General features: G+C 39.9%; 6 protein-coding genes, 4 long non-coding RNA genes, 1 other non-coding gene and 1 pseudogene across 23 annotated transcripts; 5 read left to right on the top strand and 7 right to left on the bottom strand.

Annotated features, from left to right (window-relative positions):
- Positions 1 to 77,475: 77,475 nt before the first annotated feature.
- Positions 77,476 to 106,261, bottom strand: NREP (neuronal regeneration related protein). 2 transcript variants are annotated; one of them, XM_032335560.1, is made up of 5 exons: positions 106,164 to 106,261; positions 105,712 to 105,753; positions 104,335 to 104,397; positions 83,506 to 83,583; positions 77,476 to 79,240 (listed from the first exon to the last, which is right to left on the bottom strand). In XM_032335560.1, the coding sequence occupies exons 3-5, from the start codon at positions 104,335 to 104,337 to the stop codon at positions 79,115 to 79,117; spliced, it is 207 nt and encodes a 68-aa protein (XP_032191451.1). In that variant the 5' UTR covers positions 104,338 to 104,397; positions 105,712 to 105,753; positions 106,164 to 106,261; the 3' UTR covers positions 77,476 to 79,114. The 2 variants fall into 2 exon arrangements, with proteins under 2 accessions (XP_032191451.1, XP_032191449.1); XM_032335558.1 differs by lacking the exon at positions 106,164 to 106,261 and adding an exon at positions 105,907 to 106,117.
- A 140,294-nt stretch (positions 106,262 to 246,555) lies between these two features.
- On the bottom strand, positions 246,556 to 320,238 carry LOC116586046. Its single transcript, XR_004283870.1, has 3 exons — positions 320,144 to 320,238; positions 304,993 to 305,233; positions 246,556 to 246,698 (listed from the first exon to the last, which is right to left on the bottom strand). It is a non-coding gene; the product is annotated as an uncharacterized LOC116586046 (long non-coding RNA).
- Positions 320,239 to 322,435: 2,197 nt separating this feature from the next.
- LOC116585570 lies at positions 322,436 to 351,557 on the bottom strand. Its single transcript, XR_004283695.1, has 4 exons — positions 351,515 to 351,557; positions 337,218 to 337,294; positions 333,057 to 333,152; positions 322,436 to 322,484 (listed from the first exon to the last, which is right to left on the bottom strand). It is a non-coding gene; the product is annotated as an uncharacterized LOC116585570 (long non-coding RNA).
- Positions 351,558 to 434,986: 83,429 nt separating this feature from the next.
- LOC116586045 lies at positions 434,987 to 459,420 on the bottom strand. Its single transcript, XR_004283869.1, has 3 exons — positions 458,719 to 459,420; positions 438,601 to 438,690; positions 434,987 to 435,331 (listed from the first exon to the last, which is right to left on the bottom strand). It is a non-coding gene; the product is annotated as an uncharacterized LOC116586045 (long non-coding RNA).
- A 180-nt stretch (positions 459,421 to 459,600) lies between these two features.
- On the top strand, positions 459,601 to 461,211 carry LOC116586044. Its single transcript, XR_004283868.1, has 3 exons — positions 459,601 to 460,138; positions 460,585 to 460,652; positions 461,040 to 461,211. It is a non-coding gene; the product is annotated as an uncharacterized LOC116586044 (long non-coding RNA).
- LOC116587438 lies at positions 460,362 to 460,495 on the top strand. Its single transcript, XR_004284446.1, has one exon. It is a non-coding gene; the product is annotated as a small nucleolar RNA SNORA13 (small nucleolar RNA).
- A 207-nt stretch (positions 461,212 to 461,418) lies between the features above and the next one.
- On the bottom strand, positions 461,419 to 716,580 carry EPB41L4A (erythrocyte membrane protein band 4.1 like 4A). Its single transcript, XM_032335554.1, has 23 exons — positions 716,463 to 716,580; positions 610,475 to 610,579; positions 586,055 to 586,106; positions 577,788 to 577,866; positions 568,622 to 568,719; positions 567,424 to 567,544; positions 564,381 to 564,468; positions 561,499 to 561,587; positions 560,826 to 560,889; positions 542,190 to 542,281; positions 540,817 to 540,894; positions 535,197 to 535,318; positions 510,348 to 510,438; positions 507,590 to 507,673; positions 506,487 to 506,597; positions 497,730 to 497,777; positions 496,676 to 496,753; positions 484,069 to 484,188; positions 469,656 to 469,703; positions 468,999 to 469,067; positions 467,860 to 467,970; positions 466,534 to 466,615; positions 461,419 to 463,501 (listed from the first exon to the last, which is right to left on the bottom strand). The coding sequence occupies exons 1-23, from the start codon at positions 716,559 to 716,561 to the stop codon at positions 463,373 to 463,375; spliced, it is 2,058 nt and encodes a 685-aa protein (XP_032191445.1). The 5' UTR covers positions 716,562 to 716,580; the 3' UTR covers positions 461,419 to 463,372.
- Positions 716,581 to 716,661: 81 nt separating this feature from the next.
- APC (APC regulator of WNT signaling pathway) lies at positions 716,662 to 1,055,635 on the top strand. Of its 12 annotated transcripts, XM_032335545.1 has the most exons (19): positions 716,662 to 716,736; positions 774,996 to 775,089; positions 877,290 to 877,473; positions 973,425 to 973,577; positions 983,552 to 983,636; positions 984,693 to 984,894; positions 994,746 to 994,854; positions 997,386 to 997,499; positions 1,009,045 to 1,009,128; positions 1,018,167 to 1,018,271; positions 1,029,391 to 1,029,489; positions 1,031,955 to 1,032,333; positions 1,034,255 to 1,034,350; positions 1,035,647 to 1,035,700; positions 1,039,331 to 1,039,470; positions 1,040,449 to 1,040,526; positions 1,040,815 to 1,040,931; positions 1,045,730 to 1,045,944; positions 1,048,410 to 1,055,635. In XM_032335545.1, the coding sequence occupies exons 4-19, from the start codon at positions 973,443 to 973,445 to the stop codon at positions 1,054,984 to 1,054,986; spliced, it is 8,589 nt and encodes a 2,862-aa protein (XP_032191436.1). In that variant the 5' UTR covers positions 716,662 to 716,736; positions 774,996 to 775,089; positions 877,290 to 877,473; positions 973,425 to 973,442; the 3' UTR covers positions 1,054,987 to 1,055,635. The 12 variants fall into 12 exon arrangements, with proteins under 12 accessions (XP_032191436.1, XP_032191437.1, XP_032191431.1 ...); XM_032335546.1 differs by lacking the exon at positions 774,996 to 775,089 and having other exon boundaries at positions 716,671 to 716,736; XM_032335543.1 differs by lacking the exons at positions 716,662 to 716,736; positions 774,996 to 775,089; positions 877,290 to 877,473 and adding an exon at positions 919,208 to 919,322.
- LOC116586042 lies at positions 717,515 to 718,296 on the top strand (annotated as a pseudogene).
- A 10,616-nt stretch (positions 1,055,636 to 1,066,251) lies between the features above and the next one.
- SRP19 (signal recognition particle 19) lies at positions 1,066,252 to 1,072,951 on the top strand. The gene is made up of 5 exons (XM_032335555.1): positions 1,066,252 to 1,066,355; positions 1,067,179 to 1,067,254; positions 1,069,816 to 1,069,887; positions 1,069,986 to 1,070,097; positions 1,072,456 to 1,072,951. Exons 1-5 carry the CDS (start codon positions 1,066,315 to 1,066,317, stop codon positions 1,072,587 to 1,072,589), a joined length of 435 nt encoding a protein of 144 aa, XP_032191446.1. The 5' UTR covers positions 1,066,252 to 1,066,314; the 3' UTR covers positions 1,072,590 to 1,072,951.
- Positions 1,072,952 to 1,079,927: 6,976 nt separating this feature from the next.
- REEP5 (receptor accessory protein 5) lies at positions 1,079,928 to 1,116,319 on the bottom strand. The gene is made up of 5 exons (XM_032335538.1): positions 1,116,092 to 1,116,319; positions 1,115,301 to 1,115,394; positions 1,097,429 to 1,097,567; positions 1,087,924 to 1,088,092; positions 1,079,928 to 1,082,306 (listed from the first exon to the last, which is right to left on the bottom strand). Exons 1-5 carry the CDS (start codon positions 1,116,207 to 1,116,209, stop codon positions 1,082,257 to 1,082,259), a joined length of 570 nt encoding a protein of 189 aa, XP_032191429.1. The 5' UTR covers positions 1,116,210 to 1,116,319; the 3' UTR covers positions 1,079,928 to 1,082,256.
- LOC116586039 (translation initiation factor IF-2-like) lies at positions 1,116,216 to 1,117,178 on the bottom strand. The gene is made up of 2 exons (XM_032335539.1): positions 1,116,986 to 1,117,178; positions 1,116,216 to 1,116,565 (listed from the first exon to the last, which is right to left on the bottom strand). Exons 1-2 carry the CDS (start codon positions 1,117,033 to 1,117,035, stop codon positions 1,116,244 to 1,116,246), a joined length of 372 nt encoding a protein of 123 aa, XP_032191430.1. The 5' UTR covers positions 1,117,036 to 1,117,178; the 3' UTR covers positions 1,116,216 to 1,116,243.
- Between the last annotated feature and the right edge of the window lie 36,255 nt (positions 1,117,179 to 1,153,433).

Below are 1,153,433 nucleotides of genomic sequence, written 5' to 3'. Positions count from 1 at the left end.
AAACATGTTCTGTAGAGGATGACACTCGTAAATGGTAACAGTAATAATAATGTGTAAATCTGCATCATAACTTGGAATTTGCACATCCAGCAAGTATCCACAAATGAGAAATAGACCATGCTTCTTGACAGTCTTCCCATTAGGGTTCTCTTACCCTATGTCTTTGTCTTCATCATCTCTCTATATAAGAAATCATCCTTTTAGAATCTCCTGATTCTGGTGGTACCAAACTGAACTCCATTTTGAGAAGGCAGAGGGTAGATATTAACTTTTATGGTGGTCAGTGTGCTTGCAAGTCATGCCATGGCCCACATTAGTTTCCAAAGACTTAGAAATGAAGATTTTTGTATCCATACAAATATCTTCCAAAGTAAAATTAACTGCATCTGGCATTCAATCCATTGTTACCAGACACATTCAGAGGCAGGAAAATACATCCAATAATGAGGGGGAAAGTAAGTTCATTGAAACTAACTCAGAAATGATACAGATGATAGAATTGGTAGTCAAGGACATTAATAGAGTTTCTGTACATTATCCTGTATGTTCAACAGGCTAGAGAAAGGATTGAACATGCTAGGAGAGACATCGTAGATTAAACATAAATTCTAGAGGTGAAAACTATAATCTCAGATGGGACTGATTACATTTATCATTGTGGAAGAAAAGACTAATGATCTTAAACACATGGCAATATAAATTATGTAAAATGAAACAGATTGAAAAAGGACTTTTTTAAAAATAAGCAGAATATCTGTGAACTGAGGGACAAGTTGAAGTAGCCAAAGATAAGAATAATTAGAATCTCTGAAGGAAAAAATGAGGAAAGGGGCAGAAAAAATATTTGAAGTAAGAATGGTTTCTAAATTTGATCAATACTATAACCCACAGATCTGAGAATCCCAAAAAAGCTCAAGTACAAGAAACACAAAGAAAATGACGCCATGGCAAATCATATTCAAGCTTGTTAAAACTAGTGATAAAGAAATGCAGTCTGAGAAAAAAGGTACATTACATATATACTGAGCAAAAATGGTAAGGATGAGAGTAGATTTCTTGTTTGAAACAATACAAGCTAGAAGACAAGGGAGCAACATTTTCAAAGTACTTAAAGAAGAACAGCCTAGGGTGCCTGGGTGGCTCAGTGGGTTAAGCCGCTGCCTTTGGCTTGGGTTGTGATCCCGGGGTCCTGGGATTTGAGTTCCGCTTCGGCGGGGAGCCTGCTTCCCCCTCTCTCTCTCTACCTACTAGTGCTGTCAAATAAATAAATAAAATCTTGCAAAAAAACAAACAAACAAACAAAACAAAAACCAGCCTAGAATTTATCCTACTAAGATATCTTATAAAGGCAAAGGAAGAATAAGACTTTCCATGTATGCAAAATCTGAAGTAATTCATCACCAATATATTTTCCCTATTAGAAATATACAAATAAGTGTTTGATGCAGAAATAAAATTATACCAGATAAAAACATAGATATAAAACAAAACAAAACAAAACAAAAACATAGTCTACATAAAGGAATAAAAAGCATCAGAAAATTTTACAGGAAATAAAGGGGATATAGGGACAAGTTCAACTACACCATGAAAAAACAATCAGTGAAATCCAGAGTAGAGGATATTTTTCAGATCTCAATTTCTTTTTCTTTCTTTCTTTTTTTTAAAAAAGCTGTTATTTGAGAGAAAAAGAGAGAGAAAGCACAAGCAGGGGGAGTAGTAGAAGAAGAGGGAGAAGTAGGCTCCCAGCTGAGCAGGGAGCCCCACGTGGGGCTCTATTTCAGAAGCCTGGGATCGTGACCTGAGCTGAAGGCAGACACTTAACTGAGCCATCCAGGCACCCTCGCTTAATTTCTTTTAGTAACAAAACAAACAAATTAAAAAAAAAAGACTAGAATGTGAGTTGATATAAATTAAGAGAGAGACAATCTCTGTACTACCACTAGAGTGAGACAATCTCTGTACTACCACTAGAGTGGCTAAAATTAAAAGCACTGAAAATGCAAAATGTCAGCAGGGATGTGATTCAACCTAAAATCTCATATGTTGGTGATGGGAGTGTAAGAGTTATAACCACTTGGGAAAATTCCTTAGTAGTTTCATATAATGTAAGTTTATGTACATTTTACTATATTATGAACCAACAATTTCAATCCCAGATATTTGCCCTAGAAAAATAAAATCTGGGAGGAGTCAAGATGGCGGAGAAGTAGCAGGCTGAGACTACTTGAGCTAGCCGGAGATCAGCTAGATAGCTTATCTAAAGATTGCAAACACCTGAAAATCCATCGGCAGATCGAAGAGAAGAACAGCAATTCTGGAAACAGAAAAACAACCACTTTCTGAAAGGTAGGACTGGCGGAGAAGGGAATCCAAAGCGACGGGAAGATAGACCCCGGGGGGAGGGGCCGGCTCCCGGCAAGCGGCGGAGCAACGGCGCACAAAATCAGGACTTTTAAAAGTCTGTTCCGCTGAGGGACATCGCTCCAGAGGCTAAACCGGGGCGAAGCCCACACGGGGTCAGCGTGGCCTCAGGTCCCGCAGAGTCACAGAAGGATCGGGGGTATCTGAGTGTCGCAGAGCTTGCAGGTATTGGAACGGGAAAGCCGGCTACAGAGACAGAGCCGACAGTAAGCTCGCAGCTCAGTGTTACCTTGAACCTGTCGCAGGCTCGGTGAGCTCGGAGCGCGGCCGGAGGTCAGGCAGACGGGAGTAACTGGGCGCTGTTCTCTGAGGGTGCACTGAGGAGTGGGGCCCTGGGCTCTCGGCTCCTCCGGGCTGGAGACCAGGAGGCCGCCATTTGTATTCCCCGTCCTCCGGAACTCTACGGAAAGCGCTCAGGGAACAAAAGCTCCTGAAAGCAAACCCCAGCGGATTACTCACCCCGGCCCCTGATAAGGGTGGTGTAATTCCGCCTGGGGCAAAGACACTTGAGAATCACTACAACAGGCCCCTCCCCCAGAAGATCAACAAGAAATCCAGCTGATACCAAGTGCACCTGCCAAGGAGTGCGGTTTCAATACCAAGGAGAGCAGCAGAATTCCAGAGGAGAAAGCAAAGCACGGAACTCATGGCTTTTTCCCTGTGATTATTTTTAGTCTTGCAGTTAATTTAATTTTTTTCTTTTTCATTTTTTGTTTTTTTTCTCGCCTGCTGGTTAAATTTTTTTTTTAACTTTTACCTTTTTCTTTTTTAACGTTTTTTAACTAGTTTATCTAATATATATATTTTTTCTTTTTTTATATTTTTCTTATTTGTTTTCTTTTTTTAATTCTTTTCTTTTCTTTCTTTTTTCTTTTTTTTCATTCTTCCTTTTTGAACCTCTTTTTATCCCCTTTCTCCCCCCTCACAATTAGGGATCTCTTCTAATTTGGTTAAAGCATATTTTTCTGGGGTTGTTGCCACCCTTTTAGTATTTTCCTTGCTCCTTCATATACTCTTATCTGGACAAAATGACAAGAAGGAAAAATTCAACACAAAAAAAAGAACAAGAGGCAGTACCAAAGGCTAGGGACCTAATCAATACAGACATTGGTAATATGTCAGATCTAGAGTTCAGAATGACAATTCTCAAGGTTCTAGCCGGGCTCGAAAAAGGCATGGAAGATATTAGAGAAACCCTCTCGAGAGATATAAAAGCCCTTTCTGGAGAAATAAAAGAACTAAAATCTAACCAAGTTGAAATCAAAAAAGCTATTAATGAGGTGCAATCAAAAATGGAGGCTCTCACTGCTAGGATAAGTGAGGCAGAAGAAAGAATTAGTGATAGAGAAGACCAAATGACAGAGAATAAAGAAGCTGAGCAAAAGAGGGACAAACAGCTACGGGACCACGAGGGGAGAATTCGAGAGATAAGTGACACCATAAGACGAAACAACATTAGAATAATTGGGATTCCAGAAGAAGAAGAAAGAGAGAGGGTAGCAGAAGGTATACTGGAGAGAATTATTGGGGAGAATTTCCCCAATATGGCAAAGGGAACAAGCATCAAAATTCAGGAGGTTCAGAGAACGCCCCTCAAAATCAATAAGAATAGGCCCACACCCCGTCACCTAACAGTAAAATTTACAAGTCTCAGTGACAAAGAGAAAATCCTGAAAGCAGCCTGGGAAAAGAAGTCTGTAACATACAATGGTAAAAATATTAGATTGGCAGCTTACTTATCCACAGAGACCTGGCAGGCCAGAAAGAGCTGACATGATATTTTCAGAGCACTAAACGAGAAAAACAGGCAGCCAAGAATACTATATCCATCCAGGCTATCATTGAAAATAGAAGGAGAGATTAAAAGCTTCCAGGACAAACAAAAACTGAAAGAATTTGCAAACACCAAACCAGCTCTACAGGAAATATTGAAAGGGGTCCTCTAAGCAAAGAGAGAGCCTACAAGTGGTAGATCAGAAAGGAACAGACCATATACAGTAACAGTCACCTTACAGGCAATACAATGGCACTAAATTCATATCTCTCAATAGTTACCCTGAATGTTAATGGGCTAAATGCCCCTGTCAAAAGACACAGGGTATCAGAATGGATAAAAAAACAAAACCCATCTATATGTTGCCTCCAAGAAACTCATTTTAAGCCCAAAGACGCCTCCAGATTTAAAGTGAGGGGGTGGAAAAGAATTTACCATGCTAATGGACATCAGAAGAAAGCAGGAGTGGCAATCCTTATATCAGATCAATTAGATTTTAAACCAAAGACTATAATAAGAGATGAGGAAGGACACTATATCATACTCAAAGGGTCTGTCCAACAAGAAGATTTAACAATTTTAAATATCTATGCCCCCAACGTGGGAGCAGCCAACTATATAAACCAATTAATAACAAAATCAAAGAAACACATCAACAATAATACAATAATAGTAGGGGACTTTAACACTCCCCTCACTGAAATGGACAGATCATCCAAGCAAAAGATCAGCAAGGAAATAAAGGCCTTAAACGACACACTGGACCAGATGGACATCACAGATATATTCAGAACATTTCATCCCAAAGCAACAGAATACACATTCTTCTCTAGTGCACATGGAACATTCTCCAGAATAGATCACATCCTCGATCCTAAATCAGGACTCAACCGGTATCAAAAGATTGGGATCATTCCCTGTATTATTTCAGACCACAATGCTCTAAAGCTAGAACTCAACCACAAAAGGACTTTTGGAAAGAACCCAAATACATGGAGACTAAACAGCATCCTTCTAAAAAATGAATGGGTCAACCGGGAAATTAAAGAAGAATTGAAAAAAATCGTGGAAACAAATGATAATGAAAATACAACGGTTCAAAATCTGTGGGACACAACAAAGGCAGTCCTGAGAGGAAAATATATAGTGGTACAAGCCTTTCTCAAGAAACAAGAAAGGTCTCAGGTACACAACCAAACCCTACACTTAAAGGAGCTGGAGAAAGAACAAGAAAGAAATCCTAAACCCAGCAGGAGAAGAGAAATCATAAAGATCAGAGCAGAAATCAATGAAATAGAAACCAAAAAAACAATAGAACAAATCAACGAAACTAGGAGCTGGTTCTTTGAAAGAATTAATAAATTGATAAACCCCTGGCCCGACTTATCAAAAAGAAAAGAGGAAGGACCCAAATAAATAAAATCATGAATGAAAGAGGAGAGATCACAACTAACACCAAAGAAATACAAACTATTATAAGAACATACTATGAGCAACTCTACGCCAACAAATTTGACAATCTGGAAGAAATGGATGCATTCCTAGAAACATATAAACTACCACAACTGAACCAGGAAGAAATAGAAAGCCTGAACAGACCCATCACCAGTAAGGAGATTGAAACAGTCATTAAAAATCTCCAAACAAACAAAAGCCCAGGGCCAGACGGCTTCCTGGGGGAATTCTACCAAACATTTAAAGAAGAACTAATTCCTATTCTCCTGAAACTGTTCCAAAAAATAGAAATGGAAGGAAAACTTCCAAACTCATTTTATGAGGCCAGCATCACCTTGATCCCAAAACCAGACAAGGATCCCATCAAAAAAGAGAGCTATAGACCAATATCCTTGATGAACACAGATGCGAAAATACTCAACAAAATACTAGCCAATAGGTTTCAACAGTACATTAAAAGGACTATTCACCACGACCAAGTGGGATTTATTCCAGGACTGCAAGGTTGGTTCAACATCCGCAAATCAGTCAATGTGATACAACACATCAATAAAAGAAAGAACAAGAACCATATGATACTCTCAATAGATGCTGAAAAAGCATTTGACAAAGTACAGCATCCCTTCCTGATCAAAACTCCTCAAAGTGTAGGGATAGAGGGCACATACCTCAATATCATCAAAGCCATCTATGAAAAACCCACCGCAAATATCATTCTCAATGGAGAAAAACTGAAAGCTTTTCCGCTAAGGTCAGGAACACGGCAGGGATGTCCATTATCATCACTGCTATTCAACATAGTACTAGAGGTCCTAGCCTCAGCAATCAGACAACAAAAGGAAATTAAAGGCATCCAAATCGGCAAAGAAGAAGTCAAATTATCACTCTTCGCAGATGATATGATACTATATGTGGAAAACCCAAAAGACTCCACTCCAAAACTGCTAGAACTTGTACAGGAATTCAGTAAAGTGTCAAGATATAAAATCAATGCACAGAAATCAGTTGCATTTCTCTACACCAACAGCAAGACAGAAGAAAGAGAAATTAAGGAGTCAATCCCATTTACAATTGCACCCAAAACCATAAGATACCTAGGAATAAATCTAACCAAAGAGGCACAGAATCTATACTCAGAAAACTATGAAGTACTCATGAAAGAAATTGAGGAAGACACAAAGAAATGGAAAAATGTTCCATGCTCCCGGATTGGAAGAATAAATATTGTGAAAATGTCTATGCTACCTAAAGCAATCTACACATTTAATGCAATTCCTATCAAAGTACCATCCATCTTTTTCAAAGAAATGGAACAAACATTCTAAAATTTATATGGAACCAGAAAAGACCTCGAATATCCAAAGGGATATTGAAAAAGAAAGCCAACGTTGGTGGCATCACAATTCTGGACTTCAAGCTCTATTACAAAGCTGTCATCATCAAGACAGCATGGTACTGGCACAAAAACAGACACATAGATCAATGGAACAGAATAGAGAGCCCAGAAATAGACCCTCAACTCTACAGTCAACTAATCTTCGACAAAGCAGGAAAGACTGTCCAATGGAAAAAAGACAGCCTCTTCAATAAATGGTGCTGGGAAAATTGGACAGCCACATGCAGAAAAATGAAATTGGACCATTTCCTTACACCACACACAAAAACAGACTCAAAATGGATGAAGGACCTCAATGTGCAAAAGGAATCCATCAAAATCCTTACGGAGAACACAGGCAGCAACCTCTTCGACCTCAGCCGCAGCAACATCTTCCTAGGAACAATGCCAAAGGCAAGGGAAGCAAGGGCAAAAATGAACTATTGGGATTTCATCAAGATCAAAAGCTTTTGCACAGCAAAGGAAACAGTTAACAAAATCAAAAGACAACTGACAGAATGGGAGAAGATATTTGCAAACGACATATCAGATAAAGGACTAGTGTCCAGAATCTATAAAGAACTTAGCAAACTCAACACCCACAGAACAAATAATCCAATCAAGAAATGGGCAGAGGACATGAACAGACATTTCTGCAAAGAAGACATCCAGATGGCCAACAGACCCATGAAAAAGTGCTCCATATCACTCGGCATCAGGGAAATACAAATCAAAACCACAATGAGATATCACCTCACACCAGTCAGAATGGCTAAAATCAACAAGTCAGGAAATGACAGATGCTGGCGAGGATGCGGAGAAAGGGGAACCCTCCTACACTGTTGGTGGGAATGCAAGCTGGTACAGCCACTCTGGAAAACAGCATGGAGGTTCCTCAAAATGTTGAAAATAGAACTGCCCTATGACCCAGCAATTGCACTATTGAGTATTTTCCCTAAAGATACAAACGTAGTGATCCAAAGGGACACGTGCACCCGAATGTTTATAGCAGCAATGTCCACAATAGCCAAACTATGGAAAGAACCTAGATGTCCATCAACAGATGAATGGATCAAGAAGATGTGGTATATATACACTATGGAATACTATGCAGCCATCAAAAGAAATGAAATCTTGCCATTTGCGACAACATGGATGGAACTAGAGTGTATCATGCTTAGCGAAATAAGTCAAGCAGAGAAAGACAACTATCATATGATCTCCCTGATATGAGGAAGTGGAGATGCAACATGGGGGCTTAAGTGGGTAGGAGAAGAATAAATGAAACAAGATGGGATTGGGAGGGTGACAAACCATAAGTGACTCTTAATCTCACAAAACAAACTGAGGTTGCTGGGGGGAGGGGGTTTGGGAGAAGGGGGTGGGATTATGGACATTGGGGAGGGTATGTGCTTTGGTGAGTGCTGTGAAGTGTGTAAACCTGGTGATTCACAGACCTGTACCCCTGGGGATAAAAATATATGTTTATAAAAAATAAAAAATTAAAAAAATAAAAGAAAAAAGAAAAATAAAATCTTAATCCACAGAAATACTTGAGCAAGTGTTTATAGCATCTTTATTCATAATAACCTCAAACTAGAAACAACCTGATCAGTAGGTAAATAGATAAATCATGTACACGTATATAGTGGGGTAAACGTAGTGGAAAGAAACAATATGTAAGTAATGGAAGCAAAAACATGGATAAATCTGAGAAATATTAAACTGAACAACAACAACAACAACAACAACAAAAAACAAAAAAAGCCAGACACAATAGGGCTATGTACCTTGTAGTAGTATTCTAGAAAGTTGTAGAATAATCAAAACCAATCTGTGAAGAGTAACTGCCTCTGGGGTAGAAAGTAGGAACTGACTATCAAAGGACTTAAGAAAGCTATGGAGTGATTAAAATTTTCTCTGTCTTGGTAAAGGTATGGGTCCACACAGTGTATATATTTGTCAAAAATAAATTGAATTGTATACTTAAGATTTGTGCCTTTATTATATATAGATTCTACTTCAGTTTAAAAGAGGGAAGATTGAAAGTAAAATATGTTATTGATAAATGGGATATAAAAATAAAACCTGACTGTAAAACAATATTTTTTAGAGAAATAAAAAAATGCATAAACAGATGATATCAAAAAATTGTTGATAATTTCATTCTGTGTGTCAAAACCGTCCTGATTCTGTAAAAAAAAGTCTATATATTTTTTACCTATTTGGAAAGTAATTGAGCAGGATAACATGATGTCAGGTATTTCCTTTAAAATGCACGCATTAGGGGCGCCTCAGTGGCTCAGTGGGTTAAAGCCTCTGTCTTCGGCTCAGGTCATGATCCCAGGGTCCTGGGATGGAGCCCCGTGTGACTCTCTGCTCAGCGGGGAGCCTGCTTCCCTTTTTCTTTCTCTCTGCCTGCCTCTCTGCCTACCTGTGATCTCTGTCTGTCAAAAAAAAAAACAAAAAAAAACAAGCAATTAAAAAAAGCAAAGGGGAAAAGAGGTGCTAGATGAAGCAAGTATCAAGCAAAATGTTGACGTTTGTTGAATCTAGATAATGCATAAATAGGTATTTGAGTAAACTCTATTATGAGATAAATATGTAGTATATGCATTATGAAAAATGCAAAAGGTTCTACAAGAATGTTAAAAGTGAAAAGCATGTTTTTAAAATTATTTATATTAAATGGAAACTGCCTTTTCTCCCACCAGAGATCTTCAAATTGGATACTTGAGTCCCAGGCTAGGACAAAGATGGACTTGTATTTCTTTGGCCCTGTATGGCTGATAGTGAGGACTCGTTTCAGCCTATGAGCTCCTCATGAAGAACATGTCTGTCCCTCCGTGGGGGGTATCACCCAGCTCTTTTCTTTTTAGTAGCATGACTCACCTTCCCCTGTCATCTGTGTTTTAGTTAGTACTTTTATTCTGGGTGTGAACTGAACTCAGGGATAATTTCACATTAGCTGTCTCCAGACTTCATACATGCTTAGGATTTAAAAAAAAAATACCCTTCCAATATATGTATACTTACTTATTTATAAATTTTATACACACATGCACACCAATATTCTTATATGGTTTGTACATGATAAAATATCATAAAATTGAAACAAAGATATGGGAAAAAGATAAATACTATTTTAAATGTCTTATTCTTAATAGCTTCATAGTATCATTTGTCTCAAAATGATATTGTGAAGATAAATCAAAATAAAGTATACACTTAAAGCAAGGACTTTCTTTAATGTTAGTACATATGATTTGCCTTCGAGTAAGGCAGTTACTTCAGACCTGTGATTTGAGGAAAGCAATGACCCTGTGGAGCCAGCTGTGGTCCAAAGGTAGAACGAGGTGCACCTCCCCCCACCCGCAAGCACTGTGCATAATCAGAATCCTTCTCTGTGTAGAGCCCTTCACAAGACAGGGCTTGCTCCTTGTGTTCCACCACCCCTGCATCAGGCTATCCAGTTAGACTTAATTTCCTTCTTTCCCACTTGTTCTGGTCTAGAATGTGACAGGCTGTGGTTGATATATTTCTTTTGAGGTGGCTCCCTCTGTTCCTCTGTACCTTCTTTCACCTTCGCAAGCATCCTTGCTGTTCTCTCTGCTGCCCCTCTTGAATCTTACTGCCGTGTATGGTCACATCAAACTTGCCAAGATTCTGTGTTACCCACAGAAAAAGTCGTGTGCATCTCTGTGGCAGACCCTTGCAAACCCCATTTGATTTCCTATGGCTTCTTCCTACAATCACCAACTCACCTGGTCCCTTTACTGTTCTCAGACATCCGAGTCGCATGCCTGCATCCTAGTTCTGTGCCTGCTTTTTTCTCTGTCTGAAATGCCCTTTCCTGCCTACCTTCTCATTAATCCTTAGTTTTAAGTTCCAGTTTGGGTACCACCTCCCTACAAGGCATTTTTGGACCATTTGGGGCTCTTAGAATTCCTTCCTCTCCTAAATGCCTACAGTAGTTTCTAGTATTCTGTCTCTTCAACTTCAGTTTATGTTCCTTTTAGATTTTCTGTCTAATCTGGCATAGTGTAAATGCTGAATGAACAAATGAGTAAGTAAGTGAATGAATGACTGACTCTGTGTTCTCCTGTCCTCTCGAGTGCTATTTTATCTTGATAGCTTTTTTCACATAGCAGCTAGCCTGTAGGGATTAGGAAAATCTGCAAGGGCCATCATGCTGCTAGAACTATGAATATGACAGTCCGGACTGCCACGGTAACTGATTTCTAACCTCTCCCTGACCTCATTTCTCCTGCAAGGCTGTCTTGTATCGTCTGCACTCCTAGTAACACAGCTGGTTTTGTCTTTCACCTTGTCTCTCTAGTCTGCTTTCGGGTGCCAGGTAGAGGAAGCAGGTCCCCTTGGAGATGGTGATTGTTCGTCCCTTAGAGATGAATCCAGTGCCCATACCCTCTGAAAAGGGGACAGGACTAGAGGAGATTGAAGTGTTGACTCTACACAGTCAAGATCTGGTTACTGAGGTTAGGGGCAGAATTACAGAAAAGAGACGCCAGTGTGAGAGGGATGGCTGGAAAAGTTGTGCTTTGGACATTATGTGGAGAAGGAATCATGAGAGCCTAGATGTTCACTTGCTGTCTTTCCACTTCCTTCTATGCACTGAAAGGTGGATGATTTACTTCTAGATATTTTTCCTACAAACTGGACAGTGGTCAGAGTGGGTATGGTGGGGCTGAGTACCTGAGTAGGATTTTCCTAGGCAAGGGAGGAGTAACAAAGACAATAGACTGTCTTTCCAATTATTTAAATGTTTCCATTAAAAATAAGCTATTTAAAAATAAGAACATTCATACTAAACACTAATTACCACTGAATTTATTAGGCAGACCAATTTAGTGATCCTAGGTTCTAATTGATGTTGTCCCTCGCTGTTTGAACACTAACTGGCTTTAAATGCTTAATCTAATGCTGAATTTCCTAAATTTTTATTTTAAGTGTTTGTTAAGCATATGCTGTGTGTTTAAATTTGATAATATAAAGAACTATTCTTTTGCCCATTTTTCTATGAATTCTATTATGATCTTCCTGAATGTAGACCTAATAGGTACTCTGGTAATTAGGTAAATATGGATTTTAGATCTGTTGTTATTTATTTATTTATTTAAAGATTTATTTATTAGAGAGAAAGGTAGGGAGAGGAAATAAGGAGATTTAGCCAACTCCATGCTCAAAGTAGGGCCGGATGCCGGGCTCGATTTCACGACCCTGCATTTACAACCCTGAGATCAGGACCCTGAGATCATGATGGGAGCAGAAACTAAGAGTTGGACACTTAACTGACGACACCAGCCAGGTGCCCCTTGATCTGCAATTTTTAAATGGATAGGCCTGTGGAGATAAGATAAGACCACAAGATGAGAACTTAGTCCCTAGATCAGTGCTTTGGCCTGGTGACCTACAATGGTCAAATTTGAAGAAAGAGGAGAAAGTACTATGAGAGAGACTATCAGAAAACAAAGGGTAGTTAGGAATTTATCCGCTAACCAAAAGGTGAAACTTGGCTAGAAAGACTTAAAGCAGGGAAGAAGTAGTGATTTAGGGGAAATAGTGCTAGCAGGAAAGTCCTGAGGACTATAGCATGATAGATTGGGAAGAATGTGGGCATAGTTAGCTGAAGGAATTAAAAAAAAAAAAGAAAGAAAAAAAAGTTCGAGAGAGAAAGTGCTAAGATTTTTGTGCGCCTGACTCATGTCCAGCCACGAACCGTGTCACACATCGTCACTGTGTATTTATGATTTTCCTATCTCTGCTGCCATGTAGATAAAATATTCGTGTCTTGCTTTATTTTAAAATTTATTATCTTAAGTTTCTTTTTACCATTTAAAATAGTGTTTGTCCTCTAAGTGGGCTGACCATGGATATGCTTACTGCAAAGGCACTTTTGAAACGGTAGTGTAGAGCATGCGCAAGTAAAGAGTGAGCGTACGTTGAAAAGAGTGCAGAAAGTGGTTATGTACAGCTGAAGGGAAAGTGTAGAGTGTGCATCCATACAGCTATCTCCTGGGTCTAGGCCTTGAACTTTCCAGCACCCAAAAGTTTCTCCATGTTCTTTTGTATCATGACCACACTCCCTCTCCTGAGTTCAGGAAGGTATCATCTTGAGTCTTCTGAAAGTTTTATAATTTTGCTCTTTACATTTAGGTTAATAATCAACCCCAAACAAATTTGTGTGTGTGAAATGAGGTGTAGGTTCAACTCTTTCTTTGCCTTATTTGGATACTCCATTGTCCCAGTACCATTTATTAAAAAGCCTGTCTCCATTGCACTGCGTAATCAATTATCTGTCTCTAGGCCCTGAATTTATTTATCCTACTATAAAGAGACATTTTTAAAGTTCATTAATTTAAGCCGCTGATTATTCTAGCATCACTTTCTTGAGCCTTTCCTGTGTGTGTCTCACTCTCTGTATTTAATGGACAATCTTCATTTAGTCCTTCTTACAGCCCCGTGGCAGTGCTCCTGTTGTTATCCCTGGGTGGTTCAGAGGTTAAGTAACTTGCCCAAGGGTACGCAGTGAGTTAGCAACAAAGCCAATATTCCAATGTCTGTCCCGCCTTCTACTCTGAGGCCCAAACACCTTCCACAGAGCTGACCAGTAATCCTGTCTCTGAGCATTTCAGTCACAGCCTTTTAGGTATTTTGTCTAAAACCTGCCTCAAACCACCCTGCCCTCCTAGACACGGAACTTGTTCTCCCTGTCTGTCTGGAGACGTCTGCCGATTGCATTTGAATTCTTTGTCTATTTAAAGAATCAAATATCAGTCAGCAGTTCAGGCAGTCCAAGCCTCAGGCTCTCTGCTGCTTTCTCTTGCCAAGGGATCTTGGCTAGGTTTGGGGTTTTCCCAAAAGGGTTTGCTACTTGATACTCACTCTTCAGCCTAGTTTTTAACCTGTGATGCTTTCCTGAGCCTGCACAGGTAGTTGATTGTGCAGCTTTTCCTTTGTGTGCAAAGAATGTTCCGTCATCAGCCCAGATTTACTTTCTGAAATGTATCACTGGGAGATGGCAGCCTGTGGCAAGGGAGAGCTGATTGGAGGGCTGAAATGGGTCCTCGAATTGACGTGCATTGCTTGGGTTGCCAAGCAGGGCTACATTTTCAAAAGGGATAATTATCCAAGGTCTGTTGCAGAGCTGAAATCCAGTTTATAAAAGAGAAGAGGTTAGGGGCAATGCCATTCACACTGAGTGTGCCAAATCCTTAATCGTGAAATATTCTCAGAATGCTGGCAGTCACTTCTGGGTAACCCCACTTACACAATAGTTCCTAAAGCTGCCAGACACACTGGTATGAAATGCTTAAGTAAGGTCAATAAACAATGTGGGAATTCATTGCCTTTCTCTGAAATATCTTACTGACTCTGAATATGAAGAATCTGAATTCTTTCATCTTTTCTGCCACAAAAACATGACAGAGCATGGATGTTACTACCTTGTCCCATCTATGTGACGTTGCCGCATATTGACACCGCCCCCTAGAGGTTGCAGGAGGGATGGATACAGCATATGACTGGTTATACAACTCTTTTTTTCCTAAAGCTCCTCACATTATTGGTGGCTAAAGGCCAGCAACGGTTTTGAAAGCATAGTTTAGATTTTACGCTAGAGTCCATCGCATGCCTGGTAGTCCCTCAGTACACGTCCTTAAATTTCCTGACAACCTGTCAATAAGATGATGTTAGCTCTTGGCACAGGTGGCATATTCTGCCGGAGATGTGGTAGACAGTGTGAGCCACTGCTTGGGTGTGCAGGGACTTTACCCTTCTGTTCTGAGACTCAGAAAGCTCCTGGTTTTCTTGAGGCATGGAATGTCCCTGTATTTATTGACCTTTCATTCTACCAGATTCTTCACTCCCAGTCTGTAACATGAGGATGCTTTTGATACATCTCTTACCTTCTCACACCTTCCTTTTTAAAACCTTTTTCATCAGCAGTTGTCACACTATCTGTATGGGCTCCAAGAATGACCTCAGATGATTAGGTAACTATTGGATTTATTTATAAGAAGGAATGGTATAGATTTCCTCATGGTAACACCCTGAATTGCAGTGATGCCTCTTCTTCAAAATCAGCTGCAGGCTCAGTGTTTATTTCAGGATCTTCTGGCACTAGAGAAAGCTGGGAGAATGAGGAAAGTCTACTCAGTTGATTGAATATATCCTGGACTTTACATATAACTGGTTTCATGCAAAGATGTTTCTTGAAGTCTGATTCATTGCTGTGAGTCCCCCAAATTGCTGACACAGATTGCTTCACTGTAAATGGGGCTCAGGAAAATCAGAGAAAACCTATAATATTATTATATTTTGGGAGTAATCTTCAACATACAGTATCTAAATTTATAGAGACTGTGTTGGCAGCAAGGAAATGGGCATTGATTAGAAAATCTAGGAGAATGCAACTTATAGACCGACAGCTGCTAAGTTGCTTGTCTCTCTTGTTTGCTGGTTTAGAATGTGAGAGATGAAAGTCCTGCTCTTATGCTCATAGTTCTAAATAAAAATCTTTCTGAAAGCATCAGGAATTGAGAGAAAGAGAGGGACTCTGGAGCATTCTAAGATAAACCAATACAAGAAAAAGGCAATGTCTGGAAAACAGATCGAGGTAGTTAGGATGGCTGACACCACTTCCCTCCATCCTGGATCTGTGCTAGCTGAAACATGAAGCAGGGTGGGATCCAAAGAACAGCATGTGAAGCCAAGGATAAGCTGGTTGAGATAAGAAGCCAGATGGTGCCCTCCATCTCCACCTCAACCCACCCTGCCCATTACCATTTACAAGTACTTTTGAGAAAGTGCTTGGACTACTCTGTGTGGACTTAGGTTTGGTACCCTCCTGGCAGGTTCTCTTCTTTGGTGTGACTACATCTTCATTCCTCTGGCCAAATATGTCCTGGGGCTCTGTGGTACGCGGTGAGTGCTTGGGTCAAGTTTTCTTGATACCTGGGGTGGTAATCAATAGGATTGACAGGGCAAGAAAATTCCAAGAGGTAGAATTTATATAGAATAGTAATGGTATGGTGCTTTTCAGCTGGCAAACTGTTTTCAAATCTGAGGTGGCAGTGGCTCTGTCTGGTCATGTTCAGTTTCACTCAGCCACAACCACATCCTGACACAGGATAGGTGCCAGTAGTTGTTGAATTTGTGATTAACAAAGAAATCTATCATTTCATTTGACATCACAGTTATCCACTGAAGTAACTAGGGCTGTTATCACCCATTCGCATTTCATAGATGAGAATATTGAGTCTCAACAGAAGTAAACAAATGTTTTTCCTCTAGAACTCAGGCTGCTATATAGCTGCATTAGAACCACAGCCCAGTTATTTATTATTATTTATTATTGATTTATTTATTTATTTTAAGAGGGAAAGAGAGCCCAAGGTGGGGCTTGATCTCATGACCCTAAGATCACAACCTGAGCCAGAATCAAGAGTTGGACGCTTAACTGACTGAGCTGTCTAGGTGCCACTGATCCATTTATTTTTAACCCAAATCCAGTGTTTCTTCTACTATATCAAGAAAGAGAAATGGAGGTGAAGGAGGCTATCAGTTATTTGAACCAGACTTCTAGGGAAATTGAATGGATTTAAATTTTTTTTTTTATTGTTACGTAGGCTGGGGTTTCATTTATAGCCTGAAGCCAGGAAGGGTCTAGAGAGGTCAGCTGGAGGATGTCAGGGACTATAAAGAAAGGGGGTTGGGATGCCTGGGTGGCTCAGTTGGTTGAATATCTAACTCTTGATTTCAGCTTAGGCTGTGATCTTGGGTTTGTGGGATCAAGCCATGGGTCCAGCTCTGCACTCAGCGCAGTCTGCTTGTCCTTCTCCCTCTGCTCTTACACCTGCATGGCACATGCTCTCTCTTTTTCTCTCAAATAAATAAATAAATAAATAAAACCTTTAAAAAAATTAAAAAGGGCTTCTTAGGGCTTGACCAGAGAGCTAACTATTGGATTAGTAGAAGGGATGATGTTGTCAAGTAGAATAGCTGTAAAAATTGAAAATACTTTGGGAGAAAAGGACTTCCGCAGCAAGGGGAGGTGGAGCTGAAAGGTTGCAATATGCAAGGTTAAGGAGTATGGGCCCAGGGACTTAGAGGAATTCTAAAGGCCAGAAGCTAGGGTGCTTTTAGAGCTATAGTTGAGTTAGAACAAAACCAAAAAGTAAAATAATTGAGACTAACAGAGAAAAGGTGACCTCTTTACTCAATGGTGGAGCAATCGTGCATAATAACATATGCTGTATTTCCCCCATTTATCCTCAGTAATCTAGAAAATGTAGAACCTACAGCTGCTTTTGGAAGTATGATAGTAAATGTCTGTCTTAGCTCCTGAAAGTTGGGTTAAGATCCCTGACCAGAGCATGTGGTATTTTCCTATTTTCTATTTCACACTAAACACCACTTACATATTTTAAAAGAGGCCTTCTCTGTGTCTCTAAACCAATCCAGACAAATAGTGTATTGAAATGGCAAGATCATCCAAAGAAAGCTAGGAAACATAAGTTGAGTACTGGCTTTGCCAGTAACATTGTGACCCTAGACAAGGCAGTCATAATTCCTGGGTTTCACTATCCCCCATTGGAAATGAGAAGATTAACAAAGATTCTATGTCATAGAAGTTTCCTGAGTCTAACAATCTATGAAGCAAGGGAGAGAATAAGATGCAACATTTATAAAGTATTTTGCTTCTTCATAAATAAGATTTTCAAAGGCTGTGTTGACCTGTGTTGACACTCAGGTCAGGCTGGTTTTCAGGTTCCAATTCATTATGCTGGTAATTTATCAGGCTTATCTAATTATTATTTTATAAAAACAAATGAGCCAAATTTGTTAATTTAGCTTACCTAGATAACAAGTCAGATTTTAACAATTTATAAATATATCAAAATAAGAAAGAATCAGAGGCAAAGACTTTTTTTCTTTTCCATTGGGAAAGATGATAGAATATTTCCTTGAATTTTTAGTGTACAGTATATGGGGAACACATTTGGCATGTCCATATAATGACACTTGGAGTGGATGGGAGCATTTTCAGAGAATAATAAATACTAACATTCCTTCAAAAGGCTGAACTTGGGTCAGAAGGGGGACCGAGAGAGTTACTTCTAAATGCATGCCTCATATTTGCTTTCTTTGTTCCTGGGTGGACTATATTGCCAAAAAGGTTGTTAGTACGCCTTTGGAAATCATCAACTGAGGGCACTGGTTAATGAGATACTGACACCTCTGCAGGTTGAGAAGAGATAGTCTCCATGCAGTATAAAAAGGAACGTTCTCCAACATGCTTTCCTTGTTATATTGCTTTACTTGAGAAACAGTGTGTACATTGGTTAAGATCATGGGCTCTAAAGTCAGATTACCTGTGGTATATCATTTAGTAGCTGTGATGTGTCATTAGTAGCTGGGTGACCTTGACCAGCCTATTTAATCTTACCTCTGTTAATGTATCTCTAAAACAGAATTATAATAGGAACTCGGAGAATTGTTGCAAGGGACTAATGAGCAGATACACATATATAGCTTGAAAGGATGCCTATTGAGTGCTACTGAGTAGCACTGTTTCACTTAGGGTAATCATCGCTGTTGCTGCATTATATTGGTGTGGAATAACTTGTGTGCCCAGTTAAGGTTAGGAATAGGTATCTGATTAGGGGTCATGACTGGGCACTGGATGATAAGTGATGGTTGTTAACATTGACTAGATTGAGAACACCAAAGCTTGAGCAGAAAAGTCCTGCTACTCCTTACTTATAGTTAAGTCACCTCACATGATCAGTAGTTGACTACACCTTGGTATTCGTTCTAATTGGGAATGATCTTTGTCCCTACTTTTCTCCATAATGAGAAAGGAGGGTTGAATGAGTACACCTTTATAGGGATCATTTAAGTATCCTGGGATGTGAAGGTGACTTGTGTTCTGCCAGTTTTTTCAGAGGTATTGGAAATTGGATTAGAAGTGAACGATCATGAAACTAGCAGCTATATAGTTCACAGATGCAGTTCACTCTAGAAAAAGGGTAGTCCAAACTCCTTCTGTACTTGTTGAGTTCATTATATATTTTTGACTCTAAGAAGATAATCTTTGCCAATCATATGGCATTATCATATGCTAGCAATGTGAGAAGCACCACTAAGGGACAAATGGATGCAAGAGAATTAACAATGTATTTTAATGCCTGTCAGAATTACCAGGAGGGAATCAGAGTGCCTTCTCTTTAATACTTTTTAGTTTAAATAGATCCCAGTGGATCTATGGAATTTTTCTCATTTCACCTCTGTGTAATAGTAAAGGAAAACCAAGTTGGGCATGTTAAAGTAGCAGAACACACTTCTAGAACACGTGTCTCTTTCTATACTCACTACTTTCTGAAAAGGTGACACAACCTCCGTTCTCTGCCTTTTCCTTTATGACATCCTGGTGATTTTAGTATCCATAATTCAAAAGCCACCTCTAAGAGCATAGTTTAATATTTGTTGTGTCTGGTTGAAAACAATGAAGGACTCTGATGTCATGACTAAAATAAGCATCACTTTTGGCATTTTTGTTTCCTGAATTGATTTCTTTTTTGAACACATACTCTTTTCTAGAACCCGGTAATTATGCAGACAAATCTGAATTCATTTATTTATTTCATGCTGAGGAGCCAAACTTTGTAGAAGTGCTCCACTCTTGCCTGAGTAGCAGACAATTTCATTTCATGTGTATTGAGAAGTGGGAGGGTGCAGGGATGGAAATGAGGGGTGTGGAACTACAGGCTCCATGTAGCAGTGGACATTTTTCTAGGATAATGACTTTAATAATCCTACACTTGAAAGAAAGAGCAAGAAAAGAAATAAAGTTGATGGTTTTCAACTCTATTTCCCCCCCTGAATTTTAGCAATTACTTTGCTCTTGAAATTGGAATAGTCACATTCACTTTTGCCATTTTATCCATAAAGCCAGAGATTTATTTATTTATTTGTTTTTTAAAGCCAGAGATTTAAAACTCTTACTGTACTAAGCCGTCTGTATCTGAATCTCTGGTATTAAGTGGATGGTAGGTGGTTCTGTGAATTAAGATTAGGATCAGCAACATATAGTAGAAAAATTCAGAGTGGCAGTGGCTTAATCTAGATGGATGTGTCTTACTTCTTGCTCACACAAAACAAATACAAAGGGAGGTAGGCCAGAGCTCATGAGATGTCATCAGGGAGTCGTCAGGAACCCAGGAACCTTTGGGTTCTCTGTATCATCATCCCTAGACTGTGATCCTTGCTCTTGAAAGCGCCAAAAGATCTTCTAATTATATCTGTGGACAAGAGAGCAAATGGAGAGATACTCTTTTAAGGGATTTCTCTTCCAAAACCCCATTTAACTGTTAAATTTACATCTCTTTGATTGAAACTTAATGATATAGCCAAAATTGGATATAGGAAAGGCTGAGAATTGTGTCTTTAGCTAGGCAGTTATGTATCCAGCTGAAACTTTGGTTTCCAATGAACAAGAAGCAGAACATAGATAATGGGAAACAGCTAGCATTCTGTGAAGAATATTGCAGTAGATTCATTCTGGAGGCCAATACTAGAGAGAAATAGATCATAGAAAAGATTCTATGAGGGGTTGCTGGGCAGAGTCATGAGTTGGAGCCTCACATTGGGTGTACAGATTACTAAAGAAAATAAACTTAAAAAGAATAAATCTGCTCTTGTGAAGATCTTCAAGCAGAAGAAGACAGTTCTGATCAAGGGCTCAGTCCCAAGACCCTGAGATCGTGACCTGAGGTGAAACCGAGTCAGACACTCAATTAACTGAGCCACCCAGATGCCCACATACTATTTTTTTTTAAACTGGAATTTAAATAAAAACTTAAAATGGGCGTCAGTTGGTTAAACAACTGCCTTCGACTCAGGTCATGATCCTGGAGTCCTGGGATTGAGTCCCACATTGGGGAAAAAAAAAACCAACCCTGCTCAGCAGGGGGTCTGCTTCGCCCTTTGACCTTCTCCTTGGGTCATGCTTGCTGTCTCTCATTCTCTCTCTTGCTCTCAAATAAATAAAATCTGAAAACAAAAAACAAAACACAAAAAACAGGGGTTCCTCTGTGGCTCAGTGGGTTAAAGCCTCTGCGTTCAACTGGGGTCATGATCCCAGAGTCCTGGGATTGAGCCCCACATTGGGCTCTCTGCTTGGCAGGGAGCCTGCATTCCACCCCCACCCCACCCCACCCCCGCCTCTCTGCCTGCCTCTCTGCCTACTTGTGATCTCTGTCTGTCAAATAAATGAATAAAACCTTTAAAAAAAATAAAAAATAAAAACTTAAAATGGAAAAGAAAAGATTCTGTGAAATAATACCTAGACTTTGAGGAACCTATGTTTGTATTCTTTAAGTTTTCTAGTTCTATGGGTAATGTATGTCATCTAGGCAGGTTATCAGGTTATATATCAAATTCATGTTTAATAATGAGGGACTTGCAAAAACTGATTATGGGAAGAAATTGATTATACATAAGAGAATTAAGTTAGGATGATATACTTCCTGCACTTCCCAGATTGCCCATCTGGGCAATGTAACATGCCATGCCATGATGTTTGAGCATTATACACATGTAGCCAGTCTCAGTTTCCTCAGTTAACAAAAGACAAGTGTAAATGCAAGGAAAAGGTCATTCTAGGTGTAGGGGAGACCCATCCACCTTATCACAACCAAATAGATGGCTCTAGAACTGTGGCTCAGTTCATGAAAAAACCCTACTTCCTAGATGGTCTGAGAGAACATTTATACTTGGAAAAACACATCTGTGAAAAGCACTTGTGCAGACCAGTATGATAAAAGTGAGCCAGTGAGTGCTGAAAAGGTGTAGGACAAAAGCAAAGATGAAGGTCAGACTCAGGAGGAAAGGCCTGTGGAATGTGTGTTGACGGTCTGGTGGAGTGGAGGTCCTAGCCAGAAAGGCAAGCTGAAGATTCCCACTGAATGAGGAGGCTGCTAGTTCCTTCTCTCCTCACAAGTTTAGTTTCAAACACCTCTCAGGGCAAAAAGATGTGCAACTAATTCACCTGTTGCTTAAGAAATAGTTAAAGCGAGGATCATATGTCAGTCCTTAAGAGCCAAATAATGAAATTTTAAACAGAAGACAGAATTTTAAACAAGGGACAGAAACACAGATTCCCACTTGCAGATCACAGAAAGGACACCTCTCTTGGAGTCTTCTGGTCTCTTCTCCTGCTGTAAGGAATCCCACATCAGGTCTACACCACATGTAGTAAATATGGTCCAGTGGCCCTGGATGACCTGAGTCTTCTGAGGGATCCCTGTGAAAAATGCAACCCTGTTGACTTTACAGTTTTATTTAGTCTTACTCTGGGGATGGACCAGTCTCTCTCACTGACCTGAGACAACCTCTTTGCAGCTGGAGCCTTGAGAAAATCCTCCATAAGAGCTCTGGCAGGGGCAGAGATGGAATCATAGAAGAATGAGAAATGTTCCTTTGTTTGAGGTCCCGGAGTCTCCGCAGATGGTTGTTGATTGGAAGCCAGGGGAGGAGAATGAGTGATCAGTGCTTATCCTCAGACCCAAGACACCCTGAAGCCCAACCCAACAGCATTACTCCCCGTATCACAAATAGAACATTTTTGAGATTTAGACTAGATGTATTATTAACAGTATCATAGGAGGCATACACCCCCAAGTCTAGCTCTAGATCTCAAGACTTTCCAATACAGTTTCTGGCTTCCCAGGCTTTGTTTTACTCTGATGACATGTGCAGGTCCAATAAAGAAGCTTGATGTACCATATCTCTTAAACCACCTCCATGTGACTGGCCAGTACCTGCCCATCTTCTTGTTTTCCCTTGCAGAGTCTCCTATGCTATATTTAGAACACTTACAAGTACATGGAAGCCACCAGTAAGCCCCAGCAGAGAGAGATTAACGAATTGGGATCTTCTTAGCTATCAAGGTGTATTCTTCTGGCCCTCAGTGAAAAACCATAGAGCTCCATAAAAGGGAGAGAGGCAAGGTTCTTCAAACTATTTGTGAATAATTTTAATATTCATTTATTCTGTTACCATCTATTGAAGCTTATCTTAACCAAGGCACTAAGCTCGAAACTAGGAATATAATAGTAAATAAAACAGATGGCCTCTCCTGTCACAGAATGTATCTTCTCACAGGGGAAACTAATTTTAAAAACTCAAACTCATAAGTAATTATTTAATTAAAGCTGTACAAAGTTGATGCAAGGAAGTTTCCAGTTTTACAAAGTATATTTTAAGGGTACTGATCTAGCCTATGGCTCAGGAAAAGCTTCTTTGAGGTTGTGTGGTTGTGTAACAAGGTTTAATTTGGTATCTGAAGGTTGAATAAGAATTAACGAAGATGGTGCTTTGAGCAGAGGGAAGAGCATGGGGAAGGCCAAGGAAGTAGAAGAAACAGTAATATGAAAGAAAAATGTGATACCTATATACAATGGAATATTATTCAAACATGAAAAAGAAGGAAATCCTGCCATTTATGACAGCATGGATGGACTTTGAGGGCATGGTGTTAAGTGAAATAGGTCAGAGAAAGACAAATGACCTCACTTACATGTGGACTCAAACCAACAACAACAACAACTCTGTAAATGAATTCATAGATCCAGAGAACAAATCAGTGGCTGCCACAGGCAGGAGGTGTGGGTGAGTGGTTGTAATTGCTAAAGGGGGTTAAAAAGTACAAATTTCCAGTTATAAGATAAATAAGTCCAGGGATGTGGTGCTCAGCATGGTGATTATAGTTAATAATACTGTATTGTATATTTGAATGTTGCTAAGAAAGTAGATCTTAAAAATTCTCACCACAAGGAAAGCCATCATAACTCCATGTGGTAATAGATGTGAACTAAACTTAATGTGGCAGTATACACATATATCAAATCATTATATCATACACCTGAAACTGATACGTGTTCTCTATCCATTGTATTTCAATTGAAAGAATTCAGAATTCAGGAAGGACGGTGGGGGAGGGAGGGGGGGTGATTTTGTAGGACAGTGAGCAGTGAGCCTCCTTACATGAGACCAAGGGGACTAGCAGTCTGTCTTAGGATTTCCATAGGTACCATGGATAAAGATAATCTCCCAAAAGCTTCCAGATAGAGAAAAGAAAACTAAATAAATACTCTCTCTTCTTGTTTCTTGCTCCTTAGCTTCTGTTTTGACAGCTTCAGCCAATGAACTTAAAATTTTAGGGCAAACTAAGAATAAATCAAACCAAGCTTAAAGCTTTGTGCAAAACTAAACTCTTAATGTGAAGTGAGTACTAAACGCACAGAAATATAAAAATTAAATTAATGTTTTCATTTTATTGAAAATATCTGTAATTCAGTAGATTTGGCCTTGGCACTTGAACTCATTTATCTCTAAAAACATGTGCAGATATTTTAACCTTCTGATTTATATGCATTCATAGCTTTCTACAGAAAGCAGAAAACACATGCCAATTTTGAGTAGTGAAGGGAAAACATATTTTCCTGTATCCTGAAATAATCTTATTAGACCTATAAGAATACATTAATGGAGGAGAAAAGCATCCTTCTTTGCTGTAAAATTGAATATTGTGCTTTCTCACTGACAAAAGAGAAATATGGAGACATGGAATCCATCTACAGACATGAGAGTAAGGTATAGACATGTACCACAAGGGAAGACTATTAATTTACTTAAAAGTTCCTTAACCTACTCTTTCTGAATATGTAAGTACTTGAGATGTAAAAAGTTTCAACTACTTTCTCCAACTCCCTTTTATCCAGAATATTTAGAAGGTACGGCTGTTTTGCTTACTGTTGTGGACTTCTGCTCTCCACACACAGTCCCTCCTCCTCCTGGCACAGCTAGACCACACTCCCGGCTGCTTTCAGGTGTGTTCAAGGGAATATTGGTGGAAGTCATGTAGGCTATTTCTAGGCCTAGCCCACAAAAGTTTCCAACAGGCCATTCTTTTATTCTTTTATCACCTTGGAAATTACACAATGAAGATGGTAAAGCCATAAGACAGAGAAGGCCTGGATGCCTCAAGGCTTATAGAATAGCAGCTGCTCAGAGCTCTGACTTTTGGTTCACTTTTCATTTCTGGAACGTGACTATATTTCTTCTCTGAGCTCTGATATGATTTAAATTTTTGTGCTCTACTTTGCTCACTATGTAATTGTATTAGGAGAACATTATACATTAGTTAGCTCACTCTATCATGTCACTGGAACCAGAACTATATTAATAACATGCGCAGTACTCTATCCTGAAGTAGCAGAACAGATAATTTAGGAGGTAGTTTTGGCTCTCACAGTGCCTCTTGTCATAATTATAACCTATCATGTTTCATGTATTTATTACAATTGAACTCTCTGGTTGATTGTTGGATGACTTGGGTTTCTTACTCTCACAAATATTGTGGATTGGCCTGATCATAGGAAAGAACTGATACTTTATGTGTCCCAGCCCTGGGGGGGAGGGGCATCTCTACTTGTAGTACAATTATTCCAGTGACATGTCTGATTTTCCTGAGTGGGCTATAATGTCCAAAGATTATATTATTACTTGTTAATTTGCAATGGAGGGAAAACTACTCAAGAGATAGTGTAGGCACATAGGGAAAAGGAAAGTTCGGAGAGTGATGAGCGAGAGAGAAACTGCTCTAGTTAGGGGCAGTTGGTATAGCACAGCAACCTGGAGATTTACCATCCACTAGCAGTGTAACCTTTGGCAGCTTACTAAACCTCCCTGAACATCCATTTTTGTATCCATAAAGATAGAATGGTAATATTAGCTATCTCATAAGTTGTTATTTAGGTAAGTGGGATAATATATGTGAATCACTTAAAAAGGAGCCTGGAACAAAGCAAACACTGAATATATGCTTGACATTATTCTTTGAAATTATTCTAGAGGTAGAGAGTGGGGAAAATGGGAAAAAGGCAAATATGTATGAGAAGGACCAAAAAAGGTACATTGCCAGCTCTCCTTGGAGCACAAGCCTATTATTATCCAGTTGTTCCCTGCCTTTCTAGCTGACTCTGGACTACCAAATCCAGCCCCCTGTGGAATTAAGGGCTATGAAAATCCACAAGTTCATGGTGGCAGAACTCGGCCAACTCTTCTTCTCTCAGCCCTTCACACCACTTTTTGGCATCAGTCACCATGGCTCACTGTCAACTAGCCACCCACTATCACTTTTTGAAAGACTCAAAACCTCTGTGATTCCATCTCTGGTGTGAGGGACAGGGCTCACAAAACATGCTTCTGAGTTTCTTAGATACCTTATATACCTTATATCTATACCATATATATAGGAATAGCTACCTATGCCACTCTGAAAAGACTCATCCTTTTGCTTTGAAGAATAAATATCTTTTATATTTTAAGAGACGGTGATTTTTTAAAAAAGATTTTACTTATTTTAGAGACAACATGTGAGCAGGAGAAGAAGGAGAGAGTGGTGGGGAGGGAGGGAGGAGGGGAAAGAATCTCAAGCAGACCTGTCAACAGAGCCCCAAGCCTGACTCCGGGCACAGTTTCACAACCTAAGATCCCGACCTGAGCCAAAACCAAAAGTCAGACGCTTAACCTACTGAACCACCCAGCTGCCCCTGTTTTAATGGGACTTGGTCAATGGTGCCATTAAATTCATACTAGGTACTCAATAATTATGACAGCTGTGACTATGTCTAATTTCTTTAGCTACTATATTACCTATTTAAAGTCTCACCTTCATGTTCAAAGCATTTCAAACATCCTGACACTGGTAGTTTTGTATTTTGCCCAAATTCCTTGAGGTTTTAAATTTTTAATACTAATGAGATTTATGAGTCACTCCCTGGAAGAATCTACAGCTTTTAACATCTCTAGTGTTAGAAAAATGACCCATAGCAAGATATAAAATTAGAGAAGAAACAAGTGATCAGTTTCAGAAGAAGCTACAGAAGTAGAACAAATGAAGGGGAAAAGAGTTTCTGGTTATATAAGAGAATATTTAGAGACATGAGATACTGGGAGTAGCATTTCTTATGTCTAAGTAGATACTCTTTTGAATACTTATCCTATGGCCCTGCCTGGCCTCTCTGTCCTCCATTAGTGCACTGAGTGGTCTTGGCTTGATTGAGACATGATCTCCCATACAAGTTTCTTTGTACTCTTCTCTCTTGGGCAGGCCCATTACATTAGAGAATGTAAAAAAGCTGAGTTGGAAACTGATCTCTGAACTGACGAGAGGAACCTGAACCTTCTCTTCATTTTTTTATTCTTGTTAAATCAATCATACAAAAAACATTTGCCGATATTCTTTGGAAATCAAAGACAAGGAGTAAAGCCAGAAGGAAATGAAGACATTTCCTTAGGAAATGGTGTGTGTGTGTATGTGTGTGTGTGTGTGTGTGTGTGTGTTTTCTTATTTCTCTTCTCTGGTCTCTGAGTTTTGAGCTATAAAGACAGTGATGGTTAATCCCTGAAGGAAGAACAGTGGATAGGAAGGGACAGGTACAGCATTAGTTAGTACTGTAAGGGACTTTTTCAATAAAACAAGCTGGAGAAATTCTTGTGGAGATAAACTTCAGGGTTTATAGCCAGCTTCATCCCACCCCCTTGATGTGATAAGTCAGTCACACAAGCTCCAGTTAGAATGGCTTGCCCTAGTTGCGACTAAACACGAAGATTTAGTTCTGACTGACAGAAGTGAGGAATTATTGTTCCTAAACATGTCACACTGACTTCTCGATATGCCATGATTGACATCATGCTATGTCTTGACATGACTTGATAGTGTGTATTAGCCTTATATCCATCTTGCTGCTTGTGAAACAGAACCTTTCAAATGAAAAGATCCTGGAGATAAAATCTTCCTGCTTAATAAAGCTGAACTAGGACTGACCTTTTCAGGTTGGCTTCCATTCTAGTCTCTGTTGCTACAATGGAGACAAAGGATAACTGGAATAAAACCCATTCTAGCTGAATGCAAAAGGCTTTAGACCACATCTGTAGTTCCAGTGCTTTGGCCAAACATATGAAGAAGACCTTGGGACCCCACTTGGTACCACCAGCCCTGAACATGGTTTAAAACAAGTTCTACGAGGGCTTTCCTCTGTTATTGAAAAGGCAATTAATCATATTTCCACTAGGGACCATAAAGGATATTGATTCTGAAACTACTCGGGCTTTCTTCTCCAGCATCCACACTTGGACAATGAATGACTAATTAAGATTAATTTCTAGCTTACACAATGTCCCTTGCACAAGAATATGTTTGCACTAGAGAGTATTGACACTGGCAAATGGGGCCAGACTTTTGGCAGGTTTTTCAGATAAACAATGCCAAGCTGGCTAGCTTCCTATATTTCTCTACTCTTTTTTGGAAAATACCTAGAACACTTTCCAAGAAATTAGTTTAGATCAGCCAGAGTTTATTCTGGATAATACTGTGTTTGTTGTTGCCTAAGATTCTAAGTCAGGATCAGCTACCCTTCCAGACCCAGTCAGTTAATGCTGACATAACACTTGGGCTTTTTTACCCAAGGCCTGAAGGCTACGAGAGGTTCTAAGAAGAAATACAAATTCTATTTCTGGGTGACTGAAATTGGCCATAAACTCACTACTAATTCTGAGGCTTTGAGGGGACTCTGACTGGTAGTAAGAGAAACAGTACTATCCAAATAATTTGGAAAGCTAAGGATTTCTCTGTATCCATCTCTTTCCTGACTGGCAGAAGCAAGTATATTAGGGAGAGAAGAGCCCAAAGCTGGAAGCCAGTGATGGGTGTTGAACCTGGTTTTCACAGTTACTAACTGGTTGTATTAAATCCTTCAGTGGGACACAAAGTGCTCAGTGGACAAGGGTTGATACCAAATTTTAACAAAGCCAAGGCTGATCTAAGTTTCAGTTAATCTTGGAGTGAATTCCAGTCCAACAACAATGTAATTACTATGATAATTTACTGTTAACGTTTTTAGTTGACGGAGTTTTAAAATTTTGACATTATGTTACAGGAATAATAATTGCTCAGTACTATCAGTGACTAGATTGCTTCTATGGTCAGTACACTATAAATTTACAATACCAAATAGTCACTCACTTTCCATTTAGGTTAATTGAGGAGCAACATGTTTTTGGACAGCTCTGGCAGTCTCAGATACTGCTATTAGTGATGTTGCCACCCAGATACTAAATGTTCTTTTTCTCTCGAGTAGTAATTTACTAAAGTAAAGACTTATCACCTACCAGAAGATAAAATTTTACTGAAACAGTGCCACAAACCGATGCTTTGTGCACCACTTTAAAAAAATGTTTTCTGAGCATTTTTAGAAATCAACTTAAAATTATTCTACCTAAAAATAACAGTTTTTAGAGTCATCGTGAGTTATTGCAGGATTTTCTGCTAGAATTTCATCATGTAAAGCACATAAGTAGATTTTTAATTTATGTCTGGAATGCTCCCCTGTATTTGAGAGTGAAATTCAGTTATTAACAATAGACTCAAGTAGTATGGCCTCTTTGCCTTACTGTCATTATGCTGATTAGATTTTATTGTACCGTGGTGGTTCCTATTATCATTGATCATAAGTATTGTTTGAAATGCCAGAAACCATGAAGGTTTTCCAAAGGCTGAGACTGAAGTCCGAATCAAAGAGCAGATTTTGGTCAAATCTTTAGGTTGACATTAAACTATATAAGGTTGGCATGTGCTCTTAACCTTTTGAAACTTTATCTTCTTCATCTGAGAATGAGGACATCACCTCTTCTTTCTACCTTTTAGTAGATTATCGTAAAGACAAAAGCTAGACAATAAATAAGTCCTGATAAATGGCAAAGGTTTATATATACTTTCACCATTTAATAAATGGTGAAGGTTTATATATACACACAATGTACTATTTATAGTTATTCAGAAATGTTAGCACATCTTTTATTGAGCCAATAAAAGGACAAGTGCAGTGTGGTGGTGTCAGTGGTGTTTGTAGAAAGCTGTATTCCTCAAAATCCCCATGCCAGGAATTCCACCATTAAGGCATACTCAGTGTGTCCCTTTCTTCCCCTGACACAATCCGCTTCTGGCCCTTACTGTCTCGTGCCTGGTCTATATAATTAACCTCAGTAATGTTCTCCCTGTCTCCAAGCCCCTCTTCTCCATTCTGTCCAGAATGCCAAGACCATATTCCTCTTCCAGCAGATTTTTATCATGCCATCTTAAACTCAAATGGTGTTCCCCCCAACCAATGGCTTACTAGATGAAGTCTGAACCATCCGTGAAATCCTTAACAATCTCGGTGCAGCCTACATTTAGACTCTAACTACTCTCTTCCCATTCCCTATGAGCCAGTTAGATCAGGCCTCTTGTTTTCCCTCCCTGCGACTGTTCACTTTTTGGAGTCAGCATCACTCTGTATATGGTGTCTCCCCCCCCCCCCCAAAAGTGTTATTTATTTGACAGAGAGAGAGCGAGCGAGTGAGCTCACACAAGCAGGGGGAACAGGAGAGGGAGAAGCAGGCTGCCAGCTCTGCGGGACCCTGGGATCAGGACCTGAGCCGAAGATACATGCTTAACCGACTGAGCCGCCCAGGCACCCCATATGATGTCTTTTACATAAATTGCCCTCTTCCTCCTCTCTTGTTTATAGAAGTCTCATCTACCATTTCAGACTCATTTTATAGTCATAGTTTGTAATAGATTATAGAAGCACATTATATATGTAACAGTCATGTGTGAAACATATTTCTAACTCTATTTAATTCTAATTATACTAATAATACAGACATTAAAAAATAAGTCAATATATAAAACTACAAGAAGGAGAAGAGAAATTACTTGGACTCTCAGTCGTGACACAATTACTATGAACATTTTGGTGACTCTTTCTTGTACTACTTTATGTATGAAAATATATGTATATTTATCCTGTTACAAAAATGGGATAAAATTATACCTGCTTTTTAGAATCATTTTCAGTTTTATGTATAAATGAAAGTTTGGCTTTTGTTTTGTGTTTTACATAGCTCCCTCCTCATCTTCTCCTTCTACCATTCTAACAAACTCACCTCAGCTAATCAGTGTTAGAAACTTGTTGCATATTTTCCCATTAACTTCTTTTTTTGCATGTTCATTGATTTTCAAAGTAGACTCATAAATATATGATAGAAATTTCTCCAAGACACTTAATACAGAGTTAACCCATTAAACATTATTTTCTTTGTTCACATAGCTATAAATATAATTTTATGTAAGTGCATGCTTGTTCTCATAGTTATATATATATTTTTAGAGATTTATTTATTTCAGAGAGAGAAAGAAAGATGATGAGTGGGAGAGGCAGGGGGAGAAAACTCAACAGACTCCATGCTGAGGGTGGAGCCTGACAAAGGCTCAGTCTTAACAGCCATGAGACTGCGACCTGAGCTGAAACCAAGAGTCAGAGGCTTAGCCAACTGTGCCACCCAGGTGTCCCCATCATTACACGTTTTTTTGTCATCTTTATTCGCCTTTTTTTCCTCTTTCTTTATTCCTTTTCTTGATGTGGGTGGTGTGCATTCTCTGGCTCTAGTTCATTCTTTTTAATGGTCACATAGTAGTATACATGTGCATACCACGGTTTACTATTTCCATACTGATGGCTATCCATTGTTCACAGTTTTTTTGCAGAGACAATTCTATAGTAAGAATGTGTATGTATGTGAATTCTTGATTTTAATTTGACATATTAGATTCTAAGTCAAAGGAAGCATGAATTTCAAATTTCAAATAACAAATTGCTTCCTAAAAAGGCTGTAGAATTCATATTTCTGTTAACAATGAATGCTTGAGAGTGATGTCTCTCTCTTATAATCTTTAGATTATAAGTGATGTCTGTCTCTTATAATCTTTATAAATTAATCCAAGTCTTATCTGAGAGTGAGTGTGATCCTCTCTTTGCCACTTTGAATTTGCATTTCCATGACTACTCTAGGGATGAGGATCTCTTCAAATATAAAGAGATCATTTGGATTGCTCTCATGTGAATTGCTTATCTTTGGTTTTTGCTCACATTTATATTTGGTTTATTTTTTTCTGACCAATTCGTAAAAGTAATATGTATATTATTGTAGTAGGCAGCCTCTTATGTGATTCCCAGGGGACTCGTGTCCTGGTGTTCATGCCCTGGTATAATCCCCTCCTCTGACTGTGGACTGGATCCTAGTAACTTTCTTCTAAAGATTAGTATACAACAAAAGTGATGGGATATCACTTATGTGATTAGGTTGTAAAAGACCATGACTTCTGTTTTGCTAGTATTCTCTCTGTGGTTTTCTCATGTGTTTGCTCTGATGGAGAGGGTTACCTGGCAAGGAACTAAAGTGGTCCCTAGCCAGCAGCCCATAGGAAATTGAGGCCCTTATTCCAATGTCCTCAGGAGATAAATCTTGCAAACGTCGTAAGGTTGGAAGCAGATCCTTCTCCATTCAAGCCTTCAGATGAACCTATAGCCTGATTGTCATCTCAGTTGCAGAGTTGTGCTTGTATTCCTTTCCCACAGAAACTGAAGAATAATTGTGTATTCTTGCAAGATGCCAAGTTTTGGGGTTATGTTGCAGAATAAGGTAACTAATATGTTTACACATACCAAATTTTCATCTGGATCATATATTGCAAGTATTTTTTTCCTGATTTTTAACATTTTTTTACTTTGTTTTTGATATCTTTCTCCAGTAATGATTTAACATTTATATATAATCAAATATGTCTGTGTTTTCTTAGATATCTTTTAGATTTTATGAAGTGTATATAAGTGTCTCTCCAATACCTATGAGTATCTAGAATATCTTAAACAATTTTCTATTATTTTTAATATTTTTTTAAAATTTAATTTTTCCATCATAATTCCAGCATAGTTAACATACAGTGTTATATTAGGTTCAGGTGTACAACATAGTGATTCAACAGTTTCATATATTATTCACTGTTCATCATGATGAATTACACTCTTAATCTCCATCACCTGTTCACCCATCCTCCACTGCCTCCCCTCTGGCAGCCATCAGTTTGTTCTCTGTAGTTAAGAGCCTGTTTCTTTGGTTTGTCCCTTTTTTTCCCTTTGCTTGTTTGTTTTGTTTCTTAAATTCCACACATGAGTGAAATAATGTGGCATTTATATTTTTTATTCTAACTTATTTCACACAGCATTATACCCTCTAGATCCATCCATGTTGTTGCAAATGTCAAGATTCCATTCTTTTTTATGGCTGAGTAATATTTGTCTGCATGTGTGTTTGTGTGTATGAGAGAGAGAGAGACACACACACACACACACACACACACATCTTTATCCATTCATCTATCATTGGACACTTTAGGATGCTTCCATATCTTGGCTATTATAAATAATGCTGCAGTAAACATAGGTGTACGTGATTATTTTAAATTAGTATTTTTGTATTCTTTGGGTAAATACCCAGTAGTGTGATTACTGAATCATATGGTAGTTCTATTTTTAATTTTTTGAGGAACCTCCATACTGTTAATATTCACTTTTGAGTTAAAATTTCAAAACATAAGAAGGTCAACCTTAAGATCTTCTCTTCCTGTATTTCCATTTTTAAAATTAGGAATAACACTGATTTTGCTGCTGACTGACTACTGAATATGTTCCCCATTCATGGCAAAATCTGAGTCTATTAAACAAATTCCACATTCTAAGACTGCAAAACATTTTCCTTCTAGAAAGATAAAACCAACTGAAATAATCCTGGAAGAAAAGAGTGAGCAGGAATTTGAAATGTTTATAAGATTCCAAAGGGGAACTCTTATATTCTTAGATCATAACATTACCTCTTATCTCACAAATATTTTTAAGTGCATTCCACCTGCCAGGCACTGTACTCAGTTCTGGAGATAAAGGAGTGAAGAAGACAGGCAAACATGTCTACACCTTCATGGAATTTAGGCACATGCATTAAACAAGTTATTACAAATGTGGTGAGTGTTATGAGAGGGATATGCAGTGACAGCCTAGGCAGGGAACTCCAACAAAGACCATGATGGAGAAGAGACATTTAGGCTGAGAGATGAAGGGTGAGTGACTTAGTCACTTTCAAGGTAAGACCAAGCATGGCACAACTGAGGAATTGAGCAGGAAAGATTAATGGGCTAGAGCCCCAACTATAAGTGAGCAGTGAGGGTTGAGAGTGGTCAGGAGAGTGAGCCCCAAGTGGTGGAGAACCTCACACACCATATCATGAATTAAGATGTTATCCTAGAGAAATAGAGAGCAATAGAAAGATTTTAAGACTGAGACTCTTGTGATAAGATCTATATTTTAGGGGGTGCCTGGGTGGCTCAGTGGGTTAAGCCACTGCCTTCGGCTCGTCTCATGATCTCAGGGTCCTGGATCGAGCCCCACATTGGGCTCTTTGCTCAGCGGGCAGCCTGCTTCTCTCTCTCTCTCTCTCTCTCTCTCTGCCTGCCTCGCTGCCTACTTCTGATCTTTCTCTGTCAAATAAATAAATAAAATCTTTAAAAAAATCTATATTTTAGGAAAGTTACTCATGGTTTGGTGAATGCACTGGAACAGGAATTAAATCAAGGAAATCATTTAAAAGGCAGAATAAGTCAAGTTTCAGAATTTTAACAACTTTAGCTAATTAAAGAAATTTGGCTAGGAAAGTGAGATATGACACTGGGCAGAGAAAATGTGGGGTCAGAGGAGGATTTTTTTTTTTTCTTAAAGATTGTATTTATTTATTTGACAGAGAGAGATCACAAGTAGGCAGAGAGGCAGGCAGGGTGTTGGGCAGGAAGCAGGCTCCCCGCTGAGCAGAGAGCCCAATGTGGGGCTCCATCCCAGGACCCTGGGATCCTGACTTGAGCTGAAGGCAGAGGCTTTAACCCACTGAGCCACCCAGGTGCCCCGAGGTTTTTTATTTATTTTTCAGTTTTGTTTGTTTTTGCCACAAGAAAGACTTAACTGTGATGGAGACAGCTAATTGAGAGTAAATGCTGGAAGATGCATAAAAGAAGGAGGCAAACCCAAATTGACATAGGCTAATAATCTGAATTCACAAGATGATATTCTTTAAATATGTGGCTAAGATTAATTTAATGGGGAGAGGGAAAAACTGACCTTTAATGTAAAATAAATGGTATACCTTATTTCTAGAAAATTCCAATTCAAAGTAAGGGGCTCTATTTGAGGCACTAAACATAACATTTAAGTTACTTAGAACTGTCTTACAGTTCAGAGTTTTTAATACTCAAAACTGATCATTTGGTAATTCTAACTAAGAATGGAAATATGTTAGCTATAGGTTTTTTGTTTTGTTTATAACATAAAATGTATTATTTGTTTCAGGGGTACAGGTCTGTGAATCATCAGTCTTCCACAGTTCACAGAATTCACCATAGCACATACCCTCCCCAGTGTCCATCACCCAGCATCTTATCCTTCCCTTCCCACTCCCCTTCAGCAACCCTCAGTTTGTTTCCTGAGATTGAGTCTCTTATGGTTTGTCTCCTTCTCTGGTTTTGTCTTGTTTCATTTTTCTCTCCCTTCCCCTATGAGTCTCTGCTTGCTTCTCAAATTCTTCATATCAGTGAGATCATATGATAAATTGTCTTTCTGTGATTGACTTATTTTGCTTAACATAGTAGCTTCTAGTTCCATCCATGTAGTTGCAAATGGCAAGAGTTTGGGTTTTTTGATGGCTGCATAATATTCCTTTGTATATACATACCACATCTTCTTTATCCATTCATCTGTTGACGGACATCTAAGCTTTTACCACAGTTTGGCTATTGTGGACATTGCTGCTATAAATATTGGGGTCATGTGCCCGTTTGGATCAATACATTTGTATCTTTAGGGTAAATACCCAGAAGTACGATTGCTGGGTTGTAGGGTAGCTCTATTTTCAACTTTTTGAGGAAATTCCATACTGTTTACCAGAGTGGCTATACCCGCAAACAGTGTAGGAGGGTTTCCCTTTCCTCCGCATCCTTGCCAACCTCTGTCATTCCCTGACTTGTTAATTTTAGCCCTTCTGACTGGTGTGAGGTGGTATCTCACTGTGGGTTTGATTTGTATTTCCCTGATGCTGAGTGATGTGGAGGACTTTTTCATGGATCTGTTGGCCATTTGGATGTCTTCTTTGCAAAAATGTCTGTTCATGTCATTTCTTGATTGGATTATTTGTTCTGTGGGTGTTGAGTTTGATAAGTTCTTCACAGATTTTGGATACTAGCCCGTTATCTGATATGTCATTTGCAAACATCTTCTCCCATTCTTTTAATTGTCTTTGGTTTTGTTGACTGTTTCCTTTGCTGTGCTAAAGCTTTTGATCTTGATGATGTACCAGTAGTTCATTTTTGCCCTTGCTTCTCTTGCCTTTGGTGATGTTTCTAGGAAGAAGTTGCTCTGGCTGAGGTCGAAGAGGTTGCCATCTGTGTTCTTCTCAAAGATTTTATTGGATTCCTATCTCACATTTTCCTATCACATTCCTATCACACAGAGGTCTTTCATCCATTTTGAGTCTGTTTTTGTGTGTGGTGTTAGGAAATGGTCCAGTTTCATTCTTATGTATGTGGCTGTCCAATTTTCCCAACACTGTTTGTTGAAGAGACTGTCTTTTTTCCATTGGACATTCTTTCCTGCTTTGTTGAAGATTAGTTGACCATGGAGTTGAGGGTCCATGTCTGGGACCTCTATTCTGTTCCATTGATCTGTCTGTTTTTGTGCCAGTACCATACTGTCTTGATGATTACAGCTTCGTAATAGAATTTGAAGTCTGGAATTGTGATGCCACCAACTTTGGCTTTCTTTTTCAACAGTCCTCTGGCTATTCTGGGTCATTTCTGGTTCCGTGTAAATTTTAGAATTATTTGTTTCATTTCTTTGAAAAAAATGGATGATATTTTGATAGGGATGGCATTAAATGTATGGATTGTTCTAGATAGCATAGACATTTTCACAATAATTGTTCTTCCAATCTATGAGCATGGAATGTTTTTCCATTTCTTTGTGTCTTCCTCAATTTCTTTCATGACTACTTTGTAGTTTGCTGAGTACAGACTCTTCACCTCTTTGGTTAGGTTTATTTCTAGGTATCTTATGGTTTTGGGTGCAATTGTAAATGGGATCAACTCCTTAATATCTCTTTCTTCTGTGTTGTTGGTGTATAGAAATACAACTGATTTCTGTGCATTGATTTTATATCCTGATACTTCGCTGAATTCCTGTATGAATCCAGCAGTTTTGGAGTGGAGTCTTTCGGGTTTTCCACAGAAGGTATCATATCATCTGCAAAGAGTGAGAGTTTGACGACTTCTTTGCAGATTCGGATGCCTTTTATTATTATTATTATTTTTTTTTGTCTCTTGCTTATGCTAAGACTTCTAGTATGTTGAATAGCAGTGGCGATAGTGGACAGCCCTGCAGTGTTCCTGACCTTAGGGGAAAAGTTCTCAGTTTTTCCCCATTGAGAATGTACTTGCTGTGGGTTTTTCGTAGATGGCTTTTATGATATTGAGGTATGTACCCTCTATCCCTTTACTGAAGAGTTTTGATCAAGAAAGGATGCTGACTTTATCAGGTTTTTTTCGAAATATGTTTTAAAGTCCTTTTTCCTGATTTCATGTTGGCAGAAAGCTTCCCAGTTATTCTCTAGTTCTTGTTTTCTATTGTGATTTTTTAAATGAGATAACATCTTTAGATGCATTTATTGGGTGATAAGTCACTCTCTCCTAAAAAGCAGCATTACTCTTTATATTATAGTTAATTGTGGTTTATGTAGGCATTGGGTTACAAAGTCCCAAGAGCAAAGTGATGATCACATTTACTCAAGATAATTCTTGAGAACCCTTTGCATCAAATGTAGAGTGTTATGTGTGTTGGTATATATGCTTCTCTATTGCAATATGTAAATACACATGTGTAAAATATATAGTAACATAGAGGACATAATAAGTATAAACATGAAAAATATAACTACCTCTTTTAATTATAGAATAGCAAAATGAGAACAGAAGAATTAAAAAAAGGGAGAACAATGATACTAAATACTCATCATGTGTCCTGGATATTTTTGCCTAGCTCTGATCATAATGTGACTCGCCATGATGACTGTTGCTGACAATGATGATGAGTTCAGTGTCTATGTAATGAGGAATGAGATAATGAAGATGGGTATTGTACACTAACTCTAGGGATTTGTTTTCCTCCTTTCTGACAAAACTACTGTATGTCACTTGGGACTGTGGAGACTGGCAGGCAGAATAGATGATATTATTTAAATTCTTACTTGCTCAGATTTTACTTTTGTTCTTGCTCTCCTTTTGGTGGCTCATAAGTCATTGATTTCATAAAAGGCAAATATACATTTATACCTCTCCACTGTATTGGGCTGGAAGATTTCAGCTGACTCCAAAAAAAAATTGTCCACTGGCTGATATCAGTGTTGGTGGCAACACTAGGATTGTATCCTGCAATGGGAAAGATCACAAAAACTCACTTGTGATAAATCAGAGTTGGAGAGGAATTTGCATATTTCCCCAGGTTGTTCTTGTTGGAAAGGTTAGTGCTGAATTTTATGACTCCAAATAGTGGTTTCTCATCTATTTTTTAAACACAAGGAAGGCTAGGTCGTAACAGGTTTCTTGGGAAGGAACAATCCCATTTCCTTATCAGAGCAGAAGAACCTCTAATGAGTGGTCCATTTCCACTTTCCACAGACCTTTTAAGAGTTAGTCAAGCCTCGAGGAAGTTTCCAGGGAACAGAACTATAGCTCTGTGACTCACCTAGCAAAGAACTGATGCCTGAACAGAAGTCTTACCCCACAGCCAATGATCAGTTTATTTTCAGTCAAAACTCAGAAAAGACTTGCAAAGAAGTCCCACTTCTTTCCTTAGTCACAGAACACAGAGGTCAATAAAAATGACTTTTGGGGCACCTGAGTGGCTCAGTGGGTTAAGGCCTCTGCCTTCGGCTCAGGTTATGATTCCAGGGTCCTGGAATCGAGCCCCGCATCGGGCTCTCTGCTCAGCAGGGAGCCTGCCCCCACCACCTGCCTCTCTACCTACTTGTGATCTCTGTTTGTCAAATAAGTAAATAAGTAAAATCTTAAAAAAAAAAAAAAATCTTGACTTTTACTAAATGGCATGGGAGACCAGAAAACCAGGCCATAGCCTTAGTTCTGACACTTATTTTCTATAGTTTCTACAGAAAATTCTTTCACTTAGAGGCTGAATGGTGCAATGGTTTTGTTTTCATTTCTTCAGTCCCACTTCCTGAGCCCAATGCCATCTTCTCCATTTATCCTAAAGCTATGTGACTATGAGAAAGTTATTTAAGCTCTGTGTCCTGATGTACTCATCTATAAGAAAAACACAGATAATAGTATTTGTTGTGGGCACTAAATGAAATATTTGCTAAGGCACAGTACTTGGCACATAATAAGCATTCAGTAACAGTTGGCTCTTGTACGGGCCTGTTCTCTCTTCTGTAAAATGAAGTTCTACAACTAATCTTCTTCTTAGTTCTGAAACTCCAAGATTTGTTGATAGAAAGGATTTGAGGTTATTGTTACTGTTTCACAGCTAAGATCAAACATTTTCTGTGATGATCTGGGTAGTGATATTTCAGGCTTTATGTGTCATACAGTCTTCATCATGACTGGTCAGCATGGACATTGTACTATGAAAGCAGCCAGAGAAAACACGTAAAAGAATGGGCATAGCAGTGTTCCAACAAAACATTATTTACGAAACAAAGTGTAGCCTAGATTTAGCCCATGGGAAGTAGTGTGCTGACCTCTGTTCTGTAGGATAAAAATATGTGAAAAGAAGTGGAATGCAATTTGGGATGGAAAAAGGACACGGGAAGTCATGTACTGCCAACTTTTATAAGCTTCAGCATATTTGTTTAGCTCAAAAACTTTTTTTTGTATTGAGCATATGAAAGCAGATGTTCTACAACAAAGGTAGATAATAGAAATATAATAAACAGCTTTCACAAGCTTAAATATTTATAAATATTGAAGAGGCATAAATATGTAAAGTAAGTGAAATGGAAAACAGTGAGTGGTCCAGAGATTCACATTGGCTACAATTTGAAAGCAGGTAAGAAGATGGCAGTCATGCAGAAAGCATGAGAAGCCCAGGTTGTAGCAGAAAGCCAGCTTTTGACTCCTTAATTAGGAAGACAGTTATGCATTAAACTGGCTCCAGCACTTGCAGGGTGATTGCTCAACCTTCAAATCACATTCGATCTGATCTGGTTATCTGAATGTTACCATGACTGGATTGCGGGCTGTTTTCTTTATTCAGTTGATCTGTGACTAACGACTCAGCATCAGGCCTTTGCGGTATTGGAGTGCCCTGACAAAGTGGACAAGACTCAGTGATATCATGTAGTATCTGGGAACACAACCCGAAGTTATGTGGAGGAGAGAAAAAGAAGAATGCAGAAGAATAGAGAGACATGACACGAAAGGTGCAAATGAAGAAATGCAGGTGGAGCGACATAGAATTAGAGGCCACGTGCCCCCTGCCCAGGGCATTTGCTATGGGAAAATATAGGGAGCTCACATGCAGGGGCAGCAACTACCGCGCCCCCTCCCCGCCACACCCCTAATACCCCGGGCACCTCTATAGGAATCTGTGTGTCACAGCGGCCTTTCTCCTTCCTACCAGATCTCCCCCTGATGGTTCTCTTAACTACAGTTTACTCATTTAAAAAAGAGCAAACAGGATGATAGTATGTGAGGAAAAAATTTACTATTGTTATTTTTCCGTCCTCTCCTTTCAAGCATTCTGACACTTGGCTTGCATCAGGGATTTTGCACAACAGAAGACTTGATGTCAGTAGACTTTCTTGTCTTTTGTGAAAGCTTAAACACTCTGCAGAAATTATACCAGGTGTTCTAGAGAGGAAAGAGAAAAGAGGTGACTTTCAAAGTGGGGTGAGATTTCCTGAGATGGTGAAGGAAGGTGAAGGTCAGAGAGTTCTGCTACAGTTAGGGATCACACATGGCTCCTTGACAGAAGCCTGAGGGAGGGATGAGATTGCCAGGACAGCTATAGAGGGCCTCCAGGAGAGCTGCCTCTGGATTCAGGGGCCCCAGCCTCACCTAAGCTTTCAGCACCCTGAGGATGGCTGCTGGGGCTGGTGGCCCCTTTTGGACCATGACAATAGGCATCTTAGCCACAGCCGTGGCCCAAGACCAGAGGGGCCACCCTGTTAATGGATAATACGTTAAAAGTCCCTTCGCACAGGCCTTGAAGGTGGGGAGTCCCAGTAATGTCTGGAGTTAATTTCCCTACAGCTTTGAGGGAAGGGGACCCAGGGCAGATTTAAACTGATCGAAAGGTAGAAAGAAACGTAGCAATTCTTACAAAATAGCCTCTGTGGGGTGATACTCATGTACCAACAAATGTTTGGGGGTCCGGGGTGGGAAGGATGAGGTACTCTCACATTGTTCTTGGCACAGTCTCTTGTTCAGAACCAGCAAGCTTCCTGGGGAGCAGATTAGGTGGGTGTGGAGGCAGGGTGACCGCAGCGGCTGAGAAAGAGCAGAGGGTTGCCTTGTAAATCCTTCAGTGGGTAAATGAGTGCCCAGAAAAACAGAGAGTGGGAGGAGTAACATAATTGAAAACAGCTGATCTGCGAAGTAGGACTAATTTTTTCTGAACTAAGAATGAGTAAAATGTCTTTTCAAGAACTGGGTATAAAAATGGAACCAGGAGATAAAGAAAACCCACTATATTTAGTTGTTCACACACACATACACGCACAGCTAATATAGTAGCCATGGATGCATTAAGAAAATCTTCTCTTCCTGTACTTTTCGTAACTTGTCTGGTTGTTTGACGACCCAGTATTGGGAAGCTGGGGAACATGAAGACTTCCTGACCCACAGATAGACTTTCAAGAGCCTGTGAGCCCAATCTCATTGGGAAGCATAACCCACTCCCGGGGTTCAGGGTACACTTCTGACTGCAAAAGCTGTGTTTTTTTGAGAAAAGCACAAGAGGGTGGAGAGAAGAATGGGGACACCACCCCATCAGGCCAGGGTACCTGGGTCAGCCCTGACCATCTGGGCGGACAGTGCCCCGCACTAACCTAACTTCACATCCACTTTCTCCCCCAGGTCTTGGAGATCAAAGGGATCCAGGTCGTGGTTGCTTGCTTAATCAGTTGATTTAGTGTAACCATCAATGTTATTATAAAATATTCCAGTCATATGCTGAGTAGTAAATAATTCCATCAGAGCAAGTTGCAGAGCAGTAATTCAAACCAGATTCTCTGGACCCAGAACTCACCTACTCACCTCCTCTTTGTCATGCTGCTTCCATGAGCCCAGCAATAATTGCTCTCACCTGCATCCCGCAGATGTGGCACCATCTGTGGGCACCCATCAGTAAGCCACTGAAGTCTGTTAGTAGCCACACAAGGTCATTAGTTGATTGTGAAATGTCACATAAAGGAGAGCAGAAATCATATAAAAGAGAAGGAGTCCTTTTATAAACAAACAATTCAGAAGGTCTAACATTAGCACCTGGTTTTACTTTTTTTGTTATGTAGGTAATCCATTATTAATTAAGGCCCAGTTCTGGGAGTGGGGAGTCCAATAAGCTGGATGGACTTTGAAAAGAAAGACCCAGATAAAACCACTCATTTATTTTTCTAAAATTCCATTAATTAAATGATAATGAGAGAAAACATCCATAAAGGTGAGAAGACAATAAACATATCTTTTCTATTTGAAGAATTACATATCCCCAGTACACAGGAATTAGCCACTATCTGCAAGTATGTTATTGAATTTCCCCTTTTCTTTATACACACATCCTGTTTTTTCCCCTACAAAATTGATCACCACAGATGTGGTCTTGAAATCCCTGTGGTTTCTGAAATCCTGTTCAAAAGGAGCAATATATTTTCTTATTCCTGCAGTTTGAGCTATGCAAAAGCAGAGGAACTAAGTCAAATTAATCAGTTTCTTTAAAAAAAAAAATAGCATACTGGTAGATTAGCAGAATGCCATTGACATGGTCTTTGTTCATTGGCTTAATCATCAATCAATAAGCACTTAGTGACCATCCACTATGTCCCAAGCACTGGGAAAAAAGATGTTAACTGTGGATCCCTGCCCACACGGAGCTGAATTTTGTAGGGTAGGTGGACAGATCAACACAGAATCAGGATAATATTTTGAAACATTTTGAAAAGTCTTTTTCTTTCTCAGAAAATCTTGTTTTACTGTGTGGTTCTTCTACCAGTTAACCAGACCAAGAGACTAAGTAAGGCTGACTACCCCAAAGAAGAAAAGACACAAAAGAATCCAGCCAGAATAGAGTCTAATTTCTGGCTGAGAATACAAAAAGAAAGCCTTTTTTAAAAGCTTTCATTTCTAAGAGCCTCGTAATTGGGGGGGAAGGGGAGTTGGGGGTTTGCTTTTGTTTTATCTATCCATCTATCTGTCATCATCTATCTATCTACCTATTTATGAATTCTAAAACCTTGGCTCTGACTCAGTAGAGCAAAGGCTGAAAGACTAGCCAGTTTCTACCACGGACTGGGGCAGAATGCATGGTGATACAAGCAGCACCTTCCCAGCCTTGGAGGGAACTGAGGCCTTTCCTGAGTTGGGGAAGGAGTTTTGAGATGAGAAAAGAGAGCTAGAGTGTTGACATGCAAATGTAGGGTTTGCCCAAAATGTGGGGTGGGTTGGAGGGTGTGGGAGGTGCCACCTAGAAACATTAGGGTCCAAAGTTCCCTGTTCCCTTTGGAGTAGCTCTTTTGACTTTCTGTTTGGCCATTACCCATAGTCAGCTACTTTTTAGATATTTTTAATATCACTCTTACTTTGGAGAGTTTGGGTAGGTTTTATTAAATGGTGTGCTATGATATGACCTGCCTTCTGAAAGAACTTCAGTGAGGATAGAGAGCAGAAACAGAAGGAGGAAGTTCCAGAGCAGCTTAGAGGCATTTGCCCAGGCCTAAAGGGGAAGAGTACAGTTCAATTTGGGCAATACTTCATTGCTTTACCCTAGTCTAACTTTTATACCAGTTTGCTTCTGAGGAGGGCTCCCAGTATTCCAACATAGTGGGCTGGATGGTGGTGTCATCAACCAGTAGACTACTGAGTGGTAGGAGTGGAAGGGAGCAGATAATGAGTTCAGTCTTCATCCAGGCATGTTACAAAGTCTTAAGAAATCCTTGAGAAATTAGAGAAATGTGAACTGGTTGATACTATGGTAAGGAGGATCTGAAGCTAGTGGAACAAATGAACCCACTGTGTTTATTAATGAATCATGGTATCTCTCAAGGGAGGTCCTCTGGTGTTCTACCGGAGAGTTCTGCCCTTGGCATCTTTTTTTTTCAAGAACTTGGATGCGGACACAGAGGATGTACTCATCAAATTGGTGTAGGAGGCAAATTCTGAAGAAATAGCTATTACAATACATGACAGAATAAAAAATTCAGGAGGCTGAAGCAAGTGTCTGAAAATAACAGGATGACACTTAACAGAATAAATATAAAGTCCTGCATTTAGGTTTAAAGCAAAGTGAACAACACAATTAGAGGATGTGAAGGCCTGGCTTGGCAGCAGTTCCTCTGAGCAGTTATGTGAGGGTTTTAGTTGGCTTTAGGTTCTTCTGAAACAACAGTGGGATGCGGCCATTTAAAGGCCACCCTCTCTCTAGACGTGATGACATAGAGCTCCAAAGACCTCCTTGCTAACAAGGTGCCTCAGTTTTCCCAAGCTAAAATAATTTTTTGAGAAGAAAAAGGAATAGTTTAAAGAAACCACAGATTGAAAACCTCAGCTTTTGCTGACCCACTCCAAACATGCCAGACAGGTTCCTCGCTTGGTGACTTTATGTCTTTGTTGGCATTGTTGCTTCACCCAGAGACAGCGAGGTGCTCCTGGAATATCCACATGCTCTCTTACATTTCTTAAGGTCCTTTTGAGTGGGTCAGGTCCATGTGACTGAGTTCTAGCAGGTATAGGAATGCAAGCAGAAGTCACACGGCACCTCTGGTTCTTAACCATTAGCGTGCCTTTTCTATCTGTCTCTATCATCCCTTGAAGTATAAAGTTGGAGTCTTGCATTGAGATACTGGCAGTACAGCCTGGACCTCTGGGTCACCAAAAGGCAGAGAACTGTGCTGATGCACATGATGACAAATAAAGAAATAAATAAGACAAATAAGACAAATAAGAAACTCTCATGGTTATTGAGCCCCTGAGATTTAGAGGTCTACCTGCCACTGCTACTGCCATAATCTACTTGTATTTATCAACCTAACCCTACTAGTATTATCCTTCAGCATCCCTGGTGTCTGCTGATGTATGTCAGTGATCTAGCCATTCTACTCTTCTTCAGGGAAACCCAGTCTGTGGCTCCAGGTCAGAGTCCTTTCATGGATTAATGCTATAGTCACACCCAAAAGGGATAGGTGATGTCTTTTTTTGGTAACATAGCTGGGAGAAACCACTGTTTTGATCTAAATAATTTATATTTCAAGGAAATTACCAGTTTATATCAAAGTATAAAAGGATTCATTCATAAAATCCAATACATTTCTTGGGTTGTCTCATAGAATACTCTTACATTCAATGGGGGTTTTGACTAGATGGCAGCTAAGGTTCCCTTCAGTTCTGAGAAAAAAAGCAGAAATCATAAGTACTGGAGGAAATCTTAGAGGCCAGCAAATTGCCAGACTCTATGGATGAGGAAACTGGGCCCAAAAGAGATGATCATGTTTGTCCACAGTCTCGGGTCTCCTGAATTCTATTTTCAGTGCTTTTTCCAGTTTATGGCTTTAAAAATATAGGATTTTAAAACAAACAAACCAACAATAATGAAAAATCCTCTAGATTTTTTTTTTTTAACCTTGCAGGTGAGCTAATTCTCTTCTCTAGGACCAATTCAATCTTTATGACTCTATGAAAGAGGGAGGGAAATGTTCCAAAGAGGGGGAACAAAGAGTGTCGCAGACTGGAAGAAGGGGAAATTTGTGCAAGCATAACACCTACCTTCCCCTCACAACTCTCTATACCTTTCTTGGCCCCAAAACCCTGACCTTTTTTTCTTTAAGCCCTCCTAACCACACATAGACACACATTGCAAAAGCTGCCTGGAAGAGATTCCTTATCTTTATCTCATTCCACTTTTGACTTAGTCCATTATAGTGATATTTTTTAGTTCAAGTCAGTTATAAAAATTCTGGTTTATAATTTCAACCCCAAAATATTCTCATCTCAAGGATCTTTCCCTGTTCTTTACCACCTAGTTTTAGTCCTTTGTTACAGAGCTAGGGAAGAAAGGGAATTTGCTAGCTGATTCAAGTGATAACTCCTTGGTAGAACCAGGGCAGTCAGCAACTCATGTCAAAACTTGTCATGCTACATCCATGATAGCCACTAACCAGCTCCATCATGGGCCTGACTGGTCCTTTGTTGAGGTTCCCACTCATCACTGCCATTTTCTCCCTCTTACCTTCTGACCCAACTATTTGTTACTTCAGTTGGAAATCTCACAGAGTAACCAGCAGGTCCCTATGTCCCCTTCTTCTGCAGTCCACCCAGATTTATGGAAAACCTAAGAATTTCTTGATTCACCCTTTACTTGATTCCATCGGAAACCAGGGGAGTGATCCTTGCCCTTTCACCATTCATGACCCTTCTCTAAGCCTCATCCAAGACCTTTTCCCATGGTGCAGGAACCACCTGCCACCATCCATAACCAGGGATGCTAGTGTCTGCTTTATGCACCTTTCCACACTTCACTAGGGAAGTCTTGGAAGAGCTCTGCTTTTGGGAAAGCAGATGTGAGTTGAGATGGGAGGTGAGATCAAGAGGGATACTTACTGCTTCAGTAATAATACATCCGCATACCACCTATTATAGGACAACTATATTTCAAATACTCTACATATTCCCTTATCAGTCCCTCACAAGGATTCCAAACACAGTGAGGTGGGAATTCTACAGAAGGTGACTTTTGTTGTTTTATGGACACTGAGGTGGGAATGTGGTAAAGGCTGCTTTGCTGAAATGCCTGGTCTTTAGGTCTCTGGTGTGGAGGGTGTCTAGCTCCTTTTGTTTTCATGTTAGAGCTGTCTCCTAAAGTACCTATTCCTGCTAGCCAGGAATCTTAAAGGAGCAAGAAAAGATTTTGTTCTGTATGCCACACTCTTAATGCTACAATGACCTTGATGCCTTCAGTAGGAGGGTATATGACTGCATGTGTGTTCTGCATGTTCTGTTCACATCTTTTCATTGTATTTTTTAACTCTAAATGTAATATATAACAACAAATTCAAACAATTTAGAAATACAACAAATAAAAACCAATTTTCTATTAGCTAATTGCCTTAGCCCCCTCACATTTAACCACTTTTATCAGTTTAGAGGGTGTGTATGTATTGTGTGTGTGTGTGTGTGTGTGTGTGTGTGTGTGTATAATTTTTTTAGTATATGTACAAATATAGCTATGCAGATATTTGCTTTCATTTTTATAGAAGTGAGATCATACAATATACATCTGTCTATCTATCTATATATATGTATATGCACACATATACTATATTTGTGTGTGTGTTTTTCTGAGTCTTATTTTCATTTCATGTTACTATGTCAGGACATTTAGATCTACCACATCATTTTAGTGGTTCCATGATATTCACTGGTATGAATGTTCTAGGATTTGTCAATTTTCAGTTGATGGTGTTTGTATTGTCTATAATTTGTTGCTGTTCAGTAACATCACAGTGTGTATGTATACACACACACACACACACCTTTCCCTCTAGAGTGAGAACTTTTCTGAAGGAGAATCTTGTAAGTGGGAGTGCTTGGTTGGAAAATGTGTTTATTTTAAATTTGCTAAATTCTACCAAATTGTCTTTCAAAAATGTCATACCAATTAACATACCCATTAGCAGAATATAAAGGGGTTTATCTTCTTATCATCTTATAAACACTATATGTCATCAAAATATTTTTAAATTTTGCCAACTTAACAAAAAACTTTTGTGTCCATTTAAATCAGTGTAACTGTTAGTTTGAGCATTTTTCAAATGCCATTGACCATTTGTAATGTTCTGCTCTAAAATGCTTTTCTTATCATTTGCCCATCACCCCCACCCCCAAATCTGGTCTTTTATATTGTTTTGTAGGAACATTTTAATTATGTTGGACGTTAACTCTTCGTCTTTTATATGTGTTGCAAATATTTTCCCACAGTTCTCATTTGACTTTTAAATTTGTTCATGTGAGCAGATTTTGCCAAGTAGAGGTTTTGACTTCTTAATCATTCCAATCTGTCAGCCTTTTCCTTTATGGTTTTTGGGACTCCTGTTAGCCTTAGACAGTTCTCCCCACTCCAGGTTTGTGAAAATACAGTGTGTGTGCTTACTTAGAGCATGAGATGATTAAATTCAAAGAGGCAACAGTAACATAATTGATGGGATGCCAAGGAAAATCGCCCTGAGCCCTGTGAGGAATTTGCCTGGCCCACATTTCCCCTCCACTGTACTTTTCCAGCCTGTGGTTATTTGTTATGCCTTCAGGCAGCCCTGACTTTCCACTAAATTTGCCTCCTTCCCCTCTCATTCCTGTGTAGAGAGCTGCTGGTTTTCTGTTTTTTGCTTTTGTTTTCCCAGTCCATTTGTGGCAGTAAAGGGCGGGGGGGGGGGGGGGGGGTGGGGGGGTGGGGGGGGTGGGGGTGGGGGGAGAAGGCTCCATTTACCTGTAGTTCTCCCATCCTGAGGCTGCGTGCAAAATTAGTGCTTATATTTTCATCTTCCTGCCCCTCCCCCGACTTGATACCTCCCCACCCCCCAGCCCCCAAACCCCCCCCCCACCCCGGCTTCCTGGAGTAAGCTAGCAAGGCAGACAAAAGCAGCCATTTGACACATCTCCCCTGGGTTGGCTCAATTCCAATGGGAAAGTTTGATGTTGCAATCTTTTAAAAGTCACTCACATTTCCCTGATTTACAATCATACAGGCTTCCTTGACTTCCTTCTAATTCAATAAGGACAAAGAAAGCAAACTGAGTTTGCTGCTGCTTGGGTCCTGGGGGAACTAGCCCCAGGCAAGGAGATGACATAAGAGTCATTGTCTTGAGCCCCTTTCCTTCCTGCAAGGCTGCCCTTTTTCTCTTGGCTCTCTGGGCACAATCAGCAGTAAAGTTTCTTTCCCTAGTGAGGTCAACCACAAGCCAATGAAAAGCATTAGCTTAGAAGGATTTTTGCCCCACCATAGTCCTGACATCAGTTCTGTACGTTCCTTAAACATACTCTCAGAGGAAAAGCAGTGTGCCTGCTGGGCAGATGTGGCTTCAAGACACTCCCCAACAATCCACCATAGCCAGCCTCCTTTTCCATTGAAAGCCTCCTCTGTAGACATCTTGGACCTCACCCCGTCTCGCCAAGTTTTCCAGGTAGTTGTGGAGGCAGGAAAAGAGCAGGCGATGGAGGATTCAGCCCAAGGGCTAGGAATTCAGGTTTCAGTGAGCAAGCCTGAGAAGCATCCCACAGGCACATCTGGACTCCCCACTGCAAGGCTGGCAACTCCTCCTAACTTCTGCCTCAGAGGAATGCTACTCCTCATTGGGCCTCTGACTGTGAACAGTATAGAGCAAGAGATAATGCGTGCTTCCGGCATCTCATTTTGTCTAGGTTTTCCATGTTTTCTGATTTTTCTTTCCTCCTGTAATCCTAAGCATTGTTTTTAATCATAAGACAAGATTTAGTCTAAAATTTTAAAAATGCTATCCCCAGGGAAGCTCTCAAAACTCCCAGGAAGAGTTTAAAAGAAGATTCATGGGTATTTGAATGAATGAGTAAGTTCCTAGCACTTAGGAAGTTGTGGCTAGATGTCAGCTGTTATTATTACCATTATTATGATTGCTATTACCATGCAAAAAGAACCCATAAGCAGGTAGAATTAGCCCTGAGGGAGGGGCACACAGTTGGTTCTACAGTCCTTTCCTCATCTGCTCCGATTAGCCACATTTATGTTTGGGGTCTGCTGAAATTAGCCATATTTACCTTAAGGAACTGTATGAGAGGTTTTCAGCTAGTGAGGTTCCCAGCAGCATGAAAGATGCTGATAGCTTGATGTTTCTCCCTGTGACTTGGATGGTGGTCCAATAAAAAAGAACTTTTATCAACATGAAATACGGAAGAGAGACTAGAAAAATTGGAAGAGTAGAAGGGAAGGGCTGGAAGGGCTGCCTTTCTACATGATCCTGAGGCAAAGAAAGGTCATCGGTCTAGTAACAACTGAGGGTTGTGCTAATCATATATACGTAGGCTTTTCTGAGGTAGTTCTGATGTTAGATACTCTGTCCCCTCAACACATACAGGCAGGGGTTCTGATATTTAAATCAGAAAGCACGACCACCATATGTCTCCTTAAGCACAGAAAAATTTCTAGATGGTGCATGACTACTCCCTCTGTTTGGCATGCATTGTAAATCTCACATGCCCAAAATATTTTGAAGTTTCCCTTCACCAAGAGGAGTAGAGGAGCAGCAGCTCAGTGGTGCACAAGTTGTTGAGAACGCATTTCGACCAGAGGGTGCCGGGGCTTCCGTGGCTTCACGCCTCCCGCTCACACACAGGGCTTCCGCTGTTTGGGGTGCCAGGAGCCCTGCTGGGGATCCAAGTTCTCAGGGCTAATGAAGATGATTTAGATGTGACGTCTGAAAGGGCTGTGTGGCATAAAGCCTTCCCTGTATGAAATCCTGGCACAGCTGTGTGGAGAAATGTGAGTGGGCGGGGTTGGCGGGGACGTGAGAAGGCACAGTGCCATCTGCAGTGGGGCTGGCCATAAAGACGAATTAGAGAGCACAACTCCTTTTTTTTTTTCCTTGCTTTAGCTCTATCAATTTAATCTTCTTCTTCTTCTTCTTCTTTTTTTAAGCTTCACTTGAAATAGTTGGCACTTCATCCACTCAAGCATGCCTCTGTGCCTAAGTAGTGAGATTTACTTTTTAAAATACAGGATTTATGATTACAGGGTGAATAAGAGACAACACAATTATTGGAACAAATGGCCACTGACCACACAGTGAATCAAAAAAACTTGAACCTTAGGAGAACAACAGGTGGACTCTCTTCTAATCACTCGTGAAGCATCACAAAAACCTGCATAATCCCAGAGGGAACACTCTGGAGTGTATATTGACTGGCCACGCCCTTAATATAAATACTCATCAGATACCGAGAAACCTAGAACCTTCCAACACAGTAAGAGCAACACAACAGCCTGTTCTCATCCAGTGGGGGTGGGAGGGAGGATGTATAGCCTTTCCCCTCTTCTCTTTGCTCTCAAGCCTGACCTTTAGCCCCTTTTAGAGATGGTCAAGCCCAGTACAGTCCCCAATGCCCAGTGAGCTCAGCCTGTGGGTCTGAGAGCCTGACTTAGTTAGTTTAGTTAACTTAGTTAAGTTAAACTTCTATGCTAACTGGTCTCCTTAGGTTTCTTCGTGTAGAAGGAGCATAGGAAAAGCTCTGTAGTAATAAGGAACATGGCTGCATAGCCACTGTTACTGCCTCACCAGGCTGATTTGTAAGATGAAAGTAAGCAATTTTAAACCTTGCTGTATTTTTCCTGAAGATGGTATTAATGCTTTTTCCATAGTTAAAACCAGAATGATCTGAGCTGATTTAAACCTACCAAGACAAGTTGCCTTTACAGGAAAGCCTTTAATGACATGTTCAGAGTACAAAGAGAGTCACCAGTCTTGGTGTTTAGGAAGAGGTCCCGCAGGAAAGGCCTTGCTCATGTGTCTGTCCATTCCTTTAGCACCATGGCGTGGCACCTGATGGCATGGGACCAGAATGTTCCCTATTTTAAAGAACACTCACAGGACTTTCCTACTTCTTGGAGTTAGGCCCTTAATTATCTACTACCATACATTAGTGACTTTCTAGAAAGGGACACTTTCTTGATTTTTAATAAATGAGGACATTTATGAAGTGCTTTGTTAGACATTAAGCACAGTATATAGATTTTCTCTTTTATGCTCACAAAAATCCTATGGGGTCACTTTTATTCTCATCCCCATAATATGGATGAGAAAATGAGGTATTGAGGCATTAAGTAGCTTTTCCAAGGGCACAGAGCAATCTTTGGCAACACTGGGACTCTTCTGAAGATCTAGCCAACAACACAGTCCCCTGCGACTCTTTTTTTGGGGTCTGTTTACAGAGAACTTTGTCACATGTACTTCAAAACAGCCTTGTACACAAAACATTATTATTCTCATCTTATAGATGAAACCTAAGGTCAAAACATATACTTAGGTCCATTAGCTTTTTAAGTAAATAATTTTAAATGCCAATCATATGAACCATTAAAAATTCTTAAATATGGTATTTTTCACAGGATATATTTTAAATATTCATCCCCTAAGAAAATGTTAATGTTTAATTTTAACATAAAATTTTGCCAGTTCCCTTTCTGGATAGGGATGCCAGGTTTAACAAATAAAAATACAGAACTCCTAGTTAAATTTGAATTTGAGATAAACAGCAAATGATTTTCATGGGGCACTTATACTAAAAAAGCATTCATTGTTTATCTGAAATTCAAATTTAACTGGGAACCCTGAATTTAATCTGGCAACCCTATTTCAAGAGACCTTTTAGTATGCAAAAAATGAGGAAACTTGAAGCCAGTTGGAAAAGATGAGAAAACTATTCCTTTATCATCAGCTATGTTTGTACTATGCACAGAGTTGTAGAAGGCGGCTGCCCTAGCAGCCACACAACTCTGTGGTCTGGTGTCTGCCCTCCAGGAGTTTATGGTGTCAGGCAATCATTATCAATGTAAAACACAGTGATAAAGGATGATTCTTTTGTATGCTTTCCTTTCTTGCTACTAGAAATTAATCATAGGGATTGCTACTTATATAGCATTTGATGATTTGTGCTAGTTTAAGCTTTATAAAATTGTAGGAAAGGTTTTCCCATTTCACAGATGGAGAAAAGATGGAAAGGTGACTCGTCTAAGGAAGCAGAGCTCATAAGAAGCAGAACTGGGTACAAGTCTCCTGATTGTGCACTCAGTCAGCCTTCCTCTACACTCTACAATACCATGCTTCTCAGAACAGAGGGCTGGTCACAGAGGAGGACCACAGGGAGGGTGCTGCTGGTTAGAAATAAATGCTCTGCCTTCCTGGGCACTGTTATGATGATGCCAGATGGAGCCCCAGGTGACAGTACAGGGTGATGATTCTCCAGAGAAGTGTCTTTAGGTTGGCCTTGGGCCCCTCAGACTGTCAATGGAGCAGTCAGGATGGACTCAGGTAAACAACATGGAAGGCAAGTTTGTTGGGAGGAAAATGTATCCCAGGAAAAGCTCAGGTCCTCTAGGGGTGGTCTGGCCTCCATCCAGGTCACATTTCTCTACGTGGATATGATGGTTAATTTCATGATTTACCTTGACCAGGCAGCAAGTTTCCAGATAGTCAAACATTATCTGTAGTGTTTCTGTGAAGGTAAACTATCTTTGGATGAGTTTAATATTTAAATCAATAGACTGGTAAAGCAGATTGACTTCTCTAATGTGGGTGAACCTCATTCAATCAGACGAAGGCCTGAAGAGAACCCAGAACCAAACCACTGGCACTACTCCAAATAAGAGGAAATTCATCCTGCCTAATGGTCTTTGAGCTAGAAATCCTTTTTTTCCCTCTTGCTTTTGGACTTGAAGTATAGCATCTTCTCTTCCTGGGCCTCTTTCAAGCCTGTTGGCTTTGCACTGGAGCTATACCATTAGCAATTCTGGGGCTCCAGCTTGCCTACTGCCAATCTTGGGACTCATTAGCCCCCATAATCACACGGGCTAGTGAGCCAATTCCTCATAATCCCTTTCTTTCTCCCTATGTGGTGGGGTGGGGAGGGAGAGAGAGAGAGAGAGAGAGAGTATATGTATGTGTGTGTGTGTGTGTGTGTGTGTGTGTGTGCACGTGCACGTGTTTACACATCCTATTAGTTCTGTTTCTCTAGAGGATTCTAAAAAAATACAGTGGATGTCCCCATCACCACTTCTAGATCTGACAAGGAAAGCAAATGGGTCTTACCTCTTAAAAACCCAGCATGGCTTTATTCCCCAGTAACTCATGTTGTCCTGTCCTTACTGCATTTATCCAAGGCAAAGTTTTTCAAACATTATTTTTATCAAGTCTATTTTTTGCTAAGCTTACAAAGAATCTCAATATAGAAAGTAGATAAAAAGGGGATCAACTCTGATGAAATTGGAGACCCTGGTGCAGGGTGGGGTGGCATGGAGGTCCCCTCTTGTGCTGGTAAATCCTTGCTCAGGGCCTGTAGGTTTTGTTTTCATCATGTGGTGCAGAACTTTATTTTTTAACATTTTTTTCCTTCTTGAAAAAGATTTTTATTATACAGGTGACATATACTTACTGTAGAAAATATAGGTGTGCTCAAATACAAGCAAGAATAACCTATTATCTCAAATTCTCCCACCCAGAAGAAATTAACAGTTTCCTGTTTCTGAACTGTTAACACGCATGGACAAATAAACAATGCCTATTCATATTTATATTTGCATAATATACATAAACCAAAGCCCTTCTGAACTAATTCCTTTCAGAAAGGGATAGCCATAGAATTAGAATTCATCCTTTCATCACGAAGTGGTAGAGTAGAATTTAAATTGAGTAAGAACAGTTTCATCTATTTAAGCTGACTTCTGATTACACATACCAGAGTCTTTATATACAGACTTTATATATATATCCTTTTCCTAACAGGTACCTAAATTCCAGTAATGCTGAAAAAGTTGTTTTTTTTTTTTTTTTTTTTAAGATTTTGTTTATGTGATAGAACACAAGCAGGGGGAGTGGCTCGGAGAGAGAGAAGCAAGCTTCCTACTGAACAGGACCCTGGAATCATGACCTGAGCCAAGGCAAACGCTTAACAAACTGAGCCACTCAGGTGCCCCTGAAAAAGTTTTTTCTAGAATGTCTAGAGTCCTCAGTAAATTTCTCTTGAGTATTTCTATATTCTTCAAATCTATATTCTTTAGACGTGACTCAAATGTCTGAAGTTACGATAGACAAACGGTCTTTGAGGGCAAACATTTTGCAAGAGTGCATCATGATGGCCTTCAATTCGGTGTCCAGAGTACCCCTCCAGTCTTTACTCCTGCTTCTTGCCTACAGGTGCCTTACACTCTTGTTGCTTGGGTTCCCTAATATCTGTGAGTTTTCCCGAATCTGTGCTCTTGACCTACCATTCTATGTCATCTGTGGAAAGCATACTCATGTTTTGAGCCAGTAGTTCTCCAATATCTGTGTGCATCAGAATCACCCAGGTTCTGGTTTGTAAAGTCACAGCTGGCAGGGCTGCACTCCTGGACTTTCTGATTTGGTAGGTCCAGAGTGGGGATGAAAAATTTGCATTTCTACCACGTTCCCAGGAGACACTGATGGAGATCATAGGTTTAGAAGCTCTACTCTGCAGGGATTCTCAAATGTTGTTGTGTCTGTAATCATTGGAGCATCTTGTTAAATGCAGGGTCTTACTCAGGAGGTGGGGGGTGGAGCCCGAGTTTTAGCATTTCTAACATGCTCCCAGGGACCCCACTTTGAACATTTTGATGACAAGGCTCAGCTCAGAATACCTCTAGTTTTTGTTTTGTTTTGTTTTGGAGGAAGAGGGCTCCCCTTCCCTCTTCTATGTTCGTAGTTCCTCAACTTGTCTGCACACTGAAATCATCTGGAGCAGCTTCAGTACCTACTGGTGCCTGTGTCCCATCCCAGAGATCATGATGGATCTGATTTATGGCCTGTACTTTGGGCTTTTTAAAGATCCCCAGGTGACTCTAACATATAAGTTGAGAAACTGCTACTCTAAACACTCAAAGTACCTCGCATGCCTCCATGATATTTTCTTTCCACCTAGTGCCCATTTGCTTATTTTGTCTTTGTTTTTGTCTAAGCTGTCCCACCAGCTCATTAACCCCCTGAAAGGAGGGATGGAGTCTTTGTTTCCCTCACCCTGTTTTATGCACACTAGTGATTAGTGTTGGTTGAATAAGTAAGTGACAAAAATGAAAATCAAAATGAATATGAATAAGACATTACCCAAGCCACCAGCCCTCAGTAGAGTAGAATTTTCTGAAAAACACTTTATCTACAGTAATGTCTGACATTCTCAGAATAGACTTTTGGGAACTGCTGCTCTTTACATGTCCAACTTTCTCACCTTTTGCCTTATGAATTCCATCAAGAAACTTCTCTGATACAGGCTTTATTTCACACGGTTGATTTTTTTCCCTTGCTCCTGTGGGCAGGGAACTCAGCACCACCCCAGATCCGGGACCCCCAACAGCCAGCTCCCGGGGTTCCAGAAGTGCAGGTGCACAGACCCTCTGCCACAGGGAGGCTCTGTTCCTCATCTGCATGGGACCTGGAACATCAGGGCTTGGCCTCCCCCCTCTTCCCACGAAGGGGGCCCTCCCAGGGGCCAAATACCTGGGAGAAGATGCGCTCAGTTTTGTCTGCTGTCACTCTCCCCCCTTCTGGACCTCTCAGCGACTGCAGATACAGCTAGGTCAGCTGAGTGTAGGCAGCTGAAGCCCGGGGCTCAAAGTCCTCTGTCTTGTGATGAAGTGACCACTTCACTAGATTTGTGATGACAAGCATGGTTTCCTATAGTCCTGTGGCTCCATCGTCCCATCTGGAGAGGGCAAAGTTTTTCACCCAGCGTTTATTCTCTGAGGACTAGGAAGTCTTACACTCACCCTCTGTGTTCCTGTCTACTGCATTCACTTCCAGGTCCTCAGGCTGCTTCCTGAGGTTCTGAGTAGATTGGACCCAGTCCCACTACTGTGCCTCACCCGGGAGCAGCGCTGAGGCCCTGTAGCAGAAGAGAGCTGCTCAGAACAGAAAACCAAATCCCCACTTAAGCAAGTAGGACGTAATTTGTTTTTCCTCATCGAACAAGGCTTTTTGGTTGATGTTGCAACTCAAAATACCATTTGGAGTAAGGACCCTTCTATTTTCTTCTCTACTATCTTCTCTACTATCTCTACTTCTCTTCTATTGAGAAGACATAATGGTTCCATGGTTGCAAAATGCGTGCTGCCTCTGTGTGTTTCACGTGCTTCCTCCTAGACAGAAAGAATAAGGCAGAGGCAGGAGCAATCCTTCCTGAAATTTCCAAGAAACTGAGCTCATGTCACAAGGCTACCCGAGGCTGCAAGAGAGTCTGGTGGAGAGGAGTTTCGATTGGGCACAGGGCCAACGAATCCATTAAGCATAGCACCTTGAGCCCACCATAGTTTCAAGAACCTCAAAAATGTCTTAATTTTTTTTTCCTTTTAAAATCAGAAGTAAAAAAGAATGTAGTAAACATGAGTATCAAATAATGAATCCATCCTGGATTGTATTTGTCTTTCTACCAAAGCAATTGTAAAATACAGTTTTAGTTTTGGTTTTTAAAGTAGAGAAGGGGCCACAAAGGCAGAAGCCCCTAAGGACTTTCAGAGTTCTAATACAGCCCTGGTTGGGATGACCCCATTGCATTCCACGCTGGAGTGATGCCAGCCCAACACTGTAGTGTCTTTGTTCCCACATCTCGAAACCAGGTCTCATAAGATTATGAGCATTAACAAACCAATACAGGTAAATAATAACAACAGTTACGTTGTGTACACTAGAAGTATTCTCTAGTGTTCTAGTATTCTCTAGTGTTAGTGTTTCTGAATGGTATACAAGGCATTTTTTTTTTTTCTTGAAATAAGATGCTCTTGTGCAATGCTAGCTAATTCTCTTGACATCATTTTCCAACCCAAGAATCTCAGTACCTTCAACCTTTGGCAACTCATTATTTATCATTGCCCACTCTGCCAATTCTTTTTCTTGCTGTTTTGTCAGTAAATTGAGTATGACTTAGACCAGTGACTGCCACAGGGTATGTACTTTCTAATTACCTGTGTACCTGCACAGCTCGCCACCTTGGCCCTTTCCCGAAAGACCATTTAAGGAGGAGTCAGGCTAGTAATGATGGTATTTTCATTTGTGGTTAGAAAAGAATGGGTTTCTCTGCTCCACAAACCAACTGCCAGAAGTACCACTTATGAGCCATTTGGAAGAGCTGCTGGTCCTTAATTGTTTCCAGATGACATTTAAAATGAATCATGTGGTTGAATTTGATTCCTGTTCTAGAGTGCAGAGGATAAGCTTAGCACCTCAAAGCCTCAGACCTGAAACATTCTACAGAGAGCACGTACCATGTAACCTGTTCCTGAAGAGGAGACTTCAGCTAACAATACTAATGCAGAATCCTCAAACCAAGGACATTCACTTGTTCAACTTGGTATCCCATGGCACAGTGTACAAAGTGGTCTTTCCAGCTTCTCACTGAATCTTGGTGAATTAAATTACCAAGCTAAAAGAAGTTGACCTTAAAACCATTTTATGCTTCCCAGACCAATTCAGGATATTAGGTTTTCCTGGGAAAAACAAACTGTCCTTACTTACAGTCTTGGCTAGGAGGAATGCCAGTATCCAATTAAATAAAGTATCATTAGCATCATGTTCTCCTAGACAAAAGGATATCCCTAGAATCAGCTTAAAATGAAAAAAGCAAAGATAGTGAAGGTTAAAAAAAAAGCTTTCTGAGAGGTGACATTAATGGGGGAAATGCTTCCCTTTCTAAACTGTTGGGATTATATTACCAACTTGAGAGCAGGTTGTGATGAAGAGCCTCAGGAGAATGTAAAGTAAGATCACAGCGCACCTCACAATTTGAGACCCTCTCTGGGGGTCTATATTGTTACTGTTGCTGTTTTCACAGGGCAGTGCAGTTGCCAGTCTGGCTCAGGAAATCATAGTCGGGGTGTTGGAAGCTCAGAGCTAGGAAAGAAGAGTATGAGAAAAGCATGGACTCCTGAGTGCTAGCTCTCCTTATCCCTAAATGTTCTTTCATGTGGAAAGGTTTTCTTCTTCCTAGTTCACAACTGTCAACCACCATGAAGAAAATCTTTAAAGTTGTAACCAGAGGCACAATTCTTTTGCTGTCTACCAAATCAAGGAATGGAGTCTCGTGCCGATCAAAGACATTTTTTTTTTTTTTAAATTAATTTTTAGTTAATTAACTTAGTGAACATCTCCTGTGTAACTTACTTCCTTGAGTTACACAACAGTGTGCCAGATTTTGAAAAATGAAACATAGGACTGTGGGATTGCCCTATTGTGGATGAAACCATGCCCTGTTGGTAGATGCAGGAATGTCCTCTGGAGGGTGGAGATGTTCCTCTGCCAACCATCCAGGACAGATTATGCCTTGATCCTCGCTTCAGAACAGTTCCCTTTTTTAAGGAATGAGATGATTTGGGAGGCCTCCGATCTGGCTAAAGGAGAGCAAGTTCAGTGCTCTTGTGTATAGAGGTAAGATGGTTCCTTTGTGGCACCTCAGGACCAAGATAGCCTAAGAAGGACCCAGTGGAAGCTCCTAGGAGGAGATTTTAGTAGACTCCTATCTAGAAACTAGTTTTTAATCTTGGTGGGGTTTTTTGTTTTTTTCTTTTTTCTTTCTTTTCTCTCTCTCTCTCTCTCTCTCTCTCTCTCTTTTTTTTTTTTTTTTGGCATGATTATTGCCTAACAGTCTATACTTTAATAACCCTTTCTTAAACATTGCTACGTGGCCTCAGCTGGTACACTTGGAGGAATTACCAGTGTCTATGTGGGAGAATCCAGCGTTCCTACTTAGAGAGGAAACAGGTTATAAGATGGTAAAAGGTGGATGGCTAGTTAGCAAGGAATGTCATTCAGAGCAGGAAGGCTGGCTGAGTGGTATAGGTTCATCAAGTCATTTAATGGGACATGAAAACATTCCTAAGTGAATTCTCTAACAGGTAGTAGGGGCAATAGGGTAGGTAAGAATCTGGTAGCACCAGACCTCCATCTCTCCATCACTCGGAATGGGATTCCAGACTATTGGTGTGTTTGTTTGTTTGTTGTCATTGTTTTCTGAATTGAAAGGATTACCCAAAAAACTGGAGAGTTTGCTAATACTGGGGTTATATTAGTTTGCCGGAGCTGCCATAAAAAGAATGGCTTAAAGAATAGAAACTTATTTTCTCACAGTTCTGGGGGCTGGAAGTTGGGATCAAGGTGTAGGCAGGACTGGATTCTTGTGAGGCCTCTCTTCACTTGCAGATGTCTGCCTTCCCCTTGTGTCCTCATGTGGTCTTTTAGTCTGGGCACCAGCGTCGCTGGGGTCTCCTGCCCTTATAAGTACTCCAGTCCTGTGCAGCGAGGGCCCACCCCCATGGCTTCATAATCCCTCTTTAAGACCTTATCACCACACGCACTCATGTTCTGCTCGAGTGCCAGCATGCTAAGGCTTCCACATATGAATTTGGGAGGTTAGGAACAATTGAGGGGTTCATACAAATGTCAAAATGTAATATCATCCAGGCCCCTAAAAATAAAATGAGGAGATGCAGGAGACATCAGTGTTGGGGTAACGGTCTTCCTTCTCTTCATTCTGATCTTCTCTCTTGTAGGCAAAGCGTGCATCATTTTTAACTGATTGTCTTTCTGGAAACCCTAGGCTGTCTTAAATGCTAACATTCTAGAGTTTTGGGGAGGTCTTCCTCAGGAATGAGTGAAATTGTATGATGGACAGGACTGCAGGGTTAAACTCAGGAAACAAATGGAGCTCCCTATCCTGGGCCCAGCAGGAGGGCCTTGGCCAAGACTGGAGCAGTGCCGCTTAAATCTGCTTTCTGCGCTCCAATTCCCAGGTACCCCTGGGCCATCCAGGACTTCATTCAAACACACTCAAGGCAGGGCCTCCAACACTTGTGGAACATTTCTCTGGCAGGTTTCCACTGCTTCATTCTTCTTGTTAATGGTGGCAGAGGAAATTACACAAAGTGTCCAGGATGTTGATTTGCTACTTGCCTCACAGATTACTTCAAAGTCTCCTCAGAGTTTTTCGAATTTTACTTTCTAGAACAAATATTACTGGCATAAACTTCAAGTATGCCTGTGCAATTATTCTTAATGATTGTGGTAAGCAAGCTCTGGATTTTCAGGTCAGAAGCAGTCTGCCTTTTAGCAGTTAGCAGTTCATGGCCATGTCGTAATACGTTTAGTTGGCACAGCCTCAGGTCTCCAGTTGACTGAATCAACAATGACAACAGCAACCACAGAGTGTGAAGATGAGCAGGTTTCCATTGAGTTCTCTCCTTTAGCTCTTGTCTTTACACTGTAACACTGCGTGGCATTGCCCAGGTTCTCTTCTGGTTGCCTTGACTGAAGATGGTATCAAAGGAGATCAGTTTGATTAATCAAGCCATAAAATTAGACAGGGGCACAAGAAATTGTTCCATTAAATCTTGTAGGAAAACTCCAATGCAACCAAACCATTGAAGTTTTCCAGGGCAGAAAGGCAGTATTTCCTATATATTTCACTGTCAGTTTTCTTGGGTCAAAGTCACTCCCCTGCCAGTGTCTGAACTTGAATTAACTCTACATATTACCATATCTCCTGACTGACAGCCAGTCTCAGGAAAAGGCCTGGTATTCCAACATTTTGGAAGAAAATACACTAACTGAACTCTGAACAGTGACCCTGGGTTACCCTTGAAATCTTGATTCACAGCATTAGTCATGGCTATGATAGAAGGCACTTAGCCTATGGGTGATCTAAAAAGTCTTGCTTAATCAGTGACTCATATGGTCAATCCCTTGAAATCTGGTCATAAATATGAAATTCCAGGGAAACCCTCTGTAACATTTTTGAAAGCCAGTTGTTTTTCTTTTATGTCAGAAATTTGGCTCTTTGCTTATTTTAGGCTATTTGCTTATCACTTTTCTGTGCCTTTGCATCAATGATCAAAGCTTATTTTGTTGGGTTCCCTTCTTTCTGTGGTCTCCCATTCTCCTTTATTTACGTCTTTGACAAAGACCGGTGTTTTTAAGAATACCACCTGCTCAACTGGCAATGAGATCTGTCAGTTCCGGCTCTAGATCTCAGCCTGTGCTACTGGACAAGTAAGAGGTGAGATTTGCTCCGTGATCTGCTCTTTGCAAAAATGTAACCAAGGCTTAGTGACAAGTGGCCAGGGAAGGATTTGGACTGTACAATATTGAATGTTAAAATCCGAGATTTCTGGGCATAGAATCAAAGTGGGAATGCTTGGGAGCTGTCAGCAGAGTTGAACGGCAACCTTCACAACTGCCACACCTCTCCCAGCTCAGATCCTGATTGTGTAGGTGAGGAAATTGAGTCTCAGGGACATATATGATCATTTGCCCAAGTTCATATAGTTCACTGCTGCAAAGTTGTGTCTGTAACTTGGGTCTCCTGACTTCCAGCTCAGCATTTACGACATCATACTCTCGGTGGCTCTCAAGGTCTTCATCATCCTCCCCATCTCACAACGCCACCCTAACCATAGAACTGTCCAGGTCAGTTCGCTGGAGGTCAAACAAAATAACAAATCTGAGTACATGAGCTGTGCAGCCAAGAAAAACCCGAGTGTAATCTCCTTTCCACACCTCAGGAATTGTCTGCCTCCTCACTAACCAACAGTGGTGGCTTTACATACCTGTTCTATGGAGAACAAAGGGATTAAAGAAAACAAACAAACAAACAAACAATTTCAAACGCCTTGCCTCAGTATTAGAGGCATCTTTTAGCCTGCCCTAAGCCTCCCTCCTTCCTTTCTTTTCAGCTGCTTCTTACCCTGTTCGTCTTTATCTTGCTGTGTTCTTGCGCCCCTGTTATCCCATTCACCTTGCCCACAGTGCCCCTCCTAAGCTATTCTTCATCTAATTCTAGCTGAACCTCTAGACCCAAATTCTTTTTCTCAGGTTTCGCTCAAGAGGGATCCCGTCCACGTCCTCTCCGAAGTCATCTAAGCACCCCCTGATCCCTGATTATATAATGTCTGATATTGTCTTCTGTAGGCACGTCAACCAGGTTTCTCCTTTCCTGAAGGACCCATGCTTTTCCATACCTGTAGGGCACACACTTTATTCTTCTCACCTCTGTGCCGTTGCCCATGCTGTTCTCTTCCTTGCCATTCTATTTCTCATTTCTGCCTACTAGAATCCTACCTGTATATCAAAGTTCAGCTGAAATAAACCCTCCATTAAACTATCTCTAATTTTCTGTATTCAAATGCTGCTGTGACATGACCACAAACGTAGTAGCAACACAGATTTGTTTTTTTATAATCCTAGAGGTCAGAAGTCTGAAATGGCTTGCACAATTGAAGTGACAGGACTGTTTCTTTTCCAGAGGCTCTAGAGGAGAATCCGTTTCTTTGCCTTTTTCATCTTCTAGAAGCCACTGGCTTTCCTTAGCTTGTGGCCCCCTCTTCCATCTTCAAAGCCAGCAGGGTAGCATCTAGAAATCTCTCTTTGTTTCTGTCATCACATTGCATTCTTTGTCTGAACTTCCTGTCTCCCTCTTATAAATACCCTTGTGATTATATTAGACCCACCTGGATATTCCAAGAAGCCTCTGCACCTCAGTATCCTTTACTTAATCACATCTTCTGAGTCCCTTTTACCTTATAAGTGACATATTCACAGGTTCTGGGAATTCCCCTGACAAACATTTGATATTTTTTATTTCTTTTACCTTATAACATTGTGTTCGAATATCTGTAATTCAGGGTTCCTCGGAGACTGTCTTGAACTAGAACAGTATAAATTCTTAGAGTGTCTTATCTTTATATTCTTTTTTTTTTTTTTTTTTAAAGATTTTATTTATTTATTTGACAGAGAGAGATCACAAGTAGGCAGAGAGGCAGGCAGAGAGAGAGAGAGGGAAGCAGGCTCTCTGCTGAGCAGGGAGCCCGATGCGGGACTCGATCCCAGGACCCTGAGATCATGACCTGAGCCGAAGGCAGCGGCTTAACCCACTGAGCCACCCAGGCGCCCTTATCTTTATATTCTTAGTCAGAGCCCCAAGCTCAGCCAGTAAAGCTCTGCTACTGAGAAGTGCCTTGTTGGTTTGAAAGCCAGGCCATAGAGAGATTTGCCTTCTTTGCAGCTGACTGACTTGTGTTCCAGAACTAGAGGCCCCAGAAATTCAGGGGGGACAAGGCTTCCCGCTCCACTATACCCATGACACATGTAGAATGTAAGCATATACACTGGTTTAGCATGATGTATCTACACATAGAAATCCCAATAAAATATATCTGACCCCTAATATTTTTCTGTTGGTAGTTGTATAAATTAGTGCAGTTTTTCTAATGAATAGTTTGGCAACAGATTTGAACATTTTAATCATGCATAAACTTTTTCCTTATGATTTCATTTCTGGGAACAGTCCTTACTTTCTCTCTGCTGTGATCCCCAGACATGGACATAAAGATAATTTACACAAGTTTTGTTCATTGTAGAAGTGTCTATAGTAATGGATAATTGGAAACAAGGTAAAAATCTGTCAGTATGGTTCTAGTTATTGAGTTATGGTATAGTAAAAAAAATAGAATAGTAAGCAGCCATTCAAAACAAGAGAGAGATACAAAAACTAGGAAGGAAAATGTTCACAGTATGTTATTTAAAAGAAAAAAAAACAAGTTGTATACACTACATCTAACACAGTTTGGCCTTTGCAAACAAAACCATATGTATAATATACACAACAGAAAGATCGAGAAGATAAAGATTATTTCTTGAGTCTATGATTTTGGAACATGTTCACCTTCTGTGAATATTTGAACTTGATTTTACAGTTATGGCTTGCTTTTATAGTTGGTAAAAGGGAAAGAAACTTATTTCTGAAAAAACAGAGCAACAGATGCTATGTGAATTCTGGAAATGAGAGAGGTCAGTAACGGGCATTTGGTTAGAGACCAAAACACAAGGCATTTTTTCAGAGGAAATTAAAGCCAAGAAGGAGGTGGCACCCCTTTAAACTTACAGAATCAGCTGCTTTACATTTCCTTTCTTTCCCACATTGTGACGGCAGTCACATAAAAAAAAAAAAATGTTTCCCAGTGGTACTGGGATGTCAAGATTCCACTACTCTCTACATCTGACACTTTTCAGTTCTTCTGCAGCTTGACCAGAAGCTTAAGGAGATCTTCCAGAATTCCCAGGGTAAGGAGGAAGAAGAAATTCCTTTTTGTTATTGAATTGTTAACTGTCCTACACCAGTTTGATTATTCACCACATTGGAGGTTTTTCTTAGTATGTTTTCTTTGTTTGCTTTGTGGATAATGATAGCTGTTTTTGGTAGGTGATATTTAGAAGTGGGTGAGATTAGTTACTTCCCCACAAAGTCCCCATCAGTGGTTCATAGAGTCTGAAGTGCCAGCTCTTTGTCCTTGTAGGTAATCTGACCAGATTTTTCATAGAGAAGTCTCTGGAGGCAGATGTGACAATATGTTGGTGGCAGAAATGTGTAACTCTGAAGGAAGAGCTGGCTTTCTAGACTTACAGACTCTCCCAAAGGTGCAGACTTTTGGGGCAGCTTAGCAGAACCTAACACAATACTTAAGAGAGAAAAGCCAGACACAGACAGACCTGAATTCACACATTGGCTGTCGCCATACACTAACTTGGGGATGTTACATAATCACGTTTGTTTCCATTTCTTTATCTGTAAGGTAAGGGTGATAAAAAAGGTGTTGTCAGAACTAAAGAAAATGATGCACATGCTGTACACAGAATCCAGTAGTCAGCATGTATTAAATATCCACTATTGTTGTGTTATTTCACTTAGCACAAACACAATTATCATACAGTTTCACTCATATGCGGAACACGAGGAATAGCATGGGGGAATACAGGGGAGGAGAGGGAAAACTGAATGTGAAGAAATCGGGGAGGAAGAGAAACCATGAGAGGCTCTGGACTCCAGGAACCAGACTGAGGTTATAGAAGGGAGGCAGGTGGGGGGATGGTGTAGCTGGGTGATGGGCATTGAGGAGGGCACCTGTGGTGAGGAGCACTGTGTGTTCTATGCAGAACACTACATCAGAAACTAATGATGTACTTAATGTTGGCTGACTGAGCATTAAAAAAAAAAAAAAAAAACTATTGGGGTACCTGGGTAGCTCAATTCTTATGTGTCTGCCTTCAGCTTAGGTAATGATCTCAGGGTCCTGGGACTGAGCCCCACATCTGGCTCCCTGCTCAGCAGGAAGCCTGATTCTCTCTCTCCCATCCCCCTGCTTGTGTTCCCTCTTTTGCTGTCTCTTTCCCTGTCAAATAAATAAACAAAATCTTAATAAATTAATTAACTGTTGTGGTCACTGTTTTGTGTGGCTCCAGGGGGGAGAACTAGAATTTATGGATGAGAATCAAAAATAGGAAAATAGTGAGTTAATTCAAACAAAGAATCTTCTGATAATTTTAGTATCATAAAAATAGATTAAACTATTTTTACTGAAATAAATTCCTATCAAGGACAGTATCCAAGAAGAAACTAAGTTCTTTTTGAGCACAAGTAGGGGGAGCAGCTGGCCGAGGGAGAAGCGAGCTCCCCACTGAGCAGGGAGCCTGATGTGGGACTCAGTCCCAGGACCCTGGGATCCTGATCTGAGCTGAAGGCACTTAACCAACTAAACCACCCAGGCATCCTGAACTGTTTAAGTTCTTATCAGAGGTTTATCCAAGGCGTCCAGAGAAATTCTTGCTAAAGGTAGAAGATCGGATATAGAAAGTTCTCTTCACTTCTCTGCAACACAGATTTTGTAATGTTGGCCCATTTTCTTTCCTTGTAGGTATGATTTAGATGTGATTATCCATGTGTAGACACAGGAAGGTCTTTTGTTTTGTAGTTTTACAGATTGAGAAGTTAGTTGGTGTGTGCCCTTTTTCTGGGAACCAGTCAGGAGACCTTCCACTGCATCTCTAGTCCCATTATAAGCAGTATAAATCATTTTCGGCTTCTACATTTATTCAGGTACATACACATTCACCAGCCCGACATTTCCCATTCCTTTATTTACACCTATAGTCGTGCACATCTTCAAATAACCTTAGCCCCACATTTGTTTTAAAAGATCCGTCTCTACTGGAACAATAGGATCTTGTTTCTGGGATTAAATCTGTGCCCTGGGCTTGCTCTCTAGCTTTCTGTCATTTGTACTTCTATGCCATTTGATTCTTACATAATTTTTGTGTATTTACCAACCTTCCTGCTCCCCCTTCCCCAAGGAAAGGCTCTACGCAGCTCTTTACTCTTGACCCCCATCCCCTGCCTCATACTGTTGCTATCTGTACCAATTACTTGCTGACTTCACCTGGACTTGAATCATCTGGGCCCTACTTCTGACCTCGCTCTAGCTGTGTCTGCTCCTCCTCCTCACTTCTTGGTTGTATTTCAGCTCAGGATTCCCCTAACACCTGTTGGTCGCTTTTGCTATAACCTTTAAAAGGTTACAATCAGTTTTTAACCAGCTCATAATGTTTCCTGTGCCCATTGCTTCATGCATGAAGGGTCAGAGGAATCCCTTGGTCTTGATGAATAGACTAATCATAAAACGATATAAATGGTTTAAAACATTAAAAATGTTCACCCTCACTAATATGAAAGAGAAAATAGATGCAATGGGGTACTATTTTTCACCTGTGAAATTAGCAGAGGTTTGCATCCAGGTATGCACTGCAAGGCTGATGGGGTTTCTAGGGCAGATATACTACCATATTGATAAACCTGTAACTTGGTACAGACTTTTGCGAAAGCACTTTGGCAAAATATAAAAGGAAACACAAAAGATACCCGAAGAGGTTTTGGAGCATAAAGGTTCATCATGGCATTATTTAGAGTGTGAAAGATAAGAAACAACATAAATGTCCAGTGTAGGTAATAGCTAAGTTTTGCTATAATGGAATATCTTGCAGATATTCAATGTTTTTCTCTTCCTCTTTTTTAAATTAAACTTCCTAATTTGAGATAATTGTAGATTCACATGCCATCATCGGAAATAATACAGAGGGATCCCATTTATGCTTTCCCCAGTTTTTCCAATGATATCTTGTAAAGCTGTAGCACAATGTCATAGGATATTGGCACTGATATCATCAAGATGCAGAACATGTCCGTCACTACAAGGATCCTTCATGTTGAACTTTTTCTTTTTTAAAATTTATTTATTTGACAGAGATCACAAGTAGGCAGAGAGGCACGCAGAGATGGGGAGGAAGCAGGCTCCCTGCTGAGCAGAGAGCCTGATGCAGGGCTTGATCCCAGGACCCTGAGATCATGACCTGAGCCAAAGCCACCCGGGCACCCCTCATGTCGAACTTTTATACCTTCCCTCCTGCCCACCACACCCCCTCTTTAGACCCCAGCAACCACTAATCTGCTTTTTGTATACGTTTGTCACTTCAGAAAAGTTATATAAATGAAATTACATGTAAGATTTTGGGATTAGCATGTTTTCACTGACCGTAACTCTCTGAAAATTCCTCCAGGTTGTTGCATACATAAGTGATGCTTGTCTTTTTATTGCTGAGTGGTATTCTGTGATATGGTGCACACAGTCTGTTTAAACAACCCATTGAAAGACATCTGGGTTGTTTGGGGCTGTCATGAATCAGGCTGCTATAAACATTCACACATAGGCTTCTAAAGAACATAATTTTGTATTTCTCTGGGAGAAATACCCAGGAATGTAATTGTTGGGTCATATGTCAGTAGTATGTTTAGTTTTTTAATAAACTGCCAAATTGCTTCCTGAAGGGGCTATACATACCTTTTCACATTCCCACCAGTGTAGTATGAGTGACCCAGCTTTTCCTCCTCTTCATAAGCAGTTGTCTCAAATATCTCTGATCGTTGTCTAGTGATGCTGCATTGTGGTTTTCACGTACATTTCCCTGGTGGCTAATGATGTTGGGCATCTGTGTACTCAGCTGCCACCTGTATATTTTCTGCACTGAAACATCTCTTCATGCCTTGTGCCATTTTCCAATGGTTTATTGTTGAATTTTTAAAAACAGATATAATTAACATATGAAGCTCATCCTTTTAAGGTATAAAATCCAGCAGTTTGCAGTGTGTTCAGAAGACTGTGTAACCCTCACAGTTCTTACAATTCCAGAACATGTTAATCATCCCCAAAAGAAAGACCATTATCTGTTAGGAATCAATCCCCATTCTCTCCTTCCTCAGCCCCTGACCGCTTCTAATCTACTTTCTATTTCTATAAAAGACTTGCCTATTCTGGACATTAAATACAAAGGAAATCCTACAATATGTGGCCTTTCGTGCCTGGCTTCTCTTAACTCACGTAATGTTTTCAAGGTTCAACCTAAATAGCCCATATCAATGCTTCATTCCTTTCTATAGCTGCATAATATGGCATTGTGTGGATAAACCACATTTTGCTTAGTTCTTTATCAGCTGACGAACATTTCAGTTGTTCTCACTTTTTAGCTGATCTGAATAATGCCGCTCCTTATGTTCATAGACAAGTCTTTATGTGCCCCTATTTTCAATTCTTTTGTTCTATACCTAGGAGTGGAATTGCTGAGTCAATGCTAAATCTATGTTTAATTTTTAAAGAAACTGACAAACTGTTTGCCAAAGCTGCTGCCCCACTTTACTTTCCCACCAGCAATGTTATGCGTGTGTAGGACATGTAAAGATTTAAGGAAAAGGCTCTGTGGACTTAGACAAGGTCATTCTTTCCAGGCAGTGAATTACCCTTCAGCTGAGCTGCTGATTCTGCCCTCACAGTTGGGTCCATATGTGAAGAGATGGAACAGCCCCTCAAGTATCCCGCACAGTGGCAGTGAGCAAGGGCTATCCTATCACACCCTTCCCAGGGGCTGCTACCACAGTTTTTCAATGTCCCTGTGAGCTAACCCTCCTCCACAAGAACTCACATCAATACTCCTTCATTATCACATCTGACAAAGGAAGTCCTAGCTGTTAATGACAAATTAGAGAGTTACCCCTCTCTCCTAGAAAGCAGTGTCCCTCAGCTCTGCAGGGAACATCTGCTTTTCAGAAACTAGTTTTGAGATTTGAAGGCATGAGCCAGCAGGGCAGTCACCCCTGTGGAGGCCTGGGGAGGCACTGCTCCTTGCTCCCCTCTCCCATCCAGCTGGTCCCTTTGGCACATACAGCTCAAGGATGTTAGGGGGTGTTCTAGGGCTTCTGAAAAAGAAGGGACTGTGTGTCCCCTTCTCAGGGGCCATGAGGGCAGCAGTGCAGGGAAGCGCATACTGGGGGCTTGGCTCAGTACTGGGGTTGCCCCATGTGTTGTGTTGGGGGAGCAGAGCACAAGTATCCTGAGGGCAGCCATTAGGCAGTAACCAGGACTCCCACTTTCTTTTTTCTTTTTTTTAAGATTTTATTTATTTATTTGACAGAGAGAAAATCACAAACAGGCAGAGAGGCAGGGAGAGTGAGAAAGGGGGAAGCAGGCTCCCTGTTGAACAGAGAGCCCACTGCAGGGCTAGATCCCAGGACCCTGAGATCATGACCAGAGCCAAAGGCAAAGGCTTAACACTGAGCCACCCAGGCGCCCCTTTCACAAGTTAGCTATATCACCGGGCACCCTGATGGCTGGGGCCTCATTTACTGTGTGTTTTTTGTGGAAGGTTCTGCCATCAATCCTATCATTGCTAAAAAGAAGCTGGGTCAGCTGCGAACAAAGGTTCTTGCAAGAGGGCAATAGGGGTGGTGAGAGTTCCAGAAAATGGGTCACAGGGACACTGGCTAAAGGAACTGAGGCAGGTTTGGTCTAGAGGAGATAAGGCAAGGGGAGCAGGATGCAGAAGGCTGCTGTGTGGAAGAAGGAGCCAGCCTAGTCTGTGCAGCTCAGAATGCAGCTAGGACCAAGGGCTGGGTGGAAAGTAATAGAAGGCACTGGGCTCAGAAAAGTTTCAGCTAATAATTAAAGCTGCCCAACTTGAAAGAATCAGCAAATGAATGCATTCTTAAAATTCTCAATTCTGTGAGGCTTTCATTTAGCCACATGGGTCTCGGTGAAATAGCCAAGTCGTGCATTAATGGTACTGTGTATTGTGTGAAGGAAGAGATTAATTTCGTGTTTGCTTTCAGTAGTGATGCTTGGGAGTAAGACTAATAGACACATGCAATGAAAGAAAAGGTGACCCGCCTTTTCCGTCCTCATTCCCGAGCTGCCTGCTGCTCTACAGGCTTTTCCCCAGAAGTGCTGGGGTCTCAAGGACTATGGAGTTGAACGCCTGATGTGCAATCCCTCTTCTCTCACCGCCCAGCCCCTTTCTCTCGTGACCATTAACCCGCCCTTTTGGATATGCTGGGCAGGGGTATAATGCCATGCTTGAAAGAATCTGGAGAAGAAGGATTTTAGCACTAAAGGGATTGGACTTTGTAAGGGAATGAAGTAAAGGCTCTAAAAAAAATTGCCAGTCTTCTACAGACTCATCAAATATGCAGCTCAGGAGGGTTGTTGTCTAGGATCTTCCCCATTACCCCCATGTGATTAAGTTGGTGCCTTAGTAGACCATCGACTGACAGGCAGTCTCAATCTTTCTTTTACTTGTCCCATAAAATGTATTGGTGCTTTGTTTCCTCAAGGTCTTATACCTTGCAGTGCCATAAGTTCATGGTCAGCAACTTTGAAGGCTTCCATCAGAAAAATGGGGAAACTTAGGAATTGTGGCTGGTTGGGAAGTATTTCTGCCCAAGAGTGAGTTCCTCAAAACACAGGTGCATAGATGTTTGTCTAGCTCAGAGATTTCCAGACTTTTTGGTTCTTACACTCTCCGAAAGAATCTTAATAGAATATGAATTATCATGCAATTTTTAAGTTAATAAAGTTTTTCACTATAAGTTTGAATACTTTCAAAGGATGTAACTTGGAGCATATTATAAATGTTAACATTTTAAAATGAAAGTTGAATTTCTTTTGTAAATGTATACAATCAAATCTAAACACTATGGCAATTGATAATACATCATTCCACTTTAAAAAAAAAAAGATTTTATTTATTTAAGAGGGAGAGAATGGGGACAGGGGCAGAGAAAAAGGGACAAGCAAACTCCCTAGTGAGCAGGGAGCCCAACACAGGGCTTGATCCCAGGACCCTGAGATCATGACCTGAGCCAAAGTCAGATGCTTAATTGACTGAGCCACCTGGATACCCTATCATTCTATTTTTTAAAACCACATATTTAACTTGGAGAAATTTGACTTTTTTTTTCTCCTTCAACCCAAATTTTCTTTCCATTGCCCCCAAATTTTACCTTAATATAATTTTTGTTTAAAAGACTATTAATTACCCTGTTACATTACTTTACTAAAATGTATTCAAATTAAAAATTTTAACTTTTATTTTCTGTGACCATAAAACTCTAAGCATTAAAAAAGTGTGATTGAATTGTCATTATTAGCCATGTATTGATTAAAATAACAAATACATTATACTAATTATTAAATACAAAACGTGAAATTATATTGTAAGTGCATCTCTTAATGAGATGAAGGACTTTTGTCAGTTCATGTTTCTGTAGAGGAATATTACTTTTCGCTAGAATGAGATGGGTTGGCTTCAATTCTATTTCTGTTTTTTGTTTTTTATTGATGTAAGCTGCAGGAATTGAAAGTATTTTATTATAGCAATATAATTCAATTATTTGAACTTCTTCTATGTTATATGCCAAAATTCATATAATGAGCTATTATCAAAAAATACTTTTAATCCTCTGTCACCTGAAAACTTGATTAGGTTCTTCTTCATTTTTCTTACAATCAGTGAATTGGAAAACATGTGACTTGCAAAGAGCTTTTGTTCTTGTCATTAGCATAATTCACTTTCTCGTTTTATGGGAAGTATACCAAAAGAGCTCTGCTAAGATTCCTCATTGTTTTTATGCCATAACACTTTCACATAGACTCACCTTTTAAAATTCTGTGTCTTCAGAAATGTATTCTTTTAATTTCATTACAGTTTTGCCAAAACAATGCCTTTTGATAAAATACTTTGACCTTGTTTTTGCTTTAAATGTGTTACTATTACTTTAGAGTTGCAGATTCAACTCATTTATAGAAAATGTCTGTCACAAACCACATTGGCAGAGCCAGGGTTCACTGCCAAACCAAGTAGCCAAATCAGGTAGCCTTTCTGTCAGAAAAAAACTTTGACTTCATTTTTCAGTTCACTTAACTGTTTTGAAGACTATAATAATCAATGAAGATTAAAAACATATCTTGTGAAGCTGATCACTAACACAATAAAAATTAAAATGATATAGTTAATTCCATGTTTAAATTATAAAAACAAGATAATCAATAGACTCTTTTTCATATAAAATAAGAATGGAAACAATCTGAGAGTTTTGGAGGGGAGGGGAGTAGGAGGTAGGGAGAGCCTGGTGGTGGGTATTATGGAGGGCATGTATTGCATGGAGCACTGGGTGTGGTGCATAAACAGTGAATTCTGGAACACTGAAAAGAAATAAAAAAAAAAAATAAAAAAAATAATGATAAAAGGCAATATGTCTCTGGTAAAAATGGTATATATGGCTGACTGGCTTTGGAGAATAAGAACTAGTATAAAAAGGGCACCTGGGTGGCTCAGTGGGTTAAGCCTCTGCCTTTGGCTCAGGTCATAATTTCAGGTTCCTGGGATGAGGCCCGCATCGGGCTCTCTGCTCAGAAGGGAGCCTGCTTCATCTCTCTCTCTGTCTGCCTCTCTGCCTACTTGTGACCTCTCTATCAAATAAATTAAAAATCTAAAAAAAAAAAAACAAAAAAAAACACCTAGTGTAAAAATAGTAGTAGAAATACTACTAATAATATGGAAAGGTCCTATGCTGCTAATCAGTCTGGCAGCACATAATTTTTTATTATTATGAAAAAGATACTAAACAAGAGAATATGATGAAAACTATATGACTATAACTGAAATAATTATTTCAGTCTCTGGTTTGATACAACAGGTTTTGACAACTGTATTAACTAATGTGCATTGACTATGAAAATGCACAGAAAAGTTTATCCTTGGGTTTTATCCATCTTATCTTGTAAAAGTTAGTATTGCCTGAAGGCATTCTAATTACATTGATAGTAGTCACCATTGCAAACCTATATATTGCTGCAGCTGCTCTAAGTTGCATTTCTTCCCAGTTCAGATATATCCTAGGGATGAGTATGGAAAATTGTGGAAAATAATTGTGTACAAGTGCGCAAAGAGGCCATTTTTGGTATTCAGTTTCTCTGATTTTCTCTGTGCTTCATTCTCTCAGGTCTCTCCCCCTCAAGAGCAAGGCGTTCTTTGAAAAGAGTGAAGAGATGGAAGAGGAAAAGGTATTAAATAAAAATTGTCTATCATTCCACTTTACCATATATATCTGAATTCTGAAAAACCATATATGAGTCCAAACACCTTATTTCTGTGTTTTCTAACATAGCAGTTTTAACATGTGTTTAAGAAAGGAGAGCCCAGAGTTGTATGGATTTCTGATTAAAGGAACCTTCAAAGGACCATAAAGGTTCCATTAAAGGGAATTTTCCCTTTGTTTGCCACATCTGGGAGTTTGGGTTCATATTAAGGGCCTTGTGTCATATTAAGATTTGGGATAGGTGAGACTAACATCTTTGTTCTTATAATGTGGGGCAGGGACTAATATGAATACAGATTTGTTCTCCAGTAGATCCATTTTGGGAAAGAGTAGGATATGTGTAGGGGATCTGGAAATTAGTTCCCTTAAAACTACCCAGGAGCATGTGCTCCTTGGAAAGACTTCACATGCCCTGAGGCACACACTCTAGTTTAAAAATCAGGAGTTTATCAGACCCCTATCTAGCCTAACCTGACCCAGTGCAAGATTTTTTTTAACCATAGGGATCTCAGTCCCGAAGAGTTTAAAAGAGACTCTGGGGATGCAGATGAAACAGCAGAAGCCCCTATTTGGGGAGCGGTATGAGAAGTCTATTCCCTGTCTGGTGTTCACAGACCCACATGCGCTCCAGTTGCCAAACAAAAAGATCTGAGACGGTCTCCTGGTCCTTTGTGGGTGAATAAGCAGGTCACTGTTGTCTGAAACCGGCCATGGGTGCTGCGACCCACAAGCCAATGGTGGCAGGCAGGGTACAAGAAAATAAGAGGTTATGAACTCTGGATTGTTGGGGAGGGGGGTCATGCCTCACCAAAGGGGGAGGCCCTACGTGGCTCTAACCCTTCTATCGCCAGATTTTTCAGTTTTCCAGGGAAGACAAAAACCTGCATTTTCACATGAAATCTTCCCATTTGTAAACATTGGCAATCAAATTGAGATTTTTTTATAAAACACTTAGCAGGCAAAACAAGTCTACACATCCTATCTGATCCGTGGTTGTTGGTTAGCAATCTCTGCCCAAAGGCCACAGGGTGTTATTTTTGCCTCCTGAGAGAACAAAGCAGCTCCTAATCAGAGTTTGTGTCTCCCACATGGACTCCAGCTAGCACTCCAAGTTCTTACCTCTGCCTCAGCAGTTATTAACCCCTGAAGTGCATGGCTCAGCAAGTCAGAGCTGGCTCCCACAAGTTTAAAATGCAGCAAATATTTCAGACTTCATGGAGGCTGAGGGAATTGCCATCGGCAAACCCGACTCCACGGCGCTGAGTAGAACTTTAGACAGTATTTATTCTAGCTTTCCTGTTTTTACAGTTCCTGATACATTCTCTAAGTTTTCCTTTCGGGGCTGGCAGCACTTGTCTTAATAAATGGAGGGTGTGCGTCCCCAGGATTGCAGTTCCTGGATGCTCTCCCTTACACACGTTCAATCTGGAAAGCTGGACCTTCACTCTGGAGCTATAAAGACTGTGAAAACCTCTTCAGTGAAAGAAGTAGCTATGATTCTATTTCAGCCCTTCTCACTTTCAGCCCTTGGCTTACGATTACCCTCAGTGCTTTAACTTCAGATGGTGTGCTGGTTTTAAAATGTGGCCATAAATTCTTCAGTATTCTTCCCTTTAGGAGGTAGAGCTTAATTCCCTCCCCGTGAGTGTGGGCTATATTTAGTGACTTGATTCTAATGAATAGAATATGACGGATGATAGTGACTTCTGAGAATAGGTCACAGGCATTATGGCTCGCTCCCAGCTCTCTAATTACTTGCTCTGAGGGAAGCCAGAGGTCATGAGGACACTTAAGTAGCCTTGTAGAGAGGCCCATGAGTGCAGGAACGGAGTTCTCCTGCCAATAGCAGATTCTCCAGCCCTGGTCAAGCCTTCAGGAGACCGCAGCTTGCTGACTTGACAGCAAGCTAATGAGATCCTGAGCCAGAAGCACCAGTTAATCTGCTCCTGAATAGAACAGAATCTGTGAGCTAAGAAAAGTGTTGTTTTAGGGTGCATGGTGTGGCGGTAATGTGTTTTGTGGCAACAGATTACTGACACAGATGGGTGTAAAGCCACCTAGGCCATACCGCCTCTGTGGCACGGCCTCATTGCTTCTTGGGTTTCCCATTTAGCAATGGCAGGAAGACAAGATGCATCCCTTCCGAGCTGTGAAAACATACAGGGGATGGGAAGCTGCTGCGTGAGGAATATGGCAGTTGTTTGTAAGGTGAAAGGCAATTTAGTTTAAGGACGACTTATCTTATATTCGGAAATGTTAACCTCTGGATGAGATTACCAAAAAAGGTAGCGGTAGCTCCATTTAAAGAATTTTCTTTTGGATTGAACAAATTCTGAGCATGTGGTAGGCAGTTGGGATTTAGTTCTGCTCTAACGTTCCTTTCTCTTAATAAAAGTTGAAGGTAAATAGGAAAATTAACCAAAATCTGCAATGCATGTGAATTTCAAAAATAACTCCCCAGCATAAATGTCCCTCCTGACACACGGGTGTCAAGTGGGCGTCTGATCCCCAGTTTCTAGAAGCTGAGCACCCAGTTGGGAGCCGTGCCCCCTTTGGTTCCTCTCCCTCCTCTCTGGCCTTTATCTCAGAGGCCTGGGCCTTAGCCTCTGTTCAGGTGAAATTGAAGTATCTGGACACAACCAGCCACTTCAGCAACTTGTGGTAAACCAGGTGAAGTTACGTCCTCATGGAGGAGGGAGCAGCTGCATTTCTCATGCGCAGGGAGAGGATGAACCGCCTGAATTTCTGGTTGTGGGGGTCACAGGAGACCTCTGGTGATGCCATCTCATCACGTGCTAGATCCCAGGTAGCTGGGTACATATGAACTAATGACTTAAAATCCCGCCTCAAATTCTCATCTTCCTCCAAGCGGAAGCCTTTTGTCTATGTATAAGTGCAAATATTCCCTGAGGAAGGGAGGTCTCGTATCTTTTGGATAGAGTGCCATAGCCTCGCCCGTAATCCCATAGAACCTTCGGAAGGGAACACACGTGAAAGGCAGAGCTGATTCTCTCCCTTTTGACCTTTGCCCTTTGGTCTCCTCTGGGAGCTCTGAGAACACACGAACTAGCACAAACCAGTGAAATCAATCATTCAGAAGTAGGCCTCTCCAATGACGAGCCAAGCCAGTTACCTTACAGCTTGCATATTTATTGAACAAATACTACTAAAATAGCTAAAATACACTGGGTACCTGTTGTGAGTGCATCAGTAAAGATCACATTGTTACAAAAGCCTGCATTTCCAGCAGTGCACAACTGCAACTCTACATAAATGCCACAGATGCAGAATACTGTTTTCTTGCTCTATTTACACGGCTGATATACCTATTCTAACAAAGGAGGGGGCAGGAAGATGCACAAGAAACTCAGGCGAATGGGGGAGCGAGAAGAGAACGAAGAAGTGCGCTGCATGCAGCATGGGCGGTAACAGTCAGACGCGGAACAGGGCGGAACACAGCCTGCCCTGTCCGAGGAAGAGCTGAAAGACAGTTATATAAAAATTAAGGTGGGCTTTCAGACTGGCTAACACAACAACAATCCGTGAGTAGATGGTATTGTCTGGTTTTATTTTTGTTTATCCATTTCATTGGGAGCAAGGACAAAAATGTAAAATCTATACCTTGCTTATCAAAATTGCTGAAGAAAAGTGCTCTGCCTTTTTTCAGGTTTTTAAAAATTTTATAAAGACCTTTTTTCCAACTTCATTTTGGGGAAAGGTGTAATTTTCAGATTCTGACTCAGATGGCAGGGTTTTTTGTTTTGTTTTGTTTTGGATTATTTTTCAGAGGGCATTTGTTTGAAACGTTTGCCCTTTCTTCCCCCCAAATATCCTTCAAACAAAAAGAACCAAAAGAGACATCTAAAAACGCCTGTCAAATTATTGCTTTTCTTTCTCTAAGCTAGGCAGGCGAGGCTACCGGAAAGAAGAGATTTGGTAAGTAAATTACAGTTTTGTGATTGCTCCCGCTACTGGGACTGCTTGTCCGTGAGTGCCATCCTGCGAGACGTGAGTCTCTCACTCTCTCTGGTAGCGTTCACTCAACCTACAACGCTGAAGAAGAAAGCCACACTGAAGACACGAGGAAAACAAGTCAATCCAGTCTAGAGAACAACATTCAGGGAAACAGAGTACCAACACCTTCTTAGAACATGGAAATAAAATATAACTCCATCAGAGCTACCTCGCCAAGGAGCATGTTGAAAGTCCAAAATAGCACCATTCATCAGTGTCTCAGGTCCTGTGGCAGCATCTCGGTCACTTACCACAAGGAAACAATGAGTTTCAAACTACTTCTATACATCAAAAGAGTACATGGATAAAATATAGATATACAGACAATCGATGAACATAAACTACTAGGCTTATTACATCTAAATGGAAAAAAAAAATGGGGACTCTCAGCCTCTGCGAGAAGCCGTCGGGAGCTATGTGAGTGAAAAGGCAGGAGTGGACCGGTTGTGTGAGAGCAGAGGGAGTTTGAGTTGTGGAAGACACCGTTGTTGAGAACCAGGCCTGAAGGCCCACCTGTAAGGGTTGTAAACGTGGATTCACAGTGTGAAATTCTGAGCGGTTTCACTTGAGTCAGAATGATTAAAAACTGGTTTGATGATACCTATTTGTCCACTGTAAATTCTCTAAAGCAAGGCTCAGAGTCCCATAGTTTCTTCTTATACTTGATGATTTACACAGAAAAAAATCCCATATATGATACCATGACCTCATCAATACCCATACACCATATGTAATACAAATGGAGGTGTGACAATTAAAAAGAGTGGAGGTAACCGATGCCTGGGGAGTGGAGTTCACTGCTGCCAGGTGGAGTCAGGGAGGCGGCCTCAATCTGCTCATCCTTCTTGCGGTTCACTTCCTTTGGGACAGGAAGTCTTCCCTGAAAACCAGGTGGGGACACACACACACAAACACACACACACAAAGACACGTAGTCATGTTTCTGAAACCATTTGAAATTTTTTCTTCTCCCTCCTGCCTTTTATCCTTGAACTCCAGATGTTTTGCAAACAGAGTTTACATATTAAACACAGTTCACCTGAATGTAAATATTAGGTCTGTGGGGGCATGAAGTAATTAAACACTCGCTGCCTTGGCTTCAGGAGAATCAAGTGCTTCTCTAATGGCTGTGCCCAGCCATGTGGGAGGCAGCATTCCCCAGAGTCAGGTTTCTGAGGACAGTTTCTAGTGTGAGACAGGGCCCAACATGAGTCTGGGTAAGAGGTGCTCATTTCTCTTCAAAGCATTCAGTGACTGTGGAGAGGGTAATTGCCTGTTTTCCAATATATAATAAAAAAATATTTAAAGGAGATGACAGCCTATACAAAGGTAACTTATGTATGGTTTATTCTCTGGACAACTGGCCCAGTCCATGTGGGCCTGATAATCAGAACCACAAGCAGGTAACAAAGGTGGGAGTGTTTGCAGGAAAGAGGACAGTGTGACACCCAGGACAGAATTTAGTGAGATCCACCTTGTTTGGCCTGGGGCTATTCTAAGTCTGTCCTCACAAATGTGAGTAAGGTGTCTCTGTTTCTGTCTAGAATAATCCAACCACAGTGTGACTGATGCTCCACCAGGCACCCAAGGGGAGCAGCTCTTCATCATAACCAGAGAGCAAGAGGACAGGAAGCCCATTTGCTCAAGGGATGATAGGTCTTAACTTTTAACTTTACCACAAATACCCTGTATATCCCAGTCAGATAGGAAAATAGTGATTTGACAATAGTCTTATCTTTTAGCCATATCATTAATTGCTGGAGTTTTCTCAGACACATTATCCAATATGGTTTTAAAAGATTTTTTTTTTCCTTTTTGCTCAGATCATATGTTCCAATTAGACATTTATTAATCTATTTTGGCTGGGTATGAATACTTGAATTAAAATAATAATCTTGCTTTGAGATCTGTAAATTATCACATCTGAATCTCTTTTTAAGAATTTAGAAGTCAGGAACTTTCAAACAACTTGAAACTGAGTAAATGTTTTCAGCAGCCACAGGATGAACTAAATGTAACAGATAATTCAGCTTTAGTAAGTCTTATTTCCTATAAATATATTTTTTAAATGTTAAACACCTGGTATGCCTAAATTTTGAGTTTAAAAGTCTCAGACTTTGGGAACATACATTTTCAGGATATATAGAAAATCCACTCAGTGTGTACTTCCATGTTCTAAGATTGTGATTTTTAAGTTGTTTTGGTATCACTAAATAGCAATAGGACTAAATCAGAAAACTGAATTAAAATGTAATTCATTACTCACACACACTTAAGGACCTAGGTAAACCTTTAGAATCATTATACTGGGCAGTCTTTTTCAGTTGTGCAAAAAATTTTAATCTTGAAATTTTGACCTATAATCCCAAGATATATATAAAAAAAAAATCCACTCTGATCCTGGTGGTTTTAAACTGTTTTTCTCCTCTCCCTCAACCAGTTAGCCTAGTTCAAGATGTGACAAACTTGGGTTTTGGACGAATAAAGAATTCAGTGGCTGCTACTTATCACAGGCCAGGAAGGAAAATCAAAACTTCGTAAGTGTGATTTCACTCAGCTACACTCTGTCCATGGCTGCCCTTAAAGCGGCTTACTTCAGTTCCTACATGACTAACTAGCCAGTCTCTAAAGTCTCCATCTTACTAACCCCATTACCTTCATGGAAAATACAAAACAAAACCAAATGCAGATTGGGTGGGATTCTGGGTAATTTGGGAAGAGATATTTCTAGGGAAAAAAAAATGTGAAGGATATTATTTCAGATGTGAATTTACCATTTTTACTACTTTTTCTGTTTTGAGACCACCCCCCCCAAAAAAGTTCATGTCTTCATTTATTATTCACGTTCTGAATACCTACTGTGGCTTGAATACTCAGATTTTAAAGCTACAGCGATTAAAACAGAGACAAAAATAGTCCCTGTCCATCCTGCCCTTTATTTTCTGTATGGGAGATGCTCAAGTTAACTGGACAATGGCAAGGCAACAGTGGTAAGCCATGCGGACAGGCATGCTGCTAAAGTGCCCTGAGGGGTCAAACCTGACCAGCCAGAAAGAGCTTTGCGCATCTTCCCTTTGGTGGCTGGAATTTACTAGATTTCAGTCCTTACTTCCTGTCCCTCATTTTTTGAAAAGAATAAAGTCTGCTCCCTCACTGAAAGAACTATAGGCTTCTATAACAAGGGGAGAAGGTTTTTGAAGAGGAGATATAATGTAGTCGTACTTCTTCAGAAGTTAGGCCTTATAAGAATTCGGGCAAAAATAATCCTATCTTCCTCCATCATCCAGCTCCTCATGGCTCCCAGACAACTGAAGATCAATCTAGAAGGCTGGAGCAGCAGCAACAGATGTGTCCGGTGGTTCCCCAGACTGGTTCTCCCGGATGCTTCTATAACTAAGCTACCTCAGGTTGGCCGGCCCTCTCTGCTGAGAACTGTTCCGAGTCTGAATCCCCCAGTTTCTCAATAATGTACCTCGGACAACATAAGATTATTTTTGTCGATTATACAAAGATGTGCTTTTCCACAAGAAAACTTCTGGGAAGGACAAATATATTATGCTTAAAGGATTATTCACATATGGAGAGAGAAAAGAAATTAACAGAAGACCTGAATCTCAGGGTCCATTGTGCCAACCATGTGAAGCGTGACTCAGTGGAGGCACGGTCTAGGTCCTGGGTTGGCCTTCTAAGAAAAAGGGAGGGGCTGTTGACCTCACTGAAGAACTTGCCTAGTCTTGCCACTCTGGTTGATGTCACCAGTATCAAAGCAAGGACTTCTGGATGGCTGAATGGGGCAGAAATAATGAAAACACTGTACTCTTCCTTTCCCCTCCATTATCATGTCTTGCCCTCAGCTGCTCAGACGAATGATGCCCTGAGCTTCCCAGTAAAGAATGCCTAGAGTTATACTACTGCTGCTGCTGGGGTGGGGGTGGGGGAGCTTCTGGAGTGCTGGCGTGGAGGTGTAGGAGTGTGTGGTGGTAAAGTGGTGGTGAGGTGAGGTGGGGGGGTATGGTGGGCGGTGGTGTTGTGAGGTGGCAGTGAGGTGGTGTTGGGGTGATGGAGGTGTGCGTGTGTTTTAAGTAAAGCTCCAGGACACCAGCTCACTTCCACCCCAGCTCTACAAGATGGCACAAGTGTAGCTCAGGCAGGTCCAGAATCCTTTTGTTCACCTAATTTCCTAACACTGGTTTCAACCTGGACCTTCAGAAATTCTCTGGAAGATTTAAAGTGATTTAGAATTGTTTTCTCTTAGTGCTAACTACCAGTTGACACAATCTCTCCAAATGCTCCCTGTCAGTAAAAGATAGGGCACTGCTGAAGCCATTTAGTGTAAGTAAGAGTTTCTCAAACATTAAAATGTCAGTAAGAGCTGGGAAATGTGTCACCATGTGTCAGTTACACTTATGAAACTTCTGAATGGAAATTTTATTTTCAGTGCACATTTTCTTTCTTAATTGCAAAATCAACAGGTCAGTGGTAAAAAGTACAGTCCTCTTCCTTAAGGTCAAATTGATATTTACCTTAACAAGCAAGTCCAAAGGAATCTATCCTAAAAACTGCTAAGTGTTGCTGTTGTTAGAAATGGTGCTAAAATCCAAAATGTAAATCTGACAAATTTTCTTAATGCAGAGAATTATCACACCTAAGATGTCAGAACGAAGAAAAGATGTTTGTAGAAAATACTTTTAAGCTTGAAAATTAGAAGAAAGAAAAATAATAGTTCATGTTCTGTTTTGTTTCTTGGGTGATTTCATCAGACATTTAGGCACTATTACCAGACAAAAGTGTCATCATTTTGTACTTTTAAGATATCTTTTAGTTTAATCATACCTGAATGGAACAAAGTAAAAACCTGTAAAATGTGCTTTTTTAAATTGATTTCGTGATTCTTAAATGAAAATCTGCTTTGAACTTGTCAAAAAGAAAGATAATGTGAACCTTAAGAATCATAGGACTTTTGGATATATATGTATCTGTAGTACATATGTACTATATATTATTTGTAAGATCATTACAGTATCATGTTATTAGATTCTTATTGTAGACTAAATGGATATTAAAATAAAAAAGAAATAACTGACTTTTGTAGTTGGCTTTAAACTGAAAAAACATTTTTAACAAAATGGTAGCTAGGGATCTTACCTTAGGAAGCCTTCCCTCCATTTCCTTATTTGGAAATGGTTCTTGACTGACCCAGACAGAGAGCTCTGGGTAATAAACCTACAGAGACATAAAAGCACACATATTCAGATTAAAAACAACATCCACTCTGAAACCACATGGGATCAACTTCATGAGCTCAATCCTCAGTGTCACTTCTTTCCTGATTATAACTTAGAGCAGTGGGAAAGCCCTTCACCTCTTTCAGACAGTGTGCATCCAGATGTATAGCACTCAGGGGACTTCTGGCTCAGGGTCTTCTAAGACTAAGTCCATCAGAGCAAAGATGTCAATCAGTGTTACCTTCAGCACTCTAAGTGGCAGCCTCCTGAAGTGACTGGCTGAGCAAACTAAGGCACTGGGGAGGACTAACTTTAATAGCAACCTATGGTAAGTATACCTACAAACCTCCATGTTTATAAGATAAACGTGCCACACACCCATACCACTCTGTGAGGGGTTATCCCAATAATCAATTAAAAGGCCCAACATTATGCGCAAAGCATAAGGAGGACAGGAACAAGCAGCTTGCATTCTCCCCAGGTCCACATGGCCACTGGCGACGCTCTGCCCCATGCCTGAATGTAGCCAAGTGTCAGAGAGAAGCAGGGAGATGATGGGCGGCATTGCCATGAACTCTCAGAGAATACCAGCTGATGAACCTGGGGGTGGGGCCGAGCCCAGAGTGGAACTGAGTAATTCTTCCTTAAGTGTATACAAAGGGTTATTAGCGTAAGAAAGTTGCAGACCAGCTGTTCTCCATCTCCAGGAAAGACAAGAGTAGAGGGTTAGGAATTAAATTACAACATGGATTTAGGTCAGCTATAAGGAAGGACTTGGCATAAGAATTGCTAAATTGCTGAAAGAATTTAGAGAGGAAAACTGTGAAATCTCCTTTAAGAAATTTAGAAACAGAATCTAACAACCATCTGCCAGAGTTAATTCACATTTGATACAGCCCTGCTTGAAGGGAGGGGAGGAAATTAGATAAGATTCCCTCCAGATCTAATTCACTAAATGCTCTAAATAAGTCTCACATTCAACAAATAATATGAAGAATCACATCTCATTAATAGGTTAACAAACAGGCTTGGACGACGTTTTTGTTTTTGGAAGCCACAGATGTGGGAGCCTAGTCATGAGGCAACTGCAATGTCTTCACTGTCCTGGTCAGGAGGCCTGAGCTAGGAAATGTGGATGGTTGTGTGGATTCTTCAGGATAGTCGAACAGCAACTATCCTTGCTTTACCCCAGTAACGTTACAGCACATCCCAGGTTAGCAAGCAGCTCTGCATACACTAATTACATCCTGATAATAAACTTAAGTCTTACCATTTCAGAGAGAAGAAAACAGAAACTCAGAAAGGTCACCAACTTGTCCAAAGCCACACAGTGAGAACAGGATAGGACTTGAACTGAAACCAGATTTCCAGAGTCTCAACTTCCCACTATCCTGATGCCCTCAAATCACCCCAGAATGCAAATTGCCTACCACCTCCCTCAAAATTACACAAGTCCACAGACACCACACACATTTCTATCTTACATATTTGAGAGCTCATTCTGTAAGAATGGAAGTCTGACTTCAGACTGGGTCTGCTTTCTGGGTCATGTGGTTTCCCCAACCTGAACCTCCTTCAGCTTTCCCCTCCGAATTCCACCATCTGCCTTGTTTGGGACAAACAAGTCACCCCTAACGTACCTTTGAACTGGCAATGGGTGAAGAAAAAGAAATTGCCATCTAAAATATACAGCTTTTTTTAAGGCTTAAAACAAAGTTAAAGCATACTGAATTCCACTTTGTGCTTGATTTAAGGAGATCCCAACTGGGATCAACTATAGATTCACTTAATATAAATAGATATAAAATTCACTTAATATAAATAAATTTCTACATTACTACTTTTAAAAGTGCAAATTTTAAATGTTATACATATTAGCAAGAAATAAAGCTCTATTGTAAATAAATGATAAAAATACATGTAAAAACTTAGGTGCATGGACACAGTGAAAAACATCAAGTAAATGTTTTATCTTTGTTCTTGAGCTATTCTGTGATAGTCTATTTTAACAAAATGTCACTGCTTTAGCATTTAACTTTCAGGTTCAAAGCATCACTACAAAAGCCACTCAAGTCCAATCTGCAGGGAAAAATAGCCTCAGAAATCATTATACTTATTATTGTTAGAATTTGTTTTCCCAAAAACTAACTTTTTTTCTTTTCCTTTTTTTTCCTTAAGAAAAACAGTGATTTATCTATTTATTTATTTATTTATTGCCAAAGAACTCAGGAACATGGGTATCTGATAGCAAAACCCACAACTAAAGAAACTTCTCACCCTATCCCAATTTGTTCTTTTGAAACATAAATTTAGACACAGATTGACCAAGGGCACTTCTAATTAGGTACTTTTTAGTGTTTGAATCATCAAGTAGTCATGGTATACTTTAGGAAAAATAAATGTCCCTTTAGCCGTGTGGTAAATTCTTCCATTCTCCTTCAGGATCAGAATTTGAAGTCAAAAAATGGCAGGGATAGAGGCATCTGTTACATCCTTAAATCTTGCTTGGTTGGTCTCTAAGAACTCAGCATATCCCTGGATATAGCATCTGAAGGGGATGTTTAAACTTTTTTTTTGGATTTGGAAAAAGTTGGTTGATTATTGGAAATATATACTACCTCCATTACAGCTTTGTTCGTTCTTTTACCTGTGGTGTTTTGAGACTCTAAAGTGAAGGACTTAAGAGAAAAAAATCTATGACAAACATTACCCTTGCTTTCAGATACCTCAGAATACCCTTGCATGCATTTGCCACAAGTTTTCAGGGCAACTGCAGTGTGCTCTACACTGCTAGGTTCTAGGGATTACGAGAAATACAGTCCCTGCCTTCTCGGAGCACAAACGATCATTTTATAAAAGTGTGTTCTGTGGGCTAAATTGTACATTCCCCACATACAAAATTCATATGTCAGAATCTTAATCCCCAGTTAGATTGTGCATATATTTGGAGATAGGGTCTTTAAAGAGGTTATTAAGTTAAAATGAGGTCATGAGTGGAGACCCTAATCCAGTACGACTGGTGTCTTTATAAGGAGGAAAGGACACACATAGAGGAAAGGCCACATGAGGACACGGGGAGAAGACGACCAACTACAAGCCAAGAAAAGAGCCTCAGAGAAAACCAACCCTGCTGATACCTTGACTTCAGAGTACCAGACTCCAGAATTGTGGGAAAACAAAGTTCTGTTGTTTAAAAGCCACCTAATCAGTGGTACTTTGTTGTGACAGCCCTGGCAAATTAATTATGTGCTTTAAATGAAATTAAAAAAAAAAAAAAAGGAATGTATAGGTTATGTCAAATAGAGTAGCTGTTGGAAAATGTATCAACAGACTAAAAAAAGAAAAGAAAAAAACATTCAGCAAGCCATCCAGCAGTGCTGTCAAGAGAAGAAATGGGGGATGGCAGTGAGCCGATCTGGGAGGGCATGTGATGGCTAGCAGATGTAAGCCAAGGAAGACAGTGGGTTGAGGGTCAGGGCGTCATGAGCGCCATGTGTGAAAGCACCCTACGGCCAGGAGGTCACGCTGCAGCTCTCGGTGGCCATCCAAGCAGCAGCACAAATGCAGCCCCACAGCTGCTCTACCCCATCTTTTGGCTCCGTTCAGAATATCAGGAGCTACCAGTGGCCCTAGGATTAGGGTTTTTGAGTACTGATCAAAAATGGGTCAGAAAACGGAGAAGTCCATCTGTCTTCCTGAAGTCCACCTGTTCTTGCTTGGACCCTAAACTTGTTCATTCATATTGGTACTAGTCAACTGATGGCTACGTGATGACACGTGGCTTAAACTTACTCCAGTTCATTCCATTTTCTGGATTCAAGACTGTGTTCCCCATGAAGACCAACTTAATTAACTGTTTCTTTTTTAAACTTACTGAGTTCTCTATTGGTTTGATGACGTGCATCTCAGCTATGCAAGCATTCCAGATAATATGAATGGCACTACCTCAAAACTACTGCTCTGTTACACAAGCAAACCAAAGTACGGCTTAATCCTAACAACAGAAGATTGTGTCCTGTTAACAAGAAGATACATATTCTGTTAAAACTGTCTTCCATATAGACAATAATTGTTTGCTCTTGCTCAGGTAAAATCCTCAGAACCCCCTGGAATACTGTTCTTCTTGAAGTTAGGAATCACAGAAACAAGCTACATCCTCAACAACGAACACAGGAGTGTTTGAGAAAATACACTGGGAAGGGAACTATTTTAAATTGAAGAACATGCAAAGGTTTTGCTTGAATCCTGGGAAAGGCTAAGGGTTTATGCTTGTCACTGAATATATTAGTTAATGCATCTTCTTTTACAGTGCTGCATTATCTCGCTGACAGCTAAATTTAAAAACAACAGAACTGACAAAATGAACCACACTGGCTTAAGCACACTAATAATGATAGATATGTATACAGATATCCATGAACAACTCTTAGGTAAAACCAATTTCCTGCTTTTATTAAATATATTTAAACCCACTATATATTTCAAAACAGTTTTATGGTGAAAATGTGCTCTTTCTTACGGATTCTTTTCCATGGATGTGATGTTTGGGTATTTAAGTTGCAATGGTCTATCCTATAAGTTGAGAAGTGAAATGCTCATAGTTTCACCTTTGTAAATCTTTCTTTATTTCTTGGCTTTACTCTCTGGATAATGCATTATGAAAAATAATTTCATTTTTTTAAGTCCATAAGGTAATAAGCTTGCCAGTAATTACTACTTGATAGCCAAATTAGAAAAATAAAATGGGGAACTCAGAGGTCACTCCTGCAAAGTCCTAAAACCATGCAAACTGGGTTATCACTTAACTTCTTTTTGAAACCTGTCCTAAGCTTTTCATTTAAAAACTTGACTAATGTTTCCTAGTATGGTCCATACACCGAACCTAACAAATTGACATGTCTTCTGTCACTTTGATGCAGCATGTAAAATTCTAATTGTAGCTGCTTATAACCTGTTTCCACCTGTATTTTTCTCTGGAAAGCAGAGTAATTGTCAGTTGATGCCCAAGTTGGCAAACACTCAGGTTTGGGAAATAAATGAATTTGTATTTTTTCTTTGTTCACTTACTGTCTTTCTCAATCATCTTTGGTGATCTCCTTTGTTAAAGGAGAACAATCCCCAAATCAGGGCCGTGGGTTTCTTCAGAGCCCAGACATATGTGTATGCTGCTTTCTTAACTGGGTAACATACCTTCTTAGAAACCTGCCATGAAGATGCTGCATGGCTTGGTTGTTAGTGACCACAATTATAATATTATTTTCTATCCTTGGTGGAGTTCTGTGTGCTTGAGGAATGCACACACATGGCCCTTTTATGACTTAACAAGGACAGGTGTCCGCCCCCTGCAATTAGGAAAACAGAGCAGGGCAGCAGGTGTCCAACCTGCATAATTAATTCTTCTAACAGCAAAGGAGCATATTTCATAATCTCTCTGCCAATTAAACTGTGTGTATGTGTGTGTGCATGTGTACATGTTCTATTCCACGTAATTGGCTGGGAGGTCATGAAAGCTGGTACTGTATTACAAAGAGAACTTATATGCATATACCTGTACTTCGTTTCTGCAAATACCCTTTGAAGTTGTGCTATTAAGAATCTCCGTCTAAAACGACTCTGCTCCCAGGTGTTGCTGGCCATGTGAGAGAGCAGAATGTAAACTGAAACCATAAATGAGTTACAAGGATCATTTTCTCTGAACAGCATTACATCAAAGATTAGATGGTGCCAAAAGATGATGCACTGAGCTCTCTCTCTAGAGACCTAGTCTTAGCAATCTGCCTAACCCTGCAAGTGCTCTCTGGAGCTGGAGCACACCGCTGAGGAAATGCACTGCTCCTAGAAGACAAAAAAGATAACAGTACAGAACCCCAGGCCATTCAGATAATGTATGTAACCTCTGCCCATTCGGGAAAGCAGAGTGTCACTTGGTGCCTGAATTGGCAAACATTCTGGTTTGGGAACTAAATGAAACATTTAGTTTGGGAACTAAATGAAACTAAATACATCCACCCTCACACACGCACGCATGCACGAGCTGGACGCTTACGGACCCCGCCCTTACGCACCTGACCATCACACGCAGCTGTAAATGCCCTCCCACTGGAAAGGAGACCGTGGCCTTTTAGGGTGCTCGATTACAACACCTGCTGACACACTCAGCTTTTCCAAGGCCTGACAAGTTCTTAACCCAAAGAAATGGGGGAAGGGGAGACAACTGTGGTTCAAGGAGGAAGATGATGGTATCTCACCAACTGCTTAAGCCCACTGGCATTTGCTTTGCTTCGGGTGCACGGGTCCACTATGGGCACAGAAAATGTCCACCTTTTATAGACACACAGCATAAGGTGTTCCTGCCAACATTACCTGTTATGCAGGCCAAAGATTGGTAATTCTTTGTTTTGTGAGTTGGGGTGTCTGAAACAAACTGTGTCGACTTTAATAGTAGAATCCTTTAAATTCACTCTGCTTGCGGTGAAGCCATCTTGAGAGGCCGCTGATGAATATGTGGGAACCTGACAGCTGTGGAATTTTATTTCTAGATTTCAAGGAGGCAGAGAAAGGAAAAGGAAATCTCGCTGGCAACAAAACGAAAGTGTTTACATGTGAAATTAATCGTCAGCACAAAGAGCTTTCCCAGTCACTCTGCTCCACAGTATAATATGCTGCTGGTTTGGCTGCTGAGTCTTTAAAAATTTGATTTCTAAGAATAATAGCAAAGACTTTCAGGAGGAACAACAAATCAAGTCAGGAGCAAGCCACAGGAGGTTAACATCATTATCCAGCCTTGCGTTTTCGCCACTCTGAGACTGTTGGGTGACCTGTCAGGGCTTTGGCAGTGCCTGGTTCAAGGCAGGGTGCAGTGGCAGCTGGCGGACATGGTCGGTTGCGGACACGTGCATGGTACAAATTCCTCCTCCCACCCCAGCCTCATTCCTTTCCAAAAGGAACCTGCTCAGCACAAAACAATCCACCTAAAGACTCCATAAATCCAAAAAAGGGAGTTACTGATCGAGGAATTCTCAGATTTCTGCCAAGGCACCCTCCCCTGGGCTGGAGGTCAGCCTGGTACAATAATCAGAGCCAAACTGTGGACCGGACTCTAGGAATGAAGTTGAACACTTCAAATCTGGACTTTTAGTGGACAATTTTCCTTTTCGGTGATGAAGACAAAACAAAGTACAAACAGCTGATAACAGCTCAAAGTAAACCAGAGGAAAAAGTAAAAGAACAAAGCTTGGAAACAAAATTCATAAGAGATATCTAAGAAGAGATTTTCCAGACAAAGGGAAAAAACAAAGCAGCTTTTTAAAGCTCTGGTTTGAGATAAAGCAGTTTGTGAATGAACAATAAGAAAGTAAAGGCCACAAAAGATATTTGCTCTTTTCAGCAGGAAAAAACAAAAAACAAAAAACAAAAAACAGGCTTTTGTTAACTAGCAGCAGGGAAAAAAAAAAAAGCCCCTCAGGCATTTAAGCATGGCATAAGCTTTTCCTTGGCCCTATGACCTCAACAAATATGTTAATAAAATCTTTTACCTCCCTGGAGTGGAACCAGAGTAAATATTTACTTAACACATTGAGTTTCTAAGTCTGGACCACCTTATTCCCTAATAGAACTTGATTTTCACTTGTAATTAAGAAATTACAAACACTACATTTTGCAATGTTTCTCCTACTTTTAAGGTGAAAGGAGAGAAGGGAAGTTGTGGGGGGCGGGGAGGGGAGAGCTAAAGAAAGAAGAAAACTATATTGTGCCCTGTACAACAAACTGTGCTCGTGAATTTCCAAACAAGAGTCTCTGCCACAAATGTGGGTTATGCTGCCGACATGCTTTCCAGTACCAGACATCAGAGTTAGCAGGACTTCTTCTGAGCACATTCCAAGGTTAATAGGAAACATCTAGACTTGCTTTTATTAGCTGGTTTAAATAATTTTAGGTATGCTAGGTTTTACCTTCAAATAACTAAGATAGAAGTCTGATTTCTACTAAGAATGCCATTTTATCCTTCTTCTTGTCCTCAAGTATGTGCTACTCATTAAAATCTTAGGAAAATTTCCACCAACATAGAAGAAAAAGTCCTCAAATATCAGTTTATTTTGTTAAAGTCGTCAATCAAAAGGTAGTAAGGTTTTTTTGTTTTGTTTTTATCTAGACATAATGATTTGGTATTCTTCTTGGTCTGGGTGGAGGATGAGATAGCCAGTTGCTTTTGAGGAGTTTGTGGACATCTCAAAGCATTCCTGTGGCTGACAAGTTCAAGACTGAACTTTCCAAAAAGTGCATTTTGTCCCAAAGCACACATTCCCAAAGAAACTGTCCACTCTCTCCATCAGCGTGCCCTCTCCTACTGGCTCCTGCAGACCGCCCCCACCGCCCCCACCCAGCACTGAGCAGAAGTCATTTACGGCTCCATGCGGGCCCAACCCTGCCTTGGTCATTTAAACATGGCTATCTCTTCAACAACAAACAGCTTCATAACACATCACCAGATTTGGAGGGAAAGTCATTTCTATTGCAAGAGGATGTAATTAAAATTGGTTTAAATCAGATGCTGATTACCTCATTAAAAGTTTGGCTTTAAAAAAAAGGAAAAATCAAGCCAGATCTGTATCCGCATGCTGTTAAGTGCTCAGGCCGCATAGAGGCTATGAGGGGATTCCCTGTGAAAACAGGCAAAAACCTAAAAGGAAGAGTGTAAGATTGGGATGGATGTGCCCGCTTTGCACCATCTGGATTTTCAACCCCACTGGAGGGTCTTGGAGGGGTGGTCGGAGGAGGGGGAGTGGACATGGTCTGATTCAGGAGGCTTCTCTCTGATGAGGGCTCAGTCAGGCAGTACTGTGGGAAGTAAAGACCCAAAGGGGCAGCCACCAGCCCACGGCTGGGAGTCACCAAAGAATCAAGAATCGACAGAGTATGAAGATAAATGCAGAAGGAAGGCCAAGTTAGAGGACGCTGGGCTGTGTTCCCTCACTTACATTCTCATTGACACAAAAAGGGTAGTACTGGAAACTCAGGCCTTCCTTCCAAGTGCCAGCAACATTCTCCAACAACAGAATATTTAGACCTCATGTTCTTGTTTTTCTTCCCCAGTCTTTCTTCTATTGTAAACCAGTCGTCAAAACTCTACTTCTCTAAAGGAAGAGGACTATAAGCAGTACACGGGAGTTGTTGGAACCCGCACATGCAGAGCATGTAAATTTGGAGACCTGCGGTTTTTGGTGGAAATGCACACACGGGTTCTTTATAATGTTTTTAGGCATGTTTCCCACGTGAACTTACTGAAGCCTCACAAGTGTGGCCCCAAAGATGAAATGCATCAATCTAGTGCCGGAACAGCATCGGGCACATACGGGGATCTGGGCCGGGTGTCCTTTCCATCATCCTCTCCGTTTTACAGATGAGAATACTGAGGGAGAGCAGTCGAGGAGGCTGCCCACGGTCACATAACCCTGCCTCTCCTCTCACGGAATACTATCTGTCAACGTGGCCCTTCTCCCCACTTCCCCAGAGCCACCTGGAGCACTGCCAGGAACTCCCCTGAGAGCCAGGGCCTGTTTTCCATCCCCCAAGAACCAGGCGTGTTGAGCATCTCTGCCTTCCTGCCCTAGTGATGAATTTCTGACACCTACGATCAAGAGGAGTTTTCTTCAAAAATATTTGCGGCTCTGCTGCCTGTGTTTTCTGATAACTGGCTGCCCTTCAAAAATAACTTTCCCTACAAACCAGTTAGCACAGTTTGAGGGCAGACAGGGTTTGCTCTCAGTAACCACGTGTCACTAGAGTCCTCGAAGGACTGTTAGAGCAGCAGCTCTGGCTGGGTCACATTAAGACTTTGGATCTGGTTAAACCCAAGCTACACTGGTCATCACAGTTTTGTCTTTTTTCAGTTTTCCCTGGAAGGAAATATTTAGAACAAAATTAGTATCTAGCCATCACTGCAGCTAATTACAAAGGGCATTTGCTGAGAAACCAAATTGTTTTAATATGACCCCCAAATGAACTCTCAGACAACTTCTCAGATGGCCTAGCAATGCACAGTTGAATTCAGAATAGCTTTCCCTCATCAGATGTATTTGGACCGGTGTTCATTAGAAGTTTGCTTTTCAACATTTCCATTTAAAAACAAGCTGCTTAAAGGAGAATAAAAATTTTATCTTTATCAATGATCTTCAAATATAGAAACCATATATAGTTGACCCTTTAACATGGGGTTAGAGGTCCCGAGGCCCTGCACAGTTGAAGATCTGTGTATAACTTCTGACTCCCCCCAAACTTAACTATTAATAATGTAGTGTTGACCGGAAGCCTTACCAGTAAGAGAGTCAATTAACACGTCTTTCATACATCATATATATTATATACTGTATTCTCACAATAATGTCAGCCAGAGAAAAGTAAACGTTACTAAAAAATCACAAAACAAAAATACACTGACAGTACTGTACTGTATTTATAAAAAAAAAAAAATCTGCATTTAAGGAGACCAGAGTAGTTCAAACCTGTGCTGCTCAAGAGTCAGTTCTACCACATAAAAATATAAAGTGGTCCCTATTGAGGAAGAAAATAAACACATATTAGCCCAGAGAGACAATATATCAACTACCAAGAATAGTAATTCAGAAAGAAAAACAAATTTAACCTCATTCCATTGGAAAACTTCTAATTAATGTAAAAATGCAAATAGTTCTAAGACAAAAAATGAAGAAACTAGAGATGGAGTAACAAGCCAATCACTAGTTATTACCATCATGAAGGTATGAAATAATAATTAACAAGGTACATAGCATTTGATCCTCCGATTATGTGTGGAGTACTGCATTCAATCACACTGAAAGATAGGGCGCCCCTCTGGCTTTCTCCGAGGGATGTAAGGGCAGCTGATCAGTTTAGGAAAAATTCACATTAATAATCAGATGAATTGTTTCTATGAGGCCAAAGAACAAGTTTAATTGAATTTCTGATTGAATTGATTGTGACAGTGTAGACAGTTAAGCTTCATATAATAAAATTAACGTTTAAAAAACATTTAAAAAAAAAAAGGAAAAAGAATATGCTTAATAAAGATGAAAAGAGGTAGAGACTTGGCTTCCAGACCTTGATAACAAGATCAGAACAATTTAAGATTCTATTATCAAGAAGTGAGCAAAATATCCAAGGGCCGGGGGCATTTCCTGATGTATAATTAGACCCAAGTGTCCACAGGGCAGCATGAAATGGAGACTCAGTTATGGTCCACAGCATCTAGGCTTCAGAAACAGTCAAATCCAGGTAATTAAGGATCACAATTATGTACAAGAGAAGGACTCAGAGATGATGTGGACAGAATTTCTGATGCTGGAGTAACTGAATTGGGTTGAGCATATAATCTCAATTATCCAGCCAATTAATCAGAAAATATGTACTACCTACCTACTTTCCATGAGGTCTTGAATATGTGGTAGGTAGCTTTCAATCCTATAGAATGAACATCTTATCAAGAGTACATCCCATTAATTCAGGCTGCAAGTGCCAGGGTAGCAAACACATTTTTTCCAAAAACTTTTTTTTTTTTTTTTTTAGATCAAAGCCACCAAATCCTGGGATGTCTATCTGGGAAAGGAGTGGGCTTATAATTACATCATCTTTTTAAGTCTGAATTCTCTGAAACATACAACTGGAAGTCCCTGATCGTGCATGTTTCAAAGAGTGGCTCCATTCCCTGCACACTCCTCATCCTTCCTGCCCGTGTTCAGAGAGTCCCCAGAACGCAGGAGGCACTAGGCTAAGTATTCAACCATGTGCTGCCGCCAAACCCACACAGCACACTGAAACACTAAGATTTAGCAACTGCCTGGCCAAACAAGAACAGACTTCCACATCGTGGTCCCAATAAGCCTTCTGGGAAACTTTCACTACGATCACTTGATGAAGGGCATGAAACAGTACTTCTTGGAAAAGCACTTAATAACAATCCCTTACTTGGGTCATGTTTATTAATATCTTTGTAAGTTTTATCCAGCTAACTACTGACTCTAGCTTTTCCTTGACAGTTCTGAATGTTGGCTGCCAAAGATGCAGTATCTTCTCCTAATTTCCCCTCTTTCCTGTCCAAGGACGGGCTCTATATCCGACACAGACTTTGTCCAACAAAAGCGTCCTCAAAATGCCTGGACCCGCTTTAAACACGACGACTTGTGTAGATTTTTCTCTGTTCAGCCACTGGACTGCAGTACTTTTCCCTGCTGGAAGTGTATCAAACACAGTTCAGACAGGAAGGCTGTTACCTGCCCCAGTAATCAAAGGACAGTGGTGTGTGATGGTGATCTGAGTACCGGTTGGAGTGGAGAAGGGAAAGGAGCTAGAACTGGACGACCCCACCAAACGTCTGTGCGCATTACGAATCTCCCTCTTGTTTTAATCACTTATTGCTACGGGGCTTTGGCTTGTATTATTACTGGCAATGACTACTCAGCTATTCTCCCTTTCTTTCCACTCAGGGGCTCTGTTTCCCAATTTTGGCTTCAACAGGGCGAACAGACCTTCCTTTCACTGGCCACGTTCTCTCATGTGTCTTCTCTTTCTCCTTTTCAGACAGTCACATTTGTTCACATTTGTATTTTAGTCTACAAAAGTAAGGATGGATGTTGAACAAGCATGGTCTCAAATTGGGGGTTTCAGAACATCTCCAGCTAGATAATCCTAACACTTTTTAAGGCACAATGCTTAAAATGGAAAGCACTTTCAGGTACTAACAGGCAGTGATTTTTTTTTTTTTTTTTTAATGAAGATATGGTCCCCTTGGTCACCAGAGCTGGTGACGCTCTGCTGTCACAAACGGCCTCAGTCAGGCTGCTAACACACCATGTGTGGAACCTCTAGGGACACAGAGTTACTCCTGCACAGAGCAGCGCCACACGGTCCATGTTTTGGAGGAGACATGTGACTCTACCCCAGAATGAGATTTCTCTTTGAGCACACCATTCCAAGTGAACTTTTTGGACTCTCTTAGGACCTCCTCTGTTGAAGGACATGTACAAGAAAGGAACTGTTTCTGTAGTGTGTTTACATGTCATATCACTATACCCCTACCTCCTTTCATACCACTATACCCCTAGCCTCCTTTAATGATCGGGGAAGGGGGCTTTTCAGTAGTCAATTCAGAATCCGTCCATGCTCATCTCATTTCCTGGGCCATACGTTTTATAACCTGAGCTGTCACAATTCTACAAAGCACTGGGCAGTTACTAGCTATAAATCTCAAGGTGAGTCTCCTGGTTCTGCCCAGAAATAACAGATCTCCATGTATCCATGACTACTGACTCATTCATTTATTCCACAGACATTTATTGATCGCTAAGGATACACCAATTCCTGGATAGGTACTGAAGCAGCGATCAGACTGATTGAGAGACGTCAAGGGGTCTGTTTCAAGGTCCCATTAGAACATGTCAATGAAGGTTAGGACTTCCTTCCACTTTGTGGAAAGAGAATGCTAATCAACTTCACTAGCTGTTTGAGAGTTCCCTCTCAGTGATAAAACCTTCCCACATCTGAATTCACCATCCTAACCGTAGAGGAAAAGAAAAAAAAAAAAAAAACAACAACAACCAAGGCATTAGAGCCTCAGCTGCTACCAAAAAGAAGGTTGATGCTCATTTACCAGGGGTCAGTGTTCTTGTTTTGAGTTTCCAGTCTTGGAGGGTAGAAGAACAGATTGGCAGAAATAAGCCAGCCAACGAGTAGAATGTTGTAAGGGTGACGCCTGTACAGAGGAGCATGAGATCATTCCTGCTGGACGTGCGGGGTTGAGTTCCACAAAGGAGCTGTCATTGACACTCAGTCTCGAAGAATACATTTATTTTGTCAGAAGGAACCTTCTTCCCCAGGACTGAGCAAGCAAAGACACAGGAAGGACCCATGGGGTATGTTTAGAGTAACAAGTGGCTGGTCCCTCTAGGAAAATACATTCCACTGTGGTTAGAAATAGAAGATAAGTTTATATAATTCTTGGCATGGCTGCCCAGTCACAGAAATTAAACTTCTGAAGGTCTAAACACTGAAATTAAAAATAAATTATTTGGAAGTATGAGGTGAGAGTAGGCATAAAGAATTCAAGGAACCATGCTTACCTACGTTACTTTTATCAAGAGAATTGGGTAAGTCCAGCCACATCTGAAAGGACTAAAAGAGCTAGTGGAATCACTTCACATTGAAAATCTCGAGGCTGATGTATTCTAAGCTAGGAGTCTGGGCTGTATCGAGAAGAAATTCCAGAAAAGTCCTTCTCAGTCTTGGCTTTCCCCAACTTCTGTTTATCCTGTGATGAGATTCCCTTCTCACTAGACTATTGACTAACTTAGTAACAGCCTGCAGGACCTCAAACTACAAACAATTTTATGATGATGATGTCAGTGTTGGCTTGAATTTTGAGTAAGTATGTCTGGCCAATCAGGAAGAAGTGGAGAGAGAGAACCAACTGGGTCCATGTGGTTGCAACTGATTAGCACATGGCTACACCCAGTTAGCCTCACAGAAGGGAAGTGTGGTGCTGGCACAGCAGCAACACCCCCTCTGGCCACATGGGCACTGACGGAGCAGCTGGGCGTGGCCAGCAGAAGTGCTGCCACCTTCTCGAGAGAAAGGTTAGCTGTGCTCTCTTCTTCCTTTGCAATTCCTTGTAGCAAGGGGGTCTTCCTTCTCTCCACCACTCCACCCTAGCCAAGGACAGTGAGGGGCACCACGACAATAAGCTGACATCTAACCAGAAGTATGTGTAAGTCTGCGATCTTTTCTGTTGGGCACAATCCAAAGGCAAAGAACCTGACAGGTTGGAACCTGAGTGACAGCCCTAGGCCACCTTTAAGATGCCGGCTTGGTGGTGGCTCCCGCTGACTTAGCACATCAAATCCTGACTTCTAGGTCTAGTTTGTGAGGTCTGTCCTTGACAGCATAGAGGCCCTAAACAGGAAGGAGGACAGTCCCCACTGTATAAAAATGCACCATGCTTACTCTTGCGAGTAAGTGTATCTTTCTAACGCAATCCCTTCATCTGGAATTCACTTCTCTCTCATCTAAATCTCTCCAAATATTTCTAATTCTTCATTCACTTAATAATTATTAAGGACTAGTGTTAAGCCCTAAGGGTAAAAAGCTCAAGAAGGCATGGTACCTGCTCTCAAGGAGCAAAGAGTCCACTTCTAGGTTTCAAATTTAATGCCAACTCCAATCACTTATTACTGAGCTCTCTACTCAGGCTGAATAATGAGAATGAGAATGAGGCTTGATTGGCCTATCTGCCACCAGGTTAGTAGGAGTTAGTGGAGGTGTGCATATTTGCTGTCTCTGGTCTAGCTTAATTTCTACCTCCTTAAAAAAAATGTTTCCTCTACCATTCCCATTCCCCAGTGTTCAATAACATCATTCTTCTGCTTCTTACAATTTAGAACCAGATTATACCATCTGACATTAAATTCGTCACACACGTTAGTCTTCCTTCCACAACTAAAATACAAGTCGACTGAAGGCAGGGGCCAAAGTGTGCGTCTTACGGGAGAACGAAGCACCAATAAAATGCTCAGAAAGTACTTGTACAGTTGGCATGGGAACAGACACACAATCCTACAACTAACTCTTCTCATTCTCTTCAGTACTTTCAGTCATGGCACCTTTGTGTTCTCAGGGTCATTTTCATAATATCACAGAATCAGATTATATTAGAAATAAGTGAGGGCTTTCACGTTCCAGTACTAGGGGGTCAGAGCTCCCTCCGGATCTCAGAGGGGATTCTTAGGGCTATGGGAAAAGTTGCTGTAAGCTTTGAGCGCCACAGCTGGATTGAGTCCAGCATATCACCAGGTTGATCAGAGTGTGGCTCTAACAGCTGGTCAGTGGGAACAATTGCAAGCCACTCTCTTTTGGCAAGTGGCTTTATGGCCTAACCACAAATTTTGTCTCTTATTAATAAATCATGGAAAATAATTTACTGTGAAAACTAAAATTACATTCACTTCAACTTCCTAGCTCGTAGAAAAAGGTAAGGATACAAATTACTTCCAGATCACTAAATCTAAACATGATTCGTCATTTAGGATGAACTTTTACAAGTCCAACCCAATATTTATTGAGCTTCTAACATGTATTTAAAACTTTATTAAGCACTGCATATGAAGTTTATGAACCCTCTGGGATCCTATAAGTTATTTGGTCAACAGAAGAAATGAATATGACTCAACCAACAAATAATGCAGGACAGTATAATCTAGTGTTACACCCAGGTTAATACCAAGTCATTGCTACTAATAACTGAATTGATATTTAGAATTTAGTTGAGAGCCATGTTAATGCTTAAATCCCAAGCCATTAGAGCTGCTAATACTTGTCATGCACTAGCAGATCAATTTCAGGGTCACTGCTATTTTTTTTAAACCACCGAGACAGAAATCCTTGGAAGCTGTCCCTACCTGCAAAATATGTCTAGAAATATGTATTTCAGATAAATTTAGACCCAATAAATGGTATTTTTAGCAACCATAATTTCTACAGATGTGGGCTAATATTTATGGTTAATCTGTTTTCCAATTCAAAGCAAACGAGCAGTTTAAAATTGGAATCTTTTAGTAGATCTTGATCAACCAAGATGACCTAGCCCAAGTACATTCAATACATTTTCCTCTGATGTATTCAAACTGGATTTGCTGATAAGATTTCCTTATCCCTAGTCTTTTCCTGTATCACAAAGAAATTACACAGATCATTTAGGCAAGTCCTTCCCACTCCTCTATCACTCTAGCAACATTTTGAATAACCAAGACTAATCAGGAAATCAAGTTTTTTTTTTGTTTTGTTTTAGGCACAATTATTCCAATAAGTGATCAATGCTCCATTTCACTTTGGCTGTGTGGATAAGACCTTAAAAGACTTTTTAGCCAAAAATACCACTAAGAAAAAAAAAATATGCCAGACCAAGGAAGCCAGTAGTTCACCCCAAGCCTCCCCACTCAGTCCAAGGTGGATGAATGCTTCATGTATAAATCTCATCATTTAGAGGTCCCTCATCTAATTTAGTGAAGTATTCGTATTTTATTGCATTGTTCTGAAGTAGTCGCATTTCAGAAGTGTGTTTTTCTACTTTAGAAGTATTAATTTTAAGATTTAAAATAAAGCGAATTCCTTTAATGTACTTATGATGATCTGCTTTACATACCAATTTTTAAGAATTCTATCAGGTTAAAATAGAGTGACACTCTGAGTAGCTTCTAAGATTTCTGCTCAAATGTCTTCTCCTGCCTGAATTATCTATATAACTCCAAAGGAAGCTAGACTGGGTTTGTTAAAGCTGGATAGAAAATCCCTACTGTCCTAATTCCCCAAACAATTCCCAATTTCCCCCTCATAGTGTGCTGGAAGGCCTTGTGTAAGATAGCACCATATAAAATTACCCTCCTAGGTACTCTCCAGCATCTCCACAATCAACTGAGCAACCTGTAAATTTACATTCCAAAGCCCAAGGGCACAGCTACCAATAGGACCTCATCCCTCCTCAATCTTTGTCTTTCTCTTTAAACAAGAAAACCTTATGTTAATGGAGAGATTATTGAAAGAGTCTCCTTGTAAACCCATGAATGCCACTTCACAGACTGTACAAAAAGCAGAGCTCTATGAACAGTACAATAGAGTCAACTCATCTTTTTGAAAAGCTCAGCATCAGCCTTAGAGAGAACTTAAATTGTTCCAATTCCTAGATCTCCATTAAACATCATGAGTCCATGTGTAGGTCACTGTGAATCCGTGCACACACGTAAGCAAGGGCAAGCTTACTGCACAGAGGGTGGTCCTGTTCAAAATCGGGACTTAACCTGGACACTGGATTAAATAATTCATTTTTTTCAAACTATCCAATAAGATCATCTGCTCATTCTTTAGTATTTTCTTACCATTGATGTACCTGAAGCAAGTACCTTGAAAATAAAACACCTAAATACCAAAGCCCATATAAAATATATCTCAGGAATTCAAATTTAACAAAAAGCCAAATATAAATTAAAGAAATATGGATGCTCTCTGCAGACTCACAATATCTTGTTAATTGCAAAAAATAAATAAAAATTAAAAAGGGCAACTGGAAAAATGCACGTTTACTAGATAACCTAAAAAGTTTGGGAATGGGTTACTGAACTAACACTCTGGTCAACTAAGACACAGCAAACTATACTCAAAATTACACCTTTTAACAGTACTGAGTTGTACAACACAATACATTTTATCTATATACATGATGTGCTCCCCCCACTCCCCACCCACAATTGTGCTCAGAGAATCCCCTACAGAGAATACAATGTGATTAGTGCCTGGGAGAATTAACAAATTGTTTGTTTGTTTGTTTAATAAAGGCACTCTAGGATTCTTGAGTTTCTTCAAATTATTGCTGTGGAACATCATCATTTTAGGGTTTATAAAATGTCTAGATACTGAATCTCTCTGTTTAAAACTCTGAGGTCTACCAGTAATTTCTTACCCTGGAATGAGCTGATTATAAATTTGTATTTGGCATAAGCTCTTAACTAAACCAGCTAAGTACACTGAAATTAGATCCTCTTTAGTGTTTCAAATTATGTAAATGGAAATACACATTTAACAGAAAAGGCATGTTCGTCCATTTTCCAGAGGCGGCCAGGTGTTAGAGCTACTGCCTCCCCAGCCAAGGTTTCCATTGTATACAGGCTACATCTTTCCGCTAAGTAAGCCAGTCACAGAGATCAGCAAAGTAATTCCAGTTTTAATAGAGGAAGGAAAATAACTTCATTTTGCCAAAAAGGAGAAAAGGAGGGCCACTAATAACGGTTTTTTTAAAGAATAAAACAGAAACTTTTTTTAAACATTAACATATGCAAAGCCTTCTAAGAGCTCAGGCCTCCCGGAATAAGCGAATTGCTAGAAAGTTACTTGGAATCACCCACAGACAATAACTGTCGGTGGTTTCATTTCAGGCAATGGGCTTGTGCCAAAAGGGACTGACATCTTGATGAAAGGATCACCAAAAAGTTGTGAGAATTTTTCCATGAGTAAAAATCCTTCCAAGAGCAACAAACTGTGATTTCTCATCCTGCCACCATACATAAAGGACAACTGTAAGAAATTAACAACATGCAATAATAATTCAGATTTACTCTTGTGCATTCAAATCGTTCCAACTTTCATTCTCGGCTTTGGCATACACGCTGGCCTTTCACGAAGCTCACTGCACTCACTAACACAGAAACATGATATTTACTCCCAGAGCGTGACCTATAGGGCTAGTTCTGACAAGGAAAGCGGTCGGATTTATGTCTAACCAAACTGGTCACTGGACATATTACAACATACAGGAACCTTCGTGGTCTAACTACGGAGACACAAGGGGTAAGATTCTAGATAAAGAGCTACCAGACAAGCAGATGGGGCCAGTCTCAGTAAAAAGAAAAAGAAAAATACTTTGCGGCAGTGCATTTTATTACCATCCTAGCACTCTGAGACAATGACTGATTAGGAGTTTAACAGGAAGTTAGGAATGTTCGTGCAAAACCCCCTGACCAGTTTAATTTTCTGCTCATCCGTTTTGCCCTTCCACCTCACGTTCCTTAATTTGGCCTCTACGCTCTGAGTCGGAGCAAGAGCTATTTTACTTGAGGCTTTGACACCCACCTGTTGAACTGACCGTGAGGCATACACAAAAAATAAAGAGCTTACTTGCTAATAGGATTCAAACTGAACTCATTTAATTGCTCTGATTCATTCTTCTCCTTGGAAGCTTATACTTGGGTTGTTCTCAAAGAAAACATCCAGTATATCAGATTCGATTTTGATTCATTAAATTCCACCCTCGTTTAAAAAAACAAAACAAAACCCTAAAACTAAATTTGGAAATCACACATTCTAAGTGGCAAAGAGGTGTTTTAGAAAGTATAAACATCTGCAGTGTGACATGTTGTACTTAACTGAAAAGTTGGACATTTCTGTTATGTTTTTGCAGTCCAACCTTATTTCCAAGGAGGACATTTTTTCATACGAGGCCAATGTACTTACTCAACGGCTTCTGATATGTATTTCATCTCTTTTGCTCTTTAATCAGTCACCAAACACAAAACTGCCCTCTCTGAGGATCTTGTCTGAAATAGTCACACTTTCCTTTAGAGGTAGCATGCTTGACTTCTGAAACTGAGTAATGCCCCTCAGAAGTGAAGTTACAAGTCCATAAAAAGTATCAATACCATTTGAGATACAAGAGACAGAGTGTAGTAATATCAAAGTCCATGCTCTTCATCTACACTGCTCTTAAGGGGAGCAGATACTCTGGCTGTTTGGTTAGCAGGACACGGACTCCTATTCTGCGGGTAAGTTCTAGCTATCTCTAAACTAGGACCCACTGCTTTGTCTGAGATCTACTGTTGCCCCCTCTTCTCTGCGTGTCACAACACATCACTCTTCTTAAAGAACAGAACAGTTTCCGTTGTTCAAGTTAAATAAATCTTCGCTTCTGAAAGAGGAATTTCAGTCTTCTATTCAAAATGAATGCAAATCAAAAGATCTAATTCACCCCATCCAGCTCATATAAATTGCTGTACTGCAAAGTTCCCACACGCGGGAGAGAGAGAGAGACACCCTTTTAAAGGTCAAATGGGGGTAGGAGCAATAAGGGGTTGAGGCAGGATGAAGGCGGGTGGTTGATATTTACATGAAATAAAGCCTGACAAGAATCTCCTGAGAATCCCCTCTGACGACCCATTCTTACCATTTTGAGAATCGCTAAGTCTTGGCCTCGCACCCTCCCTCTCTTCAGTCCAGGGAGACCAACCTGCAAAATATGTTTAAACACAATAGACAAATCGCTTCTCCGCAGGTCAGCAAATGAAAAATGTCTGTTGAAAGGCTACCGACAAATAGTCATTTGCCATGGTTAAGATAAGTTACATGCAAATTATTGTAACCACTGGGGCTTTGGAGAGAGCTTTCCAAGGGTCTATAGGCTTAAATAGGGGACAAAGGAATCCCTGGTACCCGCTTTGCAGAGTCCTGGGCTATTCTTAGTGTTTGGTTCATCTTTAAATTGAAGGAGTTCAAAAGGTTTAGCAACTTAAAAGTAGAACCAAGTGATAAAGATAGATTGTTTTCTGGCTGCTCTTTGTTCCCAGACATACTACTGGCAGTATATTTGCAATCAAGACAGCAGAATAGGAATCAGCCTTCCACCGTGTAGTGTAATGCCTCAGAGTGGATATTTTTGGAAATGGCACTGCATTACATAACCTTCCGTGTTTAAAAAAAAAAAAAAAAACACAACACTACACTGGGTGGGGGGGAGTCAGGAATATACACCATTATGCCCTTCTCTCTATACCAAACAAACACTAATGTATATGCTGCAGTGATTTTCCTCTCAGCCTTCATGTCAGCAGAACACGGTTCTTTTGTTAACATAAGTTATGACAAAAATGAAGATGAATGGAGAAACTAAAAGTTCTCCAAGAGGGTATCATAAGCTCTTAGAGTTTTCCTATAATGTTATCATAGATACACATAAATGCAAATCAGATTATTATCATCATCAAGCAGAAAGCAGTCATTTCTTTTTAAGCCTTCCCTCCCCCAAAGTTCAAGTGCTTTATAAGAAAATGCAGAAAAAGTGTTGCAAGATCGAATGCCTGAGAAGACCCTTGGCGGCGGCAGCAGCGCGGAGAAAGTAATAAAGTGTACGGATGGAGGGACACGAATTCATTTAATCAAGGGGGTGGGGGGGTTCATGCACCAAAGTGCACCTAATGCAAAGAAACAAAAACAGTTCCTAACAATGCTTTATGAGCAAGAAGAACAAAAATTAACCACACCATCAAGCAAAAAACCCCACCCCTTCCCAAAAGAATTCTCCCTCTTAACTTGTGCATTTAAAAAAAAAAAAAAGAAGAAGAAGCCCAAGTTAAATTCCAGCCTTAATGCAGCAGGACCAAAATACCAGTATTTCTTCAAGGTACACGCTTCGGCTCTTTAAAATTGAGAGGGAAGAAGCATGAACTCTGCAGGGCTGAAGGGTCCAGCTAAGAGCAATGGCAAGAAATCGACACAAAAGAGAAAGCAGCGCTCCCGGCCGGGGATGGGAATAGCATATACTTACAGACAAAAGCCCCGCTCCCTGTTCACTCTCTCCTCTCTACACCTGAAACACAAATGTGGATGAAAAAGGGCATCATGCTAGAAAGACAGCTGGGGGGTGGGGGGTGGGGGGGGAGAAGGGGAGGGGGAGTGGAGGGGGAGGGGAAAGGGGTGGAGGAAGAGGAGAGAGGAGGGGGAAGGGAAACAAAACCCAAACCGGCTTCACTTCCAAGAAGTGCAGCCGTGGAAAAAGGAGGAGGGGAAGGTCTCCCTGCCTCCCGCTCTCTCCAAGAGTGTGTGTGTCTCTTTCTCTAAGAGTCTCAGTCTCTCTCTCTCTCTCTCTCTCCTCTCTCTCTCCCTCTCTCTGCTGCCAGTGTGCTAGTGAACAATGAGCTAATTCTGATGGGGCTGGCGCAGCGCCAGCGCCCCAGCCTTGCTGCCACTGTGCGGCCGCGGCGGAGCCAGACTGCTTACTCGGCAGGAATCGGCGACTCGGGGCCCCATCGGCGAGCGGCCAGCGCGCGCGCGCGCCCAGGCACCCCGCACCCCGGGCGCCCCGCGCGCCGCGCCGCCCCCACTGCGCCCGCCGGGTAGGGGGGGAGCGGGGGACAAAGGGGCCCCTGCAGACCCGCGCGCCGCCCCGGCCCCGCCCCAGAGCGCGGCGCGCGCACACCCCGGCCCGGTCTCTCCCGCCCCGGGCGGGCTTCTACGCCTCGACGTGCGGTTGCTTTTCAGACAAATAAGGAGGCGGAGGAGGCGGTTTGGGGGCGCGCCAGGCGTGAAGGCGGCCAGAGCGCTGCACAGCCCGGCAGGCCGCCAGGCCGCGGGGAGAGGCGGCGCGGCCCGTACTGTAATAATAAACCTGCAGCAGAGGGCATCTGAGGGAAAGAGGACGGCGACGGGCGGCAGCCGCCTTCCCTTTTATGTGCCTGTCCCGAGCGAAGCAGAAAATGGTGCCCGCCGGCGGCGCGGAGCCGCACACCGACACACAAAGAGCCGCGAGGCACGCGTTTGCGCACGGCCCGGCCGGCCCGCAGCCCCGCCGGCTCCGCGCGCCCGCCCCAGTCCGCAGGAAGCCCGGGCTGGGGAGCACCCCGAAGGCCCGGCCCCGAGGCCCCGTGGCTGCGCGCGCACACTGGGGCACACAATTGTGCACAGGCAGCACGCACGCGTGCACACTGCTGCACGCGCCCGAACAGGCAAGAGCGGCGACCTGGTGTGATCAGTCCGAGACACACTCCCCTCTTGCTCCTTTTCCCTTTAAGGATTTAGCCGGTTACCCCTGCTCTTTGCCCTACTAAAATCATACTTTTTAAATTCGCAGATTGCATTTTTAAAAAGTGCTTTACATTTCGGATTTTTTAAAAAAAAATTGTTCTTATTTAAAATCTGACTATCTTCATAGTAGTGTAACAGCTCAAAATTTTGCTACAACTTGGTTTTGTTGCCAACAAAACAGAATTACCATATTACGGTAAATGTCAGATGTTAGAGGAGAAGATTATTTCCTAATTATAATGCTTTGCCAAGAAAAAAGATATAAAAGATCATAACCTCTTCTAAATTTACATTCACATTTTAGTTCTAATGACTGAAAGCAGTGTTTTCCCACCATAACAGAGAAGACGGACAAGAGGGTGCTGGGGAGGAAGAATTTACAAAAACATGTTTATGGATGGTCTTATTTTTTAGATTTAAGGTTTTTAGGGGTATAGATTGAGCACACCTTAAATAGCAGTATTTTACACTCTTAATTCTGAAGAATAAATTATAAAGTTGTTGCCAGGCCCATAGATCTTTCATACTACAAAAGCCACTGCCGATGCAAATCCTTATTAAGCTGCTGGTGAATGTGACACATAAGGGACCAGCTAGGAGTTTACCTGAATTAATCTAAAACATCACATTTTTCCTGAAAAAAACTTACCTTGGAGCCATTACTAGGAGCAAATCGAAGACACAAAACTCATCAAACCTCCTAAATGCCTTCAGAGCCAATGTTCACCTCCCAGGTAGATGGTCTGGGGAGTGAGTCAGAAGGTGGGACAGGAAGAAACTCAGGCTGCTTCGGTAGGTCTAAATCCCCAGAAGGCTGGTTCAAAGGCACCTCAACATTGAAATCTTTGGCCTCAAAAGTAATCCAAGAAGGCACTGTACTTCCACATCAATCAAAAATCTATCCCAGGAAGATACATTCAAAAATTACTTGTGCAAGAAAACATACACACAACACACGGACTTTAGTATTTATGCAAAACTTACTAAGATGCCCTTTAAAGACACAGAGAAATTTGGGATCTATTATATGTTATTTTTTCTTTGCTATAGCCACAAACATACGGGTGACACCGTTTTTCTTTGTTTTGTTTTTTTAAGAAACAAGAACACTGGGTCAGAATCATAGTCTATTTACTGTGTTCCAGAAAATGGTTACAATCTGACTATCGAAGAAACATTCTTGAGCCCTTCTGGGTAAAGGAGACTGTACTAGACACTACGGACATGAAGGAACTTGCACCACGCCACCTCAGGAGATGTGAGGATAGCCGGCTCCTGCAATCCTGGCTAGCACACTCCAGCCCCTCCCATCTGTCCTGCAGGTTGTTCGGCACACCCACTCTCCTAAAATACCTTTCTAATCACAGCACCCCCTGCTTCATTACAGGTTAAAAACCCCACTTTAGCCTTCCACTCAGATCTCACCACAGTGTGACCTCAATCCAACTTTCTAGCTTCATCATCCAGTTCTTTCCCAGTCGTAGAATAGCAGCCCTCCAATTCAGTCTCCTTGATTGCTTAGGGCATACATTTATCCCTAGACCATTGGGGAAGCAAAGTCACACCAACACTGACTTCCAACAGGATGCCTCAACGTCAGTGCTGTTGACGTATGGGGCTCAATGATTATTTATTTATTTATTTATTTATTTTTAATTTATTATTTGACAAATAGAGATCACAAGTAGGCAGAGAGACAGGCAGAGAGAGAGAGAGAGAGAGAGTGAGAAGGAAGCAAGCTCCCCTCTGAGCAGAGAGCCTGACGTGGGGCTCGATCCGGGGTCCCTGGGATCATGACCCAAGCCAAAGGCAGAGGCTTTAACCCCCTGAGTCACCCAGGCACCCCTGAATGATTTTTTGATGGGGCCAAGGTGTGGGGTGGAGGAAGGGAGAGGTCCTATTTCCTGTAGAATGTTTAGCGGCATCTCTGGCATCTACCAACTGGATGCCAGTAGCAAACCCTGGTGGTGACAACCGAATGTATGTCCAGAGATTGTCACATGTTCCTTGAAGGGGCAAAGTTGCCCTTGGTTGAGAACCATTGTCTTAAACAATCAGATCCATTTGTTGAGGTGGGAGAGGGGGCCTTGCCTGAGTCATGTGGATTGTGTGCAGGAGGGACAGAGACCTGAACAAAAGCAAGGTGTTCTTAGGAAAGATGGCAAAGAAGTGGGCAATATTCTTATCTTCATGGAATCTGCAGTCTGGGGCGAGAGGGTGGAGAAGCAACCTAAGCCAAAGCTGCAGCACAGAGTGATAAGGACAACTGTAGACAGCTCGGCACAGGGTGCCCTGTGAGGTCGGAGGTTCCTTTCTCAATCACACCAGGGGGCTCAAAGACAGTTTTCTAAAGGAGGCAATGCTTAAGCTGAATTTGTAAAGAGTGAAGAAAAGCCAGCAAACTGAAGAAGGAGGAAAGTGACATTTGGGGTAGAGGCAGGGGTAAATCATGGGCTAAGGAATTTGCTTGGTGACTAGGGATAGCCAGGTGATTCCAGAACGCAAGAATCCTAGGTCAGAAGCTGACCCTTGTGTTCTGTCCTTTGCATGGTTGCCAAAGAACATTCCATCCATGGTTTGGTCAAAAAGAGGATACGCTTGGGGCACCTGCGTGGCTTAGTGGGTTAAGCCTCTACCTTCGGCTCAGGTCATGATCCCAGAGTCCTGGGATGGAGCCCTGCATCGGGCTCTCTGCTCAGTGGGGAGCCTGCTTCCCCTCTCTCTCTGCCTGCCTCACTGCCTACTTGTGATCTCTGCCTGTCAAATAAATAAATAAATAAAATCTTTAAAAAAAAAAAAAAGATTCATCTTAAAAAAAAAAAATGAGAATAGGCTTTAGATGCAGACTTTTCCTTCAACCTCCCTTAGGTATTTCATTCTCAAATGTATCTTTATATACTCAAATGCATCTCAAATATATAGTCTTGCAATTGTGTTTATCTTCTGTGTCATTCATCGTTTCGGGTAACAAGTTCCATGAGTTTGGGCTCTGGGCAAAAGGCTGGATGTAAAGTGGTCAGAGTCAGTGCTCTGTGATCCCTGAGAACTGATTTAACCTTCTTTACTGTTCGACTGGGGTTTACACCAGAGGACCAGAGTGCTGTGTTATGGTGAAACTACAGACTATGTTTGGCCTTTAGTTGAAGTTACAGAGGCTCAAACAATAGGTATTATAAGTAACTTTATACAACCAAACTTATACAATGTATCTTCTCTGAGCCTCATCTCCTATCCCCTCTGCTCAGTCTCAGTGCTGCACAGTTTCTGAGTGAGTGACTCTGTGGCATGACTCTTGGACCTTTTCACTTGCTGTACCTGCTGCCAGAATGGCCCTTTCCCTTTCCCCAGTGTGTTTCTTGCTTCATAAATTTAGGTTATATACCACTTCTTTTAGGAAATGTGCTTTGAACCTCTGGCCGGATTTAGAAAGGAGTCTTTGTGCTCAGGCGTTGCCACTGCCCTTATCACACTGCTGTAACCTTGGCTTTATTTGTCTGTCTTTACCACTAGACTGTAAATTCCATGAAGGAACAGACTATAGTAGACATTTCTGGTAACTTGCCTAACACCCATTGTTTCTTTCCTCCTCCTCTTTCTTAATGAAACCCTGATTTGTCACAGTCTTCCTCCTTCCCAACCCCCCCCACCCCCCCACCCCCCTGCCATATAGTCCCTAAGTTCCAGGGAACGTGATTCTGAAGAACACACGCTGGTGGTTTTAGCCCATCAGTGTATTAAATTGTTTGGAGCTGATAATGGGCTATAGAAAAGCATGTGACCTAAATTCAACCATCAAACTGAAAGGAAAGAATTTTATTGCATGCTTGAGCTAAGAAATTCAAATTCTATGCTTAAAGCAATATACAACAATGGATGATATTTAATCTGAAAGTGACATGAACAGATTTTTCCCCCCTAGAGAGATTATTCTTTGCACAATTCAGAGGATGCATTTGAGTAGAGAGAAGGGGAAGAATTGAGGAAGTGAGATCAATTAGGAGACTATTTATAGTAATCCAGGTGAGTAATCCTGAATGACCCATGGGAAAGGAGAAGAGGGAAGGAGGCAGAATTGTAGGGTTCCTTGGGGGCTTGATAGAGTACTAGAGATTAGCTGGAGAAAAGAGTCTAGGATGATCCCAGATTACTGGCTTTGTGACTGCTCATGTTCCTTCCTAAAATGGAAAATATGGAAAGAAGAATGGATTTGGGAGGGAGGAGTGACAATGAGTTCAGTTTTATATCTACTGAGAGTAGAACCCGCATAGTCTATGTTCCAACAACAAGCCGTGAATAAGTGCCTTCTCACCATCTCCCTCTTCCTCGTGCCTCCTTCCTAAGATGGGTTGACTGGTGTCCCCTCCAAAATTTGTATGTTGAAGTGATAACCCCCAGTACCTCAGAATGTGACTGTATTTGGAGATAGGGCCTTTAAATAATTAAGGTAAATGAGGTCTTGAGGGTGGGTCCTAATCCATTGCGACTTGTGTCTCTGTAAGAAGAGGAGATTTGGGTACAGTCACACACAGGAAAGCCCATGGGAAGACATAGGGAGAAGATAGCCATCTGCCAGTTTCTTTCTCTCTCAGTCTCTAGAGCTGTGATAAAATAAATCCCCCTGGTTTAAGCCACCAAGTCTGTAGTACTTTACTATGGCAGCCTTAGCAAATTTATGCACCTTCCTTGCACCAAACATCTGGAAGGGTAGAAGATCTGTAATATTTCTGTTTGTTACGAGTTTGGGGATACTATAAAAATGGAAGGTCCAAGAAAGATCTGGAAGCTAAAGAAGTAATGTGTTCTCCAAGGACAAGGCTTTGTCCCAATCTAGAAAGTCCCATTAAATATGTATATGAAAGTTGGAGTTGTGGAGGCTCATCTGAAATTCAGGGTCCGTGGTTCTCAACAGCATTCCGAAACGCATAAGGAAACCTATTTATGATCTCGCCCCTGTCTACTTGGAAGTTTCCAGCTGTATTTACACAGCTGGTAAAGACAGCACAGATGAGGATTCTCCCTTCACCACTTAGAAACCCACACTGAGAATAAGTTCAGAAAATGCCTCCGTATTTGAAAATTCAGTAAGCCTCAGGAAGGAACACAAAACATCAAGAACCAAGTCACTGACACTGGGGACACTGGCAACGAAAGGAGGAAAAATAGGTGTAAACTGAGCAAAATATGAAATATGAATGTGGAAGCAAATTCAGGATGACTCATAACCCATGCCACTCTAGAAAACATAGTGATGCGCATAGCATTTAAAAGATCAAGGACAAATGTAAGAGGTGAGGAACTTTTGAAAATCATGGTACCCACAGGCCTATATTTTGTCCAACATCTGGAAATAATTGGAAATCCCTGGAAAAGTCAAGTTAACCTTTCTAGAGGTGAAGAACAAGCTAGCTATTGCAGAAACAAAGAGATAAATGGAAGGAATGTCTCAGAGGAAGATTTATCCAGATTATCCTACTCTACAAAACAGACCATATGAAACACATTTAAAAATTTGCCTTCTGCTTGTCTTAAAAGTTATCTGAATGGTGGTGCAAAACTTTAAAAATAATACTGGTGGTTAATGCTGTTCCAAAACAAGTAAAAGGAAATTATTTTAAAATTCCAGTGGGTGTGCCCCCTGTATGTGTGTATGTGTGTGTTAGTTAATTACACCTAACAAAGAATGTTTTTTTTACTATGGGAAATTCTGAATTTGAAAAGTGATTAACGTATCAATGTTTATTCTTCATAATGCTAGAGATATGCAGAATTAATACCCTAAAAGACTCACAAAGTATATATCATTACATGATGTGAAGGTAGTGCTTGTCTTATCATTCAAGAGGTGGAGTAAGAAAAAAATGTCCTTAGATTTAAACATCCCCGATACTGTGCTGTGTTTATAGTGTTCCATACATACTAACTCTAATTCTGAAACTAACTTGAGCAGCTTGAGAGCTGAGCGAAGTTCTGTCCCCATTACTGCCATCCTCAGACCCTAGGATTCCAGAGAGCCTGAGATGCCCAGAGATCTCATTTGGGGCACCTTCCCCACCTGACCACTCAGTGGAGAGGGAAGGAGGGGCTGATACCGAAGAAAGAAATAGCTGATTGGAAGACAAGGCTCTTTGTCTTCAGAATGAGTTTTTTCTTCTTCTCAGATGTTGGGGTAACTTACCTCTTCTCCTTGTGGAGATACACAAGAAGACCTAGCCAGAAGCTTCAGATATCAGATTTCCCCGGAATTCATAGAAATACAGATGTAAAGAATAACAAAAGTATTTGGGTTTAACTAATAATTTCATACATGTTTGTTGTACTTTTTACACACGCATACACACATGCATATATTTATGATGAGGGAAAAGGGAGAAAAACAAAGGGAGCCCTTTAGGATCACAGCTGAGTTAGTGAACACGGATTAGACTAAGTCATGACTGCACTGCATTACTTTTTGCCAAAGGGCCTCCATTGCCCCAAGACTAGCATTTGCAACAAGCACTGGCCATGTGCAGGCAGTTACCTCATGGACTCCTTGTACCGATTCTGTGACATCCTCACCTCACAGATGAATAACTGAGGCAGAGGGAGGTTACGCCCTCCAAGCGCTCAGCATGACGTCAGTAGTAGAGCTGGGACTTGAACCCAGAAGTCTGACTCCAGAACCCATTCTCTTCTCCACCATGTTCTCAGCCCCCCTGCTGTGCACTGAAGTCTACAAAATATATACGGATCTGGTGGCCACTGGTTAGCCTGTCCCTCTCTGACTTCCCCTAATTCTTGGCTATACTCTCTGGCTTCTCTGACTTTCTCACAGACTCATCTTCCTTCTATACCATCCATTCTGACAGTTTACAGAAATGAGATGGTCCTTCAGGCAGAAGAGTTTATTAAAAAAAAAATAAAATCACCCAAACTGTCCCTAAAACAGCTTGTGATCCTCTGAGGTGATCAATTTCTTTTATAAGTGGTTTTGAGTGACACTATATACCAGTTATGCCACCAAATACTGGTCAGGATATACCGTCTGAAAACACGGAAAAACCAGATTCTCTTCTCCCGCTCCACACGTACTCACTTACACACGCAACTGTGCTTACAGTTCCTTTTGAAAGCATACAGATTTCATAACTTCAGGTTTACCTCGGCTTTGGCCTTGTATGTAACCCTTTGGTTCTAAATTAAACACCTTGCTGGAGTTGGAAAATGTGTCCTAATTGTTTCTTCAAAATAGTGTCGAGTTTTATTTTTGTTGATCCTCAAAGGCATCATGATAAAGTAGTGAGAATTTGACTCCGTGATTAGGAAGGCCCACGAGACTTCCCTGAGAATTCTGAGAATGTGTACTTGAAGAAGCTGAAATCAGGACAGTTCCAAGAAAAATGGCCAGGTTTTCATCTTCATGGACTTGCCTTCGTTTTGTGCCAAAAGGTCCATGACTTAAAGCATCCAGCTATAATCCCTCAGCTGTGCTCTGATGAGCTGACAGGGTAAAACACGTCAGCTCCTCACTAGAGAGAGAACCCTTCAGGCAGATAATCAAGACCACAGGTGTAGAGGGGGCCGTGCAAGGCAGTGCCATGTTATCCTCCCACATACTGACTCCGCCCAGGAGATACCTGGAAACCTCTCCTCTTGGGTCTTCCTCCACCATCATCTGCTAGGCCTTCTCCCTCTCTTCTCCCTCTGCCTCACCCTCTCTTCCTCCTTTCATCCCCCCGGAGTTCTGTTGGTTCCTCCTCACAAACTCAAGTTCAAATGACTAGTCCCTTGATTTCTCTCCCACGGAATTAGGTGCCCTTTCAGCTCAGGTGGGAGACAGGGGCCAAAGGTCCAGGAAAAGCAGTGGGAAAGTGCTTGTTCCTGGAACAGTATGACAAGGGGAGAACATTTCTTTCTGACAAAATCCTCTGGGTGGTAACTCTTCACTGGTTGCTAAGTTCAGAAAATTTTTCATTCCTTCTGCCAACAAATGTACAGTTTTACAGTCTTACATGTCCTGAATTCGTTTTGTCCACTTTTCATAAATTGCGATTTACTTCAGCATCTCTCCTATCCTAGGGAGTTAAGGATACAGATGAACAAAGCCTCCACTGGCGATATATAAATACATCCTTGGGAATCCAAACAGTCAAGAATTTGGATGTTTCAACTCGAGTTAGGCTGACCTGAGAGGAGATGAGGGAGCAGGAGGCTGCTGAGGACAAAGCAAAAGCTGGCGCCTTGCACCGCACCCCCCTTCCCCCGCTCCCCTCCATATGTGTAGCATTCCTCAGGCACCCCTGACTGCCATAAAACGATAAATAGTTAACTTGCAGAGATCACAGTCCTGCAAGGTAGGAGTCTCCCTTGGTTTGCAAATGTCCTTGAGATTTACAACAAAGAAGTGACCTTATCAATAGCCCTAATGTCACCCTCCCCTCCAAGAAAAACGGAAGGAGGCAGGCGGAGGTAAAAGGAAAAGTAAATAAAGTTAAATTTCTTCTAAACCTAAATCTCATTAACAAGGATGCTTGATAGCAGGAATGTAACATTCCACCAGGAGACTCCCAATTGTCTTTACTTGATAAGTAACCAGGCCTTCAATATCCTGGTAGTGCTTTTTTCGCATGCGTGGGCTAACCGGCCAGTTCTGCTTCTGTAAGATTGCTTTGTCTGCTTTCGAGCGGGGGTCCCCTGACCCAATCCACTGACGCCAAGTATGCCTGTTCAAACTATCAATCAATCAGCTCAGCCCCACCCGAAACTTGTTTGTCTATAAAAATCCTGCACCAACCCAGCTCTGGACCTCTCGGCGTTATCAGCAACGAGCTCCGCAGAGGTCCAGGTTCGAACCTGCAATAAACGACCCTTGCTGATTGGCTTTGACTCACGTCTCTGGTGGTCTTTTAAGGTGGGGGTAATATTCAATTGGCATTTCAGAGACAGAACTGTATTTCTGCAACATATATGAAAAGGAAGATTTTACAGGATAAATTAATGAGATAAACACGGTTCAAGCTTTTAAAACTCTAGCTTTATGTTTTAGAGTCGAGCTTCAGCACCTTTTCAGTAATTTTCACAAAATGTGCTGTAAATTACAAAAAAAAAAAAAACCCCAAAACAAAACAAAACAGAACTTACTTATTAAAGTAATCCTAAAAGACCCATGCTTTGGAGTAGTTCAATGGCAACTCTGCTAGTGGCTTTGCAAGGTAAAAAGTAGCAGAAATCTCTGTCTTCAACACAGACGTGTTAGTCTCCCTTGACTTAGTGTCCCTGGCACTTTGATATCTGTGTGTCCTGCAGGCATCAGAAACTCATGTTACCCCAAACTGAAGTTACTTTCTTGGAAGTCTGGGAATATCTTCTGTTCTCTGTTTTCACAAATGGTCATGCTTCCATGTGCTCACTCACATCAGGTGGAAACCTCCCTCAACTCACTCTTCTGATCATCTCTGGTTGGTGTTAAGCCTATACTTTAAACAGCATCCTTCAGCCTCAAGTCAAACACTACCGCTTTTGTGAAGCTTCCCTGATGACCCACTATGCCTAGTGACACCATTCATTTGATTCATTAAGTCTTTGTTGAGCATCTGCTTATTATGCACAGAGGAAAAAGATTAGCACTGGAAATAGAACAGTGAACAAGACAGACACTGGCACTGTCCTAATGGAATTTAATTCTACAGTCACAATTCATAATACAAATAAGTTAGCAAGCAAGGCATTTTAAGATTAAAAAAAACAATGTCTTAAACGATGTGGCAAAGAATGGCTTGGGGGTAAGGTGGGAGAAAGGGTATTGGGGGTGGGCTTTTTGAGCTGATACTTGAGATAAGACCTGCAAAATGAGCCAGAGCCAGCAGCTGAAAGATGTGGGGGGTAAGCGTTCTATCAGAGGGGAGGAAAGCAAGGGCAAAGGTACTGTGGCATGAATCTATGGAGTATTGAAGGCATAAGAAGACACATTTCTGGGGGCAAGGAAAACTAAAGCAAAGATTAACTTTTTTTTTTTTTTAAGATTTTATATATTTATTTGACAGACAGAGATCACAAACAGGCAGAGAGGCAGGCAGAGAGAGAGGGGGAAGCAGGCTCCCCACCGAGCAGAGAGCCCAATACAGTGCTTGATCTCATGACCCTGAGATCATGACCTGAGCTGAAGGCAGAGGCTTTAACCCACTGACCCACCCAGCTGCCCCCAAAAGATGAACTTTTGGGACTTTATCAAAATAAAAAGCTTCTGCGCAGTGAAGGAAACAATCAACAAAACTAAAAGGCATAGGAGAAACAAGGAATAGAAGTTATTTGCAAATGACATATATGATAAAAGGTTACTATCCAAAATCTATAAAGAGCTTATCAAGCTCAGCATCCAAAAAACAAAAAATCCAGTTAAGAAATGGGCACAAGACATGAATAGACATTTTTCCAAAGAAGACATAGAGATGGCTAGCAGACACATGAAAAGATGCTCCCCATCACTTATCATCAGGGAAATGCAAATCAAACTACAACAAGGTATCACCTCACAGCTGTCAGTATGGCTAAAATTAACAACACAGGAAATGACAGATGTTAGTGAGAATGTGGAGAAAGGAGAACCCTCTTACAGTGTTGGTGGGAATGCAAGCTGGTGCAGCCACTCTGGAAAACAGTGTGGAGGTTCCTCAAGAAGTTAAAAATAGAGCTACCCTACGACCCAGCAATTGTACTTTTAAGTATTTATCCTTAGGATACAAAAATACTGATTTGAAGGGACACATTCACCCCAATGTTTATAGAAGCATTTTCTACAATAGCCAAATTATGGAAAGAGCCCAGATGTCCATTGACTGATGAATGGATCAAGAAGATGTGGTATGTACATACATACATACATACATACAGGCACAGGAATATTACTCAGCCATCAGAAAGAATGGAATCTTGCCATTTGCAACAATGTGGATGGAAATAGAGGGTATTATGCTAAGTGAAGTAAGTCAGAAAAAGACAAATCCCATATGATTTCACGCATAGGTGGAAATTAAGAAACAAAACAGATGAACATGGAGGAAGGGGTAAAAAAAAAAAAAAGGAGTGGGAGGCAAACCATAAGAGACTCTTAACTCTAGAGAACAAACTGAGGGCTGCTGGAGGAGGGGGGGTGGTGGGGTGATGGGCTAAATGAGTGATGGGCATTAAGGAAGGCACTGTTGTGAGGAGCGCTAGGTGTTATATGAACTGATGAATCACTCAACTCTACTCTTGAAACCAGTATCACACTATGTTAACTAACTAGAATTTAAATAAAAACTTGAACAAAGAGAAAAAAAAGGCATAGAAAGAGTGTGATTGAGATAATATGGCTGGAGAGTAATGAACAACAGAAAAGAGTAATGAAGATGAGATCACAAAGGCAGGAATTCTGGTTTATCACATGTCCCTTTGCATGTTAAGCCTTTCATTGTATCACCAGACTTCGGGGACCATTACTTTTGATTTTCAGACCCCTGATGTTTGACACAGTGGGTAGAACATCTGTTTAGTGTATAAATATGAAAGAATATGTGTTTTCCTTTAAAATAGAGTTTAAAGTGGCTAGTCAGTTCAAGATAGTGAAGTTTTACTAAAGTGTTTAATAAATCATCAATAGGTAATTTCCAAGACGCACAGAATTTGCAGAGAGTTATCTAAACAAACTGTAGTTTCTCTCTTCAGTTTATAAAGACAGCTCTTCAGAATTTATTTGAGGCATTAAAATGATTTTTTTTGAATCCTTAACCACACCAAAACTCAAGTTTGATTTGAGTTAATGAATTTGAGATAATGAATGAATGAGATAATGAATTATGAATGAGATAATGAATGAATGAGATAATGAGTTATTCCCGATGCCCCGATGGGCAAGCAAGGGAAACAAGCCCTAGAGCTTGACTTGAATGAGTTCTTTCAAAGTATTCTCCAACTCTCACACACAAAACCATTTTTTCTCCTAGGAAAGGAACTTTAAGCATAGAAGATTTGGGTTTCACCTGAAGAAGAAAAAGTGCTCAAACTTCTATCTCTCATCTTTGTTAATATCCTTTTTTTTTTCTTTTCCTACAGCTGTTAGGAGAACAGCACCGATAGTTCACTTAGAAACAATGAAATGATGCGGACTGCATTTAAGTGGTAGGTAAAGGTATAGGAGGAGTAGACCCAAGTCCCAAGAGGAGCAGCTGTGTGTTCTCAGGGGCGCCGTGTTAAGCACATTCACCTGTGCTTCCCTTAAACTTCACCAAATTCTTCAAGTTAAACATTCTTTAACTCATTTGAACAGATTTTAATACAGTTTAACAGATATGGGATTACTGAGTAAATAATTTGCCTGAGCCCACCCACACTCACACACAGTTAGTAAAGGACAGAGACAGGATTTCAAAGCAGGACTGACTGACCAGAAGCTTCTTACTCTTTTACACATATATGTTTTACACACACACACACAATTGAATATTTATGTTCTTTGTATATCTCTATCTGCCAATGGAAAATTTAGAGGCGGGGTTTTATTGTGTCATCAAAATTTAGTATTTCCCTATCCTCCTAACATAAACCAAAAATTACACCAAAGTCCCTAAGAACCTGCGGCATGACTTCAGTTTTGGCTAAATAATTGAAGCAAAAGCACTATGATTTTAGAATGATTTAAAAATATCTATCTGCTGTTACAATAGCTTAGCTATGAATGCCACTGTAAAATGCCACCATCAGGAAAAGTTTCAGAGTAAATGGAATTATGAGGTATTCCAAGATCTGTGAGACAAGGAGGTTGGACTAGAATGTTCTCCAAATCCCTTCTGGTTCTAACGTTGTAAAAATTCCCATGACTTGAAAGCTTGGAATGGAATTTTTGTGTGAAAATTGACAAATGGCGTCTCCTACTTAAACGCATTCCTCTAGTTACCCTCAAACTGTGATGACTTGGAAAATTATCATCTCAATCACACTCTATTTGGTCAAGGGTCTCTCTCTTTGCACTCCTGATAAACGATCAGAGGTGCTGGATGGAGGTGAACCTACTTAGTCCAGCCCCACATCAAGGAAAAGGTGAAAAGCCTCAGTATTACACAATCAAGTCATCTCTTCCAGCTTCTCACCAAACACGAGACCACAGGCGTCTCTGGTTCTTTACGGGAACTGTAATCTCCGCCTTTGACCGGGGGGCTGGATGTTTCCCCTAGAGAACAACATAAGGCTGAATCGCCTTAGATTCAGCCTCTGAAAGATGTCATTTTCCTGAAATGTTCCTTTTCATGAATTTTCCTTATTACATGTTATTAATCAAGAGACCTAACATAAATGATGCTGCATTTCAGAGCATGGCAGTTTAGGTAATGTTACCTTGTTACTAATGGTTACTGCTGCTTGGTTTTTCTTAAATAGCAGAACGATGATATTCAGATGATCTATTTTAGGTTCCCTGTTCATCTGTATTCAACTAAAGTCAACATAGTATTGATAATTCCAGAATTTTACTATATATAAACACACTTTTAACTGTTATGTTCATACATCATCTATATGTCCTCAGTTGAGGTTACAACAGACAGTAAGGCGGGCAAGTTACAGTGCACATAACTTTCCTTCTATTCTCTGAGCCTTTATTTGTTTGAAAAACAATTTAGAGAGCTACCATAGGTCCAGCACTGTACTATGTTCCTGGATTAAACACGAAATCTTTGTTTAAGGAAGGAGCAGCTTAGTAGAGGAGACAGAATTATAAACATACAAAAAAACTCTAATAACTATGTAACTCTCTAAAACAAATGTAATAAATTGTATTTAGAGGTCGTTCATTAGTCCTTGACTGATGCAAAAAAATAGGAATGACGCCTTATTTTTATTTCATTGAAATCAAGAAGTGGGAACTGAAATACTAGTCAAAAGTTCTTTGCTCAAGAAATTTGGAAATGACTGGTTCTTTCACTGAGAATATTTAACAGTGAGAATGTCTTCAGTGAGATTCTGCTGCTTGGGAAAGGGTGAGAACCCATCTTTTTCCATTGTCCAACCAACATCACTAAGAATTTGCCTCCGGGTAGAAGGTGATCAATACCTTCACCGAGTAGAAGGTGATCAACAAAAGAGACATGCCAAGATGTCTCTTTTCTCTCTACCAAGAGGACCCAGAACCAAAGCTAAGGGTTTAAATGATCTAAAGTTCTTCCTTGGGATAGTTCTTTGTTCAAAATATGTTGCTTTCTACAGAGTCCTTAATATTCTTAATATTCTTAATGGTCACAGAGCCCTGAATGGCATAGCAACCTCTAAGCACTTAGGGCAATCCTGAAGGTGAGCTTAGACCCTAAGACACAAGACCACACTCCCGTACCAGGCAGGCCCTTCAACTCCAGTTGTAGGGAAAAGGTCACGAAAAGCCCCTTGTGGTTTTTTCTACTCTGTTCTTCCAGGAGTTGATAAGCACCTGACAAATTTTGATTCAATACATATTCCCAGAATTTAGACTGAAGCCTCAAGATGAAGAGCTCTGGAAACACCATTCAACTACCCAGTATTCCCTTAGTTCTCCTTATGTTACATGCCCAGCACTGTGCTAGAGCTTTGGATAAGAGAGAGATGGGGCGGTGGAGGGGGGGAGGGAGGGAGGAAAAGAATAAACCAATGGACAGATTAGTGGTTCCCCAAAGATGTCTCTGTCCTATCCTCACCACCTCTGAATAGAAAACCTTACATGGTAAAAGGGACTTGGCAGATGGAATTAAAGTTATAGACCCTAAAAGAGGAAGATTACCCTGGATTTTTCAGCTGTGTCCACCTAATCACATGGGTCTGTAAAAGCAGAGAACCTCTTCCAGCTGCAGCAAAAAGAGAGTCCAAAGAAGGGGCACTCTGAGAGATTCAAAATGTGACGAGTCAATGCACTATGATGGGCTTGAAGCTGGAGGGGCAATTAGACAGGAGTGCAGGTGTCTCAAGGAGCTGAGAGAGCACCTGGCTAGCAGCCAGCAAGGAAACGGGGGCCTCAACTCTGTGATCTCAAAGAAGCGAATCCGCCAACCTCCAGAACAGCTGGGAGATGGATTCACCCCCAGAGCTTCTAGAAAGGATCCCACACTGCTCACACCCCGATTTCTGTTGTACATGACTCTAAGCAGAGGATTTAGCCGAGCGGTGATACCTGGACTTCTAGCCTGCAGAAATTTGAGATTAAAAAAAAAAAACATTGTTGTTTTAACTGCTAAATTTATGATAATTTGTTATGGCATCAATGGAAAACAGATACAAACAATAAATGGTCCCCGGCTGCAGAGAATCTGATAGAGGAGATAATGCGTAAGTGTCAAACTATAACATGATGATTTTTTTTTAATCTTTTTTTTTAAATTTTTTATTTTTTATAAACATATATTTTTATCCCCAGGGGTACAGGTCTGTGAATCGCCAGGTTTACACACTTCACAGCACTCACCAAAGCACATACCCTCCCCAATGTCCATAACCCCACCCCCCTTCTCCCAACCCCCCTCCCCCCAGCAACCCTCAGTTTGTTTTGTGAGATTAGGAGTCACTTATGGTTTGTCTCCCTCCCAATCCCATCTTGTTTCATTGATTCTTCTCCTACCCACTTAACATGATGATTTTTAAAAATTATTTTCCTCCAAAGTTTTATTTAAATTCTACTTCGTTAACATACTGGGCAGATCGGTTTCAGGAGTAGAATCCAGTGGTTCATCGTTTACATACAATACCCAGGGCTCATCATAAGAAGTGCCCTCCTCAATGGCCATCACCATCTAGCCCATGCCCACCCACCTCCCTCCGTCAACCCTCAGTTTGCTCTCTATCATTAAGAGGGTTTTTATAAGGGGTCAGTGGGTGAGGAGAAATCTTCCTGAAGAATGAGATCAATAAAGACCAATAGCTTTAAGCATCGCAATGATTGCACCTTAAGTCTCTCTCTATACCAGTCCTCATCTGGGAGGCATTTGACGTGGCAGTCTAAGTTGGGAGCAGTGTGAAGCACCTTTCCATCCCTCTGTGACTTGTTGGCCTCCCTAGGGTAGCGTGAGCCCTCTAGTTACCACACATAAAACTTTTCAAAACTAAACAAATGACTCTAACACAGAATATTACTAAGAGTGCAATTTGCCTTTTGTGTTCTTGAAAAAACTAAGATAGCAGCCACACTTAGGTTCTGTGTGTCTGTCAATCACTTTCTTTATATGGAGGCTTTCTTTTAATTCTCTGGAGCGTGCCTTAGGGCAAGATTATTTTTAATAATCCAGAGAATGAATTTATGGCATAAATTTTTTTATTGATGAATAATGATCAAGACCCATCCTGTGGGTGGTGGAAGAAAGAGAAGACAAGAGCTTTGTAAAATACGCTTTGGAAACCTGATGGAAAGGAAATATCCCAAATCACTCTGTCAGTTATTAACCGTGAGAGAAAACAAGCAACTGTCTGAGGGAAAATATTCTCACAAAGGTCTAACTTCTTTATTATCAAAAGAGCTCCCCTAAATCAATAAAGGACCAACAACTCAATAGAATAATGGATTAGGTAGGGGCGCCCGGGTGGCTCAGTGGGTTAAGTCTCTGCCTTCAGCTCAGGCCATGATTTCAGGGTCCTGGTTTCGAGCCCAGCATTGAGATCTCTGCTCAGCGGGGAGCCTGCTTCTCCCTCTCTCTCTGCCTGCTTCTCTGCTTACTTGTGATCTCTCTCTCTGTCAAATAAATAAATAAAATCTTTTTTAAAAAAAAGAATAATGGATTAGGTAATATTAAAAGAGAAATCCCAGAAAAGGAAATAAGAATGCTTTTAAATTTTGGAAAGATACTCACTTGTAGTAAGAGACTTTCAGATTAAAATTACAAGGAAACATGATTTAAGCCTATTGGACAGACAAGTTCAAAACATGTGCTGATTTACTGTGGTCATGAACATGACGTGAGACAGTGTTAAATACTGCCAGGAGGGGCCCATGCTAGTTGAAACGTTTTGGAGACCATTTATTCATATGTACTAAAGTTAAAAATGCACATATCTCTCGGTCCAGCACCTTTACTTCTTAAACTTTTTCTTAAAGATAAACCTGTATATCTACAAAGTGATCTCTGTAAAAGGATACTATGTGGGACATATTTTGTGATAACAAGTGTTTGGAAACAACTTACATGTATGTCTATTATTAGTGGGCTAGTTAAACAAATCATGGAAAAATCCACTTAATACTATGCAGCTGTTAAAAAGAATGAGCAAAATTGGAATAACCATTTGGGAAAACTGTTTGGCAGTGTTTCCCAACGCAAAACAAAAGCCGACCTCATGACCCAGTCGGCACACAGATAGAGACCCAAGAGAAATGAATACCTATATCCACTAAAAGATATGCCCAAGTCTGTCCATAGCAGCTTTAATCAAAACGACCCCCAAATAAAAACAATCCAGATGTCCATCAACAGGAGAATGAGTCAACAGTGATCTACTCATACAATAGTATAATACTCAGCAATAAAAATAAATGGAAATGCAACAACACGGAAAATCTCTCTGACTTGTTGAAGGAAAGAAGGGAGATACAGATATGGTTTCATGTATATGAAGTTTCAAAACAGGCAAAACTAAGTGCAATGACAGAAGTTAGACTAGAGATTTGTTTCTGATGGCATGGGGGAGCATTCTGAAGTGATGGAATGTTCTATACATTGATCTGAATGGTGGTTACAGGAACATATACATATATAAAATTTTTCCCCCTGTACACTTAAGATTGATGCACTCCACACACTTTCTGACTTAACTTCGATAAAAAAAAGTAAAGAGGAAGAATAAGGAAAAAGATGAGGATGAGTAGTAGGAGGAGAGTGGATCTATTTGTACCCCTGTGGAGAACCTGTAGTCTAGAGTATTAAGTGAAGGCATATCCCAACTTGAGTTTCTCATCTGAATGAGATTATTTATAACTATTTCCTCAATTCTCCCAAGTATAGTACCTAACACTCCCTGATGCCTAGGAGAAATATTACTTTATTACATGGCATGGATACCTTCAGGTACTAGAGCTTAACTTTCTCAAGGAATCCTAGATGAGAATGTTTACATATGCTACATGTTGTTTTTTTTAGAAATATATATTTATCACAAAAAACAAATAGTGATTGGAGAGGGATCTGGTAGCTCACTTCTAACGGTATGACCAATTGTACAACTTGAATTGTATACTATGTGTATGGGAACACAGAAATTTCTAGACGGAGCAGCGAGAGTATGGAGAGCTGGGACACTTCGGAATAAATGCAGGGATGCTTCAGTATGGTTATATGTTAACTAAGAAATGAGGCACCTGGGTGGCTCAGTTGATTAAGCCTCTGCCTTCAGCTCAGGTCATGATCCCAGGGTCCTGGGACCCCCTGCTCTGTGGAGAGCCTGCTTCTCCCCTCCCTCTGCCTGCCACTCCCCCTGCTTATGCTCTGTCACTCTCTCTCTCTCTCTTTCTCTCTCTCAGTCAAATAAATAAATACACTCATATTACTTTGAGTTTCTCTAAGAAAGAAAAAATAAAAACTTTGATGGCAAAGTATGTGATTTAAGACTGTCAAAGTTCCAGATGTTGTACATGTGGAGGAAGAAAACGGAATTTGTCAAGAGCATGATTTCAATATGGCAACGTTCCGATAATATTCTTTCAGAGGGTTGGGTCACTTTTTCCCATCTAAGCCCAGTTGTCTTGTGAAGGAGCTGATGATTGCGATAAAGAGGGGAGGAAGGGGAGGTTCTGGGAATCTGTCTGGCTGGTAACTTTAAAGGTTAAACAGTAAAACATCAAAATAGCTTCTCTGTTTTGCTGGTGAATCAAGGTAACTAAAGCCAAAGAAAGCCAAAGAAACTGAAGCCTGATGGCGGAAACCACAGGATTTAGTACAGACCAGTTTCACACGCATGCGCACGTGGACACACACACACACACACACACACACACATGGCCCAGAAATTAGAGTGGTCTTGGTGAGGAGAATCAAGTTGGGTTCCAATCTCCAACCAGCACATCAGGCTCTTCACATACCAGGAAAATTGCACCAGAATTTCCAGATACGTGTGTAACCATGAAGAGAACAGTAAGTACTATGGAACGAGAAGCAGGAGGCTTAGTGAACACATCAGTGCGCGTGCACGAGGGCTTCAGGTACACTCTGTCGTTAAATCCTCACAGCATCCTGCTGCAGCAATGATGCTGCTATCCTCCTCCTACAAATGAGGAAACAGGCTCAATGAGTATAAGCAGCTTGCTCAATAGTTGAGTGTGGCCCACACTTCCTTTCCTCCAAACCCTACCCTGTTTGTGCAGTACGTGGCTTGCCACCAGTCAGAATTCTGATGAACTCCTCCTGTAAAGAATTACGCATGCAGAGTCCAACTCCTTACTTATTTCATCGTGATTTAGGCTTTTTCCACAATCCGTTACATATCTTAATTTGCTGATGCGTTTGACCCCATTTCTTGAAACGGGCACATATTGCATAGAAATGCCTTACGAGTTTGTTTTTGTTTGCCAGTTTCTTTTGCTGTGACACTCATCCTAGGGAGCAGATAGAGATCTCTTGGGAAGGAAAAAAAAAAAAAACAAAACCAACCCTGACAAGTAGCATATTCGTTGGCATTTTGCAAAGCCCTGTGATGAAGCCCCCTCAAAGTTCACTACTCAAGTGTTAAAAAATGCAAAGATACTTCAATGGCATATTATTTCTCGAGACAGCTCTTTGATTATCTCAGGTAAGTTCACGATGGCAACATCTCATTCAGTATTAAAGTATGTTTTATCCTTTTAATGGTCCTAGAGTATCAAGGAGGAACATCAGTTACACTGTAGAGAAACTCCTTGATTTAAAATTCTTCATTGCTTACAGCATAGATGCCCAGAAAATGGTAGGTAGATAAATTAATGAAAATAGAAATAGCTTGCCATTTTCCTTCTCACGTTTGGTATGTAGAATCATCTCTGTTTGTTTGGTTGTGGAGTAGTTGAAGAAATGGAGTCAGCTTGTTGTTTCATTGTTGGGAATCTCTCCGCCAGCCCTGGGGGCGAGAGGAGTAACCAGATCTCAAGGACCTGGAAGCAAGAACTAGTTGGCTTTGGCGAACTAGATTTCATTCTCCAATTCTGGAAGCCAAATCAATTGCATATTTGTCAAATCTCTCAGCATCTACTTTGTGCTTCTGCCTCAGCTGACAGGTGTGCGCTGCTTTGTTCAGGCTCTTCTAGCTCCCGTCTTTCAGTCCTGTCCCACCATGGGACTGGATTACTCTGAGCCAGTGGGCACCATAGTCCATTCAGCTGTGGTCAGGTGTGTGGGATCCCAGGGTGCCCTCCCCTTGGCGGGGCCATGGGAGTGGAGAGGAGCGAGCCCGGGGTACACTTGCTGAGAAGAGGACTGGGGGAGCAGTGGAGACATGACTGTGGCAAAAATAGTTACAATTTGTATTATAGCTGCCATGTGGGAAGCAATATTCTTCCCGACTCTGCCTATTTAGGGACTAGGCAGACAGCCTCTCCGTCATATTTACATGTTTCCATAAAGGCGTCTCCAGAGTCAATCTAGTTCTGAAAATTCACAGGATTTAGGGATGGGCTTTGGAATGGGGCTACAGGAGAGAAGACAACGGTGGGGTTTACCTACTTGATTTAGATTTTAATGGAGACTCGGAGGCTCTCTCCATTGAATGGTGATTTTTGCCTCGGAAGCTCTGTTCTTAAGGCATATTTATAACATCTGAGGCTGAAGCTTTCCCTGAATGTTTTGGAAATCAGAGATGGAAAACTTCAGTGGATAGTGCTGGCTGCCGTTCAAGGCATGCTAGTGCAATGCTGGGGGTGGGGGTGGGGGGGATGTTATTTAAAACCACAACCGAATGTGGCAACTTCTGCCTTTTCCATGGAGAAGACAGGGGTGGGGAGAGGGGGTAATTCATCCCGCCAGGACTGACTCTCTTCACTGCTCCTTCCTCCTTGTAGCAAGAAGGGGAGGAGGGAGCTGGGGTGAGGCGGAAGTTTAGGCGGCCTGTGTGGTGTAGCAGGTTACATGGTTTAGCAGGTTACATTCTCGGGGCTTTGCTCAGACAAAGAAAGCCCATCTGCTGAGTGTGGGGTATGGAGATTCAGTGCAGCCAAGAAGAATTACTTTTTATAAAAAAATGGAAGGTATTTAAAGTTTTTACTCCCGAGAGAGAGAGAAGAGGCAGACAAGGAAACAGGGCAACCGGGAGAGAGGAAAGCCCCTGGACACAGGAAAGGGTCCATAGAGCTTTTCAAATTAAGGGTTTCCGATATTCTATTTTTAAGTGATTTCTTTGGCCACCGTGTAAATCCCATCCATTGCTGCAAACCTCAGTCAAGTCAGCTACACAGAAAAAACTTTAATGAGTGCTTTTCTTTGTGAGTGTTTGTTTGGTAGGGAGGGTCCTTCTTTGTGTGTGTAAATCATGGAAGGAGGCCGGACTTGGAGTCTTCTAAGTGATAGAGAATAGGGAGATAGCACATAAAACAGAGAGTTCATTCATGGAACTCACTCAGGAAAAGCAGGAGCTAAGGGGTATCAGTGATAGAAAACTTTTCACTTCCTCACTATCATTTCCTGTAGGAACCTTTCCTTTGCCAAGAAGGCCACACCAGGATATTCCCCAACCCCTGCGATTTTTTTGTTTTTGTTTTTGTTTTTTTAACAATGTGACACTGATGCATCTCCATCACGGAGAGAGTCTATGATCCTTCTCCCTGAACCCGGGGGTGCCTCATAAGTGCCTCAACCAATAAACAGAGTGGAAGGCATGCTATAGGACTTCGGAGGCTAGGGTCCAAGATGAGAATGTGGCTTCCACCTGCTCTTGCTTTCCCTCGGGATGCCTGCTCTTGGAACCACACCTCCATATGTGAGGAAGCCCAGGCATATAATTATGGAAAGGCCATGTGTATATATTCTAACCAACCACCTCAGCTTCATCTCCTAAAAATATGGGCAAACAAGCCTCCAGTGATTCCCATTCTCATTCTTCAAGTTTTCTAGCTTAAAGCCCAGACGTTGTGTGGCAGAAGCCAGCCATCTCTGCTGCATCCTGACTCAAAGAAGCCATAAGAAATAAGTGTTATTATTTTAAGCCCCTAAGTTTTAGGGAAATTTGTTACACTATAATAGATAAGTAATAGATCCTCACTCCCAGAATCCCCAGAAAGAATTGAGAACTTTGTGAGGAAATTTGGACTAATTCTACTTAAAGCTTAAAGAATGGCATCATATCTGTTTTCATGGCCCTTGTTAGATCTCAAGTACTAGTCTCTGTGCTTCAAGAGTTTTGTAGCCTGGGGCACCTGGGTGGCTCCGTTGGTTAAGAGTCTGATCTTAAGGTCCTGAGATCAAGTCCCACAACAGGCTCCCTGCTCAGCAGGGAGTCTGCTTCTCTCTCTCTCACTCTGCCCCTCCCCCCAGGTCCCCCTGCTCCTGCCTGTGTGCACGTGTGTTCTCTCTCTCTCTTAAATAAATAAAATCTTAGAAGAAGAAAAAGACGATGATGACGATGACAAAGAAGAAGAAGAAGGAGGAGAAGGAGAAGCAGGAGGAGGAGGAGGAGAAAGAGAAGAAGAAGAAGAAGAAGAAGAAGAAGAAGAAGAAGAAGAGGAAGAGGAAGAGGAAGAGGAAGAGGAAGAGGAAGAGGAAGAAGAAGAAGAAAAAGAAGAAGACAACGACGACGAAGGGAAGGAGGAGGAGGGGTAGAGGAAGAGGAAGAATTCTGTAGTCTAAAGATAAAGGTGATCAGGGCATAAAAGGGATGGTCTGAACACCCAACTCTCCACGAAATTAGTGTATTGAAATCCTAACCCCTAAGGGTAATGGTATGAGGAGGTGGGGACTTTGGGAGGTGCTTAAGTCACGAGGGTGGAACCATCATGAGTGGGGTTGGTACCTCACACATCAGGCTCCAGAGAGATGCATGGCCCTTTCCACCACATGGCAACAAGAAGTTTGAGAGCCACAAGAGAGCCTTCACCCAACCATGCTGGCACCTTGATTTCAGACTTCCAGTCCCCAGGACTCTGAAAGAAGTTCGTGTTGTGTAAATGCCTGTGGTATTCTGTTACAGCAGCTGGAACATACTAAGACAAGAAGGGAGCAGTTTCATCTTTCAGGAATAAAAAGCACACTCCAGAGATAGTCAAGGAGAAAACAAGTGGCTTGACACACTAAAGAATTAATTCCTGCAGTTTCCAGTATTTACTAACCACGTTACTGGAAGATTACTTTTTTTTTTTTTCCTCAGTTTCTTCACCTGCAAATTCAGCTAATCCATGTTTATATTGTAAGGATTAATAGAGAAAATGCCTGCAAACTGTTTGGCATAGTGTCTGGTCCAGAATAATCCATTTATAAATACTAGCTAGTTATTAATAATATGCCTAGCATAGCACCTAACACTAGGTAATGGCTAAATAAATGGTGGCTGAAATTACTGTAGTGCTCCAAGTATTTATTCTAACATGCTAATCTGTATCACTAAATTCTGCCTTCCTAGTCCATGGCCATGTCCCTCTAGTTTGCATACGAAGAGGACAGAAAGTTCTGTAGTATATTGAATGTACCAATACCAGTACAATGAGTAAGCTCATGATAAAATTGAACTCATTCAAAATGTCCTAACCTAAAGCCATTTGTTAGCTACCAGCCTAAAAAGGCATTGAGTCATCTCTACATGTGTTGGAGTATAAATGGCAATCCTTAGAGATGTGATCATATGTTGTGCCAACCTTGGAACATATTCATAACTTGGAGGATCTGTGTTTCAAATTAGACTCTTACATTTTGAGTAGTTAATTCCATTTACACTTAACTACATGAAACTTCTGACTCTTCTGTAAAATAGAGCTGAAAATAGCTTCTCTGGGCATCTGATAGTTCTAAATTAACTCTATAAATAACATTTTGATGAGTAAAGCAGAGAAAACCCAGAAATTTTCCATAATACACACAATAATTGGGAAATTCAACTAAGTGGGTGTAGGAAAACAAAGAACCACATGCTATTTTTTAAATAGAGACCCTTTTCAGGCTTTGGGTGAACTCGCAGTAGGAAGGCCTCATTGTTCTACAGTAGCAGTAGGAAACAACCCCCAAACTATAGGTGACACTTCAAGAGACTTACTAACTACATAATTGGTCATAATATCTCCACTAAAATCGTCATCCCTATTGTTCCTCTAAGAGATGGAGCAGAGAAAGTGTGCTGACTCCTGGAGGCAACTCAGTTGTACTGTGTAAATTTCTATTTTATTGTTTCATAATTTGAAATTTCAATTTCCCGAAAGAGTTAAAAAAAAACTTCCCAAGCTTACTTCAGATATTCTTCAAGTTGGGGAAAATATACAATAGGAGATTGTTTGGCTCAGATATGCAAATCAGTTTGTCATTTTTCACTTTAACTTTACCAGCCATGTAGACACAACACAAAAGAGGAATTAGTTAAGATGTCTGTTGGAGGTAAAATCAATTTTGCTCAAAAGATGTCTCAGCGTGTACAGATTCCAACAGATTTTTCACAAAGCCTAACAAATCAATTTTGAAATGCATGACATTGAATAAGGTGGAAAACTGTCAAGCCAATCTATTTCATTTTTAAAATTTTTTCAGTTCACCTTGGGATAACTGAGGTACATTAAAGTGTACATATTTAAAGTGTACAATTCGATCAACTTTGACATATGCATATACCCACAAAATCATCACCAGAATCTGGATAACAATTATTTACATCATCCCTACAAGTTAACTTGTGACCTTTTCTAAGGCTTCTCTCCTTCGGTCCCTATCCATGGACAACCTCAGATCTCCTCTCTGTCACTATGGATTATTTGGCACTTTTTAGAATTATATTTAAATGGATTCCTCGAGTACATGCTCTTTTCAGGCTCCTTCTTTCACTCAGCATGATTTTGAGATTAATCGCATTGTTAGATACATCAATAGTTCCTTCCTTTTTATTACCGAGTAATGAATATGCCATTATGTAGAGAAAACACAATTAGATCATTTATTTACCTGTTGATAGACACTAGGGTTGCTTCCAGTTTGGGGAAATTACAAGTAGAGCTGCTATGAATACCTGTATACAAGTCCTTGTGTGGACATAGGTTTTGTTTTTCTTGGGTAAATACCAAGGATTAGAAGTGCTGGGTCATATGGTAGATGTAAGTTCAACTCTTTAAAAAACTGCCATGGCATGTTGGAAAGTTCAGGTGCTCCACATCCTTGTCAACACTTGGTACTATCAGATTTTTAAAAATTTTACCCATTCTAATGGATGTGTAGTGGTATCCCATTGTATTTGCATTTCACTGGTGACTAATAATGTTCAGCATCTTCTTGGCTATTCCTATATCTTCTTTTGTGAAGTGTCTGTTCAAATCTGTTCATCCATTTTTTTACTAGGTTGTTTGTTTTCTTATTTTGAGGTTGTTAATATTCTTTAGAGGTGGAGAGCAAGTCCCTTGTCTAATGCATCTGTTGAAAACATTTTCTCCCAGTATTTCTTTTTCAACTCATGAAGATGAAAAATGTTTTTATTTTGGTGAAGTCCAATTTTTATTTATGGTTTATAATTTTTGGATGCAATCTAAGGAAACCTTACCTACTCCAATTTCACAAAGGTGTTCTCCTATGTTTTCTTCTAGAAGTTTTATAGTTTGAGGTTTTACATTTAGGTCTACGATAGAGTTTGATTTAATTTTTGTGTATAGAATAAGGTAAAGATCAATGTTCATTTTCTTCCCCCATAGGAGGTTACCAAACACAGTTTGTTGAATGGACATTTGTTTCTCCATCAAATTGTCTTGGTTTGTCAAATATGAGTGACAACATATACGTAGGTCTGTTCTGATCTCTATGTTAATACTTTGATATAAAGATGTCTTTAATACTACAGCTTTATAGCAAGTCCTTAAATCTGGCAGGGTAAGTCTTCTAACTCTATCTTCAAAAAAAATTCCTTTTGTAATTCTTGTCTTTTGCATTTTCATATGAACTTTAGAATCAGTTTGTCTATTTCTACAAAATTAAGCTGCTGAAATTTTGACTTGGCTACATTAAAGCCATAGATCAATTTGGTTAGAATTGCAAACTGTGCTTGAACATGGTATACTTTTCCACACATTTAGGTCATCTTTAATTTTTCTCAGTGATGTTTTCTAGTTTTCAGTACTTAAATATAAGACTTTTTTGTTCAATTTCTAAAAGAAATTTCTGCTGTAAAGTTTGTTTTTCTAATTGTTGGCAGATCGTATGTAATTGATTTTTTGTGTATTAGCCTTGTATCCTGGGATCTTGATGAATTAATTAGTTCTAATTCTAGCCAGTTTTCAGTTTCCCTAGTATTTTCTTTAACAATCATATCTACAAATTAGGATAGTTTTAAATCTTCCTGTCTTTTATGCATTTTATGTATTTTTCTTGCCTTAATTCATTGGATAAGACATCCTGAATTACACTTCATAGAAATGATGAAAGTGGGCACCCTTGCATTGTTTCTGATCTCAAGGGGGAAACAATCAGTCTTTCAACATTCAAATATAACATTAGCTGTAATCTGTTTGCTTTTTTCAGGGATGTTGTTTATTCATTTGAGGAAATTCCTTACTATTTCTAGTCTGCTGAACATTTTTTATATTGACTGGGTATTGAATTTTGTCAAGCATACAAACTTCTATTAAATTGATATATGGCCTTTCTCCTTTATTCTATGAATACAACCATTTGAGGAATGTCCAAATTTTGTGACTTCATTTGTATAAATATCCATGTTTAAGATTTATTTATTTATTTGACAGAGAGAGAGAGATCACAAGTAGGCAGAGAGGCAGGCAGAGAAAGAGGGGGAAGCAGGCTCCCTGCTGAGCAGAGAGCTGGATGCAGGGCTCAATCCCAGGACCCTGAGATCATGACCTGAGCTGAAGGCAGAGGCTTTAACCCACTGAGCCACTCAGGTGCCCCTAAATATCCATGTTTAGATGGAGACTCAAATGTATTCATCCTTATATTCTTAAACGTAGAACGCTGTGCATGACCAATAAATGTTTGTTGAATGATTGAATAAATGAACTCCGGACACCAGACATATCAAGTATGTGTTGGCTTCTATTTCTGTTTAGTAATGATAAAATCTTCCTATATAAGTAGTGGTGATCTCAGTAATCTGCATGGCAAACAAATTTGGGATAAGGTATTATTTTTATTTCTCCTATAAAATCCAATTGATATATACATACAGTGTGGGGAGGGGTAGATGACAGAAGAGAGGGCTCTGCTCCACAAATAAGCTAGAAACAAGAGGGTTTTCCTTCTTAACATACAGCTCTCAATGCTATCTTAAGAAATATAGCCAGCCAATGGGCTAGGGGAAAATAGTAGATGTTGTCACATGGTCTTTTTTTAAAAGCCTAGGCCTAAAAGTGCTATGTTTAATTTCTATTCATATTTCACTGGCCAGAGCTTTATACATGAACCCACGTAGATGCAGGGGAGGTTGGCAATGTAGTCTGTTTCCCTGTAGCTGTTTCCTTATCAAATTACTGTAAAGCGTGGAGCATGAATTTTTGGTGAACTGCTAATTATCTCTGCCTTGAGAAGCCAAAAATGAAGATGTACTTATTAAGCATCCTTTGAAGGTCAGGTACTAGGCGACATACTGTATGCTACGCTACCTTTGGTTTGTTAAAATGTAGCATTTCTCAGACTATGTCCGGCAGAACAATGAAGTCCTGCACCACGGATGGTCTTTGACAAAAAGGTTTTGTGTGGTCAAATGAGGAAATGTTAGGTCTAAACATATTTTAAAAAGTGTCTTTCCTGCAAGTCTTCTCAGGACCTTTAATATATTGATATGCATTTTGACTCTCCCAAAATGCATAGAATGCGAAGCCTTTCCATACCTTAGTTTATTGTAAAATGCCTATGAAGACAATAGGACTTAGCTTGAGAATTATTAATGCAATGGATATTCAATGATAGCAATTAAATAGAAAGTTATATTTTCAGCGTTCCTAACCATCACTCATTCCACTTATTTTTATAAAGGAAATACAATGATATCTGGAACAGAATTCACTTTCCACAAAGTCAGGCTGGGTGTGCCTGGGAAAGGGAGAAACTGTTCCAGCCAAGAGAAGGCTTGTATTCCCAGGGCTCCTCTGCTGCCATCATCGGGTCTGGAGTTAGAGAGTCACGGATTATCTTGCCTAAAAAGAACATTGGGTATGTGTCTGAACTACAACCAGAATCTGTATCCCATCGTCCTGGAGAGAAAGGGGAGGAAGTGTTCTCAGTAACAATCCATCACTGGGATCTTGTTCCATTTCTTCCTTTAATATAGATTGTTTGGACCACAAAATATCCATCATGATTTTCTTCATTAATGGGAAGCATGGCTTTGTTAAACATAGGGACGCTGATCTCAGACACGACTCATTTCTTTCTCAAAGTGACTAATCATTACTCCCAAGTTTTGGAAGCTACTGTTGGTAAAAATAGGTACATGCCATGGTGACTTCAGAATTTACATCTAAGAAGTGGCTTGGGGTGGTGAGTTGGTGGAAGGGAGAAGAAAGAGGTCTTGAAGATGTGTCTGCCTTGCACATCTTATTAGGGGAAGCCAGGAATTATCAATAGCAATGAATGGGGGTTGAGGGGGATAAGAGAGGCACCCCTGGGGCAGGCATGAGGCCTGAGGCACTCCTGTGTCTTCCCGAGTCCTCATAGTTCATATATAAACTGTAAGAAGGAGGTAGATCTGTAGAGGGAAGGAGATGCAGAGGGAAGAGGAGGGCAAGATCTGGAGAGAAAAATGAAGAGAGTCCACCATTCTTCACTGAGTTGTCCAGGAGCCATAAAAGGCCTTACAGTCCACCCTGTCTAATTGCCTCTATCAGAGACTCTATCTTCCACTAATGTTCATTCAACTTCTGACCATTTGCTTCTAATGACAGAGTGCTTAGGGTGTTCCTAAAGCAGCTCATTTGATTTCCAACAATTCTAAGTGCTCTAGAGGATCCTCTCTTATTTGTCAAAATATCCATCCTCTGTGCTTATTTCCATTTATTGGTTCTAGTTCTGCTCCTCTCCTGGCCTCCTAACCGACAGAGAAAAGTCTTTCACATGACTGTCTTAAATTTTAAAGATCCTTGGTATGGCCCTTCTAAGTGTTTTCTTGTCCTCCAAATATCACCAAGTCTGTCGCGGGGTCCTCAGGTACAATGACTTGAGAAAACTTCATTCTTGTCACTGTCCTCTGGATACATGTCACGTATTCGATGCCTTTCTTAAAAATTCATTATGAAGTATATATAATCAATGTACAATACATACCTAATGCTGCTGTGTTGAACAGTAGCACTTTTAGGGAACTAGGATCTTTGAAGATTTGACAGTGTTAATCTCCCTAGCAGGGGGAAATGATCAGAATTTTGCATATTGGAGTAGACCACACAGAACCAGCAGCAGCCATTAGGTCTGGCCGCTTAGGAAATATCTCGGTCTTACATTCTCGGCCCTGTGGGATACGTCCTCATCGTGCTTCTTCCCAAGTCCCAACCAGTAGTATTCTCTACTCAAGGCCCTCACCACCACTCCTCGCCTGGCACTGATATTCCTCATTGGTCTTAATAGAAAACATTCTGAAACTACACATACACACCAGCTCCAATGCCCAATAGTGTGAGTGTGTGTGTAGCGGGGGGGGGGGGGGATTTTTATTATTACCTAAATAATTTGCTTTAGACCAAGATCTGAAGAAACTTCTTGTTTCTCTGGACAATATATTAATTTGGAATTAACAATAAGAAATTCACATTTAATTGATTACTTAGAGCCTGTTCTAGGGTCCAGGTTTGATAACCCTGTAAGTTCTTATGGCCTGCATGAATGCAGACCTAGGCTCATTCTTCTAGTTAAATTTTTTGTTTTTAATTTCTATTGCCTTGTTTAGAGTCTGATATACTTCCCTAGATGTCCTGTTAGAACAAGACAGACCATAGTTAACTAATCAACTAACCCAACCGTATAATATTGTCAGAAAAGGTTTAACATGTATGTCGTTCCCAACACCCTAAAATTAGAAGAAAAATATTATAAAGATTGTATAAATTAAACTTGGGTGGACAATACAAAATACATGGCTTGATTTCCCACAAAAAGGTATAGCCTTCATAAGCCACGTAAAAATGGGGTTCTACTCTTACAGGGCAAAGGAAAAGGGCAAAGCACAATTCTCTCTGAGATAGTTCACTTATATAAATAATATCTATCGTGTTCTGAAAAGAGAGATGGCTAGATGTCAAAGAACCAGTAGGAAAAAACATTTTAGCAATCTTCCATCATGTGAAAATAACAGAAAGAAGAGAGGAGAGAAGACAAAAGGGAGAGGAGAAAATAGGAAGAAATTATTCAAATGTAATGAATATACAAAATTCAGTTCTACTGATGATTCAACCATAACTTAGTTTTCTGTGTGTCATTTGTTATGCGGTTGGCAACTGGCTAAATTGGCCCATATTAAAGCCACATCAGAATGTGAAAATTCTTTTGTGATAATGTTCCTTCTTATATCTAGTTTTTCCAGCTCTTCCAAGTTGAACATCACCATACAAAGAATACAAATGGATCTTTGGAAAGGAAAGAGGACATGTTGTATTGATTAACAATTATAACCAGGAATGTGAAATGACAGCGCTCTCCCCAAGCCATGCAGTCAAGTGAGTGCTATGAATTCAAATAAAATATGGGAGTTTCCCAAGTGAACTCTTTTTTTCTTCATTTTTAGAAGTGCTAGGTTTTAGGAGCCCTCCTCATTCTCTTGAATAATGCTTTATACTCAATGAATGCTAAGGAAAGTTGATGAGTCAATGTCTGTTGTAAAAAATTTCTGAGATCTAAGTGCAATCTATAGCCTCTTTAGTAAACATAAAAGAATTACTTTGGTGTTTCTGGTGATTCACAGACCTGTACCCCTGGGGATAAAAATATATGTTTACAAAAAATAAAAAATAAATAAATAAATAAATAAATAAATAAATAAAGAGAAATCAATATAAAAATTCAGTGCAACAAATGGCTTTGTCCTAAAATGGTTAACCAGTTCAAGTATCTTCAATTCAAGGAGTATTAGAATGACTAATATGAGGAGACATTGATGTTCTCCTATACTGTGTCTCTACTTTGCTCTTTTTAAATCTTTCTACTTTATATAAATAAATGGGGAATCACAGATGGATCATTGTTAAATGAACACACAAGAATAAATAAAAGGAAGATGTCAGCAGGCCAGGGAGTGGACTGGCTATCTCATGGCTGTGTTCTACTCAAGACTGCTGATTCCTGTAGGAAACTTCAAGGTGATTTTCCTGACATGGCTTCACAAGAAAGCCCCACACCGTGGAATGTAGTGGAAACTTGGCTTTCATTTGGCAAATTCAAGCTGTGTGGACAATCAATCTGAATTATTCTGAACCATTTCCCTCGACATCATAATTTTTCCACAGTTGCTTGACTCATCCTTGTGATTAGACTTCACCTCCTTTTTATAGTCTATGAATTAAAAAAATTTTTTTAATCTGTCTCAATCTTGTCTGAAGTAAAATTTCTGTCGCTATTCATACTCACATCAGAGAATTTATATCTCTTAACCTAAATCTAGTCACTTACATGTTTGTTTAAGAAACTATTCAGTTATTAAAACATACTAAGTACTTTGAGAATACATTGTTTTGGTAAAATTTGGCTAACTTGTCCAGGAATAGCTAGTTAAATAAGTAAATAATACATAAATAACAGTTATAGTAGGTATTTTTAAATCAACTGAAAACCTATAGAATACATGGTGCCAATTGGTATTTATCAACATTCAGGCGTAACAAACATCTTATGAGGAATGTGCTTTCATTATACCTGTTTCGGAGCTTGAAGAAGAGAGGCAAAGCCAGGTGTTTAAATAGAAAAGCCTGAATTAACCACCATATTAGTTTTTTATTGCTGTAACAAATTACCACAAACTTAAACCATACAAATGTATTATCTCACAGTTCTGGAGGTCAGAAACCCAAAACGGCTTTCACTGGGCTAAGACCAAGGCTTGTATTCCTTTTGGAGGCTCCAAGTGAGAAACTGTTTTCTTGACTCTTCTCCCTTCTAGAAACCCTTGGTTCATAGCCTCTTCCTTGATTTTCAGAGCTGCTGCATAGGACCTTCCATTGTTTTTTCCTCTCTCTCTCTCTCTCCCTCCTTCCTTCTCCCTGACTCATGTTCCATCACCTCTAGCTTTGGCTTCCTACCTCTTTTCTTGGATTCTTTTACCTCCTTCCTTCACCTTGTAAGGACACATGTAATTATACTGAGTTCACCCGATAACCCAGAATAATCTCTGTAACTTCAAGTCCTTAAACCCTTTGCCATGTAAGGCAACATATTCGCAGATTCTGGGGATTAGGACAGGGACCTCTTTGAGGGACATTTTTCCATCCATCCAAACCCCCCTGTTGAATGGCAACCCAAAGTCATTGAACCAAGCAGACAGAGCCAAAGTCAAGACTTGGAGTCTTCCTCTTCTTTATATAATTCTTATTTTCTTTAAAAATCATATTATGAAACAGACAGTATGAGAACATTCAAGACAAAGGGAATCTATTTTAAAAGACCTGCCTCCTTGAAGCCTACAGTGGTATCACAGTGTGGCTCAGGAAAGAGTGAATGAATATGTAGCTGCTAAGAGATGGCTCGCCTGACTTAGTTCAACATTCAGGATACAATGACCACTTATTAACTGCCTAGTACTTTTACACAACCTGTCAGTAAAACCAAGGGGCTCGCGGTATTTTTCCTGCTCTCAAGAAGCTTAAAGTCGCATTGCAAAGACAGTTCTACCTTGGCACAAAACCACTAGACAACTATCAAACTGGTAAACAAGAACTAAATTGTATTTAGGGTTTGCTGTTCCTGCTGGAGAAATCGATACTAGAAGGAAAATTCGAAGAATTAATAGCACGCAGACTGCTAAGAGGAACAGTGGAGCCTTGGGGATGACAATATCCAGCCGAGAGACGAGAAAACACAAGTGCGGTGTGCACAGACACAAACAAATGAAAGTAAACAACTTGCTAGTGGAAAATACACATGGACTGTGGGATCAATTAGAGAAGAAAACCAAGATTCAACAATTCGTCTATTCAACAAATTTTTATTTCTTGAGTACCTATTATGCGTCAGGCGCTATCCAAGTGTTGGAGAAAATACTGAAAACTCACAGCTTGGACTTAAACTGTGACATTTCCTTTTCTTGCAATTGCTTTTTTTTTTTTTTTTTTTTTTGCTTATAGCTTAAAATTATGTGGAGGAATACTGGCCCAACCACCATCCTACAAGAAGTATTAACACTTTTAGGATCAGACTTAGACAGACTAGAATTGAGAGAAGAAAAGACAATTTGAACAATAAGCCGGACCTTAGAGGTCTCATGTTCTGCGTGGGCTGTCTTCCCTCGAATTTATGAAATCTGTCACTTAAATATGCACTTTCTGATACTAAATATAAAGATGATAATCTTGCTGGAGCTCTCCAGGGCTCTGAAGCTAAACTGGGAAGGCCAGCAGACAGGGATGCTAGGTTGCAGGGTCTCAGATGTCAGATGAGTTCAAAGCGTGCCAGTTTGATCCTCAAATGGAGTGAGTCCACTAAATAAGCGAATGGAAATGAGAGCGCTGGTAGCAACCTCAGAGTCAGAACAGCCTTGCAATTGCAAGGGCCGTGATGAAGATGGGCTTTTTATCCTCTTTAGAAAACCTGGTTTTCCTAGAAAGCTGAATGTAACAGCATGAGGCAAGTTATTAGACAAGTCAACAGAACACATTTATGGGAGAAAGAAAGTAGAGTTTAGGTAAAAGCAACACAAAGAAATGTGCAGAAAGTGCACAAGGTAAAAACCGAGAGGAAAACCCACCAGGTGTGCAAGAAACCAGACCTCAATCATCTGCAGCTCTCACACACTGCTCTTATTTGGGACTTTCACTAAGCACTGACTACTGGGTATTAATTAGATAATGATAGAGTTCCCCCCTTAAATGTAGTGACCTCCCCTGGATATTTTGACCTAAAGATTATAATTATAGTGATTATTGGAAAAGGATATTATGCCTCCTTTGGTAGAGCTGGATTTTGAGAGACAGGTCAAATTTAATTTTAACAAACATGATTAAAGTAAATTCCTGTTTATAGAAGGCCACAGAGAAATAGAGAATTAAATTATTTAAGCCACAGGCTTTCTAAGAATGAAATATAAAAATCTTTTGACAGTGGATTATATAATTCCATACCTTGGTCAATAGAAAATTCTAGAGCTATTTTAACATTTCCTGGGAGATTTGGCATTATCCCTGTTACGTTCCATGTGGGATGGATGGATGCTGAAGAAGAACTTTTGCCCTGAGATGGTTGATTCTATAATTCAACCCCTTTAAAATCTTTCTCCTTTGTTTCCTCCCTTTGTTGTATTCTTGCTGTTTATACTGCCTCCATTTCCAATATGCTTCTAATCTACTCCTGTCATGTATATACAAATGTTTGCTTCAAAGCCTGAGATAGGCTCTGTGCCCCTCACTAAGGAATAAAAATAGTTGGGCTTGATACTGGTTATTTCTGACTTAAGTTTATCAAGAGACTACAGTCCCTTACTTCTGGTTATAGAAACTCTGAACCAGGTAAAGGATGAGGTTATTTACTTGGAAAATTACTTGGAAGTAAGGTGTTTCTGAGACTTGGGAAATAATCCACTTCTCTGGAGTAAAGGTAGATATAATAAAATTCAGTGGAGGGATGCTGTCATTTTCTTCGAACCTGTTGGTAATGGAATTTTATATTATATGAAATAGAATTTAAAAAATAATAAGCATGCAGAAAAAGTACTGGCATTCTCATTGTTTAAGGTCTTTTAGTGGAGCTGAGGGGCAACGGCTTGGACAGTATTTGCTGGAAGCCAGTGACTGTTAATCCAGGGTCCATATTAGAATCACTAGAGCAGGCTTCGTGGGCATACAGCCTTTCGAGATGCACAGGCCCTGCATTTAGAAGCCCCCCGCCTTGGTTTAATGCTCTGCTGATGCCATCTTGAAATTCTTAATAATTTCATCTTTAAACCTGTGTTTTGTAAATGAAGTCCTATGGAGCAAGAGAGTGTTGGCATGGCCGCTGTCATCCCTTACCTCCCCTTTTACTTATGGTGCTCATGGTGCCCCCAGAGCACAGAATTCTGGAGTTCATGGGAGTTCAGAAGACTCAACATGGATATTACTGGGGTTATGTATTTAAACAACCCAACAAACCTTTCCACAAAAGTAGATGAGGAGAAAACCATTTTCATTATTGACTAGGCTTCAACCCAAATGTGATCTGCATCACAGGCATCGACTGAAGAGACAGTGAAGACAGAAAGAAATTTTACTCTTTTACGCAGCGAAGCAGAGATAACCCATCACCACACATATTCTCAAGAGAAACAATAACTAGTCCTCAAGTAAGAGGACTTGACAGTACCATTCGTCACACATAGGTCATCTCAAATGCACCTGGAAATTGGGCTGACCATCTGTGCTAGCTAAATGGCTCTATCCAAAGGAAAAATAAACTCTTCATACCTTTCCACAGGAGGTAGTTTTTGAGCAAACTTGGCTCCTACCCTCCCACAGAGGTTGGAGATATGGGTACTACCTTCCTTGACCGCATTTCAAATGATGGTTCCCAGGTCTTTGAGAAAGACATTCCTGGGTCCTCAAGCTAGCAAAAGACTTACTTAGTTTTTCAAGATTTACATACACTTCAAAGAGTCAGAAAGAACTTGCAATTACAAGATTTCTAAAGTAAATTCTCTAAGAAAAGGGTGGAGGAGGGAGCTTTCCGTATTTTATACAGGAGGAGTTAAGCCTCCTATTTTTTTTTCTTAAATTCACAGAAAGATTTTATTTGTAAGTCTGAAGGATTTTCTTGGTAGATGCTTTAATAGTTATTTTTTAAATTTATTTTTTTTAATTTCTTTTCAGTGTACCAGAATTCATTGTTTATGCGCCATGACACCCAGTGCTCCATGCAATATGTGCCCTCCATAATACCCACCACCTGGTTCACCCAACTTCCCATCCCCCACCTGTTCAAAACCCTCAGATTGTTTTTCAGAGTCCAAAGTCCCCCAATGGTTCATCTCCTTCCAATTTCCCCCAACTCCCTTCTCCTCTCCATCTCCCCATGTCCTCCATGTTATTTGTTATGCTCCACAAATAAGTGAAACCATATGATAATTGACTCTCTCTGCTTGACTTATTTCACTCAGCATAATCTCTTCCACTCCCATCCATGTTGATAAAAAATTGGGGTATTCATCCTTTCTGATGGAGGCATAATACTCCATAGTGTATATGGGCTTTTTTTTTTAATTTATTTCCAGCATAACAGTATTCATTATTTTTTCACCACACCCAGTGCTCCATGCAATCCATGCCCTCTATAATACCCACCACCTAGTACCCCAACCTCCCACCCCCCGCCCCTTCAAAACCCTCAGATTGTTTTTCAGAGTCCATAGTCTCTCATGGTTCACCTCCCCTTCCAATTTCCCCCAACTCCCTTCTCCTCTCTAACTCCCCATGTCCTCCATGCTATTTGTTATGCTCCACAAATAAGTGAAGCCATATGGTAATTGACTCTCTCTGCTTGACTTATTTCACTCAGCTTAATCTCTTCCAGTCCCGTCCATGTTGCTACAAAAGTTGGGTATTCATCCTTTCTGATGGAGGCATAATACTCCATAGTGTATATGGACCACATCTTCCTTATCCATTCATCCGTTGAAGGGCATCCTGGTTCTTTCCACAGTTTGGCAACCGTGGCCATTGCTATTTTTAAGTTTGCATTTGCCCTTACACCATGACTGAGGTGGGAGTGGTGGGTGTGCTGACAGCCCCAAGAGACCATGCTTCTGTTTATCCCCACACTCCCCTTCAGTGCAGAAGGAAGGTCATGGAGACCAAGGAATCATAACCTTTCCTCTCTTACTTGTGTTACTTCCCTGCATTCACCAAACACTTTATTCTAAAAATAATGACAGAAAAGGAAAAAGGAAGGGAAAGCTGCTCATAGGTGTGTTTCCTTCAGTCTTTCTTTGCTCCTCAGTAAGTGGCAGGTGGAGAGCGTCGGTAGACTGTGAGTGTTATCAGGAATGGAAACAAAAACAGTACAATTTGTGAGGTTCTCCACTGCTCTGATAAGAAATGACCCATGTGCATGCATGAACTATGGTGTATGACTTGTGTAATCTCACTGATCTCACAGGTCACTTAAATACTCTTACATTTGCCTTTAAAGCCGGCACTGTACAATATAAAGATGAACACTAAAATGCATTCTAACAACTCAAAATATTACTCCCTTTAAAATAACAACATTATACTGCAGGTAAAAAATATCAGGACAAGTTCTGAGATCATGGAAGGAAAGGAAAAAGATTTTTCTCCTCTGCTTTTTGAGAAAGAGGCCCTGCGTTTGTTTTGCATGGGACCCCACAAGTTATGCGGCCAGCTCTTGAGTCCTGGTGGAGCTTTAAAAAATGAGGTTCCCAGATTACGCACCTCAGACCTATGGAATCAAAATCTCCAGGCAGAGGGCCCAGGCATTTGTACTTTTAACAATTTTAATGCAAACTGGAGGATTCTGGTGAGTATCTCTGATTAAGAATCACCACTACAGGCTTCAGGAGAAGACGGTGCTGCCTGGAGTGGTCAGAAAAGGCTCACTGAAGAATAATATGAATAGAGCCTTGAAGGAAAAATAAGATTGAGTTGCGTGTAGTTTTAAGTGGGATGGTATTAAGGCTAAGTACACAATGAACAAAAACATTTAAAGATGTGTCAGATAAAGGGTTAGAGGAGACAGGGAGACAATTTGCCTTGGGCAAAAGAAACAGGTGAAGGATCAAGCCGATGACCCCTTAACTGGATAAAACCTTTCTGTTGGAAACACTGGGGAGCACAGAATATTTCTACGGAATGGACTCCGTGCCTTATGCAGGAGAGAGTATCAAATGGAGAGATGGGAGGCAGGGAAGAGAGTGAGTATGACACTGCGGAGCTCTAGGCAAGCGATGACAGGGCCTAGATCAGCATACAGTATTTTTAAAAATACAATTTAACAAATGTAAAATATAACAGATTCGTGATATGAAAAATGTCAACTTGAATGTGTCCCATTACATGATCATTAAATTGGCATACTCAAATTGGCAAGTCCTTCAGCATATGTAAAAGGACGAAATTATTTTTTTATGTATTTTTTTAAATTAGAATTTTCCATTCAATATGTACTTAATGTGCATGAAAAGATAGTTTCACAGCTCTTTTCCCTGAAAACACAAAACATCCTGCGGAGTCCTGAGTGGATTGCAAGGGACAGTGGGCTCTGTTGGTGGCCCTTTCAGCAGACTGTGGCAATGACTGTAAGAATGAACTTGACATAACAGAAGCGAGAAATAGTCTAAGGGAAAAGTCACAGAACTTGTTGACCAATTGTAAATGACTAAGGAACAGTGGAATAAAAAACAGGGAGTGTAATGTTGCCAAAGACAGAAACTGGGATTTCATTTGGTTCTGGTTTTGGATAAGGTGAGTTTAATATGGCTGTGGAGCAAATCAGTGGAAATGAGCAAGCGCCATTGAAACCGACCACAAAATCAAGTGCAGAGGAAAAAATTATTACTTGGGTAAGGTCTAATGATGGGGTTTTATTTTATCTGGATAAGAAATTAAGTTACGATAGTAAATGAACCCTCGAAGAAGCAGCTTTGGATAGGGCAGGTCTTGATTAAGAACTGACAGAGGTGATTAACGAAGGTAGAGAAAACTAATTCAGGGAGGTTTCAAAAAATCTAGATTGATATAGAGTTACAGAAACCAATGGGAATATTTTGTCTAAAATGCACATTTGCTACACAGTAAACCACTATGTCTGCATTGGGCACACATCTTTGCAATGATCTTCTTTCCTGAACTTCTTATCTGCTTCCTTTTAATTACATGCTTGCTTTGATAATGTTCTAATGTTTGGGGTTCTCCCTATGTAAGAGATATTAAGTTTATCTTTTGTTGCTCAAAGCACTTATGTTGATACAAGTGCAAAGGCAAGGTTGCATTTTAAATGCCTATTAATATTTACTATTGTCACAAAGAATATCTAGCATTATTAATAGACCTATCATCTAAAAATCTGATCTCTAGTTATATTTCCTGATAGAATTTTTCAGTGTCATTTTATGTTGTGTCCCTCATAGAGATTAGTGTTAAAATTTGAAAGGGGGAAAACACAAAATCATGCATAGACGCGAAAGATAAAATATATAGGAATAAACTTAAGATGTGCAAGTCCTCCTCGGTGACACAAAAATATACTTGAACAAATGGAAAGATATTCCCTTTTCTTGAAAGAGGTGAATAAATATCATAAAACTATGACTTCTCCATGGATTAATGTATAATGTAATGACACCCCCATACAACTAGTAATCCATGCTCCCCTACCTCCCCTGGAACTAACAAGCTGATTCCGAATTTGGTTTCTGGAGTAATCAGGACAGGCCTAAGGAAGAATGTGAGATAAGATAAGAGAAAGAGAAGAGAAAGGAAGGAGGGACTGGTCCCTTAGAAATTTTAACAGAAATCTCCAGAATTAAAACAGCATGGTACCTGCTGCTGAATGCTTAGTGAGAACCACAGATCAAAAAAGAAAATCCAGAAAGACATGGCAAATGGAAATGTAGAATATGATGAAGGTGGCATCTTCAAATACAGGGAAACAGACTTCCGAACAAATGACTTGGAACAACTGGACAGCCAGCTGGAAAAAGACACCACACCTCACCTACACAAGAATAAACTGCAAATTAAACATCAAAATAAAGTGAAACCACACAAGGACTAGAAGAAAACACAGGTAAATTCCTTTATGACCTGAGTGGAGGGAAAACTTTCTAACTATGAATTCAAATGCAAATTCAGTAAGAGAAAAAATTGATACTTACGGACTACATTAAAAATCCTTTCCCATGACACGAAAATGCCACAAACAATATCAAGGATAAATGCGAGCTGGTAGATAATATCTGCATCATATAGTTTAGATAAAAACCTACTTCCCTTAATATGGAATAGAATTCTAAAAAGTGGAGGAGAGGGGTGTCTGGGTGGCTCCGTCAGTTAAGCATCTGCCTTCGGCTCAGGTCATGATCTCAGGGTCTTGGGATGGAGTTCCAAGCTGGGGTCCCTGCTCAGCCAGGAGTCTACTTCTCCCTCTCCTTCTGCCCCTCCCCCTGCTAGTGTTCTCCTGCTCTTTCATTGTCCAATAAATAAATAAAATCTTTAAAAAATTTTTTTTTAAGTGAAGGAGTATAAGAACAAAATATATAGATATAGAATTCAATAAATCAATATATCCTTACATGTAAGGATATAGCGGTGCATATTTATATATACTAGAAAAATGGGCATGCGACATGAGCAGATATGAACCATATATGTAAAGAGCTCACAAACATAAGAAAAATGTTCAACTTCACTTATAATAAGATAAATACAATTTATTTTTTTTTAATTAATTAATTTATTTTCAGCATAACAGTATTCATTATTTTTTTACCACACCCAGCGCTCCATGCAATCCGTGCCCTCTATAATACTCACCACCTGGTACCCCAACCTCCCACCCCGCCCCTGCCATTTCAAACCCCTCAGATTGTTTTTCAGAGTCCATAGTCTCTCATGATTCACCTCCACTTCCAATTTCCCCCAACTCCCTTCTCCTCTCTAACTCCCCATGTCCTCCATGCTATTTGTTATGCTCCACAAATAAGTGAAACCATATGATAATTGACTCTCTCTGCTTGACTTATTTCACTCAGCTTAATCTCTTCCAGTCCCATCCATGTTGATACAAAAGTTGGGTATTCATCCTTTCTGATGGAGGCATAATACTTCATAGTGTATATGGACCACATTTTCCTTATCCATTTGTCCGTTGAAGGGCATCTTGATTCTTTCCATAGTTTGGCAACCGTGGCCATTGCTGCTATAAACATTGGGGTACAGATGGCCCTTCTTTTCACGACATCTGTATCTTTGGGGTAAATACCCAGGAGTGTAATTGCAGGGTCATAGGGAAGTTCTATTTTTAATTTCTTGAGGAATCTCCACACTGTTCTCCAAAGAGGCTGCACCAACTTGCATTCCCACCAACAGTGTAAGAGGGTTCCCCTTTCTCCACATCCTCTCCAACACATGTTGTTTCCTGTCTTGTTAATTTTGGCCATTCTAACTGGTATAAGGTGGTATCTCAATGTGGTTTTAATTTGAATCTTCCTGAGGGCCATTTTTCACCTCTCAAGTTGACAAGCTTAACAATGCAGAGACAATGGCCCTCACTCATGGCTGGTGGGAATGCAAAATTGCATGACTCTGGAGGGGAGAAAAGCCTTACACAAACTTATTTTTCAAACAAGCAATCCTACATCTAGCATTTTCCCGTACAGGTATACCTACAACAAAACAGGAAAAATATGCACAAGATTAGTCATTGTGTGTTTATAGTAGCTAAATATTAAAAACAACCAGAATGCCCATGCACTGGAGATAATCGGATAGACTAGGATACAGGCACATAGTGGACTATTATGTTGTGGTTAAAACAGGGATGATGGTCTACTTTAACTTCTATGGAGTGAGTTTTGGAACACATTGTTTACTGAATAAAGAAAGGCATGGGGGCGCCTGGGTGGCTCAGTGGGTTAAGCCTCTGCCTTCGGCTCAGGTCATGATCTCAGGGTCCTGGGATCGAGCCCCGCATCAGGCTCTCTGCTCAGCAGGGAGCCTGCTTCCCTCTTTCTCTCTCTGTCTGCCTCTCTGCCTACTTGTAATCTCTCTGTCAAATAAATAAATAAAATCTTAAAAAAAAAGGAAGGCACAAAATAGAATATGTAATATACACGCATGAGTGTGTGTGTGTGCTTGTGCAAGAAGAATAATGAAATCTGTTTTGTATCAAAAGAAATCTATTATATATAGGAAATCTGTAAGGAAAAGAGTGGAAGCTATAGAAAATGGAGTAGGACTGCACTAATCATAACATCTTCCAGTTTTCGTTTTGGGGCCATGTTAATGTTTTATACATTAAGTAATAAGGTTAAGTAAAGGATGGGGCTTCAAAATTTAATGCAAACACAATCAAATGAACCCAACTACACATCCAAACAGTGACATAAGCACACAGAAGAAGGAAAGAAGCCAGTGACTTCGGAAGTATGAGCTCCCTGAGGGACACGCTGACAAGGACGCGGCGTCGCAGGGGCAGTATCCCGGCCAGACGTGTGTGCCCTGAAAGTGACACGAGGAAACCATCTGACAAATCAAAACGGAAGAGCAATTGCAGAACAACTGGTCTGCGATCTTCGAAAACTGTACAAGGCTGGGGAGCTGCTCTAGATAAAAAGGAGACTGAGACGGCACAACAATGAAACGCAAGGCAGGCTCTTAACTGGATGCCAGGCTGTACAAAGGGGAAAAAAAAAAACCAAAAAAACCTTGCAAAGTTCCTTAGGGGGAGCAGTTGGTGCAATCAAAGTTAGAACTGTGCACTAGATAGTTGTATGGTATGAACATCAAATTTCCTAATTGTGATAATCGTATTATGTTTACATGGGATTTGTCCTTTTGTGTGTGTGTATGTGTGTGTTTTATAGATATACATGCAACTGTTGGGGGCTCAAATGTTACAAGGCCTATGATTAGCTCTCAGATGCTTTAGCAAATACATGAATTAATAATTGAATGGAAAATGTATGTTTATTATAGAAAGAGAAGAGAGAGATCGAGCAAATGTGACAAAAATGTTAACAATTGGTGAATCTAGGAAAAGGTCTAGGAGTGTTACTGTATTATGCTTTTTTCATTCTGTAAGTTTGAAACTTTCCAAAATAAGCAGGGGATGGGGGAGGAAGAGCAGAAGCCTGTACGTACGTGAGAGACAGGGACAGCTGTGGGCATCCACGCCCATGCCACCCCTTGCCACCTTGGGTCAAAGAACACACATACCCAGCTGTCCCTATGGATGGGTACTGGTACGTCTGCTGACACAGCCTTGACCATATTCTGGGCTGTCCAGAGTGTTTCCGCACAGGGCCGGTGGGAGGGGAATTCAAGCGGCTCTAAAAATGTGTGCTATTCATCAGGAAGGATGATGAGCCCACCGCAGAGATGGCACAGACTCCAGGGCTCCTCAATGAGGGGTCACAGATCTCCAGTCGTATGTCCCTATTCATCAGCAGCCTTGACAAGGGATATGGAGGAGAGAAAGGAAGGAAAAAATATTCTCTCACCAAGTGTTATTGGTGGAAGAGGAATTACTCAGAGTATTTGTTACAACCACCAGCCTTGGAGACCCATTTAGCCTTGAATTCTTGGTCCAACTTGGGGAGGATACTAAGCATCTAATTCAGGACTCCTAGCCCTGACTATTTGGATTCTGGTAGCAATCCAAAAGTTTGTTCTTTTTATTTTTTTTTATTTTCTGAAGGGAATTACCAGCTCTTCCCTTTTGTAAGTTTGAACAGGTCCTTTCGATCCTGCCCCCAGGAATGGACCAGACTATGGACTGTGTCACAAGCCTGACATAAACTTAAGTGCGTGAGTAAGCTGATGTATTTTAGTAATGTGTTTCTGGTGTGGGAAAAAGACCCTCACAGATCAAGCTTCCTGAAGCAGAGACCTGCCTGCCTCCATCCTCCCTGGACCTCCAGGGAGAGCCAGATTTGATGTGGCTTTTGGCTAGAGAAGAGGGAACAGACTGTGCTGGGGAATTGGCTATTTGAAAAGTCTGCTTAAAAAAAAAAGATGTGGGCTGGCAAATTTTGATGTCTTTACAAGGCTGCATGTAAGACAATTAAACCTAATTTATCTTAAAAAATTACTTCATGTATCTGACTATAGATGTCAGCTTCAATAAAGTCATAAAATCCTAACTAACACCTTATACCTTTTAGTTGTTGACTCAATGTTAACAACCGGAAAGTCACAGATTCTTTATTCCACACCCAATTTTAGGGCAGACTCTCTTATAAGATGGAAAAAAATCACTAACTTTATTACACCCCATCAGGTTATTCAATTATTGGGGAATAACAATCCTAACCTTTCTCTCAGATGACTCTGAGGGGTGACTAATAAACATGAAGGAATCTTGCCTGAAAGTTACCAAATATTATGTAAATGTGTGTGGATTAAAATAATTCAACCAATTTTGTCCTATTATTAGGGTTTAAACTTTATGCAATATATTTTAAAAATCTCCTTGCTAATTTTTTAAACAAAGAAATTGTCACTTTTAAAATAGCAATTTTTAAAGACGATTTTTAGAAAAATAATAGAAGATAAAAGTAGATTTTATTAGATGGGATTGAAATAATCAAGTGATAGTTATTTGTATGACTAGAAGCCCCAAAGAAAATGAAAGAGCTCTATAAATACATAGATAGATTGATCGATCAATCTAAGGACAATTTGGAAACATGTATGACATCCTTCACTATGCACATTTTATAAGTTGAAAAAAATTTCCACAGAAATTGACTCAATAGTCCATGACTGAAGTTAATCTAGCAAGATAATGCTTAAAAGAGGAAAATCTCATGTTGATAACAAAACAAAGCTCTTTATTCTCAAGTATCCAAGTATCCAATTAAGTAGGGTATAAATGTGGTTTTCCTTCTTGGGGGAGCATGGAGAGAGGCCTTTTTTCCCTCCTTTACAACTTCTCAATAGTTTTGTAGACACTCTTGCCCCTGGACACACACAACTGGTCTTCCTGATGCCTGGAACAAAAATCTTTTCTCTGTTCTTTCCTTGGCTGACCTCTAGTTATAAGTAAGAATGCCACTAAAGTTCTACTGCCATGACAGTCAACACTGTTAGTGTCCCCTCCAGTGAGCCGTCAACATCTCAGGTCCTCTCTCATCAGAGTATTTCCTGTACTTACTATCACTGCTCTGCTGCTCTCCTGCACTGTGCTGTCATTCTCCACAAGGGTGGGCCATGTCTTTCAGTCAGAGTCCTATCTCCAGCTCCCAGCATAGTGCTCAACACTGGATGTTTAAAACAAAACCAAGGGGCGCCTGGGTGGCACACTCGGTTAAACATCTGACTCTTGGTTTCAGATCAGGTCCTGAGCTCAGCATCTTAAGATCAAGCCCTGTGTGGGGCTCCATGCTCAGTCTGCTTGGGATTCTCTCTCTTTCTCTGTCCCTCTTGCTCATGCTCTCTCTCTATATATAAAATAAGTAAATAAGCCTGTAAAAGCAGAACTGCTTCATAGTGTTCTTTTTTTGTTTGGCAATTATTCTTTCTGCTGGAACTGAATGTCCCACCCTTCCCCCCTCAAACTCATTCTTTCCTGGGATCATTTCTATTTAGCTCACAGGTCTCAATTTTGATAACATTCCCCTTTAGGACATCTTCCTTGACCTTCTGGGCAGGGTTTCATACTCCTCTTATGTGCTACCCTAGCATGCTACTCTTTTCCTGTGATAGCCTTTACTGTTCCCACTGTAACTGCCTTGTTGCCTTTCTGTGTTTTCCACCAGAATGTAAGCCCCATGATGGCAGGGACCATCCCACATTATCAACCTTTCTATTTTCAGAATATGGTATGTGTTGGCATGTAGTATGCACTCAAGAAATAGGTACTAAGTAGTATTATATTGTTATGATTATTTTGTGATTATAATCACAAATAAAATAGCAATTTTTAAAGACGATTTTTAGAAAAATAAAAAGCTTCTCTTTCTCTTCTCCATCCTTTGTACCACTGTCCAGATGGCCTCTCTTAAATTCTGCCTCTATCAACTTACTGCCCAACATCTTTTAATGTCAGTTAGTGTACTTCACAATCAAACTTCAACTTGTATGTCTAGATGTTAAGGTGCTGAAAACATTTTTCCAATTTTAATTCTGGTAAGTTAACATAATGAGGTATCACCTGACACCTCTCAGAATGGCTAACATCAAAAACCCAAGAAACAACAAGTGTTGGCAAGAATGTTGGCAAGAAGAAAAAAGGAACTTCGTGCACTGCTGTGGGAATGCAGACTGGGATAGCCCTTCTGGAAGACAGTGTGGAGCTTCCTCAAGAAGGGAAGACACTTTTTCATATGGCCCCTTTCCTAGTCTTCCTTTAGTTCCCTCGACTTCTCTTTGCTTCCACTGGAGTTGGGCCAATTGCCTTGGTCCAGAGTTATAAGACTCTGGACAAAACTGTACATTCCTTGTGATTCTGTGATCTACCTTTAGTACCAACCCTAAAAACACCGGCTACATCCATAGCTCCCACTCTGTGTGGAGTTTGAGTTTCACCACAGCCCCTCCTCCAAAGAATCTTATTTATAAGAGCCATGAAGGCAATACGCATAAACTTTGCCACCCTGCTTATTGGCCCTGGTACGCGTCTGTGTGCATGTTCATGGGGGGGGGGTGTGTTCATGTGTTCATGCATGTGTGCTCACGATGGATACAACAATGGCCAACCTCTAGATGGGCTAGAATCTCAAAGGAGCCTGTGGGGCAAGTTCTGACTAATATGGACAGCAGTGATCTAGGAACCAATCAGACCCATCTCTTGGCAAAATCTGAATGAGGTATCAGACAGAGATATAAGTCGACTGAGAAACAAAGAGTTAGAGTGCGAGTTAGAGAGGAAGTAGCAGATACATAGGAGAAAAGCAGGCAATATGCCCTGTGGGCAGAGCCCGGGAGGCAATCGAAGCTGTGAACAAAAAGCAGAAAACTACACAGAACAGGGTGTGAGGCGGTTGGAGGCAGTTGAAAATCGGGAGCTAATGGCCCTCCGCTGGTGTGGTGCAAGAGCATCACCGGGTCACGCGTGTCATGATGACGACCGATCACCTTTCTGCTCCTGCCCCATAAGCCAGTCCCCACAGAGTCAAACTCCACAACTCATTTCTGTAATGCCCAATACCTAGAGAGCCTGTACTGTTATAACAATCATGCATTTGATTTAAGGCATCCTGAGTGAATCTCTGTCCCTGAAAAACTCTGAAAAACTGCACACTTTCATTTTGCCTTTATGAAACAGTAGGATACGATTTCTTTGGGAGGAATCCCATAAAATAGAAATAACTTTCAACATGGAGACCACGATAGAGCCTCTGTGTCGCATTACTGCTGGTGCTGAAATTTTGTAAGCTGCTCCATCACTGCAAAGAATGAATGAGCATCTTGCTCTGCTAAAAATGGTTTCCCTCTTAACAAGTTTCATGCATATTGAGTCTTTTATTTATTTTTTGTACAAAATTGTTACTGAATTGTGTGAGCACTATAATTATGTTTCAACGTTGACAGGTAAGATTGAATGTTAACTGAAGTAATTCTTTCAAGTGCATTACAAGTACTGCATACTTATTGAAAATTACTTGGCTTATCTGGTCAATACTCTGTAAATTAATTGAGGGAATTGATTCTTGGTGTTCGCTGGGGAGAGAGAGCCAAGCCGCCTTACATGAAATAATTGTAGAGCAGAATGCTCTACACACATTGTTGAGAAAAACTGTACAAAAGTGTGGGATGCACTCTGGACCTGTGCCCCTTAATCTTTTCTTCTTTTTTCTCCCCAAACTTCAGATACCTCTAAATATTATTACCCTCTCTAAGCAGTATACATTCAAGATGCCTCACTTCAACCCCTCTCCTGCCATCAGCCTTAATCTCTCTGTTCCCCTGCCCTTTGGCCTACTACTCTGCAAGACCCAGACTCGAAATAACCTTTCTGATTTTATCCTATTACTATTTCTGGAATTTTGAGCACTATACTGAGAAAATGAAACCACTGTGAAGATGTGTGCATTACACATGTATTGTTTACAACCTCCCCTTAGTGATATCTTTATGTGCTCGCTCAATGGTCACTCTTACTCGGCTAATGGAGAAAACAAGATGGCGGTGCTCTTTTTGAGTCTTCCAACTCAGACCCCATCTCTTTCAACAAAGACATTATTTTCCCTTTCATACACATAGGAACAAAATAGGAACCTTCAAGCATGCAATTCTTACTCCAAGTTACCTGCATCTGAACCTGTCTTAGCCTTCTGTCCAATCTCAGAGGCTTGGAAGTATCAAACTTCGATCTCATCTAGAGGAAAACGCTTCCAAATAAAAGGGTTTTAAGAGTTTTCTAGAGTAGGACAATGATCTACAGGGATATTTATTCTTCTCTTGACGTTAGTGAGGCCTCTGTTCAGAGATACTGCTGCTACTCTGAAGCTCAGAACTGCTTGTGATTTTTGTTAGTTACAAGTACTGGGAGCAATATAAAGGGTTTTATTTTTCTATATAATGATGAATAACTAGGATGAGAATCAGTAATCTGATCCTTTTTCAGTCTTATCCTCCCTGATGCCTGGTCTCAGAGGAGCAATGATCAGTTCACAAAAGGTAAGTGTAACTTTAGAAAAATTAGAGACTAATGTTCTTCAATTAGATTAAGTTGGGTTCAGCTTATTTCATCTCAGTTTGATCCCTGAAAAATTTCTGCAAAATCCCACCTTAAAGTAAGATACTGTGGCCTAGTTGTTTTTAATATTTGCTTCGATCTAAGCAAAGGCCATGCAAAATTATGCATTAATTTCTTCATTTAATATAGTTAAAAAGGGAGAATGGAGTAAAATTTCTTTGGTATTACTCTTAACACAGACCAAGATCCAATTCTACATTATAATCAACATATTTAATTCATTTAAACCAATGGCTTAAAAATGATAGATAAAAAGTGATAAAATTTTGTAAAATAAATCTCTTATCTTTACTTCCCTCCTCTAATAAGTCATAGCCATGCCAAACCCTTTGGATATTTAACATTCTCCAGGGCCTTATTCCCAGATTGTATAACTCAAAGCTACCATTTTTATATAATGCAAGTGGTAGTTTTAATATAGTAATGATGGTCACTGCATTGCCGTCAGTATTATATGCATATTATGCTTACATGGACTATATGCTGCATTAGAATCATGCTTGTATAATATTAGTAATAAGATATCTTGCCTAGAATTTCACATGTGAGATAATCTTTTAAGAGTTGGGAATTACTCATTTTCATTTTGTAGGTAAGAAACTGAAGATTTCACTAATTAAGTGACTTGGCAGTGGTTAATAGCTACTACAGATTTTAACCTGGGTCAGCCTAACCCCAAATATTCACTTTTAGTTACCACCCTGTGTTTTGTCTTACAGGGATTTTAACTGTGGGGGTTCACATGTAGTATGTACATCTTTGACCTTGAGAGTCAACCTTTGAAGTAGGCCTTATAATCTTCATTTCAAAAATTGAAATTCTGAGGCTCAGGGACGTTAAGGGATTTCCCAGAGTTATTTAGCTGGTGAGTGGCAGGACTGGCCTCCTGATGGCAATTCCACCAAACAACTTTTCTGTCAAATATTCTTGAAGGCACATAGCACATATTGTTAGAGGCATAAAGGAGTCTCTTTTCTTGTTAGTTTCAATAAAAACTCTTAATAACATTTAAAAATATTTTTTCCAAAATTAGCCGTCATCATAGTTTTGTTTGAGGATAAACTATGTACCAAACCCTGATGGTTATGAATAACAGGTTCAAAATTAGAACTGGCCGTTTATGTTCTAATGTGTCATCTCCATTTGACTTTTTAGAAACACCTATATATTTTTCGTCTTTTATTTTAACCTCCAATTTTAGAAATTTCTACAGCCTTAAACCAATTTCTGTAAAAAATGAACACTGTCCAAAGTATACTTTATAGATGATCATATTATGTGATGTATGGATCATACTGTTTTTAGTAATTGACCTCTCTGAAAGGACCTGGTTGTTATGGTTACCACAGAAAGAAAGTAAGAGAGAAGGAGAGAGAGAGGAAAAGAGAGAGGGAGAGAGGTCACTTTGAAACAGTTGTGTTTGGAATGGTCATAATAACAATTTCCTGCCTGACTTACCTCACCATCCTCTGAGGAAACTGAGGACTAATAGTCATAAGCGTGGGAAACTGGAAATACTATTTCTTAATTCTCTTGGTATCTGACATATTCCAGATTCCACTGATGTGGAGTCGGCCTTTCCTATGCTTTTGTGTGTATCGTCTTAAATAATTTTGATAAGCGCTCTGAACACACAATAACAGTTATAATACTAAACTGTGTAAATGTTGGATAAAGAAGGGAGTCTTAACACCTTCAGCCAGTTTTTCTTTGTTGCAGGCATACCTGACTGGCTGGGAATTCTGTGGAATGCTGATAGTCATATGCAAATCAAAAAGCATGAGTTTCAGTTATGCAAATATAATGTTCTTGCACTATTTGATATGTTTACTTGGAACACGGAACACCTGCAGATATGATCAGCAAAAGAAAAAAAATTATTCAAAAGAAGTTAAGTCTCTGACTTACCTATTTATACAAATTTTCAAATGTTTAATCAAGACACAAGGAACAGGCAAACATTCAAACACAATTTTATATTCATTCTTGTATCAGGATATATTATGGGATATAATAAAGTGAAAATAATTACCATTCCAAGAGCTTAATACTCAAGAAAAGGCAAAGACAGAAATTTTTTTCCCTCTCCACTGTCTTCCATAACATTCTTTTTGATTGATTTCTGCTCATCTTTGAGAAATATTGGAATTAAATTGTTCCCCAGGCCTAGAAACTTTCACTGTCTGCCATTCATCGACTTGTGCAAAGAACAGATATTTGTTGAGAAACTACTACATATCAGACAGTGCTAGCTACTTCGTAGGACTTTGTGGGGTACTGATGCTAAACAACCCCCTCATTATCTGCTGAGAAAGACTGGGATTTAAAGAAATGGCCAAAGAGACTTGGAAAGATTGAAGGAAATGGGGCTATGTGTAAAGAATTGGAAGGGCAAATTCATCTAGGGGTTAATGAGAGAAAATGGGTTGGTCTGTGGGCACTGGGATGCTAGTTAACTAGGCAGTAGGAACTGGGGAACATTGAGTAGGAAAGGAGTAATAGAGAGGCTCTGAATTCAGTACAGGAGTATGGAGGTTATTGAAAGGAATGAAGAGAATGTGGTAGGCTAGGGAGAAGAAAAATGGCATGTGGACTACTAAAGGAACTAAGGCTGCGGGAAGGGATCTACATCTATCAAGGGACCGTAGAAAAGTCAATCCAGTCACCAGGTGAGTTTTGCTCTTGAGCATTTGCCAAATACGAAACTGTGTGAGGGCAAAATTGGAAAGAAACCAAGCAGAAACCTGCTATGGCATAGATTTCAAAGTCTGATAGGCTAGAGGGACAAGAATTTCAGTCAGGGATCTACCACGGAAGATATGGCTGATTAAACCCAGGCTTTCAGTTGACAATTGAGAACCCAGTAAGCCTCTCATCCAGTAATAAAAGCAAATTGGAAATTGACAAGCCTAAAATTCAGGTCATCTCCATATTTTATTGGATTGAGATAATATTCTAATTTCTCTCCAGAAGAAAAGTGAATCTTCTCTATAGAGACAGAAAACTATCCACAACCTATCTAACTTTACCAAAAGACTTGATTATCACTCAAAGAAAATTTCCATGCATGAGAGAATTATTGTACAAAGATTTTTAAAGCAATTGTAAATATCTTGAAGGAAATGGAAAAGAAAATTAAGTTTTCACCAGAGAAAGTATGAAAAATCAAATGGAAATTCTAAAACTGAAAAATACTATCACTGAAATAAGGAAAGCAAAGACTGGGTTTTGACGTTTAGACAGAACACAGTAACATAGAAAATGGATCAGTTTAAAAAGACCCAAACTGAAGCATACACAGAAAAACAAATAGAAAATACATATCAGGCCACAGATCCAAGCAACATAAGGTCAAGAGAAACCATATTTAGTCACAATGGAGTGAAACTGCTGAAAATCAAAGACAAAGAAAATTTTGAAAAGCGGTTAGATGAAAAAAAGTGTGACCTCAGACAAACAATATTATTTACAATAGCCAAGACACAGAAACAACCAATGACAAATAAATGGATGAGGAAATTATGGAAATTATGGAATAAAGAAATATGGAATAAGAAATAAAATTTCATATATATATATAAAATTTAGCAGCAAAAAAGGAAGGAAATCCTGCCATACTAAACAACATGGAAGGACCTTGATGATATTATGCTAAGTGAAATAAACCAGAGAAAGACAAATATTGTAAGACTCTCACTAATATGTGAAATCTAAAAACAAGAGAGATCGTATTTTTGCTTTCCAGAAGAAAAGGAGAGAGGGTAGGGGAGGAATTGGATAAAGTGGTCAAAAGGAATGAATTGCAATTCTGAGACAAGTAAGTACCAGGGATATATCGTACAACATGATAACTATAGTTAAAATCGTCATAGGATATATTTGAAAATTTCTTTTTTTTAAAACATTTTATTTGAGAGAGAGAGAGAGAGTGAGAAAGAGAGAGACCCCAAGCAGGCGGAGGGGCAGAGGGAGAAGGAGAAGCAGACTCCCCTCTGAGCAGGGAGCCTGATGTGGGACTTGATCCCAGGACTCTGGGATCATGACTTGAGCTGAAGGCAGACACTTAACCAACTGAGCCACCCAGGCACTCCTATTAGAAATTTTCTAAAAGAGTAAGTCCTAAAAGTTCTTATCACAAGGTAAAAAACCTTTTTAAAATATTTGTATGAGGTAATGGATGTCACTTATTGGATAATTATTTCACAGTGCAAGTTGTCATTATGCTGTATACCTTAAATGTATACAGTTCTCTATGTCAATGACACCTCACTCAACCTGAAAGAAAAAAAAGAATCCAGTAATCAGTAAAAAGATTTGCCCTGAGGATTATTTTTTAAATCTCTTAAAAACATTTCTTTCAAAAAGAATTCTAGAATGAAAAGTACAGACTTCTCAAATAAATATAAACTGAAAGGCTTCATTGCCAACAGGTCCGCATAGAAATAACCAAAAAGTTTCTTTAAGCAACAGGAAAACAAGCCTGCATGGACACACAGTACTGCATGAAAGAATGAAGAACTCCAGAAAGATAAGAAGATTGATCTAAATGAATATAGATGTTTAAACCACTGACAGCAATGTCCGTGACATTAAAATTATATAACGTGAAAATACATAGCAATAATAGTGAAAAGGTAAAAGGTTGGTAAATGGATTTAAAGTATTAATAGGTTCTTTTACTGTCTGTGAGATGTTAGAAGATTACTGAGGACAGACACTAATAAGTCAAAGTGCCTTTCATCGTATCTACAGTACAGTAAAGTAGTAACAAAAATGTACAGTCAGTAAACTAAGAAAAAAAAAACCAGAATGATAAAAGACAATTGATTAACCCAAAAGAAAAGGAGAAAGAACAAAAAAATCGTAATACCCAAGAATAGTAAGGTAATAGATTTAAATTGAATATATCATAGTTCCATTATGTGTAAGTGGTCTACATATTTCCATTTAAACATCTAGGATTCTCAGACTCTATAAAAATATTAACCCAAAAATCTGAAACTAAAAGGATGGCAGAGGATATACCATGAAAATACTAGCTAAAAAAAAGTTGAAGCCGCTATACTAATAATAACAAGTGCAGATTTAAGATAGGAAGTATTACTCAAAAAAGACAAAATTTTCTTTAGAAAGGTCAATTCAGTATGAAGATATTATATTTCTAGATTCTTACATAACTAAAAACCTACCCACAAACTATAAAAAAAAAGAAAAACATGGCCAGAAATAAAAGAATAGATAAATATACAATAGTGGATGGAAATTTTATACACATGTAATGTTGCACATACTTAAAATATTTTATACTTAAAAATAAGAAATTATAGAGGTATGATCTATCTTCCTTCATCGTTTTATTAAAAGACTTAAAAAAAACTGAATGTTATTGGATAAGCAATAAAAATTTTTTGTGATAAAACTCGTCAAGAATTAAAATGGATTATTGAGATAAGATGAAAAAGGCCATTAATTGAAGGTGATGTCTGAGAACAACAAAGTTTAAATCTGTAACAGCATTTTAGAAACAAAGATGGGAATGAATTCGACCAGAAGTTTCCAAACGTGGCTCTGCTGCAAAAACACCAGCGTAACTTTTAAAAATACAGATATTTGGGTCCCAATCTCTCAGATTCCAATTATTAGGTCTGGAGTCAATTTTTTTGACAGGCTTACTAGAGGATTCTAACAGACAGGACTGAGAACCAACCAACTAGATGTTAACCTTAGACACAGGGCTTCTGCCCTATAATACTTAAGAAAACGTCACACACACAGCCCATGCTTGGTGCCTCCTGGAGCTGTGCAGTGTGTCTGTCCTGTTAGACTCATGTGCTTTTTCTGTATATTATTTTTGTATTCCTGATTAGAACACTGATCTAATGACTCATTCAAGACTGTGAAACATGAAACGTAGCTTCTGATACATATATTTTTAGTTACATTTTGTCATACGCCTTCTTTTAAAAAAGAGTCAACTCCTTTCTTTGGCTTAAATAAGTTGCTTAAATCCTGCATGCATATATGAAAAAGGAAAAACTTACAAATGTGTTCTAAAATAGATTTAATGTAATCCTAAAGTCAGCAATGTAATCATATTTAGGGATACACATACTTCTAAATCTGAATCCAAATATGTGAAACAAATCAAGAAGAAGTATTTACGAATGGAAAACACCAAAGAAGTTTCTTGACAAAAACAATTGCCAACAGTTACTCTACTTAAATGTCTGTTATTGGTATTTCTTAGCTGAGTTTTTGGCCTTTTTTTTTTCGAACATATCAAAACAGGAGGAAACAAGTAGGGCAGAGATGTAACTCTAGTTTCATGTGTCCTTTCGTCCCTTTCTCTCTTCCCCTAATTCATTTAGCATCTTAGTCCTAGCTCTGGTATTGGAAACTCCTTCTTTAGCTCCCTCTTGCCTTCACTATTTGCCTGGCTATCGCTTAGGATTCAGAAGAGGCTGTTTACAGGAGAAAGAATATTTAGATATTTTTTTTGAAGGTAGAGAATGATACCGTGTTACAACAATATTATGTAGGTTATGCTGTTTTCTAAATGGCACCAACAACCTCTTCTACTATGAAAACACTTGAATTATTTTTAAATTATTATTTTTATGTTTTTATTATTATTATATTTTTAAATGTACTTTTCATTTTTTTTTAAAAGATTTTATTTATTTATTTGACAGACAGAGATCACAAGTAGGCAGAGAGGCAGGCAGAGAGAGAGGAGGAAGCAGGCTCCCTGCTGAGCAGAGAGCCCGATGTGGGGCTCCATCCCAGGACCCTGGGATCATGACCTGAGCCAAAGGCAGAGGCTTTAGCCCACTAGGCCACCCAGGTGTCCCTACTTTTTCACTATTTTTAAACCACAATTAATTTGAAAATCGGTTCCTCAAACTCTGTATTAGCAAGCGTTGCCTATATTTCCATAAATACACACAGAAGCATAGGAACCTTCCAGTTGGGATGGATTAGCTTGCTTCAGACCAACTTTCCCACTGAAAACAACTAGAAAATCTGGAAAAAATGGACGTGAGTTCTTTGAAGGCATCAGAGAACTAGCCACGTAGCCAGATTTGAGAATCCAAGATCCTGGAGAGAAGGAATGTGTAGGATAAGGAGCCCAGCATTTGGTGCGACCTTGCTCTCTAAGGTATTCACCGATTTAGGGTAGATACCTGAGAAGCAGGGAAGCAAGGCAGGGTGGCAGAGACGGAGAGAGGAGTTGAGACGAGCCGTTGAACAGAGCTTTTAGAGTTTCACAAAAGTGGGGAGACAGAAAGTAGAGTTCAGGGCTATCAGCCGAGATTCCTGAGAGGCTACATGGCTAGAAGTAAGGCTGAACGCCAATCGCAAATCTACGGTCCTTACAAAGATTGAAACACGGCTTGCTATCAGTTTCCCATCAGCCTGGATTAAGCTGCCCTCTTGCTCTGCCGGCCTGCCGTAATCTAAAGTAAATGCTCTCTGCGCGAACACAAAGTCATTCAGAGCCTGAAATTCTCTCTACAACTTTCACAGACGTTGTCCACCACGTAACAATGATGATAATAAAAAAAACCACGCCAGCCATACCAGTTGACAATATCAAACAGTCAAAATCAATAGGAAAAAAGTGATGATAGAAACCGATCCACAGGACATCCAGATATTATAGTTATGAGAGAGACTTTAAAATACTTGCCATTAGGATGCACAAAGAACAAATGACAAGATGGAGGTCACCAGCAGAGAACGGGAATCTAAAAAGAAAAAAAGGATTAAGTAAAAATGATAAAACTGAAAACCGTGTATGTTCACATCGACCCCCGTCTTTCTATCTACTACTCCATCTGGCTCTGTCCCCTAATGACTGGGACTAATCTAAATTACAACACTCATGTATATTCTTTTATTTTTCTCTAATACACTTTTTCTCTAAGGAAAGAGAATGTCTAATTGTTAAAATAGAATGCTAGAAACAGTTCAATAAAAGCATTACATATGTCATATACGTCCAAATGTGTCATGTTGTTAAACTGATAATCAGACATATATAAAAGTATTTATTAATCAGGATTATTTAAAATTCCATTATTAATGAAAAATGTCTATTTATTTGAGCTGAGCTCTCTTTACAAGATTATATTATAATTTGTCTGTTAATCACAGATAAAGTTTTTGAGTTTCAAAATAGCACTTAATTCTTACGGTTTTACATTTCCTAAACAGAGTCTAGAGTAATTCAATATGGTCTCTGAGTAAAAAATTTCAGGTTCTTACTTAACTTAATAAAGTCAGTACTCTGTAAAGTCAGATGACAAGCAGGAGCAAAATCATTAATGTTCTTAGTAGATGTTTCCTAGTTATGAATGTTCTTAGTAGATGTTTCCTAGTTACAAATGTATATTTAAGTATTTTATGAGTTTATTTTTAGGGTGTCGTGTATCTATACATATAAATAAACATATGCATGCATATAAATGTTTACTTTTTAAAATTGGTTAATAGATGAATGAAATGAGTGTTTTCTAGAAAGTCTGAGGGGCCAGAGGTGGAGGTAGCATTTAGGGAAAAAGGGAAAAGAAATATTATTAACATCTAAACTCTGTAAAGTAGGTATTACTTCTTCTGTTATGCAATGATGTGCAGGGAAATTAAGTAACATGATCACTGGCACAGAGCTAGTAAACGGCAGCAGTGGAATGCAAACATGGTTCTATTTGATTTCAAAGCCCATGTTCTTTGCAGCACACTGTGCTTTCTATGTAGAGACAGATAGATGGACGTGCAGATTTGTTAAAATTTGAGAACATATAATCCTTTTAAGGGAATTTAATAGAATTTTTATATGAAGGTTATTACACTCCATACTTGAGTGTGGTCAGATAGTTCATCAAAGCCAGATCTCATATTTTTCATATTTCTATGGCATATAGAATTCTACACATAAATTTTGCAGCTACTATTTATAGTCTTCTCCAGGTCAGTTTAGCACCCTATGTTCCAGTTATATAGCCTGGAATGCCTAGGGTATACATTAATTAAAATAAATGAATTCCATGAAATAGGAAAGGAATAAGGTGAGTCTTTATGTAAAGTGCTATGAACAATTCAACACAGGCATTACATATATTATTTATCTTCCCATGTATGTTGTCCTTGAGCTAATTCTTAATCAGAGAAGAGCTGTACGTCTCCTCATTAACTGCTTCCTGTCTGAGTCAGAGTTGAGGACATGATGTTGTATTACAGTTACCAAGTGTGTATATTACATAGTTATCATGCAGAATCTAATTTCCTTTTGCATGAAATGGCTCTATTGTTCTATTATACATGCTCATGAATATTAATGTTAGATCCTTTGACACTTAATGGATAAAAAATAAAGCTCAGAGCTCCTCTCTATTTTCAGAAGAGACCCAGCCAGTGATACTGACAGTGAAGCAAGTTGCTCATTTGTTTCTCCCTCTTGTTCTCAGTTACAAATAGTTTGATGAGTATTTGGGATAGGAGATCAGGGCAGGGCCATAGCTCCAAACTTTGACCCCATTATTTCCCATATCTCCCTACGTTTTTTCGATTTTAATTAGAAAATTTCAAGGACATGTTTGTTTTTTTTTCTTTTTGTATTTACTCTATATCTCTGTTTCTACAATAGATCAAAGAACAGGGAGAGAATATGTATGTGATTGGTTCACAAAAACACATGCAGAATTCTTGGTTATAAACAGTAGAGAACACTCTGATTTGTTGAAATAGAAGGGATTTTCGGTAGTTCACAAATCTCTGGGAGGGCTAGAGATACAGGCTTGGCTGTTACTTAGCCAGAAACGATGAGGGTACAAAAAATGCCCAGTTCATGCCATAGACTATTCAAATAAACTAATGCAACTGCAGCCCCAAACTTAGCACTGAGCATGCTTACATACGAACATCACAACTTCCACCACAGCAAATCCAGAAGAATCAGCTTCTAACTCAACTGGGCACATCAGAACAATTTTCTTTTAGGGGCACCTGGTTGGTTCAATCAGTTGACTGTCTGAATCTTAATTTTGGCTCAGTCATGATCTCAGGGTCATGGGTTGAACCCCAGGTTGGGCTCCTCACTCAGCAGGGAGTCTGCTGGAGATCTGAAGACTCTCTTTCTCTTCCTCTCCCTCTGCCCACCCCCCCCATTAAAATAAGTAAATTTTAAAAAACAAAAACAAAAACAAAAACCTGTTGTCTTTTGGAGGCCACAGCCTCAAGTTTCTCATTTTAATATTCAAGTCTCCTCCAGGGCCAACCTAGGACACCTAGGTTGCAACTCCAGGGCACCTAGATCACATGGCTACATTCTAATTGCAAGGTAGTATGGAATTATAACTTTTAGCTTTCCAGACTATTTAGTGGAAGACAACAAGCTAAAAGAGGGTTGAAATGGACATTGAATGAGTCCATGTTCAAAATACATTCCAATACTCAATTAGTATTTGTTGGATTTCCTTCACAGTAATTAGGATTTCTTTCTTTTTTTAAAAGATTTATTTATTTATTTGACAGACAGAGATCACAAGTAGGCAGAGAGGCAGGCAGGGAGATGCAGGGTGGAGAGCACGCTCTCTGTTGAGCAGAGAGCCCAGTGCAGGGCTCCATCCCAAGACCCTGAGATCATGACCTGAGCCAAAGGCATAGGATTAGCCTACTGAGCCACCCAGGCGCCCCAGGATTTATTTTCATATTTGAAAATGTATTCATACGCACCAGAATAAAAATAAAAAATGAATACTTTATACTTTCTCAAAAGCCAATTCTGGTTGCTTGTTAATATCTGTCTTTCCCATGCTCAATGGGAAAATGTCATGACTGATTGGTAATGTCTTCCATATATACTAAAGGATCATTTCCTGTCTAAATATGTAAGTGTAATAAAGCTTCACTAGTGGAAGAATGGGCACTACTGCATCATATTTATCAATGTAAGAGATGAGCACTTTTGGTCTGCTTCCTACATATACTTGTGGTTTAGTATTAGGGTACCTTGAAGGTCAATGTGTTACCACCAGAAGGGGTGTTATGGGATGCCAAAATGTTCTTCATTCCACTTCCATAACACAAAATGGCCACCTGATGCCCAAGATACTGAGAAACCAAGATACTTCTCCAAAGTGACAAGATTTTCTATTTACTATCCTTTTCTTGAGTGTGGCCATGTCAGTTGCCCTTCAGACTGAAGAGCACCCTCTAGAGATTCAATATGGTACCAAGTTCATAAGCAGATGTTTGTGAAGGGTTTCAGAAAACATTTCAAATAGTGCTCATATAAGTATCTTTTGTATTATGGGTGACTCGACACAAAAATCTCTATTTCCTTTGGATAGTCATTTTGTAGACAATAGGTGAAGAGAAAGGTTGGCATGTATATGTGTGTGGGAGGTTCAGGAGAGATGTGCTGTATTTGGGAACATAGTAAGAGTATCATAGAAAAAAAAATGCAGTTAATATACTACGACCTATGTCTCTCTTTAAAAAAACCATACACAAATATTCATTTCCTAAAACAATGTTCACCTGCTGTCCCTTGGATGACTTCAGCTTAATTTCACACTTAATAACCTTAAAGATTAGAGTGCTTAATTATAGCAGTTACTGCTGATTGCTTTGGAAATGAAAAATGGCTATCTAATATAAAGTCATTAATATTATACTTGATGAATTGGTGCTATTATTCACAATAATCCAGAGTCTTGGGCCCTCATCTAATTTTTCACATGATAAAATGAAATATTTATTGCTTTAAGGAAACAATTTGGTGCATGATAATGATATTAATGCATTCAACAAATATTGAATAAGTGCCTACTATATGCTAAGGACTGTAGCAGGCAGTGGGGCTACCATAATCAATAAGACAAGTTGCCTGAAGAAGGTCACAGTCTGGTGGACAGCAAAGGCATAGACACTGTAATAGAAGGGCATCATAATCAATGTGCATATGATACCATGGGAACATAGCCTGCTAATTAGAGAGCTGTATAGAGGGGAAGACTGCTGAGCTTGAACCTAGTAGTTTTCCAGGCAAAGACAAGGTCATTCAAGGTAAGAAAATTAAGGCAAACTGGCATGAAAGAGGATGGTGTATTTGGGGAAAAACATATAATTCTGTGTGGCTAGATCATTGGGTACATGTTGCAGAGACACAGGGATGAGGTTGCAAAGCAGACTGTGTTCTGCTTGTGAAGGATGTTAAATGTCATGCAGAAGAGTTTAGACTTTCCTTTTGCAGAGGGAGCCAAAGAAGGGTTTTCAAGCAGTGTATTGACATAATCAGATTTGTATTTCATAAATGGAACTCTGGCAGCTACATGTGGAAGGAATTGGCAGAGGAAGAGCCTTGGAGTCAGGGAAACTAGCTGAGACTATTTCAGAAGACCAAAGGAGAGGCGATGATCTTGAACCTGTTCCTCAAAGATAGTTTGACACCCATTGGGCCATAAAGACAGTATTTCTTGATACTTCTGGCTTTTTCCCTATCTGTACTCACACATACCAACTTCCCTTTGGGTTTTTGACCTTTGATTCCAAATTCTGCCCCTTTATGTCCACTCTTTTCGCTTCCTTTGCTTAGTTCTCCCATCACAATTCTTTCCTCACAATGACTGAACAGAGCAAATACGTAGTAAATACCTGGTATCTGACCTGGTGAGTCCAGACCTTACCTTAACACAGCTCCTCACTTGACCACCCCATTCATCCTCTTTGTTAGATGAGAAAGGACCTGGATGTCAAATAGCTACTGAATTAGTCCAACCCATTCTTGTCCCTCTAAACTCAGCTACCTCACACAAATACAGTGCCACAGGCTAGAGAAACTCCCATAAGAAATCATAGATGAGTTATTGACAACTACCTATATTGGCTCTTACTGCCCTGGACTGTTTTACAACGCTGATGAAGGTAACTCATTACAGGATGAGAAACTTACCCAAACGAATCTAGATCAATTCTTATGATTAGCCTTAGGAAACTCTCCTAGACCTTACATCAAATCAGGTGGAAACTTAAGAGATGTCATTATGACAAGGAAGCTGCAAATGCCCCAGATTAAGGTGGACTCCTTAAAAAAAAAAAAAAAAAAAAAAAGCTCCACTCAAAGAATCAAGTTCCACTCAGGCCAAGAGTGGGCATTTCACACCCCATGTCAAAAAAACAATCTGATTATCACTTCTGAGTCAAGAGGTATCCAAAGTTGAAATTGATGGTGTCAGATGTGGATCTCATCTTCTGATCTAGAGCTTTAGGCCCCAAACATCAGAAGTTCATTTGAGTGATCCATGAACCACTACCACAATACTCTAACCTGAGAGTAAATGGAAAAGGTATATTTACTGGCGCAGAGTCATTGTTTCCCTCCATGCTTCTGAGCTCTCCTTTTCCCTCTAGTCTAAGCTACTTTAAGAGAAAGTGTGATTAGGGATGTGGCCAAGGTCACTTTGTTTCCAGTGGTTACATACAACCATTTGAGTATGCTGGGGAGTTTTAGGGAGGAGAAGGACTCAAACTTTTACAGTTCTGTTGGATAAAGGAACACAATCTACCATCCTACCAATCCCAGAGGGGTGGGGGCATCAGGATTCTACTAATAAGGATTGGTGGGGCCTACAGCGGGTAGGGAAGGTAATGTGATTTTACGGTGGTGCCCTTGGGACCAATTCAATGTACTGCTGCTGCAGCTTCCACATCTGAGACTACAAGAAGAGCTGACATTACAGGCTTATATTCTCCAGTTTAAGTGCCAGAAGGAATTTTCCTAATTAGGAAGAGCTGCAAGTAAAATGGTGTAAGTGAAACAAATAAATTACTATCCAACCCTCTCTTGAGCCCATGTGGGGCCAACTGACCTTAATGGCCCCTCGGAGCTGTAAGTCTCTGTGACTGATGATTTTGCCTACTAGAAGCATCTACCCAGAAACACCCCTGTGATTCTGGACTCATCATTTCTCTGATAAGGCTACTGGTTATATCCCATTTGAAAAGAAGCTATTAGCTTGCCACTGGGATCTTGTTGACACTGAACACCTGACCTATGAAGGCCTTATAACTCTCCAGACTGATAATCCCATGCTGGGGTGGGCTGACTCAGACTCAACACCTAACAAAGTATGAAGGGCACAACATGCGCTCACTTGTCAAAGGGAAATATTCAAGAATGCAACCAGTCTGGCCCAGGCAGGATTTGGCTTCACATGAAGAAATGGCACTGTCTTCCTGGGGGAAATTTTATTGCCCATTATCCTGCCTAAAGCAAAGCCACTAGATCAATGCAATCTTCAATGCTCAGAGGCTCTCCTAAATGACTGGGCCTGGTTCACTGATGGCCCAGCTAAGCTAAAACCCAAACGGTATTCCCTCTGCTGCTATGATACTTGAATCTCAATGCCATCGATGCAGAGCCAGAAGTGGGCATGGTCACTATCCTCAGTGGACAGGACTCAAGGCTGTTCTTACACTTTTGACCGCTATTCCCTTTGCTGAACCTGTTTTATTTTTGTTCACTCTTAGGTTTGTAGGTTTAGTATTAGGGTACCTTGAAGGTCTAGCTTAGCTATTGGTCAACCATCTGGGTCATTCATGTAGAAACTCACAGTGAGGGCTTCTTCTTTAATGAGACTAACTAGAATCAAGCTGCTGGTGGAATCTGTGCCGCTCAGACTGCTACTACTTCTGTTGAGATCCATGTTCCTACTAGCTATGGCAGTACATCCACATCATAGACTGAACAAAAAGAACACCTTTTCCAAAGCCAAGACTACTACTACTACATGCTAGAGTGGTGACTTTTGTCAAGGGTTGACCTGTTTGTCAAGGTGAAGGAGGCCACACCATACACACATGGACTCTATCTGTTCCTTGCAGACTGACTACATTGTACCTTTTATTCTGTCTTGAGGCTCTTGGTGATTCCTCTCCCCCACTGACACTTTTATAGATTCCTGTGTTACTATTCAGTCCCATCAGCCGACTCTGGTCCCACTATTGTGACCCTTCAAATGAATCTGTGTCAGGTTTTCTGCTGTTTGTTTATTTTAAATATTTTATTTATTTTTCAGAGAGAGTGTGAGAATAAGCAGGGGGAGCACTAGGCAGAGGGAGAATCAGACTCCCCACAGAGCAAGGAGCCTGATGCAGAACTCAATCCCAGGACCCTGGGATCATAACCTGAGCTGAAGGCAGCTGTTTAACCAACTGAGCCATCTAGGTGTCCCATGTTTTCAGTTTTTCAGAGTCTGAAAGTACATGACTTTTATTGCAAAAAACACTGAACATGGACTAGTTGTCAAGGTATTTGATGGGCCTTTCATTCTCTCTACCACCCACAAACATCCTGTATAGTGAAGTGTTGAAATGGCCTTCTCAAAAAACAACCCCAAAACATTAATGACTACCTGTCTCATCTCCTGGTCCATATACTTTAGCAAAGGAATTTGTTCACTAAATGTAGATGTCCCCAGAAAGGAATCATCTTTTCTCAGACATTTCCTGGGTAATAATTAGGAAGAAAGGGGCAGAGTGTTATGTAGATCTATTTTGAAAACTTGGATTCCACTCCAGACTATTCCTAGACATTGACAACCAGACTTTCTTTCTTTCTCTTAATGGCTATCTCAGGTCAACCTGGTTGGTACACCCTCTTGGTGGTAACCCAACAAAAGGGGCCCGACAAATTTAAACTTAATTCTGGTGCCAACATATGACTTTCTTGTGGATTTGATATGGTTCTAGATCATAAGGATAATGGCCATTTGGTAGAGTACATGGCTTGCCAAGTAGCCCATGCAAGCCAAAGGGATGGATATAAAGCATCTACATAGTTTTGCAACTCTTTAACTTCTTGCATTGAAACCCTCTAGATGAAAGTTCTAACGGTGAGCAAAGAATGACTTGAAATAAAGTAACTTTCTGGAATTGTTTCTACTGGAATGAGGCATACTGATTTTTTGGCATTGGAAGGATAACCACAACCCTCGCCCCAGGGAAAGGAACACATTAGACCTTGGTAGATAAAGGAGAAGGAGGAACATTAATGATCTTTGTCTTTCAGAACCACCCTGGAGCCTTCTTAGGAAGAAAATGCCCTAGTGCAGATCACCCTGACTGTTGTAAGCATTTTAAATTTAGCTAGCTTCTGGGTCCACCATTCCCCACCAGATGGTTCTGACCTTGCTTTAGGTACAGTTCCTTTCACCTCACTAAGAAATCTCAGAATGTACAGAGTATGGCCTCAGCTTCTGCACTTCCTATGCAAAATACCTTCCCATACTTTCATATCACTTTTATCACTCCCACTGCCATAGCCAAGACTCAATAATTTGAGGAGTTGGACAAATGCCACGTAGGTGGTACCATGGACAAAAAGGCCAGGTTGGACTCCCTCAGGCAGTTCCTCTAAAAGCAAGGATTATACTCAATTACTGTAAGTATACTTGGAACTTGAACTGGCCAGGAAGCCACACAGAACACCCTGTCAACCTGCGCCTCTGACTGAAGTCAGATCCACTTGATGGGCCCCAGCGAGTGTAAAGAACGGTTACTTCCCCAGGACTCGGCTTCTTTGTGGAAGCCAGGCAAAAACCTCCCTTCCTTCCTATAGCACAATGTTTTGTACCTCAGAGATGGTCAAGAGAGACCTGAAAGTGTTTAAAGAAACACTATGTCTAGATTGTGTAGCCCTTAGACAACTGTCAAGGTCTCTCCAAAATAAGGCTACTTTGAGTTTCTCAGGGAACATTCTCAGAGGGAGAACTGACTTGCTATTTATGGGCACCCTCAGAACAGTTTGCCCTACAATGGAGATCTTTGAATTATAAAAAAAACAATACAAAAATGTTCCCCCAACTTTAGCCGAACTGATCAATGATACCACCTTAGCACTGGAAGGCATTTGGGTCAGTCTGAATTTGTAGGCCAGAGTTGGCGTGAATGACAGAATTGTCTTAGTCTTCCTTCTTCCTTGCAGACCAAAATGGAATCTATCCAATCACTAATACATTCTGTTGTACCTGGACAAATGCCTCAGGCCAAAAAATTTAATGAGAAACCACCTGACTTTCTCCAGCAGACAGGAGTGGTTTATAGGATTTGTAAATCCAGGTGGGTCTGAGACCTTGGGGGTACAACTCTTTAGTGCAACAGGATGTCTTCATTCCAGCGCTTGAAGTCCTGATGATAGTAGCCTTAAGGAAATGCTTTATACAACTACTTGACAAACTTGATCCCAGCCTGTGTAGCTCAGATCAGAGTAGTTGATGGAGAGGCACACTTATAGGAAAATTCACCAGAAGCCAAGGCAGTATAGAGTTGAAGGGGAGTTAGTGGGAGACTATTCTGTGGGTTCTTTTTGTTCCAGAATGTCTTATGAGCAGAGTACTGTCTTTGCTTCAGATTATCTTTTTTTTTTTTTTTAAAGATTTTATTTATTTATTTGACAGACAGAGATCACAAGTAGGCAGAGAGTCAGGCAGAGAGAGAGGGAAGAGGAAGCAGGCTCCCTGCAGAGCAGACAGCCCGATGTGGGGCTCGATCCCAGGACACTGGGATCATGACCTGAGCCGAACGCAGAGGCTTTAACCCACTGAGCCACCCAGGCGCCTCTTCAGATTATCTTTTGAAAGATATCTGTGTATGTTTGTATAGCAGGCAGCCTTAGAAGATAGAGAGAGCATCTCTCTCTAGAGAAAGAGCAGGCAGCCCTGCTGGCTTTTAAAAAAGATTTAAACTCTTTAGGCTTCAGGTTCCTCCTCTATCACACCAACCCACTCCACTGTGAGGGCAGAGGTCCCCTGGTCTTCTCTGTGGCCTTCCCCCTATGGGAACTGGGGTTGAGGAAACCAGTGCCCATGCTGATACTCTGGCCACTGCTATTCTCATGAGTGATCAAGTCCTTTTGATAAGGGAGCAGAAGGCTAGCTGAGGACAAAGCAGAAGCTGGCACCTTACACCCCCCACTCTCCACCCTGTGATATATGTGACATTCCTCAGGCACTCCTGACTTCCCTAAAAGAAAAACAAATGGTTAACTGATAGAGATCCCAGTCCTGCAGGACAGGAGTCTCCCTCAGTTTACAAATGTCCTAGTGATTTATAAGGAAGAAGCTTTCTTATCAATAGCCTAACTTCCAGAGACCCATACTCAGTTTCCTGAAACCCTAACATCACTGTCCCCTCCATAAAGTTGAGGGAGGCTGATATATATATATAATTGTATTTCTTCTACCTGAAGCCCATTGATAAGGATGTGTGATAGGAGTAATGTAACTTTCCTCCAGGAAACTCCCAATTGTCTTCATGTTAGTGCCTCATTAGAGGGAAAAACAGCCTTGGCTCAACAAGAACCAGGTCTCCATTATTCCGAGAGTCTTCTTTAGCATTTGACAGTCCTTCAGGACACCCCTTTGCCTTCACCTCCACAGCTCACAAACTCAAAGCCGCTCTTTCTGCCCATGGGTCCTGTTCCTGTGCTTTAATAAAATCACTTTTTTTGCACTAGAAGCATCTCTGCATCTTAAGAATTCTTTCTTGGTCTTTGGCTCCAGATCTCACACCACCGAACCTCACCCATATTCTAAAACTTCGTCACTTTGATCCCTGACCCATGAGTTTCATGTCTTCTGTCACCAACCATTGAGTTAACGTGTGAGACCACAAGTATGGTAAAATTTCAAACTCGTCACAGTTCTTAACAGCTACATGATGGCAATGCAGATTCATTACTAAACATTGTGACTCTCATTAGTTCTGTCACTGATCTGCATGATCCTTCCCAAAGTGCAACCATGCATTTTATAGCTAAAGGACCAAGACATGAAACAGTTCTTTTTTCAACTAAAATACTTCCAATGCCAGGAAAGAGTGACACTAGGTCATAGATCAATGTAAGGAAATGACAAATGCAGTAATATCTGGAAACAGATTCAAGCCATTAAACTATTTTACAGTACCATAATATATTCCAGGGGTGCAATCATCCCTTTCTCTCTTCATGTACTTCTTCTGTGTATGCATATTCTTAGCATAATGAAGTTGAAAGGTATTGGGTAAAATATCAGGAAACCGAGCTCAGGTCCTGGTTTTTCCGAATACTGGCTGTGGGTCCTTTGACAGGTTACCTCTCACTCCTCTGTACTTCGATTCTTCATCTTTAAAACTGAATCTGGGTGGGCAAAATGAATGGGTTTTGCTAGATAATTTTAAGTATTTTTTTCCCTAGGTCTTATTTTCAAAGAATTGTAGAAAGAATTTAAAGCTAAGATGGGTAATCATGAGAAGTTTTCTTTTACCTGTTTGTTTTAGCAAAAGGTTCTGACACTGGAATAAAGATTTTCACAACCCTGTACTCATCTCTGCCCTTGTAAGATCTGTTTTAACCCTCCTTGAATTAGGGTTTACATTCCAAGGAGGTACCTCCTGTGAAATGAAATATAAAAGCAGAGCATTCCTTGCACAGAAGGTCTTTTCATTTGCTGCTTTCACCACACACAGCCATCTTTCCTTTGGCCAGCACACTACATAAACAGGAAAGGTAGTTGATTTCCTACTCAATACATGACACAGCCTTGCCAAGGTCATGCTGTCCCCGCCAGGGCTGCTACTGAAGGAACACACCCACTGGCGCAGACTATCATAGGGTTTTTCCTGGGCATAGTGCAGGAGCTATAGATAATGAGATGGTCAGTCTCATGTGTTCATTCATTCGTCTATTCAATTAAAGCTTTTAGGACCTCCTATAGCCAGCCACTGGGGATACACGTATTATTAACAGGATCTTGAACCTGCCCACAAGGACCCCACAATCACTTGGGGGAGGCAGATCTGCCAAGAGATAATTACATCCGATACTAGATGAAATGTTAGAAGCGAAGAATGACCAGCTCTTCTGTAGGAGTCTCAGAAGTCTTCCCAAAGGAAACGCTCTAGCTGAGACTTGAAAGCAAAGAATGAGAGGATCATATACAAGCTGGAAAAAGAAGTGAACCAAGAGAGGGTCAGATATTTCAATACAGCTGGAACAGAGCTTTAGGGATACAAGTAATAGGAAGTAAAGATGGAGAGGCAGGTAAGAGCACATAGGCAAGAAGGGAAGGGAGTTTTAAAGATTGGAAACACTGATCCTGTTGATAAGCTGAGTAGAAGGAGCCAATAGAATGGGCAAAGACAGAAGCAGGGAGATTATTGCTTAATTAAGATTAAAAGGTAGTTTCTAGAAGATAAGTGGATAAGCCTCATCTGAGATCAAAAATGGGTCTCTTCCCATTAGAAAGACAAGCAAAGAGAACATAAGCAAAGATGACAGTAAGTTTGAAAGAGAAGTGCAAAAAGCCGAACTAAGCATCTTGGCCCCAGCCCTGGGAAGGAGAGAAGGAGAGAAGGTTCCTGCAATTCTGGTGGTCAGCAGTTCATACACTTACTCATTCAGTCCTTCCTTCCTTCCTTCATGTTTACTGAATATGGAAATACAGTGATGAACGGATTCTCCTGCCAAAGAATTTACAATCTAGTTCAGATAAAAGAACACAAACATTGGTAGGCAGTAGCTTCTTAGTGTATGTCTACAGAATGAATAACGAATAAAGCAATAAATCCCACAAAGAAGGTGAGATGAAATATAATTAGAATAGAAGAAGAAAGGAATATTTTTAGGTTTGTTTAGGCCTTAGGGAATGGGTGGATCTGAATATACATAGACTGTTAGAGGGTGGGTTAGGTCACTTAGGCACAAAGAATACATGAGCAAAATGTTGGAGGTAGAAAAAAGTAGGAGCGAACACAGAGAACAGCAAATGTGTCCCAAGGAATGTACAGCGAAATAAAATTTGGAAACAGTAACACAAGACTTTCATTCCTTACGTTGCCTTTTGTACTCTACATCAATATTAGCCATATTTATTGCCTCGGGTAGGACACAAAGCACTTCATAGAGAAGACAGCATTAAAGTAGAAATGTGTGGTGAGGAATAAGACAATGCCTTGAATCTTTCGGAGCCCCAGAGTTGAGGAAGAGAACATCCTAATTTTTTTTTTTTTTAATATCCCAGGAGGTGTTGGCATTCATTGTGAATGCATCATTAGACCTAAAAATTCCAAGCATTTGGGAGACAGAGGACACAGAGTGGTCTACAAAGACATGGTGACCAAGAACACAGAGTGGTCTACAAAGACATGGTGACCAAGAAACAGAGAGAACCTGAGCGTTTTAGTTGTGGGGGCGGTGGACACTGAAAAAAGCATCCTATGTGTTGCAAAAATCTGGCATCCCATAAGTGAATAAGATACCACTTTGGGGCCCTAGGACAGAACAAAACATTCCTTCCACCCGAAACCCCAAGTCTGCACCATCTTTGCAGAAAGAAAAGGATTGAGAGGAAGGAGACAGGCCTAAATTTGATTGAATTTTAACCCAATTGAAGCTAAGAAGAATCCAGAAGGGACTAAGTTTATTTTGATTGGCAAGCTTCGGTTTTCTGACATCAGTGGAAATTCAGGTTGCTTATAGGAAAATGAAATTCCATTTCTTTTTTTTTTAACCCCAGGTTTCTGACTATGAAATTCAGAATTACAAGAAAATAAAGTCATGACTCTAAGCATAAAACCTTGCTTTCTAAGTTCATTTCCTAATACAAAGAGTCAGAGCTTCTTGGAGCAATGACTGATTTAAGATCTGAGCAGAAAGGTACAAGGTGAGGCCGGGATATATTACTGTGCCAGAAAGTAAGAAATCTTTCCGGGATTGATGAGATTGTGTCAAAAGGACACTGGAACCATATTGAAGGGGCTCCTATAGTCCAAGCTATGAAAATTCAAGCATCAAAAAGAATAATGGTTCAAGTTGATTGAAAGATATTCAACAAGCTCATGAGTTTATAATGATATTACTTTGAAAATCAGTTATTAAAGGAAATAGCAAATCTATCCTACCTTTCCAATGAGCATTCATAGCCACCAGTGGCCCTGAGGTGAACAGGAAAACTTTATAGAATAATGACCATTAATTACGTATAAGGAATGAAACAGATGGATGTCAGCTTTTTGCAATCTCTGATGAAATGATTTATTCAAGGAAGGATTATTAGTTGTTATTGAAACCATTTGGAGAATTGTTGGTGAGAAACTGGACATTTTTACCGTGGCAAAGTAACAGCATGAAGATTACTTTCTGGTCACAAGGAGAAAAAAACATAATCTTACCATGGAAAAATCAGAGGGTCATCCAGTGGCCAGACTCTTAATCACTAGTATACAAGATACTTTCTCCTGCCTTATGAAGTAACCCTACGATGTCATCTTGCTGGGAAGGTTCAACTTTAATCTAATAAAATCTTTACAGTCTAATTTTTCAATTACAGAAAATACAGAGGCTGGAGCAGAGCTACTCAAAAGAAATTATTGTTGTCACATCCATTGTTTAAGTTTTTCTAGTAAGCATACTTCAAAAAAATGAAACAGTAAAATTAGTTTTAGTAATACATTCTATGTACATTTTATCTAACCCAATGTATGCAGAATACTATTTCAACATGCAATTGATAATAAAAATAATGAACAATAATCAATAATACAAATTAATGCAATAACATATTCTTTTTATTTGTACCCTGTCTTCTGAATTTGGTGTGGATTTTCCACTACAGCACACCTCAATTCAGACTAACTACATTTCAAGGGTTCAAGAGCTAGTGGCTGCTGTACGGGCCAGCAAAGGGCTAAAGGAATAAGCTAAACAATACTGTGGTGGTTAGTTTCATGTGTCAGTTTGGTTAGGCTCTGTAGTACCTAGTTTTCAACCAAACACTGATCTGGGTGTTGCTGTGGAGGTATTTTATGGATGTGGTTAATATCCACATCACTTGACTTTATGGAAAGGAGATTGTCCTTGAGAGTGTGGATAGGCCTCATCCACTCCGCTGAAAGAGCAAACCTGAAGTTTCTTGAGGAGGAAGCTCCTGCCTAAGAGTTTCTAGCCTACCAGCTTGTCCTTTAGATTTCATACTTCCAGTCCCCACATTTCCGTAAACCAATCCCATGAATTGCATCACACGTATACACATGCACACATACATAACACACACAGAGATATATAGGTATCTGTAAATTATCTATCTATATATGATCTCTATTTATATCTGTATATATTACAAGCCAACTCTAAGGGACTCATTGGAGACAATTAGAAAATTTTAAATATGGGCTTCAATAATTAAGGAGGCACTGTCATTTTTGATAGGTGGCATAACGTAAATTTATCAATGGAGGGAAATGTCCATATTTTTTAGAGATGCCTTCTCAAGTATTAGGCATTTAGTATTTAGATGACGACTCTGAATTACGCTCTTCTGACTAAATTTACATGAAATCATAACCTTTAGTAAAATGAAGGAAATAAATCTAGCTCTCATTCTCACTGGCATTTACTACACCATCTCTAGCATAACAAGTATTTGTTAACAAAGTTGTAGCTTAATATTTAACAGACTTTTACTGCATGATCAATTGATTTAAAAGACAAAAGTAAAGGACAGGGAATCTAAAGTGTGATGTAGTCAACTCACTAGCTGGGGGACCAGGAGGCACTCTACTTCCAGAGTGTGCAGGCCAGTGACCAGAGTCCTAGGACACGATGTGGGTGATTCAAAATATGAGTTTTTCCTACTTTGCCCACATCTCCACATGACACCCAGGGACAAGCACCATGCCTCAGAATGACTCTTTCAAGTCAGCTGTCAAACCAATATTTTGGCTTTCTGTATTGTTTTCGTTAAGAGTGCAGATGTCCTGGCCAAGCTACAGTATGTTCTTAGGAAAATTCTCCCATACAACTAAAATGATGAGATAGTTTTCCTTCCTTTCCTGTCATTAAATTGTAAGGCAGTGTTGATGGCCTTGCTGTTATGGTTACCATCATTACTATGGCGACAGTCTATACATTTCGGAAGAAGAAAACACCACCAGTCCATGCATAATGCTTTATAAAGGTCCTCTGTCAGAAGTAGAAGGCAAATTTGTTTTATCAATACGAATTGTAAATGAATGTTTGTGCAGCTACTATGTAGTTTAGTGTAGGACAGAACAGGAATTTTCCTGTTATGGGCATCATTTCACCTACTTAGTAGTTTGCATGGCGTTCTGCAAAGCACTTTTACAAACATGGTCCTCTTTGAGTCTCATGCAACTCTGGAGAGTTGGAAGGGTAGGTATTCAATCCATTTTGTGGAGTGAGATGGTGGCAGACACTTCTGCGTGCCTACCTGACATCCATTCTTCCCACCACCCCACCTTCCTTGCTAACAAGATCCTGATTGTGTTTGAGAAAGAGAGACTGTTCTGCCATAGTCTAGGTATTTGTTTCCCCCAGCCCCGCTGCTAGGGGTATGTGCTACAGTTCAGACTCATGACTCATAAACAAGAAATCTGCTGGGCTTTTCTGGGACATCTTTGTTTGTATGTTTGCTGCGTTTTGCTTAAAGGAAAGGACACAGCTATCTCTGTCCTCCACTCTCCTTCCTGCCTTGTATGTGAATGGGAGGGCGGGAGCTGCCATAGCCATTATGCGACCAGGAAGGAAAGGTCAAAAAAAAAAAAAAAAGAACAAAACAACCCAAAAATATTTGTTCAGCAGCTTATTTCTGGACTTTACGGTTTAAAAATCTAGGCCCTTATATGATTAAAAGACAAGCAGCTGGGTTTTCCAAATGGATTCCCAACTGAGGCAGAGACTCGATGTTTAAAATGGACATTTCCAAGTTCACACAATCTATAAGGGCAGAGATGAGACCGACTTAAGGCAGTTACTCTTTCACTTTCCAAAAAATGTCTTGTTTATTCAACAGATGACAACACATTATCTAATGCTTACAAATGGCCACTCCATGGAAATTACATGAAAGAACAGGACACAATGCTTCTACTTGACATAAGCCAAGTCTCAAACAAACATGTACCCAAGTATAGCGAGTAGACGTGTTACAGGAAAAACTATGTGGGCCAGACCATGCCAAATGCAGCTTGTGACCTCTGATGTAGAGGAGACTTGAGCAAGACTTTGAATATAGCGATTTGTCAAATATAAAGGAAAAAAAGGCAGTTCTGGCTTAAAATACAACGGAAGACAAGGTAGAGTTAGAAACTGTTTTGTGTAGTTTCTCCTGAAGATCAGAGTCAGAGACCACAGCTTGCACACATGTAATTTATTTGGGGACATAATCCAGGGAAGAGGTGTAAAAGTCAGGGAAAAGTGAAGCAAGGACAGGGGAAGAGCCAAAACAAGGGGGAATTATCAAGTGAGACCCTACTTTGCTGGGACTCTGCAAGGATACACAGAATTACCTACTCAAGGGCTAGAAAATGGGAGTGTGAACCCGTAGGCTCTTATCCTCCACAAGTCCCATGGATTGTTAACGACTATGCATGTTCAGGTTGCACGTGTGCTAATGTCACGAAAGTTCTCAACAGCATCTTTGCCTTCCTTCCAGAAAAGTCCCAGGCAGAAAGAAAGAAAAGGAACAGCTGAAGCACAATATTGTTAAGTTACATGGACAGGAAGCTGGTCTCTGCAGCAATAGCTGGAATAAAATGTTCACCAGTAGGATCTGAGGCCTGGCATAAAAGGTAGTCTGACACACTATGGTCTGGGCACAGTGGAAGAGATAATATTTAGAGAAGAGACTAGAAAAGTAGGCAGGAGCTTGAATTCTCTCTCTCTCTTTTTTTTAAAGATTTTATTTTAACACATGTCTACACTCAGCATGGGGCTCGAACTCACAGCCCTGAAATGAAGAGCTGCATGCTCTACCCACTGCGCCAGCCAGGCACCTCAAACCCTTGAATTCTTATAGAAGGTTCTTAATCCTGGGATTCCCCATCTCCATCCCCCCCCGCCCCGAGGGCACACCTCTGAATTGTATGTGGAGGTTTGTTTATGTGAGTGTAGCTATGCATTTAAAAAGTTTTTTTAATTTTTTTATAGACATATAATGTATTATTAGCCCCAGGGGTACAGGTCTGTGAATCGCCAGGTTTACACACTTCACAGCACTCACCATAGCACATACCCTCCCCAATGTCCATAACCCCATCCCCCTCCTCCCCACCCTCCTCCCCCCAGCAATCCTCAGTTTGTTTTGTGAGATTAAGAGTCTGTTATGGTTTGTCTCCCTCCTGATCCCATCTTGTTTCATTTATTCTTTTCCTAACCCCAAACCTCCCACGTTGCATCTCCACTTCCTCATATCAGGGAGATCATATGATAGTTGTCTTTCTCTTATTGACTTATTTCACCAAGCATGATACCCTCTAGTTCTATCCACACCATCGCAAATGGCAAGATTTCATTTCTTTTAATGGCTGCATACTATTCCAGTGTATATATATACCACATCTTCTTTATCCATTCATCTGTTGATGAACATCTAGGTTCTTTCCATAGTTTGGCTATTGTGGACATTGCTGCTATAAATGTTCGGGTGCACATGCCCCTTTGGATCACTACATTTGTATCTTTAGGGTAAATACCCAGTAGTGCAATTGCTGGATCATAAGGTAGCTCTATTTTCAACTTTTTTTTTTAAAGATTTTATTTATTTATTTGACAGACAGAGATCACAGGTAGGCAGAGAAGCAGGCAGAGAGAGAGAGAGAGAGAGGAGGAAGTAGGCTCCCTGCTGAGCAGAGAGCCTGATGCGGGGCTTGATCCCAGGATCCTGGGATCATGACCCGAGCTGAAGGTAGAGACCTTAACCCACTGAGCCACCCAGGTAGCTCTATTTTCAACTTTTTGAGGAACCTCCATGCCATTTTCCAGAGTGGTTGCACCAGCTTGCATTCCCACCAACAGTGTAGGAGGGTTCCCCTTTCTCCACATGCTCTTATAAATTTTTTTCTTAAGGGGACGTCTTAGAGTTTCAGAGGACTCAGGGATCCAGAATAGGTTAGGAGCTCTAGTGCTGAGAAATAATCAAAGTAGAGATAAAAAAATACTAGGTTGAAGGTCACATTTCAATTTTTTCTAATTGTTCATGTTTCATGCGTTTTGAAGGTATAGATGAGAAGCCCGACGTCAAAGACATGCGTAAGTGACAAACCTCAATCAGCACTCCACGCTGCTGCCCTGAAACACACAGGGGGCTCTGGATGGAAAACTGCAGTGTCATGGTATTTTTGCTCCTAAACATCACTGTTGAGGTCTGGTGGTACGCACACTTCTGTATATCCCTTCACTTTGTTTTTACATGCTTCCTCTGATAGTTAAGGCTAGCGTCAACACTAGTTCCTGTTTCACTGAACTAATGCTCTCATGTTCTTGAAATGCCTTTGCATTTTCCTTTTTCTAGAAGAAAATATATCCATGCCCCGAATTTATGGTCAAAATGGAGGCCCTAGAAGGTTGGCTGGGGGAGATATCATAGATATCAGTCTTTCGCAGGCAAGAATTGTTGCAAGATATACTGTTAGGTGTGCCGAGGAGCTTTACCTAAGTGCAGGGGTAAGCTGCAAGTTCAGCTGGGAAGAGCCAAAGGCACTTGCACTCTCCTCGGAAGAAGGACTGAACTCTGAGCATCTCCCAGTTGGTACAACGAAATCAGGCTCCACCCTTACTGAAGGCTTGCTCTCTTTTTCGCTAAGTGCATTTTCTTTTTCAACTGAAAAGAGCAAATTAGCTTGCATGAGGGTGACACTGTTGTCCAAATACCACAGATATTAAAACTCTAGAATCACACCGAGGGCTACAAGATGTTTACACAAAGAAGGGCAGAAGCTCGAGAACAAGGGAACGGAGATCAGCTGAGGGACAATGAGTCACACCTTCCCTTGCCTTGCCCCCGCCCCCCACCCCATGTCAGCATGCGCTGAGTAGAACAGTGAGAGAAAATGTTCTCATTTTTTATGTTGATGTCACTCTTTGCTGAGTTTGCCTAAGTGGACGTATGACTGGTTCCTTAGATTTAGTAAGTACTAACAGCTAACACTTCCTGAACAACCAAAGCACGCTACACATTTTAATGAATTTCAGCCATACAACCACTCTAAGAGGGAGGTACTATTATTATCCTCATTCCACAGATGGGGGAGCTGAGGTGCCGGGAGGGGAGGTTCCTTGCACACAGGCGCCTACCTAGTAAGTGGACACTGCATGCTAGGCTAGGCAGATTGGTTATAGAAGCCATGCTTTTAGCCAGACTCGGGTGTGTACATGTGTGTGTTTGTGTGTGTGTGTGTTGTGTGGGTATGCTGGGGGCGGGGCGGCAGTAGAAAGAGAGCGAGCCTTGGTTTTTCTTACTATAAAAATTTTGAGGGACGCCTGGGTGGCTCAGTTGGTTAAGCAGCTGCCTTCGGCTCAGGTCATGATCCCAGCGTCCTGGGATCGAGTCCCCCATCGGGCTCCTTGCCCAGCAGGGAGCCTGCTTCTCCCTCTGCCTCTGCCTGCCATTCTGTCTGCCTGTGCTCACTCTCTCTCCCTCTCTCTCTCTCTGATAAATAAATAAAATCTTTAAAAAAAAAAAAAAATTTTGAAAAAGAGGTTGGGAACAACGACTGTCATACAATTTGACTGCACAGACAAGGAAACCCAGACAAGCACGGATGGGATAAAAAGGTGAGGCAAACTGCTAGGTGGCCCAAAAGATAGCCACATCCTAATCCCCGAAACCTGGGAATGTTGCCCCATGTCATAAAATAGGATTCGCAGATGTGATTCTACTTAGAAATCTTGTAAAAGGGATATTATCCTGCACTATCCACAAGAGCCCTAAATGTAATCACAAGGGTCCTTAGGAGAGGGAGGCGAGAAGGTCAAAGGAAGAAGTAGGAGATGAGAGCCTGAGAGCGGAAGATGGAGTGATGGGAGCCGAGGGAGGCGGGCAGCCTCCAGGAGATCGAAAAGGCGAAGAAACCGATTCTCCCTTAAAGCCTCCAGAAAGAACCAGCCCTCGCCTTCGTCCCGCGGAGTGGATTTTGTACCTCCAATCTCTAGAACTGTAAGAGAATAAATTGAGTGTTGTTTTAAGCCAGTAAATTGGTGGTAACTTATTACCGCGGCCAGAGGCAACTTAATACAGAGGGTTTCTTGCAGTCACTGTTTTGGTTAAACGGTTAACCTGACCTCTGTGAGATCAGTCTCTTCTGAGTGACATTAACTTGAGAAGAATGAAACTTTACTTCTTTTAAAAGATACACCGCAGTGCACTTGCCCCTAAGTCAAGTTCACCTTCTGCCTGATTTTTCCCAGTCACTGATATTTTAGTGTTCCTCCCTGTGACTCTCAGTTCCATGAGAGGATACCAAAATCACCTGGGTTTATTCCTTGGATGTCACATTGCTTTCGTTAGTTAACCTTGCCCAAGGCCTATTTAAAGCTGTTTGTATATAATTTAAAGAACCTGATTAGAAACCAAAATGTGTTTATTCATATTCATGGTTCATTCATTCATGCGTTAATTAAACGAATGTTTTATTAAGCATCCACCAAATGTCATAAAGTCAAGCAAAAAGACTTAGAGGACCAAATGCTAATACCAAATGCTGCCTGATCCCAGAGGCTTCCCTTCCCAGCGGTGAGAGAAACGTGGTCTCTTTGGTTTCATGAGGCTAGTGATAGGTTTCATGAGGCTAGTGATAGGTTTCTAAAAACGAGCTAGTGATAGGTTTCTAAAAAATGAGATTTGTTTTCCACGTTAAATATTTACATGCAACAAAGCAATGCTCTTTATACACAAAAATCAACGTGACATAATTATGCTCTCCATGCAAAAATGATGAGATTTATAAACTATACCATCTCCAAGTGCTCTGCAAAGCACTGTGGTCTGGTGATAGACCCAGGTTTAAAGTTATATGAAGAATGCCATCTGGTTCCAATGCTGTCGCTATGTCTCGGACTCCTTCTATACGCAGTTTGTAGACAAGGTCAATTTCTCAATTTGCTGCCCTTTGTGAATGGGAGGCATGGGCCAAATATCCCTCCTGACCCCAGTTATTTACTATTGAATTAGAATAAATTGCACACACAGTCACCAGTCACATAGCTAACTGTATGCAGATACAATTTAAAGTTTCTGTTCATAACCATAAGCTAGTCAAAAACACTGATTGCATCAACACAGGGAAATAAACATTTGTCCTTGCTAGGTCCTCCATTCCAAGACATTCCTAGAGGACATTTGCTGATGGACCTTCTAGCACTGTCAAAGATTTAAGACCCAGCAAGTCTTAGGAAGGGCTCTGTCTGCAGAAGGCCCTGACCCTGGGATTCAGCAAGCCTCAAGAGACTGGGTCCCAAGGGTTTGTGCTTGCCCAAATTCTTCCCTTGAAGAGAATATTACAAATATTCTAAGCTGATAAATGTTTGGTTTATGGTGTTGGCTATCTGTGTCCAAATACTGACGACAAGGAGAAAAACATAATTAAGACATTTTAAATCCTTAGTTTTCCATAAATGTAAAAGTCAGTGAGCTCTTTGTTTCACATAAACTATTTTTAGATTCAGTTGGCAGGCCATATGGATGTATTTCTAGTTCTTTATTTCTAGTACGGTTTTATTAAAAAAGAAAAACACAGATTAACGCAAGAGCTTTCAAATTAGTGCAGATTTCAGTGCTAGCCATTTAGGAGCTCCTGGGATGCTTTCAACACTCTCATTTGCCCACATGGAGAGAAAAATCTTTTCTCTCCCAGTAGCACCTTGGATCCACACCTGCCTGTTTAAAATCAGGCACACAAAAGAGGAAGTGCTGATAAATTTGGTGCTGTCTAGACAAGTACACTAATGTGCCATGTTGGGCTGGTGGTTGCCATGGTAATAAGCAAATAAGCTCTCGCAGCTCTGCTAAATAGTGGGTTGTGGATGCATCCCTTACAATAGGCAATTTCCCCTCCCTTGAAATGGGGATTGCCGACTAACTCCAAGACATGGAATCATGACATCCAACAATGTTTCAGGTTATAATATGAATGCTGCACTCTAATGTTCCTTGTCAAAGCAATTCATTTTCTTTGCCATTTGTCAGCACATTAACACGTTCCTCATTATGTAGCAGAGGGGACTGAGCCTAAGGAACAACAGTAAGTGGGCAGGAAATTCAAAGTGTGTTCCCTTGCATCAGTAAATAATAGCTTTGGAGTCTTCTACTCATCAGAGTTGGGCATTTCGCTCATTCAGCCAATAATTCTAGATTTCCCACTCTGTACCAGGCTGTGCACTGGCCTCTGTGTGCACAGATTTGGAGAAGGCGCTGCTTTTTTCCTCAAGTTGCTGATGGCTTCGTGGTTAACACAGAGGAGCCAAACATTCCCAAGCAGATTCAAATCAATGGTATGTGTGACCTGCAGGGTGTTTCTGGAACATATGGATAGGGCACAGAAGTCTGTCCTGAGAAGTCCATGACAGCACCCTGGTGGACATGGTATTTAGTCTGAAGGAAGACGGGAGGAATCCAGGCAAAATGGGGAACAGCATACCATGAAGAGGAAATGGGAGACTCACGTCTCAGAGGGACAGGACAGGAGATTAGTAATGCATTCCTATCAAAGCTAGAAACTGAGTGAGGAATATGGGTTGCAATGGGCTGTGGAAGGGAGGGGTGTAGGGAGAGGTGAATCTTCACAGGTAGGTAAGGTTCTAATCATGAAAGCCTCGCTATGTTAAGAGGTTTGGACTGTCTTCTGAAAGTACAGAGGAGATAGTGAAGTGTTGGAGCACTGATGACGAACGAACAGTTAAATTAGCTTTTGTAGTAGCCAGCTGCTTGTCAAATTCAAGGGTCTTTTCTTTTTTTTGTTGTTCGTTTGTTTGAAGATTTTATTTATTTATTTGACAGGCAGAGATCACAAGCAGGCAGAGAGGCAGGCAGAGAGAGAGAGGGAAGCAGGCTCCCTGCTGAGCAGAGCGCCCGATGTGGGCTCGATCCCAGTACCGGGGGATCATGACCTGAGCCGAAGGCAGAGGCTTTAACCCACTGAGCCACCCAGGTGCCCCTCCAGGGTCTTTTCTGAATTATTATTATCCTTGACCATTCATGGTGAAGACTGCTGGTGGCCCCCAATACTGTACTTCTTCCCTTTTTATACGGTCAGTAGTTAAAATTCAGTGGGGCCCAAGGCTGTGCAGCTGCAGATTCGCCTTTCCCAGATGCCCTGGTAGCCGGGTGTGGCCATGTACTCGCAACTGAGGTGTAGCTTCCAAAGCAGGCCTTTCCCGTTCCCCCTTTACTCCTTCCTGCAGGCTTGAACACGGGTGTGAGGGCAGGAAGTGCAGGAACTCACTTAGACTGTGCGAAGGAAGCGCGGTGTCTTGGCGGAGGCTGTTACCAGACTACTGCCGACTAGATGGCTTACGCACAACAGGAACGTGTCTCTCACAGCTCTGGAGGCTGCGAGCCTGGGATCAGGGCGCCAGCGCCACCAGCTTCTGGTGACAACCCTCTTCAGGTTACAGCCTCACGCAGTGGAAAGGGGCAAAAGAGCTATCTGGGGCCCCGTAACAAGGGCTCTAATCCCAAATTATCTATCACCTTATCACTTCCCAAAGTCTCCACCTCCTAATACTATCATAGTGTGGGTTAGGATTTCATCCTGTCGCTTTAGGGGGAGGGGAGGTTTGCAAATGTTCAGTCCATGGTGCCCAGTGTTGGGGGCAGATCAGTGAAACAAACAGAGCTTGGGACTGGAACCTCCAGACCAGCCCTGAACCATTTAATGGTGTCATTCTGACTTACCGGTTACAGAATCTCAGCCTAACTAATAAAGAGGTCTTTCCGTCATCTGACAGCGTTGGGAGCTAACCATTTCTCCTCTAAACTGTTCACTGTCTCTTCTTCATGACAGGTCCCTTTCTGTTTATCTAATCTATCATCTCCGCCCTCCTGCCACTTCTCTGACTACTGCTTGTGTAGCCGCTTTCTGGATTCTGTCTTTCTCTCTGCTATTGTGGGTTCTACACTTCTCCACCAAGGGACTCATGATTTTATTCAGCGCAAAAGACTTCCAGTTTTATATTTTAGCCTGATCTTTGGCTAGGCTAATATTTTCAGGAACCTGTAGCATATTTCCATTTATGTCTCCAGATACCATGTGCAAATCAACATGTCCCTCACCCACATGATTCTATTTCCCAGGCCAGTCATTGCTTTCCAAAGCAGTATCACTTTTTTTTTTTTTATTTCCTATTCTGTCAGCCCTCAAATCTTATGATTAACTTGAACTTCTCCTCTCCTTCATCCTTCCTCTCTAACTTGTCCCTAAACCTTGCTGCATCGGTCTGTCTCTGCCACTATTCAATGTGGTCTTTTTGGCCAGGCCCTCAACTTCCCATTCTCAACCTTTACTACCCTGTCCTGAATAGGAAGCATTGTGAACAATTTCCTAAATCACTGTTTTTCCCTTTCCTTCTTCAAGAACTGAGAATAGAGGGTGTCTAGGCTTTACCACACCATTCCCAAGCTTGTGCCCTGAAAAAGAGCGTAATGCAGGAGAAAGAATAGGGTGTGAATCAGTAATCTATTGATCAGTAGGTGTGTGACCTTCACCCTGACAAAATCTCCCCAAGACCCAGACAACCCAGACCACCCAGACCTAGGTCTGACTCAGGCCTGCACAGATGGACCATAGAGTGACTTATGGAATCACCTACCATCACCTTCACCTCATTATAAGGAAAGTCTCTGCCCAAGCAGAATCCTCAGCCTCATTTACCCAACAGACACTGTAGGTACAGGCATGGTTCCCTAAGGTGCATGTGCCACCTTATGCTTGCCTCTACATCGGATGACAAGGCCTCCCTATCTGCTCATCCTAACCCTAAACCAAAGGAACCCATTCAACCCCTCTTGGGAAGTCATGGCTTTGAAAGCCATTCTCTGTGATCTCCTTACTTCTTGCAAATAAAAGTTTTCATTGTGGGACAACTCAACCTGGTGCAGTTTCTGACATACCGAGGAGCAAACGTTGGTTCAGTTATAGTGTCTGGCACATGGAAGTTGCCATTAAATGTCATTTCCCTTCAGGGCCACTACAGCCTAGTGCTACTCTATCTATCACATCTAAGTTCACTTTCTTTAGCCTCCTTCAGGCTGAGTGTGCTCATGGTGCCCATACTGTTCTATCCATGAGAGATATAGTTTCCTTCTTTCTTTTTTGTTCAACAAGTATTTATGGGTAATGTTCCATGAACCAGGTATCATTTTAGCCACTTGCTTAAATCCTACCCAGCCTCTATGGTGTGGTCAAGCTCCAGGAAGCCTCTGCAGATACTCTAGTGACCCGCTACAGAATGTTCTTCTCTCTGTACTGCTGTTGTGCTAACTGTGCTGCACCTGGTTGTTCTCTAGTTGTTTTCTGGCTGGAGAATTTATCAGTCACACTTCCTTTCCATTTCCGCTTGCTATTTCTTCCCTGATAGTAATTAATTGACAAATACTATTTCTTATTACTTTTACTCTAATGTCTTTGGCTTAGAAAGGAAACCTCTGACTACTTCACCTCAGACTTAAGAAAAAAAAAGTTACAGCCATCCTGCCAGGTTAGACAACAAGTTACCATATTTGCCTACATAAATATGTCAGAGACTACAGAACCATCTTTTTAGCCTCTTCCCCCCAACACGGAATATTTGTGATAAAGGCTTAGTGTCCTGCAAGACACGAATCCATTTCCCAAGGATTTCTTCCTCCAGAGAAGTGAGGCAATAGCTAATGAGCTTTCAGTCAGGAGACGGGAGCTCTAGAGGCCACCTGGGGGATGGGCTGTCAACAGTTAGCTTTTTTCTCCAAGTTGTGGCTGGAAGGTGAGAGAGGGAGAGAGAAGCGATGTTGTATAATTTCTCTACCTTCTCATGTATAATCTATTTTCCTGTATCTCCTGCTGCCAAGTCAAACCCCCCAAGGGCACTTTATCATCCAGTTATGCTGATGCCCTTCAGCTCCTCAGGCCTCCTGCTACCCTCAGGCCTTCCACACAACACTCTGACCAGGGTAACGGTTCTAAATATTGGCATGTCCTCGAAGGCTGGACATGGGTAGGTAGCTTCTTAGAGTTTATCAGACTCATAGTCACTCTGGCTTATCATCACTTCCCTTAGGAATTTGAATGTACTTCAATTCAAATAAAGATATATTAATGAAGTGCCTATTATAAGCATAGCATGCTCTTGAAACTGGTTAAAGTCTGGAGTCCTGGGTTCTAGTTCTAGCCTACTGCTTAATTTGGGACCTTGAGAGCCCTTTCCATTTTGGTGGAGGGGGGCATATATACTTTACTAGTAAATTAGGAGGCTCTTCTTTCTTTTCTTTCTTTGAGAGAGAGAGAGAGGGAGAGCATGTGTGAGCAGGGATGGGGAGGGGGCAAAGGGAGAGGGAGAGAGAGAATCTCGGGGGGCTCCACACCCAACATGGAGCCCAACTTGGGGCTCAGTCTCACAATCATGAGATCATGACCTTAGCCAAAATCAAGAGTCAGAGGCTTAACTGACTGAGACACCCAGACACCCCAGGAAATTTTCCTAAAAAATCCCATGTTCTAAAAAAATAAAACCAAACCCTATGTTCTTTGATGCAGTGAGTACCTAAGTACCATTATTTCTGCAGTGCACAAGTAGGGCATTAAGAAATCATAACCAGACACCAAGAACATGAGCTCTGGGTTCAGATCACCATGCTTCAGATATTGGTTCCACCTTTTTAGTCACTGTGTGACCCTGAGCAAATCACTAAACCTCTCTGTGCTAGATCCCTCAGAGATTTTTTAGAGCAATGAAACTATGCTTTAGGATACTGTGCCAGCAGATACGTGTCATTATACAGGTCTCAAAACCCATAGAAAGTACAACACAAAGAGCAAGCCCTAATGTCAACTGTGGACTTTAGGTAATAAATAATAATGGATCAATGGATCAATAAAATAAAAATGGATCAATTCTTGGTCATCAGTTTTAATGTACTATCCAAACATAAGATATTAGTGATAGGGGAATGTGAGACACCTCTTTAATTTCTGCTCATACTCTCTGTACACCTGAAACTATCCTAATAAATAAAATCTATTAATCTTTTTCAAAAGAGGTCTTTAACAGAAATAAGCACGAAGTTAGTTACTATTCCTCCCTTAAAACATAATAACAAAGTGGTTCCCCCCTACCCTTAGAAACATGTCAAGGTACCTAGGCCTGGACTATACATCTTGTAGGGAGCAGAGCACATACATGGGCAACACAGAGTGGCCCATCCCAATCTGGACTACTTAAATATTCATTTTTTTTTCAAGGTGAATATAACCTCCTAAATATCTCCTCTCTGAGCTTCTAAGGTCTGAACTGCATGGAAGCTGCTCTTTTCCCTGAACTGCTCATGTTCTCCATGATTCAGCCACAGATGCTCTTTCTCATTTTATGATTGTGTCTGCTATTTTACCGAGGCACTGAAGACATGGAACAGCCAATTAAATATCATCACATTTTTAGTGCCCTTGGGAAAACCATACAGGAAACAGACTGTGTTTATATCTCACACCTCTGGGGAAGCTGCATAAGCTGAAAGCAATGTAGGATTTTTCCTTCTCTTTATTCTCAAAGAAGAATTAAAAACAAAAATCCAAGCCACACAGCCACTGAAAACAAACAAAAAAATAGTTTCAAATATAGAAACACTCTCCATGATGAATATGCATGTGGAAGAATTGTCCTAAAGTCTGGGAAAAATCTTACCAAAGGCTGTTCATCGGAGGGGCCCAGCAGCTTTCACCGCTCAGGGCTTCTGGAGCACATACACCAAGTTCATGGAGCACAAGACCAACCCTCTTCTGCTCTGCTGGGCGGCACCTTGGACGGTCACCTGCCAATGGGGAGCACTGGTTGATGAGCTCACAGTGAGTGCCATAAGCACTTCCTATGAGTCAGAGGCTTTTATCCCAAGCTCTCTGTGGTGAGCACTCTCTGGGGGACCATATTTAGGCTACATAACCTCCCTGAGGTTCACTTGCTTCATTGGTGAACCACGTGGGTTAGACCAGAAAATCTCTAGGGTCCCTTCCAACCCCATCATCTTTGGATTCCAAATCCCTACTAGGGGTTTCTCCTGAGCTGGAACACTGCACTAAAAATACTTCTAATTATTAATTCATGTATCTATCCATCTATCAATTTCTATTTATTTTTTTATCGTATGAGTAAAACATGAAAATGGAAAAATAAAAATGAGTGACAGGGAGCACCTGGGTGGCTCAGTCAGCTAAGCATCTGCCTTCAGCTCAGGTCATGATCCTAGAGTCTGGGGATCAAGCCCCAATGTTAGGCTCCCTGCTCAGTGGGGAGCCTGCTTGTGCCTCTCCCTCTGCTTGTGCTCTCTCACTCTGTCAAATAAATAAATAAAATCTTAAAAAAAAAAAAAAAAAAAAAGAAAACATGGGGGGAAAAGAAACCCCACTTTACAGATAAGGCCAGAATCCTCCTGATTATCATCTCCATAACCTTTCCTTCCACGCCTTCCCAGAAATAAGCACTCTACTTGCAACCTTCCAGAACTTTTCACACCCAAATAGATGCAGAGAAAATAGGCAGTATTGTTTTTGTTTTTGTTTTACATGAATTGTATCATACTACTTGTTTCATTCTGCAACTCTATCACATAGGTCTTAAAGATCGCTCCAGAATATGCCTCATTCTGTTTTTTAAATTTTTAAATTTAAATTCAGTTTAATTAACACACAGTGTATTATCAGTTTCAGTGGTAGAATTTAGTGATTCATCAGTTACATTCAATACCCAGTGCTCATTACAACAAGTGCCCTCCTTAATGCCCATCACCCTTACCCCAACCGCCCACCCAACCACCTTGACTCCTTTTTTTTTCTTTTAAAGATTTATTTATCTAAAAAAAAAAAAAAGATTTATTTATCTATTTGACAGAGAGATCACAAATAGGCAGAGCGGCAGGCAGAGAGAGAGGAGGAAGCAGACTCCCTACCAAGCAGATAGTCCGATGTGGGGCTCGATCCCAGGACCCTGGGACCATGACCTGAGCCGAAGGCAGAGGCTTAACACACTGAGCCACCCAGGCGCCCCTTGACTCCTTTTTTAATAGCTAGGTGTCGTTCCATAGTATGAGAACTGTTGTTTATTCATCCATACCCTTACTGATGGTTATCTAGGTCACTGCATTTTTTTTCACCAACACAAACAAAAACGTACAACCAATGTCTCGCGGTAAATGAGTGAGTACATTTCTTTAAGATGGACATTAGTAAGTGGAATTGCTGAGTTAGTTCATGAGTGTTTGTTTTAACATATACCACTAATTTGTTTCAGAAAGTATCTTTACCAAATTACATACCTATAGGGCATACATTTTCACAGTGCCGTGTGGGATTATGGTTAAAAGCACATGATCAGAAGACAGACGGCAAGCATTCAACCCTGTACCACCACGTATCGTGCTTGGACCTTGGTCAAGACATTTCTCTGCAGCTCAGTTTTCACGGGTGTAAACTAAGAATAAAACCTCTCTAACACAACAAATGGCTTTGAGGATTACCAGCACAGTGGCTGGCACAGAGTGACAATCCTATGGTAGCTGTGACCATCATCATTTGTTCTAGCCTTGGTTTGGGATGCTTCAAGCTTCTTCACCAAATGGGGCTGCCTTCCCACCTCCCAGATCACTCCATGAGTCAGGATTTTTCCAGACCCAGAGGTTAAATGCCTGCTGGGCTCATTTAACTCACACTTCTGATTCCTTCTCTGAAGTGAAGCCAGGCGAGCCCTGACTGACAGGCCTGTTTGTACAACAGTTTTTGCTAATGTAAATAGCGAAATGCAAACTGCAACATCTAAGAACCTTCAGGGGATTTGAGGACATTCTTGGAGGAGGCTGACTTCATTAATATTGCAGAAGCAAAACACCTTGGACACAGGCCACCCTGACCCCACATGCAAGGCCATCCATTCCTAGTGGTACAGGATGAGGACAAATCGTACTCCTCCCCAGGGGTGCTTTTATGCAGGTAAACTCAGGCTAAAATGACCACCAAAGGCAGCTTGGAGGGGAGAAGAAAGGTGAAAGAAACTATTTGCAGCTGTAAAGATGTTTTTAAAGATACAAAAAAAGCCTTGTTTCGTCTACCCTGTGTTTTGAAGAAGACCTAAATGAGAACAGATGATAGCTGGACAAGTTTGGTGGATTTGCTGGGCTCCAGCTGGAAAGGTGTCTCTTGGTCTCATCCCTCTCTCTCCCTTGCTAGGGGTAGGCCAGTCCACCTGCCAATGAAGTGGGAAGGAAGCAAGGTAGAGGGTCTGGGATGTTTCCACTTAGGATGCTGCCTGTCCACAAAAATGATCCCTCCAGCGGTCTAATAAATCTAGCAATGCTGTCCCTGTTTTCAAGGGGATAGAAAATCTGAACATAGTTTTTTTTTTTTTTTTAAACAAAATCTTTACAGAAAAAAATACAAAGACGCTCAACGTGTTGCAGTCACACCAAGTCACAATAGGCCCTAAGTATCTTGTTTTGCAGCCCAAAGGAAAGAGCTTGATATGGTATATGGATGTTTGACTGCTGACTATTCATACCTTCAACATACAGCTCTTGTCTGTGTGTTAGATTGTTTTTATAAGCTTGATACCAACTTTGATTTCTCTTAATTTTGTTGCTTTCATTTCTGTAGGTTTCAGTGTAGTCTTTTTCATTTTACTTCCAGTTTGTCTATTTATAGAAACATCCTAGTCGAATATTACTGCATGATGATAAAACACAGATGTAATGGGAAATTTCCACAGAATTCAAAAAGCACGTGCTGGATTTCCAAATGGGAGCTGGCCTTTACATTTTCCTGGAAAGCAGGGTTGGGATTACCAAGAGCAGGCTTGGGAGGCTTTAGCTGGAAACAACTGTCTGTCATCCCCACATTGTGGGTCATAGAGGTCACTACATCCCGAAGTTTCTCTGCACAGGAACTTGGCTGGGCACTGAGGTCACAGACTACAAAGCCGCATGATACTGGCTTTGCCATAAGCTCAAGTAGCCAACATTACAGACAAGAGAGCAGAACCTTCGTTGATAGCACAATGGACAGTCCTTTGGCGTGCATTATGGCTCTCCCTCTTGGAACTTTGACCTTAAAATTAGTATCACCTAATTTAGCAGTTGGGAAAAATTAAAGATATACTCAATTCTCACCCAATCAAACTCTAGTAACTTCCTATGATTTGGTCTTACCAACTCAATAAGCTTTAAGTCAAATGTGTGGATCATTGGTTATTCTACTAGCCTGAGCTGTGTGTTAGGCTGCTGGGTATAGGGCAGGGAAGCAATAAAAATAGCTGATCACTAAGTTGTCTTTCTTGGGACAAAAGGAATTCCTTGAGTTGAGCTCTCTTCATAATACTTGGAAATATAAACTCCGTGATAGATGGATTTTTGACTGTCCCATTCATCATTAGATCCCCAGCTTCTAGAAGAGTGAGTGGAACATAGTAAGAACTCAACAAAATACATGTTGAATAGAAAAACAAAGGAATGCATGTGCTGTTTTTTGTTGTCCCCTGGAAGGCAGCAGAGAACATTAGTAGCTGTCCACCTTCCTGTGGCACTGAAAAAGCAATAGGAAGTGACCACAGCCACTGCCCCAAGTACAGCACCCTCTAATACCAAGTCTGGAACCAGCAGTGGAGGACATGAAAAAAATGACCCATGTGATCCTCTACTATGTCAATCTACTTTGGAGCATTTAAAAAACACTTTTCAGGCTACAACACCGAAAAATGAGAAAACAACTTAGAGCAATAGCTCTCAAGAGAGGTCCCCAGAAACAACAGCATTAGCATCATTGAATATTTGTTTGAAATCAGATTTTTAGGCATTATACCAGACCTATTCAATGGAAACTCTGGAGGTGGGGCCAGGAAGCTGTGTTTTGATAGGTCTTCCAGGTGATTCTGATCATGCTAAAGTTTGAGAATCACTGACCTAGAGGTCCACCACAGTCCTTGTTCCTGTACTACAGCACCCCCACCCATCCCTACAGAGTGAGGTTCCTCTTAATTTTATTCCATTTTACCTCTCTCCACCTATACAATCTGGGTTTTTCACAGCCCAGGTCTTTCCAAAAAAGTCTCGATTGCCTGGTCTAGCCTCGCTCTATATGTCCTGAGAGTACCTGGTCCAGTTTTTTGTCTGCAAGGAACAGGGTAGCACTCATGAAGGGGCTCTAGATAAAAACAAAAACAAAAACAAAAACAGAAACTTTAGCAAAGTTCATAAGACTTTGGGAGCTAATAGGTGCTTTGGAAATCCTACATTCTGCATCATTCATTTTATACATGAGGAAAATGAACTCAAAGTCACTAAATAACTTAGCCAAGATCAAAAACAATTAGAAGACTAGAATTCAATCTGGTCACATAGACAGCTTCCCGCACCACTACTGCAAAATGCCTCATAAACCCTCGTACTTACACTTATGATCTATCTTTCTAGAACATCCAACACCAACAAGAGTACACGGAACCCTTTTATGTCATAATGATTCTCACAAACACCCTCAGCCTCATTCCCATTTCCCACTGAGAAACCTTCAATGAAGTAAAAGGCCACGTATGGATGGCCAGCCAAAGAACTAGTCTTGAAAAATAAATGACCGAGTCAGGAAAAAACTAAGTTCTACCTCCTACTCTGCAGCTCTAGGGGGTCAATCCTGCTGACCACATGCTTCTGATAAGATGGGCTGACAAAGAATGTGAATTCTTAGGGTTGAACAAAGGTGGTCAAAGAGATCATTTCGAATATTTTGAATTACAGCTTACATGGCATGCTCCCTTCTCTCTCACCCAAAAAAAATCCCTTCTCTGAAGAGTCATTTTGAGCAAAGATTTTACTCTTTCATTGTTGGATACCAAAAACAAGGGACTCCATAGTAGTAGGTGACACTAGTCCTGGCTAGCCAAAGAAAATTTTGGGCACAATTTCAATGGTACAGCTTAAGATCTATCCATAGAAAGGGAAATGATAACAAGCTTAGACAGGAGAAATTGCTTTCCGAATGAAAATTTTTGCCAAGGGAAAAAAAAGGCATATTTAAGTCAGAGATGAGAATATCCCAGGCAGCTGTGTCCCACAGCATCTCCTCTTGCTGTTTAGTATAAATTAGGAAACTGGAGCTCCTTGGAGGCCAGGGGAATGAAGCGAAGGGGACAAAGCTTAAAAGGGCAATGCTAATGGGCTCACAGATCTGCTAAGGATTCAGGGCCAGGCACAACCTTTCCCCCTGCTGGCTCACACCTCTCCCACCCTACCATACCTGTTGGTATTTATTTTTCCAAGGACTGCAAGGGGAGGTCAAGCCCGGCCATGCTGAAAACAGAATGGTTCCAGGAATCTTGCTGAGAAGTCCAAAAATATCTACCATCCCACAGGCAACTTTATCTGCCCAGTATTTTTTAATCAGGTCATCCGACTACTAACAGTGCCTGGTAATGTTTCTTGGGGCAGTGAATATAAACCTAAACTAATTTGGGATCATGTTGAACTTTTTATTGGTATTCTTATTCCTCATCAATTTGGCTTTATTGGCTCACCAAAATTTCTTTCAGATTTCAGGCCTTTGGACTAATTTACAGGGCCGGCCAATACTCTGGAGCCTTACTGTTGACTCTCCTATTACATGCGAGTTGCATAATCATGTTGTAAGTGAAAAATGATGTTGTAATGAAATCCTTCTAGGACTTCCAGGAATAAACTTTCTTGGATGGGGTTGAAGATGAAATCACCTTATACTAAATTCAAGGCTTAAAGCAACTATTTCAAGGCACCAGTGTGAGTGTGTGTACACTTGGGAAGTAGGAGATGCTCCCTTTGAGTGCTCTGTCTCCCCAAATGATGCCACTGCCTTCTTCAGATTCTGCTGAAAAGCTTGACCTCCCTTTGACTGCCTTTTCTCATCACTTATATCTAACTTTTCACCAGCACCTATCATGTGTTCCTTAAAATATTTCTTTCATTTATACCTTCTTGTCCATTCTATTTGCACATTAATCCTGGGTCTTATCACATAGTGCTTCGCTCACTGCATAAATTTCCCAGCTAGCCGCACAGATTCCAACCTCTCCCTCCTTCAATCTGTCCTAAATTCAGCTTCCAATCTGTACACCAAAGAAAAACCATTTTGCCTATTTCCCAGGGCAATATCCAAAAGGGTGATACTCTTTATTTTAAACTCTAGTTCTTATTCATCATCCAACATACAAGAGACATCATTTTAAAAAAGCAAAGTGAAAAACTGTTGTGTTAGGAAGGAGTAGGATAATTCAAATGAAAGGCCTTATGTATTCAGAAGCATTATACCAATGTAAGCAATTAAAGAAAAAAACCTTTCAGAAACATTTGAGAAACATTTGTAACATGCTTATGCATAATTTTATGGTTCACTGCATATAAAAAATGTCAACAATGAATGCTCCAGATATTGGATCAAGATGGTGCTCTGAGGGGGCGCCTGGGTGGCTCAGTGGGTTAAGCCACTGCCTTCGGCTCAGGTCATGATCTCAGAGTCCTGGGATCGAGTCCCGCATCGGGTTCTCTGCTCGGCGGAGAGCCTGCTTCCCTCTCTCTCTCTCTCTGCCTGCCTCTCCATCTACTTGTGATTTCTCTCTGTCAAATAAATAAATAAAATCTTTAAAAAAAAAAAAAAAAAAAAGATGGTGCTCTGAGAACACACTTCTGCCCTAAATCCCTAAATGTGGCAGAAAAGATTCTTAAAATCACAAAAAGAAAGAAAAAACACAAAGTGAAGAGGAATCCCTGAAGAAAACAGATGAGAAAGGAATAATGGAGAAAACTACAACCTAGACTGCATTTAGAAGGGAACCTCTCAGAGAGTAGGAAATGTCAAAGGCAACTAAAGATTCCAAGGCTTCAGGTACAAAGATTGGGAAGTGCTCCTGTGACAACGGCCATGGTGGTGACTTTGGGTTCTGTTTTTGGAATACCCAAATGGGCAATCTGACTTCTGCATGTGCTTAACTGGTGGCCACAAAGGTTTTCACCCTCAGGCTAATGCATGGGATGTTTTAGATGTGGCAGTGCCTCTGGTGGGCATTTGATACACGAGGGGGAATGAAGGGAGTGCTAATCACAAGGAGAAACTGATGCCACATACCTAGAATTCTCAAGGTGAAGTCTTTGATTTCCCAGAGTTAGTTAGGCTCCATTTTTTTCTGTGCCCATGGTGTCGTCTACAGATCTCCCTTCTATCAGTCATTATATTGCATTGTATTTGATAACAGAAAGAGCCATCACAAACATAAATGTCATTTTCATGATTAGATTTCAGACCTATGAGAGTACAGCACCTGCTACATTGCTACAGAGTACAACTTGAAATGCTTTTCATTAGGTTTTCTTAGACTCTAGTCTAACTTAAGAGACAGGGCTTACAACCTAATTAAGGAGACAGATTTAAAATTCCCCATTGCATAATTATTTGTTTATAATTGTGACAAGTAAACAAGGAAGAAAGTAAAAATCTAGAGCCCACCAGTATAATTCATCTCATCTAACAAAAAGAAAGGTGAGACCAGAGTAGACTCCATTAGGTAAACAGGAAATTCATTATGTGGGGCATTAGACAACAGACTACATATCTTGATATCGATTCTAAGAGGATGACCCTTGAAAGTTTTTAGTCAGGGGATGATATATCTCATTTGCAATTACAAAAGATTGCATTGGCTTCTGGGTGGAAACAGAGTCAAGAGAGGGAAGAATGGACCCCAGCAGATCAGTTAAAAAGCTGTGGTACTATTCAGGTCAAGGTGGTGGTAGTTAGGTACAGAATGATGGTAGTAGAAATAGATAAGGTTGAAAAACATAAAAAAGATTCAAAGTTAAAATCAAGCCAATTTGGTGATGGATTAGATGTAGAAAATGAATGAGAGAGAATGATCTCCTGGTCTCTCTTTGGTGGTAGTGCCATTCACTGATGTAAACTACAATAGAACAAAAAAAAGATGGAGTTCAGTTTTTTATGTGCCAAATGTGAGATACCCATAAAACATTCAAGTAGAAAGGTGGGGGCACCTGGGTGGCTCAGTGGGTTAAGCCTCTGCCTTCAGCTCAGCTCATGATCTCAGGGTCCTGGGATCGAGGTCCACATCAGGCTCTCTGCTCAGTGGGGAGCCTGCATCCCCCTCTCTCTCTGCCTGCCTCTCTGCCTACTTGTGATCTCTCTTTCCATCAAATAAATAAATAAATAAATAAATCTTTAAAAAAAAAAAAAAAAGAAAAGAAAAGAAAAAGAAAGAAAGAAAGAAAGGTGGAATTGGGCAGGTAGGTGGTTGGATACCCAGGTTTGAAAATCAGAAAAGAGGTCTGTGCTGAAAGTGTACATTTGGAAATTGTCTCTTCCCAGAAGGTTGAAGACTTGGGCATAGATGAGTTTGCTTAGAGACATTATAGTAAGAGAAAAAAAACAAAAGGTCTAGGACCAAGCCTTAAGAACTAACATCTAAAGTTTGAGGCCAAGAGGATGAGACAATGAGTCTGAGAAATGGTAGAGAAGTGAAAACTTTGAGAGTGCAGTCCCACTGAATTAAGGGAAAGGAACATTTCAAGAAGCAATCATAATTAATGTCAATTGGTGATGAACAGTTAAATAAGATAAAAACTGTAATCCAATGATCTCTTATTCCCCACCCAAGATGGTTTATAAACATGGCCAGGAAGCTGGTGCTATCCTTCAGCTGGAAACTCAGGTTGGACTGTCACCTGGAATCCTCAGTTGTTCTCCGTATGGACCATGCCATGAGGACAGTTTGGCCTTCCTCACATCATGGCAAACATTCTAAGATATAGGAAGTCTCTTGAAGTCTGAGCTTAGAAAATGGCACATCATCTCTACTACATTCTATTCGTCAAACAGTCATGTTGTTCACCAAGATTCAATAGTATGGGACATAGACCACAACTTTTGCAGGAGTATTGTCAGAGAAATCACGGCAGATTTAGTTTCCCACAGACATCAATATTTGACATGAACCATTTATTCATTGTAACATATTTTATAAGCAGAAAAACTTGGATGTAACCTAAACCTCCATCACTGGGATACTGGCTAAATAAACTTATTTAAATTTATAAAATAAAATACTATGTTCCCATTAAAAAACAATGGGAAAACTTTTAATATAATGTTATGGAAATATTACCATGAGATATTATTGGGTTAAAAAGCAAAGATTAGAGAAGTTTGGATAGAGTGTTACCATTTGTAACAAATGGTAAAAAGGAGGGAAATAAAACACTTTTGTATTTACTTGTATATGCATAAAACATGCCTAGAACATGCATTCTCAATGGGATGGTATCACCCCCAAGGGGGCAAAAACTAGTTCTTGGGTAGGGGGAATCTTAATCCTTTTATATATAAAGTACAGTTATATAATATAAAAACAGATCTACACTGTATCTGCATATTAAAATCTGGGTGAGGGTGAAATAATCAGGAAGGAAAATGTCTTCAAAGACTCCTTAGTGGGTTGACGATGAAAAAGTTTAGGAAACACTGACGTTAGGACATAAAGAAATGAGTCAAAATGGCTGTTTCAAAGGGTAGACACGGGGTACTGGGGAAAGGAAGCAATGGGAACAAAAATGTTCAAGGTGTACCCTTTCACTTTGTTTGATATTAGAACCATGGGAAGATAATATCTACCAAAATTTAAATTAAAAATCAAATTTAAAAGGCGGTTATCCATTTTATTTACTCATATAGTATTACTGAATAGGACTTCTTTCAGCATTTCTCACACTATATATAAATCTTACACTTTAGAAAATCTGGTCTGGGCAAGGAACGAATAATTTCACTTACTTATCTTCAATGTTCAAAAGGGAAGCTGGTAACGTGACACTTTAGGCAGAACTTTAAAATTCACTTATTGAAAAAATAAATAAATAAAATAAAATTCACTGATTGTTATACCTTCAAGGGGAGCAGTTTTAAAGACAGGCCAGTGGAGCAACCTGCTTCACTTTGAAGGGATAGGGAACACCTTCCCATCCCAGGGCTGTGAAGGACCACTGGAGTTTTCTCAGTGCTCGAGTGCTCTCTTCTTCACACTCCAGGATAGGAGAAGCAACTCTATGGTCTAGCGAGGTTGATGCAATAGGAACAATTAAAAGTCTTGAGCAACATATAGATTTGGAAAAAAATTTTAACCTGTACTGAAGGCACAATCAACACTACAAAAAAATGTGGCCATGGTGAAATGTTTGGCAATCCTCCTGTTGTTGGCTCACCCATCTGGAAAACTGGCCAAATAAACATGTCCTTGCTGAAATCTGTGTTCCTTAGCACTGGAAATTCATAGTAGGGTTGTAGCTCTTTAACTGCTAAAGTCCCTGGGGAATGAGCTATATTAGACTTGACCCCAGTATGTGGATGGCAACATGTAACACTGGGAGCTGGACCATGTCTTAGTGAGGGAATCGGCTTCGCCCAGTGTTGCAGGCAGCTGCTGGCGACACAGGCTACGTGGTGCTTTGTTGCCACCAGGACAGACTGAAATGATAAGGAAGAGACTTGGAAGCAGTGAAGGGTTATGGCTTGGCTGATACCAGTCTTGGAAAACAGCGGCTATTTTGTTATCAGAGTTCCTATCTCCCTCTAATGGTCCCAATTGTTATTGAAGAAGCAGACTTAACTGCATAGAAATTCCGCAGAGACTGCACGGATACGAAGCACTGAAAATACAAGCGCCCTGAGACCATCCATCATTCCCCAGATTAACTCCCTGGTTACTCTGTGTGCAGCTCTGATCACCACCATCTTTTAGAAAAGATTGTGAATACATGTGGTGCAGCCTAAACCATAAGTTCTGTTCAACAGTGCATAAAAGCTAATGCTGAAAAGCGCTACAGGGATACATAGCCACTCCCAGCCAACTTCAGATGCACTCCGTTGCCCTGAAATATAGAGCTCTCTTGTGGGCTTCTCTATGGACACTCAAAGTAGGAGTTGCTAGAAAAAGAACGGCAGGATGCCACAGCAAAATGTCATACATTGGTGGCTTAAACAACAGAAATTTCTTTCCTCACAGTTGGGAGGCTGAAAGTCTGAGATGAGAGGGCCAGCATGGTCCTGTTCTGGTGAGAACCCTCTTCCTGTCTTGCACATGGCTTCCTTCTTGCTGTGTGCTCACAGGGCCTTTTCTCAGTGCCCTTGCAGATGGCGGGGAGGAGGGGAGAAGACAGAGAGAGAGAGGGTTCCCTCTTCTAATAAGGTCACCAATTCTATTGGATTAGGAACCTAATATTTATGACCTGTTTTAACCTTAATTAGCCCTCTAAAAGCCCTGTCTCCAATGATAGTCACATCCAAGGTTGAGGTTTCAATATGTACATTTGGGGGAAGAAGGGGTTTCACAATTTAGGCCATAGCACACATAAACACAGATAAGAAACACTTAAATATCAGTAAGGAGGGGTGCCTGGCTGGCTTAGTTGGAAGAACACGAGACTCTTGATCTTGGAATTGTGAGTTCAAGCCCTATAGTGGGTGTAATGATTACTTAAATAAACTCCTAACTCATAAATAAATAAATAACATCAAGGAAGTTTTAGGTTACTTATTAGAGAGGTTAAGAATCACATCAGAAGGGGCACCTGAGTGGCTCAGTGGGTTAAAGCTGCTGCCTTTGGCTCAGGTCATGATCTCAGGGTCCTGGGATCGAGCCCCACATTGGGCTCTCTGCTTGGCAGGGAGCCTGCTTCCTCCTCTCTCTGCTTGCTTCTCTGCCTACTTGTGATCTCTGTCTGCCAAATAAATAAATAAAATCTTTAAAAAAAAAAAAAAGGGGCGCCTGGGTGGCTCCGTGGGTTAAGCCGCTGCCTTCGGCTCAGGTCATGATCTCAGAGTCCTGGGATCGAGTCCCGCATCGGGCTCTCTGCTGCAGAGAGCCTGCTTCCCTCTCTCCCTCTCTGCCTGCCTCTCCATCTACTTGTGATTTCTCTCTGTCAAATAAATAAATAAAATCTTAAAAAAAAAAAAAGAATTACATCAGAAGAGTTTGAAAATTGGAGATATCTCTTCAGAAAACAAAAGAAAATAAGGCACCCTTACCTGATACTGCATATCCCTCGATTAGTGAATACACATCTTGGCCCTGTGGTGATGACTTTTTTCTTTCAACTGAGGTAAAATTCACCTAACAAAATTCACCATTTTATCCATTTTGAAGTGCATAATTCAATGACTTCCAGTACTTTCACAAGGCTGTACAACCATCACCACTACCCAAGCCCATAACATTTTCATCATTCTAAAAAGAAAACCTGTACCTCTTAAGTACTCACTTCCCATTTCTTCTACCCCAAGTCCCTGGCACTGGTCTTCTAAAGTTCAGGAGAGGAAGTTATGAAGAGGTGCTAGTTCTTCTCTCCACTAAGAAAAAATAATAACGCAATTAAAAAAAATACTGATACCACTAACTCAGAGTTTCACATAGAAATTGAGGCTGTGTCTTAATTCATCAGGAAAGGACAACTTCACAGAAACACAGAGGCCAAGATCATATGGAGGGTCTCAATTTCCAGGGTATCTTCAAATGTTATCCCAAACAGCTTAAGAAAAAGAAAAAGCTACAGATATCATGTCCTCATACAGCCTCCTGAACAAAGAGGCAGATTTTCTGTTGAAATACATTTAGGAAATTCTAAGTTAAACTGTTAACAGATTTCTTGGCCAAGCAAAGAGGATGAATAGAGCATTGTCAGGGAGGTTTGGTTTTTTAATTATCAGTGTAGGATACCAATTGCAACCTGGTGTTTTTTCACAACAAATGGATCAAAATCACAGATGGATTTTGTTTTTCAAAGAAATTGAACCAATAATATACTACCTGTAAGTTTCATACAAAATACATCAATTTCTAGCTTTGCTTAATACTGGGTTAAGTGGCAACTCTGGGCCATTATGAGTATCAGCAACAATGGGGTGAAGGTGAGAAAAAATTGCTGTTTTCGAAGTAGTACGCATATCCAACTTGACCACAGCTGCCACGGAGTCCACTTCTCTCAGGTGCTAGCTCCTTAACAGCTGATGGCACTTGAATTTGCTTCTCCTGTTGCAGAACAGCCTCTACAGAGAGATTGCCGAGGCACATTCTTTTAACCACACTTCAAGCACGAAACCTCTTCATGGCAGGCAAGCCTGAAGTCTCGTCTGATATTTCACCACAATCTCGAACTTTCCATACTCAACATGAATGATGGGTACCACTCTTATGGATCTACCAAGTGGACTGGAAAGTACAAAGTTGCTGAGTGGAGGGCAAATGACTAAATGTGACTATTTTGAAAGGTATTTGGAAAGTTCTGCCTGAGTGGCAAATGGCCATTGTATATTTGTTGTCATAGTAGGTACACAGAAGCTCACTTTGAACTTTAAAAAAATAAAAAATGGTGGGGACCCTAAGGTGGGAATAATTTGAGCAAAAGCAAATAGTTTACAAAAGAGGGTCTATTTGCATATGTGTGTCTGTCTCATGTAGGTACAAATATAGATACTGGCACGGATGCAGGTATAGTTATAGAACCTACATCCTCATACTAGTTAAGGAGAGACTCATTTATCCACATCAGAGGAAGCAGGTGAAGCACAGAGGTTTACTCAAAATTGCACATCAGCTCCGTGGAAGAACAATAACTAGAATTTCCTTGAATTCCATTTGTTGATATGCTGCTAGAAACTATTCTAAAGTTATTTCAAAAATACACATTTCTGATCACCCCATTTCAACAAAAAAGCAAAAACTTCCCCACAATTATTTAAATTTTACCTCTTTTCTAAAACTGAGCGGTGTGGTTGTTCTTCGATTAATAGTCGTTAACTAACTATTTAGTTTTAACTAAATATCCTAAATTTTTATCAGCAACTGCATGCTGTGCTCTCATTGTTTTACACTCCTACCATTCTTTATGCTTAATAGTATATAAATGATCCAGTATAACCACATGGAGAGAAAGAACAAATTGAATTAGGAAAATTCTTCTTAGGAGACACAATGGATTTGTTTGGAAGGAATATACTTTGAGAAGTTCTAGAGAGGAAAGTTCTAGAGACCTTTAGAGCATACTAAAAGCAACAGGAGGGGGCAGAGAGAGAAAGCTTTCTTTCCTGAAAGAAAGAGTGGGTAAGAAGAGGAAGAATGAGCGTAAAGTTGACCAAATGCAAGAAATGTTTTCTGTGAGTTAATTTCTTCATAGAGAAATACATGTGTGGCTGAGTTGATGTAGGGCAAAAAAGACAGAGCACATTAGAATGTGGGTTTACTTTAAACTTCTTCAGCATAGAAACTGTGATACTAGGGCGCCTGGGTGGCTCAGTCGTTAAGCGCCTGCCTTTGGCTCAGGTCATGATCTCAGGGTCCTGGGATCAAGTCCCGCATCCGGCTCCTGCTCAACAGGGAGCCTGCTTCTCCCTCTCCCACTCCCCCTGCTTGTGTTCCCTCTCTCGCTGTGTCTCTCCCTGTCAAATAAATAAATACAATCTTAAAAAAGAAAAGAAAAGAAACTGTGATACTGTGTATATGCCAGTTAGTTATTTTTTTAAAGATTTTTATTTATTTATTTGATAGAGAGAGATCACAAGTAGGCAGAAAGGCAGGCAGAGAGAGAGAGAGGAGGAAGCAGACTCCCTGCTGAGCAGAGAGCCCGATACGGGACTTGATCCCAGGACCCTGAGATCATGACCTGAGCCGAAGGCAGCGGCCCAACCCACTGAGCCACCCAGGCGCCCCGCCAGTTAGTTTTAATTTCGACTCTAAAGACAGACTATTGACTAATAATGCATCACACCAGCGGTCATCTAGCTTGTTCCCAAAGCTCTCCATATCTTCATCAACAGCTGAGGCTCTTAGCATGACACTGATCATTAGCACATCAAAAATGGATTTTCTTTGGTGAAATTAAAGGTTTAATTAGCATGATGAATTTCTGAAATGGATTTCATTGGTGAAATTAAAAGGTCTTCATTATATGTGGATTGGTAAAATAGTGCACAAACAAATATTTTTGGTTGAGTTGTGTCCTCTAAAAAGACATGTTGAGATCTTAACCCCTAGTACATCAAAAGGTGAACTTATTTGTAAATAGGGCTGTTGCAGATGTAATTAGCTCAGATAGAGTCATGCTGAAGTAAGGTGGGTCATTGTCGTGAATGAATGGTGTCTGTTAAAAAGAAGAGAAAGAATCCTACACAGGCAGGTTGCCATGTGAAGATGGAGGCACAGTCTGGAGTTGTACAGATGTAAGCCAAGGAATGCCAAGCACTGAAGGCCACCACCAGAAAGGCAAGGAAGGATTCCACCCAGAGCCTCATAGATAGCATGGGTTTATTGACGTCCTGATTCTGAACTTCTAGTCCCCAGAACTATGAGAAAACAAACTTCTATTGATTTAAGGCATCCAATTTGTGGTACTTTATTACTTTGAAACTATTACACAACATATAAGATTCTGGAGAGGATCATACCCTGCACCCTCAGGCATCTATATTAGTTAGGATTCTCCAGAGAAACCAAACTAATAGGATGTGTGTGTGTGTGTGTGTGTGTGTGTGTGTGTGTGTGTTATATTCCCCCCTCCTTCTCTCTCCCTGTATATACTTATTTATTATAAGGAATTGGCCTATGCAACTGTGAAGGTTGGCAAGTCCCCAAATCTACAAGATGAGTCAGCAGCTGGACACCCAGAAGAACTCATAGTATAGCTCTGGCCTGAAAGCTGACAGACTCAAAATATAGGAAGAGCCAATGTTTCCATTCTAGTCTAAAGGCAGGGGGTAAAAAAAGGATGTCTAAGCTTGAAAGGTGGTCAGGCAGGAAGAATTCTCTTACTTAGGGGAGAGTCGTGCTTTTTCTTCCATTCAGTCCTTCAGGTGACTGAATGAGGCCCACCCACAAAATAGAGGGAATCTTTTCCAGTTAAGCTACCAATTTATGTTCATTTAAATGTTAATCTCATGTGAAAACACCCTCACAGAAACACCCAGAATAATGTTTGACCAAATATCTGGGCATCTCATGGCCCAGTCAAGTTGACCCATAAAATTATACTTCACAGCATTCAAGTTTGATCTCTAAGAGGTCCTATGTTCTATCATTAGTTTGAAAGAACTGATGGTTGCCTGGGCCACCTATAAAGGTAACAGAATCTGGTCTCTGAAATATAGTCAATTCTGCTTAAGTAAGCCTTTTGTACAAGGTGCGGTTGGAGCACCTAAGGACAAAATATTAAAACTTGCTAAACTATAGATTTATGAACAGTGTTAGCCTAGCATTCTAATGAATATTCACTTATCAAGTGTTCGTGTTTATGGCATAATCTGAGGCAAGACAATTCATTAATATCTTGGCAGCAAGTTTTGGGAGAAAGGAGTTAACCTTCACATTTCTCAAACTTCTGTGTCACCTCAACTACCAAAATAGAATTAATTAATGGGTACATGACTAAATCCCTGGGATGGGCTTTAACTTTTCACAGGCTGAGAGACTGCCAGTATTCCAGCCATTCTCACTAGGATCCCAGGGATAAGGTATTCCCAGGTGATATGTAGGTCGTGTTACTTACTTAATTGCAATGTGACCTTGGTCTACTGCCCAATCCAAGCCTTTACCTGGTCACCTGTAAACTGGGGAATATAAAAGCACCTACCCTCAAATACCATTGTGAAAATGAGACATAATAACTCAGGTAACATGTTTTATTATAATGTCTTGTCACATTTTAAGCACTTCCTAAAAGTTTCCATTATTATTGTTAATCTTTCTGTTTGCCAGGCCAGAAGAGAGCCATATGGGAGTGATGATAAAAGGGACAGAGAGAATGAGAGGTGAGTTCGTTTTCTATCATCACTGTAACAAATGACCACAAACTCAGCGGCTAAAAAGACACAGATTTATTATCTTATAGATACATAAGCCCAAAGTCTATATAGGTCACAAGCCTTTAGAGGAAGTTTTCTGAGAATTACACAGAGCTGGGACTAAGGAGAGAGATGCCTCTCCTTCCAAAAACACCCATTTTGGGTGACTTGTGAACATGGCTACCTGGCACCTTACAGCCCATGTTTAGGCCTATCTCCGTGTAGCCTTGCTCCTGGCCACTTGTCACGGAGCAGAGGGCTCAAAGACTGCTCTCTTTGACACTCTCTACTTAAAAAGTGATTTTAAAAGGATGAATCAGATGGAGTCAGCACACCAGATCTAAAACAATGTCTTTCTCCTCCTGAGTTGACTAACCTGTCTGAAATCACTTTCAAGAATTGTACTTTGAAATACTGTTAAAATGTGCCTACTACCCAAAGAAATCTACAGATTTAATTCAATCTCTATCAAAATACCAACAGTATTTTTCACAGAACTAGAACAAATAATCCCAAAATTTGTATGGAACCACAAAAGACCCCAAATAGCCAAAGCAGTCTTGAAAAAGAAGAATAAAACTGGAGGTATCACAATCCCAGGTTTCAAGATATTCTACAAAGCTATGGTAATCAGAATAGTATGATATGGACACAAAAATGGATATATACATCAAAGGAACAGAACAGAAAGCCCAGAAATAAACCTACAATCATACAGTCAATTAGCCTATGACCAAGCAAGAAAGAAGATCCAGTGGGGGGAAAAACAGTCTCTTCAACAAATGGTGTTGGGACAACTGGACAGCAACATGCAAAAGACAGAAACTGGACTGCTTTCTCACACCATACACAAAAATAAATTCAAAATGGATTAAAGACCTAAATGTGAGACCTGAAACCATGAAAATCTTAGAAGAGAGCACAGGGAATAATTTCTCTACCATCGGCAATAGCAGCACTTTTCTAGATGTGTCATGAGGTAAGAGAAACAAAAGCAAAAATAAACTATTGGGAATTCATCAAGATAAAAAGTTTCTTCTCAGCAACCGAAACAACAAAAGTAAAAGACAACCTATGGAATGGGAGAAGATATTCGCAAACAACATATCTGTAAAGGATTAGGATGCAAAATATATAAAGAACTTATAAATCTCCACACCCAAAACACTAATATAATCCAATTAAGAAATGTGCAGAAGATGTAAACAGATATTTCTCCAAAGACGATATCCAGATGGCCAAGAGACACATGAAAAGATGCTTAGCATCATCAAGGAAACGCAAATCAAAACCACAATGAGATACCACCTCACAGTGTCAGAATGGCTAAAACCAGAAACACAAGAAACAACAGTTTCTGTGGGATGTGGAGAAAAAGGAATCTTTGTGCACTGTTGGTGGGAATATAAACTGAGGTAGCTACTGTAGAAAGCAGTATGAAGTTTCCTCAAAAAATTAAAAACAGAACTACTCTAGGATCCACTCTAGTGATTCCACTACTGGGTATTTACCCAAAGAATATGAAAACACTAACTCAAAAAGATATATGCATCCCTATGCTTATTGCAGGGTTATTTACAACAGCCAAATTATGGAAGCAGCCCAAGTATCCATTGGCGGATGAATGGATAAAGAAGATGTGGTACACATATATAATGGGATACTACACAGCCACGAAAAAGAATGTAATCTTGCCATTTGCAACCACATGAATGGATCTAGAGAGTATAATACTATATGAAATAAGTCAGTCAGAGAAATATATACCATACAATTTCACTTACATGTGAAATTTAAGAAACAAAAAACGAGCAAAGAAAGAAAAGAGACAAACAAAAAAACACATTTTTAACTATAGAGAACAAAGTGTTGGTTACCAGAGGGAAGGTGGGTGGGTAGAAATGTGAATTTGGTGATGGGCGTTAAGAGTACACTTCTGCTAATGAGCACCAGCTGATGTACAGAAGTGTTGAATCGTTGTGTTCTACACCTGAAATTAATATAACACTGTATGTTGTTAACTATATTGGAATTAAATTTTTAAAAAAATTAATTAAAAATAAATAAATAAAGAGTTGTACTTTGCACTACCAGCTCTGTTAAATACAAATGCCAGTCACTCCTCTCTTGAACAAGACAATGATTATATTGGAAATTGTCCATGGATTAGATTTTCACAAGGAGTATCATGGAGAATAAGCAAATGTGAGGGCAAGCAGTGCTTCCCTAAAAGTACAATCAGAAGTACCTAAGACAAGGCCCATCTACTTCAAAAATTTGCCAAGGGAAAAAAATTTTTCCCCTCATTTTGTGACTTCCTTTGCTATAAAAATCCTTAACATTTCCTCCTTCTAAACTTTCCCTTAACTACTCAATTTTAAAATAATACTTTTCCTAAAAACATTCGTTAATAATAGGCCTTATGGGACTAACAGAAAAAGAGATTGAAAATGTTTTCCACTGACTCTGGAGCTGTCATTTAAAACAAAAATTGCCCCGATTACATTTCTGCAGAGAGTCACTTTTCGGAAATATATTTAAAAAAAAATTTTTTTTTTAGATAACAGTGGAGGCTTGTGGTTTCTACCATGCAGAACATCCACAGTAACGCATTGAATGGCTCTCAGGCACCGAGCTCTGCCAGCTCAAACTCCTCAGACAGTAAGTTTACTCCCAGTCTTTTTCCCCCCTCAGTTTGTCTCCTTACATTATAGATAAAACATTGTGATTCAGAAACAATCACACTGCCATCCCCTTAACTTTCATTATACTTCAGATTGAGAGAGGCCATTTCCAGTTGGTTCCTTCTTCTACAGGTGTCCACTGGAAATGATGGAGCTCAGAACTGAGAGTGAGGTCTGGAGACCAGTTTTTCAGTTCTCTTTCCCTTGACCAGGAATCCCAAAGCACTTCCAAAAGGCAGCTCATTGGTTTCCGATGATGTTCAGTTCTCACACACAGTCTCCACAGGTGGACTGGGGATACTGGGCTGTGAGTGTCAAACCCATCCAAAGCCAAACAAAAGAAAACATAATCCACCATGAGGAGCAACTAATCAGTATCGTTCTCACATTTCAAATGTACCTCCTGCTGTAAAACTTGTGATATGACCAGGGCTCAGGATAGCGAGTGAAGCACAACACTCTTCAGTCTAATTGTCCATATTCATCCTATTAGCCAGATTTTATGATTTATGCATTCATCATATAGTCCTTGCTATCTATCTACCAGGCACTGTTCTAAGTGTTTTACCAATATTAACTCAGCTAATCCTCATGAGGAACCCACGAAGAAGGAAAAATTATTAAATTCATTTTATAGATGAAGATGCTAAGGACCCAGAAAAGTTAAATACCTTCTCCAAGATCACAAAGTTGGTAAGTGGCAGAACCAGGATATAAACCCAAACAGTCCCTGCTCTTAACCATTACACTAAGTTGATTCTCATCCCCTAATAATAAAATAGTGACGTATTTTATACAATGCGAATTACTGAATTCACCATCTTTTCGCGGAACTTGCTTATACTCTACCATGTGGCTGATTCTGCTTACAGGTAGAACCCATGCAACCCATCTAACCTAAGTCAGATACCCTCTTCTTAATTACCTAAGCTGTTCTGACCCTATCATCTACCAATTCTGTTCCTTACTGATCTCCCAGACTCTCATTTTCTCTGTTGCTTCTACTATGGCCCTGTCAGCTCTCCCAGGACCCCTGAGGAGGCTCCACGGCTACCTTGCCACGTCTCCCACATCTTAGTTATTCTTTCTCCAAACATTCTACAAGGCACCCTGATCGTGCCATTCTGGCTGACAAAATCCCTCTCACAACTTCCTATCCTCTCAACCAGTGACTCACAAAGTGTTTCTCCACAACCCACACACACGTATTAGTCATTCCAAAGACCTTTCATAAATTAGGATTTGTGTGTAGTGATCTGAAGGGACACATGCACCCGAATGTTTATAGCAGCAATGTCCACAATAGCCAAATTATGGAAAGAACCTAGATGTCCATCAGTAGATAAATAGATAAAGAAGATGTGGTATATATATACAATGGAATACTATGCAGCCATCAAAAGAAATGAAATCTTGCCATTTGCGACGACGTGGATGGAACTAGAGGGTATTATGCTTAGCGAAATAAGTCAATTGGAGAAAGACAACTATCATATGATCTCCCTGATACGAGGAGGTGGAGAGGAAACGTGGGGGGCTTGGGAGGTAGGAAAAGAATCAATGAAACAAGATGGGATGGGGAGGGAGACAAACCATAAGAGATTTTTAATCTCACAAAACAAACTGAGGGTTACTGGGGGGAGAGGGGTAGGGAGAGGGTGGTGGGGTTATGGACATTGGGGAGGGTATGTGCTATGGTGAGTGCTATAAAGTGTGTAAACCTGGAGATTCACAGACCTGTACCCCTGGGGCTAATAATATGTTATATGTTTATTTTTAAAAAGTTATTTTAAAAAATTAGGATTTGTGGGGCTTGGTTGGTTAAGCAACTGCCTTCAGCTCAGGTCATGATTCTGGAATCCCAGGATGGAGTCCTGCATCATGCTCCCTGCTCAGTGGGGAGTCTGCTTCTCCTTCTGACCCCTTCTTGTGCTCTCTCTCTCTCTCTCTTTCTCTTTCTTTCAAGGAAATAAATAAACTCTTTTTTAAAAAAATTAGGATTTGTAGTTGCTGCCACAGACGTATGAAATCCGAATCATTGAAGAGGGGTCCCAGGAGTCTGGATTTTAATGAACTCTTCAGGAGATTTTTTTGTATGTACTAAAATTAGAGAATCAGAGATCTATCACATAAATTTCAACTTTCAAGGCAGGGTACAAAGGTGTCCCATGCCTGGGTCCTTGCTCATTCTCCTATCTCTTGGATGGGAGGACTCCCACTCACTGCGCAGTCCGAAAGTCCTCAGCGGGGCTCCCCTGTGCTATGCCTTTGTGTTGCCTCCGTGCGTGCAGCTGCCTGTGTGCTTGGGACCGCGAGCTCTGACCATCTTCTGAAGCACATCTCCTGCATCGCCTATTCCAGGAGTCCTGCCTTGAATACACTGTGTTAGGCAAATGAATCATTTCTCCCTTTTTCTCCTCACCAACTGTCCCCACACCTTCCAGCGGGCACTGTACTGTTCCTCTACCCACCTGCCTCTCCTGTTGCACTGTCAACTCCTCGGGGGTAATATCTGTTGCTTTTGGATTTTACATCTACTTCTACCAGAGAGCCTGGAATAGAGAGATATGGACCAATTTTTGCTGAGTGACTGCTCTTAAGTTTACAAAGCTCCTTGCAACGGATAACTCCACATCAGGACAAAGCAAGAGTAGGTGTCTTTAGAGGTGACAAGAGACGAAGCAACATCCCAGACCACATTCAGGTCACCCTTTACCTGCCTAAAACCAAAAAAGGCCCATAAAACCTTTCCCACTGCTACATTCAGTGTCCATCAAGGTGAAACTTCTTGGCAAAGCTGTGTTTATCACTGTTTTGTTTTCTGTACAGTAGAAATTTTAGACACATATTAAAGTATTAGAACTAGAAGTCTGTGCAGTTTAGCATAGAAAGCCTGCTCTTTAGAGAGGCTATAAACACATGACAGAAACCAACTAGAATTAGTACAGTGAAAAGGAAAATCTTATGTGTAATGATATCAGAGAGTTTTACAAAACTCAGACTTAAGAATGCAGAGGGGCTGGAGATGAAGGATAATTTGAACCAGGGACCTGAACACTGTTGGGAATATCCCCACTCCTCAGCTCAGCTCCATTCATCCGTGATGGAAAGCGTGGCTGACAGAACTCCCAAGTTTTAGATCTCATAGTTGTAGACTCTAAAGAGATACTGACTGGATTCTCAGAGAAGCAGCTCAATGACCAAGTGGAATCAATGAGCAAGTTCCCCTGGGCTACTCTGGTATGACCAAGGACACCAGCAGAGCCGCACTGGAATATGGTGGCCTAGCTATGGCTATGCGAAAGGGAGAGAGGAGTAGGGTCCACCACAGGGAATATCTTCATTGATACTGGAAGCCAAGAGAATAGTTTCAATTGGGGGTAATTTTGGTTGGAGATACGGAATGGGGACAACTGAACAAGAAGACCCAGGCCAAGACCTGGCCAGAGACAGGGCCAAAATCTCCCCCGGTGAAGGCTGCAGTGAGTAATTGACCACCAAGCCCAAGGTTGTCTGTATATTATTTATCATTTGTTGCTCTGCCTGCTAAAGTTAAATATTAATATGCTAAATAAGAAGTCTGTTTTATAAAATAGTTTTAGTTTTTAGCTAATCCTTGTGTTATCTTCATAAAGGCAAAGAAACATTTCAGAAGCGAGCAAACATGGGGCGCCTGGGTGGCTCAGTGGGTTAAGCCGCTGCCTTCGGCTCAGGTCATGATCTCAGGGTCCTGGGATCGAGTCCCGCATCGGGCTCTCTGCTCAGCAGGGAGCCTGCTTCCTCCTCTCTCTCTCTGCCTGCCTCTCTGCCTACTTGTGATCTCTGTCTGTCAAATAAATAAATAAATAAATCTTTAAAAAAAAAAAAAAAAAAGAAGAAGAAGCGAGCAAACAGATGCAGAAAACTGGTAAAGGCTTGGTATCCCATAGGATTCCTATCTGGCGCCCCTACCATGCACAGGCCAACTATGGAGAAGGTCCCAACCGTCTCTGAGACTTAGATACTCCCTATGTTCCTCCTGATCATGACACCTCATTCTCATGTTTTATGTTATTTAGCCTAAACTGTCATGACTCATTCAGCAAACATCCTTGACCCCTCCCTGTGGGCCAGACACTGTTCTGGTAGCCTTGAATATAGTGTTGAAAATAAATATCTCTACTCTCATGGAGCTTATGTTCTAGAGGAGAAAATGGTTACACAACAAAATAAATACACAAAATTACAGGATGTTGAAGAGTAACCAATAATAAGGACAAATTAAAAGTACAGAATGGATGGCACTGTTAGAAGATATTTGTCTCTATCCCTGAAGGCAGGTACAATAGTGATTTGTTCCCACCGCATAGCTGAGCGCTTGGTCGAATGTGGTAGGTGCTAAATGAGTATTTGTTGGTATTGTAAAGGATGAAGAGAATAACATGAAAGCAACTCATTCCAGCGTGCTAGGGGGGACCTGTATCAGTTTTCTCAGGCTGCCGCAGTGAAATACCACACGAGTGGCTTGTACATGGCCACCTTCTCACTGTGTCCTCACACCATCCTCCCTCTGTCCGTGAGTGTTTCTGTGGGTCCAAATTTCCTCTTCCTGACGGGACCAGGACACCAGTCATCCTGGATTAGGGCCCACTCTAAAGACCTCATTTTAATTTAATTAACTCTTTGAAAACATGATTTCCAATTATAGTCACATTGTGAGGTCCTGGGACTTACAGCTTGAATGTATGAATTGGGGAGGGGAGCACTGTGGACATAATACACACAACGCAGCCCATAACATCAAGAATACAAACCTTTTAGAACTTTCGTTACATTATTTTATTTGGTCTTTACAGCAACTTTTTCCCACCCCCCCCCCAAGATTTTATTTATCTGTTCAGAGAGAGTGGGAGAGGGAGAGAAGTAGAGGGAGAGGGAAAGTATCTCGAGCACATGCCATACGAAGCACATAGCCCAACACAGGGCTTGATCCCACAACCTGAGAACATGACCTGAGCCGAAACCAAGAATCGGATGCTTAACTGACGGAACCACCTGCAGCAACTTTTAACATAGCAAAGAGACTTGTATTTTCTCTAGTACGTAGATAAGATGACTGAGGGTAACCATAAGTAGCATCGCAATTCTAAATCAAGTGCCCAGACCCCAATATCACAATACGGTACCTACAAGCTGTCACCTCCGCTGATCTCAGTGAGATAGCAAAGATCCGGTCTGGGCAGCAAAGGAGGATCGCCATGGGACAACTGACCTGAACAATATGGAATAGTAACCTGTACACTGGAAAATTTAATGGATGCAAATAATGGAAACAGGGAGGTTAAATGCCTTGAAATGTAGCTGAATACCTTGTCACCTGGGGTTTGCTTGGCTGTTTTTCACTGAGTCTGTTCAAATCCAACCAACATCCCTGACAGGCAGCACCCAGAATACTCTAATTTTTAAAAAGTGCTGACATGACTACAGGCATCATTCTTGAGATGTAGGCAGACCTGATGGCAACGCGTTCACCTTTTTATAAAGTCCTGCTCTGGCTTTTTCCAAGTACAAATTGGATTTAGCCCTCTCATAGCCACCTAGTTGACTGGCCCAGGAAATACAATTCTGATTAGTTCATAGCGGTATTCCCAGAGGTGTCTTGTTAGAGCCATCACAAAACCATCCCAAATTGAAGGCTAGTCCTGTCAAATGAACTATGGAAACAGTTTTACTTTGCAAACTTACGCAGAATGGTCTGTTGTAGTACTGAACAGAATCCGTAAACTCGGAATAGAATCCCAACAGCTGTTGGCCTGGGGCGAGGGTCAGCTAAGGCAATAGGCCTTTGATTCCAGAAATAACTGTCATGCTTTTGGGTTGAAAGTCAGCCTATTACCCTATAAATTATGAAACACGGATGACTGCCAACTCCCACCTTTAGTTAGATGCAATCTTTCCTTTTAGTCTATGTTCCACTTTGAGGTAATGCATTTCAATGACAAGTTTATGGTCAATTACACAGCTTAACATCAACAGGAATGTCTTTTGCACTCTCTCTCCTAGTCCTCCTCCTTGGGCCACACCCCAGGCTAACTCTAATACACTGAAAAAAAGATGAGTGACCTCCAGTTCAAATGTCAGACTGAGCACACACATTTGTTTCCAATCCTCCTCAAGATTCCACTGAAATAAAGAATAAATGCAAAATGAATAAATGTATAACAGCACAGAGAATGAGAGTGGGGTGGTGATTATCAATGGATTGATGGGTTTCAGCAAATCTATCAAAGACAGAAAATGGGAAGATATGCGTAGGCTATGACCCAGCTATTTCACTCCTGGGATACAGATCAGATTCATTCTCACTTAGGTGTGCTGGGTACGTGTACCCAAATAGCCTTTGGATATGTACACAGCGGTCGTTATGGTAGTGGGTTGCTGGAAGAAAGTTAAGGGAATTGGATAATCGAAGAGGAGTGAATGCATTCTGTGATGCCCTGGGCAGCAGTGAGTAGAAAAGCGAGAAACAGAGTAAGTGGAAAGTTACGTGAGAAAAGTACAGACAGAATGGGAAAGCACAATATCATTTGTATAAATGAAAGACTCAAATACACAATAGTGCATATTATAAAAACTGCATATTGTATATTTTGAGGGCATATCAATACATTGCTGGGGGTTCCAATAGGGGAGAAGTGAAAGTGGGGATTAGGGAAGAAGGGATACAAATATAATAGAGGGTACCCATTTAAATTACTCATAATAATGTGCTCTGCACGTGGTAGCTGGGGACCTACTGCAATATACACTGAATAGATTGGACTGGATGAAAAAGGGAAGAGAAGCCTCATTTCAGAACACACCAGAAGGGAACCAGTGTGTGCACTATGACATCGAGATGATCCCACACCATTTACACCGAGAAGTTCCTTGAAGGTACGCTCTTTTTATTTTGAGCTAGAATAAACTAATTTATTTTTCACTGTGTAAACATGTTAACTTGGATTAAAAACTAAAAATTGAAAGAGTGATTTATTGTGATTAAAAAAAAGTTGTGATACATTGAAAAAATTCCCTTGCTCCTTATTTTGCAGAAAAACACAGTAAGAATGTCTGAAGAAAATGTAGGTCAAGACTTCAACATGCAGATGTCTACAATCTTATTTATTCAAAAACGTGATTTCTCCTCTGCGTGTATCAAGAAAACCACTCAGAAGACACAAAGCGCGTCTCCTGAGAGCAGCTCCCCTCAGGCAACCATTCAAGACACTTGTCTGGGCTTCCATCCACCTTGGGACTTGGGTTTCTTAGGCTGTCAGGGTCAGTGAATCTTTTGTTAACCGAAGCCAAGCCCACCTTCTACTACGTGAAAGGAAAATACTGATTAACTGAGCCAAGCGTTAAATTGGAGAACATCTAGAACTCCAGTGGAAAAACAACTTTATTGATTCCCCATGTCTGCCACTGACCTACCAGCAGCAGGTCCCATGATGTTACACAGGAAGTCAGCTCAGGCGGAGTGTTTGCTGTGTGACATGGCAGTTGCAGCCAGACCTTCCTGTCTAGATGAAGATACCATCCAAATCCCAGGAAAACAAAACAGAGGGTAAAAAGCCTAGCAGCTGCAAATAATTTCTGTGGAGTCATCAGGATGGCTCTTTGCTTTCACCACGATTACCATACAAAAGTTCAGGGCCAAATAGGGAAATAACATGAAAACACCAACTTGGGCAATACTCAGACAGTTGGTAGATTCTATATACACTGTAAGTTGAGTCAAGGAAAAAATTAAGGCTTTTAGAAACGAAGCGGTGCAGTTGTTTCACTGATCAAAGACAAAATGGAAAAACCCTTAGGGCACTTTTTCTTTCTTATCTCTAGGCTATTACTGGGTGCTAGCTCAGGGGGGACATTCATTTAAAAATGTTTCTAGGGAAACTTGATTCCTTATTTCCAAAACAAGAACTTAAAGTATGAGAACTTCACAATCAGCTGAGAACAGGAAAATAACAAATTAAAGCCACATAAAATGGTGTGTGAAAGTACATCTACCTTAAGGGTTAAATCTGAAGAGTTGATTTACCATTTAATATCGGGGGTGCCTGAGCATTCGAGATTCCTTTTACAGTCTTACAATTATCATGAGGCAGGAAAGGGTGAGAGAAGAAATTTTACAGAGAGGTCTGAAAAACACAGTAACTGCAATCCTCTGAATTTCTTCAGTGTTTGTAAATAATGATAAATAATACATTTTCCAAATAAAAACTCTTGGTTTATCTCAGTTCAAACAGAACACATTGAGTAGAATCAGTTTAAATAGCTATGTTTAAGATAGGCAATTTTATTGTTTCAAGAGAAATGGACATTTCTGTAATTAAGGCTTAGAATGAATTCATGTTTTCTGTCAGCACACCTTGAGGCATTTTTCCCCTTTGTTTTGTTTTGCCTTTTTTTTTTTTCCTTTCTTTCTTCTTCTTCTTCTTCTTTTTTTTTTTTTTTTCATTTGTTTGAGGTCCTGTTGGAACAAAATTCAGGATGGTGAAATTTGGGGATTCAGTTGTGATTCTTCCTTGAAATCTGATCTTTCAGAGTCAAACCAAGTGGAAAACCAAGTTTTCCAAAAGCATGAGTACTTTTGTGTTGAAACCTGATTTCCTCAGTTCCAAAGACAAATTAATCTACTGATTCGAAGCAACTCAAACGTTGGCCCAGCTTCTTACTGATGATCCAGCCTGCCTGAAGGACTTTTATTTTCAGGCACGGAGATTGTAATTGTTGATGGACACAGCAGACAGCCCTGTGGGTGTGTACCTTAAGATTATGACCAGAGTGGAGTTATCTCAAGGTCAGGATGGGAAGGCTATTCACATTAAGTGAGGAACCACCACAATATTTACACAGTTATCAGGATAAATTGAAATCAGATCTTCTGCAACAGCATTGTAAGATGTTTAATCACCAGGAAAGTTATAACTCATGGTAAGCAGAGGATGTCTTGGCAAACAGTCCTGGTACACAGCTCTTAGAATACCATTGAGGAGAAGGCTCTCAAGATTGGTTTTAGTTATGCCTTTCGAAGCTGCTGTGTGCTGCTGATGCTGGGGGCATTGACAAAGACAATCTGATGGGTACTAAAAACAAACCAATACACTTTTGACTGTTTTTAGTACCCAGTGATGTGTGGAACAGATATGCACATGTTATCTTAAAACCTCACTACACGCTTTAGAGATTGGGGATTGACTAGAGCTTAGGAACCGGCAAGAGTGAAAAGCAAATGAGGTTGGGGTAGGTGGATGGGTATGAAAGGGACCGACAAACACTCAGCAAATATCAAAGCAGTGTTCTGTGTGCTGCGGCAGAGAAACTCTTCTTCCTATCATGTAACTGAAGCGTTGTTTCTGGCCTCTCCCTAATGCCAGGAATGCTCTCCAAGCAGGACAACCAAAAATGTCTCCAGACTTCGCCAAATGTCCAAAATTCTCCAGCTGAGAACCACCAGCTCATGGAAGGCCTTAGAAGCAGGAGTAATAGGCAAAATATGTAACACCGCATGGGGCATGAACAGCAGCCAATCAAGATGGGCATCGTCTATAAATAATACATATGGCTGTACCACTGGATCCTGGATGAGTATCAACTCTGCTATAGATCACAGTAAAGAGTCCAGATCTTCTTACAATTGTGACTGAAAGCTTTCATAGCGCTTTAAGAAAGGGAGCAACACAGGTCTCGATCTCAGTGTTAGGAGATCAAGCCCTAAGTCGCGCTCTATGCTTAATGGGGAGTTTGCTTGACAGTCTTTCCTGCTGCCTCTGCCCCAGCTCATTTGTCTCTCTCTCTCTAAAATAAATTAAAATAAGAACTTGGGAAAAAAAAAAAAGGAGGGAGCAAAATGATTTTTTTTTTTTTTAAATTGTTTTCAAAAAGATCGCCTTAGCTGCTAAGCAGAGACTAGAAGTCAGAGCAGGGCAACATGAGATGAAGCAACAACGCTAGTGGGAGGCTGCTGGGAAAAGTCTGTATTCAAGACTGTGGTGACTTGGAGTAGAGTCACAGCAGTGGAGATATGTCAAAGTGATCACAGTACATACTAGAGGTGGAGAGCAACTGAAGAATCAAGGATTATAAAAGTTTTGGCTTAACAACTGAGTAAATGGTAGTCATTTACTAAGATGGAGAAAACTAGGAGAAGAACAGACTTTGGGGGTAAAATCAAGGATTTTATTTTAGGTACCTTAAGTTTTAGATGCCTATAAAGCACCCACATGAGGTTGTGTAACAAGTACCTGTACCATTTGGGTACTTGTATAAATGTGACATTAACCAGCATATGTAATATGGAAATGACTAATACCCAGAAACCTATGTATAAATTTAGGTAATCAATACAGGAAAGGCCACCGGCCACTGGGACTGGAGTATCTGCTCATTTTCTGAGGAATAACTTCCATAGTTCATGGCCTACCTACCAGCACTTCTGATTCCCCCCTTACATTTAACTAAGATCAGCCTCATTTAATGTTAATCAACAAACATACTGACTTTTGTACTTAGTTTTCTTCTGAAAAATCTTGAGCAAATAACCCTATGTCCTTTTCAAAGTTTTCCTGATAATGGAAAATTGAATGTAAATCTATTAGGGACTGGGTAGGATAAGAACAGAGGTAGAAACTCACAGAAGATGTTTGGATCACAATATAATTCCTTATTCTTAGTCCCAGACAGTCCAGGAACCCACAATTAAATACCATCTATTCTTTCAATATTCAATACATTTAGTCATCATGCATGTCATTTAGTAATATTAAATTTTTGATTTTACTATTGGTTTTGGAGGCCAAGTGTCATTCATCAGATTCAAACATGGTGCTCACAAAGGTCGGCACACATTACTATTAATAATAAATGAAATCTTATATTCTAATAACACACTGTGATTTTCAACGTACTTCCTATGTGGATAAAATTTTATTTTCATCGCAATTTGTGACACGGGAAAGGCAAATATTTATATATTTTTAAAATAAGAAAACTGTTTCCCAACCTGGAGTCAATGATTTGCCCATGGTCCTATGTTGGTAATTATTAAAAACAGAATTGGAACATAAGTGTTTGATAACCCAGTACTGAAAGAAAATACTCCACCAGTGCATTCTACAGCCTAATTCATACCATATGACACCAAAAGTGAACTCTTGCTTGACTTTTTCCTGAAGAGAATCTGAACTGGGTCTCAACCCAGGCAAATTTTCCTATGTTCCTTCTCTGAAATCTAATTTTCCCTTGCTTGATAAAATTTATGTGGCTGCCTTCTGTGTTAAACATGCTGCTTTTCCTTCTGCTCTCTTGGCTCATCCCTGTCCTAGCTGACATCTACCCGAGACTTCTTTGCTGGCACCCTGACTTTTTCATGATTATTTCAATCCTATTATGACTCAAACAGTGGAACAGACTATGAAACTTGAATTATAGTCTCTTTCTCCATGCTTAGTGGGTTTACTCTAACTTTGGTTCTCCATTATTAATAGACTCCCTTTTCCTTGAGAGCTTGTTTGGAGGTTCTAGCAGGGGAGCGCAGCTACTCGTATACCCTTGACCGAAGAACGGTCCTCTCCTCTATCGGGGAAGGTCGTCCTCTTCGACCGAGCGCGCGGCTTCGGGAGGGATGCACATGGAGCGGTGAGGGAGGAAGGGGACACCCGCCTAGCCAGCCAGATCAGCCGAATCAACCCTGGCGATCAATGGGGTGACAGATGTCGCAGCCAGATCGCCCTCACATCCTAGACTCCCTTTTCCTAACCTAAATTTTTCATTCTGTATTGACAATTTTTTTTTTACCAATTTCAAGACTAACATAGGTTATTATGAAAATACAGCAAAATGACATACAAGTACAAAGAATAAAATATAAATTACAACACTCCTACTAAAACAAGATGAGTAAAATATGATTGCTTGATTACTTGGGTTCTTTTTGAATTAAATGCTTAGTTCACAATTTAAAATTCTTTCTTGTTATTAGTGAGGAGATTCAAGTCTACAAATTTTACTCCAAGTACAACTTTGGCCAGATTCTGTGGGGAAGAGGAAGACTATGAATTCAGAGAGGCAGCATGACAGAGCATAGAGGGCCTTGTCAGCCATTGTGAAAATGTTGTCTTTTACTGGAGTGAAAGACAGGGTAACTAGAGAGTTTCAGGCAGAGCACTAGCATAATTCAACTTAAAAGACCAAGTACGTTAGAAAGTTAAAATGCCAGAGAAGTAAAAAGAAGTCTAAGAAAATTAAGAAGCAATTTAGCCTTTCTGTCTAGAATAATGAACCCTGTGATTTCACAGAACCATGTTTTATTCTAATTGTAATAACCAAAGTCTAATAAACATTAAATATTAGTGATTAGTTTTCGTGTGACACTAATGTTTTAAATTCGTAATATGTGGACTACTGAATCTTCCCTAATGAGTATTCAATAAACACCTGTTAGATTAAAAAAGAGGGAAGGGAGGGAGGGAATGCGGTGGAAGTGGGGAGAGGGGAAGGGAGAAGTCGGAAAAGGGGAGGGAGGGGGCAAGAAAATCACTTCGCGTACCTACCACCGCAAATAGGGAACTACTTCTACTGCTCAGGATGAAAAATTAGGCCAACTCATCTACGAACTAATCTCTTAATATTTAGGAAATACGTAATACGATAAGCCTATAATTTAAAGACAAAGCACGTGAAAGCTTTTTATTTCTTAAACCTGCTCTTAAAAACTCACTGAAGTTGTGTCTGTTCTTACCTATAAAATACTCACTTGCCCCCCTTTTCTCAGGAATATGGATCTTTTTTTAAGTCCTATTCCTAGCCCGATGGCTCCCCGTACACACACCGGGGGGAAGACAAATTCTCTGTGAAAAACTAAGCCGGCACAAGAAGATGGACACGGAGCTGAGTTTCTTCTCTTCATCAGCGCAGAACAACAAATAAAGTGCTCATTGGCACAATTGGGGTTGGTTTCGTAATCCGCACTTTGAATAGCATTGATTTTTATATTGATGATTGTTTCATTAAAGGATTTATTATCAAGAGTTATCTTACGCATTTATGAAATGAAATGTGACCAGCTTCTCTGTCACTGAATTCAGCCGCTCACAGTATCGCCCGGTAATGAACTAGGGTGGTGAAGTTTGCTTTACCCATGGGAAGCAAATGTACTTCCAGCCCAACTGGCTTCTAAGTCTTTATGATCTAAAAGCACCAAAACGAGAACAGAGATACTGGAACAGAGGTTACAGCTGGGAAGTCTCTTTGTGGGGATCCCCATGTATCCTTTTGTAATGGCTTATACCTCAAATGTATTCCATCTCCACGTGCTTTTCATTTTCTGATGCAAATTCTACCCAGAGCCTCAATACCAAACCGTGTTCTCCCAGGTTCTCTTTCCAATCAAAGACAGAGAACAGATCAAGCGGTAACAGTTCATCTGACAGTTTTGTGAGGAACATGTGAGACACAATCGGATACAGGTTGCTCCGACATCACCACACTGACATCCCTGCAATTCTAACTGTAAAATCCTCCTTTTGTGGGTTAGGTAGGCAGTTAGGATTTAAGTCTCTGGCCCACAGCTTTATTTGTGATTTCTTTCTTTCTTTCTACACAGAAGACTGACTTGATTAGTAAGACTCGGGCAGGCACAATATAATTTACTGTTATCATATAATGCGCACTTACAAGAAAATATAAATTACTGATTCTTTTGTAGACTAATGTTATATTTTCCATTTCCTTAAATTCGATTATCCTCAGCTAGCCAGATTTATCCTGATTATACCCTGGTAAAAACCATCTGCACTCCTGACTGTCCACATACCTCCCAGAATTTTCACTCTGGGTCCCAAAGAAAGATAACATTCATTTTAGTCTCTGCCATGAAAGCATCTTAAATTTTTTATAAATATAGACTAAATAAAGAGCTTGTCACTTCTCTATAAGGGTAAGTTAAACCATCTTTTTTTTTTTTCCATCATGAGAGTTCTCACAGGGACTATCAGAGAGGGCTGATGTGTGGGAATTAGTTGGCTGCTGTCTTTATTATGGGGGATTGGTAGCAGGGTGTTCTCATAACCAAAACGATATTAAGAAATGAACGACTCAGAGGGCCTCATGTACTTATCAGGATTGGCTGACTCCATGAGAAGACACTTATGATAAATTGCAAATTGGATCTAAGATAAGATTCAAATAATATGAAAGGTGCTAAGGATAATACTTGCCAAGGATGGGTTTGGGCATGGTGCTGTTAGGTACGATCACGCCCCTGGGCTGTGGAGCTGAGGAACTTGGCCTCAAACTACAATACGCTCAAGGCATTCTCAGGAGCTAAGCCTTCTAATGCCATTGGAGTAACTCCAGGAAAGAAAACCCCATGAAAAGGGACCTTCTCTGCCTTGTTCACTGCCAGAATACATCATCAGCAAACCTGGCTTTTTAAAGAACAAGTTTCCAAATACTAAATGATTACCTTCTGATTAGTCCATGTATACTTACAGGTGTGCATCCCCCAAAGGGTCTCCTACAACCCTACCCCATTCCTGGGGGGATGCTTCAGTGGGGGGCATCACCTGGCAGAGAAGAGCGCCTCTCCCATCACTAGTATCAGTTATGATTAGTATTTAAGTGATACTGGCTGCTGAGTATTCTAGAAATACCCACGGTCACCCACTGTTCTGCGTATCTCCAAGGCACAGAGCAAGGTCTGCCACATAGCGGCTACTCAGTAGGCTTTTCTGAGTAAATTGATGGACCAATGACCTGTTTATTTTCCTTATTTCATACCTTACACATTTTCCCAGAAACAATACTTATTGCTAGTTCAACCCAATAAATACCAAATATCTGCTTTGGTAGTATCCACATTTCTAATGCCATTCATCAAGGCAAACACTGACTGGGAACCTGCTATGTGGTAGAATTCATTCTGGGCCCCAAAGAGACACCCCCTCCCCCAGGAGCCTGAGTTGGAGAAGTGTTTGGATTTTTTTTCCCAAAAACACAGATCCCATAAATAATTCATAAATAAGAAAGAAAAGGAAATGCCGAAGAGATTAAATGACTTACACGTGTGCTACTATTCTTCAGGCTTAGCTTGACTTCTTTTTGGCTTTGGTCATAGGGTCTGAAAGTTATTTTTATGAGCAGCTAAAGACATAATAATAGGCGCAACCATATGGACGGGTTGCATAAGCTGAGGGGACCTCTAAACAGACATAAAATCCAAACCCCGAATAACTTATACTCATTGCCTACCTACTATGTGCCAAACCCTGTGCCTAGACATATACGTATAGCCTTTCATTTAGTATCCAGAACCATTCCATGAGCAAATACTAGTCTGTATCCCATTTTAGAGATGACATAACTAAGTTGTGAAGGGGTTAAATAACCTGTCCAGAGGTACACAGCTGACCATTGGCAAGGACAAAGGTAATCTCTGGTCTTTCACGGCCTCTAGAGTTCAGCTAATAAGCACTACGCCATCTGCCTTATACAGACGTAAATCTAGTATGCTTAACATATCTAAGATTACAAATTTTATGCTAGAATATGCAACATTTTAAGTAGAATGGTCTTTGTACTTTTTTGTCTGCTTGTATTTTTCTTCCCATTTCATGAATTAGTGTAAGTTGTTATGACAACACTCATCGGCCTTTTCCTTCCTCTCTGCATTTATCATACTCTTCTCTCAGACCCCCCCATTCAGTCTGGTGTAACTCCCGCTAGTGACTGAATCCCAGATGGGCAAGGGTCTGTCTGGCCACATTTCAAGTGAGCATGATTTACCTATGAAAGCTCTTAATCCACTCAGCACCTTTCCCGTTCTCCCGGTGCCCTTGACAACCAGTCTGTCACAGATCCTCTGTGTGTCCATTTACTGACCCTGCCCATGGAGCTTGACTCATAATCTATTCTTCTACACATCCAAAAATGACCTATTCCTCAACTTTCCTGAAAGATACAGATTTGTCTCTCTTCTTTGACCCTGAACTTTCACGGACAACACTTCAGAGAGGTTTGAGGTATTTTCAATTTCCTGCTTTTCCAATATCCAAAATACCTCAAGACTTTGCCACACTCTGTGATAAGCCAGCATGGGACTATGTACCATATATCATCGTGTCCTTCAGAGTGCCCAGCCCAGCATTTTGTACATGGTAAGGACATTAATAAGAGCACAAATAAATGAATGGATAGTTGGCTGGTGGAATGAACAGACTATAGAAGAACTGGTATAGGGTGAAACAATCTAATTTAAGAGGCACTACTTGCATCTCTTTCCTTCTGTACAGAGTGCCTAAGGAATATTTGTCCATTAAGATTACCCGTGTTACTTATTTGGTTTACCATATTGTTACTGTATCAGTTTCAATATATGAAGCACCTGCTATGTATCAGAAATTAACGAATACTTTTTAAATTTTTAAATAAACAGTCCCCCAAATATGGAAGGTAAATAAGTATTAGTATCTCCCCTTTTTACAGTTTGGTAAAGGCAAATTGGCAAATTCCGAGAGGTTAGGTAACTATGGATGATCTCTTAGGGAATAAGAGAGATGGCCTGGATCCAATGTCACTTTAATTTCAAATAGGAGACTTCACTTTTTCCACTCTACCACACCACCTCATTGAGAGTGTCTCATAAAAACATTCCTCTTAACACCTGCAGGTGTTTTCAGGAGATAGGGAGCTAGCATATTGTCTCTCATCTACCACTACAGACTTGTTGACAAAAGCATCAAGTTATCTCCAGGCAGAAAGAATGACCTCCTACCAACAGAATTCAGGGTAGGTGCATTTTGATGTGAGAAAGGGATGTTTCAGAAGATTTAAATAGGTATCTTCCCAGATTAACAGGGAAATGATTATAGAGTTCAGGGCCCTAAATGACCAAAAAGTAAGGTGATGACACCCAACGGCCAGAACAGAACCAGAAGCCAAAAGAAGGAACTAATAGAATAAGGTGAGAAGCATGGGTGCTGAAAACAGGCTTTCCTGCTTCACAAGGGTGAAGGGTCAATTTCCCAATTTCTCTCTTTTCCCCATTTCTGGCTCTGATTAGAGGGATGGTACTATTATTGCAAAAAGACTAACAAAGTGTGAGAAGATAAGAGAAGTAGGACAGATTCTACTCTGAAATAGCAGCTTTTACCTAATGATGGATGAGGGCAGCTCATCATTAAATTCAAGTCAAGCCAGAGATGTACTTTCAGAAACTAAAAGCATGTCCAGCTTGATAAAGGAATAGGTGATAAGGAATGCAAGCATCCTTGGCATCAAAAAGCAAAGATGACTTGGTGGTCATTGGTACTTTCAGATTAGCATTCATTGACAGGAAAAAAAAAAAAACTGAAATGGGAATACCAGTCAGGTGCAAAAGTAGGCACCAGCCTAAGGGAAATATTCTTATTTCAGACCCCAAAATCACCATAAAGAGCCATCTATGCCTGACTTGCTAAGTCTTTAGCTGAAGTACTTATTGAAAAAGGTTCTCAGCCTCTCTCCCCCTGCTTACAGAACACACCTTTAAGGCAGAACATTTCCACCTTAGGTGGGTAGAGAACCTCAAGAAACTTAAATGTGCAGCCTTCTTGGATATGAACTTAGGAATGTGCCCAACAACGCTTTCAGGGAGTAGCCTTCCTATTTTTGTAAAAATCTTGTTTTTCTCTTTAACTGCTTTTCTCGAACTACACAATCTGAATTAATAAAAGTCCTATATGATGACAGAAGTTAGCTAGACTTAGTATGGTGACCATTTCACAATACATACAAATATCAAATGATTATGTTGTACCAAAAATGTCCTTTTAACTACAGGCATAGCTACCCACCGTGACCAGATACAGCAAAAGCTATGAATCCAGCCTGATGCCCTTGGATTCCTTAGACCTCTTCTGTGTGCCTTTGCACTGGTTTTGTTGTGCTGTTGCTTTCTGTGGCCTCCTCAGTGGCTTTCTTTTGGGGACCCCCTCAGGCTGTTGAGATGCACACACAGGGAACCAGGCATGCCTGGGAGTTTGCATTCTCCCAAAGGTAGTCCTAACCCAGTGACAGACCGTGTAGGACAATCAGAGCCCAGCTTTCCGGACTCTGGTCAAGGGAGCCCCACCTTCCATAAACTTGACCTGAAGTCACCACTTCGTCTCCTCTTCTCTTAGAGTGCTTGTCCCCCCACATCCTTCCAGCTTCTTGCGGGAGCACTTCCTTAATAAATTACTTGCTCATGAATTCTCATCTCAGTTAGCCTCTAGGAAACCTGACCTAAGACACTAGACAAATAAAGTCTTGCTTGCACGTTTTGGGTAAGACTGCAAAGAAGGCCATGACAGGCATAGGAAAAGCCCCCTGCGTGTTCTTGGAAAAGCGTTCAAGAGCGTCTGAGTCTCAGTCAGTGCTCCTCTCCTCAGCACATGTCTGTGTCACTTACACATAGCGGTCTGGTATCTTTTGTGTGTCTTTCTTGGCATCTAGCTATCCCATTCCCCTCACTGCAGACAGCTTTCCCCAACTTCAGGCAGTCATATCCAAGGACACTCAAGTTAGAAGCAGAAGACTGGTTACCTAGGTGAGGTACACACAAACACACACACAAGCAAACACACATATCCTGTTAAGTTGTAGGGTGCACATGTGAATGAAGCTGAGGGGGAGCAGAAAAAAAGCCATTTATGAAACACAGATAAAAGATTTATTTATCGGGCCCCTGGGTGGCTCAGTGGGTTAAAGCCTCTGCCTTCAGCTCAGGTCATAATCCCAGGGTCCTGGGATCAAGCCCCACATCGGGCTCTCTGCTCAGCAGGGAGCTTACTTCCGCCCTCTCTCTCTGCCTGCCTCTCTGCCTACTTGTCTGTCAAATAAATAAATAAAATCTTTATAAAAAAAAAAAAGGCTTATTTATTTATTTTAGAGAGAGGGAACAAGCAAGAGTGAGTGGAGTTGGGGAGCAGTGGAAGAGAACCTTCAAGCAGACTCCCTGCTGAATGTGGAGCCTGCCTCAGGGCTGGATCCCATGACCCAGGAGATCACAACCTGAGCCAAAAACCAAGAGCTGGAACGTCAACCGAATGAGCCACCCAGGCACCCCTCCTGTAAATATTTTTTATTTTTACAGGTTTTTTTTTTAATTTTTTATTTTTTATAAACATATATTTTTATCCCCAGGGGTACAGGTCTGTGAATCACCAGGTTTACACACTTCACAGCACTCACCAAAGCACATACCCTCCCCAATGTCCATAATCCCACCCCCTTCTCCCAAACCCCCTCCCCCCAGCAACCTCAGTTTGTTTTGTGAGATTAAGAGTCACTTATGGTTTGTCTCCCTCCCAATCCCATCTTGTTTCATTTATTCTTCTCCTACCCACTTAAGCCCCCATGTTGCATCACCACTTCCTCATATCAGGGAGATCATATGATAGTTGTCTTTCTCTGCTTGACTTATTTCGCTAAGCATGATACGCTCTAGTTCCATCCATGTTGTCGCAAATGGCAAGATTTCATTTCTTTTGATAGCTGCATAGTATTCCATTGTGTATATATACCACATCTTCTTGATCCATTCATCTGTTGATGGACATCTAGGTTCTTTCCATAGTTTGGCTATTGTGGACATTGCTGCTATAAACATTCGGGTGCACGTGCCCCTTTGGATCACTACGTTTGTATCTTTAGGGTAAATACCCAATAGTGCAATTGCTGGGTCATAGGGCAGTTCTATTTTCAACATTTTGAGGAACCTCCATGCTGTTTTCCAGAGTGGCTGCACCAGCTTGCATTCCCACCAACAGTATAGGAGGGTTCCCCTTTCTCCGCATCCTCGCCAGCATCTTTCATTTCCTGACTTGTTGATTTTAGCCATTCTGACTGGTGTGAGGTGATATCTCATTGTGGTTTTGATTTGTATTTCCCTGATGCCGAGTGATATGGAGCACTTTTTCATGTGTCTGTTGGCCATCTGGATGTCTTCTTTGCAGAAATGTCTGTTCATGTCCTCTGCCCATTTCTTGATTGGATTATTTGTTCTTTGGGTGTTGAGTTTGCTAAGTTCTTTATAGATTCTGGACACTAGTCCTTTATCTGATATGTCGTTTGCAAATATCTTCTCCCATTCTGTCAGTTGTCTTTTGATTTTGTTAACTGTTTCCTTTGCTGTGCAAAAGCTTTTGATCTTGATGAAATCCCAATAGTTCATTTTTGCCCTTGCTTCCCTTGCCTTTGGCGTTGTTCCTAGGAAGATGTTGCTGCGGCTGAGGTCGAAGAGGTTGCTGATTGTGTTCTCCACAGGATTTGGATGGATTCCTTTCGCACATTGAGGTCCTTCATCCATTTTGAGTCTATTTTTGTGTGTGGTGTAAGGAAATGGTCCAATTTCATTTTTCTGCATGTGGCTGTCCAATTCTCCCAGCACCATTTATTGAAGAGGCTGTCTTTTTTCCATTGGACATTCTTTCCTGCTTTGTCGAAGATTAGTTGACCGTAGAGTTGAGGGTCTCTTTCTGGGCTCTCTATTCTGTTCCGTTGATCTATGTGCCTGTTTTTGTGCCAGTACCATGCTGTCTTGATGATGACAGCTTTGTAATAGAGCTTGAAGTCCGGAATTGTGATGCCACCAACGTTGGCTTTCTTCCTATCCCTTTGGCTATTCGAGGTCTTTTCTGGTTCCATATAAATTTTAGAATTATTTGTTCCATTTCTTTGAAAAAGATGGATGGTACTTTGATAGGAATTGCATTAAATGTGTAGATTGCTTTAGGTAGCATAGACATTTTCACAATATTTATTCTTCCAATCCAGGAGCATGGAACATTTTTCCATTTCTTTGTGTCTTCCTCAATTTCTTTCATGAGTACTTTATAGTTTTCTGAGTATAGATTCTGTGCCTCTTTGGTTAGGTTTATTCCTAAGTATCTTATGGTTTTGGGTGCAATTGTAAATGGGATTGACTCCTTAATTTCTCTTTCTTCTGTCTTGCTGTTGGTGTAGAGAAATGCAACTGATTTCTGTGCATTGATTTTATATCCTGACACTTTACTGAATTCCTGTACAAGTTCTAGCAGTTTTGGAGTGGAGTCTTTTGGGTTTTCCACATATAGTATCATATCATCTGCGAAGAGTGATCATTTGACTTCTTCTTTGCCGATTTGGATGCCTTTAATTTCCTTTTGTTGTCTGATTGCTGAGGCTAGGACCTCTAGTACTATGTTGAATAGCAGTGGTGATAATGGACATCCCTGCCGTGTTCCTGACCTTAGCGGAAAAGCTTTCAGTTTTTCTCCATTGAAAATGATATTTGCGGTGGGTTTTTCATAGATGGCTTTGATGATATTGAGGTATGTGCCCTCTATCCCTACACTTTGAAGAGTTTTGATCAGGAAGGGATGCTGTACTTTGTCAAATGCTTTCTCAGCATCTATTGAGAGTATCATATGGTTCTTGTTCTTTCTTTTATTGATGTGTTGTATCACATTGACTGATTTGCGGATGTTGAACCAACCTTGCAGCCCTGGAATAAATCCCACTTGGTCATGGTGAATAATCCTTTTAATGTACTGTTGAATCCTATTGGCTAGTATTTTGTTGAGTATTTTCGCATCTGTGTTCATCAAGGATATTGGTCTATAGCTCTCTTTTTTGATGGGATCCTTGTCTGGTTTTGGGATCAAGGTGATGCTGGCCTCATAAAATGAGTTTGGAAGTTTTCCTTCCATTTCTATTTTTTGGAACAGTTTCAGGAGAATAGGAATTAGTTCTTCTTTATTTTTATTTTTTTTTAAAGATTTTTTTATTTATTTGTTATAGAGAGAGAGACAGATACAGAGCGCAAGCACAGGCAGACAGAGTGGCAGGCTAGAGGCAGAGGGAGAAGCAGGCTCCCTGCCGAGCAAGGAGCCCGATGTGGGACTCGATCCCAGGACGCTGGGATCATGACCTGAGCCGAAGGCAGCCGCTTAACCAACTGAGCCACCCAGGCGTCCCTAGTTCTTCTTTAAATGTTTGGTAGAATTTCCCCGGGAAGCCGTTTGGCCCTGGGCTTTTGTTTGTTTGGAGATTTTTAATGACTGTTTCAATCTCCTTACTGGTTATGGGTCTGTTCAGGCTTTCTATTTCTTCCTGGTTCAGTTGTGGTAGTTTATATGTTTCTAGGAATGCATCCATTTCTTCCAGATTATCAAATTTATTGGCGTAGACTTGCTCATAGTATGGTCTTATAATAGTTTGTATTTCTTTGGTGTTAGTTGTGATCTCTCCTCTTTCGTTCATGATTTTATTTATTTGGGTCCTTTCTCTATTCTTTTTGATAAGTCTGGCCAGGGGTTTATCAATTTTATTAATTCTTTCAAAGAACCAGCTCCTAGTTTCGTTGATTTGTTCTATTGTTTTTTTGGTTTCTATTTCATTGATTTCTGCTCTGATCTTTATGATTTCTCTTCTCCTGCTGGGTTTAGGGTTTCTTTCTTGTTCTTTCTCCAGCTCCTTTAGGTGTAAGGTTAGGTTGTGTACCTGAGACCTTTCTTGTTTCTTGAGAAAGGCTTGAACCGCTATATATTTTCCTCTCAGGACTGCCTTTGTTGTGTCCCACAGATTTTGAACCGTTGTATTTTCATTATCATTTGTTTCCATGATTTTTTTCAATTCTTCTTTAATTTCCCGGTTGACCCATTCATTCTTTAGAAGGATGCTGTTTAGTCTCCATGTATTTGGGTTCTTTTCAAACTTCCTTTTGTGGTTAAGTTCTAGCTTTAGAGCACTGTGGTCTGAAAATATGCAGGGAATGATCCCAATCTTTTGATACCATTTGAGACCTGACTTTAGGACCCAGGATGTGATCTATTCTGGAGAATGTTCCATGTGCACTAGAGGAGAATGTGTATTCTGTTGCTTTGGGATGAAATGTTCTGAATATATCTGTGATGTCCATCTGGTCCAGTGTGTCGTTTAAGGCCTTTATTTCCTTGCTGATCTTTTGCTTGGATGATCTGTCCATTTCAGTGAGGGGAGTGTTAAAGTCCCCTACTATTATTGTCTTATTGTTGATGTGTTTCTTTGATTTTGTTATTAATTGGTTTATATAGTTGGCTGCTCCCACGTTGGGGGCATAGATATTTAAAATTGTTAAATCTTCTTGTTGGACAGACCCTTTGAGTATGATATAGTGTCCTTCCTCATCTCTTATTATAGTCTTTGGCTTAAAATCTAATTGATCTGATATAAGGATTGCCACTCCTGCTTTCTTCTGATGTCCATTAGCATGGTAAATTCTTTTCCACCCCCTCACTTTAAATCTGGAGGTGTCTTCGGGCTTAAAATGAGTTTCTTGGAGGCAACATATAGATGGGTTTTGTTTTTTTATCCATTCTGATACCCTGTGTCTTTTGACAGGGGCATTTAGCCCATTAACATTCAGGGTAACTATTGAGAGATATGAATTTAGTGCCATTGTATTGCCTGTAAGGTGACTGTTACTGTATATGGTCTCTGTTCCTTTCTGATCTACCACTTGTAGGCTCTCTCTTTGCTTAGAGGACCCCTTTCAATATTTCCTGTAGAGCTGGTTTGGTGTTTGCAAATTCTTTCAGTTTTTGTTTGTCCTGGAAGCTTTTAATCTCTCCTTCTATTTTCAATGATAGCCTAGCTGGATATAGTATTCTTGGCTGCATGTTTTTCTCGTTTAGTGCTCTGAAAATATCATGCCAGCTCTTTCTGGCCTGCCAGGTCTCTGTGGATAAGTCAGCTGCCAATCTAATATTTTTACCATTGTATGTTACAGACTTCTTTTCCCGGGCTGCTTTCAGGATTTTCTCTTTGTCACTGAGACTTGTAAATTTTACTATTAGGTGACGGGGTGTGGGCCTATTCTTATTGATTTTGAGGGGCGTTCTCTGAACCTCCTGAATTTTGATGCTCGTTCCCTTTGCCATATTGGGGAAATTCTCCCCAATAATTCTCTCCAGTATACCTTCTGCTCCCCTCTCTCTTTCTTCTTCTTCTGGAATCCCAATTATTCTAATGTTGTTTCATCTTATGGTGTCACTTATCTCTCGAATTCTCCCCTCGTGGTCCCGTAGCTGTTTGTCCCTCTTTTGCTCAGCTTCTTTATTCTCTGTCATTTGGTCTTCTATATCACTAATTTTTTCTTCTGCCTCATTTATCCTAGCAGTGAGAGCCTCCATTTTTGATTGCACCTCATTAATAGCTTTTTTGATTTCAACTTGGTTAGATTTTAGTTCTTTTATTTCTCCAGAAAGGGCTTTTATATCTCTCGAGAGGGTTTCTCTAATATCTTCCATGCCTTTTTCGAGCCCGGCTAGAACCTTGAGAATTGTCATTCTGAACTCTAGATCTGACATATTACCAATGTCTGTATTGATTAGGTCCCTCGCCTTCGGTACTGCCTCTTGTTCTTTTTTTTGTGTTGAATTTTTCCTTCTTGTCATTTTGTCCAGATAAGAGTAAATGAAGGAGCAAGTAAAATACTAAAAGGGTGGCAACAACCCCAGCAAAATATGCTTTAACCAAATTAGAAGAGATCCCAAATTGTGAGGGGGGAGAAAGGGGATAAAAAGAGGTTCAAAAAGGAAGAAAGAAAAAAAAAAGAAAAGAATTTAAAAAAAAACAAAACAAATAAGAAAAATATAAAAAAGAAAAAATATATATATTAGATAAATTGGTTAAAAAACGTTAAAAAAGAAAAAGGCAAAAGTTAAAAAAAAATTTTACCAGAAGGCGAGAAAAAAAACAAAAAATGAAAAAGAAAAAAATTAAATTAACTGCAAGACTAAAAAAATCACAGGGAAAAAGCCATGAGTTCCGTGCTTTGCTTTCTCCTCCTCTGGAATTCTGCTGCTCTCCTTGGTATTGAAACCGCACTCCTTGGTAGGTGAACTTGGTCTCGGCTGGATTTCTTGTTGATCTTCTGGGGGAGGGGCCTGTTGTAGTGATTCTCAAATGTCTTTGCCCCACGCGGAATTGCACTGCCCTTAGCAGGGGCCGGGGTGAGCAATCCGCTGGGGTTTGCTTTCAGGAGCTTTTGTTCCCTGAGCGCTTTCCGTAGAGTTCCGGAGGACGGGAATACAAATGGCGGCCTCCTGGTCTCCGGCCCGGAGGAGCCGAGAGCCCGGGGCCCCACTCCTCAGTCCGCCCTCAGAGAACAGCGCCAGTTACTCCCGTCCGCCTGACCTCCGGCCGCGCTCCGAGCTCACCGAGCCTGCGACCGGTTCAAGGTTACACCGAGCTGTGAGCTTACTGTCGGCTCTGTCTCTGTAGCCGGCTTTCCCGTTCCAATACCCGCAAGCTCTGCGACACTCAGACACCCCCGATCCTTCTGTGACCCTGCAGGACCTGAGGCCACGCTGACCCCGCGTGGGCTTCGCCCCGGTTTAGCCTCTGGAACGATGTCCCTCATGTGCGCCGTTGCTCCGCCGCTTGCCGGGAGCCGGCCCCTCCCCCCGGGGTCTATCTTCCCGTCGCTTTGGATTCACTTCTCCGCGGGTCCTACCTTTCAGAAAGTGGTTGTTTTTCTGTTTCCAGAATTGCTGTTCTTCTTCTCTTCGATCTGCCGATGGATTTTCAGGTGTTTGCAATCTTTAGATAAGCTATCTAGCTGATCTCCGGCTAGCTGAAGTAGTCTCAGCCTGCTACTTCTCTGCCATCTTCACTTCTACCCTCCTGTAAATATTTTTAACTTGAAAGTATGCTAGTAATTATATATACCGAAAATTTGTATGCGTAAAGAACGATGTAGGCATGCCAACTTAAAACTGTTAGTGGCCTTTCACATAGGTGTAACTACTTTATATTCTAGAATTGATCACTAAGAAATAATCCATCTTGCCCTAGAAAGGTATATGTGTGTGTGGCAGGGAAGAGAGTAAGAGGCAAAATGAATTGTGGCCTTTTCTTTCCACCTTACTACAGCGTGAGTGAATATTGATGTTTCTTGGATCTGCCTTAAACTTTGCAGTACAGATAATCACTGAGACCGCTCAGACCCTGTCCCCCAATCCTTCCCCTTTCTCTTCTGTCAGAGGATGTAACATACCGATCATTAGTCACATGAACCCTATGGCCATAGTTCTCAAACATTTTAGTCCATAGTAACCCCACAACCCAATATACCACTACACAGGCTTGTACATACTAAACATAAATACAATCAAAACAAACATTTTGTGAAATATTTGTTCTTCTTACCTGTGATGCACTCTATTTTCCAATGTTTTCTGTTATAAATGAATCTATTTCATTTCTAAATGCCAGCAGCAACCAACTAAATTGATTTCAGGGCTCATTAGTGGGTTACAACCAGTGCCTTGGGACATTAAGGACTTGCATCCAAATGCTAATATTACTAGAAGAGTTGCCCTATAAGTGATTATCACCCGCTAACACCTTGTTATGCATCAGCTCATGATTCATTTAACAGATGTGTTTTGAGCACCTGATTCATTCTGGGCCTTGTTCTGGAAGCCAGGAAGAGTACAAGGGAATAAGCCACCCTCACCTTTAGAAGCGGACTATCAGGGTCCTTAGTTGCAAGCACTAGGCTGTTACATATAGTCTATACATATATATATGAAATTATATTATATCAGCTTATATATAATGATAGGAACTATCTATTATATATAGAATATAGTTATAAATATAACCATAAAGAGTTTTATGGTTAGATAGATAGCTAGATAGATACGGATAGATAGATATAGATGGATAGTTAGCTGTCGTTCCCAAGTCTATCAAAAGAGACTGAGAATCAGGTAGAGAGTTGCATGGCCAAAGCCACAGTCATAGGCACATTCTCAAAGTGGTCCACAACTGCCCTTGCTGGCATTTCAAGCTGCACTGTAGAGAGCCAGCCCAGGTCCCACTGTCATTGTTCTGTGAGAGTCTAGGTATTGAATGGTGGCTCTCCCTGGTCCGAGGTGGAGTCTCTTGTCTTTGTTTTTCTGAAACACCAGCTCTTGAATTAAAGTCTGCAATTATTATGCCTGTTTGAACCTGGACCATGTACCTTTGCATGGTGACTAAGAGCTTAGAGTCTGGAATCGACTCCTGGAGTTCAAATCTTGGCTCTTGCAATTACTTGCGTGTGACCATGAGAAATTTACTTTTTCTCTGTGTGCTTGAGTTTCTTGAACTGCATCAATTTGATAATAGTGCCTACTTCACAAGATTATTGAGGATTGATTGAGTTACTATATGTCAAATGCTTAGAAGTGATGATGTCTATTATCATGAGCAATTAGAAAAGGAAATATCTGGACCTTTCAGATTTTATTATGGGAGACAGGCTCAGCACCCAATCAAGACTCAAAAGATGGGGAAATTTCCAAACCACATGATGGTAGGCACAAAAGAATGACCAATGTCCATTATATAACCCGATAGACTGGTTTAAAAGATGAGCCAAGTGATGCTCTTGTGGGTCAGGGCTCTGACAGACTGAAACTCAGAGTGGGATGAAGAGCAAAGACTATGAAAAGGTCTGCAGCTTTAGGGGTTCTGGACTGGAGAAGCCCAACTGCCAGCAATCTTTTAAAGAAAGACTCTAGGGAAAAGAAAATGTGGGGACAGAAGGAGGGATAAATGCCAAAGGCTTCCTCACTTGACAATTTTGCCATGAGCTACCCCCTGTTCCTTTTCATCTGAGATAATATGACATTCTGGAGTAGCAGTCTTCAAATATTTTTGGTCACACATCCCCTAAAGAATTTTCCCAACTATCTGCACCCACAGATTTTTAACATCTAGAATTTTTATCATAAAATTAAATAGTTAAGAAGTTTGTGATTTCTGGCATATAATATGCATGCTTTAAATTTATTTCCCTCAAAACCTTGAAGTCTTGGATTTAGCTTTTTTAATTTATAGAAATTGTCATTAGGGGGAAAATGACAAAGTTCTCAGTTTCAAATCAGTTGGGGAAAACAGATTTAATTTTTGTCAGAAAAAAGAAATCTGGCATGGTATTTGAATCAAAATGCGTGTATTAATCTGCGTTCTTTGTTAACCATCTGACTTCTGAATCTCAATCCTGAAAAAGATAATGCAAACAAGGATCCTTAAGTTTGGAACCTGATGAAATAATGTGATTCTGCCTGAAGACTTATCTAACAGAAGCCCTTTCCCACCCCCACCACCCCCCCACAATGCTCCCTATGAGTTGTGAAGTCTCCAATTGTTCCCTTCGGCACCTTGATTGTTAATCCTGACAATACATCATGGCCAAATTTAGGGTGAGTGAAGTGAAAGGAAGGTAACTGTAAAAGGGGAGATGGGAAGAGAGAACCTATAGACCACAGACACATTCTTAGGTAGACTATTTAAGAAAGAATACTTTTAGAAGTTAAAGAATGAAAGTTTATTCCTGAAACGATACCGACTTATATACTCACTGGAAAATGTTCACGTACCTCCTGGTGTATGTGTGTCCCAGTTTGTTTTTTTATAAAGATTTCATTTTTTTATTTGAAAGAGAGAGAGAGAGAGAGCAAGTGAGCGCATGAGAAGGGGAGGGTCAGAGGGAGAAGCAGATTCCCCGCTGAGCAAGGAGCCTGATGCAGGACTCGATCCTGAGACTCAAGGATCATGACCTGAGCCAAAGGCAGTCACTTAACCAACTGAGCCAGGCACTCCTGTGTGTCCCACTTTAACATACATACATACAGGGGCACCTGGGTGGCTCAATGGGTTAAGCCGCTGCCTTCAGCTCAGGTCATGATCTCAGGGTGGAGTCCCGCATTGGGCTCTCTGCTGAGCAGGGAGCCTGCTTCCCTCTCTCTCTCTTTCTGCCTGCCTCTCCGTCTACTTGTGATCTCTCTCTGTCAAATAAATAAATAAATAAATAAATCTTTAAACACACACACACACACACACACATACCCCTATCCTGGAGCAATATCTAACACGGCACTCTTTAAATCATTATACATCTACTTCCCATTCGGATAAATATAATAAATGTCTATGTTTTCTGTCTAGATTTAGAGCCAACCAGGCCACTATGGTAGAGTGGTTAACACTCTTTCCCCCAGCCCTTCCCCAATAAAAGGAAAAGGATCATTTAGTAAATGGAAATAAAATAGTTTAGATGATACACTGATTCCTACTGCCTTTGCAAGTAGATATAACACCATCCCGTGCTCAACACTAAACCAATCACAGGCAAAAGGAATGGGATTGTCATGAGTGACTCATACAGATCCTGATATATTCCTGAGCTAGGGTCGGCACATCTGTCCTGAGGTACACACTGAAGCCAATGAGATTTCCCTTTACAAGGAAGAGAAGGAAAGGACTACTGGGTTGACGAACAGGTAGCTAGCTGTGAAAGCTTAAATTTTTATGGGGTCCTACGATGCCTTTGGTTCCAAATTAATCTTGGCAAAATCTTGCTCTTGTAAAATGATATGAATATTTTATAAATTGCTATGTCTTTTGGAGCAAGTATACAATCCAAAACGAGGCAAACTTTAAGAGAGTAAGGGATTTTTGCCTCAGCTTTTTTAAGAAGACAGCCAATGGATTGAGGGGGGAAGGAGTCCTTAGTCCTCCACCTACCCCAATGGTCAGCCTCCGGGCCTCAGGAGCCAATACCAGCAAACCACGCCTGCAGAGGTCTGGCTTCCGGTCAAGGACCTTTCCTCACCACATGCTCTAAGGAGCTTGTGCTGACCACGCATATTTAGACGCTTTTAAGCTAGATACCCTGATTGCTGTCAAACTGATTAAAAAAAAAAAAAATCTTTCTTTTTCTTAACATGTGCGTGACTGACGCAGAATTTTTTAGGAAATAAGAAATCTGCACAGCAATGTTCACACATTTTCAGGGCTGGCAAAATCCTGAGGGAATGAATTCCGTGTACTGGAACTCCCATTACTCAATTTGTCAAGGCATTTCCTGTGTGGCAAATAACATTTTCCACCCCCAGTCATTCACTTGCTCCTTGAGTGACTGGAAACTGAAGCTTTTAGGTAGACTTCAAGCTAAATAAGTGAGTGCTCGGGTGAGGGAGGGAGGGAAGGAAGGGAAGGGAGGAGGAAAAACCTGCTCCATGCAAAGAACCTAACCGAATTCCTTTGAACTAAGCAAGTTTGGCCTTCCTCTCAAAAGGGGCAGATTATTTTTGCTTTTTCCTCTCTGTTCAGTTCCCTTGAATTTGTCTCAGGCAGTTAGTTGTCCAGCAATTGTAAAACTCCATGAAATGACTAAAACAGATTAAAGCTGAGACATGACAAACTGCTGGGGAGATTCACTTTGGGTGAGCACCTCAGAAAACCTGAATAGCTCTGCAGGTCTCAGGAGCATGGAGGGGAGAGAGCAAGGCCATATGCAAGGCTCTGATTTAGCAAGACTATTGAGGGGTATGAAACAGAGGGGAAATAAAATATAAGACAACCAATTCAATACTAGGCCATTTAATACACAGCTCAAGATTCTTCTTTCAATGTTAGGTTTCCATAAAGACAAATGGCAAATTTTACTCTGTTACGAACTCCAAATGAGAAGAAATGGAGCCTCCCCACAGCCCTAATGATATAATGGTCCCATTCTGAGTGGTAGATTTATTTTAATCCATAACCCCTCTCTTCCAACAACACTGAATATTATTAAGGATGTGTTTTGAGATGACATTTTCTGAAATTTTTTTTACACTTTTTACTAGGAAGAGTTTTATATAAACAACTAAGGGATTGTTTATATAAAGGGTTCCCTAGACTTGGTCTTCTGTCTAAAGCATAAACCCTTATACTCTACCAAAGAGGTGATGGTGCCCTGTACAAACGGCATGGTGACTGGAGAACATTACGGACAGAGCTGAAGGATCCACAGTAAACCACCAGCTCATTGTCAACACAGTAGTCATTTCCCACTCTTCCTTTTCAAGGGAACTCTGATCTGTTTCAGGATCACCCTGAGGGCACATACCCTGACCCCAAGTCTATGTAAATCTACCTAAGTCATTCATGGCAATCCCACTCCTTTTGCTTGTGACTGGTTCAGTCTTGAGCATATGATGCAGTTCTGATCCCCTGGCAAGACAGGAAGCCACCAAGAGATCCCAGGAAAGGTTTCTCAATGGAAAAATCGTGTCACAAGAAAGATGCAATCCATTTGTTCTTCTGGATATTGTTGTGACTGGACATGAGAGCCAGTATTTGTGCAGTCATCTGGCAACTATGTGGGGAACTAACTTGAACACAAAGCCAAGTCAGTGAGCGTGGCAGAACAGAAGATGGAAAGAATTTGGATCCTTGATGATGGCACTCATCTGCTGAACTAAATCATCTAGGCACTGCCGTGTTTTGCCCCTTCTCGTGTCCTTGTTATTGAAACCTTCCGCGGTAGCTTTAACCTATGTCCCCAATTCTTTCATTCTTTTCTGTATAGGAGGTGAAGCCCAAATCTCCTCCCGAGTGTGAACTAGACTCAGTCACTCACTTCTAGCAAAAAGAATAAAGCAGAAGTAACATTATACAACCTCAGAGACCATATCTTGAAAGACACTGTGGCTTCCTCTTCCCTCTCCCTCCTGAATTGCTCATGGTGGGTGAAGCTAGCTATCATGCCGTGAAAATACACAAGCAACCTAAGGCGAAGTACAACTGGTGAGGATCCGAGGTCACCAGCCAACAGATGGGGAGGCGCGCCATCTTGGAAGCAGAACTTCCAGCCCCAGTCAGTCCTTGGGATTTGCAGTCTCTGCCTGCCTCCTGACTCCAACTCTGAGCTAGAACAATCCAGCTAAATAACCACTGAATTCCCAAGTCACAAAAACCATGAGACATTTTTCATTTTAACCCATTACATATTAGGGAAATTGCTGCACAACGGTAGATAGCAGAGACACCTTTTTTTTTTTTTTTTAGATTTAGTCTAACATTTTCAGACAAACATGATTGATAAAATGATAAAGTGTTCTAAAAGACTACATTCTAGAATCAGGGAGTTATAGGGTCTTCTGGCTCATTTTCCTTCTTAAAAAGACTGTATAATGGTATCTGAGCTAAATAGACATCTTTTTCCCAAGGCCTTCCAAAAATGGAGCTAACAGTTGCTCCTAGGGCCTTACTTTCACAACCATCTGGTGAGAGGCTAAAATCCCTCTGGTCATGATTAAACAATTGCATCTCGTTGTATGCTTAGAATCGAGTAGCTTTCCCAAACTGTCTTACAGGAAAAAGTCGTCTGCATCATATTAACAGATAGCCTACCAAAAAAGGAAAGGGGGAAGTAGAGATTCAAAATATACACACAGCATATTAGAGACTCTAGGGAAGTCTTTCAGCACAGAAATCTGCTTAACTTTTGTTTAACCCAGAATTTTTCAAATTTAAGATGACTAAAGACTGTCCCCTCCATGCTCTTTCCCCCCCAAGAAAAATACCTGAATTTCTTGGGACATCAATATTCCTTAGAACCCAGGGAAACATGAGTGTGGATGAGAAACAGCACATCATAATACGCTGAATGAATGTATTAACATGAATGATCAAAATAATCCAGCACTCTACTCAAAATATCATAGCCATCCTACAGAGACACAGCCACATCCACTATCTGAGTAATCCAAAGTATCTAAGTTTAGACTTGGATTTCAAGTCAGAAATGGTACAAGTCAAGAATTACTGATGCGCCATCAGTAGCAAAATAGGACTCATGCACATTTACTCAAAGATGAGTGCTTTTCTCCAGGAGGAATGGTTTCTTCTTCTCCATTAAACAAACAACAACAACAAAAAAACACTGCCCCCCCTTTTAAATTTTTTATTTTAATATTTCAGGTGAATATTTCCTCTCACATATTTGGTATAAGGGGAAAAAAAACCTCTGACAGGGAATTCTGAAATCTCGCTATCTGGTCTTTAAGACCCCAAATTAGCATACCAGTGCTAACTAAAAGTTAAATAATTCACCAAAGTTGCAGCCAACACAGCCAAGAAAGCCAAGACCTCTTGACTAGCAGTGCCAGTCCCTGGATTCTATCCTTCTGTTAAGCCCTACAATGATGTGAAGGAAACCCCACACTCATAACTAAGTAGGACGATCACACAGCAGTCAGCCCCAACCAGACAAGGTCACATAAGGTAGATGGTTCTGCCCTGGGGCTGGACCAAATCTGACATGCCCAGAATACTGCTGACTTCTTAGTATTATAACATTTTTGCCTCTTCAGATCAAACCACCAGCCACTTAAGGTTTTAGCAGAAATGGGATCTATGGGAAGAAACATATGCAAGCAGGTATGTGAGGTGCCCCACCTTCCCCCTCCAACCCCATGGTTCTATCTTTGATTCCTGCTGCCTTACTATACCCACTGGAAAGGAGACCGCTTTTTTTAACTCTGCGACATGAATGCTTTTTCTTAGTTCCCTTAGTACGAATGAGATAGGCTATCATTTAGGAAACTATTTGGTATCTAAAAAGGGATCCCCAAAGAAAATAAATCAAGTAAATGTGGAGCAATTTTTGAGTGGTCAAGTTTCAAAAGGATAGAATTCTGACACTAAAACCATGCAATGCCCCTAACAGCTGGTAAATCTATTTAGACTCCTTCCTGGTTTCTTCTATTAGCTGTCCCCTTATGTGGTTAGTCCATTACCTGTAAACCTTCATTGGGAGAGAGTATTGCCATCTGGATCAAGGACAAATGACTTCCTTCTTTCTCACCCACACCCATCACCCTCAACTGTCCAAGCTCCATATTTTCTCTGATAAGAGAGATTCTCATCTACAGCTTCCCTAACTTCCCATAGCCAACTGGTCTGCAAATCCATGAAGGGTATTGCTCAGTCCCAGAATTTTTAAGAGCTTAAGGGCACCTCCACCTTTCATGTTCCTTTGCTTGAGGGAAAGAAAGACATGGCATGGTAGGCTGTACTCATAAAGAGAGCCCACAGCTACTAATTTAGAAACTAGGGAACACTTAGATGGATTCCAAAAACAGAGAGAGTCCATGAGAGGAGTCTACAGTACCAAAAAGTCCTCAGCTGCCTTCGCCAATCTTCCCCCTTCAGCCAGAGGTGAGTAGCTCCAAGACTTTTCCTTGAGACTCAGGTGAAAGAAGCTGTGCCTGCAGTTCTAGGATGGGAACCAGCCCTCGCTGCCTACTGCCTTAAGCAATGAGCTGCTTAGTATCTAATTTATGTGAAACCCAATGGAGTTTTATCCCAGGTGGGACATTGTGTGAGTCATTGCAGGTGGCTGAGCAACCTGGAAACAATAAGACCATCTTGGAAGGACAGAGAACCTCCTGGAGGAATAAACAAGAACTCCCGGAAGAGAGAGGCAGTAACTTTAGCCTGACTTACCTACACAACTTTGAGAGGCTGGAGAATAGATCACCCACACGGCCAGATGCTGCTTTGCTTGTGGGAGTTACTGTCCTCGAAGAACACATTCTGGATGGAGACCCAAAGCATGGTGAGGTGGGTGGTTAGGAGGAGCATGAGAGGGCCACCTAGAAAAGAAAGAATACTTACGTAGGTATTTTTTTGGGGGGGTAGTTTTAGTAATTCTTTTTCTAGAAGAGAAATGTAGATATATGGCATTTTTTTTTCAAACTAATAATTTCCTAATATTTCTTCACTTTCTGCTTCCCTCCCTGACTCTCAGAGACACCAGGCTGTGCTCACAACCACTTGGGAGGGAGGTGACAGCAGAAAGCAGAGATTAAAAAATATTACTCCAGCCAATCCCTAAACACACACACAAAAAGGAACTGTTTATTAAGTATAGAAAATAGGACTGTAACAGCACCGAGATCTCCATATCCTAGTATAGTTTGTACTTAGTAGAGAGCACCAAGGGACCTGGAGGTCCAGGAGCAAAAGAACAAGACCATCTAAACATTGACCCACAGAGACCAAGGACTGAGACTGAGAGGGAAGGATGGGCAATCCCAGCAGGGGAAGATTCTGCCCAACTACAGCCTTACCTCCTTCTAAATTGCTGTATTTACTACATATGTACTTTGAAATGTAGCTGTAAATCTTGGGGGATGATGGAATGAGGGAAGGTTAAGTTTCTGCCATCTCAATGGAATAAAATAAAAATTAATTGAAATATGGGGGGAAAATAAGCTCACACCTGGTTTGAGATAAGATTTTTCCTGCAATGATTACATTAAAATATAGACTACAATTGTATTGTCCACCCCATATTCAAAAATTCAAAATATACATCTTAGAATAAGAAAATATAGTCCTCTTTCTATCAGTTTAATGGTGTTTTCCAGACACATGTGACTAAGAGTCTGTATTAGTTTCCTGCTAGTAGCTGCAGGAAAGGACCTCAAACTGGGTGGTTTAAACAACAGGCATTCACTCTCTGATAGTTCTAGAGTTAGTAGTCAGAAATCAAGGCATCTTCAGGGCCATGTTCTCTCTGAAGGCTATAGGAGAGAATCCTTTCTTGTCTCTTCCTATTTTCTGGAGTTTGCTGGCAATCCTTGGTGCCTCATTGCTCATAACACATCACCCTAATCCCTGCCTCATCTTTGTCTTCCACGCAATTCTCTTCCATGTCTGTCTCTGTGCTTCTTCTCATAAGGACACGAGTCATACCAGATGAAGGAGTGTGAGTGACCATCTTAACTAATTATATCTACAATTACCCTATTTCCAAGTAAAGTCACATTTGGAGGTTCTGGGGATGACGTGAATTTGGGGGCCCTGTTTGACCCAGTACAACAGCATCGCCATACTACCTTCACGGCTGTGTCCCCAGTACACGACTCTATATCTCCTTAATTCCCTGCAGAGACAGCAGAGACCAAGGGACAACTTTTGACAATTTTTCTACTCAAGGTGCATTAAAAAAGTCACTGACATATAGCAAAGAAAGTAAATTACAATCCTATTAGCCATGGATTCTTTCAAAGTCAGCAGCTCCAGACCCATTCAGGCGTCTCCCTGACAAACCCATGAGCTGCTTCCATGGACAGGAACCATCTTATTCCCAACAATGGAAGAATTCTTAACTCTTTGGCCTTGGAAACTACACTTACATGAGCAATCCCTCCTGCCCTGCCCCTTTCTCAGAAGAATGGTTTCTCCTTCCCTATGGTCCGGGGTCTACTTCCCTGTCATTTTCTATTCTAGGACCAATTTCTTTATCAGATAACTGGCAATAGTAATGCTCCTTCTAGAGAATAGTACCTTTCACCTTCAGAGGAGAATAGTCTTATGTAGTTTTACTGATGAAAGTCTTACTTTCATCCGTGATGTAAGAAAGAAGATCAGTAAGAAGGTCTTACTATCATCCGTGATGTAATTATAGCAGAGTTTAGAAGTTACACTCCAGTACATGGAGGTTTTCAGTTTTAAAGGACACGAAAAATTAAGAAGATAACTTTATTTGGTTAACTTCACAAATCAATGTAGCCTCTAGGAGTCCAGAGGTCCTGCCCTATCTGTCTTTCTCACAAGAGTAATTCCCACAGTTAGCAGAATCCTGCATGTGATAAGTGTGTTCAACCACAATTCAGTGAGGGGATGAATCAAAGAAGAATTGTGCAAGCCTTTTCAATGCTTCTTATGATCTCCTCCCCAGCATAAAGTAATGATAATTCCTACCCTCCTTTCCAAATTCAAAATTCCTGTACAAAGTTCTCAACATTTACTCCCTTCTCTACCACTCCCACCCCCTGCTCCGAAATCATCTATTACCCTGGGAACAAGTATCCAAGTAAGGTACAGCTAGCTTACTGCATACAGAGGAAGGAAACATTAACCATCCTCCCTCCCAAGAAAAGCAACAAAGTTTTAAGAGACATAGCTCTGGTTAAAGATAAAGCATCCGCATAAACTGTAAAATACAACTCTTGGGTAACTGAGTTTTCTATTTTCCAAACAAAGAAGTAATCTCTTGCCAGGTTCCTGGTTCTATCTAGAAATGTGTAAAGGGCACTTTTCAGGCTTCTCTACTTCCATCCTTGTGACCGTCCGCCCCTCCGCCCATCTTACCACGTAGCTCTCCATCTGGTTTGGCGCCAGCCTCTCACCCACACCACTGTGGGCTCAATGTTCCACAAGTCTTGGGCTCCAATTCACCTGCCTGTTTCAGATTTAGGTTGACCAAGGCTGACCTCGGACTTTTGACCTGCTTTTTGACTTCATAGTCCTCCCTTTTGAAATGCTCCTTGTACTGACTTCTGCACCCATTTCTGGCTACCCTGTCTTTCTGGTGTAATCTAATCTCCGTATCTATCTTCCCCTCTGCCTTTTGACTCCTCTCTGGCTCAGCTTTCCCTCAGGGTTTCCCCTGGCCTTGTGTCTATCCGGCCCTTCTTAGATTACCAGTCACCCTGGCTGTAGCCTCTGAGCTCTTGTAGTAACGTGCTCCTCCCTGGCCATCCTCCCCGAGCGTGCCAGACTTTTGTCCCTCACTGTCTGCCTCACTGGATGCTCCACTTCTTCGTCCATAGTCCTCACCTGTGATACGAAGACCTCCACCAACAGATCGTTACATCCTCTCCCAGTTCTCCTACTGCTGCACAAGAGGGTAATCATATGGGCCATCAGATTACTGAACACTACTGCATAAGTATTTTATAAACCCAAACTATCCAAAGCTACACAGTGAGATATTGTTGCCTGTAACTGCATCTGATTTTTGCCTTATTTTATAGATTGCGAGCTTTTAGATCAATTTAAAAAATTAATCTTAGCATCCGGACAAGTGAAATTTGAACTTAAAGTTTTTCAAAGTTCACTTCCTCCTTGAGAAAGAACAGTCTAAGAACATTGGTTCTGTAAGAAGACGGCCTTGTTGGAGTCTTAGATCTGCCACTTAACTCTATGTATGTCTTCTAGAGAAAATTACCTAACCTAGGCCTCATTTTTTTCATGCACCAATTCGGAAGGATACTATTTCTAACCTCAAAGGCCTATGGTAAGGATGAAATGCCTTCAAACATGTAAAGGGCTCAGTACAGAACTTAGAGCATCAAAAGCCTTCCAGGAATACTCGCTACCATTATTGTGGCTTCTGACCGAAGACTCGGTCTACCGCAGTCAGCATCCCGCAGATCATACTCTCAGAACCTTCAGACAAAACAATTAAGAAAGATGATGGCATCTCTGTAACAATTATAAAGAAACAGAGTCCTCGCTGGTGGGGAGAAAGAGAGGAGCCCCACTGTTAATGCCTTATAATAGCTGGAAAGGCAGTTTGGATTTGTACATCCCTAGAGAGGCTCTGATCTTACTATTTTACTCATAATCTAACTAAGAGACATTCCCAGATTTTTATTTTTGTCAACAGTACCTAGAAACCACCCCCCCTCTCCTTGCAACTACTTTTAATCCTGACAAAGAGACCACAGATCTCTGGCCCCCAGTGCAGAATACCACCTAGCAAACAAACCAAGTTCCTCACCAAGACCGAGGACTTCTCAGAGCACAACTCTGACACATTCAGTAGGTCAAAGTGCCAGAGACTCTGGCCTTGTTCCCTTTGGAATGATGGGGGGAAATGTGAGAAGCTCCCATTTCTTATGAAGACATGGACGTCATAACCAAAGTACCAATTTCCTTTTAAAGGTATTTTACAACAATCAGCATTTTCCTCAGATATTACAGTCAATCCTCATTATTTGTGGATTTGCCTACTTGCTAAAATTTATTTGTAGGCCCCAAGTCAATACCCGCAGCACTTTTGTGGTCATTAGTGAGGATGCACAGAGTGCAAAAAATTTGGGTTGCTCCATGTGCAAGTTTCCAGCTGAGGTCAAACCAGGCAATGTTCTACCTTCTGTTTCAGTTCTCACACTGTAAGGAAGTAACCTTTCCATGATCTATTTAGTCTACGTTTTTCACAGTTTTGTGTTTTTTGTTCATGATTTTGCTGTTTAAAAGGGCCCCAAGAGTAGTGTCAAAATGCTGTCTAGTGTTTCTGGGTGCGAGTAGGCTGTGATGTGCTTTACAGAGAAAATAAATGTGTTAGATAAGCTTCTTCAGGCAGAAGTTAGAGTGTTATTGGCCATGAGTTCGAAGTTACTGAATCAACAGTTTATTAAATAAGATGTCTTTATACAGAAGTATACATAAAACAAGGCTATCTACTGATCAGTTGATAAAATACTGTGACCAGTGGTTTGCAGGAACCTAACCATCTATTTTCCTTCAGGGCAATGGTTCGTTATTCACTAATTCAGTGGATGCGACAACTTTATAAAAACACAAATACGACGTGTACAACACAGAATACAACAGCAACCGTGGAAATCAACCATATATCCAAGTCCAAATTCATTCATTCCAAGAACTTCCATTGCACACCGCTCTGCAAGCACAGTATACTAGTTTTTCATAATGAAGTTGTTCCACCAAAGGAAATTTACTTTCTACACAAATTGAAAAATTGATTTCAGTCATCCAGCCTTTTGCGATAAAGCTGTCTAATACACCTCACCTGAAAGAGGACTGTGAGATATCAAAACCAGAATTAGTTAAAGGATGGGGACCAAAGAAAAAACAAACAAACAAACAAACAAATTGAAATACTGTTCCCTCCCTGTTCCACTTCCTGATTTGAATGTCATACTCTCCAGCCCCTCAGCCCCCCCACCCAGGTAGCTGCCATTCTCTCCCTGCTTAGGAAGCTGGGGCAGGCATGAGGGTCTATATATAGATCATAGAGTATCTCTCTGTGTATCTCCCCATGTACTAGGCTTAGAAGAAGAGAACTCAGGAGACCTATAGCTCCCTTCCCTTACAACTTACAGAAGCCTTGGAGGGAAGAACAAATACAAGGATGACTCTCCCTATCACCCACCATCAGCAACTCCATCACAGGATGTGCCCTGGCTCTGAGAGAGAGAGAAAAGGCAAATGACCTAGTGCAAAGACTGGGAGTACTTAAGACCACCTTGACTTTTGATACCTTGTGCAAGTTAGGGGGTGGGGTTGGGGGAGGGGGTCCTGAAGACCATCTCCAGCACCAACTTCCAGTTTGCATTTCCCCAAGACTAACCTCAGGTTCAGTACTTTGCTAGAAGACTCCGAGAACTCAGCCAGACCATTATACTTGTGTTTATAGTTCATTCTAGTGAAAGGCTATACGTCAACAAGTGGCCCAGGAGAGAGGTAGACAGGGCAGTGGTCAAGAGTTCCAGGCACGAGTTCCCACGTTGTCCTCTCCCAGTGGAGTTGTGAAGATAGTGCCTATTTCTCCCAGCAATCGCATCTGATGACATAGAGAGCATGGAAAATCACCAGCCAGGGAAGCTCACCCAATGTACACCACCATGTACATTTATGTTTTATGAAATGAGGCTTTTGTGGGGGGATAAGGAACAAATGGATCTTGCCTCAAGTTTGCTGCTGGGGAAAACCGGAATTATTATGGGATCCTGGCAACCTCTGGGTTACAAGCAAATAAATAAAAACTGCCCTTTTCCAAAGCAACTGCAAATTGTGGAGGATAAAAATCACCAAAAATCATCTGGGAATTATCAGGCTTGTTTTCTGGTTGTTTAATTACCTGGTTGTAACAAGAGTTTAATACCTGGAGTGAAAGCTCAAAATCATACCTTTTTATACTAGTTTGCTAGGGCTCTTTTATGTAACACAGCACCACAGAGTGGGTGACTTAAGCAACAGAAATTATTTCCTCACAATTCTGGAGGCCCAAAGTCCAAGATTAAGGTGTCAGCAGGGTTGGTGTCTTCTGAGGCCTCTCTCCTTAACTTGCAGATAGTGACCTTCTCCCTGTGTCTTCACATGGTCTTCCCTCTATGTCTGTGTCCTAATCTCCTTTTCTCATAAGGACACCAGTCACATTGGATTGAGGCCCACTGTAATGACCTCATTTTAAATTAATTACCTCTTTAAAGACCCACTCTCCAAATACAGTCACCCTCTGATGTATTGGGGGCTAGGATTTCAGCATCTGAATTTGGTGGTGGAGGATACTATTTAGATCATAACACTTTTTGCAATTAATGAATATAAAGCTGGTATTAGAATTTTATGATAAGACATCTAGGAATGGGATTAACAGCTAAAAGCCTTAGTGATTCTGACCTGGAGCATGGGATACATGTCTCAAAAGGAATTTAAGAGGTTGACCTAAGAGAATACAACCAATGGAAAGTAAATCTTAAAATTCTGTTATTATCTACATAGATTCTATCCTACTTAGTTATATCTTCCTTCCTAAACATATTTAACTTTTACATGAACTCAGTAATATGCTCCCTACTGATTAAGCTCCACCATGTATGGGATTTGACTCTTCGTACATGCAGTCCAACATTTTGTAGACTAACAAAACTAATTTTTCTCTTGTTTTGTCTTCATGTTAAGAGTACCTGTCTCACAAACCATAAAAGACTTTTAATCTCACAAAATAAACTGAAGGTTGTCCGGGGGAGGGGGTCAGGAGAGGGTGGTGGGGTTATGGACATTGGGGAGGGTATGTGCTATGGTGAGTGCTGTGAAGTGTGTAAGCCTGGAAATTCACAGACCTGTACCCCTGGGGCTAATAATACATTATATGTTTATAAAAAATTTTTAAAATTATAAAAATAAAAGTACCTGTCTCAGGGATCAATTCCAAAAGGCATTATCATATTCTCATAAAAATCATTTTATTAACCTAGCCTCACTACAGACATTTTCTTTATTTTCTTATGGTAATCATCTAAGGAAAAACTGCCAGTATTGACAGTTATTTGTTAATAACATTTTAATTCTGATGCTTACCCTAAAATGTTTAATATCATTTAATTTTTTTTATTGAAGATGACATCAGATAACACTAAAATAAAAATGATTCATACTTGCTTCAATTGTGGGCACTCTGAGTTTTCTCACTTAAAAAAAGTCTCATGAGATTTGCATTCCCATCTGATAAGTGAGAGTCATGATCACATGTGATGGAGTTATTACTCAGATCCCTGATGCTGGTTAAAAACAGTCTCTAAAATAGGCTCTGTTGCTTTTCCTGGTGTCTTGGCTGCATTGTACTACATCTGCAACCCTGCAGGTGCCTTTTATTCACGGCAGAGTTGTCCGTGCTATCAAGTAACAGCAAGTAAGCATGTTCCACTTTCTGTACAGCTTTGACAACTGGTTCCCCTTTTCCATCTCCATTCTGTCCCCTGGTGAATTCAATACCACATTAATAAAGCACCCTACAATTGCTCACTCTTCAACAATAATCCCAGCTAACAGCTGTGACTATATACTAGGATTCAGTTATGCTTCTTTTTGTGAATACATTCTGCTGCCTAAAACATTCTCTTCCAGTCCACAACATCAAAGATCACATTGATTAGGAGGACTTCCAAATTGGTATTTTCAGCAATGATGTCTATGAGTTCCAAACCTGTTTCTTCAAGCCCATACTCAGATTCAGCAAGATCAAAGCTCAGCTTTCAAGGAGTTCACCTCCCCTGCCATTTCTCTATTTAACAATAACCCTTTTTGCATCGAAGTCCTGGACTTTACATATGCAAACTTCAGAATCATCTTCAACTCTCCTTTATCCCTCTTACTTGATTAGTTAGCAGTTTCCACCCATGTTTCTCTTAAAGATTTTTATTATTACTTGTATCTATCCCTATATCTCTATTCCAATAGACCGACACTCCAAAACAAGAACTCTTCCTTGTAAGTTTGGACTCTTGGTCTATGTATTCCTTTCACTCATCAATGTTTACTGTTCACTTCTACCAGAGTAATTATCCTAATGAACAGCCCTTATCATGTTGTTTATTTCCAAAATAAGACTTTAGGGTATACATGGTCAAGTCCAACATTTATCCCAGTTTTCAATGCCTTGTATGACCTGATCCTATTTGCTGTCCTTTCTTTTGAGGACCTTTTAAGAAAGAGAAAAAGGAAGAGAAAAAAGGATAAAAAAGAAAGGGAAAGAAAATGGGAAAAGAAAGGTAGAAGAAGAGAGAAAAATGGAAAAGAAGAAGAAGAGTATTTTTGTTGGAAATGACAGACACCAACCTCAAAATAAATGAACAAAAATGAAATTGTTGACACATACAACTAGGAATTTAAGAGCTGAATCTGGCTTTGGAATAGTTGGATCCAGGGTCTTACATGATATCATAAGGACACTGTGTTTCTATTTCCCAGCCCTGTTTTCCTCAGTATCTGCTTTATTGTCAGTCGGGGTTTCTGTAAAAAGATGGAAAAAAATCCAAACCGGTTTAGCAACCCCATTTAGATAGCATTAGCTTCCTTTGGATCCTGTGACTAACTCTGAACCAATCACTACCACTGAGGACAAGTGGTATGGTCATTAATCTGATTTGAAATGTATCCCCATCTCTGGAGTTTGCAAGTGTGAGCCCCACCTGAATCAAATGGATTGAGAGTGGAGGAGAAGGAACTTTCCTAAGAGACTGTCATGTGACATAACATGCACTTATGTAAGAACTAAATTTCTAAGAGTTAGTAAGGAGAATAACTATCCCATCTTCAATTGCCAATTCCACTAATCATCCACTGGAGACCTTGTCAACTTAATTCGATTTCTTTTGTGCTGTAGTTTCTTTCATGACAAAATAGGCATAGAATTTATGCCACCAGCTGCTGCCCCCCCAAAAAACAAGATCCTCAAGTGAACCTTGACAAAGTACTGCCAACATCACAAATGACAATTGTTTATGGAGGGACGTATGGGTCTTGCACTGAAGTTCTTCACAATGTTAAGGTATGCATGTGTAGAACTATGGATTTTAAAGCATTTTCATGTTGTCTTCTTTTCCCCTTTTTTGGTGGGAGGGGTTTCTACTTGTTTATTTATTAAACTTACATCTTAATGAAAGGAAGAGGTTAGTTGAAATTTGGTATAAGCACAATGAATTTTCCACAAGAAATCTATAGAGCTTTTCCAATTGCTTGTACTTGTGAATTTTATTTTTGTTTTTGCCAGGTTTATTTAGGTCTAGAACAATCCTGCAATTTGTACAGAAACATGAAAGACCACAAAGAGCCAAAGCAATCTTGAAAAAGAAAAGCAAAGGGGTGCCTTGGTGGTTCAATTGGTTAAGTGTCTGTTTTCAGGTCAGGTCATAATCCCAGGGTCCTGGGATTGAGCCCCACATCAGGCTCCCTGCTCAGTGGGGAGTCAGCTTCTCCCTCTGCCTGCCACTCTTCCAGCTTGTGCTTGCGCGTGCTCTCTCTCTCTCTCTCTCTCTCTCTCACACACACACACACACACACACACACACAAATAAATAAAAGCTTTTTTAAAAAGAAAAGAAAAGAAAAGAAGAGCCAGATGGATATAATTCTGGACTTCAGGCTCTATTACAAAGCTGTAGTCATCAAGACAGTATGGTACTGGCACAAAAACAGACACATGGATCAATAGAACAGAATGGAAAACCCAGAAATAAACTCACAACTCTTTGATCAATTAATCTTTGACAAAGGAGGAAAGAATACCCATGGAAAAAAGACAAGCTCTTCAACAAGTGATATTGGGAAAAGTGGACAACAACAAACAGAAGACTGAAACTGGACCACTTTCTTACACCATACACAAAACTTAATTCAAAATGGATTAAAGACCTAAATCTGAGACCTGAAACCATAAAAATCCTAGAAAAGAACATAGGCAGTAACCTCTTTGACATCGGCCTTAGCAACTTTCTACTGAATATGTCTTCTGCAGCAAGGGATACAAAAGCAAAAATGAACTTTTGGGACATTAGATAAAGGGTTAAAACAGATAAAGGGTTAATATCCAAAATAAATAAAGAACTTGTCAAACTCAACACCCAAAAACCAAATAATCCAGTTGAAAAGTGGGCAGAAGAAATGAGTAGACATTTTTCCAAAGAAGACATACAGACGGCTAACAGACACATGAAAAGACGCTCCACATCACTCATCCGTAGGGAAACACAAATGTAAACTACAATGAGTTATCCCCCTCACAGTTGTCAGAATGGCTAAAATCAACAACACAAGAGACAACGGGTTTTGGTGAGGATGTGGAAAAAGGGGAACCCTTTTGTACTATCAATGGAAATGTAAACTGGGACAACCACTCTAGAAAACAGTACGGAGGTTCCTCAGAAAGTTAAAAATAGAACTACCCTCCAATCTAGAAATTGTGCTACTAGGTATTTACCCAAAAGATATAAAAATACTGATTCAAAGGGATATACATGCCCCAGTATTTATAGCACCATCATCGACAACAGCCAAATCATATTAAGTCTTGTGTGATCTGAATAACACCACCGTGAAATAGTTTTTTTTGTTTGTTTTACACACAATGCATTCATTTCTCAGGTCATAGTAAAAGAGAGTCCCCTGAAATCTTCTCAGTTGTCATGTGGAATTGGTCATTCCTCTCCCTCCACTCCTCCTACTCTCATTCTTTCCAGAAAAGTCCCCTGTGAAGAAAACATACAGAGGTGCCTCAGCACCACCTGTCGAGCTCTTTTTTTTTTTTTTTTTAAGGGGCTGACAAGTATCCAGAGGACAGTGTATTTCCTCTTTCCTCCTCTTCCTAACTAAAAATAAATTCCCATTAACCCTACTTCCACCCAAAGAGTAGCCCCAATTTCCTCCAAAATTATTTCTGCTCCTCCTTCCAATCACACATCCTCTAGAGTTTTGTGGTCAACCAACTGGGAAGCCAAAATCAAACCCAACCAACCGAGAAACACATAAAATTTCTCGTAACGAAGAAAAACAAGAAAATGCTAATCTCCACACTATTACTCCAGATATTTTTCTACGACATAATTTAGTGAATAAACTTTAATTCTCCTATGGCAGTGGCTATTTCCAGAAGCACAGTTTATAGTTTAAATGTTCCCAACAAGCATAACCTTGGCATTTTAAAAAGTATAAATTCAAAGAAATAATGTAAAATACGGAAGTCCCTGTTTTTGTATTTCTTCCTACAAAATATTTCATAGTTATTTGCATACAGTGGCTACTTTAAAAATCTTTCTTAACATTAATTGAAATATTGTCTTTGGAAATCTAAAATGCCAAATTTGCTTGAGGAAAAACTTCTTTAATTCAGATCTCATTAATTCACATTCTGTGCTCTTTCAATTAAGAACTGAACTGAATTGTCTACCCTAGTATTATTAATAAGAAATGTGACATTACAATTATATAATGTAATCATAATAGATATTAATTGAGTGTTGACTGGCAGTGCAAGGAATTACACTGTTTTATATTATCTTATTAAATCCTTACAACAAATCTATGAAGTAATTATTATAGTCTGTTCTGTTGCAAAAACTGAGTCTCAGAGGGAAACCACCAACATGGTATCTATAGAGGTTAGAACCAAACTACAAACATTAGGCTCTTAGTCAATACATTATACTCTTTCTCCTTCTAAGAGGTGACTGCATCTTGGAATAGTGTGTTAATGTGGTAATTTTTCATTTTTTTTAATATTTTATTTATTTATTTGACAGAGAGAGACCACAAGTAGATGGAGAGGCAGGCAGAGAGAGAGAGAGGGAAGCAGGCTCCCCGCTGAGCAGAGAACCCAATGCGGGACTCAAGCCCAGGACCCCGAGATCATGACCCGAGCCAAAGGCAGTGGCTTAACCCACTGAGCCACCCAGATGCCCCAGTAATTTTTCTTTTTTATACATACTTTAATGTAAGGCATCTCAGCAAGCATTATTTTGATAACATTTTAGTTATCATGTATGTCTGAAAGTGAATAAACACATTTCTTTCTTGATATCTTTTAAATATGTCTTCTTATGAGTTGCCGAGAATTTTCTAGACCCCTTCACTCAATTACCAGTTCATATGTTTACACTCTATATCACAGACTGATGACCCTCATTCTCATTACTCATAATTTCTAATTCAGTATTTGCTGCCATTTCAGTTTTTAAGAGCCCTGTTAAATTCTTTGAATATCAAAGTTAAATTTGTTGGAAAACACATTTGTTGTTAGTCCCAGATTTTAATAATGAAGATAAATTGCCATTGAGAGAAGTAGGAAACTAATCTTCCCTATAAATCCAGAAATATTGAATTTCCCACAAAAGCCTTACTCTAATAATCTCATCTTTCCTGTAATGATATTTCCCCAGTGGGAAGTTCAGGTCAATGTGTTCCACAGTTTTTGGACAAGTTTGTATTTTGGATCAGAAATATATGGCAGTGAACAGCTGTGGAGAAAATAGAATGCAGTGTGCTGGATAAACACTGGCCGATTCACACTGAAATTAATTCTCACTGTTTTAGCACAACAACCATACAAAATATATGCTTCCAGTCTTTGTTGTAACTCAACCCTGCTCGTATAGGTTACATCAGAGATGCCCTGGTGATATTTACTTCTATGTCAACAATCAGTGGGCTAGAATCTGTCCTGGATATTTCCATTCTATCAAGTTCAAAGACCCATTGTCTTGTGTGCCCAGCAGAAACAAAAACAAGAGTCCTTCCCAGACAGCTGTGCCTAAGGGCCATTCAAAAGTGAGGGGTAGTCCAAGGCATGGCTTCATGGAAAAAATTCCTAAATAATAAAACAAATCGAACACTTCTCTCTCCTGCCCTGTCAGTCTGTCACCTTTCCCAAGGAAGGAACAGCTCACTGTAAGTGGACAATATGTTCCCAGCTGTGGCTGACTCATATCATGACTACGAATCCAAATCAGCATCTTTCCAGTGTGGGAAAAATCTGAACTTAATCAATTCCCCATGTAGAAGGCATTTCCAATTTGTCTCATCCTCTCTGGAGGACAAGCAAGTCACCTGACTCGGAGGACTTGATGACCTAAACTCTTCTAGCTAAGATGTGAAATAAAGGGCAAAGACTGTTGGTGAAATCTCTTACTACAATGTTCAAAGAGGGGGAAAAAAAAAAAAAAGAACAAAAAACAAAGAACAACAATGAAACTATGGAATCTAGACAAGAAAACTGAAGTCATGGTAAAGTATCTAAAGATGGATAAATGAAAAACGAAATGCTAAAATCCCTGTTTCTTCTCAACCAGCAATTTTCCATAGCAACCTGTTCCAATTACAAATCAGAGTGTTGCTGAACAACCAATGCTACTGAAAGCATTTCATTGTCCCACATAAATGTTTTTATGCTTAAAACGTGCTATCAAACAGACCCCATGGATGGAATATGTGGGCCACACTATTGAATGAGACAGTAAGATACATGGTAATTGCGGCCACCTATCAACAATGGGTCAGAAGCTGCAGTCCAATGCAAAAGCATTTGAAATTAAAAACCCTGGAAATTTTTTCAGTCATAAAATATTTGAGACCTCCAAAAAAGTCTAGAATATAGTATAATGTCCACTCATTTATGCATTTGTGAGCTTAAGAAATAAAACATAAAATGGCAATTTAAGTCTCCAATGTGTCCTTCTCTGGCAGCACTACCTTACCCTCCACATAACTTATCACTACCCTTAACTTGGTGTTTGTCGTTCTCAAAGATGTCTTTATATTTTTACTATGTGTATGTATTTCAAAACAGTATTTAATTGCTTTGTATGTTTAAAACTTTATTATGTTCAATTAGCCAACATATAGTACATCATTAGTTTTTGATGTAGTGTTCAATTCCTTAGTTGCATAGAACACACATTGCTCATCACCACATGTGCCCTCCTTAAAACCCATCACCCTGTTACCCCCAACGCACCACCCTCCAGCAAACCTCAGTTTGGTTCCCAGAGTCCAGAGTTTCCTATGGTTTGTCTCCCTCTCTGATTTCTTCCCATTCAGTTTTCCCTCCCTTTCCCTGTGGTCAAATTATGTAATCCTGTCTGCATCTTTCTTGTTTAAACATTATGTGAGATTTATCCACAATGATATAGTTTTCTTGTTCACTTTTTTATGTTAAGCATTTAATTGCACGTGTATATAACAACTTATTTGTTCATTTTTCTAGTGATGAACTTTAGGTTGTTTCTAATGTTTTTTTTTATTACCAGCAATGATGTTATGAACATTCTTGGACATTTATCTTTATGTATGTTTGTTTCTTAAGGAGTAGAGTCAGAAACCATGCCTGTGGGGCCAGATCCAGCCTGCCACCTGTTTTTGTCAATAAAGTTATTGGAATAAAGCCATGCTCTTTTGTTTAAGTATTATCTGTGTGTACATTCACACTACAGTGGTGGAGTTGAGTAGTTGTGACAGAATGTATGGTTTGCAAAGCTGAAGCTATTTATTATCTGGTCTTTTACAGAAAAAGTTTGCCCACACCAACTTCAGGGTATAAACGTAGAAGTGATGTGTTTGGGTCAAAGGCTACATGAGTATTCAATTTTACCAAATGTTGTTAAATGCTCTCCAACGCAATGTACCAATTTACCCTCTCCCCAATCTCACGGCTCCTCATCTTCACCAATACCTGAAATATCAAAAACTTTCAAGTTGTGTCCATTTATTTTCTGGTTCCGCTTCAAATAACCTGAAGTTGTTAGAATGGGTCATATCTATTTGCGTATACATGTTTTAGAGCAGCAATTGAAATGATAGAGCAAGGGTGTAACTCCAACCCAAGATCAGGCTGAGGCACAAAAATGCCAAAGGACACCTCCCATCTTGTTCCAAATAGAGTTCCTCCTCCCCAGACCTACATCCTATGCTCCTTCGTGGCACCTCTACCGCACTCACATTATCCCTAGGGATCTGTTGGTCTGGATCATGTGTATGCCTTCTTCTATAGCTCTTAATTTACTACCTGCCAAATACAGTGTCCTACTCTTGTCTTTGACAGACAAATTATACTGCTAATCAAAGTCCCAGAGGCTTTTTTTCCCCCCTTTTTCTTTTTTTTTCTTTTCTTTTTTTACTTTAAGTAGAGAGAAGAAAGAAAAGAAGCTCCCCTGTTTTCTGTATGGGACACCTGGTCTCCACATTGTACCACCGGAGGGCATTTCTTATCACCTGCACATCCCATCTAGGCAGGAGCAGGAATATGGTGGCAAAAGAAGGAAAGATTAATCTGTGCCTCTGCCTGCTCCAAGGCTGAGGCTCCCTGTCTAGGTACCTCTGGGATTACTTGATTTTGATCACATTCTTTGATGGAAGGAAATCAGCTTTTTAAATTTTTTTTACTCTTCCTAGGGCCCATGATATTGTTCTGGAATACAAATATTGATTTGTAAGAGTCTAGCTTTTATTTCATTCATGTAGTTGATTATGGTAAAGGAAACTCTCTTCCTTGTGGTTATTTCTGTAACTTGCATGGGTACATGAGGCAAGGAGGTGGCAGGGGATGGCCATTATTGGAACAATCCCAGAGCACTGAAACCACCAATTATGCCTTAGTTTGATAGTAAAGACTGTTGATCTAAGTGAACTTAGGGAGAGGGAAGGGCAAAGGGTAAGGGAAACAGAAGAAGGAAAAGTCATTTGAGGAAGGAAGAGAGGAGATCGTGATGAAGGAAGAGAAAACCAGCATGAAGAAATGTTGAAGAAGAGTGACATTTAATAAAAGATATGATAAATGACTAGCCCAATCTCAGCCAGAGTGAACCACAAGGTGGGCTATCAAAATACAGGTACATGTGCTGGTACTTAGAGGACAGGAAGCAGGGGCTTCCCACCCTGGGGGTGAGTGACTCAGGCAGTGTAACTCAAGCCTTGTCAAGTACAAGCTTTGCAGAAGAGCAATGTACAAGCAGGTGCTGACGTGCTACGAGGTTACTCCATGGCAGACACAGCCATGGCCATGATACACCTTGGCACCGATTTAATGAGCTTCCTTTTAAATAATCTATGCATGGAGATGGAATCATTTACTGTCAACCTCCCCCATTATTGTCTTTTTTTTCAATCAGACTAGTTGTCTTCCAAGGATTTCTGGCTTTTAAGCTTTATCTGAGCATATACTCATTCTCCAGGCATCATGAGTCTCACAAATTATTTTATTGAGGACCAATTCCATAAATGTTTTTAAGAATACAAAATTTCAAAGAGACATGGCCCCTACCCTCATGGACAAAATCTCATGGACAGTTAAGTCACATTACAGAAGGGAAAGAAGGAGGAATAAACCAAGTGTCCAGAGAAGAAAACAGGGGACAATGAACTCTGCCTGGGGGAAATCAAGGAATATTTTTCACAAGATTTGAGCTGAATTTTGAAGAATAATGATGAAGGGGGAGGATAGGCTAGGGAGAAGTATCAACACATGCCAAGGCACAATGTAGACATGCAGAGCATGTTTAGGGAAAATATTCTGAAATAATCACTCACAAGGAATGGGAAGTCCCAGCCTCATGTCCTCAAAGTACAAGCACAAGGACCCGTGGAAATGTCACCAAGTTGAGGATGGATTAGGGGCACAGAGCAAGATATGAGCCAGCTAAGGAACTGTGACATTATTCTCTAGAGCCCTACACATCTTACTAACTTGAATTTAATTAAAGTGAATTGACATCTAACTTTCAGCTAAGCACATGATTAAGTCTCTCATGACATTTTCTGGCCAAAATGAAAAAAAATATGGGCTCTATGATGGCACATTTGATATATCCTGTGATCATCCTCAGATACTGGAAGAAATGCCAGGTAGAAGAGAGATTTCCCATTTTATGCCCAGGTCCAGGGGAAGAGCTAGAACTAATAAATGAAAGTTAGAGGGAAGCAGATTATTTCTCTGGGTCAGAAAAAAGAAAAATAAATTTCTATGTAGTGCTTAATTCGTTCACAATCTAGTAATGCAAAATAATTATTTCCTTTCCCCCATTAACATATTTCACTGTGCAAGTGTTCTTGGTTTGGTAGAAGTTTTCAATTTTATCATGACTTGAGTAGCAGTACATTTTGGTTTGATTTTTTTCTGACCTCACAAAACTGTCAAAGAATGACATCTTTTAAGAATCCTAAAAAGGGACGCCTGGGTGGCTCAGCGGTTAAGCGGCTGCTTAACCAGGTCAGGTCATGATCCCAGCGTCCTGGGATCAAGTCCCACGTCGGGCTCCTTGCTCCGCAGGAAGCCTGCTTCTCCCTTTACCACTCTGCCTGCCTGTGCTCACTCTCTCTCTCTCTGACAAAAAAATAAATTAAATCTTTAAAAAAAGAACCCTAAATAGATGCATTTTAGTATCATTTAAACTACTTGTTCTGACAAATGACAATTTCTCTATACTTCAAAGTAGTGTTAGATTAGAGAACATATTTTCTGCTTAGCTCACAAATATATATTAAAGGGTCAAGAGGAGGGAAAAATAGAAAAAGAAAGTTGAGAACAGGAATGCAAAGCAAGAAATAATAAAATACATAAAATGAAAATTAACAGGGTCCTTTCATGTTACAAGGAGGACAGGGAGGCCATAAGCAATTAAATGCTCAGCTCTGTTTGCACAGAGCTAGAAGCTCGGTCCCATGTTGTCTGGGGTCTTGCCCTCAGACCATGCTGTGCCCATTTGCTAGGAACAGAGAGAGGGCAAGAAGATGTATAGTACCTTATTGAAAAATATATTTTGATGAGCATTGGTGACCTACAGGAAAGATTGGCTAAGTGCAAAATGTTGCAGATGATAGAAATAAATAAATAAAATAAATAAAGACATAGAACAAATAAAGAATAAAGACAAAGAACAAATCAATTTTCCAATGAAACTACAAGAAGAAGTCATCTAAGTGAATTTGAGAGTGATTCTAGGATTTTTGTTTACTCTAGAAAGGAGAATGTTTGCCCATATAAATGGACACTCTCAACAGACAAACTTACACTTTGCCTAGTTGGCACGTAAAAGGCAAAGGGAAGATAAGGAAAGTGTTATGGTAAGAGTTCTTCTCTGTCTCATTCCTTCAGTCAACCAGCATTCACTGAACACCAGCTACAATCTAGAAACTACACACTATTCAAACTACACTACTATTCAAAGAGGAATGCAGTTCTTATACTTCTTGAGGACATGATCTCTATGGTTAAGAACTATAAACAGACAATGATAAACATAGTTGAGTGTTTTACTTATATGCCACCTCATTCTACAAAAGAGTGGAGAAATTTTACAAAAAATCATAAAATGCAGAAGTATAAAATTAAGAGTTGAAAGCATCAGAAAAAAGGAAAATCTCACATAAATGCAGGCTATTTGGGACTCTAACTGGAGGTGCTAGAAGCAACAAATTGTACCCTAAACTACCTAGTGGCTAATACAGAGAAACAACATTCATTTTAAGATTTGTGGTAAGAAACACAACTTGTCCTTTTATAAGTACCCATAAGTATTTTCTTTCTGAGTCTGCATTAGGGGAACACTGTGGAGATTTCTTAGTCAAGAGGACATATTAAGTATATACTGAAATCCTCACTTGCACTCAAATAACCAGAAATACAAAATAAAATATATTAAATTACACTTATCTTTATTAACATAACCCGGATGAAGGGCATACAGAAAAATACCCAGGGGTCAGAAATGTAGTGATTTTGAGCTGAAGTCTGGCAACTCGTGGGAGAAGAGGCGGATCCTGGGAGTAAAGAGAGCCATAGGGGCTGTACGTCAACACCAGCATGCAGATGAAAGGTGCAATTGCTTTTCTTACCCCTGTGGTGGCAAAACAGTTAGTCTTCCACTGAAAAAAACAGGACCTGTTAGCAAATCAGCTACTCTAGCCTTGTGATTCCAGAATCTTGGATTTGTGTCACGTGATTGTGGAGGCCCAGTGACACTATCCAAGTCTGAAAAATCTAGAGCCAAAATACAAACTAAAGAACTTACTCAGCCACAGGGAAACCCCCTAGGGAAAGCTGAAAAAAGGGGAAATCTTTACAATCCAGAGTACAAATGAGTAAGCACAAGGAGAAAATAATGCCCGGAGAACATGAGCTCACAGACAAGGTCTGGGATGCCTGGGAGGCTCAGTCAGTTAAACGTCTGCCTTTAGCTCACATCATGATACTAACACCCTGGAATCAAGTCCTGCATGGGACTCAGGGATCCTGCTTCTCCCTCAGCTTGCTGCTCCCGCTGCTTGTCCGCTGTTTCTTTCTGACAAATAAATAAAATCTGTTAAACAAGTATTAGAATGTCTGCATCAAGATAATAGAAAACAAACATAACTCACAGCAAAGAAATAAGAGAATGAGTAAGGGATGTTTAAATGAGTACGTTTAAATTCTTGAAAGATAGGGCGCCTATGTGGCTTAGTCAGATGTCTGCCTGGGGTCCTGGGATCAGGTCCTGGGTCCTAGGATCAAGCCCCCAAATAGGGCTCCCTGCTCAATGGGGAGTCTGCTTCTCTGTCTTTCCATGTACCCCCCCCTCATGCTCTCTTGCTATCTGTCTCTCTTTCTCGGTCAAATAAATAAAAACATTAAAAAACTTTAAAAAGTATTCAAAGATAAAAAGTAATCTTTTTGTGAAACAAAAACAGAAAGTTATGAAATGGTATATTGATATTAAAAAGTTCAAGAGAAGAGATATAAAAGTAATTGAAAAGACAATAAATTTGAAAAGAAACCTAAGGACATTTTTTTCAGAATAAAACAAAAAATTGAGTAGAACTTTTTTTTTTTTAATTAAGGGAAATGAAAGGGAGTATGAGGAAATCCAAAATACATCAAAGAGGCATTCAGTTAAAAGAGTAAAATTGAGGCTCTCCTCATTTTTCAAAAAGAAAAGAGTTGGGGATTTTCCAGAGGTGAAGAAAGATTGAGTCTTCATTTTTAAAATGCCAGTTAAGTACCCTTATGTGTAATTTAGTGATACTGCAGAATATCAGAGTTAGAAAGAAAATTTCAATTTCCCAAAGAGAAAGAAAGAGATTGCTTCCATTGAACAAACATGGGGTGGTAGCACAGGAGAGGTATACAGATTAAATATATCAGGAATGAAGAGGGGTAATATCATACTTACTTTTGATTTAACAAAATAATACAGGTATTTTAGCAATTTAATATCATCAAATTTAAAATTTGATAAAATGGAAAATTCTCTGTATTCCTTCCTCAATATAGCTTTATCAAACTTAAAAGCCCAGATCATTCCTATCTTATATTCTTCCAGATAATAAAAAGAGGAAAAAAAGACTAATTTTTATGGCGTTAGTGTATATATGCCAAGCAGAGACAGAATACAAGAAAGTAAAATAAGAAGCTAATTTCACTTATGAACACAAATGCAACAATTTTATTTACTTATTTTTAAAGATTTGAGAGAGTGGACACATGCATGGTGCAGAGAGGGGCCCAGAGAAAGGGAGAGAGAGAACCTCAGATTCCATGGGGCTCAATCCTACTACTCTGAGACTATGACCTAAGCCAAAATCAAGAGTGGGGTGCTTAACAGACTGTGCCACCCAGGTACCCCAAATGCAACATTTTAAAATAAAGTATTAGCTAAGCAAGTCTAACTTCATATCCCTATATCTTTACATAACAAAATACAGTGCTCGAGTAGACTTGGAAGTATCATTAGAAAACTCAGGGAAAGACAGAGACTTACAAACTCAGAAGAGACGCATAAAGGACAAGATATATACATATGTTTGACTACATCAAAAGATCATAAAACAATCATCCCAGCAAATTTTTTAAAAACTCGATAAAAATGGAACAATATTCATTCACGATTCAAAGAAAGAGAAAAGTCCAGGTAAGTAATAAGAAAAGAAAATGTCCATAAGGGGAGCTTTAAGAAAAATACCAAATATCTTAAGTAATGACAAACTTTAGAAGCATTCTCATGAAAGGAAAAATAAGACAATTTTCATTATGTAGTAAAATTTATGTACAGAATTGGGAAAAAAACTGTGTCTCAAGCGATAGTAATGTGACATACACTCTTCTGTTAAGTTTTATGTATAGTCTAATAAATTAAGAATTAAAATATTTGACAAATTCTAATACTACCATTTTTCTAATTTACATACATAAAGCTAATTTTCTTTATCTATAAAAATTTTAATAGCTAGCCTATCTAGTGCAAAAGAAAATCAAAGGAGATATAAAGATGAGAAAAGAAAAAATAAAATTGTCATTATTTATAAATGATATAATTTACTATGTAGAAAAGCCAAGAAAAACTAAATGCACAGGTGTCCCTGGAAGGAAAAAGTTTTCTCAAGCAAATCACCAAAAAAAGAACTAAGGAAATATAAACATATCTGACTAAATAAAATACATAATGGCCAAATACCAAAATTCACTCTAACTTTATAATCTTCTTTATGCAAATCTTAAAAGCAGACAAAATTAAACTATGGTGATTGAAATCAAAATAGTGGTTACCTTTGAGGCAGAGATGGGTGGGTAGTACCTCAAAGAGTTTATAAGTGCAGGGTGCGGGGTGGGGGAGAGGGAAGGAGGCTTCTCCTAGTGCCAGTGAAGTTATTTCTTCTGATGTAGGTGAGGATTACACTTTTTCAAAATTTATCAGGCTATATATATGTGTGTACATCTTTTCTGTATGTATATTAACTAAGTATAAAATTTAAACACAGATATCGAAGCATGACTAAAACACAAATGCAGTGTTGGAGACTATTAAAATATAAAGGAAAATGAATATCCTCAACACATATTTTTCTAAAACCTCACAAAATCAAAGTAAAACAATATACCACTTTTTACAGAGTATTGACAAGAAATTTATGTCCTCAAACATCAAGAATTAACAAAGTAAGGAAAACTGTATTCTCTTATGAAACCGTGCAAAAATAAACTAGTTTGCACATACCAAAGGGCAATTTAGCATCAGCTGTATGAAATTTGAAAGTTCCTATGTCTCACAGCTCAGTAATTCCATTTTTGCATATACACCACAAAGCACTATTTTTCAAACTGTGCATTTTGACTCATGAAGGGAGTTTTAAATCAACTTTATGTGTTATAACCAGTGTGAGAGTGTGTGTCTGTGTAACAAAAGTAAATTACCCGGAATAGAAAAATACCAAAATGTTGGTTCATAGACAGCTGCCAGTCCAAAACATGCTTTCACAATGAAGAAACAAGAGTCAAGTTTTTATAAAACTAAATTTGTTAATTTAATACTACAAATATTCCAAGATTATCCTTACAAAATTTTTAGTACCAAAAAAAAAAGTTCATTCTATTATAAATTATGGATGCCTCTTAATGCTAATGGTGGCTATGGGTTTTTTAATGTCTGTACCTAGCAAAATCAAGTCTACAAACCTATGTGTATCCCCAATTTTTGTTTTTCTGAAATTTTATTCATCACTGACATCCTCAACTCCGAGAATCATTATTCTACTCCATACCTCAGCTGTTCCAAGCAGATCACAGTCAGAATGAACTTTTTACACTGTTAACTACTGAACTAATCACTCATTCCTTCTTCCACACATGCAGTAGATGAATGCTGGGGCGGGGGCGGGGAGGGAGACAGGGGTTGGGGGAATGGTTGAAGCCTGTAAGTCAGCTTGATTTAATTCCTCAGTGAGCCCTTTTAAAATTATGTGCCATTGTTCAAAAGGGCATGGCAATAGAGGTAGAGGTCTTATTGTAAATCCATCATCTCTGTGAAAAAACAATTCATGGGTCAAAAACCTTATCTTTATTTGATTATGATAGTACCTAAGTACAGTACAAAGTGCTCAGACTGGGCAAGAACGCAGAGGATCAAAGGTCAGGGAAAGCCTGGAGCCCACTTTAAGTTAGCACATCAGAGTGGTTGTGACAAACAGGAATGAAAGGAGCTTAAATGTTAATAACAGATGGAAGTTACACTTAACTCTGACTCACTCTCATTGTTTCTAAATTTAAGCTCATAGTTTAAAAGTATATGTCTATGTATTGTTTAGAAGTTTATTTTTTTTAAAGATTTTTATTTATTTATTTGGCAGAAAAAGAGAGATCACAAGTAGGCAGGGTTGGGGAAAAGCAGGCTCTCTGCTCAGCAGAGAGCCCGATACGGGGTCGATCCCAAGACCCTGAGATCATACCTGAGCCAAAGGCAGAGGCTTAACCCACTGAGCCACCCAGGTGCCCCATTGTTTAGAAGTTTAAAATTCTTTGAGTTTTATATTAAAAATATAAGGATCTATATGAGGGTCTATAAAGCTATAGAAGAAAAAGTGGTCCTTTGGTTATGTTAAGAATATAAAGTGATTTTTAAAAAATCAGCTGATGTGGGGTGCCTGGGTGGTTCAGTGGGTTAAAGCCTCTGCCTTCGGCTTGGGTCATGGTCCCAGGGTCCTGGGATCGATCCCCGCATTGGGCTCTCTGCTCGGCAGGGAGCCTGCTTCCTCCCCTCTCTCTGCCTGCTTCTCTGCCTACTTTGATTTCCGTCTGTCAAATAAATAAAAAATCTTTTAAAAGAAAAAAAAATCAACTGATGAGCCAAAAATCTCCAATGATATCAATTTTTTTTTTTTTTTTTTTTTTTTTAGTTTATGGAGTCATAAAATGTTAACAATAGGCTTTTGCATGGCACAAGTCCTGGCTTGGTCATATTTTAAGTTTCTGCCCTTTGACAATTGCTTTCTACTTCCAGTTATAAACTTGAGATAATTTATCTCAGTCTTTCCCACTCTGCAGATGAGGAACGGACCCAAAAGGGGACATGACTTTTCTATGATCACACAGTACTGAGGCCAGAATCAAAGCCCCATGGTTCTCAGTCCAGTGCTCTACTATCTACAGAACTTTTCTTCTCTTAGATCATCTGTCAGGAGGACATCATACCCACGTGAGAATAATGCACTTCACCAGTCAGCAACCACAACCCACTGAATATATGTTTTAAATGGAAAACAAACATTAATCCTCAGCCACTAAGTACTGTATTTTTGTCCATAAGAAAGCAATAGAGAACTATACTCCGTTGATCTTTGGCCCAGTTAGAAGAAATTTCCTAAGCTAATGGTAGAAGGAAGTAATAACACTTGATAGGAGACAATTCTCCTTATAGTTTGCTTTAAAAAATGGTAAAAAAAAAAATGTTCAAAATAGTTAACATTCATCTGTAACATTTATTTTCTGTTCATTTGAAGGGTTTACATTATGTGTTTTATACTTATATATATTTATATTATATTAGGAGATTATGAGTTCTATCATATTTCTATGGTAACAAATACTTGCTTTTATTTACTCTACATTTATGATTTTTCAAGTAGCCCTATAGTTCTGTGTTTAATTTCTTCTGGATGCAATTTCTGTACTTCAGGAAGCATTGAAGACTGCTAATACCATAATCTCTCCTGATTCCATCAATTAGCAGTTCCAAATTTGAATGCTTTTAGGGACTAAGCAAAAACAAACATGCAAAGCGACAGTTTAAAGTGGTGAGACACTGAACAGAAGAGCTCATGTCTTTGTTTCCATTCTACAGGGATATTGAGAACATGTCGAATTCTACTGGAAGTGTGAGTTTCCATGAGCCATTAGCTAAAATCCAAAGGAAAAAGGGGAGAGAAATTGGGACAGCCTTCTAAAAAGAAAGGTCTGCTTCTTTAATTTAGGGCTTCTGTCCAGTGCGGAGTCAAATCCTCTGTAAGGTGGCATGACTCACACCACAATGGTCTCCATACGGACAACACTCAGGTGGTCCTGGCAGCTCAGGTCTCTTTTTAGCTCATTACCATGACTCTTCTGTTCTAGTTTTGACCAATAATGACTCACCTTTGTTTTCAAACCACCTACGGGTGTTTTTTTGTACACTTCATTTTGCCTGAGAAAACCCCTTCATTCATTATCTTTAGCGAAGAGACTATCCTAAACTTCTGTCATTAGAAAAGAAACCATGGATATAATCAGTGGATGAGCCGAAGAAAGGTAATCCCTGTAACAAAACGGACCCAGAGCATTTCTGACCTTCTCTAACCCTAAACACCACTAATCTAACCTACAAGAGGAGGGGAAAAAAAAATCAGTATCAAAGAAGAAATTGTTGAATACTTTTCCCTTTGAGGAGATGTTTCCCCCTAAATACTCAACGAATCTCTCAGGAGAATGACAACATCTCAGAGAAATTCTCTGAAGCACAAGCCACAAGCCTTGGACCAAAGCATCATTCCGCCAAGAACAAGAGATTTTCAAAGGACCATCAAGCCCTACCTCGGAATGAGAGGAAAAGATGAGAGCAACCTGAAAACTGAAAGCAGGCAACTCAAGGAGACAGAACTTCTTCCCCAAGGCCCTGTCTAGTGATGGATTTCAGGGTTTTCCAACAGGCTCTGTTCTTTTCATAGCTGTATTTGCTACACAAGTTTCAATAGCACATTGCTCAAATTCACAAGTTTCACAGAGTTGATACCCAAGACCAATAGCCAGTAAGTTTGAAAAAGAGAAAGGCAGAATGAGGTGATAGCTGAAGAAAAATAGAAAGTGACCCTAGGAAGTGACTCCATTAGTTTAACTTTCCCTTTTCAGAAACAGTAGTCCTTGGTAGTGAAAAGCTCCAAAGCAAGACTAACGTGAGTAGCAACCTCCACTTATGTTTCTTTTTTTTTTTTAAACTTCATATCCAGTTCATTTGTAATACACAGCACAGTTTGTATTGGTTAAGACAAAACAATAGTTATTGAAGTATGATCAGTGCATATAGAAGAACAAATTAAACAGATGTGCATTTTTTTAAATAACAAAACAAGCACTTCTGGAACCACCATGAAGGCAAAGAACAGGAACACCACTGCTAGTCCCTTGGAAACCCCCACATGCCCTAAAAAACCTTTGTACTAAAAACTTTATCTATAAAGAAAGTGACTCTCTTAGGTGGTAACTGTTAACTGACTTTATTATATACTTTCCCTGCTTAGATATGTATTCCCAAGCAATGTATGTTTACTTTTATTTATTTAATGTAATCACATCATTATATGTAAATTTTTATGTCTGACATTTTTCATTTTCAATATATACTTGTGCAATTTAGCTAGGTTGACACATAGAGCTGTAGTTTGTTGCCTCTATTGCTGTATAATATTCCACTATATGAATAGATCAGATTTCACTCATCCATTCAACTGCTCATAGACAACTAGATGTATCCAGTTTGGTGCTATTATCAAAAAATATGGTTACAAACATTCCTAAATATGTCTCCTGGCTTACATGTGCAGGAGTTTCTTTAGGGTATATACCCATACAGAGTAAAATTTCTTTGTTAAAGAGTGTGCACATAGTCCACTTAGAATGCTTTCAGCCAAAAAAAAAAAAAAAAGTAACTTAAAATGCCTAAATAATGAGATCATTTACTATTTGACATAATAAACTGAGAAAAGGAAAACTCAGTATTGTTTGTTTTAGTGGCCCAACAAGGTCATCAAGGATCTGGGAAATTTTCATCTTTTGCTTTGCCATCCTGAATGTCTCTCTCACTTTGTTTTCAGGCTAGACCCCCGCAGAGTTCCAGAACAACTACAAAGCTCCAGATGTCATGCCCAATCACCACATCCAGAGGAAGAGGAGGCTAGATTTCTGTCCTAGTTGTGAGAAAACCTTTCCTGAAGCCCCCAGCCAACTTTCCCACCTCATAGGTAGCAATCGCATCACATGCTCTCCCTAAGTCCGTCACTGGAAAGGGCAAAAACACTTGCATGAAGCCAGTCGACATATTGAAGATATTCCTAACAAGCTGGAAAGCAGTCGCTTTCCTAAGCACCCAGCTGTGGGGAGGTAGTTGTACCCCTTACCTTTTTCCCTTAACTTCAGCTATCATTAGAAATAATGTTTATTTCTTGTTGTGGAAAATGAAATTTTATACATAGAAATAAGTAGAGAGAAAAGCGTAAGTAACAGTAATAAACCCCATCCATGTACCCACCTTCCAGCTCTATAATTAACTCATGACCCACCTGCCTTCATCTATATCCCTTCACCTCCCTATCCCCTCCCCTAGATTGTTCTGAAGTAAATCTAGCTGTCATGTTACTTCACCTAAAAATATGTCAGTAGCACATCCTTAAAAGATAAAGATTCCTAAAAACCAAAACCACAATGCAATGATCACATCTCAAACAACAATGGTCTAATGATCTCTCCTTTGCTATCCTGCCCACCACTCCCTTGTGGTGTGTTCAATAAACTTCTATCTCCTTTGTCCTGCCTCAGGTGACTCCTTTCACCACCCAGGCCTGATCGGATCACCCCACATTCGGTGGGTCCCCATTTGCCAGCTGGGGCTCTCCCCTGATTCTCTGGGAATTTACTGGGACTTTCCCGCAGGGGACTGACTCCAGTACTCCTTGGGGAACAGAGGACTTCAGGCCCAGGTTACTCCTCAGTGAGGATCCAAGGCCCCAGGAGGAACCCACTGGACATCCCTTGCTTGAAAGGGTGAGGGATTTCCCCTCTTGGCCTTCAGAGGGATCCTTCCCTCCCTCTCCTTTTGGCCCATTCTAAGCCTACTACTCCTCAGACAACTGAAGGCTCTGGCCCTGTCAGCTTCCTGGTGTGCTCTGAAGGTTGAGAGGGAACGAGTCAGACTGCCCACACCTCTGAGGGACAGGGACTCCTCCCCTCTCCTCTCCCACTCCATCCCCCTGACCTCCATCCCCAACATGCAGCACAACTGACAGCAGCAGCTCATCCGGGGTAATCTGCACATGTTACAGACTCATTTGCAACCCTTTTCTGACTCTCCACCACCCTGCTTCTTTCGAGCTTCCGTTTTATCCCTTATTCCCACAGATCCAGTAGCCGTCTTGATCTACAGGCAAAATATGTTACTACCTGTCTGACTGAATCCAACAATTCCATATATGAATGATGGATTCCAGTCCATAATCAGAGGATCCCCTCCCGCTAAACTCCATGGATCTAGCCACCAGCAAATTTCCTTCAAATGGCCTACCAGCACACGGATATAATACCACGTTCTGGTCTCTAACTGCACAAAACCCCGGATGCATTTACAAGTTTAGGTATGGACAGCACACCCTTCTGTCCAGCATGAAGCAGCTACTGAACATGGGACATCTGCCTAAATGCCAAACACCTGTCCTTTTCCATTCTGTCAGTGAGGAATGTAGAGGCCATTTTGTTAGGTGACAGTCCTGAGCAATGAAAACCTGAGTAAGATAAAAGGGCCCACAGCAACCCTTGGGCTGAATGCAAACAGGTTCATTAGATGACCCACCTCAAAATAGCCATAGGCCCTAGCTGACCAGTGGGTGACTTACAACCCAGCATAAGTACCAAAAGAAGAAAATTCTCTACTTCCCATACATCCTCACTTCCCTCCTTAACTAGAGCCCCCCACCACTGCCTCCTGGTAGTCTCTACTTTGCTGCTCTGCCTGCTGCTCCCTTGCAGTATATTCAATAAAATTTTATCTCCTTAAAAAAAAGAGAAAGAAACAAAACAGTCTCTATCCTGGCAGTATTCACTACCTCCAATTATCTCAACAGTATGTGTGTGTTTTTGAAAAGTTTATTTGAATTGAAGCATGTCTTAGTGGCTTGGTTGGCTGAATATCCAACTCCTGACTTTGGCTCAGGTCTTGACCTCAGGGTCATGAGTTCAAGCTCGGCGTTGGGCTCCACACTAAGCATGGAGCCTACTTTAAAAAAATAACGTAAAAATAAATATAGTGAGAGCAGGTCAAGATGGGGGAGAAGTAGCAGGCTGAGATGACATCAGATAACAGGAGGTCTGCTAGATAGCTTATCTAAAGATTGCAAACACCTACAAATCCAACGGGAGATCGAAGAGAAGAAGAACAGAAATTCTAGAAACAGAAAATCAACCACTTTCTGAGAGGTAGGACTGGTGGAGAAGTGAATCCAAAGTGATGGGAAGATAGACCGCGGCAGGAGGGGCCAGCTCCCGGCAAGCGTTGGAGCAACAGAGCACAGAATCAGGACTTTTAAAAGTCTGCTCCACGGAGTGACATCACTCCAGAGGCTAAACCTGGGTGAAGCCCACGCAGGGTCAGCGTGGCCCCAGGTCCCACAGGGTCACAGAAGGATCAGGGGTGTCTGAGTGTTGCAGAGCTCACAGGTATTAGAATGGGGAAGCCAGCTACAGAGACAGAGCCAAGGATTGAGCTCTCAGCTTGGGGTTACCTTGAACCAGTCACAGGCTCGTGAGCTCAGAGCGCGGTCGGAGGCCAGGGAAACAGGAGTTATTGGGTGCTATTCTCTGAGGCGCACTGAGGAGTGGGGCCCAAGCTCTCTGCTCCTCCAGGCCAGAGACTGGGAGGCCGCCATTTTCATTCCCGTCCTCCAGAACTCTATGGAAAGCATTCAGGGAACAAAAGGTCCCGAAAGCAAACCCGAGCGGATTACTCAGCCCAGCCCCTGGTAAGGGCAGTGCAATTCCCCCTGGGGCAAAGACACTTGAGAATCACTACAACAGGCCCCTCCCCCAGAAGATCAACAAGAAATCCAGCCAGGATCAAGTTCACCTACAAGGACTGCAGGTTCAATACCAAGGACAGCAGAGGAATTCCAGAGGAGGAGAAAGCGAAGAATGGAACTCATGGCTTTCTCCCCATGATTCTTTAGTCTTGCAGTTAATTTAATTTTTTTTTCAATTTTTTTTCTTTCTTCTTCTGCTAAATTTTTTAAATTTTTACCCTTTTCTTTTTTAACATTTTTTAAGTAGATTAGCTAACATATATATTTTTTTCTTTTTTATATTTTTTCTTTATTTGTTTTCTTTTTTTAAATTGTTTCTTTTTTTTTCCTGAACCTCTTTTTATCCCCTTTCTCCCCTCCATGATTTGGGGGTCTTTTCTGATTTGGTTAAAGCGTATTTTCCTGGGGTTGTTGCCACCCTTTTAATGTTTTACTTGATACTTCATATACTCTTATCTGGACAAAGTGACAAGGCGGAAAAAATCACCACAAAAAAAAGAACAAGAGGCAGTGCTGAAGGCTGGGGACCTAATCAATACAGACATTGGTAATATGTCAGATCTAGAGTTCAGAATGACGATTCTCAAGGTTCTAGCTGGACTCAAAAAAGGCATGGAAGATATTAGAGACCCTCTCAGGAGATATAAAAGCCCTTTCTGGAGAAATAAAAGAACTAAAATCTAACCAAGTTGAAATCAAAAAAGCTATTAATAAGGTGCAATAAAAAATGGAGACTCTCACTGCTAGGATAAATGAGGCAGAAGAAAGAATTAGTGACATAGAAGAACAAATGACGGAGAATAAAGAAGCTGAGCAAAAGAGGGACAAACAGCTACGGGACCATGAGGGGAGAATTCGAGAGATAAGTGACACCATAAGACGAAACAACATTAGAATAATAGGGATTCTAGAAGAAGAAGAAAGAGAGAGGGGAGAAGAAGGTATATTGGAGAGAATTATTGGAAAGAATTTCCCTAATATGGCAAAGGGAACAAGACTCAAAATCCAGGAGGTGCAGAGAACCCCCCCCCCCCCCAAAATCAACAAGAATAGGTCCATACCCCATCACCTACTAGTAAAATTTACAAGTCTTAGTGACAAAGAGAAAATCCTGAAAGCAGCCCGGGAAAAGAAGTCTGTAACATACAATGGTAAAAATATTAGATTGGCAGCTGACTTATCCACAGAGACCTGGCAGGCCAGAAAGAGCTAGCATGATATTCAGAGCACTAAACAAAAAAAACATGCAGCCAAGAATACTATATCCAGCTAGGCTATCATTGAAAATAGAAGGAGAGATAAAAAGCTTCCAGGACAAACAATAACTGAAAGAATTTGCAAACACCAAACCAGTTCTACAGGAAATATTGAAAGGGGTCCTCTAAACAAAGAGAGAGCCTAAAAGTCATAGATCAGAAAGGAACAGAGACAATATATAGTAACAGTCACCTTACAGGCACTAAATTCATATCTCTCAATAGTTACCCTGAATGTTAATGGGCTAACTACCCCAATCAAAAGACGCAGGGTATCAGAATGGATAAAAAAACAAAACCCATCTATATGTTACCTACAAGAAACTCATTTTAGACCCGAAGACACCTCCAGATTTAAAGTGAGGGAGTGGAAAACAATTTACCATGCTAATGGACATCAGAAGAAAGCAGGAGTGGCAATCCTTATATCAGATCAATTAGATTTTAAGCCAAAGACAGTAATAAGAGATGAGGAAGGACACTATATCAAACTCAAAGGATCTGTTCAACAAGAAGATCTAACAATTTTCAATATCTATGCCCCTAACATGGGAGCAGCCAACTATATAAATCAATTAATAACAAAATCAAAGAAACATATCAACAATAATACAATAACAGTAGGGGACTTTAACACTCCCCTCACTGAAATGGACAGATCATCCAAGGAAAAGATCAACAAGGAAATAAAGGCCTTAAATGACACACTGGACCAGATGGACATCACAGAAACATTCACAACATTTCATCCCAAAGCAACAGAATACACATTCTCCTCTAGTGCACATGGAACATTCTCCAGAATAGATCACATCCTGGGTCCTAAAATCAGGTCTCAAGTGGTATCAAAAGATTGTGATCATTCCCTGCATATTTTCAGACCACAATGCTCTGAATTAGAACTCAATCACAAGAGGAAATTTGGAAAGAGCCCAAATACATGGAGACTAAACAGCATCCTTATAAAAAATGAATGGGTCAACCGGGAAATTAAAGAAGAATTGAAAAACTTCATGGAAACAAATGATAATGAAAACACAATGATTCAAAATCTGTGGGACACAGCAAAGGCAGTCCTGAGAGGAAAATACATAGCGGTACAAGCCTTTCTCAAGAAACAAGAAAAGTCTCAAGTACACAATCTAACCCTACACCTAAAGGAGCTGGAGAAAGAACAGCGAAGAAAGTCTAAACCCAGCAGGAGAAGAGAAATCATAAAGATCAGAGCACAAATCAATGAAATAGAAACCAAAAAAACAATAGAACAAATCAGCGAAACCAGGAGCTGGTTCTTTGAAAGAATTAATAAGATTGATATACACCTGGCCAGACTTATCAAAAAGAAAAGAGAAAGGACCCAAATAAATAAAATCATGAATGAAAGAGGAGAGATCACAACTAACACCAAAGAAATACACACAATTATAAGAACATACTATGAGCAACTCTACGCCAACAAATTTGACAATCTGGAAGAAATGGATGCATTCCTAGAGACATATAAACTACCACAACTGAACCAAGAAGAAATAGAAAACCTGAACAGACCCATAACCAATAAGGAGATTGAAACAGTCATCAAAAATCTCCAAACAAACAAAAGTCCAGGGCCAGACGGCTTCCCAGGGGAATTCTACCAAACATTTAAAGAAGAACTAATTCCTATTCTCCTGAAACTGTTCCCAAAAATAGAAATGGAAGGAAAACTTCCAAACTCATTTTATAAGACCAGCATCACCTTGATCCCAAAACCAGACAAGGATCCCATCAAAAAAGAGAACTACAGACCAATATCCTTGATGAACACAGATGTGAAAATTCTTACCAAAATACTAGCCAGTGGAATTCAACAGTACATTAAAAGGATTATTCACCACAACCAAGTGGGATTTACTCCAGGGCTGCAAGGTTGGTTCAACATCCGCAAATCAGTCAATGTGATACAACACATTAATAAAAGAAAGAACAAGAACCATATGATACTCTCAATAGATGCTGAAAAAGCATTTGACAAAGTACAGCATCCCTTCCTGACCAAAACTCTTCGAAGTGTAGGGATAGAGGGCACGTACCTCAATATCATCAAAGCCATCTATGAAAAACCCACCGCAAATATCATTCTCAATGGAGAAAAACTGAAAGCTTTTCTGCTAAGGTCAGGAACACGACAGGGATGTCCATTATCACCACTGCTATTCAACATAGTACTAGAAGTCCTAGCCTCAGCAATCAGACAACAAAAGGAAATTAAAGGCATCCAAATCGGCAAAGAAGAAGTCAAACTATCACTCTTCGCAGATGATATGATACTATATGTGGAAAACCCAAAAGACTCCACTCCAAAACTGCTAGAACTTGTACAGGAATTCAGTAAAGTGTCAGGATATAAAATCAATGCACAGAAATCAGTTGCATTTCTCTACACCAACAACAAGACAGAAGAAAGTGAAATTAAGGAGTCCATCCCATTTACAATTGCAGCCAAAGCTATAAGATACCTAGGAATAAACCTAATCAAAGAGGCACAGAATCTATACTCAGAAAACTATAAAGTACTCATGAAAGAAATTAAGGAAGACACAAAGAAATGGAAAAATGTTCCATGCTCTTGGATTGGAAGAATAAAAATTGTGAAAATGTCTATGCTACCTAAAGCAATCTACACATTTAATGCAATTCCTATCAAAATACCATCCATTTTTTTTTTCCAAAGAAATGGAACAAATAATCCTAAAATTTATATGGAACCAGAAAAGACCTCGAATAGCCAAAGGAATATTGAAAAAGAAAGCCAAAGTTGGTGGCATCACAATTCCAGACTTCAAACTCTATTACAAAGCTGTCATCATCAAGATTGCATGGTACTGGCACAAAAACAGACACATAGATCAATGGAACAGAATAGAGAGCCCAGAAATAGACCCTCAACTCTATGGTCAACTAATCTTCGACAAAGCAAGAAAGAATGTCCAATGGAAAAAAGACAGCCTCTTCAATAAATGGTGTTGGGAAAATTGGACAGCCACATGCAGAAAAATGAAATTGGACCATTTCCTTACACCACACACAAAAATAGACTCAAAATGGATGAAGGACCTCAATGTGAGAAAGGAATCCTTAAAAATCCTTGTGGAGAACACAGGCAGCAACCTCTTTGACCTTAGCCACAGCAACATCTTTCTAGGAACATCGCCAAAGGCAAGAGAAGCAAGGGCAAAAATGAACTATTGGGATTTAATCAATATCAAAAGCTTTTGCACAGCAAAGGAAACAGTTAACAAAACCAAAAGACAACTGACAGAATGGGAGAAGATATTTGCAAATGACATATCAGATAAAGAGCTAGGGTCCAAAATCTATAAAGAGCTTAGCAAACTCAACACCCAAAGAACAAATAATCCAATCAAGAAATGGGCAGAAGACATGAACAGACATTTCTGCAAAGAAGACATCCAGATGGCCAACAGACACATGAAAAAGTGCTCCACATTACTTGGCATCATGGAAATACAAATCAAAACCACAATGAGATATCATTTCACACCAGTCAGAATGGCTAAAATAAACAAGTCAGGAAATGACAAATGCTGGCGAGGATGCAGAGAGAGGGGAACCCTCCTACACTGTTGGTGGGGATGCAAGCTGGGGCAACCACTCTGGAAAACAGCAATTGCACTACTGGGTATTTACCCTAAAGATACAAACGTAGTGAACCGAAGGGGCACGTGCACCCGCATGTTTATAGCAGCAATGTCCACAATATCCAAACTATGGAAAGAACCTAGATGTCCATCAACAGATGAATGGATTGCTGCTGCCCCTCGGAACAATTTGTTACTTAAGCTGTAACCCCTGGAGGATTTTACTAGTTGCCAATCACATTTAGATATGGCCTTAAGAAATACAGATACTGACAACAGGTCTTTGGGGAGAAGGACGATGTACGACCATGAAGCTGGGCAGCTGCGGATGCCCGGCTCGCTCAGGGCAGAATGCCGCTCCTTCACAGAAGCCGGGCAGCTGGGAACGCCCGGCCTGCCCAGGGCGGAACGCTGCCTGCTTCAGGGAAACCGAGCACCTGGGAACGCCCGGTCAGCTCAGGGTGGAACGAAAACCGCCTGCTTTCCTTTTTCGTTGTCGCTCCTTTCTCTTCCCAGAAGTGCTCGTTGTTAGTTAGATGAGTCCTTTGAATGTGCTTGGTTAACTATAAACTTTATCCTCCTTCTTGCTTGTGTGCAAGACGGGATTAACGTTTGACCTTCATCAGTCCTTCTGTTGGCTATTGTTTTCTATCCAATAAAAGTGAGACTGTAGAATTGCACGTGGCAGCAGTCCTTTTCTACTGTTGTCCCCTGCTCCCAGTCTTTTGCAGCTGACTTGTTTGTGCCTAATTCTTCTCTCATCGCCGACTGGAAGCGGCAATGGATAAAGAAGATGTGGTATATATATATATATATATATATGGAATACTATGCAGCCATCAAAAGAAATGAAATCCTGCCATTTGCGTCGACATGGATGGAACTAGAGGGTATCATGCTTAGCGAAATAAGTCAATCAGAGAAAGACAACTATCATATGATCTCCCTGATATGAGGAAGTGGAGATGCAACATCGGGGGTTAAGGGGGTAGGAGAAGAATAAATGAAACAAGATGGGATTGGGCGGGAGACAAACTGCAGGTGACTCTTAATCTCACAAAACAAACAGAGGGTTGCTGGGGGGAGGGGGATTGGAAGAGGGAGATGGGGTTATGGACATTGGGGAGGGTATGTGCTATGGTGAATGCTGTGAAGTGTGTAAACCTGGCGATTCACAGACCTGTACCCCTGGGGATAAAAATACATTATATGTTTATAAAAATAAATAAATTTTTTAAATAAATAAATAAATAAATATAGTTTATTTGAGTTGCAATCCAAGTAAATCCCAAACATTGCAACTGGTTGATAGGTCTCCTAAGCAAGACCAGGTACTCTTGTGGCGGGGTGGGGGTGGGGATCAGGGTTCTGTAAATGAGGAGGATGGGCAGTTGAGGAAATAGGAGTGCAGTCTGGATTTCCCAAGCTAATAGGCCCCAAGCAGGCTGTGGATGATCTTTCCAAAATGCCTAGTGATGGTCAATGGTCACATCTGGAAATACTATAGTGGGGAAGTGAGCTTACTATCTAACAGATCTTCATCCTCAGAGAGCAAAAAGTAAAGATTCCGGTCTCTTGGGAAAAGCATACAACAAAAAAACAAGGATCATTGAAAACTGGGTGGTAAAGAGCATGGAATTAATGCTAATTCCATTATGGAAGGAATTTGCTTTTAAGAGATCAGAATGAGCAAGAGATAAATAAAGATGACAAAAGACCAGACAATTATAGTTCCCTGGCAAATACCTATTGATTAAAATAAAAAACACATAAAAGAAAATGGCTTCAACTCACCACTTCTTTGTAATCAATTTTGTTTTTAATCTACACTTAGTTTTTTAAATTAGGTTATAAATACTTGAAACGATTGGTATTGAATTTGAAATTGCGATTCTTTTTTTTTAATGTGGAGTTAACCTATTAAAAAAAGTGATATAGTGCTATTAAGGTTGTTTCACGCTGTTTATTAATACTTCCGCTTCTGAAAATGATTTGTAGTAAAAAAATAAAACAGAAATATTTGATAAGATTGGAAAAACATCAAACACAAAAAGGCAAAATTCAAGAAATGAGAGGAGGAGGAAAGAAGAAGAATAATTAAGCAGAAAATATGGGCTAAAGGAAGGAATTAAATAGAAAACAAGGGCAAGAAAAGCCTTATAACTGCAATAAAGTAAATCTTACTTTTAGTTCACAAGACATTTACTATTTTTAAATAATAAAACTTTAAAACATGTGTTGTCATCTTTCTTCATTTTTTTCCAGGCTTTTTTCTCCTGCCGACAATCAGAGGTGGTCGTTCAATGAAGGAAAAAAAAAAAAAAAGACTCAGCACAGCTTCTCTATGGCCTGGATGTGGCAGGGTGATGGTACCAAATGAAGGGTCTAAGGCATCGGTTCTCCTCTGGGGTGATTCTCCTCCCCCCAACTCCAGGGGACTCTTGACAATACCTACAGACTTTCTGTTGGTTACAACTGGGGGGAGAGTACTATTCTCTTCTAGGGCTAGAGGCCAAGGCTGCTGCTAAACATCTTACAATGCTCAAGACAACCTTCCACAATAAAGAATTATCCAACCCCAAACGCCAAGGGGGCCAGGTTGAGAACCCCTGATCTGGTGGATAGGGATAAACAACTCTGATGCGCCAGACCATTATGCACCATTAACATGTAGAGAATGATTCTCCCTCTTTTGTCCAGATTTTTTCCCTACAACTCCTTCCTGTCATTACCTATGCCACAATTAAAATGCGTGCTTTAATATCTCACTTCTAGTTTCCTGCAGTCTCCCAACTGATCTGACTCACTTTGGTTTGTGGGCACACAGCTGCCTATTTAATTGTTTTTCCCAACGTTATAGTTCATTCCCTTTCCCCTTATGTGGTGCAATGGCTTCTATTTTCTCTATGATGTCAAGGTTAAAGACCTCATCCTGACACCAGACTCATCCATCAATGGCTAATTCATCCCTTTTGTAATCTTACTTGAAATCTCCATAGCTCTTTTACTCCAGCCAAGACATCAAGAGATCTTTCTTCCTATCTCCTTCACCTGTTTCAACCTGCCTCATGATTGACTCCTACTGCTTGGGTAAAGGATAATCTGAAAAAAACAGGTTGCTTTTTAACTGTCTCCACTACAGGTAAGTAGGACAACAGCAAAATCTACTACAAAATTCATGAACAGAAAAGAACTTAAATATACTCTTTCTAGAATATCTTCATAGTATATCTACATCAGGAAATGGTTTTCAACATTAAAGGCCAAAACAACACAACAAAAAAACATTTTTCAGGCAAAAAATTTCAGTTAATCATAATTTTTCCATTTTCCAAAAGATTTAATTAGCAGAGACTTCCTTTCATGAAAATCTTGGCTTGGACACAAGGAAAATTAGGTATCATTCACATCTTTTAAAATCTGGGTTTTCTATTCTTAAAAATATGATCCTTTGGGAGAATTCCTTTTTTTTTTTTTTAACATACTGAACCTTACTGGCACACAAAAATATTAAAACAAAATATGAAAATTGAATTTACACTTTTCCAGTTGGATGTATTGCATTAGAGACTAACTCCCATATTTCAGATAATGCTAAGTCAGTAACATTTCAAGTACAGAGATTAGAAATGTTTGGCCTGAGTAAAAGGAACACTACTTAAAATATTTAAGAAGTTTTTGTTGAGAAAAAGGACTAGATAAGCTTTCAAAGTTGCTCACAAAGAGAGAAGCAGAACAAAGAGGAACAGGAGCTGGGAGTAAGATTTTTGGCTCAAAACAAGAAAGAAGTCCTACAATCCCTCTGATTTTGAAGGAGCTTCAGCATTTGTCTCAAGATCAGTTGGGAAAATATTCAAGACCATCACTGCAGTTAGGGAAATATGCCCTGACCAAAATCCAATGGCCTTGGCTTCAAAATTCCTGCTTTGATGTATTAAACACATACTAGTCCTATTACTACATCTCAGTTTCTCAGACCTCTGGGTACCAGCTTCTCCAGGAACCTGAGCAACCACCATCTCTACAGACCCCATTTAGATGTAATGGTGTTGCTCCTTCGTTTACCTGCAGGAGTCCCCTAAGGTTTGCAGAATAGTCATCTCCCCTCAGTATGATTTTTAAGACCCTTCACAATCCCCTCACCACTATCAGCCTACTGCCCTCAGGTAGATAAGTAAAGACTTAGAAATAAAATAGGTTGGATTTGGTTATTTATTTATTTATTTAATAAAGGACTGGCTTAGGGAAATGTTACTGATACAATGCATCCAGGTAGTATAAAGGAACTAAACAAAGTTTCCCATAAGATCATTGCAGTCAAGTTGGAGATATGAACCAGACCCTAGGACATTTAGGAAAAACTATAACTAGAACTGGGACCCTCAAGTACTGATTCCTGGGTGATTGCTAGCCTAAAAAGAGATGGCCACTGATGGAACACAGAATGTTGCCTATGCAACAACCTGGGTAAAAATATCAAATTATGGTCATCACATTTGCAGATCATGATGCTGCGAAGGAAAACAAATACAGAAGGACAGAAACAGACAAAGAGTTAAGAGTCCCAGACACTGGATGGTGCAAAAAAGAATGAAATTCAACCAATTCAAAAACCAAACTGCGAAAGTACAAGACAAAGAGCTAGTGACAACCCAAAACCATTTGTGGAAAAGGCATAAATATTTTATTCAATTGCAAGCTTAATATAAGTCAACATGTGACTCTCCCTCCAAAAAAGAAACTAATATGACCTTGAGTTGTATTAATAGACATACAGTAGCTATAATAAAGGAGATAAATGTTCTTCTGTCTTCTACAACCTAAATGGAAAAAAAAAAAAAACCGTGATATTTAGCCTGAAGAAAGACTGTAGATTGATTGTTCTCTTTTAAATATTTAAGTAGGTGTCATGCAGAAGCAGCCCTCAAAAGTTCAACATACAAGAGGTAAAATATATGAGGAGATAAATTTGGATTTTTCTCCTTTAGAGTGAAAACTGCATGGGAGAGTCTCCATTACTAGCCTGGGCCAGTTTTATACAGGCTGTAGGTCCGATTCTGGAAAGCTTATCAGACTGTTCGGTGTTTGGAACGCAGACTCTACAATATGGAGTAACCCAGAGCGGAGGCGGGGGAGGTGGGGCGTGGTAGGGGGGTTTGTGAAGGGGGTGGAGGGAGTTGGTCACTGGGTAAAGCTGTGATGATGGTGGCCTGAGTGTGAACTACAAACCAAATTCTGGCTGCCTCTGAGCAAAGTTTTATTAGAGATAAATTGCACCTCCACCCTCATTTGCTACAAAAATGAATAACAGAATTAAAGGGGAAGTTCTCTTTCCATTTCATGCTTTATAAAAGCTTTAAAATGTTTCCTCTTCCTAAACCTGCACCGCAAGATCTCTTTTCTCAGTTGTATAAAATGTAAATTTGTTAGGCATTTTCCAAGAGTAACTTTTCAACTATAATAAGCAAAAGGCTAATAATAAATTATAAAAAAAACTGGTCCTTAAAACTAAAATCTGTGGCTCTAAATTTGGGGGGTGGGGGTTGGTTTGAATTTATCTTGTGCCTAAGACATGAAGTAGAATACACTTACGTGCCCATACAGATGGAGCTCCTCTTCTTGCATCAGTGTCAAAAGGATGGCTTCAGTTGGAGTGTTTTAGCTCTCCAAACTGATGACAGACATTTCGTCAACATTCCATCAGGATTTACCTGTTCTGGGTTTGCACCAAAAGTCCAAAGACACACTTTTTTCTCTCCAACTCCTAGGGACCTCCAGGCTCTAGTCTGCATTTATTTCCCATTCTCAGCATGTCACCACACATTTCTTCAAGGCAGTGGATATATCTAGAAGTCTGGCTGGCCAGAGCTCTTACAGTGTCATTTGCTTGCCTCTCCTTCCTTTGGAAGCCGCAGTTCTCAAATTTACCGTGCATCAGAATCACCTGGGCAGCTGGTTAAAAGCATGGATTCCACAATCTCAGCCTCAGGGGTTCTGGTTTAACAGCCTCCTACAGAGGACAACACTATTTTTAACAAACCCCTCCCCCCAGAAAGGATTTTTTTTCTAACCAATTTCTTTACATAGGTGGTCAACAGATCACACTTTGAGAAACAATCTCAAAAGGATTCTAAATTGGAGAAGTGTACAATGTGGTATTTTTCTCATCGGACCTGAAAAATATTTGTTGATGATCTACCTCTTTACATGAATGTTTGGTTAAGTTAAAAGGAGGTCTCCCTTATTCAAGAAGAGATAGAAGTACATATGATTTCATTCTGTATTGGAGCTAGTTAGAAATGCCCCACCCCACACCAGGTGAATCAAAACATGCACACAAACAAGATAGCCAGGTGATTTATATGGACATTAAGATCTGAGAAGCAACTGTACTAGAGCACACAAAAAAGGTGATGAGTAATAGGGGTCATCCTATCAGGATTAGATTTGGCTTCAAATAACCCCAAATGGTAGTAGTTTAAATAAAGTTTGTTTCTCTCATACATCAAGGTCCAGATGTAGATAGTTATGGCAGGTATGGTAATTCCTTTCCATGAGGTCCTTGGTGACCCAGGCTTCCTCTAGACCAGGTCGTTGTGTTTTGTTGTATAGCCCAACCCTAAGATGAGGCTATATACATAACAGTTAAGACAGACTGTGAATTCATTATGGCAGTTTTTCTGCACGTGGTAATAAAGGATTTACAGAATGGGTACTTTTTTCTAAATAACAAAAACTTGCTCTGGAGGCAGATGGCAGAACAGAATCTAATTTGATGTTCTACCATCTCTTTGTCCTTCTGCTAAGTTAGAGTTCCAGACATCATACTCATTTTTCAAGCAGAATCCTGGAAGAAGGGGCAAAAAGTATACACCGGCTATCTAGTGCTGCTAAATTTATCTGGTGCTGCTAGAGCTTCAGCAAACATCTCAACCATCAGGCTGAGTCCAGAGACACAATTAGTTGTAAAGGAGGCTGGGAAATGTAGTTTTTTTTCCTAGGCAGCCACAAGCCCAGCTCAAACGTCTATTATGGTGAAGAATGGAAAAATAGGGATGGCAGACAACCAGGGATCATATACTTGGATACAAAGCCATGTACTTCTGAGATTTCTATGGCAAAATAGTGTACTCTTTCAGAAACTGCCCCACTCAAATAGTTGGTTCTAGTTCAAAGTTGAGCCTCTGCAAACTGTTCCATTTCTTATAGCAACAACTAAGCGTGTCTCAATGTTCTTTCCTTTGTTGTCGAGGGGCAGGAGGGTAAGAAAAGTGGCCAGGAGTGAAGCTAGAGAGAAGAGCAGAAATCCAGGTACCAGAACCAAGGTATAGAAGAGATGATGTTGAAAAGAAAGTAGAAGCCATCATCAAAGAGAGATTAGCAACAAGGAGACCCAATACTGACTCTAAGGGAGTCAGGCTACAGCTTCTTCAATCCTTTGCGCCTGAGCAAAGAATGTCCTAAAAGTAAGACAGATCAAGTGTGCTCAAGGGGAGGTCACCCCCTAAGAGAACAGGGTGCTACAAAAACTGTGGGACCCAGTGCAAAATAAAAATGTAGGGTCCCTTGTTCAGAAAAGAAGGGGAAAGTGCTGTTAAAGGTACTAAAATATAAAGTTTTTTCCTTTAAAAATACCTTATTACTACTTATAAAATATAATAGGGATAGCAACATATATTTACTAATTATAAAAATATTTTGGTGCTTAAGTCTATAATATAATAAATAATATTTTATCAATCTTAAAGTATCCAGAGCCAATGGTTCTTCCAGAAAATCTTTTTAAAAAAGATTTAATTCCCAGGAGTGCCTGGGTGGCTCAGTGGGTTAAGCCTCTGCCTTCGACTCAGGTCATGATCACAGGGTCCTGGGATCAAGCCCTGCATTGGGCTCTCTGCTCAGCAGGGAGCCTGCTTCCCCCCAGCTCCCCCCCTCCCCGCCCCACCTGCCTCTCTGCCTACTTGTGATCTCTCTCTCTCAGTTAAATAAATAAAATCTTAAAAAAAAAAAAAAAGATTTAATTCCCAATAAAAATCAGTGTTTTGCATCTGAATTTAATTATAAATGTAAAAAAAAAATTATAAATGTAAATTAGTACCATGGCTTTTAAATATTTCCTCTAACATTTTCTGCAATGGAGGGTCCACATCCAAAACCAAAAATGGTATCATAAATTTGTAAATAATTCAAAACACCTACTAATACATTACATTGCTGTATTTTTTTTTACCATTTATTTTTTAAAGTTTTTAATTCCAGGTAGTTAACATAAATTAACATAGTTAACATAACATAGCTGTTATATTAGTTTCAGACGTACAATATAGTGATTCAACAATTTCATACATCACCCAATGCTCATCACAAGTGCACCCTTTAACCCCCATCACGTATCTCACCCATACCCCCATACCCCCATCCCTTCCCCTCTGATACCCATCAGTTTGTTCTCTGTAATTAAGAATCTGTTTTGTGGTTTGTCTTTCTCTCTCTCTTCCCCTTTGTTTTCTCCTTTGTTTCTTAAATTCTGCGTATAAGTGAAATCATATGGTATTTGTCTTTCTCTGACTGACTTATTTCACTTAGGATTATACACTCTAGCTCCATCTATGTCATTGCAAAAGGTAAGACTTCATTTTTTATGGTTGAATAATATTTCAGCATTTGTGTGTATGTGTATGTATACATGCATAGGTGTAAATATATGTATATATGTGTGTATAGATATATATGTGTGTGTATATGTGTGCCTATATACACATATACATACGTACATGTATATATACATATATATACACACACATATATATACACCACATCTTCTTTTCCCTGCTCTTTTTTCAAGAAGACTCCACACCCAGCAATGGAGCCCAACTCAGGACTCAAACTCACAACCCCGAGATCAAAAGTCAGATGTTCAACAGACTGAGCCACCTAGGCATCCCAATATACCAAATCTTCTTTATACATTCATCAATCAATGGACACTTAGGCTACTTCCATATCTTGGCTATTGTAAATAATGATGTTAAAAACATTGAGAGCCATGTATCCCTTTGAATTAGTATTTTGTATTTTTGGGGTAAATATGCAGTAGTGCGATTGCTGGATTATAGGGTAGTTCTATTTTTAACGTTTGAGGAAACTCCATAGTGGTTTACAGAGTGGCTACACCAGTTCACATTCCCACCAACAGTGTACAAGCATTCCTTTTTCTCCATATGTTTACAAACACCTATTGTTTCTGTTGTTGCTTTTAGCCATTTCTAACAGCTCTGAGGTGATATTTCACTGTAGTTTTGATTTGCATTTCCCTGATGATGAGAGATGTTGAATATCCTTTCATGTGTCTGCTGGCCATCTGGATGTCTTCTTTGGAGAAATATCTGTTCATATCTTCTGCCCATTTTTTCACTGGATTATTTGGTTTTGGTGTTGAGTTTTATAAGTTCTTTATATATTTTGGATACTAATCATTTATCAGCTATGTCGCTTGCAATTATTTTCTCCTATTCTGTAGGGTACCTTTAAGTTTTGCTGATTGTTTCCTTTGCTGTGCAGAAGCTTTTTAAATTTTCCCCCTTCTTAAATTTAAATTCAATTAATTAACATATAACGTATTATTACTTTCAGAGGTAGAGTTCAGTGATTCATCAGTTTTATATAATACCCGGTGTTCATTATATCACATGCCCTCCTTAATGTGCATCACCCAGTTACCCCCTCCCACTACCTACCTCCCCTCCAGCAACCTTCAGTTTGTTTCCTATGATTAAGAGTCTCTTATGGTTTGTCTCCATCTCTGATTTTATTTTGTTTCATTTTTCCCTACCTTCCCCTCTGATCCTGTTTTTTTCTTAAATTCTACATGAGTGAGATCATTTAATAATTGTCTTTCTCTGACTGACTTATTTCGCTTAGCATAATACTCTCTAGTTCCATCCATGTTGCTGCAAATGGCAAGATTTCATTCTTTTTGATGGCCGAGGAGTATTTCATTTTCTATATATATAATATACATATATATGTATATATATATAATATATGTGTGTGGTGTATATATACATATATGTGTATGTGTGTGTGTGTGTGTGTGTGTGTGTGTGTATCATATCTTCTTTATCCATTCATCAATTGATGGACATTTGGGCTCATTCCATAGTTTGGCTATAGTGAACATTGCTACTATAAACATTGGGATTCAGTTGTCCCTTTGGATCACTGTATTTGTATCTTTGGGGTAAATCCCTAGTAGTGCAATTGCTGGTTTGTAGGATAGCTCTATTTTTAACCTTTTAAGGAACGTCCATATTGTTTTCCAGAGTGGCTGCACCAGCTTGCATTCTCACCAACAGTATAGGAGGATTTCCCTTTCTCCACACACTCGCCAACATCTGCCATTTCCTGACTTGTTAATTTTAGCATTTTAGCCATTCTGACCGGTGGGAGGTGGTATCTCATTGTGGTTTTCATTTATATTTATTTCCCTGATGCTAAGTGATGTTGAGCATTTTTTCATATGTCTGTTGGTCATTTGGATGTCTTCCCTGGAGGAATGTCTGTTCGTGTCATCTGCCCATTTCTTGATTGGATTATTTGTTCTTTGGACATATCTTTTTTTTTTTACTTTTATTTTATTTTTTTTCAGTGTTCTAAAATTCATTGTTTATGTACCACACTCAGTGCTCCATGCAATATCTGCCCTCCATAATACCCACCACCAGGCTCACTCAACCCCTGACCTCCCTCCCCTCCAAATTTGATAAGCTCTTTATAGATTTTGGATACTAGCCCTGTATCTGCTATGTCATTGGCAAATATTTTCTCCCATTCTCTCAGTTGTCTTTTGGTTTTGTTGACCGTTTCCTTTGCTATGCAAAAGATTTTTATCTTGATGAGATCCCAATAGTTCATTTTTGCCTTTGTTTACCTTGCCTTTGGAGACAGTCAAGCAAGAAGTTTCTGTAGCTGAGGTCATAGAAGTTGCTGCCTGTGTTCTCCTCTGGGATTTTGATTGATTCCTGTCTCACATTTAGGTCTTTTATCCATTTTGAGTATATTTTTGTGTATAGTGTAAGAAAATGGTCTAGTTGAGATGCCAGGGTGGCTCAGTCAGATATGCATCTGTCTTTGGCTCAGGTCATGATTCCAGGCTCCTGGGATTGTGCCCCAGTTAGGCTCCTTTCTTGGCAGGAAGACTGCTTCTCCCTCTCTCTGACTGCCATTTCCTCTGCTTGTGCACATGCTCTCTCTGTCAGGTAAATAAATAAAAATATTTTTAAAAAGAAAGAAAGAAAGAGAGAGAGAGAAATGATCACGTTTCATTCTTTTGCATGTCTCTGTCCAATTTTCTCAATACCATTTGTTGAAGAGATTTCTCTCGCTTTGGATATTCTTTCCTGCTTTGATATAGATCAGTTGACCATAGAATTGAGGGTTAATTTCTGGGTTCTCTATTCTGTTCCATTGATTTATGTGTCTGTTTTTGTGCCAGTACCATACTGTCTTGATGATTACAGCTCTGTAATAGAGCTTGAAGTCTGGAATTGTGATGCCACCAGCTTTTGGTTTTCTTTTTCAACATTCCTTTTTGATACTTCGGGACTTTGCTGGTTCTGTACAAATTTTAAGAATTATTTGTTCCAGTTTTGTGAAAGAAGTTGATGGTATTTTGATAGGGATTGCATTGAATGTGTAGATTGCTCTAGGTAGTGTAGACATTTTCACAATATCTGTTCTTCCAATCCGTGAGCATGGAATGTTTTTCTATTACTTTGTGTCTTCCTCAATTTCTTGCATTAGTATTCTATAGTTTTCTGAGTACAGATCTTTTGTCCCTTTGGTTAGATTTATCATAGGTATTTTATAGTTCTGGGTGCAATTGTGAATGGGATTGACTCCTTAATTTCTCTTTCTTCTGTCTCATTGTTAGGGTATAGGAATGCAATTGATTTCAGTGCATAGATTCTATATCCTGACACTTTACTGAATTCCTGTATGAGTTTTAGCAGTTTTGGAGTGGAGTCTTTTGGGTTTTCCACATAAAGTATCATATCATTTGCAAAGAGTGAGAATTTGACTTCTTCTTTGCTGAACCGGATGTCTTTTCTTTTTGTTGTCTGACTGCCGAGGCTAGGACTTGTAGTACTATGTTGAACAGCAGTGATGATAGTGAACATCCCTGCCATGTTCCTGACCTTTGGGGAAAAGATCTCAGCTTTTCCCCCACTGAGAATGATATTCGCTGTGTTTTTTATAGGGCTTTTATGATATTGAGGTATCATATCTATCCCTACACTGAAGAGTTTTATTCAAGAAAGGATGCTGTACTTTGTCAAATGCTTTTTCTCCATCTATTGTAAGGATCATATGGTTCTTATGCTTTCTTTTATTAATGTAGTGTATCACATTGATTGATTTGTAGATGTTGAACTATCCTTGCAGCCCAGGAATAAATCCAACTTGATCATGGTGATTAATCCTTTTAATAAACTCTTGGATCCTATTAGCCAGTATTTTGGTGAGAATTTTTGCAACCATGTTCATTATAGATGTTGGTCTGTAATTTTCCTTTTGATGGAGTCTCTGTCTGGTTTTAGGATCAAGGTAATGCTGGCCTTATAGAAATAATTTGGAAGTTTTCCTTCCATTTCTATTTTTTGAAACAGCTTTAGAAGAATAGGTATTAATTCTTTAAATGTTTGGTAGAATTCACCTGGGAAGCCATCTGCCCCTAGAGTCTTCTTTGTTGAGAGATTTTTGATTACTGCTTACTTTCTGGTTATGGATCTGTTCAGGTTTCTTATTTCTTCCTGTTTCAGTTTTGATAGTTTATATATTTCTAGGAATGCATCCATTTGTTCCAAATTGCTTAATTTGTTGGCATATAATTGCTTCAGTGTTAGTTGTGATCTCTCCTCTTTCATTCATGATTTCATTTATTTGGATCATTTTTCTTTTCTTTTTGATAAGTCTCATCAGGGGTTTATCAATCTTATTAATTCTTTCAAAGACTAGCTCCTAGTTTTGTTGATCTGTTCTTCTGTTCTTTTGGTTTCTATTTCATTGATTTCTGTTCTAACATTTATTAATTCTCTTCTCTTGCTGGGTTTGGGCTTTACTTGCTGTTCTTTCTCCAGCTCCTTTAAGTGTAGGTTAGGTTATATATTTGAGAACTTTCTTGTTTTTTAAGAAAGGCTTGTATTGCTATATACTTCCCTTTTAGGACCCCTTTGCTGCATCCCAAAGATTTTGAACAGTTCTGTTTTATTTTCATTTGTTTCCATGAATTTTTAAAATTCTTCTTTAATTTCCTAGTTGACCTATTCATTCTTTAGTAGGATGTTCTTTAGCCTCCATGTATTTGGGCTCTTTCCAACTTTCCTCTTGTTATTGAGTTCAATATTCAAAGCATTGTGGTCTGAAAATATGCAGGGAATGATCCCAATCTTTTGGTACCAGTTGAGACCTGACTTGTGAACCAGGATGTGATCTATTCTGGAGAATGTTCCATGTCCACTACAGAAGAATGTGTATTCTGTTGCTTTGGGATGGAATGTTCTGAATATATCTGTGAAGTCTATCTGGTCTGGATTGTCACTCAAAGCCCTTGTTTCCTTTGATCTTCTGCTTAGATGATTTGTCCATTGCAGTAAGTGAGGTGTTAAAGTCCCCTACTATTATTGTATTATTATCAATGTGTTTCTACCAATGTGCTGTTGTTTTTTTTTTTTTTAAAGATTTTTATTTATTTATTTGACAGACAGAGATCACAAGTAGGCAGAAAGGCAGGCCGAGAAAGGAGGAAGCAGGCTCCCTGCTGAGCAGAGAACCCGATATGGGGCTCGATCCCAGGACCCTGGGATCATGACCTGAGCCTAAGGCAGAGGCTTTAACCCACTAAGCCACCCAGGCGCCCCTGTTAATTGTTTTATATAACTGGGTGCTCCCATGTTAGGGGCATAAATATTTACAATTGTTAGATCTTCTTGTTGGATTCTTATTACAGTCTTTGGTATAAAATCTAATTCATCTGATATAAGGATTGCCACCCCAGCTTTCTCTTGGTGTTCATTAGCATGATAAATTATTTTCCACCCCCTCACTTTCAATCTGGAGGTGTTTTCGGGTCTCAAATGAGTCTCTTGAAGACAGTATATCAATGGATATTGCTTTTTTTTTTTTTTAAAGATTTTATTTATTTATTTGACAGACGGAGATCACAAGCAGGCAGAGGCAGGCAGAGAGCAAGGAGGAAGCAGGCTCCCTGCTGAGCAGAGAGCCCGATGCGGGGTTCGATCCCAGGACTCTGAGATCATGACCTGAGCTGAAGGCAGCGGCCTAACCCACTGAGCCACCAAGGCACCCCTGGATATTGCTTTTTTATCCAGTCTGATGCCCTGTATCTTTTCATTGGCGCATTTAGTATTTATATTCGGAGTAACTATTGAAAGATATGAATTTAGTGTCATTGTATTACCTGTAAAGTGACTGTTACTGTATACTGTCTCTGTTCCTTTCTGATCTATTTTACTTTTGGGCTCTCTTCCCTTAAAGGATCCCCCTTTAATATTTCTTGCAAGGCTGCTTTAGTGATCACAAATTCTTTTAGTTTCTGATTGTTCTAGAAGCTTTTATCTCTCCTTTCATTTTGAATGACATCCTTGCTGGATAAAGAATTCTTGGCAGAATATTTTCCTTCCTTTTCTACTTTTTGGAACAGTTTGAGAAGAAAAGGTACTAACTCTTCTTTACTGTTTGGTAGAATTCACCTATGAAATCATCTCATCCTGGACTTTTGTTTGTTGGAAATTTTCTGTGGTGATTCAATTTCTTTACTGATTATCAGCCGTTCAAGTTTTCTATTTCTTCCTGTTTCAGTTTTGGTAATTTATACATTTCTAGGAATTTATCAATATCTAGGAATTTTCCAGGCTGTCCAATTTTTGGCATATAGTTTTTCATAACATTCTCTTATAATTGTTTGCATTCTGTGGTGTTGGTTGTTATTTATCTTCTCTCATTTGTGATTTTATAATTTGAGTCCTTTCTCTTTTTCTTGATAAGTCTGGCTAGAGGTTTATCAATATCATTGTTTTTGTTTTTGTTTTTTCAAGGATCCAGCTGCTGATTTCATTGATGTGATCTTTTTTTTGTTTGTTTGTTTCAATATCATTTATTTCTGCTCTAATACTTATTATTTGCTTCCTTCTGCTGGTTTTAGGTTTTGTTTGTTGTTTGTTGTTGTTTTTTTCCCCCTAGTGTAAGGTTAGATTGTTTGTGATTTTTCTGGCTGCTTGAGGTAGGCATGTATTGCTATACACTTCTCTTAGAACTACTTTTGCTGCATTCCAGAGGCTTTGGACCATGGGGTTTTCATTTTCATTTGTTTCCATGTATCTTTAATTTCTTTTTGGATTTCCTGGTTGACTCATTCATTGTTTAGCAGCATGTCATTTAACCTCCACTTATTTTTGATCTTCCCAGATTTTTTCTTATGGTTGACTCCTAGCTTCTTAGCATTGTTGTCAGAAAAGATGTATGGCATGACTTCGATCTTTCTGAATTTGTTGACACTTGTTTTATTGACTAATATGTGATCTGTTCTGGAGAATGTTCTGTGTGCTCTTGAAACAAATGTGCATTCTCCTGTTTTAGGATGGAATGCTCTGAATATATTGGTTAAATCCATCTATTCCAGTGTGTCATTCAAAACCACTGTTTCATTGATGATGTTCTGTTTAGGTGATCTGTCCATTGATGTGAGTGGAATATTAAAGTCTTCTACTTTTATTGTATTAAAATCAATTAGTTCCTTTATGTTTGCTATTCACTGTTTTATGTATTTGGGTGCTCCCATTTTGGGTGTATAAATATTCACAACTGTTATATCTTCTTGTTGGATTATCCCCTTTATTATTATATAGTATCCTTCTTTGTCTCTTGTTACAGTCTTTGTTTTAAAGTCTAATTTGTCTTATATAAGTATTGGTACCTTGTCTTTCTTTTCACATACATTTATATGGTAAATTCTTCTCCATCCCTTCATTTTCAATCTGCATGTGTGTTTAGGTCTGAAATGAGTCTCATAGGCAGCATATAAGTGAGCCTTATTTTTCTTATGCATTCTGTCTCTCCGTGTCTTTTGATTGGAGCATTTAGTCCATTTTCACGCAAAGTAATTATTGTTAGATATGTATTCATTTTCATTTTATTACTTGCTGTATGGCTGTTTCTGAAGATTTTTTTTCAGATCCTTTTTCATCTTTCTCTCTTTCATGGTTTGCTGATTTTCTTTAGTGATATATTTGGATTTCTTTCTCTTTATTCTTTGCATTTTTATTGGTAGTTTTTATATAGGGTAACCATTACGTTTGTATATAACATCTTCTTTTTATTTTTTTTAAGATTTTATTTATTTATTTGTCAGAGAGAATGAGCACAGGCAGACAGAGAGGCAGGCAGAGTCAGAGGGAGAAGCAGGTTCCCTGCCGAGCAAGGAGCCCGATGTGGGACTCGATCCCAGGACACTGGGATCATGACCTGAGCCGAAGGCAGCCGCTTAACCAACTGAGCCACCCAGGCGTCCCTGTATATAACATCTCCTGCATATAGTAATCTACCTTAAGTTGATGGTCATTTAAGTTTGAACCCATTCTTTTCTTCTGTCCTCCCCATGTTTAAGGTATATGTTACTATGTTTTTTGTGAGTTCCTTGACTAGATTTTTTTACAGAAATATTCATTTTTACTGCTTATTGTGTTTCCTACCTTTATACTGTCACATTTGGTCTCTCCACTCAGAGTTCCCTTTAGTATTTCTTGCAGGGCTGATTTAGTGGTCATGAACTCCTTTAGTTTTTGTTTGTCTGGGGAATTCTTTATCTCTTCTTCTATTCTGAGTGACAGCCTTGCTGAATAGAGTATTCTTGGCTACAGATTTTTCCCATTCAGCACTTTGACTATATTATAGAAATTTCAAATTTCTATTGAAAAGTCTCCTGCTAGCTTTATGGATTTTCCCTTGTAAGTTACTGGCTTCTTTTGTCTTGTTGCTTTAAAAAAATTTTTATCACTATATTTTGACACTTTATCACTATATATTTGCATAAATACAATATGTCTTGGCGTAGGTCTGCTTTTGTTGATTTTGGAGGGAGTTCTCTCTGCTTTCTGGATTTGGAGATCTGTTTCCTTCCCCAGATTAGGAAAGTTTTCAGCTATTATTCCTTCAAATAAGATTTTTGCCCCTTTTTTCTCTTCTTCTAGAGCTCCTAAAACACAAATGTCATTAGATTTGATGGAGTCTGAGTTCCCTAAGTCTATTCTCATTTTGCATAATTCTTCTTTCTCTCTTTTGTTCAGCATGATTACTTTTCATTACTGTCTTCTAGGTCACAAATTCATTCCTCTGCTTCTTCCATCTTGCTGTTGATTCCATCAAGCATGTTCCTCATGTCAATCATTGAGCCCTTCTTCTCTGCTATATTATTCCTTATTGCTATGTTAGGGTCTCACTCATATCTTCTACTTCCTTATGGTCACTGCTTTAAATTCTCTATATGAATATTATTTATATCTGTTCCAGTTAGATCTCTGGCTGTGGCCTTGTCCTGTTCTTTCATTTGGGATAAATTTCTCTGTCCTCTCATTTTGTCTTCCTCTCTGTGTCTTTGTATGTTAAGAAAGTCAACTTCTACTCTTGAAAGTAGTGACTTTATGAGAAAGAGGTCCTGGAGTGTCCTGCAGTGCATATCCCCTGTTCACCAGAACATGGTACTTCAGGAGAGTAGCCTATGTTTGTTGCTTATGCCCTGCTGCTGTGTCTGAGTCACTTTTCCTTTCAGTGCAGTTGTCTGCACTGTCTCTCTACATGTTGTGGGCTGTGCTTGCTTTCTGTAGATTCAGTGGGACCCAGACAAGAGAGCTCTAAGAGAGTGTACATGCTGAGGAACTTGGGAGCTGAGAAATAGTGTTGGGAAAATTTGTGCTAGGTCAATAGTCCTATGCTGGATCCCCTGAAGTGCTATAGTGGCCAGGGGCTATGTCCTGGGGTGGCTGGGGGAGTGCCACTGGGCATGGTACACAGTGGCAGCTGTGCAGCTAGCAGCTGAGTGGGGCATGTGTGCTAACAAAATCTGATGTGAGCCTAGGGCAGATGCTAGCAGGCTTGGAGTGGGTGAGTCCTCAGGAGAACTTGTGGGTCTGGCACTTGGCTAACTGGTTAGGTGCCAAGTGTCCATGCAGCCCTGCTTCCCAGGTGGTTCTGTGTTTATGCTGGGAGGTCCAGGAGGAAAATAGTGCTGGCCAGTTCCCTCATTTTTGGAGAAGTACCCCACCATGCTCCAAAATCCATATGAATAGCTCTGTCTCCCAGTTGCCCACAGCACTGTATAAACTGCTGATTTTATGTTGCCTTTCTGTGCAGGCTGCTGTCTCTTTAAGGGTGGTAACCCAGCTATCACTTGCCCTCCCAGCTCATACAGTGCTGAGTCACCTGACTTTAAAGCTCCAGGTTCCAAGTCCCACTGGTTTTACAAACTCACAAAATTCAGTCCCTCTGGTTTTTAAAGTCATATGTTACGGGGATTAGTCTCCTCATGTGAGCTCCCTGATACAAAGACCCATTTTTTTCTGCCCTTTCTGTGTGTGGAGCTCTTCCCCTCCTGTAGGCAACTCCCTCTGTTTCTCCATCCTTCCTAAGCTTTCAGATGAAACTTCTTCATATTTAACTGTGGAGTTTGTTCTGCCAGTCTTCTGATTATTCTCCAGTTTATTGACTTGCATGTGGATGATATCTTGTTGTAAACATGGGATGGAGAGAGCTCAGAGTTCTACTGAGCAATCATCCCCTCGACTCCTTTATTGTATTTTCAATTAAAATTAATTTTAGAATTGTCATCTTCATTAGTAACTGATTCATCTGAAGCTTCATATGAAAACAGCGTTCTTTTCCATCTAATGGGATGATTTTTTTTCCAGAGAAAGAAGTGGAGAGGGGCAGAGGGAGAGAGAGAATCTTGGACAGACTCCGTGCTGGGCCTACAGCCTGAAATGGGAATTGATCTCAGAATCCTGAGATCATGACCTGATAAAAAAACAAGAGTCAGAGGCTTAATGACTGAGCCACTCAGGTATCCCTAATGGGACAATCTTTAAATTTAATTTCTATTTATAAATCTGATATTTGTTTCATAATGTTGCAGCAGTTTTCAAACTCAGAAATTCTAAACTCTTTGAATAGTGATAACTCTTTAATATGCTTTACAGCAATATCCACATGTATGCTTTTATTTTATAATTATTTATAGACAAAATTTACTTCCTTGATGCCAGCATTCCCTATACCCATGCTGTCTAGATAATTAATGTTTGTGTAGAACCTCTAGCGCCCAGCTTCCTAGATGGATCACCAAGCCAGTGTCACAACCTGGGTCTCAATTCTGGCCCCTGCCATAGTCTCCTCTTTCCCAAGGCTGCCAGTGCTGTTGTTGCCACCACCAATCTAGACCCAGGTCCAGTCCTAGGGCTAGTCCTCTCCTTGGTGTCTTCTCTGCATCCTAGACCACCCCAGGCTTGTATGTGTGTGCTGGATGGTGATCCATGTATACACTTTTCTCTGCAGCCCCTGGAATACCCCTTGAGGAGCCCCTCTATTAATGAGCACACTCCTTGTCCCATCAGGCTCCACTATACAAAACACAAGTTTAAAGGTAAAATTACCAAGCATATGCAAACAGCAACAGCAAAACATTAAAACAAGCACAGAGCTCCTTCTGCGAACAGAGTCATGTGCTGCTGGAAAGCTTGTACACCCATTAGGCTGGCCCTCCTGGGGAGGGAAGACCTGCAGTTGGCTAGGAATTAAATGGGATGTGACCACGTTATGCTGTCATCTCAAGAACACAACAGAAAGAGAGACTTCTCTCCTGTGTATTTTACTGTACTCATTTCTCAAAAATGTAGCCCTCAGCATTTCTTCTGATCTTACAGTACCAGAAGCTGAAATCTTAGTTTATAATTTGCCCTGCATGGCAAAAAAAAAAAAAAATAGTTTCTTTAATTAAGGTTGGGACTTCTTATTAAGATGAAATTCAATGGACCTGCGATGACCTGCTAGCTTCTATCCACATATAATACTTGTAGGCATTAGTTTTTTTTTAAGGAAAAAATGCTTCTCCACATTTCTGAGTTAGCCAAAGCTATTTTTAATAATACAGATGGCCACAGTCATTTGACCAGGAAGAAGGCTTGTCAGAGTTTTCATGAGAGCATATTTTATTCATCCCTCAGAAGCCTTGAATCCTGAGAAAGCAATTCCACAAGTCCCTACCAAGCACTGGGACTAAGACCTTTCTGACATTTCCCTCTACACTGCTTACCCAGAGGTCATTCTCTACCTTGTTGTCTTCATTAACTAGAATAATGGTCATCCCAGCTCTGGTTTGTAACTGCCTTAGTATTGTGACTAATGGTCTGTTATTTTTGTCATCGACTTTCACCTTTCAGGACCTCTCTCTTTCCATTTCTTTTCACAAACCTACATCAAAGTTCTGAGTTTTGAATCCTTCATTTGTAGTTAGCAAAGAAGCCATATTTGTAAGTTGAGTACATATCTATATATAAGGTCTCCTTTCTATATCCAAATTACCAGGTTTAATGCTATTTATCTGTCCTTAAATTTTATAAAGCAATTTGTTTCTGAAGTATTTTCCCAAATCACATACACATGTATCAATATATGTATACTCCCCATTTTGGTTCTCTATTACTGAATATTTCCGCCATGCTATGTGTGCTAGCTATACTTGTAGGCACTCAACCAACAAGAGCTGGGTCACATACTGCAAAAACCACTGCCTCTGAGTATGTTGCCTTGCTCTCCTACAGCAAGCGTGTTCTGCAGGGTATTTACTTCCTTGGCCTTTATTTCTGTCAATTATTTTGGGTCTGATCAAGAATTTTTATTCTTAATGGCTAACATAATGTTTGAAAGTGATAGAGTCGGACATGCCCCAAAGAAAGCAAGGAAAATGTCATGCTGGATGCTATAATTATACTCATTGTAAGGCAGCTGGTGTTACCCTCCAAGAAATTGATGTGAAAACATAGGGTGAAGCCCAGCAGACAATTCCAGGATTGTGGAAATATGGTGACATTAGAATGGCATCATAAATATCTCTGTAGCCTGGGATAATTGGACCTGGTCTTGTTTGAAAAACACCTAGAAGAAAATTGGGCCAGAAGCATGTCATGACTTGAAGTGGTTTGAAGAGAATGGAAGAGGCACTGTCAATATAAAATGCCAGGAATGCATAGTCTTGACAGTTGAGCTGTAACAACTCTGCGTGACATTGTTAGCAGCTCTATTTCCCAAAACACATCCTCCTTGCCCAACAGGGTGGGTACATCTTATAAATAATATCTCTATACAGAAGTCATCAACAAAGAACTATTGCCATTCAATGTAACCTAATCCTAAAATAATTACTCAGCTAACGTGAGTTCATTATATTTAAGTTAATTTTCCATTTAAATGATATCATCAAGATTATCATCTAGCTATAAAATCATAGCTAGTAACATCACCTCTATCAAAACCAACCACTTAAAATATTTAAGGTCGTGGAGAGACACAAAGGTAGGATAAATTGCCTCAGTGCTCAAGGAGTTGAGCTCGGTTTGGAAAAAAACAAAGTGCCAGTGAGCATATAATGAGAACAAAGGCTACATGAGTTCTGAACATAGAGAGAAAGCACAGGTAGTTAGAGAAAGATGTTCAGGGCAGGCGGAACTTGGGCTGGATGATGTTAAGGATTGGGCTTCCATAAGGGGAGAGAATGGTGAAGATCTCAATGCAGGGGTGTGACCACAGGACCACAAAAGAGGTTTAGAAGGTAGGATGAAGAGGGGCACCTGGGTAGCTCAGCTGGAAGAGCATGTGACTCTTCATCTTAGAATTGTAAGATCGAGCCCTACATTGAGTGTAGAGATTATTTAAAACTAAAGTCTTAAAAAAAAAAGAAAAGAAAAGAAAGTAGGATGAAGAGCCTGAATTAATTGAAGAGTTCATAAAGGGCAGTGAGAAGAGTGATTGTGCTAGTCAGGAACTGCTTGGTTGCATGTGATAGAAACCCAACTTGAAATAGTTTAATCAAAAAGGGGAAATCAGGATAGCAGGGTGTCTTACACAATTCAAGAACAGAAAACTGGCACTGACCCTGGGAACAACTGGAACCAAGGCTTTTGTTGTCTGTCCTCCTGCTCCTCTGGGCTCGTGCTTCATCTTCTCTTGGACTCTGCAGACCACACCACATAGTAAGAAATAAGGATGCTAACTCTGCCCCCTGTACCACATTTTACAGCCTCAACAATTCAGAGCCAGAGGGGCAGAAGGGGATTTATTCCCATTTCTAAAATCCCTGAAGAGGACCTTAATTAGGGTATAGGATCGGTAGATTAACATGAAGACTCCTTCAGGAAGTCTAGGGCCTAATGTAAGGGATGCAGGATAATTCAGGTAGGGATGTAGTTCAAAAAAAAAAAAAAAAGTGCTTGAGAAGGAAAATGGTTATACTAAAAAAATACGTATTACATGTCAAAACAGTATGCAAAAACATAGAAATTCATACCCAAAATGAAAAATGCCACATTTTGTGTTTCTTAACTTGGAATTACAAATGCTTAAAACGTCACATCAAAATGCTAATCTGAAATAGAATTGACTCATTCCTATTATTCTCCCCCCAAAATAGTTCATTTCACCTGCAATTATTAGAGTGAAATGCATTCATATTAAGGATTCACTGCTGCTTAATATTCTATGCCAGCATTTCACCAAATCCACACTCCATCCTCCTGCTTTTCTGTCTTTGTTTAACTAAGGCAGCAGCATATAGAACTCTTACAAATTAAGCTGTTCTTTCTTCTAGTTGGAGTGAAACCTTTTTATAATGATAATTGAGAGGAACTGAGCTAACCCCCAAAGTATAGATGAACTATGTTATACCACAATTTTATGGTGCATATTGTTTTGAGGCCTAAGATTTTCCTAATTTCATATAATAAGCTATATTGTAAGGAATCATTGCTACCTTCATTCAGAAGAGATTGTATAACAGCTTCTGACTTGAATAGGAGCTCTGAATATTTCAATGCTAGAGTGAAATGTATAGCAGGATAGAAAAGCTGGTATTTGTTTTATGGTATCCTTGACACTTCAAGAAATGTAGGTTTTATATCCAGTGTTCCCTTCAGAACAGTTTTGCCATTTGTTTCCTGGAATATTCTCCTTTGTCGCACCTCAGTGCCTTCAACCCAAGTGTGTCCTACCATGTACCCCAAGCTCAGGGCTCAGCCTCCTGGGAGCAGGAACCTTACAGTATCACAACACCTAAAATGATGCAGGAACCATAGTAGGCACTCAGCAAATATTAAATAAATGAATACGTAAGGGGTTTGTATTCATAGACACAGCTTCATAAACACAGAGTAAAAACACCCCTCATGTAAAAAGAGCAAGTTAAAATAGAGAGGTCAGTGAAGGCAGGGACAAAACATTCTACAATTGCTTCCTTCCTTTAAAAATGTCCCTTCGTATGCATAAATAGTAAGCTATTGTGTACATACCAAAGATGAATAATTCCAACTTCTTCTGTTTCAATTCTGTTAGTGCTTGGGGATAAATCTCAGTCTCTAAAGAACAAAGAAGTTTCTTGCCGAGAGTTGGCCAGATGGATCAGGACACAGCTCTGAAGTCCATTCTGATTGTCCAGTGTTTCTTTTGATAAATAGCATGATTGCACTGCCTGGAAAAGTAATTCCTCCTATCAGAAGATGCTGGCAACAGAGTCATTCTGGACCATAAAAACTGTAAAAGGAAATGATAAGCGTGTCAGCAAATTCAATCAGTAGGATGAGATCAGGTTTTATTGGGTTCCTTGGATAACCAGAGAGCACATAGCATACTCTGTGAATTAAATCTATCCAAGCCCAAACATCCAGTTTTACACAACCCATGCCACATGTCTTTCTGCTGCATCCAAGACATTTTTTCTAATTAGCAAAAATGAAGAGCATATGGTGGGAAGGAGAGGGAGAGCAGGCACCAGGAGTCTGAGGTGTGTATGGGGCAATCCAGAGGGAGATACGCAAGAGAAGACATAAACAGCTAAAAGATCGGTGATGGTCTAAATCATAGCTGACATGTGTTAAACATTTGCTGGGCCCCAGGCTAAGAGCTTCACCCATGTGAACTCACCTAAGTCTTGCAACAACCATCCTGAGTATGTTCTACTTTCATCCCCATTCTACAGACAAGGAAATAGAGGCTCTGAGAGAGAAAATAATCAGTTCACAACTAACGGTAGAACTGGGATGTAAGCCAGTGTCTTTCTGAATCCAGAGTCTACACCCTTCACCGCCATATATACTGCCTTGTAGAAGAAAGTTCTAGGTTTAATCTCATCTTTCTCTTTTTTCCTTCACAGCCAACCATTGTCTCTTTCCTTCACATGCAGTTTAACTGGACCTCAACGATAGCTGTCACTTTCTATCCCCACCACTCTATTGGACCTGCTCTCACTGTACAGTGAGATGTAAAACAGAGTAAAACAGTTAGGATGTTTTGGGATATAGTTGGCAAAATATCCAGCAGAAAGTAGCCTTAATAAAGGGTTTTTGCGCTTTGTCTTTTTGTTCATTTTGCTTTTTTCACATAACCAGAAAGCTTGAAGCTGGGCAGGCCTGGTATTTGTTCAGTATTCATTAATGTTCTCAGAGACCCACCCTTTTTCCATCTTTCTGTTCTGTGCTTTTCTACACGTTGACTTCTATCCTCCAGCCAGTTGCCCCATGATTCTAAGAGAGCTGTATGCCTCCACCCAACTGCACCCAAAGTGTGCAGAAACACTGCTTATACATTTTTCTCTTTACATAAGGCAAGAATCACCACATTTCCCTTCATGTCTCATTGGAAGTGTGTTTTAGGGATACCCCTAGCTGCAAGGGATGTAGGGAGGCAAGTATCTGGCATTTTCATAGTCAGAGGTGTGGACATTGGCTTCTGGAACCTACCAACATGAAGAAAGGGAAGTGGTGTTGTGTAAGCCAAGAAAGTTTCCGCTACCTACCTACTAATCCAGAGGACTCTTCAGCCCTGGCTGGACTGGCCTGGTCTTTTCCTACACATGATACTAGTGCTTGATTTCCTACTTCCTTACACTCTTTCTTTCCAGGCCCAGCTCCTATCTTTCTTGCCTCCTACCTCTCATGTCACTCCTTATTCACCTCCTCCCAATACTTCTTTCATCACCACCGGTAAAATAAAGACACTCGGGCTCATTCCAGATCACACAAGTGCCTCTAGGGAGTAAGCAAAAAAAAAAAAAAAAATGTGCAGAGTGGGTCATGAGTGGTAGATAGGAAGAACTGGGAACAGTGGTAAATTGGAGAATGCATGCCTATTTAAAAACACTCCACATTTTAAAAGCACTGGGCTAAGAGAAATTAATCTACAGGCCAAACGTATCCTGTGAAACCTTCACTTTGAAACCTCTGAATGATTTCCATTGCTTCAGTTCTAGTATTTCTGCATGTATTTCCCAAAGTATGTTTGCATCTCTGTCCTTCTCTTCTTCCTGGACTCTGCATTTCCCAGCCCTTCAGTGAATGGAATGTGAACAAGTAACACATCCCTTAGGTTGAAAGGGTCTTAAATGGATCCACTTTTCTCATACTTTCTCCTCTACTCAAATGAAATGCTTTGGTGGAAGACTATGGGATGGTGAAGCCACAGAGCAGAAGAAGACTGGATCCCTGAATGACAGCATGGAACAGAGCTCCCTCTTGTACTCTGCTCTGTAACATGAGTGAGAACGTATTCTGTTAAGCCACTGAGACTTGAAGGTTGGTTGTTACAGCAGTTAGCTGTCTTGACTGAAACAGAATGTACATTTTTGTGGAATTGAAAAATATCTTATATAAACAATAAAGTCTGTTCCTTATTGTTTCATTAATTATATTACCTTTTAGGGGTCTATAAGCATCTCAACCTGGGAATAAAATATAGTGTGTCACTAAAGATTTGTTAATTCTGTTTATCTTTTTTCAAGAACAAAACTCTTAGTTTTATATACCTTTTCTATTGTTTTCCTGTTCTCTGTTTCATTTATTTCTCCTCTTATCTTTAGTCTTTCCTTACATCTCTACTTTGGGCTTTTTCTTCTTTTTCAAATTCCTTGAGCACTAGAAATTTAGATTCTATTTAGACCGTTTATCTGAGATCTTTCAATTTTTTTGATGTATGGAGACAAGGTGTACATGGAGAAAGATGGGTTATAACACTAGAAAGTCAAACAAGATTGGCTGTGGAAGCCAAAATTAGAGAAATCAAAGGCAAAATGTGTGCCTGGAGAAGGTAGGAAGAGACTTAGACAGGGAAAGTCTATTTTCAGTTTCTCTCGGTGTTGACCCTGGCTGATTCTTTGTACTTTCCTCTTATACTCAATGACCTCTCCTTCTCACTCTGTCTTTTCTATTAAACCTGTAATATCATTTGTACTTTTTACTTTTTGATCTTGAAATATCATTTGAATATTGGAGTTGTTTTATATATTCTCCATCAACATGAGATGATTCATGGTGTAGCCATTAAGAGTGGTAATGTTAAGTCAGACTGTCTAGCTAAGGAGATATTCCATTTGGGAGAAAATGACTAAAGTTCAGAGCAGGAATTTCAATTAGTTTAAATTAAGGTTTGTGTTTTTTGTTTTGTTTTGTTTTGTTTTTCAAAAAAAAGAACACAAACTCACTCAGGCTGTCAAGAAAAGTGGGTTAATTATAAAAAGAAATGAAAACAGATATCTCCCGGGAATCCAAGAACAGAAACTAGTGAATCCCAAGACAGGAGTTGCACTGGGGGAACTCTAGGGACTTCAGCAAAATCCACACATCTTCCCTATAATGGCAATAATATTGAAGGGATTCAATTACTTTCTATACCTCTTTACTTTTGGTACCAATTCTTTTTTTTTTCCAGCTTTATTGAGATATCATTAACATACAACATTCCATAAGTTTAAGATGTACAATGTGTTGATTTGATACACTTACATACAGGTGTACCTCATTCTATTGTGCTTTGCTTTATTGCGCTTTGCAGATAACTGAGTTTTTTACAAGTCAAAGGTTTGTAGCAACTCTTGTAGCAAGACTTGTAGAACAAGTCTATCAGCACCATTTTTCCAACAGCATTTGTTCACTTCATGTCCGTGTGTCACAATTTGGTAATTCTCATAACATTCCAAATTTTTTCATTATTATTCTATTTGAACTGCTACGACCTCAGGATGAAACTTTAACAGATGAGGGGCTGCTTCTTATGGATAAGCAAAGACAGTGGTTTCTTTAGATAGAATCTAATCCTGGTGAAGATTGTTGAAATGAAAACAAAGGATTGGGAATATTACATAAACTTGGTTGATAAAGCAACAGGAGGGTTTGAGAAGACTGACTCCAATTTTGAAAGAAGGTCTACTGCGAGTAAAATGATACCAAATAACATCAAATGCTAAAGAGAAACCATTAGTGAAAGGGAGAACCAATCAAGGTAACAAACTTCATTGTTGTCTTACTTTAAGAAATTTCCACAGCCACCCCAATCTGAAGCAACCACCACCCTGAGCAGTCAGCAGCCATCAACACCAAGGCAAGACCCTCCACCAGCAAAAAGATTACAACTTGCTGAAAGCTCAACTGTGATGAGAAATTTTTAGCAATAAAGTATTTTTAAATTAAGGGATGCACATTGGTTTTTTTTTAGATATAATCATATTACACACTTAATAGACTATAGTATAGTATAAACATAACTTTTTTTTTAAAGATTTTATTTATTTTTTTGACAGAGAAAGAGTTCACAAGTAGGCAGAGAGGCAGGCGGTGGGGGGGGGGGGGGCGGGGAGCAGGCTCCCTGCCAAGCAGAGAGCCTGATGTGGGGCTCAATCCCAGGACCCTGAGATCATGACCTGAGCCAAAGGCAGAGGCTTAATCCACTGAGCCACCCAGGTGCCTCTAAACATAACTTTTATATGCAGTGGGAAACCAGAAATTCATTTGACTCTTATTGTGACATTCACTTTCTTGCAATGGCCTGCAAGTGAACCTGCAGTACATTCAAGGTATGTCAGTGCTTCAAAATGATTACTGTGGTATTAGCTAACACCTCCATCACATCACATCATTGCAGTTCTATGGTGGTATGGATTCTTAATTCTCCTCCACTACTAATTAGCTCAACATCAACTCCATAACTTTTCTGCCTCAAAACTTACTGATTCTTTCTTCTTTAAAACTGCTATTTGTTCATGTCCCCTCACAACTCCATTTCCTGGGATCGATGTTACCAAGCTATTAAGTCTCAGGATGAGTTTCATAGATCAGTGGCATGTAGTTTTATCAGTGTTTATGTTGAAACCTGTGTGAATAGGCAAGGCACGATGTGTGCATTCTTTTGAAAATAGGCATAAACATTGGCCACAGCTAAATGTGTGAGAATACACTGTTGTCCCTAGCAGGGATCAGGACCTGAAATGAATTTCACAGTGTACCTTCCTACCTTCATCTACCAACCTACCTGACACAGATACATCCAGTAGTATTTAAAATAGAGGTTTTTCTTCAATCTTTTTGGATAAAGTAATACAGGCAGATAGAATTTCCAAATATTACACAAGGATACCCAATAAAAAATGAAGACTTCCTGACCTCCTTCCCCAACCTCTTATTTCTCTCCCCTAAAGGTAACCATTGTGCTTCCATGATTTTTGTACAAATGGATTCAGATTTAAATAAGCAATAGTAGCATTAATGGTAAATTAGGGGAGAAAAGTAATCTTACCCAATTTACTTAGTCAATTGTGGACAACTTATGAACCTGAAAGATGGGCTCTTTCTCTTCTACCAGGAACCCTAATGAGTTTCACTATCCATCTAGAAACCTCATACATTCCAGTAACACAGAGCTGAGTACCTCCACCAAATCCCAGCAAAGGCTTTTCGTACTAGTCAGGTAGTACCTGTTAGGTTACCTCCAAAACATGTGTGAATTGTTAAGTTAAAGCCAGCTGGTGCCTATATCAAAGGAAGACCAGATCTTATGGCAAAAACTGTCCCATTATTATATAAAATTGCTGCAGGAAGAAAAATCTGTGCATTCAGTAGCCCAACCTGATAAATCAGATTCTCATCCACACCTTCTGTCCTCCCGCTGTCATTTATACACACCAGGAAAGTTTTCTCTCTCCAAATAACAAAGGTTGAAGTTCTTAGTCAAAATAGATTTTGATGCTCCAGGAAATCCCATAAAACTTTTGATGATATAGGTAATGTCTCCTTCTCTCTACTCACATGACACAAAGATCACTGGAAGTACTAATGATCACGTAAAACCTCTATGGGAGTCCTGTCGAAGGTTCTTGCCACCACACAATCCTTTCTCTTACCTTTTGAGTCTAGGTTATACACTTCTCTTTTCATCCCTCCTACTCAATTTCCAATTCTGCAGTAATTTCCTATACTACAGTGTCTCACAAGAGAATGTTAATCTTATCTTGCTCAAGAAATAGCAAAAGAGGGGTGCCTGGGTGGCTCAGTGGGTTAAGCCACTGCCTTCGGCTCCGGTCATGATCTCAGGGTCCTGGGATCGAGTCCCGCGTCAGGATCTCCGCTCAGCGGGGAGCCTGCTTCCTCCTCTCTCTCTCTCTGCCTGCCTCTCTGCCTACTTGTGATCTCTCTGTCAAATAAATAAATAAAATCTTAAAAAAGAAAAGAAAAGAAATAGCAAAAGATGTAGTTAGCCCTCTAGAGGCTGATTCCCTGCTACTTCTTTTTTTTTTTTTTAAGTTTTTATTTATTTATTTGACAGACAGAGATCAAAAGTAGGCAGAGAGGCAGGCAGAGAGGCAGGCAGAGAGGGGTGGGGGGAGAAGCAGGCTCCCTGCCGAGCAGAGAGGCCGACACGGGACTCGATCCCAGGACCCTAGGATCACGACCCTAGCCGAAGGTAGAGGCTCCAACCAACTGAGCACCCAGGCGCCCCTCCCTGCTACTTCTTAATGAAGATTTTGGTCAGGGGTCCCCCAACTACAGCCATAGGTCACATCTGGTTGTCTGCTTATTTGTGTAAGTAACAACTTATTGGAACACAGCCACACTCATTAGTTTATATATTGTCTCTGGCTGCATTTGTGCTATAATGGCAACATTCAGTAATTGTAAACAGACACTCTATGGCTCGCAGAGCCTAAAACATTTGTCATCTGACCCTTTACAGAAAAAGTGTTTTGACCTCTAGGTCAAAGTTTTGGCCTCTAGGAAGTTAGATGGGGCACTCTATCGTAAGCATTCTTTTAGCAAAATACATAACACCTCAACAGAGCATTCAAGTCTTGATATCAAAGTCATGATTTCAACCCCACATTGAGCATGGAGCCTACTGAAAAAAAAAACTGATACATAAGACCACACAGTGATTTTAACTTAATAATATTTATGCTTTCCTAACTTAAATTCCAGAGTTAGCTGGGTTCCAGATTTATAGACTCAACAGTAGCATCAGAGACCCAGGATCTTTACCCTTTTCTATCCTGCTATCCTCAGCAGGTTGACTTACCACTTCAGAGTCTCCAGATGGCTACAACAGCTAAAAGCATCCTCATCGGAGAGCATCCAAAAAAGAAGGAAAGTAAAGGGCAAGAAGACTTTTTCTTGTATAATTCTTTTTTTTTTTTTTTTCATAAGAGCAAAGCTTTCCCAGAAAATTTTAGTAAAAATTCCCTAATTGGGTTGTGTGAGCATCCTTGGACAATCACAAAGGGATCTGAGATTGCTGCGATGGATTTGGAGCCAGGGTTGCCATGCCTGTTTGCATATTAGAATTACCCACAGAGTAACCAGCAAATTAGAAAACACCAGTATTTGTGCTCCATTCATTTCCTGGAGCCATGCATATTCCCACATGAACAAAGGCAGATTTTATTTGTCTGCGAAGAAAACCTAAGAGCTGATGATGTCTTTGGGGGTAGGCAAACAGTGGTGTTTGCCATAGTCATGTACAGGGACATTGAAGTAATTCAGATAGATAGTGGGACTAGGAGGGAAGAGATTGAGCAAGAATCTACCCAGAATCCTCAAAGAAAGAGAAGAAACACCCAGAAAGTTTCTGGGCAACAATTTCAAGGGGAGTAGAGGGCCATGGATTTCAGTGGGGGAGGGACATGCATATGGAGATCACAGGAGCTGGGGAGTGTCAAGGGAGGCAAGGAATATAGGAAAGTTGATTCAGTACAGTTAGTTACAGGATACAGTTAGTTCGGTATTGGTGTGTTGAGGGTAAAGTGTCTACGTTATATCAAGGTAGAGGTGTCTAAGAAGAATCATCAGTCTAGAGTTCAAAAGAAGCACTCTTTATAGGGTATTTTTGAGAATGATAGGCAGGGGACTACTAATAATTTCCCCAGAAAGCAGACATAAACTGTGTCTGTCTTGAGAAAATCCTATCTACAGGGATGGTAGAAATCATGAACCTGGGTGAGGTTGTTCTGTGAGGGGTGTAAAATACAGAGAAAGGTAAAGGGCTGAACCCTGGGATGCCACAAACAAATCAAGTCTGCTGCCCATCATTAATGGACTGTAGATGTATAGAACTATCCTGAACTTCTGTTAAAGAAAATAGAAATTCAAATGTTTTGCTTGACATGTTTTTAAGACTTGATGCTAAAGTGAAATCACACTGTTCCCAGCTAATAAGAATATTACAATCACTGAGCCAAACTCAAGTCTTCTAATTCCAGATCCCTTAGATTGAGTCCTCACTTAATCCAAAGCCAGCTGTGCACATGACTGTAACTGCAGAATCTGTGTGACCTTTCGGTCTCCAACAAAACTCCCTGGGAAAACTGTTTTTCCTGCACTCATTTAAAAACAGTAACTGCTCTAGATCATTTAAGATACTTTGTCAAGGGAATTCAATTAGCATCAGCCTGAGGTCACCCCAGGACTTCATAAACTTTTTCCATCCTGTGAACTCCCCTGGGTTTTCCATGACTCATATCAACTGTCTCCAAAAAAGTAAGTTCACTTTTCATCCTACAAATTCTGCAGAAGCTCTCGTCTCCCTCTCAGTATCACAACAGATCTGAAAGGAGGAAGAGCCCGAGGGGAGGCAGTAGGTAGAGAATGTTGGGTCACCCACAGTTCACTGCCTCTTCCCCAAGCAGCTATTCAGGGCGCTGGGGCTGCCATCTCTGTGACTTCCTGACAACAGTCCATGATCTCCCTATGGGTCAACTCCCAGTTTAGGAAACACTGGGAAAGTTCTGAATGTCTATTTGGTATAATGACAAGCTATAAGTTAAAAAGAACCCCAGAATACTAAAATGTTAACACTTGCCAAGTTTGCTACATCAATGATATAAGAATAGCAGCTTCAATCAATGGGCAAATATTTATTGTTTGCTATTTTAGTAAAACTAAATATTCCACCTTCACTGAACTCATATAGGTTTAAAAAGGCATTCACTCACTGAGCCCTTAGTTCAACAAATAACTTGCATGTCCACTCTGTGCAAGTCCTTGTACAAGGTACAAGGTGAGTGAAACACAGTCTCAGCTTTCCAATAAACTTAAAAATCTAAAAATGTAAATAACATTCATGTTTTTAAAAAGGTAATAGGATATCATATATTGCACAAAGGTGTCAACGTAAGCATTTACCAGCATTTACCATTAGAATTCAAATGTGCTTGATCATGGGCCTACCAGGAATCCAACCACACGAGGCTCTTCATAAGAAGGTATCACGAAGACAGGATCAGGAAGGTAAACAAGACCTGGTAGAAATGTTTCATTGTCACAATGATGCAATTACAAAAACCTGTGGCTGTCAATAAGATGCTTCCTTTGCCCTTTGAGTAAAAGCAGAAAGGGATGTTTTCATTAACATCTGTAAGATATTGGGCCAGTTAAGAACAGAGCTTGGTACCCTTTTCTCAAAGAGAAAGGTATATAACATGACCAAATTTTAAAATGACCAAATATTAATGTTACCAAAGTAACCCACTCAACAAATATTTATCAAAACAATATTCTATAATATGGCATCTCAAAACATTCTACAATATGGCAGAAAGAGCCATAGGGTTGTGTGCCCCAAGAAAAACTGGGTAACAAATAATTGGCATAAGTCACAAAGTAACCAAGCTGATATATTTTGAATTAATGAGGTCCTTACTGGAAGGGAGTGTCCAATCGGTGATAAATTTTTAAAGGATGTATAAAGGCTGAAGTGGATTCAAAGGAGAATGGTAAGGATTATTAATTAAGAAAGGAGATCAGGTTCTATGAGAAAAGATTAAATTAATTCAAGCTACTTAACTTGGAGAAAACTAAGGGCTGACTTGATTATTATCTTTCCTTCATAATCAGGAGGGATTTTATGATTTTCTTTTCCTTAACGGCCTAGATGAGAAAGGGGGAGAAAGTTAAAGCATTTTTTAGCCATTGATTCAATCAATAAACACATCATATGGGCACTGCCTTGCCTAACCCAATAAGAGATTGCAGAAGCCCAAAAATGAAGACAACATAGTCTCTGCCAAAAGAAACCATTTCATGTGGACATAAGAACTCTTATGAACAGCCAGGTGATAAAAACTCAAGAAATGAGTGAAGGAACATGTGTAATATAAATGCCTAGAGATTGTCAAGAAGAATACTGATCACTACTCAAGATAGTTAGGATATGATCCTAGAACTAGCTGATCACAAAAGTTCCTTTCTAGATCTGTGATACTAAAACCTATACCCTAGTTTTACAGTCAAAGGTTTCCTAAAAAGTGATGTTAAAAGTGATATATAAGAATAGTATATGTAACTGAATTTATATTTGCCCATTGACTAATGTTTTGATTTCATGCCAAATATTCTCATGTCCATTTTTAACAGATCTTTAATTAAAAGCAACACCTATGCCTTAGATTTGAGGAAAATCATCTAATAATCCCTCTGACAAAGAGTTAAGAATTTAAACTCAAATTCAATATCAGGATCAAAATCAATAAATAGGTTTCAGCTATAAAATGAAAAAACTATTCAGAATGTGACAACTTCATCTGAATTTGGGGGTTTCAGGTAGAATATCCAGTATTAAAGATAACAGACTATGAAAGCTTATTAAGTCCTTGGCAAGAAGTGTACTGAGGTACTTAAATCCTTGAATCATAAAGTCACATCACACCTAGAATGGTGGTTGTTTAGCTAGAATACTAGAGACAATAGAAATACTTTGAGCTGCCTACTAGATACTTCCTTTTGGATATACCACTAACATTTCAAATTCAACACTTAAAGAAAAAAGAGTGATAATGCCAGAGAGAGAGAGAGACAAAGACCTTATCTACCTCAACTCAAATTTGAGTTGTACTCGTGTCTTTTAAATATATCACCCTCTTCCCAGTATTCCAGAATAGAAATGTCAGACTTCTTTGACTCCTCACTCTCTTTCATCTCCAAAATTAATTCACTTAGCAATAATGAATTGTGCACCCTTGTATGTCTGTCAACCTACAACAGGTTAAGAGTACAAAAATATGTGCCACTGTACTTGCCCTCAAGTATAAAGTCATGTAAACCAATTTTCAGTCCCATGTAATCATGGTTCGTTGGTTGTTTGTTTGAATTTCATTGAGATCATTGTAAATCACATATAGTTGTAATACATAATGCAAAGTGACTTCTTCGGTACTTTGCCTCATTTCCTCCGGTGGTAACACTTTGTAAATCTATATTAGGTCAAACTGGCATATTTACATTGATACAATCCTCCCATCTTACTCAGATCTCACCAGTTTTACTTGGACCCACTTGGGTGTGTGTGGAGCTCTACACAGTTGTATCACTCATGTAGGTTCCTCTATCCACCACCAGTTAGGATACTGAAGCCCATTGCTACAAAAGTTGTGTCGCCCTTTTACAACTAGACCCACTTCTCTCCCATATTCCTCCCCTATTCTTAAACTCTGGCAGCCACTAATGTGTCCTCCATTTCTAAAATTTCGTCCTTTCAAAACCGTTAATAAAAAGAATCTTACAGTATATAATCTTTAAGGATTGGCTTTCTTTTTTTCTAAGCATAGTATCTTAGAGATTCATTCAAGTTATTGCATTGATCAACACTTTGTTCCTTTTTATTGCTGAGTAGTATTTCATAGAATGATTTACCATAGTTTATTTAACCATTCACCTGTTGAAGGACATCTGAGCTGATCCCAGCTTTTGGCTATTCCAAATGAAGCTGCCATGAACGTTCATGTACAGGTTCTTGTGTGAGCCATATACTTTCATTTCTCTGGGATAAATGCCTAGGAGCACAATTGCTGGGTCATAGAGTAGTTTAATGTTTAGATTTTTTTTTAAAGAAGCTTCCAAACTGTGTTCCAGAATGACTGTACCATTTTATATTCCCACCAACAGTGTATGCATGACCACGTTTCTCAGCATTCTCACCAGCATTTAGAGTTGTCTCTATTTTTTATTCTAGTCATTCTGATAGGTGTATGGTGTCAGGTGATTAACTTTATAAAAGACAGGTGAACCTCTTGCCCTAGGAGGCCAGGGAGAGAGCAACTATATCCAGCAGCATGTGGGGGAGGCAGGACAGGAGAGGTATGGTAGGAAAACATCTATGAAGGAGACATCATTTGAGTTGGGTTTTTTAAAAATTGAGTAGGGGCACCTGGGTAGCTCAGTGGGTTAAAGCCTCTGCCTTCATCTCAGGTCATGATCCCAGGGTCCTGGGATCGAGCCCTGCATTGGGCTCTCTGCTCAGTGGGGAGCCTGCTTCTTCCTCTCTCTCTGCCTGCCTCTCTGCCTACTTGTGATCTCTCTCTCTCTGTCAAATAAATAAATAAAATCTTAAAAAAAAATAAAAATTGAGTAGATCTTCAGAAACTGGAGAGAAGAGAACCATACATCTAGCATAGGAAATAAAATATTCAGAATCAGAGGGCAATGTGAGAGCACGAAGAATGGAGCGATCTACCTAGGTGGAGCCCAGTGTGCCATGAAGGGGAAAGAGAAAGGAGCCAATGCAGTGAGAGAGGATTTCTGTGGGTCCTTCCAGAGATGTTAACAATGGGCTGCAGGGAAGAGGAAGGCCTCTGCTGTGAGGAGGCAGGGGCAGGCTTGTTTCTGGTCTCCATGTGCTCCCACAGTGTGTCCCATATTTCCCTCCCCCGCTCCTTTCTCAGCCACTCCTGCCTCAGAGGCTCACATCTCCCTTGCAGAACCTTGCCTGGCTTCAACCCACCCTGTCTACTGATACCGGAGCCATTTTCCTAAATCTTACAGCTCACAGTATGTTACTTCTCGGCTCAGAAATCTTTACTGGCTCTCCTCTTGTGCAGAACAAAGTCTGAACTCCTCAGAGCCACGTGACCCTACTGCTCGCTCCTTCCAGGGAAATAAGCTCCAGGTTAATGGGACTGATTTTTAGTCCCCATATGGGAAGTGCTTTATCTAGCCTCCAGGCTGGAAATGCATGTTTCCTCCTCCTTCTCCACCTGCACAAATGTTCCTGATCCTTACAGATTTAGGCTCAGTATGGCTTCCTTTTGTGAGGGACTCCCAGTTCCCTTTCCTTCCTCCATCCCCAAATTAAGGCTATTACTTCTACTTTAGGCTTCACCATCATTTCACTTGTATTATTACTAAAGTATTTATTTCATCTTAACTTGTGCTATCATTAACAAGTTATTCTCCTCCAACAGACTATAAACTGATTCTAGGCTTGGTGATACAGATGCGAAGTACAACTTGAGTTATCCATTTATCCTCTATCAACACACCTATGTGTCAAGGACTTGGCTACACCCTGAGTAGGTCTATAAGCTCTCAAAGGATTTGGAGTCTTGACAAAAAATATGATATGATAAAAATAAAAATAATACAAGGCAGAATATGGTTTGTCTCTTAAGAGTACAAATAAAAAGCTATATTTACTCCACATACATCCAAAATGTGATTCTCTGTTTAACTTCATTTCATTTGTGGTTCCCTAGAAACATTTTCCAACAATAAAAAAAAAAGAAAAAGAACAAAAAAAGAAAAGTGCCAGGCTTGTTGAAAATGTGGCAAAGTCTATTTTAGATTTTTAGTCTTTACTTCTTTTTCTTTAACTGTAGTCTAAACTTGCTATTATCTCATAAATAATTAAATGTGATAGTGTGTTCAAAACTATTTCTACACAGTTAAGATTTTAAAATAAGAACAAAAGAGAACATGGCACTATAGTTTAAAAACCCCTTCTAGCATATTTCTGTGGACATCAAACCCACTTCTGATAAATTAATGAAAATGCAGAAAGTGAGCTACACATCAATAACGTTGCCAGTTCCAGACATTTTTCAAATACAGGATCTCAAATAACAAGACTCTGAAGAGCAAGGTCAAGGTGACCACTTGTTACCTGGAAGATGTGGACCAGACTATTTTTTAATAGTTTTCCCTTAACAATAATAAAAACAAATACATATAAGATGATAGGCCAATGAATGTGTTGGTCTAACACAAGTTCAAGTTGGTCTAACTTGAAATTTATCAGGAAAACTTGACAGCTCCGGCTTTTTTGTTTTTAAAAATAATTTACATTAATTACTCTCTAAATCATGACCAAGTAAATGTCACCTTTTTTTTTTCCTAACAGAATCAGTATTCTATTCCCATAGTGTGCTAATGCATTCAATATCTCTTCAGTTTAAAAAAAAAAAGGAAAAAGAACTATATGTCATACTGACAAAAGCTAAAGTAGGATTGCTGGGGCTCTTCTCCCCTGGACACACAATTCTTAGAAACTGATCATTAGGACTGTCTTTGAGGTTCTTATGTAAACTAAGTTTTCCCTTGTTTTTATTTCTTAGGTCAAGGAAATCTTCATTAGTTTCAAAAGAAATTGAGAAACACTGAGATCATGATTTTTATTACCTCCTAAAATGATCGCCTGTATCTCAACGGCATCTTTTGATAGGCCTTTAATCAGTTTTTAATCACATTCTCCACAAGTACCAGGCACTGTAATCAAAATTTCCCTCTAACTTATTGGACCTGAGAGGAGTATAAGCTTTTGGAAATTCCAAAACATGCTTAGCTGAACACAGACATTTCCTTGGAGCCAAATTTTATTTCAGCCCCGTTTTCTGATTAAAAAATGAAAATGAAAAATATTTAACCGTGACGTGTACCAAAGAAATGGAACAGCTATCTGCACCTTCCGGGGGAGGCGTGGCGGGCTGCTCAGGAAGCTCTTCAGGACAGGGAGGTTCAAAACTGATTTATCTAAATGTTAGAACTTTGGGGCTTTTTTTCCTTCTCCTTTAAAACTGAAGAAAGTCAGGATTTTTAAAAGGAGGTGAGAGGAAGGGAACAAAGCAGCACACTGGAGGGAAGTCAGAGGTGGAAACAGAGCCACACAGGAAAATGCAACCCAAGCTTTTGATGGATCTACGTCATTTATCAGAGTATACAACCGAAAAGAACTTCAAACGGGAAAGAAAGGAGTGTGCCTTCAAAAGTCCACTGATGCTTTAATAACAACAAAATAAGCTAATAGAAAGGCTTCCCATCTCGTCGGTGTTTGGGATTCACGGTGCACTCTCACCCACACACGTCTTCTTTCCTAACCCTCACAATATAGCTCTTGGAGGTTAAAAAAAATGTTTCACATTACCTCTTACTGTGGTATTCAATTGTAGGAACGGCATGCCTTCTCCTGCAAGGATCTGCATTCTCCATCTAAAGAGGCAAGCGGAGGGGCGGAGTCAGTCGTCCACCGCATGAATAAGGTCTGCTAAGACTGTATTGATCCAGCTAGACTATGGGTTGTTGATTTCCTTGTGCGTCTGGCCTTATTGCTCCGTGCATGTGGCATGTCCCAAACTGTAGAAACTGCTCCTTAATGTGACTTCTGATGATGTGGGCAGTATGAGACATTCTCAATGACAAACTTGGTAGAATTAAAAGGCAACTCTAGGGGCTTCTCCATGAATAACACAATTCAGTATGATTATCTGACAAATCTTTAATTTTGAAATGAATTTAATCTCAGTTAAACCCACCTGCCTAGAATAGCTGCAATTGAATGGCAAAACTCTGGCCAAGCTCTCTTTATCTTATTTGTGAAATTCAAGCCTTCAAATGATTGATGCATCCTAATGAATGGTAACAGTTTCTGACGGAGCTGGATTCACAAAAATATTTTACATCTTTTGTCAGTTGGTCATCTAGGACATGTTTAGTCTAAAACAAAGCAGAGGCCATGAACATTATTTTTGTGGCCTGGGTTCTGGCCACATGAGACACACAAAGACTCAGACAGAGTACACTGAGTCAGCATTGTGGTCTAGAAGGAGGAGGAATGAGTCCCAGACTGGAGTTCATGTCATGGAATGGAGCCCCATGTGGACCAAACAGCTAATGGAGTTGAGTCATCAGTCTCTAGGGGCTAAACCAATTGCTTCCAAACTAAGTAGTTTTTTATAATACAGATTCCCAAACCACGCCCTGGATCTAATACACCCACATCCTTGGAATAGGGCTTATGGATCTGCAATTTTCAAAAGTTTTACAGGTGATTGGAAGACCAGTAAGTTTGGGGAAATAGAGGGCCAAAACTAAAATTATTCTAAGTGGGCATAAAAGTGGGGAGGAGTTCTCCATCTGCTCAGAGACAGAAAAAGCCTCCTTAAACTACTTCTTCGGCATCTAGTGTTGCTAACTAGAAGTCTGACTACAATTTGACTCTTATTCTTTTCTTGGCCATCTGTTTGGTTTTTTGATTGATTGATTTTTCTCTCTGGAAATTTAAAATTTGGAGACCAGAAATTCCCTTAGAATGTAGCTATATAAGGACATTCCATTAAGTTGAAGACTCAAAACCTTCAGCTCAAAGGAAATTCTTCTGTTTCCTTTTCATCTCTTTCATTTCTTGTGTTTTATTTTCCTAGAACTATTAAGTGGGTGTTTAACAACATGGATTAAAAGTATTGTGTTTTAATTTTTCATTCATTTTTTCCACCACTTTCACTTTTTTCTCCAGATTTTTGTGATATTTTATTGTCTAGAATACAATTCAGCCTTCAGCAATGTTCATCCTGTTTTTCATCTCTTGCATCTCGTTTCTACTTCACCATTAATATTTTTAATTTCTAGAACCAATTTGGGCTAATTACTCACCATCATAGGAGCCTTTCCTTTCTCCTCCTCCTTCCCCTCCCCCTCCTTTTTGTTTGCTTTTTTTTTTTTTCAATGAAAATAGCCACTTGACTCTCTCAAGATAGTTTAAAGTTTTTTTAAATTAAGTTTTCATCTGTTTCTTGAATTTTTTTTTTTAAACCTTGGATCAGTGGTTCTGTTAGTTAATCTTGGTCCCTCTATTGCTTTTTATCAACTATCTGGTGATAGGTGGCCATCAATTAGTAGCTGGCGTGGGTTACTTCTGAAGTTCTGATATTCCACCGAGCCTCAACTTTGATTGTAAGATTGCTTTTAGTTTAGTTAGCCATAAAGGGTTATGGTGGGTCAACTGCACAAATCCCTTAAGGCTCCCTGGGCATGGGCTGGCAGGCCAGTATCTGTCCCCTCCACCCCTTTGCCAACTTAGGAAGATGTCCATTTTGGCAGAGGAGTGCTTCAAAGCTTGAACCTCCTGGCAGAGCAGTCTGTCCCCTCTTCTCCCCCTGTGTCTGCATGTGTCTCAAATCCCCATGTGACCTACTCTTCTCACACAGACCCCTAAAGGATTTATTCTTGTAATACTTTCCAGGCTTATCCTGACACTGAATTCCACTTGTGTCTGTCATTTAATATAGTAGGGGAAGTGAAAAAGCTGAACTGGTCTGTTTTTCAAAATTTTAGCTCCTGTTTAATTACTCTGATGGCTGTTCCTTCACCTCCCTCTCCTCTATATTAGGAAACTCCAAGCTTGGATTCCAATTTACAAAAATCCTCATTAATTATTTGCCTGCTAATGACATTCTTCTTTTCCTGGATCTTTATGAATTTTCAGCCACCTAAGGGATTCAGGACAAGAGGAAATTCAGGTGTGTGTTGAGTTCAATCTCCTCCTACAATTAACCTCTCTTTGATTCTTCACATATTACACCACTGACATATTTAACCACAGAAAGGCAGAAACACCAACATTAAACCACATCACTCTGAAAACACATAAGAAACACACACACACAACTCATAAACTAATGGCATCTGTTTCTTCATGAAAGCATAAATAGATGAGTTATCTTATAATGAGCCATCTTTTTTATTTTATCTTTCAAGATGAGAAAAGCAGTTTTATCTGAAAAGATATGTTCTCAAGAGAAATACTACTAGAGTTGATAAAGCATGCCATTCAACTACATATAACAGTTTCTATCATTTTCCAAATATTAAGTTTCAGAGAAACCTGAAGTGAATTCATCATCATGGCCTATTGTGGCATACAAATGTATAATAGGAATGTTGCCCACAAGGTATTATGAAAATCTACATTGATCCCCAATGTCTTGGAAGGTTATAGACAATATGTAGTTACTATTTACAGAAGGAAACTGTTTCTTGCCAAAGTACAGAAATACTGTCGGAGGATTACAACCTCCTATTCATCAGCTTATATGCTTCCCTTAGAAATGGCATTTTGAAATCACATGATTTGTTATTTGTAAATATCACTTAGGCATTCCTGACCTCTCAGCTGCCCAGGGTGAAGCATCAGGAATCACTCAGAAATCACATAGCAGTTCTCTGTGTTCACTACAACATTAACCGTAAGTATACATACCATCCAGTTGGGCTGTACACTCACAAATAAGGGCTTTAGAATCTCCTTATCTTATTTCCAATTCACATCTAGACAGAAAATAGGGCATGAAACTTCTTTCAAGATATGTCTCCAAAGGCAAAGGAAACAAAAGAAAAAATGAACTTTTGGGACTTCATCAAGATCAAAATCTTCTGCACAGCGAAGGAAACAGTCCACGAAACAAAGAGGCAACCCATGGAATGGGAGAAGATATTCGCAAATGACACTACAGACAAAGGGCTGATATCCAAGATCGATAAAGAACTCCTCAAATTCAACACTCAAAAAACAAATAATCATGTCAAAAAATGGGCAGAAGACATGAACAGACACTTCTCCAAAGACATACAAATGGCTAACAGACACACAAAAAAATGTACATCATCACTAGCCATCAGGGAGATTCAAGTCAAAATCACATTGAGATATCACCTTACACCAGTTAGAATGGCCAAAGTTAACAAGACAGTAAACAACATGTGTTGGAGAGGACGTGGAGAGAGGGGAACCTCTTACACTGTTGGTGGGAATGCAAGTTGGTGCAGCCACTTCAGAAAACAGTGTGGAGATTCTTTAAGAAATTAAAAATAGAGCTTCCCTATGATCCTGTCATTGCACTACTGGGTATTTTCCCCAAAGATACAGATGTAGTTAAAAGAAGGGTGCCATCTGTACCCCAGTGTTCATAGCAGCAATGGCCACAGTCACCAAACTGTGGAAAGAACCAAGATACCCTTCAATGGACAAATGGATAAAGAAGATATGGTCCATATATATAATAATGTGCCTCCATCAGAAAGGATGAATACCCAACTTCTGTATCAACATGGACAGGACTGGAAGAGATTATGCTGAGTGAAATAAGTCAAGCAGCGAGAGTCAATCATCATATGGCTTCACTTACTTGTGGAGCATAAGGAAGAACGCGGAGGGCACTGGGAGATGGAGAGGAGAAGTGAGTTGGAGGAAATCAGAGGGGGAGACAAACCATGAGAGACTGTGGACTCTGAGAAACAAACTGAGGGTTTTGGAGGGGATGGGGGTGGGGGGTTGGGTGAGCCTGGTGGTGGGTATTAAGGAGGGCACGTATTGCATGGAGCGCTGGTTGTGGTGCATAAACAATGAATGATGGAACACTGAAAAGAAATAAAATAAAATGGGGAAAAAAATAGGGCATGAAATGTGACCCATGACAAGAACTAGTCTGTCACTAGTTGCATTGAATGCACTCATGCATTCAATTTGGTCTTGGGGTGATGGGAGATGATATTCTACATAGACAAAAGTATGAAGGGAGAAAATCAAAGAGCATCTGTAATGCTCTTTGGTAAGTTGTCCAGACTGCCTGGAGTAGCAAACCGTAAAACTAACCAGTGGGCCAAAAGGCCACAAAATTAAGTTAAAAGCATTTCTCAATGCCAGGCAATGAAAGCGGAGTTGTACAGAAAGTGGCAAAAGAATTGTGATTATTCTTTTCCCTGTTAGCTTATAGACATTCTCAAATCAACCACATCATACTAGCTCCCCCTCCCAAATTATAGATTAACAGCAAGCCATCACTAAAGTAGAAAAGAGAGAATCTGAAGAAAGCCAATTCTCATGCTGGTGGAAAATCCTACAGTTTATATTAAATGTAGGTAAAACCTGCTTTGAGTCTCAGAGAGCCAGGGATCTGATAGTGTTAAGATGATACATAAAACATATGCAAAGACAATTCCATTTTGATGGACAAAATTAAAAATATTTTCTAGTGAAGACAGTGTGCATCATGTCATGCTGAGTTTGGAAATAGAAATAATTGCGTTATGACCTTTTATTTGTGAATGGATATGTTTTGGACAAATACATCTAAGAATACATGAGGAGTTTTAGGCAGGAAAATCTAGGAAATAAAGCATTTGTGCCATATACCTTTGCTAGTTCTGCTTTCCTAGGGCCTACACTATCTGTCTTATTTTAACTTAAGTACATCTCTCTAAAGACTATCTACAAATACAGTCACATTCTGAGGTCTGGCTGTTAGGACATCAGTACATGAATGTTTCAGGAGACACATGCTATATATTTTTGCTAAGTTTCTTTTTCTTTAAGAGAGCAACTGTGGATGGGTAGGAAAGCCTTAGCACTTAATTCCAAATAAATAAGTTCACCAGAGCCCACACAACCAAAATAAATGTCAAGCAAGTGCTGACACCACATGATGGAAGGAATTTTAGATATTCTTAATTAGAAAAGAAGCAGTGGCAACTTGAAAGAGACACATCGGTTCCTGCATTTGGCCCTTACTAATTCATACTAAGAAAAATAATATCCAAAGTTGTAGATTTATCAATAAATTAGAGAAACATTTTTAACTGAAGAGTGAACAGCTAATTTAGGATTATTTAAGTTGAGATCAGAGTTAATTATGTATGAAGCTCCTCTACTGGAAAACATGGTAATATCATTTGTAATGACATTATAATATGGGATATCAAGTCAATGATGTTGTCTAGCCAAACTTTTTCCAGTTTTCTGGTATCTATATAGAGGGTGACTTTCATTATTAGGATAAAACTGTTGATCAAAGTGTTTTTTTTTTCTTTCATGTTTGTTTGTTTTGAGGAATATCATTAGTAGGATATGAGTAGGAATAGCAGCAACAAGAAATTTTTTGGCTTTTTGGCCCTTACTGAAAAAGTCAGACAGACCTGCCAAGATATGAGTGAGGACTGGCATATCACTTCACGCTAACATCATCCATTTTGCATTTTCACCATGAAACATCCATGCATTTAAAATAAAAAGGTATAGCAAATCCACTTCAATAGGATTTTTGCCTTTAGCTTTATATGCTCCCCTCCAGACCTCACCAGCTATCTGGAAATGTCACCAAACAGTCTAGGTTGAAAGAATTCAAAAGCATTGATGTTCCTTGGCAAACACATACTCTCTCCTTCTGACTTTCAATCACAGCTTCAAAACCCTATGGGGTGATGGCAGGACCTGCTTAATTTAACTTGGGGTGTGACCTGTTCTAGCTCTTGTGCTGGTGACTCACTAAACACATCTCTTTTATTAATCCTTGAATCTATTGCTATCAATCAACACTGGGGCTGAAACAGCTTTACCGAATGTCAGAAATAAACAGTGTTTTCCTGTAAGCTCACGGTGGGGAAACAGAGATGAGGGCATTGGATATATAAAACCATATGCTATATATATTTGGCTTAGAAAACTTAATGTTTTTAAAACCTGTCTTTTAAAAGCCAGAGCCTAGTCTAAAGTTTTAATTGTCCCTACTCAGATTCTAGGGGACATAGGTGGTCTATCCTGGCTTTTTTCAGTTTGGGGTATCTACACAGAGATTGATTTTCATTATTAAAACAGGATTGTGTAAAGTGTTTGGTTTTCATTGCTGTTTTTGGCTCGTGTGTTTGTTTGTTTGTTTGGAGGGGTTCCATCTGCCATGCATTGGTTTTTCCTAAATATCTCTCCATCTCTGTTCACTATAGTTCATAATTATAGTTACTTGGAGTCTTCTCTTTAAGGTGGGAAGGAATGTGAGGACTTGGTTTCTCCAAATGGAGGCAAAATACAGACAAACTGGATAATTAAACTTTCCTTCTGGTACAAATCCTAGAAAAATCTACATAGATGTACTCAGAAACATATAAAAATACTTAGGAAGTATTGTTTGAAGTATCCATAAATAGGGAAACCACATCTGTTGATGCAGGAGTAGCGAACCAACTGTAGGATATCAAAGTAATGGAATATTACACAGCAGTTAAAAGAATGAGGTGAACCTGCATGTATGTAGCAGACATTTGCCAGGTCTTTGTGAGGTTTTGTTTTTGTTTGTTTGTTGGTTGGTTTTTTGCTTTGATTTTGGCTATCCAGTCTGCAGACCCATTTCTTATATGAAGGGAATTCTCCTTTCACATGATAAAAATATTTGGTAGATTTAGGGTATGACTCACCCATCCCCTCTCTCTGCCCCTGCTGGGCCCGGTAAAATGTTTTCCTCGTAAAGCTTTTGGTTATTGCTGAAGAAGATACCAGCATTCAGAAAATTTAGAAACAAGTATGAGAACATTGCCTGCTGTATAACAAGTGCTCAATAAATGTTACCTATTCTTATTATCCATCGACAGAGAAAGCTGCAGTCTTAAATGGAATTACTTTGCACCCGTGAATGTACCACTGAAATTTTCGGTAATCCTGCCCTCTGATTCTGAGCTAATGCTTAGTCCTGGGATTTAGAACATCACTACAGTCTACTGATCACAGTGAGGGTATAGGGAATTCAGGTTAAAAATGGATTGTTGATGGCCTTATAAGTGGGTCCAGGAGGACCCTGAACCTATTTTGGAGTTATCTGCAATTACAAACTTGGGAACTGAAGAACTGATATCCTTAATCAATTATAGACTCCTCACCCACTTAACAGCTTCCTGATTCACAGAGTAAAGAGTATAGGAGTAAGTAACAAATAAAACTGTCTGGAACATCTCTCCCTAATAAAATATACAACAAAAGCCATACTGCAATTCTGGGAACTGCAGTCAGTTCTGGGAACTGATAACGTCAGTAAGGATGTGAAATACACCAGAAGAGACCCTGAATTGTTAAGGAAATGTTGAAAAAGAAAAACAAAACTGGGGGCATCATGTTGCCTCATTTCAAGCTATATTACAAAGCTGTGATCACCAAGACTGCATGGTACTTGCACAAAAACAGACATATAGATCAATGTAACAGAGTAGAGAGCCCAGATATGGACCCATAACTCTATGGTCAAATAATCTTTGACAAAGCAGGAAAAAGTATACAGCAGAAAAAAGACAATCTCTTCAATACATCATGCTGGGAAAATTGGACAGCTGTGTATAGAAGAATGAAACTTGACCATTCTCTTACAACATGCACAAAGATAAACTCAAAATGGATAAAAGACCTCAATGTGAGGCAGGAATCTATCAAAATCCTAGAGGAGAACATAGGCAGTAACCTCTTTGACACTGGCCACAGCAACTTCTTTCAAGATATGTCTCCAAAGGCAAAGGAAATAAAAGCAAAAATGAACTTTTGGGACTTCATCAAGATCAAAAGCTTCCGCACAGCAAAGGAAGCAGTCCACAAAACAAAGAGGCAACCCATGGAATGGGAGAAGATATTCGCAAATGACACTACAGACAAAGGGATGATATCCAAGATCGATAAAGAACTCCTCAAACCCAACACTCAAAAAACAAATAATCATGTCAAAAAATGGGCAGAAGACATGAACAGACACTTCTCCAAAGAATGGCTAACAGACACAGAAAAAAATGCCATTTTCATTAGCCATCAGGGAGATTCAAGTCAAAACCACATTGAGATATCACCTTACACCAGTTAGAATGGCCAAAATTAACAAGACAGTAAACAACCTGTGTTGGAGAGGATGTGGAGAAATGGGAACTGTCTTACACTGTTGGTGGGAAGGCAAGTTGGTGCTGCCACTTTGGAAAACATGGTGGAGATTCCTTAAGAAATTAAAAATAGAGCTTCCCTATGACCCTGCCATTGCACTACTGGGTATATACCCCAAAGATACTGATGTAGTGCAAAGAAGGGCCGTCTGTACCCTAATGTTCACAGCAATTGCCACAGTCACCAAACTGCAGAAAGAGGCAAGATACCCTTCAATGGATGAATAGATAAAGAAGATATGGTCCGTATATACAATGGAGTATTGTGTCTCCATCAGAAAGGATGAATACCCACCTTTTGTATGAACATGTACAGCACTGGAGGAGATTATTGCTGAGTGAAACGAGTCAATCATCATATGGGTTCACTTACTTGTGGAGCATAAAGAATAACACAGGACATTAGGAGAAGGAGAGGAGAAGTGAGTTGGGGGAAATTGGAGGGGTAGACGAACCATGAGAGACTGTGGACTCGGAGAAACAAAGTGAGGGTTTTGGAGGGAAGAGGGTTGGGAGTTGAGTGAGCCTGGTGGTGGTTATTAAGGAGGGCACATGTTGCATGGAGTACTGGGTATGCATAAACAATGAATCTTAGAACACTGAAAAAATAAAGTTTAAATATAAAAAAAAGAAAAGAAAAAAATATATATGGATGGTGGCATCCAAAAAATATATATGGATGGATAGAAGTCACCATCCATATATATATGGAGAAGCTCAATTCTCCAGTTTGGTTGGTCAAAGAGATGGATGGAGGCTGGAGAGTAATAAAGGGAGAACATAATCCCTGAACTAAAGCTGTTCCCAAAGCACTCCATCATCAAATAGAAGTGGTTTTAAGGATGAAGTTTGAGCAGTTCTGAAAATCCTAGCAAACTGAAAAGGAGAGTTGTTTCTACTTCTTCTGGTCCCATTGCGGGCTGCTTCATCACTGAGCTGGATCTTGGACACTACTGCCATCGGGTCATGACTACTCTGGCCCATCTGATAAAACCATCCATCTCAAGAGATGGACAGATCACATATCCCTGGACTGGTGTCACTGCACAGAGATTTTTTTTTTTAAAGCCCCTTGTTCTGATTCCATGATTGCCAAGAAACTTCTAATTCCCAAGCTGTTTAACTTTGGGAAAAGAAAAGACTAATGATATAAATTTCATTCCTGAAATCATTGTACATTTTCCATGGTTTATGATGAAGCTTCTCACAGAGGTTTGTCAACAGGAAAGGGCCCTGTTGATCATACCCTCACATATACTCCCAGGCCACAGAGTAGTTATATTTTCCTTTGTTAATAAATAAAATAGCATTCTGGTGTCCACCTCTGTCATGCAAGCATTTTAGTAAGCATGAGTCAGGTTCTCAGGGCCTGGTCACTCCTGGGAAATACAAGTCATTGGGAATTCCAAAGATGACCAACTTCCAAAGCTGGCCTCTCTTTTCAAAGACACTGCATGCAGGAGCACATGTCCATTCAGAACATGGAATTTTTTTTTTTTTTCATTTTCTTCCTCTCCCTTCAGCTGTTGGTAGCATCATTATGTACCTGAGCTTTATTTTTCCCTTCATCCTTATTGCATGGCAACTCAATTCCCAGTTGCCCTTCTATTCCAAGGACTTCACTAACGGTTCTAGAAGGGTTCTCTGAGAACCCATGGTTTAATTAATATTGTTGCCATTGCTATTGGCGGTCATAATCATATGACGAACATAGGCCACAGCCCAGTATTTCCTTCTCTAGTCAGTTGTGTCTAGAAACAATTGATACTTGATATCTATACAACCAGAAAACTGATTTCTTTATGTGTTCAAGGGTTTCTTTTCCCCAGAGATACATATGCTTATTGGTAGCCCCACCAAGAACTCCCTGTATTTGCCTGTTGCCCAAACATATTGCCAAAACCAATACTCTTCATTTCCTCAGTCTTATTTAGATATATTAATCTGGATTAAATAAAGCAGTTTTCTACTGACCTGTCAAAAAATCAACCCCATAAATGATTAAATTTTCCTCAAGTCCTCTTCTAAACAAGTACTGGGCTGCCCAGAGATTTATCTTGGCAAAACTGGAACACAGAAAACCTAGGGCATGCTGGGTAGAAATCCCAACATTAATCCTCAAAGAGGTCACTAAGTTTATTTGGCATTCACCTTTGGCCTTTGGCCAGACATGTAGCAACTTTCTCTTAGTGACAAATAGAACTAAAGGCATTCAGGACAGAAAAAGAGAAATACAGAGAAGGAGGGGGAAAGGGGACTGGAAACACTAAATAAGAAATATTTTCTTTGGACTTATGTATCAGAGTAATGTTACATGCAAATCCCAAGTATGGGTTGGCAATTTTTTTTATATTGTATTATTTTTGTAATTGGCTTACTAGCAGTGAACTTCCAAAGTGGACTTGTTATAGCCCAAGACAATGGAAGAGTATAGAACTTTTAAAAATTGTTTTAAAAATCATTAGTGCTCCAATTCATGAGTTAGCATCTGAATCATAATAGACTAAATGGCTCATGTGAAAAAAAGTAAGATGTGTTAGAGTTCTCATACAAGTTTAGGTTTTTTGAACTATTTTAAAACCAGTAATTGTATCACCTAAGATTAGGTTTAGATTTATTGCATTTTAGAAAGTTGTTTTTTTCAAAGCTACAAGGATATTATGCCAGAGCAGTTAGTTAAAAAAATCATAGTTCTTTTTTTTTTTTATGATTTGGTTTGCCTGGAAGATGTCCCATTTTAAAAATATGCTTCAATTAACTAATTGCTTTTGTGTGGGACACTCTATAACATCATAGTGGATACAGCTGAGATTATACACCTGAAATAAAATGAATTCATATACAGTTTCACTTTTCATGTATCCTCAACAGGAAAATTTTGTCCTAAATCAATGAGGTAGAAATTTAAAAGAATACAGACACACACACAGATATGAAAATAGTAATGATGATGGAATTTACAACTTTAGAGGCCATGCGGCTCAATTTGCAGATGAGGAAACTGAGGCCAAGGGGGTTATAAATTAGATGACATCTGATTTTAAAATAGTAAAAACACTTTCTGTCCCTTTCTTTTAAAAAGTCGCTCTCAGGGAGTACCTGGGTGGCAGGGTTGGTTGAGCATTCAACTCTTGGTTTCGGCTCAGGTCATGAACTCAAGGTCCTGGGATCAAGTCGGGTTCAGGCTCTGTGCTCAGCAGGGAGGCTCCTTCAGACTCTCTCCTTCTTCCCCTCCCCCTGCTTGCTCATGCTCTCTCTCTAATAAATAAATAAATCTTTTTTAAAAATCACTCTCAAAAATACGTAAATAACAAGAAACAGAAACGAAAACTTCAACTTCAGTGCAGCTAGGAGATTCCTATAACCCTAAACCAAATATTTGAAAGCAGAGAGTGGATGGAGAAATTGTAAATGACTGACTTAGTCAGCAACAGGAAGATTAAATCTACAACAGTGTGATATAAATGAGAAGCCACTCTGATCCTCTGAATCCTGAAAAGTTGCTGGAAATGGGGCCAGTAGTCATTACAGAAACCAGCTGAAAAGTCTGTATAAGGAGCAGTGAGCCCTTTAGGTCCTCACCTCTATAACCAGGTAACATACATCTCCCACCCTAAATTAAATACTGAACCAGAGAAATCTAGACTGGGTCACCAACACAGAGGAGGGTAGGATTTTGTGCCTTGCTGAAACCGGAGGATTAAATTTTATCTGCATAATAGACCTTGAAACTCCCAAGAGCCTCTCTGCCTTTTCAGATTTTGTACACTAAAAGCCTCTGTATTACCCTCCAGGCAGGAAGCCGGAAGATCCTCTTTCTGAGAATTGTTTTAGAATAAAAATCTACAGAAATTTGTATCTGGAGGGAAAAGCCTGCTGACCGTCTTGTTGATATCCACCAATCTGTAAGCCCCAGCCAAAAACACAGACTCCAATCAGTACTTTGCTGCTTCTCTCTTCTATGGAAACAGTCTAGAGTGATCAGACATTGAGAAATGAGAAGCAGGGAGATCAGACCTGCCTGGCGGGGCTTTGTGATAATTATATGAGTTTGTAAATTCACAGCATCTGGCTGACTGAAGGTGCTTATAAGGCAGCCATTAGTTTCTTGGATAATGTGGAATTAACTGTACATTTATTCCCCCTGAAAATAAGTAAATATTTATTTTCACAATATAACTTCAAAGGTAGAAGGAGAATTTTGCTGTGTTTCTATTGCTCCACTGCAGTTGTTGATGTTAAATAAAGTGGAAGGACTATGTCCTTAGCAGTTACAAGGGGTAAACTTGCAGCATGGATACTATAAAAACTGGAAAATTCCTTACCTTAATGCACATTCATGGCTGGTTACACATCTAGCAATCCAAAGAGGTAAGAATCTTCAGATTCACACTCTTCTTTATAGGCATTTGCTTCTGGAGCTGTCTGGGAAACCATGAGCGAATATAAATAATTTAAAATCAGGATAACACAGGGCTGTCTGGTAGCTCAGTCAGTTAAGCATCTGCCTTCAGCTCAGGGCATGATCTCGGAGTCCTGGGATTGAGCCCCAAGTCTGGCTCTTCGCTCAGAGGGGAGTGTGCCTCTCCCTCTCCTTCTGTGTTCTCTCTCTCTCTCTCAGATAAATAAGTAAAAACAGGATAAACCCTAATGATATGGACTAGTAACATATTGCCCTGAAGCACTAAAAAAAAAAAAAAAAAAGAAAGAAAGACAAACAAAACACAGTTAAAGAAAATATAAGTATGGTGACAGTGTTTCTAGCAGGCTATCTGAACACCAATGTAAATAATAAAAAACAGAAGATTAATGTTAATCCAAAGCCCTTCTTCCTCTCTGTTACCAGTCCCATCAGTTTGAACAGTCCCACACCTGTCACGGAGACCTTTGCTGTGAATTTTTGTGTGATTTCTCATCAGGCATTTCCTCTTCCTTGAGAAACGATGCCAGGTGTTACTTTTTGCCAATTCTCAGACAAAGTGGTTTACATGGAACCAAGTCCATCCTCAGGTGTTAGGGGTGGACATCTGATCCTTGAGGGCCTGTCAGAACATTGTCCCCCGCCCTCAATCATAGTAATTGGTTAAGCAAAGAAAACATCACCATATCAGACATTCCAAGACTTTTGACAGGGGCACTAGGTGAAAAATCCTTTCCTTTCTCCTACCTTAGAACATGAGAAGATTTTTTTTAAAGATTTATTTATTTATGTGGGCTCTTGTGTGGCTCAGGTCATGGTCCCGGGGTCCTGTGATCCAAGCCCCACATCAGGCTCCCTGCTCGGTGGGAGACCTGCTTCTCCCTCTCCCACTCCCCCTTGCTTGTGTTTCCTTCCTCTCTTTCTGTGTCTCTCTCTGTCAAATAAATAAATAAAAATCTTTAAAAATAAATAAATACAATAAAAGGATTTATTTATTTACTTGAGAGAGTGAGTACAAGTGAGTGGGGGGAGGGGCAGAGAGAGAGAGAAGAAGAAGACAGAGAATCTCTCAAGCAGACTCCCCACAGAGTGCAGAGCAAGATATGGGGCTCCATCTCACTCTCCATGAGATCATGCGGGTAAGCAAAACTAAGAGTTGGATGTTTAACTGACTGAGCCACCCAGGCACCCCAGAACATGGGAAGATACCAGGTCTGAGCTGCTAGGAGACAGCCCAAAGAGAAAGCCCACCTAAGAGGGAGGCCAACTCTAGAAGGATGAAGGATAAAGGACCAAGATTAAAAGGTTCTGGTTATACCAATACATTGGATTTAGCAATACTGCAGATAAGAAATACCCTGGACTTTCAGGTATAGGAGTCAATGAGCTCCTTTCATTGCTGAAGCCAGTTTGGATTGGATTTTCTATCACTTGAACTAAAAATCCCTGACTAATACATTCATGAATGTGTAATAAGTATATTTAAAATAAGTATGATCTAGTCTTCTTCCATAGATCATGCAGGCAAAACCCCTCACAGATGTCTCCCATCTAAATAGTCTTCCAGCACAAATATATATCATATTAATAATAGAGTCAAAAAGTTCTTTTAAATCTTTGATTCCCCCAACATCAAGCGTACTTAATGAGGAGTGAGAAATCCTCAGTAAATGTTTATTGAATGACTTGAAAATGACAGGCTGAATAAATGAATGAGTAATGTAAATCCCTGACCTTGTCTAACATCAATCCCTACAGTGAGCATTCTCTGTATAGATAATCATTAATCCTAATTTAATGATTTCCAGGAATCACTAGAAACTCTCAGCTCCTTCAGTGGAAAGAAAAATATTCAATTAGCTTTATCTAATGCAAACAGAATGTGTCTACAATATTCTTGGTGCTTGGTTAGAGATTGGAAAAAAGCACATTAAATTAGCCTGGTTCTTGTCACCTAGGAACTCATAAGATATAGGGATATGTATAGCGAGAGTTCTAAAGGAAATATGACTCTATAAACTATATGTATATGGTTAAGCATAATTAATTTTTTTTAAGATTTTATTTACTTATTTGACAGAGATCACAAGTAGGCAGAGAGGCAGGCAGAGAGAGAGAGAGAGAGAGAGGAGGAAGCAGGCTCCCTGCTGAGCAGAGAGCCCGATGCGGGGCTCGATCCCTGGACCCTGGGATCATGACCTGAGCCGAAGGCAGAGGCCCAACCCACTGAGCCACCCAGGCGCCCCAAGCATAATTAATTTTTGAAAAATTTATCACATAATACTGAGTCCCTAAACATTCATAGGAGTTCTCCTCTAAAAAAATATACTACATTGTTTGCACAAATAACAATTGAAGTCATTTATTAAGCACTTACTCTGTACCATGCTCTGTGCTAAATTCTTTATGTATACCACTATTTCTTGAACTCCTCATAACCACTGTATATGGTACAGTAGAAGGTGATTCACCTAAGACTTTAAATACTGTAATCATTCAAATAATGAACTTGTTCTTTTAAACAGGTTTTCTCTGATACATTGTATAATAATAGATAATCAGTTTGCTGCAACTTGTGCTGAGGAGCAGTGCAAACTCCAAGGCTACAAATGAGAGGTAGGTGATGACAAAGTGAACAAGGTGGTGTGGATTTATAAAGGATGGGTCGAAACTGATTCTGATGAGGCTGTTTGATGCTATGCAAATTTCATAATTCCCATGGAACAAAATATATTCACTAATGTGAAGTTATTACGGATATATAGTTTGGGGGAGAGCCTTGAAAATAAAGAATGACACCAGCAATTGGAGGCTCCTGTCTGATTTTTTCCAAAGACCTTTTGGATTGTTCTCTCCTGTGGCTGCTACAGAAAAGCAAATGCTGATGAATAGTGATCTTCCCAAACTTCTTTCTGCAGGTTAGGAATAAATTTCATGTTTCTAAAATAAATTTCAGACTTAACAAGATTACTAGACGCCTTTTTTAACCATTGTTTAGGAAATGAGTATGGTTTATAAATTCTAATTTTGCAGTAATAATTTGGTAGGCAAAATATACTAATTACACATATTCACATCATTAAATACTTCTATTTTATGTGATACATATTTTCCTTTCACAGGTAAGCAAATATTTTCATTCAAAGCAAAATATCTATAGATATGCAATAAATTCCTTAAGCAACTTGAAGTGGTAAGTAAAAAAAAGTGTTTGTAGGACATCTATGCATTTTAACTTATTTCTTACCATACTGGACATCGCATATACCAAACTGTCCATCTAAAATGTGTAAAACATCTAAAATGTGTAAAACATTGTATTCTTTTGCAGTTAAGATATCTAATGTAAGAAATATTAATCTGTAATGAATTAGGCCCTGGCAGTCCAAGTAAATAACCTTTTACTGTAGTACTCACACTTATTAACTTATTAACATATAATAATATATAATATATTATATGTAATATAGTAATAATAACTCACAGCTATTAATTAATAAAGACCGGGACTCAGAGAAGCTAAGTAACTTGCCCAAGGTCAAACAAATAATAGTTGGCTGAACCAAAATTAAAATCTTTGTCTCTCAGATTCCAAAGCCCATGCTCCTTAGTAGTGTGATATATCATTCAAAGAGTTATAACCAAAGGAAATGCAATATGATTGGTCTGGCACAGCCTATATGGAATACAATGTATCACATTAGATACAACAGTGTAGAATGAAATATACTAGAACATAACTCCTTGAAGTCAAGAATTTTTATGTTTTATTCACTGTTATAGTCCCAGGACCTCTGATAGTTACTAATACATAAGAGATACTTAATAAATATTTGTAGAACAGATAGAAAAATGGATTACTTAGTTTCTTTACTGTTAACACAATCTAATACTTAGCTTGTTTAGCACTGAGAGGATAAATGTGTATTTGTATTTACATCTACTAAAACTGTTATTTTTTTCTCACAAGCAAGTAATAAGCCACAACACTTCCATCATGTAATTGTGAAGTGTTTTTAAATTAACAATTATTTATTCATTCAACAGATGCTTATTGGGTACCTACAATATGCTGTATATCCAGGTCTTTTGAGATCCATCAGCAAACACAACAAAAAATTCTGCCTTCATGGAACTTGCATTCTAGAAGGAGAGAAAGACAACAAACAATACAGCTTATGAATAAATAACATAGTACACTGGAAAATAACAAATGCTATGTAAAAAGGAAAAAAAGTAGAGTAAGATCAAAAGTTCTGGGTTTGGGGGGGCATGGGATGCAACTGTTAATATTTAATAGTGTGCCACTATTGTCTCTACTGAGACAGTGACACTTGAGCAGGAGGTGACAGAATTAGGCACATAGGTAGCTGGTGGAAGAGTGTTTCAGGCAGAGGAAACAGTCGATGCAGGCCCTTAGGTGGGAATGTAATTGGCAGATTTGCACAACAGCAAGAAGGCCATTGTGACTGGACCAGAGGGAACAAGGGGGGATCTAGGAGGAGACGAAGCAGCAGGAGTAAAAGAGCAAAGCACTCAGAGTTTTGTGGCCACGGTAAGGCTCTTTTATTCCAAGTGAAATGTGACAGCATTTTGTGTACAGATTAAAGAGGCCAAAAGTAGAAGAAGGGAGAAGAACTCTTGGAGTTTAGTGCAGCAATCCAGGTTAGAAATAACAGTGTCTGGGACCAGGGTAACAACAGTGAGGTTGATGAGATGTGAGGAGATTTTAGATATATTTTGACAGTGGTGTCAAAAGTCTGTCTTTACAAAGAGGACATGGAGTATGAGAGAAAGGGAGATAATATCAAGGTTTTTGGTCTACAAAACTGCAAAGATAAAGTGGCACTCACTGAGGGAACATTATATATATAGCAAATCCGTTGGGGTGGGAGAGGTTATTTCTAGATATTTGTAAGAATAAGGCATTTGGAAAAGAGATCTGAACTGGACATGCAAATTTGGGAGTCATGGCATAGAGATGAGTTTTTGTTTTGTTTTTTTAAAAAAAGACTTTATTTATTTATTTGACTGACAGAGATCACAAGTAGGCAGAGAGGCAGGCACAGAGAGAGGAGGAAGCAGGCTCCCCGCTGAGCAGAGAGACCAATGTGGGGCTCGAGCCCAGGATCTTGGAATCATGACCTGAGCCAAAAGGCTTTAACCCACTGAGCCACCCAGGCACCCCTAGAGATGAGTTTTAAGTTTTTTTTTTTTTTTAATTTATTTATTTGACAGAGAGAGATCACAAGTAGATGGAGAGGCAGGCAGAGAGAGAGAGAGAGAGAGGGAAGCAGGCTCCCCGCCGAGCAGAGAGCCCAATGCGGGACTCGATCCCAGGACCCTGAGATCATGACCTGAGCCGAAGGCAGCGGCTCAACCCACTGAGCCACCCAGGCGCCCTAGAGATGAGTTTTAAAGCCATGAAACTAGATGATCGTCAAGGCACTAAATGCAGAAAGAGGAGAGAATGAAATCAGGAGTGAGCCTGACTTCTAGGGCTCATAGAGAAGAAGAGATCACACAGAAGAAGGGAAAAAATCAAGGAGACTGAAAATGTGTAGCTAGTAAAGGAGCAGAAAACACAAACCAGTACAGTATCCTGAAGCCAAAGGAAGAAAGTGCATGAATGAGAAAAGAAGAAGCAACAACAGTGCCAACTGACATCAAGTCAAATAAAGATTAAGATCAGTTTTAAAAGAGTTATGGGGGCAAAGTCCTGATTAGAATGGGATTAAGAGAGGTGGGAAAAGAATAGAGACATTGTCAAATAGACTCTTTTGAGGAGTTTTGTTCCAAAGAACTAGAGCAGAAGTAAAAATCTAAGGGTTTTTTAAGATAGAAGAACTAGTAGTAGTATGTGTACATGATTATGAATATGACCCACTGGGAAGTAAAAAACAAACAAACAAACACAACTGTGAAATCCCAGAATTCCTGGAATAATGTTTTTTGATAAATGAGAGGAGCAGGATCAAGTATATATGGTGGCTATATGTCAGGTCCTACACAGTTCATCTCTCTAGAAACATAAAGGAGGCAAAGTATGTAGGGGCAGAGGAGGTGATGGGCGATGTGGAAGTTCTCATCAGATGCCTTCCATTTTTTTCAGTGAGTGGTAGCAGTATAAAGGATCCACTTCCGGTTGGTAGTCATGGATTAAAAATGAAGAAAGTCAGCAGAGCAGTGGACATTTCTTCAGCCATGTTCATCCACAGATGCCTGCAGAGACTGGATTGGATATTTCCAGAGTTATTGGTTATAAAGGACAAAGCCAGAGATGGGCAAGGGAGTGATTATAATGATCAGACATGAAATTAGGTGTGGTGAGGAAGCAAGAGGGAGAACACCAAGGGATTAGGAGGCAATGGAAGGTGGCTGGTAGGATCAGTGGATGGAGGTTCTCAGCGGCATCATTTTAGTTCAATCCGGTTTTTTTTTTTTTTTCCCAACCATTCGATTCTTTTTGAATCTTCATTCTGTTATTAATTGTACAGCTTTTTTGTGTCCCATGAAAATAATGATAAATGCAGCATTAAATCACTCATTCTTTCATATGTTCAGAAAAATTTTACCAATGGACAGTAAGTACCAGATGCTGTGGGATATAAAGTAAGATTGCTCTTTGGCCTCATGTAGTCCACAGCCTAACTGAGGAAACAGAGAGGTGGGTGAGGGATCACAGAACAATGCAGACTCCCATTAGGAGGGATTCTGAAGCAGTGCTTTGAAGATCAAATAGGAAATTTAAAAAGGGTGCCTTCCACGGCTCGTCCAAATCCTAAATTAAAATGCTAATGGAGGCTGGGCCAATTTAAGGCCTGTGGGATGCCCCCAAAGATCACCTAAATTATACAATTTCACTAAGTAGCCATAACTGTTCTACTAAACATGTCCATTTCACCCAGCTCTGTTTACCTCATCTTGTCCATGAAACCACTTGGAGCAACTACTTCCTGTGCCTTGCTGAAATCAAAATGCTTTCGGTTTCTCTAACCTCCCAATGTAACGACCCTATCTAAGGTAGAGAGATTGGTTTGCCACTCGTTCTTAGAAAATTCATACAGACCTTCATAATTTATTATGAAGAGACAACTTATTCCCCAAGTGCCAACAAACTGCATGTCTCACATTCTGTTTTAGGATTTTGCCACTAGCTAATATCAGATTCACCATTTGTCACTTGCCTGTTTAAAGAGGATGAAACCAGGTTGGAAATCAGTATCTCCTTCTGATAATGTTTTAAGGAGATGATAGTGTTTGAGAGTCACTTTCATGTTAAGGGAATTGAGGGGAAAGTAATGCCTAAGACAAAAGTTGAAGGCAGACAGGGTGAAAGATATGGAACAAAAAGAACATTGGCCTGGAGAAATGGTGTTATTTAAGAAGTTTGCATTCAGTTCATGAAGGGGAGTAATCTAGGTCAGCCTGGATGAAGTCCTTAGAATTCAAAGATAATGTCTTGGTTCTGACATCTGGTGAAGGGCCCTCTCAGAGCCGAAGATAAAAGCAGACTTACTGGGGAAAAAACTTGGAAACGACTTTTAAATAAAACAAAGGAAATTCTTTTCTATGACATCACACAAATTCTGCCAAATCCGAGTTTGCCAGCGCTTGTCACAATGTTTACAATTAAAAATTTGAATACATAAAAGTCCTTGCTTCCACTGCAGTTCAGCAAGGCTGCCAAGAATCTGGGAGAGCTCCTTCAAGGGAGAGGGGGAAAACACACAAAAACATTAACTAGATGATGACAAAGACTCACAGCTCAACCCAGATAATAGAGACTAGTGTGTTAAAGAGAATGTATTAAATGGGTCAGCCCAGGCCTATCTGACAGCCAGCCATTAATTGCTTTCTTTTTTTTTTCTTTCCTTAATTGTAAAAGTTTATTCCCAAGTTTTGTTTTATTTAATTCCCTTAGTGTCTATATTAATTTTTCAATCTTAAAACCAAAATACAGATTTAACACTTCTTCTATTAAGGTTAAAAGAAGTACCTAACCAAGGATAAGACTCCTTTTGATTATCTTTTGGTTAAATTTCACTAATTTCTTTTTTTTTTTTAAATGCTTGAGTGAAGTATCTGATGAGCAGAAAATCCAATATACCCTGTTCAGTTTTTGCTGGGGGAGGCAGGAGGTGGAAACTGGAAATCCTGAAATTGCCAAAATTAAAATAGTCTGATTAAGTTTCTTCTCAACTTAATATTAGGAACAATTTATTATTATGCCTAGACTTGCCAGCCCTGGAATCAAATATGTTTTCTCTAGGGAAAGCAGCAAAGGCAATTAGAACAATATGCCAATTGTTGCAGTTTAGAAATAGCACTGAAATATTCTTTGCATTTCAACAGACAAAAGTTTTAACCCACATTATTTATGAAACAGCAACCGAACAGTGTGAGTAATTATATGGGTGGGTACTCCATGGGTGGGTATTGTTCTATCATTTTATATTCTCTCAATAACAGGCATGCTACAAAAGCAAGAAATTTTGAAACTGAGCTACATGAATAATTTAGATTGAAATGACATTAAACATACACAAAATTAATCTGGCATATTTAATGATGAATCATTGTTCTTTTATATTGGTGATCATGCATAATTGACAATGGGTTTACATATTTATTGGAACTAGTATCTTTAAGGATTTTTTTCTCTCTTTCTTATTTCTCAGTCTCTACTGTCAGTGTTGCTTGACAGTTTCCCTCATTCCGTGGTAGATTTTAATTTTTATCACTTTACTCCTGCCATGTAAATTAACATAAGATTTAGGGGTACCCGGGTGGCTCAGTTGCTTAAATGTCTGCCTTTGGCTCAGGTCATGATCTCAGGGTCCTGGGATCCAGCCCCATGTCGGGATCTCTGCTCAGTGGGGAGCTTGCTTCTCTCTCTCCCTCTCCCCAACTCATTCTCTCTCGAATAAATATATAAAATTCTTAAAAGAAAAAAAAAAAAACACAAGATTCTAAACTTAGCACCTCCAATTTAGGCCCAAAGCTCTACTCTGAGGACCTCAGTGCCCGTGAGTGCTTTGCCCGTCTTACATCACCACACAGGTCTTCAAATGCCCCTGAAACTACTCTCCATTCGGGACCCTTAGGAAGTCCTGACATCTGAAGAGTTAAGAGACTGAAAACATGGGTTCTAAGTCTGTCTGTGTGTTGGTGATAGGGCAGCACACGCTGGAAGCAGTATCCAGGGAGGGGGGTGAGGGAACTAGTCAGTCCACCTGGCTACACAATAAAGGAAGAAGATGCCAGGGATGGAGCAGATTGGAGTTTAAAAACCTGCACTGTGATTCCTTCAGAGGCAACACGAAGCTGCTCCCATTGTTTTTCCTTCTTATCTGCTTTCTTCCTGACATTTAGGACCTTAATATTACCAGATGCCTTAAAAGGAAGGGACAGTTTATATCCACATTATTTCATAGATGTCTTTTCGATCATGCGCATTGCCTAGCATCAGGACTTAGCGTAACGCCTCAGATGCTATAGGAATTCAATGAATAATTGACTTACATTATTTTTATCATTTTTTAAAGAAACTGCTCAGCCTTCAATATATGTGGCTCATTAGAACCAGGCCATTGGCTCACTTAACCTGTAAGCCATAAATTACTAACTGAGCCCAGTTCTGGGTCATTCACCCAGTATTCTAGGTACAAAACAGGTAGAAATCTATTTCCTGTCTCAAATCTACATTTTTGTCTTAAATATGAATTTAAGTGTTTAAATTCATATTTAAATATGAATTTAAATATAAATTTTTTTTAAGATTTTATTTATTTATTTGACAGAGAGAGATCACAGTAGACAGAGAGAGAGAGAGAGGGAAGCAGGCTCCCTGCTGAGCAGAGAGCCCGATGCGGGACTCGATCCCAGGACCCTGAGATCATGACCTGAGCCGAAGGCAGCGGCTTAATCCACTGAGCCACCCAGGCGCCCTAAATATAAATTTTTAAATGTGAATTTGATCCTACAACCAGCAAGCTGCTTGAGCTTAGAGCCAATGGTTACTATACTACCTTGGTTTTCTCATCTTTAAGAAGAGGCACTTATTCATTTTGATAAGTTTTATGAAGTGGATCCTATGCAGAACATCATGCTAGACACTTCCATAGAGGAGAAAGAGAACAGTGTGGCACCCTGGGCTTTTTTTAGGGGCTGAGACCATACAAAACAGGTAGGTATCCACCCTTGCCTAAGCATTCACAAGAAACGGTATTTAGGAACCTCTCTTAATAAACAATGTTAACCAAAAAAGTAATTCTTCACTTCCACTTTCTTTTCCTTAAATCCCTTTTGGGGTTTAGTAAGGACACTGATAAGATGCCTTATATTCCCTAGAGTTAGAAAGCTTTTTATTTCTAATCTAAATCCTTCCTGCTATAGCTTAAATCCATTTCCTCTTATTCTATTCTCATGGAAGACAGAGAAAAACCATTCATCCTCCTCTATATAATAGTCCTTCATGTATTAAAGATTTCAGCCTTCATTTCTCCAGGTTACATAATGCCAATTCTTTTCATTTTACTCATATATCTTATTTTCCCAAGCTTTTAAATTAATTCCATTGCACTCCCCTTGGACTATATGGATAATGAAATAGTCATGCAGCCCCTTTCAGATTCTAATTGGGTAATAAACCTTCAGGGAGGCAAGTATTTTTAAATCTTAAATCAGAATCTCACATGATCTGGGGTTTAAAACATTTCTGGCGAGCAGGAGACGTTGGAAAGCACATGTACCACTGGCACAGAAAGCATGGGATGAAGTGGGAAAGTACCATTTGGATGTTATTATTTCATAAAAGAGAAAAGTAAGGCGTGTGTCACAGCAAATAAGGAAAAGATGCAAGATTAAAGTTACAATTAAAATAACCAGCTGCTGATTCCTGGTTTCCTACCAAATTGCTGTCAAGTGACCATGATATCTGATCATAGTAATCTAGGCTGAAGTTTAAAAAAAAAATAAATCACATTATCACAGCTTAATTGGGCAGTGGGAATTCACCATGCACAGCGTTGATAATACTTTTCTGGAAAGTCTTTCTGTTATCTTCTCTTCCCTCTCCAGTGAAGTGCTACAAAAGAGTTCCTCTCCACTAATATATTCTACAGGGGGAAATAAGTAAAATCTCTGATGTTAATTAATTCAACTTCATATAATGTCTAAATCAATGAGCATGTATATGAAATATTATTTGCCTTAATTTGGCAACGATGCATGGACAAATAAAATATGGTATATCTATACAATGGAATATGATTCAGCCATAAAAAGGAACGAAGTGTTAACACGTGCCACATACCATGAATAAACCTTGAAAATGTTAAGTGAAAGGAGCTAGACACAAGAAGCCACATATTGTAGGATTCCATCTGTAGGAAACGTTCAAAACATAGAGGCAGTGACAGATCAGTGGTTGCCAGGGGCTTTGGGAAGAGGGATGGAGAGTAAATGCTTAGTGGGGACAGCATTTCCTTTTCAGGTGATGATGAAGTACTGGAACTAGATAATGGTGATAGCTGCACAACATTATGAAACATGTTTTAAAATAGGAAATTTTACGTCATCTGTATTTTGCCACAATAAAAAAAATTATTTGTATTCTCAGGAACTGCATGTATTAATGCAAAATTAGGCACAGATAGAGGTGGGAACTGAGAGGACCCTCTTGCAAGTTGAGTTGAGTATTTACTGGGAGCCTAGTGAGAGCCAAGTATTAGGCTGGGCACTGAGACAGCAGCAACAGAGACAGATGTGGGCTCTGGTACAGAAATTTCCCAGAGCATCACTTCCATTTCTTCTCTTCTGACAGAGATGAATTTATTCTTAAAGGAAAAATAAGAATAAAAGTAATGATTGGACTCTATAGACCCACCTCTATACATGATAATAAACAACCCAAAATGAAGTCACTAGGTGCTTAAGCCCATAAAAGTTCATCTTGGGTTCTAAAATAAGGACTGTCAAATTTACACTTAACTTACTGAATGCCATAAAAATAAGGCTTAATGTATACTGTATCTGCATACAATTTCACAGATCGAAATCCTTCCATTCTTATATACTATTTATTATAAAGAAGAAACACACAGGATAGTTTGGATTACTGTTCAATAAATACTTCTTCTGCACTTCCCTCCGTGGGTGTCCTGTATTCCCCTGCCCCATTGATTCAGGGCTTGGCCACATGACTAGATTTAGCCAATGGAACTTTAGAGGATGATGGGCATGGAGGCCTTAAATGTGTTTGCACGGTTAAGTTTGGTGCTGTGTCTCTGCTCTCTGTCACAGGAATGTGCTCTGGACAGACGTCAGTCCAAGAACAGTGAAAGACACGTAAGGCATATATAACCTTAACCAGCAGCCTGAAGAATTGTCCAATTGTTCTGGATTAAATCAAACTGCAGTCAAACAAGGACCTTTGGAGCAGGAGAATAATTTCATGTTGTTGTCAGTCATGGAGTTTTAGAGTTCTTAGGCAGTGTTATTGTGGTAACAGCTGATTAGTACAACACATACATTGAAACAAACATGCCCAGGATTCTCTCACAATATGACTTTTTAAAATACTTAGCAAGTTAACCATCAATAATAAATTAGTTTTTCTTTCCATATTTTCTTATTTAGTTACAGATTTAGTATTAAAAATTATCAACTGTGTAAAACGGAAATTTAAACTAAGTCATCTAACTTTTATCTATTAGTATAACTGATAAGATTTGCAAGGATGGGTTATGGACATTGGCGAGGGTATGTACCCCTGGGGCAAATAATACATTACACATTAATTTAAAAAAAAGGTTTGCAAGGATATATTACTGGGATGTGAAGAAATATAGAAACTACATTTGCTGCATATATGCTGATATAATCAGGTTCCAGTAAACATCTTGATGAAAGCAAATTAATCACTAATTTGACATTTTCTTTTGGCAAATTAGCAAGATTAAGTTTCACATTAAATGAAAATGTGTTTGCATTGAAGTACTCCATCAAAGCAAAATCTCTGATGGCATGACTAAAGATGTATAATTCAAGGAAATCTCACTATATTCTTTCATTTTAAATGTTTCTATTCCTAATTTTCATGTTTTCAGTCCCCAATGTCACCTTTTTTGTGAAATTTTCCTTATAAAATATTCAAGAGATCTATAAGAAAAACGTTTGGCACATTTGGAAAAACCTCGCGATGTTATTCTTTTAACCTGTGTCCCTCCATTGGTTTAAGTGGAAATTTAAAATGTGAAACACCATAGAGTGAATATTAAGAAAAGTTTCACAAAAAGACTGTGTTTATTAAAGAACTGTGCTTGTGTTTTAATTTTTCATAGAGGACAAGGTTTTTTCCTCATAAAGTGCTAGTTTATCAGATAAATATAATTTACAAACTATAACGGAACATCATGTGAAGGTAATTTTCCTCTCACTGGTTACTTTCTGTCATTCACAGAAGTTCACTGGGGTAAGAAAACATGCATGCAAAAGAATACACCAAGAAGAAAATGAAACAGTGCTCTTTAAGAAGTATATTCAAGGGGCGCCTGGGTGGCTCAGTGGGTTAAGCCTCTGCCTTCGGCTCAGGTCATGATCCCAGGGTCCTGGAATTGAGCCCCACATGGAGCTCTCTGCTCCACAGGGAGCCTACTTCCTCCTCTCTCTGCCTGCCTCTCTTCCTACTTGTGATCTCTGTCAAATTAAAAAAAAAAATTAAAAAAAAGAAACATATTCAATTAAAATTTTTAAAAAGAAAAACAAAAAAATTAACCTTGGAAAAAATACTTGAGGATAGATAAATTATAGACAGGCAAGGAGACCTAGCATCTAATTCCTTGAGATAGCTCAGAGTTAAACATGACTGTAAAAAGGCCAAAACACACCCCAAAGTACCCACAAAAGGAAGTGTACCAGAAACTGTTATTTATTCATTCGTTCAATAAACATCAATCATACACTATGTACTTGACTAGAAATTTAAATAAATCAAGGAAGTGGAGATTATAGGTTGTAGGAACGCTGAGAAACTTATATATGGACTAGAATAGAAAAACACAGCAAGGAATTCTGTCCTGGGAGGAAAAAGTGGAAAAACTCCAGAGGCAAGTCTCCACAGCATGTTCATTGTGTGTGTCCTTTGACTAAATTAGAGCCATAGAAACCTCCCTTTGTATATTCATGCACTGTAAAGCAGTAGGTCTTGTGACCAGAAGGAGAACCTAAAGCAAGAGAAGAAACTATTTGGAGAGATCTATCAATTTTACTGTTGTAAAAACTGATAGATGAAATGTTTTGCTGTGTAAATTTAGAAATGCAGTGGACTCCTAAACTGGTTAAAAAAATAAATAAATATTTTTAATAAATTCCTAATACCCATGAGACCAAGTAAATATCAAGTCTAAATTATTTTAAATGCCTAGATAACGTCCAAAATATTTTTTAAAGTTTTTCATTTCTGCAGTGGATAGGATAGCCCCCTGAGATTCCTGGCATCTAGTGTGCACACATCTTCTCCAGCGATTCAAACAAACACTAACATAGGTGCCATTGTGAAAGGTTTTTGCAGATGTAATTAAGGTCCCTAAACAGCTGACCCTAAATTAGGGACATTACATGGGTGGATAGGACCTAATCTCATTAACCTTTTAAAACAGAGTTTTCTCCCATTTGTCTCATAAGAGAAAGTTAGAGGGCTTCAAAGTGTGAGAGTCAATGAGAGAGAAATTCCCCATTGCTGGCTGTATTCATTTCTGATTGCTGTTGTAACAAGTCATTCCAGATTTAGTGGCTTAAAACAGTGAAAATTTATCCCCTTATGTTCTAGAGGTCAGAAATCCAAAATGAATCTTGAGAAGCTAACATTTTTAAGATTTTATTTATTTATTTTGAGAGAAAGAGAGAGAGAGCACAGGCGTTCATGAGTCAGGGAAGGGGCAGAGGAAGAGAGAGAATCCCATGCAGACTGCACACTGAGTGGAGAGCCCAGGATGGGGCTTGATCTCACAACTATGAGATCATGACCATGAGATCAAGACCTGAGTCAAAATCAAGAGTCAGACACTTAACCCATTGAGTCATCCAGGTGCCCCATCAGGCAAACATTAAGGTGTCAGTAGGCCAGTTCCTTCTGGAGGCTCCAAGAGATAATTTGTACCTTGTTCTACCTGCTTCTAAAGGCAGCAGAATTCCCTGGTTCCTGTCTACATCATTCCAATCTCCTCTCCTGTCTTCTTATTGCCTTCTCTGCTATTAGGACCCTCGTGATGACGTTCAGGCCTATCCAGACAGTCCACGATAATTCCTCATCTCAAGATCCTTAATTTAATCGCATCTGCAAAGTCTCTTGCCATACAAGGTAACACATTCACAGGCTTCAGGGAGTGGGACATGGCAATCAGGGAGGCACATTATTCAGCCTGTCACACTGGCTTTGAAGTTGAAATGAGTGACATGGTAAGGAACGTAGGTAGCCTTTCAGAGCTAAGAACAGCCCCCAGCTGATGGGCAGCAAGGAAAAGGAGACCCCAGTCCTACCACTGCAAGAATTGGGTTTTGCCAATGAAAATGAATTCAGAAACATAGTGTTTTCCAGAATGAACAAATGAGAACTCATTTAAGCCAACAGCTTCATTTCAGTTGTGTGATATTATGAGTAGAAAACCCAAACTTCTAACCTAGAGAATGGTAAGATATTACAGAGGTATTGTTTTAAGCCACTAAATTTGTGGTCATTTGTTACACAGCAAGAGAAGAGAAATACAATCTCAAAATATTTTAATCTCCAAATATTTTGAAAATATTTAAAATATTCCAAATCATTGCAGTATTCATAATGCTATGCACTAAAAAGTTTTGAACTCTGTCCTCAAGTCATTAAAAATGTGAGCAGTATGGATATGTGCAGGTATCAATATCACCTAGCTGTTCATGTTCTTTGTCAACATCAGTATAATTATTTTAGTCAGCTCATGCTCTAGTGACATATAAATGAAAGCCTTTGAAACCATGACGCTCAATTACATATTAGTTAGGAGCAAAAGACACAGCAAGGACTTGGGAGAAGATGGTATCATGCAATATTTATTCTTCCATTTCAATGAAATTCGGACCCAACCACAGGAGAATGTTGAGAACCAAAATCCATTTCCATAATCCTCATCAGAGTATAGTTTTTGCCTTTTTTTTTTTTGTAAGAGTAAATATAACTTCCCTTGGGTAGAAAGGGAAAATACCAAATCTATTAAAATAAATAAAATGAACCTATTTAGATACAAAAATCTTATCTATAATAGCAGGGTACTACCACAATTTATACCAAAGACTCTTAATGTATCTATCTTCCATATACGATGAAGTTTGGACCCAGCCACAGGAGAAATTTGAGATCTGAAATCCATTCCTATAATTTTCATCAGAGCACAGTTTTCATTGTTTTTTGAAGAGAAAATAGAATATCCCTTAAGTAGAAAAAAATATATAACCAATGACCAGGTTGAACCATGGAGAAAAACAAAAAACACCCACTTGAGTCATATTTGCATACAATGAGAACAAACAATGAAGCAGGGTTGAAGAAGTTACCATGTTCGTGCCATCTTTACTTTATGTGATAATCCATTGTTCTGATCTTTAAAACAAACAAAACTAGAAGGCAGTCCTCTTTTCCCATATCCTACCCCAACTCCCCACACAGACACATCTCAAGGCAGATGATTCATCAGATCTGGAAAATGTTTAGAGACAATAAGTACATCAAGGCTACAGGCTGCCTGCTCTCCTAGCACACACATCCCTAAACACTTTCCCCCCCATAAACACACCTTGACTGGTTTCACTTTGAATTCGTGTCCATAAACCTCAAACAATCTCTTAATGCTCTCTGGCTATCTTACTATATACTTTCTTATCCTGTTCATTTTCTACTCTTCTAGGAAGCTATTTTATTTTTTCTCCTTTTATCTAAAATGTCCATCTTCTCCTCCTGCATTCTCTCTTGAACATGATTTTATTTCCAACTTCATTATGAAAATTGAAGCAATCAGAAGAGAACATTCACAGATTCCGACTACCACATCTAACCAATGGACAGTCTTGTCCATTGTCACCTGTTACTTTGACAGTTTCCTGTATTGTCACCTATTACTTTGACAGTTTCCTGACATTAGCAGAGGAAGCACTCCTATAGTACATCAGTTCTGGACTGCTGTTCTGGGACTCATTTTTGGTGTCCTACTCTAGAACCTTCTTCTCCTGCCCTTCAAATGATGCTATAATACAAACTTTCCAGCTGTAAATTCTTTGTGCTTAAAATCGCTAAAGTAGCTTCCTTTACTGCAACTTAACTGACTGATACATTAGTCAGAAATTAATAAGAGAAAAATATCATTGTTAGTAGTTTTTTTAATAGAAAGAAAGGAACATACTCAACAAACAAAAGATGAAGAAGAGATTTTGAAATAGGCATACTCCAGGAAACAGAAGAAAATTTTAGACCAAATATCTTAAATATGTAATCAGATCAAAGACAAGAAAACAAAGGTGAGAGATGCTGTCTCAATTAAGGAAGAGGTAAAAAGGAGCAGGTAAAGCCTAAGGGGGAAACATCATTACAGAAATAAAAACCAAACTGAAAGCAGCAAAATGGTGACCAAACACTGGGGAAAACACGGTTGTAATATGGAAAGGAAGCTCCAGAAAATAACAGAGAAGTGAAGATAATAAATTTGAAAGGCAGCCAATACATAAAGAGGAGAACAGAATGTAAAAACCACTCATCCATAAAACATTCCTTTTCTTTTTTTTTTTTTTAATTTTTATTTATTTGTTAGAGAGATACAGAGCACAAGCACAGGCAGACAGAGTGGCAGGCTAGAGGCAGAGGGAGAAGCAGGCTCCCTGCCGAGCAAGGAGCCCAATGTGGGACTCAATCCCAGGACGCTGGGATTATGACCTGAGCCGAAGGCAGCCGCTTAACCAACTGAGCCACCCAGGCGTCCCTGAAACATTCCTTTTCTAAAAGAACACTTATATGTCCATGTTAAAAAAGGTTAACTGTGTTCTATGAAGAATGAATAAATGAACTGTGTTCAATTAAAGAATCATCATATTTCCTACTGATACTACTCTCTTTCAAAAACAAAGACTCTTGTAAGTACTTGAGAAGAATCAAATCCCCTACAAGAGTTTTTTAAAAATAGAATAATCTCGGTCTCCACTTCAGCAACACCAAAGGCCAAAAAGATGAGAAAACTACATCTACAGAGGGATAAAAGGAAGGGAATGGCATCCAAAACCTATACACCCAGCCAACAGACTGTCATGCCCAGGGCGGGGGGGGCGGGTATTTTGTGATACCTTGGGAATAAATGTACCATAACCTCTTTTTCAAAATAAAATGTACATGAATTCTTTATGGAAGGCACGTATTGCATGGAGCACTTGGTGTGGTGCATAAACAATGAATTCTGGAACACTGAAAAGAAAGGAAAATAAAATGAAAAAAAGTACATGAATTCTTAATAGGGCTAATTGAAAGATGATGCAAAACAAAAAATTCACTAGTGCAGATACCCCACTATAAAAGAACCGGTGGTATATAATGACTCAAAATAACATAAGTAATATAATATAAATATAATAAGAGTAATAGTATTGTAATTCTTAAAAGAAAGGCTATATAAATATTAATTATAGTGGTATAATTAGTGTTCAATACAAAAATTTCAAAATGGCCCAAGAGAAACAAAGGAAAAAATTAAAGAATATTCATAATCTAAAATCCCAGTATTGCTAACTATGAAACACTAAAAATAAACAAATTAATCAAATAAAATCAAACTACAAAACAAAAGTAGAGAAAGCAGAATGAAATAGTAACAATGGATATAGGATAACTGAATTAGAAAATGGAAATGCGAAAGAATTGATAAATCATCCTAGAGGAAATTTCTAAAATAATAAATTAAATAAATTGATACCTAAATATTTTAAAATAAATTGATACCTAGATAAATATTTTAAAATCCACAAACTCAAGAATGAGAATGAGAGGAAAACACAAATATGCCATAAATTAAAAGAATTTTAAGGACAGATTTGCACAATTGTTAGCTAATACATTTTTAAACTAGGGTAAAATGCATAATTCAATCCAAATTAAATATTTATTATGGGTATGAAGGAGGGCACATGTTGGGATGAGCACTGGGTATTATATGCAACTAATGAATTATTGAACACTACAATAAAACCTTATGATGTACTATATGTTGGCTAACTGAACCTAATGAAAAATAAAGAAGATTTTTAAAAGAGGAAAGATAAATAAATAAATATTTTAAAAGATTTATTATAAAATCATGAATATAAGACCAAGAAAAGATTGACAGATTATTTAAGGTTTATTATTATTGGTTATTTTAATTTTATAGAGCTACTTCCCTAAACATCACCTAACCCCAACAATTTCACAAATAAATTGTATCAAATCTGTAAGGAAAAAAAATTCCCATCCTATTTAAACTGTGCCAGAGCACATTAAAAAAAAAAATAGCCCCCTGGCTATTTATAAAATAACATATTACTGCCATTGTAATCACATAAAAGTAGCTATTAAAAAGAAAATATAGGCTAATTTCACTTTTCTGATTTTAATCATTCCAGGAAGTCAGAGTTGGATCAAAATCAATAATTCTACTAATAATTTTCACCATATAGTAACCTAAATAGATAGCAAAAATATATTTGATAAAATTTAACCTTTTATAAGAATTGGCTTAAAAATTTCATTCTTAATTTTTAAAAATTTCAATAAAAATCAACTTTTTTAGCTACTTAACTATACAGCATATATAATCCAAATGCCAGTATCATGCTTATTGTTACACTAAAACATATGATTAAAGTAAGGAATGGGGTAAGAAGATGCCTAATATCACCACGATAAATTCACTTTGCTCTGACAGAACTCTGAAAACAGCACCAGAGTAAGATTTAGCTATATATATATATCGATATATATATATATATATATATATATAGCTAAATGTGTGTGTATATATATATATACACACACATACACATACATGTATATGTAGCTATATATATATACATATGTGCATGTGTATACATATACATATTTTTTTTTAGAGAAAGACACTGTCATTACTGTTCACAAACTATATGATTATCTCTCTGGAAAACCCAAAGCAAACAACTAGTACTAGCAGAAAACAAAGTATTCAGCATTTAGCTGGATCCAAAATTAATATATAAAAACCAATAGCTTATTTTCTTATAAAACATAATGGAAAAATATATTTATAATTGAAACAAAAACTATAAAACATTCCGGGGAAGCTTAAACAAGAAAGGCATAGTCCCCCAAAGAAAAAGAGCATAAAACTCCACTGAGGGACATAAAAGAAGACCTGAAAACATATTTTAATTTTATTTTTGGATAGAAAGACTCAGGGTTTTAAAGTATTGTTTTTCAACAAATTAATGTATAAAATCAGGGTCTTAAAAATCAATATCCCCACTGTACTTTTAAAGTTGGATCCATAATATAAGCAAAGGAAACTAGAAGGTCTCTTAAATATTCAAATATAATAAAGCTATCCAGTACCAGCACAGAAATAGATAGTCAAAATTAATACAACAAAGGAGACCCAACTATATGGAAATATAGTGTTTGATAAGGATGGTATTCCAAATCAGTGGAGGGGAAAATGGACTATTGAAAGAGGCAGGTTGTACAATGAGCCAGCCATTTGGAAAAGGATAGCAATTTGGAAAATAATTAAATTGAATCCATACCTTATACCTTGTTATAAAGAAATTCCAGAAGGATGAAAAACTTACATTCAAAGCAAAAACATAAATTCACAAAGAAGCTAAAAGAAACAATGGTAAATCTTTGTTATAAACTTAGAATGCAAGAAGCACTCTAAGCATTACATGATACATAGAAGCAATAAAATAAATAGTGAATAGATCGGTTCACATGAAAATCTGAAAGTTCTGCAAGGCAAAATGTACCATAAATAACAACAGAGGCAATCAGGGGAAAGTGCAGACAATACTCAGAAAAGACAAAAGTCTAACATCCCTAATACATACATAACATATTAATATATATTAGTATAGATATTAAAATCAAGGTTTAAAAAGTAAATAACCCCATAGAGAAGAAAAAGAACATGAATAAAAAAGAAGAACATAAATAGGCAAGTCATTAAAAGAAATACCATGGACAAATAAATGTATAAAAGGAAGTTAAACCTAGTAATTGAATCCATTAAAATTAAAACAAGATTAACAAAGGTTAACAAAGACTCACGACTGATACTAGCCAGTATTGATAACTATCTGGGCAGGTGTAGGTTAATACAACTGTATTTGATAAGGCAATTAATAACATAGCAAGTGACAAAATATTTATTGGCTATCTACTAGAATTACGAAAGTTCAGAATCTTTGGTCCAGCAACACCACATGCACTAATTTGGAGTACATACACGCAAGGAAAAGGAGTGGGGGGATGAGAAGGGATGTGAGGAACAGGAATAAGAAGAGGAAAAGGAAAGGAAGGAGGAAGATGAGGAGTCAGGGGAAGAGGAAGAAGAGGCGGAAAGGGAGGAGGAGGAAGAAGGGACGAGTCCCTCAAAAACTAAAAAATAAACTCTGGAAGAATATACACAAACTGTCAGTAGCAGCTACTTCTGAAGGGCAAGGCTGGTTATAGGGGAATTTTAACTCATTGTTAAATATTTGTGTAGCATTTAATTTTTCAATAAAAACACTATATTACTTTTTTTTTAATTTTTATTTTTTATAAACATATATTTTATCCCCAGGGGTACAGGTCTGTGAATCACCAGGCTTACACACTTCACAGCACTCTATTACTTTTAAAATAATCAAATATGTCAAAGTATAATGAAAATGCAAGGAAGCTTAGAAAGAGCATTTCTTCCAAGTTTGTTTCTCTGCCACTTTTTTCCTGCCAAGTACATATCTAGAGACTCCACAGATAGGATTTTTGATTTCCATGCCAGTTGTGACCATTCCATCCACTCTGTTCATGCACTGCAAAAACAGGGGAGAAGGGAATGGTCTCCATCAAAGCTTTACCCATTAACACCCAACACTGACACAATCTATCTCCCCCATGGTACTCAGATTGTTGATTTGAAAAGTCATTAGGCAAGAAACTTTGGAAAGCTGGTGCTGATTTACATAAACAATGATCTGAAAGGAATGAAAATGATTGTGCTTTGCCAAGTCAGCAATCTAAGAATTCTGGTGGGGAAGCAACAGAAAGTTGTTTATATCAAGATAGTTTGTGATGTTTCCAAAAAAACTAAAAATCAAAGAACTAACTTGGACAAGCCTGCTCCTTATTAATACTTTGGAATTGTCTTATCAGCTAAGGGCCTCCTAGAAGTTGTTATCCTTGCTCAGAAGAGTGAAGAGAAGGGTTTTCACCTTTTGAACTAAAAATTTTTAATCTTTCCTAACACCGGCTCAGCACCATAAAAATTCAATTTAGTATTGACTTCTACATAATAAACAATATATTAAATGGTTGTTTACATATCCATTTGTATGCTTCTCTATGTTTAAATTTTCAGTGTAGGCAATAATAAAAATGAAGAAAGGAACTTGGAAAAATATAGTTTAGTAACCAACTCTCAACAGAGAGTCAAACTTCCTTGAGGCATTTTTTTCTTCCTATTATCTTATTAGTTCTCTTAGCATCAGAGATGACTAACAGAAATTAAAGTCAACACCAACTCATCTTCTGTAATTGGAAATGGTTTTGGGATGTGTCTATTGGATGGACCCATGCACACCTTGGATGCCCCTCAGTGTCCTCCACGAAGAAAAGAAACAGCTTGCTTCTTCACATCTTTCTCATCTTTTCTTTTTTTTAAGATTTTATTTATTTATTTGACAGACAGAAATCCCAAGTAGGCAGAGAGGCAGGCAGAGAGACGGGGAAGCAGGCTCCCTGCAGAGCAAAGAGCCTGATGTGGGCGCTTGATCCCAGGACCCTGAGATCATGACCTGAGCTGAAGGCAGCGGCTTAACCCACTGAGCCACCCAGGCGCCCCCCTTTCTCATCTTCTAAATGGCATATCTTACAGTTGCTAGAGAATTGTATATCAGAGTCACTTTCATTTAGACCTCATTCATGCATTTAGGAAATACCTTTGTCTTTGGTACTCTGCTTCTAGACTGAGCTTCAAGTGAAGTATATGATCATCTTAAGACAGATCCAAAATTCAAAACGAGGACTCCCCTATGAGCAAAACTGCCACAGCTGAACTGAAAAAGAAAAAAATCCTGGTACCAGCTGTTTAAGGGTTAAAATTAAGAGGCGGTCATGGTTGAGTATCAATAGAGAACGTACAAAAGAGAAAAGATGTTAATTCATAAGATGTCTTAATCTCATTCAAGTTAGGACAAAAAGGAATCTAGTAAGGTAGTAGACATTGTCAGGGCTCACTAATATTCCATTCTTCCTCCAGGACAGAGAAGACTACAGCTCCTGGCACATTCGTGACTGAGCAGGGCCTAATAACTAATTACGGTCAATGTTAGGGTGAAGTGCTTGGTGCTTCTTCCAGGCTGAAATATTTAATGAGACCCGAGACCTCCAGAGCTCTCCACCTGTTGTATTGATCATATAAATACATTATAAAATAGCAACATCAAGGGTCCCTGAATGTGAAGGGCAGAAATCTCCTGCTGGGCTCTTTGGGTGTATTCTTTTTTAAGAATGTCTTTTAATAATGTTTTAAGCCGCTGAAATTTCAGGGATTTGTTACAGCTACGTAATCTAACCTGTCTTGACTAATACATATATATAATCAATCACCATGATAACAGATGGATGGTCTTTTTGATCTCGTCATTATTGCCACCAAAGATGATTTGGGGCTTAGTGTTATCATGTCAAATCTATAATAACATATTTGCTATTTGTTAAATATTTACAACATATTTGACTGCACACATATGTGAGCATAATAATAAATAAGTGGCTAAAAAAAGCCCTCTTGATTATTTACATAGACTAATAGTGGGTTTTTTTTTCAGTTTGCCTTTCATTTTTTTTTAAAGATTTTATTTATTTATTTGAGAGAGAGAGACAGTGAGAGAGAGCATGAGCAAGGAGAAGGTCGGAGGGAGAAGCAGACTCCCCGTGGAGCTGGGAGCCTGATGCAGGACTCGATTCCGGAACTCCGGGATCATGACCTGAGCTAAAGGCAGTCCAACCAACTGAGCCACCCAGGCATCTCTTGCCTTTCATTTTTAAACATGTTGGTTTATTTTTTAATGAGTATTACTTGAAGGAGAGAGATCATGGGAATAAAAATTGTCCTTCTCTAGTTAGTAGCATAAACACGGGTAAGAAGAGGCCTTTTTCTGTTAGTGGGAAGGAGATATTCTTAAATCAAGATGACATGTGTATAAGCCACAAGAGGTATCATATAACATCAGGATACATGCTTAGCCTGAGACAGTTCTATTCTAATGACACAAATAGCTAATGTACTGGATATTTTCTATTTGCTTAATGCAGATCCCTTCTCTCTCCTTCCCACCTTGCTCTTACCCAACAGGGTTTCATGCAATTCAGCTTCTGGTTGGGTTCAGGCATGTTCAGGCAGAAAATAAAGAGGAAAGAACAAGGCCAGGGTATTATTCCCCTAATTCTCTTCTTCGAAAGTCACCTACATATGGCTGTGATCCTCAAAAGAAAGTCATTGGCTGTCTCAAGGCAGCATGCCCTATACTCTCATCCTTCTGGCTTTCAAAAACCTCTCCATCTCCCATTCCTTCTAGCCTAAGCATGACAACACCCTCACTGTTCCTAGCTATGGGTTTTGCTACCCATGTGGGTCCCCTGTATCCCACTCACAAATTTAGAATTAGTCCGCCTTCAAATTTCCTGTGTATTAGTAATTTATTTCTTTTTGGAAACCTAAGTGATTCAGCTACTCTGTTGCTTACTATACCAAAAAATTAAAGAGGATAAATAATTATGCCTGAAATAAACAGAGGCCATGCAGATGTAGTTAGCAATGAATTGCAGTGAGATTTTTCCCTGCATAACACAAAATTACATGAATACTTAAACTACTTATATGTATATGTGTGTGTGTGTATGTATATGTATGTGCATGGAAATAAACATATATACATATATGTAAACACACACAAATACACAAATACACAGATATATATATATATATATATATATATATATATATATATATTTAGTTGTTCACACAGAGTTGCCAAGCCAACTTTTCTGCATGTAGCAGAAAGCTGTGCAAAGAGTATGCAGTGTGAATTCACTGTCCTGAGGGGAAGGAAGTAGGGCACACAGATCAAGCCACTCTGAACATAATGTTCTGCTGACAGGACCATCTTCCCAGCAGCTGGAAGAATCACTGAGCTAATTCAGAAAGACTGTAGGACTAGAAGCTGAAGCCATTTACAATGTGCACATCAGGACTGGTCAGCAGTTAGAAGGTCCAGAATCAGTGGAGCTGGCAAGATAGGGTTGGCAGCAACTGCTCCTGCCAGATGCAGCCTTAAGAGATGGTGACAGGGCACTTCTAAGAGGGCTCTAGCAAACAGAGAACTTCTTGATCAGAATTTTTTTTTTATTTTTAAAGACTTTATTTATTTGACACAGACAGAGGGAGATCACAAGAAGGCAGAGAGGCAGGCAGAGATAGAGGGGGAAGCAGGCTCTCTGCCGAGCAGAGTCAGATATGGGGCTCGATCCCAGGACCCTGTGATCATGACCTGAGCTGAGGACAGAGGCTTAACCCACTGAGCCACCCAGGCGCCCAACAATCATAATATTTATACAATCTTATTATTTCTTATCATCTTACAACTTTCAACTCTATTAATTGACCTGAAAATTTGTGTATAGAAGATAAAAATATACTTTTATTTCTTTTTAAATATTTTGTCCCTTTATTTGAGAGAAAGAGAGAGCAGAAGCAGGGGGAGGGGCAGAGGGAGAGGGACAAGCAGACTCCCTGCTGAGTAGGGAGCCTGACCTGGGGCTCGATCCCAGTACCCTGGGATCGTGACCTGAGCCAAAGGCAGACACTTAACTGACTGAACAACCCAGGTGCCCCTAAAAATATAATTTTAGAAGAACAAATCCCTATAAACAAAGAACTACCAATTTCTAGCTCACACTTGGGACAATGGCCAATATCTACCATGACTATTCTGCTGTTCTGAAGATAACATATGCTTCCCAAGACACAGGAAGCAGTGAACTATGGGGCTAGAAAATTCACACAAAGAGCAGAAATATGGATTTTCCTTATTTGTATCACATTATACTAGAAATTAATATCCAACACCTTCTAAGAAATCAGGAGTGAACTAAAATTCCACAACTTGTCATAGTTTGATTTCTATGAATTTTTCAAAAAAACTTGGCAACTGATATAAAGACCCTTGGGGAGGCCGAACATAGATTGTTCATGTCAGTTTTGTGGCAAATGGGCTATGTTGTACACACAATTCTCCAGAAGTTGGACTATAAATCGACCATTTAGTACATTCACACTTAGTCTTTAAATTTAATTAATTTTCATAAAAAGGTATTATTTATAAGTTAACATTATAAAGCTCTTGTGAAATTATCTTTAATTATTTATTTATTTTTCAGTAGAGCTCTGATATCAGCTAGCAAGTATTATTAAATAGTGTGCATGTACAGAAATCAAACATAACTATATGTTATAACCATATATAAATATGGTTACTACACATTACCTCAAAGAGTCAATGGTATAATTACAAGTTTTTATATTTGTCTTATTGTGTTGAGGTTCTGAGGATGGGAAAGGTGAAATAATAAGTGATAGAAGGGAATAATTATTAGAATATATAAAATTAATTGATATGTTACAAAATTCTACAGCAGATCAAACTTAATGAAAGAAATCTTTAAGCATCAGTTGTTACTGTATATTGGGTTGGGAAATAAAGTATTAAACATTTTTGCCATTGAATCACAACACTTCATTTTAAAAAGAGAAGAATAACATCATGCATTATTTATAAAAGAATCCAATTTGTTATTTCACTGGGGCTATCTCTTCATGTTTATACATTAAAATGCTTTTCTGAAGAATCTCCTTGAATCTCTACATAAAACAGCAATCAACTAGATGGGAAAACAAAACAACTTTTGCATCAGAACCAGCTGACAAGACAGCCCCACAGATCTACAGATAGAAGCAGGTAACAATAAACTAGCAACATCCGGAAGATCTACATGGCATCAGTGCCTGGACAGGAGAAGACAGAGGGAAGCCAGGGTATGTCTGATGGGTCTGCAAATGAACGAGCAAAACATTGCACAGGAATTCCTAGAAAGTAAGACCAGCTGATCTGACAACAGCATCAGAAACTGTAAAAGTATTTTGTCTGATCTAATTGTGGATGATCGCAAGGGGCCCTTGGTAAAGTCGAAAAAGATAGACGCAGTCTGGGCCACGTGGGGTGTTAAAATGAAACAACCAGAATTCTCTTTCAAGTGAGAACCCCACATTTGGGAGAAACTTCTTCCAGTGAAATAAAAATTCAGTGAGAATTTGAACAATAGAGACAAATGAAAGACACAGTCCAGATAAGTAGAGAAGGGAGAGAGCCAGGAAATCTCAAAAAGTAAGTTACTATGTATTTTAACACTTAAAAAACAAAACAAAACAAAACAAAAACTAAACAAAACAAAAACAGAATTGGGAGCATCAAGAAATTAAGAAAGTGATCTTGAGCCACATCTTTGAAAAGTTTAAGAAAACTGGTTTCACACAAATATGAGCAAAAGGAAAATACCTAAGTCAACCCCAATGCAGTAACAAAAGAAAAAAAAAAGAGAGAGAGAGAAACAGAATAGCATCCCTCTAGACAATTAAAACATGCCCCCCCAAATGACCACAGAACAGATCCAATAATGACCTTCTAGATGAAATTAAGCTAAAAATTAAGAAAATTATGTAAGTTTTAAAAGAACAACACAATTCAGAAATTTAAAAACTCAAAAAGAGGTTGAAAGATTTAAGGAAAGAATTAAAAATAAGGGAAAAATGGGGCACCAGGGTGGCTCAGTCATTGGGCGTCTGCCTTCAGCTTGGGTCAGGAGTCCTGGGATCGAGCCCTGCATCGGGCTCCCTGTTCAGCGGAAAGCCTGCTTCTCCCTCTCGCACTCTCCCTGCTTGTGTTCCCTCTCTCACTGTCTCTCTCTCTCAAATAAATAAATAGGTCTTTAAAAAAGAAAAAAATAAAAAGGAAAAAAATCATTTTAGAAATGAAGACTAAGCGCACCTGGGTGGCTCAGGTGGTTAAACCTCAGATTCTTGATTTCAGCTCAGGTCATGGTCTCAGGGTCAGGAGATTAAGCCTTGTCTGGCTCCAGGCTGGGCATAGAGTCTGCTTAAAATTATCTCTCTCCTTCTCCTTCTGTCCCTCCCCACTATCCCACCCCACCCACCCTGCCTCCATTCCTACTCACACTCTCTCTTTCTCTCAAAAAAAAAAAAAGAAAGAAAGAAAGAAAGAAAAAAAAGAAAATTAAAATAAATTAAAATAAAGTCTGAACCAGAAGAAATACAAGAACAAATAAACACAACGCATAATATCTTAAGGATATGGGTTAAAGGAGAAAAGAAATAAAGGGAGTTAGAAAGTAACAAATACTGAAGATAAGCAAAAAAGAGCCAGCATGTAAATAACAAGATTCCTTGAATAGTAAAACCAAACAAGAGAACATAACAAATATGAAAGTATATATTTCCAGAAAACTTCCCTAAATTAAAAATAAAAAGATTGAGGAGCCTGGATGGCTCAGTCAGTTAAGTATCTGACTCTTGATTTTGGCTCAGATCATGATCTCAGGATTATGGGATCAAGCTCTGCATCAGGCTCCATGCTTAAGATTCTCTTTCTCTCTCTGCTCCTCCCCCATCCCTCTCTTAAAAAAATAAATAAATAAAGATAAAAAGATTGATACTATAACTCAGAATGACCAACTTCAAGACACATTCTTATAAAATTATTAGACTTTAGAGAAAAAAAAATTACTTGAGGATCTAGGCAAAAAGAGAAAATAACTTTTAAAGGAAAAAGTTAGATTACAATCAAACTCTCACCAAATCTTTACACCAGAAGAGGGAAAAAAAAAGTATTACATGTTATTCAAGGAAAGAAGGTACACACCTAGATATTTTATCTAATAAAACTGACTTTCAAGTACAAAAGTCACATACATGATACTATCAACATGAAAGTATTCATAGAATATTATTTCCAACACCCTGTCCTACAGAAGAATTTTGTATAATCTAAAAATCTAAAAAGACATCTACATTAGCTTTGGGTGTGAATACTTGCTTGTAGAATTATGACTAAAAACTAAGGAGGAGAAATTAAAGTATGCCATGGCTATGTGATTTGGCAAAAATCAAACAAAACCACTTTTTTTAAATGAAGGATAATGAGGAGAACATCTATTTAAATACTGCTTTCAAAATCATATTCATGGTGTAGTATTAGTATCATCATTCTGACATTAGACTGTATAGCATATGTTCCAATTTTGTCATCATCTGTGCCTTCGAGAATCATTCCTTAGGAACTCAGTGTGGAAGACAGGAGACTCAGAGGTATGCTAGAAGTTGTCAAGCAAAAGCCCTAATGTCTTGAATTTGAACTGGAAGTATCAAAATGAATTCAGGCCCCTGAAAAGTCCTAGAAACCATGATGAATTCATAACAATGAGCATCTCTTATCCCAGATTATGACCCTGAAATACCACTTCTTACTGAAAGAAACTGGAGGTACTTGGAGAAATAATTGATTCTAGCTCCAGACAGGAAATGTAGTAGACAGATGGCTTTGGAATAACTTGTCATAGTGGGATACATTGAAAAATGACTCCCCCAAATATCTAGGATTTTGTATTAAGTTTTTAATTTTAATTCTAATATAGTTAACATAGAGTGTTATATTAGTTTTAGGTGTACAATATAGTGATTCAAGAATTCTATACATGACTCATGACTCAACAGGATAAGTGTACTTCACAGAACTAGACCAAATAACCCTAAAATTTATATGGAACCACAAAAGACCAGAATAGCCAAAACAATCTTGAAAAAGAAAAACAAAGCTGGAAGTATCACAATTCCAGATTTCAAGTTAGACTACAAAGCTGTAGTAATCAAAACAGTAGGGCACTGGCATAAAAATAGACACACAGATCAAAAGAACAGGATAGAAAGCCCAGAAACAAACCCATGATTATGGGGCACCTGGGTGGCTCAGTGGGTTAAAACCTCTGCCTTTGGCTCAGGTCATGAACCCAGGGTCCTGGGATCGAGCCCCGCATCTGGCTCTCTGCTGGGTGGGAAGCCTGCTTCCCCCTCTCTCTCTGCTTGCCTTTCTGCCTACTTGTGATCTCTCTATCTGTGTCAAGTAAATAAATAAAATCTTAAAAAAAAACCCATGATTATATGGTCAATTAATCTTCAACAAAAGATGCAAGAATATGCAATGAGGAAAAAGTCCCTTCAACAAATGGGGTTGGGAAAATGGGACAGCTGCATGCAAAAGAAAGAAACTGGACCACTTTCTTGTACCATATACAAAATAAACTCAAAATGGATTAAAGATCTAAAATGTGAGACCTGAAACCATAAAAATCCTAGAAGAAAACACAAGCAGTGGGACGCCTGGGTGACTCAGTTGGTTGGACAACTGCCTTCAGCTCAGGTCATGATCCCAGAGGCCCAGGATCGAGTCCCGCATCGGGCTCCCAGCTCCACGGGGAGTCTGCTTCTCTCTCTGCCCTTCTCCTCACTCATGCTCTCTCTCACTGTCAATCTCTCAAATAAATAAATAAAATCTTTTAAAAAAGGAAAAGAAAACACAAGCAGTAATTCCTCTGGCTGAAGCAACATTTTTCTAGATACATGTCCTATGAGGCAAGGAAAATAAAAGCAAAAATAAACTATTGGGACTACACCAAAATAAAAAGTTTTTTTTTTTTAAAGATTTTATTTATTTATTTGACAGAGAGAGAGATCACAAGTAGGCAGAGAGAGAGAGGAGGGAGCAGGCTCCCCGCTAAGCAGAGAAGCCGATGTGGGACTCGATCCCAGGACCCCGAGATCATGACCCGAGCCGAAGGTAGTGGCTTAAACCACTGAGCCACCCAGGCACCCATAAAATAAAAAGTTTTTATACAGGGGTGCCTGGGTGGCTCATTTGTTTAAGCATCTGACTCTTGATTTCAGCTCAGGTCTTGATCTCAAGGTCCTGGGATTCAGTGCCATGTCAGGCCCCACACACTATAGGGAGTCTGCTTGAGGATTCTCTCTCCTTCTCTCTCCCCCCACTCATTCTTTCTCACTCACATAAATAAATAAATATTTTTTTAAAAAGCTTTTATACAATGAAGGAAAACAATCAACAAAACTAAAGACAACCTATTAATTGGGAGAAGATATTTGCAAATGATATACCCCATAAAGGGTTAATATCCAGAATATATAAAGGACTCCTACAACTCAACACACACACACACACACACACACACAATCCAATTAAAAAATGGGCAAAAGACATGAACAGACATTTCTCCAAAGAAGACATCCAGATGACCAAGAGACCCTGTGAAAAGATGCTCGACGTTACTCATCAGATAAATGCAAATCAAAACCACAGTGCAATATCACCTTACACCTGTCAGAATGGCTAAAGTCAAACAGCACTAGAACCAACAAGTGCTAACAAGAATGTGGAGGAAAAGGAATCCTTGTGCACCACTGGTGGGAATGCAAACTGGTGCAACCATGTGGAAAACAGTATAGAGGTTCCTCAAAAAGTTAAAAACAAAATATCTAGTCTTAATCCCTGGAACCTGTGGTTGTTACCTCATATGGCAAAAGAGACTTTGCAAGAAGGATTAAGTTAAAATTTTTGAGATGGGGAGATTATCCTGGATTATCTATGAGGACCTTAAATATAACTTAAAATGTCCTTGTAAGAGGGAAATTAGACACAGAAGAGTGAAGGCAATGTGCAAACTGAAGCAAGATGACATACTACTGGCTTTGAAGCAGGCAGAAGGAGACACAAGCCGTGGAATACAAGGAATTCCTCTAGAAGCTGGAAAAGGCTAGAAAATGTGGTTCTCCAAAATAGCCACTGGAGAGAGAATCACCCTGCTGACATTTTGATTTTGATCCAGTAAAAAAAAAAAAAAAAAAAAAAAAAAAAATTAGACTTCTGACCTCGGAACTATAAAAAAAAATAATTATGTGTTGTTTAAAACCACCAAATTTGTAGTAATTTTTATAGCAGCCATAGAAAATTAATGCCCATTCCAAATAACAAGGTTGTGATCTAAGACTAGGGTCATATCAAAGGACACCAAAGGCAATTTGCAGAGGCTCTCACTGGCCACAATTAGGAAAATTTGAACTTCATGAGGAGAGAAATTACAGTGGATTGAAACCCATCAAATATACTTAAACCCATTAGTTCGCGATAATATTTAAAATGAATCTGAAAAAAAAAAAGAATCTGATACCTTTGGAAGATGGTAGGGAGCAAAACCTTTATCTGAAAAAAATGTTAAATAAATGGAAAGAATCAAGTATTAAGAATTTCTTTGCTGTACAAAGTACATCACTGGATAATCAAGTAGTACATAGAGGAAAGCATCTCTTTATATTAGTATTTCAGCTAATAAATGGAAAATAAATCATAAAATTGAATACTATCGTTTGGCAACCTTCAATGTATTAATGGATCTAGGCATAAGTACCAGTGGTTATTACCATCAGAAAAAAGAGACAACCAAATATCATATGCCTCTTGATGACAGAATACAGCCCCATGAATAGTCCCATCAAGGGGACTGAACTGGATTTCTGACTAGTTCCAGATTTCTAAGCTTTGGATCCAGCTGTCAATTTATAAGAAACATAGAAGATAGAAACATGTGTTCAAAGGCACCATGAGCATGCAATCACTTAGGATCTGGACTGTGGGAAATTCTACAGGTCAGACAAATCAGCTCCTTCCACAGATGAAGTGGTTAAAAAAAGCAAAAACTGAAGATGGGATTTGTGGATTAAAAAATTTGAATGATATATCCAGTTTCTTAAAAAGCTGGCATGACTAAATTACAGAGTCTAGCAATGCATACTAATGATAAACTGGTTTTTTTTTTATTTTATTTTTTAAAAGGTTTATTTGTTTGAGATAGAGATAGAGAACACGAGCGGGGGTGACAGGGCAGACATAGAGGCAGAAGCAGTTTCCCCAGTGAGCAGCTGAGCAGGGAGGCTGAAGCAGGTCTCGATCCCAAGACCCTGAGATCATACCTTAGCCAAAGGCAGATGCTTAACCAACTGCGTCACCCAGGTACCTCAAAAACGATTTTTTTTAATTCAACAAGGTGGTAATAGTAGTATAATGTTGTTGTTGTTGTTGTTGGAAGGAGGTGGTTGTAATTGGGTCCAGGCATATGGGAGGCACATGTTGCATTTCTTGATCTTGGGTGATGGTCACAAAGGTGTCCATAAAGTTCACTAACTGTATTTGTTTTATGTGGTTTTCTCTGTTTTATTACAAAATAATTTTAAAAGGAAAAAATACAAAGAGCAAGAAAGAGCTAATAAAACAAGCATCAGTTTTATTATTTATAAAGCTGCTTTAGAGAAATGGTTGATTCTGGGTCCAGGGAAGGAAATATACAAGATGAACCCAGAATATCTTGTCATACTAAACAGCGAGATCATTTGAGCCACTCTTCCCTACTATCTCATCACTTTTGAGTAGCAAGTAATATGTTTGAAAATAAAAATAAGCAATAAGCCAAAGGAAATCTTTCCAACATATATAATGTGTAAAAGATTAATAGCAATAAAATTTTAAGAGTTTTTAAAAATCAATAAAACATAACCAGCCCAACAGAAAAAGAGGAAATGATGAAAGGAGGAATTCAGTGAAGAATTATATAGATAGCCGATAGGGGCGCCTGGGTGGCTCAGTTGTTAAGCATCTGCCTTTGGCTCAGGTCGTGATCCCAGGGTCCTGGGATTGAGCCCTACATCAGACTCCCTGCTTAGGGAGGCCTGCTTCTCCCTCTCCCTCTGCTTGTGTTCCCTCTCTTGCTGTGTCTTCCTCTGTCAAATAAATAAATAAAATCTTAAAAAAAAAAAAAGGAAACTATATTTATAAAAAAAAAATTTATATAGCTAGCCAATAAATACCAAATAGTCAAGTAAATAGAAAGATGTTTTGCCTTGCTAAGGATCAGAAGACTCCAAACTAAACACAAATTAGAACAGAAATATGATTGAAATCTTAATCTATAAATTTAAAAGACTGATGGTATCTAGTGTTGGCTGGAGTATAAACAAATGGGTACTGTTATATCCAGTAGTGGAGATGCAGATTAGCATAGTCTTTTGGGAGGGTCATAAGACAGTATCTTCAAAAAATTTCTTTTTAAGATTTTATTTATTTATTTGACAGAGATCACAAGTAGGCAGAGAGGCAGGCAGAGAGAGAGAGGAGGAAGCAGGGTCCCCACTGAGCAGAGAGCCCGATGCGGGGCTCGATCCCAGGACCCTGGGATCATGACCCGAGCCAAAGGCAGAGGCTTAACCCACTGAGCCACCCAGGTGCCCGAGTATCCTCTAAAATTTTAAAGATGCCTTCCCTTTGACCACTTCAAGGCATCCATTCTTCAGAAACAGGCACAAGATACCTGTATAATCATCACTGAAGCATTGTTTGAAAAAGTGAATAGCGGGACGCCTGGGTGGCTTAGTTCGTTGGGCAGCTGCCTTCGGCTCGGGTCATGATCCCGGCATCCTGGGATGGAGTCCCACATCGGGCTCCTTGCTCGGCAGGGAGCCTGCTTCTCTCTCTGCCTCTGCCTGCCGCTCTGTCTGCCTGTGCTCGTTCGCGCTCCCTCTCTCTCTGATAAATAAATAAAATCTTAAAAAAAAAAAGTGAATAGTAAACAACCTTTATATCCCTTGATAGAAAAATGGCTAACGATACAGCTACTTTGAGTATAATACCATAGATAACAAGCATGAGATGGGTCTATTTACCTATGTGGGTTCCCAAAAACTGTTTTTATGTGGGGAAAAAACAAAAATCAGAAAACATATACAATATAAGGCCCCCAAAAGAACCTACATATTTTCACAGGCACATATATATGTACACAGAAAAACGTCTGGAAGGCTACACAGAAAACCCTCAATTCAGGACAGGAAGTGGGAGATGGTAGTGAAGAAGGCCTTCTGCAAAAGAAGGAGGAAGAGGGAGAGTAGCAGATGTAGAGCGAACAAGACGGAGCCTGGCCCAGCTGTAGCTTGGACGCCCATCACGTCCTTTGTCGCACTGTGCTCTACATGACCATTCACAGCAGCCAGCGTCCTCACTGGAGGGACAGCTCTGTGTCCTCTCACCCGTGATAGTATATCCTGCATTTAGTGTCTCTAGGGCTTCAGCCCCAGGAAAGCTGGGACCAGTGGTGTGTTGGTGTTTACCCACTCTCAGAGCTCACACCTGGATTGCCGTCTTGTGAGAGACAGAGCAGCAGTCCTGTCAAGCCTCGCCTCGACTGGTGACCCACAAAACTTGGGACACAATAGATGTGTGTTTGATTCAAGCCATTAAGCTTCGGGTAATACTGTTTTGCAGCAAGGAAGACAAATACACCACATCATCCATTAAATGCTATTCAAAAATCTAAAGAAAAAAAGGTCTTCTTTTGCTTTTTTCTTATACTTTTATGTTGACTGTAGATTCATAGATTTCTTGTATACTTAAAAGATGAACAAAAATTACCAATTAAATGTTAACCAATAAACTTCAGTTTCTTTTCCTATACTTATTTGGACTTATCACTGTATTGCATTTATCACAGAGGTTTCTTCTAATCAGCTTACCCCTGGATTGGATTACATCTGGATTAAAACTAGAGATTGGTTTTCCTGAAACATCTGCAGTTTTGCAGGGCCCAGGCTCCTTACTGATCACAAACCAACAACCAGCCTATTCCCAGGTCCTGGCACTCATTTCTTTCAGTGTGGAAACAATGAGTAAGGAACATTTGTGTGCATACATCATACACACAATACATATTTCATAAGATGAGAAAAGCTATTAAGATCATCTGGTTTGATACTCCTGTTTTATACCAGAAAAGATTAAAGCCCAGAGAGACAAAATGACTTTCCCCAAACTACATATCCCAACATATTGTCATTACTTGTTTAAATGTGTATCTCCTTCCATGCAGGGATTGTTATTCATTCATCTTGAAATTTCAGCGTGTAGCACAATACTAAATAGGTGGTGAGAATTCGATAAAGGTTTGAAGATAAATCAACAGAAGTCTAGTAAGGATAAGCGTTAACTCCATTTGCTCATCTAACAAATGCTCATTGAACAGCTTCTGTGGACCAACCAATATTCTAGGCTTTGGCAAAACTCTACTAAACAAAAACGTACGGGTGCCTGGGTGGCTCAGTGGGTTAAAGCTTCTGCCTTCGGCTCAAGGTCATGATCCCAGGGTCCTGGAATCGAGCCCCGCATCGGGCTCTCTGCTCAGCAGGGAGCCTGTTTCCCCTGCTCTCTCTCTCTGCCTACTTGTGATCTCTCTCTATGTCAAATAAATAAATAAAATCTTAAAAAAAAAATGTACAGTTTATCTGGGGGTAAGGAAGACCGGATAAATCAGAAAGTGGTATGTGTTATGTCAGTAATTTTGAAAGGGTGATGGAGTGATGGTCAGTGAACAAATGGCCATAGTAGATTGAATGGTAAGGCATGGGGAAGTAAGATTGCATCATTTAGTAAGGTTTTTTTCTCACCCCATCATAATGTTTAGGAGAAAAACTATACTAATCTACCTACATAAGATATATAGGGTTTTTCTTTCCTTTTTAAAAATATTTTTTAAAGATTTTTTTATTTTATTTGACAGAGAGAGAGGACAAGCAGGCTCCCCACTGAGCAGAGAGCCGAGCCTGATGAGAGGCTCGAACCCAGGACCCCAGGATCATGACCTAAGCCAAAGGCAGACCTATAACTGACTGAGGTAACCATATATACGGGATGCCTGACTCAGGCATCCCGTATATATGGTTTTTCTAAATGTATGGACCTTTTAAAAGAAATGCATTTTATTTCTCCTGACTTACATGTCCCTTCTACTCTAGAGATTTTTCAAGTTTCTTATTGATCTTCTTAGGCATGTCTCCTGAGAGAAATTTTTAATTTAGTTATTTCTCTGGCCTCTGTGAAATAATTAATGATATTTAAACAAACTTTTAATTAAGACCTAGAATTTATAACTTAAAGAATTTAAGATGTGTGTTTTGTAACTAGAATAATCACTTTCTTATTTATGTCTTGTAAATTTTAATGTGTAGGTCAGGCTTTTATTCCCTTTTGAAATAAATGGAACAAAACTGAGCTTGTTCTTTTTCATTTCTTAAAATTTTTAATTGAAGTACAGTTGACAAATAATATTATATTAGTTTCAAGTATACAATATAATGATTTGACAACTATATACATTATGAAATGTTCACCAAAATAAGTATAGTTACCATGGGTCACCAAAGTTATTACAATATTATTGACTACATTCTCTATGCTGTACTTTTTAACCCTATGACTTATTCACTTCATAACAGGAAATTCGTACCTCTAAAGCCCCTTCACCTATTTTTGCCTACCTCCCCACCCTCCCACCCCACCCCACCCTCCCACCCCACCCCACCCCACCCTCCCACCCCACCCCACCCCACCACCAGCCTTCTGGCAACCAGAACATCAGACAGAAAAGGCTCCAGGACAAAGTAAAAATAAATAATGAAATAAAGTTGCTTCCCGCTGACATCCTACCAATGACGTGGTTACGTGGCAACATTTTTGGAGCCAGCCCAGAAGAGCTACACTTCTGGGGCTACACTTTGGGGCTCTTCAGAAAAGAGAACCAACAGATAGTGAGGACGAACTCTGCACCCACACTCAGTGCGTGCCCTTATCCTTACAACCTAACAGTGATGAAGTTAGGATTCATGCATTCTGGATCTGCGGATGAAGAAACTGAGACTCAGAGCACTTATGACCCAAGGACAGAGCACAAATGACCCAAGGACACAGCCAATAATAATGATGGTATAACATGTGCTGAGTAGGAGGAGCCAGTTTCGTGCTATGAATTTTACATGTCTCATTTAATCTTAAGAATAGCCTGGCCGGTAGGTCCTAGGACAGGACATCAACCTCAACCTTGGGTCCTTCCTGCTTCCTCCTGCTTCCCCGTCCTACGCAGCCTGGTACTCTAGAAAGCCAGAGAGAAACTCGGTGCAAGAACTCTCCTCTCACTGCTGCAGTGTAGGTGAGGAAGAGGTCTCCAAGGCACCCTCACAGCTAAAAAAGTGTGCGTTCTAAATTTAATACCCAGTCTTCTTTGCATGTCAGGAGCAGGTAGTTGCAACAAAATTACAGAATAGAGTAGATTTTACTCACTCTCCATTTGTAGCCCAAAATTACTTGATTCATACCAATAGTTGCTGGGTTGTTTTAAAAATACTCATTTTCTCTATTTAAAGCTGTCAGACACAAACTCTTGGGTTGCAGCCTGATGTAAAATTAACTACCAAGCATATTTCTCCTGCCAAGAATAAAAACTTAGAACCATAAAATGTGGATGGTTTACTGTGCTATAGTTAACTTTATAGTTAGCGTTAGTTTCTTTCCTAAAGAAGAGCACAATGTGAGGTTTGGGACCTATCACTGAGAGCCGGGCAATCGCAGAGAAACATATTTCCAGAAGACATTGAAACGGGACAAGCTGGAAAGGAAAGATAAATACAGCGCACAAGTACACAAATTACATGAGGCAGAAGGACAATGGAGCAGACAGGAAGATGATCATCCTGGTGATCCTGGGGCAGTATAGAATGTGGTGTTTGTAAATCTTCGTTATGACGGTACTGAATCTACAAAGAGATCCTCCGCAATCACCTCAGCCCTGTATTTTTAGCTGCGAGGCAGGGTTACATTCTGCTCTGTGGCAGTAAAGAAATGGAATTTGCTTTCCATTTTCTGAGCTCTGCTTTAATTAAGAAATCCGACTACGGGAGACTTAAGTTAATTTTTAGAAATCAATTGTATAACTAAATCTGTGTCTCCTCCACCCTTTGGCTGAGCTTGTTTTCAGTAAAATGTATCCTGTAGCCAACATCTTTCATTCCTTTGCTGTGTCGGGACTTGTTTTCTGGGTTCTTAGCACATAAGATACCAAGACTTGGCTTGTGCTGCAAAGGGACTGGTTTTCAAGGCAGGCAATCAGAAAAAGAGAGGATTACAGAGGACCAAGAAGAACCAAGAAACGTTGACAGATTTCCTAGCCACTTTTAACTTCTTGGAGTTTGCTTATGTTATTATCCTGTTTATTTCCCCCTTGTGATGATTAGATATTAGACCGTTAAAACATAAAGTTCCTACGTTCTATCTTTGGGTACAGAAAGCAAAGGGTGCTGGAAGGGATGCATGTGAATCCTCAGCCAGAATCATGGAAAGAGGACACAGACACACACGCACACACACACACACACACACACACACACACACACACAGAATGTCTGTACCAGCCTCATTAAATGAGAAGGGATTTTAGGCTTGGTTTAAAAAGAAAATCTTCAAGGAAGAAGCCCAGAGCCCTCAGAACAGATCTGGGCCAGGCTGGAAGGAGTGAAGGGAATATCACAGCACAGCAGTTACAAGTGCATATGATCTAAAGGACTGCCAATCCTTGTAATGCTTTCCCACTGGGAGACAGTGTAGCTGGGTATGCATTTAGGTAAAGCACCATGGCACAGTATGCGTTCCTACCCAGCAGGACCACGTTACACAGAAATGTTTTTAATTGACTTTCTCTGTCTTGAAGGAGGTATGGCCAGACCACCTCTCCCTACACAGAGCATTTGATAAAGAATGTCCCAGCATTTATTCTTCTCTGGTACTGTGGGCCAATCAAACCAACCCAAAAAGTCCCCTTAAACTAAAGAGCTAAAGTGATTCTCCATAATTCCGTGTATTGAACAGTCTCAAAATCAAAGAAAATGCCAGAAAAAAGAGAGTAGGAGGAGAAATGACAACTGAGTGAGTCATCATATAGAGAGGTTCCCTTTCTAGGGAAGTTCCAAGCTGTTTTTCTAATTGCCCTCTCCAGATCAAGCCCTCAAAAGGAAAGGAAAAAAAAAAAAAAAAGATTTGTGTATTTTGCACATATTTGGAGACTCATGCTTAGAACATCTTTTGAAAGCTTCAACAAAAGGGCCACAGAAACCTGGATAAACATTGGCAATTTTGAAGTAATGACTACTCCTTCCACACCAGTCTCAGAAGCAACAGAGTAGAGTACTGCAGGGATAAGTCAGCAATCCATAAAAACAATTCCACTTATGAAAGTGAGCGATGCTCGTGTATTATAAGAAATGAGGAAATATTCTCTATTTCTGGAGCATTTATGGTTCATGTGTTAGTATTCATACTAACTTGGATTATTCCCTCTTTAATTTTAAGTAACACAGTCTTCTCTAAATTTAGATCTATTTTTTTTCCTTTGTCACATTTTTCTTATGTCACATTTGCTCTTGGGTCAACATGAATTCAGCTTCATGGAAACACACATGCTGGTAATTATGTTTTCCTTACGATGTGTTTCTTCTCTGTTGTGGAGTAATTCTTATGATCTTTGTCACAAAGCCAAGCAAATCAGATTTACGCTCATGGAAATATAACAAGAATTTTGGAAATGTTTGTAATTGATCCCACATGTTCTATTTGCTTAGGTTCATAAAGCTGCAAGGGAATTTCAAGAGATCATCTGGGGACTTTAGAGATGGAATGTTATATGATCTGATATCATTTGCTAATTTTCCAGAAGGACAGATTGCCTGAGCAAAGGAGGGGTTTCTCTCTTATCGGAGAGTCCTCACTGTTAAGATTGAGCCCACTTTTGTGTAAAAGAAAACACTGTGTGCAGATAGTGGGGATTCTGATGTCTCCCCTGTGAAGGTATGAGAAATCAGGTGGCAGACAGCAATGAACACCTTTAAAAATTCTAATATCAAGAGAAACTGATGACACCAGAATTCCAACCAATTAAGAGCGTATAAACATCTCTGAAGCACGTAAAAGTAGTCAGTGTCGTTTCCTAAATGTACTGGTGCAATATAAATTAAAATATACGGAGTGTGCTTTCTGCATGGTTGGTCTACAAGGACTGATTTGCTCAGTTGCTCTATAATCAGGAAACAGTCTTATTACTTAGTCCCCCAGATATTGTTTACCTTGAGGAAACTGAAGAAAAGGAAAAAAAAAAGTTCAGTCTTTGAGGCCAGCCCCCTGCTGTTCAGGTGTCCACAGTTTAATTGTTCTAAACAGGTAGTTTTTCACCAAATCTGCAAGCCCCTTCAGAAACAGGAATCTCATTACCTTATTCTACCAAAATGCTTGCTTCCTACATACAATTGTACTTCTCGGGTTACTACCAAACCCACCCTAATGAGAATAGACCCACCATGGCAGCAGGTAGACTCTGTTCACTGCTAAGGAATCAACAATGCCGGGTAGGTGGGACAGAGACAGCTGTAGGAAATGAAGAGGATTATTGGGACTGCTACAAGAGCATCTGCCACACAGCAGTGGTTCTCAAACTGCAGCCTGTATCAGAATCACCTGGAGGGCTCATTAAATAGATTGCCCGACCCACCCCAAAGTCTCTAATTCAGCAGGTCGGTGGAATATAATAATGTCTGAAAGTTTGCATTTCTAAAAATTTCCCCGTGATGCTGATATTGCTGGTCTAGAGACCACGTTTTAAGAAACACTGGCCTACAATATTTGCTCCCACAAAAAATGCCCTAGCTTCCTGAGACACAGGAATATAGGCAATATAAAGACAGAAAAATCTTGGGGGGAAAAATTGCTTTCCTTTCTCCTAGAAACATCTTTCACATACCATAAGGATTATCTGCAACCATTTATTTCCCTAATGAAGGAGCTAATTGCTCTGATCCAAAAAGACCCCAAATGGTTAGAGCCCAGACTGGAGTGCTATCTCCCTAAGTATTTACGTTTCAAGGAGGAAGGAGCCCCAGAACTTGCAGACATCTCTTGGTGATAAAAGCCAAGACAGACAGGGCATTCTGGCTCCTGGAGAGATTTTATTTATAAACCAAAGGGTTGGAGTGAGGATTTGGGCCGTTATGTTTCCAAGGAGACAGGAGGGGAGGGAACAGCTGCCTCCTTCCCTCATTAGAAGCAGAGAAAAATAATTTTCCTTGTCTCTCACCTATGAATTGTCCAGTTACTCAAGTAGGATTATTTGGCCTTTTATCACATTGCCTCAGAGATGAGTTCTGGGGCATAAGGAGCTGACACACTTTTAAAATCTCTCTCCTACCTAGAATATTTTGTGTACACATTCAGGATAAAATTAATAAAAACTAATATTAAAAACCCAACAGCATCCCAATGCTAAATGAGCTCAGCTGTGATTGGGATGCCTAGCATGGGTTGGTAAAAGTCAGGAGTACACCCAATTGATTCTATAAAAGGAATACTAAGAAATTTTATTCAAATGATTTCTATCTGGTAGAAAAACTAACCCCCATGTTACAGTTTATTGCAGGTCAGGCCATTAACCAGTTGCCAATCTAAGTTAACAAGCTGATTCAAACATTTTCTTACTAATTTTCCTATAAATGCCCAGTTTCTCAAAATGTACATGCAATCAACTTTCTATCTTACTGGTTCCTTCATTAATTGATGAGGTGAATGAGATTGTTGAGAGCTATTTATATTTGTATGAGTTATGCTTTTAACTTTTTGAAAATTATATTTATGGGAAGGTCTAATGACCATCCCCCAACAAAGCCTATAGCAACTAGGCCTGACCCTGGTCTGTGCTGCTGTTGCATCTCCACTATCTCTTCATGGAAGTGCTGTCCATTTTATTGACAACAGAGACTCCTCTCACTTGGGTAGCACCATCAACCCTCTCCCAACAGCAGTGTGTGCTCTACTTTGCTTGAAATGGGGGAAAAATTGAACTCTGCCATCTGCTCTTTGGCAAAAAGTCCTCCTAGAGTTTCTAGGTAGTATAATTCCAGGTCCCCTGGACAGTTACATAAAATTCCATTTAAATGGTCCCCTCTGGCATTGTGCAATGTGGGTGGCTCTGGATAGACCCCAGTGGGAATTGTCTTGGGGATATTTGTATTTTATCCATACTCTATGAGCCTGTGTTTGTATAACTACCCACTCACCCAGAGGAGAAAGAACCAGTTCTAGGTCTACATCTGAATGTATCGGACTAAAGAAGAAAGAAGCAATTACAGGCTTCTTACAGGTATATAGTTAGCCTCAGGCTTTTCCACTTTCTTGCTTTTGTGCAGAAAGCCATCTCCTTTTCTTTCCTTTTTTTTTTTTTTTTTTTAAGATTTTATTTATTTATTTGACAGAATGAGAGAGATCACAAGTAGGCTGAGAGACAGGGGTAAAGCAGGCTCCCTGCTGAGCAGAGAGCTGGATGCAGGGCTCAATCCCAGGACCCTGAGATCATGACCTGAGCAGAAGGCAAAGTCTTAACCCACTGAGCCACCCAGGTGCCCCTGCCATCTCTTTTTCTGTATAAGAAAATACATTTAGTCATCTTTGACTCCTAAGCTCTGAAGAAACATGAAGGTCCACAAAGGCAGTGTGAACTCAGCCATCTCTACCGGTTCCTTTCCAGAACACTTCTGCCTCAGAAACACATTCTGGTTCTTCCCTCCAAGTGTATACATGGCTTGTGTGCATGGTTTGTAATGGAACAGCCCCTGCCAGGAATGATTTTGCTGAATTGTTGTTGGGTGTGATGCCAATGACCTAGATTGAAGCCTAGATTATCAACTCTCAGAAATGTATTTCTACACTACAGAAGAACTCTGTTGAGAACATCATTCATTTTATCACACAGTGCCATCTCCAAGAAGCCTTCGGGAAATACCTGTCTGTCTCCAGCGTCAGCGATACTTCTGAACCTCCAGAGCCAAAAATATGTTGTATCTTAGATATCACTGATTCCATATACCTCTTTTCTGAATAGCTCCTAGAATGTCAGAAACAAACTTGAGAACCTTGGTGGGTCTTGGTGGTTGGCATTTTCTAAAGTCAATGTTATTTCTTCCTCCATTTTATTTTATTTTATTATTCTTTTTTTAGGTGGGGGGAGGGACATACGGAAAGGGAGAGAGAGAGAGAGAGAGAATCTTAAGCAAGCTCTGTGCCTACAACAGAGCCCACCATGGAGCTTGATTTCACAACCCTGAGATCATGATCTGAGCTGAAATCAAGACTTGGACACTTAACTGACTGAGATGCCCAAGTGCCCTTCCTTCTCCATTTAATATCCATGACTTTGTGTTCCTTTTGTCTATTTTTCTTTAAAACTATATTATCTTGCTTCTCCTCCCCTCCCACACACACATACATACTCATGAGCACATACACAGGGGCAAGTATCTGTAAACTTAAGATCTTTCTGGAACAAGGCCAACAGTAGAAGAACTTGTGAATTCTCTAAAAATAGTACTTAGTCCTCTAGCCATCTGTTAACTTAAACCCTTATAATTACTCACACATTATTCATCTATGATTCCCCCCACCTTGTATTTCCCAACCTTTCTCTCCTACTTTTATTATGAGCAATAATCAGCTTATCCAATATTCTGTAAATTTTCAAGAAATGCAGTACTTGATATTAAAGAATTCTTTCAGAGTTGTCAAGAAACTGGAATGCGTTGGTTAAGGGGAGTCATTTGAGGAGAAGTGGTTTTTTGAATTAGTGGGCAGTAATTTGTATATTCATATCTCTGTGCCGCAGAAGTAAAATTTATTACTGCAGAATATGTTTCTGATTGTGTTTTAAACTTTCACTGACCACCAGCAGCATATGAAGTACCAGAAACAACAGCATTAGACCTAATTACAGCCCAGCGGGCATGCTGCCTAAAATGGCCATTTTCTTGCTTCTGTCTATTAGAATTCTATTTATTCGGCTTACCCTGTCAATTTAGGTTTTATTTGTCATCTCTTATTCATCATTATCTTTAAAACCTATACATATATATCACTAAAAATTCCCAAGCAACTCTTGTCAGGCAAAGAAAAGAAAAAATCTAATCTGTAGAAAGTATCTGGGTCCCAATTTTATTTTAAATTCTGCCATTTATTTCTTTAATGATGTATCAAGAAAATTTCAATAATAGTTAGCCTTTTTAGAGATTTTGTTATAAATTCTATATTTTTTTTGCCTTAATTCTTGTTATTTCCAGGAATTCAAGAAATGTGGAAATCATTCCTTCAGGAACATACCTTACTAATACATTATAATTTCTTGTGTCTCGTGATTACTCTTATAAGAGCAAGCACATGGTGAAGGTTACCCTTTGCTCCAAAAGAGGCTATGGTACGGAGCTTTACTTTTCGTGAGTGCTACCTAAATATTTGTTTGCTGTGGAAGAACACCCATCTTCCAGGGCCCATTTCTATCATTCAGTGTCTCTGCTGGCCCTGGGATGCTCACACTGTGCTGTTCTCAGCCATGTCCTCTCTCAGCTTTCTGTACCCTCTGGCTCACATCCAGACAACAGAAGTGGGAAGCATCATTAGCATCAAACATGGGAAAAGATGGGGAAGCAGCACTTCCTCTTCCTTTATTTAAACGGCACGAAGGCTCACAAAGAAATTAGAGGCTCAAGTGGAGAGTTGTAAAAGTTCCTGCATCAGAACAATAAAGTAAAATGTGAACTGTTACTCATCCTCCCTGCCCCCGACCCCCAAGTTCTAGGACTGAATCAAGAATTCATGCTTTTTTGTTGGCTACTTCTAAAAATTCCAGATAAGTTACAGCCATTTGGACATGCTTCCTTTCTTGCAAATCCGAAAAGGAAGGTACTGAAATCTAGCCCCCCACCCCTCCCACAGAGACATCTGAGTCATCCAATGCATCAGGATAATTTCTATTCTGGCAAAATTTCCACTCTCCCCTCCTTGTCTCATCTTCACCACAGTTAGAAACTCACTGAAAAGCTTCAGTTATGCCTGGCATATATAGACCACATGCTTTTACCTAGCCTACTGTTCAACCCCCCGCTAAAATGACATGGAAGCATGCAAAAAACCCTATGCCTTGTATTAGTTTCCTGAAGCTGAGTGCTATAACAAATTATCCCAGATTTGGTGACTTAAAATGAAAGAAACTAATTCCCTCACAATTCTAAGGGCTAGAATTCTAAAACCAATATCACTGGGCAGAATCAAGATGTCAAGGGGCCTCTGGAGGCTCTAGAGGAAAATTGTTCCTTGTCTCCTCCAGTTTCTGGTGGCCACTAGCATTCCCTGGTTTAGGACTTCATCACTCTAATCTCTGCCTCTGTGGCCACATGTCCCTAAGGATACTTGTGATTGCATCTAGAAACCACCTGGATGTCCAGGATAATCTCCCATTTCAAGAGCTCTAACTCAATCACACCTGCAAAGTCTTTGCCACAGAAGGAAATAATCACAGTTTACAGAGATCGGGACACAGATGTCCTTTGAGGGCGCCATCATTAAGCGTAAAAAGATACCAGGCAGTAATCTAGCAGAATCCAAGAAAGCACCACTTTTTTAGAAGATTAAAGTAGATGGAGCAGTGGCTGCAACAGAGCAGGGGAGGAGGAGAACACTAACAAAAAGTGAGCTGCCCATCTACTTAGCATCCCCGAAAGAAGGGCAGAAATTATTCTCTGGAGACATATGGTCAGGAAGGCCTCACAGTCAAGGCCATCAGAAAATGGAGGAGAGGAGTGTGGCACAGGAGGAAAACTAGGAATAAACTTAAAGTCTGCATGGTGAACTGAGGGGTTTGCAAACCCCTTCCTCTGACTTACTCCCCAAATGCCATCATATAGCCCAAAATCAAGAAAGTGAGGGATTCTTTCCTGGAAGAAAATGAACAATTTGAGGGGAAAATGCACCTACAAAAAATACCATTGGGGGCATTCGAATGAAAAGACCAGCTCCCACCTGTAGGTCCTATAACAGGAATTCTCAAATTTTTTGTCCCAGCCTCTCCCTATACTTAGAAAATTAACTGAAGGTGCTGAAGAGTTCTTGTTTTGCAAATTTTTACCATTTTAGAAATGAAACTAGGAATTTTTAAAAATACTCATTAATTCATTTTAAAATAACAATACAAACCTCCTACATAACATAAATAACATATTTTATGGAAAATTACCAATTATACAAAATGAAAAAAAAGATTTAATGGAAGAGTGGTATTTTTGGCAACCTCTCTAATGACTGCCATAATAAAATACATCTGGGTTCTCATATTTGCTTCTGCATTTAAATCCTTGCAACATGTTGTTTCGTTTTAAGTTTATGAAGAAAATGCAGCCTCACACAAATATATAGCTGGAAAATGGAAGAGTATTTTAATAGCCTTTTCAGATAATTATGGATTGAGACTATACCAAACTTGAAAAGCAGTCATTTCTTAAAGTTAATTGCAAGGCAGAATCTGAAACCATGTCAATGAACTTTTTGTACTCTGTGCCATTGAAGCCCATTGGTCAATCTTGCACTTTGAAAGTATCTCCTAGCCATGCATGATTTTGTAACATCATGCTTTTATCATTTCAAAAATCTTTATTCAGTGAATTATACAGATCTTCCAAATGTTGACACATTTCATTATACAAAAGAAATCACATTTATTAATATTACCATTGATCTCAAAAGAAGATTCTGTAACTATCGGTAAGCTGTCAAGCTCCCAGTGGACAATACAAGTTTTCCAAATTTCTGAGTTTTCTTGAAAGCCTGAACTTTATCATTGGTAATAAATATTGTCAGTTGTTTTTCTTAAAGTGACAGGCTCACTTAATTCATGTTCAAAAATATGTCTGCCAAATACCCAAGTCTGAATAATCATAGTTTGCCCGTCAGTCAAGTAGAAATGGTTTCCATGAAAAAGAAAATGGTGATTTCAATTCTCACCTGAAACAACTGCATTAATGCTTTTCCTTGGAACAGCCACTGAATTACAGTCTGCAGCAGAAGCGCTGTTAGGCATACTTGCCATTTTCTCACACAAAATATGAAAAGATTGTACTTCCTTTAGAAGATTTACTGTTTCATTAAGGTCAACCTTAAGTGAAACTAGCATATTTTTAAAACAGCATGTGGTTGTAAAGAATACTGTCATAACTTGGTGCCATTTCCTTTGTTCATGGCAAAGCCTTCAGCAGTTTTATCCATCAGTGTTTGACACCACTAGCAAAAAGGCAGATAAAACCTGCTATTAATATGAATATGAAGATACTTTGACCTTGCAAACTCCCTGCAAGTTTCTCTGAGACCCCGGTGTCCTTGAACTATACTTTGAAAACCATTACCCTATAATGAAATAAACAAACCCTGTCTTCATGTTCTGAGAATTCACTGTGCATTCTAGTTGCTTATGTAAAAATATGAAGAGTTTGTTAAGAATCACTTTTATGATGGTGTTCTCTAAAACCACTCAGACTCAGAGATTCACTAGAAAAACTCACAGGACTAGAAAAGCTGTTATACCCCTCATTCTATTTTATTCCAATAAAAGGATAGAGATGAAAATCAGTAAAAGGAAAATGTACATAGGGTAAAGTCAAAGAAAAGCCAGATACAAGCTTCCAGGTTTCCCCTTTTAGTGGAATCATATAGGAATGCACTTAAGCCTCCCAGCAATGATATATGATACATGTAAAATGTTGCCAACCAGAGAAGCTCACCTGAGCCCTGGTGTCCAGGGTTTTCATTGGATGTGAGTCATGTAGGCAAACAGTACCTGTATGACTGACCGCAGCTACTCAGACTTCAGCCTCCCTCCTCCAGAATAAAACCAGAAATTCATCATAAATCATGTTGTTAGCAAAAACTATTGGATTATAGTGGTATAGTGTGGCCCAAGGCCTCAGACGTAAAAAATCAATCTTATCAGGCATACAAATTCAATCTTATTCTCCAAGGGCTTAGAATTTACCGTCTAGCCAACCAAGAACCAAGAACCAGTCTTGAAAATAGGCCTTTCTTTGAAATTTGCTGGATTTAATGCAGGCCTACTAAGTTAACACTTTCCTGTTCAACCTGCCTCCAATATGAAAGGAAAAGACAAAGACAAAGAGCTGAAAGGAACATAGAAGAGACAGAAACAAAGCAAATGTAGAGAAAATTTCACATAAGTTATAAATAATATCTTTAGTAAGACAAAAAAAGATATTGCTACACAATGAATAATAAGAGGGTAAGAAAGAGCTCTTGGAAATTTGCCATCATAAAACATCCAAAATAAAGAAATCAATCAAATGTTGAGAGTTAAAATGGAAGACATTGCTGAGAAAGTAGAGGAAAAACCAAAGAGTCAGAAAATACAAAAAGAATGGTAAAAAGAAAAAAAAAACCCTAGAATTGATCTAGGGGGCCAATGAATGGCAGGAGTACTAAAATGAGAGAACAGGCAGGAATAGTTCAAAGAAGTAATACAAGACATTTTCCCAGAACTCAAAAATAAGAGTCTCCAGTTTGAAAGAGTCAACCAAGTGACCAAATCAATGAAAGAATACGCTTCATTTCAGAATTTCATAATGTCAGAGATAATGAGAAGATCCTAAAAGCTTCCAGAGAGAGAAAGCCTGTCAATACAAAAGAAGGAAAATGAGAATGCACCATATCTCACAAGAGCAACACAAAATGCTAAAACACAGTAGCGTCATGCTTCAAAATCTAAGGGAAAATATTTTTCTACTTAAAATTCTGTTCCGAGCCAAAATATCAATCAAGTGTGAAGATAGAGACAGTTTTGACACAAAAGGGCTTTTTAAGTGAACGTCTTATGCACTCTTTTGAAGGATATGCTTCAGCACACAAGAGAGTCAGTCAACAAAGAGAAATTCATGCATTACAGTCTCCAAAACAATGTGGCTCAAACAAAGGAGAGTAAGAGCATCAAAGAAAGATTCAGTATGATTGTATGCAACACTCTCTCTTCCATTACAAGTAAGATGATCTCACAACCTCTGGTTGGACAGTACCAGTTTACACAAATTGATCATAAAACCCCCTTTAACTCTCAAAAATATCCAGGTTTCACAATAAATTATGTGGTCCTTTAATTATAAGCCATTGTTTCAAACAGCTTAGCTAAACTATTCTATGATAAGAAATGACCCTGAAATCTGATTGGTTGACAAGAAGATGAATGGGGTTATTTCCCACTCAAGTTCACCACAGGTGTCTCCTCTCTTTGTCTTCATTACAAGGTCAAGGTTGAAATAAAAGACCCCAGTTGGGATATGCCAACTTTGTAGCAAAAGGAAAAGAATGATGGCAGAACCACACTATGGCTCTTAAAGCCTCTGCTCAGGTGGCACATATCACTTCCATTCACATCTTATTAATAGGCCAAAGCAAGTTACCTGGCCAAATCTGATCGTTGAGCTTAGGATTAAAAACCACCCATAGTGTTCGTCCCAGTAAAGACAGAATCTGTCAGGGTTGGTGAGCGTAAATTATTATTAAAAATAATTTACTTTGCTGGGGGCATTTAGAGTTATTTAGTTTTAAAACCCTGCACATGTTTCACTTTAATCAGAATTAAAATTCACTTTAAAGTAGCAATTCAGGAAAAGCCTTGATTCTTGCCTAGGGAGAAGTCACTTGGATGGCCATACATTAAATCTTGGCATTATTCTTCAATATAGATCTAATGTTGTTTCATGGAAATTATTAGTACCAGGGATCTCCAAGTGAACAGTGTAGGTCACTAGGTAAGACTCTACTCACTGTGACTTACCACATCACAGACCTTTCATCACAGCCATGCAGTGACAAATGGACCTAAATCTGCTCGTTCATTCATTCCTTCATTCAACATACAGGTACTAAACATTGGAAATCCAAGCTCAAGTAAGATTATATGCCTGCCTATAAGAAGCTCTAAATCTTGTTGAAGAAAAAGATGTGAAAATACTGATAAGACATAACTAGCTTTTTTTTTTTTTTTTTTTTTTTTTTTTTTTACAAAATAACTTTGTGAGAATTGTGGGGTTGACCTTGTTCACTGGTCTGTATCTATCTCCTTCCTATGGCCTAGTTGAGGTGCTATTAATTTTTAAACTATATGGCATTTGTATTAAGTGGTCACATATCTAAATATTCTATAGTGACACATTTTTTCTTAGGTTTCATCTTAATTAACCATCTCGTGCTTTCTATCCAGAGCATCTTTCTCTGATGGTCATTGCCAATAGCATAAAGGAACACAGAAGCACTATTGTAGGAGATGTCATTTCCTAAAGAAAATCTGATTCCGGAGTGCCTGGGTGGCTCAGTTGGTCAATCCTCTGCTTTTAGCTCAGGTCATGATGCTGGGGTCCCCCAGGGATCAAGCCCTGCATCGGGCTCCCTGCTTAGCAGGGAGTTTGCTTTTCCCTCTGCCCTTCACCCCACTTGTGCTCTCTCTCGCTCTCTCTCAAAAAAATAAATAAAAATCTAAAAAAAAATCTGATTCCAATTAGGTCCATTTACAGAAGAATCCTGATTCTTTAAGGGATTCTTTAAGGGAACCTAAATCTCCCAATTAAAAAACCTCAGATTACCAGCTAATGTGTAAACTTCCAGTGGTAAGCAAAAAATAAAACAAAACAAAACCAATAACAACAAAGCAGAATGAAAGTGTAGAGCATCTTAAATGAAGGCAGAAGGCAGAAGGTGAACCAGGTAAGAATCAGAGTAGGAAAATGTCGGGCTCACATTGACGGTACTTCCTCAAAGACCCCTCCCCACTGATCCACGTTCTTGAGTAATGATTGAGTTCCTTCTATAAGTTGCACATTCCTCACTGCAGTATACCTCTTCCATCCTTCCCTTAACTTCTTATTTTATGAGATCAACCCAGCCTGGTATTCCTAAAAGTCAAGGCAGTTCTCAGGTGTCACCTGTATAATCTGAGGGAGAATATATTTCCTTCATTTCCCCAAAGCTAACATCACCTAGAAGGAGAGAAAGATGAGAATATGTAAGCAAAAACCTCTGAGAGCTATACTTTATTACCCACTGAGAATAGTTCTAAGTGCTTGTAATACAACATCTCATTTTATCTTCTCATGAGACCAGTGAGAACACTTAAACCCAACTCACCAATGAAAAAAATTATGTCCCAGATTTTTAATACTTTGCCCAAAGTCACATTACTAGTAGCTGGTGGAGCTAGGAATTGAACCCATGTGGACTTCATGATCCAATGCCCTTAATTATATACTATACTGTTTCCATAGCTACAAATATGGAAGAGAATGTAGTAATAGAAATCTCAAAGAAGCAAATATCTTGACTATGCACCAATTCAATAGTCAATCTGCAGATAGATCCAAAGAACTAGTTAGAAACTCTTGTGCTATTTTATGTGAAACATCCACCTTTCCTTATAAACAACCCCAACTGGAACAACAAATGGCTTGCACATAGTAAGAGCCTCACAATACTACCTGGGTGAATTTACTCAACAATCTCAATAAGAGCCCATACAAAATATCTTAAAAGCTAAATGTTTACATGGCTATTCATAGAGCTAATATAGCAGCTTGATTTATAATCAACAATTAGTTTCTTCTCTACAAAAAAATCTTATCAGACAGTAGATCTCATATGCATACTTAACTCCAAGTGAATAACAGCATGAATTTTAAGAATAATAAAAGAGAATAGTGTTGCTTTTTCATTGATAAATACAGCATTTAGTTTTTTAAAATATCATGTCTGTTCAAGCTGTAATTTGAGCAACATGCTGGCAAAAAATTAAAACAAAAATTGTTTTAATTGATTAGTAAGTATATTTTATAGAATCGAGTTTTTATTTATAATTTTAATTTATTATCAGTAAGGAAGAAGACATATAACAACATACTTATAACATCTGAAGTTTTTTTTCAGCAAAGATATTCAAGAGATTTTTATTTCCAATGTTATATATATGCCAAATATCTAAACCTACTTGTATTTATTTTTTAAAGGGAAAAAAGGTCAATTTCTAATTTCACAGAACATTAGTGTGTACTTTGAAAGTATTGATTTTGCCTCTGACAAAGTTATTTCATTCCATTAGAAAATTATGGCTTACAGGTTATTAGAAACATAGCAGAATATTACATGTGCATGATGGCAACTTATTACTGGGTTTTCTCAATTTAATTCCCTGAAGATTTCCACTTCTGTTTACCCAGACTGCCAGACATGCTATACTACAAAAAAGGAATAAGAAATTTTAATTTTAATTTACTAATTGGATTAGAAGAATTTTCAGAATTATTATCCAGATCATTGGTATACTTCAAGTTATATTATTTATATATCCAAATAATGAAAATGAATGTAACTAAGCATTTTCACCTACGTTCACTAATCTATTTAAAGAATTATTCAAAATAGATTATACATAGCAAAATTCTTCAAAGTTTACCTTGATTAGCAAGTATTAATATCTCTAAGTTGTTTTTATTTCCCAAATTCACTACTGATAGAAATTATTTTATTTTCAGAGATTATATTATCCTATTCCAAACACATTGCATGGCATTTTTTGGAATAGGTAAAGTGGAATGATGAAAAAGAAATCTTGGGAAACTCAATTATTCTCAGTCTGCTTAATCTGAAAAAAGAAAAGACAGGGAGAAGCTAAGGACATCATACAGGATAATTCATGCAGAAACACTTTTAAACTATATAACGGTAGTAAAGTAAAGATATTATTTATCCAGAAATATTGACATAATTTTTCTTTAACTGTTTAACATCAAAAAAGACAAAACATACTCTGAACGCTATAAAACACTGATGAAAGAAGTTGAAGATGACACATACAAATGGAACGATATTCTATGCTCATGGATTGAAAGAATAAATATTGCTAAAATACCCATACTACTCAAAGTAACCTACAGAGTTAATGCAATCTTTATCAATTTTTCACAGAACTAGAACAAAAAATCCTAAAATTTGTATGGAATCACAGCAGACTCTGAATGGCAAAAGCAATCCTGAAAAAGAACAAAACTGAAGGAAGGTATCACAATCTCAGATGTCAAGATATTCTACAAATCTGTAGTGATCAAAACAGTATGGTATTGGCATAAAAAGAGACACATGGATCAATGGAACAGAATAGAGAACCCCGAAATAAACTCACAATTATATTAGGTCAGTTAATCTTTGAAAAAGGAGGAAGGAATATCCAATGGGAAAAAGACAGTCTCTTCAATAAATGATGTTGGTTAAACTGGACAGCTACATGCAAAAAGATGGAACTGGACCACATTCTCACACCTTAAATAAAAATAAACTCAAAATGGATTAAAAACATAAGGTAAAATCTGAAACCACAAAATTCCTAAAAGAAGCCATAGGCAGTAATTTCTCTGACATGGGCTGTAGCAATATTTTTCCAGATATGTCTCCTCAAGCAAGGGGTAAAAAATAAAAATAAACAATTAAGACCACATAAAAATGAAAAGCTTTTGCACAGTGAAGGAAACAATCAACTAAACTAAAAGACAACCTACTGAATTGGAGAAGATATATGCAAATGACATATCTGATAAAGGTTAGTATCCAAAATATATAAATAACTTATACAACTCAACACCAAAAAATCCCCAAATAATCTAATTTTTAAAAACCCAGACATTTCTCTAAAGAAGACATACAGATGGCCAACAGAAACATGAATAAATGTTTATTACTCATCATCAGGGAAATGCAAATCAAAACTACAATGAGATATCGCCTCACACCCATCAGAATGGCTAAACTCAAAAACACAAGAAATAAGTATTCGCAAGGATGTGGAGAAAAAGAAATCCTCATGCATTGTTGGTGGGAATATAAACTGGGGTAGCCACTGTGGAAAATGGTAAGTATGGAGGTTTCTCAAAAAAAGTAAAAATATATTTACCATATATTTCAGTAATTTCACTACTGGGTATTTACCCAAAGAATATAAAAATACGAATTCATAAAGATAGATGGACCACTATGTTTATTGCAGTATTATTTACACTATCCAAGTTATGGAAACAATCTAAATGCCCCTGAATAGATGAATGGATAAAGATTTGAGATACAAGGGATGCCTGGGTGGCTCAGTCATTAAGCATCTGCCTTAGGCTCAGGTCATGATCTCAGGGTCCTGGGATCCTGGGATCGAGTCCCACATCAGGCTCCTGCTCAGTGGGAGGCCTGTTTCTCTGCCTCCCACTCCCCCTGCTTGTGTTATCTCTCTCTCTGTCTCTCTTCTCTGTCAAATAAATAAATTATTTCCCTGATGCCGAGTGATATGGAGCACTTTTTCATGTGTCTGTTGGCCATCTGGATGTCTTCTTTACAGAAATGTCTGTTCATGTCCTCTGCCCATTTCTTGATTGAATTATTTGTTCTTTGGGTGTTGAGTTTGCTAAGTTCTTTATAGATTCTGGACACTAGTCCTTTATCTGATATGTCGTTTGCAAATATCTTCTCCCATTCTGTCAGTTGTCTTTTGATTTTGTTAACTGTTTCCTTTGCTGTGCAAAAGCTTTTGATCTTGATGAAATCCCAATAGTTCATTTTTTTCCTTGCTTCCCTTGCCTTTGGCGTTGTTCCTAGGAAGATGTTGCTGCGGCAGAGGTCGAAGAGGTTGCTGCCTGTGTTCTCCTCAAGGATTTTGATGGATTCCTTTCGCACATTGAGGTCCTTCATCCATTTTGAGTCTATTTTTGTGTGTGGTGTAAGGAAATGGTCCAATTTCACTTTTCTGCATGTGGCTGTCCAATGAGATATCACCTCACACCAGTCAGAATGGCTAAAATCAACAAGTCAGGAAATGACAGATGCTGGCGAGGATGCGGAGAAAGGGGAACCCTCCTACACTGTTGGTGGGAATGCAAGCTGGTGCAGCCACTCTGGAAAACAGCATGGAGGTTCCTCAAAATGTTGAAAATAGAACTGCCCTATGACCCAGCAATTGCACTATTGGGTATTTACCCTAAGGATACAAACGTAGTGATCCAAAGGGGCACGTGCACCCGAATGTTTATAGCAGCAATGTCCACAATAGCCAAACTATGGAAAGAACCTAGATGTCCATCAACAGATGAATGGATCAAGAAGATGTGGTATATATACACAATGGAATACTATGCAGCCATCAAAAGAAATGAAATCTTGCCATTTGCGACAACATGGATGGAACTAGAGCGTATCATGCTTAGCGAAATAAGTCAAGCAGAGAAAGACAACTATCATATGACCTCCCTGATATGAGGAAGTGGTGATGCAACATGGGGGCTTAAGTGGGTAGAAGAAGAATCAATGAAACAAGATGGGATTGGGAGGGAGACAAACCATAAGTGACTCTTAATCTCACAAAACAAACTGAGGGTTGCTGGGGGGAGGGGGTTTGGGAGAAGGGGGTGGGATTATGGACATTGGGGAGGGTATGTGCTTTGGTGAGTGCTGTGAAGTGTGTAAACCTGGTGATTCACAGACCTGTACCCCTGGGGATAAAAATATATGTTTATAAAAAATAAAAAATTTTAAAAAATAAAAAATAAAAAATAAAAAAATAAAAATAAAAATAAATTAATTAATTAAATCTTTTTTTAAAAATATGAAATACAGATACGCACACACACAATCACACACAGTGGAATATTACTTATTCATAAAAAAAGGAATGAAATCTTGCCACTTGCAACATGGATGGATCTAGAGGAGAAAATGCTGAGTGAAGTCAGTCAGTTAGAGAAAGACAAATAACATATGATTTCACTCATATGTGTAATTTAAAAGAAACAAACAAATTAAAAAAAAAAAAAAAAGACCAAACACCAACTCTAAATTATGGAGAACAAACTGATGGTCACCAGAAGGGAAGTGGGTAGGGGGATGAGTTAAAGAGATGAAGGGATTAAAGAGTACACTTATCATGATGAGCACTGAAAAATGCATAGAATTGTCGAATCGCTACAATGTACAGCTGAAACTAACATAATATTGTATGTTAATTATACTGGAATTAAAAGAATTTTTTTAGAAAAGACAAAACATAATTCCTCAAAATTTTGGAGCTGAACAGAGTCTAAATATTTTAGTCCTTCTAAAAAAGGTAAGATGGGCTGTATAACTAGTTGACATCAGAACTGAAGCTAAATTTCTACTTCACTCACTTTTTACTTGGCATAGTCATTTTTACATTTCTACATTATTTCTAAATTGGCCCTTTAAAATACACATATTCTTCACTGAACATGTCAGCCAGTTCCTTACTGATTTGAGGATTTTTGTAAAAGGGCAACAAGAAAACACTGAAAGGTTTTTAATGAAGAAATGGCATGACGCAATTTATGTTTTTAAAAGGTCTTTCCACTATATGGAGAGTGGATTAGAAGTAGGCAAAAGCAGACACCAGGAGACAGATAGTGTTGAAATGACAGCTCGGATTAGGGTAGGTTCTACAGATGGAAGGATGAAGCAGATTAGAAGGAAGAAGCAGATTTAAGGTATAGTTGAAGGTACAGTCCACAAGACTCAGTGATAAATCCAATATGTGGTATATAAGAAAGACTGACTCTTGGTGTTAGCTTTTTCTCAATTAGGAATAATTTTGTTTTGAGTCATTTTTTCCCCTCTACGTATGAGGAACTTGGATCTTCATTGCACTAATTCAGAGCATACTTTACTTGACAGAATTCCCCCCATGACACCAGTCTGTCAGTACAACTGATTAAGCATCTTCAGTACTATTGTGCCTTTGTCCCACCTCCTGGGTGGTTATCACCCACTCCTCAAAGGAATTACAGTTGGCCCTTGAACAACATGGGTTTGAACTCCACTGGTCCACTTATACGTGGATTTTTTCAATAAACAAAGTACAGTACTAGAAATGTATTTTCTCTACCTTGTGATTTTCTTAATAATGCTTTCTTTAGTTACTTTAAGAACATAATATATAATACATATAATATACAAAATACATACTATCTATTCTACTATCTATCTTATCAGTAAGGCTTCAGTTGACAGTAGGCTATCAGTAGTTAAGTTTGGGGAGAGTCAAAAGTTATGCTAGGATTTTCAACTGTGATCTCTTGTGATCTCTGTCTGTCAAATAAATAAATAAAATCTTTTAAAAAACGTGTATTCATAGCAATAGTGTTTGTAACAACAGAAAATTGAAAATAATCCAAATATGAACAGTAGAACAAATAAATTTGAATGTGTATATTCTATAATGTCCACATAAGTAGAAATGAGTGAGCTGTGTAAGAGTATAAATAGTAAAGAACCACAAAGTTAGAAGGAAGTTACAGAAGTACACAGAATAATTCTGTGTATGGAATTTAATGTGAGGGAATGGGGAACTGGGTGATGGACATTAAAGAGGGCATGTGATGTAATGAGCACTGGGTATTACATGAGACTGATAAATCTTGGACCTCTGAAACCAATAATATATTTTCTGTTAATTAATTGAATTTAAATAAAATAAACAAATAGATAAAACTAATCAAAGTAACTCTTGTTCTTCCTTGATTATTCACTTAAAGGGGATAAAAATTAATGACATAGTTATCAATTTGTCCATATTATAAAAACTTTAATTTTTAAAATTAAAGATCATTTTCCTGTGCAAAAAGTCTCCCTATCTAAAAATAAACACTATCAATATCTTAACTTCATCCTGTACTTTATTTTACTAAATTCTTATTCAATGTAAGTTAAGGGAAAAAAATCTCTTGACACCAGAAATGTCAACACATGTTATAAATACTAAACATTATGAAAACATCCACTAAACATCACAAACAAAAGGGTCCCTCAGTATCCCATCCCACTGCAAGTGATGACAGGTTAAAAGAGAACTGAGGGCTGGAGCTTCTATTCTAAGAAAGACTTCATAAAGCCTCATGAACTTCAAAATCTTCTGTTTCAAATAGAAATAGGAAGGTTATGAAATTGAAAACCTTTAAAAGTAAGCTGTCTTTCTTTGAGGCCATTTTCTCTTTTCACAATTCTCTACTCATATATTTACAGTCTGATTAAATGAGAAATAAAACTATAATACTCCCATTACCAGTTTCCTATGTGGCTTTTACAAGGTGATTTGGGTGGTATCATTTCTGAAAGAGAAGTGAGAGACAAGGTCAGTGGGTTTCTGAGTCATACTAACAGGAGATTCTAATTCAATGAATTTTAAACATTTGAAGATTTTGAAAGGTATCACAGGGAATTTTATGGAAGCCACTGAAATTAGAGACTTCCAAGTCTTAGTGCTGGCTTTATGCTATAAAATGTAATAACTGTGTAAAGCAACCAGATAGTTAGCAACATCAGAATGGTCTGGGCTAGTCAAATCATCAGATCACCATCTTGGAATACAAACACAGTCTGCTTGAAGATAAGCAGAATAACTTTTTTATCTGGTAAGAAAAACTGAAATCACATCCAACTAGGAAGGTCCAACAGGTGTTGAACACAGAATCAGTAACCAGAACGCATTCTTTAAGTAATGTACATTCTTCAAGGTACTTATTCCTGGGGAAAATGAGAAATTACATAATAAGGAGTTCTAATTCTCTAGGTATGTGGTAACATTTATCATTTAGATATGTGTAAATAATCTCTACCTTATGCCTGGGTGTCAGTTTTTACCCAATTTTCATGCCTTTGCAAAAATGGACATTAGGAATCAAGACAAAATTATTAAGATCCTGAATTGTTGATTTCTCTACTTGGCAATGAAGCAGTAGCAGGGTATAGAAAAATCAGCTGGAACCAAGGCACAGATTTAACTCGCATGCCTTATCCATCTGTGGTTATTTACATAATAGTCATCTCCTACAGACTTCAAAGAAATTTTAGAAGTAATCTGATTTTTTTTTAATGGTTGTCTCATTATGTCTTTCAAGGGTAGATTCTCTTGGGTTTTAACCCTGATGACACTTCCATGGATGACAAAATATATGCTGACAGATATTGATGGAAAGCCAGAGGAATTACCCAAATAGGATGAAAAGAGGGTCAACCACGATAGTCTAGGCCTGTGACAGAGCTGAACATTTTTAGTGTCTACAAGTTCCCATCTCTGGTACCACCAGGTCCCTTTCCAGCATGGCAGGCTTGCTGGTGTAGTCCTGCTTCCACTAGGCTCCACAACATAAAGAGGAGGTTATCTCTCAACCCCTTATTTCTAGCTTGGACTGATTCATTGTTTTAACTTCCCTAACCTTCTTTGGAAAAGAAGTTACGTAAATAAGAACTTCTTTTTGGTTAGGACATGTTGACCAAAACAAAGTTATTTTTGATTCCAAATATATTTCGAGAAAACAAATTCTAACAATTAAACACTAAACATCAATATGCCTTTTTTTGTTCTCTCAAGAAGAAGAAAAATAAAATGAGAATAAGAAAATACACAATTTGATTTAAAAATGGCCAAAGGGGGTGCCTAGGTTGTTCAGTTGGTTAAGTGTCTGACTCTTGGTTTTGGCTAGGGTTGTGATCTCAGGGTCATGATATCAAGCCCTGGGCTCAGTGCAGAGTCTGCTTAAAATTCTCTCTCTCCCTGTGCCCCTGCCACCACTCTCTCTCAATCTCTCTCCCTCTTCCTTTCTCTCTCTTTCTCAAATAAATAAATAAATCTTTAAAAAATGGCCAAAGACCTTAATAGATACCTCACCAAAGAAGATGTAAAGTTGCTAATAAGCATACAGAGATACTCCACATCATATGTCATCAGAGAACTACAAATTAAAACAATGAGATACTAAAACATATGATCTCACTCATATGTGTAATTTAAGAAATAAAACAGAGGATCATAGGGGAAGAGAGGAAAAAATAAAACAAGATGGAATCAGAGAGGGAGACAAACCATAAGAGACTCCTAATCATAGGAAACAAACTGAGGGTTGCTGGAGGGGAGGTACCCAGAGAGAGGGGGTAACTGGGTGATGCACATTAAGGAGGGCACATGATATAATGAGCACTGAGTATTATATAAGACTGACGAATCACTAACCTCTACTCTGAAACAAATAATACATTATATGTTAATTAATTGAATTTAAATTCCAAAACAGTATTCATTGCTTTAAATGGTGGAGTTATCCTGGGAAATTGCATTGCACACACAGCAGTGGAGACAAGAACACAAACTGAACTAGTAATCAAAAGGTATGTCCTAGTAAGAACATAACTAAGACCTTCTTCTCTGATTTTCCATCTGTAGAGTGGGCATAATAGCACCAAAAACTATTTGTTTCACAAGCACATACTAAAATAGTACAGAGATATATGCAAAGCTTTTTTCTTACTGATTAACACTGAAGGTTCAATTCCACTCTTTAGCCATTTAGTGATCTGTCTACTTCACAAACAGGTTATTTCTTGAGTTATTGAAATATAGATCAAGGGATTCATTTCCTATCCTTGGTCAAAGGTATTCAATGGCTGTCCTTACATATATTTTACTAAACTAGAATCACAAGATCAACAAATTGCCTTTCATTTTCAACTACAATTAAATAACCTTTTGTTAAGAGGCAATCATCTTTTAAGAAGTGCTCTGTGTTTGTATGTGTATCTATTTCCTAGCTCAGCCCCAAGGAGGACCTAGATTCAGTGACACACCAGTAGCCATGAGCACATCTGGCACCCAGATCTTGATTTTTAAATGCTGTTCTCCACTCAAGAAAGCAGGGATCTTGGGATAAATAGTTGATTCAAGGGTTAGAATAAGGAAAGTATAAGATAAACTTGAATATTTTATTGTTTCGGGAAGCAAGAAATGGTAAAAACATGATCAAAACTGGGACAGTGTGAACACTAAAATATATACCATCATCACAATTTTATAATCCATTGGATAAAATAAGACTCTGATTCCATGTTAAAAGAAGGAAGAAAGAGAGGAAGGGAGGGCCAGAAGGAAAGAGAAACTCTGTCGACATTAGAATTCCCACTAAATGACAGTAGAAAAGATAATGGAGTTAGAAAAAATCCCTAGTTTTTAAACAGATCGTAACAATTGATGAATATATTTTTGAGAGTGCTACGAGAAGCCTGCTCTCTTCCACTCTCCTTGGATTTGGATGAGGAAGCATGTAATCCTGGGAGTAGTTGGCAGTAAACTATAACATTGTATAGTGTTTCAATATCCTTTTCGGCTCTCAACATTAAGATAAAGATAAAAATAAAGAATCACAAAGATAGAATAGGAAAGTGGTGGGAAATGGGTCCTTAATACCATTTCTAAGTTGGTGAGTCAAACCAACTTTAACTCTGCCCTAACTCAAGACTTTGAGTTTCATAAATCATTGTATCTCTTATATTTTTTTTACCTCAGTTTTCTTACTTGCAAGGAAAGCATACTTACAGATACAGATTTGTGATCTCAAAGTTTAAACTTGCCTTTTTACAAGGTTGGTTTCTATGACATTGTTCAAAAGACTCAATCTAAGATTTAGTCATTATTGCTACATAGACATTAGACTTTTCAGAGCCTCAGTCTCATTATTTGTTACATGATTTCGAATATCATAAATAGCTATAAGTCAATGGATACACAAAATACAAATACTTAAAACCCCATTAGTCTCTGAGTTGAGAAGACCTGATTAACAACAGCAACAGTGATTGTGTAAAAATGGGACTCTAAGTAGTGTCCCTAAATCCCAGTAGATAGTCTACAGTATAGCCAAAAGTATTGTTTCACTCCTTTTTCCCACTCAAAGTATTCCCCCAGAAATACATACAAGGAGCACCTGGGTGGTTCAGTCAGTTGAGTGTCCTATTCTTGATCTCAGCTCAGGTTCTGATCGCAGGGTCATGAGTTCAAGCCCCACATCTGATTCTACACTGAGCGTGATGCCTACTTAAAAAAAGAAAGAAAGAAAGAACAAAAGAATGAAAGAAAGACACACCGAAGCTATATTTAAATGTGGATTTGAAACTGAAGGGTCATTCCAGTGTGTGTGTGTGTGTGTGTGTGTGTGTGTGTGCATGTATATGTGTTGTTTTATTGTGGAAGAGAAATACAGAAGTATACAATGGCATTCTAGTTTTGTACAATAGTTATATACTACTCTGTAATGACCTCCACAATTTCACCTCCTATATTTTTCCTTCTTTTGTCCTCTCTTCTTATCTCTTCTACTATTCTTCTTTATAGTATTTCTTCTCTTCTAAATCTATGATGCTCTTTGGGTCATTCAACAGTTTTCATAATTCTCTTTGGAATTTTGGTCCTTGGAGCACATATATTCTTCCAGTGCCAATTAATAAATATGTCTTCATAACAAAATCACTTTCTTGGCTTAATAGTGTGAGAAGCAATAGAATATGAAAATAACCTAACTGGAAATTAGGTGTCATTAAAGAATGGAAGGACAAATAAACCATGAAAAGTATTTATATGTCCAGTCTAAAGTCCTGGCTCAAATAACCTATTACTGAAATAAGGATAAATTAATTAATTTTATAAATTCAGCTAGTAAGACATATTTCTCCAAAAAGAATGGAACAAAGATATCAAGTTGGCCTTTATATTTTAAAAACACATTTTTCCTTCAAAACCAAATAAGGGAAAACTCTTACTCACATTTTTGATTAGCTTATTTTGTTAAAACAAATATAGTTAGGCCATGCTTTGAAAAATTTTAAGTGATGGGGCGCCAGGGTGGCTTAGTTGTTAAGTGTCTGACTTTGGCTCAGGTCATGATCTCAGGGTCCTGGGATCGAGCCCAGCAATGGGCTCCATGCTCAGGAGGGAATCTGCTTGTACCTCTTCATCTCCTTCCATCCTTCCCCCTGCTCATGGTGTCTCTCTCTCTCTCTCTCTCTCTCAAATAAATAAATAAAATATTTTTTTTTAAAAAAGGAAAATTTTAAGTGATAACTATCTCAGTATAGAGAAATGAACCTCCACCCAAATAAGAATTAACTGGTTTTTATACTTGTGTTTGCCCTCTATATAGTCTTTCTCTTTTTATCTCTAAAACCTCTTTAATCAGCAACTGCGTGAAAAGCAAAATGTCCTGAGTAGATGAGGAAACTGAGGACAGGAGAGCCCCCAAAAGCCAGTAAGTATTCATGGGAGAGTGCTGCAGACTAACTTGGAAGCTAAAACTGGCAGTTTCTAAATCTAAAAACAGGTGAGAGAACAAACACAGTATCTAGTAAACTTGAAAGAGGCGAAGCAGTCTATGAACTTCCAGAAGTGATCAGCTCACCTCTAAGATTACAGAGGCCACACTGGGAGGAGATCAAATTGAGCAGGATAGTGACAACTGAGACAAAGGAGGGAACAGGCTTATGGGAAGAAGCCAGGACATCTCAGAAAGCAAGCTACCATATTACTTCATGCTACTTAAAAAAAATCCAAGTAGGAACTATGTGAAGCTAGAAGTACCATCCTGAGCCATACCTCCTAAAAGTCGAGAAAAACTAGCTTCTCATAAAATTTGGAAAGACAAGGATTGAGGTCAAATATCATATCTTATTATAAGGAAAAAAGAGAATAAAGAAACACTACCAACAATGAAAGCATGCCAAAAGAATTGCCCATGCATCAGACCAAAACTACTTCAAAATGAGCAAACAGATATTAAGACACGGAAGATACAAAAAAACATCAGAATAAGAGAAAAGAAAACTCAGAAATGTAGTAATAGTACTCATAAAAGAATCAGAAATAAGTTTTTAAAAAAACATTTAAGTAATGAAGAATAAACAGAAGGAGCAAAAACCATTTCAGTAATGAGGAATAAATAGGAGGAGCAAAAAAGCAAATAATGCCTGAAGAGAATTGTACGGTGAGAAGAAATATTAAAAATTACAAAGGAATGAAGACATAAATCAAAAAGTAACAAATACAAAGTTTAAAAGGATTTATGAGACAGAGATAAATATTGAACATTAAACAAAGATGACCTAATAACTGATATTAGGAGACTCTGGGGAAAAAAAAAATACAAACAAACAAACAAAAAACCAACAACAACAAACCAAAAACCTAAGCAAGGTTAGAAAACATTTGCTAAAAATTGTAAATTCAATAAAACTCCCATTAAAATTTCCCTGAAACTACGTATTGAGATTCACAATTATCAGTATTAAGACATAGCCTGTAAAATTATTGGACTTAGAAATGTCCTTTAGGCATTTAAAAAAAAAATGAGCAAAGGACTTAAAAGAAAAGCAGACATTCATCTAATTATCATCTCTGGCAATGTTTTATGACACAAGAAAATTCAGTTAGTATACATAGTTAAGACATTCTAAGACAGAAAATGTAAGCCAAGGATTTCACCTAGCACAAACTGACTTTCAAATGTGAAGAGCAATTGACATCAATGTGCAAAAATTTAGGGACTAGTGTTCCTTTGAGCCCTCCTCAGGAATCCACTAGAGAACAAGCTTCAGACAACCTGACTAGTAAGAGGGAGATGACTATAGGACATTAAGTAAGTTTTATTTAAGCATTAAATAGTTTCATGTACAGGTACCTGGGTGGCTCAGGTGGTTAAGCGACTGTCTTAGGCTCAGGTCATGATCCTGGATTCCCAGGATCCAGTCCCTTATTGGGCTCCCTGCTCAAGGGGAGTCTGCTTCTCCCTCTGATCCTACCCTCTCTGGTACTCTCTCTCTCTCTCAAATAATAAATAAATAAAATCTTTAAAAAAACAGTTTCATGTAGAACTACACCTAAATGATGATTAAAGTGAGAGAGTACAGAGAGTACAGTACTTAATGACTGTAAGCTCAGACAACCTAGAGAGTAGAATCCTTTAAAAAGGAGGGAAGGGAGAGGGGAAGTAAGAAAAATATATGCAGAGCAAATTTTTAACTGGAATCATCTGTGCTGGTAATAGCGTTAGCATTGCTATTATGAGTTTGTTGTGCTACATTGTGGAGTAAAGCAAGGGAGTAATTATGGAGTGTTCAGAATGGAAGAAAGGAGATACAAGTGTAGTAGAAGAGAAGCTAAGTAGGGGCACCTGACTGGCTCAGTGGGTTAAGCCTCTGCCTTTGACTCAGGTCATGATTCCAGGGTCCTGGGATCGAGCCCTCTGCTCAGCGGGGAGCCTGCTTCCCTCTCTCTCTCTGCCTGCCTCTCTGCCTATTTGTGATCTCTCTCTCTGTGTTAAATAAATAAATAAAATCAAAATTATATTAAAAGGTATTTAAAAAAAAAAAAAGAAGAGAAGCTAAGTAAAAATCCTATAGTACTGACATACACATAGTGCTTAGATTGGGGTCTTGAAATATCATTTCCACTAAAATAAACCAGGGATTTTTAGAGCATGCCTTCAGTAGGATGATATCTTCACCATCAAAAAAGAGAAATTTGGACTGGGGTGGGGGGGATGAAAAAAAGTCTTATATTACTGTGGTTTGTAGTTTTCCAAAGCTCAAAGTACTTTAAAAGAAAGAAAGAAAGAAAGAAAGAAAGAAAGAAAGAAAGAAAGAAAGAAAGAAAGAAATCTTATCTCTTAATATTTTATTTCTTTAATTAAGGATATATTAGTTAATTTTAATTTTCTCTTAGGGGATGGTGGTAATTTTTTAAAAGGGTGAGAGACACTATCTCAGAAAAAGGGCTGAATCCGGGAATAGAGAAGAAATACATAAAATAAATCTGGAATATTTTGTCATGCCAGAGGGAAGGAAGCTATCAATGATTATTAGGTTTATGCCAGAAGCACTCAAGAATCAACCTAAAGAGGCTCCTATCTGCCAAAAATGGACAATCTGAGCTTCAATAAAGATAATAATAGCAACTCACTGAAATCTGCCGAATATATTTAAATCCATAAATTCATAATGTACTAAAAAGTAGTCATTAGTCACCTTCAGAGATTATTAGGGAACTAGTTCATTATTTCTTATCCTACCTTTTTATTATGCACTATACCCTTATTTTGTGAACTCAGTGAATTAAGAGATACAGAGTATCACATCACAAAAGTAGAGGCAACCAGACGAAATGTGCCCTGCCCCCCCCAACCCTATGGTCTTTCCAAACACCAGTTAGAGTCTTACTAAAGGGGCTGACCCTGAAGCAGAGCAGGCTTCTGGATCCAACTCCCAAAAATTATGTCAGAAAATAAAACTTATTTTTAAAAAATGATGAGTTCTTTTCAAAAGGGCACAGAACATCTTAAAGTTACTACTGGTCAAACTATATCAATTTGAGCATCAAAATAAATAATGACAGTAATGTGCTTTAATTCATAATAATTCATAATAATTCATAATTCATCACAATAAGATATCAATGTGTCATGCTGATAGAAAGTAAGGAAAGAAAGGGAATACGGAGAGATGGGAGGGAGGGAGGAAGGGCAACATATAATAATATGGTTATTTAGAAGAAATACAAGAAAGTGATGGGATTAAAAATTGCATTCACGGCAGTAACAACTGAATCATGTAAACATCAAGAGTGGAAGCTAAAACTAATAGGAAAAAGTTTACTGAGAAACATAATATTTACATAATCTCAACGATCTCCCCCAACAAAGTACTTACTAATTACAAAGGGGTTAAAAGTAAGTACTTTACAATAAAGAAAATTGAACCTTTACAATAAAGAAATCTCAACCAAATGATTTGATTTAACATCACGAACAACAGGACAAACTGACATCGGACGGCTCCTGATGTGGATGCCCTGAGTGAAACAAAGCACCTGTGTAATATTCCTGCCAAAAACACATAAATGGAATTTAATGATGAGAAAACATCAGACTCCTAAACTGAAGGACATTCAATGAAAACAACAACAACACAACAGTTGGTCCGTACTCTCCTAAAATGTCAAGGTCATAAAAGACTAGAATATATTTTGAGACTACTCAAGACTGAATAAAAAGACAGAAAGCTAAAAGCCACATATGATCCTGGATTGGGTCCTGAATCCATTTGATAGAAAGGGCATCCACTGGGACAATTAGCTAAACTTAAATAAAGTGTCTAGATTAGATGATAAAATTGCATCAACGTTAATCTACTCATTTAGATGGTTATATAGTGATTACCTAAATTGTACTGTGGTTTTTTTAAAAAGCTGCATACTAAATTATATAGGGGAAATGCCACATCTGGCCTGGGACTCACTTTTCGTTGATTCAGAAGAAGGAAGTGTGTGTGTGTCTGTGTATGTGCATGCAGTTGAAGAAAGACAGACTGACAAAGCAAATGTGATAAAATGTTAACATTTGGTAAAACCAGGTAAAGATACAGGATGGTTCCTTGATTATTTTTGTAACTTCTTTGAAAGCTAGATACTACTCCAAAATAAAAGGTTAAGAAAAAAATCTCTCTTTAACAACTCTTGAGTCAAAGAGGAAATGAAAACCAAAATTACAGAATATCCTCTCTAGAAAATAGTAATAAAAACACTATATTATAGCAAGTGAAGACCTATGGCCTCAAATATTTATATTTCTGATTAAAAAGAATCTTAGCATTACCTTCAGGAAATTAGAAAAGGCAAGCAAAATAACCCTATGAAAAGCAACAGAGATAAAAAAATAAACATAAAACCAGACGTTAATGAATTTAAAAAATAACAGAAAATGAGTAGAACTGATAAATAAAGATCAGGTTAACTAAGTAAAAACGATAAAATAACCCACAAACAGATTTATTCAACATACAAGTTACAAAACAGCACATACTGTATATTCTACACTTCCTGTGTCCTGCCTCACACTTTCTTGACCCATCTTTGACTCTAGTCACTGCTGTGGTAAGAAATGCATAGAGGTGTAGGCTGTCCCTCATCTCACCCTAGGGTGGTTGTGTGCTGCAGCCAAGATAAAACAAGCCACCTGAGAGCTTACAGAATTCCCAATGGATTCAAAGCAATATGTTACCATGAAGGAGATAGAAGAGTGGGCACATGACCACAGACGAATAGAACAATGGAATGACTATTTAATAAAGGCTCAACTAAGGTGCCAGTTCCAGAAAGACACTGTGTGAGGTTGGGGGACTGTCCTTCCGGATGTAGTTATATGCATTGATCAGTGTAGAAGGTTATGCTGCCCATAACTTGAACACACTCTTCAGGGAAACAGGGTGCAAGTAGGCCTGGCCTCTGCCACCATTCTTCCTGGGACTTAGCTGCAGAATTTGTGCTTTCTGTCCCCTCAGCCTTATTACCTATGGGATACAGGGTTTCAGAGATGCAGTAAGGAAACACCATATTAGTGGGGGTAATTGACCCTACATACCTGAGGAGCAAGGGTCGCTGCTCTGCAATGGGGACCAGAAGAAGTATGTTTGAAACCCAGTAAAACCACTGGGACACCACTTGACGTTCCCATATTTAGTGTTCTGCCAAATTTCAGCTGAGGAAAAAGAGTTACAAATACTGGCCACGGAGCATAAATGTCAGGCATTTGTTTCACACATATTTTCCCCCCAAATCGTTACAACAATCCTAAGATATAGGAATTATTCCTTCACTTACAGTTGAGAATGACAGGGCAGAGATCTAAACCCAGATCTGTGTGGCATGAAAATCTGTGTCCTTTACCCACATCACTCCGCCTCAGTCAGGGCACTTAGAGGAATCATGAGAGAGTGGCCCCATCCTCACGAGAACCCTGCTGGAGAAAATCTCCATCCATGACACCCACGGATGTCATCTGCACTTGAAAAATCCTATGCAAAACAGTAAAATCAATGCATTTGGCCTCTGGAATACTGCAACCTCTTTTTCCTTGACTGATTTAAAAATTCGCCTTTTTCGGGCTCACAGTGACCTTAGGTCACCCCTTTGTTGACCAGACATCCTGCCCAGGCCTATCTAATTGTATAAAAGCATATTTTTCTCCACTCTCACTTTTAGTTGAAATTACCATAACCTTGTTGTCATTGTCCCAGTTAAGTGCCATAAAAACAATTTAAAGGCTGACTCATACTAACACGTGATCAATATACACAGCTCTGGAGACAAGTTTAAAAACAGTGTTATTATACCATGACTAAAAAAGTGAAGATTAGCTATAATTTCCTTCCAAAGACCTAAAAATAGTAGTACAGTATAGAGATAACATGAAGATACTCTAAGGGCAGTTCTATGTGGTAGATTAATTAAGCCTAGTAAATTTACTTAGAAAATGATTACAATTACCCATGGATAAAGTTAATGAATTTGGGAATTACTGCATCTTAGAATAAATATGGCCAACGAGACAACTCAATGTGTTCCTTACCCTAGAGAAGCCAAACAAAGATACCAGGAGAGAGAGCAATCGCCCTGTAAGAGCACAATTTCTCCAGATAATAAAAATTTTATATAAGAAGAAGAATGGGCAAGCAGGTGCTAATGGGCAAGAATACATCACAGCTCCAGACTAATATATTCACCCAGTTTCTCTCTTGAAGTCCCAGAAGGCACCATCAACAAGTCTTCTTATCCCATAGAAGAAATAAATGGGTTTTGTCTATGTAGGCTTATACCAACTACCTAAATAATACAATACACTAGAGGAGTCATGAATAATAGCATGGATTTTAAAAGCTGTATAAGGTAAATAATCCCCCTTCTGCTCAGAAAACAAAGCTAAACCCTGAGTACTTTATGGACACAATGCTCATCAAGCAAGGGTTTACTGAGAACCTACTATACACCATACTGGACATTATGCCTAGACCCTGAGGATGCAGTTGATGGTAAAAGCCTCTCGGCCCCTGGTGATCCCTACCCCGTTAGTTATCCCATGTAATCCCCTTCCCTTGAGTATGGACTAGACCTAGTGTCTCCCTCTGATGAATGGAAATGGCAAATGTGATTAGATGTCACTTCCTAAATTAGATTATGAAAATACTGCAGCTTTTATCTTGGATTCTCTCTCTCTCTCTCTCTGATCAGTCACTCTAGGGAAAGCCACTTGCCATGTAGGGAGGCAGCCCTAGCCCATATGAATTAGGCTGGAAGTAGATTATCTAGGCACACCAACCACCACAGCAGTGAGCTTCAGAGTTCCTCCAGTCCAACCTCAGGTGAGATCTTGAGTCAGAGCCACGCAGCTATGCCATACACAAATAATTAACCCACAGAAATTGTAAAATAACAAAAGTGTGCTGTTTTCATGCACCCAAATATTTATAGCAGCAATGTTCACAATAGCCAAACTATGGAAAGAACCTAGATGTCCATCAACAGATGAATGGATAGGGAAGAACTGCTATATATACACAATGGAATACTATGCAGCCATCCAAAGAAATGAAATCCCGCCATTTGCAATGACGTGGATGGAACTAGAGGGTATCATGCTTAGCGAAATAAGTCAATCGGAGAAAGACAACTATCATATGATCTCCCTGATATGAGGAAGTGGAGATGCAACGTGGGGGAGTTTGTGGAGTAGGAAAAGAATAAATGAAACAAGATGGGATCGGGAGGGAGACAAACCATAAGAGACTCTTAATCTCACAAAACAAACTAAGGGTTGCTCGGGGGAGGTAGGTCGGGAGAGGCTGGTAGGGTTATGGACATCGGGGAGAGTATGTGCTATGGTGAGTGCTGTGAAGTGTGTAAGCCTGGCGATTCACAGACCTGTACCCCTGGAGCTAATAATACATTATATGTTTATTAAAAAATTAAAAATTTTTAAAAAGTGTGCTGTTTTAAGCTGATAGGTATGGGGTTAATTTGTGAAGCAAAAACTGAAAGCTATTACACAATGGTTTATAATACAAACAAGGTCCTTACCTAAGCACAGCTTATAACTGAGTGGATAGAGATGGATAATAAACACACACATAGATAATAAAATTCTGCATAATTTTAAATGCTATGGAAAAAGTAAAACAAAGTATTGGGACACAGGATGACTGCATAAGTGAGTGTAAAAGGAAGGCCTCTCTGTAGACACCAGAGTGAAGTGGGCCTCTGCATTCACAGCAAAGTATACTTTGCCGTAAATGAAAAGGTAAATGAAAAGGTTCAGTATAAATGCTGTAAATGAAAAGGTAGATGTGAGAATCCAGGTACCTTCTTTTAAGTCAAACATTAAAGAAATTTGCAAAACTGTAAAGCAATATGATTCTTTTCAATAATTTTTGTTTTGAAAACTATGGTTGTTTTTCATTAAAATGTTGTGCATTGTGTATTATTATTTTTAAATGAATAATATTTTTATTTATTTTTTTAAAGATTTTATTTATTTATTTGACAGAGAGAAATTACAAGTACACTGAGAGGCAGGCAGAGAGAGAGAGAGAAGGAAGCAGGCTCCCTCCTGAGCAGAGAGCCCGATGCGGGACTCGATCCCAGGACCCTGAGATCATGACCTGAGCCGAAGGCAGCGGCTTAACCCACTGAGCCACCCAGGCGCCCTAAATGAATAATATTTTTAAACTGTGTTTCCATTTCTAATATAGTAAGTATAAATAGCTATACCACACATCAACAGTCTTTTGAAGATCCTCAATAATATTTAGGAGTGTAAAGAGGTGCTGAGACCAAAATGAGTAAGAACTGCTGGTATAGAGTATTATAGCTCATGGTATGGAGTATGGATCTTACTCTAAGTTGAAAGGGACAAAAATCCACTGAAGGATTTTTAAGCAGGATGCTATGACCCGATTTAAATTCTTAGAGATTACTTGGGGTCCCATAAGAAGAATGGACTATGTGGGAGAGAAATGTGGAAATCTGTCAGTACTTGGCAAATAACTACCCACAGATGTTTTCATGTAGGCCTGAAGAGGACAGTTCTGAAACTGGGGGTTGGATTTTTCATATTAGAAAAAAAAAAAAAATCCCGTGTGAAAATAATGGATATCTCCATTATGCAACTGAAGATCTGCTAGTCCCATATTAATTTAAAAATAGAGGACTAAAGAAATCCTGATGATTTTGAATGCAACATGGAATTTCCTTTCACTTTTTCCTCAGGCCTTGGAGATTAATTTAAAGTCCTAATGTTGTACTCTGTGGACTTTACCTAGGCACACCATATAATTTCTGAGCAAAATAGTAAATTATACTTTGGTAACATTTTCTGCAAGATGAAACAATCAGAAAATGGCTACCTGCTGGCCACATTTGGCTCTGCTTTTGCCATTACAGAATTCATGTTTCTATAAATTGGCAGTAATAGAATTTCACCTGCCTTATAAATAGCACTTTTCAAGTTGGATAAAATGTTATCTCCAACAGTGGTGTGCCACAGAAATAGAAAACAAACAAATCAAACAAAAAGCCCTCTAATTTTTGCATTGTTGGATGAAATGTGGTGGGCTTTTTTTCTGACAAATATCAACCCATAGACACAACAGGATCTAGTCTGAATTTCTATAAAGTAACAATTTCAGTTAAACTGAATTACTATGCATGTTTTATATATCTTTACTGAGCTTTTCTGCCAACTCTAGGGAATACTCAGCATTGTCGATGGCTAGGAAGTCCAACCTTGATTTTTCTCCCAAGGTAATGCTTCAGGAAATAACTAAAATATTAGGAAAAACAGAAATTATATGTCTTCCCAAATCATATGAACTTTTTACCTTGTTCATATCCTCCTTTGTGAATTAACCAGACACCGAGGCCAATGTCTACCTAGAGTAACCTAAATACCATACCACATAATTTCCCTTATTCACCTTTAGAAAATGTAAAACGGAGACAAAAACAAACAGAAAAAAAACCTCCAATAATTTCATTTTCTCTGAGTAGAGAAGCCTGGATGACAAAAGAATAAAATGTAACAGCACAAAGAGAAATGAAAATCTGCTAAGGATTTGGTGTAGTGTGCCTGATCTGGGCTACAGAGTTCGATTTTAGCTTACATTGCTCATCTTGGCTTTCAATACAGAGAAAAGCAAGCCAAAGAAAGATCAGATTTTTTTTTTTATTCTCTTTGGACCAGCCTCAGGTAAGCAGTTTTAATATAGCTATTGACCAGTGGCAGAAAAGAAATTATTTTCCTGGACGTGTGATTACAAAATCAAATGTGGAATAAATGCAAACAAATCTGATATTAAAAGGCATAGCTTCTATGAAATAAAAGTGTGATTGTTCTTTAAGCACTCTTTCCAATCTAATGAAACTTACCAGAGTGAATTTTAAATAGTATGTCTGAAATAGCACTTTATTTGCAAAAATTCATTTCATGCAAATTTTCAAAACTGTATTTAAAGTAAAGCACATCAGGCTTATTAAACTATTTGCATGATAGCTAGAACAAGGAAAACCTGGAAGTCAGTTTAATTTCCTTCTACTTCTCTCCACCCCATTTTCTTTCACTCTTAGTGACAGGCTCTCAAGACCCCACTGTTCCTGCTCTGTAGGGCGGTAATTGCCATATGAAGCAGGAAGCTTTAAGCAGAAGAGGCATTAAGTATGCCAGGGCCAAGCTTACCTGTGGCAGCTGCCCACATCATGTGATTTTAAAAAGTTCCAAAAGGCCTCCTTGCCCCCTACAAATTTTGCCCACTGGCTTCTATCTCCAAGCCAGAAATTTCCATAGCTTCTATCCATTGACCCAAGGAAGTAAGGACTCTTGCCTAAATACCAATATTACATATGAGAGAGAGTATAGCAAAATTTAAGTGGAAGGAAAAAGAATGAATGTATAAGGATGCCTGGGTGGCTCAGTCAGTTAAGCATCTGTCTTTGGCTTAGGTCATTATCCCAGGGGCCTGGGATCGAGTTCCACCTTGGGCTCCTTGCTTAGCAGGGAGCCTGCTTCTCCCTCTACTTGCCACTCATGGTCTCTCTCTGGCAAATGAATAAATAAAACCTTAAAAAATAAAAAGAATGAATGTATGAGTTGTGAGCTTGGCACCTTAGTGGGAGACTCTGAAAGCCAAGCTAGTTAAAGTGGAAATTTCATCTACAATATACTTGGTATGGGTGAAATGAGGCAGGTATGGGGTGAGTAAACTGTAATCTTGGTGGATAAGTAACATAGTGAGTAATGAATGAATGCTCACTTCACCAGGGAAAAATGATTCTCCCTGGAGCAGAAATCCAAAGCCTGGAGCAAAGCTGATTTAGGAGGTACAGGGAAAGCTAGGCACCAAGGAAGCGAATCAGGGACAGGTCAGAGGAGTTTTGCCTTGGGGACACCTTAAAGGCATCACGCAACCTCCTAATTGATGACAAAGATGATCATCTTTGCATTCAAACATTTGAGATTACATTATGGAAGTAAAGTGGAATTGTCCAATAGGTTGGCGCTAAGGGTCTCTAACTTAAGAGGGAAAACGGGACTGATGACCCAAGAGAAAAAAATTACAAATCATCCACAGTGAGCTGACAGAGGAGTGTGAAGAGGTGACATCACCAGCAAAACATATCAAAGAAAGTAGGACAGAGGCTACAGCTACGAAGACCAGGCATAGACACTGAGTTAGGAAAGATTTTAGGATGAAAAAGAGAGCCAGAAGGATCTAGAAAACTAAAGGAAGAAAAAAGAAATTCAAGAAAAGTGCAGACAACAGTGTTGATAGCTAGAGAGGGACAGACAGGTTAAGGATTATATATATATAGCCTGAATCCACAACCCTGAGATCAAGACCTGAGTGGAGATCAAGAGTTGGCTACTTAACCTACTGAGCCACCCCGGTGCCCCCAGAATAAGGACTCTTAAGACTCTGGGTAGAGCAAGATGGAGGGTACTGATGAGCTTTCACCGGGTTGACTCCATCAAATAACAAGAAGGATAGGCTATGTGAGAAGAAGATGGAGGCACAAGATATAATCCCCTCACTGGCTATTAAAAGAAACAGAAAACCTGATGATAGCTCAAGGAAGCAGCAACGTCAAGCAAAGATTTTTCTCATGGTAGAGGAGACAGAAAAGAGAAAGTAGATCTGATTTCTTCCTTCTGGCTCAATGGCAAAAAGTGAGCACAAGTAGGTAAGATATATTTTGACCTCAGATCCCTTTAGACAAGAAACTGGGAGAAAATTAACTCCCTCTTTAAAGTAACAGATGTTGGGAGCCTGGGTGGCTCAGATGGTTAAGTGTCTGCCTTTGGTTCAGGTCATGTTCCCCGGGTTCTGGGATTGAGTCCTGCATCCGGCTCCCTGCTCAGTGGGGAGCCTCCTTCTCCCTCTGCCTCTCTCTCTCTCATAAATAAATAAATAAAATCTTTATTAAAAAAATAAAATTTATTTAAAAAATAATAAAGTAACAGATGTTGGTGTCTCCTCCAGATATATTTATTAGGGAATGAAAGATATTTCTCCAAATACTCCCCACTTCATTCCATCCCAGCCCCCTCCTGCCCTGCAGACACCATATGCTTTCTAGCAGTACCCCACCTACAGGGTCACAGTCCAACATTTCCTGAGCCAGGCCCGGTGGTAAGATTCACCCTTTACCCTTGTTTCAGCTGAGCCATTTACTTGCCTCTCCTCCTGGGTTTCCTAGCATCTGCACTACCGTCACACTGAAGCAAATGATTTTTGACAGGGTGGGGGCTTGTAGGATGTTTAGTAACATTCCTGGCTTCTCCCCACAAGATGTCAGTAGCATCTCTCTTAAGGTCCCAACAATCAAAAAATCTCCATATACTGTCAAATGTTCTAGGGGCAAAATACCTCAACCCCTCTTTGGCAATCACTGCTAGAGACACTTCTGTTCCTTGATTCTTCCTGGAGTCACACCCTCTCCCACTCAATTTCTCCCATATTGCCTATCTCTGAAACAAGCAAATGACACTTTTTTCTTTCCAACAATTTTTCACTACAGGTAAAAATTGACAAGTGTTAACAAATATAATCCTGATGAAATTCCACTTTCAAGAATAGTAACAAGGAGCACCTGGGTGGCTCAGTGGGTTAAAGCCTCTGCCTTCAGCTCAGGTCATGATCCCAGGGTCCTGGGATCAAGACCCGCAGGGGGCTCTCTGCTCAGCTGGGAACCTGCTTCCCTTCCTCTCTCTCTGCCTACTTGTGATCTCTGTCTGTCAGATAAATAAATAAAATCTTAAAAAAAAAAAAAAGAATAGTAACAAAATGGTCATGCCCCCAGATTCCAGGGAAGCATGACAGGAAAGGAGATATGCAGTTTCCATGCTTACTCCCTGGGATTCCTTCTTAGCTAAGCATAGGCTATAGCTGCATCCCACTCATGGTGAGACTGGATGCCAGACCCGCCTTGTGACTCCCAGTCTTGTTGAACATACGTGTAGGTTGTGCAGCCATTAGATCAATTGTGTTGACATATTTTATTGTCAGGCTTGGGCTGCACAGTCACCACTTTTGGCCAAAAAATCACTGTAGTTTCTTAACACTTTGTTCTTATTTTGTGGGGCCTCCCACATCTATCCTTCAAATATTCAGATTGCCCAAGTTTCAGTCCATCATTTACAGACTTTGTGTCCTATGTAGAGCCTTAACGGCTCTAAGCCTGGAATCTTAGCCCTCATCTAGGGCTAAGAGCGAGGAATAGCATCTCCCATTAGACTCCGTGCTCTCTGTGGCTCTCAGGCTGCCCTGTACTAACCTGTACTTACTCCTCTAGTCTTCCAGATGGTCTCCAGGGCTCTGGCTATGTGATCCAGCCCTCGCCCAGTCCCATTTTTCTCTGCACCTTTCATTTGACTAAAACATCTTTTCATTTGAGTGTTGAAACTATGTCAGATTTCAAGAAATTCTCACAGTCCAAGCAACACAGTGGGTCCTTAGCCCACTTAAAGAGAAAAAAGAACAGATATATCTTGAACCTAATAAATTATTAATAAATTTCTAATGGATTACCCTAGCTTCACCCCTACTTTTCAAAAGCCTCTCTCAGTCATTATTTATGTCCTTTTTCCTCATCCCTCTCAGAAAGTAATTTTTTACCAGGTTAAGTCATTTTACACAGATAGCAGCATTGACAATTTAGTTAACTTAGGGATACATCCCACCTCTTGACCAGAAAAGACATTAAATGTTCTTGCTTCTAAACTGAGCCCCTTTCTTTTGGATATGTATTTGCTTATGTCTTTGGCAATGTGCAGAAATCAGTGGCTTTCTTATACACTAACAATGAAAATACAGAAAGGGAAATTAGAGAATCAATTCCATTTACTATAGCACCAAGAACCATAAGATACCTGGGAATAAACCTAACCAAAGAGGTAAAGGATCTGTACTCGAGGAACTACAGAACACTCATGAAAGAAATTGAAGAAGACACAAAAAGATGGAAGACCATTCCATGCTTTTGGATCGGAAGAATAAACATTGTTAAAATGTCTATACTGCCTAGAGCAATCTATACTTTTAATTCCATTCCAATCAAAATTCCACCGGTATTCTTCAAAGAGCTGGAGCAAATAATCCTAAAATTTGTATGGAATCAGAAGAGACCCCGAATCGCTAGGGAAATGTTGAAAAACAAAAATAAAGCTGGGGGCATCACGTTACCTGATTTCAAGCTTTATTACAAAGCTGGGATCACCAAGACAGCATGGTACTGGCATAAAAACAGACACATAGACCGGTGGAACAGAGTAGAGAGCCCAGATATGGACCCTCAACTCTGTGGTCAATTAATCTTCGACAAAACAGGAAAAAATATACAGTGGAAAAAAGACAGTCTCTTCAATAAATGGTGCTGGGAAAACTGGACAGCTATATGTAGAAGAATGAAACTCGACCATTCTCTTACACCGTACACAAAGATCAACTCAAAATGGATAAAAGACCTCAACGTGAGACAGGAATCCATCAGAATCCTAAAGGAGAACATAGGCAGTAATCTCTTCGATATCAGCCACAGCAACTTCTTTCAAGCTATGTCTCCAAAGGCAAAGGAAACAAAAGCGAAAATAAACTTTTGGGACTTCATCAAAATCAAAAGCTTCTGCACAGCAAAGGAAGCAGTCAAAAAAACAAAGAGGCAACCCATAGAATGGGAGAAGATATTTGCAAATGACAGTACAGACAAAAGGTTGATATCCAGGATCTATAATGAACTCCTCAAACTCAACACACACGAAACAGGCAAACATATCAAAAAATGGGCAGAAGACACTTCTCCAGTGAAGACATACAAATGGCTATCAGACACATGAAAAAATGTTCATCATCATTAGCCCTCAGGGAGATTCAAATTAAAACCACATTGAGATATCACCTTACACCAGTTAGAATGGCCAAAATTAACAAAACAGGAAACAACATGTGTTGGAGAGGATGTGGAGAAAGGGGAACCCTCTTCCACTGTTGGTGGGAATGCAAGTTGGTGCAGCCTCTTTGGAGAACAGTGTGGAGATTCCTCAAGAAATTAAAAATAGAACTTCCCTATGACCCTGCTTATGTCTTTGGCATCTTCTCTCTGAATGACTTCAATTGTTGTGATATAAGTACTGATTGTTTCCATAAAAAGGAAAGAAGTTTGAGGTCACAAATCAGGTCTCAACTGGTACCAAAAGACTGATATCATTCCTTGCATATTTTCACACTACAATGCTCTGAAGCGAGAACTCAATAACAAGAGGAAAAGTGGGAAAGAACTCAAAAACGTGGAGGCTGAAGAGCATCCTACTAATCCTGGTCAACCAGGAAATTAAAGAAGAATTTTAAAAATTCATGGAAAAAATTCATATGAAAAAACAAAATCTTTGGGACACAGCAAAGGCAATCCCGAGAGGAAAGTATACTAAGATACAAGCCTTTCTCAAGAAACAGGAAGGGTCTCAAATACACAACCTAACCCTATACCTAAAGGAGCTGGAGAGAGAACAGCAAAAAAAGTCTAAACCTAGCAGGAGAAGAGAAATAATAAAGATCATAGCAGAAATCAATGAAATAGAAACCAAAAGAACAGTAGAACAAATCAACGATACTAGGAGCTGGTTCTTTGAGAGAATTAATAAGACTGATAAACCCCTGGCCAAACTTATCAAAAAGAAGAGAGAAAAGACCCAAATTAATAAAATCATGAATGAAAGAGGAGAGATCACAATGAACACCAAAGAAATACAAACAATTATAAGAACATATTATGAGCAAATATACGCCAGCAAATTTGACAAAATGGAAGAAATGGATGCATTCCTAGAGACATATAAACTACCAAAATTGAACCAGGAAGAAATAGAAAACCTGAACAGACCCTTAACCAGTAAGGAGATTGAAGCAGTCATCAAAAATCTCCCAAAAAACAAGAGCCCAGGGCCAGTCAGCTTCCCAGGGGAATTCTACCAAACATTTAAAGAAGAATTAATACCTATTCTCCTGAAACTGTTCCAAAAGATAAAAATGGAAGGAAAATTTCCAAACTCCTTTTATGAGGCCAGCATTACCTTTATCCCAAAACCAGACAAAGACCCCACCAAAAAAGAATTATAGACCAATATCCTTGATGAACAGGGATGCAGAAATTCTTACCAAAATACTAGCCAATAGTTTCCAACAGTACATTAAAAGGATTATTCAACATGACCAAGTGGGATTTATTCCTGGGCTACAAGGTTGGTTCAACATCCACAGCTCAATCAATGTGATACAATACATTAATATAAGAAATAACAAGAACCATATGATACTCTCAGTAGATGCTGAAAAAGCATTTGACAAAGTACAGCATCCTTTCTTGATCAAAACTCTTCACAGGGTAGGGATAGAGGGTACATACCTCATATCATCAAAGCCATCTATGAAAAACACACAGCGAATATCATTCTCAATGGGGAAAAACTGAGAGTTTTTCACCTAAGGTCAGGAAGACAGCATGGATGTTCACTGTCACCACTGCTATTCAACACAGTACTGGAAGTCCTAGCCTCAGCAATTAGACAACAAAATAAATAAAAGGTATCAAAATCGGCAAAGAAGTCAAACTCTCACTCTTTGCAGATGATATGATACTTTATGTGGAAAACCCCAAAGACTCCACTCCAAAACTGCGAGAAGTCATACTGGAATTCAGTAAAGTGTCAGGATATAAAATCAATGTACAGAAATCAGTTGCATTTCTATACACCAACATCAAGACAGAAGAAAGAGAAATTAAGGAGTCCATCCCACTTACAATTGTTCCCGAAACCATAAGATACCTAGGAATAAAACTAACCAAAGTAGCAAAGAAATAGTACTCAGAAAACTATAAAGTATTCAGGACAGAAATTGAGGAAGACACAAAGAAAAACATTCCATGCTCATGGACTGGGAGAACAAATATAGTGAAAATGCCTATGCTACCTAAAGCAATCTACATATTTAATGCAATCCCTATCAAAATGCCATCAATTTTTTTCAAGGAAATGGAACAAATAATCCTAAAATTTACAAGGAACAAGAAACAACCCAGAATAGCCAGAAGAATGTTGAAAAAGAAAGCCAAAGTTGGTGGCATCACAATTCCAGACTTCAAGCTCTATTACAAAGATGTCATCATTGAGACAGTATGGTACTGGCACAAAAACAGACACATAGATCAATGGAACAAAATAGAGAGTCCAGAAATAGACCCTCAACTCTATGGTCAACTCATCTTCAATAGAGCAAGAAAGAATGTCCAACAGAAAAGACAGTTTCTTCGACAAATGGTTTTGGGAAAATTGGACAGCCTCACGCAGAAGAATGAAACTGGACCAGTTCCTTACACCACACACAAAAATAGACTCAAAATGGATGAAGGACCCCAATGTGAGTAAGGAATCCATCCAAATTCTTGAGGAGAACACAGGCAGCAACCTCTTCAACGGCAGCCACAGGAACTTCTTCCTAGGCAGGGGAAGCAAGGGCAAAAATGAACTATTGGGACTTCATCAAGATCAAAAGCTTTTGCACAGCAAAGGAAACAGTCAACAAAACCAAAAGACAGCCAACAGAATGGGAGAAGGTATTTGCAAATGACATATCAGATGAAGGGCTAGTATCCAAAATCTATAAAGGACTTATCAAACTCAACACCCACAGAACAAATAATCTAATCAAGAAATGGGCAGAAGACATGAAGAATTTTCTGCAAAGAAGACATCCAAATGGCCGACAGACACATGAAAAAAAGATCAACATCACTCAGCATCAGGGAAATATAAATCAAACTCACAGTGAGATACAACGTCACCCCAGTCAGAATGGCTGAAATTAACCAGTCAGGAAATGACAGAGGTTGGCAAGGATGCAGAGAAAAGGGGAAGCCTCCTACACTGTTGGTGAGAATGCAAGCTGGTGCAGCCACTCTGTAAAACAGTATGGATTTACTCAAGGAGTTAAAAATAGAGCTACCCTATGACCCAGCAATAGCACTACTACAGCAATTGCATTTACCTAGTAAATACTAGGTATTTACCTTAAAAATATAAATGTAGGGATCCAAAGGGACACATGTACCTGAATGTTTATAGCAGCAATGTCCACAATAGCCAAACTATGGAAAGAACCTAGATGTCCATCAACAGATGAATAGAAAAAGAAGATGTGGTATACATATACAATGGAATACTATGCAGCCATCAAAAGAAATGAAATCTTGCCATTTGCAATGATGTGGATGGAACTAGAGGACATCATGCTAAGTGAAATAAGTCAATCAGAGAAAGACAATTTTATATTATCTCTCTGATATGAGGAATTTGAGAGGCAGGATGGGGGGTTTGGGGGGCAGGGAAGGGAAAAATGAAACAAGATGGGATTGAGAGGGAGAAAAACCATAAGAAATTCTTAATCTCAGGAAACAAACTGAGTGTTGCTGGGGGGTGGAGGGGTAGGGATAGGGTGGTTGGGTTATGGACACTGGAGAGGGTATGTGCTATGGTGAGTGCTGTGAAATGTGTAAGCCTGATGATTCACAGACCTATACCCCTAGGGCAAATAATATACTATATGTTAATAAAAATATAAATATATATATATATTTTTTTTTAAAGGAAAGAAGTGGGTTGCCTGGGTGGCTCAGTGGGTTAAGCAGCTGCCTTCGGCTCAGGTCATGATCCAGCATCCTGGGATCGAGTCCCACATCAGGCTCCTTGCTCGGCAGGGAGCCTGCTTCTCCCTCTGCCTCTGCCTGCCACTGCCCACCTGTGCTCACTCGCTCTCTCTCCCTCTCTCTCTCTGACAAAGAAATAAATAAAATCTTAAAAAAAAAAAAAAAGGAAAGAAGTTTGGTCTCCTATCTTCTTCATGTTTTTACCCTCTTGAGGATGGCCACCATTTATTAAAACAGTCTATCCTTAGCAACACTCTTCAGTTGGCTCCCAGATCAACATGCCTGTAAATTTTTTGCTTTCAGCCCCCTGCCCTCATATAAACACCCAGAGGAATAAATGCCTGTTTCTCCAACCACCTTCTGGCTAATTCATTTAGTCCCTGCTCAAAAAAAAAAAAAAAAAAGACAATTCCCCTAAGGCTTTCATAAAAAATCCCTTCTAAATCCTACCAATTCTCCTCTCAAACTATATAACCTAACAGAGCCACTGACTCCAGCATATGTCTAACTTGCTGTAAAGAAAAAGAAAGAGAGAGAGAGAGGAAAGAATGAAAGAAGGAAGAAAAGAAGGGAGGGAGGAAGGAAAGCCTAGCCAGAAATGTCAACATGAGAGTTCAGGATATCCACTACCACTCTACCCAGGACTGACAGAAAATACACACATGAGCCCAGCTCTTCCCTTGAGCAAAGACTCTTGAGAATCTGTAGAAGGTATACATTGAATTGATCTGCTCACGACACAGACAAAACTGACAGGAGAGAGCTTTTAAATCATTCTATTCCCTAAACGGCAAGATGAAGAATTATCATTTACAGCTATAATCTCCCATTACTGAAAACTCAATAGATAACAGTAACTTGAACTCTTAGTTTATACCCAGACTTTTTATTTAACTGACCTGGAAGGTTGATTAAAATTCCATTTGATGATATGATTTAAAAACAAGTGAGATGACACCTCTAAGAATACATACATATCCCCTTTTCTGAGTCATTTGAAAGGATTATAGAAATAAATGAACTGCACAATAAAACCAGTAGAAGTGAGAATTGGTCCCTGTGGGTGTGTGGGGATTGAGTATAAGTGAGGAAGTGATAAATTGGGAAAGGAGAACAGGATGCATCTCTCTTTAGGCCACAGAACATAACATAGGAAACTGTTAAAGTGTGTAGGAAGGCTTTTCACCCACTTCTTTCCTCCCACAGGAAATCACTAATACTTTCTGAGAAAATGGATAAGTAGTCCAGTCTTTACCCATTAGTAAAATAGCGATTTCCAGACTTCGCATATTAGTGAGCACTGCCCTTTATAATAGCTCAAGAAAACTCCACTTAAAAAGAAAACACTTGACAGTAATCTCTATTGTTTCTAAGGTAAACTCACCTTATTTCAAATGTAACTCCAAAACTGTGACTGTTAAAGAATGGCAAGCAGATTAATACTGGGAATTCTAAGACCTTGCTAAAAACACTTCAAGGTAATATAATCTTTCTTTAGAATCAATGAAGCAAAATGGGCAGCATAAAGAAAAGTGTGCTTTGGGGACACCGAGGTGGTACAGTCAGTAAGCATTTGACTCTTGCTTTCAGCTCAGGTCATGATCTCAGGGTCATGAGATCGAGCCCCATGTTGTGCTGCACACACAGCACGGAGTCTGCTTCAGATTCTCTCTCTCTCTCTCTCTCTCCTTCTGACCCTCCCACTCCTGCTCTCTCTCTCTCTCAAATAAATATATAAATCTTTTAAAAACTTTTAAAAGGAATGTATGCTTTTAAGGAGCATTTTAAGTATGAGTACACAACTTGCCAGCCTTTTTGAGAACTTTTTGAGAACCGTTGATAGAAGCAGCTGAGTGGAGCTACTTGGTGCCCCCATTTCCCTCCTTGTAACTTCCTCTGAAGGTGATCACTAGGAGAAGTAAGTCCAACTCATAACCGATCCTCAGCCTGTGCGTTGCTTTCCTGACATGTAGTGGGTGGGCAGGAGGGAGTGCAAATCTTATCAGGTTAGCATTTTAACTACTAGAAAACTCATATCACTGTGCAGCATATCCATATTTTAACATCATAATTAAGAGCCATATTTTTGGGATGCATGGAATCTCAATACCCCAGAAACACCATGTAACACCAAATATTTCCGTGTCTTCTTTCCGACCCTTATGGGCTGAATTGTGTCCGCCCCCCGACACACATACACAAATTAGTTTACAAAAGTAATTACATTCACGTGAGATCATTAGGATGGGACCTAATCCAATATGACTGGTGTCCTTACAAGAGAAAATTTGGACATAAACATGCATTCAGAGGAATGATGATATGAAGAAACAGGAAGAAGATAACCATCCAAAAGCCACAGAAAGAGGCCTAGAACAGATCCTTCCCTCATGTCCCTCAGAAGGAAGCAAACCTGCTCACACCTTGATTTCAGACTTTGAGTCTCCAGAACTGTAAGAAAATAAATTTCTGTGTCTTAAGACACTTCGTCTGTGGTGCTTTGTTATGGCAGCCCTAGGAAACTGATACACTTACCAAAGGAAGAAGAGTGCAGGAAGTTTTAAGATGCCAAAAGGACAGATTGTAAAACAGTAGGAAATGGGGAAGTTCATTAAGATGACAAGTGGGAGCCAACAGGTTACATAAGAGTACAACTGTTATACACTCCCCATAAAGGAAAGGATTAATTTTAGGTCCTGCTGGACCATGCAGAAGGTGTAAATTAAAGAAAATTATCTCTCCAATCCTAGGTTTAAAAAAAAAAAAACCATAGAACATTGAAACACATGAAGATACAAGGTACCAAAAAGAAATCTGCCATATTGAAAGAAAATAACTCCATATTGAGTTAAAGTAAGTAGTCCTAACATTTGAAAACATAAGACATACTACAAAGAGGTAGGTCTTTGAACCACACAGTGGCACTGCTAGGATTCCTTGATAGAGCTAAAAAAAAGTCCCACTAGTAGACTTACTAGAAAATACTGGTAAATACAGACCTAGGATAATTATAGCACAGTGAATTTAGGCTAGTAAGAAATAGATTTCAATTAAATTTATAGAGTCATTTTTTAATATCTATAAATTTCCTTTTACTAAACACTGATATATGAAGGCAACTTGAAACAAGTCATTTATCAACTTTGGCCCTCTGTTTTCCCATTTGTAAAATGGAAAATATATGGGTTATAGCTACATAAATATCTGAGATACTCAGATTGAACTTACTGTCTTCCTGGATAGGAGCCATCAGAAGTAAGCAAAGGGCATGTAATACAGAACACGTTACTCTTTTGCTCCGATCACTCTTACTCTATCATCCTGCTCAGGAGGGTGCAGAAATGTACTATCTGAGGTTTCATGAAAGAGAAAACATTTTTCCGTCTTTCATGTCGTGGGGAAGTTTGAATTATCTTAATCATACATTGTGCTCTTGTCTTAAGCATCAACACTCCCCTTGGTTTTCTATCCATGAGCCAGATTGCTGGGTTGATTATTATCCTGCAAGCACACCCTTTGCCAAGGTTTACCATTATTTTTTATTAGTTTCAATTCTGAAAGGAAGGAGACAGAAACTATATATGATGATGGATGGGGTTAAAGGCCCAAGGACTAACATGATTGTGTAAGGAGCTACTGCTGGGTGATATATGAACATATTGGAGTAATACACGCTAAAAGCGAGGAGGAAGCATGGAGCAGTTGGCAGGACAACAGGCAGCCTAAATTACATCATTCATTTAATAGGCCTAACATATGGTCGCTATTAGATCTCCAAAACAAATGCAAGGCTAACCGACACTCTCATAGAAAAGAAGCTTCCATTCTTAATTTGTTTCATAAAAGGTCTCAGCCCAAGTTGCTGCCAATTCCAACACAATAATAATATATGTTTCTAAATAAAATAATAATAAGGGCCTTGCCAAGAAATTAACAGTTTTACCTGATAATGTATGTTTAAAAATGTGAAATGTTCTTGTTTTTGTCTCTTACACATTTTTAAAGGAGCTCTGTAGGAATTCAATGGGATAATTTAATGGTTTTTAAGCAGCAATTGAATTCTGTAATATATAAATCAGCTCATAATTGTTTTCAGAATGAAAGATACAAATACTGTATATTAAAGCTGGCCTTTGTTTAAAGGGAGTAAAACATATCTTTGATTCTGTCACTTTCCAAGGACTTTTATTTTTGTGTTGCAAAAAAAGAGGAGAAACCTCCAGTGATCTTTTGGGGACCTAATTTTGTCCTTGTTCTACACGGTTTTCAAACAGTTACCCTACTCAGGAAAAAACAGGAAAGTGTACAAGAGCAACAAGATACAACCAGTACCCCTCTATTAATGATCACTGGAAATTTTTTTTTTTATCATACTTAAGTAAAACCTTTGATCTGGACACCAACTCTTCTGGTATGCTACTCTTAAAGTCTCAGGCCTTTATGAACACTCCAGAAAGGAAAGAGCCTATTGCTAATGGAGGAATACAAAACAACTTTGTACTGGGATGCCTGCGTGGCTCAGCTGGTTAAGGGTCCAATTCTTGATTTCCACTCAGGTCATGATCTCAAGGCCATGGGATCTAGCTCCGTGCTCAGCGGGGAGTCTGCTAGAGATTCTCTCTCACCCTCTCTCTATACCTCTTCCCTGGCTCGCTCTCTAAGTAAATAAATCTTTTAAAAATAATTAAAAAAATAAAAAGACAACTTCGCACCAAAATTCCAACAGGGACCTAAGAGTTAACTCATTCCTCATCACCTGCCTCTGAATTCAATGCTTTCTCCACGGTCATTCCAATCCTCCCTTGTCTGCTGAATTTAATCCCATCCAGTTTAGCCCTTTGCTTCTTTAATCTGACGTCTCCCGCCCTCCCCACCTTCATTTTACCAATTATGTAAGGCTTTATAACACACTCTCTACAATATTGTTCTTCTGCCAGAAATTTCCAACATTTTAACCTTCTTAAAGAATATCATCTCTCTTCCTAGTATCCACTCACCTTTTTTGAGATGCATTCCCCCCAATTTTCCTCTGGGAAACAATTTCCTCATTCTAAGTGTTTATAGCAAAGTTAAGTCCAACCTGTCTCTAGAGGTATGCAAGACTTAAAGCATAATCAATCAAAGAATTATATTCTATCCCCCTCCTCTTAACATTTAAGGTGATGATGAGTTTAGGATGGGCATGTGAACCAATCAGATCTGATGAGATCCAAGGAGATGTTTTAGAAATTCTGACAAAGACACACTCTGTTCTATTGGGCATAACCTGGGAAGATACAGACCTGGAGTGTTGGTTGACATGTTTCCAATACATGAAACCTAAGAATGAAGCCACAGTGAATGATCCAGAACTATGTGATGGCCCAAGACCATTGCAAGACCTCCACGTTGCCATTTACTTCTTACATTACTATTTAGTTTTCTCAGGAGTGGATTTGTCTATCCCTTGAGATCAAGTTCCTGGATGTTTTTGGTACATTCAGCTGTGTCTAACATAGCTCTATACTTGCTCTACCAAAAAGAAGAAATTATATAAATGTTATTATGTATATATTATACTAAAAAATGTATACATCTTTGGCCCACATTCCCATTCACACCCCTAAATGGAAACCAATCTGGGAGATATAAAATGCTCTTCCTTCAATATACCTCTCATAGTGTGGGCATCTCACCACATTGAATGTGATTCTAGAATTTTTTAAAAAGATTGTTTATTTATTTAATTGACAGAGAGAGAGAGAGAGAGAGAGAATGGGAACACATGCAGGGGGAGTGAGACAGGGAGAAGCAGGCTTCCTGCCAAGCAGGGAGCCCGATGCAGGGCTCGATCCCAGAGTCCGGGGATCATGACCTGAGCCGAAGGCACACACTTAATGACTGAGCCACCCAGGTGCCCCGTGATTCTAGAATTTAAAGAAAATTTAAAACAACACTGTCCCTAAACACAAGGCACATTCATATGGAATTCAACTGAAGATTTAATAAGTTTTAAATTAGGGGTGCCCAGCTGACTCAGGTAAGGGATGTAACTCTTGATATCAGGATTTTGAGTTTGAGCCCCACACCGGGCATAGAGATTAAAGGGGAAACGTTTTAAGGTAATTTCCATTGAGAATGTTTAAGTTGGTTTCATGACCAAACTGAGTAATATGCCATTCTCCTATATGTGACAGGCTCATGCGGACCCTGCTCATACTAAACTCAGAAGAGAGATTGCTGTGATTTGAGGGTCTGTAGCAAGAAACTGATATGACATTTCTTGATATCATACTGTAGGGGAAACTTGTCTACTTCTGAGCTTGAATTCTTTGTCTCTAGAAGACCATCACTGATTATCAGGAGTCCATAGAGAGAGGGGCAGTAACCCCAGAAAATCTGCAATTTGAGAATGTATAAACCTTTATATTATAAAAGTTTCTTCTTTTTAGCAAGCCCTATACTTCTCCAAGCCTTATTTTGGTTTTTGCCAAGGACAGCTGATGAATACGAGCACAAGGACCTGAAAGTCCCTGTACCTGGTACCAAAGATGTATCAGGGCTTCAGACAGATACTGACCTTGAGGGACCTCAAGGCAGATGGGACACAGACAGCCTCACACAGATGCCTGTGTCCTAGCCCAGTACATAAGCACAAAACACTCCTACGATCCCTCTAGCCTGGCAGAGAAGCAGCAGGGGAGAGCTACCTGAGCAGAAGGGGCCATGCAGACTCCCAGTGTAAAGAATGGGGAGACTGTGGAGACCAGTGCAGACTGGTGACCACAGAAAGGCAGGACAAGATGTGGTCAAGAGATCCCAGTGTAGGAAACTGCCACTTTGAGACTCCCAGAGCACAGGAAAATTTATGTGTCCCCCCCTTGCCAGCATTCCACATAACCATTCCCCAAGGACTGTACTCAGGCACTGAGGCTTGGAGGCCCTCTCCAAGACTCCACTGGTTTCCCCTTCTCACCCTCCAGCCTACAGGATCTTTCTATAATCTTGAGGGAAGCCCTGTTCTCTTCCTCCTACTCTTTCTAAACATTTTTTCCATTCCCAAAATACTCTGAGTTCCCTAAGGACTTGGGGTTTGGAACACGACTCTGAAGAGGTTCTTTCTACGCCGCTGTCACTTCCCTTCCTGAGGTGATGAGCTCAGAGCTGACCATCTGCTCCAATAGAGAGAGAAAAGAAGTGCCAAAGGAAATAAAATGATAAACCTCAAAGATATTACTCTACCATATTCTCTTCCTGATTAAATATTTATATCCCCGTAAATGTACTCTACCTGCAGGTGCTACTCCTTACCCTCACCAAATGTCTCCTACCAAACATGTATCTATCACAGGTGGAGACCGGGGCCCAAATCCCAGATAAGAAGAGCTATGCACCTAATAAGAAGAGCTCTGCAGCCCCTAACCATGGGAGGGTATTTTCTTCAGGTTCCCAAAGGTCAGATAGAGGAGAATAGATCGTGGGTGAGTTCTCCCCTTTAGAATGTTCCTTACCTGAAGGTACCAGGAAATTCTTCCACCTCCCACCGATAATCCCTTGGTGTCTGCCCCCCAAATTCACCCATCACTGCCACTGAAGTGATGGGAGGCCTTAAGGAACTCATTTTACTGAAGAAGTAAAAGCTGTTGTTGACTTAAATAAGGCCCTAGGTGTATGACCAGGCTCCCCAACCTGAATCTCTACCATAACTTCATTCCTAAAATCTCTAAGGTCTCTGGGCTTCAGAAGTCTGATGAGAGAAGCGATATGGGGGTTTGCTGAGCCCAGACTCTTGAAGGTACAAAGGGGCTCTATTCTCTGGTCCTCTATGTCTTCTGAGACACTTCCCTCCTACCCTTGCCAAACAGGCCTTAGCTTCAGTGTTAGTAGCTAAGGGTTTCATTTAAGGCAATGTCACCATTAAAGTGTTCTTTTTTTCCTACAAACAAAACAAAATAGGGGTGTGCCTGTCCTTCACGAGAGTCTTAGAAACATCCACTTCCAACACAGAGCAGTGTTCTCTCAAGGATTTTTAAAAAGTCCTTCCCCAAGACATGTCTGACTGTGGCCCTGGCCACTGCCTCCATCCATAGCACAGTAATGGGACACCACTTTGACAGAGCACTAGGATTCTTCTACTTTGGAAGCTACCTTAAAAACAGCCTAAATCAGGGTATCCCAAAAGAGCTGCTATGATAAGTGTCCATCTGTGCCATCTGTCAGGGCCTGAGCCGGTGCTGCTAGAATCATTCCTTCCTCTCGAGTCCACTAGTTAAAATCAGAGTCTGAGAAAGATGCCTTAAAAGGAATAGCTCACGCACCTACCTTTTTAACTACCTTCTTGGTACTCATGGAACTCAGACCCATCCATTAATGCCATTAAGGTTAACGTTTATCCTTTTCCTTCTTTCCACCACCCTCAAGTTGACCCAAACTTCAAAGCATTTTTGTAGAATTATCACCAACTGAATTTCACTACAGTTCACCGGTTTTCCTGAAATCACTGGTGTCTTGAGCACCTACATTGTGTCTGCATGGGATCACAAGTGTTGCCATGGCTTGACCCTAATTCTGGGTCAGTAATTCCGGAGTGTGTCAGCAATCTGCAGGTCAGAAATGAGCTGCATGAGGAATCACAGCAAATCCAGACAGGTCTACATGGGGTTCAGATACAAGTCTCAGCCCTCAGTGAGTGTGCCACCAACATAATATTATTTTCTATAATTCAGCCTAGCTTTTATTTTAAGCTCCATTTCAAAATTTAATCTGTTAGTCTGGCATTCTTCCTTTCTCACTCCCCCTTTCCTGAGTTGTAGCTAAGTTCCCGGGAATTCCACAGCAATTCCCCAGAGCTTGCCCTGCTATTAGTCACCTACTGAGGCATCTGATGTCCTGTCTGGTTCTCTCTCATCACCATTAAGACCTCCCTCACTTCCATCCACAGGGTGAGTCCGATGACTTCCTCCTCTGCTTCCGAGTCCTACTTCAGGGACTCAGGAACTACTGTGAGGTCATTTGTGTCTGGCATGCTGAAACACAGCATGTAGCAGTTCCTGTTCTGGATCTAGGTCTTTCCCCATGTTTGAACTGGAAAGCGGTGCATAGGGCCCTCCTCTCTTGGGTCTCACAACCTGTCTGAGGTTGCAGTTCTCCAGAACATTTGGAAACTAAGTCTCAGAAACACTAGTCATTTCCTACTAAGGGCTTGGCCTGAAAGATTGTATGGGGTGGACATTTTCTACCTGTGCCTGGAGAAGTAAAGAAAGGTTGGGTGGAAAAAGAATGAAGCAGGTTCCCATAGAGGAGCAGAGAAAGAAAATTTAAAAATTAAAAAAAAAAAAAAAAGGGCGCCTGGGTGGCTCAGTGGGTTAAGCCGCTGCCTTCGGCTCAGGTCATGATCTCAGGGTCCTGGGATCGAGTCCCGCATCGGGCTCTCTGCTCGGCAGGGAGCCCGCTTCCCTCTCTCTCTCTCTCCTGCCTCTCCATCTACTTGTGATTTCTCTCTGTCAAAATAAATAAATAAAATCTTTAAAAAAAAAAATAAAAAAAAAAAAAAAAAAAAAAGGAGCCAGAAAATTGCTACCTTGGATCCTAATGGTTTTTTGGTCATAGTCTAGTTCCTCATGAGGCCAGAATGAATCCTGGCTTTTTAGATGCTTTAAAATAAACTTGTATCTTTCCAAAAAAATGTAATGTGAGTAGATATCTGTTGAAATGGATTCACATCTTACTTTCAGCTTGATTTTAAAGTTAGTAGGTTTTTAAAAAATCACATATAGTAAAACTATCCTTAACATATATTTTTGCTTAAAAATACATTATGCATTGTTTTACAACTGCAAATTGATTTTATTGGCTGCCCTAATTTATCACTTGTAAGTGTTTCACCACTGACTTCAGTTAATTCTCCAGTTTCTTCTTCAAGAATATGGGTAAATTTATCACCCCAGACTTACCTGGACACCTGAACAATACATTTCTTTCCACTGTCAATGATAAGAATAATTTTAAAATAAAACAATCTGAGGGGTTTGAAGTGGCGGGGGTGTGGGAGGTTGGGGTACCAGGTGGTGGGTATTATAGAGGGCACAGATTGCATGGAGCACTGGGTGTGGTGAAAAAATAATGAATACTGTTTTTCTGAAAATAAATAAATTGAAAAAATTTAAAAAAAATTAAATCATTCATACATTTTTTATTTTGACCGACTTACACTGGTCAATTCCCTATATTTCAATTCCCTGTATTATCTAAACTCTCTCTTTAAATCTTTCTCTCTTGCTTTCACAATTCGTTTGGAAAAATTCTGAAGTTGAGTAAGTTAATTATACATATGATGAAATCCTATTACACTTGCAAACAAGCAAATGACATTGGAGATCACCTACTTTTAGGACAACTTCTATTCATTCTGCCAACTGTGGCAACTAGGCCCAGAGAGCAAGTGCTCATAGTCATTTCAAGTAAGTGTAGAGTGGTGATTAAGAACATAAACTCCGGAATTAGTTACCAGGCTTAAATCCTGGCTCCACTACCTACTAGCTATTGCCCTTGGGCAAGTTCCTTAATCTTTCTGGCCTCAATCTTTTCCTCCATAAAATCAGCATAATTATAACAGCATCTACCTCACTGAAGTGTTGTGATTAAACATGGGAGTATAAGTGAAGGGCTTTGAGCATAGTGGATGTTCAATACAGGGGCTCCTGGCTGGCTCTGTTGGTAGAGCACACAACTCTTGATCTTGGGGTCATGAGTTTACTTAACTTGGGCCAGGAGCTTACTTAAAAAATAATTTTTTAAGTGATTGTTCAATATACATAAGTTAACAGTTTGTATTAGTCCAAGGACATGAGCCAACTAGTAGGAAAGCTAAAACAAAAACCGAGTTTTCCAAATACTTGGCTAGTGCTCTCCCCTGTGCCGGATTCCTTCTGGGCTGATAGTAAAAAGTCAATATACAAACCACCTTTTCCTTATCCATTCGTCCGTTGAAGGACATCTTGGTTCATATACACTATGGAGTATTATGCCTCCATCAGAAAGGATGAATACCCAACTTTTGTAGCAACATGGACGGGACTATAAGAGATTATGCTGAGTGAAATAAGTCAAGCAGAGAGAGTCAATTATCATATGGTTTCACTTATTTGTGGAGCATAACAAATAGCATGGAGGACATGGGGTGTTAGAGAGGAGAAGGGAGTTGGGGTAAATTGGAAGGGGAGGTGAATCATGAGAGACTATGGACTCTGAAAAACAATCTGAGGGGTTTGAAGTGGCGGTGGGGTGAAAGGTTGGGGTACCAGGTGGTGGGTATTATAGAAGGCATGGATTGCATGGAGCACTGGGTGTGGTGCAAAAATAATGAATACTGTTATGCTTAAAATAAATAAATTAATTTAAAAAAAGTCAATATATGCCAGTTGGATGAGTGCAGAGGTGTCCACAGAGCAAAATTGCACATGTGGGGAATTCCAGTGGCAATAACCATGAGTCAAGTGGATCCCAGTTATAATAATAACTTACTTAGGAAAATACTCATAATATATTTCTAAATATTCCAGAATTTGATAACAATGATGTTAAATATATGTATATATCAATATGTATAAGAATAATGTGGAGGGGCTCCTGGCTGGCTTTGTTGATAGCACATGAGACTCTCAATCTCAAGGCTGTGTGTTCAAGCCCCATACCGGGTATAGAAATTACTTAAAATTTTTTGGTGGCTCAGTGGGTTAAGCCGCTGCCTTTGGCTCAGGTCATGATCTCAGGGTCCTGGGATCGAGTCCCGCATCAGGCTCTCCGCTCAGCGGGGAGCCTGCTTCCTCCTCTCTCTCTCTCTTTGCCTGCCTCTCTGCCTACTTGTGATCTCTCTCTGTCAAATAAATAAAATAAAATCTTTAAAAAAAATTTTTTTTAATTACATTTAAATTTTAATTAAAAGAATAATGTGGAAATTTTGTGCATAAAAATGTTACACTAGCTCAGAGTGGTTTTTGTTATTTTCCTTTGGGGTTTTATTCATGCTCAAGTGTTCTGCAGGGAGGGTGAATTATTATTTTTTTACTAGAAGAAATGAATAAATGATTTCATTTAAAGGTGGATGGACCTAATTTAAAGATGAGTTGAATACAAATGGAAGAATTATTGATAGTATCCTTTGTCAGTAATTCTTCATAATTCCTCAGCTTCATAATGCAATTTTGATGGAATTCAAGGTGAACAACTCAAGATTATGAGAGTAATTACATTTAGTTTCAATTACAATTACTAATTGTTCCACTTCTGCTCACATAACACCTGGTGGAAGAGATGCTCAGGTGGTTGGGCTTAAACAGCCCAAAAGTGCACAGGTGCTAATTAAGAAAAAAAAATGTTTTTCAAAATCCCAAGTAGACCACAGCGTGGGGTCAGAAATATCACATTTGGTTTGAAGTTACATGTCATATACTCCTAAATGAGTAAGTAAATAAATGTAAAAATGAATAATTATAAGAGGTAGACACCATATAGTGACACCTTTTCAAATGTTACTGCAGGCAAAACATTTAATCCAGCAGTGGTTTTGCTTTTTGAAGCTTTCGCCTCTCTCCTCCTTCTGCCCACTCTAACTAACTGAAATGAGTGACTGGAATGGTGGGATACTAAGTGTGGTGGCCCCGTGATTACCATCTTTTCCTCTTCAGAGTGGCCTTCTGTAACCATCATCCCTGCCTTGAACACGGACTGGACTAGTAAATCATTTGTTTGTTGTTATTGTTGCTTGGGTTTGGGTTTTTTGTTTGTTTTTAAGACTGACTGATTGATTTAGAAATAGAGAGTGTATGATTGTGTTGGGGGAAGGGACAGAGGGAGAGGGACAGAGAAGAGATTCTCAAGCAGACTACATGCCGAGCATGGAACCCAACATAGGGCTTGATCTCGCAACCTTAAGATCATGACCTGAGCCAAAATCAGGCATCAGAAACTCAACCAACTGAGCCATCCAGGCACCCCAGTGAATTATACACATTATGACAAAAGTGACAGAAAGTCACACCACAAGATTAGGTTAAAAAACACTGTAATTTCCGGGGTTCCTGGGTGGCTCAATTGGTTAAGCAACTGCCTTCGACTCAGGTCATGGTCCTGGAGTCCTGGGATCGAGTCCCATATCAGGCTTCCTTCTCAGTATGGAGTCTGCTTCTCTCGCTGACTCTCCCCCTTCCCATGCTTTCTCTCACCCTAATAAAATCTTAAAAACAAAACACAAAAAACAAAACAAAACAAAACAAAAAAAAAAACGAAAAAAGAGGAAGAACTCCTATATTAAAAAACAACAACAACACTGTAATTTCCATCTTGAGCACCTCTGAGGGAAGCCAGCTGCCATGTTTATGAGCTATTCTATGACCATTCTTGTCCTACCTGGCAAGGAACTGCTGTCTCTCTCCAAAAGCCAACAAGGACCTGAGGACTCCCAACAACTTTGTGTGCGAGCCTGGGGAAGCATCCTCCTCAGTCAAGGCTTGAGAGAATTATGGCTCCACCTGACACCTCAACTGCAGCCCTGTGAGGGAGCAGAGGCACCCAGTTAGCAACTTGGACTCCTGACCCATGAAGAATGTTGATGGTTGTCTTAAGCCCCTGTCTTGGTATAATTTGTTATACAACCATAGATAGCGAATAGGCTGAAGAACAAATAGAAGGCTTAACTTAATACCATATAATGTAATAAGTTAATAATAATAAGACATAAAAATTAGAACAATTTGGGCAATAAAAAATGTATGACATCACAATGCAGAATTGGGTTATAAGATATACATACATCAATACTGATATAAATAAATTATTGAAGAAAGAGAGGAAGGAAGACCTATGTCTTACAGAAAATTTCCAAGTAGTACATACTAGCTTCCCCCATTACAAGGAGGTATAGCTTAATCTCCCGCCTCTTGAGTGTTGACTGGACTTAAAGACTTGATTCCAAGAATATGGTGTGGAAAGAGGAAATAGTGACTTTACAATGGAGAAACCTGGAAAACTCCACTTTATCTAAGTGATCAAGCCTAACATCAGCAGGAATAAATAATGTGGATATATACACCCTTTATCCTTTATGATGAGGGGGCATGCACCTCTGTGGTATTCTTCCCCAGAACTTATAATCCAATCTAATCATGAGAAAAATAGCAGACAAACACATAGTAGGGGATATTTGACAAAATCTCTAACCAGTAATGCTGAAGACCATCAAGGTCATGAAAAACAAGGAAAGACTGGGAAACTGTCATGAACCAGAGGAGACCATGGAGATGTGGCAACCCATGCAATGTGGTATCCTGGATTATATCCTAGAACACAAAAGACACATCAGAAAAAAACCAAGCTTTATTCTCTTCTCCTTGTGTTTCTCTCCTCTGTGTGTCTCTTACAAGGACACTTGTCATTAGATTTTAGACCCAATCAGATAGTCCAGAATAATCTCACCTTGAAATCCTCAATTTAATTATATTAGCAGAGACTCTTTTGCCAAATAAGGTCATATTTACAGATTCCAGGAGTTAGGATGTGGAGGAGTATTTTGGAGGGCCACCATTCAATGCACTACAGATGTTAACATTAACAAAAGATGGGTGAAGTATAAATAAGAATTTGCTGTATTGCCTTTGCAAATTTTCCATACATGTAAAAAAAAATTATTCCAGAATAAAGCGTATTTTAAAAAATAGTTAACATTTAAGCAAAGCTGGCTTGTTTTTTTTTAATTATTTATTTATTTAGAGAGAATGTGTGAAAATGTGCATGCAAGTTGGGGGTGGGGGGCAGAGGGAAAGAATCCCAAGCAGATCCCACAATGAGGGCAGAGTCACATGTGGGGCTCAATCCCACGACCCTGAGATCATGACCTGAGTAGAAATCAAGGTTCAGACATTCAAATGACTGAGCCACTTAGGCACCCCTAAGCGAAGTTGGCTTATGACATAAAAATTCAACGACCGAAACAGTGAAAAGAAGTATCCACAAACAGACGTCACTTTGAGAAGAGTAAGATTGGTGACAGCTGTTACCTATAAATTTGTAAAGAATAACACTTAAATTAATAACAAGACTCTAGAAGACACTTGGATTATATTTTGTTTTTATAAGCATTGTCTAAGTTACCAGAGACGGAAAGCCATCTGATCTTTCGAACATCTTCAATCAGAACTTTAAAGTGAAGAATGTGAAATTGCTTTCATGTTTGGTTACTTTTCCTACCCTTTTTAATTACAGAGTTAGAAGAGGGGATCAATCACTACAAATATACTTATATTATTTGCAGATTCAACAACTCTTTGATTTTCTTTGAGTACTTGTCACATCGCAGTAAAATTCCAAACTCTACAGAATCTGTCCTAGTTTATTCAGTGCTTTGAACAAATGCAAGATAAGCAGTTCCAACGGCTGATCCTTCTTCTGTATTTATCAATAAAGGCATTCCTACAGCTCAAACCTGTGATTTAAAAGCTTAAAATTATTATGTGGAGCTGCCCTATCCCAACTTTTTTTTTTTTTTTTTTGGTCTCCTTTCCAAGATACATTCCTATCTAAGGATGTTGACCTATTTTCTTTTAGGCTCTTTGGGTTATTTTCCTCAATATTATAAAATAGGTTCTATTGTTTCAAATGGTTCATGTTGAAAAGTGATTTCAGGTTTACATAGAATTCTCATCCTTGTGGTTAGAACTCTGCACCTTTCTGTCATGTAGTTACATGACAGTCAGACTGGACAAAATCCCACAGACACGGAGTACAGGAATATCCGGTCCCATAGCCCTGGGATCCAGTCCTGGCTGCTGACCAAACTTCTTTGACTTACGCAAAAGGACCACCCTCTCTTTCCAGGGTCATCCAGGGCCAATGGAGATGAACAGGAAAGAGGGAAATTCCCAGTTTCTCTCTGCTTCTGAACACAGAACATGCAAACCCTCTTAAATCACTTAGGAAGCTCATCAGGGACAGTGCATTTCCTGGCTTTTTCCCTCTGAGGAAAAAGAACACACACACTTCTCATACCCCGCCTTTTCCTTATCACCAGATTCTAAAATTAGAACCTATTCTGCTGTTTTAAGTGACATATTTATTAATGTGTTGAAAAGATGATGAAGATAAAAGATATTATGATGCTTAAAAACCACACATATCACTTTTTCGCCTAATCACAAGCTTATAAATCTTAAATCCTATAAAACTATCTGCTTTCTTAGGGGCGCCTGGGTGGCTCAGTAGGTTAAACCTCTGCCTTCAGCTCAGGTCATGATCTCAGGGTCCTGGGATCAAGCCCCGCATCGGGCTCTCTGCTCGGCGAGGAGCCTGCTTCCCCTCTCTCTCTGCCTGTCTCTCTGCCTGCCTTTCTGCGTACTTGCGATCTCTCTCGCTGTGTCAAATAAATAAATAAAATCTTAAAAAACAAAAACAAAAACAGAAACACCTATCTGCTTTCTTTACCAATCTATAGATGTCCTCCTATTTGTCCTCCTTTACCTTTTTCTGTCTCATTTGAACCATCTGAACACTCCCTTTCCTCATGCCTATACCCCAAATGTAAGTTCTAGTCACCCCACCTCAAACCAAATGATCTCTGAGAAGTTCCCAAGTGCTCAGTTCTACTTGCCTGGTGTTACCTTTTTTTGAGAGAGAGAGAGCATGTGTGCCTGAGGGGGCGAGTAGGGTGAGGGGGGGTGAGTTGGGGAGTGGGGGAAGGAGCAGAGGGAGATGGAGAGAGACTCTTAAGCAGATGCCCCTACTGATCCAGGAGCTCCATCCTATGACCCTGAGATCATGACCTGAGCAGAAATCAAGAGTCAGACGCTTAACTGACTGAGCCACCCAGGCACCCGACCTAGTGTTACCTTCTGAGAGAAGTCCTTGCTTCAACTGCAGGAAGAAAGTTCCTGGCAGTTATCTCCTTTCATTTCCCACCATCTGTTTCTGTCTATGCTCTTCCGAACTTCCTTGCTTCACAGCCATCATGCATTTTAATCATTGAATTTCATGAGACAAAGTTGCCTATGTGACCACCCCCTCCCACCAACACTCTTAGGACTGTTCTAGAGGAACACTTATAACACTCAGACTTTTAAGCTAGGCATGCAAGGAGGGTTTAAGCTAAACTATTTTGGGAGAGACTCAGAGGCATCTGAGTCTCTCAGTGCAGTACAGGCTCTGTGTACATGGTCTCCTTTCCCCATGTTCTATCCTATTAAGGATCCATGGACAGGGCTGTCTCTGGACTATTCATGAAGCTTACACACTAGGCTTTAAGATTCCTCAACTTAAATGGTAGCTACTACACTTCTACTCTCCCTAGAATCCTACAGGATTAGACTCCACTGTCCCTTTCTTCCATTTGTTGACAGTCTTCTATGCATTTTACACATCTCACTATCTTCCAACTTCTCATTTGCCTGAACTCATTGTTTCCTCACTACTCTAAGTATTATTTAAGAATTTACTAGATACTACAAATTATTTATCTATTCTCCCAAAATAACGTCTGCTATTTCACAGCACAGCCACGGTGCAAGATAGAAATATGAACTTCCTTTTACTGTGGGTATAAATATGAATGAAAATGCTTGTAGGTGTGGCTCAAGAATGACCAATTACAGTAAGTCTATACCTATGTTATAGTAAAGAAACTCTTCCTCATAACTGAGAAGTCATTCAAAAGTGATCTAAGAATAGGACTTCAGAACTAAGTTGTGACAACTGGACTACATAGATCCATCAGCAAGAAGAGAGAAAATACTGAGTGAGATTTTCAGTCTGAAGATTAAGGCTCAAATCCTGTCTCTGCTACTCCTGGCCATATGACCTTGAATAAATTTCTTAACTTTTGAAGTATATGCACTTAATACCTTTTTTAGAAAATTAATTGTACTCCCATTTTTTCATGCTTCTTTATATCCATTCCCTTTGACTTTCAGGTCCTCCCATTAAAAGTAGACACTATTTCCTCACTCCCTGAATGAGGGCTTCCCTTGTACTTTACTCCACAGGATGCAGAAGTTGCAAAATGCCAGTGCCTAGCCTGAGCCTTGAGAAGACTTCATGCCTTCACTCACTCTCCTGGATCCCTACAACATCCATGTTCACAAGCCCAGGCTAGCCTGCTGGAGACACAATGTCCAGTCCCTCCTGTGGGGCCCAGCTGAGAAAACCACCCAACTCCAGACCTACGAGTGACTCATCCCAAATTAGTCAGCCCCCAGAAATCTGCCAAGTTATTGTGGACACATGAGCAAGCCCACTTAAGATCAACTGTGCCTGGTCTATACAAGAAGAATCACCCAACCAAATCACCGACTTGGGTTAAATAAATTCTAATTGTTTCAACCCACTAAGTTTTGTAACTGATACATATACTATAAAGGTTGTTGTGGAGACTAAATGAAAATAAAACAAAGTGGCATCTGAGTAGCTCAGTCAGTGAAGTGTCTGCCTTCAGCTCAGGTCATGATCTCGTCCGTGGTCCCAGGATCAAGCCCCAGTGGGGAGTTTGCTTCTCCATCTCCCTCTTCACCACTCCCCTGTTGGTGTGCTCACTCTCTCTTGCTCTCTCTCTCAAATGAATAAAGAGGCTTAAAAAAAAAAAGTTAGAAAAGAAAACAGAATACAGAATGTATTTATGGCCATGCTTAGCACCTGGTAGATGTTTTATAACTTGCAGTTATTTTTATTATCATGCCAAAATCACCTGCATTTTTAGGCTTAAGAGGTAATATTTCATAAGAGGGAGTTATCTAATATTTCTGTTCAAAGTCTATCAGTCGGGATATAAATGACGGAAATGTCAACCTATATGATATGCAAAAGGAGTTAGCAGAGGAGCTAACATCACACAGACCTAGGGCCAGACCTCAAACAACACAACCATTTCTCTCCTCTCCTCTTTGTCTCTCTTGGTGTAGACCTCATTCTGACAATCGCAGAAGGCTTGCTCCACAGGGTGAAAAAATTAGCTGTCCGCAGCTACTCTTCCATTTCTAGGAATACAGAAACAAAAGCAAGTTTTCCTATTGCCTCCACTATAAGCAAGTCCCAGGCAAGGGCTCTCATTGGCCCAGCTTGACTCATGCATCACATCTGAACCAATCACAATGGCCAGGCGATGGGGCCCTCTGACCCCATCAGGTCTTACGCCAATCCTTGTGTAAAGGAAGGCAGTAGAGGCAGCACTGAAAGAGTAGGAAAGAAGAGGAAACATGCTGGGTGGCAAAAATAATACCAGAAGTCTGGAATAAAAGATGTGCTGTGGCCCCCCTTGAATTCATTACGTGTGCAACTGCCCCTTATCACCACTGGCCTAGATCTTCGGCCTTGGTCTATAGTCCAGTAAGGCAGAAAATAAACTGCCCTCTGAAACCCAATTCAGGCTCCTTGTTTACTTCTTTCTCTGTAATTATACTCCTTATGATCCTCTTAACCGCCATGGTATGGAGCAGTTCCAGGAACACAAGGGAAATTAAATTAATGTACGTGTATCTTTAAGGAAAAGCACTTTATTACACTTGACTTTCCATTCTCTCACCAACCTACAAATATTTGCATTGCATTCTAACAGGGTTTTTGGTGTCCTGAAGGCTGAGATTTTAGAGGCTTAAGCTGCTATGGCTGAATTTATACCTAAGCTTTAAAGATGACATCTCATGTGAGCTGAACCATCAGACTGTGGTGATAGAAGAAAACTTAGAGATCATTTAAACCTAAATTGGGTGCAAAGAGCAAAGACATCTCAAGTTACAGGTTTGGGAGCCATGGGTGTCCTGGTTGTTGGCACTGCTGCCCTGGCTCATGGATGACACAGACGCTGCTGGGTGTATAAATACACAACACACACAGAGTGCTCAACTTCGAAAATCCTTCTTTCAGTATCAGTGCAAAGACTAAATGTCTCATAAAACTTAAAACTAATAAATGCAAAATCCAGTATAACAGATAACAAACTATTGCTATTGCTCAAGAGATCAATCCAGAAATGAGGGATTCCAGCAAAGAACTGACAGATTAAGATATATGTTGCCTTCTCGTTTTGTCTGTTCTATAATATTCTGATCAATGTCTCCTTTCCACCTGGACTGAAAAGCACACATTACTGTATAACTTTAAATAACTAAACTGAGGGTTTTGGAGGGGAGGGGAGTGGGGGGTTGGGTGAGCCTGGTGGTGGGTATTATGGAGGGCACGTATTGCATGGAACACTGGGTGTGATGCATGAACAATGAATTCTGGAATACTGAAAAAAATAAAATAAAAATAAAATTCAAAAAAACCTCAAAAACCTGTAACAAATGCCCTTCTCTGGTGGGGCTGCTGATCAGGGGGGAAGCTGTGTGTGTCAGGGGCGTGGTGCAGAAGGCATGTGGAAAATCTCTCCATGCCTTCCTCTTAATTTTGCTGTCAACCTAAAATTGCTCTAAACAAATAAACATAAAGTCTTTTTAAAAATAAATAAATAAGCAAACTATTTAAAGCAATGATTTGCCAACCCCTTCCAGGGCATGTCACAGACTCTGACAGGAATTAGCAGATAATTATATTACCTTATAGGGCAGTGGTGTTATAAGGAAACTTAAAATTCAAGGGCAAACTAAGGCTCTTTTTTGTTGCATACATGAGCAAGAACATGCAGAACTATGTCATGAATTCTAAGAGGTGTGAGGAATTCTTTAATACTTAATTGTGTTTAACCAACATCCCTTTTACCTCCTTCAATTTAGTTTGCCTGTGACTCTTCAGCTATAAAATATAAAAACCACATGTAGACTGAATCAACAGAATTAAAATGGGTAGGACTCGTAAAATATATGTGCTCCAAATGTCATCTCTTATTAAGCTTATCTGTATAAAGTTTGGCAGAGGAAAACTACTGGAGAAACACAGAAGATAACCTTAACCCTGTACTTCGGCAGAGAACACAATCAGTATGCCACTAGAAAATGCAATTCAGTTAATGAAATCTTTTCTGAAAAAAGTTCTGGGTATAAATAAATACATATAAATACTAAGTGTATTTATATAGAGATCATATTTATAAATACCAAATGTGTCTATATATAAGTATTTATAAATATTAAATGTACGTATGCATCTAAATATATCTATGTAGGATATATTTAGCATATATATGTATCTACATTTAGTATATACATTTAGTATTATATATCTATTTATATATAGATAAGTTTAGTATTTGTAAGTGTTTATTTTTATATATGACATATACTGCATACCTTTCCTGTGAAGGAAAATGGAAACAGAACTCCATGGCTAAAAGAAAGCAAGAGAATTTCTACAGGTGAAGAAACTTGGGACCCAAAGAGGCAGAGTGACTTGCGATGGACACTGTTATTTGGTGACAAAATCATGTCTAGAATCCACCCACAGCTCTGGCATTTCTACTAGCTACACAGAATGCAAGCAGAAGGCAGCTTTATTTCTTTTTCCACAGTCTCTTCAAACCTGCTTTCTGGACTCCGTTTCTAAACCCTTGAATGGAAGGTCCCATAGCTCTCTCTGCCCCCTTTAAATTGCAAGAATAATCTTACTTGAGTATTTTAGAAGACTCTTGTTTACTGTTGAAATTCCAAAATCTTATTGAATTTAAATTGGCTCCCGTGAGCTCTCTTCCTAAGACGCAGGCCTGTGGGGTTAGGTGCTTCTGCCTTTCTTGCTCTACCTCTGACCCTGATCACACAGCAAAAAACCAACAGAGCCAGAATTTGAACCTAGATAGTCTGGCTTTAGTTATTTCTCTTAACCTCTTCTCCTTGGCCTCCTGTTACTTCCTGTTAATAGTCTCCCCCACCAGCCCCTGAATGCTGGCAATCCACCCCTCCAGCCAACCCTGCTGGGCAAGGTCCCCTTAGAAATAACCCCACTTCTGGACTAGAGGAAACACATACCTTTGCCACACCCCTTCCATGGTGGGGAAGACTGTTCCCACCAAAGCCATCTCTCTCTTATGAGCCACTGCTGGGCATGGGTAACTCTAGCCAAAGTCTTAGTGGGCCTCACTGTCCTGAGTCTCTCCAATGCCAGGGCATACATGTCATATTATCCCAGCGGTTCCCCATGAGGGGATGGCTGTATTGCCGCACATCAGTGACTCTCAAGACACCACCAACTCTTCAACTCCAATCCCAGAGGTGAGCAATGGGCTAATATGGGCAGAACTGGTTACCCAATCATTTGACCTGACCTACTTAGGTAATCCCTTTAGAATTTAGAAGTACTTTGTATCTACTGTGTTTACCTTGGCATTGGGGCTTTGACCATATCTCTGAGACAAGAGGAATAAAGGTAACATGTTAAATCTTGATACTGCCTCTGCTATCTGAAGACACTGAAAAGAAAGAAAAAAGATATATTAGGATTATGGGGATAAATTAATATTGAGAATTGTTCAAAGGTGCCTTTTCTTAAGGATTCCTTTTAGCTTAATAACGGGTTAAAAAAATAACATAAGTCCAGAATTGGATTTTAAATTCATTCAATTATCTATCAGTTGCTAAGACATTTCCAAGTTCTTACCCATTCATGCTTGAACACTCTAATGACAGAGAAATCACCATCTTTTGAAATAGTTTGTTCCCATCTGGGGTTGCTTCCAACCACCAGAGAGTCATTACATGAAACACAAAACTGTCTCTTTAAGGTTTCTACCCCCTTGACCCTAATTTGAACACAGAACAAGTCTAATCCCTTTCTCACAAGACAGACTTCCAAAATGTGAAGCCAGTGTCACTCCACCTTCTGATACTGCATTTTCTAAATATCCAGTTCCTTCAGTCATGCCCTTTATAATGACTTCTACAACTCTTAATATCTTGCTTGACTCCTTCTGGAACAGTCCCTGCCTGCCTATGCCCCACTTGAGCACCCAGACTTGAAGCAAGAGTGGTCTCACCAGTAGAAGAGGGGACATCTCTCTCCTTTGCCATGCAACACTTTGTGAATAATAAAACCTAAATTAGGGGCGCCTGGGTAGCTCAGGGGGTTAAAGCCTCTGCCTTCGGCTCAGGTCATGATCCCAGGGTCCTGGGATCGAGCCCCGCATCAGGCTCTCTGCTCAGCAGGGAGCCTGCTTCCTCCTCTCTCTCTGCCTGCCTCTCTGCCTACTTGTGATCTCTCTCTGTCAAATAAAATTTAAAAATTAAAAAATAAAACCTAAATTAACATTTACTCTGCTGACAGCCATGGTACACAGCTGATTGATCCTATATTCACTGCCAGCTATATTCCCTTAAGTCTCTTCTAGATATGCTACAGCTAAGGTATGACTTACCCAGTATATGTGTTGTTGTAAGGACAAAGGGAGTAGCCTTTACATATATTCGCTTTAAAATCATTCTTCTTTATTTATTTATTTATTTATTTATTTATTTATTTTTAAATTTCCAGCATAACAGTATTCATTATTTTTGCACCACACCCCGTGCTCCATCGCTTACCAAGTTCAACCAGCCTAAGATTTTAGAACTCAGATTTGACCATTTAATTTATTCTAACTTATCATCTCAAATTTTATCAGAAGGTCTTCCACATCTTCATCCAAATCACGAATAAAAAGGATTAAAGAAAAAAGGCCAAAGACATCCCTAGAGACATCATTTGACATCATTCTAATAAATGGCACCACCTTGGTAGCTGATGAATTAATTATCGATATACATTAACGACACTTACACCTCACTTCAGCCAGAGGTGTGTTATGAGAGACCTTGCCAAGCACCTTGCTTAAATTCGATTTCTAGGTTCTCCACTCTTCCCAGCTCTGGACATTTGGATAAAAAAGAAAGTCTGCTGTGATGGATGTTAAACCCATTCTGGTTTCTCATGAGTAAGTGATGCTGCTTAGGACTCACCAATCATTCATATGATACTACAGAATTGAGACCACATTTATTATTATAGACCACAGTTTACTGAAATAACTTCTTCGCCTTTTGAAAATTTCAAGGATCAGAATCCTCACACTTCAGACTTTCAGGCCTTTTGGGGCTCTCCATGATTTCTCACAGATCCCTGCAGACACATGGGTGCTCACTTTCAAGTTGTCTCAGTAGGAAGGACTTAATTTATTTAGCTGAGAGACTTCTTTTCTCTAATAGAGCAGCTGGAAATTCTCTTTCAGTGGCTAAAACAAATATTAACATTATTATCACTAAAGCCACTCATTAGAATCCCAGGTTTTGGATTTTGAGCTGTTTGAGCTATTCTCTGCCTCTCAGGAGCACCTGTCTTACCAAACATCCCCCAGTGCTGCTCTCCGCTCCCCCAAAGAAAGACTCTAGCACCGTGAAAGAGCACAGTTACTGATATGGAAACAGATGTCTCTAAAAATACCCTTGGAAATGTATGGACATGAAACACATGCCATATATATTTAGTCGTAAAAATAAAAAATCATATATTTTTATCTAGTAGCTATTTATTCCCAGATATGTGACTAAGCACTGCAATCAAGTCCTACCTGACTTAAAAAAAAAAAAAAAAAAAAAGTAGACAGATTGAGCTGTCTAACCCACCAAAAAAAAAAAAAAAAGTGTCTATGAATAATTCAACCCCAGTTGCCATGTATATTTCCTGGCAGACTGGCTCCTGACTAAAGCACCAGCTTTATTTATCTGATTGGCTTAGGACCTACAGTTCTGTAGCACAGAGAATCTTAGCACTCAAAGAGGCTTCATTCTTGTCTGGACTGGAATTCAGAAGATGTTCTTTTGGGTTCCTCAAAGTAACATATTACTTTCCTGTGCAACATGACCAAAAAAAATTTTTTTTTTATTCAAAGCCTCACCTCTGAAAAACTAGTTTAAAGCCAGGTTTACAAAACACCTAGGAAGATGGAGTGAGTCTACTCAAACGCGGATATTCAATTCCTAAATTTCATTGCAGTTAAAGCACAACTGTGAAGTGGAGTGACGATTCTGTGCTTGGCTTATACTGCCACCTGGTGGCATCTTGCTAGTACTAAATCAGACCCATAAAGAAATTTCAATTAGTATTCAGTTAGCAGTTTTCAGTAACACTGTCATCGACAAGTCAGAGTTTTCTATAAAATGGTGGTGCAGAGAAAATTTTACATAAGTCTTTGTCAACGAAGTTAGGATAAACCACATCTTACTCAAACACACCATTTATATATATGAACACATTAAGCATTACTAATTAGGATACTCACAATGAAAAATCTATGAAAAAACTGTAAGCCCAATCAAAACTCCCAAAATAAGAAAAAATTTAAAGAAAGAGACAACTCCTCGCTAAACATAGGCACTCCTAGCTTTTAGTTTTTTTAAAAAAACGTCACATAAATACCAGAAAAACAAATTGGAAATTTAGGGGTTAAAGAGTATTATTAGAAATCAGTAGTGTTACAAAATATTTTTCATAGAATTTCTTAAGGCCCAAATATTTCTTGTTATATTTTATAATTCAGGTTTCTCTTTTGTAAAATATCTCTTTTTACCCTTGATTCTACTGTATTTTCAGTGTTCATATGGATTAACATGAATTATTTTATTATTATAGATTGTATTTGTTACAATTATATTTATTATAAGAATTTAGGCAATTTAAAACATGGAATTTCTCTTTAATTACTAAAGATAGAAAAATTTTAAATTTTGCCAAATTAAGTTTATCTATTATTTCCATATTCTTTCCATGTATTTATTTTTAAAATAAAATTTATTTATATTATTTTGAAAGGTAATGTTTTCTAATGATCAAAGTCAGATAAATCACTCTACTGCTTCATCATTCACTGTAACCAGTTGCTTGCCACCTTCCAGAAATAGCCATTGAGTTTCCAGTTTGGTAAGCCCTTTCAACAATCAAGCAAGCATTTTTACTTAGCTTTTCTATTATTTGACTTTTCTTTCATTTAATTCTTTAAACTACATAGGGCTTATTTTGCTTTACATCAATTAAAACTTTTTTTTTTTAATGACAAATCACTCTTGCCAGCAACATGTGTGGGTAAAGCCTACACTTCTCTGTTAATTTGGGAAGTTTGCTTTAGGACATACCAAGATTTAACAAGTACTCAGAACTATTATGAGTTCTTTCTTTCATTCAAATGACAGATGAGTACCTATGTCATTACCATGCTGATCTAATTCTCTTATAGAGTTTAAAATATGGCTTAATATTTAATATTAGACCATATTTAATATTAAGGAAGGAATTAATCATCCACCATTACTATTCTTTTTCTAAACTGCTCTAGCTATTCTCATCAGTTTTTTATTCCAAATAAGAACTTCAGAATAATTTTGTTAGGTTCCCCCCAAATTCAACCAAGTTACTTTTTTAAAAAGACTTAGTGAGAATTGCTCTAAATTAGGAATTATTTTGGGAAGACTTACTACCTTTACATATAGGTTATTAGTAGAAAAAGCAGGATTAGTGATAAGCTCTTCTGATGTTCTTAAGCTGGATGGTTTTTTCAAGGAACAAATTGATGAAGAAACTCAAAAGGTGTTTTGTTACCTGCAATATGGCAGGAGAGATATGCAGAGAAACCCCCTCATTCAGAATAATTTAAAATGCTGGATAAAGTATTATTTTTCTTTTTTTTAGTTTCAGGGTAGAGTTTAGTGATTTATCAGTTGCACGTAATACCCAGTGCTCATTATATCAAATGCCCTCCTAAATGTCTATCACCGAGTAACCCCATCCCCTCACCAACCTCCCCTCCAGCAACCCCCAGCTTGTTCCCTATATTTGAGTCTCTATGGCTTGTCTCTCTCTCTGTTTTTATCTTATTTTATTTTTCCTTCCCTTTACCTATGTTCATCTGGGTTTTTTTCCTTAAATTCCACATATGAGTGAAATCATACAGTATATGTCTTTCCCTTATTGACTTATTTCACTTAGCATAATACCCTCTAGTTCCGTCCATATAGTTGCAAATGGCAAGGCTTCATTCTTTTGGGTGGCTAAGTAATATTCCAGTGTGCGTGTGTGTGTGTGTGTGTGTATCACATCTTTATCCATTCATCTGTCAGTGGACATCTGGGCTTTTTCCATATTTTGGCAATTGTGGACATTGCTTCCATAAACATTGGGTGCATGTGCTCCTTTGAATCACTAAGTTTGTATACTTTTGACAAATACCTAGTAGTACAATTGGTGGATCATAGGGTAGTTCTATTTTTAACATTTTGAGGAACCTTCATATTTTCCAGAGTGGCTACACCAGCCTTGGATAAAGTATTTTTAAATATCATTCTAAATGAATGGCTGAGTTGGTTGAAAAAAGGGAAGTCCTTAAGTCCACAAGTAAAAGATAGCATGAATCCAAAGAAGTTCTGGAGCTGGCATTTGATGGAGACATTTATCTATCCTTGGTGGCTTAAGACTTAGGCTTCATAGAGCCATATGGGAGATAGATGATAAGACATTAAGCCTGGGCAAGGTGGGAAACAGAACTTTCCATGCATGACCCATGCATAAGGTTATGTACCATCAAAAGCAACACCCTTAGTAAGTGAATTATGTTACAGGGGTGGGAGGAGTATTCACCCTACAGAGACAATCAGTAGAGATAATAGGCCCAAGTATTATCAAGAAAAATAAAATGGGGTGTGAGGGGGAGTTTCCCTTGAAAATTATTAACACAAGTCTCTGCTCATGCAGGATAGGGTACATCCTATCTTATATGGTATGGCTAGGATAGTCTGAGAATGTTTCCAGGTTAGCAGTACCCTAAATACCCACCAATAACAAACATATAATCATTCCTTTCTAGAAGAACAGACCCAAATGGTTACAACTTTAAAAAAAAAAATCACAAACCTATGAGAAAATGGACAAGTGATAATGAGTTGAAACAGAGTTAGACTATGCAAATTTTTTACCTACAGAATATCAAATGAGTATGTTTAATATATTTTGAGAAATAAAAGAGTGTACATTGCAAAGAAACAAAAATAACACAAATAACCTATATCTCTGAAAAAGAACCAAAAAGAAATTCCAAAAAAATAATTTCTAATAACTGACATTAGAAATTCAATGTTTGGATCTGGTTTAAGATGGCAATATAAAGAGGCTCTTGACTTCACATCTTCCCATGAACACACCAAATCTACAGGTACATATAGAACGCGTGCCTCTGAAAGAAATCCACAAACTACCTGAGTGGCTCCCACACAGTAAATGACAGAGGACAAAGGACTCACATCAAACCAGATAGGAGAGGCTAATAATCCCCCCATAAAGCCCACCCCTCGTGCAGCAACACACAGCCAGCCTGGAACTTTCAACTCCAAAATTCTCACTGAGGAATGAAAGATTTAGATTTTACATGTGATGCCCTAACTTTTAAAACCTCCACCTGAGAAATGGATACCCAAAACACCTATTTTTAAAAGCCAATGGGGATTGCATACATGAGACCAACAGAGCTATAGAAAACTAAGAGAGACTTCTTAAAGTGCTGGTAAGAACTCACCATAACAAACTCCTGAGGGCCCAACACAGACCCAGAGAATATGCCCAGTCTTTCTGGGAAAGAGGCCTTTTTGTATATCTTAATAGAGACAGCCTTCATGGTAAGCTTCTAATTTAGCACACAACGAGTTGACTACTGTATTCTCCAAAGACCAGGGAGGCTGGTAGACAGCACTTTGTGCTCTCCTGCTGCCTCACTCCAGGTTGCCAATATTTCTAGGAAAGGAGCTTATATACATATCTGGGATCCCAGTTTTTGTGGCTGCTATCCAAATAATGCCCCTTCATCACCTGGCTCTGGTGGCAAGTAGGGCTTACATTTGCAGGTTCCACAAAACTGTAATAGTTCTTGGCCAGCTATCCCCTCAAGGCACAGTGCTAATGAGGCCACAGACAGAAATGCCCATACCCCATCCTCCCCTGATACAGGTATATTTGCACACTTTAAAAACTGCTGCCCAAAGGTCCAGTGGTCTATAAGCCTGAATCTAGGAGCTGACTGAGATCTTCTCCTTTGGGACACTGGCAGGTTCTGACACATCTTCAATATTGGGAGCCACTAAGAACAAACAAGACTGCTTAGACAACCACAAAGATTTGATAGAAGCCAATAGCTAGGGCAGGGTTGAACAATAAGGTTCATCTCCCACACAAGACAGCTAGGAGATGTGGCATTTTACCTAAGGCATAGAAACCCGTACAAAGAGCCAAGAAAAATGAAGAAACAGAAGAAGAAGAACAAAACATCAGAAAAAGATGTAATAAGTGATAAACCTCACAAAGAGTTCAAATATTCAAATAATGGTCATAAAAATGCTCGCTGAAGTAAGAAGAACAATGCATGAAAAAGCGAGAATTTTAACAAAGAGTTAGAAAATATAAGAAAGTACCATACAGAAGTCACAGAGCTAAGGAACACAGAATCTGAACTGAAAAATTCAGCTGAGGGGTTCAACAGCAGACTGGTTGCAGTGGAAGAAAGGATCAATTACTTAAAGACAGAATTCATCCAATCAGTGGAGCAAAAGGAAAAAGGATAAAGACAGCTTAAGAGACTTAGGGGATATCATTAATCAGACTGATATTTGCATGATAGGAGATCCAAAAAGGAGGAGCGAGAAAGGGACAGAAAACTTATTTAAAGAAATAATGGCTGAAAACTTTCTATCCTAAACAAACAAACAAACGAAACAAATACGCAAACAAACAAACAAACAAACTTCCCTATCCTAGGAAAGGAAAAATCCAGGAATCCCAGAGATGTCCAATAAAATGAAGACCTATGAGAAGTGAGAAGACCTATGCCAAGACACATAATTAAAGTGTCAAAAGTTAAAACTAAGAAGAGAATCTTAAAAGCAGCAAGGGGAAAACAAGGAGTTACATACAAGGGAACGCCTATGAGACTATTAGCAGGAAATGTGCAGGACAGAAAAGAATGGCACAACATATTTAAAGTGTTTAAGGAAAAAACCACCAACCAAAAATGCTCTATCTAGCAAAGATGTCTTTCAGAACTGAGAGAGAGATAAAGAATTATTCAGATAAGCAAAAGCTTAAGAAGTTCATCACCACCACACTGGCCTTAGAAGAACTGTTAAGGTGACTTCCTTAAGCAGAAATGAAAGGGCACTAATTAGCAACAGGAAAACATTTGAAAGATAAATCTCACCAGTAAAGGTAAATACATAGCTAAATTCAGAATAATCTAGTAATGGTGATGGGTTTATCATTTACAAATCTAGTATGAAGTTAAAAGACAAAAGTAATTAAAAAAACTATAACTATAATAATTTGTTAATGGATATATATGTAAAAAAGTTATCAAATGTGACATCAAAAATATAAAGTATGAGAGACGGAGGTAAAAATGTAGTTTTTGAATGCATTTAAACTTAGTTGTTATCAGCTTAAAATAGACTGTTATAACTCTAGGATGTTTTCCATAAGCCTCATGGTAACCATAAAACAAAAGCCTACAGTAAATACTCAAAAGATACAGAGAAAGGAATCTAAGCATACCATTACAGGAAAGTATCAAATCACAAAGGAAGAAAGCAAGAAAAGAACAAAAGAATAAAAAAACTGTAAAATAGCCAGATAACAATAAACAAACTGGCATTAAGTCCATACCTACCAATATTTACTTTAAATGTTAATGGGCTAAATTATCCAATCAAAAGATAAAACATAGTTGAACAGATCTAAAAAAATAAGACCCAGAGTACATGGCTGGCTCAGTTGGTAGAGTATGCAACTTTTTTTTAAAGGATTTTATTTATTTATTTATTTGTCATAGAAATGGAAAGAGAGAGCACAAGCAGGGGGAGCAGCAGACAGAGGAAGAAGCAGGCTCCCTGCTGATCAAGGAGCCTGATGCAGGACTCAATCCCAGGACCCTGGAATCATGACTTGATCCAAAGGCAGCCACTTAACCAACTCAGCCACCCAGGCATCCCAAGTGCGCAACTCCTGATCTTGGGGTTGTAAGTTCAGGTCCCACACTGGGTGTAGAGATTACTTAAAAATAAAATTAATAATAATAATAATAAGAAGAAGAAGACTCAAAAGTATGTTGCCTATAAGAGACTCACTTCACTTTTAAGAACACACATAGAGTGAAAGTAAAGGGATAGAAAAAGATACTCCTTAACCTGGAGAAGAAAAGAAAACAAAGGTTGATATAGGAGACAAAACAAACTTTAAGACAAAGACTAATAAGAGACAAAAAAGGTCATGATATGATGATAGAGTGGTGAATGCAAGAAAAGGATATGACAATTGTAAATATTTATGAAAACATTGACCCAACATAGGAGACCTAAGATATATAAAATAAATACAAACATAAATAAATGGGGTAATATAGAGCAAACAATAATAGTAGGGGACTTCAATATTTCATTTTTATCAATGAATAGATAGTACAGACAGAAAATCAATAAGGAAACACTGGACTTAAACTACACATTAGACCAGAGGAACTTATCAGACATTTACAGAACCATTCCATCAAAAAGTAGTAGAATACACATTCTTCTTAAGCACACATGAAATGTTCTCCAGGACAGACCACATGTCAGGCCACAAAATAAGTCTCAATAAATTTAGAAGACTGAAATCATATCAACCATCTTTTCCAACTCCAGTGGTATGAAACTAGCAATCAATTTCAAGAAGAAAACTGGAAAACTCACAAATATGTAGAGATTAAACAACATGTTACTGAGTAACCAATGGTCAAAGAAGAAACTAAAAGATAAATGAAAAATATCTTTATATAAGGGCACCTGGATGGCCCAATCAGTGAAGTGTCCAACCTTGACTTCAGCTCAGGTCATCATCTCAGGGTTGTGAGATCAAGCCCCACATTGGGGTCCACACTGAGCATGGAGCCTACTTAAGATTCTCCCCTCTCCCTCTGCCCCTCCCCTCCGGCTCATGTGCTCTCTCTCACTATATGTATGTATGTATGTATATATATATATATATATATATATATATATATATATATATATATACATTTTTTTTCCAGACAAATGAAAGTGGAAATATAACAACCAAAACTGATGGGATTCAGCAAAAGCAGAATAAGAGTGAAGTTCATAAGTAACTTAACTGTAAGTGCCTACAGTAAGAAATGAAAAAAATCTCAAATAAACAACCTAACTTTATACCTTAAGGAACTAAAAAAAGAATAAATGATGCCCAAACTTGGTAGAATAAAAGAACATAAAGATCAGGGCAAAAAATAAATGAAATGGAGATTTAAAAGACAGTAGAAAAGATCAAAGGACCAAGAACTAGTTCCTGAAAAGACAAATAAAATAGGCAAACCCTTAGCTAGACTCAACAGGAAAAAAAAATAATAAAAGAAGATTGAAATAAAATTAAAAATAAAAAAGATGTTGTCACAACTAATAAACAGAAATGCAATGGATCATAAGAGACTAATATGAACAAATATACACCAAAAAACTGGGCAACCTAGAAGAAAAGATAAATTCTTAGCAACATACAACCTACCAGACTGAATCATGAAGAAACAGGAAATCTGAACAGACCAATACTAAGAGGTTGAATTAGTAGTCAAAAACCTCTTAACAAACAAAAGCCCAGGGGCGCCTGGGTGGCTCAGTGGTTAGGGCCTCTGCCTTTGGCTCAGGTCATGGTCCCGGGGTCCTGGGATCGATGCCCACATCAGGTTCTCTGCTCAGCGGGGGGCCTGCTTCCTCCTCTCTCTCCGCCTGCCTCTCTGCTTGCTTATAATCTCTGTCTGTCAAATAAATAAATAAAAATCTTTAAAAAAAAAAAAAGTCCAGATGAGCACTGGGTACTGGGTGTTATACGCAACTAATGAATTGCTGAACACTACATCAGAAACAAATGTTGTATTATATGTTGGCTAATTGAACATAATAAATAAATAAATAAATAAGTTAATGAATGAATGAATGAATGAATGAATGATTGAAAAAACAAAAGTCCAGGGCCACATAACTTTACTGGTGAACTTTACCAAACATTCATTAGCACCATGCTCTAACCAACTGAGCTAACCGGCCAACCACTTACCAAACATTTAAAGAGCAATTAATACCAATCTTTCTTAAACTCCTCCAAAAAAATAGAAAATGAAGGAGGACTCCCAAACTCATTTTATGACACCAGCATTACCTCAACACCAAAACCAGAAAGGGACACTCTAAGAAAAGAAAATTACAGGCTAATATCCCTGATGAACATAGATGAAATAATTCTAAAAAAAATACTAGCAAACCGAACTCAACAGCACATTAGAAGGACCATACACCATGATCAGGTGGGATTTATTCCAGGGATGTGAGGATGGTTTAATATCCGCAAATCAATCAATATGATATGCAACATTAACAAAATGAAGGATAGGAATTGTAGGATCATCTCAAAGGATGCAGAAAAAGCATTTGATAAAATTCAACAGCGATTCATGATAAAACTCTCAAAGTGGCAACAGAGGGAACATTATCTCAACATAATGATATGATATGCCATATAGGCCACCTATGACAAGCCCAAAGCTAACATCATATTTAGCGGTGAAAAACTGAAAGCCCCTTCTCTTGGAAGAAGACCAGGATGCCCATTCTTGCCACTTTTATTTAACAGAGTACTGGAAGTCATTGCTCGATCAATTAGGCAAGAAAAAGAAATAGAAGGCATCCAAATCGAAATAGAAGTAAAACTGTCTCTATTTGCAGATGACATAATATATATGAAAAAACTCTAAAGACCACCAAGAAACTTAGAACTAATAAATACATTCAGTAAGCCTGCAAGATACAAAATCATACAAAAATCAGTTGTGTTTCTATTCATAAAACTAACAAAAAGAGAAATTAAGAAAACAATCACACTGGGGCACCTGGATGGCTCAGATGGTTGAGCATCTGTCTTCAGCTCAGGTCATGTTCTCCAGGTCCTGGGATCAAGTCCCATGTTGGGCTCCCCCCCACAGAAGAGAGAATACTTCTACCTCTGCCTCTGCCCGCTGCTTGTGCTCTCTCTCTCTCTCTCTCAAATGAACAAATAAAATCTTTAAAAAAAGAAAGAGAGAAAACAATCACATTTACAATTGCATCAAAAAGAAGAAAATACCTGGGAATACACTTAACCAAGGAAGTGACAGACCTGTACACTGTACACTGAAAACTGTAAGACAATGATAAAGGAAGTTGAAGAAGACACAAATAAGTGGAAAGATATTCAGTGCTCATAGATGAGAAGAATTAACATTGTTAAATGTCCATATCACCCAAAATAATCTACAGATTCAATACAACTCCCAACAGAATTCCAAGGGCAGTTTTCACAGAAATAGAACAAACAAACCTAAAATTTTTACGAACCCACAAATGACCCCAAATAGCCAAAGCAATCTTGAGAAAGAACAAACTTTATGTCATTAAAGTGACGCTTGGCGGTCTTCCTTCAGGACTGGGGCCCCTTGCCAGAGGAACTAACCATGTGACTGGAGAACTGGAATTTTCAGCCCTACCCACCCACCCCCATCTCTGGAGAAGTGGGAGGGATTGGAAATTTTGTTCCATCACCAATAACCAGTGATTTAACCAATCATGTCTGTATAGTGGGATCTCCATAAAAATTCCTCAACAAGGAGGTTCAGAGAGCTTATAGATAAGTTAACACATCCAAGTGCTGGGAGGGTGGCAAGCCCGGAGAGGGCATAGAAGCTCCATGCCCCATCCCACACCTCAACTTGCACTATTCATCTCTTCCATTGGGCTGTTTTTGAGTTGTAATCTCCATGATATACCCGTAATAGTAAATAAGGTGTTTTCCGAACATCTGAGTCATTATAGTGAGTTATCAAACCTGAGGTGTGGGAAGGGTCATGTTAACCCTCAAATTTCTGGCTGGGCAAAAGTGTGAATAGCCTGGCCACCCCATTGCTGCTAGCAAATGAAATGGGGGTAGTTCTGTGGGAGTGAGCTCTTAACCTGTGGGGTCTGATGCTAATTCCAGGGAATTACTCGACACCCAGTTGATGTCAAAGAATCAGTGAACTGGTTGGTGTGAGGGAAAAAAAAAAACAAACTAAGAATAATGAAAAACTATCTGCCAACAAATTCAAAAACATGGCAGAAATGGACATGTTCCTAGGAAAGATGACTTAGCGAACATGACTAAAGAAGAAAAAACCTGGATGGTCCTATAGTCATTAAAGAAATTGAATCAGTAGTTTAACTTCTTCCCACAAAGAGAGGTGCCTAGGTGACTCAGTGGGCTAAAACCTCTGTCTTTGGCTCAGGTCATGATCCCAGGGTCCTGGGATCAATCCCTGCATTACGCTCTCTGCTCAGCAGGTAGCCTGCTTCTGCCTCTCTGCCTACTTGTGATCTCTATCTGTCAAATAAGTAAATAAAATCTTTTTTAAAAAAACAAAAACAAAACTTCTTCCCACAAAGAAAACACTAGACCCAGATAGTTTTAAAAGTATGAGGTTTTAGGATTGAGCCACACAGCGGGTTCCCTGCTTGGCAAGGAGCCTGCTTCTCCCTCTCCCTCTGCTTGCCGTTCCCCTTGCATGTGCTTTCCCTCTCTCTGTCAAACAAACAAACAAACAAACAAAATCTCTAATAAATGAATAAATAAAAATAAAAGTATGTGGTTTATTTTTAAAATTAAAATAAATTAATTCTGACATTCCTAAAATTTTTGGAGAAGAAAAAAAGAGAAGTTACCCAAGTAATTTCATAAAGCCATTTCAGACATACTCCACAGAACATTTCCCTGATTGATGTTTTCCCAATAAATTCCCTCCCATATTTAATTCTCCAATATCATACAACATACATATCTCTCAAAACAACATTTCAGGGGCGCCTGGGTGGCTCAGTGGATTAAGCCGCTGCCTTTGGCTCAGGTCATGATCTCAGGGTCCTGGGATCGAGTCCCGCACGGGGCTCAGCGGGGAGCCTGCTTCCTCCTCTCTCTCTCTGCCTGCCTCTCTGCCTACTTGTGATCTCTCTCTGTCAAATAAATAAATAAAATATTAAAAAAAAAAAAAAAACAACATTTCAACTGAGATTTATGTAAGAAATGTTTTATTTAGTACCCCAAGTTTTATTGGTAAAAAACTTTTTACCAATAACAACTAAAGTGTAGGAAATGGCTTAAGTTACATTAGAAACATGAAACATCATGTCAGCAAATAAAAAAGAATACTGTATACCAATGAAAGGGATATTGCACATAAATGCTACTGGTGATAAAAGAAACACTGAAATATCATCCTAAGTATGAATCATTCTCTGTCACATTTCCACAGCGCCTTTCATATTTCATATTGCCCGTTTTTCCCCAGTTGTGTAGAAGAACTAAAAAGGTTGAGAAAGTGTTAAGGAACTTAATGGAAGAGGAAAAGCAAGCAGAAAAGCAGTAACAACAAAAGAGAGTATGTTACTGCTGACAAAGCAACTAGTTGTTAACAACCATATTGTTTAGTGATTCAGGAAGCAAAGTTATGAATATTTATATCCCAATGTTATGCTTCGTTATTTAATAGAGTTTTGCTTACCATATTACAGTTACACTTTAGGAAAGTGGTTTGGGTTAACAAGTAACATATTACAATTATACCATTTAAAATAAAAAGAAATAGGTTCCCAGTTAAGGTTTTTGCACAGGACATCTGACTTTCAGAAACAAATTACTAATTTTAAGTAGATAGCTCTATATTTCACATCAAAACTATAAAGACAGGATATGAAAGATAACCACCGTTCCAACTCACCCATAAATGTAACAGCAAAAATTCTAAACAATATTTTTTGAAATGACAAATTTGGTTTCTTTCAGAAATGGAAGCCTGGTTCAACATCAGAAAAATATATTAATGCAGAGCACCTGGGTGGTGCAGTCAGTTAAGCATCCTACTTTTGGTTTTGGCTCAGGGTAGTGAATTAAGCCCTGTATTGTGCTCTGAACTCAATGTGAAGTCTGCTTAAGAGTCTCTCTCCCTCTCCCCCTCCTGCTTTCTCTCACTCTCTAAAATAATAAATAAATCCTTAAAGAAAAGAAAAATGCATTAATGCAATGCACCACATGAACAAATTACAAAAAAATACATTCATCTCAACGAGGCAGATAAAACATCTAATAAAATTCAACATTCATGTATGATAAAAAAAAAAATTACTAGCAAACTAGATATACATATGGAAACTCCCATAACCTGATGAACAATAGGAAATACATAAAAATGTCATCCACATCATACACATGTGCTGAAACTTCAAAAGCATTCCTTTAAAATCATGAATGAGGGTGGGGCGCCTGGGTAGCTCAGTTCGTTAAAGCCTCTGCCTTCGGCTCAGGTTGTGGTTCCAGAGTCCTGGGAGCCAGCCCCGCATTGGGCTCTCTGCTTCCCCCTCTCTCTTTCTGCCTGCCTCTCTGCCTACTTGTGATCTCTGTCTCTGTCAAATAAATAAATAAAATCTTAAAAAAAAATTTTTTAATAAATAAATAAATAGATAAATAATCATAAATGAGGGCACCCTGGATGGCTCAGTCGGTTAAGTGTCTGCCTTCAGCTCATATCATGATCCCAGGGTCTCGAGATCAAGTATCACATGGGGCTCCCTGCTCAGTGGGGAGTCTGAGTCTCCCTCTGACCCTCCTCCCTCTGCAGTGCTCTCTCTCTCACACGCAAATAAATAAATTTTTAAAAAATAAAATGAAATCATGAACAAGACAAGGATGTCTACTATTATCTTCCTATTAGACACTGTCCTATAAGCCCTAGTTTGGACATTCTTTGTCATACACACACACACACACACACACAGAGTATAAGAATTTGGAAGAAATAAAGCCTCAGCAGAAAATACTATTTTTTAAGAAAAAATCCCCCCAAATGTACAAATGACTTGAAATTATATACTATTTATTATAATTATTTATAGTTATATATTATTATAATTATTTATGATTATATATCTTTATAAATATGTATATATAAATGTATATAAATATATATTGGTATTATTTATAATAATTATATACTATAATTATTATATATTATAATTATAATTATTATAAGTTATTTAATATCTATTGGATATTAATTCAGATTTATAGCACCCACCACAACAAATACTGACTCCAAATGGTTAGAATGATATGTGCATAGCTTATCTGCAAAATCTTATTTATGTTCCTGATAAAAACATTGCAGTGGGACAAGAAGGAATGGGGTAAAAAAAACAGCTCACTTCTCACTCTACCCCTTACAGAGTGTGTTGGATTTTTCTTGCATCTGTAACAAATTAACACAAATTTAGCAGCTTAAAAGGACACAAATTTATTATCACACCTCTGTAGGTCAAAAGTCTGGCATGAGCATCACCAGTTAAAATCAAAACATCAAGCTTTTCCGCTAAAGTCAGGAACACAGCAGGGATGTCCATTATCACCACTGCTATTCAACATAGTACTAGAAGTCCTAGCCTCAGCAATCAGACAACAAAAGGAAATTAAAGGCATCCAAATCGGCAAAGAAGAAGTCAAACTATCACTCTTCGCAGATGATATGATACTATACATAGAAACCCAAAAGAGTCCATTCCAGAACTGCTAGAACTTGTACAGGAATTCAGTAAAGTGTCAGGATATAAATCAATGCACAGAAATCAATTGCATTTCTCTACACCAACAACAAGACAGAAGAAAGAGATATTAAGGAATCAATCCCATTTACAACTGCACACAAAACCATAAGATACCTAGGAATAAACCTAAACAAAGAGGCAAAGAATCTATACTCAGAAAACTACAAAGTACTTATGAATGAAATTGAGGAAGACACAAAGAAATGGAAAAATGTTCCATGCTCCTGGATTGGAAGAATAAATATTGTGAAAATGTCTATGCTACCTAAAGCAATCTACACATTTAATGCAATTCCTATCAAAGTACCATCCATCTTTTTCAAAGAAATGGAACAAATAATCTTAAAATTTATATGGAACCAGAGAAAACCTCGAATAGCCAAAGGAATATTGAAAAAGAAAGCCAAAGTTGGTGGCATCACAATTCCAGACTTCAAGCTCTATTAAAAGCTGTCATCATCAAGACAGCATGGTACTGGCACAAAAATAGACACATAGATCAATGGAACAGAATAGAGAGCCCAGAAATAGACCCTCAACTCTATGGTCAACTAATCTTCGACAAAGCAGGAAAGAATGTCCAATGGAAATAAGACAGCCTCTTCAATAAATGGTGTTGGAAAATTGGACAGCCACATGCAGAAAAATGAAATTGGACCATTTCCTTACACCACACATGAAAACAGACTCAAAATGGATGAAGGACCTCAATGTGAGAAAGGAATCCATCAAAATCCTTGCAGAGAACACAGGCAGCAACCTCTTTGACCTCAGCCGCAGCAACATCTTCCTAGGAACATCGCCAAAGGCAAGGGAAGCAAGGGCAAAAATGAACTCTTGGGATTTCATCAAGATCAAAAGCTTTTGCACAGCAAAGGAAACAGTCAACAAAACCAAAAGACAACTGACAGAATGGGAGAAGATATTTGCAAATGACATATCAGATAAAGGGCTAGTGTCCAAAACCTATAAAGAACTTAGCAAACTCAACACCCAAAGAAAAAATAATCCAATCAAGAAATGGGCAGAGGACATGAACAGACATTTCTTCAAAGAAGACATCCAGATGGCCAACACATGAAAAAGTGCGCCATATCACTCGACATCAGGGAAATACAAATCAAAACCACAATGAGATATCACCTCACACCAGTCAGAATGGCTAAAATTAAGAAGTCAGGAAATGACAGATGCTGGTGAGGATGCGGGGAAAGGGGAACCCTCCTACACTGTTGGTGGGAATGCAAGCTGGTGCAACCTCTCTGGAAAACAGCATGGAGGTTCCTCAAAATGTTGAAAATAGAACTACCCTATGACCCAGCAATTGCACTACTGGGTATTTACCCTAAAGCTACAAACGTAGTGTCCCGAAGGGGCACATGCACCCGAATGTTTATAGCAGCAATGTCCACAATAGCCAAACTATGGAAAGAACCTAGATGTCCATCAACAGATGAATGGATAAAGATGTGGTATATATACACAATGGAATACTATGCAGCCATCAGAAGAAATGAAATCTTGCCATTTGCAACGACGTGGATGGAACTAGAGGGTATCATGCTTAGCGAAATAAGTCAATTGGAGAAAGACAACTATCATATGATCTCCCTGATATGAGGAAGTGGAGATGCAACATGGGGGGTTAAGGGGGTAGGAGAAGAATAAATGAAACAAGACGGGATTGGGAGGGAGACAAACCACAAATGACTCTTAATCTCACAAAACAAACTGAGGGTTGCTGGGGGGAGGAGGGTTGGAAGAAGGGGGGTGGAGTTATGGACATTGGGGAGGGTATGTGCTTTGGTGAGTGCTGTGAAGTGTGTAAACCTGGCAATTCACAGACCTGTACCCCTGGGGATAAAAATATATTATATGTTTATAAAAAATAAAAAAATTAAAAAAAATCAAAACATCAGCAGGGCTGTGCTCTTTTCTGGAGACTCTAGGAGAGAGTCTGTTTCCATGCTCATTCAGGATGTTGGCAGAATTCAGTTCCATGCAGCTGTAGAAATGAAGTCTCTGGTTCTTTGCTGTCAGCTGAAAGCCATTCCCAGCTTCTAGAGCTGAAACTGTATTCTTTGGCTTCAAAGAGCTTCTTTCTCCAATTTAAAGCTAGCAGTAGAAGGTTGAGCCCGTCTCCTGCCTTCTCTTCCACCACCACATCTAATTCTTCTGCCTTCCTCTTCGATTTTTATCTCCTCTTTATGGTCTCCAACCTTAATGACATCTGCAAAGCCTCTTTTACTCTATAATGAAACATCCACAAGCTCAGGTGATGAGGACGTGGACATCTTTGGGGAACCATGCTTCGCAAGGAAACCCAGCTTGTTCCATGTTTGCACTAACACTACATGTAGCTTGTACGTCCTTACATAATGCCTCAGCCCCAGCAGGCAAAGGTGGTGGAAAAACCAAGTAGCAAATACCCTCTAAATTTTTCTTGTGTCCTTGCTGCTTGCCTTGGCTTAATTACTGGATTTTCCTTATCAGGCTGTGTGAGGTTGAAGTAGACAGAAAAATGAACAATTTAGAATTGATTTCCTGACACCAACACTAACTCAACAATCGGAACAAATGCCTCCCCACTATCTACTCTTGAACCATTCAGAGTTTGGGAAAGAAATATAAAGGGGAGGATAGAAAAGCATAAGGTGGGAACAAAAATGACAAGCCATTAAAAGAAAAACATCAACATACTTCTCCTTTCCTTAAGAACTCAACCCAAGAAGATTCCATATCTTGGGTGAGGACAAACGAGAAAAGCTAAGCTCACGAGAGTCATTTGTTGTATGTTACTATGTATTACATGGAGCTAGATGATTCCACATCTATTCCATATCTATTTATTTATTTGACAGAGAGATCACAAGTAGGCATAGAGGCAGGCAGAGATAGAGGGGAAAGCAGGCTCCCGGCTGAGCAGAGAGTCTGATGCAGGACTCCATCCCAGGACCCTGAAATCATGACCTGAGCCGAAGGCATAGGTTTAGCCCACTGAGCCTCCCCGGCGCCCCTCCACAAGACTTTCTTAATTCTTTAAACTAACATGTGTTCATGGGTATAGTTATTATCCTTTAAATGAGGAACCTTGGGGTCAAAGAAGTGGTTATTTACCTAAGAGAACAAGTGTCAGAGCTGGATATAAACCCAGGTCCGCTGGCTGCTCCAGCCCAAGAGAAGCCAAGACTCAGATTTGTTATAAACCCCACACTGTACCATTCAATGTCTTAAAATTACACTCCTAGAGGTATCCCCCTTCCCCAATCTTTTCTCCCCCAGATGTTTCAGTAACTTCCTAATAAAGGTTTGCGCTATTTCTTTTCTTGTGATCATTACACATTTTTACTCCTTCAGTATGTCCCAAGTGTCCACGAGTTGATATTACTGTTCAGGCTAGTCCTTGTGCGGGCTTGATTTTTTTTTTTTTTTTTTTTATCTTTTTCCTTACTTCCTTTATCTCTCTCTCACTAGCTTTAAGGAAATGAGGAAAAGTGCTCGGGTGTGGTCCCTTGATTAAAGTCTTTGCTAGGACCTACAGGAGCAAGGAGTCCCCCCTGGCTATTACACAGATCTCACTACAGTCTCTCTCCCTTCGTTGCATTAGGGTTATCAGGCAAAAAGCCAATTAACAACCTCTGCTTTATTTCTGTGGTAATCATTAGTCGACTCTAAAATTTCAGCATAAAATTCCAACTCCTACCCCAGGTACAAAGCCTCATAAAATTTGCTCCTACCTGTCTCTTCCGCTGCATCTTATGCCATTCTGGACTCCTCAGTCTGCTCCAGCCACACAGGCTGCTTCTCAGCACCCGAAATGTGACTAGTTTGAACTGAAATGTGCTGGAAGTATAAAATACACGCCGGACTTTTAAGCAAAATAGATCATTAACATATATCATTAATCATTAAAGATTTTGCATTGATTAATGCTAAGTTACTACTGAAATTAATTTAACTTTTTATTTTACTTTTGGGGTGGCATTTCAAACACTTAAAATGGAATTCGTGGTCCGCACTATGTTTCTGTGGAACAGCCTGCTCCGCCACATAACCTCCTTTTGTTTCCTCCTTGGCACTCAGGCCATCTGGACCTACGTTGTCCATGTCACCTGTTTAAGTGCCTTTCCCGCGCAACTTAGAACGTAAGCCGGGACCCCTGCCCGTCTCATTCACACCCGGTTCCCAGGCATTGAGGTCAGAGCCTGAAGCTAGGAAGGGCTCTGCAAATCTTGTTCTTTGAATGAAGGACCCGACTCTTCCTCAGCCGGAGACTGAAGAACACGAGGTCTCAAGTCCTCTGCGCTACACCCGCCGCTCAGCGCGGACCCAACGCTCCCGACACTGGGAGAGGGGTGGATACCGGAGAAAACCTGCCTGGGCAAAGCACTGGTCGCACACCGCAAAGCGGAAAAAAAGACCCCTCGCCCCTCTGTCCTCTTTCCTTCGTTCCCTACGCCCGCCCCCCGCCACCGTCCCGCGACCAATCACGGCGCATTTCGCCCTCGCGCCACACGGCGGCGTCTCGCGAGGGCGCGGCGGCCAGTGGTACAGTCCGTCCTCCCCGCGCCCCCCAGACAGTGGGCCCTTCCAGTCGTAGAAAAGCATTCTGGGAGGGGTGTGGGGCCTTTCTTACTTCTGCGCTGGGTTTGGAGGAAGGGTTCTGCGCCTTCCGTGATGGCGGGGCCCTCGGTGTGCGCGGCTTCTTGGCCTCCGAAGCGCCCAGGCTCCGGGCAGGGACGCGCGGCCGCCTTGAGGGTGATGAGACGTCTTTCGCACCCGTGCCGGCCCCGAGGTTCCCGTGCCCTGAGTCCGTGGAGGGCGGAGGGCAGCGGCCTGGGCTCGGCCACGTTGCCCGTGGACCGCAGGAGGCACCCTAGGCGGCCCTCAGGCTGCCTGCCCACGCCAGGAAATGGGAGCTGGGTGGGTTTGAGTGCATTTGAGTTTCTTGGTCATCGACTTTTTGCCGGGGAGGTTTCCGTATAAGCAAGGAATTCTTGGGTGTGAAAGAGAGGCCTCACCAGAAGTAGGCATGTGTGCCTAGCGCATCACAGCTGAGATCGAGTCTACGTAGGAGTAAAGTGCCATTTAAGGTTTAGATCTCGATAATTGTTTCAAGATGCGGAACTCGGCGAATGAGAGTCATCGACTTCGCAGGTGAGTTTGCATGTTCGTGCAAGAAAAACCGGTTGCCTCGCAGCTTCAGTGTTTTAACCACTAAAAACATTTTGAATTGCAGTTCTTGTTACCTGGTTTGGGGTTTGAATTGTCAAGGAAAATCTACAGCTGGAATTAATCCCCTTTCCAGCGCTAACCCAAAGAACAGATTGTGGGGTCAGCAGCTTTGTGCCATAGAACAGTCCTTGCGCAGTTTCCTTGTAGCCTTTGTGTTGCCCGTTCACTTTTGGAAACTAGTGAATGTGGTGTCAAAAAAGGCATAAACTAAACACTTTCCAGCCTTTTCCTGCCCTTGAATTTGGTATCTTTGGTGTAGGAGCTGCGGAAGTAACAGTTGTTGCATTTGCCTTAGTTTACCTATGTGATCTTGAGTCTGCCAACATGAAGTGTGTATAGTTTTTCTTAACTTTTTAAATTTTGTGCAGGTGAAAGCTAGATGCTTGAAGTAAAGACTGCTGCTAGCTGAACACCGGGAGCACAAAGGTGATATAAGGTAGGGTGATGCTACCTTGTAGTTCTGTCGTAAAGCGGTTACTCCTAATGCAAATTTTACCTTTCCAGATTGGGCTGCCTTTTCTAGTGGGTGTTAGATTAAATTACTGTTAGTACTGCAACATCTGTAGTTAACAAGGTGAAATTAACAGCAAATAGGGTAGTCTGTTCCTAGCTTACTTTTTTAATTTTAAGATAACATGTATGTGTGTAGCACCTACATTTCAAACACTTAGTCAAATCTCAGGTATGTTTTATGTGGACATTTAAAGCTGAGTCCAGACCTGCATAACTTAATGGAATTCAGAGGAGTATGGACTGTTAAATTAATCTATGATACATGTGAATATTTGCTTGTCAAATTGAGTGCTTTATTTTGTTTTTTTAGGATGTCCTTGATGAGGAATTCAAAAACATCATAAGAAATCTTGACAAGAGTTGCTTGGATCATTTAAAACTCCCAGGAGCCTGAGGGGCACTAAAATTGGTGCTCTTGGACAGTCTATAAATAAACACACCTAAAACAGTAGGGCTACAAATATTTCATTGTGCTTCTTGAAGGTTTGTGTATTAACTACCAGCAAATAGCACTTTTCACTGAAAAATCAAGGGAAAGGGAGGGTTTCTCCTTCCCCAGCAACTTCAAAATGATGAAATCTCAGTAAGTTTCTAGGTCACAGGTGTGTTTTCCGTGGTCACTGCATTTTTATTTTTACTAGATGTCAGCATATCCTCTGCCTTCACTTTGCAGGAAAGAACAAATAGTCTGAACATCAAAAAATTTATTGAACTTTTCAGTAATGTACTAAGAAGTGGGGACACAAGAGTGAGCAAAACAGTTCCTCCTTTGGAAGCTTAGAGTTAAATGGCAGAAATGTCATCACAGATATAAAACTTTGTGAGACAAGTCCCATGCATGAGTTGACCAAGACAAACCTGAGAAAGCGGTCAAGTCTAAGGGTAGGTGTCATTTTTGCAAGGCAAAGTTGGGGATGGTGTGTGCAGAGGTCTTGGGCTAGAAAAGGTACAAATTGGTCATAGTTGTAATTACTTTCCCTCTTAAATGCCCTGATTCAGGCAAGTGCTTAATGAGGCTTAAAGGTGGCTGTTTGCTGAGCCTGGGGTATTACAAAATGAGCCTGAACAACAGGTAAGAGACCAGACCACTTACGGCTGTTTACAGCAAGGAGAAATCCAGGGTAGTTAATATGTCAGAAAAAGGATGCGGTTAGCCAACTGGAGAATACTGCAGTTGTCTAGGCAAGAGACAACTATCTTGGACCAGTGTGATAAAAATTTGTGGAGATCGTTAAGCTGTAGAGGGCAAAGCTCACAGGAGTTGGTAATAGGGGAGGTGTCTATAACGATTGCTAGTTGTGTCTTGCACATTCACAATGTAATGGTCCTAAATCCAGCTAGAGAGCAGCATTTTTAACTAGTTGAATTGGGATTGCCTTGGAGACCTCTAAGTGGCCTTCTGGCAGAACACTGGTCTATAGACTTAAGCTACAGGAATAAGCTTTAAGGCTATGGGCATAAATGACATCCACTTATAGGGGAGGGCTGAGATAGGAGTGAGAACTAATTGGCGAGGTAGAACAGCATCTGACTGGAGCAGTAAAGGATGGTTAGAAACATAGCAACAAATACTGCACTAAAAATGTTGTGGGGCAAACCGTCAAAATTTGGTACACAGAGTAGTATTTAGTGAGGTCTGTAGTGGAGCAGTTTAAATCACGATTTAGGAGATGGATTGAGGACACAGGCTACAGATAACCCTTTCAAGAAACAGGGAGAGAGAAAGATCGCTAGGGAGGGAACTGCGGTAGTGAAAGTTGGCTGGCTTTTTTTTAGGTGGGAGAGTTAACAGTTAAAAACCAAGTTGCAAGGATCTGGCTGACAGAAGTAAGTTGACAGATAAGGCTGAAGGAGATTGGGCTCCAAACCACATAGGGACAGGAGTACTGTTGATAGTAACTCTGGAGAAGTTTGGGGGAGGGAGAATGTGAGATGTCCTGCATGAGTATTTCTGTTTTCCCTGTAATAGTCACCCTCAAATGAATTCATCTTTGAGGGGAGTTAGGTAGCTAGGCAAGATGGAGGGACCATTTGCATTTGAGGGTTATGAATTTATAATTGAGGTCAACTGAAATCCACAGTCTTCTGAAAACACAAGGACACTAGAAGTTAAAAGCAACACTTAACAAAAACCTTTTTACACTTGTAAATAACCAGCGGAACTTAATGCCATAAAATACAGTATTACAAAGAACATATTTATATTAATAAAAACATCTGCAGTCTGAAAGTGATGTCTCAGTCTTCATAAATCTGTGCACGGGCTGAGATCCACCTAGAGTTGGGGAAGAATCTTTTCCTCCACTTGGTGTGCTATTATAGCTAGGCAGCTGCACACCAGGATTCCCAAGCTTTGATTGGAAGCATCTGGTCTTGGTCATGGACACAAGATACCTGGAGTCTCCGGGAAGAAAAATAGGGCATCAAGTGAATGAGTTTTCACAAGACTATTCCAGTTACCAAATAAAAAGGCCCTTCAGCACAAATACGCTGTTAAACCTTTAAAAGATGCAACAGGTTCGATCTTTTTTTTTTTCTTAAACACTTGCAGGTCCAACATACTTGAATAACAATTCACAGTTTCAAAGTAAAGGTGGCACATACCCCTTCCCACCCCCATTCCCAGGCCCTTCTTCCTTGGCATCAAGTCTCTATCTTAAGGCGTGAAGCTTGGACAGTTTTTACTGTTTTTGCCATGTGTTTTCCAGCCAAATTGCTTGTAGATGCCTCAGATTTTTCTTCAATCAGGCTATCTTTAGATCCATTTCTTCTCTAGAAAAAAAATATATTCAAAAGATAAGATTCAGGGAAAATTGAAATCAGTTTTATTAATACATCAGAAATTAAGGCCTCAAACCACAAAATACTTAAGCTTCATAATATCAAAAGCTGTTCAACAAATATTTGTTATAACATGATTAAATCGTAAATGTAGAGTTAAATCATAGTAACATGCGTAAGACACTTTATGCATGAAAATTAGTCCTCGGTTATGCCAGTTGTCATTTTTGTGCCATCCCTAAACTAAGATCAAGGTTGAATCAAGATCATTTTAGAGTGAGACATCTGTCTGAAATGGAAGATTTCTAGATAAATCAAAAGGACCCTCCAGTGAGTCTGTGCAGGGGAATGGAGAACTAATACAGGAACTGGAAAAGGCACAGGGAGGTTACCCAAAACAGCACTACCATGTAAATTAGTCTACCACTAAACCTGTCCCCTCTGCCTTCATATTTAAGGACATAAAGGGAATCAGTCCATCATTCATCCCACTTTAGCCAGCTTTCTGAGGTGAGGTATAGGCAGGCCATGCCACTCCGACTTATGTACCCTGGCAGAACTAGGACATGCAGCTTTTCTGCTTCCCTGGCTCACTAAGTCCCTTCTCCACATGGCAGCCAGATCAATGGTTTCCTTTTGGCACTTGGAATAAAATCCAGACTTTTTTCCATGGTATCTAAAGCCCTGTGTTATCTGACCCCACCCCCACCGTGCTCAGACCACATGGGGCTTTCAGCTCAAACAGGCCCTTTACGACTTTTCCCCTGCAAGGTTTCAGCTCTATACCTTGGTTTCTGAGATGGCTTTCTTGGACCACTCATCTCTGTAAAGTGAGGTCACCTGTAGATTTTCTAACTCAGCCCTTTGTTTCTTCATAATGCTTAACTAGTTTTTAAATTTTGCCTGTTTCCTTTTATGTGTTACCTGTCTAGGCCAGGAGTCAGCAAACATTTTGCTGTGAAGGGCCAGACTGTGGACTCTTACCTGTTTGTTGTTAAGTCGCCCCCCGCCCAAACACCCCCTTCTTTAGAACAACCCTTTAAAAATGGAAAAGCCATTATTAGCTCCTGGCCTGTACAAAAACAAACCAGATTTAGCCTATAAGACTGGTCTGCTGACTACCCAACCAGTGCCTGTCTCATTACATGTGCTCATTAGATGTTTGTTGAATTGAAAGTCAAAGGTGTCACAGAGACAAGCTTAGAATCAGAGCCACTGGTCAGAAGATGCATGGGAGTTCTTGTGCGCAGCGAAGTGAGGGCCCCTATTCAGTATGCCTAAGTTTGAGATTCCTAAGTGATGGTGATGAGGGAATCTAGTTGGAAAAGCAAAACTGCAATAAAGTAAGATTCTTATTTGTACTGAATCCAACTTTGAAGTTTTAAGACAAAAAGTTCTGAGAAACTGCTTATTTATCTTCGCAGTAACCCTAACATGTTATTATCCACACTGCACAAAAATCGAAGTTTAGAAGTTAAAGTTTGTCCAAAGTCACACAGTGCTGTGTGGAGACAAGGAGACGCAAATGTAGGTCAGTCTGAATGCAAAGCCTAAACTAATCTTGAATATAAATTTTTAAAACTATGATTGACTTGAAACAAATTGGGCAACCTGTTAGCTCTCCTTGATCTATCTAATCAAAAATGAGGCAGATTTTGGTGGAAGTTTTGATTAAGTACCCAGCTTTCCATTCTGGACTGAGGCATTCACTCGCCCACCTGCTGGAAGTACTAGCTGCCGTACAGCTCAAAAACGGAGCCCTTCCCCACAGGCTCCCCTCAGCTGAAGGCAGTCCCTTCCCTAGGGCACCCGTTATTGAAGTGACTTGCTCCATGGTGAATGTGAGAGCTTTGCATCCAGAGGGGAGGGACGGGATGGACCATCTCAGATCTAGGGCTCCGTGTGGAATCAGCTGATGCTTTATTGGGAGCATACCACACACTTCTACTCTTGCCTTTCACTTCCCAAGTGTTGATCTTAAGAGTGCTTTCCAATAAACTTCCTCCTTGTAAACCTTGATCTCACAGTCTCACACTCTTAAGCCCAACTTAAATCAGCACAGGCTTTTCTGTCCCTGCTCACATCAATGACAAAAATGAATCAGAAAGGGCAGCATATGACAAGTACCGCTGGAGTCCATTTTCTTAGGTCATCTGTCAACTCCCTGAGTTTACATACAAAACTATGTATGTGCTTGTATGCATTTTTATGGGTGAGAAACAGCAGTTATAATTGCTTTCCAGGATCTTTTACAAACTGAAAACCACAGCACTGTGAACAGTGGGCTGACACTGGTCCATTATAAACATCAACTTTGTTCTTAGAGTGATGGTTTAACCAGATATAAAGCCATCTAATGATCTTAACCTACTTTTTTCTCTCTTCCTTAGCATGAGAGACAGTGTTAAACACCTTGCTGCAGTATGTTTGTGACAGTGGTCTCGACAGATCCACCTAATTCAACTGAGTATTAAATCCATTTTGTTAAGGCACCTAGATGCTCTATTATGTCCTTGAATTCCCTTTTAACCACTTTTTTTTTTAAACATTCCCAGGACAAAAGTAATTCTCTTTGATGGAGAAAACAGAAATAAAATAGGACTTGAGTAATTTCCCTGTTTGCCATCAGTTAACAATAGAAATCTGCCCACTGTAAGTCTATCACTTTCTCCTTGCTTCTCCGGGTCAAAAAAAGTATCTAAAAAGAATATTTTTTTAAATTAGTGAAGCCATTGTTTCTTTATTCTGGCTCCAGACAATCTTACCATCTTCGTTATCCTTGGCTTTGCTCCAGGTATCAGACCGTTTGAGACCTTACACTAGCTCTAGCTCTCACCTCGAATGTAACTCTTCCCACATTGTGCCTTGCTTGAATCATGTCACCCTTCTTCCTTCTTCCACACTTTGTATAACTTCTTTTAAAATTATGGAATCTCTTTGCCCTATTTCCCCAAAAGAACTTTCAGAAAAGTGCTTCTCAAAAACTGTCATCAGTACCGATACCTTAAAACTTTATTACCAACCTGATGAACCGTGGAGCCACCAGAACCCTGAGCATCTGAAGAACGGGTCACAGGAAGTGGAGGTACAAGATCCGTTTTTGAACTGCAGAGAATTTGTTTTAGAATTAAGGATCAAGACAGTACCTAGAATCACAACTTGAGCTGGAAGAGGATTACAGGATAGAAAGCGTGTTTTATATACCTTCATATTCCTTACAGTGCCTACACAGTGCTTCACACAGAGAGGTGTTTAATAAATGTTTTTGAATTAAGTTGAGCAGGTTAAGTAACTTGCTGAAAATTGAAGCAAATAAATAGAGGAACCAAGAATAAAACAGGTGTGGTTCCCATGCGCTTTTGTTACTGTGACATGTATAAATGGCTTTTTGATTTGTTTCCAGAGGAGCATTTGTTGTCCATTTATTCTTTTTTCTATAAACCTATGGAGCTATAAATAGCCAGGATCTACAATTTACAAACAAAACAAAAAATAAACAAAACCTGGCTTACACCTCTCTCTGCTGGATTAGTCTATCTCCCAATTTATTGTTTACTAAAATTCTGAGCCTTAATTCAGAGTTCAATGATTAACATTCCTAACCAGCAATACCAAGTACATGATGATTAATTATTTCATTAACGTATTTATTTAAAATAGAGCACCTATTGTGACCACAGTGTGAATGAGATACGGCCACTTAACCCAAAAGAAAAACTAAATGCAAAGAAATGACTGCAACATATATTTGCCGTAGTAAAAGAAAATGTCATCAAATCAGAAAGAAACTTACGCCACTTCTCTCAAATAAGAATGTATCATTCATAACAGAATAGTAAATACATTTTTCTTTTAAAAGTTTCGTGCAGGGGCACCTGGGTGGCTCAGTCAGTTAAGGGACTGCCTTTGGCTGAGGGAATGATCCCAGGGTCCTGGCATGGAGTCCCACATCAGTCCCTGCTCTGTGGGGAACCTGCTTCTCCCTCTCTCTCTGCCATTCCCCCAACTTGTTCTCTCTGTCTCACTCTCTCTCTCCCCCGTCAACTGAATAAATAAAAACCTTAAAAAAAAAATAAAAGCTTCAGTGCATAGCTCGGAGGTGGCATGATTTAGCCAAAGTATAGTCTAGATCTGTGCTATCCTGTGTGGTTGCCACTAGGCATACAGAGCTATTTAAATTAATTAACATTAATTAATTAAATTTTCAGTTTCTTAGTTACACTAGATAGAATAATCAAATAATAACGACACATACAGACCATTCCCATCATTGCAGAAAGTCCCATTATATTATCTGCTCTGGAGCTGAAGCCATGAAGGGGATTACGTACTCAAGCTTGCCTACTTACTTCACCTCTGAGAGAACAGATCGCTCTCCATCTGAACACTGGGACCGGCGATACTGGCGGTAACTTCGAGGCGAATGGGAATGCCTGATGCGGATTGGGTCACCTTGAGTCCTGAACAAGCAACCAAAAATGTGGAAACCAGAAGTTAGAAGAGAATAATTTGGAATTTTTCCTTAATATGGAATGAGACTTTGAGAGTTTAAAAAGGACTTGATCCCTCTGAGCCTGGAAAACCTAAGTGGCTTAAATTTCACAAGCTAACAACAGAAAACTGCTCCTTTGACCATACATGAAAATGCCACTCTAGTATTTGTATGTACATGGGTGATTTTATATATATAAAGAGAGAGAATCTTCTAAGTGAAAAAAACTGTAATGAAACCATTCCCTGTTGCATTTTTTCCAAAAGTGTGGAAGAAGAAAACCTACAATGCAGACAAAATGGCATTCCACCAGAAAAAGTTGGCCCTTGTCCTAGCTACTAATTAGCCTGTCATTAATAATTCAGTCTTTAGCCTAAAGATAAGGAGAGATGGGCAGGGGCAGTTGGCGAGGGTGTGTACAAACCTGCTGTTCAACCAGAGAGAGGAAGCAAGCATGGGTTACAGAGGGACATACAGCCATGAAGTAGAATCCCACTTCCTCTTAATTATAGCAGGATAGAAAACAGTAAAGAAGTCATCTTTTGCTGCATTCTAAACTGAATGATTAGGAAGTCCTGTTAGGCTTCCATGAAGCATGTTCCATGTGCTAGTCTATGACAGGGATTGGATTGGGCTTACAGGACAGGATTTGTAGCCACCATCATTCTTTGGGCATTAAAGTAATGAGTAAGAAGAAGCACTGTTACCAGGTAATGAATATCTCAAAGAATTTTTATTTTAAAACTGACATTAAGCATCAAAAGCCCCTTGCTAGCTATCACATACAAACAGGCAGTTAACAGAAGATGACAGTGATTGTAGGACAGAATAACAATTAGCTTTAATACACCCTTTTCTACCTCTCCCTAAAGTTTTAATTTTAGTTAAAATGCAAAGACAAAGCACTTCGTGGAACACCACTGACAAGTAAGAACGTACTATTACTTATAAGTATTAATAAAATGTTTGTCAAAAGATTTTCAAAGACATACGCACTCTACTTTAGTATATGGAATCTCTTTTAATTGTTCTTCAGATAATCCAGAGGGATCCACAAGTTCCTTTCTAGAAGGGAATGTGCAAGAAAATAAAAGTTACGATGCTGATATAAATACTAATACCTTTCACAATCGGCCGATGGGTTTTCCCTTCCTAATCTTATCCCTAAATACAGTGTTAGTAAAACTAAGAGAAACATAAGCCAGGAACAAAGATTAAGAAACTAGAATGTATTCAAGGCAAAATGGGGTGGGGACCCTTTTCTCTAGCTCTTCTCCCTTTTTTCCAGTTCTTCTATAACCAGAATGTAGAGGACTCTCCACCCATCATCTCCCTACAAAAAATCTGCTTCTCTCCCCTGTAGTAGGCATCTTTTTCCCCTCTGAATCTGTTTTCCTTGGTATTTATTTGTAAACTATTGGCCAGTCTGAGGCCCATTTACAGGTAAGGCTAAGTGATCTAAAGAGAAGATGGCGGGAGAGGGGCTGCTGGCCTGGAAAGGCACCGCCAGGGGAGGGCGCTGTTCCACATAATGATGACAACAAAGACCATGTGACAGGCTTCGGCCAGAGGCTGCCTCTTGCTGTCCTTGGTGGTCCTCGTAAATGCCTTAACAAGACACACATTTTAAAACAGAAAAAAAGCAGTACTTACTGAATATGCTTCCATAACTCTTCTTTTGCCTGGATATCAGGGCTCCTCCTATAAAGAGAGAACACACCACTCATCTCTGCAAACATGCTTCATCTGACAACCTCACAGCTAAGTTTAGCAGAGCAACATTTATAGTTTTCAGTCCGTGAAGTTACTTGCCAGCAGGGACGGGACAAGGAAAGACTGGGCATGGAGAGCCAATGTGGGGTGGTATAGGGCACCAGATAATTTATCTGCTAGCAGTACTGAAGAAAAAATCACAGAACCACCAGCCACAACCAGGCAGGGCTTTATCTGATGAAGGAGCTTAGATGTTTAGGAGGAAATCCACACACCCTCCAGTGGTGAACTGTTCCTGGTCCTTCCGGCTATTTCTGAGTAAAGGCAAAGAACTTATCCTGATTCTATTAATATGAAAGATTCCCAACAGGACCTGTGATTACCTAGTGGAAGCAGCAACCAGAGGGAAAAGGAAATGGTGGGACAGCTCAGGCCAGCAGACTGTACCAGTGACCCACATTTCCTCTTACATCTGATATTGTGTTTCTGGGTCATAGCGTGGGCCCAGAAACGCTGGGACATATGTGTGGTTTGCGCTGTCACCCTCTATATGCCCCCTCTCTCTCCCTATCTACATAGCCCACAAATCTCTTCTCCAAAAGCTACTTGAGTAGAAATTATACCACTACTTTTAATTTCCTAAAATGAGAAATTTGAAGTCAGCATTCATGAGTTCACCCTCCCCATAATAGCAGTGAATACTAGAAATCTGTTATCACTGCAACTGCTGCCACAGAATGACTTTCTTTCCTAGTGGGAAAATGATAAGCTTTCATTCCTCCTTTCAACAGAACCAAGGCCTAATAAAGTCCCAAAGAAAGGACCCAAACCCTAACAATTAAAAGGCCTGGAGGTTTGCAAAGCCCCTGCAATGCTCTGTCCTGTGGAATTTTACATTCATAATCTGTATCAACATTTTGGGCTCAATATCACTTTCAACATACGATACTATCATTGCTTTCATTTTTCTTAGTTAATGAGGCACCACTGAGGCATTCTGGTAGGGCTTTCCAAGCCCACAGAATACAATAATCTACTTTCTAGCAATTAAATTGACTAAGTGTCCCCCTCTCCACTTTGTGGGGGGGGGGGGTAACTGTAAAGATCTTTTAATCAACTCAAAAGAATCAAAACACAGAAGATAAGGGGAGGGGATAAAGCCTTGGTCTCAAACATAAAACGTGATATTGTTAAATGTTGATGTTGTTATATAATAAAATTATACGCTTAAAAAAATCTTAAGAAATGCTTCTTTGGAAGGATTTTCTGCAAGAAATCTGCCTTTCCTACATTTGACTGGTGTGGTTCATTAGACAATATCCTAACCCATTAAATGATACTGCCAGAGAAGGTGTGAATATTAAAAAGCACTAAGCTATTTACTGCTTAAAATAAGGAAGGATGGTTCTGTTTTAACTATATACCAGCATCTGATTGTCACAGAAGGTCACCCAATACTTTAAAGTATTACATCTTATCTAGGTTAGCGGGCCATTATATTGATAATCATTCTTATGTCTGGAAGATGCAATAGTGTGGCTACCTTTGAGCTGATCCAGGTTCCTACATTTTGGGTCAGATAATTCTTTTCTACAGAGGGTTGTCCTGTGCATGGTAGAAGGATTAGTAGCACCTACGGTCTCCACCCACGATGCTACTAATACCTCCCAGGGTGAGAAGCAAAAATGTCTCCAGATCTTGGCAGATGTTGCACAGGGGGCAAAACCGCTCCCACATATGAAATGACTGGTCAAAGGTATGACCTGAAAGTAAAGCGGCTCTGGTTGGGAGGAGGAACTGTGAGGCCAGCTCCCTGTAGAGATCCATTATATGGATACGGAAACAGTGCTGGAAAGAATGACAGCAAGGCGGAAACTAAATCTTAAGAGAATGAGGGAAGAGGCCCAGGGCACAGTTGCTGAGCTACAGTAAGTGGTGTAATTTTGATGGCATGAGATTCAAAACTGAATGCTTTGAGGAAGAAGAGAGAGTGAATGAAAAAAGCAATGAGGGGCAAGTAGGATGTGCCTGTCCCCCATGATCGCCACACCAGGCTAGTGATGAGAGATGGTGAATATCAACAATATACAAAAAACTTGATAACACTGGGTATTTCTGAGTGTTGGAATTGCAGGTAATTTTACTTTCTTATTTATACTTAACCTATCTTTTCTGATTTATTTTTAGCCAAGAGAATTTCTAACCTTGGTTATTAGAAAAGAAAAAAAATGTATTTTCATGTTTTAAAAAATTACTATCGTTGCAATTCCACAGGCAATTCCTTTCATTCCCATCTTGTAAGAATTAGCAGAAATGTTATCTTAACCCAGATGGGAACATTAGTCCTTCCAGCCATAAATAATGATCCTAAAAGATTCAGAAATTTAGTCTATATGTTTCAGTTCTGTAGCATCTTTAATACTCATATATTTAAGGAAACTAAGTTCTGAAATGGCCAGCAGTTTCAAGCAGCTTTAGGGTAGGAAGAATTCTCAAAGCTAAAGAAACAAACCAAAAAAAACCACAAAAAATAAAAAACAACAACAACAAAAAAAAACCCTAATTTCCTCCAATTGCTAGACCACCTGTGATTTAACAGATGTAAACACAGGCAACATGCTAATGAGGAATGTATTATTTTTATGCTTTCATCTGCACACATTTAATCAATAATTTAGTATGAATTCAGGATCTGCAGCTCAACATCATTTTACGGATTTAGAAAGCTGTGGGATTTTGACAGCCATTTTTCTTAATTAAAAGACCCTTACTTATGCAGATGTTTTACTTGAACTCTCCAAGTAAGTTCCTAAGGAAATGTTCTATTTCTATAAAAAAAGACACATGAAGTCTAATATTAGTCGAGTATTTCTCAAAAAAAAAAAAAAAAAAAACTTCCCTCATTCACACCTTATACCAAAAGTCCAATTTAAATATTCATTTTTCAGAGAAACTTGTTGGATGAGGCATCATTTAGAATCATTTCCCTTTCTTCCAAAACCCTAAAATAAGAACACTACTTCATAAATCTACAAAGGGTTTTTGTTTGTAAGATTTATTTATTTATTTGAGAGAGAGAGAGACAGCATACAAATGGTGGGAAGTGCAGAGGGAGAGAGTCTTTCAAGCAGATTCCCCACTGAGTATGGAGCCTCATGCGGGCTTAATCCCATGACCCACGAGATCACAGCCTAAGCTAAAACCAAGGGTCAGACACTTAGCCAACTGAGCCACCCAGGCGACTGTACAAAGGGTTTAAACCCTATCAGTGGAGGTAGTCTTCTACAACATCCTAATCTTCCAATTATATTAGCTAGAAAACATTATATATTTACTCCATAGGGTCCAATACACTATATTTTGTATACTATATTATACTAAAAAAAATAAAATAAATGTGGTAGCATTTGACTTATTTTTGTGATCTTACTACCAAATACTGCTCTAAAAGGAAATTTAGAGTTGAAGATATATTACTAAGAAAACTGTAAGTTTATAAAACATTTTATTTAAGAAAATTCAAAGCCCTTAACAAATGCATCAGTAATTCCTCATCATAATTCTGAGTAGTCAGAAGAGACATGATGAAGAGATAGCATATCTTCCCCTCCTTCCCTCTTTCCTCCCCTCCATGTCAGAATTAAAGAAGGATTAGGAAGCCACAGAGCCCAGCAACCTAGCTGCTGAAGATCATTCAGTCACTTCCCAAACCTACATGCTCAATATTTAAGGCATCAGACTTCTGTGTGGTATTTAACTGGGAACATCACTTCACCCTGACAATCTCATCTCGCATCATTTTTCAGTAAAATAGTGCGTCATTATTACCACCAGAGGGAGCCTGAGTCTTCTCACACACACAAGTTGAACCTACAAGAACTAATTGTTTTAGCTTCAATGCCTCTTTCAAATATTCTAATGAGTAAAGGTTTCTCACATAGAAAAGCAGTTTCATCAAAGTTTTCTAATAAGTAAACAAGAATGTGATACCAATGTAGCTGCGAATGTACTAGAAAGAACTTAAGTTCTCCAAGACCTAGATGAGAGGCAATCAGATTCTAGTGTAATGTGTTTTAGGAGAGAGGGGTGTTATAGTTCATACTACAGTATGACTCTGGTATTTATAATAAATACAGCTTCCTGGCTTTTCACTGGGAATTTGAAAAAATAGAATGAATGAAACATGTGTGGATAATGTATCACAGCATTCCAAGCTCCCAGCAGATATACCTCCATGTGACGATTTCTAGACAGTGCAGTAGGGATTTAAGACTATGAGAGTAATTGAGAGGTAAGTGGTTTACTCTATATCTAAAATTCCAAATATATGTGAAGAATAATTTTAATCACTTTCTCAGAGGCTATTCTAGTGGTGTTTCCATTTTTTTCTTAAAAGCAGTAGTGGTTCCTAAATTTGCATAGACCCAAATTCCAATCTTCATGTGAGGTAGCCCCACCCTACTCTTTTCATATCCCCCCTCCTCCTCCTCATCTCAAGGGAAAAAAAAAAGTCACTACCTTACAGTTTTGTAGAGATTGACCAAGATATGGAGAACTTACTAATTATAGTAACTGTAATTATAGATATAATGTCATAGGTACCTGAATTCAAGTATGACTTGAATTTTCAGCAAAACTCTATGAGAATGGTACTAATGTTTGTACAGAGGACAGGGGGAGTTGATGGAGATTAGCAGTAAGCTAACACTGGGAGGCCCAGAGTGCCAACAGAGGTCTGACCACAGCACCCAGCAGGTAACTTCCTGGTTTGTAATGTCATAGCTCAATCAAAGAGGGCCCAGTGTGTCCAAATGAGGTATTTCATCAACCTGCAGAGTTTTAACAGTTTTATCTAGTTGCCTACTTGACATTTCCATTTGACTACCCACTTGGTTTCTCAAACCTAACAAAACACATAAATCTTGACACTCTTTCCCCACATATCTCCAGCCCATCTCGCCTGACCTCAGGAAAACCTTGACTACGCACTCCATCAGCCCCAAAGAAAAAATTCATCCAAAATACCTCTAACATTCCACATCCATCACCACTACTTCCAATATGTGTTTCCATCCACTTCTCTGTGTTTCTACCATCACCATCTTCCGAGCTAAAAACCACTTCACACTAGTCCACCACAGATTTCCAAAGGGTCTTCCTGTGGAGAAGTTCTTCTTTCTCAATCTGCTTTTTATCAAGGAGGCAGAGCAAATTCTGAATGAATTGCTCTTCAAATAGACATTTTTTTTTCCCTTCACTTATTTAATTGCACTTTGGCCCTATCAGTTACATACTTAATCAACCAAGTTCAATTACAAAGTTAGCCAAATATTTGCTAAATCTTTTTATGGTTTGCTTTAAAATTAAACTCCAGAACAGCAAACTCTTAGTGGAGTTCTCTCATATTATTGCATTTTTCTGTGATAATCCTCTACCTGATCTGATATTTTTCTCATGTAGCTAAGATTAAATTTTAAATAAGATTTTAAGTTTTAAAATGCCATTATTTTCTGATATCAGTTGATCTAATCAAAGCAATACCCAATTTAAATGTATTTCTCTATCAGGGCATCTGGGTGGCTTAGTCAGTTAAGCGTCCAACTGGATCTCCGCTCAGGCCTTGATCTTAAGATCGTGAGTTCAAGAAAAAGAAAATATTTCTCCACCTCAAAACAGTATTCCTGAGCTTCTGCTTGTGATGACAATGCAGTAACTGGTATCAGATGAACATTTCCTCCTCAAGATCTATAAAACATATACAAAGCAACTGTTTTTCAGACATTGGGCAACAGAGAAGATAAGTCTGTGATAGTTGAGGGGAGGGAAGCACAAGGCAAGCCCCCCACTGCTTCAGTGTTCTGCCTAGAGGCGCCTTCCCGATGTGGAAAAGGGAAAGTGGAGCTCAAGAAACAAGTCTCACAGCGCTAAGGGGACAGAGATGAGAATGTAAGGCTATTTTTTTTTTTAAGACTTTATTTATTATTTGAGAGAGACAGTGAGAGAGAGCATGAGAGGGGAGAAGCTCAGAGGGAGAAGCAGACTCCCCATGGAGCTGGGAGCCCAATGTGGGACCGATCCCAGCACTCCGGGATCATGACCTGAGCCTAAGGCAGTTGCTTAACCAACTGAGCTACCCAGGCACCTGAGAATGTAAAGCTATTGATAAGGATGGAATATACAGTGCACAACAAAATACAAAAGGGGGCTCCAGAAGTCTGTATGGGGTTTTCCATAAGGTTGGCTGAGTATATTCACTGCACTTAATCTCTACATAAGCAGGGTAAGACTATGTGAGCCTAAGGGACGGCAGCTGCTGCAAGGCTTCCAGCTGAATGGGGACACCAGAGAGTGGGAAGTGGTAGGGGACAGAGTTCTGATGCAGTTGCTGTTGGAGAAGCAATGCTGAGCACAGTGTGCAGTCAACTAAGACTCCAAAAAGGCCAGGCTTTAGGAATAAGGACCAAGCCTAAAGTAAAAAACACATCCTAGGGGCACCTGGGTGGCTCAGTGGGTTAAAGCCTCTGCCTTCAGCTCAGGTCATGATCTCAGGATCATGGGATCGAGCCCCGCATCGGGCTCTCTGCTCAGCAGGGAGCCTGCTTCCTCCTCTCTCTCTGCCTGCCTCTCTGCCTACTTGTGATCTCTGTCTGTCAAATAAATAAATAAATAAAATCTTTAAAAAAAAAAAAAAACAACAACACATCCTAAGCTAATGACAAAGTCTAACAAGTCCCACCCTATGAAAGCATAAAACCAAGCATAAAAAGTAAGATCAAGAGTAGCCAACAACTGGGGCACCTGAGAGGCTGGGTCCCCTAAGTGGCCAACTTGATTTAGACTCAGGTCATGATCCTGCTGCCTTAGGCTCAGCTGAGTGTGGCGTCTCCTTGCCCTTCTCTCTCCCACTTTGCCCCTCCCCCCAGTCATAGACACACTCATGCCTGCCCAGCTCTCTCCCTAAAATAAATAATATCTTTAAAAAAAAAAAAAAGAAAAAGAGTAGCCAACAATAATTTAGTTGCCTGCCAGAACAAAATTTGTCTCTTTAAAGAAAGACAGCATAATCCAAACCTCCTCCTAGATATTATCTAAAATTTTCAGCATATAATAAAAAATTAGTATATATGTAGAGAAGTAAGAAAATATAGCCATAATCTAAGAAATAATAAAAGCAGTCAATAAATAGGTTTTGAAAGTCACGGACATGGGAACTCACCAACAATGGCTTTAAAACATCTTGTACAAATGTATATAACAATTTAAAGGAAAATATGGACATAATAAATTAACAGATGGGAAATCTCAACAAAGAAAGTAAAAGTATATAAAGAACAAAACTGAAATTCTAAAACAGGAAAGTATAAAGTTCAGAGTGGCTCTAAGAGCAGATTGGACAACACAGGGGGGGAAAAGTTGATGAGGTTGAAAACAAATCAACAGATATGACCAAAATTTAAAGGGGGGGGGGCACGAAGATTTTAAAAATGAACAGAACTTTGTTTGCTTGTGCGACAATACTAAATGGTCTAGCATACATACAACTAGATGCCCAAGGAAAGAAGAAGACTGAATGGCTCAGAAAAAAAGAATTTGAATGATAGTGGCCAAAAATCTCTGAAATTTGGTGAAAAAAAATCAAATTACAACAACATAAATGATAAATACGAAGAAAACCACATTTAGCTACACCACGGTCATATAGATTAAAAAACTAAAGATAATGGAAAAATCATAAAAGTAGCTAGCAGAAAAAAAAGACAAAGTCCAAACAATGCCTATAGAATGAAGTCTGACCAATCAGAAATGACAGAAACCAGAACACAACCGAACCATCTCTTTTAAGTGGGAAGGAAAAACCTACCAAGTTGGAAGCCTACAGCTAGTGATATTATCTGTTACAAATCAGGGTTAAAATAAAGATATTTTCACAGAAAGCTGAGAGAATGTATCATGTGCAGACCGGTACTATAAGACATGCCAAAGGAAGAAAAACAATGTCAGATCTAGAGGAAGAAACAGAACACATTGGTAATAGTAAGCAAGTGGGTAAACGTAGTCATTTTCTATTGTGGCTGTAGCCAATTGCCTCAAACTTAGTGGCTTAAAACAACACAAATTTCTTATCATACAGTTCTGTAGATCAGAAATCTGACTGAGATCTCACTGAACTAAAATCGAGGTGTTGACAGAGCTACATTACTTTCTGGAGGCTCTAGGGGAAAATCAACTTCCTTACCTCCTCCAACTTTAAAGGCTACCCCTATTCTTTAGCTCATGGTCCCTTCCTCCATCTTCAAAGCCAGCAAAGCAGATTAAATTCTTCTCAAACTGAATCATTCTCACTCCTTCTCCTGTTCTTTTTTCTACTTTTTAAGGACCCTGGGGTTACTTTGAGTATACTTGGATAACTTAGGAGACGATCTCTGGCAGAAGGTCAACTGATTAACAATCTTAATTCCACCTGCAGCATTAATTCCTCTTCGTCATCTAACATAAAATATTTACAAGTCTTGGAGACTAAGATATGGACACATCCAGGGGACTATTTTCTGTCTACTATAACAACTACAACTTTTTCCTTTTCTTGATTTCTTTTAAAAACTACCTCCTGTTTAAGCAGAGATAGTAACATTGTAACATGGGGCTACTAATAGGCAAAAATAAGATGCATGACAATTGCACAAAGGACAAAGAGAGGGGATAAAGGGATCTATAATTTTTTAAGACTTCTAAATTTCACATATTATGATATTAATCCTAAACATGCTGTGATAAATTAAGAAATCATACTGTAAGCCATCAAGAAACCACTCAAGTAAAAAATAATAAAAACTATAGGGAAGGTGTTAATTAAAAGTAAAACGGAGTACCAAAAACTATTCAATTAAAACAAAATATAATAGGAAAGGAGGAACAGACCAACAAAAAATAGATACAGTAAAGAGGAAAATGAGCAAAATGCTACACTTAAACCACCAAATATTAATCATTACATGAAGTACAAATATACTAACATTCAATTTAAAAGGTAGAGATGGTCAGACTAGATTACAGGAGATCACAAGATGGACTCTAAATAGAAAACTACACCTTGGCTAAATATGAAAGAATTAAAAATGATGTAACATGCAAACAGTGAGCATGAAAAAGATGCAATGGATACACACACACACACACACACACACACGCACACATACACACACACGAGTTTGGGTATGTGTGTCTGTGCATGTAGCGGACACAGAGAAAGGACTATTGTCAGCATAAAGAAGATATTTCTTTAGGGTCAATTCATCAGGAAGGCAAAAAAATTGCAAATATGAAGCCTAATACCTGAGCTTCAAAATAACTTGAAGCAAAAACTGACAGAACCAAAGAGTACAACGGACAAATCCGTAATCATTATTGGAAATTTTAACATCCCTCTCTCAATTACTGATTGAAGAGTAAACAAAGAAATTGGAAAAACACAGACCATCTGAACAACATTATCAGCTAACTAGATCTACTTGACATTTATAGACTACACCCAGTGCCTGAGAATACTCATTCTTTTCAAGTCCTCCAGATCATTCATCATGAAAGATCACATGCTAGGTCATAAAACAAGTCTCAATAAATTTCAAAGGAATCTCACAGATTCTTTTTTTAATCACAATGGAATTAAATTAGAAATCAATAATACTCATGAGATATCTAGAAAATCCTCTAATATTTGAAATTAACCAAAACACTACTAAAAAAAGTCTAGGGTCAAAGAAATCACAAAAAATTAAAAACGATTTTGAACCACATGATAATGAAAATATTTAGCAAAATATGTGAGATACAGTTTAAACTACAGGGCGTGGGGAATACTTGCAACTTTACACTTACATTTAAAAGGGAGAAGAGTTTCATATCAGTGTTACCTTAAGAAGATGGAAAAAGAACAAATAAAAAACAAAATGAATAGAAGCAAGTAATAAAGAGTGAAAATCAATGTAAAAGATGACAAAGAAAATCAATAAACCCCAAGTTAGTTCTCTGAAAAGATAGATTAAGGGAAAATTAAGAGAGAAAACAAATTATCAACATCAGGAGTAAAATAGGTGATATCACAACAGATGTTAAAAAGATACTAAATAATTATTATGAACAAATTTTTGCGAAAAGATAATTCAGACAAAATGAACAAACACTTTTTAAAGAATACTTAAACCTACACATAACAAGTAAAAATCAGAATGGCCCAATCAATCAATATGTGTTCAAGAAATCGAGATTATAATTTGAAACTTTCCATAAAGAAAATTCCAGGCAGAGATGGTTTTACTGGTGAACTGTATCAAACATTCAAGGAAGGAATAATGCTATTTTTTTTTTTACATTCACTATTTCAGAAAATGGAGAAAAGGAGAACACTTGTCAAATTATTTTAAATGACCAGTAAAAAGCCTATTACCAAAACCTGACAAAGATACTACAAGAAAATTACAGACCAGTATTTCTCAACAAAATAATATTGAATAGAATCCAGCAATATATAGAAGGGATACTGCATCAGGACTTATCTCAGAAATGCAAGAATGTAACATTCAAAACTGAATCATTGTAATTCTCCCACTAACAGAATAAAGAAGAAAACCCACATACTGTCATCTCAGATGCAGAAAAAGCTTGTAACAAAATTCAAACTCATTCATGAGAAAAACTCTTAGACTAGAAATAGAATGATCTTCCTCAATCTTACAGCTACCGCCATACCTAATATGACATATTGAATGTTTTCCCCTTAAGAAAGAGAACAGGCTAAGGAGGTCTCCGTTCCTACTACTTCTATGCAACACTGTAATTCAATATATTGGAAGACCCAAGATTAGAAATAAAGGAAAGCGGTCTGCGGTCTGAACAATAACACTGTAAATGTGAAAAAATCCTAAGAATTAAAAAAAAAAAAAAAAAAAAAAAAGCTTCCAGAGATACAAAATCAATTTAACAAGGCTGCAGAGTGGCAAGATACAATATTAACATAAAAAATACTCTGTTTCTATCTACCAACCAACAATTGGAAAACGACATTTTAAAAGTAGGGTTCAGTACCACTAAAAATATTAATCATTTAGGGGGCACCTGGGTGGCTCAGAGGGTTAAAGCCTCTACCTTCAGCTCGGGTCATGATCTCAGGGTCCTGGGATCGAGCCCCACATCAGGCTCTCTGCTCCACAGAGACCCTGCTTCTTCCTCTCTCTCTCTGCCTGCCTCCCTACCTATTTGTGATCTCTGTCTGTCAAGTGAATTTAAAAAGAAAGACAGAAAGAAAAAATATTAATCATTTAGGATTAAATACAACAAAATAAATGCAGCAACTCTGTACTAAAATCCAAGATATATTCCTATATCTTAAGAGGCTTTATTTATTGCTATATCTTAAGAGGCTTAAATGAAAGTTAAGAATTTTCTCCAAATTGAGCTATAGATTCAACATGAGCTTAAGGTCTTTTTTTTTTTCCATAAAATCTAACAACCTGATTCAAAAATTCATGTAGAACTGCAGAAGATCTAAAATAGCTAAAGCAATCTTAGAAAAAAAAAATTGGAGAATTGACACTGCCTGATTCAAGTCTTACATAAAGCTATGGTAACCAAGACAACATGGAGGCTTAGGAATAGACAAATAGATCAATGAAATAAAACTGGCCCATATATAGGCAGTCAATTGATTTTCAACAGAGGCTCCAAAGCATTTCAATGAAGATAGTCTTTTTTAACAAACGGACATGGAACACTGCATAAGCACCGTGAAAAAAATTCTCAATATCTACCTCTACCTCATACACACTGAACCATTAATACTAGAGGGATGACAGACCTAAATAAAAAGCATAATCTATAAACCTACTAGAAAAAGGTATGGGAACATCTTTGTGACTATGGGGTAGGCAAATATTCCTTAAGAGGTAAAAAAGTCTTGGGGCGCCTTGGTGGCTCAGTGGGTTAAAGCCTCTGCCTTTGGCTCAGGTCATGATCCCACCTGGGATCGAGCCCTGAGTCGGGTTCTCTGATCAGTGGGGATCCTGTTTCCCCCTGTCTTTCTGCCTGCCTCTCTGCCTACTTGTGATCTCTGTCAAGTAAATAAATAAAAAATTAAATTAAAAAAAAATATATATATATGATGTAAAAACGTCTTAACTATAAATGAAAATAAAATGGTATCTTCATCAAAATTTAAAGTGTCTACCTATCAAAAAACAACGGTAAGAACATGAAAAAGCAAAACACAGCTAGAAGTAAATCCACATCACACACATATCTGAAAAAGAACTTATATGCAGGCTACATAAAGAATCCTACAAATAAATAATAAAAAAGAATCCAATTAAAACGGGCAAAAACTTAAACACTTTAAACATGAGTAAGCAAAAAGCACAGGAAAATGCGGGTAACATCATTAGTCATCAGAGAAATGTTAATTGAAACCATAATGGGATACCACTTCAAGCCAAACAGACTAATTAAAATTAATAAGACAGAACTAAGTATTTGTAAGAATGGGGCAGAATTAGAACTCTCATTCACTGCTTGTGGGAGTATAAAATGATACAGCCTTCTTGGAAATCATTTTGGTAGTTTATAGTTACATTTAATATCATTAGAAATAGATTCTAACCCAGCAATTCCACCCAGGTATCTCTCCCAGGGCATAAGATAACTTACTCCACAGATACACTTGTACAGAACATGTACAGAAACTTTTAACAAAGTAGCAAAAAAGTGGAAACAATCTATACACCCATTGAGATGTGCCTTCAGTAATGTTTTTTCTTTTTCAGAATTTATATATAAAATTTTTCCCAACTTTATTTTACATTCCCCTATTTAATAAATGAAATTTACTACTGGCATTAAATTGAACTTCAAATGCTCTAGAAATTATTAGAGAAACTAACTGTTGCTTTGAAGACTTAACGCCAAGTCACCAAACCTTGTGTATTACAAGTCCCTCGGAGAAGAAGATTCCACATGGAAAGGGAAAAGTGTGGTTGCAGATGATTTACCCATGACTATGCTGCATCCTGATCTTGGGATTCTGTGCCTTTTGGTTAAACTGTCAAACAGGAGGTCGTGATTCTTGCCATTCTAAACCTCTCTTTTAGAATGGAGCCGGTGACGGTAGTATTCAAGACAAAGGAAAATTCCTTAACTTCTGCTTTAAATTTTACTTTTTAATTAGGTTCCAGAACAAAAACTTAAGGGAGCAACAAATAAATTAAATCTGTAAGGGTCTGGTACATTGCATAGTGACTACTTGAGGGTTTTCTATTCGAAAAAAACCAGACATCACTCATTAGGATGTACTACTGATAAAAACAAAACCACACCCTAGGATAACTTCTAACTTAAAAGTAAGCATCTAAGACTGAAAAGCATCCTTTAGAGCTACATGGGGTCCTGGGGTGTGTCCTCCAAGCCCTCTCCTAGACTCTGTTGACCCAAACTGACCCCCTGGTGCCTGGCTCCCTGGATCCCCCCTCCACTTCCCTACAGTTTGTCTCTGCATCCACTCCCTGGCATCCTTCCACCACCCTATCTGAGACACCAAGCCCTCCTTCCACAAATAAGCAACACCAGACATCTAACCACCTAGGATCACAAAGGGATGGGTAGTTAGTCCCAGCTCACACTAAAAGGTCTGCTTTGAGAAGTGGCATGGGGATAGGGGGGTACCTAAATCTGTATGATGCACGCATTAAAAAACAAGGACAAAACCAAAAAACCCTAGAAATTTTATCAGCTCAAAAAGAAAATTAATTTGGAGGACTGGCAATCTCATCATTACGGGGTAATTGTGCTCACACATGGCATTGCCTAGCAACAGAAGGCACAGGCAAATCCCAACATCGGGGTGTAATGAATCACTCACTGCCTACTGCTCACAAATGGTAATTTAATAGGAAGATATTCACATCTGGTTCAATCTCGAACAAGACTTCAGAGAATTCTGCAGACTCCAATTGAGAGAAGCAGCAGGTATTTCTGCCAACAGCCAGGCTCCAGAACAAAGACTTCCTACTTACTTGGTTGAAGGTATGCTTTGTTTCAAAACAATACAAAACAAAACAAAACAGAGTCTTGATAGCCTTGTTTTTGACATTTTGTTCTGGCAATGCTCCAACTTCTACGGCTTCAGCTGGAGTTAATGAACGTCACAAACAAAAGAAGGTAAATATGACAAACAAACAATGGGATAATCATGGTGGAACTAAAGTCACTTTAGAAGACCTCAAAGAGACAGCCCCATCTGCCCGAGAATCTGCATGTCACTTCAAGCTCAGTGCTTTCTGAACAAAGGTATAAAAAAGAGTCCACGTACGAGCGAGATCTATGTCTGGATCGTCTGTTGTTGGGGTCCGCCTGATTTTTTTCCTTTTGTCTCCTTAATACAGCTTCCCACTGAGGCGCTGAATCAACCATATCATTCTCCTGCCGTATTCTGTAAGGAAAGACCATTCATCTCCAGTTAACATTCACAAGTGTGGTGCTCTATTTCTTGGCTCATTCTCAACCTGCTTTTCCAAGTTAAGAAGTTATCGAATATGTTCTTGAAAAGTTATTAAGAAGCAAAGATATTTAAGAAGTAATTTTATTAAAGTCACTTAAAGCTAAGAAGGTATTAGCTGGATTAACATACCCATAAGTAAATAAGCTTGTATACACACACATGTATGTGTGTGTTAGAATATTCATACATAAATATGTAAGTATGTATTAGTTTCAGGCTTCTATCTTTGGCTTAAAATCTTCTAAGAAATAGCCAAGTCAAGCAAAAAACCCATTTAAAACATAGTTCAGTTTTGACTAAACAAACAGTGTTGTCTGCTATAGGGCTGATCTTAAATCATGAAACAAAATCTTTTTTTTTAATGCACTAAATCAAAGTAACAATCAATAATTTTGCTTGAAATGTTCTTAAAAACTCACACTAGTTGTCAAAGACAGGAAGTGCCAGACATGATCCCCCCACCCTTTTTTTGAGAGAGAGAGAGTGAAGGGACTGGGGGGAGGAGCAGAGGGAGAGAGAACCACGTTCAGCGCAGAACCCAATCTTCTGACCCCGAGATCATAACCTGAGCCGAAATCAAGAGTTGGACGCTTTACTGACTGCACTGCCCAGGCACACTCCCCAAACCCTCATTTTTAAGGCAGAAAACTAGAAGTACAGAAAGCTAACAGTGGCAGCACCATGCATTAGCCGCTGAGCAGGCACAGAGCGTTCTGAGGACGGCTGCTGACACGGTGACGAGGCAGTGCAGTGAACGGTGAACGCTCAGTGGGGTCAACACTCAGTGTGGTCAGGGGCCAGGGAGGAAATGCAAGTAAGGAAAAGGGAAATCCAGGGTGAGGGGTGCTGGGGGGCACAGGCACCTGCCATGTGAGATCACAGGATAGGGTTTCCAAATCCTCTCATTTTCTAAAAATAACCTACAAATTTAGATGTTTAAAGTGAACTCTTTCAGTTTTTAAGTATTGACCACCGATCCCGGTTGTTAAGATACTGTATGAACCTAACAATACCCATGTATCGACCACATTGCAGAAGTTCTGGACCTTGTCTGTATCAAGTCTTTCTAGTAACAAGGGTAAGCTGCTGTGGAGGAGAGGTGGGGAAGTTAAAGCAGTACCGTCTGGAATGCAGAGCAACGATGTGGCGAAGCCATGAGCATTCCTTGCAAAAATCAAACACCTGGGCATGTCTGAGTGGCTCAGTCAGTTAAGCACCTGCCTTCAGCTCAGGTCATGATTCAGGAGTCCTGGGATGGAGTCCCATGTCTGGCTGCCAGCTCGGCAAGGAGCTGCCTTCTGCTGCTCCCTTGCCTGCTTGTGCTCTTATTATCTCTCTCTCATATAAATAAATAAAATCTTAAAAAAAAAAGAAATACCTGTTATTTTAATATTTAACCTTTTTATTTCTTTATTTTTTAAGATTTTATTTATGTGACAGAGAGAGAGAGAGCACAAGCAGGGAGAGCTGCAGAGGCTGAGGGAGAAGCAGGCTCCCCACTGAGATAGGAGCCCCATGCAGAACTCAGTCCCGGGATCATGAACTGAGCCAAAGGCAGACGCTTAACCAACTGAGCCATCAGGCACCCCTGAATATTTTACTTTTAATTTCTGTAAGTTCTTCAGGAAGCTGCTCTAGACACTGATGATCTCAGCGTGTGAGATAGCAGCATGAAACTTCAAGGTCATCACAACACAACTGTGACTACATGGTCACATGACTACTTCAAACCCAAAATGAAAAGAACAAACAGACAAGTCTGGAGACATTTCCCTCTCTGAACAGGTATCTTTTGATTGTCCTATTAACAGTGCTTAGTATAGATTGTGGCGGGGGGGGGGGGGGGGGGGGGGGGGACATTTAGATTTGCTTATAAATGCAAATCAGCACATGAGTAACAAATACCCACTTAAAGACAATGTAAAGCGAATTCAAGTTAAAAAGAACAGTACTTTAGGAAGAAGAAGCCTATTCAAATATCTCTAAAAAGAAATCATGTTAGATAAAAAATGATCTGTTAACACTTTGAGCCTTTGAACTCTGTTTCCTCATTGAAGCTTTCATTTCAAATAGGCTGTTACTTGAAAATTAACAGGATACAGTCCTGGCATGTTTTACAGATTCAAGAACATAGTTCCCTGTCTCAGAGCATGTACAGAGGAAATTAAAATTGAATATACACTGCTATGAACCTTAACATTAGAATTATCTACAGAAAAATAGGAGAAGGTGTAATACTTGAGGTCATAATTATTCATCATTCTTTGCAACAAACACTCCTGCTTGAAAACGCCATGTGCATATACATACAAACACATACATGTATTTTTGCAGCCAGGACCTATGATCTCTGAGCCATTCTATATTATCATGTGACAGTCTGGTGGGGGAGCAGTCCTAGAGTTCAGAAGAGACACTCAACAGGAAGGGGTCAGGCTGGCAGGAGTTTTCACCCCTCGCACAGGAGCCCAAGCCTCAAATTGCCCAGAAAAACACATAAAACCCAGGTCTCCTAGGGTATCTGGATGGCACAGTTAGTTAAGCGACTGATTTCTGGTTTTCAGCTCAGGTGCTGGTCTCAGGGTTGTAATATCAAGCCGCACATCAGACTCTGCACTCACTGCAGACTCTGCTTAAGCCCCGCTTTCCCTCTGCCCCTCCCACCACGCTCATGCACTAGCTCTTGCTCTCTCTAAAAATAAGTAAATACTGATTGATTGATTGATTTGGTAAATCTTAAAAAAAATTTTTTTAATAAAATAAAATAAAACCCACATCTCCTCCTAAACTTGGAGTCTTTTAGGCCATAGCTTCCATCTTAGCTAACCTGATACACAGTTCATGGACAGGACTAAATTTCACAACGCTAAATTTTTTTAATCAGGAACTCAGCATCTTCAGATATTTTCAGAGGGCAAGCCTACCAGCATAGCAAACAGACTTTTCCCAGAGGACAGACATTTAAAAGGAAGTACAATTTGTATACACTCATTCCCATCCAGTGTGGATTTCAGCTGGTTCCTTTCATATTCAGACTTTACCCTGATGATAAAATAATAAAACTCCTAAGACATGACCATGCAAACTTCTGATAACTTGCTAGTAATGAAAACTGAATCAGAAAGGATTTTAGACTATGACATGTACCTTTAACTTCTGTTTTTCTAATGGAAAAGTCTAAAGCGAGGGCCTTGAAACCCTGTCAGTTGATATTCACAGGTTTCAAAGACAGATGCCCTCTACTGGTGATACTGTTTCATAAATATTCTAACAAGGCACATTAAAAATGCAAGGCTCATTGGAGAGTCACAACAGAAGCACATTTTCTCTGAGTAATGGGTTGTGTAGCTGCCTTAGTCTGTAATGAAGTTTGAAATTACACCCTTACAAAAGGCCTCTGGTTAATGGAGCCTCATTACAAGAATGAAAGTGTCACTTCTTCCATCCCTGAACTGCTCCAGAAAACACAGGTGCCATGTGGAAAGGAAAAATCCTAGCCCTAAAAGCAAGACTATTATAATGCTCAATCCTTAAAAGGCAGGAGTGGATTGTTCTGTGCATGAGAGAATAAAGAAATAGACATTCAAGTAAAAGATGTCCTCTCTTAACAAGTTTGCCTTGTGTCATTTACCCCTAAGTATGGGATATACCAGGGCTGCGTTTTCGCTCCTCTCCTGCTGTATTTTAATTTTGATGTAGAGATGTACATTTCCAAGAATAAAAACACTGCAAGCATTGTATCGACATAATCCCTTTTAAAAAGTCAAATGTGCTCTCATAGGAGAGGTAGGCATGACAGTCTCAAGGGGAAAAAAGGAGTCCACTGTCAGTTACACTGGGGATGTACTCATTTTCAAATGCTGCATTTAAAAGTGAACCTCAAAAATTCTAAGTGCTTCTTTCATGCACTCTTCAAGGTAAGAACTACATTTCCCATATTTTGTCCATTTCCTCATCCACAAGTAAGCAGAGTTAACAGCTGGGTCAGGGAGACTATCATAACAAAGACTTCTATTTTTTTAATTACTATATAAGGGAGACCACTGCTTTAGAATAAGGCATAACCCAACAATATTTCTGAATATGAGAATTCTAAACGTTTCCCGTATGGTTCACCAAACTCGAACACCCTACTTTTCCAGACGACCTATGCAATTTAGATTACGACTGCACTTGACAATTAAAGTCTGCAAAAGGTTTTGAAGACGAAATGCCATATAATCACTTGATAACAATAATGAAGATGATGACTATCCCTGGTCTCTTTCTCACTTCCCAATTACAGTTCTGCCTCTTCTACGAAATTCCTTATGTTACCAAACCCCATGGATATCACTTGGCCCTCTACCTTTACCTGGGCAGTTTTGTTCCTAACAGAACCTTCCTTTCTAGCATTTCTTAAGTCACTCCTTGTTCACTGGGATAAAGACCACGTTTAAGGCTGAACCTGAGAAAGCCCACGGAGCTAATGTATGACAAAGCTTCAAGATGAACGGTGTTCCTGAGCTCTGCCTCATCCCAGCTCCGGGCAAATTGCTTATCTTAGGTCAAGTCTGTCTCTTCATCTACCGAATTACTGCAAAGATCCTTTCTAACTTTAAAACTCTACGTTTTCTCTCTTTGTGTTTTATTTCCAAGCCAGTGAGACATGTCGAAACCAACCTCTCTTCTTCAGCGATAGCATGACCGTCCAGACAATTGCTTCATATGGCCACTCCATCGCTAATATTAAGCCTGCGGGTCCCAAGTGATTGTGGACTTGCGTTTCTCATCAACTCATTCATTTCTGGATCACCTGCTATAAACCAATCTTCATCTATTTTTTCAGTAATTTTTCTTCCCTGGGGAAATTTATGTTGGTTCCAGGCATCTGTCGACACACTCCCTGAAGACCAGCAAGCAAAAAATTCATTTGCTTTTCCCAACCTACCCCCACCATCAATAAATTATTCTCATTTGCCCTTAAAGGTGTTTTTGTCTCTTCCATTTATTCCTTATGCTTTCCCTACAAAAATGGGCTGCCTTTGGTGCAATTTCCTTTTCAAATTCTTTCTTTTTGTAATTTTGCACCTACTTCGACCTCAAGGGCTCAGTAATCTGACAGCATTCCTCGGTTGCTATAACTTTGTACTACTAGAGTCATCTCTGTCAACTTTGATTATGCTCTGGAAGCCCTAAATCATCCATATCAAATACCTAAATCTTGAATGGACTTATTAAAGTGGAAATCAGTAACCCTTGCAATCTGCACCATGGTGAACACTGTCTGTTTTTACTGGATTCAGATGAACTGCCCTCTCCAGACCCCCAGTTTTTACCTTGTTGCAAACAAGGGACAAATAAGGGACAGGGCAACAGAGAATGCTTTCAAGGGGACCTATTTTCAGGCAATGAGGAAAAACTACCCACTGGTTTAAGCTTGCTACCATTCAAAGCTCATCCTTTTCCTTGAGGCACAAGGATAATAAGCTGGGTTTTTTTGTTGTTTTGTTGTTGTTGTTGTTGTTGTTTTATTTAATGACTCTAACAACCAGAAAACCCTACCAAAACTTCATCTTCTAGATTTGCCCCACTCAGATATACCATCCCTACAAGTTGCAGCGCCACAGAAGACAGCTTTTGTCTTCCTTTCTTTTTTTTTAAACAATAACATAAGAGAGTTTGTGGAATGTATTTATTATTTAAAACCATTTTAACCATTATTCAGACACAGATTCTCAAGACACCTAAAAGGCAAGAAGAAACTCTAACTACACCTGTGGTGGAATGAATTCGTTAGGAACACTGACTTTTTCATTAGAGGGAGCTGGGCCCCATTTTACAGATGTTTCGGGGACTTCAGATGAAACTGAGCAGTGCTGAACATTCTCATTCATCTCATAGTCTCTGCTTATTATGCAAGGCACGTTCCACTTTTCAAAGCACCTTCATTGCCTCCTGGATCCTTATAAACCTCTTGTGAGGTAGGCAGGGCTGGTATTATTCCGTGTGTGTGTGTGTGTGTGTGTGTCTGTGTGTGTTTTGGGGTGGGGGTGAGGGGGGTGGGACTAAGATGCAGAGGATAAAGTAAACTAGGAACTCACCACTGTGCCCTTCCAAGTAGGGTCACACTCATAACGCAGGCTCCCCTCTTCTTTGCCCTGTACTCTACCGTGCTAGCACACGCGCGCGCGTGCACACACACACACACACACACACACAGCCTCACACACATTACTCACATGTTGATAACGCACATGCCCCAGGATAAAAGGAAGGAAAAACCCAAATGGTCCTCTGCGACCAATGTCCCCTAGTCCTGCTCTCACCTGAATCCACTCACTTCTTTTGCTCTTTTAATCCTCTCCAGGCTACAGAGTTACTTCCACATTTATGCTTATGCAAAAGACACCAGACAACTACTCCATCACTGCCCCCCCTGCCCCCTCCAAATCTCCCACCTCAAATCGTAAAAGCCTAGCAACACATCAAAGCTAATGACTAAGTAATCCACAGAGTCTCCCCAGTGAATGCTTGAAGGACTGACTGCCTATTTTCATCAATAGCACAAAGGATATTTTACAGACTGGTTTCTTCGGCTGTAAAGGATATTTTATTAAGCTCAAGGTATTTTAAGGGAAATCTCGGCTTGTGAAAGGTTTTACTCTGATAAGTCTACTCCCTTGGTTCTCCTTCAACATACACCCCGGGCAAGTCCAGAGCAAGGCCCAGAGGCTCAGACCTTTGGGGACCAGCTGGCTGAACCTTCTGATCTCAGGTGCAAGACTCAAAATTCTAACTAGTGAAAGCGGGTATAATCGAATATTCACATAGATCATTAGCTTCATACTGCCTGGTACTTGCTGGGCTCCCAATTTGATAAATTTAGTCGAACTGACTGTTTCACAAACCAGTAGAGCAAACGTAGTCATTTCTAAAGAAAACTGAAGCATTTTAGTTGTTAATCCCACCAGTGAATTGAAATATCAATTTCATTTCCCATTATCCATCTTTCCTTCACTGTTTCGATCATAAGGACCCCTTAATAAATGTTTGAGGGTCACAGAGACAACCCCTTAAGCCTCTGATGAAGGCTACAGACCCTATCACCAGAAAATCGTACACTTGGAAACACAGAGATTTTTTTCTTAAGATTTTATTTATTTATTTGACAGACAGAGATCACAAGTAGGCAGAGAGAGAGAGGAGGAAGCAGGCTCCCTGCTGAGCAGAGAGACCGATGTGGGGCTGGATCCCACGACCCTGGGATCATGACCTGAGCAGAAGGCAGAGGCTTTAACCCACTGAGCCACCCAGGTGCGCCGGAAACACAGAGACTTTTACACACAATTTCATGAAGCCATTAAAACCTACTGATGAATCAGAGACTAAGAAGGCCTTGTCTGAAAGGAACCACGTGTGTAAAGGTAGCGAATGTGGGAGCAAGGAAGACAGGACTAAAGAAAAGTGGGAAGAGCTGGAGAAGGGGCAGAGGAGAGGGGGGACAGGCCAAGAAGACCTGACTTCAAGGCCAAATATCAGACCATGTGGTCCCACTGCCAAGCATCTCACTTTCTCGGTTTTAAGTGATGTTCATGTGACCCATTCGACAACAGAGATTAGTATATCTTCCACCTTAAAGATGAGCAAATTCAGATTTAAAGTGGTTTCAAGAGTTGCCTAAAGTCAAACACCAGGGCAGGACAGAACCGAGGCCCTGACCCACATCTTTGGGAGGGTTTTCCTGACGCTTCCTTGGCTCCTAAGTAGCAGCAGAACTCAAAGAAGACAGGAGAGGGCACCTGGGTGGCTCAGTGGGTTAAGCCTCTGCCTTCGGCTCAGGTCATGATCTCAGGGTCCTGGGATCGAGCCCCGCATCAGGCTCTCCGCTCAGCAGGGAGCCTGCTTCCTCCTCTCTCTCTGCCTGCCTCTCTGCCCACTTGTGATCTCTGTTTGTCAAATAAATAAATAAAATCTTAAAAAATAAAAAACAAAGAAGACGAGAGAAAGGAAGACAGATTGGAGAGAAGCTAAGGAAAGAAAATGAAAGGAACTAAGTGAGGAAAAATGTGAGAGAAAGATAAAAAGTGAGACAAGAGGACAGGGATGAAGATACAGGGACAGTAAGGGGGAAATAAGTGTTTGTCATCCTAGATGTTACAACAACAAATGGTGCTCCAACTTCCAGCTCATTCTTGAAAAAAAAGGGGGGGGGGTAAAATCTGTCTATTCAAACCTCAAAACCTAGAAAACTGTAGGACACTCATCCAGATTATAAAAATAATAAAGGAAAAACAACTAAAATGGAAAGGCGTAAAGAAAGACATCAACAACTCACCAGATCAAGGAGGAAGCCAAGCCCTCGGGCGCTATAGGGAACCGTGTGGAATGGAACACAGGAGTGAACACACAACAGACAGGAGGACCCTCGCGCACCTGGCCTCCACAGCTCTGGACCCAACGGTGAGAGTGGAGGTGCTTACGTACAGTTACATTTTTCTAAAATCGAAATTGTTTTAAACAACAATCCGTGTTCCTAATACCAGCCTTCCAGAGTTGGTGTGAATTATTATTATTTACTTTTAATGGTTATGAAAAGCCACAGCAACTGCTATGGATAAAGCTGATTTGTGAACATTGCTGCATTCACTTGTGTTCCTCCTCACACAAAATGAGAGAGTTTCAAGTTGTTATCCACCAGAACAGTGAAGAGGCTTAAGATCCAACAGGTAGACATGGGTGAAAACCAAAACAAAACAGAACAAAAGGGGCACCAAAGTGGCTCAGTGGGTTAGGCCTCTGCCTTCGGCTCAGGTCATGATCTAAGGGTCCTGGGATCGAGCCCCACATTGGGAATCTCTGCTCAGCAGGGAGCCTGCTTCCCTCTCTCTCTCTCTCTGCCTGTCTCTCTGCCTATTTGTGATCTCTGTCTGTCAAATAAATAAATAAAATCTTTAAAAAATAAAACAAAACAAAACACCCCACTATTCCCAGAGTGGCCTCAAACCTAACAGGTTAAGTCTTCCTTATATTTAAAAAAAAAAAAAAATGAAAGAAAAAAAAAATCCACAGGCACCTGGGTGGTTCAGTCAGTTAAGCATCTGACTTTGACTCAGGTCAGGATCCCAGGGTCCTGGGATCGAATCCCGCATCAGGCTCTCTGCTTAGCAGGGAATCTGCTTCTCCCTCAGCCCTATCATCTCACTCATGCTTGCTCTTTCTCATTAAAACAAACAAATACAATCTATCCTTGTTAAAAAAAAAAAAAAAAGTTCCAGCAGGAAGGAATGACAAAGGGAACAATACCCCAAAAACTACAAAGATCACACACAATCTCCAAAGGAGTAAATCTGGGTCTGTCCGCAGTTCTACTGGACACACCAGAGGCTTCGAGAAATGTTCAAAAACCAACGCTGCACAGTCTGTTCCCTGCTGCCCCCGGCTACGGCTCCCACAGGGAGACAGGAAGGCAGGGAGGGTCAGGTGCGGGCTCTGGTTTCAGAGGTAATCAAGTATTGGGGCTGAACTGAACTGAGAGAGACTTGGCTGGCAGGAAGGAGAACACCAGCATGTCCAGGATTCAGTCTGCCCCATTCTAGAGTTACCCAGTTCCTTTAATAACAGCACAAAGGCTGCTGCTGAGAGCTTGGCTGTGTCACACTGTTGGCTGAGATAAGGCAGGATGAGGCTGAAAAAAATGCATCCTCTCCCCCAAAAAGAAGTTTTTTAAACAAGTTGGAAGTCAGACATGAGGAAACAACCCTTCATCACAGACAGAAGACATATTGGGACTGTCAGAAGAGGTGCCATTTAAATATTCAGATCTCTGATGTGAACTGAATGGGCTCCGGCAAAATCTAAAAAGCTATAATAATGGGACGAAGGGGTGAGCGGTAACAGAACATAATGAGGACTCAGCGTCCACAGACGAAATAATGTGTCTGCCCCCCTCCTTCCCCGTGCACTGTCACCTCTGCACCAGAATTTTCAGGAATGGAGAATGGAAATGGAAGACGTATTTTTCCCTCTGCCCAGGTTTTGCTACACCCTAGACCTCATCTTCTATAGACACAGGCAATGTATGTAACCCTCGGGCAGTATTTCTACAGGTAAAATAAATGAGTTTGAAAGCCTTTGGGTCAGAGTGTGTTTTGAAAGGGATTTCTCATTAATAGCCTTACAAAGTACATTGGCATGTCAACATTCAGAACCATCACCACTCTCAAAAGCACCACTAATACACTATAAAGAAAGACAATCTACAAAATCGTTTGGGGAAGGCAAAGGGAGAAACTGGTGAGGGAGAAAACACGTATGAGGAACATTCAAACTGGATCAGAAACTGGATCAAAAACAGGCTGCTTAAGGTTTTGCTGGCAACCAAATAGTGCTTCGTAAGAGCAGCGAATGGCGCCATGAGCATTTCTGACCCCAAGAGACAATGGTGTTAAACAGGCCACCTTCCGAGAAGTTGAGACTTGAAGCATATATGATACAACAAGCAAAACAGAAACAGATGTGCTAAGATACTGGCTTGATCAGTAAGTGCAAACTGGAGGAAAATCTGTTATTCCTTCTTTGCTTTGTTTCGTGTGGTTTATGCAGATACTGAATTTTACAGCAGGAAGAGGGTACCTGAGGGAAAGTTACCCTCCACACCTGTATTTTTACAAATGAAGAAACTGTCAGCATTTCCTTGAGAAAGGTGTCCTAACACACTGAGATCTCACCCCCGTCTCATGTGGCTCCAGCCCCGAGGAAGGCTCCACAGAGAAAGCTTTCCTAAGAAAACCACCCACAATCACAATGCTGTCTGGGCTAGTGTTACACAGGCTTTATCGTCAGGCAGGCCAATTCAGTGTGTGCCAAGCACGGGGCTCCAAGTACAGGAGAAGGACCTCGGAGATTATCTCCTCAGGCTGCCTCACTTTACAGAAGGGAAAAAGATGACCCAGGAAAACAGCAAGCAGGCCAGCACTCCACATCAGGTGGGAACGGGTTTCTCAGCAGTGGCACTACTGACATCTCTTGGACGAGATACTTCTTGGGTGACCTGTGCACTGCAGGATACCCACCCAACATCTACACAACTGTGACAATCAAGAGTCTCAAAAACATGGCCAAACATCCTCAGAGAGTGGAGGGGCAAGACAGAATTGCCCCCGGTTAAGAATGACTAAGTTAGAAACTGGGATGACCAGGGGCTCCTGGGTGGCTCAGTCGTTAAGCGTCTGCCCTCAGCTCAGGTCATGACCCCCGGGTCCTGGGAAGGAGCCCCACATCAGGCTCCCTGCTTCGTGTAAAGCCTGCTTTCCCTCTCCCACTCCCCTGACTTGTGTGCCCTCTCTCACTGTGTCTGTCTCTGTCAAATAAATAAATAAAATCTTGAAAAACAAAAACGAACGAACGAAAGAAAGGGGGAGAAACTGGGACAACCAGCAACCCAATCCGTCTCACTCCCAGCACGGTGCTCTCTCACATATGTTCATGTACACGAATAAGACTAAGACCATGAAATCTAGGAAACATGAAGTCTCTTGGTTTGGGCTGGACAAAATAAGTAATGTCACGTTAAAAGGTACTTCAGGGAGAAATCCTTCTAGAATGGTCACATTTCTTACCGTCCTTAGACAAAGTCACTACACATTGTACCTAAATGCAGATCATCTTTTTTTTTTTTTTTTAATTAACAAGAAGGGACCCTCGTTGTCAAGTTATTTAATCATCTTATTATAAAGGTAAGAAAAACAATGCCAGATTCCTTCTTAAACACAGATGAGAAAATCAGACTTAAGAAATAGGATGCGGGACGCCTGGGTGGCTCAGTTGGTTAAGCAGCTGCCTTCGGCTCAGGTCATGATCCCGGCATCCTAGGATCGCGTCCCACATCGGGCTCCTTGCTCAGCGGGGAGCCTGCTTCTCCCTCTGCCTCTGCCTGCCATTCTGTCTGCCTCTGCTCGCTCTCTCCCCCGTCTCTCTCTGATAAATAAATAAAATCTTAAAAAAAAAAAAAAAGAAAGAAAGAAAGAAAGAAATAGGATGCACAGGGGCGCCTGGGTGGCTCAGTTGGTTAAGCGTCTGCCTTTGGCTCAGGTTATGATCTTGGGGTCCAGGAATGAGCCCTACATCGGGCTCCCTGCTCAGTGGGGAGCCTGCTTCTCCCTCTCCCTCTGCCTGCTACTCCCCCTGCTTGTGAGCTCACACACACAGGCTCTCTCTCTCTCCCTCTCTCTCTGCCAAGTAAACAAACAAAATCTTAAAGGAAGGAAGGAAAGAAGGAAGGGGAGGGAAGGGGAGGGGTGAGGAGGGGAGGGAAAGGGAAGAGAAAAAAAAAAAAAGACAGAGAGAGAAAAGGAAAAAGAAATAGGATACACAGCTTCTGCCACCACCAGCAACCCCTGATTTTGGAGTTCCAGATAACTACAATATCAAATATTACCTGTTTCTCTTTTTCCGGTGTTCTCTATTAGAATTTTCCGATTCACTACCACTGCTCGTGTTACAGCGTGAGCGTGACCTGAAGACAAAATGAGAAGAACAAAAGAAAAAAAAAAAAAAACACATTTATGACAAATAAAAAATTTCAGAAAGATTCACTTTAGTTCTTTGGATGGAATTTTGCAATAAAATGACTAATCCAAACATCAGTAGCAGTTATTACCCCTCCCTCAGTCAGTGATCCTCGATTCAGTCAGACATCTGAGTGAGTCTACAGACATGTGAAAGCAGATTAGGGCAAATGTCACCACGCTCCCCAAAAAGACCACAAAATCAAGCACTTCCAACAAAATCTGCCATGGCAAAGCTCTACACCTCTGCAGTGGACTAAATATGAGCACCAAGTCCTGTCACACCCCCGCCCCATATCAACGGAGGTAGAGTTTATTTCCCCTTCCCCCAATTAGCACTGGAGCTGTGACGGACTTTATTAACAGAATGACGTGGAGGGGCTATACTCTGCCAGGTCCCAAACTATCTATCTGTTCACGGAGCAGGCGGCTCCTACGTCCTCCTGGCTGCCATCTCAAGAAGCCGAGAACCAGGTGGAGGGACCACAAAGAGAGAGAGAAGTCTAAGGCTTCCCACCATTTTGCCAAGACACCAAACAAGAGAGAGAGAGGGGCCTCTTGAATATTCCAGCCCCAGCTGCCCTCTGACTGCAGTTTCATATGAGACTAGCAAAACTAGACTGTTCGATCAACAGAAACACACAACATATATATGGTGGCTTTAAGCCACCAAGTTTTGGGGTGGTTTTATTGTAGCAGTAGATAACTAAGACAGTTCCTCTAAGATACAAAGAAGCAGGAAAAAAAGAGAAATTGTTAAGGATCCTACAGAATGGAACACTGGGAACCAAATGAAGCCAAAGCTGGTATCTCCAAGTTAATTCTTTCATAATGACCTTAAAGCTGTCACTAACAACAACAATCCCCACTCTGGTTGATCCTTCTTCCTTCTCCCCGACCCTCCTTCCATTTTTATGTTTTTACCTCCTCCTTTGTTTTAGATCTGAGTCTTCACCACTGTTATGGGCTTTCCTATAGAAAACAAATAAATGAAGATATTAAAGAAAATAGAGAATTATCCATTGTCTAAGGAAAGCACAGCAAAATGAGTTTCACTTCAATTCCTACATATCTGTTTTGTATTCGTTCATTCGACAAACATTTAAATCACACAATTTGCCGAGTCTCAGAAGTAGAACACATCACCAACTGGCCTCAAAAAGCCAACAAGCTCAAGGAGGCTGCAAACAGTCTACCAGTCATAGTGCACAGCATGTCTGTTGGTATGATTCACCCAATGATGGGATGTTATGCAGTTCCTACATCTGTGATCTGCCAAGTTAAGTTCTGCCATAATCGGACTGACACCAGCTCTCACTTGCATGCTCTTCCCAACACCCTGGCCTCCAAGGCCCTTGACCATTTCTCTCATAACCTCTTCACAGTAACTCAGCAGACCACATTATGGCCACACTTGGGACTTTATCATCTGTAACCACCATGTGGTTACAAACATGTTGGTCTCTGGCCACCATCTCTTCCCCTTCCTGTTCATGCTCCTGAACAGATTTGATGGAACATCTTGGTTTAAACATGCAGGCTCTGGGGCGCCTGGGTGGCTCAGTGGGTTAAGCCTCTGCCTTCAGCTCAGGTCTTGATCTCAGGGTCCTGGTATCGAGCCCCACATCAGGCTCTCTGCTTGGCGGGGAGCCTGCTTCCCACTCTCTCTCTGCCTGTTGCTCTGCCTACTTGTGAACTCTCTCTCTCTGTCAAATACATAAATAAACTCTTTAAAAACAAAAAACATGCGGGCTCTAGAGCCAGACAACCTGAAGGTGGGTCCCCTCCCCTCCCCACTTAAAAGGTATGTGATTTCAACAAATTACTTCTTGGCTAAGTGCCTGTTTTCATGGAACCTCCCACAAAGGATTGTTATGATATGAGGATAAAATGAATTAATACATTTAAAATGCACAGAGCAGGACTTGGCTCACTGAAGCAACCAATAACTATTAGCTGCAATTATTATTGCTTATTTCCACTACGCCCTTCTGCCTTTCTTTGACCTCAACAGAACTGTTTGCTCACTGACCTTGCTAATTTTCATCCACTCCTCTCGGCCTTTCTTCGTTTCCTCCCTGACTCAACTGAGATTTACGCCATTTTGATAACCTGTATGCCAGTACTCAAAACTTCCTCCAATTCTCTGTTTTGGGGTTCGGTATTTCTGGCAAGATCCCACGCATGGGTAAGTCAAACTATTCAGGTTCTCTGAGCCAGCCTTCAGCAGCTGGCTGAGCAGTGCCAGGGGGAGTTACACAAAAGGGCACGTTACTTATACTACAAATCCATGTTCACAAACTTCATGTGACTCCACAACATCCTACCACCTTTCTCTGATCTAAGTACTCTCACTCTGCAAAGCGATTTCCGACTCTTTACCTCACAACCCTCTGATACACCGGTCCCTCTGCATCAGCCGCTGACTTTGTTTTCTCCTTCCAAAGAAAACGTAGCCATCAGATGGCAACTCTTTCATCTTCCTGTTACCAAAAATAACACTTGCCTACATCTCCTTCTGTGTTATTTACAGATCTGTCCTTACAACTAAGGTCAGTCGCTCCTCCTGTGTTGTCTGGGTCTCATCACCTCTTACCTCCTCAATGACTTTCAGTAACCACCCTCCTACCTCTCAGATATATTCAATTTGTCCATATAAAAATTCTTTCACCAGCTTTTCACATTACCAAGTTTCTACTATTTAAGCACACACAGGCATGGGGCGACTGGGTAGCTCCATAAGTTAAACGTCTATCTTCAGCTCAGGTCATGAACTTGGGGTCCTGGGATTGAGCCCTGTGTGGGGCTCTCTGCTCAGCGGGGAGCCTCCTTCTCCCTCTCCCTCTGCCCCTTCCCACTGCTCATGCTCTCTCACTCTCAAATACATAGTTAAAATTATACACACACACACACACACACACACACACACACACGTCTGCTGGATTCCATATCCCCCTTCATTTTTTTCCCAGTCTCTCCTCTCTCTTTGAAAGCATCAAACTTCTTGAGAGAGGCACCTAAGCCCCTTGTCTCCGTTTCTTCACCCTTTAATATATGTGCCTTCACATGGATTGGGCAGACATGGCTATTAAATGCCATCATCATGACTGACATTCCCCCATTTCTCAAACACACTTATATCAAACAATATAATGTTGACAGGCCTCTCTGTCTTTACACCAAATTTTTCGATAATTTTTACTTAGTATAAACACAATTATATATTTTCACAGATGATTTCTACAGCGTTTAAGGAACACAATTCCATTCTTTTTTTTTTTTTAAGATTTTATTTATTTATTTGACAGACAGAGATCACAAGTAAGTAGAGAGGCAGGCAGAGAGAGAGAGAGAGAGGAGGAAGCAGGCTCCCTGCAGAGCAGACGGCCAGATGTGGGGCTCCATCCCAGGACCCTGGGATCATGACCTGATCCGAAGGCAGAGGCTTTAACCCACTGAGCCACCCAGGCGCCCCCACAATTCCATTCTTATACAGGTTTTATACTTAAAGATAACAATTGCCTAGTTTTCTAATGCACCTTTACGTTGCTTAGTTTTCCTTATTTTGTTTTGTTTTTAAGATTTTATTTATTTATTTGACAGAGGGAGAGAGATCACAAGTAGGCAGAGAGGCAGGCAGAGAGAGAGGGGGAAGTAGGCTTCCCACTGAGCAGAGAGAGACCAATGCAGGGCTCGATCCCAGGATCCTGAGATCATGACCTGAGCTGAAGGCAGAGGCTCAACCCACTGAGCCACCCAGGTGCCCCAAGTTTACCTTGTTTTATCACTAATTTCTTCATCCAAACTCTGAGAGCTGCAGAAGTCCTCCTGAGATGAGAGAATACTTAGGTAATCTACAAGTTCCACTGACACCTTCCCTGGAACCCTGGATGGTCTGTTCCCTAGAACTGCTGCACAAATGTCACTTCGATTACTCCCTTCGCCATCATCCAGGGAATTCCTTCTGCCTCTTTGGAGATGGATCCCATATTTCCAGTTCTCATGACTGCTAGTCTTGGTTTTGGAGGAATGTACCTTCTAGCTGTTAACAGAGAAATTCTACGTGGCAGGTACTTTTTTTTTTGAGACCTGGAATTTCTCAAAATATCTTTGACTCATGTAATTATGGTTTATCTGGACTTAGACTCCTACACTGAAAAGAATCTTCCCTCAGCATTTTGAAGGCAATGCTCATCTTCTTTCTCTGATGTTGCTGTTAAGGAGCCCAAGGCCGCCATTCTGGTTTGCCGACGTTTGTATATGAACTTTTTTCTCTCATATCCCTCCCTTCCTCGAAGTTTTAAAAATTCTCCCTTAACCTATAATGTTTTGAAATGTGATGGTAATGGCTCTTGGTCTGGATCTAATTTTCCAGTCTATTATATCAAATCCTCCTTAGCTTCTCTCTACAACGTTTGATCATTCAGTCTGGGACATTTTCTTGTACTACTTCTCTAATACTTTCCTCTTCTGCGTTTTTTTCTTGGAAATTTCATTACTCGAATGTTTGATATCCAAGTATGATAATTGCTTATCCTTATGTTCCATATATCTGTTTTATTTTTGTTCTACCTTGGGGATGATCTTCCAAACCTTCTACTAATTATTTTAAATTCTGCTACAGGAATTTTAAGTCTACTTATTCTTCTCTTTGGATATCAATTTTTTTTTCCCTCAGGATAATTATACATTTGGAGCGCCCAGGTGGCTCAGTGTGTTAAGCGTCTGCCTTGAGCTCAGGTCATGATCCCAGGGTCTTGGGATGGAGCCCCTCATGGGCTTCCTGCTCAGTGGGGAGTCTGCTCTCCCTCTCCTTCTGCCCCTCCCCTGAGGTCATGCTATCTCTCAAATAAATAAATAAATCTTTTTTTTTAAAAGATAATTATACCTTTATAACATGTTTCTTATATTGTCTCTATTTCCTATGAGTACACACACACATACACACTGCTTATTGTCTGTTTCAGTCTCTGTCTTTCCAAACAGAAGCTATCTTCACATGCCAAGTGATTACGGCTCTCTCTTTGTATTTAAGAATTCGGCACTAGAAGGACTGGAACCCTCTGGATGGTGCAGAGAATGTTAACTGATGGCTTTGCTGCAGTGTGGAGCAAAGAAATATAGGCAGTCTCAACTATTTCACTGGACGATCCTTTAAAAGTTGGTATCTGTATGTCTCTTCTATTGTATCTGTTTTTCTCATAGTGAGATTCTCTGATCTCCTGCTTGGGAGATACCTATCTGGCTTCTAGCATCTGGGAATGAAGAAGAAAGGAAGCTCTTTAGTAAGCAGAGTTTCACTCTAGATGTTTTTTCCTCCCTGTGGCCAAAATTTCTCCTTCTCTTTTCTCTACAAGTAATTTCCTCTGAAGGTAATTCTCCTCAACCAAGCCGAATAAATGCTGGAGTTTCTCCCAGGTCTGTCAAGGGCTTGGTCTTTGCATTCTATCTACCTAGACAGCATCCCTCTGTTTCATATTTCAATTTACATCTTTACGAAATTTATATTTTAGCCAATAGCCAATCTAGCTCCAGACATATCCAACAACCCATGTGATTCCTGCACTTCGACTTCTTTGCAAAGACACCACAAACGCAACAGACCAAAAACCACTCACAGTTGTCCCTTTCAAGCTTGCCATTTCCTGGTGATTATTACTTCAGTGCATCACACTTCAAGCCTGGATTTTATCCATGACATCAGTCACTCCTTCACCCATCATATCAAACCTCCCAGCTCTATTGATTTTACCTCCAAACAGGTCTCAAAACCACTTCCTTGAATCTCCACATCACCACCTTGGCCCAAGCTCCCATTAGCCTTTGCCAGGACTCACATGGTAGCCCCAGGTCTCTCTCTCCCCTACTTCTCTTCTTCTCTACCTTTTCTCCACAGGACAATAAGGCTCATCTTTACACAATACAAATGTGATCTTGTATTCACATCCTTCTAAAAACTACTGGGTCTAACAACCCAAATCCTCAACAAGGCTCAGGTGTCCTATGAGGTGCTTCTCTCTGGACTCATTTATCCTTCTCATGAATGTTCCCCACTCTTTCCACCCCGAGGCCTCTGCACATGTTAGCTCCTCCACCTCTTTGCCTCTTCTTGTCTCAAATTCCAGCTCAGGCATCCAGCCTGAGAACCTTTCCCTGACCTCCTTGACTCAGCAACACAGCAAAACTTCCCATCATGGTGCCAGTAATAGACGTACTTGAATGGTAAACGTTATCAAGCAGTTATTCTTAGGACATGTGTACTTTTCTGTGTGCATGTTAGGTTTCAGTAATTTTTTTTTGGTTCCCCTAAGCACCACATAACTCTCTCTATATATAAATTTCTAAGTACTCATGCATTTGTAAGATTCATATATTTCTTCCCCAACAAACTGTAAACTCCTAAAGGGCAAAAACTTTCTCTAGTGCTGTTTAAAAGTGCCTGCATGAAGTAGGCACTCAATAAACTTTCCTGAGTATAGAGATGCATAGGGGTGAAAATAAATTGTACTAAAAGTAAGTAGGCTGGGTTGCTTTTTCTAGAACAGGAATGTTTAAACAAGCAGGCTTCAGGGTCTCCATGAACCATGAAAATTTTATGAAAGTGTGTATGTTTATTTAATTATGTACCTTTCTCCCCCTAAGGAATGATCCAACCTTTCATCAGATTTTCAGAGTTCTGTCATCCAAAAAGGTTAAGAACCAGTGTTGTAAACTCAGCCAGAATTTGAAAGATGTACCCATCTAATGACAAACAACTGGCAAAATATAAAATTCGGTATCTTTTGCAAAATACACGTTATTCTGGCATCCATAACAAAATAGAATTTCCTATTATCAAATTTAAGTCCTTGAGATTCTTTCATGGTGCTGACAAATCTGTTTTAAATGTCAGAGTTACCCTAGCCATGCAGGGATTTGTGCCTCCAGGACAAGAGAAATACCTGTGAAGATAAAGCCAGACTGAAAGGGACAGGGACATTCAGAGGGCATTTACAGTAGAAAGGAACAAAGAATGAGATTTAGCTCTTCTTTGCCAGCATGTAGCAAGGGCTGGTTTCCTCAAAACACGCATGCCCAATAAAAGACCTTTCAAGTGATACACATAACCAGACAGAAGGCACTATGGCTGCTCGGACAAAAAGATTCTCTTCCCTGTAAATCAAAACAGGCTTTTCCCTGGACTGTGCCAATGAAAGGATCCTGTGTCTACTCCCCACAATTACTCATCTGTATTTCACAGGAAGCCAACACACACAAAAATGTGTCTCAATATAGAAGCCATTAAGGCTAGATTTAAAAATGTATATGCTCCAAACTATTTCAAACCTCCCAGCCCTATTGATTTTACCTCCGAACAGGTCTCAAAACCATCCACTTCCTTAAAATCTCCACATCACCACCTTGGCCCAAGCTCCCATTAGCCTTTGCCAGGACTCACATGGTAGCCCCAGGTCTCTCTTTCCCCTACTTCTCTCTTCCACTGTTTCTCCACAGGACAGTTAAGACTCATCTTTACACAATACAAATGTGATCTTATATTTACAATCTTTCTAAAAACTACAGGGTTTGGGAAACCCAGTTGGGGAAAAAACTAATGTAAATTTTGGTTTTATTTTAGCAAAACTTGATAAATTCATTTCCGAGTAAATCAAAATGACCATCTGCTCGACATGTACAATTATATTACTTAGGGAATGCAGTCAAAGTATGCTAGTAATGAAGAATGAGAAACTATAGAAACATACCTATTTAACAATAATCATGAAGTGTCAAATTCTTAAAATATGTAGTGATTCCCACTAACCTTGCCCCCCCCAAAACACACATACACACACAAATGTATTTTAAAGTATTGCCTGGGTATTGTGGTATTGCCTGGGTTTTAAGTGTTGTCCAAGTTGAACCAATCCTTAATAGGGAGGGCAGGAAATCTTTCTCCCTCTCTATTTAAATGATGATTTATTATCCCTGCCGTTTACAGATGTACAGATCTGGATTCCAATCACACACGACAGCTACCTGCATCCCCCAGACTCCTTTTGTCATCGAGGCCAAGGGCTTTCCACTTTCCACTGGTACACAGCCCCATCCCAAACCCATCAATAATCTCCCTTGTTTGGACAAGACTGGAAGTCTGAAACTACATTTTCTCAGATTCCTTTGCCTGCTGGGTTCCACTTAGAGAGGCACTCAGGTGAGATCTGAAGGCAAGAGCGAAGGGGAGGCAAGTTTGCTTCTGACATAGCTCTGGCATTCACTCTGGCACTCCTGAGCAGTAGAAGCCCCCAGCATTAGCTACAGAGGTGGCTCCTCTGGAAGGGGTAGCAAGAGTATTTGCTACATCAGCAGTTCCCATAGCAATGCCAGCAGCAAGCACAGATTCATGAAGGCTAGCTCCAAGGCGGAAAAAGCCTTCGTCCCGCCAGCCCAGAACCAGTACAGCATCCAGATCTCAGGGTGCACCTCCCTGCCTTTAGTTCCTCCAGAGCTACTCAAATTTGCATGCAATTTCTCACTTTAATCCCTCTCTGGTGGAAATGCCTACTGGTTAAATGATAAAGGCCATTTTCCACAAAGTTATTATGAGCATCCATAATATATAGCACGCAATTTTGCTCAGAACATGAAACATAATAAATGTAAACTATTATCCCTTTGTTCTGTCTAATCACCGTGCTCATGATTTAGCTCCTCCTTTTCAGACCTATGAGGGGAAGGTGTTGCTGACCTTTGTCTCCTTAACCATCAAAGGATTTCGGTGAAGCTGTACCTTGAGAAAGCTGGGAAACATGACTCAGGGAAACTGGAAGAAGCCAAAGGAAATGAACCAAGGATGGACCAGCAAGTAAGTATCAATAAGGGCAGAGAAGAAAGAAAGGCTTCTGTTTCCCTGATCCACGGTGATCAAGTTGATGGTTATCTGAGAACATGACATGAACCTGTCATAATTAGAAAAGTCACTTACAAAATACCAGTATGTAGGTACTCAAAATAAAACAGTCTCTGTGAAGTAGGAATGAAATGAATTTCACTGGTTAGTCATTTCTAGGTCTTCTTCTCTCGCACCTGTCACATTTCCCAGCCGGCTTTTTAGAAAGTCCCAAACTTCTACATATGGACTTTTTTAAAAAAATTAAGTACATTCAAACATAATCACAAAAACAACCTGACCTGCTGGGTAAAATGTAACAGGATCCATTTTTCCTGTGTTTTGAAAGGGGTTTTACTCAAGTTTATGCAACAATAGTCTGGAGAACAGAGTGCTAAGCCTGAGCTAAGATTTACCTATAATTTTATCTTCTCAGATCAGAATATTTAGTATCTTTGATATATAAAAATATATCACTAATGCAATACATATTATATATACTATATAATATATATTGTTAAAATAGATATCTAAGCTTTTTTTTTTTAACTTATCAGTCTTAAGTGCCATACAGGGAGCAAGTTTCCTACCAGTATTTTATGAAATTATTCTCTGAAATTTAGGCTGTTTAAAGAGAAATGCTTCAGGATGCCTAACTCATTTTATCTCAAAAAAAAAAAAAAAAAAAAGTAAGCTTTCTGTTACCTTGGGAGGACAGTCACGATATTATGAGAATAACTTGTGACAGAACTGTGACTGGGACCCAGAGGTTCTGTTGCAAATTTAAAACCAAGGGGCTACGTTGAGCTCACCTCCTCCTCGTTGGCTGGACAGAGTCATCGCTCCCACAGGAGGGGTTTCGGCGGCGCGTGTAGGGGAACTTCGGGGATTTCATGCGGTCATTGGGAGAGTGGTAGAGTCCACTGCAGGGGAAGAGGAAGGGTCAATAGTGCCCACAGAGGGCCTGAAGGAGCAGACAGCCCAGTCCCAGGCTACACAAGTATTTGCCCCCTCAGGGATATACTAGATCACAGGCACATAGTTCTCTTTGCTGACAAGATTTACTGAAAGAAAATGGAGGTAAGATCTGGCAAATCAGATCCTAAGAGTCGTTATCTTTCAGGAATGGATTTGTGTCACTGGCCTTCAATGGTAAGAAAGGAACACCCAAGTGATGGTAATAATAACAATCTGCATATACAACAAACTTACCATATTCCATGCACTGACTGAGCTAAAAGCTTTAAATTCCTTATCCTAGCAAATCTTCATATCAGCCACAATCGCTGGGTTACAATTATTAGGCCCACGTAACAGAAGAGAAAGTGGAAATACGGAATGTTTAATTGAGTGGCCCAAGTAAAAGAGCTAAGAAGTGGCCAGTTAGGATTTGAACCCCTGGTCGTCGTAGCTGGGATCCCCCTGACTCTAAAGTCAGTAAGGTATAATGCAGGTCTGTTGCTGGTTTGGTAGCTGTGGACAGATAGAAACGAAATATATGGATATTTTTGTGAATAAAGTTCTTCATTAGTCCTCAAATATAATTTTCAAGTATAGTTTTTAAAGAAATGTACAGTAGAGGGGATTATCATTAATATGTCATTTAGAGTTCAAAAATATACTCTCTTACTCTAAGCCATGGTAACAATATTCCAGGTAGTGTCTTAATACACACTGGTCTCCCTTCCTGTCTTCCAGGAGAAAGTTTCACCTTAGGACACATCCTGTTGACTTCTACTTCGAAAGTTCTCAGTCATGCTGATTTTAGGAATCTGACTGCCTTGTCCACAGCTAGCAACATCCAGTCACAAAGCAGTTGGATTCCATTATTTAATTGGATTCCGTTATTTAATGCATTGTGATGGCTAATCCCATTTCTACTGTTCGCCATGAGAAAAACGATGATTCTTTTTACCTCTGGGGGCCGTGGTCTTCCCATGGTGCATGAGATTTGCTTCTTTGGGTATCAGGGCTGTTTTCATTCTTTGCTTTCTTAAAGCTTTAATTTAAAAAAGAAAAAAAAACATGGACTATATATTAACTGGAGAATAAAAGGAAGTTCACTCACATATTTCCTTCTTCAGTGAAACTGTTTAACAAATGTTTTAAAATGTGTTTTTATACCCGTGACTCATTCTAAAAAGGGTAGGAGGTGGCTGCCTAAAAAAATTCACATCTCCAGCAAGTATTTTTGGGCTCCCCTCCACCATTTTTTCCTAGTATTACTGCTTTAAGTCAACAAAAGCCAGGTCATCCACTGTTAGGAAACTTGGAAGACAAGTCTATCTGCAAGACAGGAAGCAAGGGCAAGGACAGAGGCAAGAAAAGAAAGCTGACAAGGAAGGAAAGCTGGAGTATTACGGCTCCTGAGGCCGGCTCCTTCTTTTCAGCTCTGGACTTCAGTCTAAATCTGAGCAGGTGGGTCAGCCGTGGACAAGTTCAGGCTACCCAAACCGACCTTTCCCAGCCCCTAGCTTCCGCCCTATCTTGGCTTCATCCTTCCAAATCAGAAGGACTTCCAAATGCTATTTCCTGACCTAGTATCATCTTTCTGCCTGAAGAATGTAAATATAACTGAGCTGTTACTCAATCTCAACAAATTGTTTTAGACACACATGGGGAGATACAGAGGAAAGGACTCATCAGAAGCCCCAGGCCTCCACTGAAGGAGGGGAGATGTATTCCCTCTCACATCCCCAGAGTCTCAGCCCCAGGAAAAGATAGAGCTACTTAATTTCTAGCTCACATTTAACCCTGGATTTTTGAGGAATCCCCTATATAAGTTGTCCTCGAACATGGTCATAGCAGGGTTCTTTGTAACAGTCAACAAAGAAGAGAGAGGGAAAAAAATGACCAGGTCATTCCAAAAAAGGAAAATAAACTTGTATCCTAGGAGACTACACCCATACAGGAATTAATATAAAGCTAAAAAATTATGTATTTGACAAAGGCACTTAACTCATCATATTAGCATATAGTAGGTAGGTTTTAATTTTTGACCAATACATTCTTTTGATTAAATAATCTTTGGAAGATCAAGTGCCCCAAAATCTTATTTTTGAGGTGAGAAGTAATAAATACAATGCATACTTACTAGTAGGAAGTGTGTGTGTTTAATCAATGAGAAAGAAAAAGGGAGACTGAGAAATTCAGAGGGCAGATGAAAGGGGAAATGGGAGAGCAGGCGAAAGTTAGAGAAAAATGAAATCCTAATTCCATTTATTTTATTTTATTTTATTCATTTCATTAATTGCATTCACTCCCTAAGCCATTTCTCATCTGGAACTTGAGTGGGAAAATCAGGCAGCACTTCAGGTATCAGTCCTATTGACAAGAAAACCGTTGTAAAGGGGACTGAACTTCTGTACATTCTAAGAAGGCTGGGGATCTGAATTTCATGGCAGATTACTGTTCTTATGTTGGATTTAGCATAAGCATACCCTGTACATACAGATTAAGCTGACCCTCTATACACAGCTGTGAGGCTGACCAAGGCCAGCTAGGCCAACTAAAGAGCATGCAAAAAAGGCAAAGACCCTGTCATTCCAGAAAGAATCCATGAAGGGAGTGTCCTGGAACTAAACAAAAGACAACGTAAGCAAAACCCTGGGGAAAACATCACAACTCTGAGAATCCTCCTATCTTAGAATTCTTTTGCTAGAAAATTGCAAATTGTAAGCCTCCACGTAGCCCCAAACCTACTGAATGAAGACGCTATTATTTACTAACGAGATGGAGAAGATGATCAAAGTCTGCCAGGGTCACGTATTTCTGACTGCTTGGACTCAGAAGCTAGTGCAGTAGACAAAGTGAGCTGATGAAAGCTGCTCATTGTACTTCTCAAATGCTGTTCCGTGGATATAAATGGAGATAGGAAAAACTGACGCTGAAACAGTATCTTCACAGAGAACAAGGCTGATCTTTCATGGAAACAAGCCATGTAATATATTGAGAGAAGGTCTTTCCACTGGGGAATGCCACTGGGAAAATTGACGCAGAAGACCATGACACCTCTTCATACATATGCAATCACTGACTTCCGGAGCCCTGCGCCTCTAAATGCTGTAAGCCCTCTTCCCAGGGCCACAGTTCAGTGCACCGCGGTAATGAACACAGTACATTAAACATGAATATCATCAACTTTATTTCACAGGTCCCTCTGAGTAAGTCCATTATAGCATGCCATTTTAAAAAATCACGTGGAATTGTCCCTCTGCTGCCGAGAATGGGACCACAGACTGAGAGATCACCATGCTGTGACAGCAGGAGCATTTCCTTCAGATGAGAGAGGCAGGTCCTGCTGTTCATACTCCACTGGCATTTTATTTATTTATTTTTTAAGATTTTATTTATTTTTTTGACAGAGAGAGATCACAAGTAGGCACAGAAGCAGGCAGAGAGAAAGGAGGAAGCAGGCTTCCTGCTGAGCAGAGAGCCCAATGCGGGGCTCGATCCCAGGACCCTGGGATCATGACCTGAGCTGAAGGCAGAGGCTCAACCCACTGAGCCACGCAGGGGCCCCTCCACTGGCATTTTAAATGATTCTTTGGCTCATTCACTATTTAAACCAAAAGTATGAACTATCAAAGTAAAAAGATTCTTCACCTCGCCAACAGGAAAAAATTTTTTTGTGACAGCATACTGTTATGAGTTCTTTCACTTAACCGACTGACCTTTTTATTGGTGAAGGTGCAATAATTTTAGTCGTTCCTTCATTTTCTCCATTGTCCATGTTTGCTGTTACCCGATTTATGCTGTTTGAGCCTAGTAGCAAAGAGCGGTAAGGAAAGATGGAAGAAAAGAGTGGTGAAAAACAAACAAACAAAAAATCACACAGAAACCAAAAAGTTATTTTAAAAATGCAACTTTAGGGACATCATGGCGCATTTTATTAATAAATTATAATTCTAAATAAATAATGAATCACCCAATAAATCTAAGGTATTATTCCCTGACACGTACTAAGCCCTCAACATAACAGCATCTAAGAGGGTCTTAGATATGACACCGCTTGAAAATGGGCCCTTTTGAAATTTTAAGAGTTAACTAAGTCCCCATATCGTGGATATTCTTTAGACTGCTGAAATAGGATTCTAAAATATTTAGTGGTATATATTGGTATGTAAGACCTAATAATCAGTCCCTGATTAACTATCGTGAAGAAATTACTGTTTTTGGCATGCCATGATAGCCCCCATTCTAAATCAAAGCAAAAATACTCCAACTCATAATGCAAACGGCAAAAAAAGAGTAATACAGATGTTATTTCTATTATTCACATGTTAAAAAAAAAAGTTTTCAATTTTTTTTTTATACAAACATCTCTAAAAGCCTAAAACTGTTTAAAAGCTACTATTCCACATATCTGCATCCATGCTAGACATACCAGCAGAGGGAGCCCCCAGTAGACACAATGTTGGAAATCACGATCCAAATAAAGATAAGTAGCCAGGCCCACCTGGGGAAGTCTGGATCCCATTCTCAGGACACAGGCTGATAAGCCTGCAGAGGTGACATGTGAGCACTGATGGTGACCATTTTCAAGTGGTGTGTGAAATCACACCACTCTCGAAAGCACAGGGGAGACCAGCAAGGGGATGCCTAAAGCCCTCATTCAATTAAAACTCTGTGGGACATACAGGTGCATCTTCAGACTGGCATCCTACAGAAATATGTCTAGAGTTCAAGTCCTTTGATCCAAAGTGTGATCACCACTAAGCACTTATAGTTTTTTAATCATGAGTTGAGTCTGTAATACTATTAAAAGCTAATATTTATTGAGCACTTACTATGTGTCAGGTGCTATCCCAAGCACTTCATTTACTTATATAATTTTCAAAATAACCCTATAAGGTAGATACTAATATTATCCCTATTTTTAAAAATAAAAAAAATGGGCCTTTCCCAAGGTCCCATACACCATGAGTAAGGGAACCAGCTTTGAAACCCAGCAGTCCAGCTCTAGAGACTTAAGCTCTAAACCACCATGATACATGGCCTTCCACGTGCCATGTGCACCCCACTCTCAAACAGTTCAATGGTCAGTGTAAATAGGGGTGCCCAGGGCACCTGGGTGGCTCAGTTGATGGGGCAACTGCCTTTGGCTCGGGTCATAATCCTGGAGTCTCGGGATCAAGTCCCGCATGGGGCTCCCTGTTTGGCGGGGAGTCTATGTCTCCCTACCCCTTCTCGCGCTCTCTCTCTCACACACACCCCCTCAAATAAATAAAATATTTAAAAAAATAAAAATCTATATACAAACAAACAAACAGGGGTGCCTGGATGGCTCAGTCAGTTAAGCATCTGCCTTCAGCTCCAGTCACGATCCCAGGGTCCTGGGATTGAGACCCACGTCTGGTTCCCTGTTCAGAGGGGAGTCTGCTTCTCCTTCTGCCCCTCCTCCCACTCATGCGCATGTGCACACAAGCACATGCGCTCTCGCTCTCTCTCAAATAAATAAAATCTTTAGAAAAAAAAAGTCAGTGTAAATTAAGGGTCCATCGGAAGAGAAATACTCTTCAGAACATTTGGAGGCATGTTTGACAACTCATCAGGAAAAATTAACATTAATGAATACTCCTTGGACAGAGAGAATGGTGGTTTCAACAAAGAGCTTCTAAAACTATCATAGTAAGAAATTTGACTTGGATTCAGTATCTGAATTTTATTCCTATTTTGGAATCCTGAAATGTAAAGTAAGTCTGATATCTATGTGCCCTAAAGGTAAGTTCATGTTGGCGCAATATTCAGAATCCAAGCTTTAGGAAAGCTGTTTGGAGTTTACAGAAAATGTCACCAGCCACAACGAATGGGACAAAAACAGTTCCCGTGAACTACCCCATGTGCCATGGGAGGTTGGCAGTGGCTGGTCATTGTCTATTCTGCCATAACCATTAGTAACAGTCCCAAGTGCAGATTCCCAAAGTTGCAGGCTCAGATATGAGCTGGAGCTGCTTTTCCACAGTGTAGATCCATGTGGGACAGCCCTGGGCCCTGGCAGGAGGGGTTAATTCATCCATGCTCTAGACAGTAGGTATGCCCAGACCTTAATATTTTTATTGTTCCTAATAAACTTTTTTAAAATGTGGTATTGTTTTCAGCAGGTACTACTAATTTAAACTGTAAATGAAGGGACCTACACTAAACTGGGGCCGTTCCCCACCACCACCACTAGGAGAGAGGAAGGAACACCGCAGAGAGCTCAATGCCCAGCGCCAATAATGCCAACGGAAGCAGCACTGAGCAAAGCTGAACATCACAGGAACAGAAACCCTGTGCGACTAGCCTAAGAGTAAGCCCAGGCCTGCTTCTCTTCTCATCTCTTTAGACCGATTATTAGTCCTCTCTTACTACTGATCACCTCAGAGAGAGTGAGAGTGTTTAACCCTTTTGCCTCATTTCCTTCTGTCTGAATGTTCTGACAAATTAATAAAGAGTAGACAAATCCAGGAATATTTTCAAACAGAAAAGTTTCAAACTAAGTATGTGTATATATTTTCTAAATAAACCCATGCCTGGCTATTCACAACATCCGAATAATTTTTGAGATGAAACATAAGATGAGTGTTTTTCCAAAAGAATTTCAGTTTTTAAAAACCCCCACATACATGCTGTCTCTCAAACACTCAGCAACAATTTAGCCAGGCTTCTTCAAAATAAATTGTTTGACTGTCAGGACTATTTTACTAACCTAACAGTCATAGAATTTTCATATGCACCGCATAAACAAATAAGGTATTGGCAGTAATAAAATCTAATTCATGGTTCTTTTATATTCCAAACAGCGGAATACTAGCCAGAAATCTATTGAAATGTATTCCTCTTCTCTATAACTACGTGAGCTGAACAAGCCTGGGGTTTAAAAAGATTGAGGAAAAGAGAGTACGGGGGGGTGGGGGGAAGCTACTTATAAGCATGAACTTTGTGGGAGCATTTCTGAAGGATACCCTCATACGACACTCATTTGCTTAACTATAACTTGGGCTTTTCTATTCATAGATGTAAGACTCTGAAAAAGCCCTAATTAGGCAATATTTCTTACCTTTCTGTATGTTGCTAAAGGTGCACTTAAAAGTAATAACTATACTTTTAAAATGCCATATTTTAGCTAAGTAGGTCAAACGAGTGAGATGTTATCACAGTACCATTTGAGAAGAAAGGTAAGCAATTCAGTCAAGCTGGGTTGTGTTGGTTACTGAACTCTACCAAAGCGAGAGAAATAGATACACATTATTGAGGTTTCCCTTTTTTTTTTTAATTTGATTTATTTGTCTATGAGAAGGAGAGTATGAGTGCGGTGAGAGGCAGAAGGAGAGGGAGAAGCAGACTACCCGCTGAGCTGGGAGCCCAACACAGGGCTTGATCTCAGGACCCCAGGGTCTTGACCTGAGCCAAAGTCAGACACTTCACTGACTGAGCCACCCAAGCGTCCCATTATTGGGGTTTCCTGACTCTCCATGTTTCTGATATGTACTCCTGTTTTCCTTTCCAAGCTTCTTTTCCCCCAACTCCATCCTAGCACCTTTCAGAACCATCCCTTGTACATTAGCTCAGATGCCTGGGCTATGGAGAAACAAACCCATCAACACTAAAAGGCTCGTGTTTTCAAGTATTACTGGCCAGAGAATAGTTCCATTGTAAAGAGGAAAAGGAGAAGCCAAATATTAACTAAAATAATTAACTGATCACAATGGAATTCCAGGCACTGCTCTAGGAGATATTTTCAGGGTGGAAAAATCCTTTTCCCTCACTCCTTTTTCACTGTAAATTATAATAGACCACCAGAAAAGAATATAACATATAGATACAAACAGTTTAACAAATAATTATAAAATGAACAGCTATTTAGCCACTATCTACTTCAAGAAATAAAATATCGAGGGCAATTTTCCTACATTATACAAATCACTCCATTTGGGGCAAACAACTGTTTACCATCTAAAATATCTAGAGATAACGAATTATGAAATATGAATTATGTATATATTTAATAAAATATACACTAAAATTATTTTTTAATTATTAGTAAATGTTTAGGCCACAAAAATCTTAATAAAATGATGGACACATTACTGTACTGCTCCCTATTAGCACAGTGCTTTACCTGTGGTAGGCATCAATCCACAAAGGTCTACTCTAAGGGACGTGCTTGTTTCTATTTTTTCCACTAGAAAGGAACATTCAAGATAATGATGTTATTTTGTAGAAGTATGAAAACTAAGCCCCCCCCCAAAAAAAATCTGTATGTGGAGCTATGGGAAATACAGAAAGAGGATCTGTAGCCATATCCTACAGGACTAGGCTACTTCTTAGAGTTTTGAAAACTACCTTCTGCCATAACTCACTGTTTTTCTAAATGACAGCTGTAGATTATAACAGAAATCTGTTATTGATATCAGCATTTTACTAACTAAATTATTGATAATTTATTGATATATGGTTATTGATATTGGTTATTTTTTTTTAAAAAAGATTTTATTTATTTATTTATTTGACAGAGAGAGAAATCACAAGTAGGAGGAGAGTCAGGCAGAGAGAGAGAGAGAAGCAGGCTCTCGCTGAGCAAAGAGCCCGATGCGGGGCTCGATCCCAGGACACTGAGATCATGACCTGAGCCGAAGGCAGCGGCTTAATCCACTGAGCCACCCAGGCGCCCCTTGATATTGGTTATTAAGTCTCCTTGTAAATCTGTATTTTATTTTAGATAAAGTATTAATGATGCCCCTGCTTGTGCTCTCTCACTCTCTCAGTCAAGTAAGTAAGTAAAATCTTAAAAAACATATATTAATGCTAGCAAGACCACTTACAGTTAGGAGCACCCAATTCATTACACATGGTACTCACATTAAAAAGACAACAGGCTTTATTTCAAGAGGCTAGTCCCATTTGGAAGAGTAGCTCATCAGGGAACTGCCATTGTCTATTAAGGAGCCGTATCTAATTCCTTCTCTGGGCTGTCAGTCACTGCAGCTTAATATGGGCGCACACAACTCCCTACAGTTTAGGCAACACTACAATGCCAGCGTCCAAGGCTCTGTGGCATTTTGCTTGTTCAATTTCAACACCCTATACGCAAACGCTTCCAGTCCATGTGCATCAGACCACTACTAGGCTTTTGTGTGGTTTGGTTCTGTTCACCTTTGAGTGCCCTCACCTTAAAGGACCCTGGCCTTCAGTTTAGGAGAAGTGGCTGTCAGAAACAGAATCAACTTTCCCAGGATCTATTTAGCTACTTGACCTGGAGGCAATTCTTAAAAGTCAGCCCTAGGATGTCAAGACTTGGTGATGAATATACATGGATTTTCAGTTATAAAAACACTTTGCATTTAAATGGTACTAGGGGTCTCACAAAATCTGTTTGTGCTCAATTTGACACCTGTCAACCTAAATTAAATTTTTGATGTTATTTAAATGTTGCCAATGCTTTTAATTTACAGAGTGGGCATGAGGATGAATGTGTGGCGTTAAATGAAAAAAGATGTATTTGGCAAGTGAAATGCCTTATTCGGTTGTATGAGGGAAAGGACAAATAGCCAGTAAGTAAAGCAGGACTGTAATATATAAATGATTTCATTAAAAGAACTCTCAAATATGATAAATTTGTAAATTTTGAGGTTTAAATTTTATCCCATTTATTCACTTTTTCTTATCTAAATTATTAAAAAAAAAAAAAAACCCTGTATCTGATGCTTAAGACAAATAATCAGGACAGATTATAACCATTCCCAACACGATAATTACGTATTAGGTTTCAGTAAAACTAATCTGATTTTACATTAGCTAACCCAATGCAATTTATCAGGGGAAAAAAGTGCTATTCATGAATTAAGAACAAGCTAATAATTGGAAATACAGCTTAGTTCTAGTTGTTACACTGAGAGTACAAGGTAATTTTGCCTTGGTCTGTATATTGGGGCAATTTTGCTAAGGTCTCACCAACCTTAGACTGGGTACTATGGAAAACTGGCAGAAAGTATGGCAAATTGGGAAAATAAGACATTTTTCTAACATCACAAATTATGGTCCAACAGGAAAATTTGGCAGAATAGTCATTCATTAAAATAGGTAAAACAAAATTGAGTCTCAAAACACACAATTTAGAAAATATAAGATTTTCAGCAGCTAATGGTTAATCCTTTAAAGTTCAAATGCCTGACATCAGCCCATTCAAGGCAAACAGGCAGCCAGATCCCTGCTTTCTTTCTTTTTTTTTTAAGGAGGTAGGGGCAGAGAGAGAGAGAATCTTAAGCAGGCTCTGTGCCCAGCATGGAGCTTAACATGGGGCTCAATCTCATGACCTTGAAACCATGACCTGAGCGAAAATCTAGAGTCGAATTCTTAACCAACTGAGCCACCCAGGCACCCCAAGATCCCTGCTTCTCTTCTCTTCCTCTCTTTTTAAGATTTTTATTTATTTATTTGACAGCGAGAGAGAGAGAGAGAGAGAGAGAGAGAGAGAGAGAGAGACAGTGAGAACAGGAACAAAGTAGGGGGAGTGGGAGAGGGAGAAGAAGCAGGTTTCCCACTGAGATGTGGGGCTCCATCCCAGGACCTGGGATCCTGACCTGAGCTGAAGGCAGACACTTAACGACTGAGCCAATATACAGACTTTTGAGACACTGATTTTGCTACATGTCAACTGCAAGATCAAACAAGGCTTTCTGCTAAAAAGCTGGAGGGTAAATTATAAAGAATTGGGTGTGGATGAGAAGGATGGCTAGGAAAATATGCCTACACATGAAAGATCCTTTCTCTGCTTGGTCTGCTTCCAATTCCTTCTTCCCCAACCCAGTACTCTCCTGTATCCCTGTGCTTTCCTCATGACCAAAATGATCAGCTTGGGAGTATGACCTGGGTGGAAAGGAAGGCACTACATCCTCTATGCCTTTGGCAGAGTTACCAAGGGGCACACACACAGAGAGGTGGTCCCAGGCATCTGTCCTTGTGGGTCAGAATGCCAAGTTCCAAAACAAGAAAGGCAATTCTGAGCCTGGGAAGTCATCTGTTCATTCCCTGAGGTGCTCAGAGTAGAATGAAAGGATTCTATCTAAAGGGCTTGGGATCTACACCTGCGTGTGCTGGAGCAACTGCCAGACATGGCAGCAGCAGAAGGGCGCCATCTTTTCTCTGAACACCCGTAGGCTCAATGACAGCACCTATCTACGAATGGCTGGCTGGAATCAAGAGGTGGTAAATCACTTAAATACCATCTGTTTCTTCCCTGATAGGAGAACACAATTCAGGGGAAGAGGCCTGAGTAGAAGTTCACATCCTACCCTGACAGAACTCTTGCACTCCCCAATCACCTCCAACAAGGCCATGTAGTTTAGAGGAACATAAAGCAAAACTTCTCCAGTCAGCTCCTGTCAAACAATTCATCTCACCTGGCACAGGCAGAAGGATAATTCCTTCTCTAACCTGAAGTTGGTTCTGTTCCAGAGGAGTATGCTTTAGAGGTTTTTATTTGATGCAATTATAATAGTATATAAAATGTATACAAAGCACATATAACTGTATATAAAATTGCTTTAAAAATACTTATTTAGCTAAAGTACAATTGGGAAAATTCTTATTTTTTTCTGCTTCCATTATTAAGCTCATATCGAAGAGTCCTTAACTTACTGTTCTTTCAGCTTTTCAACCAGGACTCACCAAAAGAATCTGAAAAACTACTGTGCCTCAGTGCATGTTTCTAAGGAGATATCTAAAGTTTCTTCTCAAAAGTCTAAATAGTTCCAACTTTGTATGGTAACAAATGGTTAACTAGATGTATCACTGGGATCATTTCATAGTGAACAGAAATATCAAATCACCATGATGTACACCTGAAACTAATAGGATATTGTATGTCAAGTACACTTCACTTTTAAAAAGAAAGTTTAAATAATACCAAAGAATATCATTTACAGCATAGAGTAAATATTGACACTTTAAAATGAATTGTTTCATGACTCTCTTTAATGTATCCAATGTAATAACATACCATAGAAATTTGATACCCACAGTCATCCATTTTAAAATTAGACAAAATGAGGCTACATTTGGAAATTTCATGGCATTCTTTTCTCTCCTTGTATTTACATTTCAATTCCACCTTCTCTGGAAAAATTAATCCCATGTAATACATGTTTTACACTTGAAAGTTTTATTTATCACCCTATCTCACTTCTCTGTGACAAAAAATAAATAAATAAATAAATAAATGAATTTAAGTTTTATTTCCCATGACCATAAAGTTCTAGATGTTAAAAATTTCTTCTGAACTAAGACATTACAATCATTAACAGATTATTATTGTACCAAACTAATGTTAAATAATTATTACAAGTAAAAAAGTAAATTTTAATTAAAAAGTAATTCTTCCAAGGATCATAGAGGAAGGGAGGGAGAAAAAAATGAAACAAGATGAAACCAGAAAGGGAGACAAACTTTAAGAGACTTTTAATCTCAGGACTCAAACTGAGGATTGCTGGAATGGAGGGGGTGTGGGAGGAATGGGGTGGCTGGGGGATGGGCACTGGGGAGGGTATGTGCTATGGTGAGTGCTGTGAATTATGTAAGACGATGAATCACAGACCTGCACCCCTGAAAGAAATAATACATTATATGTTAATTTTAAAAAAGTAATTCTTAATGAGATGAACAAGGTAGTTTTGTCTTCCCAATGATGACATAGGTTAAATGCATTGAAGAATGCTAAGTAAAACAGTTTAGCAATAATTCTATTCCTATTTTTAGGTAGATTTCAATGCCGAGAAATCTTGTTCACATATAAGTAGAGTTGCATGTATTCTGTTATGAACACAATGTCATTACAGAAATTCTATGACTTACATGTCTATCAGTGATATATTATCTAAAATTATTTCAGGGGCACCTGGGAAGCTCAGTCGTTAAGCGTCTGCCTTTGGCTCAGGTCATGATCCCAGGGCCCTGGGATCTAATCCCGCATTGGGCTCCCCCCTTAGTGGGGAGCCTGCTTTTCTCTCTCCCTCTCCCTGCTGGTCCCCCTACTTGTATTCTCTCCCTTTGTGTCTAGTAAATAAATAAAACATCTTTAAAATTATTTCAAATGTTCTATCAGATGAAAAATCAACTGGGTCCTCCTTCAGTTTTGTCCAAAGTCAAAATGAGGAAATGACTTAGAAAAGGAGGTGTCACTGGGGCACCTGGGTGGCTCAGTAGTTTGAATGTCTGACTCCTGCTTTCAGCTCAGGTCATGATCTCGGGGTCCTGGGGGATCCAGCCCTGCCTGTGTCATCAGGCTATCCACACAGTGGGGAGACTGCTTCCCCTGTCTCTTTCCCTCTGCCTCCCCCCAACTCACTCTCTCTCTCTGAAATAAATAAATAAATCTTTAAAAAATAAGGAGAAAAAAGGATAGAAGAGGGGAGGTGAGAAAAGAAGAAAGGAGGGGAGAAGAAAGAAAAAAGAAAAGGAGGTGTTGTTTAATAATTAAGGCCATTTAGTTTCCAGACACTAACTCAGGAGGTTTTTATCATTTAAGGACAAAACAGTAGAACAGATTCCAGATGAGGAAAAGGTGTGCCTTTGTTTTGGTCCATCGGTAAAAGGTAGGCTGGAACTACTGGGTATTTACCCCAAAGATACAGATGTAGTGAAAAGAAGGGCCATCTGTACCCCAATGTTTACAGCAGCAATGGCCACGGTCGCCAAACTGTAGAAAGAACCAAGATGCCCTTCAACGGACGAATGGACAAGGAAGATGTGGTCCATATACACTATGGAGTATTATGCCTCCATCAGAAAGGATGAATACCCAACTTTTGTAGCAACATGAACGTGACTGGAAGAGATTATGCTGAGTGAAATGAGTCAAGCAGAGAGAATCAATTATCATATGGTTTCACTTATTTGTGGGGCATAACAAATTTCATGGAGGACAAGGGGAGATGGAGAGGAGAAGGGAGTTAAGGGAAATTGGAAGGGGAGGTGAACCATGAGAGACTATGGACTCTGAAAAACAATCTGAGGGTTTTGAAGGGGCCGGGCGGGGGGTGGGGGGAGGTTGGGGGATGCAGGTGGTGGGTATTGGAGAGGGCACGGATTGCATAGAGCACTGGGTGTGGTGCCAAAACAATGAATACTGTTACCCTGAAAAAATAAAAAATAAACAAAAACTTTTAAAAAAAGGTAGGCTGCAGAGAAGAGCCAGCAAGTCTACTATGGCAGGCACACTCCCTTCAGGAAAGAGAATCTGAAAAGCGACTGAATCGAAACTGTCTGTATCCACAGAGCCCTCAAGGAAGTCCACTGGTATCTCCTTCCCCCTGGGAGCTGCAGAACCCAGCCTGACAACTACCGTCCTCATCCAGCCAGCCTTCTCCTAACCCACTGCCTTAACCACAGATTACCTCCAGTCATGAGCAGATGCTCCTCCTGAACACTGCAGCTCTCTCAGAACTCGGCTCTATGACACTGGAACATCCTACCTGCATGGGAGCACAGCTTTCACCTCTCTAGTCGGATAAAGTGGTTAAGGGCGCAAGACTGGAAGTCAGACAAACCCACATCTGCTTCTCAACTCTGCCAATTTACCCACCTGCGTGAGCTTGGATGAGTTCTTAATTCCCTTTGGGCCTCAGGTTTCTCATCAATAAAATAGGGGTTTCACCAACAATTTATTGAATGAGAATTAGGTAATTCATAGAAAATGCCTGGGGTGCCTGGCTTAGCCGGTGGAGTGTGCAACCTTTGAACTCAGGATTGCTGAGTTCAGGCCCCTCATTGGGCGTGGAGCCTACTTAAAGTAAAAAAATTAAAAATAATAAATAAATAAAGTGCTTAACACAGTGCTTGGCTTTTAATAAGAGTAAAATAACCACTTTATTATTTTCTATGACTAATTTCCCTAGTCCAGGGGCCAAGTTTTATTCACTTTTCTGTGCTCTGTGGAAAAGGGTCTCCACTGCATGTTTTATGCAACAGCTACAAGCATTTCAATTCTCAGAGGGCACTGACTGGGTGGCCTTCAATTTAACTCAATTCTGACACTATCTACCCAGAGATGTCAGATCCCACAGGCTGACGCCTCAGTCCATCAAGACTGCCCCCTCCTCACAGAACTCAGAGAGGCAACTTACTTATTAGATCACCAGTTCATTAAAAAAGGATGGAACTCAAAAATGGCCAAATGGAAAAGCTGCAAAGGGCAACGTATGAGAGAAAGGGCCCTGAGCACCACTCACTTCAACTCCACGAATTCACCCACCCCTCAGAACCCCACCCTCTGGGTGTTTCTGGGTGTTTCCGGAGGCTTCAATACGCAGGAATGTCTGATGAAACCGTTGACTATCACCGATTGCACTCAAACTCTAACACTGCTCTTCTCCCCAGAAGTCATGGGGTGGGGCTGAAAATTCCAACTCCTTAATTATGGTTGGTTCCCCCTGGCAACCAGCCTCCATCTTTAGGGACTTCCCAGAAGTCCCCTCACCCACACAAACTCAGGTGTGGCTAAAAGCGGCTGGCTATGAATAACAAAAGATGCTCCTTTACCTTTAGTGCTCTTATCACTTAGGAAATTCCAATGGTTTTAGGAGCTGCGCCAGAAATCAGAAGAGAGAATAAAGACCAAATATGTATTTCTTACTCTAAATCATAATATCACAAGTCTTATGCCAGAGAGGTGCTCAATAAACTCTTGATGAAAGGAAATGGAAAGGTGGAAAAAAGTATCATAATGGTAACTCACTAAAGCTATGATATTTAATATACCATAGGCCTTTAGGTTTGCTTGTTTTTCTAATCTTGGTAGCTATGCGTGGAATGCTAAACACTCATGGGAAGAGTGAAAATAATAACTTTTTAGAGAACATCTAACCAGACTTGCCATATATTAAGAAATCTTTTACTGAATGAAAATAAACAACAGCTTCAAGGCAGAATAGAAAAGAGGGCCAACTAAGGAAAACAGTCTTGAACAAATATACACCTGTCTATGTGATCTACCTGCTCCTTCTCACAGTTAACACTGTTCCTGCCTTTCCCCCTCTTTGCTAAGAAAAGGTCCCAAAGAACTTAAATAATTCCTTAAAAAGAAAAAATGCCTTGATATAGCAGCAGACTGACCTGCTGCTCCTCTGTAAATTAGCAGAACGTACTGTCTTCTCAAGAGTTATCTGCGAAAACAAGTTGATCCAATAAGTAAGGAAATCATGCAATAGTGGGAAAATCTGGAGATGTGTATTTTCAAATAATTCGAGGCCTTTCACCTTTTTTATTTTCCGTTTACTTTCCAAATAGATGCCTTAATACACCAAATGCCCGGGTTCACATCTGGACACTGCTCTTAGGATCTGTGTAACTTGAATGAGTACTTCATGTTTCTAAGCTTCAGTTTCCTCATGGGTAAAATGAGAATACCACCCACCTTCCCCATGGGGTTACCAAAAGAAGTAACGTTATCCACTGTTCAGGTGCAAGGAAACCACCTCAAATTAGGGATTCATCTTCAAGACACAGCAGGACCTCACGGATTGGAATTCATGGCTCCTGTCTCCTACCCCATTCTCTTCTCAGAGCTGCGTGGTCCTCTGGTGTTTCTCACAGTGTGTCTACTCTATTCTTTCTCTGTGAACCCAGTTCTCTGTTTATGGGTGTGCCTGGAACCTGGGCTGTAACAGTACCCTCAAAAGAGGTGGCTCTCCCCAGCTGAGTGACTCATAATCTGGGCTCCGATCCCAGCTTCTCTGGAGAAGGAAAATGGGCAGTTTCCTCAGATGCCCCATTCTCACCCTGGGAGACAGGAGAGAGTAAGGCCTCCTGGTCCCAGATTTGCATCGTGCATTGTTCAAAGTGCCAACCAGGGCACCTGCTCCACAGTGAAGGTAGTTCCTTTTTTTACCTTACCTCACTTCACCTCCTCTCCCTAGACCAACCAAAATAACCTAAACTCTAGGAACTCAACCATTTTTCATCTTGATACCAGTAAGTAAGGAAAGCACATGACGGAAATCAATCCCAGATACTCTCTAACAGAGTCTGAAGAAGATGCTGACAGAGAAATCACTGTGAAACCTGAATCTGAGAGTAAAACAAACATGGGAGGGACACCCTCAGATGCCATCTGCCTAGGAGGACATCCGTCTCAAAACAATCTCAAGCAGTTGACAGACACCCTTGAACCTCCACCTATAAAGAAAGAGGGGTGAAAAAAACAGAAAAATTCATCTGAATGGTTTGTAAAATCAAGGCAGGGACTCAGGAACTATGACCACAAACAATTGTCAATGTGGAAACAACTCACGCTGCTGATTTCTGACAGAACAAGAAGGTTCACAAAAAGACAAAAAAACTTCAGTTATAGTCACACAGAAGTCAAACACAGAAACAACACCATGCAAAAACCTGTCCAGAAAGGCCCCTTTCTCTGTGTACCCAGCAAGGCAGTACTAATTTCTAACCAAGAGTTAACCAAAGAGGTAAAATCCAGATTCATCTGGTCAATTCTGACTAAAAGAATAGTTTGAAAAAGTATATTAATGCAAAGCTTGCTGCAATTAATTTTATTCAGTTTGTCAGTAAGAATTTCATTTGGGAACTCAAGTTTTGAGGAACCAACCATACTTCTGTATATAGAAGTATGCAAAAAACTGTATATTTCCAGTGAGAAAAATGTATTTTGTGATCTTGGAATACATTTTTCACAAGCCTATAAGTCTTCTGAAATGATGATTAAATTAAAAAACTTTTGAAGAAAGCTTTCCAAAAGCTTTTTTCATGTTTGGTCCTTTTAACTCTATGACAAAGAAGCCAAAGAAAAGAAGAGAGACTTTTAGCAAGAAGAAGGATCTCAGGGCACCTGGGTGGCTTAGTGGGTTAAGAGTCCAATTCTTAATTTCCACTCATGATCTCAGGGTTGTGAGATCCAGCCCCCAGTCAGGCTCCATGCCCAGCAGGGAGTAGGCTTCTCTCTGTCCCTCTGCCCCTAACCCAGTGCAGTGTTCACTCCCTCTCTCCAGAAGTAAATCTTTTAAAAAAAGGAATAAGAGGGACCTCTAGTGTTTACGTACCCAGTTCATTTATTTTATGGAGAATGAGATGAAAGATCAGAATGCTGAATGACGCGTCACAGGTCACAGCCAAGTTAGACCAGGAATTCAAATTTACTTGAATCTGTGTACCTTTTTCTCTCCTCCTACTTTACTACGTAACTTCTCCAGGCAGCTAGCTGCTTAAATAATTAGTCAAGAGATCATTTAAGGGGCGCCTGGGTGGCTCAGTGGGTTAAAGCCTCTGCCTTCGGCTCAGGTCATGATCCCAGGGTCCTGGGATCGAGCCCTGCATCAGGCTCTCTGCTCAGCAAGGAGCCTACTCCCCCTCCCTCTCTGCCTGCCTCTCTGCCTACTTGTGATCTCTCTCTCTCTGTCAAATAAATAAATAAATAAGAAAGATAATCTAAGACTGTCAGAAGTTCTTCTAGTCCGGATAAAAATAAAGCAGGAGGGATGCCTGGGTGGCTCAGTTGGTTAAGCTGCTGCCTTCAGCTCAGGTCATGATCCTAGGGTTCTGGGATCAAGTCCTGCATCAGACTCCTTGTCGGCAGGGAGCCTGGTTCTCTCTCCAGCCTCTGCCTGCCATTCTGCCTGCTTATGTGCTTGCTTGCTCCCGCTCTCACTCTCTCTCTGACAAATAAATAAAATCTTTTAATTTAAGGAAAAAAAAAAAAAAAAAGGAAGCAGGAATCACAGATCTGGATCATTATCTCAGTAGAAGATCTAATTCTGATTTGTTACCTTGAAGGAGGAGTGTCACAATCACAGCTCTCTCAAACAAAATTAACACTGTTAAATTTTCTAGAGAGCCTCTCCAAAGCTAGCCATATAATAGTCTTGATCAGAATGCTTGTTTGAATTCCCGTATATGAAAATGTATACTAATTTCTTCCCTTCCTGTCTTCTTCTGACCCGGAGAGAATAAGCAAACACTCCACAATGCCTAAAGACCTATCACGACACAATCTTCTTCCAGACACTTGTCAGAGTGCCCAGTGACTCTCATGCAGATCCCCTCCAGGTTCCAGAACATGCTGCACTTACAAATCATTTTACCTAGTTGGGTCTAAGTTTTCTTACCCCCAGTACGGTGACTGTCCTATAATTCATCTAAGGACTCTGGGTCCTACCTTGAGTTTTTCTCCTTTGAAATAAAGCATGCTGTGACTTAATGACCTCTAATACAATGTTCTGGATTAAAATGTACAGATATGAGGGCGCCTAGATGGCTCTGTTAAGCATCAGACTCATGATGTCATTTCAGGTCATGATCTCAGGGTCATGAGACTGAGCTCCGTGTTGGGCTACACACTTGATACAGAGTCGGCTTGAGATTCTCTGTGTCTGCCTCCACCCCAATCCTACTCTTGCTCTCATGCTCACATAAATAAATAAATAAATAAATAAAGTATTTTAAAAAAATGAACAGATATGAATGTCTTATGCCCTGTGCCTTGAAGTTTGGGGTTGCATATCTGTTACAACACAGTAGAAATCCTGAATTTTGAATTTCATATGATCAATCTTGTACTGTTCTGTTAGTTTCCCCATAAATTATGAGGCATGTTTCCTAGCATAGTATGTGTCCTCGTCTAAGCTTTTCTTTTTTTTTTTTTTAAATTTTTTTTTTTTTTTTAAAGATTTTATTTATTTATTTGACAGACAGAGATCACAAGTAGGCAGAGAGGCAGGCAGAGAGAGAGAGGAGGAAGCAGGCTCCCCGCTGAGCAGAGAACCCGATGCGGGGCTCGATCCCAGGACCCTGAGATCATGACCTGAGCCGAAGGCAGCAGCTTAATCCACTGAGCCACCCAGGCGCCCCTCGTCTAAGCTTTTCAAAACCATATCTGTTAGAGACCTGAATGAGCATCTGAAATCATTTTGCAAACTCAATACATCACGACAATTACCTGTAGAACTTTTTAAAAAGTACAACATGGTTAAAAAAAAAAAGAGAGAGAGAAAAGAAATAAAAGGCAAATGCTATTAAAGAATATGTAGTAAAAAACCTGTCTCCCATTCCTGATCCCCAGGCTTTCAGACTTTCAACCCTTTCTGGAGCCATTACTGTTACTACTTTCTCCTGTATCCTCTGTGCAAGTATGTATGTGTGAACGGCCCCCATCTCTGATTTCTGTACTTTTATATACTGGGAGCATAGTATATGCTGCTGTCCCCTCCCCCACTTTTTTTCCTTGCTTATACCATGTCCCGGAGATCACTCCATATGAGCAAAAATGTACCACCTTTTTGCTTTTCCTCTCTAAAATGACCTGGGTTCAAATTCCAGGCCTGGGGCCCTAGACAAGTCCCCCTCTGTCTTGTCACCTACACATTATGAGTCACAGCATCTTCTAAAAAAAAAAAAAAAAAAGAGTGCTATACTATCTGTGGGGTGCCTAGTATAGTGCCAGGCACACAGTGATGCTCAGTGACTGCCAGTCATGAACATTGCTCTCCCTGCGGAGCTCCTCAGGGAACCCAGCCTTTCACGGTAGATGATGGAGGACTGCAGAATTAGACCAACACAGAATCAAACCGTGCCTTCAGATTTCTTGTAAAAGGGACATGGTATTTCTGTGGGTTACACAAGTTTTCTTTTATTAGGCCAGTTTTCTACTAATGGATATTCAGGTAGTTTCCAGTCTCTGTAATGACAAACACGGCAATAGGTCTGCTCATATTGTATAAGTAAAATAGCGGATCTAATAACGTATTGAGGTTGGGACTTGCAAAATCCTGGATCCAGAGCCCTGGCTTCCATTTATTCCTCATTCAACAACTCTCCTTTCCTCTCTGAGCACTTTGCTCTTTGCTCTTTGTCATCAGTTCCCATTGTCTGCTTGACATGAAAAATGCACGTGGGTAGGCCTAGCAACTAATTACTCCAAATAGGAGAAACCACCTTTACACAGAAGATGGAATGATTATCCGAGTTCTAAAACTATCGTACAATCCCATCGGATTATGAATTCACTATAAAGAATCTGTTGTTCCCAATTCATGGCCATGGAATCACCCAGTGTGGCTGGAGAGTGTTCAACATGGGGTAGAGGATAAAAATCAGAGAAGAAAACTGGCTACTCTGAGGAGGAGGAACACAACTGGCAGGACAACCCCCAAGCCTGGGTTAGTAACACTGCCTGCCAGCAGCTGCCCTGGAATACCCAGAGGCAGGAGAAACCTACACACACACAGACACACACACACACACACACACACACACACACACACACGGCACTATGACTTGCCCACTTCCCCTACACCCTATCTATATAAAACCTAGAATAAAGGGTATCCAATTTCTTTCTGAAGCCCCATTTGCTCTCCACCATCACCCTCAAAAGGCCACACCTCCTCCACATAATCTTATTATTCTCTGGATATGACACTGATGCTACAGGGTAAACACAATTCAGACTGACCGGGAGACTCGGGACTGTTCCACAATGTGTAAGAGAGAGTTCCTTTGTAGAGAAAAACTCAAAATATACCAAGCCCTACATGTGCTCAACATTATGCTCTGCCCATTTCAGACAGCACCCCCTGAGAACAGCCTGTGAGGCAAGGGGGTAATATCCCCATTTGACAGACAAAGAAACTGAGGCTCTGGCTGGTTAAATGTCTTTAGAACATTGCATGGTTAAGACATGGGCTATGGGGGCTGAACCTGAATTTATCAGAGGCAGCTCACCAGATCAACCTGCCCCAGTCTGACATTGGTTTCTGCTCACACAGCTTGCCTTTCTGCTTTACAAAGCCTTTTAACACATATTTCTGATCGCCACAAGCCAAGCTGGGCTTCTGCTGACATCACGTCTCACACAATGTGCCAATCACAGGGAGTATTCAGTGAATGACCATTACTGTCCTGATATGACTAGTTCTCAACAGCCCAGAGCTCTATACGGCATCAAATGAAGCCATGCTTCACTCTACCAAAGTATTCTTCTGTCTCCTGCTCTGGGCTGCATCGGCTTCAGATTACCAATGGATGCTGGTAAGCTCCCCTTGTGTGAGGTCCAGAGCTGCATGGCACCATCATCCCCTGCTGGGGCCAACTAACCTACTAACAGAAAAATGCTTGTGCTGGCAGTCATGGAGTACTGAACCCCATCTAGTGATGCTCACAGGGGATGCTGGGAAGCCTACAGGGAACCTCAGGAGCAGGTGGCTCAGCTATTCACACCAGCTGTCAATCAGGGTTCCAAAGAGGCAACCCTCCCACCACATCTGGACCTCAGGGAGGTTCCACCTTAGCACACAAGAGACTGTCTTTTAAAATGAAATGGCCAGGGGCACCTGGGTGGCTCAGTGGTTTAGCCTCTGCCTTCGGCTCAGGTCATGATCCCAGTATCGTGGGATCGAGCCCCCACATCGAGCCCCACATCGGGCTCTCTGCTCAGCAGGAAACCTGCTTCCTCCTCTCTCTCTGCCTGCCTCTCTGCCTATTTGTGATCTCTATCTGTCAAATAAATAAATAAAATCTTTAAAAAATAAAATAAAATGAAATGGCCAGTATTCAAAATTCTGCTAAGTTTACATAAATAGGCAAAATTTTATTCTTCCCTCAAAACACTAGAAGTTTTGACAACACCAGGTCCACTCTCCTGCATAGGAACAAGGGGCTTGGCTTGAGCAGCAGCTGTCTGCTTACAGACCAGCACAAACCAACCTCACTCAGAAGTCATTTTTGTCAGCCCCGGGGCAGTGTGTCTGCAGTCTTTTCCACAAAGGCTGAGTGGGAATGCCAACATGTCGGCAGATCCTGCTTTTCAGTTGTCCAAAGACTACACTGCAACTATTTATTTCTCTGTTCATCAGTGCAGTATGGTTAAGAACCTAACAATCACAGCATTGTTTATCCATTGCAAATGGCTTCACCCCATACTTTTTCTTCCAGCTAATTATGGATTACAGCCAAATATGCTGTCCACACTGCCTACTTAGAGCCGATTCTCCTCTGACAGGAACCCACCTATGTGAGCTGCCAAGGCCTTGTCAGAGAAAGGGCTGTACAAATATGCACTTCTCCTTCCTGCCCTCTCGCCTCCTGCTTTACCCCCAAGCTCCCTCTGAAGCCCTGGAGATTTGCAGGAATGCTCTGGCGGCCTGCCCGGGTGCTGCCCTCCTGGGGTGGGGCAGAGGCAGGCTGGGTGCGGGGCTCTTGACTCTGGAATGCACTTCCTCCTAGAGGTGCGGAGGCCTAATCTTTGTGGACTCTAAACACAATGGCTTTTTTGCTACCAGGGAATTTATTACTCATGATGGAGAGGTTTAAAAAAAAAAAAAATTAAATCTGCAGACGACTGAAACACAAGTTAAGGGGAGTAGTCGCTAAGTTAGACTGAATTATTTTAACTTCAGAAATAAAAGAATGTCTCCTACAGTAACAAATCATGCACTATCAATGTTATAAACTAACAAAAAACAAAGGCCTCCTAACACAATTTGGTTTTTATTATATATAGATGTTAAATGAGGTGAGAATTTATACCTAGAACTCCTGAAACTGTAGTTCTAAAAAAAATTTTTAGGGAAAATATCAGCAGAAGTTAATCTATGAACATTAATAGCTGCTCTGTTTAGAGTTAAAAAAAATCTATCTTCTGTTTAAGCTGTAACTCCCATTTTTGCCAAATACAGTACAAATTAACTTTTTCTATGTCTCAATATCAGCTTTCTGCCACTTTGTCAAAATATTTAAAGGAAAATTTAAGTAACTGTGGCAACGTCATTTAGTAAAGTAATATTTTTGTTTCCTTGGGTCAGAAAAAAGTAATTAAAACAAAACAAAACGAGAGCTATTGTTCCTTTCCTGCCCAGCCACCCATGAAACCCATGAAACAGGGAGCTTCTAGGGAAGGAGGCTACCAGAGCTGGGAGTGTGGGAGGAGGAAGGGGAGGGCTGAAGGACTGACTGTAGTGGCTGAGAAGGAAACAGAGGCCAGAGGGCTACAGCGACCCAGTGACCTAAAGGCCGCTCCCTCAAACATCCCCTCCTTCCCCCAGGCAGCGGCACCTTCAAGGGGGACTGGCAGTGCGATCTCGATCTTCTATCTCTGTAGGTAGGCTTGAAGCTAAGCACAGCAGGTCCTCAGGCTCACCAGAGTTCCTGCTCACCGGAGTCCCCTTCCTCTCTCTCACACACATCGCAGCCCAGTTTCACAAAGAACCACCCATCTTCTTGGGGCCCAGCGGGCTGTGACAAGGAGCACAGCAGTGACTAATGTAGGTGAAGAGAGAAGGACCCTCTTCCAATATTCTGGTCTGAGTCTGAACCCCACCATGACTTTAAGAGTCTGCATGGTTGAGACCACCAGCTGGGTTCAATTGAGGCTCGAAGCAGAGTACATTTGAATTAGAGGAAAAAGAAAATACAAGATTTGAAAAAGCAGAACAACATCAATCCCAGCCTCAACCACATCCTCCCCCTGTGTGTGACAGCAGCTGTAACACCTCATCACTGGCATTTGCTACGTGGTCCTTTCTGACCCAGGACAGTCACACCGTCACAAGGAGGGTCGCCTCTGGATCCCAGAACATATCAGGGTTTTGTGGAATCCCGGCTTGATAAGTCAGGCTAAAAGTAATTCAAAATCAAAGTGAAAGGTGTACACAGCAAAGTCTTAGTTTCTAAACACAGCTTTGTTTAATCCTTTTTAGATTAAAAATGTTGAAAATATACTCTTATTTAAAATATATGTAATAGGGGCGCCTGGGTGGCTCAGTGGGTTAAAGCCTCTGCCTTCAGCTCAGGTCATGATTCCAGGGTCCTGGGATCGAGCCCCACATTGGGCTCTCTGCTCAGCAGGAAGCCTGCTTCCTCCTCTCTCTCTGCCTACTTGTGATCTCTCTCTGTCAAATAAATAAATAAAATCTTAAAAATATATATATACATATATATATATGTAAAAAATTAGCATGAATGCTTTAAGCAATCACCACAAGGAGATTCACTCAAGTTATATTTATAGTCTTCAAAATTCCAAGTGGCTTAAACATCCAAGAACTAAAGACTGGTTGAATAAGTTATGTCATGTCTGTACATCTGTGTGGTGGAAAAGCATACAGATCATAAAATAGAGCTAAGAACATTTCAAAACTTATTAGAACATATCCATGATATATTATTAAATAAGAAAAGTGGATTGTAAAAGATTACGATATCGCTTTTGCAGAAAAGATATACAAAAAACTAGAAGGCTATATAATAAAGTGTTAAGTACTAGAAGAATGGAATTGAAGATGAAAGATTTTTTTTCTTCTGAGATGAAAGGTTCTAAGTTTCCTAACTTTTCTTAAAACAAGTGTGTATGTATGTATATATGTATTTTTATGTAAATTCTATACCTAACATGGGGCTTGAACGCAGGAACCTGAGATCAAGAGATGCACGCTCTACCAATTGAGCCAGCCAGCTTTTATGATAATAAATACATAATGTGCTGCACTTTTTTTTTTTTTAAAGTAAACTCCATGCCCAGTGTGGAGCCCAATGTGGGGCTTGAACTCACAACCCTGAGATCAAGACCCCAGCTGAAATCAAGAGTCAGAGACTTAACATACGGAGCCACCCCAGCACCCCATGATGTGCTGCATTTTAAAAAGATTTCCCAGATGCTGAGAGGATGTCCTTGAGAAACTTGGGTGGTACATTCACCACACCCTCATTCCCTATGGAAGAGAGACTCAACACAGACTCAACACAAGATGAGTGGGGAGTGGGGGGATATTTGGGTTCAATACCATCCTCCTGGGTTGTTCTCTGCATAAGAGAAAAACAAAAACATGGGTCCCTAGGGGGTGCCTGGGTGGCTCAGTGGGTTAAAGCCTCTGCCTTCGGCTCAGATCATGATCTCAGGGTCCTGGGGTCGAGCCTCGCATCAGGCTCTCTGCTCAGTGGAGAGCCTGTCCCCTCTCCACCCCTGTCTGCTTCTCCACCTACTTGTGATTTCGCTATCAAATAAATAAATAAATAATCTTTAAAAATTTTAAAACGAAACAAAACATGGGTACCTAGGTGGCACAGTGGGTTAAATGCTGACTCTTGATTTCAGCTCTGGTTATGATCTCAGGGTCCTGAGATGGAGCTCTGGGGTCAGGCTCTGGACTCAGCATGGAGTCAGCTTCAGACTCTCTCTCCCTCTCACTTTACCCCTCCTGCCTGTGCTCACTCTATCACTCTCTCAAATAAATAAATAAGTCTATTTTTAAAAAGAGAGAGAGAGAGAGAAACAAAATCATAAATTCCTGTTCCTAAATTAATCAGCTTCTGGAATTTGGGCATCCAAGGAGAGCCACACACCTATACATAAAGACAGTATTAGAGCAGTATTCTTCTTTTTAGAAGAAAAGGAGCTACCTGAGGTTTGTATAAAAAGAAACTGTGAATCCCCCATCTCGAATAGGATGAAATGTTGATTTGAAGATGGTCTGGATAATTTCATGAGGCATGGCAATTCAGACACAGCATAAGATCTGAAAGTTCGATTATTAATTACACCACATTTGATCCAAATGGGATTTAAGATTCATGTACAAAGATAAATACAAAAAATTTAAGATAAAGACATTAACTATTCAGGCTAGAATTTTCATCCTAAGCCACCTATTTATTATATAATCTTGGACAAATTATCTTTTTAAATCTTAGTTTCCTCACCAGCCAAACAGGGATAATGATAATACTCATGTGACAAAGTAACCAAGTGCAAATCACGTCTTATTTTTGCCACTGCAAAAGAATTTAATTTCTTCCCAGCTCAGTGAGAGGGAGGGACCTATAGTCAGATCTAATTTAACTTTGGAACAGTAAGTCAGGTGACATTCTCAGTCAGGAGCTACAGAGCAAAACACTTTTGTCACAGACTTGGCATAAGGATTAAATGAAACAATGGATGTCACAATGCTATGTCAATTGCCATGCAGTGTTCAGACAGAGATTACTGTTAGTAAAAATTCCACTCATTTCTCACAATATGGTAAAAACAAAAACCAGGAGAGCTAGGTTTTTATCCCAGTCCTGCCCACATCCTGCAGCCAGAATCACGCCTTCGTTATCTGTAAAATAAGAACATATTCTCTGCCTTGCCCTATCTCACAGGGTTATTGTGGGCTCAAGTGAGACAGTATATGAGGAAAGTCCAGGGGTGCCTGGGTGGCACAGTCAGTTAACTGTCTCTTGGTCTCAGCTCAGGTCATGACCTCAGGGTAGTGAGATCGAGCCCCACGTCAGTCCCCATGCTCAGCGTGGAATCTGCTATTCCCTCTTCCTCTAATCCACACCCCCTACTGCCATCCAGGGTGCGCATTCTCTCTTTCTCATAAATAAATAAAATCTTTTAAAAAGTCCATGGAATGTATTAGACAAGGGTGACCTAAAAGTAAATCAAACTCAGTAATGTGTAATGTCACTTTACAGTACAATTCTGTGAGTTCTAAACATTCAACATGGTTTAAAACTAATTAGGTGGTTCTATTACAGAAGTAGTCTTCATTTAAAACAAAATATCCAGGGGCGCTTGGGTTGCTCAGTGGGTTAAAGCCTCTGCCTTTGGCTCGGGTCATGGTCCTGAGGTCCTGGGATTGAGCCCCACATCGGGCTCTCTGCTCAGCAGGGAGCATGCTTCCCCCCACTCTCTGCCTGCCTCTCTGCCTACTTGTGATCTCTCTGTGTCACATAAATAAATAAAATCTTTAAAAAAAAATCCGAGTAACCCAGATGCCCATCAATAGTAGAATGGATAAAGAAATGATCATAACACAGAATACTCACAGCAAGAAAAATGAATGCACTTTAGTATACAGGGCATACAGCAGTGACAGAAGCAAAACAGAAACAATACACATCATGATTCATTCACATAACGTTACAGATAGGGAAAATAAACTTGTTTTTTCAGGGAAGGATACACGGTATTAAAATTATAACAAAAAATAAGGAAATAATTAAAAAGTCAGATGGGGATTGTCTCTGGCTGGGGAGGGAGACAGCAAAGGTATCATCAGCCCAATAGGAAGGACTTTGGGGCTGCAGGCTATATTAAATTTTCTGTGTGTATGTGCAAGTGTACATATATATTCATGTATGTATGTACACTGTGATCACTTTCCTGCCCATATATTTCATAACAAAAGACCAACAATTACAAAAAGTCCACTGAATTCCGTATAGATTAAGTTATGTCAATAGTGTTCCCTTTTTTTTTTTTTTGTTTAAAGAACGTTTGCTAAGAGTTTCAGTTCTAATCTCAGATACATCAAGCCACAAGATTACTCAGATGGGATTTTATTTAATCTCTTCAAAAAGAAAATATAGTCATCAAGCAGGTTGGTGATTCAGGCTACTGGTCTACTTATTAGTAATTTCTAATTGCTGGGACATTTTCAGGGCCACATGAAACATTCTACCATTAACAAAAGAAAACTACACGGCTATGCCCACCCGCACACATCTCACACCACCACCCTAAAAGGAAATGCAAAGTTACTTCAGTGACTTACCAGTTGGCTGTGTTTGTGCTATTCTCTTTGGGTACGTCTTGCTTCGACTTCTTGCCACATTCTGATCTGGCCGAGGAAGCTGAATAGAAAGATCTCGACTCATTTGCAGAGCTGTCCTGCCACTTGGAAATGCAACATTTTGGTTAGCACAGATAAAACCACACAGCCACAAAATTAAGCCCCGGCTCACTCAGAATATCTACAGTGTCTGGAGAGGGAAAAAAGGACAGACTCACGCAGGCCCCGAGTATATATACGTTTTCAACTGGTTCTCACTGCAATGTTAACCAAGGAATAATAGGAGAGTCTTATGTTAGATAGAAGGATGATCTTTCAGAGGGAGAAACGGAGAAATTTATTAAAGGAGTTAGGTTTAGACTTAAGCAGAATGATGAGCTATAAATAGGGGATGCTCATGGTCTTCTAGCTCTACAACTAAATAATAAATTACAGTGGGCTAAAGTAAACAACAGCAATGAATCTGAGTGAATCAGTACGTCTCTGGGTTGTACTTACACAGCAAGTTGTAAAGCATCCCTTCCCCCACAGGACCACTTGGTATGATTTTTACCCGAACCCTGCTGTGGCATAATCCACCATGTATTATGCTCTCCTCACTTGCACCAGATCAAGTGCCCAGGAAGATTCAGAGCTAGCCCAAAGCCCATGCAAAGTGCTGCTTCTCTAAAGAGTCAGAGGGAACAAGGAGGTGAGTTCTCCTTGGGAATGGACTAATCTTCAAGTAATCTTCCCGAGCAATTGTGCAATTCTGTTTGCTGGATTTCAGTGAACATTCATCTTACTGAAAAATTATTCCACAGCTGCTGAATTTGAGCCAATGAGTGATCCTGACTTTCAGGGGATAATATCATTCAGGTACAGGAAAAATACATTTCTGGATGTTTAGTTTGATTCATCACAAAAAGAACCACGTGGGGCGCCTGGGTGGCTCAGTGGTTTGGGCTGCTGCCTTCGGCTCGGGTCATGATCTCAGGGTCCTGGGATCGAGCCCCGCATCGGGCTCCCTGCTCCGCAGGAAGCCTGCTTCCCTCTCTCTCTCTCTCTCTCTCTCTCTGCCTGCCTCTCTGCCTACTTGTGATCTCTGTCTGTCAAATAAATAAATAAAATCTTTAAAAACAAAAAAAAAAAGAGCCACGTATGGGAGGAAAACAGACTTTTAATGGCTCAAATCTTATTCTTCCTACATTTACAGGATAATTATTAGTGACTCTCTCCCCAAAAGAAAGGAGACTCAGAAAGCAAAATTCACCTCCTATGTGCTTCTGTGAAAGTCTCCCCTAGTGACTACCCCAATTACCTTTACTAGAAATAAAAAGATGCTTGAAATACTCATAAAAGGGACTCCTCATCAGGCTAATTGGGGACACCACTTGGTATGAGCTACCACGGGAATTTAGATGGCAGGTTCTATCTGTGAATGTGCTTTGTGTTCAGTAGTTTACAGAAACCAGGCAGAAGGGAGAGGAGAAAACCTATGACAGATTTTCTTTCACTAAAAAAAAATTTTTTTTTAAAGGTAGCCCATAAGGTAACACAAGTAGCAACATCTCTCTCCTGAAAAGCTAAAAAAAAAAAAAAATATGAAAGAAAGAAATCCACATAAAGAGCAGAATTCCATTATTATAAATGGTTTGAGGTATAAAGATAAGAGCCACTTACAACAGACTTTCTCTGTTATCAGAAAGACTTGGGTACTGTGTACCTCACTGCAGAGAGGAAGAAATATTTGTCCTAAAAATATAAACCAATATGTGGGCCACGGTGGCATTTTATAATGAGATTTTACTTTATCATTCAATTTTTCCTCATGGTTTCTCTCTCAGGAAAAGAGGAGAAATAAGAAAATCCTATTACAAGATTAATAAAACTGTGGTCCAGAAACATAAACTGATCTGCCCCAGCCTGTACAGGGCTCCAGACCACAGTCAGCCTTCTGACCTCCAGACGGCTGTCACCCAGCCTGGTGGCACAGAAGAAAGGGCAGAACACGGAGCCGTCTGGTTTGAGGTGACAAGGCCCGCTTAAATCACAGCTCTGTTACCACTGTGTGGTCTTCAACAGATTCTTTTAAAAATCTCTTGGAGCCTAATTTTCCTCATTGAAAATATATTTCTACTTAGCAGTCTCTTTCTGAGCAGAAATATTCGTGGACAGTATTCTTACTATTTTCTTGTAGCAAAAAATATGGGATGAAAATAGAGATTTACAATGTAAAGTGTGAGAGTTCCTATACCTGTCTAGTGGCTCTCCGTAGTGACAGGAAATAGTTTTGCTTCCCCCATAACCACCCACTTCCCTGCCTCCTTCCATGTTGGCCCACACACTCTGCTGGGGAGGGCAAAACTGGCAATCAGTGGGGTAAGGGAGAGGGAACAAGTGTAAAGACATCTGGGCTCAAATCCCAGCTTTGCCACTTATTAGTTCACGGTCTTCCGTTCAGTTACTTTATTTTGGGGGGGTGCTCAAATTTCTCATCTGTATAAATTAGGATATGACACCTCCCTTGGCAGGTCATTGAACAGATTAAATAAAGTAACACATTTAAAGCACCTGACACAAAAGAGGTCCTCGTGAGAGCATGGTCTCCCCCACACTTAAAGAAATGTGGGAAGTTCATGTGATTTCAGTCCTATAAGAAGGTCAGCTGGGTCCCCAGGGGATTTCTAAAGCCTAATTCTCATTTCTGAAGTATAAATTCTATACACCTCATTCCTTCATTCTAACCAGGAGTCACCTACGAACTTAACAGGTGAAGGCAAAGTCAGTTTTTGAGGGGCTCAAAGAAAGAGCTCTCAGTGCATAACAAAATATTTAATCAGAACCTATTTCAAATTATTCCTATCTGATAATAAAACAACAACAAAAGAATTAGATTTCTGATTTCAGCTCAGTTTACCCACAAACCTTGAATTTTTGAAAGGACTGGCAGTCACAGATCACTAAAAACATTGAATTTTTTCCCTCTTAATAATTCCTATTTCTAAAGGATGTTGGAATCTTCTTGGTATTCTGTAAGCCCCAAGATGCAGGAAAGAGTATAAAGAGTAGAACTCGGGTCTTCCTCCATCACGCACGCACCACTATAAACACAGACACAATTATACTCACAGAACACGCAGACACCCACATTCACACACCACAATCACTTGTCATGCTGTTCTTTATCCCCCATGCTCTGAAGGCCTGCTGGGTAGAGGAGGGGGCTGCCCATGTTTCCAGAACTCTGCTTTTATTCCACGGTTTCTCCAGAGTGTTTCAAGAAAGGAGTAACCATATGATGTTTGTTAAAGGCTGGTTGCTTTTCCTCTTTAGACAATTAACGGTCCACGGGCTGGCGACCACCCAGCAGTCAAGAAACCCCCCTCTGTGTGAGCCTAGCTCTGGGCAGTGGGGCTGAAACATCTTTCTTCAGGGATGGTGTAATGTTAATGCTTCCTACACAGACACGGAGATTTGGGTTTCATTAAGACTTACTGGGGAGTTAATACCATCCACAAAATTAGAACAGATTTAGCAGAGCTTCCAATTCTGCAAAGGTTACCTTTAATTACTTTCTCGGAAGAAATGATATTTAATATGCAAAATCCAATAACCTGCTAATAATAATTCCCAGTAGCCACAACATTTGCATTTCAATAAATTTGAGAAATCAGGTATGGGTAAATTTGTGGAAACCAACTACAGCATATGTTAAACAGCATAATTACAATTTTAATAGCATGAACACTGACAGATGCCTTTTCACTAGCTTCATTTCAGTGACAGGGAGATAGATTTACACATTCTCCTGATAACCCCAAAAATGTTTTATGCCCCAACTGGAAAAACAGCCCAAATACTATCAGCTCTTCTCAGTATAAAAGTAAATATTCTTTCCTTAAATTCCTGATTAATTACAGCACTAACTAGGGAAGAACCTTAATGACCCGAAGGTTAAATTTTTAAGTATCGATGAACAGTTTCATACAAATACCAAGAACATCTATAATACAATAATAAAGTTCTTTTTTAAAGTATTTATTTATTTATTTATTTGACAGACACAAGTAGGCAGAGAAGCAGGCAGAGAGAGGGGGGAAGCAGGCTCCCCACTGAGCAGAGAGCCCGATGTGGGGCTCGATCCCAGGACCCTGAGATCATGACCTGAGCTGAAGGTAGATGCTCAACCCACTGAGCCGCTCAGGTGCCCCAATAATAGTTAAGTTTTAAGTCATCAAATGAGCAAGTACCGAAGTGAATAATATGTGACCATTAATGCACTAAGCATTTATTATTAATCTCTCTTTTATTGACTATCTCTTATTTCAAATTCAGGACCAAAAAAAGTGGGTTTAAAAAAGAGGAGTTAAAGTTTGGCATATCACTGTCCTACCAACACCTGACTTGGCTTTATTTTTTAAGTCTCCAAGGTAAGCATTTCATTTAGTGATGTCTCCAGTGGAAGTGACAGAACAGTGTCCTACTTCTTGAGTGGCACTCCTACACCCTACCTGAGTTTTACAGGGCCCGGGACCTACTTTTCATTCCCTGAATAATGCTGTAGCTTTATTTATACCGAAGTGGTTAGACCAGATTCTTTCTATCTCTGGGCACCTAATACCTTGGCTTGCAAGGCCTCTAAAAGATTGAATTGAAACACAACAAGTTCTTTTTTACAACATCAAAGGTTCCCATTTTTAATGCTGGTATTAGACTCAATCAGCCTTTTCCTGCAACATGTTCACGTTTGCCTAATGGCCAAAGGCAAGGCCTTTTAAGTTAGACTGCCAAGAAGGGGACCACCCCCCATTTCCTTCTTCCTGGCTGGGTTACCTTGAGGAGTGACTCAACATCTCTGAATCTTAGTTTCCTCACCTATTAAGGAGGATAACGTTAAGAAGACTGCAATGATTCAATGAAGCAATAAATGAAAAACATTTACCACCATACATGGCACTTAGTAACTGCTCAGTCAAGTTTAGATATAATTACAGCATTACTACATGTAGGCTTTAAGCAGCAGGAAACATGATTTGATCCACAATATAAAGTATACATTGTGTTACAACAGGGGATCAAGTCAATGTTCGAAGAACACCATTCAGCTCCAATTCAGAATATCTACTTTGTTTCATAATCAAAACATAATTAGAAACGAAGTAATAATTGTATCGAAATGTATGTCTGAAGATAATAAACTTTACCACATTCTAAAAGCCCTAACTTAAACCTGAAAGGCTGTTTTTGTCAAATTTTTTTGTTTTCTAGACATAGGGCAGACAGAGAGAGACAGGAGAGTGGGGAAGGGGCAGAGGGAGAGGGAGAAACAGAATCCCAAGCAGGTTCCACACCCAGCGTGGAGCCCAAAGAGGGGCTCAATCTCATGACCCTGAGATCATGACCCGAGCCAAAATCAAGTTAGGATGCCTAAGTGACGCACCAACCAGGTGCCCCTGTCAAGAAAGTTTTAATAAACTGTTACACTTGAAATTCATGAGCACTGTAGAAAAAGAAAAAAGATTTAAGTCATAAACTTTAATGTGCATGTATGTGGACAACTGAACTCAATATTTATTTATTCATACACACACACCCTTCCCCAAGGAAAAATGCCATTTACCTATACCGGTGCTTATAACTCATGGATCCAAACTTGCTGAGTTTTCTTGACAATGAATTTGATTCATTTTCTGGCATTCTAATAAATTTTTAAAAGAAAATTATATAAGAATTCATAAATATAGGTATTTATACAACACTTCAGCAAAAGCTATGGAGAAAACATAGTGCAACACTTTTTCACAGCTCGTCGAAATATTTTATTTATTCTACATGTTGACAGGAAATAATAATCAGTTATTTTAAGCTAATATTTGAAATACAACCATTCTCTAGGATTTTACATAGGTCAACTTAATTTCTCTAGCTAAGAATTTTGTCACTATGTTGATTTACCCATGCCATGGTTTTTCATGGTAAATCTGATACAGTGTTTCACTTTTCCTTTTATTTCGGGACTTCCCATCCCAGGGTACCTTTAACAGACACCTTCCATGTGGCGCTCATTGGCCCAGACCCCACTGGCTTAGAGGTGATGTCTCAGACCTGCTGGGCCACATCCTTCACCTAATATAAACTCTATAAAGGATACTGGTCACTGTATAAGAATACTTCTTCAATGTCATACTATTTGGGAGAAGTGGTCCATGCATACCAAATAGAAATTAGGGGAAGAATGAATCTAGCTTGAAATTTAAAAGCAAAAAATAAAGCATTAATATATTACCTGATGGGATGTGGTTTTATCTTTACACCATAAGGATTGAAACAGAAGTATTGCCACAATCCAATGGTCTACTCTTTACCCTCATCTTACTTGACCTCCAAGGAGCATGCGACACAGTTGCCAATTTCTTTTTCACCAGGACATTTTCCTCCCTAGTTCCCATTTTCCCATACACACTCCTGGTTACTCCTCTTTACACCCCCTCGTTGGCTCTCACTGCCCTCTGAATGCTGGGAGGATCCTTGGCTATCCACTTCTCTTTCCTCACTTTTGCCACAGATGACTTCACCCAGTCCCTTTGCCTTAATTACCTAGTAATTACCAAGACAAGCCTTGGTTTTCCCAAGAGGCCTATACACCCAACTGCCTACTCCACACCTCTACTTAGATGGCTAAGAGGCATTTCAAATTTAGTATCGCCACAGAACATTTAATTTCCATTACCAAAGCTGCACTCTTTATATATAAACATCCTTGACCTTTTCTTGTAGTAGGAGAGAAGAAGGTATCTGTGATATGTGTGTGTGTGTGTGTGTGTGTACACGAATTAATATGATCCAAAAAATTAGGTGATTAGGTGGCTGAAAAAAATTAATAGAGGAGAAACACTTCTAAATTTCTACAGTGGACAGAAAAGAACTCTTGTTATAAAAACAAATCAATTTTCATTTATTAAAACAATGCATAAAACTTTCGTATTAACATACCTAAAAAATGTATGATGTTCTACACTACACTTCCAAAGATGCTTGCAAGCTGTCTTACTTCGAGCTTCAAAAAAGAATGAGGTTTCATTGCACTGAGAGAAAAGAGAGAGAGAAATATAAATTACTGACCATAATGTTCTTTGTGTGACAGCCACCTTCTAGTTACCAAAAATTCGAGTAAGCAGAGAGACAATATTATTAACACATAAAACAAAAACCAATTATCCCCTGGTAACGATTTTTGGCATGTTGCCTTAAAACCACCTTTACTAATTAAAATTACGAAATGTAAGTTCCATGTAAATCTTAGTGGCATCACCTTTGTCACCACACAACCATGGATGATCAGGGGCATGGCATGGAAGGACTGTAAACATTTCCATCATAAATGGGCACCCAAACAGGACACCACCAATAAAAAGGAAATGCTCATAAATCCAGTTCTTAGCTGGATTATTTTTTTTAAAGATTTTATTTATTTATTTGTCAGACAGAGATCGTAAGTAGGCAGAGAGGCAGGCAGAAAGAGAAAGGAGCAGGCTCCCCGCGGAGCAGAGAGCCCGATGCGGGGCTCAATCCCAGGACCCTGGGACCATGACCTGAGCTGAAGGCAGAGGCTTTAACCCACTGAGCTACCCAGGTGCCCCTTTGCTGGATTATTTTTAAGGACTATACAGGCCCCATTTAAATTGATACATAAAGAATCTCAAGAGGGGCCCCTCTGAGGAGTGACCACCATAGCAGTATCATCTAAGCATGTCCAAATCATGTCTCAGAGCTTCTGCATTCTGCACCCAGTTACTGGGAGAATTAAATGACATGACCAAATTAATAAATAAATAAATAAATAAAAGAAGAAAAATACATGCTATGACAGATGTAAAGTACACAACAGGTATAATTAAATTTCAACTATTATTTTAATTCCATGGTTACTTACCTACATTTAATAGATAAGAAGTCATTCTAATTGGGCAGAAGATACTCTTTATTTTTTTAAGTGACTGAATAGCAAACCAAGCAAAATATAATAGAAGTACTAAATAATAAACCACAAGTCCTGTGAAGATGTGTTACTGGTTTTTATCTAAGACAATATGAGCAAACTCAAGTCTCAAAGGCAGAAATGTCCCTGGAATGAGGTTTCTATGGATGTCTAAACACAAAACTGGCAAGGCAGAGGAGTCACTGAAAGGATCCTCCCCACCTTTTAATAAGGACAGAATATTTATATGCATGAAATTTCTTCCAAGTCCATCTGGAATGAGGCTGCCCAGTTTAGAGGTTTATTTGTAAGATGAAAGCATATGAGGACAATGGAGCCAATCTATGCGTGTTACAGCAAGGCCGCCTGTAACTCCAAAACCTTGTGAAGTGGAGCAAAGAACATTAGACAATTCCCAGGTTTCTGTCTTGGGAATGCTACCTAATAAAAGATAGCAAGTGGAAGAAGTTGGGGATTTGGACAGCAAGGCAATGGATAGCACATTCAGGAGATTTGGATTTTGAAGTGCCCATGGAATGGGGAACTAAAGACCCCAAGGGGGCCAGGAAACATGCAGACACTGGGGTGAAGGGACAGGCCATTCCTGCTGACACGGATGATTTCACCCGAGAGCAAAAAGAGACTGTTTAGGGAGACAGAATGAAGTGCGTGAAGATAAAATCACAGCCAGGATGCTTGTGAGGATGCAGGGAGAAGGGTCAGAAGGGACCGGGAGGCAATGATGTCAAAGAGGCTGGGAAAAGAGCACAAGTCTCAAGTGACCTGGAAAGGTCAAACGGGGTTTCAAAGGAGGTGACTGCCTTTCACGGTAAGAAATCTTCAGTGACTTTCATGAAAGGGGTAGGAATTACAAAATTAGAGATAAGGGAGAAAAGTTAATGAATTCAGAAAAGGTTTTCCTCAAAAGCAAAAGAAATGGGGGAAGAGGGAACACAGGAAATCACAGAAGATCTCTGGGGTGAGGGTGGGAAAGCAAGCATCCCACCAGGAGATGGGAATGCTTAGAGTGGAGGGGTTTTTCCCTTTTACTTTTGTTCTTTTAATATATAGTATATATACATGGTACAAATGCCACAAGTTACCAAAATGGACACACACTGATAACTAAAATCTCTCTCCCACCACTGTTCCTAATCCTCTTCCCCAGAGGCAACCACTATTAGAGTTTCTTAGAGAATAGGTTCATGTTTTTAAGGTCACTGGATTACCTAAAAATATGATGCACAGGTCATTTTCCTTTAAAAAATTTGCTTGTGATTACATTGTATCCCGATAAATGATTAAGATAAAGCGTTTTTAAGGACCGGCTGTCCCCTCCACGCTGCCACCACCCACCTCAGTATCTGCATCCCACCTTCCTGTCCCTTCCAGCAACTAAAGCACCACGTGGGCCAGGACCTACTTATTATTATGACCGACAAGAAGTGGTAGCCAGGAAGGACTACTCTGTGACACTGAGACTTGAACTAAAATTTTAGCAAGAGCATCCACAAATAAGGTGGCATTTGCATACCCAAAAACAAATTTTCAAAAAGTTATTTAATTACATATTTCTACATATGTAGAAATTTATATTACATATTTCTACATATGTAATTAAATAACATTTATCCACGTTTCTAAAAATGGAGGAGAAACAAAAAGCATTCAAATCTTAAAAATAAAGTATATCCTCTCAAACTTTTCTTGGGTTGTTTTTCATTTTACTCTTGACATAAACATCTATATTCTTTTTCTTTTCAAATAGAGCCCCAGCCACAGGATATTATATATATGTATTTTTTTTTAACCACCATTACTTTATGAAAGGAGAAAAGGTATTCAAGATCCAACCAGAATTGGGTTTTCTCCAGTTTCCTTGGGTACAAATATATTAAAGGAACAAAAGAGGTTCCCACAGGCCTTCTAATTACTTCTGCCATGTGCAAATGACAAGTATGAACGCATTCTCCATTAATACAGGGCTGTAACACCAGCTGCCTGGTTTTTATCCCACTCTTAGCAGGATAATCCAAATACTTAAAGGAGGGTTAACTTAAGGAGAAAAGAAACCAGGAATTCTGAGTAAATTCCATACATTTTTGCCACTGACAGTAACCACTGGCATGAATGAGTCTGATACGGCATCACAAAGGTCTCTCTCTCCTACTAAACCTTTTCCAAACAGACACAGACAATTAGCACCTTTCCATTCATTCTTACAAAGGTGAGTAGATACAACTCCAGAGGTACATTCCAACCTGCCGCCAAGATACTTTATCCAAGCACCCACTGCTTACTCTTGGCAAAAGCACTCAAACACCTTTATAACTTTTGTCATTTCATGCCAGAAAAAAAAGCTATGTTCTCTGACTCTCTTTCTCTCTTTCTCTCTCTCTCTCTCTCTTTTTTTTTTTTTTTTTAAAGTAGGCTCTATACAACAGTGTAGAGTACAACGCGGGCCTTGGACTCACAACCCTGAGATCACCACCTAAGCTCAGATTAAGAGTCAGACAACTAAGCCACACAGGTTTTTTGATACAGGTTTTTATAATATTTTTATTTTATAAACTGAGAATTTAAATCATCTGTAACTTGGATACTGTGGGGGGGTTTCACTGCACCTTGGAGCCCTAGGTAAACTTGGCTCAAACTCCCAGTTCTATCACTTATGAGAATTCAGGACCTGTATCATATCAATGAATTCCCAACCTAACTCCCTTGGATCTCTTGGTTTAAACCTTTTCCCATCTTTGTTGGCTGTTTGTCTTTGCAAGCTTCAGGAAATAAATCTATTTCAGCCTGGCTTCTCTGAAGTGTATTGAGATCACTGGCAGGGTCCTGGAGGGGCTCACATCCACTATGAGCTCCAAAATGCACTCACCCTGGGCCCAGTTGATTCTCAACTGCTTCTCCCATGCCTGACCCTTGTTGCCACAGCCAGGCCATGCTCTACTGGTTCCTCTGTTGCTATCTTGGGAAGCAACCACAAACAGACAGTCCTCCTTCCCCAGGTTCCCTAGAATTACGGGCTAAACATCTTCTCAATCCTACTATATGACCCACCTCCAAGGTCACAGAAGTAACCTCAGGCACACTGCACCAGGAAATATTTTTAAAAGATTAGTACTTCTAATAATATTAAGATGCAGTCATTACATAAAAACTGGACAGGCCCATAGCAGAGAGGTTTCTGATCACCAGTGATCACAGAGGGAGAGGAGAGAATAAAAGAGAGTGAAGATTAGAAGTTGAAAGTATGGGGGAAGCGCTCAGGTCATGATCTCTAGGTCCTGGTATCGAGCCCTAAGTTGGATTCCCTGCTCAGCAGGGAGTCTGCTTCTCCCTCTCCCTCTACCCCCTGCTCGTGCTCTCTCTCTCTCTCTCTCTCCAATGAATAAATAAAATCTTAAAAAAAAAAATAAGTCTAAAGTATGGTGGGTTTGTTTGTTTTTTAACGCGTACTCTTAACAAGATTTGTAGCTACCTGGAAATTTTTTTAAAAGATTTTATTTATTTATTTGACAGAAATCACAAGTAGAGAGGCAGGCAGAGAGACAGGGGGAAGCAGGCTCCCTGCTGAGCAGAGAGCCCGATGTGGGGCTCAATCCCAGGACCCTGAGATCAAGACCGGAGCTGAAGGCAGAGGTTTAACCCATTGAGCCACCCAGGCGCCCCATACCTGGCAATTGTTAACTGACCTTAGGCACTAGGGAAAGAAACAAAATCTGAATTCAGAGGGTTGATAGCCAACGACTGAAATAATTTAACTACTAATCAAGCAAAGGCAGGCAAGGGCTGGAACTGAAAATTGTGCTTTGAAAAATTATCATTATAAATGGTGAGACAGAATAACTAGGGCCTTAAAAGCTGAACTTTGAGAGAAAGTGAGCACAATGTCTGTGTTAGTGACTGTCCCTGTGTTTGCCACTGCTCTCTCTTCTAGGCATCCTGAGTTCAGTAAAATTCACTGTGAGCCCTGTCACAAAACAAACAACCTTCTTTTTTTTTTTTTTTTTTTTAAAGATTTTATTTATTTATTTGAGACAGAAATCACAAGTAGACAGAGAGGGAGGCAGAGAGAGAGGGGAAGCAGGCTCCCCGCTGAGCAGAGAGCCCGATGCGGGGCTCGATCCCATGACCCTGGGATCATGACCTGAGCTGAAGGCAGAGGCTCTAACCCACTGAGCCACCCAGGCGCCCCAACAAACAACCTTCTTATCTGGGAAGGGCACAGAGTAAAATATCACCTCATTCTTTCAGGCTTTTTCTTTTCTTTTTATATTTATTTAAGTAATCTCTATACCCAATGTGGGGCTTGAACTCAGAACCCCGAGATCAAGGGTCACATGCTCTTCCAGCTGAGACAGCCAGGCGCCCCAAGCTTTATCTTTACATAGTGCTCCCTAAAGAGTCTTTCTTAACGGTGTTCATGTCCTATAATATTGGCATCAGAGAGTGCTATAGTCAAACAAACTGGGCAGCATGGGATTTAACACTCAGATCTGCGCATTCCTTCGGATGTACTCTGGCAGTCCGTCTCCAAAAGTTGGTAAAGTAAGGTGCTTGTATTTGCCTGATCTATATGAGCAAAGCACTTCCTTTCAAGGAAGGACTCTTTAGTACTCTGGATTAGAAACTTTCACATGACACATACACCCCCCCCCACACACACACACACACAGTTACTTCTCAAAAATTCCTTTTGAAATGCGTGTGATATGGTTTGAATTAAAAATCACTGTGCATTTCAGTGGAGCAACTGGAGAATCAAATTAATTTCCATTCTTGCATATACATTTTATAATAAAAGAACAAAAACAGCAAAAATATTCCAGTACTTTTTTGTCCGCTGTGGGGGTGATATTCCAAAGCATTTACTAAATGTGAAAAACCTTTTTACCTCTTTTACAGCTGAACAGATTGATTGCTTGACGGGCAACTGCATGTAATTCTTTCTAGCCCCCAGAAACCTAAATTATAGCACTGGAAAGGATGTGTTAGATTGTGTTGCTTCTCCTCTTTCCTTTTCCTCCCAAAAATTCAGAAAGAGAAAACATGAGCCAAAACATTAGAGAATATTTGTATCATGTTTCAGTAAACTTTGAAAACTGCTACGTTGAGCTTATCCTGCTTCCTACCAGAGAAAATGCACGGATGCAAACCCAGGCATCCAGATGGTTGGCTTTTGGTTTTGATTTACTCTATTTTTTCCTCACCTTCTCCTTAGACAAACCATAGCGTTTACTAACATACTGGCATTTCTCTCTTCTACTTGCAGATTTACTTTTTAAATTTTATTTTAATTCAGTTAATTAACATATAGAGTATTATTAGTTTCAGGGGTAGAATTTAGTGAATCATCAGTTGCATAGAACATTACATCAAGGGCCCTCCTTAAAGCCCATCACCCAATTATTCCATCTCCCCTCACCTCCCTTCCAGCAAACCTCAGATTGTTTCCTAGAGTTAAGAGCCTCTTATGGTCTGTCTCCCTCTCTGATTTTGTCTTGCTTTATTTTCCCTCCCTTTCCCTATGCTCCTCTGTTATGTTTCTTAAATTCCATAAGAGTGAAATCATACGATAATTGTCTTTTACAGATTTATTTTTTTAGAGATAATCGTTATTCCCTGTTTATAACTTTACAGATTTAAATTACAAATGTTATTTAAGCTTCTCAAAATGAAGGCATCTCTGGTAAGATCTACTGATACTCAATTTAAAAATGTCTTATAGCAGAATTTTAAAAATTTTTCCAAATATGTGGCCCATGTGTTTTAATTATAGAAAAAGGCAGCAAACGTACCAGCAAGTGAAGCAGAGGAAAACTCATGGCCCTGGGAGACCTGTGCTCCCCTTCCTGCCTTGGCAAAAGCTACTCACCAGCAGAGATGGGTCCAGAACAAGGTGCTCCCTGAGCCCTTCCTGTGTAAAGCCTCAGTAGCTCTGGGTGGCAGGAGGCCAACACAATTCCGATTCAGAGACATAAATCAGGAGCCTATTTTAAGTCCAACTTCAGACTAGGTGCTTTCAACCTCACAACAACCCTGTAAGGGAGATTTTATCATTCTCACTTTATAGATAAAGAAATGCGGGGTAAATGTTGCTCAGTCAATTGTGCAAAGTTAGAGAAAGTGGGAGGCCTGGACCTAAACCATGCTATCCGACCCCATGGCTAGCGATCCATCTCCGAGCCTGAGAGATGCCAAGCCAAGCTGTTGTGTGGCATGCGTGTTCTCCCCCACGCACTCAGGAATGCGTGGGGGAGAATATGTCTGTAGTTCCCAGTGCGCTCATATGTGGAGATGGGCATGTGAAATGGCACCAAAACTTGAGCTGGAGAAGGGGATTACACTCTTACACTCTGACCACGCAACCCCATGCCTGGGAATTTACCCCGAAGATGCTCCTTCCACAACAGAAAAATACATAGGCACAACGTCACTGGAGGAAAATTTATAATTGCAAACTACTGAAAACTCCCCTAAACTGTCTAAGCAGAAGAGGGTGGTTGAGTAAACTACGGGACACATTCAAAGGAGTCCTATGTAGATGCACAAAAGAACCAGAAAGCTCTCGATGGACTGATGGAGAATTCGAGGAGGTGTTACTAGGTGAAAAGAAAGCTGAGTATAAAGACTTATCACGGTGTGCTACTTTGAGGGGAGAAAGAAGGAAAAGGTCTCAAATGTGCTTATCTGTGCAAACAAAGTCGAGAAGGATGAAGCATAAAACATTAAAGTTGGTTACCTACAAGGAAGGGTAGGGAAAGAGGACTGAGAGGATATGGGAAGTAGTGATCCTTCTCTGTGCCTTTTTATACAGCCTGGACCTTTGCACATTAATCTTCTACATCTTCAAAAAAAATAATAAAATAAGTAAGAATATGAAAGGGATCTAAAGCTGAAACAATAAACCTAACCAGATCACAAATGAATGCCAAACCTCAGGAGTAAGGAAAGCAGGAAGGAAGGGCCAACCCAAGTACATTCTGGACAAGGTATTTGACCATAAGCCATCAGTCTTGGCAAGATGGTATACGTGAATGAAAGAACTGCAACTAACTGTCAGCTTTAGTGATTTAGACAAAGCAATTCTGAAACTATCTGAGATAAATTTTAGAACTGAGCAAACAAGTGAATGTGTTCTTGTTGTTGGGAGCCAATGTTGTCTGGACATACAAAAACGAAATGAGGGAAGGCCAGAAAGAATGCTATGGGGATGGATGGAAATTGGAGATGCTGTGTGAACTCATGGTTTCTACAGTGAGTATGAGCATATTCATATGCACACATATGTATATATGTATTTATATTTTTATATATGTATACATGCCCGTGTTTATTCCTTAGCTTTATCCATTGAAAAGGCCAAAAATCAAAGTCACTCCAGGATCAATGACCACACCTAACACCCAGATCTTGACCCTTCCCCTCTGAACAGAACCAGTACTCACCGGAGAAATGGCTGATAACAGGGCAGACATAGGATAGATGCAAAGTAGGTTCAAGATGCACCTGAAACACCAAATTGTACCAAAAAGGAAGAAAATGACCCCAGAGAGTGATAGGGTTAGGTCAAAAGGGCACAGGAGCCAGATTAAAGGAACTCCCTCTGACCACATCTAGGACAACTTGAGCACCAAAATAGCTAGGTACAGTAATCTCCGCCCCCCCCCCATGGTGGGGGAGATTAGTAATTTCATGCTGATAGGATAAATAAAAGAGAGAGAGAGTGTGACTCCCACTGACAGTGGAATGCCCAGGGCTGACTGATGAATGTGAGGGGTGTGGAAGACTAGAATATCAGCTTTTGACTAGCATCATAATAAAAGATCAGATCAGGCAAGAATCCTCAAGGAATGCTAAGCCTACAGTGAGATTTTGAAGAGGAGCAGGCTATCTGCATTGAATTAAAGTATCTCCCCATGGATTACCTATTATCTATAAAGAAGGAAAAAAAAAACCAGGAAAATGAAATCAACATCCTGACTAGGAGATCAAACTTTGACCACCAAGAGATACAGCTGCTCGTCCCATGCCTCCAGACGCGATGTCCTAAGAAGGGCACAACCACTGATGCAGCTTTCTGGCTCAGAACACAGATCCCAAGTCCAAGCACAAGAAAACAACAGACAAACATGTGACCAGAAGTCTTCTATTTTTAAAAAGTGGGGTAGAACTGTAGTCTTCCAAAATGTAGGGTGCCCAGGTGGCTCAGTTAGTTAAGTGTCCAATTCTTGATTTCAGCTCAGGTCATGATCTCAGGGTCGTAGGATTGAACCCCAGGGTCAGGCTCCATGCTGGGTGTGGAGCCTGCTTAAGATCCTCTCTCTTCCTCTCCCTCTACCCCTACCGACCCTGCCCTCGAGCACATGCACCTGCTCTCTCAAAAAAAAAAGTCGATGTCATAAAAAACAAAAATGCTACAAAAATGTTTCTGGTCAAAGAAGATTAACTGGATTTTATACCAGAGAGGAAAAATACTATAAAGGACATTATTAGGCTAACCACAAAACTGCAATGTAGAAAATAGAGGATAGAAGTATTATATCAATATAAACTTGTTAAGCTGATAATTGTACTGTGGGTCTATCACAGAGCATCCCTATTCTTAGGAAATACCCACTGAGTATTTAGAGATGTATAACACATGAAAACCCTCAAATCACTCAGAAAAAAATCGTGTGTGTGTGTGTGTGTGTGTGTTGTGTGTAGAGAGAGAGAGAAACAAAAAAGGAAAGGCAGTAAAACATTAACAGTGAGTGAATGGAAAATAGGTGAATGTCCATGACTAAGTTCTTTGCAATCTTTTAATTGTGGCCACTTTTTGTAAATTTGGAATTATTTCCATACAAAAAGAATATTTTTAAATCTATAGCTGCACTTCCAACGTGAAGAAACCGCTGGCTTACGCGAGTGAGACCTCTGGAGCTCGCTGATAAACACTGACAACTCCTGGCCTCCAGGACTTCCTGTGTCCTTTTCTCAAAGAGTTCGGCCAAATGCATCTAATTACTTGTAGCCAGACTTGCCAGGAACCTTTTGGGTTGACATCCTGTCACGCTGGGTAAGTTTAGGCTGAGGTTATTTTCATGATGTATTCTACATAAAAGTAATCACAGCCTCACTTCTTCCCTTCATTTATTCAACAAAAGTACATGCCAACCTCGGGTGGGGAAAAGGGAGCCGATCTTTCAGGCCTTAGGCCAGCCTCTGGGCCTCCTGCTGGGGACTGAACGCTTTCCCTGTTGATGAAACCAAGGTATCTGGGTATGATCCCAACCCCTCCGGAGTCTTCACAAAAACATTCCATCTGCTACCCATCGGAACATTTTTACCTCCTCAGTGCCTCCCAGATCTGCCCACTTCACTCCATCCTTGTGGGGGCTGCCCTCCCATCACCTCCCCTGATCAGCATGTCGGCCTCCATGCTTACCTCTTACCTCCTGTGTGCTCCACGCAGCAGCCGCTCTCCTCATAGCGGGTGAGGCTCAGGGCTGGAGGCATCCCCCAGGTCCTCCACCCGTGCTCAAGTCCCCCAGCCACCACACAGGTAAAAGAGGTCCCCTTCCACAACAGGCAAGACTGCACTGTGCACTGGGACCACCCACTGCCCTCAGGCCTTCTACCTCCACCACCAGCAGAGATGAGCAGAAGCAGAAAAGCAGCACGTACTCCCTTCAGACATCCACAGCCTCTCCACTTCATCTGCCTTGAATCCACTAGACCCCATCTTACTATGTCTCTTGATCTCTGTCACCCCGAAATGATACTCAGCAATTCCCCTAGTTTGTCCCCCCACTACCCCACCACCACCACCCAACTCCTGAAACCCTTCCTCCATGCTCTCTACAATTGTGGCTCTCATCTGTAAAATCCCTTTGCCCCCAAATTTGATCTCTTACACTGCCTTTGCCCTGGTGTGCCAAGAGAAGCCTGCTCTTCCTTGATGACACTGTCTTTACTGCAGCCCCCTGGAGCAGGAGCTCGGCTTCTTGTCCGCAGTGTCCTCATGTCACTGGGCCTGAAAGTGGAGAAGACTCCTGCTTGCTCCCCAAGGCCGCTTTTAGATCACTCTCTCTTCTTCCCCCTACAACTCCCAGCTTGGGTTCTCACTGGATTCCACCAGCCATATCTCTGGTGGCTGTCATCCTTGAAGTCTTCCCCTTCAAACACCAAAGCTACTGCAGTCAGGTCGCACACTCCAATACTACTCTTGTCTTAATTACTGGAAGTTTCAATATGTAAATAGAAACAATACCTCCAACACCCAGACACCTCGGTTCCCTGAACTTCCCAGTGCTGTTGTCCTCCTCCCTATCCCAACCACTCACTCCCGTGCTTGCCACCCCACAGCAGGGCTCTCAGCTTCAGTGCTATGTCCTGTCCGTAGACAACATGTTCTAAAATGTGCAGCAGCACTTTCAACCTCTACCCTCTGGATGCCAGCAGCCTCTTTGCCCCGTCTGACGCTGTGACGACCAAAACTGACCCCTGATGCTGCAGGGGTGGGGGATAGGAGACGAGAAACCCTGCCCCACAACTTCCCATTTATAATAGCTGAAGCTCCTCTGTGATCTCAGTGCCCAGCCCCCAAACTTCTGACCACCACCTTCTCTCTCCAGCTTACTGCCTCCAGTTCTCCATCACCAACAAGCATTCAACTTCTCCAACCAGGACCTCCTCCCACCAGACCCCATCCCTCTTTCACAGTTCTTGCTCTCTTCCTTACCAGGTCTCAATTCCATGACAAACCACTGGATTGGCTCACCTAATTCCCTGGCCCTTCTCGTTGTACTATTCTCTTCACAAAACCAACTCTCCACTTGCTTCATGTCTGCACCAGCACTGCTGAACGTGCGTGGAGAAAAGCAAACAAGGAGTGGGCTCATTTTAAATTTCAGGACCCTCTGTACTACCAAGTTATCATAGGATGACATCAGACCACATGTGCCTTGTCTACTTTCTCTCCAAAATTACTAAGCCTATCCTCTGCCTCCTTCAGGCACCCATTTCTTCCTCCCCAACTTTAGCCTCAGCTGATGACCTTGATACCTCGTTCCCTCAAAACAGAAAGGAGAACAATCATAAGCAAACCACCCACCAATCCTAATCCACATTCCCATGTTCCATCTTCCTGCCTGCTAACCAGAGATGAACTGTCCTGGCCACCCTCCCAAACCAACCCCTCTATTTATACACTAGCTGTCATCCCCTGTCATCCGCTCAAGGAGTATCATTTCAGCAAGTCTCTCCCCCCGACCACGTCACCAAGTGTGGTGGATCATTCTCACCAGAGTATATATGTGCTATTATTTCTCCCAACTTAAAAAACCAAACCTCTTGACATGCTTCCCCTAATAGCCACCATCCTACCTGTTCCTCTTTGTGTCAAAAGAGCTATCTGCATGCAGAAAAATGAAATTGGACCATTTCCTTACACCACACACAAAAATAGACTCAAAATGGATGAAGGACCTCAATGTGAGAAAGGACTCCATCAAAATCCTTGAGGAGAACACAGGCAGCAACCTCTTCGACCTCAACCGCAGCAACATCTTCCTAGGAACATCGCCAAAGGCAAGGGAAGCAAGGGCAAAAATTAACTATTGGGATTTTATCAAGATCAAAAGCTTTTGCACAGCAAAGGAAACAGTTAACAAAACCAAAAGACAACTGACAGAATGGGAGAAGATATTTGCAAACGACATATCAGATAAAGGGCTAGTGTCCAAAATCTATAAAGAACTTAGCAAACTCAACACCCAAAGAAAAAATAATCCAATCAAGAAATGGGCAGAGGACATGAACAGACATTTCTTCAAAGAAGACATCCAGATGGCCAACAGACACATGAAAAAGTGCTCCATATCACTTGGCATCAGGGAAATACAAATCAAAACCACAATGAGAGATCACCTCACACCAGTCAGAATGGCTAAAATCAACAAGTCAGGAAATGACAGATGCTGGCGAGGATGCGGAGAAAGGGGAACCCTCCTACACTGTTGGTGGGAATGCAAGCTAGTGCAACCTCTCTGGAAAACAACATGGAGGTTCCTCAAAATGTTGAAAATAGAACTGCCCTATGACCCAGCAATAGCACTACTGGGTATTTACCCTAAAGATACAAACGTGACCCAGCAATAGCACTACTGGGTATTTACCCTAAAGATACAAACGTAGTGATCTGAAGGGGCACGTGCACCCGAATGTTTATAGCAGCAATGTCCACAATAGCCAAATTATGGAAAGAACCTAGATGTCCATCAACAGATGAATGGATCAAGAAGATGTGGTATATATACACAACGGAATACTATGCAGCCATCAAAAGAAATGAAATCTTGTCATTTGTGACAACGTGGATGGAACTAGAGTGTATCATGCTTAGCGAATTAAGTCAAGCAGAGAAAGACAACTATCATATGATCTCCCTGATATGAGGGAGTGGTGATGCAACATGGGGGGTTAAGGGGGTAGGAGAAGAATAAATGAAACAAGATGGGACTAGGAGGGAGACAAACCATAAGTGACCCTTAATCTCACAAAACAAACTGAGGGTTGCTGGGGGGAGGGGGGTTGGGAGAAGGGGGTGGGATTATGGACACTGGGGAGGGTATGTGCTTTGGTGAGTGCTGTGAAGTATGTAAACCGGGCGATTCACAGACCTGTACCCCTGGGGATAAAAATATATGTTTATAAAAAATAAAAAATTTTTTTAAAAATTAAAAAAAAAAAAAACTATCTGCATTTACCCTCTCCAGTTCCACTCCTCTGGTTACCTCTTTTGCTTTTTTCTTAATTAATATGCATGGGGGAGGGTGTTCCCTAATAATGGACTTCGCTGAGGAGTTTCCATTTTCTTCTTCTTTCTTTAAAGATTTTAGTTGTTTGACTGAGAGAGAGAGAAAGAAAGAGGGAGTACACACAAGCAGCAGGAGTGGCAGGCAGAGGAAGAAGCAGACTCACCGCTGACCAAAGAGCCCAACACAGGACTCCTAGGATGCTGACCTGAGCCCAAGGCAGACACTTAACCCACTGAGCCACCCAGGCGAACCTCAGGGGGTTTTGTTGCATACGAGTACTATAGTAAAGAATACATGTCCCTTGTGTTTCTCCAGGTGCAGAGGCCTAAGAGTGACCTAATGAGATAAAGCTCACTCTTCAATCCACTGAAAATGGTCTCATTGGTGACCTCATACATTCCTAAACTCAGCAGTCAGTTCTCTTCTGATTTGACAAATCAGCATCATTTGACATAACATGTGATTTTTAGTTGGCAAAATGGGATACAATTAGTATTCATCCTACCTCGCTGGTTATTGCTTCTCAGCCTCGTTTTCTGGTTCTTCTTCTTCTTATCTGTATTCATTCTCCTAATGACCTCATATACTCATGGCTCTGAATACCAGGATATGTCAATGATTATCAGATCTCACTATCCTGCCCAGACTTCGATTCTAAACTCTGGACTCATAGAGCCCACTTCTTAAATGTCTCTACTTAGATGTCTAACAGATATCTCAAATGCAACATGTTAAACATGGGTCCCAAGATACTCCTCCCCAAACCTGCTCTACTCAAAGCCTTCCTCTCCCTACTAGACGGCAGCTCCATTCCTCTTGCCTTTCAGGCCAAACACCTTTAAGTCACAAGGACTCCTCTCTCTCATACCTCCCAACATCCATTAAACCATGTAGCTAAATCCAGAATCCAACAGTTTCTTAGCACTTGAAATGTTGCTACCCTGGTCTCAGCCACTATCCTCTCTTGTCGGGATTTTTAATTTTTATTTGTTGGCTTATTATTTTTTAAGATTTTAAGTAACCCCTATCCCCAACATGGGGCTCAAACTCACAACCTTGAGATCAAGAGTTGCCTGATATGGGGCACCTGAGATTGAGTGGATTGAGCCTCTGCCTTCGGCTCAGGTCATGATCTCAGGGTCCTGGGATAGAGCCCCGCATCGGGCTCTCTGCTCAGCGGGGAGCCTGCTTCCCCCTTCTTTCTCTCTCTGCCTCTCTACTTGGAATCTGTCAAATAAATAAATAAAATCTTTAAAAAAAAAAAAAAAAAAGAGTTGCCTGATTTACTGACTGAGCCAGCCAGGCGCCCCTCATCTGCATTTCTTAAATAAGCATTACTCAGTGAGTGAACAGGTGACAATGTTCACTCTCAAGCAATTCAGTGTAAAGCAACCATTTGGTAACAGACTTTTAAAAATTTAAACCCCTCATAATAAACATATATTCCTTAAACCAAGAGCTAATACGTTAAGTGGTGGAATAGTGATATTTTCATTAAAATCAGAAACCAAAGATGCTTTATATTACTAAATCACTTAACACTTTTCTATAAGTTATGACCAACACCAGAAGAGATGAAACATAACAGAAATGGGAAAATAAATTATTTTTCCTTGCAAATGATATAATTATATACCTACAAAAATTTATAAAAATCAAATTAAGAACTCTTGGCTAGCACACAAGAGTTCAGCAACACAGCCAGATTTGAGATCAACATAAAATTCCACAGCTTTCAATCTACCAGCAGAATATGGTTGTAAGATACAACACAAGGAAAAAACTGAACCACAAAATTAAGAAAAAGAAGTTCAAACCCATAAAACTAAAACACATTACCAAACACTGTGCAGGCACATATCATTAATAAAAGGAGAAATGCTGACGATGTGATATTAAATATAAAACCTGTGTACAGAACCGCACAAGGGATGAAATGTACTCATATGTCTAAAAATGTACATATATTATACATGTGCTAACAGGGCAAAATCTGAAAGGGATTGCACCAAAATAATAATCATTATCTCTGAGTTTTAGTAAGTAATTTTCATTTTCTTCATAGTATATTTCTCAGATTTTCTAAAATCGTCATCAAAGACCTTTATATTAAAAGTCTTTATTTTCTGGGAGGTATTACTGAAGTCACAGTACCTATTTTGAAGTTTAAATAATCCATAAAAGTATTTATAATAATTAGCTGCTGAACCTGTCAGTGGAATAAATGTTTACAAAATCAGTTTTTAGTTGCGGACAATTATCTGTTGCTCTCCCAAAAATGAATCACTGAAAAAAAAAAAAATCAATCACCGAACTCATTAAGGTTATATCTGACAAAGAGGAGATCTCCCTTGTGGATGCAAAGGAAGAGATACACAGTACATACTAGTATACTCTGCGTATTTTTTAAGATATGCTGGTGTGTTTTGTTGGACACAGTTACTATTTTTTTTTTTTTTTGGACACAGTTACTATTAAAAAATGAAGTTGGACAGTGTTAGGGGCATAGCATGACACCAGGAAAAACCTTTTATCTGTAGTCCACTGCTGTTCTTTTGGAAACCGAATCTCTGAATTTGGCCCCTAACAGCACTGATCATACTGAGTTAAGTCTCTTTGACTGGACCAGTGGAGCAGAAAACCAGAATAAGCATTTCAACCATTTTTCAAGCTGACTATGATTACTGGTCCAGGTGATAGGTTTCAGGGGGCTTTTATATTTAATCTATGATTACAGTTAGGTCTCCATAATAATCAACTTAATACTACCATTAAATCATTAGCATGTAAATCATTGCCTCACAGAGAGATACCCTGGTGGAGAAAGAAGACAGACTGCAAAACAAGAACATTCACAAAATGGAATGCTTTGGTTAGACTAATGTCTTATTAAAAAAAAAAAAAAGAATCGCTTTGATTCAAGCCTGAGTTCAGCATCTTGCAAGAGACTGATGACACCAGGCTAACGACCCAGAAGACACTGTGTCTCAGAACGGAGCCTGGATGGCTCAGTCAGTTAAGCATCTGCCTTTGGGTCAGTTATGATCCCGGGATCCTGGGACCAAGTCCAGCATCTGGCTCCCTACTCACCATGGAGTCTGCTTCTCCCTCTGTCCCTTCCCCTACTCATGCTCGCTCTCTCTCTCTCTTTCTCTCTCTCAAATAAATAAAATCTTCTAAAAAAAAAAAAAGTCACATGAAAAATACCAATTTTGTTGTTTTGTTTTCTTCTAATAATGAAAAATCTAAGAAGTTGAAAAACCAGTTATCTGCAACTTTATCAAGTTATTTATCCTGAGGCAGAGGACATTTTAAGGCTCACTAATGATAACATAAAAGTAGCTGAAACAAACAAACAAAAAAAAGTAGCTGAACCAAAGACCTCACTCACAAAAATAACTTAGGTATAAGAGGAAAAATGACCGTAAGTAAGAGTAATCCTTCCATGAAAAGACTTATATTATTGTAATATTCCTATTAAAAACACAGAACAGTATTTTCAACATATTGAGCAGACTGACTCCTTGCATTAAGTCATGTGAAACCAGTAGCAGGACAGGGAGAAAACCATATAGCTCTACTATATCTAATTAGCTGTTCTACTTTTGGGATGATTTTTAATTCAATCTTATAGACCATCCTTAAAGATTGATGCCTCTAATCAGAAGTTGAAAAAAACTACAGACTGTTTTGAACTAGTATGAGGTGTTTGGACTATCACTTCTTTAAAAATCTGGAATTTCCCCCCCGGACAAGTTAAAACTCATTTCAAAATCCAATTTTAATGTTATCAATAAATGGCAGTCTGTCACAGTTCAGGGAGGGATCATTGTATTGTTTTTCTAGAAAATCAGGTTTTCTGGTTGGAAAGTACATAATCTCGTCTGTCAGTTCACTGGTGGTTCCACAGGCAGCGTGTGAGTGCCTGCTGCTTGGCATCACTGCTGTTCCTTTCCTGCGTCTCCACATGTAGATGCGGAAGCACACGCTTCACTCATCTCATTTTTACAACAGACATCTCATCAGAAAGTCACTCAACGCCATTCACTCAGGTTTTTGGTCTTCATAAAGTCACTACCAAAGACACAGAGGATAGATTCTCATAGATCCTGTTTTCAATTTATCCCATAAATACAAATTAGAATACTAGCACTTCAAGGGAGCATTGTTTTCAAAGATAGCTTAAAACGATGTTTTCCCATCCTTGCCTTTTGGGACACGGTTTCTTAAAAGCCACCTGTCAAGGCATGAAGGCACCTCTAGGCTCCAACAAATACTGTGCCCGTTACCCAAACAATCCTGGAGGACACTGTCAAGTTGTAGGGAGAAGGTCAGTATTTTTGCTTTACACGGTCCTTTGGAGCCTCCAGAATTTCCCCTCCAGTTTATCTACCATGCCCAACTAGGGAGAAAACAGAAGTGTGACTCCCTACAGGTCATTTAATTTACTTTGGGACAAAATTAGGACACACTTTATCCTATATGCAGCCCACACCCTTCTGAGGATATGAATCCTACCTTTATAGATAGTACTTTTAAGCAAATTACTCTAATAATGATAATCACCAACTATTCTCTCTTGTGCCCTAGAAAGAGTTGTGTTTTTTTTCCCTCTCTTTGCTAAAACTAAAATGACATTTCTCCATAACCAACTCATTCATTTCTACTCACTTCCCTTTCCCTTCCTTGAGAAGAAGTTGTGCACGTGAGTCAATTAACCTGGTTCCATGCGGCTGCAGCTGGAGAAACACGGCACTTTTTACTTCACGTCTTTTAAGTTATCCATGAACAGACAAGACTTCCCGCCTCAGTTAAGCTGAGCACTCAACAATAACTTACATCTTTTCCCAGCACTCTGAGTTCAAACTGTGTCTCCTTGAAGTGAACCTTTGTGATCCGTGGCCTAAAAAAACAAAGCAGATGGTGGTAGTGGTGCAGTTTGTAAGAATTAATCTTTCAGCAATTCAGAGAAGTTTCCAGTAGAAAAAGACTGACTCATCACAGCTCCTTTACAGACTGCTACAGTAACTGCTGAGAGTTCCCTACTGGTCATTTGCTCTGGACACCTCCAGAAACAAAATTCCATTCTCATTCTCCTGTGCTTCTCTAGGAGATGCAGACCACTTTGGAATCCCCAGGCCCTTGGCCAGTACTGCCTTCCCAGATGCAGCATAGGGCTATAGGCACCCAGTCTTTCTCAACACCTCCCCTATTTAGAATTAGAAATCAGAGGAGTCCTAGCCCCACAGATCGCTAGCACAGAGTGAAATGGATAGGAAACCCCACTATACCCGATTTACATGGATAAGAGAGTCCAGAATCACAGCACCTAAAATTTACAAAGAAAATACATACTAAGATGCACTGGGAGAAAACTTATACCCAGTTTCACTTATTTATTTATCAACCACTGGAAACATACCTGTTCTCTTTCACTGACAAAGCAGCCCCATAAGCCAAGCATGTACAGTGTACAATTTTAATACCATCTCTGTCCTCAAGTTATACTTACCAGAAATACTTCCCTACTTGCTTTTTATTCTTGTAGACAACAACACCAACTGGAGTTAATCCTAAGAAATACTCAGATTTGTTTTCTCCCTGCAAAAACAAACATAAACCTCTAACTATGAATTTATTCATGTCAAAGCCCTTTGTCAAACTGTAGTTGGCCATAACAGACAAGGTATGTTGCATAACACTGGGTCCAGTCTTTCAAAAACATCAGCTTAGAAAGCTAGCTAAGCTATGATGATAGTACTAGTTTTTTCTTTTTTTTCAGGTTTTTACTGAAGTTTTCTTAGTGTATTAAGGTCATCCAGAGAACCTGATTACCAAACAGACCCCTGATCAACTCAGCCCACACCCTGTCTACAATGCTATTCACCTCTGGCTGCACTTAACTGGAATCAGCTATGCAGCTTAATATGCTGGAGCTTGGGGGCGCCTGGGTGGCTCAGTGGGTTAAGACCCTGCCTTCAGCTCAGGTCATGATCTCAGGGTCCTGGAATCAAGCCCTGCATCAGGCTCTCTGCTCAGCAAGGAGCCTGCTTCCCACCACACCCTGCCTGCCTCTCTGCCTACTTGTGATCTCTCTCTGTCAAAAAAATAAATAAAACTTAAGAAAAAAATCCTGAAGCTTGGGTGCTACCAAAACCAGTTAAATCACAATCTATAATGAAGGCGCCCAGGTATCAAAAACACAATACTCCAGGTGATTCACAGCCAAGGACCACGAACCACTGGCTTCTATCAAGAGTTCCTTCCCAAGGGCTCATCTTGATCTTATTCTCAGATGAAGATAATGATGAAGGCTAGTTTACCACCACCCTTCTCCAGAAAGTTCAGGCAGCTGCCTTCAGGCACACATCTGGACTCTCTGACGTTTCTATCATGCTTCTTCCTACTTCTGCTTGTGACTTTAAGACCACTCAAAAAAGTTAAACATACCATCTTTTCTGGTAAAGACTGAAGTCCCCTTAATTTCCAGGCAATGATAAATCATAATAAAGAAAATGAGTTTCTGAAACAAAAAAGTCACAAACAGAATGGGTATGAAGGACAGGCACATGTATGAATTTTATTTCTACTGTAGAGGAAAATAATAGCCTGCAAAGTCACATTCCCAAGGAATGTAAGACAACTAATACGTTTTGGGAGAATACCAGCTGTTGCGTACTTTCGGTTCTAAAAATTCAATCTTAAAGGAATGTATGGAAGATTCTAGTGAACCCAGTTCATTTGCTATAAATTCCTACCATCCACAAAAGTGTGTGAATTAGGATAAACATTACAAAAATGCAGAAGCATTTTGCAGAAGATTCTCTCTTTACACGTTTCCTATAAAATAGATGCCTTGAAAAACTAAAAGCCTGAGACAATTAATGTGGCTAGAAGGAAAATAGTAACTATTCCATAAGGTTTTAGAGATGTTCCCAAATGACAGGAATATAGAGGATTTAATGATGTAATGAGATCAAAAGCTAAAATATCCACGAACTACTAATTCCCCCAAAACCTGTAACTTTTATTGCCATACTAAGAGTATGCCCAGGGATGCTTCTTACCCTTTACAAATAATGAGATGACTTTTTTGTTTCAGGAAACTCTGATGTGCAAAAGACAGACTGAGAAATGAATGTATAAATGAGTTATATGCATTATGGTAAGTTTTATCAGGGCTTCTTAAAAATTACATTCTATAATTTTTTCTTATTTTTTTATTTTTTATTTTTTTTAAAGATTTTATTTATTTATTAGACAAACAGAGATCACAAGTAGGCAGAGAGAGAGAGAGAGAGGAGGAAGCAGGCTCCCTGCTGAGCAGAAAGCCCGATGTGGGGCTCGATCCCAGGACCCTGGGATCATGACCTGAGCCGAAGGCAGAGGCTTTAACCCACTAGCCACCCAGGCGCCCTACATTCTATAATTTAATTGACATTGTCTATAAATCATCTCGAGCAACTCTTTTTGGGTAAAGAATAAGGCACCTGGCTTGTTCTCTCAGATCGTCAAATTTGACTATTGCTAATTAAACTCTTAAAAAATGAAAGGCAGGGGCGCCTGGGATCGAGCCCGGAGTCCTGGGATCGAGCCCTGCATCGGGCTCTTTGCTCAGCAGGGAGCCTGCCTCCCCTTCTTTCTGTGCCTGGCTCTCTGCCTAATTGTGATTTCTGTCTATCAAATAAATAAATAAAATCTTTAAAAAAATAAAATAAAATAAAATGAAAGGCAGTGACACTTCAACCTCACTGGCAAAGAATTATCAATTGAGAGAAGTGACATCAAGGTTAAGACATGGATCCAGAACACTCAACACAGACTCAGTTTAACTGTTCACTGATTATATTCAGCAAGTTTTTATCCACGGATAAAGAAAATCTGCGAAAATCTTTCTATTACTGCAGTGGCAATAACCATACTAGGCAGCACCCCTACTGTTTAAGAACCTGTACATGCCACACACAACCACCGACAGCCACACCTGTACCAGTGCCTAAAGCCTACTTTTCTGGAATGTGATTTCATGAATGTTTTTCAGCCATAAAATCTATTTTTGGAAGATTCTCCTGTTCTCTGTCTAATACAATCAATTACAGACCAATTTTAAATGGTTTTGACGTTTAGCTAAGCCCTATGGAGCTTTTATCCAGATTGTGTTTTCAAGCCCAGTTAATTGTTTTCTACACATGGAAACATAATCACAGACTTTTAAGCAAAACTCATTAGGGTTGAATCCATGCAAGAGATTCTTTGTGTTCGAAAAACACAGATGAAAAAGTATCATCTGCTTGCTAAACAACGGGACTGCAGCTTTCCTCTGGGAGTTTTAGTGACTTTTTAGGAAAAATGTCATCAGCTTAAAATATCTTGTGTTAATTAAATGTTACTCACATAGACAGGATGGAGGTCAACGCCATACATCTCCAGGGATTTGGCAGTCCTCAAGTAATTCAGCTCTGCTTCAGAAGGAGCCTGACCCCTACACAGCATAAAAACAAAAAGCCTTACTTTACTAATAGGTACTGCACTTGTAGGGAATGTAAGCCGTCTTCACTCTATTCACTGGAAATATAAATAATTCTTCATGCTAATGCAAACTTAAGTCTTTGTATTTCAAGAAGTCCCTTGCCTTCATGGTGACAAAACGTTACACTCTGAGGTGATACTTGTATTAAGTTAATTTCATTTACCAAACCTGTTTTTGCTCAGTATAGCCAATCCCAGTGTCCCAGCATATATTAAAAATTCCATTTCAGAAACCCCCCAAAGAGACTAAGAATAGAAGCACTCGAATTAAGAAGTACATCCTTTACAAAGAATTAAATGTCTGAACACACCAGCAGTTCTCCATCAGGAGAAGAAGGAGTAAGAGTTGTAGTGGGTAGGGAGAAGAGAACGGGCTCCCCTACACCTTGCTGGGGTCTCAAGAGGACATATGTAGTTTAAAAATATGTTAGTATTTATCAATAATAAAAATACTTAACCATTTTCTTACTACAAAGTATAGAAATCATCCCAAAGTCTTCATTGGTGATAATGTACATAAACGGTATTCATGCCTAACAAGTGTGAGCATCTCCCAGGGTTCTCCACAGATAAGTGGAACTGTGCATGTATGCATGTGTGTGCGTATGTGTGTAACAGAGAAAGACAGAGTTTTTTTATTTGTTAACAAAAGAAGCTATGAATTTTTTTTTAATTACTTAATCCTGCTTTGATGCATCCCATGTTTCTGCCATGGTACCCTGGAAAACCCAGCCATACACCATAATTTTGAAATCTATGAAGAATGTTCATTACAAATTAGACACAAGAAAGCTACCAAATCTTGATCAAGCTTTATTCTCTGTAACATAATAGTCACACTGTCAACACCATTACATTAAGTACACAAGGCTCCTTGATAATTTCAGAAATACAACTGTACTCTCAAACTCCCAGAATTAGTATTCTCAGAATATGCCAAACACATTGCCCTTCATAATGTTATAACCGGCACTCTCTTAGCATCCACTTCAGGAAAACCTTAAAATTGAAGGGCTCTATAATCAGCCTGGAGAGCATTTGGGTGCACGCTTACACAAGACGGAAAGCCTGGTTTCTCTGACTGCAATTCAGCGATTGACTTCTGCTGCTACTCACTGAAACAGATCCTTTAGGCAAACATTTTTTGTTGATCAGATTAATTCTACATTTTTTTCCTTAATTATAATAGATCTGAAACTAAGCAAATTCAAGAGGGAATGTTACATAAGAGGCAATAAAGCAAAGTTAATCAGTATAGAGGATTTAACCAAAATAACTGTAATTAAATTATAACTTCAATGCTGTAGGCCATTAATTGAAAATCCTACTAGGGGAGTGTGTATATTCTCAGAAGTGCATGTGGTGTTAATATAACACCCATCCAAGGCTCCACACTGGTATCATTGTGATTTCCACATTCACTGCTATAGACTGAATAGGACTTTGCTTATAACTGTGAAGAATTTACATATTTAAAACAGACCAAATCCCCGAATACATTAAGGTCTCTGTGGTTATAAAATATATTTATAGCTGGAAGAATAAATTTCACAAGGTGCTGGTGACTGAAAAAATAGAAAACTGCAAAATACAATATATACAGAATGATTTCATTTATGTAAAATAATACATACAAGAATCTATACAAAATAAATTTTCTCTATGGGAACTTATGCATAGAAAGGGGTCTGAAAGGCCATTCATCAAAAATATGTCGACTTTAGGCACTGGGATTTATTCTCTCCTTTCCATTTTTTAAATTGTTTGGGTTTTCTACGAGCATTTTAGTGTTATAAGCAGAAAAAAAAACTTAAAAGAAAAATACTAGAATGTTCACGGCACAGGTGAAGATTTTATCATTCTAGGAACTTTTCTGAAGGCTGCCAACAGCGTAAGATGACAGCTGATGAAGGATGCAACATAAGACATGATTTTTTTTCTAGCTTTGAGATGTAACTGACATATAACATTGTGTAATTTTCAGGTATACAATGTGTTGATTCAATACACTTCTGTACTGTAAGATGACTACCACCACAGGGTTAGCTAACACCTTCATTCTGTCACATAATTACCATTTCTTTCCTGTGGTGAGATCATTTAAGGTCTACTTTCTTAACGACTCTCCAGTATATTGATGGTCCTTGAGGGCATTACCCTAAGTGCAATAAGACAGAAAGAGAGAGGGGCGCCTGGGTGGCTCAGTGGGTTAAAGCCTCTGCCTTCGGCTCAGGTCATGATCCCAGGATCCTGGGATCAAGCCCCGCACTGGGCTCTCTGCTCAACAGGGAGCCTGCTTCCTCCTCTCTCTCTGCCTGCCTCTCTGCCTACTTGTGATCTCTGTCTGTTAAATAAATTAATTAATTTGGGACGCCTGGGTGGCTCAGTTGGTTAAGCAGCTGCCTTCGGCTCAGGTCATGATCCCAGCGTCCTGGGATCGAGTCCCACATCGGGCTCCTTGCTCCGCAGGGAGCCTGCTTCTCCCTCTGACTCTGCCTGCCATTCTGTCTGCCTGTGCTCGCTTTCGCTCGCTCTCTCTCTGACAAATAAATAATCTTTAAAAAAAAATAAAAAATAAAATAAAAAATAAAAAATAAAAAAAAGACAGAGAGAGAGAAACACTAGGGGGAGGGGGAATCTAAAACAATGAGGGGGAATCTAAAAAAGCCAACCTCATAGAAAAAGAGATGTAGAAAGGTGGTCACCAGGGACTGGGGGTGGAGGAAATAGGGAGATGTTGGTCTAAGAGTATAAACTTTAATACGATGAAGTTTGGGAAGTTTGAAGTTTGGGGAATCTCATGGATAGCATATTGATTATAGCCAATAAAAAGGGACCCTTATGGCTAATAATACATTCTATGTTTATTAAAAAAATTAAATTTTTTTTTTAAAAAAGGGACACTTACATTAAAGTTTTATGAATCCTTTCTATGGCTTCTTCGAGTTCCTCCTTCTGATCAGGAACAAACCGGTACTCTGACACATAACCTGCAGTATGCGTATATGGGTCGTAATCTCCAAGCTCAGCTACAAAAGAAATTACATTTTTTTCCATTTTAGAAAAATAATCCTAAAAATATTTCAAAATATTCCTATCATGCCGAAAACATTTTCTTCAAACGTCCTGTTAACAAATTCATACATAACTAATTTTAGTAAAAAACAACTCTGATTAGCATATATAAACAGTGTATTATATAAGTTCTATATTTCTATAAGTTCTATAATCTTTCTGAAAGATTACAATTATTATTTTCATTTCTATTATCTTTACCAGACTATATGAGATAACAATGTTGTTAACAGAATTTAGAGTACATATATTAGAAATGCTAGAGGCAAAAAAAACCAGGATGCCCCAAATGGAAATTTAACACAATGTTGTACATTGGTTTACACAAAAAAAAGGCAAAATGAAACCAGAAAGCTCATTATATTACATTTAATGAGATTTTCCTCCCTATGTTAATCCACCTTCCAAGCCCAACCCAATTCATCTATGTGACATTTTTCCTAGGACATTTTTTCTAGACTATTCCTGATCTCCAAGTGCTACAAAGGCAAGGAATACACTGTCTCATTGTCCCCATACCTAGCTTGATTCTTAGAAAGGGCTCAGTATTTCCACTTAGAAATTGAAAACATCCTCAGCCTCCAAAATGACAATGCAACCTGGAGTTGCCCCACGTGGCTGCCATATTGATGCCAAAAGATGAGGCACAACCAGGGCAACACCCAGAGCTGGTGTTGTCATCTGACCACAGGGAGTCTTCACAGCAGTTGCCCAAGAACAATATGATCTCTGAGACAATCACAGTTTGGGGGATCAACAAACTAGGTGGGATGTAGAATGGAAGGGATTTTCAGATTCCGCTTCATCAAGAATCAATGCCATTCCTGTGACTAAAACTCTGAAGTGACCTATTACAAAGGATACATAACTGGCTTTATTTTTACCTCTTCTGAAAGGACACGGATTAAAACCTGAATTCTGACTAAAATTTTGTTTAGGAAAATGTCATTTTCTAAGAAGAATTTTAGTACATAAACTTGCTTAAAAAGAAAAATTCATATTTTTTCTCAGTTGGCTGCAATGGAACCTACATTGGATGGCATAAGCTCCCAGCTGAGCAGCAATGTTGACAGGGCAAGGCAGCCGGCCCTGAAGGACGTCTTGCTTCACCTGCAAGAAAAACTGATACCTACAAGAGAAATGGAAAAGAGATTCATGGTATCTTATACCACCTAGACTCTGATAATCACGGCAACAACCAATGTAATGAAAATAAAGCCACTTCTGTTCTGTGGTGAGGACACTGTTGAGTGAACAGGACCTCTTTAAACACACTCTACATAAGCAATACAGGATCGTGGCCAAAAAGCGCAGGCTCTCAAGGTAGACTGGCTGGCCTGCATCCCAGCTCTGGTACTCACCTGGGCAGCTGCTGACCCTCTCCAACAGCACATCTCCTCACCTGCAGAACTCTCCTCATAAGGTTAATGTGGAGGTTACACAGAAGCTATTCTCAAGATGCTCATTATTGCCACTGCCACACCTACTATGACCCAGCCTTACTGGGAGAAACAAATTGTAAGGACCTAACGCTCTATAATGTGTTACCTACAGGGTCTAAACTCATGGATACAGGACAAAAAGTTATTATAGTGCAATTCCATCAATTCTTATGCCCATTATCCATGGCTTTGCTCATTCTATTTGCCTAAAAAAAAAAACCCTGTTACAAAAGCACCAACCACTGCTCTAAACACTGTAAATATAATAACTCATTCCAAGGGTCTTACATACAATAACTTACTTAAGACTTTAAGTCAGTACTATTACCATCTCTGTTTTGCAGAATGAAGACTCTAACAGACACAACGAGATGAAGTAACATGTCCAAGACATCACAACTAGTTAAGTAGCAGAGCCAGAACTGGAATGCAGGCAGTCTGACCCTAGAACCTCTTAATCAGGATGCTGTGCAACTTTGGCTAGCTTCCACTCCCCCAACCCCATTCAGTCTTTCAGCCTGTGCCAGGGGTTTATAAACCAACACAATGAACCATCAACACTGTTCTTGGCTGCCATCACCCACCTACACACATACACACACATACACACACACACGCACACGCACACACGCACGCACCAGGCTGTCACTGTGGTTTCTGTTTCTTTGGAGGCCAACTCTTGTTGTCATTGGGAAGGACAGAAGAAGGACAATGGAAATGAATTATAAAAATCAGCTGTGATAAGCTTTTCTTCTCCGAATGCTTACAACCAAGGCCCACAGTAAGGGAATCCAAATGTTAGATGCTACTTATTATTACTATTTCTAGAAGACTGATACCAAGTTTAATTATATCCACAAGCTTAAGAGAGAATCTGCATAACACCCTGTGTTTCCTCACTGCCAGTTTCAGTAAATAGCACCACAGCCTCCAGATAGCCAAGTGAGAGAAACTTACCCATCAGGGGTAACCCCTGGCACCACATCCAGTCACAGAGTTTGCTGTCTTCTGGAATAGGCACACTGCTCTCCATCTCCTAGCCCAGGTCACTATCCCCCAAATTTCTAAAACCTTCAGTGCTCTGCCCTCTTTCATATTATCTCCCTTCCCACCAACCTTCCTGAGAACTAAACAAAATTCTTAAGAGAAAAACAGGATCACATCACTCCCTTAACAAACAGACAAAACCTTAACAAACTTCACTTGCAGGATAAAGTTCAGATCCTTAAGAGATCTTGTGATGTGCACAGCTCAGTCATGGAGTGGCAGGCTTCCCTAGCTTCCTCTGCAAAATGGGGTCCATGGCCTAGCATCCCTGTCCCGCCACCAGCCACTCGCACAGAGGCCCCTGAGGGGTCGCCATCCAGGTTTCCTCCAGCCCACAAGCTACAGCACAACAGAACGCAGCCTTCCCCTTCTGCGGCTCACTTGCTCATACCCACCCGCAACTATCACCAGTGCCTTTGGGGTTCCTCTTCCAGTAACAGCCCCTGTGGAAGTGCAGGGCATTCTGGGCAATCCATCCCTCACCACCCTGCTCTGCCCCCCCGCCGGCCAGGGTCACTGGTGGACAAGCTGCTTTCAAGGGAAGTCCACTCTCCCATTCATGGCTACGATTCTGGAGTTCCCTTGACGCTCGGAATATCCCCCAAGCCTCCAGCAGCAGCATCACCTGGGACTTGGCTCTGGAAGCCATGAGGAAGCCACCGGGTGACCAGCCTGGCAAAGCCACCAGCAGCCCCCAGGCTTCAGGAGATGCTAGGCAGATCAGAGCCCCTCCCTTCCTTCCCCACAGACGAGGCAGGCTGCAGCAAGCAGAAAGAGCTGGGTTCTTTTATGGCAAAACACCAAAAAGTAAGTTGAGAGAACCACTCTCTACTCTCCAAATCACATTCAAGCCTTCCTGACACCCTATAACCCTGTGCACCAAGGGTAAAACAAACTACAAACAGCAGGGGGTGGACGGGGGCGGGGAGGGGGAGAGAAAAAGGAAAAGGCTTATAAGACTTTTGCTTCTTGAGCCAAATCTCTTGCCATTAACCAATGACCACCCCCACTCCCTAACTTGCATTCACTTTTCTAGTAACCTGCTTAACTACTCACCATGCCCTGAATGCTCATCTTGGATATCAAATCCACTTTGTTATAATCATCTGTCCTCCTCTTGAAGAGGAGAAAAGCAGAGTAAAGCAAAGCATTATTAGCAGAATTGTAAATGCAACAGCTTATAAACTGAACAGACATTTTGCTAGAATTACTAATGCTTGCTGGAAACTTCCATTTAGCTACATTCTCTTTCTCTATTATTAACCTGGAATTTCTTTTCCTGAAGTGTATTTTTTTTTTTAAGGAAATGGGTCACAGATGCATATTTGTCTTGCTCTATTAAGACTTTTATAACATCTGACTGAACAGTCAAATCGCTTGCCAAACACAGAAACAGAGGGACATAATCCCACAAGAGTTTGCTTCAAAGGCAAAGGGAAAAAAAAAAATCAGAGGGAGATGAAAAAACAAAGATAGAGCTGAAACAGAGAAAGACAAACAGATACAAAGAAACAGGGACCCTATCCCATCAGGGACTATAATCTCAGTATATAGGTCTGGCACATAGTAACTGCTCAATAAATAGTTGTTGTCTTGGATGGATATACAAATGAGCAGGGAGAGAGATGGCTACAATGGAAAAAACTTAACATTCTTTGCCGTCTTTGAGAAATTCACAAAGAGAAAGAAAAAAGGAATCTGTTCAAAGTTCCCTGGATAGCATATCTTTTAAAGATACCACAGATCTTTAAGTCATCACATTAAAAAAAAAAACACTAAAATCAAGATAAGTACATTTTTTTTTTTTTTAGATTTTTTAAAATTTATTTGACAGAGAGATCACAAGCAGGCAGAGAGGCAGAGAGAAGCAGGCTCCCCGCTGAGCAGAGAGCTGGACGTGGGGCTCGATCCCAGGACCCTGAGATCATGACCTGAGCCGAAGGCAGTGGCTTAACCCACTGAGCCACCCAGGCACCCCAAGTACAGTATTTTTAATTAAGAATTTGATTAATTTTATCACAGCAAGCATCATATTAGTTTTTTTTTATATGACAAATTTATGATATAATAAAATCATATTTTCATATGCTAAACAAATACTTTATCATTATGTCAGGGACTATTTTTAACTAACAGGATGTAACTTATTTTGTCTATTTTATGCGACTTAGGGTACAATTTAGCATTTTACTTAAATTACAGATTTAGAGTTGTTGAGCTTTCCCTCTGTCACTCTGATTAAGGCCATGATTGGATGCTTGAGTCCTTGTTTACCTCTGGTTTTAATTAGGAGGAACCTACATCCCAGTTTGCCTAGGACAGTTCTTATTTATTACTATTATACATACCTAACAATTAACAACTCTCCTTGTCATTCTCCAAAGCGTCAGAGTTTGGACAATCAATTACAGTGTGACCCTGGTTATATTGTAACCCTACTGCATAAAAAGAAAATGCTCACTAAAGATGATCCACTTAATAAGGAAGCTTTCCAGACTCATCTGGTACAAAACCGAGGCATCATAAAGTATTATTTATCTTTTCTTTTTTTTAAGAGAGAGAGCACAAGCATATGAGTGGTGGGGGGACAGAGGCAGAGAAAGGATCTTAAGTAGAGTCCACACCCAGCATGGAGCCCCATGTGGGACTGGATTTTACAACGATGAGATCATGACCTGAACTGAAATCGAGAATCAGATGCTTGGGTGCCTGGATGGCTCAGTTGGTTCAGCGACTGCCTTTGGCTCAGGTCATGGTCCCAGAGCCCCTGGATCAAGTCCCACATTGGGCTCCCAGCTCCATGGGGAGTGTGCTAATCCCAAATAAATAAAGAAAATCTTAAAAAAAAAAAAATTTAAAAAAAAAAAAGAGAGAGTCAGATACTTAACCGAGTCACCCAGGCACCCCTAGGCACCTCTGTATGTAAATTAATATTCTGGTGTATACGCACTGTCTCCCAAGCTAGGATCATGAGCCCTGGGGTAAAAGAGCTGGATCTTGGGGCACCTGGGTGGCTCAGTGGCTTAAAGCCTCTGCCTTCAGCTCAGGTCATGATCTCAGGGTCCTGGGATCGAGCCCCACATCGGGCTCTCTGCTCAGCAGGGAGCCTGCTTCCCCCTCTCTCTCTGCCTGCCTCTCTGCCTACTTGTGATCTCTGTCTGTCAAATAAATAAATAAAATCTTTAAAAAAAAAAAAATCTTAAAAAAAAAAAAAAAAAGCTGGATCTTCCACCCTGTCCACACTTACCACAACACTACAACCAGTACAATACAAGTTAAGGGCTTGACATATTGGCTTCACAGTTTTCTGTTTAGCTGATGTTCACTGAAAAGGGCTGAGTTGACACCAAGCATGTACAGGCTGTTGAATGCCATTAACAATTTAACAAGTATCAGAGGCAAGAAGAATGGCAAGGGAGGTTAGCTTAAGGATGGGGCAGAGAGACCCCATTCTTTCTGGAACCCAAAAAGAAGGTTCCCTGAGACTCAGAGGCCAAAGACATGCTTCCACCAATACACCTAAAATGTACCTGCCAGTGACTGAGACCCTGGTGAGGAAACTGAGCACGGTGGGGACAAGCAGAAGTCTGAAATCAGTGCTGGCTGAATTTGACAGTGAAGCAGCTGAGGGGAGAGTAGCTACCTTCACGGAAGGCAGGATTGTTTTCTGCCTCCTACACAGAGGGAGCCTTGCACATGACAGGAGCCCAGCCTTTTAAACAAGGCTTAAATGTCAGGGACAGAGGGAAATGGTGTATATGGCTTAAGGAGAAAAACAGTAGAGCAAGCACACACGAATTTTCAAGAAAACGTGACAAAACCAGGAATGACACTCTCACCTCAACAACTTAAAATGAATGATTAAAATAGAGGAACAAATAGCAATAATATCACCTTCCATTTGGATAGTCCTCTAAAGTTCACAAATTTCTCTTGCATCTACACTGGAACATGACCCTTGTCCCAACTCTACTGTACTGAGAACCATATGCTCTTCACTGACAGGAGACAGGAACTCTGGACGTAAACTTGGAACAGCAGGTCACTCAGCTGGTAAAGAAGCTAAAACAAGCTAATCTTCGCAAAATGAAAAATAGAGATTGCCATATTAAAATAATAAGATTTTAAAAATAATTGATAAGCTTAAGGTCAGTCCCCCACGCCCCACCGCCAAAAAAAAAAAAAAACTATAAAACATTACAAAACAAAATAAAAAGCAAATACCCATTTTTAAGGTATCTTTTAGAAACTAAAAAGAATCCATTATGAACATGTCATTTGGAATATTCTTTTTTTAAAAAGTGTTCTTAGACCCTTAGAAATTCAGAAAGATTTCAATGACATCACAGATAGGACAGTGTCCACAGAATGGGCAGTCCCTCTATCCTTCCTTTCTGGAAGACTGAAATCCTCTTTGGTCACCTTAGTACTGCGACCACAGGAAGGCAATGCTTCATGTGGTTATTAAATGAAGGTAGGCGAGTGAATTCTGTCCTTAAGAACAAATTCAAGAAATGTAGGCAAAAGGACAGTCGTAGGAGGACAGTCATAATTAAATGAACAACTACACCCAGAAAGTGGTGATTTGTGGATTGACTTTAAACTGGAAGACCCATCACAGGTCTTTTCCTCCCTTATTTTTGAATCAGTAATTTGAAAATATGAAATACTTATCATTATTTTTCAGAGAGAGGAGAGAGAGCATAAACAGGGGAAGGAGCAGAAGGAGAGGGAGACAAACACACTTCTGCTGAGTGGGGAGTCCGGAAACAGGGCTCAATCCCAGGACCCTGAGATCATGACCTGAGCCAAAATCAAAAGTGGAATGCTTAACTGACTGAGCCACCCAGGCACCCCTCCAAAGCCTGTCTTCTTAAAAGTATGTGTGCTATGCTTATCAACAGTGCAGAGAATACAGAGCTATAAGTGAAGCAGAATAGAGGGCTGGAAGGAGAAGAGACATTAGATTTATTCTACCAGAAAGAACATCTGGTGCCAGTGAGAAAAGCTATAGGGATTTCTCACTGAATTTCCTATCACTTTGCTAGGCAATAAGGTTTCCTATCTTAAAAATGTTTACAAGGAAGCTAGCGGTAACATTAGGAATGTTCTATAAAAGGTACAGGTCAGGGTACATGAATTCTAAGTGAGGAGTCTTCCTCACAGTCTCCCAATTTTGTTCATTTCAGACAACTTTTTAGAGTACTTAGCAACTACTCTAAGTTGATATGATTCTATTCACTTCCATTTTCTCAGGGTCTGGAACCTTATTTTCCTGTGTATCGCATTCACCTTTAGTATTTTTTCCTGAATAAACACTCTTCTGGAATGCTGCATCTAGTATGATGAATACTTACTTGAGAAGATTCAATGCTAGCTTTATTTGTAGTTTTAAAAAAAGAAACAAACTAGAAAGCCATCCCCAAGGGCATGGTTAAGTAAGTTAAGGAGTACCACACAGGAGTAAAACAGATGGGTTAGACGGTGAAAGAGGTCTGCACAATAGGTAAGAAATGGTATGATTATCAAACGCCCCCCCCCAAGCCTACATCTATGGAAGAACAGTCATAAGCCTGTTTACTATAGCATTATTTTTCATATTAAAACTTATGAACCACCCAAGAACCAATACAGAACAGGCTAGGACAACTTTCCAAAGAACTGAAGCCAGATAAATGTTCAACTTGCAAATGCTGGCCTAAGTATATTTTTCCTTTAAAAGCATATACTGGGAGGTTTGGGGTTTGGGTTTTAGCATCTGCTTTTGTCAAAATAATCTCATGTAACTGGCTCCCTTTCTGAGGTTCATTATGCCTACCCATTTAAATTAACATATGCAAGCAAATTAATGACTTTACCTTCAGAATACACTAAAAGTAACTATTCAGTGATATCAGATCAAACGGACATTTAACTTACCTATATTCAACTATATGTTTTGGGCCACAAAAATAATTGATTACAGATCATGGCCACCAGATGGAAGTCAACAATGTAATCTGGTTCTTAACTACATGATTTGGTCTAATATTTGAGGAAAAGCAGGTTAAAACAAATATGCTCTCGGGTTGTACATCACACACATATCTGTGCATTCTGTTAAGGAGCTGGTAGTAGGTTCTGATGGGAAATTTCTGTTCATTAATATTTTGTGAACAGATTTAAAATAATGCATCATAAAACACTCATTTCCCACCCTACTAAGAGTAAATTGTGTGTCATTTGGAACCTAACCCTCATTTAAGATGTAACTCTGCTGAACTGCCCAAGCAAGGAGAGGACAAAATATTATCAAGCACTCCTGACCCAAAACCAACAGGCGACACAAGGTTGACATTAGTAGCACACCCTTCAGTCCTTACAAAATCTGATGGGATAGGTGTATCTCCGAATTTACAGCTAAGGAATGTAAGACACGCAGGCTACTGACAACCTCAAAATGAAACTTTCCTTGTATTTTCATAAAATGTTATTTCCTTGCAATTTCCTAATGTGTTACAGCTAGAGAGGGCTTTTTTGAACCACGTAGACTCAGTTTCCCCATGAGCCCACAATTCAGAAACCCCTCTACCGAAAAGACTATTCATGAAGCTCTAATGTAAATATGATCACTCTCCTTAACCTCTTCCCAACACAATGGCCTTTCCCCCATAGAGGTGTGCTCCTAGGAAGCCTCCCGGGACAGCCCCCTTTTTAAAGTTGTCAGTAATGAGGTGGCTGGCGATGGAAAATGGGAATGCAGCTCATCCCGGTTCTCAAAGTGAGGCCTAATTATCACACTCCAGAGAGGAACAGGGAAGGCTCACTTAGCCTCCTCTCTCCTCACCCTTCTCTGTGCAATCCAGAATTGAGACAAAAGAGTCAAAGGGAAAAGATGAAAGAATACAACAGGAACAAAACCAGAGACTGCCTTAGTTATCAAAGACGTGATTCCCAATGCTTGGAATAATGCATTCGGCTTTACTTGAGCCAATGATAGGAGCTCACTTGGAAAACTGACCACTTGGAGTTGAGTCAGAGAAAATGCTTGTGTTTGTTCCCACGTGCTGACAGGTCACCAGTGGAATTAAGTGAAAACCTAACACTGCTGCCTGCTCTGTAAAGCCACTTGCAAATGTAGACGTGGACTCTCTTAACAATATAACCAACACCAAATGGAAACTGCGCCTTAAATGAAATAAAGTACTTGATGACAAAGGTAAAGGAATACACTGAAAAAAGGTTGTTGTAGTTGTTGTTTTTCTCTCCCTTACACTAGAAGCAAGTATCTTTTCATTTCCTATAGAGGTGAATGAAAGCTCTGGACAACTGATATTTAAGCTACAACCAATTAAAGAGTAGTAACTGGCTCTTCAAATTGGCATTTACGTATGTAAACCAAGCATTAAAATATCCTTCTTTTACGCAGTTCAAACGGCTACTTTCACATGACTACAAAAGCTGAATGCAGCCTTCACAATAATGATACAGAAATACCCCCTCATAGCAGATGCAAAATCTATCATCATGTCACCTGTGTTCATGCCATTGTTCACACACATCTATCATCAGACACTGATCTGCCTCATGCAACGCTGGCTTAAATTTAACTCTCAGTGGAGATGCATTACAAAACAAGGTGGACACCCATCTAAATGTTTGACTCCAATTTGTATTAAATATGTATATGCCATACATGTATTGTTCTAAAGCAAAGTCAATACTATACCTGGTTATTTCTTCTTTAAGCTTACATGGATCTTCAGCATAGAATTTAATACCAAAATATAAAGTATATGGAGGTCCAGCTAAAATAAGAAATAGAAATTAAATTTCATGTTATAAATTAGTCAAAGTATAAGTGTAATATTATACAATTATTAAAAATTACACTCACCAAAAATATCTGTAAACTATATATTGGATAAGAGGTTAATATCCCAAATATATGAGGAACTTCTACAACTCAACAGCATAAAACAAACAACCCAATTTAAAAATGGACAAAGGACTAAAATACACATTTTTTCAAAGCAGACATATAAATGTCTAACGGGCACATGAAAAGATATTCAACACTAATTATGGGGGAAAGGCAAATCGAAACCATGAGGTATCACCTGACACCTTTACGAATGGCTATTAGCAGTAAGACAAAAGTGTTGGTGAGGATAAACCCTTGTATACTGTTGCCAGGGACATAAATTGGTCCAGCCATTATGGAAAACAGTACAGAAATCTCCCAAAAATTAAAAATAGAACTACCATATGATCCTGCAATTCCACTACTGGGTATTTATCCAAAGGAAATGAAATCAGGATTTCAAGGATATAACCGCACTCCCATGTTCACTACAGCACTAATCACAACAACCAAGATATAGAAGCAACCCAAGCATCCATCAGTGAACTAAGGGAATATATACATATACACACACACATGTGTGTGTGTATCACATATAACACACATATATTGTATATGTGTTTTATATATATATATATATCACAAATAACATACACACAATAAAATATTATTCAGTCATTAAAAAAAAAGAAAATCTTCCCATTTGAAATGACATGGATGAAACTGGAGAACACTATGCAAAATGAAATAAACCAGATGCACAAATAACAAATAATGCCTGATCTCACTTACATGTGCAACCTAAAATAGTCACATACATAGATGCAGTGTAGAATGGTGGTTGCCAGGGGAAGTGGTAGGAGAATGAGATGCTGTCCAAAGGTTACAAAGTGTCAGTTAGGCAAGATGAATGACTTCTGAGGATCTAATGTACAGCATGGTGACTATAGTTAATGATACTGTATTGTATACTTGAAATTTGCTAAGAAGTTAGATCTTAAATATACTCAATTCACACACACACACACACACACACACACTCAATTGTGCAGAGGTGACAGAAAAGTTATCTAACTTGACAGTGGTGATCTTTTCACACTATATACATATATTGAAACATCAAGTTCTGCATCTTTTTTTAAAAAAAGATTTTATTTATTTATTTGACAGGCAGAGATCTCAAGTAGGCAGAGAGGCAGGTAGATAGAGAGGAGGGGAAGCAGGCTCCCTGTTGAGCAGATAGCCCGACGTGGGTGGGGCTCGATCCCAGGACGCTGGGATCGTGACCTGAGCCGAAGGCAGAGGCTTTAACCCACTGAGCCACCCAGGTACCCCACGCACCTTTAATTCATATGATTTTATATGCTAAAGGCATCTCAATAAAGTTCTTTGTTGCTGTTTCTGAAAGATTTATTTATTTATTTATTTATTTGGCAGGATCATGCCAGGGCTGGGGGTGGGGGCAGGAGCAGGAGACAGAACCTCAGACAGACATCATGCTGAGTGTGGAGCCCAAAACAGGGCTTGATCTCATGACCCCAAGATAATGATCTAAGACAAAACCAAGAGTTTGCGCCTAACCACCTATGCCACTCAGGTACCCCCTCAATAAAGTTGTTTACTAAGAACTTCTAAACACACAAGAAAGTGTAAAATTAAAAAAAAGGATTGAAAGTTTTATAACAGTAGAACTTCAACTCTGCAGGTATCTACGTAGGTATAGGTCTATGTGTCCACAAACAGAGGACAAAAGAGATCAAATATTTTAGATGTTGCCAGTTCTTATACCTAGTTAGGGAGGCTGCGCACAATTTTTATTATTAATTATTGATAATTTTCCCATTTTTCCCATTTTCTATCCTAAATGGGACAATTTTCCCATTTTTCCCATTTTCTACAATTTATTTTTTCACAATGAAGAAAAATTAATGATAAAACAAATGGTTTTTTAAAACCACCCACCTACTACTAACTATTGCAAAAAGTACAAAAAATATCCAACAAAAGCTGATACCAAAAGATAGATACTTAAATGCTTACTAACAGGTGGACCATTTAAGTCAACCATGGTACATATATATGGTACATACCACTGCTTAAATTGGTAGAGGGAGAGGGAGAACTCTATATGCTGACTGGGAAAGACTACCAACCTACGTCTGATGGCAGAGATCTGATCCCTTTTGTGAAAAAGAAAGTTATCTATTAAAATGTGTTTCCCCGGGGCACCTGGGTGGCTCAGAGGCTTCTGAGATCAGGTGGCTTCTGAGCCACCCAGGTGCCCCGGGAAACATATTTTAATGGATAACTTTCTTTTTTACAAAAGGGATCAGATCAGGTCATGATCCCGGAGTCCTGGGTTTGAGCCCCACATCGGGCTCTCTGCTCAGCGGGGAGCCTGCTTCCCGCCCCCCTGCCTGTGATCTCTCTCTCTCTATCTCTGTCAAATAAATAAATAATTTTTTTTTAAATGTCTTTTTATAAAATATGTTTCCCCCCACCCCCAGAAGAACACACAAAAAATAACTAACATGGCAAATTTGGGGAAGAAGAATTGGAAAGTTTTTCCCCAGCTTTAATGAGGTATAACTGACAAATTACATTGTAATACATTTAAAGTGTGTAATGTGATGATTTGGTGTATGTATACATTATGAAAGGATTCCCCTTATCAAGTTAATTAACACATTCATCCCTCACATATTTTACTTTGTGTGTGTGTGAGAACATTTACATTCTACTCTTAGCAAAACTGGTAATTTTCTTTCCACATATCTCTCTCACCTTTTTAAGAAAAAAAAATCATCAGGGAGGTTCTGTGGTAGGATTATAGGCAGTATTTGTATAATTCCTAAACTTTTCTAAGAATGTGCTCTTGTATATTTAAGAAGATAATTCCCATCTCAGTCATTTACTACATATAGAAGAACGACATGCACAAATACCAAACATATATATGAAATAAAGCCTGGAATAATACTTACATGGGGAAAATTAAAATATAATTAAACATTCATATTGTGCAAGAGGACACAAGCCTCTTGGATGCCAATTACAGCATATTATACTCTTACTAGAAATATTTCTATTTCAGAGGGTATGAATCTAACTTAAACTGCTTCCAAAACTTCTGAGTAGTGTGGTAACTAGATCTTATATTACACCTGTTTTATCTTTTTTATTTATTTGACAGAGAGATAGAGAGCACAAGTAAGCAGAGTGGCAGGCAGAAAGAGAGGGAAAAGCAGGCTCTCCGTTGAGCAGGGAGCCTGATATGGGACTTGATCCCAGGACCCTAGGATCATGACCTGAGCCGAAGGGAGCCCCTTAACCAACTGAGCCACCCAGGCGTCCCTTAAACCTGTTTTAAACTGGATTTCGTACCTGGTATATTTAATCAGTGGTCATAATTTCTAATTTTTTCTTCAACAAAAGTTCTTACACACACACACACACACACACACAAAGATGCAAAGTATACAACTCAATTACAATATTTCCACTCACATTTTGTTATCCCAAGTCTCTATGATAGTTTGTAACTGACAAAAATTAACCTGCGTCTTTCGATTTTCATTTTTACTGACTAAAAAAAGTGACAAGTTCAGAAGTTGGGGGAAGCAAATTAAGTAGAACAGGTCATAAAGCCATAATGCATTTTTAATACACAAACTATGTTATAATTTATTGTTATTATGCCACACATATGTGATGTCTGTAGAACCCCAAAGCCCTGTTCCTGGCATGCAAAAGACAAGGGACACCAGGGCCCTGCCTCCTCTCCCCTCATCTGCGCCTTTCTGGACAAGGCATTCCTTAAGCTAGAGCTTTTCTAAGAACTAAATTTCAATAAACTTTGTTATAACTGATCATTAGAGTTGATTCCATACGTTTGATTTCTATGATCACTTAATCAGGGTGTTTATTTTTCTGCCAAATACATCTTCAGCCCTGAGCGTAGATGTCAGGGAGGCACAGACTATTAAATATTTAGAAGAGCCAGGAAGTCCATGGTCTGTGGGTCTATCTCTGTCAAACAAGCTCTGTGCTGCTGAGCAGATGGGACCGCCTGTGCCGCAGGCCACGGGGGCTGGGATCTAGGGGCAGGAGGAGCTCACATGCTGTGGGGCCAGTGCACAAAGGGAGGAAGGCCTTGTCCAGATTCCAGAGTTGCTTTTATTGTCTGCAATGTGACAGATTACACCCTATTGACCAAGGCTAGCCATTTCAAATGGGTTCAGTGATGAGCATTAAGCAGAAGTAATTCAGTTTGGGCAAATCTCCTACAAAGACTTTTGGCCCAAATCAGCCATCTATTTCCCACTTGCATATTCAATGGTTTCTGTTCTAAATATAAGGCATCACTACCACTTGACTACATTTAATAATGTATAACAATATTTTATAAACATGTGATTCTGAACAACCACCCAATAACATAGAATAGGCAGGTCAATCTCCAAGGAGGGAAGCAATTTGCTTAAGATCACAAGGTTGAGCGCCAAATTTGCTAATACCTAGAGTTCGGGGCTTTCTGGCCACTCTTCCATATAGCCTCTCAAGGAAAAGAAGTATAATACCTCCGATGTAAGCAAATACTTTCATCTCCATCACTGTTTTATAGGTCAATGTAAGGCTATGGAAATGCACATTCTGGAGCAAGGTTATGCCTGATCAGATATCTTTTGGCTTCCTGTTCTAAGACTGACTATCAATAAACAGTGTGCTGATGAAGCACATTCCTAAATTATTATCTTGAATCCATGTCTTTCAATAGAATCTATCTTTAATAAGTTAATATTGTTTCACATTAGCTAAAAAATACAGAAGCCAAAAACCAGAAATCCTCTAAAACACCTTTTGTGAGGACCAATTTCAAGACCTCTAATGATAGTAAGTCTTCCATGAGCTCAAGGAGAAAGAAATTAAGACCCACCTATAAGAATCCTGGTGACTGGCAAATACTCCATCATTTTTACAGATACTGTTTCTGACTAATCTACATGAGATGTGAGAACCATTTTCCTTCATTAATTATCAAAGTATTTCATGAGGTAAAATATAAAAATAATGTTTTCTTTAGTTATATCATCTTCCTTCAATATCAGCATTTTATTCTTTGACAGAACATTTATTTAGGATTAAAAAGCAGCTTCATTAGAGATTACAGATATTTAAATAGAATATTTCAAACCATACAAAGAAATAAATACTTCAAATGTGCTCAGGACCACTAGTAATGCACGTCAAATAAAATAATTTATATTTTTCTTCATCACTTAGAAATCTCAACTTTTTAAAATAAAATCCTGTGAGTTTTCCCTTCTCCTAATGTCCTCCATGCTATTCCTTATGTTCCACATATAAGTAAAACCATATGATAACTGTCTTTCTCTGCTTGACTTATTTCACTTAGAACAATCCCCTCCAGTTCCTTTCATGTTGATGCAAATGGTGGGTATTCATCTTTTCTGATGGCTGAGTAATATTCCATTGTGTATATGAACTACATCTTCTTTATCCATTTGTCTGTTACAGGGCATCTCAGCTTCTCCCACAGTTTGGTTACTGTGGACACTGATGCTATGAACATTGGGGTGAATGTGCCCCTTCTTTTCACCACATTGGTATCTTTGGGGTAAATACCCAGTAGTGCAATTGCTGGGTCGCAGGGTAGCTCTATTTTTAACTTTTTGAGGAAACTCCATACTGTTTTCCAAAGTGGCTGTACCAACTTGCATTCTCACCAACAGTGTAAGAGGGTTCCCCTCTCTCCACAACCTCTCCAATATTTGTTACTTCCTGCCTTGTTAATTTTTGCCGTTCTGACTGGTGTAAGGTGGTATCTCAATGTGGTTTTGATTTGAATTGCCCTGATGGCTAATGATGTTAAAGGGGGGAATTGGAGGGGGAGATGAACCATGAAAGACTGTGGACTCTTTGGAACAAACTGAGGGTTTCAGAGAGGAGGGGGTGGGAGGATGGGTGAGCCTGGTGGTGGGTATTAAGTAGGGCACGTACTGCATGGAGCACTGGGTGTTATACACAGATAATGAATCATGGAACACTACATCAAAAACTAATGATATACTGTACAGTGACTAACATAACATAACACAATAAAATAAAATAAATCCTGTAAGTTTGTTTTAAAATAATCATTCCTGACATTTTTCTAATTTTTAAACTGGTATTTTTTTTAACTACTTCATTCAAATGGCTAAGACAGACTTACTGTATTTATTACTATACCTGAATTATTGGGAAAAGTACCAATTTCTAGATCCTGAAGGATGAAACTTTTTAAATTGGAACTCCTACCATTTATATGTAGATACCTCACAGAAGTTACCTGCATTCATAACTAATCCCAGGTACCCTCATTCCTCCCCTTCTTGGCCTTCAGTAGGCAGTCTGCCCACTCAGGAAGAGTACTAGAAATACAGAAGTGCTAGAAGTCAGAAGACCAGGGCTCTGGTCATCCCTCTGCTACCAACTAGCTTCTCACCAAGGGCAAGTCATGAACCCCTTAGGAATTAGGACTTACTCCTGTGTAGGCTGAGGAGACAGAACTTGGTGATATCTGAGGTATATTTTTTGAGGGTTCTTTCTAATGCCCACCGGCCAGCTACAAGCCTGTTTCTGCAACTGACACCCAATCGTATCCAGAAGGCTGGCACCCTAGCAGCTATGTTTATAGAACCCTGAAGAAGCCCAGACCGCTGACTAGACTGAGTGAGCCACGGACTCTCGCCGGGCTGGTCAGATGCACCCTCCCATAGAACTGGGGCCTCCAGTACAGAGACCGCCAGTCGACCTCTGTGCGTGGCTAGAGGTTTCCCCACAGACATGGGTAAACAGAGAGAAACAAAAATGATGCTGACGTTCAGAGAAACTGGATGTGCTGAGTTCCTGTTAGTTCTGCAGTTCCTCGTTTCCAGCTGCACAGATACATTCCTGCCCATGGGGATCATGAAGCGCCCGATTTTACCACAGGGAATAAGCCAACAAACATGTGAAGGACAGAGTCAGGATGAGGGTAATGAAGGCCCAAAGAATCTACTACATCTTACCAGAAATAATTTTCACAGCAAAGCAAAATGGTTTAATGAGTACAGAGTTTCACTTTGGGATGGTGAAAGAATTTTGGAGGTAGTGGTAATGGTTGCACAATGAATGTATTTAGGGCCACTCAAAAATGGCTAACATGGTACATGTTGTGTTATATATTTTATCATATTTTTAAAACGATAATTTTTTAAGATTTTATTTATTTATTTGATAGAGATCGCAAGTAGGCAGAGAGGCAGGCGGGCGGCGGGGGGGGGGGGGGGGGGGGGCGGGGGGAGGCTCCCTGCTGAGCAGAGAGCCTGATGGGGGACTCAGTCCCAGGACCCTAGGATCATGACCTGGGCTGAAGGCAGAGGTTTAACCCACTGAGCCACCCAGGTGCCCCAAAAAGATAATTTTAAAAAAGGACTCTCTGCATACTTAAGGATCACGTGCATTGATGCATATACTTCTATAAAGAAAAACCTGAGTTATGGAAATTTAAGTTATACAATATAACCTTAATTATACCCTCAGTTACCTAGTAAGATTCATATTCATAAAACCAAAAGGGATCCCCTAAAAAGAGATGGGTCCTTTCTGAAGCCACAGAAATCTTCCAGGACACAAGGGCACTCCTTATGATGGACCCAAGCAAGTAATAGTGTGAATGACAAAACCACTCCTTAACCCAAGAAACTCAAGCCCTTTAGAAGGTCGGATGTCTACTTTTTTCCAAATTAATGCCTCTCTGCCTTTCCTTTTTAAGGTGAAAAAAAAATTTTTCAGATGAAATTTTAAAGACAAGAAAAATTTTAAAATCACTGACAAGTTAAAGGCAGGCATACGCCAAGCAAAATTCAGTATTAAGATCCATCACTTAAAGTCTTTATTAACTAAAATTTAATCAGAGTTTAGAGGAAGAGTCTGGCAATGCACAGAACACCCATTTCCATATTCTGATACTTAGGAGTACTAGTACTCATCCCTGTAGTACTAAAGTGTATTTCTGCACCCAACTAATCATGGACACAATATCATTTTCAAGGCACCCCTTAACAAAATTAACATCAAATACCTACTGTTGATCAGTTCTTTGTGTTCAGCAAGGGTTTTTGCAGGATCCAGCCAATACTGTGAGGGGGGAAAAAGGAGGTAAGTATAGAAATTAGTTGGTTTTTCATTGGCTTTCATGTCAAGAATATTTGCAAAGTGTTATTTTAAATGACATTTAAATAATAAATATTTATCACACAGACACAGAAAATATATGCAAGAGCTTTCTGCAGCTAGAATACTAAAAGAAAAATGAAATTGATATTCAGAAGCAGAGAAGAGCAACAGTTGTTGTAGGTTCTTGGTGAAGTTCTCATACTGATTGTAACATCACTAATATCCAGATGCTGATGAGCAAGAAAATGATGGCTAGATAGAATGCTCCCCACGTCTTTCCAAAGTTCCCATTGTAAGTGCCCTACGGCCATTTCTCCTCCTCAACATTTTTACCCTTTTCACTTTCTGTCCTATCCCTTATAGACAGCACTGCAACACATGAAGAAGAAAGCACATTAAATCAAATCCTCATTAAGTATCTAGGAAAGGGAACTCGGTGCAGTGGCTGAGGGTCAGAGTCCCAGAGCAGACCCAGCAGGATTCAGTCCTGGCTCTGCCCTCATCATCACTATGGAACTTGGAACAAGTTACTGGACTTCTCCAAATCTTCGTCATAGGCTTACTGTGTGGATTAATAAATTAATTCCCACAAAGTCTTTAGAATTGTCCCTGGTTCATACTATATATGCATGCTAGTGATAATTATTATTAAAGTCTAAGGTATTATTTATGAATTCAAGTTAATCTCTAAGGAACAGAACTTCAGAGAGTAATGGGAGAATTTTTGGCCCTGGGAAGATCCCTTCCTTTATATCTTACCTTTGTGAAATGAAAGCGTGCGCGCGCGCGCGCGCACACACACACACACACACACACACACCATGGAACAATAACCCTTCAGCCCTGTTCCTCCATCTGGGGGAAGAGCAAAGGAGACATAAGGATGTGCAGAGGGGTCAGATCGAGAATTCCGTAAAAGGGCACCGTGGAAGGAATTCCAGTGCCTTGTGGGACAAGGGCTAGAAATCCAAAGGGCGAAACTTACCAGTTTCCATCTTCACATATTCCTTAATGAAGAAGGGGCAATTCTCACAGCAGGGAGGAGGCAGCTCAAGGCCCACCTTGAGCCACTTTATTCACAGCCCCCTTGGGCTTGCTATGGTGAAAACATTCATACTCCCCTGACACCTCTGGGTCAGGAACCAAAGGTTGAGGAAGAGTCCAAGAGAACCTTCCTGCCCAGTTCCCCTTCCCCTGCCCCTTCACAGAGGGCAGAAGTACTTACTCTGTTGTTCAACAACAGCAGTGAGTATACAGGGTGATTATAAGACCTTACACTATCCCCTTACCACTTATTCCTATTTATATAACAATTATTCACACTAAATATACATCATAGTCATATTATAAGATTTTGTTACATTATGAACTCTCCCTGGATATATCATCTTTGCTATTTGCAACTCATGCAGCAACTATTTTTCAACTTTTTAAAAAAGTAAAGATCTTATATATATAAGTGTAGCAACTTATAACACAATGTTCATTATTCTAATTCTTAACATTTCTTATTTTTTAAAGGTGCAGACTCAGTCACTTTAAAAATAAACCTTCAGGGGCGCCTGGGTGGCTCAGTGGGTTAAAGCCTCTGCCTTCAGCTCAGGTCATGATCTCAGGGTTCTGGGATCGAGCCCCACATCGGGCTCTCTGCTCGGCAGGGAGCCTGCTTCCTCCTCTCTCTCTGCCTGCCTCTCTGCCTGCTTGTGATCTCTGTCTGTCAAATAAATAAATAAAATCTTTAAAAAAAAATAAAATAATAAAAATAAAAATAAACCTTCATTTCAGCCCTTACATCACACCTACACATGAAGCCTCACTAAGTGCGTGGGCAGGAAAGGAGGGAATGGAATGTGCCCCTGGTCTTAACTACTTTTTTTCTAATCTCAACTTGAAACTAAAAAGACACAGAAGTTAGAAGACAGCTTCCTCCTCTCTCCTCCTAACATCAACCCTAGAAAACAAACTTTACAAACAGATCCTTTAAACCAATTCCTCTTTTGTTTGGCTTTGCTTCCAGAATGTTAAGTTATTAAAAAACAAAAAACAGGGGAGGTGCCTGGGGGTCTCAGTTGGTTAAAGCATCCTACTCTTGATCTCTACCCAGGTCTTGATCTCAGGGTCATGAGTTCAAGCCCCATGTTGGCCTCCACACTGGATGTGGAGCCTACTTAGGAAATAAATAAACAAACAAACAACACCAGGAAACTTTTAACTAAATGGAATAAAGACTGGTTAACATGGGGGAAATTTCCCATTAATGATAATCTATATAATTTTAAAAAAAATCTCTTTCCTTGAGAGCAATCAGATTTGTGCAGTGAAAAAGTATAATTAAGATTCTGAGATGAGTTAGAAATTACAATTCTGCAGCCAAAGAGGGAGTCAGGATCGTCAAAGGCTGTTCAATCAGCTCAGGTCACATTAGATATGCGAGGCGTCAATCCAGTGCTTCCCATGCACAAATCTCATTTGATCCAAATGGAAACCGGGGGTTACAGAGGTCAGACAATGATAAATACCCCAGAACATAAATAATAAACATGAGTGACCAGGTTTCATAAGCTTACATCTTAAAATGAAAAACCCACTTACACTCAACCAAGGGAGAGAATGAACCTTGGAACCGAACCAAGCAGCCATATTCTGATGGCCCTTGTCACGGCTCATTATCAACAAGCAATCAAACACAGCACACGTGTGAGTGCCACAAAACACATCAGGCAGCTACCCCACAACCAAAAATAAAAAGGGCACAAAAAATTCACCAAGAACATAATACCCCACTTTTTAAAAAATTATTTATTTGAGAGAGAGAACATGCTCACCACACAGGAGCAGGGGGAGGCCCTCCTAGGCAGTGGGGAGAGGCAGACTCCCGACTGAGCAAGAAGCTGAAGAGGGGGTGGGGGACGGCCTCAATCCCAGGACCTTAGGATCATGACCTGAGCCAGAGGCAGATGTGGAACTGAATGAGCCACCCAGGCATCCTGGCACAATACCCCAGTTTTAAGGCCCACATCCAGAATGTATCTAGGCTCTAAACCTGGGTTATCATTCATTCAACATTTATGGAATACCCACCGTACAGGTTCTTTCTATGTCCTGTCAGACCCTGTCCCGGGGCATACGAGGAAACAAAGACCCAGCCCTGAGGCACTCACACCGTGTCAGGAGACACAGACACAGAATTGCAACAGAATATGCTAAGTGAGAGAATAATGTGTATGAGATGACTACATATGAGATAATAAAATGATGGACTAAAAACATTAGCTTTGCAGGGTGATTGCTGGAAAGAATCACTGAACAGAGAAACTTCAAACAGCAGGCCATGAGTAAAAAACTTTTCCAACATACAGAAACAGAGAACAGAGCCTTAAATTCTTATGAAGATGACGTCTATCAACTCAACAGCTCATAAAGCAATTGCATTTTTAAAATTTAAAAGCATTTTTAAGTGACAACACAGAACATAATACTGCAAGTCCTTTATAGCTGAGTACTACATTGGAATCAGTGCTGCCCAATAGCTAACAGACATTCAGCTAAGAAATCAAATTCATAGAGGACTTCCAGAAAGAGGAAAGGTCCATTCAGTCTTTTTATCTGCCCTGGATCGGGGAGAGGGAGCTATGGAGACCAGAGCCCTGCCCATTATGGTGCTGAGCTGCAGAATGGCTTTTCTCAATCGTACTTTCATATGAAGCCATCTTGTCTACCTTGACAGTCACATGGAGAGACAGCCTCGTGTCTCTCATTCTGTCTCAACATTTAAGCAGTTCATTCTCTAGAAAAGTCTCTCAATCTCTTTTCCCCCTAAATTCCCCCTACTGTGCTATTTCAAACTTACATGCTATAACGTGTATAACCGCACAAGACAGATTAGATCCTTCTTTGTAAGATGATAACAATTAACCAAAATGGAGCCTTCTCTCTCAACCTGATTTCTACCGACAGCTTCCTAACACAGGAGAATGTGAACAGACTACAACCCAAGACCCAATCACTAAGGAATCAAGACAGTAGCCCTCCTTGGCTCTGGCCTTTTGCCAGGGTACAAGAGGCAAGCAGTTAGGGGTCTCTACCTCTTCAGTCCTGTCAATCTTAATAACAGCACTTAAGGACCCTGGGAAGAACTGACAGACAGGCACAAGTTCCTTCTGACTTCTGACAGTCTTGGCTAAATGCTCTGAGGGTCTTTCAGCCACCCTGGCTGATAATGTCTCAGTTTCATCAATGTCCTAGGTAACAGGTTCAGAATTAGATTTTAAAACTCTAACACTGTCCAGTAAATCAATATCCTAACCTTCAAAAGATATATATTAAATTCACAGTGCAACCTTTCATTTGACAACTGTTCTTTTGGAGTGTCCTAGACTTCTAACAATACAATAAGCCCCACAAATTTTTTAGATAAAGCAAGGACAGCATAAAGTCATAAAAGCATTGCTGTATCTTATTTCACACTGGCTATAATGTTGATTCTCCTTTGGAGAATTTAAGAATGCTACAGTGATATTTAATAACGTTTCCTGGAGATCAAAAAAGGGCTTTAAAAGCACACATAGTTTTTGTCAGTATAAAAAAAGCTATCTCTTGATATAAGGGAGTAGTATAAAAAGAATTGATCATCCAGAGGGGACAAAAGAGCCACAAAGTTCTCAAAAAAATAAAATAAATAAATAAATAAACTACAGTTCATTCCTAGGGAGTTATAGGACTCAACATAATTTGCACATACGTTCCAAGAAACTCAGGACTGGAGTGAGAGTTATTTGTGCTTTTCCCAATGCCTCTGTTGACAGATCCCATGACCTCTAAGTAACATTAACAGGACATGGTTTTAATTTGCTCCTTGGTATGAATCACGGAAGCTTTAGATCCTCAGGTAAAACCACCATAACAGAACTAATGCACAGCAGGAACAAAACCGAAGGCCTGTCACTGGGCAGTCTACATGGGGGTACAGGGAGGGTGGGTTACAACTGGGCTTCATTTTTCAATTAAAGAAGATTCCAATGTACCACTGCACCACCATCTAGCTCGGCATGAAGGGGCACTGGCCCCAGCCACCAGTCCTCGGTTCTCCTCCATGGACCCTGGCACCAATCTAAGAGTTCTAGAAATAATGATAAAAAAAGAAGAAGAAGAAGAAGAAGAAACAATAACAGCCAACACTTATTAAATGCTTACCATGTGCCGAGTGCCTCTGAAGACTTTGCATGTATTTACTCCTTTAATCCTCTGAATAACTCTATGAAGTTGGAACTAGTAGAATTGCCATTTTGCAAATAAGGAAACTGAAACACTAACAACTTGCTCAGAAATACAGAACAGAAGATCCAAGGAACTGAACTCCCTTCCATATTAACCTCAGGTTAAGCCACTCTCTGGAGCATTGTCTAGATATAAATGTATGACCTCAATTTCAAGATTCCCACCCTCAACTACCAACTCCTCTTTTCTCACCTCACTTCCTCTACAATTCCCACTCTGCCAGGACACAGAATTCAGTGATTCTAGCAGCTTTTCTCAGTCCCTCGTCCCTACACCCACCCAGCTCCCCACTTCCCTCACAATCCACTGTAGCTGTCACTTTCCATCTTCCTCCTTTCTCTCCTGCAATCTTCCCTCCAGAAGAGCCACCGAAAAAACCCCACAATTCCCTGCCTTCCCCATGCTGGTCAAAAGTGGAGATGCAGAGTGTACCACCCTTGATGGGCTGGCTTTAAACTCATCATCAATAACCCAAAGGGACACTGAGAATCCTACCACATTTTTTTCTTTCACTCGCCTAGGTAACTCCTTCCCACTTTCTCCTCCATTCCCATCACTTTCAGTTGATGACCGTGCTTATTTCACGGAGACCTGAAGCAACAGAAGACGATGTGCATGTCTTACAACCTCTACTAAACCTGCCTACCTCTGTGAAGTGTCCTGTCTCCTATGACTGTGGATGAGGGGGTCCCTGTTCCAATGAGTCCCATCTCTTCTCATCAATTGAGGAACACGTTTCTGGCAACTTTCTGCTGTCTAGCCAGAATGAAAGTTCCCCTTTCTATAGAATCATTCCTAGCACAATACCTGCCTATACTTCTCCTGTAATTAAAAACAAACAACCAAAAAACAACAGCTTTTTAAACCCCATACCTGCCCATTTCACTTCTGCACTTTAAAATAAATCTCTGGGGGGAAAACAGTTATTCCGCAGTATATTTACCCTTTCCCCTCTTGAACCTACTTTAGAACACACTCTACCACCTACTGCTAAGTCTAGTGATGGATGCAGGGTCTTTACCCACTTTCTTTTTTTTTTTTTTTAAAGATTTTATTTATTTATCAGAGAGGGAGAGAGAGCACAGGCAGACAGAATGGCAGGCAGAGGCAGAGGGAGAAGCAGGCTCCCTGCTGAGCAAGGAGCCTGATGTGGGACTCGATGCCAGGACGCTGGGATCATGACCTGAGCTGAAGGCAGCTGCTTAACCAACTGAGCCACTGAGGCGTCCCTACCCACTTTCTTCAAATGCATTGGTCATGTGGTTCCTGTTCCTCTGGCTTCTCTTCTGACCCCTACCTGTCACACACACCTTCACAATGTCCTTTGCTGGTTGTTCATTATCTCTGTAAGCAGGAGAAAGGCTAGATTGCTCCAGGCTCAGATCTTACATCAAGCTCATGCATGGCTTTAAATTCCATCTAAGTACTGACAAGTCCCCAATAATGGCCAGACCACAAATGTCCCCTGAATCCAGCTGCCCACCTGACATCTCCACTTAAATGTCCACTAGAATCTCAAACTTTGCATGCCCAGAAGCGAAATGAAGACTCTACTCCCTCCTAGAAAAACCTGTTCTCCTGCAGTCTCCCATATCTCCATGCATGATGCAACATTCTTCCATTGGCTCCAGTCAAAGCCTCTTTAGCATCTATCTCTTTGGTTCATCTGCAAATCCTGTAGGCTTTATGTTGAAAATATAAACAGAATCAGGTAAATTCTCATCACTTCCAGATCCAAGCGGTCACTGAAGTCTACCTGGAGTTTGTAAACAATTCCTTTAATGGTATCCCTCCATCTGCCTGTGCATTGAAAGGAATTCTTTTAAAACATAGATCAGATCACTTCATGCTTCTGTTCAACATCCTCCATTGGTTTCTCTTCTAACCCAAAGTAAAACCTCAAGTCCTTATGCTGGTTACTAAGGCCCTGCAGGATCTGGCCTCATTCCTTTCACTCTCCACTTGTGTTTCTGGATGAGGCAGCAGGGAGGACCTTAAGGAGAGTGTGAATGAAAGCTTCGGGGCCTCAAGGAGGTTGCAGGTAGGGCCTGCAGAACAAAGAGAAAGCTGTTGAAAGCAGGAAGAAAGAGGATGTTACTCACTAAGGCAGAGAGTTTAGCAATGCTGTTGCCTGTGGCAACATGGAAAATAAAAGATGTCCCTAATGAGGGGAGGATCCAGATAAGGAGATGTACAGGCTGACCACTCAAAGTGCTGACTAGCTTCTTTTCCTGACTCCAATAAAATCCAAGAGCAGAGCAACAAGATGAAAAGGAACTGTTAAATATAAGGAAGCCAGGACTTAACTGGGGTTAAAAATAAAATTCTCTCCTCTCTCTTCCTTAGATGTATCAGGAGGCAAACAGTGCTATAATTAAGAAATGGCTTCTGGGTGAAGACTGAGTCTAGAGTGCTGTCAGGAAACCACGGATGTAACTGTAAAGTTTTATTAAGTCCTCAGAAAGATCAAATACGATTCTTTCAAACTAGCAAAAGTTTCTCTTAGAATCGTAAGGGCACCTGTACCCAAAAGCCTCACAAAGAATTTAAAGTACAGAAGAACTTATTTCATAGTCTGCGGTTGTTGCCTTTGTCTAAGAGAGCTGATTATAAATTGATTCATAAGAAATCCACAGTGTTTTTTAAAAGAATTAAATCAGCTTGGGTTAAAAGGGACAGAAACACTACATGCTGGGAAGAGGCCTCTAGACCCCTGATCTTCTTTGGGCAAAAGCAGGCTGAGGACACTATATAGCTGCTAACACCTGCTACTTTTTATGGAAGGGGAAGGAAAACTCAAGAGAACAGAACCAAAAGCCCAGCCAAGCCAATCATCACAGGGAACACTCCTAGGCAGTGAGGCCAAGATCTAATTAAAGAAACGGCTCCTGCCTGGCTGGATCTCAGAACTGTTATGGACCAGTGACTGCCATGTGCCTGTTATCCTCATTTTAAATGAAGTGTCTCTATCAGTTATCCTCCCAGATGTGTAGACTAGTAGTGGGGGAGAGGAGTGGGTATATCTTTCTCACTCCTTTAATTCACAAATCTTCATATCAAGAGGAACCATACTCAAGGGGTTGAACGGAAAGAACAGTACCAAAGAGTCTAATTTGAGGAGAACATGGACCTCAAGTAGGACCTCCAGGGTCACAATAAATAAGATCTGGGGAGACCTTGAAAGGACAGGTGCATTTTACATGTAGGAAGAATAGAAGTCACTTTTAGCCAGAGAACAGAGTCCTGTTTTAAAACCTCTCTACAAATTGGCTGACACTCTTCCCATCAAAGGGTATAATCTCCTCTCTCTTCCTTTCCAATTTCCTAAAATGAAAATAAACAAGGTATCAGGGAGGACACAGCCCATGAGTAAAGTGCTAAATCCTGTGAGTGGACTCTAAGACATCAACTTTGGTCAGTTCAGGAGATATTCATTCTTCTTTAGTCATTTTCATCTACATTTCAGATAACTGAAGTTGCCACCCATGCATTCCTAACGTCTGGGTGAGTGAGGCATCACTATTCAGGCCATGGGATCATTTCATCGTGAAACAAAAATCTTAAATCTGACATATTCTGGAAGTGTAGTAATTAAAGGATACAGGTAGTTAAGCTAAGGTTTGTTTAAACTCTGTTCTAGTAACTGTACACAAACACAGCCTTAACTAACCATGTTCTTTGGCACAGAAGACCCAAGCCAGCCCCAGGGGTGACAAAGTAAGTAGGATGTGGAGCCCATGCTCAGTGCCACTACATGGCCATGCTCAACTCCAATGTTCAATTTACAGTGAGCACGGCTGCACATGGCAGCCTTGCCCAGTCCTTCTGCATTTATAGTCTATTTCTCACCAGTGACCTCAAAAACCCTAAAGTCTTGTGACTTTAAAAACCCAGGGACTCCTAAATGTGACGCTAGCTTCTAAGGAACTCTAACTGTTCCCTGACATCTCTAAATGGCTGTCCACGGGGCATCTTAAGCTTCATCCACCCCACCCCCAAAAAAACTACTGGCTCCCTTCCCCCCAGCCAAAACAAAACAAACAAAACTCCCAGCTTCTTAATCTCAGATCCTATCTTCCCAGCGTGAAACTCTCAACAGAGAGCCATCTTTGTAGCCTACCCCAGGCTACGGATGGGCCCTACCATTCTCACTTCATCACCCTCTTTCTTGATACCATCTAGCATCAGTGGCCTTCTTTCAGTTCTGAAACACCTCCTATTTTTGGTCCCTGCCTCAGGGCCGCTGGCTGGCTGGCTCCTTCTGCCTGCCTTCTTGCCATTCAAGATGCTTTTTCTGACTACCCAATGGAAGTCGCTTCCTCATTCTGGCACATCACCTTCTCCCAAGTATCCATCACTTACCTGACATTTGCTTGTTGCTGTTGTTGTTGTTTTAAAGATTTCATTGATTTATTTACTTCAGACAGAGAGAGAGCATGTGAGAGAGAGAGAAATAACGAGTGAGCAGGGGTGGGGGGGAGGGGGCAGGGCAAACAGAGAGAAGCAGATTCCCTGTTGAGCAGGGAGCTGGATGTGGGCTAGATCCCAGGACCCCAGGATCATGACATGAGTGCCAGGGCACATGCTTAACCTCCACCCAGGTGCCCCCCTACCTGATATTTGAACATATATGTAGGGTCTGGAATATCAGCTCCCTGAGACAGAGACTTTGTCTCTTGCTGATCACTGTACTCTAGTTCCTCAGACACAGTGGTCACCCTGTAAATATTTGCTGCATGACTGAAATGGAGATGAGAAACAGAAAATATTCTTCCTTCTTCACAGTCCTAAGTCAGGGATGCTGATGAGAATAAGGATATAACATTAAAGAATTTTAAACAAGAAATTCCCTCAATACAAATCCTCTATAAAATACCCTATAAACCCCCAAATGGATGCATGTCTTTTTGTTTATTTGTTTTGGAGAGAGAGCGTGCATGTGAGAAGGGAGAGTGGCAAAGGGAGATGGAGAGAAAGAATCTTTGAAGCAGGCTCCATACCCAGAGCGAAGCCCAACACAGGGCTCGATCTCATGACCATGAGATCATGAGCTGAGCCAAAATCAAGAGTCAGATGCTTAACCAACTGAGCCACCCAGGCGCCCCCTGATATGTATCTTATAAGAAAAAAACATTAAGCTTCTATGTATCATTAGCTTTTAAAGGGCCTATTTTTATTAACTCAAAAAAAAAGCAACTTGCACAGCAAAATCCACAGTGTAAGAGGAAAAGTGGGTATGTCTAGCCTTCTGCCTGTCCCAAAATCACCTGCCTGACTTTGCACAAGTAAAGGACACATCTTTCACTGGACTCAGTCACACAAAAGACAAACAACCTAGTTACTTTAGCTTTGAAAGCATGCAATAGATTTGAAACTTCATCAAATTTAAGGCAAAATAATGGAAGAATAATACACAAAATACATTTTATCAAGTAGGCTAACATACTAATCAAATTTTTTTATATTCATGGAGAAAATCCTCTTAAGATTCAGAATAAAGTCAAGTCAAGGTCAGCTTATCACAGGTTTATATCACAACTCTAAATTAAAAAAAAAACTAGCTTCCAATGATAATCAAGAAAATGTCTAGAATCATTAATTCTAAAACCACTGCTTTCTCATTAGCCAATCAATCAACTGTCTGAAATTCCATCCTGCATAGTTTATTTTGATTTAACCAGGGAGAAGAACAGTCTAACTTAATAAAAGATTTTAGTAAAGAAATCAGCAATATTCCCATCACACACTTGCACAACTAAGAAGATGTGGGCCACAGGAAGCCTGTTTCATTGATGAAACTACTTAGTATATTCACATAGCCACATACTTTATTTTGCATACAAGCATATATATGTACATATACATATGTGTGTGTCAAAAAAAAAAAGGGGGGGGGATTACTAGGTGCCATTAACGAAGAAAGAATTTTCTATACAAGACAGAATTCAATTTTTCACATCCCTAAACCTGGTAAACAACAAATTTATGAAAGCTATGGGATGAAATAGTTTAGTATATGTGACCCATGGAAGACACATTTGTGTCTACTGTAATCAACCATTTAAGGGAGAAAAAAACAAAAAAAAAAAAAAAGGAAGAGAATTAAGTTCAGGATGCACAGGGAAGCTAACTCTAGACAAAGCTAGGTCCTTCAAAAGCATTTCTGAATCCATGTCAACATCAACACAGGCAACAAAGAAACTGAAGAACAATGGAAGCATGTTCTGCTTCTCCCCAGGTGCTACACACTGAGGAAAGCAGGCCTATACCAAGCAGCTGGCGGGTCAGCAGCCTCACTCTCCCCAATTCCTGGGGTTCTTTCAAGCATGTCGGCTCCTGAATTCTCAGGATGCGTCACATGACTGTACTCAGAAGAGATCAGATCCACTCTCAACAGAAAATAACCCCAGAGAAACATCTTTTCCTTTCTAAATAAAAACTGTTCATCGACTGAAAAAAAATAGAAAAAGCTACTGTTTTGTTAGAAATATTGTTTATTAGGGGCAGAGTTTTTAAAACTGTAGGGTCCACAACCATACAGCTCCCAGTGACATGACCTGAACTCAGATTCTCCCCCGACCACACGACCTATTACTACAGAATATTCTGAACAGCACCCGGCAGCTGCCAGCATGCTCGTATCAGCTATTCGTGGGTCTTTACGATCCCACGCATGTCCCACCTAACTTTCATCTCAGTTAAGCTTTTATTTTTTTAATATGGATGAAATCTGGATAAAATGAACAACAAAAGTCTTTCACAAAAGCAGCAAGGCAATAAATTCAAAGAACAGCAGACCAAGGAGATAGGAGACAGACACAGAAAGGCAAGATGGGGAGGTACTGTCATGGCCTCACCTCCATGTGCCTGGGCCACAGTCTAGGTGAGAGCTATTTTGTTCACTAATATCACAGATCACTCAGCTGCCAGCAGCAGAAGGTGATAACAGAATGAGGCATAGGACATCACCTCTCTCAAGTAGAATCCCATCAAGTGGGATTTGCTTTGTCAAAAGATGTATTCATTTGAGAGAAATAGGAAGGACGGAATCCTCAACAGACTCCTCACTGAGTGTGGAGCCCAACTAGGGGCTTGATCCCAGTACCCTGAGATCATGACCTGAACAAAAATCAAGAGTCCGATGCTTAACAGACTGAGCCCCCCAGGTGCCCCATGTGGGGGATATTACTGAAGCGGCATATATAATGCGATATTTGTAATGTGAGACAGGAATAAGACTAGGTAGTTTCTGCAAAGTAAGGGGAAAGCTTTGGGAAGGAAGGGACATCAGAGACAAGTCCACTGAGATGGTAAGGAAGAGCAGGATTTTGCCAAATAAAACAAAAAGGGGAAGAGCATAAGCAGAGTGTTCAGACAGGGCAAGGAGCTCACTCCGCTCTCTGGCGAATGTGTGTGGGGAGGGAGTGGTTGGTAGTTCTCTTGCAGTTGTACAGATACTGGGGCTGTGGTTTGGGGCAGGATTGGGGTGGGGGTTAGAGAGAAGAGCCACACTATAGAAGAAGAAGCTCAAAAGCAACCAAGGGCCACATACCTTGTAACCCATTTTAAGAAATACCAGAATTTTCAGGGCACCTGGAGGGAGCAGTTGGTTAAGCGGCTGACTCTTGGTTTTGACTCAGGTGGTGATTTGAGGGCTGGGAGATAAACTCTGAGACCAGTCCCTCTCCCTCTGTCCCTCCCCGCTCAGCCTGTGCTCACTCGTGCTCTCTCTCTAAAATAAACATGCTATGGTGAGTGCTATGAAATGTGTAAGCCTGATAATTCACAGACCTGTACCTCTGGGGTAAATAAAACATTATATGTTAATAAAAATAATTAAATAAGTAAATAAGTCTTTAAAAAAAAAAAGAATAGAAAAGAAATTCCAGAATTTTCCCTCAGGAATCCATTAGAAAATTGCAAGCCACAGAGGAGAGACATCATTAAAATTGATGTTCTGAAAGAAGACTGCATCTACAGTGGGGCAAACACTGCAGGCAGCGTGAGCCAAGACAGGAAGACAGGTTGGAAAGCTTTTACAGAAATGCAAGCTCATGTGCTGAATTCTAGAGATTCTAGAACTAGAATTCAGAGATGCAGGTGGATTCTGGAGAGGTCGAGAGGTGACCATAAATCCTGTTGACTACTGTCGTCCTGGCATAGGTGTCACTGTGGCCCTTTCCACTCTCCCAAGCATCCTGGCTTGGGTGGTCAGCTACACAGTCACGCGGTTAAGCAGCAGAATGGAAAGGGCCTGGGGACTGGTTAGTCATGAGGGGAGGCAGCGATGACAAGGTGTGGATCCAGGCACCTCAGAGAATCACATATGAGGATTTCCCAAAGGGACACAGGTAACAGGTAGTTATAAGGCGCTGAATTCCCAGATCCTCAGCTTCCATATACACTCCTTCCTGGGACTGATCTACCTAAGAACAGGCCTAAGACTGAGCTGCCATTCTAGTTCTCCCTTCCACTGCATTCCCTTTGCACAGTCACCCCTTCCCAATTTAATGCAGAAACACACCCAGCTCTCACCTATTCAATCTCTCCATGGTGCATTGCCTCAGGGCATGAAAAATCCCAGAAGAAACATGGCAACATTTTTAAATACCAGCATTAGCAAAGCTGACTTTAATAAAGATACTATAAATTATGTGTTTTCCTACACTATATGTATTTCTTGTAAGGACTAAGCGAAGTGACAGAATCATTGGTATTTTGGTTGAGTTGCCTGATTATCAGATATGGAGTAGGAGCAGCAGAGAAAATGATGATTTTTGTTTAATTATCTAGCAATTTCCACCTTGCAACTATTATACAGGACTCATGAAGATCCCCATAAGAATAAAACAAAGACTTGGAAAGCCTGCCTCATCTAAGTGACAAAACACTGTCTCTCATCTGACTACCCATCTCAAATAAAATTCAAGAGCAAAACACTTTTCTAGAACACGTTAACATTTTTATTTAAATTGACAAAAGACAGAAGGCAACTGGTTTGGCTGGGTGGTTTGGCAATGACTAGCTTTACCAAAGAATTCTATGTTGGATGTTTTCCATAAACTGAATGAACTAAATCTGCAGCTCCAAGACTCTGATGAAAATATAAAGTACATAATTAGATAAAGGCATTTTATCAAAAATCTTGCATTGGCAAATGTGCATTAAAATCAGCAATTTTTAATTTTCCTAATCCTTTCCAACTAAATTGGATGAAATCTGGCACCTCCAAGTAAAAGAGAAAAAATAAAAACATAGCTAACACTCTTTTGACAAATCATGGTAAGGCATTTTTTTAATACACTTCCCAGAAATTATAAAATTGAATTACTATAACGATCAACAAATTGTAAGTCAAGTGAATTCGTTGCCTTCAACTAAACTGAAAGATAACCCAAAGAGTGGTCTGAGAAATCACAGCTCACAGGAACATCATGAGATTTTTGGCATGTAAGTCAGGAGTTCAAGGAAATAAAGAAATTGAATAAAAACTCTTTCTTTTCTATCTTCCTTTTGTAGCAGACAAGATTGTTCAAGAGTGCATATTTTTCAAAAAACAAAAATAAAAATAAAATAAAATTGTTGAGTCCCAGCTCACTCCAGGAATATATTATAATCAACCAGGGGTACATGGACTAATCAAGAAGAAAAAACTCCATCCATTTCATTAAGAGAAGCATCTCCAATAAATGTTCACTTTTTATTTTTAGTCATTATTAGAATGCATATTTTGCTTTTAATTATATAATGATAACCATGGTAATAAAAACTACTATTATGGCTCAGTAACAATTATAGTCTGAAGGTCTCATGAAGTACACTTTTAAAATTTCAATGTGTATATAAGATACTGTTATGGATAAATATATTTTATTAATAGAAATATAGGAAGAAAATTCTAGGGAGAAAGTGAAAAAGAATTCCAGTTTAAGGAGATAAAAGGAATAAAGAAAAATTTCTGACTTTGATGAAGAGCTTGTTCACATCTATTTTTTTAAAGGTTGGTGAGTACAAAATTGCTATGCTGTATAGATTCACTGGATACACTTAAGAGTAATGTGACATCTGGGCTGAAGCCTTTATTTGTTGGTACAAGACTCGAGTGCTCTTCCTGCCTCAGTCATAAAAGACCATACAGAAAAAGGGGTCAGAAACTGAAAGTGCTATAGAATGCTGAGTGCCCTACATGGAGAGCAGATGTTCTGTGGAGAGTCCCACAATCCTGTGATGGACTTGATGGGTTAAACCAAAAAAATTAAAAAAGTAATGTAATGGATTTTTACAATGTCAGTATTTATAAACCCCAAATTTGCATCTATTTAAACTTACAATCCAATTTTTATTCTTGACCTAAAATTCTCAACACAAGCACATAGTTTAAAAAAAAAAAAAAAAAAACCTCTGGAAAAATCACTACTTTCAAGACAATTCTTTCAATAAGAACAGGTCTGCAGGGTGAGATGGTAACTTCAGGTTTGAATGTGTTGCATTTCTGGGTACCACCTGAGAGACATCCAAGTACTGAGTAAGAGCTGACATTACTATTACACTTACCACCAGTTTGCAGCACAGTTTCACGTGTTTTCTATAGACTCCTTTAATCCTTACTACCACCCTTCGAACTTGGTACTATTAATGTCACCACTTTATAAATGGGGATACTGAGGCACAGAGAAGTTAGGAGACTCACCCCATGCCACACAGCTCTCCCAAGGAGTATGTATGAATCCAGTCAGGCTGGATGAAAAGCCTGTATTCTTTACACAATACAATGCCTCTTGAGATGTCTGGGTTGGAAATACCCATTTGAGGATCATTTGGGCCTTAGAAATTTAAACCACGGAGCAGATGAGATTAAGTATAAAGAGTGACTTATATTTAACAGCAGGAAAACGAGAGCCTCTGGGCTAGGGGTCTCTATGAAGATGCTTCTGGCATTCCATGCCAGGCCCCTAGACTCCTGAAAAGCCTCTAGCCATAGTTTCTCAAGGTTTGTTTGTTTGTTTCCCAGGTACCACTGATGAGTTGTCAGCCCTCGCAGACTGCTGTACTGTTTATGATACTCTTTCTAAAAGATGTCTACTGAAGAAAATCTTTCTGTTTCCTGATCTTTGCCCTCTATTTCCCTACCAGATGCTTGAAGACATTTCAGATAGTACAAGGTTTTTTTCCCACAATGTTACTGACATAATTGGCATATAACATTATATTAGTCTAAGGTATTCAATATAATGATTTGATACACGTATTGTGAAATGATCACAGTGAGTCAACAACCATCACCCTATCTTTCTTATGATAAGAACTTTTAAGAGCCACTGTCCTAGCAACTTTCAAATATACAATATTATTAAATATAGTCACCATGCTGTACATTAATCCCCAGAACTCATAAACTCATAACTTAAGTTTTCACCTTTTGACCACCTTAACCCATTCCATTCCCCCACACCCCTGGAACCCACTAGTCTGTTCTCTGTATCTATGAGCTTCTGTTTTCTATTTTTATGTTATTTTTAAAAAGATTTTATTTATTTATTTGTTTGTTTGTTTGTTTGTTTGAGAGAAAGAGAGAGGTCAAGGGAGGAGAGAAGAAAAGAGAAAATCATCAAGCAGACTCCCTGCTGAGTATGGAGCCTGATGTGAGTAGCACTCTGAGATCATGACCTGAGCGAAAATCAAGTATCAGGCTTAACTGAATGAGCCCCTCTGTGTTTGAGATTCCACATGTAAGGAAGATCATACAGTGTTTGCCTTCTTCTACCTTATTTCACTTGGCATAATGTACTCAAGGGCCATCCATGTTGTCACAAACAGTAATTCCTTATTTTTACAGCTATATAATATTCAATTTTATATACATATTATATATGTAATCAATATATACTATACATCTATACATAGATACATATAAATATATGCACTCACATTTTAACCATTCATCCATTGATAGACACTTTAATTGTTTCTATGTCTTGACTATAAAAATTTTAATCTATAATAGTCCAGCATGACCAACTTCCTGTCTTTCTTGGCAACAAACAATCACATCTTATCAGTCATTATGGTATTTGTCAGAACATAAAGTTACAGAAGGTAAACTTCACACTGCAAAATACAGTAAATCAAGATGCAAAGAACACCATTTATACGCAGAGCCTGCCTGCTGGCGCTCAGTGAATGGGGATCATTTTTGCTCAGTAATACTCTGAGTATCTGGGGACAGAGAGAAGGATACAAATATATACACAGTTTATTTTATATTCTTAGTGAAATTATTTCAGAGACAAATAGTGCCAGAATTAGTCATATAAATAAACAGGTGAGCCAGTAACCAGTTAGAGCATTAGAAAATCATTGACAAAATCCTATCACCACCATTTTTAGGAAGAGGCAAAGGAAAAGATCAAGACTGAACAGGAATAATGAGAAGAAAACTTGAAAAGTGGAAAACAGGAGAATGTGGTGTCTTAAGAGCAAAATGAGGGTTTTTTGTTTGTTTGTTTTTTGTTTTTTGTTTTTTTAGCAAAATGAGATTTCAAAGAGTGAGTCATTAAGGGTCAATTCAACCCTAAGGTCAAGAAAGATAAGGGCTCAACCATCACTTGTATTTAACAATTAGAGACCCAGAGGATAGTTTCAGTGCCTTGGTAAGTATCAGGGCTGAACTGTGAGAAGTTTAGGAATGAACAGGAGTTTTGAGAAGTAGAGACAATGAACTTAAACGTGCTTCTGGAAGGTTAGGTGTGACAGAGTCAATACGGCCATAGACAGATGAGTGCCTGGGAGTGGGGGAAGGGTGGTTTTAAATAGTAGAGATGTGAGCCTGCCCAAACCCTGTAGGAAAGGAGGGGGAAAAAGGAGAGGTCTAGAGATACAAAAAAAAAAAAAAAAAAAAAAAAGGTGGTAAGATCCAGGTCTGAGACCCTGGGGCTATTCCATTGTACACGAAGGAAGGATGGGAAAGCAGTGACCAAGGGTGTGTCTGGAGGATCAAGAAGGTGGGAAGCGACCATCTGATCATTTGTGTTGTCTCAGTGAAGCAAAAGAAGAGTTCCCTGGGGATGGGGCAAGAGGATATTCACAAGCTGGCTCTATCTCTGTGCTACACATCTCCTTCTTTGATCTTTTAAGTCCTAGGGCAAAAGATTCAACATCTTCTTCTCAAAGCCAGGTTGAATTCCATAGTCTGAGAAAAGCTCTATATACTGAACTTCTGCCTTCGAAAGAGTAATTTGTAAAGGAGCCCCAAGTTCTCCCATTAAAGTAAGACATGATAACTGTTCATTTTAAAATGAGAATATTAGGATATCCCATTTCTCCTCATTACTGCTTTCAATATCAATTAGACTCATCTTCAAAATTTTCCAGAGGTCTTAAAGAGTCTGAAACTTATTTGATTTTGTCTCTTCTACCCTCCAGACTGTTTCCTCCTTTCCCTTCTCCACCTTTAAAAAAGTATCACCAGCAGTATTTTCCTCCCTCCTAGCTTCAACGTGAAAGGCTTTCTATAGATCTCACACCTTATAATCTACAAAGAGCGTTCCCATTTTCCCTAATTCGGTCCTGAAACAATCTTGAGAAGTGGCAGGACAGGAGCATTATTCTTCTCAACATTCAGAAAAATTAAGTAACTTGAATATTCAGCCTCAGACTCGTCTTGTGACTCCAAAGGCACTTCTCTGGCTCCACTGCAGTATATTCCAGTGACAGCAACTTCAGAACACCCAAAAGGTGGCTCAAGTTTCTGCCAACCTCAGAGTAATTTCACATTCATCCAATTACTTAAAGAAGTCTAAACTGTAATTTCAATTCACCTGCCTATCATGAACAGATCTCATCATCCCTCTCTCGTAATAAGGAACCTAACTCATCCTTTTAAAAAAAGCAACTAATATTGCTCGCTGACATCTGGGGACGCACATGCAGCCCTAATCATGGAAAAATCCTGATTATCTACAGGAAAATGTATATTATTATTACCCAGGGGAAATAACCCTCTTTCAGGTTTCTGCCTAATTGGTAAATCGAAACAAGAAAACCCTTATATTTCCACTAAGCAAGCAAATATAAAATGCTTCCCACTGTAACCATGTGTATTAGTTTCTTTTTGCAGCTGTAACAAATTACCATAATCTGGGCCTAAAACAACAGAAATTTATCATTTTACAATTCTGAAGGTCAGAAGTCCAAGATGGTCTCACGGGGTACAACAAACTGAATGTTTGTGCTCTTCCCCACCAAATTTGTATGTTGAAACCCTAATCCTAATCCAAATACCTAGTACATTGGAATTTGAAGGTGTGGCCTTTGAGTGGTAATTACATCACAAGGGTAGAGTCTTCGTGAATGGGATTAATGCCCTTACAAGAAGAGATCATAGAGCTAACTCCCTCCCTTTCTGCCATGTGACATTACAAGGAGAATTGGATTGTCCACAGCCTGGAAAAGGGCTCTCACCCAGTCATGCAGGCACTCTAATCTCAGGTCTCCAGCCTCCGAGGTATGATAAATCAATCTTTCTTGTTCATGTCACCCAGTCTATGGTGATTTGTTAGAGGAGCCCAAACTAAGACACTGAGCTGTATTTCTTCTAGAAGCTCCAGGGCAGAATCTACTTCCTTTCCTCTTCTGGCTTCTAGAGGCTGCCTTCATCCTCTAGATCAAGGCCCCCTTCCAGAAATCACATGATTTTGACCTCTGCCTCCACTGTTAGATTTCCTTCTCTCTGATTCTCCTGCCTTCCTCTGTCATGTATAAGGAGACTTCTAATTACATTGACTCTGCTTCAATAATTTAGGATGATCCCTCTATACAAGATCCTTAACTTAATCACTCCTGCCAAGTCCCTTCTGCCATGTAAGGTGATGTTCACAGGTCCTGGGGATTAGGATGCTAAGCCAAGAGAAGGCTGGGAACCCATTCAAGGCAAAGACACACCAAAGTGAGCTGATGAGCCAGACACCACATGCAGAGAATGAGAAGGCGAGCTAGCCATGAAATTGATGACAGGCACTCCTAGAAAATACTAGAGAGAGCTAACTTCTTTGGAAGTTCTGCTGTTCTAGATCAATGGTGAGTACTTAAGAGAATTTTAAATATTTATAACTAGGAAGTGGTAGGGTCCTTCAATAAATCTGGATTTTTCTGACTCTCATGTGTGTTCTTGTAATCCCTCTCAACTACCTTAAACCGAGGCTGGAAATTTTCTGTTCAATTGAACCAAGGCCCTGGGCAGGGGGAGGGAAGAGCTACATCCCCTGCACAGACCAGCCTGGATCAAGAAAGAAGCTGGATGATACAGGCCAAAGCAGAGCAGAAAGTAGGTTGTATGCCCAGGCTAAGTGCTCTTCCCTATGTCTTTAGGAAAAGGAACCCCAAGTATGTGAATCCCACTGTGCATCTTTAAGGGACTGTTTTCTACAAGTAAGCCTAAATTAACACAGGCAGCATTGGGTTAATTCAGTCTCATTAAGCATGTCTTCAGGAAGGAATGTTTTTACTTCCTAGAGGTCCTTTTACAAACCTTACCTGAAAAGTGAAGCAATTAAGGTGCCCAGAGCGTTCCAAATCCAATCAGCTGCACTCTTTGGAGAGCGGTTTGCTTTACCAAGGTTTAGTTCTGCCTAGCTGTTACTCTGTACACATAGGTAACACCTAAATCAATGAATTTGTTGCATGAATTTCCCAGGGCTTGGTTTTATGAAATATAGTTTGATAGAACGTCTATGTTTAATATTCCAGGCAGCAAATTCCCTTTCCCCAGAATTCCTGAGACTATGTGAAAAACAGAGAAAGCTCTAGCACAGGGCCTGCCCATATTAGGCCTTCTTTGTGTTGCTACTGAAAGACCACATGAAGGCATACATACACAGAGGCCTAAATAAACTCTCTTGCCCCAGGTCAATCTGAGAAGTCTGTTTGTTGGAAAATACTATTTAACTCCTCTCAACAAACCTTAAGTATGTAAACTGCACAGAAAGAGAATTCCTCAGTATCCTCAGTCTGCACAACCGTTCCATCTTACATGCATTCAAGTCAGGATATTATAGTAGTTGACAGCCTTGGAGATGTGAAGACTTGGGTTTGAATTCTGATCTAATACTTGATGGCTACAGGAGCTTGGGAAGTGGCTTAACCTTTTCAGTGTTGTTTCTTCATCTCTGATGGTAGGATAATAATATTGAGCTTGCACAGCCGTTTTGAACATGTAATGACAACACATGGAAAATGTTCCGCAGTTTGCGGGGCACTAATGACGAGGATGGTGAGGGATGGTGGTGATGATGACATGTCTAGATCCAGCCTCTGGGTTACCCTGCTCCTCCAGGACAGACAAGTTCCCTGCTATGTGAGGTCCATGCGTCCCAAGGGACATGCTCTCCCAGTCCACCCCACCCAGCTTAGGCATGGCCCCAAGGCATGATCATCTGTCAAGGGAAGGGAAGGAGGGAGTCTAGGGCTCCTCACTGTGGTATGTGAGTCACCTCTTCTTAATCTTCATCTTTTTTCCCTTTTATCCCCAGCTCCTTCTCCCACTTTCTTTCTTTATTTGCCTCAAGAGTTGACCTAAGAGGTCCCTCTTAGGGCCTCAAAGTCTTTTCCATGTGGATCTTACTTATTTTAAAGATTGTTACAAAGCATTCCCTCTTAAAAGAAAAAGATAATTTGGGGAAATAAAAGTAAATATTTTGATGGAGAAAAAGCAAAGCAATACACAAAATCCAATCTAATGGACTGTAATTCAGGTAAATTCCTAGAAATCATTAAAGACAAAATTTTTTCCATTTTTTGTGTCCTGTGCCATTCTAACATAAAGTTATTCTTTAAATGTTTGCCTTAAATAAGTAAGGCCTATGTAGCTCTGCTCCTACTTACACAGATAGAAGACAAAGAAATAGGAATTTGGGTTCATCAACAATTTCCCTAGAAATAAAGTTGAGCCTTGGGTGGGTGCCTGGAATGAAGAACCTGCCAGAGCTACTGCCCCAAGAGAAATCCTTTGTTCTGCCTCAATACCCAAGAGAAGCAAATCAGTAATGGAATCACATTTTCTACCTAGATACACTATCAGCCCTCTAGTGTACTTTGATGAAACAATTATCTAAAGAAGGAACAAATTTTCATAACCTCCTTATAGTTTCCTACAATTAAAAATACATGTAAGACAATCAGACCATACACTTGAGCATGAAAAGACTAAGAAATGTTTATTAATCACCTCTATTTTATCTTCATTCACTAGAAATAACTAAATTCAGGGAGCAAAAAGATGTTTTTTTCATGTGATTTACACACCTGGTGTTCTTACAGTACCAAAAAAAAAAAACATGACTGAAGAGCTTTCTCCTTCTAAATGTAATGTCGTTATTTCCAAAACCTTCATTGCAAACACACCACAAATGCAGACCCTTAAGAATAAGGTTAAGAGAAAAAAATTTTTTTCTGGTTTTAATATAAGCCCTAGAAAACTCTGAATCAATACCAACTGCTAATTCTTTTTGTAATGATACAGGCCATTGTTTGAAATTCTCTGGCAGGGCGCCTGGTGGCTCAGTTGAGATTGTCTGACTTTTCATATATTTTCTTCCTTTGCAAAATTTCAAAAAAAAAAAGAGAGAGAGAGAGAGAGAGAAAGAGAGATAAGGTCTATATAATTTTAGCAAGACAGTCAATCTTTCCAGGCGAAGTCTGACATACTAGATAAGACCAGGAAACAGTAATTTTCTCTACTAAGAAAAATGTTCTTTCAAAAATATGAATATAATACAAGATAGCTTCTAGAGCCTTCAATTTAATCTTTCAATGTAGATTTACAGTTCTGCAGTATTCACTTATGGCCCATACAGGACAGAATTCAGGGAACCCCTGAAGATGTCCATTTCCCTTTCTTTGAAGTGTGCCTTAATGACCGTTTGCCTTTAGAAAGCTACTCCTTTCTAGGGAAAGCTAACCAACACACCCAATTTTTTATTCCTGCTTTGTGAAATCCTCCTGTAAAACAAAACGGATTATGAAACTAGCTCAGGAAAAATCACAAGTCATCACCATCAATAGGATTCCAGTTGTCTGTCTCTTCTCATCCTAGCACATTCCTGTGACCGGGACAGAAAAAGCCCACTCAGTCATGTGCCTCACTGAATAGATCCCAGATGATGCACTGGAGGCTGGGAGAACTGATGAAGGAAGAAGCGGAAATCTTTCTTCCAAAAGGAGTTGAGTAACATGAAAAATAAAAGTCAAATGGGTCTTTTAAGGTAAGCATATAAGCACTCTGCACAATAAGACTGTGTCTGAGGTTAAGAGCTTCTTAGACTAAAATAAAAGACACTAATGAATATCCTTTCATCCCCCAACAACCTCCAAAGTCTTTTTCCTCTGCTCACCACCTAAGAAATAGCTTTTCGACCTTATAACCATATAGGATCTACCCTAACCAATGTAGTGAGTTTCTTCTCTAAGAAACTTTCCACCCATCAACCAGCTAGGAAGATGTTAGACCTTCATGAAGACTGACCCCAGACACCAAAAGTTTGGTTGCCTTTATCACTTACTCCATCAAGCTCATGAGTGAAAACTCCTACTTATTTCTTTTGTAATTACTCTCTCAACTTCTAAAGCTTAGATAAGCACCTTTTCACACTGTATTTTTTCTTTAACCATTTATTTTCTTAAAAGGCAGTAAGTTGTATCTGTCCCTTCAGAAGACTAGCCACTCGCCTCCTAACACATTACCTGGCTTACTTAGTTCTCCTAACAGTATACCTGAAAAGTACTCTCTATGATACGGCTGTAAAAATGTAAACCAGCGAAGTCTTCTGCAAAGAGAAGTACACACATATAAGTTGTGAATCCTGCCACTCTATATAGATCTTTGGCAGAAGAGGGGAAAAAAAAAGCTAAACATTTTAGCAAGGAAAAACATGTTCGAGGCTTTCAAAGTCATTTTCGGTTACAAAGAAACTACCTACTTAAAACCACATCAGCAAAGGCCAGAGAGAGAGAGTGCATTTTATAACCAGAAAAATTGAATGCGAAGTCATTGTACTCACTGTCTGATGGCTTCTATCACAGTAACGCAGCCCGAAATAATCTATCTCCACGAGGTTTATGTGACGGAATACGTGGTCAAGGACAACAGAACCTTTTGTTGACTTCTGCAAAAATAATTCACAGTTTTATTTTTTTAACATGGTGTCTCATCTTTCTCAGTGGGACATAGTCACAGCTTCTCATCTTCTCTTAGCTTCGCCCACAATGGAAGTGATTTTATTAGCCCATGGTTCCCTCTTTGAGTTTAGCCTCAATTACAAAGAAAAGCAGGGTTGTAAGTAAAATGTATTAAAGAAATTCCTTTGAAAAAATCATTTTTAAATTGTAGTGGGTTTTTAATTAATATAAGCTTCTTTTCTTAGGGGATTGTAAATTATCTTTCAGACAAAATTCTTATCTTAATAAAGATAATCTTTTATATGAAGAGCAACTAATGAATTCATCAAAAACCACTCATGTTGCTTAAAATCCCACAGTTCTTTCACTTGAAAAAGCAATTTTCACCTACAGCATTACTATCACAACACAGAAGATACACAGAATTAAAATAACAATAGCCAAAGCTTTTATTTTCAATCCTCAACTAATAAACCCACAGATTAAAGCTGCCCAAGTTAATGTTCTGAAAAGCCCTTGTGAAGAAATTTTATCTCTTTCACATAAGCAGAGATGTAAAGAAAACATTTCCCCTGCTTTCTAAGATCTAATATATCAGATCTAATATATTAATTACCAATTATCACATAGCTGAAGATAAACATTTAATCAGCAAACACTACTTCACATATCATATTAATCTTGAAAACAATCCATTTCAGAGGCCCACTGATACAGACTTTTCCTTTCTCTTGCCCCACCCAGGCAGGTACAGCAGGGGAGCAGAAGTTCCCAAGAAGTCACACACTGCGTTAATTAAGTAGGGCTTTCTTCAGCTGTGGTTTTCCCCAGAGAATTACCATCACTCGTTTACTTGTATTGGAGAGTACTCAGTATTGCACTGCTTTTAGGAAATGAGTTGTGACATAAGGGAGATGTTTTGATTAAATGCATTGTAAAAAGGGGCACCTAGGTGGCTCAGTGGGTTAAAACCTCTGCCTTCGTCTCAGGTCATGATCTCAGGGTCCTGGGATCAAGCCCCGCATCGGGCTCTCTGCTCAGTGGGGAGCCTGCTTCCCCCTCTCCCTCTGCCTGCCTCTTTGCCTACTTGTGATCTCTGTCTGTCAAATAAATAAATAAAATCTATAAATGCATTGTAAAATGGATGACAGGTGATAAAGGCACACACTGAGAGAAGACTGTTCTTTTTTTTTTTTAATTTTACTTATACAATATAATGTTTGTGATTTTTTTTTTAATTTCCAGCATAACAGTATTCATTATTTTTGCACCACACCCCATGCTCCATGCAATCCGTGCCCTCTATAATACCCACCACCTGGTACCCCAACCTCCCACCCATTGGGGGAAATTGGAAGGGGAGGTGAACCATGACAGACTATGGACTCTGAAAGACTGTTCTTGTTAACAAATCCCAAAGGTATTTTTGTTTCCTTCTACTAAATTACCTTGGTTAAACTTAATTGGTGTCCTTTTCAAAATCCATTGGATAATACATAAACAAAAATGCCTTCCGTGATGGACCTTTGGCTTGGGACACGTTCTATACTAACAATGCCATGTCCAGTCAATTATTTGTTTGTGCTCATGTACTTACACATTTAACTAGGGTAAAAATCTGGAAAGAAAATTACTATTTCAAGGATACGCATACTTAAAACTACAACGAGCACTGCCAAAAAGACCATTACAATTTATTCAATGAAAGTACATTTCCCCATACCTTTGCCAACAAATTCTCTCGAGCAAAATTTTCCCCATCTGACTGAACAAAAAAGAGTTGAGAGGGTAACTTTTAATTTGCATTTTCCTGACACTTATAAAAGTAGGTGCTCTATCATCTACCTACTAACCAACTGCATTTCTTGGCATTTGGGTTAGGTGTTCTCTGCCTTGAAGATTCACTCTCTCCTTCTTCCTTTGCTCCACCACCCAAAAAAATTCCATTATGTATATATACCACCTCTTCTTTATGCATTCATCTACTGATTGGACACCTGGGCTGATTCCATAGTTTGGCTATTGTAAGTAATGCTGCAATAAACACAGGGGTGCATATATCCCTCTGAATTAGTATTTTTTGATTCATTGGGTAAATACCCAGTAGTATGATTGCTGGATTGTAAGGTAGCTCTATTTTTAACTTTTTGGGGAAACTTCATATTGTTTTCCACAGTGGCTACACAAGTTTACACTCCCACCAACAAGGCAAGAGTGTTCCCCCTCCTCCACATCCTTGCCAACACCTGTTGCTTCTTGTGTTTTTGATTTTAGCCATTCTGACAGGTATGAGGTGATATCTGATTGTAGTTATGATTTATATTCCCCTGATATGTCTGTTGGCCATGTGTATGTCTTCTTTGGAGAAATGTCTGTTTAGGTCTTCTGCCCATTTTTAAATTAGATTTTCTTTTTTTTAAGTTGTGTAAGTTCTTTATATATTTTGGATAGTAACCCTTTATCAGGTACGTCATTTGCAAATATCCACTCCCATTATGTAGGTTGCCTTTTAGTTTTGTTGTTTCCTTCCCTGTGCAGGAGCTTTTTATTTTGATATAGTCCCAATAGTTTATTTGTGCTTTTGTTTCCCTTGCCTCAGGAGACATATCTAGAAAGTTGCTATAGCCAATGTCAAAGAGGTTACTGCCTATGTTTTAGGACTCATATTTAGGGTTTTGTTGTTGTTGTTGTTGTTTTTAAGACTTTATTTATTTATTTGACAGACAGAGATCCCAAGTAGTCAGAAAGGCAGGCAGAGAGAGAGAGGGAAGCAGGCTTCCTGCTGAGCAGAGAGCCCGATGCGGGGCTCATTCCCAGGACCCCGAGACCATGACCTGAGCTAAAGGCAGAGGCTTAACCCACTGAGTCACCCAGGCGCCACACATTTAGGTTTTTAATCCATTTTCAATTTATGTTTGTATATGGCATAAGAAAGTGGTCAACTTTCATTCTTTTGCATGTTGCTGTCCAGTTTTCCCAACACCATTTGTTGAAGAGCCCTTTTTTCCATTGTATATTCTTTACTGCTTTACTGAATATTAATTGACCATAAAATTGTGGGGGTTTTTTCCAGGTTTTCTATTCTATTCTGCTGATTTAGGTATCTCTGTGCTAGCACCATACTGTTTTGATAACTACAGCTTTGTAATATAACTTGCGGTCCAGATTGTGATGCCTCCAGCTTTTCTTTGCTTGTTCAAGATTGCTTTGGCTATCCAGGGACTTTTGTGGTTCCATACAAATTTAGGATTCTTTGTTCTAGTTCTGTGAAAAATGTTATTGGTTATTTTGATAGGGATTGCTTTAAATGTGTGGATTTCTTGGGTAGTATAGACATTTTAATATTTGTTCTTCCACTCCATGAGCACGGAGTATCTTTCCATTTCCTTGTGTTACCTTTAATTTCTTTCATCAGTGTTTTATAGTTTTCAGAGTACAGGTCCTTCTCCTTTTTGGTTATTCCTAAGTTTATTCCTAAATATCTTATTATTTGGGGTGTAATTAAAAACAAAAATGTTTTCTGAATTTCTCTTTCTGCTGCTTCATTATTAGTGCACAGAAATGCAACAGATTTCTGTACACTGATTTGTAACCTCTGACTTTACTGAATTTGTTTATCAGTTCTAGCAGGTTTTTTGGTGGAGTCTTTTGGGTTTTCTGTACAGTGTCAGGTCATCTGCAAATAGTCAAAGTTTTACTTCTTCCTTACCAATTTTGGATGTCTTTTATTTCTGTCATTTGTCTGACTGCTGTGGCTAGGACTTCCAGGACAATGTTGAATAAAAGAGGTGAGAGTGGACGTCCTTGTTATGTTCCTGACCTTAGGGAAAAAGCTCTCCATTTTTCCCCATTAAGGATGATATTCAGCTTGCTAATTTAATAAATAACTCTATTGGGGTTTTGACTGGAATTAAACTGAACTGATAGACTGGATGACTTGGGGCATAAGATAGGGTATTGACAAAGTGAAACATATGTTTTTCTCTTATGTTCTTCAAGGATGTTTTATACTTTTTTTCATGTAGGTCTTACAAAATTCTACTCAAACTTTATGGCAGGCAAAATTTACAAAGTGCCCTCTCCCCCAAAATAAATCCTGTTCTAATCCCTAGAGCTGATAAAATGAACTGTCAATACTAGTACTGTGTTATGTTATAAGTCACAGTTAGCCTTAATATCAGGAGATCATTCAAGTGGATCTGACCCAATCACATGGGCCCTAACAAGCAAAACACTTTCTCCATTAACAGAAACAGGCAGAATGTAAGTCAAAGATTTTCAAAGCATAGAAACAACTCCATGGGTCCTTGCCACTTGAGAGATGGAGGGAGCATCTGAGATAGCAATGCTAGCACCCTCAAGGAGCTGAGAGTAGACTCCGAGTAAGGAAATGGGAACCTCTGTCCTACAGCCACAAAAACTGGATTTAGCTAACAACCTGAGTCTGGAAGCAGATTCTTCCCCAGAGCCTTCAAAGAAGGACTCTGATAACCAACACCTTGATTTTAGCCTTCTGAGATTAAGCACAGAACCCAGCCATTCTATCCTGGATTTCAGACCTACAGAATGGTAAGATAATAAATAGAGGTAGATAGATTTAAGCTACTAATTCACAGAAATTTGTTATACAGCAACAGAAAACTAACATATGCTTATTCATAGAGATTTTATAGTTTTATTGTTGTTTTATTATGCTTTCTAATTTCTAACATATTAGCAATTAATTCTTCCACATTGGTCTATTCACAGCCATCTTGCTAAACTTGTATCAGTGAAAAGAATTTGTCTGTGGAATCTTTTTACATAACCACATTTTCTACCAATAGTAAGTTGTTCTAGTTTTTCTTCTCCCAATTCCCCCTCCATACATTCTTTTCCTTACTGCATTAGTTGGGGCCTCAACCGAAGGATGACTGGTAGTTGTGAGAACATGATCCTAATCTTCTTCATAACTTTAACATAATTGCTTCTAAAATCTCATCACTAAGTATACTGGCTGCTCTGTACCCCTTGTACCTCTTTATCAAATAGAAGGTTCCTTTTATTTCTACTTTTTGGGTTTTTTGTTTTTGTTTTGTTTTAATCTGTTTTGATTTTTTAATTAAGAGTGGATGATAATTTTTTTAAAGATTTTATTTATTTATTTGAGAAAGAATGAGTGAGAGAGAGCATGAGAGAGGAGAAGGTCAGAGGGAGAAGCAGACTCCCCAAGGAGCTGGGAGCCTGATGCAGGACTTCATCCTGGAAGCCCGGGATCATGATCTGAGCCAAAGGCTCAACCAACTGAGCTACCCAGGCGCCCGAAGAGTGGGTGATAATTTTATCAAGTCATTTATGGGAATCTGAAAGGACAAAAATGATGTAATCATCTATGAGTTACATTAAAAGACTTTCTAATGTCAAATATTCTTCATGAAGAATTTTCTAGTTTAGTTCTTTTCATTCTAGGTATGTACTATCAAACCCCCTCCCTACTTGGAAAGAATCCCCCACCCTGCGCATCTTCCTAGAGGCAGGAAACAGACTCCATACCCCAACTCCTGGCAGCTGAGACATAACACATGACCTGGTTTCAGCCAAGGACTCTGACTTCTGAGCAAGTGATGCAAAGACAGATGAAGACCTGAGAATTCATTCATGACAATGGCTCCCATTGGTAGGGTGTCCAACAGCAGAGGCATGCAGAGGTGAAATCAAATGGGACAGGGTGCAGTGATGACTGATTCCTAACCCAGGTTTCCCAGCATCCTTGAGGTACTAAAGGGAAGCAGCCAGGCAATCCACTGGCTTCCCTTCCCTTGCCCACAGGAACACTAATTGTGTACGTTTGGACCTAAGAGTCATGCCAGGGTCCTTGGTAAAAATCCTAGGAATGCAGAAAATTGGGTCCAATGGTATACTCAAAATATCATGAATACCAACAGTTTATCCTAGGGATGGAAGTGCAACAGGCAGACCTCTTGGTTGCCAACAGTAACAGATGACTCTGATGAAGTAACCAAGGAAGTTCACTGAAAGACACTGGTTTTATCTCACAGTCTCTACGGTGCTACCCTGATGGTGGGTCTGTATTCTCCTAATCCCAGTATAGCAACAAGCACTAAGCATGGAGCCAACCTTCACCCATCACCACCTCCCTCCTGTGGTTCTGCCCAGAACCACAGTTTTCACCAGTTGTTTCACCTACTTTAGTTTTCACCTACAGTTGTTTCACATTTGCCTTTTGCCTCAGGAATTTTTTTTTTTTTTTTAATAATTTCTGGCTGATTGAGATCCACCTTTCTTACTGTCCAGGCTGCTGTGGGTAACACATGCCTAGCTTTCCTCTTACTTGAAAATACTTCTGGAAGGCTGACATATGAGCCTAGTGTTCCATTTCAATCTAATCCCTCCCCTGGATCCACTTTCCTACCCAGGAACAGACAGGAACAGATAGAGTAACTAGAACAAGTAGAACCACCTAACTCCACCTAATTCCTCTGTCCCAAGCAGATGGAAAAGTGCCTCATGAACGGAAGAGGAATGAATTCTGCTTGAAATTTCAGCACTGAGATGGGGTAGAATTTGGGGGGGGGGGAATACAAGTATATATATATATATATATACACACATAAACATATATATAAATCAAGGGTATCTTTATGAAAAACACTTTATGCCTATAATTCCACAAGAAATGCTAGCTTCTTTATACATATAATCTATTTATAAATGGTAAATAATAGCCTACTCATGAAGAATACACACAAAAGCAAGCTTAGAAAACCAACTTAGCAGTTTGCAAAGTATATGAAAATAGCAGAAGTTTCATGCCCAGAAGGGAATCACCATTCTCCAAAACTATCACTCCAAAAATACCAGAGCAGAGTCTGTCGATCTTCTACAACAGCTTTTTATTTATACAGAATCTGGTACGGAAAAAAATTTTTTTTTCAAAGATTTTATTTATATAACACAGAGAGAGAGAGATCCCAAGTAGGCAGGAAGGCAGGCAGAGAGAGAGGGGGAAGCAGGCTCTCTGCTGAGCAGAGACCCCAATGCGGGGCTCGATCCCAGGACCCTGAGACCATGACCTGAGCCAAAGGCAGAGGCCTAACACACTGAGCCACCCAGGTGCCCCAGGTACGGAAAATTCTTTACAAATATCATCCTTTAGCTCCTTGCTATCCTTTATGGAGAAACCACAAGGAAAACATGCAGTGTTCCGCAATGAATCCAGATCTACTTAAGAAAAAACATGGGATCTCATGATTCCCTCAACAGATTTCTGTTATGTTGTATGTCTATACATGAACCTGGAGCAGAGTTAGAGGAACCTCAGAAATACTGTATTTCTGTCCCTACTTCAAGCACATTTGTCCATGAAAACTTCTTCACTTCTCATTTCTCATGACAAGACTCGGAAACCATGGGCGCCATCAGTCAATTAGCTACTGGGGTTGGGGGTACACATCACCAGCCTGCATTTCTGCCAGTCCTGCCCTAACCAGCACCTTCCAATCACCCTGTCCCCAATTTGTATCCCATTATTTATGCCTCCTACGCTTATGGAAAATTGCACTCTTCACGTGGATTCTTCACAGAGATTGCTGTGGGCTGTATTTTTCAGTTCAGATTGATAGTCAAGTTCAGAGGAAATCATCCTTGAATAAAGAAATGAAGAAGGGACAGAGAATGGACATGAGAGCCAAAGAAAGATTGAGAAGTGTACTAGGCAAGGAACAGGCCAACCGCAGGATATATTACTAGAAAAGGATAATACCATTGAGGATATAATGAAAGAAACATATGACTTCAAATATTTATTGAGTATATCCAAATTGAGTATATTCAAATATTTATTGTGTATGCACAATTCAAGTATTTGAATTTTACAGTACATGTAAGCAAATGATTAATCTCCAGAAGATGGAAAAAGCATGCTAACAAATGCCACAGAACAAGATGCACCCCAGACTGTAACAGAAAGAACCTCAATGGGGGAAGCAGTTCACTTCCCTATGAGAACCCTGGAGAAGTTCTGGGGCTATGGAGTGACTAAGAAACTTCTAGAAAGTGAGACAAAGAAGGACCTGGTTATCATTAGGAGCATTTTTATGCATTTGACTGGTTACTCTGCATGCATTTTACTTGCATTAAAATGTGTTTTAAAAGAAAAGGTATGCCAAGTAAGAACTAGTCATTACTTGTTATTGTTCATAGAGTAATTGTTTTGTGGATCTGGTTGATTGCTGTGAGTATTAAGTAAGGAAGATGCCTGGAGACAAAATAGGGATATGGTGTTTCACTGTCAATTTCTTGACAACATTTCCAAATAATTCATACTCTCCGTTCCTACCCCCCTCAAAAACGCTACTTTAAGATCTTTCAATCCAAATTCCTCCCAAGCTCCTTGGGGAGCTAGCTCTAATCATTACAGACCATTATGTTCCAGTATTGAGGCTACATGCCCCCAAGTCCTTAAAACATGAGACATGGGCCTTCACTTCTAAGTCAGATAGGTTAGTTTCATTTTAAGTTTAAAGATAATCTTTATACAGAGATAGATAGTTTTCCTTGGGCAATAAAATAAATCTGACATTTTTTTTTTTAAGATTTTATTTATTTATTTGACAGACAGAGATCACAAGTAGGCAGAAAGGCAGGCAGAGAGAGAGGAGGAAGCAGGCTCCCCACGGAGCAGAGAGCCCGATGTGGGGCTCGATCCCAGGACCCTGGGATCATGACCTGAGCCAAAGGCAGAGGTTTAACCCACTGAGTCACCCAGGTGCCCCCTGACGTATTTTTGTTTGCTATCATAAGGAAATCAAAAGAGAGTAGATACGAGGCAGTAAGAAGAAAATCAAGAAAGAAGTATCTGAGTTTTTTCCAACTCCACTCAGAAAAAACTCATTTAATGTTACAAGATATTAATTTACTTTTCAATGAGAGTAAATGCCTGTGACATATTTCTGGATTGTGAATTAGATACCATGTAAATCTAAGCAAATAGAGATAGATTACTTTTATTACTGACACACTAGCAGCATTTTGGAAAGAACAGAGCTACAAGAAGCTTATAATCTTGAGAAATATTCCCAAATAGGACAAGTTTATTTGAAAATACCGTCAGTGAGGCTTTCAACCAGAACAAAGAATTTTTCGAATGAGTAATAACACCTTTGCAGATTAACACGACATTACAAACCAGAAAGGCAGGTTTTTGCCAGCTGCACAGAATGATAACTATTACAGTTCAGACAGTTTACTCCTTCACAAAGAGGAAAGAACCCTTTAAAAATTTCCTTAATGTTATGCCTTTAAAAATGCACTATATTTTTATTTAGTGTTTTTAACATAATAGATTCCAAGTCCTGTGGGAAAACATAAATCACGTTACTTTTTTTTTTTTTTTTCCCAGCTCAGACCTGTTAGGATAAAGCAAAGGAGGAGCACAAAGAAGAGATTCTTCAGGCACCAATAGTAACTACTTCTCAGAACAAGTATTGTTAACCACCATCTGATGGTTTTTGACTAAGTTACCTTTATCCTCTAGGTGAGGAATCTATAAAAGAAACCCTCTTTTAGTCATTTAAAATAAAAAGTAAAATGTTTGCTTTTCAAGGTGCTGTCTATATTTTTCATATATAGAAGTTTAGGGGCGCCAGGGTGGCTCAGTTGGTTAAGCGTCTGCCTTTGGCTCACTCGGGTCATGATCCCAGGGTCCTGAGATGGAGCCTACTTCTCCTTCTCCCTCTGACCCTACCCCCTGCTTGTGCTTGCTTTCTCACTCTCTCTCAATAAATAAAACCTTTTAAAAAAAAAAGTATGCTCACACAGACACATTTTTCTCAGACTTATCTAATGTTTCAGCCATCTATTGCTGTGTAACAAATCATCTCAAAACTTAGTGGCTTGAAGCAACAACAATTTGCTCTTGATTCTGCAATCTGGGTAGGGTTCAGAAGGGAAAGATGGCATCTGTTCCATCTGGTGTTGGCAAGAGAGGTGCACTTGAGCACAAGAACCCAAGACGGCTTCATTCATATATGGACACCTCACCTGGGGTAAGAGGCTGGCTTGGCCTCTCTCCTTCCCTTCACTGTTTCTCATCATCTAGAGCCTCTCTCTTCAGAAGCGTAGTCTACCATGGTGACTGAGGGCTCTGAGACCACAAGAGTGAAGCTGCCAGGTTTCTTAAGGCCCACACCTGGCACAGCCTCCCTCGCGCTACACTCTGTCAGTCAAAGCAAGTCATCCGAGATGGAAAGGGAGGGGAAACAGATGCCATCTCTTAATAAGATGAATAACAAGGAAGGATCACTGGCAGCCATCCTTGCACACAATCTACTACATCTCACTCCCCAATTTTTTCTCTAAACTGGTTATATGCTTCATGATGTTCTTCCTCTGCTCAACTCATCTTTGCTGTAACAGTCTAAATTACAACAATGGAATAAATAAATAAATTACAACAATGGACAGAGAATAAATCTTGAACATCTGTATTTACGTGACTATGCTAGACACTTTCATATACTTTATTCCATTTAATCTCCACAAGAGCTATGTAAGCTTAGCGTTTTTATTACCATTTTACAAATGAGATTGCAGACATTGGGAAAGGATAAGCAGTTTGGTAACAGTCACACAGAAATAAGTGGTTAAGGCAGGACTCTGACCCAGAAATATCAGACCTAAAACTCTTGAGTTCATGCTCTTACGTAACTGGTTCTCAAACCATGGTCTGAGGATCCCTGGAAAGACCTAGAGATGTATCCAGCAGTCCATGAGGTCAAAACTGTATCCTGAATATTTTGATATTTATCATCTTTTCTCTCTCACAAGTATACAGCTTTCCAGAGGTTACAGGGCAAAGGATCTCACAACAGACAGTATAGACAGCAGATGTGAGAATCAGCTATTTTCTATTAAAAGAGGTCTTAAATAAACTTTCAAAAATATTAAAAAAAAAAAAGGTCACTCTCCTCATCTAAAATTGTCTCATTTTGGAAAATACAACTATTTCTATAAAAATATTTACACTGAGGACACCTGGGTGGCTCAGTCAGTTGAGTGCGTGCCTTCAGCTCAGGTCACGATCCAAGAGTCTCAGGATGGAGCTCCTCATCGAATCAGGCTCCCTACTCAGCAGGAAGTTTGCTTCTCCCTCTCTCTCTGCTCCTCCCCTCTGCTTGTGCTCTCTCTTTCTCTCTCTCAAATAAATAAAATCTTAAAAAAAAAATTTACATTGACATGTAATGCAATTTTTAAAATGAATTAGTTTTATTTCTTAGCTTTAACTTACAATACTGTAAATATACATAGATAAAACCCTCATAGACAAAAGTTCTTTGAGGTCCTAAGTAATTTTATTTATTTAAGATGTATGTATTTATTTGAGAGAGAAAGAACGAGAATGAAAGAGAGAGAGAGAGAGAATGCATGCACAAGAAAGGGGAGGGGCAAAGGGAGAGGAAAAGTGTTTCAAGCAGACTGCCCCTTGAGTGCAAAGCCCGACTCAGGGCCTTATTCCAAGACGTTGAGATCATGACCTGAGCCAAAATCAAGAGTCAGACTCTTAACCGCCTGAGCCACCCTGGTGCCCTGGTCCTCAGGAATTCTAAAGCATGTAAGGAAATTCTGAGACAGAAAAAGCTTGAGAACTGCCTCACCATACTAATAAGGGTGCATTATTGATGACACATATTATGAAACAGATTGTGTTCCTGATTCTCAGATATTTGGGGGGACTTACAAAACCTTCTTCAGCATATAGATGAGACACTGGGATCCACTAGATGAGTGAGCTGCTCACAGGTCACAGGGCTAGCTACTGAAGTTCTAGGAATAAAACTAATGGCACATGATTGCCACTGTACAAACATCTGCCTGTCTCTTACGGATCTTGTTAGAACATGAGTTCAAAACAAATCTCGTCAGTAACAAAATAAAACTAAAAGAAAAAATGAAGCAGTACACAAGGAAGGTCAGAGATCAAATAATAGAAAGCAGCATTCTTCACCAAAAGAAATTAGAATCTCCACAATAAAGACCTATTTTCAAAACTATATGTAAAGCATACTCTTTAGTTTCATCCAACATGCATTAAAAAATTCAGTATCGGGCGCCTGGGTGGCTCAGTGGATTAAGCCGCTGCCTTCGGCTCAGGTCATGATCTCAGGGTCCTGGGATCGAGTCCCGGATCGGGCTCTCTGCTCAGCAGGGAGCCTGCTTCCCTCTCTCTCTCTCTGCCTGCCTCTCTGTCTACTGTGATCTCTCTCTGTCAAATAAATAAATAAAATCTTTTTTAAAAATAAATAAATAAATAAAAATTCAGTGCCAATAAACAGAAATGTCTGCAACACAAGTCAATTTTTTATCTTTCTCCTATATGTCTTGGACATCTTCTAAATGTTTTAAATTCATGAATGTTATGAATCCCAAAAAATAATTTTCCTAAATGTAGTATGGTATCCTGAATTAGTTTCTGGGACCAACAAGAGGGCACTAGTGGAAAAACTTGAAATCCAAAAATAATCCATAGTTTGGTTACTAGTATTGTATACAATGAATTGGCTGTATTATTTCCCGGTTTTGACAAATATAACATGATTACGTACGATGTTAACATTAGAGGAAGCTAAGCGAAGAGCATTCAGGAACTCTCTTATTGTTTGCAATTCCTCTGTAAATCTGATCTGAAATTTAACCTCTGATCTATAATGAACAGAATGGAACAGAAACCCTATTAACTTATTCTATTCATTAGAGATCAGAGTAAAATCAACAACGAAATATCAGGTAATATAAGACATTTCACAGCCCAAGACTTTATTTTAACAAAAAGGAAAAATGGATTATATATCTTCAAAATAAAATCCCTGAGAATTCATTAATAATCTTGATTTAGGACATTTAAGTGATGATATTTTAAAGGTCATAAGCCTTGTAGAGAAGAACATGTTAAGCCAAAGATCTGTTTTACAAATATAATCTCTCTCTTAAGATATAATCATCTAGGGATGCCTGGGTGGCTCAGCTGGTTAAGCGGCTGCCTTCAGCTCGGGTCATGAGCCCAGGGTCCTGGGATCAAGTCCCACATCAGGCTCTGTGCTCAATGGGGAGCCTGCTTCTCCCTCTGCCTCTGCCTGCCTCTGCCTGCCTGTGCTCGCTCTTTCGCTCTCTCTCTGACAAATAAATAAATAAAATCTTTAAAAAGATATAATCATTTAAACTTGAATGATGAAAAGATGATTTCAAAACTTTAACTGTACTGTTTATTATTTTAAGTAGGCTCCACACCCAGCATGGTGCCCAATGTGGGCTTGAACTCCTGACTCTGAGATGAAGACCTCACCTGAGATGAAGAGTCAGATGCCTAACCAACTGAGGAACCCAGGTGCCCCTATACTGCTCATTATTAGCAACTATAAATTCAAAACTAAAAACAATATCCTATTTTATATAAAAGGTTTAGGGTTTTTTCCTCTCCTTTTTTTAAAGGTTTTATTTATTTGAGAGAGAAAGAGCACGTGAATGCAGAGGGGAGGGGCAGAGGGAGAAGGAGAAGCAGATTCCCTGATAAGCAGGGAGCCCAATTAGGGCTTGAGCCCAGGACCCTGAGATCATGACCTGTGCTGAAGGCAGATGCTTAACTGACGGAGCCACCCAAGCGCCCCAGAAGGTTTAAGTTTTAAAAATCTGTTCATCTCGGGGCACCTGGGTGGCTCAGAGGGCTAAGCCTCTGCCTTTGGCTCAGGTCATGATCTCAGGGTCCTGGGATCGAGCTCTGCATCGGGCTCTCTGCTCAGCAGGGAGCCTGCTTCCTCCTCTCTCTCTCTGCCTGCCTCTCTGCCTACTTGTGATCTCTCTGTCAAATAAATAAATAAAATCTTTAAAAAAAAAAAATCTGTTCATCTCAGGGCACTTCGGTGACTCAGTCAATTAAGCCTCTGCCTTCGGCTCAGTTCTTGAGCTCAGAGTCCTGGGATCAAGCCCTGCATCAGGCGCCCTACTTGGCAGGGAGTCTGCTTCTCCCTCTGGCTGTTCATGCTCACTCGCTCTATCAAATAAATAAAATCTCTAAGTCTTAAAAAAAATAAAAATAAAAATAAAAATTTGTTCATCTCATACTCAATTTTTTCTAGGTATGGTTCAGTGAAGATTGCTGCCAACTTGTTGACTCTCTTCCCATCAAGACATAGGACTAATTCTCCTCCTTGATTCTGGCCAAGCCTATGACTGCTTCCACTAATATGGTATTGTGTAAGTGTCACTAAGCCAGTTCCAAGGTAGCTTTTAAAACAACTAACTGCTTCGCCGATGGTTCCTGGAACACTTGAACTACCATGAAAGAAGTGTAACTGCCCAGCTCAAGAGACCATCTGGAGAGAACCTGACTGGGCCCCACCTTTCAGATGTCCTGCCAAGACCCCAGGCCTGTGAATGAAGACATCCAGAATAGCACAATGGTATGTATGATCAATACCAAGTGTCCCCGGGCAACACCACATGGAGAAAAACCGCCCAGCTAAGCCTTGCTCAACGTTGTGACCTATAAAACATGAGACATAATTAAGTGGCTGTTGTCTCAAGCTACTCAGTTTTGGGTAGTTTATTATACAACTAAATAACCACAAATAATTAGACAATGGTAAAACTCAGTTGTTCTCCCCCTAGAAATGCAGATCTCTATGAATAGTCAAAGCCTACCCCCAGCAACACTGTTTATTACTTCTTCTGTCATCCCATTACAAGCTAGACAGGTAAAACACATACGTTAGAGAGGAAAGCTTCAAAAACTCCCGGTTACTAGCTGTTGTGTAGCCACCTTTAAACTCCCAGCACTGGAGCTCTTCCTGTCACCTTTGTTTCTGGCTTACCTCAAAGCTTGTTCCTGCCTATCATGGCACTAGCTTGTTATCTAGAAATCTTAAGAGTCTCCATTGTTAACATAATAAATATTTGGTTTCCTTAACTAGAAATTCCCATTTGTTACCAATGTTTCTTTTTCCTGAGTGGTGCTCCCTTTGGGTAAGACACAGCACATGTTCCCAGACTCCTGTGTTTGTTTCAATATATTATCGTGATCGAGCCCTTATTTTGCAGGAATTCTTGTTGGGATTGGGAACAGGAATTTGTTTCTTTATCTTGTACAATATCCATCCGTATAATGCAAAAATGCTTACATTTACAAAAAATGGAATTATAAGGAAGTGAATAAAGTGCTGTAAAACCTAAACTCCCTCACACAAAACACAGTATGTGCTCGGGAGAGCCGGTCACCTTTTCTTTTGTCAGATGATAACTCCATTACAACTGAGACACGTGCAGCTGTGAGTCCAAAGCTCAGTGGCGAGAGGGGAATCAGATTTAAAATGCACAGTCCCACATGAATGATGGTTGTTGCTTTCATCTCCCCAACAATTAGAGAAGGCCAAGAAATCAGTCCTGCCCTCTCTTCCTTCTTGCCTGAGTAACTGAAAATTTCAGCTGAAAAGCCGCAAGTGCCCCTTCCTCTTCCTGAATATTCATTAGAGATGGACAGTAGACTCAGGGCTGGGCAAGGGGTCAATTGATGGGGTAGGAGGTTGAGTCAGACAAGCTAGGATGGCTGCTGAGGAAGGCAGTGGCCATGCAGAGTTGGGGGACTGGTTACATGGTGAGGAATGAAGTATGATGTACATTTATCAAGAAAAAGAGGAGCTGGGTTTCTCTAGTTAAGAAGGGAGTGACACATGTGGGAAAGGAGAAAACAAGAATGAATGTGCGCTTTGGATGTGGAGGTACTGGTTTGAGTATCTGTTCGAATGTATTTAGAGAAATATAAGTTTTTATACACATACATACTTCAGCCTTCTAGGGCTGCCTGCCAAGAGGTTACGGAAGCAATGCTAGCTCAGTAGCCAAGACCATACCTAGTGCCCACATCTTGGATTTCTAAATACCATTATCCTCCACATAGAAAATAGAGGAATTTGAGGCTAAAACAGGAAAGTAAAGAGCCCAAAATAATTTTTTGTACAGAAAAGGAAAGATGTAATGGGGTCCTTTCAAAAGAACACAGGAGCTAACTTGAAGGGACTCTGGTGAAATCTTGGACAATATAAACAACAAAATAAAGGAAAGGAGTGGATTATAACCCCAAGAGGAATCTTTAATATAAATATATAAATGAATAAATAGAAGAGAAAGTGCTTCCTTACAGTAAAATGCCAATTCATCAACATCCAACAGGAATAACAGAATTAGATGGTAATCATCACTGTTATAACTGATTCAGTCAAGAACCATCAGTAATGCTAAAACACATGGGTGAAAAGTCAGAGGAATGGGATATTTACCAGGTCTTAGAATATCTCCCCACAAAATACTTATTCACTACAAAGGATAAAATGAACTTTGCAGTGGAAACCTTAACCAAATCAGCAGATTGAGTTTTACCAGTAGTGGGCCACGCTGATATCAGGTACCACCTGAAAGGATGTGACCAACACACAGGCAGTACCACTTCCACATTCTTCCTGCCCAAAGTACTTCATATCCTGAGTTAATAAGGAGGCAGCATCAGACAAGCCCAAATTGAGAGACACAGTACAAATACTCAAGCTTTAGTCTCCTGAAAAATAGTGAGGTCATGAAAGAATTAAATGTTCTAGATTGAAGGAACCATAAACAATATTCTAATAAAATTCTATGAGTAAATCTGGATTGGATTATTTTGCTCCGAAGGACAAAACTGGGAAAACAGACAACAGTCAAGTGGGGACGGTGGACTGGACGGCCAGCCTGCACCTCATTTCCTCATGCTAACAGTTGTGCCCTGATCATGTAGTAGTGGGTACTTGTCTGTAGATAATAAGCACTAACACACTCAGGGGTAACGAGTCTCAGGTTTTCAACCTACAAATAATTCAGTTAGAGAGGAAAAAAATAATGATAAAGTTTACATGGTAAAATTTTAACCCCTGCATTTGCGCATGAAGGATATGCAAGAGCTCTCTGCATTGCTCTTGCAACTCTTAAGTTTGAAATTATTTCCAAATAAAAAGTTCAAGAAAAGTTCTTATCCTCTCCCATTCAAGGCCCCCCCAAAGCTGCAGGCCTGTCATTCTTCCACCCCCCAGAACTTCTTGGTCCCACAGTGCCTTCTTCCCACACTTTCTTGGCTCTCAGTCCTTTTCTTCAGGATAAGGGGGAGGGAGAAATGTTGGGGGGGGTAATGGGAGGGATAAGGTTGTGAATGCCTTACATGTCACTAGCCCATGGTCTATCCTACAACCTAGCACAGAATTCCACTCAAATACACCATGTTATGACACTTTCTAATTTCCCCTTAAAAGTTCCCAGAGTGACCCAAGAAACATGTCACATAAGTCATTTTAACATTACAACTATTCTTACTCTTTTTCTTTTGTTAAAATATTTTTCCTATAGAAGAGTAATTCTTCAGAATTACAGCAGTCTTGGAGCAAGAGGTTGGCCGGTCATCCTGTTAGGAGTCTATTTTCCTCCTGTCAATTCTCTGGAAATAGCCTGGGAAGTCAGGTTATCTCTCCTGAAAGATAAGAGCCCTGGAGGCAGAGAGGCTGAAGGAGACAAGTCTGAGTCCAGGGTCAAGTAGGGACAGAACAAGTTGCTTGCTCAATCTGTATTTGCCCATAAGCACTTAACACAGAGACCACAAACTGGAAGACCATGTTTCACTCACTAGTTGACAGTAAGAGGACAAGGCAGGAAATGTTACAAATGCCTTCTCTAGCAACCCGAAGCACCAAGCAAAAATCAGCAGGGGCATCCCCTCAGCTACCCTGTTCCATGGGAATGAGCTCTTCAGGTTCTAAGTCCCTGGAATTCCCTGGCCTGTGTGGTCCTCCCAGTAGTACCCCTACATTAACACTATCAGAAAAGCTAAAGTGACCTTGAATTTCCTGAGGTTCTGAAAAGAAAAGTTATAGATCACACAGACATCTTGCTAGTAACAGGATGGATGCAAAGGAAACTCATAATCATGAGTCAGATTGCATCAGGGTGCTAGATGAGGAGATGGGTCAAAAAGCTTGGGAACAGAGAGGTGATAGCATGACCAGAGGAATCAGAAAACCTACAAGAAAGGACCAGAAGATGGATGGCATGAGGTACTGTGGGGGTGGAAATCAAGAGACCATGAGAAGATGACAACCACAAGGCACGTTTCTGACCTGCTTTTTCTTCCTACCTTCTCTGTAGCAACACAATGACCAAGGCAAACATCTTGTGCAAGGGACACATTCCTTAAGGGATCCCATCATCCAAAAGTCATTTTCTCCCAGGAATAAAAGAAAAGCAAAGAATGCTCTCTTAGGGCACATAAATCTACAATAACTGCCAAAATTACTAGTTTGTTTTATAAAAAAAAAAAAAAATACTGATTATCTGTATTATTTGGCACAATGGTCTCTCCTGAATTAACAGTAATAGTATACCATGATGATTTTTAGCTATTTTAGTGTTTATCACATCTAATGTCATCTTCAAGTTACTGATTTGGGGAAGATTTCTACTGTGGCACTAAGACACCACAGATAAAGCAATACTTGGAGGATACCTTTTTCTCAAAATAAAAAGAGCTTTTTGAAAGCTCTTTTTGAAAGCTTTTTGAAATAAAACAACACATATTAAAAAAAAAAAAACAGCACAGTAGTTGCTAAAATCTGCTGATGTTCCAATGCACAGGGTTTTCAACTGATATGAAATAAAGATATTTAGGGGTTTTTTTGGGTTGTTTTGTTTTGTTTTGTCTTTGCCAGGTATAGCAGCCGAAAGTGTGGCTGTAGCATAAACACTCAGGTTCCCAACTTTCCAATTATATGATTTTTTGATGAAATTCCTTTATTTGGGGGGAAATTCCAAGTTTAAGAGATTAAGTGAGGCTTTGGTAATATTTTCATTATGTCATAATATTTCAAAGTCACGTAAATCAGAGTCCCATAAAATAATAAAATTGGTAATACTGACATTTACTGGTACATATTAGTAGTTTACATACACTAACTCACTTAGCTCACAGCAGCCCTATGAGTTGGAGATAATAATAGCTAACACTTACTATTTCTGTGTGCCAGGCAACATTCTAAGAGCACTGTATCTTTCCATAATGTGACCATTCATTTAATTTTCACATCAGCTTAAGGAAATAGGTATCATTTTTTCCTCATTTTAAAGATTTGTTTATTTATTTGAGAGACTGAGAGTTGGGGGAGGGACAGAGAGAGAGGGAGGAGAGAAGCTATTCTCTGCTAGCACAGAGCTGGAGGCGGGCTTTGATCTCATGACCCTGAGATAGTGATTTAGTCGAAACCAAGAGTTGTCCCCTTAACTAACTGGGCCACCCAGGTGCCCTTCTTTTCCTCATTTTAAAGATAAGATCACTGGAACCCAAGTGTTAAGTTATTTTCCCAAGAACACACAGACAATAAATGACAGAGGCAGGATTAAAACCCAGGCTGTCTAGATCGAGCAACCTATGCTCCAAAATGCCCTCATACTGGACTGGCTAGAAAACGGGTCTGAAGCCAGAGTGCTCTCGAAACTCCCAGGCATTTTAAGAGTACTTTCCCCATTTCATAGACAAAGGACCCACCTGAATTAACCACAGATTTTAAAGTGGCCTGGTCAGAAATCAAAGTTGGTTGTACTTGGGAAGACACTGTGGCTGGCCCTTAGGCTATCCAAAGCTAGTGACACCAACAGACCTCAAGGGTCACTATCCAGGTGAGCTAAACTGCTCCTAAAGACCAACTAGTCTCCTCTCCATTCCTCAACTGATGGGTCCCAGTTTGGTGGCTTCTACTTATCCATGATAACAAATACACTTATTTCTTCCAGTATTTGATGATTTACCACTGCCCAAGAGTCCTCTTAGCCTGCTAGGAAGAACTCATTAAAAGACATCAAGAACAGTTAGAACCCATGTAAGAGGTCTCAGCCACTTCAACAAGGAAGACTAAAATGAATAACCAGAACAAACATTGAGAATGAAAAAGATGAAAGAAAATCAGGGCGGGGAGCAGGGAAAGCAATGGGGACTATGAAGAAGATACTACTAAAACACACACACAAAAGGCTTTCTAAAACCAAATAACATGACTTCTAAAATTAAAATTTCAACAGACAAATGGAAAGGCATGGCCACTATTAAGAACATTCAGTGTCCTCAAAGATCAAACATTTTAAGTAAAACTATGAGATATGGAAGACATAATCAGAAAACAGAACGTGCAGAAAACAAGTCTTCCCGGAGGTAAAACAGTAACAAATGGAGAAGAAATAATTACAAGGGAAGGAGGGAGGTGACAAAACAAATGAAAATCTTTGAAAGAAGGGATAAGGGCTCCCAAGCAAGCTCAGACAACATTAATGAGGAAACAAAAGGCATCTGCCTAGGCTTGTGAAATATTTAAACTGAGAAGGAAAATCATCTGCAACCATACATCCTAGTATCTGCATTAACATGACTTCACTATTTCAACAAACTCTTACCCAGGAAGATGAAGTTTCCCATAATTTTACTGTTTGTTTCAAGAACTTTCCAAAAACCCCTTCATCTGATAAATAGCTCAACTAACCCACTCCTTACCTAGTCCACCAGTCTTAGATTATTTTATCAAAAATTTAGTCTAATTCCATGTCCTTGCACTGAACAATATGTCTCAAAACAAGCCCTAAGAAACTTCATAAATTCCCTATCCCTGTCCTCCCTCTTCTGAAAGGCTCATGGTCATTACCTACCTTAGTGCAGTACGTAGTCAACCTGGTTTTGCTTTATCTACAGGTTATTCTGCAGTCTTGTCAGAGTCAGCAGAAGATTATAGAGTCATTCAAACCAACAGAACAGAGAGGACTGACAGAGGAAGAAGAATCAGGTTAGTATCACGTATCTCGATGGCAAGGCTGGAATCTAGAACAGTTAAACGGTCACTACTGACAGAAGCAGCTCAACCACCGTGTTCTTCACCTCTTTGGGAAAGCAAAAACCCTTTTCTGCACATGCAGGAACTATAAAATTACTTAACCAATAAACCCAAGCTAAGGAAATCTTGAAAGTCGTGCTGTAACTAGACAGAGAGCTCATGATATGGAAAATGAGAGAGGGGGAAGTGAAACAATGTAACAAGATTAACAAGTTAACATGACTAGGACCTTACAATTTGTCATTTAAATGTTTATTCAAAGATATACAGGGGGCCCTTGGGTGGCTCAGTGGGTAAAACCTCTGCCTTCGGCTCAGGTCATGATCCCAGGGTTCTGGGATCGAGCCCCGCATAGGGCTCTCTGTTCAGTGAGGAGCCTGCTTCCTCCTCTCCCTATCTGCCTGCCTCTCTGCCTGCTTGTGATCTCTCTCTGTGTGTCAAATAACTAAATAAAAATCTTAAAAAAAAAAAAAAAGATACACAGTAAATAACTGAAGAGTCAAGAAAAAGATTCTAACCTATCTAGGTAAAACCCAAGGTGAGGAAACAGTACTTAATTTGTATATGTTAATACAGACTGTTTAATTATAACTGCTCTGAAAACATCAGGTGAGAAAGTAACCACAACCAGGACAGAAAAACAAAGAACCCCTTGTTCATGATGAGATGGGTAGAGAAATTTGACCATGTAGCAAAATGAGAAGAATAAACAATAAAGTATAATGAACAGTAAATGAAAAATACATGGAGAAAATGAAAACAAACATCGCCTTCATGGTGACAAATATGAGTGGTGGAGAAGTCAAAGCAACCTTTGAGAAAAGAGTCATCAGACAGTAGGTATCCACACACTGTTAGAACCAGCTCACTTTGGGGAATCTATCCTTACGGGAATAAAGGCACCAGCCAGACAGCCATGGATGTTTACTGCAGCATTATTTGAGAGTGGTGCAGTAAAATCCCCTAACATGCACAGTCATCAACAGAAGAATTACTGAATCAATGACAGTCATCCACACTGAGAAATTTCGCAACAAGTGAACAAAAAAAAAAAAGTTGGATAAATGTGCGAAGTTCGAGCGATACCCGTAAGGTCTCTTAATGATGAAAGCAGAGCAGTATTTTAAATGGCTGATGAGGAATTATGAACTTTTCTCTTCAGGCATCTCTGTTTTTCTGGGTGTTCTTACTGTCATTTTTAACTGAGTACAACAGCATGTTTTACTTTGGTAATTTCAAATTTTTCAATTTCAAAACCATCTGAAACAAGGAAAGAAGCGGTTGCAGGGAGGTCACTCCATGGCAGGAGACCAGCTCAGAACAGTGTTCAGGGACAGGTGAAAAGGAGCGGGGGACCTGGGTTTAAGTCAGCTCAGCTCCTCACTCACCCTGCAACCCCAGGCAGGCTGCCGAACCACTCAGGGTTTCTGTGAAGGGGAATAACGGGACTAAGAACAATCCCTTCCCGCTCAGGCAGTCACTGAGTGTGCACAAAAAACGGCACACTGAGTCCTTTGGAAACCTCCACTTAGCACCTCTTTCTCTGGGAACTTCTCCAGGATCTGGCTGAGGGTCCCCAGTACACCGTGAGGGCATGCCTAACCCCGTGCCCCGGAGGAAATTCCACCAAGGGGTCATCAAGAGGACCACCCCGCCTACATGAGCGACAGCACAAAACTGCTCAGTGGAGGCCTTTCATCTGACAGGCCCTCCCAGTCTCACAGGAAAGACACTAACCAACCCCCCAGCCCCACACACACACCTACAGTATCACTGGCTATACAGTAATTCAGAAAAGATTTTAAGAAGAAAATATTTCTTTTCATCTCCAGTTTCTGAAAAGACATAAAAAGGTAATACTACTATTAGAACAAAAGTTTTATAAATGGGCTGCAGTCTTTGCAAGCTTTCCGAACTCATCATACCTCTACAGACTGGGTCTCGTTCCAGTGCCCTGCTGTTTCATTTCCATTCCTTATTTCAGCACCGCTGCAAAGAATGCGACAGGCAGCAGTTCATGGTGCAAAAGGCTGGGGCTCCACTCAACTCATCCACCTCCTTTGTTTTCATTCCTACTTCCTTTATTCCTTTCCCTGTTCTCTGTGTTTAAGAATCAGCCAGATGACTAAAGCCACTTACACACTGATACTATGTAAATTCTACATTCAGTGAAAAATCTTCAGAGGCAGCCAAACGCAGTGAGAGTCACCGCAGAACCGATTATTTATCTATCCACTTAGCAAACATTCTGAGCACCATCCACGTGTCATGCTAGAGACTTTCAAGACTTCCTTACACAGAAATTGTGTCTGACAAGGTAATAGCAGCCTCAGTTTTACCAATCGGGAAACCAAGGCTCAGGGAGATGAGCTGAGTGACTTTCCAAAGCCATAGATCAGTAAGTGCTGAAGCCCAGAGGTGTACCCTGGGCTGCCATGCTCATGGACCTTCCTGAGTGTGATTTCTGGCTGAAATTATTAGAAAAGCCTTCCTTAAAGGAAAGAAAGTCAATTTATTTTTCTTTTAAAGATTTTATTTATTCATTTATTTATTTGTTTGTTTGTTTGTTTATTTGAGAGAGAGAGCATGAGAGGGGCAAGGTCAGAGGGAAAAGCAGATCCCCTGCTGAGCACGGAGCCAGATACGGGACTCAGTCCTGGGGCTCCAGGATCATGACCTGAGCCAAAGGCAGTCACCTAACCAACTGAACCACCCAGGCACCCAAGAAAGTCAACTAATTATGGACCCAACAAAACTTTTATAAAGAAAGAACTCTATGTTTAAATTCAATGATTCTAAAAATTAGTTATTTTCTAGAGCTACTTTTAAGGGTAAACTGTTAAAACTACATGTACCTACTCAGTAAGACATTTCCTTCTATTTTAAGAGGAACTGCAAACTACAAACTTAAGTGGTTAAGAGAAGTACCTTGACCACAGTAAGCAACCAGTAACTATTCCTCAATAATGGAAAGAAAGAAAGGAGAGCAGGCAAGCACTGGATTTGCAATGAGGTCTGGCTATCCAGCCAGTCCACTCTTCATGTTCACTGCAGGTGTACAAATTTTCATTGTATGCTGTCTCCATTAGCAATTCGTTTTGTTTCTGGTTCATATCTTCATTTTATTTCTAATTTTTGAACAAGTTACCAGTCCTTTTAAAAAGGTGCCATAAATTATTAGGAGGGGAAGATTTTGTAAATTAAAATAATCTTTTTTAAAAAAAATAATTTATCTATCTATCTATTTATTTATTTATTTATCTCAGAGAGAGAGAGAAAGCAGGGGGAGCAACAAACAGAGTAAGAAACAAGCTCCCTGCTGAGCCAGGAGCCTGACACGGAACTCGATTCCAGGACTCTGAGATCACGACCCAGGCAGAGGGCAGATGCTTAACCAACTGAACCACCCAGGCGCCCCAAATTAAAATAATCTTAGTTGAGTTTGACTTTCCTGAAGAAATAGCATAATGAATAAAGAGCTATAGTCCTGAGCATAAAAGGTTGTATATTGGACAACCATTTCCTAAACTCATTTGTTTAAAAAAATGAAGTGACTTTGGATATTGTTATGTAAGGAATGAAACAGATCTAACCTAACCAATGTGCCCTAGATTGATAACCAGAACAGAGACTATAATCCAATTCTTCTAACTGCTCAATGTTTATCATGCTCACTGATTTTAAAATGCCATTAAGATAAGGAATCAATTCCCCTAAAAAGTTGTTGGGAATCAATTCCCCTAAAGAGTTGTGAGAAAAATCAAATTTAAATCAAACTATATTATACCACTGAATGAACTTTTTTCCCGAAATTTTAATACTTACTCATTAATCCTCAAGTAGCAAAGCACCTACTAAAACTTCTTAATTCCTTGAGTTTTTGGGGTGAAACAGTTAATACATTAGAAGGAAACACAAATGTACCAGAGGGAATTTATCACTTAAAAGTCCATACAATAAATTAGCTTTACAATGAATTGGTTTTATAATGTGAAATCACCAATGCCTAAAGCACAGATTTTAAAAACTGATTTTTCTGTGGTACTAATGAAAACAGTTCATCCAGTTTCTCCATTCTAAAAGAGTTTAGCCAAAATGTATAGTAAAATGTTGACAAAGGCCAAGAGGCATGGTCTTTCAAAACAACTTGGAAAACGTGCTTTTCATCAGTCCCTACCCTCTGAGAGCTATGGGGCCCCATACATACCCACGAGGAACATGGGGTGCTGAGTCCCCAAAATGTGCCTCATCCAAAGTGAGCTGTGCTGTGTTAAAAACATACTGGACTGTGAAAACAACACGAAAGACAGAATTATGTTTATCTCGATGACACGCTGAAATATTTTAGATATATTGGATTTGATAAGATATGTTGTTAAAATTAATTTATTTTGGGGGGCGCCTGGGTAACTCAGTGGGTTAAAGCCTCTGCCTCCGGCTCAGGTCATGATCCCAGGGTCCTGGGATCGAGCCCTGCATCTGGCTCTCTGCTCAGCAAGGAGCCTGCTTCCTCCTCTCTCTGGTTGCCTCTCTTCCTACTTGTGATCCCTCTCTATGTGTCAAATAAATAAATAAAATCCTTAAAAAAAAATTTTTTTAAGGTGGCCACTAGAAAATTTAAAATTACCTACGTGGCTCACGTTATGTTTTGATTGGACAGCACTCTGCTGAAATGTTTCATGGAACACAACCACTGGAAGCTGGTTGCTGGGATTAGAGAAAAGGCTCTGATAGTCCCGATTACAGATTCTTTTATTCCAGGCCCTCCTTAGCTAATTTAGCTAACTGTTGGCTGTGCTCTTAACTAGCTGAATGACCCGGAACTATTGCTTCACCTCTCGGCCCTAAATCCTCATCTGTAAACCTGGAGAGCATCTAATTCCAAGGCATCAGGTTAAATAATAAAAACTGAGACTACACTTCCTGCCTTCCGGTTCACTGCTCTTTTCCCCACACAACTGCACCAAAACCCCTTCCTGACGGTATCTGTTCAGTGACCCACAGTACATCGGTACATCGCTAATCCTAGGGGCCGTCCTGAAGTGTCACTCCTCACAGGAAAAGAAGAGAGTGGGTGCATCCGAACAAACCTCTCCCACTTTGGGGGAATCACACTCAACACCCCCACCCCCTCCTCGGCTGAAGGTGAGGACTTTCCCTCAGTAGGTGGTGGCCCATGGGGTTATCTCCAGTTATCAAAGGGAGACAGCTTTCTGGGCCTCCCCACTGCTCTAGGCAAGGCTGTGGGACCTAAGGGCAAGTCCGTTCGATCTCGGTTTCCTTATTTGCAAAATGCATTAATAATACCTGCCCAACATACATCACAGGCTGGCTTGGAAGATCAAATAAAACATACCTGGGAGCTGTCTTTAAAAGCACAAAGCACCACATCCGTGGTTAAGGTCAGTGCACAGTCCCAGCGCGCTCTGTGTGATGCAGGCTTTGCATCACTCAACAGTAAGGGCACCTTTTGGTATATTTGCTAAATTAATTTATTTTTTAGGGGAAAAAGTAAATAGACATGAATCCTATACTTTAAGTTAAAAAAAGAAAAAAAAAAACCAGGAAGATGCAGAGTAATCAACAGTTTACATGCATTCCGTATTTACTATGTGCCAAGCATTGTTCTCCATTCTTAACACTATCAGATTAGGGGCACCTGGGTGTGGTTCAGTCGAGTCATGATCCCAGGGTCCTAAGATCAAGTCTTGCCTTGGGCTCCCTGCTCAGCAGGGAGTCTGTTTCTCCCTCACCCTCTGCTGCTCCCTCTGCTTGTGCTCTCTCTCCTCTCTCTCTCTGTCAAATAAGTAAATAAAATCTTTAAAAAACCCCAAAACTTTAACATTATCAGATTTGATCAGAACAACCCACATTACATACCAGGAAGCTGAAGCACAGAGTGTAACTAATCCAATGCCTTAAACACGATAGAAAGAGCCCCAATAGAGCCCAGACTGCCTGGCTATGCTTCCCATGTGCCCCCCTGGCCTGAATATGCACAATATACCCTCCTGGTACAAAAAATAAAGAAGGGCTAATACTTTTGGGTCTGTGAATATATGTATATTTTATATAGTTTGAAAGAAATTAACAGTGATTGCTTTTAAAGAGAGTAATTAGTGATTGGGCAGACAGGGTAACAGGCTCATCATTCTGTAAACTTCTATACTGATTCAATTCTCTGACCTTGTGCGTCTTATGTCAAAGGCTATTTTAAGTAAGGGACATCACCTTTCAACTTACTAAGCAACTACTTTCTACTCTTGTAAATTCGTAAACCAGCATGGCAGGAGAGCCACAGACTCTTATCAAGCAAATCCAAGCCCAAATTCCACTTACCACTACAGAATACTCCTGTGAATTAGGAAAAGTTTAACCCTCCATGCCCGGCATCTTCTTGGAAAAGGAAAACACTCCCCCTTTCTCACAGGCTTGTTGTGAAGATCAATGCACACTGAAAACCTGGCTCCAAATTGTTGTCCTGCCTTTGCTCAAAAACATTACTTCGGCTCCATCCTCCCTTACTACTACTCCGATCCACTGTTTCCAAACGTAAAGCCTTGGGAAGTGCTGACCTGCTGTACCAGATCAATGGCCCCAACTTGGTAGTTAAACGTTGCTTCCTGGCTTTCTTGTTTATCACAGTCAGGGGACACATGCCCGTGGGGATGCCCTAGCACTGGAGAAGTGGGGGTTTCAGAGAGCTGGTGTGTCCTGCTAGCATGACTCAGCCCCCAGGAACAAGCAGCCACCAGTCCCCAAACCAGCATGGGCGGTGGCAGCAGCAGCTGGTGAGGTCCTAACTCAAAACCGGCTCCCATGGGGTGCCCACTTCTGGTTGCAGGTGAGAAACACCTGGGCTGCTTTTTCAAAATACGGATTCCTCACCCCCCACCCTGCATTGTCCAGGTGGCTGCCAAGGGCAGCCAGGCAGAAGATGCACAGCACCTGTTTCTAATTAGGACACAGGCTTGCTACCAAACAATTCCCCCTCAAGACAGGTGGATTGAGAATGGAAACTCAAGGAACCTAAAGGATCCTGTCTGTGGAACCAGGCAAGAAAGCAAAGGGCATTTGTGACCTCCATGTCTACCCTCAGAGAGTCAGCCACAACATGACAGGACTCCTGCCTCTAGTGTTCCAATCCCAAAAGTTGAAGGACAAGGAGAAGAGTAAGGTGGTCTTTTTGTTTTTAGTTTTCTATTCCAAACAATCTTGTCAACTGTCCTTTTTCTACCCTTTAACCACTCTTGCTGAAACACAGCCTTAGGTGGGGTAATACTATTTGTTATTTGGAGCCATTATCTCGCTTGGGGACCACGCAGGACCATTTTAGAGTGTGAAAAGGTCTGCCAGGAGATAATACTTCCTGCCTTTTATTCTTAAAGGGCCACAGCTCCAGGCCACAAGAGACTGTGGCACAGGTGCTCCTGAAGGACACCCCAACCCTCTCCATACTCACTTTTCCACTCCTCAACCTTGGCACGCTCCTCTCTGTCCATCAAGGATTCTCTGCAATTTCTCTCTTGCTCTGTGCATGCTTATCTTTCCACAGTCTTCTATTTGACTGACGTGCCCAAGTTGTATTTTATGCCCCAGACAATTCTCAGAATAACCAAGGTCACCAACAGTACAGTTAAAATTAGGAATTACGGCTTTTAAAGATTGACCCCTCTTTTCCAAAAAGCATACTGTTGTATCCTATAGTTTTGCTTATGTATTTTGTGACTATTTAGAAAAGTAAAAGGCTTTTCTTCCTTTACTGTTTCAAAAACAACACAACATGCCCATCAGGAGATTACTGTCCAAGGTTCGGAAAAAGATTCTTCAGAGACTTTGATCACACACAGCGTGAGGTATCAGAGAGCAGGGAGATTGTAGGTACTCATATTTAAGCATAACTCGAGGTTTTTCTTACTACTACAGAATCCTCAACATGAGTAAATACTACAAATACTGAAATCATTAGCAGCCACGTTGCTGAGCAACAGCTTCCTAATAACTCCAAGACTTTTTTTTTTATCCATCTGTTTACAATGGAGGCACCCCGTCAAAGGCTTTAAGCCTATCCCAGGTTTGGGAGCGAGCCTCTGGCTAAGGAGCTGCATCCCGAAGCAGGTTTCATTTCTCAGGCAAGATTCCTAATTCCTTCTGGTTCTGCTGGACCTTCGCCTCTAGGAAATATATTGGGGAGATGGGAAGGTGTCAAGAAGGGGGGGATGGTAGGAACGTGCATGTCAATGCTGCTGACCCTGCCAGCCAATTAAGGGGATGCACTGCTGGTCTCTGCAGGAAGCTGCAGCCAGCCTCAGATGGAAGGATAATGGCCATGACACTGAGCCCCAGGAGATGGGCTGTTGATGAATATTAAACACACACACGCGCACACATACACAAAGCAGAGACCATCCAGGACACTATGCTCGCAGTCTCTTATTCGCACAAACGGATGGCTCAGCCATGAGGGGAAATGTGTCTTCCCCAAACTGCCTGACTTGCTCTGGTCCTCTTTTCTTTCCGCACACTCCCCTCCATTCACGTTTTATCTCCCTCTGCTAAATAGTGACAGCAGATCTGATGTCACTCTTCCCAAGACACATGTCACCAGCTCTCCTTTTGCATAAATGCTTCTCTGGCAAGCTGGCTGTCTGCCCGAGCCTCTGATTATTAGCCAGGAGGGATATCACATTGAATTATTCTATGTTCACACTCAATGTTGTTAGCAGCAGTTTCCCTTGGAAAAAAATACACAAACAGCTTGCTCGGCACCCACTTCAGGTGACCTCAAGGACTGCAGTGCAGGATTAACAGGGAGTTTCAGGAAAGGAGAAGATGAGGAGAATAGGTGTCGCACAGACGCCCAAGCAACTCTGACAGAGAAAAGAACTACAAAAAAACATTCGGGACAAAGGATTTTAGGAAACAATACTGAACTCTGGCCTAGAATGGAGTAAATCCTCACGGTGAAAGTCATTTTTACCTCTATTAAGTTAGCACAAAAATAACCATTCTGTCAGTTAGAGGAAAGAAGCCATGAGGCTTTGCACTGATCGGGCAGAGGAGCCTTGGGCATCCGATGCTTCGCTAGGACCTGGCTAAGGCTCTGCACAGGGTAGGTACATGAGGGCAGGGCAGAGATTTCCATCACCAAAAGGCATAAAAAACAACAAAAACAAGCAAACAACAAAGTCACCTCCACCAGAGTCTAAATTCACTCAGGAATTTCTCTCCTTGAACTCTCCTTGGAGGAGACTCCAGAAGGACTCTCCTTGAACATCAGGAATCGCTTCAGTTTTTTTGTTTTTGTTTGTTTGTTTGTTTGTTTGTTTGTTTTTACACCAGATTATTAAACTTTTTAAAAACAAATTTTTATTTAAATTAACTTCAGTTAACATAGAGCATATTATTAATTTCAGGGGGTAGAAACAAATCATTAACAGACACATGAAAAAATGTTCAACATCACTGGGCATCAGGGAAATACAAATCAAAACCACAATGAGATACCACCTCACACCAGTCAGATGGCTCAAATGAACAACACAGAAAACAACAGATGTTGGCGAGGATGCGAAGAAAGGGGAATCCTCTTGCACTGTGGGTAGGAATGCAAACTGGTACAGCCACTCTGGAAGACAGTATGGAGGTTCCTCAAAAAAGGAAAAATAGAGCTACCGTACAATCCAGCAATTGGACTTCTAGGTATTTATCCAAAGGACACAAGAAGAGTGATTCAAGGTGGCATTATAGCAGCAATGTCCACAAGAGCCAAAATATGGGAAGATCCCAGATGTCCACTGACAGATGAGTGAATAAAGATGTGGCATACATAGACAGTGGAGTATTACTCAACCATCTCTTCAGCCTTCTAAGAGGAAGAATTAATCTACTATCTTAACAGGAAAAGGTAGGCTTAACATAGATTTATAGTCAGAAAATATCACCACTACCTTTATTTATCTTTTGAAATCTTGTTTTTTTTTTTTTTTAGTCCTCTCTCTCTAATCAAAGGAAATGAGAAATATGAGAAAAGTTGCTTCTAGACTTTCAATCCATTAACCCGGTCCCACAAATTAGCATTTTCCAGATGGTTCATTTTACCCCGTTATACCAACCAGATATTATGATGACCAGACAAGATCAGTGGCCAAATCTGCCCATGGCTCTCCAACTCCACCACCCAATCCAAGTCATCTAGACCAGGCAACTGCCTCCTAACGGGTCTCTTCCCCACAGCAGCCAGAGTATCTAAAGATGTAAACTTGACCATAACACCTTCTTATTTAAAATACTTCAATGGAGTCCCAACATTATAAAGACAAAGCCCAAATTACCTTCACCTTGCTCACCATAATCTAGTCTGGATCAGGCACAACTGGTGTTTCTCTTCCCTGCTCTTAAGGTCCGGCCACATTGACTTCCTTCCTTCGGTCCTTTGCACCTGCTACCCCAAACAGGACCCTTCCCCAGTCTTTTTTGATCCATCAGGCAATACCCTTAAATGTCCACAGAGTTACATTTCCTGATTTCCTGCACTCTGGAAGGAAAGGTGCCCTGGAGAAAGTCTTAATGAAAGAGGAGGACTGGATGAGTGGATAGAAAAGAAAGACCTGGGTAAGAGGAAAACATGAGTAAAGATACAGTACAGGGGCGCCTGGGTGGCTCAGTGGGTTAAGCCGCTGCCTTCGGCTCAGGTCATGATCTCAGGGTCCTGGGATCAAGGCCCGCATCGGGCTCTCTGCTCAACGGGGAGCCTGCTTCCCTCTCTCTCTCTCTGCCTGCCTCTCTGTCTACTTGTGATCTCTCTCTGTCAAATAAATAAATAAAATCTTTAAAAAAAAAAAAAGATACAGTACAGGATTCAAAACAGACAACACTGGTAGTACAAAGAGCTACGCAAAATCTGGAGACCACAAATTTAAGTTAATTTTAACAACAAAAACTGGATGGGAATGGGTAGTAGAAATTTCTGCATAATGCTAATAAAAGTAAAGTTTGGGTTAGAATTTCCTCAACAATAGTAATATACTAAGAAGCTAAGTAACCAAAATAAAAGCTGAAGGGCATGGTTGTCCATTACCTAGAGAAATGAGACAGTATGGACTGGCACTTGGGAGCATGAAGGTCAAAAAGCTCCAAAGGTGTGACTTTCCTTCTACAACACATGTTCCTGGGGTACTCGCTACAGCTGCTCACAGAATATCCCCGGTGGGGGTCACTTCCTGGTCCCCTTGGGGTCAGGTGGAACCCTACAATTAGGGCCTACCACTGTGCTGATCCAAAGATCAAGGCCAGAAAGCTAGGCAGAGGCGGGGAAGCAACAGCTCAGAAAGGAGATGACCACAAGTTGAGGAGACTAGATGGTTGGGCCACTGAGGTACCATGAGTGCAACCTCCTGTTAATGAAAGCCAGACAGTAAAAGATTTTCGGTTCAGGTTTAACTAGTAGGCTTTTAGAGCTCACAAATAACCTAGAGGTACTGGGGAACAATTACATGACTTTCAACTTTTTCAAGGTCATGTCTCAAAACTATTTCTGATCTCTCTGGCGCGAAGAGATCTATGGCTGATCTTTTCAGTAGAGGCTTCCCTTGCAGAGTCTGCTCACACGTTGGGGTCCTCTTTTTCTGAGCAATGCAAGACATAGCAGCTGTGTGTATAGTTAATTGCTGGGGCCACTGAGAAACCCAACAGAGAAGCTAGCTCTCTCAGTATGGACATTAATTTTTACCCCTCAATAATTTGTCTTTCAAACTTGGGCAGATTTTATAAGATGCAAGAATACTTGATCATGAATACTGATAATGCATGTGTACTGAGATTTTGCACTCATCTAAATGAAATTTTATCAGCTTGTCTTCTGCAATAGCTTTCTAAGATATCTAGCTATATTTTAGTTTCTCTGCAATCCCATAATTGGATAGTTATAGAGACCAAACGGACCCATTATAGTCAGCTTTGTCACCATTCAAGGTGGTCTGTATCCACCTACCATAAGCTCTATCTGTACTACACTCCCTCCAACAACCAAGGTTTTTTGAGCATTTACTATATTCCAGGCATTGTGCTAAACTTTACTGTAATGTGGCAATAATGCTAACAATTGACAGAATGTATTAGACACATAAAACGTGCAGACTTGATTTTAAGTGCTTCTGTACAGTATCTCCACTATCACAAGAGCCTTGAGAGGCTGATAATACTGCCTCCTTTCACAGATGAGAAAATGCAGGTTAAGAGCAACAAAGTAACTTAAGTAAGGTCAAGCAGTTAAGTGGTGGGACAGCAAAACTCCTGAGTCCCTATTCCCCACCCTACTTTATACTAAGACCCCAATTTCAATAAAGCATCCCTCGCCCTCAGGAAGGTTACAATACCTAAGAAGTGATAAGATCATGTTCCGAACCACACGAAAGAGAAGCGCCTGGAAGAAGGTACTAGGAGAATAAGGAAGAGGAAGTGGAACCTCACTTGGGAGTGATCAGGGTGGGGAAGCCTTTAGGCCATTCTTTCCAGGTAAAGGAGCAGACATTGCAGGAAGGAGGAAGGCCAGGAACAGAGACACCACTGCAGGAAGGCACTGGCGCCTGAAGAGACACAAGAGGACTCCACAGGCCGAGTATAAGATCTCCCATGAATTCATCTCCTCTTCCCTCATCCTTCCCCCTCCCACACCTCCACCTCTCACCCCCACACTGCCACCTCTCACCTTTTCTAAGACAAGCTGACAATGTTCCCCTCCCTAAAAATCTCCCACGAATAAAGCCAAAACTCTGCGGCATGATATTCAAAGCCTACTTTACCAGCCTCGGGTCCTTTCACTCCCACGAACCCCATCCAACCTGTTCTCCAGGCACACCTGGCCTCTTACTTTCCCTGTGCACATCATGCTCTCACACTTCCACACCCTCACACAGGCTACCTCCTCTCCTCTGTCGGTGAACTCCTACCAACCTGTCCTTTGGCAGCTGCCCCAGAGTCCCCGCCCACTCTCACCCTGGCTCCCCCCAGCCAAACTGGCTTCCCTGTGGTTCCCTGACTGAACCCAGTAAGCAGCCACGCCAGGAGCACTACACTTGTGTTCCCACCCACCAGGAAGCCCCTTCCACTGCATGTCCCATGTTGTGTCCCCAATTTCTGTAGATGAGGGGGCTTCCTCATCCAGCCTGCACTAAATAGAACACCCCCCTATTCACACACACCCCAGCTTCCTCATACCCTTCACACTGCCCTTCTCTCATAACACTTAACCACAAATGGATACATGCGTTTTTAAATTGTGTATTTGCTAATGGTCTGCCTCACTTTCTGCATCAGGGCTGGCAGACCATGGTGCATGGCCAAATCTGGCCTCGCCTGAAAGCTTTGACTGAAACAAAGGCACACCACTGTCTCACGTACTGTCTACAGCGGAGTCTGATAGTTGCGACACAGACCTTATGCCCCTCAAAGCTGAAAATACCGATCCTTTAAGGAAAAGGTTTGCCAAACACCCCTGCTCTGCAAATGCCCTATCTCTGCTGCTCTGCTCCAGACCTTTTAGTGCCTTACCTAGCACGAAGCAGGCATTGAGAAACCATGAGTTCAAGAAATTGGCGGGGGGTGTGGGGGTGGGAGGCAGAATGTGAAGGGCACAGGGAAGACAGATACAAAAGATGCTGAAGGGAAAATCAGCAGCCGTGGTGCCTGGGGCCGGGCAGGGGGGAAGTGCCATAGAAAAGAAAAGAGGAGAGGGGCACCTGGGTGGCTCAGTCAGCTGAGTGACAGAGTCATGGTTTCGGCTCACGTCATGATCTCATAGGTCATGGGATCAAGCCCTGTGTCAGACTCTGCACTCAGTGGGGAGTCTGCTTGAAAGATTCTCTTCCTCTGCTGCTCCCCCTTCCTCAAATAAACCTTTAAAAAAAAAAAAAAAGGAAAAGGAAAAAAGGAGGAATCACACCACAGAAGCATTTCACATGTTGCTGTCTTCCCGGTCAAAGGAGGAGATCAGAACCATCAAACCACAAATACAAGTTCCGCATCAAGGCTGGCGATCTTCCCACTGATGGGCAGAAGATGAAGGCGTCGGGCTCCTCGGCAAGCTGAGTCACTGTCTGACAGCACAGCTCCCGTTAATGAATCGGCCTCATTATTATGGGGCTGAAATACATGCTGGAGATTCAAGGTTTCAGTGACCACTGACAACATTCTTAAATCTGAGTGGCTAATGACACAGTAGTAAGTAAATATATTTGAACAAATCGATTAATTTAAAATTTTCAAATGCTAAAATGTTCCTAAGAAATAGAAAAACTTAGATTTGATGGAAGAGATCCTTTAATGATTAGCAAATCTCACTCTGGGTTAACAAACAAGAAACTGGGGCCTAGACAGGTTAGCCACTCACATCAAGTTCCCTGGCTGGTTGACAGGGCGAGACTGGTACAGACCCACAACTCCTAATGGGGGTCCAGGGCTCCTCCGGTATCAGTGCTCACAGCAGCACAGAGGTCAGGGTCCTACTGACCTAGAGCACACTCCCTGAAGTGCTGGGGACAGAAGCAAGACTGCCCAGGACTGAGGAGGCCAAGGAGAATACAAAGAACTGCCCAAATAGAAACTCCAATAGGGATTTCCAGCCCTTATTTAACTTGACCTTTCTGTCGCACGGGGGTCCTCAAAATGTAGGAAGCATCACCATCAATTGGTGACGTAGCTTAAACTGATGGCAGAGTTTCTAATTTCTGGGGCCCAGAAATTAGAATAAATTCTAATCTGGTTGGTCTGGAGTTGGTAAAGGGGACAGTGAGGTTGTGGGTCCAGAGATCACACACTGGGAACCACTGCTGTAGCATCTGACCATGACCTGTCCTGTGGCTTTCTGGACACTCCCTCACCTGGCTCTTCACCTCCCTCCCTGGCTACAAGTTCTCTTCTACAAAGAGAAGATGGGAAATAGAGTGCTGGCTGGTACAAGTTAAAAAATAAAAAACAAAGACTTGAGCTTGTTCATGTAGAAGGAAGAGCCACTCTCACTGAGCGTACAGTGAAAGATGAGGACAGGAAAGGACGGCAGACGTCAAAACAGAAGTGGACAGGATCTATCCAGACACTACTGATGAGCCCAGCACTCTGGAGGTCAAGCAGTGAGTAACTTCACAAGTGTGCCAAGACGAATATCTCACAATGAATGCTACCTAACTCAAAACAATTCCTGGGATTATTATGCTGTTTTGCTAACAGGGCAGACGTGTCAAAATAGTTTAGTGCTTCCTCTAGAACTGCCTTCTGAGAATGCAGTACGTTCTTTATATAGCCTCAACATTTGCACATTGCCATTTGAGGGCAGGTATAAGCTGGGAAAAAGCCAAAAATCATCTGAAGACCAGCCTTAATAAAGGTATTGAGCACACCAAATAGCACAGTATTTTTTTTTTTTTTTTTTTGACAGAGAGAGATCACAAGTAGGCAGAGAGACAGATAGAGACAGAGGGGGGAGCAGGCTCCCTGTCGAGCAGAGAGCCCAATTTGGGGCTCAATCCCAGGACCGTGAGATCAGGACCTGAGCCAAAGGCAGAGGCTTTAACCTACTGAGCCACCCAGGTGCCCCAGGACAGTATTTTCTAGTTAAAAATAATACATAAATTCAAAGTGATTGATCTTTAAAAGGTATTTATAGGACTCAAAGTAGCTCATAAAGATAAATCAGGAAATGTGCTATGGGGAGTGCTGTGAAGTGTGTAAACCTGGCAATTCACAGACCTATACCCCTGGGGCTAATAATACATTATATGTTTATTAAAAATTTTTTTTAATTATTTAAAAAAAGATAAATCAGGAAGAAAAGTCCCCGAAGTTCTTTAAGTGGAGTACCGTTACACTATATACAAAGTCTACTGAAAAATACACGTAGATACATAGTTCTGATATGTTTTCTTAAAATTGGCCTCACAATATCACAACTGTAAGATCAATGTTTCAAGTCATGAAACATAAATTATATAGTAAAGAACAGATGCTAGAGACTGACTTGCCAACACCTTCCTCTTGTTATACTCCTCCCATAAAACCAACAGTATTGGGTGACCAAATCCAGGTCATCACCTCCCTGCCTGGGCAAGGGTTCTTTGATGGTGAACCAGATGCTGGGAAGGGAGAGAAATCAGCATGATTCTCCCAGAGCTAAAGGCCCTGGCTCTGTTGTCAGATTCAATTCCAATCCGAGCGCCACAACTTCCTTCACTTGTAACTTTAGACAAGCAACCTTCCAAAGCTCAAAATTTCCCATTTAAAAAACATGACTAATAATAAGAACTGCCCCACAGGCCCGCTTTGAGAATTAAATGACCAGATTCTGTACTGTGCTTGGCTGGCACTTGTGATTCATTGTAAGGGTGTCTTCCATGCTGGCTAACATCATTATCACACTAATGGATTGCCCAAGGTCAGGATGCCCCAGGGAGCCCGAATGTACCCATGCTCCATCATCCCCCCCTCTCCTATCATGACGGCTAAAGCCAACTCAGAAACCAAGAAGAGTCCCTGAATACTTTCACAAATCCTCCATCTTCCAGACAGGATTGAGAACCAAGGAAAGGCTCTGTTCTTCAGCACTGGGTATAAGCGTCTTCTTCCTGAACTCCTTCTGGCCAATGCACCTGAGCCATTGCCTCTCTCCCCGTGATAGAAAAACAAGACAGAGGAAGCCTATTTTATACTTTGTCTCCTAACTTGATTTTCTATTACTTCTAATACTAACAATGTCTATAAATTACAGAACCCTTAATGTGACCAGACACCATTCTAAAGCACTTAACAAGGATCATCTCATTACCACGGAAACCCTTTGAGGCCGGCACAATGGTTCCACCAATTCTCAGAGGAGGGAAAAACCAGACACAGAGATTAAGTAACTTGCTCAAGGTCAAACAACCAACAAGCCATGAAGCCAGGAGTCAAGCACAAGCCATACTGCTCAGAGCCCACTCTCCATACACATCCTCATACAAACGCACAGCCAGATTTCAAGGATCCAAATCACAGGCATCCTAAAACTGCCTGACAGAACTCCAGCAAAATGCTTCCTCAGCAGTGACCCTGACCTCCACTGCCCCACCTTCATCTCCCAGTAGAAAGCCTAACGATGTACCTGCGAGTTTTGTTTTTAAGAAAACTTCCTCAGCTTACTACTTTCCCCTCCCTCTAAGAGTCCTAAGCCAACTGTCCTTTTCAGAGAGCATGCCTGTGTGCTGCAGTTTCTCAACAAGAAGGAAGCTTATTCACTTCATTCTCCTCACACATTACTGTAACAGAGCAGCCTTATAAAGCACTAAAAGCAGAAAACAGAAAAAACACAATATAGCAACAGCATTCTTGGAAACACATTACACTTCCATTGGGGGAATCTTTTCCACTGTTGCACATTTTATGTGGCTGCCATGTTGCCAAAAATCCCATTACTCATTTTAGATAAAGAAATCAACAACCATATATGAAGTATTCATCAGATGGAGGAAGACCCTGAGGGCGTGGGGGTGTGGGCATCTATATTTGCCCTATTCTTCACCTGTCGGGTTGCCAAAATACAGAAAGTAGGTTAAGGTTTATCCTCTCATTTCATTTTTGACAGCTTTATAAGAAAACAAAATATTCCTGGGGTGTCTGGTTGGCTCAGTAGGTTGAGCCTCTGCCTTCAGCTCAGGTCGTGATCGCAGGGTCCTGGGATCGAGCCCCGCATCGGGCTCTCTGCTCAGTGGGGAGCCTGCTTTCCCCTCTCTCTCTGCCTTCTTCTCTGCTTACTTGTGATCTCTCTGTCAAATAAATAAAACTTAAAAATATATATATATTCCTTAATCCACAGTAGTTTCCTAGAGCTGTTGTAACAGAGCACCACCAACACGGGGTGGCCTATGCAACAGAAGCTTATTGTCTCATGGTTCTGGAGGCTCCAAGTCCCAGGTCAAGGTGTTGGCAGGGTTGGTGCCTTCTGAGGCCCCTGAAAGACTATCTGTTCCATGACTTTCTCCTAGCTTCCGGTAGCCTCAGGCTTTTCTTGGCTTCTGGATGCCATTCTCCCCATGTCTTCACATTGCCTTCCCTCTGTGCATGCCTCCCTATGTCCAAATTTCCCTCTTTTTATAAGAACTCGGTCATACTGGATTAGGACTCACCTTAATGACCTCATCTTAACTTGGGCATCTGCAAAGACCCTATTCTCAGTTAAGGTCACATTCACAGGCACCTGTGATCTTTTGTAGGGACAAAATTCAACCCATTACAATGCTTAATGGGGATTATGTCTTAGATCACCTCTTTCAATAAGGAAAGATTTTCTAGTTCTCGTGTGAAGATTAAATAGTAATAAAAACAGATCCCTGCTCTGAATATAACAATTCATATTATATTATTATTATAGCAATTAAATTATAAAAATATTATTATAGCAGTAACATGTTAAGGTTTTATTTTTACCTTTGACCTTTTTTACCTTATAATATAATATGACAATATTGTTATAACAATAACATGTTAAGGTTTTATTTTTACCTTTTACCTTTACTAGTTCTGATACAACTACATATACCTTTCTGCCAATTTCATTTTGTGATGTGAATTTTGTTTACAGAAGATCCACTTAAAATGATATATAGCTTAGTCCTTTATCTACTCCCTGGAAAAAAAGATCCAGTTTAGACAAAAAGCCCAAAATACTGACCCAGCACTACAATAATCTTCAATATTGTTCATAAATAAGTATCCATTCACACATACCCAAGGGCCTCCACACCTACTGTTCACTCTCCAGGAACAATTTCTTTCTCTTCATCCATTAGCCAGATGGCTTGCTCCTTACTTCATTCAGGTTTCTATTCCAATGCTAACTCATCTGAAAGGCTGTCCCCAACCACTGCTCCATCCCCCTCACTCCCAACACTCTTACCCCCTTCAACTGACTTTTTCTTCTTATTATTCGGTGTATGTTAATTTTTTCTTTGTGTAATGGTTTCCTCCCATCAGAATGTAAGCTTCACTGTAACAGGGACTTTTAATTCATTTCTCTGTCCCCAGAGCCTAATATAAAGACACTTAATAACTTTTAGTTCAATTTGTTCAATGAATCAAGTTCCAAAAATCCCACACACAATTCATTGTATTTGATTATAATCTTCCTACTTGAAACTGATACAAATGTTGCTTACCTCCCTCACAATCAATTCTTCAAGGAATAAGTCTACAAACATCTACTTTGTGTGTCTGTGTGTGTGCAGATATAAAATTATCTTAATAGCGGAGGTCAAATGAAGCTTTAAATTATAAGATGCTTTAGCTGCCAACTAAAAATCACAGTAATAGGACTCCCTAATACCTATTTCATAACCTCACAAATTAACAAGGCATGTAAACCATTATAAACATTTCTGTTGATGGCTCACATCCAACAATCCAAAAGGAAGTAATTTTAAATGTTAAAAGCTATATTGTTCATTCTTAACTATTACTACTACTGTAGTTAGTTCATACTAACTACAGCCTTAAAAAATAGAACATTCTAAAGATAGAGCCCTGAATCTAAAAAGAACTGCTGAAGAATATTTTTGCACAGTAATCCAAAATTCTATGTATCATCTTAGCTTAGGTGAACACAGTATAAGGGTATTTTGTATGCAAATAAAAAAATCAAAATTCCTTCAAATAGCTTTATTTAAAGCCAAATATCAATTTCACCTCTAGAATGGGGCAAAACAACTCATAAAACACTATCCAAAATTATCTGGAATTAGAAACTATAAAACTGTCAGACTCACATTCTTAGAAGACACATACCTTAAAAATGGTCAAAAGCTTCACTTTCTAAAAAGAGAAGTTAAGGCACCTGGGTCTGCCGTGGGCTCAGATCATGATACCAGGGTCTTGGGATGGAGACCCTGCAATCAGGCTCTCTGCTCAGTGGGGAGTCTGCTTCTCCTTCTTCCTCTGCCCCCCTACCAACTTGTGCATGCTATCTCTAATAAATGAGATCTTTTAAAAAACTAAAACTAAAAAATTAAATTAAAAAATTAAAAAGGGGGGCACCTGGGTAGCTCAGTCATTAAGCATTTGCCTTTGGCTCAGGTCATGATCCCAGGGTCCTGGGATGGAGCCCGGAATTGGGCTCCCTGCTCAAGGGGAAGTCTGCTTCTCCCTTTCCCACTTCCCCTGCTTGTGTTCCCTCTCTCGCTGTCTCTCTCTCTCTCACTGTCAAATCAATACATGAAATCTTTAAAAATACTACCAACAATAATAACAAAATAAAGAGAGAAGTTAATAAGTAACCCCTTTTCATTAAAGACCATTTCATGGGATATACCGGCAACAAAGAGAAACACTACACATGGAGTGCCATAAGCAACCATGCTTACTGGACATAAAAACTGCTAATTTCCTTTTCTTCCCTCTCTTTGTGCCTTTTCCCTCTTCTTCCCTATCTCTTTTTCCACTGAATCACAGACCTATGAAATACACTGTATCATTGGTCTTCCCTGGAAACTTTTCTAAAGCAGTTACTGCCATGTATTTATAGGAACTGTGCTCAGCCCAGTCCCGTCAGGTGGGTTTCAGATGCCCCACAGTCCCGAGGGGGGTGAGCTGGCAGTGGATTTTATGGAGTTGTAAGAGCGTCAGGCACATTTTCCAGGCCCTTTTCATCAGCCAGGCCAATTGCTCTCTGTGCTACATTAAGTACCAGTTTAGGGAGGGATCTACTCTCTATTGGTGTGCAGGGCGGCAGCGGGAGGAGCCAGCTCCACAGCCACCTGAGTTAAGGAAGTGAGGTGGTGAACTCTGAAGAGGCGGTCTTCACAGGAGACCAACCACCAAGACTCACAGGGACTCGCTTGCATGCTTCCAGTTAGTGGATCACCATACAAAGTAGGGAAACTCCAGCACACTCAGGCTTTGCAGTAAGCTGCTACACTTCAGAGGCATTAGCTTCCAAGAGCGCATTTGGGCAGTCCATCTGGGGAGGACGAACAAACCTCTCCGAACCCAGAATAGGAAAAGCATCTAGGAACTGCATGGGGCATTTCTGGCCAGGATAGTTTCTAAACAGGTTTCTTAGAAGTTTTCTAAAATGTTTAAGTGACTTTAAATCAAAGTGTCATGTTCAGAATGTGGCCTGTAGGAACAGATTCCATTTCGAAGCAACTGACATGCGGAGCGCAGTAAGAATCTGGGAATAGTAGGCAGTTGACTTTATAGACACACACTTTCCATAAGAGCCTTTTACGTTAAAGGTTCTCAAGTGCTTTCAATCATTCATTGATTCCATTCTCCCAACAGCTCTGGAAAATCACTGGGTAAAATTTAGCTTCCTAATTTCAAACATGTCCCGGTTCCAAGAGGCAACCAAAATGATTTAACGTCCCTGTGTTGTTGTTGTTGTTTTTTAAATAAATATTTTTATTTATTTGACAGAGAGAGATCACAAGTAGGCAGAGAGGCAGGCAGAGAGAGAGGAAGGGAAGCAGGCTCCCTGCTGAGCAGAGAGCCCGATGCAGGGCTCGATCCCAGGACCCCAGGATCATAACCTGAGCCAAAGGCAGAGGCTTAACCCACTGAGCCACCCAGGCACCCCTCACATCCCCTGTGTTTAAGAAGAAATATAGCATGGAGCACCTGGGTGGCTCAGTCATTAAACGTCTGCCTTTGGCTCAGGTCATGATCGCAGGATCCTGGGACTGAGCCCACACTGGGCTCCCTGCTCACCAGGGAACTGCTCTGCTTCTCCTTCTCCCACCCCTGCTTGTGTTCCTGCTCTCACTATCTCTCTCTCTCTCTGTCAAATAAATAAATAAAATCTAAAAAAAAGAAGAAGAAGAAATATAGCATGGAGACAATGTAGCAGAGTGGTTACGAATTCAAACTCCAGGTGCAGACTGCTTGAATGCTAATTAAGAAACTTAACTAGCCCTTTGATGTAGGTGGAAGTCAACCGACCTGCCTGGAAGATGGGAACAACCCATCTACAGGGTGAAGATGAGAAGAGCTGATAGGAGTGACGGACTGCAGGCGCCTGGCACACAGCAGCTACTCCCACTGACCTCTCCTTGCTGGCATCAGAAGCACCACTGCCACCATTGCCAGTGCAGGAAAGGTTAAGAGCTCAAGTTCTGAGTCAGACTTGGCTTTGAGCTCAGCTTACACAACTGATCCCAATCATCTATAAAATGAGTAGGGCATACTATCTAGGAAGAACAAATAACCCAGGATCTTCAACCAATAAAGAGCAAATCAGAGAAAGAGAACGTATGGTTTTGAAAACATACATGGCTACCAACGGCAATGTACAGCTTGTATTTGTATTCTGACCCAAGCTATTAAAAAATATGTAATTTATCACTTTCACTTATGAAACAGCTGGCAATGTTAATATTGACTGAATATTTTATAATATTAAGGAATTACTATTAAAATCTGAGTAAGATAATAGGATTTTGGTTATATGAAAACTTCTTATCTTCTTAAGCCATACCAGCCAGTAGCCACATGTGGCTTTTTAAGTTATTTAAAAGTAAAATTTTAGTTCCTCAGTCTTAACAACCCACATGCCAAGTATTCAATAGCTTCATGTGGTCAGTGGCTACAGAGAGCAAATCTATTTCTGCCATCACAGAAAATTCTGTTGGACAGCACTAGGCTAGCGAAACATATCCATTGAAATATTTGTGGATAAAATGATATGATGACTAAGAAGGTAGAGACATGAATGAAGGTGTGAATGAAGTAAAACTGGTTTATGGCTGTTGCAGGGAGATGGATACATGGTGGGGGGGGTTCGTTAAAGTGTTCGGTCTGAGTCAATATGGCTTGGTTATAGATCCCCATTATTCAAACACTAATCTAGATGTTACTGTGAAGGTAGCTGTTAGCCATGATTAAAGTCTACCATCAATTTAAGAAAGAAATGATCCTAGATAATCTGCATGGATCTGATTCCATGAATTATAAGGCCTTAAAAGTAGAGCTGAGGATTCCTGTAAGAAGTTTCTACCTGTGGACAGCACTTCAGCTAACATCTAAGAGACCCAGCCTGCTCTTTTGGACCACCTACTCTGCAGATTTCAGACTTGCCAAGCCAGCCCCCATGATAGCCAAAGTTAATTCCCTGCATCAAACTCTTCGTATGCATACCCTACTAGTTCTGTTTCTCTGGCAAACCCTAACTGATACAGTCTACTTCTGCAGTACTTGCTTTTATCTATACTATCTCACACAGCCATCGTGAAATAACAACTGGAAATATCTTGACACCATGCCCACCACATAAGTCTTAATAAACGGTAACTATTCAAAAAGTATTCATTTATATCAACATAATCTTATTTTGTCCAAATCTATAGTCCCTGAGACATGGAATACTCAAATACTTGCATGCTCTAACAACCTGCGTTACTATTTTCATTTCAACCTCACTTTATATGGCTCACAGGACAAGTGGCTCCTTTTGGGGCATGGGTGGAAAGGGTCACTTCTCTCCAGGTACAGAATGGCCCTCAAGCACAGGTTCTTGAATTAAATGGAATCAAACCTAATTAGAATGAATGACACGTACACAAAATATCCACAGCTAAGGAAAAAGTTTTGTGCCATTAAATTTATGTCTTATTTACAAAAGTGAAAGATTTTAACAGCCTAAAAACCCAACAATTGAGAACTGATTATACATAACTGGGTATATTTAGCTAATAGATATCATGTGGCTATTATACTTAAAGCACATTAAGTGAGATTTGGAAACTCTCAACACAATGTGAATTTTTAAAAAGTAAGCAATATCTACAATAAACACAGTAAGATCTCATCTTAAAAAAAAAGAATACTATACCAGAAGGAAATACACAGAATGTTAACCATGGTTATCCCTGGGAACTGAGACTCTACGATTTTTTTTCTGATTACAGCACAATTTATATACAGATCTAAAGAATACAGTTTAATGAATTTGACAAACATACCCATGTAACCCACAGCCCCCCAAAAAAGAGAACATCTCCTTCATCCCAGGAAGTTCCTTAGAGCCCCTATATAGTCAATTAGTACACACACATCACAGGCAACCTAGGATGATTTTTATTTTCTTGTTAGACCCTTCTGTATCTATGTGCAGTTTTGAGGTTTTATTTTTTAATTTTAAAGAGTTAGGATGGTATACAGTTCTTTGATTTCAAAGATAAGAACAAGGGAGATCAATTTATTTGCCCAGAAATGAGGCACGTTACTAAGACATACTAGGAAAAAGACCATTAGCCACAACACACCACAATTACTTTTGCTTTCTCTTTCCAAGAGTTCCAATGCTTTTATATGTCACATCATTTATTCACACATATATACTGAGGTGTGGTATTTTCAAACATTTGATAGAAAAGATCCTTTGAAGTTAAATAAATTGTATACTTTTACCTAACAAAAGAAACCAAACAAGAAAGAATTTTAAAAATGCCTAAAGATTAATAAACAGAAACTGAAGGAAGTCAAGCTAAGAATAGGTACTTCACTCTGGTTCTCATGAAAAATGTTAGCCCCAGAGGTTCATAAGCAGAAACAAGGCAGCCATATAACCATACAGCAGAAATACTACTCTTTTTTTTTAAAGATTTTATTTATTTATTTGACAGACAGAGAGAGATCACAAGTAGGCAGAGAGGCAGACAGAGAGAGAGGGGGAAGCAGGCTCCCTGCAGAGCAGAGAGCCCGATGCGTGGCTTGATCCCAGGACCCTGAGATCATGACCTGAGCTAAAGGCAGAGGCTTAACCCACCGAGCCACCCAGGCACCCCCAGAAATGCTACTCTTGATGCTTTTTTATGTCACTGTGTTATTTCACAGCCATAACTGAAGATAAACAAAAACAAATTTTAGTGAAACAAATCTGCAAATCATCATTTACCTGTTCTATCAGTCAATACAACTTTTAGCACAGAAATCCCGAGACTTCTCAGGCTACCACTTTGAAAGGAAGGCTACATCAGTATGAATTCTTAAATCCCCAGTACTCTTTATAGCTTTCTAAACATCAAGGTGGAAGATCTGAGGGTGGATACCCAATATTTGGCTTTTTGACAGTTATCATCCAAGTAGCCAGCTATTTATCTGATCCTAACTCCAAATGAAAGTTGGACATAAAACCAGTAAACACAGATAGAAGCACTAAGATCTATGCATAGTTCTGAGGAAACACTAAGTAAACAGCAAAGCAACTGAAAGCTATAAGTAGAACTATCCAACCACGTAAGTGGGTAGATGTGGTTATCGAGCCACAAAAGTGGGTAGATGTGGTTATCCTCTAACCACAAAAGTGGGCTGGAATAACCAAAAGATCATTAGACACATACGCACGCACACACGTACCCATTTTCAGTGTGAGCCTTTAAGTAAGGAGTCCACAAGGTCAAAACGGTGTTTGTAGTAACACTAAGGTGTTGCTTGCCTGTTCAACTGTGTTGAAATCTGCACTGATGGAGGAAATACAGCGGTAAGGAAAAGGATGAGGAATATACAGAAGGAATCAACTGAACTTTTAAAAACTGAGGAACACTCTGGCAATTCCCCTGGCATCGCAGATAATTCTTATATGCTTATTAAAATGCAGAATTTAGGGGTGCCTGGGTGGCTCAGTGGGTTAAGCCTCTGCCTTTGGTTCAGATCATGATCTCAGGGTCTTGGGATCGAGCCCTGAGTCGGGGCTCTCTGCTCAGCAGACAGCCTGCTTCCCGCTCTCTCTCTGCCTGCCTCTCTGCCTACTTGTGATCTCTCTGTCAAATAAATAAATAGAATCTTAAAAAAATATTTTAATTTAAAAAAATAAAATGGAGAATTTAGGGGCGTCTGGGTGGCTCAGTGGGTTAAGCCTCTGCTTTTGGCTCAGGTCATGATCCCAGGGTCCTGGGATCGAGCCCCACTCGGGCTCCCTACTCAGCAGGGAGCCTGCTTTCTCCCTCTCTCTGCCTGCCTCTCTGCCTACTTGTGATCTCTGTCAAATAAATAAAAATCTTTAAAAAAAAATTTTTTTAACGCAGAATTTAGGCAAGTACTGACATTTTGTTACAGATTTTTCTCTCCTTCACCAATTCTCTCTCTGCTGTCCATGACCTTCTAGGATCTCAGCCCTTACGTGAGTTACGGGTTCACCTAAGAATACATGGTTGCTGTGTCCACATCAAACACCCTTTTGGACTTTCATGAAGCTTTTAATTATCATTTTTTAAGTAGGTGCTCTTCTTCCTTTTTGCACCGAAATTTTGGGCATCCATTTAGAACATAACTGACTCCTGTGGAATAGAGTAAGCAACAGAGAGACTAGCTGCAATTTAGAGAGAAGCCTAAGTCTAAGAAGCAGAGCAGCCTCAGTCTCTATCACAAATCAGAGTGGAGCACAGCCAAGGGCAGCCTCTGCTTCCCGCCCACCCACCCACCCACCAACCCCCCCTGCCCCCCCCCCTGCAGACAAAGCCCAGGATAACAAGCTAGCCACCCAACTTGACCTAGCCACCCAGCCATAGGTGCCCCGCCTCAATTCTGCCAAAACACCCAACCTAATTCTTGCTGCCAGATGCAGCTTCCCAGCGCCCCATCATCGCGCCAGTCCTCTGACAAACACCCTGAAGGGCTCCCCAGGACTTAACAGGTCTGCTCTGTTTAGGCTGGTATTTGAAGTCCTCTGTTACGTGGCTCAACTTACCACCCACATTTATCTCCCATTATGCCCTATTTCCAATAAACTGCAATATTCAGTATAAGCTAACACATGCCCCTCCTCACCACCTTTACTCATGTCCTTCCGCCCACATAAACTGCCATCCTCACTCTAGTCTCTGCCCGTTGAGATGCTCGCCCATGCTTCATGGTTTTCCTCCAGGCACCTCCTTCATGAAACCTTCCAAGCAACATCCCACCTCTGTTTATCACATTGTGCCTGTATTAGGATCATCACCCTACTGTCACCTCCAAAGCCTTGGCTTTTATGTTTTATTTATCTCTCTTTAGATCTCTAGTAACATAAACAGTCCTCTCAAATTGTTTTAAAAATCATTTTCAGATATGACCAAAAATAATGTACCTAATACTATATGGGAAGCCGTTTTGTTAGGAAAATATGACTTAAACACACAGTAGATCTGGATGTTTCCTGGCTGCAGACAAAAACTAAAGCTTCTGGGAAGTCCCATGAGTCACCCTGCCCAGCAAGTAGGAAGTCAGCTAGAGGAGGCAGGTGTGTGTATGGAGGTGGGGGGCGGAGTTCAAGGCAGATCTGCAAAGTGAGACAGTCTGTGATGAGTGATGGAACAGGATACTAATGAAGCATTCAGGTTGGAGAGAGAAAATCTACTTCAACACTGAGCTCCCAAACATCTACTAGAGATTGCATCTGTCCATGCGGAATCACACATTCGCAAATCAAAAATGTGTTTCAAGGTATTCCCCAGACAAGCTATTTATTCCCTGTACGTAACTGTGTTTGAGCCTCACCTCATTCAGTAATATTCCTAAGCCCAATATTCATACCACATGCCAGGCTTGACACTGACAATTTATAAATGAGGATGTGACTAAATAGGGTCCAAACCCACATAAATAGCTGTAGTTGGGTGTAATGCGGATGGTGGGGAGACGGAGAGAGCATGCAGAAGATTCTGGGAAGTAATTGGAAGCCTACAGGAGAAGAGAAGAGCTTGTCTCATGGACCCCAACAGAGAAGAGTTTCAGAAAGCAGGAGTGGCAACAATTTCAAATGGCATTGCAGAGCACCAGTCTGGCATGTGGAGGTTCTTAATGGTATACAGAGGGAACAGGTTTGGGAAATTGGCAGGTGTGCGAGTAAGACTGAAGAGAGCTGAAGAATGCTGAAGTTTGTCTAACAGGGAAAGAAGGGAGTAATGACATCATTTTATAGGGATGCACAGTCAAGAAAGTAGTTGGAGGAGAATTTGTTTTTGTTTTTTAAATGATAGGAGAGAATGGGGCTTGGATAACCAGCTGGGGAGAAGAACCTTAGAAAGGAGCAAGACCCTCATCGGAGATGAGGGAGGACCGCACGTGGGTATAGCAGGTGTGTAAAGACAGAGGGGATGGAAGCACAGGGAGTTTTGCAGACTGGCTCCAGGCTCTCCTGGGAGAGGAGGGGTCCTGTGCTGAGGCTGGCAGGGTGGGAAGAACAGGCCAGGGCAGGGAAGGTCTGTCACAGCCACTGTGGGGGAAAAGGGAGAGTTACAGAAAAGTGAAAGGACTGCCATGCAGCGACAAGTTTCTAAATGAGATTGGAAAAGTATGCGGCCATCTGTTAGAAGTCATGCCTTTCTCTAGCGGCACCGGGCAGGAGTAGCAGAGAATGTAAACAGTTTCATAGGTGGTATTAGAGCTGGCCACTCCGGGTGTGGCAGGAAAAAAGAAAATGGAAGACACTGGAGAAAATGTTCAGAACAGGACTGGTCATAAGATCCAAAGTTTAATGGGAAAAGAAAGAAAGCGTAGAAGCTAACAGGGGAGAATAATGGGTAAGCAGAGAGGCTGATTAAATGAAAATGAACTGGAGAAAGGACAGGAGACTCCAGTCAAGGAGGGATTTGGGAGTTAAAGTTTTTACAAAGTAGACAAGTTTCAGGTAATTGCCAAGGTCCAGGGTTTAGCCTCATCTGTGGGCTGCTATAAAGAATAATGGTCAAGGTCATGGGGTCGAGGCAGCAATATGAGGGATGGGAGGAAGCTTGGTAGAGAGCAGTGCTCTCTAAGAAAACTTCTGCAGTGAAGGAAATAGTCTGTCTGTGGGGTCCAATATGGAAGTCCCTAGCCATACGTGACTATGGACCACTTAAAATGTCCCAAGTATGACTAAAAAAATGAGTTTTTATTTACTTCTAGTTAATTTAAACTTAGATAAGCACACATAACTAGAACCTGCCATACTAAATAATGTAGATATAGGGCAATGGTTCCTAACTTTGCTTAATGGAATCTCCTGGACAGACTTAAAATGTATGGCTACCTGGGCCCCACTTCCCAGAGACTGATTTAATTAGTTGGGCATGTATCCTAGGCATCAGTATTTTTTTTTTAAAGGTTTTTTATTTATTTATTTGACAGACAGAGATCACAAGTAGGCATAGAGGCAGGCAGGGAGAGAGAGGAGGAAGCAGGCTCTCCGCGGAGCAGAGAGCCCAACGTGGGGCTCGATCCCAGGACTCTGGGATCATGACCTGAGCCGAAAGCAGAGGCTTTAGCCCATTGAGCCACCCAGGCGCCCCGGCATCAGTATTTTTTAAATTTCCCAGGTCCCGTCAAGTTTGAGAATCACTGGTGTAATGGTTAAGAACAAGGATGCTGGAGCCTGATTACCTGAGTTCAAAACCCAGATCTGCTGATTTTAACTTCTGTGACTTTGAGCAAACAACCTCATCTGTAAAATGGGGATAATGACCTATCTACGTCATAGGGCTCTTCTTTTTTTTTTTTTAATTTGACAGAGATCACAAGTAGGCAGAGAGAGAGGAAGGGAAGCAGGCTCCCAGCTGAGCAGAGAGCCCCAAGCGAGGCTTCCAGGGTGCTGGGAAGGCAGATGCTTTTTACCAACTGAGCCACCCAGGTGCTCCTCATAGGGCTCTTATAAAGATTAACATATAGAAAAGTGCTTTATAATCGTAGCTGGCACATAAGAGTTCCTTAAATGTTAGTCATTATTATTCTGAATAGATTTTGGAGTTAAAAAAGCTGATGGGGCGGGGGGGGGGGGGGGGAGAACAGGGATGGGAATTGCAGAAGGCCTAAAACTGTAGTGAGGAGATACTTGGAAGTCAGGAATTGATAGAGTAGAGGGTAAGGAAAAAGTAAGAGAAAGCAATAAATAAAGGGAAGACAAACAAACCGGGAGGGGCAGTAATAAGGCAAGGATCTGTAGACACCATCCCCTGGCAAACTGATATATTACAAATGGGCAGAAAGAATGTAAGAAGAGATGTACAAGGAGAAAGCCAAATTCTAGTTAGGGAAGAACATGGGGGGGGGGGACCATTTAATTCAATTTGACAAAATCCTACCTCTTTGTCTAAAATGTTAACATAAGCTAGTTATCAGTCTAGTAATGTTTTCATATTTTCCCCCCACCACAGAGTTCACCATTTATGAAAAACATCCAAGAGTTACTTCTGATAGTGAAAATACCATTTTCTAATTGGGATTCCTAAAGAAATAGCCACCTCTGCAGAAAATTAACTTGATCCAGCTCAAACCTGGCTTCATCAAAGTTCAAGTCTTTGCAAACCATATATATGCCAAGATTGTATTAGCAAACCTGTTTTATTTGCCCTTTTAACTATGTCTTTTTAAGTCTCAGGGAACACTAGTGCCGTTCATAAACCTATATTACCTTTGGGTAAGAAAAGTGACTATTAAGTATAACTAGAAAAGTGTTCTAGACAGAAATGTCTTGGGTTGTGGATTTTTTTTTCTACCTGAATTTCACATAAAGTGATAATTTCACATAAATTTAATGGACACGGATTTTTTGTCATATTCCAAGGTCACTATCAGGCTAATCAGTTTGCAAAAGAAAATTAGTAATAAAGTATTCAGTTAGTGGCAACTAGGAAGAGAAGTTACCAGAAGCTCAAAGCTATTTCAAAGATCGTTTCCATGCAACTCAAGTAGCAGAACTTGAGGAATACTGTGCATGTAGATTAGGTGTTCCTGATTAATCCACTACATTTATCTTTTTACTTGAAAAAAAACTAAGTGTGAAGTTTCTTTACAGACTAGTTATTCCGCATGAGGAAAACAAACACCTACCACCTCTTTCCTACCAGCATGTTTCACACTTGAAAGTGACATTTCACGTGCTTTGGGAGTGTTAAGTGTGTTTATGTATCAGCACAAGTACAGTTTCACAGTTGAAACACAATTTCCAACACAAAGAAGTTCATTTCTGGCTCCTTATGGGGAGCCAGTTTGAGAGCACTGACAACTTAAAAACAGAAACACTCTTCCAAAACCTCTCTAACACGACTACAAGCTCTGCAGAAACTGCCTTTTCCAAAAGACTACCGTGCATGGAGAATTCCACTCCTTCAGCGGTTCTCTCTTAACTGCCTGTTAGAGGTGGTTCATCTCAGAGCCATACTGGGAGAACGTGGAGCTAAAAACAAAAGCATAACCAATACACATTCTATTTGCTTTGATTCCATTAGAAAGCAATCCTTATTTTTCTTCTTTTCTTAAGTTAGAGTTCCACTTAGTTTTAGGGACCTAAAGTACCACGGTCAGCCAGTCAAACTCAAGTTGTTAAGTTTATTGTGGTCAGGGGATTCATGATATTTTGGCCTCTTCCATCTCACAGCGGGCCCAATAAGGGTTATTTTGCAGTTTCTCAATGCAATACTGGAGTAGACATTCTTGACCACTGGGAGAATGACCACAGTGGCTCCCTGACCATGGAATATGGGCCATTATGATAAGAATATCCATGTGAAAGACCCTGAACTTCCCCTCCCTACCAAGACAGTAAATTAAAAGAAATGCCACATTCATGGGAAATCTGTAGAGATTATTACCACTTGAAATTTTTAAGGTCAGATAGTTTCCTATCACATTCCTATTTAATTCACCTTTTTGGTCTGGGCAGAAAGAAAGCAGGTAGATTTTGGAACATGGCCATGGGTTACCAGAAATCCATCCAGGCAGTGACTCCAACATGGTTGATTTACCAAATTAAGTGCCTTTTTCAGAGCACATCTAGCCTCTGACACCCAATATGACGCTACTAATCTGGAAAACATTTTACCAACACAGAACATAAGAAGCCACTTGTTTTATTTGGCAAGGTCAAGAACCTGCTTTCACATTCTTGCCTGAGGTCTGTAACAACTCTCTTTTCAGGTACAATCTAGTCTACTGAGAAGGTGCTTGCTTCACATCTGACAGACCATCACAATGGCCCCCTGCATTGGTTACACCATGCTGATGGGACCTGATAAGCAGGAAGTAGCAAAACCTTCCCATGTCTTAGTGAGATGCAGTCAAGCTTGATGGTGAAAAACAAAACCAAGAAGACTGAAAGACTGCAGCCTCAGTAAAGTTTCTGGGAATCCAGTGATCTGGAACATGTTAGAATATCCCCTCCAAAGTGAAATGCAAGTTCTTGAACCCTGAACTCCTTACCACTAAAGAGACACATGCTTCATGGGCCTGCCTTTTTTTTTTTTTTTTTTTTTTTTGCATTTTAAAGACAACTCATACCACACTTAACATGCTGCTAACTCCTTTACTATGTAACCTGTAAGCCCACCAGTGTTGAGCAGGGCCTAGAGCAAGAGATGGCTCTGCAGCACGTAGGGTCTGCAGCACAAACTGCTAGGCCACTTGGGTCTTATGATGCAGTTGATCCAAGTCTTTGAGTCCAATAGGTTCCAGAGAACCACAGCCTAAGATTCTCAGGTTCTGGAACAAAGCAGATAGCTGTCATTTTAAGAAATGACTCCTGGACTGCCAGTAGGCCTTGGCAGGGCCTGATTAAAGGTTATTAAGTAACCATATGACCTGAGCTGCCCATGGCACTCTGAATGTTATCTGACCTCCCAGGTCATAAGGCTGGACACATGTGGAAGCAATCTACGATCAAAAAAAAAGACAATGATATGAAAAAGATCATATTGAAGCATGTCTAGAAGGCACAAGAAGTTGCATGAGCAGATAGCCCAGAGACCTCTAATACCTACTCCTCCTGTATTACCACACCTGTAACTTCATGGAGAGTTCCTTACAACCAGCTGACTGAGAGGGGAAACTTGGGCCTGGGTTAGAGACAGTTTGCATGCTATCCGTACACCAAGTAAAGGTGGACTGCTACAGGCTGACATCCCCAATAAAGAGTGTCCCTGAAATACTTCATGAAGGAAATCATCCCAACCGATAGAACTGTGACCAGTAGGCATGCCTGTCCACTCCATCTATACTGAGAAATGGCCAGAATTATGGATCTATACAGAGTCATGGCCAAAGGTTAATGCTTAACCTGAGTAGTCAGGGTCTTGATGGGAAAAAAAAAAATAGTATTTGGAAGAAAGGGTACAAGAGGACCCAGGAAAGGTACATATGGACAGAGAGAATGAGCATAGTGTATGAAAAATATTTTTGTTCCATGAGAATGTGCACTAAAGGCCTTCCAATGCTGAAGGGCCTCTCCTTCAGGTAAACAAAATTATCAATCTAGATGTAAGCCCCTGTCACCAGCCACCCCAGTGCTTCCTCAATAGACTTCCAGTAGAAGTGACCGTGGTGACAGCAGCAGAGGCTACTTAATGGATTTAACAACACAAGCTCTCACAAAGGTTAACCGGCTCCTGTCAAGAATGAGTACCTAAAATTGCCAAGAGCAGAAACCAGTCTTCAGTGTCCAAGACAGCAACACTCCCCTGCCGGCTCAACCAGCCACTTGGGCAGGTGGATTAGTCTGGACCCTTTCCATCAAGGAGTGATCTGTCCTCACTGAATATATTCCATTTACACAAAAGCACGTGCATGCACACATACACACAAATCCAGCCATTCCTCTTTCTTCACTTCTCCTTCCTCCATCCCTTTCAAGAAGGATTGACCATAGTGGTTAACTTTACAGTTTAGTTTCCAGGTCAGAGAATATTCCTATGGAATTGTGAATAAATTAGAAAAGATAATTTCACCCAGAGACAAATACAGTGACTATTACCCAGCAACTAAGTTCTTAATCAGAGATCCTGATGTGAGTCCATGGTTAATCATTAGAACTAAAATGCCCTTGCAATTACATGAGGAAAAAAAAAAAAAAAGAAAGTCACCCAATAGAATAGTAAGATTTTAAAAGACTGATAATACCAAGCATTGGCAAGGATGTGAAGCAACTGGAATTCTCATATATTGCTAACTGGAGAGTAAACTGGTATATCCAATTTGGACAACTATTTGGCATTACCTTCTAAAGCTAAACACACATGTACCCTATGATGCAGTAATTCCTAGCTGTACATGTAAGAGAAATGAGTACACGTGTCCCCAAAAGGCCTGCTCAGAATGCTGTAAGAAGGCTCAGAATAACTTTAATTATAATAGCTAAACATGGTCCATCACCAGTAAAATGAATAAACTGTTACTATATTCAAACAATGGAACACCACACAGAAACAGGAAAAAGGGAGGGGGTAAAAAAGAACTTCTGCTGGGGGGCGCCTGGGGGGCTCAGTTGGTTAAGCCACTGCCTTCAGCTCAGGTCATGATCCTGGGCTCCTGGGACTGAGTCCCGCATCCGGCTCCTTGCTCGACAGGGAGCCTGCTTCCTCCTCTCCCCCTGCCTCCCTCTCTGCCTGCTTGTGCGTACTCTTTCTCTGACAATACATAAAAATCTTAAAAAAAAAAAAAAAAATTAAAAAAAAAAGAACTTCTGCTATAGAATTCCAAAGCATTATACTAAGCGAAAGAAGCCAGAAACAAAAGAATACGTGTTACATTGTTCTATTTATCCGATGTCATAAATAGGCCAAATTAATGTATAGCGCTAAAGGTCAGAATAGTGGTTTCCCTTTTGGTGGGTGAATTGAGTGGAAAGGAGGTATTTTTGAAAAGAGACACAGGGAGCCCCTGGGGTACTGATAATATTCTGTATCTTGTTCTGGATAGTGTTTACATTATTTTATGTATATGTAAAAATTCATCCAGCTATATATATGACAACTATGTGCTTTATGGTACATTATATATCAGTAAAATTGTTTTCAAAAGATTGATTAATATGTATGTATTACTCAGGAGAGAATCCAGGGGTGTTTTTTTGGGGGGGGCTTTTTGTTTTGTTTTTTTGGTTCTCTAGTGGGTCAATGATCCAGTAGAAGTTAAAAAAAAACAACAACAAAAACAAAACAAAACAAAAAAAGCACCAGATAAGTAATTCATCAAATTTTCAACAGAGAGCTTGCTCAGAGAAACTTCCATCTTCCTCTATAGCCACAGGCTCCCAATAATCTAACAGAGCCAATTTCAAAAGTTTCTACTTCCTTATGCTCTCTCATCCTACTATGGCTTGAATAACTTAACAACTTTTTAATTTGAAACAATTTGCTTCTTGCTTCAGTTTCAAGGATAAATAGGAAAAATGTCTTTGAAAGCCTTAATGAATTTATTTTAAATGCCACATATCATATACTACTTCAAAGTTACCCTGAATGATTATGATACCACACCTTCACTTTCCATCTTAACATACCATGTTTCAAATCTCACAATATCCATTTGAACTCTATAATTACTTAAATGTACATTTTTTAGAAATCCACTTTTATCCAGACCAGAGAGCCAAGAGAAATCCAATACATTTGTAAAAGTAATTACCAGAGAAAATAAGAGGATGTGATTCTTACAATTTTTTATTATGTTGACATTTTTTTCTTCTTTGTTGATAAGTCAACCCATCATAGTAAACTAATTTGAATTCTTGGGCTTGTTGGCAAACGTAAACCAAATGGGCTAGTCTGCCATTACACTAAGGATCCTGTTTTAGATTTATAAAACAGACCATTAATTTTAAAAGTCTGACTTTTAACTGACATTGATCTCAGTTGGCCAACGTTGAGGTCAACATTGCTCAGAACTGAACCTTCAGGGACAACAGACAACAGACAACAGACTCAACTGAAGTTCACTAAAGTAATCATTAACAATCGTCTTTACCCCACACTTCAAAACATCACCCTCCTTAAGACAACTCACCCTTTTTAAAATAATAAATGTGGTAAAATGATACCAAGTCTGTAGGGCTTATCCCAAATCCAATCTAATGGCTTAAGAGGTTTTCTAAGAGCAGTAGCTGGCTTTATATGCATCTTTGTTTGATTATTCCTACAGCCTAATATTTTAAACATTAAGTTTACAGTTTAAAACTAAACTGTTACATAATATAGCTGCATGCACATTCAGCCGTTTCAATGAAAACTGCGTGTTAATATTTTCCCTTATTTCAGACATTCACTTCACACAGCCTAACTAGTTTCAAGGGTATGTGCTTGTATGTTTTCAGAGGGCAACTCTCAAAAAGTACTCAATGATGAAATTTACTTTTCAGAAAACAAATTCAGCATGGACTCCAGGAAAGGAAATAATGAACCTGTCCCAATATTTTTATAGACATTTATTCTATGTAGAACATTTACAGTGTTCACATTACATTTATGCTTCACTTCCAGTTTTATTGTATTGATCTGGAATTGCTAATACTTTTAAACTTTTTTTTACCACTAATACTGGCATTATTCCCAGTTCCTACAGGATGAATACCATGATATGGGCACATTCTTACCAAAAGTGAGACAATCTGGGGCATCTGGGTGGCTCAGTCATTAAGCATCTGCCTCCAGCTCAGGTCATGGTCCAAGGGTCCTGGGATCAAGCCCCGAAAGGGAGCCTGCTTCTCCCTCTCCCTGTCACTCCCCCTGCTCATGCGCTTACTCAATTCCCCCCTCTCTCTCTGGCAAATAAATAAATAAAATTCTTAAAAAGTAAATAAATAGAAGTAAGACAATCTGAGAAACTCAAAGCAGAGGTGGGGGGGCGCCTTTTTCAAAAGCAAATAATATTAAAGGTGTGCAGCTTTTTCCCCCGAACTAATACGTCTGACAAGATCTATTCCATTTCTTTCTTTTTTTTTTTTAAGATTTATTTATTTATTTGAGAGGAACAGAGAGTTGTGGGGAGAGGGGGACCAAGGGAGAGAGAATCCTCTCTGCTGAGTGCAGAGCCCAACTTGGGGCTTGATCCCAAAACCCTGAGATCATAACCTGAACGGAAACCAAGAGTAGGATGCTTAAGCAACTATGGCACCCAGGTGCCCCTGTATCTGGTTCATAAGGAGGCTTTCTCTCTAAATCCTGACTCTGAAAAAAACACCTAAATATTCTCTCACCAGACTTTAAGTTATTTTTTTGTACTAGTTAAGTACAGCAAATAAATTTATAATATTTCCCAATTCATAGTTCCCATCTGTATCCAAGATTACAGTCTCTAAATCTAGCTTCACTTCTTAAATTGAACATAAACTGTAAAATAAATATGCAATATATGTATATGAGGTAAAATGTAATTTAACACATATACATTTATATTCATATATTCATAGAACTTTTAGTACCTAATGTGAGCATACAATACCACATATTGAAGTAAAATAAATCCGAGATAAAGAATTAAGGTAGATACACAGAAAAAACAAAAAATACCTATTTCTTAATTGCAAAGAACCTTGCCTGTTTTCATTACCATATTTCTAGATAAAAACAGAGGATCTTAATAGGCCTGAATTGTGCAGAAGATTCATGAATTTAATGCTTCACTTTGGTCTTAAGTATTACCTTCCTCAAATACTGCAGACAGAACATTCCTCAAATATTATAGAAAAAAATTTTCATGTACATGTTTTAATAAAGTATTTCTGATTGAATATCAACTTACCTAGATATTAAAGGTTAACTTGTTAAAAATATACATTTTTTAAATAGTTTTTGGTCTACGGAGAAGTTGCAGAGATAAGAGTTCCCAAATCTGGCCCCCAGTTTCCTCTACTGCTAACATCTGACATTACTGTGTTATGTTAGTGGTGAAGAGACAAGATACAACAATTCAATTAACTGTGAATAAACCTCCACATATTGTTAGGGTTTCACCAGTTCTTCCCTTACATCCAGGACCCTATGCAGAGGACCATATTGCATTTAGTCAGTGTGAAATTTCCTTAGCCTTCTCTGGTCTCTGACAGTTTCTCAGACTTTCCTTCAGTTTGATGACCTTGACAGTTTTAAGAAGTACTGAGCTGAGGAATGTCCCTCAACTGGGACACAAAACACGTAGGTGTTTTTCTCCTAAGGCTTTGATTTTGACATCATTTCCAAATGTTCAGCTGAATAATCGCTGATAGGACAAAGTACAAGGCAAACATTCTGGCCCTTATCTCCCCATTTATTCAACAACCAAAAAAGAAAGCATTATTCTGGGAAGAAGCAAACTACAAGTTTAAAATCTGGACTGCAGAGAAAGAACCTAACCGAGAGGAAACTAAGGCTGACCATAGCTCAGGGACAGATTCCAAGGGCCCTGGGAAGGACTGACCAAGAGGCAAGGAAGCATTTCAGGAAAGAGGGGGGCAAACTAATCTGCCTTATCTTCTGTCCCAGGACCACCCTGAGGCTAGAGCATAAGTCCAGAAACTGGATCCATTATTGCAACTTGCCACTTCCTACCATTCCCAACTCTGCTCCACTCCTTTTATTCACTGTCGTGTATCTGCCCTTTTTCAACATTTGTCTCTCATTATTTTTATAAGGAGAAGAGTCACCAGTCAGGTCTCCGTGGGACACCTCATTATCGTCGCAAGTGAGTAACTGAGACAGTTGGATGGAGGCGCTGTGCACAGAGGTGCAGTCAGACAAACCAGCCGGCACAGCACAGTCGCCTGGGGTCGGCAATGACGGAAGCCGGTGAAAGAGCAAGGGGAGGCAGGCACTGCCAGAACCCCGAGAGAATAGTGAGAAGGAATGGGCCACCTGACCCAAGAGATTGGGGGAACAGACATCCCACCCCACACAGTCTTCCCCTCCAAGCCTGCTGGTCCCTTCTGACAGCCAGAGCACAAAAAAAGTTGATGTTGTTCCACACAGGTTAGCGCCCCAGGGCACACAGCTGGGTGGGCTGGGCAGGAAAACAGGTCTAGAGGAGCAAACGACTACAACAAGCAGGTCAGAAAGGGAAAAGCAAGCTAACTTCACACCCATCCTATTGCTGTCTGCATTTTGATTTTGTGTCTTCTCCCCTTACTGACCGGGAACCCCTCAGAGGCAGGGACAGTGGTTTACAGAGAGAGTCACACACAGGTCCTATGCACAAACCTTGTGGTAGCCACTTGAGGTCTTTATGAACGAAGAGATGGAACAAGGCCCATCTCAGCTACTAGCTGGGCTGGGACTCGGGTCCCTCACAGCAGGACTCTGCCACAGGGAGAACATGGCACACCTCTGACCCTGACCTTGACAGCATGAGAAAGAGGCAGGTTAGGCTGCCCTCTGCCCTTCCTTTTTTTTTTTTTTTTTTTTTAAGATTTTATTTATTTATTTGACAGAGATTACAAGTAGGCAGAGAGGCAGGCAGAGAGAGAGGGGGAAGCAGGCTCCCTGCTTGCTCCCATGACCCTGGGATCATGACCCGAGCCGAAGGCAGAGGCCCCAACCCACTGAGCCACCCAGTTGCCCCTGCCCTCTGCCCTTCTTAAAGTGAGGGCTGATCAGCCAGTACTTGCCCCACAGCTAGCGAGAGGCTCCGAGATCTCCTTCAACAGCCAGACTGATGATCCCTCAGCTCTGCTCGACACTATCTGGTCAACAGAAGACAGAGCTGGTGCACGTGCTCAAAGGCAAGAGTCTAGGTTTTAACAAATAGGAGTCTGACCCCTGGAATCATCCTGACCAATACTAGACAAGCTCCAGGGCTGGATCTTGGATCTCCTCTTGATATATGTTTTTTTTTTTTTTTTTTTTTTTTTTCAAAGATTTTATTTATTAATTTGACAGAGAGAAATCACAAGTAGACGGAGAGGCAGCCAGAGAGAGAGAGAGAGAGGGAAGCAGGCTCTCTGCTGAGCAGAGAGCCCGATGCGGGACTCGATCCCAGGACTCTGAGATCATGACCTGAGCCGAAGGCAGCGGCTTAACCCACTGAGCCACCCAGGCGCCCCTCTCTTGATATATGTTGAACAAAACAAAACTTCACGAATATTTCTCTCAATTTCCTCAAATAATTTCTCTTGCTTAAGACCCTGTAAAACCTCTGGTCTCTGAGACGTTTAATGAGGCACTAATACTTCTACATTTCTATGAACACCTCATCTTCTCGTGTCTTCCCTCATCAGGTACCACTTGCAAAAATCTGTTAAGGTCCACAGCACCATTCAGCCCTGTCCCTTCTTCTCCCACCTTGGTGCCTTGCCCTCTTTCTCTATTCACTTTAGCACCTGGCAGGGCTGCATGGCCAGCTCCTTCCAGGACACAACCATTTCTTCAGACTTCCTTCCAGATCGGCACCACACCGGGCAACACAGTGAAGTTCTTAACAAATTCATGAACCGAACGTGCTGTGTACAGACGCCTTTGCATTTACTAACAACACCCATCCGTCTTTTCAGACATACAGTGAAAACTGGAAAGGCTGAAGAACCCCAAGAAGGACATTTATATTTCATTACGATTGCACCAAAGTCCCAAGGACTTGCTTTTACAAACCACAAACTGCCTGCTCCAAATAACACCACATACCACCCACCCAGAATCAAACTTCACAGCAGCGTGGCCAGGAGCTATTTCGTTTATCTTACCAAGAACATAAAGCAGATGATTTAATATTGTTATTGACAAAAGGAGATGATCAACAATTGTATTTAGCCTATCAAAACAGGTTTGTACAGAGACTATCTGGGGGGAAATAGCTCATAAAGCTTATGGTACAAAAATAATTCAAAGGCAACAAAGAAATAATCAATCTTTTTCATAGCATTTAAGCCCTTTGTTAATCTGATTACTACTCAATGTTACCTTTGAAGATAGGAGATACATACTTTGGTAGCAGATTGGTCTTTTCATATCAAGTCTCCAAACCTGAGCCATCGCTCTGCCTCTGCTTGTCATTCCTTCCACAGCACAGATGAGGCTTCTCCCTGCCCCCTCCCCTCCTATCTGCCCACCTGTTGTCCCCACTCCTCTATCACCAGCTTATCTCCACTGACATGTTCTTTCTTTCCAGCCTATTAGATACACAGTATACACACACACACATACACACACACACCCTTGTTACTCAAGTCCCTAAAAAAACAAGCAGTAAAAAAACCTCCCTGGCCCTACCCAAGTCCCTCGAGCTCCTGCCCATTGTTTTGCTTCCCACTAGAAAGAGATTGTTGTGTTCTGGCCTCCTTCATCTCTAACTCTTGACCCCTCCTTTTCTTGAGCCAAGGCCTTTTAGTAAGCCATTCAATAGCACCTTCTCTCACAAAGGACACCCATTTCTTACAGAGGCAAAATCCACTGAGTTCATTTCAGCATGTCTTGCTGGAATTCCCTGCCACAATTCCTGCAGTGCACTTTCCCTTCCATGACTAGTACAGCATTACTCTTGCTCTCCTGCTTCTTCTGAAGCTCCCTGACCATTCCCGCATGTTGTCCTCTGTCGATGTTTCTCAGTCCATGCTGTATGTGTTGCTGTCTCTTAATGGTCCTACATTTTGCTACTGCTTCTGCCCTTCTGCCTCCTCACACAAGTGTCTCCAGTTCCCTTCCAGCCCCTCCCCCAACTTCATGCCCACTTCTCACTCTCCCCAAGCTCTCCTTTGAACAGTCTTACCCACTGCCATGGTTCTCTCACATTTCACTGGAGACTTTGAAGTCTTTTCTCCAGCTCCCACCACATATCTGGACAGCTGCGTGATGTCCAGGGTCAGACTCAACATGGATGCTCCAAGGGCATCCCAGCCACCGTCAGTCTGCAAGCCAGCAACCTGAAGCCACCCTCATCACTTCTTCTCTCCAACATCCAATCACCACCAAATCTTGCAAGTTTTATCTCCTAAATGTTTCTTAAAACCCATCCCTTCCTCTCCACACTGACTTCCCAAGTACTAGTTCAAGTTCCTATTATCTTCCACCTGGACCACTGCAAAGCCTCCTGACAAAGCCCCCTGCATCTAGTCCGAACCTCCTTAATTTCACTTCCCTAACACAGTACAATGTACTGAAAATACAAAGGTCCCTCACTAACCTAGTCAAAACCCTTAAAAGACCCTGCTACTAACTTGACACACACAGCATCAAGGTTCTCCCCTTCCAGGCTCCATCTCCTTCTCCAGACTTATGTCTCTCCTCTTCTGTACTTGGTCTTTTCTCTCTAGTCAAATAGTGCTGATGACCATCACCCGCATGTCTCCCCATGCTATCTCATGCCTCTGGGTCTGCTCATGCTGCTTGATCTTCTTGGAATCCTCCTTTTAAGTTTTCTTCCCTGAGAGTCATAGCCATTCTTCTGGTCTCAGGAGACCTCTCCTCTAGGAATCTTCCCTCTTGGGTCTCATTAAGGGAAATCAACTGCTTCCTCCAAGGGACAAAGCTGCCAGAGAGCTGGGATCCTATCCTAAAGACCTATCCTGTGCAGAGCACAGCACAGAGACATGAGAAACACTCGCTGAGTTAAAAAAACAACAACAAACAAAAAACCCAAAACACAATAGCAGTTTAAGCAGAAGTTAGTAAGATTAAAAACATTTTAGGGGTATTCTGAATGCCATTTAGATTTGGATTAAATTACTGGTAAATAAAAAGGACCTAAAGAAAAAAATCCTTGGAAGCTCTGATGAACCATGAGGATACTATTTTTTTCTTCATTATGACTGCAAACAAAACAACACTAAAAATCAGGTTAGCATATTTCATTGTTTCCATTCCAATAGATTTTCAAAGAAAGGTTTCTCCTGTGGATGTTTTTCTGTTCAGGGACTTGAGTAAATAGCTGCATAGTCAGACCTAGACATGATATTTCTTTAATGAATTAGAAAATCTTGTGAATGTATTTGGGAGTACATTTGAAATAGCTCTAAGTCTTGTGATTCTGTTTTCAAATCCTGTTATTTATACTAAACGAGGATTTATGAAACACGTTCCTGCTTTAGTGGTAAGAAATGTATGGTAATAAATTATTTCTTAAGAAGCTAAATAAATTCATTCCAATGTGTTTCACTACCTGAGAAGCCAATGTCTCATACTGCTTCCTCGTATCTAGATGGCACTGAAAGCAGACTGTCTACACAGTGCAGGCTCGATGACCCCATGTTTATATCATGAGCACTAGATGCTATGCTAGCTATCTTTTTTCAATCACTTACTTAATATTTACAAAATTCTTAAGACAGCTGTTTCATCTACATTATAGAGCTGAAGGAATATTGTATAACCGAAGAAACACTAAGAAGTTACCAGCCTGCTACTGGGATTTGCTGGGAGGCAGCAGGAATGCAATGAGGAAGGTGAACAGCCTGTCATCTGGGAGCTCCCACCTTTCAGGGCAGATCTAGAGGACACCTGGGCTCAGATCCCTTAGCCCCACTTTAGTCTGAAGCAAAAGCCACTGAAGAAGCTAGGGGAAGGCTCCCTGATCTCAAATTTCTGACGAATGCCCCAAGGCACCAGCCTGCTCCTGCTCCTTGCCAAATCTGGGCTGGAGATCTCCAGAACTGACTCCATCTCTGTTCCTGCATTAACCACTTTTGTTTCTCTGCAAAACAGGTATCTTTCAGGAGTTACTCCAAAGTTTTAGTCTTTTAATGACATTCTATATCTTTCTTGATTTTTTTTTTTTTTTGACAGACAGAGATCATAAGTAGACAGAGAGGCAGGCAGAGAGAGAGGGGGAAGCAGGCTCCCTGGTGAGCAGAGAGCCCAATGCGGGGCTCTATCCCAGGATCCTGGGATCATGACCCGAGCGGAAGGCAGAGGCCTTAACCCACTGAGCCACTCAGGTATCCCTCTTTCTTGAATTTTTAAGGATTATCTTTTTCTTTAAAAAAAATTATCATTTTTGTAGCATCTGTAAGCATGTGGATGGTAATGGACGTACTCATTTTACCCTATACAAAGAATGTCTTAATCAAAGTAGACATTTGATTTGATAAACAATCCGGCTATCAACTTAATCTAGATTAAATAAAAATATTCATGGATTTCAGAAAAAGGTGGAGTTTTCAAGTTATAAATCCTTAACTAAAAAGTGAGTTATATTCCAAAAGTTTCTAAGCTGGTTGTTTAGAACATACTCTCTTTTTTCCTGTCAGAAATGGTTTTGTTCATTCATGCAACACTGACCATGCTCTAAGCACAATTTTAAATGGAGATACTGTAGTCAATAAAATAGACAAGGTCCCCATCCATTTTAATTTCTGTAATTTAGGAAACCTTGGCGTAAACAAAGCTGACTTTGTTTGTGCTTGTCACAGTAAGACTTTACCGACAACCTAGCAGCCATGAGTTAAGTTAGCACTCCACGTACCGTTATCAGGAGTTCACACTCCTGCGTAGCACTTTAAAATATCACTGTTTTAAAATACAACCAAAAGGTTTGTTAATTAGCAAAGGGACTGTTAAAAATAACTTCCATGTGTGAAAGGAACAGAGTCTGAGATGATGCGGTTGGTTAAGATTCTGCAAACTCCATGTCTGCAAGAACAAGACATAAAACATCTGACAAGACCAAAAACTGGACCAGCTTCGATGGGGTGCTCAAGATCTGGAACTGCTTTCACCCTGCTTCTCCCCATTCCTCACAGGCTTTGTTGCATGAGTCACCAGTAGCTGGCCCGTCTGGTCGTGAGAACATCATCATGTAAATTTTAGGAAGGAAATCAGCAGAGTGGTCAGGAAAGGCCCTTTCAGGAGAGGGTATCGGAACTGAACGTGCGCTGGTCATGAGAGGAGGAGAACTCTTCAGGCATAAGCAACTACAAGTGCAAAGACCCTAAAGAGGAAACAAAATAGGATGCATTTGAGAAATGAAAGACCTGCATGGATGAGCATGGTTTACGGGGGTGGGGTGCAGGATGGGACGGGAAAGAACACGGAAGAGTCAGATCATATCTTACACACCTTCTAGGGCTTGGTAGGTTATAGTAAGGAGTATGGACTTTATTCAAAGTGTAATGGAAGTCACTGAAGGATTTTAAGAAGCTGCCAGGCTCCAGTTCACAAGCTATTAAAAAAAAAAAAAAATCACTCTGGTCTGGCAGCCCTCAATTGCTTACTAACCCTTAAAAGACCTGACATTACACCAATATTTCTAAGCTACTCTTTTCTAGAGCAATACAGAGCTTAACGAGGAATACCAATGTCTGTTCCCAAAAAAATGTACGCAGATATCAACTCAGAGCCCCAGCTTATAGATCCCTACCTCACAGGCTGAGCAAGGCAATCAGGGACTCCTGCTCCATCCATCCACCCAGCAAAGGAGGGTGACCAAGATGCGTTTCCTGCCCATTTATCTCCAGGGTCCCCTCAGGTCAGCTCCCTGTCACCACAGTGCCCTCTTCTCTTCTCCTCAAATCCCAAGGGCCAGTCTGCACGCTTCCCTTTCTACTGCCCTCAAGGGCTGTGTGATGAGGCTGTTCTTCCCTTGTTGCCCAACACAGAATAGAAGTCCTTTTCATACAGGTCAGGTGTGCAGAAGTGGGAGCCACCTTATTTTATGTCCATTTACAATTTTTTAAAAGAGCTACTGTGTTTGCTATAATAGACCATGAACCGTTTGAGAGCTTTCAATGTATTAACTCATCTAATTCTCATAAAAATCCTATTCCCATCTTATGCAAGGATAAACAGATACAAAGCAGTTAAGTAACTTGCCCAGCCAGCAAGCTGCAGAGCCAGGACTGGAACCCAGGCGACCTGCTCACAGTCCCCATGCTCTTACCACTTGGGCTATCCTGCTTCTCAAGTTCAGCTTCTCAGCCCTCTTCTTCAGGAATAACATCAAATAACTACACTCAACCGCCACAAGAAGGTCCACAATTCAATTCAAAGAAAGCATCCAGCTTTTAAATTTTAATGGAGAAATGCCGAAGCGAATGTTTATGTGGTTCCTACAGTGCTGAAATTATAGCAGTCTGTTTGCAAGTTTTGGATCACCTCCAGATAAATCAGACTGACATGTAAAGAAGAGAAAACATCCATTTTTCACTTAATATGTGGTAAAAGAGAGCAACTCATGTACACACTTGTCAGCTCTGCCAGAGTGCAGTCCCGTAGGGTAGGAAGCACCCATCTTCTGAGAGAACTTTTCACAAAGAGAATCATTAGTGTGGAAAGAGAGCTCAGTTCAGAAATAAATGGCATTCTTCAAAGGTCAGAAGCATCCCCATGGATTAACTCAGGTCCCCAACCAGACTATTAAAACTGGTGTGACCAACTGTAGCTATCTAGAAAGGAGTTCATCTATGCTGACAGCATTAGGGAGTGGAAACCAAAGGGCTGAGAATATTCTCATTATCCCAAGAGTTGCCTGGCTTAACCTTCTAAGAATGCACAAAAGGGTAGTGTAGAATTCAGAGCCATGGGACTCTCATCACCCAGAGCTTGAGACAAAAATAATAATAATAATACATACATATATACACATACTCTTACATATTATATTCATATATGTGAAATAGCAGTATTTAGTGGAATGATTACTTTGAGGGTTCAAGATGATGAAAACATATAGTTGTCTAAATAAAAATGATTCATACTATAAAACACCACATTAGTCGGGTTACCCAGGTTACATAACAATAAGCTATAAACATCACTCAGACGCAGCAGTATTTTGCCACCCAGACCTTCATGGTGCATTTCAAAATAACTTCAAAGTAAATTCACTAGAGCTCTGGAAACATCTAGACCAACTGCCTTTCTTAGAAAAGTAAAGACTTGGGGCACCTGGGTGGCTCAGTGGGTGAAAGCCTCTGCCTTCTGCTCGTGTCATGATCCCAGGGGATTGAGCCCCGCATTGAGCCCCACATGGAGCCACATCAAGCCCCGTATGGATCCCAGCATCAGGCTCTCTGCTCAGCAGGGAGCCTGCTTCCTCCTCTCTCTCTGCCTGTCTCTCTGCCTACTTGTGATCTCTCCCTGTCAAATAAATAAACTCTTTAAAAAAAATAAATAACTTCAAAGTAACCCCACTAGGAAAGCCCTATAAACACACATGCCTGGTGTTGGGGCTTAGCACAAATGTAAGCTTTCTCCAGGATCTCACCTGTTTTCCTTAAGAATGTGTGCAAGTTTTACATTCTACTCTATTTAAATAAAAAAAAAAATCTCTTTTATTTATTTATTCATTCATTTTTTGGCAAGTTAGCTTAAAGCGATTTTTTTATCAGGCAAAACTGGTACTCCAAGAAGATGTGCCAAAGTTTACCTGTGGCTTTTCACATTCCCCTACCACCACTGAGAATGGCAATATATAAAACTCTGACTTGAGAACAAGGCTTTTTAAAACTGTAGGAAACCACAGGATGATGGTCAACATTCAGGTTCTTCCGTCTGCAGAGCAGTGGCTCTCAGTTCTCAGCTGTGTGTTAAAATCACCTGGGAAGCTTTTTAAAAATACCAGTGACTAAGCGCCACTCCAGATCAACGGAATCAAAAATCTCAGGATAAGAGACTGTTATGTTTGGTTGGTGCTTTTAGCCACACTGGTGACTTTAATGGACACAGCGGGTGAGAACCACTGCTTAGAAGATACTAAGGAAACATAAGGTCCCAGAGCGATGGCAGAACAGCAAAGCCAATTGCTGGGTTCAATCCTCTTGCCCCTTCTTTCTGACAACCCTTTGGAGACACAATAGCAATTAGGTAGCAACTCTCTCCCTTCCCCTACTTGAGTGGTTTTGAAAGCAAAAGGTTTACAGGACATCCAGAGTCTTACAATGTAACACAAAAATGTCCACGTTTCATTGAAAAATCACTCATCATACCAAGAACCAGGAAGATCTTAAACTGAATGGGAAAAAAAGATCAAGGATTCTAACATCAATATGACAGAGATGTTAGAATTATCTGACAAAAATTTTAATGCAGCCATGACAAAAAAACTCTTTATGGAGAAATCAGGAACATGCTAGATGAACTGGGGGAAATGCCACCATGTGCCTCAGGATCTCAAAGTAGGTTCACTACTGGCCCAGACAGAAGTGGGAAGGTCTGGGCTATGCGGATCAGAAAATTTGTTTAGTGTAGGATCCCACAGGACACTAACCCGGCTCTATGTTGGCCTGCAGTCTCCCAGTGCCTGTTCATCATAACTCACCTTGGACATGATGGATCTGACTTTCTGTATGGGACTGTTTAATCAGGCAGAGACAAGAATCCACAGAGGGGAGCAATATCAACAATGTCTCCCCAAGGGGTAGAGTTAGGAAGAAGAGACAAGATGACTGACCCCAGGGCTGACTTTTACTTGACATGTAAAGTATGAAGTCAAGTAAATATAGATAAATTGGATCATCAAAATTAATTTCTTCAAAATTCTGCTCCACAAAATATCCTCTAAAGAGGATGAAAAGAAAACAGAGAATGCTGTAGCCTGAAGAAAAAAAAAAAATTTTGTAAGCTACATATCCAAACAAAGGACTAGTATTTAGAATATATAAAGAATTCCCAAAATTCAGCAATAGGAAAACAATCCATTTAGAACATCTGCAAAGATGAAAAGAGGCATTTCCCCAAAGAAGATATACAGATTGCAAATAAGCATATGAAAAAGGAGTCCACATAATTAACCACCAGGGAAATGTAAATTAAAAGTACAATATTACTACATACCTAAAAGCATAGTGAAAGTTTAAAAAAAAAAAAACAAAAAAAAAAGGAAGAAAGAAAGAAAAAAGGAAAAAAGAAAGAAATCATAACAACACTAAACGCTGGTGAGGATGCAAAGAAATTGGGTCACTCATCCGTTGCTGGTAAAACAAAATAGTACAGACACTTTAGAAAACAGTTTAGCAGTTTCTTAAAAAATTAAAGATGCAACTGCCACATGACCAAGTGATAACACTCTTTAGCATTTATCCCAGAGAAATGAAATTTTATATTCACACATAAAACTTCCAAGAGTATTTCTAGCAGCCTTATTCATAAGCCTCTAACTGTGAACAACCCAGATGTCCTTGAGCAGTTGATCAGCTGACCAACCGTGGTGCATCCAGACCATGGAAAACAGCTCAGCAATAAATACTGACACATGCAAGAAACTGGAGGATCTCCAGAAAATTACCCTAAGCAAAAAACCAATCTAATAATTTCAGTAATACAACATTCCTAAAATGCTGAAGTTATAGAAATAGAGGATAGATTAGTGGTTGTCAGTTTAAGAAGAGGGTAAAGAGGCAGAGATGGGATGTGGCCATAAAACAGCCATGTGATGAAATGCTGTGTGATGTTCTATATCTTGACTGCATCAGGGTCAATATCCTAGTTCGGATTCTGTGCTACAGTTTTGTAGGAAGTTACTGAGGGCAAACTGGTTAAATGGTCATGGGACTTATCTATATTACTTTTTACAACTACATGTGAATTATCTCAAAATAGAAAGTTTAAATTAAAAAAAAAAATGCTACTGGCCCACTGAACCCCGACCACAGCCTATAGCCAGTAGTTGGAATTGACCTTATTCAGCTCCAGATTTGTCCTTACCGGACATTTTTGGGTCCAGAATGTCATCCACAATTTATGAGTGCCAGAAACCTAACTAATGTTATTCAGTAAAGAGGGGGCACTATATAGCCTTGCTAAGACCAATTATTTCCTTGGTGACATTCAACATAGTATTAGCTAACAAGCCTACAACACACCACTGCTTAAACTACTTTCTACCCTGCCACTTACATTCTTCTCTTCTACAACTTCAGAGAAAGCTGCTAAAATACATAAATTTAAATGCCCTTTGAAAAATGCCCCTCTAATACCATCATTTTTCCAGTGCTGTCTTTCAGACTAACATCTTCATATGAACTGGAAATAAAATTACCATGGTTAACTATTCATCTTTCGTATTTAATATACCCAATACTCAAGGCGAACAAAAAAGAGTATAACTCTACAGTGTATTTAGGACAAGAATTCCTCTGTGGCTCAATCCACATGTGGATTCAGAATGCACAATTACCAGGTCTAAAATCATCATGAAAAAATTGCAATCTTCATTTTCTTTCCACAACCTTCCCCAGACAGGAGAACTCATATACCTCATCTGCAACAAGAAAATTATTCCAACACGGAGAGGTGAAAACTCTATCCTGAATTGAAAGCTCTCCAGAGACGGAAAAATCTACAATCCATTCTGATACTTGGATATTTCACAAACTTCATTTGTTAAGCCATGCTACCTTCTGCCTCGTATCTTGATAAAAATTATGTTTGTTTCCCCTCATGACTGCAAATGTTGATCTGTACAAAATTTCAGTCACTCCTGAGAATGCCAGCTTGTCTGGGTCAGAGAGTGTAGAATAGTCCACTGATGCCAACTAAATGAGATCAATTTGAGAGATGGACAGTCAGACAAAGGGAAGGAAATAGTATAGCCATTCCTGTCCCCTCAGTCTCCATTCCCAGGTGCCTCTCTTAGGTACGTGTTGAAACACTGAGTTTGATCCCAGTGGTTCAAGCGCCTTTTCTGTACAACACCAAAGCCTCTAAATTATAAGCCTCCTCCTTCATAGGAAGCTCAACAGAATATATACGAATTGTTCCAAGTCAAGAGGAAACATGGGCTGTGTTTAATGGCTGGTAGCACAGCTTCTTTGGTGGAGCCTTCCTAAAGAATTTTTTGGTTTTTGTTTTTCTTTTTTAAGTCTAATTTTGACCAGCACTATTTTTACACCTGGGACTGATTTTGGAAACCATTCCACATGAAGTGCTCCCCATAAATCCAAAACCGTTCTGTGAATTGACTTTGTGCAGGCCTGCACAAGCGTGCACGGACACAAACACCTTCACAAAGATGGCAGAGCTCGCCCGGCTAGCACCAAACCAGTGCTTCCTCATTCTTTCTTCAGATACTCACTCTCTGAGGGACTAGCAACCGGGGAAGCCAAAGCAGCACACTGGCTTTCAGTGGGCAATAAGGGGGGCAAAGGAACGCAGACATTTCCCCTCAAACATTTCGAATTTTACTCTTAAAATCAGTAACTAGAAGTTTAAGCATTTCCTTTTACATGAACCTGTACAATAGCAGTATCAAAATACATTCCCTACATATTCTGAACACCTAGCATGTCTTTATTATAAAACAAGGCTTTGTATCCCACAAAGAAAGTTGGGGAAAAAATATCAAAATACTTTGGAAAAAGGGTAAAGGTCTAAAATGATCTTTCAGGGGCGCCTGGGTGGCTCAGTGGTTTAAGCTGCTGCCTTCGGCTCAGGTCATGACCTCAGGGTCCTGGGATCGAGTCCCGCATCGGGCTCTCTGCTCAGCAGGGAGCCTGCTTCCCTCTCTCTCTCTCTGCCTGCCTCTCCATCTACTTGTGATTTCTCTCTGTCAAATAAATGGATAAAATCTTTAAAAAAAAAAATGTTTAAAAAAATTAAAAAAAAAAAAATGATCTTTCATAAGGACAGGTTTTAAAGAACCAAAAGGTAAGGAACACAAAGGCCAGGCTGAAGAAATGCAGCAAAGAACAGAGCAGGAGAGGAGTCTCAACAACACACTGTGGCCATCCTGGGAGTCTGCCCATAATTAAGAGTAAGAGAGAAGCACTGGAATGTTTACATGCCTAACCCCTCCTACCTCCTCATCTACAAAGGAAGAGATCTCACCAGCAGCAAACTGCATGAAAAGACCATCTACTCTTAGAGGAAACCTAACCACTCTGAAAAACTATGGTCATCATTTCCCAAATGAACTCAGACTTTGATCTGAGACCCATCCAAAGACACGATACATTCTCCAGCAGCTAACACGAGAGTATCAAGATAACTACTTACTGGAACCTTCCCCAATCTAGAACTAATCACTTTGGCCAAAATAGGATTCATTGCTATAATTCTACAGGACCTAAAAAAGGCAATTTGAACTGCCTTTTGGGCAAAGCACTGACTTACTGGAGTTTACGACTATGTTTTTTTAATTGAAAGCCATACAATTTTTCTATTTTAAGATCTTACATAGGAACATAAAATTTAGGAGTCAAAACTTAATCTACCCTACCAAGCAGATTAACCATCATTACCTGAAGGAGAAGTGCTATGTCATCAAAAGTGTACTTCCTAGTGGAAAGCTCAGTCCCAAGTCCCAGAAAACAGTGCAAGAGCCAGGAACCAGGCTGGAGTAACCAAGAGAGTTATTTAAACCAAATTAGGAAACTCAACATGAATCTACACTACCAAATCCTGAGGAAAAACCAGTTCAGTTAAGAAGTGATTGGGTGTCTGAGTGGCTCAGTTGATTAAGCACTGGACTCTTGATTTTAGCTCCGGTCATGATCTCAGGGTTCTGGATCAGGACCCACATTGGGCTCTATGCTCAGTGCAGAGTCTGTTTTTCCCTCTCCCTGTGATCTTGCCCCTGGTCACACAAGCTCTCTCTCAAATAAATAAATCTTAAAAAAACAAACAAAACAAAACAAAAAAGAGGAAGAAGAAGAAGAAAGAAAGAAAGAGGGAAAAAAGTCTGTTTTTAAAACTTTTTGGATTTCAGAAGGATTATAGAACATTCTATAAATAATTACTGATAATTTACTGAGTGCCTACTATGAGAGAGGATATACTTGGTATATGTGATCTCTAACTCTACTACCCTGCGAGGTTTTACAAAGAAGGTTCAGAGAGATTAGATGACTTACCCAAAACCAGTTACTAAAAGAACCAGGACTTGGACCAGTATCTGTTCACACTCCCTCCACTATGCTATTACATGGTTAGGTTCTTGACTGTAAGGTACAGAAAGCAACTCTAGCAAACCTAAGCAGGGAAGCAATTTTCTGGAAGCATACTGATAGCTCAGAGGATGGATGGGCAACCTGGAAAACCAAGTTCACAAAATGACAGACAGCAAGGCTACAGAAGCCATGACCAAGGTCAAGTCCTCGAGTCAAGTTGCTCCCATCGGCATCCTCTCCATGACTGCTGCCTTTATGTTCCTATGGCAGGACAGAGATCACCACTGCACTCTTGGCAACCAAGCACAGACTAAAAACTCTCTAAACTGTCCTTTGGTCTTTATAAGATTCAAAGTCCCAGCACTTTGCTTAAGCCTCAGTCACATTCCTCTGTGCTTCGACGGTATGAAGAAGGCACTTTGTCCACCAATTCCACATAAAGGAGGTGTCTTTCCAAAGTGAAGTCATGCTAGGAAACCGGCACTCTGCCTATAAAGGGGGTGACAATGTAGCATTCTGAATAAAAACATGCATAACATACCTAATGGCATCCAATAAAGAAGAACTTCTTCCAGGAATAAATTTTTTAAAATTTGCAATATGATCATTCGCATCAATTAGTTCAAAAAAATTTTTAAGAGAAAGAAGTCAATTGGTGCTTAGAAAAGTATTTGATATAATAACATCCATTCTTGATTTTTAAACCCTTAGTTAAGTTGGGAAGAGCAGTTCTTTCTTTAACCTGACATTCTTCACCTCAATTTAATCATATTTATTTGTTGGGTTTTTTTTTTAAAGATTTTATTTATTTATTTATTTGAGAGAGGGAGACAGAGAGAGAGAGAGTAAACACAGGGGGAATAGCAGAGGGAGAAGGAGAAGATGCACAAGGTCGGAAAATTGAATCAGTGTAGACGTTTATAGAATGATGAGCCTGTCACCCTGTCTACCCGATCACTAAATATTCTCTCCAAAAGCAATCACTGTTAATAATGTCTTTCAAACTATATAAAATATACATATATTCACAGACCCAAAAGTATTAGTCCTTCTTTATTTGTACCAGGAGGGTATATTCTGCATATTCGAGCCAAGGTGGCATGGATGCAAACATGGGAGGCATAGCCAGGCAGTCTGGGTTCAAATCAGGGCTCTTTCTATCGTATTTAAGGCACTGGGTTAGTTACACTCTGTGCCTTCGCTTCCTCGTATGTAACGTGGGTTGTTCTGATTAAATCTGATAATGTTAAAGTGTTTTTTTTTTAAGATTTTATTTATTTATCTGACAGAGAGAGGAGTGTACAAGCAGGGGGAGCAGCAGAGGGAGAGGAAGAAACAGGCTCCCCACTGAGCAGAGAGCTCCCCCAATGTGGGGCTCGATTCCAAGACCCTGGGATCATGACCTGGGCCAAAGGCAGCCACTTAACAAATGAGCTACACAAGTGCCCCTAATTTAATCATATTTATTTATTTTTTTTTTAAAGATTTTATTTACTTATTTGACAGACAGAGATCACAAGTAGGCAGAGAGGCAGGCAGAGAGAGAGAGAGAGAGAAAGAGGGAAGCAGGCTTCCTGCGGAGCAGGGATCCCGATGCGGGGCTCGATCCCAGGACCCTGAGATCATGACCCGAGCCGAAGGCAGCAGCCCAAACCACTGAGCCACCCAGGCGCCCCTAATCATATTTAAAAGAGCAAAACAAAAGACCTTTCAACTGGTCACCAGCATTTCCGCATGTCATTAGAAGGTTCTAACCAATGGTGGTTAGAAAACAAGGGTTGCAAAGTTAGAGAGCAAACAGTCATTATTTGGCAGAGGATAAGGTTGCATAGCTGTAAGGAAGACGGAGAGGACAGGCCAGAGTAGAAGCTAAAAACCACTCCAGGGAGTGGCCCTTGGATGAATCTTCCTGTGTGGGTCAAGCACCTGGCTCTTCTTGGAGAAATTCTGACCCAGTGGAGTAATTCAAATGCAGCAGTATAGCCTCCACGTTCAATATTCTATCTTCTAATGCAGAAGTATCTCTCAAAGAATAATGCACATCTTTTGAGCGTCTGGTTTCTTTTGAGCGGATCAGGAACTTGACTGGTGCCAGGGGATTCAGTGAAAGAAAAAAGGAGAGGGGACTCTCACCTGGGAGTTGGGAATCTGCTAAAAGAGACAGTGTATAGGAAGCAGGTGTGTCGAATCTCCTTTCTTGCTTTCTAACTCTTTCGGGCTTTCCTCAAGCCTGAATAAAAAATGAGAACCACATTATACTCAACTCAGACTTGAATTAAAAACAACTGAGTAGGGGTGCCTGAGTGGCTCAGTGGGTTAAAGCCTCTGCCTTCAGCTCAGGTCATGATCTCAGGGTCTCAGGATCGAACCCCAAATCGGGCTCTCTGCTTGGCAGGAAGCCTGCTTCCCCCTCTCTCTCTGCCTGCCTCTCTGCCTCCTTCTGATCTCTGTCAAATAAATAAATAAAAGCTTAAAAAAAAAAAAAAAAAAAACCCTGAGTAAAAAAGGGAAACTGCTTTGGGTCAAAGCAGAGACTTGCAGAAGCAACCACAAAGCAGTGGTAAAAAGCCAGGAGCGACCCTGGAGAAACTGGAAAGAAAACAAAAGCCAATGGATGCCAATGAAGAGAAGTTAATTTCCAGGAGCAAATGCTTTCTCTGGCGAATGTCACCAAACATTTAAAAAGAATTAACACCAATCCCTCTCAAGCTCTTCCTAAAAGTTGAAGAGGAAGGAATACTACAAAAGTCATTTTACAAATCCAACATTACTCTCACACCAAAACCAGGTAAGTTCACTGTAAGAAAAAGAAAAAACAAAAACAAAAAAATACCCACTACAGATCAGTATCCCTGATGACAGATGATCAACTTCCCCCAAATACTAGCAAACCAATTTCAGTAACACATTTAAAGGATCATACCTCATGATCAAGTGTGAATTCATCCCATCTCCAGAGAAGGAGAGCGGAACATACACATACACACACACACACACACACACACACACACACACAATAATAACCACCATGTTAACAAAATGAAAAATAAAAATCATGATCATCTCCATGGGTGCAGAAAAAAAAAAAAAACTTTGACAAAATATGACATCCCTTCATGATAAAGACTCAACAAATTGGGTATCGATGGAACACACCTCAACATAATAAAGGCCGTCAGTGACAAGCCTACACCTAACAGATTCAACCTTGCAAAGCTGAAAGCTTTTTTCCCTAAGTAACAGGGCCATCCCCAACTACTCCTGTAGTACCGGAAGTCCTAGTCAGAGAAATCAGGCAAGAAAAAGAAATAAAAGTCATCCAAATCACAAAGGAAGAAGTTAAACTGTCTTTGTATGCAGACTAAATGATAATATATATAAAAAATTCTAGGGACGCCTGGGTGGCTCAGTTGGTTAAACAGCTGCCTTCGGCTCGGGTCATGATCCCAGCATCCTGGGATCGAGTCCCGAGTCGGGCTCCTTGCTCAGCGGGGAGCCTGCTTCTCCCTCTGCCTCTGCCTGCCTCTCTGTCTGCCTGTGCTCATTCTCTCTGACAAATAAATAAATAAAATCTTAAAAAAAAAAAATTCTAAAGACTCCACCAAAAAAACTTCTAAAACTAATAAATTCAGTGAAGTTGCAGTATACAAAAATATACAAAAATTTGTTGTTTTTCTATAAACAACACAATATCTGAAAAAAAAATTAACCCCATTTACAATAGCATCAAAATGAATAAAACACTAAGAAGGAAATTTAACCAAGGAGTTAAAAGATCTGTATGTTCAAAACTCAAGACTTTGATGAAAGAAACTGAAGAGGACACAAATAAAAAGATACCCTGTGTTCAAGGATCAGAAGAATGATTATTAAAACACGCTCTTATTACCCAAACCCATCTATAGATTCAATGTAATCATTACTAAAATTCTATTGCATTTTTCACAGAAACAGAAAAAATAATCCTAAAATTTGGATGGAACCACAAAAGACCCTTATAGCCAAAGCAATCCTGAGAAAGAAGAACAAAGCCAAAGTAATCACACCTCTTGATGTCAAACTATATTACAAAGCTTTAGTAATCAAAACAGTATGGTATTGTCATAAAAACCAACACAGAGATCAATGGAAAGGAATCAAAAGCCCAAAGATAAGACTTCACACATATGGTCCACCAACATTTGACTAGGGAGCCAAGAATACTCAATCAGAGAACAGTCCCTTAAATAAATGGTGCAGGGAAAACTGGATAATCACCTGCAGAAGAATAAAGTTGGACCCCAATCTCACACACCCACAAAAATCAACTTAAAATGGGTTAAAGACTTAAATGTAAGACTGAAAATCATTAAAAATCCTAGAAAAAAACCACAAAGGAAAAGCTCCTTGATATAGGTGTTGTGATGATTTTTTTGGATAGGCACAAAGCAGCAAAAACAAACAAGTAGGACCACATCAAACTAAAAATTCTGCACAACAAAATAAACCATTAACAAAATTTTAAAAAACCTACTTAATGAGAGAAAATATTTGCAAATCATCTATATGTTAAGGGGTTAATATCCAAAATTTCAAGGGAACTCACACAACTCAAAAGCAAAAGAAACAATTTTAATTTAAAAATTTTAAGTTTTATTAATCTAAAATTCTTAAACTAAATGGGCAGAAGATCTGAATAGACTTTTTCCCCAAAGACATAGAAATGGGCAACAAGCACATGAAAACATGTGCAACATCACTAATCAGGGAAATGCAGATCAAAACCACAACTGTCTCACAAGGTTAGAAAGGTGATCATCAAAAAGACAAGAGGTAACAAGTGTTGGCCAGAATGTGGAGAAAAGAGAACCTTTGTGTACTGTTGGTGAATGTATGTTGGTACAGACATCATGGAAAACAGTAAGAAAGTTCCTCCAAAAGTTAAAAATAGAACTACCATATGATCCAGCAATCCCACTTCTGAGTATACATCTAAAGGTAATGAAATCAGGATGTCAGGGATCTCTGTGTTCCTCTAGTTACTGCAACATATTTACAAGGCCAAGACATGGAAACAACCTAAGTGTCCATCAACAGATGAATGGATAAAAGATGTGGTTGCTTTTATATTTACACACACACTCAAATATACACATTAGAAAGAAGGAAGTCCTGCCATTTGTGACAACATGGATGGACCCTGACATTACACTAAGTGAGGTAAGTCAGAGAAAAACAAATCCTGTAGGATATCACCTAGATGTAGAACCTTTAAAAAGCATAACTTGCAGAATCATGGTTTCCAGGGGCTGAGGAAAACAGGGAGATGTAGGTCAAAGGGTATAAACTTCTGACTGTAAGATGAATAAGTTCTAGGGATCTAATGTACAGCATGTGATGACAGTTAACAAAACTGTATTATATACTTGAAAGAGTAGATTCGAAATGTCCCTACCACACACACACACACACACAAAACCCAGTAATTATGTGAGCTGATGAAGATATTAACTAATCCTGCCGTGACAATCATTTTGTGATATATAATTTATGAAGTCACCACAATGTGCATCTTAAACTAATATGTCAATTACATCTCAATAAAAGCTGAGGTTGGGGGTGGGAGTTAATGCTCACCGCACAGCATCCACAGAAATAAGTGTGTGTAGGGGGGGAAATGAACACCCTTAAGTTACGTAGGAGGTGCATTCAGTTTCATGTCATTTATATATTTAAAGAAAGTAGGACTCCCAAAGGCTGGAAAACTTGGGCTACTCAAGAAATCTCAAAGGAGCCAACTAAAGACTAAGGGCAGCCAATAATCAAGATTATCATAATAGAGAAACAAGATAAAAACTTTTCTTCAGCCATCCCAAATGCCAGCAATACTCTGCTTTAAAAAGGGGGGGGGGGGTAATATAAAATTTGCATTCAGAAGGTAACCAAACTGTGACTTTAGGAATGACCCTAAAATGAAAGATGCAAGATTTCAAAGACAAAAATTATAAATTTGAATGGAGAATCATAGCATGTTGCTTAATGCCAAGTCTGAATGAGTTATTTCAGTTCTTCCAAAACAAAATCACAGGTTTAGCACAATCAGATTTAAATCCTAATGAGAATTTTTAGAAAGACAAAGTATTTCAAGACTTAAAGAAAACAGAGAAGGGGTGCCTGGGTGGCTCAGTGGGTTAAAGCCTCTGCCTTCAGCTCAGGTCATGATCCCAGGGTCCTGGGATTAAGCCCCGCATCAGGTTCTCTGCTCAGTGGGGAGCCTGCTTCCTCCTCTCTCTCTGCCTGCCTCTCTGCCTACTTGTGATTGCTCTCTCTCTCTCTCTCTGTCAAATAAATAAAATCTTTAAAAATAATAAAATGAGAATGAGTGCTACCTAAATCAAAGAGTACAATGTATTTTAAATCAACAGTAATTCAGACAACTAATGGTATAGTAACATACTGATCAATAAAAGGGAAAAAATCTTAAATAAATCCTACATATAAGACATCAACATTTGGGGGCACCTAGGTGGCTCAGTCAGTTAAGCATCTGACTTGATTTTAGCTGAGGTCATGATCTCAGGATTCCTGTGTGGGGCTCTGCGATGGATGTGAAGCCTGCTTAAGATTCTCTCTCTCCCTCTGCCCCTCCCCCTTCTACCCCTTACTAGCACGCTCTTTAAAGAAAGGTTAAAAAAAAAAAAAGAAAGAAAAATAATCATAGATATAATTACATCAAAAATTAGAACTTCTCCTAAAAAGGTAACACTGTTGTAAAACAGATGGTCAGTAAAATCCCTATTTAGGGCCTGAGAGCTTTCTACCACAAGCAAATTTCTGCCACAGCCAAATACAAATTTTTTCCTTCTCACAGATGCTGATAGAGTGGAAAGTATACATTACTGGAAGATAATACTGACAGCTACATTTTCAAACTAAGGAAGAATAAGTAATCTATCAAAACCTTGCTTTGAGAAGTAAGTCAGTTGGGAGAAAGACAACTATCATATGATCTCCCTGATATGAGGAAGTAGAGATGCAATGTGGGGGGTTTGGGAGTAGGAAAAGAATAAATGGAACAAGATGGGATTGGGAGGGAGACAAACCATAAGAGACTCTTGATGTCACAAAACAAACTGAGGGGGGCAGGGGGGTTATGGACATTGGGGAGGGGATGTGATATGGTGAGTGCTGTGAAGTGGGTAAACCTGGCGATTCACAGAACTGTACCCCTGAGGCTAGCAATACATTATATGTTTATAAAAAAATTAAAAAAAAAAAAAAAACCTTGCTTTGAGTACCTCTGTTTATTAAAGAAAAAGAAAAGTCATAAAGGATTTGATCCGGGTTTGGAGGTATTTCAGCATGGACAGTAAATAAATTTTTGCCTAGGCCTCAATAATACACAGAGCCGCTGGTCAGGCATGAGGGTGGTACCTGTGAAATTTCCTTTGTGGTTGGTCTTCATCACTGCATGATCCTGTGACTCCTCAGCCCACATCACATTTAGGAAGAGACCAGAAACAGCACATATGATCTTCAGATTTGGTTTCAGCTTTACTGGTTATAAAGAGCTGGTAATGCCCTTGCAAGCAGAGGCTGCCTGGTAATAGACCCTGCCAGGTACTCTCTCTAAGCCCACAGCTTGAATGTGCCTTGTTCTGGCCAGTGGGAAAGGACTTCTGACAGAGATGTGAGGCTTCTGGAGAAAACGTTCAACTCTGATAAAAAGAGACATGGAACAGTCAGGGCCCAAGGAAGAAACACACTTGGGTAATTTGGGCAAAGTCTATAACAAAAACATGGGAAAGCATGGGAAGGGTATGGAAAACCATTAGAAAGAACACAGAATGAACATGTTTTTATCCACCCCCAGCAACCATGAGGAAAAAAAGTCAAGAAACTCAAAGAAAAGCCAATCCAGAGCCCTGCATTGTTAAAATCTCTGCACCAATCCCGAACTGCCCAGCCTCCAGACTTATTATTATTATTTTTTAAAGATTTTATTTATTTATTTGACAGAGAGAGATCACAAGTAGGCAGAGAGGCAGGGAAGCAGGCTCCCTGATGAGCAGAGAGCCCGATGTGGGACTCGATCCCAGGACCCTGAGATCATGACCTGAGCCGAAGGCAGTGGCTTAACACACTGAGCCACCCAGGCGCCCCCAGACTTATTATTTTGGGAGAAAAATAAATCCTGTTATCTAGAGCCAAAAACATAATCAATAAAAAGAAAAAAGAAAAGAAAAATCTACAGACCAGTCTCTGTCTCTTGACCCACCGAAAATATCTCATCAATATTAAAAGAATTAAAATTGTAGCCTAACCTAGCACATTTTACAAGACCCCATACACTGAAGGGCACAAAACTCAAAAGAGGAAAACAGAAATGGGTACTATCCAATCTCACAAGTTTTCTTATATGCAAGTTTATATTTCTCAAATCTTTAGATATGTATCCCTCAGAGATGACGAGGTTCCAGTTTCACAAGGTCTCATTGGGTGTTCAAAATTGGTAGAATGTTTCTGGACAAAATGTGGGCAATATGTATTAATTTCTTTACAACGAGGCTGTTAAACCTTTCTTCTTCTGATCTCTGCTATCTCAGAAATAACTACAGTTGTGAGCTTGCAGTTAGCCAAATAATTAACTTTTTAATGTGGCTTAATTAGTCCTTTTAATTACACTTATCTCTAGCTACTTTAATAAAGAATTCAACCCTACCATTTTACATTCTTAAAGGCATGATGGAATGAAGCAATGCCTCATATCCCTTTGTCCTGTTAGTCAGGTCTTTAATAAGCACAGCTGTTTGCACTAGTACCTAACGAAGGCACTATCACCCACAAAGGGGCACCAGATGTTAAACCCTGGAAATGCACAGTGAAGAAATCAACAGCCTCTGAAGTACTAGCCTCGTAAACCCAGCCCATAAAAATGCTCAAACCTTACATAAAATATGGTTACAGCAAATTACTTCTGTCTGATCTAAGTTATTTCCAATGGGACAAACCTTTGGTAATAAATTTTATTATCTTGAAAATTAATAACGTTGATTTCAATAGATTTTAAGAGGTGTGCACATCTACTATAATTATTTTAAGGAAAACAAAGGGATTTCTGAGTTCATCTATATGTGACACTATTGATTTAAAATGACACTCAGGGAATGAAGTTTTCTGGGTAATTGAATTTTAATCCAATAAATGATGGTTGGATTTAACTGTCAGGCTCTGAACTGTGAAAAGCATTGAGCACCAACATCAGGACAAGCTGTAGGAATACAGTTTTAAAATGAACCTCTGGTATCAACTTTCTTCTTAGTCCTGTTTTTAGGATCATAAATACAGTACACATCTCAAAATTGAGGTTCTGACTCCAGGAAGAGACCATGGACAGGACACTGGAAGACTAAGCTCAGGGGGAATGGAAAGGGCTTCTCCTGCCAGAATATAAGTAGAACTGAGTTCAGAAGAAAACAAACGAGATAATGATTGACCCATCCCCTCTGCTACCCCCACTCCACACTGACCTCACCATTGACAGAGCATACCAGTAGGTCCCTGCTTTAGCCAAAACGGCTATGAAGAGGAAAAAACAGAAACAAAACACGAGAGAAGGTGCCACCTGCACCCCTTGAGTGTATGTATTCACAAGGCCTCACATATGATATGGAAACCAAAACCCTATAGGAAAGAGCTCCCTTTCCACTGGGACTAGAGAGGTCAAAAAAGGGCTAAGATTCTGCAAAGACACAGCCATCCAGGCACCAAGGAGAGCAGGAGCCATGGGAGGAAGGCCTGAGGTTGCCTGCCCTTCAGCTCTAGGAGCACAAGCTCATAAGGGACCAAATTAAGGTCCTGCGCTGCTCAGGGTGCAATACCATTAACGGCCTCTTCCTTGGACTCTACCTGATAACTCTGCTCAAACAGGTCCCTAGGTGGACTCTTGTGGCACTGGGTTGGCCGCATCTAGCTTACACCAGTGATGAAGGCAGCTGCGTGAACGCCAGCTACCTAATGTTGACCATGTCCAACACAGACGCCCTCCATGAGCACACTCAGACCACCATCTCAACAGGATGCCCCAGTGACCTCACCTTCCTCCAAAGCCTTCCCATCACTTAAGTATCTCCAAAGTAAAGAACCACCACTAAAAACAAGTGTCAGTCTCTGCTGGACTAGACTAACTGAACTTCTTAAGGTGATAATATTTTAAAGAAACTGTGTTAAATAATTCATAAATTTTCCTTTGAATTGCAAAATAATACTTAGATTTATCACAAAGTCCTCCAAAGTGCAGACTTGGAAAGCTTCCACATTATTAAATACATATTATCCATAAATGAAATTGTAAATGAGATGGTTCTGTATATTGTACCTTTTGCTAAAATGCTAAGGCATTGGGGTGCCTGGGTGCTTAATTGTAAGCATCTGCCTTTGGCTCAGATCATGATCCCAGGGTCTTAGGATTGAGCCCTGCATCGGGCTTCCTGCTCAGTGGGGAGCCTGCTTCTCCCACTGCCTCTCCCCCTATTCGTGCTTTCTCTCTCTCTCTCATAAATAAAATCTTAAAAAATAAATAAATAAAATGCTAAGACATTTCCTAAGAGATTTATTCAGAACTCACGAAACACATTCTTAATTGTCCACTTTCTCTACTTAAGAAATGTAAAAGTTACCCACCCAGTTTCTAGCAACAATAGTATAGGGAGAAAAAAGTAAACCTTCTCAGTCTTGTATCACCACACAAGGCCTGGCTGAGGAAAATTTTAAGATACCAAACCCCAAGAGCTTCTCTCTAGGGGCCATGCCACAGAGAAGACTTAGAAATTCAAATTGTTTCAGCAGAAATTCACAGATCATTAAATTAATTCAAAACTCAACAGGGCAGCAAACTAACAACTTACCTCTACCGTATCTAGTGACAGCCTGAGAATCCTCACAAAAATAAATCTCCTGCCTTCCGACCATATAAAAGGACAAGCAGTTGAAGACGGTAGTTGAAAAGTGCACTGCAGATCTGATGCCAGGGTCAAGGCTTAAATACACAGATTTAAGAGAGGTAAAGTGGAGGGGAGGAGCATGGAAAGGCTAAATGGGGAAGCAGAGATCTGCCAACCAACCTGGCTTGTGTTCCTGGCTCTCAAGTAATGGGGCACAGTTGATCACCTGTGGGAAGTTTTTAAACTTTATCCAAGCTCAGATCCCACCCAAACGACTCAAATCAGAACCTTTGGGTGGTTTCAAAGCTCCCCCAGGTGACTGTACATTCAGGGGTCAGCACCACTACCCTGAAGGAAAGGGAAAGAGAAAGCAGGGTGAGCAACAGACAGCCATGTACAGAGAAAGCTCCAGTCCACAGGCTGTCCTGACAGAAGCCGTTGTTCCATGCCCGACCTCTCTCAAAGACCTGGTCCAGCTTCCCATCTACCAGGTCAGTTACTGTGTACAGGGTCAGCTCCCAAGCTCATCTCTCCCCGTGCTCTAGCTCTCCAGCGTTCAGTGCTATACAGAGCAGTGATCTTTAATATGCAAAAGGTATCATGCTCAGACCCAGGAAAACAGAACGGGAATGTGGGAACACTGCCAGTTCAGGGGCTCTAGAGACAGCTCGGGGAGTCTCCAGGCCCCTTGCTATGTGTTCTCAAATGTACAAACACACTTAAGGGTAAATTATTGGTTTGTGGGCCTCTGAAGCAGTTGGTTCTTTAATTTCATGAATTGTAAATTTATACTGAAGTAACTTTGTATCCCAGAAGAGAACTGTTGGATATGGGAAGGAAAAAAAAAATGTCTGGGGCTTAGCAGGAGGTTCAGAGCACAAGGGGCGGGGGGGGGGGGGGGGGGGGGGGGGGGGATAAAATAAAGTGCAGTAATTTAAAAATCAAAATTCTAACATTTTCTAATATGAGAAACTGATTTTGTTCAAAGTTGTTATTCCCCTATATTAAAATAGATGTGTATTGGGATTTTTAAAGCCCTTTAAAAAACCTAACAAACCGAACAGAATAGAGAACCCAGAAATGGACCCTCAACTCCATGGTCAACTAATCTTCAACAAGGCAGTTAAGATTATCCAGTGGTAAAAAGACAGCCTCTTTAACAAACGGTGTTGGGAAAACTGGACAGCCACATGCAGAAGAATGAAATCGGACCATTTCCTTACACCACACACAAAAATAGGCTCAAATGGATGACAGACCTAAATGTGAGACAGGAATCCATCAAAATCCATGAGGAGAACATAGGCAGCAACCTCTTTGACCTCAGCCACAGCAACTTCTAGCTAGCCACGCTTCCAGAGACAAGGGAAACAAAGGCAAAAATGAGCTATTGGGACTTCATCAAGATAAAAAGCTTTTGCACAGCAAAGAAAACAGTCAACAAAACTAAAAGGCAGCCTGTGGAATGGGAGAAGTTATTTGCAAATGTCTTTATCAGAAAAAGGGTTAGTATCCAAAATCTATACAGAATTTATCAAACTCAACACCCAAAAAAACCAAGAAATCCAGTCAAGAAATGGGCAGAAGACATGGACAGACATTTCTCCAAAGAAGACATACAAATGGCCAACACACACATGAAAAAATGCTCCACTTCCCTCAGCACCAGGGAAATACAAATCAAAACCACAATGAGATACGACCTCTCACCGTTCAGAATGGTTAAAATTAAAAACTCAAGAAACGGCAGATGCTGGCAAGGATGTAGAGAAAGGGGAACCCCCTTACACTGTTGGTAGGAATGCAAATTGGTGCAGCCACTCTGGAAAACAGTATGGCGGCTCCTCAAAAAGTTAAAAACAGAGTTACCCTATGATCCCGCAACTGCACTGCTACACATATATTTTTTAAAGATTTTATTTATTTATTTGACAGACAGAGATCACAAGTAGGCTGAGAGGCAGGCAGAGAGAGAGGTGGAAGCAGACTCCCCACGGAGCAGAGAGCCCGACGCAGGGCTCGATCCCAGGACACTGGGACCATGAACTGAGCCTAAGGCAGAGGCTTTAACCCACTGAGTCACCCAGGTACCCCACACGACTACATATTTATCCAAAGGATACAAACACAGTGATTCAAAGGGGCATATGCACCCCAATGTTTATAGTAGCAATGTCCAAAATAGCTAAAATATGGAAAGAGTCCAAATGTCCTCTAACAGATAAATATATGTACACACACATACACAGACAGATATACCCACAATGAAACATTACTCAGCCATCAAAAGAATGAAATCTTGTCATTTGCAATGACATGGATGAAACTAGGGGGTATTATAATAAGCAAAATAAGTCAGTCAGAGAAAGACAATTACCATATGATTTCACTCATATGTGGAATTTAAGAAACAAAACAAAGGAACCTAAGGGAAGGGAAGAAAAAATAAAGTAAGATAAAAACAGAGAGGAAGGCAAACTATAAGAGACTCTTAACTATATGGAACTAACAGGGTTGTTGGAGGGGAGGTAGATGGGGGGATGGGGTAACTGGGTGATGGGCATTAAGGAGGGCACTTGAAGTAATGAGCACTGGGTATTGTAATGCAACTGATGAATCACTGATTTCCACCTCTGAACTAATAATACAGTACACATTAATTAAACTGAATTTAAAAATAAAATTTTTAAAAACCTAACGGACTTTAAAATACTGACATTGTGTAATAAGCATTTAATGTCATAAGTATGATCACATTTGATCCTCAGAACAACGCTGGAATTGGTAGTAGGTAATAAACCACCACTGCTTCACAGAGGAAACTGAAGGAAAGTCAGTGGCTAAGCTTTTAGTCCAGTTTTACACAGTAAGGAGAAGAGGGAGTCAAGATGCAAAACTAGGTCTGTCTGACACCAAATCTTGTAACTAAGCTCTGATAAATGAATTCTGCCTCTCTCAATGCTGAAACAATATGAAAAAATGCCGCTGCTAGGAAACCATTGCACACTTTTATATATTGTCTGTATTTTCTTATTTATTTTAAAGATTTTATTTATTTATTTGACAGACAGAGATCACAAGTAGGCAGAGAGGCAGGCAGAGAGAGAGAGGGAAGCAGGCTCCCAATGTGGGGCTCGATCCCAGGACCCTGGGATCATGACCTGAGCTGAAGGCAGAGGCTTTAACCCACTGAGCCACCCAGGTGCCCCTGTATTTTCTTATTTTTACTATATTGCCTCAATAAGCAGTTTCTTCTAGATACACACTTGGTGTTTTAGAAAGTCATATTGAGTTTTTATTTCAGTTTTAAACAATATCAGACATCTATGGGACATGAGAGGACAACTATGAGGCCCCACTGCCGTGTAACATATTACCCCAAAACTTACCGGCTTCAAACAACAAGCATTTTATTATCTCACACAGTGTCTCAGTCAATCTTCATAATGACTGTACAAGGAAGGCAGGAAAGAAATGAAGGTACTGGAATTAAGCACACTCTCATCATAGCTGGTAAGTGGCAGAAACAGGATTTGACCAAAGCTCTCCTAACTCAATAACCAAAGCATGAACCATTATTCTACAGAGCAGCCTATCTAAGGAAAAAATATATATATTTGGCTCTATAAAACAAGAGCCTCCAAAATCTCCAAGCACTTGGATGTTGAAATCCCTCTTCTAGAGCACTCAGGCTGGAGACAAAGTAAGCTAGGCCAGTAAGCTGAGGAATACACATGGCATGTTCATACAATGGTGTAAAAAACAAACTGGCCAGAGCAGAACATCTGAACAGAACAGGATCATACAGCTTTCAAAAAGGAAGCTGGTTCTAGAGATTACTTAGTCCAACCCATTCACTGTATAGGGATAATTACTTAGTATGAAAAAATCAAACTTCTTTTTTTTCCAATACAGGAAGACAAAAGAGGAATCCTTTTATAACCAAATGGCTTTTCCTTTCTTTTTCCTAAGGCTGCCCAATCTCTATCCTCAGGAATTAATAAAAGGGAAGGTCTATCATCCTCTATAATTAATGGCCCCCAAATAAGTGCATTTTTAGAAGTTGGGCTCTCTTTCACGTACAGTCCTTCCAGTATGCCTGTCTTTGCCATAGACTCAGAAATCAGATCAACTAACTGTGTGTGTGTGTTCATAAAATCCAACTACTGATTTAAGTTATTGTGTTTTGAGTGAAATGTATATGGGCTTTAAAGTATGGGCTTTGAGGTGCTGGCTGGCTCATTCGGTGCCTCAGAGAGACCTCTCCTACCCCACCTTCTACTGTCGGGATGTTTTCTAGAAGAAAGAAGCTAAGAGGAACCTATCCTGGAAAGAAAGAGAGAGAGAGAGGAAGAAAGAAAAAGAGAAAGAAAGAGAAGGAGGAAGGAAGGAGGAAGGGAGGGAAGGAAGGAGGGAGAGAGAGAAAGAGGAAGGAAGGAAGAAAAGGAAAGGAAGGAAGGAAGGGAACAGACGAGGTAGAACAGTATACCTTGATTACAGCCAGTCAGAAAAAGGAGCTTAGCCCACATTAAAAAGAAGTTTATTCAATATTTACTGCAAGCCCCCTATGTGCTAGACATTGTAGTAGGTGCTAAGGAAACCTCTCGATATATCAAAAAAAAAAAAAAAAAAAAAAAAATCCTTGACCTTACAAAGCATACATTCTAGTGAAGACAGGTAACAACCAAAACCAGAAAGTAAATCATACGGTATGGTAGAAGGCGGTAGGTATGATAAAGAAAAACAGAACAGAAAAGACTCAGGGGAAGTGAGTTCAGAAGGTCAGGGAAGACCTCAGAAAGGAGATATTTGAGCAGAGACCAGAAGGGGTGAGGGTAAGCCATGTGAGGTTTGGGGAGAAGAGCATTCCAGGCAGAAGAAACAGCAGGTACGGAGCCTCCAAAGCAGAAACAGGCTACATGTTTGAGAAACAAACAGACTTCATTTCTGACAACTTCATGACTCTAAAGTCTGAGAACTCAGAATACTTAAGATCAATCATTTCTGTCTTTTAAGAATTCTCTTAAGAAGATAAACCTGACACCTTTCATTAAAGTGGCCAACCAAAACTAAACAATATTATTTTGAAAGCATGTTTCTCTAGAAAATGGATACCCTTTCATGAGCACACTTAAGTAAAACTGCCGTGACTTGATCTCAACTAGGTTACATTCAACAAGGCACCAGTTAAAGGCAGAGTCATAATTAGGCAAATCAGCTATTCTAGGGAATGACCCTTGGTAGGCAGATCCCACCTACAGACAACTGGAGAAGTAACAAATTCTAAATCCATCATCTTCCCACCTTCCCCACCAGGTACTCCCATGCCCCCACTCAAATCAAACCTTCCAAACTACCAGTTTCCACCAACATTCCCCTCTAGACCCTCCCTCACTTGTGGTGGTAACATACCACCAACAATTTTCACTTATCCCCTGACGGCACTCCAACCATACAGGATTCTTTCCATCCCTGCTCTAGGTAGGACCTTTGCACAAGCTGTTCCCTCTGCCTCGAACTTCCCCTCCCACATCACCACCATTCAACCCAACCATAGTCTCCTATCACCTGCGGCATAGTCTCCTATCACCACCACCATTTCCTCTCCACACCTATGCACTCACACTCCTGCTCCCCCACAAAGCTGGAAGCTCCAGGCTGGGAGGGGCGGTGTCAGTGCTCCTCACCACCCCATCCCAGGCCCAGCACAGTGCCAGATACCTAGAAGTTTCTCAAAATATATTTGTTCAATCAGTGTCCAAAATTACGTAGTTGGTTTTTCTTCTACTCCACTCCAAGGTCACAGCCCAGCTCTCATCACCTCACCACTACTACCTTCCCAAACCCCACGCTCTTCGCACTTCAATCCCACCTACAGCAGTAGTGACCCACCAGCTCACCACCTTCCTAAAATCCCGCCAGGACTCTCCTCTGTTCTGACTTAATCACACATCAGGTCTTCATTCCCCATCACGGTTTTCAGGTTCTTCTCTTAACAAGTAACACCAACTGAATGTAATGCGATTTTCCCCTTTACCTCCAGGATCGGCCGGCCTCCTCACTATCTCAGGAGTTCCACTGGAGAACCCCTACTTTCTGTGCATCTAAAGCACACTTAGCCTTGTAAGTCAAATTTGAGACACACTTCTCCACGAGACCATGCTTCCTACGGTGACATCACACTTTCCATCCTTGTCTAGATTTAACTGTTCTCTTACAATCTCACGTACGTTCATTCTATACCCCCACAACTGGCTGGAAGGGAAGGTTCTTAGCCTTTACTGGACACCACTAGGTGTCAGACACAACAGAATTTATAAAACATCTGGGTACATGGGAAGTACTATTAAAACTTCCATGGAATTGACTGGCTCACATTTTCTTATGGGTAATCTTTAACTGCATATGGTCTTACTCTAGGAAGCAGCCTTGAAGAAGAAAATTATAAAATCCAGGGAATAAAAAAGTCATGAAAAAATGCAAATGCTCATGAGTCTGAGAAAAAACAAACTGCTTCATTCTCCTTCCTCTACCAAATCAATCATCCAAATTGTTGAAAACAAGAAATTTAACTGATTTTCCTGGCTCCTGTCCACTCTAGGAGGAGAACTGAAAAAGCAACAGTAATCTGTGAAGCCTGAGTAATGAAAAGTTGATTGTAGCTCAGGACTAGATAATCCACAGACACAACCCCCAGGCTTGAAAACCAGCACCTGTCGCCAAAGCCACTCCAGACACAACCCATCAGACTTGCAGAGCTAGAAGGTAACTGAGCTATTTATTCTAATGTTCAAATGTTTGTATCGAACACGCATTTAACATACTCACTACCCAGGATCCTTTCCCATCCTTTACTCCATTAAGAATGAACAGTTCCTGCATAAGAGGAGACGATTTCTCAGTCTCATTAATTTTAAAAAATGTTTTTTTAAATGTTACCCCTGCATGCACTGCCACAGCCAGAAATACCAGAATCACATACTAGCGAACGTGTGTGTGGATTGTGTATACTACATCCTCAGCCCAAAAATTTCGATTTAAGAGGACGTGTAAAATCTATTAGTAAGCACTATAAAAAATTACAGATGTTTCCAACTATTTGGGTTCTTACTGGCTCTTACTCCTTTTTCTGCACTAAGAATTGAATACAAGAATACAGCAAAACTGACCCAAGTAGTATCAATGCATCTTCCATGGAGAAGAGATTAGCCAAAAATGAGAGCCAAGCTCTTTGACAAACATGCAACAAGACTCAAAATACACCAGTCAGCTTAAGCCATCGGAGCTCATCATTTTTGGTTGAAAATACTTTAGAAAATAACCTGACTTGTCTAATAAGCCATGGACTCCACTCAAAGGAGTAGAATTCATTAAGCATGAGGGGATATGGTACATTTTGTTGTCACTTTGCTACCCCAGCCTCAGGCAGAAAGCACAAAATTATCTAACCATTTGAGGACAAAGGTGGAAACACATACCGCTAAAACCCAAGGTATACCGACCTGCCACTTTGTGCTGAAAACAACAGCACCCCTTGCTGGGGAGAAGGCTTTGGTCAGCTCAGCAGGGACAGCAGCAAGGGATAAAAGCCCATGGAAGACCCAAGAAACTGTAAGCAATTTAATACATAAAATCACCACCCTCTCCCTAAGGGGGAAGAAAATCTTTATGTCATTTTCACTTTCAATGACTGCAGATGGGAAGCATTTTATTTATTTATTTATTTGTTTGTTTGCATTTGGGAAGCATTTTAAACATGAATGAATTTACAAGGAAAGTTTTCAGAAAAATCCTTTTTTGACTAAAATGAGGTACATCCTATTGAATATGCACAACTATTTTCAGGAGCCCTGATTTTCATACTTTGAAAAATACTGTTTCAGGGCATCAACACTGCTCAAACACAGGGGACCCAAATATTAAAATCATACTTGAACCTTAGGTCAGGGGAACCTGAGCAGCTCAATGGGTTAATCATCTGCCTTCAGGTCAGGCCATGATCTTGGGGTCCTGGGTCGAGCCCCACGTCAGGCTCCCTGCTCAGCGGGGAGCCTGCTTTTCCCTCTCTCACTCTCTCCCTCTATCAAATAAATAAATTAATTAAGTATTTCCTAAAAAACATTAGGTCACTTATCTTTTTCCTTCTGGCAGAAGTATGTGCACACATGTGGCTGAGCATTTTTGAGCGGGAGGAAAACTAAGGATTTTTAGCCTATAAACGTAAGTTCCCAAGTTTCTTCACCATGATTCACAGGCTATTTGCAACCTAAGGGGATTGATCTGCTGTAAGCCTAGGGGTCGTGTCCTTTACAGCCATGCTCTGGGAGTCACCGTCACGCCTGTGTCAATTCCGATGTTTCCATGACACTGTCACAGCCTTCTCTCCTGGGTGCATGTAATGGCTTAGAGGCAGTCTAAGGAAAAGTTCTTCAGGGTTTCTGGGACAAAAGATTCTAGATAATAATGATTTATTGAATTTCTCATGATCCTCAAAATAAAGCAATTCAGAATCTTACAAAGGCTAAATCATAATAAACTCAATGTCATCATCACTGAAATTAACCAAAAAATCCCAAGTCTTCATTTTTGATGCATAATTTTAGTCCTACAAGGAATTTTAATGAGTAAATCCTGCCAGATTTCCAAGCCAAAGCTTCACTTTTAAAACACATCTTCATCAAGTGATCAAGATTATCTAAATTGAACTCACCTCTTTATGCTTGGGTAGGCAAATGGATACTATGTTACTATTAATGCAAAGGGATTTATTTTCAGCTCTGACCTTCAAAAGTCTGAAAAGCTGCACACCAAGGTCAACATCAAAAAGAGAAAGGAGGTGGGGAGGAAGCTGGTAGTTGTTTTCAAAGTGATCTCTGTCCAACCCCATTAATCAGTTTTTCCAGTCAGTAAATGCAGATACAAATAATAAAAAGCCTTATTACAAATTATTATTTCCCAAATTACAGGGAAACTGTAATTTGGCTCATTGTTTAGAACTGTCTAAAGACATTCTAACTCATCATTTCACTCCTTTTTAATCTCCCACTAGGTTTTGCACTGTATGGCTACATAACAATAACAGCTAATATTTATTGGCTATTTTTCATGTTAGGTGCTAGTCACTATTCGGAGCACTTATATGTATTATTTCATTCAAACCCCATAGCCAACTATGAAGTGGGTGGTATTATTATCTTCATTTCACTGATGATGAAACTGAGGTACAGAGTTAAATAACTTGCACAGGTCACCATTTAGTAAATGTTAGAGTCACAAGACAGTAATTATTAATACTTCATAGCACTTCAGGATTTTGTAAGAGTTTTTTCAGCCATTATCTCCTTTGAGCTTCACAATGCCTGTGATATTGATGGAATAACATAGCATCAGTTTAATTTGACAAATGAAGAAGGAAGGCTCCAAAATACTGACTTTTCCAAACCAGGCCATGAAGAGCTAGAACAGGAATCCAGATTTTCTGAGTCTGTATTCTCTCCTTTCTCCCACAACACAGGCTGCCTTTTTTTAATTGGAGACAGTCAATACAAGTATTTTCATCAAGCACTGATTATTTCTCAAAGTAAAACTCTAGATTTCTCAAAGCATACTTCTAGATCCACATGGTTATAATTATGTCTCATTCACCCTTTTATCGCCAGCATGGAGTGCAGTGCCTGGCACATGGTAGACTGAGTCTGAGTATTCTCAGACCCTCTTCCTCTTCCTCCACCAAATTCATTCCTCTGTGTTCACGCTACCTTGCCACCCTGGACTGGCTTCAGGAGACACAGTCTATCTTCACATGTCATCATTTTGAGGAGACCAAAGTCTATGTAAGACCACACTCTTCCACAATCCAACACCCAAGAAGATATGACAACTCTGAGCTTTATCTTAAGTTGCATGTCAAAACTGGGTTAATGACTGCGGCAGTCCACCTTCAAGACGGCTCCCAGGGACCTCTGCTTCACAATACTCACACTCTTATGTAGTCTCCTCTCAGACCAAGGTGGGCTGGTGTGACCAACAGAATATCGCAAAAGTAAGAAGAGGTTAAAAAGACTGTGGCTTCTACCCTGGGTTTTCTCTCTCTCTACAATCACCTGCCTTGGAGGGAAGCCAGCCACCACGCTATTAAGAACACTCACAACCAACAGAGGGCTGCCACATGCACATAAGTGAGCCTAGAAACAGCTCCACCACCCCAGGTGACTGATGCCTCACTCACAGCTTGAGTCCCACCTCATTGGAGACACTGAACTAGAATTATTCAGCTAAGCTGCTCCTGGATTCCAGATCTACAGAATCTGTAGGTGATACACGTTTGTTCTTTAAGTTGCTGACTTTTGGATGGAACACACCACCCAGCAATAGGTAACCAACACAGGGACAAAACCTGCTATCCGTTGGCATAAGACTTACCATCTCAATGGTCACCCCCTACATACACACACACTTGTTGTGAAGATTCAGACAACAAGCTGCTCCAAGGTTAAGGTGCTTATTTCATGATGTACTGCCGCCAACCTGCCCAGTGGTGACGCATAACACATGGTATATGTTCTGTATCACCTTGCTGGAATCTGAAAAATTTCAAATCCTGAAACACACCTGGCCCCAAGAGTTTCTGATAAGGCACTGTGAGCTGTGTTCACTTTTTCTAAAACACCTTTTTTTATTAACCCCACCTTGGCATATTAGAATCATTTCTTAGAATAATTTATTTACCTCTTAGAATACCCACCACTTAATAACTTATTACTTGGTTATAAATAGTCTTGCCTTCGGTCTATTGTTTTATACGTTAATATTCAGCTTTCCAGCTCAAAATTAAACTTGTTACAGGCAAAAGTCCTCCCTCTATTTTATACTCAATGCCAGAAATCCTGGACGCTATGGGGTACACAGCAAGCTCAGAATACATTCTTGTAGGATTGAGTTCACAAAGCCATACCGACAACTACAGACACACGGTACTGGTCCAGATCCCCATATACTCTCACACTCAAAAACCTATTTATCTTCAAATAACTGCCCCCAGAACATGATGTAAAAACAGTGTCTGAAAGGGGAAGGGGGGGGGGGGAAAGCTGGCTCTCTGAGGAATTCTGGAAAATTTGCACATCCTCCAAGTGCCCTTGTAAACAGCTGCAGACACATGAAATAATCATTATCAAGGGAAAAGATCTATTAGCCTCCTGACGATTGGCCCATCTGAAACCTTTCAACGAAAGAGCAATTTTACCTTTCTGCTCTCCTCCCTTGCACCCTCCCTCGGGCAGGAAAAAGGGTCACTAATCAGTTTTTAATTTTCTTTCCTGAAGAGATATTCAGAACAGAGCTGTAAGAACTCAGCATAGAAGCTTTACAAAATAAAGACAAGGAAGAACTCCAGACCTTTTGGATAAATAAGTGTTTCTTTTAAAGCCAAAAAATTAAAATGCAATGTGGTAAGTGTCTCTCTGGAAAGAAATAAGATTCCTTGAGACAAAAGGGTCTCTCCCACATACGATCTCCCTGAAAAGAGTGCCACAAATCCACATTCTAAGGGAAATCAGGCCAAATCGTAGCCCTATCAAGATTTGATTTGAGGAGGAGGGAGGTGGGTAGAGAGGGGGTTGGAACCTGGGAGGAGGTGGGATTGGCAGTAAACCTAAGTGATTTTCAATCAGTTCTGACCTCTTCCTTTATAATCGGCTCCCAGCCCTTCCTCTCTTGCGTGCAGCCAAGAAACCAGGGGTGGATGAGCACTGAGAAAAGGACCAGATGGGAAACCGAGAAACAGGATTCTAAGGACTCTTTGTTGGGCTCTAGGAAATCACTGCCCTTCACTGGAGTCCCTCACTTACAGAATGAGAGGACAGGATAAGACAATTATGAATGTCCACGCCAGGTCTAACTCTATTATAAGTGAGATCCAGTCTGCTGTAATTCACATCATGTCTTCGACATCCTCCCCCTGGTGTCTGCGGCATATTCTGACAGCATCTTGGGGCTGCATCAAGTGAGGCCATGTGACCACACAGGTTTGGTATAGAGAATCAGATGGCAAAAGAATGAGTGGCTGGCAGGAAAAAGCCATGACAAGTAGAAACGAGTTTGTATGGAAGATTCTGTCCTGCTATGGCATTATCCAGATTCTAGACATCTGAGATTTTCTTCATGGAGGGAACTGCCCATAGCCTGCATTTCCACTGGGATTTTTCAAAGGTTTGAATACTACCAACTTGCAAATCGTGTGACCCAGACAAACCTGCAAAGTTTACATGACACCAGTTTCAGTACCACTAAGATTTGTTACAACTGTCCTCAGTCAGGGGGTGTTAGTCCAATTCCATACAGCCGTAGCTGCTTCCTAGGCTTGAACCTTCGATTCTGCTAGGAATCCTAGGAGTTCCAGGTTAAAAGGAAGGCCCCAAGGGAGAGGGATGGTGTTCACAAGTGGTCCTCTAGCCATCTGTGTTATTTTCCATGTGTAGCGCACTTCTTAGGACAAATCTCTAGCAATTTCTCAGTATGTTTCAAGGGAATAGATAAAAACCACACACCTATTTAAAAATTAATTTATCTAACATGCTACATCTTCACGTATCAAAACTAACAAAATTATTCATGAAACATGCAAATGTCCTTTTCCTGACCTTCTACCTAGTGTTTACAGAAAGAGTAAACAAGAATCAAAAGCAAATCCTTTATACACAATGTAAGCAGCAACAGTCAAAGGCTGCACAGAACAGTTTTTTGGAAATCTACATATTCAACCAAGTTTCAAGTTACAAAAGCAGCAACAACAACTTCACTAACACAATCCTTCTATCAGTCCTTCAGGTATGCCAAATACTCAGCACCACCAGGTGCCTGACACCCTTCTAGGTTCTTGAAGAGTTGACTGTGGATAAAACAAACAACGTTTTACTGCCCCGACGACGTTTATAGGATTTTTTTTTCCATAATATTACATATCAAATTTATTTTAACTGGGAGTGTTTCTTTGCTAAATGACAAACACCTACTACCTTGCCAAGGAACTAATAAAAATAAATAGGACACATAAAAATAGGCATGTATATCAATGGAATTGAACTGACAATGCATAAGTTAATCTTCACGTTTATTGTCAATTTTTTTAAAGATTATATTTGAGAGAGAGAGTGTGTATAAGTGGGAGGGAAGGGCAGAGGGAAGAGAGAAGCAGACTCCGTCTTGAGCAAGGACCCTGACCCCGGGCTCAATCCCGGGACCCTGGGATCACAACCTGAGCTGAAGGCAGATGCCTAATTGACTGAGCCACCCAGGTGCCCCAGTTGTCAACTGATTTTTTATAATGGTGCTGAGACAATTCAATAAAAAATAGGCATAGAGCTAAGGGTTTCACATGCAGCACCTCAGAATGAGGTAGAGAGCCTCACTCTAATTTTACAGATGAGGAAGCAGACTCTAAGAGGGTGAGTGACTGGCCACCCACACCTCTCAGACAGTCAGCATCTCTTTAAGCAGGACTGGAAGGGAAGATATCGCAAACCAGAACTCAGAAATTTATTATTTATTAGGAAATAATAGATCATATATAACTATCATTTATGGGGCAACTTTTGATCCTATGTGCTCAAATTCCTACAGTCAGCCTGCAGCAGCCATCATGCCCCCCAGCTTACAGATGAGGAAATGGAGCCCATCCCAAAAAAGAGTCACTTGGTCAGTCACAGGGCAGAGCAGGGTTTGAACACAGGGCAGGAGTGGGGAGAAGGGAGAGGCTGAAGGTAACCACACAGCACCCAGGTTAGAATGCTAGTTCAGGTATGACACATGAGGGCCAGGACTAAATTGGGAACAGTGAAAATGGTGGAGAAAAAACAATTTGTTGAGTGACAATTAAGGTGACAAAGGCTCTACGATTGCCTCTCAGACTCGGCTCAGAATGAAGAACAAGGTGAGACCTGAATGGTTTAAAAATTCCAATGGTCTTTGTGGGCTAGCTCCGGATCCTGACCGTCACTTGCGTCACTGTATGGAAAAGCGGCATTCTGAGCAAGGTACTTTCTACCCAACTTCTGGGACACCACCCCCACAAAGTTGGTAACCCCTGGCATTAATTATGCTTTCTCATGTGCTTAGATGGGTCATTTCTAAGCCATCTGTTGCTACATTTTGTTCTCTGGTCCATCTCGGTCAGCTAAGTCCTCCCCCACCACCTGCCCTTTTGGTTATGGTCCATGGGGGCCAGCACTCAGCACTTCTTGCTTTTTCTTGCTTGCCCGCGGCTCTCTCATCCTAACCTCCTCCTGGTATGTCAATATCCTTGAAAATAAAGTTCTCACACATTTGGAAACCACTACCAGGCCCTTTCACGTCTTCAGTGATTATTCGGAAAACCTCTGGGGGAGCCATCTCAGCCTTTGGGGAATCTCCTAGCAAAGGGTTTAGTTACAGAGTAATGTGCAAATAAGCAGCACTAAGGAACAGTGACCGTTCCACTTAAAAAAACAGGAACTACATACATGGCTCAGAGGACACAGGAATGCAATTTACATGTTTTAGAATGGTATCTTAGACTCACCAAAGTCTAGTTACAGGCGCTTTGAGTCACAAACCAAAATTGGCTGGTTCCTGACCTTAGCACACCTAGGCTATACCTAAACGAGTAATGACAGATGCTTGGTTAATTTTCATATAAGAAACTTACAAACAAATCTTGTGAGACAGAAGAAAATGGTGATCACTCTTCACATCCCAAAGCAGGCTTGATGAGGAGCATTACGTATGAGCTAAACTTGCGGCTAAAATATTGGAGACAAAGCTCAGCCAAAAATAGCCAATCTCAGGGAAGCTGGAAGGGCATGGTAAATCTAGTCTCTGACTTGTTGCATCTGTAACTGGCCTGTGGAAAAATATCCCGTGCATAGGATTGAAAAACTTATCATGTGTCATAAAAAATATAATATTTAATTTACTGACACTGTCTCTGTCATTAAGCCTTAGAGCAATGTCAGATGAGGTTGATGCAGCTTCAAGAGTAATATGGGGCAGAGGGGTACAGCAAGATTAAAAAGTACACAGATGGTCCCTGGTGGTGTAAACCCACCCTGTGAAATCAACTGACCATCCTCTCCGATGGTTTACAGAATAGGAGACCGGGAAGAAAAAGTAACTCCTGGGTGAGGATCTATTATACATTCTAGAAACATGTCCTTCTTGCAAAAGACTCTCAAGTTGTAAGGGGAAAGTTACACTTTTTAAAAATAGAGAGACAGGAAAGACTTAATCCTGACCTCTAGGATACAAAAAGGGTGTGCTTCGTGTGTTCTGGAATAGCAGCTCATCAGCTCTTGGGCGCGCTGTGTGCACTCTGCCCACCGCGCCGTCTCATTTTCTACCCATTATCAATATAAGAATCAGAGTATCTTGGCAACAGACTTTTCACAGCAAGGTTTACTTTATTCTAGGATCTTTTCTAGTAGAAATAAAATGGCAAAAGGACCTCATTATCCATAAGATTTTCAATGTGGCCTGTTCCAGCTGTAACACGCCTTCTGTTCCTCTATTCAAATGATAGTTAATAAGCATCTTCTGTGTGAGGCGTACCACACAAGCTGCTGGGGGACCAAAGGTAGGGACTCACAGACTCCTGGAAGAGACAGATGTGTCCAGAAATGATGCTTGCAATGCGACAAGGGAAGTGCCAGAACAGGGTGTGTGGGAAGTCCTGGCTGGCACTTCACTCTGCCTGGTCAGCCTGAATTGAAGGCTTCCTGACAAATAGCACACTTGATTCAAGTCTTAGAAGATGAGTTCAGATGAGTGTGTACTTTGGGAAAGGTAAGAGGGTACACCACTTGGCGAGAATCAATGCATAAACACACAAGAGTCTGGTACGTTTGGGCAACTGAGCATTTCCGTGTGCCCACGGAGCAAGTCATCTGGGTAGGGCCTCAGAACTGCTATAGGTCTAGAGCAAGCGGGCTGCTAATATGAACAATGAAGTTCGGAATTTGTGCCTATTGCCTATCAGGAGACAGGTTGCAAAAACAGTTGTCATTACTGGGCAGAAGGTGCTATTGCCATCTCCTGGGTAGAGGCTAGGAATATGGTCATCCCCCAGTGGATGGGACAACTTCCCAACGAAGAACTGCCCAGCCCAACTCTGAGATACAACTGGACACAAACTAACAAAGAGTTTTGCATTTTCTTTCTAAGCATCTTAATAAAAATAACCACTATCCATGTGGCTAATTGAAAGAAGAGTCTAGACTTTCATATCTACAGTTTATATTTAACTTTATCACCACCTGCAATGGTCAGAATATTGTGCCCTTAAAATTCATATGTTGGAACCCTAACCCCAAGGAGTATAGGAGTTGGGGCCTTTGAGATTACTGGTCTTATAAAAGAAGGCCAAAAAAAGCTCTATAGCCCCTTCTGCGATGGGAGGATACAAGTTTTTCACCCAGAAAAGGGCCCTCACATGACTACGCTGGCACCCTGATCTCAGACTTCAGTTTCCAGAACTATGGGAAATAAATTTCTCTTGTTTATAAGCCACCCAGCCTGTGATACAGATTATAGCAGCCCAAATGGACTAAGACAATATCCATGGTCAAAAGAAAAAAAAAAAAAAAGCTCTGCATAACTTTTTTTTCCAGTAAGCTCTATTTCCAACATGGGACTTGAACTCATGACACCAAGATCAAGAGTCATATGCTCCTCTGACTGAGCCAGCCAGTGCTTCCTCAAAGCTCTGCACTAGTTGAAGTTTAGTTCAAAGTCAGTTGAAGCTTAACATTACAGAATTCAAGAACACTGATATTAACAGGGCTAAAAAAAAGTACAGTCCAGGGGTGCCTGGATGGCTCAGTGGGTTAAGCCTCTGCCTTTGGCTCAGGTCATGATCCCCAAGGTCCTGGGATTGAGCCCCACATCGGGCTCTCTGCTCAGCAGGGAGCCTGCTTCCCCTCTCTCTCTGCCTGCCTCTCTGCCTACTTGTGATTTCTGTCAAATAAATAAAAATCTTAAAAAAAAAAAAAAGTACAGTCCACCAAAAAACAATGAAATTATGAGCACTTGGTGAAGGACAACCATTACTGGGCCAACAATGTTCCTCCCTTAAATTATTTTTAAATCACTTTCAAACCATGGATGATAAATGGTATTTTTAATCTTTTTTTTTTTCAAGGAAAAAGGTTACAAAATTGAGGGGACTTTACAGTTTGAGGATCTTGATAAGGCTGTATTGTAGAACTGAAATTTGCTAAGAGAGTAAAACTCATGTATTCTCAACAACAACAGAAAGTAATTATGTGAGGTGATGGATGTGTTCATTACCTGAATGGTGGAATAGTAGGAATCCTTCTGCAACTTATGTTCTATCAAATCATGCCGTACAATTCAATCTAATTCCATTTGTTAATTATACCTTTACAAAGCTGAAAAAATACTTTGAATCATTTTAAAAACAAAAAGATATCTGAAAGAGCATTTATGTAGTAGTCCATCTTCAACAGCCACAATCAAACAGATAATCCTATTTGAATTCCTGAAACAAGCGGCAGTGTTGGTGAGGGAGGCTTCTATCCCAGTCACATCTAATTTACCAAACCATCAAGACCCACACCCAACCTCACATTGACAGAAATGCTGGTGTATGGTTACTTACTTCAACCTACGTTTAAAAGTTCCTGACTCTATACCTTATGAGGTTGATATTAGAAGACATAGGTATCCACATATATATTTAATACGATTTATGAAGCACTGGTGCTTTTCACTGTGGTCCAATCTTCTTAGATGTTTTCTTCACCGGTCCAAATGGACTGGAAATGACAATCCTTGGTAAGTGAGATGCAAATAATTTAAATCCCCACCTTGTAACTGCTTTTCTAGGTTATTAGGAAGTTTCTGATCAAAACATCAAAACTGACAATATTTCCTCAGAAACCTCAGGAAGATTAGGAAGAAACTTCACTTAGAAGGTAATGAGTAAACTGCACACTTCAACTGTGTGAACTGTGTATGTCAAATAACGCCTTTTAAAAAAGTTAATGGAATTTCCATCTTGCTGTCATATTGGTTTCATTAATTTAGTCAAATACAACAAGGGAAAAATGAGCACCTCAGTGTTTTTACATCAGTGCTTGGAGCACAAAAACCTCACTGAAATGAAATTATTAATCTAGTTCACATTTGCAGCAGGAATTCTGAGGACTAAATTTATAATCAAACCCTGCGATTTTTTCTCCCCCTGGAAAATCTTTTGCTAATCATTTGACAACGTATTCAAGTAGTTTGAGCCACAATCAAATTTTGTTTTCTCAGAGAACAAAAAGTAAGGTCTCTACCTCCCCCAACACAAAGAACTACAAAGGACATAACAAAAGTTTCCCAGAACAAACATTACTCAAAAAACCAGAAGACCAACCACAGCAGAAATTCTTACTTAAACAAACAATAGAGATAGCAGCATAGAACAAACAACTAAAAACTATTGTGGGGGTCAACACACAACCAATAGCTTTCGGTTTATATAAACTTGGGTTCTTAAGTCTTGGATAAGGCTCAAATTATAAACTGCATGTGAAAAGACTTCCCACTTGTCAAGGTGAGGTTACCTCTAAGGCAAGTTAAGAAGCAAATTTCTATATAACATTAGTATGAATACAAATACATTGTGTTTTATTTTTTAAACAGAAAATTATTTTCCATTTAAATGCTATTCATCTTGACATAGATAATGTCTAACTATGGTCTCCAGGCTGAAATGCTTTCCATGGGAGCAAACACATCAATTTTTTTTCTAATTGATTAAAGACTTCTAGATAAGTTGCAGAAAATCACTTCATGACTAACTTCAATTTGTAATTTGGTGCTTAAACAAATCTAAAAAGTGTTTTTCAAAATGGCACACAGAAAAAATGTTTTACCAACTTTCTCTCATATTTCTTCTGCCTTAATTCACTACAATTAATTTTTTCAGCTCACAATGCATTATTATAACAGAAATACAAGCAAATTCTTAAGTAAATACTTAGGAGTCACTAAAAACCTATCAGTAAAATCCATGCTTCCACGAAGGGACGAAATAAGTGAATAATTTTAATGCAAAATTAACTATCTTCATTTCATTTGAGATAGAATGTGGAAAGGGTCATCTCAAAATGTTAGGAAATACTTTTGAAAAATAAGATTTTTCTATTTTAATTTCAGAAGTAAAATGGGCTAATTGATGTTATATGCTTAACTTTCATTTTATTTTCATTAATTATGAAAATAAAAGTTACCAAGTGTACTATCCTGGGGAAAACACCATAATAGTAGCTATTGACTATTTCATTTACATTTTAGTAGACTATTTCATTTACAAACTAAAGTAGGAGTTAAAATGCCAAATATGTACAGAATAATAATATACACATATCTATTCAATGTTTGAATAGCATCTACATGTGAGACACTATTCCTGCATTATTCCATTTATAAATAAACATATGTCTTTAATTTAGTACATACCACAAGTAGATAGGTGCTTAACACATGCATTTAATGGTAGTCTGGTAGTTACAGATAATGTGGTTAACTTCAGCAGACAACATCTGTGTTACACATATGGCCATCAAAATAATTGTGGCATGCTTTTGTGACACTGAAAGAGGCCAAGCCTGTTGCAAAATGATTACTTCCAACAAAAGCCTGCTTAAATTATCGTTTAGTTAAATGGCATATACTCCAAATAACAGCATTATAAAGTTGCTATTGCCTTCAAATCACTCACCAATTTCCAACATTCATTTGTAAAACAAGATAAGCACCATCAGGTTATAAAAAGTAATTATGGATCAGGATTTTCTTATTCATGTTTCTTTGACAAAATTATTCCATTTGATCCCAAGTCTTGGCTGCTCCCCTGACAGAATAATGTACGTGCTCCACAGCTGACAGGGGTATGGCTTTCATGATTAAATAGGAAGCTCACACTCCAGATGACTTTAGACCGTGCACTTTAGAAAGATTTGTTGTTTTAGTATCAGATCATCCATTATGTTTTTCTAACTGTTTCTTTCCCCAAGCCAAAGAGAATCTCTGTATTATCAAAAATTTATGTTTTGTGATTTTTGCCTATTTGCACAGTACACCAAAGAATGCTACATCCTCTTGGAAAGTCCCCCCTATCCCTCCACCCCGGTTTCATAGGGGGAGGGCGGGAGTGGAACATAAAGAAAAGCTGGAAATATAAAGTATGAAAATATGAAACACCCTTTTCCAGGAGTCCTTTATTGGCCTTGAGGGGAAACACCAAATGAGAATCTGATTGACGTTTGCTTTTTATAATTCCTGGGAGACGATGTTCAAAACACTTTCCAGGGAAGAAAGGGTTAACTTTATCTTGTGGCTTTAATTGATCACTTTTGTCCCCATCTCCTGCTTAAGAATGACACCTGTGAAATTAGAATTCTGTGCACCAGAAATGGTGACCTCAAAGCTAAAGCTTTTGGCCAGTAACAGTTACTTCAGTGTACATAAAGCTGTGTAAAAACTGATTCACACAAGGAAATGCCGAGGGCCTGCGCCATTGGGATTAACTTCTGACATACAAGACTAGAAGACGACACTGGCAGCTCTACGGGGATGGAGAGTGGGGGGCAATAATGGGGAGGAGGAGCGGTAGCCCTTCCTTCACTGGACTCAACTGCGAAGGTTATTCAAATGGCTCCGGCCATTTAAATATGCAGAAAAAGAAACAAAACAAATCGCTCCGAATTCGGACCACCTTTAGGTAGTTAACGTTGTAGCAAGAGCAAAACAAGCACGCAGGCGCGTCCGGCAGGTTGTCAACCACAAACATAAGAACTCATCAAAATTAAGGAAGTGGATCTCTGCAATCTCCCACAGCCTGGCTTCTCCAGGTTAATAGCCGTAATTGCATTTTAATGGCCTACAAACGGGCGCAAAGTTATGTACCGAGGCGCTCTGAGAGATGTTTACTTAAACGTGGGGATAAAACCAGTTCGCTTGGAGACTGGAAATTATTTTCCGTCCAAACGTAGCATTACCCAACTACAAACCCAGGCACAGTCACCCGGTAAACGTGTTCCAGCGAGTGAACTATATGTTCACTGCCCCATGACCCTAAGAGAAAAAAAAAAAAAAAAAAAAAAAACCTTCGACAAAGCCAAGGGAAAATCGTGCCTTCAACACTGTAGGCAGCCGGCACATTCGGTTCTGCGCCTCTTTGGAGCTGCGGGGGCCTTAGATGCTCTGGGAGGAAAGCGGTGCTGGGAAGAGTTTTGGTCTCCGTTGCAGGACTGGGGGCTGCAACTGAAGAGTGGATGGCGGACTACCCTCTGAGACACGAAACTTACTTCCCTTTATGAAGGGACTCCAAGTCAATCCCCCCGGACCCGTCCACCCTGTACCTGAGCGCGGGGCAGCTGCGGCTCCTTCCCAGCGCGCGGAGAGCAGGCACCGGCCGAGACCCTGACAGCCCTCAGACAAAGCCGCGGACCCCCGAGCCTGCCCGGCTGCCGACCCCCACCCCCACCCCCGGGACACGCCCCCGGCCCGCGCCTACCTTGATGCCCTGCTGCTGGGTGGTGAGGGTTAACTTGGATTCATTCAGAAGCAAAACTTCGCAGTAAAATTCTTCCGGAACAGCGCAGAAGCAGCCCATGTCGGCTGTGGCCGTCTCTCCAGTCAGGAGAGAAAGCTGCGACCAAGGCGCCGAGCCGCCCCCTCCCCTCAGGCGCGAGGCATTAATTTATTGTCCGCGCGGCGGCCGGGGCAAGAGGACCGGTTCCCGGCGGAGTCCCGGGCCACGCGGACGAGGCGCCCGGCGCCGGCTGGAGGTAAGAAGGGCGGAGAAGCCGGGGGAGTCAGCGCCGGGGAGCCGCCGGGGAAGCGCCGGCGGAACTGAGCGCGGAGGGCGGCGGCGCGTCCCCGCGCATCCTGCGGCTCGGGCTCCTCCGAAGGCGGGGGCGCCGCGGCCCCTCCCGCAGTCCTGGGGACGACAAAAGTCGCCTGGCAATGGGGGCAAGAAACAGGAAAAGGGAGGGACGCGAGCTCGAGGCCCTCCCCACACGAGAAAACCCCTGGGAGCTGTGCAGTCCCCTTCGCCTCAGCGTGCCCGGAGCACGGCCGCGACACTCGGCCTCCCCTCCCCTGCGGAGTCCCTGGAGGGCTTGCACTTCCAGCCCCGACCCCACCCCGCAGCCCCCGGTCCCGTCCGCCGGTTGGGAATCCTCGGCCGTTCCTTTGTGTCAGGGGTACCCACGACGCCCCAGTCCCAGTGCAGGGCCAGTGGCGAGGGCCGTCACTCAGTCAGCTACCGCCGCCACCCCATCCCGTGGGCACCCAGCCGCCCGAAGAGTGTCGGAAAGGGCCGCGGGCTCCTTACCGAGACCGGCGAGCGCAAGTCAGCTCTCGGCGGGGCACGGCTCCCGTCTGGGGACCCTGGAACTCATCGTGAGGGACTGTGTGTAGCCAAGTTCAAGCTCGCTCTCCGAGAATGCCTTGCGGTGGCGGCGGAGTGCTGCTCCTCCGGGAGATTCTGAGAAGTGGGGAGTCGGAGGGCTTGCGGGAGCGCCGGCGGGCGGAGAAGCGGGAGCCCAAGCTGGGAACGCGCCGGCGGGCGGATGGGGGTGTGCCCTGGGCGCGCAGGCCGCGGCGGCTCCCGGGAAAGTTCTCCAGGCGGCGCGAGGGGTGGCGCCCCGGGCGGGAGCAGCCCAGGTGCTGCTGGGCTGGGCCCCGGCGTCGGCAGAGAGCCCTGGAGCGCAGCGGGGGCCCAGAGGCCGGGAAGGGGCGCCCCTTCCGGGCGGGGTCCCAGCTAAGGGCGGAAGGCGGAGCGGAGGTGGTCGAACCGCGAGGTGCGGGCAGGTCCGCACGGGAACCCGCGCGCCGCACCCTGGCCGCCCCGCTGTCGGGAGCGCTGGCCCTGCTGGCCGTGTGGGTTTCCCAGGGAGACCGGAGGGTCGCTCCAGGAAGACCCGGCGCAGTTCTGCTCGGACCCTGGCGTTCGGCGCTCCCAGTCAGTCCCACGCCCTCCGCGCGACGGGCCGTGTCCAGGACTGGCGGGCACAATAGCTCTGAGGCTGCAGTGACCCCTGGTGGGTCCTCGTGTCCGTGCACGAGCAGCAGAGGCTGAGCGCCGGGTGAGGCCAGAGCCCCGCTGGCCTTCGGAGCAGGTGCAGTCTGTGTTCTCCAGCTGGGAACCAGCAGCGAGTCAATGCAAGTGGAAGTCAGAGCTGACGAGGGGGGGAGAACGTAGGGCAGGGTTGACGGTAAAACTTCTCCACTTCATATTGTGTATTAGAAAGGGCAAGAGCTTTGGCATCTCATAGTTTTGAGTTCCCTCTTCTACCACTTATAAGGTAGCTAGTCAAAACTCACAAAATTTGCTTAAAATCTTAAATATTTAAAGAAAAAAGTACTGGCAGCCGCCGCACAGTAGATGGAAATGAACAATTTGCAACTTTGGAGGGAGTTTCCTTCCATAATCATTTGCCACAAAAGACCTTCTAAGACATTGCCTTTCCTGTTATCTCCGGCCCATCTAAACATGAATTAGCACAATGCCCAAATTGAAATAGACATAAACCCTCATGTTTAGTATGAACTTCACCTAAAGCGAAGAACCAAACACCATTGTATCTTGTAAGGTTGCTGTGAAATTGAAACCGGTTTTTGAATTCCTAATCAAATTCTGTGTCCAACTTTGGGTTGTGTTGTCAGTGTTTTGCCTGACAGGAGCTGGCGCATTATTCTGGATTTTAACTTCTTTACTTCTGGAGGCTTTTCTGCAACTGAATGTTCCTGAGATAAATTACCAAATGTGATTGAAAGGCTTCATAACAGGTTTTCATTCTTTACCACAATATCCAATAGGGTCACCTGTGCTTGCAAAAACAAAAGGTAAAATCCAAGTATAACCATTTGTTTCCCAGTTTTGAGTTTCACTGACACTTGTTTTATGTCCTTTGACTTTGTTTTGTTTTGTTTTTGTTTTACCTCCAATGGTAATGAAAAGGCTGGGGGTCTGGGGTGAAGGCAAGGTTCTGTTCCAGGCCCCTCACAAAGGAGAGTACAAAGCCATGAATTCCCATACATATGAGAGCCCTTTCTGAGTGAAGCACTTTCTTTTCCATTTCTTTGTCAGAGATTGGAGAAAAGAAAACAAAAAAGTCTGTTTAACACAGAATTGGAGCTTCCTGGAGATAATAGGAAGATTCCACAGGTTGTTAGTTTTTTAAAAAAACAGCCTTTTTGAACTTTAATTGGCATACAGTAAACTGTATATAGTTTGATAAGTTTGACATAGGTGTGCATGAAACCATAACTACAATCAAGCTAGTAAATGTATTCATCACCCCCTAAAATTTCCTCCTGTACCTTTGTAATCTTTCCTTCTCTTTACTCATCACACTTCATTCCCAGGCAACTACAGCTCTGCTTTCTGTCTCTAGATTATCTGCATTTCCTAGATTTTAATAGAAATGGCATAATAGTGGCAACTCTTTTTTTTTTTTTTCTGGTCTGGTCTGTTTCACTCAGCATAACTTAGATGTGTCTGTGTTGTTGTATATACCAGCAGTCCATTCACTTGTATTGCTCATTAGTATTCCTTAATGTGTGTGGACCACAAGTCATTTATCCATTCATTTGTGTGGTTTCCAGTTTTGTATTGTTACCAATAATATAGATATTACATATCCTGCTATGAGGATCATGCCAGTCAGCTCAGGCCACCATAACAAAATGCCACAGACTGGGTGGCTTATACAACAGTCACTTTTCTCATAGTTCTGAAAGCTGGCAGTCCAAGATCAGCATGCCAGCATGGTTGGTTTCTGGTAAAACCTTTCTTCCTGGCTTACAGATGCCTGCCATCCCCCACGTGCTTGCATAACCTCCTTCTTGTTGGAAGGTGTAGGAATTAGCACAAGCCCTACAAAGTCTCTTCTTATAAGGGCACTAACCTATGGTACTAAGGCCCCACCCATATGATCTCTTCTACCCTTCTTACCTCCTGATAGGCTCTATCTCCAAATATAGTCACACTGGGGGTCAGAGCTTCAACATAAGAATTTTGAGGGACACAGTGCAGACCATAGCAAGGATCCATGTCTTTGTATGGAAATGTGCTTGTAATTATTTTGAGATTTTTAAAAAAAGAATAATTGATTGGATCATAAGATAGATAAATGGCAAAATAAGCACTGGAAAAGATGTTCAGCATCATTAGTCATTAGAGAAACGCAAATTAAAACCACTGTAAGACAGCACTGCAGGCCTGATAGGATGACTACCATACCACCATACCAAATGTCAACAAGGATGTGGAACAGTTTGAATTATCCTATGCTGCTGGTATGGACATGAAGTGGTGCTCTAGATGACACTTCAACGGTTTTCTTAAAAACTGCACTTATACTGTCCACAGCATTTTGGAGGAAAACTTTCTCTGCCTGTCCAGAGAAAGAAATTAACAAGATACTGTTCAAACACATTTTTCCCCAGGAAAATAGTATTGTTTTCAACATGTGCATAACATAATACAGTCTATTTAAAGCCTTGTGCCAAAGACTTTGATCTCTTTTCAGAGGTTTTTAGAAAAATACTTCCTTTGGTCAAGATGACATGTTGTTATGATAGGCCTATGTAGATGAGTCAAATGACAAACAAGTTCATAGCAGATATATTATGTAAATATGTAGACCATCTGTGAAGGACTGCCCGAAAACCCAACCTAGAAGAAGCAATTTCAGTTTACGTAGAGCAGGTACCCCACCGCTTGCCAAACCATGCACTTCAAAATACCAGACAGAATTCTTCTTAAAGCACCACATTCTTTTTAGGAAGGTGTCTTTAAATAACCCATGTCTTTCATCATCTTTTTATAATTTTACATTTTCCAAACTTCGGGAAGTTGAGTGTAATATGAAAAAAAAAAAACTTAAAAACATTGATGATAAATAATTTAATGATTTAACTACCCAGAGACAGTGCCGCAGAATCACCAGGAAGACTGGTTAAAACAGAGTGCTGGCCCCTTCTCCCAGAGTTTCGGATTCAGTACATGTGGAGTGGAGCCTGAAATTTTTCGTTTTAACAGATTCCCAGGTGATGCTCATGCTGCCAGTTTGAGAATCACTGTTTTAGAGCCTATCCTTCCAATAAATAATAAATGTTGGTCCTGATCACCTATAAATAATTTTTTCAAAGGGAGTTGGCTCATTCTTTACCCCCCTATTTATCTCCTCCATCGAAATCATGCCTATCAAGGAAAAGAGTCTTGAAGACCCTGCCAAGGAGGTTACATCAGAAAGAGTCGTTTTTAAGGAAGATAAATATCCGTTTTAGTTTCAGCATACTGCTGCCAATTCTATTCAAACACCTTACTCATTTTCGTTCTAATATAGTATGTGCTCAGGCACATCCAGTTTTTAAGACCATCCTGCCTTCTGACTCACTTCATATATATGTCATTAACCTGCTATTCTCTTCTACTGAAGCCTTAGATCCCATTTACTGAAATGCCTCAAGGGTGTTACCCACATTTCAAGGGAAGACATCTCCCGAGACAACAATCTAAGCTGTTTCTTCGTCTTTGTGATCTCCATATAAACGTTCGTTGGGGTTTACCGAAAATCCTTATTTTGCAGTTTTAGTCCTTGTTGGTGATGCATTGATATGGTTTGTATTTAGTTTAAATGGTTTGGAACTTTCACTTTGAAATACCCTAGTTCCCCCTTCATTGTTCCTACGTATACTATCAAAAAAAAAGGAGGGGGGAGCAGAACTGGTTGATAAGTCTAGTTCCTTTAGGGATTTTTTTTTTTTTTTAGTTTTTTTTAAACAAGTGATTAAATTTGCCTATTGGACTGAGAGATTCCAAGGACGAGCAAGAGTGGGTGAAAGGGGTTTTTTGATATATTGTTGGTGGAGTTGTGAATTGATTCAGGCTCTCTGGAATGCAATCTGTCATAAATACAGAAATTTAAATATGCATACACTTTGAATCAGAAGTTCAACTTCTAGGAATTTATCTTCATCAAATAACAGACACAGATATATGAACAAAGATATTTATTACGGCGTGTTTATATTAAAGCTCTTTCAACAATCCACATGCTCAGTAATGGGGAGTTGTTATATTATATTTCTAGCACGTGCATGTCATAGTATTCCCAGCAGCGGGCTCCTGGGTGGTTCAGTGGGTTAAAACCTCTGCCTTCAGCTCAGGTCATGATCCCAGGGTCCTGGGATCGAGCCCCGCATCGGGCTCTCTGCTCTGCAGGGAGCCTGCTTCCTCCCCTCTCTCTCTCTCTGCCTACTTGTGATTTCTCTCTCTGTGTGTGTCAAATAAATAAAATCTTTAAAAAAAAAAAAAAGAACTACTTTCCTAGGTTCTAACTGCAACTCTTAATGACTGTTTTACCCAGTTCACGTATTGTGTTGATACCCTGAATAAAGCATATCATCTTAATGTTACTGATATCAATTTACTAACCCACCTATAGAAATTTAAGGATGGGATGGGGAAATTAGCTTTTAGTTATCCTGCAGTTTTTGTGGTTGTATGTCAAACTAGCCATGTGACCTTAAAGAAGTCCCTTCATTTGTGCCTTGGAATGTTCTTCTACAAGTAAGGGACGTGTATTCTGGTGTTTCTAGATCTTCATGCCAGCATGCTGCTTTCCCATTCCTTTCTTCTGGAAATAACACATTGCTCTTCTATAAGAGTGGCATTATAGGGAAAGAACAAATCACTGTAACATCTGGCAAAAAATATATATATATGTCTAGAGAAGTTGAGCTCTGAGCTCAATGTCTATCCTTCTGATACTAAAATTAAGAAGTTGCCAAGAAAAACTGAAAACAGTGCTTCACTCCAGGGAGGGAACATGGATGGTGGTTGGTTGGACAGGAACGGAATAGAAACTTAACATTCTCTTGTATTCCTTTCTGTGCATTTAGAATTTTGAATCCTATTATTCAAACATGTATTATCTAGTCATTACATAAATACTCTTGAATCATTTTAATTTTAAGATTTTATTGATTTATTTGAGAGAATGAGAGCAAGAGAAAGAGACCACGAGTGGGACGAGGGGCAAAAGTAGAGGGAGAAGCAGACTCCCTGATGAGCAGGGGGGTCAGACAGCTCTTGACATGGGGCTCAAATCCCAGGACTTTGGGACCATACCGGAGTCAAAGGCAGATGCTTAACCCACTGAGCCACCCAGGAGCCCCAAATAAAATCTTTTTTTAAAAGAAAGAAACAGGGGCGCCTGGGTGGCTCAGTGGGTTAAAGCCTCTGCCTTCAGCTCAGGTCATGGTCTCAGGGTCCTGGGATCGAGCCCCGCATCGGGCTCTCTGCTCGGCGGGGAGCCTGCTTCCTCCTCTCTCTCTCTCTGCCTGCCTCTCTGACTACTTCTGATCTTTCAAATAAATAAATAAAAATCATTAATTAAAAAAAAATACTTTTAAAAAAAAAAAAGAAAGAAGCAAAAGGGGGCCAAATTAGCACATAAAACAAAGGGGGAAGCCACAGAATCTCTATTAGCAACCATGTCACCTGACACAGACAGGTGCTAAGCTGATGGCCCATGAATCACCCCTCTTGTCTTCTCTCACTGTGAGCTGTTTCCTCATATTAAAGCCCTCCTCTTCCTAAAACCCTCCTCTCTCAACACCTTCACCTGCTCCTCCACTTTCATTTCATAGATCCATTTGCTACTCAGGTATCCCCTTTGCTCTTCCTTCTCCAGGAAGCTCCCCTGACTCCCAGGTCTGGTTTGGTTCCCCATCTGATCTGCATGATTACCACGCCCTTGCCAGGCCGTTGTTCCTAAAATCAGGACCATGTTTGACTTCATCACTTTTGTTTCCCCAGCACCTGTTACGGTGCTTGATAGACTGACTCTCAACGAGTAAGTGCAGACTGAATGTGGTTACTTATAGTACCTTCTCTTCTCCCATGCTACAGGCACATTTCCTTTGAGCACTCTTGCCTGAACTCCATCTTGATTTTCTTCTAGAAAACTCTTACTTTCCCAGCTATCCATCTTAACCAAAAGCAACTTTTGTTGATGTAGTAATAAAGATGGAGTAATTAAAGAAAAGAAAAAGAAAGGAAAAAGTGAGAGAGAGGGTTGGGGGCACATGGGTGGCTCAGTGGATAAAGCCAACTCTTGGTTTCAGCTCAGGTCGTGATCTCAGAGTCATGGAATGGAGCCCGGCAACAGGCTCCATGCCCAGCAAGGAATCTGCTTGAGGATTCTCTCTTTCTTCCTTCTGTCCCTCCCCCTGCTCATATGCTCTCTCTCTCTCTCTCCCAAATAAATAAATAAATCTTTAAAAAAACAAGAAAACAAGAGTTGCAGCTATTGCTCTATACTGAAATATGCACTTTAACCTTGAGGGTTCACATTGCTCTGTACATTACTGGGTTCTGTGGTTGGCCCTTGGATCTCAGAAGTTTTATGAGATATTTCCTTATTTTCTGTAGAAATTAACTTGAGTGTGCAATTAGGGCAATAGTAAATGCCTTAGACCTTTGTGCAAACTTACTGACCAGAGTTTATACTTAAGTTGCATTGAATAAATATTGAATGATATTAGAACTTGCACTTGAACTGATAACCAAGACAATACTGATAAAAGAGTTGCAGTAATCTGTTCCTTTAAAGGAGCTCACTTTGAGTTGCCCAAAATGAGGAACAATCTCTAATAAATCAATTAATCTGTGTTTAGAACATGCTTTACTGAAATTATGTAGTTGTCGGCGACATCATGAAACAGCAGCAAGTCATACAATTACATAGGATCTGTAGCATATGAAATCTGGAAGGAACTTTTATTTTTTAAAGATTATATTTATTTATTTATTTGACAGAAAGAGACACAGCAAGAGAGGGAGTACAAGCAGGGGGAGTAGGAGAGGGAGAAGCAGGCTTCCCACTGAGCTGGGAGCCCGATGTGGGGCCCTACCCCAGAACCCTGGGATCATGACCTGGGTGAAAGGCAGATGCTTAATGACTAAGCCACCCAGGTGCCCCTGGAAGGAACCTTAATGATCACGTAATCCCACCGCCTAATTATTTTACAGATGAAGGGATCAAGACACAAAGAAATGAAGTGCCTAGCACTTGGCAGAGTTGAGTTTGACCACAAAACTCCCGCCCATAAATCTTAATTTTTTCAAATAAATTCAAATTAATTTATATCCCCAGCCAGGACTCTGGGAAAGTATGAAATTAATTTAAACTTTGTTGTATATACATATAATGTATATATCACCAGTGTATATCTGAGTATGTTTAGTCCAGGTTATACAGAGGGTAAAGTAATATTAAAGAGATTTACATCCAATTTTAATTAAATTACTTTATTTCATTGAATCTAAGATGCCACCAGTTACATTTGTAACTTATTTTACTGCTAAGAAAGAAAAACTGCCAATTAATTGAAGATACTATCAATTACAGGAGATAGCCCAATTTCAGAAATAGTAACATGGGGAAAAATGTCATCTTGAAAACTGAAGATGTATGGTACTCATTAGGACCATGTTTATACTACTCTTTTCTGCTAAAATAATCTTTTTTTTAAGACTTATTTATTTATTTGGGAGAAAAACAGAGAGCACAGTGGGGAGGACAGAGGGAGAGAGAAAATTAAGCAGGCTCCATGCTGAATGTAGAGCCCAACACAGGGCTTGATCTCACAGTCTGGAAATCAAGACCTGACCCAAAGCCAAGAGTGGGATGTTCAACTGACTGTGCTACCCAGGTGCCCTGAAATAATCTATTTAATATTATTAATTTCTCTATATTTATACCATGTTCATTGGTAAATATAAGTGATGGGCACAGGTACAAATATTTTCATGTAACAGATGCAGATAAGAATGTATTATATTAAAAAAAAAGAAACTTTAGTCACTAAAGCTATTAATAAATGCATAAATCCACAATTTCAGATACAATTATTATTCTTAAGTTTGTGTTATAACTCCGTATCTGCTGAAATATTTTTGAGGTGGTAACTGACATGTACCATTCAGAGGATAAGAAATGATGCTCCAGAAATGTATGGGAAACCTTCTAAGAAGATAAATAAATAAACGTGAGTGAAAAAATATGATACTCACTTTTCTTTTTTTCAAATCATTGCTTAAAATAATTCAAAACTCTAGCAATTATCTGGCAAAAGAAATACATTTACACACTATTATCAAGATTGTTCATTAGGAAAGAAGTTGTCAATATGAATTAAGAGCATTCATATATTTTTGACCCTGTAATTCTAGTTGTAGGAATTTATGTCAAGAGAGAAACCTCAATATTGTAATTTCTCCAAACATGTTTATTCCTTAGTTTATTTTTTTTTATTTTTATATAATTTTTTATTTTTTATAAACATATGTTTTTATCCCCAGGGGTACAGGTCTGTGAATCACCAGGTTTACACACTTCACAGCACTCACCAAAGCACATACCCTCCCCAGTGTCCATAATCCCACCCCCTTCTCCCAAACCCCCTCCCCCCAGCAACCCTCAGTTTGTTTTGTGAGATTAAGAGTCACTTATGGTTTGTCTCCCTCCCAATCCCATCCTGTTTCATTGATTCTTCTCCTACCCACTTAAGCCCCCATGTTGCATCACCACTTCCTCATATCAGGGAGATCATATGGTAGTTGTCTTTCTCTGCTTGACTTATTTCGCTAAGCATGATACGCTCTAGTTCCATCCATGTTGTCACAAATGGCAAGATTTCATTTCTTTTGATGGCTGCATAGTATTCCATTGTGTATATATACCACATCTTCTTGATCCATTCATCTGTTGATGGACATCTAGGTTCTTTCCATAGTTTGGCTATTGTGGACATTGCTGCTATAAACATTCGGGTGCACGTGCCCCTTTGGATCACTACGTTTGTATCTTTAGGGTAAATACCCAATAGTGCAATTGCTGGGTCATAGGGCAGTTCTATTTTCAACATTTTGAGGAACCTCCATGCTGTTTTCCAGAGTGGCTGCACCAGCTTGCATTCCCACCAACAGTGTAGGAGAGTTCCCCTTTCTCCTCATCCTCGCCAGCATCTGTCATTTCCTGACTTGTTGATTTTAGCCATTCTGACTGGTGTGAGGTGATATCTCATTGTGGTTTTGATTTGTATTTCCCTGATGCCGAGTGATATGGAGCACTTTTTCATGTGTCTGTTGGCCATCTGGATATCTTCTTTGCAGAAATGTCTGTTCATGTCTTCTGCCCATTTCTTGATTGGATTATTTGTTCTTTGGGTGTTGAGTTTGCTAAGTTCTTTATAGATTCTGGACACTAGTCCTTTATCTGATATGTCGTTTGCAAATATCTTCTCCCATTCTGTCAGTTGTCTTTTGATTTTGTTAACTGTTTCCTTTGCTGTGCAAAAGCTTTTGATCTTGATGAAATCCCAATAGTTCATTTTTGCCCTTGCTTCCCTTGCCTTTGGCGTTGTTCCTAGGAAGATATTGCTGCGGCTGAGGTCGAGGAGGTTGCTGCCTGTGTTCTCCTCAAGGATTTTGATGGATTCCTTTCGCACATTGAGGTCCTTTATCCATTTTGAGTCTATTTTTGTGTGTGGTGTAAGGAAATGGTCCAATTTCATTTTTCTGCATGTGGCTGTCCAATTTTCCCAGCACCATTTATTGAAGAGGCTGTCTTTTTTCCATTGGACATTCTTTCCTGCTTTGTCGAAGATTAGTTGACTGTAGAGTTGAGGGTCTATTTCTGGGCTCTCTATTCTGTTCCATTGATCTATGTGTCTGTTTTTGTGCCAGTACCATGCTGTCTTGATGATGACAGCTTTGTAATAGAGCTGGAAGTCCGGAATTGTGATGCCACCAACGTTGGCTTTCTTTTTCAATATCCCTTTGGCTATTCGAGGTCTTTTCTGGTTCCATATAAATTTTAGAATTATTTGTTCCATTTCTTTGAAAAAGATGGATGGTACTTTGATAGGAATTGCATTAAATGTGTAGATTGCTTTAAGGTAGCATAGACATTTTCACAATATTTATTCTTCCAATCCAGGAGCATGGAACATTTTTCCATTTCTTTGTGTCTTCCTCAATTTCTTTCATGAGTACTTTATAGTTTTCTGAGTATAGATTCTGTGCCTCTTTGGTTAGGTTTATTCCTAGGTATCTTATGGTTTTTGGAGCAATTGTAAATGGGATTGACTCCTTAATTTCTCTTTCTTCTGTCTTGCTGTTGGTGTAGAGAAATGCAACTGATTTCTGTGCATTGATTTTATATCCTGACACTTTACTGAATTCCTGTATAAGTTCTAGCAGTTTTGGAGTGGAGTCTTTTGGGTTTTCCACATATAGTATCATATCATCTGCAAAGAGTGATAATTTGACTTCTTCTTTGCCAATTTGGATGCCTTTAATTTCCTTTTGTTGTCTGATTGCTGAGGCTAGGACCTCTAGTACTATGTTGAATAGCAGTGGTGATAATGGACATCCTTGCCGTGTTCCTGACCTTAGCGGAAAAGCTTTCAGTTTTTCTCCATTGAGAATGATATTTGCAGTGGGTTTTTCATAGATGGCTTTGATGATATTGAGGTATGTGCCCTCTATCCCTACACTTTGAAGAGTTTTGATCAGGAAGGGATGCTGTACTTTGTCAAATGCTTTTTCAGCATCTATTGAGAGTATCATATGGTTCTTGTTCTTTCTTTTATTGATGTGTTGTATCACATTGACTGATTTGCGAATGTTGAACCAACCTTGCAGCCCTGGAATAAATCCCACTTGGTCGTGGTGAATAATCCTTTTAATGTACTGTTGAATCCTATTGGCTAGTATTTTGTTGAGTATTTTTGCATCTGTGTTCATCAAGGATATTGGTCTATGGCTCTCTTTTTTGATGGGATCCTTGTCTGGTTTTGGGATCAAGGTGATGCTGGCCTCATAAAATGAGTTTGGAAGTTTTCCTTCCATTTCTATTTTTTGGAACAGTTTCAGGAGAATAGGAATTAGTTCTTCTTTAAATGTTTGGTAGAATTCCCCCGGGAAGCCGTCTGGCCCTGGGCTTTTGTTTGTTTGGAGATTTTTAATGACTGTTTCAATCTCCTTACTGGTTATGGGTCTGTTCAGGCTTTCTATTTCTTCCTGGTTCAGTTGTGGTAGTTTATATGTTTCTAGGAATGCATCCATTTCTTCCAGATTGTCAAATTTGTTGGCGTAGAGTTGCTCATAGTATGTTCTTATAATAGTTTGTATTTCTTTGGTGTTAGTTGTGATCTCTCCTCTTTCGTTCATGATTTTATTTATTTGGGTCCTTTCTCTTTTCTTTTTGATAAGTCTGGCCAGGGGTTTATCAATTTTATTAATTCTTTCAAAGAACCAACTCCTACTTTCGTTGATTTGTTCTATTGTTTTTTTGGTTTCTATTTCATTGATTTCTGCTCTGATCTTTATGATTTCTCTTCTCCTGCTGGGCTTAGGGTTTCTTTCTTGTTCTTTCTCCAGCTCCTTTAGGTGTAGGGTTAGGTTGTGTATCTGAGACCTTTCTTGTTTCTTGAGAAAGGCTTGTACCGCTATATATTTTCCTCTCAGGACTGCCTTTGTTGTGTCCCACAGATTTTGAACCGTTGTATTTTCATTATCATTTGTTTCCATGATTTTTTTCAATTCTTCTTTAATTTCCCGGTTGACCCATTCATTCTTTAGAAGGATGCTGTTTAGTCTCCATGTATTTGGGTTCTTTCCAAACTTCCTTTTGTGGTTGAGTTCTAGCTTTAGAGCATTGTGGTCTGAAAATATGCAGGGAATGATCCCAATCTTTTGATACCGGTTGAGTCCTGATTTAGGATCGAGGATGTGATCTATTCTGGAGAATGTTCCATGTGCACTAGAGAAGAATGTGTATTCTGTTGCTTTGGGATGAAATGTTCTGAATATATCTGTGATGTCCATCTGGTCCAGTGTGTCGTTTAAGGCCTTTATTTCCTTGCTGATCTTTTGCTTGGATGATCTGTCCATTTCAGTGAGGGGAGTGTTAAAGTCCCCTACTATTATTGTATTATTGTTGATGTGTTTCTTTGATTTTGTTATTAATTGGTTTATATAGTTGGCTGCTCCCACGTTGGGGGCATAGATATTTAAAATTGTTAAATCTTCTTGTTGGACAGACCCTTTGAGTATGATATAGTGTCCTTCCTCATCTCTTATTATAGTCTTTGGCTTAAAATCTAATTGATCTGATATAAGGATTGCCACTCCTGCTTTCTTCTGATGTCCATTAGCATGGTAAATTCTTTTCCACCCCCTCACTTTAAATCTGGAGGTGTCTTCGGGCTTAAAATGAGTTTCTTGGAGGCAACATATAGATGGGTTTTGTTTTTTTATCCATTCTGATACACTGTGTCTTTTTACAGGGGCATTTAGCCCATTAACATTCAGGGTAACTATTGAGAGATATGAATTTAGTGCCATTGTATTGCCTGTAAGGTGACTGTTACTGTATATGGTCTCTGTTCCTTTCTGATCTACCACTTGTAGGCTCTCTCTTTGCTTAGAGGATCCCTTTCAAGATTTCCTGTAGAGCTGGTTTGGTGTTTGCAAATTCTTTCAGTTTTTGTTTGTCCTGGAAGCTTTTAATCTCTCCTTCTATTTTCAATGATAGCCTGGCTGGATATAGTATTCTTGGCTGCATGTTTTTCTCGTTTAGTGCTCTGAAAATATCATGCCAGCTCTTTCTGGCCTGCCAGGTCTCTGTGGATAAGTCAGCTGCCAATCTAATATTTTTACCATTGTATGTTACAGACTTCTTTTCCCGGGCTGCTTTCAGGATTTTCTCTTTGTCACTGAGACTTGTAAATTTTACTATTAGGTGACAGGGTGTGGGCCTATTCTTATTGATTTTGAGGGGCATTCTCTGAACCTCCTGTATTTTGATGCTCATTCCCTTTGCCATATTGGGGAAATTCTCCCCAATAATTCTCTCCAGTATACCTTCTGCTCCCCTCTCTCTTTCTTCTTCTTCTGGAATCCCAATTATTCTAATGTTGTTTCGTCTCATGGTGTCACTTATCTCTCGAATTCTCCCCTCGTGGTCCAGTAGCTGTTTGTCCCTCTTTTGCTCAGCTTCTTTATTCTCTGTCATTTTGTCTTCTATATCACTAATTCTTTCTTCTGCCTCACTTATCCTAGCAGTGAGAGCCTCCATTTTTGATTGCACCTCATTAATAGCTTTTTTGATTTCAACTTGGTTAGATTTTAGTTCTTTTATTTCTCCAGAAAGGGCTTTTATATCTCTCGAGAGGGTTTCTCTAATATCTTCCATGCCTTTTTCGAGCCTGGCTAGAACCTTGAGAATTGTCATTCTGAACTCTAGATCTGACATATTACCAATGTCTGTATTGATTAGGTCCCTAGCCTTTGGTACTGCCTCTTGTTCTTTTTTTTGTGTTGAATTTTTCCTTCTTGTCATTTTGTCCAGATAAGAGTATATGAAGGAGCAAGGAAAATACTAAAAGGGTGGCAACAACCCCAGAAAAATATGCTTTAACCAAATTAGAAGAGATCCCTAATTGTGAGGGGGGAGAAAGGGGATAAAAAGAGGTTCAAAAAGGAAGAAAGAAAAAAAAAAGAAAAAAGAAAAAAAAAAGAAAAGAATTTAAAAAAATAAGAAAAATATAAAAAAGAAAATATATATATATTAGATAAACTGGTTAAAAAACGTTAAAAAAGAAAAAGGTGAAAGTTAAAAAAAAAATTTTACCAGAAGGTGAGGAAAAAAACAAAAAATGCAAAAGAAAAAAAATTAAATTAACTGCAAGACTAAAAAAAATCACAGGGAAAAAGCCATGAGTTCCGTGCTTCGCTTTCTCCTCCTCTGGAATTCTGCTGCTCTCCTTGGTATTTAAACCGCAGTCCTTGGTAGGTGAACTTGGTCTCGGCTGGATTTCTTGATGATCTTCTGGGGGAGGGGCCTGTTGTAGTGATTCTCAAGTGTCTTTGCCCCAGGCGGAATTGCACCGCCCTTATCAGGGGCCGGGGTGAGTAATCCGCTCGTGTTTGCTTTCAGGAGCTTTTGTTCCCTGAGCGCTTTCCGTAGAGTTCCGGAGGACGGGAATAGAAATGGCGGCCTCCTGGTCTCCGGCCCGGAGGAGCCGAGAGCCCGGGGCCCCACTCCTCAGTGCGCCCTCAGAGAACAGCGCCCAGTTACTCCCGTCTGCCTGACCTCCGGCCGCGCTCCGAGCTCACGGAGCCTGCGACCGGTTCAAGGTAACACCGAGCTGTGAGCTTACTGTCGGCTCTGTCTCTGTAGCCGGCTTTCCCGTTCCAATACCCGCAAGCTCTGCGACACTCAGACACCCCCGATCCTTCTGTGACCCTGCGGGACCTGAGGCCACGCTGACCCCGCGTGGGCTTCGCCCGGTTTAGCCTCTGGAGCGATGTCCCTCAGCGGAACAGACTTTTAAAAGTCCTGATTTTGTGCGCCGTTGCTCCGCCGCTTGCCGGGAGCCGGCCCCTCCCCCCGGGGTCTATCTTCCCGTCGCTTTGGATTCACTTCTCCGCCGGTCCTACCTTTCAGAAAGTGGTTGTTTTTCTGTTTCCAGAATTGCTGCTCTTCTTCTCTTCGATCTGCCGATGGATTTTCAGGTGTTTGCAATCTTTAGATAAGCTATCTAGCTGAACTCCGGCTAGCTGAAATAGTCTCAGCCTGCTACTTCTCCGCCATCTTGACTCCTCCCCCTATTCCTTAGTTTAAAAATGCAATTAAGTCTAAATAAATTTTCAGGAACAGAAGAATCTTTAACCATACTACACAATGTGATATTAAGTGGCCAAAAAACTCATTCACAAAATATTTTTAATAGCATAGAATGCTTAAGTTGTGGCACTAAGTGAAAAAAGGAAAGGTAAAAGTAAAAATATAATGATAATAATAGGTAAATTATGCATATTGCAACCCATTTCAAAAACATACAAAAATTAAGCTCTCCCAACTTTCACTGCTATAAAGTTGATGTCATCCTCCTCCCAGACCACCAAACTTCACACTTGTTCACAGAATATTGACAATAATATTTCTGTTTTTATGTATACACACATCTATATAAGAATTAAAAAAATATATTGTAATCCAAAAAAATGCATTATATAATTTTTTTATAAATCAAATGATATCAGAATGCTTTTGAAAACCCAACTTAAACCAACCTTTTTTTTTTTTCTAAAGATTATTTATTTATTTATTTGACAGAGAGAGATCACAAGTAGATAGAGAGGCAGGCAGGGAGAGAGAGAGAGGGAAGCAGGCTCCCTGCTGAGCAGAGAGCCTGATGTGGGACTCAATCCCAGGACCCTGAGATCATGACCTGAGCCGAAGGCAGCAGCTTAACCCACTGAGCCACCCAGGCACCCATTAAACCAGCCTTTAAAATAGAGTTAATTGCCCCACTGACTACAAATTTCAAACAGCATCCAGGAACTGACTCTGATTCTCTCTGTCCTCTCACCTCTACCACCTCTATGTATTGGTCTTGAAATCAGCCCAGCTTCTCTTGAAACAATCAGATCCTGGAGGAGTTCCAGGACTCACATCTGGTGTCCACACCACACAGAGCAAAGGGAGCCAACCTTCCTAACTCTCTTAGCTGGAGGCCCAAGGTTCACTCTGACTGACCAGCTTGAGTCATAAGCAGTTCAGTGGACTCATTAGGAGCATACATTCCAGAGCCAAACTGCCTGAGTTCAGACTCCAACCCACCTCAGTATTTACCAGCTCTGTGCCTCGGAGTAGCAAGAACAAGGGGTTATAATAGTGCCTTACCTCATGTGGTTATTGTAAAGATTCAGTGGACTAATGCAGTGCTTAGAACAGTGCCTGTCCCTTGCTAAACACTATAAAAATGTTGTTGGTGATGATGATGTTGATGATGATGATGTCGTCCACTCCTGAAGCACTGGCAGTGGCTAAAGGGAGACTGTGCTGAATGGCTTAGTCAAGGTCAAAAGGTACCTCCTGAGTGATAGACAGAATTTGCTTCAATGGAATCACCTAGGTCCCTAAATAGAGCCTCTAAGAAGGAATAACTAAGCAGTTGAAGCTTAAGAACAAGTAGAAATAACCAGCAAATGGCCATGACACCAGTCATCACTCAAATACACAATGTTGTTTGACAAATCATGTTCTAAAATGAAGACCATGTGTTCAAGGTAAATAATCATTCTATGCTTTACATTTTTGACAAATATCTATTTCCATTTCCCAAGATTCCATGTTATATAAATCATACATTTTAAAAATGCTACCTACATATTTCCATTCATTTTACTACTCAGTCAGTACTCATTGACAATCCACCACATATCAAGCTTAGCAGTGAACAAACTGGATATGGTCTCTGATCCCATGGACTTTGAAATCTTATAGAATGATAGTTCTCAACAATTACTCATCTTCCTTTAGCTAGATCACTATTATATAAAATAGAAGTATAAGAGTGCCTGGGTGGTGCAGTGAGTTAAGCATTTGACTCTTGGTTTCAGCTCACGTCATGATCTCAGGGTCTCGAGATCAAGCCCACATCAGGATTTGTGCTCAGCGGAGAGTCTGCTTAAGATTCTCTCTCTCCCTTTTCCTCTGCCTCTCCCCACCCTTAAAAAATATAGAAGTACAAATAGAAGCCTAGAAAAACAACATGTGAGTTTTTGATTGAGTAGTTTATTTTCTAACTACAGTATTATAATTAAGAACTCATTTTGTGTGTCTGCCTTCTCTATTAGACTCCGAGCTGCCTGAAGGCAGAGGCAACACCCTATTCAGTTTTTTATCTGTAACCCCTAAGATACTGCCTGGCACATTCTACATATTTATATCTTTTAATTAATTAATTTGGTCCACGCCCCAAAGCAGTAGTGTGCATGGCTGGAGTGGATAAGAGGAAGGAAGAGAGGACGCTGAGTATTTATCCAAAAAATACTGCTGATTTTAAAATTTATGATAACTTGAGGTTAAAGTTTTCCTTCCCATTATCTATATGCTAAAGCAAAATATGGCATATAACCTACCACCAAAACTAAACCCCAATTTTTAGCTGGGCATTTTCTCCAAATTTCCTTGCAAGTAGGTATGGACATGTGGCTCAGACCTGGCCAATGAGATGCACATGTTAAGTATTAAATGGTACCTAATGAGAGTCTTTTAAGTCTTCCTGAAAGTCTTTAAAAAGAAGGAAGGAGACATGCAGCATCTCTGTCCTCCCTCGTGGTGGCTGGAATTGGAAAGGGATGACAAGTGCAAATAACCATGTCAAGATGATGGTAGGGGAGCGAGAAGGGGCCCGCACCCTGCAAGCACAAAGCCAGCGCACCAGCCTTGGGCCGCCTATCTCTGGGCTTCTTTATGAGAAACGTCCACCTGTTCAAATCCCTGTTGTTTGTTTTGGGGAGGTTGTTTGTTGTTTGCTTGTTGTTTGTGACCAAATGTAATCCCAGTTGGAATCCACACGCATCTATTTAACTGTGTAAGATAGCAAGAAACCAAAGAACCTATATCATCTTATTTAAGGACCACTTGCTGCTGTGCTATTTGCCACTCCTTGAAATAAGCCTTGTCTATTATTGAATGAAAATATCTAACTTCTCTCATTCTGTGGATCCCTGAAATTACTAAGTTTCATTTCTTTGAAAATCTGTAACTGAATTTCTTAATTCAGAAAGAGCAAAAAGGAAATAGGGATCTCCTCACCTGCAAAAGTCCCCATGGTCACCTGTAACAACAGCCTGTCCTGTCTTTGCCTCTCCTTGGACCCCTCTGGGCCTGGGAAGCAGGAAGGGGGTCAGAAAGCCAACACGGAGTAAAGGGATACCACAGAATGACTTGTTCTCAGAAGTCATCCTATTTAATTTTTTAAAATCCACAGCCCTTTTCTCCAGGCCTCCTTATATAATTAACCTCGCTTGATCTTCTAAACCCTGTGACAAAGACAGGACCAGTATTATCATCCATGGGGTGTGGCATAAACCCAGGCTCACAGAGGTGATGGGACTTCCCAAGCAAGCGGTATTGCAGGGGGAGGGAGTCTGTTCCATGAAGACATGCTGCAATTGTCCACACACTCCTTTCTTGAGTAAAAGTGAACATAACCAAAGATATACTTCTCCTCCTCAGTCTGATTTAACAAAGGCTCCCGTGGGACCCTCTGAAGTTGAGCGATCAATATCCATCCTATTTTTCCTCTTTTGGATTTTAGATTTTGCAAGCTGCCTTCTGTGGAAGGATTGGTGCCTGTTTGTTGGGGGTGGGGGGACGTGGGGGGATGAATGCACAAGCAGGAGAGCCCAATTGATATTTCAGTCTCTCTGCAGACTATGCTCCTGAATGACAGAGGCCCCTGCTTGCAAGGCTGGCAGATCCCCTGACTGATCGAACCTGCCAGCACACTTCAGCTGACACCCCGGCAAACATATGGTGTCAGGGTCAATATTTACCTTCATTATACATGGGCGGCACTTCATCTATTTATTTATTTATTTATTTATTTATTTCTTCAACAGGCAATTAAGCTTCATGGAGCAAAATCCCTTTGTGTTCCACGGGGGTTACTGAATACCAGAGCCACAGAAAACAGCTTTCAGACAAGACCATCCAATGTTTAGTGTGCAATGTTCGCATGCTGGTTGCTTGTTCTATGAGAGGAAAAGGGAATACATACACACATGTATACTCACAAATATATATTGGGAATATATTGTTATTATATAATATAGTCCTATTTGACACATATTTGAGAATATATTAATATAATCTGTATGTTATTTGGGAAACATTATATATTATTCTTTTTTTAAAAGGTTTTTATTTATTTTAGAGAGAGAAAGACAGCAGGAACAGGAGGGACAGGGAGAGGGAGACAGAACCTCAAGCAGATTCTATGCTGAACATGGAGTCCAGAGTTTAGTGTGGGGCTGGATCCCAGGACCCTGAGATCATGACATGAGCCAAAACCAAGAGTGGGACACTTAACCAACTCAGCCACCCAGGCACCCCTATAGTATTTCTTTTACTTAGGCGTACACTACATCAGTATGTTTGTGTTTCTAGTAACTTTGCAAGGCTTTTGCCAACACAAATGATTATTCAGGAAAAATTATTTTTTTAAAAAAAACAATCTATTGAAGTTAAAAATGAAAAATCTAGGTTTTTCTTGAGTTTTTAGTTCACTTACAACTCTTCTTATTCTGCTCATAAAAGTAATAAAAGTTTAACAAGCACTTTTAAGAAAGTTTTGATTAACATATTAAATTAATTTGTAAACTTAGTTAATAAAAATACCCTTAAACATTTTAAACTGTATTTATACATTTAGTTTCATCTTGAGTATTTCAGTTGTCTAAAGAACAAGTAAATCCTTTTTAAGAACCTTAATTACTCTTGTACATGGATGTTAAGCATATTTTTCCAATGTTTTAAGAGTTCTAACGTTTAGGGGCGCCTGGGTGGCTCAGTGGGTTAAGCCTCTGCCTTCGGCTCAGGTCATGATCTCGGGGTCCTGGGATCGAGCCCCACATTGGGCTTTCTGTTTGGCGGGAAGCCAACTTCCTCCTCTCTCTCTCTGCCTGCCTCTCTGCCTACTTGTGATCTCTCTCTGTGTTAAATAAATAAATAAAATCTTTAAAAAAAAAAAAGAGTTCTAACGTTTATAAACTTGGTAAAATATTCTTTTATTTTCCAGCTTATAGTCACAAATTTAAATTAATGATTCACTTACAAATTCATTTTGGAAACAAGGCTGCTTATTTATTCTAAAAGGCTCAATTCCCTTAAATATTACAAACATTTAGGTACCAAATACACACAGGTCCCTTAGCACAAAAATAATTGATTCCCTGGATTTACCACCATACTTAATTCTTAATCTTCCTTGGATTTTTAAAAGATGCTTTAAAATTAAGGACATAATGTCATCCCAGATAATTTTAGAGTTACTGTCTAAGCATGCTCACATTTCTTCAAGATCACGGAAACTAACTGGGCCATGAGGTTGGGGGTTGGAAATAAGCAGCACCATTTCCCTCCCATCCCTGCGGTCAGGCTGAGCCCCTTCCCACAGTCACTATATCAAATCCAAGTGACTGGGCTTCCATCTCTCCTGACCCCACAGGGTGGTGGGCTCTTTAGAGTAGGTGTGCTAGACTCTTTTCTCCCTTTTCTTCTGTCACCACACTTGGGGCTCAAGCAACAACCAGATTCTTCCTATGTTACCTACAACCTCTGAGATGTCTATCAAATCTGCCCCGCCTCTCCTTCCGGCCTTCCTCATTTGCCTTGCCTCTGGTTACTCCATAGCCCACTCACCAGTCTCACCTGTTCCAGAGGCTCTGCCACAAGCCACCCCCTTCAATCATGACAATAACGACGACCCTACCACCACCATCCACCACCCCTGCCATTTACCAGCACTTACTACATAGCCAGCAGCAAGCCAGGCGCTCTACCTATGTTATCCCATTGGCTTTCACCAGAGCCCTGCAGAAGACTTCTAAGATGAGTAAGTTGAGGCTCAGAGGGTTTAAATTAGTTTTCAAGATCCTACAGCTAGTGCGGAGATAAATCAGGATTTAAACCCAATGCTTAGTGGTTCTCCAAACAAGGCTATCCCCTTTCTCCACCTATACCACTTCTACTGTTTTTCAAAACTATATTCATAGATCTCTTACCCTGAGAAGACTGTCCTACTCCTGAGCCTGGTCCTCTTTTACTCTGCCGTGGTTTTCCATATCCCTTTATCAGAGCACTGAGCACACTTATGATAAACGATTCGCTGACACTTCTTTACCTTGCCAGCATGGAGGAAGATGCCTGACACGCTCTAAAATAAATGAGTGGGGGGATGGGGAGAGGAGGAAGTAAACAAACTGCTTTATCTTATGACTCAAGCCCAGATTTTAGAGACCAAGAGAATCTATCACTTACTAGCCCAGTGACCTCGGGCAACTCATTTAACCTCTCTGATCTTATTTCAATGACGAAGGAAGAATTCCTCTTGCTGGGTTGTTGTGAGAAGCGAATTCAAACATAACACAGAACACGAGCACACTGCTTGACAAATAAGTAATAAATAATAGCTGCCATTACAATATCATTATGGTTCCTGACCACCTACTCAGAAGCTGTTTCTGAGTAGGTGGTGTGAATAATGGACATAAAAGTAGAGTGTCTTGCAAACAAGACCCTGGGCTCTCTGGGAACCAGCAATAAGTTTGTGGCTTCAGAATCTTCTTCCCATCTCTAAACACAGCTTCCTTTCAAACTAATTAGAGGATGCTGAAAGTCACCCCCTTCACATGGTTTATACTAATTGAAGTGCAGACATTAACTGACCTCCTACTGGATGCCAAACACAAAGCCTTGTGGAAGATATGCTAATGAGGAACACAGGCCTCTGCCCTCCAGGAGCTGGATCTAGGTATTCCAGGGAAAAGACTAGTTACACTCAGCGTGGACCCCGATGAGGGACATCACTGGCTCCAGGGGAGCTGGGAACTTACAAAAGGGTGAAGAGAAGAGACAATTAGTGAGATCAGATGGGGAATTCATTTGTTCAGGATAGTCTGGGTTGTGGAAAGCCCAAAGCCGCTATAGTGTGAAATACTGAGATTGAGGATTGAGCTGTAGAGCTCTTAACATATACACTTTCTGTGTCTGCATGCCATGGATTCATGGAACTAAATCAAAGCCCACGAATATACCCAGATTCTTCTGCTCCATACAGTGAATTCAGTGTAGAACAGGAATCAGATTGTGACAGATCTTGATCTCTATTTTACTTTACCCTCTTCTAAACATCTTTGTTTTTTGGGATTTTGTTTTTTTGTTTTTTACATTATTTCACTGGATTCTCATAACCAAACATGGCACTTGGAACTTTCTCCTGCCCAGGCAGGTTAATGTGGTTTATCTAGATGATTTCCCGTGGTGTATGATGTGACCGGCCTGGAAGACCCAAATTCCAAACCTCTCCGTCTCCCAGAAACTTCAGCATCACTAATATATCCCTTTGGGTTAACAAGTGACCCCAGAGAGATCACAGGTTAGGTTGCTGTCTTGCATATGTTGGTGTCATCTAGTTAATCATCTTCTTACTAACCAGATGAGAGCTCAGAATAAGCAAATACTTACTGAGCACCTACTATGTGGCAATCTTGAGGCCAGAGACTGGGACACACAAACGAGCAGGAGCCAGTTGCTGCCCTCTCGGGGCCCACATTGTAGTGCCTCCTGCCTTTTGAAGCCGGCAGCCTGCTAGAGGGAGGTGGGTTTGCAGAGGCCCTGTGGTGGAGAGTTCTGGATAGTCCAGGGTGACACAAAGGCCCAGCCCAAAAGGATAAAGAAGAATTCAGTATAAGTCTGAGCTATTTCACAAGTTGATCTTAGGCAGCCTTGTACCCTAGTCTTCTCACCTCCGGATCAAGGGTATCTGCATTAAAACATCCCAGTGTACAGTGTTCATTAGGCGGCCGGTGGGCTTCACACTCTAAGTGTCTCACAGGTACCCACGCCCCTCAGGCCCTGCTGCCTCACATCAGACCCTCATTTTCCTGCATCTGGACTTCTCTCTTCACAGCCAGTTACCTCATCTCCCTGACTGCAGCCCTGTGACTCGCCACACTCGTTCTGTATGTACCCAGAGCATCCTCCCAAACACTACATCTGATCTTCATCACCTTTTACGTCCTGCAGTAAAACTCCACCAGGGCTTTCCCCTGCATAGACGAACTTCCCAGCGAATCCCCGAGTCTCACCCTGGGTGTTTCTCCTCCCAAACACTCACACAGTTCCAGCCAAAATGAACCACTAGTCAAAGATGGATATGTCTCCTCTTATTTTTAACAGATCCCACCAGCTTTTTTCCCCCAAAGATGTAGCAGCTATTTCTCTTCATCTTCATTAGTCCTTTATAATTTTGCCAGCCCATATGTGAAACATAGTGTCTCATTGGTATTTATTTATTTATTTATTTATTTAATTTATTTACTTATTTTAGAGAGAGAGTCTGTGTGTGAGCAAGCAGGGGGAAAGACAGAGGGGGAGAGAGAATCCTGAAGCAGACTCCCCGCTGAGCACGGAACCTGACTTGGGGCTCGATCCCCAGACCCCAAGATCATGACCCGAGCCGAAGTCAAGAGTCAGCTGCTCAACCGCCTGAGCTATCCAGGCACCCCCTCATTGGTGTTTAAATAAGTGTCTCCCCCTCCCCTGTTGTGTAGCTAGACATATTTTTATACACTTACTGGTTAGGATTTTCTCCTCTATAAATTGCCTGTTCATAATCCTTGCTCAATTTTCGGTTAGAGTGTTTTTGAAACTCTACTAATTTGTAGAAGCTCTTTGTGATATTTTTTTATTTTCTAGTAAACATAACAGCTAACAATTATTGAATGCTTTCATGCAGTTTCCCTGGTCAGTGGTAGGTCTTTTAATTTTGTTCATGTTATATTTTTCTAAATATAAGCCAATAAATGTTGAATGAATAATGGATATATGAATGAGTGAATGAATTGAATGAATGAAGCATGTAAATTTTATCTGTCCCCAAAGACTGGCTTTTTTTTTTTTTTTTAAAGATTTTATTTATTTATTTGACAGAGAGAGTTCACAGTAGACAGAGAGGCAGGCAGAGAGAGAGAGAGGGAAGCAGGCTCCCTGCTGAGCAGAGATCCCGATGCGGGACTCGATCCCAGGATCCTGAGATCATGACCTGAGCCGAAGGCAGCGGCTTAACCCACTGAGCCACCCAGGCGCCCAAGACTGGCTTTTTGATCAGAAGCTATTTCCTGGTAAGATTCCTCTTTCTCTTATGTCTCTTTCACTCCTTTCCCTTTCTTTTCATCCACAACTCTCTGCCTTTTGTTTGGTCAGGTAGTACATATGCCAGAGACACTTAATAAATGGTTTCAGAATGGGAGTGCCTTTCCCTTCCTTAAATGTTGGGCTCTGGAATCACATTCAAAGTTACAGAAAAAAATGCTTCTTATTTTGTGAATTGTATGGAAGGTACAGTTATTAGTTACCTGAAAATGATATACCTAGCAAATAGGGACGTAAATGATCTTGGCAATTAGGCAACTCAGATTTTAGTGTTATTTCTTTAATACACTGTATCTGTCTGGGAGAAGTATAAAATCCTTTCTGGCTTATTTGTGAAACACCAACCAACTTGCAGTATTCTAGAGAGATTTCTTCCCTGTTCCAACTTCCACAAAAAGGAGCAGAATCCATGACAATCGGGCTAAGTAGAATGGCAGAAAAATAATAACCCAGAATGAGAGAGATTTTACCCCTAAAGCATTAATTGGGTTGTTTTCTTTTAATTTTAGAAGAGCTTTGCATTTGAATTTATACCAGTATGCTCCAGTGTAATTCAGTATTAAATTATTCGTTCATGACCCCAACCCCACTCCTTCTGCTGAGACTACAAAACACCCTCAACTACTGCTTTCTTTCTTTCCCCCACCACACACACACACACACACAAACACAATTTCCCTTTAATGGTCTTTTCTCTTAAATGACTCATAAATTAAAGTCCATGCATTTGGGACACTTGGTGTGTTACTTGCAGATAAAACACTTAAGTGTTTCATTTGGACTCAAACAGTTTCCTGAGGAAATAACTGAAATCACAGAATTGTTGAATAAACTGATAAGCAAAATCAGGTCACCAGGCAGAAGCCATCTTTTTTTGAACCAAGAATCTAAAGCCACTTTACAAAGACACACAAACAGAAAAGCCTCCAACTAGAAATCACCCACAATACCAGGCTTAGGCAATCAGAAAATAAAGGTTTCAATAAAAATGAAGAGCAAGACCGGGTTCCAGGATCTCTTCAGGAATAACTACAAACACTGCTTCCCTGGAGATGGATCCATGGCTCTGGCCTTGAAGTGCACCTGTCTCCTGGCCAGAAGCAGAGGTCTAAGCAAGATGATCAAAACGCTGGTCCATAACTTATTCTAGCCTGAGGACGATCATTGACATTAGACTTTGGGGAAACTTGAACAGGATCAATTCATTCGTTCATTCATTATTCAATGAATATTTATAGAGCACATACTCTACCCACAATACACTATGTCCTTGGACGGGGGAGGGCGGGGGAACAGTCCCTGTTTGAAATCTGCTGGGGGTGGCCAAGTGAAATGCCTGCAGAAGCGAGGCAGGTACCTAACACAAATGAGGCAGGCCAGGTGGGAATTGTGAATTGTGGTAGGCTGATGAGTAGAGGCTCCATCTCAGAGGGGCTGCCTTTATTCAGCTTCATCGATTATTTCCATAAGGGGATGTGAGCTTGCTTTTGCCCCACTTTCCAGTTTTCAAAAAACAAGCCTCAAAGCCCAATTTGATTGTGGAATTTCTTCTTTTTTAAACATTGGCGACAAAATACAAACTTTTTAAAAATGTTATGTCAGCAGAGCAAAACATGACTGCAAGGCCAAATTTGAGCTGAACAGCCAGTTTACAACCTCCAATGCAGAACAGTGTATAGAATTTTAAAACATGAACAATGAATTTTACAGTGTTGCCATTTTCTTCTCCCTCTCCCCTCAACTCTTGGAAATATATGAATGAAATGTGGGACAGCTACTCCTAAGGTAAGTTTGACATAAAACCAGCTTTTTTAAATGGCTGGAATATAATGCTATAACACTTTCCCTACCCCATTCCCCTACTGCCCCGCACACACCATTTTGAATGTCTAGGATTCCCTTTGCAATGACTGAAAATACAGGAACCTTTCTAATCCAGTGTCCTTATCTCCTACATATCATTGGTCCTCCTATTGTACACCACATTCCGGCGCTATCTCAACGTCTAGATGCTACTTCTTTGCATATTCTGAAACTCGGGTCCCCCTGGCACTCTGAATCCTCACTAATTTTTTTTTAAAGACCTGTCTATGTATTTAAGAGAGCACAAGCCGGAGGGACAGAAGGAGAGAGAGAGAGAGAGAGAGAGAGAGAATCCCAGGCAGACTCCACACTGAGCACAGAGCCCAACACGGGGCTGGATCTCAGGACCCTGAGATCACAACCTGAGCTGAAACCAAGAGTCAGATGCTTAACCCACTGCAGCACCCAGGCACCCCTCCTCACTGATTTTTTGAAGGGAAAGGTACTTTTTTCCTTTTTCTGTAGATTGCCATCTTCTCTCTCTCTCTACTCCCGGAATGGCTCCCACTCTTGGTCTTCAGGCTCAATCAGAAAGTTGCACCCATGCAAGCAGTAGGACTAACCCGTTCCACAATTGTGTGCAAATAGGAAAAGGATCCCTTGACAAGGCACTTCACCAACACTTGTTGGAAGATTGTTAGAATATACAAATCTCTGACTCCATGAATTTTCCCATTAGAGTTGTGCAGTATACAACCTACACAAGAGGAAAGGATGGCTTTGTGCCCATCCCCTCTAAGGACATTCTCTCTGATCCATCCACAAATTCTTTTTCTTTTGGCACCTCACAAACCCATGGCTTTCGGCTTCTGACTCCCCGTTTTCATAGTGAATCAACCAGTCAGTAGTGAAGGGCCTAAACTGTGTGCACTCATCGCCGCCCCCAGCCTAGATCTTCTAAAGGAGTGAGAGGCAGAGTCCCCTTCATTGGGATATATGAGAGGGATGATTTGAGCAAACTGGAACAGAGGGGAATGAGTGTGGCATTCGGCAACTTTCCAGGAATTCTTGAGTCCAGGCTTCAGGAAAGAGATTGAAAATCAGCAACCACAACTGTAAACTAATTCAGTCTACCCTAAGACGGTATTTTACTTACTTTTTGTTGTGCCTGCACATTTTTTCTAAAGTTTGGATGTAATGCTTTTAAGATTTTAACCACTCTTCTTAATCATCTTATACACTGGGTGAATTAAGAAATAGATTCTGCCATTGAGACAAAGACCTGAAGTAACAGTGGTTTAAGGGAAATGAGTTTGGTTTTCTCTCATGTAATGTTGTTCAAGCACAGAGTCAGATCCATGGTATGAAGGACACAGGCCCCTTCTATGCTGTTGCTCAATCATCCCTAAGGCATTGTCCTCATTTGAGTGTCCAAGATGGTGGTCTGCTACCATGTACAGGTTCCTGCTGATGAGAAAGAGAAGGGGGACGTGTGTGCATTTTCTGTAATGGCCCAACTCAAAAGTTGTGCTTATCGTTGCTGCTCATCCTTCATTGGCCAGAACTTATTATTTGGTATCATCTCCTCAAGCTTCCATAACAAAGCACCATAGACTGGGTGCTATAAATGACCGAATTTTTTTTCTTACAGTCCTGGAGGCTGGGAAATCCAAGATCAAGGTGCTAGCTGATTTGGTTTCTGGTCAGAGCTCTTTTCTTGGCTTGCAGATGGCCACCTTCCTGCTGTGACCTCACATGGTGGAGCGAAACAGACAGACAGAGACATCCTTTCCTCTTCTTCAAAGGCCTCGGTCTGATCAGATTAGAGCCCCACCCTTATGACCTCATTTAACCTTAATTACCTCCTGAACACCCTGTTTCCAAATGCAGTTGCATGGGAGGGGTGTGGAGGGGAAATAGCCACATAACATGAATTTTAGGGGGATGCATTTCAGTCCATAGCACATGGCCTTACCTAGAGGCAAGGGAGCCTGGGAAACATAGTATGTCTTCTGAGCAGGATTCTATTATCAATATTGGTGATCCACTAATAGTCATTCATACAATCCAACTTTTTACATGCCTGGCTCTTCTTGGTATTTCCTTTGGCAACACTGTTTTAGTATCTTTGCTATTTTATTTGCAGTTTTCTGAACCCCAGCACCGTAGTCATATCTATATTCAGAAATATACTTTAGGGACCAACATTAATGATGTTTTCTTGCCCAACACGGCTCTCCCCAGTGGTGTAAATGAATGTTGATTAAGCATCTCAGAAAACAAAAGTGACCAGTGAGCTAACACTAATTATATAAAACCATTCTAATTTAATAAACAAAGAAAAGCAGTGCCACGTTTTGTTTTTCTGCTAGGAACTAGCTCAGCCTCTGCTGTGTGACTTCATAACCCCACAGAGTGAAGTCGTGTTCAAAGACTCCTCACTTGCCTCAGAAAGCCGAGCATAGCCTGCAAAATCAGATTTTTTAAGTATGCAAATTAAGGTCAAACAGTCTCACATCTGAGATTTAATGGCTAATCTATTCAGACAGCTGCTTCTTAGCTATGAAATTACAAGGTGACTGAGTTCATTAAGATTTTCACACACAACTAACTCTTCAAATTGTATTCCATACTTTCTTAGACTTTCATGAGCAAAGCTAGTGAGATGAGCTATGGTTATAGCAGAAAGAGCCAATCTGTCGCCATTTGTTTTCTAATAGACAAAGGGGCATTATTTTCAGGTTGATTAAAACTGGTCACTCAAGCCAAATTCCAGAATGAGGTCATGAAGATCAGTCACTGTGGGGCTTATTGCCAAAGGCAACTGGGGAAACAGTCCAGTTTTCTTTGCTGAAAGACATATTGCCAAAAATTCAAATTAAACTTTAGAATTATGTTACCTTTATCTGTGTTATCCTGCACACATTAAAAACCATGACACCAAATGCAAGTCCTTAAACTTGAGCCTTATGTATGGACATTGTTTAATATTTGCATGTCATTGGATTAGATCAGGCATTGTTTATTATTGTTGCCATTCTCTTTCCTGTTCTCCAACAATTGAAACCTTATTTGTTTTATAAAACTACACTTATAAGTAAAATAATGTGGAACATACTTCAATCTGCTCTTACAACTTACTTAACATTATCGTATTATTAAATATGAGAGAATTTTAATAAATGATTACTTCATCACTCAAACTTTCTCATATATAGTATAATCTACTTTATTTCCACAGAACTGTCTAGCCAATGAAATGAAATTACAGTGAACTCTTAAACCAGCTGGGTCTTGTAAGCATGTTATGATAAAATCTCACAAACTGGAAACAATAAGGAAATGGCTATTCTACCAAGTAACAATTCTTAACTGAAAAATAATTTTAAATGCAATTTATTCTTAATATAGCACAGATAATATACAAATAAAGAGTAAAATGAGCTAACACTGTATGAACAATAAACACAAATCATTTCCACAAAATTGTTTATTGCTGAAACCAGAAGTTGAAAGCTTGTAGAATAAATTGTTAATTTATGAGCTTTTGATTTGAAACACACACACACACACACACAAACACACACACAGTGATCAGCTTTAGATGAAATTGCCTTTCTTTTCTAACCAGTAAGACACTGAAATTCACAGAGCAAAAAATTACTTCAATTATAATTAATAAGAACCAATTACACCTTGAATTATCATGAATTCAAAATGAAATAATCATGAGACTTTAACAGTTCAGTTGGTTCTTGGAATATAACCATAGGAAATAAGCTTTAAAAATATTCAAAAAGACCTATCTACATGATTTGCTATTTTTGATTGAGAAAAACTTAATAAACTAAATAGCTTTATAGAATGTGGTTATAAAGTCATTTAAATCTGCACTCAGGAGAAAATGAAAAATATATGGGAAATCGTTGTGGTAGAATGTTCATATAAAGAAGCAACTCCTCAGATTTTTTTTTTCTCCCAAAGAAATGAATTACTGAGGTGGGGAAATAATTTTGGTTTTCATTGACAAAAACTATGAGAAGAGCCCACATTTGATGTCTCCCAGTCAAATGCTATAAATTTAATAGTGAAATACAGCCCTGCAAACATCAACTCGTATTTTTTCTAGTGAGCTATTTACTTGTAATCCATACTTGTTAGCTACATCTTCCAGTTTCTTTCCAGCATCCCATATGTAACAGGCTTCTAGAATGCAGTGGACCCCACAGGGTACAGACAGGAAGCACCTTCTTTTTTCTCCCTCTTTGATCTTTCCATATGTTCTCTATTGGCTCTCCCTTCTTAGCCCCTGGATAAGAGCTTAAGCAGATCATATAGATTTGCAATCCCTTTCAGATATTAAAAGGTTGTATTTTCAGGCACAGGATTAATGAGCCCTGTGTGATTAAAAACGAAAACTTGGATCTCTCTACCTTCTCCCTGCCACCATCCGCAGACCAGCAGTGGGGAAGGGGCATCGTCTCCTCTCCTCTTCACAATTTCTCTGCTTGGCTTCTCCACTTTTCCTCTCCCACTCACTGTGCACCTTTTGGTTCTTCCAAGGTTGGAGGAGATGGCTGGGAGAGGATAGGGAAAGGGGCACACAGGTCTGACCTGATGGGCGTTGTTAGTAACCCCAGCATGGCAGATACACCAAAGCTGCCTCTTTCTCAATTGGGGGTTCTTTGGGGATTTTGCCCTCAGATATACCCATGCTTTGACATAAGCAAGTCACTCCCCAGATGGCTGCTTAGTCCCACCACTCCAGATCTTGTTTCCAGTGGCATATCCACAAGGGCCTCTCTGGCCTGGGGAATCTCCCACATCTGGAGAAAGTACAGCCACCATCACTTCAACTGTGGCTGCTCACAGTGCCTGCTTCAGGTGCAGGTCCAGAGAACCGTGAACCTCAGAAGTTTCTAGGCAGGAGTCAGTCCCCAGATCCTTTAGTCATGTGCCACAATCTCCCATGAACTCCCTCACCACGCTCCATTCCAGCCTCTTTGCTTCAAAGGGGCTTACAGAACCCCCTCAGTTAGCTTGAAGTGGGAGAGGGTAGCACGCACTGTCTTCCATCAGGATGGAAGGAGCCATGCCATGGAGCTTAACACCTACCAGACGAAGAAATCCTCATTCTCAATCCTTCATTAAACCTAGAAGAGGTAGCAGAGCTGGTTTTGAGTCATGTCTTAGTAAGTCCTACTGAGATGGTCCAGCACCTGTCTTTAGAATGTGGGTGGTACTTGCCCCCATAGTAGATGTACTATTTTCAACTTTGTGACCTCAGATGAAAGTAAGAAAAATCCTGTTTTGCCATTATGCACAATACTTCTCAAGCAAGAAATAATTCTCCTCTGCTGTCTCTGCTTGATTCCAATGGATTACTCTGAAAATCAACTGGCAAGTCAATTTCAGGTACTTTCAGGTTTCTGGTCAGTTACCTCAAGATCCTTCTGCTGAAATAGACTGTGTGAATGACTGGGTCTGTCTGTTTTCTGCAGTGACTCTTAACCAAGATTCAGACAGGACTAGGCTTGTCTGCTGAACTGGTAAGGCAGGCCTGCCAGAGGACTAACTTTGTTTCGTTGGTTGAAAAAGTAGAGAGGCAGGGTGCCCAAGCCCTGGAGGGAAGGAGATGTGGGAGCACATGGTAGAATTTTAGTGATGTTCCTTTGGCTTGGCCAGCCCCATAGACCTGGGGTTGAGCATCTGGAAAGAGTAGCTGCAGGTGCAGGCTGAAGGATCTCTTCCTAAAGGGCTCTGTGTGACACTGTGAGGCATGAAGAAGTGGGTAGTGCATCTTCTGTGCCCAGATAAGCTGGAGGTCTCCTTTCCCCAAACAGGAACAGAGCACAATGTGCCTTCAGAACACTAAGGACTCAGAAAAGGACAGCACAGGTGGCACCCAGCTTCTCTGGGTAATATCCAGTCTCCCTCCAAATGCAGCTCTTCATAGTTATCTGAATCAAAGAGCCCTATAAAAATTAGTGAAAAGAGAATAACTTCAATAATGACTGCCATTTGGGAAAGGAGAGAACACAGTTATCCCTGGACCATAGCAGGGATTCTCTCCTCCTGGACAGGAATGGAAAAGACTTCAAGCCCAGGCAGTCCTTTCTCTACTTGCCAGCTTCCCCAGCTTCTGATCTTGGAGGGTACATCTCCTTTGCTCACCAGATTCCATGATCACTGATTCTCCTTTCTGAAGATCTCCCTTGTCTAATAACATAGAACTGCAACAGTAATTGGACTGTTCTGGTGGCTATACCTCTTTCTGAGAACACTACTGATGTGAATTCTGGAGGCTCCATGAGGTTAAGAGCTATGCTTAACATGCTTTATGATCATGTAACTGAGTAGGCTTCAATTTCATGGGCTATGAACTAATACCTTAGATCCATCTGAGTCATAGACTTTAGGTATGGAATCTAGCCTTTGAAATTCTTTTTTTTAATTTAATTTTTAAGTTAACATATATTGTATTATCTGCCCCAGGGGTACAGGTCTGTACCCCAGGGGTTTACACATTTCACAGCACTCACCATAGCTCATACCCTCCCCAATGTCCATAACCCAGCCACCCTATCCCTACCCCCCAGACCCCCAGCAACCCTCAGTTTGTTTCCTGAGATTAAGAGTCTCTTATGGTTTGTCTCCCTCCTGATCCCATCTTGTTTCATTTTTTCCCTCCCTACCCCTCATGACTCCAAACCCTGCCTCTCAAATTCCTCATATCAGAGAGATCATATGATAATTGTCTTTCTCTGATTGACTTATTTCGCTTAGTGTAATACCCTCTTGTTCCATCCATGTCATTGCAAATGGCAAGATTTTGTGGTTTTGATTGCGGCATAGTATTCCATTTCATATATATACCACCTCTTCTTTATCCACTCATCTGTTGATGGACATCTAGGTTCTTTCCATAGTTTAGCTATTATGAACATTGCTGCTATAAATATTTGGATTCACATGCCCCTTTGGATCCCTACATTTGTATCTTTAGGGTAAATACCCAAAAGTGCAATTGTAGGGTCATAGGGTAGCTCTATTTGCTACTTTTTGAGGAACCTCCATGCTCTTTTCCAGAGTAGCTGCACAAGCTTGCATTCCCACCAACAGTGTAGGAGGAATCCCCTTTCTCCACATTCTCACCAACATTTGTCGTTTCCTGACTTGTTAATTTTAGTCATTCTGACTAGTATGAGGTGGTATCTCACTGTGGTTTTTTTATTTGTATTTCCCTGATTCCCAGTGAGGTTGAGCACTTTTTCATGTTTCTGTTGGCCATTTGGATGTCTTCTTTGCAGAAATGTCTGTTCATGTCCTCTGCCCATTTCTTGATTGGATTATTTGTTCTTTGGGTGTTGAGTTTGATAAGTTCTTTATAGATTTTGGATACTAAGCCCTTCATCTGATACGTCATTTGCAAATATCTTTTCCCATTTGGGCAGTTGTCTTTTGGTTTTGTTGACCATTTCTTTTGCTGTCCAAAATCTTTTGATCTTGTTGAAGTCCCAATAGTTCATTTTTGCCCTTGCTTCCCTTGCCTTTGGCAATGTTTCTAGGAAGAAGTTGCTGCAACTGAGGTCGAAGAGGTTGCTGCCTTTGTTCTTTTCAAGGATTTTGATGGATTCCTGTCTCACATGAAGGTCTTTCATCCATTTTGAGTCTATTTTTGTGTGTAGTGTGAAGAAATGATCCAGTTTCATTCTTCTGCATGTGGCTGTCCAATTTTCCCAATACCATTTGTTGAAGAGACTGTCTTTTTTCCACTGGACATTCCTTCCTGCTTTGTTGAAGATTAGTTGACCATAGAGTTGAGGGTCTATTTCTGGACTCCCTATTCTGTTCCATTGATCTATATGTCTGTTTCTGTGCCAGTACCATACTGTCTTGATGATGACAGCTTTGTAATAGAGCTTGAAGTCTGGAATTGTGATGCCACCAACTTTGGCTTTCTTTTTCAACATTCCTCTGGTTATTTGGGGTCTTTTCTGGTTCCATATAAATTTTAGGATTATTTGTTCCATTTCTTTGAAAAAATTGATGCTATTTTCATAGGAATTGCATTAAATGTGTAGATTGCATTAGGTAACATTTTCACAATATTTGTTCTTCCAATCTGTGAGCATGGAACGTTTTTCCATTTCTTTGTGTATTCCTCAATTTCTGCCATGAGTACTTTGTAGTTTTCTGAGTACAGTTTCTTTGCTACTTTGGTTGGGCTTATTCCTTATCTTATGGTTTTTGGAGCAAATGTAAATGGGATGGACTCCCTAATTTCTCTTTCTTCTGTGTTGCTGGTAGGTGTATAGAAATGCCACCGATTTCTGTACATTGATTTTATATCCTGACACTTTACCGAATTCCCTTATGTCGTTCTAACAGTTTTGGAGTGGAGTCTTTTGGGTTTTCCACAGAAAACTGCAAACAGTGAGAGTTTGACTTATTTGCCAATTTGGATGCCTTTTATTCCTTTTGTGTCTGATTGCTGAAGTTAGGACTTCTAGTACTATGTTGAATAGCAGTGGAGATAGTGGACATCCCTGCCACATTCTTGACCTTAAGGGAAAAGATCTCAGTTCTTCCCCATAGAGAATGATATTTGCTGTGGGTTTTTCATAGATGGCTTTGATGGTATTGAGGTATGTGCACTCTATCCCTACACTTTGAAGAGTTTTTTAATCAAGAAAGGATGCTGTACTTCATCAAATTCTTCTTCAGCATCTGTTGAGAGTATCATATGGTTCTTGTTCTTTCTTTTATTAATGGATTGTATCACATTGATTGATTTGTGGATGTTGAACCAACCTTGCAGCCCAGGGATAAATCTCACTTGGTTGTGGTGAATAATCCTCTTAATGTACTGTTGGATCATATTGGCTAGTATTTTGGTGAGAATTTTTGCATCTGTGTTCATCAAGGATATTGGTCTGTATTTCTTCTTTTTGATGGGGTCTTTGTCTGGTTTGGGGATCAAGGTAATGCTGGCCTCATAAAATGAGTTTGGAAGCATCCCTTCCATTTCTATTTTTGGAACAGTTTCAGGAGAATAGGTATTAATTCTTCTTTAAATGTTTAGTAGAATTCCCCAGGAAGCCGTCTGGCCCTGGGCTCTTGTTTGTTGGGAGGTTTTTGATGACTGCTTCAATCTCCTTTCTGGTTATGGGTCTGTTCAGGTTTCCTATTTCTTCCTGGTTCACTTTTGGTAGTTTCTATGTCTCCAGGAATGCATCCATTTCTTCCAGATTGTCAAATTTGCTGGTGTATAGTTGCTCATAATATGTTCTTATAATTGTTTGTATTTCTTTGATGTTGGTTGTGATCTCTCCTCTTTCATTCATGATTTTATTAATTTGGATCCTTTCTCTCTTCTTTTTGATAAGTCTGGTGAGGAGTTTATCAATCTTATTAATTCTTTCAAAGAACCAGCTCCTAGTTTCGTTGATTTGTTCTACTGTTCTTTTGGTTTCTATTTCATTGATTTCTGCTCTGATCTTTATTAATTTCTCTTCTGCTTCTGGGTTAGGCTTTCCTTACTGTTCTTTCCTTGCTGTTCTTTCTAATGTTCTTAACATTAGGTTGTGTATTTGAGACCCTTCTTGGTTCTTGAGAAAGGCTTGTATCGCTGTATATTTTTCCTCTCAGGACTGCCTTTGCTGTGTCCCACAGATTTTGAACAGTTGTGTTTTCATTATCATTTATTTCCATGAATTTTTTCAATTCCTCTTTAATTTCCTGGTTGACCCATTCATTCTTTACTAGAATGCTTTTTAGCCTCCATGTATTTGGGTTCTTTCCAAATTTCCTCTTGTGATTCAGTTCTAGCTTCAGCACTTTGTGGTCTGAAAATATGCAGGGAATGATCCCAGTCTTTTGGCACCACTTGAGACCTGATTTGTGACCCAGGCTGTGATCTGTTCTGGAGAATGTTGCATGTGCACTTGAGAAGAATGTGTATTCTGTTGCTTTGGGATGGAATGTTCTAAATATCTCTGTGACGTCCATCTGGTCCAGTGTGTCATTTAAAAACCTTTATTTCCTTATTGATCTTTTGCTTAAATGATCTGTCCATTTCTGTGAGGGGGGTGTTGAAGTCCCCTACTATTATTGTATTATTGTTGATGTGTTTCTTTGATTTTGTTACTAATTGGTTTAAATAGTTGGCTGCTCCCATGTTAGGGGCTTAGGTATTTACAATTGTTAGATCTTCTTGTTGGACAGACCCTTGAGTATGATATAGTGTCCTTCCTCATCTATTATATTGTCTTTGGCTTAAAAATCTAATTTATTGGATATAAGGATTGCCACCCTAGTTACTTTCGATGTCCGTTAGCATGGTAAATTGTTTTCCACCCCCTCACTTTAAATCTGGAGGTGTCTTTGGGTCTAAAATGAGTTTCTTGCAGACAGCATATTGATGCATCTTGTTTTCTCTCTATTCTGATACCCTGTGTCTTTTGATTGGGGCATTTAGCCCATTTATATTAAGGGTAACTATTGAAAGATATGAATTTAGTGCCATTGTATCACCTGTAAAGTGACTATTACTGTATCTTGTCACTGTTCCTTTCTGGTCTACTCTTTTAGCCTCTATCTTTGCTTAGAGGACCCCTTTCAATATTTCCTGTAGGGCTGGTTTGGTATTTGCAAATTCTTTTCATTTTTATTTGTCCTGGAAGCTTTTTATCTCTCCTTCTATTTTCAAGGACAGCCTACCTGGATACAGTATTCTTGGCTGCATGTTTTTTCTCATTTACTGCTCTGAATATATCATGCCAGTCCTTTCTGGTCTGCCAGATCTCTGTGGATAGGTCTGCTGCCAACCTAATATTTCTACTATTGTATGGTACACACCTCTTTTCCCAATTTTCTCTATGTCACTGAGATTTGTAAGTTTTAATATTAGATGATGGGGTGTGGACCTATTTTTATTGATTTTGAGGGAGGTTCTCTGTGCCTCCTGGATTCTGACACCTGCATTCTTCCCCAAATTAGGGAAGTTCTCTGCTCTAATTTGCTCCAATATACCTTCTGCCCCATCTCTCTTTTTTCTTCTTCTGGGATCCCAATTATTCTAATATTGTTTCATCTTTTGGTATCATTTATCTCTAGAATTCTCCCCTTGTGATGCAGTAGTTGTTTATTTCTCTTTTCTCAACATCTTTATTCTCCATCTGTTGGTCTTCTATATCACTAATTCTCTCTTCTGCTTCATTTATCCTAACAGTAGAAGCTTCTACTTTTTGATTGCACCTCATTAATAACCTTTTTGATTTAGACTTGGTTAGATTTTAGTTCTTTTATTTCTCCAGAAGGGGATTTTAATTTCTCCAGGAAGGGATTCTCTAGTATCTTCCATGCTTTTTTCTAGCCCAGGTAGCACCTTGAGAATTGTCATTCTAAACTCTGGATTTGACATTTTGTTAATTTCCATATTGATTAGGTCTCTAACCATCAGTACTGCCTCCTGTTCTTTTTTTTTTTTTTTGTGGTGAGTTTTTCCACCTTGTCATTTTATCCATATAAGAATAGATGAATGAGAGAAATAAATACTAAAAGCATAGCAAGGACCCCAGAAACCAAATTAGAAGAGATCTGAAACTGGGGAGAGGGGGGAGGGAGAAGAAAGGGGGGGGGGGGAAATATATATATATATATATATATATATATATATATATATATTTATTTTGGTGAATAGAACTGGTGACTAGAACAGAACCACACACTTGATTTTGGGTGTATTTTGGTCTGTTAAAAGAAACTACCTCCCAAAATTTTAAAGAAAGAAAAACTTATGTATATACAAAAATAAGGGTAAATATGATGAAGGGATGGAATATGACTGTAAAGATGAAAATTTTTAAAAATTCTAAAAAAGGAATTGATAAGATAATAAGTTGGTTGAAAAAAAAAAAGAAAAAGAAAAAAAAAGAGGAAAGAATGTGATCAGGCCAGAGACTAAAACAAAGCCATGCTCTAGATTTAGAGTATATTTTGATCTACTAGAAGAAATTGTATCCCAAAATTTTGAAGTAAAAAAAAAATCTGTATGTATACAAAAATAAGGTTAAATATAATGAAGGGATAAAATATAACAATGAAAATTTTAAAAGATTTTTAAAAAGCTATTGGTAAGATATAATAGTATAAAAAACGTTAAAATAGGAAAGAGGAAAAATTCTTAAAGAAATAGAATAAGAAAAAAGTTAAATTTTAAAAATTTAACTTTGAAAGACTAAAGAATCATGGGTGAAAGTCCATGAATTCTATTTGCTGCATTCCCCTAGCTCTGGAGTTCCACAGTTCTCATTGATCAGTGAACTTGGTCTTGGCTGGATGTGCTTGCTAATCTTCTGCGGGAAGGTCCTGTTGCCATGATTCTCAAATGTCTTTGCCCAAGGCAGAATTGCACCACCCTTGCCAGGGGCCAGTCTAAGTAATCTGCTCAATTTTTGCTCTTGGTAGCTTTTGTTCCTTGATCACTTTCCCTACAGCTTTGGAGGATAGCACTGAAAACGGCAGCCTCCCAGTCTCTGTCCTGTAGGAGCCAAGAGCTCAGGGCCTCACTCCTCAGTGCACCCTCAGAGAAAATCATTCAGTCCCTCCCATATCCCTGGTCTCTGACTGCTCTCCATGCTCACCTGGCCTGTACCGAGCATTTCTATCTCTGGCACACAGCCCTATTTGGAGTCTCCAAACCCATCTGATTCCTGCAGCACGCTCCTGCACTGCTCCTCCCAGAGGAGGTAGGAGGGAGTCTCCCTGGATCTGCCACTTGTGGGGGTCCCTGCTTAAAGATCAGTGGCCCAACTGTGCCTTGGATCACGGTTTAAGGTAATCCCAAGCTGAGAGCCCCCACTCAGCTCCGTCTCTGCAGCAAGTTTCCCCGCTCGATGTCTGGGAGTGCTACCACACTCAGGCACCCTTGGTCTTTCTGTGACCTGGGGGTCCTGAGACCACATTGTCCCTGTGAGGGCTCCACTGCTTGCTTAGCCTCTGGAGCAATGTCCCTCAGTGGAGCAAAGTTCTAAAACTTCTGATTTTGTGCTCCACTGCTCTACCACTTGCTGGGAGCCAGCTCCTCCCCCTTCAGTGTATCTTCCCATATATCACCTCGGATTCACTTCTCTTCATATCCTACCTTCTAGAATGTGGTCGCTTTTGTGTTCCTAGAATTGCCACTCTTCTCTTTGATCTCCTGTTGAGTTTGTAGGTGTTCAGAATGTTTTGATAACTATCTAGCTGAATTCCTGGGACCTGATGATATTATGTCTCCTATCCTCCACCATCTTGTCCCTCCCTTTGGCCCTCTCTTTATTCTGATAACTGTTCTCTCTCCTTGTGCTTCAGGTCCAATAATGGCAATGGTTCCCTGATATTACTCTGTCTGGGGTGCCATACCATCTCTTTTGATTTCCCTATACCCTCTTCACATCTCTCAATAATGTCTTTTAAAACTCTCCTCAAATTAATCCAAATCCAGTGTGCTGTCCATATCCTGCCAGGATTCTTACAGTTACAACTTGCAGTTTATTTGCTTCTGATCAAATATGTATATAGGTATGTATGTTCAGGAAGATTGCATAATTTCATGGAAAGTTGTGTGTGATATTTGAAAAACTTGAAATTCATCTTTATATAGTAGATGGTGACTCAAACCAATTGTTTGATTACCATTATCAATAGAGCTGAATGTATTATTTTACAGTGGAAGATCATGTAGATGTTTGAAAGTAATAGAATAAGAATGAAATTTGGGGCATGATTTACCATTTAAATTCATGGGTGGTTTCAGAAACTAGTGAGTGATAAGTGTACTCTTATTATTTCCATTTTACACTTGAAGAAAGTAAGATCCAGAGAAGTAAGCAACTTGGCTATGGTCACACAATTAAGCAATAGAGCAGGGATTTGAACTCAAGGCTCCAAACCCTAAGTTCTTAACTTCACCCATTGATTCTCAGGGCAGTACCTGCAAGTAGTTTGACCTCAAGGAGATTCAGGCATAGCACATATACTGGAAACCTCAGATCCTAAATTTTGACACCATATGGTGTCCTACAATTTCTCACAGTTAAACAAAGAGATGATCTTGGAGCTGGGAATCAGACTTCGATCTTTTGAAATCCAGATGATTCTGTGACTTTTAGAAACTTGCCACCTCGTACAGGCTAAGTTTGTTTCTCCTTTCTCTGTTTCCATAACACTGTGAGTGCACTGCTGTTGTATCTTTTATTACAGTGTTGTAATTGTTTTTATGTGTCTGTCTTCTGATCTGTGAACTCTTCAAAGAAAAGAAATTGTCTTATTCATCCTCATGAATGCCCTATAATAAGAAATTTAATGAAGAATCAATTAATATCTAATTTATAAATATCCATCTAATCATTTCTTAATTTAGTCATCCTCACAACTAGCCACAATGTAGATGAACTTCTTTTGGGTTTATTGTCATTAGCAATTGCATATTAAGACCCAATTAGTATTGTGACTTTTATCAGTATTGAGACAAATATTAGGATAATATAGATATACATACATAAAATACTAAGAGCTAAGCAAAAAGAGATTTAAAAATAAAAACAACAACAAATAACAACAAAAGAAGCAAATCTGGTTTCCCTAAACTGAACCTTAGAAACGTAAATCAAAAGAGGGTAAATTATTAATTACATCCTAAAAATGTTCTAGTTTATATCCAGCTCAGTTAACCCCTTTAAGGGTCTGCACCAAATCAAGGAAGCATGCAGGGTCCATGATCACTTTATTCAGAAGCTGCAGCAACAGTATGGTGAGAGATAACTGAGAAACTCCTATTTGGTTATCCCTGGTCCAAGCTGGAAAATTGGGTTTATATAAACTTTTCTGCTATATTATTCTATGAGAGAACTTCCCTCTTGGCTCCTCCAAGCAAGAGAAAGTTTACTAGGGGCGCCTGGTGGATTAAGCTCAGTGGATTAAGCCGCTGCCTTCGGCTTGGGTCATGATCTCAGTGTCCTGGGATCGAGCCCCTCGTCGGGCTCTTTGCTCAGTGGGGAGCCTGCTTCTCTCTCTCTCTCTCTGCCTGACTCTCTGCCTACTTGTGATCTCTCTCTCTGTCAAATAAATGAATAAAATCCTTTTTTTAAAAAAAAGAGAAAGTTTACTAATATATTTATCCTATCTCATTTTCTCTTCCTTCAACATTTTAATGAGGTGGGGAGAATTAGAAATAGGTTTTTGTCTGGGTATGGTTATTGCGCCCACTCTGTGTTGCTTTGATTCCTGTATCTTATCCTTGGGAGAAATTGCAAGGATGTTGGGCAGTAAAAAAAGTACATCCCCCCAGATTCCCTCCATCTGGCTCGTCAGATGAGCTCAAGCCATATGCATATATTGATCTGTGCCTCCTCTAGGCACAGAGGAGGATTCAATTAACAATATTCATTCACTCAGTGAATGCTGTCTGAATGCCTAATTTGTGCCAAACACCATGGCAGAGATAAGATTAGTAAGATAGTCCCTACTCTGAATTGCTTGGAATCTATTAGGGAACCAAGATGACCTCACTTGAAATAAACTAAAAAACATAGAAGAGAATCATAATATATGATACCTTTTAAGAATTAAACTTTTAACTTTGAAATAAATTCACATAGATTCACATACATTTGTTAGAAGTGCTCTTTACACAGTTTCTTCCTGATGGTGTTATCTTACAAATAGTTCAGTACCACATCCAGGATATTGACATTGATAGTCATAGTCAAGATATAAAACATTTCCATCATTTCCAGGAACAGAAACCTCAGATTCTAAATGTTGACACCACATGGTGTCCTATAATTTCTTCCCCAAGTTATCTTTTACAGAACTATGCATTTTCCTCCTGATGCCACCCCCTTCCTAACCTTTGGCAAACATCAATCAATAATCCATTTCTATAACTGTCATTTCAATGGATTAATAATGTGTAACAATGTGGGATTGGCTTTTTTCATTCATCACAATTCTTTGGTGCTTCATCCGAGTTGTTATGTGTATGAATAGTTTGTACTTTTTATTACTGAATAGTATTCTGTGACATAGATTATCACAGTTTGCTTAACCATTCAGGGGCACCTGGGTGGCTCAGTTGTTAAGCATATGCCTTCAGCTCAGGTCATGATCCCAGGGTCCTGAGATTGAGTCCTGCATCGGGCTCCCTGCTCTGCAGGAAATCTGCTTCTCCCTCTCCCACTGCCCCTGCTTGTGTTCCCTCTCTTGCTGTGTCTCTCTCTGTCAAATAAATAAATAAAATCTTAAAACAAAAACAAAAACAACCATTCACCTGTGGAAGGACATTGGAGTTGTTTCCAGTTTGGGGCTATTACATATAAAATTGCTATAAACATTCTTGTATAAGCATTTTTTGTAAACATTTTCATTTCTCTGAGATAAATACCCTGGAGTTCAATTACTTAGTTGTATGGTAGCTGTGTATTTTGGTTTTTTAAAGAAACTGATTAATTGTTTTCCAGAGTAGCTCCACCTCTCTACATTCTCATCAACAATATATGTGTAATCTATTTTCCCCTCTCTTCACCAGTATTTGATGTTGTCAAAACTTTTTATGTTAGTCATTCCTATAGGTGTGCAATGATATTGTAGTTATTATTTGTATTTCTCTAATGACAAATAATGTTGAATACCTTTTCATATGCTTATTTGCCACTTGTGTATTATTATTTCATGAAAACTATGTTCATGTCTTTGCTGATGTTTGAAATGTACCATTTCCTTTTTTACTTTTGAGTTTTGAGAGTGCTTTCCATATTCTAAAATCTAGTGCTTTGTTCAGATACGTGGTTTGCAAATATTTTTTCTCAGTCTATATCTTTATTCTCTTACAAAGGTCTTTCACAGAGTAAAATCTTAAATTTTAAGGAAGTCAGTTTGTTAATTTTATATATAGTTCACATTTTTGGTGTCAAGTCTAAAAACTTTTTGTTATGTCCTAGATGCCAAGGATTTTCTCTTACACTTTTTTTCTAGAAGATTTATAGTTTTACATTATACATGTAAGTCCATTATCTATTTGGAGTTACTTTTTGTATAAGGAATGAGATGTCAAGTTTCTTTCTTTCTTTCTTATTTTTTGCACAATTTTTTGAAAAGGCTCTTTCTTCCATTGACTTCTTTATGTACCTTTGTCATGAAACAATTAGACATACTTATGTACATCTGTTTGGATTCTGTATCCTGTTCCATTGATATATGTGTTATCCTGCTTCCAGTATCACATAGTCTTGATTATTGTAGTAATATACTAAGTCTTGAAATTGGGTAAATGGTTTCCCTCACTTTATTCTTTTTCAAAGTTCTTTAGCTAGTCTAGTTCCTTCATCTGTTAATACAAATTTTGGAATTATTTTTTCTTTCTCTAAAAAAAACCTTGCTGGGATTTTGATAAGAATTGTGTTAAAGATGTGAATCAACAGTACAGAATTGACATCCCTATTATGTTGAGTCTTCTGTTCCATCAACATGGTATCTCTTTACATACCTTTTGCTAGATTTATATCTATATAAGTATTTCTTTTTTATTTATTTCAATTCAGTGTAGTTAACCCACAGTGTTATATTAGTTTCAGGTGTACAATATAGTGATTCAACAATTCCACACATCATCCTGTGCTCATAATGAAAAGTGCACTCCTTAATCCCCATCAACTGTTTCACCCATCCCCCCACCCACCTCCCCTCAGGCAACCATCATTTTCATCTTCTTTTCTTTTAAAAAATTTTTTTATTAACAGACAATGTATTATTATTAGTCCCAGGGGTACAGGTCTGTGAATCATCAGGCTTACACACTTCACAGCACTCACCATAACACATACCCTCCCCAATGTCCATAACCCAACCACTCTCCCTACTCCTCTACCCCTGGCAACCTTCAGTTTGTTTTGTGAGATTAAGAGTCTCTTATGGTTTGTCTCCTTCCTGATCCCATCTTGTTTCATTTTTTCCTTCCCTACCTCAAACCCCCCCACTTTGCCTCTCAAATTCCTCATATCAGGAAGATCATATGATAATTATCTTTCTCTGATTGACTTACTTCACTCAGCATAATACCTTCTAGTTCCATTCACATCATTGCAAATGGCAAGATTTCATTTCTTTTGATGGCTGCATAGTATTCCATTTTATATATACACACCACATTTTCTTTATCCATTCATCTGTTGATGGACATTTAGGTTCTTTCCATGGTTTGGCTATTGTGGACACTGCTGCTATAAATATTCGGGTGCATATGACCCTTCGGACTACTACATTTGTATCTTTAGGGTAAATACCCAGTTGTGCAATTACTGGGTCGTAGGGTAGCTCTATTTGCTACTTTTTGAGGAAACTCCATGCTCTTTTCCAGAGAGACTTTACCAGCTTGCAGTGTAGAACACCAACAGTGTAGGAGGATTCCCCTTTCTCTGCATTCTCATCAACATCTGTCATTTCCTGACTTGTTCATTTGAGCCATTCTGACTGGTGTGAGGTGGTATCTCATTGTGGTTTTGATTTATATTTTCCTGATGCCGAGTAATGTGGAGCACTTTTCCATGTGTCTTTTGGCCATTTGGATGTCTTCTTTGCAGAAAATTCTTCTGGGCAAATGTCTTCTGCCCAGTTCTTGATTGGATTATTCCAATTGGATTATTGGATTATTGGAAAATTCTTCTGGGCAGATGTCTTCTGCCCAGTTCTTGATTGGATTATTCTGTGGGTGTTGAGTTTGGTAAGTTCTTTATAGATTTTGGATACTAGCCCTTCATCTGATATGTCATCTGCAAATACCTTCTCCCATTCTGTTGGTTGTCTTTTGGTTTTGTTGACTGTTTTCTTTGCTGTACAAAAGCTTTTGATCTTGATGAAATCCCAATAGTTCATTTTTGCCCTTGCTTCCCTTGCCTTTGGCAATGTTTCTAGGAAGAAGTTGCTGCAACTGAGGTCAAGGAGGTTGTTGCCGGTGTTCTCCTCAAGGATTTTGATGGATTCCTTTCTCACATTGAGGTCCTTCATCCATTTTGAGTCTATTTTTGTGTGTGGTGTAAAGAAATGGTCCAGTTTCATTTTCCTGCATGTGGCTGTCCAATTTTCCCAACACCATTTGTTGAAGAGACTGTCTTTTTTCCTTTGGACATTCCTTCCTGCTTTGTTGAAGATTAGTTCACCATAGAGTTGAGGGTCTATTTCTGGACTCTCTATTCTCTTCCATTGATCTATATGTTTGTTTTTGTGCCAGTAACATACTGTCTTAATTTTTTTTAATTTTTATTTATTTTTTAAATTTCAGTGTTCCAGAATTCATTGTTTATACACCACACCCAGGGCTCCATGCAATACATGCCCTCCACAATACCCACCACAAGGCTCACCCAACCTACCATCCCTCTCCCCTCTAAAACCCTCAATTAGTTCCTCAGAACCCATAGTCTCTCATGGTTCATCTTGCTGATCACAGCTTTGTAATAGAGCTTGAAGTCTGGAATTGTGATGCCACCAACTTTGGCTTTCCTTTTCAATATTCCTCTGGCTATTTGGGGTCTTTTCTGGTTTCATATAAATTTTAGGATTATTTGTTCCATTTCTTTGAAAAAATTGATGCTATTTTGATAGGGATTGCATTAGATATTTAGATTGCTTTAGGTAGCATAGACATTTTCACAATATTTGCTCTTCCAATCCATGAGCATGGAACATTTTTCCATTTCTTTGTGTCTTCCTCAATTTCTTCCATGAGTACTTTATAGCTTTCTGAGTGCAGATTCTTTGGCTCTTTGGTTAGGCTTATTCCTAGGTATCTTATGGTTTGGGGAGCAATTGTAAATGGGACAGACTCCTTAATTTCTCTTTTTTCTGTCTTGTTGGTGTATAGAAATGCAACTGATTCCTGTGCATTGCATCAATTTTATATCCTGCCACTTTACTGAATTCCTATACAAGTCTAACAGATTTGGAATGGAGTCTTTTGGGTTTTCCACATATAGTATCATATCATCTGCAAAGAGTGATAGTTTGACTTCTTCTTTGCCAATTTGGATGCTTTTAATTTCTTTTTGTTTTCTGATTGCTGAGGCTAGGACTTCTAGTACTATGTTGAATAACAGTGGTGATAATGGACATCCCTGCTGTGTTCCTGACCTTAGCGGAAAAGCTCTCAGTTTTTCTCCACTGAGAATGATATTTGCTATGGGTTTTTCATAGATGGCTTTGATGATATTGAGGTATGTACCCTCTATCTGTACACTTTAAAGAGCTTTGATCAAGAAAAGATGCTATACTTTGTCAAATGCTTTTCAACATGTCTTGAGAGTATCACATGATTCTTGTTCTTTCTTTTATTAATGTGTTGTATCACATTGATTGATTTGTGGATGTTGAACCAACCTTGCAGCCCAGGAATAAATCTCACTTGTTCGTAGTGAATAATCCTCTTAATGTACTGTTGGATCATATTGGCTAGTATTTTGGTGAGAATTTTTGCATCTGTGTTCATCAAGGATATTGGTCTGTATTTCTTCTTTTTGATGGGGTCTTTGTCTGGTTTGGGGATCAAGGTAATGCTGGCCTCATAAAATGAGTTTGGAAGCATCCCTTCCATTTCTATTTTTGGAACAGTTTCAGGAGAATAGGTATTAATTCTTCTTTAAATGTTTAATAGAATTCCCCAGGAAGCCGTCTGGCCCTGGGCTCTTGTTTGTTGGGAGGTTTTTGATGACTGCTTCAATCTCCTTTCTGGTTATGGGTCTGTTCAGGTTTCCTATTTCTTCCTGGTTCACTTTTGGTAGTTTCTATGTCTCCAGGAATGCATCCATTTCTTCCAAATTGTCAAATTTGCTGGTGTATAGTTGCTCATAATATGTTCTTATAATTGTTTGTATTTCTTTGATGTTGGTTGTGATCTCTCCTCTTTCATTCATGATTTTATTAATTTGGATCCTTTCTCTCTTCTTTTTGATAAGTCTGGTGAGGAGTTTATCAATCTTATTAATTCTTTCAAAGAACAGCTCCTAGTTTCGTTGATTTGTTCTACTGTTCTTTTGGTTTCTATTTCATTGATTTCTGCTCTGATCTTTATTAATTTCTCTTCTCCTGCTAGGTTTAGGCTTACCTTGCTGTTCTTTCTCCAGCTCCTTTAGGTGTAACATTAGGTTGTGTATTTGAGACCCTTCTTGGTTCTTGAGAAAGGCTTGTATCGCTGTATATTTTTCCTCTCAGGACTGCCTTTGCTGTGTCCCACAGATTTTGAACAGTTGTGTTTTCATTATCATTTATTTCCATGAATTTTTTCAATTCCTCTTTAATTTCCTGGCTGACCTATTCCTTCTTTACTAGAATGCTTTTTAGCCTCCATGTATTTGGGTTCTTTCCAAATTTCCTCTTGTGATTCAGTTCTAGCTTCAGTGCTTTGTGGTCTGAAAATATGCAGGGAATGATCCCAGTCTTTTGGCACCACTTGAGACCTGATTTGTGACCCAGGATGTGATCTGTTCTGGAGAATGTTGCATGTGCACTTGAGAAGAATGTGTATTCTGTTGCTTTGGGATGTTCTAAATATCTCTGTGATGTCCATCTGGTCCAGTGTGTCATTTAAAACCTTTATTTCCTTATTGATCTTTTGCTTAGATGATCTGTCCATTTCTGTGAGGGGGGTGTTGAAGTTCCCTACTATTTTATTATTTTATTCAAAAACTTATTATTTTATTCAAAATTCTTTGATTTTGTTATTAATTGGTTTAAATAGTTGGCTGCTCCCATGTTAGGGGCATAGATATTTACATTGTTAGATCTTCTTGTTGGACAGACCCTTTGAGTATGATATAGTGTCCTTCCTCATCTCTTATTATAGTCTCTGGCTTAAAATCTAATATATCGGATGTAAGCCTTGCTACCCCATCTTTTTTTTTTTTATGTCCATTAACATGGTAAATTGTTTTCCACCCACTCAATTTTTAAAAAGATTTTATTTATTTAGTTGACACACAGAGATTACAAGTAGGCAGGGAAGCAGGCAGAGAGAGGGGGGAAGCAGGCTCCCCACTGAGCAGAGAGCCCATGCAGGGCTCAATCCCAGGACCCTGAGATCATGACCTGAGCTGAAGGCAGAAGCTTTACCCACTGATCCACCCAGGCATCCCTCTACCCCCTCAGTTTAAATCTGGAGGTGTGTATGGGTCTAAAATGAGTTTCTTGTAGACAGCATATTGATGGGTTTTGTTTTTTTATCCATTTCTGATATCCTGTGTCTTTTGATTAGGGCACTAAGCCCATTTCCATTCAAGGTAACTTGAAAGATATGAATTAGTGCCATTGTATCAGCTGTAAGGTGACTGTTACTGTATATTGTCTCTGTTCCTTTCTGGTCTACTACTTTAGGCTCTCTCTTTGCTTAGAGGACCCCTTTCAATATTTCCTGTAGGGCTGGTTTGGTGTTTACAAATTCTTTTCATTTTTATTTGTCCTGGAAGCTTTTTATCTCTCCTTCTATTTTCAAGGACAGCCTAGCTGGATATAGTATTCTTGGCTGCATGTTTTTCTCATTTAGTGCTCTGAATATATCATGCCAGTTCCTTCTGGCCTGCCAGGTCTCTGTGGATAAGTCTGCTGCTAGTCTAATATTTTTACCATTGTATGTTACAGACTTCTAGTCCCAGGCTGCTTTCAGGATTTTCTCTTTGTCACTAAGACTTGTAAGTTTCACTATTAGATGACGTGGTGTGGACCTATTTTTATTGATTTTGAAGGAGGCTTTCTGTGCCTCCTGGATTTTGATGCTTGTTCCCTTTGCCATATTAGGGAAGTTCTTTACAATAATTCACTCCAGTATACCTTCTGCACCTCTCTCTCTTTCTTCTTTTTCTGGAATCCCAATTATTCTAATATTGTTTCATCTTATGGTATCCTTATCTCTCAAATTCTCCCCTCATGGTCCAGAAGTTGTTTGTTTCTCTTTTGCTCAGCTTCTTTATTCTCCATCATTTGGTCTCCTATATCACTAATTTTCTCTTTTGCCTGATTTATTCTAGTAGTAAGAGCCTCCATTTTTTATTGCACCTTGTTAATAGCTTTTTAAATTTCAGCTTGGTTAGATTTTAGTGCTTTTATTTCTCCAGTAAGGGCTTTTATTTCTCCAGACAGGGTTTCTCTAATGTCTTCCATGCCTTTTTCTATCCCAGCTAGCACCTTGAAAATTGTCATTCTGAACTCTAGATCTGACATATTACCAATGTCCATATTGATTAGGTCCCTAGGCTTCAGTACTGCCTCATGTTCTTTTTTTTTGTGGTGAGCTTTTCCACCTTGTCATTTTATCCAGATAAGAATATATGAACAAGAGAATAAAATGCTAAACGAGTGGCAAAGACCCCAGAAAAATGTATGCTAACCAAATCAGAAGAGACCCCATATTGGGGGGAGAAGAAAGAAGATAAGAAGAAGTTTAAAAAAAATTTTTTTAAATTAATATATATTTTAGACTGGTGAGTAGAACAGAGCCACCCTGTTGATTTTGGGTGTATTTTGGGTGTATTTTGGTCTCTCAGAAGAAACTACCTCCCCCAATTTTTTTTAAAAAGATTTTATTTATTTATTTGATGGACAGAGATCACAAGGAGGCAGACAGGCAGGCAGAGAGAGAGGAAGGGAAGCAGGCTCCCCTGAGCAGAGAGCCAGTGTGGGGCTCAATCCCAGGACCCTGGGATTATGACCTGAGCGAAGGCAGAGGCTTTAACCCACTGAGCCACCCAGGCACCCCTAAATTTTTTAAAGAAAGAAAAACTTATATGTATACAAAAATAAGGGTAAACACAATAAAGAATGGAATATGACTGTAAGGGTGAAAAAATTTTTTTTAAATTCTAAAAAAGGATTTGATAATATAGGTTAGTTGGAAAAAGAAAGAAAGTGGAGAGAATTTGCTCAGCCTGGAGACTAGAACAAAGCCCTGTGATAGATTTAGGGTATATTTTGATCTATTAGAAGAAATTGTATCCCAAAAACTTTTTATAAGAAAAAAACCCTGTATGTATACAAAAAATAAAGTTAGATACAATGAGGGATAAAATATGACTATAATAATGAAGGTTTAAAAGGGTTTTTTTAGAAAGGTATTAAGATAAACTAGTTAAAAAACTTGAAAAGATGAAAAAGGAAAGTTAAAAAAATTAGAATAAGAAAAAAATAAAATTTAAAAAGTTTAACTTTGCAAGACTAAAGAATCATGGGGAGAAAGCCATGAATTCTGTGTTTGCTTTCCCCTTCTCTGGAATTCCGCTGTTCTCCTTGATCACTGAGCTTGGTCTTGGCTGGATGTTCTTGTTGATCTTCCTTGGAAGGGGCCTGTTACAGTGATTCTCAAATGTCTTTGCCTGAGGCAGAATTGCACTGCCCTTGCTGGGGGATGGTCTAAGTAATCTGTTTGGGTTCACTTTCTCCAGAGCTTTTGTTCCCTGAACGCTTTCTGTACAGCTTTGGAGGATGGGAATGAAAATGGTGGCTTCCCAGTCTCCAGCCTGGAGGAGCTAAGAGCTCGCACCCCACTCCTCAGTGCACCCTCAGAGAAAAGGTATCAATCACTCCCATCTCCCTGGTCTCTGGCTGCAGTCCGAGCTCACCCGGCCTGTGACCAAGTGTTTCTGTCTCTGGCACACAGTCCTTTTTGGAGTCTCCAAACCCAGCAGATTCCTGCCTCCAGAGAAGGAAGTTGAGTCTCCCCAGATCTGCCACTTGTGGGGTCCCTGCTCGAAGAGCAGTGGTCTAATTGTGCCTTGGATCCCAGTTTAAGGTAACCCTGAGCTGAGAGCTCACTCCTCGACTCCGTCTCTGTAGTCGGCTTCCCTTCTCTGATACCTGGTAGCTCTGCTAAACTCAGACACCCCCAATCCTTCTGTGACCTCACAGGACCTGAGACTAACTGTCCCCATGAAGGCTCCACCCCTGCTTAGCCTCTGGAGCAATGTGCCACAATGGTGCAGACTTTTAAAAGTTCATATTTTGTGCTCCGTTGCTCCACTGCTTGCCGGGAGCCAGCTCCTACCCCTGTGGTGTATCTTCCCGTTGCTTTGGAATCACTTCTCCACACATCCTACCTTTCAGAAAGTGGTCAATTTTCTGTTTCTATAATTGCTGCTCTTCTACTCTTTGATTTCCTGTTGGGTTTGTAGGTGTTCAGACTGTTTTGATAACTATCTAGCTGAACTCCTATGACCTGGTGTCATCTCAGTCTGCTACTCCTCTGCCATCTTAACTCCTTCTCTATTCTCTATTTTTGGGAGTCTGTTGCCTGGTCTGTCTGCCTGTCTCTTTTTCTTTGCTTGTTTGTTTTGTTTCTTAAATTCCACATGTGAATGAACTCATGGTATTTGTCCCTCTCTTTATGACTTATTTCACTTAGCATTATATTCTCTGGCTTCATCCATGTCATTGCAAATGACAAGATTTCCTTCTTTTTTAAGATTTTCCTTCTTTTTATCTCAATAAAAGAAGATAAAAGGACATCTTTTTTATCCATTCATCTATCAATGGACACTTGGGCTGCTTCCATAATTTGGGTATTATAAATAATGCTGCAATAAACATAGGTATGCACGTATCCCTTTGAATTAGTATTTTTGTATTTTGATAAATATCCAGTAGTGTGATTACTGGATCATAGGGTGGTTCAACTTTTAACTTTTTGAGGAACCTCCATACTGTTTTCCACAGTGGCTACACTAGTTTGCCTTTCCACCAACAGTACACAAAGATTCCTTTTTTTCCACATCCTCACCAACATTTGTTGTTTCTTGTGTTTTTTATTTTAGCCATTCTGGCAGGTGTGAGGTTATATCTCATTGTGGTTTTGATTTGCATTACCCTGATGATGAGTGATGTTGAGCATCTTTTCATGTATTTGTTGGCCATCTATATGTCTTCTTTGGAGAACTGTCTGCTCATATGTTCTGCCCACTTTTTCACTGGATTATTTGTGGGTTTTTTGATGTTGAGTTGTATAAATATATATTTTGGATAGTAACCCTTTATCAGACATGTCCTTTGCAAAGATCTTATCCCATTCAGGAGGTTGTCTTTTAGTTTTGTTGAATGTTTCCTTTCTGTACTGAAGCTTTTTATTTTGATGTAGTCCCAATAGTTTATTTTTGCTTTTGTTTTTCTTGCCTCAGAGACATATCTAGAAAAATGTAGCCAATAACCACATTATGGTAGATGTCAGAAAAATTCTTGCCTGTGCTCTTTTCTAAGATTTTTATGGTTTCAGTTCTCACATTTAGGTTTTTTTAACCCATTTTGAGTTTATTTTCATCTATGGTATAGGAAAGTGGTCCAGTTTCGCTATTTTTCATGTAGCTGTCCAGTTTTCCCAACACAGTTTTTTTAAGGAGACTGTCTTTTTCCCGTTGGGTATTCTTGCCTTTTTTATCAAAAACTAATTGACCATATAATCATGAGGTTATTTTCTGGGCTTTCTATTCTGCTCCATTGATGTTTGTGTCTATTTTTGTGCCAGTACCACGCTGTTTTGATTACTATGGCTTTGTAATATAATTTAAAATCTGGAATTGTGATACCTCCATCTTTGCTTTTCATTTTCAAGATTGCTTCATCTGGGGAACCTGGTTGGTTCAGTTGGTAGTGCATGTAACTCTTGATCATGGGGTCTTGAGTTTAAGCCCCATGCCCGGTATAGAGCCTTATTTTTTTTTAAATGTTTTAAAATCTATTTAGAAAAGATTGATTTGGCCACTCAGGGTCTTTTGTGTTAGTATGCTGTCAGTATTTTGATAAGGATTACATTAAATCTGTAGATTGTTTTGGGTAATATGGACATTATAACAATTTTGGTTCTTGCAATCCATGAGCATGGAATATCTTTCCATTTGTGGTATCATCTTCAACTTATTTTGTCAGTGTTTTATAGTTTTCAAAGTATAAACCTTTTACTTCCTTGGTTAAATTTATTCCTAAATATTTTTTAAATTTTATTGCAATTACAATTAGAATTGTTTTCTTAATTTCTCTTCCTGCTGCTTCATTATTAGTATATAGAAATGCAATGGCTTTCTGGACATTGATTTTGTATCCTGTCACCATACTGAATTCATCTAGAAGTTTTGGTACTTTTTGGTGGAGTCTTTGGGTTTTCTATATATAGTATCATGTCATCTGCAAATAGTCAGAGTTTTACTTCTTCCTTACGAATTTGGATGCCTTTTATTCATTTTTCTTGTCTGGTTGCTGCAGCTAGGAATTCCAATACTTTGATGAATAGAAGTGGTCAAAATGGACATCCTTGTTTTGTTTCTGACCATAGGGGAAATCTCTCAGCTTTTCCTTACTTAGTATGATGTTTGCTGTGAATTTTTAAATATGGCTTTTATTGTGTTGAGGTATGTTCTCTCTAAACTTACTTTATTGAGGTTTTTTTAATCAGGAATTGATGTTGTACTTTTTCAAATGCTTATAATGCATATATTGAAATGATTGTATGGTTTTTATCCTTTCTCCTATTGATGTGATGTATCACATTGATTGATTTGTGAATACTGAACCACTCTTGCATCCCAGGAATAAATCCCACTTCATTGCGGTGAATGATTTTTCTTAATGTATTATTTTATTTGGGTTGCTAATATTTCCTTAAGGATGTTGCATCTATGTTCCACAGACATATTGACCTGTAGTTCTCTGTTTTATAGTGTCTTTACCTAATTTTAGTATCAAGGTAATGGGGGCCTTATAAAATGAATTTGGAAATTTTCCTTCCTTTTTTATTTTTTGGAATAGTTTGAGAAGAATAGGTATTAACTCTTCTTTAGATGTTTGATAGAATTCACTTGTGAAGCTATCTGGTCTTGGACTTGTTTTTTGAGAGTTTTTTTTATTACCTATTCAGTTTCATTGCTAGTAATTGGTCTGTTCAAATTATCTATTTCTTCCTGATTCAGTTTTGAGAGGTTATATGTTTCTAGGAATTTATCCATTTCTTCTATTTTGTCCAATTTGTTGACATATAACTTTTCATAATATTCTTCTATGATCCTTTGTGTTTCTGTGGTATCAGTTGTCATTTCTCCTCTTTCATATCTGATTTTGTTTATTTGAGTCCTCTCTCTCTCTCTGTCTCTTTGATGAGCCTGGCTAAACATTTATCAATTTTGTTGATCTTTTCGAAGAACAAGTTCCTGGTTTCATTGATCTGTTTTATTGTATATTTTAGTTTCTACTTCATTTATCTCTGCTCTAATCTTTATCATTTTCTTCCTTCTACTGGTTTTGGGTTGTTTGTCCTTCTTTCTCTAGTTCCTTTAGATGTATGGTTGGGCTGTTAATTATAGATTTTTCTTGTTTCTTGAGATAGGCCTGTATTGCTATAAACCTCCCTCTTAAAATTGTTTTTGCTGGGGTGCCTTGGTGGCTTGGTTGGTTGAATATCTGACTCTTTGATTTCAGCTCAAGTCACGATATCCTTCTCCATCCTTACACTTTCAATTTGCATGTGTCTTTAGGTCTGAAATGAGTCTCCTTAGGTAACCTATCTATGGGTCTTATTTTTTTCATCCATTCCATCACCCTATGTCTTTTGAGTGGAGTGTTTAGTCCATTTACATTCAAATTAATTATTGATAGGTATGTATTCATTGCTATTTTATTACTTGTTTTATGATTGTTTTTGTAGTTCTTCTCTATTCCTTTCTTTCCTATGTCTCTTTACTCACGATAAGTTGGCTTTCTCTGATGATATAATTGGATTCCTTTCTCTTTATTTATTGCATATCTATTACTGGATTTTGATTTATAGTTATGATTAGGTTTGTATATAACATCTTCAGCATATAGGAGTCTATATTAAGTTGATGGCCACTTAGGTTTGAACCCTTTCTTTATCCCTTCCCGCCACCCTTCCCCACATTTTAGGTATCTGGTATCATACTTTATATTCTTTTATTTTGTGAGGCTTTGATATTTATAGTTATACCTATTTGTACTGCCTTTGTGCTTCCTACTTTTCTTGCTCTTCCTTATGTTCTTTTCTTTCCACTCAAAGAGTCTCCTTTAATGTTTCTTCTAGGGCTGGTTTAATGGTCATGAATTCCTTTAACTTTGGTTTGTCTGGGAAACTCCTCATCTCTCCTGTTATTCTGAATGATAGGCTTGTCAGATAGGGTATTTTTGGCTGCAGATATTTTCCTTTCAGCAGTTTGAATATATGCCACTCTATTCTGGCCTGCAAAGTTTCTGCTGAAAAATTTGCTAATAGGCTTATAGGGGTTCCTTTGTGTGTAACTGCCTTCCTCTCTCTTGCTGCTTTTAAAAATCTCTCTGTATCACTACTTTTTGCCATTTTAATTACTATATATCTTGGTATATATATACCAAGGATTGATTTTGATGGGGACCTACCTGGATTGATTTTGATGGGGGAATATCTGTGCCTCCTGCATCTGGATTTTAGTTTCCTTCCCCAGATTCAGGAAGTTTTCAGCTAGTATTTCTGCATATCAATTTTCTGCCCCCTTTTCTGGGATCCCTATAATTAAAATGTTATTATACTTGACGGTGTCACTGAGTTCCCTAAGTCTGTTCTCATTTTGCATAATTATGTTTTCTTCCACCACCTGCTTAGCTTGATTACTTTCTCCTCCAGGTTGCTGATTTGTTCTTCTGCTTTATCGTGTTTACTTTTAATTCCATCTCTTGTATTTTTAATTTCACTCAATGTGTTCTTCATCTCTGATTGCTTTTTAAAATCTCTTTGTTAAGGGTCTTACTGAAGTCTCCCACCCTTATCTCAAGTTCAGTGAGGATCTTTATGAGACTTACTTTAAATTCTCTATCAAACATATTACTTATGTTGTTTTGTGTAGGTCTCTTGATGTGATTTTGTCTTGTTCTTTCATTTGGGATATATTCCTCTGTCTTCTCATTTTGTCCAAATTTCTGTGTCTATTTCTGCGTGTTAGGAAAGTCAGCTACATCTCCTGCACTTGAAAGTAGTGGCATTATGAAGAAGAGGTCTTATAGTGCCCTGCAGTGCAGTGTGGAACTGGTGGAACCTGGTGCTTCAGGAGTGTCTCTTATGTGATTTCATGCACTTTGGTATTGTGGCTGAGCTGCTCTTTTCTTCAGTCCAGTCACCTACAGTGACTGTTGTCGGCAATGTTTGGTCCCTGTGGTATTAGTGAGGCAGTCTGGGCTTGAGTTGAGTCAGACCAGACATTTGTCAGAGATGCAGTAGCACCAAACTGCCGGGTGCTTTCCTTGTCTTATCCCCTAAGAGGCTTTCCTTGGTGGACAGGGTCTGCAGTTACACCAGCTGTTTGCCCCCAGTCCCCTGCTAGGGCCCCAGGCTGACTGGTTTATGTGGTTATCTTCCCCTCTCTCTGGCACAGGAGTCACTTGGGAGTAGTGCTTCATACACTGTTGGTGGGCTGCTTGCACACTGCCAGGCTTGTGGCATCTCTTTGCATGGGCTCCGGGCAAGAGTATATTGGAGGGGGCTGATCTGCTGTAGCATGAAGGTGCAGGGAGGCAATATTAGCAAGTTAGTGAGTGTCAGAGTTGCAATGATTCCACCAGTGGCCCTATGTTTATTTGAGGAGCTTGAGAAGGAAATGGTGCCTGCCAGCTCCTTTGATCCTAGAGTAATCTCCCACCACCACATACTCTGAGATTAGTAAAATACTCTCCCTCCCATATGCCCCAGGCATTTTTCAAACTGCTGCTTCTATGATAATCTCAGCAGGCTGTTTTTTGTGCTATCTCTTTGAGGGCAGGAACTCAATTTCCTCATATCCTCCCAGCTGTCCCAGAGCTGAGCTCACTGATTTTTTAAATTCTAGGGGTTTATTATTATTATTATTATTAACATATATTATTTGCCCTAGGGGTACAGTTCTGTGTAAATTCCAGGTTTTAAATCCCACTGGTTGTAAGAACTCACAAAATTCAGCCCTTCTGGTTATGAAAGCTACATGTTGTAGGGATTCATACTGTCCATGCAGTTATCCCAATGTGAAAGTCTGTTTTTCTCCCCTCTCCATGCCCCAGGGTTGTTCCCTCTCATGGTCAGTCCTGCAGGTCTGCCCTTCCTATCCTCTTCAATGTGACTGACCTCCTCTCTACATTTAGCTGTGGAGTTTGGGGTCATTTTCTGGGTTATTTACACTGAAGTGGGTGTTATCTAGTTGTACCTAGGGGACAAGATGAGCTTAGTGTCCTCCTACTCTGCCATCTGCCCCAATTCCCAGTATTTATCTCTCTCTCTCTCTCTTTTTTTTTTTTTTTTGCACAAATGCAAAATGACATTGTTTTTTCAGTTTTGATTTTCATTTTTTTTTTTGTAATAGGAGTATCCTTATTACCATTGAGTGATGTTGAAAGCCCTGAATCTCTTCTAGGCTTCCTCTGAGATGGCTCCAGGGAAAGGAAGAGGGATAGAAGCCCAGGCTCCCTACGTACCTACTTGGCCTTCTCTGACACACCCCACTGAGAGTGAGTACTGAGTGTCTTATTAATGCCTCACAATTGTGGAAGTCTAGACTCCCCATTTTGCTTTTGCTGGCATGAGTGGGAGTGAAGCCATAATGTTTTCTGTGGTGTTTGGCTGGAGTAGAGTTGTTATTGTCTGAAAGTTTTCTGTCTTGCCAGGTTTCCCCTTTCTTGGTCCTTTGGATAAATAACCCTTTGGATATAGGCTTTTGTTGGGGCTTTTTTTTCTCTCCGCCTATTTGACATTTCTGAGTTGATTCCTTCTTCAGCTCCAAGTTAGGGATATATGAGACAAAAAAGAAAAACCAGGGAACTCACTACTGTGTTGTTCTTTGTGCCCCTAAGTCTTAAACTATTCTTTTTCTTTCTAATTTTCAAAGTCTTCTTCCATTAATTTTATATATAGAATAAAATATATATTCAGGATTTGTAGTTGTACTTGGCAGGAAGAATATGGAAAAGCACATCTGCTCCATTTCCCTGGAGCAAAACTAACATTTTCAATAGAGATACAATATTGCCCACAGAGAAGCAGGTTGGCTAAATGAGGACTGAACATGGTGGAAACAGGTTTGAGTCTAGCTTTCAAAAATGATGAATTAAGAAAGTAAGAAAGAGAGACCAAATAATAAATAAATAAATAGGGCACTTCTAAGAGGACATGGGGTTGGGAATAAATCTCTGGGCCTTCGAGGAGAACAGCTTGACTAGTTTGAATAATTCATATTGGGGTAGAGTGAAGATAATAATATGAGAACATTTGTTTAGTACTTAGTATCTTTCAGGCATTCAGCTAACACTCTGAAATATATTGTCTTATTTACCTCTTTTAGTTCTTAGAGGTAAGTACTAACTTGTGTTTTATAGATGGGAGAATTGAGCCTCAGAAAAGTAACATAATGTGCCCAAGATCACATCTTTGGTAAATAGTGAAGCCTGGATTGCACTGAGGTCGTTTTGATATTGTAAACTATGTTTTTGACCACTAGATCTTACTACTTGATAGAACACTCAGACTGTGAGCTCCTGACAATTCAAACAAGGCATTTGAAGTCAATGTCTTAGAAGATGAATAAAGTGATAAAACTGGTGTTAAAGGAAGATTGATCTGTTAGTGAAAGGCTGAATATAATAAAGCTGGGAAAATGAAATCAGTACATAGCTATAGAAGGCTTGTTTGTTCATTCTGACATTCAGTTTATTCATTCAATAAATGTTTATTACATGCTCTATTAATAAAGAATCCACTAGAAAAACAGAACCAGTAGGATACACACAAACACACACAAAGAGAGTCTCTGCAGATGTATTAAATTAAGATGAAGTCATATTGGATTAGGGTAGACCCTAAATCCAATGTCCTTATAAGAAGAGGGAGATAAAGACACAGGGGAAAAGGCCATATGAAAATGGAAGCAGAGACTCCAATGTGCATGTAAAGATCAAGGAGTGCCAAGCATTGCCAGCAACCATCAGAAATTAGAAGAGGTTGGGGTGCCTGGGTGGCTCAGTGGGTTAAAGCCTCTGCCTTCAGCTCAGGTCATGATCTCAGAGTCCTGGGATAGAGCCCTGCATCGGGCTCTCTGCTGGCCAGGGAGCCTGCTTCCCCCCCAACTTCTCTCAGCCTGCCTCTCTGCCTACTTGTGATCTCTCTTTGTCAAATAAATAAATAAAATCTTTAAAAAAAAAAAAAAGAAAGAAAGAAAGAAAAAGAAATTAGAAGAGTCAAGAAAGAATTATCACCAAGAGATTTTGGAGGGAACAGACCCTTTGGTTTTAGACATCTTGGTTTTAGACGACTGGTCTCCAGAACTATGAGAGAATAATTTCTTTTGTGTTAAGCCACATAGTTTGTGGTAATTTGTTACAGCAGTCCAAGGAAATTCATACAGAAACCAAGTTCAGTGAGCAGTGTGAAAGACAAGAGAAGATCCAAAAGTAGAGACAAAACCAAGAACTGGGAATGAGGTAGAATTGCCCAGGGCTGATTTAGGCAGAAGTGATTAATTTTCTTGGTGGATAAATAGAACTACAGTGTCTGTGCTTTGGATTGCTGCCCTGGCATGTCAGTGTGACAGAATGGCCTAAGGCCAAAAGGTTAAAGTAGTCAAGAAAATGAGCATTTTTGAAAGTATATGTTATATGGCCATTGGGAGAGCCCTCTAGGGGAAGAAGGTGGAGAGAAATCAGGATAGAAGGATGATGAATCCCTGGGATTCATTAGAACTGCAAGGAGAAAGAGGAGCCATCAAAGGAGACAGAGAAAGGATGATGAGAGAGATGGGTAAATAATAATAATTTACTACCTGCAGGAGATGGGAGAAGAAAGAAGGACGAAAGCATCCATTTACTAGACCACAGGCTTCTTAAGGGCAGAGCCTTTGTACTTTCAGTACCCCTAAGAGTACCTAGTCCATAGTAAGCATTTAATAAGTATCTACCAAATTAATAAAGAGCCATTTCCTGATACAGGAGAAATCAACAAGAATGGAGTTGGAAGTGGGGTATTTGATTAAAGCAAATAGAAGACCCTAAAATCCTAATTTAAAACTTCTGTAACGTACTGACCCTTGGGGTGTTAGAAGTGGGAGAAAACTAAAAAATTATGTGGTTCACTCCTCATTTTGCACATAAGGAAAATGAGGTCCAAAGAGATTGCTTTTATGACTTGGGCTCTTTGGACCTGAAGGAGTTCTATAACTGTGGCAGGTGATTTTGTTGCAGCTGACACTAACCCCTTTAAGTCATGAGGTTTCGACTTACTTTTTTCCTATCCTTCAAGGAAGTTATCAGTCAGGCTTAGTGATTAAAAACAAAGCTGATAAATTAGAACTGGCTCTTATGCAACTGATAAATCACTAAATTCTACCCCGGAAACCAGTAATACAGTATATGTTAACAAAGCTCAATTTAAATAAAAAATTTAGGGCGCCTGGGTGGCTCAGTGGGTTAAGCCGCTGCCTTCGGCTCAGGTCATGATCTCAGGGTCCTGGGATCGAGTCCCGCATCGGGCTCTCTGCTCAGCAGGGAGGCTGCTTCCTCCTCTCTCTCTCTCTCTGCCTGCCTCTCTGCCTACTTGTGATGTCTCTCTGTCAAAATAAATAAATAAATAAAATCTTTTAAAATATAAATAAATAATTTAAAAAGAAACAAACACCAAACTGATCATGTGGGGACTGGAGTGCCAAGAAGCACGTGTTGCATGAAGTACTGGGTGTTGTACATAAACAATGAATCTTGGAACACTGCATCAAAAACTAATGAAGTATTTTATGGTGACTAACGTAACATAATAAAAAAGAAAAGAAAAACTTACTTTAATTAATTTGCCTGTTCACAAAAAGCAAAAAAAAAAAAAAAAAAATGAATGTTCTGATTAGAGAAAGGAAGAGAAACAATAACTGATGAATTTCATGATAGTGACTTGGGGTTACCATCTGGAACCCAGATTCCCTTTGGAGAGTGAATAGGATCGCATGAAGGGTATTTATCATAACCTTGGAGCTTGGAGGTGAGGATAGAAGGTCTAGTACCACTGAAGATTCCAATCAGAAAGTTACCACTGTAGTGGTATATCAGTATACTTGACAATGAGATTCACCCCAAATTAGGTGCTTTAATGACTCTTTTCTGACATCTTCACTAGGACCTTGGCAGCAGACTCCTGTGGCAGGACCCTACAGGGATCCTTAGAGAACAGCATCAGTAGTGACAGTGAGAGGTACAAACCCCCAAATCTACCAAAGCAGAAAGCTCCCAGCTCGGAAAACCCTGCTAATAGAAGGGAGGCTTTTGGAGCCTAACACCAAAGGCTGTTTATTAAATAGCTATGAAAGAAGTGACTCCTTGAAATATTGGTCACCTCTCAAAGTATATTTTTGGTCTTCTAAGATTGATTAATCTATCCCTCTACCTCTTTTTTCTTTCTTTAGTTTTTTTTACATCCGGAAAGATAGGATATTATTCCACCCCAATACAAACCTGCAATGACTGAATGGTCTAACTGATCAGATGATAAGTGGTGGCTTGGTGGCTTAGTTGATTGAGTGACTCTTAATTTCAGCTCAGGTCATAATCTTGGTGTCATGAGATCAAGCCCCACGTTGGGCCCTGTGCTCATGAAATCTGCTTGAGATACTCTCTCTCCCTCTCCTTCTGCCCCTGCCCTCCACACGCTCACTGTCTTTTTCTAAATAAATAAGTAAATAAAATCTTTTAAAAATTCAATTAAGGGGCAACTGGGTGGCTCAGTCAGTTAAGTCGCTGCCTTTGGCTCAGGTCATAATCCCAGGGTCCTGTGATGGAGTCCTGCATCAGGCTCCCTGCTCAGCGGGGAGCCTGTTTCTCTCTCTGCCTCTGCCTGTCACTCTGACTGCTTGTGCTCTCTCTCTCTCTAAAAAATAAATAAATAAAACCTCTTTTAAAAATAAATAAAAAAATAAAAATTCAGTTAAGCACACATACCAAAACAACATTTTATTCTATTTTTAAACTTTTTTTGTAGTGCAAGATGTACAGTTTAGAACATTAGACAATTATCAAGATCTCTCATTCAACACCAATCCTATGCCAATACACTGCTCTTGATTTATGCTTTTCTGAATGTCTCAAGATTAAAACCAATTTGAATTCCAAATTTCACTTTGTGTTTAAAGATATCATTCAAGTACTTAGACTTTAACTTACTGAGACATAATCTAGTAAAGAAAAATAAAAATATTTTTATTGAAAGTTACTAGTGACTACTTTAATGATTAAGTAGGAAAAATGGAAATAAGAAATCCATCTGATTTAGCAAAACTTACTCTGTCTTAAGTAAAAGCAGACTGAGATACGTTCAACTATCTGACAGGACTTGGCAACACCTGAATACATTTTACTGATTCAGAGGGTAACTGCCACATTCATCACAGCCAGAATCTTTAATATAATAGAAGGTGATTTATGGTTACTGGTTAAAACTATCTAAAAAAATAATGGAATGATAAGGCTATTCAGGGGAATTGACCAGCAGGTTTACAAAGGCTACTATGTTTAACTTTCAATATATGCCTATAAGGAGACTACTAACATTTGTCATTTAAATAAAGGACTATATTATATTTAATGTGTTTTATTTTCCAGTACCCTGGTTGTTTTATTCTAACCCATACAATCACAATTTTTTCATACATTTTACAGAAAGTACTAATTGTTTTTATTGAGAAAAGATTCAAATGAAGAGGTTAATCAGTTTACATATCAAAATAATATCTTATAAAACTAAATAGCATGTGCCTCCAAAGCTGAATTGTATTGGTTCCTATGGCACTAGAGACAGAACATTGCTGGCCTGAAAGGTATTTAATCTGAGGTTTAGACAAATCACTTCAACCAGGATCTATGGTTCTTCATAACAAAGAGAAGTCAAGCATATACAAGGAGGAATGTATGTCTCAAGAATGTGCCTCCGGCATTTAATCCACTAAATTATCCCACAAAATCTTGCTTTGCTCTTTCAAGTAGATGCTTTTGGGACACCTCAGTATGATTTGTGGGTACTTGAAGCAGTTTGGAAAATGGAGAAAGTGCCTTGATAACCTATAGGTATTTTTCTTGCCTCTGAAGTGAAGGATATTTTACTTACCAAATAAGGTCTATTAGATACACTGGATACTTTTCTACTGCTGTATTCTGTGGCCCCAATTTCTCCACATTTTTTCCAACATTTATTACTACTCTTGTTGTTGGTGTTGGTGTTGTTTAGTATGGCAATCCTAATAGGTATTAGATGGCTTTGATTTGAATTCCCCGAATGGCTAATGATGTTGAGCATCTTTTCATTGTTTCTTGGCCAATAGCTGATTTAAAGTCCTTGTCTAGGGGCACCTGGTTGGCTCAGTCAGTTGAGCATCTGCCTTTAGCTCCCCCATGCTCACTCACTCTCTCTCTCAAATAAATAAATAATATATTTAAAAATAAAAAAATAGAAAAATAAAGTCCTTGTCTAATGATTTAACCATTTGGGCCTTACCAGGGACCATTACTATTAATTAGTATTTCCCTGCCTGCTCCCCACCCCCACATATTTTCTTATTTCTTTGTACATCTTGTGATTTTTTGTTGAACACTGGATGTCTAAGTAACAAATTGTGGCAACTATGGAAATCAGATTCTGCCCCCTTCTCAGGATTTGTTGCTGTTGCATTTGTTGTTGTTTGTTTGTTTGTTTTACTGGCTTTTTGAATGACAAAGTCTGTGTTCCTTGTCATATGTCACTGCTGAAATCTCTGTTCAATTAGCTTAATGGTCAGGTGACGATTGGGCAGAGTTTTCCTTAAATGCCTAAAATTAGTGAGTCTCCCAAGGCACCATATGTCTGTATATTGGAACATGCCTTCAACATTCAGTCAGAAAGTTAATAACTCTGCCTTAGCCTTCACTTTCTATACCCTCAAGGTCATCTAGAGCTAAGAACTTAGGGTGTTCTCAGGTCTTGTTCTCTCATGTTCTCTCAGAATGCACAGAGTCCTGGGCATACATAGCCCTATGCATGCACTTGACCTTCTAGATTCCTAGGAATATGCCAGACTTTTCAAAGTTCCTATGGATATCTTATTCCCCATCTTTTCCTTTAAACTTTTTGATTAACCTATTTTTTAACCTAACTTTATCTATCACCCCTGGCAGCCACAAATTTTAAACAATTGCCACTAATTGTTTTAATAAACAGTGCTGGTGAAAAGGCTTTTTCCACTAGATGAACTCCACTCTGAATCATGTCAAATAAGACAGACTTGCAAGTAAAATCTTTCAGGGAACTACCAGACTAGTCAAACAATGACAATTCTCTGAGAATGAGGTTTTGAAGTAGGTCCAACTCCATTCTGCAATGTCTGGTGGCTCCCAGGTTGCCAGTTTTGAACATGATTGCAGGTTGGTTGTTTTCAAAGCTCTCATGGAGCTAGAGAGTGGGGGATGGGAATAGGGCAAGTTAAAATGCCATAAATCTCAGTTTTTACTGAGATTCAGACTTTTTTAAAAAAATAAATACTCCCCAGGGATGCCTGGGTGGCTCAGTTGGTTAAGCAGCTGCCTTCGGCTCAGGTCATGATCCCAGCGTCCTGGGATCGAGTCCCACATCGGGCTCCTTGCTTGGCGGGGAGCCTGCTTCTCCCTCTGCCTCTGCCTGCCACTCTGTCTGCCTGTGCTTGCTCTCGCTTCTCTCTCTATGACAAATAAATAAATAAAATCTTTAAAAAAAAATAAATAAATACTCCCCAGATTGCTACAAGCCTTTGATTAAATATCTAAAGTTCTGAAAAAGTTGACTTGTGATTTTTACCAGTTTTCTTTTTAATTTTATGAAGTTTTTTTGGAGGTACCATTTGCTCTGACATCCCTCTTTTGTAGCATATTTGAGGTGACATATTTTGCCATTCAAATGGTTGTGCCCAGCTACTGTATTTTTGGACAGCTAACTCCTTTTCATTCTTAAGATTCAGCTCAAGGGTCACTTCCTTGAGCAATGGAATGCTTTCTGCATATTAAATCTGACAAAGAAGCTGATTAAGTGAATCAGATGCTATCCCAGCTGCTCCTGTTGAATGAATGAATGAGGAGAACTGGACACATGCCAGGTCAGCACTCACTTTTTCCAGTTTCCCCCACCTCCACCCCACAGTAGTCCCTGAAGCACTGCCTCTGAGAGCCTGAGGCTCTCCTCATAGCATGATTGAAGCTAGTTGAATGCTTGGTGAGAATTTCAAAAAGCAGATTCAAGCAGTAGGCAGTCAGTTGGGTTGGAAAGTATCTAGGTCCTTTCTAAACAGAAACTATATGCTTTCTTGTATGAAAAGGATGAATAATTACTCTGATGATTCATTTAAAAGGCCATAATGCTTTTTAGAAAATTATAGACATATGTAAATTACTGATACATGGTCCCCAAAAGAATAATTATTACCTACTAGAAATATATACGAATACAAGAAATTTTTCATAATAGATTATGAAGAATCTTGTTGAGAAATTTTGGCTAAATGAATTGTGAAGACCATTGGCACAGTACACTGGCTACCACTGCTTTAGATCACATTAGTTTTTCAAGTTTAGAAAGTACAGATCAACCTGAACCTCCCTTGGGATATGTGAGCCCTGTTTTGGAGACCATAGCATTGACTTTTTTTCTAAGGGGGCTCTAATGATATTTATAAGTGAATTTGTAGTATTTTTAGTATACAAAATAAGAAAATGGGGACACCGCATCGGGCTCCTTGCTCGGCAGGGAGCCTGCTTCTCTCTCTGCCTCTGCCTGCCACTCTGCCTGCTTGTGCACACTCACTCGCTCACTCTCTCTCTCTGACAAATAAATAAAATCTTAAAAAAAAAAAAGAAAATGGGGACATTTATTGGTTTTATATAATTTATCATATAACATAACACATTTATAAATTGGTATGATATGTGTTGCATAGAGGAAAAGCTATTGGCAAAGTAATACCGAAAAAATAGTTGTTGATTATGGTAATACTGATATTTCAAACAGCTCATACACTTTTGAGACAAAAGAACAAAAAATTGTACACTTACGGGATTCTTATGAAAAATGTTCTTTCTTGTGGCACCTGGGTGGCTCAGTCATTAAGCGTCTGCCTTCAGCCCAGATCATGATCCCAGGGTCCTGGGATCAAGCCCCACATTAGGCTCCCTGCTCAGCAGAAAGCCTGCTTCTCCCTCTTCCACTTCCCCTGCTTGTGTTCCAGCTCTTGCTGTCTCTCTCTCTGTGTCAATTAAGTAAATAAATAACATCTTTTTTTAAGAAGTTCTCTCTTATTTATAAGTTCCAAAGCAAAGAGAAATTGAGGCTGGCCAAGTTCCTTTTGGGACTATTTGAAATTTGTCATTGAAGAAATCTATCCTAGATGACTCATGAGAGAACAAAATGCTTTTCTAAAAACATATATTTTTGCTTGAATAATTCAAACAATGTCATTGATACTTCAACTAGCTTTATCCATAAAATAACTTACGCAAGAAGTTTTAATTTCATTCAAGAGGCATGCATTCAAGACAAAAGATAAGACATTGCAAAGCAGGATGAAAGTTTGTTGAATGATCATTTTCAAAATAACTTTATATTTTGAAATAGTTTAAGACTCATGAGAAATTGCAAAAACAGTTCACCCTGCTTTATCCAGTGTTAATAAGTATCTTACATAGCCATTATACATGTCAAAACTAGAGTTGCATAACTCTTAAACTCCTCATCCACATTGAGTATATGAAAACATCAGGTTGCTAGAGATCAAAATAAAGAATTTGTGAAGGGTGATATTTCTTAGGGAAGAACTCTGGGTGTGCCTTGTGTCCCCCATAATCCTGCACCCACAAGTGATTGCAGATCTGTAACAATCTGTATTTTCTATTATTTACAAGAGGCGCCACCTGTCAAAAAACTATAGTGGGGAAAAGCCCTTAAGGTAACATTATGGGTTTTTTATTTTGTTTTGGTTATTTCCTTAAAGATTGGCAGCATTTACCATTCTCTAATTCAATAGAATATTCAACAAACAAGTAATTTTTTTTTTCCAGGTAACTGAGATACAAGATTTCAAAGGCAAAATATCTTTCTCCTTTAAATCTCTCTTAGACACATGTCTAATTCTATCTCTACTTTGGGGTTCTCTCATCCTAACTTCACTTTAGCAAAATTATCATTGAAATCACTCAGCTGAACTTTTTCTTATTTACCTTTTCAAATTTGGATTATTCCTAGACTTCTGTAATTCCTCAAATCTTAAGCTTGGCCCACTGAAATTAGAGCATGTTTAATTTAAAATCCAATGCCTGGGCACCTGAGTGGCTCAGTTGGTTGAGGGACTGACTGCCTTCAGCTTAGGTCATGATCCTGGAGTCTCAGGATCGAGTCCCACATTGGGCTCCCTGCTCAACGGGGGGTCTGCTTCTCCCTCTGATCTTCCCCCTCTCGTGCTTGTTCTCACTCATTCTCTCTCTTTCTCAAGTAAATAAGTCTTTTAAAAAATCCAGTACCTTGGGGCGCCTGGGTGGCTCAGTGGGTTAAAGCCTCTGCCTTCAGCTCAGGTCATGATCCCAGGGTCCTGGGATTGAGCCCCGCATCGGGCTCTCTGCTCAGCAGGGAGCCTGCTTCCTTCTCTCTCTCTGCCTGCCTCTTTGCCTACTTGTGATCTCTGTCAAATAAATAAATAAATAAATTTTTTAAAAAAAATCCAATACCTTCACCCCATTCCTTTTGGGGAAACATTGATCACTTCCTTTCTTATGTTAGTATTGTTGCTCTTGCTTTTAATTCATCTATTTCCCACTTTACCTAGCAGAATGCCTTGAACATAATAGGAACTGAATGAATGTCTACTGAAAGGATAGGTTCCTTCCACAAAGAAAGGAGCTTAAAGGATGACTAATGAAGGCAACTGGTCAGATAATTTTAAAACATTTTTCTCTACTATTTGGACATTTCAACAAGAGTTTTTTGTCAATTATATGGATAGTTACTTTAATACACCATAGCTTATTTTACACATGTGGGACCCAATAGTTGTATACACACATACAGCCTTACAAAAAGTGGGTAACCCTGATTGGATTAAAAAAAAAAGTCCTATTCATAGAAAATATCTAAATGAAAACAAAAATATTATTACCAGCATTATTTCTGGAGAATGAGGGAAAAATTATTGGATCAGTGAGGTTACTACTAAGTGTGTACTTTTTGCTATACATTGTTCTAATTTTTATGAGCATGTATTACTTTTCCATTTCAATTTTTTTTAAGATTTATTTATTTATTTATTTATTTGACAGAGGGATATCACAAGTAGGCAGAGAGGCAGGCAGAGAGAGAGAGAGAGGAGGAAGCAGTCTCCTTGCTGAGCAGAGAGCCTGATATAGAACTCAATCCCAGGATCCTGAGATCATGACCTGAGCCAAAGGCAGAGGCTTAACACACTGAGCCACCCAGGCACCCTCCATTTCAATTTTTAAGATTATGTTAACTAAGCTGAAAACTAGGCAGAGGTACTGTAGTCCTGAAATTTTGAGCTTGTATCTTTCATTGACTCACAGTAGGGGATACAAAATCAAATGCTTCCAGGGCACAGGCAGGTAATGTAACTAAGCAAATTGAATTGCATATGGATTGTGGCAAGTGAGGCAGTACCTGCTCTGTCTAAAGCAGCCAGGGACTACCAGTTCTAGCTCATTGTTACCATAGAAGAATATGGGTCTATTGTTGTCAGATCACCCAATTTCCAAAGAAGTGAGAAGTCTAGAGATGTTTTTTTAAATTCCTGATTTTTAAATGAAAGTAATTGATTTAAAATTTGTGTAGTTTAAGATGTGGGCCCAACAAATCACGTCAATGACCTAAATCTAACCTGTGGGGCACCAGTTTGTAAACTCTGACCTAAGCAGTAGTCTGGACTGTTGGTTTTGTTTTTTTAAACAAAAACAAAAACAGATGAAGGTGTTTCAAGAAACTGGCTCATCTCTTGCTTGTTTTCCTCCTATCTAAAATATTAGTTATTATTCCAGAGCCTACAAAGGGCTCTAGGTATTTCCATAATGATTAAGCAGTAGGACCCAGAAACTGTCAAGCCTCTGAAGGATTGTAAATTGCCAATTAGCAGAGCATTCTGGGGTCAGTTGTGAAAAATACAGTCTTGGGTATGGTAGCAGTGCTTCCTGAGAGGGCTGTGAGGACCAAGAACTGAAATGAGGTTACTAGAAAGGTATCAGTTTGGTGGCAGAAAGCAGTCTTCAAATCCTAGAGTTGTGGTCAGTTGGATTATAAACTCTGAAATAGTCATGGAGGCTACTTAGGATATGCTTAATGTGATATTTGTTTTTTTTTTTAAGATTTTATTTATTTATTTGACAGAGAGAAATCACAAGTAGATGGAGAGGCAGACAGAGAGAGAGAGAGGGAAGCAGGCTCCCTGCTGAGCAGAGAGCCCGATGCGGGACTCGATCCCAGGACCCTGAGATCATGACCTGAGCCGAAGGCAGCGGCCCAACCCACTGAGCCACCCAGGCTCCCCATTAATGTGATATTTGGGTGTGAGCAAATGTCAAGATTAAAACAAACATTTCTTTCTACATAAAAACATTAGGAGAGCAGATGCATAGGTAGGAAGATCCCAATTTCAGGACTAATATTCAAGACTGAGCTATAAGGGAAGACTAATCCAGAATAGCCCAATGGAGTTTTATTTTCTACTTAAATCATTTGTCACACCATTCAATAAAGACATAAAGATAATGAAGTTACCTGGCAAATGAATTCTTTTGAGCCACTTGCTCAATTAAGATATCATGCCAAATATTTCCCCCTTATATATAATAATGCAGTTTACCAGCACTTGCTATTGAAAAGTTGGCTAAAAACCAAAAAATAAATGACCATTAACCAACAGAGGCCCTCAACGCATCCAAAATCATCTTTACAAGGCCCAGCAATAAGGATCGTAAGGCCAGTTATAGGACCACTTCTCTCTCTACACAGCACATGATGATGCTACTTGGCAGAGTAATGGTCTCTGTAGTTCTTCAATTACAGTAGTTGAAAGCAGCAAATAAATACAACACAGCACTTGGTAGGCATTCCATGAATTTATCAGATGGTAAATGTGAGTGCCAGAAAAAAACATAGCAAAATTATTAGCCCATTGCCTAACAGGGAGAGAGAAGGAAGATACCCTGAAAAGTTGACAGCAGGCTTAAAGTAACATCTGGGTCCAAAAATATCAGGGGTAGAAACAAAGCTACTACACTCTAGAGAGTATCTATAGAGACTATCCCTCTACGCTGCACAGTGCAAACCAGCTGCTCTTTCTTGGTTGGGAGGGTCCACTCTGGAGCTGGGACACCTGGGTTCCATTGTTACCAAATGGCTGGGTGAAATTGGACAAGTAGCTTAACCTTTCTTAATTTGGGTTTCCTCATCTATAAAATCTATCTTCCTCATAGGGTAGAAAGGTCTCAATGAGTTAATACTTGTAAAAAAAAAATTGTAGAAGAGTGACAAGTGCATAAAAAATACTCAGTAGGGTTACCTATGGGTAAGAATACCATGGCATCCTGCAGATGAGTAGATTATGCTTGGATAACCTAATTAATAAGGCAGGAATTGAGTAACAACCATATAGAAGACCTTCTTCTAAAATTATTAAAACAAAAAGTCTTGGTTTATAGAGAGCTAATTTTTTAGGATCTGCCAAAGTCATGTGAAAATACTTCCTTGAGGAACATGTCAGAATAGCTCAGCACGGTGTTCTACAGAGCTCTAGAAGCAACACTTGACTAGAGTCTCAGCTCTCTCAATATTAGCTATGCAGCACTGGCAGATTGCTTAAACATGCTTCATACTTCTCATCTATAAAATTAAGATAACGGGAGAGTTGTTATTAGAAGTACATTATGATTTTTTGTTTGCCTTCACAGACCCCCTTCTCCCATAAAATAATATTAAAAATTATATTTTACTGCTGCACTGGTCTAAGGATGTATCATCCAGGTTGGATTCCTTATTATATTTCCATATTATTAAATTCAGGTTTTTTTCTCCTGCCTTTGGAAAAGTCAGGCACTGTGCCTATTGGATAAGCCAGCCCTGACTGTTAGGAGCACTAAATTAATTAGTGCTGGTAAAGTAGTTGGGTGGGACAATGTCTGACACTACAGTAAGCACTATACGAGTGTGTGTTAAAGAAATAAAAGTGTAAAGTGTCAGACAAGACTGGTGTTACTTTCCTCTAGACTTCCTCCCTGCTCCCCTGCCTCTCTGATAAGTAAATTCTGCTTCAGAACATGGTTAAAAACTTTCCTACCATTCACCAGCAGTTAACATTAGCAACTGAAGCTATAAAGGCTTCAGAATAAATTAAGAGTGCAAATTGTGTTTAAATTCTATTTTGTAAAAAAGAAGTGGAGGTGCTGAGTATTATTTGCACTTCCTTCCCAAACACTGTACCACTTCAGTGGTGCTGAGCAAGGTGCTGCTTAAGGTCGTGGAGTCCCAAATGGGGAGGGTCTGCTTTTTGGTTTCCAGCCTTCTTTATCAGGAGCAATAGTTCCTATCAAGGTCTCTCGTATACATGGCTAAAGAATCAAACTTAAAAGAGAAACTATAAAAAAAATTTTTTTCTCCCCCACAGATTAGAACACACATACAAAAGCATGTTATTGTTATATGATGGAACAGTCTTCTTTCAAGAATTATTCACATTAGGGGCCCCGGGATGGCTCAGTTAAGCCATCTGATTTTGGTTAAGCCTCTGCCTTCTGCTCAGGTCATGATCTCGGGGTCCTGGGATCGAGCCCCGCATCGGGCTCTCTGCTCGGCAGGGAGCCTGCTTCTTCCTCTCTCTCTCTCCCTCTGTCTACCTCTCTGCCTACTTGTGATCTCCCTCTGTCAAATAAATAAATAAATTCTTTATTTAAAAAAAAGAATTATTCACATTAAAGACATTAAAGACCTAACAGACAACTGAATTTTTCTTATGGTAATTCACTCCTTTATACAGGAGGGCTAAAGGAACATTTTGGCCCTCTGTAAACTGCCTCAGAATCAGAAAAATTTATGATTGTCTTTATTTCCCCTCTCAGGGAATGACTTGGGCTTAGAACATAGTCAAGACTGTTTGGCTTCATTTTTGGCCATTTGAGTCAGAGGGAACCTCAACCACACATAAAACAAGATCAAAACCTCCACCACTGTTGAAATTTACATTCAGAATATGCTAGCCATGCTTTCTTCTTCTTCTTTTTTTAAGATTTTATTTATTTGACAGAGAGAGAAATCACAAGTAGGCAGAGAGAGAGAGGGAAGAGGGCTCCCTGTGGAGCAGAGAGCCGGATATATGTGGGGCTCTACATTGTGGGGCTCTACACATGGGGCTGTGCATATGGGGCTCGATCCCAGGATCCTGAAATCATGATCTGAATCGAAGGCAGAGGCTAAACCCACTGAGCTACCCAGGCACCCTGCCATGCTTTCTTCTTGATTTCTACATTCTCCAGTTTCTCTTATCTTTCCTGCTTCAAACTCCTGACCCCACCTCCCAGCTCCAACCTCCATACTCCACCCCTGGATTTGGTGCTCACCCTTACTACTCACTGTGTCCTGAGTAACTCACTTGTTGGATGGTCCTTACCTACCCCTCTCACCTGTTTTGGCTACAAAATTTGTGGGACCTAGTGCAACATGAAAATGTGGGCCCTCTCATTTAAAAACCAGAAGAAAAAGATTTTGTTCGTTTTGTGTCTGTCTCGACTCATCGTGGTGTTTTCTATTGGCTCTCTGCTGTTGCACTCTTTTGCACTCAGCGATACTTGAGGGATGAATGAGGCCCAGTCCCACAACTCAATGAGCAGGAGCATACTTAGCCCGAGGTCTTCCTGTTTCACTCCCAGGCCCCAGCCAGGGGCTTAGGTACCAGTGGTTGCTGGGGGCACTGACAGCTGAGAAGCTGGGAGCAGGAGGTGGTTAAAAAACAGGATTGCTTGTGACCCGAGACCCTAAGCCCCTGGTCATGCTCCATGGTCTTATCTGACTTCACTTATAAAACAAAAATTCAAAAATAACATTATTAAATAATGTCATGATTGCAATTGCAAAACACTCAGGCTCAAGCACTGGATCCTCCCGAGCAGTAGGTCTTGGACAGCAGCACTCATGGTTGCTCATGATGTGTGAGTGAGCCCTGCCTTCTCCCTTTTGATAATCCACACCCAGGCACTAAAAATCCAACCCCCACTTGGGCCTCTTGGCCAGCACCCTGTTCCTCTGGGAGGGAGTCTGACTCAGACACTGTCCTTCACAAACAGTGTAAACCCATGACCAGAATTCCAGAACTCAGCCAAGTTATTCCTGGGGCCTCCTGCTGTATTCTGTGTGTCTGGCTTCCCTGGAAACATATTCCACACAAACAGGTACCTCAAGACCTCAAGAAGGGAAATGAACAAGCTGTACTTTTCTCATGCTAATCTCTGCTTCCCTTTCCAGGAGCCTTTCCCAGTGCCTGACCTCCTAAGAGGATTGTTAGGCCAGATCCCAATACCCACATAGAACTAACAGGACACCCCTCATCCAAGACCTTTTTCTTTTTAACTTTTTTCCCTCCTTACCTTTCTTTAAGTCTATCCTCTTACTCATATTTCAAGTTAGACTATGTGGAGAACGGGAAGTCCCTGTTTATTATTGAAAGAAGCATTCTGATCAACCAAGACAAGATAGAGAATCAAACGAAAGCTACCGTAATGCCCTTCAGAGTCATCTGAGCAGGCTGTACGGATTTTATAGTAACCAGCCATGCTACCAGTAAATATTGAAGAGATCCTCTGCCAGTTCCCTGGAGAAACAAAAACAAGATGAACTCAGATCAGATATAATGTATTTATTTCAGATGAATCAATAGTTGCTTTATCTTGAAAACTTCAAAAATGTGTTTGGCTCAAAAGAGTTTTAATTTAGGGGCACCTGGGTGGCTCAGTGGGATAAAGCCTCTGCCTTCAGCTCAGGTCATGATCTCAGGGTCCTGGGATCGAGCTCCGCATCAGGCTCTCTGCTCAGCAGGGAATCTGCTTCCCTTCCTCTCTCTCTGTCTGCCTCTCTGCCTACTTGTGATCTCTCTCTGTCAAATAAATAAATAAAATCTTAAAAAAAAAAAAAGAGTTTGAATTTAAATATGAAAGTTATGGTCATCTTTAGCTAATTCAATCCCTCCCTTATCCTTTTATCAGTCACTGTTGGGTCCCCCAATAATGGGTCCATGATTAAAGAAGTGAGACTGATAAAAAGCGAAGGTCAAGCAAAGCTTTATTTCATGCCAAGCATCGAGAATCAAACCAACCATTCAGGGCCATGCCTCTTATAGAAAGGGCGACCCCTCCCTGCCTTACAGACTAACTTTTATAGAACAAAGGCTATAAGTGGTTGGGCCTGGCCACACATAGGTGGCCAATGAGATTGTAACACACAGAGGAAGCTGCACAGTCATGCTAGGCCCCACACGGGTAGCCAATTGAATTACAATTCACCCCATAGTAGCTATTTGAACTAGCCTATCACCTTGGTCAGAATTGGTGCCCAAAAGGCGGGGCCTACACTCCTTGGTAGCTAGGGAGACAGTATGCATACTTTACTGATTGGATGTCTCCACCTGACCTGACCCACCCTTGTATTTGGGATTTGTTACCTGGGACTGATTTCTGGGGCTTGTTTTAAGTAAGTCCCCTGGGGGTGGGGGGGGTGCGGGGACAGTTTAAGTTTTACTGCATAAACAACAAAATGGCTATTCAACCAGGTGGAGTGGCTCCAGCTAAATAGGCCCTTACAGTCACATCATATGAAGTCATATCACTTGTGATTTCATATTATAGTATTAAAGGAAGAGACCTGAAATCATCTCATCTACTCATTTCATTTCACAGAGGAGAAAACTGAGACCCAGAGAGGTCAGCCCCAGAGTCACACTTAGCACATTAGGTACTGTTCAGAGTGCAGCTAGATAGAACTGGCTTTGTGACTTCCTGTCAGCCCCACCCTGGTTCTATAGTACAACTCAAAGAATCTAAAGAAATATAAGAAATGTTCTTTGGATATATTTACATTTTTTTCTGATCAAATGATGAATTAGCCTCAAATTTTTAAAAAATGTAAACACTTTTATATAAAAATTGAGGAGCACCTGGGTGGTTCGGTCCTTGGTTAAGCGTCTGCCTTCAGCTCAAGTCATGATCTGAGGGTCCTGGGATTAAGCCCCAGATCAAGTTCCTGCTCAGCAGGGAGTCTACTTCTCTCTCTCTCTCTCTCTCTCTCTCATAAATAAATAAAATCTTTTTTAAAAAAACCAAAAGGCCAACTACAAACTGAGGAACTTACTCAAAATGTGCAATACCCAAACTCTATTGTTCTTATTAGATTAAAAAGCACTTACATATTTACATAATTACAAATCAGTAGTCCTTGGTATTTGAGCTTATTCAGAATCTTGTTTTTCCTTCCTTTCCAGGATGCCATGTAATAATTGTTTGGGGCCACTGAAACTCCACTGTTACTTTCGATAACCATGTACTGGAGTTACTTTCACTAAGCATGACCCTAGCAAAAATGATCAATGTAAGGATTTAATTCATGTCAAGTATATTGCATTAAATGCTAAAGAAGGGGTTAGACAATGGCCATAGAGCCACACATAGTGGACCTAAAACACTGGGGTTTAGACACATGAGGCTGGCCTCACCCTGACCCAAAGAAAGACACTGGGCCCAAAGAAAGAATTAACTCCTGGGATGCCCAAGTGGCTCAGTTGGTTAAGTGTCTGCCTTTGGCTCAGGTCATGATCCCAGCATCCTGGGGTTGAGTCCCACATCAGGCTCCCTGTTCAGCAGAGAACCTTCTTCTCCCTCTGCCTGCCATTCCTCCAGCTTGTGCTCTCTCTCTCTGACAAATAAATAAATAAAAATCTTGAAAAAGAAGAAGAAGAAAAGGAAGGAAGGAAGAAGGGAAGGAAGGAAAAGAAAAAAAGGAAGAAAGAAAGAAACCAACCCTTTTTCAAGCCCATGATACCTACTCTGGCTGAACAGCCATGGAGAATTATGCAAATTGGGATGCAACTGCCATGAAGGCTGAAGGGGTCTGGAAAGCCATTGCCCAGGCTGTTCAGCAGCAAGAACTCCCTAGGTGGCTTGGAAGCCTCCTAGGTCCCTGCAGAAGAAGCTAATCCTGGTCTGAGAAGCCACTGACAGCAGTGATGAGAGGCCCAGGAGGAGAGAATTCATGAGAGAACCACTTCTAGAAAAAAAAAAAAAAAAAAAGCAAGGAGCACAAAGTACCCCCAGATAGCACTGGAGATGGAGAGCATCCCATGGATGTTTGGCTAAGTTGGCCTCTTTCACTCACCTAAGATCATAGTGAACACTCCCTACCTTGGAGGAATGCTTGATCTGTCACTGGCACTGATGCCTTTTGTACCAGTTTGCATAGAAGACACTACATACCAGATGCCTGTCTGCCTTACCACGTTTTCCATCATCCAGAAGCAGCTGATCCAACAGAATCATGGGATGCCCGTCGAAAACTGGGTTACAGTGCCAGTTAAAGGACAACATCCTGAATGTATGGGATTCTATCTATAGGATACAGTGTATATATGCCCTTCAGTGCTCTTTCATTCATAGCCAGTGTACATGGGTCCAGCAATCAAAGGGTGGATGTAGAAGTGGCTTCTCTCGCTATTACATCTAACAACCTTCTTGGCAGAATTCTTGCCTCCTATCTGTGCAATAATGATCTGTACTGGTTTGGTGGGGAGAACGATTCCTGTTGCCTACACAACAATGGTTCCATTGAATTGGAAAAGGAGACTGCCACTGGTCATTTTGGGGTCCTTATGTCCCTGAACTAACAGGTAAAGAATATTCCTCTCCTGGCTGGGATGATTGATTCTGATAACTATGAGCCAATTGTGTTGCTATTACAAAATGAATGTAAGGAAAACCATGTCCAGAACTCAGGGATTCTCTGGGTTCTATCTTAGCACTTCCATGGTCAATCATAAAAGTTAATGGGAAACTCCAGTATCCATAAGAAGGTGGAATCCCTGAGGACTCAGATACTTCTGAATTCATTCTGACACTCATTCAGGAATGAATATTTGTGTCAGCTCACCAAGTAAAGAATTAACTGAGGTTCTAACAGGATAGAAAATTTGGAATAAACCAGTTTTTGAAATGTGTGAGTGTAGACAAAGCAGAGTAAAACTTTTTTCTGTAAAGAGTCAGAAAACAGATATGTTAGATTTAGATGGTCTGTGTTGCAAACACCCAGATGTACCATTATAGCCCCACAGCAGCCAGAGACAATATGTAAATCAACGAGTGTGGCTATGTTCCAAAAAACTTTATTTTAAAATTTTTATTTGACCTGAAAGTTGGAGTTTATCAACCCCTGATATAAACAAACTTTTTATTTCTTATTCTGCTTCCCCATACTAATTTTACGTAAGACAATGTAGTCTTTCAGTAACAGAATGTTCTGGTGAGACTTCAAAGTTGAGAGTAACTAAGACAGCTCAAAGATGAATGATGTAACTGTCTCCCAGAGGTAGGTGCAATGACAGCTGGGACTTTGAGGGACTGCTGGAACATTGAGGTGCAAAGAAGATGAGAACATCTTTGTTTCTGTGTATGAAAGTCCATAGGAAAGTTCTTGTGTGGAAGAAAGATGCTGAGTAGCCAAAGCGGCCATTTAGAAAGTGATTGTTTCCCAGACTTGAGGGCCCGGACTCCACAGAGGTCAGTTCTTCTTTCTCAGCGGGGCTTGCCAACAGGGGAATATAGAACTTGCCAATAGAGGGAAACTAACTACAAGGCTGGAGGGAAGGGGACCCGCCGCTTCCTGGATACCTCCTGTTCCTTTCTGTCTTCCATTCCTGTCAGCACCATCCTAGCAAAGTGTTTGCACCCCAGGGCCAGCAGCGCATTTGATTCTGGTTTGTGTTTCTTCCAACACTCGCAGAACTGACAGAGACCCCGGTACCGGCAACTCCGGGTCCCCTCCTCAGAGGGCTGGGGGGACTTCCAGCTCCTGAGGCAACACTACAGCTGAGCAGAGCCTGTTCTCAGAGGCCTGGATTTCAGGTCTGCAGGGTCCCTCCTCAGGCTTCTCAGCCTTAACAGTACCCAGATCTTCCATTCTTTCCTCAGGTTCTAGGGTGGCAGCCGCTTGCTAAGACTGCCACTTGTTAGTGTGTCTTTTTTGCCTTTTCATTTCTTCATACTTGGTTGGCAGTTCTTCATAGGCAGTTCCCTATTGAAACTGGGTGATTTCTGTCTCCTGACTGGTACAGTCAATCCAGCCCCCCCACCATGAGGTTATGTCCATTTTCCAGATGAAAAGATTGAGACCTAGAAAGGGTTAAAAAAAAAACCCTAGAAAGGGTTAAAGGGTTAAAAAAAAAAAAGCCACACAACCCATATGAGACAGGAATAGGCCTTAAACCTGGATCTTTCTAGCTGTAAAGCCCTTCCTCTTTTAATACAGCTGAGCTCTGCAAGTTGAAGGCAGATCTAATCAATAGCTCGCTGGCCTCTTTTTAGCAAGGAGACAGGTATTCAAATTAGACTGGATCCATCCAAGGCAGGCCGTATAAATAAATGCAAGAGTACGAACACCTGGCAGCTTTAAGAGACTTTATAACACTGGGCCCAAGTGAATTATATTCCAGAGCACACAGGAGCCTGCAGACATCCTGTGAGATTCTATAATAATCTGCAAAAATAAATAAATAAATAAATAAGGAGCTGCTAGAATAATGGAGAAAGTTAATGACTTCCCTTTTGTGAAATAGATATGCAAATATTTAGTTTTCACATTAATCTCCAGCAAAAAATCTAGGATGTTCCTATGTGTACTTTCAGCAGAACTGCCTGATTTCCAAGAACAAGCCCTTGAAGCCAACTAACCTCATTTACATTCACTGAATGCTCTATGATAACCCTCACAGCTAAGATGGTAAAACGAGGAATGGATGCGGATCCCAGTTTGAGGTTATAAACATATTTGTTTGGAAATAAAGCAAGGTTCGAGACACGCATTGGTGCTTGGGCTGGACCCAGCAGGCAGTTTTCAAAAGGAAGAGCGAAGAGCCCTTCATCACCGCCAGACTGGAATTCTCCTGTGCCTCCCAGGAAAAAAATGAATTCGGCAAGGAGTAAGACCAACACGGATGAGGTCAAGGTCATCCTGAGGGTCACATGAGGAGGGTGAGACAGACCTGGGGGTTCTTACTCAAGAGATAAGACCATCAGAACTTGCAGGAATGTGTTACTTTCTAAGGGAAGAGCTCCAGGTTTTTCTTTGCACCCTTGTTTCCAAGTGGTCTGTCTGCCCAAAGGATGGTGGTTAAGATAGCGACTGTACAGTCATTTGTTGGTTTTGTCACCAGCATCCACTCCTCCTTCTGGCAGTCTCTTGATCTTTCTTTACAGGAACACCCATTCCTTCCTTCATTGACTACATTCTCTGTGGACATCAAGAAGTTCCACTGCCATCCCCAGCATGGGGTGGGCATGGGACCCCAGCCAAGCCAATCAGATTCTTTCTCCTCCAATTTCTCCAAGAAACTTCAGTCCTGATCAGGGGGACAACAGAAAACAATTGTTACTGAAACAACAGCAGGACGTTGAAAACACAGTTCCTTTGTCTTGCTATTTAGATGCCCCAAGTTGCCACTGTTCCGCTCTCCCCAAGGCTGATTCTTCCACTCACCCTTCAATTTTCTGAGCTATCCTATTTCCCTCAGATGGATTGTTTTTTGTTTTTTGTTTTTTGGTTTTTTTTTTTTTTTGGCCAGGGCCTTTGTTCATTGTTTTGCTTGCTTGCAGCCAAGGAACCCTCACCGATTCCACAAGCTGTATTGGTAAGAAAAAATCTGAAGGTTCTCTACAAACCTTAGAGTACTCTCAGATAAAAAAAAAGAGGTGACTGTCTCGTCTATAATGTTTCTAGCTGCAGATATCCACAGGGAAGTCACAGGGAAGCAGACTGTAACTCCTGGACATTCAGGGACTGGGTTCATTTTGTTCACCCCTAGATCTGAAGTGCCCAGGATCTAGTGCTTGGATCAGCATAGGATGACATTAATATCAGGTGCATGAATAAATAGAAATAGAGCAATAACTTTCCAATGATTTGTTTAATAATAGAATTGCTACATCATTAAATAATAAGCTCCTTGTCACTGCAGAGAATTAAATAGAACCTAGATCTCTTAGGATGGGAAAAAAAAAATGGAAAAAAAAAATCCTGCATTGAGCAAGTGGCTTCCAAAACACATTGTAATTCGACCTTATAATTCCATAATTGTTTCTTACTTGCTCTTAGAAAATAGATTCTAAAGTAAAAATAGAACACTGTGTGCATTAAGGCCATATATATAGCAAAGACTAAATAGAACAAAAGGCATGATAATTTTCCTATGTTAGAAAAGCATTTCCTTACAAGCCCACGAAAGAAAGCTAGCATAAGCTGTAGCAGGAGATGTAAACCATTGCTGGTCTTGTTTACAATGACCTACACTTGATCTATTTTTAGTCTCAAGGAAAGTGAAATAATAAGAGAATGGATAGTTTGGTTGCCATGGTTATTTCCATCCACTGGTGCATCCATTTCCCATCATTTGTAATAACCCAGTTTCCCAGAGTGATATCTTAACAGCCTAACTGAGGCTCTTTATTAAATGGGTTCCCCTGGTATCACCCTCTTCTGGCTACTTTTCACAGCTTCCCTTTCTTTGTCTTGCCAGTCTTCAACATGGCTGGAAGTGAAAAATACCCAGCCTAAGTCTACCAGGATTTTTCAGTGCAGATAAGTCTCTTGCTTGGACGCAACCACTTAAGGGTCTGAATGGTTCATGTGTTTCTGAACCTTAAAGCTGCATCCTTCCCTGCATTATCAGGGCAATAAGCAAACGAGGTAATGGGTTGCTATTTTCTTTAACGTGGATTTCACCTCTTTTATAAGTAGCACATCTTGGCATTGAAGGCAGGTGGAATGGAAGGAAACGCCATCTGGAGAATATGCTTGTGACCTTGTGAAACTGAGCTACGCATCTGTCTTGGTTGCTTTGGATTTCTGTAGTGGCTAACAAAGACAGTGTCTCTGCTTTGAGCAGAAACCCGTGAGAATGCAAAGAATCTGTATGGGGCCTCTGAAGAGACACTTTGTGGGGAATTACACTCCCTTGATAAATTCTGGTCTTTGTTGTAGTAGGTCGTAGAAATTTGGCATCATATAGACTCATACAATTCAAAAAAAAAAAAAAAAAAAAAGGTATTGCTGGTGCCACACATCTACACATCTAAACACTAGGTGGCAGCCTTGCCTTTTGTGTCACCAATTGGGTGGCATGGGGAAATTTTATGGTGGACAAGAGACCGGGTCCTTGCTGATACGGAGCTTGCACAGAAGTAGAAGCAAATAAAAATAAGCAAATAAAAATAATTTTAGATCATAACTGCAATGAAAACATGACAACATAATGTAATAGCAAGTGGGCATGAAGGGGAAAGGATGGTGGTCAGGAAAGTCCCCTGAGGAGCCAATACCAGCCTGAATGAGGAGAAGGAGTCAGCGGGGCCAAGAGCTGAAGAAATAGTGGTTCAAGAGAAGGAAATATCAGTGTAATGGCCCAAGAGGGGCCAAACTTTGGGTATTAAAGTAAAGAAAGAAGCTAGTGTAGCTGGAGTGTGGGAAGGGGAGGGAAAAACGGGATAGAAGGCTGGAAGATAAGCAGGGGTCAGACCATGTGAGGCTAGCTGGCCAAGGAAGGAGACAGTATTGTATTCCAAGCTCAGTAGAAAACACTGGAAGAAGAGGTGGAAGGCGAAGGGACCTGAGTTCACCCTGACCATTATCCCCCACAAGGATGTAATAAGTTCCTTACAGTGCTCACAGTGGACTGACCATTAAGATAGCAGATTCGGTAGACACGGCTCCCATCCTAGGATCCCCCAACTAAGAACAGACCTTGGTGGTGCAGCACACCCCAGTGGAGGTATCCCGTTGAGTGTGGATCCCTAAAGAAAAAGGCATAAGCAGGGGGGGGGGGAATCAATTTTTGGAAATACTAAACACTGCAACAAACACCATTTCCTGCTGAGAAAGTATTTTAACACACAAACCTCCTTTATGCCAGAAAGAAAAACAGAAGAGGTAGAATTTTCCCATTGTGATATGCACAGATCAAATTTAGGCTTCAGGACACCTGAGTTCACGGCTCTCTTTGGCAACTAATTGATAGGAGGTTATCTGTTTAGTGCATTTTGGTCAGAAGGCAACATTCTGCAATAAACACAGCCTCACTCAGCTGGTCTCAAGAGTTTCCTTTTGATACAACCACCCCCAGACCTCTTCATGGGGCTATTCTGCTCACTTGGCCTCATGGTGTAGCACAGAGCAGCACCTCCAAAGGCTGTGAGCAGACTGGGCTAGAGGAGGCTTTGCCTCCCAAACACTCAGGACAAAGACAGAGGTACACAACTGGATTTTCGTGCTAGCTACATGTGGTAACACAGACACTCCATAGAGTCAAGACCCCTTTTTAGATTTTGTCCCTCTTTTGAGGCTGGATGTATATTACCAACCAAGAAGCTGGCCCATTCAAGGAACATAAATGGGGAATGTCTATCTAGTGGGATCTGTGTCCAAGGAGAGAGAACATGCCCTACTGGAAGAGGACAGCCACCCCAGCTCCAGTCAAATGTTTCCAAGCAAGAACGTGTGGCCTGATGATATCTGATCTCCAGGTATTTCTAGAGAAACCAGAAATCCAGATTTTAATGAGAAGTCTCCTGCTTTTTAAAATGTTTGACACTGATTCAGTAAAATAGTTCCTTGATGGCAGAATAGATCATGATCTGTGGGCCCCTGGTTTGTAAGTTCTACTTCAGTCCTTCGTTATCCAATATTTATTATAAAATTGTCAAATGTGTAGAAAAGTTGAAATAATTTTACAGTGGACACCTCTCACCTAGATTCTAGCTGTTTGGTCACATATCTCTACTCAGCTGCTACTTCTAAAGATATTTTAACTGTATGGAAATTTGAAGGAGCAGGAAAGACGAAAGGAGAGCATGAGTCCTGTCGAGATGGCTATTAACTAGGCTATTAACTCTCTTTTTTTTTTTTTTAACAGATTTTATCTATTTATTTGACAGACAGAGATCACAAGCAGGCGGAGAGAGAGGAAGGGAAGCAGGCACCCCGCCGAGCAGAAAGCCCGACTTGGGGCTCGATCCCAGGACTCCGGGATCAAGACCCTAGCCGAAAGCAGAGGCTTTAACCCACTGAGCCACGCAGGCGCCCCTATTAACTCATTTTTAAAAATTCAGCCTCAGTGGCAGGAAAAACGGGGAATTATTAATCAACAGGTGTAAGGTTTTAGCTATGCAAAATGAATTAAGTTCTGGAAATCTGCTATATATCATTGTACCTACAGGTAGCAATATTCTATTGTATACTTAAAAATCTGTTAAGAGTGTAGAACTCATGTTAAGTGTTCTTACCAACAATAAAATGAGTTATTTTCTATATGTATAAGAGGTTACATTAATTACATTTCTATATATATAAGAGGTTACATTAAAATATAAATATATATTTTAATATATTATTTATAATGTATATATATTATTTATAATGTATATATATGTATATATAATGTATATATATTATATATATAATGTATATATATTTATATTATTTATAATGTAACCTCTTTAACCCAGCTTTCTATGGCCATGATTTTTAAATAGAGCTTAGGAGCTAGAGACTTAAAGCCCTGGTGAGCGGTCATCCCTGGGCAGATTGAAGCTGCCTCTCAAAATGACATCTCAAGAACTGAGCCCCGGGATGCTGGAAGGTTTTGTGGAATACACATGCTTCTCCCATCTCCCTGGACACAGAAATCCTGATACCCCCGAGTGAGGCCTGGAAGGTTCCAGCAGGGCCACGGAATACTTTTCACTGACCCCAGTATAGTCAGAAAGGGCCAGACACAGACCGTGGGATCGCTACCAGCAGGAGAGGGTGCAGTTAGAGACCTCACTTGCTCGGGGTACGTGTGAGCCCAGTGTTTTGCACATGGGATGCTCATTTTGTGGGGGAGGTTAGAGTCAAGAGCCTTGGCTGTGAAAACTGATTATTTTAATTAAGTCCCTTGAGACTTGCTGCAGAACACTTTTTGAAGGTTGAAAATAGCCTTTCTCAGGGTTCCCACATGGGCACTGGGATCCAGGGAAGGTATTTAAATCCTGACAGCAGCTCTCAGGTTGGCTTGTCTGGCGAGATTGATCAGCAGCCTTCTCTTGTCCTTTGTGGTGACTGAGAAACACCTAGGGACAGAGGGGGAGAAAAGCCTTTTATACCCACCACTGTTCCCCCACTGCTTGCCACTGAGCTTAAAAAAATTACATTTCCCTTGTGGTAGCAGTGTATCATTAAGGGATGGTAATCACCATGGTAACGAAGGATCGTCCGCTACGAGTGAAGGAAAGAAAGAAAAGCATCGGCCAGAGCTTGCTGCACCCACGTTAGCTCAAAATGCCTGGCCTTTGAAGTAATACAGAGAAGGAGTATTTTTCTAAACCGAGGGCTGCACCGAATTTTAGAATCATTAAATCCTTAAACTGTAAGAGTGAAGGAATTGCAGAATGACCGCAGGCTGCAACCCAGTGCCTTCAGGGTCAGCCAGCCAGGTAAACCACGAGACCTGCGGCTCCATGGTGGTGGAGGAGGGAGGTTTGGAAAACGGGCCAGACCCTGAGACAAGGGGGCACAGCTTCCACAGCAGCAGCTGATCGTTGCAATGAGAGAGCCACCCCTGTCACATCAAGTCATGCAGTTTCCAATGGGAGCTCAAAGTGAAGATTTTTATGTGAAATACCCCAATTTTGACTACTATCCCAAACTTATGTCAAGCAGGTCAATTAAAACACATCTGTGAGGGACGCATGGGTGGCTCAGTGGGTTAAGCCGCTGCCTTCGGCTCAGGTCATGATTCCAGGGTCCTGGGATCGAGTCCCGCATCGGGCTCTCTGCTCAGCAGGGGGCCTGCTTCCCTTCCTCTCTCTGCCTGCCTCTCTGCCTACTTGTGATTTCTCTCTGTCAAATAAATAAATAAAATCTTTAAAAAAAAAAAAACACACATCTGTGAGCTCCAGTTTACAACATTCGATTCAACACAACTGCCCACTCTTTTTCTTAAACTCTGAGGATACCTAGATCCAGAAAAGTTATTATTTTGTTCAGGTCACACAGTCATTCAGTGAGCAAGTCAGACCTCTGGGGTCTGGACTCCCGGTGCAGGGCTCTTTCCCATCTGAAATGTTGTGGAGACAAGCCAGCTTGGCTTATTTCCACTTTGATGGGTACAAAAACTCTGCTGGCAGTCAGGCTTTATTACAGACTGAAAATTTTAAAAACATAAAAACAGTTTTCAGAGCGTACAAGATGTGTGAGTCTATCCATTCCTTGTTAGATCATTTCCTAGTAGCTTATGTTGACTGTTATTGTAAATAGGATTTTAAAATTATATTTTTGACTAGTAACTGCTTATATAATATAGAAAACTATTTTCTCATTATATTTGTAATACCCACTTTACTGAATTTTTTCTCTGATGATGTATCAATTCATTCTTTTTTTTTTTTAAGATTTTATTTATTTATTTATTTGAGAGAGAGAGAAAGAGAGAGATCACAAGTAGGCAGAGAGGCAGGCAGAGGGAGAGGGGGAGACAAGCTCCCTGCTCAGCAGAGAGCCCAATGCGGGGCTCAATCCCAGGACCCTGAGATCAGGACCTGAGCAGAGGCTTAACCCACTGAGCCACCCAGGGGCCCCACATCAATTCATTCTTATAGAATTTCTAAATGTAGAATCAAATCTTCTGCAACTAATTGTTATTTTACTCCTTTATTTCCTTTTTTTGTCTTTGGATGATTAATATTTACATAGGACAGTGTTAACTAAGAGTACTTAGTATCTTTGTCTCATTCCCAAATTTAATGGGAATTCGTCTCACCATTAAGAATGATGCTGGCTTTATATATACATATGTATCTTAAACATATTAAGAATCAATTCCTACTTTATTAAAGAGACTTTAGAAAATAATAAATATATGTTACATTATATCAAATTCTTTTTTTAGCACCAGTGGAAATGACTAAATGGTTTTACTCCTCTGAGAGATATGGGGAATTATATTACTAGATATCCTAGGGTAGAACTACTTTAGCCTTCCCAAAATGGAATCTATTCTTTTTAAGTTTTCTCTATTTAAGTAATCTCTACACCCAATGTGGGGCTCAAACTCACGATCCCAAGGTCAAGAGTTGCACACTCCACCGACTGGCCAGCCAGATGCCCCAGTCTATTCTTTTAAAGTTCCACTGGATTCTGGTTGCAAACATTTCATCTCAGACGCTTATATTCATGTATCTTTTTGTTGTTCTATCTTGGACAGGTTTTGTCATGAGTGTTTATGCTTATAAACATAATTGGGAGGCTTTGCTTCTCTCTTCTACCCTCTTGAATGGTTCAAACAGCATGGGGATTGTCTGGCCATTAAAGACTTGAAATTTCTTAAACACTTAAACTTGAAATTTCTAAGTTCCCATGACCCTGACTAAGTCTTCACCCCAGAGGATTTCTCTACTTCCTTGTCCAGAAACAGCTTTAATCTCCCCTCCTTCAATCCAGTGTCATAATCCTAGTGGCTAAAAGCCCCACGTCTCCTTCATGGTGGCCTCGAAGCCTTCACAGGAACCTTTCTGTGACAGCCCAGCATGGCAGAGGTGTAAATGTTGATTAGATTCATTTCACTATCCCTTTCCTCCCTCTTCGGAGTACCAGACTCGAGATTCTTGTTGCATTTAGTCATTGGTCTTTAGCATTTGTTAGAGCCCTGAATATTAAGTGAATATTAGTACCTAGGCCAATGCAGAAGTGTCTCTTCACCTCTTTGACTTTGTCTAATTCTTAACCGTTTCTCTTTTTTCTTCCCTTTCTCTCTCTTTTTCTAGTCCTTTCCTCCCACTAATGGAGATGTGCATAGATTAGACCTCATGAGCAGGACACTTTCTGGTCTATCTTTTTAAACTCATATCCAGGATTCTAGTTATTCACCACCATCTTTTTTTTTTCCACAACAAAGCCAAGACCATTACACAGGATCTCCTAGTCCTGGAGATTGCCTAGGAATCCTTTGGCAATGAACCAAATCATTTTATCTCTCACCATCCTTCTATAGTTGAAACCACTACTGGAATGGAAAGGATCTCCTGCAGGAAATACTCCATGTCTTCATCAGGATGCTCTCAAGCTAACCCTCCAGGCCATGAGTTTTCTTGACACAATGGCTCTTCGTGATCCAAAGAAGGAGAGCCCCAGAGCTTGACCATATGCATGTTAAAACAGGCGAACTGAAATCCCATGCCCTAAAAATGAGAATCAGAAGTTGTCCTTCCCTAGAGATGTTATTATCAGCAGGAAGAATGTGCATGATCTTGGGGTGGAGGGGTGGGGATCCTTTTTAAATCAGGCAAAACTGTGCCACCCATTTCCTGGATCTTGGTGCCCATCTCTATGCTCTTTCTGAAGACCACCAGATGAAGTAGTCTTCCAAGATGAGGTTGGAATGATGCTACAACCAAAAAAAGAAATTTGCTGATGACAGGAATGTGGTTCTCACAGTAATAAACATGAACAGGTGGTTGAGCAGCAGGTTCTTAAATACTGTGCCACTATAAGAGAGGGAAGACAGCAGATATAACATTTGCACTTGCAAAAATATCCTGCCTTTAATAACAATTCTACACTGTAAATGCAAATGATATGTTAAACTCGCCAGGAGAATGGCATGATGTTGCTGTAGTTATTTGGTAGGACAATAAAACAATGGTAGCAGGAGCCCTGCTGGGCACTTGTAGGGTACTTAACATTTTCAAAGGCTCTGACAGGCACCAATTCATTGTGATGCTTTCATGTGCTTTCTCTGGCCTGACAGTGCTTTAGAAGCATGTAAATAACTCTTTGCTACACGTATACCTTAATGCAGTGGCAAGCTTGGTTTATATCCTCAATTGACAGGTTTTAAAGTTGCTGAAACCATGTGGGAAGTCAAACCATGGACTGGCTCACAGTTTAGAGATTAGCGGTTCTTAATTTGAGACTCCAACCTCCAGTTATGGAGAAAAAATAATGTTAACTTCTCTTCCTGGGTTTCACTTTTCTCGCCCACATCATTAATGGAGCCCCCAGAGAGCACAAAGACTTTTTTTTTCAGATTTTAGAAATACACATGCACTGGCTTTGTCCATACTAACTAAAACTTCATGGGCCCAAAGACATTTTTATCTATGCCCCTTCCCACAGAATTTATCATCTATATTACTGACCAAATATGGGAAAGCAATCTATCCCATAAGTAACTTACTCCTACCTTCACAGACCTCACAGCCTATCTGGGTGAGGGAAAATGTGCATTCAGAATAAAGTCTACTGATATTTAAAATAGAGATGTGCCAGATGGATAGACAGCCAGATAGAATGGAGGCTCAGAGGAGAAAATAATCCATATGCTTGGGATCATGGGGTGATCAGAGAAGTCCAGAGAGAGGAGATGGCATCTTAACTGAACACTGAAGGTTAAGTGAGCAGTCACCAGGTGGTTGAGGGGATGGTAGGTGAGGGCTGAAGGCAGAGCAACCACAGAGCCAAGGTGAAGCGAGAGGACACGCAGCACTGCTCCCAACACTCGGAGTGAAGGGTTCGCACGTGGTATGAAGTCCAAGTTCAGTGTGGACTAAATGCACAAATGCATACATGAGTGAGGGGACCTCGGGGAGAAATGTAAACCGTGGATCTCAAGTTTGAGACAGTCATGAGAAGCTGATCTCGCTGAGGTGTGACATCTGACAGAAAGCGGTGGCTGGACCAGTGAGTTTTGTGAAGGTGTAGGAGAGGTCTTAGAACTCTGGCTGCATTTCTCACCAGGATGAAGCTTCTGGATCCTGAGAAGCATTTCAGCAGAAAAAGATCAGAACTAGAAGGACCCATTAGTGAGCATCTAATTCAGTCCCCAGAGGTGACAATGATGGGCTCCAGCTTCAGGTCCTGTGTCTCGCGGTGGCCCCCCACAGTCAATGCAGAACGACCTCTCAGTGAAAGCCTCTGGCCACACTGAAGGAAAAAACATCAGAAAGAAGGAAGGGGTAGATAGAAAGAAAAGCAGGCAGGCTGGCAGGCAAGCAGGCAGGCTGACTGGCCTGTGACCCTGGCTTGAGATTTGGCTGGCATTGGGTTTATTCTCAGCATCTTGCTGGAAGGGAAACTCCCTTGAGCCCAGTTCCCATCAGAGCAAAGGAATGGCTTTTCACAGCCTACTACACAGAAACAAGCCTGCCTTCAGTCCCTCTAGGGGAGGAAGGGCTGTTGTGGTACTGCAGCATCGTGGTTGGTCCTTTTTTCTCACTTTACCAGAGCAATCGGTTTTGAGTTTCCAACCCAGCCCTTCAAACCCTTACAGGAAATTCCTAGGGACTAATTAGTCCAGCTACAAAGTTTTTGGCAGCTCAGCTCTGAAGCCCTCCTTTGAATTCTAAAGAAACCAGCAGGGGCCCCTGGGGCTCCACTCCTGGCTCTTCCCCAACCTTGACCCAGAGACCTGGGTGGGATGGATTTCCCCACATGGAACAAAACTGACCCTTGATTTCTTTGCCCGAATGTCCTCCTACACTAGGTGTCCTGAATTAAATATTCTTCCTACAGATGAGGTTTAACCCAGGGGTTCTTAAACTTTAGCATGCATCAGGAGCGCCTGGGTGGCTCAGTGGGTTAAAGCCTCTGCCTTCAGCTCAGGTCATGATCTCAGGGATCTGGGATCGAGTCCTGCATTGGGCTTTCTGCTTGGCAGGGGACCTGCTTCCTCCTCTCTCTCTCTCTCTCTGCCTGCCTCTCTGCCTACTTGTGATCTTTCTCTGTCAAATAAATAAAATCTTAAGAAATAAATAAATAAACTTTAGCATGCATCAGAATCACCTGTAGGATTTGTGAAAGTACAGGTTTACTTTAGGACCCACCCCCAGTTTCTGATTTGGGAAGTTCAAGATGGAACCTGAATTTGCATTTCCAACAAAGTCCCAGAGGACTTTGCTAATGCTTGTGTGCCAGTGTCCACACTCTAAGTACCACTGAATCAGGACTCGGGTCCTATATTCTTTTCTTTTTTTTTTTTTTTTTTTTTGTTTCTTTTCCTGCTCACCTATACCTCAGAATTGCCAGGAATTCCCAAATAAGGAAATCAGGAATCAGGCCTTATATTTTTTTTCCTGCAAACAAGTTATTTCCTGTCCTCCCATACCTCAAAATTGCCCTCTATCCTTCTCCTTAAGAACATAATCCTTTCATTGATTAATTAGTACTCAACCTACTTACCGCTACAACAATTTTGTTCCTGGCACCATGAGACATCCCTAATTTTATTTCCTGTCCCTGTTGTCTAGACCAGAATCTTACTTATAATCTCCAGGCCCAAATACATGTGTAACAGAAACAATAAAACAATCCAGCCCAGAGAACAAAGACAGTGTTCTTTCCTAAGAAAAAGGAGCTTTGGTTGAAAGTCAGTGCAAGCTTTAGACACAAAATGGAGGGCATGCACATGGAGTGATGGTAAATTTCCTGCTAGCATTCTATTAGGCTCTGCTAGTGAGGAGACTTTTTTCCCTGGAGAAGGTTAGGAATTGGTGCCAGCATTAATTAAGGAATAAAGGTGAGTGAATCTTTTCCTCTGTTGAATAGAGTCTATTCCATGCGGCCTGGCTTGCTCTAATAATACCAGACAAGGTGCAGTGTTAACCTCCCTTCCTGCAAGAGCTGCCTTTACGCTAGTAGGGGGGCTGGGTAAATACACCAACTCCCATTTATAATGATCTTTCCTGGGTCAAACTACTTCTAAAGAGGGATAGGAGGCTGTGGGCAATATTTACAAGCTCATGGGAAGACCCTTGCTGATTGGCTTTGACTCACGTCTCTGGTGGTCTTTTAAGGTGGGGGTAATATTCAATTGGCATTTCAATTGGAAGGCAGTTTGAGAAGTGGCCATTTCGGGGGCCCCCATGGCTGGTCTGGGAGGAGAGAGGGATGTAGTCCATTCTAGATGTTACCAGATACCAAAAGCTACAATTACTTGGCAGGAAGCGTGGGGCTGAGGGTGGGGTTGTGAAGTGTGGATTGAACAGGGAAGAGAGTGTCTCTAAGAGGGAACTAAAGGGAGGTTGTAGAGAGTTTTGATAGGTGGACGTGAGTTTTTGAAGATGATTCATCTCACTAGGACATGAGGCAGAGGATGAGGGAGATGCTATCAGCTGACAAAGAAAGTGGGTCATAGACTGGGTGGGTGAAACATGGAACATGTTGGACACACTTGTTAGGTTATTGTTCTTCTTTTCTCAATTGAAAAGATGCCAGAGGCATCTTGGACATCCCTCCTGTCCAAGCACTCATCACCTGTGCCTCGGGCGGGATGCCAGCCCCATCCTCCCTGCAGCTGAGCGGCAGCGAAGCCACATGTAATTTGGACAACAATTTCCAATCAGAGCATAAATGCTCTGATAACGCATTTTAGCACGCAAGTCCACTGGACATGGGATTTTCCAGCTTTCTGTATCAAGAGGATTATATTTGCCATCAACTCTCCCTGGCTGTACTGTGGAGAGGATTACCGAGTTGATATGTATTAAGTACTTTGAGCTGCAGGGAGGAAAAGGTGTCATTGGGACACAAAGAAACATTAAACACAGAACAAATTGCTTTAACTCAGTAGCATGTCCGAGGCTTCACAAAGAATATGATAAGGAAATAGTCAATCGTGATTTCCACAAATAATTCAACTCCCTTACTGTTTGTCATACCTGTGTGAGCTGATAAACAAAACAGAATAATTCTAAAATTTACTAATTTGCTCCTGTTTAAGCTTCAAACATCTCAGAGCTAATTAGTTGATTAGTTTTTATACGTTTTAATGAAAAGACTTCATACATATGTTGGGTCCTCACATCACAAAGTCAAGATTCATCAAATATTTTATGTGATTGCATGTATGATCAAGACAAAATGCCTTAATTACACAAGTAATTAGCCTTGAGGAGAGAAGCGAACACAAAAGTCCAAATTAGTGCATTTGTTAACTGTTCCTCCCAGGGATAGAACCCATAGCCACTCCATATACAGTTAGATATTATAGCTACTTTGATCATGGGAATTACACATGATCTTCTGAAGTGCACAATGGCAAAAATGAAAACACTAATGTAATAAACTTGAATACAATGTAGCGGAGTAAAGATTAGACTAGGAGCCAAGAAACCTGGGTTTTAGTTCAGGCTGCCATTCATAAGCTTTGTGCCTTAAGCTAAATTACTTTAGTCTTCCTGGGCCTCAGTTTCCTCAATTATAAATTATGGAAGCTAGACTATATGTTTTTTTTAAAGATTTTATTTATTAGAGGGATGCCTGGGTGGCTCAGTCGTTAAGCATCTGCCTTTGGCTCAGATCATAATCCCAGGGTCCTGTGTTTAAGTCCTGCATCGGGGTCCCTGCTCTGTGGGAAGCCTGCTTCTCCCTCTCCCACTCCCCTTGCTGTGTCTCTCTGTGTCTCTCTGTCAAGTAAATAAAATCTTAAAGAAAAAAAAAAAGATTTTATTTATTAGAGAAGGAGAGAGCACATGGGCAAGATATGGGAAAGGGTAGAAGGCGAGGCAGACACCCCCACATCACCCCCCTCCCCCAACCCTCCCACCCACTCCCCGGGGCTCAATCCCAGGAGTCTAGAATCATGAACTGAGCTGAAGGCAGACACCCGACCTGAGCTGAAGGCAGACACCCAACCCACTGAGCCGCCCTGGCACCCCTGGACTACATGATTTCTAAAGCTCCTTCTAGTGCTAACATTTTTCAGGCTGGTGTTGAGGAGTTCCCCCCTTTCAATTCTTGTTTCGGAAGCCATTTGCTTCCTAGCACTGTGCCTGTCAAAGAGCATTGCTGCCAACAGCTTATAAGGTTGGTCTGTTGGTGCAGGAGAGAGGCGTCTGCCTGATCTGGTTTTGTTTACAGTGGCAGCATTTCAGCACATCCTCTGTGCTTTCAGCAGGAAGCAACCAGGCAGCAAAATTGCTCTAGCATAAAACAAATCCAGCTGCAGGGCATCTTCAAAATGCTCCCTATGTGTTTTTCGATTTAGCCTACCATTAACATTTTAAAGCGCCATTTAGAGCTACAGTATGCAGTCTTCTGTTACAAAATGAATGCAGGTTTCTCATTACTGCAGTTGGGGTGGCTGGGGAGGGCAGAGGGAAGGGGGCTATTCAGAGAGAGAAGGTATCTTAGAATGTGGGACAGGATTTGCCTTTATCCCTCCTGTCCAAGCACTCATCACTTGTGCCTCAGGCAGGACGCCAGCCGCATCCTCCCGGAAGCTGAGCCCCAGGGAAGCCGCAGATAAACAGCAGACCCAGAGAGGGAATTGGAACAGGGTCGGCCTCACCTGCGTGCGGAATGGGTGTGGTCTGAGAAGGTGTCTGTCGGGATTGGCAGTGGTGGGGGAGGGGAGGCGGACAGAGGACAGAGGCCAGAGGCCATCCAGAGCGGAAAGAGCAGAGTAACCGGGCATGGAGGAAGAAGGAGCATGGTGTGTTTGAACAATGCAACTAGATCTTAGTGGCTCTGCATTTAATGGAAGAAAAAGCAAAAAAAGATGGAGAAGTGACCAGCCAGGTAAAGTCTTATTATAGGACTGTGTTGTGCTCTCCAGAACCCTGCTCCAGGACTGAGGGATTCACGGAATGGCTGTCACTCACGCAAGGTCACATCCGCTTCCCCAGGAGCCACCCACATAGAAAAATTTGTGGATGCTGGGGGTTGGGGAGGGTGAGTCAAATATAAAGGCCCCCAAGAGCGCCTCCTAATGTATTTCCTGCAGGCTAATCTGCAGCTCACTTTCTGCTTCTCAGGGAGCCCAAGCTTCCCCTATGCTGTTAAAGAGGGATGGCTCTGTGTTGGCTGTGGTGCGATGCTAAAAGGCTGGAGATGAGTTAACCCTGATCAGATTGGAAATTGTAACAGATTATAGCAATATTCAGAGGATGGATTGGAGTGGGCAGACAGAGGACTAGTACTGTGCGGGACGTGACCTTGAGCCCTGTGGACTCCAGGTACACAGCCAGGAGCACCATGCCGCAAGCAAAACTCTCCCACAGAGAACAGAAAAGCTCCCAGTGCAAATTAAAAGTCTCAAACCACATTGTCAATTAGATCAATCTAAAACCCATGGTGAAAAAAAATAAACATACATACATATATAAATACTAAAACTCATGGTGAGAGCACAGGGCAGCCGATGGCGTGGTCGACAGAGGCTAGGGTGCAAGCAGGTGAAAGAACCCTAGTGCCTGAGTCGTGTTCACACGCCCTCCTCCACCCGCCCCATCACATCAGTGTCCCCGACTTGACGACATGGTGGTGAGGACCACGCTTGAGGTTTGAGCAAGGGGCCCACAGAGGGAAGGTACCAGAGACTTAGGACATGCTCGCTCCATTGAGGAGGCACAGGCAAGGACACGTGGCCAGAGCTGTGGCACAGCTACAGTTTTATCTGCAATGCTTAGGCAAATCACAATCATACTGTCACTATCAGGTGACTGAGGAGGGCAACATATCACTGTCAGCCCAGTGAAAACACAATCAGCCCTCTATGTGTAAGCAACTCTCTGGCCTGTTCTATCTGATTTGCTATTTACTCCATGTATCCTCTGTCTGTCTCACAGGTTAGTAATTTACTGTCTATTTTTAACACAGCTCATGAATTCTACATACCTCTCACATGCTACTTGTTTATTCATTCTCTATGCTTAACACACCCAGCGAGGTTTGGCTCTATCTCTTAAGCCTTTTGTTTACTTAATACTGATGCTTTGTGCTTCTGAAGACTTATCTCCTACTATCTGTTTGTTTTGTCTTTTATTTTTTATTTATTTATTTTTATTTATTCATCTGACAGAGAGAGAGAGACAGTGAGGAGAGGGAATACAAGCAGGGGGAGTAGGAGAGGGAGAAGCAGGCTTCCCGCTGAGCAGGGAGCCCGATGTGGGGCCCAATCCCAGAACCCTGGGATCATGACCTGAACTGAAGGCAGACACCTAACAACTGAGCCACCCAGGCACCCTTGTTTTGTCTTTTTTTTTTTTTTTTTAAGATTTTATTTATTTATTTGACAGAGATCACAAGTAGGCAGAGAGGCAGGCAGAGAGAGAGGAAGGGAAGCAGACTCCCCGCCAAGCAGAGAGCCCGATGCGGGGCTCGATCCCAGGACCCTGAGATCATGACCCGAGCCGAAGGCAGAGGCTTAAACCACTGAGCCACCCAGGCGCCCCTCTTGTTTTGTCTTTTAAAGAAGAATTGAGGGGCGCCTGAGTGGTTCAGTGGGTTAAGCCTCTGCCTTCGGCTCGGGTCATGATCTCAGGGTCCTGGGATCCAGCCCCGAGTCAGGCTTTCTGCTCAGCAGGGAGCCTGCTTCCCCCTCTCTCTCTGACTGCCTATTTACCTACTTGTGATCTCCCTCTCTCTGTCAAATAAACGTAAAATTTTTTTTTAATTTAAAAAGAAGAAGAATTGAGTATTCTCAAATACTACAGCAAAAGCAGCTTGCAGAGACCATTTGGGAGATTTTTTTTTTTCAAAAGTGGAGGCAAAAATGAGGCGGCTTTGAATTAGGGAAGTGACCATGGAGATTCAAGGGTAACACGATGGGAGTAAAATGAACAGAAATGATGATTGAATACATATAGTAGGACCATATAATGGACACTGTTGGTTGGCCCACCCAACGTCCACTCCATCCACCTTCTCCCTCTTAGTGTAGAGGCTAGAAAACATAAATATTCCTTAGCAACCCCTCATGGTTCTAGCCAATGGGATTAATGTGGAAGTCTACTAGGAGGAATTCTGTCAACGAGGTTGCTTCTCTTAGTAAGACAAAGGACAGATAAAGCTAGAGCCATCCCTCCCACCTTCTGCCTGTCATAAACGTGAAAGTAATGCTGGAAGCTGTGACGGCCATTATGCCATCTACCACGATGTGAGAAGCCACTGTACTAAGAATGGTAGAGTGCAAAGACAGGAAGAATCCGAACTTGATGACATCTTTGAGCTGCTTCTTCAGCTCTGGACTGCCAACCTCTAGACTCATTGTTATAGGAGAATAATTATTAAACTACCTATTATGAAACTACCTCGAGCTGGATTTTCTGCTACTCATAGCCAAAAACATTTTAAGTTCTCACTGAAAAGGCAATAGGAGGCAGGATAACATAATCAAATGGCCAGACCTTGATGTAAAATCACTGTGAAATACAGTGCTTATTTTATGTGACCATATAAAATATTTTAGGTGACCATACACCCAACTACAAAATGAAAGATCTCTTACTAGTATAATGGGACAACTAGCAGTATTTTCCATAGGCTATATTTCCATAGCTTCCATAAGCTGCTAGTGCTTAGCAATGCAAAGTCAAGTTTCCTGTGCTCTCTAGTTCTCTAGTATCCCACAATCGCAAATGAATTCATCTAATTAAACTAGAACCTTGGAGATGGCAGATCCTAGGCCCAGCATTTTATAAAGCTCCTTTGATTGTTCTAATGAGTAGCCAAGGTTGAGAACTCCTAGTTTCAGTGAACACGTCTGCGTTGGAATAAGAGTATGTTCGCTCCGTCTTCCTTCTTTTTTTTTTTGGAAGTGCTTAGTTATCTGGATCTCTGAGCGTGGCTGGGAAATACCAGAATACTAAACATTCACAGATACCTGTTTCCTCCTATAGATTAATTATACTTCTGTGAATCTTGAATGCAGACTCGAGAGCCATGCTTTCTAGAACCAAGATAAAGTTTGTTGAGTGACACATTGCATTTCTACTATAGTTTTCTGTCAGCTACAGATGTCGCCAAAACTCCCATCTAATAACAAAGAGAAATAATCCCACTGTTCTTCTTCTGTCCACAATTTTTTCTAGAGTCTAGAATCCTTTTTTTAGGTTAAGTCATCCCTGCCCCCCTCCACCAGAGGGAAACATTTCTAGTCATGCTTTTATCTAAGGTCTTTTCTGGTGCCTCAATTCAGCCTTAACTATGTAGTGGTCATAATAGTCTGACAACAAAACTCAGGTATGCAAAAATGTAAAAGCCTGTATTTTCCATAACTTTAGGCCTCCATTTCATTTGATGGCAGAACTAGAAAGAATTCAATTCCAAGTAATCTTGGTCCATTCAGGGTTTTCCTTCCTCCCGCCTTTACCCCCAGGAGTTGGGGAGAGATTGATAGAACATCTGGACGTAGAGGGGGCTCATCTGGTCTTCGGTAGTCATCTGTCCATGCTGGCATCCTCTGCCGTGTGCTTATTCCTAGGAGTCGCCAATTGTCAGCATCTCTCCCCACTGGCATCCACGGAGGCAACTGAGCTCCCATCTGGCCTTTGATAGAAGGACAGTGCTGACATCTGTTCTTGGGCCCCTCTTCCCAATTCACAGCATCTTCTAATTTGCCAGGACTTTTTCAGGTACTCCTGTACCTGTCTCTGACAAGCATGGATGTACTTCCGGCCACTCCAAGCTATGGGAGACCTAGGACTGACTGTTAATGCTGAAATTTCTTTTCCCAACACAAACACTAGGGCAAAGGGTGAGATAATCTCAGACCTCCACTACTTTCCTGGAACCCCCAGGAAGACAAGGCAGACCTTGTCAGCCCTTGAGCCCCCCATTCCCATCAACCCAGAAAAGGCCCAGCGCCAGGCTGCCCCTTGGAGATACACAGCATTGTTTCCCCTCTTCTCCCTCATTTCCAGCCCATGGGGTCTTTATCAACAGAGTAAACAGGAAAAATGTTGGCTCAATGTAGGGACAGAATAGGAACAAAAAACATCAATCTTTGAACATACAGCAATTACTTCAAATTAAATTTATTAACGTATAAAATCTATTTAAAATATATTAATACTTCAAAAATATTATTCTGCCACGCTCCTTGGCAACCTGAAAAGTCTGCCTCTAATTCACTTATTATCCTCAGGAAAAAATGTATAAAAAACTAGACACAATAAATAGATTCTTTTCTCAGTAGCAGGAATATCAAAGCTTATTTTTTCTCTTCTATCACCTTTTCTATATTTGTCAAATTCCTTCTGTGAACTTTTTGTTTTCTGTTTGTGTAGTAAAAACAACTGGAAAATATCCAACTAACCCTCTGCCAAAAAGGCATAAAGGAAAAGACTGATAAGTCCAATCAGATAACAATGAAAATTTAAGGTGGAAAAAACTCCATAAACAAAATAAGAAGACAATGGCAGAACTAAAAGAAAACATTTCTCGCATGTGATAGAGAAACGATTCAGGAAAAAAATGAATAGGCAAACTATATAAATAGCCTATTAACAAAAAATAAAAGCAAATGGCCAAAACAAAAAGAATCTCACTCAATTTTACAGAAGTGTAAATTAAACAAAACTGAGATATTTTTATTTCTCAGATTTTCAAAGTGAAAAAAAAATGTATAAAACTTAGTAATTGGTTAGGGTGCAGAAAAAATGTTTTACCATTCTTGAGAATATAAATTTAAGTAACTCTTTTTGAAAAAACTTGGCAAATTGATCAAAATTTTAAATGCATTTCTCTCTCTTTTTTAAAGATTTATTTATTTATTTAGAGAGAGAGAGAGTGGGAAGAAGGACAAAGGGAGAGAATCCTTCAAGCAGACTCCCTGGTGAGCACAGAAACCGACACAGGGCTGATCCTAAAACCCCTGAGACCATGACCTGAGCCAAAACCAAAAGTCAGTCGCTCAACCGACTGAACCACCCAGGAACCCCTAAATATATTTCTCTGAGAACCCCTTGCAAAAGCATACCAACTGGACATGGATGTGAACAAAGATATGAACAAGGTTAATCATGGCAAGAGTATCAGCCAAAAAACAGCCCAAGAAAGGGGGTGGGGTGGGGTAGGGTTGGAAACAACCTGAAGGACCATCAAAAGCAGATTGGTTAGGGGCTTTGGGTGGTGCAGTCAGTTAAGCAACTGACTCTTGGTTTGCTCAGGTGGTGATCTCAGGGCCATGAGACCGAGCCCTGCCTCTGGCTCCAAGCTTGGTGTGGAATCTGCTTAGGATTCTCTCTCTCCCTCCCCCCTCTGCCTCTCCCCCTGATCCTTCATGATTTCTCTTGAAACAAATGAATGAATTTCTAAAATAAAAAAGCAGGTTAGTCAAATTCTAATACAGCAATATGATCAGATATTATAACAGTTTAAGACAAACATGAGGGGCGCCTGTGGCTCAGTGGGTTAAGCCTCTGCGTTCCGCTCAGGTCATGATCTCAGGGTCCTGGGATCGAACCCTGCATCGGGCTCTCTGCTCAGCGGGGAGCCTGCTTCCCCTTCACTCTCTGCCTGCTTGTGATCTCTCTCTCTGTCAAATAAATAAATAAATAAAATCTTTGAAAAAAAAAAAAAAAGACAAACATGAAGTGATGTGTTATGTTTTAACAGGGAAAATTCTCCAAGATATATTATTAACTGAAAAAACAATGTGCAGGTCAGGGTGAACAGTATTATATTATGTAGTATACAAATATCAGTGCTATGTAATCATGGGAAAATATTTTGCAGAAGTAAACAAAACAATTTCCCTACAGTTTGAATATTCTAACCAAGTACCTGTTTAATGCTTATTATTTGTTTAATGTCAACCACCATTATCTACCTGTGGAATTACAGATAATTCTGATTTCATGTAGAATGTCAATTTTTTAAAAATGTGCTTTAGGTTAATAAAAAGCAGTAATATGTAGAATGTCTTGTCTTCTGTCTGACGTAGCTATAAATTCAGCAGTTCCTACCCATCTGCCCCTTCAGGTCTGATGATTTCCTAGAATGCCTCACAGAACTCAGGAAAGCATTTTGCTTATGATTGCTGGTTTACTATAAAGACTACAACTCAGGAACGGTCAAATGGAAGAAATGTATAACGCAAGGTGTGCGGTATGGAGCCTGGAAAGAGTTTCTATCTCCTCTCGGGGCACACCACTCTCCCAACATGTTGATGTGTTCCTCAACCTGAAAGCTCTCCAGACCTCATTGCTCAAGAGTTTTTATTCAAGTGTCATTACATAGGCTGATTGATTAAATCACTGGCAGTTGGCGATTGAACTGAATCTCTAGCACGCCATCCCATCCATGAAGGAAAGGCTGAAATTTCCAACACTCTGGTCATTTGCTTGTTCACTCTGGTGACCAGCCCCTATCCTGAAGCTATCAAAGGAGCCCCACCCTCAGTCACCTTGTTAACATAAACTCAGATGTGGCTGGAAGGGGCTTGTTATGAATAACAGAAGACAATCCTAATACTCCGGAAATTCCAAGGGTTTTAGTTCTGTGTTAGAACTGTGGCAAAGGCCAAATATATATTTTTTAAAGATTTATTTATTTATTTTTTGACAGAGAGATCACAAGTAGACCGAGAGACAGGCAGAGAGAGAGAGGGAAGCAGACTCCCCGCTGAGCAGAGAGTCCGATGTGGGGCTCTATCCCAGGACCCTGAGATCATGACCTGAGCCGAAAGCAGAGGCCTAACCCACTGAGCCACCCAGGTGCCCCCAAATATTTATTTTTATTATGCCATACTGTGATCCTTCCAGGGACATTTAATGCACATGTGAACAAATATATACATAGTATATATATTATCGGACAGTATAAACGTGGAAATAATATATATTAATAATTGTATACACTATTCTTTATCTGGCTTTTTTCATCTGATAGTTCATCTTAGAGATTAACCCATTTCAGAACATAAAGCACATTTCTTTTTTTTTTTTTAAGATTTTTATTTATTTATTTTTGAGAGGGAGATTGAGAGAGCAAGCACAAGAGGGGAAAAGTCAGAGGGAGAAACAGACTCCCTGCTGATCAGGGAGAGCGATGCGGAACTCGATCCCAGGACTCCAAGATCATGACCTGAGCTGAAGGCAATTGCTTAACCAACTGAGCCACCCAGGCCCCCACATTTCTTTTTTTATTGATTATATACCCTTACATGGAAATATTTTAATTTATGTAACTTGTCCCAACATACAAACATTGAGGTTGTTTCCAGTCTTTTGCTACTGTGAACACTTTGAAACAGCATCTGTGGGTCACACTGTAGGTTTATGTAAATTTTGATCCAGAGCCTATAGTCCTCCACAGTGTTACACCAACTTATATGCCTTCCAAGAACACTTGGGATGCCTATTTCCCCATAGTGTTGCCACTACAGTATATATCAAGTGTTGTCAATCTGATGAGCCAAAAATTCTTGTCTTGGTATTACCTTATGTTTGTTTTATTATAAATAAGAGTATATTCTCCAATATTAAGAGACATTTGTATTACATTTTCTGTTATCAGTCTGTTATGTACTTGGTCCATTTGACCTTGGATTTGGGGACTTATTAATTTGTAGATCTTTACATATTAGGAAAATTTCTTTTCTTTTTTTTTTTAAGATTTTACTTATTTATTTGACAGAGAGAGAGAGAAAGAAACAGAGCACAAGCAGGGGGAGTGGGAAAGGGAGAAGCAGGCTCCCTACTGAGCAGCGAGCCCAATGTGGGACTTGATCCCAGAGCTCTGGGATCATGACCTGAGCTGAAGGCAGACACTTAACTGACTTAGCCACTCAGGCGCCCCAGGAAAATTTCTATCCAGGAAAATCATGAAAGGAGTGAGGGAAACAGGACAGGGAAGAGGAAAGAATGGAACAGTTTCCACATAAACCTCTCTGTAGAGTTGTCTGTCCTCTAGTAAGACAAGAAGCCTCAGTATCAGTTGGTGGTTTGTGGTGCATAACTTCCAGAACAAAGTGTGTCACGTCAGCTGAAGGCTATTCTCCAGGGAACGCACAGCTGTAAGCCCTTAGCAGCCAACACTCACAGCAGAGGGGGAAAGGGTGCTCTGATTTGGTAATGAGGAATGGGTGGGCCAACAAGATAAGGTACACCACAGGAAGTGAAAACAGGTGTTTCATTTTGGACATGGTAAGTTTGAGACATACTTGAGAAATCAAGGGTCAAGTAAGCAGTTAGGAAATCCATGACTCAGATAAGACTCTATATGGAATATATAACTTTGGAAGTGGTTAGCATATAGATGGTATTTTTTAAAATTATGTGAATATCTCTGTACTGATATAGAAATAGCTTGGCATATACAGTAAAAATTTTTTTTTAAAAAATGCAAAATAGTGTTTATGATACTGCCTTTTGTGGATGGGGAGAAATAAGTATATATGTACACACACACATATACACAGACATATACATACATTTGCATTTACAAAAGGAAACCCTGGACAAATACACAAGGAACTAATAAAAGTGCTTACCTGAAAAGTAAGAGGGTAGAGATGGATGGGGACCAGAGTAGACATGAGACCTCTTAAAACATTTTTTTTTTAAGATTTTATTTATTTATTTGACAGAGAAAGAGAGGGATCACAAGTAGGCAGAGAGGCAGACAGAGAGAGAGGGGGAAGCAGGATCCCTGCAGAGCAGAGAGCCCAATGCGGGACTTGATCCCACGACCCTGAGATCATGACCTGAGCTGAAGGCAGAAGCTTATCCCACTGAGCCACCGAGGTGCCCCTCTTAAAGCATTTTTATATCGCTTCAATTTTTTTTCAAGTTATTGCTTGTGGTAAAAATAAATACAATTTTAAAAATTTTTTAAAGGAAAGAAAGCCATGTGGCTAGTCAAGGCCTTCTATGAAGAAAGAAAGGAAAAGAGCGGGGGGCCTGGGTGGTTCAGTCAGTTAAGCGTCTGCCTTCAGCTCAGGTCGTGATCTCAGAGTCCTGGGATCAAGTCCCACATAGGGCTCCTTACTCAGCCAGGAGCCTGCTTTCCCTCTGGTTGCTACTCCCCCTGCTTATGCTCTATCTCTCTGTCAAATAAATAAATAGTCTTAAAAAAAGGAAAGAAAGAAAGAAAGAAAGAAAGAAAAATAGGATGAAAAGAAAGGAAAAGAGAAGAGGGGCCTAGATCCAAGACCTAGCAAAGCTCAATGTTTAGAATTTTGGTAAAGGAGGAAGGACCAAAAAATTCAAGAAGCAGGAAAGGCCAGAGGTTAAAGGAGAAAATCAGGAATGAATGGTACTAAGATTCCATCCATGGAAGCAGTGGTATGTGAGCCTTGTGAAACCACTGGGAGCTTGATATTGGCCGTGGTTTATTTACGCTATGGAAAAAGGAAGATGTTACAAACCAGTCCTACCCCTTCCCCTGCCACTAGTTAACCAGTACACTGCTGCATGGAAGTTAGGAGAAGGAAAGTTTTGAGAAGAAGGGAGAGTATTTGGCAGTGTGAAATGCTACTGAGAAGCCAAATAAGTCAGGGGCAGAGAGATATCTGTCATTTGTAGGGTTCTCAAAACAAGAACCATGGAGTGGCGAGGTGGGCATGGAAGCCTGACCTGGAGAAAGGAATGAGTAGAAGGTGAAGAAGTAGGACTCTCGGTAGAGACGGCTCTTCCAGTAAGTTTTGCTCTGCAGGGAAGAGTTAAATCAATAGGTTGTTGGCTTAAGATCAAAGGAGAAGGTATGTGTTTTCAGACGAGTCGCATTAAAACCAGTATGTCCAATGGTAAGATTATCCAGGAGAGAGAGAGAGAGAGAATGTTGAAGACGTACAGGAAGTGACTAGGATGTTGTCCCGGATAGAGTATCCAGAGCGCAAAGAGGGGGCTTTTGTTTGGTAGAAAGAACATTTCTTCCATTAAAGGAGGAAGTTAATGACTCTCTCAGCAGCATCAGGGATGGGGCAGTGCCCAGCTACACAAGGCCCAGCCATCTCCCTGCCTGCGCAAGGTTATACCAACACCTTGACATTGTTCTTAAGTCAGTGTGTACACATGTGCCTTTCTCTGAGACCTGTCCCCAATTAGTCAATAATTTTCAAGGCATCCTTGATCTCTCAAGGGAAGCTGGAGTAAATACCTAGAAATCCAGGACTTCCGCTGTGGAAAGAAGGAGCCCTGCTGAAGAGTGGAAATATTCTAGGCAAACAAGTTTTTAAAAGGGGGGGAGGGGCATTAAAGGTAATTATGTGTCAGGATTTTACTGTCCACCACTTCTAGATTATACTTGACTTCACAAAAGCGCTAATGTTTGACTAATGCTCTCTTGCAATTAGTAGCTCAACTGAAAGTACAGCTTCTAGGGAGCAGGTGGCCCCTTAAGTTGAAGCAGAAGAGAAAGAGTCTAAAAGTGTTCAAAATGAGAAGGAAAAAGGCCTTCAGCAGATGGGAGTAATGATTACTTTAATTGTTTCAAAAGGGAAAGGACTGATCTTTCCCTCAGAGGGAGGCTCCAGCCAGTGCGGCAAATTTCTACCATCTTCCAACTATGTTGGGGCTATGGAGACCAGTACCTTTGATGAATCACAGTTGAGTAGGGTACTTGCTGTGTAAACAGGGTGTTCATGGAGTTGTGGAGTGAAAAAAATGAGGCCTTTGGTTACAATGCCTATGACGAATAGTAACTGTCAATTATTACTATTATGATTCTGTCATTCATTTCTGAAAATTCTGCTATTGCTCTGTTATGACCTAAATATGTAAGCATGACTTGTGACTTGCAGTCTTTCACAACCAGTATCACTGGGGAACTGTCCAGTGGTTAGTAACTGTGATGTTACGTGAAGCATGAGTTCCTATTTGCAACTTGGCTGGATTTTAAGATATTTCCAGTCAGGGGTATCTGGGTGGCTCAACTGGTTAAGGGTTGCCTTCGGCTCTGGTCATGATCCCAGGATCCTCAGGCGCTCTGCTCAATGGGAAGCCTGTTTCTCCCTCTCCTCCCTCATTGTGCTTTCTTGCTATCTCTCTCTCTCTCAAATAAATAAATAAAGTCTTAAAAAAGAAAAAAAGAAGAAATTTCCATTCAAATGAAGACCCCTATCTCTAAATACAGTACCCAGATCAATGTCTATTATAACTGTGTGTGACCAATTGGCAACCTCTTCTATTTTTCGGTGATGGTTAAATGTGTCTTAAGAGTTTCCAGCTAGGGGTGCCTGGGTGGCTCAGTGGATTAAGCCTCTGCCTTCGGTTTGGGTCATGATCTCAGGATCCTGGGATCGAGTCCCGTGTCGGGCTCTCTGCTCAGCAGGGAGCCTGCTTCCCTCTCTCTCTCTCTCTACCTGCCTCTCTGCCTACTTGTGATCTCTCTCTATCTTTCTCTCTGTGTGTTAAATAGATAGATAAAATATTTTTAAAAGAAAAAAAAAAAGAGTTTCCAGCTAATATCTGGGACTCGACCACCTTGCTCTCAGTTGCAATATACTGTTAGGATTTCTCTCACCCTGTTTGGAAGGATGTCTTAAACCACCTCCTTGGAACCAGAACCTGCGATGGGGATTCTTGCATAAGCAATTAATTAACAGAATAATGGAGTATTCTCAGGAAAAAGCTGTAAGGGAGGGAGAAGAGCAGAACAAGGGAAGGAAGATCACTAGGGAAGGATGTGATTTCAACAGAAGTCTCACCTCAGCCTGATCTACTGGGCAACTCTGGAGAATGAATTGTACCTGTTTGTTCTGCCTTGAGGTGAGTTGGGGAGGCATTTGTATACCACTCCCATCAGTCAGCCATTGGCTACAGGCCACCCTCCCAGGGCATGGGGTGTTATAACCTCCCTGGCTTCTCTGTCCCTAAAGAAGGGGACAGCTGTGAGCTGCTATTAGCAGCCAACACCCTCAGCAAATGTGGGTGGGATGTTGTGGGGAGGGAGCTCCAGTCTAGAAAAACAGGATCTGGGTGGGACACCCGTAGCATCTGCCTCAGAGGACAAATGGCAGTGGTGATTCCGATGCTAGATCATCAGCCAGGAACAGACCCAGAAGGGAATTTGAACTTCTCTAAGCCATGCCCTTTGGGTCAATGCTGGCAGTTCTTGACTGCTCAATCGGTGAACTTTTCAGTGATGAATATAGAGCTGCCCAGTGGTATCAGCTCAGAGAGCTAGAATTACAGAGATGTTCAGCCCACAAGTGCACTGTTCCTGTTCCCCTATTTCACCTATTTCAAATACTTTTAGGGTACTCCAGGTACAAAACACATCAAAAGCGCAATTCTGATTCTAGAAACGCTTATACTTTATACTATTTGATGCTATTAGCAATTGACCATATAAGATGATACGGATGACATCATTATGATATGAGTCTAGCTGTCTCTTTTAGAACTTCAGTCTCAGAGGGCAAAGCTGTGGTTTGGATGAGTAATATGAAAAAGGCACAGGGCAATTTGCTGGGAACATGATGTTATATTGTTGGGAGAAAAATAAGGACATTGTATGCTCTGCGTTGTCAGTGACCAAAGGTTACTTCAGTAACCCATTCTCTGGGGTTAGTAGATGAGCTGCAGATAAGCAAATAACACAAATCAATATTTGCTTCTGAAGCGTATTAAGCACAGTGAGACTTCATGCAGATTTCCATGTCCTTTTTTTTTTAAACTTTTTTTTTCATTGATTTATTTTCAGAATAACAGTATCATTATTTTAGATTTCTATGTCCTTATTCCATCTGCTCCTGAAAATGTTTTGTGGAGGAATGGATTTCATGACCTGAAAGGGTGATTATATGATCCATTATAATGTTTCCTGGTCAGTCAGTGCTCCTGGCTAGGTCGGACTTGCACACTGAAAGGAGATGGAGAACGTGAGTTTGGGAGCAATGGCCACCTGCATGGTCGCTGAGAGGTAGAATTTTTAGAATTTTCTGGCAGGATGCAGTACATTAAGGAAGGAACCTGGGAGAGGAGTCCTCAGATGAATTCAGGGTGGAGGAGAGAGTGTTGTGTCCTCCAGCCACTAAAAAGAATTTTTTCCAGAGACCAGATTCAGGATGGGTCCCCAAGAGAACAAATGGCGAGAAGTGTGACTGGCACCTAAAGAAATGATAGGAGTCAGCCCATGAAAGCAATTGGAGGTCAATAACTGTGTCACTTACTTTCCTTGAAACTCCAAAACAACCACCTCTGCACATGGAAGGAACGTAGCTAAGTAAGCTGGAAGCTCCTTAGGATATTTGATCTTTACATTGTCTTCCAGAGTGTCTGGTATTTAATGAGAGCTTATTACAGATGTGTTTAATTAATTAATATTGTGTTGTGGATGTCCTAGAGCCCAGTTAGTTTTAACGTATGCAAGTTTAATCACTTGGTATTAACTGGGCACTTGCATGAAAGTGTAGCTTTTTGAGAAGTGTAGCTATATTTATAAATTACCTCAAGAAGGCTTTAAGAGTCTCAATTCCCACCCCTTTAGTGAAATGATTTGGTGAGAAAATCTTGTTTCCTGTTTTCTTTACAGCCCCAAATTTCTCAGAATAATTTTTTTGTGGGCAACTTTAGCGGCTCTCTGGGTGCTAACCTAGTATTCTTTCCACATCACCGAAAATAGCTGATGATAAATGCTGTAGCCCAGCAGTCAGCAATAAGAATCTCCTGGGGATCTTGTTAAAATACAGACTTCTAAAAACACTCCAGGGATCATCAGTTATGAGGTCTGGGGCAGGGCTCAAACATCTCATTCACAACAAGCACCCAAGTGGTTCTGATGCACACATGACTCCATGGGCTATTGCCACAATAATATCGAGTCACAAACCACCACAACTCAGGGGCATACAACAGTAAGCATCCACTTCTCACTCACTGATGCATCTGCAGGTAACCTGGAGTACGGTTCATCTTAGCCAGACTAGGCTCCAAGGTTTTGGTTGGGTTTGGATCTGGATCTGCTCCACGTGTCTCTCGTCCTCCTGGAACCAGCATCTACCCAAGGCAGGCTCTTCTCACAGAGAAAAGCAGAAGTGGGAGTAAGCTTATTCTCTACTCAAGCACATGCCAAGCCTCCACTCCCATCTGGTTCACACCAGCCAAAGGAAGTAACAGGACGGAGCCAAAAGTCAAGGGAGAGGAAATATACTGTTTCCATGGAATTCTGATGGGGGGAGTAAATATTAGCCAAACAAAAATTTAATTCATCACAAGGTAGTGCACAAACTTTGTGCCTTGAAAAACACTAAAGTCTCTTGAATTATCCAGGGAAGGTGAATGCAAGGTCAATTTTAAATTTAGTTAGTTATTCAGTAAACACTCAATGAATGACTACCCAATACCAGAGGGGCAGGTGATTAGTAACTGTTTGTCTGTAAAGAGTCCAGTCCAGAGACAGGTATGTACGTAGCTAATTACCAGGTAATGTGCCAGTTACTATATAACAGAAGTAACAGAATTTAGTTTGGAAAGGGAGTTGGGCAATATTTTGAAAAGCCTTACATGTCAGGGTAAGAGATCCACTTAATGCTCTTTCTCAAGCTTGGCACTATGGATGCTTTGAACCAGATAATTCTTTGTAATGGGGGGCTGTCTTGTGCAACTGTTTTGTGCCCTAGCCTAATAGCTAGCTTTTTATCACCTGTCTTCTGACAACCAGAAATGTCTCCTGACTTTACCATAGTCCCTAGGGGGTGGGAGCAGGGGCAAAGTTATCCCTGACTGAACACCACTACTGTAGACAATGAGGTCGAGGAAGGTTTCACCAAACCCTCATATATTCCAAGATATGCTTTTCCTTACCTTCCACATGTAATCCACCACCAAGTAAACTAAACTCTGCTTTCCAAATATCTCTTGAATCCTTTCCTTGTATCACTGGTGCTACTGATTTAGGAAAGGTCTTCATCATTCCCACAGAGATCCCTGCAATAGCTTCTTACCATAAAAAGTATATATTTCTATGGACATTGGGGAGGGTATGTGCTATGGTGAATGCTGTGAAGTGTGTAAACCTGGCGATTCACAGACCTGTACCCCTGGGGCTAATAAAATGTTATATGTTAATTAAAAATTTTTAAAAATTTCTAAAAAGTATCTATTTCTATGTGCACATTTGTATATCTAAAAATGCATGGAAACATTATAGGATACACACTAAAGCCCTAAAAACAGTAAGTGCTTAACATGGGGGAGGAGACTGGGATTTGGAGAGGAGGTCTAAAAGAAAGGGACTTGGAGTTTTTCTATATTACTTGAGGCTGGTTGCCTTTCTCCCCTCACTAGAAAGCCCAAGACAATAGGAACTTTGTCCTTCTCACAACTGTCTCTTTAGAGCTTTGAAGAGTGGCTGGAACATTTTCCGTAGGTGTTTAGTAAATGTTTACAGAATGAATGAGTGAAGAGCACACACACAGCGATGAAGGCGGGAAAGGCCATGGGTCAATCAGGAAACCTCAAGTCATCTGGCATGACCAGAGTGCTTAGAACAGCAGGAGTGGGAGAAGATGAATGTGAAGGGTAGGCCAACATCCACTCATACACAGTGCAAGGGAATTGCATTATTCCCTGGGTAACAGAGACACCAGTTATGGTGGGAGACATGACAGGGTTTACTCTTTAGAAAGGCCACATGTGCAGCCCTGGGAAGGGTGGAATGGAGGAAACCAAGATGCAGAAGCAAATACCAGTCAAATGCCTGCTGTCAGAGCCCAGATGCGAAATGATGCAATCCTGGACCACAGTAGGAGGGGCGGTAGGGATAAGGAGCAGATGATGGTTTTGAGAGATAGGCTGGCCCCGTTTACCGATGGATGTTAGGTGGGGTGGGGTGTATGGCAGAGGAGGTGTCTAAGATGACACCCGCATGGTTGGATAGGCGACTTCAGGGATGATGGTGGCGGTCATCTAGAGAGGGGAAAAGCAGTTTGTGGGTGCAAGTTATGAGCCCATCCTCAGACATTGATTTCAAGGGTCCTCTACGTCATCCAGGGAAAGACGTCCAACAGAAAACCTGGGGTCTGTCCTGAGGTCTCACCTTTTTCTCTGCCCAGGGAGAGGTTTCAAAAATTTCATGGACATTTCTTTTTCATTGACATTTGTAGAAGAAGCCAGTCCTCAGACAACAGAATGTTTAGTGTTTACTAATTTAACAAAGGAGGGGGAACCCAGCAGAGATGATTTTGTCCCCCGACCAGCTTTCTCTAATAAACATTATCCTCTTGCTTTATTAGCAAGAAGAACATTCATTATGTAGTTCGTTGTAGGAAAGAGACTGAAAAATGTACCCCTGGAGAGTTAAAAACAGAAGGTACACAGAGAGGTGTTTGGGGACACAGGTTGCCTTCAGTTTAAAGGGATAATCTGGCAGAGAATTGCTGAGGGAGAGACAAAGGGACTCCCAATCCTCTCGGCTGAGGTTCCCATCTGGCCGGAACCTCAGCCCTCGGCTCTGAAACCCAGAACACCCGTTGCTTTCACCTGCTTGTACAGCATTGTCTCCATTCGAAGGCTCACACCTTGCGGTGGTGATTAATGGCATGATTTGGCCCCAAGGGCCATAAACCTTGATGGCAGTGATGTTCTGATTCCCTGGGGAACTGAATTCTGCGCCTGGCCCTTCAGTGCAGGGAGCAAAGGAAGACAAAAGAGCCTTTCACCCCAGATTCTTTTTCCCCCCACCTCTGAAAGGGCGAAGCCTGGGATGCGGAGAACTTTCCTCTCCCACAACAAAAGCTGAAAACTTAAACCTACCTTGTGCCTAACCACTGGGTGTTTCTGGAAAAACCTTCCCTTCTTTGTTTCTTTGTTTTTCACAGCTATTGGAACTGGATCGTTCAAAGAAGTACCTGACCTTGTTTGTCAGACGAGAAACAGAAAATGCTGACCCTGAATTCTTTGATTTGCTCCCGCTGCTAACGTAGAGGCCCTGCACAATCTCGGAGGCTTTAGAGCTTGAGTCAGGCTGGGGTACAGAATAATGAATGCAGAAACTCCTTGACAGGAGCCTCTCTTCCCTCTGCAGGGAGGGAGGCCATTAGCAAGGAGTAAGCACAAAAAGAAGTGAGATGTAGGCAGATGAGGACAAAGGCTAACTTCAGCCGAAGCTGAAATTGACCTGCTGGTAATGTTTCCACTCATAATGGTTTTTCCCCTTTGTTGTGTTGTCTGGGTCCTGCCATTAATTTTGTTGGAGGGAGAAAGTGACCCCGTGAGGTCAGAAGCAGTGTTTCATTCATCTCCATTACTTAGCACAGTATCTCGAGGTAGGGACAGAGAGATTAGGGAGAGAGCACCTTTTGCCCATTCGAAAGGTAAATAGTATTTATTTTCAGTTTGCGGAAGAGAAACATGGGTTTGGAAATGTCAAGAGACTGGTTCAAAACACAAAGCCGGTCCGTGGCTCTGTTTCAGTGGGGCACCTCTTTGGAGGTAAGCAACAGAATACAACTCTGGCATATTTAACCGAAAAGATCATTTGCTAAAGGGATAGAAGAATGCAGAGAAGATGGGAATCTAGGAACCTAAATCAGACAAAAGGCCAGGAGTTAGGAAAGGGAGTAGGCATTACTCCACAATCTCACTCAGGAGTCCCTTTATGCCAACATTTCCCCCATCCCTGCCGTTACTCTGCTCGAGATGGTCCAAGTCCTAGGAGAAAGCATCGGGCAAGCCTGGCCAAGCTCAGTTGCAAGGTATTTTCTCTAAGACTCAGTCCTGTCAAGTCTACATACAGCGGGGAGACAGTTATTCCTCCAAAGGAAAATGCAGTGTTGTTAGAAAGGGGGAATGGATGCTGAGTGGCCACAAAATTCAAATGACCCCCTCAGGGAGCTGGGTTCAAGTTCATGTACATCTGTTACCGAAGTTTGCACTCTTTGTTTCCCTAGGCCGGCATGGTACCAGCAGTGGTCTCAACCAGTGGTTATTTTGTCCCACTACTCCCAGGGGCACTTGGCAATATCTAAAGACATTTTTGGTTGTTACAACGGAGAAGAGGATCTGTTGGCATCTAGTGAACAGCGACTCCAGATGCTGATGAAAATCCTGCAAAACACAGTACATCCCTCCACAAAAACCAGTTATCCAGGCCAGAATGTCAATGGGGCCAAGTTTGAGAAACTCTGGTATAAGCAAAGACAGGGAGTTGAGGTAGTATATGGTGGGTTTAAGAAAATGGAGTAAATCGATCTGGTAGAAGTACGGATTACGTATAGAAAATCAGTGGCGGAGGGACTCAAAAAAGAGTTTCAGGCCAGATTTTACGGGGTCTTGAATGGCAGGCTAAGAGGTGTAGACTACATTTAATAGGACTGGGTGCCTCTTAGGCCAAAATTATCTCTCAGTTCCCTGGGCATGGTAGCACACTGTCCATGTATTCTGAAGTTTATCTCTGGAAGACCTTTGGAGCACAAGTTTGAGTAACATGAGACTGTCAACGACAAAGCACCATTTGTGTCACTCATCCTAGGCAAACTCTCAGGGTCTGTCCCAAAGTTTTGCTTCTCTATGCCTCTCACATCTTTCAGGTATATAATACAGGCAAAGCCATCGCTTCTTAGAAGGGTGCTCCTGCTAAAGAGATTAACACCATTATCAACATTCTTTCAGATACAGCCGCTAAATGATCCTTATTCTTTCCAGAATAACCTGTTCTTAAAATTAACATATTTCCCTGATTCACATTTTTCACATCTCTGAAATCAGGATGCACTTACAATCTTTAGCCTATCCTAGTTTAATTGGTAGCACTTTTTTCTTTCTTAAGGGTGTATAAAACAATGGCCCAATCAATGGCACTTTAAATTTAGTGAAATAGGATATATTTATTTTCCTCTCATTTGTCACTGGTTAAATTTTAATCACACTCATTTAAAGAACTGGCTGTTGGCATTGTATGTGGGTATTAGTGTTGAACTCTGGCAGAATGCTAAGAACCATACGGAATATCATGATGGAACTGGCCCCTCTCTGTCATCATTATTTTATAATTAGAAATACAGCTCTTATGTTGAACAGAAGAGGTTTTGTAACCATGCAACCATTTCCCCAGTGGGAACATCCAGGGCCTGCCCCCAATGAAATGTTTCGTCTGTGTTTCAAAGCTTTCAAAGAGTATGTGAAAGAAACATTCATTCAGGTTGAATTGCCTTGGCGTATGCTTTTAGGCTGTCCTTATTTCATACAAACTTCCCTGGTCCATCATTAGATAATTTTATTTGCGCAAAGGAAATGGAGTAAAATTTCCTTCTACGTCTCTTCTCTGTTTCTCTTCTTTATCTTCTCACAGAACTTCCTCTGTTCCTTTTTCATCATCATACATCAGTAAGATTAATAGGCAGCAAAATCCACCCCCCCGCAATATTATCAGCCTCAGAAACAAAGGCGTTAAGTAAGACTAAAAAAGGAGAATGGGAGATGAATAGTGGCGAAGCTTAAGCAACTGTGAATTTCCAGGAAATATTTATGAGCTGATTTAAATACTAATGAGCTGGTCGTCTGACAGCGGCAAGACAGCAAGACGTGCTGGAGCTCAGGAGCAGAGTCTCAGCCCGGCCGTGGATTGTCTTATCTCTACGCAAGCTGTCCAGGGCCATCGCCGCCTTTCAAGCCTCCTGCTGAACAAACATTTCAAAATGCTGTGGAGGGAGAAATTGACATTTTCCCACTGATTTCAGTTTTTTATTTCTATCATGGTACTTACCGATCAGTTTGAATCCCATGTAGAAAAACACATCTAGCGCCTGAGTGGAAAAACCACTTGACCCAAACCTGTAATCTAAATGATCACTGCATTAAGAAAGACTCCTTCCATTTCCTTTCCCGTGTCCCCTTTCAGGAGCCACCAAGTAGCCTCTCGTTGCAAGTTCCGCTGCAGCAGCATGAACAGGTCTCTGGAGTGCAGTCGGAGGTAATTTATCTCAAAGTGTCTCCTGTCCCAGCCTGACTGCAGAAAATACTTCAGTTGCCTCTGGGTTAGAAAAGATGAAAACACTTGCTATTATAATAAAACAAATTTAACTTCCAAAGAGCTTTTTACATGTATTGCCTTGGGCCGGACAATCTGCTGACTTGATCCAAAATAAACAACTGGCTTTTGCATTTCTAAATCATTTCAAAGGGCCACATACAGGATTGCCGTTAGAGCTTATTCAGTGGGAAACCTTCCTTCCTCTCTCCTTCCCTCCCTCTTCCTTCCTTCCTTCCGTCTTTTCTTCCTTCCTTTTTTCCTTCCTTTCATCTTCCTCTTTCTCTCTCTCTCTCTCTCTCTTTTTTTTTTTTTTTTTTTTTGCATTTTTCCTAAAACAAAGATGCTAAGTAAGGCAAGGAGGAAAATAGGAGCAATTCCGGAGGGATTCTGGAAAACTAGTCTTTTTTTTTTTTTTTAAGATTTTATTTATTTATTTGACAGAGAGAGATCACAAGTAGGCAGAGAGGCAGGCAGAGAAAGAGGAAGAAGCAGGCTCCCTGCTGAGCAGAGAGCCCGATGTGGGGCTTGATCCCAGGACCCTGAGATCATGACCTGAGCCGAAGGCAGCGGCTTAACCCACTGAGCCTTCCAGGCGCCCTGAAAACTAGTCATCTTTAAAACAGTGAGCTATATATCCCCAAAGTCAGACAGCAGAGAAGCAGACTGTTTGGTCACATTACCTAGAAAACTTACCCACATTGTGTTCCCCCTAGGATATGGTGGCTGGTACCTCAGGTGCAAAATAGAAGGTGGCCCCAAAAACCTCAATAATCAAGATAAATACTATTTTTATACACTATTTTAAAAATGCAAAATTAATGCAAAAAACCTATAACAAACAGCACAGCGTAATTTTAAATTGCATTAAATCCAGGAAAGTAAAGTCATAAGAAAATTCTGATTGGGGTATAAATCAAATATTTAAACTTAAAATATTATTGTGAATTTTCATACACATACCTTTCCAGTCTTCAGTATTTTTTTAACTACATGAATGTTCTGTCCAGCGCTCTGCTGTGGTGGCATTGCACAGGGCTAGCCCCGATGTGTTAAAGACTTTAAAGATGTCAGAATACAAGGCTGGGAAACCAAGCTGAAGGCAACGTTAAGACCTCTCATCAAGGATGCTCTGTTATTCGGGGACTGTGTTTCATTTTATGCGCAATATTTTTGGGCCATAGCATTAGGATGCTACCTAACAGACAAGCCATTGTTGATTACTTAATGATGAAGAAAATCTGCTTTCATATAGTAAGAAGTCCAGGGGAAGAGTGGCTATAAGAAATGGTGAGTTCAACATCTCAATGACACCAGCCAGGATCCAGGGTCTTTTATGGTCCTACTCTGCCAAACAGTTGGCTTCATCTATGACTGGCTCTTCTCATGGGTTGAAAATGGCTGCCTCATTTCCTGGGGTCCCACACAGACCTGACAGCACCTCACAGAAGAGAAGAGGAAATTCTCCCCCTTTGGTCTCCTTTTAAGAGTGAGAAACACTTTCTTAGACTCCTTCCAGCAGAACTTTCCTACATCTCATTGGCTAGAACAAGTCATATGCCACCTTAAAAACCATTCCCTGAGAAGGGAAATCGGGTGACAACGATAGGTTCAGTCAGGTTAACCGAGATTTGCCCTAAGTCGTGTCATGGAGGCGTAGTTACCCAAGCATAGTTACAGCTTTGTAGCAAGGAAAATGAAAGAAATGGCTGTCAACTGGGCAGCCAACAGTGTCTGCTACAAATGCCAATTATGGGTGGCCAGACATTGAGTAGGAAGTATATCACTAATCTTTGTGTCAGGCTTATCATTTAGACCAGTATAGGAAGTGCCCATGTTGTCATGCAAGACAACTGCCAAAATCTTTAATGAAACAACATAGTTAGAGCCATACCTCCCAGCTGGCAGCAAGAGAAATTCCATGTGGATCATACAATTAAGTGTGACAACTTTTCTAGCATTAAATGAACACATTGGGGATCTCTTATAATCTTGGAGTAGGAGAAACCGTTCTAATTATGACTCAAAATCAAGAAGCCATTAAGAAAAAAAAAATTTCAGCCTGGAAGGAAAATACCAGAAACAAAGTCAGAAGATAACTGATTAACTGGAGGTGGCGCAGACTGTAAATCACATCCTAGACAGTAAGCTGATCTCCTCATTGCATAAAAGCTCCTAGAAATAAGTGAGGGGGGATAAAAGCCATCGACATATAGAATAACATACAATAAGAGGCAAAAGATATAAACATTCGATTCATAAGGAAAAAAAGCTCACAAATACCCCTTAAACACATGAAAAGTTGCTCACTTTCACCTGATTTTATATTAAGAAAAATAAATATTAAAACTGTTCTGAGATATCATTTTTCAGCTATTTGACCGGCAGAAGTTTGATAACACTCTGCTGTCATGGTTGAAGGGAAAGAGTCACTCTCTCTCTTTTCTTTTAAGATTCATTCATTCATTCATTCATTCATTCATTCATTTAGTTGAGAGAGAGAGTACAAGTAGGGAAGGAGAGCAAACTCCCTTCTAAGCAGGGAGCCCAACATGGGGCTCCATCCCAGGACCTTGAGATCACAACCTGAGCTAAATGCAGACGCTTTACCAGCTAAGCCACCCAGGTGCCTCTAAGAGTCACTTTCATAAAGAAGCCACAGAGAATCTGTCTTGGTATAACTCCTGTGGGGGGCTATTTGGCCGTACGTGTTCAATGCCTATCTCCTTTAATCCAGCAATTCTGTTTCTGAGGCTGCATTGATGGATCCTACAGAGTCTACATTTTACAGATCTATTTGATGACATGCAAAAAGATGTTTGGGCCTAATGTTTAACTGGAACATAAACATAAGACCCAGGTGGATAGTCCATGACCAGTATCTACCCCAAAATGTTGAAATGTATAATGTACTTCAATTTAAAAATTTTTTATATTACCTCTTTAGGTATGTAGGAGTCTATTTCTTGTAGGAAAATATTGAGACAATGCAAATAGCCCAACAAAAGTGGATGAATTTAATAAATTACAGTGATCCAAAGGATGCAATAATGGGCATCTCTACAAAAGAATGCGTATGTATCTGTACACAGTAAAATAGAAAGATCTCTAAAATCTGATTGTTTAAAAAAAGCAAAGTGCTGATCATTATGTATAACACTCCAACTTTTGCATAAAAAGGAAAAAAATGAGTATCGTTAATTTATCAAAAAAAAGCATAGGTACATTTCCTTATAAAAACATAAAGAGGGGCACCTGGGTGGCTCAGTCATTGAGCATCTGCCTTTTGCTCAGGTCATGCTCCTAGCGTCCTGGGATCAAGCCCCCAGTTGGGCTCCCTGCTGTGTGGAGCTGTAGGGAGTCTGCTTCTCCTTCTCCCACTCCCCTTGCTTGTGTTCCCTCTCACCCTCTCTTTGTCAAATAAATAAATAAAATATTTTAAAAAAATAGAGAAACTCTGAAGGAAACATAAGAAAATAATCACAATGGATACCATTATTGGGGAGATGGAAGAAAGACAGGATAAGAGGAAAATTTTTCACTATATCTCATTTATTTTTCTTTTGATTTTAAACTATGTTAATGTATGTACTCAAAAGCTTAAATAAAATTTATTAAAGATCTACAGTCCTTTTATTATTTTTTTAAGTTTTTATTTTATTTTTTTAAAGATTTTATTTATTTATTTGACAGACAGAAATCACAAGTAGGCAGAGAAGCAGGCAGAGGGAGAGAGAGGGGGAAGCAGGTTCCCTGCCGAGCAGAGAGCCCAATGCGGGGCTCGATCCCAGGACCCTGAGATCATGATCTGAACTGAAGGTGGAGGCTTTAACCCACTGAGCCCCCCAGGCGCCCCTAGTTTTTATTTTAATCACCCAGTGTTCATCACAAGTGTCCTCCTTAATCCCTATCACCTATTTCACTCATCCCCCCACCCATCTCCCCTCTGGTAACTATCAGTTTGTTCTCTAGAGTTAAGAGCCTGTTTCTTGGTTTTCTCTCTCTCTTTTTTCCATTTTGCTCATCAGTTTTGTTTCTTAAATTCTACATATGAGTGCAATCATATGGTATCTATCTTTCTCTAACTGGCTGATTTTGCTTGGCTTTATACTCTCTAGCTTCATCCATATCATTGCCTATGGCAAGGTTTTATTCTTTTTTCTGTATGAATAATATTCCATTATATATGTATGTATGTATGTGTATGTGTATGTGTATACACACACACACACACCCCACCTCTTCTTTATCCATTCACCAATTGATGGACACTTGGGCTGCTTCCATATCATGGCTATTATAAATAATGCTGCTATAAATATAGGGGTGCATGCATCCCTTTGAATTAGAGTTTTTGTACTTTTTGGGTAAATACCCAATAGTGCAATTGCTGGATTGTAGGGTAGTTCTATTTTAACATTTTGAGGAACCTCCATACTATTTTTCCACAGTGTCTGTACCAGTTTGCATTCCCACCAATAGTGCAAAAGGGCTCCCCTTTCTCCATCCTCACCAACACCTGTTGTTTCTTGTTTTGTTAATTATAGTCATTCTGACAGGTGTGAGGTGATATCTCATTGCAGTTTTGATTTGTATTCCCTTGATGATAAGTGATGTTAAGCATCTTTTCAAGTGTCTGTTGCTCATCTCTGTTTTCTTTGGAGAAATGTCTGTTCATGTCTTCTGCCCATTTTTTCCATTGTATTATTTGGGTTTGGGGTATTGAGTTGTATAAGTTCTTTATATATATTGGATACTAACCCTTTATCAGATATATCATTTGCAAATATCTTCTCCCGTTCAGTAGGTTGCCCTTTAATTTTGTTACTTGTTTCCTTCACCGTGAAAAAGCTTTTTATTTTGATGTAGTCCCAATAGTTTATTTTTGCTTTAGTTTCCCTCGCCTCAGGAGACCTAGCCAGAAAAAAACTTGCTACTGTCAGAGAAAGTACTAATGTCAGGAAATTACTGCCTCTGCTTTCTTCTAGGATTTTTAGGTTTCAAGTCTCACATTTAGGTCTTTAATCCATTTTGAATTTATTTCATTTTGAATTTATTTTATAGTGTGAGGAAGTGGTCCAGCTTTATTCTTTTGGATGTTGCTGTCAGTTTTCCCAACACAGTTTGTTGAAGAGATTGTTTTTTTCCCATTGCATAGTCTTTCCTGCTTTGTCAAAGATTAGTTGACCATATAATTGTGGATTCATTTCTGGGTTTTTTATTTTGTTCTATTGATATATGTGTCTATTTTTGTGCCAGTACCATACTGTTTTGATCACTACAGCTTTGTAAAATGACTTGAAGTCTGGAGTTGTGATGCCTCCAGCTTTGCTTTTCTTTTTAAAAATTGTTTTGGCTATTCAATTCTTTTGTGGTTCCACACAAATTTTAGGATTATTTGTTCTAGGTCTGTGAGAAATGCTGTTGGTATATGGGTAGGGATTGCATTAAATGTTTAGATTGCTTTGGGTAGTGTAGACATTTTAACAATATTTGTTCTTCCAATCCATGAGCATGAAATGTTTTTCCATGTCTTTTTGTCACCTTTAACTTCTTTTATCCATGTTTTATAGTTTTCAGTTTACAGGTCTTTTACCTCTCTGCTTAGGTTTATTCCTAGGTGTTTTATTGGTTTTGGTGCAACTGTAAATGGGATGGTTTTCTTAATTTCTCTTTCTGCTGCTTTATTAGTGGTGTATAGAAATGCAACAAATTTCTGTACATTCATTTTGTATCCCACGACTGTACTGAATTTATCAGTTCTAGCAGTTTTTTGGTGGAATCTTTTGAGTTTTCTATATATAGTATCATATCATCTTCAAATAGTGGAAGTTTTACTTCTTCATTACCAATTTGGATTTACTTTTATTTTTTCTGTTGTCTGATTGCTGTGGCTAGGACTTCCAGGATTATGTTGAATAAAAGCGATGAGAGTGAACATCCTTGTTTTGTTCCTGACTTCAGGAAAGGCTCTCAGTTTTTCCCCACTGAAGGTGATGTTAACTGTGGGTTTTCATATATGGCCTTTATGTTGAAGTACGTTCCTTCTAAACCTACTTTGTAGAGGGTTTTTGTTGTTTTTTTTTTTTATAATGAACTTTATTTTATTTTATTTTTAAAGATTTCATTCATTTATATGACAGAGAGAGAAAGATCACAAGTAGGCAGAGCAGGAGGCAGAGAGAGAGGGAAGCAGGCTCCCCGCTGAGCAAGGAGCCCAATGTAGGTCTCAATCCCAGGACACTAAGATCATGACCTGAGCAAAAGGCAGAGGCTTAACCCACTGAGCCACCCAGGCACCCCTGTAGAGGGTTTTTATCATGAATCATTGCTGTACTTTGTCAAATGCTTTTTTTGCATCTATTGAAATAATCATATAATTCTTAACCCTTCTCTTATTAATGTGATATGTCACGTTGTTTGATTTGTGAATATTGAACCATCCTTGCAACCGAGGAATAAATCCCACTTGTTTGTGATGAATGTATTTAATGTACTGTTGGATTCAGTTTGCTAGTTGTTTTTTTTTTTTTTTTAAGATTTATTGATTTATTTGAGAGCGAGAGAGAGCATGAGCACGAGCAGGGGGAGGGGCAGAGGGAAAGGGAAAGGGAGACCAACAGACTCCCTGCTGAGCACTGAGCCCAAGGTGGGGCTCATTGCATAGCCCAAGATCCTGACCTGGGCTGAAATCAATAGTCAGTTGCTCAACCAACTGAGCCACCCAGGTACCCCCAGTTTGCTAGTAGTTTGTTGAGGATTTTTGCATCTGTGTTCATCAGAGCTATTGGCCTTAGTTCTCTTTTTTTGTGTTGTCTTCTTCTGGTTTTGCTGTCGGGATAATGCTGGCCTCATGAAATTAATTTCCTTTTCTATTTTTTGGAATAGTTTGAAAAGAATAGGTATTCACTCTTCTTTAAATGTTTGTGGAGGGGCGCCTGGGTGGCTCAGTGGGTTAAGCCGCTGCCTTCGGCTCTGGTCATGATCTCAGGGTCCTGGGATCGAGTCCCGCATCGGGCTCTCTGCTCAGCAGGGAGCCTGCTTCCTCCTCTCTCTCTCTCTGCCTGCCTCTCTGCCTACTTGTGATCTCTCTCTGTCAAATAAATAAATAAAATCTTTTAAAAATAAATAAATAAATAAATAAATAAATAAATAAATGTTTGTGGAATTCTTCTGTAAAGCCATTTGGCCCTGGACTTCTGTTTGTTGGGAGGTTTTTGATTACTTATTCAATTTCATTGCTCATAATCAGTCTGTTCAAATTTTCTTTTTTTCCTGTTTCAGCTGTGGTAGTTTATATGTTTCAGAGAATTTATCCATTTCTTCTAGGTTGTCCAATTTGTTGTCATATAGTTTTTCATAATATTCTCTTATAATTGTATTTCAGCCGTGTTAGTTGTTATTCTCCTCTCTCATTTGTGACATTTTATTTATTTGGGTCCTTTCTCTTTTTTTTTCTTGATTAGTCTGGCTAGAGACTTATTAATTTCATTGATTTTTTCCAAAGAACCTGCTCCTTGTTTCATTGATCTATTGCTTTTGTTTTGTTTTGTTTTAGTTTCAACATCATTTGTTTCTGCCTGAGTTTTTATTATTTCCTTCCTTCAGTTGGTTTTAGGTCTTGTTTGTTGTTCTTTTTCTAGCACATTATGTGTAAGATTAGATTGTTTATTTGAGATTTTTCCGGCTTCCTGAAGTAGGCCTGTATTGCTATAAACTTCCCTCTTAGAACTGCTTTTGGTACACTCCAAAGTTTGAACCATTATGTTTTCATTTTCATTTGTTTCCATGTACTTTTTTATTTCTTGTTTCCTACAGTCTATAATTCTTTACTGTTACCTACATTTGAGTTCCAGATCTTTAACTTGGCATTCAAGACACCCTACAGTTTAGCTCAAATCAACCTTTTCCACTGTTAATTCCTACTCATTTTATCTCGCCACTCCTATGACACACACATAAATGCACTATCCCTGGAAACTCCCCCTAAAGATAATTATTGTTAATAGTTTTCACTTCAGAAAGAATATAATGTACATATGCCTACATTTATATTGTATGTATATTGCTTTTCAAAAAATTTACCTATGTGATCATATTTTTATTACATACTTTTAAGAATTCTCTGTATCATGGGGCACCTGGGTGGCTCAGAGTGTTAAGCCTCTGCCTTCGGCTCGGGTCGTGATCTCAGAGTCCTGGGATCGAGACCCATATCGGGTTCTCTGCTCAGCAGTGAGCCTGCTTTCCTCCCTCTCTCTCTGCCTGCCTCTCTGCCTACTTGTGATCTCTGTCAAATAAATAATAAAAAAAAAAAGAATTCTCTGTATCATGAACTTTTCCCATTTATTTATATATACATCTTGTAACTTTTATGTATCAGTAATATGGCTTTTTTAATGGTTAGATAATATTCCATCACATGGATACATCATAATTTAACTTGTTATTTTCCTTCCTGGACATTTATGTTGTTTCTGGTATGGTTGTTTTTGGCACATGTAATGCCACAATAAATACCTTGCCATGTTTTTGCCTTACTATCAAAGTACAATTGTTAGGCAAAGTTATTTCAAAATATGATTGATAGCATCAAATTGCCTTCACAAAGATTGTATCTTGTTGTTCTTTCAAGAAGCATATGAAACAACTCCTTCTTTCCTCACTCTCTCACCTTGATTTTGAGACTTTAAAAAGTTGCCTGATAGGAAAAAAGTATTTTTTATGCTTACTTTGCATTTCTTTATGAGAATGAACATGTTTTTATAGGAACTTGTATTTCTTTTTCTATGAACCATCTACTTTAGTTTGGTAGAGTCAAATGAAGCCATCTTTTCTATTATAATTCTAGGATTTAGAGTTAGAGTTGTGTTTAGACAGGTTTCTCTACTTCCATATTTCACACACATGCAAATTCTCCTATATTTTCTTTTGGTCTCTCATATATCTTTAAATGTGTAAATCTCTAACCCATTTGGATTTGGGTTCAGGTGGAGATAAGTGGTATATCCTAAGAGCTAAGACTATAATTGAATTATTTTTGCAAATGTCCTAGTAGAACTTCCTGAACAATCCATACCTTCTTCAGTGATGTGAATTACAAAATGTATTATATTCTAAATTCCCATAGGTAATAGATCTTGTCTATTCTATTCTATTCATCTCAATATATCTTCTCACCTAACACCACAACATTCAAGTCACTATAGCTTTACAACATCTTTTCATCTGATAAGGCCGGCCACCACTTTGTAAGTCCTCTGTGTTCCTTTTTCAAAACATTCTTAGCTATTTCAGCACATTTAATCTTCCAGATGAATGTACAGGATAATTTGAGGGAAATGATATTTTTGTAATATCAAGTTTATCCAACCCTAAGTCCAGTCCTCAAAATATCACATGAAATCGCTGGATAATTACCTAGTGAACCTGAGACCAGATCCTTGTGGGCATTTCTGACCGGATTACTTTGTGTGAGTCACCTGAATCTAAGACATAATTGCACAATTCTCCCCTTTCTTGTGTAGACATGTGAGAATTACATGGGTATCAGGGAAACTGGGCCCAGAGCAAAAAATAAACAGCCCCTCCGTATCCTTCAGGAATTTTTTAATACAAAATCAATCATTTACACCCTGTCCACAGTGAGACTGGAGTTCCAGCCACAATCAATACCGAGGCTCATGTGTGCTAGAGGCCACATGCATCTTGGGTGTAGGATTCCTGGCTCCTGGCCATAACCAATATAGGAATAAATGCCATTTAATTCCACCCAGCTGTTCCTGGGGCCTTCCATGGGTGGGTCTGCCTAGGGGTGTTTCATTCAATTCACAAGAAAAAATGTGCCCCTCAATTGCCTGGCACAGAGCCAGATTTGCTAGGCCTTTCCAAACACACCGCTGTGGGGAGGGAAGCCCTACAGGCTGTTCACATCATGGATCAGGCAGGCCACGGTGTTCTGCTGGGGGTTCTGCCAGTCTCCCGCAATGCTCTAAACTTGCACTTTATCTCATACTTAGCAACCAGTGCTTTGTGTTGGTGTCAGATCTTTCTAACAAGTGAGGTTAAGAAGATATCTTTACCTATTTAAAGAAATGGGGCATGGAGGAGTGGTGGGTAGGAGAGATGGGGTGGCTGGGTGACGGACATTGGGGAGGGTATGTGCTATGGTAAGTGCTGTGAACTGTGTAAGCCTGATGATTCACAGACCTGTACCCCTGAAACAAATAATATATTTTATGTTAAATAAGAAAAGAAATGGGGCAGTGGAAATAATGAAATAGAAATTCCATTCTATATATTATTGAAGATCACATCAATCTATATAAATTAGTGTCATGGAAGAGATTGTCATGTGCTTAATTCAAAATTGTGGACCTTCTTTTGATTGACAGTAGGCTACCAAATTGATGTGTTGTAGTTGTGCGTTTAGGTGCCAAAAAAACAATTTCAGCTTCTGGAAAGAGTAGTCATTTCCCATTTCACATCATATAATTCCACTGTTACACTTCAAAATTATCCTTCTTCCCTTGAAAAACAAATAAATGCAAGGGACCATGTGTAGTTTGCTCTTTATTGTCCTATTTTGTTTTGATGCTTCCAGAGACTATGTTGGAGCATTTTGAAATTGTGTACCATGTTCAAGGTTAAACTAAGACAGTGGCTGGTGTGGGTAAGGCCACGTGGCATAGTAGGGTTGGGAGGTTCACTGGAACTGAAATATGGCTAAATGGGCTTGGGGAAACTCCAAATGAAAGGTTCTCTACACTTTTTTGCCCTGGTAGGCAGAAGCCAAACGGGAAATAGAAGAAAAGAGAATTCTTACTGAGAACTCAGTTGATTCAAGGTATATATTTTATTATAATTAACCCCTACCACATCCAGCTTTAAGAACTATGCCTCATTATTTCAATTAGCCATTTATATTTTAACGCATTAATCAAACTCTTAACAGTTCCAATATGGAAAATCTGTAGGCTGGCCAACTTATATCAGGAAAGGAAACATATTTATTGAGCACCTACTGTGTTTCAGACTTGTGTTAAAACTGCTGCTGAAAATTTCTAACTAATGTTAGCTTTTCAGCATTTTGAATCCGTACCAATTTACAGAAAAGATTTTTTTAAATATTCAGTTTAAAAATGTATTGAGGGCGCCTGGGTGGCTCTGTGGGTTAAGCCTCTGCCTTCAGCTCAGGTCATGTTCTCAGGGTCCTGGGATCAAGTCCCAGGGCTATCTATTCAGCAGGGAGCCCACTTCCTCCTCTTTCTATCTGCCTGCCTCTCTGCCTACTTGTGATCTCTGTCAAATAAATAAAATCTTTTTTTAAAAAATGTATTGAATAATTTATAACCCTTAGAGAAAGAGAAGTTGGGAATTTCACCAAAAGAGAAATTTTCTTAGGAGAAATATTTAATTTCTTAGGAGAATAATTTCTTCTGAGATCTAGATGCTTGAGCCGTAAGGGTTTTAGAACATTCTCAAGCTCTACAGTGCAACACATGTTTGGAAGCCAGGCTTTCCTCCAAAGTACATATTTCAAATAGCAATTAGGGGCACCTAGGTGGCCCAGTCAGTTAAGCAACCGACTCTTGGTTTTGGCTCAGGTCATTGTCTCAGGGCTGTGAAATTGAGCCCCACATCAGGCTCTGCACTGGGAGTGGAGCCTACTTAAGACTCTCTCTCTCTCTCTCCTTCTCCCCTAAAAAACAGCAAATAGAGGTTTCTAGAGAGAAGCTGGTTGTGTATGGCTGACTGTTGCTCATACATTCAATCTCATTCTCTGTGCTTTCCTACAGCAGAGACTAGAAAGTTGAAATGTATGTTTTCCAGACTCTTGATGCTGGAGTTCTGGATACCACATGGGCTCTGGCAATGGGATGCACTTACATTCGATTTAGAGTACGGGAATGAAGCCAAGAACATCTTCCTGTGACTCTAATGGCAAAAGAAGTCTCAGAGTGTCAAGAGGCAGGTGGTAGCTGGACTCAGACTTCTAATTTCTAATCTCCAGCTTTAAGAGGGTGGAGAGGACAGGGATGGAGAGGTTGTGTTCACTATGGCGGTGGCTTCCTAGTCCCTAGATTCCCTCTACAACCGTGTGTTCTTAAACTTGATATTGCCAGTAACCACAGCTGATCCCCGCCCCCTGATTCAATGGTTTTAGAATTATGTAATGCCCTGTATTAAATCCTTTCTATTTAAAATACCTAGAGTTGGGGCGCCTGGGTGGCTCAGTGGGTTAAAGCCTCTGCCTTCGGCTCGGGTCATGATCCCAGGGTCCTGGGATCGAGCCCCGCATGGGGCTCTCTGCTCGGCAGGGAGCCTGCTTCCTCCTCTCTCTCTCTCTCTCTCTCTCTCTCTGCCTACTTGTGATCTCTATCTATCAAATAAATAAATAAAATCTTTAAAAATAAAATAAAATAAAATAAAATACCTAGAGTTGTTCTGTTTCCTGTTCTAAACCCTGCCTGATCCAGGAGATTCTTAAGAGTTTTCTGAGGCCCTCAAAATTTAAATCTTTACTCCTAGTAATGAACTACTAGCAAGAAGGAAATAAATGCAAGTTTCATAAATTTCAGTCACTCCTTTATAAGCAATTTATTCCAGAATAATTAGAAGGCATGATAATATTAGCTTATCTTTATTTATTACTGCATTTAATTCTTATAGAAACTCCATTTACAATGGAGAAGCCCAAGGGTTAGAGAAGTTAGGAAACTTTTGTTTAACATTGAGTAGACAGAACAATGGCCTCCCCTCATAGATGTATCTGTCCTAAACCACAGAACCTGTGGTGATGTCACCTCACATGGCAAAAGGAGCTTTCCAGGTGTGATTATATGAAGGGTATTGATTGAGATGGGGAGATTACCCTGAGTTATCCAGGTGGGCCCAACGTCATCACAAGCGTTTGGATAAGAGGGAGGCAGGAGGCCAAAGGAGGAGAAGGAGATGTGACGACCAAATCAGAGGTCAGAGAGGGAGTGATTTGAGGATGCCACACTGCTGGCTTTAAAGATGGAGGATAGGGCCATGAGGATACCACACTGGTGGCTTTAAAGATGGACGTTGGGGCCATGAGCTAAGGTATGCAGGGAGTCTCTAGCAGCTGGAAAAACAAAGGAATGGATTCTCTCCTACAGTCTCCAAAAGGGATGCAGTTCTGCTGCCCCCATTTTAGACTTCTGACCTCTAGAACTGTAAGAGATTAAATTGTGTTGTTTTAAATCACTAAATTTGTGAAAACTTGTTACAGCAGCAAGAGGAAACTAATACAAACATTAATATTTATTGAGATTTTATCATGTGGTGCTAGGACATGCAACTGTTAACACAACTGAGTGCTTGCACCAATATTCCAGTTTGCATTCTTGCCTGGAGTTAAGCAGAAACGAGAGCCAAGCCCAGGCCTGTCTGTCTGGCAAGCCAACGCTCTTAACACTATACTTTGCAGCTTCCACCATGCCAAGTTCATGGCAGATGCCCAGGCCTGTGCCCTTCTTTATTTTAAGAAATAGGTCTAACAAATCTTATTCCTCACTGGATGTTGATAGATTAACACAAAGCATCTTTTCTTATCTGTAGGACCTGGAAGATTCTCTTCCTTCTGTGGGACATTGTGGTGTTTTCTGCAAAGACAGTTTTGATCCATTTCAAGTACATTTCTAGACCTTTCATTCTCAAGTCTCTTCCTGCATACCCGGTGCTTGTTAAAACACCAGCTTCTAGAGTTCTAATTCCATAAGTCTAAGTGGGACCAAGGGTATGCACTTTCATACTTCAGGGGATTCTGAGACTGGCACACCAGGGGTCTCACTTGAGAAATACTCTTTTATATAAAATTATAGAAGAGCCTTGCTTTCTGACAGTATTTCCAAAATTCCAATCGCATTAGTTCTTCTCATAGGGTTTGAAACAGACATTCTTTTCCTGGCTACAAATGCTTTGCAATGGCAAGAGGCGATTACTGAATCCCACAACGACTAATAACAGGGGTCGTATTGTTTTGTATTTTCTTTGTGGTGCAGCTAAAGCTGCTGGAGTTATCTCTCTTTTTAATATTATAACATTACCTCTGATCTTTTTTTTTTTGATTATTTATTTATTTGATAGAGACAGCGAGAGGGGGAATATAAGCAGGGGGAGTGGGAGAGGGAGAAGCAGACCTCCTGCTGAGCAGGGAGCCCAATGCAGGGCTCCATCCCCAGACCCTGGGATCATGACCTGAGCCTAAGGCAGACGCTTAATGACTGAGCCACCCAGGTGCCCCTACCTCTGATCTTATTATTGTTTTTTTTTTAATGTCATGTTGAAATACTTAGTGCAGTTCAACATTTTCAGACATACTCCTATAGGCTTGGGCACTTCCTTATTAAGGTAACTTAAACTCAGTTACAGATTGTTTCACTGCAATTGCCACTTACTGGCTAAGAAATTCTTTTTAAGTGACAGCTCAAAAGCTAAGTTCACGTCACTGAAAACAACCAAGTAAACCAGAGAATTTTATTACCTGCAAAGAGCACCCTAGAAATTATCCAGCCCAGCCCCATCATTCTGCAAATGAGGAAAATGAGGTTTAAAAGAGGGAGGTGGTTTACCTAGTTATAAAGGACAAAAGCAAGACTAGCAGCCACTTTCCTGACTCCTGGTCTATTCAGATGCCCAGTATCGGCCGTAACTATATGTGTGTGTGTGTGTGTGTGTGTGTGTGTGTATACACACATATATATATATGTGTGTGTGTGTATATATACACACACACATACTTTCAAGGCACGTTCATTGCTTCCAGTGTGAGTTAATTTTTTATAGTAAATAACCTGGAGAAGATCGACTTAAAAAACTCTTTTCATTTTGCTATTTTTCCCTTTCAAGACCTCTTCTATATTGACCCTCAACTTTTCTTCCCTAGATATTCAGAGTAAATTTTGTGTGGATCTCTGCTTCCTTAGCCCTGATAACTCTCCCATTCAAATAAAAACAAGGTCTGGGGCCTGCAAGTTGGGCCCCAAGCACTAACCTCACTGGGTTGTAATGCACCACTGAAAGCATCATATCCAGCCGCAGCCCCATGTCCTCTCCGCCTTAGCCTGTATAAAATGCTTTCATACAATTTACTCGAATGAAGTCCTTTGAACAGTTGTTAGGGCAAGAAACTCAACACTCCGGACTAGTGACAACAGAGGTGGGGGTATAACAGCTGGGGGAATTGTGCTGCCGGTCACAAGCTGAGCTGGTCTGGGTCCGACTCTCAAGTTACCAGTGCTCTGATTCGGATCCAGGGGCAAAAGTCTGGAGTAGTGAACACCCAATTCTGCGTGCAACTCGGAGATGCCCATCCATAAGTCTAATTAGTATAACTGGACGACTCCTGAAGTCTTCCCACTTGCTACGTTCTTCTGCCTGAATGTCTTTCGCCTACCAGTGGAAAACCCAGGGGAGAACACTCCGACAAGCAGGGCGTTGGAGTATGACACAGCAACTGAATTTTGAAAGGGTGAGGGAGCTTGGCAGAGAAAGGAGAAGGCAGGTGGGGTAGGGCCCTGGGCACAGTGTGGCAATTACTGAGTTAAATGTATCTCAGTCCAGATGAAGTTGGATATCTATCACAGCTAGACAGGACTCCTGGATTCGGCTCCTACATGTAAAACAGCAACATTCAGGGACGCTCCTGGTGTGAGGCAGAGCAGGAAAGTAAAGTGAGGGACGGGGTCCTCATTGTGTCTCTTGGCAGCAGGGCAAGTCCAAGGTGGAGGTAGTAATTTTGTGGGAGAGGCTTAAGATAAGTGTTGTGTGTTTTCACATGTCTTACAGATTTTCAGTTCAGGCATGTGCAAAGTTGGGTTGGCCCTTACATTTATTGTTACCTTGATTTCCAGCCCATCTGGGACAAAGTCGTCTTGTTTGGTTACATCCCACTGGAAAATTAGTTCAGTGGTTTTTTCTTCCTTCAGAGCACAGCTTTTCTTTGTAACCATACATTCACTTATTTATTCCTTCAACAAATAATTATTTTTATGTACTAGCCCTTGCTAGGTGCTTGGGACATGGTGGTGACAATAGATGCCTTCGTAAAGCTTAAGGTCTTGTGACATCAAATAAGTCATGACCATAAAGTATATTAAGTGTTATGATAAGGGAAGTGGAGGGATGAATAGCTAAAGCACCTCTCTGGTCTACTTCCCCACCTATAAAATGGGGTCGATAAAAAGAATGTCTCCCTCCAAGGCTGGCCTAAGGACCAGATGAGATGATGTGATTAAAATGCTTTGTTATGCTTCATGTCTCTTGGACTTCCTATTCAAATCCCCTATTGAAATAATTTAAATGCTGCCCAGAAAGATTTGTAAGAATATTTCTCTTCCTTTGTGACCCACTTTCTACCTGTCACGTAGAACCTCTCACAGCTGTAATCCTATATTTGTGAGATCGTTTTAAACACTCTCTCTCTCCCCTGGTAGATATTGGGCTCTCCAGGATGCAGCCTAGGGCTGTTTGCTCACCCCCCGTAAGCCCCAAACCCAAACTAGGACCGTGAATGGTGCTGCTCAGTCGACATTCCCTGAATGAATGACAGAACATGTGTTACCTACTTTGACTGACACCCTTTGGAAAGTGTCATTTTCTAGCTAAACAGTAGTTTCCATTTGACATTCTTGATAATGAACTTCCTACAAGACTATTCCTGGGAGACAGTACAAGCAGGCTGGGCAGCCACTGGAAGTAAAAGCTCAAGGTGAAAGAGGTCAGGACAGTCACCCAAGATCCCTTTCAAGTGCCAAGAACAGAAAATTCTAGAAGGAATCTCGCAGCCCACCTCCAGCTGGGAAACATTTTCAAAAATGAGAGAGACGCATGCTTTCAAAAATTAGGCATTTAATGGGGTGCCTGGGTGGTTCAGTGCATTAAAGCCTCTGCCTTCAGCTCAGGTCATGATCTCAGGGTCCTGGGATCAAGCCCCACATCGAGCTCTCTGCTTAGCAGGGAGCCTGCTTCCTCTTCTCTCTCTGCCTACTTGCGATTTCTGTCTAATAAATAAATAAATAAAAACTTAAAAAAATTAGGCATTTGATGCCTATCACATCTGAAGAGGAAGCTGGGTTCAGTATGCTTAGCTGAGGGGGTATCGCCAGCATTCCCAGTGTGTCCCGAAAGGAAACTAAATACCTTCTGCTGCTTCTGTCTATTTTTACACCCTGATTGTGTATAGGAAGGGAGAGGAAATAGGAATATGTTTTGAGTATATGTGTTTTTTCCCCTGGTACCTGCTCACACCCATTGAGGTTATAAATTCCAAAATTCTCACACAAGAAGCCCCTGTCAGGTGGCAGTGACCCACCACTTTGGACTCCACTCAGTGTGCACATCAAGAATGTTCTTGGCACAGAGCAATTATAGCATAGCAGTGGTAAAAAATAATGCTCACTCTCATAATTTTCAACTAACTATAACTCCTAATGACTAAAGCACTATCAGATAATCAGATTTTTTCGACACGCAAAAAAAATGTTTAAAGTTAATATTGCATCTGATAAAGAAAATCCATATTACCTATGACATAAGTTATTCTGGACTGGTATACAATTAGTTGTTATACATCACTGTCTTATCTTGAATGTTCTAACCTTTCCTTTTATGGGGTGAAGGGAGAATCGAAGAAATCAGATATACTGTATACTTTTCTCATAAGAAACTATACATCCTGTGTATGGCAAAAGAGAATGCCAGGGAGTCTATAGATTATCCAAAGACAAAGTAAGTCTAATAAACAATGAAAGCTCTTAGAGCCTTTTGGTTCAGATAAACCTTCGAGGAATAAACAGAACCCTAAAGGGAAATGGAAGTTAGCCACCTGGCTCCCAGATGCTTTTGCAAAACTGAGGGAGTGACAACAGAATCATTGACAAACTGAATCCTTCAGTGGGCAACTGCCCAATGAGAAACTGTTACCGAAGAGGAATTGATAGTGACTTAGAGGCACAGTGATTTAGGGAAAGGTGTGCAGAACCAGAAGAAATAAAGCTAAAATTGGAACAGGTTGGGGGAAGTTTAAGGGCAAAAATCATGCCCATGCCCATTACGGTTCCTTTCCAAACCTCCTCTAATGAAAAACTCAGATGGCTATTCGGTTGGCAAGATCTGTTCACTCAAGAATACCAGAATCAGTATGTCTTTCCCCTGAAAGAGGTAGTGTGTTAAACCTCTGCCCTACACATTTTCATGAGGAGGTAGAGGTAGATGAGGCCGGGTGTCCTGTTAGGTGATTTTAAGCCCCAAGATGTTTTCCTGCACCGCACTGAACAGTTCTCCTCTGAAATTTACATATGTGGTTATTTGACGAAGGTTATTTGATGAAGGTCACTACAAGTTCTCCAACGGCAAAGATTCGGTCTTCTTTTTCGCTAGCCACTGGTTCCTAATGTCTAGCACATTGCCTGATGCATAGGAGACACTCATTTATTACCTAAATGAATAAATGAAGGTAGCTTAATTACCCTTCCCCTTGTTTTCCTTCTTGTCACCTTCCTTCCCTGCTCAGCATTTCCTGGCTTTCCTCCATTTCATTTCATTTCATTTTCGGATCGAATCAAAACTTCATCTCAACGCTTCCATGCATTGGGTTCTTTTGGTGAGCAGCCCTGCACAAAGCTGGGGCAGCCTCCTTTACCTGCAAACTAGCCCTTGAAACAAAGATTGGGAACCTCAGGTATCGCTCAGCCAGCCACATCTGGAGAGGGCACTCTAGTGTGGTGGTTAGAAGCAGCCACTGGAGCAGACGGCCCAAATTTGAACAGTCTTTGGGCATCTCACTGAATGTGTAATCCTGCATGAATTGCTTCACCTTTCTGAGTTTTGGTTTCCTCAGCTGTAAAATGAGGATGATAATGAAACCAACCACGTAAAGGGTTATTACAATGATTAAATGACTTACTGTAAGTAAAGCAGCGGAGACGGAGTCTGACATATGGAGGACACTCTAAAATAATAGCTATCATCACAATGACCTCAAAACCTCCATGTGGACTTCAGTACACATTTTTGTAACTGGCCCACAATTTTCACCCTGAAAGTGAACAAAGTGACTCAGGCTTCGACCTCTGTCCCCTGCTGCCTGCCCCGCTCACCGGCAGTCTCCTCCCCCAGCCATGCAGGCATGTCTGCTCAGGATTAGGGATACCAAGTGGTGGTTGTAGGGGGAGAAATCCACTCAAAATCAGAGCTCAATGGACAGCTGTTATTCTGTGGCAGAGGGTTTGGTTTTTTTTTTTTTTTCTTGTCTCCATTCTTGGCCTTCTGGCAACTGTGGCCTAAGGCATTCATTCCCTTGAATCTCCAAGGAGGTGTCTGTGCCTAGAAACACAGCATCATCTAAGTAAGGGCTCTCCTGTTACAGCTGTCTGTCCCAAACATAGACAGGAGTCAAGTGGTTGAATCTCTGTGTCACTAGAAAAAGCCGTGCCTTATCACACTCCTGCAAGCATCCGAATCTCGCTCTCCAAATCTGGTGAGAGATGAGGCTTCAGGCAACATGCAGCTCAGCAAAGCAGAAATGGCCCCGGAGGCCAGGCAGGGAGAAGAGGTGAGAAACTGCCCGGAGCAGCTCAGAGGCCAGTTGTCACTACGCCCAGCAGCCCCTGCCTGAAAGAGGGTCTTTCTGAAAGAAACGGGAAAGAGTAGGTGCACTGTCAACATTTCTGCATTTTGTCTCCAGACAACCAGAGAAATCAGGATGACAGGCTGAATCCGCTGCTGAGGGAAAACAGCTCTTTGCAACCCAGATTAGAGATTTGGGAGTTGGGAGGAAGCTGGAGGAGCCATCCTAGTTGCACTTATTTGTCCAGGATGCAAGAGGAAGGGAAGAGGCAGAACCCCAGCTGGTCTCCAAGCGATGGCCCCTGAGGCTCAAAACTGGGCAGATGGTTGGGACCAGCAGTGTACACACAGCTGCACTGCGGCTTTCTGGGTGAAGGAGAGTCTGTGACTGCAGAGATGGAAACCGATCCGTCAGGGCAGGGGGTAGGCAGGGGGAGCAGAGAAACCAGAAGCTGGAAGTGCAGGGAGAGAGTGAACAAGGCAGAGACAGCTACTGTGCACCACTGTGTATAGCACTGCAAACCCATGAGTTATCTAGGCGAGGAAGCCATGTTTGGAGCCTGCAGGGGCTGAGGTTGCCATGCCCAGAGAGCAGGGGACGTGCTGCCAGGTGTCCAGGCTCCGGGTCCCCAGGGTCGGGGAGGGGGAGGCAAGTCCTGAGGATTGTTCTAGTGTATGCAGGGTGGAATCGGGCTTTCTGCACACTTCCAGGACCTCCTTCTTCCCAACTGAACCACAAGACAGGAAGTCTATTTCCTGAAGGTTCCTGTCAGGGGAAACAAGGAGGAGGAGAGAGATTATCCTCACTTTCCTCCCCACCAGCTCTCTCTTGTCTGGGCCTCATATCAGAGCACTTCTATAATCTTCCCCTTTGAAATTACCCTGATGTTTAATTTCTTACATATTTCAATCTTTTAAAAATGTTCATAAAGAAAAATATTTTTTCACAGAGTATCTAATAAAGAATGCAGAAGATCTAATTTGGAAACCTTAGCATAATAGTTGTACCTCTTCAAAGGAAAGAAAAAAATACTTGGAACATAGGAAATTTTACTATTGATTTTTTTTTCCCCAAAGCTGCAAAATAATTAGGACTCCAGAGCAAAAAAATCTTGGGGAGGGGCCCCTTACCCTTAATTCAAATAGAAAAACAAAAAGAAGCTTTGATTTTCATGGGACCCCTGGTTGCTATTAAGACTACTAGAATACTATTAATACTCCAATGGAACTTGCTATCAATACACAAGGAACTTGCTATCAATATACCAGGGTATCAATATACAAGGGTTAATACTATTGTTAAGGTTATTATTAATCATTATACAAATACTCTAGAACCATACTTATTTATTTCAGCAACCATGTATGTTTAGGCAACTCTTGTTTTTCCAGGCCAAACACTCTCACTTAAAGATGGCATCACATCGACACGGCATTGCATCTTTCCAGTTTTTTAAAAATGCTTTCAGTTCATTATCTTACATTCACTTCTCAAAATGATCTTCTGAAACAGACACAGCAAACATCATTATTTTTGGCTTTGTTTTAACTAGCTCATTTCGTGAAAAATAATACTCCTCTATGTTAGGATCCGTAATCAAAGGAGCGAGACTGATACAAAGCGAAGGTCAAGCAAAGCTTTATTTCGAGCCAAGCATCGAGAATCAAACTGACCCGTCAGGGCCGTCTCTTGCAAAGAGGCGACCCCTCCCAGCCTCACAGACTAACTTTTATAGAGGTTGTTTAGCCGGGCTATACACAGGTGGCCAATGAGATTGCAATACACAGAGAACACTGCACAGTCCTGCTAAGTCTGCCACACACAGAAAAAACTGCTAAGTAACACACAGGTGGCCAACTGAATTTCAATTTACCCTAGTAGATATATGTGTGCCCCACTGACTGGATGTCTTCACCTGGCCTGACCCCTCCCTTGTATCTAGGCTTTGTAAGTAAATTCCTCTGGGAGGGGCGGGGTCAATCTAAGTTCACTACATAAACACAAAATTACTCCCTCTGGCCAACCAGGCCCTTACAGTGTACCCAGTAACAAATTCAAGGGCATAAAATGAAAACTAAATCTCTCTTAACTGGCCCCACCCCTAAGTCCCCTGAGATATAACTACTGTGAGGGGTTTCCACAGTGGAAATCACTGTGTACCCACGAGCACATTTTTATCTATATGTGCCCTTAAAAAATGAACTCACACATCTGTGAGCAGGCTCTTCCCTGCTCTGTGCTTTGCTTTTTTCAATTGGAGATCTTCAATAAGAACATACAGAGCTCAACCTCATTCTCTGCTTGACAGTCTATGTAACTAGTCCCCTAGTGATGGGTATTTAGGTTATATCCAGGCTTGCCTGTTATAAACAGTGCTGCAATGAACAATATTAGCAGAAAATGATAACATGCCCTCTGGTGTCTTTCAGGTCTGTGAAGTAAGTTAATCCTCACAACTGTTCTCTGTCTATCATTACTTCATTTTTCCAATGAGAAAATCGGCAGAGACGTTAGGTGATTTGCCCAAATCCGTACACCTAGGAAGTGATAGAGCACAGATTTGAATCCAGACCATTGAGCTTCAGGACCCAAGATCTTGACCAAGCACAGTGTACTTACTGCCTCTCTGTGTTTCCTGTGTACAATTAGATCTGAGAAGCCAGGAAACACAGCCGGACAAATTGACCAAAGGGTTTGTACTCACTGTTGCCCAGACAGCTAATGGTGGAGGGAGACTGGCCATGAGCCTCCCAATTCCCACCCTCTTGCTCATTCCCTAACCCTTGGTGACATACCAATGCTTCCAGAATGTTGTCTCTTCGAATTCCTGAGAGGTTCTAAAGACTTTAGATGGGAACGGGGAGTCTGCAGGAAGCAGAGGTTTAGAAGTCTTTCATAGATGTGGGGCAAGGGTTGAATTTATTTCTCCGGGTTTGAACATGCAGCTCACTAGTAGATTCTGTAGTTAAGCAAATGTTGCCACCGAATAAAATGTAAAAATGTACTTTTTGAGTGGCCAGTTTAAAGAAAAACTACACCAAGTTTTATTCCATATTACCATTCATTTTTGTCTATTACAGCAAAGAAAAACTTACTAAACCATGAAAGTTTAGACAAAAGAAAAGTATGTCCAATTTAATCCTACATGACGACTCATTTACCACAGTGGCATGAAACCAACATTCTCCCCGCACCAACCACCCCCCCACCCGACTTGAGAATCACAGCTGCATTCTAAATCTGAAACCATCTTCCAAAGAGCTGGGCTGCATTTGAGAGTTGTAAGCAAAACTATTTTCAAGTACCTCTTGCATTTAAATAGTTCAAGAATCTCCCTCAGATCCTCATACCCTCCCTAGTCCCCGCCCCACCTGATCATGAATGCCTTAGAGTAAAAGGCTGCAAGCCTCTGTAGAAACCATGTAGTCTAGTCTTTCATCATCATTAGGTCTCACATTGCCCAGTGCTTTACTATCTTCCAGTCACTTTTCCAATTATAAGTTCCTGTGACCACTGTGACCCACCCCCACCACCATCTCAACAGTAGGTATTATGTCTTCACAAGTAGGTGGACGATGGTAACATTTAACTGAGACTCAAAGGTGGGGAAGGAACATGACTGGGCAGGAACATCAGAGTGTGATTTTGTACTCATAAAACCTGAGGTGTCTGTGTGACACCCAATGGAAACCATCAAGTATGTATTTGGATATATGAGGCAAGAGCTCAAGGGAACTCAAGGTCACAATTGCAGACTGGGGGTATGTGTGGGGAAGGGTCAACCGTTTATATTTGGTGTTTAAACCAAAGGACTGGATGAGTTCACCTAGAGAGACCAGATGGTCAGAGAAGAGAAGGTCTGTGATGGAACTTTGAGGAAATCTAACATTTGGAATTTACGTAGGGAAAGAAGAGGCAGCGAATGAAATTTAAAAGGAGCCACCAGAAATAGAGGAAGCTTGTGACACTACACAACCCAAGAAACACATTTCAAGAAGGAAGGGGTAGCCAGCTGTTTTGAACGATGCTCAGAGGCGGGATAATTTGAGGACACAGAACTATCCTCATTGCTCACAGCCTCTGACCAGGGGTCCCTAGGGCAACAACGCTACTCCAAAGAGCAAGGAGATGACTCAAATATTTCGTCTGTTTTAGGAGACATTATATTTAGTGATCCTCAGATCTGTGTGCTTCCATTTACCTGAGTCTCTCCTTTCTACCTCTTTAAATTTATGGTCCCTTTCTTGTTGACTGTACTTTTGGCTTCAGTCCAAGTCCCTGAGCTCTTCTAGCCCCAAGGAAGCTATTTATTATATGAGTTTCCAAGGTAATGTATTAATGTTTTAGGGCCGCTATAACAAAGACCACAGACTGGGTGACTTAGAAATTTAAATCACCACTCTGGAAGTTAGAAGTCCCAGCTCAAGTGTCAGCAGGCCAGTTTCATTCTGAGGCCTCCTTGGCTTGTAGATGGCCGTCTTCTCCCCGTGCCCTCACGTGGGCTTTCCGTGTGCATAGCTCTATGTCCTAATTGCTTCTTATAAGGACATCAGTCATATTGGACTCGGGACCATGCTAATGATCTCATTTAACCTTAATTACCTCCTTAAAAATACTGTTTCCGAATACAGCCAAATTCTGAGCTACTAGGCTTTCTGGCTTTAACATCTATTTTGGGAAGACACAATTCTGCCCATAACAAGTTTATTATTTTTTTCTCAGATCCTAGACATGACTTAAGACTCTTACTGCCACAGGCCTACCCTTCCTGGGTATCCAGGTCACAGATCTATACAATTACTCAAGTTCTAAATTCTGCCTCTTGACCTTCTATCTTTTACTCATTGCTTTCCTCTCTCTTGCAACCTTTGAACTTTCCTTGGGTCATCGTTGAGACTTTGCTCTGATTACTTGAGTATAAACTTGTCATACTGCTGACCTGCTAAACAACAATTCAACAGGGATACACAGACTGACCCCAGGAAAATTCAAATGATTGGAAACTAATAAATTACCTGTCCCCTGCCTGCTCTCTCTCCTTCTAATTTATCCTACATATTAGTGCCATAGTAACCTTCCTATTAGAACTGATATCTTGGGGCGCCTGGGTGGCTCAGTGGATTAAAGCCTCTGCCTTCGGCTCAGGTCATGATCCCAGGATTCTGGGAGCCTGCCTCCCTCTCTCTCTGCCTGCCTCTCTACCTACTTGTGATCTCTCTCTCTCTCTGTTAAATAAATAAATAAAATCTTTAAAACAACAACAAAAAAGGTACTGATATCTTATATTTTCCCTACCCAAAAGCCACTGATGACTCATCATGGTCAACAAAATCCAGCCTCAATTTCTAATTCAAAGTCTTTGGCAAGCTGATCCCTACTCTGCACACACCCCAGTTCTATTTGCTATTTTTAAGAGCATCTCTTCTACCTTCCAAACCCTGGTTATTGACTCAAACCAGAATAGTCTGCCTGCAGTGATGTCCTTTTGTTTCCCCATTCTGTGTCCTTGTCTCAATGTCCAACCCATTCTCCAAGCCTCAGCTCATCTACAAAAAATATTTCCAGATTTCCCCTCTGTCTGAGTCATAATCTCTCCTCTCCTCATTTTTATATTTTGAATCTAATCATAGTATTCATTGCTGTTTGTTTGCTTTATATTAAGGGTGTGTGTGTGTGTGTGTTCCCCACCATATCATGAGCTCCTAAATGATGAGGTCACATAGCACCTAGGACATAGTTTATGCTCAGTAAACGTCCTGAACTGAGAACCTTTGTGTTAGAAGTTCCATCCTGGCTTCTAATCCAGTTTTGGCTGCTTATAACCTTGGGCAGATCCCTTAACTTCTGTTGGCTCCCCTTGCTTCATCTCTAAAATAAGATAAATCATATCAGGGATGCTGTGAAAATTAATTATTTATCATTTTGAAAGTACCTTGAGATCTTTAAAGATTGGCATTTCTATTTTTGTGGCATCTTTCTCACTAGAGCTGGCAGTTCTTTTAAAAGAAACATGCAAAGGAGAGGCATGGACTGTTCAAAGAACAGTTTTTTCAGAACCGGAAATGTTTATATCCTGTATTTCAGACAAGGTCATCTTTTACCCTCAATAATAAATGATGGAGTCTTGAAGAAACCTGCTTTTCCTACCAGTGCGTTTGAAGTGATTACAGTATTTATGTTGAATTACAAAAAGATGAGTAAGTATTCTATCATGCGGAGAACAGAAATTTCCCCGAGGGAAGAAATAAATGAAAAAAAAATTTTTTAACATACCAAATGTAAATGACCTTTACAGAAAGAAACCTGCTGTTTATATGTCCTGGTCAAGGCTAGTAGTAGAAATACTCACTTGAGTAATTTGTTCATTCCAGGAGGCTCAAGACATAGCCAAAGTCAAGGGCAAAGGGAACAAAGTCATTGATACATAATAACTCATGTTTCATACACATTAACTCCGGATACATAATAACTCATGTTTCATACACATTAACTCCATCAGTCTTCCCAATACTCTCATAAGGTACTCAGGCAGGTCTTGCTAAACCTGTATTATGGTTGAGCAAACTGCAAGTCGGTGCGGTTGTGCAACTTATCCAAGGCCATCCCAAAATAGTGCAGCCAGGACTCAACCCGAACTCTTGACCCAAGTCCAGGGCTCCTTGCCTCACCTCACTCCATCTCAGCCCTAGGGTTCAGAGCACTGTGCACGGGACCTTGGGCTGCCTGAGAAAGATAACACAGGAACAAGGAGGGTGGGAAGGCAGAGAACTTCCTAACGTGGCTTCAAGCCTCTATTCCCCACCAGGTCCACTGGCCGCTCTGTGTAGGGATCCACCATTTCCCAAATGCCAGAGCTCTTGGTGCTGAGGTGAGCTTTATTTCCCTCCTCCTTCACCTCGGGCAGGGCTCTCCTCCTGAGAGGAGAGGCTGCTGTTGACCCCCATGCTGAGGCTGCTGTGTGGCAGTAACTTGGAAGTACTGACAAGAAAAGTACCATCTGGGGGGATATAGAGTTTATACCCCCAGCAGATTCCCCTGTGGCTCTCTGAAGAGAGGACTTGGCACCCAGAGAATGCAGCTCCTATAGTCTGAGGGCAGACCCTTCAAGACATGTCCGTGCTCCAGACACAAACCTCCTGGACTTCATATCGATTCTCTTCAGCCTCTTGCTCTGAAAGCAAATGTGAATGAGGCTATTGAGGAAGAAGGTCAGGAGTCCCTTCCATCTTAATGAAAATGCGGTCATTTCCCGTGGTTGGTTCTCCCCCTTGTGCTCCAATAGCACTTTTCTGGCTCTGGCAATATTCCTCACCTTGGGCCTTAGGTTATGGTTCTCTCTCGATGTGTCTTATCTCCCCAGTTGGAGCATAAGCTTATTGAGAGCAGGAAAAATGTTTACTATGGTGGTGACAATAAAGGCCGGCACTATTTACTGAAAACATATAGAGTGGTAGGTGTGGCGCTAAACACTTTGCATATCAGGTGTCACGAATCTTTGTAACAGCCTATGTAACAGGTGTCATTATTTTCATCCAGACTTTATAGCTGTGGAGATAGAGAAATGGAAAAATTATTTGCCCTAGATATCACATCTAATAATCATCAATGCCAGGACCAAGAGTGAGGTCTATCACCATCCTTCTGTGTAACCCCTGAATGACCACGTAGACCTAGTAGAAGGGCACTTAATAGGGTGCCATAAATATTAGCTGGATTTTAGAAAACTGCTGTATAGTTCAGTTTGGAAGACACATTATAATAGCTAACATTTTCATTGCCAGAACCTGTATGCAACCTCTCCCCCTTCAGCTTCTTTCTCTCCCCCAAAGCCAAACATCTTTCTTTACTTTTCTCTCCATTTATTTGTTGAAGAAACTGGATCACTGTGCTCCTCTTGCAAAGTTTCCTCTCCACTGGATTTTGTCCATTGTATTACCTAATCCTCATAACAATCATACGATTAATCTGAGGTAGGTACTGCTATTATGGACCATTTACAGGTGAGAAAAACATGGCTCAGAATGATGGAACTTGTGCTTAAGGTGACATAGGAAATGTTAAGTGAGGACACAAACCTGGGTCTCACTGACTTCGGGAAGGTCAAACAGCCTCTCCTATGGGTTCACCCAGTGAGCATTCACCAAATGGGTATCAGTCTCTGTCCTGTAATTCATTTCACCACTTACACTGAGAACCAAAACTTAAAACAGAAGAGCATGTAAATGTTTTATGTTTGTTTGCCAATTTTATGAGCGTTATAACTAACATTCAGTGTTTGACTAAAGAAGCATAGCATACACGGTTCTCTAAAATGATCAACTTAGAAATTGGTGCTTAATCAAAGACTTTATCATGGGTAGTTAACTTATATGTGTGTGTGTGTGTGTGTGTGTGTGTTTTCTTTACAAAGCTCTTTTTTTTTTTAAAGATTTTATTTATTTACTTGTCAGAGAGAGAGAGAAGAGAGAGCACTGGCAGATGGAGGCAGAGGGAAAAGCAGGCTCCCCACCAAGCAAGGAGCCGGATATGGGACTTGATCCCAGGATGCTGGGATCATGACCTGAGCCGAAGGCAGCTGCTTAACCAACTGAGCCACCCAAGCGTCCCTCTTTACAAAGCTCTTTAACTCATACAATGAAAAGGTAAAATATATAAATTCAAAAAAGATTTGGATAAAACAATAGATCCACAGTGGCTTATGAGGGTGCCTGGAGGGCTCAGGTGGTTAAACGTCTGCCTTCGGCTCAAATCATGATCCCGGGATTCTGGGACGGAGATCTGCTCAGCAGGGGATTCTGCTTCTCACTCTCCTTCCCTCCCAGCTCGTAGTCTCTCTCTCTCTCACTCTGTCTCTCAAATAAATAAATAAATAAATAATCTTAAAAAAAAAAAAGATCCATAATGGTTTATGAAAGGACACCAAGGGTATTTGTGATAAATACCCGTTTTTTAAACATTGTAAACAGAAGTAATAAATACTTAATTCTTTAACATTTGGGGAAAGTTTTTTTTAAGATTTTATTTTTTTATTTGACAGAGATCACAAGTAGGTAGAGAGGCAGGCAGAGAGAGAGGGGGGAAGCAGGTTCCCCATTGAGCAGAGAGCCTGATGCGGGGCTCAATCCCAGGACCCTGAGATCATGACCTGAGCTGAAGGCAGAGGCTTAACCCACTGAGCCACCCAGGCGCCCCCACTTCGGGCCATTTTTAAAGAATAAAGAAAATAAAGCCCACCCGCCAAGGCCTTGCCCTCGACTCCCTCACCTTTTGAGGTTGACAGGAAAAGCAGCCAGTCTCCTCCACATTATGGGATGGCAGAGGTGAAGTTTGGCTTGTAAGTGGCAAGAGTATGATTCCCACTGTTGGAATCTGTGGAGAAGTTTCCAGAGGGGACAGATCATATGTTCACAGGCCCTGGGTAGGGAGACATTTGAGATAAGAAATAAAGTATCCAGTGCTAATGGACTAAGAGTCATTAAAACCTGGAATGAAGATCAGAGAAAGACACAAATCATAAAACACAGATATTCATACTTGTAAGAATGAAATGGAAAAAAAAAATGAAGATTGGAAGACAAGGGATTTAGGTTTCAGTTTAGTTGGGTTCCAGAAATTTCGATACGAAAATACTTGCATTTCTAAAGATGGAGATTTTGACCCTTGTAGAAGGAGGTCAGGTCACAGGATGAAATGGAACCTGACACTGAGCCACAGACAAAAGGCCTCACGTCTCCCAAAGACGCCAAGCCAGAGGTTAGCAATGCTACAACCAAGACTACTCCAGCCACTCCCCGAGCCTGCCATTGCAGACCTATCCTGACTTCCCCCTGCCCAGACCTTCACTCTTGTCTCACTCACATTGCAGTGTACCCGGACTGTTTCAGGCAGGTTTCCACTGAGACTGGTAACAGATCTGAGTTTAGAACCTTGTTACTCAAAGTGTGGTCCCTGGACCAGCAGCACTAATGTCATCTGGAGGCTTCTTAGGAATGCAGAATCTCAGGTCCCACCCAGGACCTTCTGGATTAGAACCTGCATTTTAATAAGATCCTTAGCTATGTAATTAGCTTCTCTCAATGGTGATTCCAGACTCAAGGCTCTGGCAGTCTTTGGAAAAACATCATCCAATTTTTTCAATCCAGATCTCGGGTCCCCCCTTTCCCTGGTGTTCTGTGTGACACGTTCACCAAACCATTTTACAGGACATTCATGCTGGGGAAAAAGCAATAAACGAAACAGACAGCATCCCTTACCCTCACAGAGCTTACATTCTGGAGGCAGGAGATAGACTGATAAAAAATATATAACTAAGAAATGAAAAACAAGCAACAAACAAACAAAAAAACCTGGTTTTCTGTAGTCACCTCTACTCAGACACCAAGGTCAGGGCTGGAGTCCTCTGTATAGACATCTACTGTGTCTGACCTGACATGCACCCCCATCCCTTCTCTGTCTGCAGATGAAGGAGAAAGGCCTTGTTGACCCCCATGCTGAGAGCTGGCATAAGCAATCAGTGTCCAACAGTTCCCTGGGCAGATGGAAACAGTTTGACATTGCCCTGCAACTGGCCCTTCTCCAAATGTAGTTTCTCCTGGAGATAGTCAGGGTTTTAAAGTTACCCACATGCACATCTGTCATCTCACCTGTAGTGCTTGTTATGTTATTTAATGAGTGGGGCGTAACAGATCAGAGTTTTATAGAGAGACCCAATAAAGCAGGCCTACTGATTTTTTCCAGTCATAAGACTGCTCCACAGGCTCCTTTGCTGGTTTCCCTTAGGTCATTTCCACACTCACAAGAGCCACAAGTGCAGGAGACAGAGGGAGGGCTTCATTTCTTAGGAGCCAAAGTGACAGCAAGCTCAGCATCTGGTCAGTCTGATTTTAAAATTGAGGCTGACCACAGTTCATTTTGGGGAAGTTTTATTATCATTATTTTTGTTTAGGCAAAACACTCCACCATAAATTAATTTGAAGATTTTTCTATCAAGAGAGAAGTAAAGCAGACTACCAGCAAAATGGGACCAAGCAGAAAAGCGAAAGAAGGGGAGGGAGTATTTCTTCACCAGCACAAGGGAAGTCTTAACTCAGAAGCCTGCTTCAGCCAGAATCAAAGAACAGTCTCTCTTTCTCTCTCCTTCATAACCCTGGCCCAATTTGCTTTTAAAAATTCTGCAGCCTGGTATGTTTACAGAAATCCACTCAGGCATACATAGTTCCATTTCTTTCTTCCAGAAAGATTTTGATTTTACGGTTTCAAAAAATACACCTATCATGTCAGGCCTGAATGAAATAACTATTTACATTCCTTTAGTTCTCCCAATCTTTACCCACACACACAAATACTTTTTTTTAAAAAACATGTTTCTTATCATTGAATATGCACAATTTTGCTTTCCACATTTTTAATTTTGTGTTTCTACTGGCGATTTTTTTTCAAGTCATCAAGTATAACTTGAGAGCCTGTTCTCTAATTCTTGTGCTTCAAAATGGAAGAGTTCTATTTTAAAGGGATTAAGTTGTGGTAAAAGCTGAGTTGCAGGAGTTACTTCAAGTGAAATATCTGCTTTATTTAGTTTCTGGCTTAAGAGATGCTACTTAAGCTTCACGGAGTCATCTCCCTGGTCGTCTGACTCTGTCCTTTGCTCTATGTCCTTCATGTGGCATTCCTAAAAATGAAATGCCGATGTAAACTTTATAGGAGAAAAAGCTTTCCTGATAGATTTCAAATAGAGAAAGTTGAAACTATAACCCTGATGATACAGAAGAATCAGCTAGAACCAGAAGGAAAGACAGACGGTGGTGTGGGTGACTATGGGATTTGACAATCCAGAGAATCCGAGAAAATTTTAGAAGCACGTGGAAAACAACAAAGGGATTCCTCAAGACAGCCTCAAAGGCTTCTTTTGTCTGGAACTTGTTAAAGTACCTCTATCAATTCAAAGCATTAACCTCTCTACATTGTTCTCTTTATAGATAAAATGTGAAGGGAAAGGACATTACTGAACAAATTACTCTTCACTGTCGTCCAAGAAATTATGACAGATGATGCCCTAGGTCCCCCAGGGCTTATACATAATAGAGAGGAGTAAAGAGCAAAATTGTACATCTTAGGCCATGTTTAAGACAAGAAAATATCAAATTTGGTAAATTTGGTAATACTAAATTAAAACTTTTTCCACTCCCCTACCAGTGCTTCCTGGGATCATATTTAAAAAGGAGAGCAAAAATAGCATAAAAGTCATCCCCAAATTTACCAAAAAAGGACTAAATTAGGAAGTGGAAAACACTAATGCTACTGTATTGTTGTCTACTGTGCTTAACAAGTTACCGCAAAACTCGGTGATTTAAAACAACATTGATGTCCATGGTTTTTCTGAGTCAAGAACCTGAGAGCAGTTTACTTGGGTAATCTGGTTCAGGGCTTTCCATCTGGAAAGACTGGACTGGGCCTGGAGGATCCTCTTCCAAACTTGCTCATTAGACTCATTGGCTGTTTGCAGAATCATCAAGCGGATCTCTCTATCAGGCTACTCAGTCTTCTCATGATGAAGAGCTTGGCTTCCTTGAGAGTAAATGATTTGAGAGAGAGAGCAAGAAGAAAAATAGGATGCCTTTCACAACCTAGACAAATATCTTCACTGCCACCATATTGTATTTGTTAGAAGACAGTCACGGAATCCAGGTCACACTCAAAGTGAGGGGAATTTGCTTCTACCTTTTAGGAAGAGGATGTCAAAGATTTTGTGGATATATTTTCAAACCACAGTACAATAAGCTTTTTTAAAAACCACGAGGAGTTGGCGGTGTGGGGGTTGAGGGAAGGGTACCATCTTCTAGAACAGCAGAAAAGTTAGATACACAAGAAAGCCCAGCCCCCAACATCATTGCCACCCCCAGAAACTAGAGAAGGCCATCAACAAAACCCTGAGAGTTCTCACCAATACTCCCAAATCTGGAGCCAGGTCTGTACAGATGTATGTATCTCTCCTTCATCTTCCGAATGAAGAATAATAGGGATGGATATGGATAGAGAAAGAGGCAGAATAGAGAAAAAAGCAACATTATAGACTCTCTCTGGAAAGTGTGAAAGACTCCAGGGTTCCAGGCTGAATTGGGGAAACAACCCCAACCCAAGGGTACCTTGGGGCTGCACTCACACCCCCATCAACATTCACAATTACTCTGTTTGCTTTTCAGGCTTCCAATTCCAAGCACCTCCAACTCTCTGGGGACTTTTCTGACCAGCAAGGCTCACTTAGCCTCCTGTAGGGCAGGCAGGAAGTACTGGAGCATTAATGCCTCCTCTTAGCAAAACTCAACCAGTGACTGGACAACAGGTGGGATAAATATCCCGCCCCTCCACTCCTCATGATGCTCACTCTAACATCTGTTCTGTAGGGTCTACAAGAGTTCTCTGGTGGGATCAAGCTCGCGCTGGCCACACAAGTGCCCTACTCCATAGCATGCCCTCGCTGTTCTTCCTCCCTCTACCGGCTTCCTTCCCTTCCTCACTTTTCCACTCCCCTACCAGTGCTTTCTGGGATCACTTCCCAAAGAAACCACTTTTCCTCATTACTTGCCTTGCTCTGAGCTTCTGTGGAAACCCAGCCTACAAGCCCTGAGCCACGGAAGAGAGTAGAATAAACACCTGCATGAGAAGTACAGGCTCTAGCCCAATCCCGGAAGGGTGAGTAGAACCCAAGTAGTGTCAAAGAGAACATACTCATCATTATCTGTAGTATGATTTCATTTTATTTTTTTAATTTATTTGACAGACAGTGATTACAAATAGGCAGAGAGGCAGGCAGAGAGAGAGGAGGAAGCAGGCTCCCTGCTGAGCAGAGAGCCCGATGCGGGGCTCGATCCCAGGACTCTGAGATCATGACCTGAGCCGAAGGCAGAGGCTTTAACCCACTGAGCCATCCAGGCGCCCCAGTATGATTTCATTTTTATAAAGATATTTTTCTCTTGCTCCCCATCCAGACAACCAGCCAGCTACCATCCATCTCTTGTTCAACTATGTATAGACACCAGAGAAAGGTGTCTAAAATCATGCTTTCCTAACGTTAGGTCTAAAGATCTCTAGATGGTGCAACCTAAGGTGTTTTAAACCCTTATACTCTGCTTTTCTGCCCCTGCACACATTCTTTATAATAAACACGTGCCATTTTTATGAAAACAATAATGGTTTTTTCCTTAAAGAAGCAAAGACTGCAGACAAATATGCCAAGAGGTGTACAAGAATATTTCATTTTGTATACATTTTTTCTTATGACTTTTTATGTTTTTAGTAAGAAACAATTTTCTCCTCATCTCTATCAAATTGGTAATGAGTTTTTATTTTTTTTTTCTTTAAGATTTTATTTACTTGACAGCATGAGAGGGAACGCAAGCAGGGGGAGTGGGAGAGGAAGAAGCAGACTCCCCACTGAGCAGGGAGCCCGATACAGGGCTCCATCCCAGGACCCTGGGACCACGACCTGAGCTGAAGGCAGACGCTTAACAACTGAGCCACCCAGGTGCCCCACTGATGGGTTTTTAACCTGAAAATACACAGTGCTGACAAAAGGCAGCAAAATAGATAGTTTTATATATTACAAAGCAGGGAGGAGGATTCTTGAAAGCTGTGAATTGGTAAGTTGGTAAAACCTTCCAGGAAGGTAAATTAACAATATAAACCAAAGGCTTTAAAAATATCTATGCTTTTGATCCAGTAATTCTGCTTCTGTGTATTTAGCCCAAGGCAGTGTTTCCCAAAGCTTGGTCCCACTATCAGAATCACATGGGCCCTTCCAAAGATATTTGAATCGATATCCTGGATTCAGACTGAAACCTAGGTATTTCGCTATAACAAAGTCTCCTGATAATTCTTATATACATTAAAGCTTGAGTCCTACTGGCCTGAGCAAATGAAATTCATTTATTAATGCTTCCTGAGTCCCTACTAAGAATCAGGCTCTATTCTGTGCATTGGGGACACAGCTATAAATCTGTAAATAACACAGAAAAAGTCCCTGTGCTCATGGAGCTTGTTTTTTTTACTCAAAATTTTTATTTATTTATTTTTAAAGATTTTATTTATTTATTTGACACAGAGAGAAAGATCACAAGCAGGCAGAGAGGCAGGCAGAGAGAGAGAAGGAAGCAGGCTCCCTGCTGAGCAGAGAGCCCGATGTGGGGCCCGATGTGGGGCTCGATCCCAGGACCTGGGATCATGACCTGAGCCGAAGGCAGAGGCTTTAACCCACTGAGTCACCCAGGTGCCCCTACTCAAAAATTTTATAACAATATATTCATGATAGTATTATTCATGACAAAATGTAGGAAGTACAGGAAACGCTCAATGATATTTCAAAGAATGGCAAAGAACAGTTTTCATCATGTGTTGTCAGAGGAATATAGCTGTGATCCCTTTTTAAAAATACACCAATGCATCGATAAAAAGAGTAAGATATATATATATATATATACAAAATATAAGAGGGAGATATATATACAAAAATACTAACCTTTATGGGGCACCTGCCTGGCTCAGTCCTGGAACATGAAACTTCTTAATCTCAGGGTCGTGAGTTCAAGGCCAATGCTGAGCATGTACCTACTTAAAAATATATATACGTTAATCTTTATTATCTCTGAAAAACATGATTATAGATTATTTTTATAATCTATATATATGTCTTTATATTTTTTGGTAATTTCTAAATTTCCAGAATAAACATGAATTACTGACATAATTAGAAGAAAACACAGTGTTTTATAACGTTGATTGTGGGGCACCTGGGTAACTCAGTGGCTTAGGCCTGTGCCTTCGGTTTAGGTCATGATCTCAGTCCTGGGATCGAACCCCACATTGGGCTCTCTGCTCAGTGGGGAGCCTGCTTCCCCCTCTCTCTCTACCTGCCTCTCTGCCTACTTGTGATCTCACTATGTCAAGTAAATAAATAAATAAAATCTTTTTTTTTATAAGTTGATTGTAACACCAGGGGAAATGAGAAATTTTCCTATGCCAAAATATGTTCTGATTTAACAATATCAATACAACTACTCTCACTTATGAACTGAATCCTAGAACTTCTGATTCCATTTTGGGAGCTGTTCATTTTCAATTTAGTTTTAAGGAGATGAGCTTTTAAGTGTTTTCTGTGTTTGGCTAACAGATGAACCCTAAGTACTTTCCAGCTCTAACAAATGGAGAGCTCAGGAAGATTCTTTTTTCTTAAATTTTAAGTCTTTGTTGCTTTTTCTGGATTTCAAAAGTAATGCATAATTGTCATGTAAAAATATATATTTTTTAATTTTAAAGATTTTGTTCACTTATTTGACAGGCAGAGATCACAGGCAGGCAGAGAGAAGGGGTGGGGGAAGCAGGCTCCCTGCTGAGCACAGAGCCCCATGCGGGCTCTATCCGAGGACCCTGAGAACACGACCGGAGCCAAAGGCAAAGGCTTAACCCACTGCGCCACCCAGGTGCCCCATCATGTAAAAATATTAAGAGAAATATAGAACACAGAAAGAGAAAATCAGGCACTCCACCACCCCCAAGAAAACCACCTTAAAGGACTGGATTGGATTCTTTTGGATTATATTCTCATGCAAGAGATACGTGCTGTTTTGGATCTTGCTGTTTCCTGCTTCCAGATACCACAGTTATCTTTTCGTGTCCTCTTATAGAAACTCACTTCATCTTGGGAATGGCTGTATAAATTAGAATGGATGGATATGTGTTGACTTATTTAAAGAATTCTTCTCATTTAATTTTATATTTTCTTGATTATTGCTGATTTTGTAAGAAACCTACTGATTTGGTATGCTTACAGTTACATCTGGCTTCTTTACTCCTACCTCTTATTAGACCTAATTGCTTTTCCTTTGAGTCCCTTAACATTTCTAGGAAGGCAATCATATCATTTAGAGATCATGACACTTTTGTCTCTTCTCGATACTTCTCATCCTTTTTCTTTCTATTTTCTTATGCTTTGGCTAAGACCTCCATAAGAATGATAAATCTCGGGGCGCCTGGGTGGCTCAGTGGGCCTCTGCCTTCAGCTCGGGTCATGATCTCAGGGTCCTGGGATCAAGCCCTGAGTCAGGCTCTCTGCTCGGCGGGGAGCCTGCCTCCTCCTCTCTCTCTCTCTCTCTGCCTACTTGTGATCTCTGCCTGTCAAATAAATAAATAAAATCTTTTTTAAAAAATGATAAATCTCATTGAGCAGGGCCAGCAATGTAATTTCGGTAAAAGTTGATCTTTTGGGTTCTAGAACGATTTAGAAAGCTAGTCATCTTTTTTTTTTTTTTTTCCATAATACCCACCACCAGGCTCACTCAACTCCCCACCCACCTCTCCTCCAAAACCCTGTTTGTTTCTCAGAGTCCACAGTCTCTCATGGTTTGTCTCCCCCTCCAGTTTCCCCCAACTCACTTCTCCTCTCCATCTCCCACTGTCCTTCATGTTATTCCTTATGCTCCACAAGTAAGTGAAACCATAAGATTGTTGAATCTCTCTGCTTGACTTATTTTACTCAGCATAATCTCTTCCAGTCCCACCCATGTTGATACCGATATAAATAAAAGTTGGGTATTCATCCTTTCTGATGGAGGCATAATACTCCATTGTATATATGGACCATAAACCTATGTGGACCTGGCCTGAGTAGACTTGTTCTCAAACACCACCTTGCTTCCTCTTAACCTGACGATGTACCCTAGGGGTGGAGAGTTCAAGGTGGACGTTTTTCATTGCAGGCATCAGAGGCAGAATGAGGAGGTACTGGACCTACGGGGGTAGATGGTACTAATTTGCAGTTTCCATCTTCAGACAGAATCTTATTCTATTTCCAATTTCCTATTTTTTCCACCTTCTACCCCAAGAGAAGGAAAAGAAAGGAACCCCCCACCCAGTCTGCTTTCTTCACCTGTTTTATCCCCAGACAACTCTGCTCCCGGCTGGGCTGGATAGTGGTTGTTTCGGAAGGTAGAGCTGCTACAGCAAGTAGTAAAGAACTTCCTGGGCTAGCCAGTGGCTCTCCAAGTCGTCATGGGAAGGATAACTGAACCTAAAGACTTCGGTAGAATTCCTGATGGGATTTAAGCTGATGTAGAAAGTTGCTCTAAACCGAGTGGGGGGTGGTTAATTTCTTTAAATTATTTCCACTTAACCTAAAAATCAGGCTAGAAAATGGGAATTATGATGGCTTCAGGGAGAAAAAAAAGCAAAGACTGTTTGAGGTCAGCACAATGCTGTCAATACCCAAGTTGGAAAAGTTGGAAAGCTATGCTGTTTTTACTTAGTCTCATCTTGTTCTCAGTAATTGCTTCCTTTCAACCATAAAGTTGTTTAGTGGAGAAGAGCTATTCCAAGGCTTCTCTTTATATTCACTGCTGCAAGATCCCATTTTAGCATAATTACAGTCTTGGAGTTGCAGAGACAGGCTCACTCTATCTAGCGATGCAGCTGGCTTTCTCCAATGACAATAGGACGCTCACCCGCTTAGCAACGTCCAAGGCTGTGAGCCAGGGGGAGGCCCTCATGCTGAAATTTTGCCCTTGCTTTGTCGTTACTTCCTCTGTGAGAATGGGGAAATGGTTTAGAATATTAAAAAGCACAAAGTTCTTCTTTTATTCTTTTTTCGCTTTTAAAGAGACATGCAGAGCTTCAAATGTGGATTTTAGTATCCCAAATCAGAGATTATTCACCTTTTTTTTTAATTTTTTTTTAAGATTTTATTTATTTATTTGACAGACAGAGATGACAAGTAGGCAGAGAGGCAGACAGAGAGCTGAGCAGAGAGCCCGATGTGGGGCTCCATCCCAGGACCCTGGGATCATGAGCAGAGGCTTTAAACCACTGAGCCATCCAGGTGCCCGAGATTATTCATCTTTACATCTCCAACCGATATTACCGAGCAAAAACACCACCAACAAAGGAAAACCAATTTTGCACTGCTTTTCTGTCCTCCTTGCCCTTCTTCTTACATTTCTCTTTTCTTTTTGTGAGAAGACTCAAGAAAGCCTAAATCTACCTGCTTCCTTTACCTGCAAGGTAATTCCGCATCAGCTTGACTCTTTGCTGTAGAAATTCTTTTCATGATTTGAATAATCAATAACTGTTCACACTCAATCTTCAGTTACTTGGAGGCTTCTGCTTATGACTACACTGATTTCCCTGTGTCTCAATAAGACCAGGTCCCCACCTTTCTTCTACCCAGCTCACCAGATGTATTATCCCCGTCCCTGAGTTTTATATATTCTTCCTTCACACAAATTCTTACATCTCTCCCCTTTCTATTCCACTAATTACAACCTTAGTTCAAGCCTTTATATCTCTTTCTATTATTACAAAGATTTCCTAAATGGTCCATCTACTTCTGGGATTTCCCTAGCCAAACTCTTCCAAAAGTTTCAGATCCACTTTTTTTTTTTTAAAGATTTTATTTATTTATTTGACAGAGAGAGATCACAGTAGACAGAGAGGCAGGCAGAGAGAGAGAGAGGGAAGCAGGCTCCCTGCTGAGCAGAGAGCCCGATGCGGGACTCGATGCCAGGACCCTGAGATCATGACCTGAGCCGAAGGCAGCAGCTTAACCCACTGAGCCACCCAGGCGCCCTCAGATCCACTTTTTTACAGCAAAATTCCAAAGGAATGAACAAGGGGCACCCGGGCGGCTCAGTCCGTTAAGCGTCTGCCTTTACCTCAGGTCATGATCTCAGGGTCCCGAGATGGAGCCCTGTGTTGGGCTCCCTGCTCAGTGGGGAGCCTGCTTCCTCCTCTCTCTCTATCCTTCCCCCACCCTGTGCTTGTGCTCTTTCTCTCTCTCTCTCTCAAGTAGATAAATAAACTCTTAAAGAAAAGGTGGGCGGGGAATGAACAAAAAGACTTACAAACTCTCCATTATGTGTCAGGTGCCAACGGACATTGCAAAACTTGGATGAAAGATATTCTCATGACTGGACATACTACTCTGGTCAAACTGGTGTCTTTCTTGGCTCAAGGACAAGTTCCATATATCAATGTTTCTCTAAGTGGGGACGTGTGAATTTTTGGAGGTTTTTTTGTTTTGTTTTTGTTTTGTTTTTTTGTGTTTTTTTAAAGATTTATTTGGAGGGGAGGGGCAGAGGGAGAGAGTCTCAAGCAGTGAGCTTGGAACCCATGACAGGGCTTGATCTCACGACCCTAAGATCATGACCTGAGCCAAAATCAAGAGTAAGGTGGTTTAACCAACTGAGCCATTCAAGCACCCCGACTGTCCCAGCTGGGGAGGATAGGGAGTTACTAATCTAGTGTAGATAGGCCAGGTGTGCTGCTAAACCTCCTACAATGTACAGGACAGCTCTTGACAACAAAAATAATATAGGACAAAATGTCAATGGTGCTAAGGATGAGAAAAAATGCACGTGTTAGTAGTTGACTCATGAGTTGCCCCATCCGTTCAGTGCCTCCCATCCACATCTAATCAGATCCTACCCATTCTCCAAAGCTTTTTCAACTCTACCTCTCCTACTTGAATTCTTAACGCACTTTGGGTCTGTACCACTCCCAGAAGGTATATCAAGTGCCATTTTCCTTTGGAGATGGTGTTCTGTGTCCCCTGTGCCCTATCTTCTCAGGATATTGCTGAAAGTCACTGGGCCCATATTCTGCTTTATTGTCCATAGCACCAAGTACTGGGTCCTCCATGTGTTACCTAGTTAGTAAATACTAGTAACTCAAAAGATAAGCCCATTAGCGAAGAATTTGACAGTTGAAGTGGTCAGAGGTTGTGAAATTGATAGATTGGGGCAATTTAGTTGCAACAATCTCATTAAAAACAAGGCTAAGAGAAATGGTAATATAAAAAAAGATGGGGTACCTGGGTGGCTTAGAGGGTTAAGCCTCTGTCTTCAGCTCAGGTCATGGTCTCAGGGTCCTGGGATCAAGCTCCACATGGGGGGGGGGTCTCTGCTCAGCAGGGAGCCTCCTTCCCCTTCTCTCTCTGCCTGCCTCTCTGCCTACTTGTGATCTCTCTCTCTCTCTCTGTCAAATAAATAAATAAAATACTTAAAAAAAAAAAGAAAAAGAAAAAGAAAAAGAAAGGGACAGGACCTCAGGAGGTACTGCCTAGGATGAGAGAGTTAGGATGTGCACTTAATCAGATCTTTTTTTATTGTGGTAAAGTATCCATAACAAAATTGATCATTTGAACTATTTTTTTAAAGATTTTTTTAAAGTAATCTCTACACCCAACCTCACATATTCTAGAGGCTCATACTCTACCGAATGAACCAGCTAGGCACCCCTCATTTTAACTATTTTAAAGTGTACAGCTCAGTGATATTAAGTACATTCAATTTGTTGAGCAACCATCACCACAGTCCATCTCCAAAACTCTTTTCATCTTGTAAAACTGAAACTCTACACCCATTTAACAATAACTCCCCATTTTCCTCTTTGCCAGCTCCTAGAAAAAACCATTCTATTTCCCAGCTCTATAAATTTGACTATTCTAAGAACCTCATATAAGAAGAATCATACAGAAAAAAAAGAAAAATAAAATAAAAAATTAAAAAAAAAGAAGAATCATACAGTGTGATGACTTTTGTGACTGGGTTGTTTTACTTAGTGTAATGTCTTCACCGCTCATCCATGTTGTAGCCTATGTCATAATTTCCTTCCTTTTCAAGGCTGAATAATATTCCTTTGTATGTATGTATCACATTTTGTTTATCCATGCATTGTCACAGGACATTTGAGTTGCTCCTACCTTGGGTTATTTTGAACAATGCCTCTATGAACATAGGTGTAAATGTCTGTTTGAACCCCTGCTTTTACTTCTTTTAAGTATGTACCCAGAAGAGGATTTGCTGGATCATTTGGTAATTCAATTTTCAATTTTTTTAAAGATTTTATTTATTTATTTGAGAGAGAGAGAGTGCGCACAAGTGGGCAGAGGGGCAAAGGGAGAGGAAGAAACAGACTCCCTGCTGAGCAGGGAGCCCAATGCAGGGCACAATTGAGGACCCTGATATCATATCTTGAGCCAAAGGCAGACACTTAAGCTACTGAGCCACCCAGGCAACCCTAATTTTCAATTTTTTTAAAAAGATTTTTATTTGCTTATTTGAGAAAGAGAGCACAAGTAGAGAAAGGGCAGAGGGAGAGGGAGAAGACTCCCTGCTAAGCAGAGATCCCAATGCAGGGCTGGATCCTAGAACCCTGAGATCACGACCTAAGCCAAAGGCAGATGCTTCACTGACTGAGCCCCTCAGGCACCCCTCAATTTTCAATTTTTTTAGAGATTGCCATCCTGTCAAATGGCTGTACCATTTGACATTCCTACCAACTATGCACAAGGGTTCCAATTTCTCCACATCCTTGATAACATATTTTGTTTTCTGTTTTTTAATTTTTGTTTTATTAACAGCTATCCTAATGATTGTGAACAGGTATCCTATTGTGCTTTGACTTGCCCTTCTCGAATGAGTCATGATGTTGACCATCTTTGCATGTGCTTATTGGCCATTTATGTTTCTTCGTTGGAGAAGTGTCTTGTCTATTCAAGTCCTTTACCCATTTTTTTTAGTCAGGTTGTTTATTTTGTTGTTGTTGAGTTGTAGGAGTTCTTTATCCATTGTAGATATCAATCTTTTATCAGATACATGATTTGCAAATATTTTCTCACATTCCTTGTGTTACCATTTCACTCTGTTAATTGTGTCCTTTGGTGTACATGTTTTAATTTTGATGTAGTACAACTGATGTATTTTTTCTTTTATTGCTTGTGTTTTAGGGTCATATCCAAAAAATGTTTGCCAAATCCAACATTATAAATATTTTCCTCTATATTTTCTTCCAAGAGTCTGTGGTTTTATCTCTCAGCTCTTACATTTAGGTTTTTGATCCATACTGAGTGAATTTTTTGCATATAGAATAAAGTAAGGGCCTGAATTCATTCTTTTGCATATGAATAACCAGTTTTCTCAACAATATTAATTAAGACTGTCCTTCCAGGGTGCCTGGGTGGCTCAGTGGGTTAAAGCCTCTGTTTTTGGCTCAGGTCATGATCCCAGGATCCTGGGATCAAGCCCCACATGGGGCTCTTTGCTCAGCAGGGAGCCTGCTTACCCCTCTCTCTCTGCCTGCTTCTCTGCCTACTTGTGATCTCTCTCTGTCAAATAAATAAATAAAATATTAAAAAAAAAAAAAGACTGTCCTTCCTTCATTCATTGGTGTTGGCCTCCTTGTTGAAATCATTTGTCCATATATGAGAGGGTATATTTCTGAGCTCCCTTTTCTATTCCATTGGTTTACATGTCTGTCTTTATGCCAATGCCACACTGTTTTGATTACCGTGGTTTTGTAGTAAGTTTTGAAATCAGAAAGTATGAGAAAGTAGGAGACCTTCTTCTTTTTCAAGATTGTTTAGCTATTTGGGGGTCCCTTGAGATTCCACATGATTTTAGCATGGATTTTTTTATTTATGCAAATAACATTGTTGGAATTTTTTTTTTTTTTTTTAAAGATTTTATTTATTTACTTGAGAGAGAGACAGTGAGAGAGAGCATGAACGAGAACAAGGTCAGAGAGAGAAGCAGACTCCCCATGGAGCTGGGAGTCCGATGTGGGACTCGATCCCGGGACTCCAGGATCATGACCTGAGCCGAAGGCAGTCGTCCAACCAACTGAGCCACCCAGGCGTCCCAACATTGTTGGAATTTTGATAGAGGTTGCCTTGAATCTAAAGATTGCCTTGGATAGTACTGACATCTTAATAATATTACATCTTTCCATCCATCAACACTGGATTTCTTTCCATTAATTTGTTTTTCTTTTATTTATTTATTTGTTTGTTTGTTTGTTTGATAGAGAGAGACACAGCAAGAGAGGGAACACAAACAGGGGCCGTGGGAGAGGGAGAAGCAGGCTTCCTGCTGAGCAGGGAGCCCGATGCAGGGCTTGATCTCAGGACCCTGGGATCGTGACCTGAGCTGAAAGCAGACACTTAACCACCGAGCCACACAGGTCCCCTTAATTTGTTTTTCTTTAATTTATTTCAACAAGGTTTTATAGTTTTCAGTCTACAAGTCAATCAGATTATTTTTTTTAAGGAAGTTATTTTACAAACAATATAATAACAACAGTATTGCAAATTTGAAAATAGAAGTTATGAAAAAAAAAATAGAAGTTATTCATCCCAAACCTTACTTCCCAACAGATCATTTGACCTCACTTTTCCTATGTCTTCTTCTAGTCTTACCTGCACATATGTATAATTTCAACATAATTGCCACCATTGCATGAATCCAATTTTTTTTTTAAGATTTTATTTATTAATTTGACAGAGAGAAATCACAAGTAGACGGAGAGGCAGCCAGAGAGAGAGAGAGATAGGGAAGCAGGCTCCCTGCTGAGCAGAGAGCCCGATGCGGGACTCAATCCTAGGACCCTGAGATCATGACCTGAGCCGAAGGCAGCGTCTTAACCCACTGAGCCACCCAGGCGCCCCGCATGAATCCAATTTTGAACCTTGATTTCTACACTTACTATTATATTCTACTCATTTTCCATGTTGTCACATAGTCACTTCAACAGATACTGAGGGCCCTGTACCAAAAGTTGATTCTCTCAGGGGGAGGAGGGGACGGCCAGTGGCCTGAGCTTTGGGGTAGGAATAGAAATGGAAATCCTCCTTTTTTTTCTTGTAATTTTCACAAAGTACTGGAAATAAATACTCAAATAGCAGAACGAAAACAAGAGTTTTAAAGATTGCTCTAGAAACTCTTTCTGTGCTTGAATGAGAATAGTCACAATTCAAGAAAATTAGTCGGCTGACTTTCCTGGTGCCTCCTCTGTATATTTTCTAACCCTAATAATTGTAACATGTAGCATTTACATTTGGAATCCATCTTGAAAGACAAGAGTCTCAAAGCATCAGGAACATTTATTTGCTGCACCTACCATGGCAGATGATTGAAATATATATGTCCATCTGTAACTTCTAGTTACTCAATTTTCAATAGCTACTCAAGGATTCTATGAAATGGGATAAAATGCAATTAAGTTTTTATATGAAGAACAATTTTAGTGATATTTGATTTTATCACCTTTCTTGGAATGAAAAATTAAGTTGATGGCGTTGAGTGTTGAACTGGGAGGTATGAATTGGTTAAGACAGGTATGGGAAGCCTTGCCATGCCAAAGTTTATAATCAGAGTATGAACATGCCCCTACAGTAAAAAGCAGTCTGTCTCCTAGAATTATCTCTCCTCAAGTAGTTAGAAGGAGCCTGTACATACTTGACTGTACCGATGAAAACCCACAGCTTCACCTTTTCTTTTACAAGTTTATGCCATTTCTTGGATGAATTTGAGGACTGATGAAATGAATCCAAGCATAGGTCTTGGTTTCTTCCATTTTCCAGCTGCCTTCTAGCAACCCACTCCCTTTTTTTCTTAATTTCTAGTCAAAAGATATTATGGACAAAAAATCCTACTAGGTATCATTCTCATCCTTCTCCTCCTCCTCCATCTCTTCCTCCTCTTCCTTCTTTTTCTTCTCCTTCTTCTGAGATTATTACGCCCGTTTTAAAGCTCTTTATATAAATGCCCTAAGAAGTCACACTTTTCTACTGTGACCACTTTCTCCAGGTTCAGGAATCGAAACATTGGCAAAGCACTTATAGTGTTCTTTTTAATTAACTTCTAACGTTTGTTTCCTACTCAGTTTAAAATGAAGTACTTTTTTAAACCAGAATATATTTTTGCAGTCTTGGATTAAAACTTTTTTTGATTCCTAGAGACCAGCCCTGAAAGATCTAAGACCTTACTTAAGAGGTTAAAATAACAAATACCCTTGTGAATAGCTACTGGAGAACTGGTTAGTTTAACATCTTAGGCCGGATGCCCAAGGTGGGCTGCTTCCATCTGTAGTACACACACACCTAATTGCAGAGTGTAGAAAGCACATATTTTAGCCAGTCACTCTCAACATACACCAGAGAAGTAGATAGCTCCATTAGGCAATGTCAGAGAAGATAAATGTGTCCAAATTACTTGCCAAAAATGCTTAGTGAACATCAGAGTGATGGGTTCTGCTTTTCAAATTATTAAGCAGGCTATTCAGAAGTACTGAAACATTCATTTTTCATTGCAGATTGTTGACTAGAAGCCAGAGACAGCTGTCTTCCTGTGATGCCCCATGGTGACGCCCACAGGAACTTTCTCCCTTTGGTATTCAACCCACTAGAAGGTGTGAAAGGATATGCATCATTTAGAAGCCCTGACATCTAGGATTTGACTGAAGAATTTTATGCACAGAAACCTATGGATTCTGGAAGGTCAGTTTTCTACTTTTAGATGAATTTGTTTCAGTAATATCAACTTGTCTGGTTTTCTCTGCACAAAAATCCTGAAATGGATTATCACAGTCTGTACATGTATGTATGCATATGTGTATCATAGTCTCATGTAAACATCTTTCTGGAACGCAGAGCCTGGATCTAAGCCATGATATACTTTAAATGTAGTATTTCGCTTTGATCTATATGAGACAGAATGGAGACATTAACCATCTCTCATGAACTACTTTGAAAATGAGGTCCTGAGACACCTGGGTGGCTCAGTCAGTTGGGCGGCTGCCTTCAGTTCAGGTCATGATCCTGGGGTCCTGGAATCAAGTCCCACACTGGACTTCTTGCTCAGCGGAGAGCCTGCTTCTCCCTCTGCCTGCCTCTCCCCGTTTGTGCTCTCTCTCTCTCTCTGTCTTTCTCTCTGACAAATAAATAAAAAAAAAAGAAAGAAAAGAAAAGAAAATGAGGTAGGTCCTAGGACTATCTGCATCAGAATCATCTAGCTTTTAAGAAAAATTCAGGGGGCACCTGGGTGGCTCAGTGGGTTAAAGCCTCTGCCTTTGGCTCAGGTCATGATCCCAGGGTCCTGGGATTGAGCCCCACATCGGGCTCTCTGCTCAGCAGGGAGCCTGCTTCCTCCTCTCTCTCTGCCTGCCTCTCTGCCTACTTGTGATCTTTCTGTCAAATAAATAAATAAACAAAATCTTTAAAAAATAATAAAATAAAATAAAAATTCAGATTTCAAGGTATCATCCCAGGTAGGACCTGGGAACCTACACTTTGGCAAACACCGCAGGAGATTCTGATGCTGGTGACTCCATCATCTCTCAACTGAGGAACACTGCCTGGGGAGATAGCAGAGCAGCCCTCAGAGTCCTCCTTAGAAGATCTGAGCTCTCTTCTCCTCCTTGGTGTCCTTGGTGAAGGACAGGATTGAGCATCAACACTGATGCAGTATTTTACACAGAAGTACTCATAAAAAAAAAAGAATTAAGTGCAGTTAGTAGCATTATTTTGACCTCTGTCAACTTAGTCCTCGTCTTTGTCATCCTGGTATTTCTTCAAATTTTTTTGTGCTCCAGCTGTAGACATGTTACCCTCTTTTATTTTTTCACAAAAGACTGGAGAACTCTCTACCATGGCCACTATGTTTAGGAAATGATTCAATTATCATCTGATTATTCCTTTATTAGTAACTAATATTGAGGGACTAGATCTAGAACTCCAGCCAGCTCTTTCCTTCTAACCACTGAAAATTTTGAAGAGAAAGCATACATAGAATAGGAGATATAGGAGAATATAGGAGGTATAGGAGTGTTCTCTTTTTGAAAACACATCTTAGGAAACTTGGATAAATAGGTAGAGTTCCTCTTCAATACTTTTCTTATTGCTTTGAAACTCCCCACCTTCTCATCAATTTCTTTGATGAGCAAATGTTAAGTGTTGCCTCTGTTAGCTGTCACCCAGGTGCCCTTCATCTCCGCTAAGGGGCCTCCAACTAAAATTTTCTCCTCCCTCCTATACACCAGAATTTGTTCTCTTATAAAGCTTTGCCTGTTCATGTATCAATATAAATGCAGAAATCATATATAAAATATTATCAAACAGAATCCAGCAGCACATCGAAGAAATAACACACCAAGGCCAAGGAGCCTTCATTCCAGAGATGCAAAGGTGAGTCAATTTTAGGAACTCTGTTAACTTGGTTCATTTTAATAGATCCAAGGGAAAAAGCCAACTAAGATCATCTCCACTGACGCTGAAAAAACTCTTGAAAAGAACACCTGTTCTTCAGAAAAACTCTCAATCCTTGACACGATTCTGTAGATCTACCTTAGATGCAAAGCCACTATCATATTTAATGGGAGCCACCAGGGGCACCTGGGTGGCTCAGTGGGTTGGGCCTCTGCCTTCAACTCAGGTCGTGGTCTCAGGGTCCTGGGATGGAGCCCTATGTCGGGCTCTTTGCTTGGCAGGGAGCCTGCTTCTCCCTCTCTCCCTATGCCTGCCTCTCTGCCTACTTGTGATCTCTGTCAAATAAATAAATAAAATCTTTAAAAAAATAATAATAATGGGAGCCACCAGAAAAAAAAAAACATTTCTACCAAAGTCAGATAAACAAAGGATATTTATTTATTCTTATTTCTCTTAAGAGGTATTGTAGGAAAATGATAAACTTTATGGACTTTGGTATTCAACCACAAGGTTCAAATCCCAACTTTGCCACCTAGGACCCATGTGACTGTGGGCAATTTGCTTAGTATTTCTGTGCTGAGTTTCCCTTTCCATAAATGTAGATAATGGTGAGACTTACTTCTTAAGGCTGCTTGCTATGAGATGTAAATAGCTTTATAGGTATAAAGTACTTATATACTACAAGGCATGTAAATACTCAATAACTTTCTACTATCATGACTATTATTTAACATTATTTTTTTGAGGTACAAGTCAAGGAGACAAACCAAACAGATAGGAGAAAGGAATTAAAAGTTTTAAAAGGGAAGACAAAATTACCTACATTTTCCATTACTATAATTATAAAACTGGGAAATCCAAGAGGATCTATTGGAAAAACTACCAAAAACTAAGAAGAAAATTCTTTAAATAGTAAGTATAAAATTCACATTTAGAAATGAATAGATGTCATATATATGAAGATGACTTGAATTTTTAAAAAGGCATAACATGTTCTTAAATAAGACGATTCAGCATCATAAAGATGTTAATCCTCCCTATGTTAATTTATAAGTCTGACACTACCATTAATAAAATGCAAGGGATTTTTTTTAACTGAATAAGCTGATTCTAAATTTCAATTTAGAAATGCAAATAATCATTCAGGAAGTTCCACAGAAATTCTGGAAAAGAAGAGAGTAAGTGACCATTTGTTCGATCAGATATTAAACATTATAAACCCTCAGTTTTTTATTTTTTTAAAAGATTTTATTTATTTATTTGACAGAGAGACACAGAGAGAGGGAACACAAGCAGGGGGACTAGGAAAGAGAAAGCAGGCTTCCCGCCAAGGAGGGAGCCCTATGGAGGGCTCAATCCCAGGACATTGGGATCGTGACTGAGCCAAAGGCAGACACTTAACCACTGAGCCACCCAGGTGTCCCCGCCTCAGTTTTCTAAAAGTATATACTAGCTCCTCTCTCAGACCAGGATCCCTGAAGGCAGAACTGTGTCTCCTCCCTCAGACTGGGCTTCCCGAAGCAGGGCTGTGTCTCCCTCTCAGACTGGAACTTCCTGAGGGCAGGACCCATTCAGAATGGGGCTCCCTGAGGACAGGGCTATATTTCCCCTCAGACTGGGGCTGCCTGAGGGTAGAACTGTGTCTCCCCCCTCAGACTGGGGCTCCCTAAGGACAGGATTATAAATCCCCTCAGACTGGAGCCCCCTGAGAATCAGCTTTTTCCTCAGATTAGAGATCTTCTAAGGTATAGGGCTGTTTCTGTCCCTTGGTCTGGTCTTCCCCAGGGCAGAGGGTGAAGGGCTCCTATTTCATGACTCTGTTCCCTTTTCTCTCTTTCTTTCCCACAATTCCCAGGGTGTATGGCCCCAGGAGGGCTTTGGCCCAAATGTACGCCCTTGGGTGAGCTCTGTCCATTAGCGCCACTAAAAGTGCCTTTACCCTACCCTTACTGAGTAAGCTTACTGAGTGGCAGCACTGGCCAGTGGGACCACATTATGACTTTTCTGGGCCATAAACACTTTTGCCTTTGTGGGCCCCTTCCTCCACAAATACCAAAATTATGTTTTATAACTGTGTTGGAATAAAGATAAATGTATTCATATTATATATGAAAACATTTTATTGGACTTAAAAATTATTTTTTCCTTTCCATTTTAAAATAAATTAAAACATTAGGGTGCCTGGGTGGCTCAGTAGGTTAAGCATCTGACTTGGTTTCAGCTCAGGTCATGATCTCAGGGTCATGAGATTAAGCCCCATGTTGGTCTCTGGGCTCAGTATGGAGTCTGCTTGAAGTTCTCTTTCCCTCTGCCCCTTTCCCTGCTCTTACTCACATGTGCTCTCTCTCTCTCAAGATAAATAAACAAAATCTTAAAAAAAAAAAAATAGGACATTTTTATGGGCCCCTAAAAAACCTTTTTTAATTGAAAAAATTAAAAGTATATACTAGCACACACATAGACAGATTAGTAAAATAGAATATAAGCCTAGAAATGAGCCTACACACATACAAAAATTTAGTGTACAACAAAGTTGTCATCTAGAATCACTTGGGAGAGGTGGAACTGTTGATTTTTTTGTTTTTAAGATTTTATTTATTTATTTGAAAGAGAACACAAGTAGGCAGAGAGGCAGGCAGAGAGAGAGAGAGAAGCAGGCTCTGCACTGAGCAGAAAGCCCGATGCGGGGCTCGATCCCAGGGTCTTGGGATCATGACCGGGGCCGAAGGCAGAGGCTTTAACCCGCTGAGCCACCCAGGTGCCCCATGATTTTTGTTTTCTAAATGGTGATGTGGTTATAATGTAGCCATGTGGGAAAAAATAGAAATAAGTCCTGTCAAGAACTATAACAAGCCAGAGATTTTACCCTGCTTGCAAGCCAACAAGTTAGGCTGTTAGGGTTTCAGATGCTCTCAGAAGACAGGAGACTCCTGGGTCAAAGACAAAAGAAGCATGGGCTCCAAAACTGCATAGTTCCCCTTGCTCCCTAAGTCCCTGAGATTGATGCAGAGATTCATCCAGGGGCATGCTACACACCACAATGTCCCAGCTGAGGAACTCTGAGTTGAGGAAACCCTCCATCTCATACAGGGACTGCTAACAAACCTAACCTAGAGAGAAACATCTTTATTATCTGAGATAGCAAACAAATGAGCCACTTGACCTGTATGGAGATGATATTCCCATCTCCTGAGGCCAATCACTAAAAAAAATTCCTAAAAAGAGAGTTCAGAAGAAAAGCTATCTGGCATAAGATGCACAGAAACATGAGAGCTCCATGAACAATTGACTCCCAACAGATATGCACCTTTCCCTATCTACCAAGATAAATTCCAAATGGATCCAAAAATTAAATGTTTACCAAAAAAGGGTGCCTGGCTGACTCAGTCAATAGAGCATGTGATTCTTGATTTCAGGGTTGTGAGTTCAAGCCCCATGTTGGGTGTAGAGATTACTTAAAAATTAAATCTTTAAAAAAAAAAAAAAAAAAAGGAAGCAATTGAAGAACCAGAAAAAGAATCAAAAAGAGAAAAAGAAAAAAAAAAGGGAAAAATAATCTTCAGAATGGCAGAGACCTTTCTAAACTATGACACACAAAAAATTTTAACATAATTTAAATGCATGCTAAAATCACAAAAGAAGTCAAGAAACAAACTTGGAAAGAGAATTTACAGCTCATATCATGAAAACAGAGCTAATTAACCTAATACTACTGTTATAAATAAAATGCTAAGTGAAAAACCAAAACCCAGTAGAAAAATGGACAAAAGAGAAGAACTGTTCACCGGAAAAGAAAACGCAAAGTGTTCTTAAACATATGAAAAGATTTTCAATTTTACCCATAGTAAAAGGGAGAACAGCCAACTAAAATTACAATGACAGTATTTTTCACCTACTCAGTTGGAAAAAATGTAAAATATTATAATACACTATAGTGTTGGCATGGAGAAATAGACATTCTCAGACATTGCTGGGAGAAGGTGAATTAAAACAATCTCTCGGAAGAGAATCGAAATTAGAAAGATGCATATTCCTTGCAATTCCATTTCTAGAAATTTACTCTGTAGATATACCAGTACACACGCAAGTGTATACAAATGATATTCATTGCAATGTTGTCAGTAATAGAAAACTGTTGGAAGAAAAATCAAGATGGCAGAGGAGCAGGAGACCTAGTTCCTTAGTTCTGAGGAACTCAGCTAGATAGCTATCGAATCATTCTGAACACTTGTGAACTCAACTGGAGATCTAAGAAAAGAATAGCTGCAACTCTACAAATAGAAAAGCGACCACTTTCTGCAAGGTAGAAGGTGTGGGGAAGTGAATCCAAGGAGATATATGGGAAGATAAAACCGTAGGGGAAGGGAGCCTCTGTCAGCCGGCTACTGGAGAGTGGCAGAGCAGCAGACCATAAAACTGGAACTTTTAGAAGTCTGTCCAGGTGAGCGACATCCCTGCATGAAAAGAGCTCAGGTGGTGAAGTGGGGTGAAATTCTAGGTGGAAAAATGTGGTCACAGGACCCTCAGGGTCACAGGAAGACCAGGAGTGCCTGAGTGGGGCAGAGTTCCCAGGCATCAGAGTGGGGAAGCCAAATGCAATCAGCAAGCCCAGGAGTGGGCTCTCAGCTCGGGGTTGCCATGAACCAGGAGCCATAGCAGGGTCAGCCGACTGCTTTCTGAGCAGAGGTGTAAAAAGCAGCAGAACCAGCAAGTTTCCCCTTGCTCCCAGGGGAGAAGTGGCATAGCAGCGTGCCTCCATAGGAATCTGCAGGATTTGGAGACTTGAGACAGCGTTGTTGTGTGCTTGAGATGGAAATGCCTTGGTCACAGGCCAGGTGGGCATGAAGTATAGACATGAGAGCAGGGAGACAGGAATGATTGACTGCTTTTCCCTGAGGGCTCACTAAGGAGTGGGGCCCTGAGTTTTCAGCCCTGGGACCAGAGATTGGGATGCTGCCATTTTCATTCTCATTCTCTAAAGCTGAACGGAAAGCAGTCAGGGAACAAAAGCCACATGGAGCAATCCCGAGCAGATTACTTAGCTTGGCCCCTGGCAAGGGTGGTACAATTCCACCTGGGGCAGACACTTGAGACTCAAAGCAACAGGCTCCTCCCCCAAAAGACCAGCAAGAACATCCAACTAAGACCAAGTTTGCCAATCAATGAGAACTGCAAAACTCCAGAACTAGGAGAAAACAACACATAGAATTTATGGTTTTTTTCCCCCATGATTCTTTAGTCTTTCAATTTTAATTTTTTTCTCTTTCCTTCTTCAACCAATATCTTATTTTATCAACTCTTTTTTAAGTCTTTTTAAATTTTCATTTTACAGTTACATTCTATTCTTTCATTATATTTAATATTATTTTTATATATATGTAAGTTTTACTTTCTTTACAATTTTGGGATGCAGTTTCTTCTAACAGAAAAATACACCCAGAATCTAGTGTATGGCACTCTTCTCTTCACCTGTCTGATCATATCCTCTTTTTGTGTTGTTTTTATTCCTTTTTTTGTTTTGTTAAAATTTTTTTGAAATTTTTATCTTTAAATTTAGAGTCTATCCTTTCAACTTATTTAATTTCATTTTTGTATATATATAAATTCTTCTTTCTTTACAATTTTGAGATGTAGTTTCTTCAACAAACTGACCAAAATACACTCAGGATATAATGCATTGCTCTATTCTATTCACCTGTTTATATTCCTTCCTTTTGTTGTTATTGTTGTTGTTGTTGGCTTCCTCTTTTGTTTTTTCTTGTCTTTTAATTTTTATTTTACAGTTACATTCTATCCTTTCATTATATTTAATTTTATTTTTGTGCTTATACAAGTTTTTCTTTCTTTATAATTTTGGGATCTAGTTTCTTAGCAAATGGACCCAAATCCACACAGGATCCAGTGTATTACTCTATTCTGTACATCTGTCTGTTTATATTCTCTTTTTTTCTTCATATATATGTACATATATATACATATATATATTTATATTCATATTCGTTTTCAGTCTCTTCTGATTTGTTTAGTGTATTTTTCTCTGGGATCATTGTTGCCATTTTAATATTCTGTTCTCTCATTCATCTATTCTCTGGAGAGAATAACAAGAGGGAAAAACTCACTTTAAAAAAGAGAACAAGAAGCCGTGATGACTGACAGGGACCTAATCAGTATGGACATGAGTATGTCAGAACTAGGGTTCGGAATAATGATTACAAGGATACTAGCTGGGCTTGAGAAAAGTATAGAAGACTCTAGAGAATCCCTTTCTGGAGAAATAAAAGAACTAAAGTCTAATCAAGTCAAAATAAAAAAAAATAAATAAATAAAGAGATGCAATAAAAAAATGGAGGCTCTAACTGCTAGGATAAATGAGGCCAAAGAAAGAATTAGTGATATAGAAGACAAAATGATGGAGAATAAGGAACCTGAGATAAAGAAAGATAAACAACTACTGGATCATAAGGGGAGAATTTGAGAGATAAATGATACCATAAGGCAAAACAATGTTAGAGTAATTGGGATCCAAAAAGAAGAGGAAAGAGAGAGGGAGCAGAAAGTTTACTATAAAAAATTACAGCTGAGAACTTCCCTAATACAGGGAAAGGAACAGGCATTCAAGTCCAGGAGGCACAAAGAACACCCCTCAAAATCAAGAAAAATAAGTCAACACATATAATAAATCTCAGAGACAATGAGAAAACCCTGAAAGCAGCCCAGGACAAGAGGTCTGTCTTTCTACAAGGGTAGGAACATTAGATTGGCAGTGGACCTATGCACAAAGACCTGGCAGGCCAGAAAGGACTGGCATGATATATTCAGGGTGCTAAATAAGAAAAACATGCAGCCAAGAATATTTTATCCAGCTAGGATGTCATTCAATGTAGGAGTAGTAAAAATGCTTTCAGGACAAACAGAAACTAAAAGAATCTTTGATCACTAGACCAGCCCTACAAGAAATATTAAAAGGGATCCCTTAAGTGAAATGAGAGCCCAAAAGTAAAATAGACTAGAAAGGAACAAAGACAATATACAGAAACAGTGACTTTACAGGTAATACAATGGCACTAAATTCATATCTTTCTATAGTTACTCTGAATGTAAAGAGGCTAATTGCCCCAGTCAAAAGACACAGGACATCAGATTGGATAAAAAAGAAAAACCCATCAATATTCTGTCTGCAAGAGACTCATTTTAGATCAAAGGACACCTCTAGATTTAAAGAAAGGAAGTAGAAAACAATTTATCATGCTAATGGACATCAAAAGAAAGGTGGGCTTGTCATCCTTATATCAGACAAATTAAATTTTAAACCAAAGACTGTAAAAAGAGATGAGGAAGGACACTATATTATAATTAAGTGATCTGTCCAACAAGAAGATCTAACAATTGTAAATATGTATGCCCCAACATAGGAGCAGCCAGTTATATAAGCCAATTAATAACAAAATTAAAGAAACACATCAACAATAATACAATAATGGTAGGGGATTTTAACACCCTCCTTGCTACAATGGACAAATCATCTAACCACAACATCAACAAGGAAGCTAGGGCTTTGAAATGACACACTGGACCAGATGGACTTCACAGATATATTCAGAACATTCTGTCCTAAAGCAACGGAATACACATTCTTCTCTAGTGTACATGGAACATTCTCCAGAATAGATCACATCCTGGGTCACAAATCAGGTCTCAACTGGTACCAAAACATTGGGATCATTCCCTGCATATTTTCAGACCACAATGCTTTGAAACTGGAACTCAATCACAAGAGGAAATTTGGAAAGAACTCAAATACATGGAAGCTAAAAAGCATCCTACTACAGAATGAATGGGTCAACCAGAAAATTAAAGAGGAATTTTAAAAACTCATGGAAATAAATGAAAATGAAAACACAACCATTCAAAATCTTTGGGATGCAGCAAAGGTGGTCCTAAGAGGGAAGTATATAAGCAATACAAGCCTTTCTCAAGAAACAAAGAAAGGTCTCAAATACACAACCTAACCTTACACTTAAAAAGCTGGAGAAAGAACAGTAAATAAAGCCTAAACCCAGCAGGAGAAGAAAATTAATAAAGATTAGAGCAGAAATCAATGAAATAGAAACCAAAAGAACAGTAGAACAAATCAGCGAAACTGGGAGCTGATTCTTTGAAAGAATTAATAAGATTGATAAATCCTTGGCTAGACTTATCAAAAAAGAAAAGAGAAAGGACCCAAATAAATAAAAACATGAATGAGGGGCACCTAGGTAGCTCAGTGGGTTAAAGCCTCTGCCTTAGGCTCAGGTCATGATCCCAGGGTCCTGGGATCGATCCCCACATCTGGCTCTCTGCTCAGCAGAAAGCCTGCTTCCCCCTTTCCTCTCTGCCTTCCTCTCTGCCTACTTGTGATCTCTGTCAAATAAATAAATAAATAAATATTTGATAAATAAATAAATAAATAAAAACATGAATGAAAGAGAAGAGATCATAACCAACACCAAAGAAATACAAATGATTATAAGAACATATTATGGGCAATCTATATGCCAACACATTAAGCAATATGGAAGAAATGGATGCATTCCTAGAGGTATAAGCTATGGAAACTGAAACTGGAAGAAATAGAAAAACTGAACAGACACATAACCAGCAAGGAAATTGAAGCAGCCATCAGAAATCTCCCAACAAACAAGAGCCCAGGGCCAAACGGCTTCCCAGGGGAATTCTACCAAACATTTAAAGAAGAATTGATACCTATTTTTCTGAAGTTGTTTGAAAAAATAGAAATGAAAGGAAAACTTCCAAACTCTATCACATTACCTTGATCTGAAAACCACACAAAGACCCTACCAAAAAGGAAAATTACAGACCGATATCCCTGATGAACATGAATGCAAAAATTCTCTCCAAGATACTATCCAATAGGATCCAACAGTACACTGAAAGGATTATTCACCACAACCAAGTGTGGTTTATTCCTGGGACACAAGGTTGGTTCAACATCTGCAAATCAGTTAATGTGATACATTTCATAAATAAAAGAAAGGATAAGAACTATATGATCTTCTCATATAAAAAAAGCATTGGACAAAATATAGCAAACTTTCTTGATTAAAACTCTTCACAGTATAGGGATAGAGGGTACATACGTCAATATTATAAAAACCATATTCAAAAATCCCATAGTGCATATCATTCTCAATGAGGGAAAAACTGAGAGCTTTTCCCCTAAGTTCAGGAACATGCCAAGGACACCCACTTTCACCATTGCTGTTCCACATAATACTAGAAGTCCTAGCCTCAGCAATCAGACAGCAAAAATAAATAAAAGGCATCTGAATTGGCAAAGAAGTCAAACTTTCACTCTTTGCAGATGACATGATACTCTATGTCTAAAACCCAAAAGATCCCAATTCTGCAAAATTGCTAGAATTATATGAATACCCATATGGGAATTCAGCAAAGTGACAGGATATAAAATCAATGCACAGATCAGTTGCATTTCTATCCACTAACAATGAGACAGAAAAAAGAGAAATTAAGGAGTTGATCCCATTTACAATTGCACCCAAAACCATAAAATGCCTAGGAATAAACCTAAACAAAGAGGCAAAGGATCTGTATTCAGGAAACTATAGACTACTCAAGAAGGAAATTGAGAAAGACACAAAGAAGTGGAAAAATGTCCCATGCTCATGGATTGAAAGAACAAATATTCTGAAAATATTTATGCTACCTAGAAATCTACACATTCATTGCAATCCCTATCAAAATACCATCAACTTTTTTCAATGCAATGGAACAAATAATCCTAAAATTTTTATGGAACCAGAAAAGACTCCAAATAGCCAAAGGAGCATTGAAAAAGAAAACCACAGCGGGGGACATCACAATTCCAGACTTCAAGCTCTATTACAAAGCTGTCATCATCAAGACAGCATAGTACTGGCACAAAAACAGACATATAGATCAATGGAACAGAACAGAGAACCCAGAAATACATCCCCAAATCCATGGTCAACTAATCTTTGACAAAGCAGGAAAGAACATCCAATGGGAAAAAGACAGTCTCTTCAACAAATGGTGTTGGGAAAATCAGACAGCCACATGCAGAAGAATGAAACTGGATCGTTTCCTTACACCAAACACAAAAATAGACTCAAAATGGACAAAAGACCTCAATCAATGTGAGATAGGAATCCATCATGATCTTGGCACAGCAACTTTTTGCTAGACAGGTCTTCAAAGGCAAGGGAAGCAAGGGCAAAAATGAACTACTGGCAATTCAAGATAAAAAGCTTTTGCACCGCAAAGGAAATAGTCAACAAAACCAAAACCGACAGAATGGGAAAATGTTGTTTGCAAATGAGATATCAGATAAAATATCCAGAATCTATAAAGAACTTATCAAACTCAACACCCAAAGAACAAATATTCCAATCAAGAAATAGGCAGAAGACATGCACAGACATTTCTGCAAAGAAGACATGCGAATGGCCAAGAGACACATGAAAAAAATGCTCCACATCACTCAGCATCAGAGAAATCCAAATCAAAACCACAATGAGATACCACCTCACACCAGTCAGAATGGCTAAATTTAACAAGTCAGGAAATGACAGATGGTAGCAAAAATGTGGAGAAAGGGGAACCCTCCTACACTGTTGGTGGGAATGCAGGCTGGTACAGCCACTCTGGAAAACAGCATGGAGGTTCCTCAAAAAAGTTGCAAATAGAGCTACCCTATGATTCAGCAATTGCACTTCTGGGTATTTACCCCAAATATACAAATGTAGTAATGAAAGGGGCATGTGCACCCCAGTGTTTATAGCAGCAACGTCCACAATAGCCAAAGGATGGAAAGTGCCCAGATGTCCATTGACAGATGAATGGATAAAGAAAATGTGGTACATATACAATGGAATACTACACAGTCATTTAAAAAATGAAATCTTGCTATTTAGAATGATGTGGATAGAACTAAAGGATATTATGCTAAGTGAAATAAGTCAATCAGAGAAAGACAGCTATCATATGATTTACTGATATGTGGAACTTAAGAAACAAAACAGAGGATGATAGGGGAAAAGAGGAAAAAATAAAACAAGACCAAAGTCAGAGAGGGAGATAAACCTTAAGAGATTCTCAATCACAGGAATCAAACTGAGGGCTGCTGGAGGGGAGAGAAGAAGGGGGATGGTGTAAGTGGGTAACAGACGTTAAGGAGTGCATGTAATGTAATGAGCACTGGGTATTATATAAGACTGATGAATCACTGACATCTACCTCTGAAACTAACAGTACGGTATATGTTAATTAATTGAATTTGAATTTTAAAAATGGAAATCAATCAATCAATCAATCTAGGGGCACCTGGGTGGCTCAGTTGTTAAGCGTCTGCCTTTGGCTCAGGTCATGATTCCAGGGTCCTGGGATGGAGCCCTGCAACAAGCTCCCTGCTGGGCAGGAATCCTGCTTCTCCCTCTCCCACCCACTTGTGTTCTCAGCTTGTGTTCTCTCTCCCACTGTGTCTTTCTCTGTCAAATAAATTTTAAAAATCCTTAAAAATAAACAAGCTAATTTTTAAAAATAAATCTTTTAAAAATTTAAAAAGATTATTGGAAGTAGCAAATTTCCACCAATAAGGGATTTGTTAAATAAATTATGGTTCATTCATATACATAATGCAATACTCTGCAAGTATAAAAGAGAATTAGGAAACTCTATGTGCAGATATGGAAAAGATTTCTAAGATATATAATTTTTTAAGTTCATGCAGAAGACTATCTGCTATATGTTACAATTCCTGTTTTTAAAAAAGGGGAGGACAGAGGCGCCTGGGTGGCTGTCACTTAAGCTTCTGCCTTCGGCTCAGGTCATAATCCCAGGGTCCCGGAATTGAGTCCTGCATCAGGCTCTCTGCTCAGTGGGGAGTCTGCTTCCCCCTCTGCTCCTCCCTCTGCTTCCCTGCTACTCCTCCTGCTTGTGCTCTCTCTCTCTCTCTGACAAGTAAATGAATAAAATCTTTTTAAAAGTGGGGGAAGACAGGGATGCCTGGGTGGCTCAGTTGGTTAAGCAGCTGCCTTCAGCTCAGGTCATGATCCCCGTGTCCTGGGATCGAGTCCCGCATCGGGCTCCTTGCTCCACAGGGAGCCTGCTTCTCCCTCTGACTCTGCCTGTGCTCGCTGTCGCTCTCTGTGACAAATAAATAAATAAAATCTTTAAAAAGGGGGGGAGGACAAATTTATATTTTATTATATTTATATAAAATATACCTAGAAAGATCCATGAGAAAATAACAGTGACTGCCTTTGGAAAGGGGAACAGGGTGGCTGGGAAAGGATGTCTTTCCACTGTATATCTCAGTCTGTCAGGATTCAGTTGCAAGTAATAGAAACCCTCTGGCTAGTTTTAACAGAAGTGCCTTTAAGACAAAAATTTATGTTCTTACAAAACCTACTGTTAGTGCTGGAAGAGCAGACTCTAGCATAGGCCCCCTGAAAAAGCTCCCAGATAAACACCAAATGCTCAAGGAAACTGCTAGTTCTCCCACTACCAGAAAACTAAGGTGAGGGCAGTGAGGGAGAGAAATTGATGAACTTGAATTCTGGTTCCAGGTTCATCTTGTTCAGTTTCATACCATAAATCAGAAGCCAGAGTCAGAGCCAGCACTGCTGGCCTGAGGAAAATTGGCTTAGCTGCAGTTCAAAAATCCACGGATACCATCCTCATCAGCAAAATGGGTGACTTCCATGCCATTTCTTTCTGCACATAACTTATTTCCAAATTCAAAATTTAGAAAAGTATATATAATTCATATCTGAAACTCTAGTTTCAAGGATCTATTTAACTATAGTTTTCACTTTTCAGCCTCTAGCTTGAACAAGCCCATCTATTGGACTGACTACAATATGACTTTTTATATCTTTAAGCCACAAAAATGTATTAGCTATTTTTAAAAATTACATTAAAAATTAAAAGCTTACTAAGTCCAGCTAATAAAACTTATTCATAACCACAAAAATAAAAACAACCCAGATGTCCATGCATTCGTCTGCTCAGGCTGCTATAATATAACAAAATACCTCAGACTAGGTGGCTTAAACAACAGAAATTTATTTTTTCATAGTTTTGGTATCTAGAAAGTCCAAGGTCAAAGTATCAGCCAATTCAGTTTCTGGTGAGGACTCTCTTCTTGCTTTGCAGGGGGCTGCCTTCTCTCTGTGCGCCACATGGCTTTCCCTCAGTGCCTGTGCTCAGAGAGAGAGAGCTCTGGTGTCTCTTCCTCTTCTTATAAAGGCACCCCCTACCAGATTAGGGGCCCACCCTTATGACATCATGTAGTCTTAATGACCTCCTGAAGGCCCTAGCTCCAAATACTGTTACATTGGGGGTTAAGGTTTCAACATATAAATTTTGGAGAGAACAGTTCAGTCCATAGCAGTCCTTTAACTAGGGAATAAATACACAAAATCTGTTGTATCCATACAATGGGATACTCCTCAACAATAAAAAGGGACAGATTATTGAAACATAAAACAACATGGATGAATTTTAAACACATTATGCTAAGTGACGAAGGCCAGATTTGAAAGGTTATATGTACTATATGAGCCCATTTATACAATGTTCTGGAAAAAGCCAACATATAGGGACAGAGAAGAGATCAGTGATTTTTTTTTTTTAAGAACTCTTTTTTTTTTTTTTTTAAGATTTTTATTTATTTATTTGACAGAGAGAGATCACAGGTAGGCAGAGAGGCAGGCAGAGAGAGGGTGGGGGAAGCAGGCTCCCTGCTGAGCAGAGAGCCCGATGAGGGGCTCGATCCCAGGACCACGGGATCATGACCCAAGCCGAAGGCAGAGGCTTTAACCCACTGAGCCACTCAGGTGCCCCGAGATCAGTGATTGTTAAGGAATGGAGAAAGGTTTGACACAAAGGGTTATGAAGGAATTTTTTGGTGTGATGAAATTACTTTTATATCGTGATTGCTGCAGTAGTTACATGGCTGCATTTGTCAACACAGAACTGGACCCTAAAAGGGATTATATTAATTATAAGTTATATTTAATTTTTAAGACCAAAAAAAGCCCTATTCTGTGTCCTATACCCTATCAGCTCCTCATCATATTATAAGGTAAGAATGTCTTCTATTGATATAAAATAGTTCTTCCCTACCAACTGTTTCTTGTTTTTGCTTTTTGAATTTAACAGAACCTTCTAGAAGAAGATAATGACTTAACTACAGAGTGAATCTCAATAAAAGTTTAGGGAAAGATTTTTTTGTCTGTTCGTTAGGATGTCCTTTGTGGTTGAATCCCGTTAATAGAAAGTCACTTAGGTGGTGCTCAAGCCCACGAACTAATAATAAAGTAAGATTCTGTATAAACAGTCCGGAGCTTTCTTCTTTGGAGCCAGTTTTTTTAAAAGAATAAACAAAGGCATTGAAGGGTTTCAGAAAATATGAACCCAACGTCCTGTGTTCTGTAACAACACCTGCTCAGAAGGGAACGAGGTTTCCATTTCTCGGTTGATCTCCTCCCTTCCCTTCCCTCCATTTGCCCACCATCTGCCCAGTGTCCACATGGCAACCAGTTATCATTTCTACCATGTTTTACCACCAATAAAAAAAACAAACAAACTGGTGAGCAAAACCTCTGTTATAGCAACATTAGAAAAATGTTTAAACCTCACCAAGCAGGAAATAACAGATGAAAACCATGGTCTCTAATGGAACTTCTCTTAGAGAAAACAAGTAGCACAGCATTGAGAGCCTATCAGCCTGACGATGGGGAAAACGTGCAGACAAATTTCCGGCACGTGATTCCCTAGAGAGTTTCTCCATTTTATTTGATATGCAGGGAAATTTATTTAAAATATTTTGAGGGTATCATCAGACTAAAAATCATCCAACTAGAAAGGTCAACCTGTCCAGTTTGAAAACGAAACTGCTTTGCTCCCAAATAAAATCATCCACCCTGCTCCTGTCCACTTAGATTTCTCTCATTAATTCCCTGAGAGTCAGATTTGCACACTCTAGAAGGATTAGTATGAGTCTCTTATCCAAACTTTTGACAAGCTAGAGAATTAGTTTGAAATGTAGGTGGGAATGGGGCTGTCCAAATGGGCAGTTCCTGTGGACCTTTGTCCTTCCCCTCAAGGACTAAGCCTTGAGCCCTTACTGTGAGTCCAGTGCTGTACATACTTGGGTCTGACCTGAACTGCAAGAAAGCCAGGTCACTGCCAGGAATAGCTCTGCAAGATGGCTAGGATTTAGACATGGCTGCCATGCTTGTTGTTCCATTTCTGTAGCTGCACAAAACAACTCTGCATTGCTTTGGTCAGGCCTGGGCTGCCCAGTGAGACCCGTAGAAGCATTCACTCCTCCCCACTGCTCTCAGCTACTCACTCATCCCTTGTTTCAGGATTCCTTAGCTGCTGAGGAACCTGTTATTCCACAGTTCATATTTTGCACTCCTGATTCCATCACCACACTTAACGACCCCCCTCCCTCCTTTCCCGAGGATATATGCCGCAGTATTATGTCTGCACGGTCTTTCCCCAGGTGTATGCCCTAGCATCCCGGTGAGTTCTCCAGAGACTAGAAAAGTGCATTCATCAGGATCTGCTCTGTGCTGCACAACTCTTGGATTCAAAAGGTTCTTCCTACTCTAAACTCCTTCTAATGAACTTGAACCCTATTCCTGGCCTTCTATTTACACCAGAGATGAGTACTAGCTCATCAACACTCTGTTTCATTTTACTTAATTAGAAACAAGAAATGCATGGCATATTTAAGAAATCAGTTATCTGCTTTTGAAAAAGCCATAGGGCAAGAGAGCTGCTCCCCCCTTAGGCTCCCCCCGCCCCATGGTCTGGTATGGGAGGAGAATTTATTCTTTAAGTTCCTGGGCCTAAGGAATTCTGCCATTTTTGTTGTAAATCACAGAAGCTGTGTGTGTTACTGTTGTAGATGTTATAATATAACCGAGTGGGGGAAATCTCTGCTTTTTTCAACTTAGGATCATTTTTAATCATGCAGTCTTGGCAGCTCCAGTTCTCAGCCATCCCTCCCTCTTACTAACAGCTTGTTCCTATTCCTAGCTTGGTGGGAATGTTGGCCTATGTGATGTATTTTGGGAAAATCAGCTAGAGTCATTGAATGTACAAATGAAGCTCATTTTATAGAAATTTAAATTAAGATAATGCTAACCTTAAAAAAACTACCCAATCTTCCATATGTATGGAATATATATTATTTCCAAAACAAAAACCATTTTTAGGCATACCCTATTTATTATGAACATCTTTCTCTGGTAAAAAGAGATTGTTTTTGTTTTACTTGACTTGACTTTGCTTGACAATAACCAGTTCTACAGTGAGCTTTCAACAAAGATCAAGGTACTTTTTTTTTTTTAAGATTTTATTTATTTACTTGTCAGAGAGAGAGGAGCAAGAGGGAGCACAGGCAGTCAAAGGCAGAGGGAGAAGCAGGCTCCCTGCCAAGCAAGGAGCCCGATGTGGGACTCGATCCCAGGACGCTGGGATCATGACCTGAGCTGAAGGCAGCTGCTTAACCAACTGAGCCACCCAGGTGTCCCTAGATCAAGGTACTTTCAAGCTGGACAGTGTGGGTTCTAGATTCACAGATACAGGCTCTGCTTATGAGCTTCTGTGGCTGCTGGTATGTTCCACTAAAGAATTTGTCCTTGGTGGAGCCTGAAGCAGACATTCTTTGGGGCAGGCCTTTCATTTTCTTGCCAGTTATTTGAGGCTTTCTCTGCTCAGTGCAAAGCTCCTATCACTCCAGTACTTAATGGCTTGAGAAGGTAGGAATGTGGTTAATTAGCCTTAGCAAGGGCTCCAGAGGCCCATGAATTCTAAACTCTTTTGATACAGATTAGACTACTCCTTGTTTGACATTAGCTTTAAACCAAATAAACCAAGATAGGAAACTCAAGAAAAATATGATGTGATTCTGAATAGGATAGAGGCACCAACTGGCTCAAAGAGCCAACTTTTTATCCAGTGGAGTAGGTCACTATTACAACTGTTACCCTGGAGATTAAGGTATGTGCACATTTCACACTTCACTCTACAATTTTACCATTAGAAACTGTCTTTTGGGCATTGTCATTTGCTCTTAGTAAATGCTATGGTTTAATGTATTTCTAGCAGCTTCATCCATATGAATATACTTTCCAAAGGAATTAGTTTAACTCTCATCTGTACCTATAAAATGATGGAATGATGGTTATTGTTGTCTGAGATAAGCCAGAAAGACCACTTTTGCTTCAACCAGCAAAAATACAATTTTGATAGAACTATTTAGACTGTTTCCCTCAAGTTTCAGAAACTCATGGATCCAGCTGATGCTTTGGTAGTTTTAGCCAGATGTAGCACTGGACGATCCCACCCACATGGTTCTCCCGGTACCTGGAATCCGAAGGAAAAGCTTGCCGCCGAGGAGCTAGTAGCAGAGATGAAATCCACGCCACCCTGCTGTCCTCCATGACGCCGCATCTGAAGGCTGGCTCCTCTCCTTTGTTTCAGAAAGCACAGGGAAACTCTGTGCCTTTCCTAAATTCCTAGCGTCAGGATTTGGTGGTTCTACGTAACATAGCCCTCACCCCATCTTTCCCTTCGCTGCTGCTTTCCTCCTTCGGCCAGCAGCAGGCAAATGGTGGGCATCGCATTTCTCCAAACTCAGCCCCAAATAAATTAAATTCTGGTACCCGAAGCAGCCATTTGGTCCCCTTGCTGAAGGCAAGTCCAGCATCTTCTTTACTTACCACCTGAAAAGACCATTTGTAATAGGGATCCATGAGTAATGGAGAGACAACACATGCGAGTGGTTCCTTATGGGGAGATTTTGCCAAAAAGTTCTACGTCATTCTTCTAATAACTTCTGTGAGCTAATTTGTGAAATGAGATTTGGGTCCTAGGCACAATTCTTGGAAGCGAGGACAAAATTTAGGTAAATATTATGCAATTTACTTTGAAGCTTACTACTTGGTATTCCCTTCACTATCAGTTTCAAAAAACTGTTTTAAAAATATCGTGTTTTGAAGGGAGCTTTGTTTTTCTCAGCTCTTTCTCCCATCTGCTACATTTTGTAACAAAGCCATAATCGGGTGTTTATGATATTAGTTGCTGTGGAAATTAATTTAATGCTATGCTATTCCTGTCTTACAGAGACAGCATGGGTCAGCGAAAGAGTTTGAAACATAAGTATTCAACTACAGTAGACATTTGAAAAAAGTAAAACATTTAATAAATAGAATCAATTTTAGAATTAATATGCACTTACCTTTGTACTCACATTATTGCTTAGTTGCAGGGACAATTTTAAAGGATTAGACCAAAGCAAATTCTATTTGAAAAGACCCATTACTTGAAAAATGAAATTGCATACAAATGAAGAGATGAAGCTATTGTATTTTAAAGTGACCTCCATCTCATGTCCCAGCAGCAAGTATTTTTGCAAAGATAACCGCCCTCTCCCTCAGAATAGTAGATTAGTCTCTTTAGGTTGGGGGGAGGGTGACTAAGCATTTAATGCAGGGGAAATGACAGAGCCCTGTGATAGAAGACACTTCCACATTAAAAAAAATCATTTTCTTAAAGCCTATTATTCCTTCCACTAGAGTGAAAGGAAATAATGTCTTTCTTAGCACCTGGTTGTCTTCTCATTCACTCAGCCAGCCCCTCCTCACCCCCACCCCCACCCCACCTTCAGGCATCTAGGCCACCTTGACACCGCCCCACACCTGCAGTTTCCTCTCCTGGACAGCTTTCTCCCAACTGAACTTTCCCACTGATCAGATGAGAATAGAATCAGAGGAGACTTCTCATTAGCAACTCTGTGAATTTGGCTCAGGGTAAAGGAGGAGACCAGACTGAGAAGGACAAAGTCAGACCAGCAGCTTGCTAGGGTGGATGCTTATACAGTCTTTCTCCCTCTTGCAGTTACGACCTTTCTGCTTTGATGCCTCCAACTTCACTCATTGCCTCATTCCTGTCCCTGATTTGGTACCCTGCCCCTTTGCCACCCTTGGTCACTTTGTCCTCTTAGTGGCTGAAGGAGAGGGGAAAGCAATTTGCTATTTGAGAGGATTGGCTTGGACTGTTTAGCAAATGCTTTAATTAACATGTATTTGCAGGTCTGACGTCTTATCTCCTTGTTTTCCCCAGTGAGCTTCTCAAAATAAGTTCCTATCTTCCAACATATCATTTACAGGCTGGCACTTAGCATGCCATAAGTGCATAATAAATGTTATTTTTTTGGTCCTATAAAAATAATTAGTGGGATGTATAATGTGTCCTAGCCTCTCAAGAAGCTAGGTCATCATTGAGCTACTGTCAACTGGGACAAGTTGAAAAGTTCTGGAGCCTCTGAGCCAGATACTCAGATGGGTGAAATGTGCCCTAGGCCTCCAAGTGTGGACTGCAGGACCCACAGACACTGCTCATACTGTCTAGTGAGCTCACATCTGAGTCATATACCTGTCCACACCAGGTACATGACTTAAGACTTCAAAGGGAGAATACAATAGTGTAATAGAGTTAAAATTCACAATCAACAACCAACTCAACTCAAGTTAGATTTTTTCTCTATAATTGAATTCATTTTAACTCTAAAACCCCCATTTTCAATGATGGGGAGAGACTCGGTCTTGTCACTCTCATTGCCGTTTCAAAGTTAGTCTCTTGGAGTAAATATTTAGTCAAATTAAAGACTTAAGCTCAGTCCATTTGGAGCTCACATTCAACATTACAGCTGTTCTCCGCTTGCAAGGATTCTCCTCTTCTCCTCCCCCTCTGGGTGCAGGGGAAGAACAGCAAGGAAGGGTCTGGTTGTGCCCCACATGCCTCCATCCTCTCTCTAGGTGACAGTTTTGCTGCTGCATAATTTGTAGTCTGATGTCTTAATAGAATAAAGTCTACCAACCACACCCTCCTCAGCTCTTCCTGGCTCTAGTGAAGAAGTTTGGAGACACGGCCTCATCTGGGTCCTTTGGGGCTGTCCTCCTGTGTTGACCTGTTTGGAGACAGGGCCTCATCTGGGTCCTTTGGGGCTGTCCTATGCTGTAGGGGCACCCTGCCCCAAGGCAAGATGACCCCTGTCTCAACTGCTGCTGGAAACCATAGGAGAGCTCTCTGTTCAGGCTCTGAGCACTGTCTCCAGCCTTCTCTCTGCTTCGCTTACCACACTGCCGTCTCCACTCTGGGATCCAAAAATCCAAAGGTCAACCGTCTGCTCTAGGGTTTCCAAGCTTATCGAGAGGACTACCTCTTATAGGGAAAGGGGAGAGGTGTCTGAAGCTTGGTGGGGAAAAGGCAGAAAGAAAGCCTGGGGCAGTGTAAATAGTCTCAGCTAAACTCTCTTGCCCTCTTCTTTCCAGATTTCTTTTCTTGATTCTTTTCTATGACCTCGAGATTTTAAAAAGGCATCCCTTAGCCCAACCTGCTCTTTATTTCAAAATCAAGTAACTTTGTACCTACTTCTTTGAACACAGGCTGCAGATGGGTTGTAGAGCAACCTTATAAATAAAACAAATAATCTAATTGCTATCGGGTACCATATTTTAAAATACTATTATTATTCTTAGAAATAATAGCTAAGGGGTGCCTGGGTGGCTCAGTTGGTTAAGCGTCTGCTTTCGGCTCTGGTCATGATCCCAGGGTCCTGGGATTGAGCCCCGTATTAGGCTTCCTGCTCAGTGGAGAGCCTGCTTCTCCTCTGCCTGCTGCTCTCTATCTCTCTGTCAAATAAATAAATAAATAAAATCTTTTAAAAAAAGAAAGAAATAATAGCTAAAATCTAAATTCTAAAATTATTCCTAGAGAAATCTAGTATTTTTTTCATTGAGCTTGCAGATTTCTTCAAAGCTTCAAATTCTATCATTTTCACCAGTATCTGATGACTCATGCAGCGATTAGTTCTTGCTGATCTCAGCTTCTTTTCTATGGGTGAAGGGGCAGCAATAGACATGTCTTTGATCATTAATAATTTCAGCACCTCTAACCCAACAGTTCCCAAGCAATTTCTTCCCAGGGTGCTTCTGGAATAGAGAGCTATGATCTGGAAACTAGTCCTGAGTACTTCTGGTATGTGAGGGGTAGAGGCTAGTAGGGAGTATTTGAGGTCCAGAGGACACCCTTTGCTCAACAGTGAATAAGCTAGGTTGGCTGGGGAAATACACAGGCTGTGGTTTGGAAGACCCTCAAGTGTCACCGGGAGCTTTGTTTCCTGGGAGTGGTATCCTGGGAACCTACACCCACTCACTAGCAGTTCTGTGGGGACCTCAAGAAGTATCTTGAGGCACAGAACACTTGGGTCTTCTTCCCCCCTTCTCCACTACCCACTCCCTCCCCCCAGCACCAGCAGTGTCATGCAGGTGACCAGTGATAGCAATGACACCAGCCTTACCACTGGTCTGCTTATCTGCACAGTATCCCAGGACATCACTGTCATATCTGTGGGGTTTGGTAACACTGGACATGCCCAAGAGAAAGAATTACTGCAAGGATAGGCAGGAACCACTGCCTGTGACCCCAGTGACTCTCACCTGAGTAGTTCAAGCATGAAACTTTCAACATCCACCTGGCTGACTGGATTCATTGCATACAAAGAAGAACTGGAAGGTGGCCCCCTACCTCTATGCAGATATAAAGACTTTTGTCTGCAAACGGCAACAGAATGCACACCAGCTCCCAAGCTCTGCCAAGAATACAGCATCTAGTGATGCTACTGCTGCTCCAGGAAAAACGACTGTAGATGAGAATGAACAGAAGGAAGCCTGAACTTTTCAGGCATGAGGTACCGTGTTAGTTATCATTTTATCCATTCTCAGCTCTGAATTCGCCCTTCATTGACTGCTTTGTGATATTAGAGATGGACTGTAAATATTTCTCCTCTGCCAGCTAGCATGATGTTTAGTTTGTCTGTGGAAGGGCTCATCATCTGAGAGCTTGTGATCTAGTGGGGAACTCACGGGCATACATGCACACACATGCACACATACACACACATACAGTCATGCTTCCTACAGGACACAGAGGAGATGGGACAGGGCACGAATCTGGACAGGAGACAATGGGCGGGGGGGGGGGGGTGCAATATCAACCCAGCTGTACAAAAAAGTGATTTTCCAAAGGGAAATAGGAAGGACTTCAGAAGGCACAGTGGATTGAGGCCGGGGCGGGGGGTGGGGGGGAGAGCTTTTCTGGTTCTCTTCAGACACATGAACAGAGGTACTAAGTTGCCTTCTGTGGACACATAAGCAAAGAGGTCCACACTCATTGCTTTCCATTTCATAAGGCTATCTGAAGGTCTCCAAGTCAGAGGACAGAAATTAAAGCCCCAGACTTACAAATATGCCATCAAAATATAAGCCCCTGGACCAGTTCTACTGGTAGTGGATATTGGTGAGACGCTTAATTCTGAATCCAGCTAGCTTCATCAGACAAGGGGCAAAGCCTCCAAGAACCCCAGGCTGTCCTTATCACCCTATAGCCAAGGATGCTTCACCTTCCTCCTAGAGCTCACACTTGTGCCCCATTAGGATATTCCTGGAAGGTGACTCAACCCCAATTATCAATATCTCTTCCTCAGTTCCCTGTTTGCACAATTCCTACACTGTGAGTCTCAGGGGTTTTAGTGTCTTACTTTTCTGCCCTTTTGACCGCCTTCCTGCCTGAAAGAGGCACAATAAAATTCCTAGATATATTTTCTTAAAAAAGAAAGCCACTGTAAATAATTATGAGGTAGAACTCACAAATGCATGAGTGCAGAATGAATAAAAATGTCAGCTCCTGTAATGTTATGCAAATAGGTGCTTGTGGCTTGTGATAAAAATTGCTGAAGACAGCTTCCTGCAGAGATGCAAATAGTACTGTATTTCAAATAACATAGAGGTGCCAGTGTGCTCTGAAGAAACTAGGTTAGATGACAAAGATTCTGATAAATAGACATGTGCAGAACTTAAGTAAAACTATGTCATGATAAACAAAAGTAAAAAAATAAAGAAACATTCCTAAATGTATATATCATATTATAAAATATGGAATTTTTATATATAATTGCTAATTATAACAAAGTTTTAAAAAGGAGATATTTGACTATTTGACTGTCTTTTTTCTGTATCCCTAGGATACAGAAAAAGAAAAAGGACCTAAAAATGCCTTTAAAATTATTTTATTGGGAAAAAATGGAGGGCTTTCTTATATTCAGGATTGTCCTGTATTCAGACATAGAAGATATACAATAAGCAGGGTAGTTAGTAATGAACCAAAAAACTTGTCTCCTCTAGTTCATGGTAAAGCAAAACCAGACCTGAGCTTCCCTTCAACCTTCCTGCTTCAAGAATTTACTAAACCCGGGCACCTGGGTGGCTCAGAGGATTAAGCCTCTGCCTTTGGCTCAGGTCATGATCTCAGGGTCCTGGGATCGAGTCCCACATCGGGCTCTCTGCTCAGCAGGGAGCCGGCTTCCTCCTCTCTCTCTCTCTGCTTGCCTCTCTGCCTACTTGTGATCTCTCTCTGTCAAATAAATAAATAAATAAATAATCTTAAAAAAAAAAAAAAAAGAATTTACTAAACCCTGTGAAGGTGAGGATAGTGTCTGTGGCCCTCTGAGTTACCCCTTTTTTCCAGAAAACAGTCATTCATAGTTGCTAACAAAGAAGATCTTATTTAAAAATTCTAGCATAACCTATAAACATACATGTAGTCAACTGATTTTTCAACAAAGAAGCAAAGACAATTCAATGAAGAAACAATAGTCTTTTCAAAAAACGATGCTAGAGCAATTGGACATACATATGCAAAAAGGAAAAAGAAAGAACCTCTACTTTATTTTGTATCACATGCAAAAATAGATCATAGACAGAAATATAAAACCTGAAACTGTAAAACTTCTAGAAGATATCGTAGAAGAATTGTGTGACCTTGGGTTAGGCAAGATTTCTTCAATACAACACTGAATGGAATTATTCATAATCACTCTGAACTAAAAGCAACCCAAATGTTCTTCAGCCCATGAATGAGAAACAAACTGGGGCATTGTACATTGCACTCTGATACAGCGATAAAAAGAAATGAATTACTGATACATACAGCAAAAAGATGGGCTCCAGCAAACCATTATATAGTATCTCCCCTATACAGATAAAATAGATGGAAACACACCAGGAACATATATAGGTAATAACAAAATGTACTAAAATGATGAAAAAGTGATGAGTGTTGAGTGTTTATTACCTTTGCTTTCAATGTAATTTAATTATAAGTTTATATCATCTAATTCTTAGTAATGACTGTGTTTAATAACCAGCTCAGGAAATTCCTGAAACTTAACATTTAGACCTCTAGCACTTCTTTGAGCTGGCTCCAGACCAAAAAGGATCTGGGTGCAAGTCTATGAACCCCTCCTCCACCACCCATTCCAGGGCAGCAGTAGCAACATGAAGGGAGAGTGGGTGCAAACATATGTTGTTTCCCTGAGCCCCACTACTCTCAAAATGCTGCCGGAACTGCTTCAACCATATGGGATATTTCCCTGAGCTATTCAGATCAGTTGTCAGAGCTGAAATATCAAGGTCAACAGCCACACCATCAATCGTATGAGGAAATGGATGTGGATTTCAATAGAATAAACATCTTGGTGTTCTTCAGTAAATTTCATTCATTAAAACACCCTGTAGGGTTTTTTTTTAATGAGGATTTGTTGTAAGGGAGAAAAACTGTTTTTCCAAAATTCCTTTTATTTTTATAGTCAAATCTGAAAAGATAGTCATCAAAATGTTAACAGTTATCTTGGATGATGAATTTTTTTTCTTCTTGTGATTTTCTGTAGTTTCCAAATTTTCTGCAACAAATATGTAACACTATGGTAACATGAAAAAATTTGAGACAAATCTTTGGTAACTTGATATTTAAAATTGCAGTGGTGCTCTCATTTTAAATACAGGAAGAATAAATAGCATTTTCGGTAAAAGAATGCCCTGGGAAACAGACATTACTATGTTCAGTTTCATTTAAGAGCCAGATGTCCAGGAATTGGCTATGGCTAATTATCAATTTTCACCCAGATGGAGTGTTTTCTTTTTCTTTTTCTTTTTTTTTTCCTCTGTCATTAGACGGAAAAGCACAGCATCTCTGGCCATTTACTTCATTACATTTAGTTACTTTAGTTGGAAAGCTTTAAGGATAGTTGGAGCTTAGAAAAAGGGCATTTTATTCTATTATGAATGAAAAGTTGAAGCAGGTACAAGACACAGAATAAGAATGAAAATGTGTGGTTGGTTATGCGATGAAAGATTTTCAAGCCTGCTCTTTGCCCAGTTCCAGTAGTGTTAGAAATGGAATTCATACTGTCTTATATCTGTCTTCTTACAGAAAGCAAATGCTGTATAACAGATCATCATAAGACTTAGCAGCTTGAAACAAAAAACAGCTCTTACTTCACAGTGTCCATAGGTCAAAGAGTGGAGCATGATTTATGTGGCTGCCTGTGGCCTGGGATCTCCCATGAAGCAGTTAGCTGCCACAGCTGGGGTATTCTCTAAAGGCTTCACTCGGGAGGGTCCGTTTTTGGGCTGCCTCACATGAGTGGTGGCTGAATTGCATTCCTGGAGAACCAGTGGAATGAGGACCTCAGTACCTCACTGGCTGTTGGCCTGAGACCTTCTCAGTTCCCTGCCACATGGGCTTCTCAAGAGAGCAGTTCACAACATGGGAATTGGCTTCTTCAGAGGGAACAAGCAAGAGAAACATCTAAGACATTCATTCCCTGCCTCTTGGAGCTCGTGTTTTTTATTTCCAGGTGCCCAAGGCTTCAAAAACATAACTTCACATAATTGTGTCCAGTTTGGGGGTTATTTAAAGCATGGGATATATGTGGTACTTGTTTCTCCATCTTAACCAGAAGTAAAAGCATCGGAAAATCTCTTAATAATCTTATCGTACTTCTCTGCTAGAAACAAATTTAGTCTATTATATTTTTGTGACCAAAAGGCAATGTATTAAAAAATTTATTCTCATTGATTAAAGAAAAATTATTAGCACAAAAAGTAAAATGTATTAGAAATCAGTGTCTTAATTTGTATAATGAGATGGACCGGGGTGGTGGGGGTGCATTTTTAAGGCACTGGTTAGTGTTAAACTATTCCTTTGCTTGGGATCCAGGGTGGTAAATCACTGAAGAATGCTTTTGTTGGTGATGTGGTGGAAAGCTATTGGGAAACTAGAAATGAGAAAGGAGAATCACTTTGACTCAGGACGCTGCTTTGGGCAATTCAGTTTTAGAGTCAGGCCATATGGAATTTGGGAGTCTGAAAGTCATTTCCTTAAAACAGTTCTCTTACACATATTCTTATTTTCCATGTGTGCCATGACCTGAAAACGGTTGACCGTTTTCAGGGAACACCAGTGTTGATAATACTCCATATCCCATTCCTGTTTCCCAACCTGACTTGCTAACCCCAGTCTTTACTGGACTTCTCCAAGAAGAACTAGCAGCCACTCCTGCTGCAAAGAGGGTCTTCCTCAATTTCCATTCTGGACTGGAGTGTCTCCTCCACCTTATTTCTTCCATCACTTCCTGCCTCCCTGATATTTGTCAAAATCTTTTCTCAATTGATGGAACACTCTCCCATTCCCAATATTCACGGATGTATTCCCTTCTATGAGCATTTTTTGGCATGGCAGAAAATGCAGGTTTTGTTATGAGTAAGAGTGGGGTTTGGGTCTTGTCAAATGCTTTTCTGCATCAGTTGATACGATCATATGATTTTGCTTCTTTAGATTATTGACATGTGAATTACAATATAGAGTTATATGAATTGATTTTTGAATGTTGAACCCGCCAGGCATACCTGGAACAAATCCTGCTTGGTCATGCATTATTTTTAATATAAAATTTATTTTAAAATCCAAATAAAAATTTAATTAAAAGGTATTTTTTAGGGCGCCTGGGTGGCTCAGTGGTTTAAGCCACTGCCTTCGGCTCAGGTCATGATCTCAGGGTCCTGGGATCGGGTCCCGCATCGGGCTCTCTGCTCGGCGGAGAGCCTGCTTCCCTCTCTCTCTCTCTGCCTGTCTCTCCATCTACTTGTGATTTCTCTCTGTCAAATAAATAAATAAAATCTTAAAAAAAAAAGGTATTTTTTAATTGTTGGATTTGATTTGCTAATATTTTGTTGATGATATTTGCATCTACATTTAGGAGAGATGTTGATCTGTAGTTTTCTTTATTGTACCATCTTTTTCTAGTTTTCGTATCAGAGTAATGCTGGCCTTACAAAGTTAACTAGAGAAACTAGTTAACTCTGTTCTCTGTTCTCTGCAAGAGATTGTATAGAATTGGTGTTAATGCTTCTCAAATTATTTTATAGAATTCTCCATTTCTTTTTTCCAGGAAATTTTGATGACAAATTCAATTTCGCTAATGGCTATAGAATGATTCTGTTTCCTCTTCCCTGAGCTTTGCTTGTAGTTTTTGGAGAGTTGGTCCATTTCTTCTAAGTTGTTGAATTTGTAAGTTTAAAGGTCTCTGTTTTCCCTTATTATTCCTTTAAAGGTTGTGGTACTGTGATAATATACCATTTTGTTACTGATATTGTTAATTTGTTTCTTTCTGTCAGTCGTGCTAGAAGCTATTAGCGAGCTTTTTGTGGTTTTTTAAAAATTGCTTTCCTTTCCAATTTCATTTATTTCTGCTCTTATCTGTATCATTTCCTTCATTCTACTTGCTTTGGGTTTCTTTTGCTCTTATTTTCTCTGGTTTCTTGAGGTTACAGACTTGAGACTTTTTCTAACATGATCTTTCCCTCTTTCCTGAGGCAATCACGTAATGCATAAATTTGCTTCCTGACACTACTTTAGCTACTAGCCACAAATTTTGGTATTTTAATTTTACTCGGTTCTGTATGTTTTTTAAATTTTTTTAAAAGATTTTATTATGTATTTGAGAGAGAGAGAGAGAGCACAAGTTGGGGGAGGAGCAGAGGGACAAGCAAATTCTCCACTGAGCGGGGAGCCTGATGTTGGGGCTCAATCCTAGGACCCTAAGATTGTGACGTAAGCAGAAGGCAGATACTTAATCAACTGAGCCACCCGGGCACCCAAGTTCTGTGTATCCTTAATTTCCTTTGAGACTTCCTCTTTGACCAGTTATGATTTTAAAGTGTGTTGTTTGTTTAATTTTCCTGTGGCCTTTCTCTCATTGATTTCTAATTTGATTTCATAATGGTCTATAAACCTACTTTGTATGATTTCAGTTCTTTTAAATTTGTTAACGTTTGCTTTCTGGCCCAGCATGTGGTGTATTTTTTTTTTTAATAAGATTTTAAAAAAATATTTTATTTATATTTGACAGAGAGAGAGAGATCACAAGTAGGCAGAGAGGCAGGCGGGCGGGGGGGGGGGGGAAGCAGGCTCCCTGCTGAGCAGAGATCCATGCGGGGCTCGATCCCAGGACCCTGAGATCATGACCTGAGCCCAAGGCAGAGGCTTAACCCACTGAGTTACCCAGGCACCCCCGTATGTGGTCTATTAACCAGCACTCAAAAAAAGAAATGGGCATTCTGCCCTTGTGGATGGAGTGTTCTGTAAATGTCAATTAGATCCTGTTAGTTGCTTGTGTTGTTCAGGTCTTCTATATCTTCGCTCATTTTCTACCTCTTAGTTCTATCAGTTCCTGAGAGGGGGATGTCAAAGTGCATGATTATGATATCAGAGATCCATGTTTTATGAAAGATCCATTTTGGAGTCATGTTTAGGAGAAAAAATAAAAATTTGAAGGCAGACTTAGGTAAGAAAAATGAATATTTATTAGAATGAGGAAATAAATCACAACAAATTACAAGTCTTGGAATGTTGATACAAAATCCATAAGCATTACAAAATCAAAAAACAATATAATGTATTTATTATTCTATTGCCCAACATACTTTTTTTTTTAAAGTGGGTTCCATGCAGGACTTGAACTAACCACCCTGAGATCGAGACCTGAACTGAAATCAAGAGTCGGATGCTCAACAGACTGAGCCACCCAGGCTCCCCCTCCTCCACCCGACATAATTTTTTTTTATTGTAGTTGAAACACAATGTTATATTAGTTTCAGGTGTTCAGCATAGTGATTGAACAACTCTGTACACTGTGCTATGCTCCCTACAAGTGTAGCTGCTATCTGTAACCATATAATGCTATTAAAATACTAATGTCTATACCATATACACACACATACACACACAGAGTTTATGCTATACTATACTAATATATTTTTTCTCTGCATTTTGGGTTTTTTTGGTCTGGCTTTTCATATGAAAATGATTTTATTCTATCAAATTTACATAGATTGAACAGAAAGATAATTCAGTCTTTCTTCAAGCATCATTCATCAAAAAAATTGTTGTTACGATGGTTTTTTTTTTTTCCTCAGCTTGACAACTTGTTATTAGTAATAGCTTGTAATTCAAACAAATTGTATCTGAAATACAACTTCTCCTTAGCTGGATCCCCAAAATGACTACAGCCACTCTAATGCTACCTGACACAAGGAAAACTGTGCCAGAGCGGAAATCAGAAGAGACAATGACCTTAACCAATACAATTGAAATATATTGCTTCTGCAGGTTTTAGAAAAACTTACAAATATGAACATATTGCTAAGGCACCTTCTGGGACCTTGAAAAAGACCTGTGCAATCAGGGGTCCTTGAAGTTTAACCTCCACTAGTTTCATAGAAAATTAAGCCCTCCTGCTGGCATTTTAATGGGATACAGAAAGAAATAAGCTTGTTCCACTGTCTTAAAGCAAAAATTTCTTGGATTTTTAAGAAACTTTTTATAATGAGAATTTCCAAACAAACATAAAAGTAATGAGAATAGTAATAATGAGTATTCATAGTACTCATTATCCGATTTCTAAAATTATCAAATTTCTGTCTGGCTCAGTTGGTGGAATGTGTGTGACTCTTGATCTCAAGGTTGTGGGTTTGAGTCCTATGTTGGGTGTAGAGATTACTTAAAAATAAAATCTTAAAGAAAAGTACCAAATTTTTCTGATCTTGTCTGCTTGGATGCTTCCAGTTCAAGAAAATATGGGGGGATATATACAATGATGAATGAGGGGCACCTGGGTGGCTCAGTCACTTAAGCATCAGGTTCTTTTTTCTTTTTTTTTTTTTTTGAAGATTTTATTTATTTATTTGACAGACAGAGATCACAAGCAGGCAGAGAGAGAGGAGGAAGCAGACTCCCTGCCAAGCAGAGAGCCCGAAGGCATCAGGTTCTTGATTTCTGCTTAGGTCATGATCTCAGGGACGTAGGATCCAGCCCTACATTGGGCTCCATACTCAGCGGAGAATCTGCTTGAGATTCTCTCTCTCCCTCTCCCTGTGCCACTGCCCCCACTCTCTCTCTCAAATAAGCAAATACACCTTAAACAAAAAAACTCCCAAAACACAAAGATGAATGAGATGTGGCCTCTGCCCTCATGTATGTACCTATGAAGAGGCTGAGGCACGAGTCCAACAATCTGTTTGTCACATTACCCAAAGGAGAACTCTGGACCATAGAAGGAGAGACTGCCCCTAGCCAGAAATGGCCAGTAATGGCTATAAGGAAGAAATGGGCTACTGAGGAAACAAGTACATATTTTTATTTAAGTTCTTCATTTTCTTTCTTTTTTTTTTTAAGATTTTTATTTATTTATTTGATAGAGAGAGATCACAAGTAGACAGAGAGGCAGGCAGAGAGAGAGGGGGAAGCAGGCTCCCTGCTGAGCAGAGAGCCCGATGTGGGACTTGATCCCAGGACCCTGAGATCATGACCTGAGCTGAAGGCAGAGGCTTAAACCACTGAGTCACCCAGGCACCCCATTAAGTTCTTCATTTTCATTCAGTATCATTAACGTATAGTGCTAAGTTACTTTTAGGTGTCCAATTCTGTACATGACTCAGTGTTCATCATGGTTAAGTGCACTCTTAATCCCCTTCACCTATTTCACCCATCCCTCCACCAACCTCCCCTCTGATAACCATCAGTTTGTTCTCCAGAGTTAAAAAAGTCTATTTCCTAGTTTGTCTCTTTTTTTTCCTTTGTTCATTGAAACAAGTACATATTTTAACTGGTCCAAACTGAGGCAGAATTGAAATATCTGAAATACATATTTCTAGCTTTTATTCTAGAGTATTCCTCTTGGCTTTGGGGAAAGAGTTCAACCTCCTTACTGTTTATCTAAATCTCCAACTAGATATTCAGATTCATTCAGATTCAAGTAACATTTATTGAGTGCTTGCTAGCTGTTGTGCATTTTACATACATTATTTCACTGAATCCTCACAAGCCCGAGAGATAGATATCATCATCCCCATTTCTGAATGTGAGAAGATTCATAGAGGCAGCTTGCCTAGGACTTCATAGATAAGAAGCCTAACTAAAACTCAGGACTCCTAATCCCAATTCTAGTGTTTTTTGGGTTTTTTTCTTTAAGGGTTTTATTTATTTATTTGTCAGAGAGAAAGAGAGAGAGAGAGAGAGAGCACACGTGCACAAGCAGGCAGAGTCAGAGGGAGAAGGAGGCTCCCTGCCGAGCGAGGAGCCCCATGCGAACTCCATCCCAAGACCCTGGGATCATGACCTGAGCTGAAGGCAGAGACTTAACCGACTGAGCCACCCAGGCATCCCCAATTGTGGTGTTCTTAAAGTTACATCTACATCTGTGTGGTAACTTTCTTAAACTTTTCTTTCTTTTTTCTTTTTTAAAAGATTTTATTTATTTATTTGACAGACAGAGATCTCAAGTAGGGGGAGAGGCAGGCAGAGAGAGAGAGAGAGAGAGAGAGGAGGAAGCAGGCTCCCTGCTGAGCAGAGAGCCTGATGCAAGGCTCAGTCCCAGGACCCTGGAATCATGACCTGAGCTGAAGGCAGAGGCTTTATTTAACCTACTGAGCCAGCCAGGTGCCCCTCTTAATCTTTTCAAAGTACTTCCCCAGTCAGTGGCTCCCAGTCACTACACATTAAAATTAAGTCCTTCATTTTTTTTCTATAATCTAGTCTTGGTTTTCATTCAAGTGTATCTTTCATCCACAAGATTGCCCCTGAACCCCCTTCCTGTGTTAGGGAAATGGCCTTCCTTCTGAAGCAGAACCCACGTCTCACTGTGGAAACCACAAGTCCACTTAGTACACTTATTTTGCTGGGTTTCCTATTAAAGCTATACTATCAAATATGATAGCCACTGGCCACATAGCTATTGAACCCTTGAAATGCAACTGGTGTCACATGTTGAGATGATAATATTTTGGATATATTGGGTTCAATAAAACATATTATTAAAATTAATTTCACTTCTTTCTATGATTTTATTGATGAGGCTACTAGGAAATTTAGGATTATATATGAGGCTTTTATTACATTTCTATTTCTGTATTTCTATATTTCAACAGCATCGAGCGAGACTGTTAACATATGACTAGGCTGTGTCAATCATTTGCCCCCAGGCTTGGGACTGAAAGCAAGTGTGGTTAAGTCACAGTGACCCTTTTTGTTCTATTGAGAGTAGTGGCAACAATAGAGACTGTATCTAGTTTCCAGGTGGGAATGGCATCAGCCAGTGTCAAGGGCAAGTGCTGTTGGTGGTCCTAGTTTTTGTTATCTATACCTCAGAGTGGCTGCAGGGGTGGTTTCTTGGACTACTTCTGGGCATAACGTCCAGTATTGTTCCTGAACACCCTGCAGATATCCAGTATTCTTCTAATCAATCCCTTTTTGGCTAAGGTCCTTTATGAAGGCTTTTTCTCTACCCCAGTCCACAGTGATCCTTCCTCCTTTTGATATCAATAGGGAATCAAGTCCAAAGCACACACTTGGCCCTTGGCTTATGCTGGTTATCTTATATAGGAAAGGATCTTTCAGCCAGAGTGTGAAATTCCCCATGGCAGTCGCGCTGTCTCTTACATTGTTGGTTCTCCGTAGCTGTCAGGCCAACTTTGTCATAGCATCTCTGGTGGAAGACTTGGTAGTTATCACTGTAGATCTCTGAGGTAGACTCAGCAGCTGTCATTATCCCTGTTCACACGGATGAGGAAGCTTGCTCAGTAGGGTGGAGTGACTAGCCTCAGGTCTTGCTGCTGGTCTGTTGCCAAATTGGGACAGTAGCCCAGACCTCACTGCCCTTCCCACCCCTTCCTTGTATTTGGGGCCCCTGCCATATACATAAGATAATGTATTCATTTCTAGCACTGCTGTAACAAAGTGCCATGAACCCGGTGGCTTAAAACAATGGAAGTTGATTGTCACAGGACTGGAGGCCATTAGTTTGAAGTCAAGGGGCAGGACCGTCCTCCCTCTGAAACTTGTAGGGAAATTCTTTTTTTTTTCCTTGAAGATTTTTTTCATTTATTCCAGAGAAGGAGAGAGCACAAGCAGGTAGAGTGACAAGCAGAGGGAGAAGCAGGCTCCCCACTCAATAGGAAGCCTTATGTGGGGTTCGATCCCAGAACCCCGGGATCATGGCCTTAGCTGAAAGTAGATGTTTAACCGACTGAGCTACCCAGGCGCCCCATCCTGTAGGGAAATTCTTGCTGGCCTTTTCCTAAATTCTGGTGGTTTGCCAGCAAGCTGTCCGGTTCCACCTTTGTCACCACACAGCTTTCTCCCTGTGTGTCTCTTCCTTTATACAGCAATCTTCTTAGGAGGACACTGCCTATTGGGTTTGGGGTCCATTCTACTCCATTATGACCTCATTTTAACTTAATCAATAACATAGGCAATGACCCTATTCCCAAATAAGTTCATATTCTTTAATACTGGAGGTTAGGACTTCAACATATCCTTTTTTTCGTGGGGTTGGGAGAGAGCATGTTCCACCCATAACAGATGGTCACCATAAGAGGAGAGAATACCACAGAAACTGAAGACATCGTCTTGTTTCTGGGATTTACTCCAAGGAAGAACTACACTACAGTGAGGTGGAGGGTGAGAGAGTCTTTTCAGGTATGTATTCCCACCTACTACTGGGTTTGCATATGGACCTGCTGGGTTCACTTGACAAGTGTCTATTGTCATGAGTTTTAGTCTATTACTTCCCTCATACAAGGACTGAACGGCCCCAGATGTAAGAGAGCAATACCATCCTTTCTTGTAGTTCTCCCCAGCTATCCTGAGGCGGTTATCCTATTTAGAAGAAAATGATGGTGTGTAATTTTGATGAGTAAATGGGATAAGTGATTGTTGGGGTGAGCCTGTCATTCTTTGCCAGAGAACTGTCTTTGATGTCTAAAGTATTACTTGGGACCTAGAAGAGAGATCTAGCCGTTCAGGAACAAGCCTAACCAAGGGGATGAAGCTAGCAGTTAGGATATGTACCCATTTTTCTGGTATCTCTCTCTCTCTTTTTCCTTTGATGAAATGTATAGAGCTTATTAATAAAAAGAAAAATAAATCTCTAAAAAAACATCTGAAGGAAATGGTAAAATGAGCTCTGCTCTAGTCCAAAAGAAAATAATGACAGCAATTTCCAATCAGGCCCTTTGTGGAGAACCTACGAGAATAGCAATACTACCAGGATTCGTAAATGGCAGTAGCTGCCATCTCTGAGGAAAGCATGCTAATGATAGAGTCAAATCACCAGATAGGCCCAGCTCCAAATCCAGTTTCTCTAGATGGCCAGAGCATGGACTTTAAGATCAGTGCTGTCTCTTAATATGCGACTTTGGGCAAGTGACTTAATCTCTGGATTTTTCTATTTATCAAAATGAGGGTTACTACCTAGCAGGGCTGTGGTGAGGATTAAGTACCCAGCATAGTGCACAGCACATAAAATAGGCACTCCATTACACTGAAGCCTTCCTTTCCCCAGTCCTGCAAACATATGCAATACAATCTGCCCACTGCCCCACCATCACTTACTCTTCTCCATCTTATTCTCCCCTCCCCCCACCCTTTAAAGTTCCTATGTGTAAATCTAGTTGAGGAGACATAGAAATAGGAAATGACTTGCGTTTCATTTTAAAAACTGCCAAGTGAAAAGCAATGTTGAATGCCACTGACTACCTAAGGGCTGACAAACTTTCATCAATTCAGCGGACATTTATTATTTTTTTTAAGGATTTTATTTATTTATTTGACAGAGAGATAGAGATTACAAGTATGCAGACAGAGGGAGAGGGAGATGCAGGCTCCCCGCCGAGCAAGGAGCCCAATGCGGGGCTCGATCCCCGGACCCCTAGACCACGACCCGAGCAGAAGGCAGAGGTCCAACCCACTGAGCCACTCAGGCGCCCCACAGCGGACATTTATTGAGTAACCACCCATGCCAGGCATGGTGCTAGGCCCAGGGAGTTCATGGGTAAACAGAACATTGTCACGCCTCATGGAGTTCACACTTTAGTGGGACAGTGAATATATAATTTAACAATATGTTGAATAGAAGTGTTGAGAGTGGACATCTTTGTCTTATTCCTGATTATAGAGGAAAAGCTCTCAGCTTTTCATCATCAAGAAGATGTTAGCTGTGGGTTTTTCATATAGGGCCTTTATTATATTGAGGTATGTTCCCTCTAGATCTACTCTGATGAGGGTTTGTATCATGAATGGTGTATTTTTTTTTAAGGTGTGCCTGGGTAGCTCAGATGGTTAAGCCACTGCCTTCGGCTCAGGTCATGATCCTGGAGTTCTGGGATCAAGTCCCATATTGGGCTTCTCCTGCTTTGCAGGGAGCCTGGTTCTTCCTCTCCCTCTGCCTCTCCCCCTGCTTGTGCGCTCACGCGCTCTTTCTCTCCCTCTCTGTCAAATAAATAAATAAAATCTTTAAAAAAATAGTGTATTTTTTCAAGTGCTTTTTTTTTTCCTCTGTTGAGATGATCACATGGCTTTCAGCCTTTCTCTTGTAAATACCATATATTACACTGATTGATTTGTGAGTATTGAACCATCCTTACATCTTGGAATAAATCCCGCTTGATCATAATGAATGATTTTTTCTTTTTAATGTACTGTTGGATTTGATTTGCTAATATTTTGTTTAGGGTTTTTTGCATCTATGTTCATCAGAGATATTGGTCTGTAGTTTTGTGGGTTTTTTGTAGTGTCTTTATATGATTTTGGTATCAGGGTAATGCTAGCCTTTTAGAATGAATTTGAAAGTTTTCCTTCCTTTTTTATTTTCTGGAATAGTTTGAGAAGAATAGGTATTAATTCTTTAAATGTTTGATAGAATTTACCTGTGAAGCCATCTGGTCCTGGACTTTTGTTTTTTGGGAGATTTTTCATTATTGATTCAATTTCATTGCTGGTCATTGATCTCTTCAAGTTTTCTATTTCTTCCCAATTCAGTTTTGGAAGGTTGTATGTTTCAAGGAGTACACTCTCACTACTTCTATTCAACACAGTCCTGGAAGTCCTAGCAACAGCAATCAGGAAACAACAACAACAAAAATAAAATTCATCCACATTGGTAGGGAAGAAGTAAAACTTTCACTATGTGCAGATGACATAATACTACATGCAGAAAACCCTGAAGATTCCACCTAAAACCTCCTAGGGTTGATAAATGAATTCAGTAAAGTCACAGGATGCAAAATTAATATACAGGTATCTGTCGCATTTCTATACACTATTAATAAAGTAGCAGAAAGAGAAATTAAGAAAACAATCACTTTACAATTGTACCCAAAATAATAAAATACCTAGGAATAAACTTATCAAGGAGGTGGGAGACTTGTACTTCAAACACAATAAAACACTGAGAAAAGAAACTGAAGATGATACAAACATATGGAAAGATTTTCCATGCTCATTGATTGGGAGAACAAGTATGTTAAAATGTCCATACTATCCAGAGCAATCTACATATTTAATGCAATCCTTATCAAAATACCAACAACATTCTTCACAGAACCAGAACAAATAATACTAAAATATGTATGACCACTAAAGACCCTGTATACCCAAAGCAATTTTGAGAAAGAACAACAAATCGGAGGTATCACAATTCCAGATTTCAAGTTATACTACAAAGCTGTAGTAATCAAAACAGTAGGGTACTGGCACCAAAACAACAGACACATAGATCAATGAAACAGAAGAGAGATAAATAAACTCATATATGGTCAATTAGTCTACAGCAAAGGGGACAAGAATATACAATGGGGAAAAAAGATAGGCTCTTCAACAAATGGTGCTGGGAAAACTGGAGAGCTACATGCAAAAGAATGAAACTGGACCACCTTCTTACACCATCCACAAAAATAAACTCAAAATGGATTGAAGACTTAAATGTGAGACCTGAAACCATAAAAATCCTAGAAGGAAACCTAGGCAGTGATTTCTTTCACATTAGCTGTAAAAACATTTTTCTAGATATGTCTTCTCAGGGAAGGGAAACAAAAACAAATTAAACTATATCAAAAGAAAAGGCTGTCACAATGAAGGGAACCATCAACAAAATGAGAAAGCAACCTACTGAATGAGAGAAGATATTTGCAAATGATATATCCAATAAGGGGCTAATATTCAAAATATATAAAGAACTTAAACACTTCAAAAGCAAAAACCGACAAATAATCCATATAAAAAATGAGGAGAAGACCTGAATATATATTTTTTCCAATACAAACATACAGATGCCCAACAGACACATGAAAAGATGGTCAACATCACTAATCATCAGGGAAATGCAAATCCAAACCATAATGGTATAGCACTTCACACCTGTCAGAATGACTAAAATCAAAAGGACAAGAGAGAAGAAGTATTGTCAAGGATGTGGAGATATAGGAAACCCTTGCACTATTGGTGGTAATGCAAACTGGAGCAGCCACTGTGAAAATAGCATAGAGGTTCCTCAAATAATTAAAAATAGAATTACCACCATGTGACCCAGTAATTCCACTACTGGGTATTTACCTCAAGAAAGCAAAAACACTATTTTGAAAAAATACATGCACCCTTATGTTTATTGCAGCATTATTTACAAGAGTCAAGATATGGAAGCAGCCCAAATGTTCCTCCATAGATGAATGGCTAAAGGTGTGAGATATATATAAAATGAAATATAACTCAGCTGTTTAAAAAAAAAAAATGAGATCTTGCCCTTTGCAACAACATGGATGGACCTGGTACGGAAGTTAGAGACAAATACCACATGATTTCACTCATGTAGAATTTAAGAAACAAAACAGTTAAACAAAGGAAAAAAGAGACAAAAAAAAACCCAAAAAGCAAAAAAACCCAACAGATTTTTTTCTTTTAGAGAGATAGAAAGAGAGATAGCGAGCCCGCTCGTGAGCAGAGAGGGAGAGGAAGCAAGATAATTTTAAGCAGGCTCCACAATGAGCACAGAGCGTGTTATGGGGCTCAGTTGGGGCTTGATCCCACCACCCTGAGATGGTGACCTGAGCTGAAATCAAGAGTTGGGTGCTTAACAGATGAAGCCACCCAGGCACCTCCCAAACCCAGATTCTTAAATACAGAGAACAAACTAGGTTGCCAGAGAGGTGGGTGGGGATGGGTGAAATAGCAAAACAAAAATGTGGAGTGCCATGGAAGAAATGATCAGGTGCAATAGTGGAAACTAACTGGAGAGCAGGAGTGAGAGGTAGTTGAGGAAGGATATGGCCTTTCTGAGCTGACAGTTACACTAAAACCTGAAAGATGACAAGCTAGACATTTACAGAACAATAGTAAGGATCTTCAAGACTGTGGGATCAACACATGCAAAGCATAGGCAGTCAGGAAGTATTAGTATTTGTAAAGCAGTTGTGACAGTGTCAGCAAGGCAGACAGGGCCCTTGTGGTAAAAATCCAACTCCTACCATGGCCTCAATGCCCTACCTAATTTGACACCTGACCTTCTCTCCTCCCACTGTCCATGCCACCTATTCTCTTTGTCCCTCTTACCTCCTGGTCTCATTCCCACCTCAGAACTCTGCTTTTGCTGTTTCTTCTGCCTGGATGTCTCTGACCCAGATCTTCTCTTGGCTCCTGGCCCCTATGGTCAGTCTCAGATCAGATGTCATCTCCAGAGAGAGACTGCCAGTTACCGCCCTTCACTCTCCTTCATCTTTTGGTGGTTTGCTCTTTTCCCATCCCTTATCACTGTCAAACGTTAATTCTGTGATTTGTCTTTTATTGTCCATTCTTTACCACTAGAATGTAAGTTCCATGAATTTATAGTTCTTACTGCTGGAGCCTACGACAATATTAAGTATATAATAGAAACTCAAATATTATTTGTTGAATTAATGTTGAATGCAATTAAGCTAGAGAGGTAATTAAAGGCAAAGAACAGGTAAAACTGTGTGAGACAAACGAGACCTCCCAGAATAGGTATGCTTTGAATTAAAATGGGGGTGGGTGAGAGAGAGGAGGTGGTACGTAGCTACAAAACAAGAATGAGAATTACTCGTTCATCTTTGTCTTTTTTGCTAGATTATGAGCTCCGTTAGGGCTGGAACCAGGTTTTATCAATCCATCATCAGCACTTAGCCTAGAACGGTTCACACTATAGGTGCTAGATAGGTGTTTGCTGAATAACTGTGGGTGTGTAGAAGGGTTTTATTAATTGGGCCGCTAACCAGTCAAAGAAAGGCCAGTAGGTCTGGCGACTGAGATTCTGCATCCCAAGTAGCAAGCCCGCAAGCGCCAGGACCGCAAATAACCAAGGGGTCTGAGAGCGCTGCGGCAAAGCGACTGCGCATTCCAGCCCCTCCTTGCGGGGCAGGAGGACGCCGGCGATCCCCACGCACGCATGCGCGCTGCATTCTTCCCGCCTCCAACAAGATGGCGGAGGCCAAGTAGCGAGGGGGCGGAGTGTGGCCGCCGGAAACCCGGCCGCTGCTGGGGGGAGCTGCGGGCGAAGGCCCGGGAGCAGCGGGCCGAGGCTGGCACGATGCTGTTCCCGGGAGGCGTTGTTAGTTACTGCTGAGGAAGGTGGAGCACCGAGTTGCCTTCCCGGACCCCCGGCGCTCCCTATGTACGCCTCTCTGGGCTCGGGTCCGGTCGGCGCTTTGCCTGCTTCTGCACCACCCTCTCCTCTCGGGTCCTGGAGCTCCGGCAGCGGCAGCGGCAGCGGCTGTGTCCCGCAGGAGAGGAAGCGCCCAGGCGGCGTCCGTACTTCTGGCCGCGGGGCGAGCGTCTGGCAGGTGAGTGAAGCGCAAGCTTTGGTGTCTTTGCCTCGCCGTTGCTCCAGACCTTAGTGGTGCTCGGCCGGACTCTGCCGCTCTCTCGTCTCCACGTCCCACCCTCTCTCCGCCCTGTGCCCCCTTTCAGGCCTCCAGCTGGACCCTGGCTTTGCAAGCCCTCCATTCTCACACAGTGGGTGGGGGTCGCGACGCCTGCTGCCCTCCACACCTTTCCTGGTTCCTGGTGAAGCTTCACCCCTCCAAGCGGTCTCTCCTTTGCTTTAGGTGGGTGGGTCGTTGCCCCTCCTATTTTAGTCGCCTCCCCATCTTCCTGGTTTTGACCCTCTTGCTTCCTTTAAAAGTTTAATTGGGAAGAATACCCGGTAGCCTCGTATGCAGATTTACAAAGAAAAAGCTTCACCTTGATGAGGGAATCAAGTCCCCAGGAAACGGGTGGTTGGAAGAGTTGGAGACTCCTTGGCCCATTGAACTGCAAAGTAGAGAATGGTGCCTGGGATGCAAATGATTGTTCATGGAAATTAATCTCTAACTATAGTAAATCTTCGGTCTCCGAACTTTTAAGGCGGGGGCTTACGTTTTCTAGATCTAGTGAAAGAATTGGGAAGTGTTCGTTTTAAAAAAGAAGGCTTGTGATTGTAAGATATGTAATAGCACAGGAAAGGTTAAATGATTTATTCTTTTATTCAGTGTTCGCTCAAATTGACCAGCGAAGCTTTAGAAACCCGTATTGCACACGCTCTTTGTTTTATTTAGAAAGAACTAAAATGGAGAAAAGCTTTTTAAACTCAAAACCTCTCAAATTTCATGGATTCTCCTTTGTTTCTATTAACAGTCGCTATAGGACTTGGTATTTTCTGCAGAATTTAGGCTGTGCCAGTCTCAGTTCTCCCTCCTTCATTACGGGGGCAAGGGTACTCAGAATTAATGGTGTAAGAAACTGTCCTAAATAACCTGGTCTCTTGCCAGAGTTTATAAGGGCAAACTGCAGGATTGAAATGGTAGTGGAGGAAGTTGCCATGGCTGTTTTTCCCATATTTTCTGTCTTTCTGCAGTTATCTCAACTCTGTCCTTCTGTTTGGGCTTCATGCTGGGACTAGCTTCCCTCCTAGTAAAAAGATGGCTATCAGCAAGGTTCATGTGATAGCCTTTGTCATTTAGTTCCAAAGGGAGAGAGAAGTAGTTGGATAATTTCTCAAGAATCCCAAAATTGTAAAAATGAGATTATAGATATAATTGATAGCTTCTCCTTTGAGATTGCAAATGGGTGGACTATTTTATTAACATTAAATTGAGTAGTATCATTTTGTTAAAGCTATGCTAGGTGCCCTCCCAAGTTATTAAACACAGACTATCCTTGCCGTATTGGAATTCTGTACTAACAATCTTTAATATGTGGGTTGTATAATTGGCCTGACAGATTTGTTTACTTTTCATTCTGCCTCATGACACATAATCTCTTTCCCTTTGCTGTAGACTTAGACCTCTTAGTGAATTTCCTTCTTTAAAAAAATTTTTTAATTTTTTAAATTTAGAGATAAAATTGTTTAGTTCAAAAAAATGGGAGATATTTTTATGTTTGATTCCTGTATGGGCTAGTTCATTCATTTGTTTTTAGCCTTCATTTTTCTACAATCTAGGGCTGTACGTTTTTAGAGGGGGTTATCTGAATTCTGTGCTTTCGGCTGAAGGTATAGTAGGACTGCTGAGCTCCAGTCAATGGCTCTCTACCTCGGCAAAATAATTTGAAGGATTATGTCAAAACACATCTCTGATTACAACTGTTATTAAAATCTCTTACTCTTCCTCTCTTAGGGAATCTGTTTTCTCCTTCTCACTCACTGTCTTTATGAACCCCTCTTTGTCTCTGTTCATCTAACCCATTAGCCTACTGCTGACTTCATTTGCCTCTCTAAACCAGGATCCCACAGTCATCAGATTTTACTAATGATGCCTCAGCGTGCTTTCTTTTCTGTGGATATACCTTTCTAGTCCCCAATCCAGAATGAGCCTCATCACTAGCTCTTTCATTTTGACCCCTGAGCCCCTGAACGATACAAGAGACAAGTTGTGTGTGAATATTGGTTGGTTTTTATACCAGTTGGTGCTCTGCTCTCTATTGGGTCTTTAGTGCTGATTGTGTTCCTTACTGTCTCATTTCCTGAAGGTTTTTATAGCAAATAACTTGATCTCTTTTCCTGAGAAAAATGTCAGCTGTCTGAGGTATATTCTTTTCTATCCTCAGTATGATTTCCTTATTTACTCCTGTCTCAGAGGAAGAAATGCCCTTCCCCTTTTTCAAGAATAGGCCCCTCCAGATGTGTCACAATCATCCCTCCCTGTCTTTCTGTAGAACTGTCCGTTAGTCTCTCCCTCTCTAGAGTATACATACGCTTCTGTGTCAAGGCTGTCAAATACAGTGCTGAGTGCAACTCAGTGAGGCCAGTCTGAATTTTGAGCCTGCTGTGCCATTGTATTTTTATTCTTTAATTCCAGAAGTCTGGTGTAGTAGAAAAAACATTGACTTTTGAGCCAGATAAATCTGGGTTTGAAGTCTATTAAAACCACTTAGTGGCTATGTGGCTGTGGGCAAGTTACTACTCACTCTATTTTTTATCTATAAAACAGAATGTTAAACTTACTTACAGAGTCATAATTGAAGGAGTTTAACACATGTTAAATGTCCACCCAAGTGTTTGGTACATTATGGAGTTCCTAATAAATATTAATTATTCTTACTTTGCACTCTGTAGTCAGAGTGCTACTTTAAAAGTGCTACTTTAAAAGTCACCTATGACTTCCTAGTCACCAATTCTAATGGTCTTTCCTCAGTTATCCTTGGTCCCTAAGATCATTTGCGAAATATACTATACAGGAATAAGATTATCTGATTTCTTGTTTCTTCTGCATTGTATGTCCTGATTCTCTTATGTCTCCGAAAATTTTTTCACATTTCCTGCACTACTTCCCTTAAAACATAGCAGTTCCTGCATTAGTTAAGATGCAAACTGAATTTAAAAGCAAAAAGAATGTATTGACTTATATAATTGGCATGTGCACAGATAGAATTGGTTTCAAGAATAGGCTTATGTCATCAGGGCTGAAGTTCCATTTTTCTGCTGCTATGTCAACTTTGTCCTCCTGGTTGCGCTTTATGCTCAGACTGGCTTCCCTCCTAGTAAGAAAAAAAAAAATGGCTATCAGCAATGTTCGTGTGATAGCCTTCTTTATTTCCAAAGGGAGAGAGAAGGATTCTCTTCTAGTCTTTTCCCAAAAGTCCTAACCTCTGTTCTGATTGAACAAATGGAGAAGGTCTTGCTGCCAAGTCGGTCATAGTATCTTTGTCAAGAGGAGTGGAATTACTCTACTTGGCCTAACCAGTGGATGAACCTCATCTAAAATGACAGGAGGTAACCAATGTACTCAAGGATCTCTGTGCTTTTCACTGTGTTCTCTTGGTGGTTGTATCCTGTTTTTAATGATATAAATCATCATTTTTGTGCGGATGTTTCTCCATTCTGCAACTTGACTTCCCACATTGCTTGCTATATATCTCTATCTTAGATGTGCTATAAGCTTACCTCATACCAAACAGAATCACATGAAATTTGATTTTAATGCACCTACCCTCACCTTGTGTGTTTACATGTGCATATGTGCATATGTTTCTCTTCCTTCTAGTTTCCCTTTTGTGAACCCCTTTCTCCCAGCCAGCCACTGTAATCCTGCAGTCATCTTGGTTCTCCCACTTTCAGCAGCTGTGAAATCTTGAATATATCTTATATTAGTTTGGCTTCAGGTTACATAACACTGACCAACAGTAAATAGTATTTCACATAAAAGGAAGCCCAGAGTTGGAGGATTGCTGGGCAGTCAGTGACAATGACCTTATATCAAGGGTTGAGGTGCTCTTCATCTTCATCCTTAGTGTGCTGATCTTTGCGCTTAGGTTCATCCTCCTACTGCTGCACATTCCTCTTTCTGCTCCAGACATCACAGTCTCACATAGCCACCAAAGATTGTAGGAAGTTTGCCCTCCAGTCTCTTGATTAGGCAAATAAACCTTTTACAGAAGCCCTATGTCAGATGTCATGCTGGCATGTTCATGTCCTACTATCAAGGGGGCTGGAAAAACCATTATCTGGCATTTCAGTGTAGGAGGAAGTTAGGTGAATGGCTAAGGGGAAGGCGACCAATAATATCAGTGACATGTCTCTACAGTATTTTGTGGAGAATTAAGTTTAAATAAGTAAGAATTTTCCAATAGTAGGAGCAAACTTATAGCACCGCTTACCTCAACAGTTGATAATAAGCTATGCATAGGATTTTGGCCAAACACTGAGGTAGTCATAAATCACTGATTAAAATTGGATTATGTAAAATTAAACATTTCAGTGATACATCCCTGTTCTTCTAAGGTTGATGTTTTTCTTTACTTTTTTTAAAAATTAAATTCAAGGGGCGCCTGGGTGGCTCAGTGGGTTAAAGCCTCTGCCTTCGGCTCAGGTCATGATCCCAGGGTCCTGGGATAGAGAGCCTTCTCTCTCTGCCTGCTTGTGATCTCTGTCTGTCAAATAAAGAAATAAAAATCTTTAAAAAAATTAAATTCAATTAATTAACATATATTATTAGTTTCAGAGGTAGAGTTCAATGATACATCAGTCTTTATTTATTTATTTATTTGACAGAAAGAGAGAGAGACATTGAGAGAGGGAACACAAGCAGGGGGAGTGGTAGAGGGAGTAGCAGGCTCCCCACTGAGCAGGGATCCTGATGCGGGGCTCCATCCCAGGACCCTGGGATCATGACTCAAGCTGAAGGCAGAAGCTTAACGACTGAGCCACCCAGGCGCCCCAATTCATCAGTCTTATATAACACCCCGCACTCATTACATCACATGCCCTCTTTACTGTCCATCACCCAGTTATTCCTAAGGTTGATGTTAAGTACATTAATGTGTACCTCGTGGAACCACTGAGAGAAATGGGCACATATAAAACCATTAGAAAATAGATTTTTTTTTTCCCTTAGGCATTTGGAAAATATATAGGGACATTTTTGGTTGTCACAGTGGTTGTAAGGGCCTACTGAGAACTAGTGGGTAGAAATCCCATATACTAAAAGATTCATCCCTTCAAAAATGCCAGTGGTGGCCCTACACTTTGAAATAAGCAAGTGCTTTGCTTTTTGAAAGAATTCATAGACATTCATTTGTATTCTTATATTGCAAGTGACAGAAAACCAAATTCAGACTGCTTAAACAATAGAGGGAATGATTAGATCTTGTAGCTGAACTTTATCTGAGGCTTTATCTAGCCTGAAATCATCAAGGACTTGGCTCAGTTTCTCTGTGATCTGTTCAGCTCTGTCATTCCCCTTGTTTTGGTTTCATTCTGAGGCTAGCTTATCTCATGGTAGCAAATTACTGTAGCACTTTGAGACTTAAAACCCTCATTTCACATGTAAAGTAAACTGAAGAATACCTTCTGTTACTTGATTTTGTGAGTATTTGTTAAGTATCGTCACTACTAAAACTTTCCCTAAACATCTACCCGTAAAATGTCAGTTACTTCCCCTGTTGTGCTACAATTTTATAATCTATATTTTTATCTCTAGTATATGTTATATTCGGTAAGTATTATTTTTATATGTCTCAAGGCATTACCTTGTCTTAATTATTTTTGTATTCTTTTTTTTTTTTTTAAAGATTTTATTTATTTATTTGACAGAGAGAGATCACAAGCAGGCAGAGAGGCAGGCAGAGAGAGAGAGAGAGAGAAGGAAGCAGGCTCCCTGCCGAGCAGAGAGCCCAATGTGGGACTTGATCCCAGGACCCCGAGATCATGAACTGAGCCGAAGGCAGCAGCTTAACCCACTGAGCCACCCAGGCGCCCCTATTTTTGTATTCTTAATGTCTGGGATCATGACTTAAGCCAAACGCAGAGGCTTTAACCCACTGAGCCACCCAGGTGCCCCAGGATACTACTTTACATAGATTGGTGAGGAAAGGGCTTTTTGAGAGGCCCCTTGAACTGAGAGACCTGAAGGAAGTGATGGGAGTAAGCTGCAGAGCTATCTGAGGGAAAATGTTCAGGGAGAAGGAGCAGTGTCTTCTGAAATGGAAGTGTTTTGGCATGTTGGAAGAATAACAGGGAGGCTAGTGTGGCTGACGCAGAGTGAGTGAAGGGGAGAGTGGTTAAGACAGTTGGTAGGATAGGCAGAGGCTAGATCAAATAGGGCATTGAAAGTCATTTAAAGATTCCATTTTACTCTGAATGAAATGGAAATCATTATAGTGTTTCAAGCATGGGAATATCCAGATTTGAGTTGGTTTTTGTTTTTTTGTTTTGTTTTGTTTTAGAGGATTATTCCAACTTGTGTTGAAAATTAAAGACAAGAATGGAAGAAGGAAAACCAGTTAGGAAAAATCTTATAATAATCTGGGTTGAAAATGTGCTGCTTGGAGAAGGTAGTAGTGATTGGGGAGCAAAGAAGTTGTCAGCTTTGTGTTATACTCAGGAAGTAGAAAGGCATCTGACTGACTCAGTCAGGTCATGATCTCAGTTTCATGAGATCAAACCCCATGTCGGGCTCCACACTCAGCCTGGAGTCTACTTGAGATTCTATCCCTATGCCCCTCCCTCACTCGCACTCTCCCTCGCTCTCTCTCTCAAAATAAAAAAATAAAACCTTTAAAGAACAAAAGTAGAATAATTAGGATTTACTGATGGATTAGACGTGGAGTATGAGGGAAACAAGTAAAGGATGACGCCCAAGTTTTTCAACATGAGCAACTGGATGAAAAGTGGCACATTTTACTAAGATGGGCTGTTGGGTAGGGGGTAGGTGGAAAGCAGGTTTAGAGTTGTAAATCAGGAGTTTTGTTTTGGATGTGGCTATGTTTGAGATTCCTATCAAATATTCAAGACTTTGAATAGGCATATCTATTAGGAGTTCAAGGGAGAGGTAAAGCTGGAGGTATATGTTTGAAAGTTATCAGTGTACAGATGGTATTTAGGGCTATGGGACCAGATGAGATCATCTGAGGAGTGAGAATAAGATTCGTGAAACATCTTGATATTAAAAATCATTTCTTATATTAAAGATTGGGAGCCACCATGTTAGATAGTAGTTACAGCATTCAGAATATGGCGAGGATAATAAGTAATTTTTGAGAAAGAAGTGGGACTCAACCCGGGCTTCAAAAAATAGAAAAGTCCTTTTCCTTCTCATTCGAAGCACAGTGCCTACCTTGTGGTGAGCGTTCTACAGGTGCTGGTAAATGGACAAAAAGCACTTAGGCTGGGGAGCAGCCTGAGCAGAAGTTTGGCAAGAGGGAAAGCTAGAATGTTTTAAAAGAACATCAGAGAACTAGAGGGAAAAAGTTTGTGCTGACAAGTAGTGAAAAGTAGGATTGGGTTAGTCTATTAAAAGCTTTAAATTGTAAAATGACAGTTATGTTTAACCCTGTAACTTAAATTATAGTTTTCAGTTCTGTTTCTGTTGTTTGCACAGTGCCTGGCCTCAAATAGATGCTCAGAAAGTATTGAATAAGTGAATGTGGAATTCCCAAGATGTAAGATTTACCTCTACTCTATTCTTTTCCTCTCATTAAAATGTACTGGGATGCAAACTATGTTAAGTCATATAGGGATGTTCTTACATTTGCTTCAGTTTATTATTATTTCTAATGCTAAGCATTAAACACATCTATACTTTATGATTGATAACAGATTACTTAAGACATACTTCAAAACTGGCTCATAAAATACCAGAATATTGGCAGAACTGAGGTTGAAAATGGTTGCACCAGAAGGAGCCATAATAATCTTTTGTTCAGAGACTGACAGTTATTTTGCTTTTACAAATAAATTTATTTATGACAAAACTTATGTCATAAATAAATTTATTTATGTCAAAGCAGAAATGACTGCCTGAAGCCTGTTTATAGATCACTTTCTCTTTTAGCTTTTAGGAGCAAACTGGTTTAAAATTTTAGCCAGAAAACTGGAGATGAAATATCTTTGGAGATTGAATTTTTATTATTTTTATGGTTATATGATTTACAACACTAAGTATAATTAGAAATTATTATAAATAATTAGCAAATTATAGACTTATATAGTTTAACCATTAGAAAAGTTTACCTGAATAAAATCATAGTGAGATAAAAATTGAGATTTTAATTATATTTTGAAGTAATTAAAATAAGATACATAGGTTTGTGATTATTTTCTTCAGTTCTTATATACCCCATTATTAAAGCTTTATATAGTCATTATAGGAAATTCAAGAAATAAAATAAGAAGTACAGATAATATGCAAAAGCTCATATAAAAAAAAAGTATAGCTTTTGTCTACCCCAACCCCTCTCTCCCTCTGTCTCATTTTGTCTTTTTTCCGTGCCTAAGACATATCCCCCGTTAGTTGTAGTATACATGTTTGTGTGTGTGTATTTCTAATTTTAAAAAGCATTAGGTTATATACATTTCTTAGACTCCTTTGTAAATCTTATTTTTATTGACTGTATAATAATCCCATTAAAAGAATTATTTTTCTTTTTTAAAAAATTTATTTATTGGGCGCCTGGGTGGCTCAGTGGGTTAAGCCTCTGCCTTTGGCTCAGGTCATGATCTCAGGGTCCTGGGATCGAGTCCCACATCGGGCTCTCTGCTCGGCGGAGAGCCTGCTTCCCTTCCTCTCTCTCTCTGCCTGCCTCTCTGTCTACTTGTGATCAATCTCTGTCAAATAAATAAATAATCTTTAAAAAAAAAAATAAATAAAAATAAAAAATAAAAAATTTATTTATTTAGGATTTTATTTATTTGACAGAGATCACAAGTAGGCAGAGAGGCAGGCAGAGAGAGAGGAGGAAGCAAGCTCCCTGGTGAGCAGAGAGCCCGATGCAGGGCTCTATCCCAGGACCCTGAGATCATGACCTGGGCTGAAGGCAGAAGCTTTAACCCACTGAGCCATCCAGGCACCCCAAGAATTATTTTTCTTAACTACTCCCTGTAGTTGGTTATTTAGTTGTTTTCCATTTTATTTTCATGTGTGATGAACATCTTAGCATGTTATGGATTTCTTTTTATCTTGGCCTTTTTCCTTAAGATGGGTTCATAGATAATGAAGTCACTGGATGATAGGCTATACCATCTTTAAGGTTAATAATTCATGTTGCCAGATAGGCCCAATAAATATTAATTGGTTTGAAATTAATCATAATGGGGGGAAAATTAGGACCTACAGAGTTGCTGAGCTTTAGTGTTAGTCTTAATCAACCTTTTGTTCATCTCCAAGTATTTCTTTTTTTCTATAACACATATTCTAGATTGTACATAAAATGAGGAAGTTAATATGTTATTGTAAACACATGACTTTATTACCCAGGTCAAGAAATAGAATGCTGCATCATCCCAGGGCTGCCCTTCCTGTCTTGTTCCTGATCTCAAAGAGAAAGCTTTTAACATTCCACTCCCAAGTACATTTGCTGAAGGTTTGTTTTCTGTTTTGTTTTTTGTTAAAACCTTTAATACATTAAAGAAGTTCCCTGCTCAAAGTCAATCTACAGAAATCTGTTGCATTTCTTTGTACCACAATGAAGCAGCAGAAAGAGAAATTAAGAAAACCATCCTATTTACAATGGCTCCAAAAATAGTAAGACACCTAGAAGTAAACCTAACCAAAGAGGTAAAAGACCTGTATTCTGAAAACTATAAAACTCTGAATAAAGGAGTTGAAGACAACACAAAGAAATGGAAAGACATTTCACGTTTATGGATTGGAAGAACAAATATTGTTAAAATGTCTCTACTACCCAAAGCAGTCTACGCATTTAATGCAATCCCTATCCAAATACCAATGGCATTTTTCACAGAAGTGGAACAAACAATCCTAAAATTTGTGTGGAACCACAAAAGACTTGAATAGCCAAAGCAGTCTTTTTTTTTTTTTTTTTTTAAAGATTTATTTATTTAAGAGAGAGACAGTGAGCGAGAACATGAGTGAGGAGAAAGTCAGAGGGAGAAGCAGACTCCCCATGGAGCTGGGAGCCTGATATGGGACTCGATCCTGGGACTCCAGGATCATGATCTGAGCCGAAGGCAGTCGTCCAACCAACTGAGCCACCCAGGTGCCCCGCCAAAGCAGTCTTGAAAAGCAAACGCAAAGCTGGAGGCGTCACAATTCCAGACATCAAGTTATATTACAAAGCTATAGCAATCAAAACAGTATGATATTGGCACAAAAATAGACATGTAGATTTATGGAGCAGAGTAGAAAATCCAGAAATAAACCCACAATTGTGTGATCAATTAATCTTCAACAAAGCAGAAAAGACTGTGCAATGGGAAAAAGACAGTCTCTCCAACAAATGGTGTTGGGAAAATTGGACAGCCACATGCAGAAGAAGGAAACTGGACCATTTCCTTACACTACCCACAAAAATAGACTCAAAATGGATGAAAGATCTAAATATGAGACCATAAAAATTATGAAACCATAAAAATCCTAGAAGACAGCACAGGCAGTAATTTCTCTGACACTGGGTGCAGCAACTTTTTTTCTAGATAGGTCCACTTGCCTCAAAAGCAAAAGTAAACTATTGGGACTCCATCAAAATAAAAAGCTTCTGCACAGCAAAGGAAATAATCAACAAAACTAAAAAGCAGCCTCCTGAATGGGAGAAGATACTTGCAAATGACATGTCCGGTAGAGGGTTAGTATCTGAAATATATAAAGAACTTGCACAACTCAACACCCAAAACCCAATAATACAATGGAAAAAATGGGCAGAAGATATAAACAGACATTTCTTCAAAGAAGACATACAAATGAGCGACAGATACTTGATAAAATGCTCATTATCGGTTACCATCAGGGAAATGCAAATCAAAACTTAACACCTGTCAGAATGGCTAAACTCAAGAACACAAGAAACAACAGGTGTTGGTGAGTTGTGGAGAAAAAGGAACCCTTGTGCACTGTTGGTAGGAATGCAGACTGATGCAGTCAGTGGAAAACAGTATGGAGTTTCCTCAAAAAGTTAAAAATAGAGAACTACCTTACAATCCAGCGGTCACACTACTGGGTATTTACCCAAAGAATACCAAAACAAATTCAAAGGGATATATGCACACTTATGTTTATTGCAGCATTATTTACAATAGCCAAGATATGGAAGCAGCCCAAGTGTCCCTCCATTGATGAAAGGTTCAAGAAGTGGTGTGAGTGTGTGTGTGTGTGTGTGTATGTCTATGTCTATATATATATATATATATACACATATATATACATATATACATATATGAATGATGAACTATTATTCAGCCATTAAAAAGAATTAAATCTTGCCACTTGTAATGACATGGATGGAGCTAGAGTATAATGCTAAGCAAAATAAGTCTGAGAAAGACAAGTACCATATGATTTCACTCATATGTAGAAATTAAGAAACAAAACAAATGAGCAAAGGGAGAAAAGAGAGACAAACCACGAAACAGACTCTTGATATAGAGAACAAACAGAGGAAGTGGGTGGGAGGTTGGGTGAAAAATTGCTGGGGATTAAAGAGTGTGCTCGTCATAATGAGCACCAGGTAATTAAAATAAAAACTAAAAAAAAAAGTTCCCTGCTGTATCTTATTTACTAACAATTTTGTGTTTTGTTCTCTTTGAATTTAATGCTTTCCTTTTTTTTTTTTTTTTTTTACGACTTTTCATTGCCATATGAATTTTCTTTTACTGTGTTAATATGTTGTATTTTATTTAACTGTTAAACCTAATCTGATTCTGGGATATATCTAATTTGGTTTTAGTGTATTATCTTCTAAAATTATTCCTGGGTTCAGTTTATTAATATTTTACCCAGCAGTTTGTTTTGCATCAGTGTTCATAAATGAGGTGGCCTATATTGTTCTTGTCAAGAAATCAATGTTATGCTAGTTTCATAAGGTAAACTGACCCTTATTTTCTGTTCTGGAAAAGTTTGTGTATGATTAGAATTTCTGTTCCTCAAATTTTTTCTGCAGTCTAGCAGGGAAGCCATCTGCGTTGGGAATTTTTTTTTTTGTGGGAAGGCTTTTAATTAATTGGATTTCTCCTTCCTAAGCCTATTCAGGTTTTCTGTCTCTTAATTATTTTGGTAATTTTTCCTCTAAGAGCTTGTCTCTCTCATCCACACTTTTTAATTTACCTTCACCAAATTATATACTATTGGCTTCAGGAAAGAATTCCCTTCTTATCTCTGATACAGGTTATAAGAACCTTCTCTTTTTCCTTTATCAGTCTCAGCAGAGATTTTGTAGTCTTTCAAAAGAACTAAATTTTTGAATCTTGCTGATCCTTTTTATTGCATGTTTGTGTTCTAGTGTGCTGATTTCTGCTTTATTTCTTTACTTCTATTTTTTGGGTGGTTAATTTTTTACAGTTTTTTTGTTAATTTCTTATAGTTCTTTACTTTTCAGCATTTCTTCCCTTTAATTGCATGCATTTAAGGCCAAATATTTCCTCTTAAGCACTGTTTTAGCTAGTTATATTACTCAAGTTATGATATATAGTATTTTTATAATTCACTTAAAATGTTTTCTAATTTTTATTGATATAAAATGTTGATTTTTTGATTAATTAGAAGTATTATATTTCTTAATTTCTAAATATGTGGAGATATTATAGTTTATTTTTTAATTTGTTTTTTATTTCTAACAACTGTACAAGATAATTAGAGAATACATTCTGTTTCAAGGGTCTGTTATTTCACACTTTTAAAACTTGAGATCTGCATTATGGCCCAGTATATTGTCTTTTTCCTCTACAGTTGAGTGCAGTGTTCCAGATGTTTTCATTGCGTCACGTTTGTTAATCTTGTATTTCATATCTTTAGCATCATTAATGATCTTTTTTTTTTTTTTTTTTTGCTTGTCTCAATTATAAAGAAGGGTATGTTAAAATATCCCTTTCTGATTGTGGATTTGATTTTATTTCCTCTTGTAGTTCTCTCAGATTTTGTTTAATGTATTTGATGCTGTGCTAGTAGATGCATGGAATTGCATAGTAGTCATATCTCCTTAGTGACTTACTATTATGAAGTGTTCCTCATTTATTCGGGTAGTGTTTTTTTGGTTTTTGTTTTTTTGTTTTTGTTTGAATTAAAGTTTAGTTTGTCCGAGATTGCTATAACAACACCAGCTTTTTCTTCATTATTCCTTTTATGGTATATCGTTTTCTATTCTTTTATGTCCAGCCTTTTTGCATTCTTCTTTTTGGTGTGTCTCTTATGTGACAAGGTTGGATTTAACTCTCCCATCTTACTGTGTACTTTACCTTTGCCCTGTTTATTAGTTCCCTTTTCCTGTCTTTCTTGCCATTTAGACAAGTTGACTGTTCATTTCAGATTTTTTTCTTACTATTTGGAAGTTACAATCTCTTTTTTGCCTCTTTTACTAGTTACTAGAATTTTTATTTGGTTCTTTTTCGTATCTTCTTTGTTACTTTGTATAGTTTTCAGTTCCATGCAAAAATAGTTAAGCTTGACTTTTATCCCCTTGAATGTAGTATTTTTCAGTCTGTGTCTTGTAATTCCAACATGTCAACTCTCTGTAGGTCTGATTCTATTGTCTGTTGCAGAAATAATTTGATGTATAAGATGAAGTTAATTTTTCTCTAGAGAAGTTTTCATTTGCCATTGCCAAGTGCCTTGGAGTGTGAGACTACCTTAATCCAATTTCAAATCTTTAACTTTTCTGGGCCACCTTCTGGTTCCTTCTTTCTTGTCTTAGGATGACTCCCTGTGGAGTCCAAGCCCAAAGACAGTGGTGTTTTTATTACAGTCTTTACCATTGGTGGGTCCCAGATTCTGATCTTTGTTCCCCAGTCCTGGAAGTCAGACACAAATCAGAGTTCAGACTCTTAAATATTTTTGTTGACAAACCCATGGAAGACAAAAGTTGAGCTCACCTTTCTGGGTTTCAACTTTTGGTGGATTTGGGCTGGTTATTCATTCTTCACTATGTTGGTAGTTATTTGATGCTTTTAAGATGATAATTTTAATATTTCGTCTGGCTTTTTATTTTTAAGGATTTTATTTATTTATTTGACAGAGAGAGATCACAAGTAGGCAAAGAGGCAGGCAGAGAGAGAGGAGGAAGCAGGCTCCCTGCTGAGCAGAGTGCCCGATGTGGGACTCGATCCCAGGACCCTGGGATCATGACCTGAGCCGAAGGCAGAGGCTTTAACCCACTGAGCCACCCAGGCACCCCTCGTCTGGCTTTTTAAATTGACTTCAAAAGGATAACTGTTTGAATTGCGTAGTCTGCTATTCCCACAATCAGAAGTCCAAATATTTCTTTGACTAACTTGTTCAAGGAGGACTTGACATTTCTACAGTAGTCATTTCTTTGTGTTCAGGCCCTTTTTATGTTACAAATGAGATATCTGGAAAGGGTAGACATTAAAGTATGGTTGCCTTTTAATACTTTAGCATTGTTTATCATATTATTCCATTACTTTGCAAAGCCTCAAGGGAAGGAGGCAGAGGATATTTTCTTTGGCTGGAGAAGTCAGAAATGTGTAACAAGGTAGTACATTGGGATAAGTATTGTCCTTTCCATGAGTGAAGAGATAAAATGAGAACATTTTTTTGAAGCGGACATATATGAAGAGGGAAGGAGAGTGCACTGAGCTGAGGCAGGACTGCAAACATTTGTCCTTTAGTATTTTTGTTGGAAGTAGGGTTCATTTCCAGTAATTGTGACAGCTTTCTTTATGCCATATGGTTGTTGTGATTTCTATTTTTATTTTTCTACATATTTTTGGTGTATCTCAGGGACTGAATGTGATTTTTGAACCTTTGAACTCACATGTTTTAAAAGTATTATATGTATAATTTGCATTTGATTTCAGAAATTGAATCGATTGACTAGGTTAAACACACAAGTTAGAAATTTTACTAGGCAAACTAAACTGTAGTAGTCTTTGGAAGTTGACATTCTGTGGTTGGAGGGGTGTTGAAAATTTTGTGTAACATACCAATATATTTTTATTTTAAAGACATTTAACCTGATATTAATCACAGCTGTTCCCATGAAATGCCGTCTGTCACTTTGTGATTACTTAATAACAAAATATAAAAGCAGTTCTTTTTTAAGGAAACCTAGAATTCTTGTATTTGTTTACATGATTCTTTTTTCTCTCTGCTAAAAGAAAATACTAAGTTTCTTGTTAATTATAGTTCCCTTCACTTCCCTGCTATGTCAGATTTAAAGCGCTTCCTTGTTTTAAGATTTGCTCACTTCCCTTAAGTGAACTGAAGAATGAAGTGACAAGAGAGTTTTAGAACTGGAAGAAATCTAGACAGAGAGTCTTTCATGTGCCCTCTGTTCCTGCCCCTCTCCCATTTTAAACATATTAAAACAGAGGCCCAAGGAAATCTGGGTGACTTGATTCGGGTTCCCTAAAATTATACTGACTTATACTGATATATCTGTATCTCTTCCTCTTTATAGTTTCTTTTTTTTTTTTTTTTAAGATTTTATTTATTTACTTGAGAGAGAGACAGTGAGAGAGAGCATGAACGAGGAGAAGGTCAGAGAGAGAAGCAGACTCCCCATGGAGCTGGGAGTCTGATGCGGGACTCGATCCCGGGACTCCAGGATCATGACCTGAGCCGAAGACAGTCGTCCAACCAACTGAGCCACCCAGGCGTCCCCTCTTTATAGTTTCTTAAGGTTCTTTTCAACCATATGATACTATAGCTATACCAGACACAGCTAAGATGATGATTTATCACCAAATATTAAGATCTGATAAAATATTAATGCATCTTGAATATCTATATACTTACTACAAATACAACTGATTTTATACTTTCTAAATTTAATTTGTGGAGTCTGGTGTTTAATTCCTTAGTTTACTGGCTATGACTAAATTCAGATATGAATTGGTCTCAGCCATTCAGTCTCAATATTTGTTAATGTCTGTGCTGTTCCTAAATTGGACTTTCATATATGTTTTCTCAAGATTTTTATTTCAATAATATAAAAAAACAGCTCTTATGTTAGAGTAAGTACCTCCAGACAATGATGAAAGATACCATTCTACCATAATAATATTTAACCTACTTAGCAGTGTGCTTATTAACTTGCTTCCAAAATCTTGCAGTGCTTCCATGTGACTATAACACACATTTCCCCTATTATATTCTTTTATGTTCATTAGAGTTGATTTTATTGCATCTATTTAATTAGGCCTTCTTATTCTAGTCTTTCTTTAATTTCTTGTCTTTTTCTTTGTTATAGTTTCATTTCAGAAACTCTATCTTTTCTGATATTTCAGTAGTATTTCTTTGATGGCTCCTTAATTCTAACACAAAAGTTCTTCCCCTGTTTTCTCTAACATCAGTTTACACATTAGCATCACTGAAAGGTGATACTAGCTATCAGTTAAGATAATAAACTTGGAAAAAAGGTAACACTGGACAAAACCTACAAACGTATTTTAATTATTTTGCTCATTTGTTTGAACACTCATATCACATATATCCTAATGAATTACAGAGTGGCCTGAGTTGAAACAAGTTACACATTTTCACAGGAAGTTAATGCTTACTCAAAAAACACTGAGAAAAATCTGTTCTGTTATACCAATATAATGTATTATGCCAGCTTTAAAATCCAGTTATTGCTTCACTTTCATACAGAATTTATATACTGTCTTTTGGAGGTATGTGTTGGTAGGATTTTCTCCCTACAACTTAATGATATTTTATGATGAGTTACCACATGCTATGATTTTATATTAGTTTATATTGTACTAATGAGATTTTTGATTTAGTGTAGAATTAGGTCTTTGACAAAAGTTTAGTATCTCAATTCAGATAACTGCCTGCTAATTAAATATTATTATTAGCACCATGAAGTCGGACTTAAACCGTGACAATTTTCTTGCCAAAATGTTAAATGTAAGGAACAGAAAAGAGTAACTGAATGGAGGAAAAAAAAAGAGTTCTCATTTTCTGTGACCACTGTTTGGTAGACTGCCTCCAAAAGCAGATTATTATGGGGGGGGGAGGGGTAATTCTATTCCTAATGTATCTCACTGTTACTGAGTTGTGAATTAAAATCTTTCATTTGTTTTTATTGGATGTTGATGAAGTTGTTGAAGACCCTCTGTAAACCTAGTAGTGGAGGCTTCTGGTTTTATTGTGTTACCTATGTTCATCATTTAATTACCCTAATTTAATTAGGGTATTTTACATGATTTTTACCTAGCACATATATCCTCATTATATTTGTCCAATTTTTATTGAAATTAAGGCCCAACCAGTGGTATAGGACAATATTTCTCTGTTAAACAGATTTCTAAATCAGAAATAACTGACTTTGGTTCAGTGGAGAATGAAACCTAGAGTCAAATATTTGGCACTGTCTTTAGCTAGATAAGGACAGATCACTTAACCTTCTTGTAATTTAGCTTACGTGTCTACAAAATGAGGGCATTCTATGTTTTAACTGTGTTTTTGTTCCAAATATTTTTCTGAAGTGGTATAAGAAGCAACCATCTCAGGCAGCTTTTAAAGCTGATCTACATGTGAAATTTAAAAAATCATATGGTGTTTTTATGTTGTCAAAGCCAGATTGTTTCTTGTCATATCATTTTGGTTGTTTCCAGAGTTGTAAAAAGGCAACTTGCTTCTAGGCCTCAAACTTAAATGTAGGCACTATTAAGATACCCAGATAATATCTTACTTAGCAGACTTTGAAAGAAAGGTAATGGGCATGGTTTTGAATAAATACTAAAGTTCTTTCAGGTGTCTCTCATTTTAAACAAAAAATATAGCTTTGTTAGAAAAAGACTTTTTATTATCTTTGAGCAGTATTATCTTGGAGTAGATATTACATGCATATAGCACACATTTTATTTTATTTTATTAAGATTATTTATTTATTTATTTCACAGAGATCACAAGTAGACAGAGAGGCAGGCAGAGAGAGAGAGAGGAGGAAGCAGGCTCCCTGCTGAGTAGAGAGCCCAATGCAGGGCTAGATCGCAGGACCCTGAGACCATGATCTGAGCTGAAGGCAGAGGCTTAACCACTGAGCCACCCAGGCGCCCCTATAGCACACATTTTAAAAAGTGCAAGAGAGTGTGTAGGAAATGAAAATAAATCTTGCCCTGTCCTTCAGCTGCCTGCATCCTCTCTGCAGAGGCAAACGCCGTTAACATTTTTTGTTTAGTCTTTCAGATTATAGTCCACAGAAACCCATAATTTCACAAACACTATCTGTGGATGTTCTTTAAGAAGACAAATACATATGCTAATATGGTAGGGTGATTTCTGTTTTTATAAAAAATTAACATTCTGGAACATAATATACTTAAGAATTTTAAATCATAATAACTCTTATTTGAGCTCCAGAAGGATTTTTTACTTTAAAAATACTTTTAAGATACTTTAAGAGGATAAACAACTTTCTTTTAAAATCTGATTACCTGATATTTCAGTGTGAAAATCCTGCTGGTTTAGAGTTTAACAACAGTGGTCCCAAGTTTAAAAGTGAATTTGGGAAAATCTGACTAGAGTAGCTCATTTGCTAACCACACAGAAAGGTGGTTGTTGGGAATTTCCATTGTGGATTACAATTAAATGAGAGAATCTGTATATTCTGCTTATTCCCTCTCCACGTGAGCAACATTTGTTGACTTTACTGGGGCTAGAGGATCTGTTTCCAAGGTCACTCACTCATTTGGCTGACAAGTTGGTGCTGCTTTGGGCCCCAGGTTGGCCTTTCCATAGGGTTACCTGAGTATCCTCATAGCATGGTGGCTGGCTTCAAAGTGAGCAGTCTAGGAGATGAGGTGGAAGCTGCAATGTCTTTTGTGACCTAGCTTTAGAAATCACTTCTACAGTATCTTATTCATGTATAGGTCAGATCTATTAAGCATGGGACGGCACGTTCCAAAGTCTTGAAGACGAGCATTTTAAAGATTATTGGGGATGATTTTGGAACAGATTGAAGTACTTCCCAACCATAACACCTCACCCCCATTTATTTTTTTATTTTATTTTATTTTTTTTTAAGATTTTATTTATTTATTTGACAGAGAGAAATCACAAGTAGATGGAGAGGCAGGCAGAGAGAGAGAGAGAGAGGGAAGCAGGCTCTCCGCTGAGCAGAGAGCCCGATGCGGGACTCGATCCCAGGACTCCGAGATCATGACCTGAGCCGAAGGCAGCGGCTTAACCCACTGAGCCACCCAGGCGCCCCTCACCCCCATTTAAATAAGGATTGGATCAGCACTCTTACATTTGATGTTTGTGGTAATCTCAAGATGAATTTATACAAAAGAGGCTAAGGCTTTCAGAATGCTGTACGCTTTTCTATTATTTATGTGCTGTTCAGGAAAATATGTTTGTTTGCCAAGTTTTTTGCAGTGATTTATTTTTTATTAAGTTTGATGTTTGATAAGAAGGAAAATCACATAAAATGGGACTATCTAAAGATACTAACACTAGCTTCCTCTTAGAAATTATAGGATATATCCTTTACCTTTAACATATTGCTGAAATCTTGCTATACCATCTATAGATGTAAGTGCTTTCATCTAGCCTTTGAATCCAGGTGTTGTCAGGAAATTGGAGTGGATATAGGGCATCTTGCACTCATAAAATAATGAAGTCTGACTATAAAATGCAGAAATTTAAGGTTTTGGCATATTTATACCACTGGAATGGTATGGAAGAGTAAGGCTGCTACTATAAGATAAAACAGAATAAAATGTGCCTGTGTGTAATGTTAGAGGAGTGAGAATTTGAAGATTTAAGTGTGGCGGGATGGGGGCAGCGGGTGGGTGGCAGGGAGATTTGTGGATCAAGTGTCTGTTTAGTTTAAATATCTCAGATGGGCACCTGGGTGGCTCAGTTGGTTAATAAGCATCTGCCTTCAGCTGAGGTCACGATCCCATGGTCCTGGGATCAAGCCCAATGTTGGGCTCCCTGCTCAGTGGGGAATCTGCCTCTTCCTCTCCTCTGCCCCTCCCCTGCTTGTGAGTTCATGTGTGCTCTCTCTTTTATGAATAAATAAGTAAAATCTTAAAAAAAAAAAAAAGTCTCAGACATCCAAATGACATATGAGATAGTTGGATATTCAGAGAAGAGGATTAGGATAGGATTATAAATTTGAGATTTAGCATCATATGGATGTTGGCTAAAACCTTGGGACAAGGTGAGAAAACAGCAAAGAGAAAGTAGCCCTAAAATACTTGCTGAGGGATTCCATTTTTTAGAAGACTAGTGAAAAGCAGAACCATTAAAGGAAATTAGAGGAAGGAGAAGCAGGAGAATGTCATACAGGCCAGAAGACATTATTTCAGGTAGAAGAGAGAGATCAAGTTTGTCTCCTGTTACTAAGAGATCATACTAACAGTGGATTTTGGCTATATGGTGGTCATTGGTGACCTTGACACTTGAGCTTCAGGAAATTTTTTAAGATTAGGGAGGGTTAAAGAGTGAATCAGAGTGAGAATATAGAGACAGGAAATGACGGTCACTACAAGTTTCTCTGTGAATGGAACAGAAAAAGGGGCCATATCCAGTGTATGTGTGGTGGACTAAGGTCAAGAGAGGGGTTTTAAAGATAAGTGATACTAGAGCATGTTTGTGTGTTCATTAGAATGATCAAGTAGAAGAGGAGAAACTGGTCATGCAGGAGAGAGAGGGGTTACTCAAAGGCGACTTCTTGGAAACACAAGAGTAGTTGGAATCCATTGCCCAAGTGAGGGTAGTGGTCTTTGATAGAAACAGGAGTGCTTTATCCATTTTAATAGGAGGGAAACAGTGTAGACTTGGTAGGGAAATAAGAGAGATTTTCTCTCTAATGGAGTGACGTAGGTTTTCAACTGAAAGTGGCCTGGGTTGGAAAATTTGTGTGTTACAGGTTTAAGGAGAGAAAAAAAGGTTTGAAGAAGTTAACTCAGAGTGGGAAAGCAGGCTTTCTAGGAAACCCAGTAATCCTGCCAGGCAGTGTTGAGTATCTTAGCATGTTTAGAGTTGTAAATGTATGTATCGCTTCTCGGCCTGTTGGCTAAGATCAAGTGTAGAGTTGTAAATGTAACGTGAAATGAGCCAGCTCCATTATCCCACCACCATCACTCCCAACACCACCACCACCCCAGCCCTCACCCCCAGCCCCCACCACCCCACCACCTCAACCCACCCCCACCTAAGGGGATATGAGAGAGGAAAGAATCTCCCCTTGAGAAAGTAGCAAAGAAAGTGGTGTCATCAGATTTAAACTAAGATAATAAACTAAAAAAAATAGGTTAAGATGTGCACTGAAAAGCTTGAAGTTTAGGGGAAGTTATTTGGTTAATTTGTTCATATATTTTCAACATAGTAGTATTAAAATATACTGTTAGATTATATGAGTTAACATAAATTTTTGTGCTGTTATATTAAATATGTTAAACACTATATCAAACCTGCTGTGATGTGATTAAGATTTTCTTTTGTCAGAGTGGGGTGGGGGGAAAATATTAAGAGAAGAATATCTAGTATTCAAAAATCTAAACCTCCAGGATGAACTCACAGAAATAGTGTTGGCTGTTTTGGTTATGTTCCAGCTCTGCACATCATGATTTTTTTTTTTTTTAAGATTTTATTGATTTATTTGACAGATCACAAGTAGGCAGAGAGGCAGACAGAGAGAGAGGAAGGGAAACAGGCTTCCCTCTGAGCAGAGAGCCCGATGCGGGGCTCAGTCCTGGGATCATGACCTGAGCTGAAGGCAGAGGCTTTAACCCACTGAGACACCCAGGCGCCCCATGCACATGACTATTTAACCCATAGGCAGTGTTAACTCGCATAACTACCATGGATAACAGTGAATACCACTATTTCTATAGGAAAATGCCTTCAGGGTTTCAATTTGGCATTCCAGCAACACCCTTACATTTTGTTGCCCTAGGGAAAGTTTCTCTCCTTCACTTACCGTTCTCATCCCTTCCCCAAGTCTTTGCAAGGCATTTAAAGTGGGACTTTTAGTGGCTGCCTATCCCTAATCATAAGCAAGTGCAAAATGTTTTTAGAGCTTTATGGTGTCTTATTATCATAAATATGGAGAAATAAATAAAAAATGAGCCGGCCTGGTTAAGTGTCTGCATTTGACTCAGGTCTGCTGAGTGGGGAGTCTGCTTCTCCCTTTGCCCCTCATCCTGTTCGTGCTCGCTCACTCTCTCTCTCTCTCTCTCAAATAAATAAAAATTTTTTAAAAAATGAACAAGCTATCTGTGCTTGTTATTTTTTCACTTGTACTTTTAAGGAATACTCATTTCATTCACTCAACACACATTTGATTTCTGCTAGATACCTGAGACAATGCTTGTACAGTTAGGAAAATGAAAACAGAGATTGTTGTTCAGAAGCTCATGGTCTAATGGGGGAAATAGATCTAATTTAAGTTGACAATTGATTTAAGTTCTACAGGAGTTTAGAGGGAAGAGCATCTATTATTTGGAATAAAGATAGCTTCACGGAATTGGATCTTGACATATGAGAGGTAGTTCACTCATATTCCACAAACATTTGAGTAACTACTTTGGACCAGGCTACTGGATATTGAGAGCACAGTGTTGAAATACAAGATGAGAGTCTTTTCTTGAAGGAGTTAGAATAGTAAATAAATAATCCCAAGTGGATGGTAAATGAAATAGCTGGTAAACTCAAGAACCTCTGGAAGCATATTGGGAAAGAGAGGATTCAACTCTGACAAGAGAAGTTAGAGATAAGACTTTTGAGAGGTGCCATCTACACTGAGTCCTAAAAATGGGTTAGCATTGGGTAGGTGAAAAAGTGGGGGTGAGAACCTTCCAGAAGATAAAAATTATAAGTTGGTCATAAGTGTCTAGGAGTCTAGTTGGTTAGAGTATAGCTAGAGTAGTTGGGTGCCCTGGAGTGGTATGAAGGGCTCAGATCATAAGGGCCTTCCTTACACATATGTTGCTGATGAGCTTGAATTTTTATTTTGTCACCAGTTGAATGCAATGAAAGGTGGAAAATAATAATCTTGAAAGGCCTTTATAGAAGCCAACAATTATGGATTTTTGTTGTTAAGTGTAGCTTAGTGCTTTTTTTGTCTGTTCATGTAGAAGTAGTACAGATCACTATTAAAAATTTAAGCAGTAAAGAAGGTGCTAGGCCAGCTCAGTTGGTAGAGCATGTGAATCTTGATCTTGGAGTTCAAGCCCCATGTTAAGTGTAGAGCTTACTTAAAAGAAAAAAAAAATTAATCAGTAAAAATGAAAGCACCACTCAATTTGACTCCCCAGAGGAAACACTGTTAAGTTTCTTGAGTAGTTTTTAAAAACATTTCAAGCAGGATAGTGTTCTTAATACTAGAATAGTATTAGACCAAAAAAAAAAAGCCAAAAAAACTTTCAAAAGAAGTGTCCAGGGACTGTAGGAAGAGGGTGAGAATCAACTGTCGAAGCTCAGGCAAAGAATATTTTATGTAGACTGTTTGCATAAAATAAATGGTTGATAAATCCAGCCAGATGTCTTATCACCACGTAGGAGACTTTTTGTAAAGAATTTTGTATTCTTTTTGTAAAAGAGTGAATATCAGAGAGATCTCTTTTCTGTGAATGTCTGCAGTGTTTTATTGAGCAGATCTAACTGTTTGAATTAAATTGCAGACCTTCTTTGGGAAAAGATAAAATGCCTTTTGCATATTGTATTAGGTACACACTGGTTTGGGGTCAAGATGCTTGTTGATTAATGCTGGTGTCTACTGAGAGAGGTAGTGGAATGTGCAGTGAAATTTGGTCCAGTTCTTAAGAAATCTTACTTTTTGCTTCCATAAAAGCTATATGACACTTCAAATAATTCTACCCAATCTTGGAGGACTTGGCAAAGAAAGTTTTAAAAGACAACAAAGTGAGTGCCTGGGTGGCTCAGTGGGTTAAGCCTCTGCCTTCAGCTGAGGTCATGATCTCAGGTTCCTGGGATCAAGTCCCGCATTGGGCTCTCTGCTCAGCAGGGAGCCTGTTTCCCTCTCCTTGCCTGCCTCTCTGCCTACTTGTGATGTCTCTCTGTGTGTCAAATAAATAAATAAATAAATAAATCTTTTTTTTTTTTTTTTTTTTTTTTTTAAAGGAGTGGGGCGCCTGGGTGGCTCAGAGGGTTAAAGCCTCTGCCTTCGGCTCAGGTTGTGATCCCAGGGTCCTGGGATTGAGCCCCACATTGGGCTCTCTGCTCGGCGGGGAGCCTGCTTCCCCCTCTCTCTCTGCCTGTCTCTCTGCCTACTTGTGATCTCTGTCTGTCAAATAAATAAATAAAATCTTAAAAAAAAAAAGACTTCCAAAGTAAATGTGAAGTTCTAGTTTTAAAAACATCATATTGAAGGAGGGAATTACATTTATTCATTTGCCCTGGTTTTCTTTTCTCTCTTTCCTCTTTTTTTTTTTTTTAAAGATTTTATTTATTTATTTGAGAGAGAGAGACAGTGAGAGAGAGCATGAGCGAGGAGAAGGTCAGAGGGAGAAGCAGACTCCCCGCGGAGCTGGGAGCCCGATGCGGGACTCGATCCCAGGACTCCGGGATCATGACCTGAGCCGAAGGCAGTCGTCCAACCAACTGAGCGACCCAGGCGTCCCTCCTCTTTTTTTTTTTTAATTAGATTTTTTTATTTGTTTATTTGACAGAGATCACCAGTAGGCAGAGAGACAGGCAGAGAGGGAGAGAGAGAGAGAAGAGGAAGCAAGCTCCCTGCTGAGCAGAGAGCCTGATGCGGGCTCTATCCCAGGACCCTGAGATCATGACCTGAGCCAAAGGCAGAGGCTTTAACCCACTGAGCCACCCAGGTGCCCATTTTCTCTCTTTCCTCTTAAAACGTAGTATTAGGTATTTATTTTGAGTTCTTTTATTAGGTGATACATTATCCTAAATCTTAAACTGAATTTATATGTTAGGTACTTTTGGGGGTAGTTTAGGTGACCACAGATTTCTGACTTGACTGACTCGGTCCAGTAATTCTTGGACAATTTTTTTCGCTTTACTTAATAATCATATGTTTGGGTTATTTAACCTATAATAGCAAATATTTATCCTCAGGTATCCAGAAGTAAAATAATGTTATAGTCTGTATTTGGCTTTACATGTTTAAGATTCAGCATAAAGCAAGAGGAAGGGAATATTTTCAAAAAGGAAGCAAATGATTTAAACTAGGCGATACTAAATGCAGTTGGTATATAGGGTGTTGAAAAGTGATTATTTCTTTATCTGAGGTAAGGATTTGGGGATATTGGTATGAGAATAAAAATCTTGACTCAAGGATTTGGTTTAAGGTTGTAATAAATGAAGTAAGTGCCATTATTAGGCTGTAATTTATTCTTTTATGTGCAGCAAATTTTGTTTTTAACATCAATAAAATTGGGTTTTTCCTTATTGATTCTGATGTATTTCAAGGTCCACGGTGTATATTACAAATTGATAAATGATCCATCAACTAATCTAGGTATTTTATGATAATTTAAATGTTAAAGTGATATTAATTTTTAATTATGTTTCCCTTGGAGAAAGTCTATTTTATTTATTTATTTTAAAGATTTTTATTTATTCATTTGAAAGAGAGCAAGAGATCACAGGAGAGGCAGAATCAGACTTGCCGCTGAGCGGAGAGCCAGATGTGGCGATGTATCCTGGGACCCTGAGATCATGACCTGAGCCAAAGGCAGACACTTAACTGACTGAACCACCCAGGTGCCCTGAGATATATATATATATATATATATATATATATATATTTTTTTTTTTTTTTTTAAGATTTTGTTTATTTCAGAGAGAACACATGAGCAGGGAGAGAGGCAAAGGGAGAGAAACTCAAGCAGAATCCCCACTGAGTACAAAGGCCTGCTGGAGGGCTAATCTCACAACCTTGAGATCATGCATGACCTGAGCCAAAATCAGGAGTCTGATGCTTAACTGATTGAGCCACACAGGCACCCTAAAGATTTTTTTTTTTTTTTTTAAGTAATCTCTGCATCCAACATGGAGCTTGAACTCATGACACAGATCAAAAGTCACATGCTTCACTGACTGAGCCTGCAGGCACCTCATGAAAAGGACTATTTTAAAAAACTCATTCTCTGTGCTTCTTTTTCTTGATTTCACAGTGATAACCATAAACATTTGGTGCTGTTTTGGTAACTAAAGCCCCTGAGGTGTTAGTGTTAAAATGTTACCTTTCTGAATAGAGTTTATAAGTTTGTATTTTAAGTTGTATATTGGGAAGCAATCTTACAGTTATTTTTGGTTTTTGGTAAAGATCCAAATTAACATAAATAAGACATACTTTTTTAAGGGGAAAAAAAGATAAAACATGAAGTCTTATTTTAAACAATTAGTCTTAAAAAATTGATCAGAAATTTTTTTTCCCAAGGTGATAGTTTAAAACATTGGTTGCCCTAAACCTGGAACTTTACCTGATTAGGTCATGTTAAGAATTTAGAAAATGGGGTGCCTGGGTGTCTCTGTTGAGCATCCGACCCTTGGGTTACAGCTCAGCTAGTGATCTCGGGGTTGTGGGATCGAGCTCCGTGTTGGGCTATGTTGGGTGAGGAGTCTGCTTGGGATTCTCTCTTGACCTCTCTGTCCTACCCCCAACCCCAGCCCCACACATGCTGTCTCTCTCTCTCTCTAAAATAATAGATAAATAAATCTTAAAAAGAATTTCGAAAACAAAATATCCCCCACTAATAAGCACATATTTCAGTATTATATTAGTTGGATAAAATGGTTGCTAAAGATGACTTTGTGGTTTTTTGTTGTTCTGTTAACAACATAAAATTAATAAATAACAGTGTTGTCAAAATTGCTAAAATAATACCAAAAAAGCAAAATTAAATATCTTGTAGACTATAAAATTTAATGTTTTCCCCTGCCATTATATTTTCCGATTGAAAAAAATCTTTGGTCATTAAATTGAACTATAAGTTAGTAGATATAGATATATATATATACAGATAGAGATCTATATAGATATATATAATTTCTGATTATCCTCTTGAGTAAGAGCTAAAAACTAATCTTCTTAATTTTTGTGGCTCTCACCTCTCATCGTGTATCGTAATTTAATTGCCCATAAAGTCAAGTCTAAATTTTTTAACCTAATAGACAAAATAAGAATCTTTGCCCTGAAGAATTCCTAAACACCTTTCAAAGCTAGTTCTGTTGCTATTTTCTGTTTGAAATCTTTCTTGATCACCTAGCCAGAAATCATCTAATCTCTCATCCTTTGATACACTTTGCCTTGTATTAAAACTTTTGTTATAGGGGCGCCTGTGTGGCTCAGTGGGTTAAGCCTCTGCCTTCAGCTCAGGTTATGATCTCAGGATCCTGGGATTGAGCCCCAAATTGGGCTCTCTGCTCGGCAGGGAGCCTGCTTCCCCCCTCTCCCTCCGTCTTTCTCTGCCTGCCTCTCTGTGTACTTATGATCTCTCTGTCAAATAAATAAATAAAATCTTTTAAAAAAACAACAAAACACTTTTGTTATAAATGTTTTAGGTCCCCTACTTGATTCTAAATTGATGTCCCACTCATCCTCGTATCATCTACATTAATACACTCAGCAGTATATATTGAATGTGTACTGTACACCAAATACTGTTCTAGGTGTGAAGGAAACAGCAGTGCACAAGAATCTAGGTTCCTGTGCTCATGGAATTTATATTCCAGTTTGGCAAGCAATGAGGAAGACGGAAAAATAAATACATAGATACATGGATAGAACCTTTCAGATCTTAAATGATTTGAGGACAAAACAACATGCTGTGGTGGAAAATTTCAGTTCAGTACCACTGTTGATAAGGTAATCATGGAAGGTCTCTTTGAAGATAGGACACTTATGCTAAGATCTGAATGATATGATGGAGCAGTCATTTGAAGATTTGGGAACAGAGTTCTTGAGGTTGAAAGAAAGGCCACACAAAAGCATAAGACAGAACAAGAGGATGATGTAGGGGAGAAGAGTGGGAATGGAAGCAGGAGCTAAGTTACATGATTTTATAAACCAAGGTAAGGAATTTGAAATTTATTTGAATTTCATTGGGAAGTCATTAACTGCTTTGAGGATTTTGTGGACCTATTTGATTACATTGGGCCTACTTAGGATCATCTTTTAAGGTGTTTTTTTGTTGTTGTTATTGTTTAAGATTTTATTTATTTATTTGACAGAGATCACAAGTAGGCAGAGAGGCAGGCAGAGAGAGAGGAGGAAGCAGGTTCCCCGTCGAGCAGAGAGCCCGATGCAGGGCCAGATCCCAGGACCCTGAGATCATGACCTGAGCTGAAGGCACAGGTTCTAACCCACTGAGCCACCCAGGTGCCCCATCTTTTAAGTTTTTATTTTAATTTTTTAAAAAAGTAATCTCTGTACCCAATGTGGGGCTCAAACTCACTGTAGCAAGATTAAGAATTGCATACTGTACTGACAGCCAGCCGGGTGCCCCTATGTGTCTGTTTTTATGCCAATACCATACTGTTTTGATTACTATAGCTTTATAATGTTGTTTGAAATCAGGAAGTGTGGTGCCTCCAGCTTTGTTCTTTTTCAAGATCACTTTGGCTATTCAGGGTCTTTTGTGGATTCATACAAATATATTAGCATTGTTTATTCTATTTCTGTGTATAATGCTGTTGGAATTTTGATGGGGATTTCAATAAATCTATAGATTGCTTTGGGTTGATAGACATTTTAACAATATCCTTCCAGTCTATAATCATGGAATGTCTTTATATTTGTGTTCTTTAATTTCTTTCATCAGTGTCTTATAATTCTCGGTGTATAGATCTTTCATCTGTTCAAATTTATTGTGAAGTATTTTATGCTTTTTAATGCAATTGTATATCTGACATAATTTTAATCCTCTTTAAGTGTACCATAAGTGTAACTAACCTAGTTGTCGTTATCAATTATTGAGATTGTTTCTAACATTTCAGTAGTGTAAACAATACTAAATATCTTGGAATATAACTCTTTGTGCATGCATGTAATTATATGTAGGATAATTTGTTTTAACTGGACTTTAGTATAAGCATTTTAAACATTTTAAGGACCTTTGAAACTACTGCCTATTTTCATGTATCCTCACTGACCCACAGTATTATTTTAATTTAAATTTCACCTTTAAAAAAAGAAAAACTTTTTCTCCTGTAAGCAGATGTCTCAGGCTGTATAGCACTCTAAATTAAAAGGCATTTCAAAAATGGCCTCCCTCCCATCATGCAGTAGGAACTTTGGCAGCAAAAGCTAAAGTAGTGCTTGCTGTTTCTCAGTCTTGGTGGCACATACTAATGCCTGGACCTCATTTTTTAGAGATTCTGACTTAATGGTGTTTTAAATTCTTCCAGCTCCTAAAGTGATTCTACTGTGCAGTCACCTAACCTTAGAAACTTAGTCCCAGGGCTACATCACATTTTTTCCACCAACAGCGCTCAGGATTTTTTATTTAAAGTATTCTGTTTCCTCTGTAGAAAGTTATATTTTGCAGAAGTATTCATTATTCAGCATTTGCTCTGCTTTTATTCCATGAGAATGACTGTACTGATGCCTTTTGGAGATTAATTTTAAATCATTCCTTATACTCATATTTAGTGAATACTTATAATGCACAAAATATTGTGGTATACACCATGAGACATACAAGATAAAATCCAGTGTGACTCTTCTCTCAAGATTGTTATATTCAGGAATGGGAAAGGAGATGTGCACACAAAGGTACAAAATGTGTGCCACAAAAGAGATCGTATCAATGGAGGAAGAGGAGGTGAGCTGATTCTAGATAGGGTGGTAGATTACTTCATGGAAATATATATTTAAGCTGAACTTTGGTTTGGACCATAGAACAATAATAATCCTTTACTTTGAAGTATTTTATAGTTTATAAAATTTGTTCAGAATTACACATTTGATCCTTAAATAGCTCTATATAATAAGCCAAACAGTTATTCTTCATTTTACAGATGAAAAAGTAGCCAAACTTTAGAATAGTTAAATGACTTATCCAAAGTCGTAGAGCTACAAAATGAAAGATTCAGAACTTTGAGACTTAATCTTTAATCTCTATATACTGGAACCTTCTACTATATCAGATTAGAATAAAGGCAAAAGTCCTACATTTAAGGTGACAGTACTTAGTTTGATTGGACTATTATTAGGATGCAAGTTCTGAAATAGTTAAAGATTAAGCTGTGGTGTGGTAGACAGAATAATGGATCCCCAAAGATGTCCACCTCTTAATCCCCAGAATTTGTAAATATGTTAGATTTTATAACAAAGGGGAATTAAGTTTGCAGATGGAATAAAGTCACTAAAGAGGTAACCAGAAAATAGGGAGATTGTCCTGGATTGTTGAGGTGGACCAGTGTAAGAGTCCTTGAAGTGAGTCTTTAAAAATGTAAGAGAGAAGTAGAATAAGAGCCAAAGAAAGAAATGACAGCAGCAAGATCAGAGTGCTACAAATTGAGGACTTGATCCACTGTTGCTGGTTTTGAAGATGGAGGAAGGAGGCCTTCAACCAAGGAATGTATTTGGTCTCTGAAAGCTGGAAAGGGCAAGAAAACAGATTCTGCCGCAGGCCTCCAGCAAGGAGGACAGCCCTGTAGATACCTTGATTTTAGTTTAGAGTGAGACCCATTTTGGACTTCTGAACTGCAAAAAGTGTGAGATAACACATTTGGTTGTTTTAAGCCATGGACTTTGTGGTAATTTGTTATGGCAGCCATAAGAAACAATACAGATAGGAAACCTTTTAGTGTAGGAAGTATAGGAAGACTAATTAATTAATGTGCCATTCAGGGCACTCCATGATTAAACTCCAAGCTGTTTCAATGCCACTGTTAGCAGTGGAAAGCCATGAAATGTTCTTTAGGTGTAAAAAACTATTTTGGTATTTGCAGATAAGAAAGGAGAAAGATTAGAGGGAAAAAAACTACTTAAGCTTTAAATATTGGTGCTAGGAAAATTTATTTTGAGAAATTTTTCTCTTGAGGTGACAGTATATACAGATAAGTAAAAGATTTACTCTTATCTCCTGCTTAGTTTATACATCACTAAAAATTCCATTGCCATTGTAACAGTTCAGCTCCTTCCCACATTCTGTGAAAAATAGAGAAAATATGGGAGAACTGGTCCTCATAACCTATTAGGCCTTTGAAATCTCATTTTGTTCTCTTCTTCTTCTTTTTTTTTTTTTAAGATTTTATTTATTTATTTGACAGAGAGAGATCACAAGTAAGCAGAGAGGCAGGCAGAGAGAACCTGGGAAGCAGGCTCCCTGCTGAACAGAGAGTGGATGCAGGCCTGGATCCCAGGACTCTGGGATCATGACCTGAGCCGAAGCAGAGGCCTAACCCACTGAGCCACCCAGGCACTCTCATTTTATTCTCTTATGCTTTTTCATTTTACTATAAACCAGTATAAATCTAAAGACCTGAGATTTCTAAATGAATCTGAGCTTTATCTGATTACTTAGCACCTGGAGAACTTAGATTTACACTATTGTGTGCTTTTTCAATACATAGTTACTAATTTTAAAGGAAAAAAAAAGTGTTGATATCTGCATAGGCATAAATGTGTTCTATTTCAGTATGTATACCTGAGGTCTCCAGTAAAGAAAAAGAGTTAAATATTGATAAAGCACAAGAGTGGATTAAGATAACAGGAAGGAACACAAATTTTAACTCCTTTATACTAGTTAATAATGTTGTCTATATTATTCTTGTCAGTTTTTGAAATCACAAGTCTTCTTTTTTTTTTTTTTTGAAGATTTTATTTATTTATTTATTTAACAGAGATCACAAGTAGGCAGAGAGAGGGGGGAAGCAGGCTCCCTGCTGATCAGAGAGCCCAATGCGGGGCTCTATCCCAGGACCCTGCGATCATGACCTGAGCCGAAGGCAGAAGCTTTAACCCCCTGCGCCACCCAGGTGCCCCTGAAATCACAGGTCTTAAAATTAGGCCAAACGTGTCTGTGTTAAAATGGAGTGCAAGATTTAAGACATTAAGAATCCTATTCATTTATTTAGTCATTAATTTTTTTAAGCTGCAGAAGATTTTCTTTATTTAAGATGAACCCATGTGTTCATATTTATAACATTTACAAAAACAGTCACATCTGATCATAAATGAATAGATATTTGAAATCAAAGGCATGTTTATCAGTGCCTTCTTGCAATAGCCTTAACATACATTTATTTCTGTAGAATTTCACTTTAATCAGTAAATATTTTTAGTGCATACATATATATGTAGTCTTAATGCTAACATGTTTATTTAAATAGGAATGGCAGGAGCTGTATTCTGAGATACATACAAACAAACTTGGAATACCAATTAATGTTTTAATGATCTTCATTGTGTTCAGACTTGGCCCAATACCTTTTGATTGTATATGCTTTTAACTGATTGTTTTTAAAATGGCTATATACATTTTAAAAATAAAATTCAAATCCGGGGCATCTGGCTGTCACAGACTTTAAGCATCTGTCTTCCACTCAGGTCATAATCCCAGGATCTTGGGATTGAGTCCCACATCTGGCTCCTTGCTCATCTGCTTATTGGGGAGTTTGCTTCTCCCTCTGTCTGCCACGCCCCCTGCTTGTGCTTGCTTTCTTTCTCTCTCTTACAAATAAATAAATAAAATCTTAAAAAAATAAAATTTTTGTGGAATACTTAAAGAGAAAAAAGCTTACTGAATAATTCAGTTGGCAATAGTGTAAATGTGAAGTTTTTAGATTGGCTTGCTTTTAGATTTGAATTATCATGCTTAATAGACATGTAATGGTCAGAGTTTTCTTTAAAGTTTTGTCATTTGAATCACTGATTGACTTGAGCAATACATAACAGTAAAAATTTAGACAAATATTTTAGCTACAAACTGGTTTACTAAATAACAACTTGAATCATAGTCTGAGTCAAGAATTGTTTCTTAGGATACTAAGAAGTTATTTTTAGGAGCTTCTAAAGTATATTCTTTGTTTTGAAGGGTACTTTTTCTTTCCAGAAGTTTAGGCCGTATGAGGAATTATCTATTCTGAATTTGTCACAAATGGTCAGTGACTATATAAATAATTAAGTCTTGTTCAGTGAATCATGCACTTTCAGTAAGAGACTCTTGAAAGCCTTTTGTAAAACTAAGTCATCCTGACGAAAGGGCTATTTGAGATAGAGTCAAACTGATTCACATTTCCTTTCTTTCAAATATGAGGGAAATTATTTCTAAATATATTTGAACTTTTAATATATAATTTTTTCTAATTACTAGTAATATGTGGTCAGTGTTTGCTCATGTGTTCAACAAATACTTGGAAGTTAATTGCTATATATACGATAGCAAGGTATCAAGATATACAATCAGGCATTATAAGATAGACACAAAGAAAAACCATTGAAAAGCACAAAGGAAAAAGAGAAAACTCGAAAATCCCAATTTCCATGGATGACCACTGAGCACTGGTTATGCACACATCTATGAGCATTTTGCTATGTCTATTACTAAGTCATACATTTTTTAATAAAATGGCATTACTCCAAATAGGCTGTTTAATAGCTTGCTTCTTTTCATGCTATTAATTTTAAAAAATGAGAAAAGGTTATCATAAATAACATCTCCTTTAAAAAACCTGAAGTTAAATATCCTTTTAAATTTGAAATAGAGGGCGCCTGGGTGGCTGTGGGTTAAGCCGCTGCCTTCAGCTCAGGTCATGATCTCAGGGTCCTGGGATCGAGTCCCGCATCGGGCTCTCTGCTCAGCAGGGAGCCTGCTTCCCTTTATCTCTCTCTCTCTGCCTGCCTCTCCGTCTACTTGTGATCTCTCTCTGTCAAATTATAAATAAATAAATAAATTTGAAATAGATCATGGACACACTGGTCTTCCCCCATTTAAACCAAAATTGAAATCTACTTTAAATTCTTGGCAGTTTGAATTTGCCCTTCCAACTTACAAATATTAGTAATTTACGCTTCACTTGGTTTGATTTAAATGAAATGTAGAATTTGCACTAAGAAGTTTCAAGTTGGTAGTAGCTGACAACACTTAACCGTGTCAGGGACTGCTCTAAATACTGCATCATTTATATTAACTCCTTTATTCCATATATCTCCCGTTTTGTAGAGGAAATTGAAACACTGAGCCTTTAAGTGACTGAAATCCACACAACTACTAAGTGGCAGGAGCAAACTGTGTGACTCTATGATTCTGATCTTAGCCACTGTATGCTTTTGTGGTGACTGTATTTTTCAAACATAGTTCAAGTGATTTACCCAACAAATCAGTGACTTGTAATGTAAATTTATTTGTTGTAATGCATTTAATAGAATTTTTTTCTCTCTGTGCTGCAAACATGTTAATCTCTACAAATGAGATATAATTTATTAGTCACCCACCGACCTCCAGCATCTCATGCTAAGCTTTCTGCCCCGTAGACCTCCCCCACCCCACCCTATTATACTAGTCAGCTTCCTTGGCTTTGGTGGGTTGCCTGGGGACCCGGGCAGTGAGGGCGCACCCATCAGCAGTAGATGCGGGCTGGGGTCGACTGCTGTGCCGTGGGGCGGGGCTTGGTGCTCTATTGCGGAGTGCGGGTCGGGAAGCCGAGCGTGAAGCAGCTGTGTAATCCGCTGGATGCGGTCCAGGGCGCTCCCCATTCCCGTCGGGGACCCGCCGATTGGCTGGACGCAGGCACACGTGACTGACATGTGGCTGTATTGGCGCAGCCCGCCTGGGTGTCACTGGAGACGGAATGGAGGTGCTGCTGGGCTCGGAAATGGGGTAGGTGCTGGAGCCACGATGGCCCGGCTTGCTGCGGGGAGGCGGGGGGGTTGAGGTGGTGGGAGGCGATTTTCTCTTGCACTGTCTGAAACCGGTGGCCTTTCCTTGGCACAGGGTCTGTTGCCACAAGTCAAGCCAGGAGGCAGGGGCGTCTCCCCCCTCCCCGCCTAATGCAGCACAGGAGATGGATTTCCTGTGCTTCTGATCCAGGGTTTTTGACAGAAGAGGAAGAAGGGGGGAGGGGTAGGAGTGTTAAGGGGAGTCTGGTGAGAAAGAGCTGTTTTTGAAGCTAGAAGGAGGTTTTGTTTTTATAATGCCTGTTGACAGAGTGCAGTAACAGTATCTAAGGAAACGGGTAGAGGACAACAAAGAATGGAGCATATTCATGGCGAGGAGCAAAAGCTGTAGCCCATTGAAAGGCTTTTTTTCCTCCCTGGCCACAAGGACATATGCATTGGTAGCCAAGAGAGAATACAAAGCTGCTGCTGATGTCTTATGTGAATCTAGTGGACAGGGCTTCTTGGGAGAGGAGGAAGAGGAGGAGGCAGGTACTGCAGAGCTTGAGAGGTGGTTTTGGTTGATTGGAGAAATTTTGGTTACCAAAAGTGCCTGCTTTTGCAACACATCTAAATGAACTGTCTCTGAATAGGGTGGCAAAAAAATTTTACCAGCGTCTTTGTTGGTTACAAGTCGAAATGGTAGTGGCTTTTTGTAGATGACTGCAGCAATGCTCTTCTCCCTCGGTGAGGCTGAAAAGACAACTGCAGAGGAATAAGAAACCTTGCAGCAATGCTGGTGGTAGAAGTCCATTTACAAGAAGCCGTGGTATATAACTGCAACCTAGTAGGAGGAAAAAAAAAACATTTAATTTTTTAAAGTAGGAAGAATACCAGGCTGAAGTGTTTTGACAGTGGAATGTATGGGACACTTTGATTCTGCATCACTAAAGAGATGTTAAAATTCTTTGCTTTAACATAAATCCTATAGGAAATGTTAATAAATTATGTATGAAGCAGTGTGGCTCTTTTCCTTTGTTAGTGTAGCTTTATGCCATCTATTAGGTTATTCAGGAGTAAATCACCATAATGTGAATTACTTTATGAAAAATTAAAAATTATAGCGACAGATTTTTCGTAGGCTTAATATTTAAGTAATTTTATATTGTTCTTTAGTTACTTTTAGATATTATTGAATAAACTCTAAAGGCAAATATTTTAGGTTAAAGCACCAAGATTTCTTTTTTTAGATACGTTTCTGTTTAGTAAATACTCATAAGATATACTCTTGATACAATGTTTTCATTGCACTTATTTTTTCTTTTTCTTAAATGTCTAAAAACATATGTTTTCAGATTAAACATGGTTTTAAATACTTAATATTTATGCTTATTATAGTAGCCAGCCTGCCACACCTCCCTACTCCCTGAATAGGATGACAGTGGCTTTGTAAAGCCCTCCAGGATCAGTGACAGTGTCTCTTAAATTGTGCTTATATAGTGGAAAGTCTTTAGAGAACCTGGAATTTTGTTTCAGTAATTTTTTTCAACATAATAAGGAATTGATCTTGAATAAATTAGGCTATATAGTGTTTCTACTGATAATTTTATTCTTTATTTAAACAATTACTTCTGCTTTAAGAATTACTTGATCATGGATATCAGGGTTAATAGTCCTTAAGATCTCTTTTTAAAATCTGATAGAAACTGTAGCTAGAATTAAAGGTATCACATTAAAATTGCAAATGAATTTTAATAGCTAATACTATTTAGTTCTTTGAACCTCAAATTAGGATAGCCTTTGAGAGTTTATGATTATCTTCTTTTACTGTCTAAATAGCTAAGTGTAGCATTATTTTCATTTTAAATGTTGATTATTATTATGTTGTGACTTTATCCAAGGTCATGTATCGCATTAGGATGTAAAGAACATAGGTCTATGAAACTATTTCATAATATATCTCATTACATACATAATGTACAAAATAGCATATAATAGAAATTATTTGAAAAGCAATATAAGTCATCAACAAATTATTAATTAAATGAAAAATAAATCTTACTTGGTATTGAGTTTTTAACCATGATATAAGAATGCTTTGTAAAATACCTGATAACAAGCAATTGGAGAGACAGCAGTTTTCATAGTGATATTTATAACATACTTTTTTAAAGATCATCTTACTAATTATATGCACACTTCTAAATAGAATAACCCTAGATTGGGGTATTTTCTGGAATTAACTAAGAAATAACTAAAATAAGAAAAGTTGATTTCTTTCCCCTTGTGGTATGAAATACCTAGTAGAAGACTGAACTATTGGCTTTTATGGTCTTGGAAATTGAACTATTAAGGAATTCAGAAGTTAAATATTCGTAAGTTTGCCTATGAACTGAAAGCTGTTTATTGATGCTCTGTGGATTTTTGTCTAACCATTTTTCTCTGTTTTTTTGCTGTCATTAATTACACATAATTTAGCCAGGCTTTTTATATTAAATGTTCTCCTTAATTTCTTAATTTTGACCTTCCCTCTCACCTTTTTTTTTTTTCCTTTATTTCTCTCTCTCACTCTTTCTCTCTTTTTTGGTATTATGACCTGAGTGAAACATTGCATAGTACACAAGATGAGATAGGGCATTTTGGTATAGTACCTGAGGCTGTACATTCACTGTGTATTTGAGTACTTATTAAATGCCAGACCTGTAAAATGTTTTGGAGAGTCAAATAAGACATGGAAACTCACCTCTAAGAAACATAATAGAGCTAAGTGAAATGTTATTAGTAGTTAAACAGTGATTGCTTTGGCTACTCCTAGGATCTTTAAAGGTTTGTATCATATAAAATATCATCTAATTTAGAAGAATGTAGTAGTTTGCTATCTGAAACATGGTGCTTTGTAAAAATCTGCTTAGAACCACAGATAATTCTGAAAAGCAAATTATCTTGAAGGGTCTGGAATGTAAAATGAGAAGATTAGATGAAGTGATTTCTAGATCTTCTAGTGCTCATAGTCAGTTATCTGTGGTTCTTGATTTCTGCAGGGTCAACTTCTAGAAGGAATGTTATACCAGCTCTATTTTTGGTATCAGTGGCATCTCTCATATTATATATTAGATATGTTCTTGAAGATTGTTTTTTGTAAATCAAATCATGACATCATCAGTTCATGTAGGGCAAGCCTTATCTCCTTTATTCTCACACCATATTCCCACTCCCTTTTTTGCCATTCATTCAAATGTGTTCTTTTTTTTTTTTTTTTTTTTAATTTATTTATTTATTTATTTATTTATTTATTTGACAGACAGAAGTCACAAGCAGGCAGAGAGGCAGGCAGAGAGAGAGGAAGGGAAGCAGGCTTCGCTGCGGAGCAGAGAGCCCGATGCGGGGCTCGATCCCAGGACCCTGGGATCATGACCTGAGCCCAAGGCAGAGGCTTTAACCCACTGAGCCACCCAGGCACCCCCATTCAAATGTGTTCTTAAATATGAATCAGTTCTGGGGCATCTGGTTGGCTCAGTCAGTTAAGTGTCTGCCTTCAGCTCAGGTCATGATCCCAGAGTCCTGGGATCCAGGTCCATGTTGGGCTCCTTGCTCAGCAAGGAGTCTGCTTCTTCCTCTCCCCCCTGCTCATGCTTTCTCTCCCTATCTCTCTGTGTCTCTCTCAAATAAATAAAATCTTTAAAAAATGTATGCATCAGTTCTTGTGAAATATTTAGCATCATTTTGTGCGCCTATTTTTTCTGTTAATGAGGATTTTTATTGTAAAATACACATACGTAAAATATACCATCTTAACCTTTTTTGAATATGTAATAGTTCTGTGGCATTAAGTACATTCATATTGTTGTGAATGTACCGCAGTCAATCTCCAGAACTTTTTCATACTCCCTAGCCGAAACTGTAGCCATTAAACACCAGCTCCTCATTTCCCCCTGTCTGCAACCCTGGCAACCACCATTTTTCTTCCACTTTCTATAAATTTGACTTCCCAGGAACTTCATATAAGGGGAATCATACAGTATTTGTCCCTCTGTGATTGGCTTATTTCTTTTTTTTTTTTTAAAGATTTTATTTCTTTGACAGACAGAGATCACAAGTAGGCAGAGTAGCAGGCAGAGAGAGATGAGGAAGCAGGTTCACTGCCAAGCAGAGAGCCCAATGCAAGGCTTGATCCCAGGACCCTGGGACCATGACCCGAGCGAAGGCAGAGGCTTTAACCCACTGAGCCACCCAGGTGCCCCTGTGATTGGCTTATTTCACTTAGCATGTCTTCAGGGTTCATCCATGTTGTAGCATGTGTCACAACACCCTTCCTTATAAATGCTGAAAATGTATTCCACATTTCATTTATCTGTTCATCTTTGCATGGAATCTTGGGTCACTTCCACCTTTGGCTGTTGTGAATAATGCTGCTGTGAATGTGGGTGTACAGATAATCTCCATAAGTCCCTGCTTTCATTTCTTTGGGGAATGTATCCAAATTTGGCTTTTCTTTTTTGGGGGGGTGGGGGGAGAGAGAGAATCTCAAGCAGGCACCACAAACCTGCAGTCATTACCTGAACAGAAATCAAGAGACAGATGCCTAACTGACTGAGCCACCCAGGTGCCCCATCCAAAGTTTTTTTAATTTACATAATTTTATAACATTTATGACTCAATATTATTTTTAAGCTCCATGTATTTTACTTTATATCTGTCTGGTTTTGGGTACTAACTCTTCTGTGTAGTATTATGTGATATCTGTGACTGTTCCTCTAGTGAAGTTCCTAGATTTTTTCCAAACCTCTTTTTACCACAAAGGATAAGGTATACATCCTTCTATGTGACTTTTTTTAGACTATGCTAGTTACAAATCCACATAACAAATTACCTGAAGTCTTAGTGACTCAAAGAACAAATATTTATTATGTTAAAGTTTCTGTGGAGCAGAAATTCAAGAATGTCTTAGTTGTGTGGTCTGGCTCAGAATCTCTGATGAAGTCAACATGTCAGCCAGTCATCTAAAGGCTTGACTAAACTGGAGGATCCGCTTTCAAGATGGCTCACTCATGTAGTCTCTTTCCCTTGACTGTTGCCAAGAGGCCTCAGTGCTTTGCCATAGGCCTCTCCATGGAGCTGCTTGAATATCTTCATGACAGGGCCGCTGGCTTCTTCCCTGATCTCAGAAAGAACAAGAAGGAAGCCATCTATGACATAGACTCAAAAGCCACACTGCTACCATATTTTCTTCATTAGACGTGAGTCATTATTAAGTCCAGCCCACAAGAAAGGAGATAAATTAAGCTCTACCTTTTGAAGGAATAGAGTCAAAGAAATTGTGGGTATATTTTAAGATCACTACATGATCAGTAAGAAGTTTCAATGGAATTTTTTCCTAGGAGAGAATCACTGGATCATAGGGCATTTTTTCCCATTGCTATTATAACAAATTACTACAAACTTGGTTTAACACCCCACAAGTTTCTTTTCCTATTGCTCTAGAGGTCAGAAGTCTGAAATGGGTTTCAGTGGCCTGAAATCAAAATAGCAGCAGTACTGGGGGCGCCTGGGTGGCTCAGTGGGTTAGGCCGCTGCCTTTGGCTCGGGTCATGATCTCGGGGTCCTGGGATCGAGTCCCACATCAGGCTCTCTGTTCAGCAGGGAGACTGCTTCTCTCTCTCTCTCTCTCTCTCTCTCTCTGCCTGCCTCTCTGCCTGCTTGTGATCTCTCTCTGTCAAAGCAAGCAAGCAAGCAAGCAAGCAGCCGTACTACACTTCCTCCAGAGGCTATAGGGGAGAACCTATTTTCTTTTTCTAGCTTCTAGAGGCCACCTGTACTGGCTTGTGGTCCCTTCCTCAGTCTTCAGTGCTAGCAGCATACTAAATCTCTCTCTGACCCTTTGCTTCTGGTTGTTACATTCGCTCTGTGACTCTGACCCTTCCATCTCCTTAGAAGAGCCCTTGTGATTACCTTAGGTCCAGCTATATAATTAAGGAGAATCTCCCCATGTTAAGACCCTTAACTTAATCACATCTGTGAAGTCTCTTTAATCATGTAAAGTAACACATTCAGGGGCTTCAGGGATTAGGATGTGGACATCTTCATGGGGTCATTACTCTGTCTACTATAGGTGTATATATACACAGTTCTTTTTTTTTTAGGCTGAAGTTTTTGAGTTTTGGTTTTGGTTTTTTTGTTTTGTTTTGTTTTGGTTTTTGAGTTAGTTATACTTTGGTGAATAATGTTACTTTTTTTTTTTTTTTAAGATTTTATTTATCTACTTGACAGAGACCACAAGTAGGCAGAGAGGCAGACAGAGAGAGGGGGAAGCAGGCTCCCGTCTGAGCAGAGAGCCCGATGCGGGGCTCAATCCCAGGACTCCAGGATCATGACCTGAGCCGAAGGCAGAGACCCTAACCCACTGAGCCACCCAGGCACCCTGAATAATGTTACTTTTTTAGGTAAATTCACATTTTCATTTATCAGATTTTTTAAAAATATAGTATATAATGTCACTCACATCGTAAATAAATAGAACATTGAAGAATATTAAAATATATTTCCACCAGCTATTTTTAGATTCTTGGTTTTATTATCACTTAATATGTGTCAGTATATTAACTACTTCTGAGATCGTTTATAATAGAAAGTGAGAAACTTTAAAGCAACATGGCCTTATACCCTTTAGGCTTGTTATTATACTATTTCTTTAGCTACTCTATCCAGACCTCCTCTTCCTCACATTATGAAATCACCTAGCCACAATATGGTTTCAGTCCATATTTATGCTCTTACCCCTCCATATTTTCCCTGATTCCTCTGTACTGAATTTCAGCTAAATTAAACTGCCATCTATTCCCCCAAATGTCATTTTTCCAAACTCTGAACCTTGATTTTGCTGTTTTCTGAAGTACTATCCTCACATTTATGTTTATTAGCATTTTTGCCATCTTTCAAGTCCCTTGTTGGTTTTTTGTTTTTTTTTTTTTAAGATTTTATTTATTTATTTGACAGACAGAGATCACAACTAGGCAGAGAGGCAGGCAGAGAGAGAGGAAGGGAAGCAGGCTCCTCGCCAAGCAGAAAGCCCAATGAAGGGCTCAATCCCAGGACTCTGGGATCATGACCTGAGCTGAAGGCAGAGGCTTTAACCCACTGAGCCACCCAGGTGCCCCTCAAGTCCCTTCTTAAATGCTTTTACATTCTTAATGCTTTCTCTAATTTTCTCCGGAAGGTATAACTCCCACAGCATTCTCTCAGATGTTTTTAAATACAGATTTGCCTTTGAGTTATAGGTAATTTTTATCTTAGCCTGTGTCCCCTGTAAGTCAGAATCTTGAGACAAGGCTTTGGGTGAAATACTGTCTTTGGAAAGTGATCCAAGAGTAGAGGACTAGAAGGAATTAAGTAGTGAAGAGGGACAGCCAGCATAAGCGTATGTCCTCAAGTTGATTATCACTTTGGACAGCTGTGGCTTCATCTGTCAGGCTTTTTTTTTTTTTTTTTTTAAATTTTTAAAAATTTATTTATTTGACAGACAGAGATCACAAGTAGGCAGAGAGGCAGGCAGAGAGAGAGAGAGAGAGAGAGAGGAGGAAGCAGGCTCCCTGCTGAGCAGAGAGCCCAATGCGGGGCTCCATCCCAGGACCCTGGGATCATGACCTGAGCCGAAGGCAGAGGCTTTAACCCACTGAGCCACCCAGGCGCCCCTGTCAGGACTTTTTGAGGAACCACATAGAATTGTCCAACTATAGGAAAGATTTAGATATACTAGCTTCCATCTCCTTTTAGTCAGGGATTGCCCCATCAAATGTTCATTTTCTTATAGGTGTGCATGCATGAATGTTGCGGACCCATACTGGAGTATCTTTAGGACAGAATGCGGAAGATACTTGGTGCAGCTAATGTGCCACTAGTTTGCATCTGCAGTGAGCTGATTGATGCACCAATGACTAGAGTTAAAGGAAGCCAAGAGAATGTTCGGTGGGACACAAACATCTGATATATTTGTATACTGACCCAATGTACTCTTGCTACTGGAATATTAGTCCTTTGCTAGATAATAAGATACTTGAGAATAAGGAATGTGACAACTTATCTTTTCCCCTAGTCTTGTAAGGCACTTGTGATAGAGTACCACAGACTGGTGGCTTAAAGCTTTGGAAATCTAGTTCTGGAGGCTAAAAGCCCAAAACCAAGATTTCCTTAAGGTTGGTTCCTTCTGGAAACACTGAGGGAGAATCTGTTCCCTGGCTCTCTCTCGAGCACTTGGTGGTTCCTGGCAATCTTTGGCATTCCTTTGCTTGCAGCTCTCACACTCCAGTCTTTGTCTCCATTGTCACATGGTGTTTTCCCTAGGTCTCTGTGTCCATTTCTTTACATAGCCTTCCTTTAAGGATACCAGTCATTGGATTTAGGGCCCACCCTAATCCAGTAAGACCTTATCTTAATTTAATTACATGTATAAAGCTCCTGTTTGCAAAGAAGGTAACTTTTCAGAGATATTAGCTACCTATGACTCAACATATCTTTTTGGGGAACACAATTCATGCTACAGAGTCTCCTTATAATATGCCTATGATGTCTTGTGAATAGTAAGTTCTCAAATGTTTACGGATTTGAATTGTATAGCCACAGAAAGAAATCCATCATCTTACTATTTTAATGGGAAAGTCATCTTAGACATTCTTTGAATTTGTACCCTCATTTTCTCTCCTTTGCCCCCTGTGGCTGATAAAGCACTGCTTCAGTTTGTTCTTGCATGTATTTGTCTTTTTGTGGCTGTCACAGAATAAAGCATTTTGGGAATTACAAAAGCTAAGAATTCAATAATAAACCTTGTCTTAGAGGTAGAGAAATAAAACTCACTAAGGTAAAGTGGAATAATTAGAGAACAGGTAAGCCAGGTTTTGTAGTATTTACTATATAGTCAGCAGGAAGGCTCATTATTGGCTGGAGGGGACAGAAAGGTTTTATATAAGGCAACAGAACTGGGCCTTAAAGGATGGAGATACATTAGCAAAGCACAGGGGAAAAGGATGGGATATTCAAAAAGATGAATTGTGAACAAAAGTACAAAATAGTCTGTACGGAATAGTGATAAGGGACTTGAGGAGGGACTTTATATTGAGACCTAATAGAAATTAAGTTTGGAAGGTAGAAGCTTATCAGGTATAACAGGTCATGAAAGCCACGTAATGGTAGTGTTATGTTGTATGGTCTTTAAAAGCAGGAGCATTAGAAACATGTAGGAGTTTGAATTTTGGCTTAGCCATTTGATTCGTGTTCTTAGGAAAGTTATTTAGCATTTTGAAATCCCATCTTCCTTAACTCTAAAATGGTAAGTGATACTGCTTCACTTTATTTTTTTTTTAAGATTTTATTTATTTGACAGAGATCACAAGTAGGCAGAGAGGTAGGCAGAGAGAGAGGGAAGCAGGCTCCCCGCGGAGGAGAGAGCCTGACTCAGGGCTTGATCCCAGGACCCTGGGATCATGACCTGAGCCAAAGGCAGAGGCTTTAACCCACTGAGCCACCCAGGCGTCCTGCTGCCTCACACTTTTAAAGAATAAATGAGATATATATATATGTGGCATATATGTGGGACACTTATACTACATAGCATATTGTAAGTATGCAATAAATGGTAGGCTTTCTGAGTTTCACATACCAAATACACAGAAAAGCACATGTATAGAGGATTTAAATGATAAAACTTTTTACACTTTTTCCTTTTTTTAAATTCCACTGGGATATTTATGAAAATTAATCATGTTCTTGACTACAAGACAAACCTTAAAAAAATTTTCCAGATAATAGCAGTTTTGTAGGCAGCAGTTGCCAATCAGTCTAATAAATAAGAAATTAGTAGCAATTTAAAAAATGACTCAGAAGTCATCTTATATACCTAATAATTAAGAAGGGTCTTCCATGTATCCCCAGACCAAAGAGGAAATCTATTGAAATTATAAATTATCAAGAAATAAAGAGAAAAATACTTCTATGTAAAATGTGAAAAATGAACAAACTAGTAAAATCATAAAACGTGAACAAGTTATGGTTTATTGCAAGAATGGAGGAGGATGGGTCAAATGAGAAAATCTTATAATTGACAGCAACAAATTAAAAGAAAAAACTGCATAATTCTGTGTTATATCAAAAGGTGTTGTAAAAGCATTTAGAAACTACTCCTAATAAAAACTTAAAGGAAGGGGCCCTTCATTGGCTCAGGTAGTTAAGCCTCTGCCTTCAGCTTGGGTGTGATCCCAGAGTTCAGCTCCCTGCTCAGTGGGGAGTCTGTTTACTCCTGTCCTTCTCCTCCTCCCTCTGCTCACTCTCTCTCTCTCTCTCTCTCTCTCTCTCTCTCTGTCTTTATCTAAAATAAGTAAATCAGATCTTCAAAACAAAAACAAAACCAACACAACTTTGGGGCGCCTGGGTGGCTCAGTGGGTTGGGCCTCTGTTGGCTCGGGTTGTGATCTCACAGACCTGGGATCAAGTCCTGCATCAGGCCATCTGCTCCTCAGGGAGCCTGCTTTCCACAGCCGCCGCCCACCCACCTGCCTCTCTGCCTCCTTGTGATTTCTCTCTGTCAAATAAATAAATAAATAAATCTTAAAAAACCAAACCAAAACAAAACTTAAAGGAAAATACCTAAAAAATATTTACAGAAATCTTGAGTAAGACTATAAAATGGTGAAACACTAAACCATTCCTATTTAAATCAGGGATAAGATCACTACTCAACATTATTTTTGAAGTTTCCAACAAACAATTAAGAAAAAGAAATGAGGTATATATACTGGGAAAGAAAAGACAAAATATAATTTAATTATAAATTACATGATTATACCCAGAAAATCCACAAGAAAAACTGTTAGAACTCATGGGATAATTTGAAAAGGTGGGTTAAGAAATTAAATATTAAATAAAATCAGTAGCTTTTATCTGTACTTAGCAATATCTGGCATGGAATGGTGGTGTTTATTCACAATTTTAAAAACCCAGGAATAAATTTGATAAGAAAAGACATAGAACCTTCTCTTGAAGAAAGCTAGAAAATTTGATTGAAGGACCTGAATTATTTATGACACAGCTAAGATTTAGTATCATAGAAATGTAATCTGTCTCAAATTAATATTAAATGTATACAGTGACAGTTTTAAGTATACATGAGAATATAGCTTATTATAAGGATACATTTCTGGAGTACCTGGGTGGCTTAGGCGGTTAAGCCTTTGCCTTTGGCTCAGGTCATGATCCCAGGGTCTTGGGATCGAGTCCCACATCAGGCAGGCCCTGTGCTCCACAGGGAGCCTTTCTCTCTCTCTCTCTCTCATAAACAAATAAAATCTTAAAAAAAAAAATACATTTCAATGGAAATGTTCAATGGAAAAGAAATGTTTTGTTTAATAAATAGTGCTGGTGTAATTGGTTATCCATATGAGAGACAATAAAGTTAAACTACTATACTCATACCATATATAAAAATAGAAATTCTATATGAATTAAAGATCTTAATGTAAAAATAGAATTTCTGATGCCAGTTAGTATACTAACCACTTGTATTTATCACCTCTTTCTCCTAAGACCCCGTTTAACTGGTGGTAAAAAAAAATTTAAATATATATACTTATAATGTCATAGAGTGAGAGGGAGCCAAATAGAGATTTGCAACAAATTTCTGAAAGATGAAGAAATCATGAAAATTAAAAATGATTGCTGAAAATTAGTCAAAGACTTAAGACTTCCTAGTTCTCTGTTCTGTCAGCATAGCAGGTTACTTCCTATTCTTTAAAAGTGAAATACTAATCTTGAAAAATTTTAATAGCCCTTGAAGTTGTCTTACCTTGGGGTGTTTAAAAGCCAGAATTGGGAATTCATGCTCTGGGCCAGGGGTCAGCAAACCATCACTGTTTTTGTAAACTAAGTTTTGTTGGAACGTGGTCATGCCCAGTTTTTAAAAAGATTTTATTTATTTATTGAGAGAATGAGAGAGCATATACTTGAGTAAGGAGAGGGGCAGAGGGAGAAGGAGAGAGAATCTCAAGCAGACTCCCTACTGAGCTCAGAGCCCAATGCCAGGCTTGATTCCCAGGACCCCAAGATCATGACCTTAACCAAAATTATGAGTTGGACACCAAACCAACTTAGCCACCCAGGTGCTCCTGGTCATGCCCATTTATTTATGCATTATCTGTGGCTGCTTTTGTGTTAGAAGCAAACAGGTAGTTGTGACAGAAATCATTGGGGCCAAAAAGCCCTTTTTATTACCTGACCTTTGCAGAAAATGTTAACCAGCTTCTGTTTCACATAATTTTGGTGGCCATCTAGGAGCTTCACCTCACTTGGGATGGCCTTGGATGGAGCCTAACCAAATTAAGTGGCCATCTATAGAATTTAAGGAAGAAAGAAGGAGTAGGCAAAGAATATAGCAGATAAGAAACTGAACATCATGACTTATTGGGTCTTAGTAGAGAATAGGAAAAGAAATAGAATTCAGGATAAGAACCTGCATTGGTTGCTAAGTAAAGAGAAAAGATTTAAAAATAGGTGAGGGGCTCTGCTTGGAATTAAATTTTTTTTTTTGTTTTTTTTTGGTATATTGATTTCTTAAACTGACAAACTTGTTAAATTTTTATGTTTAAGATTTTTCAGGGGTGCTTTGGTGGCTCAATCAGTTAAGCATCTGCCATCAGCTCAGGTCATGATCCCATAATCCTGGGGTCATGTCCCATTTTGAGCACCCTGCTTCTCTCCCTCTCCCTCCGCCACATCCCCCTGCTTGTGTCTCCTGCTGGGTCAAAAAAATAAAATCTTTTAAAAAAAAAAAAAGATTTTTCTGCTTTGTTTCTGCCTTTCTAGTCATTATTCTTTATAATAATTTACTCTGCTGATTAGAATTTCCAGGATTGTGTTGAATAAAAGTGTTTACTAGTGGACATCCTTAACTTGTTCTTGATTGTAAAAAGAATGTCTCAGATGCCTGGGTGGCTCAGTTGGTGAAATGTCTGCCTTCTGCTCAGGTCATGTTCCCAGGGTCCTGGGATGGAGTTCACCATCTGGCTCCCTGCTCAGTGGGGAGCCCACTTTTCCCTCTGCCCCTCCCCCCTACTCGTGTGCTCTCACTCTTACTCTTTCTCTCTCAAAAATAAATAAAATCTTAAAAAAAAAAAGAAAGTAGGGGCGCCTGGGTGGCTCAGTGGGTTAAAGCCTCTGCCTTCAGCTCAGGTCATGACCCCAGGGTCCTGGGATCAAGCCCCGCATCGGGCTCTCTGCTCCGTGCTCTCTGCTCCTCTGCTTTCTCTCTGCAGGGAGCCTGCTTCCTTCTCTATCTCTCTTCCTGCCTCTCTGCCTACTTGTGATTTCTCTCTCTCTGTCAAATAAATAAATAAAATCTTTAAAAAAAAGTAAAAAGAATGTCTCTAACATTTCACTATTAAAAATGTTTACTGTACCTTTTTGGCAGTTTCCTTGTTCACAGTTTAATATAATTTTTATCTTGAATAGCTAATGACTTTTGTCAGATGTTTTTTCATTGCCTATTGAGATGATCATGTGATTTTTCTTCTTTCATGTTTTTTTTTTAAAAGATTTTATTTATTTATTATAGAGTGTGTGCGCATGAACAAGCGCAAAGCAGGGGGAGGGGCAGAAGAAGAGGGAAAAGCTTGCTCCCTGCTAAGCAGGGAGCCCAAGACAGGCCTCCATGCCAGGACCCCAGCATCATGACCTGAGCCGAATGTGGACACTTAACCAACTGAGCTACCCAGGCACCCCTTTTCTTGAGTATTTTAATGTAGTGAATGACACATAAATGATCTAATGTTAAACTATCCTTGCATTCATAGAATAAACTCAGCCTGCTTCTACTGTAGTTTTTTTACTGTATACTAATATATGCTGTTTCCTGATACTTCGTTCATGATTTTTATGGCAACATTCATGGTAATATTAGTCCTTAATTATTTTCACAGTACTTTAACTTTCACATCTTGATTACATTGGCCTCATTGAATGCATTAGGGAGTATTTCCTATTTAATTCTATTCTATTTAATTCTATTCTAATAATTTCTTATTTAATTCTAGGGAAAGTTTTTTAAGGTTGGAATGATTTGTTTCTTAAATGTATGCGTTTTTGTGTGTTGGGAGAAGGGAGAAAATATTTAACTGTGTTCTAATTTTTCAACAATTACAGAATTATTAAGATTTTCTATTTCTTTTTAAATTCAAGTTCTTTGGTCTCTTCTCTCTGTAATTATATTTAGTCTTTTCAAAGAACTACGTTTTTACTTTGATCTTCAAACTACTAAAGAGTAATCAATAAAAAGGAAGGCGGCTTCTCAACAGACCTCAAACCTTTTATTTCTAGAGGCAGTGACTATATTTTTGCGTATCTTTTCAATGACATTTTTTATCCTTATATAGTTCTTCTATTTTAATATAACAGAATGGAGCATATGAGATGTAGTGACCTACACAGCATGCATGGTTGTATCCTACTTATTTAAAAGTTGTTATGCTGGGCGCCTGGGTGGCTCAGTGGGTTAAGCCGCTGCCTTCGGCTCGGGTCATGATCTCAGAGTCCTGGGATCCAGTCCTGCATCGGGCTCTCTGCTCAGCAGAGAGCCTGCTTCCCTCTCTCTCTCTGCCTGCCTCTCCATCTACTTGTGATTTCTCTCTGTCAAATAAATAAATAAAATCTTTAAAAAAAAAAAAAAAGAAAGAAAGAAGTTGTTATGCTTTTGGGTTTTTTGGTTTTTTTTTTTTTTTTTTTTAAGATTTTACTTATTTATTTGACAGTGAGAGAGATCACAAGTAGGCAGAGAGGCAGGCAGACGGGGTGGGGGAAGCAGGCTCCCTGTTGAGCACAGAGCGGGATGCGGTGCTGATCCCAGGACCTGAGCTGAAGGCGAGGCTTAACCCACTGAGCCACGCAGGCACCCCAAAAGTTGTTATGCTTTTATATCAAGTGAAGACCTTCCAACTTGCTTCAAGTATCCTGTCATAGTAACAGACATCACTTCAGAGAACTCCTTGAAAGAGAGGGTATATTCCATTTAAATATCTTAAAAAACAAAACTCTTTTCATAATTTAAATGCCATGTAGTGTTCTTAAACATTTAACTCTCTTCTCCTTTTGCAGTTTAACTTATCTTAGTATGTAGTATGAGGAGTAGATGTAATTTTATCCTGTTTCTTATGGCTGCCCTTTTCCCTAACGTCGTTAATTTAAAGTCCATCTTTTCATATGTATTTGCGATGCTACCTTCATTATGATTAAATTTACATATATTTATTTCTGGATTTGTGTGTGTGTGCGCGAGTGTGTGTTTCCATGGTTGATCTATTCATATGACAATATAATAGGTTTTAAAAACTTAAGTAATTTTGAAATAACTTTGGACTTACAAAAGAGTTAGAAAAATAGAACAGTAAGTTTCTTTATATCCTTCACTAAGCTTCCTGGCTTCCCCTAATGTTAACATCTTACATATCCACAGTGCAAGTATCAGGACTAAGAAATTAATTTATTGGTACAATGCAGTTAACTATATACTGTTCTATTTATAAAGGCTTTGTATAGTATTTTAGTAAGTGATAGGTCTGTTCCTTCTCTTTTCGTACTTTGCCTTTTTTGCTTATTTTTCCAAATGTCTAGCTGAAAAAACAAATGAAAACAAATCTTACATATCACATTTATTGGGACCACATAAGATTTATAAATTAACTTGGGGAAATGACATCTTCATGTTACTAAATCTTTAGGTACACGAACGAGATATGTTTGTAGTTTTCCTCATATATGTTTTGGACTTTTTGTTCAGTTTATGCCTAAGTGTTTTATACTTCTAAAAATTATAAATAGGATCTGTCCTTCCATTTCATCTTCTATCTGATATCTCCTTGTATATAAAGGAAAGATTTCTGTATATTTTGGACTTCACCAAATTACTCAATTATCTTTTTATAGTAATATTTAGTTAATTTTTTCAGATATTCTAGGTATATAATTATGTCATCTGCTGATAGTATTCCTTTCTAATTTCATTCTTTAATTGTGCTGACTAGTGTAATGAGTAATAGTGGTAAAAATGGACTTCCCCTGACCTTAGGAAAAGATCTACTGTTTCCACATGTATTTCCAGCTGATATGGATCATATTAAAGAAGAGTCCTTTTAAATTCAGTGTTCTCAACAAGAGTGGGCATTGACTCTGCAGAACATATTTTCACCATCTTTGGCATAATCATTTTTTTTTCTGTGAAGATCTATTAGCATGTTGAATGATGTCAATTTTCTAATAGATTTTTGTTGGAAATTTTGGATTTTCTATTATCTTTGGGGTTTTGATAAATTACATTTTTTAGAAAACCTTTATGTTTTCAGATTTATTTGCATGCAGTTGAACGAAGTAGTCTTGTGATTCTTTTGCTCTCTTTCTGTTGATATTTTCCTCTTATTGCAATCTAAAAGTGCTAGCAAATACATATTTTTTAATCCATCAAAACAAAACAAATAAAAACAGTTCCACTAATTTAAAAAAAAAGATTCCAAACTTCTTACATTATTGATAATAATGATTACTCCAAATTTAATTCTAACAATATTCTCTTGCCAGCCTAAAACTTTTTTTCCTACTTGCATTAATTTTTTAGGATACTTGTAAATTTGCTTTTCAGTGAACATTTGAATAAAGGTCTAAATAAGAGTCCCTTTGCTTTCTTCTCCCCTGCCCTACTCTTATGGGGTGAGGGTCTCTTTAGTGGACACCTTGACCCACAGAAAAACAAATTGGGATGTTTCCATACTCTTATTAAAAAGTGAAAGATTGAGGATTGGCCAGTTAGCTCAGGTGGTTAGAGCATGGTGCTAATGAAGTGAAAGATTCAGGTTTTCCCCATTTCATGCGTTAAATTTTGATTTTTTTAATGTTGAGTGACTTGCATGAAATTCTAATGATTGCACAAAAGGCTAACGTAAATTTATGATTTCTTGAATTTTGCATAAGGCAGTTTTGAGTTAGGGAAGGGTAGTTGCAACATCTTTAAAGTATACAAGGAAGTATTACTCAATGAAACATCTTCATTTTCTCATTAAATTATATGAAATACCATGCTTTCTAGAGCAGAAATGACTTAATGCTTGTGATTCTGGAGGGGGGAAAGAAAAAATGTTCATATGTTCATATGTTTTGTCAATTTGAAGGGTCGGGGTTTTCCCCCTCAGTAAAGAGTACTTCGTCTATGCTCATTTTGCCCATTTGTGATTGTGTAAGGTGATAGTTATCCTACATATCTTAACATACCTGCATATACCTCTTTCTCTGTGTTATTACCTTTTATATTGTCTTATTGTTTTAGTGTAAAATTGCCTGTTAAAATTTTACTTGAAGTAAAGAATTTCAGGGCTTGGGGCGCCTGGGTGGCTTAGTCTTCAAGCCTAAGGGTCTGCCTTGGGCTCGGGTCATCCTGGGATGGAGCCCCAAATCAGGTTCCCTGCTCGACGTAAAGCCTGCTTCTCCTTCTCCCACTCCCCCTGCTTGTGTTCCCTCTCTTGCTGTGTCTCTCTCTGTCAAATAAATAAATAAAATCTAAAAAAAAAATTTTTTTTCCAGGACTTTCATTATTAAATTCTGTCAGATTCCCCACTTCTGTTACATACCTTATAATGTGTTGTGTATATTCAGAACTGCTTGTTAATGAGATGACTTAAAAAGGATAAGTGATCATACCTATGAATTTCTCCTTCATTTTGAGATGTCTGTCCTTCTCAAGTAGCTGAATTACTTCTTTACCTCTTGTGTCTTGGTCAGAGGGCAGAAACTTGTAACAATAGATTGACATTAGGTCTTACTAAGGAAAATATGTTACATGTGTATTTTTATAACATAATTTATATTTACATAGCACTTTTCAGCCTGCCTTTTCTTCCTTAGTTCTAACAGTATCCCTGTAAATTATATTTGTGCAGTAGCAGATAACCATTTTACAAACGGTGAAATGAATTAAAATGAAGGGAGAAAGTAAACCATGACCAACCCTGAATTTGAGACCTAATTTAGTTTAAGTACAAATCTAATTCTCATTGTTTTCAATCATAAAGACTTTCGTGAGTGATTGCCCACCTCCACTCACTTTCCTCCTCAGATGATAGTGGGTTGCATCAGATTTATCATTAACTCATTGGAGAAGTAGCTAGACCTGAGTCCTTTGATTTTCCGTTGTTAAAAGTTCTTCCACTTGCTAAGCTCTTATACTGTTGTGACCAGCCAGTAGTGCTAGACCTGTCTGCCTTATTTTGTGTAGTGGATTTTATTACAGAAGCGTTTTCTTACGTCAAGATCTTTAAGTATTATTTATAAAAAAAACTTTTGTAATGCTTTTTAGTATTTATTCCAAATTGAGTTTGGGATTAAACTAAAATGAGAATCTGGGTCTTCTGAAATTGGTTAGTCTTAATCTAACTACTAGCATTCTCTAATTCATTCTAACGACCTCTTACTACCTAGCTATCTTCTCTTTCTTTTCTCCCCTCTTCTTTCACAGTGATGTAATTAATTGCCAGACTCTGCCTCACATCTCTTTGATAATTTCTGCTTCTAAACTCATCCATTTTCTTTAAGACTCTTCTGGCCTCAGTTCTGAGCACAGTGGGTCCCAAGACCACATATGCTATAGCATGGCCTATTCATCTTTTTGAATAACTGTAATAGAACTTTATATTAGTAATTCTTATCATCTTCATATCAAAAAGATTGAAGTCTCAAGTTAATGCTCTCCTTTGTATCCATTTTGTTAAAGGCTGCATTTTTAATGAGGCCTTCTTGGAAGTTCAGAACTACTTTACCATGGATGATATTTAAGACTAGCCTTCTAACAAAGTGATAGAATGTAATACCCAATCTCATTAATTCATTCTGGCTTTAAAATTGTGTAACTGTTGAGCAAAATCTATAAGTAATGTTACCAATATGAGCTTCTTATCAATGATTACATTTCGTTACATAAGTTTTACCTATAAGACCAGTTAAAATATCTTTAAAAACTTGAAAAAAATTCTAGCCTTACAGAAATCTCATGCACCCATGAAGAAGCAAATGTAGTCAAGCATGACTGAGGGTCTCTTCTATTTTAGTTCTCCTTGTCTTCAGCTAAGACTCTAGTGTTTCATCCTCTTAGAAGGACAGTGCTGCTTGAACAATATTGTTATTAAATGTCTCCAGAGTTTTGTTTCTTTATCCCTTTCTTTGTAAACAAGCAGCCACGATATTTTTAGTAGTGAATTTCAAAATCCTTTTTAACCTTATAGGTCCAAGGGTAGCCAAGGATGGCTGCAGCTTCATATGATCAGTTGTTAAAGCAAGTTGAGGCACTGAAGATGGAGAACTCAAATCTTCGACAAGAGCTAGAAGATAATTCCAATCATCTTACAAAACTGGAAACTGAGGCATCTAATATGAAGGTATCAAGACTGTGACTTTTAATTGTAGTTTATCATTTTTATTCAGTATTCCCTCCTGTAAAGTTGGGGTTAGATACTTCGCTTACTTAAAAGTGTATTTTAAGTTAAGCAGCAATATGTAAACTCTTTCTTGCAAAGTTAGCGTGTATATTTTGAACAAAATGTATTAAATCCAGTGACTCATAGAAAGAAAATAATTGTAAAAACCCAGTGGCTAGTTAATTTGTTCTTAGTTATTTTTAAGCTTAAAAATAAGAGACCAACTTTAGTATCACTATACTGAGGCTGGGTGTTCTGCATAGTTCATAGAAACTAGTTTCGCAACTTTAGAAAATATCTCAGTTATTAAATACAGTCTTCCTCTCAACTTTCCCAAATCTTGTCTCCACTTAAGTACAGCAGTATTAAGTGATCAAGAAAAACAGAATGCCCTACTGGGAATAGTCCAGAACTGAAAGTCAGTACCTGGTTCTATTCCTTGTTTTGCCACAAGCCGAGCTGTATCACCTCTGGGTACACTTCTGGAATTAAGGTGCCTTATTTGGAAAATATAAGCATCACACAAGCCTAGATGATTTCCATGGCTTTGTCCTGAAATTAGTTTGCCAAATAGCATTGAAAAGTTGTGATGACCTCCAAGAAAAGGTATAAAATATTCAGTCTGCAGTGGGGAAGATATGTTCTAATTTCAGAATAATTGAGGTTAAAATTTTTGCTGTTTTAATTTCCAGTTACTTAGGCAGATTCCCTTCTCACTGAACTTAACAACTTTATAGATTTGGAGATCATCAACAAAACTGTTAACCTCTTAAAAATTCTTCCTGCTTTGTGTTATTCTGCCCCTTGGCTGTTTAGCATCTGGGTGCCTGATGCTGTTTTTGCTGTCTGTTCACTACTCTTATTCCTTATTCGTTGCTGTTTTCTTCTTGTTCTTTTTCTATGCATTTTGAGGTCTCTCTTATTCTTCAAGCTTCTGTACATCACTGAGCTATTTTTGCTCTCCTTTTACTCTTTGTGGTCAATATCATAACAGTTCAATCTTTTACTCATATGTACTATTCTGTCTTTCCATAAAAATTTCCATAAATCTTTTCTACTCTAATTGCCTGTTTCTGTGGTTAAAAACTGTCCTCAGTGAGGACAGATCTCCAAGAGATACCTATCTCCAGTCCTTTCGGAAATAAGGTAGACTTTAAGGAAACATGTTTTCTCACCACAACTGTGGGTGACCTTAAAAACAGACAAATCAGTTATCTAATATTAAAAAAGAATAGTTTGCTATTTTAACACTGACCAACACAGTATATCTAAAATTATTGTACATGGCATGTGGTTTTAAAAGTTTAAAGATACAAAATGTAATTTTGTATTTTGTGTAATTCCCAACAGGACTACTCTTTCTTCTACTTTGGGAGGTATATTTTGCAAGGAATTCCTCTTGGTGGACCTATCTGGATGTTTCATAGTGCATGATTTTGAGATCCCTTTTTAATTTTTGCTTAACTACTTGAGCAAATACAAAATTTATTTTTGGGAGACATTTTAACCTACCTTAGACCCATCTCCATGCTGAATAGGAATGTCTTGGAGTAAAAATACAAGTCAGACCCTAAAATTTCTTCAGTGTAATTCAGGTTGACCACTTATCCATGTGGTGTATCATATTGTACATCATGAATATTGGCACTTAAGATATGTCTGAATTCAACCATGAATTGATAATTACTCAGCAAGTGCTTCTGCAGACATCCTTGAAAAACCATCCACTTATTTCTTTAGGTTTCATAGCCGTTACACCTTATAATGAAAATTTTTGTGTATCTCTCCTTAAGAGGATTTAAGCTGTTCAAAAGCGGGAACCAGACCATTTGTTTTGTCTTAGAATATTGATTTGGACGGGCGCCTGGGTAGGTCAGTGGGTTAGGCCTCTGCCTTCGGCTCAGGTCGTGATCTCAGGGTTCTGGGATCGAGCCCCGCATCGGGCTCTCTGCTCAGCGGCGAGCCTGCTTCCCTCTCTCTCTCTGTCTGCCTCTCTGCCTGCTTGTGATCTCTCTGTCAAATAAATTAAAAATCTTAAAAAAAAAAAAAAAAAGAATCTTGATTTGGAAAAGGTACTTGGAAACATTGGCAGTTCCCACATTGGATTAAAGTTAATCCAAACCAGTGGTTATTTATACAAAATCACTTATTATTCTTTGGAATACATTATATAATCTTAAATCCTATTTCCTGCTCATTAACCTGTTTACCCCAAAGAAAGGCAAGGAGGGTCCCCTTCAACTGGGTAATTTAAGGATTTCTGAAATTTATGCAGTAGTACCATCTAGTGGCAAAAAAGAATACTGTTTTGCTGTTGATTACAAGGCATTGATAAAAATAAACTATAAAATATTTTGTGTGTGTGACAGGGAAATATGTGTACAACTAATTAGGAAAATGTGTACCCTGGCTATGTATTTGAAAACATAAAGGAAATGTTAATTTTTTAGGTCTAGTGACGGCATTGCAGTTGTGGTTAGAAAGAATCCCTGTTTAAATATATATCTGAATTCTTTATGGATGAAGTAATATGATGTCTGAGATTTATTCCCAAATGAATTTGAGTCAGGGAAGAGAATAGAGGAAGTGGGTATGAATATAGATGAAACAAGATCATGAGTTGATCATTACTATGGTGGGATGTGAGGATACGTGGAAGATTGCTATAATATTCTCTATACTTATGTTTATATTTGACATTTTCTGTGGTAAAACTATAGTAAAATAAAATAGAGATTTAATGGAAGTTAAATGACCCGGAATTAGATAAATGCAGAAGCTGTAGCTAAATCTAAAAGGAATTACATACTGTACTTTTAATTCGAGGGCTAGAACTCAGTTTGATTTACTTTAAAATGCTGAGCATAGCAATAAGGTAAATATGGTCATGTATAGATGTTAATCATTTAAACTGAAAGATTGTGGTATTAAAAAAATTATCTGTAGATAAATTATTAATGAACCACTTATGTCTTTGTTGTATTTTTGACAATGAAGTTTTATAAATTGTTCCATAACTGCAAAATCATATACATGTAGAATATCTTATTTTCAGAGTGTAAGAAGAAAACAGAAATAAAAACTCAGATGGACACATTTCATAATTTATTTCGAAGATTTAATTATCAAATATACTTGTATTTGATAATGAAAAGAATCTATAACTGATGTAATGACAAAAACAGAAGTGGATCAAGTAGCAGCCTCCTTGAAATGAGACAACTGCTCAATCATATTTTCTTTTCACTGTTATCTCCACAGAACATTTCATCTCTAATAAATAATCCTTTAATGTTTCTAGACTCTTAAAATCTTTTTAAAAATAATGTGTAGTTATATAATATAAATAATTTTTAAAATCCAAACTTCCAGGTGGTATAAATACAAGTGAATATTCTCTCCTTCAAAATTACATATTAACGTTAAAAGCTGCTGTTTCTCTAAGTATGTTTAAAAATATTTTATTTGGAATTACTTTGCAGTTGTGTTGCATTTTTCTTTTTAAAAACTCTTTGAAATTAAGGACTACTTCTTTTAGATTGTATGCAATTCTCAGCCCCAGGCAATCTCTCCTACTGTAACAACTAAAAAACACTAGATAAAATACAAAAATCATACTTTAAAAGACCTTGGAGAACAGAACTGTGGAGTCATCAAGGACTGTATTAACTAAAATTCATAAGAGGAAAGAGCCCTTTCTAGAATAACTGACACTGCAGGAGATTTTCTTCCCCAGGGGTATTTATTAATTCTGAGCACAGGCTGCTCTTCATTGCTGGCACAAGCACGACTCCACTGGAGGAAGGAAACCATTGCAGGTTTCAAACATGCAGGTTGACAAACATGTGGCCAGATGTGAAGTATTGACATTTAGAGAAACTCCAAATGCATGGCTAGTTTTTCCGTGGAATATTGGTTGAGTCTTGTGAAGGATGCTAGCGACAGAACTGGGAAAGCTAAATGTTAAAGGCAAAGTCCTGCCATGGGAAAGACCCATTACTTTCACACAAGAGGTCTCCTCAAGATATTTGCCAAATTTTTAACTTTGTGGAGCAGGACGTTAAAGACCCAAGCCCTCTACCTCCACAGGACAGAAATTTTAGGGTCTAAGGAGTCAGGCACCACCTGAGAATAAGGCTGAGTGAAAACATTTTGTAGTCTTGCAGTGCTTGAGAGACATGGACCAGAGGGAAGGGGCCTGTTTTTCCTTTCAAGATAAATACCAGATTTGAGAGATGTATAGGGTAGTAGGTTAAGGGCTGAGAAGACAGGAACCTGTATCATTTTCAGTCTAAATTTAGAGGAGAGACACATTCATGGAACTTGGCAAGTCAAATCAAGTGTGAATTTTGCTTAAACTACACCTGCAGCCCATTTTTAGTTCCTGATTGGTTGGAGGACATAAGACCCCAGTGGTGGAAAGGGCAAACTCTAAAGGAAAATATGTCTTTAAGTCTGTCTCGTTCTGTATACATAATGATTGGCATACAGCTGAAATTTTCAAGAAATGCAAGAAACAGGAAAATGAGTGATCATTAAGAAAACAAATAGCTAATAGAAGCAGATCCAAGGGTAATCCAGATATTGGAATTAACAAAAATTTTAATGTAGTTATTATAAATGTCTTGAAAAAAGAAAAGATACGAATAAAATGGATGAAAATCCAGAAAAGGTAGGCAAAGAATTATAGCCTATAATAGTCTAAAACTGGTGAATAGTTTTACCAATAACCTATTAGATGGACTTGTAAACACAGAATTAATAAACTAGTGACAAGATAAAAATTAGTGAATATGTAAAAAAAAGTCTATAGAAAACATCCAAACTGAAGCACAGAAAGATAAAAAATGGGAATGAAAACAGTATGGGGCGCCTGAGTAGCTTAGTTAAGGGTCTGACTTTTGATTTCTTTTTGGCTCAGTCATGATCACAGGGTGATGAGATGGAGCCTTGCACTCAATGGGAAGTCTGCTTGAGATTCTCCCTCTCCCTTTGCACCTCCCCACCACTTGTGTGGGGTGGGTGTGTGTGCGCATGCATGCTTTCTCTCTCTGGCTCTCAAATGAATAAATATTATATACAAATAGTATGTAAGAGTTATGGGGGACACAGGCAAATAGATAGGGCAAATCTGAAGTCTCAGATGGGACAGGGGAAGAAAATGGAGCAAAAGTAATATTTAAAGAGATAGCGGCTGTGATAATAGATTGGACTAGTCAACTAGCAGAAATAGAGTGGAAAAATGCTGCACCTAGATGGTTAGTTAATTTATAACCAAGGCATCCCTGCATTTCGGTGGGGAAAGGGTAGTCTTTTCAGTAAATGGTACAGGGGCAGTTAAATATTTGCATAAAGAAAAAGAAAAAAAGGAGCTCAGAGCCCTACCTCATAATATATGCAAAAATTAATTCAAGATGGATTATAGACATAAGTGTGAAAGACAAAATAGTGGCTTCCAGAAGGAAACAGGGAACAGCTTCATGTTTTTAGAGTAGGCAAAAATTTCTTAAACAGATGACAAAGCACTAAACATAAAAGAAAAAATTGAGGGCACCTGGGTGGCTTAGTGGGTTAAGCCTCTGCCTTCCACGCAGGTCATGGTCTCAGGGTCCTGGGATCGAGCCCCGCATCGGGCTCTCTGCTTGGCGGGGAGCCTGCTTCCCCCTCTCTCTATGCCTGCCTCTCTGCCTACTTGTGATCTCTCTCTGTCGAAGAAATAAATAATTTTTAAAAAAAGAAAAAAAAATTGATACATTAAAACCAAGACCTTTTGTAATGCTTTTAAAAGAAGATACAAGATAACATCTTTGTGACCTTGGGGTAGGCAGGATTTCTTAGGACACATAAAGGACTAAACATAAAAGAAAAAAAGATACAAAATGGGCTTCGTCAAATTAAAAACTAAATTTAAATTAAAATCTTTTCAGAGGACTTCATCATGAAAATGAAAAAGCAAGTCATAGACTGGAAAAAAATATTTACAATACATATCCAGCCAAGATCTCAATACAGAATATATAAAGGATTTTTGTAAACCAATAACCAGAGAAGGTCCAGTTTTTAAAATATGGCCAAAAGCTTATAAAGACAATTCAAAAAGGGAGACAAATGGCCAGTAAACACATAAAAGGGATTCTACATCCTTCAACATCAGGGAAGTACAAATGATATTTCTCTTTACTCAAATCACTAAAATTTAAAAGACTGATGATGTCAGCTGTGGAACATCAGGATGCTCATACATTGCTGGTAGGAGTATAAAATAAGTACAGTCATGTTGGAAAACAGGCAGTTTTCTTTTAGAGTTAAATCCTTGACTTAGCATTGGAACTCCCAGATATGTACTCAAGAGAAGTTGAATACATACATTTACTAAAAGATATGTGCAAGAATGTACATAGTAGCATTCTTTATAATAGCCTCTGTCATCTGACAACCAAAATGTCCATCAAGTGGATAAAGGATAAATCAGTTGAGGCATAGTCATACAGTGGACTACTACACAGCATTAAAAACAATTAACTGATAACATACAGTAGCATGGATGTATCTCATATTTGGTGAGCAAAAAACATGGGATACAAAAGACTACATGTTATGTTTTTCCATTTATATGAAATTCACAAACATGCCAAACTAACTGAAAGTCTTAAAAAAATTTTTTTTAAACCTTAAATTTCAATAATATTATTTACCATTATGGTTACAACTTTTATCAATAGATTTCTAACAATATGTATAGAAACTTTTTTAAAAAACCCTTATTACAGGGGCGCCTGGGTGGCTCAGTGGGTTAAGCCGCTGCCTTCGGCTCAGGTCGTGATCTCAGGGTTCTGGGATCGAGCCCTGCATCGGGCTCTCTGCTCAGCGGGGAGCCTGCTTTCCTCTCTCTCTCTCTCTCTCTGCCTGCCTCTCTGCCTACTTGTGCTCTCTCTCTGTCAAATAAATAAAATCAAAAATCTTAAAAAAAAAAAAACCCTTATTACAAGTTGTGCATATTTAATATTTTTAAAAATTGGGAAATAGGGGCAAATAAAAAGATACTAAGTCACCCATTAAAGATTCTTTTTTTCAATTCTTTTTAAATCAGAGGTTACCTGTGACAATGTACATATTTTTCTCTCTGCCCATTCTGTGCAGGCATGCATTTGATGGAATTTAGAAATTTAATATATTGTCAGAATCTTTTCATATCATTAAATATTTGGTTATATTACAGTTGCATAGTATTCCATTGTATGGCCAATGCTATAAGTTTAATTGATTTTTATTGTTGGATGTCCAAGTTTACATGGCCTTTTAATTTGGTTTGATGTTTTTTTTTTTTTAATTATTTTTAGTTTTGAAAAATTAGGTATATGTCAAGGATATGCCAAGGATTTCTTTTTGTTGCTTTTGAACTTATACATCTTTGTACCTTTTCTAGAAACAGTATTTTTTGTAATACCCATTGTTGAAAAATTATAAAACAAAACAAAAAAATATTTCTTGTAACCCCACCTTCTTAGAATACTACTGTTAACATTTTGATGATTGTTTTCAGCATCAGTGTCATTAGGGAATTTGTTGAAAATGAGGTTTTTCAGTCTCCATCCCAGACTTAGTGAATGAACAGTCTGTATTGTAACTAGCACTTCAGGTGATTCTGATCCATACTGAAATTTCAAACCCACCATTGTAGACTTTGGAGAAGAATGTTGTATGGAGACTTGATCAGAGCTATGCTTTAAAAGCCTTACTGTAAAAATAATAATAAAAATAAATAAAGTAAAATAAAATAAAAGTCTTACTCTGAACACAGAAGTCCAATGCAAGGTAGAAACATACAATAAGATTATTTTAGTAGTTTGGCAAATTAATAACCAGTATGGTGGCAGTAAGAATAGAAAAGAGATGGTTCTAAGAAAAACACTAGAGGTTGAATACAGAATTTGAAAACTGGTGATAGCAAGGAGTTCATGCTAAGGATTTGCTTGTCTGGGGAAGAAAAGGCTTATTTATATTTAACTGACAAGATACAAGGCAAAGAACATATTGTAATGGCACAAAATGATAGTTCTGGACATTAACATAGGAAGTGCATATCATCCAGATGTAAAGCATGTATCAGTGAAATTGGGAAAGTGAATCTGAAGTTTGCAAGTGAGGTTAGGATTAGAGACATATAATGTGAAGTTATCTGTGGAAGGGTAGTTGTTTAATTGCAAGGCAGGGAAGTGTGATTATAGAAATAGGGATAAGATGAAATGATCATTGAAGGACTATGAGTAGTAACAGTGATGGATGGATGGAAGGAGAATTGGGATCCTGAAAAACACAGATAGCTTAGGATGATAGTTCTCGAACTTTACTGAAGCACTGGTGTCCTGAAGTTTGTAGTAGATGTTGTAGAGCACTCTACATTCGTTCAAAGATGGCATCGTGTATAAATTTGTTTCTTGTCCCACAGATGTGATACATTTCAGCCATAATAATCTGAATATGAGTATCAGTCAGTTCCATGCTCTTGTATCTATTTATCGAAGCCTTTCAACCTCCCAACACGGTCTGTTATTTGAAGGTCAGATCTTCAGACCACAGGCTAACCTAGGCATTCTTTTTGTTGTTGTTGTTAAGATTTTTATCTATTTATTTGACAGATAGAGGTCACAAGTAGGCAGAGAGGCAGGCAGGGAGGAGAGGGAAACAGGCTCCCTGCTGAGCAGAGAGCCTGATGGAGGGCTCAATCCCAGGACCCCAGGATCACAACCCAAGCCAAAGGCAGAGGTCCAGCCCATTGAGCCACCCAGGTGCCCCAAGACATTCTTTTTTTTTTTTTTTTTAAGATTTTATTTATTTATTTGACAGAGAGAGAGAGATCACAAGTAGGCAGAGGCAGGCAGAGAGAGAGAGGGGAAGCAGGCTCCCCGCTGAGCAGAGAGCCTGATGCGGGGCTCGATCCCAGGACCCTGAGATCATGACCTGAGCCGAAGGCAGAGGCTCAACCCACTGAGCTACCCAGGCACCCCAACATTCTTTTTTTTTTTTTTTTTTTTTTTTAATGCCCATCACATCACCGTCAAGATAAGCCAATAAAGTCTTTGCTGCATTCACTCACTTTTTGACAGATTTCCTTTTCAATCTGTTTATGATCATTTTTCATTTTGGAGAATACTGCCCATAGTTAGGTCATAAATGTTCAAGAACATTGATTTGCATTTGGAAACCTAATTGGCCAATAAGGACTTTGCTGGAAATTTGAATGGAATGCCCCAGAATATGAAAGCTATAACATAAATTATTATTAAGGAACATGCAAAAAAACTGTTAGAAAATGACAGTTTCTAGCATTCTTTGAGGAAAATTAATCAAGAGAAGGATTTAGATGGGAAAGGAAATAATGGCATCAGAAGTCAGGAGGCTGTGAGCATAGTTATTTCAATATCTGCTGAATATAAATCAGTATGCTAATAGTATATACTTACATATGGTATATAAAAGCTTGAATATGTATTAGGGTGTTAAATAAAACAGCATATTATAATTGTTAATTTGGTTTTTTTCATGGTCATGGTGGTGCAGGCTTCAGAGACATGGATTCTAAACACATATCTAGCTTTTACAGCTTCTATAGGGCTTTGAGTCTTGATTGACCCATATGAAAAATGAGAATAACTCACCTTGTTGTATGTTTTAAAAGTTAGGGATAATGTATCTTATGGAAACTCCTTATAATCTCCATTATCTCAAAATATCACTATTGTTAGGATATAATTCATTACTCATAATTAATAATAGATAATATATACAAAGTGCTTTACAGATTCAGATATATTTTCAGATTGATCTGAAACTTTTTCCCCAGCACACCTAAATATCAAGAAACTTAGAATCATTTTATCTAGAATAATTATGTAGAATTTTGTCATGTTAATATATTGTGTTCTTTTTTGCAGGAAGTACTTAAACAACTACAAGGAAGTATTGAAGATGAAGCTATGGCTTCCTCTGGACAGATTGATTTATTAGAGCGTCTCAAAGGTAGATTTTTAAAAGGTGTTTTAAAATAATTTTTAAGCTCTAGTTGTCAGCTTTAGATGTGTATATCCAAATACAGGTTCTCTTGATTTGAATGTTACTTTCAGTTTTCTTGGTATAACAGCCTTATCTATTAGGATTTAGTTGTTAAAATACAGATATGTAAAATCTGTATTTACTTGTCATTCCTTCAGTTAAACATTTAACTGGCTTTAAATCAACTACTTTTAGATTCCTTGTTTGATCATTTTCAGCTCTTTTTAAAGCTCATTGCTATTCTGCCAGTCACTAAATAGGCCTTTAGGAAGCTGTATGCCATGCACTGGGCCTCTTTCCTTTCTTGAAGGAATAGTGTCCTTCTCTGTTCCATCCAAGGTAGAATTACTTTATCTTTCCAGTTACATAAGCTGATTATATGCAATTTTTGGTATAATTTTGAAAAAATAGCTTTCTCACTTTATTGCTTAAAAATTCAAATACTAAAAAAACAAGGAAAGTGCTTGATTATTATAGTTGTAACTAGACAGAGAAATTATCTTTGAGTCCTCAAATATATTATTTTTTAGCAGGAATCTAAGGAAAGATATTTTGTCTGATTTTCCTTTAACATACTCCTTTTCCCCCTGACTCAAGCTACATTGGAGGGAAAGTTTAGTCATTCTCTTCCTAAATAATTGTTTGTTTAATCATGTGTATTTGTGGCTTCCTCTGTTAGAAATTCAAGTTGCAATGAACATTTTTTTTTTAATGATTGAATATTTGTATTTATTGCAATTCTACCTGGAACCAGGAGTCAGTGAAAATCTCACAGCCTTAGCATTTGTGATAAAGATTCTCTGTTCCCTACATAAATTTGCTGCTCTATAGGTGCCATAATTTAGTACTTCTATAGGCTTTATGTAATATATATAATGTATATTAAATTATAAAATGAGTTCAAATTTAGAAGACTAAAATGTGAATCTTATATTTTATTTTTAAGACAATATAATTGTCTTACTAATATTTTAGACCACATAAAGCAACTGTTATATAAAAACTTGTCTCTCTTTCGTTTAGAACTTAACTTAGATAGCAGTAATTTCCCTGGAGTGAAACTACGGTCAAAAATGTCCCTCCGTTCTTATGGGAGCCGTGAAGGATCTGTATCTAGTCGTTCAGGAGAGTGCAGTCCTGTTCCTATGGGTTCATTTCCAAGAAGAGGGTTTGTAAACGGAAGCAGAGAAAATACCGGTTATTTAGAAGAACTTGAGAAAGAGAGGTAACTTTTCTTCATTAACTTGTAAACTCCCATGTTTACTATCATTTTGTCATTTTGAAGCATGTGTGGCAAATAATCAGTAATACTTAAGAGCGAATTTTGTATTTATTTATTCAAAGATAGAGTAGGTTACTGATCATACTTATATTAAATCTAAAGATGTAAAGAGGCAATATTAAATATGCAAATGTAAAGTAGACAATTCTTGGGCTTCTAAGAGATTTGTACTTTGTTACTTAAATACTTCAAATGCCCTGTACATTGAGTAAGTAAGCACGTGATCACAATAGTTATGTCACAGTAAACACGTAACTGATTTATTTTTTTAAGATTTTATTTATTTATTTGTCAGAGAGAGAGAGAGAGAGCACACACAAGCAGGCAGAGTGGTAGGCAGAGGTAGCGAGAGAGGTAGGCTCCCCACAGAGCAAGAAGCCCGATGCGGACTCGATGCCACGACCCTGGGATCATGACCTGAGCTGAAGGCAATGGCTTAACCAACTGAGCCACCCAGGTGTCCCCATGTAACTGATTTTTAATTGAGCTTCTTGTTACCTTTTGGAATAAATTCAGTAACTAGAGAGCCAGTATGAGGTAACTGTTTCCCTTAGAGAAAGCCTATTACAAGTGGCCACCTATGTAACATTTCTTAATTTATCAGTTTCAGTGTCTTAAAAAACATTGCTTAATATATATTATCTGGTTTCTCGCAGCTTATTTATTAATTCTTCTCTTAACTGAAGTTAAAATGATCTCACTACAAATAAGAATATGTATCATTTTCAAGAACTTTGTCAAGTGTGTAAAAGATTATGAATTCCTTAATGCATGAATAATGTTTTTTAATACTCCTAAAATTCTATTAAACATTCAAGAATATTAAAATATATAAACATTACATACTGGCTCTGGGACCTTGGTCATGTCATTAAATATTCTGTCATTTTCTTCTATAAAATAGGGATATGGTTCTAAATTGCCCAGTTTTACAAAGTAGTTATTAGTATAAAAAATGTCCGGCATATCTAAGTAAAAGGCAAAAGACCTTTTACTGCTTTCTGGTTTTAGGTGTGTCCATCTGTAAAAATAGGGTAATCTTCTGGACCAGAAGTAATGTAAAGCTTTCTTTCATCTTGAGTTTACTGAGTCTCTGTATCATTCCTTGAAGTAAGACTGTTTCTGTCTGACAGTATAGGAAACACTATTGTGAATAATAAGAAGCTAACTGGGGTCTACAGTCCATCTCTGTCCTCTTTGAGCTCTATGAAGACACAAAGGATGTGTGAGGGTACTCCTTTTCCTAGAAACTTGCTTTGCTTCGTGTAGATAAAGTCCCAAGTTTATTAGCAGATAAGAGACTTGTACTTTGTTACTTAAATACTTCAAATGCCCTGTACATTGAGTAAGTAAGCATGTGATCACAATAGTTATGTCACAGTAAACACGTAACTGATTTATTTTTTTAAGATTTTATTTATTTATTTGTCATATATAGTTCTGATATATCTTGGGATCTCTTGGTTCTCACTGTGTTGGAGGGAGGTAAATTGAGTCCTTGCATATACGACAGAATCATTACTTTGCTCTCATGCTCAGTTGATAGTTTAGATAGGTCTAGGCTCAAACTCATTTACCTTCTTCATTGTCAGTGTCTTTGATGAGAAATTTAATACCAATCTGATTCTCATTCCTTTGAAGGTTGCCATTTTTCTTCTTTAGAAGCCTTTAGAATGCCTCAGTATATGAGTTTTCTTCATTCATTGTACTGGGTACTCACTGTGTCCTTTTAATCTGGAAGTTTATTTTCTTCAGCTTTTGAAAATTCTGTTATGTTATTTCTTTGACAGTTTTCTCCTCTGTTTTTTCACTCTTTATTTCTTTCCCTTTCTTAAGTCATAGATACACTCTCTGTCTCTCTTTTTTTTTTTTTCTTGTTATCTATATTGCCCAAGATAAGTGTTAGGAAGTAGTCAAGCCAGGGTTCAAACCCAGCTGCACAGCTTTATAACCATTTTGAACCTCAGTTTTCCAGTCCAAAGAGTGAGCCTAAGAATAACTACAAAGGATGTAGTGAAGATTAAATTAGGTTTTAAAAAAATACTTAGCAGTATGTCTAATACTTAGAACATCCAATAAATGTAAACTATTATCATGTTAGCTATTTTCTCATTTAACAAGTATTTATTAAATGCTTAGTACATATGTGCCATGCTCTTTTAGGTGACCCTAAGTTAGCTTGAGGACTAAGACAACACAAAATTTACATTTTTAAAGAAGACTCTTAACAATCACTAAAAATGTCTAAACCCTAAAGACCTACCTGCCTCGGGATTTAGACCTGTTTTCATTTCTGAGCCTTAAACGCTGTGGTCAACCACTATCATTTAACCACTTGTTAACATTATGTCTCAAAACACCGTAACCTTGACTTCCCCAGAGCGTTTTACTATAGTTCCACTTTAAACATGACAATAACAGCTTGTCCCTGTTCTCGGCAGCCTCCCTATCACTCTTCAACCACCACTAACATTGGCCTATCAGTTTAAGCACTTATGACACCCAGCTCTTACTTAATGAGCCTATTTATTTGAGAATAAACAGAGGAAATAGTAGCATCACCATTTGTTCCCCACCTAAGTCCTGGTAGGTCCTGCAGGTTCTCCCAGGGAGCGCTGAAAAATAGAATCAGAGCACATCTTTGTGCCAGCTTGTGAAAGGGGTTTAGGCATTCTGCAGTGCTTTCTCCTGCTTCTGTTGTCAGAAATGGGAGAGAAGGGGCACCTGGGTGGCTCAGTGGATTAAAGCCTCTGCCTTCGGCTCAGGTCATGATCCCAGAGTCCTGGGATCGAGCCCCGCATCGGGCTCTCTGCTCGGCAGAGAGCCTGCTTCCTCCTCTCTCTCTGCCTGCCTCTCTGCCTACTTGTGATCTCTGTCTGTCAAATAAATAAACAGAATCTTTAAAAAAAAAAAAAAAAAGAAAAAAAGAAATGGGAGAGAAGAGGCAGCTAGCTTCCCATTGGTCTGCACTCCCTCCAAGGTTGCTATATCATAAGCAGGGCCTTAATGTCTTCCCATGGATTCCCTCACTGCTGAATTTGCCACATCAAAAATGAAGGCTTCTTTCTTTCTTTTTTTTAATTGTTTCTCAGTAAAGGAAAGGGAATTTTAGCAAGACTATAACCTTCCACATACTCACATGCATGCATATTTTGCAAAACAATAAGATCAAACAGAATTTTAAAGTAATAGTATTAGAGTGGGCATCATCTCTGTAAATGAGCAAACTCCAGAAGCAATAGTAGAAAATATCCACAAATTTGACTACAAAAAAAAATCAAAATTTTTTACATGACAGAAACATCATAAACAAAATTAAAAGACAAGTGATAAACACAGAAAATATATACCAACAAAGTAGAATATTTTTTTTTTTGAGTGAAAATTTAGGACCTTGTGCTTTTTTTTTTAAAGTGTTTTATGTTATCTTAATCACCATTCAGTACATCATTAGTTTTTGATGTAGTGTTCTATGATTCATTGTTTGCATATAACACCCAGTGCTCCATGCAGTATGTGCCTTCCTTAATACCCTTCACCGGGCTCACCCATCCCTCCCTCCTCCTCCCCTCTAAAACCTTCAGTTTGTTTCTCAGAGTCCATTGTCTCTCATGGTTTGTCTCCCCTTCTGATCCCCCCGGCTTCATTTTTCCCTTCCTTCTCCTAATTTCCTCCATGCTGTTATGTTCTACAAATAAGTGAAACCATATGATAACTGTCTTTCACTGTTTGACTGATTTCACTTAGCATAATCTCCTCCAGTCCCATCCATGTTGAGGCAAATGTTGGGTACTCATCCTTTCTGATGGCTGAGTAATATTCCATTGTATATAGGGACCACATCTTCTTTATCCATTTGTCTATTGAGGGGCATCTTGGCTTCTTCCACAGTTTGGCTACTGTGGACATTGCTGCTATGAACACTGGGGTGCATATGGCCCTACATCTGTATCTTTGGGGTAAATACCCAGTAGTGCAATTGCTGGGTTATAAGGTAGCTCTATTTTTAACTTTTTGAGGAAACTTCACATTGTTTTCCAAAGTGGCTGTACCAACCTGCTTTCTCACCAAAAGTATAAGAGGGTTCCCTTTCTGCACAACCTCTCCAACATTTGTCGTTTCTTGTCTTGTCAATTTTTGCCATTCTAACTAGTGTAAGGTGGTATCTCAATATGGTTTTTTGTTTTTTGTTTTTTTTTAAAGATTTTATTTATTTTATTTGACAGAGAGAGAGATCACAAGTAGGCAGAGAGGCAGGCAGAGACAGAGTGGGAAACAGGCTCCCTGCTGAGCAGAGAGCCCGATGCGGGGCTCGATCCCAGGACAATGAGATGGTGACCTGAGCCAAAGGCAGCAGCTTAATCCACTGAGCCACCCAGGCGCCCCTCAATATGGTTTTGATTTTAATTTTCCTGATGGCTAATGATGTTCAACATTTTTTCATGTGTCTGTTAGCCATCTGTATGTCTTCTATGGAGAAGTGTCTGTTCATGTGTTCTGCCCATTTTTTGAGTTGATTATCTGTTTTGTGTATGTTGAATTTGAGAAGTTCTTTATAGATCTCGGATTCCAGCCCTTTATCTGTAGAGTCATTTGCACATATCTTCTCCCATTCCATGGATTGCCTCTTTGTTTCGTTGACTGTTTTCTTTGCTTTTTATCTTGAAGCTTTTTATCTTGAAGTCCCAAAAGTTCATTTTTGCTTTTGTTTCCCTTGCCTTTGGAGATATATTTTGAAAGAAGTTACTGTTGCTGATGTCGAAGAGGTTACTCCCTATGTTTTTCTCTAGGATTTTGATCTTTCCTGTCTCACATTGAAGTCTTTCATCCATTTAGAGTTTATCTTTTGTGTATGCTGTAAGAGAATGGTCATGTTTCAGTCTTCTGTATACAGTTGTCCAGTATTCCCAGCAGCATTTATTGAAGAGACTGTCTTTTTCCATTGGATAATTTTTCCTGCTTTGTCGAAGATTAGTTGACCCTAGCGTTGAGAGTTTATATCTGGGCTCTCTTTTGTGTTCCACTGATTAATGAGTCTGTTTTTGTGCCAGTACCATGCTGTCTTGGTAATTACAGCTTTGTAATATAGCTTGAAATAAGGCAGCCTGGTGCCCCCAGCTTTGTTTTTCTTTTTCAACATTTCCTTGGCAATTTGGAGTCTTTTCTGGTTCCATATGAATTTTAGGATTGTTTGTTCCAGCGCTTTGAAAAATGCCGTTGGTATTTTGATCAGGATGGCATTGAAAGTATAGATTGCTCTGGGCAGCATAGACATTGTAACAGTGTTTTCCCTTCTTTTTATGTCTTCTTCAACTTCCTTCATAAGCGTTCTGTAGTTTGTAGAGTATAGATCCTTTACTTCTTTGGTTAGGTTTATTCTAAGGTGTCTTAAGGTTTTTGGTGCTATTGTAAATGGAACCCGTTCTCTAATCTCTGTGTCTACAGTTACATTCTTAGTGTGTGTATAGGAAAGCAACTGATTTCTGTGCATTGATTTTGTATCCTGCCACATTACTGAATTGCTATATGAGTTCTAGTAATTTGGGGATGAAGAGTTTTGGGATTTCCACATAAAGTATCATGTCATCTGTAAAGAGAGAGTTTACTTCTTCTTCTTTGCCAATTTGAATACTTTTTATTTCTTTTTGTTGTCTGATTGCTGTTGCCAGGATTTCCAGTACTATGTTGAACAGTAAGGGCAAGAGGGGACATCCTTGTCCTGTTTCTGATCTTAAGGGAAAGGCTCTCAGCTTTTCCTCATTGAGAATAATATTCACTATGTGTTTTTTATAGATGATTTTTATGAAATTGAAGAATCTTGCCTCTCTCCCTACACTCTGAAGAGTTTTAGTCAGTAAAGTATGATATATTTTGTCAGATGCTTTTTCTGCATCAATTGAGAGGACTATGTGGTTCTTGTCTTTTCTCTTCCAGGTTGCTTAATTTATTGGCATTAGTTGATAATAATTTCTCATAATTGTTTCTGTTTCCTTGGTGTTAGTCATGATCTCTCCCCTTTCATTCATAATTTCACCAATTTGGTCCTTTCTCTTCTTTTGGATAAGTCTGACCAGTGGTTTATCGCTCTTACTAATTCTTTCAAAGAACCAGCTTCTGGTTTTGTTGATCTGCTCTCCTGTATTTCTGGTTTCTAATTCATTGATCTCTGCTGTAATCTCAATTATTTCTCTTCTTATGCATGGCTTGGGCTTTATTTTTGTTGTTCTTTATCCAGTTCTTTAAGGTGTAAAGTTAATTTGTATATTTTGGATTTTTCTATTTTTTTGAGCGAGCCTTGGATGGCTATGTATTTCCCCCGTAGGAGCTGCCTTTGCAGTCTTGGACCAGTGTGTTTTCATTCTCAGTGGTTTCCATGAATTGTTTAAGTTCTTTGATTTCCTGGTTGACCCAAACATTCTTAAGCGGGATGGTATTTAGCTTCCATGGGTTTGAATTTCTTTCAAATTTTCTTGTGATAGAGTTCTAGCTTCAAAGCGTTGTGGTCTGAGAATATGCAGGGAATAATCTCAGTCTTTTGGTATCGGTTGAGACCTGATTTGTGACCCAGTATGGGGTCTGTTCTGGAGAAAGTTACATGGGCATTCGAGAAGAATTCTGTTATTTAGGGTGGAATGTTCTGATATATCTATGAGGTCCATCTGGTCCAGTTTGTCATTCAAAGCTCTAGTTTCTTTGTTGATTTTCTGCTCAGATGATGTCTGTTGCTGAGAGTGGAGTGTTGAGGTCTCCTACTATTAGCATGTTTTTGTCAATATGTCTTATTTGGGTTGAATTGGCTTATGTAGTTGGCTGCTCCCATGTTGGGGGCATAGATAATTTACAATTGTCAGATCCTCTTGTTGGATAGACCCTTTAAGCATGATATAGTGTCCTTCTCTATCTCTAACTACAGTCTTTAGCTTAAAATCTAATTTGTCTCTTTGGGGATTGCTACCCCAGCTTTCTTTTGAGGTCCGTTGGCATGAAAGATGGTTCTCCATCCCTTTACTTTCAGTCTGGACTTATCTTGGGGTTCAAAATTAATCTCTTGTAGACAAATATGGATGGGTCATGTCTTTTTATCCATTCTGCAACCCTGTACCATTTCATGGGAGCATTTAGGCCATTCATGCTGAGAGTGATTCTTGAAATTTATAATTTTATTGTCATCATGTTGCCTGTAAAGTCCTTGTTTCTATAGGTTGTCTCTAAATTTCAGTTCTTTATCACTCTTGGGGTCTTTCTCCTTTTATAGAACTTCCCCTTTAGTATTTCTTGCAGGGCCAGCTTTGTGGTCACATATTCCAAGATCAAAATTATCGTACAGAGGGAAGAGCATCAGAATAATGTCAGACCTATCCTAATAATGCCAGAGACCTAGCAAGCCAGAAGGGTCTGGCAAGACATATTCAGGATACTAAAAGAGAAGAGCATGCAACCAAGGATACTTTATCTAGGAAGGCTGTCATTCAGAATGGATGGAGAGATTAGGAGCTTCCAAAACCAATAGAAACTAAAAGAATATGTGACCACCAAGCTAGCCCTGCAAGAAATATTAGTGGGGTTCTTCTAGTATATCATTATCCATGGCGTTTTACTCCCAATATAATAGTGCATCACCTTATATGCTCTTGTTTTCAGATGACTTATATATTTATATACAGTTGAGCCTTAAACAACATGAGGGTTAGGGACACCAATCCCCATCCCCCACCCCTCCTTCATACCTCAGGTTCAAGTGCTGGAGATACTCTGTCTGTAGAGATCCAGATATATCTTCTTACATCTCAGGTGATTTTGTGGGTGTTCAGAATGGCCTGGTAGATATCCAGCTCAATTTAGGGCACTAGTTGAAATAGAGTCCGCTACTCCTCCACCATCTTTTCTCCTCCAGTACAGTCATTCTTAATATAGTTGAGATTCTATAAATAAGTAAGAAAAAATTATAGACAAGGAACACAAATGACATTTAAAGTTGAAAAAAAATGCTTAACCTTACACTAAAAGAAATAAAATTTAAACCATATGATATATTGTTTTAAAAAACTGAATATGCAAAAATAAATTGATGAAACATTTATATTGGTGAAAGTGGTATGGACATAAATTGGTACAATATCTAATAAGAGCAATAAATTAAAAATGTACATACCCTAGGAGTTTATCTTACATATATGCTTGCACATTTGTGAAATGGGGTTATGTATAAGCAGATGCAGTGCAGCATTGTTGATAATAGCAAAGGATTAGAAAGACCCTAAATGCCCTCTAAAATGAAACTAGTCATAGTGTGTCCCATTATGGATTCATGCACACTGTACAACTATCAAAAATATGTAGGACCTTTTTATGTTCTGGCACAGAATAATCTCCCAAGATAGACTTTTTAAGTGAAAAACAAATAATAGGATAATACATAGAGTAATATGCTACTGCTCCTGTTTAAAAATGTACATGTAAGTATACACATAGATCTTTGCCATTTTAATAGAATCTCTGTGGAATATACACAATAAAATGATAATAGGGGTCACTTTGGGAAAGAACCACATGATAAGAAATCACAGACTTTTTGTACCTACCGAGTCTTATTCCATGAACACCTTTATTTTGCATTTATGTTTAAAATGGTAAGATATAGAGTAACTTGATAGAGAATGTTATTGAGGACATTGATTGGGTTGTTTAGGAGTTACAGAGCAAATGCATCTTCAAATTCCAAACTAGAAAAAATTTCTCTCTCTCAGAATAACTTCTTATTAGTACACAGTGACTACATTTTTTAAAGTTTCTGCAACTAATCTTTTCTTTTTTTTTTTAAATCCTAATATAGTTAACATATAGTGTTATGTTAGTTTCAGGTATACAATATATAGTGATTTGCCAATTCTGTACATTAGTCAGTGCTCATCAGGATAGATGTGCTCTTAATCTCCTTCACCTATTCCACCCATCCCCCTACCAGCTTTCCCTCTGGTAACCATCAGTTAATTCGCTACTATTTGTTTGATTTCTGTCTTTGTATGTTGTGTTCCTTAAATTCCACTTGAGTGAAATCATACGGTATTTTTCCTTTTTGACCATCTTATTTTCACCTAGCATTATACTGTCTAGATCCAGCCATGTTGTTGCAAGTGGCAAGATTTCATTCCTTTTTATAGCTGAGTAATATTCCATAGTAGTCGTGCGCGCATGTGTGTGTGTGTGTGTGTGTGTGTGTGCGTGTGTGTGTGTATTTGGGTATGCTTTTATGTATCTATAAAGAAGGTGTGGGTGTACATACATATATATCTATTCTTCTTTATCCATTCATCTATTGATGGACCCATGGATTGCTTCCATGATTTGCTATCATAAATAATGCTGTATAATTTTTATAATTATATAAATTATAATTTTTATAATTTTTGTATAATTACGCTTTTCCTTACTCCTCTATTACATTTTTTATTCTTTATTAATTTTGTGTTTTGTTATATCTGTACTTTTTTCTGTAAATCGTCATCATATTTTTAGACTGCAAATACAGTGAAGAAAGCCTTTGAAATGTAAATATTCTCGTAATAAATGTAAATATTCTAGTAAGGATATTGAATATCTTGGGTAAAAAAGTGAAAACTTTTTGATATTCAAATTTTATTGATTATAATATTTTAAGTAGTACCTTCAAAAATCCACTTATTCATTATTAATACTTTGGTTTAAATAGAGAACATGACAATTACAACTGTTAAGAATTATTGTTATGTACTCTATTAGCATTGCGTAAGCTTACCTTTTTTTTTAAAAAACAGATCATTACTTCTTGCTGATCTTGACAAAGAAGAAAAGGAAAAAGACTGGTATTATGCTCAACTTCAGAATCTCACCAAAAGAATAGATAGTCTCCCTTTAACCGAAAATGTAAGTAACTTAGCATTATGACCTATTTTAGGGCTTTAATAACTTCAGTCTTTTAAAAGTATCTGTGTTACTCATTTAAAAAATTCAGGATGATTACATTTTTTACTTATTTGTAAACTCTAATATGCTTTATCTTTATCTTAACTTTAAACTCAAATATATAATAACTAATGACTTAACTGACTTTACAAACTTTTTGTTTGTAAAGGTGATAAAACTTCATTATGCTCAAGCAAATATTTATTTTAAGCCCCCAATTAAGCAAATCTGTTAAGATTGAATTCTGTAGGACTCAGGATTCAACTCGGCAACTGGTTTTTTATTCTGTACCAAACATACTCTGTAGAAATGTTTATTACCATCTATCTTTTGAACCACATTATATGCCATATAGTTTTTGCAATAAAAGCATCTTTGAGGATTATTTGAGTGCTGTTCTAGTTATTATAAATGACAAGATCTTTTGGCAAGGGTCTTAGGACTTTTTGTAAGTACTAAAATGTGTTTGTTTTGCTAATATAACTATGTGAAAAAGAATTTAATCTTGGCAGCCTTTCCTTCCCCACCCAAACTCTCATGTCAGCCATTTTATTCATGGGGTGACACATGTAAGAACATTTCTGAATGTTCTGCAATACATTAATAATTTTAAACACAATTGTATTTTAACTGATTGTTGTTGATAAATATTTCTTAAAAATTTTAAAAAGAGGAAAAAATAGGGTAATTAAAATATATTGTCCTCTGTTAGATTTTTCATTTTCTAATAACACTTTTGAGAGGACATAATAAATGAAAAACAAAAGTAGAAAGAGGGAACACTTTGAAAACATGAACTTAGCCAGATTTCCTGAATGGGCATTGTCTGGCAGAACTAGAACCAGAAGCTTATATGCATAGTCTCCTAGAACAATCAGACAAGGTCTTCCTGGGAGTTAAAGAGACCCAGATAGTGAAAGAACAGTTAATGAAGAGTTCTTAGATTAGGAACCCAAGAAGGTTTGGTGGGATTTATACTCTTAAATTTAAGAAATACTTAAGCATAGTTTTGCTCCCATTCACATTGATAATTAGAATATACAAAATTTAGAGTTCAATTGTCTGCATGCAGTCAGGTTTAGGAAAGAGCTCAGATGTATGTGATAGCTTGAGAGCAGTTGGTTAATAATCTGAAACAAAGATCAGTTGTCAAATAAATTGTTCCCATATTTATTACATAATCACATTTCTTTAATAGGATATATAAGACATTATAGACCATTTGGCAACATTACCAAGTATAAACTGTTGTGTGTCATAAATATTTTTTAATTTCATGAATTTTGCATTTATATTGGGAAGCAAGTTTCCATATGGAAATATTATCAAGATATTAGACATTACTTTTAAAACATCAGATCTAAACCACATTATTACTATACTTTGTCACATTCAACTTTTTTTTTTTGCAGGGGTTTTGGGAAGTGAAGGGTAAGTAAGTGGAGTTAAAGCTGGCTCACTGGGAATTAGAAATAACATACAGACTATTTCATCTGTGTTGCAACCATAATTTGGGTATGCCTATAGAAATACATTATCTGCAGAATGTCATCTGCATTATTGCAAAGGGAAAGGGTTAGAACCCCCCTGACTTAACTGACAGTGCAGTTTGGAATCCTTGGTCCTACAAAATGTTACTCTAAGTCAGACACATGTCTCACACAGCTGAGTATATAGAGCATAAAAAATCTATTGATTACACTTCCTCATTTGCTTCATGGCCCATTATAATTTAATCAGACTTTTAGGTATTATTACCTCTTGGTGCATGTGTTTGTAAGTTTCATTACCTTGTCCTTTTCGTCCTTTTGTATGCCTAGCAGTTATCTCAGTGCCTGGAATTTTAATTAGAGGGTTAATTGATTTTTGAATGAATTAACACCCCCTGCAGGAAGAAGTACTTCTTTTTGTTTATTTCAGCTTTGCTTCACTTTTGGATTTTTACCAAAAAGTTTGTGTTGTTTTGTAATTTATGATTAACCTGTATTAAATAAAAACTCTTCCTTATCCTATTTTCGTCATCTTACAAATGGAGAAGTTTTCTCTGTTTAGTCTGCACATTTATAACAACCTTTAAACTGAGTTATAAACTTAAGGATAATGGATTGTTTCTTGATTTTTCTATGTTGTCCACACTAATGTGCTAATTTTTAATAAAGTGGTACCTCTTCAGTGCAGAAGATGGGAACTGAAGAAGGCATACCCTAATAGACCAATTACATATTTTAAGTGTATCAGTACAATTTAAACGTATTTGTGAGTATGGGGCAATAGAAATGTTTCAGCTCAGCATTTCACATCAGGGACCCAGACTGAGCCCAACACCTATCATCAAATTTTAGGACTCCTTGAAGCAAAAAATAATCTTGTTATGCTCAATAACTTACATATTTGATAGTCATGTTCTTTATTGGTATTTATATGCTTTTTTGCTTTTGCTGATAAATACATAACATGAGGTATTAACATTTCAATTTAATTTGTGGTTTTAGTTTTCCTTACAAACAGATATGACCAGAAGACAATTAGAATATGAAGCAAGGCAAATCAGAGTTGCAATGGAAGAACAACTAGGTACTTGCCAGGATATGGAAAAAAGAGCACAGGTAAATTATTTATTATTAAACTATAAAACAGCACAGGCTAGAGAAGAGCTATTAAGAATGTAATGAATTATAGCTCTGTTAACATTGATTAAATTTTATTATTAAAGGTATAAGTCTACCTTCACTTTGGCACTGTTTCAAAATAATAATTTATCCTGGCTTCTGGGCAACATAATCAGTGCTCACTTAATTCTGTGTCTACTATATTTCATTTCCCTGATATTGTTCTGCTCTGCAATTTAATTGTAAAAGATGAAAAGGATAGATGCTGGTCATCTGGTAGCTGATAGCTAACTTACTTCTCCTTGAGATTTTTACTTCTTACAATTTAAGTATGTGTAGTGACATTCAGAATATTTCACTGCTCTTTAAGTTGTATGCAAAAAAAGGAAGTCTTTATTTAGGGAAAGTAGAAAGGGAACATAGAGAATAGTCGGAAAGGTGAAATGAGTTGGATGGAGAACATTCCTGTATTTCTGCCCTCAGCTGATGTCAAGAAAGAATATTAAATAGCTTTGATATTTGCTAAGCATTTTCATACATTTTATTGAATTTAGTGCTTTGTATTTACATAAATATATTATTTGCTGATATTTTTAAGCCCTGAGGAGGATTTGCTGTTTACCTTGTCTATTTCAGAGCAAGTGTAAGCATTAAAAAAAAAAGGAAAACTTTAGGACAAATTGATAAGAAAACATTATTTGGAAGATTTTATTTAAGGGAATGGTAAATAAAAGGGACTACATATATTTCATCTGTGTGTTATAAATACATTTTTGTGTTATAAAAGTTTTTCATAGTTTTAAAATCACTAATATAAGACATTTTATATCCCCAAAGTATAGTCTTCACCTTTTATATGGTAGCTTCCTAAACTTCGTGTATATTCATTTTATGCTACAGTATGTTAGTAGACTAAGGAGACATTTAAACACAAGTACCATGGTACCTTTTATAGTCCATACCTGTTAGTTTCATGGTGGAGCTAGAGGCTCAAATAATATATCCATGTTAGTTATGTTATAATTTGTATATATAATATGCATTTTGTTAATATCCTCTCACCCCCATTCCATTCATATTAATGTCTTAAATGCCCAAAGTAAAACTTTAAAAACAAACCTTTTGGGGGGCCTGGGCAGTTCAGTTGGTGAAGTATCCTGCTCTTGGTTTTAGCTCAGGTCATGATCTCAGGGTCTTGGGATAGAACCACATCGTGCTCCTTGCTCAGCAGGGAGTTTTCTTGATGTTCTTTCTCCCCATCTCCCTCCACCCACTCCTCTTTTTCTCTAAAATAAATAAATCTTCAAAAAAAATAAGCCTTTCAATAGAAAATGTACATGAATATCTTTCTAGTATTGGGGTAAAAAGAGATTTCTTAAACAAGTCATAAAACACTTTTTTTAAAGAAAAGACTGATAAATTTCACTGTATGAGAATTCAGGATTTATCTTTATCACGTACCTTAAAAATATGTGAATTTGGGGAAGAATGGTAAATAATTCAGTAAATACATAAGTACAACTAGCAACCTATTTTGGAGAAATTTAATTAGATCCCTAATTCACATCTTGTACAAGAAAAATTTCAAATGGATTAAATATCTAAATTTGAAAAATAAGCCTAAAATTAACGGAAGAAAATATAGGACAACAAATGTAAATTGTCATAAAATTTTAAAACATTCTGCAGAAGATAAACCAAGGGGAAAAAAAATTTAAGATTTTATTTATTCATTTGAGAGAGAGGATAAGGTGGGGGGAGGGGCAGAGGCAAAGGGAGAAGCAGACTCTCCACTGAGCAGGGAGCCCAATGGGGAGCTCCATCCCTTGTCCCTGGGATCATGACCTAAGCCAAAGGCAGACGATTATCTGATTGAGCCACCCAGGTGTGCCTAGGGAAAAAATTTTTAATGCATAAAAGGAAAAAGGTTACTATCCCTATAATGTAAGAATTCCTACAACTAATAAGAAAAAGACAATTTTCTTTAATGGGTAGAGGTTGTAATCTACTCATTGAAAAAAAAATGCAGATGATTAGTAAACACATACAAATGACTGGTAAACAATTTAGGGAAATTCAAAATAAAATCCATTCTTACCCATCCCTGTATGAGATTTTCCATCTTCAGCTATTTTTGCTAACAGTTTGTTTATTGATTTATTTTTTATTTGTTCAGCACATATTTGGGCGTCTAGTATGGTGGCCCCTACCTTTCTGTATGCATGCAAGCAAAGGCTAGGAAAATGTACACCAGGTTTTTAATAGTACTTACTTTTGGGGACTGGGGATTTGTAAGGTGAAAGTTCCTTACACTTCCATTTTACCATAATTTTTTTGTAATTATATGGATAATAGAATTTATATGTTTCCTAGTTGATGGACTTTTAGGTTGAGGGTAATTTTTCACTGTTAAAACAACTGATAAGCATAGTTATTCATATCTTGTAAATATGTGTAAACGTCTTTTTCAGTTAAGAGTCATTGGGACGCCTGGGTGGCTCAGTTGGTTAAGCAGCTGCCTTCGGCTCAGGTCATGATCCCAGCGTCCTGGGATCGAGTCCCACATCGGGCTCCTTGCTCGGCGGGGAGCCTGCTTCTCCCTCTGCCTCTGCCTGCCATTCTGTCTGCCTGTGCTCACTCTCTCCCCTCTCTCTCTCTGATAAATAAATAAAATCTTTTAAAAATTCTTAAAAAAAAAAAAAGAGTCACAATCTTTTTCTTAAGGAGTCATAAAAAATATATATATATTATTCTTTGTGGGCCATATGGTCTCCGTCACAGCCACTCAACTCTGCCTATGTAGCAAGAAAGCAACCGTAGATCATATGTAAGCAAATCAGCATGATTGTGTTTCAATAAGACTTAATTCACAAAACAGATGGCTAATAGGCCCTAATCTGCCGACTTCAGCTTCAGGGTATATATCTACAAGCACCATTGCTGGCCATAACGTATGAGTGTTTGTAACTAGTGTTGGCCAAATTGCACTCAAAATGATTTTAATGATTTACATTTCTACCAGTAGTATGTGAGAATCCTGTTTCTTCTGTATGTCTCCAGCCCTTGTGAGTCAGACTTCATAATTAACAGTTGGTGGGCAATGAAACATTAGCTTGTCATTTAATTTATATTTTCTTGAATACTACTGAAGTCGAATATTCTTTCATGTATTTATTAGACTTTTGGACTTTCTGTTATTTTTTCATCTTTTTCCCATTTTCTGTTATGTTAAAAGTCTTACTCTTAAATATTTGAAAAATGTATTAATATCCTCTTGATACCACTTTGTTACAGATAATACATATCACAACTCCTCCCTGCAAAATCCATTACCTATTTTAGCTTTGTGATAACAAAAATTGAGTTTTTGTTATAGAGCTAAATTAAATATATTGCCATAGTTGTGCTTTCTATGAATTATACATCTTTTCCTATGTTACAATGTTTTATTTTTACAATTAAGTCTTGGCATTCTTCTCTAACATGCCATTATGTATGTTTTGGAGGTAGGGATCTAATTTTACATAGATACGCACAAGTGTATGTGATTTTTATATGTATGTATATGTAATTATTTAATATATGACATATTTTAAATAATATGTTGGTTTTTATTAATATATGATCAATTATCTATAATACCATATACATAGATATGTGCATACTTATGTTTTTAACTAAATTACTTGTTATCTTTATTTGATATCTCCCCATTGATTAGTAATGCCGTCTCTGGCATATGGGAAGTTTATATTTGCTGGATATTTATAGATTCTTTTCTATTAGTTTTTTTAAGTTTCTCTGTGCCTGCACTGATACCACATTGTTTTATTTGCAGTAGTTTTCTAAATCTTGGTACCTGATCAGAGTGTGTTCTCCTATTTTTGTTTGTAAAATTGTGGTTATATTCTGTCTCATTACTCTTCTGTCTGAAGTTTAGTTTGTTTCTCTAATTCAAAGAAAAGCCTAATACATTTTTTATTAAGTCACATTGAATTTATAAATTAATTTGAAGAGAATTCCTATCTTTGCAATATAAAAATTGGTTCTTGGTTGAAGGATGGAGTCTGGAGCCAGACCTCCTGAGTTCTAATTCCAGACCTGCTATTTATCAGCACTGGTTTTGGGGAAATTTTCTGCCTCAGTTTTCTCATTGGTAAAATAGAATGCTAAACTGAAATGTGAGGATTAAATGAATTAATACATGTAAAAGCACTTAGAATCTGACACGCAGTAAACACTCAATATATAGTAGGTGTTATTAATTTTATATCTCCATTTATTAAGGGGTAATATTATGTCCCTCAATAAACTTTTGTAGTATCCTCTATAAAGATTTTATATATCTTTTTTTATTATTCCTAGGTACATAATTTTTGTTACTATTATGAATAAGATTTACTATAATTACTAAATTACATTTAAGCAGTAAGTATCTAGTGACCTTCCAGAACACTTCTTTAATTCATCTCAGTAGTTTAAGATTTTCTTGCATTTTTCTTGCATTTCCTATATAAACTGTCAAATGGTAATTTTTTTTGCCATTTACAGTTTTTTGTTTTTCTCTTTATATTGGATAAGAACTCAAATTCATCTTTGAACAAGAAGCAGTGATACTGGTCTTCTGTCTTACTATGACTAAAGGGACAACTCCTAAAATTTCACTGTTAAGTGTGTTTTTTACTCAGTTTTTGATAGATACTCTTTCTCAAGTTAAGGAATTTACCTTCTATTCCCAGTTTGTTGAGAGTTATCCTGAATCTGTATTCAACTGTATTACTCTTACAGTTTTTTTAAAACAGATTTTCAAAAGTTACACCAACTACATTGCCCTGAACTGTCAAGCACTTGTTACTAAGCATAGTTTTGCCAGTAGTCAATGTTATCATGTAAAAAAAGGAAAGAAATGTTACTAGCTTCTTCCATTTTCTTTCTTTTTTTAAATTTTTAATATTTTATTTATTTATTTGACAGATAGGCAGTGAGAAAGGGAACACAAGCAGGGGGAGTGGGAAAGGGAGAAGCAGGCTTCCCGCAGAGCAGGGAGCCCGATGTGGGGCTTGATCCCAGGACCCTGTGATCATGACCTGAGCCAAAGGCAGATACTTAACCAACTGAGCCACCCAGGCACCCCACGGCTTCTTCTGTTTTCATTTTGAGAAACAGAAGCACAAAGGTAGTGTTGTTAGAAATCCTCTATCACAGTGGGTATCAAAACATAGAATGACTTCAAGATTTAGTGACATATTGGCAATACAGAAACCAAGAAATATTAAATTGTAAACTGTATTAAATACAGTTTCCTACTTTCATTTTTTCTTAAAGATTTTATTTATTTGCTTGACAGAGAGATCACAGGTAGACAGAGAGGCAGGCAGAGAGAGAGAAGGAAGCAGGCTTTTTGCCGAGCAGAGAGCCGAATGGGGGGCTCGATCCCAGGACCCTGAGATCATGACCTGAGTTGAAGGCAGAGGCTTAACCCACTGACCCACCCAGGAAGCCCCTTACTTTCATATTTTAAATATTAAAATTTTTAATGTAAAATTTTATTGGTGGACACCCGCCCCCCAACCCCCGGCTCCTGGGCTGTGCTTCTAAGGAACCCATCAAGCAGCTTTAGTCCCAGTGCTCTAGGGCCCCTCCCATAGAAGACTAGGACACAAAAAGCTTGCTGGTGCTGCTCCTCAGCTGTGCGCTATGGGGACACCTGCCCTCTCCAATACTCTCTTAGCCAGAGCCCATATGAGGCAGTGACAGAGGACTGGTTGTGTGCAGGCAAGTCCCTACAGTGGCCATCACTACTCCACAGTGACTCCTAACCCCCAGAGAAAGGGAAAGATAACCACACATACAAGTCAGAGGAGGCCCCACCAGTGGACTGGAAGCAGGCAGGTGGTTTGACAACACAGAGGAAGGACACAGCAGTCTGGTGCTACTGCATCTCTAGCAAATACCTGGTCTGGCTCAACTCAAGTCCAAGTCATCCCCAGACTGGCCCACTACCACTACAGAAACCAGACTCTGCCTACAACAACTGGTAGAGAGCCATTGCAGCTGGCTGGACTGAAGGAAAAAGCAGCTCAGCCACAACAGCAGGGCACACGCATCTCACATAGGAGATACCCCTAAAGTACCAGGTTCTGGTGAACAGGGGACACAGTGGAGCACTGTGGACCTCTTCTTCATAAGACCATTTAGTTTCAGGTACAGGAAACAGGGCTGTCTTTCCTAACACAGAGAAACAGATACAGAGAGTAAGACAAAATTAGATAGAAGAATATGTCCTAAATGAAACAATAGGATAAAAATCACAGCTAGAGACCTAAGCAAAACAGAGGTACATAATATGCCTGAGAATTCAAAGAAATTATCGTTAATATACTCACGGTACTTGATGGGAAAAGAGTGGAGGACTCAGTGAGACCCTTAACAATGAGATAAAAAAAAGTAACAGAGATGAAGAACACATTAAATGAAATAAAAATACTCTAGATGGAATACATAGTAGAAGCAGAAGAATGAATCAGTGACTTGCAGGACAGAGTAGTGGAAAGTAATCAAGCTGAGCAGATGAGAGGAAAAAACTACGCAAAATGAGAATAGACTTAGGGAACTCATTGATACCATCAAGTATAATAACATTTGCATTATGGAGATCCCAGAAGGAGAAGAGAGAGAAGAGGGGGGCAGAAAATTTATTTGAAGAGAAAATAGCTGAAAACTAACTGAATCTGGGGAAGGAGACACCTCTACATCCAGCAGGCACAGAGATCCCCCCAACTAAATCAGCCCAGCAAGGTCCACACCAAGACATATAGTAAGTAAGATGGCAAAGACTAGTGATGAAGAGAGAATTTTAAAAGCAGCAAGAGGGACGCCTGGGTGGCTCAGTTGGTTGGACGACTGCCTTCGGCTCGGGTCATGATCCTGGAGTCCTGGGATCGAGTCCCACATCGGGCTCCCAGCTCCACGGGGAGTCTGCTTCTCTCTCTGACCTTCTCCTCGCTCATGCTCTCTCACTGTCTCTCTCTCAAATAAATAAATAAATAAATAAATCTTTAATTAAAAAAAAAAATAAAAGCAGCAAGAGAGAAGAAACTAGTTACATACAAGAGGAACCCTATAAAGCTATCAGTGGATTTTTCAGCAGAATTTTTTAGGCCAGAGAGGAGGAGTATGATATATTCATAGTAGGGGGGGGAATCCTGCAACCAAGAATATCCAGCAAGGCTATCACTCAGAATAGAAGGAGAAATAATTTCCCAGACAAACAAAAGTAAAGGAACTCATTACCACTAAACCAGCCCTAAAGAAAAGTTTAAAGGGGACTTTTCAAGTGGAACGGAAAGACCAAGCAGAAAGGAAAAAGTAAGGAAAGTAGGAAGCACAAAAGTAGTAAAAATAAGTATATCTATCAGTCAAAGGGGGATGCCTGAGTGGCTTAGTTGGTTAAGTATCTGCCTTTGGCTTAGGTCTGGATCCCAGGGTCCTGGGATGGAGTCCCGCATTGGACTCCTTGATTAGCAGGGAGCCTTCTCCCACTGCCTGCTGTTCCCCCTGCTTGTGTCCTCTCTCTCTCTCTCTCTCTCTGTCTGGTGAATAAATAAAATCTTTTTTAAAAAATCAGTCAAAGGACTCACAAAATAAAAGGATATAAAGTATGATATCATATACCTAAAATATAGAAAAGAGGAGTAAAGAATGGGTTCAACCTTAAGTGGCCATCATCTTAATATAGACTTCTCTGTATATGAGATGATGCATACAAACCAAATGGTAACTACCGATCAAAAACCAGTAATATTCAAAAATAAAGAGAAAGGAATCCAGGTATATTACTCAAGAAAATCAACTAGTTTTGAGAAGAGAGCAAGACAAGAAGGGAATGGAGAAAAACTACACAAACAAACATAAAACAAGTAACAAAATGACAATAAATACATACCTATCAATAATTACTTGAAATGTAAATGGACTAAATGCTCCCAAAAATAAGGGTGACAGAACGGATTTTTAAAAAAAAAAAAAAAAAAAAAAAAAACAAGACCCATCTATGTGCTGCCTACGAGAAACTCATTTCAGACCTAAAGCCATAACACAGATTGAAAGTGAAGGGCTAGAGAAGCATTCATCATGTAAATGGATGTGAAAGGGAAGCTGAGGAGATAGCAATACTTCTATCTGACAAAATAGACTTTGAAATAAAGACTGTAACAAAAGACAGAGAAGGACATTATATAATCATTAAGTAGATAATCCAGCAGGGAAATCTAACAATTGTAAATATTTATGGATCCAATATGGGAGCACCCAAGTATTTAAAGGGGTTAAACATAAAGAAAGTGATAGATGGTAATGCAGTAATAGTAAGGGATTTTGAAACCCCACTTATATTCAATGAGCAGATTGTCCAAACAGAAAATCAAGAAGAAACAGAGGCTTTGAATGACACATTGGACTCGGAGGATTCAACAGATAAATTCAGAATATTCCATCCTAAAACAGCAAAATATGCATTCTTCTCAAGTATAGATGGAACATTCTACAGAATAGATCACATATTAGGCTACAAAAAAGTCTCAGCAAAGTCAGAAAGATCAAAGTCAACCCATGCATCATTTCTGACCACAACACTATGAAAGTGGAAATGAACCACAAGAAAAAATCTGGAAGGACCACAAATACGTGGAGGCTAAATAACATGCTACTAAACAATGAATGGGGTCCACTGAGAAAACCAAAAAATTCATGAAAACAAATAAAAATGAAAAAATGATGGTCCAAAATCTTTGGGATGCAGCAAAAGCTATTCTAAAAGGGAAGTTTATAGCAATATAGGCTTACCTCAAGGTGCATGAAAAATCTTTAAAAAACCTGACCTTACACCTAAAGGAGATAAAACAGAAGAACAAACAAAACCCAGTGTCAGTAGAAGGAAGGAAATAACAAAAATTAGAGTAGAAATCAACAAAATAGAAATTTAAATAAGCAGTAGAACAGTTGATGAAACCAGTTGCTGGTTCTTTGAAAAGATCAACAAAATGCATAAACCTTAAGCTAGACTCATTCAAGAAAGAGAGAGAGGGGTGATTCAAATAAAATCAGAAATGAAAGAGGAGAGATAACAGCTGACACCACAGAAATACAAAGGATTATAAGAATGTTATGAAAAATTATATGCCAACAAGTTGGAGAACCTAAAAGAAATGGATAAATTCCTAGAAATATAGTTTTTCGAAATTGAATCAGGAAGAAATAGAAAATTGGAACAAACTGGTTACCAGCAATGAAATTCAATTAGTAATCAAGACTGCCAGCAAACAAGTCCAGACGAGATGGCTTCATAGCAAAATTCTACCAAATATTTAAAGAAAATTTAATACCTCTTCTCAAACTATTCCAAATGACAGAAAAGGAAGGAAAACGTCTAAATTTATTCTACAAGGAATACATTACCCTGATACCGAAACCAGATAAAGACACTAGAGAAGGAGAACTACAGGCCGGTAACTGTGGTGCACATAGAGGCAGAATTCCCCAACATAATATTAGCAAATTGAATTCAAGTTTAAAAAAAAAATCATTCACCACTATCAAGTGAGATTTATTTCCAGGATGCAAAGGTGGTTGGATATTCATAAATCAGTCAGTGTGATGCATCACATTAATACGATTAAGGATAAAAACCATATGATCATTTCAATAGATGTAAAAACAAAAAAAGCATTTGACAAAGTACAACATCCATTCATGATAAAAACCCTCCACAAAGATCTAGGGGGAACATACCTCAACATAATAAAGACCTTATATGAAAAATCCAGAGTTAACATCATTCTCAAAGGGGAAAAACTGAGAGTTTTTCCCCTAAGATCAAGAACAAGACAAGGATATCCACTCTCACTTTTATTAACATAATACTGGAAGTCCTAGCCATAGCAATGGAACAAGAAAAAGGGATAAAAGGCATTTAGATTGTTAAGGAAGAAGTAAAACTTTCAGTGTTTGCAGGTGATGTGATACTGAATATAGAAAACCCTAAAGACTCCACCAAAAAACCACTAGAATTAATAAACGAATTCAGAAAGGTCCCAGGATACAAAATCACTTTATAGAAATTAGTTGCATTTCTATACACTAATAATGAAGCAACAGAAAGAGAAATTAAGAAAGCAATCCCATTACATTCAGCAAAGATAATAAAATACCTAGGAATAAACTTAACTTATAAACTCACCTGAAGGAGGTGAAAGACCTGTACTCTGAAAACTATAGAACATTGATGAAAGAAACTGAAGATGACACAAAAAATGGAAAGACATTCCATGCTTGTGGACTGAGAGGACAGATATTGTTAAGATATCCATACTACCCAAAGTGAAGTACACATTTAATGCAATCCCTATCCAAATACCAATAGCATTTTTCACAGAACTAGAACAAACAGTCCTAAAATGTGTACGGAACCGCAAAAGACCTGAATAGCCAAAACGATCTTGAAAAAGAAAAAACTGGAAGTATCACAATTCCAGATTTCAAGTTATACTACAAAGCTGTAGTAATCAGAACAGTAGGGCACTGCGACAAAGAGACATAGATCGGTGGAACGGGATAGAAAACCCAGAAACAAATCCACAATTATACGGTCAATTAATTTTCAACAAAAGAGGCAAGAATATGCAATGGGAAAAAGACAGTCTCTTCAATAAATGGTATTGGGAAAACTGGACCACTTTCTTACACCATACATAAAACTGAATTCAAAATGGATTAAAGACTTAAATGTGAGACTCATAACTATAAAAGCCCTAGAAAGAGCATAGGCAGTAATTTCTCTGTAGCAACGTTTTTTTTAATTAAAGATATTATTTATTTATTCATTTATTTATTTATTTAACAGAGCAAGAGATACTTTCTCACTTCCACTTCCGTTCATGAAATTAAAGCAAAATCTTGGTTTTAACATCATTGTGATCCTAGGTTTGGGAATAAAAATAATGTTTAGCTGCAGAAGGTATTTGGGAAAGGTACAGCTGAAAGGTACTAATGTCTTGTAATAGGAATAACTCTTGAACAGGTTAATGCTACTGTTTAAACCCTGATATCTACTAAAACAAATCAGATGCTCCTCCCTTTCATGCATATGCTTGTATGTGTAGACATTACCATGCTTTCTATAAATCTGTTACATTATACTGGCATCTGGATTAGGATAAAGATCAAGTTTAGGTGTAATTTTCAATTTCTTGAACTGTTTTTTGAGAATAACTTAAATACAAATTTTTTTACCATCCGCATCAGGCTATTTGATATATGACTTATATATTTACCATTTCCCTAAACAAATCTATCATATAAAATTAGACTTGTTAAAAAATTGAACTGCCACAATATATCACCAGTGTATGAATAAATGTACAAACTGCTTTTATAAGAATGATTTAACATAACCCTGAGCTGTTAAATGATAGCCATAGTATGACTATTTATACTAATGTTTTTAATAAAATTAGATCTGATTTGGTCACTTACTTTCTTTTAGCGAAGAGTAACCAGAATTCAACAAATAGAGAAGGATATACTTCGTATACGACAACTTTTACAGTCCCAAGCAACAGAAGCAGAGGTTAGTAAACTGTTTTTTTGTTTGTTTGTTTGTTTATAGATATAAATATAGTTGTTTTAAGATAATAAAATATGTCTAATTAATGTGGCATCATTGAAATAAAGATGTTCTAGAGAATTGAAACACTTCATAAGGTTGTTCGTGAAAGTAAGTGAATTACCAAGAACCTTGATTATGCTGATCTTTTAATAATTCCTACCCAGTTAAAATCTATAGAGCCATAAATACAAATGCTTTACTTAAGTCATCAGATTCCATATAATCAGATAACTAACTTAATTTGGCTATTATCAACTAGTAAATAAGCTATTACCTCTCTGTAATTCATGATTAAAATTGATCATACAAATTTATTTATGCTTGCTCTACAATCCTCATTAAAATTACAATAAAAGGATAAAATAGAAAAGACATAAAGACAGGGAAGGTAATAATAAAATTGGGGGAGCTGGAAAGCAGGTAAACAAATGCACGATTTTAGTATATGGTAGTGAATTAAACACCTAGGTCAGCAGTAGGGGGTCTTGAAGCAACTCGTTTTATACTATAGAGTCTTAAAGGGTTCCAAAATAGGTCCCTCTGTATGTGAAGCTAAAATTTTAGTTAGAGGATGATTGAAAATTTGTTAAGAAGCAGGTGGAGCCTCCAGAGGCTGTCTTGAACTCTCAGTAGTGGGTATCTTCTTTCCAATCCCAGCAAAAGAAGAGGAACTTATTCTAGAAAGGCTAAAAGAAAGGGTCTTTTGATAGGGGTAACCCTAGTGTAGCTGAAGTTGGGATATCATACTAAAAACTGAAATAAGTAAAAATTTTCTTACTGAATGCTAAAACCTTCACTGGCATCCAGGCTTATAATATAGGCAAGTTCCAGGGCGCCTGGGTGGCTCAGCGGGTTAAGCCGCTGCCTTCGGCTCAGGTCATGAACTCGGAGTCCTGGGATCGAGCCCCGCATCGGGCTCTCTGCTCAGCAGGAAGCCTGCTTCCTCCTCTCTCTCTCTGCCTGCCTCTCTGCCTGCTTGTGATCTCTCTCAAATAAATAAATAAAATCTTTTTAAAAAAAGTATATAGATATAGATATAGATATATATAGGCAAGTTCCTAGCAACTGCTTCTCTAAGAAATGTGACTAACCCAAGAAAATAGACCTAAAGGTACTGATATTGGAAGATTCCCCAATAAAACAACCCAGCCAGACCACCCTATAGAGTAGCTGTAGTTGCCAGTCTTCATCCCTCATGCATAGAATGTCACTTAACCTTTTTGTAAGTAGCCCATTCTGAAGTAGGGATGGACAATTAAAGACTACAAGACTAATGGAAAAAGACAGTATGCAGAGAGAACACTTTAAAACCTAAAACTAATGTTAATATTCTCATAAAAGGAAATGCATCCACAGTGGTAGAAAACAATGGTACATAAAAAGAACATTCAGAGGATTCAAGAAGGAGTTCTTGGGAATTAAAAGTATGGTGTTAGCAGAAATGAAAGACAGACTTCTCAGAAAATAGACCAGAAAGGTATGAGATGGAAAACAGAAAAGGTGAGAAAATCAAAGAATCATTCCTGGAGGGTTCACTAGCCAAATAAAAAGGAGCTCCAGAAAGAGAATGGAGGAGCTGGAGGGGGGAAATAATCACAGAAATAAAATACCCTAGACTTGAGGGGCATAGTGTTCCAGATAAAATGGTCTTTTCAGTATCCAATACCACAGATAGAAAGAATCCCACAGAAGGCACATGGCACAGTTTCATTTCACTAGGAATAAAAATAAAGTCCTAAAACATTCTAGAGAAGGGGAGGAAAACAAACAAGAAAAAGAAAACAGGAATGTAAATGTCTTTAGTTATATATACAGCAACACTGGAAGCTGGGAAGCACATACCAAGTTCTTAAAATTTCTGAAAGAAAATTATTTCCAGCTATATTCTAACACCTGTTCTCTGACACGGCTCGGTGTCCCGTAATTCTGTTCAGTTCTAACACTGACTACCCGGAGAGCAGAGTGCAGACCCCCCATTTAAGGATAAAGTCATTCACAAGACTGACGTTACTGCAGACACCAGCTGCAAGTGTCAGCTGTCCCCAAGCCACCTGTACTCTGCCCAGCTTGCTGTAAATTCTACTGCAAGTGGGTATATTCTAATACCATTCAATTCTGACACTTAACTACCTGGAGTGAACATATCCTATACAGGTTAATGGCAGAGTGCTCCAGAAGACTACCGCTCCACAAGCTACCCATACTTGTGCCCAACTGGCTACAAATTAGGGGTTTCCCACATCCCCCTAGGTTTATTAATTTACTAGAGTGACTCAGAACTCACTGGAATTACTACACATACAATTGCAGTTTTGATAGAGAGGATACAGATCAGGAACAGCCAAATGATGAGACCAATGTAGGGTAAGATCTGGGGAAAGTGAGGGATAAAGAATGCAGAGCTTCTGTGCTCTCATAGACTCTCAACAGGTCATTCTCCCAGCACATCAGTATATTCAACAATCAGGAAGCTCCACTGAGCTTTAGCATCCACAGTTTTATTGGGAGTTCATTATGTAGGTGTGCTTGATTAAACAGGTGGCTATATGATTGACCTCAATTTCCAGCCCCCTCTCTTACTCCTTTCTGGAAGTCAGTCTGGCCCAGAGTTCCAACCTTCTAGTCACCTGGTTGGTTGTTTTCCTATATGCCTGACTCTTAATATCATAGGGGCTTTGACTTTAGTACATCTGAATCTGAAATATGCAGAAACGTGTATTTGCTAAGTAGGCATTTTAAATACAAGTACTATGAAGTCATATTCCTAAAAGCAGTTTAACTTGGCTCTCTTAAGCCAATAAAAACTGGCTATTTGTAATATAAGGAATAAATGTCCATTTTGCAATGTTGACTCTTAAGGACTAGGGGGAAAAAAGAACAGTATCTCTGCTCCTTTTTCAGTCTCACTGGTATCGTTGTTTGTCAGTATTCTGGTTGTTGCCACTCCTTTGACTTTTCAGTGTAGTTTATCTTTTTCCCCCACCTTGATTTAATTTATTACGCTCTATTTTTAAAATTATTTTTAAAGAGGCAGCCTTTTGTTTTTATTGAGCAGCACTACATTTTGTATTTTCTCGTTTAAATTTTCTGCTTTGAGTCTTTGCTGCTATTGTTTTTCTCATTTCTTTAGTTACAGTTTTTTCCTCTCTTTTATATCCTGATTATTATTGTTTGTCTGCATCAAACAGATTCTTTTATATTTTGGAATGAATATTCACATTTATTTTTTTCTAGTTGATTGAATCTTGTATGAAATAGCTCTGTGTATTACATTTAATGTTCTCCACCTTGAATTTCATTTTTTCTGCTATTAATATTACTACCCTAGCTTTTTGTTGTCATTTTCCCACTATAACTATTCCCTGCTGGTACTTCCAAAGTTTACCAACTTTCTGGCCTCCAGAAAGCCCTAAAAAATTGTCATTTGTTGATTGCCGCCCTTATTTTCCAACATGGTTCTGAGGTTTTTTGCAGGTTGGAGACTTCTTTGTGTTTTTTGTATTTGTTCAACTTCTATCCATACCATTAGATCTGGGGCCAACAGTCCACTGTTGTAATCCAATATCTTCTTGCTTTCTTTCGTTATGAAAATGATTATATCAGTCATAGCCTACAGTGGTTACGTTTTGTCTACTAGTTCAGCGAATGTACATTAAACAAAGGTACCATGTCACATTTAAGAAAGAACAAGAACTTTTTTTATTTGCTTTTTAGTTTCTTTATTCCATTGTTGTTGTTCAGCTAATAATAGATAAGTGGAAGGATCTGGAAAATGGAGAAAACCAGGATTTGGACACCCATAAATTAGTTCGTACATAGTAGAGACAAGAAAAGAGAAGATAATAATAGTACCATTATTATTAATATTAATTTCAGATTATTTTCTCAAATTAATTTCAAATAATTTCTCCATGAAGCGTATTGCATATAGCATTGTCTTTGTCCTACCTGTTGACAACTCTGGTTTAGGGTCTAGACGCAGTATGTAATTGAAGTGATGTAATTATTGCACATGATTCAAATATGAAAAATTACAAAAAGATACATGAAACAACCAGTTCTGCCCCTTTCTTGTGTATCTCCTCAGAAAAGCTGGATTACTTATCGACAAGCAAATACACTTGGGGAGATCAAAAAGATGGGATCTGTGGGGAGAATTGTAGGGTGGTTGTAAAATCTTTAGAAAATAGCCAGTGAGAAAGCCAGGTCACTCCATCAGTTGAGCATCTGTCCTCGTTTCAGCTCAGGTCCTGAGATTGAAGTCCGTATCAGGCTCTGCTTTCTGCAGGGCATCTGGTTAAAGATTCTCTGTCTTGTTCTTGCTCTCAAATAAATAAGTAAATAACTCTTAAAAAAAAAAAAAGAAAGAAAGAAAAAGAAAATAACCAGAGAGAAATATTTATTAAAATCCTATACAAAGTATTTTTATGACTATTAGTAAGGAGACAGATAGCTCAATTTAAAAATGGGCAAAAGATTTTAGTAAACATTTCACCAGAAAAGGTACAGCAATAGCTGGTAAGCACATGAAAATATGCTTACCGTCATTAGTCATTCAGGAAATGCAAATCAAAACCACAGTGAGATACCAGTTTATACCCATTAGGATGGCTGTAATCATAAGGACAGTTAATAAGCATTGGCAAGGATGTGAATAAATAGAAGTTGTCATACTTTACTATTGGGAATGGAAAATGTACAGCCACTTGGAAAACAGTTTGGCAGTTACTTAAAATACTAAACATAGAGTTACCGTGTGATCCAGCAATTCCACTTCAAGGTACCTATCCAAGAGACATGAAAACATACGTTTACACACAGACTCTAACTTGAATGTTCATAGCAGTATTATTCATAGTAACCCCCAAAGTAGAAACACTGCAAACGGGGATCAGCTGGTGAATGATTAACACAATGTGGTATATCTTTACAACTGAATACTGTTGTGCAATAAAAAGGAACAGATTGGTGATACATGCTGTAACGTGGATCAAGCTCAAAAACATGCTATGTAAAAGAAACCAGACATGTAAGTCTGCATGTTTCATTTATAAGAAATGTCCAGAAAAGTCAAATTTATAAAGACAGAAAGTAGTTAAGCTAGGGACATGGGTGGGAATGAGGATTAACTAAAACGAGCACCAGGGATTCTATTAGAATGATCAAAATGTTCTAAAGATGGATTATGGTGATCCTTGGTACACTTAGGAAAAAATGATACCCTTGTGGTGCATGGGTGGCTCAGTGGGTTAAGCCTCTGCCTTCGGCTCAGGTCATGATCTCAGAGTCCTGGGATGGAGCCCCTCATCGGGCTCTCTGCTTAGCGGGGACCCTGCTTTCCCCCTCTCTCCCTGCCTACCTCTCTGCCTACTTGTGATCTCTCTCTGTCAAGTAAATAAATAAAATCTTTTTTTAAAAAAATGGTACCCTGGAGCACCTGGGTGGCTCAGTGGGTTAAAGCCTCTGCGTTCGGCTCAGGTTATGATCCCAGGGTCCTGGGATCGAGCCCCGCATCGGGCTTTCTGCTCAGCGGGGAGCCTGCTTCCTCCTCTCTCTCTGCCTGCCTCTCTGCCTCCTTGTGATTTCTATCTGTCAAATAAATAAATAAATCTTGAAAAAAAAAAGAATTAAAAAAATGGTACCCTTAAATGGGTGAATGTTGTGGTATGCAAATATCTCAACAATTTTTTTTTTTTTAAACTTTTTTCAAGCCCTAGGGTAGTAAAATTTGGGGAAGTTTGTCCAGCGACTCTGGAAATGAGGATGCTAGTTAGGATTATTCTTTCATAGGAATCAGCAACAGTTTCTTTGCCTTCAGTGTTGAACAATGGTAAAGAGTGTTCACTTCAATATACTGAAATTGGACCATGGTAAAGAGTGCAGGCAAGCCTAGGACCAGTAAAAGAATAAAGGGAAGTAAATAACAAATAAGGAAAGAAAATAAAGATAGTAAGTGTTAAATACTAGTTTGCGTCCTGGAGTCAGGCTTCTGATCCCAGTTCTGACTCTGCCATTACTAGGTATGAGACCTAAAGCCAGGTACTAATCTTCTCTGTGCCTCAGTTTCTTTATCTGTAAACTGGGGATAATAATAATACCTACCTCATAGAGTTGGTATGAGGTTTAAATAAATCAGTAGATGCCAAGTGATCAGTGCAGAGTAAACGTTGGACTTTTTTTTTTTTAAACTTGATCATATTCATCATTCTATCCTCAGATGGACCTCTTAATCCTTCAGGACTACTGTGTTTCTGTGGATCCCTCATTCTCCTTTTTTTGGAAGTGACTTTACTAATCTTCCTCAATAATTCCATCTCCTCCTTCATAGAGAAAACATTATCTGTTGTCAGAACTGCCTGTTCTTCCTGTCAGAAGACGTTCTGCCTTCTTGTGTGTGCTTTGGATTTTCAACTCCTGCCTTTTAAGAACTCCTTACTCCTCTCTTTTCTCTTACATATTTATCATCTTTCTCTTCTGTGACAGCTTTGCATTGACATTTAATCACGCTCAAATCTTATCTTTCAAAATATAAAATGAACCTTCCTTAATTCTGCCTTTCCCTGCAACTACCTTCCTCTGTGGGTCCCCTTACCTCCCTCATTGTCTTTCCCCCACTTCACAGGTGTTTATGGACTCCCAAGCCTGTATTTCCTCCCCACCGTTCACTCTTAAAACACACCAGTCTAGTCTCTACTCCCATCAGCGATTTCTATATTATTAACTAACTTGATATTTTCAGTCTTCATCTTGACATTTTCTACATTATTAAACATTTCCCATTGCTTGAAATATTCTTCTCTTGGCATTTATGGCAACACTGTTTTGTTTTTTTTTCTCCCACCTCTTTGGCTTTTTGTATGTATTCTTTAAGTCATTATTTCTTTTATCTGTATTATCTTTCCCTTAGACCATCTGTATGCTTATAGTTTTACTTACCTTTTTTTATACACTATTGGCTCTTAAATTCATTTTTTAATGAATTCCAGACTCCTAAATCTGTGTGCCTTCTTTGCATCTCCACTTAAATGTCTCCAAGACACCTTAAATCCAACATACTCAAAATGTAATGATCTTCTCCTCCTAAGTCCTTCTTACCATGCCACTTCCTCCAAAAAACCCTCACTCTGTTAGTATTAACTTCTGTGCAAGTGACACCATCATTATTCAGTTGTGTGAGCTAAGGAATATAGGAATAATTCTTGACACAAGATCTCTTCTATTCCATATCCATTAGTATCAAGTCCTTCAGATTTACCCCTCTGTCCCTACTTCTTTTATCCATGTCACTGCTTGCCTGGTATCAGGTACCATCATCTCACGCTTAAATTTAATACATTAGCTTCCAAACTGGTCTCCTCTATGTTTCCTACCATTTTAGACCATTTAAAATTAGAATTTGACCTTATAAAAACAATTTATATTAACTTTTCCCATTAATAGCCATATCAGTTATTTGAGGGCAGAAGTGATATATGAGAATCACACTAAAATTCAACAAAATGAGTAAGATTTTTTTTTACCATCTTTTTTTCTATCTTCTGCCCATGATTTTTCTAATATACCTGAACAAACCACCTCCTCCCCTTACCACATGTCCTTTGCATATGATCTGTTTACCTAAAACCTTCCCCTAACTCTGTCCCTTGCCCCAGAACTCCTTTACATTGCAGTTCAAGCAGCATTTTTTAAGATGGCTCCTTCCCAAACTGTTAGACCATGTGATATCCCTCTGCTTGTTTATTCTCACAGCGCCTATACTCTCTTCAATGTGCTTGTCAGTTTTTACTTCATTGTTAGTTCTCTCATTATGGTATCCCTGATGAGACTTTGAGCTTGAGGAGTATGTAGAACAGTGCCTTATTTTGCCAGCACTATATTCTGTGGCACCTCGTACAAGTAACTAACATAAGTAGATGCTCAGTAATTACTTTTACATTGACATCTTTAATTATGTTAGTGTCAAATCTTTGTGTTTTTAATAGGATTTTTATTCATTTTGTCTCTCGATTTGAATTGTTTTCTACTTTTATTGAATTTGTTGAATTTTATAGTGGTATTTTCATATGATACTATTTTTTCTTCTATTTCTGAATTATTGAGCTACCTCATTTTTGCCTATATATAACTTGACTAGTTTATTGATGGAAATATTTCATGTAAATTAACTTTTAAGTCATTTAAATGGTCTAGGAAAGCTTGATGTTTAAGGAAATTACAGTAGAAGCCATTTTGTAATATAATTATCCATTATTAAATACAGCAAGTTTTTAAAAATATAATTTTTATTTTTGAGTATCATTTTCCTAGAGCCAGCAAGCACATTTGTGCTTCTAATAAAAGATAATGGAAAAATTATTTTACTTCTTTGATTCTGCAGTGGTGTTTTCACAGAGTGATTGCTTTATCCTGGATATAACCTATCCTGAGATGACTGCTTTTACTGGATATAATCTGTCATTTTCATTTCATATAACAGATGGTGGTTACATTAGAAAATGTTTTTGGTTTTATTCATATCAGAATCTAAGAGCTTACTGATTTCATGACTTTTTTATTAGCAGAAGATATATATATGTGTGTGTGTGTATAAATACACAGAATGTATTTGTAGCTTAGGTAATAGTTTAACTGTTATATTTGCAGCTCCATTAAATGCCAGAACCATGTGACCTTGAAGAAGAGACATTTGTTCTAGTTGGGTTATATCCCCTGATAGTGATGTGAGCACAGCTGGTGGAGGATGGTGTTTCTGTGAGTCTCAGAAAATCCTTTGTCTTGTGCGGCTCTAATGCTCAAGGGACACACTTCACTTTCCTCTTGCTGCAATAGTCATGAAACCATGCTGGAGGTTATGAAGTATAAAGTACAGTTCCATGCTTTTGTAAACCTGTATAATTGATGCATTTAAAGCTCTAATAAAGGAAAGAAAAGAAGCTGTGGGGTAAGAGAGCATTCACCATTTTTGTATGTAATGATGTTAACTCCCTATTTATTAACAGAGGTCATCTCAGAACAAGCATGAAGCCGGCTCACATGAAGCTGAGCGGCAGAATGAAGGTCAAGGAGTGGCAGAAATCAACATGGCAACTTCTGGTAGTGGTCAGGTAAATAAATTATTTTATTTTATTGTTTTTCCTTTAAATTAGCTATGTAAGTATTTTTTAAAGGAATGTGGAGTGAGAGTGTCCTCAGAATGATATGTAAATCTTACTGATACCTCCAGAAGAATTCAGTGCCAAAATGCTCTGTCATTTTTCTTTATTGTATCTAACAATAATGCTTTCAAAATTTCTAGGTATATTTTATAGCTCTAAATTGTGTATTTCTGTTTTAGTCTAAAATGATTAGCGTTGGGGGAGGAGGTTTTTTTTTTTTTGAAAAATAAATGCTAAACTGCATTTTGGTTATATATGATTTGACCTAGTTATTTCTTGCATTGAACAGATTTGCTCTCTCTCTAAGGTGTTGTGTGCAAAGACATTTATGTGTTTTTAAAAGTGATAAGGAATTTGTTATAATTCTTGTTTTCTGTTGTACTTCAAGTTTACATAAATCTAGAAATCCAAGTTTTATAATAGGAAAAAAATGATACTAATGCTGCTAAAAAGAGATGTAGCCTAGTCATGTTAAACCATTATCACATCATTTTTAGCAAAATTGTGGAAGTCAACTTGATTTTTTTTTTTAATATAGCACTGTTCTCTTGTTATTCAGCCATTAATTTTCTATTACAGTTTTAACAGAATGCATCATAATATGACAGAATTTTGTTTGGGGTATTTGGTCATCTCCACATTTTTTTCAATGAATATTTTTATGTTATAAATGAGTGCTGTTTTAAAACAGAATTTCACAAAGTTTTTAAAGATAATTTCCCCACTCTTGATATAGGATATTCCTGTAGTGTCTGTAGGTTATTTTTGATTAAAATTTGAAGTTTAAAATATCTTATATTTTAGGGGCGCCTGGGTGGCTCAGTTGGTTAAGTGTCTGTCTTCGGCTCAGGTCATGATCCCAGAATCCTGAAATCAAGTCCAGTTCAGCAGGGAGCCTGCTTCTCCTTCTCCCTCTGCCTACTTGTGCTCTTTCTTTCTCTCTGTTAAATAAATAAATAAAGTCTTAAAAAAAAAAAAAAAAAGAAAAAGAAAAGAAAAAATAAAGATTGGGGCACCCAGGTGGCTTAGTCATTTAAGCGTCTGCCTTTGGCTCGGGTTGTGATATTAGGGTCCTGGGATCGAGTCCAGGATCAGGCCGTGGCAGGGAGCTTACTTCTCCCTCTGCCTGCTGCTCCCCCTGCTTGTGCTCTTTCTCTCTCTCTGACAAATAAAATCTTTAAAAATATATTAAAAAATTTTAAAGATTTTGTAAATGTCTCATTTAAGTATTTAAATTCATTTTACAGGGGGGCACCTGGGTGGCTCAGTGGGTTAAAGCTTCTGCCTTCGGCTCCGGTCATGATCCCAGGATCCTGGGATCGAGCCCCGCATCGGGCTTTCTGCTCAGCTGGGAGCCTGCATCCTCCTCTCTTGACAGAAAAAACTGTTTGTTTAGGATTAGACCGACTATTACTGCTTTGGGTCATAGTCCTGTTATTACGTGTTTTAAAGTCTCACCTATCTAGTAAGCTGGCTGTCCATTTAAAAAATAATAATTGAATTCTTATCACATTTTTTACATTGGAATTAATTCTAAGATTGGATTTAATGTCAAAATGAAAGCTATTAAAAATATAAAAAGAGTGGGCACTTTGGGTGGCTCAGTTGGTTAAGTGACTGCCTTCGGCTCAGAGCATGATCCTGGAGTCCCTGGATCGAGTCCCATGTCTGACTCCCTGCTTGGCAGGGAGTCTACTTCTCCCACTGACCTCGCTCCTCTCATGCGCTCTCTCTCTCTCACTCTCTCTCCCTTTCAAATAAATAACGAAAATCTATTAAAAATACATATATAGGGGCGCCTGGGTGGCTCAGTGGGTTAAGCCGCTGCCTTCGGCTCAGGTCATGATCTCAGGGTCCTGGGATCGAGTCGCACATCGGGCTCTCTGCTCAGCAGGGTGCCTGCTTCCTCCTCTCTCTCTGCCTGCCTCTCTGCCTACTTGTGATCTCTCTCTGTCAAATAAATAAAATCTTTAAAAAAAAAAATTAAAAAAAAAAAACATATATAAAGAGGTGCTAGGTGGCTCAGTGGGTTTATAAGCCTCTGCCTTCTGCTTGGGTCATGATCTCAGGGTCCTGAAATCGAGCCCTACATTGGGCTCTCTGCTTTGCGGGGATCCTTCTTCCCCCTCTCTCTCTGCCTGCCTCTCTGCCTACTTGTGATCCCTCTCTCTCTTTCAAATAAACAAAATCTTTCAAAAAAATACATACATAAAAAATTCTTAAATTGTGGGTAGAATTTTTATAATCATGAATGGTAAACTTAAAAAAAAATTAGTAGCTCTTACATAAAAATGTAAAACTTAAGTACACCCTAAAATCATGGCGAGGTTACAAGACAAATATTAAGATCTCATTATTTACAAATATTTATAATAAGGAAAAGGTTGCATTTCCAGATACATGAAGAGTATGAATTAACTAAAAATCATTAAAACATAAACAAATGACATGACAAGAACAGGAACTAAAAGGAAAAATAAAATAACTTTTAAACATATGTAAAGGTAATAATTTTGTTAGTAATGATTTGTAAATATAGACTATAGCCAAAATGAGGTGTTTTATTGGTGGTTTTTTTTGGATGCCAAGGGGTAAGCAGAGATCAGTAACACTCAGTAATGGTAGGTTGCCAGGCATTCTTATCTTCTACTTTTAGTTGTATGAAATGGAACAACCTTTCTGCAGAGGAACTTTATGATAAGTATCTAAATTTATACCTGTACCTGTCCTGTGGTTCATCATGCAATATCTAAGATTTTATGCTATGAGGTAATAGGTGAAGGGTGTTCAGACATGTTTGAAGAGATTCATTGTATTATTTGTAATAGCAAAAATTAGAAATAATTTGAATGAACATTAATCAGTAATTGGTTAAATTATTAGTCATTTGAGTGGGATAAGTGGTTAAGTGGCTCTGGGGTCAGCAGACCCAGGATTAAACCTGGTCCCCTGCTAACTAGTTAAGAAACTAATCTTGGACAAGTTTAAACTCTGAGCTTTCATGTTTGTTCTTTAGCAAAATAAGATGGTATAGTTGTGGGAACTAAATGCAATACGCACTTAGTACAGTTCTTGGTGTATAGTAGATACTCATTAAACATAATAGCTTATTGTTATTACTAGCTAATAATAATTATTTCTTAAGTTGATAAATATTATGTGCTAGATGCTATATTTGACTCTGGAGATAGAGAATTAAAGAGGAAAGATGGTCCCAGGCCTCACAGAACCTGCATGGTACTTTCATACAAATGTTAGAAATGATAAATTATATCTCTGCTTATATAGAGATCTAACTTTTATTTCAGCCTTGCCTTTTCTAGTATATTTTTCATACTATAATCAGAGTGATCCTTCCAAGACACCATTATCACTTACTTGTTTAAACTTTTCAGTGACAACCCCACTTGCTCATAGAATACAATCTAGATTCTCTATTGCCTGCTTTTTCAGCATTATCTCTGATGATTTGCCGCCATTTCTCCATACTCCTTAAACTTCAGTTTCTTCAGATGTGCACTGCCTGGAACTCTGCTTTGTTTCACTTCACTTGTATGTGTTCTACCCATCCTTCCCCTTCAGTTTAAATGGCACTTCTTATAGGATATTCTCCTTTTTCCTACCTCCCTAGAACTGATAAAGTGCTCTCAGGTACTCTGTATTTCTGTTCTCATAGGATTTAGCACACTTTATTGTAGGTTTAATTGTCTGTCTTCCTTTTAAAATCCTTAAGCTGGGGGCACCTGGGTGGCTCAGTTGGTTAAGCGTCCGTCCGACTCTTGATCTCAGCTCACATCTTGATCTTGGTGGGAGTTCAAGCCCCACGTTGAACTCCACACTGGGCATGGAGCCTACTTTTAAAAAAATCCTTTAAGCTGAACTATATTGCCATTGCTCACCATTGTACCCCAAACAACTAGCATAGTAAGTGTTTAAATGCTTGCTGAATATTAATAAATGCTATTGACTTAGAAAAATAATCATAACTTTCTTTTCTTTAAAAAAGCAAATATTCTTTTATATTACACATATGTGTACATGCATAGAGAAATGTCTGGAGAATGTTGTTCAGAATGTTACCAATGATATCTCCAAATTTGAAGATTTATGTTGTTTTACTTTCATATTTACATTTTTATGTATTGTTTGAATTTTTTATAATGAGTGTGAGATCTTTGAAAAATAGTGAATCAGAGGCAAATATTCATTCATTCTGCAAATGGTCAATTTGGTAGTTCTGTAGATGCAGGGGTAAATATGACACACACTTTCGTTTGGCGATATTAGCAATACACCTTTGCCACCAAATCGGTATTTGTATGACACTAATACTACTAATGCCATTTATTTGGTTACTTTTAGTCACTGTTTAAAGCAGTACTACAGCTGCTCCAAATTCTGATGTAGCCAAGTGATATATACCAGTGGAACTGTGATTCAATTACCCAAGATTCCTTTAAACTATCTTAATAGGCTCTATACACATGATAACCTCTTCGGATTTGTTCATTTGTTTTATTATATTATTTGCTCCAGAAATGAAAGCCTTTGACAATAACTGAAAATGAAAATCAGTCTCAACTTTCTTAGGCTCTAAGTAATGTGATCCAGCAAATCTCCTATCCTGGTGCATTTGCCATTACCACTGCATGCAAATTCATTGTAAATCCTTTCTCACGTGGTTTTCTCCCCCACCCACTCTGCCAGAATGGTCTTTGCAAAGAGTAAGTCACCCTCTTTAAAACCCTTTATTGGCTTCCCTTGGTTCTTAGAATAAGATAACCCTATATTATGACCTGTATGACCTGGCTCCTGCCTAACTCGTCAGCTTTACGTCATGCTTTGCGCTCACTGCTATAGCCACCTGGCCTTTCAGTTCCTCATATTTATTGGGTCTCCTTTTTCCACAGCCTGTGCATAACCTCTACCCTTTCTTTTCTTTTTTTTTTTTTTAAGATTTTGTTTGTTTATTTGACAGACAGAGACCACAAGTAGGCAGAGAGGCAGGCAGGGGGAAGGTGGAGCAGACTCCCTGCTGAGCAGAGAGCCCGATGTAGGGCTTGATCCCAGGACCCTGGGATCACGACCTGAGCCGAAGGCAGAGGCTTTAACCCACTGAGCCACCCAGGTGCCCCTCTATACCCCTTCTTTTCAGTGCTCTTCTCATTCCATTTCACTCCATTAACATCAGTTCATGTGTCTTTGCACTAAGCATGACTTTCTCAAGGGGCTTGAACAGTTCAAATCCCATTGTTAAAGGCTGTCCTAGAACATTCCTCTCTTTTGAAGACTATCAGATTTTCAGTTTTACATTGATTTGTGTGATTATTTGATTAATACTGATTTCCCCCACTAGACTCTAAGCTACAGAAGGGCAGAGATTTTATCTAGTTTTGTCCATTTTTATATTCTCATAGTCCCTGGTAAATAGTGGTAATAGTAAATATATATTGGTTGGAGGGAAGATCTGGCGTCCCTTCTAGAAATAATGTTTTTCTTTTTTTTTTTTTTTTTTAATATTTTATTTATTTGTCAGAGAGAGAGGGAGAGAGAGCGAGCACAGGCGGACAGAATGGCAGACAGAGGCAGAGGGAGAAGCAGGCTCCCTGCCAAGCAAGGAGCCCGATGCGGGACTTGATCCCAGGACGCTGGGATCATGACCTGAGCCGAAGGCAGCAGCTTAACCCACTGAGCCACCCAGGCGTCCCAAATAATGTTTTTCTTGATCTGTGATTAATCTCCCCTTGAAGTTAAATGGAAAGAGAAAGCCTGAAGTAAATTATACAGGTCAGATCCCTGCTTGCTTAGTATATAACTACGTGTGTAATTCATTTATTAATTGTTTCTCAGCTTTTCTATTTAAAGTTTAGAACCAGACCTCCAGTGATAGCCAGTAGTAGTGATGAAATTCAGCCAAGAGTGGGAAAGAAATGAAATGATGAGAGAATGCTTTGCTGCTAATAAGCATTTTAAGACTTCCTACTATGGAAATGTACATATGTATGCAAATACATACAAAGGCAAATAAAACAATATAGTAATCCACATGTACCCTAGTCCACTTTGCCCTCCCATTTTATTTTTGAAGACGATCCGACATCATTTTTTTTATAAATATTTCACTAACTATTTAGGCCTTAGGAACAATTGATAGATCTGAGAGAGTCAGTCAGTAAATATCTCAGTATCTGAGAATATTTAGGAAATAGCAACCTTAGACACAAGGTTTGGTGTTGGATATGACAGATAAGGGGAAAGAAGTCAAGAATGACTTCCAGTTTTTTGTCATAGGCAGCTAGGAGGATAGTGATACAATTCAGTGTTAACTCTAAGGGAGGAGGCTTGTGGAGGAAAATAATCTAGTTTGAAAATGTTAAAATTAAGGTTAACTTTGAAGGTGTTAAATATGAGACATTGAAATAGAAGTGTCAGGTAGGCTGTTAGATATTTGAGTTTGGAATTGAAAGAAAGGGTGATGAATGTGATAACTCAAGGTATGGAAGATTTTTATATCCCCCATGATTTTAGGAGTGAGAAGATGCAGACCTGGGCTAACATCCTAAAGCAAGGGAATCACATTGTTCCAAAAAAGAGGAAACAGTTAACATTATTCACCATTCACCATAAGAACTAAAAAATCTGCATTGGGTTTTACCAAAAAAAATTCATTGTTGATTTTAGCAAGAGCAATTTCATTGGCTTTCTTCCCTGCTGTATTATATTGAAGTGACTTGAGGCTTAAATGCAAGGTTAAAAAGCAGAAAAGATAAGGGTGCCTGTTGGACTTAGTAGAGTGTATGACTCTTGGTCTCAGCGTTGTGAGTTTGAGCCCCAAACGGGATGTAGAGAGGACTTAAAAAATAAAGTAGAAGAGAGTAATTCTAGCTAACTCAAAAGCCATTAACCAATGCAGGATACAGAATCAAGAGAAAATTTGCAGATTGTTTTAGTTTTTTAAGATAGAAGAAATGAGTATGCTTGAACAGCAATGGGAAGGAATGAGTAGAGGGAAAGGATCCAGAGCACACATAAAGGGATAGGCCATGGATAGAATAGGTGTCTCTGATTCAGCAGCAGAAGGTGGAGATGGGTATGGTGGCAGGTTATTTTGTTGGTTTGGTAGCAAACCATGGAATAACCGTGAAGTAAAGCTAGAGAGAGAATCAATGGAAGTGATATACTGCAAGAAATTCAAGCTGGACTATGTAGAGAGATCCACACACTTGCTATTCCAGTCATTTCAAAGCAGCTTTCTTGGGGAGGGTTAAAGAAGATTGCTGGAAGACTAGGCTATCAGGATAACTTAATGTGTTATCAAGAGGTGGTGCATTTTGGGGTAATGAAATAGTCCAGGAGAGAATCATTGATGTCAGTGGCTAAAATGGAGTAGAGGAGAAAAATATCATTGAAGATGGTATCAGAGAACTGAGGGGCCAAGGTTTTGAATGGGGGATGTGCGTGGGTGTTGAAGTTACCGAGAATGGTGCAGTAGTTAAAGTGGAAGGAAGTCAGTGACCCTGTACCAAAGTAACAATTGGGTACAGTGATTGGGAGGTCAGGTATTATGACAGCACTGGGAAAGGGGGAAAAGGTGATTATAACAAAGAGATTTGGATATTACAGGGTTTCAAAATGATTTAAAGAGTGAGGAAAACACAGACTTACGCTGCCTCCTGACTCTGCGAAGTACATGGCTCGCAGGAGACAAGGCAGCAGGGAGAAGGGATTTCCCATGAGAGCCAGGTTTCGGGTAAGGCCACAGGAGTAACATGAGCAGTAAGTGAAAAGTTGATAATTCATGCAGCATGGAATCTGGATTCCCCAAGGAAGGGTGGATAGGAAAGAAAAGGGGAGGAAAATGAGCTCACACACTTTAGGACTGAGAGTTAAGAACATCCCCCACCCCACCAACGCGTTTTCTTTCCTATCCACCCTTTCTTGGGAAATCCACATTCTGTGCTCTTGTATCTTTGGAAAGTGAACAAGGCCAATTTCAGAGATATGCAACATGACTGCTTTAATAGGTCTTGAGTTTGTGAGAGAGTTAATCACACTCAGTGTCTTCAGAATTTGCTCATGAGTTAGGTAGGAAACACTTCTTAGGAAGTTACCATTTCTTGTGAGTTACCATTTCTCTAAGTTCCTCTAAAGGATGTTGCCACAGGTCTAGCCATAACAAAAGGGCCCAGGAAAGATTCTCAAGGCCCAAGTGCTATATATAGGTCGTGTGAGTACAGGAGTGTTTTCTTGGTATCTCCTTACAATAAATGCATCTGAGTTTCTAGCTAGATAGATGGGGAGAAGCGTTCCAAAATCAAGGAGCTGATTTCTTTCAGTACAGGAAGATAATAAGATTGAAGCTTATAATTTAATGTCTACACTGAAATAAATGTCAAGAACACGTTTTATTGTAGCAAATAGGTTTTCTCTTGTTTCATAATTTAGCCCCTGTTTCTCTTTTGTTTCGGAGAGTGTGTTAGTTATCTGTTGCTACTTAACAAGTATAGCAGCTTAAAACACCATTTATTATTGTTTCTGTAGGTCAGGAATCCTGCTGCAGCCTAGTTGAGTGCCTCTGATTCAGGGTCTCTCATAAGGCTATAGTCATAGTGTTGGCTGGGACCACAGTCATTTTAAGGCTTGACTAGGAGAAGGTGTGCTTCTGAGCTCATCCACATGGCTGTTGGCAGACCTCATGTCGTCACTGACTGTTGGCCAGAGAAATCAGTTCCTTGCCACCTGGGCCAGGCTATAGAGCAGTTCACAACATAGCAGCTGGCTTCTCTCAGAGAAAACAAGAGAAGATACCCATGGTGGAAGCCATGGTCTTTATAACCTTATCTTGGAGGTGACTTAATCACCTCTGCAGCATTCTTTTCATTGGAATCCAGTCCCTAAATCTAGCCCATACTCAACATGAGGGGATTACATTACATAAGGGCATGACAGCCAGGATCACTGAGGTTGCCTTACAGCCTACAAATGTAGGCTCAAGGAATCCTCAAGGAAAGAATGTTTGCTTCACCTCCCGTAGACCAAGAAAGGCCCCTTACCTGAGTTTACTTAAAAAGAAAACCTTGACTATCTTGTACCCTGAATCTTGGTTCCTCAAACCCATCCTCCTTATTACAACCAGAATAAGCTCTTTATGTCTAAATTTATTTGTGGTCTTGTCCCCCCTTAATGCCCCCACCACCACACACCATATTCTTTCTTACCTTTGCTTATGAATGCTTCTGCCTCATTGGGTTGCCCTGTGGCTAATGCACAAAGGAAATTACACGGTGTGCTGGTTCCACAATTTAGGGATATGGGGTACATTCAGAGATTGTGACTTATGCCAACTCATTGTACCCTCTGGAATGGAGGTGAACAATTCACAATCCTCAAACTTGTTTTTCCCATCGTGGGAAAAGCACCCCTTTGCCACACCCCCTTCTCCAATTAGTGAGATCATCTATATGTGAAAGAACCAGTAAAGGTGTCCTCTGCCCAGATACTCTTTCAGATTTTACTACTAGCTCCTCTTTCATTCATAACTAATATTTTGTGGATATCTGCTACACTTGGTACTAAGAATACAACAATGAACAGAATAAAGTTTCTGCCCTCAAAGAGTTTATATTCTAGCTTTTTCTTTTGAAAGATTAAGAGCTGTAACAGGATACCTGCCAATATTGCTTTCTAATTAGATATTATTCTTATAATCATTATTCTTAACCCTTAATGAACGGGCTTTAGCTGTAGCCAATATTTTGATAGGTCCCACATATTTATTTGTAGCCTCTACTCCTGTTCAGAGTTGGATTGTGTGTTTTCAGATTCCCATTGAGCATTTTTACTATATGTTTAATATATATATAGAATGGTGATAACAGGTCCCACACTGAAACCCATTATCTCTTCCTGGGTTTCATGTATTAACACTGCCTGCACTATCTGCCTATTTATCCAAGCTCAGCACCTCCACGTTGTCCTTGGTTCCCAGCATCTCCTTATTCACATCTTGTCAGTTAGCTAACCAATTGACTCTGTCCTCTAAATACAGGGTATCCTCAACTCCCTACACTCACTTCCTTACTTTGTGCCCTCATGACCACTCAACTATTGAAAGTACTCTTCCTGATTTCCCACCTGTGATCTCTCTATCCTGTCTTTTATACTCTTTTAAAGATGTAATTCTGGGGGTGCCTGGTTGGCTCAGTCAGAAGAGCATGCAGCTCTTGATCTCAGTCAGAGTCATGAGTTCAAGCCCCATGTTGGGTATAGAGATCACAAAATAAAACTTAAAAAATAAGTAAGGATATAATTCTCGTTGTGCTGACCTCCTGCCGAAAGTCTAGTGGCTCTATAACATCCACAGCTTGACTCATGACTCCTGAGACACTTAATAACTTAACCCAACCTTTATCTCACACCGTACACCTTGTGTCTGTCCACATTAAACAAATACTCCATATTTATACCTTTATACAGACTTGGGATTTGTCTTCTACCCCAGAATTCAAGGCCTATCTTTAATGTTACTTATTTTATGCAGCCTTTAATAGTTCCTTATAGCAAGTCGTTGTTTTTCTTCCTGTTTTCCTTCAGTATCTATTATTTTTCCCCTTGGTATTTTATACATTTTTCTACTGTGGTCCTTATCATATTACAGTGCAGCTATTTATTTTTTCATGGCTTTTTCTAATTAAGTTTTAAGCAGTCCTCTCCTGGAGAACATGGACTGTAACAAATTCTAAGTTAGTTTTGTGGTAATTTAGAGCATTTCATCGATTAATAAAGCTTTTTATCAATAAATTTATCTTTAACTGAATGTGGTTTCATGTCTTTTGATCTGTGAAAAAATACCACTTTTAGAATTTCTTCAGTGTTTAGGTATTTCCACACTGTATTTAACTGTCTTTTGCAACAAATCTTTTCTTCAGTTTTTCTCTAAAATCTAAAATCATCTTGAGCCATTAAAATGTCCACACTTTTCATGCTGTATTTAGCTATTTACCCTAAAGACAGTTCATTTGGTATCTATAATCTAAATTACACTCTTCATAATTTGCTTAATTTCTAGGGTTCAACCACACGAATGGATCATGAAACAGCCAGTGTTTTGAGTTCTAGTAGCACACACTCTGCTCCTCGAAGGTTGACAAGTCACCTGGGAACCAAGGTAACAGAAGATTGTAAACTCTGGCCACTAATACTGAGAGTGCTTTGCTAAAACATTCTTCATTCATCTTTTAAATTCAGCTAGAGAATTCTGGTTCCATCACTACAGTCTCTTAAAGAAAAATCTTTATACAAAAGAGCCCTAAAGAAAAATGAGGATTATAAAAAGTGCCAATTTAGCTAATTTTTTATTCTTTCTTAGCCTTATCACCCACTTCTCTACAAGTATCCTAAGCTCCAGCCACTCTGGCTTACTTACTTGCTGCTTCCCAAGCACTCCCTGGGATTTTCTGCCTCCCTGCCTTGCCTGCGGTGGCACCACCTCCCCTTTCTACCTCACCACAAAATGGCTGTCAGAATGCGAATCAGCCCTTGGCACTCTGCTTGGGCTTTACTTCTTTACAAAACATTTTCTGATTCCCAGTGTCCTCTCATCTCTCCCATGAGGTCTGTCTGCCCTCTTTGAGTCACTGCAATTTGCATGAAATTCTCTTTGGGAATAGGGACTTTTTTTTTTTTAATCTTTTGCAGCATCTAGCACAAGAGCCTGCACATAATGAGTGTTTAATAAATTTATTTAAATGGATGGAAAAGTTACTGAAATGGAATGTTACCCAGGGCTGATAAGTGAGTTTTCCTAGTCTGTCGGATATTAGCAAATATTTTAGGACTTGAGAAAGGTGTGTTTAAAAAGAAAATAATTATTTTATTATTGTTTTAAAATCAGAGTCTTTAATACTATATTGACAAAGAGGACATTCTAATATTACTAAACAGTATATTTTTAGTTAAATCTTAAATAATTCCATTAACTGTTTTCACAGCATATTCTACCTGTTCTTTCTTTACTTTAACAGTATAATGGATCTTATGAAAAGCATTACTGAAATAACTAATGTGATTTAAGAAATGAATTTAGAATAATCAATGATACTGTTAATATGAGACTTAATCCTTTTAATAACTCACAATAGCTGCTAATTAGGACCTCTGATGTGCCAATAACTGTGCTAGAAGTTGTGTGTACATTTTCTCTGATCATCTCAAAAACACTGTATTCTTGTCCCTCTTTTTTAAAAGAGAAAACTGAAGCAAAAAAAGTTTCAGGCAGCTGTTGCATATTTAAATTGGACTTCAACCCCAGGTCTGTCCAACATCAACGTGTAGTTCTTACTATAAAGAAAATCTAATATTCACTAGTACTGTTGCATGAAAACTGCCAGCTAGAATCCATTACCTTTTGAAGTGACTTATGAATGATAACATTAAGACCTTACTATATTTTTGAATGCCAGCTACTATCTTATACATGTATTATTTCATTTAATCTTCACAGAGCAAACCTTGTTAAGTAAATTTCTCCATTTTGCAACTGAGAAAACTGGGGCTTAGAGAAATCAAATAACGTGGTGGTGTCACACAGTTCATTCATAAGTGGTGGAGCCAGAATTTGAAAGCCCAATTTACCCACAGTTCTGTACTACCTTCCCAAAACATTAATGTCTAGGAGAAGTGTGTATTTTTTAGTTTCTCAGACTCAACATTGTTGACTGGATAATTCTTTATTGTACGACGTTTAGCAGTATCCCTGGTCTTTACCTAGTAGATGCCCATAGCACTTCCTCTCACAGTTGTGGCCACCAGAAGTGTCCTGGGAGGGCCAAAATCACCACTGACTAAGAACCACTGATTTATAGAGATAATACATTCTTTATATAATAGCCTCCACTTTTATGTAATCACTCTGTCTTTGAAATGAGGCTAATTACAGTCCAGGATAACTGGGTACTGTTTCCAGTTTCTAATCTGCTTCTGAGTAAACCTTTAGAACTTCTTGTCAGAGAGTAACTGATGCTTACTGGATGCTTTAGAAAAAGGAAATTGATTAAGAGTCCTTGAACTCCCTGTGTGATCATGGCATTCATTTTATGACATTCTTTTTATATGTTTAAGGGAGAAATCATGCACTTTTAACAATATTATAATCTGGTAAGGGCTAGTGATTGTCAAGAACTGGTACTCAGTACATAATAATTGTTGGAAAATGTTTTCTATTTATTGATTATAGTTGTAAATTAAAAGAAGTAAAATTTTTAAATTGTGTAAAATATTTACATAATCACATTCTTCATTGTGTGTGTGTGTGTGTGTGTGTGTGTGTGTGTATGAAATCAATTGCCATTCACTATAATCGGCTGATCCAGACAAACAGCAGTTTAAGTGTGTGAGAACCTACCTTCTCTTTCAACACTGTATGCCACCACTACTTCTATTTAGTCATATAAACAAATTGATGGTGATTATACGGATTTTGAAATAATGCTCATTACTTCATCCTAGAAAGGGGTTTTGAGTTTTGTTTTTCTTTTTAATGACTTATAATAAGTATCCCATTCATCACATCATTGGTATTAGTGTTTGGATATTAAAGTCATAATTTTGTTTCTAAACTCATTTGGCCCACAGGTGGAAATGGTGTATTCATTGTTGTCAATGCTTGGTACTCATGATAAGGATGATATGTCGCGAACTTTGCTAGCTATGTCTAGCTCCCAAGACAGCTGTATATCCATGCGACAGTCTGGATGTCTTCCTCTCCTCATCCAGCTTTTACATGGCAATGACAAAGACTCTGTATTGTTGGGAAATTCCCGGGGCAGTAAAGAGGCTCGGGCCAGGGCCAGTGCAGCACTTCACAACATCATTCACTCACAGCCTGATGACAAGAGAGGCAGGCGTGAAATCCGAGTCCTTCATCTTTTGGAACAGATACGAGCTTACTGTGAAACCTGTTGGGAGTGGCAGGAAGCCCATGAACAAGGCATGGACCAGGACAAAAATCCAAGTATGTTCCCTATAGTGCATGTTACCAAAGCAAATGTAAACCTTTTTTAAATGAAAACTTTTTTAGTTAGTATGTTGTCTTTATGAGTAGGAATGGGAAATTTATAGTAGCCATCTATACCGCTAACATAGTTTAAAACTTAAGTCTGTATTTTTCTAGAAAAAAAAAATAGCAAAGGAAAACACTACATGCAGTACTATGCAACCAAAAAAGAATGAGGTCAAGAGAGACTTATAGTCATGGTATAGTAGATTTAGAAAGAACTTGAGCAATTATGTTTCCATCTCTTCCATTTTATAGATGAAGCTCAAGAAAGTGAGCTTCACCTGTTAGTGACCAGGCTATTATATTAACATTTGCACAACACTCTAGTTCATGAATACAGAGCTGTGTCACATCTGTTATGTTATTTGAGCCTCACAACAAACTCCTAAAGTAGGAAGGGAAGGTATTACCATCTCCATTTTACAGATGAAAAAACTGAGGCTCAGAGACGCTAAGAGACTTGCTTGTTAGACTCTTAGCTAGTAAGTGGTAGAGCCAGGAACAGAGGCCAGATCTTCTGTCAACCCAGTCCTCTTCCCACTGCACCTTCCTGCTTCAGGCAATGGGTCCCAGTTGCTGGGGGTGATCAGCCATCCAGCTCTTTGCTGAGGGAGAAACCCTGGGCTACCAACCCCTCTCCATCAGGAGCAGGGAAGTTAAGAATTGGGACCCTTGGGGACATAACTTACTTCATTCCCGTAGCAAGAACCAAAAGCAGTAAGTATATAAGGTAAGACCTTCCTTTTACCTGATAAGAAAACACACACACACACACAGAGGAGAGGGGAGAGTTGTATCAACCTGTTGATTTAAGGGGCAGGAGAAGGGCTGATGGTGACAACACCTTCTATGAAGCTCTAGCAGATTTTTTTTTTTTTAAGATTTTATTTAATTATTTATTTATTTGACACAGAGAGAGAGAGAGATCACAAATAGGCAGAGAGGCAGGCAAAGGGAGAAGCAGGCTCCCCGCTGACCAGAGCCTGATGTGGGACCCTATCCTAAGACCCTGAGATCATGACCTGAGCTGAAGGCAGGACCTTAACCCATTGATCCACCCAGGTGCCCCTCTAGCTTAGATATAAAGGTGAATTTATTTAAAATTTTCAAATTCTCAAGAATAAGAAAATAGCAGAAATTGTCCTTTGTATCTTTTTGTCCTAAGGGTGAAGAAAACTACTAAGATACTTTACTGAGAAAACAGTGTCTTTCTGGATTTTTTTCCTGTGGTATCCACAATTACATAATAACTGGTATTTTTTTATCTTAATAACAGTTCTCAAAATGCTTAAATAAAATAAATGAATATTACTTTTGAAACATAGACTTTTTAAATTTTTATTTCAAATAATGAGCTTTGAAACTGTACACGGTATTAAATGTGGAGGTACATTTCCTTGGACACCTCTTCTTTAGATTCTTGTTTACTGTCTGTCTCTATGGTAAGCTTTCTCCACAGGTTTGTGCTAGATTTCTTTACTAAATTTGTACACAAATAAGTGCTTTTAACCCACACTCGTGACAATAGTTTAAATAGAAATCATAACAAAATGGTTTTATATCAAAGTGGTTTTATTCTTTTACATAGTCATTATAATTTTAAATTATTATTTGAGTTATAGTATAAACCTGCAAGGAATTGATTCTGACAGAGTTAGTTAAAAGCATATAAGTAGTAAACATTTTTCTGGAACCAAGAGAAGCCCTTCTCTCATATTTTCTTTTCCATGTTGGTAGTATTTATTTGTTGATCTACTAAACTACTAAGCATTAGGGAAATATTAGTGACCCCTGATTTTTTTTTTTTTAAGTATAATAAACATTGTTGCTTCTGAAAAAACAAAGCATTATGGTTTATGTCAATTTTATTTTCCAGTGCCAGCTCCTGTTGAACATCAGATCTGTCCTGCTGTGTGTGTTTTAATGAAACTTTCATTTGATGAAGAACATAGACATGCAATGAATGAACTTGGTAAGACAAAAATGTTTCTTAATGCCATAGAAGAGTACTGAAGATTTTTCGTCATCGTTGAATTGCGCATAAGGCCACTAATTTCTGTTACCACCTGTTTCTCCTTGTAGCAAATCATTATGCTCTGGTTTCCAGAGAAGAAAAGGTTCTTAATGATAGAAACTGCTACCTTGTATAAAGTAACTTGGCTTTTCAAACTCTTAGCCAGCAATTAGAAAAATTACTAAGTGGGCCACTCCTTGCCCCTGTTTCCACAGTAGACTCTATGTGATGGTTGATGGGAGGGTAATTTAAATTATTTTGAAATGTGGAGCTTTGTGATTTTTCTTGAACTCAGTCACTTCTGATGGACACCAGAAGGAATTATTATTAAGATTCTCATTTCTCTTCATGGTTATCAGGACTTACTGGATTTTCATGATAAGCGGCATGGTATCTTTGAAACTAGTTAATGAAGAAAAGATTTTGCTGTAACTTAAGTTAGAAATATTCCACTAATTTTTGGAAGTATTACTCTTTTATGTATGTGTTTTCACACACTAAGCCTTTTATGACCTGCATTTTTGTGCACCCCATTTGTCATGTAACGGTTTTTCTTTGATTTCTAGGTTCATTTTGCGTATGTGGTATTTATAATTGCATCATGCTGAGCCGTCTCATGTGAACTGGATCTGTTTAGTTGTACCACAAGCAAGAACCATACACTGAGTTTCCATCTTAGTGTGGCTGTGCCCTTGCTTTTTGTGCTGTTTATTTTACATTACATCCCAGCCCCCACTTTATATTCCTACCACCCTCATCATTGTCATTCATCATTTATCTGAAAAGTCACAAAATCATGAGACTCTTAAACACAGAGAACCTGCACGGCCAACAATGAGTGTTGTCTCCTTCAGAGTCATCACTTTGGGGGGCTGTGTACTTTGTGATCTCAGGCCTGACCTCCAGCCATGCTTTTCTTCCCATAGGCCCTTGCAGTTGGCCCATCTGATTCTCTTTCTTCCCCCACCTCCCAGCCTCCAGTGGAACTGAGTGTGATCTTATGAGTTATCCCCTCCTCAGTAGACCCAGCATTTATGAAAATTTTATGTTTGGTTGTTTTTTAATGCTAGTAATAATGGGAAGCAGATAAAAATCTTGAATAAACAAGAAAACTAATCCAATTTTAAACTACTGCAAAGGTTTTTCTGTAAATAGACCTGTGTTCCAATGAACTGTAGACTAGGACTGACACATTAATCATCTGAATTTCAAAGTGAAACCTAGACTCAGTATTTGTTCCTCTTCCTTCTTCAGGTAGGAAGGCTACCCGGGGCATTTCATCACAGGAGCTAGGGCAGGGGCTTTCAGGTGAGGAGCAGGATGGGGCCTCTGGGGGTGTGACTGTTGGGAACAGAGCTACAGGGGATTCCTTTCTTCTCATTCCTAGCCTCTAAATTTGCACAAAGCAAAAGAAAAATCAAGGTTTGTGGATTATGGGGAGATGGAGTAAGGAAGCACAAAGTATCTGGCAGTGAAGGATAAGGAGGAATAAAGTCCCAAACGGATGAAGGGAAGTTCCTAAACCTAGTCAGCTGGGACTGTCATTTGTACATACAAGAGGATTCTACAACTTTTCAAGGTCATTTAGGTGTACCTGTTAGAACTACAGGTTGTAGGCTGTGCGCTCAGGGGTGTATACATGGATTAAGTCCCAGCTCTGTCCCAGAAACTGTACCTTGAAAAATGGTGAAGATATGGTTCTGACTTTCAAGGAACTCATGATTTATTTGTATTAGTATTTCCAAACTAGATCATAATAATCACAGAGATACTTGTCAAACCATATAGATTGTCTAGCCTTGTAGCACACAGGTTTAGTATAGCAGAATCTCCAGAGGGGTACCTAGGAATCATTTAATTAGTGGCCCAGGTGATTCTTATGATCAGTAAATTTTGTGAAACAATATATAGAATATTTACATTGGGCCCCTAATGTTTATTTTAGAATGATAATGGTAAAAGGAAAATAATATACTCTTTAAAAAACTAAGTGTCATCTTTCTGTTATCTTTTTTATATACATATGTTTAAATTAAGGGTTCTGTTGAAACCATTGGTCCTCTACTAGCTTTAAGGTTATGAGATCCCACATTGGATAATATCTGGTCCATGTGGACCACTTTTTTTAAACATAGACACTGAGCAAAATGTGAAAGAATATGCTTATCTTTGCATTACCTTGAGACAGGCTAACTTTTCTAAGGGCAACCTATTTTTTTTATTCTATCAGTCATGAATTCACATCATATTTTTGTGAATCCATTTGTAGTTTTGACACAGATTTTATTTGTAGCCTTAAAATTTACAGAAAGTCTTCTTTATTTGTCTAAAGTCATTAAAATCTCTCTTTTATCTGAATCCTACATTTTACCAAATGTTCTTTTTTCTTCATGCTTTTGTTGATATAGACCATATCCTTCTTTAATCTTTGTTTTCAGAATCAAGTCCTGAGTGTTTTAGTTTTTCTGTTGGAAAAAAGGTCTTTCTTCTTTTAGTGCTTTCTTGAGACCTTCTTTATTAAATCATTTCACCTTTCTTAAGAAAGTGTCACAGATATTACCATGCCCCTCAGGCTCAAAGCATAGGATGTTTGTTTTGGCATCAGTAGCCTGCTCTGTAATGCTCAACATCTTGGTGATCTTACCAGTATACAGGGCCATGGTCTTTAGGTCATTGGTCATTCCCAAGTCAGTTTCCTGAGTCAGAACCTCAGTTCTTTTACTGGCTACTTCTCTTCTACTCAAGTATTAAACATTGGGAATTCCTCAAAGCTCTGTCCTAGGTTTTCTTCATCTCTCTCTAAACAATATCCTCCAATCTGTGCTTCCATTACAATGTTTTGCCAATTTACATCTTAATCCACTTTGCCACTCCTGAGTTTTAGACACATTATCAAACTCCTCATCTGCCATCTTCACTTAGATGGTTTTTCAGACATTTTTAACTCAACTGCCCCAACTGAACTGGTTATCTCCTTCAGCCCCACATCCCTTTCTCTTCCAAGGTTCTTTTTCTCAGAAAATGGCATGACAGCCAGCCCAGTTCCTCAGGCCAAAATCTCGGAAGACATCCCATAACCCTACCCTAATTAAAGCCCCATATACTTTAATTCTGCTTCTTAAATTTATCTCTAATCACTGCTCTCTTTTCCATCCCCAGTTTGGGCCACTATCATCTCTCCTACTCTGTAGGAAGTACAGTACTTACTTGGCTCCCCACTTCCAGTTATCCATTCTGCATCCTACAGATCACAGGAATCTATTTAGAATGTACATTAAATTATTCCTTGCCCTGTTGGAAAGCCTGAGTGTGACATATAAAGTCTTGCATGATACGGCCTCTACCCATTTCGTAGCCTCATCTTGAGACCTTCCCCTTATTGCTGTGTATTTCAGGGTCAGGGGCTCTTGCACATACTGTTTCATCTGCCTAAAATGTTTTTCTATTATTCTTGCCCCACCCATTTTAGATACTCATCCTTTAAGTCTTTCTTAACCTAAACATTATTTCCTCAGCCTTTTTCTTGATACTCTCAATCTAGGTGAAGTCACCTGTTACCTCTCCCTGTGCTTCTGCACTGTCTGTTATGCCTAAATTAGTTGTTTAGGGTCTGCTTTTGCTCTAATGTATAAGCTCCTTAAAGATAGTCACTGTATTGTGTTCAGTGGCTATGTATTTTTCCATTATCCTGGGTAGATGGAAAAAAATACTCCTAAGTATGGTTTGGGTTTTCCTTAACCAAATTAATTTTCATTTATCTACATTCAAACTCATCTCATTGCTGCTAGTCATAAAGATTTGCACCAGTCTTCATACAGTTAATTCTCCTGAGTTTGAATTCTTTAGCCAAGTTAAAACTTTGTTTTACGTATTTGCAGTCTCCTCTACATACTGACCCTTCTAGATGATTTACAAAAATACCAAACATACAGGTCCTCTTCTAAATTGATAACCTGACTGTTTAGACTAAGAATTTCCAAAAATCACCTGTTTATGTTCATCTTCCTTTTTTCTGTCTAAGCCACTTCTCTGTGACAAAACAATATCCCCAGTCCCATGATGATTAATATTAATGATGAATATTTTGAACAGCATCCATATGCATTTTTATTTTTATTCACTTGCTCACCATTTTGCTTTACTTGTTTTTGGTTTTGTTTTTGTTTTTGGATTTTTTGTTCTGTTTTGTTACTACCCTTTCCTTTCTGTCTTTCCCTTTCCTTTTCCTTCATTTTTCTCCTTGCCTTCTCAGTGTTGACCACTGTGGGCATTGTCAGGCATACCCAGTGGTGAGAATCAAGGGGAAGGAAAATACTAAATCCTAGCATAGTTGGTATTTGACATTTGTGAGTACCAAAGAAAAGTAAGAATTTTTTTAAAATATATACATAATAAGTGGTTTTATATAACTTAGTAATAAATTGAACAGATAATTTTTTTATAAGAAAATAATCTTTGCTTCATGCACAGTTTCATTTAAAAGTCTCAGGATTCCTAAGGCTAATTATTTGGCAAATAAAAAAAATTAATTAGGCCACAGTGTATAACATTGAAGAATGTTTGTAAAGTTGTAGTAATAAAAATAAGTTACCTTTTTCTGCCTTCATGAAGGAAGACCTAGTGTTAGAACATAGCCTTCTTCATCAATGACAAGATATAGTATACATGCGGTAAATAAGACTATAATGCCCACTTTACTCAGTAAGGCAAGGGTCTGGAGGGTGGAGAAAACTGGCAGAAAATGAGTCATTATCAGCTGTACTTTGAGTATTACATAGAAGTTCTTTGTAACAATTTTTGTAACTTGTGATCTAGAGGTGTATTCAAACTATATATTCTCCTTCTTTGAGATGTTTTCCTAATAAGTAATTTTTAAACTTGGTGCCACTTGTTTTATTTTAGATTATTGTCTTTTTCCTCTTGCCCTTTTTAAATTAGGGGGACTACAGGCCATTGCAGAATTATTGCAAGTGGACTGTGAAATGTATGGGCTAACTAATGACCACTACAGTATTACATTAAGACGGTATGCTGGAATGGCTTTGACAAACTTGACTTTTGGAGATGTGGCCAACAAGGTATGTTTTATAAAAAGATGCACTTCTTAAGATATCACTGGTATGAGTTAGTTTCATACAAATTACTTTTCACTGATTTCCTTTTTTCACTCTCCTCATTAAACACTGATTAAAAAAAAAAAAACAAAAAAAAAACTGAACTTCACACACCAGTGCATAGTTTTACTCGTTAGGTTGTCTTATGCCTAAACAAAGGCAAAAGATAGAATACAGTAGTGGGTTTATGTAATTGCATTTAAAATACTATTCCCAGGAATAAGAGTAAAGGTCTAAAAATTCTGATGACAGATGTGAGTGTTATACATATATCGCTTCTGGGCAAGGAAGAGACTTTACTTTAAAACCCTTTGCTTGGGGCACCTGGGTGGCTCAGTGGGTTAATAAGCCTCTGCCTTCAGCTCAGGTCATGATCTCCGGGGTCCTGGGAACGAGCCCCGAGTCTGGCTCTCTGCTCAGCGGGGAGCCTGCTTCCTCCTCTCTCTCTCTCTCTGCCTGCCTCTCTACGTACTTGTGATCTCTGTCTGTCAAATAAATAAATAAAATCTTTTTTAAATAAATAAATAAAACCCATTGCTTATCTCTTTTTTTTTTAAGATTTTATTTATTTATTTGAGAGGGGAGAAGGTCAGAGGGAGAAGCAGACTCCCCATGGAGGTGGGAGCCTGATGTGGGACATGATCCCGGGACCCCAAGATCATGACCTGAGCCTAAGACAATCGCCCAACCAACTGAGCCACCCAGGCACCCCTGCTTATCATTTCTTATCACTTACTCTTTTTATTATTCCAGTTTACTAGGAGAGGAATAGATCACAAAAAGCTTCCTTTCTATAATCTGGCTCTGGGGCTTCTATGGGTAAAATATTAGGATGATTAAAATGAGATAGCTAAAACTGGATTTGAAATTTATTAGTCCAAAATAAAGCACAGCTTCAGGTTGCCTTGTTATTGACCCTCTGTTCTGTTTCTAATTTTACAGGCTACACTCTGCTCTATGAAAGGCTGCATGAGAGCGCTTGTGGCCCAACTAAAATCTGAAAGTGAGGACTTACAGCAGGTACTAGTTAGAATTTCAAGAGTTTTTCTTGGATATTAGTGGATTAATATCCTGATTTGGATTAATTTAAACTGTGGTTCAGTATTTAGTGTCTCATGTTTCAATTGTGGTTACATTAAAACCAGAATAAAGGAAAATAATTATATTGTAGGAATCCTTTTGGCACTCTATTAGCATTTAGGAGGAATTTCTTTACTAGTAGGTTTCTACTCTTAACCACTAGCATTAAAAACAAAATAACTAAATTATTTTATATTCAAGTTATTCTAAAATTAATTTCATTTGCAGGTTATTGCAAGTGTTTTGAGGAATTTGTCTTGGCGAGCAGATGTAAATAGTAAAAAGACATTGCGTGAAGTTGGAAGTGTGAAAGCATTGATGGAATGTGCTCTAGAAGTTAAAAAGGTACCTTTGAAAACATTTAATATTCTAATTTGGATTTCATTTTTGGTTACTTTTTTGCTACCTTTTCCCACCCTTGAGATTCCCTATCTTTTTTTTTAAAACAGCATGCTTAATTTTGTATTTTTTTGGACGGATTTCACCATTTGAGATATAAAGCTAGCATAAGACTAAAAATGTAGAACAACAAAAGGGGAGAGAAGCCACCCAAATTTGGTCAGCTAGAAAGGCACATCTTTGGAATTGAGGGAAAAAATTGTTCAGAGCTGAAGGTTGGTCCTGGGTTTTAACAAAAATCTCCTAAAAGCTAATGCCAGAATCAGTTTATGGAAAAACTCCAAAATTGCACATGAGGCAGGAGAAATGGGCAGGACAGAAGGACATGGGCTGTGGGGACAGCTGGCTGGGCTGGAGGCCACGGCTCAGGCCCTGGATCTGGAAGTAGGAGGCTGGAGGAAGTGTAGAAGCCAAGTTGAGTGCATTCACCCAAAGCCTTGCTTCCATTCGGTCCCGAGGATGTGGCTGCTTTCCTCAGACAACGGATTTTACTTAATTTCTGACCTGCTTATCTCACCAGTTCTTAGTCTTAGACTACTCCAAAGTTGGAAAGTATTAAGATGGAAAAAATTGTACAAAGCAGGCTAGGTTAAGTCGGGTTTTTTCAGATTTGACACTATTGGCATCTTGGACCAGATAATTGTTTCAAGGGACTGACCTGTGCTTTGTAGGATGTTTAGCAGCATTTTTGGCCTTTGCCCACTAGATACCAATATACTTACCCTCCATCATGACCATCAAAAATGTCTCCAGTATTACTAGAGGTGCCCCAAAGGGGCGAAGGGAGAAAATCACCCCCAGTGGATAATCACTGTGTATGTGGGGTCATTGTTACCTCTGTGCTCTCCAGAGTCCTCAGTGTTGATAGTCACTGTATCAAGAGGTGATCAGATCCAAGGGTAAGGAATGCCTCAAATAATAATTTGTGTACAAAAGGAAATAGCACCAGGTGGCATACCTACTTCAGAAACTAAGCTAATTTAAAAAAAAAAAAAAAAAAGCTTGAAATTTGGGAGGGACTAAGCAGGTCTTCTTAGCTATTCTGGGCTTCCTTTCACCCAGCAATACCGCTAGACCTACAGTCTACATTTTTTCCTTCAAAATTTCCTTTTTAGAGAAGGCAAAGAATTTTTGGTTTTTATTTGTTTATGTATTTTTGTGAAATTATTTTATACCTGGAAACCCCAAGAAAATCCACTGAAAAATAATGAGAAACAAGAAAAGTATTCAGCTAAAAAAATGGTTATAATTATAATATCCAAATATACCTAGGATCTGCACAAAAATACCTTCAAAACATTCATGAATCAGCAGAACACTTGTATTTCTTACAGGTAAGAAGATAGATAAAAGGCTCATAAGCGCTTGAAAAGATACTCAACATCATTAGTCATGAGGGAAATACAAATTAAAACTACAGTGAGATACCATTACATATATTGGTTAAAATGTAAAAAGATTAACCAAGTGTTGTCGAGGATGTTAAACAACTGGAATTCTCAGGCACTGCTGGTGGAAATGTAAGATGGTATATCACCTTGAAGAACGTTTGGCAGTGTTTTAAAGTTAAATATATACCAACCACACAATCCAGCCATTCCAGTCCTAAGTATTTACCTAAGAGAAAAATTCCTGTTTGCGCAAAGTCTTAAACACAGACGTTCACAGCAATACTGTTTGATAGCCAAAAGCTAGAAGTAATTCTAATGCCCATCGACAGGTGAATGGGTAAACAAATTATGGGATGTCCACACTGCAATACTATTTGGGTATTTGAAAAATGAACTGTTGGTACAAACAATAGTCTATAATGACAGAAAACATGAGAGTGGATTACAAGAGGGTACTAGAAAACTTGGGGAGATGATATAAATGTTTGGTTTTTTTAATGTAGTGATGGTTTCATGGATATGCTCATACATGGAAAGTGATCATATTGCACATTTGAAAGATGTGCAGTTTATTGTTCAACTATACCGCAATAAAACTATACCAAAAAATTAGTGTCCACACTTTAAGACTCATCAAGTGTGTATATTTTCAAAAAGATTTAATGTGTTTGTATGTGTTATTATGGGAACTTGTATTGTTGCTGAGAGTTCATAACTTTCTTTCAAGGACCGCAAAGATCTTTATACAAATAGTTGCTACAAACTGAGAAAGCTAAATTAAAAGACTCCTCCTACTGAGAAATACAAAAGAAGATCATAATAAATGGAAAGGCATACCCTGTTCTTATAAAGGAAGAGTAATATTTCATAGATCATCATCCATAAATTCACCTATAAATTTTTTTTCCTCTATAAATTTTTAATGTAAGCCCAGTCTTGGAAAAACTGGCTCAGCAGAAATTTATAGTGTCCAATTCTGGTTTGGGTCTACTTCTGGCTAACAGTATTAGAATTTACTTTTTTCCTCTTTTTCTACATTCAGTGCAATAGTCATTCTGAACATTCTTTTATAATTCATCATCTCTTCCTTTTCAGCTTTACTGCTAATGACCAGGAGAGTCAGAACTACCTTCCATATGCTCATGCATTGACTCATTTTACCTTCATTGAGCAGACCTCTACTTTTCTACACAGAACCTTTCCATCCTCCCACTCTGTGCCCCAAGCATTGGTGTTTACTCAAAGTTGTTAGTCCCTGGGTTCCATGGTGCCTCTGTTGGTTAAGTATCTGCTTTGGGTCAGGTCATGATCCTAGGGTTCTGGGATGGAGTCCCACATCAGGGGCTCTCTGCTTAACAGGGAGTCTGCTTCTCTCTCAGCTATTTGTGATCTCACTCTCTCTCATTCTCTCACTCTCAAATACAGAAAATCTTAAGGGGAAAAATAAAAGCTATCAGTTCGTTACTCCTATCTTCTGTATCTTCTCTACTGAGTATAGAGATGGCTTTTTTGTTTCAACTATCTCTAAGAAGCCCAATGTTTTGAAAATTAAGAAAACAAGCAAAAAACCCTTTTCTTTTGCTTCTTGTAACTCCTGCAGTGTTGCTCTTTTTCCTCTAGCAACCAAAACACTGAACAAATAAATCACTGGCTCCATTTCTTCACTGGCCATAACTTCTTCCATTCCTTTTAATTTTGCTTCTAACAAAATCTAGGTTTATGGTTTAACTGGGGTTTCTTTTCTACCTGCACCTATGTTTAATACTTTTGGATCACACACCTTTTTGAAATTCCTTTGTTTTTACCATCTATACCTACAACTTCTAATCATTTCTCCTCTAAATCTAACTATAAAACTTTTTTGAAACAAAACCCTTTCCTCTACATGTAATCTCGTAGAGAACAACTTTTGTTTTCCTATCTTTACCTCTGACCTCTGACCTCTGACCTCTGGGCCATCTGTAGTTGAACTCACTTATACATCTAAACTGTTGCTGTTTTCTCTGTTCCTGGGATACTTTGAATATACCACCTTTACCTCAGTCACAGTGTAATTAAAATTGAGCTCTTAACCTTCTCACATCTCCCTGCCTCCTGATAAATAGTATTTGCTCCTAGATTCTCTTAATTTCCTGATGAAGAGAACATGGTGGCTAGCTATTTATTGGGTCAGGCCCAGAGGGTTTGCCCTGACTTTCAAGGGGTTTTTTGTGGGGTTTTTTGGGGGGGGGCGGTTTACCATCTCATCTGACCTAACACTGCTCCCCAGCATGGACTTGGATCTCCTCTGTGTCTTCTTTCTATTCCTTAGTCCTCCCTTGCTGATTCCCTCTTCTATGCCAGGAGCACCTGTCTTCTTTCTGAAGGTACAGGTCTTATCTTCTACAGAGCTGCTGTCCTCCATGAAGTATTTCATTTATTTCATTAAATTCAGGTAGCAGTAATCTTTCCTTTGTTCATGTATGGTTTTGTTTCTTTTTTTTCCCCTAAGTAAACTATTAGCAGTTATCAGCTTACCGTATTGGTATCCTCTGGAGTGCCTGTAATTGTGATGGACACAGAGTAGATTTTTAATGAATGTTTGTTCCCTAGTTGATTTTAGTAGGAAGAAAAACTGACATCAGGATTATGGCAAGTTTTAACCAAATATCCTGAATTATATACTCAGTGTTTTGTTCTTGCAGCAATTACAGTTTGCTATGATGTTATATACCAAGGAAGTTCTGGTTTTGGGAATTAACCTTGTTTCTTTGGGAGTTTTAAGAAATTGGAGTTTTTTCAGTATGCTTATTTTTTAACAAATTATATTGTTACCTTTGAATCAACCACTTATAAGTATATATGTGTGCTTTTTATACAAACAGAATATTCGTACATCCTGCTCTGCAACTTGCTCTTTTTATTTAATAATATGTCTTAGAGATCCTTCATATCAGCATATAGAGGGGTTTGGTGTTCTTGGGTTTTTTTTTCTGGTTTCTATTACCATGCAAGTATTCTTTTCAGAATGCACATCAGTTCTGTTTCATATTCTTCTACAAGCTCTCGATACGTGTGTACTTCTAAGCACTTAGAATAAAGTTCAAAAAGGTCATTAGTTAAGTATTGTGTTCTGCTTGAGCTATGGGGATATCACTGCTTAAGTTCCAGTTGGTATTTTATCAGTTTTTCTAAATGGAGAGTGCCCATACTTTGCCTTTGAGGGGTGAGCAGCAGAGGAGATAAGTAATGACAATAAGCAGCAGGGGAGATAAGTAATGACAATAACAACCTACTCAATAGAAGTAAACATAGAAATTGTAAGAGGCATATTCCAACTCTAATTAGATGACACATGTTCTGTTTCTTAATAGGAATCAACCCTCAAAAGCGTATTGAGTGCCTTATGGAACTTGTCTGCACACTGCACTGAGAATAAAGCTGACATATGTGCTGTAGATGGTGCGCTAGCATTTCTGGTCGGCACTCTCACTTACCGAAGCCAGGCAAATACGTTAGCCATTATTGAAAGTGGAGGTGGGATACTACGGAACGTGTCCAGCTTGATAGCTACAAATGAGGACCACAGGTAAATTTTATATTACACAGGCATTTTTATATTACTTTTAAATGAATTCGTGTTGGGCGCCTGGGTGGCTCAGTGGGTTAAGCCGCTGCCTTTGGCTCAGGTCACGATCTCAGGGTCCCGGGATCAAGTCCCATATCGGGCTCTCTGCTCAGCAGAGAGAGAGCTCTCTCTCTCTGCCTTCCTCTCTCTCCATCTACTTGTGATCTCTCTCTGTCAAATAAATAAATAAAATCTTTTAAAAAAAAATAAATGAATTCGTGTAGAATTCATACCCTCAAAAAGAATCTCTTGTAAGCAGTATTTTGTGTAATTGTGCAAGTGCTAAACTAAATTAGATTACAGTGAAAAGATAACTATTAGTTCCTAACTCATTAGTATATTTATTCTAATAAAAGTTTATAGTATGAAGATGTGTAGAGGCAAACAAATGATGATCAAGAGGTATAACCCATATGAAGGGGAAAAAATTAAAGACACAAATACTGCAGAGAACAAAATCCCATTGTTAGTATGGCATAAGGGAACGAAACATTTATAAAGATCAAAATCTGTGGATATGTTCCAGAGAATCCAGTAGTTCAATTATTTATTTATTTATTTGTTTGTTTGTTTGAGAGAGTGAGCTGGGGGAGGGATGGGTGAGAAGAGACTCTCAAGCAGACTTCCTGCCAAGTGTGGAGCCGAGGACGGGGTTTGCTCCCAGGACCTGAGATCATGACCTGAGTTGAAATCAGGAGTCAGACGTTTAACTGAACCGAGACACCCACACACCCCCAATGGTTCACATTTTTTTAATGGTGTCTTATTATCAATAATATTATTTAGCCAACAGCCTTTCATCTAGGGCTATGAAACCTAAGAAAGCATCTCATTTACAAGGCATAAATTTTCATAACTTAGGCTCTGGATTTTGTCAGCAAAAATAGGGATATCTTGGGGTGCCTGGTTGGCTCATTTGGTTAAGCATCTGACTTGATTTTGGCTCAGTTCATCATTTCAGGGTCACGAGGTTGAGCCCCTCGTTGGACTCCATGTTGTGTGTGGAGCCTGCTTCGGATTCTTTCTCTCCCCCTTCCCTCCTCCCACTCTCAAAAAATAGATACATATGCATCCTTTCACAGCTTGTTTTTTTATATTTTATCCAGTATTGCTTCTCATTTTCAGAAACCCCATAAGGTACTTCTAGTAACAGAACTTGTAAAGAATGTGAACCTTTAGAGCCCTCTCTGCTATGCAAAGAAGACCTCTTAAACTCAGTAAGCGCTCAGGTGTCTGCTGGACTGCTCAGAGAAGATTGTCACATTAAAGCTCATTGTACACCCTTGCCAGACAGTTTTAAAGACCTCTAAAGTTGAATGTGCTATCATTAAAATTAGGTTTACCATGCATTAAACAAGCTGTTGCTCTTTCAAGTCCCAAAGTTCATTATGCTAACTCTCAACCCTTGTTTTTATAGTTAACCTTTAAATTTTCGAAACCTTTCACTAGAAGTAATAACTCCACACACAGTTTGACAGAGCACACTTCTAAGAGGGATAGCATTATCACAAAATCAATCCAGGAGGATAAAGGTTATTCTAAAAAGTCACTTTGCCAGTCTAGGCGCTTACAGTGTGCTCCCTGTAAAGACTGATTGATCGATTTTTCTACCTCTTCCAAGATTTTTTGTAGTTAACATTGTGGAACCCATCTATAGATTAAGTTACCACAAAGTCCCTGTTCAGGATAAGATTTTATAATACATTCATTGAGGAACTCTGTCACCATGTAGATAAAGCAAGTGTTTCTGCTCAGGAATTAAAGAGAGCATGTGATGGGACGGGAAAGGGAGAGAGAGGGAGAATCCTCGAGCAGACTCCCCACTGAGTGGGGAGCCTGACATAGGCTCTATCCCAAGACCTTGAGATCACGACCTGAGCTGAAATCAAGAGTTGGATGCTCAACTTACTGAGCCATCCAGGTACCCCAGGAAAAATTTTAAAAGCTATGGGGTCAGGGCCACCTGGGTGGTTCAGTCCATTAAGCGTCTGCTTTTGCCTCAGGTCATGATCCCAGAGTCTGGGGATCGATCCCCACATATTCTCTGCAGAGCAGAGAGCCTGCTGCTCCCCCTGCTTGTCCTCTCTCTTCTGCCAAATAAATAAATAAAATCTTAAAAAAAAAAAAGGAAGTAGAAGCAGCAGCTATTGGGTCAGAATAGGAAATGCAGAACAGATTAAAGTCAACACTTTTACTTCTTTTAGTCTGACAGATGAGTATTTTTAAACAGTAAACACTAAATGAAGTAGGAACAAAAGGAGATGTAAAATGCCTGAAATTTATAGTATAATTTGGGGCAGTTTTATTATGCCTATTAATAAGTTTTGGTAGTTATCTTTAGATTTAAATTTGTTTTCTAACCTTTTATTTGTTGTTACAATAAGGAGATTGTTACTTTAATTTTGGGATCTCTTACTTTATTTCAGGCAAATCCTAAGAGAGAACAACTGCCTGCAAACCTTATTACAACACTTGAAATCTCACAGTTTGACAATAGTCAGTAATGCATGTGGAACCTTGTGGAATCTCTCAGCAAGAAATCCTAAAGACCAAGAAGCATTATGGGACATGGGGGCAGTCAGCATGCTCAAAAACCTCATACATTCAAAGCACAAAATGATTGCTATGGGAAGCGCTGCAGCTTTAAGGAATCTCATGGCAAACAGACCTGCAAAGTATAAGGATGCCAATATTATGTCTCCTGGTTCAAGCTTGCCGTCTCTTCATGTCAGAAAACAAAAAGCCCTAGAAGCAGAATTAGATGCTCAGCATTTATCAGAAACTTTTGACAATATTGACAATTTAAGTCCCAAGGCATCTCATCGTAATAAGCAACGACACAAGCAAAGTCTCTATAGTGACTATGTTTTTGACACCAATCGACATGATGATAATAGGTCAGACAATTTTAATACTGGAAATATGACTGTCCTTTCACCATATTTAAATACCACAGTGTTGCCTAGCTCTTCTTCCTCAAGAGGAAGTTTGGAGAGTTCTCGTTCTGAAAAAGATAGAAGTTTAGAGAGAGAACGAGGAATCAGCCTAGGCAACTACCACCCAGCAACAGAAAATTCAGGCACTTCTTCAAAGCGAGGTTTGCAGATTTCCACCACTGCAGCCCAGATTGCCAAAGTCATGGAAGAAGTATCAGCCATTCACACCTCCCAGGAAGACAGAAGTTCTGGGTCTACCACCGAGTTACATTGTGGGACAGATGAGAGGAATGCACTAAGAAGAGGCTCTACTGCCCACACACATGCAAACACTTACAGCTTCAGTAAGTCAGAAGGTTCAAATAGGACATGTCCTGTGACTTATGCTAACTTGGAATATAAGAGATCTTCAAATGATAGTTTAAACAGTGTCAGTAGTAGTGATGGTTATGGTAAAAGAGGTCAGATGAAGCCTTCCATTGAATCCTATTCTGAAGACGATGAAAGTAAATTTTGCAGCTATGGTCAATATCCAGCTGACCTGGCCCATAAAATACATAGCGCAAATCACATGGATGACAATGACGGAGAGCTAGATACACCAATAAATTATAGTCTTAAATATTCAGATGAGCAGCTGAACTCTGGAAGGCAAAGCCCTTCACAGAATGAAAGATGGGCAAGACCCAAACATATAATAGAAGATGAAATAAAACAAAGTGAGCAGAGACAATCAAGAAGTCAAAGCACAACTTACCCCGTATATACCGAGAGCACTGATGATAAACATCTCAAGTTCCAGCCACATTTTGGACAGCAGGAATGTGTTTCCCCATATAGGTCAAGAGGAGCCAGTGGTTCAGAAACAAATCGAGTAGGTTCTAATCATGGAATTAATCAAAATGTAAACCAGTCTTTGTGTCAGGAAGATGACTATGAAGATGATAAGCCAACCAACTATAGTGAACGTTACTCCGAGGAAGAGCAGCATGAGGAAGAAGAAAGACCAACAAATTATAGCATAAAATACAACGAAGAAAAACATCATGTGGATCAGCCTATTGATTATAGTTTAAAATATGCCACAGACATTCCTTCTTCCCAGAAACCACCATTTTCATTCTCAAAGAATCCATCTGGACAGAGCACTAAAACTGAACACATCTCTTCAAGCAGTGAGAATACATCCACACCTTCATCTAATGCCAAGAGGCAGAATCAGCACCACCCAAGTTCAGCACAAAGCAGAAATGGTCAGACCCCCAAAGCCACCTCCTGCAAAGTTCCCTCCATCAACCAAGAAACAATACAGACTTACTGTGTAGAGGATACCCCAATTTGTTTTTCACGCTGCAGTTCATTATCATCTTTGTCATCAGCTGAAGATGAAATAGGATGTGATCAGGCAACCCAGGAAACAGATTCTGCTAATACTCTACAAATAGCAGAAATCAAAGAAAACAGTGGGACCAGAACAACAGAAGATTCTGTGAGTGAAGTTACAACCGTGTCACAGCATATTCGAACCAAATCCAGCAGACTTCAGGCTTCTGGTTTACCTGCAGAATCAACCCGGCACAAAGCTGTTGAATTTTCTTCAGGGGCCAAATCTCCATCAAAAAGTGGTGCTCAGACACCTAAAAGTCCACCAGAGCACTATGTTCAGGAGACTCCACTCATGTTTAGCCGATGTACCTCAGTCAGTTCGCTCGATAGCTTTGAGAGTCGTTCGATTGCCAGCTCTGTTCAGAGTGAACCCTGCAGTGGAATGGTAAGTGGCATTATAAGCCCCAGTGACCTTCCAGATAGCCCCGGACAAACCATGCCACCAAGCAGAAGTAAGACCCCTCCCCCTCCACCTCAGACAGTTCAGACCAAGCGAGAGGTGCCTAAAAACAAAGCCCCTGCTGTGGAAAAGAGGGAGAGTGGGCCTAAGCAAGCTGCTGTAAACGCTGCCGTACAGAGAGTCCAGGTTCTTCCAGATGCTGACACTCTGTTACATTTTGCCACAGAAAGTACTCCAGATGGATTTTCTTGTTCCTCTAGCCTGAGTGCTCTGAGCCTCGATGAGCCATTTATACAGAAAGATGTGGAATTAAGAATAATGCCTCCAGTTCAGGAAAATGACAATGGGAATGAAACTGAATCTGAGCAGCCTGAAGAAGCAAATGAAAACCAGGAAAAAGAGACGGAAAAACCTACCGACTCTGAAAAAGACCTCTTAGATGACTCAGATGATGATGATATTGAAATACTAGAAGAATGTATTATTTCTGCCATGCCAACAAAATCTTCACGCAAAGCCAAAAAACCGGCCCAAACTGCTTCAAAATTACCTCCCCCTGTGGCAAGGAAACCAAGTCAACTTCCTGTGTACAAACTTCTTCCATCACAAAACAGGTTACAAGCACAAAAGCATGTTAGTTTTACACCAGGAGATGATATGCCACGGGTATATTGTGTAGAAGGGACACCTATAAACTTTTCTACAGCTACGTCTTTAAGTGATCTAACGATAGAATCTCCTCCAAATGAGTTAGCTGCTGGGGAAGGGGTTAGACCGGGGGCACAGTCCAGTGAATTCGAAAAACGAGATACCATTCCTACAGAAGGCAGAAGTACAGATGAGGCTCAAAGAGGAAAAACCCCATCTGTAACAATACCTGAACTGGATGATAGTAAAACAGAAGAAGGTGATATTCTTGCAGAATGCATTAATTCTGCTATGCCCAAAGGAAAAAGTCACAAGCCCTTCCGTGTGAAAAAGATAATGGACCAAGTCCAGCAAGCATCTATGTCTTCATCTGGAGCTAATAAAAATCAATTAGATGGTAAGAAAAAGAAACCTACTTCACCAGTAAAACCTATACCACAAAATACTGAGTATAGGACACGTGTAAGAAAAAATGCAGACTCAAAAAATAATTTAAATGCTGAAAGAACTTTCTCAGACAACAAAGAGTCAAAGAAACAGAACTTGAAAAATAATTCCAAGGACTTCAATGATAAGCTACCAAATAACGAAGATCGAGTCAGAGGAAGTTTTACTTTTGATTCACCTCATCACTACACACCTATTGAAGGAACTCCATACTGTTTTTCACGAAATGATTCTTTGAGTTCTCTAGATTTTGATGATGATGATGTTGACCTTTCCAGAGAAAAGGCTGAATTAAGAAAGGGGAAAGAAAATAAGGAATCAGAAGCTAAAGTTACCAGCCACACAGAACTAACCACTAACCAACAGTCAGCTAATAAGACACAGGCTGTTACAAAACATCCAATAAATCGAGGTCAGTCTAAACCCTTGCTGCAGAAGCAGTCCACTTTTCCACAATCATCCAAAGACATACCAGACAGAGGGGCAGCAACTGACGAAAAATTACAAAACTTTGCTATTGAAAATACACCAGTGTGCTTTTCTCGAAACTCCTCTCTAAGTTCCCTTAGTGACATTGATCAAGAAAACAACAATAACAAAGAAAATGAACCTATCAAAGAGACAGAGCCCCCTAACTCACAGGGAGAACCAAGTAAACCTCAGGCATCAGGTTACGCTCCTAAATCATTTCACGTTGAAGATACCCCTGTTTGTTTCTCGAGAAACAGTTCCCTCAGTTCTCTTAGTATTGATTCTGAAGACGACCTGTTGCAAGAATGTATAAGTTCTGCAATGCCAAAAAAGAAAAAGCCTTCAAGACTCAAGGGTGATAATGAAAAGCATAGCCCCAGAAATATGAGTGGCATATTAGCAGAAGATTTGACACTCGATTTGAAAGATATACAGAGACCAGATTCAGAACATGGTTTATCCCCAGATTCAGAAAATTTTGATTGGAAAGCTATTCAGGAAGGTGCAAATTCCATAGTAAGTAGTTTACATCAAGCTGCTGCTGCTGCCTGTTTATCTAGACAAGCTTCATCTGACTCAGATTCCATCCTTTCACTGAAATCAGGAATCTCTCTGGGATCACCATTTCATCTTACACCTGATCAAGAGGAAAAACCCTTTACAAGTAATAAGGGCCCACGAATTCTAAAACCTGGGGAGAAGAGCACATTGGAAACTAAAAAGATAGAATCTGAAAATAAAGGAATCAAAGGAGGGAAAAAAGTTTATAAAAGTTTACTTACTGGAAAAGTTCGATCTAATTCGGAGATTTCAAACCAAATGAAACAGTCCCTTCAAGCAAACATGCCTTCCATCTCTAGAGGCAGGACAATGATTCATATTCCAGGAGTTCGAAATAGCTCTTCAAGCACAAGTCCGGTTTCTAAGAAAGGCCCACCTCTTAAGACTCCAGCCTCCAAAAGCCCTAGCGAAGGTCAGACAGCCACCACTTCTCCTAGAGGAGCCAAGCCATCAGTGAAGTCAGAATTAAGCCCTGTAACCAGGCAGACATCCCAACCAGCTGTGGCAAATAAAGGGCCTTCTAGATCAGGATCTAGAGATTCCACTCCTTCAAGACCTGCCCAACAACCATTAAGTAGACCTATGCAGTCTCCAGGGCGAAACTCAATTTCTCCTGGTAGAAATGGAATAAGTCCTCCTAACAAATTATCTCAGTTGCCAAGGACTTCATCCCCTAGTACTGCTTCAACTAAATCCTCAGGTTCTGGGAAGATGTCTTATACCTCTCCAGGCAGACAGATGAGCCAACAGAACCTTACCAAACAAACGGGTTTATCCAAGAATGGCAGTAGTATCCCAAGAAGTGAGTCTGCCTCCAAAGGACTAAACCAGATGAATAATAGCAATGGATCCAATAAAAAGGTGGAACTTTCTCGAATGTCTTCAACAAAGTCAAGTGGAAGTGAATCTGATAGGTCAGAGAGACCCGTATTAGTACGTCAGTCAACTTTCATCAAAGAAGCTCCAAGCCCAACCCTAAGGAGAAAACTGGAGGAGTCTGCTTCATTTGAATCTCTTTCTCCATCTTCTAGACCAGATTCTCCCACTAGGTCCCAAGCACAGACTCCAGTTTTAAGTCCTTCCCTTCCTGATATGTCTCTGTCCACACATTCGTCTGTCCAGTCTGGTGGATGGCGAAAACTCCCTCCTAATCTCAGTCCCACCATAGAGTATAATGATGGAAGACCAGCAAAGCGCCATGATATAGCACGCTCCCATTCTGAAAGTCCTTCTCGACTTCCGATTAATAGATCAGGAACCTGGAAACGTGAGCACAGCAAGCATTCATCATCCCTTCCTCGAGTAAGCACTTGGAGAAGAACTGGAAGTTCATCCTCAATTCTTTCTGCTTCATCAGAGTCCAGTGAAAAAGCAAAAAGTGAGGATGAAAAACATGTGAACTCAATTTCAGGAACCAAACAAACTAAAGAAAACCAAGTATCCACAAAAGGAACATGGAGAAAAATAAAAGAAAGTGAGATTTCTCCCACAAATAGTACCTCTCAGACCACTTCCTCAGGTGCTGCAAATGGTGCTGAATCAAAGACTCTAATTTATCAAATGGCACCTGCTGTTTCTAAAACAGAGGATGTTTGGGTGAGAATTGAGGACTGTCCCATTAACAACCCTAGATCCGGAAGATCTCCAACAGGAAATACTCCCCCTGTGATTGACACTGTTTCAGAAAAGGGAAATCCAAACGCTAAAGATGCAAAAGATAATCAGGGAAAGCAAAATGTGGGTAATGGCAGTGCTCCCGTACGCACCATGGGTTTGGAAAACCGCCTGAACTCCTTTATTCAGGTAGATGCCCCAGACCAAAAAGGAACTGAGGCAAAACCGGGACAAAGTAATCCTGTCCCTGCAACAGAGACAAATGAGAGCTCTGTTGCTGAGCGTACACCATTCAGTTCTAGCAGCTCGAGCAAGCACAGTTCACCTAGTGGGACTGTGGCTGCCAGAGTGACTCCTTTCAATTACAATCCGAGCCCTAGGAAAAGCAGCGCAGATAGCACTTCAGCCCGGCCGTCTCAGATCCCGACGCCAGTGAATAACAACACGAAGAAACGAGATTCAAAAACTGACAGCACAGAATCCAGTGGAACTCAAAGTCCTAAGCGCCATTCTGGGTCTTACCTTGTGACATCTGTGTAAAAGAGCTGGAATGATGAAACTCAGAAAATTATGTGTTAATTACAACTGCTATGTAGAAATTTTGTTTCAAATGAAACTTTAAGACTGAAAAATTGTGTAAATAGGTTTGATTGTTAGAGAGTTTTTGTTCTGGAAGCCATATTTGATAGTATACTTTGTCTTCACTGGTCATATTTTGGGAGGCACTCTTGATAGTTAGGAAGAAAATGGTAAAGCCAAGTTTATTTGTACAGTATGTTTTACATGTATTTAAGTAGCATCCCATCCAACCATCCTTTAATTATTGCTTGTCTTAAAATAATGAACACTACAGGTAGAGGATATGATATATTGCTGTTCTCAATCATTTCTAGATTACAAACTGACTAAACTTACATCAGGGAGAAATTGGTATTTATGCAAAAAACCATTCTGTTTTAGTCCTTGTGAGTCCATCTAACATCATAATTAATCATGTGGCTGTGAAATTCACAGTAATATGGTTCCCAATGAACAAGTTTACCCAGCCTGCTTTGCTTTACTGCATGAATGAAACTGATGGTTCAATTTCAGAAGTAATGATTAACAGTACTGTGGTCACATTATGTGCATATAGATAGCTATGGTGTAACAATTTACACTATTTTGTGCTCAAAACAAAAAAAAAAAAAACAAAAAATCTGTGTAACCGTAAAACATTGAATGAAACTATTTTACCTGAACTAGATTTTATCTGAAAGTAGATAGAATTTTGCTATGCTGTAACTTGTTGTATATTCTGGTATTTGAGGTGAGATGGCTGCTCTTTTATTAATGAGACATGGATCGTGTCTCAACAGAAACTAAATGAACATTTCAGAATAAATTATTGCTGTATGTAAACTATTACTGAAATTGGTATTTGTTTGAAGGGTCTTATTTCACGTTTGTATTAATAATTTTCAAAAAGGCCTCTTTTAAAAACTTATATAAATTTTTTCTTCAAATTCTATGCATTCAGAGTAAAATTCCTCTTACTGTAATAAAAACAATTGAAGCGAACTGTTGGCATTTAACCATTCCATGCATTGGCACTTAACCATTCCTGAAACTTATATTTCTTAAGTGAGATTAGCTTAGAAACTCCGATGTTTAATATTTTTTCTTACTCCATTGGAGTTGATTTAAAACAAATTCATGTAATAGCAATGTGAACTACCTAGCACAGGACTGGACGTTGAACAAAATAGGCCCATGTAGAATATTTCCTTTTTCTTAATAGAATGCTCTACTTGAAAAATTAATTGATTATTGCTAGGTGTAAGTAGTCTCTTCCAAGCCTGTCTTGGAATGTTAACTGTCTTGTCCCTTCATCTACCCTCTGTTGCTACTAGATCCGGAGTGAACAAATTTTATCACCCTGTATGTTAGGGCAAAATTCCATCAGCCAGTTGTAATCAGCATTTTGCCATGCTCAGAAAATGCAAATCACGTGGAACTTCGAAGGTAGATTTAATACTATTAAGATATTCAAAAGCCTATTTAAAGCCCCTGCCCGTTAAGGAAAACTTTGTTTTGGGTGGGTAGAGTTGAGAGGTACATGTTCAAGTGCCCCCTTCCTCTCAGAGCAGGGAGCTCCTCCTTGAAGGAAGGAAAGAAAGATAAACCGATACACATATTAACAGGTAGATTAATGTATCTTCCCAGAATTTGTCCTAAATGATGAGAGGGTGAGAATGATAAATGCTCACATATTTGTTGAATAAAAGAAACTACTTTTAATGATAAAATTCATGTGCTCTGCATTTAGGGAAGGGAAAAGATGCTTAGATACAATGGGGCTCTGGGAAAAAGGATTGAGAAGGAGTACGCATATCTGTTTGATGCCCTTGAAATCACACGTGGCTATCTACCCCTTACCTGTGTTTATCAATGCCAGTAAATATTCCAAAGCCCATATTCTTTCCACTGTGCGACTTTGCAAACACCTCAATTTACTGATCTTTGGAATATATCAACATGTTTTTCTTTTTTATTAATTGTTTTTATTAACATAAAATGTATTATTTGCCCCAGGGGTTCAGGTCTGTGAATTGTCAAGCTTACACATTTCACAGCACTCACCATATCCTATACCCTCCCCAATGTCCATAACCCAACCACCCTCTCCCTTCCCCACCAACCCTAAATTTGTTTTTTGAGATTAAGAGTCTCATAATTTGTCTCCTCCTGATCCCATCTTGTTTCATTTTTTTCCTTCCCTACCCCTCAAACCCCCCTGTCAAATTCCTCATATCAGAGATGGAATATATCAACACTTAAATTTTTGTCATTTTATCTGAATGAAATCATTTGTGAATAAGAATAGTATCTTTTTCTCAAAGGCTGCTTTCTCTAACAGTAATACGTGGGCATATAGGTTGTATTTCTTTCCTCTTTTGGTCCTGATTTTCTGTTTTTCTGAATTACTGCTTGCCAGTTATTATGAGCACTTTCAGGTACTTTTATGGAAAGAGATGGGGTGTTAGTCAACTAGAATAAAACTGCCTTTTTCCAAGGAAGGGAAAAAAAAAAACCCACTATCAAGGCTGGAAATGAAAAGAGGGTGCCTTCCACACACCAGAAAACTCAGGAATTACTGTAGGCAACGCCTCCTATGAGAATGTCAAGTCAGTCTACATTGCCCATTGAGGAAAAAGTTGTTGTATGAGACTCTTCTGTTAAAATAGCTCTGAATTAGGAAAGGGGCAAATTTCATTTCTACTTTTAGAAGTCCACAGGGTGCTGTCATAACTTATAGGCCAAATATTCCCAGTTTATGCTTGTTGAAAATCGTATACTGAGCCCAGTGTTGGGAATTAGTCATGATACCTGTTAAGAGGCAGTGCTCTTATCTAGCTTTAGACTGTAGCAAAGCAGTGGTTTCCAAATTAGATTGGATTTGGGTCACCAGAAGTGCTTATTAAGACATAGCTGGGCCAATCCCCAAAGTTTCTGATTCTAAGTAGGGCCCAAGAATTCGCAGTTCTAACAAATTCTCAGATGATGCTTGATGCTGCTGGTCTGTCTGAGAAGCACACTTGGAGATTGATTGCCCTAAGTTATAATGAAGCTCCTTGAGTGATTGCCTTAGGTCATAGCTCTTCCTCTCAACCCAGGCCTTTTAATCTGACAAAGTATTCCAACAAACTGTCCCCTACTTTAGGCACAAATACAAAGCTATACAATCCGATAAGAGCCCATCCATCTCAACTCCCAATAGTGGACAAATTTAGCAGACATGAAATCTAAAAACAATGACTTTTTGAGAGATTGGCTCGTGTTCCCTTTGGAACAGTTTTTGAAAAGGCAAAGTTCAGCAAATCCCTAATCTGGATCTGCAGTAAGATCAGAAGAGACCATCAGAAGATATCAGAAAGACTAATAATTCTGTCCTCAGAATTATTTCAGAGGAAAATGTGCCCGATTTGCTAATATACAGTAGGAGTGATTAACAAATAACAGATTGGTATTTAAGAACAAACTTTCCAAATTACGTGGGTAGTAAAAGGAAGGTTAATGAGAGGGGAATAATAAAATGAAAGATTAAGTCCAGCTGGAACAAATAGTACTTAAGTCAAGATATTTTTTCCATAAAACAAAGACCATGTTACCACAAATTTAAGTGAAGATGACACTTGCTGAGGATGAGAACCAGTTGCACTATATCTGAATTCATATTATTACATAGTTGCTTTGTATCTAAAATAGGAAAAAACCGTGCTAGAAATGCAAAAAGGAAATTACCAAGAGGTGAAGAATATGTGAGTAGTCAGATCATCAAAATTTACCAAATAATTTTTAGAAAGTCATGGTGGCTGAAATAGAGTATATAAATTATTTTTTAACTTCTAATTCCCTCATACTATGCTGACCTTAAAATACTATGTAGTGTTAAAAACTATGGACTTTAACTCCTGTAACACCAGGTCATTTTCCTGCCATTCTCTTAACTGTTCTGTGGTCTATAAAACTATATCCTGGTTTTTGTTAGGCCATTGATGCTTCTTTCAACCTGTATGTTCTATGTGTATTATATTGTTCTTGGTGCTAAATACACTTTCTTTTCTCTGATATTCAGGATAATTCTTTCTCTACATTTGTGACTATTCAATTAATATTCCATTACTTTCCTAAATTATGTGATTGTTACTTCTTCTAATTAAAAATATTCAACATAGTGTAAACTGGTGAAGGTAACCATTGAATATAAAGCAGCATTAGTTAAAAATAACTCTTGATGATAAGGCCAAGCATTACCTGGCCCATCCACACTACCTATTGGATTCTAAACACTTGGGCCCACTGCTGGTCGCTGAACCATGTACCCAGTCTTTTCCCCTGACCATGGCTGTTTGCACCAACAGTGGATACTCAACCGAAGAGAGACTCATCATCAACTAGCTAGTGACCAAAGACTTTCCTTGCTTAAAAAAAAAAAAAAAAAAAAAGACAGAGTCAATCAACTTGAAATAAAAGTCACAAAGGAAATTTCTTGTTGGTGATTGAGTGCTGGAACTGAAACATCTTGTACCATTAGGCTGAGTTAACTTGAAGTAAGAGAAAACCACATTTAGACCCACCTTAGTTTTTTAATTTCAAAAACAGCACTTTCTTAAAACATCTATGGGGAGGGAGGAATAGGCTGCCTACCAAAAAAAAAAAAAAAAAAAAGGTTGGGATCAGATTTATCTGCAATACTAAATGCCAAAAAGGAAAAAAAACAAAAATAATAACAACAACAATGGAACAATGTGTGCAGTATTTGGAAAGGAATGGAAATATTACCTAAGAATTTTGAAACCAGCTAAACTAACATTTAATTTATCTGAAATAGTTGTATGATGCAGGATTCTTACAGCTGTTAAAAGACCTCTTAAAGATAAGATAATCGGGGGGCCTGGGTGGCTCAGTGGGTTAAAGCCTCTGCCTTCGGCTCAGGTCATGATCCCAGGGTTCTGGGATCGAGCCCCACATCAGGCTCTCTGCTCAGCGGGGAGTCTGCTTCCCTTCCTCTCTCTCTGCCTGCCTCTCTGCCTACTTGTGATCTCTGTCTGACAAATAAATAAATAAAATCTTTAAAAAAAAAAAAAGATAAGATAATCATTTAAAGAATATTAGGTAGCTCTTGGGATCTGTATGAGGGCTAGAAAAATCATTCTTGGAAACCAAACAGCAGAAAAGATACCCAACCATCTGTGAGACTGCTTCAGTAACGATTTTCCCCTTGTTTCCCCGAAAGGCCAGAACCATCGGACACCATCCTCGGCATAAAGTAAGATTACTTGGAGCACTTGCTTCCTTACTCTGTTCACGTCTGGATTGAAGTCTTTGAGTGGACATGATTGGCAGAGGCTGTCACATGCCTATAGAGTCTGGGAAAATTCAAATTTTGGTCTCCCCATTGAGGAAGGTGGATTCATAAAACATGAACTCTCCAAATCCATGAGGGGCATTTGGAAGCTCTGGGCAACCAGAAACCATGATATGTTTTACCATAGTATTCCTGCTGCCCAAACAATTAAAATACATAGAAAAGTATTAAGGAAACAAAATTGAGCAATAAAACATCTAAAGCTGAATAAATGTTAATAATTGTGGTTAATCTGGTAATCTCAATATGAATGTCTACATAACTCAAAACTGAAAAGATAAAATGTTTAATAATTTTCATAATCTTAAATTCCAGATTATTCTAACCCAAATTGGGAAATGAGTTACAAGGGGAGAGAAGATCTAAAAGCATGCTAAATTTCTAGTTTTATGGAAACAGTATCAATAGATATTATTTTACTTTTAACTTAGACAAAGACAAATGCAATTTTTTAGTTTAATGGTAACCCCAATGTTAAAAAATAAAATTTTCCACCTAAATCACTAACCAAAGAGAACAATTCAGAATACTTGATCAAGATATCGAAGAAAGGGAGAGATGGAGAATTGGCCACAAAGAAGCATAAAATGACTGTGTAAGACCACAGCAATAAATGGATTAAACATATATAATAAACTAATGACTCTCAGGTTGGAGTCAAGTAAAAAAAAGTCCTTCAACTTAATGCCATTAATAAAAGACAGTAAAATGATCAAGTGGGTAAAATTAAAAGTACAACCACACTTGCAAAGGCAAATGCAAAGAAAGCAGTTAAGGCAAATTTATGTCAGTATAATTCTGGATACAAGGCATCAAACATAATGAAAAAAGGGATGCGTAGGTGGCTCAGTTGGTTAAGCATCAGTCTTTGGCTCAGGTCATGATCCCGGAGCCCTGGGATTGAGCCCCACATTGGGCTCCTTGCTCAGCTGGTAGCCTGCTTCTCCCTCTGCCTGCTGCTCCCCCTGCTTGTGCTCTCTCCCTCTGAAAAATGAATAAATAAGTAAGTTAAATCTTTTTAAAAAATAATGAAAAAGGATTAACATCATTTATGACTTTCCTTAAATTTCAAATGATTTAACATCAATGGATGAATCAAATTTACAAAATATTAGCAAAAACCATAGAACAAGTAAGACTCAGTGTTTGACAGATGACTTGGTATTTATAGAACAAAAGGAACTGTTTTTATTTAAAATTACAACTTTCTTCCAGACAGGGTGCATTTTGTTAAGGGAAGGTTCTGAGAGGTCCTTTTCCTGAGCTGAGGACCTTGATGGTTTGGGGATCAGTAAAGCCAAGCCTGGAATTTAGGTGGGAGGAGGGTTAGAGAAAATTTAACGGATTTGCCTAAGAGGTAAGAATTTGGGATTCTCAGGGTACCCAGGCAATGGGGGGCTGAGGAGTAGAGATAGGGGAGCACAAAAAGAATGAGGAGGCAGGAAAACGAGAAGTCGGGGTCTTATGAAAGCCCTGGTGGTGCAGCAGCTAAAATGATTTTAGAAACTCACTATTTCAGTTGGAACCCTAAGTTCCTCGCAAATTCTCTGTTCCAATATTAACAAGTACTCACTTGTTATTAATTTTCAGAATCTTTTTTAACAATTGCAGTTGGCTTCACCATCACATTATCAATAATTATTTGAATTTAAATATTAATTAGATGTAAGTGTTCACCACTGTTTCCTCTATGTTACATGCCTTTCACTTTCTTCACTTTAATTATGTTAATATAATTTGGCTTGACTGGACTATGTCTTTAGTTACTGTTTTCTAGAAAAGCCAAATTGGGGATAAACTTTCTAAATCCTAGCTTGTATAAAACTGTTTTCTTGGGGTGCCTGGGTGGCTCAGTCAGTTAAGGATCTGCCTTCAGCTCAGGTCATGATCTCAGGGTCCTGGGATCTAGGCAGAGTTGGGCTCCCTGCTCAGCAAGGAGCCTGCTTGTCCTTCTACCTCTCTGCCTGCTCATGTATGCGAGCTCTCTCTCTCTCATAAATAAAATCTTTTAAAACTTTTGTTTTCTTTTACCATCACATAAAGGATAACCTGGGTCACAATTCTTTTTCCTCAGAAAACTCCTATTGTTTACTAAGAAGTTGAACTATCAGTCTAGTTTTGTTTCCGTTATATATAACTTTAATTTCCTATCTTGGTGTCTGTAGGGTTTTGTTTTTATCCTTGAAATAAAGAAATTGTACTGGCACAAGTTCAGCTGTGTGTCTTTTTTCCACAACTCTGTCTTTTGATATTAAATCTTTTTTATCTTGAGTCTTCAGTAAACATTCTCAGTAAATGTTATCTCTGTTCTTACTCCTGCTCCTGAATCACTTCCTTTCTCTCACTTTGCAGGAGCAGAACCAAGCCATAGTACTGTTAGAACACCAACTTCAACCATATCTACCAAAATGCCCCTCTCCAACACACACCAGTCAGAATCTTGGTGGTGCCTACATGAGGACTGTACTGTCAGTTTCTGTTGTCTAGACATTGCATTATGATCCTCTAGAAATGGAAAGAGCATCTATCTTCCACTTTGGTATCAACATTTTCCCATAAGAGTGCCAAAGCAATATTGCTTGCGTTCAAATGCCTTAGAGGATTTTTAATGAAACAGTTTCATTAAAACAGATTTTACTTATAGTCTGCTCTCCCATCCCAAGATACAGATACAAATCCAACAGAGACCGGATATGGCATGTAGACAAATCTTACTCATAAACACCATGTACTCTGTATTTTCCCCTGGACAGTGAAAGCTCTGTCATGAGGTCAAGTTGGCATACTTAACTTTTAGTTTTCCTAAATTCTGTCTTCTGTAGAAATTGACTTTTGGGGGTGCGTGGTGGCTCAACTGGTTAAGGGTCTGACTCTTTTTTTTTTTAATGTATTTTTTAAATTTATTTGTTTGACAGAGATCACAGGTAGGCAGAGAGAGAGAGAGAGAGAGAGGAGGAAACAGGATCCCTGCTGAGCAGAGAGCCCGATGTGGGGCTCGATCCCAGGACCCTGGGACCATGACCTGAGCCGAAGGCAGAGGCTTTAACCCACTGAGCCACCCAGGTGCCCCAGGGTCTGACTCTTGATTTCAGCTCAGGTCTTGATTTCAGGGTTGTGAGTTCAAGCCCTTCATTGGGCTCAGTGGGGTATGGAGAGAGGAAGAAGAAAGAAAGGAAAGAGGGAAAGAGGAAGGAAGGAAGGAGAAAAGAAAGGAAAAAGGGAGAAAGAGAAAGAAGAGAGAAAGAGAAAGGGAGAAAAACGGAGAGAAAGAAAGGAAAGAAGAAAAGAAAGAGGGATGGAGGGAGGAAGGAAGGAAGCAGAGAGGGGAAAAAAGAAAAAAAAAGAAAGGAAAAGAAAATTTGACTTCTGACATTACAGTAGATAATATTTTCAAAGATGGCACGGTATCTGCCATTCCACATGCTTTTTCCCCAATATGAGTCTGTTACTGAGCTGGCCCTGTGACTGCTTTGACCAACAAAACATAGAGGAAGTTTCAAGACCAAGAATTAAAAAGGCCTGGTAGCTTCTACTGTGTGGTCTGCAGGAAGCCAACCAACATGTAAGAAGTCCTGAAACCACCGTGCTTTGAAGAAGTTGCTAAAGAAAAAGTTATTCTGAAACTTGGCTGAATGGTAAGAGGGACTTTATTCAAGACTGTTGCAATACAGATATTGTAGCAGAGGAGATCAGCTCAACTCCAAATGTAGCAAAGACAGTTGGAGATTTATAACCAAAGAACAGAATGTCCCTGTTCTGTTCTTTCCGACAGGAGACGGAAAATTACTTAGGGTAAATTCTTATTGAAGATAGCCAAGGACTTAACATATGAGAGATGGGGAATGAGGAATTTGATCAGATATTTGATCAGGGTAATTTGATCAGATATTTGATCAGATAACAAGGGTAAGGGGGACATTCACCACACTTATTGTGATGGTTAATTTTCTGTGTAAAATTAATTGGGCTAAAGGACGCCCAGACAGCGCTAAAACATTTCAGGGTGTGTCTGTGAATGTTTTTCTGAAAGAGATTAGCATTTAATCAGAAGACGGAGTAAAGAATATCTGCCTTCACCAATATGGTCAGGCATCATCTAATCTGTTCAGAGTTCAGATAGAACCAAAAGGTGAAGGAAGGGCAAATTTTTCTCTCTTTTCTTGTACTGGGACCTCCATCTCCTAGCCTCCAATATCTGATCTCCTGGTTCTCAGATATATTAACTCTGGGACTTACACCATCAGCTCTCCTGGTTCTCAGGCTTTTGGACTCTGATTTATACCATCAACTTCCCTGGTTCTCCAGTTTTTAGATAGCATATTGTGTATATCACAGCCTCCATTATGGTGTGAGTCAGTTCCTATAATAATCTCATATATCTATATAAATCTTTTAGTTCTGCCTCTCTAGAGAACCCTAACAAATATATTTAATGTAGCAGGATTCTCGTTAAAATAGGGCTAGCAGGAAGACGATAGAACAGGGGCTTCCGCACACATTAAACCTCTGACTACATTGTTCACGTCCCACTGTTTCCATATGTATATGTAAAATGCTGATTTTCTGAAAAGAAGTATTTGAGTTTTTATGATGAAGCTAAAGTATAAAAGCAAAATCCTAAAGCAGGCAAACTAGGTATTCTAAAGCTTGGTTTCATTTCATCCCTGTTCGGTTTTATTGGTCACTGCATGAAGCTCTTTTTACAGGAATCATGTATACTTTAAGGAAGAAGTAAGACTTAGTATTTACATCAGCACCAAATTAATCCCCTACTGCAGAACTGCAAGGGTGACTGAGAGGCGGAGATTGAAGGGATGGAGAAAAGTCAGGGGATTCCAGACGGACCAGCTGGGTATCTACCCTCATCCATCATTAGCCTGAATTGGCAAATTATCTAACTTCAATGAGACTCAAGCTTTCGGTGGGGGGGTAACAGGAGGGGGTGGAGAGATTTTTGTTTGTTTTTTCATTTGTAATAGAAAATACTCGGGACGCCTGGGTGGCTCAGTGGGTTAAAGCCTCTGGCTAAGGCTCAGGTCATGATCCCAGAGTCCTGGGATCAAGCCCCGCATCAGGTTCTCTGCTCAGCGGGGAGCCTGCTTCCCACCCACCGCACACCCCGCCCCACCTCTCTGCCCACTTGTGATCTCTGTCAAATAAATAAATAAAAATCTTAAAAAAGGAAAAAAAGAAAGAAAGAAAGAAAGAAAACACTTATCTTACCTTGCCAGGTTTTATGAAAAGTGCCTTTGTTGGTGTGGAATAAGCAGCCGCTACTAAAAGAGGACTGAAGGTGTGTTCTGTTGAAGAACGGGAATGCTGAAATAGTGCTTTGCAATTAACCTAAGGTATGCAAAAAATAATGAATTGTAGAGTAGAGGGTGTTCTTCTGGAGTTTAAAAAGGTGTATGGCCACATTTCTAACGTTTATACACCTCACTGAAACAGTGAAGTTGTTTTGCTTGTTTCACCACTATAAAAATCCGTATTTGCCAAGTTGAAAGCAAGCTGTGGGGCCCAGGAGCGGATCAAGATTAAACATAAAATACATGTCCTTGCCTGCTCAGATCTGTATAGACAAACGACTCAGTAGTACAGAGCCTTCACCTAAGGTGAGGGTAGCTAACACCATTCAATTCTCAGTGTGACCCTGGACGTGAAGGATCGTAAAAACGTTACTTCGGCGACAGCAAAAGCTCTTAAAACCCCGTTTTGACAAGAAGCTTTTGCGGATCCTCTCGCGAGAGGAGAGATTCTAACGCCACGTCAGAAACTAGAGACGCTGGCGCCGAGCGACAGATGCCGGAACCAGGATCGGTGAAAGCCGGGGACGCGTAGGGTGGTCGGTGGGCGGGACTTCCGCCGGAAGCCGGCGTGGTCCGGAAAATCTCAGAACCGAGTTCCGGCCCGTCTTTCTCCTGGAGGCCCTCGGTGGGCACTCTGTGGGCCTGGTGAAGATGGCCTGTGCAGCCGCACGGTCCCCGGCCGACCAAGACAGGTGGGTCCTGAGAAAGGGTGCTGCACCGCCCTCCCCATCCCTGAGAAAGGCTGGCGGGTGGGGCTTGTCTCCGTCCCCAGGCTCCGGGCCTCTTCCCAGGTGTCGGTTCCTCCGGGAGGCCAGCGGCGCCTGGCTCTTCGTAGTATCCCCGAAATTCCGACCCTAGGTAGTTCAGTGTCTGCCTGCGCCGGAGACGAAGGACTTTGGGTGCTACGTGGACAGCACATTAAGTAACAGACTCACAGAGGGAGAAATGTGTTTTTTTCATTGTTACGTTCAGAAAGGCACGTTTGGGTTTTTCAAAGTCTTCTAATACCTCTGTTGGTGTGGTTTCTGTTTGAGAGCAGGCCCCAGCCTCAGGAAGTTTTTAAAAAATATTTTTATTTTATTTATTTGTCAGAGATCACAAGAAGGCAGAGAGGAAGGGAAGCAGGCTCCCTGCTGAGCAGAGAACCCGATGCGGGGCTTGATCCCAGGACCCTGGGATCATGACCTGAGCCGAAGGCAGAGGCTTTAACCCACTGAGCCACCCAGGTGCCTCCCCTCAGGAAGTTTTGATAGCCGGCTATATGTTAACTGACCGGTGAAGGCATTGTTTTGGTTTGGTTTTAAGCTTTCTCTAACAACTGATTTTTTTTTTCCCGCTGAGGTAGTAAACTAACGTTAGCTTTTTAAGTAACGTAAGTAAAAGGGAGGCAATTTCAAGAAAAAAAAAAAATACTAAGCAAGTAACAGGCATGCTGGCAATCTTGGTGATGAAAGAATGAATGAAATTTTGGAAATCCTGCTCTAGTGATACTAGCTGTGCTTCCTTCTGTGGCAGGTTCATTTGTATCTATCCTGCTTATTTAAATAACAAGAAGACCATCGCGGAGGGGAGGCGAATCCCCATAAGTAAGGTAAATGGGCTGGCACTTCTGTCCTTGAGGGGTTGGGGGAGGTTGTACTGTTAGGGCTTCAAGGGCTTCCCTTTTTACTATATGGTATTGTTTGGGGCCTGAGGTGAACAGCTTCCAGGAATTGGGGTGCTTTTCTTAACAGTGGCGAAACCAGAGAGGCACTAATACCTGGCTGGGGGAATTATTCTAAATGGTTCTTCATGAGCTTGTACTTTAAAGGAGTTGGGTGGCAGTAGGGTTTGCATGTTGTTGTTTTTTAAGCCAAGGTTATGATGCTCTTGCCCTTAATTTGTCAGAGAGAGTAAGCACAAGCAGGGGGAGTGTCAGAGGCAGAGGGAGAAGCAGGCTCCCCACTGAGCAGAGAGCCCAATGCATCAAGACCAGAGCTGAAGGCAGAGGCTTTAACCCACTGAGCCACCCAGGCGCTCCTACTCTTGCCCTTAATAAAGGAAATCAAACTATGGCATTATATGATGTCCAGAATGCAGTTGAGTTATTAAACAAGACTTGCAGAAAAAAAATTCTTTTTTAATTTATTTATTTGAGAGTAAGAGGGGAATTGGGATGGGGGGGGGGGAATGAGAGAATCCCAAGCACTCCCCAAATTGAGCAGCTGGATCCCACCACCAAGAGTCTGACGCTTGGGCACCTGAGTGGCAGTTAAGTGTCTGCCTTTGGCTCAGGTCATGATCCCAGGGTCCTGGGATCCAGTCCCACATAGGGCTCCCTGCCTCGTAGGCAGTCTGTTTCTCCCTCTGCCTCTGCCCTCCCCTGCCACCAATGAATAAATAAACAAAATCTTAAAAAAAAAAAAAAAAGAAAGAGTCCAACATGTAAGAGACTGAACCACCTAGGTGCCCCAAGTGTTACAGAGAATTTAGATGTGTTGAGTTTTTTAGTTTTATGTCTGTTATCTTTTTTGGGGGGGAAGGGGAGTAAAGTTTTAAAATTAATACTTCTAAAAAGGGTGTTAGAGTTTTTAAAAATAATGATTTCTCCCTTGTGCTGTTTGAATGGGAAACTTCAAGTTCTCAGTTGGCCTGGTGGCATGTTTGGAAAGTGCCTAATCCCAAGTGATGGGTCTTTGTAGCTTTTTTTTTTTTTTTTTTTAAGATTTTATTTATTTGTTTATTTGATGGAGAGAGACAGCGAGAGGGGGAATACAAGTTAGGGAGAGGGAGAAGCAGGTGTCCCAGGACCCTGGGATCATGACCTGAACCTTACTCCTCTTTCTCTCTGCCTGCCTCTCTGCCTACTTGTGATCTCTGTCACATAAATAAATAAAATCTTAAAAAAAAGAAGTTGTGATCAGCACCCAGGAAGATTCCTTTGTCTCCTCACAGTCACTTCCCGCCACATATACTCACATTCAAGGATAACCATATCCTGACCTCCGACGCAATAGATTACTTTTCTTGTTCTTAAACGTTATTTAAAAGGCGTTATACACTATGTACTTTTGTATCTGTCTTTTTTTCACTGAACTTTAAGCTTAAATTTATTCACATTTTTTAGTGTAGTTTATTAATTCTCATTGCTCTGTAGCAGGGTTTCTCAACAGCAGCACCATTGACATTTCGAGCCAGATCATTTTGAGCCAGGTAATTCTGTTAACAGGGCTAGTCTGTGCTTTTTAGTTGTTTAGCAGCATCTTTGGCCTCTACCCACGAGATGCCGGTGCCTTACCTGACTCCTCTGACAATTAGAAATGTCTCCTAGCATTGCTAAATGTCAGGGAGCAGAATTGCCTTGCTGAAAACCACTGCTCTGTAGTATTCAATTGTATAAATAAATCACAGGCCATCCTACCATTGATGGATAATTGGTTTCTAGTTTAAGGCTACTTTACATGCTACTGCTGTCAATGTTCTTGAGTTTGTCCTCTAGGAAACATTTTTGCATTGTTCTTGGATATGTACTTAGAAGTGGAATTGCAGAGCCATGAAGAATGCATATGTTTAGCTTTAGTAGATACTACCAAACAATTTTCTAAAGTGGCTGTATCTGTAATAGGTGTTTAACCAGTATTCATTGAGCACCTACTATGTTCCAAGCATCATTCCAGATACTTGGGGATTTACAGATAAACAGAACAGTTCCTGCCTTTGTGAAGTGTATGTTCTGTTGGAAGGGAGATATAAATAAGTGTTATTTCTGTACTTTTAAAAATTACAGTGGAGGGACTCCTGGGTGGCTCAGTTGGTTGAGCCCGCTGCCTTCGGCTCGGGTCATGGTCCCGGGGTCCTGGGATCGAGTCCCGCATTGGGCTCCTTGCTCGGCAGGGAGCCTGCTTCTCTCGCTGCCTCTGCCTGCCTCTCTGCCTGCTTGTGTGTACTCTCTCTCTGTGTCTCTGGCAAATAAATAAAAAACTCTTTAAAAAATAAAATAATTTAAAATTAAAAAATTAAAAAAATTACAGTGGAAACAACCATACCTAGTGAAAAAGAAAACTTAAGGTTTTGATAACTGTTGTGATCCTCATATTTGAAATGATTCACACAACGATGTAGCAGTATCTGCTTAAGGTAAGCTATTCAGTGTTTTTGTTTTTAACTGTTCAGGCTGTTGAAAATCCTACAGCTACTGAGATTCAAGATGTGTGCTCAGCAGTTGGACTTAATGTATTCCTTGAGGTAAGAGGTGGTTCTTTCTTCACTATTTTTCCTACTCAGTCTCATTGATATGACAACTTTTTAAAGCCTGTTTTATATGTTGTTGTTTTTTATGTTAGAAAAATAAAATGTACTCTAGAGAGTGGAATCGTGATGTTCAGTACAGGGGCAGAGTCCGGGTCCAGCTGAAACAGGAAGACGGCAGCCTCTGTCTTGTACAGTTCCCGTCACGTAAGCTTTTTTTTTTTTTTTTTTTTTAAATGAACAAATAAAGTTTGGCAACAAGTCGTTCTTCTACAAAAAAAGTTCTAAAACTGACCCCTTTGAAAGGTAAAATTCATAATTTGCATGTTGCAGATGAATTTAAGAAAGGCTACTGCTGAGGAAGGGAGGAAAACAGTGGTTCTCACTTCTTTTAAGTTAAGGACCTCTAGGAATGTGAAACCTAGTCATTCATTTAAAAAACTTGTTTTGTGAACTTTTTATAACCTCTGGAAATCTGTCATTATTCCCAGGTTAAGAGTGTAGAATTATTGAGTGGTCAGATGTTAATTGGCATTTCAGATCCTAGAGGCCTATGAGGTCTGTTAATAATTTCTATCATTAATTTAAAAGCCATACTGAGTGAAAACTGCAAAAGGAATGTGTAGTGTGATACCACTTTGGTACATTTAAATACAAAATGTTACTATTTATTGGTGTATATGTAATATTATTTATTGACATTTATGTATGTACATTTTTTTTAATGGACTGGAGGAAAACCCCAGTCTTAAAATAGTAGGTAACCTAATGATGAACAGGGCATGGGAAGTAGGGACACAGGAATGGTGCTCACAGAAGACCAGCATTATCTCTAGTGTTTTATTTCTTAAAAAAACAACAGTTTTTTTTATCAGTATTCCAAAATAATTAATTCTGGCTTTGGGGAAGATGAATTTTTTTGTACATGATTCTTTTCTGAATTCTTTATTTCTAAAAACTATAATTTTTTAAATCGAGCTGTTATTTTTTTTTTTCTTTAACCCCAAGCTGACAACTAAATGGTATTTATTTATTTATTTATTTATTTGTCAGAAAGAGAGAGAGCACAAGCAGGGGGGAATGGCAGGCAAAGGGAGAAGCAGGCTCCCTAAAGGAGCCCAGTGTGGAGCTCTGTGGCACTACCCCAGGATCATGACCCAACCCGGAGGCAGATGCTTAACCCACTGAGCCACCCAGGTGTCCCTAGATTGGTTTCTCTATGCTAAAACATTTCCAGGTTGGTAGATAATTCTAGAAACAAGATTTTTAGTTGGAATAACAGGTAGTATATTACAGTGTATTTATTCTTCTCTTTGACATCTTCTTTTACTATCTGTTAAAAGTCAAAAGACAGGGAAGCCTGGGTGGCTCAGTTGGCTAAGCATCTTCCTTCTGCCCAGGTCTTGATCCCAGAATCCTGTGATCGAGCCCTGTCTTGGGCTTCCTGTTTAGGGGGGAGTCTTTTTCTCTCTCTCTCTCCCCGTGTCCTCTACCTGTGTTGGCTCTTGCTCTCTCACTCTCTCTCTCTCAAATAAGTAAATAAAATTTGAAAAAAAATTCAAAAGACCAAAAAAAAAAAAATTTTTTTTTTAAAGATTTTATTTATTTGACAGACAAATCACAAGGAGGCAGAGAGGCAGGCAGATGGGTGGGGGAAGCAGGCTCCCTGCTGAGCTGAGAACCCAATGCGGGGCTCGATTCCAGGACCCTGAGATCATGACCTGAGCTGAAGGCAGAGGCATTAACCCACTGAGCCCCCAGGCGCCCCCCCCCCAAAATTTTTTTAAAAAAATCAAGAGACAAGAAACTTTTGACTTGACCAGTAAATAAAATGTAGGTAAAAATTACAGTTGAAAAATGTTGCTCCCATGGGCGCCTGGGTGGCTCAGTGGGTTAAGCCGCTGCCTTCGGCTCAGGTCATGATCTCAGGGTCCTGGGATCGAGTCCCACATCGGGCTCTCTGCTCAGCAGGGAGCCTGCTTCCTCCTCTCTCTCTGCCTGCCTCTCTGCCTACTTGTCAAATAAATAAATAAAATCTTTAAAAAAAAAAAAAAAGAAAAAGAAAAATGTTGCTCCCAGTTTCCAATAAGAAAAAAGAAAGTAAGGGGAAAACTGAGGGGCTCCATGTATTGGAAGTAGCTACTAGATCTGGAGGGAGGTAGTTGGTGTACAGTTCCTGTACACATGAAATCATCTGGGCATATGAGGTAACATCTTTCGTAGCCTGATACATTGGGTTTTTGTTACAAGACTGAGTGGCCCTCTGTTTCTTTAGCTTAAGGTACAGTGATATCCTGACTCTCTTTCCAGATTGTTGTATTTCGACTTACTCCCCTTTGATCTTCAAGTCAGTTACTAGAACCAGGACCAAAATAGGTGTTTCAAATAAATATTTCAGTATCATTCTTAGAACATTTTCTCCAGGAAGCCTCCCACTTGAGCAAGTCATGTCTTTATAGTCATTTTTATTTTAATCTTTGTCATTTTCCTGATGTGATCTCAGGTTAATGAGCTTGTATGTCTTATTCCTTAGATCATACACTAAGCCTAACTTCTTGTTCCTAGGTAAGTCTGTAATGTTGTATGTAGCAGAAATGATACCTAAACTAAAAACAAGGACACAAAAAACAGGAGGTGGTGACCAAAGTCTTCAGCAAGGAGAGGGAAGTAAAAAAGGGAAAGGAAAGAAGAAGAAGTGACCAGATTTGAGAGTCAAGTCTGTGGTGCTACTGTGAGAGATAGTGAATGAAGGCTTCTAACTTACATCTTAGAGAAATGGAAGCTTTTTATTTGCATCATTTAACCGAACTGTGGACATCTCTGCCTCCCAGCTTCAGCACCAGAGTTGACAATGAAATAAATTTATATCAGAAGTTTGCATCTAGCTCTTATGCAGTATAAAAGAAATTTTTTTTGCTTTTCAACACAGAGTTTTTGTGGAAGAAAGAAGCATATTTTTTAATGGACAGTGGACTCTGCCATAAGTTACATGAAATCCTGTATCTGTCCTGTGTATAAACATGTTTCCGATAAATGAGTTTAAATAAAGATTTGAAATACACATTTTCTTCAGCTTTTAAGTTAATGAAATAAAATTTGAAACTGACTATTTTAGCTTTTGCTCTTTTGCTTGTGAACAAATTGCTAGTAGAGGAGATAATTGAAATCGATAAAATGGGTAGTGGAGGCTTAGTGTGAGCTTAGAACTAGAAGAAAATGGTTACATCCTCTTGGACGTCTATAGATGATATTATTTCAGTTATTGTAACTGAACGTTCAATTACTAGTTTTTTGATGTATGGAAAGTCTTGGACTTTAAGCTTTAGATTTGCTTATTTTGTTGGCTTAAGAACATCATTTTAATTGGAGTTTAAAAATTACCCATGCTTTAACACCTTGAGATGTGCTTTTTTTCAAGAAACTAAACTGGAGTGAAGATTCTGACTTTATTTTAAAGACGGTTCTGAAAGTGGCAATTCTGTGTAAAATTTGAGGGTACCATCTTAAAGCAGCCATTTGTTTTTGTCCACTGAGCATCATTTGGGGAGCTGCCTTCTCTGACTCCATATGCTTCTGGAAGGGCTTTTTAATTACAGGACTGCCTCTTGACCACAGGGTATGAGCCATCCCAGGCCAATGGTTTATTTCTCAGGAATTCTAATCTGGAACAGAAACACAGACATACAGATGATGGGAGCTAAGATATATAATGGTCTACAAATTTGAGTTATCCGAATCCTGGTTTTTTGAGGCTGGGTTTGGCTCTTCTATGACTTCTGTCAACTGTGCTTTATATCCTTCTAGTAAATCCCATTTTCTTTAAGTTCTCATTGCTTGAAAGAAGAAATTCCACTTCATTACAAAATAAGTGAATCCAACGTTTCAGAGTGTTAGGTGGACTTAGACACCCAAGCTGTATGAAGAGGACTCATGGGTGTACAGGAAGAGGTATTAGAATCTTTACTTTTTTCTCCAATAATTTCTGTTGTTAACATGTCTTATAGTGAATGTAACAGTATAGCAGTTTATATATTTGACTTATAAGTAAATATTGGGGCAGTATATACAAAACAAAATTTAGAGCAAAATTTAAAACAAAAATTAACCTTCTGGGAAATTGTATCACTTAGGAATTTGTGTAACGAAACAATGAGGAACTTAAGCAGGAATTTTTCTTTTTTTGAAGTAACATCAAATCCAAAATTTATTATAGGTGTAAGTTCAGCTGCTCAGTGACACCCTCTTTTATCATTCCATTCCACTCTCCATGGTTTCTAACACCCCTTGGATTGTTGTCTCAAGGTTACAAAAGGGCTGATAGAATATCAAATGTCACATCAGAGTTTAAGGTAGAATGAAGAGATAGCTGTGCCAGCCACTTCTGTCCACCCTTAAAAAGAAAGTTAAAGATTTCTCAAAATTCTTCCCAGCCAACTTTCATTTAAGTCTCCTTGCTGAACACTGTGGCACCTGTCCATGTTCAGCTATACGACAGGCTAGGAAAGTGACTGTATAGCTTTCTCAGTAATGAAAAGACTCAGCCAAAGAAGAAAGTTGATACTGGATATTGGGGCAGTCAAATAATGTGCCACAGAAAGATGACCAGAGTCTAAAATTACTTTGGTTATGGAGCAATAAAGATTGTTGGAAATCTTATTGTAACATTGTACTGCTATTTCTCCACATTGTTGCAATCAGTACATAATTGAACCTTTCTTTGCCAATCAAGTAGAAAACAGAATTTTTCTAGTGAGCAAGACAGATCACTTACTCATATGTTGAAAATGCCATTTGTATTTATCTCACTGATTTCTATTCACATCCTTTGCCCCCTTTTTTTTTTTTTAATTTTTTTTTATTTGTTTATTTGACAGACAGAGAGAGAGAGGGAAGCAGGCTCCCTGCTGAGCAGAAAGCCCGATGCGGGGCTCGATTCCAGGACCCTGAGATCATGACCTGAGCCGAAGGCAGAGGCTTTAACCCACTGAGCCACCCAGGCGCCCCTCCTTTGCCCCTTTTTAAGGACTTTATTACCATCAGTGTTACACATAATTTAAAGAGCCAGCTAGTTTTAATAGTTTGAGTTTTAGGCATTAACTTTCATCTGTAGAAGAGGATGATTTAGTTTTCCTTCCTTCACCCCCGAAGTATGCTTCCCATCCTCACTTCTCTCTCTTTTTTTTTTAAGATTTTATTTATTTATTTATCTATCTATCTGAGAGAGAGGGAGAGAGACAGCATGAGAGGAGAGGGTCAGAGGGAGAAGCAGACTCCCTGCCAAGCAGGGAGCCCAGTGTGGGACTCGATCCCAGGACTCCAGGATCATGACCTGAGCCGAAGGCAGTCGCTCAACCAACTGAGCCACCGAGGCGCCTCCCATCCTCACTTCTACCAATATATTTCTTGATTGTAATCACTATTCATAGTTTACATTACTATCCTATATTTCATTCAGAGCTGAATCATGTAGTACTTTGCTACTCAAAAGTGTGGTCTGGGGTCTAGCAGCACTGCTTTTCCCTGGGAACTTGTGAAAAATGCATAAACTCTGACCCAGCCCAGAATGTTAAAGATCGCCAAGGTATTCTTATGCACATGAAAGTGAGAAACACTGGAGTATGCTGTTGTTACTTTTGTTTTCTGGATTTGTGCATTCTTCAGTTAATATTTTTTCTTTTATTTGCTTAGGTTTTTGAATATTCATCATTAACTCAACCAGAAATTATCAGTTGTCAAAATGTCCTTTCAAAAAGTTTGTTCGGGGCAAGCATCTGACTCTTAATCTCAGCTCAGGTCATGATCTCAGGGTTGGGATCAAGCCCCAATTTGGGCTGTGTGCTCAGCATGGAGTCTGCCTGAGATTCTCACTCTCCCTCTGCCCTTCCTTCTTGTGCCCTCCCTCTCTCTAAAATAAATCTGTAAAAGAAAAAGTTTGTTCAAGGGTGCCTGGGTGGCTCAGTCCATTGGGCATCTGACTCGATCTCAGCGCAGGGCTTGAGTTCAAGCCCTGTGTTGGGCTCCACGCTGGGTGTGGAGAAAAGTAAATAAATATGTATGTTAAGTACATAAGTTCACATCAGGTAGTTCAATTTCATCTTTCTAAAGAAGTCTCTTTTGGAGCCTTTTACCTTCTCCACTTACTACCCTTTAGGCCTAGTGCACAGTTTCACTTTGGGATCTCTTCATCATCCAGAGTGACTTGCCTCACTTCTTTGCTGTTTTGTATATCCTTATTATGGTATCCTATGCATTCTTTCTTGGGTTACTTCCTTGTTGGTAGCCCATCTTCAGGATCTTCCTGAGAAAAATGCCACTTCTGTGGGAGGGTGGGAGGTAAATGTTCTTACACCACTTATAAAAGCGTCCTCATTCTACCCTCACACATTCAAACCCTCACACAATTCGGCTGAGTATAGAATTAGAATTGAAAATTGTTTTATTTCAGAAGTTCAAGTATATTGTTTCATGGTCTCCTGGCTAATGTTATAGCTGCAGGGAAGTCCATACCATTGTAGTTCGTGATTTTTTTTTAATTTGAGAGAGAGAGCATGAGTGGGGAGGAAGGACAGAGGGGGAAGGAGAAGCAGACTCCCTGCTGAGCAGGGAGCCTGACAGTGGGGCTCGATCCAGGACCCCAGGTATCATGACCTGAGTCAAAGGCAGATGCTTAACTGACTGAGCCACCCAGGTTCCCAGTTCATGATCTTGTCACCTACATTTTTCTTGTTGAAATACATCTCAGAATTCTAAAATATCACAATAGTGTGCTTTATGTGGGAGCTTTTTTGTCTATTGTGCTGGGTACCTAATGGGCCCTTTCAATTTGGAAACTTGTGTTCAAATCTGGGAGTTTTCTTGAAAATTTCATCGGTGGTTTTTCTACCCTTTCTGATCTTGGAACTCCTTATTCTGGATATTGGACATGCTGGGTAAGTTCTCAAGTTTTCTTATCTTTTTCCCCCCCTTATTTCCATTTCTTTATTTCCTAGAATTCCTTAGCTCTGTCTTCTAACCCTTTTGTTGAACTTTTCATTTTTTTTTTTCTTAAAGTATTTTATTTATTTGACAGATCCCAAGTAGGCAGAGAGGCGGGCAGAGAGAGGAGAGGAGGAAGGAAGCAGGCTCCCTGCCGAGCAGAGAGCCCGATGCGGGGCTCGATCCCAGGACCCTAAGATCATGACCCGAGCCGAAGGCAGAGGCTTAACCCACTGAGCCACCCAGGCGCCCCGAACTTTTCATTTTTCTTGTATTTTCAACTCACCCTCTCTTGTCATCTGAGTATTTCCTTTTTCTAGCATTTTTAAAAAGATTTTTATTTATTTATTTGAGAGAGAGACAGCACGAGGTTGGGGCGGGGGGAGCCAAGGTGGAGGGTGACACAGAGACTCTCTCAAGCCCACTCCACACACTGAGCACAGAGCCAACGTGGGGCTCAATCCCACAACCCTGAGATCATGACCTGAGCTGGAACCAAGAGTCAGACTCAACCAACTGAGCTACCCACCCAGGCGCCCTGCATTCTGGTTTTTTTTTTTTTTTTAATTTATTTTACAGAGAGAGAGACATCACAAGTAGGCAGAGAGGCAGGCAGAGAGGAAAGGGGAAGCAGGCTCCCCGCTGAGCAGAGAGTCCGATGCGGGGCTCGATCCCAGGAACCTGAGATCACGACCCGAGCCAAAGGCAGTGGCTCAACCCACTGAGCCACCCAGGCGCCCCCCCCACCCCGCATTCTGTTCTTAATTCATAAGTGTCATTCTTATTTCTCAGGGGGTATGGTTTGTATATTTTTGCTTCCAATTTCCTTTTTTGTTTTTATTTTGATCCCTTATATGTTAAGCGGATTTCTTAGATTGACAGCTTTTTAAGAGTAAAAAACCCATTAAGTTGATTTAAAGTTCTAGGCACGTAGGAAGGGCTTGCAGACTGTTTCACTAAAAAGGGGTATGTGGCTCAAATATCCTTTTAGGGGAAATTTCCAACATTAGAAATGTTTTAGGCTGATCTGTTCCCTAGAGAGGAGTCCAATAACCTTCCAGGAGGATAAAGGTCTGGGAGCCCAGTGGGAGAAGGTGGTGTGAGAGAAATGGGTCTCAGCATTGAGTCACTCAATCCTGTTTTGTTTGCTTGTTTTTAAAGATTTTATTTATTTGAGAGAGACAGCGCTAGCTAGAGAGTGCATGAGCAGAGAGGAGAGGGAGAAGCAGGCTCTTCGCTGAGCAAGGAGCCTGTTGGGGAACTAAATCCCAGGACCCTGGAATTATGACCTGAGCCGAAGGCAGCCACTTAACTGAGCCACCCAGTGCACCCCTCAATCCTTTTTTTAATAAAACTTCCGTCCCTCAATTCTGCCTGTGTCCTCCCCACTCCAAAGATCCTCTTACTATCTCTGGAGGACAGACTGCCAGTCTTTCACTTGGAAGAGGATAAGGTATTCCTTTACCATTTCTTTATTTTTTTAAGTTTCTTCCCAACAGTAAGATTGCTCTTTGTAGTTATTTTGATATTGGGGGTGACTATAATGAAATCTCTATACCAGAGATGAGGTATGGTAGACAGAATAATGTGCACCCTCCTCCCCCCAAAAAAACCGTTATAAATATTACCTTACATGGCAAAAGGCCTTGCAGGTGTGATTAAGTATCTTCAGCTGGAGAAAGTGGCCTGTATTATCCAGGTGGACCCAACGTCATCAAAAGGAGCCTTCTAAAAGGGAAGCGAAGTAGGAATACTAAGGGGCCACAGGCCAACGAATGCAAGCAGCTTCCAGCTGAGAGAAGTAAGGAAAAGGATTCTTCCCTACAGCCTCCAGGAGAAATGCAGCCCTGCAGACCCGTTTGAATGTCTTATCTCCAGAACCGTAAGCTACTAAAATTTATACTGTTTTGGGCCATTACATTTGTGGCAGTGTGTTACAGCAGCATTAGGAAACACACACGTGGTGAACTAATGAGCCAAGACAAATTCTTTCCAGACGTTGGGATTCTTGATGCCGCTAGTAGTTTCTATGGGTTCTCAACCCCAGCTACATATATTAGAATCACCCTAGAGTTTTAAAAAGTGTACTGGTGGCCTGTAGATTAATGTCAGAATTTCTGGTAGTGGAGGCAGATAACCAGCATTTTTGGCAAGCTTCTCAGGTAATTGTAATATGCAGCCAGATCTAAAATCCAATGTATACTAAGTGTAAGGATAGCATTTACCTAACTTGATGGTTTTACCTCAAAGTGTGGTTCCTGGACCATCAGCATCACCTAGGAATTTACTGGAAATGCAATTTTTTCAGTCCCACCTCAGACCTGAATCAGACACTCTGGGGGATGGGACTAGCAATCTATTTTAACAGTCCTCTCCCCCCCAAAGAGAAAATCCAATAAACACTGAAGTCTGAAAACCAGCAATCTAAGCAAAGAACCTCCTTATTGCTCTTAGTCCTTTATGACACTTGTGTTATACAGGGATTTTATAAACTAATATTGTAGTAAAGAGCCAGAAAAACGTTTAATTAAGGTCATTCTCAAATATGTTTACTTTCCTACTGCACTACATAGAACTTAGTATCTGACGGCTAAGGATGTGAACTCTTACTCCAGACACCGTGATTCTAGGTAAACAGACATGTAAAAGCAGATGTAGAAGATACAGCGGATCAAAACACAGCCTCCAGAAGCAGGTATTCTTAATAAAATTCTCACATTCTCCTTCCTTGGTCTCTTAAGTACTGAGTAATTTGTAGGTACATACAAATACACTTAGAGGCAACCACCTTTTCTGAGACTATGTGTAACACGATATGCGGTAGAAAGCAGTTTAGGTTTCCTTTCGACCTAATTACTGCTAGAAACTTTGCATGATCGGTATGTTCTCCTTCTGGAGTCCTTCCTCAACAGGTCATGGCCGCCAGGGTAAAACCTCAGGCCAGGTGAGGAATGCGGTCATAAACAGCCATGTTTCAGGTTCATTTACCTGGATTTACTTCAGACTTCACTTAAATGATCCTAGATTTGTTTAAAGTCCCAGAAAATAAAATGAAACAACAGTTTAATGAGATAACGGAAGTTTATTTACATCCATTTCCATTTAATATATCACATCTTCAGGATGGGCAGCAACCTATTTGAAAGCTATGCTCATTCTCTTCAGGCTGTGGGTAGAAGCTTCTCCCCAGAGCGGCAGTAACTCCTGGTCTGAAAGCTTTCAAGTAGGGGAAGAATGTGGAGATTCAGACTTTACTTTCCCCAAAACACCATCTACCAATAAATGCTTATCTTCTAGCTAGAAACAGGCTCAATCAGTTTCCAAACATTCTAGCCATGGCAATGTGTTCTTTGGGAAATCTAAACTGGGACAGGATTGCTCAACTCATTCATTAACTTCTCCGGTCATTAATATGTACACCCTGATTGCCAAAAATAGTAACTTAAATTTCTTACAGAATGCACTATAGGGAAAAGCCAGAAAGACAAAGAAAAATTGCATTCACAATATATTTTCTTACTGTAGTAGTTTTTACCTGGTATCAACCTGTAAGAAGTTATGAGCAGGAGTAACATTTGTATTTCCCCAACTTGCATGATAAATGTTTTGTATACTCAAAGTTACATATTCTGTATGACAGAAGTTGCTGATTTTCATTCTTCTGCCACCAAGAGAATTGTAATTTCTAAAGGGAAAGGGATTTGAATATTCCTAGAGGTTTTTGGTTTTTTTTAAATCTAAGGCTTGATTTTTCTCCCAATAACCATTAGTTTCTTACTTTTCTGAAAGTTTTTCTTTTCTTAAAGGTAAGTTTAATAAAATGCCTTATGATTACCATGGTTTTGCCAGGAAGAATAAATACCCTAATCTATATTATAATATTTAGGTGATAGTGTCCCTAATTTTTGATGTCTTTGATATATTTTACATCAAGAGATTTCATTACGGTCTTACCTGTTATCCAAAATAGAACTAATCCTCTCTTTTTGCCTTAAAGGGTATTTTACAGGCTGGATATTTAAACTTATTCATTTTGTTACACTCAGTTTTGTTTCAGTCAGTGTAATCTAATTCAGAAGGATCCTAGCAGTATCGTTGGTGTGAAGCTCCGGTTTTTCTCATCCAGACAAGTTGTCCAGGTTCCTATAAGCTGGCTGATCAAGCTGGAAATCTTTAGTTTTAACTTTTTGTTCTATACTTAAACTACATAGTTATCTGCAATTTATCAAAACGAAGTGTAAAGATGAAAGCATTCAAATGGACCACAAATGATTCTGACTTGTAAACTGGGGAGGCCTCTAGCGTTGGACCTGAAAGGCCAGAGAAAGAAGGTGAAGGCAGTTGGACTTCACTGCTAACTGGACAACAGGCTCTATCATCCTTCATTCTCCCAGAACTGCTCTCAGAGCCTGGTGTCATTAGCACGTAACTGCTCATGATACAAACAAGAACATACATGTAATCAAAGGTGGGCAAGTCTAGGGATTCTTTAAACTGGTTTAAAAAAAGACTAGGTAAAAAAACAAGACTTAACCAACATGTTACTCAGCTCTGAAGGAGAAACCAGGGATGGTTTCCATTACGGCATCTTAAAAACAGACAAATCTAAAGCCCATAAAAAGATTTTTTGAAAGGCCACAAGACACTATTACTAGTTCTACAGGGAGTTGGGAGCTGTGTATTCTGGTGTGTGGGTACCTTTCCCCCATTTATCACTAAAGTGACTGCTAAACACAGCTCTTCTGGTGTTCAGCTGCTGCAGTGTTCGAACAACCTGGCCAGGCCCCAGTCAACTTCACTGATCACTTAACTATTCATTGGAAATATCGGTCATTTGCCTTAATTTTCTGAAGACTTACTTAACAAATCACACCAGCACACCGGAGCCTTTAGCTTTTGGCAGGTACTCCCCGTGAGCATTATACCTGTCACAATCAGACAGAAACATTTCCCTACATATATGTTATGCACAAATACATTAAAAACATTTAATACAAAATTGTACATTACATGAAGTAGAACCTTAAAGATTATCCTAAAATGGAAGTACAGAGAAAATGCATGCAGAGAGGGCCTGTTGAAGCACAAAGCCAATGGGATATATAATTTCAAGTTTGTATTTCCTGCAGAATGGTAACCTATCTTTTTCTACCCAGAGGCAAAATATATTTTCCAAAAATGTGGACACTGACCATTGCATTAAAGATAAGTGCTCCCTATGTATGTAGACAACAAAAGCAAAAAAAAAGAAAAAAAACATTCCTTTTTTTAATATATCAAAAATGTTTCCAAGGCAACATTATTAAATGATTATACCACAGTCCCTAATGTAACACCAAGCGCTAACAGGAAGATACAGCGAGGGCAGAAACGTTTCATCCAGTCAGTGGTTTAGGTGCTCTTCTTTTCTTCACCTAGTAAATTCACCGCTGCCTTCTTGGCTATGAGGAGGAAAGAAAATTGTGTCAAGGCAACTTGCAGTACAGGCTCTGTGCCAACTGTAGTGACTAGTTGGCCACTTGCGTGACTCCCACAGAGACAACAGCACACTGAGGTTTGCAGCCGGGCTAAGAGTTTCCAGGAGATGGACGCGAGACCTCTTCAGAGCACAGACCCTGAGTACTCCGGCAAAGCTCTTCAGGGTCCTCTGGCCCAGCCCCCTTGTGGTAGTAGTGTCATCTAAGCCATCTGCCCCCTTTGAAGGAGCACAAGAAGCAGAGATTCCTGATGTGTTCAGGCCTTCCCCTGTACAACCACCAAATTCTCATTTGCGTCTGGAAGCTCACCTGTATAAGTGGACTATGTCCCACTCTGACAACAACTAGGTCGTCTATCCCACGGTGACAAAAAAATCAGAGAAAGTCCTCCCTCCCACAACCCAGAAATTACGGAATATTTATACACATTTATATTCTCTAAACTGTGCCGCCATTTCCCCATATGATGGGAAGAGTTTGCTGTAAGTGTTCCAGTTGGTGGCAAGATGCCACATTCATCAAGAAAATATTCTTTTATCTGTGGGAGACTAAACTCTCCTCTTCCTAATTACCATGTGACTTGGAACAAACTAAGAATTAGTGTGGTGTGTGTGATGGGAGCGGGGGATTCTGGAAGCCTCCAGAGCCTCCTGGGAGGATCTACAAATCTGTCTTTGACGGCGCCGGGAGTTCAGCAATGCCAGTCCAGCCCTGTTCACCAGCAGCCTGAAGGCTGTCCTCACTTCCTTAATTAAAGTCGCTGAACAGAGTTAACAAGAAATTGTAGCCTTTCTCTTAAGTAGCCCATTGTAAAAATTTACTAACTTGAGAATCTAGAAGTTGTGAGAAAAGTGTGGAATGTGTCAGCATGTTAAGTCCATCCTAATTCATTTTCATTCTTACACTCCTATTTAGGAATGGATCCTATCAAAGTAAAATTGGATTTTAGAGTATTGAGTTCTAAGACCAAGGGACTAAGAAATGTGAGTGAACTAGACAGAAGTGATGTCACAGGAGGCTGCTGGTTAGGCTCAGGGGAGGAACAGAAAGGAATCTCTTAAAAAGAAACTGGCAATCCCCACGTGGGAGGACACGAAGGCTACAGGTCAATAAACACTTAAAACTGTAGGAAAATGAATGCAAGTAGACTGGAGCAGTGGGCCCAGCAGTCTGGCAGAGAGCGAGGCGTGTGAGGGGGAGAAGCGAGAACATATACGTGCCCAGGACAGGAGAGCTGTCCTGGGGAACTCACCTGCCCTGGGGTCAGGCCAATTCTCAACCCCCACTTTCTAATTACTATAGAGTTCTCAAAACAAGAACAGTAATTCTATGTCCCTTGCCACTTTTCTCCAACTTCTAAAACCCTTCCTGTGCCCTCTGGAATTTAAGAACCAATGAAGCATCAGCAAACCTCCTCTATCTCCATCCAACTGTCCGAATGTTTCTTTTGCCTTCTTGCTTTTACAGAAATCTGGCTGTCCCAAGGACACTGCTTTTCTCAAGTGGGGGCTGGTTGGTTGTTTTGAGTGCAGTTTAATTAACATACAGTGTATTGTTAGTTTCAGAGGGAGAATTTAGAGATTCCTCAGTTGCCTACAACACCCAGTGCTCATTCCATCACGTGCCCTTAATGCCCATCACCGAGTTACCCCACCACGGTGGTGACTTGTTTTTTTCTTCCTTCCTTGACACTAGTACAGGTGGTTCTGGAGGGTTGGGTAGGCAGTCTCAGTTCTTCACCGCCACGTCCAGAATCTGATGTCATCAGATTGTATCTGCCACCAGGCTTTCTCTTCCCAATCCCCTCCGACCCTTGGGCTATGCTGCCTCATTTCTTGAAGATTTTAGCTCCAAAGTTAGTATCACTCTCTCACACCACTCTTATTTTAATTATTGGTGATTTCTGTATTCTTCCAATATTGTGGCCTCCCAGCTACCCCCTCCAATAACCTTTCATTCCATCGTACAGACCCCAGCCTCTCTATCTACCCCGGCACTCACTCCATGACCCTTATCACTTCCGGTGACCACAGTCCCTCTGCAGTCTCAGAGTCAAGCATCCCACTGGCCCCCACCACTTCCACCCTTTGAGGCTCACACCCTCTGCTATCCGGATTCAGAGTTCTCCCCACCACCTGCTTTTAAACCCATCGGTCCTACCCCCTCTTCTCCACTGTTCCACACTCCCTTTGTGTCCTCCTGTCCCTCCTCGGACAGTTTAAGTGCAACTGTCAGACACTAACCACTCCGTGGTCCCACTCGCACTTCACAGTTTCTGACGCAGCCCTCCACTGAGTTCTGCAGCTGCACCCATGCAGCAGAATGTGGCTGAAGAACACCTCAGCAAGCCAGCCTCACTAAATTCCTGAACACAAATCTCCAGTGAGCCGCTAATCCTCCTGGCAGCCCCGTGACACCGCCCTGGTCTGCCCACTCTCCCACCGCCTGGGCCGTCCGGCCCATGCTCATGAGGTCCTTGTCGCCAGCAGCTGAGGGGAGCAGCTGCTAGACAGAGCTGACGGCCCACAGAAACGAACTGTTGTTACCTGACCCCGTCCGAGGCAATGATTTCATATCGTCTCTTCCTGTCCCTTCCTCTCTGCTGACCTTTCCTGCTCTTTTTCTGAGAAAGGTGGAGCAGTCAGGGGGTGATTTCTGTAAGCTCCCACCACCACATAAACTCCCCTGCCAGCATCTCTACTCCAGTGAGAAACCGATGTATCCCTGGGAACGCCAACTCCCTCGGCCACTCTGGAGAGCAGGAAGAAGGTTTCTCAAAAAGTTAGCAACAGAGCGAGCCAGCAAGTGAACTAGTAGGTGTTTACCCAAAGGGTACAAAAACACAGATTCGAAGGGGCATGTGCACCCCAATGTTTACAGCAGCACTGTCAAGGATAGCCAAAGTATGAGAGAGCTCGAATGTCCACGAAGAGATGAATGAACAAGGAAGATGGGTGTGTGTCTATATATATCTAAGTGAAATAAATCAGAGAAAGACAAGCACCATATGATCTCATTCACATGGAACTGAAGAAGGAAAACAGATGAACATATGGGGGGAAAGGAAAAAAAGGAGGGAGGGAAACAAACCCTAAGAGACTCTTAATGACAGAGAACAAACAAAGGGTTCCGGGAAGGAGGTGGGGGGCTGGGTAGGTGGGCGACGGTTATTCAGGAGGGCGCTTGTGATGAGCACCGGGTGTTGTATGTAAGTGAGGAATTCTACCCCAGAAACCAACACTGCACTGTATGTTAACTATCCCAAATTTGAATAAAATAAATAAATCATAAACTGTTGTGCCCCTGTGACCAATCCTGTTTGGAACCTAGATCCTAGTTCCTCTGGTCTAATTAAGGTCGGAGCTCCAACAGTTTTCCCCTCACTTGTATCAGTTTTTTGGTTCTCTCCTGGATCATTCCAACTAATCTTCAAACATATGTAGTTCCTGCTACTTTAAGAAGAAAAATACAGGGCGCCTGGGTGGCTCAGTGGGTTAAGCCGCTGCCTTCGGCTCAGGTCATGATCTCAGGGTCCTGGGATCGAGGCCCGCATCGGGCTCTCTGCTCAGAAGGGAGCCTGCTTCCCTCTCTCTCTCTCTGCCTGCCTCTCCATCTACTTGTGATTTCTCTCTGTCAAATAAATAAATAAAATCTTTAAAAAAAAAAAAAGAAGAAAAATACACCCTCAGGACCCTAGTTCCTCCTCCCAGCTGGCAGTCCCATGCTTCACCTTTTTCAGGAAATTTCCCAAGTCTCGCCTCTTTTCTCAGCTTTGCCTCCCATCTCTCACATCCATTCCGATCAGGATTTCAGTCTCACCACTTCACCAACTGTTTTGTCAGAATCACTAGCGCCTTCCTCCCTGCAGAGCCTGACAGCCTGTTTTCAGTTGTACCTTACTTGACCTGTCTGCAGCATGTGACACAACGGACCCCTCCCTCCTCTTGGAAACACTGTCTTCACTTGGCCCCGAGGACAGCAGTCACATGGCTTTCCTGCTGCCACAACTGGCCACTCACTACCGTGTCCACTGCTTCTCATTTCCCCAATCTCCAAACATTGGGGACCCCCGGCTCAGTCTTAAACCTCATCTTTTCTAACTATATTCACTCCCCTTGTGATCTCATCTCGTCTCTTGTCCAGAACTGACTTCCTTGTTTTCCCCTCTAAACCGGATGCATCTAGTCTTCCCCAGCTCAGCAGCAATTCTATCCTTCCATCTCTTCTGGCTGAAAGGCTTGGCTTCATGCATGACTCCTCTCTCCTACTCCACGTCTGATCCCTAAGCAAATCCTAGTGGTTCCCCCTTCAGAATACACCAAGACTCCAATGACTTCCAGCCTCCTACTGCTACTACCACCACCCAAGCCACTGTCGTCCTCTCCACGTGGATCACTGCAAGCCCCTTATGACTGGTCTCCTGATTTCCTCCCTGTCCCCCTTCAGTCTTTTTTTTTTTTTTTTTTTTTTTTTTGATAGAGAGATCACAAGTAGGCAGAGAGGCAGGCAGAGAGAGAGGGAAGCAGGCTCCCCACTGAGCAGAGAGCCCCATGCCCGATGCGGGACTTGATCCTAGGACACTGAGATCATGACCTGAGCCGAAGGCAGAGGCTTAACCCACTGAGCCAGCCAGGTGCCCTAGTCTCTTCTTAATACAGTGGCCAAAGAGATCCTGGGAAAGCACAGGAGGGATCATGTTCTCTGCTCAAAGTTCCCCAACAGCACCTGTCTCACAAGGTTAAAGCCAAAGCCTCTACAGAAGCCTATGAGGCCGTCTGTAATCGGTCTTCCTCCAGACTCCACTCCCCAACCTCTCTGACCTTACTTACTCCTTCTTCTCTTGCCTGGTTCACTCCCTTCCAACCACACCGCTCCCACCTCCGCTTTGCACATGCAGTTTTCTCTGTGCAGCGAATCCTTCCCCATGGTTTCCTTCAAGTCTGATCCAGGATGGCCTTCTGGTGAGGATTCCTTAAATCGTTCTATTTAAAATTAGTAACTTCCCTTCAGCCCCCAGAACTCCCTATCGATCTATCTATCTGCTTTATTTTTCTCTAGATCATCAGCTGACTGTATCCTGTAACTTTAAAATCTTATTGTATCTCTCAACAAGAGTGGGGGCTTCACAAGTTCAAGGAGTATGGTCTGTGGTTCACTGGCTCCTCCCCAGAGCTACAAGCACGCTTGGCACATACTAAGCACCTCAATAAATAAATGTTGAATAAATGAATCAGAAGGCGTGAAAGGGCATTCTCTGGACCTATTATAAAAGCGTATTAAACAGTTCAACCTGAGATGAATTAAAGAGATTATACCTGTATATAAATACAGATGATTCTCTAAAATCTCTGCCCAGCACAGGAAAGTCATTTTTTCCTAATATGCTGACCAAACAGTGCCTTAAATGCAGCAGGGTAGAAGAATCTTGGGAAAAGCAAAGGGCAACAGGCAAAGTGTTGGTCAAGAGATCACAGAGCTGCTCTAGCATTTAGCTGAGGAAAGCTTACAGGAGAGGAGGAGAAGCAGCTTGTTATTTGGGCCCAGGACACCCTAGGTCCTCCCACCTGCCCCTGAGTCTTACCTTCTTTAGTGATGGTATCTACAGTCTCTTTGGCTTTGTCCTTCAAGTCATTCACCATAGTGTCCACCTGGGACTCATGCTTCAGGAAGATAGGTTGAATGACGCGCTTGTAGAGCAGTTCGGCCCCGTTGGAAGGGCTCGGGGCCATGCACCACAACAGGAAGCCACACTGCACAGGAAGACAGACAGCATGGTAAGCATGGTAATGGGACAGGCAGCAGGCATCCTGACCACACACACTGCCACCATTGCTCTGCGGATGGCCCTGCATCAGCTATGTTCTCCAACAGCATTTCCAGTATTTTCTTTCTTTTTTTTTTTTTTGTTTTTGTTTAAGATTTTATTTATTTATTTGACCGAGAGAGAGATCACAAGTAGGCAGAGAGGCAGGCAGAGAGAGGTGGGGGGGGGAGCGGGCTCCCCGCTGAGCAGAGAGCCCGATTCGGGGCTTGATCCCAGGACCCTGAGATCATGACCTGAGCGGAAGGCAGAGGCTTAACCCACTGAGTCACCCCGGCGGCCCTCCAGTATTTTCTGTAGGCTACAAGTGTGTTTTTCTTAGATGGAAAAAACACCTGACAAATAACCTAGTAAGGAAAAGCTGAGACTGAAAAAAGGGGAATACACACCATGTGCTAAAGCTTAACTTCTGTCCTAACTTGAATCACTTTTTAGTTTATAGCTGCAAGAAGTTTTATTAATCATAACTCTTAAAAATCAGAAGAACACAGTATTTACCTGCATGAGTAAAGAAAGCTCTGTCTAGATAAGCCTCATACCTACAAGGTTTGTTCTCACTGGCTTACCCCAGTAGGTCTGTCACATTTATTCATCTGTTATAGACAAAATACCCTGGCCATGTTTTGAATTCTTCCCTTAGCAGAATCTCAGTTTTTGGTAGTTTTTGCCTTCCCGGAATCTTTACAGTCAGCTCTCCATCATCTTCCCCTTTGAATGTAGGTATCATTCCTAACGCTTTCTTTTGGCATTGAAATAAAGTAAAATAATTATCTTTCCTAACTCTACTTCACCATTGGGATAAAAAATGGACAAGAATTATGTCCAAACTCTCTCTCTCACACACACACACACACACGAATTATGCCCTAAAAACTTAAAAAGCAAAAACTGTCATGTTCTATTTATGTCCAAGAAAGTTTTACTGTTTGTTCAAATGACAACTACTCAGCACTTTAAGTTGTCCCAGAAGCTTATTCTTGTCAAGATACCAAGCAAAAAAGGGGATCTGCACAGTGACATGCTCATTTCCCTAGAAAGTTAAATAAACAACCTACTGGATTCTCTCAATTTAAAAGGTTCTAACTGTATTGTGTTCCACACAGCCCAGGTGATATAAAAAAACAGAAGGCACTTCTTGAGATTCCCAATCTGTCCATTTTACAACTTCTTAAAGAAAAAAATCTCCCACTTCTTATGCTATTAAATTAAACTCTAGGGGTGTCTGGGTGGCTCAGTGGGTTCAAGCCTCTGCCTTGCTCAGGTCATGATCCCAGCCCTGAATCGGGCTCTCTGCTCAGCAGGGAGCCTGATTCCCTTCCTCTCTCTCTCTCTGCCTGCCTCTCTGCCTACTTGTGATCACTCTCTGTCAAATAAATAAATAAAATCTTGAAAAAAAAATAATTAAACTCTATACCCTTACTCCTTCTTATTCCAATCCAAAGAATGTATTCAAATAATCAAGAAGCTACAATGCTTTTCTTTCTTTCCTTTTTTTTTAAAGATTTTATTTATTTATTTATTTGACAGAGAGAAATCACAAGTAGTCGGAGAGGCAGGCAGAGAGAGAGAGAGGGAAGCAGGCTCCCTGCTGAGCAGAGAGCCCGATGCGGGACTCGATCCCAGGACCCTGAGATCATGACCTGAGCCGAAGGCAGCGGCTTAACCCACTGAGCCACCCAGGCGCCCTACAATGCTTTTCTAAGATAGTCTTTTAAGTCTGCTCTGGAGATGCAAAACTGGTAAGGGGCTAATACCAATAACAGAGAACTTGAGCTTAAAATGCACATATTCGTGCCCAAGAGCTCGCTCCACCCAAGAACCATGTTGGCGCTGAGAAATTTCTCTTGAATTTTGGGCTTCTATTATGCTCAGAATACAAAACGAAACACAAGTTCTCAAAAGATGACTCTCTAGATTATCTGAACTACAGAACTCTGGAAAAATAGTATTCATGAATCAGAGTTTGTTACAGGCACAGGAGAGCAGGGGTCCAAGCTTTCAAAAGACAGGGGCTATCAGACTGGGTTACAAACAAATTACAGTACGAGCTATATGCTTCTTATAAGAAACACACTTAAGACAAAGCCAACTAGGAACACTAAATGAAAGAGTGAAAAGAGGTATATCAAATACCAACTCTCAAAACAGCTCATTTAGTAATATTAACAGTAACTAAACATTATTTAAGGCAAAATAAGTAAATCATGATAAAGAAGGAAAACAATTTGCCAAGAAGATTCACACAAACCTACATATCTTTGAAAATACAAATCATATACAGTTTTATATCTATGTGTGTAATTATAGAATTGTCTAGTTATGTAATTTTTGTTTTTATAATTTTATAATTACATAATTATAGATAGCTTCCAAATATAGCTTTGAATTATGTACATTAAAAAGTCAGAATTATGGGTGCCTGGGTGGCTCAGTGGGTTGAAGCCTCTGCCTTTGGCTCAGGTCATGATCTCAGGGTCCTGGGATCGAGCCCCACATCGGGCTCTCTGCTCAGCGCGGAACCTGCTCCCCCCCCCCGCCCCGCCTGCCTCTCTGCCTACGTGTGATCCCTCTCTCTGTGTCAAATAAATAAATAAAATCTTTTTTTAAAAAGTCAGAATTATATACATAAATGGAGAAAATCCATAATCACAGATTTTTAACACTTCCACCAGGAACTGATATATGAAACAAACTAGAAACTAATTAAGAACAAGGAACACAAAAATAAAAATCTTCATCTAGAGGTATACAGACTTCTCCAACCAACAAACTGATTTTAAGGCAATTACATATTACAGATATAGAGATTAAACGAGCGGGCTCAGAGAAACTGGATTCTAATCCTGGTTCTGCCACTTACTAGTAAGTAACTCACTTTGCCTCAATTGCTTAAGTCTGTACAGACTTTATACTATAAATAGGTGTTAACTGAAATTAAAGAAAAAATGTACCTCATATATATTTTGTAAGAAAGTAAGCAACATCTGGACCATCCAGGATAGCTGGGGCTTTGTCTCTGTCCCAAGAAAACTGTCTTCTACCAACAGCCATGGAACAGTAACAGCCTAAGTGATTAGCTTTAAATAGGGTAATTATAATCAAATCCCAAAACCAACATGTACCTTTTTTAAAAGAAGATTTTGGGGTGCCTGGATGGCTCAGTGGGTTAAGCCTCTACTTTCGGCTCACGTCATGATCTCAGGGTTCTGGGATCAAGCCCCGCATCTGCTCAGCGGGGAGCCTGCTTCCCCCTCTCTCTCTGCCTGCCTGTGATCTGTCAAATAAATATAATCTTAAAAAAAAAAAAAAAAAAGAGTATGTGGAGTATTCAAAGAGATGTGCCATGGACCACTGCATATGAGGCAATAATTTCTTACCAACTATGTTAACTGGAGAGCTAGAAGTGTTGAGTATTTGTTACTTATACAGGGGTATTTTGCTGTGTTTTACTAGTATTTGGGAAGCCAGTATGGAGTTTTTGATTTATACATCTTAACTTTTACCATTTAAAAATGCAGTAAATAGTCTCCTGGCTGGTATTCCTACGCAGAAGATCTAATTTTCAGGAATGAATTACTGATGAAGAGACAGATGCCCGTATTATAAGCACATCAGGGTCAAGGGGAAGTGGAAATGACTCACTGGATTAGGAATCAGTTGGTATCTATTTTATTTTACTTCATTTGATGACTTGAGGTAAAGTCATAAACAACATAAGAGTCAGTTTTCTCTTCTGTGGGATTTCAGTAAAGTCACAAATTAATGTCCTTAAAGAAAGTACTCAAGACAGCAATAGTATTCCCAAGTCCTACACTCCTTATTGGTGTTGAAATCTCTGCGGTATTATCTGCCCATGTAGACATCAACCCCTCAGTAATCCAGAAACGCTCATTCAATTCATCTTTTCTGGATGAATTAAGGCAAGACTACCACAGAACCAGAGGTAAGCGTCTGTATTTTTATACCTCTCCAACATGATGAGGCATTCCCTGGTCTGCTCAGGTCTTTCCAGTACCCTTCAGCTATTGTCTTGGGACAGCAAAATAATTACTGCTCTCTACCCACATCATTAGCATTTTCCAGTTTTCAAATGGAAGAGCTTTCTTGTATTAAAAAATAAAGTTAATTACTGTTCAACTCTCATGGTGATATTCAAGCACCAGCTTTTCTAACTCCCTTTTCTTAATCTACATAATTACTCTAGAGCCCAGGAGTACTCTGAACTACACAGATCCGACCATTCTTTTATTATTTTCTTAAAGATATGACTGACTGACTGATTGATTGACTGATTGGAGACAGAGAGGAGCAGAGGGAGAGGAACAAGCAGACTCCCTGCTCAGCGCAGAGCCTGACATGTCTCTCCATCCAATGACCCTGAGATCATGACCTGAGCTGAAATCAAGAGTCAGATGCCCCTCCCCCATCATCTTTTTATTTTTTGTTTATTATTATTTTTTTAATCAAGCTGCCCTCAAAGTGCCAACAGACCAGGCGATGCTCTCACTCCCGAGAGCCAGCCAAAGCCCACTCTTACTGCAGTTCAAACAGCATGTACTACTTTAACTGACACCTGGCAAGATGAGCAGTAACGGACTAACTCCTTAAGTTCGGATTACAGCCGACCAGATAATTCTGTCCGCGGTTCTAACGTTGTCACCATCCAGTTTTCTCCTAGAAGCCACATCTCTAAAACAGGGATCTGCTTTATATACAGTTTGGGACCAGGCTGGCCAGAATTAAGTGAATGTCAAAAGCCACAAAAAAAAAAAGAAAAGAAATATTAAATGCATCCTTACTTAGGTCTCTTTTCTCATCCATACATCACCATGTAATTATAGCAACGGCATATGGTCTATGCTAGTCCTTAAAAGGGAGTGTTTTCGGGGCGCCTGGGTGGCTTAGTCAGGTAAGTGTCTGCCTTTGGCTCAGGTCATAATCCCAGGGTGCTGGGATCGAGCCCCATGTCAGGCTCTCTGCTCAGTGGGAAGTCGGCTTCTCCTCTCCCTCTGCCCCACTCCTCTGCTTGTGTGCTCTCCTTCTCTCAAATAAATAAAACCTATAAATTTAAAAAAAAAAAAGGGGGAGGAGGTATTTTCCTACCCACTCTGCAATTCAGAGGCTTTTTCTCAGTCTGTTCTCTGAAGTCACTCAGAATATGCACTGCTTTGGGGAGAATGCATTTTGATTGACAGCATAATCAATTTTTAATCATCTCAAGTATATTATCTATTTGGAACGTGCAGTAAATTCTCTCACTTTCACTGATGACTACTAAGGGAGGCACATTTGTTTTACCATTAGGGAAGAAATTTTGCTACAAAGCCATTTTTGTAATGGACTTCAAAACCAAATATAAATGATTTAGTGATTATGTCTTATATTTGGGATCCTCTCTTTACTTCATGTGACCTCCATTAGCAGAGGTGACCAGGAGCTGCCTTGTTCACGTTCTGGAAGTCTGAGGTCAGCTCCCGGTATGAGTAGTTCTGCTGACAGGACACTCTCCACTGCAGCAACCAGGTGGACCCAAGGCAAAAGCCAAGTTTCTTTCCTTAGAGCTTGCACTGTGATGGCACTACCATTAGACGGCTCTTATGAAGGACTTCAAAACTGTTTCTAGTTTAAAATATATGACATCCAAATGACATCATAAAAATATTGCTATAAATGCTACAAGTCTTTGAATAACATAAACACACAGAAAATCCAGCAGTCTTTGAAATCTTAAACCTTACCACAGGCTTAAAAAAAATCTGTCTTGAAAGGAAAATTCTTCAGCTATCTCACAAGGCATTCGGTAGTCCCGTCACTCAAAATTAAGAAATTACAGGTGCCTAGATGACTCAGTTGCTTAAACATTTGCCTTTGGCTCAGGTCACGATCCTGGGGTCCTGGGTATGAGCCCCGTCAGGTTCCCTGCTTAGGGGGCGGTCTGCTTCTCCCTCTCCCTCTGCCCCTCCCCCTCCCCCTGCTCTCTCTCTTGCTCACTCTCTCTCTCAAATAAATAAAATCTTTAAGGAAAATAAAAATAAAAATGTAAAAATTTTAACTATTTAGCTTTTTGTTTTTGTTTTACCATAAATAGTGCCACCATTATATGTAATGTTCCACAATTTTTTATAATTAATGAATTATGCAAATTTCTATAGCTATGGATCATTTCTATAGGGGTGTACTGGTTTTTCCCACATTGTTTTTTTAAGTCTCTTTGTGTAACTGAAGTATAGTTGACAGACAGTGTTATCTTAGTTACAGGTGTACAACATAGTGATCCAACACTTACACAGAATATACAAGGCTCACTACAACTATAGTTACATTTGTCACCACAGTTATCAGTGTTATTGACTATATTCCCTATCTTGCAGTTTTCATCCCTGTAACTTTACTTTATAACTGGAATTCTGTACCTCTTAAGCTTCTCCACCTTCCTCCCGTCTGACACCACCAATTTGTTCTCTGTATTTATGTTTGTTTCTGGTTTTTGTTTATTTTGCTTTTAAAATTCTACATATAAGTGAAGTCACATATGGTATCTGTCTTTCTCTGACTTACTTCTCTTGGCATAATACACTCTAGGTCCAAACACGTCGCTGTGAATGGCAATATCTCTCTCTTTTTTAATGGCTGAGTAATATTCCATCGAGAGAGAGAGAGAGAGAGAGAGAGAGAGGAAATGTGTGTGTATATACACCTTTATCAATTCATTTATTGACAACACTTAAGCTGTTTCCACACTTTGGTTATTATAAATAATGCTGCAAAAAGATGGAAGCGCATATATATTTTTTTGAATTAGTGCTTTCATTTTCTTTGGGGAAATACCCAGTACTAGGTCATATGGTATAGAATTTTAATTTTGAGGAACCTCCTACCGTTTTCCATAATGGCTGCACCAGTTTATATTCTCACCACAAAACATAAAGGTTGTCTTATCTCCACATCCTCACCAACACTTGTCATTTCTTATCTTTTTGATACTAGGCATTCTGGCTGGTGTGAGGTGACATCTCACTGTGGTTTTGATTTGCATTTACTTGATGATTAATAATGTTGAAAAGACACATATTTTCATGTGTCTGTTGGCCATCTGTATGTCTTCTTTGGAAAAATGTCTATTCAAGTTTTCTGCCATTTTCTAATCAGATTGTTTGAGTTTCTGGTTTGCTTGTTTGTTTAGAGGTGTTGAATTCCTTATGTATTTTGGATATTAACCCCTTTGTAGGTATATCATTTGCAAATATCTCCTCCCATTTATCAGGTTGCCTTTTTGTTTTGTTCATGGTTTCCTATACTGTGCAAAAGCTTTTATTTTGATATAGTCCCAATAGCTTATTTTTTGGTTTTGTTTCCCTTGCCTGAGGAGACATATCTAGAAATAGTGGCTAAGTTCAATGTCAAAGACATTACTACCTCTATTTTCTTTCAAGGAGTTTTATGGTTTCAGGTCTTACATTTAGGTCTTTAACCCTTTCTGAGTTTTATTTTTGTATATGGTGTAAGAAAGTAGTCCAGTTTCATTCTTTTGATGTGTCTGTCCAGTTTTCCCAGAACCATTTATGGAAGAGACTATCTTTTTTCCAATTGTATACTCTCGCCTCCTTTGTCATAGTCAATTAATCATATAAGCATGGGTTTATTTCTGAGGATTCTATTCTGCTCCTTTGATCTGTGTGTCTATTGCTGTGCCAGTGCCCTACTATTTTGGTTACTATACCTTTGTAGTACAGTTTGGGATCTGGGACGTGATACTTCCAGCTCTGTTCTTCTTTCTCAAAACTACCTTGGCTATTCTGGGCCTTTTGTGGTTTCATACACATTTTAGGATTACTTGTTCTAGTTCTATGTAAAATGCTATCAGTATTTGATATGGAATGCACTGAATCTGTAGATTACTTTGAAATACATGTGTATGTGTGTGTGTGTGTGTATATATTTTTTTTCTGTTATTTATTCTTATTTATATTTATTCTGTTATTTATACCATATAGTGTGTTGTTTATTTCAACTGTTTTTCACATCTCATATTTTCCCTTGGCTCTTTCCTGTGTTTTCCGGTTTCTATTTCATATTGCTATATTTCTTCTGCTAGCAATCTATCTTAGAAGTCTCGGTTAGTTCTAATATTTCTACTGCTGACAGGATTTTGTACTTATCATGCTGTCTTTCTTTTGAAATGGTTATACTTTTCAAATATCTTATCAAATATTTTGGCCTGTAAGCTCATCTTCCTCTAGGAGTATCAGCTGCTCTGCTGGGCACTGGGATGGAGGAAAACCACATGCCAATGCATGCTGGTCCCAGTAAGCTGTGGGTAGGAAGCCCCAGGCAGCAGAGGAACCACAGTTCATCACTCTTCTCCTGCTCAACAGCCCCACAGGCCAAGGGAGCACCCTCTGCTCCACCAGTAGCCTGAGGAGATGCTCGTAAGCTGTAACATGCCGCTCAAGGGGGCAGAACAGGAGTGGACCAGGAAGAACCGCCCTGGCCACTTAGTTCCACTCATTTTCCTCAGCACCTCCATAGGGATAGGACTTCTATGCCCAAACCTCTGTTCTAGAAAAAAGTACAGGAGAACGTTTTTTATCTTGGAGGTACAGGAGCAAGACAAAATGTAAAAGTGACAAAGAAAAAGACTGGATGACAGTATTTAAGGCTTTCAATAAAATGTATACCCCATCTATTAGAAGATGTTAACTTTGTCACTCAGAATCAATACAGTTTCAACTTCCTCCTCCTCTTCCTCACATGGTGGTGACCGAGGTTGGTTCTCTACCAAACACAAGGTGTGGCAGGGTGGACCCCAGACTATGGCACCTGCCAATGTTCTCAAAATGACTTCCTCCAAGAGCCCGTTTCACATATTCCTCCAAACCTTACCCCGAATTAAGAAGTAAGAACTTTTTTCTTCTAGAAACAATGATTCCTGCACACCAGTGTGACCATCCAGTGTGAAGAGAGGATCTTGCTGAACTATCAGCAATACCTGGGTTACGGCACCATATTTCCATCTTTTATTATCAAGCCCATCTTGAATACACAATTGCTTTGGCTGTTTCCAAGACAGTATACAAAACAACTGAGCTGGGCCAATAGGTCTTCCTGTTTCTAAGGGGAGGCCAGACCACAGATGTTCAACATTCAAGCCTTTGTTCCTATGCCTGTGTATGGGTCCTGAGATGGAAGTGTATTTTAGTGGTAGGGCACAAAGCAAATCCATAGGTAGAAGGAAAAAAGAGCAGTTCAGGGAAAGCCAACATACCTTCAGCATGTAGTAGAAGGGCACCCATGACAGGAAGAGGTCAGAGAAGAATTCAGCAATGCTGAACACACCATACACTACCCAGTAGGTCAGCCACTGGGTATCATCTTCTTTGTTGGGACTCTCTATGGCTTTAATTCTGAAAGGCAATAAAAAGCACATGTGTCATGTAGGGAGACCTCAGTGAAACACTTTTAAACAGCAGATTCTGACAGCCGGCCCTCTAACACCAAGTAGGGAACTCAGGCAAATGCATGAACTACGCTACTGAGATAAGAACACAATATAAGGATAGGAAGCAGTGAGGAAACAGTAAGACAAGCCATCATAACTATTGGTCACCAGTCTTCTAGTCACCAGAAAAACCAACACTAGCTTTCCCCTGGACTTCCACCCTGCCTGTGCCTCCACCCAGGCACCAGGAGATACCACCAATGACTGGGAACGCCCCTGTGGCGTCCTGATGCCAGAGATACATCAAGAATTCTCTCACGGTGGGGCACCTGGCTGGCTCAGTTGGTAGAGCATGTGACTCTTGATCTTGGGGTTGTGAGTCTGGGCCCCATGTTGGGTACAGAGATTACTTAAATAAATAAAATTGTTTAAAAAAAGAAAAAAAGAGAGAGAGAGAATTCTTTCATGGTAACTTAGTTCTTATGTGCTTTTAATAACTGAGGTATATCATGGATAAATAGAAACTTCTGTAAAGAACTTCGGGAACACAGTTCAGATACAGCCGGAAGTCTGTAATATACTTTTAACAGACAGGTGAAAGCAAACATCATGGCTTCTGTTTGGTTCCGACTATCATATGTGAGCCTTGGACTGTGATCTCTCCTCCCCTTATCTTAATAGCCTGACTTTCTCAGTACCAACTACTGCTTAAACAAGTTTCATTCTGTAAATGAATGGAAATAAATTTAAAATCATTTTTTACTTCTGAATCACAGAAATCTCTTCCAGGCCTGGGAATCTCGTCATTCTAAGCCTGAATGCTACAGTTTTTTTTTATCCTACCCTGACGTACGTCTGGTTACTTATCATAACTGAGCTGAACTAAAATAGTAAACCAGAAAACGTATGACTCTTGTTAGCCTATGGGATGCGGTAACTATTGAAAATACTTGGTACACAGGTTCCCGAAAGAGACTGTTAGGTTGCTAAATCACGCTGATTTATTCACTAAGAAAGCCTCTGAACTGGTGAGAGGCCGCTGTGGGTATTATGTTTGTTTGTGTGCATGAGTGTTTTAAGAAAACAACTAAAGGGAGAAAGGTACAGCTGACTGAGATGAGCGCCAATGGCGTGAGGGAGAGAGAGGGAAAAGTGATGGCCGCTCTGAAAGTCAAGAGTGTTTCAGTTTACACAAAAGAATCATAAATTGAATTTAAGAAAGCTGCTTATAAAATAATAGCTTGTAACATGGGGACTATGTCCATGTTTTAGCTTTCCTCAGACAGAAGCTGGCAAATGTAATCGAGGGCCATAGACAGGGGCAGGCAAGCACATTAGCCCAAGAACTAACAACGGTATCCCCTTGACATGTAAGGTCATTTTCCTCCCCATTTCTATTTAAGTGGATCTTTTAAGTTATTATGTTGATAAAGATTTTTTTCTTATACATCACACCTGGGCAGAGGGAATGCGGAGGTATATTCACTTCTGGTCCTGGTCTGAGAAACAAAAGAGATCCATGACTAAGTAACCAAACATGATCCAGTCAACAAACATATCCACACATACACATGAACTAAAATAAATATTCCATGGAAACATTCTGGTATTTTCAATTCCACTCGTGTCATAATTTTTAAGAGGTTAGTCAAGATCCACAGATTCAAACAGAAAAGCCACCCGAACAGTTCAAGTTCAGTGCTTCAAGGAATAAAAAAGAAAAAAAAAAGGTTAGTCCTCTAACTTATGGACACTATGGATTCAAAAGCTTCCTTGTTAATACACTTGGAACACTTCGTAGTAACACTGGAAAGCAGGAAGAAAAGAGCTCGAAACTGAACACACAGGCTGACCAGGACTCTGTGGAAAACCAAGGCGGATGAAAGAAGACAGGACCAAGGGTCTTATTAAGCTAAAGATTTTTTTTAAGATTTTATTTATTATAAGATTTTATTTATTTATTTATTTATTTATGATTTTATTTATTTATTTTATTTGAGAAAGAGAGAGTATGCGTGAGTGGGAGGAGGGGCAGAGAGGGTGAGGGAGAAGCAGACTCCAGGCTAAGCAGGGAGCCCAATCTATGAATGCATCATGGCTTGACCCCAGAACCATGAGATCATTACCCAACCTGAAGACAGATGCTTAACCCACTGAGCCACCCAGGCACCACCAGAAAATGGCAGTTTTAAGCTCTTCTCTGGGGAGAGAACTAACCAGACTGGGGAGCTTCATCTTTTTGAGTCTCGGGTTCCACACCTATAGACAATTTCTTGTTCCTTCTTTCTTGTTGTGACTAAATGATGATGTTATGCCATGTAGACATTTTTAGAAATGAACCTTGTGCTATTTTAAATTAAAACAATAATTAAATGCTTCAATCATATGAGAAATTCTATTAAAAACCTCTTCAGCTGGGGCGCCTGGGTGGCTCAGTGGGTTAAGCCAATGCCTTCAGCTCAGGTCATGATCTCAGGGTCCTGGGATCGAGTCCCGCATCGGGCTCTCTGCTCGGCGGGGAGCCTGCTTCCCTCTCTTTCTCTGCCTGCCTCTCTGTCTACTTGTGATCTCTCTCTGTCAAATAAATAAATAAAATCTTTAAAAAAAATAAATTTAAAAAAAAAAAACCTCTTCAGCTTAAGGGTTCCCTAGGTAGCTCAGTTCAGTGTCTGCCTTCAGCTCAGGTCCCAATCCCGGGGTCCTGGGATCGAGCCCCACATCAGGCTCCCCGCTCAGCAGGGAATCTGCTTCTGCCATCTGTAGCTCTCCCTGTTAGTGCTCTGTCTCTATCTCAAATAAATAAATAAAACCTTTAAAAAAACAAAACAAAACAACTGCCATTTCCTGAATGCTGTTTACTTACAGACTTCCTCGTCCAGGTGAGTGGACTCAGGTGACTGATTACTCAGCAATGCACTCTCCTGCCTCATACACACACTATCACATTTCAAATGATGTAGCAGCTTCTCAGGCAGCACAGGGACCCAAAAATCTTAAGCAGGGCTCTATGCCTTTAAGTCATTTCCATTTTGGTCAACATGGCACAGCTGAAGACTGGGAGAGGTAGGAACCTAATGTTTTTCCCCAACATCATTTATCTGTAAGACTATCTTTTCCCCACTTCATATTCTTACCTCCTTTGTCATAGATGAATTGACCATATAAGCATGAGTTTATTTCTGGGCTTTCTATGCTGTTCCATTGATCTATGTGTCTTTGCAGCAGCACCATATTGTTCTACTACAGCTTTCTAACAGACCTTCAATCTGGGACTATGATACCTGCAGCTTTGTTCTTTCTCGAGATTGCATTTGCTATTCAGGGTCTTTTGTGACTCCATACAAATGTTAGGGTTATTTGTTCTAATCCTGTAAAAAGTGCTACTGGTGTTCTGATAGGGGTTATACTGAATCTGTAGACTGCTTTGAGTAATACGGACATTTTAACAATATTAGTTCTTCCAATCTGTGAGCGTGGTATGTCTTTCCATTTGTGTCCTCTTCATCAACGCCTCTTAGTTTTCAGAATACAGATTTTTCACATCCTTGGTTAAATTTTACCTAATAATTTTTAAATTTATAAAAGCCCTATGAAATGGGTATTTTTTAAAAAGACTTTATTTATTTATTTGAGGGAGAGAGAGAGCAAGCATGAGAGGGGAGTGTGTCAGAGGGAGAACCAGACTCCCCACCATACAGGGAACCCCATGCAGGACTTGATCCTGGGACTCCAAGATCAGGATCTGAGCCTAAGGCAGTTGCTTAACTGACTGAGCCACCCAGGTTCCCCCTATGAAACAGGTACTGTTACTTTCACTTTTGAGGGAAAGATTGAGGCTCAGGGAAGAAAAATAACATGTGCAGGGCTCGAAGCTACAAAGTAGCAGAGACTGGGGTGCCTGGGTGGCTCAGGGAGAGCCAGCAACTCTTGATCTCCAGGTCATGAGTTCAAGACCCATGCTGGGTAGACAGCTTACCTGAAAAGGAAGGAAGGAAAAAACAAGTAGCAGGGATTGGATTTATGCCCAAAATTAACTCCGACAAAGCTTGTGCCTATTTCACACTATTCCAGGCTGTTTTCCTAGTTAGAACAACTCACCACCAGGCAGTATAACACTTAGCAAAATGTCTGGTACCAAGTAGTTACTTAATCGTATTTGTTGCATTAATATAAATACAAAAAGGGTTCATAGTCTCCCTTTTGGAAGGGACCACAATGATCTAGTCTTCCGCTGAAGAAAACCAAGGCTCAGAAAGGGCAGACTGGGTCACAGAGGACAAACAGAAGGAAACATCAGTCTCAAGGTCCAGATCCTTGGAGAACCATTCCACTGTCCATCTTGCTTACCTGGGCGGAAGCCAGGCAGAGGTGAGAGGGGCAGGGAGGGCAGTTAGAAGCGAACAGGACAGTATTCTGAGTTGGTGCCCCAGTCCACTGTGTCTCAAACTTAGATGATGATCCATCTCCACCTGGAGAACTAATCAAACACATACAGGCCTAGGTTCTTTTCAGACTTAGCCTTCAGGTGATGGTGGGTAGGGCACAGGTATAAACTTGAAGACAGCTGTGGAGTGGATCCTAAGGCTGAGCCAAGTTTCAGAACAGCCAGTTCAAAGTTCAGTCTCGGCACCACCTCCCCGTCCTTTCTAGGAAAGAAAATCCAAGTGATGGACTTGGATCCAATCAGCTGTAGCCGAAGGGTAGGCTACCCCTTTCAGGCAATGAACGGGAGGCCAAAAGAGGAGAAAAGTTAGACAGGAAAGGCAAACTGAATCACATCTCTGCTACAATTAGGATGAGTCACTCTAAGACGATCTAGAACGCTCACCTGAACATTCTCAAATATGTAAAGGAATTCAAAATAGAAGCATCTCCTAACCAAAACTCTTGCTAAAATTTCAAGAACCCATCTAGAAGTACTGTATTTGTTTGGCTAGAATACTGACCTCCCCCAGGGCTTTTCAATCCCTAGCTAAACCCTAGACGAGCTCTGGAACTATCTCAAAAGAAACTGGCAGCAATTCCAACCACTCCCCGCCATGGGCCTGGGTCACTGGCTCAGATACTCTCTAATTTCCCTTGCCCACAGTGAGGTATATTAGCTGCACCACGGACACTGAGCCCGGTTTCAGAATGACTCCTTGGGGGACACATTCACAAAGGACAGACAGTCTGGTCTTAGACTGCTCTGTGTGGACTTTTACTGCCATATTCTTACTACTGATCCAACGCCTGGCCAATTGGGCTCAGTGCTGTGGACTCTCTGTTCTCTCTCTCATCCACCCCTACCCTGTTCCAGGAGCAGGGTGTGGCCTACTTGGAGCAGGAGGCAAAAATGAAATGAGGCCCGGGTAAGCAGCAGAGACACAGCTTGGGTGCTGAAGGTGACCGTCAATACCACCTATGGGAGTGGCTTGCGGTTCTAAAAATTCACACAGCAGAATTAGGAACTGTTGAATGTTGAGTTGGTAGCTGTCTTACAGATAAACTGTTCCTCTTCTATATTTTATAGACCAAAATATGAAGTTCAAATGAATTTCAACTGAAAATAAAATATTATAGGGGTGCCAAGGTGACTCAGTCAGTTGAGCGTCTGTCTTGAGCTCAAATCATGATCCTGAAGTCCTGGGATCGAGTCCCACATGGGGCTCCCTGCTCAGTGGGGAGCGCCTGCTTCTCCTTCTCCCCCTGCTTGCACCTCTCTCTGTCAAATAAATAAATAAATCTATAAAAAGAAAAGATTATAGAAGCATGTGTCCACACAGTTTTTAAAGACAGCATGAAACTGTCCTTATGTCCTTATGAAACTACATAAATACATGTTGTTATATCCACACAATGAAATATATTCTGAAGCCTTTAAAAAGGATATTAACAGAGAAAGATGTACAAGATACTGGGCTAAATGTAGATTACTAACTTTGTGTTTGGAAAAAAAAAAAAAAGGCAGATATATATCTGTGTGTGTTTACAGACCAAGAATGGGGTCCAGAAATACATACTTCAAATTGGGTAAAGTTAATACTGGGCATTAGGATTGCAGAATTTCATTTTGAGGTCTTTTTGTAATGAGCCTGTACTATTTTTTATAACAAGAGGAAGGAAAAAGTTTTCCACGTGGGGAATAAAAAATGAACACCAGACTTTCTACAACTACTTCCTCCTATGAGACTAACTCTCTCTCTAGGGCTTTGTTAAACACTGAAGTGAACATCAGGCACACTCATTTAATGTCTCTCCTGAGGAAACAGCTCCTGGGTCTCTTACAAACAAACTTCTCGAACAATGATCGGACACACACTGCTGTGTTTCAGAGCATTAAAAGGCTTTCAATACACACGTAAACACAGAAAGAGAAAAACTGACAGCCCATCACATGGAATGGACTCATTCTAATTTTCTATTTAAACAAAGCAGTATCAAAAAAATTATTAATTACTGTGGAACAGCCAGGCTTTTTCCTTCCTTTCTTCCCAGTGCTCATCTGGCTTTGCATCATTTCACCACCCTCGGCTTTCACCTTGTAATCTGGTTCTACCACTTACTAGGCACATGACCTTGAGCAAGTTATTCTGGGCCTTAGTGTCCTCATTTCTCAAGCAGGAATGATAAACTTTTATCATGTTGTCGTGAAGATTAAATTAATACATGTAAAGCACTTAGAATCAAGGCCCTGAATCGAGTAGGCTTTCGTTAAATATTACCTTAACAGATAAGTTCTTACAAAGTGATAATAATTTATTATCATTATAGGGAGGCAAAAGACTAAAAGGAAAAGCGAGTGGTAAGAACACTCCAGTCCTTCTGGCTAAGTACAGTTGGTAGAGGGTTAACATTGTTAATAAGGCTAAGAGGAGATTAGAGAATTACCACGGATTTTAATTATACCTCACTCTCCAAATCCCAAATGCTACAGAGAGTAAAGAGCTGAATCCCCAAATCCCATTTGCAGGTCAATGGGAACAAATTCGGACACTGCTGAGAACATTTTTCTGGCCTAAATTCTTTAGTACTGGATGGGTATGGATAAGCCTAGAACTCACTGGCCAGACCAATGGACTCCAGGGACAGGTACTGGCTGCCTCCACCCACGGGGCCCATCTGTTTGTTTATACCTTTACTGCTGTTTTCTAAAAGCAAGGGCAGGAGGGACCGTGGCTGAAGGACTGCATGTGGAGAGAAAACGAAGGTTGTGCAGTGATGGTCTTGAGCTACTGGTATTCTCTCCCTCACAAACTGAGTCATTCCTCAGAGAACGTAGGGTATCCCCTGTCCGTGTACTAACCCCACCACAGCAAATCCGCTCCAGATGCCTTCAGATACGAGCATATACTGAGCACTGACATTGCTTCTTCTGACACTGTAAGCCAGCCCTCGGGCCAAAACAGTGCTTCTCAAGGACCAAAAGTCCACAGTCAAAAACAGTTCCACTCCACACTTCCTGTGTGCTTCAGGAAGGGTCCTATGAAGGAGGGCTGTGGAGGCAGAGTTATGGGGAACTGGAAATCTTAATAGAAACAAAACAAAGTTAAAAAAAAAAAGGGATTTAGTATTTACAAATTGTTAAAATTATACCCAGTGCTTAGGAACATATATACACCACACCATAACAGAAGAGAACCATTAGAACCACATCCTCATAGCCTGGAAGAATAAAAATTCTACTGTCCTCTAATGCTCTTGGAATAATAATGTCTTAAGCTGCTAATACAGGTATAAGAAAAAATAAGACAAGGAACCAAAAAAATCTAAGTGGAAGAAATTAATCAAAGAAAACCCTAAGGAGGTTTTCCCTGAATCATTTAAAAGCACAATGACCTAGAGATAATCACAACCATGACCAAGTCAGTTTTCTTCTCTGTAGGTTAATAAAAGTAACCACCCTTAATTAAGCACGTACTGATTGATAGATTCTGTGCTAAGCGCTTGACGTACACTATCCACCCCTATTATGTATAAGAAAATTGGGTTTTATCAAAGTTAAGCTATCTGCCCAAGGGTTAAGAGAGCTAGGAACTAGCAGATCCATACACACATACGCTTCTGATGACTCACACCAAAGAAAGCCAGGTATGAACCACCTGTAGTGTTTGTGATCCGTGCAGAACTTGGCCGCTACAATTCAAATTAGGCAAATAACATAAAATTAAGTAATACATTTCTTCAAAGCACTGGCTTTACTACTAAAACCGGCTGTATCCACCCACAGAATTTTAATTTTAATGAGTCAATTCTATTACCAAACAGTGAATCAAGGAGAAAAAAAAACAATTAATAAAAAACCCTGTAACAATTAACAGCTTTGAGACACTCCGTTGGTAAAGAACAGAAAGAAATCTGCCGGGAATCCATGTGCTTTATTCTGAATGTGGTAAATCTTATTGAATAGCAAATATTCCAGAATTCAAGGCAGACTGTCTGAAGCTTGAATCTCAAGACTACAGACCATAATGTTTACAATCCTTTCTCTGACAGAGCAGACACATAGCATGACCACCCCCAGCACCCGCTACACGTAGGACTACTTCCACCGTTATGTATGGAAGAGTGAGATGTAGGGACTCCTGGGAGCCCAAAATGGTTCTCCAATACTTTATTAAAGGTTTAGGAGAATGCCATCGTGAATCTTGACTCATACAGTGCATCAAATTAGAAGGGGGGGAAAATGACATATTTTCAGACATATACACTAGTTTGTTTCCATGCTGATAAAGAGAAGATTTTTCTTCTTCATGGAAAAAAAGAAGGTAAGAAGCTATGGGCACAGAGTTCCCCTTGTTTTCCACCGCAGAGCAGCTGTCCTCTCGAAGCAACAGAGAGGATCCTGCACAGTAAAAGCCATTTGCTTACTTACCATTTATATCGTGCCCAGCCCTTCTACCCATTCAAAAAAAAAAAAAAAAGAAAAGAAAGGAAAAAAGATATGAAATAACTAGCTGGATATGCCTCCTAAATACATAGAAAACACTTAGAAAGATACATAGTGTATCTTCTAAGGTGACTATACTATACAAGAACAGTGAAAAAAATACCATGCTCCTTTACTCTTTAATATACTGTTGAATATACAAAAGCGCCTGACTTGGTGAAATACATAAGTTAACTTCACAGGCAAATACATTTTAAGATGAGTCTATGAAACATCTCTAATGGAAACCAAATATTAAAACAAAAGCCAACATTTTGTAGTCAAACATTTTGATGTTAATTATGATGATCTTTTTTTTTTTTTTTTTAACCAACTGTCTACCATTTGGTTTTTTAATGCAAAATGGAAAATTCAGTCACAGTCAAATATAAAACATGAGGAATGTTGAAGTGTGCAGGCCAGAGAACTCAGACGTCCCTCCACCTACACTGGCTTTGCCCCAGCAGAGCCATGATCCAGGTCCAGTAGTTCCCAAATCTATAAAAGGCGGCACTCACCCCAGCAGCTTCATCTTTGGGACCTAAACTAGCTGAAAAAAAAATTTTTTTTAAGAGGCTTCACACCCAGAGTGGAGCCTACCACGGGGCTCAAATCCATGGTCTTGAGATTAATACCTGAGCTGAGATCAAGAGTCACATGCTTAACCGACAGAGTCACCCAGGTACGTGTAACAGTTTATAAATCAAAACTGAATGCCTTAAACTCTTTGATCGTTTAAAAAAAAAAAAATGTATGTCTGAAGCAATAACACAGCAGATGAGGATTCCACCAGAACAATGTCTGTCTATAAAACTTGATGGTTGTGTAAATACAGTATCCGTGTCAGATACAGAATGATCAAGTTGAACATCAGCTCAAGTACCCTCCCAGCCTGGACAAGAACAATCTAACCCGACGTTTCTCAGACAGGAGAAGGCTACATCAAGATAGGCACATGGCAGCCTGGAGTTACCTCTGACGTGTAAGTGATCCCTTTCCCAGATCACCTGGTCTGACTACCAGAAGCTGCAGGCTATATATAGTGGCTGTGTGACTGAGACCGGCCGATAAGCTCTGCTCCCAGGAACCAGAAGTGTGTGCAAGCGACAGACGAATGTCCGAAGAGGTTTCTACAGGCCCACGCTCCTACTTCAGCTGCTACAAAAAGCCACTGAATGACAATCTTTGAAAAGGTTTCTCAACTTTTGTATTAACTCATTGTTTCTCAAACCTAATTCATTGGTAATGCCGTCAAAAGCCACAAGACACCTTAAAATCTCCCATATGTATCTCGAGTTGTTGGAAAATACTGTAGGAGATGAGGAATACTCGTTTAAAGTCAGTCCTGAAGAAGAGAAGAACTCCAAGATGGGGCAGAAGGACAGATAAACTACATCTGTAGGGCTCTCATACACAGGAAAGAAAAACAAATCATTAAAATTCATAGGGAACATTCTAGAACACAGAATTAAGAATAGGATCTCTCCCCACATCTGCTTTAGAGCCCTGAAAGTAGATCATGAGTAAGTCATTTAACTCCTTCGTCTTACTTGCTCCTTAAGCCTTTCTTTTCTCTATGGCACAGGCAAGGCCGGGGGGGAGAAGAAACTAACCCAAATGCCGGTCTAATTACCTACAAAAATAGTGACATGCTGTTACAAGGACATTTTATCACTTTTTCTAGTTTTCTCTACAACTCCATCTTAAAATAGTTCAGCAATATTAGCACTGATACTAAGTGAAAATGCAGGCAATAAAAAGGCAACAAACGTAAAATGGTTAAATGTCTAAGATTTCACGAATGCTCGAGGCAAAATTTACAGGATGCCCCTTCCTGACCCAAGCGCAGTCACCCAGAACACTGCACACGCTGCCCACCACCCAGAGACATCAGCGTGAGCCATGCCCCTGGGTGCCTAAGCAGGCCAGCCCAGGGCTCCCAGCAGTAGAGTTTGGAAAAGCTAGTGAAACAGGAACACAAGCAGCTTAGTAGAAAACTTCCAAATTCGCATCCATTAAAAAAAGGATAAAAAAACAGAATTACAAGTTCTGGAAAAACACACACACACACACACACACACACACACGCACGCACGCACGCACAAACACGCCCCTTCCTAATGAGTCTGAGAACCACAAATCCACACCCTCCAACCCCATTTGGGACTTTGCTTCAGATGACCAACTTTTTCAAAACAAAGTGGTGCTTAAATGATGGTCACACCAGGACCACATTCTCCAAAGTCTCCTTTGGGTCCCAAACCTCCATTTAGGAGTCTGCCACTGCAGATTTTAAATGAGGAGATTCCAGTCCTTTGTAACCTAGGCTCCCGCACTTTGTCTGCTGTGAATTATTAACTAAGAAAATGCTGGTGCCTTTACTTGGGGATAGTTGTAGTACAGTTCTTGTAGTTACCTGACAGTGTCTCTTCCCAATTTTCCCCCTCACTGTCCCCTTTCCAATCTGACCCAAACATCGTCTCCTTGAGATTCTTTGCCTCCTGCTACAAAACTAAAGGCAAGGCTGCACTGCCCCAGGAAATCCAGTTCCGGGTGCCCTCCTGGGAAGGGCTTGCACTGAGGTCCCTGCAAACAGCTGGTCATGTAGGTGCTCTTGTAAATTAACGCTAGGTAACAAGCGACAGAACCTGTTAGTAATACGTTCTAACTCACGTTCACAAAACACTGCAAATGCCTGTGTGTGTGTGTGTGTGTGTACAGGTATATGATTTGGGAGGGCAGTGCCCTACTTGAGAGAAAAAAATACACCACATAAAGACAACGTATTGACAGGGTCAGACCAAGAAACAAAAAAGTTCACATCAACAGTTCACCCTTCATCTCTGCCTGGGTATGGCTTGTATCCAAGACAGCCCAAGAGCCACACAGAGAAAAGTGTAGCAGTCCAGTTAGAAACATGGACTTTGGAACCAGAGCCCCCGTGTTGTTTGGTTGGTTGACTTACTTATTTTATTTTAATTTTTATTTATTCGAGAGTGTGAAAGAGAGAAAGAGAGAGATCACAGAGGGAGGGGAAGAGGGAGAGAAAAATGCAGACTCCATGCTGAGCAGGGAGCCCGGGATGGGGCTCGATCCCAGGACCTGACTGAGCCACCCAGGTGTCCCTATTTATTTGTTTTAAAAGTAAGCTCTAATACCAGTCTGGGGCTTGAACTCATAACCCCCAAGGTGAAGAGTCTTATGCTCTACCAAGCAATGGGTTTAAAGACATTTGCCCATCCCAATCAAGTTACTCCTTCCTCTGTTTCCTCATCTGCAAAATGGGAGCAATCATAGGGCTTATGCCATTGGGGTGCCATGAGGATTACACGAGCCACATTTGTAAAGCACTGAACTAGGGTATGTAAGTGTCTATTAATTGCAGGGCCACATAGGTATTCAGCCATGCAAACTGCTAAAAGCAATAACCTCCTCTGTCTCGGTGGCACAATTTAAAATGGGTTGGCAAGGAAGGACCCGAAGATAAAATGACACATTACTCGAGTGGGCATGAGATTGCAAAAGCACTGCCAAACATTAGACTGAATCTAGTCACCAAAACGCTGGACTCCTAGTTAATCTTTTAGAGCCTGGTACTAAAATATGCCTAACTGCACCATCGCGTTCCTGTGTAGTAACTGCGAGTTCCAGACCAGGTCTGGCCTCTCTGGGTGACCTTGGGACACACACTCTACCTCTCTGTACCTGGACCATTTGAAAACTAAAGGAATTAGATTATATGCTTGATCTCTATGGCCCAGCTCTGACAGTCCCAGGAAGGTGGTAGCCTAATCTTTATGAAATTTTTGAAATAAAAAGAAAAACTAATAGACCTTTTTGTAGAATTTTTAAAAAGTCACTAATGGGATAAAAAGCAAACTTTCCTCCTTTTCTTTCTCTGTGGGGCAAAAATAAAATTAGAAAATAAAGTCATCAGACTTGCCCTCATACTTCCATTTGACCAAAGAAGCAGGGCCAAGACTGGCACCCACTCGAGGACCCCAGTGAGGGCTGCCTCAGGTCTCTGGCAATGGACTCAGTAGAGGAGGGCACACACAGCATGTGCTCCAGGGGCATCTCTTGGAAGGACTCTGATTTGTGCAATGCTTCTGGAAGCAGGGCTGCACCAGGAAAAAAAGGCCCCATGTTATAGGATCCCCAGGTTACGAAATGTCCAGAATAGGCCCAATCCATAGAGACAGAAAGTAGTAAGTGGTTTCTGGAGACTGGGGCATAGGACAAACAGGGAGTGACTGCTAATGGATCCAGTTTCTTTTGGGAGGTGATGGAAATGTGTTGGAATGAGATAGTGGTGATACGTGCACAACTTTACGAACATACCAAACATTGAACTGGACTTTACAAAGACTAGAATTACACCTCGGCAAAACAATGGGGTGGCATGGGGGTAGGCCTACTTCAGTAACAGGCTCACCCAGAGCAGTGGCCTGCCTTCTCCTCCCAGGAACAGAGTGAAGAAGTCAAGAGATGACAGCAATTCTGTCAACAGCTCTTGACAGTGAGAAGGCTGGAATTCGATTTCAAGTTGCCTGTGCATGATGGCTAAAAAGTCTGGAATCCTAGAAGAAAAGACCAAAGGCCCTGCTCCCGAAGGGAAATGGTGTACCAGAAAACAAGAGTAACCAGTAGGAACGGGGGCCTCTTAAGGCCCTAACTGCCCCTCCATGAATGGAGGCCAGGCCTCCAGCCATCTGGGTTCCAACACCCCACCCCTGACCCGAAGCCAGGTACCCTGGGGTCCCACCCACAGTTTTCCCAGGAGTGAGTCCTAAGACAAGCCAGGAAGCCATGGGAGCGTTTCCAAACTTGACTTCTGTGCCCTGCGGCCTCTAAGCCCCGTGCTGACCATTATGTGGTGTGGGCCTCCCCGAGACGGACGAAGAGGAGAGGAACTGGCAGGAACCAGAGCAGATGCTGAGAAAGGCTGAGACCGGCAAGAGCGGGGCAGGATGGCCACTCCCTTTCAGGGTCACTGCAGCCACAATGACCTTAAGATCTACATCATATCATGTTACTCCCTATTTCTATTTAAAAACCATCCAAGACAATCAGAAAACCTGCAAACTCCCTTCAACCACCTGGAATCAATGCACCCTGACCCTCTGGCCACGGGCCCTGGGTCATGGCACCTGCACCGCTCTTGGGCTCCCTCACCTCACTCCAGGCTTCCAACGCCCAGCTCCTGGCACCTGTGGCACCTCTGCCAGGCTCTGCTCTTGGCTCACCTGGCATTTTTGCAAGCCTTAAGTCAAAGAGACTCTCAGAGAAATATATGTATGGTGGGGGTGGTTCCTGCTATTCCCTACCCCAGCTCCCTGTCTATTTTCTTCACTGCTTACCTCCTACCCTCGGTCAGCATGGACTACTCACCGCGGTCTACCTTGGCAGACTGCGCCCTCACAGAGAACGGATAGCATCTCCACCCAGTCCCCAGAGCAGCTACTGGGCTGCTACCACTGGGCCTGGAGTGCGGCTGGATTCGATTCTTGCTAAACAGGAACCCGCACTCTTTAGAAGAACTCTGGCTGGGGAGCACAGGGAGAATTAAGACACAAGAGAAAAATTAAAAAGAAGGGGATCACAGGTCACATTTTAAGTAAAACGGACTCATGTGCCACTAACAATACCATTTTCAACGATTTCTGACAATCACACAATGACACCGGTTAAGCAATGAACAAACTTGATCAGACGAACCTCTAACGCTGACTGCCTCAACGTTACTCACTGGGGGTCTGTTTGCTTTATACCGTGCTCACAGTCCCATGTCACCTTGACACGGCAGAGGTCAGGTAGGGCCCCAGGGTCAGCAGGCCATTTTCCCCTCCCCTGCAGCCCATCGAGTGTTAACAAGCACCAGTTCCTGCTGCTGCTCCACATCGGGGGCCCAAAACATGGGTTGACACTGGACTCCTTTACAGGCTGTAAAAGATCAAGGAGCCTAGGACCCCCCCGCCAAGCCCAGGCTGCACCCCATACCAGTTACACTAGAATCTCTCGAGGTAGGGCCCAAGTGTTAGGATTTTTGAACGCTCCTTCAAGTAACTCCGATGGGCATCCAAGGCTGAGAACCACTGTTTTAGGGAGAAGTCCAAATGCCACAGAGAGCAACCTTCACTTAATTCCCGTATGGTCATAGAACGTTCTCTTTAATTTAAAGGTGAAAGAGTTGGGCCTATCAAAAGGAAGCATCCTGTGAATAAATACCACTCTAGAGAGACTCATCATTTCCTGAATTTTTGCTGCAATCGTTAAATTCCCTTTATTAGATTTTTAGCACTTTTCCGGCTCCTAGTATGGCATACTACAAATGTCCCTTTGCCTCAGAATATTCAACTAGAAAAGAAAGTATACATACTTGGTGAATGGAATAATTCTAAAACAGGTAAAACCCATGTACCTAACCCACTTAGAAATATGAACATCTCTATCATTTCACAGAATTCTGAGCAATAGACAGGAGCATTTAGCTTCCTGGAAGTAAAAAGAGCCAATACTACTCAGTTGACTATGCAGAGAATGAAAGAATGACTACAAAAAAGTGATTAAAAAGAAAAAAAACTGAAACTGACTTGCTTTAAAATTGGACTTAAAAAGAGATTCCTGCTACGATTAATCCACTTCAGGTCAAGGAGAAACATACCGGAGTTCTGCCTGTAGTCACATCAGCTTCCGCCCACACCTGGATCTACATACCCCACCTAGGAACAGACTTTTACTTGACGAAAGCCCACACCAATGACCTCATCACACTAACAGAGAAGGTTATGTTTCTCACAGGGTTATGTGCCAAACAGTACTGAAATGGAAAAGGGTTTTATGCTGCTCATTATTTCCAAATATCCATATTCCTTTTGGTTCAAAATTACTCAAGCAGCAAGGCAGTTATTCAAGTGCAACCCTGGATTTGTTAAAAATGGGACCAACAACCTCTAAACCACGAACCTCAATCATGCTTCAAGCTCTTTTTTTCCTAAACTTTTATTAAAGGAACTCTTGCAAGCGGACTACACAATCAGAAGAAAAGTAAAGGAATGTACTTTTATGTTATTTTGTCTGAGAGCACAGACGCGTCATACAAGCCACTTTGAATTTGTGTTGCCTCCAAACTTTCCATACACACTGTATTATCAGTCGATCACATTTTATGAAAAACCATTCTTCCTGCCCCTTTTGCAGTGACCTGAAAGCCAAACCAGTTTTCCTGGTTTGCCCTTCTTTGGTATACACATGTAACCTGGATGGTACTTAAACAAGTAGTGCTGGAAGATGGTAAATGCTTTTCTCAACATGAAGACAAGAACTCCAAACTCATAAGCAAATAGGAGCCTAACGTCGTCAGACTTTATGGAGTGATTCCAATTGATTCTGCACGAGAATACAATAACTTCAATTTAACTGCTCAAATCAGAACTCACGTCTACATGTTTCCTCCTTTCTGGCCAAATACTAAATTCTAGCTTGGTCTGTAATAGACACAGGATGTAATACATGGGTTATCTGTGTGTTAGCCTCCCAGCTGAAAAGTTCTTCCTCCTTTATGGGTGAGAAAATTTGCAGAGACCATTTCAATGAAAGTAAGACCTACCAGCTTTCTTGGGTAGAGCTACAGACTAGAACAATTTACATGTGGCAAAAATTCTGATTTGAATGAATGAAAACATGAAATTGTAGAATATTTTCAAAATAAATACTGCAGAGTGAAAACCTCAAATAGGAAAAAATTCAGATCCTAATCTGCTAAGATTCATTTTTAAGTTTAATTACATAAATGAGTCATTTATATAACCAAGGAGCTATATTAGGGATGCATTTTTTTTTTTTTTTGGTAAGATTTTATTTATTTGTCAGAGAGAGCACAAGCAGGGGGAGCAGCAGGCAGAGGTAGAGGCAAGCAGAGAAAGCAGCAGGCTCCTCGCTGAGCAAGGAGCCTCATCTGGGACTCTATCCCAAGACCCTGGGATCATGACCTGAGCCCAAGGCAGATGTTTAACCAACTGAGCCTCCCCGGTGTCCCATTAGGGATGCATCTTACAAGGTTCTTTTTGGGGGCACCAGGTGGCTCAGTCGGTTAAGCATCTGCCTTGGGCTCAGGTCATGATCCGGGGCCCTTGGATGGAGCCCCTAGTCCACTGGGCTCCCTGTAGGGAGCCTTCTCCTCCCCACTCGCGCTTTCTGGTGCTATCTCTACCTTTCTCTCTCTCTCAAATAAATAAAATATTTTGTTTTTTTTTTTTTTAAAGATTGTTTCTGTTTATACACTAGGGTAAGTGTTCTCCATTTGCCTTTAGTAAGTGGCTAGTCTTTTCAAACTCAAGAAGGCAAAATCCTCCCCAGGTTCTGAATTAACGGTTAATTCTGAATTAGGGGAAGTCTCATGTGATGGGGTTTTACTCTCAGACATGTAAGTATAAAGTGAAATACACATTAAAGTAATTATTAAGGAGAAGGGATCAGCTCTCTGTACCCAGCTGAGATCTCCCTAGCAGTAAAGGCAGGACGACTTCGTTGTAGCACTTTCCATCCGCGCGCATGTATTACAAGGGACCCGCCCAGCCAGCATAATCCGATGAAATAAGCATTTCAGCGAGTCATCAGAAGCTGGGGCATCAAGTTAAGGCTCTAAAATGTGTGTCCTTAAGCACCTTCTACCTTCTGTGCACTGACCGCTCTCGCAGGAAAATGGGGATGTGTACTAACTAGGACAGCTCTGGTTGGGGGATGGGGAGGGAAGGGGAGGTAGGGAGGATTGCAGGGGGAGCCACTTACGAGACATAGGCTGGGTAGCCAAATCCTATCAAGTTGCAGAGGAGAGAGGCTCCATAACCGAACACCAGGTACAAAGCCACCAGCCCGATGACACCTGGAGACACGAGAAGAGAAATGGGTCCCCTGGCACAGGAGGCGTTAAGCCGGACAGCCCCCGCCCACACCGCGAGGCTCGGCCTAGTGCGGGCGATCGAGAAAAACAAAACCGCCGTAAGGCTGGGCCCGGGCCTTTCCCCGGCTTCGCTGTCCGCCTGGGGACAGCCCCTACCTTAGCGCCGGTCCCACTGCCCCCCTCCCGCAGGGGTCCCCCGCCGTGCAGCTCACCGGCCTAGGGAACCGCGATCCCCAGAGGATCTGGAGAGGCCCCGACTCCCCAGCCCGCCCGCGACCCCTCGCGTCCCGGGGGACACCCTGCTCCGCGCAGAGCTCCGCCGAGAGCCTGGCGGGACCATGCCCCGGCGCCCGCCCGCAAGACGCCCCCACCACTCGGCGCCAAGCCCGCGCGCGGCCCCTGGGACTGGGCGCTCGGCTGCCGGGACAGACACGTCAGCGCCGGTCCTCCCCGCGCCCCGAACACCCGCCATCCCCCCCGCCCCCGCCCCGGTCCTGGCGCCCCCGCCGGGTGTCCAGCCCCCCGGCCTGTCGGAACGGCCAGATCGGTCCCGAGGATGCCCTCGCCCCCATCTGTCACACACACCCTCTCCTCCGAACCCCCTTCCCGCTCGCTTCCCCAGCAGCTGGTGCCGCGGCTGCTCCCGGGGCCCGGCCACCCGCAGCGACCGCGCACCCACCGAGCGCGATGTATCTCCGGTTCACGCCGGTCTTGGCCTCGAGCTTGGCCAAAAGGTCGGTCATGCAGTTCTTCTCCTGCAGAAACCGGTCGAACCTCTGTCTCATGGCCGCAGACATGGCGAAAACCTTCGCGCCGCCGCCCGGGCTGCTCCTAGTGCCGGGTGGCCGCAGAGCCGGGTGACTGGGGCGGGGGCGGGAGACGGGCGGGACGGGAGGCGGGAGGCGGGCGGGACCCGCGCTTGTTGACGCGTCCGCCTCCCCGCGCGGCACCCCCCTCCCCCGCCTCGCCCCGCCCCGCCCCGCCGCGGGCACCACACCCGGCCCGGGGCCGGTCCTGCGCCTCCCCCACGTCAGAGGGGGGGCCGGAGCTGCAGCGACTCCCGGCGGGGGGACCGTACCCCGCGTCTAGCGGCCTAATTCCGCCGAAGGTAGAGATGAGCGATGACTCCTGTGAGCGCCTCGCGCAAATCGCACTGGTGCAAAAGCAGGTGGTAAGGGGGAGGCCGGCGCCCCTATTGCTCCCACCCGCCGCATAGTGAGACTGGTTTGAACGGGCCTGTACGGCTGTGCTGACCCTGCCAAGGCATTTAAGTTTAGCAACGGAAATGTACGACCAACCGCGAAAAAACTCTTCGTCGGGGACCTGCTTTCCCCCTCGTTGCAGGAACTCAGCATAGCTTTGCCCCAATAGTCTTGGTGCAAAGACCCTTGAAGAGACTTCCCCAGACCCTCCGCGGGGGGTACGGGTTCCGAGAAAGCGCTGCACTACTGAAACCTTTTTGTGGTGGAGTTGAATTTGATTGATATCTGATATCCTGGAAACGTTTCCACCCGCCCTCCCCGACCCTCCGCCCTAGCAGAGACTAGTTTGTCCTTGCCTACCGCAAAATTACCCGGAAGGAGGAAATCCAACACTCCGGGTAGGGCCTCCCTTTGCTGCCATCCGAACGTCTTCCTCTACTTAAACCTTGGCTGTGGTTATCTCCCACCACACTATTTAAGGAAACTCCTTTTGAAATTATTATCTTTGTGACTCCTATAATCTACACAACGGGGGTAGAGTTTGCCTCATTGCTTAAGCTTCAAAGCGTCGGGTTCCTTACAGACTAGGGCTCCCGTTCCTCAGTTAAACCCGTCACTGCACACCAGCTGGGCCCCAGCGCTTCCTCTTTGTCCCGCACAACCCCTCTGCTCTGCTCTTTCAAACTGGCCTAGCTCTGCAGCACTGCCTTCCACTTCAGCCAAAAAAAACCAAAAATACAAAAAAACAAAAAAACCCCACCTACCTTGCCCACTCCTAACTTTTCCCTTTTACGCTAATTCTCCTTTCTCTTTTCTTCCCTAGAAAGTCTTAGCTCCGTTTTCTCAGCAGCCCCACCACCATCCAGCCACATCAGTGAACAAATGAAACCAAATAAAAAATTAATGAGATTATTGTGATAGCCTCCCAGTGCATTTCTGTCTTTCCACCTACAGTCAATTCTCAATGTGTCAGCCAGTTGGATCTTTTTAAAATGTGGGTCAAACTGTGGATTTTGCTCTGAACCATGTGCTCCGCACCGTCCAGTAGCTTTCCATTGGTCAGAGGTGACGTGGTTTATCCCTCTGTCTTCCAATTTCATCTACAGCCTGCCTCCTTGCTGTGCCCCAAACAAGCTGAATGCATTCTTGCCTCTGGCCTTTCATCCTCCTTCTATCTCCAGGGTTCCCAACAAGGAGGGATTTTGACCCATACAGGACATAGGGCAATGTCTGGAAACATCTTTGGTTGTCAAACAGATGGTCACAATGAGAAGCGGTTGCTGCTAGCATCCAGTAGGTAGTGGTAGGGAAGCTGCTAAAGAACCCTGCAATGTACAGGACAGCCCTCCCACAAGGCTGTCCAGCCCTCAATGTCAATAGTACTGCTATGCGGAACCCTCCTGTATCTGAAAAGCTCCAGGTAACTGCTTAACTCTCTCTTCACACTTTTCAGGTCTTTGCCCAAATGACATCTCAGTGGGGCCTTCACCGATTCTGAATTGTAATCCCCAATGTTCTCTGGCCCGTCTTGCTTTGTTTTGCTCTGTAGAACTTATTATGTGTGACATTCTATATGTTCAGCTTTAAAAAAAAAAAAAAAAAAAAAAAAAACGTATTTTTAAAAATGATGTTGGGCGCCTGGGTGGCTCAGTGGGTTAAGCCGCTGCCTTCGGCTCAGGTCATGATCTCAGGGTCCTGGGATCGAGTCCCGCATCGGGCTCTCTGCTCAGCAGGGAGCCTGCTTCCCCCTCTCTCTCTGCCTGCCTCTCTGCCTACTTGTGTTCTCTGTCAAATAAATAAATAAAATCTTAAAAAAAAAAATGATGTTGTTTTATTCATTTATTGTAATTCCAGTATAGTTAACATACAGTGTTATATTAGTTCAGGTGTACAATGTAGTGATTCAACGGTTGGATGACTCAGTGCTTGTCGAGGTACAGGCACTCTTGGGGTGCACTGGTGGCTTAGTTAAGCGTCTGCCTCCAGCTCAGGTCATGATCTCTGGAGCCTGGGATCCACCTGCACTGGGCTCCCTGGTCAGTGGGAGTCTTCTTCTCCCTCTTCCTCTGCCCCTGCCTCTGTGGCCCCCCACCCTTGCTCATGCTCTCTCTCTCTCTCTCTTTCAAATCAATCAATCAATCTTAAAAAAAAGAAGAAGAAGAAGAGGAGGGGGAGGAGGGAGGGGGGGAGGAGGAAGGGGGAGGGGGGAGAGGAGGGGGGGAGACAAGGGGGAGGGAGGAGAGGAGGGGGGAGATGAGGGGGAGGGGGGAGGGGGAGAGGGGAGGAGTGGGAGGGGGAGGAGGAAGAGAAGAAGAAGAAGAAGAAGAAGAAGAAAAGTGCTCTCTTTAATCCTCATTGCCTGTTCTGTACCCACTTCCCCTCTGGTCACCATCAGTTTGTTCCCTACAGTTAGGAGTCTGGTTTTTTCCCTTTGTTGATTTGTTTTATTTCTTAAATTCCACATCTGAGTGAATTCATACAGTATTTGTCTTTCTCTGACTGGCTTACTTCACTGAGCATTATGCTCTCTAGGTCCATTCGTGTTGTTGCAAATGGCAAGTGTAGAGGCCACTTTGGGGCAACAGGCTTGAGCAGCGGTAGCTTGAGCAAGGCCGAAGTTTCCACAGTGACCAAGGTCTCACAGATCACAGTGAGCTGATGCAAACAGGCTCATTAAAACATAGGCCCTAACCAGGCACAGTTCCTAAGATTACCAAAAAAGAGAAAATTCCGTAGGTTCCCATATTTCCTTACCCTGCCCTATAACTATAGCCCCTCACCACCACCTCATAGCAGACAGTCTCTCCTTTGCTGTCTTGCCCACAGCACCTTTGCAGCCTGTTCAGTAAACTTTCCTCTCCTTTGTTCTGCCTGGGGTGAAATCTTCCACAGCCTGAGCCACAGGCCCCCACCCAATCTGGTTGCCCCACAGCAAGATTTCATTCATTTTTATGGCTGAATGATATTCCTGTGTGTGTGTGTGTGTGTGTGTGTGTGTGTGTGTGTGTGTAAAACCTCTGGTTTACCCCTTTACCTATCAGTGGACACTCAGGCCGCTTCCATAGTTTGGTTATTGTAAATAATGCTGCAGTAAACACAAGGGTGTTGAACTAGTGCTTTTGTGGGTTTTTTGGATAAATGCCCAGTGATGTGATTACTGGATCATATGGTCAATTTTTTTTTTTAAGATTGATTTATTTATTTGGGAGAGAGAGAGCACAAACAGGGGTAGGGGCAAAAGGAGAAAGAGAGAATGAATCCTTAAATAGACTCCCTGCTGAGTGTGGAGCCAGAAATGGGGCTCCATCCCAGGACCCGGAGATCATGATCTTAAGGAAATCAAGAGTCAATCACTTAACGGACTGAACCACCAAGGCACCCCATGGCAATTGTAGTTTAAACCTTTTTTGAGGAATCTCCATACTGTTTTCTGCAGTGGCTACACCAGTTTGTATTCCCACCAACAAGGCAAGAGGGTTCCTTATTTTCCCCAACTTAGCCAACACTTGTTGTTTCTGTGGTTTTTATTTTAGCCATTCTCTGACAGGATGAGGTGGTGTCTCATTGTGGTTTGATTTGCATTTTCCTGATGATGAGTGATGTTGAGCACCTTTTCATGTGTCTGTTGGCCATCTGGATGTCTTCTTTGGAGAAATGTCTGTCTTCTGCCCATTTTTAAATTGGATTATTTGGATTTTTTTTTTTTATGTTGGGTTGTATAAGTTTTTTGTGTATTTTGAATACTAGCCCTTTATTGGATATGTCATTTGCAAGTATCTTCTCCCATTTAGTCTTTCAGTTTTGTTGTTTCCTTTGCTGTGCAGAAGCTTTTTATCCCAATGTAGTCTTAATAGTTTATTCTTTCTTTTGTTTCCCTTGCCTCAGGAAGCAATTGAAAAATATTGCTATGGCCAATGTCAGAGAAGTTACTGCCTGTACTCTCTTCTATGATTTTTTTTTAAAAGATTTTATTTATTTATTTTTTAAGGGCCTATTCAGCCAGACCAGCCCCACGCCGGTTGAACTGCCATTTTGTTGTAAAACTTAAATTGACTCTCCCCCACCCCCAGGGGAACTTACTTAAAAGCCAAGTCCCGGAACCCGGTCCCAGGTAACAAAGTTCAAGTACAAGGGTGGGTCAGGCCAGGAGGAGGTATTCAATCAGTGAGGGCGCATACTGTCTCCTAGCTACCAAGGAGTATGGGCCCCCACCCTTTGGGACCAACGTGTGATAGGGTAAATAGGGTAAATTGCAATTCAGTTGGTCACCTAGCATCACTGTGGAGTTTCCTGTGTGTGTTACAATCTCATTGACCACATGTGTGTGGCCAAGCCCAACCACGTGGCCTTTGCTCTATGAAAGTTAGTGTGGAAAGCACGGAGGGGTCGTCCTCTCTGTAGGGGCGGCACCGACCGGTTTGTTTGATGGTCTGTCTGATTCCTGATGCTTGGCACAAAATAAAGCTTTGCTTGACCTTCGTTTTGTATCAGTCTCGCTCCTTTAATCACAGACCCATTATTGGGGTACCCAGTTTTGGGGGACCCAAAAATTTGACAGAAATCACAAGTAGGCAGAGAAGCAGGCAGAGAGAGAAGAGGAAGCAGGCTCCCTGCTGAGCAGAGAGCCCCATGTGAGGCTCGATCCCAGGACCCTGAGATCATGACCTGGGCGGAAGGCAGAGGCTTAACCCACCGAGCCACCCAGGGGCCCCTCTTCTATGATTTTTATAGTTTCAGGTCTCACATTTAGGTCTTTTTTTTTTTTTTTAAGATTTTATTTATTTATTTGAGAGAGAATGAGTGAGAGAGAGCATGAGAGAGGAAAAGGTCAGATGGAGAAGAGGACTCCCCAAGGAGCTGGGAGCCCAATGCGGGACTCGATCTTGGAAGTCCAGGATCATGACCTGAGACGAAGGCAGTGGATCAACCAACTGAGCCACCCAAGTGCCCCACATTTAGGTCTTTAATCCATTTGGAACTCATTTTTGCGCGTGGTGTAAGAAAGTAGTTTCATTCTTTTGCATGTAGCTGACCAGTTTTCCCAGCACCATTTGTTGAAGAGACTGTCTTTTTTCCTATTGGCTATTCTTCCCTCCTTTGTCAAGGATTAATTGACCATATAAGTATGGGTTTATTTCTGGGCTTCCTATTCTGTTCCATTGATCTGTGTATCTATTTTTGTGCCAGAACCATACTGTTTGACTACTACTGCTTTGTAGTATTACTTAAAATCTGGAATTGTGGTACTTCTGGCTTTGTTTTTCTTTTTTGAAACTGCTTTGCTTGGGGCACCTGGGTGGCATCTGCCTTCGGCTCAGGTCATGATCCCAGAGTCCTGGGATCAAGCCCTGCATAGGGCTCCCTGCTCTGTGGGAAGCCGGCTTCTCCCTCTCCCACTTGCCCTGCTTGTGTTCCCTCTCGCTGTGTCTTTCTCTGTCAAATAAATAAAATAAAATGAAATGAAAGACTGCTTTGGCTATTAGGGGTCTTTGATTGTTCCATACAAATTTTGGGATTATTTGTTCTAGTTCTGTGAAAAATGCAGTTGGTAATTTGATAAAGATTGCATTAAATCTGTAGGTTGTTTTGGATAGTATGCACATTTTAACAATATTTTTTCATCCCATCATGAGCATGGGATGTCTTTCCATTTCTTTGTGTCATCAAGTTCATTCATCAGTGTTTTATAGTTTTCAGAGTACAGGTCTTTGATCTCCTTGGTTAGGTTTATTCCTAGGTATATTATTATTTTTGGTGCAATTAGCAATGGGATTGTATTCTTAATTTCTCTTTCTACTGCTTCATTGTTAGTGTGTAGAAATGCAAAAGATTTCTGTATATTGAAGGAAACAACATATGTTGGCAAGGATGTGGAGAAAGGAGAACCCTCTTATACTGCTGGTGGGAATGCAAGCTGGTATAGCCTCTCTGGGAAACAGTATGGAGGTTGCTCAAAAAATTAAAAAATATATAAAATAAATAAAAATTTAAAAATAGAGCTACCTTATGATCCAGCAATTGCACTACTAGGTATCTACCCAAAGGATACAAACCTAGTGATCTAAAGGGGTACCTGCACCCAATGTTTATAGTAGTAATGTCCATAATAACCAAAATATGGAAATGGAAAGAGCCCAGGTGCCATTGGCAGATCAATGGATAAAGAAGATGTGGTATATATATACATATATATGTGTGTGTGTGTATATATGTGTGTGTGTGTGTATACACACACACACATACATACATTGGAATATTACCCAGCCAACAAAAAATGAAATCTTATAATTTGCAATGATGTGGATGAAGCTAGAATTTATTATGCTTGTGAAATAACTTAATCAGAGAAGATAATTATCATATGATTTCACTCATGTGGAATTTAAGAAACAAAACAGAATCATAGGGGAAGGGAGGGAAAAATAAAATAAGATGAAATCAGAGTGGGAGACAAACCATAAGAGACTCTTAACTTTAAGAAACAAACTGAGGGTTGGGGTGCCTGGGTGGCTCAGTGGGTTAAACCTCTGCCTTCCGATCAGGTCATGATCTCAGGGTCCTGGGATCGAGCCCTACATCGGGCTCTCTGCTCAGCAGTGAGCCTACTTCCCCCTCTCTCTCTGCCTGCCTCTCTGCCTACTTGTGATCTCTCTCTCTCTCTGTCAAATAAATAAAATCTTAAAAAAAAAAAAGAAACTGAGGGTTGCTGGAGGGGAGGAGGGTGGCGGGGTGGGGTAACTGGTGATTGGCAGTAAGGAGGGCACTTGATGTAATCAGCACTGGGTGTTATATGCAATTGGTGAATCACTAAACTCTACCTCTGAGACTATAATACACTATACATTAATTAATTAATTTAAAAAAAGAAATGCAACAGATTTCTATACATTGATTTTCTATCCTGCAACCTTACTGAATTCATTTATCAGTTCTAGTAGGTTTTTTTGTAGAGTCTTTGGGGTTTCCTAGTAGGTTTTTTGGTAGAGTCTTTGGGGTTTCTTATATATAGTGCCATGTCTTCTGCAAACAGTGCAAATTTTACTTCTTCATTAGTAATCTGGATGCCTTTTATTCCTTTTTCTTGTCTGATTGCTGTGGCTAGGACTTCCAGTACTGTGTTGAATAAAAGTAGTCAGAGTGGATATCCTTCTCTTATTCCTGATCTTAGGGGGAAAGCTCTCAGTTTTTCACCATTAGGGCTGATGTTTACTGTGGGCTTTTTCATATATGGCCTTTATTATGTTGAGGTGTGTTTCTTCTAAACCTACTTTATTGAGAGTTTTTATCATGAGTAAATGTTGTACTTTGTCAAATGCTTTTCCTGCAGCTCTTGAAAGGATCATATGGTTTTTATTTTTTCTCATGAACATGATGAATCGTTTTGTTTTGTGAATATTGAACTATCCTTGCATCTTGGGAATAAATCCCACTTAATCGTGGTGAATGATTTTTTTTTTTTTATGTATTTAGTTTGCTAATACTTTGTGAGGATTTTTTGCATCAGAGATACTGGCTCGTAGTTCTCTGTATGTTCTAATTTTTAAATTGTTTTTCTTTCCCCATTACATTATAAGCTCCACCAATATAGATATTTTTGCCTAATCTGTTTATTTCTGTATCTCAAACACCTGGAATAGTGTCTGGCACTTAATAGGTCTTCAGAAACTATTTTTTGAATGAATGGATATGTAACATGTATTGTACTACCCAGCAGTACTCTAAGTGCTACATGTACTAAATCATGAAAGCATAAGGCAGTTACTATCTGTTTTATCCTCATTTAAGGGAAGAAAATCAGGTATAGCAAACTTTGATGATTAATAAGTGTCAAAGCTAGAATTCAGACCCTGACTCTTACCCCTTTATTGCCAATATGGGTTGAATTATATCTTTCCCAAAAACAATATGTTGGAATCCTAACCCTCCATACCTCAGTATGTGTCCTTTTTGGAGAAAGGGTGTTTAAAAAGCCAATCAAGTTAAAATGAGGTGATTATATGAGCTCTAATCCAATATGACTGGTGTCCTTATGAAAAGGAGGCTCCTTGGTGGCTCAGTCAGTTAAGCATCTAACTCTTGATTTTGGCTCAGGTCATGACTGTGAGATTGAGCCCTGCATCAGGCTGGGTGTGGAACCTGCTTAAGATTCTCTCTTTCTTTAGGGGCACCTGGGTGGTGGCACAGTTGGTAAAGCATCTGAATCTTGGTTTAGGCTCAGGTCATGATTTCAGGGTCATGGGATGAGCCCTGTATTGGGCTCCATGCTCAATGCAAAGTCTGCTTGAGTTTCTCTGTCCCTTGCCCTTCCCCCTCTCAAATAGATAAATCTTTAAAAATCTATTTTTTTAAACAAAAAGATTCTCCCTCTCTTTCTACCTCTGCCCCTTCCCCCCTTGCTCTCATGTTCTCTTTCTCTCAAAAAAAAAAAAAAAAAGATGAATTTGGACACAGAGACAGACACACAGAAGAAGAGATGTGAGACACAAAGGGAGAAATCTATTGTCTACATGCCAAGGAGAGAAGGCCTCACAGCCCTCAGAAGAAAGCAACCTTGCAGACACCTTTATCTTGCACTTCCGACATCCAGAACTGTGAGACAGTAAATTTCTATCATTTAAACCAATCATTATGTGGTATTTTGTTATAGCAACCCTGGAAAACTCATATAACTGCTTACAAGAATAGCTGAGTTTGGAACTTTTTAGCCATTATAAGTTTGTATAATTACCTACTAAATGAATACAGTAATTATTACTTAACTGGAAATTGGGGTCATATTTTTGAGTACTTCAGATGATTCACAACTTGATATTTTTAGGGTTTTTTAGCCAATGAGCAAAATTCTTTTAAGTTATGTATTCAAATCAACCTAGATATTTATCACTGTGCTTCATATAGTGTTAACATTAGTATTCTATCAACTATCCATAAAGTATCTGGAAACATACTATTGATTTGGATTTTTTAAAAATAAATACTGCTCCTTTCTCAATTTTCTCCCGACTTAGGTTCCAATTTTTTTCTTCCTTCACCATTCTACCTAATACTAGTAAGACAGAGCCTCCCAGTAAGGCATTGGAAGTGGAGCCCTGTCTCTGGACCCAGCCTGGATGGTGATATTTCAGCTACACCATTAGCTGTGTGACTTTGGGCAAGTTATATAAGCTCTCTGTGCTTCTGTTGCCTCATCCATTAAATAGGAATAATAGTACCTACTTCACAGGGTTGTCATGATGACAAAATAAAGTACAATTTGCAAAGTTTTCAGAAGGATTCCTAATGCAAAATAAGTGTTAAATAATCAAGAAAGAAAAAAAAAGCACAGCTAGATATTAAAATCGAGATGAAGAATATTACATAAGTCCTACCTTTAAGAAATTACCACCAGTCTGGGGAGCGTGAGACCTCTAGGTCATCCAGTCATCTCTGCAAAGCTTAGGCCCTTCTGTAGATGAGAAAGAGGTGCAGAGGACGAGACGTTTGGCCGTAGGTCCTAGATTATTTGTTCTCTCATATCTATAGAGCGTAGCCTCTGTGCCAGATGCTGCCAGACCTGGGAACCAGATAGACCAGGTCTCTGTCTGGCAGGCCATGGAGAAGGCTGGCCCGAAGCCAGTTGACTTTGGCAATTCCTAAGAAGGAAGTCAGACTAACCTGGGAAGGTGCAAAGGCTATTACTATATCTTTCATGGGCTACAGAAGACAGCTCTGCCAAAGATCTGAGATCGGGTCACTTTTTTCTCTCCATAAGCTGTCTCTTCAGGTTAAGAAAATTTCTTAACTATTTGAAGTCATGAACACACTTCTGTTCTGTCATATATGTTAGGAAGAAGATATGCATAATTTCCCAGGTGGTCTCTTTATTACCCTCCCGCCAACCCACACATTTGGAAGGGATCCTGGCTTTTGTTGGAGCCAGGCACCAGGAGCTGCTACACCAGGAGGCCCCCAGGCCCTGCAGACAGAGCTCTGTTGGCACATCTCCCTCCAGCTGCTGGAGGAAGCTAATGGCAGGTGTTGTGACAGAAATAAGGAGGGGAAAGACAAAGTGAACAAAACTTGAGATACAGATTTGCCAGGCAGCAAGAGAAAAATGTAGAGCTGACTATAGCTTAAGGGAATATTCAAAGGAACGAAACATAATTGCTAAGGGAATGCATTGAATACATTTAAGTTATGTTTTGATTTTTCATTGTCTTATTCTTCAACCTTTCCTACTCAAAATATAGACAAAGCATTTTTTTTTTATAGGTCTCCATTGATCAAACAGGAGGTTGCATTTTAGAAAATGACTGCTCACAATTGAGAATAAGAGAACCTGGGAATATCCTTTTCCTTAGCAAAGTATTTTTATTTTATTTTAGTATTTTATTCTGAAATCAAATGCCATATGTCATGGCTATTGCACAGAAATCTAGAGATTTTCACCAGATATGAAAGTACGCTCTAATTCACCCTTTCATGAGTCAAATGGCCCCTGCAGAGGAGACAGATAGAAAAGAAGTCACTGAGAAGTTGTTTCTCTAGGTTTGAGACCAGTTAATCCAGTTCTGGACAAACCATGGCATTTAGACCCATGCTGGAATGGTACTGTGTCCACTGACCCTGGAATATGGGTCAGACAGAGAACTGTTCTCTGACCACAGAGAATAATCTAGATTTGCGTCATGCATTTTCGCTTTTCTTTGCATGTAAGAGAAGGACCAGAGTGAGGCAATTTTGTGCATTTCCCTTCCTGACTAGGCCTTATGGGAATTTAGTTAACTTGAATAAAGGAACTGACCAATTATTAGTTTCCTGTTGCTGCTGCAACAAATTACTACAAGCTTGGTGGCTTAAAACAGCAACAATTTATTATCTTGCAGTAGAGAACTCTACTACATCAGACCTCTGACGCAAGTCTAACTGGACTCAATCAAGTTATCGTTAGCAGGTGGCATTCCTTTTAGAGGCTCGGGAAGATGAGGGTTTTTTGGTTCATTTGGGATTGTTGGCAGAATTCAGGTCCCTGTGGGTATAGGACTTCCTCATTTTCAAAGCCTGCAGCAGGGGGTTGAATCCCTCTCATACTTGAAATTTCAGTTCCTTTTTCTTTGGTCTCATCTCTCTGATCCATCTGTCTTCCACTTCCATTTTTAAGGTCTCATGTGATTAAATTGAACCCACCCAGATAATCCAAAATAGTCTGATTTTAAGGTTCATAACAGTCCTCATCTGCAAAGTTCCTTTTGCCTCGGTCACGTCTGCAAAGTTTCTTTGGCCATGGAAAGGGATCAACTTACAAGTTCTGAACGCTAGGGTATGGCCATCTTTGGGAGGTCATAATTTTGCAGACTACACCTGCCTTAGATGGGGAATCCGTAACCAGCCTCAGGGTCCCTGAAAGAATGAGTGTTGAGATGAACCAGCTGGTGTAGTCCTTTCCCTCACCTGGAGAGCCCACCCAGGACATGGCACAGGCGTAAGCCACGGGTCCCACAGCAGATGCCCTGGCTCCATTTCTTACTTGCTGTGTGATTTCAGGAATGTTCTCACCCTCCAAAGGCTCACTTTCGTCAGCCTATATCATGCAGCTAACGTCAGTATCTATCTGCTCTAGGCTGAATGTTTGTGTCCTCCCAGAATTCGTACCTTGAACCTAAACCCGAATCAGATGGTAAGTGGAGGTGGGGCCGTTGGGGGGTGACTAAGTCATGGTGGGGAGCCTTCATGATGAGATGAGTGCCCTTATAAAAGAGACCCCATGGGGCGCCTGGGTGGCTCAATGGTTAAAACCTCTGCCTTAGGCTGGGGTAGTGATCCCAGGGTCCTGGGATCGAGCCCCACATCCGTCTCTCGGCTCAGCGGGGAGCCTGTTTCCTCCTCTCTCTCTGCCTGCCTCTCTGCCTACTTGTGATCTCTGTCTGTCAAATAAATAAATAAAATAAAATTAAATCAAATTAAAAAATAAATAAAATTAAATAAATAAATAAATAAATAAATAAATAATAAAAGAGACCCCAGAGAGCTCCCTCAGCCCTCCCACCCTGTCAGGACATGGAGAAAAGATGGTTACCTGTAAACCGGGACGTGAGCTCTCACCAGACACGGAATCTGCTGGTACCAGCCTCCAGAACCATGAGAAATAAATGTTTAAGTCACCCAGTCTGTTTTTGTCATAGCAGCCCAAATGGGCTAATATATCACCTCACAGCATTGTTGGGGGAAATGACATATTCTGTGTAAAACACTATGAAAATTCCTCCCTCACGGAGTGTGCCGAAGTTTCAGCAAATCCAAAAGACTCATATGCAAATGCAGCAGACAGTGGCAAGCGTTGATGCTTAAAATTCCTCCCTCTTGTCTTATTCCGTTGATTCCGGGATTTGGTATCTGTGCAAACAAAAATACTCCAGAAGAAATAAAAGCACATTTTCGTCAGTAATTTGACCATGGCAAAGCGGGAGGAAAAGGAAGATGTATACTGAGCGTCTATTTTGTCAGTAGCAGTTTTTGTGCCCAGGGACTCCGAGAGTGTATTCTAATGAGGTGGGGCACCAGGGGCTTGAGAAGGAAAGGCACCTAGGCTTTGCCAAGGCACAAAGTGGTAAAGCTAAATTGCTAACTTCCAAGTCTTATCTCGGACCCTTGGACTAATCGGTGGCCAAGGGAAATGGACTCTCCAAGCCCGCACAGATGGGAGCAAGGAACTGACCTAACAACGCGTGTCAGGGCAAGTCCAGCTGTTCTCTGATGGGCGGCAAGCTGATTTATGCCCCCCTTTATCACTTAGTAGTCTCCAAATGCTTCCTCCCTCTCCTTGGTGTTTGTCTTTCAGCTTTGTTTGGATGTGTTTTGGCTCAACTCCCTCCAACTCTTGGACATCGATCATGCTATGACCACACTGGCTGTCTCAAGGACGTGCCTCTTCCTTTGAATACATAAATAAATAACTTTTGTTTTATTATGAGCAGGGCAGTGCAGTTAGGTGAGAATGACTTGACCATGTGGACTTTTGCTTATTATCTAGAATGTTCTGTCTAAAATCAGTGCTGATGTAGATTAGAAAGAAGGTAGTATTGGGGGATTTGGAACACGATTGGAGGGGGCACAGGCTTGCTTTTTTCCCCTCACACCTTTGTTTGTAACAACTCTGTCTATTGACCATCATAACTAAAACTGTTGGAAGTGAGAATTTCTTGGTTTAAGAAATCATGATGTATACTGTCTCTAGATAGCACCAACTGTTGTGTGTGTAATCATAACCAGCTTTTCAAATTTACTGAAAATGTTGATACTTTTATTTATTTTATTTTATTTTAAATATTTTCTTTATTTGTTTGAGAGAGAGCTTGCACAGAGTGGGGGAGAGGGAGAAGCAGACCCCCCGCTGAGCGGGGAGCCCGATGCAAAACTTGATCCCAGGACCTTGTGATCATGACCTGAGCCAAAGGTAGATGCTTAATCGACTGAGCCACCCAGGCACCCCAAAGTGTTGATACTTTTTTTTTAAAGATTTTATTTATTCATCTGATAGACAGAGATCACAAGTAGACAGAGAGTCAGGCAGAGAGAAAGGAAGCAGGCTCCCTGCCGAGCAGAGAGCCCGATGTGGGGCTCAATCCCAGGACCCAGGGATCATGACTCGAGCCAAAGGCAGAGGCTTTAACCCACTGAGCCACCCAGGCACCCCATAGTGTTGATACTTTTAATGATCATTCTTATGCAAACTGTTTGAACTTGGACACATCAATCATTAGGACTGTAACTTCCGATTTTATAAATAGTAACTGAATTTATGTTTAACACAATACCAAAATCTGTATCATGTGTATATTTGGTACATTTACAGCTCCACACAATGGCATATGAAATGGATTAAAGGAGGCATTTCTATTTCTGGATTCTCTGGGTATGTGATTACTTAAAACTTGTGTGTTTAACATGCAGGAGGACCTTTATACTTAGATTGCTTGGTATCAGGTTTACAGCTTCTGTTTAATGTGAAACAATGCCATGATTTGGACTAGATGCAAATGTCTTAAATAAACCGCAAAGATACTGAGTGCAAAATTCAGTGGAGGAGAGGCCGTTACCTTAATTGAGAGAAAAATAACATTGGCTCAATCGCAGAGTAATCTATTAAAAACAAATTATTTTGTAGAGTTACCTCAAATCACTTTCTCGAATTCGTATTAATTCAGGGGAGAATAATAGGGGTGAAAAATCAGCTTAGACAGAGACCCTGCATCAGTTTATAGAATGTGGCTTCTTCTCACTTGCCTTAGATCACGTCCACACTGACAGAACAAAGTGGAGAGTGAAGCACCTATCTTAGAGTTTTATCACAAAAATTTTATGAATAATTACTTGGAGTAGACAGCCCCAGGCTAAGACCTTTCAGTAGAGAACAATTGGACATAAGTGGATTTTTCAGGATGACTTAGTTTGAGACCAAGGAATGGTTAGTGCTGTTTTTGTCAGGCATAGAATGGATCCCAGAATACTCTCCTCTACCCTTGAAGTCCCTTCCCAGTTATTTAGATTTAATTTTTTTTTCTAAAGGTTTTATTTATTTGACACAGAGAGAGAGAGATCACAAGTAGACAGAGAGTCAGGCAGAGAAGGGAAACAGGCCCCCCGCTGAGCAGAGAGCCTGATGTGGGGCTCAATACCAGGACCCTGAGATCACAACCCAAGCCAAAGGCAGAGGCTTAATCCACTGAGCCACCCAGGCACCCCTAGATTTAATTTCTTAAAGGTTTTCTCCTCATTCTCAGAAGGATAATGAATCCCCAGTATTAAATATTCACTCATCCACCCAACAGTTATTTATGGAGTACCCGCTATCTGGAGGCGCCCTGGGAACCGAGATAGACAAGGTCCAGGCTTTATGAATCTCATAGGAGATAATTGCCATAGCAACATTTGGTATCCATCATTGAGGATTTGAAATAAACTTTAGGATCTTAACACAATATTATTTTTTCATCACCAAAGAGCAAATTGTTATCAATAAAAGTCTCAATTTGGCTCTCACATGATACCGTTTGTTCTTTTCTACCTGGCACCCTGACAGCAGCAAACACTCTCTTGCTCCATAAGCTTTCCTCCCTTTTCCTTAGATCCAACAGGAGTTGGGGGAGTGGTGACTCCTTGCTTGAGTCATCATTTTGCTACATTATATAATAAGTTCATAAACACCAACAGTGGAAAAAAACTAGACAGTGGGGAAAGATCCATTGTTTATCCCTTGTGTCCCAGTCTCCCCATAACTCCCCAGCAGGGTCAGTTTTGAAGTGATCAGACCCATGACGAGTGGGAAGGAGAACTCCTTGTTGACTTGACCAAACATCTGATGGTAATAATGTCTCTTTATTCTATAGGGAGACATTTATCCTGTATAAATAGACATCTTACTGTTTTATCTCAATGCAAAAATGTGTTAGCAGTTAGCAGTGGTTTGTTACAGCCGTGAACTGACATCTGTTAGCAATGAGGTTCTCTGGCATACTATTCTATGTGAGTAATTCTGAGGAAAGGAAGTCAGAAGAGAAGACAAGTGGTCACCCCAAAATAGCCCTGAGCCTACAGCTTTGGGCAGAACAACTCATTGGCAAAGCTGTGAGGAGAGCAGAGCTGTTTACCCACTGACTCATCTGTTTTACACGTATCTGCAGAGTGGCTGTCATGGGCTAAGCATGATGCTTAAGGATGAATGAGAGGCACTTCTGCCCAAAGAAATGTATAAATGTTAGATTCTTTCTCTCGACTTTTTTTTTTTTTAACCTCTGTACACCCCATATGTCCAGTATCCCAGTAATCTTGTTCTTTCCTCTTTTAATTCTCTTATCAGTAAACTCTCCTTGGGGTACCTGGGTGGCTCAGTCCACTAAGTGTCTGCCTTCGGCTCAGGTCATGATCTCAAGGTCCTGGGATAGAGCCCCACATTGGGCTCCCTGCTGAGCAGGGAGCCCGCTTCACCCTCTCCCTCTGCCTGCTGCTCCCCGTGCTTGTGCTCATGCTCTCAAATAAATAAATAAAATCTTAAAAGTAAAATTAAAATAGAAATATAATGTTCCTTCTATTTACCCTTTCATCCCATTTCCTGATGTTAAAAATTCAGTTTGTACCCTGCCAGATCCCTTCCTTTGCAAACAAAATCACACATCAGTGTATTTAGACTTACAGTTATATCTAGATATGAACTTACTGAAGTCCTTTTTTTTTTTTAAGATTTTATTTTTAAGTAATCTCTGCAGCCAACGTGGGGCTCAAACTCACAACCCTGAGATCAAGAGTCACGTGCTCTACCAGGAGTGAGCAAGTCAGGCATCCCTAAACATACAGAATTCTTAAAATATGAGTCATACTTGAACATAACTTCCTTTTTCATTCTACAACATACCAGGAGTATCTATGATATGTTAAGTAAGAAAATAAGATTATAAAACAACATGTTTAGCGTGACCCTGCTTTTGTAAACTGTGTGTGTGTGTGTGTGTATGTGTGTGTTTGTGTGCGCGCGTGTGCACGCACATGTGTGCATATATTTATAGGCCAAGAGAAAAGTCTGGGTATGTAGATTTCTTGGTTGAGAGAGTACAGGTGACTTCTGGTTTTTTGCTACTTCTTTTTTTTTTTTTAAGCTTTTTGCTACTTTTTCTACTGTTCAAGTTTTTAAAAGATTTATTTATTTATTTCAGAGAGAAAGAGAGAGAGCACAAGTGGGAGGGGTAGAGGGAGAGAGAGAATCTCAAGCTGATCCCAAGCTGAGCACCCAGCCCACTGTGAGATCAGGACCTGAGCTGAAACCACGAGTAGGATGCTAACCCACTGCGCCCCACCCCAGGCACCCCTCAAGTGTTTAAGTTTTAAAATGAGGAGTTTGGGGACACCTGGGTGGCTCATTTGGTTAAGCAGCTGCCTTCAGCTCAGGTCATGATCCCAGCGTCCTGGGATAGAGTCCCATATCGGGCTCCTTGCTCAGCAGGGAGCCTGCTTCTGCCTCTGCCTGCCATTCTGTCTGCCTGTGCTCGCTCTCCCTCTCTCTCTGATAAATAAATAAAATCTTAAAAATAAAAAAATAAAAAATAAAATGAGGAGTTTGCATTACTTATTTTTTTCCTGAAAGATTTTATTTTTAAGTAATCTCTACACCCAATATGGGGCTCAGCTCATAACCCAGAGTTCAAGAGTTGCACACCCCACTGACTGAGCCTTTTTTTTTTTCTAAGTTAATTGGTCCGTTACTTTAAGGTGTTACTTTTCTATGTTACTTTTACAACCAAGATAAAATCTGTTTTTGTTACAATGAGAAAGAATTAGTGTTACTGGAAAACTTATGAGACAGCATTTGGCTGAGGTCGTACTGCTAAATGGTGGCTTATTGCTCTGAGGAACTTCTGTCCTCTCAGTCTGCCAATTAGTGTTAATATTCCCTATCTTTGTAAGTCAAAATATAGCTATAATATTATTATAATTATTACATAATATTTAAGTGTGTGTATAATATAATATGCATAAACTACATATATTTAAAGTGAATTATGGCTACATTTAGGATCCTTCTTTCTGGATGAGATGAGGCTCATAACCTTTTGTGGTTTTATTGACTTGGATAGTTATTTCTAATAAACCCAGTAATAACAGGACAAACTGAAGCTGCCGCAAGGGGAAGAAATTAAAAGCCACAGTCATTTTGTTGCCATTTTTGTTCCTATTGTTGGTGGGGAGATTGACTTCCTTTTTGCAACCAGAGAAATGAGTTATAAATGAACCTTCCAAGGTGAACAGAGGGAGAACATTCTGTATACTCTTTGTCCATTTTGTGAGGCTGCCTGGCCACAAGAAAGGGGGACTGCGGGTGTGTCCTGTCCCTCCTGGTTAAGCTGGGGGGTTTGCTCAGGCACTTCTGCAGCAGACACTCTTCTGAGGCAGATGCTCACCTTTCACCTTTATTTTCCCTGCAAAACCTGTTCTCAGAAATGTGATCATAAAGGGTGACTTCAGCCCAGGGTGTTTGGGTCTGAATAGGGACCAACTTTAGGGCCAGCCTGGGATCTCCAGATGTTGATTGTCATCTGAAAGGGAAGCTCCAAGGGAACACACCCCTGTCCCTACACAGTGTCGTGAATTTGTGGCAGTAGTGAAGGGTTTTACTCTCTAAAATCCTAGCCCTGGGCTGTGCATATTCCTTTTTGCCTTTGTGGGGGTCTCTCCCCCCATGTATCATCTTTGGCCTTGTGTTTTGCGACTCTATTTCTTTTTCTCGCATTTCCTTCCGTTTCTCATTATCTTTCTCTCTTAATTGGCCATATGTTAGAAAAATGTTACTTACTGACTTCATCAAATAATTACATTTACATTTTCCATGTATTTTATGTTCGGAGTGAAACACAGTTGTCACTTATTTAGAAGTTTGAGATCAATTATACTTTATATTTTTCTAAGTATTCATCACTAATATTACTGACTGTCATGGTATTATACATTTATTGGTTTACTTCTCTCAATATGACGCAGACTCCCTGAGGGCTAGGGATTGGTCTTGTTCTGTGCTATATCCCAAGTGGGTCCGCTCCCCAGGTGACTCAGATGTCCTTCATGTACCTTGTCCCAGTCCCAGTGGTTTCCCTTTCACCTAAAAGCAACCACATCTTCACTTTTATGGTAATAATTTTCTTGTTTTCCTTCTAGTCTGTAACCCAAGACATCTCTAAACCCTACAATATAACTTGATTTGTGAAGAGTACACATCTTTTTTTTTTTTTTAAGATTTTATTTATTTATTTATTTGACAGACAGAGATCACAAGGAGGCAGAAAGGCAGGCAGAGAGAGGGAGGAAGCAGGCTCCCCGCCAAGCAGAGAGCCCGATGTGAGGCTCGATCCCAGGACCCTAGGATCGTGACCTGGACCAAAGGCAGGGGCTTTAACCTACTGAGCCATCCAGGTGCCCCAAGAGTATACATCTTTTTAAGTTTCCTCCTATTCTCCAAGCACCCCTCCATTCTACCTTTGCCCACCGCCTACCTTTTTCTTTACAATTTAGTTCTGGAAGAAACTGGGTTGTTTGATTTGTCTTGTAGGTTTTCTCACATCTGGATTTTGCAGATCACGTTTCCATGTAATTTACCCAGTTCTTCTGTATTTTCTAACTGGTAATGGGATTATGTACTTGATCAGATTCAGGTATAATTTGGGGTCCAGCTTCTTCGTAGGTGGCAGGTAGGAGACATGTAATAGCTGATTATCTCTCTGTGTGATGCAGGCAGCCATAATCCATTATAAAGTTCAAAATTCTGATATTCAACTTTAATTATTACTTCTTTATTTAGTTGGCAAAATACTTCCATAATGAAAAACTTCTCCTTGACTTATTAGCTTACACTGTATAGGAAAGGTAGCATAAATGCTTGATGAAAATACATATTTAGGGGCGCCTGGATGGCTCAGTGGGTTAAAGCCTCTGCCTTTGGCTCAGGTCATGGTCTCAGGGTCCTGGGATCTCTGCTCAGCAGGGAGCCTGCTTCTCCCCCCATCCCCCTGCCTGCCTCTCTGCCTACTTGGGATCTCTCTCTGTCAAATAAATAAATAATATCTTTTTTTAAAAAAAGAAAATAAAAGAAAAAGAAAATACATATTTAGAAAGACAAAATATGCAAAAGAAATATACACAAAAAAAGAGAAATTAGTAACCATAGACCTATTAAAATGTATACTGCAGTAGGAAGAATAATTAACCTGGGGGAAGAAATTAGATAGAAGAAAAAATAGTGAGCGCAGATAATGATAATTTAAGTAGGGGCACCTGCGTGGCTCAGTGGGTTAAGCATCCAACTCTTGGTTTCAGCTCAGGTTGTGATCTCAGAGTCCTGGGATCAAGCCCCATGTTGGGCTCTGCATTCAACATGGAGTCTGCTTGAGATTCTCTCTCTTTCCTACTCTGTCTGTCTGTCTCTCTCTCAAATTAAAAAAAAAAATCTTTAAAAATTATAATTTAAGTAGGTTAATATAATTAACTACCATAAAAATAATTTGAGGTTTAAAAAACAATATGGGAGTGCTTAACAGGTAGTTAAAACATACTTAATTTTGTGTCTTATTTAGGAGAAAGAAAAAAATATCAAATAACGTAAGACTTTGTAGGAAAAATGGAGAGCTAAATATGTATGTTGAAAAATAGAAATATAGTGCATAGCTTCAAAATCAACAAAGGAGGAAAAAGAATATAGAAGACTGTCAGTCCCAAAGAAGAGAGGAAAAAAAGGAAAAGGGTCATAGAGAGAAGACCCAAATTAGATGGTAGAATAAATCCAAATACACCAGGATCACTCTTTGAGTTCATTGGTTAGAATTATTTGCTAAAATGGCATCCCATGTGGTTAATAAGCAAGCAAGTAAACAAAACTGTATATCCTTCAAGAAACACACTTAAAGGGTCCCTGGCTGGCTCAGACATTAGCGCATGTGACATGCAACTCTTGATCTCAGGGTTGTGAGTTTGAGCCCCACATTGGGTGTAGAGATTGCTAAATATGTATATACCTACCTACCTACCTACATACATACATAAAAACACACTTAAAACTATCCAGAAATTTGAAAATAAAAGAGAGGGAAAATGTAATGATTAAATACAAATGAAAAATAAAAACATGCAGAAGAATAATAGTATTTAATGGAATTAATAGAAAACAAAGGGGATTTAAGATAAAAAAAATCATTTGGGGTAACAAGTAAAACTCTTTGATAAAAAAAGAATAATTTACCAGAAGATAGATCAATCAAGAACCATAGAAGTATGTTCAACCAAATCATAATCAAGGGGAGAGATCTTAACACCCCTTTAACAGATCAAGCTGGCCAAAAGAAATAAAATTAATAAACTTGATTGAATTGATATATAACAAAGGAATGAGGGCCCCCCCCAGTGGATCACAAGATATTGATCCCCAAAAGCCATACAGAGGTCAGGGCAGGAGTTGGCTTATTAAAGTCTGTTCATTGTGGCAGACCAAATGAACACAAATCACGGGAGGATGTCGGGGAAATGGCACTTTCAGGTATTTCTGGTGGGAGCTGAAATGTTACAGTCATTTTGGAGAGCTATTTATCAAATGGAGGCATTATCAAAATCAATAAGCATATGCAGCAATTCCATTTGTCAGGCATATACCACAGACAAAGTCTTGTGTATGTGCATAAGTAGATATGTACCAGAACACTTCCTTGCAGCATTTTTTTAACCCTGGGAAAAACTCGAAGTAACTTGAATGTGTATCAACAGGAAAATGAGTTTGAGAAGATAGTTAAGTGCTCTAGAGTTACCATATTCACCATATTAACATGAGATACATTACAAGTATATATTATGAAAAGGAAAAAGGGAGGTTTGCAGAATAATAAGGGTATGACAACATTTATAACTTAAGACATGCCTGTATGACAATGGTATATGTGTATTTTTTTTTTTTTTTTTTAAGTAAGCTCTATGCCCAGTCTGGGGCTTAAACCCATGACCCCAAGATAAAGAGAAACACGCTCTAACAACTGAACCAGCCAGGCACCCCAAACAATGGTATATAATTATGTGTATATATATTATATAACATTATTATATTAGGTATTATATGTTTTATATATCTTTATTTATTTTGTATGTAAAATATATATATATATATTTTAAAGATTTTATTTATTTATTTGACACAGAGAGAGAGAGATCACAAGAAGGCAGAGAGGCAGGCAGAGAGAGGAGGAAGCAGGCTCCCCACTGAGCAGAGAACCTGATGCGGGGCTCAATCCCAAGGCCCTGAGATCATGACCTGAGCTAAAGGCAGAGGCTTAACCCACTGAGCCACCCAGGAGCCCCTCTAAATACATATTTATATGTAAATTTAAATATACACATATATAAGTTTATATATAAGTATATATTTATATGTAATATATAATTATATGTATATATAACCATATATATAATTATGCACATACATAATTATACACATACAATTATAATATGTATAATTATATACAATATGTAATTATATACATATATAATATATAATTATATAAATATATACACACAAATATATATTTATATATACATATATATAATAACATTATACATAATTTATATATTATTTATGGATACACAGTAGTATGATAAAAATATGAAAAAATGCAGGGGAATGATACACACCAACATTTATGGAATGGTAATCCAAGAAAGAGGGAAAGAGGCTTCCAATATTTAAAAATAAATAAATCTGGGCGCCTGGGTGGCTCAGTGGGTTAAGCCGCTGCCTTCGGCTCAGGTCATGATCTCGGGGTCCTGGGATCGAGGCCCGCGTCGGGCTCTCTCTGCTCAGCAGGAAGCCTGCTTCCCTCTCTCTCTCTCTGCCTGCCTCTCCGTCTACTTGTGATTTCTGTCTGTCAAATAAATAAATAAAATCTTTAAAAAAAAAAAAAATAATCTTTATAAAAAAAAAAATAAATAAATCTACAGAGTGATTGGTGACAATATCATATTCTATAAATATGCATATAGAATGTGGGTAGGCTTACTTAAGTTGATACAAGTCTGAGAAGAAGGTCTGTAGTCACTAGAATGGTACACATAGCTTTCTGCTGTCTGTTTTCAGAATTGCTGCAGGTATATCACCAAAGCAATAATCTGTAATCCTTGGGAAATGTGACAGATGGGAACCACGTGTTGGTTTTAGCTGAGCTGTCCTTCATTTTATTTATGGTTTATAAATACACTCAACTTAAGTCAGGTTCATATAAATCAGGTAGAAGCAACCAGTCAATAGCTATACCTTTATTAAGTGTTTATCCACTTCTCAGGAAATTCAAAATAGATATAAAATATTTTTTTCCACACCCAAAGAACTTAAAAACTCATTCTAGCCATAAGACAAACAGAGAACAATATAAAACTAAATGGGGGCTAATTGGATATCTTGTGTTTTAAGGACTTAGAAAAATTGGAGCTCAGGATGAGCTCTGGTAGCAATTGGCAACCCTTTATGAAGTAGAATCTGAGCTGGGTTTTTAAAAATGAGGAGAATTTATCCTGAGATGATATTTAATAAGAGCACCTCGGTTGGTGCTCTCATTCCAGATATAGGTAAGCTTCACTTTTACCAACTATCGGTCCTGGATTTAAAAGCAACTCAGCTTACAAAACACTGGTCCAGTGGGGGGACTTTGGTATAATAACTGAGTGCTCTGTTCCTTCCATGTCCCAGTTGTTTACTGGGTTGAAAACTGAAATGAAAGGAGCAATCATGCGATCCTTCTTTCTTTTTTTTTTTTTTTTAAAGATTTTATTTATTTATTTGACAGAGAGAAATCACAAGTAGACGGAGAGGCAGGCAGAGAGAGAGAGAGGGAAGCAGGCCCCTGCTGAGCAGAGAGCCCTATGCGGAACTCGATCCCAGGACCCTGAGATCATGACCTGAGCCGAAGGCAGCGGCTTAACCCACTGAGCCACCCAGGCGCCCCGCGATCCTTCTTTCTGTCCCCTCCAGCTATGGTGCAATTTAAGACGAGTAGCAGAAACCCACTCAAACTTGCAAAAGTGAGAACAAGAGCTTATTGAACACATACTGTGCTTTACTAGACATAAACAGTCAAGATTCCAAGGGCTTGTAAATTGGAAAGTCAGTCTCGAAATCTCCTTTCTCTGTCGTGCCCATCTCTTTCTTTTGTTTTTCTGTCTCTGTTGTCAGGCTCCTTCTGTTCACTCGTCTTGCACAAAGCTCAAACTGGCAGCCTGAACTTGAGATGGACATTCTCTTTGCTTTTGCAATTCCATTTCTTAGAATTTATACTGTAGATTACAAGTGTGCAAAATAAGTTTATAAGGGTTTTTTGGGGGGAAAAAAAACGGAAGGAATCTGAAAGTCCATAAATAAGGGACTACTTTAAATAAGTTATGATTTGCCCATTCAATGATACATGTGGGGGATGGTACTATTCCTTACCAGTATTTCTTGATTCCTTCTCCTTCTGGGTAGGTGGGAGAAATACATTTCTGCCCTTTTAAGGGTGAGCATGCTGATGTGATTTGCTTTGTTCTCTGGAATTTTAAAAGGATTTTAAGAGTGCATGTGAGGGGGCACCTGGGTGGCTCAGTGGGTTAAAGCCTCTGCCTTCAGCTCAGGTCATGATCCCAGGGTCCTGGGATCAAGCCCCGCATCGGGCTCTTTGCTCAGCAGGGAGCCTGCTTCCTCCTCTCTCTCTGCCTGTCTTTCTGCCTACTTGTGATCTCTCTCTGTTAAATAAATAAAATCTTTAAAAAAAAAAAAAAGAGTGCACGTGAGGTTCTTCATGCTCTTCTGGTACAGCATTTGTAGAAACACACACTGGGAGGAAGAGTTATGAGACAGAAGCAGCCAGAGCACTGAGCCTTCACAGGGAGGACAACAGATGTCACATGCACAAGAAATAAGTGTTTGCAGCATTAAGTCACCGAGAATCTGGTGGTGTTTGTTATCGTAACAGAAACTAGATCACCCTGACTGATATAGTGTACTGTGTAGTCAACGAAGTGAATAAGATAATGTGTATGTACTGAAATGGAAAATTAGACTAGTAAGGGAAAAAGATAAGAGACATAAGTGTGAATAGAATTATTCTATTGGGGGGTGCCTGGGTGGCTCAGGGGATTAAAGCCTCTGCCTTGGTTCAGGTCACGATCCCGGCGTCCTTGGATTGAGCCCTGCATCGGACTCTCTGCTTGGCAGGGAGCCGGCTTCCCCCTCTCTCTCTGCGTGCCTCTCTGCCTACTTGTGATCTCTGTCAAATAAATAAATAAAATATTTAAAAAAAAAAGAATTATTCTATTGTGATTGTATAAAAATGTTACTTATAAAAAAACAAAGACTGAGGAATGCTCCCAGTTTAAGGAGACTAAAAAGGCATAATATCTAAATGCAATGTGTGATTTTGGATTGGATCCTGGAGCAGAAAAAATTCTTTTTCTTCTGCTATAAAAGACATTGATATGGGGTGCCTGGGTGGCTCAGTGGGTTAAAGCCTCTGCCTTCGGCTCAGGTCATGATCCCAGGGTCCTGGGATCGAGTTCCGCGTCGGGCTCTCTGCTCAGCAGGGAGCCTGCTTCCTCCTCTCTCTCTCTCTGCCTGACTCTCTGCCTGCTTGTGATCTCTGTCTGTCAAATAAATAAATAAATAAATAAAATCTTAAAAAAAAAAAGACTTTGGTAATTAGTAAAATTTGAATAAGGTCTATAGAATAAATAATAATATCAAATTGATGTTACCATCTTGATTTTTATAATTGTACTATGTTTATAAGGGAAAATGGTCTTATTTTCAGGAAGCACACACTGATGTAATCATATTTTCAATCCAGTCTCAATTTGTTCAGAAAAAAATGTATATGTGATATATAGGGGGGTGTGTGTGTGCATACAAGAGAGAAAGAGACTTATATAGAGAGAGAAAAAATTATATATATGAGAGAGAAGAAAAAATAAAACAAACGTGGCAAAATGTTAGTATTTGAGAAGTCTAGGTGGAGAATATGTGGGCTTTTTTGGACTATTTTTGTAAGCCTGAAATTATCAAAACAAAAAAGGCAAAAATATTTCTGTGTATACACTTAGGAAAATGTTTAGCTGTAAAATATAGTTATCTCTGGGTAGGCAGATGGGTAGATGGAACTGGATCTCTGGGGCAGAAAGGCAACTTTTACTTTCATTCCATTTGAATTCTCCAGAGATGATCAATGCCTATTACTATTTTCAGAAACAAAATTTTGAGGTGATTTGTTTTGCAGCAATAAATAGCTAATGCATCAGACGACTCCTCCTAAAATGCAAACTGGTAGGAGAAAGATGACCATTTGAGCCACCTCCCAAAAAGTAAGAGACTTTTTTTTTTTTTAAAGATTTAATTTATTTATTTGACAGAGAGAAATCACAAGTAGGCAGAGAGGCAGGCAGAGAGAGAGAGGAGGAAGCAGACTCCCTGCTGAACAGAGAGCCCGATGTGGGACTCGATCCCAGGACCCTGAGATCATGACCTGAGCCGAAGGCAGCGGCTTAACCCACTGAGCCACCCAGGCGCCCAAAGTAAGAGACTTTTTAAAAAATATTTTATTCCTTTATTTTGAGAGAGAGAGAGAGAGAGAGATTGAACAAGGGAGGGGGAGTGGCAAAGGGAGAGGGAGAAGCAGGTTCCCTGCTGAGTAGGACCCTGAGATCAAGACCTGAGCTAAAGGCAGACACTTAACCAAATAGCTACCCAGTCACCCCCCAAAAGTAAGAGACTTTAACAAGGTTCAGTTACAGCATGAAAGAGAATGTCTGAAAGCATTAAGCATAATTTTCTCATTCTACAGGTTAGTAGATACATTTAAAGAATGGACTGTGTAGTTGGCTCAGTCAGAAGTACGTGCAGCTCTTGATCTCAGGGTTGTGAGTTCAAGTCCCACAGTGGGTGCAGAGAGTACTTAAATAAATGTTTAAAAAATAAAGGAAAGATGGTAATGTTGGAACCTGAATTAGTGGTCTGGAGAGTGGAAGAAAGAGTTCAAAATACAGAGAGAAGAAAAAAAAAAAACCAATAGAAATGGTGAAAAAATCAAGACATGCAAGACATGCAAAAAATCAAGGAGATGCAAGATTACCAGAAGAAAATAAGGAACAAATGGAGGAAAGGCAATAATGGAACAAAAAACGAAGATAATTTCTCCAAGCTAAAGAACAATTCAAATCTCAAGATTGAAAGGCCTTACTGAATTCCAGTCAGATTGATTTAAAACAACAGATATACCTACTCACACACAAGCATGTTCTAGTAAAATTCCTGATCTCCAGGAATTGAAGTACTGATTTTATTTTATTTTATTTTATATTCATGTTTTCAAAGTACTAATTTTAGAGTCTATTGGATAGAAAGAAGAATTTACTTAAAAAAGGAAAAACATCGGGGCACCTGGTGGCTCAGTGGGGTAAAGCCTCTGCCTTCGGCTCAGGTCAAGATCTCAGAGTCCTGGGATCAAGCCCCACATTGGGCTCTCTGCTCAGCAGGGAGCCTGTTCCTCCCCTCTCTCTTTGCCCGCCTCTCTGCCTACTTGTGATCTCTCTCTCTCTCTCTCTGTCAAATAAATAAATAAATAAATAAATAATCTTTTAAAAAAATAAGCTAATTTTATTCCTATGTAGAATTAAAAAAAAAAAAAGGAAAAATATCTGCCTGGCATCACATTTCACATTAAAACTTGAAGCTACGGAAAATGAAGTAAAATCCACAGACAGTACCAAACAAATAAAATTACAAAAAACCTTCCCCAAGAAATGTCACCTAGGTATGGTTCATCTGTTAAGGTGAGAGAAAGGTCTGTGTGCATCTATGGAGAGGAGGGGCGCAGGGGCGTCCCCATGGGTGAGAGAGAGCAGCTGCACCAGAGTGGGACCAGGAGGCAGGACACTTACTTACTGTGAGATGTTAGGAATCTGACCCTGATCCAGAATTTCGTGTGTGTGTGTGTGTGTGCGTGTGTGTGTGTGTGTGTGATAAAATTAACAAAGATGAATATTTAAATAAAAACAACAATTACTTTTTGCCAAGATGTGATATATTTAAGAAGAACATAATGCCTATGGCTAGTGGCAACAGCAGTGACTGCAGGAGGATGGAGAGGGCCGGCTCATATCCTACATTTGGAGCTGTGAATTCAATACACACCATTGGCAATGCAATCTGGCTGTACCTATTAAAATAAAAAATATGCAGGGGCGCCTGGGTGGCACAGTAGGTGAAGTGCCTGCCCTCGGCTCATGTCATGATCTTAGGGTCCTGGGCCTCGCATCGGGCTCCCTGTTTGGTGGCAGGAAGCCTGATTCTCCCTCTCCTACTCCCCCTGTTCCCTCTCTCACTGTCTCTCTCTTTCTCTGTCAAATAAATATATAAAATCTTAAAAAAATAAAAAAATACACCTACCTTTGCCTCGATCATCTTTCTCCTGCTGGCCCTTGCAAATAAAGGCACATGAGAACATGTATTATTTTATTGCAGCACTTTTTGGAGGGACAAAAAATTGGAAACAGGGGCCCCGGGTGGCTTAGTGGACTAAGCCTCTGCCTTTGGCTCAGGTCATGATCCCAGGGTCCTGGGATCGAGCCCGGCATCCGGCATCGGGTTCTCTGCTCAGCAGGGAGCCTGCTTCCTCCTCTCTCTGCCTGCCTCTCTGCCTACCTGTGATCTCTCTCTGTCAAATAAATAAATAAAATCTTTAAAAAAAAGTTGGAAACAAAGTGTATGACTATCACTAAGGAAATGACCGACTAAACGGTGGAATATTCACATCACAGAAGACTAAACAAGGCAAACTGTTATATAGGTAAAGGGGTAAGTGAGCTTTCTGTCAAGGGACTTAGAGAGATTTCCACTATGTATGTTTACTGAGAAAGGATATGCAAAGAATCTTATACCCCTCCCTTTATTTTTAAAACGGTGAGGAGGAAGTCCTCACGTATATGAGTCTGTCTGACTAAAAGAGCAGGTAGAAGGTGTGGGAGGGCACACAGAAGTTATTAACTTGCTCAGAGCAGGGGGATGGAGTTAGCCAGGAGAAGGCAAGAGAAAGGAGATAAGCAGGACCAGGGACATAAGCTTCAGCAGTAATTCCTGATAGTCGTAGCACCTGTCTAGAGTGGGCTGATGCTTTTCAAATACAGCTTTAAATTTGTGAAAACTAACATATGTTTTTGTATAGCTTTTCTAGTTGTTTTCTAATTATGGAGCTCTGGCAGGGTGGGTGTTCCACCCGAATTAGGGATGCGTACTATATATTCCAAGTTAAGCAATGCAAATTCTCTTCTGCAGAAAATTAAACAGTCTTTAATGTAAGCACTGAGACAAGGCCAAACCAGCAGTTCTTTTGAAACCTGGCATTCTGCCTGCTGATCAGTATTTGCTGTTCTTTCCCCAACAAATACCTCCAAAGCCAGATGCAGGTAATCTTTAAGATTTATATAATTTTAGAAAATATACATTTACGGTTTACATACTCTGTTGTTCTGAAAACAACAATATATATGGGCAAATTATGGAAATTAACAATCCATTTTTGCATATTAATAGTTTCATGGCTTGGGCTTTTTAAGCATAAAAATTACATACCTTCTTTATTTCCAGCATGATTCCCTTATTGATTTGCATTTATTTTTCATTTTCAAAGTTAGGAAAATTAACTTTCAAAAAATCATTTACTAGCAGAAACAATGAAGCTCTTATAAGTAGTAAAATAGAGGGCATTTAATTTTTGCTTAAAAAAAGAAGTTTCTCAGTAAGAATGTAAATATGAGGGGTGATGTTTAATTAACTCTCTTCATGGACATTTGCATTTTTAGAGGGGAAAAAGCTTTAAGACAAAGGAATTTTAAGATAATGTTTCTAACTTTATTTATTTATTTATTTGACAGACAGAGATCACAAGTAGGCAGAGAGGCAGGCAGAGAGAGAAGGGGAAGCAGGCTCCCTGCTGAGCAGAGAGTCAGATGCGGGGCTCGATTCCAGGACCCTGAGATCATGACCCGAGCTGGACGCAGAGGCTTTAACCCACTGAGCCACCCAGGCGCCCCAATGTTTCTAACTTTAATGAAATAGAGGTTTGGCCCCTAGTGGGCAGGGAACTTTTTATCATGCAAAGGACTAGAACCAAGAATAGAGCCCTCTTCCTATGCATCTGGCTCCCTGCCCTTAGACCAGCTTCGCTCCTCAGCCCTAGCCAACAAAGGCTGGAAGCAGACCCTTCCAGGCTGATTAGAACAACCACCAAAATTTCATTGTTCATTTCTAACTTGATTTTTTTTTTTTTTAACGATTTATTTATTGGGGCACCTGGGTGGCTCAGTAGGTTAAAGCCTCTGCCTTTGGCTCAGGTCATGATCCCAGGGTCCTGGGATTGAGCCCCGCATTGGGCTCTCTGATCAGCAGGGAGCCTGCTTCCCTCTCTCTCTCTGCCTGCTTCTCTGCCTACTTGTGATCTCTTTCTGTCAAATAAATAAATAAAATCTTAAAAAAAATAAGATTTATTTATTTTTGGGGGGGTGGGGAGGGGCAGAGGGAGAAGGAGAGTCTCAAACAGGCTTCATGCTAAGCACAGAGCCGGATATGGGGCTTGATTTCACGACCCTGAGATCACAACCAGAGCTGAAACCAAGAGTTGGATACTTAACCAACTATCTCCCCTGGGTGTCTCCCAAATTGATCTTTTATTACTGTCCTCTGACTCAGAAACTGTAGCTCCCTCACCCAAAACCCCCCTTTCAATTCCCCTCACTCCAAACCCCCCCAAACCCCCTTTCCAATTCCACACCCTGTCCCCAAATTCTGATTCTGTTTAGGACCATCCAGACCTGAAACTTGGACCTGGCCTCCCAGCTGTAGTTTGACTTTCTCCTTTCTCAAAGGGTTTTGCTCCAGACACTCCCTCTCCTTCTCAGGGCCCTGCATCGGCCTTAATAGTGCTAATGGGAAACTAAATCATATGTAAAATTGTCATCTTTTTTTTTTTTTTTTTTAAGAATTTATTCATTTGTTTGGGACAGGGAGAACATGTGTGCAAGTTGGGGGGGGTGGCAAAGGAAGAGGAAGAGAGAATCTCAAGCAGACAATCTCAAGCCCCTATGTGGGGCTTGATCTCATGACCCTGAAATCATGACTTGAGCTGAAACCAAGGGCTGATTGCCTAAATGACGGAGGCACCCAGGCACCCCCAGCACCCCATGAAATGATCATCTTAATGTTACTAGAAGAGTGTTGAATTGACACAGAGCCCAAGTTGAGTGACATTTAAAGGTTAAGGGTCCCCTCAGTGCCATTATATGGAAGTACGAATAAGCAGATAATCAGGTTGACTACTCGGTGTGTCTCCAGTGTATGGAATTTGGAGAGGCAGTGCCAGACTCACCATCTCTGATCTCTCTCAGGCTTTCCCCTCTGTGACTTGTTGACTCATTGTTTCCTCTAAAGATGTGAGTAATGTTAGCCAAGTGTCTGATTCAGCTCTTCCCAATTGGACCTGTAAGCAGTTTTCTGAAGATATCATATTTCATTCATGATATATTGATTTTATTGCTGTAACTGGAACAGTTTCGGGTTCTTCAGGTTGCAGAGACCATTTGTTCTATCCCTAAGTAGCAGGGTCTAAGCTTCCATTTCCACCCTACAGTTGACCTCTATGCTTTGGACTATTGCTCAATTCCTGCCAATCATCTCTTCGGCTCATAACTTTTTTTTTTCATGCTGCTTTTCTCTCCTTGCATTGCATAAGATTCAGAGTCTCTAGGATTATGTTCCATAACTTTAGCAAGTTGAGCAGAAAGAAGACATTTCTTTCCCATTAAGCTCAGCCGACATCCCAGCATTTGGTCTTGGGACTTGGCTTGGGTTCCTCACGTATCTCTTAAATAATCACTGTGACAGGGGGTGCCTGGGTGGCTCAGTCGGTTAAGTTCTGCCTTTGGCTCAGGTCATGATCCTGGGGTCCTGGGATTGAGCCCCACATCGGGCTCCCTGCTCAGTGGAGAGCCTGCTTCTCCCTCTCCCTCTGCCTGCTGCTCTGCCTACTTGTGCTCTCTCTCTCTCTCTTTCTGTCAAATAAATAAATAAATAAATAAAATCTTAAAAAAAAAAAAAAAACCTTAATAATCACTGTGACAAATGCTCTTGGAGACTGAGAGCCAGAATGAAGCGGTTGGGGGTGGGGAGTCAAACCCACCCAAACACGGGATGAGAGTGGGGGAGGAATAGCTCCCAAAGGAAAATAACGTTCATGCAACCAGAGGGAAAATGGATGCTGAGAAATCAAACGGAACGAAACAAAACAGATGTTCACTGTGCTTGGACATCAGCAAAGAAAATTACTGAGCAGGAAAGAAAACAAAATCCACTTTTTTTTTTTTTTTCTTAAGAGTTTATTCATTTATTTGACAGAGAGAGAGAGGGTGAGAGCACAAGCAGGGCGAGTGACAGGCAGAGGGAGAGGGAAAAGCAGGTGCCCCACCGAGCAAGGAACCCATTGCTGCGCTCCATCCTGGGACCCTGGGATCATGACCCCAGCTGAAGGCAGATGCTTAACCAACTGGGCCACCCAGGCAGCGCCCAAAAAATCCACTTTAAAAGTAATGCACACTGATACCCTGGCTTTTAGATTTGTCTCTGCAGAGGGCTGCTCCCCTGGCTGTCATTCTCCTGAGGTCCCCGGTTGGCAGGAGCATCTTTGAGAGAACAGGTGATACATGTGGGAATCCCTGACCCTAAACTCCACCCAGGGTGCAGGCCCTCCACTGTCCCCTTTTTTTCCTTCTAAAATGAGGGCATCCCTCCTGCCTCCTCCTTTTTCCTTTCTCTACCATCCTAGTCCTCTTTCTGCAGACCCTCACCTTGGCTCAAAGGAAGGTATGACTCCACATCATTCTGCAGAGCTCTTTACCTTCCAATGGTCTCAAATTCTTCTGTCTGGAATTCTTTGAGGACTTTGGTTTGGTATGATCAAAAGGCCTACTGAAAACTTTTTTTCCCCCAAATCAAAAGAGCAGCCTCAAGCCTCCAGTGAGATCTGCCTCTGTCTCTAGATAAGAAGACAGCCTACGTCAGTTTGGACTACTGTCTGCCTAAAACAGAGAAAAGCCCAATATTGTGGCTTCAACAAGATAGAAGCTTATCACTCTTTCCAGTAAAAGAAGTCTAGAGATAGGCTCTCCAGGGTTGGTTTGGCAGCTCTGAGGTCTTCAGAGACCACGGCATCTACTATTTTGCTTCTCTGCCCAGATGATCACTTGCTGGCCACAGGAGGGAATAAAGAGAAAAGAGAGAAACAAAGCCTGCCACTTTTTTTTTTTTTTTTTTTTTTTTAGAACTTCCCAGAAGTCCTCAGCTACTCTCTGCTTACATCTCCTTGCCCTAAGATAGTTGCCACATCTCATGACAGATGACAGGTAACTGTGAGAGAGCCAGAACATATAGACTTTTCAGTGAGCCCTCTAACTGAGAGGAAGGACAAGAATGAATGGTGGAGGAGGCTGCTGGCACTAGTGGTAGATGTCACACGATTGGTGACTTCCGGCCAGCAAAGTGGCCGACGCTGATGGCCCTGCCTCCCTGCCATGCTGCTTGGATTCTGGATTTCCAAGAGGCCTCTTTGCTGTCTGGGCACTGCTCTCAGTCCCTTATTTGAGGTCATATTCTGCTAGTTCATCCATGGTACCTAAAATTTAGTCAGTACAATTTTTGGATTCCGTCACACAGCACGTTTGACAGCTCTGAAAAATAGGTTTGGGCCATTTTAAGATCTTGCTCTTAAGAAAGGAAGGCACATAAAAGTCAGGAAAAGGTTTTCATTTGGAAGAGGTCATAAATACGTGACATCTAGACAACATAAAGAGCAATATGAAGGATCGTTGTGGTGACGACAGTGTGGTGTGTCACGTCAGTAACTGTGTCACATCAACGTGATAATGCGCTGTGGTTTTGTAAAATGTTGCCATTGGGGGAAACTAGGGAAAGGGCCAACCGCATCTCTCATCTTACAACTAGATAGGACTCTGTAGTTGCTTCAACAAAAAAACTTGGGGTGCCTGGATGGCTCAGTGGGTTAAGCCTCTGCCTTCAGATCAGGTCATGATCTCAGGGTCCTGGGATCAAGCCCCGCATCGGGCTCTCTGCTTGGCAGGGAGCCTGCTTCCCTCTCTCTCTCTCTGCCTACTTGTGATCTCTCTGTCAAATAAATGAATAAAATCTTTTTAAAAAATAAAATAAAATAAAAAGTTTAATTTATTTAATTTTTTAATTTTTTTAATTTTGCAGAAGTCAACAGCATTTCATTGTAAATTATATCTCAATAATTTTTAAATCAATTGCATTTCAACCTGGTGCCTTTAACAATGACATATTTAGTATGCAGTTTCACTTAGTCTTATCAATGTTTTTCCTTTCAAGTATTAAAGAAACAAGGAGGAAAAGTCAGTTGAATTCTCAGGAAGAAGGTCTCAATTTTTGAAAACATTTTATTCTGAATATTTGAAAGTATATATAAAAGAATATAATTAAACTCCATGTACTCATTACCCAGTTCAACAATTACCACCCTTTTGTTAGTCTTATTTTATCTATTTGCCTTGCAATTTTTCCCCCTGGTGGATTATTTTTAAAGCAAATTCCAGACATTATATTACTTTAGCTTTCAATAAAAGCTATTTTTAAACTCCGTGATCCCAAGCACAACAAACAAGGGAGATAAACTCCATAATTTCAAATTACTAGAACTAGCAACTTCCACATGCTGAAAAAATGTGCAGTCATGGGGCATCTGTGTGGCTCAGTGGGTTAAAGCCTCTGCCTTCAGCTCAGGTCATGATCCCAGGGTGCTGGGATCGAGCCCCACATCGGGCTCTCTGCTCAGCAGGGAGCCTGCTTCCTCCTCTCTCTCTGCCTGCCTCTCTGCCTACTTGTGATCTCTGTCAAATAAATAAATAAAATATTAAAAAAAAAAAAAAGTGCAGTCACAGATTCCCGGGAACGAAAGTGAGAGGGTGGATAGACAGAGAGAAATCTACAGAGCAGGGATGCAGATTGCCCTCCACAAAATGTCCCTCGTAATCCTGTGATTATGTGTGAGTCTGTGAATACGTTACTTTAAAGGAAAAGGAGGAAAAAGATTGCAGATGGAATTAAGGTTGCTAATTGGCTGACTTTAAAGTAGGGAGATTGTCCTGGGTTATCTGGGTGGGTCTCCTGTAATTACATGTTCCTTACAAATGGAAGAGGAAGCAGATGGGGGGCCACCGAGAGATGACTGTGAGGGAGAGGACTATGAGGGCCAGAGTGATGTAAGGGGAATCGACCTGCCATTGCTGGCCTGGGAGATGGAGAAGGGGACCAGGAGCCAAAGCATGCAGAGGGCCCCACTAGAGAACATAGCCCTGCAGACACCTCTCTTTTCAGTGAGACCAGCGCTGGGCTTTTCCCCTGGAGAACTCTAAAACAAGAAATTTGTTTTAAAGCCATCCCAGCTCTGGTAATTTGCTGGAGCGGCAATGTGACACTAACGTACAGAGTGAGAGGCCGTCACCAGTAGGCAACTTGAAGGGGACAAGCGGGAAAGGGTGTCTTCAGAGATCTGAGTCATTTAAATAGCTGGGAAATAATGTAGTTACACCAGCTCCTCGGAAGCAGGGTCCCGCGGATGGCAAGAGCCTCAGTTTTCAAGTCCTGCTCTTGTGCTAAGAGCGTGAGTCAGCAGTGTGCTCTAAAATTTGAAAATGGAACAAAGGGACTGTACACCCCCTGCTGGTAGATAGGAAACAGACTTTTCCTGTTTGGGATTCTGGTTTCCTTGTATATAGTGGGAAGAGAGTAGGCTAGTCCAAGCCTGTCACGGGGGGCGGGGGGGCAATGTCTGGACAAACTGAAGTCTGAGCCCCATGCAGACTATGGAATACCCATGGGGCCAAACCGAGCTGGTTATGCTCACAATACATAATTGGAGAGGTGCCTCTTTAGATTTGTTTGTTGTTTCAACAGAACTTTTCCTTTTAAAGAATTCAATATAAGAGACGCTACGAGAAAAACATCTTTTCCCAGTTAAGATGTTTGCAAGTTCAGTTGAAGAAAAACGAGCTAGCCTCTAGCACGCTTACTCAACATCTGTTCAAAGACGTAATGTAATAATTAGTGTGTTACTCAGTTTCTGAAATTTTAGTCAGAAATAATCCCTTCGTCCATGACAAGGAATTAATGAGAGAATTCTTAAGAACTGTTATAGAGATCATATTTCTGATTTTTTAAAATTAAGAAGTGATTTATATATATTTTAAAAAATCCTGGGGCACCTGGGTGGCTCAGTGGGTTAAGCCACTGCCTTCGGCTCGGGTCATGATCCCAGGGTCCTGGGATCGAGCCCCGCATCGGGCTCTCTGCTCAGCCGTGAGCCTGCTTCCTCCTCTCTCTCTGTCTGCTTGTGATCTCTCTCTGTCGAATAAATAAATAAAAAATCTTTAAAAAAAAAAAAAAAAAATCCTGAAACAATTTTCGTTTTCCTGATTTGTTCCCATGCAAAAGAAGGTTGTTTACCAGCGGATTAAGCTTTTTCATTTGGGTGTGGAAACTTCATTCCCTCTCTTCCAACGGCCTTCTCGTATTCTGGGCAAACCCATCAAAGCGTGGTGGTTAGAGGTAAGAGATTCGGAGGAGCAGGAAAGAGAGGGTGAAAGAGAAAGAAGAGGTTCTACAGTTCTAGAGTGTAGAATTGTTTCATATATATATTCTCAATAAGAGAATATTATACTTAATACTTAATACTTAATATGCTTATACTTAATATGACATATTTGTGTTTATTATTATATTATATTTATATAATATATATCTATTACATAGATACACAAAAGAGAGAGCAAGTGAGCTCTGCATTACTAGGACTGTCTTTAACGAAAGTAACAAAACCCATCGAAGCTAGGATGAGTTCATCTTTTCCAACAGCAGATTTACTTTTTTTTTTTTTTTTTAAGACATTCACACTTACTCATAATAGGATTTTGCATCCCACCACCTCCTTCTCAGTAACCTCACCACATACTTGGTGATAACTTACTCCTTTGCCTGTTTAGAGAGTGTCCACCATGCAAGGACACTCTTAACACTGGGGATTCAGTGCATAAGTTAGAAAGGATCTCTGCTTTCTTTTAACTTACAGTTTAGGGGGAGGGGGGAAAAATGGCTTGAGAAAATTTCCAGTTGAGGAGACTATTTAGATAGAGTGGTCTGGGAAGAATTTCTGAGGAGGTGATGTTTAAACT

Source organism: Mustela erminea, chromosome 3 (assembly GCF_009829155.1).
Source record: "Mustela erminea isolate mMusErm1 chromosome 3, mMusErm1.Pri, whole genome shotgun sequence".
Taxonomy (NCBI): Eukaryota; Metazoa; Chordata; class Mammalia; order Carnivora; family Mustelidae; genus Mustela; species Mustela erminea.
This window is presented reverse-complemented; position numbering and strand designations above follow the sequence as displayed.

Coding starts and splice junctions, on each gene's coding strand:
- NREP (XM_032335560.1), bottom strand. Junction 79,241..83,505: donor TGGAGGGAAGGCTTCCTAAG/GTAAGATCCCTA, acceptor CCTGGTTTTCAG/GGAAGACTTCCTGTCCCAAA.
- EPB41L4A (XM_032335554.1), bottom strand. CDS start 716,561: ATGGGCTGCTTCTGCGCTGTTCCGGAAGAATTTTACTGCGAAGTTTTG. Junction 610,580..716,462: donor CCCAGCAGCAGGGCATCAAG/GTAGGCGCGGGC, acceptor TTATTTTTGCAG/AAGTCAACAAAAGGTTCTGT. Junction 469,068..469,655: donor GAGTTATGGAAGCATATTCA/GTAAGTACTGCT, acceptor ATTCCCTTCTAG/AAAGGAACTTGTGGATCCCT.
- APC (XM_032335540.1), top strand. CDS start 919,152: ATGTACGCCTCTCTGGGCTCGGGTCCGGTCGGCGCTTTGCCTGCTTCT. Junction 919,323..983,551: donor GCGGGGCGAGCGTCTGGCAG/GTGAGTGAAGCG, acceptor TCTTTTTTGCAG/GAAGTACTTAAACAACTACA. Junction 1,032,334..1,034,254: donor GGACCAGGACAAAAATCCAA/GTATGTTCCCTA, acceptor TTTATTTTCCAG/TGCCAGCTCCTGTTGAACAT.
- SRP19 (XM_032335555.1), top strand. CDS start 1,066,315: ATGGCCTGTGCAGCCGCACGGTCCCCGGCCGACCAAGACAG. Junction 1,066,356..1,067,178: donor TCCCCGGCCGACCAAGACAG/GTGGGTCCTGAG, acceptor CTTCTGTGGCAG/GTTCATTTGTATCTATCCTG. Junction 1,070,098..1,072,455: donor TCTTGTACAGTTCCCGTCAC/GTAAGCTTTTTT, acceptor TCTTGTTCCTAG/GTAAGTCTGTAATGTTGTAT.
- REEP5 (XM_032335538.1), bottom strand. CDS start 1,116,209: ATGTCTGCGGCCATGAGACAGAGGTTCGACCGGTTTCTGCAGGAGAAG. Junction 1,115,395..1,116,091: donor CCGGAGATACATCGCGCTCG/GTGGGTGCGCGG, acceptor TCGTGTCTCCAG/GTGTCATCGGGCTGGTGGCT. Junction 1,082,307..1,087,923: donor AGATACCATCACTAAAGAAG/GTAAGACTCAGG, acceptor TCCTCCTCATAG/CCAAGAAGGCAGCGGTGAAT.
- LOC116586039 (XM_032335539.1), bottom strand. CDS start 1,117,035: ATGGCAGCAAAGGGAGGCCCTACCCGGAGTGTTGGATTTCCTCCTTCC. Junction 1,116,566..1,116,985: donor GTTGGATTTCCTCCTTCCGG/GTAATTTTGCGG, acceptor CTTTTGCACCAG/TGCGATTTGCGCGAGGCGCT.